We start from the raw sequence: 1,153,433 nt of genomic DNA on the forward strand, positions 1-1,153,433 counted from the left end.
GTCAATGGGACCAGTTAGCCACCCTGGACACTGGGTGAGTGGGAAGAAACGTCTCTCTGACACGAGGGGAGACGGAAGAAGAAGGGGTGAGGAGGGGGTGGGAAGGGAGGGAAGACACCTGGGCCAGTTTGCTTTCCAGCAGAGGCCTGGACAGTGCCAACGAGCCATCCTGTTACACAGCCAGCCCTCCTCGGTGTTGCTGTTCCTCAGCCACAGGGCTTCCATCTCAGGTCACAGTCATCCTGTTGCCAACTGATAAATCATTTCTGCAGAAGGAGGAAGAAATCCCCATGGATGTACATCTGCAGTTCTCAGACCCACCCATCAGAGTGAGCCACAAGATCCACGTCCCTTTCCCAGTAGAGTAGGTAGTTTCCCACAGGGTCCTTGGACAGAAGACATCAGGCTGGGAGGAGAAGGAAGCAGGTCTCCAGGGCAGCCACAGGACCCCAGGCTGGCTAACAATAGCAATAGTGATAAGCTCAGCCACCACATATTGAGAGCCTACTGTGTGCCAGGCCTTTACGTACACCACCTCTCATCCCTTCCCTGACACTACCAGGGTCATATATTAGCCTCATTTTACGGAGGGGAAAACTGAAGCTCAAAAGAGATGAGGTAGTCACTTTCCCCAAATTTTGGCCTGGCTCCAAAGTCCCTCATTGTTAAGCCCACAGCTGCCCTCTGCAGAGAAGGAAGAAAGAAAGGGAAAAGCAGCAAGGGAAGCAAGTGCACTGGCGTAATGCTTCGTGTGCAGCAAGCGCTCATCGAGTGTCGGCAATTTCTACTATGAGAGTTAACACCAGTTAGAATTGAAACTGCTCCTGACGGTTTCCCATGAAGAGGGGCCCTTCTGAGCCCACGACTGTCTGGGTCTCCCCTTCCTGCACTGGTGACATTTCCAGGAGAAAGGATTGCTCCCCAGGAACACACACTTGCCCAGCCTTCCCTGAGAAGGCACAGTGCGGGAGAAGTCAGAGCCCCAGAGGCCATTGCCAGGGTGGCGTAGGGCTGGGAGCTTGGGTTTGGGTCCAGGCTGTGCTACAGGCTGCTGAGGCCAAGAAGGCTGGAGTTCTGCAGGTGGGTCCCCTCTGCCTGAGAAGGGGAGACGTTTCCCGGCACTGGGGAGGGATTACTAAGCCGCCTGTAAGGCTTCTGGGTATCAGGAATGGGCCCTGAGGACTCAGGTGCCAATGATTTAAGACAAGCCAGGCTCATCAGTGGCCTCCATTTAGACACATCCATCCAAGCCCTCTTCGGTGGTGTGTACGGGGGTGGGGGAATATTCAGTGGTTGTACTGGAGGTGTCAGCCACAATTCAGCTGAGTCCAGCCCCGAGCTAGGGCAGGCCGTGGATGGTGGCAGCTGGGGGTCCTAGAGAAAGACTGCTCCAGTCCCCAGAGGCCAGCACCTGGAGAAACAGTACCTGATTATTCCCTGGAGGTGAAAACAGGCTGTTCAATTCCTACAGTGTGAAGAAGGAAGCCCCTTGGGGGACATTATCAACCTAGAAAGTACTCTTAGAATCCAAGAGGAAACCCAGGCTTCCCAGAACAGAGCTGGCAGAAACCTGGATTCTGAATGCAGAGTTGTTCATATTCAGCATTTCCAAGTGATTACCCACAGCAAGGTCATTTATAGCCACACGATCACACCTATCCTGTCACCAGGGTCATTTTCAGTCCCAAGTGGCTGGAGTCTGGACCCTGACGATACTAGCTGGGCAGGCTTGGGCACGTCATCTGGGCTCACCAAGCCTCACCTTCCTCATCTTCTCCCATGAAAATTCCTCTCTGCTTTGCCCTCTCACTGATTTGTAATGTTCCTTTAGGTGCCCAAGCAAAAATTCTGGGAGTTATGAAAGGTTAGGAAAGAAATATGGCCAAAATTGCCCAAATTTCTCACTTTCCCTGTACCCATGCCCATTCTCTATCAGGAGGTGGAGTCCATTTCCCACACCTTGAATCAGCTTCCTTGGGCCTGGCTTTCGCCAATAGCATGTGGCTAAGTGACAGTGTTCCATTCTTTCCATGTTTCCACTTACTCCTTTGTACCCCTGTGCTACCATGAGAACATGCCTGGGCTAGCCTCCTGGAGGATGAGACGTGTGGAGCAGTGCCAAGTCCACCTGACACCTCAGATTTGTGAGAGACCCATGCAAGCAAAGCCACTTGCTGGCCCACAGCTAACCACAAGCCACTGAGTGAGCCCCACCAATGAGCTCAGAGCAGCAGAACCGCCCAGCCAACTAGAGACTCACAAGCACAAATAAATGTTTCTTGGTATAGGCCACTGGGGTTTTGGTGGTTGTTACGCAGCATCGTTGTGGTCATAGATAGCTGATACACTCCTACATACCCAATCAATTACCAAATCCAGGCACAATTGTTAAGAGGATGACATTGGAACCAGACCTCCTGGTTTCAAATCCCATCTCCAGCCCCTATCTAGCTGCGTGAACTTGGGCAAGTAATTTAACTTCTTGTGCCTCAGTTTGCTCACCTAAAAATGGGGTTGATGGTAGAAGAACCTACCTCATAGAGTCTTGTGATGATTAAGTGAGTAAATAGTGCAAGATGCTCAGAACAGCACCTGGTACGTAGTTAATGCTATATAGGTATTTGCTATTAATATTATGCTGTCTGCTACATATACTATAAATCCATTTTCCTCTATCCACCACTGATACCACCCCAATCCAAGACGGTTTCTGGATCATTTTTATCCCCATCTTACTCTCATTAATCCACTCTCTATAAGGAAGCCAAAGGAATCTTTCCAAAGTGTAGACCCAATGGTTTCACACTTTGATTAAAACCCTTCAGTGGTGCCCATTGTCCTTGGGACAGTTTAAACTCCTCAGACGATTATGTGAACCAGGCTCTGTTTAATTCTCTGGGCTCCTCTTCCCCTGGCTCCCCACACTTCTCATCAGTAATAAGAAGAGTCATCAGAACCGTATCGAGCACTCACTCTGTGCCGAGCCTGAAGCCAAGCATGTTGCTAACATCATATCATTGAATCCTCACGACCACCTTGAAAGATAGCTATTGTAACCCCTATTGTACAGATTGGGGAAAGTGAGCTTTGGCTTGCCTAGGGTTACCCACTGAGAGGCAGAGACAGGGTTCAAAGCCCACCCCTGCTTTCCTGCCTCTGTGAGCTGGGCTGCTCTGGGGGGACGTCTCCAGAGATGCGAGAAACTCTTAAGGCAAACCTCCTTTCTGCTCTGCCTTTGGCCTCAGGCCCAGGCCCCACTTGGGCCTCACTCCAGAAGGCAGACGAGGGTGAGGAAGCATCCTTGTCGTGGTTATGGATTTTCATTCCGTAAAGTGCAAGGAAGCTGGCGGATAGTGAGGAATCACAAGAGCAGTAGCAGCCGAGCCGAAATGGCAGCGCCTTCTTGACCCCAAGGGCCCCAGCCAAGCGCCAAGCTGGCCTGTGACTTACCTCCCTGTGCACCTTGCGGCCTGATTCAGAATAGTTCACTGCCACAGGTAACGTAATGAATTAAAACAGTGCTTATAGAGAGCTGACGGTGTGCCAGGCAACTTCCTTAAGCATATTACATATATGGACAATTTAATACTGACACTAAGCATGGGAGACGGGCACTGTCATTATCCCTATTCTACAGATGGGAAACTGAGGGTCAGAAATGTTAGAACATTTGCCAGATTCAAAACCAGGAAGTCTAGTTCTAGAGTCTATGCTCTTAACCACTGCACCACATTACGTCTGGAGAGAATCCAAGACAAGTTCTTCAAAAAGGGCTCCTTTGAGAAGCCCACTGAGGGGTCCCAAGCAGGAAAAAATGCACCTGGGCTTGGAGAAGAGCCACACAGAGAGGACCAGAAGGCCAGGGGCCTCTAGGGGGGCGGCAGACATTACTACCACCACCGGGATCCACTTCTGGACACCGGGAGGATTGTAGTTCTTTGCCTCTAGGACTAGTCATGGCCAATGAGACGTGAGCAGGCTCAGCTCTTCAGCCACCTCTTACCCTGGCACGAAGGACCCTGGAAGCTTTGTGTGGAGATGCCAGTGGCATAAGACGGGCACCTCCCTCAGCCAGAGTCCCTGGGTGACAAACCGCATGCAGCAGTGACCACCCTCCTCCCCACCCCCACTTCCTCACCAGGCCACGTTGGACATGAAGCGTGAGTGGTAATAAACCTTTGCTTGAAGCCAATGACATACAACAGTGGGGGCTCTTTGTTACTACGTTATAACCTCACCTCTCCTGACTGGTATCAGTGGGCCAGTCATGAGAGAAAGGCGGCAATGTCAGGTCTCTAATATTCTGGCCATCCAAAGGGGTTATGTGTGCTAGGGAGTGAGGAGAAGGGGGGAGGCTTCTCAGAAACTGCAGAGCCTTCTTACTTAGATTTCGAAAGGAATAGCATGTTCTTTCTGCAGATGAGCAAACAGATCTTTCCAATCTGACCGGAACACGATCCAAATGTTAAAATTAGAGACAAAACTTAGCTGCAAGCTTCATTAGACCAGGTTGAAGTAGAAACACCCCATTGCTTCTGTGGTAACTAAGTAGGGCGTGGGGGGTGTGGCAGCAACGTTCTGTTCAAATGCGAGCTGACTTCGCAGGACCAGTATCAACTCCTACCTCCCATTCCACCACCAGCCTATGGCTGGCACAACCGCTGGCTGACCACAGCCTGGTCTCTTTTGCCCACCGAGTCTGCTTCACACATAAATTTCAAGTTATCCCTTTCAAAACTTAACAAATTCCCAGAGACCTGCTAACACCAGACAGTTTGGAGATACTGTATTAACACTTATTTCAAACTTTCTTAGTGGGAAGGGAGGCTATTGGTCTTCTCTCCCCATCATCTATTATCCCAAGGTTTCCCCAGCATCCTACCATCAGCTATTAGACCCCTAAGCCCCTGCTTCCCACAGTCAGGGACAGTGACATCGGGTATCAAACAGAGGAGCCACACTGCAGAACCAACCAAACATGAAAAATAAGGCCTGGAAGCTTGTGGAAGCTGAAAGGAAGGTGCGTTTTGGTTGAATTTAGGTTTGATATGAGATTCTGGCCAGTGCGGGGCCATCAACCCTTTGTTAATGTGGTCCCAACCAGCTGAGCATCGATGGAACCACCAACTATTATGAAAGCTGCAAATCCAGAGGGCAGGAGAGGCAAAGATCTCCCAAAAAGTGTCATCTATGGAAAATCAATGCACAGGCAAAGACATGGGAGGCCTCATCATTCACTCCCCTCTCTATTCCAGATCCTTCTCAGCGTCTGGGACCAGGGGGCAGGAATTTGGGTCTTCTCCTGGTTCACTTTTTGACCAGAGGAGGGGCTCAGCTCAGCCTCAGATGGGGGTAGGGAAAGAAGGCTGGTGTCATCTGAGACACCAGTGGCCTCCCCAAGGCTTTGGGCTCCCACACCACAGGCACCTGAGCTGCCTTTATTCCTTTATTTTTGTGGCCAGGGAAGCATTTGCCTAAGGAACATCTAAGGATCAAGAGACTACGGCCAGTGTGATTGGCACATGTGTCTCCAGCAGTGCCCTGCACACAGTGGGCTCAGGACACCTTCAAGAATCCAGGCACCACTGGTCATGGTGCAATCAGTACCTGCCCTTTGGATGGAAAGGAGGCAGTGGGCATAGGCGCCATCTTGGTCCTCATATGAGGGTCTGTGGTTAATATCAGGCCCCCTCTAGCATTTCCCCAGCTCCTGAGTGCTACCTGGGCATGAAATTGGAGGCTCGGCTCATTCCATCCTGAGAGTGAAATGACACTGGAGGAGAGGTTGAGGCGGAGGCTAGGGCTAAAACCAGAAGTCCCCAGCTGGTGAGACACAGGTTCTTCAGGGGAATTGGCCTGGCTCCCAAGCTGTCCTGCCTTCCTGAGGCAAAGCTGCCTACAAGGATAACACCATACCTACATCCTCATTTAATCAATACGCACTGAGCACTTCCTATATGCCCAACCCTGTGCTGAGAACTTTTAGAAACAACCGAACAGACTTGGTCCCATCCAGGCTATTTGGGATGGCTAATGTTAATCAAAGAATCATACCAGTGAGATAAATATATAATTAAAAACCAAGCTTAGTGTTCTGATAAACAAAGACCATGCTGCAATTAAAGATGGAAAATGAGGGGCCAGCCCTGTGGCATAGTGGTTAAGTTTGCGCACTCCACTTTGGTGGCCCGGGGTTCGCAGGTTCAGATCCCGGGCATGGACCTACGCACCACTTATCAAGCCATGCTGTGGCGGCATCCCACATATAAAGTAAAGGAAGATAGGCACGGATGTTAGCCCAGGGCCAGTCTTCCTCGGCACACAAAAAAAAGGGAAAGATCAAGGAAGGTCACTCTGCTGAGGAAGTGACTTTGAGGAAGAAGCCAGGCAAAGTTGGACTCAAGAGTGTTTTAGGCGGTGAGACCAGCTTGCATGAATATTCTGACACTAGAAAGCCCCTGAGACTTTAACGTAAGTGGGGGAGGCCACTGTGGCCAAACAAGTTGATGAGCTGGCGGGGAGAGAACACAGACGAGACAGGGCAGTCTGAGGGACCCACACTGGCCAAAGTCATAAGAAGTGTGAGTCTGAACTGTAGCCATCATGGCCCATAGCAGGGCAGGCCCTAGAGCCCCTCACTGACCTCCAAGGAAGCCTGTTTAGCTGCCCAAGTGAATATGTTTCTTAGGGCTTATGTGACTCCTGGGTTTCTGCCGTGTGCCTCAAACCATCCATTTACTCCTCACCAGACATGTAGTAAACACTTACATGCCCAGCCACGAAATTCAACAGTGAATAAGTCATAGTCCCTGCCTTCAAGGAACTCCTTTTTTTGCTGAGGAAGATTCACCCTGAGCTAACATCTGCTGCCAATCTTCCTCTCTTGGTATGTGAGCAGCTGCCAAGGCATGGCCACTGACGGACAAATGGTGTAGGTCTGTGCCTGGGAACCAAACCCAGGCTGCCAAAGCAGAGTACACTGAGCATAGCCACTAGGCCACCAGGGCTGGCCCAAAGCATTGATAGACAATGGCACTTTGGCTCTAACCTGTGGTTCGAAACCTGTCACACATTAGAATCACCTGGGAAGCTTTGAAAAACTGGGTTATCCAGGCTTCACCCTTCAGAGATTCTGACTCAATTGTCCTGGGGGTGGGGCCCTGATGACTCTAAAGGGCAGCCAGGTTTGAGAACCCTGCTCCTGTGAGCCCTTAGTTACAATCAGAACCGTGGAAGACATCGCCCATTTGTCATCCCAGAAGCCTGTCATTTGGTTACCAGGATGCTTGGGATCTGCCCCCAAAGCCGAGAGCAGCCATGGGGTGACCTCAGGACAAAGTGACCACCCCAGAGGCCTCAGGCTGGGCACGACTGGAGTTTACTCAGCCGTCTCATCGTGACAAAGAATTTCTGGCTGGGGCAGTGGAAAGCGAAGGCAGTTCAAGGCAAAGAATCGGGGGGAAACAGGAGGTGGGCAGGAGCGGGTACAGAGGAGGCCCTGCACTGTCCCTCCAGGTGTCAGGTGCCCCAGGCACTGAGTTCCCAGCTTCAGTGTTCAGTCCCAGCTCCATGATGTCGCCCTATCCGTCTACTGTATTTACCTACTCTTTCTCCTTCCTTAGTTAAACATGTTTCAAAAGGAAACTTTGTATCAAGTGATATTTAGAAATGGAAATTCAGTATTCTTTGTATTCAACAAAAGGCCACCTTAAGACTAAATTTGACTTTTGAAAGTAATGCTATTAAAGCCCGCTTAGATGCTATTGCCTACCAAAACCCCTGTGCCTGAAGCCTGCTCTCTGTGTTTGTTTTGTTTGTTTGTTTTTATTGTGGTAAACTACACATAACGTAAAATGTATCATCTTAACCATTTTTACAGGTACAATTCAGTGGCGTTAAGTGTATTCATGCTGTTGTGCAACTATTACCACCATCCATCTCTAGAACGTCTTTCATCTCCCTGAACTGAAACTCCACGTCCGTTAAAGAATAACTCCTCATTTCCCCTCTTCCAGCCCCTGGCAACCACCATTCTATTTTCCGTCTCTGTGATCCGTCTTTGTTTTAAAGGCAGATTAAAAAGAATTGGAGAGGTGTTAACGACATGTTAGCACCAAACTGAGACTCTCTTTTTGACTTAATTCCGATTGAAAGAGGGTTGAAAAGGCAACACAGTTCCCTCGATGGAATTCTACACCACGATGTTACCCGGTGCCTCTCCATGCGTGGCCTAAACCCGTGGGATGCAGCCCACACATGGCAGACTCTGCCTCAGTGGTCCCTAGGTTTCTCTTCTAGATCTGTGGTCTTCTGGCAGGCACACAATAAAATCTGGATCTAACATGAGAGAGCAAAGGGAGAGAACCATTGCTGTGCCCAGGATTTCCTTTAATGCCTCAGGTGATGCTGAGAAAATGATTCCCATTTTCCTGAAGAGGAAACTATAGCTCATTGAGATAATAACCTAGCCAAAGTGACACAATGAGCCCACAACAGGGTTTTTTGATCCAACTGTAAGCCTCTGCCCATTCCACCCCACCACACTGATCTCGTGGGCAAGTTTCAGGAGAAATCAAGCCCGAGAATGTGAAGAATGATGGGGACTCTCAGCAAAGGGGCTGCTCTGAGGCTCTGCAAACACCTTCTGCACCCAGTAAGAGGACTCCTAACAAGTTAATCAAAATCAATCAGAACGGTGCATGCTGTGTAACGCTCTTCCCGGGGCATAAGTAATACTGTCACTCTCTGGCCATGGGGCCACCAAGCTGGCCCTTTAACGAATGCACACAGGAGATGCTGGCCACCAGAGCATGTGTCCCACTGCGCATCCCTGGGGGCCCACCCTGCTCCTTCCCAGGCCTTCCCGCTGGCAAATGGCTGTGCATGCTCACAATGCATTTGGGCCTTCCTGCCCTGCAGGATTCTGATGCAAATGGATTTGACATGTACGCAGAGCAGCTCCCTCCCAGCTGGGCTCTCTTGTTTGCTGCCAGTTTCCAGCATCCTCCCTAGACTGCTTACCTTCATCTTTTGTGTTTGTTTAAAACACATCTAGGCATCTTCCGAGATGCCCAGATTGGAAGCATTTTCTTCATGCCACCCCACTCCCGACAGCCATTTCTGGGTTTGCAGTGGCATCCAGATCAGTTCTTTGGCTGCTCTCCGTTTATGTGTGAGGCTGGGAGGGATCCATATGAATAAAGCTTGCACATTAGTAGGAGTCTCATTCATTTCTAGGCTGAGGGATACAGCCAGGTACCCGGCCTGACCCTTAGCTGCCTGCATTCGCCTTATTACCAATACCCTCCGCAGCGTGAGACAGATTATACGCACTGGCCTCGGGGACGTCACGCACATGCACACCTCGAAAAAGAGTTTGATCACTTTCTTATTTAAAAAATCTACCGTTGCTTTCTATCCATCCTTTTGGGGAGAGCTTTCTTTACTATAATGAAACTAACTTATAAAAAATGAGTCTAAGATCTACGTTTTGCCCCAAATGAGCTCACAACCAGGTGTTGAGAGAAGTGCTGTCTGCCAAGCAGTCAGGAGATCACAGTGTAGATGAATGTGGCCCTCAGGAGAGAGAAGGGAGTTGGGCTCCAATCCGAAGGCCCAGGGTGCCCGGCACAGACGGGACATGAGGCTACCTGCCTGCAGGTGTCAGGAAATTGGGAGAGCCTCCTTCACCCCCCAGGCGCTGTGGTGGCCACCTATCTATGCCTGGAGGTTGAGAGCAGAGACCCTGGAGTCCCGAGTCCGAGCCAGGGTCCCCTCCTTGGCCTCTATGAGCCCCAGTCTCCTCAGCTGTCTTGTAGAGGTGTGGGGATTCAAAGATCCACGCAAACCCCTTAGCCCAGGTCCCGACGCAGTAATTGCTGGGCTTTCCGGCAGACGCTGATGCACCCCCACCATGCATTCTGCCCTTTCTTGCTTGCTGGGAGATCTCTGATTTTGTTCAGGTGGCCCCTGTGCCCAGCACTCCGCCAATCAGGCAGGCCGGCTGCTAGAGAGTTGCTCTCCCAGCAGACCCCACAGCTAGAGCTGGCCATGTGACTGAGAGTTGACCAATGACACGCAAGGGGAAGCACGCAGCCTGCTTTCAGAGAAGCTCTTCCCCTCAGCCCCTTCCCTTTCTACCTGAAATCTGGCAGCTGCTTGGTGGGCATTTTACAAAAGTCTAAGAGAGAAAGGCCGGCATGCTGAGAACAGCAGAAGGGAATATAAGGGAGGAACCTGCATCCTCCATGATATGGTGAAACTCCTGTCCAGAACTGGAACCGCCCCTCTCCAACCCTCTCCTTATGAAATATGATTAAATGACTATGCTGCTTCAGCCTGTTGGTTGGGTCTTATATTTTATCCTGTTGAAGCCTAAAGCATTCCTACCCATGGATCCCAGACCTACCGGTATTGACCTTCCTGGAAAGAACCAGCAAAGTGGACTTCCAAAGGAAGACGATTTACATTTCTAAGATAATTATATTCATGACTCAGTCATTCCAGTGATTACCAGATACCAGCTCCAAAACCAGAAGTAATCCCCAGCCTAGGCTGTGACAAGAGCCGTGGGGGCACTGAGCAGAGGTGGGCAAGCTCTGGGTGTCTGTGTGGGAAGTTGGCCTCCTCCCACCACAATCCGCCCCAGATGCCTCTGGCCCCGTGACCTTGGGCAAGCCCCTCACCCCTCCCTCTCTAGGCCTCTGTTTCTTCAGCCGTGAGAAAGAGAATTGTGATACCTACTCCACAAAGTTGTTGACAAGATTCTTCTCCAGAGAGAGCCTCTTCTAAAACACGAATCGGCATCCTGCTTAGCCCCTGGGATCAAAGGCCCTCCTCCACCTGGCACCTGCCGACTTCCTGAGCCTCACCCCTTGCCACTCACACGTGCCACCAAAGCCCAGCCACGCTGAATCTCCTTCAGCTGCCCAGACACACCACGCGCTCTCTCCTCCAGGCCTTCACAAACACTGCTCCCTCTGCCTGGAACACTTATTCCCCTGCCCTTCACCTGGCTGCTCCCTGCTCCATTTCCCCCTCAGCTTAAAAGCCACTTCCTCCTGGAAGCTCTCCTGGATCTCGCTCACACACATGTACACACACACATGTATACACACGCATGTATACACACGCATGTACACACACGCATGTACACACACATGCACACATAAACGCACAGATACATCTTTAGAAGGAACTCTGCTCTGTGGTCCCACGACCCGCTCAACGGCTGCCTTCCCCACGGCATGTGAGCTGTACAAGGGCAGAGACCAGATCCCTCAGGCTCCCCATTGCACTTCTAGCATGCAGCACACATAGTACGCACTGTATAAATATGTATTTATTAAAGGAACAATCACTCACAGGAAAGTAATAAATGTAAGGAGTGGAGCACAGCTCCAGGCACCTGACAGGCACACAATAAATTCACATCTACCAAGAGACAGCGCCGCGCGGGGGTGAAGCGCCGCTCCCATGGAGCAATCCTGCCTGGGTTTGAATTCCAGCTGAGCCACTTAAGAACTGTGTGACCCGGGCGAGTCACTTAACCTCTCTGAGCTTCAGTTTCCTCATCTGCAAATGAGAATCCTAATAATAACAACCTTATAGAGTTGTGAGAATAACTAAGTTGATAAAATAATGTACTGGTACATGGTAAGTGCTAGCTATTAATATTCTTACCAAAACTGCTATTATGCCAGAGCTGTCCAAATGAGTGTGGGAGCAGGCCAGTCCACTGAGGACTCTGTCACCCAGGTTTTCTCCGTCGCCCAGACTCTGCCACCTCCGTTGCTGCCCACGCCGCCCCCCAGGTCTGTAACGCCACCTACCCAAGGTTGCCCTCCGCCCGCTCCCCAGCCTTCCTGCCCATCCACCAGCGGTCACAGACGCACTCGCCTGATTGATCAAGTCCCTATCTGGTCATTTACGATCTGGCTGCTGAAGAGGCAGCTCCTGCCAGCTCGAAAAGCAATTAATCTGCAAACAAGCTGGGCAACAGCAGGCCTGGGCATTGCAGTCTCGGGCCGAGGCCGCTCCGGAGAGCAGATAAGGCTGCAGTCGGCTATTTATTGTACATTTTAATTAAGTGCTTGTTAACGACAGTTATTTTAACAGTCATAAAATTACTGTTGTAATGCATTTTGTTGGAGGGAGAATGGAGGGGCCGCAGGACTTTATGAAAGCAACCACAGATTGCCTTCACTTTAAATCAAAGAATAAATTCTGAAGAGGGGAGACGGTACTGTGGTCCAGGCCGAGACTCTAATGGTTATTTAATGCGCTCATCAGTGTTTGTAAGTCCCGAGCATACGGCACGGACACAACAGCCTCCAAACCCTCTTTAACACTTATTTGAGATGACAGGAAAAATGAAACCGTTTGTGCTTTCAATGGAAAAGCAATCATTGGTACATTATATTCGCCTTGCCCTATCATGCTAATGCATGGTAAAAATGTCACCAAATGTATTTAAGGGCCTGATGGACTGTTACCGTTGGATCCCTGGTACTGGACTGATTAATAAAAATCTTCAATTTGTATGTAAATGCAGCGAGGCCTCATATCATCCGCATACCTGCACCCAGAGAAAATAATAAACTGAAGTTTAATGCCGCAATTATCAGCATTTATGGAACTCTTAAAGCGGCAGCGGCCCTTGGAAGCAGACGTGGAGGGAGACGCTGGGGATGGGCGGAGATGCTCCTCGTGGGATGTGCGGGCTTCTCCCCAGGGCCAACGTTGGCTGCACTGGTCATGTGACAGCATGGGACCTTGCTCTCAGCTGAGGGGTGAGCCAAGTAGAGCGACTCTGGAGGGTGAGCTGGGGCTGCCGCCAAGGAGATGTTCCCAGGGGTGACTCCTCTCCGGCTAACATCCCCATCTGGGGACACGTGCCTGTGACTTTCCCTACTCTGATTTGGAGGAACCCCACCAAGAGTCAGACCACCTGCTGGGCCAAGCCACACGTGGTGATGAGAAGGAGACTGCATCACCATGCGAACAGGGACTGGACAGCTTGGGACAAACGGCAGTAGTGACAAGAGAAGCCACTCACTGCATTGCTGTGTGTCAGGCACAGAGCTAAGTACTTTACATATGATCTTAATCCTCATAATGTCTGTGCCAGAGACTGGCTCGCTGTTCACCAGACCCACTTCCTTTTCCTCCTGGACACACGGATGAACTACATTTCCCAGAGTCCCTTGCAATTAAGAGTAGGCATGTGCATTAGGCTGGCTGAGAAGTAGACACCACGATGGGATTAGATATGCAAGAGTTATATTAGGGGAGAGAGAAGAGGAAAGCAGGGAGGGCCTTTAGGCCACATGAGGGTCTGACTCTTGTGGGAATAAAGTAGGGAGAAAGGAGGATTGAGTAGGAAAAGTCTCAAGACTGCACCACACTTCCAAGAAAGTTTCTGCCAGGCAGACGGAAAGTCTTCAAGCTAGAGTTGCCCACTGGAGGAGTCCCTAGCCTCTCCAGAATGGGCCTGGCTAAAGTCCTCCGCCCTGCTTAGCCACCGGCTGGGAGCAGCCGGGGAGAAGTGTGGCCTCCCTGAACGTGAATGTGATGGTAAACCCAGGACAGCAGCTGGGGCTGGAGGGCCTCTATGCTCCCCACACTAGGCACCCTGAGAGGTGCATTTTCATGGCTGCCACACCATTTGGCTGCATTCTAGCTGGTGGAATGTGGGCAGGACTGTAATGCACCCCTTCTAGGCCTGGCCTATAAACTTCTCCTGGGCAATCCTCCAGGCTCATTGCTCCTCGTGTACTTGACACACACATGTATGGGAAGCTTAGAGCCGTGTGTTGAAGAACCAAAGACGGAAGAAGCTAGACCCACCACTGGAAGAAGAGCCACTCACCATCAGAAACACCATTTAGGACATCACTTGAGTGAGAAATAAACTCCTGTTGTGTTAAGCCATCGAGATTGAGGCTTCTTATTACAGCAGTTAAATTAAGCATTCACCCAACTAGTATCACAACTGCATAAAGCAAGTATTCTGATCTCCACTCTTCAGGTGAGAAAAGCCAATCTAGAGAGGTACGTGACTGACCCAAAGTTACACACTCTGGACGTGGCAGAGCTGGGATTCAAATCCAGGTCTATCTGACTGCAGACACTTTTCCTTCCTGATTGGCGGGAACCACATAGACCAGGAAGATAAAGTATTTCTAGCACCTGCGTGCCTTCCAGACGTTGGAATGCTCCATTCCCCACTCTCCAGGGTCCGCCAGAAAGAGGAAAGAGAATGAGCTTCTAGTGGAGCTTTAGGAGAGCCAGAGTCTGTGAGCTTGATAGTAAAGAAAGGGTGGAGAGGACATACTTGGGGTGGCCAAGCCTGTCCCCCCATTTGCTCCTCTCTCTGGCTCATGACAGCCCTAAGACCACACCAGCCTCCTAGCCAGTGACAGAAAATCTCATGAGCATAAATCAGTATAATTATTTTGGAGCATGGTTGGACAACATCTCTTAGTATTTTAAATGTAAGTTTTCTTTGAGCCTGCAATTCCATTTCTAAGAACTTATGCCATAAGAATGCCAGGGTGCAAAGAATGTTTGTAAACCGACTTCCTGCACATTGTTTATAGTAGCATGTGTATAGATACATGGAGCAGCTACTCAAAAGAATGGGGTAGAGCTATGGGGACCGCTGTGGGAAAATAGATATTAATGGGAAAAAGTTACAGAACATTATTATAACACAATTGCATTTTTTATAATAAAAATTATTATCTTCACTAAAGCATGGAAAAGAGTATGGGAAAATGTGCACCAAATTGTTAAGGATCGTTATGGCTGAAGGGACAGGAGTCTGATTCTAAAAGAACTATCATTTCCTAGGCTTTGCATTCTTGTGATGTCAGAATTGTTTACAATAAGCAAGAATTACTCCTCTAATTAGAACAAAGTTTTTTTAAAAAAAAATTTTAAGTATCCTGGGTAGAGGCCATGACCCCAGCAAGCATAGTGAGGGTGGGAAGTGTGACAGACAGGGAGGAAAGCCCAGAAAAGATGGTAATGGGTGGGCTGCTACTGTGGGCTCCATCTCATCCAGGACCTTCCGAGAGAGCGTGCAGAGCACCTCTCTGAGCTGCCCCTCCAAGGGCAAGGAAGCTGGAGCATTTCTCCACCTGCTCCTCTCTCGTGGGTCGCTGCTCCTGGAGGTGTTAACAGCACGCTAGCCTACTCCACCTAGAGACTGAGCGTGCCCCTTCAGCCCAAAAGAGCCCTCAGGCAAGAGAGGCAAGTGCTCAAGGTAGGAAGCCACTGGCCGCGGAATTGTCCACACAGGCTGCAGGTGACCCCTGGGGTAGACAGTGGGACATGGGTGGGATACCAGCAGCCTCTGCTACAGGATGCTTCTCCAGCATTCCATTGTGTCCACACAGTGCCAAGCCCACACTACGGACCCAGGAAACCAGTGGTGAATCCAACGAAGTATACATATTCAACTAATAATAACAATAATAATATATAGACATTTCAACCAGCCTGGGAACTACCCCCTCAAACAAGACGGTTTTCTTTTTAACCCTTTCTCTCAATTCTTAATAATATCCAGGACTCCAAAACAAAGACAATAAAAACATACAGTCCCATGTTGCTTAACAACAGGGACACGTTCTGAGAAATGTGTTGTTGGGTGATTTTGTCATTGTGCAAACATCACAGAGGAGACTTGTACAAACCTAGGCAGTACAGCCTACCACACCCCTAGGCTGTACGGTACTAATCTTATGGGACCACTGTTGTATATGCCGTCCGTCATTGACTGAAATGTCGTCGTGCAGCACGTGACTGTAACTGAAAAAGCCAGTGACCCTGTTTGGGGAACAATTTTTAAGCACCTGGTACCTTACAGACGTGATCTAATCTAAAACTCATAGCCCGTCTGTGAGATGGATGTGGTCAGTGGTGGTTGTGGCCTTGGCTGTGGTGTGGCCTAGTGGTGCTACCCGACGGGCAGGCTGGGCTTGTGTCTAGAGTACAAGTGGAGCAGGAGAACCCGAAATTAGAGAACAGAAAGAGGGTGTTCCAGAGATGCTCTTTCAGAAATCCCTGCAGTAGCCGCTTGAACTCAGGCCCTCGCTGGATTCTCTTATGCTTTAGTACTAGTTGCATGCTGAATCACGTTCCCGTGTGTCCTTCAGAGCGTTGAGCCTCTAAAGGCCTTGATGTGGCACTCCTTGGCCCCCTCGAACTCCAGCCACTGCTGTGGCGGTCAGGTCCATATGGGCTTCGACCAGCTTCTTTCTTGCAGTTACGGGCAGACAGCGCTGGCAAGGTCAAGACCCCGCCCTATTCCTCATGCTCTCTGTCCTGGGGCTTCACTGGCACTGTGTGGCTTCTCAGGCCTGTGGGGACCCACTCAGTGTTCACCAGGCACGTACACCCCAAAAATACCAGGGGCACCCTTGACCAACAGGGGTGGAAATTGATGGAAAAAAGCTTCCCCTTTCATTCCCGGGTGGACAGTACTGAGATGCATTTCATAATGCACCCCTGTATCGGCTCTCCTGCCCTCCTTGTTCGCCTGCCCGCCCCCCCAGCCCCCCTGCTCCATCCTGCACTCCTGCCCCCTGGGATTTTCCCAAATAAACTACCCACACATCAGCCTTTGCCTTAGGATCTGCTTTCGGGGGATTCCAGGCGAAGACAAGGTTTTAATCAGAAATAATCAGTTCCCGTAGGGCTAGAGGTTTGAACTCGGTTTTAAAGTAGAAAATAGAAATAGCCCGGCAGAGAGAAATGGGACGAGTAACCCTGGAAAGACAGGGAGAAAAATTAAGCCGAGAGAGAGGGGGAAATAAACTCCATTTGCCGGTTAGCCCACTGCCTACCTCTCTTTCTAAGTTCCAAATTGCCTTCACTTTCTCAGAATTCCAATCAAGACTATTCCAGAGGAAGCAATTTCTGCCAGTGCATGGTCTCCCCACCTCCTGACCCAGGAGAAGATCTCAAAACTTTAGCTACAAGAACCCCAGCAGATATTAGCAAGTCGACCGGAAAAAGGAAAAAAAATCTATCCACAAGTCGTTGCAGTGTCTTCCATCCGACACAAAGGTTTTGCTCACCATTGGGACCCTAATGAGAACGTGGCCAGGACGTTGCTGGGAACCTTGTGACAAAGGAGAGGACAGTCAGGTCTCTACAGCAACACACAGGCACACAAACCAGTGGAGCATCAGCAAAAACACACAAGATTTCTCCTTTTCCCCAGTGACACACAGACGATAATCAAATAAGCTTTTTCCCTCAGATTTCAAAATTTATCCATTTTAAAGACCTCCCGGCTGCCTGAGCCACTGGCTCTGTCCAGCGTTCTCATGCTGCCGCCCTTCTTCTCGAGGGTGGAGGGAGGACAGATCTTGACCTCTTGGCCGTGCACGCCCCTCCCCACAGGAGGTCCATGGGCCACCGCTGTTGGTCACCACCAATGTCACCACATCACAAGGTCAGGGCATGAGCGAGACATGGAGTTACTGACTGGGGCAACCACAGTCCCCAGATTAGCAACAAAGGGAAATGGTCTTGTTACCTCTTTCCTGGTGCAGAAGGAGGGCAATAATTTTTTCAATTTTTTTTATCGTGGTAAAATACACACAAAAGAAAATTTACTATCATAACCATCAGTGGTTTTAAGTACATTCACATTGTTGTGCAACCATCACCATCACCCATCCACAGAACTCTTTTTGTCTCAGAAAAATGAAACTCTGTCCCCATTAAACACTAAATCCCCACTTTCCCTCCCCCTCCCCCACCCCAGCCCCTGCCAACTACCATTCTACTTTCTGTTTCTATGAATTTGACCACTCTAGGTACCTCATACAAGTGGAATCATACAATATTTGTCTTTTTGTGACTGGCTTATTTCACTCAGCATAATGTTCTCAAGGTTCGTCCATGTTGTAGAATGTGCCAGAATATCCTTCTTTTTTAAGGCTGAATAATATTCCACTGTATGGATATACCACATTTTGTTTATCCATTTATCTGTTGATGGACAGTTGGTTGTTTCTACCTTTCAGCTATTGTGAATAACGCTGCTGTGAACCTCAGTGCACAAATATCTCTCTGCTTTCAATTCTTTGGGATATACAGGGAGAAAACATTTTTGTAACTACAAGTGGCCCCACAGCAAGCCTGAGGGAAGGAGCCAGGACAGTTGTTCTGAACATAGATTTTGCTGTCAGATAGAACTGGTTTTCAAATACCGATTTCACCTGTCACTCTACATATAACAAAATAATTAACACTTGTTGCACACTTACCGTGTGAAAACATTCTTCTAAGCTCGTCTACATATATTAGCTTATTTAATCTTCACAGGAGGTCTATAAATTAGGTAGTATTATTACAGAGGAAGAAGGTGCATAGAAATTAAGCAGTTTCCCTAGATTCAAGTAAGTGTTAGAGCCAAGATTTGAATTCAGGCAACCTGGCTCCAGAGTCCATATAATAATAGCAATAATAATAAGGAGGAGAAGGAGAACCCAAAGGAAACTAAGTCCAATCACCTCTCTTCTGGGGCAGAAGAGGGGCCACATTTTTTTTTCATTTTGGTGAAAAAAATGTCAGGATGGTGGTGGTGGTGATTCAACCAACACTCATTCATGCTCACTCTGTGTCAAGCACTGGTATAGCATCTAAATGAATTAACTCACTTGATCCTAAGCACTCTCTGAAGTATGTATTATTTCCCTGTTTTGCACACAAGGAAACTGAATTTCCAAATGGTTTCCTAACTTGTACAAAGTCACACAGGGGACAAGAAGAGGATCCGGGATCCAAGGCCAGATCCTTCTATTAGTCAAGCCCTCCTTCACCTGTTCATCTGATCCCTGATCTGCGTGAATCCCCTCTGTAAAGAATGAGGAAGGACTCGGAGCAAAGAGCTCACATGTGCTCCAACACTTCTATCGTGTTCTTTGGCCAGAGCAGAAATTCCAGGGACATCTGGCAGAGAGGCAATAAAGTGTGACATGTGGGAAGGAGAAAGAGAAGATGCCATGGAGGCTGGAGATGAGGGCCAGATCTCGGGGCGTTTGGGGAGTGAGCGCTTCCACAGCTGCTGCAGGACGTATGGGGAAGACGCAAGAGGGAAAGGGGGATTTTAGGAAGTGTTACTCCAGATTAAGAATTGGATCCACATGGAAGTGTTGTGAGAGTCACAAGTAAAATTAGGATCGTTTTTAAATTATGTATATTTTTTATTTTGGACTCTGTTTGTCTAAATGCAACACTGAGGTAAGACTGGGCCACATAGGGCCCCCACTTATATTCGGGTTAAGCCACTTGAATAATAATATTTTGTGGACACTTTCTATGTGCCAAGCACTGAGTCTATGGCAGTAACTGCGACAGAGATGCCCCTCATCTCAGTGCTCCCTCCTCCCCTCTTCCCTCCAGAAAGCCCATCAGAGGGGCTGGCTTAGATCAGGAAATGAGGCTGGTTGGAGATACTTGGGGTTCTAGGAGTATTACAGCTTCTTTCTGTTTCTCCTTTTACAAATCCTGTGAAGGAACATCCGAGTGAGTCCAAGCCCTCCTTTGGGGTGGGTGTCTGTCCCTGGGGCCTCTCCTCTGCCCACCTCCACTCCTCATGGCTTGGTCCTCTCCCATTCCTTCACCCCTCCCATCCTCCCACTGTCCCACTCCAATCCTGATGGTGAGTGCAGCGTCAGCCCCTTCTCCCTCCTTCAAGGCGCTGAGAAGGAGTCTCCCACCCCAGCCCAGGCTTCCATGGTCCCCTTGAGACCTTTGGGCTCCCAAGTAGCCCCCAGAGAAGACTGATGTTTCTCATCAATCCTTGGACCCAGTGCCCCAAAATGACTGCTGGTTGCCTCTAAATTCCACTCTCTATATCTGCCTCTTTCCTTTTCCCCAGTACTCTCCAGTCTTTCGGAAACTGTCTTTTCACTTTTTAAGAGCACATGTTGTTTTTCACTGAATTCACAAGATTGACATATTCATTGTACAAAAATTGGAAAATACAGAAAAGGACAAAGAAAATTAACATCCCTCAAATCCCTCTGCCCAGGGGTCACTGTCATTAGCTACCATCCTGGTAGGATAACCCTGCAAGAGTTCCCCATTTTACAGATGAGGAAACTGAGGCACAAAGAGGCTAAGTGACTTCTCAAGTGTCACCCAGACAGTAAGGGGCAGAAAGAAGATCCAGCTCTGTCTGACTCAGAAGCCCTTGCTCGGGACCTCTCTAGTCCCCGTCCTCTCCCTGTCCCTCCAGGGCTCCCGCCACTAGGGGCCGTGTTCCTTCTCTGGCACATGGAGCAGGTGCGGGTTGTCTGGGAGGGCTGGTCATCAGGACAGCAACTAAGTGCGTGCCCTCACCCCTGGGAACAAACGCCCACTCTGGGTGACCAGTCACCAAAGAGGTATGAGATACTCCCCTTCATCCTCACCCTCAGGGCACCACCTCTCCCAGGCCTCGTGACAACACAAAGAAAAGTCACTGCCTAATGCTATTCACCTTCCGCCAGCCGTGGCCCCCCAAGGGGCAGAGAGCAAGTCTCGGGGAAAGACATCGGAGACATAGAGACAAGTCACCATAAGGCTTTGCTTTCTCCCTCGCAGGAATTTAGAAAGCTGCTGAACAACCCACTGCGGTGACATTCATGCTAATTCAGTTCATAAGCAGATGACTTTGAAGGCACCAGGAACACATCCTTCCATAGAAGCAATCTGACAGCAGCAGTGCCGTGTCCAGGCTGATCTGAATACTGCCAGATGCCCCCAACGTGCTTTTCATATTTCTCCTGGGAACAGGTACTCCCTGGGGCACCCAGGTGACCCAGAGTGACCCCAACCCTTCCACACCAATTTTACATCAATGAAGTCATTCCTGAGGACTGTAGGGGCCATGTGTATACAGACACACACACCTATAAATTACCCAGATCTATATCCATAATACGTTATTATTGTGATGACTTGTTTAACACCTGTTTCCCCCCCTCAACTGCAAGCTCCATGAGGACAGAAATGGTGTCTGGACCACTCATTGCAATAGCCTCAGCCTCTAGCACAGATTGCACAGACGAATGTGGGAATGAATGAGCAATCAACCTGCCTTGTGTCTGTATGCTTTCCTCCCTTCCTCCAACTCCCCAGTCCCTTTGTCCCTGGCTCACTAGATTCAACATTCTCCTTGGTCACCAGTCAGCATAGATCTCAAAACCTACCAAGCGCAGAACATCGAGTCTGGTTCCTGACTTTGGGGAACTTACAATTCAGGTGGAGAGGCAGAACTGAAAATGACATCAAATATTAGTCACCTAACATTTAGTAGATATATCTGTTGGGCTTCTTGGTTACAAGAAACAGAAACCCAAGTCAAACTGACTTAAGCAATTAAGTAAACTGTATGGATTTCAGGCATGGCTGGATCCAGGACTTCTAGCAGTATTTATAATAATGTCATCAAGCTCATTCTCTCCCTCTCCCCCTGCTGCAACCCCTCCTGCATGTCATAGTTCTGCCTTTCTCTGTGTTCCTTTCTTTATCTAACTGAATCTTCCCTTTGTGGTGGCACAAAGGTCAACCTCATCTCCATGCCTGTATCCCACAAGCTCAGCTTCCCCTAACAGAAAAGGAATCTCTTTTTCTCAATAGCTTCAGGGTAAAAAGCAACAGCAACAGAATTTAGTATCATGGGACTAACTTGAATCTTGTGCTCAATCTTGAACCCATCACTGTGTTTTGTGGCAATAAATACACTTATTAGCAAGACCAGGGTCACACACTCACCTCTGGAGCCAGGGCAGGATCTGGGCCATCCCAGAACAAGGCCTGAGGTTGAGAAAGATGTTATTCCTCAAGAAGGTGGGGATGCTGTACCAGAAGTGGGAAGGGGTCCTGGGCAGTACTCACAGCAGGTACCCATTGGAGCAGGAATCAGCCACCCTAGCTTTGTACACTTCCCTCCTCTTTATTCTTTCCCCATGTAATAATGCATTTGATGTTCACAACCATACCGAGAAACTGCAGACGTGGGTATCATTAGCCTCACGCAATGGGTGAAAAATCTGGGTCCCTGAGAGGTGGAGTGATTTGCCTAAGGTCACAGAGCAAGTTGTCAACACTTTAAAGATTCAGTTAGGATTGCAAATTGAGAACCTGGAGGGCGGTCAGGGGTTCTGGGACCGCTGGGGCAGATCCAAGTTGCTAAGGCAGAGTCCTAATTCGGGTTCCCAAAAGCAGATTCTGAGAAAAGGTCTTGGGTGCAGGGAGCCTATTAGGGAGTGATCTCAGGAAACACAATGAGGCGGTGGGGAAACCGAGGCAGGGAAGGGAGGAAAGCCACTAGTGAGTGTGTCCATGGGGACACAATCCCCCGGGGCCTCAGACTCACCCCCCAGAGGGATGGGAAAGCTGGGGTGTCTATCCACACACTCTTGTCTCCCATCGATTAGCTAACTAATTATAAATATAAATATGAATGGGAATATAAAAGTCCTGTGTAACATAATCACACGGCATCATATTCTGCATGTGTTTGTTAAATGCATTCATTTGATTTTGGCAAATATTTAATGAAACACAATCGTTTGGAACCTTATCTTGGCATTTCTTCACTCTTTGAAATGATGGAGGCGCTCATGGCAACGGAAGTGGGGTCCCTCTTGGACTCTGGGGGCCCTGCTGGTGTGACCGGGACATTGGGTTTCCTGGACCCTAGGAACACACTGGTGGACGAGTCCGGGATTTGGATTTTGCCGGAGTCTCAAATCCTCAGCAGCAGCTCTCTGGGCCTCAGCTGGACTTGATGCAGTGGCTGGATCATCAAAGCACAACAGAGATGACCCGGGGTCACAGCCCAACGACCCGACCCAGGTCACCAGCCCGTCGGGCTCCCCAGCGCTCCCCGGTCAGGCCCTCTGCTGATGGGTTAAAATTCCCTCCCGAGGGCCTTGAAGTCCAAGAGCCCAGCTCTCGGACACCCTCTCCTTTCAACGTGCTCTTCCTTCCTTCCTTCTGGCTTGCACAGTGGAGAAAGCCCCGTTATCATTAATCACCCAGGGGCCTCCAGGGACGGGAACCGTAGGATTTCTGAGCCATGAAAAGCCCACATCAAAAGCAACCCCTCCACTTGGATCCTGATTTGCTCACATCGAAGCCCCGGAGCGGGGTTCAGAACCTGGAAGATGCGGAGAAATAAGAAGGAAGGGGAAAGGGTAAGGAGAACCCCGGGGACGTCTCAAGGCTCAGCCAATGGGGGTGTTTTACGTGCATTCTTGATTCCCCAGGAGAAACGGCGGCCTCAACAATCTGACAGGACCGGCTGCATGATTCACAGGGCGCAGGGCAAATTAAAAATGTGGGCCCCTTGTTTAAAAATTATTAAGACTTTTAGGACAGCAACAGCAGAGCATCAGAGCAAGTGCCAGGGCCCGTGAGGCCCGTCCTGCTCCCCAGATATTTCTAAGCCAGTGAAGGCTGTCCTCAACCTGGCTTCCCTGGGCTTCCTCCAGTGCTGCCTCTCTCCCCTGTTACTTGCTTTCCTGACTCCCTGTTTTAGTGTTTTCATTTTCTTATCACGCTCTGAAAATACTTGTTTAAATGTGTTTGTGTCCGTGTTTGTATCTGAGTCCTCCAGGAGAATGTAAGCTCAGAGAGGGCAGGGATCCGGCCGGCCATGTACACCACTGCATCCCCAGGGTCCAGCACGTGGGGGACCACACGGCGAGCGCTCAATCAACGTTTGGTGGTGAGCGGATGAGCCGCCTGATCACAGTGGATGCAGAGGTGAGAGGGGCTCAGTGCCCAGCTCGTGCCCACTCCCCCCGGGAACCGTCCCGGCGTCCACTCCGTTGGCCGACTCCTTTGCCTTTCAACTCCAACAGTGACACCACGAAACCTGCTTGGTTTGCCCTTTCAGCTTGCTTTACAGGAAGAGGATATCCTGCAGAAGTTCAAGAAAGGTGGGATGTTTAACAAAACCCCATAAATAAGCCCCTGGCATGCCTTGATGACTCTGCCTGCCACCAGGTCCAGATGTCATGTTTTATTTCCAGTCACTGGTCAGAAAGGGAAATCGCTTGCAAAATGCCCTACCCCCAGTGTCTTTCCCCAACACCACGACACAGCAGCCTGAAAACACTTCGGCAAACTATTCAGCAGTATCTTCTGAAGCCGAGTGTACACTACATCCTCTCCTAGGAATACACCTAGCAGAAATGCACATCTACGTCCACCAAAAGCCAATGCGCCAGAATGTTCCCAGCAGCACTATTCATGAAAACTACCCAAGTGCCCATCAACAGTCGAGTAGCTAGGTAAATTGTCAACAGAACGCTATACGGTCATGAGAATAAATAATCTACAACCGCAAGCAGCAATATGGATGAATCTTATAACATGATTTTGAGTGAAAGATGCCAGAAACAAAGAATGCACACTGCGTGGTTTTGTTTTCATAAAGTGTAAAAATAGGCAAAGCTAATCTATGCTGTTGGAGGTAGGGTGAGTGGGTACCCCAGGGGGTGAGGGAGTGACGGGAAAGAGACCCGAGGAGCTCCCGAGGGGCTGTCATCCTCTAACTCTGGATGTGGATGCTGGTACGTGGGTGTTCTCACTTCGTGAAAATGAGTGCATGCTACACTTTTGATACACGCATCTCATGTATGTATATTATTGTTCAATAAGAAGTTAAAAATTTTATTGAAAAAGGGAAAGCCAGATGTCCAGCAAGGCATGAGTTATGTGTATTAGCAGATCATAATGGTTAAGAATGGGGGAGGAGCTAGAGGCCTGAGTGTAATCTTGGCTCTGCCATTTACTAGCTGTGTGACCTCAGGCAAGTTATTTAATCTCTCTGTGCCTCAATTTTCTTTATCTATAAAATGGGAGACAATAGTCCCTACCTCATAATGTCTTTTTGAGGTTTAAGAGGGGGATATTTCTAAAGGGCTTAAAACCACACGTAGTAGTGGCACATAGTGAGTATTATATACATGTTAGCTTTTATGCATGGGAATATGATGATGGAGGTGTATCCACACTTAATAATAAATGGCAAAGAGGTCTTGAAAAATGTTACATACATCATCATGTGCCTAAGCACTCAATTATGTGTTCTAAGCACTTTACACATATTAAGTCATTCAATTCTCCTCACAGCATTTTACAGCTAAAGAAACTGAGGCACAGAGAGGCCAAGTAACCCTCCCAAGGTCCCCAGAGAGTATGAGGCACAGCTGGGATGTGAGCACATACTCCTAACCAGTAGGCCAGGCCAAGATGGAACCTGGATTATCATCCACACCCATCCTTCCATGTGCACGTGGAAGACACACGCAAGGAAACAAAAGGTTGTCTCTGGTGCCTGATGAGCCAATAAAACAATCCTCCCAACAGAGAGGTGGATTTAGTGAGAGAAAGCTACTAGAGCCATGTGCTGGCGAGGCAGTGAGTCCGCGGATCTGGGAGGAGGAGAGAAAAAGTCCCCCAGTGAAGACTTCACTTTCCGGAGTAAAGCCCCTAATGCAGATGGCACAGGCTGGCTTGAACACTGCAAGAGCCTAGGTTGGTTGTTCTTTTTTTTTCCTTCCTTTTTCCTCAAAGCCACCAGGAGCCAGGGAGGAGAATGAGGTTAGAACCCACGCACATCCCAGCATGCCAGCCTGTGCCCTGCCGAGCAACTTGACTTGTCTACTGCTTCCAAACAGCTGGAAAAATGTCAAACTGTCATCAGTGATTAAAGTGGGATTTTCCAAAGGTTTCAAAAACATTTCAGAATTCAAGACCTTATTCTTCTTGCAGAAAATAAATCCCGGCAGCATTCGTAGATGCACCGTGGGACCTGGCTTCCCCGGTGGGTTTTCTCTCCGGGGTTCCGTGGTGGCATAAGGCAGCCTTGGCCATAGCTGTGGTGTCCTTCGAAGATTCCAGCACATCTTCTGGCTATTTCCACTCAACCAAGATGCGTGAGAACACGTGCTTAGGTCCAAATCTCCCTCAGAGGGCGGACAGCTCTGTGATGTCATTACTGCGGGTCCATTCGCCCTCCCAGCAGGCCTGCAAGGCTCCTGAGGGGCACAACTGTGACTTACCCACCTCTACGTGCAAGATCAGCTACGTAATCTTCAGGGCTCAGTGCACGATGAGACTGCAGGCCCCTTGTTCAAAAGTTCTTGAAGAATTTCAAGATGGCAACAGCAGAGCATTGAACCAAGTGTTGGGTGCTTCTGAGCACTGGGCACTGTGCACAGGTCACACGGCCGTGAAACCAGCCCTGTCTACGGGCATAGGAACCCAGTCAGCGCGCAGCCAACATGTACCCAGTGTGCACCTTGCCGTTATCATGACCCCCTCTGAGCTTATGTTTTTGACCCTTGGCCCTGAATCATTTTTTCTAATCTTGGTTGAGTGCTTATTATTCTTAGCACTTTGCATGTGTTAGCTTATCCTCGCTACAATGCCATGAGGTAGGAACTATTATTGTCACAGATGAGGAAACTGAGGCCCGAGAACTGAATCACCGGTCCAAGGTCAGAAATGTGGCTGGATTTCAACCCAGAAGGTCTGGCTACAGATCATCCTGCCAAATCAGGATCAGACTGTCCTCTCCTTGAGGCGGGGACCCACGTCTTATTTCTCTTAGCATCTTCTCCCTTGTCCATCTCAGAAAGGCACAAATATTCAATAGACACCTGTGAATCCCATCATGTGGACAACGTTGCTGAGCATCTCGTCTGGGCCAGGCCTGAGTCTGGGCATGGAGAGCAGTGGGGACCTGCCTTCCTCCTTCACGCTCCAAGACTAAGGTGGAGGGATGGCTGGCAGTAACAGGTCAGGGTTTTGTCCCAGAGTGACAATATTTAGTCATGGCATGGCATGGGAACTGAGCAATCAGAGTGGACCCCAGAAGCTGGGGAGGCCCCGCTGTGCCGTGCCCTATGCCCTTTGTTTGCTGGACCATTGGGCCAGGGAGCAGAGGGACAGCTAGGGCAGCAGGAGGGCCCTGGGAGGCTCAGGGTAAGGTGGATAGGAACATTTCCATATTCTAACAACCAACACATGATGCATGCACATGCCAGCTGAATATCCACCTGCTCACCTCCCCACCACTACAGAGTTCTCCATTATGCTCCAAAGGGTGTGCTGCTAATTCCAATATCTAAAAGCCAATCCAAATCCACAAACATTTGGCACATCTACAGTGTGCCACAGATGAGAAAGTGCCTCAGGGGATGGTGGATAAAGGAATGAATGCAACATTCTGGAATATGATTGAGACTGGCCCTGGCACACAGTAGATGTTCAGTTAATGCCTATTAAATTGAGCTAAACTGAAATCAGAAGCCCTACCCCAAGACATACAAGCCAGTCACGCACGTTATACTAGATGTGAAAGTCATTGTATTAGTTATCTATTGCTATGTAACAATTATTCTAAAACATAGCAGCTTAAATCAAGGATTGACAAATTTTTCCTTAAAGAGCCAGATAGTAAATATTTACACTTGTGAGCCATATGGTCTCCATTGCAACTACTCAACAGCTCCCGCTGCTGTAGCACGTGAGCAGCCACAGATAACACGTACACTAGTGGGCATTGCTGTGTTCCAGTAAAACTTTACTTACAAAAACAGGTGGCCATCCCACGGGCTGTAATTTGCCAACTCCTGGCTCCAAACAGCAAACATTTATGATTTCACAGTTTCTGGGGGTCAGGAATCCAGCTGCAGCTGAGCTTGGTGCCTCTGGCCCGGAGTTTCTCATGAGGTTGCTGTCAAATGGTCGGCAGGACTACAGTCACCGGAAGACTCAGCTGGGGCTGCAGAATCCGCTTCCAAGCTCACCCACATGGTTGCTGGCAGGCCTCAGTTCCTTGTCATGGGGGCCTCTCCATAGGCTGTCTGAGTGTCCTCACAACAGGGCAGCTGGTGATCTGAGAGACAGAGAGAGAGAGAGCCAGAATGTGCCCAAGACAGAAGCCACAGTCTTTTTGTAACCCAGTCTCAGAAGTGGCATCCCATCGCTTCTGCACTATTTTATTCAGTAGAAGCAAATAAGTAGTCCAACCCATACTCAAAGGGAGGGGACTCCACACGGACAAGAATACCAGGAGCTGGGGGTCATCGGGCGCCATTTTGGAGGCTGGCTGCCACAGTCATTCACCTTGTCATTCATTCAGCCAACACTCTCCTTTTTTTTTTTTTTTTTTTTTGAGAAAGATTGGCCCTGAGTTAAGATCTGCTGCCAATCTTCCTCCTTTTTTCCTTTTTTCTCCCCAAAGCCCCAGTAGATAGTTGTATGTCATAGTTGAACATCCTTCTAGTTGCTGTATGTGGGACGCCGCCTCAGCATGGCTTAATGAACCGTGTGTGGGTCCACACCCGGGATCCGAACTGACGAACCCTGGGCCACTGAAGTGGAGCACACGCACTTAACCACTACGCCACCGGGCCGGCCCCTCAGCCAGCATTCTTTTCTACTATATACCAAGCTCGGGCTGAGCACTTGGACTACAGCAGAGATGACACATGCTGTCCGAGCCCTCCAGCACTGCCAGTCTCAATTTTTCTTAAAACTGACCCTTTTATAATAAAAGAGAAACAAAAGAAGAAAATAAAACCAAAAAAATATTGAGAAAGATTCCTGTGTAATAAAAAAGATCTCCAAGAACTCATGGATGTCACCCCGCTTAGCCGACAGTCCCTATAACAGAGGTGAGAACCCAGCGCCTGTGGGAGCGAGGCTGGCAGCGCGGAACAGGGCAGACTCCCCGCCTCGGATAGCAATCGTGGTCAACAGAGCACTTGGGTCCCCTCTCAGGGAGCTGCGGCCCCCATTCAAGTGCAGCCTGTTGTGGGCCTACCCAAAATTGGGTTCAGTCCTGCCAGACTGATTTTTCAAGAAAAGCTAAAAGTTGGGATTTTTATATTAAATCTCCTAACTTTTGAACGTGGGCAATGGTGATAGTTTGTTTCCCTTCACCTATTCCCTGTCTCAGTTTCTCCCAGTCTCAGGTCCTGGGGCAAAGGATCGGGTGCGGGTGGTTTACACGGGAAATGATCCCGGGAGCAAGCACAAGGCTAGGGAGCGAAAGGGCGAAGGAGGAAAACCATACGAGGACGCTCCTGGGACGACGGTGGCTGCAGGAGCTGGACGCTGCCAGGGCCTCCTGACGCCCTTACGGCACGCATTTTGGAACTTCCTGCCCTGGGAAGGAAGGGGAAACATCTATCCATCACTCCCTTCCCTGCGGCCCAGCGTGACCCCGCAGGTGTTAATTCCCCCGTTCTTCCAGGCGGCACATGTGTGGGTGCCGACGGGTCCCACTGGCATCCCAGGCCAGCGCATCAGAGCAGCAGGATGCCCACAGTGGGTGCTGCCAGGCTGGCCTGCTCAAGCTTCCTACTCAGGCTGGAGTAGGAGGTAGGGCTGGGAGGATTCGAAGTGACACACAAGACGTGTCCTCCAGAGCGGTCCTCCCTGCCGGGGGCATAGGCATCCCCACGTTGTTGAACTCAAGCTTGGCCACGTGATGGCTCTGGCCCATCAAATATGAGCAGAAGTAACAGGTGTCACTTCCAAGCAGAAGCTTCAAGGGGCAGTATGCGACTCGCCCTGCTCTCCTGCTCTCTGTCGTGGCGTGCAGCGACACCCCAGACGGAAGCTGCTCTGTCACCCTCGGTCCTGAAGTGAAGAAGACACAGATCAGAGCCGTAGCCAACTACGTGTTGAGTGGGTGACTACCAGCCGTTAATAGTTGAGGGTTGCTTGTTACCGCAGCAAAGCCCAGCCTAATCTGACTGACGCAGCAAGCAACTCTAAAAAGAATTTTAAAACCACGCAAATGATCAAAACATGCAGACACTAGCCCCAGTATACCATTTTATAACCTCTGTCTTAGAAGAACAAAATTCTAGAATAATAAATGAATTAATGCGGTCCTTGAAGTTCACTTTGCAAGCTGTGGGTTTGGAGGGAGTTCTGTGCTCTGTGCCATAAGACCGTGGCCTTGATGCTAGCCATCAGCAGACGAGGAGGCTCATGGAGCTAAGCCTGGCTGCAAGTCCTTCATGCTGACAAGCGTAGGGAGAGGGTGAGATGGACATACCAAGCAGAAAGGATGGGCAGAATTTGGGCCTCAGGGAGCACATGAGGTTGGAAAGCAGGAACGAGGCATCAGGCTAAAGGGCTGAATTTCATGATCTTTCTCTCCACTGAGGAGAGGAAGGGACAAAGACTCATATATTCACTCCTTGTAAGTTCAACAAGTCTTCCCAGATTACCTCCCCAGGTTTAGCAACATCACCAAATAAATATCAGCATGCAGGTTGAGTACAGAATTACTGAACACACGAAGCTCTTTCCCTGCCGCAGGGCCTTTGCACATGCTGTTCCTTCTGTTGAGAACAACACCATGCAATAGAAATATAATGTGAGCCACTAATGTAATTTTAAATTTTCTAGTACCCACCTTTAGAAAGGTAAAAAGAGACAGATGAAATTAATTTTAATTATATTTTTCTTTTAACTCCATATATCCAAAATATTATCATTTCAACATGCAATCAATATTAAAAAATGAATGACATATTTTACATTCTTTTCATTTGATACTAAACAGATTTTGTTTAAAATCTGGTATGTATTTTTCACTTTCTCAATTTGGACCAGCCACAGTTCAAGTGTTCTATAGCCACATGTGGCTTGTGGCTACTGTATTGGACACAGCAGCTTTAAAATATACTTTCCCAGATTTTTCATGACTGGTTCCATCTCAGCTAAAACATCACCCCCTCCCAAATCCATGATTGTGTTACCTAAAGAAACAGCTCTCCAGCCCCCATCACATCACCCCATATATTATTTTCCCAGGGCTGCTGTAACAAATTACCACAAACTAGATGACTTAAAACAACAGAAATCTGTTTTCCCGTAGTTCTGACGACTAGACGTCTGACATCAAGGTTGACAAGGCTATACTCTCTCTGAAGGCTCTAGGAGAGAGTTCTTTCTTGCCTCTTTCTAGCTTCTGGTGTTTGTCGGCAATCTTTGGCATTCCTTGACTTATCGATGCGCCACTCCAATCTCTGCCTCCATCTTCCCATCACATTCTCCCCTCTGTGTCTATCTCTGTGTCTCTCCTCTTCTTGTAAGGACACTGGTCTTACTGGATTAAGGGCCCACCCTATTCCAGTAAGAGATGAAACTCCAGTATAAGTTTCATCTTAACTAATTACATCTGCAATGGCCCTGTGTCCAAATAAGGTCATATTCTGAGGTTCTGGGAAAAACACAAATTTGGGGAAGACACCATCCAACTCGGTATACCCTGTAATATAGTCTGTGTTGCTCTGTAGAACTTAATGCTGTCTTAACTCATCTTACTTGTTTTCCTGTTCAGTATCTGACTGCCCCACTAAGACGACAGCTCCACGAGCACAGGGCTCTAGTGTGTCTAGCTCATCACTCTGTCCCCAGCATTTAGCAGAGTTCCTGGCACATAGAGGACACTCAATAAACAGTGGTTGCAAAGGGAAAGGGAGAGAGGGAGAAAAGGGGGAGAAGACACAGACTTTCTGGTTTGACATTTTCAAGATGGCGCATGGGGATTAAGAAAGGGCTGAGGCTAAGGAAGGGAAATCAAGAGAGTGGGGGCTTCCTACTAATGGCTGTTCGGAGACTAGCCTTTCTGGCCTCTTCCCAGAAGCTTCAGAAGCTTGAGCCCCAGTAGCTGGGGCTCCTGGACAACCTCTCAGAGCTAGTCATTCCCATGACTCCTGCCCTCAACCTTACCCCACCATGGAAAAGCAGCTCCTCAGACACCCAGGAGAGTGGTCGGGAGTAAAGCAAAGAAGACGCACCTGCAATTCCTGCCCAGGTCACCCTCTGGGTCAGTTTCTTCACGTTGGAGGAGAGTGTCTACCTGCAAGGGTGTCCCCTCCCTTGAGGGACTGAGGGCACAAAGCGGTGCTAACACACTCGGCTGCCTCCAGGGAATTGAGACAAGTGGGCCAGGTGGAGACTGGAGTAAACTGAGCACATCCAGGTAAACGGGCAGCAGACTCCAGGTGATGGTGCTCAGAAAGGAGAGTCTTCCATTTCTTAGCCTTCCAGTTGGTCAAACTCTGAGATCTAGATTTTTAAATAAAATCATCTAATTAGCAAGTGTTGGCAAACAATTCAATTTTTAAAAAAACACTGTGGAGATCAACTCACCCCCCCCCACCCCAACCCTCCCCGCCTGTGGCCAGAGCTAACTTCTGATTTGCAACCTCTGGCGCAATGCAGTTCCTCAGTTTGTCTAAGAATTTGAAATTTCCAAACAGCGTGGATGGGAACAAGAGGAACTCTGGTCTATGAACTCCTGCAGGTGGGCTGAACTGAAAAGGCAGGGAACAGGTCCCAACACCCACAGTCAGGCCTAAGCAAACCAGAGCCCCTTCTCTCCCTCCCCAACCTGGCCCCTAGCAAGGGTCATGGATCCTCCACCGCATGTATGTTTTCCCAGGTCCTCCCCAAACATTTGCATGAAGTGTGAGCATGAAGGGAAGGGCAAGCCCAGTGGTCTGGCTGCCCTTGTCCTTCAGTCAAACCAGGGACTAGTCTTCAGCATCCCCCTCCCAAACTTCTAGCACCACCTCCCAAATCCCACAAAGACCCTGATCTTCCTCCCAGAGGGATCACAGTTAAGAATGTCAGATGGGGTTCCAGTCTGGGCTTTGCCAAGCTCTCTAAGCCTCATCTCCATCTCCAAGGCAAGGGCTAGGTCATACCCCAATTTTGTGCAAATTAGAGAAAGGTACTTTTCCTCCAGTGTGGCCCTAACCTAAAGCACACACCTTGACGAACAAAGAAGGACTGGACTTCAGATCCTCTTAGCCCTTCACCTAGGTGCCCTTGTTCAGAGAGCATCCTGCACAACCATACATGGCCACCCTGGATAGTCTCTCCCTCATAGGCTTACTGTGAGAACTAAATGTGATATTTTTTGAAAATGCTTTACACAATTATTTGGTAAATAATAATAACTCAACATGTTGCAAATTTATTAAATTTTTTACATATTTTTCAGACAATGACATTGTCATTGAATGTCAGAGAATGACATTGGTGAACCCTAAACCAGTGCAGCTTTTAGGGTCCTCAAGGCGATTTTAGGTAGTGTGGAGACAGAGAATTAGTTAATATTATTGAATAGTGAGAAACAGTCCCTTTTCGATTCTCTGATTTCTTCCAAGAAAGATTCAGTATTTAACAATTCCAACACTTGCTAACCTACAAACACACACTTGAACCTCTAGAAGTCATTCCCAAGCAGGCAACATGGCTAAAACGTATTACCATTGCTTGGTTCCGGTTGTTTTTATGGTTTACACTTTCCTTTTATGGCGAGGAATAGCTTTTTTCAATTTACAGTAGTAGTATTAAGTTTTCTTTCCAAAAACATTTAAGTTTTTTAAATCAGTCAATTTAAGAGAAAATGTTAAGCAAATAATAGCACAGGTGGTAGCGAAAGGCTTGATGTTTGGGAAACTTGACACTACGCATTTCCAGACACGGCGAGATAGGGGTGTTTTTGCTTTAGATAGGGGTGTTTTTGCTTTAGATAGGGGTGTTTTTGCTTTCCAACCAAGAGCCCTCGACTTTCCTAGTATGCAATTGGAAGAGAAGAGGAGGATTCGTGCAGATGTCTAAGGTCCAGAGGTTCCTGCTCGGCTGTGTCTGGAGCTGGGGCTCCATGCCCTTCTGATTTTCCAGCACGGAGCACGTCGGTTCCCTCTGAGCTCAGCTCAGAGTGTGCGCCCTCAAAGCTCCTCACTTTCATGAGCCTTCATCTCTCTGAGAGGCGTGCCTGGGTCCTGTCTCCTGAGCTCCGCGGATCTTCTCAGGGAGGGACTGGGTCCTCCAGGTGAGCTCTGTCCCGCTGAGCCCAGGCGGGAGCCGGCTTCCCGACAGCCAAGGGGCCTGCGCGCATCCTTCCCTGACCAAGCGCTGCCAGTGCGCCCTCTAAGATTAACCAGGAGCCAGCGACACGGGGTGCACAATGCGGTGTTTGATCCCGCGACGTGTCGCTCGGAATCGCAATTTATTGCCATTAGACGACGTTGTCAGGCACTAATTTTCTGGTGGCGCTCCATCACAGGCCTCCAAACATCAGGGGAGGGGACCCAGAGGCCCATGGAGCGGGGGCGCGAAGGAACCGTCGCGAGCGAGGCCGAGGCGGGAGTCCCAGTAACGAGGCTTTACCGAGGGGAGCGCGCCGGCCTTCGTGGAAAAACCCAAGGAGGCGAACAGGCTGGCGCTCGGCGAGGTCACTTCCTCCCCCAGGCCCCGAGCACCCGTGAGCCAGTTGAGGGCCAGCTGCGGCCACCAGGCCGGGTGCCCACTGCGGGGCTCTCCTGGGCCCGCGCCACCCTCGCCCCCTCTGAACTGCGGCAGGAAACGCAGCATTTCCATGCAACAATGCAAACGCGCTCATTACCATCTCCTCAATATGCATGAAGAAGATGCGCTAGGCTGGCCGAGCCCCATCACCCGGCTCCGGCCTCGGCGTCCAATAAGGCGACATATTTATCTCCCAAGACGGATGAGAAGGGGGCGCCGCCGGCAAGGCAGATCCACGGGGGGAGGGCACAGATCCTGGAGAGGAAGAGGAGAAAACAGAAAACACACGCAGAGGAGAACCTGAGAGACAGACCAGAAATCGAAGAAGGAAATATGAGATTAGGATGGGAGAAAGAGGAAAGAGAAAAAGAACGAGAAATGAACGCGAGGGAGAGGGACACCCTCAGAATCAGGGAGAGGGAAAGAGAGACATAAGAAAAGAGGGAGGAGCAAAATGAAAAAAGTGAACTGAAAAGTGGTCCAGGGGGAAAAAAAATGAACCAAGGAACGAGGGAGCGGAGGAAAGAGAAGAAAAAGGAATGACCTAGAGATCGAATACAGAGAAAGTAGGAGAGACGGATAGACGGGTAGAGAAAAACCAAGGAGGGAAGGGGGTGAAACTGCTCAAGTCAGGTGGAAAAAGTATGATCCTGGAGAGGTAAAGAGAAACAAAGTCACTTGCGCTGAGGGCCAAGTTTTTTGACCCAGGCATTCTGAGCGCTGCGCGTCGCCGGCTGCTCGGAGACCCGGGGGCGCGGCAAGGTGGGGGAGGCGCAGGGGCGGAGCGGGGGAGCCAGGGGCTGGCCGGCCGGCTCGCGCCCGTCCTCGGGTGGCAGGGCCCGCTCCGGGGTGCCCGAGCCTGCCTGGTGGCCCACCCCGCGCGACGCGGCCTGCCGCCGCCGCGGCCATTCGGGCGGCCTCTCCATCCCGGAGAGCAAAGTTGGCAAAGTTTCTCCCAAAGTTTCCTGATGCTTCTCCGGACCCAGAGAAGGGCTCGGAGGCCCTGGCGGCTGGTGGAGAGCGGCGGCCGGCTCCGGGGCGGCTCTGGAGGCTGCCGGCCCGGCCTCCTGGGATCCTCGGGGTCCGGATTTCTAGCCAGATACAAATCCCTCCCGGTGCGGACACCAGGCCACGCACTCGGGCGTCCACGCGGCTGCTAATAGAGGAGAGAGAGAACGCGGAAGAGAGAGAGAGAAGGAAAAAAATATTCTCAGCTCAATTTAAGTCTCATGGAAAGGGCTTACAACTGTAATTAAATCATTAAATTCTTGTCTACGCTTCACAGAGCGGAGAGAAATTAACTTCCCACCAACCTCATTTTCTATTTGAACATGAAATAATGATTTTCTGCCCGTCTAATTACAAAGCCAACATCTGATCAAGCCGGCATCCAGAGGGGATTATCACATGCACGAGTATTAGACCTCATTACCAGCTTGAGTGCAAAATTATTACATCTTGTAATTGGATGGTGAGATTTATATACAGATCGGCCCGGTTTCTGTAAGATTGTAATTACAAGCTTCGTTGGTTAGCTACTTATCAGAACTTTGCAGGAAAACAAAACAAATGACTGAGGAAAACGAGCATTTCATTAACCTGTAACCCGAGCGCGGGGGGAGGGAGCGGTGGGAGCGTGCGCCGCGGCGTCTGCAGGAAGCGGAGGGATCGGCGGTCCACACTGCATCCCGGGGACTGCGGCCCTGGGAGGGAAGGACAGAAGATGGGCCTCCGCGGGGAGACCTAGGGCTGCAGCGGCGCCCCCCGACGGGGACGTGCGCGCACCGTGGGGCTGGGCGAGGAGAGGGCAGGAAGGGGTCTGGTGGCTCGAGGCTCGTGTGCAGCGCGCGGCGCAGCCCTTGAACCTGGCGGGTCACGGGCCCTGAGCGTACGTCGGGCCGCGGTTCCAGGTGCGAGTCAGGCGAGCGCTGCAGTGTGCACCAAGCGTGTGCTATGGACACCCTCTCCGTGCACTCCCCCACACGCTGCCCCGCGGTGAAAGAGCACTACAGCAAGCCTCCGAAGCGCTTTGTGCGCCGGGACGTTGGAATAAGGCGAGATGATGTTCGAGAAGCTTTTGCGTGCGGCGCGTTTGTGCGCGCACGCCTTTCTCAAATCAACTTTCCGTGCCCCTGCTTTTTCTCCTTGTGCCTGTGTGTCCTGACCCCATCACTTGGATTAAAAATCCCTGGAAAAGGTGCGACTGTCCTCAGACCCGCGAGTTCAGTCCGGAGCCGGGCTCCACTGGCCAGGTTGAGTTGGGGCGCCAGCCCCACGTCGGGGCTCGGCTGCCCGGGACGCTGAGTCCCGACGTGGGGCGCGGATCGTACTGGCCAGGGCAGAGCAGATCTCAGCTGGGGTCTAGGGTAGCCGAGAGGCCGCTTCTGTTCTGGACCTGGGGCACCTGGAGGGATCTAATTAACCGAGGTTCTTGGGGCCGCTTCTAGGTTTGGAGGTTCACCCTCTGGGCCACGGGCGCCCCAGGGTCGGCGTGGCTGGTTCACAGCCGCGCCCCTTCCCTGGCCTCTTTCCCACCTCCTACAGTCCGACGCAGCCAGGTCGATAGCTGGTTAATATGGAAGATGCATCTCCAGGGCTCATTGTTTTCTCTTTTCCTTCTGGAAAAGCTGAGTTAAATATCGGGCATTTCATCCCAGCACTTACAGCGCAGCCCGTGTTTCCCCACCTTGGAGTCTCGCTCTTGGCCCTGCCCTAGTCTGGTGCCACCACTTTGTGCAAACTCTAGGATTTCAGGGGCTTCGAGGCTCGACGAGATCTGACACCTAGGAAACACTCTGGGAAATGTTACCCTCAATTTTGTAACCCCGAGATTTTTCGCGAGAACGTGAGCCCATGATACCCTGTGCCGCTTGGCTGAGAGGTTTAACTGTAAACGAAATCAGGCGCCGGGGAAACATTTCAAGGCCAGAACTCCCCCTGACATCTCCTCCTCTGGGGAGACTCCAGCTAAGGCCAGGCACCAGGCTCAGGTGCAGGGGATAAGGGAAGCAGCTTGACCTATCTGAGAAGGCCGCAGGGCAGTTTCTCCAATCGAACCCCAAACTTGGTCAACCCCAAACTCTCCTTTGTCTTCTCCCCCAATTTTCTCGGCGTTCACACGAACTGGAGCCGCTGACCTGTGCGGAGACTGGTGGAAAGAGGCGGAGTGTGGGGGTGGTCCAAACGGGGTGCCCGCAGGAGTTATTCTCGAACTGGGCTCCCCAGAGCTGCTGAGACCAGAGACGGCCGGGCCGAGACTCTCTGATCCCTCCACTCTGGTGGAATTCGGATTCGACTCCTCTATCACTCAGAGCGCGGCGGCCAGTTTCCGCCTCCGAGCCGGGGCTGGCAACTCCAGGGCAGAGTCACCGCCCCGTGCCGTCCCCGGAGCGCTGTCTGGCCTGCGCGTCGGTCGCCGCTGCGGCCTAAAGCGTTTAGCCCCGAGCCACCGCGATTCCGAGAATTTCAACCCCGCTCTCGGCTGCGCGCCCTAATCGGTGAAGATGTGCGCCTGGATATGGGGATTTCAGATTTGATTTACGAAATATCCCACTATAAAACTAAAAGTCTGGCCTCCCCTCCCTACCCCAGACGGTGGGAGGATCCTTGTAGAAAGAAAACAGGTTGGCGCGGAGACCAGGCAGCAGGGCAAGGGGTGATGAAGCAAAGGACCTCTACAGACCGAAAATTCCAATATACAAACTTCTCGGGCGCTCTCCGAAAGTTCCTGGAGCCTCCGCCACCCGGCTCCCTGCGCCGCCCCCATCCCAACCCGCTTAGGGCACTGCAGGCTCCACTTTCCTGTCTTCGCTCCCGGGGACCCCCGGGGCGTCCGCCCTTCAGCCCCTCGGCCGAGCCCGCCATTTCTAATAAGGGATTCGCACCCGGACACTGAGGCGGCGTTACTGTGGCTAATTTCAGGGTTTGGTCCGCCTGGGCAGTGAGATGGCCTTTGAAGACTCGGTAGAACGCACCCCCTCACCCTCCGCGCACGGTTCTAGCGCCCTCCCTACGCCGCTGAGTGGCCCGGAGTCAGGAGGTGCGAGCCTCAGAGGGGGCCCGCGCAGGGTAAAGCCCCAGCGCCCGCCCTGAACCGAGATCTGGTCCCGACCCAGGCCCATGCCCGGGCGAGGGAGAGGTACCGAGGGCGGGAGGCGGGGAGGGGCGAGCTGACCCTGCACTCACCCCCGTCCCCGCGCCTCTCGCTCCCCTTCCCGGCGCAGGCCCGAAGGGGCGGGGAGGGACTCCGAGCGCCCGGGCTCCCGCCCCCGCCCCCGCCCCGCCCCGCGCGCAGGATCCGCGGGGGTGGGCGGCCGCGCCTGGAAGGCGCCCCGGCGATTGGCGACTCGGGAAGGAGACGCAAGGAAAAGTCGAATAAGAGGGCGCGACGTCAGACCCGAGATTTGGGGAAGGGCGAGGGAGGGGGTGAGGGCGGGGACCGACACACAGACACGGACGCAGATACGGACATACACCCCCCGCACAGCACCCTATGTGTCCACAACTTTAGGCCGCCTTAGCCCAGGGCGCAGAGGCCAGGGGTGGGACCGGGAGGAGAGTTGTGTGAGTAGAGAGGAAACGAGAGAAGAAAGAGTGAAGGGAACAGAAAGGGGAGAGAAAGGAATAACGAGAAAGAGAGATAAGAGTTTCCTAGCGTCCAGGAGAGTGAAAGCGCGAAGGAGCGGAAGCGATCCTGGGGGGAAGAGGAGCGCAGAGAGGGGAGGGGAGAGGAAGGGCGAGGGGGGAGTGAAAACTAGAGGAGGGCGAAGGAGGCGAGGCGCAACACTGCTCCGGGAGAGGAGGGCAGTGAGGAGCGAGGCGCGGGCAGAGGCTGCTCCGGCTGCCGAGAGGAGGGAGAGCGGCGCAGAGAGGAGGGGCTTGCGGGCCCGTGGAAATGTCAATCAGAGCCCGGAGCCCCGGGAATCTCCGCCAATCTGTTCGGACCTGACCTGGCTCCTCGCCGCCGCCGCCGCCGCGGAGCAGATCAATAGGCGAACGCGGAGCGCGGCGCAGCGCGGCCCCAGCCCGGCCCAGCCCCCGATGCGCGGCGGAGCCCGCGGGCGGCGCTGAGCTGGGCGGCCCCGGGGGCCGGACCCCGTCTCCGTCCGTGCCCCGCGGGCCACCATGTCCTTCCCCCAGCTCGGATACCAGTACATCCGCCCGCTCTACCCACCCGAGCGCCCGGGGGCCGCCGCCGGCGGCGGCAGCGCTGGGGCCCGGGGCGGCCCGGGAGCCGGAGCCTCGGAGCTGGCAGCCTCCGGGTCCCTGTCCAACGTGCTCTCGTCCGTGTACGGAGCGCCCTACGCTGCGGCGGCTGCGGCGGCCGCAGCCGCCCAAGGCTACGGCGCCTTCCTGCCCTACGCCGCCGAGCTGCCCATCTTCCCGCAGCTGGTAAGCACCCGGGATGGGGAGTTGGAGCTGGGGCGCCAGACAAGGTGAGCGTGGGGGAGTAGCCTAGCGGGCCCGGGCCGGGAGGGTGGAGGCGGCGACCGCTAGTGCTCATCCTCCGCGCGTGTCCCTTCCTTCTCCATGTGCGTACAGGGCGCGCAGTATGAGCTGAAGGACAGCCCGGGGGTGCAGCATCCGGCCGCGGCCGCCGCGTTTCCGCACCCGCACCCTGCCTTCTACCCGTACGGCCAGTACCAGTTCGGGGACCCGTCCCGTCCCAAGAACGCCACCCGCGAGAGCACTAGCACGCTCAAGGCCTGGCTCAATGAGCACCGCAAGAACCCCTACCCCACCAAGGGTGAGAAGATCATGCTGGCCATCATCACGAAGATGACCCTCACCCAAGTCTCCACCTGGTTCGCCAACGCGCGCCGGCGCCTCAAGAAGGAGAACAAGATGACCTGGGCGCCCCGCAGCCGCACCGACGAGGAGGGCAACGCTTACGGGAGCGAGCGCGAGGAGGAGGATGAGGAGGAGGATGAAGAAGACAGCAAACGCGAACTGGAGCTGGAGGAGGAGGAGCTCGGGGGGGAGGAGGAGGACACGGGGGGCGAGGGCCTGGCGGACGACGACGAGGACGAGGAGATCGATTTGGAGAACTTAGACGGCGCGGCCGCGGGGCCTGAGCTGGCCCTGGCTGGGGCGGCGCACAGGGACGGCGACCTCGGCCTGGGACCCATTTCAGACTCCAAGAATAGCGACTCGGACGACAGCTCCGAGGGCTTGGAGGAGCGTCCACTGCCGGTCCTGAGTCTGGCCCCAGCGCCACCGCCGGTGGCCGCTGCTCCGCCGCTGTCTCCGCCCTCGCCCCCCGCGGGCCTGGACCCCTGCGCTCCCGCACCCGCACCCACCTCCGCACTGCAGAAGCCGAAGATCTGGTCCCTGGCCGAGACGGCCACAAGCCCAGACAACCCGCGCCGCTCGCCTCCGGGCGCGGGGGGTTCTCCCCCCGGGGCAGCCGTCGCGCCCCCAGCCCTGCAGCTCTCTCCGGCCGCCGCCGCCGCCGCGGCTCACAGACTCGTCTCGGCGCCGCTGGGCAAGTTCCCCGCTTGGACCAACCGTCCGTTCCCAGGCCCGCAGCCCGGCCCACGCCCGCACCCGCTCTCCCTGCTCGGCTCGGCCCCTCCACACCTGCTGGGACTTCCCGGTGCCACGGGTCACCCGGCCGCCGCCGCCGCCGCCTTCGCTCGACCAGCGGAGCCCGAGGGCGGAACAGGTGACTGCTGAGCAGCAAGATGCGGAGGGAGGGGCGGGCTCGGGGGTCGCGCCGGGGCAGGCGGAGATGGGCAGGACCCCCGGGGCGCAGTGCGCTCGCCACTCCGCGCCTGCCTCCCGTGGCCCTGAGTGCGGGAATGGAGCGCCCTAAAGCCCCTCCTGTTTCTTCCCCGCTTCCCTTAGATCGCTGTAGTGCCTTGGAAATGGAGAAAAAGTTACTCAAGACAGCTTTCCAGCCCGTGCCCAGGCGGTAAGAGACCTCGAGGTGGCGACGTGGGAGGATGGTGGGACAGGCAGGTGGGCGAAGGAAAAAACTCGGAACAAGCGTGGGCTTTTGCCCCCGGGGAACGCAGCTGGGACTCGCTTTTAAAAGGGGACGAAGCGCACTCCTCTGTCGCCGCGGGCCCAGGGAGGGCTCGACAGTCGAGTCAGGCACCCAGGCGCGGCCCAGGGTATGGCGCTGTGGGACCCGAGCGCAGCTGGGCCAGCAGGCCCCTGGAGTGGGCGGCGGCTCTCTGAAGCCCACCTCCTTCCAGCCGCAGAGCTCGGGTCCTGATACCTCCCACCCGTCTTATAGTTAAGCCGGAAGACCAGCATCTCCAGCTGGACATCACTTTACGTTGAGACACCTCCCTGCCCCGGGTCCCAGCCCCACGTTGCGTCTCGCCGTCCTAGGCAGCGTCGGTGTCCCCAATTCTCATCCTTTACTACCACTGCCTCTCTCTTCCAGGCCCCAGAATCACTTGGACGCTGCTCTGGTCTTATCGGCTCTCTCCTCATCCTAGTTCCTTTTTTAAAAAATTTTTAAATCGTTGTAATAATTGTAAAAAGAAAAATCACTCTGTATAGTTATGACTTGGAAGCATGTCCATGTATGAATACCTAAAAAAGGAAACTAAACAAAAAAAGAAAGAAAAATAAAACAAGTCCCCCTCAGTCCTCCCCAAGTCGCTTCTGTACCCCACATTAGCTAAGTTTGTGAGGTTGGTTTGGTCGGTTGATTTGGGGGGAGTGGAGTTTCAGTAAGAATAAGCGTGTCTGACTTTTTTTGTGTATATACAGAAAATTGTACATATGTGTGAACCAAATTGTACAAGAAAGTATCTATTTTTGGCTAAATAAATGAGCTGTTGCCACTTTGACTATAACCCGCCTGTCTGCCCCCGGATGGATGTTTGGTGTTTTTTGTTTTGTTCTGTACCCGCCCCCATGTTTGAAGAGTCGCCCGAATCAGCCGGAAAGAACGAGTCAGGACCGTGTGGGGAGAGGAGCGCAGAAGCGGAGGAGACGCAGAAGTGGCGGGGCTGGGAGCGCCGCTGGAGGAGAGGCTGTTGGAGAAGTACGTGGGGCGCGGAGAGAAAAGGCGGAGGACACAGGTGGGACGGCGGGGCAAGATTCCCTCCAAGGAGCTGGGAAACTGGGCCCAACCGGCCGGTCGGCTGGAGCAACCGTGGAGTCTTGGGGCCTTCTCTGGTGACATGGCAGAAAGACTTAGAGAAGGTTCTGGACGCAGAGGGGTTAGGTTGGGAGGGTCTCATCACTCCCGCGCCCCATTCTTAGGTAAGCACAATTGAGGTTTTCTCAGTCTTACATAAGGGGCTGTGCAAGCTCAGCGTCAAGCCCCTTCCAACCACATTGCACCCCCAGACTCCCCCGTCTAGATGGAAGGGTGTGGGGTAGCGCTGAGTAGGGGGATATGGAGAGGCGGGAGCCTTAGGGGTGCGCATCCTTCTTGGTGACCACGATCCGCCCAAATTGAGAGTTGGGGGACCCGCGTCCTGGCGGCATCTGTGCGTCCTGGCACCCCAGTGGGGTTTCCTCAAGTGCCCTGGAAGGGCAGCTTTCTGGGGTCCAGGCACAAGGGTTGGGGGTACTCAGGCCGTTGCACGGATCCAGCCGGGATTCCGGCTCCAGGCCGGCCGGGGGTGGGCGGACGGGGGAGGGAGCCGGGAAATTTGGGGCTGGAGCTCCCTCTACAGGACAAAAGGGCCGCTCGGCGCCAGCCACCGCGGCCTCGCCAGCCAGGCCGCGCGTCGCGCCCCCTCCGCGCCCTCCTTTTTCTCTTTCCGTCCACCAGCCTTGCCCAACTTGGACTTGAAGAAGTTGTAGGGAATGCTAGGAGAATGACGCCTTGGGGTACGAAGTGGGGGTACCTTTTTCGTTTCTCCCTCTCCACGTGTAGTTAGTGAATTTATAGGGCGGCCAGATGCCGGGTGTTTGTACCGCATAGTGGGGCGTGTGACAATCTCGCGGGTCCCCGGAGAGGTTTGGCAGGAGCTTGCACACCCGAAGCCCGGGAACAGGGCATCGCGTCATACTGTGCACCTTAGAGGTAGGGTGGAGCCGAGGGAATCCTGCAAGGATGGGTCCAGGCGGGCACAGCTGCCAGCACCGTGCACCGGGGGGACCCCCATGGAGGCTGGTGGCGCCCCAGGGGCGAGTGGGAAGGAGGGTTGCCAGGTAAGTCAGTCTGCGGCCCTTCGGGCTCCCAGAGGGCTGATGAAGCAGAGGCGGACACCAGCAGAGACCTTCCGAAGCTCAGGTTGGCTCCCCCAGCCCCCTCCCCAGAGGCCGGAGATGTCTCCGTGGCTCGCCCTCTCCACACTCTTTGTTAGTGGTGTTTCTGGGGTTCAGGCTCCTTCCCAGGTCGCAGGCCCTGACTGTGGTCCTGCCCTTATCCTGGGCACAGCGCCGCCCCAGGTGGAGCCGGCTTCAACTGTCTGGACCTTGAATCTCAGAGGCCAGGGCCTCAGGCCGGAGGCAGAGGCCTCTGGTGAGCATGAGTATCTTTATGTGGACAACACCCTGACAGCGCTTCACCCGGCGCCTCACCAGCTCTTCTGTAGCACAGACCTAGTTCTCCCGTCTTTGTCCTGTGAAACTCTAGGCAGATAATTAACTTCTCTCTGCCCTATTTTCTCATCTGTGAAATGGGAATAATGAACCTACCTTGCAGGGTGGTTGTGAGGATGAGCAACAGCATGCCCAGTGCTGGCATGTGGTAGGTGGGGGTAAATAGCCCTAGTCTTATCATTATATTCCAGAATCTCAGTCCCCACTCCTCAAACTCCTGGCAATATTCTGCCCCATCCCTTCCATCAGCCCTACAAGTGAGGCGTCTGTGTTCGGGCATCTCTGGACCCAGCTCAATCCAGGGAGAAAGGACCCTTCTGAGGCAGGGGTGCAAACAGGAAGAGGGGGTGACAGGGAAGTCAGGCAGGCTTTGCACACTGAACGTCCACGAGGCAGGAAAAAATCCATCTGTTCAGAGGGAGGTGGTGTGGAGGGGCTGGAGAGGCTGATGGCCCATCCCTGGTATCTCTCCAGGGAGAACTCTGGGCTTTGGTCGGCTCTTCAGCCCATCTCATTCCAGGGATAATAGTCCTTGGATAGACCACTCCTGCCCCACTGAAAGGGCAGTGTGTGTGGGTGCCAGTGGAGAGGTGGGGTGAACCTGGGAGCGGTTCCCATGTGTCTGTGTCTTCTCCATCCATAGATCACATGGGACCTCCAAATGGTCCCAGGTTGACCCCCATAAGATAACATGATCAAAACGAAGAAGAACCCCGTAGACATCTCAGCTAAGAAAGGGAAGAGGAGACAGCTCCCTTGTACAGCACATTCATTTCACAGGGAGGGACCAGGTTCTTCATCCTCCTCTAGGACCTCCTCCCTGAGTCCTCCTCTCATCTCCCTCCCTTCAGGAATCCCAGAAACTGCCTCCATCCGTTAGTGTTCAGCCCTAAAACTTAAAAACGAAAAAGGAAGCTAGGGGAGAGGGAGAGAGAGAGAAAAGGAAGCCAGGGAGAGAATGAGAGGAAGGGGATCTGTGGGAATCTCATCCTTGGTCCTGATTAAGCTTCAATTAGAAATAAAATATGTCAATCACTCTGCCTGGAAGGGGTTCCTGCTGTCGGGGCTGGTTATGCAAAGCACTCTGAGGTGTGTGGGGATAATCAGTCGGGTCAGAGGAAAGAGTGTATGTCACTGCTTCCCTCATTATCTGCATGGAGCTGGAGGTGGGGGTGCACCAGCGGGCCAGGGAGCCAGAGGAGAATAAAATTATCTCCCTAAGTGATGGCCCACCTCTGGGACTGGCACATTCATAGTTTCCAATTGAATTTATTTTCAGTAGAATATAGGGAGGAGGAAGCGCGGTCCATCAGAAGGCGACATGCAAGGGCGAGTGCAACTGAGGTTTTGGGGAGAGGAAGGGACGCTCCAGCCACTCACCTGCCCCAGGTAAGGAGTGAGGACAAAGCAGGGCCTCACCTACTGGGTTGCTGTTCTGTGGGCACCTGGTGGGCAGGTAGGGCCAAAGGGTCCACCGTCTTAGGCCTGAAATCTGGAAGGTTAGCGAGAGGGATTGGGTGCTTGGGTAGGAATTGGGTGTCAGACATCTTCACTGGTTTGTTGGGAGTTTCTGTCAGGAACGCGCTTTGGGCCTAATTATTTGTATCTTTCTAGAAATGTCCTCTGCATCTATAATTCCTGGTTTCATGTTCCCTCTACGTCCACCAAATGAAAATGGGTAATTGCAGGTGTGTGAAAATTGTGTCTGTGCTTAGAGCTACCTCCAACCCGAGTGGGGGCAAGCCTCATCCTCTCCCGAGGCCCGCCTGTCACCATCTGCAAAAGGGAGGGGGTGGGATTCGATGAATTTATCCAAACTTTCTTACACAGCCAAGGTTGTCTAGCATTAAGCAGAAATGGAGGGGCCCCATAACCTCTCTGGACGCCGCCTCCTGATCCTGATCGGCCTCTGTCATCTGATCCAGCCAGCCAACTTGACCACATTAAAAATGTCCATCTATTGTGTGACCAACCTAGCTTTGATGTGGCTGCTGCTCCCCTCTGAACAGAGGCTCCAGCCCCTCAAGGCCATCCTGAAAATCTGGATGGAAGACCCCACAGGGCATCTCTTCCTTGGGCGGAAAGACGGGAGATCTGGAAGAGCTCCTAAGAGCAGAGCAGTGGTTCTCTGCCGGGCGATCCCCCACTCCCCACTCCCACACATACGGCAGTGTCTGGAGACATTTTCGATTGTTGCGACTGGTAGGAGTGCTACTGGCATCTCATGGGTGGAGACCAGGGATGCCAGGATGCTGCCAAAGGTCCTGCAAGGCACAGGCCAGCCCCCTCCACAGAGATTATCCGGTCCAAAATGTCAGCAGTGCCGAGGTTGCGAAACCACAGAGTTGAGGGAGGAGAGAGGTGTCTCCAGGTATCTTCTCCCAGAAACCACAGCTTTGTGGAGAGAAACATTAAAGCAGGGTGATGTGTGGCACGTTTTTGTTCGTTAAAAATTTTTGGCCCTGGAAGGGGGACGCAGGGGTGAGAAAGCCCCAACAGGAAACTGTGCCAGCCTGGGAAAAAGAGAGAGTGGGTGCCCGTGAGCCTCTGGAGGTGGGACTGTCTCCGAAGAGGACAGTCAACCCCAAAGATGATGTGTCTGGAAAGTTGGGGCCTTTCTCCCCGGATATTTATATCAGGAGCAGGTTACCGGAATGTTCTTACAGACGAAAGCTTAACTCCTGCGGTTGTGCTGCATAATTATTGCCACCTCTCAAGTGCTGCCAGCCCTTCTGTGCGCAGAAATGTGTCTATTTATTTACTTGGTTACTTTACCCGGGAGTGTGTGTGTGTGTGTGTGTGGTGTCAGGGAGCAGGAGGGAGACACAGGCAGGGTAAGGTCTTACTCTGGGGCCGTCCAGGCCGGGAGGACTGTGATTTCATGGCTTTTGTGCGGGGTGGCGCGCCCGGCCTCCTCTCCCTGCCCCCGGCCGCTAACAAGTGGGCCCGCAGCCCCCCGGGGCCTTTGGAGTGCACTCATCTGAAAGATTGTGCTTTTCTCAGCCGCGCAGATTTATTTTGCCAAAGTTACAGGGCAATTATGGAAATGCGCCCTTTGAAGCTGGGCTGATTTCTCTTTATTTTCTTCTCCCTGACAAAGCAGAGCTTCCCTGCCTCTTGTGGGCTTTTTTCCCCCCTCTCTCTGTCTCTCCCTTTCCTCTCTTTTGTTCTGATAATTATTAGATAGTGGGAGTTTCCAGGGGTAATTTGAAAAAATCTTTTCATGGCAATAAAAATGTATTTAGATGAAAATGACGTTACTGTTATTTTAATGTTATGTTTTTTACAAAAATGGGATTGTTGAGGGCCAGGAGGGGAAAAATGGATTAAGGATAGCAAGAGATGGACACCTCATGCCCAGATTGTGGGTCCGTGACTTCCTTGCCAGCCTGAGGCCCGGAGCTGGTGAGGCCCAGGCAGCCTGGCTGCCACCTGGTTGGCCAACAGACTGGCCCAGCCTCCTGGGGCTCCCGCTGGAACCCTGGAATCCCCGTCACAGCTCCACAAATTCAGCAGGGTAAGCGTTCTGCTCCTCTTCTCTCACACCTCGGGAGTAAGAGGCCCAGACTCAACAGAGCTGTGTTTTCTGGGCGTTGTACATTATTTGTCACTGTAGCACGGAATGTGGAGACTCCGTGCAAACCGGCCTCACTCATTTCTCCTTCTGCCCCACTTTGCTTGATTTGACGCTGGGGTGTTGAGGAAGAGTGTCTGAAGTTAGATGGTGTCAACCTCGGGGCTGGGGAGGCCTCTGCGGGGTACAGCGGGCCTGCTGGGTGTGTGGGGGCCTCCGTTTCTATTTTTCAGAGTGGCTTTGAAGTTTCCTTTGTCCACGTTTTCGTTTGCTCCTTCCTTCCTCCCTTCCTGTCTTTGGGGTGAATGGCTCGTTATCTGTGCACAGGCACCAACAGGAAGTCTCGTCACCTTCAGGAGCCGCCTGTTGGCCTCAGTGGCCTGTCCAGAGTGCAGGCCATTTCAGCTCTCACTTCCTTCACCCTATTTAAAAAATATAAAATAAAATAAATAAGATGGAATTGAGTGTTTATTACTGGTAGGCTCCATGCTAAGCACTTCCCATGCATTTTAGTTAATGTTCACAATTATTTAATGTGTGGGCAAGGCACAGATGAAGAAATTAAGGCTTAAGGGGAGTGGGGGAGTTTAAGAAACTCTTCTGGTAACATGGAACAATCTCCACGGAGTGAAAAAGATCGAGGCAGCACATTCCATATGGTATGTTACCATCTGATTTGTTTCTGTGAGAAGCTGGTAAGAGTGGTCGCTCAGGGAAAGGACCTGGGCAGCTGGGGGCCAAGGAAAGGAGAAATATTTCTCAGTCTATGTCCCTTTGCTCCTTTTGAACCATGTGAATGTGTTAGCTCCTCAAAAAGCTTTTTTGTTTTTAAATAACTAAATTGCGTGAGAGTGAGAGAGAAAGCAACCTCTCTGGATCTCACAGCAGAGTTGAAAATGATTCATTCATTCATTCACTGGACACCCACGTATATTGATGAAGCACCTGTATGTGCCGGACCATGCACCTCAGGTGTGTTGGTCCAGAGGGCCGGCCTTGGTTCAAATCCCAGCTCCATCACTCCCTGTGTGACTGTGGGCTACTGACTGCCCTGCTCTCAGCTGTGCTCCCTCGTAACACAGAAAGAATAATTGTAATTTCACCTCCCTCATAAACTGTTGAGAGAATTAAATGAGTTGATTCATACTTAGAACAATGCATCGTGCATAATGATTTGCCTCATGCATAATAATTACCTAATAAATTACAAATATTATTTTTATTAATTATAACAACAGCCCTAGGCAATAGGCATCATTGTCCCCGTTTAATAGATAGGTAAACGCAAGGTCAGCCACTGGCTCAACGTGGCCAATAAAAGGTAGAGCCTGCTGGCTCTACCTGACCCCGGCCTTTCCGGCTCCAGCATTCGGCTGCACTGGACTCTGCCACTTGTTCATGCACCGGGATTTGGGGTGGAGTGCTCTGCAGCTGAGACTCCACCTTGTTCCCACCCCACCCACCTACCTGATGCCCTTAGGCCTGACCCTGTCTTGGATGGGCGGATGATACGTATAGATATTAAAGTGTGAGAAGCACTGGTCTAGACGGTCCTCACTAAAACATGTGGCCCTTCCAGAATGGAGATGGGAACAGTCTCTGAGACTCGGTCCTCCAGGGGATATGCAGGAGGGAGGATGCTGGAGGGAGGGTGGGACGGGGGCGGGGGGGGGGGGGGGGGGGGCCGGGGAGGAAAGGAAGGAATGGGAGAGGTCGAGGGGAAAGATGCCAAGCGCCAACCCAAGGTTGACTTTGCATGTTCAAGGTCAGCTGTGAGTGACACTGGGTTCCTCATGGCCACAGCCTCTGTCCACATGCCCTTGCAGGTATTTCACAGCACAGGGATATATGTAATTAGAAAATGTAGGACTTTATTAATAGTAACTGATTTCTTGCAGCATACCTCACTGATCCCCACTCAACTAGGGAACATCTCATGAAGAGAGGGGAGGAGAGGGAGGGAGCAAAAGAGAGAAAGGAAAAGAGGAAGGAAGGGAGGAAGGAAGGCAGGCCGGCCATTCTGAATGTGCACAAAATAGGTAGGAGCCCTGAGGGCAAGGACTGTCTCATTCACTTATTTTTATTCATTCATTCAGTCATTCAACAATACTTATCGCTCAAGGAGACACAGTATGAACCAAATCCCTGCCCCCCTGAAGCTTTCAATCTACTGGAAAGAAATAATTTAATAATAATAATAATTGTGCTGGGCTAAGGGTAAGAACAGATGCTATAAGCATGCGTAAGGAAGAGGGACCTCACCTGGCTTGGGGTGGGATGGGTGGAGGAGGTGGGTGCAGATACAGATATGCATTCATGTCTCTAGGTAGACAAAGGAGGCCTATAGCATGGAGGGAAAGGGGCAGCTCTGGATCTGGGCTATTGAGCACTCGAAATGTGGCTGGTCCTAACCGAGAGATGCTGTGAGCGCAAAATACACTCTGGAATTGAAAGATTCAGTACATTAAAAGAAAAAAGAAGGTAAAGTATCACAATAATTTTACGTTTGTTATGTGTTGGAATGATAATATTTTGGATTAAATAAAGTATATTATTAAAATTAATGTCACCTGTATTTTTATACTTTTTTAACACAGTTACTAGAAATTTCTCAATGACATATGTGTGGCTCATCTTGTATTTCTAATGGGCGGTGCTGCTCCCAGGAGACTGGGATGCCGGGATGCCATATTCCAGCCCCACTGCTTCCTGAGGCACCTTGGGTAAGTGAGCTTAGCTGCTCTCAGCCCCAGCGCCTCCCTCTGTAAGCTATGCTATCTAGCATTTTGGAGCAGAGAGTATGTGCTAAGCACATGACTCCATTCACTCAATGTTCACAAGGTCCTATGAGGAGGTACCATTATTCTCTCCATTTCACAGCTGAGAAAACTGAGGCTCAGAGAGCTAGAACTCACCCAAGGCCATATCCCCAGAGAGTGGTGGGGACAGGATTTCACCCAGGCAGCCTGGCTCCAGAGCCTGCACTCAAAATCACTGCACTGCCACATAACAATGGTACCCACTGCACAGGATGCTGTGGAGACTTTTCACCGACGCGGCAATGTATGCAAAGCCTTTAGTATAGCACCTGATACTATGTAAGTGCTCAATAAGTGATGGTGTTATTATTTGACAAAGAGCTTTTTGCCACCAAAAAAAAGATCACGCTATGCAAAGCAATGACTTGCTTTGGCACAAGTCAACATTAAGGCATCGTATTAGTTGTATATTGCTACATAACAAATTACCCCAAACGTAGTGGTATAAAACAACAAACAGTGATTATCTCACACTTTCTGGGTGTCAGAATTTCAAGAGCAGCCTAGCTGGGCGGATCTGGGTGGGGTTTTTCTCATGAGGCTGCAGTCCAGGTGTCAGACAGTCTACAGTCATCTGGAGGCTCGACTGAAGACTGGAGCATCTGCTTCCAAGAGGGCTTGCTCACACAGCTGCAGGCAGGAGGCCTCAGTTTCTTGCCACAAGAATCTCTCCACAGGGCTGCTTGAGTGTCCTTACAACATGGCAGCCTTCTTCCCCCAGAGCAAGTGATCCAAGAGGGAGCAAGATAGAAGGCACAATGTCTTTTTTGAGCGAGCTTCAGAAGTCACACTCCATCATTTCCGCAACATCCTACTGTAGCTACACAAGTTGGCCCCATTGAATATGAGAGGGGACTATCCAAGGGCATGAATACCAAAAGGCAGGGATCCTTGGGGCCATCTTGGAGACCAGACTACAGTCACTGACACATCTGTGTGACTTAATTGAGCACCTGCTTTCCTTTCTAAGAAAAGATATTCATGGGATCCTGAGAATATGGGTGCCTGGGTGCAAGAGACAGAAACCCAGTTCAAACAGTCTTTTCTAAAAAGGGTTTATTGGTTCATGTAAGTGGGGAAGACAAGATTGGAATAAATAATAGTAATATCTAGTACTGTATTTATTGAGCACATAGTATGTGCTAAGCATATGTATTAACTTATTTAATCCTCATGAAGACCCTACGATGTAGACCAGAGATTTGAAAGATCAGTACTTTCTTTTTCATTTCACCTTCTGCTTCAGTGTTGACTTTCTTGTCTCAGACTTCTCCAGGGGGCAGGTACACAGTCGTCATAACCTCTGTAGCCATGGCCTTAGATCTGGTGATCCAAAGGGAAAGAAAGGTTACTCTTGCCTGGTTTCAGTTGTAAAATCCCAAGGAAGAGCTCTGATTGGCTCAGCTTGGGTCATGTGTTCATTGCTGGGCCAATCACAGTGGCTAGAAGTGTGGCAGGAAGAGGAAGTTCCTTGAAGAAAGTCAGGATGCTACTATCATAAAAAGGGGGGAAAGTGAGTCTGGCAGACAAGATCAACCCACATCTACTACACTGGAGAGCAGGGCACAGGTACAAGAGGGGTAAGGGAAGGAAGATCTGTGAAGAGGTTCAGGAGCCAAGTGAGAAGAGAGAGTAATCGGTCATTTCACCCAAGGCCAGTCTTGCAGGGCTGACAACTGAGTGAAGGCCAAAATCAAAGGCAGACAACCTCTCAGCCCTTCCAGGCCCAGCAGTCTCCATCTGATCCCATATTGAGATGGGTGTGGATCATGCCACAGCTTCTCAAGGTTTCTCACTTGGGTGTCACTAGTAAAAGGGGTGAGTGAACACACAGCCTGAGGACTCTGAGGTCAGACCCAAGTGGCCCTCCGCAAGAGGGCAAATTCTTTTATATCTCACTTTTTATCTTTATAGGAGCTTGCATCTTCCTCCATGATATTTCCCTGTTTGTGTTGTTATAAAGGAAGTTTTTCCTGTAAAGATCTTCAGATAAAATGAATAATTCAGGGCCCCTACTTATCCTGTGGCCTTGATACCTGCTGGGACTCTGCTGGGTGCCGTGGAGGTCTGGTGTCTTGATTCAAGAAGCTTCAGCACATGGGGTTGACCAGAACTGGACCCCATTGTCTTGGGAGGATAACAAAGGGCAGGAGGATGGGGTAGGACTGGGAGGCTCGGGGACCCACGCTTTGCTTAAAGTCAGTAGCACTTTAGAGCCTGACGTTTCCCCTTCTCTTCATCGTCCCTCTATCTCTTGTCCCCTTTCACACTTGGACCTGAGCTGGAGGGTGCATCTTTGGCTGGGGATTGTCTTGGCTCTGGGTGCCTCCCCCCAGGGCCTAGTATTAGTGAGCGCTCAGTAAACGTTCGCTGACTGCTTTGCTGCTGTGGAACTCAGCGATAACATTGGGCTTTTCCTTAAAATGTCTTTCAGATTGTTAGGAACGTCATTTGCAAATATTTTATAAAAGAAGAATTATTAAACATCATAATCATAATTTTAAAAAAAATATTTTAATTATCAAATGTAATAATTTTAAATGCAATGATAAAGTGTAATCATGGTAAAAGATAGTGAGTACTCTTTGTTCAAGTTTGCCAGGGGACAGGGACTTGTCATCGTGTTTTCCTAGACGAAGTCAGCGTGATAGTATGGTTTGAAGGCAGCAGCCACTCCATTTTTAGTTGTCCTGTGTCCTCTCCTGCCATACCTGAGTACCTAAATTTATCCCAGTCCGTCCTGAACACCCACAGATGAAGGTGCCATCAGGACCATTTATGAGGTCCGTCAGTGAGGTGGGGGCAGGGGCGCCCTGTCATATGCTCTCACTGATTTCCCTTAGATGCTCCTTCATTGTCCACATAACAGTCAGGCCAGGAAGCCTCCACGCTGGGGTCTGTCCTCCCAGCAAGGCCCCTGACCTTTTGCGTCCTGGAATAGAGCAGAAGAACAGGATGGCACGGCCCAGCTGGAAATAGTACTTGGGAAAAGGCCATACACTCGACCGCTTGCTCCACAGCACGCACAAGGGCCACTGCCAAAAATATAATTATCCAGAAATGTGGAACGAAGACGCTGCAGGAGAGAGGGGCTGAGCAGAGAGGGCGGGGGAGGGAGGGGACAGAGGGCTGACACAGGCAGAGCGCTTCCCATGGATGCCAGAGTCCCTCTCATGGCCTGGCTGCACAGTCACTGGGGTGTAGGAGGCACCAGGCACTAGGGAGACTGATCTACAAACCGGAGGCATCTAAGGAAGCTGTCTCGTCTGTTCAACCTTTCCAGGAAAGAGAGAGGCCCCTTCCATCCCGCCAAACTGGACAGTCAGACTCACTCTGGAAAGAGAGAATCAGGCGGTCTCCCCTGGAGGGAGGCAGAGGAGGAACCCACACAGGTAATCTCCCTGTTCCTCAGACATTTATGATGGGAGCAAAAGATGGGCTACAGGTCTGCCCGTGGAGAATCCACAGTGGAATATTCTCTTCTTGCCGCCTCTGAGATCTTTGGCTCCGTGCAACTGCTGAGCTCACGCTGGGTCAGGGTCCACTCCTTTTCTAGTCCTCGCTGGCATGATAATTTGCTGGCATTTCTCTTTGCTCTAACGATACCCCCTCAAGGTCCAATACATGATTATTAATGGCAGGTTAGGGGACATCTCTGCATTGATATTAGTATCTCCAACCCTGAGAATGCGTCATAGCACACACCAACACATAGGTGTGACATTTGAAATGTTTAACAACTGGGACCTCACCGACATCAGAACTGGCAGGGTCCTGCGGTCTCCTGCTGTGCCAGACATGACAGGTCAGTTTGTGAGTACTGGGAATGTCCAGGAGGCCCCAGGGAAGGGCCAGAGCAAGGAAAGGGCACTATTTACCAACTGGCATGGAACTATTCCTATATTTTAAAAACGGGGACAACGGATATCCACATACAAAAAAATGAAGTTAGATCTCTTCCTTATGCCGTACACAAAAATTAACTCAAAATGTATCATAGACTTAACAGTAAGAGCTAAAACTATAAAACTCTTAGAAGAAAATACAGGCATAAATCTTCATGACCTTGGGTAAGGTAAAGCCTTCTTAGATATGACACCAAAAGCACAAGTAACAAAAGAAAAATATAGATATTGGACTTCATCAAAATGTAAAACTGTGTGCTACAAAGAATACCATCAAGGTGACAAGATAACCAACAGAATGGGGGGAATATTCACAAATTATATATCTGATGAGAGAATTGTATCTAGAGTATATTAAAAAAGACTATTTCAACTCAATAATAAAAGGCAACCTAATGTAAAAATGGGCCAAGGATCTGAATAGACATTTCTCCAAAGATAATATACAAATGACCAATAAGCACGAAAAGATGCTCGACATGATTAGTCATCAGAGAAATGCAAATCAAAACCACGATGAGATGCCACTTCACATCCATTAGGATGGCTGTCATAAAAAAGATGAACAACAACAACTGTTGGAGAGGATGTGGAGAAACTGTAACCTTACAATGGTGCAGTCCCTCTGAAACACAATGTGACAGTCATTCAAAAAGTCACATAGTTTCTCTATGACCCAGCAAGTCCACTCCCAGATATATACTCAAGAGAAATGCGAGCAGACACCCACACAAAAACTTGTACATGAATGTTCATAGCAGCATTATTGATAATAGCCAAAAAATGGAAATAGCCCACATGTTCATCAATGGATGAATGGATGAACAAAATGTGGTATATCCATACAATGGAATACTACTTGGCCACAAAAAGGAATGAAGTACTAATACATGCTATAGCAGGGATGAACCTTGAAAACATGCTAAGTGAAAGACGCCAGTTGTAAAAGATCACATATTGTATAATTCCATTTATATGAAATATCCAGAATAGGCACATTGATAGAGACGGAAAGTCGATTAGTGGTTTCCTAGGGTTATAAGGGCTGAAAAGAAGTGGGGAGTGACTGCGAGTGGATACAGAGTTTCTTTTTGGAGTGATGAAAATGTTCTAAAATTGTGATGATCACACAACTCTGTGAGTATCCTAAAAGCCATGGAACACTGTACACTTTAAATGGGTGAATTACAGTTCACGTGAATTATATCTCAAGAGAGCTGTTGGACATGCCCCACTGGTCAACGCACGACCACACTATTTAATGTCACCCCCCAAAATGTTCAGACGTGTGCACACACACACATACACAACAAGCAGACACCAACACGAGAAGAAGAAGAAATTGAAAGAACTAGGTCAACACAAATAGCTGTGAATATTTTCCTCCAAGGCTCTAATGGAGAGTGAATTTTTGTTGCAGAGTTTTGGCATAAGCGGTCCTGCTGTAAATACTTACATATAATTTTACCTCCCCAAAAGAATAAGAAGCTTTTGTACCCTCAGATAATGATGTTCTGGAGCTTTCTTATTTGGGAAGCTCCCTGGGTTGTGCCCATACCCTTATTATTACAGAAATAGATCTCCAAAGGGCAATATTTGAAGGGACCACCTGTACAGGGCTTACGAAAGCCTAGTGCTGCTTCCCCCTCAAAAAAAGCGGACGACCTTCCCTCCGCACCAGCACACTGTTGCTGCCTAGCACTAACCCAGGAGGGGCAGTGGGGGGAGATGCTTTCTGGAAAATTACAGCGCAGTGATGCAGTCCCGTGTCCAGGAAAGATGGAAGCTTCAGCGACACGCGCCCTGGCCAGGGCAGGGAGCCCCGAGTTATACACTGTGTGGGAAAGACTTGGGGAAGGCTATTTGCCAGGCGGATAAAACCCATGTCTTCATCCGAAGGGCCATCAAGTCTATCAAATGCACTCGCTGGTTAAATGCAATGCCAGGGAGGATGTGTTTGGGTTCAGGAGAGCCATGCGGCCTTCTCAATGGCTCCCCTTTTGTACCTCTGCACAAAATCCCCACGATCGACTACTGCTGCTATCTCACATTTGTTGAACACTTTGATAAGCTTTGATACGTGCTATGATAAGCGCTATGATAACATCTGTTGAGCACTATGATAAACTACATGCTTATCTCATTTGATCCTCAAAACCACTCAAGAAGGTCAATGCTACCATCTTACCCACTTTGCAGGTGGAAAACTGAGGTCCAAGGAGCAGAGGGAAGTTTTGAACCCAGTTCTGCCTGACACCATTGCCAAACTCTGCATCCCCAATGGCTCAAAAACAAGAGCTCTGAACACATCTTTACAAACTAACAGGGGAAGGACGGCCAAGGAGGGGAGAGCTCATTTTTCCCTTTCTTTGGCCATTGCATTGAATTACTAATGAAACTCTTGAGAAGCCACGTATTGGAGTACAAGAAGCATATAGGAGAAATAGCCCCATCCGGGCTACAGGGAGAGAATAAACGAGGGGAGGGATATATTACACTGGAAAAAATCTTCCTGCACCTGTTTGGGGAAGACAGGTGGAGCAGTGGGTGCATGAGATGATGAGAGCACAGAGAAGACCCTCAAGGGCTGAGCCAGGTCCCCCTCACCTTTGTCCACACCAGGACCCAGACAGATACCTCCTCATCGAGGGCTCCTGGAGACTTGGTCTTAGCCCCCACGGAGGGCACCCTCTCCTTCCCTTTTCCTTCTCCCTGTCCCCATGTCAGGGACCCTTCCAGAGAAGGGGGTTAGGAAACTCATTTGTCCAGTCGACCTTCCCTGAAATCCACATGAAGAAGGGAGAGAAGGCTGTGGGACGAGAAAGAGAACACCCCCTGGGAGCAGAAGGACTGGGTTCATGCCTCAGCATCAATCCCAGAGAGCTGTCCACTTTGGTTTCTTTCTTTTAATTTTTTTATTTTGACATACTTTCAGATTTACAGGAAAATCGCAAGAATTGTACAAAGGATTCCCATAAACCCCTCACCTAGATGCCCCAAATGTAAACAGTTTACCATATTCCTCTCTCTCTCAACAGATAGATAGATAGATAGATATAGATAGATGTAATATATATCTTATACTTGTATAAATATATAGATATATCTACACTTATACATATATCTATATTTATAGTATATATTCATAAATATGTAGATATATCTATATTTATGCAAGTAATATCTATGTAAGTATAAATATCTCTATATATTTATGTATGTATACAAGTACATATATACAAGCATATATATATACACAACATATACATGTTCATGTACATATATATACACAAGTATATGCGTGTATATATACACTATATATACACACTAGAAACCACTGATACCGCCAATTCCAATCCGACACTGCAGTGTTCATTCGATCCTTCCACTTTCCATATACGTAACTCCCTCCTCCGTCAGCGAGAAACCTGGCTCCCATTACGCACAATGTATTTACTTATTTGCTCAAGCCCAGAACACACAGTAAGTACTTTCAGAATCGCTAACCTATACATCTGCAAAAAACCCCCGACCATCTAAAGTTTAAGACTCACATAGAGTTCGTTTGTCTTTCGTCCAAACATTGTGTTCCAGAATCACTGGGGTCAGCTCTCCCCACCCTTCCTTTCAGTGTGGTTGTGTGTTTTGTTTGAAATGTACAGTCATGTGCCACATAACAACGTTTTTGGTCAACGGCAGACCGCATATATGATGGTGGTCCCATAAGATTAGCACCACATAGCCTAGCTGTGTAGTAGGCTAAACCATCCAGGTTTGTGTAAGTACACTCTGTGATTTTCACACAATGACAAAATCATCTAACGACATATTTCTCAGAATGTATCCCCATCGTTAAGTGACACAGGACTGTGGTTCAGTTCATTTGTTTTCACTTGTATCTCATTTTAAGATTTTTTTCCCCAACTTTGTTGACTTTATTTCTTTTTATTTTGAGTACATGAAATATTAACATGGTTCCAAAAGTTGGAACTGTACAAAAAAGTGTACTGGTGAAGTGTCCCTCCCTCCCGTTCTCTCTCTTCTCTCAACCCCATTCCCACCCACTTCCTGTAACTAACCAATCTCATTAGCTTCTGTTTTATCCTTCTAGCACTTTTTTTTTTTGCACAAATGAGCAAATAAATGTATATTTTCTATTTTCCCCTCCTTTCCTACACAAAATGTAGCATCCTACTTTAACGATATGTCCTGGAAATCACCCCCACATAAGTCCATTAGATATCATCCTCATTCTTTTCTACAGCCGCATAGAACTCCACTGGGTGGATACACCACAATTATGCAACCAATCTCATATGTGTGGGTATTTAGATTGTTTCCAATATTTTGCAATTGCAAATAATGCAGTAATGAATAACCTTGTGCATACATATTTTCACATTATTGGAATGCCATCCACTTTTAAGTGTTATCTATCAATAAGGATTAGATCTGACTACATGTAGTAGAAAACCCAAAATAACTGAGACATATATTGTATAATCGCCATATACATGAAAGAAATCCAGAGGTAAGCAGTCCAGGGTTGGCACAGTGGCTCCATCAGAGATCCAGGCTCCTTCCATCATTCTGTTCTTCCATTATTAGTATGTTGTTTCCATCCTCACAGTTACCTCATGATCTAAAATGGCTGTTAATGCTCCTGCCATCATATCTATGGTGCAGGAAGGAGAAGGAAGTAAGGGCAAAAAAGGCCCTACTCAGCGGTCATTCTTTTGTGGAGCATTCTGGAAGTGCCTCCCAACAGCTTCTACTTGATCTCATTGGCCAGAATTAAGTCACATAGCTACAAAGGAGGTGGGGGAAAATAGTCACAGCTGGCCACACTACCACCCTCAACGATGAGGGCTCTTTTGGTGAAGAATAAGGGGAGAATGGGTGTTGGCTGGGCAGCCAGCAGTCTCTACCACACATTACTACCATTAACTTGCAGCTTTTCCATCCTACTATACAACCAGTACATCTTTTGCTCACGAGAGTGAACAAGAAAAGTCACTTCTCTCCCTAGAACACTTGGGACAATTTTAGGAGCATTCTCATAGCACTGAGCCAGTGCAAGGCCCTCCCCACTTGGAGACCAGCAGGGCCCTGGAGAAAGCGGCCACTGGGGACCCCCGCGTTCTCCAAGCCACTAGGAGGGTCGGGTGTTTTCGTGAGAAGAGGAAATACAGTGATCCTTCCACAAGCACGGGAGATAAGCCCAGAGGCCAGAGGCCACTGTCTTTCCCCAGAAGTGAAAGGAACAATGTAGTCAATGTTCCCTGGAGAATCAAGTGTATCAAGAGACATTAAAAAGTGCCCCAATTCATCCCAGGGGGATGGGGACTGTCATACGAAGCAGTGTTAAGTACAAACTGAATAACATCAGAGGTGCCAGAGGAGGCAGTGTGGAGGAGTGAGTTTGGGGGCAGAGGCTGGGGAGGGCCGAGCTTAGGCTGGGAGGAGGAGTTGAGGCTGAGCAACGGGACTTGTGCACTAGGACAAGGAAAAGGGGGCTCCCAGGTGGCACAGTGTAAAGCACGGGGGTCCTGGCGTCCAGCGGAGCTGAGTTCACAGCCCAGCTCTGTGTGACCACCAGCAAGTCACCTCCCGTCTCTGGGGCCTCAGTTTTCCCATCCACAAACCGCTCCGTGGCTTGGAGCATGTGGAAGGAATTAAATGATGGACTGAAGATTGTGCACAGTGGGTATTATCATTAACAGTTACTATCGTATCATTTCATAGGAAGGCTCTCGGCCAGCCCTCCCCAGGCATCAGCGTCTAGTTACCAGACCCTCCTCCCCCTGGACGGAGGATGGGAGAAGGCAGGGGGCAAGCGCCTTCCTGGCGGAGGCTGAGGGAGTCCCCAGGGAGACAAGCAAGGGTCAACACCCTCAGTTAAGGGATTCTCCACTCTCCTTACAGTTGAGCCTCGTCACCCACACTAGGCAGGGCCAGAGCAAGACGGCCTCAGGGCCCTCGGAGGCCACTCCACATCAAGATGTGGAGGACATTTTAGGATTCCTTTCTCACGTTTCTACATGCTGGGTCTAAAGGAGTTTTGTCCCCAAGGCACTGTTCATCAAGGAGTCACTTTCCTCATAGGACTCCAGGGATGTCAACCTATAATTTAGTGTTGTCCCAGCATCCACCGGACGTGCAGCCCTGGACATGTCTCAGCCCCTGCAAACTTCCCTCCCTTCCTCCCCGGGGTGTTTTAAGAAGCCAATAAAAGCTCTGCTCTGAATGGTTCAAGTATCAGAAAGTGCTCACGCCCATAAATCAGACGTGCGAGAAGCACATGAGTTCTTACTCATCAGACTCTTGGATAAGCCAGAAAAAAAAAAAGCTCCTGTTTATTGACCACCTACTAAGGTCCCATTTTCCGTGCATTCTCTCCTCTCATCCTTACAACCATCCCATGGGTGTCGAAGCAACCATTATCATCCCCATTTTACCGAAGACGAAGCTGAGATTCAGAGAGGTCAAGAGGCTTGCCCAAGGTCACAGATCCAGCAAATAGCAGAGCTGGGATCCAAACCTCGTGCTATTAACCCAAACCTAGTCTTAAAAAGTTAGGCCTTTGGCGGAGGGCCTTTCAAAGGCTCAAAAGCAGGGTGTGGATGGGGGTGCTTGGGGGGTATCCTCTGTGTGGGCCTCCCACAGGCCCCCAGAAGCCTTCATTCTGCAGAAGACTTCCTCGTGTCCAGTGGTAGCCGCTGACACAGGGCATCCACAGAAATCCAGATCCCCGTTTGCTTCTCAGCCACAGTAAAACCTAAGTTTGTTTTCATTAGCCTCGTCCCCACGTTAAAGGAAAGCAGAGCTGGGCCCCACATTCCATTCTAAATAAGGGATTGCAGGACTGTTCAATCTAATTAAAGTGATATGGCCATTTTGAAGAAGTATTACACACACACATACACACACAAAGGCAGACTTGTCAGATCATCGCCAGCCATGAGCTGTGATGCTAACCCGGTGCCACAGTGGCTCTGCCCACACCACGGCTGCACCGCAGGGTGTGGGGACAGTCCCCATGTCCTGTCAGGGGCTGCTCATTCAGACGTGGTTGGTGCGTCGCCCGGGCCCCTCTCCTCCTTCCTGTGGATGGCCTTTTCGGATTTCCACTGCTCCCGGGCCCCTTCCACGCTCAGAGAGGAAGGCAATCGTAACTTGTGAGCAGCTAGGATTCCAGCTATAGGGGTGGAATTGGTGGGGGGCGGGGGGTTGCCACATAGTGGTGATGATAAAGCTGTGACTGCCGGCTCTGGCCTGAATCCTCACGGCGTCCCCATGAGGGCCGGCCAGTTGAGGAAGGTGGTCTGCTGAGACCTTCCTTCTCAAAGTGTGGTCTGTGGACCAGCATCGTCGCCATCATTAGAAATGCAGGCTCCACGTTAACACAGGCACGGTAACATTTGTGAAACTCTGCTCCAAGACACTGAAAACCTGGAGGCCTCTCCCACCCCCACCCCACCCCGGGTCCAGATAGCTTAGCTTTCAGGGCTGAGTACCTGGCCAAATAAATAAATAAAGAGTTCCATGGGAAGATAAGTTTGAGAAACATTTCATGCCACGTTCCTCTCCAGAGTTCTCAAAATGCATCAGCACATTAGAGGCCCTGATAAGTCCTGCATTAAAGAACCTCGTTTATTTTTTTAACTGAATGCCTCCCAAACTTATGTGACCACAAAATATTCTTTTCATAGAACACCCAATGGTGGAATATATTTGGGGAGCAACGCCCTTATTTGTAAAAGAGGCGACCACAGTTTCTTACGTGATCTTTAGGAAAAGGCAGCTGTGGTGTCCATGTGACGTTACATTTTAATACCCAGTTCTAAGACCTCAGGATGCATAAATCAGGAACCTGTTTCAAAGGTGACAGGAAAGCTCATATCAATTGCCTTTAACCAGGGCCACACCTTCATCTCTTCAGGATTCCAACCTGGATTCCCACGATGCCTCAAAGTCAACATGCCCAACCCAATGGCATCACAGAGCATGCTCTCCGCTAACACTGCCACTCTTCTCCCAGGCTCCAGAACATTGTTCACTCCCCTTTCCTTATTATCCCTCACTCCTCCCCCACCCGGGCTGCCTAGGCCCCCTCCACCTAATCAGTTGCCAAGTTCATTATATTTTATCCCTGTTACATCTTTCAACTGCTCACACCCCGTTCCTTCCCACTATGACTAACCTGGCCTCTTGCCCTTAAGCACCTCTCTGTCCTGATTTCCCCATAACTCATCCTACCCACTGCAACTGGAGGGATTTCTCAAGGCACAGATGTGCGTCTGTCACTCGCCAGCTCAAACAATATCGTGAGTGTCATCATCACAGAGAGTGTTTATTAAGCCCTTGCTTCGTTCTAATTTTAATGTTATTATTCCCATTTTGAAGACAGGGAAATTGAAGCACAGAGAGGACGAGTGACGTGCCTGAGGCCTTACATTTCGTAAACGGTGGCAGGAAGATTTGAGGTTGGGCAATACGGCATCAGAAGCTGAGCGCTTCACCCTGCATGGAGCCGCCTCCCTCCCTGACTCTGCCATGAGGGCTGCCTTGGCCTTCCACCGGCCCTGCTTGCACCTTGTGTCTTGTGTCTCAGCCACGCCAGGCCCACCACCAGGGAATACGGCGCCATTACGCATCTCCACCCATCAACACCATCATGGAATCTTGGCTCAGACACACTCCCTCCACCCCAACCACACTCCCCAGCTGCCCTCATCAGTGGAATCCTGATCACCCCTAGGAGATGGTCAACTTTTTGAGTCTGAGGGCCAGGCCTTGCCTATCTGTGTCTGCCTTCACTCGGCCTCACACAGGGCAGACGCCCCTCTGTCTCCCACAGTCCATTCTTCATCCTGCTTTAAAAGATCTAGAGAAAGCTTTAAAAGTATTTATTATGGAAAGTTTCTAACACACGCCACAAATATTTCCAATAAACAAAAGCAGAGAGAATGGTTTGATGAACTTCCATGTATCCATCACCCATCTTCAATAATTGTCAACATTTTGTCAATCTTGTGCCATCTGTCTATCTCCTTTGTTTTTGCTGGAGATTGGAAAAAAATCTCAAACTTTATGTCTCGTCACTCATAATTTCTATAGTACATATCTCTAATACACAAGAACATTAAAAACCCGTAATTATAATATCACGATCACTGAAAAAATTAACACTATCATAAAAAAGGTGTTGGCAAACTATGGACCATAGGCCAAATCTGGCCCTCTGTCTGTTTTTGTAGATAAAGTTTTATTGGAACACAGTCACACCCATTTGCTCACCTATGCTTATGGCCACTTTCAAGTTGCAACGGCAGAATCCAGCAGTCATGACAGAGACCATACAGTCCAAAAAGCCTAAAATATTTACTCTCTTGCCCTTACAGAAAGTTTGCTGTCCCCTGATACATAATATCCAGCCCACTTGCAAGTTTCTGGATTGAGGAGAGAACTTCTTAAACACAGATCTGATCATGCCTCTCACCTGCATAATTTTCGTTGGCCTCTTTTTGCCTGTGGGTGGAAGATCCAACACCTGGCAGAGCTTCTCAGAACCTGTCAGTGTGTCAGCTTCATCTTACTCCTTCAATCCCAGGCTCTCTCTGTTCCAGCCTGTCAGTCCTTTTTCAATTTGTCAAGAATCCGTTCTCAGGGCGTTTGAACAAGGTGTTCCCCTGGCCTGGAGTTATCCCACTCCCCAACCACGATCTTTGCTGAGTTAACGCCAGCAATTCCCTCAGTTCTCAGCTCAAACCCACCTCCTCCAAGGGGTCCTCCCCGGGCCCCTAAACTTCCCTGAGCCCCCAGAACCCTCTGTGGTGGTTCTCACGATGCATTACTCTCTTGTTTCAGAGCATCAGCACACTTGTAACCATGCATTTCACTTTTGGCTGCTTGACCACTGTCTGTCTCCCCAGGAAATGCTAAATCTGAGAGTGTGGTCAGTTTCTTCTTTCTCATCTCTGAATCTCTGGCACCTGGTATGGTGCCCAACACACAGTAGGAGCTCAATAAATATTTGCCAAATAGATGAATCAGTTAGTTTTATTTATTGAAATGCAAAGTCCCGGTGTAAGGAGGCAGAATACTTGAGGAGGCCAAGACAATGTTTTCCGTCTTCTGCGTAAAACACAAAGAGAGAAGTGGGGAGACAAAGATTTTGAGGGGCCTACTGTGTGCCAAGCACTTTACATTTGTCATTGCACTTAATTTTCACCACAACCTTACAAGACGGAAACTGCCCCCATTTTACAGATGAGAAATTGAGGCTCAGAAAGGTGAAGAAATATGTCCACTCAACTCCCAGCCTTCACTCTTACAAGCTGCCGGCCTTCAGGGCGAGGTTGCTCAAGACGCCTACTCCAGTTTACTGACCTCTAGATTCAGAATCTGGCTGGTTTGGCTGCATCCATTTATTAAGTCAGAAGTCGCCGTGTCTCCCAAGCATTCAGAGCCCGGGGTGCGGCCCCCTGACCCTCTTCCAGTTACCTTGCTGGGGAGCCCTGGCTTGCTTCTCCTGCAAAGATAAGAAGTCTCTCTTAGAAGCTGACCCAAAGGCTCACACAAGCTGCTGTCCGCATTCTCACCACAATAAGGCCGCACGGTCACTACGTCCTGGCGTGCACACAGGAAGCGATCGGTGGGTGAACATCAAGCTTGCAAAATGAGATTTCAATTCAAAAAGTATTTACCAAGCACCAACGAGGTTCCGGACCCTGAGGAGAAAAACTCACCCACTAGAAAGACAGGGTGTTACCTTGTTTAATCTCCTAATATCCTGTGAGGTAACTACTGTTATCATCTCCTTTTTACAGTGAGGAAACTGTGACTCAGAGAGGCAGAGACCCTTTGCCAAGATCACACAGCAAATAAACGATAGAGCAAAAATGCCATCCTGAGTCCCTTGCTTCATTGGATTTTTTTTTAATGTTTTATTTTTAACTACAAAAGTAATAAATGTGTAAAAAAAAAAAACGCAAACAATACTGAAGAGCATAATGGCAAAATGCCCCATTCCAATTCTGAAATCACTGAAAATAGTATATTTTTCCAGGCATTTTTCATGCACCTACAAATGTCCCTACACCCACCCGTGCTCACTCACATATGGAGTGGTACAAATACAGGAATATTCTATGCACGTGCTTCTGACTGTTTGCTCTGTGCAGTCAACAAGCTATCAAGTATCGTAGGCATCCTTCGAGGCTGGCCAGCGTACTCTGCATCGGGGCCAGGACTGGGGTGAGGCGAGAGAGGCTCCCTGCACCTTCACGACCCCGTGAGCACCTCCCTAAATTCTGCACCCTAGGCATCTCATTTTTCTCACCCCAGTCCCGGCCCTGTTTTGGATACAACATCTTCTTTTTCAATCCTCAGAGGAAGTCCGTGTTGCAGGTAGGTACTCTTATTATCATCACCTCCATTTCACAGATGGGGAAACTGAGGTGCAGAGAGGCAAAATGACTCTCCCCAGTAGACCCAGATTGCACCCAGGCTGCCCAACTGCGCAGCCGTGCTCTAGACCGAGGGCTCTGTGGGATTCGTTCAAGGTCGGAGAACAACACAGGGGAGTCAGGGCTTGGCAGGCTGTTCCACCATCCACAGTGGAGGGCTGGCCTGTGTGCCGGGGCACGAACATGCTGGGGGGAGGAGGAGCTCATGGAGGAGGCGGCGTTGGAGACGAGATGTGAGGGACGGCCAGGATTTCAACAGGTGCTGCTTTGGAGAGGGCATGCCGGGAGGAGGAGGGGACAGGGAGTGCAAAGGTCCGGAGGTGGGAAAGGGCAGGGGCTGTTCCAGGACGGCGGGGTCGGGTTTGGCTAGAGCATGGACACAGACACAGAAGGGAGTGGGGACGGCGCCAGCTGCAGGGCATGCCAACACGGGATGCCCTGGGTGGGGTGGGAGGGCTTCACCCAGCTAGGCCCAGGGGCAGGGTGGCTTCTCTTGGGGCTGGAGTGGGTACCAAGCCCCCACCGAGCCTGGCAGCTGCCTACATCGTGTGCCTCCGGCTGGGGCAGGCCTTTGCCCCTTCTCAGGGGAGAAACAGAAGGAGAATTGGCCTCTCAGTCTGCTTGGATCTTTCTCTGTTGTATTTTGGCACTAAAGCATTCAGCTCTAAAGCATGACCCAGAAAGTTCTGGTGAGCCACGGGCACAGGCTGAGTCCCAGGGGTGCACACGGGAGGTGGTATAGCAGGGGCTGGTTTCTGGGCTTTTGGGGAGGTGAAGGCAAGGAGGCAGGTGTGAAGACAGGGCTTGTCCCCTGCGCCCCATGACAGAAGATGGCCCGTCTCTGCCTTCCGTCTCCGTGTATAAACATCTTGATTTCCACCATCCTAAGAAGCATGGGAACTTCTCCTAAGGGAGACTGGAATGCCCAGGTTTTAGGAAAACAGGCTCTTTCTCAATGATTTGTGTCCAGATTGCCCTCTCTGTGGATCAGCTGTGGAAAATCGTTAATCCCTTAATGGGCCCCAAAGCCACCCAGCTCGTTTCCCAGCTCACTCCCATCGTGCACTTGGCGTGGCTTCCCAGAGCATGTCTGGCCTCTCTTGTGAGATCTGTGTCCTCAGCCCAGAGCAGCATGTCAAGGCCAGGGCAGAAGACGCTGAGTCCATGGCTCAACTTCACCCCTACTCCTTACCCCTGCCCCCACCTGCCTCATGGCCCTCCCCAGGCCAGCTCCCAGCTGGGGCTCCATCAGAGCAGGCCTGCCCTTGCACTAGTGCATAGGCGCTATTGTGGCCTCACTGCTGGCATCTCGGAGTTCTTGGTGAATTACCGGCAGGAGTGAGTCTTTCTATGGGGCCTCAGCCAAGTCTCCTGGCACCTGACCCCTTGGTCACCTGACAAAGATCTCTCAGGCAACCCTCATGGGCACACACAGCCACTAAGTTTTCCCAACTATGCTTCCAACTACCATTTCTTCTTAACTGTGGAAAAACGCATGTAACATAAAATTTACCATTTTACCCATTTTAAAGTACACAATTCAGTAACACCTAGTACATTCGCAGTGTTGTACACCCATCATCACTACCTAGGTTCTAGAGTATTTTCATCACCCCAAAAGGAAACCCCAAAGCCATTAAGCCCTCTCCTCCCAGCCCCAGGCAACCACTCATCTGCCTTCTGTCTCTATGGATTGCCTATTCTGGTTACTTCATAGAAATGGAATCATATAATATGTGACCTTTTGCATCTTTCATTTAGCATAATGTTTGCAAGGCTTTTCTATGTTGCAGATGTATCAATACTCTGTTGCTTTTTTATGGCTGAATAATATTTCATTGTATGGATAGACCACATGTTGTTTATCCATTCATCCATTGATGGACACTTGGGTTGTGTGTACCTTTTGGCTATTGTGAGTAACGCTGCTATGAACATTCATGTACGTGTTTTTGTTTGAACATCTATTTTCAATTCTTTTGGGTATAAAACCAGGAGTAGAATGGGTGGATCATATGATAACTCTATGTTTAACTTACTGAGGAACTGCCAAATCCAATTACCACTTTTTCCCCAAAATGCATGCATCTTTATCGTAAGATATTTAGAAAATGCACACACAGAAAAGAAAAAGTTAAAATCACCCATAGGCCTGCTACTCAAAGATAAGCATTGTCAACTTTGCTGAAGGTTTTCACCAGGATTTTTTAGAATGCCTAAATAGATACATATGCGACACTTTCCACTGAAAAGTTTTTACAAAAACAGAAATGCCATTTAATGCCACCTTCATGGTGACAAGCCTATGTGCAATTGAGACCTCAACACTCCCTTCTTCCCCACTTCTATTTTACTCCCTAGCACCATCATCATCCACTTTATCTCTATTGTGCTTAGAGAGAAACCCTGTGAATGGTCGCATCGCCGACTGTTCTGTTCACTGCCCTGCACACAGCAGGGATGCAATAAGTATTTGTCGAACGAATTAATATTTGTGAACGAATAAAAATGTGGAAGCCAATTTAAGATTTAAACTATATTTTAAATGTGTTTGCCGGAGTGCAGCAGACATGGTGGTGCATTGCTCCCCACTGGTGACCAGCCACACTGGAGTCTCCACAGCCTCATTCTTCTTGTGAAGAATAAAGACATCACGCTTACCCCAGGCATGGATGTAGTCTTGGGAATTCCGCTAACTAGGGCCAACTCCTTGCCCATCCTTGAATTTTCTGAGTTCTGTTTTACAAGGAGGCCCCTCTCATTTCCATCCCAGGCTTCTGGAAAGACGGTCCTGAAAACCTAACAGCCCAGAGCCCATTTGGTCCTAATTTCAGGATGGGTTTCTTCCGAACTCCAACCCAAGCCAAGGGTCCCCAAGGGGAACCATGTCTCTGCCTCCACCTTCCTGTCAGAGCAATTCTCCCAGCCACCTTGTCACGAGCCCGCTGTGCTGCTGATATTAGTTACAGATGACGGCAATTAGAAGCCGAATCTCCCTGGCTCCTGGTAGAATATTGAGACAGAGCTACAGCTATTTTAAGATTTTAAGCAGATTTATACTTAGTGCTTCAAAGACGGCCAGCCAGCAAGGAAAATATGGTAACTGTTGCTTTAAATTATAGCTATCATTACTTCAAAAGGAGATTCAATCAGAAACCACTGAAGACTAAAACTATTTACATCTCCTGACACTTAAAAGCAAGCGAGCAGTTTTAGCCTGTCAGCCTCGGACATGTTGGCTACAAAGAGAGAGGGACCTCATCGGCCTGCGAAGAAAAACATTTTCGAGGGAGCAGGAGCTGAGAGAGGATCTTGGGGGTCCTCCGCTCGGAGCTTGCCTCCCATCTCTCTCCCACGGCCCAGAAGGGATTCGGGGTCTGGGCCGGGCGGCTCTGCCCAGGTCTGCAGGCGACAGTCTCCGAACCCCTGGAAAACCTGGCTCTCCCCGAGGCAGGAGGACTGCCCTTTTCTGTCTGGCCTCTGGCCTTCAGGTCCCTGCCCTGGGGAAATCCTGTCTCACCCCATTAATACAAGTCCCAGAACAGGACTGTCCCCTCCTTCTTCCGGGCTCGACTGCATGGACTGGACAGGAGGGCTGGGTTATGTATGATCAGCATCAGAGCCACAGACAGTGGTCAAAGGCCTGGGCTTTGGAGACAGACTAGTCTGGGTCAGAGTTCAGGCTATTTAATCTATGGGCTGTGTGACCTTGGACAAGCCACTTAACCTCTCTGAGACTCAGCTTCCTCATCTGTAAAATTCGGGTGATTCAAGTCCCCATTTCACAGGATTGTTGAGAAGCTTAAATGAGATGGTGTACATAATGCACTTCATTAGTTATGATAATGCTGTAACGAACAACCCCTACAATTTCAGTAGCGTAACACAATAAAACTCTAGTTCTCGCTCACATAATTTAAGGCGGGTGTTTCTAGTCTGTGGGCAGCTTTTCTCCCTGTGGTGATCTGGGGACTCAGGACCCCTCCCTCCTGTGGCTATACCATCTCCTAGAGTTTTAGCCTCCTCTGCTTCTAGCCTCAGGAAGGGGAAGAGGCAGCACGCCAGGGCCTGAGGACACAAAGATTTCCCAGGTAACCCAATCTGGGAAGATCAGTTAAGGTAACAGTCACCCTTGTTCTGTGTGTGTGTCATCCCCTTGAGAAGATTTCCGTTACCCTCTAGTCTGAATTAGAGATGCTCCCTATATTCTCCGCTACCACTTGTGCTTATCTGTATCGGTCACATCCACTGGAAGGCAAATTCTGTGGGCAGAGCCGGGACCTCTGTCGTTCACAGCCACAGTCCAGAAGAACTTCACGCCTGGCACATAAGAGGGGCTCAATAATGCTGGGTGGAAGAATTTTACAGTAAAATCCAGGACCCTGCCCCATTCCTGCACATGGCAGATGTGGATTAGCGGATGTAACTAAATAGGTGATTAGTAAATGTTACTAACTAGCAAATCTGGAAAAAGGACATACAGGTGTTCTCTATACCAGAGGCTCATTACGGCCCATGGACCAAATTCAGTCCACAGTCTATCTTTGCAAATAAAGTTTTATTGGAACACAGACCCACCTGCACACAAGGGGGGCTGGGAAATGTAGTTCATGGCTGGGTTACTGCCTCCCAGGGGGAACTCCACACTGGGCAGGAAGAGCTCACATTTTTGGTGGACAGATAGCTGTCACTTGGCACAAACACCTAGTATATTGTTATTCTTTAATATTAATATTATTTTAACCATTAGTGATTTTTAATGCAATATTCCAGTTGCACAAATGAGATCCAGGGAGAGCTGTAACTTATGAGAGTTTGCAGCTAGTAAGTGGCAGAACTAGGATTGGAACAAAATTCTCCTGGCCTCTGAGCCACCCTGCAAGCCAGGATAAAGAAGTTCCTACTCCGGGTTATTTGCTTTAGATGAGTAGGTCTTTTGGAAGTTTCAATCCCCAGGTTTTAGGAAGCCAACATTTCAGGGCTACTGACAATTCTGCAGGATAGAGAAAGGTCATCTTTGCTTTCTTTCCTCGGTTCTAGAACCAGAGATTCCCAACCAGTACTGCTCATCTGGAGCCCCTAGCCCACCATCACCCCCTGCCCACGTGCTCTAGACACTTCGTCCAGCAAGAAAGAGTCACAGCAGGCACCATGGCTGGGGCAAGGCCCGTGTTCTCCAGGTGGCAGTTGGCGTCTGCCCATCCCTGGTGGGAAGCTGTTAGAGAAAGGCATCTTCTCCCTGCCCTGACACATGGCTCACTCTGCCCCCAGCCTGAGGCGGGTGGGGCTTGTTCCTGGTTGTCTTGGGCTCACCCCAGCCCCTCCCTTGCCACTCAGGCCTTGGATGGCCTGAGCAGGTATGCACAGGCTGGGTGGCCTGAAGGATGGCAAGGGCAGGGAGGTGGTGGTGGTGACACAAGAGTGATCTAGATGCTCTGTGCTACCTGGGCGAGTCACCTCACTCTCTAGTCTTCTTCTTCCCCTCCTCTGCCATGAAGACACTGCAACCTGTTCTACCCACCTTGTGCGGATGTAGAGGGTGGGGGTAAAAATCTAGAGACATGACAATGTCTTGCATAGTGGCCACCTGTTGATTTTTCAACCTCCCATAATAAATTCCATCTTCTTTCAATAACAGCAACTTGATTTCCTCTGGGTGCCTTACTTCTCCCCCACTGTGTGTGGTCTTGGTGGGACTGTCTATCAAGATGCCCCGCCCTCCTCTGCCCAGTGGGCATGTACCTGACCCCAGCTCAACCAATCAGACTCTTCCCTGGGACTTTGAATCTTGAGTGGAGTCACAGAGGATGGGAGAGAAAAGAGGACAACTGAAGCAGTGGGGGCAGCCTGCCCCCCCACACACACACATGTACACATGCACACACACACACATACACACACAGGCATCTGAATCCTGCAGCACCCGCAACTCCTCCCTGAGGATTTGCCTTGTTTCCTCAACTAGACCTTTAGCTCCTTGAGAGCAGGAATAATACCTTAAAATTCTTCTTGACTTTTCTTTCCCCCAGCAGGGCCTGCAAAGCAGTGACAGAGGAGCACCAGCTTCAGTGTAAGAAGAGCTGGCCGGCACTGCCAACTCCAGCCACACCACGCTGTGCTGCCTTGGGCAGGCGCCTTCAGCTCTCAGGGCTTGTTTCTTCATCTCACTCCTTCATGGAACCGTTCTGAGGATCAAATGAGAAAACATAAATAAATGATCTAATGCATTAAAAAGGGCTATTGCTATTATCACAATTATTATTGACACTCAAGCCTGAAGGCAAATAAATAGTTTTTCATTCTTTTTTTTTTTTTTTTTTTAATTTTTTATTTATTTATTTTTCCCCCAAAGCCCCAGTAGATAGTTGTATGTCATAGTTGCACATCCTTCTAGTTGCTGTATGTGGGACGCGGCCTCAGCATGGCCGGAGAAGCAGTGCGTCGGTGCGCGCCCGGGATCCGAACCCGGGCCGCCAGCAGCGGAGCGCGTGCACTTAACTGCTGAGCCATGGGGCCAGCCCCAAATAAATAGTTTTTATCTGCAAAATAGATTCTGTTTTCTTCCTAAGGGGTGGTATCAAGGAAAGTTTCAACAAGAACTCAAAACTCAGAGAACCATCTTTTAGGCTCTGCTACTCAGATTCCCCTGACAACTTTTCAGCACCTACTAGGTACCAGGCCCACCCTGGGTACTTCCAAATAAGTTTCCTAGAAGCTAGAAGGCCCAGACAACAAATAAATCCCTTTCAGTTCCAGATTTATTTCAAGCATGAGGAGTGTGGCAGAGAGATCCCATTTTCTGAGTGGGTGTGGTTTGTCACCTATTTTTCTGATGAGACTCCTTCATTCTGGCGGGGACATATCCCCAGGCCATTAGAATGGGTCCTGAAACTCAAGGAAGCCTCACATTCTGGCTGCTTTCTGGGCAGGGGGCACCAATAAGGTGTCATCAGACACCCCTGACAGGCAGCCATCGATCCCCAGAAAGAGCCAAGCCAAAGGTGAGCCCCCAGGCTGACCGGAGCGCTGGTCCTCACACACCCAGAGGAGAGTGGCAGCTCAGGGCCCTAGTGGACAAGGAAGGATGCAGAGCCATGGCGGGCAGGGAAGATGGTTTCTCAAACAACAGGACTCCGGGCAGAACCTGACTGTGCCGGGCATCTGCAGGCCCCGTCCCCCACAGCTGCGGTCCACTCTCCTCTCCCTGCTGGTGGCCTGGGAGGCTGATCCAAGCGGTCAGGATCAAAGAGTTCGCAGGCCCTCCCCGCTCGCTCCCCACCCCCAGCTTACAGGAGACTTGGGCCCACAGGGAGCGAGGCAAGAGAATAGAGGGAGGGAGGCAAGAGGAAAGGAGCAGAGTGTGTTGGGGCGTTTATTCTCCAGCTCCCTCCCTGTGAGGCGCGTGGGACAGGCTGTGGGCTTAGCAGACGGCTCTAGAAGGTCCTGTCTGTACGATTCTCTCTTCTGGTTCTGATAACTGCTCCCTCCCCTTGTCCCTTTGAGCCTAGAGGTGGCAACAGCTCCACTGTCAGCCCTTGGGTCTCTCTGCCTCCCACCCACATCTTTGCTAATAGTGTCTTTTGAGGCCTCCTCCAATGATCCTCACTGTTTCCTGCTGGAGGCATGACAGCTAACCCGGCATCCACAGCGCCAGCCCTCTCCACACCCGTTTCCCATCAGCCCCTATGATTCGAGCACCCCTTCCAACCTCATCAGAGAGGGGGCTGTGAAATATGCCCCACTCCGGAAGGGAGACCAGGAACCTCACCCCAGCCAGGCAGCCTGGGACCCCAGACATTCAAGGAAAGCCCACTCTATAAGTGGCTGATAACCATAGATCTTTCTAGGCAAGATTCTGAGAGTGTTTCAGCCCCAGTGAACACAGGGGTGCGGAAGAGGGGGAGCAGAAGTGGGGTGGGAGAGGAAAGGAGCCAAAGGATGCAGCTAGCCCTTACCTAATCTTCTTACTACACCGGGGAATTCTATTTCCAAGCTATCATAAAATCGTCACCTAATCTAGGAGGAAATGGTGACAAAGATGTTGCTCCCCCACGAGCACTTTGCACTAGACGGTTCTCATGATAAGTCGTTGAGGATTTAAAAGGTTCCTGACATTTTCTGTTATGTATCTTTTCATTAGAGGTAACTATCACTTTAAGCAAATTGTTTCAGGGCCTGGAATGTGGCAATAAGTGATCTAATTAGTGTAGGTTGTAATTTAGGAAGGTTCATTATGTCACAGACATTATGACTCCTGGGTATTACTAAAGGACTCATTTGTAGCCCTTGAAATGATTTTCTCATGAACACACATAATGTCACCCAGAGAAACAGTGTGGAGCCTTAAGATGACTGGACATATATGAGACTCCAGCTTTCTTGGGAACTAGGTTTCCAGACAGGAATAAACAAGTGAACGGACAGTTAAACCAAAGCCTAGTTTTGACCTGAGCAACACTGGACCCTTCGACTCTGTTACCCAACGTCAAATAAATCACTAGGACAAACGCGACATTCAATGACAACCAAGAAGCCTGTGATGTCTAAATATTTTAGGTCTCATGGAGCCAGAAAGTCTGGGAAATGACTGGCTTTGAGTCTTTGATATTTTCTTTTGTAGCCTCAGTCCCAAAAAGAAAGTACACCTGTGATATCCATATTCACAAAAATAAAACATGTTGTCAACTGAACCACCATCTTGTCACTGTGTTCCCAGGGCGTGGCAGAGGCTAGCTGGTGGCTATCCACCTACATTTTTCCCTTCCTCCCGAGCACCCAGCTAGAGTACATTTTCCAGCCTCCCTTGTAGTTAAGGTGGTCATGTGACTGAGTTCTGGCCAATACGATGTGGGCAGAACTGATGAGCATCACTGTCAGCACCATACTTCACACTTTCTCTTCCTGCTGCGGACTGTCAGAACGCAAAGGTCCAGTGAGGGCTCAGCCGGTACAAGGGATGGCAGAGCCACCAGACGGAAAAAACCTGGACTCTGAATGACTGAGGAGAGAGAGTCCTCTCCTACGCACTGTCAGCAGGACAGGACATAGAGGAAAACTAAATTTTGTGTGCTAAGCCACTAAGCCTCATGTACTATATTTTACAGCAGTAATTAGACCCTTAACTAATACGTGACTATGGGGTTCCCCATTAAATCGGTGTTTCTCAACCCCACCAGCCAAGATCTTGAGCGGCTCTACTTCCCATAGTTCGTGTTATAAGAGCAAGGGGTTTTCTTTTCCAGTCTTTTAAATTTTTTTTTTGTAAGAATTATGGAAACTTACCAACTTCCAAAACTTTCAACTTAGAAACATTCACAGACATGAAAAAGCTGAGCACCAGAGTGAAACACGTCGGATCTGCTCCCCATGAACAATAGCGCTTTATGTGGTGCAGGGAATTGAGTTGCTTTGCTTCTGACTGGATTGGAACCAATTGGAAGTGGGCTAGAAGGATGCACTGCTCTGATTGGCCAGGCCTGGGTCACATGGCCATCCATAGAGCTAAGAGCAGAGCCAGTTCCCCCAAACTAGATGGGCTGAGAGTAGAGAAGAGATGGTTTCTCAAGGGAAACAGAGATGCTGTTATCAAAAGAAAGGACGATAGGCAGGAAAAACTAGAGGTATCAATCAGACACACATTCAGACGAGGAAACTAAGAAAAAAATTCTAGGGACTTTGCCAAGATCAAACAGCTAAGAAGGGCAACAGAACAAACCATCCTCTCCTATTTCAGCTTTCTCCCCAACACACCTATGGTAGCACACGACAGCATGTCCACAGGGCAGCTGTTTTTGCTGCGACGACCCTCAAACTGCCAGCAACTGTGGGTAATTTTACCCACAGAGCGACCATGTTCCCTAATGCATAGACCATAAACCCATCAGTTGTCCGGAGGCTGCAGAGGGATTTATAAAAGGCCATTCATCTAATTAATAACTGGTCTGCTGCCAACTTAAGTGGTTTGGTGCTGTTAACTGTAAGTATATTTTTAGTGTAAGGAACTTACTCCCATTAGCTGTCTTATCTTTTGAAAATATGGCCAAGTAAAAGGTTGAGATTTCACAAGCTGAGAGAATCACCTGGCATTAGCCGGCCTCTTAAGAGTTTACCTGTGCAGCCAAGTTTATTTCCAACCCCAAGCTCTGAAAGACGAAACCCATCTTTCATGGAATAAGCGTTGAGGGAGCATCCCACAGACGGTGCTGGTCCTTTGGCACTTTATTTTGTTCCAACCTGCCTATGCAAACATTGTCTGGCTCACAGCATCAGGGGTCAGGTGTGGCATAAGACGCTCCCCGTGACGCTTCCTGGGTGACAGTGTTACCTGCCTCCATGATTAGGACAATTATCTCCCTTGTGCTTCTTAATGCAAAAGCATTTCTAGCAGACATAATTTGGGGAATGCATTTGAGTCTTGGTGTGTTAAATGTTTTGACGGTCCCAAGAGGTACCTTGGTGCTACGGAGTAGGTTACGTGCCCCCAAAATTCATATATTGAAGCCTTAACCCCCAATGCGATAGTATTTGGAGATGGGGCCTTTGGGAGGTAATTAGGTCATAAAGGTGGAGTCCTCATGATGAGATCAGTGCCCTTATACGAGGAGACACAAGAGAAAAAGGGCTGTCTTTGTCTGCCGTGCATAAGACCATCTGCAAGCCAGAAAGAGAGCTCTCACTAGGAACTGAATCTGCTGGCACGTTGATATTGGACTTCTCAACTTCCGGAACTGCAAGAAATAAATTTCTGTTGTGTAAGCCACCCAGGCTATAGTATTTTGTTATAGCAGCCCAAGCTGACTAAGACACTCGGTGAGGCCCTTTTCTGTCTGCCAGGCACCCTGCAGTTAGGAATAAAACAAATCCTTCTTTCCTTAAGGATCAATGGCCGTAATTTGCTTCATGAGCTTTGCTCTTAGTGATACTTTCAAAATGTATTCAAGAATGTTCTTCTGAGCCAGTCACAAATCAGAACTCCTCCAGCTGATTGTGATAAAAAATATGAGTTATTGAAATGTTTAATTTGATCCAAAGCTTGCATCAGCCGCTTGATCTGATAGATTGAAACAAGAGAAAAAAAATTTAAAAATCCTCCTAGGACGTTTCCAGACTTTCTCTGCTTTTGCCAGGCTGTGATCTAATCCTAGAAACCTCTTCAGGACTATTTGGGCCTAGTTGGAGTTATTTAAGGCAGGCCGGCTGCACACTTTGTAAGTGGCACTCAACACTTATCAATAATTGGATGCCTAGGCCCTAGACGCTTATATTTAAATAGCAGCTGCACTTTATGACCTCAAGCTGGTTTAATCCGCCCTAGAAACATTTAGAAGTTTCAGGAAAGTCCTTTCCATAGGAAGAATAGAGCTGGTTTGGGGATAATCAATTCAGATAAATCCTTTCTCTAAATGTGAACCGGCTTTATAAAGATGCTAAGCACATTAGACATTTTCCCTCAAACATCCAGCTGTTTCTTCTAACTGCTTCCAGAGAACCCAGACGGAACCAGAAAGGCTCCAAGAAGAAAGATTCTAGCATCACCAAAAAATGAAAACAAACCCCCTCCCCCAGCCCCAACCGGAGAGGGCTCAGGTCTTCTTGAGACTCCTTGCCCAGTGAGGCATCCGTCACACCTGCACAGGTGCGCAGTCCGCTGAGCAGCAGATGCCTCTTCCCGCGGCTGACTTGCCCACCGCCCATGCCGCCCACTCTTGTTTGTCTGCAGTCAGACCCACATCTAAAGCAGACTACGGTTTCTGTATTTTTTAAGAGAGACAACAAAAACATTTGCGTCTCTTTGGCATTCCCTACAGTGAAACCCAGCCGGTTCAAGAGAACCCGCAAGAGAACGTAACCCAAGAGTCGGTGCCCGACAGCTCGCTTTAGACGGTGATGGCTCTGCGGGGCTGGAAACATCTGGAGTGTGGAGATGAGGCTCGTCTCTCCTCGAGCTGGAAAAACACGCACAGCTGAGCAGGCTGCCAGGGGCCAAGAGGAAGGCTGTAGCCTTCCCAGCTCAGGCTAGCCTCCCGAGGTTAATATTCCAAAGACGAGGACTTCATTTGAACACCGTGTTCTGTCATAAGCTCGCCCTTTGCTGAATAACTCACTTGATGCTTTTTAATGCAATGCAATTCTTTTTAATGCAATGCAGGCCAATGGCGGGAAAAGGCCTGCAAACAGAGACTAGCACACCCAAAGCAATGATTCTGTTCGTTGTGGCATCGTAAACTTGGACACGTCTTCCAAATCCATTCTTTTTATGACTCCTTCAATAAACCTGCCCCAAAAGGCAGGACAGTGACTGGCATCCCCATTTATGGACGAGAAAAGTGACACACAGAGTTTAAGTGGCCATAAGAAAGACCTTCAGGAAAATCTCCTGCATTGAGCCTGAGGTCCCCACGACATCTCGATGCTGTTGGGCTCAAGCAAAGACAGGAAAATCATTCTTGCTTGCTCTGTCACTTCCTGGCTGCTTGATCTTAGTAAATGTCTTCCTGTCACAGATTTCCACAACATGGGGATGATAATCATACCTGCCTCATAAGGGTGTTGTAAGTAATTTATGTAGTTATACAAGACTCTTAGAATAGTGTCTGGCACATAGTAAGCACTCAATAAATGTTAGCAATGATGATGGTGGTGGTGATGATAATGATGATGATGATGATGGTGATGCTTTTGAAATACATACTCATATATGTTTCTAGAAAAGACTAGATGTAAACTTGTGCATCATAATTCCAGATAAAAGAAAATTACAATTAGATGATATTATGGGCCTTTAATTTCTTCCCAACAGTCAAACATTTAAAAAGGTCAGAACATGACCTTCCCACCTCCATTTTGGAACAGTGTCCTGCGGTCCTATGTGAAAGTTTCCAGGTTCAGGTGTCAGACAAACTCCTCTGCTATCCACTCCTGAATACCCCAGCCCTGAGCCCCAGGCTATCTGGACAGTTGAAGAATCTCTCCCTTGCACGGCGACAGAGGTAATGCAGGTAACACTTTCTGCTGAGGGAATAAAGGGAATCCGGAAGTCTTTGACTCACCTCTTTTTCTCAGTATCTTACATTTTACTGTTTTTTTTGTGATGAAAAGCCATCTGGAGGCCCAGTGGCAGAGACTGCTGGCACTCCCAATGTCCATGTTCTCCTCAGGCACACAGCCACACTTACTGTTTGCTGTGGCCATAGGACTGAGTTCTGGCTGATAGAATGTGAGCAGAAGGGATGTGCACCACTTCCAGGCCGCCCACGGCTAATCTTCATTTCTCATGTGCCAGCAGAATGGAAAGGACTCCACGGACTAGAGTAGGGTTGAGATTCAAGACAGAAGGAACCTGGGTCCCTGAGTCACTACATGGAGGAAAGCTGTCCATCAATCAAGAACACCTGTTTTGGATCATGAATTAGGAACAAACTTATGTTAAGCCACTGAAATTTGGAAGCAATGGTTTAAAATGTTAGCTTGTCTCTGACTAATGCAGGCCCCAAGGTGGCAAACTCTAAAGCAGTGACTTAGCTGAGGTCCCACAGCTAGTTAGGGATTTGGGCTTCGGTTTCTTGTCCAAAGTTCTTACCATTAAAAGATGCCATCCACTAGTGCATGAAGCATTAATAGGCTCTCCAAAGTCAGATGGATGGATGGATGGAAGGATGGATGGTGAATGGATGGGTTGGTGGGTGGGTGGATGGATGGATGGATGGGAGGCTAGTAGATGGATGGATGCATGAGTGGATGGATGGATGGATGGATGGATGGATGGGTTGGTGGGTGGGTGGTTGGATGGATGGATGGGAGGCTAGTAGATGGATGGATGGATGAGTGGATGGATGGATGGATGGATGGTGAATGGATGGGTTGGTGGGTGGGTGGATGGATGGATGGATGGGAGGCTAGTGGATGGATGAATGGATGGATGGATGGTGAATGGATGGGTTGGTGGGTGGGTGGATGGATGGATGGATGGGAGGCTAGTAGATGGATGGATGGATGGGTGGGTGGATCATTGGATAGATAGATGGATGGGGTGATGGGTGGATGGGTGGATGGATGGGAGGGTGGTGGATGGATGGACAGATAGATGGGTGGATGGACGGAGTAGGGGGGTTGGTGGATAGATGAATGGATGAATAGATGAGTGGGTAGGCAATAACCCTGTGATCATTTATCTGCTAAATTGTCTTCAGTTCACAGAGGAAGGACCAGAAAGGGTTCATTTCTCCTGGAAAGTGGGAAGGAGCTCCATGATCAGCCCAGAGTCCTCAGAGAGATGGGCGGTCCTGCTCAGGGCTGTGAGGCCTGACCAAGGGCAGTTGACTGCACATTGGAGCCACTAGGGAAATGAAGCATTCAGACTCACAGGGATCCTGATTCAGTCTTCCAGTGGCCACACAGCTCCTCAAGACAAGACTGAACATACACAAGTCCAGATGACTAAGGCTGGATCTTTGTCCTTATGCATCTTGCTAGATGGGGGTCCGACAAATAAGAACACAATGTGTTTATCAAGAAACAGAGGGTGTATCCACCAGCTGGGCCAGCCCCACCCCCCTTGCCAGCTGCTTATCTCCCACAGAGCGCCAGTTCTCTGTGTTCAGGTGCAGAACACTCCAGCCTCCTCTCTGCCCAGCGCTCTCTCCCTGCAAGGCTGCAGGGCTGAGCTCCCCACGCTCAGCTCCACGGGGATGGCAGGGCTTCCCTCCTCCCAGGGACCCTGAGCCTCTCTGCCTCTGGCAAGCAGGCCCTTTAAGCCTGTCTTTATGTCCTTATCAGTGCTCCGAGGCAGGCCCAGGTGCCAGGCCTCATTCACTCAATTACCGTCTTCGCAGGACACAATGCTCTCTTCTGAAAGCCTACACTGGGCGCAGATAGAGACACTTTCATGGTAAGAGTTCAGAGCTAAATCCTCTTTTGATATTGTCAGAAACTCCCCGCCAAGCTGACACTGTATGTTAGAGGGAAAAGAGCTCACCGGCGCAGAAAGCCGAAATTAAATTAAACAGGATATTAATACCTAGTAGTTAAGGAAATGATATTTCCTTTTTTTGATTCCTCTCTCTCTCTCAGTGCTGAAGCCAAAAAATGCATCCCTGCTTGGCTGAACCAGCCGGGCCCCAGGATTTCAAAAGCACAACATCAATATGATTCTTCCCGAAGAACAGCCTTCTACAGGGTTCCGTCCCCACCCCTGGCCAGCCCCCCAAAACTCGGGCACTTCCAGCTCTTCCTGTCTTGTTGAAATGCAGTCTGCTTAATCCCTCTGATGTAGAAGGGAATTGAAACCCAGTTAAAGTGGTGGGATTATAGGTGGAGTTGGTTCTTCTCTATTCTCAAAATTTTAAAAATTAGGGTCACATTACTTTTATAATAGAAACTGTGTTTATATTTTAAAAACTCCCTTTGGCCTCCCTGTGAGCCTGCAGTTCTGTGAAATTTCCCTATCAAATGCTTGGCTACAGAGCATCATGAATAATAATGGCTCTATTGTTATTGAATCTTCATTGAACGGTGTTCATCTAGCACTTTCCGTGCGCCAGGCCCTGTGCTAAGTCACTGTGACTTGTTCCATTTAACCTTCACGACGGTTGTGTCAGGCAGGTAACTGTTCTCATCCCCGTTCTAACAATGATGTGAATCCATGTTCACAGCAGCATTACCCACAATAGCCAAAACGTGGAAACAACTCAAATGTCCAACGACAGAGGGATGGATAAACAAAATGTGATCTATACATGCAATAGAATACTAGTCAGGCTTAAAAAGGAAGGAAATTCTAACACATGCTACAACATGGATGAACCTTGAAGACATTATGCTAAGGAAAATAAGCCAGACACAAAAGAACAAATACTGTATGATTCCACTTATGTGAAGTTCCTACAGCAAATCCATAGAAAAGGAAAGTAGAATGGTGGTTGTCAGAAGCTGGGAAAAGAGGAAATGGAGAGTTTGTGTTTAATGGGGACAGAGTTTCAGTCCTGGGTGATGGAGAAGTTCTGGAAACAGATGGTGGTGATGGTTGCACAACAATTTGAATGTACTTAACGCCACTGAACTGTACACTTAAAAATGGTTAAAACGATCAGTTTTATGTTATTTCACCAAAATAAAAGTAAGTAACACAAAAAGAAAAGAAATGAGAGAATTAAAACTCAAAAAGGTTAAATGACTTGCCCAAGGGCAACAGCTGGTGAGTGACAGAGGCGGACTCATCCATGCCAAAGCCTGGGCTCCCCCTGCCAGGAATATGCCTCTCTGTGATAAAGCGCAGGTGTCCTCATGATAAGTCTCTCTTGTGCTCCAGACCCTCCGGTGGATTCCTGTCACTGCTTAACATACAATCCAAGTCGGAATACCATTTAGAAATAAAAAGGAATGGACTGCAGATATGAACTACAACATGGACAAATCTCAAAAACATTATGCTCAGTGAAAGAAGCCAGACAGAAGAGATCACGTATTGTATGATTCCATTTATATGGAATATCTAGAAAAGGCAAAGCTATAAAGACAGCAGGAAGTGGTTGCCTGGGGCAGAGGGGAACAGGGATTAACTCTAAATGTGCATAAGGGATCATACTGGGGTGATGAAAATGCTCTAAAACAGATTGAGAGTGATGGCTGCACAACTTGGTAAATTTACTTTAAAAAGCAATGAAAAAAATATTTAAAAAGTACGCTTGAAAAGGGTGAATTATATGATATGCCAAATATGCCTCAATAAGTTTTCTGTTTTTTAATACAATCCAAGTTCTCACATAGCCTACAAGGCCCTACAGATGTTTCACTGATTGCTTTCTCCTACTTCTCTCCCCCTTGCTCATTCCACTCAGGTCACACTGGCCTCTCCTGTTCCTTGAATACATCAAGTGCACTTGTGCCTCAGGGCCTTTGCACTTACTGTTCCCTGCCCTGGAATTATGTTCCCTCAGATATCCACAAGGCTTCCTCACTCCATCCAGATCTCTGCTCAAACGGCACCAAATCAGAGGGACCTTTCCTTATGCCCTACCTAAAGTAGCCCTCCTAATCACTCTGTCCCTTTAACCTGCTCCATTTTTCTTCTTAGCATGTATCACCTCCTCCTGACCCACTATCTTTGTTTTCTCCCTCCCTCCATAGAAATGCCAACTCCATGAGAGCAGGGACTTGGTATTTGTTCAATGCGGGATCCCCAGAGCCGAGAACAGTGCCTGGTCCATAATGGGTATTCAAGGTAAGTGTGTTGAATAAATGGATGAACCATTGATTAAGAAAAAAGAAACAGTTCCCTCAATAGATATCCTCATTGTATTGAGAAAACAAACTCCTTTTGCCATGTCCCTCCCTCCCTGGTCTGCCAGCCCCCCCAATGCTGGTGGACGTCTCCAGTCGCCTCATCTCTATCAAAGTCTCAGGGAAATCACAGATATGAGCCTCCCAGAGAGGGCTCCCATCTAGGCTGGGGGGAGGGCTGCCTTTCTGATGCACCGGACGCATTCCCGGGCATAACCTCCTGGGCACTCAGAGTCATTCTCGATCTCCTGAACAAAGTCTTCTGCATTGAGACCTGGAGCTGAGGGGTCTAAAGATTCCCCCAGGCCCATCCCTGCTCTGGAGAAGCTTGCAAAGACCACCATTCGAGCACCAGGAAGGAAGCAGCTGCTTCCGCCAGGGGCCCCCTAGTCCTGGAGGACTCCCAGCTGCCCCCTGACTTCCTGTCCTCACAGAAAACCGAGCAAGGAGCCCAGCGAAGCAGTTACCCACTCCTGGGTCACCCTCATAAATCACACCCAGATGTAGAAAGACCTTAGAGAGGATCTGAGCCCAGCATTTCCTGGAGTGGATTCCACAAGATGCTCTGCCAAAGAGGGGCTCCGAGGTCAGAGAGACCCCAGAAATGCTGAATACATAGGGGCTCTAAGAAGTCCTGTAAAGGAGCTTCGTTTGACTGTTTATCCCAACCTTTCCTAAATGAATTTGACCACAGAATCCTGCTTCCCGCTTCCTTTGCCCCGCTGAACTATAAAGCATGGAAACAATCTTAGAGTCCCAGGGCAAACTTTAGAAACACTGGTCCCAGTCCCAGCCTTCATTGCACAGGTGAGAAATCTGAGTCCCAGAGAGGGGAAGGGACTTCCCCAAGGTCTGGACTAGAAGCCAGACTTCCCAGCTCCCAATCCCATCCTTTCATTAGTAACCTTCGTTTCTTGATGTTTCACGGACACGAGACTCTGTGCTAGATGCAGAGGAGAATAAATGCGCCCTGATTCCCAGAGTTCACCCTAGAGAATGGTAGAAACAAGGAGAGAGGAACGTGTGATTCTTTCTACAGCGCTGTGACCTTTCTGTACCCACCAGCATTTATTGAGCTCTTACTGTATGCACGGCACTGTGCCTACTGCTTCACACACATCACGTCTTTTCACGGGACTAGCCCAGTAAGGAAGTCCCATTGTACAGATAGGGAAACTGAGGCTTGGCGTGGTGAACTGGCCCGCCCAGGACCACATGGCTAGGAAGTCTCAGATTTACACTCCAGCTGTCTGACTTCAGAGCCCACGTTCTCAGCCTCCTTGGGACCAGTTGCCTCTCACCAGTCCCCAGTGGAGCCTTCCTGCCCCTCTAAAGTTAAGAGCTTTGCAAATCCCCTTAGTCAACTCTGCCTGGGGTCTGCAGACGAACAGAACAGGGAAGTCGCGGCTTCTTTACTTCCCATCCATTGATGTGTTCCAGAGGAAGGGGGTTCGGGCAGAAGTCAGGGGACCTGGGCAGAAGTTTAGACTTGTTCTGAAGATGCCCTCTCCTGGCTTGTGGCTGTGTGGCTGGTAAAAACCAAAGGATAGGAGGTGGAGGAAAGAACACTGTTCTCTGGTCTCCACCTCCACAAGTGGACTCTCCCTGTTTTTCTCTCTTCTGGAAAATGAGCTTCCCCGGCACCCTCCTGGCATGGAACCCTATGGAACGGAGACCAGCAGAACGATTCATCCCCCATAAATCAGGACAGTTCAGTCTAACGCGTAATTATGTGATTGCAACAAGCGCTGTCCGAGGGGGCAGACCGCGGCCCAGCAGCAGCCTCAACGTCACGTGGATTGTAGTTGGTTTTTTTCAGACAAAAATAAATTATCAAAATTCATGAAAAATGAAATAAAGCCCCGACTGGAAGTAACAGATGGGAAAGAAGGAGCAGCAATAACTATTGACTCAAAAGGAAATGAAGGGAGGCTGTCCTCCCCATCCCCCACCCCCCACCCCCCACCCCCGCAGCCCCTCCCCCCACTTTGTAGGCTGCCTGCAGCTTCCCCACCCTGCACCTGCCTGACTCACCTCTTGGGCCAACCGTCCCTCTGTAGGGTGCTGTCTTTTCTAAAATTTTGATATTTTGTTCATCATGGATGTCTTGCACTCATTTTTAGTTTTCTAAATATTGCATTAAAATATTGCTTACCTTGATTCCTGAGTTTTCTGGCGCCCACTTAAATTTTGCCTCCCTTGCCTCCCCCTACTCACAGCCCTGGCTGAATGAATGCATGTGTCACAAGACGACCAGTGTGCAGGTCGCTATGTTAAGTGCCCAGGTTAACTGCAGGCGAGCAGGGCGGCAGGGGACGGGGTCGGGGGAGAGGCGGATCTGGGTCAGCTGCGTCCTCTCTCCTCCCTAAACCCAATGCGTCCAGACAACCCCCAGGAAAACGAGCCCCTCTAAGGACTGATTCTCCCGTGGGCAGGAGGGTGACAGGTAAGAATAAACACCAGGACCTCGAACGCTGGGCTCTTACCATGTGCTTTGCACTGTTCTGAGTGCCAGACATCTTCCTGCTCATCCATCTCCTGATGACTCCGTGGGTATGTACTATTGGGATGAACCATATGAAATTGCCATCAACTGACTGCTTCCGACCTACACTCATGGCATTTCGTGTGGTCTGGCCTCGTAGCATTATCCCAATTTCACTGATGAGTAAACTGAGGCACAGAGGGGGAAGTCACTTGCCCAAAGTCCCGAGGTGATGGAGCCAGGATTCCAACCTTGGCAGTCTGTGTTATGAGGCCCTGTTCTGAATCACTCCCCTCTCCTACTCCCCCTGCAGACTGTCTCACTCTCATAGTAGTCCTGTCCCTGGTCAGGTGCTGGTGGGCTTTGTTTTGTAAGGGGGTTGCATGGTCTGATAGATCAAAGAGGAGCTGCCCAGGAGCCTGACCCAACCTAAGGCCAGTGACCCAAGAAATGGGCTACTTGATGCCTCCTCCAGGCAGCCCACAGGATTTGTGGACTCAGCTGGCTTCTCACCTGAAAGAATGTGTATAGTGGAGTTTCAGGCCCCTGGAGCCGGGAGGTGATGGTGGAAGTGGACACACCCACAATTCTTTATTTGTGGTGGCTCACTCAGGGCAGGGACCCACAGGGTACCCAGACCACATTAGCCCCTGGAGGACAGCAGTCCTCCGTAGATGTAGTCCCAGCATCTATGGGTGAGGGACGCCAAAACAACGTTCCTCACCTGAAACCTCCACCCAGCTGAAATCCACCAGCTCCTTTCCTAACATTCCAGAAGTTTCTAGACAGTGGGTAACTCCAGGCTGAGCCAAGGCCAAGCCCCCAAACCACAGCCTTAGAGTCCTTGGGCACCCACTGGGCACAGATCCAAAGAGGCGTTGGGACCAGTGCACTGGTCACTTTCAAATGCCAGCCCAGAGTTGAACAATGAACCCAGGCACAGGCTCAGAGTTCAAGCCGTGGCTGCAAAGGGTGGAGGGCTAGATGGGCTTTTTATTATTCTTTTCAACTCCACAGCTTAGCAATGACAATCAGCCATCGGTCCCCAAGAAGCCCTGCACTGAGCCCCTGAGATGTACAGGAGATCTGAGCTGCCACCTTTCCCAGCCAGGCACGAGCTGGGGAGCACAGATTGTTCCAACATTCCTTCCCTCATCCCCAAGGGACACCTGGGCCCAAGAACTCTCATCTGATGCGCTGCAGCCTCTCACTAGTACTCACCACCATTGCCGTTTCTGATTTAATAGTTAACACAAGGCCTCCGCGTGAAGTCCCGGCGAGCAGAGTCAACATGAAACACAACTGCAAATCCGCGATTCCCCTTCTTTCTTCCTTTTCTACCCAATTTTGGCAAGCAGATGAGATGAGCAGGACTTAGGGAGTTAATATTTGAAGCTCCTTCCCTGGTAGCACCAGCTCCCGGCGTCTCTGTCTTTTGTGCAAGTTTAATAAAATAAATTTTGAATATCAATAAAGTACGTCCTATTTTTCTTGGCATGTCCCGGCCCTGCTCCATCCTTCTATTGCAGAAGTCATGCTACAGACAGATCACTTTTCCACAGATCATTGATGTGGTGCCACGAGGGCTGCAGATGATTTGCTAAAATGCTCCAAAGGTATTCAAATTTCTTTAAAGAAGAAATTCAATTTATGTGCATTTATATTACAATGTCTGTCAGGAAGAAAGGTTATAATCACCAGCATATTTTAGATTTACATTTTCTTCTGTACATGAGGTAATGGTATTAGAGGGAAACTCTGAAGCTTAGCGTTGAATTGGATGCAGGGTCCTATTTTCATTGCTGCTAAAAGCAGGTTTTTGAAGTTCTGGAGGGAAGCATATGTTAGCATATGTTAGGGACATATCAAGAACAGGAGGCCGGGTGGCTGGGAGTTTAAAACATTTGTCTTCCCTTCTGGCCTCTCCATGTGGGGCACAGATCGGCTATTCCTCTACCCTCGACCCCTCGGGAAGCCATTTGGGGTTTCAGCACCTGACACAGAATCAGGAAGAGAGTGCAGGCTAAATGGGGGTCTTCCAAGGGCACTGCCCTTGCTCACCCTGGGAATGCCCAGAGAGCCAACTCGAGGCTCCAGACAAGGCAGGAAGAGGTAAACCACTGATTCGCCCGGGAAGCAATCCTTGGTCCTAAATAGTTTAAAACTACTTCCAGTGCTTTCTCCTGGGAAAACGCATCAATCAGAGGTGCCCAGGGAGCTTCCAGCTTCAACCCTTTGACCGACTGATGGATCTGTACAAGCAAGATGGCGGCTGATCCAACTTCATGTAAACAAAAGGCCGGGGTCTCTGTCTCTTTATCTAAGATCCAAAGCTGGTAACAGGCAAAACCAGGATTCCAATCCAGCAGGTTGTGTTCCACAGGCCACGGTGTTAATCCAGTTGCCTTGGGCCATCCAGATGGAGACCACATTTACATTTCTTGAGCCGTGCTCCCTAAACAAGGATCTGCGGGGAGCTGAGTGGACAGAAGTCCCTGAGTGATGGTGACCAGGTCCTCGGCATCTCTCTCTTCTGCTCCACAGCAGAGACCGAGACGCGTGCCCTTACTGCTTCCAACTCACGCATTAAAAAGATTGGGTGAGGGAGAGAAGACAACATTTCCCCCAATTTCTCTTCCATAATTAAAATATATTTTTTGTTTGATGGGTATTTTTAACTGAATGTCACCTCTTTTACTGTGTTTCTTCCTAATACAAAAATAATAACCACCAAGTGTAGAATATTTGGGAACTATGTAGAATATATAAACAAGCTGGGAAAAAAAAGAAAATTAAAATCAATCTTACTTCTATCTCCCAGAGGTAACCATTGTTAACATTTTGGTATATATCTTTCTGTATACTTTATACACATATATTGTATGTATAATATAAATATATTTGTCATAAAAGTGAAATCGTACTAAATTGTTTTATTGCTATATTGGTTCACAACAGATTATGAGGATCTTTTTGTATCGTTGAATAGTCTTCTACAACAGAATTTTAACAGGTACACAGCATTCCCCTCTATGGCTGTACCTTAAAGTATTTGACCAATCCCCTCTTGTTGGACATTTAGGTTATTACCAATTTTTCACTAATATAATTGATACTGTGATGTACTTCTGTGTAGCTAAATCTTTGCTCACATCCACAATTATTTACTTAGGACAATCCCTAAAAGTGAAATGTGGGGGTTGTGGGATATGTATCTTTTTAAGTCTTTTGGTAAAGATTGCCAAATTGTGTGCAGAAAGGTTGTACCACTTACTTTTTCCATCCACGTTGTGTGAGATTCCCTATTTCACCGACCTTAACTCTAACTTAATCAGTTAAGAAAGCCTCTCATAAGTTATTGTTCAGCCTGGAGAAATGTAGACAATGGATTTCCCGGGAGCTTGAATTCCTTCTGGGGCAATACAAAAAAAATCCCCTTTAATTAATGGATGATTGGGGGAGAGTTCATGGGGAAGAGAACCCACAGCTTGTAAACGGGTGTTCATGTGACACCTGTGAACCTTCTGGGTAATATGAAATCTAAGCTTTATATTTTATTTTCTGATCCTCCAGGAATCACTAAAACTTGGTAGGATGGAAATTCCTGGCTGGGATGCAACAATGGAAGGGAAGACCTAATTTTCTGTTTTAAAAGAAAAAAATAATACCAACTAGAAGTAGTTGGATGGAATAGCACAATATACATCCTCCCCAAATCCATGAACAAACAGAAATGGAGAAGAGTGTTTGGGTAACTAAAAGGAAAGACACATGGAAACAACGATGTCATTATTCCTCCTGGTTCTGTGGGCTGGCTGTGAGTTCCTCCACAGGTTCTCCCTGGACTCAGTCATGCAACTGAAGTCAGCTGGAGGGCCAGTTGGGCTGGAAGGTCCCAGACGGCCCCACTCACACTTCATGTCCCTCCAAGTTGCCCTTCAGCCTCTGGAAGGCTAGATTGGCCTCTTTGCTTGGCAGCCTTGGAGCAGTGTCCCAAAAGGGCCAAAGCAGAATCTCTAAGGTCCCTTAAGTCTTAGGCTCCAAACGTGCCCCCCCTCACTTTTTTTTAAATTTATTTTTATTGTGATAAAATATATACAACATAAAAGTTACCATTTTAACCATTTGTAAGACCACAATTCAGTGACATTCGTTACATTCACATCATTGTGCCACCATCACTACTATCCAGCTCCTGAACTTTTCCATCTTCCCAAACAGAAACTCTGTCCCCATTAAACGACTCCCCATTCTCCCCTTGGCCACCTCCTGGCAACCTCCATTCTGCTTTCTGTCTCTGTGGATTTGACTACTCTGGGAACCTCATGTAAGTGGAATCATACAGTATTTGTCCTTTTGTGACTGGCTTATTTCACGCAGCATAATGTCTTCAAGGTTCATCCATGTTGTAGCATGTGTCAGAATTTCATTCCTTTTTAAGGCTGAATAATATTCCATTGTATGTATAGTCCACGTTTTGTTTATCCATTCATCTGTCCATGGACACTTGGGTTGTTTCCACCTTTTGGTTGTTGTCAATAATGCAGCCTCACTTCTGCCACATTCTGTAGGCGAAAGCAGACCCAAGGCCAGCCCAGGCTCAAGAGGATAGAGAACTAGACCCCACCAACTGACGGGAGGGGCAGCAACATCGCATTGTGAGGCCAGTGGATGTAATCCCCATTTACTGCAGAAGCAAAAGATAGCACTGACATCCAGAAAGGTCTTGACAGAAGCACAATGAAATGTGACACGTTGTGAGTGCAAGGCCCAGAATACTGGTTCAAAGACTAACTTGCACAGGCACAGGATGGGGAAAGTGGGCGTGTTTGGGGCACACAGATTTTGGGGGAAAGAACTGCTCTTTCCTTCCAATTCGAAGACATAATGAGTTTAGCGCTACGTTTATGAGTCAAATAGAAACAAGCTCTGTGGAATGAGCACAATGGTCTGTACAGCAGATGAAAAGGAATTGTTAGAAAAGGAACAGGAATGAGAGCAGAGGAGCTGAGTCCTGGTGTCCTCAACTCCCAACCAAAAACCAGCCACGCTACCTGCCGTAAGTTAATTCCCCACCTTCTCTGTGCTCAAGCTTTCTCAACAGTAAAATGGAAATCATGATACCCGTCTTGTCGTGAATAGATGAACTAACGTTTGTGAAAGTCATTTAAAGAAAAAAGGAAAACATTGTCATGTGTTGCTCCTTCCTCCTTCCCAGGGGGTCTCTTTCAAGTAGCCACATGCTCTTTTCTGGTGTCCGGCTCTCCTTTTCTTCCCATCTGGGGTCACTGACAATGGTCTTGTCTTTGCTTCTTCTGATTCTCTCTGAAGTACAGCCAGGTGCCCCCAAAAGACTAAAGAGCTAAGTGTACCAGGATGCTTCCTGGTACATTTTGACTTCAAAGTGCACCGCGGGTTCCTGATGCATCTTAAACAGCCGCCACACGACCTCAACAGAAATGGCCCTGCTGCCCCCGCCTCCTCGCTCTTAACTGGCTCTTTTCCTGTCCCCCTGTGAGGGATGAATGAGCAGAGGCCGCAGAGGACCATTCAGAGCAGCAGGAAGGCAGCCTGCCTGGTCCCTCCACCTCAATTAAGAGGCCTTGAACTATAAGGCAGGAGGACAGCTAGTCTTCCTGAGCCTCAGTTTCTCCATCTGTAAAAGGGGGTGATACAGGGTCAGGACTGGGTGAGGCACGTGAGGCCGAGTCACACCAGTGTAGGGTAGGATGCTGTCTTATTTCAAATTTTGATAATTTGCTCATCATGGAGTTTTCGCATTTACTTTGATTTTTTAAACTGCATTAAAATATTATCTTGATTATTGAGGTTTTTGGTGACCCCTAAATTTTGTGCCTGAAGTGTGCCTCACTCATCTCCCTCTAGTCTCAGCCCTCAATGCAGTGCCGACCTCGTGGGGTTGTCTCGAGGAATAAATGAATCCATGGTGGGGCGGGGGGTACAGCAAGCGCCCAACACAGGTGAGCCGGGGTTATAATTATTGCGTTCATCTTGTCCATCCTCCTGCCTTGACAAGGAACCTGGGGCTGAGAGAGGCCATTCAATCTACCCCAGGCCACCCAGCGGTGAAACAGAGGTCTGCCTGACTGCAGATGAGTCCCTGTAACCCATTTTCCTCTGTGCAGACTGTCACAGTGGCAGGGGCTGTGGATTGGAGGGCAGGAAAGAGTCCACTTTTTCCAGACCAGACGATGTTTTTCATTTCATGTTGCTGTCCCCAGAAATGGGCTCTGTCCAGGTATAAGCTGGGGTGTGCCTCCCTACAGCCCCCCAAACTCCGCCCACCATTCCCTCCCATGACGCCAGGTGCAGATCTCAGCAGATGTCACACCCTCATGAAGCTGCTGTTCATCCTCCTTCTCCTCCACCAGGCTGGGATGGGACTCCTCCACGCAGGCCCTGGCCCGTCACACTCTGTCTCTGTGGCCTAGAGCAGAGGCTGCACAAAGCAGACACTCCAGGAGTGCTGACAGGATGGAAGAACACGAGTGCAGGAAGGGGAGCAGCGAGTTACCAGAGGGCCTCTGTTCAAATCCAGCTCTGTCTCTTGAACCTCAGGTTTCTCCCCTGCACACAGGGGTCAGCCACAACACCTGCATCACGGTCTCTGTCAGGATTAAAGGAAGGAAACCCCACACCCAAAGCTGGCACATAAAAAATGCACAATAGGGGCCGGCCCGGTGGCGCAAGCGGTTAAGTGCGTGCGCTCCGCTGCGGCGGCCCGGGGTTCGCTGGTTCGGATCCCGGGCACACACGGACGCACCGCTTAGCAAGCCATGCTGTGGCCGCGTCCCATATAAAGTGGAGGAAGATGGGCATGGATGTTAGCCCAGGGTCAGTCTTCCTCAGCAAAAAGAGGAGGATTGGCAGATGTTAGCACAGGGCTGATCTCCTCACAAAAAAAAAAAAAAAAAAAAAAAATGCACAATAGATAGTAACTTGGGCTTTTCTTTCTTTTACATCCTAGAACCACAAAAAAAAAAAAAAAAGAAAAATAGCCCAGGGCTTCTCAAAAGCAGCACTGTTGACCTTTTGGACTGGATGATCCTTTGCTGGGGGGCTGTCCCATGCATGGTGGGGTGTTTAGCAGCATCTGTGGCCTCCACCCATTAGACGCCAGTAGCACCTCCCCAGTGCGACAATCAAAATAACTGTCTCCAGACAGTACCAAATGCCCCCTGAGGGGCAAAACTGCGCCCTGGTTGAGAACTGATGCGGCCTGTTGACCCAGATTCTTTTAAGAGAAAAATGGCTAATTCTCATGATGTTCTTATTTTCTCAATAGTCTGCAACGTAAGTGAATTAGGGTTGGATGGGCAAATGTTAAAAAATTAAGAAAAACAATAACATTATGACAATAAATGACATTAACTGAGTGCCTACTGGTGTTCCAATGTCTGCTCGATGCTGTACGTACATCACCTCTAGTCCCGACAACATCCCTGCAGGGTGGCTATCATTATTCCATTTTCCAGATGAGGAAACTGAAGTTCAGAGGGATCAGACGACTTGTCCAGGGCCACACACCAATGAGCAGCAGGTCTGGAATTCCAACCAGGTGGGCCCCGCTCCAGAACATCCATCTTTCCCACAACTCTATTTGTGTGTCTTTCAAAAATCTTTCCATCTGCATTCCAATTCCTAGAAGAATAATCTCTGTCTGACTATATATCTCTCCACCTCTCAGCCCCTGTCCCCCACCAAATTTTCAAGAATGAAAATATCTGAGAAAATAAGCTGAATTTCTAAAAACTTACATCCAAATGTCTAGAAGGCTCATGCACGGGTGATTAAATTAGGAGAAAGTATGCTTAAACTGAAAGTACCCCTGCCAAATTGAATTCTTGTTCATCATGTTGTTTTTGGATGAAGAACAGGACCCTCCGTGTATGGTAAGAGCTGAGATGATTCTGCCTCCAAGAGCCCAAGAGCAGCACTCAGGTTCTCAGGGGACCAGGCCATAAGACCCTTCCTCTGCATTTAAGTGCTGAAGCTCCCTTAGGAAAATACCTCCACTTGCGCCATCCAGGGCCATCTGGTCATCCCCCTGAAGGCTCTGGAACCCACCAGCCAAGATTAAGAGGGGCTGAAGACACCAACAGTTTTGTCACTGCTACTCAGAGTGTGGTCCCCGGACCACTGCCACCACTAGCAGCATCACCTGGGAACTTGTTAGAAACACAGACTCACAGTCTCCACCCCAGACCCACTGAATTCAAAACTCTGCAGGTGGGGCCCAGGAATCTGTGTTTTCATGAGTTTTTCAGGACGTTCTGATGCCTCTGGTCTTGTCCCACACCAGCCTTCAGTACTTTGCCTTGATGGGCTTCACTTCTTGAAGGAAAGAGTTCTCTCCGATTTGGCCAAGATGAGGGATCCGGAACCTGAGAAGAGGAGAAGAATTATCTGGATCTTGGAGGTAAAAGTATTCAGAAAGAAAGGGATGGAATGGGAAGACCCAGGAGCAAAGAGGAGGCAGGACACATCAGGAGGAGACGCCCCAGCAGTGCCGTATGTCGTTGTACGTGAGCAAAGAACAGACTGTCAGAGCTGAAAAAGACCAACATCTCTTCTTTGGTCTCTGTGCCTTCAGTCTCACCCATGGAACTCTCAAGAGATCTTCCTAAGTCACAAATAAATTATATCACTCCCTTCAGAGGTCCTCCATCAACCTCAGCCTAAGGTCTGAAACGCCCCGGCACAGGCCCTCGGTAACCTGGCCCCTACGACCTCCCCCGATACTGAGCACCCCAACAGTACCAACCGCTTCCGGTTCCCACACTCTGCCTGGTCTCTCCGGGTCTGCAGACTCCGCGTGCCTTTCCTTCTGCCTGGGCTTCTTCACCCACAGGCATGTCTCATAGGGACCTGCTCCCAAGAAGTTAACCTAGAAGTCAATGGCAGTCTGTACCTCCCAACCCCCACTCAGCTCCGGTACAAAAGATGTCCATCTGCCTTCAACTCTTCCTAACTTTAAGGTCAAAGAATGCACGTTTCAGCAATGTCACGCCGTTCACTGATGGCCACCAGAAGCCATTCAGAAAAGAGTTGGCACCGTGTGGAATGCTCAGCTGGTAATGAGCAAAGTTTGGGGGTCTGATGCCTGGTACTGGGAGTAAAACTATTACCCTGCATCCCACCATCCCAAGCCGCTCCGATCCATCACCAGGGCGTGCCACTGTTTTTACATCCCAAAGACTCCCTCATCTTTTCCAGGTTGACTTTCCTAACTGCCACCTATGTTGAGCCCTTGATTAGCATTAACCTCTCTGTTAAGAAGCTACAAGCCATCTTCTGGAGGAAACATCCAGGGCTTTTCCTTCAGCCCTTACTCATGAATAAAGATGCTTGGTAATTATCACCCAGCTTGCTTCAAGATTTAGCCAACATCGTGGTCAGGGAGCACTCAACTTTCATTGACTTTTACAACAGTTCTCCACAATGGAACATGACTTTGAGATGTCTTTTCCAACTTTCCAGATCACAATGGACATGTGCTTTGTAGAACCCACTCACTGTAGCCCAAAGCAACAAGCTTTGCAATACCGGAAAACACCCAAGGCAAGAAATGCACCCCAGTGACACAGGACACGTAGTAACGCGGGGCTCCTTGAGAAGCCTCCTGTGGTGGGCGACAGGGAGGAGCCGTAACCACAAGGACAAAATCAAGAGAAAGCCAAGAGGCGGGCCAAGACAGTTAAGTGGCAAGGGGGAGGCTGGGTCCTGTGCCAACTTAGGGTGAAGTGACACATGTTTCTGCTTTAAGTGATCAGTTTCTACTTTTAACATTGAAGATTAAAATTAAGTGCATTACCATAGATCAGTTTACAGGGATTTGGTACATCTGTTTTGGAAATGTGAAACAAAACTGAGTAACATCATTATATGCATTACCAGAGTTGGAGAAAGCTGTGGGTAACAGCCTGGACCGCCTCCACACCACCTCCACATTTCAGCGTGTCTCACACTTGGTGGGGAAGATGGTCTGGCCAGGGGTGGGGTGGCACAACTACCTCCAAAAACGCGAGGAGGCGCTGAGACACAGGCCAGGTGGCCAGGTAGCAGAAGCTACCACTTCCTCAGCAGAGGCCCCGCCATTGCCCCCTGCCCCCACCCCCTCGGAGCCTGGCCTGATGCCCCACAGCAACTTGCTTGCCAAGAGTTTTACACTGACCTCCCAGGTCCGGCCAGAAGGCAGAAGACTGGCAAGTTCGATTATTGCTTCACTAATGAGCGAATGGTCTCTGGTTTGCTATTTACACTGCTCTCTGGGAGAGAAAACAAGTCTTCCAACTGAAGTACTCCAATTTCTCCTATTTATCCAAGATTACACATATAATCCCATAATAAAACACCGTTCCTGCCCAGAAAACAGAGTGATTGCCTACAGATGTGCCCAACCCAAAACATGTGCACATCCAAAATGGCCACCGGAGGGATATTTTATCTACTCCAGGTTGATGACCGAAATGGCTCATTAAATTCCGCATCTTTCCAATGGAAAGCCCATAGAGGGCATGAAGAGGCGTGCTGGTGACAGAGTCGCGCCATCCTGATGGGCTGCCTGAGCCAGAAGGCCGGGCTGCGCTGACTTCACGTCACACCTTGTAGGGCGATGAAGTTTGGCCCCCACAGCATGCCGTCACTGACACAGGAAAATAAAATGCTTTCCTAATGGTCCCTGGCACAGCATCAGGAAAATACCTCATCTGAATTTTTATTCAGCTGACAAATGATGTGCGTCCCTGCCTTTATCTGGCTGCTTCTATTAAATATCTGAGCGCAGCAAAGATTTCTTAATTTGCTCGTTTCTCTTGGTACCATTTGGAAAGAGAGCTTAGAATGAAAACGTATCAGGAGGCAAGAGAGATGTCTACCTGCTCATAGCAAACCCCCAGAAATGGCTGGGCCCCCTTGGATCACATCACCTAATCATCTCAGTTCTATTTCCATTTGTCTCTCAATATACGGTTTAAAAATGTAACCCAATCACCAAGTCCAACAAGGAGTCTGTTTATTATTACTTTTGATAGAAAGGTTCATAGCATCCTGTAATGTGTGTGCATTTTTTATTCCGTTTGGCGAATAGACACTGGAACCATTTGGGACATTTATTAAAATGCATTCAGGGCCGGCCCTGTGGCTTGGTGGTTAAGTGCGCGCGCTGCGATGCTGGTGGCCCGGGTTCGGATCCCGGGTGCACATCGAGGCGCCACTTCTCCGTTCATCCTGAGGCCGAGTCCCGCATACAGCAACTAGAAGGATGTGCAGCTACGACATACAACTATCCACTGGGGCTTTGGGGGGAAAAAATAAAATAAATAAAATCTTTAAAAAAAATAAATAAATAAAAAAAAATAAAATAAAATGCATTCAGCCGCTCTTTAGGACGAGGTTAATGTGGGGTGTGTGCCTCTGTGGGGCGCGGTGTGCACGGCAGTGATAATGCTTATTTAGTACTGAGTTCACATGCAAAATGGTCAGCTGTAAAAATCAAAGGAATACAAAGTGGCTAAAAAAGTACAGAAAGGGGAGCGATTTCTTCAAGTTGGAGGCTTAGATAGGACACTGGACAAGGAGGAGAGATTTATTTTAATGGAAAATCTAATTCTCTGGTGCATAAGACAGGCTGGGGAACGAAGCCTGGTCTGATAGACCGAGGCCTGCCAACCTGCCAAGGGCATCCCATGCCCCGGCATGGACAAGAGATGCTTTCTGCGCAGCCGGGATTCCTCCTCTGGTCTCCATAATTCGTGTTTACCCCAAAGGCCCCTGGCCTTCAAGTAGACCCAAGCCTGCGAGAGGGCCAGAGGGCTGGGAGCAGAGCCATTTAGATGTCAGGGCTCTGGCCCCTCTGGTATCCAAACCAGATGGACCTAGCAAGATGCGGATAAAAATTCCAAGCAACTTCCTAGCGTCCGGGCAGCAGGCAGAGCACGCATGTTTCCTACACATGCTGGTGATGTGCTTGCTTCCAAGAGCAGACGTGATCCAGAAAACCCCTGGAAACCACCCAGCGCCACCCTCAGGAAAACCTGCCTGTTCAGGGATGCGCTTCCCAGCCGGGGCAGCTGGAGGCCAGTGTCCTGCTTCCCTGTGGGAAAGTGGGGGCTTCGGGGACCTGGGGATGGGAGGGGTCTTCCCTCCAGCTGCGTCTCAGCTCGCTTCCCTGAGGCAGGGGAGACACAGTGAGGAGGATCAAACCCCTTCTCCAGCCGCTGCAGTGGGGTTGGCTGGGACTGGACTGGGGCTTTGCTCTCTGCATCCCACCCCAAGTGAGGGCAGGAGGCTTAAAGAAGTCAACAGGGGCAGCAGAGCTGCTAGCATCTCTCCCCAAAAGACGGCAGGAGCCCTCCCACTGGTCTCCCTGCTTCTGCTCTCGCTTCTTCAATCCATTGTCCCACAGCAGCCTCAGGGATCATCTTAAAATCAAAATCAAACCAAGTCACTCTCTCACCTGTTCAAACCCTCCTGGGGCTTCCCACTGCACTCGGAACATCCAAAGTCCTTCCCAGAGCCCCCGAGGCCCTGCACCATCTGGTGCCTGCCTCTTTCCACCATTTCATCTCCTTCCGCTCTTTCCCTGGTTCACTCCACAGCAGCCACCCTGGCCTCCTTTCTGTGCCTCCTCCACTCTGCACTCCAGACTCAGGACCTTTGCACATGCTGGTCCCCCTGCCCAGAATGCTGTTGCTGCAGATATTTGCATGGCTGCCTCTTCATCATGCAGAGCTCAACTTAAACGTCCCATCCGCGTAGAGACCTTATCTTGCCACCCAATGGAAAGTAGGCCCCCTTCACTCTCTTTCAACCTGTTTTAATTATCAGCATAGCGTTTAGTGCTACCTTGTTTCCTTGTTTGTTTATTGTTGTTGTTTATTCAGCCTCCCTGTACAAGCGTCATAGTAGGGCTTAATCAACAAATAGTTGTTGGATGGTTGAAGGGCAGTGGTTACCAGGCACCAGGCGGCGTAAGTACTTTATAACATGATCCTATTCTATCCTTGTGGCAACCCTGTATTCTGGCTACCAGACTATTATCAGACCCATTTTACAGATGAGGAAACAAACTCAACTAGATGAAGCGCTTACCCAAGGTCACACACCTAGCAAGAGGAGCCAGTGAGGACTTATGCCCAGAGTTGTTTCTGACCCCAGGGCTGGCATTCTCAGCCACTGGGCAACACAGCCTCAATTGGTGGACGACCTACAAGAAGGATGCTGTGTATCCTGGAAAACCCCAGTAAAAGGCAATGCAAGCTGTTTTATGAGAGCTTCTGAGCAACTGGTCCTGTGACCACTTCCCTGCTTTCCCCACTCAGACTAGTCTGGATTCCTGGTCTCAGCGGGTGCTGTGTATAAATTTAGCTCCTGTGAGGTCCAACAAGGCTAACGCAAGAAAGCACATTCTCTTCCCTGCCCCTCCCTCTGTGAACCCAGAACCCACCCCACACCACCTCCCTAGACCAGCCCAGGGTCGCCTGGCCGGGCCTGTCTTACCACCCTCGTGCACACACACTTACTCTCCTGCCCCAGTTTCTTCTGTCGCATGATCCTCTCCACACCCCCACCCTAAAGTAAGAGACTTCTTGTTTTTACATTCGCGCAGCACCAACCACAGCAGGTCATGAGAAAGTGAGGGAAAGAGGAGCAAACTTGACTGCCAATCAAATTTTTAAAAATGGGTCCTCTGGCTTCCTAGGGCTGCCACTGCGTCCCTGGCTCATTCGAGGAATTATTCTCGGGGACCATTTGCACTCCTCACACCGCAGCTCCAGCATGGGTATGAGCTACGTCCCAGGGCAGAGTTTTTGCTTAGTTACACTGGAAGATGAATGTTTCCACAGCTGCAAGAAAGATGCTTTTGTGAGCAGCTGGGCCGTTGGAGAAGCAAGAGGACCTTATTATCGGTGTTGGAATGAAGAAAGAGAAGGAAGGTGGCAGAGGTTCCTCTAGACAGCATCAGGGCAAATGGCAGGTCTAAGAAAGACAAAGAGAGTACGCCCCGCTGGTATCCTAACAGGCAAGGCATTTAACTGGAAATAGACTGAGTAATTACATTGAAATTGGCAGAGCCCTGCTGTGTGCCCCACTCTAAAAACAGTACTAAAAGCTAGCACGTATGGAGGGCTTGCTGTACGCCGGGCATATAAGTTAACTCACTCGACTCTCCCAACAGCTCTGTGCATTGGGTATTATCATTACAGAGAGGACACGGAGGCAGGCGCAGGAAGATTCAGTACCTTGCCAGGGCTAGGAATGGAACCAGAGTGCCCAATGACACCTGTCAGACCCTTAGCTTCTAGGCTAAATGCTCCATCCTCTACTCATCACCTTTGGCTTAAGAAAAGTGTTTTTGAACACAGCTGCAGAGTAGAATTGCCTGGGGAGATCTTTTAAAAAAAAAACACCCTTGGGGCTGGCTCGGTGGCCTAGTGGTTAAGTTCAGCATGCTCCACTTCCGTGGCCTGGGTTCGGTTCTCGGGTGCAGACCTACACCACTCATTAGCAGCCGTGCTGTGGCGGCCCCCCACATACAAAATAGAGGAAGATGATTGGCAACAGATGTTAGCTCAGGGCGAATCTTCCTCAGCAAAAAAACAACAACAACAAAACACCCTTGCCTAGACCCCAGCTCAGACCAGTTAAATCAGAATCACTGGCAGTGACCCCCAAGCATGGGTATTTTTCAAAAGCTCTCAAAAGGTGATTTGAATGTGCCACGAGACTTGACGTCCACTGCTCTAAACTAGTGCAGTGGTTCTCAAAGTGGGGTTCCCTGGGCCAGAAGCAGCAGTACCCGGGGACTTGTTACAAATGCAAACTCCAGAACCCTACCCTAGACCTATCGAATCAGAAACTCAGGGTGGGGGGTGCCCAGCAATTGATATTTTAACAACCCCTCCAGGTAATTTTGAAACGTGTTAAAGCTTGAAAGCCACCTCTCTGGACATGGGCATGCTAACATCTCTTCGAGATCCTGATTTCGATTTTTTTGGATCTATTCCCAGAAGTGGGACTGCTGGATCATATGGTAGTTCTATTTTTAACTTTTTGAGGCACCTCTGTCCTGTTTTCGATAGCAGCTGCACCATTTTGCATTCCCACCAACAGTGTTCAAGTGTTCCAGCTTCTCCACATCCTCACCAGCACTTGTTGACTTTTGTTTTTTCTGATAAAACAGTTCTGACCTGCGTGAGGTGATATCTCATGGTGGTTTCAGTTTGTATTTCCCTGATATTAGTAACAAAGAGATTCCTTCATATGCCTATTGGCCAATCGTGTACTCCTGTGTCCACTGCAGCACTATTCACAATAGCTAAGATGTGGAAACAATCTCAATGTCCACTGACAGATGAATGGATAAAGGAAATGTGTATACACATACAATGGAATACTATGCAGCCTTAACAAAGAAGAAATTCCACAATATGCCACAGCATGGATGGACACTGAGGACATTATGTTAGTGAGATAAGCCAGACACAGAAAGAAAGTACTGCATGATTCCACTTATATGAGGTATTTAAAATAGTCAAAATCATAAAATCAAAGACTTGGATGGTAGTCACCAGGGGGTGGAGGAGAGGGGGAAATGGGGAGTTATTAACCAACAGGCATAAAGTTTCAGTTAAATAAGATGAGTAACCTCTAGAGATCTGTACAGCATCATGCCTATACTTAACGATAACATACCGCACAATTAAAAATTGTTAACCTTCACTCCTTTCATTATATTACCTACAAATAATCATCATATTGTCTCCACTTTGGAAATCCTAAACTTCTTCTTTTCTTTTTTTTTTTGCTAATGAAGATTCACCCTGAGCTAACATCTGTTGCCAATCTTGCTCTTTTTGTATGTGAGTCACCTGCCACAGCATGGCCACTGACAGACAAGTGGTATAGGTCCACGCCGGGCCGCCAAAATGGAGCGCGCCAAACTTAACCACTAGGCCACAGAGACTGGCCCTTATTTTTTAATCTTAGTACATATAGAATAATGTTAAATAATAGTGGCAATATATTTCTCTTATCTTGCTCCTGACATCAATGGAAAATGCTTCTAGTGTTCAACCTTAGACATGATGCATTTTTAAACTTAAACATGTTTCTATCACGTCAATAACAGATATTGAATTTTATTAAATATCCTTTTAGTCTCCAAAAAAATTAAAAGGATAGATTTCATGTTGTGTCCTTCTCAGAAAAAAAAAAAAAACCCACAAACTCCATAAAGGCAAGTTTTGTTCACCTCTGTATTCACAGCACCTAGCACCAAAATACTTATAAAATGAATGAATGAATGACTACTTGCAACATGATGTTGCTGCTTCCATTACATTAGGAAAATTTGAACTGGTAAGGACTTAGATCCTACTCTGCAAAGTTAGTTAAGGATTCATTTAGCTATCTATATTGGCAAGATTAAAATCTTTACAGTCCAAAAGTGTTTAGTTAGTCTGTTTGTTTTTTTCCAAACAGGCTACAGAGACAATGAAATTAACACCAACCACAGTGGTAATTGCTGGTTGGCCCCTGCTGTTACTAGTCCTGCTTAAGCAGGCAGGTAGCTAGCTAATCTGCAAGGCTGTTTTATCTTCTGCCATCGCAGCCCCAGAGGGTGGAGGGCCACTGGTTATTGACAAAGACAGAGGATTTTCCTAGCAGTGGAGTCAATCCTGCATTCCTCTGCCCAGCCCAACACCCAGACGGAGCTGTAGCTTAATCAGAGAGAATTAACTAGCCTTCCAGCTCTACTCACTAAACGATGGAAATGCATGTGTCTTTCTGCAGTAGCCTGCTTCTCCCACCCCACAATTCCCTTTGCACAGCCTGACCACAATTTTACTGCGTGTAAAAAATGGCTTGGAATCGCAACAGGGCTGCAAGGGAGCAGTGATTAAATTTGTCCCCACAATTAATGCGTCTGTGATTGGCAGAGGGGAGGGGCGGAGGGCTGGAGAAGGGGGTGTTATAGAGCAATCAACAATCAATGGCAGGAAGGTGACCCGACACCACAATCTTCTGCAATTGTGATCAATATCACTCTGGCTTCAGCGAGCCCCTCTCAATCTACACTGCTTCGTCTCGATAGAGTTTATTCTTGTATAAACACTTTAAATAAATAGAGCAAGGAGAACACCCAGGGATACTTTAAATTACATCCATATCATGCAAAAGCACAAGTGAGTTCCACTGGGGAGAATCTGTCTCTCAGAACCAAACAAGCTTCTCCTTTAAAAACCTCATAATTGGTTATTTACAGGCGCCGCAACTTTGCATTGATGCCGCGTCCCGATTATCATAAGCATTTCCAATTTGACAGAACCCAACTGCAGTGAATATGCAGGATCTTCTAATTTCTGACGCCACTAACTGGAGATGGTGAGGAGAGAGGATTTATCTGTTTGCGATTTGAATAGGATAATGCCTGTACCGTCTCGAAGCTGGGCCTGGTTTCTGGGAACACGTGTTGTCTCAAAACCCTGGCTGGCACTCTTTAGGAACCATAAAAATTATAGGGGCTAAGATTTTTGTCGCCCTTACCGGCGGCCCCCTCCCTTCATCTGGGCGGGGGAAGCAGGGAGGACTTTGCGGGGCAGTCGTGCTGTGGAAAACAGTGCTGCCCCATTGATGCGAGTCTGGTTTGCAGGTTGGCAAGAAGCAACATCAATTACATGCAGATCAATTGAATCACAAACACCAGAGCAGATTGAAAACAAAGGCGCTCCCAGAGCTGCCGAGGCCAGCGCGGGGCTGCAGGATGCTAGGGAGGCAGCTGCTTCTAGGGTCCCTATTGGAAATGCTCCTATTGATGAGAGCCTGCCCATTGGTGAAGGATCCTGGGACTCCCGGCAGCTCTACTGCTGAAGTGGATCCTGACTTTGCTCGCTTCCCTCTCTGTCCTCTGCGGCCACCAAACCTGCCTCCCCTCGAGCCCAGACTACTGCGAATCCTCCCGAGAGCATCTCAGTCCATCTCTGCTCCCACACTTGCCCACCCCAATCCCTTCTCCACAGGACCCCCAACGTGGGCTTTTAAAAATTATACAGCAGGTCTTGATACATCTGTGTTTGAAACCTTCTCATGTCTTCCCAATGCACCTGGAAGGACAAGGCTCTGCAGGAGTGGCCCCAGGCTAGACACCCCTCTGCCCTGTCTACCTCCTGGTTCTACTTGACTATCAGTTTCTCCTGCAAAATTATGAAACCTCCCCATGAAACTCCCTGAGCAGAGCTGCTGGCGTTTTCAGCACCCCACTGCCAGGCCTTGGCCTCTGCTGTTTCCTGCTCCCGCCTCCTTCCATCGCTCCTGATGGCTCGAACCCTGTGCTCTTTGGAGGCTCAACTGAAGACCTCCGAGGCCTGCTATATCACTTGCACCACCAAGGCATCAGGTCCATTTAAGAAGGTCTGGCCCCCAAGCTTCCAAAGCCCTACATAGAGTAGTCCATGTGCCCTTCTGCTGTCTCCACCCACTTCTGGCTCCTTCCACCCCCTTCCATCCATTTGAGAGGAGCCCCCGTGGGGGAGAGGAACTGGGTGAGAGGGTCACAAGCGTGGGGACTATTCTTCTTGGTTCCGGACATTCTCTAGGACCCAGCTTGCTGAGAGGAGAAAGAAGCAAGTGTGCGCTCTGGAGCGCCATCCGCCCAAGCTCCCCTCTGAAATCCTGGCGTGCACAGGTCTCTCGAGCTCCCGCACGGCTCCCCCTTCTCAGGCCCAGGGGATGACATGTGGTCCTGGTCACCCATCACAGAGAGACAGCAAGGAGCCCCAGTGAGCTCAGGAAAGAGGAGCACAGCCAATGGCTATCACATACTGAGACTGAGGCCTCAAAGATGAGGGGCTCAGTATGAAGTGGACCGTGCCTATGCCGATCTTGTGATGCTCATGCTCCCACGGGTCCATGCAAACTCCAATGAGCCCCTGGGCCAGTGCTCTGGGCACCTGGCTTTTCCACAACTGGAATGTCACCCCATGAGGTAAGAGCTGGGCCCTTATCCGCCACCCATAGATTCAGGACCACCACCCCTTTCCCCATAGTGAACACCCAACTCTGGCTGGGTGGCTTCTGTTCTCAGGACAATTGGCCTAGTTACCCTTCCCTACCTTCCCAAGGAGGCCACTCTCACTGAATCTGAGGACACTGTCTGTCCTTGTACCAGGGAACTCCTCCTATTGAAGAAAAGGAAAAAACGCAAGCTTAATCCCTAGCAGGGCACTCCCTCTAAAGACAGGTAGCAGTGCAAATTATGGCAATGAGGCCTTGCCTTGCGAGTTGCAGAGGAACTTACACCTCTCAAGAGAGAAGAATACCATCACCACATTGCCCAAAATACTGCTTCCACTTGCCATATTTCACCATTAGGGATTCATTCCTTTGTGTTGACCAGATGCATTATTAAAATACAGATTACTTGGGGGAGGTCCATAAGTCATGTATATGGCTGTGTATTAGAATTATCTGGGCCACACTCCAGATTAATTGAAACTAAGTCTCTGGAGACAGGGCCCAGGCCTCTATAGATAGTAAAAGCTCTCCAGGCGGTTCTGATGCAATGTGACTACCGAGACCTACTTCGATGGGGAAATCTTCAACTACGGAAATGTACTAGGAGACGTCCCATTGATTACCTTCACTTAGCAGATTGCCCAAAGGAGAAGCCTGCTACTGCTCAGAAGGAGGCTGCGCTGGCTTCTCCCCTGGCTGAGCTCTCTCTGCTGGCAGAGGACCTTGGCCAGGCATGAGATGGATCCCCTACCCTACCTGTGGTTTCTCAATGCTCCTGGCACAGGGGCTGGAGCAAAGGACTCTGGGTTATATGCAGGGAAAGAGAAAAATCAGCTGATGATGAGTGAGTGTGGATGTACAGTCAGAGCGCTGTGCAAAAGACCCCTGGCAGAGGGGCAAGAAATCAGGAGCAAGTCACCGTGGTGCATTTCAGTGTAACGTGCACACTCCAGCCCCACTGCCTCAGCCCACAGCCTGCCTCGAAGGATCCAGGGAAAATGAAAATTAATGGGGTGGGGAAGGTAATCAGCAGGCAGTCCCACTTTTGTTAATAACCACCCTCCATCACGGGTAGAATGAGACAGAGCGTCCACTCAAGGCCAGGGTCACCTTGGGAAAGGCAGGTGGGAGCCTTTGTAGGGTCTCTCTCCAGCCTGGGGCCTGCCCAGGTCACAGAAGATGGTCTCGGAGAGGGACTGACCCTTTTGAGCTTCCATGACTCGAGTGTGCTTTAAAGACTGGCTCCCTGGACGGAACTAGAACTGCCCATCAGGACGCCCTGTGGGGTACCTCCAGCCCCGCCAACACTGAGTGCTCCCAGCATTCTTCCACACTGGTGTCATTAACCCCACCACTTCCAGGCCCTGCTGCCTCTTCACCACCAACGGGGTCACCATAAAAGCGGAGACACTTTGGGGTTGAGGCTGCTGCAAGCCGGTGGGGCAGTCATCAGCCTCTGACCCCTGAAGCTGCCTCCCCAGGCCTCCACATCCAGCCTGATAATAATGTCCCACTGCCAACTACCCCCGCCCTGCCAGGTCCCTAAAAATCACAAGGCAGTAGACAAACACTGCTCCCAAGGCAGATCTTTGTTTCCTAAACCGTTTTCATTTTCCACTTGCTTACTCAGCCTCCCCACAGCACCGTGTTGCTTGGTGATGGGGGAGATGGGCAAACAGGAGCCTCGACCACAGGGCTTTGCTGCGTGCTGCGGCAGCTGGGTGCAGCCACAGGGCCCCGTGCTGGCCACTCAGCCCAGCCTGCCATGGAAACCCTGCGACAGTGCTTATCCAGCTCACTCGGGGACGTGGGGCGTGACAGCCAACCCTGCCGTGAAGTCGCAGGTCAGCAGGGAAAGGGAAGGATGTCAGTCATTTCCTGTACACCAGGCACCGTGATAATCCGTTTGCATATAGTATCTCATTTATTCTGCACACCATGCCAGTCAACTAGGAACTGAACTGTGTAGTGGTTAAAGCTTGGATTCTGGAGCCAGGCTGCCTGGTTTCAAATCCCAGCTCTGCCACTTAATAGCTGTGTGACCTTGGGCAAGTGACAAACTCTCTGGGCCTCAAATGCCTGTAACTGATCTGTAAAATACAAATAGCACTTTACATCGTATGTTTGTCATGAAGCTTCAATAAGGTAATATAGAGAGGGGAGTGTTTAAAACAAAGCCAAGTATATTAGTCTGCTCAGGCTGCCATAATAAAATACAGAGACTGGGTGGCTCACACAACAGAAATTTATTTCTCACAGCTCTGGAGGCTGGAAGTCCAAGATCAACGGGCTTCCCGGCGAGGGCTCTCTTCCTGGCTTGCAGACAGCTGCCTCTGGCAGCATCCTCATCATGGCCTTTTCTCTGTACTCACGAGGAGAGCCAGTTCTTCTTAGAAGATACCAGCCCCGCTAGATTAGGGCCCCGGCCTTCTGATCTCATTTAACCTTTATCACCTCCTCACAGGCCCCTTCTGGAAAAACAGTCATATTGGGGTTCGAGTTTCAACATATAATTGGGGGGTGCACAATTCAGTCCATAGCTCCAGGCACATCATACGTTCGTAAGTGTTACCCATCGTTATTCTCACTATCATGACCCCATTTCACGTGAGAACACCGAGGCCCAGGGAGGCTACAGCACTTGCCATGGAACGGCAGAGTTGGGATCCGATCCTGGGACGGGTCTGACCAAAGCACTTGGCTGTAACCAAATGCTAACTGCTCGACTCTTCCCACCAGATCTCAGGGGCTCTGACCCCCTGCCAGCTACACCCTGAGTGCTCTCTGACCACTGGCCACTCCCACGGGCACCAGAGAAAGTGTCACACCTCTTGGCATGGGCTGGGTGCCAAGCCCAAGGGAGCCCTTGCTCAGGTTGCCGGAGAAGGTCACCCCATCCGGTGGCCCCTTTCCCCCCAAGAACCCTACATCTCCATCCTGGTTCCTTTCCAGGCCCTGTATGAGCTGTTTGCCAGGCAAGGCCAGGACTTGGTCGGGCGGAAAAGGAAAAGAATACAGTCACAGCTGCTGCCCCCTATCAGCAGGGCTCCACCCGGCCCCTTAAGAGCTGAAGGAGGTTCTTCCTCCCTAATTGTATCAGAAAGAGCCGGGAGCCTCCTGTGCCCCACAGCTAGGCTTTGCTGGAAAGGCATGTAGCAGACATCTGCCTGCCCAGCACCCATCCCATTCTTCTGGAAGCAGCATCCGGTGTGGCTTTCAGGGACCACCCATCACTCATTCTGTCCATGCGGCTTGAGTGCGGCTAACTCTAAGCAGTCATGTGACCCCGGTCTGACCAATCTGATCATCACATCTTTCTAGGTACTGTAGTTGGTTCAGGGACAGGCACAGGTCCAAGTCTAGGCAAAGCAGAACAGAAAAGGGTCAATTCCAGGATTATCAGTAGCACGATCAGGGAAGATCATTGTCTTCCCTGAATTTATGCCTGAGGGTATAGGAGGTCAGCCTGAAGCAGCTGGCCGCCATCTTGCTACCATGAGAATAGAGCCAAAGAAAGGAGAGCAGAGCTGAGAGAGGCTGAGAGACAGAGTCCCAATAACATTGTTTTAGCCCCTGGATATAGCTATTCCTGAAGCCAGAATTCCAAAACATTATAGTCACCTAAGCCAAAACATTTCCTTTCTTGCTAGTTTGACTTGGGTTCAGTGACTGGCATAAAGGGCCTTTAAAACAGGGGGAAGGAGAAGGGAATTCGAAATTCTGAACATGGTTAGAAGAGTTCAGGAGCCAGCTTGTCCCACGTGCTAGAGCTAAGAGTCATGGCCTTCTTCTTCTCCCTATGGGGGCCCCTAACATCACCCAGAGCCACATTCTAGAAATGATAGAGCGCTTCCCAAAGAAGTGGGGAGAAATGTCACTGGCCGGGCTGGGCCAGAAAAGACACTGGGAATTTCAGCATTGCAGTCTGGAGGTGCTGGGCTCCTCACTGCCCAGAAATCAATTACCTCTCATAGGGGGCCTCCGTCTGAGAGGGACATAGCATTGATTTTGGGTGAGCCAGGCCACAGATACATCAGGCAGGCCTGACAGACCTCATGGCTGTGTGCCCACCAGAGCCAGCCAGTCAGGAATGTCTGATTCCAAACAGCTAATGAATCGGGGGTCAATAAGCAGTCAGAATGGAGGGAGCCCCTCTCGCCCCAAGCCTCACTCTGGGCCAGCTACAGGAGCTGCCCTGGGGTACCCCCCCGGGTGCCATGAGGGTCTGGAGCCTTCACGGACCAAAGGGAAAAAGAGCTTGAGGCTGAGGAGCTGAGCCTCTGTGGAGGCTGGGAAGGAGGGGCTGCCTTCACACACACACACGCACACACTCACACACACACACACTCTCACACACACACACACTCTCTCTCTCTCTCTCTCTCTCACTCTTCGCTTGTCCCTGAGGGTTTGGGGAAGAGGAGAAGCACAGCGTGTCCCCTTGGCCATGGTAGCTCCCCTCCCCGTACCCAAAAGCAGGGGCAGCCCCTGCAAGAAGGGCCCCACAGCTAAACTCAGCCAGTCTTGAGAATTAGCGACTGGGAGAGAAGACAGCACAGAGCGGGAGAATGCCAGCAAAGGCAGGAAAAGAGCGGAGGGGGCCCTGAGCACCAGAGCGTGGGTGATGGACTGGGCCTCAGAGACCGAGGGGATTCATTAGGAGGGCAAAGCCAAGGACCTCGCTCAGAAGGGCGTCCCGGGGGCAGGGAAGCCAGGCTGGCGTTGCTCACACACTGCTTCCTGACCCCTCCTCACGCTGACTTCACGAGGATCAGCCCAGCTCTGTAGGATGAGGGAGACGGGCGGGGGGACCGCCCTCTCTGCCTTCATCGGATAAGCAGAGATGTTCGCTCTTGGTTCCACTTCCCTCCTTTAACACCTGAGGGAGACAGGTAGGATCTGTCAGGGTTCTTTGGTGGCGAGCAACAGAGACCCACCCTGGCTGGTGAAGCACAGAGGGGAACTGTCTGGAAAGGCGTGGGCCGCTCTCAGAATCAAAGGAAAAGGCAAAGGCCCAGGCTCAACAGGGTGGAGCAGGGAGACCTGGGGAGCAGGAGCCGTACAGAGTCTCCTCGGGCTGGAACCCAGCACCAGCCATTTCTCATCTTGGGAGGGTGAATCTTAAGGGCTGAGCTCTGCCGCGCGCCCACCCACTGGCCAGGAGAGAGGTCAAACAATGGGGGGATCTCACGGGCTGAGCTCCAGTCACTGCCCCAGCCGTTGGCAGAGCACCTTGATTGACAGTCCTACCAAGAGCACCTGCAGCAGGGGAGAGGTCACTCACCCGAAGTAAACCCAGTGGTCTCACCCGAATTGGGCGGAGGGGCAGGAGGAATGGATGTGACACACAATAAAGAAGACACCCAGTGGCCACTGCAACGATCAGCAGTGCTCCAGTGCTTCCCTGAGAATCCCGGTTTACTCTGGGTCTGCTTCTGCCTCACCCCTGATCAAGCTGATGGAAAGCATCCCTCCTTGTCCTCGCGGAGGAGGGAAGAGGCTCAGTGGAACCCGCGGCTGCTGGAGCCACGTTCACAGGGCCCTCACGAGTGCTGGGCAGTGAGCTGCGAGTTTTCACCCGTGGTCTCCTCTCACCTCTTCACAGCCACTCGAGGTATGGAGTTTGCAGATGAGGACAGGGAGGCTCAGCTAGGGGCCTCGCCCACACTCATGGCTCCCAGGGCCCAACGCCCATGCAATAAACCAAAATGCCCCACGGATTCCCAGGGGCAGGATGGGAGCACAGGTGGGGGAAATCCAGGAAAAATGATAAGGAGGAGGAGGAACAGGAGGAGGAGGAAGAAAGGCAAGAGAAGGAGAGGGTGGGGGGGAGAATCAAGGAACCAATGTGCTGAAGCAGGAAACTGAGGCTGGGATCCTGGCAGCCAAGCAGCAGGCCTACCCCTCTCCTGCCAGCACCCGCCTCCTCACCGCTGGGCTCCCTCCAGCCCCCATCTCCTTGCACCATATGGTAGCAGACACAGGCACCAATTAGTGAGTGAACCACAGGGACCCAATGTCATGTGGGGCCATCACATCGCCGGTGGGTGTCCCTGGTGTGCTTGGGGAAGGAAAGCGTGGGCAAATCCACAGCTGTCTGTGTCCTGGATAACACCATGGACTTTTCTGGCTACCTTGTACTCTTCCCCCATCCTCCACCAGGTATCTTAAAACACAAGGGCCGACGTCAGGGAAAGCAGAATGGATTTCCCATTGACTGAGCAGCTGCTCAGGCCAGGCGCTTTTCCTCTATGATCCCTAAGCCTCGGGGTAACCTTGAGAGGGAGGCATGCTGTCTCCATTTTACAGATGAGGAGACTGAGGCTCAGAAAGATGAGCCATGTGTGGCTAACACCAAAAACCCGACTGGAAGGTGCGAGGGTGAGGAGCAGAGGTGGCTGCCAGGGAGCCACCCTTCCCTCCTGCGCTGGCACCTGGACCAAGGGCACTGGGCGGCCTGGCCCCTGATTTGTCCGCTGGGCACAGGGTCCGTGACATGTGGAAACCTGCCCCCACTAAGGTATGGCCTCACTTAACCAAAGTTTGTAAAAGGGCACCCTGAGAGACGAAACAGCCTTATCTCGCCAGAGCCCGGCTAAAATCCCAATAAGCCCGCTGGGAGCTCGAGATTGAAGTGCGATTTTGGCATCTCTCCTCTGGTGTGGAAAGAGATTACACTGAGTCATATTTCAAAAAGGCACGACTGACACAGTATAATCTCTGGTCTTAGCTCGCCCTGACCTTGAGAGAGCAGCAATAAAGGGGAGGGGCTGCAGCGGTCGGGGACAGGATCTCGTGGGCCCGGCTGGGGCAGCGCGGCACTGTCCCCAGGGGCAGCTCCTGAACCCCAGCAGCAGTGGGGGCTTTAGTGCTTCCACTCCCACCGCCCCAGTCACGGGCAAAGCTGTCAGGGACCGGGGTGCAGCCTCCTCTTCCCAGGACCCAGCCCTGCCCCGTCCCCAGCACCGCACTGCTCCCAGCCCCGAAGGACGCAGCACGACCTCCTCTCATCTGTCCCCACTCCCCACCCCCGGCTCTCTTCCAGTGACCATAATGAAGCTGAAAATGTCTCCAGAAAAGGCATGGATCTGTTTATCTATCACTTGTTAATCAAAAGTTTCCCGCCCCCTGTTAAAATACCGATGATTTCCTCAGCGGAATCAAACAGGTCTGCTGCCAGAGACGGGGCGCATCAGCAGCGACAGTTTAATTACCGCCTCTGACGCGCCTTCCCTGAATACCAATCTTTCCGGGGCTGCGTGATGAACGCGCATTAGGGGAAGGATTAAATCAAAACGCAGGAACTGACTAATTGCAGGGCGTCTCTCATGGACTCGGCCTTCCCTGTGATGCTCTCAGTCGCTTCCCCGTCCCAGGCATTCCCGAGCATCCCTCCACAGGGAATTCCAGTGCAGTCCGGGGGGCCCACTGTTGACAGCCGCAGTCCCTGTGACACATAATAAATGCAGTGCTTAGACCATGGGCTTCAGAGTCCAAGGCTGCTCTTACACTCCTGTCCCAGCTCCAGCCACTTAATTTCTAGGAGCCTCAGTTTTCCCGCATATAAAATGGGAATATTAAATATACACATAAAAGGCTGCTGTGAAGATTAAATCGAATGAAATAGGCAAAGCCTTGATCATAGTGAGATGTCAATGGATGAGAGCAGTGATGATGATTATTACCATTAAATATAACAATCAGCAGAAGTTTATAATAGATTACATCAGACTTTATGTAAAATATACCACGAAACATTTATAAATTTTTATAATTTTAGAATGCTATTGTAAGTACAGTAAGCAGACTTTCACCTTTATCCGTCCTTGTGTGCCCAGTGCCTAGAACTGTGCTGTCCAGACGATGTGTTCTGTAAATACGGAGGATCAATCACCATGACAGCATAAGTAACTGGCAGGTAGTGACACACTTGAACGCTGTTCCTTCCCTGACTCTGCCATGAAAGGATGAAACAGGGGCCGGCTGGTGGCGTAGTGTTCCCGGGTTAGGATTCCAGGCGTGTACCAACGCACCGCTTGTCAAGCCGTGCTGCTGTGGTGTCCCTTATAAAGTAGAGGAAGATGGGCAGGGATGTTAGCCCAGGGCTAAACTTCCTCACCAAACAAAAAACAAACAAACAAACAAAAAACAAAAGATGAAACAAACACGGTCACCCACACGGATGCTCAAATCTCCGCATCCCCCCTCGGCCACCTCCAAGGGTGAGAACCTCCCCGCCACCAACAGGCCCACCTCACTGGCATGACCAGAGCGGTGCCGTTTCCTCCCTCTCCCACTGCTAAATTCGTTTGGACAGGAACAAACAACTCTTGTATGATACCATTTATGGAAAAGAATACACACAAAAATAACTTTTAAGGGTTATATTTTCAAAGAAAATGATAACGTTATTTATAAAAATAAACAAAAATAATTCCCCTTTTCTGTCTGCAAAATAATAAGATCCATGGCCCCATATCCCTCCACCACCATCCCCAGGGGTTGCGTTTCTCTCTCTCACGCACAGGCGGGCATGCGCGCGCACACACACACACAGCTGTCTTCCTACACTGATAATCTCCCACCTTCCCACATGCATGGAAACTGGATTTCCCCTGCTCTTCATCAGCCACCCACTGATGCCATGCTAGGATCCCAGTCTGGGCACCAGCTGGAAACCGTGTCCCCAAATCGCTGACTCTTACCTTTCCTTGTCAGTGACATAGGAAGCATCAAATCGTTTAAGGTTAAACACACCAAGCCCAGGAGGAGGGTCTGGTTCAGCCTTGGTGGTGGGCCCTCTCTGTCATGGTCCCACTGACAGGCTCATCCCCCTGGCCACTCTCTGTCCTTCCATCCTGCCCAGCGTCATGAATGATGTCTGCAGGAGAAAGGAGGAAGGCAGGCTCTCCCATCTCCCCCTGGGCCCTCGCTGCCAGCGCCCTGAGGCTCAGGGGGCCTCTCCTGTGGATGCTCTTCCAATCGAAATGCAGCCAGAGGGAAACTGAGGCTCAGTTGGCTGATCCCCTCCCCCGCTGAGCCTCCGACAGAAACTAGATACACCATTCCTTAAGGTCTTTTCCCCAAAAGATCGCACAGCCCCTGCATAGAAGAATAAGGAAGAAGACCCTTTTCTGGGGACTGTACTAGAAAAGATGAAAATGGTGCCAGGCATTTAATAAATATGCCCTGAGGGCCAGGCCCACATATGCACATGGAGCCGTGACTGCGTACATACATGTAGGACTAAGACAGGTCCCTAGCCTCAGGAGCTCGGAGTCCCCTGGGGGAGCAGACAGCTCAACAGGCAGTTACAACACGGCATGAGAAGTCTGGGGTCGGGGGAGGCCAGGGGTGTGGCGACATAGAAGGAGTTTTCAGGAATCACGTGAGGCTTTTGGGAGGAGTGGAGCTCGGCCAGGGAAACTCCTAGCATGCAAGGACAGAGGGTAGGCAGGGCCAGATCCCCCAGGGCCTGGTGAGCCATGTTGAGAGCTACTCCTGAGGTCATTGGGGAGCCATTGGACAGCTTGGAACACACAGTGATGTGATCCTGTTTGCACTCCGCTTTGGCCACAATGTGGGTGTTTGGGAAATGACCCCAGGAGGACGATGGTCCGGCTCCTGCGATGGGGGTGGCTCACCTCCCTGCCCGTGACTGACACTTAACCCCATCTCATCCGAGGACTATGGGGGGGCTGCTCTCCAAGTCCTGCCATCTCTCTGCGCCTCCACGTCTGGCCTCCGTCCTGTCTCTCTCTCTCTGGGCCCCTTTCCCCTAGGTCTGTCTTTCCTCCCTCCCTTGTTCTCATGCTCCCCTCCGGCTCTGCCTCTCCGGCTCTCCCTGCACCCTCTCCCCTTCTTCATCTCTGCCACTTCTCAGCCTCCCTGGACGCCCACCTTCTCCACGCCTCCTGCAGCCACAAACAGAGAGCTGGATGTCATTCATTTTTGTGAGTTTTTTCCCCGCTGTTGGCACACACACAATTCCCACCCAGCTCATAATGTAAATATGACCTTTCTGATATTCATTATCAATTAAAGGGACAAATCCCTTTCTCCGAGCATGCTCCGAGCAGCAAGAGAGACCTTTCCAACAGAAGAGCACAAAAGGGCCTTTCACACTGGCTGCCAGATTGTCTATCTCCCATCTCCCGGCGGGCTGCGTGGGTGGGTGGGGAGGCCAGCACAGACAGGGCAGACAAACTGAAACAAATGTGGGTTGGAAGCCCCTAGGAAGTCGGAATGTGGATAGCACCGTGCTGCAAATTTCTAGGCCCATCCAACTATCACGGAGAGTCAGAGGAAATGTGGGTGCTCTCAGCATCCTTTCCTTCTTCCCTTTGAGGGCCACGCCAGACCCAGACCAAGCTTCTCAGTCAGGTCCCCGCCCGAGAGCTCCGGCCACCGCGCCCCAGCTGCCTCCCTAGGGTCTGACCAGGGGTTCCTTCCCTCCCCCACCGCTGGGATGAGGAGCCACTTTCAGCCAAAGACGGATCTCAGCCCACGGGCGGAGCTGCTGCTGGGGCCCAAACACTGGCAACTCGCAAAAGAGTTTTCCCATTTCATGTGATTTTTGACAGAAGGTCTCCTCGCTTGGAGCTGCACTTTCTCTGACAAGGTTCACGTGGCCCAGGCTACGGCTTCCTCCCTTTTGGTTTCCATCCTTCCTCCTTCTGCCTCTTCCCATCTTCTTCCTCCCCCTCCCTGCCGCTCAGTTCTGGAAACACCCTCACAGCTCCCCCAGGATACCATCTCCCACAGGAGCCAAACAGAAGGCCTCAGAAGGAGGCCCGCGGCTGTGCAGAGGCCTGTGATGGGGGCCTGCCCTGTTGTCAGCTCCTCCAGCGCCCCAAGGAGCAAGGAGGCTCCTCTCCCTGCTGGGTGGTCGGGGCTGGGCTCACCTGCAAGTCTGCCGGAGAGAGTGGGTCCCGCAGGGAGTGGCGACAGAGCTGGGTGAAGGGCAGGACACCTGCCTAGGATGGAACACAAGGTTCCAAGAAGGTGGTTTCAGAGAACTGGCAGGTCTGTGCGCCTCGCCCTGTCCCACGGCTGCATTCCCGGCACCTTATCCTAGATTCCAGCGGGCCCCAGGCCCACAAACCGCCCAGGAAGAAACGCTCCAGACACCAGCCGAGCCACATCACTGTCACGGCCAGGGTTTAATGGCTGCTTAGGGAGGGGCGGCAATTCCCCGACATGCCCATGTGGCTGGCTGTGATAACCACACCCTTCTGGGCGCATCTGGGGCCCATGCTGTGTGAGTTAGAGGCTCATGCAAACCGCATTGGGCACGGGGCTTGCCCCAGTCTGGTTCCCATTCCTAGAGCAATGCGCCCACCAGCATCCAGAATAAGAGGAGGGTAGCCAGACTGCTTGGGATTAAAGGCACATTTGGAAATGGGGGGTGGGGAGTGACACAGACAGATGGGGGGAGGGAGAGGGTGAGAGAGAAAACTCGACACCCCCAAATCCTTAGACACTTTGGCCTTGGAGTCTGAAATGCTGTGAGCTGCGACCCAGGTTGGCTCATATTATTCACTCCTGACAACAAATGGATTCTCAAATCTCAACCCAACAGAGGAAAGGTGATGGATGGTTCCTGACTTCGAGCCAGAATTTCTTCCTGTGCCCTCCGAGGCCACAGCAGCGTGGGGCTCAGGGCCTTTGCTCCATTTCTGTCTCTGCCTTTCCCTTCTAGGTGATAGGAAAGCCAGGTCCACCCAGGCCTCCAGTAGGTGCTCTCTAGAAAGACCCAAGGCTCCCTTCAGGGGAGGGGTTCCCGCTCCAGCCCCCTGGAAGGCCAGCCTGCCTGACCCAGGTCTCCTTCCTCTTCATCCGGCCTCTCCAGGCCTTCCTTCCAGGAGGAGGTGCGCTCTGGTGACACCGTAAGGCAGTGCAGGGGCACTGCAGAGGGAAAGGCCAGAACTGGGCTAAGAAGAGGGCTCAAAACTGGCACACCACCCCTAAGGGACACGCACCACATATACGCATGGACACGTACACACCCACATGCACACACAATGGGAACACAATGCAGGAGCAATGATGTGTGGCTGAAAAGCTTGCCAAAGTAGCATGGGCCCCTCCATCAAGCCATACCCCCCTCCCGACAGCCTTTGTTTATTTAAAATGTGACCCTATTTGGGGCTAACAATGGGAAAGGGCCTCCAGAAAGCCTCTCCTCCATCCCCCTGACTCAGGGCATGATTTTCTCCTCTAAGACGTCTACCTGCTCACCCTCCCTTTACAACTCCTGGGTCTTCTGCCATAAGGATGTCTCCCCAAATTCAGACAATTAATAACTAGAGCATCCAGCATAGACACCCACTACCAGGAATTTACTCTATGGATATGCCGGACAAAATTTTCCAGAATATATTCACTGCAGCTTTACTTATCACAGCAAAATAACTGGAAATAACCTCATTGTCCATCACCAGGGCCTGGTTGAGTACAAGGTCACATAGCAGGACACAACAACAAAGCAGGGACTGGGCAATGGAGACAGTGAGACTCAGGCGCACTCCCACAGAGCTCACATGCCAGTGAGGGGGCGTCAGGCAGGTGAGCTAAGCCAGACTGGGAGGAACGTACCTGCAGTTCTTGCTTCCTTCACTGCCCAGCTCTCTCCGGCTGCATATGGTAGCCTGTCTCTGTTAACACCTTCACCCGGCCCCTGGAGGCTCCCCTCGCCCAGAGGGCACAGCCACATCCATGTGGGGCAGTGGGCAGCCAAGTATGAGCAACGGTGGGAAAGTCTCCAGGTTAAGGAGAACAGTATCAGCATGGAAGAATTATTCTGTGAGCTTCCTTTACTCATTGCTGAAATGCAATATTCCTTAAGCTAAAAGTTCAGCTACCAACGACCCATGTATTTTCCCTTCTGCAGGAAACATTATAGTCCAGACAGGGGCCAGAGAATGAGTCATTTTAGTTCTTGCATTAGTTATTTATTGCATATGTATTACATAAAAAATTACCTTGGGGTAATTTTTAAGCCCCACACTTAAAAAAACAATAAACATTTATTATTTCACCTAGTTTCTCCAGGTCAGGAATTTGGAGGGAACTGGTCCAAAGGTTGCTCACGAGGTTGCAGTCGTGATGTCAGCCAGGATTGCAGTCATCAGAAGGCTCGACTGGGGTTGAAGTCAAGCCTTCTGGAGTCCGAGGTGGCTCGCTGATGTGGCTGTGGGCAGGAGGCCTCAGCTCCTCCCCATGTGGGCTTCTCCATCGGGCCAGTTGAGTGTCCTCACAAGGTGGCAGTCACTGTCTCCAGAGCAGGTGACCCCAGTGAGAGTAGGGTGGAAGCCACAGTATCTTTATGCCCTGGCCATGGAAGTCGCACACCATCATTTGCACAATATCCTATTGGTTACACAGGTCCTTTCTATTCAATATGGAGGGGACAACTCAAGGGCGAGAATACCAGGAGGCAGGCATCACTGGGGGCCATCTTGAAGGTTGGCTACCACAGTAATTGACCTTCACAGTCAGCGACACTGGGCACCACCATCCCTGGCTCTACCTGACCCCACCACAGGCCTCCAGTCCCCTCACCTGCCCCACAAAGATGCCCACTTGCTACTATCACTCAAATTCCTTTTGGAACAGAAAAGACTGTAAGTTGATTCACACACTTATTAAAATAATGCCCGCTCTGGGGCCAGTCCAGTGGCGTACTGGTTAAGTTTGCACACTCCTCTTCGGCAGCCCAGGGTTTGTGGGTTTGGATCCCAGGTGCAGACCTACACACTACTCATCAAGCCAAGCTGTGGCAGCGTCCCACATACAAAATAGAGCTAACAGGTGTTAGCTCAAGGCCAATCTTCTGCACCAAAAAAAAAAAAAAATAGTGCCCACTCTATCATCTCGTATTGAAGATCCAAGAGGATCTGGCTCTGACACCCTCTCCTGTCTTGTTTCTACTCCTTCCCTTCCACCACCCTATGCTGCTGCTCACCTCAATAACCTAAAGATCCCAAAATGTGGAGGGTCACCCTCCTAGCTGTATGTTTGTTAAAACTAGCTGTGTGACCTTTGACTGGTTTCCAAACCTCTCTGGGCTTCTCGTTCCTCGTCTGTAAAATGGGGATAATAAAAGTATCTGCCTCTCTGAGGTGTTATGAGGATAAAATGAGATAACATGTGTCAAGTAGTTAGAACACACCCAGCACGGAGTAGGCACTATTAGTATTCTCATTATTGTTACCCTATTAACATTGTATCCTCCTCTTGGAATACCCTTTCTCCAGCTCTGCATATCAACATCCTACTCCTCCTTTCCATTAAGCCCCCCTGAATCCACAGCTCCCCAGCCAGAAGTGAGTCCCCACTTCCTGCATTTCTGGAGCCCCTGTTTCCACCTTCCTCAGCCCAGAGACATTCTGCCTTGCAAGGCATTGGTGTACCCATATCTTCATTCTCTATCCTCCCCAATCCCTACCTCACCCCCAGCTAAAATGTGAGCTCCTTGGGGGCCGGCCCGGTGGTGCAAGCGGTTTAGGGCGCGCGCTTCACTGTGGTGGCCCCGGGTTTGCCAGTTCAGATCCCGGGCGCGCACCGACACACCACTTGTCGAGCCATGCTGTGGCGGCGTCCCATATAAAGTAGAGGAAGATGGGCACAGATGTTAGCCCAGGGCCAATCTTCCTCAGCAAATAAAGGAGGATTGGCAGATGTTAGCTCAGGGCGGATCTTCCTCACAAAAAAAAAAAAAAAATGTGAGCTGCTTGAGACTCTCCCAAGTGTCCAGCACATAGTGGGGGGAGTGTGTTTTACACCCAATAGATGATCAGCGAATGTCTGTTGATGAAGTCACTAGAGCAGCAAATGAGCGAAGATACAAGGGAGGCACTCTCCCTTGTGAAAAGTGAAATTTTATGCTACTTCTCTTTTTCCAGAGCCTCTTTCCTCAGTTATAAAAAAGATAAATAACTTTTTTAAATTGTGGTAAAATATAAATAACACGAAATTTACAATTTTGACCTTTTTTGAGTATACAATTCAGTAGCATAAGTACATTCATATTGTTGTACAACCATCACCACCATCCTTCTTTCTAACCCTTTCATCTTCCCCAACTGGAACTCTGTACCCATCAAACAATAACTCCCCACTTCTCCCTCCCCTCAACCCCTGCAACCTCCATTCTCTTTTCTTTCTCTATGAATTTGACTATTCTAAGTTTCTCATATAAGTGGAATCATATAGTATTTGTTCTTTTGTGTCTAGCTTATTTCACTTGGCATAATATCTTCAAGGTTCATCTGTGTTGTAGCATGTATCCAAATTTTTTTCCTTTTTAAGGCTGAATAATATTCCTTTGTATGTACAGACCATATTTTGTTTATCCACCAATGGACACTTTGATTGTTTGCATCTTCTGGCTATTGTGAACAATGCTGCTATGAACATTGCTGTGTGACTATCTGTTCCAATCTCTGCTTTCAATTCTTTAGGGTATATACCCAGAAGTGGAATTGCTGGACCGTATGGTAATTCTATGTTTAGTTTTTTGAAGAAGTGCCATACTGTTTTCCACAGCAGCTGCACTATTTTGCATTCTCACCAGCAGTGCACAAGGGTTCCAATTTCTCCACATCCTCGTCAACACTTGTTATTTTCTGTTTTTTGGATAGTAGCTGTCTTAATGGGTGTGAAGTGCATAACTCTTATCCTCTTATGGCTCATGTCATTATTGGTCAAGGAAATACATCCTGGTTCCTGGAACACAGTAGCCACTCCATGAATGCTGGTGACTTTCATTATTTAAAGTTCCAGCTCAAACAACAATGTCACTGGGAGGAAAGGACACTGAAGGCCAGTCGTGGGCTCAAGAAGCAAAGGCTCCACTTTGCAGCTAAAGGCATATTCCAGAGTGTCAACCAGCTATTCAACCAGTCACCTGCCCCTTCACCTCCTTGCCAGGTTACTCACATACCACACACCTGTATCTATCTGTGGCCTTAGTCTCTTTTCCTCGCTGAGGACTCCTTGAGGAGAAGTAAGGATCACACCAAATGTAGAGAAGTAAGTGATCTAAGGATCAAAGATTCCCAGGCCAGAGCTATCTGAGACGAGTTGCTGAGGAGAGCTTGGAGCTTAACTTCTAAAGGAAGCCAGGAGTCTCTCCCAAGACCAGGTTATAAAGCATAGTTTCAAGGACTGGCCAGTCCAGGTCACAGTCACTCAGCTTTGCTTGGTGCCCTAACATGTGTCAGAGAGCCCCAGAAGTTTTCTCCCTTTGCGTTCTTCGCTCCAGTTGAGCTGACCCTACAAGGCATGCTCACTGCCTCCTGGAAGCCCTCAAACAAGAGGCCATGTGGTACAGTGGTTAGACAGGCCTGGGCTCCCATTCCAGCTCCAGCCCTGGCCAGCTGTGCAAACTGGATGAGCTACTTCACCTTTCCGAGTCTATATGAAGTGGGAACAGTGCAGAAATTCCAGGCCCCAAGTGTAGAATATCACACCCTCCTTTCTCACCCACAGCCACGATGAGGTTAAAGGCCTGGTCACATCTGCCACTCTGAAATCTGGAACAGCTGGGGCTTCATTTGGAGGGAAAATTCCCATGAACAGACTGAGATTTTCATCATAAAATTTTTCCCCCTACACACCCCAAGACCTGTTTACAGAAGATGCTACACAAGGCAGATTCCTCCTTTTTAAAGACAACATGGAGCCCAATTTCTTCACCTGGGGGAAACAGTAGCGTACTCCCCAGTTCCCTTCCTCAAACCAGAGAGAGCACCCATCTGGGAGCTGCCTGAGGGACTGGTCTCTGTGTCTCCTGACTCGGAGCTCAGAGAACCACAAGCAGCACGACTTGGATCTCAGGGTAGAGGAAGCTGCAGGAAGCAGTAGGCGTGGCTCATGAAAACTGCAAGGGGACTACAGACCTGCAGACTCTTAAAGCAAGAGATTACTGATCGAGGAATACAATAAAACAGCTAAGGTCCGAGAATAAACAGGTGAAAATCTTAGGAAAATTAAGACACTTAAAAGCAGCCATGTATATGAAGGAATTCGAAAAAAGCATATACACAGGCCCAGGGAAGCCATGTGTCCAGAAAGACCTGAGAAGAACTTAAGCCTTCATGTCAGGCTGATCCCAAGGCTCAAAACATGCCCTGCTAATTGGCAAAGGTCTTACCCCCCAGTCTGCAAAGACTGGGAGAGGTGGCCTATTTTTTAAATACTCAGTTTAAAACAAAAGATCACAAGGCATACAAAGAAATGATAAAAAATGGCCCATGCAAAGGAACAAAATAAATTTCCAGACACTGTCCCTGAAGAAACACAGGCATCAGACTTACTAGGCAAAGACTTCAAAACTACTATCTTAAATATGCTCAAAGAGCTAAAAGAAAACACGGACAAAGGACTAAAGGAAATCAGGAAAACAGTACATGAACAAAATTGGCATATCAACCAAGAGATAGAAATGATTAAAAAAAGAACCAAAAGGAAATTCTGGGGCTGAAAAATACAATAACTGAGTTGAAAAATTCACTAGAGGGGTTCAAGAGCAGATTCGAACAGACAGAAGACAGAATCAGCAAACTTTAAGAGAAATCGTTTGAAATGATTAATTCTGAGGAGGAAAAAGAATGAAGAAAAGTAAACAGAGTCAAAGGGACTTATGGGATACCACTAAGCAGACTAATATATGCATTGTGGCAGTCCCAGAAGGAGAAGAGAGTGAGAAAGGGATAGAGAGATTATTCGAAGAAATAATGGCCAAAAAGTCCCCAATTTTAGGAAATACGTGGATCTACATACCCTAGAATCTCAACAAATCCAAGTAGGAAAAATACATGTGCCCATTCCTCCAAAAATCTGACTTCTGTGGAATTTTTCCTTAAGCAAATATTATAATCTTGAAGTTGGGTGAACAATTAGCTGCAAGTATTTATCACAGCTGTTTTGTAATTATGAACAGTTGGAACAACTTGTATATTCGACAACAGAGGATTGGGTAAATAAATTCAAGTATATCCATGAGATGGGACATTGTGCGGCCATTAAAAATGATGTTGACAATGTTCAAAAATTGAACATTAAGAGAAAAGAGGTGCCATCTTATTTTGTAATATCAGTAGGTACATATGTCTATACATGAAAAAGGATTTGGGAAGATAGCCATGAATGAACTAAAAGTAGATTTTTTTCTGAATGTGTGACATTAAGAGTGTTTTTTCCTTTCTTCTTTTTACTTCTATAAAAAAAGAACTTATTGCTTTTGCAATAAGAGATAACAGTCTATTTTAAAATTAGTTGCATACCTAGTAAATGTAAGAAGTGGGATTTGAACTTATATTGCTTTCCAGTATACCATGCTGCCTTCTGTCCCAGCAGCACATGTCTGCTCTTGAGTCTCTCCTCACTTAGGTTGGTCTCTTCCCCAGGGGACACCCAGCACCCCATTGCCTCACTGAGTGTCCCAGCTCGTAATTTCAAGTACTTTCATAGGTCTAGGAGGATTCTTAGGCTGAAAAAAACAGAAGTTTCATTATTCACTTGGCTTCCTATTCTAAATTATCTGATAAGCCAGGCAGCTTTTTGCTTATGGACACTAAACCCTAACACCGTTTCACTTACAAATAACAAAGCCCCTCACTCTGAGCACCACGCCTCACGATGAGCTCCATGCCCTCTCCAGACCTCCTTCCCTGAGTGCGAGAGCCAAGAATCAGGATGACCAAGCAGTTAAAGCTGGATATTCTCATTTCTGAGTTTGTCAAGGTGTCTTAGCAAATGTCCTCTTTAATTTACATGATTTCAGCTAGCATCACTTTGCCCCAAGGGGCTTTCGTGTAATCGAACATAAACACAAAATATGAGTCGGTCCCCTCACCTTTGCCAAAGCCTAAATGAAATCAAATTTAAAAAGTCATAAAATAAAATGAATGATGGTCATTACCTTGCCACGGCTATTTTACAGTAACAAGGTCTGACAAGCATTAATTCGCAAGGCAGCCATATCCATGCCCAGACCATATGAAGCAATACTCACTTCCCGTACTGTGGACGGAGGTGTTTCCATCCCAAAGAACCTTCAGAATTCAAGTCCATGAACTTTGAACTCTGCACTGTCTGCCAGAATGAAATTCCACCAGGAAAGGGGTTCAGATAGAAGTCAGCTGATGGATGGTTCCACTTGGAATCTGCAGCTTTTAATATAGCAAAACAAATCTTATCGCAAACTCAGGAATACTTGGCCACCAAGAGTAGAAAACAGAACCATTGGAAAGTCTTGCACTCACAAAAGATGCTAAACCCCCGAAATTGTTAACTGGGGGGATAGCAGTGGAGTCCATTTTATGTTTGAGGGGCAAGTCCTTTACTGGCACAGACTCTTTTGAGTTTCAAGAGGACCCCAAAACCTAGAGCAGTGATGCCTTCAGTTAGAAAGCTCAACCTGGGTTCAGCAGAGCAGGGAGGGCGATCTTCCCTGGGCCTAGGAGTTCCTGGGACAGAGCTCATCCCATGGGAAGTGAGAACCATGGTGCTAGGACAGTGGGTCAGTGTGGGAGAGGGGGCTGTCTGCTGCTCAGATTGTCGTCCAGCCCAGCCCAGGAATTGGTATCTGAGTTCTAGGAAGAAGAAGCCGAAAGAAAGATGGAGTAAAATGAAGAGTTAAGAGGAAAATAAGCTCTTAGCTTCACGAAGAGCTCTGTGAAATATCTAGAGCGTAAGTTAGACGTGCTCTGTAACTGATGCACAGAGTGTGGGGGTCGGGGAAGGAGCTAACATTAGAGCAATGAATGACCTCAGGAGACTGGACAGCCTGCGGACACAGCGGAGAAATGGGAGAGCACTTCTTGAGGTGGCTTCAGCAGTGACAGTGGCACAAAACAATTGAGAGGAGGACACAGGAAGACGGTGGACTCCTGATGGTGGCTGAGGAGACTGGAGTGTAAGTACATGTGAGACACCTTCTGGCCCCTCCCAGAATGAGTTTGGAATGAGTTTAAGGGTCCATAGAACTAGTAGCAGCAGACTTAGAGCCAGGAGACTGTTACTCTCACTGAGACCCTCTTGTTAGTACCTGCCCCACTTGGGTGGCCTGGGAAACAAGGAAGTGGTTGCACACACATCTGCCCTCATTACAACATCCAAGACTTGGTCGGGTTCTATTGGGAGTTTATCAATAGAAGAACCCAGAAGCCAAGTCAATCAGCTTTAATGAAGGACCTCCTGAGATCTATTTTGAGATTCTTTCCCTTTGATGATGAGTGAGAGCTGTCAGAAGTTCAGGAGGGAGGATGAGAGAGAGTAAGGAGGGGGGATTTATATGAAAGAGAACTTAGTCACACCGAGCCGTAGAACTAGAAAAACAGTCCAGAACCCACTTCTTCCAGACTCTGACTTCTTCTTTATCGGGTAAGGGTCTGTTTCCATTTGGGAGGGCCAAGTCTTGAAATGATTGGGACATAAGCAAGTTTTTCTTTCTTTGATACCTGCTCCCATCCCCCATACTCCCCAAACTCCTCTCAAGTACACATTCCAAGGAGTCTGATTACCTAAATATCAACTACAACTTGCATTTTAGTAGAAGATTCTAAGCAGTATAAAATTTTGTCAGACTCAAAGGAATGGAATTTTAAATGGTAAGAACTTCATGTGGGTGCAGTGAGAACAAAGTCAGATATGAATACAAAAACTTTATGGAACATCCAGTGGAAGACCATAGGAACCAACACTAGCCCTGAGCTTCCAAGACTTTGTTCCTTAATGATTAGGAACATGAGCACCAAGCTTTTTGTTCTAGGTGTTGGTGTGCCCCACTTTAGAATGAGGTAGATCTGAAACCAATCAGGCTACATTCTACTAGCTAGGTGGCTTTGAGCCTCAGTTTTCTATCTGTAAAATGGGGATAATGAACCTCTGAGAGTTTTTGGGAGATGTGAACACAGTGTCTGCTGCATGGGAAGCGCTCCATAACATTATTATCCTTAACACTAACATTGTTCTCCTTCACTTCTACACTCACCAGTCTCACTTTCTAATTCAAATTGTTTTCTAACAGAGTAGATGAAATGAAATCTCTCTACCAGGCTTGCCCCTTAGTGATATCAGAATATATATTTGTCAAGAATCTTTTGGTTGTAAGTAACAGCTACCCAAGTCAAACTGGCTTAAGCAAAGTAGGAATCTACCTATTCTACCTAATCTATTCTACCTAATCTACCTATTAGGGCTTTAAGGCTTCAGGCATGGCTGGATCCAGGGGCTCTCATGATAATTATTAAGACTTAGCTTTTCTACTTCAACCTTTTAACTGTTTTCTCTGTTGACTTTACTGTCAGGCAGGTTCTCTCCACATAGTGGTTCCCCTAGAAGCTCCTTAAGCTAGCAATCTCTACATAAAAAGAAGGCTCCTTTTTCCAAATAGTTGCAGAAGTCCTGGAACCAATAACTGTGGCCAGAGTGATGAGATGCTTTAACTGGCCAGGCCGAGTCACGTGCCCACTCCTGGAGACAGATGGACTAAACCACTGCGGAGGGGGCATTCTCTGTAGGAAATCAGAATTCTATGAACAGAAGGGGGAAATGCTAATGAACCATAAGCAACAGAAGTTCGTAGTCAACTTCTTGAAAAGAATGAAAAGTCAAGACACGAAGGAAGCCCCAGATTTCCAGGCAGAGGTTGAGGAATACGCCCCACTCTCTTGAGTACTAGTCATGAGATATGAAATAGAAAGAAGCAGAATCAAAGTCCTAAAAGAGTTTAATGCCCACTAACAAGAACTACTTTTTTATTCCTAGGAAGCTAACACCTTAAACTAAGACTTTTAGAAGGAAAAATGTATGTGTCAAACTCATACCAAAGGAAGGCAAAAAAAAAAAAATCATTAGGCACCTGAGACGTCAGGTTCAGGGCTATCAGCTGCTCCTCTTCAGGGGCCTATTAAAATGTTAGAGGCCTAAAAAATATATGTATTTATTGGCTCCAAAATATGAAAACCATAAAATTGAAATTAATAGGTGTTTAATTAAAATGTCTGCAAAACTTAATATTATATCAACTTCATTAGTAGCTAAATTTAGTATTCATAAAAATTCCATTATATTGGAAAGCAGTTTGAAGGGTAGATATTTCTCCCTTTGCAGGAATTCCTAGGTGCGCGTGACGATTGCCAAGAAGTCTCCGCTGTCGTAAATGAAATGAGACCCACAGCCAAATCATTTCAGAGGAAAAATGATTTTTAAAAATCTTTTCAACAATCATAGTGAAAGTGAGAGGTGGGTGGATTTTAATACCTGTGATGGGATGGGGGCGGGGGTGTCCAAAAGTGAGGGTGCCTAAATGTCAAAACAGCCCCGCACGTGGGACACCGTGGAGCCAGGGAGGCAGCAGCAGGGGAATTCTGCTCGGCACCATGCCCCAGGCCCCTTCGGTGGCCGAGCTCCCAGCGCCTCCCTGGCTGAGCCCCCTCCCTTTTAAGCTTCTATCATAGCAACAGCCCCGGGGCCAGACCCCTAATAGCCAGCTTCTTCTAAGTGCCAGGAAAAAAACCCTCTCCAGCCCTCCACCCCCTCCCCAACACAAGCCCAGGGGGTCAGGCCGGTTCAAAAGGTGAAATAAATGAATCTTTACACATTATAAGGACCCAGGCTACATTCTCTGTGGCATTAGTGCCTGAAATGGCAGCAAGTAAAAGCAGGTGTGCTGGGCGCCCTGTCAGCTAACGACACTGATAAGCCTGCCATGCCCGGTTCTGCTTCATTTCAAACAGACTGCTGGAAAAAAAAGAAGGGGAAAGCCAGAGCAGAAATAATTGCCGGAGCTTCCAGCGAGCTGAGAGAGCCTGCAGGCAGAGATCAACGCGCCTGATTTCATCCCCTTCCTTTTATTTCTATAACCTTAAACGTTCTGCTATTATAGAAGTCATCATGTCAGCTTTCTCCCCAGCCTCTCCCGCTGCCCATTTTCAAATTGTATCAATTGGTGAGGCTTTTGGGCTGAAGGATTTTCATCTTGATTTATGGCTTCTGTGCTTTAAAGATGAAGCCAACTCCGCTGGCCTGATTCGAGCATGGAGGCGCGCTGTCCCGGGCGTGTGCTCAGCATCAGATGCTCCCGAAACCGCGCAGAGACTGGGGAAGGCTTGGCATGTGTCTTCTCTTTCTTTTTTCTTTTTAAATAATGGGTATTAAAGGAAATTGCAAGTCGATAGCATTTGTCATGCATCTCCAGCTAAAGTGGGTGACGGGGAGCCTTGGGTTCTTAGCTGTCATTTGGGACTAGGGCAGCAGGCCTTCAGTTTTTGAGGATGTTGATGAGATGCTGGCTTCAAAACCGGGGAACTAAGATGTGAGGTGTGTCGCCAGAGCAGGGACCTCGCAGGTGGGCCCTTCGAAACCACCACTTTCTAAGCAAAGAGAGGAACGAGCTGGGAAGTAAGGGCTGTGCTGGCATTTTTAACCAGAGGACTGCCTAGACAGTAAAAAACAAGTAAATACAAACATACGAGGCTAAATCGGCGACCTCAGCAAGTCCACAGGCTTGCAGGGAGAGCTCACGCGGGGCTTTCTAAGCCCACGTGGTGGGGGGCGGCCAGAGAGTGGGTTATTAAAATGTTCAGGGAATCATAGGAGGGCTGGGGACAAATAGCAACTTCCACAGTCCTCCACGCATTGTCCATCAAGAACTCTGGAATAAGTCACCTACTTGGCTTTGTCATGCAAAAAACTGTGCCCCGGGTCGCACCTGTCACCCACCACGCCCAGCAGGTGGTAACTAAGGAGGGAGACAGGAGGCGGGAGAAGAGGTGAGAGCTGGGGTGAGTTCGGCGCAGTAGAGGGAAGGCATGAGGAAGATCGCTTGGTAAGAACCGTGGGGTCAGACTCAGGGGCCGAATGACCCGGATGCAGCCAAACGCACGTATAAATTATCAGACACCTGCACTTGAATTTATCAAGGGGACTCTCAGGATGGATACGGCAAAGATGTATGAGGCCCCATCTGCGAATTTCCCTAGGAATGATGCTGGAGTTTCCCCACAGCCCATCTCCTAATTCTTTCCTATTAATCTAAGTGTGCTGATCACAGGCCTATTGAGTTGCAACATGGCTATTCAGGGCCTCAAAAATCATGCTTTCCTGAGACCCAAGAGTGTCTTCCAAATGCTGCTACCAAGAGGGGTGGCTCTACACCGCCCAGGTAAAGCTGTGGCCAAAAGTACACCTTAGCGTAGAGAGAGAGAGAAGACAAAGACGAAAAGAGAGAATGCTAATTGTGCCAGGGACGCAGGCAGATTTGACAGCAAGTGTCTTCATTGAGAAATCTCGAGCTGAAGTTTCCCCTTGTTCCTGCAGAAACAGGAGAGAGGCGCGAGGGAGCCTGACAGGAAGTGAGGATTCGAGGCTTCAAATACAAACATTATGAAAAACAAGCGACATCTGCAAACAGTAAGTACTTATTTATATTTTATGGAGTGTGTGCTTGCGATTCTGACAGGTTTTTAAACAGAGACCATATTAGGCCCATTCAGAGGCGAGAATGTCCCTTTTAAAAATGCATTACCCCGCTGCCCGGGCGGGTCTGCCGGCCGGGCTGGCCTCAGGTGAGCCCTGACCCCTCCCGACCTGGGCTAACAAAACACACATGCGGGCTGGCAATGCAACCGTTTACGCTCCCCGCTCGAGGTCAGCCCAGGCGGCCGCTGGAGGGTTAGTATTCAGCAGGCTTCTCCCTCCGCTGACAGAGCCGCTTTGAACTTTTCCCTTTTGAACAAATGGGAAAGGAAACTGCAAAGAAACCAGGGCTGGGAATCATAGGAAAGAGCGCACAGCAAATAAATAAATAAGCCGCAAATAAATAAATAAACGGCTGGCCGTGTCCCCGGTAAAGAAAAGGCACCCCTCCTCGATTTCCAGTGATGCCATGCCTTGGGTGCATAGGAGAAACTTGAAAATAAAACCAGTAGAATAAACCTGCTCTCTTCCCCCGCCCCCCCGAAGGATAAACCCTTTATTTTTGACAACAAATAAGAGGCCGTTGGCAGGTATGGTGTGCTGTGCGCCATGAAATATTTAGTAAGGCAGTAACGACTCCCCGGACAGCTTAAGAAAACCACGATTATATTCAGAGAGAAAGCCAGGAACAAACAGAGGGGGGAAGATACAAAGAAAGATAAAGGCAGGGCTTTCATCAGGATTTCCTGTCCAATAATACAGCCAGGCTTGATCCATATGTTTTGAGAAAAATCAAAGTATCACAACCATCCAAAATGTCAATAGCTCCGGTAAGGAATATTGTCTAACATTTTCTATTACACCGTTCAAGAATTTGCCTCCCAGCGCAATTTGGAAGAAAAAACTCTTTTATTTCGAAAACACTCAAAGCAAAGAAAAGAGAGGGGGGAGAAAAAAGTCGAACAAGCGGCATTTCAGTGCCATGTGTAATACAATAATGCTCTGGGCTCCCAAACCCTCCTGAAAGCCGATCCTCTGATGAAAGTGAGTTCTCCTCCACACCTCTCGTATGTTCTGTCCTTTCCTTACAGACACTCTTGCAAAGGCACTTCCTGGACACTTGGATGTAACTGAGCAATCTCCGTGCAGCGGGAAACTGGAGAAGCCGAACTTTCAGCAGCTTTAATATTTGGATAATCCTGCATACTGATTTCAGGGTTGAGTCTGGAAAGCTCCACTGGCTCCTCTACATGCTAGGACGGCTGGGTGACCCGCTTTAGGGGAAAAGAAAAAAGACCCGGGTATGTAAACAATTTATTGCTGCCTTGGCAAAATGTAAACAAAATCCACGCACCTTGCCCTGGGGATGTCCCGGCAGGATCTAGTTTGACAGAACTCACTGCCCAGCGTCTCCTGGACTCGCCTCCTCCACATCTTGGAAATTCTAGAGGGAAAATCACGCACGAGTGGCTGCTGTCTGTGCCTTGTGGAATCTTAAATAGAATGAAACAGGCCTCCGACAATCAATATTACTGACAAATTAATCTCTGTGAATAAACTGTTGTCAGCTTCAAGGCTGTCCCAGTCCCCCAAATAATTGTTTAAATGAAGTGGGGGCTTTTGTGTCAGTCTGTTGGTATTTTTCCTGGTCATCTACCTGTGGGTAGCACCCAGATTGTCCAGAGGGATTCTGTGTCATAAAATAAAATCGCATAGCGGCCCTGACCTGGTTCTTTTAATGCCCTCCCTGCTGGGGCTTTGTCTCCACTTCAGCACAAACACTCTTGCCAAATGTCGAGAAGATGCTCTGAACCTATCTTGAGGGATGGAGAAGGGAAGACGAGGGCAGGCGGTGGTTGTCTACATTTCTGGCCAAACTCAGAGTTTATCAGAAATAGTTTGGAAGCATGACATAAGCAAGGCACTCAATGTTGAGGTTTCAGAATCCTAGTTTATTTTTTCTTAAGGAATGGGAAGGGCACACAATACTTCTGTGACCTCCCCATGATTCCTAAATTTGTGTGTGTGGAGGGGGCTCACATCCAGAGCTAAAATTCCCCCAGTCTGCGCCAGTATTAAATATTGGGATATTTTGCACCAGTTGGTACATAGCCAATCCTCTCAAGCCCTCTGCTGCCTGCTGCCCTGGCTTTTCCTCAGAACCTCCTCCCTTCCCTAAATTCAGCGCCTAAAGAGTTAACATCTAGCAGAGCAGAGGGCCCCTCCAGGACACCCCCACCACATTCTGATTGGTGGGGGCCACTGCCCACCATTGCTCAATATTTTGATATCGTCCTAGTTCAGTTCCACCATGTTCCTTGCCAAGCCTGAGGTCATTCAGCCTGTCCTTAGTCGAGTTCTTGCAGAACTCCAGGAGAGCAAGACAGACAGCAGATGGGCAAGGCTTCTCTGCTCTCTCCCCTCCTGGGGACCTGGTTTCCTAATAACCTTGAGCTGAGACGTGGATGGAGGTGGCAGGACAGGCAGGAACATCAGAGCCAACAGACAAAACTCAAATGCCTCTTTCCCAAGTCACGAACAGTAAACAGCAGCAGAAATCAACAGTCACAAGGGTATAATTGTCATTAGTATGTAAATTTTAAAAGCTCAGTCAAAAATATCAATACCTCCCACTTAATTTATTACTATATAAAGATGGATGGTAGCGAAGCATAGCATTGATTTTCAGAGCCCTTGAAAAAAATGGCGAGGAAGAAAATAGTCCAAGACAACTTAACGCTAAATGCTGTGTCTCAAAATTAATCACTGTGCTTTTTTTAAAAAAACACTGTACCAACAGCCTGTGTGGTTCAATGTTATTTGACTGGCTTTTCTGAAAACGAAGAAATGGAATAGACCATTTATGTAAAGAGCCCTCTCAGAATGGATTAGATGTAAAGACAGGTTAGCATTTTTACTGTATCGACAGCAAACCATTAGGCAGCCACACTCCAGCCCCGCCACTGAGAGGAAATCGAAGAGAATAGTTCCCTGGCTGGGCTGGGCAGGGCAACCTCTCAGCTCCCGGTCCCCAGCCCACGCCTCTGTCACTGATCATCCTCTGCCCCCCTGGTACCATTACACCATCACCCTCATATTCACTAAAGTGGTATTAGGAATAGTCATGACCAATAAATAAATAAGTAAATTCAGCATCAGGTTTACAGTTGTTCTGGAGAGGCTGTAACCCTGGGAATGGTGTTTGCGTCTGAAGAGATCAGAGCATAATCGTCCCCTGTGCCGTCAAAGGATAGGTCACTTCTCCACTTTTGACATTTTGAGAGTTTGCATTTATACAGAGGGAGAAGGGGGGTGGAGAGGAAAGATGATGAGGGAGCAAAAAGGAAAAAGAAACCATAAAGATGCAGAGACGTATTCATTTTGGAAGTGTCTGTCTCATCACGTCACTCGTTTGGTTTTGTTTTTCAGGAACCGTGGCTCTGCATCTTTGAATACGCTCCTGATTAAACCAGGTGAACCTTTTCGTAGCCTCCATAGGGGTACTGTCTTTCTACATCTCCTGGAGAGCCAAGATTTCCAAAAGAATAGGAATGCTCCTGTTTTAAAGTAATAAGGATATTATTTGTCACCTACTTCCTGAATTCCAGGGCACCCTCTCTCACTCTCCTCAACAAACCCTGTGAACTATAGATTGTTGTCTTGGGCTTTATTATGGCATCTGGGGAAACATTTTTTATAGAGATGTTCCACCAATAACCAGGCTACAAACCAAGAGCAGTGCCTCACCTGCATCAGACTAGAAATACGCACCTTTTCGAGAAGCATTTTGTCAAGAGAACCCCAGGCTCCATCAAGGATTGTTCCCTCAGGGTCCATGCGACCAGGCTGATATTTCTAATTTATCGGGAGCTTGAACTGTATTAAGTGGCAGCATAGTTCTCTTCCTCACTTTGCTTACGAAGTGGAACTACGATTCAAAATGAACATCAAGTTGCTAGCTGTCTTCTTGCCGTAATTGGATTTAATTCATTATCTTTCATTTCAATAAAATCACAGGAAAACACAGGGATGGAAATGTGTAGGCTAATTGCTTATGGAAATTCAGGTGCCGTACTTGGTATAAATTTACCCCTTGCACAAGGAAGACACAGTTGTGTCATTAGCATGGAATTTTACAATATGTAATTATAGAGAGGAGCAGGTGTCATTAGCAAGTCTTTCCACAAAGCTGGTAGCATTCTTGGTTAAATATTTACAGCTGCGCAAACAGCCGGCCATAATGAGAGTTTTCTCAGTCGCACGTTACAGAGCATTCAACAAATATTATGAAAAGTGGTCATTATCAGCCTGGCAAGCACAGCTTTGCCTTTCTGCTTGCGAGAAATGCTTCTGCATGGTTTGCAGGGTGGGAATCCAGGCTGAGTCGGCAGTGAAATTTCAAGGATGATGAAAACAAGGAACCAACATCTCCTCTTCCCTTGTCGCTGCAGAGAGGAGCAATTAAGACTGCATACTTAGAGATGACATCAGCCAGGAATCCTGCACAGAGAAAATGCATTGAAGCTTTTTCCCGTCTTTCTTTTCTCGCTCCCTTTTCCGTCCAAAGGAAACCCATAGCAAACTGCAAAGATGCCGAAGGCTGCAGGCTCGCAAACTCCAAACAGCTCAGCCAGGGTCAGCCTGACCTGACGCTGGTGCACAAAATAGAATCAACGCAGCTCACCGCGTGCAAACACCCTCTGTGGCTCTTTATTACCAAATGATATGAACTTTGACCCAACCCAAACAAAATTTAATATTTTCTCCCAAATATTTAAAAAATTCATTCTGGGGCTCGAGAGGAGTCAGGGAGTCTGCGAGCCGTAATTTGACATCTGAATTATTCTCAGGCTAATACGGAAAGCTATTCACAAGCTTATTTGGAGATGTGTCAATCAAGATATCACTTGTGCGGGGAAGATGGACTCGGCTTAGGATTGCAGATAGCTTTCAGGGAGCCACAAAATAAAAGGCAGGCAGGCTCTGATGAATATGTTACGTCTTCATTCTTGACGATGACATTTTTTTTTTCTTGAGAGAGAGAAAAACCTAGGAGAGCGGTGTCCCAAGGATGTGCCTTTCTCCACACCTATAAAAACATTTTAACGTTTATTAAAAATGATAACCATAAACAACAAACATGGTGTCGAAACTCGCCTCTGTTAATTTCAACGCGCTGATTAAGATTTTAAGCAACGCTTCTGAATTAGACTGTCAGGCCACCGTCCTCAACGCGGGGTCGAGGTTCTGATCTCGCGCAGGCTTATTTGAGCAAGCAGCCTTTCTGAGTTGATTGCGAGCTGGACTAGCGACGTCCACTGTTCTTTCATTCATTTTCCATGAGATGGGGTGATTCAATTAGTCCTGACTGTCCATGAGACGTTGCCCAAAATAAAACGGCTGAGCTCTGATAGCCTCCTCCCGAGATATTTCCCAGCTGACAAGTAACAATGTTAATTACCCATTGTTATGATCTGAAAGCCACCAGAATTTTAATTATGTAAATTTGGAGCCATTTTGTGCATACAAGCAAAAAATAAGCAGACGATTTTCTTGGAACTGTAATCTCTGTTTGAAATCTTTGCAAACTTAACTGCAATGCATGTAATGCATCAGAGAAGAGTCAACTCTATCCGTGCCTGAGCAACCTGGGGATGACGCTTTCTCAAGAGACAAAGAATAGGACATTGTCTTTGACATTCTGTTTCTCCGGACATCATTCTTGGGAAGCTCTGACAGCCAGTTTGCTGGGCTGCGTCGGCTAACGTAGAGGGTGTCTATGATGGATGGCTTTGCAGTAGGCGAACAAGTGCCACCAACTTCAACACCTGTAAGGGCCAAACCATTACCACACAGAAATTACACCAAGCACCTTCAGTAGGTCCCCAAAATAAGTCAGAAACATTTTCTGCTAACTACCAAAACTCTAGAAAAATTCTGCAAGCTGGAAAAATCATATTGAATTCTCTTCGCAGCTGTGAAGAATTCGGGAATCTTCCCGTTTCCCAGGAGAACTCTTTATTCCAGAATTATGCTCTCCGTGGCTGTTGGCCTTCATCAGCTCATCATCCCCTGCATCATTAGGAATCTGACAGATGTCCAAGAGGTACATGGTACCCAAGGAGAGCATGTGGGTGTTTATGGGGATCAAGTTAGACTTGATCTCAAGCTGAGATAGGCCTGTCCTCCTGGGGTTACATGGTGGTGTTTCTCAGAGCCTTGGGAAAACTAATCGGGGGCAGGGGGAGATGATGTAAGTCAGCTGGAAAAGAATATAAAATTTTATTATTATATTACAATGAACCATGGTATGTTATGAACCAGAACGTAAATTCATTAATTTTTCAAGATGAAACAGGGGATTTGAAAGAAAATGTTTCCCTGGAGTATATGGCCTAACCCTTGCCCCCTTCATACCCCAAATCCTGGGAGGCTAGGTGAAGGATCATTCAAGTTTGTTCTCCTTTGCTGGGTAATATCAGTGAGAGAGTCTGGAAAGATTTGCCAATCTGGTGACTTTTTTCCTGCTTCCTACTCTGATAAAAAAATGACCCAAACCATGACGCAGAGGACCTGGTCCTACCAATGGAGTAACCTTGAATGCAAAGGACCAAAATGAAGGGGAGAGAAAGTGGAGGGGGGAGGGAAAGCGTGGGAGGGGAGGGCTTGCTTCACAAATAAGTCACATCAACGGCCTAGAAAACAACTAGCCAAACTTCATCTGCAAGGTAAGGGGGAGCCAGAGACCTCACCCCTAAGCCAGTCCTGTTTTCAGTAGGATTTTGGCAGAGTTGAGAGTAGATTGAATAAAAATCTAAGAATAATTTATAACCAAGCCTGCCTAAAGATGATAAATCAAGGAGGAAAAGTAACCACCACTAATTGAGCACTTACTATGAGCCAAATTTATTATCTTCTCACTTGATCACCATCACAAACCCATTTTCTGGATGAAGAAACCGAGGCTTGGGGGGAGTGAGCCACTTGCCCAAGCGGCCACAGCAAGTAAGCGGTGGAGCCCGTGCTCTTCTCCCTCTGCCACGCTGCCCACCTCGAGTGTGGCTCTGTATTCCAGGTGCTCGACGTTTGGGATGCCCACAGGTCTCGCTCCGAGAAGAAGAATGAAAACGGAGATCTCAGCTAAGAAGATGCAGCGATGTCGTCCTTCTCATCGCTGAATCACAGCCTCCTAACTGGGGCTCCCGTCTCCTCCATCCTCTCACACATTTCCTCCACTCCACTGATCACTCCCTCCTCGTCTGCTGGCTCATCCTTAAATGTCAGAGCTGCTCAGGGTTCCACCCAAGACTCTCTTCTCTCATCGCTCTGCCTCGTCTCTCTAGATCAGGGCTTCTCCACCTGGGCACTACTGACAATTGGGGCTGGATAAAGCTCTGTTGTGGGGGCGGTCCTGTGCATTGTAGGAGGTTTAGCAGCATCCCTGGTCTCTACCTGCTAGATGCCAGTAGCACTCACTGCCGTCCCCCGACTGTGACAACCAAGAATGTGTTCAGACATTGCCAAATATCCCCTGGTCGGGCAAAATTGCCCCAGTAGAGAACCACTGCTCTATGTGATTTTATCCATTTCCATGTATTTAATTACCAACCTCACATGTAGATACTGACACCTCCCAGATCTGCCTGTCCAGCCCAGGCCTTGCTACCAAGCTTGGACTGACTTATTGTCCCTTAAAACCAGACCTTTGCCATCTCACGAGCGCCTCAAACTCAGCACGTTCAAAACTGAACCTATCACTGCCTCACCCCCAATGCTGCTCCCCTTTCGGGCTCCCGATCTTGGAAACAGCATGGGAAACCTGGGAGTCATACTCTAGTGCCCCCTTTCTTTCAAACTGCACCTCCCATGCACACACACATACACCTCCAATCCATTACTATGTTCTCCTGGTTCTCACTTCTTTTCTCCTACATCCACCCACTGCTTCCCATTTCCGACGCCCCCACCCTCCTCCAAACCCCTGCACTAGACACCTGGCTGTCCTCCACAGTCCTCCCCCTCCGATCCACAGGTGCACAACCCACAGAGACGTATTTGTAACGATCCAGTCATGCCCACTTCCCTACTTCCTTACGACCCTCTAGGGGTTTCCCGTGATCTTAGAAGATAGCCCGAAAGCCCACCAGGGCTGCAGGCCGGCCTGATCGGGCCCTGCAAGCCTGGCCAGACACCTCAAGCCACTCTCCCTGGGCCATCAAGTGTGGCCACCAGCCCTTCATACGTCCGGTTCTGCCTGCCAGGAACGCCCACTCTCCTCCCTTAACTGACCCCCTCCATCCACAAGAACTCAACTTAAATTTTCCCTGAGTTAGGTCCCTCTGCCATGCTCCCTGGGTGTCACGATCATCCCCTCCGCCCCTCACCACCACTGTAACTTTTATTGTACTATTTTGTTTGCTGATTTAATCGCGGGTCTTCTCCGCCAGGCTCTAAGCTCTGTGAAGACAGAGACCATGATCGCCTCGTACGCCGCTGTCTACACCTGCACGCGCTGTTCAATACGGTAGCCACGTGTGCCTACTGAGCACTTGATGTGAGGCAAGTGTGAATTGAGATGTGCTGTAAGAGTGAAATAACACTGGATTTTGAAGACATAGAATGAAAAAATAATGTAAAATGTATCATGACATGTCAGCTATATTGGGTTAAATAAAATATATTATCAAGTATATCGCCTGTTTCTGTTTTCTTTTTTAAATGTGGCTACTAGAAAGTTTAAAATTACTCATGTGGCCCGTATTATGCTTCTGCTGGACAGTACCAGGCTAGACTCGGTGTGATATCTGGTATACAATAGGGCATTGTTTTTAATGTGTATTAATAAAGAAAACAGCAAACATCTTCCGAATAGATGATCTAAAATGCAGATCTTGTTGCTTTGCTACTTAAAATCCTTCGGAAACTTCAAGAAGAAATTCAAGCTCCTCCTCGCGACCTGCAAAGTCCTTCCAGACCTGGATCCTGCTGGTGACTCCAGCCTCAAGTCTCACACCCATAGGACCTTCACGTCTTTGCACATGCTGTTCCTTCTGCCTGGGTCTACCCTTCCATCGCCTCTCTGTCCAGCTCTCTCTGACTTCTTTTTAAGTCCATCTCCAGAAAGCCATCCTTGAGTCCCATGGGACAGGGTGGAGGGCCCATTGTATTACAAGTCATTCATTCCTTCATTCATTTACTATGTTAGCTGCTGGGGATCCAGTAATGAGCAAAATCCAAAATACCTCCTGTCCTCAGGGAGCTTACAGACCAGCTCCCCCATCAGACTCTGGGCTCTTGACAGAGGTCACATCTTTCATCTCTGAAGCCCTGTCCCCAGCTCAGAGTCTGGTATTCAGTACACGCTCCATATGTGTTTTTATAGATATGGTACAAAATATGGTACACCCCCATGCCACTGAAGCATCTCACACTGAAGCATCCCCCAGCAGGTGTGCCCCCATTCAAGCCTCCACCTGGGGTGCTGGCCTCACCTTCTCCCTCCCTGAGCATCCCAGGGGGGATGGGTTGGCTCAGCCATGGAGTTACCAGTTAGGCCGGGCGTTTGCTCAGGGTTTACTGGGCCCCTTCCAGAAGAGGATTACCTGTGTCCAAACCCACTGGGTGTGAGAAGAGCCCTCCAAATATTTGCTAAGAGTTCCTGACCTTTACCTCTCTCCCACAGCCCCACAGGGCCAGCACGTGAGCTGTGCAGCTGCAGTTGACTGACAGCTCGGGGCTCCTCCCTCTTCCTTTCCCCCAGCCCTGTCTCTTTGGTATTCAGACCAGGCCTGGCTGGAAGGGCAGTGCCTCTGCTTAGACCCTCTTAATATTAACTAGGGAATGCACGATGCTCTCCGTGTTGACTCTACTAAGACCATTAATGCCCTTGGTGGCATCCCTTTAATTTGTGCTCTTGAAAGCAAACTATTGTTGTAGGAGTCTTGGCTGGGAGGATATTGCTTATATTAAAGTTCAGGATGGGGGGAAACCAGCTCTGACCTGCAGCAGTGCAGCCGGAGAGCATCGCCTGTAGCAGAGAGCTACAGGATGTGGAGGGAGGGCCCATGGCTTCTGGAAGTTCAAATTTTCCCCCCAACATCCCACACACACACACACCCCCCGCAAGATGAGCCACTTAGCTAGCCCAAAAGACACTGCATAATGTTCTCGGCAATATTGGGGTTCTCCCCGCAGGCAAAGCCCAAGGGACTGAGCAACAAGTCATTGCTGACCAAGAGGCAAAAACAGAACAAGAATAGGCTGGGCAGAGTCTTGGGCAGACACCCCATCCTATCCAGGCTGCAGGTGAAGGGAAGCGTAGAGCAGAAGGAGGAGAGAGCCTGCCCTGGCGGGGAGGGGACCTCTGGGAAGAAGACACCAGAGCTCCTGAAAGCAGCCACAGGAGCTACAGTATGCTGGGGACAGGGTTGCCCAGTGAAATACAGGATGCCCAGTTAAATTTGGATTTCGGAGAAACGACACATCATTTTTTTAACAACTTTATTGAGATATCTTTGATATATAAAAATTGTACATATTTCATGTGTGTAACTTGATGGTTTGATATATGTATACATTGTGAAAAGGTCACCACAATCAAGCTAAATAACATATCTATCACCTCTCCATAGTTACCATTTATGTGTGTGTTGAGAAGATTTCAATTAAGATCTACTCTCTTAGCAAATTTCAAGTATGCAATACAGTATTTTTAAGTATTGTTACTATGTTGCAGAGTAGATCCCCAGAACTTGTCTTGCATAACCGAAACTTTGTACCCTTTGGCCAAAAGAAAATGTGGACTATTTACAATGGAATATTATTCAGCCTTAAATAAGAAGGAAATCCTGCCATTTGCAACAACATGGGTAAACCTGGAGGGCATTATGCTAAGTGAAATAAGCCAGATACAGAAAGACAAATACCGCATGATCTCACTTATATGTGGAATTTAAAATAGTGACACTCATAGAAGCAGAGAGTAGAATGGTGGTTGCCAGGAGGAGGGGCAGGGGGTGGGGATGGGGAAATGAGGAAGTATTGGTCAAAGGGCCAGGATTGTTTTTTATTGTGGTAAAATACACAAAACATCAAATTTACCATTTTATCCATTTTTAAGTATACAATTCAGTGGCATGAAGTACATTCACCACCACCATCACCACTTTCTAGTGTCAGAACTTTTTCATCACCCCAACCAGTACCCCATTAATCAGCCGCTCACTACTGCCCCCTCCTCCCAACCCCTGGCAACCATGAATCAACGTTCTGTCTCTATGTATTTTTCTATTCTGGACCTTTCATATAAATGGAATCATACGATATGTGGTCTTTTGTGTCTGGCTTCTTTCACCTAGCCTAATATTTTCAAGTTTCGTCCACGTTGTAGTATGTGTCGGTCCTTCATTCCTTGTTATGGCTGAATAAATAGTCCCTTATGTGGATGGACCACCTTTTGTTTATCCAGCACCCACTGATGGACATTGGAGTTGTTTCCACCTTTACACTACTGTGAATAGAGCTGCTCTGAACATTTGTTTACGAGGTCTTGATTGAACACCTGTTTTCAATGCTTTTGTGTATATACCTTCTAGTGGAATTGCTGGGGCTTATGGGAACTGCTAGTTTAACTTGTCGAGGAACTGCCAACAGTTCCCACAGAGGCTGCACCTTTCCACATTCCCACCAGCAATGTATCAGGGCTCCAATGACCCTGCGGGGTACAGCCAGGTGGAGAGGGCTCTAAAGGGACGGATGCAGAACATACAGAGCAGAAAGTGAAGTCACCACAACTTGCTGCTGCACCGACTGTGGGGAGTGAGTGAGCGAGAGGGGTCGAGGATGACGCCCAGGTTTCTGCGTGGAGAGCGGTGCATTTCACTGAAGGGGAGGTACAGAAGAGGACCGTGTTTGTGGGTCGACCATGAGTGAGATTTGGGGTCTGTTAATAATACCAGAGTGCTCACCCTGTTCCAAGCACCGTTTTCCAGGGCTTACCTCCGTTATTTTACTTAATCCTCACCAAACCTTCCAAGTGGAGCTCAGAGGCGGCTCCACTCTGAGCTTGCCCGAGGTCACACAGCTGGAGAAATGGAGTGGCCAGGATTTGAGCACAAGCCTCTAGGACACAAAGCTGTGATGCTAACCACTGCCCCATGAGGCCCTCTCAGCAGCCCTGCCTTGTAGGAAATCTTTATTTGTCTCCATCCCTGATGGATGTTAAGTGCAATTCTTACTACTTACCTTAAGAGAGATAACTTTCATTTTTGTGGTTTATACACTCATGATTTCAAGAATTACCAAAACAAAAAAAGGTGTTTTATTTTTGTAATTAGAAAAAAGACTTTTTAAAAAGAAAAAAAAACAGACGAAGATGCAGGGAAGGCTGGGGGCCAAGGGGCTTGTGTTGGATGAAAGACCCCAAAGTAGGCGTCATGGGTCTGGAAAGAGAAAGTCTGAGAGCAGACGGGATCAAAGGACGAAGCGTCCACAATCGTGTGGCCGGGTGAATACCACATAACCTGCTCACCAGGACCACAGTAGGGGCTCCCTTGAGGCCTGGAAGAGGTTGTTTGAGGTCAAATAACAGCCAATCTTACCTCCATGAGATAGTGTTGGGGAGTTTTGCCACGTCCTCCCCACGTTGTTATGTGTCTCTGCTGCACCGAGAAGGGGTAGATTGTAAGTGGAGTCCTGTGACCGGGAGAACGCCAGAGAGCTTCCTGGGGAGTAAAAGATGGTGCATCTTGCTTCCATACAGGGCAGGCAGGTGGATGGGGCCCAGACTCTGCGGTGGCCCCAAAGCGGTGTGAGGAATGCTGTCATAGCCCCCATCCACTGTCCGCAGCCCCCGTCTTTGACACGTACAACTGACATTTCCTCAGGCTGCGATGAAGTGCTGGCAGACACGCTTGACGCATCTCCCCTCACTCGCACCCCCAGGCTCGCCTCCCTGAGCCCTCCGGTAGAGAAACAGCCACGACAGCAGCCAGGAAAGAAAACAGCGTATTGCGGGGAAGGCAACAGCTCTCGCAGAGGAGAAGAGCACCCCAGACTCTCAGCTCTCTGGGGAGGGCCGTGGTGCATGAAGAGAGATTGGTCCAAAGGAGAAACAAACCCTCCTTCACCAGGTAGCAGACAAACTTCCAGTGCTCCCCCAGTCCAGAGTGGTGATGGCAGAAAAAAGTAAACAGGTACAAGGAGGACGTGGGCATGATTCTAAGTGACAGAGCTGTGCGCAGCATCAGGCAAAGCGGGGCTCTGCCCAGCCTGTGACGTTAGGCTCAGGGGAGCCAGGTGCCCTCCCATGAGAAAGCACTCAGGGCCATTGAAGGTCACGTGGCATTAAGTAGGATGGAGCCTGAGCGTATGCAACCCTGCACTGTAAATCAAGGAACAAGATGCAGTAGTTACCTATTGCTGCGTAACAAATTACCCCAAAACCTAGCAACTTAAAAACGTTTATTATCTCAGGTCAGGAATCCTGGCTCAGCTTAGTGGGTCCTCTGGCTCAGCATCTCTCACAAGGCTGTACTCAGGTGTAGCCAGGGCTGTGGTCCCATCAGAAGGCTCAGCTGGGGGAGGATCCACTTCCAAGATCTCAGGTCCTCACTAGCTGCTGGCTGTTCCTTGCCATGTGGGTCTCTCCACAGGCAGCTCACAAGAAAGCTGACATCCCTCAGAGAGAGTCAAGGAGAAAGCACGAGAGAACCAGCAGGACGGAAGTCACAGTCTTTTATAACCTCATCTTGGGAGCGACATCCCATCGCTTCTATCAAATTCTATCCATTAGGAGTGAGTCTACCTAGAATAGGAGAATTCATAAAGACAGAAAGTAGAATAGGTTACCAAGAGCTGGGGGGATGGGGAGGAATGGAGAGTCACTATTTAACAGTACAGAGTCTCAATTTCGGAAGATGGAGAAGTTCTGGTAGTGGTGATGGTTGCACAACAATGTGAATGCACTTAATGCCACTGAATTGTATACTTAAAAATGGTTAAAATGGTAAACTTTATGTCATGTATTTTTTACCACAACAAAAAAAAAGTGAGTCCCTAGGTGCAGCGCACTCTCTAGGGGAGGTCATTACACGAGGGGGAGGCTTCGCAGAGGCAGAGGTCACTGGGCCCTCCTAGGGGCTGCCTACCACAAGGCGAAGGCAGGTTACAAACAGTGTAAGCTGGGTTTCAGCATCTGTTCATCCAACAAGCATGCGTTGGGCACCTACACTGTGTCAGGCGTTGTTCTGGGTCGTGGATACCTCAGTGAATGAAGATCCCTGTCCCACTATGTGCTAGTGGGACACTGACAGTAGACAACAAAGATAGCAAATAAGAACGTAATAAAGTATGTTAGAAAGTGGTCACACTATGAAAAAAAGAAAAATAAATAGAGTCAGAGGGACCAGGAGTAGGAGGGGTGGGAGGCACGTTGAGCATTATGTATAGTGGTCAGGGTAAGCCTCATGGGAAGAGTGAGGCTGGAAGAAAGTCTTGAAGAAGGCAGAAGCATCATCCAAGAGGCAACGAGGGGCAGGAGAGGGCCAGGCGGAGTGAATGGAGGTGCAAAGGCCCTGAGGTAGGAGTGAGCTGTGTTCTGAGGAACAGCGAGGCGTTTATGGTGGAAGTAGAATGAGTGATGGGGAGAGTAGTAGAGGAAGAGGTCAGAGAGGAAATAAGGACTGTCATGTCAGGTCTCACAAACCACTATACAACTTCAGCTTTTACTCTGAGCAAAACTAGGAGCCACTTTCAGTTTTGAGCAGAGAACCATGATTAGGCTCATGTGTTAAGAACAGACCATTTGAGGGCCGGCCCTGTGGCTTGGTGGTTAAGTGCGCACGCTGCGATGCTGGTGGCCCGGGTTCGGATCCCGGGTGCGCATCGAGGCACCACTTCTCCGTTCATCCTGAGGCCGAGTCCCGCATACAGCAACTAGAAGGATGTGCAGCTACAACATACAACTATCCACTGGGGCTTTGGGGGGAAAAAATAAAATAAATAAAATCTTTAAAAAAAAAAAAAGAACAGACCATTTGAGAGGAGAGAGCAAAAGTAGAAGCAGGGAGACCTATTAGAAGGCTACTGTAGTCACATAGTTATCAAGACAAGAGAGGACCAAGGCTCAGATGAGGATGGTCGTGGGGGAGATGGTGAGAAGTGATCATTGGTGAATATATTTTGAGTAGAGAGCCAAGATAATTTGTTGGAAGTGGGGAATGAGAGAAAGAAAGAAACCAAGGATTACTCTCAGGTTTATGAGCTAAGCTTCCAGAGGCTGGAGCTGCCATTGACTTGAGATGGGGAAGGCTGAGGGAGGTTGGGCAGTGTCTGGATTGGGAGTTCGGTTTGGGACATGTTAAGGTTTATTGGACATCCAGAGGGTGATGTTGAGTAGCCTCTCACATACATGGGTCTGGAATCTGGGAGACAGGTCTGGGCAGAAGATACAAATTGGTGAGTCATCAGCAAGAAGATGGTATTTAAAACCACAGGAAAGGATCTGATCACCCAGGGAGTGAAGGAGGATAGAGAAGAGAAGGGGCCCAGGGGTTGAGCCTTGGGGTCCTCCAACATGAAGAGGTTGGGGAGAAGAGGAGAAGCTAGGAAAGGACACTGAGAAGGAGGGGTCCAGGAGGTAGGAAGAGAACAAGGTGTGTGGGGTCCTGGAAGCCAATGAGACAGGTGTGCTGTAGAGGAGGACGTGGTCCAGTGTGTCCAGTGACAGGCGATTGGTCAAGGAAGTTGGGGACTGAGAATTACATTGAGCTCTGTGCAGGTCACTGGGTCCTTGGAGAGCAGTTTCAACGGATTGGCCCAACTGGAATGGATGTAAGAGGAACTAGAGAGGAGGAATTGGAGACAGCAAATACAGACAACAATTGATCCTATTCTGAATGCTTTATCAGCTTGTGTGTGTGTGTGTGTGTGTGTGTGTGTGTGTGTGTGTGTGTGTGTGTGTGTGTGTGTGTGTGTGAGTCCTGTCTGCCCCATAAGAGTGTAAGCTCTTAAGAGCTGGGATCTTTCTCTTCTCTTCCTACCCCCTCAGCACACAGAAGGAACCCAATTAGTACTTGTCAATGGCATGGGCTCTCCAGCCATATGGGGAGCCAGGTGCTGTGTGGCTCCTGTCCCGCCTTCTGAAGTGCAGATCGTGGAGGCACCTTCAGACCTACACGTTGACCTTACTCCAGGCCCCTCCCAGTCTCCACCCCAGTGGCCTCCTTTCGGTTGCTAGAAGGCCCCATGCTCCTTCCTGCCCTTCCTGCTGCAAGACCTTTGTACATTGTAGCGGATGCTGTGATGTGCCACCAGATCCCTCTTCAGGACTGAGGGACGGATTCCCCCAGCCCCTGGCAGTGCTGGTGGTGGAGAGCCCTGAGTTGTCAACCGTCTTCAAGAACAGCCTCGGTTGAAGAAAGCCGCCTTGCCCAAGGCCCCACTCCCTCCCCAGAATGGCCTGCACTCGGTGACTAGTAGCTGTGGGGCAGTTGACAGCCCAACACTCTCATTCCAACTAGTCTGAGGGGCCATCCCAGCCTCACAGCTCGCAGGGCTTGGGTGAGCGGCTTGGCTGAGGGGCTTGGCTGAGGGGCTTGGCTGAGGTGTTCACTGTCACTGCACCACAGCCCAGCTTCTTCCTGGGCCCCGTGTTGCTCCCCTCCCCGCCCCGCTGCTCCCTTCTTGGTAATCCCAAGGGCACTGCTGTTTCAGAGTCACTCTCAGGGAACCTGGCCTGCCTCACGAATGCTGGTCCCTCTTCATCCACCCTCCCACCACCTGTTAGCTCCCCATCATCTCTCAGCTCATCTCTTCCTCAGGGAAGTCCCTTGGGACACTCCCTCTTCCCACCTGCAGTCAGGGTCCTGCCATTATCAGCTTCCTAAGACTCTGGCGTCCTCTCCGTGGGACTTACTTCAGTTTGTGATCACACGTGGACTACCATGTTTATTTGGCGACTGTGTGAATTTTGCATTAGCCCACAGGCCCCACAGGTACAGAAACTGTGACTGGTTTGGTTCAGCCCATATCCTCAGTGCCATCACATGCCTGGCACACAGTAGGTCATCAGGACGTATTTGTTTAATGAACAAGGTCCCTGGTAGTGATAAAGGTTGAGGCTCTGATTCGGGTGGCATTTCCAGCCTAACGAAGGCCCAACCTAGACTACTCCACTGACGCTGAATTCCCTCTCAGGGAAGAAGATTCTTCTTCAAAGTGGGGGGATTTTTCTTCTCACTGAAGAACAGCAGGCCATTTTACCAGCCCACCTACCCACCCCAACAAACAAGTGGAGGGGATCAGCCCTTTCCCTCACGATGGAAGTGTGTGTCTCTCTCTAGGTGCTCCAATCCCCCCTGTCTGGCCACCACGTCCCCACGATGCCCTGCTCGGGGCTTGGCCCCAACACGGGTGCGTTGTTTTGCTTCCTTTGTACACAAGTTACGGGGAGAGCAGGAAGCTGGAGGCCCCACCAGGGCTGAGCCCTCAGCACCTCTCATAATGGGAGGTCAAACGAAATGAAAACCCACCTCCCTTGCCCCATCATCTGAATTCCTACATTGGCTATGACATGGCTACGGGGAAAATATTGGATTTATTTTTATGAGTTAGTCATCACCCGAAGGCCCTAAGAGGAACTGTGCAAGGTGAATCCATTCAGAAGGTCGGAAGGTCACAGCTAACTTGTAAAAATAAATCCAATATTTTTCACTCTGTCTTATTAGATTTATATGATGCAGACATCCGAGGGAGGTTTGTTTTTTTAAAAAAATGGTCATTTTCCAGCACTGTTTGGAGTATTTCTTCCCAGCCTCCACCGAATCCCCATCCCATCTCCAGGCACTCTGCTGATCGTCTGGCTGTGTGGTGGTTTCTTGATTTAAAAAAAAATTTTTTTGAAATGAGTACCTGAGAATCTTCACATCTCCCTTCCATCATTTCATCTCTCTAGAAACCAGGACCCATATTTCTAAGCCAAAAGTAGCCAGAAGTGGAGGTTGGAAATAACTGAAAATATTGACGAGTGGTACTACTGGCAAGTTCAAAAATTCACTTTTCTTCTGGAAAAAGGGCAGATGGTGGGATCACATGGACCACTGTCATCACTCAGGAAATAAACTGTGATACCCACACACTTCCCCAGGGTGGTCTCTCGGCCAGCGTCTCTCAACTGAGAATGGGGGATCATCGGACGCACGAGGGCTTGTGGGGGAGTCAGGGAAAGCCCACCCCAGCCCTGGATATTCACTCAAGCCCACTCCTCTTCTTCTCTCTCCTTCTTCGTGGTCCATACTTTTACTTTCTCCAGCAACAGTGTGACATTTAATTATCATTGTTTTCTGCACCTGAATCCAGCTTCCCCTCTGTAGAGTTTGCCGTGGCTGCCATAACAAAGGACCAGAGACTGCGGGGCTCACGCAATAGAAATCTATTTCCTCCCAGGTCTGGAGGCTTGAAGTCTGAGGTCAAGGTGTCAGCAGGTTTGCTTTCTTCAGAGGCCTCTCTCCTTGGCTTGCACACGGCCGCCTTCTCCCTGTGTCCTCACTTGGTCTTTTTCTCCGTGTGCACACGTCTAGTATCTAAATTTCTTCTTTAAGAGGACACCAGTCAGATTACATTAGGGCCCGCCCTAAAGACCTCATGCTAACTTAATTACCTCTTTGAAGACCCTACCTCCAAATACAGTCACAGTCTGGGGTTCTGGGGGTTAGGACTTCAACACGTGGATTTTGGGAGGACACAGTTCAGCCCATAACACCCTCCCAGGCTAGACGCTACACTTCCCATTAACGAGGAAGGCCTCATGCCACTCACAGCAGCCCATGTGCCGCTCAGTGCAGACGGGACTCTACAAAGACTTGAGGCGATAACCCTCCATGGTGAGAGGGCAACGATGCACGCATCATCTTTAAGGGGCGTGATTGTCAAGTGACCATCATTCTTGTTATTTCATAGCGGTGTTTCATATTTTATCTGTGTGCACATGCCCACATACTGGCCTTCTCACGGATCACCGTTCTCTAACTACAAAGCCACTTTGGACAGAAAAAGAAGTGGGGGATTGACTTGTGATTTCAATCTGCCAATTATGAATGGTGGGAACATTGATAGCCCCCATGGTTTGTTGTGTTTTGACCCTCTTTCTTGAAGCTGAAATTTCAAATTATTGTGTGTTCTCAAGAGAAAAACCATCAGTCTCTGCTCTGAATTCCCAGGCCACTCTCCGGTCTGTGATAAATACCCAAAGCCAGCCAGACTGATCCCGCTGGGCTGTCCGTGTCTCAGCTGCCCCGGAGAGAATGTGAGCAATAATGTCCTCACACGACTGTCTTGCCTGCCAGCCCGGCTCTTGTCTCCGATCCTTTCTGAAGGATTTGATGGAGGGACTGGAGAATATTGGTTAGAAAAGGGAGTTCTGGTAATCTACAATACCCATCAACCAGTGCTCTAACTTCTCATTGTAAGCTTCATCTGCTCTCAGCAATAGGACTTCAAGGAAGCTGCTCTCCGAATGGTGTGATTTTCAGGGCACCCTCCTGCCCCCAGAATATTCACTGTGCCGCAAAATTCCACAATTAAAGGCCCGCCTTTGATTTAAGGAAACCTTTTTCAAAGTGTGCCCTGTAGAACCCTGGGTTCACATAAACATCTTGAGGGGGAGAGGAAGAGTTTGAGGGAAGGCACAGAGACTACATTTTGTTTTACACGTCATTTTCCCAGATCCTTGTACAAGGTGTGCTACATAGTATATTCAAGAAATCGACGTGGAATGATCGCGTAACCGGCCAGATAAGTTTGGGAAACACCAGGTGAAAGCCAAAATTAAGTGAGTTTTCTTCCTTTGGGTCTTCTCAGAGCTCCGGTGAAGTGATGCACCTTAGGGAATGTCAAGAGAGGGGCTTCCCGGCAAACATGTTTATTTGGGTCTAATATTCCCAAAAGCAGTTAACCGCCAAACTGCTATATTCTTGTTTTATGGTGGAGTCGCTTGATAGATTAAGAGCTTCATATGCTGTGCTGAAGAAGACACTAAAGGGGGAGAGAAGGGGTACAAACCTGATAAAAATGGCCTTTGGGGGACTTAAGAAGCATTTGCATAGACAGCAAACCTGTAGGTTTGGGAAACCTGGAGGTCCTAAGGCCCACTTGAGGGAAATGTTGATTGAAGGTGCTGTTTCTAGAAGGTACTTGAGTCACATGTTTTGGTTACATCAGGGTGGGAGAGAACAGAGGAGTGTTTCGGAGCAAGTCTGTGTGCATGGATTTTTCACCTGGTCCCCAGCAGAGCAGCAGATTCTAGAGCAGGTAACTCTTCACGGTGACAGGGAATGAACAGGCAGTGAAGAAGGGCCAGGAAGGAGAAGATCTGGCAGAACAGAGCAGCCCAGCCTGGCAGAGGCATCGAGGTGGGTGGGGTGAGGAGTCGGGGCCCCAAAGGATCCTGAAGACGAGCATCACATAGTTCACTTGTGCCCAAGCCTGACCCTGCTCCCTGATGCCACCAAATAAACACCACTTCATTATCAAGAAGCTAAGTCCATTCTTCTCATTCTGGGAAAAAAGAGAGAGAGAGACAGAGAGACAGAACAGCTCCCATTTCTCAGGGCTTCAATTGAGTTCACCTTTGCTGAGCTGCTGGCATGATGTGCACAAAACAAGGGCAATTTAAAACTCAGGAAACTCGGCTTTCAATAATTCCCTGCTAGGTTTCCGTCTGCGGAAGAGTAAATAACACAACGGCTACAAACGCTGGGAGCAAAATCGCCAATAACAGCTCCATGCTTATGATAACTTTCCCAATTTTCTGCAATCTCCACCGCTTCTTTCCTGACTTGGGTCTGTATCAGATTTTTTTTTTTTCTTTATTGAACATCTGCCTTGGGAGCCACTGTCACAAAAAGTAATAAACACATCAATCCGAAAGAAAAAGAGAGAATTGTGCAGTCTAAACTACTTAACCAATCAAATTGGCAGCTGGTGGAATGAAATGGGGGAGAGAGAGCTAAGAGACTCACTTCCTCGAAAACGTTTCTAATGATGGAATCTACCCTCGGCAGAAGATGTACCCAGACTGCACGGGGCTTCCTAATAAGTTAATTACAGTTTCTAACACTAATTATAGATTTCAACCTTTGTTGCGATTTCAAGTCCTGGGATTAATTTGTAAGTCTTGCATTCAGGCAAAATTTGACAGTTCTTCTTTTGCCTTTGCCTCCTCCAAAATATAAGGAACAAGGGAAGGATTTGTCTTGGAATAAAGAATTCCTTTCCTTAAAAAATAACCCCAAACAATAATAATGCCTCTCAAATGATTACCCGTGGATTCTGCGAACGTGTACCAGAGACAGCAATTACGATGTTCGCTGTCCCTGAAGTTCCCCCTCCCCACCCAAATAACAACCACCAAAAATTATGCCTGAAAGGGAAACAAAAGCAATTTATGTTTTCCAGTTATCGTCCCAGAAATAGCCCACGATTACTTGCATACGGAGCAGACGAAATAAAATCTTTCACTACTGCTTAAAAAAAAATCCTATTACAAATTACATTTAACTCAGGTGTGTATAGTTTGCCAGTTCTTATCCAATGGTAAATTAGACCAGGGTTGCCTGTTGGGAGGGAAAAGTGGCTTTTGAAGCATGTCTTATTGACTGGGTGTAAATTACCTGCAGCAGATTTGTGAAGCAAATTTGAAGCAGGAGATGCCTCCAGGCAACGTTGTATTGATCGTAGATTGATATTCAGCTGATTTTAAGGTGAAAAATAAATATTGTTTCAGCAGCAATTTAATTAACAAATCATTGCACAAATGGTAAGAATATCGTATTGTCTAATACAGGGATTTAAGCTATTTTTTTTTTTACAATGATCTGATAAATGCTCAGTGTCACACATAGATTAATTGTCTTTAGTTATCACTCTAAGCCTCTCTGTGAATCCACATAAAGTAAAATGATGGTTATGGGCACCCTGCTCATTTTTCTTTAGACTCTAGAAGTGAGGTTTTCCCTGCTCCTAAATGAAATGAACACACGTCTCTTGGGCCCTGGCCAACACAGAGCTGTGCTGTTTTTAGCAGAGCCCTGGTGGGACAGTTGGAAGCTGGAGGGAATCTGGAGGCCCGGCTGTCAAGCCAGCTCTGTCTTCAAGCTGTCATGTGACCGGGGGCTGATCACTCCACTTCTCCCTGCCCCAGTTTCTTAGTGGATCAGATGGTCCCTAAAGTAATGGCGTTCTGGTAAACAGCCAGCTCTCAGAGGCAGAAGGCCTGACTTGTAGTGCTTGCCCATTCCCATGGTGCAAACACTCCCACCACGCTGATTTCAGCTACCCATCTGATATTACTGCGTGTACAGTTGGGGAGAGATGCCTCAAGCCCCCTCAAACCAGCTCCAGCCGACCACTGCCCCTAAGATCCCTCTAGTTTAAGAATTCCATGAGCGTTTGAATGTCACATATCTAAATGGCTCACCAGCTTTCAGAGAATATAAACAAATTTAAAGCACGTACACAGGAAATGAATTATACCCTTTTTTTAGGTGAGGAAGATTGGCCCTAAGCTAACATCTGTTGCCAATCTTCCTCTTTTTGCTTAAGGAAGATTGCAGCTGAGCTAACATCTGTGCCAATCTTCCTCTATTTTGTACGTGGGTCGCCACCACAGCATGGCTTGATGAGTGGTGTGTAGGTCTGCGCCTGGGATCCGAGCCACAAACCCCAGACCGCCAAAGTAGAATGTGTGAACTTAACTACTACGCCACCGGGCTGGCCCCAAATTGTATCTTTTTTCAATAACTCAGAAGTTATTTCAGAACCTTCCAGTACAACAGGATTATAATGATGAACATCGATATGATTTGTCATTAATGGTATGTCCAGAATATCCAGCTCTTCTCATTTTGTTTTTTTAGAGGAAAAAAAGCAAGACAATAGCAAAATCATCTAACATGGACATAAGGTCTACAAGGGTTCCCAAAATCCTCCAATGAACTGAGTTTTTAACATGTCTTTTTTTCCCTTAATACAAAAGTATTACATGTGTATTGAAGAGAACGCAGATAAATTCAGGAAAGCAAAAAGAATAAAAATGTTTAAATCTCTATAATTACCTCACCCAGAGATGAACATATTGGTGTATTGTTGTTCACTTATTTCCCCTCTCTCTCTCTTTCTCCCTCTTACACACAGGCACACACAATTTTTACAAAAATGAGATCAAACAAGATTTTGTGACTTTTTACTTGTTAAACAATGAAAATACTACCGTCATTAAATATTCCCGCCTTATTTTTAAGGGCTGCATCACCAAGCTTTAATCAATCAATCAGCCTTTTATTTTTGGACCTCTAGGCTGTTTCCAGTTGCATGTTAAGGTAAGACAACCGTGTATTCAGCATCAGGGACTGAATCTTTGTACACAGCCACAATTATTGCTGAGGAATCAATTGCAAGAACGGGAGCTGCTGCAGCTACTAAGGTACTTTTGAAAAAAAGATCAAACTTGTCACCGAAAGAAACCTGTTAGTACTATTTCTGCATGAGATCAGACAATACCCGTGGTGTAGGGACAGGCCCAACATTGATTGAGTGATGTTGTATGGTTTTATTTTGTTTCTCACACAAGGCAACGAAGAGTCAGTAAAAGAGTTGGTTGTTGCCATCTTGTCAGTCAAATATCAATGCTTTTCATAAGGGTGACCCGGAGACATGTGGGAAGGGCCCAGGAGACCAGTTCTCCATCCCTCTTCCCATTTCAGAGCAGGCTGCGCAGGAAGTAAGTGGAGGAAACCTTGACAAAAGCCCTCAGAACTGTCTTTGCATGGAGGGCAGATGGACAGAGAGCGCTCCGTACACGTAGGAGCTCCCGCAGGCCTGGGGAAAGAGGCCACCAGAAGGGCAGTGGCAACCACTCTCTTGCCATATAGACTTAGTACAAGAAATAGACAGCTTTAGGACATTTCTGATTCATCTTTGCAACAATATTCAAGAGGACATTGAATCTAGAAACTAGAGCAAGCTGAATGAGAAAGAAACAATCTGAGATAAGGGAAGGGTGAATGGAGAGAAAACACAATTGATTAATTAAAAACCATCATCTGAACAGCAGGTTGGATACTGCAGAAAATCAATTTAATGAGGTAAAAGACAAATTCAAGACATTTTCCATTATACACATGGGAAAGTTGGATAGATACCGATTTATAGTGACAGAGAAAAATGATCAAAGACGCATTTGAAAAACGTAAGGGTTGCCACTAACAGAACAAAAATGGGGTCTTTCCTTCTAAATTACTTTTTTAATAAAAGGAAGAAATTAAACGTAATCTATATATTTTTTAAAAAGGAAGGAGGGGAAATCAAATAAGCCTAAAGAACAAAACAGAATAATAGAAAACCAAACATTACTGTCATAATATATAAACAGATAACTATCAAATACAAAATCATATAAACGAGTTAACTCTATTAAATTCAGAGATTCTCAGACGGAGTAAGAAAAAAATTGTTATCTAGTTAGATAACCCTAAAACAAAAGGACTCAAAAGTATTAAATAAGGATATAAAAATATTTGAATTATATAATAAGGTTGATTTAATATATATATATCATATTGTATTCCCTACAAAGGAAGAGCATATTCTTTTAAATTTTCCATAGAATATTTACAAAAATTATCCTCTGGCTTCCAAGGATGACTTTAATAAATTCAAAAAGAATTATATCGCTCCTGAAAGGTGGTTTTAAGATTGAAAATCGAGCCCAACAAGTCTCTCCCCCTCATTTCCAAAATAAGAAACAATCTGTAGCTATCCTAGAAAACTGAGAAGAATGCAACTAATAAACCCAAATTTTACAGTCCTTGTGGAAGCTGAAGAAATAGAAGTGTAGAATAATCTGAGTGACAAAGAGCCTTCATTCAATGCACACACAGAGGAACCCTGAGAAGAATCTGGACACTCAAGGGGTGCAGGAGAACCCCCAATATCAGAATGGCAGGGTTCAGGACGAGGACGGCCCCGGGCCAGCCAACGGGGCACTCGAGCATGGCCCTCCCCGGCGTTGAGCCCTGCTTTTCCTGAGGACAATCCAGCCCCTGTGGACGATGGGAATGGTCCCCCGGGTGAAATGAATGTGCCCCTCCTGGTCCACAGTACTCCCTGTGGCCCCGGGCTCAGGGCCTCGTCCTGCAGATAAATTATTGGATGGTAAAGACCCACAGAAAAGTCATCATCATGGAATATGTTTTCAAAGCACGAATTTGTCACAGTCTTTTTATGAAAAATGCAGCCTCTTCATTCTCAGTTTCCAAAACGCTGAGGTTAAAAAAAAAGTTGGGGGGTCGGCCCAGCGGTGTAGTGGTTAAGTTGGCGTGTTCCACTTTGGCAGCCCTGGGTTCACAGGTTTGGATCCCGGGTGTGGACCTACACACCGCTTGTCAAGCCATGCTGTGGTGGCGTCCCACATAGAAAATAGAGGAAGGGGGGCACAGATGTTAGCTCAGGGCTAATCTTCCTCAGCAAAAAGAGGAGGACTGGCAATGGATATTAGCTCAGAGCCAGTCTTCCTCACACACAAAAAAAGTTGGAGGTGGGGGCGGGAATGGGAAGCTAGGCCATGCTGCCATTTTGAAAGTCAGGCCAATCCAGTTTTCTCATTTCCTTTTTGTTTTTTTTTTGTTTTTCCAGGAAAAAAAAATAATATCTAGGAATACTTTCTGAGTGGTTTTCCAAAATCAAATTGAATAAAAATAATAGACTCTAATAAACTCTAATATAAAAATAATATACTCTAAAGTGCCTTGAGACACACGTAATTTCATTTGCTCCTCATACTAACCCTTTTAATTAGGCAGCCCAGGTGTTATGATGCCCATTTAACAGATGATCTATGAGAAACCTGAGGCCCAGAGAGGTTAAGTGACTTGCTCGGAGTAACAGAGTGGTAGAGCTGACTCTCGAGTCCAGAACTTCTGATTCGAAGTCCGGTGTTCTTGCTCCTTCACCAATGACCATAAAACCTTGACCTGACTAATAAATAAACTTTAGGAAGGAAGAGCCTTGACCACATTCATGGGAGCCGAGATGGTTCTAAGAGTGAACACAAGGAATGGGAGCAGCTATTACACATGAACTTTCTGTTGAGAGCTTGCCCTCGTCTGTGACTCATCCTTCTCTTTAATTAAATGTGAGAGTGGTCGGAGCTTCCCCAGCCCCCGCCCTGTCCCTCCCCAGTGAGCCTGCCTCCTTGTCCACTCACGGGAGCCGACGAGGGTGCAGTGGGGCAGCCCATCACTCGAGCAGAGGCGGCCAGAGTGACTTCACTGCGGAGGAGCCAGGAACCGAGTGGGCAGGGGCCACAGGGAGGGAGGGCGTTTGCCCTCCTAATGCAGATGAGGTCCCCAAACCTCTCCCATGTGACATGCCCGTGGCTGAGGACGGGGCTCTCTGAACTATGGAGGTAGCTGGCTTTTTAGTCCGAGGCTTGGCATCAAGATTTATGTTCCTGGTGTGACCACCCTCACCATCCATCACGATTAGTTACAATAAAATCTCTCTTCGTGTTTTTAAAAGCCCCTCGCGTTACATTCCATTATGCAGTTAACATATCGCAGATGGTCGGGCCATTGTTCAACCAGAGAACCATTTTTTGATCTCTGAAAAAGAGGGCAGGGAACCAGCTCCTCACCTCCCCAGAGGCCCTTGAGACTGGGAGCCTGGAGCAGAGGGGAGGGAACAAAGAAAGGGGGCCCTGGCTCACTCCCAAGGACTCAGTGGTCTGACTGAAATGAGTGGCTGAACAAAGCAGAAGGGCTTGGGTTACCAGCCTTTTTCTCGAAGAAGTTAACCTGATTGCCCTCTGGGCTCTAGAATAACCAGTCAGTCTTCTCGGCCACAGTTCAGCCTCCGAGGCACTGTCCCAGGCTGGTCCAGATCTGACTCATTCAGTTAATGTTGGATGGAAGCCTCTGCTGGGAACTCAGATGACCAGAGGTGCAGGGACAATTATCAGTGTTGTCCCCCAAAACTCGCTGCTCCCTACCTCCTCCCAGCACCCCCCACCCCAGTCTCAATAAATGGCCCCTTGGTAAGTTTTGTTATGCTCCCCGACCGTCACCCCCTGCCGTGGGAGGTTCTTCGGTCCTGCTCACCACCTGAGACTTGCAGTGTGTCCTGTGGGAGGAGTGTACAACCCTGCCCTTGACATTGGGCTTGGCCACGTGACTTGCTTTAGCCAATGGCATGTGAGAGGATATGAAGCAGGCAGAAGCTTTAAGAGCCATTGCGTGTTTCCGCCAGTTCTCTTCCTTTCTGCCAGTCCATCCAGAAGAGAGGCTGCTCCATCAGGCTGGATCTTGCAATGAAAGAGACACGTGGAGCAGGTTCCACCAGCACCCACAGTGACCTGTAGCTGACGTGGGACCTAAGGGAGAAATAAAAACTTTGTTTTGTAAGCTACCAAGATTCTGGGGCTGTTTGTTGCTGCAGCATAATTTAGCAAAGTCAGAAGAATTCAGGCCCCAAGTTGAGGGATCATCCTTGATCGCCTTCTTTCCCTCAGCCTCCACATCGTTCTACACCAAGTCCTGCCATCTCTACCATCAGACTCTGTCTTGGATCCACCCACTTTTCCCCATCCCTGCTGCCACCACCTCCGTCCATGGCTCCTGGACCACTCCAGTACTCTGCTCCCAGTCTGCATCCTTGCTTGTCTCCCATCCTTTCTCCACTCAGCAGCTGGACCGTTTTTCAACCATCAGTGGAAATCAGGTGATGCCACTCCCATGCTTAAATCCCCTTCCAAGACTTCACATAGTCCTTACAAGAAAATTCAAACTCCTCACCTCACCCACAAGCTCCTCACAGCTTTCCACTGCAGCTCATCTTCTCTCTGCCACGTCCACTCACATCCGCCACCTGGGCCTCTTTTCTCTTCCTCAAACATGCCAATTCTTTTGCTGTCCCCAGACCTCTGCGTGGAGTGTTCTTCCCCAGATCAGGCCACTTCTCCAGGAATCAGTACAAACGTCACCTCTTCAGAGAGGCCTTCCCTGACTAACCTCTCCTAACTCTCTATTTCAGTGCAAGGGTGGCTCTCAGCACAACTTATAATTATCTCATTTGTTGGTTTATTTGCTTCCTGTCTGCCCCCTACACACACCCCAGACTACAACACAAACTCCATGAGAGAAGGGACAATCGTCTTTTCCTCTCATGTGTCCCCAGCACATGGGTGCTTGATAAATATTTGTTGAATAAATGTTGAAATAAATGGATGGACTTTAGTTAATCTTCCCATTTTATGGATGAAGGAACCAGTTTCCAGGGAGTTTGTTCCCGGCCAGGACCCCTCTGCCCCTAGTTAGCTCATGGCAGGGCCTGGAGAAGAACCCAGATTTCGGATCCCAGATCTCCTGCCTCCATCCAGTGCTCTCCTCTCTACCTCACACCTCCTCTCCTCTGTCTAAAGACCTTTAGTCTTCTTTCCTTACTTGCTGCTTTGTCTGACACCCAGAGGGATGAGAAACTTCTTCTCTGTGTCTAGTACATAGCTCTCAAGCAGGAGCTTATCTCCCGCTGAACTGAACCACTGACCTATGAAGAATCTGGCAAAAGAAATGGCCGTGCCTCCGCTCCCTGCCCCAGAAACGATGGTAATGATAAGCTAACATTCCTTGAACACTTCCATGGTTAACTCCTTTAATATTCTCAGCAACTTATGAGGTAGGGCCTACTATTATCTCCATTTTATCTCAGAGGCACAGAATGGTTCTCTAACGTGCCCAAGGTCACACAGCTAGTGAGTGATGAACCTGGGATTTGAGCCCAGGCAGCCTGGACTCTTAACCACTGTGTTATCCTGACCAGATCAGTGGCCTGTGGGGCTCTCCCAAGTCACACGCAACCAGAAAAAAACACTACCAGTCAGCACATCTTGCAAGAAAATATACACATTTTCAAAATCCAACCACACTCCATCCTTCCCGTCTCAAGGGACCTGTGATACTATGAAAAGAACACGGACTTTGAAGCCAGGCAGGCCTGGGTCTGCACCTCCTCTGTCATTTACTGAGTGCTGACTATGTGCAAGGCACAGGGCCAAGGACTTAGCATGTGTTATCTCATTTAACGGAAAAGGAAACTGAGGCTGAGGAAGGCTGAGTACATTGGATAAGCTCACAAGCAGAGAGAGAATACTCCTGCTTGGGCGAGTTGCCTATCTGGTTGCAGTCAAGACATTTAATGCTCTGAGTCTCAGGTGACTCGTCTACACGATGATAAAAATTCATACTACAAATTCACAAAACATGTAGCGCACTGTGTGGCACATAGTAGGCCATCAGATGGCAGCTACAAATGGCAAGGAGGCTCCCCCACCATTGGGCACATTGCTCCTTAGAAATAACTGCCCAGGCTCAACCATCAAGCAGCCAGGGATTTCAGAGGCTCCTGAGAAAAGTATTGATCTGCTAACGACCCGTCTAAATCACTAGAAAGCCATCTGCAAACAAGACGCCCTTGAGAAATCATCAGTTGTCACCAGCTCCTTAACCTGCGCAGCCAGTGGGGTCAGACGGCGAACTTCATTCCCTAATGCCGTGGTACCCCCCCTCCCGAGCCTCTGAGCTCGCTGGTTAACAGCTTCAGGGACAGGATGCTAACCTCTCCAGACCCTCCGCCTCCCAGCTAAAAAGGCATCAAGCCCAACACTGACCCCGGAGAGCTCCAAATCAGATTCATCTTCTCTAAGTCCTCACAAATGAGAAGGAGGCTGGGTGTTTGATCTCCCGCTTCTCAACTGCATGATCTGTCCTGGGGATGTAGCCGTGAGGCTGGGAGCATGACGGATCCCTCTCATTAGGGGGCGAATTCATCATACCTTCAAACTCCATTCTGAGCGCCTTCCCAGCCAACCCCTGCCTTGCCTCCCTCTCCCTACGATTTACTCAATGGTGCATATGCTGGCTGAGCCACGAGGCAGTGGACCCAAAGGCCCCACTTGGAAAACACCAGGGCTCCCTCTTTGAAGGCCTACTTCCTGTATCCCCATTACAGATCTGGAACTCCGGCTGTGCTGGTTGGAAGCTGGCAGAGAGAATCGGGCCAGGCGGGAAGAAAGCGACAAGCTGACTTTATACCCCACACATCAGACTTCAGGGATCTTTGTCACATAAGGAGAGCAAGAGGACCTCCCTGACCAGATCATGGGCATCTCCCAAATTCTGGAGTGCCAGACCTGCCCAGGACTCCTGTGGGGTCTTTCCTGCTTTGGGACAGACTGGGTCCCTGAAGGACCCTATGAGGACTCCAAGTATCTCATGAGTGAATCCCACCAGGGCCCAGAGTTGGGCTTTGTCAGAATCACAGCCTTTCAGAGAGCAAAAGCCATAACTGGTCATTCAAAGACACGAGGACTGTGATGGCTCAGACCATCTACCCTGCAGAGAGCAGAAGAGATGCCCCCAGCCGTCAGGATTAGCAGAGGCTAGCGCAGATCAGGGGGGCTCTCTGCCTCCCACAGCCTGCTCTCCAGGAAGGAGAAAATGGTCACTTAGTCAAACCTTGACCAGAAGCCAAGAGGCCAGCAGAAGATTCAAAAAAGCCCACAGAGGAAGGCTTTCAGTCCATCTTTTACAGAGTCTTAAAGCAAATATGAACTGCTTGCTCCTCTCAAATGAGGTGAGAGAGAGTTGTAATTGGATATGAGCCTGGCCCACAATTTATTCCCTGAACGTCTTCCCACCCTACCCCTAGAAGCAGTTTCCCAGCTGTGCCCACAGTTCAGCCCCTCTGTGTCCTCCTCCAAGAGTATTTCGGGAGCCCTGGTCAGCTCAAACAGAAAAAGATCACTCCTCAAAACAGAGATGTGCGGTTGCCATCTGAATGTTGCTCAGCACTGTCTTCCATGGGAAGTAAAAGAGGCTCTTAAAAATCTTTGGACAGATATGACACAAAAGCACGAGCAACCAAAGGAAAAAGAAAGATAAATTGGACTTCACCAAAATTAAAACTTTTGTGCTTTGAAGGACACTATTAAGAAGGTGGAAAGACAACCCACAGAACTGGAGAATATTTGCAAATCATATATCTGATAAGGGACTAGTATCTAGAATATATAAAGAACTCTTACAACTCAACAATGAAAACAGAAATAACTCAAAATATGAGCAAAGGATTTGAATAGATATTTTTCCAAAGACAATACACAAATGATGAATAAGTACATGAAAAGATGCTCAACACCATTAGCCATTAAGGAAAAGCAAATCAAAACCACGAGATACCACTTCACACCTATCAGAACAGCTATAATCCAAAAGATGGACAATGATAAGTGTTGGTGAAAATGTGGAGAAATTGGAACCCTCACAATCTCCTGATGGGAATGTAAAATCATGCAGTGCTTTAGAAAACAGTTTGTTACTCAAAAAGTTAAATATAAAGTTGGTATATGACCCAGAAATTCCACTCTAGGTATATACGCAAGAGAACTTGAAATAAAAATCCACACAAAACTTGTTCACAAATGCTCATAGCATCATTATTCATAAGATCCAAAGAGTGGAAACAACCAAAATATCCAAGAATTAATAAATAAGTAAAGAAAATGTGATCTATCCATACAATGGAATATTATTCAGCCCTTAAAAGGAATGAGGCATGATCCATGCTTCAACATGGATGAACCTTGAAAACATTATGCTAAGTGAAAGAAGCTAGGCACAAAATGCTACATACTACATGATTCCATTTATACAAAATGTCCAGGATAGGTAAACCCATAGAGATAGAAGATAGATTAGTGGTTGCCGGGGGCTGGGAACAGAGGAGAGAAGGAGTGACTTCTAGCGGGTACGGTTTTTCTCAGGGGTGATGAACATGTTCTAAAGTTAGATAGTGGTGACGGTTGCATAACTTTGAGAGTTACTAAAAATCACTGATTTATACCCTTTAAGAGGGTGAATTTTATGGTATGTGAATCATGTCTCAAATAAAAAAAAAACCTCTTTGGCAGTGATTACAAAGATTAAGGTAAAACTTAACCTGGAGAGAGGAGCATCCACTAACTTTAGCAGATCCCAAGAAGGCGAAGGGAGTCACTGTAAGAGCGTGAGCCGAGTGCGGCACTGACCAGAGCTGGGTGTGGGGAAGATTGCTGGTGGACTGAGGGAGAGAGATGGAGCGGGCAGATCAGCCAGGATGCTGCTGGCTTCCCAGGCTAGTGGTCCAGTCATGAATGAGTCAGACTTGGGTCTTTAAAGGCAAAGGAAGCTCCTTCTGATTCCAGCTAAACAAGCCCCAGTGAGCTCAAGGAAGATGAATGAGTCCTTAGGTCTCGTTTAAAGGCTCAGGCATGAGCCACAGAGAGATCATCCGAGGACACAGTTTTGCCCATGACACACACTAAGGTCTAGAAGTCAGGAACCCTAGACAATAGGTCCAGCTTTGACTTCACTAGCTGTACGATCTTGGGCAAGTCACTTAACTATTTTGGATCTCAGCCTCCTTCCGTGAGAGTGAGGAAATTGAAACAGTTGATTTCCAAGATCCTTCTAGCTCTAGAACTCCAGGATTCTGTAACAAAATTCCCAGAGCAAACGAACTCCAAGTTATTGCTTTACGACACTTTTCCTGTTTACCGAAGTTCACTTTCTGAATCAGTCTTTGAGTATGACTCACATTGTGTCACTTCCATCATATTCCTTCTTCCCACTCAAACTGACTGAAGGTTTGTCCAGGCCAGAGTCTTGAATTCCCCACAGGACCTAGCAGGAGGTGGAGCTCTCGGCAGGTGTTCAATGAATGCCTGTCGGACAGTGGATTGAAATGTTCTTCAAGATCCAATCAGGTTAATGTCTCCCTGCAGCTATGGGGGAGACTGGCCTCTCTGTAGGTTGAGAACTAGGAAGTCTTAGCAGGGTGGTTGGAGACTGGACCCCAATGTTTCTGAATTCTTGGCAGTTCCAAGAGTGGACATTGGGATTGTTCTTTGGGGTAATTCCCACTTCGGGAGGGACCACTTGGTGGGCGAGTTTATTCATGCAGAGACCCTCCTCGCTGTGCTGGGGGAGCGGAGTCATCCAGAGACACATGCTTCAGATGAGATGCTAAACGTCCTCTTCTTCCTGTCAAAGGCTGGTCACACAGAGGACAGGGCTCATCTGCAGAAAATTATGATGTTACCACTTTTTTTAAAAAACTTTCTCTTAAAAGGGGTCAGCAGTGAGGCCTTTGGACCAGAGGTGGGGAGAGAAAGAGGGATTAGGAAGGAACTTCTTGCCTGGGAAGAAAATCTAGCTCCTGCAATATGGTGGCAAGGTGGAGGGTAAAGAGAGAGGTGGCAGGTACAGCCTTCCTCGTGGGGTGGAAAGACTGCTGGTTTCCGGTGGAGAGAACTCACGTTTCAGGGTTAGATTTTCCTTTTGGTGCTGGAGGTCCCTGTAGTTATCATCAACCTTGAAGCACCTCTTGTTCATCATTGCTGTGCCGTCTCAGCTTTCTTATGAGGAGCTATGGGATGGATACCTGTCTTCCTTTTTGGGCAGGATCTAAAAGAAAGTGTGTTTCCCACAATGGCTCTTCTTGTGACAGGAGAAGATGTGGCGCTGGGACCTCAGGGGGTGCCCAGGAGCAAAGCCAGAGGCATCTGAAGTGGAGTGGAGGCGGGGGGGGGGGGCGGGCAGGTGATAGTGGGGGTCCATACATGGCCTGGCATCGCCCACAGATACTCTAGAGGAAAAGGGGGGTGGAGAGGGCTGCCTATCCTGGGTGCTGGCGGTGCTGCAGGAGGCAGCCCCACGCTGTTCCGCTTCTCAGACCGTGGTTCCGGCAGGGCTGCCTCCTGTAGCTGGCTTTCCAGCAGAAAGCAGCAGCCATCCAAGCTTCTTAGGACCAAATGGATGACGGGAGCTGGAGAGTGTAAACTTCCTGCAGCCCCAGTTTCATTGGCCACAGCCCCAAGTCCTGGACCTCCCACTGGTGGCAGGAAGCAGCAGCCCCAGTGTCCAGGTCCAAAGGCACCCTGCTAAGGAGCCACGGTGCCACTGTGGTTGTCCCTCTGGAGCACTGCTAGAGCCGATGGATGTCACATTTGAAGATGGAATCCGACGGGCCTGGCTGAGCAGACATTCTCAGCCTGGGTCTCTGTCATGGAGCCCCAGCCTCGCAGTGCGCACAGCAGTCCTCGGAGATTTCACACAAACCCATCGCTTGGCAGAGCCTTAAGAACATCTCAGAATGTTAGGACTCCATTTCGGTCCTATTAGGCTTAGTTCCAATAAAGATGCTGAGTTTTATAGTTGGGCTTTATGTGTTCTCAGGGAAATTTCTGGGTAAAGTCATATAATCATGCTGTCATTTAAAGAGCACATCCAAGACAGCCTAATTCCAAATACAGTCAACAAACCAGCCCCACAATGACTAGACACAGCCATGATTCAGGATGTGGCTTGTGGGAACGGGGCATCCTTTCCGGGAGGCATTCTTGTCTGTGTGATTGAATTTCAGGGGTGCCCCACCCCCAAACATTTTCCTCACTGAATTTTGAACTTGTGTCATCAGCAGTGTATTCCTCTGGGTGAAACCCTCACTGTGTTTAAACAGCAAATACTCCCGGGAGGTCTCTCTCTCGTTGGTGTAAATGAACACTTTCGTGGGGAAGAGGGACTGGGAGAAGGGGCACAAGACACAGGAAGAATAGGTACAAAAGACTGAATTCATCCATGTCATAATTTTGCTAAGGGCTGCTTTCATAGCTAGAGCCAAACTGAACGCATTTCTCCCATCTGTAGAGACAATGACAACTACAGCTTCACTCCCACTTGGCAAAGAATGGGTCAAGAAGGAAGTGGGACCACCGAGAGACATCATGTCACACCCATTAGGGTGGATAATATATGTATATTATAACATATATATATTTTTTAAGAATCCAGAAAATAACATGTTGGCATGAATGTGGAGAAATCAGAACCCCTGTGCACTGCTGGTGGGAATGTAAAATGGTGCAGCTGCTATAGAAAACAGTATGGTGGTTTCTCAAAAAGTTAAAAATAGAATTACATACGATCCAGCAATTCCACTTACGGGTATATACTCAAAGGAATTGAAGGCAGAGACTCGAACAGATACTTGTACATCCACGTTCGTAGCAGCGTTATTCACAGCAGCCAAAAGGTGGAAACAACTCAAATGTCCATTGATGAATAAACGGATAAACAAAATGTGGTATATGCATACAATGGAATATTATTCAGCCTTAAAAGGAATGAAATTCTGACATGGGCGACATCATGGGTGAACCTTGAGGACATTACACTAACTGAAATAAGCCAGCCACAAAAAGACAAATACTGTATGGTTCCATTTCTACGAGATGCTTAGAATCGTTGAATTTATAGAGACAGAAAGTAGAACAGTGGTTATCAGGGCCCAGGGGGAGGCGGAATAGGGAGTTATTGCTTGATAGGTACAAAGTTTCAGTATGAGACGATAAGAAAGTTCTAGAGATGGATAGTAGTGATGCTTGTACATTACGTGAATGTACTTAATGCCACTGAACAGCACACTTAGAAATGGTTAAAATGATAAATTTCTTTTATGTTATGTTTCAGTTTTTTTGAAAAGAAAGAAAAGAAATTCAGTAGCTGAAAAGTAGACTTCCCTTCCTTTTCCTCTAGGAATACAGTTACAATCAGAGTTCCGATCAGAGCAGAAGTTGTGTCCGTTGGGATAGGCTAGATTCTGCTAGGTAACAAGCACCCTCCCCCCCAGTTTCTCACTCACGCTATACATCCATCATGGGTTGTCGGGGCCTCTGCTCATCCCACTCATTCAGGGACTCCGGCTGACAGAGCAGCACAGGCCACGCACCAGCAAGTAAATGCTTTTGCGTGGACATGACACATGACACTTCTGCTCAACACTCTTTGGCCAGAACTCATCAAGTGGTTCCACCTAAGGCTGGGAAGTCAGTATCACCAAGTTCTCAGAAGGTGGAGGGCCAGAAATCTTTGGCAAACAGCATTAAGGATTACTTTAGAAGTAAGTAGAATAGTCCAGAGGAAATCATGCCCTCGTTCCCTTTGAAATTGAAAATGTTCTTCTTCTTTCCAACCATTCATGTAGCCATCCATTCATCTAATCACTTTTTCATTCCACAAACCTTTTTTGAGGCTCTGCTGTATGCACAGGACCCTCTTTGTGGGCCTGGTCACTTCTTGCCACAACACAGACGGTTTTTGGTTCCACCAAGGGAAGGCTCGGTCTCCAAGTGACCAAGACCTAATTCCACAGAGGGTGCATGGTCTTTGATGGCAGCCAATCCTCTCCCCTCAACCACCTGGACAAGGGTTTCTTCAGGGCTCTAGTCACTTCTTGCCACCTAAGATACTCTCCAGCTATTTCATATGATGATGGAGGCAGCCGAGCTCTGAGGATCCATTGGGAACCCAGGAGGACGAAAGCTCTCAGAGCCAGCAAGTCCCCTTCCTGCCCACTGGAAGAGGTATCAGAACCGCCCCTGGCAGCCTTCTATTTGGAATCTTGAGTAAATGTGGAGCTGGGGCAACACATCTCTACATCTCTAGCTCCCTAGTACAGCGGTAGCATGTAGGCTTACACCTTGTATCTGTCTGGAACGCTGAGGCCAGTAGGTCCCAGCATGCCTTTCACCCTCATCTTTCCCACTCTATCCTCTCATCTCTTGTGTTTCCTCCTCTCAGTTCATTCTACCGGGTCCTCTGGAACCTTCATTCCCTTGCACACAAGCTCCCCAACATCCATTCATTTATTCAGGAAGTGCTAATTGAACGTCTCCTACTGTTCTAGGTGCCAGAGATAAAGTAGTGAACAAAACAGACAAACGTCCCTGCCTATGTCGAGCTATTGCCACAATCCACGTAAGAAGATGGTGGCTTGCCCTAGGGTGCAGCGTGGCGATGTTGACAAGAAGCACTTGGATATGGGTGTCTTTGACAAACCACCATTCTTCTGGACACTCTCCACTTTGCCTGAATCAAAACCTTCTCCGTGATGAAGTACTTTCTACCAATGTCCTCCCCTATTGCTGCCCTCAGCAAATGGCTGCCCGCTCCTTCACAGAGAAAATGGAGGCTTTCAGACGTAAACCTTCCCAATTCCTATCGTTACACCTTCATGTTACTCCTGTGGACACCCATCCTCATCTCCTTCCCTCCAGTCTCCACTCAAGATGAGGTGCTCCAGGCCCGAGGACGCATTTAAGAGACAATTACTCTTTCACAAAGCCTTCCTGTTAACGCCTGGATTGTTTTTAGGTTTTGAAGAAAGACCAACAAAAGAAAGAGTTATTACTAAGTGGTGTGGTTTTTCCAAGGGTCTATCTGCCAATATACTATAATAAATGATAATCTAGATGCTTAAATAGTGTTATTTGGGAAGATACCTGACCAAAAAATAAATCCAAATTAACTGTCTGATGCCCTATAAAATAAGGCTTTAAATATTTTATAGGATCCCTCTTCCCCTAAACACAGTCTTCATAAGCCAGCAGACAGCCTTCTCTATGTTCCACCCTCTGGAGGAAGTGGCTGATCGGAGATCACGGGGCATCCTCTCTGCAGCCTGAGTCCAGTTAATTGTGGATTTGATTCGGATGATAGCGGTGCTGGCGGAGTGAGCCCTCTTTGCTGCATTGATTCCTCCCTCCACCCCCTGAGCAGCTGGGAGCCCTCCTGAAGGAACAATAGATTTATAATACGAGCAAAACAAAGGAGTCGGGAATGAACAGCTCTTGGAAATAAGTAGGTCAAGACACAATCAATTTCCAAATTTAAAATTATGTTTGAGAAATGTCCCTTTAATACAGGAGCCTGCTTGGCCCTGTGGGGTAAAGCGTGTAGAGTTTAGAGTTCCTGAGTGGCTGCTTTATCAGGTAGCCTGAAGTTTACCCTGGAGGTTAAGCAATAAAATGGAAACAAAAATAATTTAACAGTTTTGCAGTTAGTTTAACCCAGCAACAGCTCCTTAAACGGCTTTCACCTTCCTGGAGCTTGCCATGCTCATAAAAGCTACAAGATGCATTTCAAAGCTATGAATTTGCTAAATAGAACTTCATTTCCTCTTCTTATTAGAGGTAATTAAATTTATTAGACGTCAGTAAAAGCCTTGTAAACAAAAAATATGAATGCTTATAAAAGTCTGCCCTCTCTTTTCAGCCTCATAATTAAGATGCAACGAGAAAGCAGCTAATAACAACTCATAATTTATGAGGTGTCACTCAACCCCAAATCTGAGACATATTGTGGAGGTATTAAACACCAAAATGAAAATAATACCCACTGAAACACGTTATTTATGAAATACATAACCAGTCAGAGAAATAAACACATCACACATACGACTTGATATTTCTGATGGAAACAGTATATACATCATCTCCTGCTCTGGACATATTACCCATCCAGTCGAATTCTTAAATCAAAGTCACAACTTGTTTAAATGCAAACTGCCCGTGGCAGCCTGGCAAGCCCCGAATTTCCACGTTCACCTTGATGTCAGTTTTCAAAGACTGAGTCACAGTGAAGGTTTTTCATTATTATTGTTTTTAACATTCTCAAAAGAAAAGAAATCCCCCAGCAAGCATTGGAGAAGGAGAAACAGGAGAGGAGACAAAGAAAAGATTCTAGAAAGAACAGCAAGAATCATAAATAAACAAAAACATTTCCCACCCTCCAGCACAGATGAACTTAGAACCAACCGCAGACTCGATGGCCCCCACCCGATAATGGTATCTAACCCCAAATGGAACCTCTTTTTATTGCAGTTTAACAATGTGCTTTACATCTTTATCAACAGTCCAGCTGACACTCGTACTGTGAGCTCTTTAGAATGAATGGTGATGGACATTTTTGATACCATATTTCATCGATTCAAAGATGCCCTTGATTATAAGGTACATCATTATTTTGTGTATCACTAAGAAAGAAAAAATAAAACACTGCCAATTAAACTGTGACTTGCCATGATTGTAAGATGCATCCTGACGCCAGAGATGTAAAAGCTGAAAAAAAAAAAAAAATGCCTTATAGAATCCACACAATATGGTCCATAAAATTAGATGTGGTAGGGGCCACTGTGGTGGCGTAGAGGTTAAGTTCGGGTGCTCCGCTTTGGTGGCCTGGGGTTCACCAGTTTGAATCCCAGGTTCGGACTTATGCACCACTCATCAGGCCATGCTGTGGCAGTGACCTATATACAAAATAAAGGAGAATGGGCACAGATATTAGCTCAAGGCCAATCTTCCTACCCCCCCCCCAAAAAAATTAGATGTGGTAAAGATTAACATCAATCTTAAAACTGTTATCTTGGTTATGGGATGTGAATTATATCTCAGTAAAGGTGTTATTAAAAAATATTATTTTGATTTTGTAAAAGGTAGTCAGAAAAGGCCTTACTTGAAGGTGACACTTGAGGGAGGACCTAAAGGAGATGAGAGAGCTGAGTGGATATCTGGGAGAAGAGAGTTCTGGCAGAGGAAAGAGCAAGTGCAAAGGCCCTGTGGTGAGTAAGTATTGGTGTAGGGAACCAGAGTGAATGGTGCAGAGAGAGATGGCAAGAGGTGGGAGTGGAGGTAGAGAGGTTCATAGAAGATGAGATCAGAGAGGTGACAGCAAAAATAAAAGTTTCCTCCAGTTTTCTATGAAGCTGAACAAAAATTTTTAAACGTTCTTTTAAAATTTGGGGGAGGTGGTGTTATCCATCAATTTTACTTCAAAACCCTACCATGGTAGCTTCTAGAATAGTTTAATAATCGGTTTGCCTTAGCCTCCCTGCCACCTTTGCAGGTGGTCTACCCCAGATCCCCCTTCACACAGACGTGACACTTGAAAGCAGTTCCCAACTCGGGTCCCTTCAGAAGGGATAGGGTCCTTAGACCGCCTCCAGGCTACAAAGGGCACGGGCTGCTTTCCAACCACGGGATTCTTGAGATGGCGCCTTTGTTTTTCATCAGGGATCAGAAATTGCTCTTTTATACAATAATGCTCATGAAGAAGCTGTCCCCTCCCCAAGTCACCACCCAGCACCAAAGAGCAAAGTTTCTCACTCAAAATGCTAGGTCTCTCTTTTTTGAGCAATGACTACGAGTCCGGCACTGTGCTGAGAGCTCTGTGTACTTTCTCTCTCTTCTTAACCCTCAGACAACTCTATGCCCTGGGTGCTGTTAGCAGCCCATTTAATAGCAGGGTCTGAGAAAGAATAGAAGAGGATTCTGAGAATAGAATCTGGGTGAGATTTTCCCCAAAGCGTAGGGATTCACCACTCTGCTGTAGCGTGTTGCTCTGCAGTGGCAGTGGCTGGAAGTGACTCTGTCTCCTGTCTTTTCCAGATCTGGTATTTTCTCTGATGGAACCAGCAACCTGGATGGAACTGAATACAGTGCTAAGGGCAAGCTGGGAGGGACCGGGGTGAAGGCTGGGTTTGGAGCCCTTCTCTGCCGGCTCCTAGCTGTGTGATCTGGGCAAGTTACTTAGCTCTCTAGGCCTAAATGTCCTCACCTGGAAAATGGAAATAAAAACGGCAACCACCACACGGAGTTGCTGTGAGAGTTTTGTAAGACAGTAACGTGGAGCACGTAGAACAGCGCCTGGCTTGTGTGGTAGCTACTGTTTCTACCCACGGGTTTCAAAGGATGCTTAGGGGCACAGCCGGGGCCAGTGCCTCCCAAATACGTTTGGTCCCTGTGACCTTGTCTGAGAGTCTCATCCCAGGGAATGGGGAGATGGGTCTCCTTCCGGCGGGACTCATGAGGACACGGCAGCAAAGCCCGAGGGAAGTCGGTTCCCGGGATGGGTGTGCCCTAAGGTACAAGTGGAGCCAGCTTCGTGCTGCTCATCCTATGAGGAGTCCGTGCCTGAAATCATGTACAGTGACATCTACTCTTGAGAGAGGGAGGTGCCACATTGGAAATGGGCACACTATCTTTTATTCTGCCCAGCCTACCCAGTTTTTTCAACTTTTTATTTTGGAATAATTATAGACTCACGGGAAGTGGCAAAAAAAAAATGTCCAGGGAGGTCTTCTGTATTCTTCAGTCACTTTCCCTGGATACAAATGCCTTGTGTAACTGTAACACAGTATCAAACCCAGGAAACTGACATTGCTGCAGTCCACAGAGCTCACATATGCTGTGTGTGTGTGTGTGAGTGTGTGCACACAGTTCTACAAAATTTTATCATATGCATAGATCCATGTGACCCCCACAATCAAGATACAGAACTGTTTCACCCCCCCAAGCCTCCTTGCACTGCCCCTTGACAGCCAGGTCTTCCCATTCCTAACCTCTGGCAACTGCTAATCTGTTCTCCAGCTCTATGCTTTTGTTAGTTCGAGAAGGTTATATAAGAAATGGAATCATTTATTTACACACACTTACAGCATATAACCATTTGACATGGGATTTTTTTGCTCAGCATAATTCCCTTGAGATCCATCGAAGTTGTGTGCATCGATAGTTTATTCCTTTTTTTATTGCTTCGTAGTATTCCAGGCTATGGATGTACCGACATTTAACTATTCACCCATTGAAGTCTGTTACTGTATCAGGCTGTTAGGAATAAATCTGCTATGAGCATTCAAGCACAGGTTTCATGTGAATATAGGTTTCATTTTTCACAGACAGATGGTCAAGAGTATAACTGGTGGGTCGTGTGGTAATTGCATGTTTAATTTTATAAGAAACCGCCAAACCATTTTTCTGAATAGCTGTGTCATTTTACATTCCCACCAGTGATGCAGGAGTGACCCAGTGTCCCTGCATGCTGGCCGCATGTGGGGTTATCGCTACTTTTAAGATTGTAGCCATTCCCATAGGTTTTAATCTGCATTCCCCAACGGCTAAGGATGTCGACCACCTTTTCATGGGCTTATTTGCCGCCTGTCTGTCCTCTCTGGTGAGATGTCTGGACAGTTTTCCTCCAGAGCTGGAACAGATTGTGGTGTTTCGGTTGAGCACCAGGTGAAGTACCTGGCTTGTGTTTCGAAGCCACGTGGTAACTTCCCGAACGAGGGAACAGAGACGCTGGTCTCCCAATGCCCCCTCCTCCGGGCTGCGCGCTTGCCGAGTACGATTTGGGGATGGAATCACTATGCTGTTTTGCCCTTTTGTTTGTGTGTTTGCTGAGCACATTTCATTGAATGCTTGGGTTAAATATTTATGATGTGGCACCACTGTCTCAGGAGCCTTAGGACCCCAGGCCAGTGGGGTCTGGAATTAGTGTTGCCAGCCCAAGCCCAGGGCCCCGAGTCCAGGTGCGCCGAGCTCTTGGTCTTCCCTCAACCTCCATTGCCCAAGGCAGTTTGTCTTCCGCAATTTTGCTTTCTGGAGCTGGGCTGGGCCGGGATCCCTATACTGGATGCCACGCGGCTTGGTTGGGCCCTGACCCCACACGGAGGCCTTGCCCACTTCTTCCTTGGGGTGCTTCCTCTGCCCATTTGATCCTAGAAGAACCAAGACCTCCTGTACACGCCTGCTGCCACGCCCCAACCACCAGCTCAGACGCCTCGCTGTCATATCAGTGCCCCCTTGATCAAACGCCTCCTTGGGACACTCACTTTGCCCACCGCATTCCCCCAGCTCCACCCATTCCCAGCTTTATCCTCTCACCTGCTGCTAAGTTCCGTCACGATCATGACCAACTCACCTAAGACTGAGAACCAGGAAAGGACTCAGGACGTGGTGCAAAATTGGGTGTGGCTGGAACAAAGGTGAGCAGCACTTTTTGGGAGGTGAAGTTGGAGAGAGATTGGGGATAGATTACAAATAGCCTTGTGAGCTGTGGCCAGAAAATCCTAGCGGAAGGGGCCCTGGGGGAGATTTTACAGCAGGGGATGGGGATGCTAGATTAAGTTCATTCTAGCAAACAGCCAACAAGTGTTTATCGAGCACCTATTATGTGTCACTTAAAAGTTAGCTGGATTGATAGCTAATAAAATATTAAATGACGTGGGGATCTGAAGTGTTATTCTGAGTCCTACGGAATGTGCTAAAGTGGAAGTAAAGGTTTCGTCTTGTGAGCTCTGCTCTTTAGTATTTTATGGTTCAATATGGAAACCAAATTTGACAAGTAAAATTGTATTCATAAACACTCTGGTGATAGAACAAACGAAAATGATCAACACAGAGTGACTTACAAGTGACTCAAGGACTCGGGTGGCACGAGAGGCAGCACGGCAGTGAGGACCTGAGCACCCTGGACCATAGAGGCAAAGTGTAGAGACTTTCAGGAGGCGAGAAGAACTGAACAGCACACCCAGGATGCAGAATAAATCACTGGACAGCCAGCCTCCCTTTGCAACTCTGTTACCATTATAACATCTGAACATAAATGAGCAATTTGGAATTCCTTAATAGAAACACGAACAGCCAGAGGCTTCTGGGTAACGAGTCAACCACAGAATAAGCAGCAGGCGTGTCTTACTGACCCTTTACAATGACACATTAGTCAGCCCTGTAAGGAGAGAGCACAGACCCCTCTGGAAAAAAAATCGCAGACCAGCTCACCACCTCTCCTAATGAGGCACTAGAATGATCTCAGCCCTGTCACAGGAGCGAAGGCTCAGGAGCGCTCCGGAAAGATGCCTCGCCGGTCTGCTCAGCAGTTCTGCGGGGAACCTCAGGCTGCAGCTCCCGCCGCTGCAGACCCGCCCTCTGCTGAGACAGGAGGCCTGAAACTGACAGCCAGGGAGGGGTCTCCACCTTCTGGGGATGGCTTCCGCGGTCCCCTCACTGCATCACTTAACTCAGGCAGAGCCTGCGGTTTCCCTCCTGATTCTATTTTGCCCCTTAGCAGTGTTGCCCTTGGATGCTTTCTTCCCTGTTGCTGTCTAGGGAGTGGTCATGGCCTGAGTGTTTTGGTTGGGACCCCACAATAAGATTTATCTTCATCATTTAACGTGTCGAGCAATTACTAAGTACTAGACAAGACACTGATCACTTCCCACGCACGACTGCAGGTGACCCAGAGATCCTCTGAGCTAGGCTAGGGGTCGGCAAACCTTTTCTGTAAAGGGCCAGAGAGCAAATCTTCTAGGCTTCGTGGGCCCTGTGGTCTGTGTGGCAACTGTTCCAGCCCACCGTGGGGCTGCGAAGAGCCGTGGATAACACGTAAACAAATGAGCGTGGCTGTGTTCCAATAAAACTTTATTTATAAAAACAGGCGGTGGGCCAGAGCTGGCTGTGGGCTGTAATTTGCTGACTCCTGCTCTAGATTTTACCATTGTGACTTTTGCTTGACCTGTCGGTGCTTGGGATGATCAGTCTTGGCCTCTTTGGTTTTAATATCCTGCACCGGAAATTCCAATGGCTTGTCTGGGTAGTTAAAATCACCCAAACTTTGTGGCCCAAGAGAGAAAGAATTAATGGCACACAAACTGTTTTCTAGACTAACAAAATTTCTCCTTCTGTGCTGGAATTGAAGGTAAAGGCTGTTCTTGTAAGCAATCTGGAACCATCTTCTTCTTCAACACACTTCAGGTTTTTTGGGAGGTGGGTTTAAGAATGTTCATATTCTTCCCAGATCTCAATACATACCAGAAACTTGAAATCCAATTTCTCTAATTCACCTTAAATAACTTCTCCCATCTGGGCTTTAATCGCCCCATCTGTACAATGGGTACAATATATAAAAACTTCTCTTTGAGAGACATGCTTTGAAAATGTGGTAACTGTTGCTTCTTTGGCCAAACTGCTGTCTTATTCTCAGGCTCTGTATTAAAATGAGCAAGATGCTGGTGCCAGCCCCATGGCCTAGTGGTTAAGTTTGTGCGTTCCTCTTCAGTGGCCCAGGTTCGCAGGTTTGGATCCCAGGTGTGGACCTACATACCGTTCATCAAGCCATGCTGTGGCAGCGACCCACATACACAATAGAGGAAGATTGGCCCAGATGTTAGCTCAGGGCTAATCTTCCTCAAGCAAAAAAAAAAAAACAGGAAGATTGGCAAAGGATGTTAGCTCAGGGTGAATCTTCCTCAGCAAAAAAAAAAAAAAAAAAAAGAGCAAGAGGCTGAGACTAGAAATGCTGATTAAAAAGAGGACTTTTAGGACAGGGACTGCGTGGTCCTCGCACAGAGTAGGGTATTTAGAAAGGAATCAATGAATGTTTGTTAGAAGCATCCACTTGGGCTAAGGCTGAGGAGAGTCAACACTACCAAGAGCTGGCAATACGGCAGCCCAAGGCGGGCCTGGCCCTTGGCTGGCTCCCTCACCGGCTCTTCTACCTTCAGCCCGACAAGCTGTGCCCCAGCGAGGACGCCGACGCAGCCACATTTCGGTTGCTTTGTGCTGGGCGCAGAGTTCTGCTGGCCCAAGGCTGTCAAAGCCACTTCCATTCTGGCCTCAGCTGGGGCTTCATGCTTTCAGAAAATCTCCCCCCTCCCCGCCTCTCCGTTGAGGTCTTTGGCAGGGATGCCTCTCCCACTCTGCACGCACAGCTCACTTAACGGGCACAAAGAAATGGGAGAACGCTCGGGAAAAAAAACAACCCAACCCAGTCTAAACCTTGGGAAATCTACCAGGGTCTGCCTGTCTTTAAAAACGATACACAGACATTTCTGGGCGAAGTGAAACCATGCCGCTCGCAGAGGACTGGAGACAGCACGTGAAGCCTTAGTCATACACAGTTAGTCTCAAACTTATGTTGCTGCTCACAGGGAGAAATCAATGTACAGTATATTAAAAACAATCATTGCAGCCCTTAAATGATCCAATAGTTTAGCTTTGAATGCATTCAAGCTAATAGGGGCTTTAATGGCTTCTGACAGATCATTCCATTGATCAAGAGGCATGTATGAAATATGCTGCCTACTAAACTCTGTTTTGATTTTGAGAAAAGAAAACTAAACGTCCCCGGTAAACAGGGCCTGATTGTTCACATGTTCCCCGGGAGCCCTCTCCGCCTGACCCTGGTCGGGAGCCGCGCAGGGGAGGACAATGGGAATCCTATATACCTGGCTCGCTTCTCTCCCGGCTCTAATCAAGGCGTAATCAACTGGAAACCTCTGTCTGAGGAGTCGGGGGGCGAGGGGCAGGCGGAGGACCAGAGGTCCTGTTTTCGGTGTTGGATGAGTTACGAGCGGCCACTTTAGCTGCTCTGGGAAATTGACTCAGCCCTTTCGGGGCTCCGGGGCGGGTAGGTTAACTGTGCTTGCTCCAAAGTGAAGAACGGAATTCCCCATTTGAAAGGATAACCAGGGTTTTCAGGTGGAGACGGCAGTTTTGCAAAGAAACTAATCAAAGTGTGCTCCCTCCTTCCGTGCGTGTGCCGAAGTGCTGCACACACCTCTGCTGGGGATGGCATGTTTCACAGGGTACCTGGAGTCTCCAGAAATTTTAAAAGAGGCCTTAACATTATCCTTTGAGACCACTCTTGTGCAAGAGGTGCTCTGGCTTCTTGTTGTGAGCCGTATGCCGCTCCTGGGTCAGACTGGTCTTGCCTGATCAGAAGTGATCCACACGTACGCAAATTCTTCCACTACCCACCAAAACTAAACCGGTTTCACAAAATAAATAATAATAATCCTCCTTCCTTGGATTTGCATAGGGCTTTAGCGTTTACAAAGTCCTGCCAAATGCCATCTCCATCGGGGCAAGATGCCCGCTGCACAGCGCTGGGGAGTTTCTCCTGTGGGGCTTCATCCACCTTGCAGACCCTCTCCTTGTCTCGGAAGCCGGGAAGGGCAACCTTTGAAACTGGCTCCACTAAGGACATGCTAGTCTGTGGCCTTTATTTGATCTTTAAAACCTAGCAAGACTGCCTGCGGTCACTAACACTAACCATTTGGGTCGGAGTGGTTCTGAGCACGCAGGGTCCAGATCCATTGTGCTTCTCCTAACTTCCTGTAGAATGGCCTTGACTGCCTCTTCCCTGTCCGTGGGGCACAGGCGCGTCCTAAACCAGCATTTCCCCTCTCGAGGCAGGAAGCTACCGCACTTACCAGATTAAAAACCCCGGGAAAACCCGCATGCTCGAGCACTTATTTGTATTGGTGCCACGTTTAGTCAGTGGCTTTTGTAAAATTGATGAATTTTGTCTAAAGGCAAGTGCAGACAGGCAAACAGATCTGTATCTGCTGTTATCCATTTAGCTTGACACACATGTGCGGAGGAACTATTTTACCTCGATTCTTTAGGACTGATGAAAAGTAAATGCAAGCAAAGTCGTGAACTGCATCATTGGAAAGGAATCACCGAATCTAATGTGGGGAGTTAATTAATGCTTCCCTCCCCTTGACACAGACTGACCCTGGTACTCAGACATTCTGAGTCAATAAACAATTGTTGTACACAGATCATCCATTAGAAGGTGATGGCAAGAATTTTTTAAGCAAATCTAAAATTGCAATGGGTGACCTAATCCCGCTGTAGTAATGGGAGAACTGAAGAATCATTTTTCATAGTATCTCATTTATAAAAAGGTCCATGCCATTGCCTAGAAAAAAATGGAAGCTGTGAGGTGCAAATGGGACAATGTGGGGTGGTAACATATTATTTGGGTACTAAGTACCAGATACGATGTGAATCACTTAACACGCATGATCTGGGTGATAGACAGAACAATCCAACAAGCTAGGTGTTATCATCATCCCTGTTATATAAACAAAGACCAGAGCACAGAGAGGTCACGCAATTTGCCCAAGTCACAAAGCTACAACTGTTATCACAGGAAACTGGGCTAATCTTCATTAGAGCTGGCACCTCCCTGAAGACCTGTATATGTCAGGACTGCTGGAGGCCTTTTATATGCACGTTACTTAATCTTCACAACAACCTTAGGTGGTCCCTACATGACTGCTATTCCCATTTTGTAGACCAGAAAACAAAAGTTTGAAAGGGTGGGTGGCCTTAGGGTCACACAAAGAACCAGGATTCAGACTCAGGAAGTCTGCAGCAGGAAGCCCCTACTGCCCCCCAGGAATCAGGAGATCCGCGGTCACAGGGTCAACAGAGCAGGGGCACGGAGGGGACTCGTTTTCAATTGCAGAAGGAGGATCTGTCTGGGCAGGGTACCTGGAAGATCTTTTTGCCTCTCCAGGAGAGAGTAGGAATTGGAGCTGTCCTGTGAGGATGGGGACCGATGGAGGATTGTGGGGAGCGCTGTTTGGGAGCCAGGCTGGGGCACAGGGTCTCCTTGATAATAAGAGAAACGAGAAACAGATCCTGGAGACCCTTTCCTGGAGTTCCCAGCCAGCGAAGGAATCTGTCGGGGTCTCTCAGGTGAGCATCCCTTCTCCTGACAACCATGGAAACCTGCCCCCCAGACACAGCAGCAGCCATGGGGCTGTCTTCCTGCAGGAAGTCCCCCCGGCCAGCTCTCCTGCCTCTCCCTGCCCGGCCCCACCCCAGCCTCTGCCAGCCCGGCTCCCCCTGCAGCCGCAATCATTAGAACACTCCTGGGCCTTCCCTCCCCCTTTATGGTTGTCAAATTGATTTCACCACCGCGATACCTATGGCTCCCAATGAAACTTAATTAAAAATACCATTTAATCACCAAGTTACAAAGGCACACTGGATAAACGGCATTATCACTTCAGCGCATTTTAATCTGCACTGCTCCTCTCCTTCTCAATCTGTTTGGATGAGAATTGCCTTTTCAAATAAGAATCCCCCGTCTTCCACGTGCTTGCCTCTGACAGATCTCCAAAACAAACAGTATTTAGCGTGGCATGGCTCCAAATGTATGCAATTTGCCCAGTGGTGAAATCAGCCTTAACTAGAGCAGGAAAAAAAAAGTTGCATTCGAAAATACCTTCCCTCGAAACACACAACAAAACCTTGTACTGAATGTGGGGTATATTCATTAAACGGGACCTATGGAATCTCATTGCTAGCATCCTTCGATTCAGTTGGTGATGGATTTAGAAGCTTATTACTAAAATTGTGTCACAAGCGATGCCATGACCCCGCTCTTCTCTGTCTAGCAAAGTCCCCAGGGCTGGAGGTGGCCAGTGGCAGCAGCAGTGGACTCGGCTGCAGCTGTAGGTGCGGCTGGAGGGATGCAAGGGGAGTGCAGAGCCGGGCGCCGCCTCACGCACTTGGAGGGGCTCGCAGGACGTCTCAAGGTCTCACCCGGGGATGCGGGACATTCCCAGTTAGGAAGCGGTGCCTTTGGACTGGGCGTCTGCTCTCTCAGAGACCCTTTGGAATCCAGACAGAAGCCAGAGCCATCATGTAAAAGCATAAGAATATCATATCAAGTTATCCCCACCCTTTCCCTGTGTAGAACCTGTCAGTGTTGAAATCAGATCCAAACGCTGGCCTGGCCTCCTCTCCCGCTGCATCTCCCTCGCTCTCCTCTTGTTTCTCTGCCGCGGCCAAGGGGTACCCCACTCCAAGTGCCTTCCTGTCTTGGGGCCTTCGTACCCGCTGTTCCCTTTCCTGGAAAGCTCTTTCCCACACCTCCCTTCCCTGACCTCCTAATCTAAGCCTCCCCTCGGCACTCCCCAGCTACACTCCGCCCCCTTCCCCAGTGGGCTCCCTTCCTGGCACTTACGATGATCTGAACCATCTTGTTATTTATGTGCTGGTTTATCGTCTGTCTCCCCACTCCAGGGTAAGTTCCTATCTTGGTCCCTGCGTATCCTGGCACCCGGCATGGGGGCTGGCACAGAGGAGCCACTGGAAGGCAGGGACCTGTCCTTGGATGCTCAGGGCTCACCACGCCACTGAGCTGTGGCAGGTGGGCAAGAAAGGTCCGTGGGAGGGGGGAAATCAGCAGCACTTGGTGCAAAGGGGTCTCTTCAGATCACTGTTCTCAGACAGCCGGGACGGGGGATGGGGAAGCCTGGCGGGAAGCCCGTCCCCGGGAAAGTCCTTCACTAGTTCACGGGGGAGAGGCCGGCCTCCCCCTGGCCTTGTAGGACCTGACTTGGTTGTCAGTGCCCCCAGTCCCGTTTGTATCATCTCTTGCCTCCCCTCCTACCCCCGAAACCTCCCTGGAGAGCATAAGTGATCCTCAGACACACTGAGCTCTGCTCACCGGAAGCCACCATTTCTCTTGAGAAAACATGATCTCACCTTGCGGACTCACTCCAGGTGGTGGGCTCTCCAGCCTCGGCTGTACAACACCTGGCCCCGGGGAGGACTGGGAGGACCTCCTCCAGCCGGGCCCACCCCGGCCGAAGAGGCAGCTCACCCACGGCACGCGAGGAGAAAAGAGCAGAACCTCTCGGCTTCTCATGTCATCCTTTTCATATTTTTATTGTCTACGACTGTTTAATGACGTACACGACGTATCAGTACAAGTGGTGCACAGATGCAGCTCACTAGGAATACACACACACTGAGGAAAGCACTAAACCTCATCATTTACTTCCACTACAGGGGTGCAAGCAAGCAGGAGGGGAGTGCTGACACGAAGGGGGGTAGCAGGTCAGGTTTACAACAAATGCTAATAGGGCCAGGGGGGTTCACGCCCCACTAAGAGCTCACTGCCAGGCCAGGAGGGAGGCCTCGGGCTGCCAAGTCCTCTGAATTCTAAAGGGAATGCACATGTGTTTATTTTATGTGAAATCTCCCAATTTTTATATATTGGCATCTAACGAAATATAACAGAGAACGAACATGGAGAGGGATAAATGAAATGCCAGGCGAGACGGCCTCGAGGGCGCCGGTCTCTGACTTCCATGTGCCGCTGGCTCCTCCCCTACGTGACTTTGTGTCCTCTCGACGACAGCCCCGGGGGGCAGTGCGTCATCTCCTTTACTGACAAGTCGGGGCGCAAGGACAGCAGGGAATTCACCCAACGTCTAAGGGACTCGAGTCTCCAGATGACGAGATCCCGCTGCCGTGCGCAACGGGGCCTTCTGTGGTGGCCGGCTGTGTGAATGAGCCCGGCCCGGGGCGATTCTGACGGTGGGAGTTTGGTTCTCAGCACGCCTCTCAATGGGCATGAGAGCCCTTCAGCTTCCACACTACTGCACACTACGACAAGAGACGGCAGCAGGTGGGGAGGGGGTAGCTATGCTCACGATTCCTGGGGTCACCAAAGCAGGAGCCGGGCCCAAAGGGGAGAGACGGGTTAATGGCATCACAAGACGGCATGGCATGGGGATGGAGGACGGGAGGAACAACGTCTACGTCAGCTCCGCTTACTGATACATAATACTACGAATATTTCCTGGGTGTTTAACTACGTGTCAGAACATATTCTAAGTCTGTAGCTAGATTATTTCATCTAATCCTCATCGTGTGAGTTGGTGCCTTTAGTATCCCCATTACACAGAAGGGGAAACTGAGGCACAGTAACATGCCAAAGGTCACAAAGCTAGTGAGAGTTTCGATCCGGGCACTCTCAGACCAGAGCCCAAGGTCTAACCTCTATGCTGTATCATCTCTCTGCTGCTGCAACATCATCAGGCTGGGGCACTGGGATTCTTTAGTCCAACCTGTCATTACGTGCGAATGGGGGAATTACAGAAAAAGAGGTTGTATGCTGGCTAAATCCAGGAAGCAGTGTGTCTCTTTCCTTAGATCAGGGAAACGTCCTAAGGACAGGACGTCAACTTGATTTTCATTTTCAACGCCTCTCCTTTCCTGTGTGCAGAGCACAGGACTCATAACTCAGGTTTTGCTTAGGTCTGTCTCAGTGAAGTGGAAGAGGCTGCTCTCCAATGAGCCATTTCTCTTTTAATTTATGTCGCCTATGGGGATAGCGGCTACAGAGAACTGGAAAAGAGAATCTCCTGCTCTCAAACTTGTTATAGAAGTGTTGTCCAATAGGACTTCCTGCAGCGACGACAATGTTTCGTATCTGTGCTGTCCAGTCTGGTAGTCACTGGCCACACACGGCCATTAAGCACTTGAAATGTGGCTGCTGCAACTGAGGAACTGAATTTTTAATTACAATTAAAACTGAATTTAAATTTAAGACGCCACATCTAGCTAGTGGCTACCATATTGGACAGCACAGTCTCTAAAGGGCGTGGTGAGAAAACGAGACGAACGTCTCTCAATCTGTCTTCCCCCGGTTGGCTTCACAGTCATCCACTCTAGAGTCTCTGAATGGCTTGGGGTGGAGGAAGGGAGGCTGGGCTCTGCCACAGGCTGCCCCTGTCACCTCCCCTGGCCTTGGGAGCTGAATGGCTCACATTAAAAATCCAAGTGGGGAATAGTTCTTAGGGGGAGGTTCTTGTTTAATACCAAATCAGATTATAACACTGTGTCACTTTTAAACACTTGAACATTCGTGGGCTCCATGCCCTAGCTGTTTCCAAAGGGGACCAGGTTCTGCAAGTCTAAAGGCCAAGTCTACCCATATTGCCCTTGCCTGGGCCCATGCGAAGGTCGGAGATGAGAAGCCAAAAATATCTTTTCCTTCTCCACCTAAGACTTGTGCTCCTTCTAGGGTTTTGCTTCCAGAAGCAGACCTCTGAGTTCTGAAACCACATCTGTGAGGTCGAATGGCAGAGGCATCGAAGCATCATCCTTCTCCCAGTATGGCCGACACTCGGGCTTCTGATCCACGGGTAAAGTTCGGGCAATTCGGCACTGGCACCTGGAAGAGACAGAAGACGCAACTAATCCGTGGGAAGATTCCTGGAAGACCCCAACCCATGGGCAACTTGGAGGGACACTGCCCAACGCTCCAAAGACAATCCCCTGTGGTGTGGTGACGATACGGAAGAATGAGCGTGCAAGGCAGAAAGCAGGCGTTCACAAGAAGGAAGAATTGCTCTTTATGGTGCTGGAACTTCTTTTTTTTCAATTCCCAGATTTGTATTATCTCTAGTGGCTTCGCAGAAGCCAATCATCAGGGAAATTCAGTTACTCTGCCTTTCAAATGGTGAATTATTTTTTCATTCTCTCAACTGTTATTTAAAGTGTGTGATTACGCCATTATCAGATTTAAATGTTTGTGGGATTTCGATGTATTACTAGATTACTGGGAAAGATTAAATTGAATTTACTGCATTAAAATGTCCAAGAATAGATTAAACAATATTACAGACCAGGATTGACTTTGGAGATCCTGGAGATTTACAAGTGTCCCAGCTTACTGTGCTCAGAAAAAGGCACTCCAAGGAGAGACCGATTTATAAGGATATATGCAAATAGAGGTTAACAATCATTTCCACTGATGAATAGGAGGGGGAAACTTCCACAAAATTAAATTAAGAGGCTCGCAAGAGTTACTCCCTAAGGAAAACACTTAAATCACGGTTTTTATTAAATGGATTATTCATCAATAGTAGAGAAATTAATTATCATAGGCAACTACATAATAGCCTCGTAAGAAAAACGTTGGGGCAACATCGTCACACCTGGGCAGGCATCTCCACCTGTCAGAGAGCTGCATATTTAAAATTGGTCTGGGAAAGCCCTGTGGCTTTAGCTTTATCTGAAAGAAGAGGATGAGAAAGAAGGAAGCACAAATTGCAATCAAGAATGAACACTCTCTCTACCCTCCCGGAGCACACGGTGGTGAAGGCGCGTGCACCCAAACCAAACACTACGAGTGCATCTGGAAGGGGCGCCTGGTTCTCCCCAACTCCTTACTCCCCTCTCTGCATCGGCCTCTAAATCAATTAAACAGTGGCCACACCCACTATTTGTCTTCTGCATAGGACTGACCATGACGAGATCAAAGAGAGGAATATCCTGGCCCCATTTCCAAGCTTGATGGAACAGAAGTTTCCTGACTAAAAGACAGCTCCTTCTCTGGGGAATTATTAATGGGGAGGGGATCCCACGGGAAAACATACTTCAACTTTACACCTATTTTCTCGGGCGGTTAATTGCCACACCGGCATCCTGTGCACTCAATCCGTCGTACATTACACATAACATTCCAATATATCTTCAGCTCTCCGCATCGGGCCCTGATAATAGCGTCTGTTAACATGCACTAAGTACTATTATGTAGCACATCACTTCATAAATAATAAGATTAGCTGACCTCAGGGCCCCAAGAAGAGTAATGTGTTTAAATGTTCTCATTATTTATTTAAAACAAGAATTAAAGCAACAGAAGCTGCTTTTGACAATCCTCTTAGCATAAATATTAAACTGTTTGCACTGATAAGCCCCACACAGCGCTGAAGAACAGAGGGTGCGTTCTGCCGACTCCTTCAGAAGGGGTGTCGGCGACTCTGCCACTGCTGTTGTGGTTCTGAGGGGACATCGCTGCCGTTCTAGAGACAGTCCCTACATCACATGAAAGGGATGGGGGAAATTAATATTCAAGGGAAGCTGGGACTAATTACAAAAGAACTCTGCAGAGCTTGTTAAATTGTGCTTTCTCTCTGCCTCGGAATCACAGAGCAATGCTCCATTTACCAGGGAGGGAAAGTTATTCCAAATTGAGCATTTCAATCTCACAGCGGATAAATTATCTGTGCACACATTATCGTGGCTGGCAGATTAAAGGGCTGTGATAAGTGTCGGTCCACCTAGAATATCATAAGGCTTGTAAAAAGTCAATAGAGATGCTTTCTCACTGTCAGTTGGGTTTTGCCCCCTCGCTTTGAGAAAGTATTAAAAATATTAAAACCTGCTGCAGAGGTCTGCCTGCGCTGTGTTCACAGGCTTCCTAAGCTCACCAGCTTTTCTTTTGGGTGAGGCTGCTCCAGGATTTTCTGCCATTGCTCTTCTCACGGAAGGGTGGCTGGTCCGGGAACTACCTCCTTTTCATGCAGGCCCTGCTGGGGCCTGAAAAGAGTCGTGTCTGTTCATTGCCTCCCTCTGGGCTGGGGGTAGAACCCTCGCTGGGTTTCTTCAGGGCCTTAATTTAGATCTTTCAAGGTCACTTAAAAACTCTTCCTTTGATGCCCAGTGCTCCTTGCCAACTTCTAAATGGTAGTGACCGGGCCCAGCAGGGGGCTCCTTGTCTGAGGGGATGCATTTACCTACGAGAAAGGACAGTCATCCCAGCTCAAACGATATTGTCTGATCCACCATGATACCAGACTGCGGAACTGAAAAAGGAAGGATTGAGAATGACTTGCAGGCATGTCCCCCTTCGGGTTTTAATTTCTCCTGCTCAGATCACTCATTTTGCCTCTCCTCCATCTCGATTTCTTACGACGAGAAAGCAGGGAGACTGAGGCGCAGTGGTTCAGTGTGTTCTCTGAGCCTCTGGAGCTGCTGCTTCCTAGGGGCATGACATCTAGGGCAAGTTTCTTAACCTTGCCGAGCCTCAGTTTCTTGTCTCTCAAGTGGGAATGAGGTGATGTTGCTAATGATGATGATAATAATAGTATCATACTTATGGGATTGTTGTGAAGGTTAAATGAATTAAGTCATGTGAAGTGCTTAGAACACTGCCTGGCACACAGTAAGCACTCAATAATTACTAAATACTATTATCGCTACCATTACTTCTACTACGAGTACCAGTGACGATGAGAGACACCAACTAGAGAGCTGCTAGGGTACCTGTGGTGATCCCCCCCTTCAAGCTAACCCAGTGGGCGGCCTCTGGACTTGCTCTTTCTAGGGGAGGCTCTGCAGATAGAGAGGCAGCTCTTTCTGGCTTGAATCAAATTGAGCCTACGGCAGAATCCTATCACGATGTGACATTCCAGGACGCCGAGGTTTATGTATTCAAGCTGCTATAACCTTCCAGTGACAGGCTAAAATGCTCAGATTCAGAAAGACTCAGTGGTTGTTTCTGAAGACCTAGAATGAATGAAAGGCGCTGTCGCTGGACTTTCTAAGTGGCGGTTGTTCCAGATTGATTTGGCATTTACAGGAGATAAAGTTGGGTTGTTTCCTAGCACATATACGCTATAGGCCTTGCAAAACAACGGGGCCCCGAGTTCTCTTAAGAAATGTTCCAGGAATACTGACTGTGGTGGACGTTTGTTGTCTCGTGTCTCCTCCCACCTTTCGCACCAAGAGGATTCGAATGTTCCTGCGGGGAAGCCATCCCTTCCCCAGCTTAGCCACAGTTTGGGTGGGACTGGCTCCACCTCTACAGCCAGGGGAGAGAGAGCCTGGACTAGCTTCACCTAATCAGCACATCCCACTCTCCCAGCAGCAGGGTGTGGTTCAGGGGAAGGCACATGACCAGTCTGGGGCAGGAGTGAGAGAGTAAACCAGAGGACTGCGGTGGGAGCTAAGGGCAAAGACCTTATCTCCTGTCTGTGAGCTATTAGGATGTGCGATCTAGAACTGCCATCGTCATTTTGCTACCGAGCAGGAAGGGGCTGGGTCCTGGTGATATTGTTTGAGTAGCTGGATCAAGCCTCACTTGAAGACACATATGCTTGGACCCTCTCAGTTTCATAAGCCGTTACTGTCTGAGTTAGGTTTTCTCGTCACTGGCAACCCAAAGAGACCTGGCTGATATGCTGGCCATGCTTGTCACTCTCAGTGACCTCCTGCCTTGTACAACCTCCATTGCCACGGCCCTGCCTGCCAAGTGGATGCTGATGGTCCTCCAAACCGAGATGCTGCTGCTGACACAGGCTCACATGTGCAGAGATAATCCGGGTATGAAAACATGACAACATTGGCTTTTGTTTTTGGTTCAAATATTTGGGACAAATTTCTACCCAGAAAACAAGGAAGTGCTGATGTCATCCACACTGGTCTTCGCATGAAAGTAAGACAGTTTTAATAACTAGAGCTGGAAGACCTTTCCAAAGAAAGTTAAAAAAATTTCCCTAAACTCAGTGTTCCCAAGGATAGCAGGTCATTCTGAACCAGCTGAACGTAAGAGAGTCACAGTTTCCCCTTTCAACCTTGACCTCTCTACTCCTGTCCAAAAAGCAAATAAATTGGGATCTATTCAGAAAACCCCGCTCCTTTCATGAAGCATTGCAAGGCGAGCAGAGGCAAATAATACCTACTTCATCTCTCTCCCTCCCAAATTCACATTATTTCGATTCAAAGGACTCTATAGGCCACCCCCAAAACTCTTGCTCCTTAGGAATGGCTCTCCCTGAAAGATCTATAACACAACAGGAAGCAACTGGAAGGTCTGACATCTGCTGGCCTGTCAGCACTGTCCAGAGGTCCCCGTCTCCCCCCACAGGTGTAACTCATGCAGGGGCCCTGCCCGCTCATTTCCCCAGGGCTACACTCGCATTTGGATGACAAGGATTGCAGCTACATTAGTGAACACTGGTCGCCATGCTAAAATCAACCACTTTAGCTAAAGTGTGTGTTAATTATGGGCATGCAAGCAGTCAATAAAAGGTTAATGCAAAAGGCAAAGGATAAATTTCTTCCCTTACTGCATCACTTCACAGACTAAATGACCAACATTATACTTTGTGTTTTTAATCAATAGGTTTTACAGTAATGTGCTGGCCATTGATTTTAAGAAAACATATCCCGTCTTCCTCCTTGTCCCTAAACTTTGTAACAATAAAGGACAGGTAACATTTCCATGACTCTTGATGAAACGGTCAAGACGACTTCAGGAGAAATGGTGTCTGCTAAAAGATTTACTGGGATGAGCAAGCTTAAAAAAAAACATACAAAAAACTAAAACTTGATGGAGAAATATTACCAAGCACAGGCCACTGAGGAGATGAGAGAAATGAATTCCCAAGTGAGAATTCTTCAATAAGAAAAAAGAGAGCGACTCCTGATTAAAATAACAGTTACATTTTGTACATTGTTTAAATGTCCCAAAGAATCTTTTTTTTTTTGAGGAAGATTGGCCCTGAGCTAATATCTGTTGCCAATTTTCCTCCTTTTTTCCCCTCAAAGCCCCAGTAGATAATTGTATGTCATAGTTGTACATCCTTCTAGTTACTCTACGTGGGACGCCGTCTCAGCATGGCTTGATAAGCGGTGCATAGGTCAGCGCCTAGGATCCGAACCCGCAAACCCCAGGCCACCGAAGCGGAGCACGCGAACTTAACCACTACACCACTGGGCCGGCCCCCCAAAGAATCTTAATACACAGCACTATTCTATCCGATTTTCACAGTAACCAGAGAGAGGTGGGGAGGTAGGTATCTGATCCCCACTTCGAGTGAGGGCTGCCTCACCCAAGGTTAACCCAATGGTAAGTGGGAGAGTGAGGGCTGGGCCAGACTCTGGACATCTGGTTGGCTGCCCTTTCCACATATTCCATCTTTTTCATGGACTTCCATTTGGACTAAAATGGACCCCGTCCCTTCACTACTTAGCTATTCTTGCCAAATTTAGATATTCAGGAGATCCCAAACCATTTCAGGGGAAAGAAAGGAGCAAAATGTTTTGGTTGTTTTTTTCCACATTTCTAGAAGGACTATATTACGGCAAATGACTGACAAAACTTTCTTTTTGTTCTTTTCATTCTAATGACTTTGAGGTTTATAGCACGAGCATTTACAGTCTATGGAAATAAAAGATACACGCTCATCTCTTAAGAGCATAAACTACTTCCTAGTATATTCTTGGGTGACCTTGAGAAAAATCTCTCAACCTCTTAGTTTCCTCAACTGTTACATGAAGCTAATGCTTCTCTGCTTCACTGTGTTATATGAAGACAAAATCCAGTAACGTATATAAAAGCCCTTTAAAATATGTAAAATACCCCACAAATGCATAATTATGCCTCAATATCCCCTTCCTAAATGTATAGACACAGGTCTTATTTTAAAGACACAGCTGAGGATGCAACGTTTGCCAGGGTGCTTGTAACACTTGTAAATAAAGATGAAAGAAATCATACTTCTAAAGACTAGAGCAATCTAAACTAACAGCTTCATCAGAAAACGTCCAATGACTAAAAAAGTGCACTCTTCTTCAAGTCAGAGATTTTTCTGGAATTTTAACTTACAATGAGGAGCTGACAGTCATCCTGGTTAATGTTAAGCAGGAGTCTGTTTTAGGGTATCAGCCCATCAGAACACATTCCCTCAGACACTATAAGCCAGTGTCAAGGCTTAAGAGGCCTCACTCACGAACAAAACACCGGGGGGCCTTCAAATCTACACTTAACTGCAAAACCCAACTGCCAGGATCAGCATGAAAAAAGTGGGAAGTAACAATGCAAAGGACAACAATCTCCTCAACGGCCTTTTATGCTTTAGAGGGAGCATGAGACCCACTGGCACCGGAATGTTCTCTGTTTTTCTCAGTCTTTCTGGGGCCATTAGAGTCGCAGCATCTTGCCACACAGGGTGATTCCAGCGTTTAAAGATAAGTATTTTCACATAACATGGTATCTAAATCCCTGATTGTACCTGATGTACAATTTCAGGGATTTTCATGCGTAATTCCAACTGGCCATGATGTCTACCTTGAACACTATGCTTCACTCCAAATAATCTGTCTTAGTCAGTGGTGAGAAGAGTATGCGGTCCAGTTTATAATAATCGACCCTTGACACTCTAAATCCTTTGAAAAGAAAGGAGTGAGTTACTGAATTTATAATCTGTCTTCTTGGACTTTTTGTTACCGCCATCATGGCACTGTGGACAACTCTGCACATAAAGAGCCGCCCTGTCACATCTGTCATAATGGTCCACTTGGACAAAGTTGGGTTTATAAAATCAACTTGTTAAGTTTGTATAACTCAGTTTACCCACTGCAGAACCACTAAGCAAATCCAATTCCTAAATGAGTTTCAACAAAGGACACGTTCACTTTCTCTTTGAAAGGCTTTTAACCTCTAGCCTCTGTCCCACATGTTAATGTTTCCAGATCAGTAAAGTCAACACACATCAGAGGGAGGAAAAGCCAAACTCTGGCCCATGGGTCAGCTTCTTTTTTTCTCTCCAGGTCAATATACCTTTTCAGTAGGTAGTATTTTTCAACCATGACCACTTGAGAAGCTGGCCTTGGCTTAACTCCTAGTTGTATGAGAATCTACTTTTGGGCCTCACACTTGAGGGAAGAAGTGAAAAGCCTAATACAAGAGAGCCTGCTTAGGTGCCTAAAAACCAGATACCCCCCAAATGCTTCTGAACACTTGTGCCATCGAGCCCCCTGGATAACCAGCCATTTGTCAAGAAATCCTTGTGCCCTTCAGGACGGGCACCCCTGCTGTCTGGATCTTAGCCAGTCAATCAGCATACTGATGGAGCTCCTACTGTGGGCCTGGGCTGTTCTCCTCTCTGGGAGGAGGAGGGGGGCCGGATGCAGGTGATGCCCAGCTGCTGTAAATAACTGGTGTTCTCCACAGGTGTTCTGAGCTCAAAAGGCATTTTCTATGTAAATGATGGTGTTCACAGTTCCCAATTCCTCCCCGCAACACCAATACTACCTATAAGTTCTCCGAAATATAACATTAACACACTATATAGCCCAATAAGCATGAATATCAGGGGCATTTTGTTTTGTTTTGTTTAATGAAAAAGGACATTTCAAGTTCCAACTTGGGATTCCAGGAAGAATTTCCTTTGATAAGGGTTTCCCATCCTCCGGGGTTTGGTTCCCAGGCGTGGATCTATATTACTCATTGGTGGCCATGTTGTGGCAGTGACCCACATACAAAACAGGAAGATGGGCACAGATGTTAACTCAGGGCGAATCTTCCTCAGTGGAAAAAAAAAAGTAGCCAATAATAAATACTGAGTTCCAGGCACTGTATACTTAAATTCTATTTAAATGTTTGTCCTCAAAATGGAAACAGGGCTAGAAGATTAACTAACTTGTCTGAGGTTTCATAGCCAAACAGAGGATAGAGTCAGGATTTGGCAAAATTGTCAGACTCCAAATCTCAGGCTCTTTGTACCATTCTAAAATACGGACATCAAACAATCATTTTCGGTCTTTCTTAAAAATATAGTTTTCCAAAGGCACCTCGCCCCAAGTCAGACTCTCAGGAGAAGGGTCCTGTCAACCTGAATTTTCACAAGTGACTCTTCAGATCAGGACAGTTTGTGAGAATGCTGCACCATGTAATGTGCCACAACGGACCACAAAGATGCTGAAGCTGGAATGTGGGGGAGGACACGTGCATGTCTTTGGGTCCATAAAGAACTCACATTAAATTCACCTCCATTTCACTCAGGGTCGGCTCTTGCAGACCTGCAACTCGGCCCCCTAAGCAGGCAACTGGTGACTTCGCAGGGCCCAGCACACAGAGCAGGCCTCCTGGAGTTCCTCCCCCTCCTTCAGGGACTCCGACAGGCCCGTGGAACCACTTAGTACGTGAGACTGCTTGGCCCACCACTGGGGTGTAAACCCAGGAGGTGGAGGGCTGAGAACAATTTCATCCCCAGGTTCATTTGTCGGCTTGTCAGTTACATAGTGATAGTGATGAATGGGCTACCCTGACAGCTGAACATTTAGGAGCTGATGACCTTTGATCTCTGGTCACATGATAGGGTCACCTGAAACTTGCACGACTTCTACCTGGCCAAGGGTAACAATATAAAGGTCAAATGGGCTGGACGATTATATGTATCAAGTCTGAGGCAGCCTGGTTAGGAGCTTCAAGAGAGGCCGGGTTGGGTTCCCCAGCACACAAAGCTATGGAACCACAGCAGAAAGGTGCTCAACAAAAGATATACAATTTCAAAGCAGTCTAGAGTAACTTTCCTTGCAAGGGAATAGAATGAACTCATTATTTTTAAAGGGCAACAATGAAAACAAACACTTTGGAAGAAAATATATTCTGCCAGTGACTCTGCCATTGGGAGGGAAAGCATACAGGCGTATAACTTAATGAGTGATATTAATGCTAGACCTGCAGCATGGCAGAAGGTCCAATTTGATGCAATTACTGGAACAAAATCCCCACCGGTTAGTATCAAGCCCTCCTTTCAGCCATAGGATCTGGTCTCTCCGCTGTCCTCTGTCAGCACTGTACGCCACAAAGGACATGACTGACACAAGATAACCCTTTCCAAATTTCATGACTTCCCTGTTGCTTGAAACGTAAGTCAAGTTTGCATGGGACAGTCTCAAACTTCAGAAAGATTCCAGAATAACTTACGATTAGAAATTCAAGGCGGCTGTGATTTTTAGACACACTCTAATATTAAAAAATTCCTTCTCGCCAATCTGAAGATTTTGCTTTTTGACCATTTGCTTAAATTTCATTTACTCAGAATCAGATCATAGCTGTGACATAGGTAATGAATACAGTTATGAAAATGAAAGCTAAAAAGATCAACGTCATTGATTTCCAGAAGCTAGAAACTTCATAACCCATGGAAGAAGCAGATAATACAGAGAAATCTGATTTACATTAAGAGTCTGTTTTCTGCAAAGTCAAAGACCGACAGACAGACTGCCACTGGAGCATAATCCACTCACGCTCCTGAGAGACGAGCAAAGCAAAGGACAATGGCTTACAGAATAGAAGGCCAGCTGTTCTGACTTTGGAATGCTCATTTCAGTTGTAAGCTGTGAAATAAATTTGAGTTGATGGTTCCCCCATCTGCTCACCTGTCAGTCTACTTCCACTGTGCTGCTGTTTTTAGAAATACTTCCGTGTAACCTGCTTAATTGGTTTCTGGACGCTGAGAAACATCTCCCAAGTTTATTTTAACCTTAGTCAGAACACGAGGCTACTGGGCCTTTGTTTTTCTTCTCTTCTTAAGAACATTCACTAAAGGTCAAGCACACTTACGGTAGAACACTCAGCAAAGCCCACCACCAACAGCGTGGGGGAGGGCAAAGTCAGAATTAGAGAGAAAATGGTGGGCCAAAACAAAACACCGATTTATCAAGGACATACCCGTCTTCTGACGAATTTATGCTCTGCACTGATTTCACAGCTAAGTCAAAGTTAAAGTTCTTACAACGGTCCACAAGTCCCTACGTGATCTACCCCTTCCCCACATCCCCACTCCTGATTCTCTGACCTTCTCTCCCTCCACTGGTCCCATTGTTCACCCTGTTCCAGTCATACTGGCTTATTTGCTCTTCCTTGAACAGGCAAGGAACACTCTCAGAGCATTAGTATCTGCTGTTTCTTCTACCTCGAAAACTCTTCCCCTAAGAGATCCATGTGGCTTGCTCCCCCGACTCCTTCAGGTCACTGCTTAAACAGAATCTAGGCAGTAAGGCCTTCCTTGACGGCCCTACTTAAGACAACATCTCCCCTTTCCCCCTCCATCAACCCCAGCACTCCCCATCTTCTTTCCCTGCCCTATTTTTCTCCACAGCACTTGATACCACTTGGGGTGTGTGTGTGTGTGTGTGTGTGTGTGTGTGTGTAAGCTAAGCTCCCTGAAGGCAGGGATCTCTGTCTGTTTTTTTCACTGCTACATCCTCCAAGCCTAGAGCAGAGTTTGGCACATTGAAGCCACAATAAATACAGTGCAATGCACAAATGATTGAAAGCAACTTGCATCTGAACCGTACCTCCTTAAAATGGAACTAATTTCCCTGCCACATAACAATGTGATAATGATAGTAAAAGTACGAGGCACAATCAAAGGGGGAATAACAACAATATCATTGCTACCCACTGACAAGGAGGATGGTATGGTAGGAAGAACACTGGTCTGGGAATTCGAGACCCAGCTCTGCCACTACCTTACCCTATGACCTTGGGCAAAACCTTGACTTTCTGGCCATCAGTACTCAGATCTGTAAAATGAAAGTTTGGGTTAGATAATCCCTAAGGTTCTTCCCATCTCTAAAAAATTGGGATTTTATACATAAACACTATGGTTACCTCCACATACCTTATCTCATGTAACCCACACTACTAGGGAGGGAAGAGAGCGGTCCTCCCAGTCTTGGAGATGGGAAGCAGAGAGGCCTTGCTCCAGGTCACATGGCTAGTGTGTCACACGGCTGGAACTGGAACCTTCCAGTAGGCCTTGTGCTAGTCCAGCAGTTTTCCACTAAACCGCACTTCTTCTGTTGGTAGAATTGGAAATACTACCAGTCACTGTTACTCTGATTCCAAACTACTTTTGCAGGCAAGTTCTCATCCCCTCAGAGGTAACGTGTATCACAGACCCCACTGGGGACTACGCTACTCTAGCCAAAGAATCCATGAATTCTCTAAGCTGCTATTTCATTGCAAGATTAGAGATAATAAACCACTCCATTTGTCTTTTGATGTTTTATGATAGGAACAGAATTACACTTCAGTGCAGCTCTTCTATAGAAGGGCAAGAAGTCCAAGCAACTGTAGCATCAAGACTGCTGTGCCAACGAGGCCCTGGAACTCCAAAGATGTCAGAAACGTCCTAGTCTAAGTCCAAAGAAAATGTGCATTTTATACCCTCAGGAACTGAATGACAGTGTTTCTGCAGCTAACGCTGAGAAATTAAAATTGTTTTTGCCGACATAATTATCTATGCTCCTAGGTTCAGGGATCAAGAAGGATGCCAACTCAGTGTAGCTTACTAAGTGCCTGCCTATGGATAAAGCCAGGATTTGGGCAGAAGGAGCATTGTTACTGTCGTGTGTATGCATGTATGAATGTTCATTCATTCAACAAATATTCACTAGGTACCAGAATCTAGAGACACAGTAGTAAACAAGACCAAGTCCCAGGTCTCATGGAGGTTACATTCTGGCGGAGGAAGACAGATAATAAACACGTGTTATCAGTTATAAACTGCGTTTAGCTGCCAGCAAGAGAGACTAGAAAGAACAGCGGCTAAAGAAGATGGAAGTTTATTTTCCTTTCACGTTAAAGAAGTTGGAGGAGGTCACACCAGAGCAGTCGACAGATATCCAGGACCTAGGCTGTTCCCTCTTCTTTGTTCTTGTCACTCTTAGCTGATGGCTGCCATCCTTGAGGTCACCTCATGGTCCAGGGTGCTCCAGCCACCATATCTTGAGTCCCGGGCAGGGAGCAAGAGGAAGGGGAGGGGGTAAACACTCTCTGACCTCCTCTTTTTAAGGAGGACAGCCAACCAACTAATGCCTCTATCTCACTGACAGGAACTCAGTCCCTGGGCTGCAGAAGGATGGGAAGCATAGGTTTTTAACTGGACACACTGCCCTCTTCTTTCCTCCATCAACACTGAGATTCTATACGAAGGAGAAGGAAAGAATGGGGACAGGATGAGGAACTAGGGTTCTCTGCCACACGGTGTAAGCAAACAGATACTAAGACAATTTCTGCTAGAGAGCAATGCTCTGGGGCAAACCAAATGGGGAAATGAATGGGAGTGAATGGAGAGACAGGGGAGGGGGTCTGGCTAGAGGGGGTTCTGGTAGGCATCTCTCTGGGGGAAGAATATTTTAGGTGAGAACGAGTTAGGCACAGGCAAGGGACAGCAAGGAGGCCACTGTTGCTAAAGGAGGGTGACAAAAGGAAGGAGGAGATGGGGTCAGAGAGGTCGAGGGTCTTGGAAGCCACTCTACAGACTGATTTTCTTCTTAGTGTGACGGGCAAGTCCTGGAGGGTGTAGGCAGGGGAGTGACAGGATCCACGTCCCAGTCCTCTGCAGAAAGCCTCTACTCCTTCAGGCATTGGGTCACTTCAGGAGAGTAAACTTCTGTGCTCAACCTACACACAGTGTTCGGTTAACGAAGCAGGATATCCTCCTTAAGACTCTTCCCTGGCCCGAGAGGCCACTCCTCATGCCAGGGCTGGGAGGGAGGGCTCTGAACCTGATCGTCCTGACGGCTTGGATGCTTTGTTCCCCTCTGCGCTGGAACAGAAACGAAGAAATGACGCCAGGCCTCCCTGTATTCCTCAGTTCACCTGATGGGTATCTTCAGAACTCAACTTACACCCAACTTATGCTGTTCTTGTTCTTTTCAGGGCCATGGATTCAGGCTGAGGAAGAAGGGTAATCCTATATGCTGAGAGCCACGGAAGACTGAACAGGCCTCTGAGTCAGCGCTGGGTTTGCTTCTAAAGTGACTTTAGAAGGGTTTGAACTTTAGTGGGTTTGAAAGGAGTTTTTAAAAATTGCACTTCAATAGAAAGCAGACCAAATTCTGAAATCCGCCAAAGGAAGTGTTTGCTGTGCTGCTAGCGATGCCACCCGTGAACAAGGCCCATCAGAGCCTCGGAAGGGAAGGACGAGTTGCCAAAGAGACTGCCTTAGGGTTGCAGTGTGGCCTCCAAACTTCAGGTTAAGTGGGTGGGCTTATTAATTAATCATCACAACCACAACTTTCCCACCTGGGCATCTTTGAGGAGAAGGCAGGCAGAGAGACAAGCCATTGCCTATTTATTACTTACAGTCTTGCACTCCCCTGTCTTCAAAGGACTGGTGCGAAGTCTCACACTTCGGGAATCTGAAGGCTTGGCTCTGCAGTTCCTTCACTGCCTGGGTGACCTCATTCTCCCAGCACCAGTGTTTGCTTGTGGGGTGACCTTGAGAAGGGCACTTAAGCAGCATTTTCTCATCTGTCAAGCTGAGACAGCCACAGAGCCCCGGAGTCACATCTGGTAAACACTCCAGCGTGGACCAGTACTGGCCACCTCATCTCAAAGGCCCCTGGCTCCGGGAAGAAGGCTTTTTCCAACAGGGAAAACGAGTGGGGCCGTGTCCTTGCCATGTGCTAGTTAGAGATGGGGAGGGGGTGGAAGACGAGAGTGTCTCTTTGAAGGAAAGACACCCTTAGGCCCTCACTGCAGATCCCAGGCGCGTTCTCATTTGCCAAAATTCAGAAGGTCATAAGGAATCAAAGCACGACATCTGCTTGTGCAGAATGTCATTATAGAAGAGTCTGGGAACAAGAGGCCTGTGACAAGTCACCTTTCCAGCTCCTGAAAACAGGCCGATTAATGGAGGAGTTCGGCTCCGCACTGAGCATTATAGGCGAGGGGTCAGCTGGGAACGGGCCAGGGCTCGGTGGTGAGTCAGGACAGCGCAGCGAGGACTTGATGAGCTGCCGTAACCTCCTGCCCCACGCCTGGCCTGCCAGGGAGCCAGGCTTCTCAGCAGACTGCTAAGTTAGAATTTACGCTTTTTGGAAGAACGGTTCTGCAGTCAAGACCACCAGGGAGTTGGCACGGAATACCTTACTGAGGGTCCATTATGCTTTCTCCGTAGCTCCAGCTGATAGGTTAGCTCAAGTCAGGCCACAGGACCAAGGACACTCGCTGTTCCTAATTTAAATTGCTCCTTCTAGCTGGAGACGACTCACAAAGGTCCTAGAGCCCAAAGGCCCCCACCAGTAAGTTACAAGGCCAGCGTCGTACGGATAAGTGCCATCAAGCAAGTGGCCTGCCTGTGTGGTGTGAGTGGAGGGGTACCAGGAAGGCATTCCCTCCAAGAACAGTTCTTGCTCTGGCCTCTAACCCATGCTAGAAAGTGTACCATTAATTCATTTTTTCAAGTGTGGGGGGAAAAAAAGAGGGAAAGGCATTTTAAAATGCAACTACTTCTAGGGAGGAGAATATTTTAAGTCACCTCTCAGATGCTGCTTCCTGGTAGCTCTGCGTTCCCTGGGGGGAGAGGAAGAGGTGGGGTTTCCAAAGCCCACTGTTACCTTCTTTACAGTGTGACCAAGGGCTGACTGTGTGGACAGCCTTCTGGGCAAGATTTGTTCAGGAGGCCAGCAGATACAGACTGGAAGTGTTATTAATTGGTTCCAAGTTAATGTCCTTTTCCAGTTGGTCTCATGTAAGCACCGGGGAGTTATGGCCACTAACTTAAAATGATTTGTAAAGTTCTCTCCCAGGAGAAAGGAGCGAGGGAGTCTGTGAATTGTTTCTCCATAGAGGGTAGAGCACAAGGATGACGGAGCGAGTTCAACTGGGAAGAAGCTGAGCCTCTCTCCGAAAAGGGAGGGGCTTCTCATTTCCAGCAGGGTAATGTTTGACAGTCACGGCTAGCTCTCCTAGACCTCAAATTTGACAGAACCTCTGTTCTTAGGAGCTAATCTCATCTCATGCCCTCTTTTAAAGGCGACGTTAATAGACTTGCTCGATACATTTGTGGCAGAGTCAGAGGATTAGAATTCAAGTCTCAAGATCCTTAGTCCACTGTGAGCTGGCTTGTTCTTTCATTTTTAATCTTATAGTTGTTAACAGCTAACACTTTTTGAGTATCTACTTTGTGCCAAATGGCATCCTAAGTGCTTTACTCGTGTAATCCTAATAACCCTATGAGGTTGGTACGATTATTATCCCCATCTTGCAGATGGGAACACTGAGGTACGGAGTGGTTATGTAATTTGCGTAAGGTCACAGAGATTGTGAGTGATGTGGCTAAGACATGAACCCAGGCATCCTGGCCCCAGAGCCATACTCTAAACCACTACCCTACACCGTTATTGAGACAGTGCACACTCACAGGGAGAGACCCCGCAACCCCTGAGTTCCAGCTGAACCCAGCCTTTCTGCCCCAGCTGCTGCCTGAATGAAGTCATAGGGAAGACCCCCCAGTCAACCCAGAGAAGGTCAGAGCCTTACATGAGAAATAATAACTGTGGGTGTTTTAAGCCACTAAGTTTTGGGGTGATCTGTCACATAGCAAAGGATAGCTAAAATAGTGTTTTCTGTATTTTTAGTTCCTTAATTGGATACTCTTGTAACTTTAGATGATATGCCTAAATTCTGTATCTGGTTCCATTAACTTTTTAATTGTGGTAAAATATACATAACATAAAATCTGCCATTTTAACCATATTTAAGTATACAATTCAGTGGTATTAACTGGATTCACAATGTTGTGCAAGCATCATCACTATTTCTAAAACTTTCCATCACCTCAAACAGAAATTCTGTACCCATTAAGCAATAACTTCCCATTCCCCCCTTCCCCAGTACCTACTTGCCTCTAATCTACTTTCTGTCTGCATGGATTTGCCTATTCCAGACAGTTCATAGAAGTGGAATCATACAATATTTGTCCTTTTGTATCTGGCTTATTTCACTTGCCATAATGTTTTCAAGGTTCATTTAGGTAGTAGCATGTATTAGAATTTCACTCATTTTTATGGCTGAATAATATTCAATTGTACCTATATAACACATTTTGTTTATCCATTCATTTGTTGATGGACATTTGGGTTGTTTCCACCTTCTGGCTATTGCAAACAGTGCTACCATGAACACTGGTATACAAGTATCTGTTTGAGTCCCTGCTTTCAATTCTTTTGGGTATATATCTAGGAGTGAAATTGCTGGGTCATATAGTAATTCTATGTTTAACTTTTTGAGGAATTGCCAAATTGTTTTCGAAAGGCATTGAATGATTTTACATTCCCACCACATTCCCAGTATGTACGAGGGTTCCAAGTTTTCCATATCCTTGCCAACACTTTTTATTAGTATTATTATATTATTATCACAGCCATCCTAGTAGGTGTGAAGTAGTCTCTCATTGTGGTTTTGATTTACATTTCCCTAATGACTAATGATGCTAAGCATCTTTTCATGTACTTATTTTTTTGTATATCTTCTTCGGAGAAATGTCTAATCAACTCCTTTTCCCATTTTTTAATTGGGTTGTCTTTTTGTTGTTGAGTTTTAGGAGTTCTTTACATATTCTGGATATTAAACCTTTATCAAATACAAAATTTGCAATTTTTTCTCCTATTCTGTAGGTTGTTTTTTCACTTTCTTGATAATGTTCTTTGATACACAAAAGTTTTTAATTTTGATGAAGTCCAATTTATCTATTTTTTCTTACATTCTATTAACTTTTGGCAGAATCTCTTAACTTCCTCTTTTACAAGGATAAGAGTGCCCAACATAGAATGAAAGACTCAGCCAGTTAACAGCATGAAACGGAATGGCAGGAATATGAGACACACAATGTTTCATGTACTCTAGAAGGATCATTTCCATATATGTGCCACTGTTAAGTCAGCTGTCGGTTTTCGCCAAAGCAAAACCTCTACTTGACAACACTGAGTTATTCCTTAAACCTAACAGTAGTTAATGTGAACTACTTAAAAAATATTCTAGAATCTTTAATTTACACTCAGATTCGAAGTTTCCATTCTACACTTCTACAAATGCATAAGATCTGACTGTAGATAAGCCTATTTCTTCCCCTAACCCAGAGGGAAATGGAGGGCATCTCAGGACCTGTCTACTTCCAGTCCAGAGGAATGACAGTATCTGAGATCCCTAGCAAAACTTCACGGGACTTACCTCTCAAACCTTCTGGCAAAATTTTTCTGGTCCTTTAAAAGACTTTCCTGCCACCTTCTATCAGATTTGTAAGAGACTGAAGAATGGTTATTAAGACCATGCATGATACATATCCTAATTGGCAAAGCATCCTTTACATAATCAGTGATACCTCTAAACATGAGTGTTAGCAAAGAAGGCAAATGAAGAACCCAATACCATGTAGGAGAATGCTATCATAAGGGCTTTCCCAATATGCAGTTCCAGCTCAGGGGACATAGTCTGACCTTCTGTATAACTGAATCTGTGTAACAAAAAACTTACCATAATGATGTTCTCCTTGCATAACAAGCTTTACTTGGGCATTTCTGACAGCTGATTATCATTTTTTCCCCTATTGAAAACATTTAATTCACTGCCATTTTGAATGTCTATTTATTTGTGGGGCACTAAGGCACTCATAATTGTTTTTGTCCTTACCATCAGAAAGGGAATGTGGCTTGTAGAAAACAAAAAAGTATTTTGAGCTATAAGGTCAGTATAAACATTCTCAAAACTGTATTTGCAAAAGCCAGCATGCTTTTAAAACAATTATATGAACTATCTCAGTTCCAAATAGATAATGATGTTTTGTAGAATTGCTTAAAATTTGAAAAACTGGAAACAACCTAAATGTCCGTCATTGTGAGAACGATACTAAACTGTTATATCAATACTATGGACTTCTCTGCAACAATTGAATAGAATAGAACAGATTTATATTATATATTCTAACATGGGACGATTTCCAAACATAATATATATTATTGAGTAACAAAAGCAAGTTGGGTATTGATTCGTATATATAACTATGTAAAACAAATATATGTAAAACAAATATATAACTATCTGTGTAAAACAAAGGAAACATATATTTGTCTACAGTACATTTCTATGCCTGTAAATGCACAGAAAAACATTTGGAAGGGCAAGAAGGTCTGAGATTGGGAGCAGTGGGCTAAGAGCACTTTACAAAGTTTTCTTTTTTTTATAAAGTGAATGTATTTGTGTATTACTTGTGTAATTCAAAATAGATAAAGATGATGCTAACTGATGATGATGAACGCAAAATACGTGAGAGCTGGGGATGTGAATCAGTTGTTAAAGAATACAACTGCCTTCAGGTCTAATTTTCTTTCTACCAGTCAGAATTCTGGAAACTCAGCAAGAAGTAAATTCTTGGCTTGGTCAATAGAGGACTTTGAAGTCAAGCAGGTAAAACAATTTCTTTCATCTTCAGGGAGAATTTACCTACAACATTCCTAGCTACATTCTTAGCTGTTTTAGTGAAGGTAGGGTCATCTGAGGATTGAAGTAGAAAAAGAGAGTTCTTTTGTCTCGCTCACCTTCCCCAAACTTCTGCCATCCCACTGAAACTGAAGTCTTGCAAGGGGAAGCGTCAAAATAAAGGACCCGTGACCATACTTATTTTAAACACCTAAGCTTTATAAAACTTCTTTCATCTACACGTCTCTTAAGAAAACCGTCAAAGCAACCAAGACGCAAAGTGGAAACAGATGTTTTCCTACCAAACGTGCTCTCAGGAATGGTTTCAGATATTCACGTTGGTTTTCTAGGTAACTGTACCAACCAACTTGCTTTGTGTACCATCACAGCCCCCGGCATGCTTCTCAGGCCCCTCCGGGCACACACGCTCACACAGGGCCACGCCACGGCAGCCTAGGTTCCCAGCAAGCCCTGAAGACAGAGAAAGGCCTGGGGCTCTCAGTCTCCACTCAGCTTCAGAGCACCTGGCACGACAGGCCCGAGAGCATGCGCTTAGCGGGCCAGGAGCGGGCAAAGGCATTTTATTCTCCAGCTGATTTTGTTTTTCCCTTTTGGGGAAGGGCAGCCGACTCGAACTCCTTTGAGATGTGATGGTCTTGGGAACACAAGCTCTCCCCTTCAGTGCACGACCCCTCCCCTAAGTCTTTGCTTTGAGGCACCTTAGTGGCTAAAGGCATTTAACTTTAATTCCATTTGACTTCAGTTGTGTCCAAATTACTGTAAAAAGGAAGAAGACAACAAGCTGTAAATATGAAGAGAGACAGAAAATCATTGAGAATCCTGCCTTTATGAATATTTGATGAAGAAAGGTTAGATCCATAGCTGGTAAATTATAAGAAATTATGTCCATCATGTGACTCTGTCAGCAAAGGTTAATACAAATGGGTTGGGACTTAGTGGGGATGACAACGCAGATTAAAAAAGATTTGTCTTGTCCTCACTGCAATTAGTTTTTCTCCTATTATTAGTGTAATAGAGTTGATCATTAGGATTATGGTGGCAGAACAACTGCTCAGTGAAATCATTTCGTTTTTTAGACTAGCATTCCATTTTCACAATAAATTTTTCATCTCTGCTAATCTTGCCCTTAATTGTGTGGTTGCTGTGGGCAGGATCCAATTATTAACTCTTTTGATCCTCCAATGCCCTTGCCATCAAGTACGCTGATTACATGCAGACTGAGCGAGTGGTCCCCACCTTCTTCTGCAGCTGGATACAGGGATCTCGTGGTTACTTTAGTGCAAGCAGAAAAATGGTTATTTTTGCTCAAATAACAGCTCCAGTCAAGTGTGAAATTGTATATAATTGTGTTATAGGATTTTGCCCAGGTTAAAGGGCTTTTTGGGGCTTCCATTATGAACCTCATTTCTCAGGTATTTATGATTTGTTTTCCACTTTTAAAAACTCTGAATTAGGCTTAACGTGCTCTGCCTGGAGGCCTTATTGTTGTTGTTGTTGTTATTATTTTGCAAAGGGGATTAAAGGAGTCGTCCTGCATTCTCTGTATCCAGGAGAATGTAACTGATGTCACGCACAGTAAGCTGGGATGTAGAGCACACGGCACCGTGGACCCCGACGGCTGAAGGCATGATTTATCCAGGTGGTGGTTGGGGTTTCCAAGGGTACCTTTAAGCCTGAAGAGCCTAAACAAGGCAGAAGAGCTTGGAGGCCGAAGCCAAAGAGAGGGTGGGGTGAATAACCAACAACTCAAGAAAGCCAAATCAGAGGGTATTTAAGTTTCCGGCTATTCTAGACTAGGCACTAAATAAACAATTTACAAACAAACTTCAACGACGTGTGCTAGCTTGTTTATCACCACTGTGCTCCTTATAGAAAACTCCACTGCCCTGGCCTCAGGTCGCCTTTTCTTTTGATACCTACACATCATGAATTATACACCTTTCATAAAATGGCTATGTATTTGTTAAATGAGGGATGTGGCTGATGGACTGTTTAAAGATTGGTATAGGACAAGGAGAAAGGCAAATATGATTTTTGCCATGGAAGGCATGTGAAGGAGGGGAAGATGTAGAGAATAGAGTGTATTCACAACAGAAAAGGAAATTAAAAAATAAAAACAAACACATATATGTAATATACACTAATAAATCAAGGGACCCTAGAGGCCCAATGCAGAAGACAAAGTGTTTTTCCAAATCTAAAGTAAGGCTAGGAGAAATGGATAACTAGGGAAAAATTGTTTTGAGAAGGGTTAAATGTGACAGCCAAAAGAATAATTGGAATTGTCATGCCTGCGGCAATCTCACTGTAGAAGTGGTGTCTAAGTAAGGTCCACCGAGAATTACCCCCAACTGAAGCATACACTCTGCCCCTACTTACAGTCATCCAAAAGTAGGAAATTTAACACATCAGGGAGCCTGCTGGATTATCAGATCAACCAATCAATAGCATTGACAATATTTCTGCCTAAAAGCATAGGGGAGCAGTAAGTAAGGCACCAGAGCAGACGGGATATTTGCCAATACATTACCTTGGACCTTTGACTTCTGCCAAGGGCCCAAGAGGCACATGACTTTCCTTCTCAAGACCTGGGATTTTCTGCCTAAGTGACTCTGACCTGCTTGAGTTGAGTCAATTGCATCCTTCATTAGGAATTGGTACAGGTGATGTATGCAAACGGCACAGACCAGTCTCCCAGGCCTCTGCGGCAGCATGTCGGGTCAGGCCATTACCCTCTCTCGGCAGCCCTCCCCCGCCGACTCTGCAAATCTCAGCTGTGTGTGTGCAACATCACTGGACTCACTGGGATACAAATGGCTTCTCTATGTATCTGGATGGCTCCTGAGACTCGAGCCACCTGAAGAGCTCCGTCCCCTCTGTGTGACCTACACCTGGCAGCTCTGAAAAGACATTTTGGCCACTCTCAACTCACTGAATTTAATGCTCCAGAAAGCAACCAGATTTCATCAGTGAGGATGAAGCTAACTCAGAGAGACAAAGAGAATACACTTTTCATGTCCCCAACTCCATAAAAGAGCATTCAGGGCAATACAGAACCCAACTCATTGAATCCACACCAAACATGCTCTGTGGAGTCCGACTGTCTTCCTACATTGCTCCTCTTCGTGTAGCAATCTGGAGGCCAGCCCCCAAATATCAGAATGAACCCCAAATCCAGAAGCACATATTTGTAGTTGGTAAAGACTAGAACAGGACTGTCCAGAGAAGGGGACTAACATTTAAGTACTTGTTATGGACCAGTTTATTTAATTTTCTCAACTCTACATAATCATTCAAAGTTCACTGAGAAGGAAACTGATGCTTAGAGAGAGAGGTTAATTAACTTGTCCAAGGACACAGAGCCAGTCCAAGGAAAGGCTGGGATTCAAGCCTTTCCCTACCCAAAACTCTTTGTACCACTTATGTTGCCTTATCTCTTACCAAGTGCAGTAAAGGCAAACATATGAAATGTCAACTCCCCAAAACTTCCGAAACCCCAGAGAACACGATGGCTGGGCAGGGGCACACTCTGGAAGGAACGCTGGTGTTGGTGTTTGTTCTGTTCTCACATGGGATACATAACAGGGGTGTAAAAATGGGACTTAGTAAAATGCTGAACTTATCTGGATACAGATCCCTCAGAGTCCACATCTGTACCAGTCTTGGGCTCTCTCACCACGACAAAGCCAAGGTTTTCTAAAACTGGCATATTATTGTAGTCCGCCTGGCTGTGCTGTAACTATTTCAAGAACTATTAAATTAAACCCTGGAGACAGTTCTCCTTAAGATAAAGAGCATGCTTTTTATTGTGCCATCAAAGGAGACCAGAAAACCTGAAGCTTTCAGCTTTAAAGACAACGTAATGAGATCAGAGATTTTGCTTGCAAAGAAATTAACTTTCGGTTAATTAATGAAAGTAACCTTAAACAGCGGGCGTGTTGCCAACAACCAGGACACTATAATAAAAAGGAGGGGGGAGATAATGGGCTGCTTTCAAGGGGCCAGGGCTCAGCAGCCCAGAAAGAAATTTGATGAGGATGCTGCTTGTAAATTTGATCTCAAATTCTTAAGATGAACAAATAATAGCTTTATCTGTAATAAAGTCGGCTACAAATGCTTTCTTTTCACCCATAATTTTCTGTTCAATTTAGATAGAAGAGTTAATTAGATGTTGGTGAAACAGCAGTTATTTAATAAAACCTTTAATAAAAATCTAATCTATGGTACATAGAAACCACTGTAACATAATCACAATTTAAAAAATACGTTTTAGAGTATTTACTTTTTACAATTAAGAAAATATGTGTGTGTGACGTGTGCTGTTTACCGCTCAAGGTAAGGGCTAAGAAGGCAAACCCAAAGAAAGCCCCCAAAATGTGACCCCTTCTCCCTCCTCGTAAAGTTGGTTTTTAAAGGTTTTCTCTTGTCAGTTGTAACCAAAAGTGGTCCTTGAACCTGAATGAAGTAATAAAGGATGAGCTCTCCCACCTCATCAAGTTTTTAAACTAAAAGTTGCTTATTATGAGAAACTGACTTTTAAGGATTCCTAAAACTGTATGAGAAACAATATGGGCCCCCACATCTGTTAAATCCAACAACAATTGTACCGTTACAGACGATCAGCAAACCCTGAGGTGGAGATAAGCGCTCCCCGCTAAGTCTACGGGAGTACAGAAATTCCAAGAGTGTGATCAATTAGTGGAGCATGAGTGACAGATGAAGGTGAGGCTAAGGACATTTGCAGTATATATTCCTAATCTTCTGATACCTTAAGCAAAGGCAGAACTCTGGACTGGACATGGTTTCACCCAATATGGCGACTCTTAGAGGTCACGTGTCCTACATAAAACTTTGGTATTGGTGGGAATGTTGGTTTCCATGTGAAGTTGCTCCCAAGTTCCCAGCCTCTGGAGCAAGAATTAAGCATAACTGGGATCCGAACTGGATGAAACATCGTGTGGTCTGCTTTCTACAGGTTTATTGAAAGGAGCTGAACAGTTTGGAGGCAGCGACACCACCCTTGACTCAACAGTTTAAAATGTACTTTCTATACACCACGTCCCTTTACTCAACACCACACAGTTCTCGTGCCCCTTTATGATTATTGAGGTTGAAAAATCTGATTGAAGTAATTTCTTAGATAAAGAAAGGGGGGGTGGAGTTTAATTGAGGTAGAACAGCAAACGCCATCAGTCTGAAGGGGCATGCAGAGGATGTGGAAATCAGCCTAGTTTTTTGCTATGTGTCTACTGCCTTAGCACCAATAAATGCCTTTCAAATGAACTCTCTGTGTCCTTGGCCAGGGCCGTGTGGCATCTCTGCTCATGTCTGATTTGACAAGGTCACTGTTTAATGCATCTGGATGTGGTGATCATCCAGATTTAATCATCAGGATGGGGTTCCAGTGGCTTCCACTGTATATAAATTTAAATAATGGCCCCTCCTCTCACAAAGGAAGGAAAGTCCATGGAGTTCACCCATCTGTTCCGCGAGGCTGTTCATTTTGAGTTTCTGATTAGATGCCTCCTATCATCGTACGCATGCCATAATCTCCAGACAATGCCACAGGGTTTGGGCACACTGAACGATTTACAGTGCTTGTTATTTTTGGTTCAAATCTGATTCCTCTTTGGTTACTGACACAAGGGCCTGGCATGGACTGAACATGGCTGGTACTTACTTAGACACACTGTGCACGAGAGGCAGCCAGTGGGGGCATATCAGGCACTCTGGGGCCACACAGCCACTCAAGAGTGTGTTCTGATTGGGAGTCAGATTGGATTTCATATCTGTGTCGCCCACGCCAATACCTGCATGGCTGGCTCAGCCACTCACACAAGCCCAGCCCCGGACTGGGCTGGCGGACAAGAGAAATTAGGGACCTGCCACAGGGTTCCTGGGAAATGGAATGAGGACACAGTGAGAAACTATCTAAAGTAATATCTAATTGCCTCCTTTGGGAAGGGGGGTGGGGACTGCACCACAAGCCCCTGTTCTTATATCTCTTTCCAACGTGCACTAACTTCCGTCAGTCACCCGTCAGCCTCCCCTCTACAAGTTGGCTTCATCTTCTTTGTAGCTTTGCCATATCCAGGGACAACAGACACATTCTTTTGTTGAAAAAAAATGTTGATGCGTTTCCAGGTCTGAAAAGCAAAATGGAAAAAAAAATCCCAACCCCTTTTTCGGTATAAAGCACAGAGGCATTCTCTGAAGCTTTCTTAAATATTCCCATTATAATTAGGAGACATGGGGTTGCGCTCCACTTGTGGGTTTTGCACAACATCCTGTCTCAACAGGATCTTTCGGAGCCTGTGACGCCTCTAAGCACGAGCTGTTCTTCCAGAGGGATGTTGACTTTTGTGGTCTATTAAGCAAGCAATGCATAAGTCAAAGTATACTATTCCAGGAGCAGAATCCTGACGCGAGTGCTTCGGGCCAAACTGCACACAAGTCAGTCCCTTTTCCCATGGGTTTATTCAAGAGAATTCTCTACAACAGGACAAGGGCAGTGGCAAACTTGGGCATTCAAACAACAATTATCAACAAGGTTCTGTTATCTTTGCGTTGCTGGGGAAGCCACCAAGGCTCCTGGGTGATGGGCCCTTCAGACTGATATTCAAGACAATCCAGTTCTGGCTTCTTGGTGTAGCTGACAGATCCCCTAACCATTGGCAGCTTAGCCTCAGTGACCGAGGCCTTGAGCTTTGATATCCAAGAGAGGCTTGAGTTGGAGAACTGACTGTGTGACGGAACTCGGGAAAATTACAAAGCCTTGCGAAGTTTCCTTATCCGTATATGGGGATACAAATATCTCTTTCACAGAGCTGTGATGGGGGTTCCATGAGATCATGGATGTCAAGTGTCGAGCACAATGCCTGGCACACAGGAACTAGCTCAACCAACGACAGCTATTATTATTAGTATAATATCTTCCCTGACTTGGTGACTGCAAGCTGTGACTGTTTTTGCGACAGTCATTCCATCATTGTCTCCAACAGTCAGGAATGTTCTTCTCTCCTTGTAAGCATGATTATTAGCCCTCTCCAGTATTCCAAAGAGTGAAAACCAGTCTATGGTTGATAGTGAGAGCCACCTGAAACAGTTTAAGGCTCCAGCACAGAGGTGACAAAACGGCAGCTCAGGAGTCACATTTAGCTCATACACATTTATTTTGGCCCAAACAGTATTGGCCCTTGTAATTGTTTTAAAAACGTGAATTAGTTACTTAAAAAAAGAAAAGAAAAAGAAATCCAAAGATTTTGCTCAAAAATCCAGATTTTTGGCTTTGCTTAAAAAATTGGAAGATCTGCTTATCCTGGCCAATATTCTCCCACAGCAATAACTGGCCGGAGCTGACTAGGGCTGCCTGCTTTAGATAGGACACACATGCTCCAGCTTGAAACAAATCCCGTCTCTCCATGCGCGGCCTGCTTCATTCATCTCTGTTTCCACGCCCTCCTCCAGGGCACTGGGCTACAAAAGAGCCAGCCCATTTCTGTTGCCATTAGCCATCCTGGTGGTCTATTTGGCTTCTTCCACAATTTCACCACTTTGCTTTCTGAATTTTTAGCTCAGAAGGGCCTTGGAGTTGCTTTAGTATAGTCTCACAAGTCGCCCCACTGTCCAGCAGTTACTAGGGTGGCATCTACATGCTTTTTCTAGAGTGACCATCAACAATTACTCTGTCCATCACTTGTTTTCATTCCCTAACTCGAGCCAAATTTACTTACCTATTTCCTTCTGTGGCATCAGCCCTGGCTTCACTTTGAGGCCAGTTCAGACCCAGAGAATGTAGGGAGATGCCAGATCATAAAGCTCAGACTCAAGCTTCATTCTTGGTTTGGCCACCCTGTGCCTCTATTTCCTTATGATCATCGATCATGTCAGCAAGCACTGAATTCACTAGACACTCATAAACACTACCCTATCCCCAGGGACATATGTAGCATACCTGACAGCTGAAGCAGATCATTTTTACACCCCTCTCCTCCATACAACAAAATTATTCTCAATAACAATCATATAATAATCAGTAATGATAATTTTCTTGATGTGTTGTTTAGTTTAAAATAATCAATTAACAAAGAATAGATTTCAACTTAAAAATATTATTCAAATTCAGTCAAATATTTTATATAGAGAACTAAAATTTTCATTTACCATATAAAAAATATTATACAGAGAGGTTCGGGTTCATAAACTGTTGCACTGTTTTAAATTTTAAACAAAAATAAAAACTTCAAGGGGTCACATGGTATGACAGAGTTGAAGTACACCAACTTCATCTTAATCACTGTCTATTGTTGTTTATTTTCAATCTGCTGTTTAGATACAGCAGTATGTGGCACCATAGTGGTTGGAGACAAACTACACCCAAAGTAAACTCAAATAATTCCCAGTGGTAATGAACTTTGTCTTGAAATGAACAGGTGTAGGTGAGTCCGTGTTTGTCAGTAGCTGACTGTATAACTGTGAATTCTCTGAATTAATGTCTATGTAGAATACAATGTTTATTAAAGGACACGCTACTAAAATGTGCTAAATGAAGCCTATACATACATATTTATATGGTAAACTTCAGGAGTAATTCATACATTGTTTAGAAATTAGACCCACAGAAGAGTTTTTTAGAGAGGCGTATTCTATCACCGACATTCTGACATTGTTTAGAATTGACAGGGAATGGTGATAAAGAAAAGCAAACTGACTCTTGTCAGTTTTATTATTGTTTTTAAATTTTCTGCAGACAATGTACCCCCCTATTTTATTTTTTTTGTGAGGAAGACCAGCCCTGAGCTAACATCTGCCAATCTTCCTCTTTTTGCTGAGGAAGACTGGCCCTGGGCTAACATCCGTGCCCATCTTCCTCCACTTTACATGGGACGCCGCCACAGCATGGCTTAACAAGCAGTGCGTCAGTGCGCGCCCGGGATCCGAACCGGCGAACCCCGGGGCGCGGCAGCGGAGTGTGCACACTTAACCGCTTGCACCACCGGCCGGCCCCAATGCACCCCCTTACTGATGGCATGGACGAGGGAGGAGAGGGAGAGTCGGTGTGGACTGCTCCCACTGCCCATCTTCTGCGTTTTATTGTTAAGACATTCTGATCTGGTTTTCTGACCCCTTTTGGTCCAGGACTTTGGTCTGAGTCTTGGATGTTTTCTTCCCAAATCCACTAATCTGGATTCCTGATCCAACTGCATGCCATTCTGGCCTCCGGACCCTGCCTCTTCCTTCTGACTCAGCTCCCCATACTAAACCCTCACCTACCTGTGCCCTTGCCGTCTGCCTTTTTCAGCTCACCGTCCTTTGTCTTTGATGATTTCTCTGAACATGGACATTTGCCTGACTGACTGAGGGGACTCAGTAAGCTTTCTTTCCTGTCTAGCTGAATACCTGGCACAAACTCCACACTGTCCTACTGCTGCCTAAATCTCAAAGTGGCAATCATGTGATAAGCATCATTTTGATGTTAGGAGCTTGGTGGGGGAGGCAGGTGGGGATGCATACATGGCCTTAAGTATGACTCACAGGTGATGCTAGAGAAAAACTACTCAAGGGAATGGATGAGTTACAAATGGCAGCCAAGCTTACCAACATCAAGGCTAAAACAGGTGATAACTCGGCAGGTGCTGGGCTTGGTCTGGGGTTTAATGCTTTATTTGATTCCATGCTGTGTCTATTGGGCTCCCAAGGGCGGCTTTGGCATTCATGATGTCCATTTCTTAGGACAGTATATTGCCCAATAGCAGAATTTACAGTCTTTAGTTCTCAGATGTCAATAAAATCACATGGTCACATGAGGGCTTTCTCCAGCACTGTCTAATAGAATGCTTATCTTATTCAGGCACAACATCGGCTTTCAGTATCCCACTAAATCTGCAAATCAATCCATGATTTTTAAGATTTCTTTGAGAGGAGTCTTAGGCAGCCTGAAGTTCCTTTATATATATGATGATGATAATGCTCATTATCTTTATCAGTGAATCACATATGTGAGTAAACACACAGGCCAGTTAACTGAAATTGTTTTCCTCTGCTTTTGCCTAAAATTTTGACCTATTCTTATGAGAAACAAGAGCTTTCAAAAAGGGTAGTGGCTGTGCCCCATCATTCTGGAAAATCAAGACAGAGGTCCAATGTTTAATTCTACACCCTGAGCATCCATTATTAACACATGTGCCTTTACTCATTTGCAGCAAGGAATAATAACCCCATTTCAGCCCATTTCAAATGAAATAATACTAAAGAAGCATTTTAAGGTGTGGCTATAATAGCCCAAATAATGATTGTATCCTGTTTATTTAGCCTCCAAAATCTAACAAAATATTAGTATCTAATCACACATTGTGCTTAACTCCACATGATAATTTATATGTATATAATAGATACACTGCATATATATGTATATATACAAATGTGTATATATATGCAAAAAGACACAAATATATGTGTATGTGAAATGCATAAGACATACACAGTTTCAAGGGGTTTACCTAGTGTGTTTGAAGAACAGTATTCAAATGACTTTCTTATATTCTTTTCTATACATACTTGATTTATGCACTTCAAATGTTGCCCATTTCTGGATAGCTATTATGTGTTCCTAGGATGCTGCTGTGAAAAATCTGGGCCACCTTCAAAGATTTCATAAGGTGACTCCTTTCTTCTCATGAAGAGGAGAAAGGCAGGTTAATCATCTATTGACTCCTCAGTCTTATTACTGGCATAAAGCTCTGGCTTTGCTAAATTTCCTCTTTTTAGTTACCTGACAAACATACATCAGCAGGAGGTGCAGATAAAGATCCAAAGATTAAGCTTTGTCACTCAAATGATAATTAAAAAGAGTATTTTAAACACACTGTAAATATACACAAGCCATCATAAAATCATCAGAGCTCACCACCTCCAGAGTATATAGATTATCAGGGCGAGGGATGTTGATGTTAAGTCCTGCTTGTCTTGGAAGATTGTCATTAACTGTCCCAAGCCTGCACTCAGCCAGCCACCTGAGCTAGGGAAAGACGGGGACGCTGGCTTCACACATTCTAGTGGCAGATTAGTGGGATCTGGGACAAGCAGTTTAATATGCACTTAATTGTGATCCTTTTCTAGTCAACTCCAAGATTCCTTAAAATATATTATTCCAAGTCCTCAAATAAAAACAACAGAAATCAAGATTCTGTTGTCCTGCTTTTAAAAAATAATTTCATATACAGGAAAGATTTAGTAAAGCAGATTAATTTCTTCTAAAAATTTCATTTACAACATGTCATAAAAAGACACATGAGCCCATGTATATTAGAAGCACGCATTAACATCACCTTTCATAAAAAGAAAAGCTTGTCATCACAATCTTATTAGGATGTCATGCATTGTTAAACTGGTAAACTATTTCTGTATATTCCAATTAGTGCAACCATTTACTGGCACAGACATTACAGAGAAAACTAACTTCTTTAAAAAAAGTCCTTTCCATTGGGAGCTAATCCTTTGTTTGACAATTCAGAGAATGCTATTTAGAGATTTTAATTGCTCAGTTGATCTGTGGCTGGATCTCAATAATCAAAACAATAAAATTGTTGGTGTTGTTTTTTTTTTGACAACTGTAATAAAATGCTGGTAGTGTCCTGGGATAGTTAACTTGAGCTGGATTGACACTGTCAGATTCTTTTTCATATATCTTTTTTATCAAAGGCAAACTAGCCATTTTTTAAAAGTAAAAACTACATTAATAACATTGCCATTATCAACAAATATTCCAAATATAACAATGTCTACATGAAAAATCCAATCTGATTATCTATAACAATCTAATCTGATTATCTATGAAAAGGGCCACAATTCTTAATTAAAAAGAAAAAAATTCTTCAAATCAATTAGAAAAAGCCAAAAATTACAATAAAAATGGGCAAAAGACGTGGACGAATATTTCACAAACAAAATATAAATAGCCATTTAAATATAAGAAAATACTTCTAGCTCATTAGCAATCAAAAGAATGTAAATGAAATCAAGGAGATATTGTTTCCCTAATCTATCAAATTGAAGCAGTTTACACGCATACACACACACACACACACACACACACACACTTTCCAGTGCTGGTAAAGGTACAAGAACACAGCAATGCTAATAGGCTGCTGGGGAGCCTATGTAATTGGTTCAACTTTTTAGAAGAACATTTTGGCAATATGTGTCAGAAGCCTTAAAAATGTACATATCCTTTGACCCAGTAATTCAATTTCTAGGAATTTATCCTAAGGTGATAAAGATTCACACAAAATTTTTAGACAAGGATATTCATCTCAGCATTTTATATAATAAGGAAAAAATAGGAAACAACCTAAATGTCCAACAATAGGAGAAAAATTAAATAAACATGGCATATCAATACAAGGGAATTCTAGTTTCTATTAACAATCATGTTCCCAGGGGATATTTAAAGGTATGAAAAACTGCTCATGATACAGTAAGTGAAAAGGGGCAAGTTATAAAATGTTATGATCCTAATTTTGCTTTAAAAAGTATATATGCAGCATGTATGCAGGAAAAAAGATTGGAAGATAATACACTAAAATATTCACAGTGGTAATCTCAAGGTGGTGGGATTACAGCAGGCTTCTCTTTTCTGTTTTATACTTCTCTGAATTTTCACAAAATAATTTTAATTGGCACAGGTTGCATGTTAATTTAAAACATGCTCATTGAAAAAGCAAACTCAGAAATATTGAGCCTTACAATTGTTTCCTAGGGTATTTTCTAAATAATTTACTTTATGGAAAGTACACTTGGGTTTAAATGTTTCTTCTTTTTTTTGGAGAAGAATATGGGTATCTTCACAATGACAAATTTTATAGATGTGGAAACAGGCATTTAAAAAAGTTTACAAGAGTGGAACTGGCAGTTAGGCTGGTTAGGCCCTAGGCTTGAGAAAATAGTTTGTTCGTTATACAATTCCACACAGAATGTAGGACACCCAAAACAAGACGTTTGGTGCCAAGGGAAACTGAGTATTTGGTTTGGCACAAACAATTGGCCATTAATAACAGCTGATGGGAGAAACAAAAATCAGCTCTGAGTTTGCACTCAATTTTGATTTGAAAATACTATATGCGAGGAAAATCTTATTTTAAATACTCACATTCAAAAGGAGAGTTCCTCCCAGCAACCATCAGCTTTCTCACTCCCACCTTCTCAGCAAAACACACAGAGGGACTTTCTGACTTCCTTTCTCAAGGACTACAAAGAGGCCACTGGCATGAACTCGGGGACCACACACGTTACTGAAAACCCAGGCCAAGCCTAGCCGTGAGGATGAAGACCTTCATGACCTTGCTTAGGTGACATGTTTCAAAGTCTCAGGATTTTTCACTCTGAGAGTGAAAATTAATTTGCTCACTGAAGAGTCAAGAGTAGAGAGATACCATTAACCTGCCTCCTGTGCAGCATCTCTGCTTCTACATTTTTTCTTTTCTGTTGGATTCCATTTGGGAAGAAAGACATCCTGACTCTTGAGAAGGCCATGGGCTCTGGTCTATTTGAAGAAAAGGGAGGCAGAGAATGCAGGGGGGATGCAATAGGACATATATGAGGGGAAGAAAAATGAGTTTCTGGCAAGGCAACAATGATTGATTTATTGGTTGATCACCTACTATGTGCTGAGGGCATTGGTGCATTATCTCATTTGATTTTGCATATCCCAGAATACCAAACTCCAGCCTTATAAAGTCCTTCCCTCCTCAAACTCCAGCCAGAATCATTCTTCATGACTGTCAATATTAAAGAATATTGCAAAACACAAAGTTTAGAACTAGTTTAGCCCCAGGTTTCTTAATTTTTAATACTTAGGGATGATTTAGATCCATGTGCAGTGGGAGAAGGTACAAAAGTGGCCAGCTCTTCTTTCTGAACTAGGCAGAGGGGAGCTCCTCTAAGACAGGAAGCCCACTGCAGCACCTGGAGCCAGCCTGGTGAGGAGGCTGATTAACACGGGGAGGGGGCCAAAGCTACAGCCTGGGCAAAGGAAGATGAACAGCCTGTCTCTGAACCAAGCCTTGCATCTAGATCTCTGAGTCTGCTTTTGTTTCAAAGCTCAAGATTTCCAAATTCAGATGCAGAGCAGAATCTTGCTTCCCCGGCCCCCACTCAAGCCTGCCAGGACCCCCACACTGCTCGCTAAGCGGCTGCAGTATAAATAACTGCAAGGAATGCTTTATGCTTGGCCACCCCTCCAGCAGGAGACAACTGGCTTTCTCGGTGGTGTCCAGCCAGCCCCACCGAGCCACCGCCGATGCCTCATTAGAACGCAAGACACTCCCGCCAGCCCTGGGCGCTGGATGCTAGCTGCCTGTGGTCTGCATCTGTAGTCATGACAGACGGCCGAGACTGTTGCCTTCCACTGAAGAGCAAGTACATGATCCACTGCAGTTAATCAATAGGATAATGGAATGAATCAATAGGAAAGATTTTTAGAAGGTCTTAATTAAAGAAACACTTGCAGATACAAATGATGTCTTCAATCTATTGATAGTGCCAAGGTGAAGGGTTAAACACAAGCAAAACCATCAACTTTATTTTGCCAGCATGCCTTCCACAAGAGAACAACCCAACAGCCTCCTGGCCCCAGGGTCGGCCCATTAATCAGTCCCTTGTCAATTCCCCGGCCACACTGTATGAGAAAATTAGGCTATGATCAAAAATTTTAATTACTAAACAGCAGCTCAAAACAACGATGAAAAATAGACGTGCGCACCCTGTCTGGCCTTCCTTTGCCCCTAAAGTAGGGGCAGCCCTCCCCACAACACCCAGTTCTGCAGACAAACTCCTCTTCTGATGTAATGCACAGAATTAGAATAATTAAAGAAAGCCTAAATTGATGGATCCCATTTAGGCAGGGGAATTCTCCAGTGGGCCTTCTGCTCAAACATGTTACATCAATATTTTTGATTCCCTCGACGGTCCTGCGCTAGGTACTGGTTTAAAGAGACATCAATCTGTTATGTCAGCATTTATCTAATGAACCTTCAAAAATCAATGTCCAGGATGGCCTGTTTCATGCAGGCACCCAATTTGTCCACTCTCCTAGCCTTACTGGCTAAACGTAAAGCCATGATAACTGTAAACGTGGACTCAAGTGGTCAGGTGGGATGGTTAGACCAGAAGAAGCTGAGATTATATAGTCAGTTTCAACCCAGAGAACTCAAATGATAGAGGAACAAAGCAAGGAAGCCGCGATACCCTTCTGAACTTTCCGAGGGCCCCCAACTCCAGACGCGCACATCCTAAAATGATCTGCTTCTTAACATCATTCACCCTCAAAAGGTACCTTTCCCTCCTGTAGTTTCCATCCCCTTTACTGTTGCTTGACAGGATTTTGGTCCCATTCCTGACAGCTATGGTAATTTTCTGCTTTTTGGGTTACTCGACTGGGATTCCCACTTAGCTCCACTCAACAGGAGGCCCATGCTTAGCTCTTCACTTGTTAGTGTTTATGCTCAACTCATCCTCATCCTTCTGTTACGTGGACTCCTTGACACTGATATCTTGACACCCGAACAGGCAGAAGAGAGGGCCTAAGTTTGTTTCATTTCTTTTTGCCTCTTTAAAATAAATTGGCCTGTACTGGCTGCCATGATCCTGAGTTATTTCAAGTGCATACCTCGGGGTGACAGGTATGCCATTCACTATGCCAGTATTCGGTCTGCATTATAGTCTCTGCTTTTATTCACTCCAGTTCTATCTCTCTCTTTTGACCGAAAGAGTCAGTCCTGAGAGCAGCGTGGAGCTTGGACAGTTCTAAGACGTGTTGTGTGGGCTGAATTAGTTGCACGATTGCTGTCTATCTCCTTGAATACAGCTTTCAGCCAAGTTTGAGTCCAATTAAACTACAATGAAAGGTACCACGATTTCATTTGCTTGGATTGTCACATTTCAGAAGTTCAGCAGCCCGCAAAATGTTTGCTGTCTCTCATTAAGCCAGTTCCAGCAACTGTGTAAAGTCTCTAATGTAGCTGCTTTTCATACAGTGTTTTCAGCCCTGAAGATGGCTGCCTGCAGGGAAGAATCCTATGCCATCCGTGGTTTTAGAAAGTTTCTGACCATACAAATGGAAAACACTTGAGAATAGCAAGACTGACTCTATGACAAAAATGAGATTATGTTCTACGGGTTCCTGTTACGTTTTCTAGTGTTTCTTTGGAAGAATTCTTGCTTTAGAGAGGAGGTGTTGGTGTGCGTGTACGTGTGCGTGTCCTTGGGGGGGGGGGTACATTCTATGCTAAAGAACTATCAGTATGGTGATCATGTTTTCAGAACTATAAATAAAGACCCGGAACTTTTTTTCCTGATACAAACATTTATTTATTTAAAAATCCTCACAAAAATATAAAAACAAAATTTCATTTAGATATACATTTAAAAATGAATTGCCTTCTATCAAAGAATATGAAATCAGGTTTGTCGTGGAAAATCTGCTATGTATTAGACACTGGACAGATGTCAATTGAGTCCCAGTTGGGCTTAAGGAGAAAAAAAAAAACACTACTATTCTGTGGGCCATGAGTATGCTAATTCCCGTTACGGCTCTGGTTTGACGAGGAACTTGCTATAAAGATACCAGTAATGACAATTACCATTTATTGATTTTTACCAGATGCCAGGCACTATATTAAGAGTTTACATACACTACCTCCTTTAATCCTGTCAATGACCCATTTTCCAGATGCGGAGATTGAGGTATAGAGACAGCTAAGTAACTTGCTCAAAGTCACAGCTGGCAAGAGAAAGAACCAAGAATCAAACTGGGGCCTATCTGATACCAAAGCCCTCTTCCTCGCCACTTTGCACTTACGCTTCGGTGGCAAAGGCTAGTGCCATCCCCACTGGACTCTCAAAATGAAAACTGGCAGTTGCTCGGTGACAGGAGTGATGTCTGACCCGGCCCCCTCGGAGCACAGATTAGCACGGCCAGCGAGTCAATTTCAGCCTTGGCAAATGCATCCACTTTGGTGGACAGGAATCTTCTAGAGTTCCAACCTTTCTACTAACCTTTCCATTTTTTAAAATAACTCTTCTGAGTAGGGGTCTTTTTCTAACTACAAAAGAAAATTTAGAAAATGTAGAAATGCCCAAAGAAGAAAACAAAAACCTGCAACTCCACCACCCAGGTATAATCATTCATGGTGCAGATTCTCTATTGCCTTTTTTTGGTATATAAAACTCATGATTTCCAGTATCATTTGCTCGGTGTTTGGTGTTTTTCTCAATGAACAGGCAAACCCACCCAGACTATAAGTCATGTCCTTCCTATGACAGAGGTGATTATAATTGCTGGATTAGGCCGGCCGGCCGGCCCTTGGTTCTTTAAATGCGCTGCCATCTCAACTGACTCCACGGAGGCAAAACATGGAACTTTCTTTTAGGCCCAGGTGGTGAGAAAAGCCCTAGCTGGCTGAGAACCGAAGGTCAAAGAGGCCCTACGTCTGGCTGCGTGTGCCAAACTCTGAATCCCAGAAGCTTAAAATGTAATCAGAGGTTCCTCTACCAGCTCAGGGACTCATGGATCTTTTAGTGTTCCTTAAAAAAAAAAAAAATCATAGAAAAAGCCCAATATAAAACTGAAGAGATCAGTTTAATTATGTATGCATAAAAAATAATCAAGATCAAAAAACACTTTCATTTTCCTGGGTAATTTTTTTTTTTTTTGAAACATATATGGTTGATATTCTTGCTTGGAAGATGGAAATGCTACTTCAGCCTGCAGCAGTCAGGGTTTACAGAACCGGGCTGCTGCTCTTTGCCTGGCCCCGGGAAGGGTGTGATGAACACAATCTGAAATCAATATCAGGGAACAGTTACTGCATCTCAATATTATTTGCCGAGATGGGCTGCTGGACGAGGAGTGGGGGAAGAGAGATATATGTCAATAGCTTTAATGAAGCACTCCACAGCCATGCACAAAAGGAGGTCAAATAACTATCAGCCGACCAATCCCCATTGTAAGTAGTAAAAATGATAAAATCAATATTATTAAATAAAAAGTTAGCACTGCTATTGAACTCTCTCATGATCTTGGCAGCGCCTGGCTGAAAACGAAGGAGGCTATTTTCCAATATCTTTAGGGGCAAATGTTTAGGATCATAAACATTTGCAAAATGTGGGGGCAGATAGGTATTTTTCACATATAATCTGAGCCATGGGGTCATCTGAACAATAGGGCCAGGTAACTGTCACCTCGCTAATAAACAACCCTCCTTCCAACCCAGGTACACATATATTCTGAGGGCCACTAAAGGCTACGTCATTTAGAGCTGGACTTTGCTCCTTTGTCCTTCACGGTGATAGGTCAGGCTGGCTCAGGGCTTTCCAGCAGAAGAGAAAGGTCCTTACTTGTTGTCCCTTCAAATCTCGAGATTTGCAAATACACCTGAAAAAATCATGAGGGAGAAAAGAAAGAAAAAGAAAAGAAAAAAAGGGAAGAAAACAAGGGCATTCAACAGCAGAGGATTGACCTGTTCTTGTCAGCCCAGAGGACCGTGGGGAAGCTTCTTAAAGGCAAGGATGTGTTCTTTGCTGCTGGCGCTGAGTGGTTAATTGTGCAAGCTGAAGGTAGCATATAGCAGGTATTGAAAAAGATAAATTTAGAAAAAAGATAGTCCAGCCAAAAATTCCTGTGAAGGCAGCAAGCTCCAGTTATATCTGGAGGAGGAAGGAAAAAAAAAAGAAGAATGTGTAAAACTGAGTGACAGCCCGACGGCAAGACTGTGTTTGCTGCTCTGACCTGCATTTAAACACAGAGCTGTTTAGCCTTTTGAACACCTAAAGTTGGCTCCCTTGTTTGCATTTCATAGAAACTACTATAGAAAGTAAACAAGAGCCTTTGGTGAATTATTTAGCATACAAATAAACCAGCAAAGAGGGCTAAGTAGGCCTATATGAACTAACTGGATTGAAATATTCATCTGTAAATAACCCTCCAATCTGGAGCTTTCACGTACAAATACTACATGGAACATTAGACACAACTAGCTTCTAGGGATATTTAGGCTCACTAGAGAGCAATTTTTATGTCTACTGGCATCTGTGGGTAGTGATATGGACTGACTGTTAATATAACCAACATAAAATTTATGTGAACACTCACTGAAATAGCAACACACTGTCAGACAGCTGGTGGCTGATGCGGAGCACATGCGGATTTTATATGCACTGCGTAAACTAACCTTTGCAATAAAGATTTAGCAGGTTTATTAGTTTAGGAAATCGCTATAATTAAGGATAATTCATAATGGCCGCTTATCCACTCTCCAGCAATAGCTAGCTTAATTTAGGCTCCATTTCTTTGAGCCATAAATAAGTGAGCTGCTATCTTCTGCACAGATGTGGCATTCAACCTGTTCATGTTGGCTGGTTTTTGCTTGTGTTTTAATCAAAAGCATTAGTAGATCAGACTATAAAAAGCACAGGGTTTGAAATAAATTAGCAAGAAAGTTTTTTTTTTAACTACTCAAAAAAAAAAAAAAAAGTAACCTCTCCCTCCAGAGGTAAAACAATTAAAAATAAATAATCCTTTTAAATGTACTAAAGGAACTTTCATTTACAAAGCCAAGGAGAGAGAAAGTGACAGAGCAATAACATTAATGAAGGCCCAAGAAATATGAGTGTGACCTCTCTACAGTATTTCCATTTAACTGTGCATGTAATTAACGCATGACCTTTGCAAATGCAACACACTCTGACGGGGAGCGGCTTCCCCCGAGATCCAAGGAAGGGCTTCAGGGATGGGAGGTTTCTACGGGGCAGTCTCCTGCCTTCAGTGTCTGCTGTGAGGGATGGTTGCTTTTGCTCTGTCTCCACTGACAGGGCCACATTTCCTGCTTGTCCTTAGCAACACCTGACACTCTTCTTCTATACAGCCACTCTAGCTTTGCGTTACAGCCCATGCACTTAGCAAATACTCAGGGCATGAGTCAGCAAAAGGCAAGTAGGGGCAGAATGTGGGTCCAGACAGTCAGCATCTCCAGTGCCAACTACTTGGTGAGCATGCCCTAGGTACGGGCCCTCTGCTAAGCCCTCGCTGGCCTGATCTGAAGAGCCAGCCCAAGGAGACCTCCCCAACACAAGATCTCCCCCAGGGAATTGCAGCTTGAGTGACATGGGAATTTGGAATCATATTAAGGGTGAAGCTATACAGAGACTTAAGAGTAGCTTTGTTCTTGAGATTTTCTTGACTGTGGAGTTAATCCTGGCATAATGGAAAGGGCGCTGGTCTAAAGTCAGAAGGTCTGGGATACCTTCCCAGCTGTGTCACTCGTCAGCTGCCATGTCCCTAAGAGAGCCAGTCAGCCTCCCTAAGCTTCAGCCTCCTCATGTGCAAAGCGGGACACCATCACCTGTCCCATCTACTACAGGGACGACTGTAAGGACTCAGGGGAACGATGCCCACAGGAGTCTCCTGGGACAGCAAAAATGCTACGGTGAATTCCAGCCCAGCCACTGAGTGGTGGGACCTCTCCATCTCCAAGTCTCCCCATTGTGACGCAGGGCAAGGATATCTGCCTTACTCACTACACCATGTGAGGAGGATCAAGACAAAGAACGTGTGCAGAAGTGGTTAGTCAACTCTGAAGAGCGTTACCACAGAAATTATTTGAACCAGGTATCCTCCTGATAGTTTCCAAAGGTGATGCTGGTCCATGGGGTTCCAAATTTACCAAAATCCCTCACAGTCCCTCAGACCACAGGGCGATGGTAAAGAGAACTGTGAGGGGGCTGAGGTAACACCAAGTGTTGACTGGCACGATGCAAAATGGGCTGGGCACATCAATTTGTAAAAGCTGTATCTTATTACCAAAATGATTTTTCCATTCCCAGGAAAGGACTAAAGGTGGCTCAGTTTTCTCTGTGACTAGTTAGGCTAGTGAAGACAGGGAGAGCCAGTGACAAGGTAAGTTACACTCTCCAGAAGAAATTTCTCTCCCAAAGCACTCGCATTAAGACGCTGGGTTTGCAGCTATAACTGAGGCAATTAGCATCTTTTGACACTTTTATTGACAAATTCTGCTATTCAGCGTCCTGCCCACAAAGTTGGCATACACACAGAGGAGCGGCAAATAGGCAGCCAGGGACAAGAGAGAGTAACGGTGACAAGTGTCAGCACAACTCAGCCATCCCTGGCTTCAACGTCCCTTGCCCTCAGTGCCCCAGTGACAGTGGCCATTGTAGCCATCCAATGAGAACAGGCGGGTATAGGAGCAGCACAACTTCCAGGAGAATCTGTGCAAATCAAACTGAGGTCTGCACCCAGGAAAGGCCCTGGCTTGCATTTCATCGCCAAGGCCCCCAAAGCAGCGTGACCTGAGCTCCCAAGTTAATAAAAAGGCCCCAGAGCTCCCGTCAGTCCACTGAGCTCCGGTATCTGGCGTGCTTACCTGTAGCCCATGATGGCAACTGGCTCACCTCTTTTTTATTCATGTACAGGCCTATTTAATCAGGTGTGCACTGGGAGATTTATATCCCATTACAAAAGTGATCTTGGCAAAATAAAAATCTAATGCTGTGAGTTGTAAAACAGTGCTGGATCACAGAATGAGGGAGCAAGTAGGGTCAGGCAGTGGGCTGGCCCTTCCCCATTCCAGCGTTCAGACTGAAAGTATTAGCCCAAAATGAGGAACATATTTATCAGGAAAATCTTTTATTCTTTTAAAATGGAGTTTCCTTTCAGAGTCAAAGTTCACAGGAACATTTACCATTCTGGTGCACAAATTGACATCTTTAATAAGGCTTCTGGAAATTCAGAATTTAAATCATGGTTAGAATGATAGGGTCAGAACATGTCAAACTAAGAACCTAGGGTCAAAAAAAAAATGTTTTCATTATAGCCGAATTGCTTTAAAACATTCTTAGCCTCCAAAAAGTATAAACTAAAATAAAGAATCTTAAAACCAACAATAGGCCCCAGGGTTTTCTAAAGAAGTGTCTGGTTGCAAGGGCTTGCCTAGACAGGAGAATAAATGTTTTAATACAGAGCACTCAAGTAGAAGTTGGGACAGGAGCAGCAGCATTCGGAGCAGTTTAAGCTACACGTAACCATTGCTGAGGAAACAGCGTTCCAGAAACAAGTACCCTATGTTACGCTCCTAGAAGCAAAATTAGCAGGTTAAGCACAGTTGAGATAGAGCAAGTACATTTCTACTTATGACAAAAATGACAGCAAAGGAATAGGGCAAGAGGATTCATTTGGAGGGGGAAAAAAGCTTATTACTGTAATTCCTTTTTTAAAAAAAATTATTACATTACAAACTGTCGGAACAAGGATTTGATAGATGATTCTCTGTAGCCTCCATGCAGCCATTTTATTAAGGCTAGCAATCCTGATTACTGCTGTAGAAAACAGACCCTTGCATATTGGTTTGCCTCCATCCCTACCTCCTGCTGAACTGTGCACATAAGGCCAGGACCCGCCCTGTCTGAAAGCTTTGGATCCCAATACAGTTACACTTATCCTTGGGGTCAAAATATTCTTTCTAGGTAAAAGAGAGAAAAGAGCTCTAAATGGCTGTACAAAATCTCCAGGATTCTGTCCCAATCCTTGACAGCGACCCAAGGAGGTTTTACTCTTATCATTTGTGCTTATTCTTCACCTCAAATCTATTTCATAACTTTCCAGGAAGATTACAGGGCACAGCCAGGCATTCCCGACCTCAAGAATAATTAAAACAAAGATGGCATCTTCTGAATAACAACAATGGATTTCAAAACTATCCAACACAGTGCTGCTTGCATCACAAGCCCAAGTGGGAAATAACAGTTCCAGCATAGAGCCTGTTTTTTCAAACGATTCCCTCAGAATTTCTTTCACTGAAGAAAAGCAGATTCCCAAGCAGAAATAACAAACCTTTCCAGCATAAAAGATAAATATGAGACCTGCTGCTTCCGCCTGCCCTTTGCCTGGTGCCACGGACATCAGCAGCTTAGCTGTAATATTTTGCTAACTATCAAAACTTGGATTCATTTGATTTGCAGATGGGGACCCCTATTGGTATGAAAAAAATCCCAGGGAAAATGGAAACTAAACACAGCCTTCTTAACCAGATATGCCTGAACGTACCAATAAAAAGACACAACAGCCCCAGTTCTATTTCACAAAGAAAAACACTGAGTGCTGAAATCCTTTCCTCCCATGTGCACCCACACACGCCCCTCTCAGAAAAGCCTAACCCTCCGACACAAGGCTCTGAAGTTAATATCCTCGCACACCCTGCACACCCCGCAGGGGCGCACGTGCCCACGCACACTTTCCTCCCACTGCCTGTGTCGCCGGGGTTGCAGCCCATCTCCTTACTGACAGATCTCCGTGTTGGGCAGGATTTCCAATCCTTCATGACTATCTATTTGTCACCGCAGGTGAGTGGTGGCACTCAGCCTGATCCCCAGCCACTTTCACAGTTACTTATCTGTCTTTATGGATTCATCCTGTGTGTCAAGCCAGCGCATAACAGCATTACTGTCAGGGTGACAAAACTGTCCCCAGAGTGCCACAAATGATTCTCTCTCCTTATGGCTGCTAGCAGAGGGAACACAGTGACACCACCTCGCTTCCCTCATCCTTCCCCAGCCCTAGCCCGGTTCAGCACCTCTTCCTGCAGGGAGAGCTAGCTAATGATGGGTTCAGGGGAGAGCAGCTTGCGTGGTCTCTAAAAATTATAAAGAAAAAAGGGGGCAGGGCTAGTGGTAACTGCGGCTTCCTGCACGGTGCCCAAGCTCTTGCCACCTGCTCGTAGGTAAGGCACCCAAGTGTTGAACACCTATCACCGAGGAAGCCAGAGAGTGGATCCTCCATCCTCTTCAACTCCCAAGGCCTGTGACTCTCCCATCCTCCCAGACACACTCACAAATACACAGTTACGGGACCAAAAGGCTGTTAACTGCCACGCTTGTAAATATGAACTGTAGTAGCAAGCCGAGATTCGAAATGTTGTCATTTTTAGAGCAGAAATATTAACTGGAACTAATAATAAATAAGAATTTCAAGGATACGTTGGGTTTGCCAAATGATTTGTAATCATTTTCGTGAGTTGACTGCTTCAAAAATAACATCTCATTTCTTTTCTGTCTTTAAATGGAGTCCCAGTTCCATTTTCCTCCACAGGCTTCCTTCAAAATGTAATTTTGACAGCAACGTAGTGCCTGTGGCCATGTTACTTGCAAGGAAGGTTTCTGCTTTTCCTTTATTTTAATCCCACAACAGCATGCTAAAATTGGAGCATCAGGGGAAACACTGAATTTTTATCGCCACCAGGAATTTGCTCGAGGATCCCACATTAAGACATGCTAGCCCTAAACCAGGTCCACAGTCCTTTCACTGGCCTGCCCAGAGCGGCCTTCTAATGCCACTCAACAGTTTCACAGATTCTTCCAAAATCAAGGTCAATGGAGCATGCTCTGTTCACCAGGGCAGTCGCACTGTACTTCGGGGCTTCGATACATGTTAGAAAAATAGATGGTCAACAAGACACTCTACTCACCAGGTGGAGTCAGGGATGAAGTCAAGTTGGAAGGCTTTGCTTTCCCTTTGAAAGGTCAACTCAAATACAAGTGCACATGTGCAGGCGTGCCACACACACACACACACACCGGTTCAGGTGTGCCTCAAACCCCGCTTTGTTCTTATCCTGATGAGCACTCGCTGCCTGAGTTTTTTTAAATAGGTTCAATCTGATTTCTGACACTGGAAAAACAAACCTAAAAGCAATTTAGAAAACACCTGCCGGTGAAGTCAGATGGCAAAATATCTAAGGCTTCTCTAGAAATCTGTGACCTCAGAGGCTGACATGGTTTGATGGGAAATTTAATGTAATAGGCTGCGAAAGCCAAGAGGCCTGTTGTCAGCAATGAAGTCTGAAAGTTAGCAGAATTAATAACACTGTACAATGGAAGAGCCCTCCAGGGACAAGGCTGCAGAACCGGGGCAGTGGGGAAAAATGACTTTTGAAGTCATTTCACTATGACATTCTGTCATCACTGCTAAACGGAAATAAAAAATCATCCGAATCACCACATGTTTCTTTGTGTGTCCTTCCCTTATCTAATATAAAGTAATAACACCCCACCCAGGCAGGGAATGGACCCTCGAGGGATTCCGAGAGCTCCATTTTGAATCGCTAAATGCAATAAGAATAAATGCAAGTGGGAGTCTGTTTCGCAGAGAGTGATGCCTGGTCTGCTGCCCATCGAAAGCCAATAAATCTCAATGCTTCAACAAGAGATGAAAATGGTTATCTCATCACTGCAGTGCCAGGGCGAAATTTTCTCTGAGCCAGAGTATTTTTATGGATGATTTATGTCCGGGAAGGATAGTTATTTAGCAAAATGGCAGATAATGATGAATAGAAAGTAAATATGAATAGCAGCAAGGGAGTGGTGCTTTGCCGCCTCAACAGACCCAACAAAATACCTCCATAAAGTACATGCCACAGATAATTGCCATTACACTGGAACCAGCATCCCCGTATGACTGGGAGTGAAATACAAATGAGCCCATCGCATTCAGTAAGTGATTGCTTTTTCTTGTTCTAGAATACATGCCCCAGGAGTCTGTTAATTTTTCTTGAAAGCATACTTTGTGTCTATAGAGTAATAGTTACGAGCACAGGCTCTGAGCTACGTCAATTGAATTCAAATCCCAGCACAACTTCTTAGCTGTTAAACCTTGGGTAAGTTCCTTAACCTTTCTAAACCTTAGTGTCCCCATCTGTAAAATGGAGGTGATAGTATTGATCTCTTAGGTTTGTTGTAAGGATTAAACAAGGGACTCTGTAGGAAGAGCTTACCATGATTCTTGACACCCAATTAACACTACATCAATATTCGCTATTACTATTAGTTAGGGACCAGCCGCCCACAGAGCTATTTATTACTCTTTTAATTTTATCCAATCTTCTTCATTCACTGAATCTTTCAGTAGAATCCAGAATGAGATTTGAAAAGGGGAGTTATAAGTGGAAAATTTGCAGTCTACTGATTGGGTGGAGGTCAACATTTACCCAGCACGTTTTTTGATCATTCCACCATCACCATCCTTAATTCTCAAGGCATATGAAATGGTCACATTATCACGTTGGAAGAGAAGTAAAGAACAAAAGAAATTATTCATGGAGTTACAACGGAAAGGAAGTCTATTTTAAAAATAAACAGCACTGAATTTTTGGAGCCTTTGAATAAAAGATAAGTTGACTGCACACAGAATGTCAAAACAGAATAGAAGGAATTTTTTTAAACACTTTTTTCTGCACTGAAGCACTACACAAGGAAAAAAAAGAACTAATTATAGTTTTAAATGTCCAAAACGCCATGTCCACCAAAATCCCGATGCTCATTAGTACTAGTAATTAACTTTACAACTGTCAACACAAACAGCACACAGGCTGACAGATAGAGAGGAGCTCTGAGGGTGCTAATAAATCCGGAAATAACAACTTGACACACAGATGCACAAAAGGATGCAGGTGATAAAGAAATGTTGACATCAAATCTAATTATCTTCGAAACGGCCAGCTACAGCACGAGCCACAGTAACGCACTGTTATTGCCGGTGATGAGCCCCGCTGGAACAGTGCTTAACCACTGCCTACAACCAAGCTTTTACAGCCCTTGTCAGAGCTGGTGAGGACAATATCAAACAGGAAATTATGAGTGCCATGACCCCTCCAAGTCAAAAATCCAGTGATGAATATGGGCTCAGCAAGGCATAGCAGATTACCCCCTCACGAGTTCTAAAGCTGGGATGATATATGACATTTTTATCAGGCACTTTCTCAGGAATGTCACCAAGAGGGAAAATAAAGGCCCTGGAAAGAGACGACTAGGTGAATTATGCAACTGTAATTGCCGATCATAACCTGATATGAGTTGAAATTGCTCTGTTTTCATATTGAGATAGCATAAAATTGTCGGGAAATGCAATGGCTCCTTAATGTGGGCTAGATGAGTCTAATATTCTGATCATTTTTCACTCGGCTGCAAGGTAAATGGAGCTTCCTCACCACAGCCACTGTGGCCCAGGGCAATCGAGGGGCCCAATTTTACACTTGAATTGAGCAAATATGTGTAAACTACGATTTTTCATATTTTCTGCATGCATAAGAAGATGAAACATCTTTATCATCCGTATTGTCTGGCTGAGCTTATACAAAATATTAGTTTATCTCTCCTACTTTGGTTCATTCCATAAGCGAGACACATAGATCTGAAGGACAGGCAATATCCCATATATAAAACAAGTCCATCTTTTATGCAGTCTCATTTCACAAGTTCTCCTATTTAAAACAACAACCACCACAACAAAAAATAGACACAGCAGCAGCATACAAAGGAAGAACGTTTTTAAAGAGGAGGAAAAAAAGCAAATAAAGGCCCTAAACAACCAATTGTTCCATCAGGCTCCTCTTCAGGCACAGGAGGTGGGGAAAAGCCAATCATCTTTGGTGTCTCTCCCAGACTGCCTCCCTTTCCCCACTTAAATCAGTTACACCTGCAAGAGGATGGTATCAGCATTTTATTGCTTTCCCACTGCAGCCTGTGGCAAACGGAAAAAGAACGTGTTGGCTTGCTTCCTCCTTGGAGCCATCTCTAAACCTGGGAGCATCTTACTGGGGTTCTGTGGTGCCTGGGCCTGTTCCTTCTTGTTCCTGAGCCCCACCCCCTAGAGGGCAGAGGACCCAGGCCCAGCAGAGCTGCTGCTTTGTTGCAAAGTGCATTTTCCCCTCTACAACTTCTGTCACTCATCCACAGGCCCTAGGTCAGCCACGCAACACCATCCACGCCCAGGGCAAGCTCTGTTTAGCCTAGAGGATCAGGTCCTGGAAATGGGTCTACTAATGAATCAGCCATTATGAGGGCCATTATAGCAGGGTCCCCATGGAGATGTGTTCCTTCCACTGTGATTTATTACTGACCATCAGTGTATTAGGGCTTTATTGGCTGACGTCTTTCTCTTCTCGGCATTCCCCAGAAGTATTCCATTGGTAGCCCCGAGATAGGGCTCATCCTCCTGCCACGTTCAGCCTCAAGCCACAGTGAAACTTCCATTTATACATCCAGCAAACATACAAAGCATTAAAGTAATCTCACGGTTTTTTGTTCTTTTAAAAATAATCAAACCATTTGTTTCTAATCAAAAGATCCCTAGATAATAAGGTGTTAGTGACAGAGAGACCAGGCTGGGATAAAGAAGACGGACAGACTGGGAAGGGCCACTCAAACTGAGTCCGATTCAGCATGGGACGCTCACAGCCCAAGAACGAAATGATAGTCTTCTTCCTTCTGTAGTGGCTGACCAGGTCCATAATGAATCAATGCCATATGGAGTGATGCTGAACCAAGTTTGCTGGAACTGTCTAAAGCTAAGCTAAGGTACAGTAGGAAAGAGCGTTTCCTGTGATGTACTCATGAACGTGTACGGAGATGAGAGGAGGCTGTATGAGACCACTTTGTCAGTTTCATGGCTCCCCCATTCTGGCTCCCTCCTTGGTACGCCCACTACACCTATACAGACAGTACTTCAGTGCTCTCTGTTTGCGTGTCCATCTCCCTCTCCTAGACTGCAGTTCCTTGAAGCCAGGGGCTTTGCCTTATTTGTCGTGGTATTCCCAGCATCTAGCACAGTCCCTGGTTGAGTTGGCATTCAACAAATACTTGCTGAATGAATAAGTGAATGAAGTGATGCATGTGGTAACTGGCCAGTGTATTCACTGTCTATGGCTGTGTAACAAATTACCCTCAAAATCAGGGGCTTTAAACAACAAGCATTATTACCTCATAGCTTCTGAGGATGGTGAATTTGGGAGTTGGGTGGCTCTGGTGCAGGGTCTCTCACGAGAACGCAGTCAATGTATCAGCTGGTGCTGCAGTCATCTGAGGCTTGATCTGGGCTAGAAGATCCACTTCTAAGCTCACTGACATGGCTATTGGCTGGAGGTCTCAGTTCCTTACCATGAGGGTGTCTCCACAGGGTGGCTCACAACATGGTAGCTGGCTTCCCAGACTGAGTGGTCCAGACAGAAAGAGACTGTGACCACAATGCCTTTTACAACCTAATTTTCCCCCTTAGACTGTTCATCAGAAGCAAGTCACCAAGTCTAGCCCACATTGAAACGGAGGGGATTACATAAGGCTATGAGTACCAGAGGTGGGGATCATTAGTGGCCATCTTGGAGGTTGGCGACCACTGCTAGATTCTAAGAGAACAATTAATTCAACCAACATTTAGTGAGTTCCCTCTACATGGCAGACCCTGTGATGGGTGCTAGGGATACAATGGTCAGTGCAAAGCAAGGTGTACGGCCCCTGCCCTCACACAATGCAGTAGGGGAGCTGGGTATTAAACAACTAGAATATGAGTGTTACCTAAGGGAAAGTGGTAGGAGTGGGGGTGGGCATGTAGGAGCACGGAGCACCTTTAGCTTAACATATTTAAACTGGAACCATAGGCCATTAGACAGGCTGTGTTATTATACATGCTATTATTATGCACTAGCCATCATTTTGGCTTCTTCCCAAATAATTATCCATTGTCCTGAAAATACAGTGCTCTACTGTAAGTGAAGATGAGCACTTTATAAGTACCAGGCAAGAATCAGAGATGGTTATCAGCTTCCTCTCTCCAGTGAGGAACTTCAGGCCAGGAGGGCAAAGATTTGCTCAACTGCACAATAATAACTTTATATAAGAACACTTTTATTCTTCAGAGAGAAAACAAGTCATAGGTGGAGACAGAAAATCTGCTTTCTGAGCCCAAAAGATACCCTTCTAATCACTAGATAATCACTTGAACTGTGCCCATAAGTGATTTGAACCAAACTAAACCCAAACAAAACCTTTATGTGTAATTTATTTTCTATTTTCTTAATTTCTGTTTTTAAAGTAATAGAAAGTCATGAGTGTAAGTTTTTTGGTTTCTGTTTTTCTTGTTTTGTTTTCTAATCCAAGAATCGACTGCTTTCTTCCTAGGGAATTTTTATTGAATTGCAACACACTCGATATTATTAAGAATTCTGATCAGAGGTAAACATGCAAAACACTCAGCCAAGGGGATTAAGACTCTTTGTTAGTGTTTACGTTATCTGTTTTTAATTCCTATATATCCTTTCTTTATCTCAGTGTTTCAACACTAATTGCAAAACAGCCCTCACTAACAGTAATGAGTCCCTGGACCTTTGCAGACCTCCTGACGTAGCTCTTTACGTAGATAAGGCAGCCCCTGAACAAGGCTCAGTATCTGGATCAAGGTCTTTTACTGCTTTTCCACTTCTTTTGCTCATGTGGCCTTTCAGAGGCTAAACCGGCTCGCTAAATCACGGAGTTCAGGGTGATATCTTAGTCTGCTGAGAGTCTCTCAACTCAGCCGAGTCTAATGAAATGGATATGCTGTTCTTGGCTTCTTCAAGATACCTCCTCACTCCAAACGGAGGAAGACTGAACATCAGCATCCAAGAGCATCAATTTCACCTGGTACTGCAAGCAGGGCTGAATCAAACCTGGGCCCTGTCCAATTCATCCTCGTTCACTGGTACAAACTCACTAAAGCTAAATGAAGCTTGTTCTAAAGATTTCAAGAATCAAGCACAACTTGATTCTCCATCTCTTCCTTCCATGAATTTCACGCTGCATTTTGGCTAAGTAAGGCTCCCTGAATTCTGCCTGCATTGGAATCACGGAAAAGTGTCAAAGAAAGACAATGAGCTCTTATATCAATGGAGTTGGTTCAGCTGCCACTTACTCTTATTTTATTTAGCAAGAGAGGAACTACATTCTCTCTTTTCTTTCCTTTGGCCCCAGTTTTCCACTCAGCTGTTTCTATGATTACAAATATCTTTTACTCTTTTTCATTACCAACTCACCTACACATTGAAATGGTACCTATTTCATTTTCCTCTCTTGTCTCTTCCTGTATGCCCCTTCCAGAGACTTAATTCAGAGACTGTTGCTAAGCAACCATACATCATAGCAGCCAGGCACCAATTACTAATTGTCCTCAGCACCTTAGCCTTACAAATCTGGACTGCCGGCGACAATGGCAAGTAGCTTCGATGGCCAAAAACACACCTAGAGGTTTCTTAGCTCAGAGAAGACAGAGGCCCTAATAGCAAGATACCTTCATCACAGCAGTAACAAAGACTTCCAGTCTCCTACTCACCAAATCGCACAATTACAAACCCAGCAGTTTGGCACTGTGCTCTGGTCCTGCTCAGGAAATAAAGTGAAGGTATGGTTGGCAATATCTGAACACGTACACCAATGAACATGTGGATAGCGGCATTTCACACGCATTCACCTTCCTCCCTACTGGCACCACCCCATTTCTACAGTTTCTATTTGAATTGAGGATCTATTAGTAATCAAATTTCAGCCTCAATTTTATGGTGAGTGTAATGGAGTTAATTCCTCTAATGCTAGCAGTTCATGGAAGGGGTCTCCTGCGGCAGTGCAAACCTGGGATTCGCGGCAGCTGTCAGAGATGCCGCTAAGGAATTCCTTATTAGCTAAGATGCAGCCAGGCAGCAAGCTCATTACACAGTGCTCAATATACTAATCACATCTATTAGAGCAAAATGAACCTGATAATTACAACAAATAACTAAACTGCAGAAAGTGTTCAAGGAAAAAAAAAAAAACAACCCACACCAGGATCTAAGTGTACAGGGAATGTGGGCCACACAAGACTCAAGAGAAACGGAACGTGTCGCTTTGTGCTGAAGGAGAAACCAGTCTCAAGGTAGGTGGAGCTGATTTAAGTTGCCTACGAAAATGACAAATTTACATTTCAAAAGTGCCCTTGTTTATTTGGTATATGTAAAATTTTAATTAGAAGGAAATCCTCAGAGGGCAAAGGCTTTGTTTGCAGACTGGTTCTTGGTGCGGGTGGGGGGCGCGGAGGGCTGTGAGGGAGCCCACAGTAAACTCAGTTTGACCAACAGAGACCTATAACAGCTCAGCTGCGTCTACGACTTCCCTGGAGCCTAACAAATGTTGAGAGCCAAATTTTTTTTTTTCTCTATCACAAACTTGAAGTCTCTGAGTGGAGGACTCTTCCCATGCTCGACTGAGGAACATACATGAGTGGCCCCGGAGTCGATGTTGCCCGTCGATTTTTCGAGCGCCTGACCTCACTCGGGAAGAGTCACGACCACCAGAGGTGGTTCAGGTCACTTCAGCTTCGGGTAGCAAGGCCACAGGACCAAGTTAACTTTCAGCTGAGACCCAGCGGGTGATGATCTCTGAAAACCAGGAGGAAAAGGGGAAAACCGGTCACAATTAACTGTGACAGAGATATCGGACTTCTGGGAGAGAAATGGAGGGTGGATAGGGATAAGAAAGATCAGAGTAAAGGCTCAAAACAGGTGCTAGCCTATCTTAGAGTTAAGTAGAGCCCCAAGAATGTGTGACAAGCAAGGCCCTCAAAGCTGGCCGGAGCCTTGAGGAGTCCCTGACTCTTGGGCAACTTCGTCCCTGCAGAGAAGAAAGATGGACATGGCTTTTAAGCATGGAAGTGGCAGGATGGTTTCATCTCCCTCGAGTCTGCCAAACAAAAACATACTGCTGTTACCTTTGGCCACTGATGGCAGCAGAAGAGGCCCACCCACTCCGACCACTGGAAATCAAGAGTCAAGCCTGGACATTCACTCAAATCACTGAGAAGCCCCTTCCTCTTATTATTCATATTTTAAAGGAAATGAAAACAGAAGCAATGCATGTGATTCCCTGAAAACACTCAAGTTTCCTGATCAAAGAGGTCTGCTTCCTCGTCTTCTGTTTTGGTGGAAGGGCCTTTGGCATGTGTGAGGGACAGACATTCTTGTTTTCATCACCAACTCAGTCTGTAACCTTGTCTTTGGTTCACTCCAGGAAACCTCTCCCTCCCAGCCGCTTAGCCCAAGGGCTTCTAGTACCATCAGCTCCAGCACTGGCATCATCCCACTTCCCTAGCTACAATCCAGGCAAACGAGCACCTGTGCTGGGAAACCTAGGACAAGGCCTCTCGCTTCTCCCCATGGGATGTGAAGAAAGGACAGAACCCTAGAGCTGCTGCTGGCCATCCTGTGACCAAGAGAGAAGAGTCTGACTGAGAGTGGGACCAACACTAAGGAAGTGGAAGCAGCCTATGGAACAAAAGAACAGAGGACACAGCCACCTCACTTGAACCCAAGATTGTACCATACGACAGCTGGATACTTGACCTTTTCAGGCACATGAGCCAATAAATCATCTCCCCCACTACCTCCCCCCACACCCCAGCCAGGCTCTTTTCCCCATTTTCACCTGAAAGAATCCTAACTGATGGAGCATCACATGCCCACTATCAACCATACTGCTTCACAGGCACTCAAGCCTGCCCTTGAGGAAGGGACAGGGGAGAACCATGTGATTTAAGAGGAAAGACCTGAGCCAGGTGACCGCTGACCCCGTGTTTAGCCTCTGCGTGCTGCAGTCCAGATGCCCTGGGAATGGGCATTTCAGAACCTGGGCCGCAGCATGGCAGGTCACCGGGCACTGGCACTGAGAGCTGGGTAGAGAGATCAGAGGACGTGGGAGCACCAGCCCAAACCAGCCACCCAGCTGCACTGTGTTTCATCACATATCCATTTTTCCTGAAAAGAAAACCAAAGAAATTTAATCAGCTCTTCATATGGAAATATTTAACTTTTTTCCCCTGGAGTTGTTTGATATTATTGTTTTAAGAGTCAGGATTAAAAAAAAAAAATCAAGATGTGTGATAGTGGTGGACACAGAACAGCATCCATTTCTGGCAAGAATGCAAGTCTCATTTCCAGTAGACTCAAGTCTTAAATGCCCCGGCGTCTCCGTCAATTGCCTGGCTCAATGAAGAACATATTACATGCCCATAACCATGAAGTATAAGACAAGAATGATCCATCTTGCACAGCCCTCACCCGCAGTCAAGGCAGAATGTTATTATCGGTGAGAAGAATATGACCTCAGAACAGCTCCTGCTGCCCACAAGTTTAGGGAGTGCTCTGTTTTGGCATCCAAACCACGGAGGTTTCCATTTGCTCCTTCACCCTTCAAAGGTGTTATCAAACAACCTTGTTCCAGAACTTTTAATCTCTGAAAACCTATAATGTGGAACTCTCTTACATATATACCTATTAAGGAACTATGTTCTCTCTCAGTAGTCATAAAATGTAAAACACCTCTTAAAAGAGACTTGCTTTGTTTCCCAGCCAAGGGCACATGAGACGAAAGAGGCTGCCTTTTAAATACAATTTTAAAACATTGTACTAAATAAAATGAACTATCGATATACAGAGTGACTTAAAAATGAGGACTGCTTTTCAGATCATGGGCATTTTTAAGTGCACAAGTGATGTAAGGTATAGGCCAAAGCCAAGAATTTTCCACCTCAGAAATGGGTCACCAGAAACTTAGGGGTAAGGAAAATATAATGCCTTGTCACCAACTACATCGGGAAGACACGCAAATTTGAAGACCACACATCATCTGTGCCAGTTCCTGAGGAGGGCAGGTCAGCTGCAAAGCTTGGCCCAAGCCCAGCCAGGACAACTGTCAAAATTGTCCTGCACTGCCCCAAACCACAGTCTCGCATCCTTAGAAACTTCTAACCCTGAGATACTTGCAATAACGTGTGCTGGCTGTGCAGCTATGAGGCTGCCAATCCACATTTAGATTCATTTTCTCTACTTTGCTTTAGGGCGGGGGGAATCTATTTACTAAATGCCACGGTATCTACCAGGTGGGCAGAGTTAATCTCCCAGGCTCCTGAAGACTTCTTCTGGCCTTCATCATCTTAGCAACATTTACCTTTTCCCCTAAAGGAGAAGAAATGGTGGAAACTGTTAGCGATTGAGAAGATATAAGCCCGTTCTTGAGAGGAGGATTTTTGGAACCCAAAGCACAGAAAACTTTGTCAATGTTATGGATAATGCTTCTTTTAGAGGAAAAAGAAATCCCATTTCTATTATGCAATCAGGAAATTGAAGATGCCTATCTCCAGATAACCGACTGCCTGCGGTGGGACTTCAGTTGGAAACTTCCACGGAGAATGTTTTCCTACTGTCTGTGCTGGTGTTGCTGTCACTTCACAGTGACTTTTTTTTGCTCTCTGTAGCAAATAAATCAGAAAGTTAAGAGTTCTGTTGATTTCTTGGACCTATTTTTTTTTCTTTAAAAAAATACAGAACAGAAAAAAACAGCTTTAAAGGGGGAAAAGCTGATCCCAGCGTGTTAACTCCATCGCGGTTTCAGGCTGCGGTCGTTCCAACTGTCTAGTAAAAAGAGAAATTCCACTGTAGCAGAAGTAATAAAATCTTCTTTTAAAGCACAAATGCCATGCAGGGAGGAAACGTAAACCCCTGCATTGGGACAGGGAAGGTGGGGGCGGTATGAAGTAAAACATGGACCGGAGTGTTGGGGATTCCTGGTCACCACACTGCTTTGGATAATCTTTCACCAAAAGCAGCTGTTTCCATGACCCAGAACCTTCTCTTCCTCTTAATCCATCACCCAGAGGATTTTAGAAAGATGTAAGCTATTATCTGAAGCTATCTTCATTGTTATTCATATGACAAAATATTTATCACCCACTCTGCTTTTTCAAAGAAGCAGATCTCTGAGATGGATAGGGAGCGGCTTCTCATCAGCACGGCAGCGTGCTAATGGCCAGCTAAAGGCGGCTGCCCTGGGGGAGCGTCAGGGAGACGTGGAGAGGAAACCTCTGCTTCACATTCGCCAAGACTCTTATCCATCCCCAAACCAGAGAGCTGGGCATTTAACATCTCAGTCTCCTATCTCGATTTCTAGGTCTCATAATTGACAAATAATTGACTTTCCTTAAAATCAGGGTCAAAGCTCCCCAAATTACCACCCTTGGTGATGAACACACTGGGCCAACTGTTCCCCAGGCAGCCGGGAGGAATCCTGTCCGCCCCACAGGCCCCCGCTCAGTTACTCCAACAAAAGGCAGCAGTTGAATGTAGAGAAAAGTTAAGTGAAAAGAGAGAGGATCCTGTGACATGCGGCATTCTCCGGCCGGATTGTTTTCACACAATCACTCAATATCTCTGATGATGGCCAGACTTGCAAGGGGCATCCATTTGCCAGGTACCGCTTTGACCCTGAGAGCCAGCAAGCTGGAAGCAGAATGCAAAGCCAAATTCTTGTTTCCTAATTCAGGCTCTTCATGAAAACACCCACATCCTTGATGCACAGCAGAATCCCAGGAAAAGAGCCCGCGGAGCAACAGGGCAGGGCCCCACGAATGGACACCTTGCAGTCTCTACCCTCTGATTCGCCCTCCTTCTTCCCTCTTCCTGCAATTCTGCCTGAGAGGAAGGAGGGGCAGCTCAGAAGAGTAAAATGCAGCAGCAGCAGCAGCCCAGGCCACTACCTTCACACTTTAATGAATTAAACGCAAAGACACAAAGACATGTATTTCATTTCATCTGGTACTTCCTCCAGCCCTCCCACCACACGAGCTGTATGTAAACATTACGATTTCCCCCCCTCACCACTTTGGATTTAATTGTATTTCTAATTGAAAAGGAAAATTAATTTGCTTTTGATCAATTCCAGGTGGTAGATCGGCCTGACATGGTAGCTGAGCATTTTTTTCTCTCTGAGTGACCACACGCACGTGCCTGTAAACACCAGTATGCGTTACTGGCGTAAACAGGCAGCCGCCTCTTTTTTGTACAAGGTCTTCTAGTGTCTCTCTTCCCTTTGCTGATTGGCACCATTCAGTTTTTAATAAAAGATTTACAAAAGTGAGATACTTGCGGAAATCAACTGCTGACAGACGTGCTGAGTTAAGTGCATAATTAAGGCTGTGGAACTACAGATGTTGAACAATGGTGGCTTACATCAAGATGTATGCGGTATCACAAATAACCCAGCATCTGGTTTCTTTATCTAAGTACCTTTCTTACGGTTTGGATCTTAATTTTTTACAGTTGACAGCAGTGTTATTTGAGCCAGTCAGTGGCATCTGGCTGCTGGGGGGGGGTGGGGAGAAAGAGAGGGAGAAAAAAATCTCCATGCACTTTAATTAATTGTGGAGAAATTACATGGTCCTTCAACCGTGTAGTTTGTCATCAGTGCACATTACAGATTTATATTAGATGTTTCTCCACAGTGTCAGGAATAATTAAAAGGGGGTAGGAAATGATGCCAACCAGCAATGCTTTACATCAGTGGTGAAAGTTTTATATTTATTACAGCCAAACAATTTTAGAAGAAGATGTCAACTCAGAGGCTTGACTGTGCATGGAATACATATCAGGCTGGAGGGAGAGCCAACGCTGCTGGAATAATGAGAGAGGGCTCATGTTTAATCTATCAGGCCGACCAGAATTGGTATGGCATGCCCGAGTTATTAATGATGCGGCAACCCCTCTTCTCATAAAAACATTTACCCAAAACAATAAGTAACATATGCTTTTTTCTTTTTCCTGAAATGATTTTCATCCAATTGCTCTTTCTAATCCTAATAAGAACAGAAGTGCCAACTGTATGCAAGTCACTTTTTTTGCTCAATTAATTTGTGCCACACTTATGGCTTGGGCAGCGTTGGTGGAATTATTTAGTAAAAAGATATCAAAATGACTTTTGCCGTCATTGAGCACGATTACAGCACCCCTGCCAGGGCCTTCCATGGAGGGGCCTATGCCCAGACCACAGCCAACCTGAATGGTAATCACCCTCCTGTACTCACACCAGCTGAGAAAGTCAAATCTTAGCTTCCTTATTCCTGGTACCGTTGAACAAACCGGAACACATTCCTTTATCTTTTCCAGAGATCAGAGCAAAGGACTACATTTAGAAACCAAAGGTCACAACAAAGCTCTTAGAAACCTCTCACAGATCCACGGCAAAGGGAACAGTCATCTGTAGGACATCAATCTTCTGGTTTACTCTTCCAGGCGAGCAGATTTCCTTCTGCACCACCAGTACACCAGGCAGCGCATTTCAGGGGATTATTAAACACGCTCGGCCTTCATCGTGTGTCTTGCAGGAGAGTCAGTGTGTGCAGTAATCCCCTAATATGTGATGCCTGTCACTTCTTATTTATTAGCTTCTTGCCCTGGATATTTTCATAATTTCCATTTAGCTCTTGTGGCCCCAGAAGTGGAGACATCCTGAGACTCCCAACCTCAGGACAGCCTCACTTTTGCCCCCATGGACTCAGAGGAGAGCAGTGCGCCAAGCAAGGATTCTCTCCTTGGGGTCTGTGGGTCTACACGGTGGAAATGCTCCTCCCTTAGGCCTGCATTCCTCATAGCAACACAGTCTCAGAGAACTGCCAGATGGGTCTAAGAGGGAGAATCTGCTTAGAGTTTAGCATGATTCTTCTACAATAAAGTAATAATACCTCAATCATGTTAAACACTTTAGTAACAATATTCTTAAGTTTATAGAGTGCTTTAAAATTTTCAAAGAACTTTCATAAATATTATTTCATTTTACTAATACTTGCGTAACTCTATGTAGAGGTATAAAAAAAGGAGAAACTTCAGCACTTTCTTCTTTGGTCCTAAATAAAACACGCACCTTAGGCACATTTTTCCTTTGCTGATGCCTTACAAAAGTCAGAAATACTTTCTAAAGTATTCTCCGTACTTCAAGCAAAATCTACACTTCTTCCTATGTCCCTGCCTTCCGTTCTGACTGTTCCCATCTCCTATAGGTCCCCCTTGAACACTGCTCCCACTCTCTGCCTGTTCCTCCAAGACATCAAGCCCATTCCTGCCTCAGGGACTTTGCACTTGCTGTTCCCTCTGTCTGGAACACTAACTCCACGTCTTCATGTGGTCGTTGCCTTCCTGTTTTTCAGATCGCAGCTTAAATGTCACCTCTTAGAGAAGCCTTCTCTGATCTCTCCATCTAATATTGCCCACCCTTCCACCCCCATTTCCTAATTCACCACCTGAAATTATCTTATTTATGTACTTGTTTAACATGGGTCTCTCCCACTGGAATGTAAGCTCCAAGATAACTCGGGAATATTACAACTTTAGGGAAGATTTCTCTTTGTGCTTAAACATATCTACAATGAGTTTCAAATAATTTACGTGTTAAATTTTTCTTTAATTCAGTAGAAAGTCTTTAATCTGGTTAGTATAACTGAGACTTTTACCATATAAACGATTTTTCTTCATCCCATTTGGATTTCAAAGCCACAGATGGAACCTCTCCTCTGGAGTGATCCTAATGGAATTAACCAAATTTAAAGAGATGTTGACTTAAAACCATTATTATTGGAAAGGAAAGAATATTAATAAAAGGCCAAGCCACTGTATCTTGTGTCCCTAAAAGGATTATTGGAAAGTCATCTTTTTCACTGTTCGTGTCAAAGCAGTTCACTCCTCAGTCACTGGGTTTGAACTCTGATGGGAACTGAGGTCTGCAGAGGCCCCACCACATCCCTGCTAAGTGCAGCCTCAGAGAGGAATTGCTGAGTGCATCTGCGGCCCAGGGAAGACTCGCTGGCTCACAATACTCCTGCCTCAAACCACAGGTACCAGCGACAATCCTGCACACGGAGGACTGGCCAGGGCCGGAAGGGAGGAAGTTTAACGCAGAATGGGCAGATTTGAACTCAATATAAAAAACAAATTCCTATGGGAAGTAAGAGATCTAACAAGTGACTAGAGAGATGATAAAAATCTCTGGAAAGATTATGATTAGGACAAATCCTCCCTGACACCTGCACTTCTTGAGGACTGTGTCTGGTTCTTCTTTGTAGCTCCTTATGGGACCTAATACACAAGCACTCAAGATGTATACAGTGGAGTGAGTCTGAGGACAGGCCCGCCTTGTAAGCTCCATGAGGGTGGGGCCACATCTTTCCAGTTCTCCACTGTACCCTCAGTCCTCAGCACAGTGAGAGGGGCTCAGTAAGTTTGTTGATTGAAAAACGTAAATCAGTGAACAAATCAGTCAGTGAATGAATGGGCCACCTCATCGCTGCAGGGCTAAAATGCTTGACAATCCTGCAGAGATGGAAATGCTACCTCCATCTCCCGCCACGTTTCTCCCTCAGTCTCTACAGTTTCTTTCTAGAAAGCAAAGTATTGTTCCTTCTCCCCTCCCTCTCTGTATCAACTCTGAAACAAAGATTCTGACTTGGAGAAGCAGAGGCACCTCTGAGGTCACTCCTGACAGCCTGTCCTCCTCATCTAGTTCATTAGACACTACCCGCATTAAGCTACACCCACACAGTGCTCTATTAAGTGCTGCGTAAAAAGCTAAAAAGAGCAGGTTCCTGGGGTTTGGGAGCTGACAGTTTCAAGTCACCTGACAGGTGTGGCACATGTAGTGTCAGCCGGGCTGTGATCCCTTCCCTCCACTTCTCATCCTCCTGGAAAATCTCATTGCCCTTTTCATGTAGAAGAAAAGGAGCTGTGCAACCAAAAGGCCCCCCTTTCCAAGACGGGCCCCCCCTGCCCTCACAAGCCCTGCTGGCTGCTCCTTGCCTCTGTCCTGCTTTACATGTGGACTGTCGTGAGGGCAGATCAGAAATCAGATGGTGTCTAAGAGGCTGCATTTTCTCCCTCAGTTTTGCAGTTAGAAGCAGACAGTGAGGCTTGGTGGGTAGGAGTAACCGAGTGGGTGGGGAAGGCACTTCCCAGGTCGAGCACAATCTTGATGCATCTGCGCATCTGGTGTCATCGCAGAAAGAACTTCACTGAGAGTCCTCCATCTGGATTTTAACCAAGTTGTGGCTCTACAGACCTGAAATGTTCTATGCTTCCATCACCAGTTCTGAAGCCCACGGGGGTCAAGTTACATGATGTGAGATTCCTCCCAACTCCTAGATTCTGATTCTATTCGTGCTTGAAAACATCTTATCCTGTGACTGCCTTGTGTAGGTCATCTTTCTGGGGCCAAGTCTCTGCTTAAGACCCTAATTTAAGGCAGCTGTAGCCATAGCTACGAGGATTTCATTTTCAATGTGTTCACTACTGAAATAAAGATTCTAGTTGTGCAAAAATATATAAGCCTTACATTGGGGAAAGTTCACTTTCATGAGCAAGAACGTTGGGCATACAGGCGCAGGTAGCTCTAAGATACAGAGAAGCAGAGTAAAATGTGTTCTTACTAAATGTGCTTACTAAGATTCTAAAAATAATTTAATGATAGTATTAAGAAAAATTTTAAGTTATACATAATACCATCATTCTAACAAACCTATGTGACATCCACATGCATACATAATTTTTACATATTTTTGAACATAAAGGCTATATAATCATTAATTTGCTGCTTTCATTCAACGGTACAGGAATAAGCATTCTCCCTTGTTTCTATGTTGTCTTCATAAACAGTACCTATGTTTTTCTAGAGTAGAAGAGTCTATAAAACTTAAACCATCTATTAAATGAGGGACTATAAATATAAATCCCTTGTAATTCAAAAATTTCTAGGCAATAGGAAAAAATAACATCTGAAATATGTGTAGCTGTGATATGGCAGAGGAAACTGAATAAAGGGTATATTAGATGCTTTTACCTAAAAGCATGGGCACTGGACAATATTAACTAGCTTTAGGACCTCGGGAAAATTAATCACTTTCCCTTTGCCTTAGTTTCCACAATGAGACATAGAAGGTAGGGTTGGGTGAACTTTAAAATCCTTTCCTGCTCTAAAATTTTACGTTCATTCCTTAAAGCAACTTTATTCTGAGGAATACGAAGAACTGTAGGCACTTGAACTCACTCCTTAAAGGAGTGGCACTGCGGAAGTACACTGGGTTGTGTCCCTCGTTCCCTTTTTTGGGAACTGACCTCTCCAACGTGCATGGTTTCAGCAGCAGGTTCCCGGCAGCCATGCTTTGCTCAGCGTGGCCTCACCCCCTAGCCAGAGGTGATTGATCCAGAAGTGGTAGCCGTCTTTCAGCCATGGGGACCAGAGATACAGTAGAAGCTGGTGTGCTGAAAGAGAGGAGCGAGCAGACATGCAGGGAGATGCAGAAATCCAAGGCAGAGGACCTCCCCATCTATTCCTAAGATCAGGTTTAATGAGCTATCCTGTATCCATAACAGAGTTCTACCAAAACAATCATGTCCCTTATTTCATCGGTATATCTGACATAGCAAAAAAGACTCATAGTTAACTGTCTTCATTAAGTGTCCTCTGTATTATTACACATCTGTATCTCTTGGTAATTTTAAAAGAAAGGAAGAAAGCAGTACTATTAGTTTCATCTATAGAAGGGGAACTGAGGCAATGAGCTCATAAAAGCCCAAATAACACAGAAATCTACTGGTTGAGCTAGAACTCAATCCACGGACTCTTGCTTAGCGCAGAGACTCTGTTAATTATTTCTGACCCCACAGCTTAATTTCTGTTTTACAGTGTGGAGAAACATGGGAAGGAGCTAGAGCTCCCCAAACTTCAGTGTTTTCAGAAATGAACTCATTTCTGAATGAGCTTGGAGTTCTGGGCAAAAAGAGGCTCAAGGTTTTTAGTTTTGACCCCTGGATCTATCTTTACGACCCAGGGATCCTTTCCATTCATTCTGCTCTCAATTCTAAGGCCCTGGATTCCCAGCCCCAAGAAACGGGGTCTGGTCTTTTGGTGGTTTTCCCTCAATCCAGCCCTAATGAATGCCCTCTTATGCACTCAGAGATGTTAATAGAGATAGGCAACATGGAGGCTTGGAACTGAGTCTAGTCAAAATGTTTAAAACATTAAAGAGCTAAATATTAGATTAGGACTAATCTGGTAAATTCAGAATACTGAGGGGCAATAGGAATCTTAATATAGGATAGACAGCTGAAAACATGAGGGTTTTTTTGTGCTTTGCCTTAATCCACCAACCTATCTGAAGGTCTAATCTATCAGGTATTTAACCATACACCAGAGAAATTTCCTTCACTCCTCAGGGGGAAGAAGGCAAGGAGGAATTTGTTCCATATGAAATGACGCGATCTCTATTACATTTCTAAAGTAAGGCTTTGCAGCCCCTCGATGTGTTAACTGTGTTTGTTCATTACACCATTCCTATTGCCACCAACCAAAAAAACCCCAACCTCAAAAACAAAGAAATTAGAAAGGGAAAGGAGGTATTCAACATATATCCAGCACCCAGGGATATAGGTACTACTGAGGTTTGATTTAAAGAGAAAGGAAGTATGGGGAAGATACAAAAACATCTGACAATTCTAGTTATTTAACTTAAAAGCACAAACCTAAAGAATGTTCTTGGGTTTGTCTACATCAGAACTTTCCCAAGGTTTCCCATAAGTGGCAGGAAGCTGCTTTGTCAAAGACTCTGAAAAGATCTTGCAACACACTGGGACAATGATCTACAGTTAAGCGTTCTCCAGTGGGCCTCAGCATGACACACCATTATGGCTCCAAAGGAGCCCTTAAAACCTACCATGTCAATGAGCTTCCCCAACCACGGGGATTTAGAGTTATGGATTAGACCTCTTAACCCTTCTCCTCCCCTCAAAATACTTTAAAGACCCTTTTCTCCCAAGGGAGGAGTTGTTTTAGCCAGTGTCTGGCTAAGAGATCTTTGTGAAGTGATGTTTAGACATAGTTAGAGGACATCTAATGAAGACTCTGCATTCAGCTGAGACCCCCCCATATTGCCATAAACCAACTGAAGGGCCAGAACCACACTGACCCCACCAAAATGAAGAAGAGGCCTCTTAGGGGTCTCATTTCATTTCCGGATGTGAATAGCTATGCAGTCTTGGAAACCACACCTGTTTTCTTGATGCTTTAATTTTTATACCTATGAAGTACTGATGTGGCTCATTATCTTACACGTTTGTATTAAGGAATACCTTTAAATAGAAGCAGAGAATTTGACTAAAGAGAATATGTGTTTTACAGCAAAAATAACAAAATTGACAAATCAGATCTTATTTGATCAATAAAGCATTTCCGGCTGAATATCAGTCACTTTGAGAGATGAGTGAATTCTTTCAAACCACAGGGAAAAACCTGAAATCAACTCTGCATTTTCTGAACTCAATGGTTACAGTAACACTCAAAAAAGATATCAAGATGGATGATCCCAAACTCTATATATTTAGAATGGTAACCACATACTATTATTTTCGAAGGGATTTACTTTCTCAATTATGTTTTGCTGGTGACTCAATGTGCTTCATTCTCTAAGCACACACTGCCAATGGGGGCTGATAAATTAATATATGTAGCTACAGACACCAGCTTATTATTAAAAATTCATTCAAGCTAACTTATGTGCAAATGTGAAATATGATTGTGGGGAAGTACAGCTCCAGAAGAATTAAAGAAACTTTAGTGGCTTGAAAGCATTAATGACCCTTTTTAAGATCCTAAAACTACTAGAACAGCTCTGTTACCTGGTCTTATGTTCACACCATCCTATTGGTCTCAAAAGCTCAGTTCATTCTCCACCTGTGGCTAAACAGGTTCCAGGGTATGGGATTGTGCACAGCACTTGGGAAACTTTTTCGATAATGACTGTAACAGAACTGGAAACGATTATTTCCTAATAAAAGCTTCCTTCTTCCAATGTACTCATGCCAACAGGCTACAGTGAGATGGCAAAGTAAGGTAGATTTTTTTGGCAAAATTTTCCATCACTCTTTCTTTTTCTTATATAGCAAGGGAATTCTTTTCATTTTAGAATCATAAAGCTCTTCAACTCTGGTTTTAAGATGGAAAAGCAACTAGATCTTTTATTAGAAAAGTGCTGTTGAGAGCAGCTTTATTTCCTTGTTACACAAACATCTGCCTTCCCAGAGAGAGGAAAGTCAATGTTCATTGTAAAGTCTATTTAAAAAGGTGAACGCAAGATTTCACATATACTATTCAGTAATAGGGGAAATAACCACCTTTAATTTTTTATTTTCAGATTTTTAAATGGTTTCAAAATTTGGCAAGCACTGCTATGCCCTTGCAAAGTGGCAGTGGGCCCCGGCAACACGTCTTCTACCTCCACCACTCAGAAGTGATGCTGAGACAGCTAAAATGTGGACAAGGCAGCACAATATGGAGCACGTCATAGGTTAGACACTTGGAAAGACGTAAGAAGGACTTGAAAGGTGATTCACCCTACTAAAACGTCACATTGTTTGGGACTCACAGAACTTAGCTATTTCTGACCAACATGGAAATTTTCTGATTCCCTGGAATGAGACAAGTGCAAGTTTTATAAATATAGTTTCACATTAGACAACTGAATGCACTCAACTCAACCTTTTGCCCAGATCTGGGCAATGGGCTCAGCAAAAGCTAACAGGGTTTTTCTGCTCCACTTCTCCTCACTCTTCAAACTTGAGGGTGTTGCCTCAGAAACTTCCCAGCTCCACAGTCTCAACTTCATTTCTCTGTTAGCCAGAAAGAGGCCAATTCTTCAAACATTCTTCAAAGACTAAGCATAGGCTTAGTCATATCATTGAAGAAAAGCACTAGTTCTTCAGAGACAATAGTATCTCTTTAAGCAGGTGAAAAAAGTCAGTCCAGAATTGATAGGCCCCTGGCAATCTGTCAGTTTCTGAAAACCAAGGTGATACGCAAACCTAAATAGGAACAAAGAGGGAATCGGAGGGTCAACTGGTGAGGGCATGAGCAAGCCCTTAACTACAAGCCCTGCAAGAAGATAGTCAAGACAATTACTAACCCACGATAAAATATCAAAATCACTAAGAAATTTGGAAATCTTTTTCTTTCAGTTACTGGTTTGGACTTTAGATATTAATATACCTCAGGTCACTGAGTTTACACAAAGACTAAAGTAATCCTTCATGGGATAATTTCATAATTTTCTCACCAGGAGAATATCAATGCTCTTTCCTTGCATCTTAGGTCTTACCAAGAGCTGTTTACATGGCTGTATCCTTAAACTTCTCCCTATACTTACACTAGCGTTGGAGTACACAACCACCCCCCGCAAAATGTCCGTTTACTTCCAAGTTTGAGATCAGAGAATCACCCTTGACTCTGTCCTCTTCTTCATTCCCATAACCAATCGGTTATGAAGTTCTCTCACATTAGAAGTCCTTTGAAATTCATACTTCTCTACTGTTATCACTGCTCCACTTAGTACATGCCCATATCAACTCATTTCAGGAACACTGCTATGCTCCACACATACTCTTTTAAACAAGAACAACCCAAATCCATTGTGCACTCAGCCACCAAACAAATTTTCCTAAAATATCACCAGCATCATGTCACTCTCAGCCTCGGAAACCTTTGGAGGCTTCCCAGAACTCAGCCATCTTTTAGTACCTCCCACATATTTGGTCTAAGTTTCTTGAACTTTCTGTTTTAGCCAGGAAGGCTAACACACTGGACCTGGTTTATACAATCTTATTCCTACCCTCATCATCAATTCTAACTAACTGGAACAACCTCTCCCCAGCCTTCTGTCTACCATCTTACCCAACTCAAAATTCATCTTCTCCCTAAAATCCTATCTATGTAGCTTGAAATGAACCCACCATTTGACCTTGGAACTTGCTAACGAAACAATTTCCTATCCTGGGTCTGTGAGGCCTACTGGCATTTTCTCAGAGATCCATAAGTTTGATGAGAATTTTTAACTTTTATGCCCTCATTTCAATGACAATCTAAAATAACTATTTTGCCAGTTTCTCTTCTCTTTTGTACTGAAATTTCGCAACTGAAAAGCATTTTTATATAATAATACTTCGGTTTCCTAATATTTCAGGGATTTATAACTGGTGTCTACGAGCCCCTACTATTGGAAGGGTCTAAGAACATTTTCCTTCTAAAAGAAATCTGTAAATGAATCTGACAGTTATGTATTGTCACGTGACATATCTTTCCTAGTGTTGTCTTGAACTGTTATTTAAATCCTTTATTAGGGTTTTGCTTTTCCTGTTTTTATGTCTTATCATCCCAAACAGATGGTAAACTCTCCGGGGACAGGGATTATGTCTCAGACTTCTCTGGATTCCTGAGGCACCAAATATAATCTTGCAAAGAGCAAGTAGCTTGGTCAAAACCGGTTGCTCTGGTTTTGACTATGAAGGCCTGATCTGGTCCACATAGGCTGCCAGAGAGGAAAAAACAATGAAGACAGAGTTTCACCAGGCACCCAACTGCAAATTATGGAAAAGGAGCACTCAAATTGTCCAAAAGCCCCTCATCCTCACTAGGGCTGCATCACACAGAAGAACTTCCCATACAGTCACAGGGCTCCCAGATGCTTTTCACACAACAAAGGTTTTTATTATTCCTTTCTTCCAATAAAACAGTAAAAATCAAGACTGTTTATTAGTACTAAGCAGTAAAATTGAAGCATTTCTTTCTCATAACTAGTAAGAGGTACTAGAATAAAAAAAGGTGTTGAAGCGGACCTATTCTTAACATTTCTGGTAAATTCTTAATCTACGTTAATTTCATTCTATTGTAGTGAGAATTCTGGAACTACCATTCATCTTCCATATGAACATGGTAGTCCTGTGTGTCATCCTAGACTTCATTAGTAGCAAAATGAAGCCAGGGGGAGATGTCAAGGAGACAGGATTAGAAGGAGCAGAGAACTTCAAAACGGGACTTTCCCACTTGAGAACTGCAAGACCATTGGAAAACTAATTGGCCACTATCCACACACAGGGCCTCACTGATTACCTGAAATCTCTTCTTATGCAAGTATGTACAGCTCATTTATATGGATTTACAAAGTGAACTCAGGCAGCAACCAACAGCAGAGGCCAGCACAAATGAAGCTGTGGACTAATTTACTAGAAGAGAGAATACTCCTTAACCAGTGCCTTTCCCATTGTTGTTACCTAGAGACAGGAACCAGGAGGACTACAGCACAAGACTGTTGATGGGGTGTGAGCGAATCCTGTGGTTCAGGGAATGTCAGTCTTCTCTTCACCACAGAAACACATCTGTGGAGTTTCATGAAGAGCAAAAAGTCAAGGTTGGAAATCACTTGCATTTTGAAAACCAGTAACAGATAAATACATAAATAAACACAGACACATTTTATTTTGTAAATGGTCTTTCCAAAGAATGTGCTGGGATTATGGAAGAAAGTAGGAAGGGAGTTATAGGGACAAATGATGGACTTTTTGCAAAATAGCTTGCCCTATGCCTCATGTCTCAACTGAAAAGGGGAGGGGGACGGTCACTTTGCTAAGAGAATCACTAAAGCTGGGGCAAAGTGAGGACACTCTGCTTCCTCCATGAACCTGTCTTTGTTCAAATGGTGCTGCGTGTTCAGCAGTAAAGTTAATTAACACACAGCGCACCACTGCCTGGAACGCCTTACATAATTACACCTGGAGACTAATTAGGTAACTCTCCACCATCCCTTGTCTAAATCATCCAAGCTACAAATCTCCCAAAGTGTGGCTAGCATTCTTTTAGTGAGGCTTGTGACATGCCTGCAAAATTGAAAAGTTGTCACTTCCAACATGTTTGATACACTAATAGCCTAAGAGTTTTCCCATATGCTTTTCATGCAGAAAGTGAAACCTTAAGAGAAAGTAGGATCTTCCTGGATTCCTCTGGATTTTCTTCTGATGTTCTACAGATTCCAGAACAACATGCTGGGTAGAATTACACTTTACTGATGACAGTGGCAGGCAACCACTCATTAAGGTATTTGTGTTGTTATTTATTTCATTTTGATAAGATGATACCTTACTAATATTGATTAACTCTGAGTTGGTGGAATTACGAGAAACTATAATTTCTTTCTTTAGACTTTTCTGGAATTTTCCAAGCTTTCTATAATGAGGAAATAGTATCTTTATAGTAATAAAAACGTAGGGAAGAGAAGAAAAATTGGTAAAAGACTCCTCCATAAGATGATCCCAGCCTTAATTTTCCCACAGTAACATATTAATGACTACCATGTAATCTACATGGCGTAACTTATTATTTCAGTGTTTTATCCTAGAACTTGAAACACTGTGTACAATAAAATATTAATCTACAATAAAAGTTTTCATGCATATGATCAAATTGAATCAATGTGCAAGCTATGCTGTAAATTATTCCCAAGAATGTACACCTCGGTCAAACGGGATACAGATTTTAGTGACATGTGATATGACAAGAGTTGTAATCAGTAACGTTTACCAATATATTACATTTATTTTTTTTCTCTGACCACTCTTTGTAAGTGACATCATAAATCATCCCTGAGATCTGTCAGTGGGCTTGGCACACCTCTGCTATCAGGTGAAAATGACAAAGGGAACACCATGTTCCCAAATCTGTTCATCAAAAGAGGAGATTCACAAGAGCTGAACTCCACCCAATGTATTCCGAAAATTGGTGGGAGAGGAGGAAAGACTGGGGAAGTGAGAAACGGAACTTAATTAGGTGCAGCCTGGGTCCACTGCTACAATCAGCGACGCTACCCAACTGGTGGACCAAGCCAGAGGGATCAGAAACAGGTCTACTTTTGCCAAGTTCGCAGTCTGCCCGCAGCGACTGTCAACTAATGATAGATTAGACAAATCTGATTGCTCTATCAAAACATTCATCTCAAATCTTGATTAGTAAGCCTATTGAATTATGATTAATTCACAAGGGTGCTGCTGACAGATAAGATACTTTATCTGACAATGTGTACTAGCTGCTTTGCCTGAAGTCAAAAAAAGAAAAGAAAAGAAAAGAAAAAAACCCCACAAAACAAAACACCAGCTCAAAGTTGCTAGCAAAATAAACAGTATCAAGTACAGCACATTGAGAAGGATAATGAGGCTACATGTACCTCTTAATTTAATAAAGAGCTTGCTTGTGAGAGCCCAGCCTTGATACAAAAACAAGAGGGATTTAGGGAGAGAAATATACTGTCAACAAGAGAACACTGGGGCACCCTGTTGCCTTTTCAGCCAGGAGTATGTAAGAAACAGTAACTCAGGATTGCTTCTGGAGGCATCATCTTGAGTTTTGGCGACATCCCAGTTACTCAGGCCAGAGGCAGAGCAGAACGTGCATGCCTTTTTCAATATTACCATCCAATTAACTCTCCTTGTCTCTGGGATGAAGACATCTGCAAACAGAAATATTCAGCAGACCTAAACTCTTGGGATTTTCAGAAGTGGGTTCTTTTTGTTATCCTCAGGGACTGAAGTGATAAGGAGGGAAGGGAGTTGTATTTTTGTGTTTTGTTTTCTTAAGAAAGGAAATAAAAATGAGAGTTAAATATTTTTCTTCCTTTTTCTCTTAGTTTTGTCTGAAGCAAAGAAACATTCAATATGATATGCATCAAACTTTGAGTTTAGTACTTCATGACTAAATGACTCAGGGAAAACTAAAACAGTGTCACTCATTCTGTTATCAGGCCAGTTCATCAGCCCGGAAACCAATGTATCAATCAGTCCATGTCCGTTTACAGCTTTGCCAATCCCAAAATTCAGCTGTAGTTGTTGTAGGGGGATGGGGGGAGAGGGCGGGTGCAGAGTAAGAGGATGCTAAGGACTCAAACTCTCATGTAATTTTAGACGGTATCATTATCTTATCCCAACCTTATGATTTTACCGAAAGCCTAATGTCCTATAATCATGTTTCTCTTTAGCTAGTATTAACCTTCCGGTGACTTCTCTCTTTCTCTGTCTCTGTCTCTGTCGTAACTATCCTCTCTTAATCAACTGTGCACTGCAGATGGGGTCAAGGAAACCTACTTCCTCCTTTGATAGCCTCCAATGTTTCTACTCTTGGGGATAAAAGTGCTTAAATGGAGTTATATTCTAGGAAAATCAATATATGATTACTGCAAAGATCTGCATTGATTGTCCTGTTGCATTGCAAAAACGCTCAAGAAAAATGGCACGGCACATTTCCCTTCAATTCCTACTCCGCAGAGTTTGTTGTGAATGTTTTGGGCAAGAAGAAAATGTTGGAACTTTATTTAATGACCTAACGTTTTCATCATTCAATCTACTTACTTCTCTTTCTACCGTAGAAAACGCTTCATTACTACTCTCCTGGCTTCCCGTCTATGATGCCGGCCCACATCAGGGATTGCCAGGAGAATGCAGAGCTGAAGACTGTCTACGTCAGACAAGGGGGCTGTGCCAGAAACTGCAGGGTGCCTTCCTCGTATCCTAATACCCATTCTCTTCTCCCTCCCTTACAGAATCCTGATTTTGTTGGGAGCAGCAATATACCTAGCTGAAACATATTTTTCAGTTTCCTTCGTCAATAGGTGTGACTAAGTGACTAAGTTTTGGCTAATGGAATCTACATGGAGACTGTTGGGTAAGGCTTCTGGGAAGTTCCTTAAAAAGGGGATAGGTGGTGACTCAACTCCCAGGCACATTTCTCTTCCCTTCCTTTCTTTCTTCTTCCTACCTGTAATGCAGATGAGATATTAGGAGCTGCAGGGTCTCTTGTGACCAAAAAGGAAACGTGAAGATAGAAACCACATCAGAAGTATGGCAGAGCAGAAAGACTGAAGGAGCCGTGAACACTCGTGATGCTGTGAAGCCACCATAATAGCACTCTTCTTTGTGGATCTCTTTCACATGAAGGAAATATAAAGCCACTGTCTTACAGGTCTGTGATATTTGCAGCCAAACATGAGACATTTCTCCCACAAAATGCCTGATCATGTGGGTCCTCAATGTCATATGGACTCATAAAAAATGAGTTAACATTTATCTCTAGGGCTAATGTCATAGGCAGTGGCCACTGGGTGGTCCAAATACTTCATGGTGTCTGTAATCATTTAGTCGTTTTTCTAATCATCAGTGTTGAAGAATTACTGCAGTAATACAGTCTTTAAAAAGTTCAGTGTACCTCTGTTATTCTTAGCTGTCCAGCCTCCATTTCCCTTTCTTCTAGTAATAGGACTCTAATTTTCTTTTGGGAAATTTCTTCCCCAAGTGGTGTGCAGTCTTACTGGGACTGTCATCTGGGTGCTCTGGTCTCTCCTAGCAAAGAAACAGGCACAAGATCCAGGCTGGGCCCCTTTAGACTTTGAGTCTTGAGTGGAGTAGAGCTTTTCCTTCCAACAGCAGCACCCTGATGAGTGTACACGCTCTCCTGCTGCCTGGATCCTTGGAGCTGCACCGCTTCCTCTCCTGAGTTATTTTTCATGGGTACTGTACACCACGCCCTATCCTTCCAAAAAAAGAACGTTTCTCTCTCTTGCTTTTTTTTCTTTTTCCCCTTGAGTTAGCCAGCATTTGTTTCTGTTGCTTGCAAGCAAAGAATTCTAACTCAGAAATTATCATAAGAAGCAAACTATAAGGCATCCACATTCCTTTGGTTTAAGAGAAGGTCTTGAGAAAGTAACTTCCAGCCTCTGCCTTGGGTAGGTAATGGCCATCTGAGGGCAGAGCCTAACCAGTGACGCCATGGTTCCCAGGGCAAAGTGCTCTGACTCCCTGCTTTAGAAGGTGCTGTTCTCAAGTCTCAGTAAGATGCAGCAGATATATCTCATCAAAATCGTCCCATGGAATAATAAAATTAGTTCCAGTTGTTCTTTGAAACACAATAAATTTGAAACCAATTTTCCAAAATTAAGGGACCCAGGAAACCAGTTCTTTGTCTTACTTAAAAACCAACAAACACCTGACATTATTTAATGCAGAGCCCAATACCGAAAAGTAGGGACCCTAGGTTCTCACTGAATATGAGATCACAGAATCAGCAGGCTTCTGGCCCTCAGCCTTCAAGGCCCACGTAGACTGTTCTGGAATAAGGGCTACTTATTATTATTATAAATTAAGAGAAGGAGATTCCAAAAGCCTCTACTTTATAGACAGAACACTCATTACTGCAAAGTTCTTTCTAATGGCTCATCGTGTAAGCAACGTAAATTTTTCACTGAATACAGACTGCAGCTGCTGATTAGGGAATCTACTGACTACTTAGCTTCAATGGACTACTACAGCATTTCCTCTAAGAACTGCAGCTTAAATAGAAGGTGATATTAAATTAGGAGAAAAGTTAAATTTTAGTATTAATAATAATAATAACAACAGCTAACCTTTATTGAGTGCTTCCTACGTGGCAGACACTATTCTAAAAATTTTACATATATAAAGTAATATAATACTCATAATAATCCATGGTATAAGCACTATTATTATCCCCTTTATTCAGATGGGGAATAATGAGGTTCAGAGGAGGCAGAGAGGTTAAGTAACTTGCCCAATGTCATTTCGTTTATAAATGAGAGAACCAGGATAAATCTCAACATTACTGTGATAAAACTATATATTCTTTCAACATTGCTGCTGCCAATATAAACTACTATAACCTGTCCAGAAACCTATTTGGGTAGTGTAAGGCAAAAAGCTACACAAACGTTTACGCCTCTTAATAATTACACTTCTAATAATATATTCCAGAGGAACAATCTAAATGAAGAAAACACCTACAGAGATTTTTATTGCAGCATTATTCATAATAGTGAAACCAAATGGAAGTAACCGAACTTTTCAATAATGGGGACTGATGAGATAAAATATAGTATATAAACTTAATGAATTATTATTGTCATTAAAATGCATAATTATTAAATTATGAAGCAACATGGGAAACACTTTGGTATTAAACTAAAAAGCAGGATACAAAATTATATGTATTCAACAACTATACCTAAATTAAACAATGTATTCATATGGCTCATGGCTGGAAATTGACTTTCAAAATGAAAATAGTTGTGTTAGGAGAGTGGGATTCTGGCTAAGTCCCGCCTCCCATTTCTTCTCTATCATTTTCAAAATTTCAAAAAGGGGGAAAAATGAAGCTGGAAAAATGCTTTCAAGAAAAGAAGAGAAATGGCACAAAGTTTCCACTGCCTTGCGATGCCTCTGGATCTTGACTGGGAAAGCCTATCGTCCCCCCTTCACTGTAGATTAACCAGAATGCTAAGAAGGACGGGAAGCTTAGCAACGCAAGGCTCTTTATCCAGTCAAGGTAAATGAAGTTCGGCTGGTCAGGAGAGTAAATAAGATTAGTTATGGGCTCCAGGTCATCCACTCACGGAGGTCAGCGAGTGTGAGATTATTATCCTTGGTAGAAGAGCAGCAAAACAGCATTAAGGAATAAATTAATGAAAAAGCTAGAAGATTATTTGAACTAAAGCCCTAATCAGTTTAGAGATTTCACTCAACTGCTCTACTGGCCATCAGTCAAGCTCACAAAACAAATATGCTTGTTCTCTTAAGTAATTCCAGGAGATCTCTCTTTCTTGCTTCAAAGACATCCAATCTAAGGAAAGTCATGAATAAAGTTACCCCAGTTTGCAGTTACACCTCATACAAAACCCACTGAAGCATTAAGGTGCATGCTACTAAAACAGTAAAGCAGACTATTTATACTAGATGCATAATTGCTAGTACTGTTCGGCCTTTGATTCCAAATAGAACATCATTCTATATCCATTCAGAAACACTGAATTCACCAATGTGCAAACTGCATATTTTATTAAATAAACACAAACTAGGAGATAATGACATACATTTGTTTTCATTACAAGTAGTAATGCAATATTTCTCCAAGGCTTACTGCATTAGCATTTCTTGCCACGTTTCAAATGCCTTTGAACTTTCTGAAAAGCTACATCTGTTAGCTCCCGTGTATACAGCAGAAAGTTACCAAGTGAATTAAGTTTTAATATAAATTGCTTTGTTCACTATTAAGATTGATGTTGAACACACCGCACTGTAAGTTGCAAACTGCAATTACAATTCGTTGCAATTATCTTTGGTTGTTAATAGCACAAGATAGCATGTCACTTTCTACCAAGTGTATAATTTATCATTTGTGTTTTTTTTCGTGAACTCTTGTGGTATTCCAAATGTATAATCTTGTTGTATTTATTTCCCAGCGGTCCAACAAAATGCACAGCAAGTGCTGACTAGAACAAACTAGAAAGCACTGCTATTGACAAGCCGTCACTTGAGCGGTAATGAACATTCTGCCTCCACTTTCACCTCAACAAACCAGCAGCTTTAATTTATGATAAAGCAAAGGAGAGGCAACCGCCAGGTTTATTATACCCTCAGTGCTGTTTCAAATAAAGTAATTAGAAGGTCAAGAGACAGGTCTGGAAAGCCAAATATAAATGCAACCCTTCTGTACCGACATTAAAAAAAAAAAAAGACTAGTGTGTTCAAAGAGCATTTTATCCATCTTTCTTCTCCAGAGTGGGGCAAGTCAATTTTTTTTTTAATACTACCGTAACCAATCAGAAACAGTGGCAGCTCCATTTTTTCACTCTCTAATTTGCTCCATATGGACCACGAGCAGCACACCTACGAGAGACTGTCCTTAGGAGAACGTGACTAACTAGCCCCCAAAAAACTGATCTGACCTGTAAACTTAGGACAGGTGACTAGGAACTTTTTTTTTTTTTTAATAAAGAAAACCCAATAGGTGAAGTAATGGAAAGCTTTTGGAGAAATCCTAGTAATACAACAATAGCCTACAAATAAATAACTTAAAAAATCGATTTAAAAACATGCTGCTTAAAAAATTTTCTTGAAAAAACACTTGAGGAAAAGGAGTTGACTGGGAGAACAATTACCCTTTCAATATATTTGTTTTCAGTGACGGAAGAAACAATTATAATAAACTAGCATGCTGTTTCTAAGGAACTGTCTGAAATATTATACTTCATTTCAAAGGCTCCTAGGTTTGAAACATTGTAGTCTGTCTTTACTTTCCTCTCTCTTCCTTTTTTCTCCTATATAACAATGACACCATGCTAAAAATTCTCCTAAAGGCCGTGAAACCCGATAAACCTTGACTTTATATCCAGTCTACCCCCTGAGGAGTAAGTTAGAAAATTTTAGGACAACATAAACTCTTCTAAGCCAGCTGCCTTCAAACATTTTGATCCATGGATTACTTGAGTGGGAAATAATGTCCCAGGAATCTACTCCATTTCTCCCCATTAGCCTACTGTTTCAAACCCTTCTCCTAGCCCCTAAATGAAAGGAAGGGCTAGGGAGGAGGAAAGAAGGATGGAAAGGGGAGAGGGGAAGGAAACAGAGAGGGAAGGTGGGAGAGATGGTAAGGGGAAGAAAGGGGACAAACTAAAACTAAACCAGCTTCTGCACAGGTAGCTATGGTATATATCATGAGTGCTATGCTTGAAAAACAATTTTAAAAAGACGAATGTTCCAAAATCATACAAATCATTCCTGGTGCCATAACCTATGAAAACTCTAATAGCTACTTGAAGGCTATTATATTCATCTGGATCCACCTCTTTTGGGGGTCTGTGGAGCATATGCTCCAAACGCCTTTCTGAAATACCATTCTGTTGTGTAATTTTTGCTTCAAGTAATTTTTACCATTGTTCAAGCAGTCAGTATAATTACACTTGATTATGTAAGTGGTAGAAATATATGTAATCTCATAATTAGAACATGTAACTATGTTGTAAAAATCCTTATGAAACTGTAAAACAAAAAGTATACAAATATAGTAGGTAGATTTTTTTTTTTTGTCTCCACCCAGAAAAAAACTGAAGCAAGACTCTGTCATGGTGTGGTAGGAAATAGGTATATTAGGGTGTTCAATCACCTCGGTGAAAGAATGGGCAGCTCTGATCCAAGATCACCTTGATGTCCCTGACGCTGAAGAGTGTTTGCAAGTCAGGCATCAATAAACAGACAACACGTGTACCCTACAATCCAACTGCATACATGAAATGCAAAACAGAACTGAATTTCTGGGGCATATAGTATCTAGGCTTGTTTCTTCAATCCAGGAAGGAGATGATTCCTTCTGTTGTTGATTTTTAAAAATTTTTCTTACTTATTCTACACCAAAATGGAATGTTCCTAATAATTTTTGCAATTAATGGGAAAATAAGTATAGGAATAAACTAGATAATTTTCAAAATATTCTTTGAAGCGGGAATTTCAGCCATTTCTCCAACTAGATAAAACAAGAAGTATTTGCTCTGAATTGCTCAACCCCCACCGTCTTTCCTGGTCTTTCACTGGAGGTGCTAATGAGCAGTGAAACGTTCAAAACGCTGGGCTGTGCAGTGGAATAAGATGCACAGAGCCTGTGTAATTCAGACTGGAAAGCGAGATGCGTTTCATCAGGCTGTAAACCTTCGGTCTCAGCGGAAGCCCTGACAATGGCACGACTAGCTGTCAGATCTCTACCAAACAGGAAATTCTCCAAGAGGAAAGCCAGTCCTACTTCTTTCCCACAGAAGACCTGTACACCAAAGGTAAATGAAGATAGAGGAGTTCCTGGTTTCTATCTTAGGGGTGCAGCACTGAGGTAGGTTTTCAGGAAAATGAAAAGGAAATGCAGAGCATGAACAAGTACATGAGGACCTGACACACAGGCCAAAGCCCAGTACTTGCATATATTTCGTATATATCCATTAAATGCAGAGACTGTTACTAAAGCATTTTAAATGGTTCTACGAGTGTGCCAGAGGCTGAAGAAGGAAAATCATGGTGCCTGTGTGAGGCACTGCTGGTTACCTCCCCAACAACCATTTCCTCCTTCCTCCTTGCTAACAGAACCCCTATTTTATTCAGGTATTCAACACTCAGAGAAAACTGAGTCCACTGCCAGCTCAGGAGTAAATCTCAGTTAATAAGCCAATAATGGTGTTTCCATTTCCCTTGCCAGTCTTTGGTTTATGAGTGGGCATCTGACTCAGATCTGAACAATAAGACTGGAGGGGAGGTCAAACGGGAGTTTCTAGGAAGGATTTCCTCACTCTTGAGAAGGAGACACTAGAAGAGTTGATCTCTTTCCATCTCTGTTGTTTCTACACATGGATGTGATGCCTGGAGCAGCTGCAGCCTTTGAAACATGAAGGAAGCCAGCAGGAGGGTAAAGGTTACAATGGCAGAGCTTAAAGGAGAAGACTCCAGGTCTTCAATGACATCATGAGGCCAATGATCATATCACACCTACAGCTGTCCTACGTCCGAACTTCCTGTAATGTGAGAAAATAATTGCCCTTGTTTAAGCCAGTTTGAGCTGGAGCACAATTTGATACTGTACGCATTTGTCCATTACAGGGGGTAGCATTTATATTTTTAGCTTAGCTACGAGCATAACAATATATCTGAATGTAAATCTCATTCGCTAAAATTAAACTAGTATCTGTATATATCACTGGTGGGGCTTTTAAAATTAGTACAATCCTTTTGGAGAGCAGTTTGTCAATATGTATCAAGAGTTATAAATTTTGATCCAGTATTTCACTTTGAGCAATTTATCTCAGGGATATAATCCAAAACATGGGGAAATATATACTCTATATTTGATAGCATAGTATGATCAATTAAAAATGATAATTAAAACTGTTAGTAGAGTGAAAAAAATTATTATGACAAGTGAAAAAGAGAAGACTATAATAACACTAAAACAACAACAACAAAATCCAACACGTGTGTATGTTTAAGAGCTCGGAATAAAATCAACCAAAAAAATGGTTACGGACTTGGTGTTATGGTGGGGGATTAGAGGCAAGTTATTTTTTCCTATTCTTTCTTCTCCAAATTTCCTAAATAGAAAAAAATATATATATATATATTTGAAATTTCCACCCTGTATTATTCAGCTGCTTAATACAATTTGTGGGCAATGCTGATTGAAAATGTCTAGAGAGACTGGGCTAGCCTGGGGAAAAGACTTGAGGCAGATGCAGAAAGCTCATTAGCAGCAGGATTTCTTCACAACTAGGTGGAGTTTTCCTTTAAATTCTGAATTTCCTTTTCTTTCTTTCTTTTTTTTTTTTTAGGAGATGATTATTCCACGATTTGGGTAAGGTGAACAAGAACAGTTAACAAGTGTGGGATGGTGAGCTAACAGACCATCACTGAAAGAAGCCCATGGGGGAAAATTCCTACTTCTAAATAAGAAAAAGAAAATGCCAACTGCTTTGATTCCAGTGTTCTGCTTCAGAATAAATTTGCCTGGAAGTGCAGAGGGGTACGAAGTGGGGGCTGGGAGGTATTAGTGCATGCTTTTAAATAAAAGCATGGACATAGATGATTCTTCTAATCTAAGCCAACAATGGCACTATTGACAGAGTCCCAAAGAAGCTCACCACATTCCACGTAATTAAGAGGGATTGTTGGCATCAGAGGGACCAGAAATGTTCTGTAGATTAACTGCTCACTTCATTGCTAATGACTACCCAATTTCTTTAGACTAATTGGTGTAATCTACATTTTTGCAGCAAAGATGAAGTATCAACTTGATTTGGTGTCGATAAAAAATTGATGGATGCTTCTGACTGCTACTTCTCAACAATACATGGATTATTACTACTATAATTATCATAAATGACAAAACATGGGCGAGTGGTGATTACAAGTCTAATTCTATCTTGAGGTTTTAATGGCATAAACCACTCAGGCTTTACACTCATGATTTACTGCATCATCAAAATCCATGAAAGGATTACCCTTGGGTGAATGCCACTCATTACCAGTAATGCATTGGTTTGGCCCAACATGCAACAAATAACCAAGACTGAGTTCTTAGAAAAGCCCTTTTTAAATATATAAATCCCTAGTTTGAGAAGGAGGCATATACCTGCCAAAATCTTTCTATTCATTTCTGGATTATTGTAGTTGTATTTTGTTCTGACATATACAGAGGCTGGGTGTCTCTATGTCACACGACAGCCTACCGAGCTATACACCAAAGCCTGGAGATGCTGTTCTCACCTTGGATACTGCCAACAGTGCACCACCAGTGTCCCATCCATCAGGCAGAGAGAGAAAACATTATAAACCTCATATGTTCCTCACCTGGTTGGGCACAAACACTAGACCTGCAGAGCTGCCCTTCTCTGAGGGACGAGGATGGTGGGGAGGAGTCTGTTTTTGTTTTGGGGGAATGCCTTTAGAGAGCACTGAACAACCTGGGCTACAATACAACAGACATTTAGGCCGCTGCACAGGCAGCTCCAGTACCAGGGGGACCCTAGACTGAGATTACAAAATAAAATGCCCACCAGTCCAGGTGGGCAACCAAAGAGTAAAGCAGCGACAGCGAGGGGTGGTGGCAACCAGGCAAGAGATGTCCCCTGTAAAATGGGCAGCTACCATTGTTGCCAGTGACTGCTGCCAGGGAGAAAGGGACCAGTGTTGCCCAATCTTCTGGTTTTTTCAAGAGAAGTCAGATGTCTTCATTTGTATGTGAAATATCCAGGTTTTAAAAGGTTGGCAAAACAACTGCATTTTTTAGTACCATGGTTAAGAGAGTGGATTCTGGGACCTGACTGCCTGGAGTTGGATGTTAGCTCTGCCAACATTTGGGACACGTTACTTAATCTGAATGTCGGTTTTCCTCACATGTGAAATGGGGACAATAACGGCCACCTACTTCATGGAGTTGTTCTGAGGATGAAATGAAGGAATAAATGAAGGTGCAAAAAATAATCCTGACACAGTAACTACTCAACAGCTATGACTGTTACCTAAGGCTAGATGTGGCCTGCTGGATCTTAGTTTGTGACCTCTGCTGTAAGAAGTGATACATGAGGCAAGAGAAAAACGGCCACGAGCAACGACTCTGAGGCCAGCCACATGAGCTGGAATTCTATTTTCCCTACTCGCTGGGGGCTCTCTGACGTTGGAAGTCGCTTTATGAAGCCTCAGCTTTCCCACCTGGCGAATAGGGTAATAAAGTATCTGCTTCCTAGAGTGCTGGGAGGATGAAATTTTAAAAATCTGCATGAAACAGATAGCACAGTGTTTGCTGTACAGTAAACACTCAGTAAATGTTAAAAAATAACGTGAATAATGGCTATTAAGTTGAATTTTTCCAAAGTCTTAGAATTTTAAATCTTTCTTAAACAGCTGGTCCAAATTTTCTGCTCTTGCCCCATTCCCTTCTGCTCTGGGTATTTTTGCCACGGGCACAGCTTTATTATTTTATTATCAGTTATTAACCATGGGAAATTCCCTTTTGAAAATTGATCTATGTTGCTTCTTAAGGTGCTACTTCGACTACAATAACCGTTAGCAGGTGAAAGAACTGCTGTGACCAACAGCTCTGTGTGTAAACAGGCTGGGTGACGCACATTCCTAGGAATGGAAGTTGCTATGATACTTTACACGAAACAATTGTTTCTGCAATGTGTAAATATCTGATAACATCCAGGTCAAGGCAATCTGCGGTGGAAATGTCCAGGACATCTCTCTCCATTTAAAAAACTCTGAAAACCCATGTACATTTTATAGCACACACTTCAGGCAAACTAGACTCGTGCAAAGGACACGAGAACGGCGTTCTCCAGCTGAGCCACGAGGGTGATTATCGGTTCAGTTGACCAAAATTCTCACACACGCCAGACTGAAGGAGGTTCCCCAGTTTGCCTCATGGTGCAGCTCACATCGGGGGGGCCCCTGTAAATTTCCTCTCTAAAACAGACAGAGAGAGCTTCAACCGAAGCACTGCAGGCTCCTGAAAACCGATGTGCATGTATCACCAGCAAAGGAAAATGCATTTCCCTTAGAATACCTGTGAGTCAGACAGGATACAGATTAAACTAGAAGTGTCAACAGCGCTCACTGCTGAAAGTAGACATGCTTCAAGTCACCAGAGGTCCTCCATCACTTACCTGTGACTTTCAAATACTCTTTTTAGTGCATGGAGAATCTTATATGTCACAGCTATTTGGGAAAATAAATTACGGATATGATCTGGTATTCTGAGAACTACCAGATTGTCAGGTACAGGCTCCTGCTTCCTAATATCAAGTTTTACTTTGTACCTCACCAGGTAAATCCCTGGGCTTCTCCAAATCTCAAATCATTGGAAGTGAGTCAATTAATCTGAAAAAGCTGTGCTTTGCAATGGAAAGTCATCAGAAAATTTCCAAAAGAAATTTCTCCTCTAGATAAGAATCTCCATAGCTTCTTATTGTTTTATACTCCCAGTCATGGATATTACAACTGGATGTTAATTTACTGGAAGCTTGTTTTCTCTGAGATCATTTAAATATTAAAAAGAGTAATGTTCACAATGCCATCGTCAATTACTTCAGCGTCACCGTCTTGTGATGTGGAGATCATCTGGTGTACAAGAGTCAGAGGGGGAGGGATGAAAGCAAGGTTCCCTCTGGAAATATTCTAATGGAACCCTCCACCCTCCTTCCTCTCCCCTCTCCCCCCAAAGACTCACGATTTACAAATGCCCAAATCCAATAAGAGATATCGCTTACTGTTGGGGATGCACATACCAGAGGAAGTGCTGGGGATAAAGGAAATCTGTGAATCAGAGAAAGATGTTGGTATGCAAGATTGAAGATATACCAGCTGGCCCACTGCTTCAGCTGGTTTCCAGAGGCCAGGAAGAAATTAGTCTCACAGTTCAGTTGAAAGAACACCTGGCCATTCACCCAGAGGCACAAATTCACTGTTGAACAGGGTTATCCTTGTTTCCATACCAAACACACCTAGGAATTAAGTTATTTAAAATCCTGTGAGTCTCATTGTCCTAAATCACTCGCCTTCATAAAAATCAGGAGGTAGGGATAGGGGGCAGGGATTGATTGTAAAAATATTAGTGTCAACAGGACCGATTTTAAAGACTCAGATGGTCTTCCTCTCTCTATTACAATTGGGTTGCAATGTGTCATATTGATTTCCCTCATACATTTTACTGAAGATTTACAAATGTGAAGAGCTAGAAGGGAAGGAATTGTATTAAAGCCAATTTATTAGTACTCTGCCCATAACCAAAAAGACATATTAGAGCTACTGAGGCTGAGAAGGATGGCTCCGTGTTCCCCTGTCTTTTGGGATCTGTACAAAGCTCACAGTGACAGTCAAAAATAAACTCAAGTTCCTCAGTGGCATGCAAGCTTATGAATGTGGGAAACATCATTTTGCAGCTGAACCTTCTACTCTGACACTAATTCCTCTCTCTCCAAGGAAGGATCAGGTTGAGTCTTGCCATGAAGCATTGAGTAGTGTGGCCGGGTAGGGTGACTCATGGAGAAAGCTACATGATAGGAGAGGAGATTACTAGGCTGGATTCAAAGCCGAAAGGCCAGGTGTGTATGTAGGAGGCAGGGAGGACAGGGTGGTGGAGGAGTCAACAACTTGCGAAGGCAGAATGTACTGGCAAATGCCACTGGCACAAGACTGGGTGGGAGGCCTGGGCAGACCCAATCTGGAACGTATCCTGGGAATGGGCTCTTGGGAGACATCATCTTGGAACCACCATCAGGCACCGATCTTTGGGAAAATCCCAACCTGCTGATTTTGTTGCTCACTTGTTCTTCTTCCCAGTAAATTTTCACTCCCTTTTCTTGATCTGTTTATGGGCATCCTCCATTTTTTCTTTCTTGCTCCTGTCTCTTAGGCTTGCCAAGTCTTACAATATGTTTTTTTTTTAAAATTGAGGTATAATTTACCCATTTTAAGAGCACAATTTGATGAATGGAAAAGAATTTTTTTAAATTTGGAAATCATTTTCCACTTGCAGAAAAGTTACAAGAATAGTACTCCAAAACATCCATCTACTCTGTATGCAAATTCATCTATTGCTGGCATGACCTGGAATATTTTTTGCTGGGGCCATTCACTGGTCAGTTAAACCACCACAGTGACAAAAGAAGTCGCATAGCATTCAATGTGCATTTACTTAACACTCCTTGTAGAATGACCCTATGCTTAGTGCTGGGGAAAGTACAAGGATGATAGTCTCTTTCCTCAAAGAATTTACAATTCAATTGTTAGGCACCAACAAGATGGTCACTGTCACACTCAAATTGCTAGACTCCTTGAAAATAAAGTCTGAGCCTCTGGAGATATCTTTATCTGTGGATACTGGGGTGGGGAAGAAATTGGAAGAAACTATAGTTCTGAGCAGAAGCTATAATTTGGCAATCCGGCATCTCCCCAAATCAGTCAAACAATATCAATAACTCGGCATATTAAGATGCATTAAGTGGGGGAGAAAGGGGAGGGCTGTCCTTGGCCAAATATGTTTGGGAAACATTTATTTAGACAATGTTTATCAAGTAGTTTTCTAAACTGCGGTTTTTCCTCAGAGCCTTTAGTGGGCTCTGCTAATAGGCTGTGTGAATCTCTAAGAAAGGGTGGGGATATATAAGAGGATTAGTGCTCCAGTGAACACCCTTGGAAGTGTGAAGGAAGTGCATATCCTCAAAGAAAAAACTAGAAAAATCTGTGAGGTAACATGCAAACAATTGCATAATATCACAGCCCAAGTCCATAAGTACTGAAGAGATTTCAAGTAAAAGAGTCAGGATGATTAATCAGAGAAAGAGCAGGAAGCTTAAGAGGAAGAGAGCTTCAGTGGAGTATTTCTGCAGTATTGTTGGTAGGTTCATTAGTTTTTAACTGCATCACACTAGCACCACTCAGAAACCTCAATTAGCTCCCAAATGCTCAGGGGATCAGGTCTAGACTTATCAGAGGTGATGGAGGGAACTGGGAACCTACATTAACTGAGTATCAATATTAATTGCCAGGTATTGCTTTCTCATCAAAAAAAACGACATGTGTGTGTTCTTGGATTGTCTGCCTTGGTCTCTACTGTATCCTCAGCACCACCCAAGGTGTGACACATAGTAGGAATTCAATGAATATTTCTGGAATCAAAATGAATCTGTTTCATAATACGACAATAAATTCATCAGACAGATTTCCACAAGCTGCATTTAAATGCTTCATTATTAGACCAAAGAGGTCACTAGCGGTGGCCCATAGCCTGCAGATAGTGTTTTCTTTGGCTTATAGAGGGTTTTTAAATAAACTGACAGCATTTAAGAGTTGGGAGTTTTTCAACAAAATCCAGATTTCCAGCTTCTTCTGAAATATCAGAAGATATGGCAACACCAGACCAGAATTCCCATAAGGCCACACCCAGTGTAAAGCAGAGTGCTGGCTGTTGTTGAAGACCAGTCTGCCACAGTCCCTACCACTCTCTATTACTCCGTGCCACTAGGCCGTGTCTCTGTTGCCAGGGATCACTGTGCTGGTACTCCTGGGTATTGTAGGCATCTATCTGAGCTTGTGACTTCTGATGTATAATAACAATAATCAACCTATACAGTGATCACCGTGTACCAGGTACCATTCTAAACACCTTCATATCTATTAATTCACAACAACCTATGAGGTGGGTATGCTTATCATCTCCATTTTACAGATGAAGATCCAAGTAGAGAAGGGTAAATAACTTGCTTCAGGTCTCGTATCTAGTAAGTGCAGAGTAGGTTTTGAACTCAGACCATCTGGCTCCAGAGTCATGCTCTTCACCATCCTGGGCTGCTACCTCTGTTACACAGACATACTTTATCCCTCTGAATTGTTTCCTGATATTTCATATACATACATCTTGTATTCCCCAAAGCAATATTCACCTCGAGGGCACAAAATGCATCATATTTCCTTTGTGCTTTACTTTAGCAGATTTTTTTCCCCAAATGCCTTCTGATTGCACTTGATCATCAGGAAGATGTGTATAAGTAAACACATTTCATAATCTCCCTAACCTCCTTCAGGAAACTAGCCCAAGTCTGGCTCCTTAAGAGCAAGCCCAATATTGACCAAAGCTGCCCCAGGCTGGCAGCCCCACAGGGTGGAGAAGTGAAGTCTGCCTTCACACATCTCACAATGACGAACACCACTAGCTGGCGTTACACGTACTCTAGGCCAATGACTGGAATACACACGTATTAAGTTTCATCAGTCCCCATTTGGTTCAGGGTGGGTTTACCCAAACAGCTGGCCTGAAGCCTATCCTTTCACTTAAATTAGTTCTAGTTCTCTACAGTTCTGATTTACCGACAAAGCACTCTCTTTATCTACTGGTGGCCTTAGAGTTTCTTCTGGGCAGAAGCTGTGGTTGGTACAATTGGGCCAGTTGGGTCATTTAGTGTTTCCATGTGGGGCACTGACTAGAGAAAGGTATTTTAATTCCCAATTAGTCCATATCAGCAAAGGAAATGTATTTTCCATTATTTTTCTACTCTAGATTCTGATTCATAAAATATCTTAAGGAAAACACATTTTACGTTACTGAGTCTTTGATTTCCCAGGGAAACTAATAAATAATCAACAAAAATATGATTAAAGACTGCTTGAACTACCATCCAAAAAGGAACTCCAGCCGGCAAAGAATCTTTCTGATCCAAATCTTTTTATTCCTAGAAACAGAATTCTTACTTAGCCTTTCAAAAGCCTGATGAAGGCTTCAGCTAAGTTTTGACATAAGATTTTCATATTCAAAATATCTGTTGAAATAAGGAGAGAAGGGATATGGATCTTGAAACTGCATTAGTCTGAAATAGAGCTTAGTAAGCTAGAAAGGGAAATTACTTCCCTGTAATTGGAATTCTCTCCTAAAAAATCCCTTTGAAATCATATTCAGCTACTTTCCCGTTATGCATCCCAGAGATGCTAACCTTAACCCTTTCTGGAACTACCCATTATAAAAATTACTTGATACTTATAAAGTGCTCTGGGAAGAGATTCCTGAGCAATGGTCCGTGTCAACAAAGAACTTAATAAAGAACGAGTAGTTCCCAAGAGCCCTAGACACATTTTAAAAGATGCGTTTCAGGACACCCCCTCTCACTGGTACACTGATGCTCACACTTACATATCACATTGATCTTGGCCCATACAGTCCCATGGTGGATGCCAGAAAACTCTCTAATTTGAGTCCCTTTACCTTTGAAATGACTTTACTAAATTCTGCTCTGGAGCAGTTCTTGAAGGCCTTTGAAGGCAGGGATTCTGTTAGATCCTTCTTTGTGTCTTTAATGCAGGTTTATAGCAGTTGCTTGATAAATGCTTCATGAATCATGAATGAATGAATGCGAGCTAGCTGGCTAAGCATGGCATGTTACTTAACTTCTGTTCTCTTCAGGTCTTCTCATCCGTAAAATGGTAATAATATCTTCCTCAAACAACTCTCATGAGGATTAACTGAGGTAATACAAGTAATATGAACTAAATGTATTATATTAGCATAGTGCTTGGGACACAGCTATTATATAGCTACTAATATATTAATATAGCTCATAATATAATTAATGTAATAATTATATACACAGTGTGTGTGTGTGTGTATATATATATATATATATATGTATATATAAAATAAAGCCAAGTCCTATGAAGGCCATAGAAAAATAGGATGAAAGAAGGTTATCCTCTCTTTTACATCTACCTTGATGTGAAGACAAGAGAACTGGTACTGCCTGGAGATATCCCATAATGCTAAGGCATTCCACTGAATTTCCACGTCATCAGGCGTCATACCTTCATCAAATTAGAGTTGGTGCCCGGTATCAAAACCAAAAGAGGGGGCATCTGGCCCATAGGAAAATTCTCATGTATATGCGTGACATATCCCATTTTGTATCTGTCCTCTTTTGTTAAGGATGCAAACACATTAAATGGTATGTGGTGCCCAAGAGGGGTGTTTCATAATTACTGGATAGTTGTACCCTACTTCCATGGCGTAGCTTAGCTCAGAGTAATGATGAGCAAACATCAACTTAAATTTGATCTGGAAGATAGTTATACGAATAGAATAACCCAAAATGAAAAATTGTGCTGCTTTACTTGTGAAATTTTTAATGGGGTCTTTTCCCTAAAGGTATAAGCCACCCAAGGGAGAGTGCACCAAAGTGAGTCCCCCTGCTTCCTGTGGAAAGTCAACACAAGCTCGTGATTCTCCACTTCGCTACCAGGCCAGGTGCTATGCAGGTAACCTCCAAACATTCCACAACACCTTTAAGATGAACAGAAGGTGGTATTACTCTGTAAGGTAAAACAAGCATGGAAAAAAGCACCAGGTTTCCAGAATGAGACTCTCTCAAATCTAATTCAACATCTTGATGTCTGAGTCATTTGAGTTTACAAATGACAGTCAAGGTGTATTGTGTGCCTGTGAGTCACATGCCACAAGTACATGTGCTGAGGACACTGAGTAAGGAATAATCACATTTCCTACCTTCAAGGGGCTTCCAATATGATGTTCTAGACAAAAAGAAAAAGTTAAGTCAACAGAAATATGATGTATAACTACAAAAGTGTTAAAAGGAGAAAGAGCGTCTCAGAGACCAAATGGATGGAAGTGAGTAAACTGAATTATGAACAACATTTTGCAAACTCAATTAGATCACCATTTCAAGGTCCATTAGTTTTTTTTTTTTCCATTCTGAGTCCCTTCTGGCAATTAAGAATGCTACACCTCAGCCTTCCTGATATCTTAGGATATGTCAAGAAAGGAAATAAAGGCACCCAGGTAAAATGCTTTGAGCAATTCCCAATGCAGGGGCCTCCATAACAAAACTGGGACATCCGTTCTCAGCTGACGATCAGAGCACGCTGTACTGCTCACTCACTCATCCAACACACACGCAGTGAGTGCACACGTGTCAGGCACTGAGCTAGGCCCTGGGGATACGAATGTTGATAAGATGACAAAATCCCTGCCCTTGAGAGGGAAGCTTTCATTTAGTGCCAGAGACCTAGGATGAATCAATAGACAAAAACTTCAGTAGAGTTGGGTGCTCTGAAGAAAAGGAACAGCATGATGCAATTGTCTGACAGTGCAGGGGATGAAGAGGTAACTTTACCAAGGGTAGTCGGGGAAGACCTCTTTAAAGTGACGTCTGAATGACAAAAATTCAAAGGTCAGAGGGGCAGAGCACATGAGGCCAAGGGAATGGCAAGTGCAAAGGCCTGGAGACAAAAACACACCATATGTGCTGGAGGAACAGAATAGGGGCCAGTGTGCAAGACAAATGAGGAGTGAGCGCACAGAAGAGCAGGCAGCAGCCAGGCGCTGGTAAGGAGATGGGTTTTTGTTCTAAGTGTGACAGAGAAGAGGGGAAACGACATGGTCTGACGTAAGGTTTTTTTTTTTTTTTTTTAATTAAAAAAAAATTTTTGGTAACATCGCTACTGAAATATAATTCACATTTCATATGATTTACTCACTTAAAGAGTACACTTCTGTGATTTACAGTATATTCCTTTTCGCCCACTCCACCCCGACAACCACTAATCTAAATCTACTTTCTATCTCTATAGATTTGCCTATTCTAGATATTTCACATAAATGGAATCATAATATGTGGTATTCTGTGACTGGGTTCTTTCACTTTGCATGTTTTCAAAATTCATCCATATTGTAGTATGTACCAGTACTTCATTATTTTAAATTGCTGAATAATATTCCACTGTATGAATACACCACATTTTGATTATCCATTCATCATTTGATGGACATTTAGTTTGTTTCCATTTTTGGCTCTTATGAATAATGCTGCTATGAATATTTGTGTACAAGTTTTGTGTAGACATATGTTTTTCACTTCTCTTGGGTAACTAGGAATGGAATTGCTGGATCATGTGGTAATTCTATGTTTATCCTTTTTAAGAACTTCTACACTGTTTTCCAAATTTTATACCCTAACCAGCAATGTATGGGGGCTTCAATTTTTCCCTATCCTCATCAACACTTGTCATTATTTGTCTTTATGATGACATACGTTTTTAAAAGACCACCCAATTTTTGTAAGTATCACTGCTTTTAAAAATAATTGTAGGGGGCCGGCCCCATGGCTTAGCGAAGTGCATGCGCTCCGCTACTGGCGGCCCGGGTTCGGACCCCAGGCGCGCACCGACGCACCGCTTCTCCGGCCATGCTGAGGCCGCGTCCCACATACAGCAACTAGAAGGATGTGCAACTACGACATACAACTATCTACCGGGGCTTTGGGGAGAAAAAGTGAAAAAAAGGAGCAGGACTGGCAACAGATGTTAGCTCATGGCCAGTCTTCCTCAGCAAAAAGAGGAGGATTGGCATGGATGTTAGCTCAGGGCTGATCTTCCTCACAAAAAAAAAAAAAGAGAGAGAGAGAGAGAGAAGTGAAAAAAAAAATTGTAAAAGTCACTGCTTATTAAGAGCTTTGAAGATCTGAAATGCTTCTGGAATTCTAAATGATATCAAGAGAAGTAGAGACCTTTTTCCATGAAACTGCCACCAAGTGGAAAATAAGGGCGAAGAGGCTAAAGTGGAACATATATCTTTGCTTAGAATTTGATAAAAATGCATTTCACTAACGAGAAAAAGAGACTATAGTCCTCCTGCCGGTGTCTTCGCCTAGGCTTCTTCCATTTGCTTGCTCTTAGGTAGTAAAAAGTATGCGTTCAAATAGAAATTTGTTATCTTTTTCCTGAAGTGTTTGGAACACAATTTTACCAATCATTTGGCCCAAAAGAAGCCCTTTCTGAGGCCAAATCTTGCTCGAGTTTGAAGGCTGAGTATGAACCTGGTGGCTTCTATGCTGTCTGAGAGCACAACCTGGTGATCACACGCCGAAAGACAGGTCCCAAGGGATGCTGGGAAGGAATGAGCCTTGGGAGGCCAGTTCAGTAGCCTTAAGAGCCATAAAGCACAGTGGGTTGGATTAATATGCTTTCCCATTCCCAACTTCACTCTCATCATTTCACAGACCAACTGGAAGCGAGGAAAAGCATGAAATCTAATGGACTTTATAGATGAGTCCTTTCTTATGCTTGGGGAGCAGGGGAAAGCGCAGGGGTATCAGATTCTAAAGTGATCAGAAAGCAAAAATTATGAAGAGTCAAAATTACATTCAAAAATCCCTTTGGTGGAACACAAATATTTACCTGTCACTTGTAGTTCAAAATACCATTTTTCAGTAAGTCCAACACAGCTAAGTTTTCCACCATCATTGGAATAGATATATTTCTTCGGTTAAGCACCAGTTGCCTTGTTTAGGGGCCATATTGTGCAAAAACAACACACATCTTTTAGGTGTAGAATCACATTCAGAATAGGAAGATATTCACCCCTTGAGAACCAGGCACAGATTCCTGACTGCCATCTCACATTTACTCCAGGGCAAATGCTCGTGGAATGGAACGGCAGAGAAACAACTATTTAAATTGCTATTGTTATTTTTCCCTCTCTCTCATTTAATATAAGCTAGTTAAAAATACGTGTGATGCAATTCACTGCAATCAGTTTCAGAAATCCAAAGTTTAGACAAAAGTCATCTTTGTCATAGATTATAAAGGAAGAGACTCAATTGCTAAGCAAAAAAGACTTAAGATCACAGAACTCAGTAATAAAATTCCAGAGACTAGAAAAAGCCTTAGAATAGTCAAGCTCAGAAGTGGAAGGCTATTTAGATCTTATCTAGATTAAACCCTTCACTTTAGAGTGGAGGAAAATGAGATCCAGAGATATTTAGTGACTTATCCAAGGTCACAAGGCTGATAAGTGGCAGAGCCCAGCTCAGAGTGCAGACTTCCTGACTCCTATTTTATGTTGTTATAAATTCTGATTAATCAAAGAAATAGCTCAAAGGTAAAAGTATACCTAGTGGTTCCAACTATACTATTCATCACACATTCTATCAATTAAAATGCAATATATGGGTGATCATTGCTGTGCTTTAATCATATTGTGTTGTCTACGACATGCTGATGGACATGTGTTTTGGAAAATCAAACAAAACCACAGAGTTGGTTGTCACTGGCTCTGCTTCTTTAATTTACATAGTCTCAGCTTGCCTTTGGGGAATTTATAGACCAAAGCAAACCTGTCCCCTGGAGACACTGTGGAAACAGCTCTTAAAGCAGAGTTATTCTCTTTGTTGTTGCAGTCACTTATAATCAGAGAAATCAGAATGGTAGCACGATTCCACAGAATTACATGGCAACTTCAGTTGGACCAGAATCTGTCTCCCTCAGCAGTCCCAGGAATAACCAGTAGCTGAGAAAAATATCCACAATCCAGGATCTGACTTGGGCCCAAAAAGCTAGGAGAATTCTTTCCCTTATAAATATATCTGTTCTCCACTCTCCACCCAACCCCCCTCCTTTCCTTTGAAATTTGAGTATGACTTCTATGCCTGGTGACCTGTTGGAATATACTTGCTGTTTGCTTTCTCCTGTGTTTTTCTTAATGCAATAACTTGAAATGTCAATACAAAGTGACAAGTAAATCCTCAGTCAAAATAAGTTTGCAACCAAACAGGCGGAGGAAAAGAAACGGCATGTAGAAAGCCGGCCATGGAGGCTGTTGAACGGCAGCCAAACCCATGGCCGAAGCACTAATAGAGTACAGCATTTATCATCATACAAGATCCTTCCTGTTCTCTTATTCAGCAGGCTGCATTCTGGACCTTTTCCTTTGGGATTCACCATTTGCTCTGACTTTGTATCTACCACAACAAATAGGTAAAGAGAGACCATGGTATGCTGTCCGGATATAGACTCTGGCTGTGTTTCTCAAAGCCAGGGGCACCTCTACGAAGTATGTCTGTCAATCCAGAGAGGAAAAAGAAGCACACTGGTTTTAAAAATTTCCCTGTGAGGCAGAAACTTAGCAAATTAATGACATCCTCTGCGAGGCAGACGTGGAGGGAATCCAGACTTTCCCATCCTAACTTGCCACAGAGTTTGGGAGGATCCAGCCAACTATGGCACAGTCTCTATTAGAGGAGAAATGATTTCCAGTGCAGCTGGAAATCACAGACAGGGGTCAACACCTACCAGCCAGCACCCGGCTGCTTTCATGGGGTCTTGAACAATAGCTCGAGGACCACCCAGTGTCCTCAAAGCAAAAATGCACACAGTGCCACAATATGAAAAAGTCACCATTTTAGGCAGTTTTCATATTTTCACCATAAATTCTACCCCTTTCTTCCTGGGTTTGGTTTTTTTGGCCCTCTGGTAGCTATGGCAGCTTGACTCCACAGGACCTAAGCTGAGAGGGATGAGTTACAAACCCAAATCCCAGTGTTTGTTCAGGGGATTTATGCATTAGGTTCTCTGAAACTTTACCCAGAAAGTCTTCCTCACTCCTCTGCTGGGTTTCTGGAAGAGAGAAATCCCCTCTGCGTATCTCTCTTTGACTCAGCGCTAGATGCGGGCACGTATAAATCCTGCTAACGACTTCTGCCTGTGGCTGACAGGTTCTGGTCTTGGGTGAAAGCTGGGTTCTCAAAACTGCTTTTTGTTTATTTCCAAAGAGGATTTGCTGCGGGACTTCTTCAGTAAGCATCAGTGTTCCCCATGATGGCTGTCAACACTCTTCCTTTACTTGGGTGCTTCAAATGGAAGAATCTAATTCATGCCGTCAGATCTGGGACCCTGAACATTCCAACATTTAGGATTTAAAATCATCTTGGGTAAAATCTAATGGCTCTGTTTTGGGAGTTTCCTTTTTTGGAGGTGGGAGGAGGCTACCTTCTTCATGGAGTCTACTTTGGAGATACAGAACTCTTGGTTTTCCTTCGGGAATTTCCACCACTTGGGAGAGAGGGGTGAGGGTGCTAGGGACTAACTGATTAATCCAATCAGTGTATGCCTTATCTCCTGATTATAGGGATTGATTCAGGGATGGACACATAATTCATTCAGACTAAGGAGGCATGGTAAGAAGCTGGGGCTTCTGGGAAAGAGAAGTGCTTCTTCTTTTATAGGATTAGTAGCATGATGGTAGATGTGAAGTCTGGAGCTGCAACTGTCTCGAAACCAGAAGAGATTAAAGCTGCCAGAAGCCATGAGCAGCCTAAGAATGGAACCAACTAAGAAGGACCTAAGAACAGAGAGATGGGTCCTAGTGATATGGTTAATCCCTGGGTTAAGTTATACCTGAAGCTAGTTACCATGCACTTTGCAATTACATGAACCAATAAACTCTTTTTACTTAAGTCAATCTGAGTTGGGTTTTCTGTCTCTTTCAACTGGAAGAGTACTAAGTGATACCTAAATTCAGTAAGTAGGCTCTGGTACATATACTAAGTCTCTGGTCTAGAGCCCCACCTTCTCCTAGAACATAGAAACACAATATTAGAACAATCTTGACGTCTGGAAGGGATGCTGGCAGGAGTCCATCCCTCTTGTAACCTCAAGCATCTTGCTTGCCCTACCAATCCTGCATCCCTGCTCCTGTGTCTTTACCTCCCTCAGTCCTGCTTTTTGCCCCTGGCATATACACATGCTCTTGACTCTCCCATCTTATGAAATGTCTCCCTTTACTCATACCCTATTCTAGTTGCCACCCTATAACTATACTTTCTCTCTCAAGGAGTAGTCTATACCAACCCTTTCCAAAGCATCAGTTCTCAGATGGTTACACAAATAAGAGTGCGTGGTCAAATATACTTTGGGAAATGCTCCAGGTGGTAGCCTCCTTTTGGACAGTAATAGTTGACATGAAAGTACTAAGGGCTCTAGGAATTCTTGCAGGAATGAAGACTATGCAATTTTATTCTCGTGTTTTCTAAACTTACTTGAGCCCCACCCCCACCCCCACCCCTTTTATTCTGTTTAAAGTCATTTAACATCCCAAGGATCTAGAGTTCTGAGGAACACACACTGGGAAACGATGGTTTATACTCATTACCGTCATCTCTCACATTTCCTTTATTCATTTAAAAATTATTATAAAATATTTTTAAATACCAAAAGTATAGAGAATAATATATAACACCCCTGGTAGCTATCACCAGCTTTGCCAAATCTTGATGAAAAAGAAAAAGATCTAAATCAAATATGGCAAAAGATTTACGGTTGCTAAATGTTCTATTTCTCTCGTGCCCCTCTGCCTTAGCACACGTTCCTTTTGTCTTGAATACCCCTTCTCTCCTTTCCCCTCCATTCTTTGCCTGGAGAAATCCTATCCCTTCTTCAAGACTCAACTCCGCTATTACTTCCTCTGGGAAATGTTTCCTGATCCCTCCTATTCCCCAGGCTATCAGGGTTCTATGGTCCTCCTTGAATTCCCAGAGTTCCCCGAATGCACCCTCATCAAAAGACAGTAATTATCGTACTCTTAGTTAATTGTCTGCTTACTCACCAGTCTCCCTTACTGGACTAAATGTTCCTTAAGGATAGAAACTGTCTTTTATTACTGTATCCTCAACATCCTGCAGAGTGCCAGGAATATCAGAGATGATAATTTAATGTTTCTTGAATGATGAATGTTCCAGGGGTTCTCAGCAGTTCTCTCCTGCACTTAACAGAAGTGTACAAGTCAGCCACCAAATTTCTTGACTACTATGTTGTCGTGACTTCTGTACATTTTATCCAGTCACTATCTTTCCTCTTAGGATGCTGTCTCCATTTTTATTTTTCCCTCTAAAAACAACTGCATCGGCTAGGATGTGCTCTGCTTCAAGCAGTAGAAAACTAACTCTTAAAAGCTTAAACCATCAGGATGTTTATTTATTTAAGAAGAAGTCTAGAGCTGGGAGGTTTTGAGGTTGGGCATCATGGGCCCAGGCTCTCTCTACCAAGATTAGTGGCAGGGCTTCTTGTCCTCACACTTGCCATCTCATGGTTGAAAGCTGGCTGCTGAAGCCCAGCATCACGTCCTCTCACCTCGTGTCAGGCAGGAAGCCTCCGAAAGGGCAGACGATAAGGCTCTGTCTTTTTAACAACACGAGGCTCTCTTTTCACCAGGAAGAAAATCCTTCCGAGATGCCCCTAGCAGACTCTGCCTTAGCTCTCATAGGTCAGAACCTGGCTCGTGGTCCCCCTACTTGCAAGAGAGGCTGGGGAAGTGAGAATCCAGCAAAGAGGACTAGGAATGCCGTGACTGGCTTACCCCAACCATGATTTACCACTTGGGGCTGGCGGAGGGGCCGACCTTCCCTACAATCAAGGGACCTCTATCCGCCAGCTAAACGCAATTCGGATTCTCTTAGCAGAGGTGAAGAAGGCGGGGTAGGGATAGGGTATTGGCTACTGGACAGGCAACAAAGTGTGCCTGCCAAAATGATACTGGTGTGCTTGCCAGGGTATCTGGCTGTGAAACCAAAAGATTCAAATTTCTAGGCCGAGGTTTCTCACTAGCCAACCATGGGTTCTTGCCCAGCTCCTGATGATCTGAGTTCAATGTCCATTAGCTCTAACCTGAGGTTTCCTCAGTAGTATCGTGTGGGCTGATTAATGATTTTTAAAACAGAAAAAAAGCTTCTATTCACCCAAATTCTTAGGCTACGCACCTCTTGATATTTCATAAGGCAAGAAAACATTTGTTCATGCCTTCATTTGATAGGTACTGTGCCTCTCCCTTATGGTAGTTTGGGTCACAAAGATAGTTCAGACAACCGCTGTCCTCAAGAGGCTCACTGTCTGATGAACAAGAAATACGTTTACGCACATAGGTAAGCTTAACATGGTAAGTGCAATAACTGAGATCTGCAGAGCGTAGCATGGACTGGAGAGCGGTCAAGCGGCTGGGCAGGGGAAGGATGCCGACAGGGCCACCGCACACAGCAGTGCAGGCTGCATTCTGCACATCTTGCAGGGGTGTACGAGGAGACCCTGGATATGAGTCAAAAAGACCTCTTAAAGGAGGAAATATCCGCATTGGAGGCAAAGGAAGAGTGCAGTTTGGGGTGGGGGTGGTAGGACAAGGTAAGGGAGGAATCTACAGAGAGAAGAAAATGAGCAGAGCAATGGGAACCTAAAAGTACAGCAGACAGAAAACTGGGGATACAGCAAATGGTCTAGAGCGGACCTATCATTGAGGGAAAGGGAGGCGGGGGAAGGGTGGGGGTGGGAGTCAACAGAGAGGAGGCTGAAAGGCATGTAAGGCCTTTTAAAACCTGACCCTTATCCTTTAGATGGCAACTGAGAGTCAAAGAAAGTTTTAGAGCATGAAAAGTAACTCTTTCCTTCAAAGGTTAGAGAGGCCAATCCCACTTGCAAATTAAATAACTACTAAATTGCAGCACTCCTAAATTATTACGAACTATGTCTAATAAACAAAGAAGTTATTATAATGTTAGAGAAATAACTGTCAACTGCGTTTCTAAGTTTTTAAGAAACTACGATGAAATGAATACTTGTATTTTGTCTTTCCATAAAACTGAACAGGTTAGGGATATATCCCATAAATCCTACAATTATTTAAAGCACAAAGCACAGCTTTACTACATTATCGCTTTTAAGTAACATATCACCAGATTCTGGTTCCCAAAGCCACTTTGGGGAAAAAACGCTTTCTTAAGTGACATCACCCCATTTTCCATATAAAATGAAAAAATAAAGGCTCATATTCAGAAGTAGCAGGCTACAAAAGGAGGATTGGTATACCTTAAGAGCCTGCTATGGAACCCCCTACTGCCCTGAGAGAAACAAAGAAATAAATTAAAAATATAAAAACCCCAAATACACATACTTGAGCTTAAAAGAGGTAGGCTGGTTTTCCCCAAATCCATTAATAAAATAAATCACTGTATTTCATATTCACGGTCATCTCTGAAAGTTCTCCTCTTAATTGCTCCATGGCATCATGTTTTATTTTAGTGAAGTTCAGATTTTATTGCCAGGGACTAATGGGCATAGAGTCCCTGAAGAACTTGTTTTAAAACATCGACCAGTCAACCATAAAACGGACATTAAAACAGCTACAGAGGCTAAATAAGAATTAAAAAGTATAGCCACTTATTTTTAAATTAGAATCCTCTTTCACATTTAGGAATATAATAAAATGTGTCATAAACTTTCTACTTTCATTCCAAAGTATTGTTGTAAGAATCGACAGTAATGCAGATACAATCCTTCTATGGTTAAGCAGCACTCATTAAAATCAAGTGCTGTTTTTAAGCATTATTAGAGGCATTTAAAAATTATAAATGATTACAATGTCATAAAAACCTTCCAGGGAGAGAAAGAGAAAAGGAGAAACAGGGGAAGGATCTAATAAATAGGGCTGTTAATAAACTTATACCATTAATGGGTCAAAATTCACATGCCAAGCAGGGTTAAGTCCTAGTACAGATCTGGATAGAACTTGAGTCCAATAAGACACTGTAAAATGGGTTCAGGTGAGATTTGTAAGGATCACTGCTGAATCGCTGTGTGTCCTCCCTTATGGGGTAGAGTCCAGTCTTGAACCTTTTTCGTAACCTCATAACATCTTTCACTTTACTAATACTACGTTCTTTACAAAGGCTTGGTATCAATGATGAGTGAAGTGGCCCCATTGTATAAGTGGGAAACTAGCTAGGGGAGAATAAATCTCCTAATCTTGCCTGAAGTGCAACCTGAGTGGGGCCCTCAGATCCCCAATATCCTGATAATGGGTTACAGTCCTTCTCTTCATCTGGTGGCCCAGAGGAAGGTAAGGACTGGTCACCCAGGAGGGTACATCCACTCTGATAAACTGTGCGGGGCCAGTCACACACAGAACGTGGAAATGACTTTTCAGGCTTCCTTTTGAAATCAGGCACTAGGCACAAAGAGAAAGAAGATGGCTTTTCCCAACAGAGCCATTTTCTGGCCAAATAGGACAGACACAGGATGTTCAGCAGAAAGGAACCATCTTTTAGTAAACATGAGCTCTGAAAAGACTTGAAACAGAGATCTCAGCACAAATCCAGATTGGTGCCAAAAAAACAAAAACAAAAGAGGCAGCAAGTTAAGGAGCAGGACAGCAAAGAGGCCCAGACGCCACTATTTCTAATTCGGCAGCACCTTCCGTTCCTCTAAACAGTTTTAAATAAAAGCATCTTGAACTGGTTTAGATTAGTCCCCACCAGGCACATTTGTAAAGATAAAAAGAACACGGTTGTTTTCCTTCCTCCGAAAGGGGGTTGGGAGGAGAGAACAGGAATGTTCAGCCTGGTCTTATGGAGGAGAGAAAACAAGAAGAGTCAAGCATGTTCTTACGCCCACGTTTAAAACAATCATGCCAGGTTGCTTTGTAACTTCTAACTCTCACAGTTGTCGGTCTTTTAATCCTCTTTGGTCACAGAGACAGCAAGGAGAAAAGCCAGGCAGCGGTTGGCGGTGGTGGAAGTGGAAAGAAGTGTGTTTTTCTTCCCCACCCTGTAGTTCACGGCAGCAACCAGCTTGTGTCAACATTCAGTAGCCCATCTGAACCCTATTTTAGAACAAAACAATTTCACTTTTAAAGTGTTTGAATTACTCTAGCTAAATCTGAGGATTTGCCTATTGAATCTGGAGCTGTTCCCTTTCAACTCTGAATGAAGGAAGAATTATGAGACTGGAGTTATTCAATGAGAGCTATCTGTCCTGGCACTCAATCAAAGGGATTAGGATTTGGAAAGAAAAGCCTACAGGTGATCCTCCAGGAAGCATACCAAGCAGTTATCAAAAACATACAAGTTCAAAGCAGCTCAATTTTCATATGTTAAATGTACTTGGATGCAGCCCCAGGCTCCTTTCTAGGTAAGAAATTGTGTTAAAGCTGTTTGTACTTGCATACTTAGCAGACAAGGGAATAAAAAAGCATGTGGTACAGCGGTGCCGGGTCCACCTCGCCCTCATGTAACACAATAAATCAATCTTGTTCTCTCGGTGAAACACGATCTGATACTGTGTCCAGGCTTCCCAGACTCATCCCTGCCTCCCACCATCACGGCAGATATTCCTTTACCTCATCAATGCAAAAGAGCTGCCACAACACAAACGCTGTGAGGTCAGCCACCCCGGCATCAGCAGCCTAACAATTAACAGTGCTTACTATTCACCAGTCCTGGGTGTTGTTTTCCCAAGCACCATGATCTGGGTTTAACGGTGTATTATCTACTTAATAGCTTAACTTGGGCACATTGAAAAGAAGAAAAAAAGCACACACAGAGATTTAGGTTACAGAAGACGGTACATTTTGGGTGGCCTTCCTGTACCAGCAAGTCATCAAGAAATACAATTTATATTGCTATGAAAATTCCGCAGGGCACACACAGAAGGATACATCTCCCTCTGTCCCGAGAAGGACTCTGGAAAGATGAATGTCTAATTTATAGAAAGAAAGCAAAGGGAGAAAATTAAAACCTTTATTTGGCCATTAGAAATGTATGCAAAACATGTAATAGCATCCCAGACACGTAAGACACGCTCGATGAATGGCCATGAAGGTGAGAGAAGAGACAGTGCCTGCTTCTGCTGCGTCTCTCCTCTGTGGAAGGAAGGTCAAAGAAGCACCACCACAAAACTCAGCCCGACACTGACTGACGGGAGGGCAGTGAGGTGCCTCAAATTCTGCAGGACAGAGCTCTGCACAAAGAGGCAAGAGAATGGGCCTCTACTCACCCCTGCAAGCCCTCACTGGCTGCAGGACTTTGGAAAGCTACTCTGCCTACCCAAACTTTGGTGGCCTCATCCATAAAATGGGGAGAAAAGCCTACTTACCCAAAGTAAGAGGCTACTAACTGATATTTACTTAATGTACGCTACTTAATGCGCTAAGTAAGCACTCTACAGCTATTACCTTTTCTCCAACAACATTACGGGGTAAGCATTAAGTTATTTCCATCTTAGAGATGAGGAATTGAACAAGTGACCTGCTCAAAGTCATTGTACCAGTAAGTGGTAGGGCACGGACTCAGACCCAGGACTCGCCGAACAGTGGGTCCACGTTCTACTCCACTCTGCCTCCCTCACTACGTGCGTTTCTCAAATTTGAGTTGCCTTTTATGATTAACATTACTACGAGCCCACTGGGCTAGACCCCAGTACCCTCCTTGAAGTCTCCCCCTCCCTCCCTATTGCTAAGCGACTGCCGAATCTCATCACCCTACCTTTGCAATGTCATTCTGTTTCCTGCTCTGTGTTCTTTCTACCAGTGCCCAAGCCGAGGTTTCACCATCTCTTGCTTTAACTATTGCAATAGGCCAGCTTGCATTTTCTTTTCTCCAAGTCCTTGCTCATTCTATTCCTGAAGCTTGAAATGCCACCTGCCTCCTTTGCTTATCACAATCCTATACATTCTTCTTGCCCAGGTCAAATGAAGCTTCCCCTGACCTTGATTACTCTCTCCTCTGTGCTCCCAGGGCTCAGGAGCTGAATCTTTATTTAGTGTGTATTTCATCCTCCTTGGCATTCTATTTATCCAGACTCCCTTACCCAAATCCCTCAAGAACTAAACTGTAAGTGCCGTCTTATTTATTTTTTATTTCTGTGGCACGTAGGTCTTCCAAATATAGTTTTCTGAATTGGGAAAAAGGGTGCAGGGAAGAAGAATATCTTAAGATTCTTTCCAGGTCACAGATGCTTGCTTCAGATGATACAACCTACAAAAACAAAGAAATAACAACAACAAAAACCCTAGCATTACAGGAGGTATGGAGAAGCATAGTGGGCAAAAATCTAGGCCTTGGTGCCAGATTACCAAGGTTAAAATCCTAGCTCTACCATTTACTAGCTATATAACCTCAGGAAAGACTCAACTTTTCTAGGTTTCAATTTCTTCAACTCAGAAAGGAAGGACAACAACAGTGACTACCCTGTGAGTTTACTCTAAAGGATTAAATACTATATGAAGCATTTAGAACAGCACTTGGCAAATAAGAGCTCAGTAAGTAGCCGATACATCATTACGTGGATAGAATATTTCCTTTCCTTGCCACCTAAAATACTAACTTCTTAAAACAGGTATGAAAGAGAAGTCAGCACTACAGTCCATGTTTCTTCTTTCAGAATCAGAGATGAAAAAACTCTAAAAAGTTGGATATTGTAAACTCTGCTAGATTTTTTTTTCTTCATAGCTCAGCTTAAGGCCCCAACGTAAAAGAGCAATGCCGTAAAGCTGGCTCCTCCTGGCTTCTTATCGTCTTGGCACTGAACAATCAATTTGAAAGTACATTAAGTTATTTAACAGGTCACCAAGTAGCAGAAAGCTGAAAGTTTAACCATATTTACAGGGAAGAATTATATGAAAATATTTTTATTGATGCTATAAAAACCACCATTAAAAATGACTGCATTGAAAAGCTGAACATGTATGGAACAAACACGCAACTCTTAAAATACTACCTGGTTCCAGACAGTCCAAATTTTGTGTCTCGTTAGCAAATAAGATAAATGACTTTGTCTGAAATGATGTTTTATAAATCCTGTTAAGAGGCTATAAGGGAGGCAATGGTTCCCCAAACAGGAGAATTAATTTCTGAGTTCAATCCCCACTGTACACACAAAAATGTGGGGGGAACAAGGAGGGTCTTATTGTTCATGCTGTTTTCAGACTAATATACTAATAATACTCTCTAACAATTACATTTTATACTTTTCAAAATACCTGTACACTCATTATCTCACATGCTCCTCACAATAAACCTATGAGGCATGTTGGGCAAACATTATTACTTTTGGGGTTTTTTTAATAATAGAGAAGGGTGAAGTGGCTTCAGCAGAGTCAGTTTAAAGCAGAGCTAGGGTAGACTCCCGGCGGCTCCCTGACTCCTTCCACAGCACGTGGAGTTCTAAGAGCCAGTGTTTACAATGTGGAGATGGGTACACCCCTGTCTGCACAAACCCACAGAATGGGGGAAGGCATACTGTCCTTCTAAATTCTATATCCAGATAATTTAAAAGGCACTTGTTTTTTCACTTTTTAAAAACTAGAAGTGATATACTCTTACCTCCACATAAGTAATGGCATAGCCCTTTGTACATATTATTTTTTTATTTTAAGAGCAAGACATACTCCAATGATTGGTGCAATTTTGTTTTTGCCTTTTCTTGCCAAAAAGAAAATATGGCTTTAATAGAAGTTTACATCTGCGTGGTATTACATGCATGTAAAACAGATGTAACCTAATTACATTTTCATTTAAATTGCTAAATAGCTACTTAAGTAAAAAGCTAAAATAACATACAAACAACAGTTACTATAATAACAAGTGTACTTAGAATTAAATGAAAGGATCAAAGCTACAGCATATAGAATTTGAGTTGGTCTTTCAAAAAGACAGAGTGACATAAACGCTGCCTTCATTCACTCAGTAATTTAATGTTGCTATAGCTCAGCCTACAGACCTAGCTCAGCTCAGCCTGGACGCATGGAAGAAAATCCATAGAGTTTGTATAAAGACTCGGGGTTTCATGAAGATTAGACACACTCTACTAGAGATTATATAGCAAAACCCTAAATTGGAAATTAGAATTCCAGGGCAAGACAATCAGCTTGATTATAGTTTTAAGCAGACCTGTCTCGGCCGAAATCAGAAGTCGGCTTCCAACTCTGAGATCAGAGCACCCTTTTTGGGTTTTTAGCAGAAGACAACATTACATGTCAGTCATTGCATATTCATGACCCATCCCTTCCTGGGTCACACACAAAGGCTCGTCAGAAGGCTCCAGAGCATTTGGGATGATAGTCAGCTTTGGAGCACAGGGAGGGGAACACATGGTTAGTCTTCACAAAGCAGCAGAGGAAACACCAAGTTGCAGGTCTGAGCTGGGTGAAATCCTAAACAGTGTACTCTGGAAAAATTCAAACAGGTTCAACCTAGATTTGCTAGGTAATGTCCGTTCCCATCTTTTCCTTTTCTATTTAATCATATTTTTAACTAAAGTGAATTTCAGGTGTTTAGAGACAGTGGTGGTTATTTTAAGCAGCATGAGAAGAAAATTGAACTTTTTAGAGTGTTAGAGCAGTACGAACTTATTTCAAAATTAGAATAACCTATCACTAAAAGCAAAGGATTTAGAATAAGAATGCACGATGAAAATACTCCCACATTAGCTTTCTTCTCTAAACTAGACCAGCCAGTTTTTCTGAATTTTGCTCATGAGTGCAGAAAATAAAAGACTTAGATTCAGTCAGCACTTTTTGATCATGGGTCTGAAACATCTAAGAAGAATTTTTAAAAAGCAAAATGGAACAACTCTGATAAAACTGAGGGTTACACTCCTCAAGATGAGAACGTCCTTATCGAAGATATGGACAAATTCTTTTAAAAATTAGCTTCAAATTATAGCACAATATACCTAGCTTTAAACGTATAATCAGTTTCTTGCTTCCCTTTTCATTTTATTCAGCAAATGTCCTGTCTCTAGAGGTGGGAAAGGATGAAAAGACTAAGGGTTAGAGGTGGGAACTGAAAGGAGATCTTTTTGAAAAACAGAAAAATCACCCAGGGCCACCATTTGGTGTCAACCTTGGCAGTGATTTCCTCAATGCTACCTCACACAGCATTTTAATGGGCGAGGAAAGGGCTGCCAACGTGCACACTGTCTCTCACTATTCTACAAACATCCTGTACTTGAAGCTTATCAAAGACCTAAAAGGACTCCCATGCATTTAACATTTGGTGGGGAAAGATGTTCTCTTTCTTTTCCCTATCTTGGCATCCTGCACACAAACTGTGGGGATTCCCTGTCTGAGACTGTCTCTGATAACAATGAGGTTTATTTGTGAAGAGAACAGGAAACACACTTCGAGAATCTTCTTGTCCCATAGCTATTCCCAAAGTCAAGTGCTATGGCTTGATCTCTTTGGACTGGCTGCTGTTTGCTTTCTGCAAAGAGCGTTCATCAAGTTTCACAATGTGTTGAGAACAAGGTTGCAAAAGACAAGTGAAGGCTTGTCATGATTTTGTAGCCAATTATTTCATTTGTATTTTATAAATCGGTCATAAATGTCATTGACTAATTGCTGCCCTTCCCTCCTCGCCCCGATACATCCACTGGAACAAACAGGCAACCTTGTACCACTCTTGCCAGAGGCCAAGAATTAATGGCAGGTTTTAAACTCAACTTCACCTATTTGGAAGGACATCAATGGCAGCTGAGGACACAATGCAATTTCTTTCCTCACCACCACTCCTCTCTGCCCTGAAAAACAGACATATTTCCATCATTACACTCTCTGCCCAAGAAACTTAGATGCCAGGAGAAAAAGTGACAGCTAGACAACCCAAAAGAAATAATATTACAATAATCATATTACAATATCACTGACTTAGACAAGGTCTTTTCTTGTCTATCTGATCATTACTAAACCAGTCATTACTCAAAAGCACACGTTAAGTGATGATTTATCTGTTTGACTGAGGAATGAACACTACCTTCTGTTGATGCTTAGTAGCTCTGGGAAAGGAAACGTGAATAATGTCTTGCCACAGAAGGAACTTTAAAGAATAACCACATTCCAAAGGCTGATGGGGTGAGGGGGAGAGAAAGTAATTACTTTGTGATGGGTTAAAAGTCAGTAAGAAAAGAAAGCTGAGGGCGGCTCTGCCCTATAAACTTTTCTGGAACTCTACTCCCTTAAATCGGCCTTGACAAAGGATCTATGTCACTAAAAAGAAATGACATAAACGTGGCAAGCTGCCCCCCACTTCACAGTAACTCTGGGTTCTTCAGAATAGGGTTCTAAGCCACGGAACAGTAACCGTTCAGAATACACCGCTATCAACACCTTCCTTGGAGAATGAGAAGGTGCTAACACTAAGCACCTAGCTCTGCCTTTCACAATTTATGAAAGCTGAAGTCACAAACACATGGCTTGTAGGCCAAATCCAGCCCTCAACATGTGTTCGAACATTTTTTAAAAATTAGTTAAAATTAGTTTAAAAATCTGGATTTCTGGCTGCTTTTGGAAGAAAGAAATCTGACAAGTCCACCTCAGTGGGCCCACACTCCCTGGTGGCAACAGGTGGCTGGAGCAGAGTACTGGCTGTCCTCTTCAGACTGAGGTGTGCTTTCTGCTCCTACCTTGTCCCCACAACTCCCTATCACATTGCACCTAGCCTGCTTCACTCATTGACATTACCTGCTGGCTCCTGTATGGATCTGAGCTTCCCACTTCTGCTGTTTTGTGTGACTACTAATTAACTGCCCAGCAAATAATTCTTCCCCCTACTTGAAGGCAGAAAGAAAAGGATTTCAGAAGCTCTGAGTCCTGCCTAGCAATTCCAGCTGTGACCAAAATTCCACCCCACTGGGCGAGTCAGTGTTTGAGTTTCAGAACAACGTATGCCACACATCCTCATGCTTGCCTGAAGACATCCTGGGCCCCAATCCACTCACACTGGCTGACCACCAGGTCAGCATCTCCTCTAAAAGTACTCAATACCCTAGGGGTCTGGTGCATGTTTTAAAGGCAAACTATGAAAATGAACCATATTATTCTCTAAAGGAAAAATACATTCTATTCTTATTTATTACTCTGAAATTAAGTTTGTTAAAAGTTGAACTATCAGCCATACATTTTCAGCCTAACTCTTTTACGCTTATGATGGAGAAAAACCATCATTCCTCATGATATATTTTTTATAATGAGGACCACAAAAAACGCAGAGAGAAATCTCAGGATCTTTGGAAATAAAAATGAATGTACATATTTTGCACTAGCTAGCAGTAATTACTTTACCATGTGAGGCCCAGGGTAGGTAGTAATGTGCAATACCTTTAAACTCAGAGCCATCCCAAAAAACAAACAGAAAAAAACCTGACCTCTGACCCTGTTTTGAAGCATCACTACCCGCTTGGGTAGAGTTTGCATGTTGAAATATTTATTTCCTTCATAAAAAAATCTATCTGAATATCCAATCTCTCAGCAGTAAAGAATCTTATTTCCATGTTAGCAGAAGCCCTTAAGTAATTTGGGGCTATGATCTAAACGCTACAAGCTTTACCCACTTACAACTTTGCCAGCTTCTAGCTGCATATTTTTCTCACTAGCTCCTCATTTGCAAAACATAGTTGAGATTCAGGTGAAAGGTGATGAAGTTTCAACAGCTGCAAAGCCCAGTTAGAAAACCATGTTTCTTGGGCATAGCTTCCAAGAGAGCAGTATTTCTGAGCATCTGTCACTTGAGGACATGAATTTGTACTAGTGAGGACAAACAAGATCTCGCAAGCAGGTATTATAATGGTAACTTCTGGATGTGGTGAGAATGGGAGAGAATGAAGCCTCTCTGAATCCTCAAGGCAGGCTTCTTCACTGTAAGACCTCTGATTATAACATTAGAGCACATGAATATCATCAAGGTAAGTTTTTCTTCATCTGTTCATTGATTATGGTATTTGAACAAAAAATTACTTAAAATTTAATTTCCACTATGAAAAAGAAAAACCTAAATCTCACATCAAGTGCTGTACTACGTCATATTCACACATGTGGGCAGACAAAAGAAAAGAGGTGCACCTGAGTGTGCCATGCCCTTTCATGAGGGCACGACCCTCAACCTTCATCAGCAATAAGGTTGAGATTAACCCCAACACCCCTCCATAACGCCTTCTAATAACAGAGTGTAGTAGGGTGAGCCTTGGCTTCATTTTTCTCTGTGGCCCAGGATCGAGATATTGAAATTAAGCTCAGAATGTCTCTAAAAAGCAGAAAGCCTCCATGTTTTCCTTCATGTCTACCGACAGTACCTAGAAGGGAAATGGCTTTGCTGTTTTGGTGCAGTGATTTGGGGAACAAAAGGAATATGTGCCTTTACCTTTAGATCTGTTAGAACTTTACCTCCAAATTTAATAATAGCTTGCTAGGCCTAAAATACTGTGGAGAATCCATGCTATTTCTCCGTAAGGAAAACTGGCTACACTCTGTTCGGACTTGTATACAATGTGAATCTGCGGGAATTTAGAATTTTCTAATTCCAAGCTGTGTCAGAACGTGTTTTTTGCATCTAATCCTGTACCAGTTATGGTTGCTTCAGGAAAATAAACAATGTTGCAATAAAAAATAAACCGGTTGTATATTGAGCTACTTAAATACAGAAGTTTCTCTACTTAAGAACTTCCAATTTAGAGTTATTGATAAGAACAAACCTAAATATGATGAGGACATGTTCTGAGAAATGCATCATTATACAATTTCGTCATTGTGTGAATGTCATCGAGTGTACTTATACAAACCTAGACGGTAGAGCCTACGAAATACCTAGGCTATGTGGTACTAGTCTTATGGGACCACCATTGTACATGCGGTCCATCGTTGACCAAAACAGTTATGCGGCGCATGACTGTACTAGAGCAAATACATGTCCCCAAGAGACTGTATTGCCAGTAGATGCTTAATGCCACTTTAGATTTAGAAACAAAAGGTTTTACAAAGAGCGTTTTGCACCCTAACCTTTTTGGAAGGAAAGGTTCCTGTACATTGTGCAAGCCATTGGTCAGGGCCTCGGCAAGCCTCTTTAGCATCTTTGGGCAAATTGGAAAAAGGTGCAAACAATGATTCCATGTTTAGAGAGGGGAGTGTGCACTGGATTTCAGCCCCTCTTCCCTCATGTCAGCCCCCTTAGCAAGGAGCCCATACGCACAGTATAACCTGTTTGCTGAGTATTGAATACGAAAAAGCATAAACAGATCTCTTTTCAAACTCTGGTTTCCAGGTAGCAATAGTCTTGTCAAATAATCTCACCAGAAAGCAGAAGTCAGTGACAAATTTCACAACTGTTTGGTAAAACGACCCCAATAGCATCAAGTTAGAAGAATGAGGAATAAATCAAGGGATTCTAGCCAGAAATAATTAGGGGACACAATAGAAAAGAGCAAAGTCATGTGGCTACACTTTACGACTAACCAGTTCTTCTTGACTTAAGGGTGGGACTGGGTCTATCTTCTTCATATTTTGACTCATGGAGAACACACACAGAGCTGAAATCAGCAGGTTTGGTTCTTTCAGTGGTATGAAGAGCCATGAGAGGAGTCCTGTTGGTGAGCATCATAAATTTGGAAGCCAGGTTTTAAGGTCCAGAGGTCAGACTTAATGAGCCAACATGCTTTGGCGTAGGGCTTCCCGTGGAAGCAAATAAGCTCCCGAGGAGATGGCACAGCGAAGGCCTCCCAGAAGGGGGGGGCAAGCATCGAAGGAGCTTCAAAAATTACTGAAAGAGCTGGCTACAAGACGAGCACTTCCTAATTATAGAACGTAATTTAGGAAAGCAGAGTTAGTGACAGCAAAGTCTTGCCACGTGTACAGAGACTTTTTAGTTCTCTTCTTATCCTCCATATTGGGATTTTTCCCCAAAGATTGGCTGCAATTGTAAATCATGTAGCAGCACCTTGATAATGAGTTCATAGCCACTGACAATTTACAGGTATGTCTCAAAAGGAAGGGGAAAATGGGCAGAAGACAAGAAATTCACACACACACACACACACACACACACACACACACACACACATATCCATGGCCAATAAACATGAAAAATGTTCAACCACAGTAGTGATAAAGAAATGTAATAAATGTTACTTTTTGACCACAAAATTGGCAAGTATTCTTTTTAATGGTAATATTCCCAAACATGAGAAGGGAGAGGCATTCTCAAAAACTGTTGATGAAAATGTAAATGGGTACATCTTTCTGGAAATCAAATGGGTAATGTTTTATTCAAACATTCATTGCACACATATTTATCAAGGTCCTCTGATTTATTAGAAACTTAAAATGTATACTCCCTTCTACCTCATAATTCCATATCTAGGAATCTGTTCAATAAAGGATCAAAGATTCTTATAAAAGAAGGTTTATCATAATATTTAAAAGTGAAAAACAAGGGAGATATGGTTAAATAAATTATTGTATATTTGGGGGGAAATTATTCTTGAATGAAGTGTAATAATGAGAAAATCACAACAAAATAATATTCTGTGAAAAAGATAGGCTACAAAAATTTTAAAAATAGAAATATTTCTAATCATACATCACATGTTAACAGTTCTGGATAGTATGAGTATGAGTAATATTTATTTTCTTATTGTGCTTTTCTGTGTTTTTCAAATTTTCTACAATGAGCATTTATTAATTTTAAAAGTAGGAGAAAATACTGAACAACAGAAAGGGAATTAGCGAAAGAGCAAACGTATTTAGAATCTCAAAAACATATAAATGAACAAGAAAACAGCAAAATGGTGATATAAAAATTACAAATGTACAGTTTGGTGGAGATTTATAAATCCTGAAAGTATATAAATTTTGGGCCCTGAAACAATGTTGAAGGAGTGTGTGTAAACAGAATCAGAAAATGTTCAAAACAGAAGATCCATTAGAGATCACCCAGTTTAATCTCTTCCACAATTATATAGTTGTGGAAACGAAGATTAAGTATTGCAATGGCTTGATCTCACACTGCAAGTTAGAGACTAAAAGGCTTGGACTCCTGGCTTCCAATCTACACCATTTCCCTGATACTAGGGACTGCAAACAGGTTCCATCTAAATTCCAAGTGCCAATCAACTGGTAGTAGCTGTTCGATATGCTGTGTTGAGAAGGCTATAGAGGAGCTCAGGAAGAAAACATGCATTAAAATTAGTGATATCTGCCACGGGCAGGAGAGGGGGAGTGGTGCTAAGCATGCCACATATTTGACATTCCTGAAAAAACTACATAATATTGTCCTCTCCAAACCAGGTGTTTGTCACCATAAAATAGTAAATGTCTATTTCTAGAGAAACATTTGAAATAAATTAGGACTAAATAAAACTATAGCTTCAATGGGAAAAGAACAAAGAGAAAGGAAAATTTATACTTTCCAATTGAAAGGGGCAATTATAGGTTTCATAAAGGGCAGCATCATGCTTTAATGAAATATTTATACTCTCTCCCCATAAAGAACTTGGGAGGCAAGAGTAAACTCATGCCTTTCCTCTGGAGAGCTATAAGTAGAAATAAAGTTCAAAGATGGGAAGCTGTATGCAAAAGCCTTGATGCTAAAATAGCCAAAAGCCAATTAAGCCTTGGACAACCTTTAAACGGGTCAACCTCACAGAAAAGTGAGGAATGAATGAGTTAGTCTACTAAGACCTGTTAGCTAGGGTCTCTACAGGGAAAAGACCTCTATAGGGAAATCTCACTTATAAAAATGGATATGAAAATAGTAAATAAAATGCCAGCAAATCCAGTCCATCTGTGTATTACATCAGGTCTATTCAAGGAGTGCAAGGATGGTTCAACAGTATAAAATCTAATAATATAATAAACCACATTTACAAATTAAAGGAAGAAAACTATATGATCATCTCAGTAGACAACTCCCCCTAAAAAAACAGGATCTGAGTAAATGTAATACCTATGAATGAGAGTGAAAATTCCTTTACTTGATAAAGGGTATTTATCAGAAATCTCAACAAATCTCAAACTTACTTGTAAAACATTTGGACTATTCTAATTAACAATAGGAAAAATATAAAGATGCCTACTATCCCTACTACTATTCAATATTATTCTGGAAATCTCAGCTAAGACAGGAAGACAAAAAAGTATCTATGTTACAAAGAAAAGGGCAACATCATTGCTATTTTATATTATATAATTCCTCACCTAGAAATTTCAAGGAAATCAACTGAAAAACTACTAGAACTAATAAGAGTTTAGTAAGGTAACTAAATAAATTAAAAAAATCAACAGCTATCCTATATACTTGTAATTCCATTACAATAGCAACAACACTATGAAATATCTAGAAATAAACTAAGGAAGATGTGAAGAAAAGTTTAAAAACTCTACTTATGTACACAAAAGACGACATAAATGAGATATATCATTTTAATGGATGAGGAAACCATTTTTTTAAAGTTGTCTAACATATAAATCTATAAATTCAATGCACTCATAATAAAAATGCCAATAGGATTTTTTAAAATGGAATTTGACTATCTGATTCTAAAATTCATCTGGAAGAAAAAGGCATGAGAACAGCAAGAAAATTATTTTTAAAAAAAAGAAGAAAATGGAGGGGAGGGGAGGGCAGATCCCATAATATATCAAAACATAAAATGTTGGTAATTAGGCAAAAATATAAATCAAATAGAATTGATAGTGCAGAAACTAACACATATATTTATGAGAATTTAGTATATGATAAAAGCATCTTTTCACATTAATGGAGACAAGAATGCTTTATTCTGTAAATGTTGTTGTGCCAATTGGCTATCCGTTTGAAAAAATAATAATAAAGTTAATCCCTATGTAACAACCAGTAACAGAGGTGAAGTTCAGGTGGATTAAAGAGGTAAACGTTAAACACAAAATTATGAAAGCACCAGAATACAATAAAAGTGAATTTATTTAAAAACAGGGAGAAAGATCTTAAGAAAGATATAATACGCAAAAACTATAAAGAATAATATATTTGATAAGAATATCTGAGAAGAATAATATATTAAGACACATCTAAGATAAAAGATATCATAATTAAATTTCCAAAAGTTAAATAACAAGTGACAGATGGAGAGAACATATTTATAACACATAAAATAGAAGAGAATTCACATCCGGAACATATAAAGAACTACAAATCAATAAAAGAAAAATTAATACCTTAATAGAAAACTGAATAAAGGATATGAACAGGCAATATGAGAAGAAAAATTAAAATGCTCAGTAATAATGTGAAAAGATGCTCACTAGTAATTAGGAAAATGCAAATTAGAACCACCAGACAGAATTTTTCACCTATCAAAGTGGTAAAAATAAAATATTCAAAATTGATATCAACTCTTCATAGACAGTTTATGGGAATATAAACTGGTATAGTTCTTTTAGAGAGCTATTTAACAGTTACTAAAATTTTAAATTTAAATGTGCACACAGGGCCGGCCCCGTGGCTTAGCGGTTTGGTGCGCGCGCTCCGCTGCTGGTGGCCCGGGTTCGGATCCTGGGCGTGCACCGATGCACCGCTTCTCCGGCCATGCTGAGGCCGCGTCCCACATACAGCAACTAGAAGGATGTGCAACTACGACATACAACTATGTACTGGGGCTTTGGGGGGAAAAAATAAATAAATAAAATCTTTAAATAAATAAATAAATAAATAAATGTGCACACACTATTAATACCATTTCTTGGGATCTATGGTACAGAAATAGTCCATATATGCACCAAGAGGCATGAAAAAGGGCATTCATTACAATACGGTTTGTGATGGCAAAAAAAAAAATTAATACATTATCAATAGCAAAGCAGTTAAATAAAGTAGGATATACCATCCATATTACGGAATATTGTACAGCAGTCAAAAGGAATTAATTAAATTTCTATGTATTAACATGAATAGCTTTCTAAGTCAGTTTATAGTGAATAAACAAAGTTGTAGAACTATATGGATTACACCATATCGTAAAAAATAAAAAGAGAAAGCAAGAGAGAAAGAAGGAATGAAGGAGGAAAGGAAAAAATGAAGACAAGACATTGCATAGGAAAGAAAAAGAATGAAAAGAACCAAATAATGCCATATATTTTCTATTGGTACATACATAAATGTGTGCAAGCGCATAAGAGGCAGCTCTAAAGGGATGCACCAAGCTGATTACACTTCTTTTGCAGGGGAAAGCAACCCACTTGGTTGGGGAGCCAAGAGAAGTTTGCGTCTCTGGAGAGGCAGCATGAGTAATGAGCATATGCAGACGCCAGAGGCAGGCTGCCTGCTTCTAACAGTTATTTAAATCAATCTGCGCCTCAGCTTTTTCATCTGTAAGTTGGGGTAATAATAGCACCTATTCATAGGATCACTACAATCAGTGAAGGAATTCATATATATCAAGCACATGTCTGACATATAGTAAACACAATATTAGTATTAGCTGTTAGAGTGAGCCATATAAAATTGCTGATCTGACTGTTCTTATCTACAAAAATAATTTTATATGGTTCAACCTAATGTTATTATTTACATTGTTTTGATTTTTTAAATACACATATGCCTTTTTTTAAGGACTGTAGAGTAGGAAGGGTGAGGGTAAGATTAGCAGAGCAGAGAGGGGCTCTGCTCTGTGTACAGACATACAAAATAATTTCAATATCTGTGTTTAGAAAAGATCTTATCTTTCGGGAAGAAAGCCAATATTTAGAATAATTTTGCCAAGTAAAACTTGAGACATGCTTTCAAAGTCTCCTTTGTGCATACTTCCGCATAGATCCACTGGGCCAAATCTTTACACAAATGACTATATTCTGTGTAATAGTAACAACTTCATTAAGCCTGGAATTTCAAAGAAATATTAAAAATGAAATAATGCATAAATTAGCATAAAATAAATAATAAAACTTCTTTTGCCAAAGTATTACACACTACTTTATCCTGAATAAACAGCATGTTTTAAATTTAATATGATTATAACAATATAACGTTTAGGACACAGCTGTAACACACACACAGACACACAAAAGAATATTACAATATTTGAAACCAAATTAAGTAAATATTTATATTTAAAAAGGTTAAACTGGCCTAGTTTTAGTTTTTGAATGCTAATACCAATTTTTAAATGCGGTCTCTAACAAAACTAGCGAACATCCTCAGCTGCAGTCAATTTAGAAATAGAAAAACATAGATAAATTTAAAAACAAATCTCTAGTATTAAATACACAAACAACTCAAGGAGAGTAGAGATTCCTAGGAAACGTTTCTATAAATAGTTTGACGTTATTGCACAATCTTCTCTGCATATCTCATAACAGAAACACTGCTACGGGTGATTGAAGGAATAAGCAACTTTGACATTTCTGGATGTAACTTGAGCGGATTATTTCATCATAAAGGATTGGTATAGAATATACTAACCAACAGCTCAATATCAAAACTCTCCTTGCAACTCTAAAACAGTGCGGAATGACATTTCAGATCATCCATTTATCACCCTCCAATACAGGCTGCTTGTTCACAAAATGTCAGTGCCGAGGCTAGAGCAGCCCAATTCCCAGGCAGCGGGTGCAGGTGACAAGGAAGCCTTAATAGAGCATCAACTTCATTTCCTTATATGCTACTGCCGGCCCCTGGACTTCAGCTCCCAGAGTTTTCTGCAATTTACACGAGCAGCCGTACAAATGAAATGCCTTCCCTTTTTGTCACACACCACAGAAACATTCCGCTCCAAGGATAATGAAAGTCTGCATGTTCATTGGCAGGAAGGCAGTTTACTCATGGTGAATTCTTGATCTTTTTATTAGTGATCTTTAAAAAGCTCAGTGCTTCAATTCTGAACAACAGTAATTCTAAAAATTTAAATAATTTCTAATAATAACAATAAAGGTAATAGTGACTTGGATTTATATGCTACTTATTCATGTCTCAAAGTGGTCTTCTACTAAGTACCTCATATGCTCTTCACCAGATCCCTGTAAGATTAGTCATGAATTATGAACATTTTATAGGCGAGGAGAACTGAGAAGTAGGCAAGTTTAATTTTTTTGGTCAAGGTCTCATAGCAAGCCAGAATCATTCAATGTGGGAGCTGAAATGATCCTCACAGTAAAATTAAGAAGCCCCTAGTTCAGAGATCACAAATCTCTGTCCGGTTTGACCAAATAGGGCCTACAAATCTACATATCCTGGGATTTTATTAAAATATTTCAATTTTGGGCTTTTCTTGAAAATTTAGCAACACTGGGCCTATATTCTTCAGAGAAGCAATTGGCTAAAGCTCATCACTGTCCCCCCCTTTAAATAAATTATGTGCTCCCCAGTTCACTATCCAGTCCATTACACTCATTTTGCACTTACTTTACGAACAGTAAAATGCATAGATCTTAAGTATAAATTCAATGAGGTTTGAAAATGTAAATGCCCATGTAACCTTTACCCAATCAAGATACACATTTCCATCCCTGTCCCCCAAGTCTCCTCCCGAGTCTTTCCAATTACTACCCCTCTTCCCTTCTCTTTCCTTCTAACTCATTTTTGTTACCTGCCCATCAGCATTTAAATTTGAAATTCCTGACCTAGTCCAAATCTCTTCCGATAACAGACAGGAAAACGGAACCCTAGGGAGAGGCCGGGCCAGAAGTAGAATCGAGGTTCCCAAACTTCTGGTCTCATACACTAGCCTCAAAACTAAGCCCTTTCAACCTGTTGCCCAAGGGTTGACCTAAAAGAAAATGCCAAGATATCATCATCACAGGCTTTAAAGAGACACCTGGGATGGGTGAACAATTAAGGCTGTTACTTCACTCCAAATGAATCAGACTTGGAAGTAGCAATCAAGTAGCAAATGGGAATAAGTTTAGACAGAGACTTTTCCGGGAGGGTAACCGTGACCTAGATTTGAGCAAGCTGACTCCCCACAGTGGAGGTAGGACTGCTCCAACCGTAGCAAGAGGAGAGCATCTGGGGTCAGCCTCCTGCTGGGCAGCCTTGCCACTGGTCAACTCTGAAATGGCAGGAGCCCAGTGGCAAAAATAACCTCTGCTCTCTGTGCCAGGCCACCTGTGTTTCGTCTAGGGCTGATGATCTTTGTTCAGGAGGCTAAGTGCCATATGGGATCCTGAACCCCTATTTCAAAAAAAAAACAATATGAAACTAAGCCTGAATACATTTCCATGTGGAGCTGACTCAGTGCCTTACTTTCTCCATTAACTACCTTGGTTAATTAAGTTCCCACCTGAGGGTAAAGTATGAGGAAAAACAGTAAGAAGGTATATTCCTACTTTTATATTTAAGAGGTCACAATATCCTCAGAGCCAAAGTAAGTAGTTCCATAGGGCTTTAAAATGGCCAGTGGACACTGCTATCTCAACTACCCCATTTTGAGAATTTCCCTGTACTCCCCATGCACACCAAAGAACGAAATTCCTCGTTCCTAAAAGTCTGCACTTCCTTCCCACGAAAAATGACTCAGAGGGACGGATGTGCCTGGAATGCAGAGCCAATCTCATACGCAATACACACAGCCCCTGGGAACCACACAAGCTCTTTTCACCAAGATTTGAGTCTGTAGCCAATGAGGAAATGTTATAGCTGAAAGTAACCAATGAAAATATTCTGATTCAGCACCTACATTTTATGAATGAAGAAGCTCAGGGCCAGGGAGGTGAACTAGTTAATAACTACAACTTATTATACGTTCTGGATTTCAATACTCAATGCAACTTAACATATATATGACGTCATTTTAGTCCCCTGCCATTGCTGTGAAGTAAAAAGAAGCAACTCCATTTTGCAGGTAAGGAGACTGAGACCTTGGGAAATGAAAAACTCACTTTAGTTCAGAGAAATGAAATACGATATTGGACAAGTACTTCATCTCTCTGAGCCTTGGTTTCCTCACCTATATGGGGATAGTAATATTTTCTACCTCACAAGATTGTTATCAAGAGCCAAATGTCACTCCATTTCAGCATGTGATAAATAGTTGCTGTCGTTGTTAAGCTATTATTAAACAAAGAGCAGAGTCAATAATAGAACCCCAGTCTCCACATTACCAGCTCAGTGTCCCTCCCATTTGACCATGCTACAAGAAACTCAGATTATATATCATTTGTAGTTAGAACACGCACCAAGCAGAGTGGTGGTGGTGGTGGGGGGGACGACAATGGACAAAAACCATCTAAGGCATGAAGATTAGCTGTTACCAAAAAATGGCATCAGGTAATCATCATCCAAACTTGTGGCCACATTTCATAGAACAGTGCGGATGGGATTTTATTAGATGGCTCTGCCAAAAACATTGGCAGATACGGCCCTGAGCTTGTGGTTCACCTCTTCAGGAAGGGGACCCTGCTTGGGCTCTGGCCCAGTTCCAAGTTAATGCACAGTTAGAAGGGGCAGCTGCAGCAATGCTGAGACGGGGTCCCCGGGAGAAGGGCCTTGCCAAGAAGGCTCTTCCCAATTACTTACCAATTGTTAACAGAGGGAACTTTAAAAAAACACACAAAAAGCAACCAAAACCTCAACAAAATTTAGCTTCAGAAAATACAGATGTTATAGGAACAAATACAATTCATCAACAGATTTATGGGAAAATCTCAAATATATGCAAATTCAAAAAACAATGAAGTCCAATTTTTACCTACCAATTAAGGGAGGAAAATTTATAAAAAGATAATAATGCTGACAAGGATATAACGAAAACTTGTATACTCATATTCTGTTGATTGCAGTGCAAATTGGTGCAACAATTTTGGAAAGCAATTTGGCAACAGTGCCGAAAGCCATAAAAACATTCATCTTTTCACTTAGCAATCCTCCAATTCTAAGGAAATCATCCAAAATAAGGACAAAGCAGGATGAGCAAATATGAATTGCAACACTACATATAATGGTGTCAAATCAAAAGCAACTTAAATGTCCAACAATAGGGGAATAATTTTGCATACTGTGAAACATTTCCCTGATGGAATACCCTGTAGCCATTATAAATTATATAAGGAAACTGCCCATAATGGTAAGTGAAAAAATGCAGGCTCCTATGATTACAACTATTTTAAAACATGCATATAAAATGCATATGTAGTAGACAAAGATTCAAAGGGAAACACCCCAAAATTTGAGTAATTGTTTGAGGCTGAGTTTCCTTCTATTTTTAAAAAATGTTTCCACCTTGTCAGTTTATTATTTTGAATATCCTCACTTTGATAACGTCACTGTATTATGCATATCAATGTGTACAAACAAGCAACCCATTAAAGTACATCTTTACTACGGATGATTTCTATCTGGTCTGTTCTACTTTAAAACAGTGAATTATCTGCAACGCTGAAAACTCCAAAAGTTTCACATCCACAGCTTCTACTGAAACGTCTGAGGATTTTTCACATTCCCACAGGGTAACAACTGGTTGGAGTTAAGAAGCGACTGCCCCTTGTAGACAGTTTAAGTGCTGGCCTATTTGTCACGGCCGCCATAACTCCTGTTCTCCTTGCACATAAGCCTGCTTGATTCTTTCATGTCACTTGCCCCATTCCTAGTCTGCATGATTAAGAGGAAAAAACCGTAGCTGATGGAGAATTATCCTAAGTCTTATACCTAAGACTTACACCTCATTTGAATCCCCTTTTAAAAGTGAATCACTGCATATTAAACTTGAGCTTTAGTTTGGACTATTACAACACCAGAATATCACGTTCCAATCCACTACTTTTCCTCACAGGCAATTCCAGGGTCTTTCCTACCAACAAAAGGACAGTTGGACCCATTTCATCTCCTCCCAGCCAGATGTGTTCCTCAGTCAATAGGCTCTGCTGGTGCAATGCCTCACTCTTCCCTGGCGAGGCTCTGGCCACCCTCCTTCTCCGACCGTCATAGGACTACAGAGCCTAACACGCTCTAGACGGCAGTTCATAGCCACATCACTCGCGCTGCTTTTCCATGTTCCAAATCCAAATTATTTTCCGAGCTTCTTGAGTCAGAGATCCAGCAGGTTAAGGAAGATGCTTGCTTTCTCCCTGTCTGTATTCTAGCCATGATCTGACAGGACTCTGGCTCTGTTTGCTGCAGGCAGATGTTTGCATTTTTCTTTTCCCAGGGCAGAGAGTATAGGAACAGAGACTGCGTAGTAGCCAAGTGGAGAAGTGGCACTGGAGGTCAGAGGCGCCATCCTATCTATTGCACAAAAGATACAGTGTGATGAGAATGTCTGGGAGCTTGCTGTCTCTAAATCTGCACGAAAAAGTCACCAATTACCACTAACACGATATGTTATACTCATTTACATAAGCCTCTACAAAAGCTATAACCTTGGCAGATAAATTAACCAGACAACAAGCCAAAAAAAAAAAAACTCCTTACTCTTCTACATATCTGATCAAGTGAAAGCTGAGGGCCTGATATTGGACGGAGGACCTTTAGCCAACACCAGGACTCTAGGCACAATGTCCTTAACTGTTTCCCAAAGCTCGGAAAACTGTTCTTCAGGCGAGAGAGAAGATTTATTTCAGATAAAGGACAAATGCTGTCCTTTAATTAACAGCATCTATCTCCGGGACAAGCACATCAGGTATACAATACAGAAGATTCTTTTAATATAAAGGACAGATGGCAACTTCACTCCTGGGACTTTCAAGGCTGCCCCAGAAAAACACACAATTTTAAAAGGCTTTGAAAATCCTCTAAGGAGAGCCAGTCAGGAGACAAGAACACTTCACTGCCTCATTTACAAAGTAAACCAGAAAGTGTCTCAGAACCATTCAGAAACACTTGAAGAAGAGTCGGGTAAGCCGAGGGAGGAAAATAATAATGTTTGCCTCACAGTTGAGTTGTGAGGATTGCAAAAGTTTCCTTTCCTCTCAGCCTGAATGGCACCAGACGAAAAGGAGTTTTAACGTCAAGTATGGACTAACATAGTGGGCCCCACGATCACATAACAACAGAGCAAAACAAAACTTTCACACATCCTCTTCATGCTAATATCAAAAACATCCAACCACGACATTTCCACCCAGCTGGGCACCAGGCTGGCTTGGTAAAGGGACAGGATGGAGTCCCCAGCTTGAGCAGAATGTCGCTCCTTTTATGGTTCTCATTAATCTGACTCAACACACACATGTGTTGGTACAAGATTCCTACAGCATGTGTTATACCTGCCTAACTGGGTGCGAACATTATAAACCACACATCAACACTTCTTGCCCGAGTGTTAATGTCTGTTAATGTCCTGCTGGGGAAACGGCTCTTAGAGCCAGCTCAGAGCCACAATTCAACACGGACTGCCACAAGTTCTAGTCTTGGCGTGCTGATTTTAGGTGGCATATTTCATTTAAAGAATTTCGGGGTGGGGGTGGGGGTGGAGAGGGGGTATTATGGTGGCGTACTTGGTTTTAAGTTGCTGAGATTATCTTCATACAAGAAGCTTGAAAAGCCACAATAATCTGAAGGAATTTAGGGTTGAGAACTTAACCATGTGGAATTTGGCTACTGATACCTCCAGATACCAAATTAGGCTTTTCTTCTACTGCACTGTGATATTTTATAACACAATGATTAGCGACGAAAAGGGCTTGCCAATGTCATGGTGAATTTCCTTGTCTGCACATTTTCCATACAGCCTATGAAGTGGTGTACATTGTCCTCAAACTGTATTTACTAAGTTCCCAAGAGCACATACAGTGTGCTTGCATATGCAATATGTATAGATGTATGTCACTGATAATTGAATAAAGTGCATACTGTGGATTTCCTTTATACAACATATGAAGCATGCATAATACTATGTGGACACAAAGACACATACACACATATATATTAAACTAACTAAACGACAATTTTATAAATTTTGTGGAGTTTCCTCAAGCTTTGCTCGGCATCGCATAAAGTGCATATCTAAGCCACACAACTCCATTCCCGCAAATAAAAAAAAAAAAAAAGACATACACACAAGCACAACCGTCAAAACCGGATTTGCCCTTCTCTAAATTAATCCAATTATTCAAATGTCAGTTATATCTGTCACAGCCTGGCTCCTTGGGCCAAACCAAACTGTTAAAAATTAAAACTGTTTTACTTCGTTTAGTCTTTCTGCCTTTTTAGTGTAAAATCCACGGTCTCGACAAAAAGTTGTGGGATTTGACACCCAGTGCAACACAACCCTATTGCTGTCATCCATGCATAATTCACTTTGGAAATATGCACTTGCTTTAAAATATTACTAAAATATACATGTAACATATGCTAATTTCACTGCGTTGGCTTGTAAGCTCCAGCCACTAGGTTATATGTAAACTTCGCCAAGTGCATACACTGTACATAAAGGGATTATAAATGAAAGGAAATATCTCTGTCCCTAGCTCTCTGTCTCCAGCCTTGACCAAACTGACAGCCCCAAATCCCAGCACCATCTAACACGCCCTTCCCGTGGAGAAGACAGCCTGTTCTCAGAGTCTTAATTACATCCCAGCTGACTGCCCAGCATTGCCAAAATCAGGCAACAAACGCTGGCCCTTCACTCACAATATGGTCTGCTAAACAGACTCCTGGTCACACAGAAAGAAACTTTCACAACGTGGAGAAATAAAGGGACAAGCAGGAGATCAAGGGAGAGCATAAATAGTAACCTAGGGGATGGAAGAGAGAAAAACAATTCACCCCTACCACGCGAAAAAGGTAAAAAAGGGAAAAGAAAAACCTTCTCTTCCCAGAATCCTTAGGCACCAGTGAGCAGCAGAATTGTAACAAAGCTATCCTTATTACAATGAAATCAAAGCCCTACTCATCCAGCCAAGTACTGCTGCTCCTCAAGATGGGCCGCTGATACGGAGACTCAATAGATTAATGATCGCTAAGCAAGACTCACCCACCCCACACGGATCAGGCCATTATAATTACAGAAGAACAGCATGCAACATTCTACTATTGCAAATGGTATCATATGTTTTCCTGGCTCGCTTTCTGGGAAGGGTTTAGCTCATTTGACATGGGCAGAAGGAACCAGGGCCTTACGTTCATATCCACCTGTCCCTCATATCTACATACATAAAATTAAGTTTCTTTCTATTTGTGTTTATATCACATGTCAATGACAGTAATGATGGTCACTAAACTTAGAGGCTATTCTGGGTTTAGCCCAACTCTAAATACAGGCTAAGAGCATATACAAAATTCACTCCACAGGGCTTTGGGAGGAACTTGTTCTCCAGAGCAACAGAAACCGAGATCAACAAAAGATCCTGAAAGAGTGCTATTAGAGAAAGAGTTGCCCTATGTATTAAAATGTTGTACACTGAGAAAACAAACAGTAGTTTCAAATATGAGCCCCAAATCAGAAGTTACAAAGGCAGGCATTTGGAATTTTCCTTGTTGATTTTGGTGTTGTCATTGTGTTTCTGGCGTACCATTTATTGAACAGGAATAGCGCCCCCTGGCATTCTGTCATATAGCGACTCTGGTTGATCTGCTCACACGGGCAACTCCACGCAGGTCGCTCCAAGATGAACAGGGCTGTGGCTTTGGTTAGTTTCACGATGGTAGAGGAGTCTCCCAAACAAGGCAGGGCCAGATTAGCTAGTTAAACAGTAAAAATGACTCATACTTGCTAAGTACAATTCACAAAGTACTTAAACATACATTCTCATTAAGTTTCAAAATTACTCTATCATATAATATAAGGTTAGTATTATTCTTCTAATCTTACACAAGAGAAAACTGAAAGTCAGAGAAGTTAGATGGCTCATTCAAGATAATAAATAGGGTTTTTGACTACAAAATTCATACTTTTTCTGTTGCTCTAGAAATCAGAGGAAAGACAGAATGGGGGTAACTAAATATTTCACACGTACAGTGTTGGATAAATCAAGGGAACACAAGGACCTCACTTTACAGTATGACTAGGGGTCAGTAGGCACGCACTTCAGACAGGCAGCGAGGAAGCCGAGGTGTCGAGGATGCAATTCCTGCCAATACCTCCCCCTCCTCCCCAGCACAGCAGCCCTGGGGTGGGGAAGGTGAGGACACCACTGCTGCCTCTGTTGGGAGTTTTGAAGAGAAAAGCTAACTACCCAAGCACGCCACCATTTAAACACTACTACTGCTATCCCTAGTACCACGACAACTCCCTCTTTGTAAGAGAAGTTGACGCCGCTAATCCCTATTATGTGGTGACAACATGATGGGATGTTTTATACAAGGAGGTCAGCACAACAGGAAGAGAGAAACAACAAGGAAACTATTACAGTTGTTAGGCTAAATGGTTCTGGGACTCACAAACTGGTGTGTTTTTTTTGGCAGCTGTTTGTTCTCAGTTTTTTTTAGTTTTACCTGTTAGAAAATGCTTAGGGGGAAAAAAGTTTCATTATAATATAAACTGTGTTCAGCCTGGCTTAGCTCGAAATCATAATCTAATGCCTCATATGCAGCCCTAAAATTAAATCTTCATACCATTTTATCCTTTGAGCTGATATAAAGCTATAAGACAAAAACACAAAGGATTCAGTATACCTTAACAGTGCTGAGTAATAGCCATTTCAATGATTTGTTATTTTCTATGGAACTTAAATAATGAAGATTTGGAATCCTGTTTCCATTATAGAAACAGACTACATTCAAATTGCATCTTGAGAATTGATACCAAACATCCTTTGGGGATAAATTCACTGCAATTTCAAGTCTGGGAAGGCAACCAAGATACTTAATGGAAAGAACATGGACACATTTAACATGTGCTTAAACAAGAGATTTAAAAAAAACACAAAAAACTTTAAAATCCAAGCCAATGAAAAGGGTTTCAAATTATGCTGAGAGGACATCTCTCTCACCAGCAACCTACATAAACAACTAATAAATGAAAAGAAAATAAAACATTTGTTGTGTTCTGATTCCCTTAAAAATAACTCTTCCTCAAGGCCTAGGCCAGGGGCTGGCAAACTATGGCCTGTGGGCCAAATCTTGCCACCTGTTTCAGTAAATAAAGTTTTATTGGAACACAGCCACACTTCTTCATTTACATATTGTCTGTGGCTGCTTTTGCACTCCAACAGCAGGCTAGAGCAGTTGTGACAGAGACTCTGTGGCCCACAAAGCCTAAAATATTTACTATCTGGCCTTTTACAGAAAAGGTTTGCCAAGCCCTGGTCTTGATAAAGACTTACTGTGATCAATGTGGCAGGGAGCTCAACCAATTCTCAATAATTCACCCTTATGAAAACCGGTTTAAAGTTTAGATTTTAAGAAATATACTTAGTTTTACACCCTGGCAGGGTTTAGTTTTCACAGCAGTGACCAAAAGCCTGGCACTGGGTTAGCATTATTATCAGGAACATCTACGAGGAATTTTAGCAATCTGCTTGAAGTTCCTTGCTGAAAGTTCTACTTTCCAAGATAAGAGCAATTAATCTCACAGAGATGCAAACCCAAAACTGGTGAGATGGCTTTAGAAGCAACAGACCTGGGTTCGAGTTCCACCTTCTAAGATTGCTTTAAAAATGTCCAGTGGGAATCATTACTTCAGCTTTTGGAGGCCCAGTTTTTTCATTGGTAAAATGAGGATATGACCCACCTCAATGAACGAAGGTGAATGAGATGAAATGTTACAATAAATGTAAGGTACTTAACACAAGGTCTGATTCTCTCTAAATGTGAGCGTGTGAGAGAAGAAGACATGAATTATCTCAGGATCCACAAGATAAACTTTCAAGAGTCTCTTTTTATGCACTACCCTCACCTCATCCAAATATGTGCTGTCTTAAGAATCTTTTTCCTCTAGTGATCTGTCTACAGGTGTCTGATTTCCTAGTACCCATAGAGGAAGGTCTTTGTTTTCCTTTCATTTTGCCTTTTGAGAGCCCAAATCTCAGTCATCCTCTCCGCTGCCCTCATCTCAGGAATCTTCCAAATTCTGACTCTTATTTTATATATACTGTTAGAATAGCCAGCTGCCAAACAAGCTCTTACATAGGCTCATTTGCTGAGGTCTCCACCATGTCCTCCATGCAATCCACATAAAACAGGTCAAACACTCTGAGCCCCAAAAGTAACTCAAAATATATAGAACAGTAAGTCCAGGTAAGATTTGGAGAAAAGAGCTTACCGCTTACGCTAGAGAGATACAGAGACAGACATATGGAGAATTATGGAGAGTTCTGGATCTGAAATGCATACATGTGGTTAGTATATAATAAGTTTATTTGTGTTATGGTATCATTAGGATCCTCAAATACCAACGACAAGAATGAATGTGCATTTGAGGGACCTCTGAGAGCAAGTCTATGCTTGTCTGTGAATACTGTTTAAAAATACCCAAAACAGTTGTACATTTGGAAATTTAAACAAATACAATAAAAATTAGTCTTACTTTAGTTTTGATGAAAATGCCAATTTTTCCTACTGGATTTGAGGGTGATAAAATAAATCTCCCAGGATTTTAAAATATATTCTTTCCTTCATACTCTACACCTATTCTATACATTTCCTGTATAAATGAAAGACTCATCCTTCTTTCATTTTCTGAGTGGGGAAAGAAAATATATATTTCTCATATTCAACTTTGCTGTAAATTACAGTAATTCAATTTCAGCAGATTCGAGTTTTCAAAACAGCTTATTTAAACAAAGCTTATGAATATCTGAAATAATGCAAATTATTTCACCATGCATTCAATATGTTTGAGATCCCACAAACTATATGGACCTCAACTTGCAATATAAATCCTCTACCACAGATAGTCTGATATGAGGCATCAGTATTCAAAGTACAGATGTCCATGCTGGGAAAGAAAGCACCTGAGTAGGACTTTCAGATGACTCTTTGTGGGCTTCCCAGGTATCCTTGTATCAGGGGACCCATGACCTAGTCTGTGGACTGTCCCTAAGTATGGGGGTAGGACGAGGAAGCAAACAGACTCACACAGCCCTATGTCTATCTTCCATTACTTTGAGGTTCAAGCTTCTCACATTTGCCTCTAATCAAAATATGGAGTAGAGCCTGCCTACTGCTTCCTAGGGGGCACAGTGACACAGGCTTTGGATTCTAAAGATGTGTATGTCCCTGAAATTGAAAGAGCCCTGCTATGTCTGCCAGATATGGTCTTTAGGTAGAAATTGAAGTGACAACATCACTGGAGTCACTTCTCCCCAGAGCATTAACTTAAATACAAGCACAGTACTTCCACCACCAACCAGATCTGAATTCTCATTTGGGGTCCTGTCTGGAGCCTTCACCATTAGCTCTGACTACAAGCTAAGCAAACAGTGAATGCTATAAAAGAAATGGTCCCCTATGATCTCTACTACAGAAACAGAGGCCTCTGAGATTGCATTAAACTCTGAATATGGTTCGTATGCTATTATGGAAAGTCTACAAATGATTTCCCCTAACTCTGGGAAGAGACGTGGTGAAAGAGGTTAATGGAAATGAGGAGACAGCGAACATTAACAGGCAGTGAGGACTGGTGATTCAGATGCTTTGGGAGTCTGAGAGGCATCATACCCTTGGCATACTTGTTTCAATGAGTTCTCACTCAAGTGGGACTCCTTGAGGTGTTCCAGAACTATCAGTTAGAGTGATAGATTCCAAAGGTGCCCTGTGGGAAGTCTTATTTCGCAGTGCCCATTTATCTAAGCATATACAATGCAAGAGACTTAATGATACCACCAAAGATGTGTCATGGATCAACCAGACTAGTGCAAATCACTGTCAACGTCGGTCATCGTAGCTGAATTCCCCAGGGTCGCTTCCAACATATGCTGACTGAATTAGTAGCAAAAGTAGATTTTAAAACAGATTTCAGGTAAAGCTGATAAACGCCCGACCAGACCTAAAACTGGAATGTCTCTGATAATAATGAAACACAAGCCAGCGCATCTGGCTAGAAAATCTGTCTTCCCAGCCTTGAACAGAAGTTGAAATCTCCCTTGGAAGAATGCACAATAGAACTCCCGTGAATTAGCTCAAAGAATTTAATACCTGTTGCAATTTTCTCCAATTTAGTATATGAAATAATAACACAGACGGCAATTACTATAAAGAAAAACTTCAGGTGCAACAGCATTAGTGCAACAGCTGGGATCAAGTGTCAGCCCAGAATAACAAATTTCATTCATTTTATCTCCAGCTCTGGAGACATGCTGCTACTAGCTTTAATAGTCAGGAATGTCTGTTGGCTAAATGACTCTGCAGAGCTAGTCAAGTGAGGGCGGCCTGCGACAGTATAATTGGCCTGCTCGCTAGAACACTATCTGGGGGCTATAAGCACTGGACTATAAACAAGCATGAAGCTGCACTCGATGCTGAGCAGAGCAGTCTGCAGGAGCAAAGAAAAAAAGGAGAGCCTCTGATGGCAGGATCTCTCACTGACACTGGCGTCAGGTTGGCTACAGGTGAACCGGAGCAGTGTAGCCGCTGCAGGAGAAGAAAGGCGCGGTTAAGAGAGCAATCATTGATCTTGTATTGATTTCTGCACACTGTGTCCTAGATCCACTCCAAGATAGAATGACGGTTTTCGGTTTTGTGCTTGCCAGAGACAAAAATGACTAGCACCAGCCCCACTGTTTTCTGATCATATTTCCTTTAGAAACACGCCACCCATAGATTTTTTTCCAACAGGGAAATCCAAACAAGTTTATCGCTGAAAAAGAGGGTTAGAGGCTGGTTAATCAGCCATTTGTCTTTGCCGCTCTGGATCTGGGAGTCAAGGGGTCAAAAGCAAGCACAAGTGGGCCCTTTGGTTTTATCTCAGGTAACCCCCCGTCTCTGGTAATTGAACCCATTGCTCGCGGTCAGAGTTCCTGTCACTCATATGCAATGTCTGTCATTACTGAGAAATGCTTCATGTCATATTACACTGACAGAACCACTACAGCAAGGCTAGCAAGAGTCCCCCAGCACCAGGGCTAAGACAACGGGAGCCTCTTTCAGACCGCTGATGTTTAACATTTTATGTGCTGACACTGTGTCTGTAAGCACAATATAACGAAAGTCTAGTAAATGGGAGATAAAAATTCATCCTTTCCCTCCTTCAGGGGCTGCCAGGCAAGATCAGAAATAAAACAAGTTGGCAGCTCCTATGATACCGCTGCCTCGGTGCCACGGCAGGCGTTTCCTAAGGGCGGAACGTGGATTCATACCCAGACACACTCACAGGCATGCACACACGTTCCCATTTGTTTCTGACGTGGCTTGTGGACAAAACTCGCCTTTCCCTCGGCAGGGCGCAAGTCACTGTCAGAGGGCCGCTAACCTCGGGAATCAAACTCTTCTCGGAACATATTCTGACACTCGCAAACTACGAAAGGCAGAGAAAAGAAGGCCTGCAGCACCTTTAACCAAGAATGACTCCACCATTCTGTGTGGAAGTCTCAAGACGAGCTCTGAGGAAGAGTGAGCCCCTGAGAGGGGCTCAAAAGCCAACAGTCCACTGTCGAGTAACAGCGACTCCTCATTTTCAAGGCCTTCAACCTACTTTTCCAGCCTTACCATCCTTCATTTCTTCATGCAGTTTACCAGAAGTCTCCATGTTACTCATTCCCCATCACACCTTGCACTTCACGCCCCTGGGCCTTGGCACATTTCCATTCCATTTGAGAAATCGTTCCCTCACTCCCTCCTCCTTCAGGGCCCAGCTCATACACTGCCTGCTCTAGGAATGCAGCTCGGATTCCCCTCAGCTGTTCATTGCTCTCTTGGTGGTTAAGAGCTTGGGCTCTGCAATCACACTGGGGTAGTCTGAATCCTCACCCTGGCATTTAAGCAAGTTTGTAAACTGGGCCTCAGTTTTCTCAGCTGTAAAATGGGGTTAACAGTGGTGTCTACCTCAGATGGCTGTTGTGAGGACTAAAAGAGATAGCCCATAGTAACAGTTACAATGGTTACATGGTTGCAAAACAGCACCCAGTACAAAGCAACCACTCAATAAACTCCTACTATAACAACAATAATAATAATAATGATAAATAACATTACTGCCATTGGCATTCTTAGCATATTAGTATACTATTAGTAATTATTACTAATTAGTAATTAGTAAATTAGTAATATATATTACTAGTTATTAGTATATTAGCACTACGATATCTCATTTTTCTTTGCTTTACAGTGACTGGTTTCCACTGCTCTCTTCCACTTGGCAGAGAGCATGTGCATCAGCATCATCTGAGAATTTGTTAGAAATGCAAACTCTCAAGCCCCCCGGAAGGGCCTGCCATTTGTGTTTCACATGCCCACCCTGTGATCCTGACGCTGACTCAGGACACTGCTGTAGGGCTGGGGCCTCTGGTGACCTGACTTCCTGCTCTGGAATCCCAGCTCCTCTGCCTCCTAGCCCTGGGTCCCTGGGAAAGTTACTTAACATCTTTTTGTCTTGGTTTTCCCCTGTTAAAATCAGGGATAATAAAAAAATACCTACCGTTTTAACCGGTAAGTTAATTCACATAAAGCACTTAAAAAGTGCCTGGCACAGAGAAACACTGAATAAGCACAAGCTAGAACTATTGTTATTTAGGACTAAACGAGTTAATAATACATGTGAAGCCTGTGGGTGCTTCAGCAGGAGTTCAATGAGAGCTGTTATTAGCAGTAGCATTCATCGGATGTTAAGCCTCCTGAGGGCAGAGACCCAGGCTTTATTCATCTCTGTAACCCCCGGGAGCTCAGCCCCCACCTTGCATCAAGCAGGCACTCGGAAAAAGGTTTGCTACCTGGAACTCTGTGGTGAGTCCAGCGGCCTAGGAGTCAGGCTGGGTATTTATGTGGGGTTAGTGCTGTGCTGGCCAGAGGGCAGAGAAACAAGACAATTCACTTTGGCTGCCGCAGCTTTCTCAAGGCCACCAGCCTGTGGGCCCACTGTCTTTTGCACAGATCTCTCCTCCCCGGCTCCGAGGCTGCCTTCACTAAAGGTCACACCCCCTAAGCCTAGTAACTTTGGACTTAAAAATCATTTTGACTTGATATTTTACAGGGAACATGGCAGGCTTAGTGAGTTTAATCTCTCTCTCTCTTTTAATACACCAGGGGTGGGACACCTTTTAACCTATCTGACAAAGCTTTAGAAAAGCCTCTGCTCAGACGTTGACTGCAGCCTGAAGCAGAATGTAAAAGCTGGCCGCGAGCTTTCCCCGCTGGAGGGGCAACCCCACAAAGAGTCACAATCCCTCGGCACTCCTCTGGCATAAACCGAACTGTACTCACCAGATCATCTCCCCCTACACCCCTCCGTGGAGAACATCAAAATCGGCCGAGGGAAAGAAAGAGCTAGCCTGCCAGTCGCTGGCCTTCTCTGAACGGTCTGCTTCACCCATCTATTAAAATAGCCAGGTACACACCATACCAAGAGTATTAAAAATCTGGTTTTGCAGTAAAGGAATGAACTAACCTGTGTGGGAAAAGTTCCCATTTTAGACAAGTGCCAGGACCATAATAAATAGTAAATGGTGACTGTTATTTTATTCAAAGAAACCATGCTACCACATTTACTATAAATAAGACTCATACAGCTAGTCCAATAGTCAAATCTATAAATATTAAGTCTACGAAGGTCTGCTATTTATCTAATAGAAGACAGGATTCCCCCAACATATAATCACAAGCTAGCCACCATTCGCAGTTAGAGGAGGTGCTCTCTAAGGGTCTAAACAGGCATTGCTAACCATCCTGACAGCAAAAAGAATGCAGCAGTTTTTAAAAACATTATATTACATTTAAATCTAGTGAATTGGGGCCGGCCCCGTGGCTTAGTGGTTAACTGCACGCGCTCCGCTGCTGGCAGCCCGGGTTCGGATCCCGGGTGCACACTGACGCACTGCTTCTCCGGCCATGCTGAGACCGTGTCCCACATACAGCAACTAGGGGGATGTGCAGCTATGACATACAACTATCTGCTGGGGCTTTGGGGGAAAAATAAATAAAAATTAAATCTAGTGAATAAATGAACAAATTCCATCTATGGATGACTGTTTCCACTGTCGCTCCTTGTAACAACAGGTTACTGGTGACCGGAGATGTTTTTCCTACTTCCAGTAATGAGAACCTAGAGGACAAGAGAATTGAATAAACTATCTTTTGATTCATGGGAACAACCATCAGGTAAATCCAGGCACCAGGGAGAGAAGCTGAAATCATAGCGGTATAAAGATAATTCATGTTTCTCTCCAAAGGCATTATCACTATCAAATTGGACACGATAAAACGTCAAATACAATCCCGGCAGCAGGGCCACAGGCCCTATTCCCACTACGGCTCTACAGCGGATCCTGGACAGAGTCTTAGATACTGACTGGATCCCCACACAGTCCAGTGGTAACCATTTCCTGGAGCCCTGCAAGGAACCACGCAGAACTCAGACAGGAGGGTTTCAGATCTCAAAGCACCACGCTCTGAAGAATAAAAATGAATTATATTCACCAAACCAGGTGGGGAAAGCGCATTGCAAAGATATCTCTAATGCTGAAATATTACATTGCCAAATGTTCCTGTCAAATCGTGGTTTAATTATGTTGGCCCCCATGCCTCTTATAATCGCCTGTCATTAGCAACCAGGCTTGCATCTGTTTACACGTCTGTCAGAAAGGGCCAGCCCAGCGGAAGCCAGGGGAGAAGAAACCTTTTATTGGGATATGGCCTCAGCTGAGAAAAGGTCACCTTAAAGTTGACCTATCTACACCCAGGGCCATCCCGCAAAAGATAACCCAAGGAAAGGAACCCTGAGGCAAACACCTGAATAGTATAGAAACAAATTTTAAATAGGGTTGTTTAGAGATTCTCAAACCAAAGAGGGAAATGTTGGTGTTTCATGGCAGTATTATGCCTTCTTTTAGGGCATTTCTGCTTGTCCCCGGGAAATAACACTAGTGATGATGCATTCTACACTCCGAAGTCTTCAGGGTCTTTCCACCCCTGTGCCCTCCTCAACCCCACAGGGTCACACCTGGCACCTACTTCTTCCGTTAATTCTCTTTTCCTCCTCCGGGGACCAGGTCTGCTTTTCTCGCCACTTAGTAGCTGCCACTGCCTGCTCTATTTAGAGGATTTTCTCCCAAAGACTGGCCTCATAATAGGCCACAATCTCCCTAGAGGCCTCTCACTTCCCCACATCCCTAAAAACAAACATACAGATCCTTTTGTTTTGACATTTTAGCACATCAACAGCAAGAGAGAGAAAAGGAGAGAGAGAGAGACAATATACCATAGGGTTATTCAAAAGCTTAGAATATTTTTAGTTAGTGGTGAGTGATTTTTAGGGTTTGATTCTCTTCTAACACATTAAATCGGTTTGAGTTGAAGTTTTGTCAATAACTATCTTTATCTAATTTTCTCTGAATTCAGTTTCATCATCTATAAAATGGAGATAATAGTACTCAACTTTTGTATACTACTGTGAGGAATAAAAATGAAAATACATATAAAGCATCAACATACAGTAGGCACTCAACATCTGTTGAGCTCCATTTTGATTCCCTCTTTCTTTCCATAAAGACTTTCCCAATTCAGAACGACTACTTATTCCAAAGAGCTTATGATTTATTTATGGTTGATGCCATTTAATTTGCCATTTATCTCACAATCAATGATGTCTGTTTTCTAACATCTAAACTAAAGCCCTGATTAGACCAATCACAGCACTGGAAACACAGTGGAAACTTCCAAAATACTCTGTAAATGGAATTTGGATTCATTTTTATTCTGAGTCAGTAAACACCATGATCAAAGGAAATCTCTACCCCAACCCCAAGATCTGACCCCTTCTGCCTCTCCAATTCCATCTCACTTACTTCCTCCTTCAGTCACTGTGCTCCAGTCACACTGGCTGGTTCCTTCTCCTCCTCCTCAGCTCAGCTCAAATGGGGCTTCCTCGGACATCCTTAAAAAGCTCTGTGCCCCTCCCCAATTGCCCACCTGTTCCCTTTTCTCCGTAGTACTTATTATCTGACATTATCTTATTTCTTTGTTTACTTGTTTCCCGTCTCTCTCCCACCACTAGACTACCAGCTCCACCAGCACAAGAAACAGACGGTGGTTTTTGTTCATCCTTGTATCCCAGTGCCAAGCACATAGTAAGTATTCACCAAATATTTGTTGAATGAATGAATGGCACTTTGCTTTCTTCTTAACCATCCATCTATCTTCATGTTACTGGAGAGCCAGACACAAAATAAGGACCCATAAGATTAATGTCAGATTCCAGTCTCACTAATGCTTAGAGAGATGCTTTATAGCATAAAATACCCCAGAACTGGCCAAGCACTGAGAGAAACATGAGAAACTTTCTTACTAACCCTATTAGAGAAGGTGATAACCCGGGGAAATTAGGTGTCTGCCCTAAAAAGAGGCCCATCATGGACTCAGGAATGAATCAGGTCTTCACAAAACATCTCTTCTACCCTGAATCACGCCTGTCACTCTCACTACTTCTTGGCCAAGTTTTCTCAGCTCCTCGGCCCACTAACACTACGAGCCTTGCTTTACACAATGCCCCCGCTGCATCTCTCCTGGCTCAGCAGCCTGTGAGCTCCACTGAGAAGGCTTCAGGAGGCCAAGCTACAGACCCTACCCCAGCAGAAAGAGTGGACTCTCTTTACCCCACCTCCTGACATTTTGAGAATTTTAGACCTTTCTCTAACCCGTAACCATACCAGGGCCCTTTCTAAATGCGTGCCCTCTCTGGAGTTCTGCACTTAACTTTTAGGGCAGCCTACCTCCCTCTGACCATCTTTTCTCTTTGACTTCAACCTTCATTGATCAGTATGCTCAGTGGTAGTTATCTCACTAACCCAAGTTTCAGGGCGAGTCAAGGTGCATCATCTTACCTTAAATGACAAGGTAACGTTTCATTCTAGAAAAAGATTCAAAACCCTATCAACACTCTGAGGTATGTTTAGGGAAAAAAATCATGCTTCTTTTGGAGCGAAAGACGCATCCATAGGTTGCCATGTTTCTAATACATTCCATAAAAGAAGATTATTTCTCTGACTCACAGAGAAATCAGAGAACACTGAATTTCCCTCGGTGGTGATTTCAACTCTAGTTACAAACTCCTCTTTCTTAAGATGTGGTCAAGTAGATCCATTTTTCCCTTGTCTCTTTTATATTTTCAAATGGGTACGGGAGAAAATTGTGAACCTTCTTCACATATATCAACAATCTATGAAGACTTCTTCCTTGACAAGCATTAGAGCCAGCTCCCAGGCACTACACTTTCTGCAGGACCCCAGGCTTCATTATTAAGTTTGAAGCTATGGGTGAAGGGGAAAAAAATGCTCTTATTTTACAGATGTGCACTGGAGGCAGCTACTAACGGTTATCTTACTAGTTCAATATGGTAAAAGAAACCAGCCATAGCTGGCACCACCACACATTGTTTCAGAAAAATGCACTGCAGAGAATTCACACCCTACCTATAATTTTAAAAGATTTGCTCATTTAAACCAACCGGCAGCATTTTCTGCCACATAATGGAGAAATTCACAGGATGCTAGGCCCCTCATGGCTTCTGTGGCTATAAAAGCTCCTTCATGCTAGATTTTTTATATTTGGTAAATTAATAGTTTACTGTTCCAAGATTCCTACATGTTTATATTATTGCTTTTCTAACATAAAAGTTTGCAGTTGTTATGGAAACATATGGTAACATTTGCTGCTAAATTTTAAATGCATTTTCTATCCCTGTTACACACCTGAAATGAAGCCAAAAACTCTCTTTGCTTTACATTAGAGTGAAATCCAAACTGGTCTGGGTGACTATAAATGGTTACTGTTTGTCTTGGCTCCTACCTGTATCAGATTTAGACTGAGGAATCTTAGGGAAGAAATTACACGGGATAAAATGGATATTTCTAAATTACAAGGCCTGCAATTCCAGTGGCTCCAAATATCAGCTTTCTGTTTCATCTCAGCCTGCCAGAAAGAAAACGGTGAGGCCGGACAATAAAAGATCGACAACATTTACTCTCCAGAGCCAAAAGCTTCTTGTTTTGATTAGACTGGAGGAGGAGGCTGCAGATCCTGATCAGTTAAGTCTTGTTAGCAAATTAAATGGTTGTAGATCACAATGGTGCAAGACATGAGTTAGAGCCCCTGGTTTCAACTTGAAATGACAAAAGTATATAAATTCTTTCAACCCATTCTGTTCTGCAATTTTCCTCTTTGAGCACCTCACAATTCTCAAATAATTGTTCATGATGACTCTTGGCCCATGGGGAGGCTGGCTTGGAAACGTTCATTGGATAGGTTTTCTAAGTGGCCCAATTACCCATTTCTCCATACCTTAACACCTCACCCAAGTGAAGTTTCCTTAGGCAATGTAACTAGTCATAAGTACTACTGAAGAAAACTAAGCACTTTGGCTCAGAAAAACATCAGATGAGAAAGACAGATGAGAATTCTTGCCTGTTTGAGCATTTTTCTGGGACTTTAAATTAAGATAAACCAAGAGTCACAGAAGACCTTCAAATAGGTGCATTCGGTCTTGCTCTGGGACCTAGGAGACATAATTCCCACCCACATCTTGGTCCTGTGGGCTGTGTTCTTTTATTCATTTCAGCGCATTTGTTAAGAGTTGAGACAAATTTTCATAGGTTAACTGTCTCTCTTTTCTTTCTGGGAATATAACCAGGCTATTTGCTAAAGAGCTTCACTTTAAGTTTCAGAGAAGATTAGACATTGTTTATATATATTTGAATTGAATGGGGAAAAGAATTATGATGCTTTTCTAAATACAGAAATATGAGAAGCTGTCAAAGATTTTTTGCTCCATAGACATTGTGTAGGAAGCAATAAGTGTTACTGATCCCCAGCTGTACATATTTGGAGGGTTCTATGGCAGTGACTGAGAAAATATGGGTATACCCTCCTTGCCCCTCCCTCTCTTTTTTTCATTTATTCAAATAAAAAATTTCAGGTTCTAAGGCATCTGTTCTAGTATACATCCAGGGTGCTATCTGAGGAAGCCAAGGGCTCAGAATACAGTCATAGCAGGGCCCAATCAGCGGTGTAGGTTAGAGTCCTCACAAAACATGGGTGATTACCACATTATTATGTTACATATAATTATATATATGTAAATAATATACATACAAATTACATATTATTTCTATAATACATATATTATAGGCAGTGTTGCATGTTTTCATGGTTCTCCACCTTTCTTCTTCTTTAGAGGACAGAGGGTAATATTTCCTAATCCATCAAGACATAGAAAAATGCAACGATTAAAAAGAAGATACTAGAACCTCCCTGCCTGGACTCAAGTCCTGGTTCAGGCACTTACAACCTGTGTCAAGCCTTTCTGGGTCTTCGTTACCTTAACTGTAAAATGGAGATAAAAGCAGCACTCCCTTCGCTGAGTTGGCATGAAGAGTAAATAAGGAAATATGAGTAAAACACTTAGAATAGGACCTGGCATATAGTAAAGATTCATTAGAAGTTAGCTGCTATTGTTAATTATGACGATGATGATAATCATCTTCTTCATGATAATCAACAGCATAATTATGATCGAGATACCTGTTTCTTGACTCCTCCAGTCTGTAAGGCCTGTGTTTCCTAAGCTTTGATGATGTGATCCACCATCACGATTTTTAGTGATGTCCACGAACCACCTATATGATTATAGTGCTAGCATTTTTCTTTAAATCAACTTAAAAAAATTTTTTTAAACTTAAAGACTGACTTTAGTCTTGCCCTCAATAATATTATTTGAGAATCATGCATCTAAATGCTAATTATGCTTTGCTAATCTAAAGCAAAATATATAACTTTTAAAATAAAAAGTATTCATCAGTGTATTACAAAATCACCTTGTGTGTCACCGGGAGCATGTGTGTTGTACTTCAGGGGCCTCTGAGCTAGGCCTTGGCACATTTCAGAAGGGCCTAACTATGCATGAACTGGGGGACATTTTCCATTTGACAGAAACCCACCACCACAACTCTCCGTGTGGACAATACGGAGAGCCTTTTTAAGGGACTGAACATGGGCGCCTGTCGTGAAGCTTACTTCCCTCAGCACATGTTCAGGTGTGAATCCTGTCTCAGTGCTAAAGGACTGAAAATAATTCCCTTTCATTAGCCTAAGTTCCTAGTAATGTGAGCATTGTGTTGGTGGGTAGATTGCCGACAGGGTGAGGCCCTTGTGAAAGAAAAAGATGACACTATATCCAGAGGTCTCATCCAATCTCTGCAGCCTGGATTAAAGGTATTTTGACCCCTGTGCTAACCCATTTTCATTTGGTACAAGAAAAGATTAATTACTTGTGAAAAACAAGCTAACAACTCTACAGCAAATATATTATTGCTATATAAAACAGGACATAAAGGTTCGCACTTGCATCATTAGCTCAGCTATAATAAATGAGACACTCTAGGTGATGCATAATATGGTAAAGAAAACACAGCTGTTTGCTTCTGTAGGAAAGTGCATAGGTGCACCGCACCTGAGTCTGCAAACACTTAATAAGCCCTCAACAACAAAGCCGCATCACTCTGAACAGCAATGGCTGAGGACCATTATCCATGGATAATTAACTATGTCAGGACATTGAGGTCCTAACATGAGGTCCTCATAATTCCCCACTAAGGGAAAGACAGTAAAACATTATTATAATATATTACTAATATTTAATAAGAGGACTGTTCTATTTGTGTGTTATTAATGCAAGCTGTAAGTTACAGCCGCATTTGAATTACGATTAGTTCTTCTTAGCACTCTATCACTCGAAGGGCAAAGCAGACTTTGAGCTTAAGAACCGTAAAGAAATACTTTCATTTGGGATTAAAATTTTTTAAATGCATTTGCAATTTGCTCTGTTTATTTTCCCTCTGGTCACATGAACATATCTATGGTGGACATTTATCACTGGAAAAGCCATCGCTAAAATGACCAATATTAAGGAAGCCCAGAGCTACACACGTGTAAAACATTTCTAGTGCACTCATCTGATGTTCAGAAGAGTCCACCGTTTTGCTTTCTCCGAGGATCGTGGTCATTTTCAGACTCTCCCCTGTAACACAAAGTATTTAAATTTCTCAGTAACAAGGCTTTTTGACGCCTGAAGACAAAAGCCCCTCTCCATTTATTAAGATGACTTCCTACTGTGTGGGGATGTTCTTTACCTCATAATTAAAATAGCACCTGAACAGGACCATCTGTGAGTGTGGATTAAGTTTTTACAAAATGTGAACATCCTTCATTTTTTTTCTGCCAAATGCCTCTAAAACGCATGTGTATTTTGTGTGACATACCAAAAAAAAAAAAAAAAAAAAAAAATGCATGTTTAAATAAACTTTTACTCACCCCAAAAACGGAAAATGAAGTAGTTAGGGTAAACATTTTGCTCTTCACTGCAACCTTCCATGCATCAATAAAATCAATAAACTAATGTACAGCTCCGTAATTTGCTCAAAGAATGAATGAACTGTCAGGCTTTGCTTTCCGTTTCTAGGATTCTGTCAGTTTATGGCAACCCAGAGATAGTTTGCCACTTAATTTTCCTCTTCCTTTTTCAAATGCACACATTTTGGAAAAGACATTATTTATACAAAAGGCTGCCAAGACATTGGGTTAGGATGGATTTGGATATACAGACTATTTCACAAGCTAGCCTTATTTAACCAAAATAAAGTCTCTTTGGGAGTTTTTTGCACAAACTGCAAATCCATAAATGCAAAGATTATAAACATTGATACAGACATTTCTTCCAGAGGGTTTTCTGACCTGATGTTAACTTTACATTAGAAATTCATGTTTCTTTAGAAACGTTGGCTTATTTTAGTGAAATGGTTCCTTTGGTACAACTGGGGCTGTGATGTCAACCTGGTCCATTCTAATAACCCTTATGAAATATTTACAATGAAATTTAACCACGCATGCGTAACAGCTGACTTTCGCGGCAGCCAAGGTTTTTCTTTTTATTAAAGGAAAGAAATAGTTTTTATATTTTCCTCTTCTACAGAAGATCAAACCCACATATATTTAACAACTTCCCAGACCATACCTCCATGTGGCCATCAGTCTGGAGCAGTGAGACTAAAAGATTATTCTGACCACATGACATCCTTGCGCCGTGAAAGAACAGCTGGGTTCCCCCATGGAGGAACTGGGAATAAGACATAAACTCAAGGGTGTAACAGGAGAAATGGTGATCACTAGCAATGGAGTCCCTGCCCTTCCTTCCCGAGAATCAAATCCTTTATCAGACTTAAAATTGCCAACATTTTTGCAGACACCCTTTTTATGGTGACACTGAGTACCATATACGCCTCATTCACTTTTGAAAACTCTCATATGCTTTCTCCGTAAAAGGAAAGATGAAAGAAGGCCAAGTCAAAGGCAAAAAAATACACACAAATATTTCCTCCAAGCAAGAACCCGCACAGAATGGAACAATGGTATAAGGTCACAGGAGGCAGTACCCAGATTGCATTCTGGTCTCCAGGCCAGGGTCACTGCCTCTACTCTGGAGAAGTGTGAGAAGGTTAAGAAGATTTCTCATTCAAAGCAGGCGGGACTGCCATTCTATACCAGAATCCTATCCACACCATCCAGTCTCCAGACACGTACTGATTAGCCTGAATAACAGGTACAAATATGTGAATCATTGCCAACATTTAAATAGTTAGGAGAGTTCACAAGCACACACACCCAATCTGAATTTTCCACTTCTCTTGAAAATGGAGAAGACCTAGTAACACGGATCCAGCCTCCTTGCAAGGCTGAAGAGCTGCTGCTGCCCACTTCAGACAGAGTGTGAACTTCCTGTTCACCCCAGTCCCACCTCTCTGGCTTCATTCATCTAGATTATGTTCCAGGCCCTGCAGACATTTGAGTTTGCAAACCCCTGTCTGAATTCACTAGAAAACTCACAAATATCCAAGTATCATGCCACTTCATCAAGAGCTCAGAAGAACACTTGCTTGAGAAAGCCCAGTGCCTCTTTGGGCACGATTTCATCATTCCATGTGCCCTCCTAACCCCTCAAAACCAGGTCTCAATCTCTTGGACAGCCCAGGTGTAATGGTCTTAGATGCCCTTGGTACAAAGGCTAGTACATGCGTGAACATACACACACACACCAATGCTCAGAAACACACAGGGGGAAATCACCAGCTCAGGGAATGGCCACTTTATTTCACAAAGCAGAGTTCTCAACCTGCCACCCAGACTGGTCCTGCTTGTGTATGCTTCACTCAAACCCGCGCTTAGATTTTTACATGCAGGCACACTTTCTCAACACACCCTCTCTGACTTTTCTGCCACAGCCTGTTTCCAGTGCTGCTGGAAGATGCTGTACTTAATACAGCTCCCAATTCTCAGAGGCCCCCTCAAAGCTTTTAAAGTGAGCATAACATGCAGAATTTCAAATGAAGAACCAACAACAGAAAGATCATTTACAGTAACTATACAAACAAGCTAAATGAAAGACTTGTGTTCAGTCATTAAAAATAATAATGCTAAAGCCCCGAGGGCTGAAATGTAAAGCTTAGGCTTCATGTGAGGAAACAGAAAAGGAGTGTGTTTATTATCCCAATAAGATAACCTGCTAATTTATTTAGTAGGCAATTTTAGAGTACATTCGTTCACAGTGAAATCTCACTTTATCAGATTATACGAAAAATAACAACCACAAATAAAAATAGCAACCACAAGCCAAGGGATTTTGCAAGACAGAAATCACCGGGTGAGAGAGCAGCACAGGGCTGCTGGCAGGTATGGCCACTAACAACTCCCGCCCTCTCCTCTCGTGCTCTCCGGAACCAAGCCCAGAGTTAGTTATAGAGTTATCTCGCTCACACTTTGCAGATGATGCCTAACATCATGACAACGAGAAGAGGAAAGGTCTCCGGACCTGCCTACCTACAACAAGTTTCTGTAAAGTAATGAATACAGACAGCTTGGGGACCATCCACCTGCGCTGCCTGCCTCTGCCTGCCTGCAAAGTGAAACCACCAGGGATTGGCAGAAGGCACTTGCCTGACAGGGCCAGGACAGCCTTTCTCCTCAGTGACAGCCCGGGCCTACCCTCTTACACTTGACCCACCATAATTCCTTCACAATGCAGCAGCGAGGCAGCTGACAGCAGCAGCTGCAGCTCCTAAGCGAGATGGATGGAATTTTCATAACTAGTTCCCCAAGTTACATTTTACCTTCAAGATAATTTATGAGCTGCTCCGGAGCCTTGAAGAGACAATATGCTTGCCATAAAATTAACTGTAACAGTCTTGTAGGTTATAATTAACACTGGGAGGGTAGCACCAACTGGATGAAACACATGGCATAATTGATGGTGGAACTGGAAATGACGCAGGCTCACAATGTCATTACTGCGCACACTGCCTGCGCAAGACTGCCGCTTTCCGAGGGTTAATTAACAATCGCCTTCCAGGGCCCATATTCCAGCAGGGAAGAGGCCAGAGCTGGGCAGGGGGGTGGAGATTTTGCTGGCAAGGCCACGGGGCACCTGGACGAATACAGAGGCTGTCGACAGTCTGGAAGGAGAGGCACGCCGAACTGAGAGGCGTGCCGAGCATCTGGCAACGTGCTTCCTCGAGCTCAGACCGAGCCCTGTACAAGCCTGCCTTGCAGACATGACTTCATTTTCTCAGTCAATAGAATCTTTTTCAGTGAAGAAAAAGATATGGATAAAAAGAAGAGAATCAGAACTTCCAAAATACCCTTCACAGGCTTACGATATTTATTTAGAATATAACAGAGCTGAGGCGTTTTTCAACTTAACATGGGCATACCCTACCAAAAAATTAAGACAGTCCACTAAACCTAAAGGTTTATTAAACTAAAAATTTTTAGGCTCCTGAGTACCCTGTCCAGAGGAGAGTATGGAGAAAAAGCTAATCAGAAAAGTCGTGTCAATCGCTCCCATCTTGGAAAGAAACGCTCAACTCTTCCTTTCATGTACGGATACTAAATAGTCTGATAAATACCTGAAAAATACTGAATATTCTAAACACACTGGAATCACTTAAACAATTTCAATAAGTAATGTTAAGGTGATTGACCTATTTTTGGGTTTTGATTTGTTTGTTTTGTTTTGTTGTCCTGGGACAAGATAGTGAAAATCATTCAGATAAATGATGCAACAGTGTCCCCTACAGGCCAACAGAGCTGTTCCTCACCCCCTCCCTGCCACTACTTCCTCAACTGGAGGCCAGAGTTCAACTTTATCTATAACCTGGAATATACATTACAGAGCAAATTTGTAAACTACACTGGGGACACCCCTGAGATAGAATAAAAATTACTGTTCTCCATGTGCGATAAGTTGTTTGCTAGATATAAACATAGTGTGCAGCTGGTGATTAACCTGTTATAGAGTACATCCATTGCTACCCGCTCACCTTAAGGGACCCTTCTCAAATCAGCCTTGACTAACCCAGCCCCAAAATTACTCCACTTAGAAGATTTACAAGATACTTGGAGGCTAAACTTGGATGTTCTCATGTGTGCCCCTACTCTCCCATCTTCTAAAAGACTGTAACCAATATAAAAGAAATGACACAGCTATAAAGGTAATAACTTTCCTTTAAAAGATTTATGTAGGGAGATTTATAAAAGCATGAGCTGGAAACTATTTCCTTATAGAGAGAAATGCACCCACATCTAAAAAGTGTGAAACATGTTTAGGTACCAGAGGAAATAAATATTTACAGACACATACCGGCCTATCTCCACACTGAGAAGGGTGCTGGAAGGTCCCTCTCTAAGCCCTGTACTGTGAGACCCGTGCTGAAGTATTGAGTGAACCACACGAGCGGTTGACAAAGAGTAAAGCCTTGTTGCTGCTCTTGTGGTGGCCACACAGTGCCTGGTCTGAGCTGGGCTGTCTGGGCTTAAATTCCATCTCCACTACTTAATAGAAGCGTTATCTTGGGCAAGTTACTCTGCATCTCTATGCCTCCATTTTCTCACTTGATAAAGGATTTAAAACCGGCACTTAGTGAGTTCTTAGTGAATGTTAGCCGCCATGATGAACATCAGTACAACTGCACATTTCAAGGACAGTGGAGGCAGAAGGGTGAAAAGCCACTGGGAGGAACACCTATCCTTCCTTCAGCTGCTCCCTGGGATCTAACTTACAGAGCCGCACCTTGTCAGAGCTGAGGATGCCTAGAAGTCATGTGGATCAATGCACTTCTTTTTCAGATGAAGTTGCTGAGATCCAGAGTGTCTGTGACATGCCCAGAGTCTACAGCCAGCTGGTGGTAGGACTCAGACTGGACTTCAGCCCTCCGCCTGTCAATTCTACTACGGGACAGTGCTTAGCGCAGGGCCTGCCCCAGGCCGAGCTCTGTCTAGTGTTCCTCCCTGCAGCAATTCAGCCATATCAGGCCCCCACCAGTTCACATGGGGGCACTCTCAAAGGAGAGGCCAGTTTGGATCAGCATGGCTGGGTTGATTCTTGACTTTTTTGTTTTGCTCTGAAGAGGATGATGACAGGTCACTTTTATTGAACACCTAGTATATTACAGGTACTTGCTCTAGGTGTTTTACATGGAATCCCTTAATCAGCCCTATGAAACTGGTTCTATTATTATCCCCTAGGCAAGTTACAAATGAGAAAATTGAGGTTCAGAGGGGTTAAGTAACTTGTCTACTTACGTCTATAATTGTAACTTGCCCGGAGTTAAGAGAAATGGATCCAAGATTCAAACTCAAACAATCTGACTCAGAATCTATGCTCCCAACCACTATGCCATATCAATGAAATTTACTCTGAAAGAAAATCATTTTTTCCCCATTTAACATTGAGAACAAGGTCCCTCTGGAGAAAAGGTAGACCAGATTTTATCCTCTGACCTATAATCACATATAGATTTCTCCCCTATTTCTCACTCATATTTGGAGACAAATAGCTACCTACCCACACAATTTCACAACGGAGCAGTATTCCCCACAGTGGCTGGGCATATAAAGAATCACACAAGAACACTTCAGCAAAACCTGCCTCTTTTTTCTCTGGGACCAGGGTTTCCACAGAATCCTGACTTAACCCTTCCATAGCATTTATGATACTATATATAATAATATATTTCCTCTAGTCAAACGTTACTCATCTCCATAACCTCACGGCCTACAATAGTGTCTGCTACCAGGTAGACAATAAATATTTGCTGAATCAACACATGCCAGAGAGCTCACTCACAGTAACCACCACCATTTATTAAGTATGTGAGTGCATCATCACACGTAATCCCTCAACACCTGTGAGATGGGTACAGCTTCTCCAGTTCTCTCTTAAGAGATATTTGTGAATATGACATGGCCTGAATGTAAGCCTTCCTTAAAGTGAAGACCTTTAAGGTGACATATTTTTTTGAAAAGTCACTGGAACTGGGGTGCAGATTATCTAAGGAGAAATGAATGTTGTGGTTTCTCTAGGATGGTGTTCCTCAGAACCCTGGTATTCCATGAATAGCTCACAAATATGACCCAAGAGGGCTAGAAACACAAGTTTTATAACAAGAAACCACTTTACAACAAAGATCATAAAAGAAAATTTTACATCTTTATCTCAACTGAATGACTTTATTTTGGTTCTGCTGAGTGCTATTGAATATGCAAGACATGGCAACTACATGCATTTTTAAAAAGAAATTTTCAGAGTTCCACTTAGGAAAACAGTTCTGTCTGTCATCCCACTAGAATATAAGCTCCATGAGAGAAGAATTTGCATCAGTTTTGTTCACTGCTGTATTTCCGGTACCTGGAACAGTGCTTGGCAAATAGTAGGCACTTAGTATTTGCTGAATAAATAAATGAATGAATCAGTGTTTTCTCAAAAAGTTCAAGAAGCACTGCCTATAAGAAACAGCCAGCACCGGGCCGGCCCCGTGGCTTAGTGGTTAAGTGCACGCGCTCCGCTGCTGGCGGTCCGGGTTCGGATCCCGGGCACGCACCTCGCCGGGTGCGCACCGAGGCACCGCTTCTCCGGCCATGCTGAGGTGGCATCCCACATACAGCAACTAGAAGGATGTGCAACGATGACATACAACTATCTTCTGGGGCTTTGGGGGGAAAATAAATAAAATCTTTAAAAAAAAAAAAGAAACAGCCAGCACCAGTCACAGTCAGAAACTGCCAGAAGCAAAGCTCATACTGAAGCCGATGTGTTGATTTTATAAATAAGATGCGCAGAAGTCAATTGGCTTTTGTCCCCCATAAAACTGTTCAAATAATGACAGTAACAATGGTAATAACATTAACAACACTTGCCTCCTTAAGATAAGTTGCTGTATCTTGGAAAAAAGGTAACCCTATCTAGACTCATTTAATCTTTGCTCTAAATTTATACAATGTTTCAATTCCTACACATTTATGAGGAGGTTTTATGGAGTTATCGGGTTTTATGGAGTAATCTGGTTCAGAGACACAAAGGACATTCTTCTGCTAAGGGCAGCAGAAAGCAGAGACTGTAATTATTAAAGGAGATGAGACAGATGCATTAAAAAAGAAAGACATCAATGGCAGCTAGCAGGCCAGTGCCTCCCTGCTTCTCCCTCCAATCTCCTGCGTTTATTCCTCATGCCCACCCCCAACACCACAAACAAATCCAGCTAGTTGACGTGGATAGCTACCGAACTGTAGATGCGGCAACTTCTAGTTCCCAACTAACCCTGCCAAAAGATGCAGCCACTCTCTCTAGCCTGAATGAATACTGTCTCAGAAGATAATTACATCAGCCTCATCATCCCATAGCCCATCCTCAAGTCTATGCTTCCTCTTCTTGTGATCACCACTCCCTAGGGCAGAAAACAAATGCTAGCCCAAATGCCAAGTCACCAAGGCTGATGCTCATGACTGCGCTGATGTCATTACAGCCACATCAGGACATCAGCAGGTAATCAGAGCAGCTAAATATGGACCTGAAACAACATTTAGCCTCAGCTCTGCCACTTCTGGTCTGAAATCCATCTCCTTCAGAGGAATGCCCCTAGAGAGGCCTTGCCCCTTCCCTCTGTTCTTCCTTGCCTCATCCAGTTCTGTTTCACCTCCAGGAAGGCAGGGGATCAGGAATGGCTGGCTCAGGGATGAGACCATGTTTTTTTGTCCTGGTCCCAGCTCAGTTCCATGGTGTTCACTTCTGGACTCTTCCTCAACTACCCGAGTCAGCACATAGTGTCCTTCCTCCCTCATGTTGGAAGCAACGGTCAGGGGTGCTGGCTTGGGACTTAAATACCAGCAAACTGGTATTTATCAGAGATCTCTCATTATATCCAATTTTATGGTCTCCATCTCTGGCAAGGTTAGATGAATACATACCAAAAATAGCAACAGGCCAGTATCTCAAATGGTCACTACTCTTCAAAATTAAGAATGAACACCAAGTACTTATAAATCCAGGAAAGGATTGCGAGGAAATTTATTTCACTCAGTCAGCCACTGAACAAATCTGAGTGCCAGGCACTCTTCTAGATGCAGGGGGTATGTGGTGAGCAGGCAGCAAGAGGATACGTCCCTGCTTGTACAGGGTACAGTTCCAATGGAGGAGCCAGCTTAATGTACAATGATCTGGGGTGCAGGTTTTACAGCTGGTGAACAAACGGAAAAATACTCTGCCCTCGTGATGTTTACATTCTAGTAGGAGAGACGAAAATGTAAACACAGAATCAAGTACAAATATAATACATGTCAGGTTACTCCTTTTCGTAAGCTTCTACCAAACTGTAAGTTCCTTTGGAGCAGACTCTAATGCTAGGTCATCTTTCAGTTTCCTACAGCGCCTCACACAAAAAAGAATGAACATCTGCATGCTAGCCACTGTGCTACTAACCTTCCCTTGCCCTCCCCCACATTAAACTATAAATTATTTCAGAGTTGAGACTGTTTCATACTCATCTTGATATTTCCCACAGCATTTAGCACAGTTACCTGTACAGAATAAACACTCTGTAAATAATAATTAATTGCTACATTGGACTGGGCCAACTTGTCAGTTTTGAGCATAATTCAGGCCCGCTGTAAGGCAAAAGGAGAGACCAGATATCCATGGAGAAACCTTCATGTGCTAGTCTCAGAGCCAGAGTTGATCCACACGAGTAATTTATACAAACTGTTTTACTTATTGTGCCCAGATCAGAGTTCTGAAGCTGATTCACTTAGAAAAGAAATCTTATTCGTTACAAGATCTATCTATAACAACTAAATTTTGGAGCCCTAACAAAGATGCCCCAAATGGATCCACCCTGGAGGTAAGTGGTAACGGCTGGCGTTGTGAAGATCAGCAGGAGGGTAATCATAAGACGGCTGATTTACTTGTCCAGAAAAAGTGCTAACTTAGCAGTTTTTTGAGCTGCCAAAGACCAACACGGAGAAGACATGTCTATAAAGCCATCTAGGTCTAGAGAGTTACTTTTAACTAGACAGAAGTAGTTCTAAAAGCTTTTCTAGGAAACTGCCATGACCGTTTCTTTAAACTGTGCTCAGCACCATTTTAAAACTCCCTGGTCCCAAATGAAGCTGTCTACTAGGGGAATATAGCAAGTCCTATTGGACTTTAGAAGTTGAGGAGCTATAAGTGGACAGAGTTTCCATTTAATCAGGCTACATTCCTATCTAGTGTGCAATGCTCAGAGATGCTGTAATGAAAGAAATATAAGAGAGTGGTAAAAGGAATAAGTAGGGAATCTCCAGAAACAAATAAGTTGGGCCCAGCCTACCCATGATAATGGGGAAATGGCACAGCTGCACTCTTAGGACAGCTTCACTTGGACTCCATCTGGCCAATAAGCCAAATACCCCTAACAGGCTTGTGACCTCTTTACCACTGGCAGGAGGGGTAAGTCCTTAAGTCTGCCATGTTTTAACATCTCCTAATAAAAAGCTAGGTCTTAAATAAGCACATAAAAAGATGTTCAACATCATTAGTCATCAGGGAAATGCAAATAAAACCACAATGATACCACTAGGATGTCTATAATCGAAAAAAAGGAAGATAACAAGTGTTGGCGAGGCTGTGGAAAAACTGAAATCTTTGTGTACTACTGGGAGGAATGTAAAATGGTGCAGCAGATGTGGAAAACAGTCTGGCAGTTTCTCAAAAAGTTGAACATAGTGTTACCATATGACTCAGCAATTTCGTTCCTAGGTATACACTCAAAGGAATCGAAAACATGCCACTCAAAAACTTGTACATTAAAAACATTATTCATAATAGCCAAATAATAGAAATAGCCCAAATGTCCATCAACTGATGAATGGATAAACAAAATGCGGTATATCCATACAATGGAACACTATTTGGCGATAAAAAGGAATGAAGTATTTATATACTACAACATGGATGAAGCTTGAAATCCTTATGCTAAATGAAAGAAGCCAGATACAAAAGGCCACGTATTATATGATTCCATTTATATGAACGTCCAGAATAGGCAAATCTATGGAGACAGAAGGGAGATTCGTGGTTGCCAGGGACTGTAGGGAGACAGGGGAACTGAGAGTGGCTGTTAACAGGTCCAGAGTTTCATTTTGGGGTAACAGAAATGCTCTGGAATTGGATAATGGTGATGGTTGCACAATCTTGTAAATATACTAAAAAAATCACTTAACTGTACACTTTTAAATGATTAATTTTATGTTATGTGAATTATATCTCAATTTAATAAACTCTAATGGCTTGGCTTTCATCTTATCTTTTGTATTCGTACCTTACTTAGCAAAAATTTAAAGACACTGCTCGAAAATTAAAAGGCACAGTTAATTCTAAGAGTGCTCCTCATCTCTCTGTGTTATCCACCCAGCTTTCTGTCTGCTGTAAATCCCCATGGACACGGAGAGTCAAGTCAAAACCTAAGATGAAAAATATGCTAACTTTGGGTAATGTCAGAAGCTTTTTATTTCTATTTTAAAAATTATTATCGTCTAGGGGAGGCTTGTATTATGTAGACAATGTAGTTCAATATAAGAGGTTTACAATAGTACAGCAATCCTAGTCTTCAAAAACATCTACAATTCGATACTTTCTGAGAGGGTTAGAGCAACTTGCCACTCTGTTGTGGAGAGGATGTCTCCACTATAGCCTCTTTCTAGGAACTGGCTAAATCTGCATCTCCAGATACATTCTTAAATGGGCTGCCGAGCACATTCTATCTCATGCACAGCATCTCATGCAGTATTTGGTATATGGTAGTGCACAGAATATTCAAAAATGCTTATTGAATAAAATCTTTCTTGTTTCATAAGGTAGAGTCATGGGCTGTGCCAATTGGCTCTGAAGAAGAGCACAGAGCTTTGTGAACTCCAATGTCACTGGTCAGAAACCAGGACACTCAACGTTCACAGGAAGCTGGAAGAGAGTTTTGAATAGATGACTTTATCAATTAACAGTAAGTGATCATATATCTGTGACCTACCCATTGTTGGCACTAATTAGCATCGCTATGATGTTTCTTTGAAAAAGGAAAAAAGAAAGGAAGAAACATATCTACTCAATTAACATTAAGATCTTTCTTATTTTTACAGGAAAACTGCCAAACTGTAGTAAGAATAAACCAGTGTGCAAGAGTCACACGTATAGTCAGTATCAAAAAAATGCATAATGTTTGGTGGCCAGATGCTGAAACGGATCACAATTTTTTTGTAAAGCATTTTCTCCAATACTTGATTTACCTCCATTCTCTAAACTGAGCAGGCAAGCAGAAAAAAAAATGGATTCTCATTCTGACATGTTCAAGGCAAAGGAAGCCCATTCCTTTCCTTAAGCTGACTACAAATAATTACTCCATAATAAACACGCCCTCAAAATTTTCATCAATCTAGGAAAGATGCTAGGGATTTGTGTGAAATAAACAAAGGACCTGATTTTTATATTTTATTTAGAAAAACAACTCAGGCATGGACATTGAACTGTACCTTTTCTTTCGTCCACTTTTCAAATGATAATTTCTTCCACTGTCACCATTAAATCTTAATCCATTCCAGCTCCTTGCATGGGTCATTGAGTCTATATGTACTGCTGTTATTTTAAAATGTTTCCCCTTGGTAGGGAAAGAGGGGGAGAAAAGACGTCGAGAGCCAGATGGGCCTCTTCACAGCTCATTTATCAAACCTAATACGCTGGGCTCCACCCCCCTCTCACTCACCATTGCGGTTAAACTTCCATATAATTTGGTAATCATTTTCATTATCAGAGAGTGACCCTCAAGCAGCCTACCCCGGGATGGCCAGTCCTTGCAGCTGCTCTTTTTCTGCCTTTTCCCTACAGTAGACCCTAAGAACCTCAGAGTTTATTAGCTGCAGACAGACCTTTGGGCTGCAGAGGTCAAGAAGGGGTCAGATCAGAGGGCTTGCTCAGTTCTTTAAAAGCTATCACAAGCTGTCCATCAGGCAGAGTGGACTGTATAAACAAAGCCAAATCTTCAGAAATTCTGTACCACTTCTGTTAACACTTACCCTGCATTCACACAGCTTCTCCCGATGTACTCTGGATCATTCCACTCTGGGGAAGTGAATAGACAGCCCTAATAAGCCTATTTGGAGAGGGTTGTTTATGGGATTACCGAGCTTGGGGAAGGAAACCCACAGCACTCAGATGTGCCTCTAGAATCGCAGGGTTGTGTGACACTGTGACAAACTCAGTTACCCCAAGTCAGGCAGAATTGACACTTCCCTCAAAAAGCTAAATTACAGGGAACATATGCTTCCAGTTTAAGAGACTTCAGTGAGCCCCAAACAATGGCTTGGCTCCTGGCCTGAGAGAGAGACAAATATTTTAAAACCAAGTTACAAGTTTCGCTTAAAATAGTCTCCCTAATATCATTCTCTCAAAGGAACTTGCTGAAGCGGGAGGGGGGTGGGAAATCTTTATTACAATGGACTATACTAAAGTTACTGCCAGCTGTGGAATCTCAGTTGACCTAAATTTCTTGAAGTTGTGCTATTCATAACGCATTCTCTAACGTGCAATATAAGGTAATTAGAGTCATCTGTATTTAACTTTCAGAGGAAAAAATTTCTATTATCTAATCTAACGGATCCCCTGATAGCTTTGATGAAAGTAGGATACTGTAACCCATTGCTTGGCCCTTGGCAAGCGCTAATTATTTTCTGTCAAAGCACATTTTTCCTCGTGTAATTCCAAAGTACACAATAGGCCAATCTCTAAAACACAGGCAGCTCGGTTAGCGCTGCCGTGGATGGTTTATAACTTTCACCACCACATGCCTGACGGCTACTTGAGGCAATGCCCGATTTCAGACGGCCAGATGAAGCTTTGATGAGGAAAAGAAAGGTGTATGGTAACAGTCTGTTTATATGGATCATATGGATGAGTCTTGCAGATAGGTCACCGGGATGGGAAACATCAAATAGGGTGGAGAAGGGGTGGGGGGAAGGATTACGGTTATTTAATACTCTGAGGACACTTTTCCTTCTGAGCTCTCAAGACACCACCCTCTTGAAATTTTCTTTCAGGTGTTTAGTTTTCAGGAGGTCTGCATAGCGTCAGCTGCTAAGTTCTTTCTTCTCTCCTCTCCTACCACAAAGGACTTGAGAATTTTTGTTTCCCATGCTAGACTACATCAACTTCAACACTGGCTCCAGCCCCTGATTAAATTGTTAGCAGTAGGGGCCAGAAATGCTGAAACCAGACTCCTTTTAAACAGGCCATTTTGGCCATGTTGTCTGATGATTTGGTGTATTAGGAAATTACTGTTAACAAACCAAATGCACTCAACAGAAGACATCCATTCTCAAAATTTGGTCTCTGAGCCGTGCTGTCTTTGGAGGGATGGGGGGTGGGGGGGTGGAAGAGAGATTACAGGGAAATTCTTTCTTTCTTTCTCCCTTTCCTATTTAAAAAGAATCATCGGGGAAAAAGATACAAAGGTCAAACAGAGAGAGAAACCTCTTAGATGTCCCCACACTCATATTCCATTATTTAATAAAATACACATACTTTAATGAATATACATACTTAAATTGTAATACAAAGAAAATTTAAATTAATTATTGAAACTTAAATTGGAAATCATTGAATTACTGTAGTTAAAACTGTCTGTCATTTACTCTGACCACACTACAAAAAGGGAAGGGAGGGGAAAATACCACCGGGAATTTAGAAATTATTGTTTCAATGCAAGTCTAAATTTAGAGGTAATACACACATTTGAAAAAGCGGCTTTCCGATACCCAATCAGAATGGATAGTTCACACTCTTTACTGTCTCCCTTCTTGGAAAATGCTCATCTTCAGCCTTGTTCAGACAAATCTATTTTTATGATAATTGCTACTAGTAAAGCCATCAATTATTGTAAATTCTGTTGCATGAACTCATTTGGAGAATATTACGACTATCAATAAATGTTCTTGACTCTCAGCCACATGGGTTTTTAAGCATCAAATAAGACTCTGAGACAAAATATAGCATAATCTTTCTGATTCCTCTCCCTCTTGCTTAGAGACAGATGATAATTCAACAATTTTTACAAACTACACATCTAAAGGATAACCCTAACATATGGGGGAATCAGTTCCAGCCTTCCACCCACCCACCAATTGTCTTTCAAATAAGAGCAGGATAACATGATACTTAGTATGCACTCATCAATTCTGTAAAAACTGATGATTTATAGAAACTTTCTACCAGTAACAGCTTTCTAACCACAGGTAAGTCCATGTGCAAAGAAATTAGGTTGAAGCCAAAGTAATTCCTACTCGGTTAATTCTAAAAATGGGGTTGATCAATGGACTACTTCCAAGCACTCTGCCTCTCACCGAGTGATATAAGAGCACTCTGCGGATTTCCCAGACATCTGCCTAACTAAGCAGCAATGCTAGTACTTTAGACTGTTGATTAAAAGGGTTCTTCAGCATCAGGTACTTATATTACATTATGCTCAAGATGCAAACATACATGCTAAATGTTACACTCAGGGATAAATCATATACACATACAGATGACATCATGGATCATTACAACTAATGTAGGTACCGTGTGCAGGAAAGCCAACTTCGTGGCTGAAAGCATCTGTAACCTGCTTATCTTTCATGGCCCCTCAAATGAGAGGGATGAGACCAGCCGTGAGGAAGGCCTTAGCAAACAGAGCTCTTGTTTTCCAGGAACGATAAGTCCCATCTCATAACAGAACTAACCTGGCACGCCATTCCCTCCTCAGACTCTGGCGTGTAGTGAGTGACGCAAGGATGGCAGTCAAGATTGCGTTCCTTTGTTCCACGGGGACCCCCTCTCTTCTAACTTCACGAAGCACAGCGTTTGTCTAGAAGAAATGATCCAAAAAAGAGAAAGAAAAAGTGAAAAATTAATGATAAAAAAAAAAAGCCCATAAGCAAATAAGGGCAGTAAATCAATGGCTTTTTTATTACAGTTCCCCTGCTAACAAATCAATACAGTAAATGATGGTCAAAAATGGCCCGCATATATTTTGTATTTAATCAATGGACATGGCACATAAGGTAAACTCTAAAGCTCCATTGCCTTAAGTAACACATCAAGATACTGTGCATTCTCACTCTCATTTTCTCAGCGCATCAACGATTTTTTTCCTGGGAATTGCCTACCATGAGCTATTATTAGAAATGATTTTCACGTACACTTCACTGTGAGTTGTTTGTTTTGCCTTTTAAAAAAGAGCAGTCTCTGACTTTCGTTCTCTCTGTTTCCTGCCACCCAGCTGAGGCTTTCTGTACTGCCTCTCTTATTTGAATCATTAATTTCTACTTCCAGCCATGCCAGTAATTTTTTTTTTTTGGTTCACTCATTTTCCTTGCATATTGCAAATCAAGATCTTGCAAAGAAAGAAACAATAAGAGCACAAAAACCCAAAAGAGTATTATATCTCAACGAATACCTTCCCAGCTTTGAAAATCCACTACATATTTCAAATAATACGTACAGGGATTCTTATGCACAGTAGACTTATGATTTGGGGAAGAATCACTTATTCTATGATCATGACTATAGGCCTTAAAAGAAATTAGGCTCACAGGTGAATACGAAAACACTCAAGCCTCTGCCCAGCATTGGGAAATGTCAGATACTTCTACAATCAGTTGAAGCTCAAGTACATCATACCCTGCTCACTCTAACAAGTAGCATTATATGAAAACTCAAATTTGAAATTGTCATTTCAATTTTATCTCCAAGTCACCCTGTATGCTCTTTTTCTATGCATGTATTTTAAACACGCAAATTTAGGAAACATTATAAAAACAATTAATAAAACAATGAAAGGCATTCTATTGATTCTTGAAATTTGAGTGAGCAAATGCCTTTCCAGTTTTAATCATAGAACTTTTCATCACATGTATTTATCTTCATACAACTGGAGCAGAAAGCTTTGGGATTTATAAACGTTGTTTTTCATTTAAAGTTAATGTGGCTTCTTTGGAGATGTTATAACCAAAGCAATTGCTAAAAAGAATGAAATTGTCACTTTCTCTGTTCTAGTCACTCAAGTGACTCACTAACTGATGCCAATACCTTCATTTACTTAAAGAACACGGTTATAATTTGGTTCTCATATAAGTTGAAATACTACTTCCTTACGCCTCTACAGCATTTTACAGTGTATGTTTAATATCTTCATGACAACCCTGAGAAGAGGTACAGAGAACATTTGTTGTTTGGTTGCCTTCCATCCATACCCAGTTCCCCTTTCCTGTAATAAGCACCCAGATCTCCTCTTGGGGAAGTCTTTTATTGTATACTAGTCTTAGAGGGACTGTCAACCAAAGTGTCTTACTCTCCCCTATCAAGGATATGGGCCAGGCCAACTTGATTCTCCTTTCCAGGACTTTAGACATTTAAGCAGAATGGCAAAGGAAGAGAAACAATCTGGAGGTAATTTACCAATTTCCTTAGTCCCTACCGCCCATGGTCCTCAAAGTATTCCTGGTTTCCTGAACTTTCTGAGTTCAGATCCTTCTCCTTTCTTTTGATACCCTGAATTATCCAATATCCTTTCAATAAAATCCCACTTTGTTCAAATTCACCAGAATCTGCTCTGCTGATTACAATCAAAAACTCTGATATGAATAGATAAGACAGGAAATAGTATCTCCATTGTCAAGGATCCAAGATAACCTCACTAGCACTAGACAGGAAAAGGACGCTGATCTCTGCCTCCTAGAATTACATCTACTATACCAGGCAATACACCCCCCACTGGACACTCAGTGAGCTTCCAAGGCAATAACATTTTCAGCCCTCCAGCACAGGGAGGAATGCTCAGTTTCCACTGCATGAAGCTCAGGCTCCAAACTGCTAAAGCAAGGGTTGTAATTTCAAATACCCACTAGGGCCAGGACGGTAACATGAATGAGTTAAGCAGAGGTTACCTGAAGAGAGCATGTGCTCTGTCCAAAGAGGCAGCCACTATTCACCAATGGTCAACCCTGCCATTCAGAAAAGCTGATTCAATGGTGCCAGATTCATGAATTTTCAAAGAAATCTGGTTTTCTTTTTAATATAAAAACTCCTGACTTTTAAGTGTTGGAAATTAAATTTTTTTTTAATTTTAAATACTGTGTGGGCCAAACAAGAAACACCAATGGCTGAACAGAATTCAGGCAGCTGCCAATTTGTGACGTCTGGTGTGAAAGATGTCTACTTTCAAAAAGGTCCTGGCATCAAGGCGCATTCTAACAACAGCATCGCTCCCTGTCTGTGATACCTACCTCATGTACCTAAGGTTAGAAGGGTCCTCAAACAGTCATGTAGTTTACTAGTATGTCTGCAGGTATGTATGACTTCACCAAAATGCAAAAATGCTTCGAACAGAAGATAAAGTACAGATCTAGACGGCTCCAAAGACACGATAAAAATAAAATTATTTCTCCATCTGACAGTATCAAAATAACTTTTTTAAAAAGTCATTTCTCTCTTCTTTGTCTTTCACATCCTTTAAATTTTATCCAGAGGCCCTTGTTTTCCACGGTTCCTGAAGAGCCTTTAAGAAGGGAAAGAGGAAGGACTTAAGAAAATAAGTTTCACGAGGGCAGGGGACCTTGTCTGTTGAGTTCACCACTGTATCCTCACTGCTCACCTAATGACTTTCAATAAATATTTGTCAAATCAGTGAATAAAGAAGGAACTTGAAAAACAAGTATTGCAAAAACAAAGTGTAATGGAAAGACTGTCTTCTTTTAAGAAATTTTGTTGTTAGTGCCGTTGAGTCAATTCTGACTCCTAGTGACCCTGTGTACAGCAGAGCAGAACCCTGCCTGGTCTTTTGCGCCATCCTCTTATGTTCCGTTGCTCTATCAGACAACGCTCCGCTGCTATTCATAGGGTTTTCATGGCTATTTTTTTCAGAAGTGGGTGGCCAGGTCCTTCTTCCTAATCTGTCTTAGTCTGGAAGCTCCACTGAAACCTGTCCACCACGGGTGACCCTGCTGGTATTTGAAATACCGGTGGCATAGCCTTCAGCATCACAGCAATACAGCCGCCACAGTATGACAACCAACAGACAGGTGTTGTGGTTCCCTGACTGGGAAACAAACCCAGGCTGATGTGGTGAGAGCACCAAATCTTAACCACTAGACAGCCAGGGCTAGCTTTAAGAAGTTACTATTATATAAACTTATAAACTCACAAAATAGATAAACCAAGAGACAGTTAATGCACTTTACCAAGGAGCTCTCTTCGCTTCACTAAGAACTCACTTTGATCTATTTAAATCACTAGATCTCCTAGTTCAGAGTTTTCCAGACAGTCACTCTAGCACACTCTCATAATTCTTGCCATATTTGTGCATAAGATATATAATATTTAGTATTTTTCCTTTCTTTAAATTGACCCATTTTTTTAAAATATAAAATAAATTCACTTCAAAAGAAAAATGGAAAACCAGTGGTACTTGTCATAAAGAGAAGATAACCATAAAAATAATATATTTTTTCAAAAAGCCGTATGTTTATTTCATTCTACAGTCATGCATTGCTAATGACAGAGATGCGTCCTGAGAAATGCGTTGTTAGGCGATTTTGTCATTGTGTGAACATCACAGAGTGTCCTTACACAAACCTAGATGCTATAACCTACTACACACCTAGGCTATATGGTACTAATCTTATGAGGCCACTGTTATATATGCGGTCGTCGTTGACCATTTGAAACATCGTTATGCAGTGCATGACTGTAGATAGATATTATTGTTTGCTGAAGGCTCTGAGACTGGTAGCCTGCTCCCTCTTTGTAAAAGAAGACATCAACAAGTGTTGGAGGATGTTAAAGACATATCAGTCTAAGTGAAGACCTCCTTGACATAATCACATGGATGGAAAAGGAGCTGAGGAGGGAATTGTGGTCCTCACTATGTGCAGAGTCCTGGAGCGCCATCTCACATCACCCTGGGTAACACTTGTGGTCCACATCCCTCCCTCTGGATGCAATGGTTTTCTAACACTTCCCAGATAAACCTCTTTTCTCCCCAAATGTATTCTTATACAGAACTCAATATATAAAACAAAAAACCTGGAGCGGTTCTCTTTGAAGCGGGTAAGGAGGACCTAGAGGCTCTCCCTTTGTCGTGGGGCATCTCTTCAAAACCCCAAGGAGTTGTGAAACACCATTTGCCAACCTCAACCCAAGAGCATCTAAAATAGCATTCAAGTTTTTAAGATTGTACATTGTTGGTGGGAAAAATACTGCCATTATGGTAAACAGTTTGGCAATTTCTTAAAAAGTTACACACACACTTAACATATGACCTAGCGATCCTATTTCTAGGGATTTATTTAAAGATATAAAAACTGATGTTCACACAAAAACATGTACACAAATGTTTACAGTAGCTTTATTCATAATTGCCCCAAACTAGAAACAACCTAAATGTCCTTCAAAGAGTAAATGATAAACACGGCAGTACATCCATACAACGGAATACTGCTCAGCAATAAAAAAGGAAGAGGAATTGATACATGCAACCACTTGGATGACTCTTAACGGCACTACGCTGAATGAAAGAAGCCAGTCTCCAAAGATTAAACACTGCATGGTTCTATTTATTTGACATTCTGGAAAAGGCAAATTATAGGGACAGAGAACAAATCAGTGGTTGCCAGGGATTGGGGGGGTTGGGGTTTATTTTAAAAAGGCAGCCTGAGGTAATTTTTCTCCTCTCATCTCGTCTGCTTGCTCTCTCTGAGGGTGATCCTCTCTGTAATGGCTTTAAGGGTCCCCTGTAAAATAGTGACATCTACCCTTCTACCTTCGAACAGACCTCTCCACTGAGCTCTAGCCCCATATAGCTCCTGACTAGCTCTCTCTCTTGAAACATACACCTCAAGCATGGTGTCTCCACATCTGAACTATTTTTGCTCTCCAATCTCTTTCCTTTTCATCAACCTGCACCTTCTCCTGTATTCCCTAGAGTGGCGAGTGACACCACTATCAATGCAATCTCCAAACTAGACAACTAGAATCATCCTAGTCTCCTCCCTTTCCCTTCCCTGCACTCCCTATACCCAAACATTAAATCCTGTCATTCCTCTCTGCCCAGGCTGACTCTCTTCCCTACTGCCATAGGCTTAGTTGAGGTCCATCTCTCATCTGGACCACGAAACGGTGTCCAAACTAGTCTCTCTGTGTCAATCTCACCCCTTTCATGAATTTTCCTCCTACAAGAGTAATATTTTCAAAGGGCAAGTCTGAACATGTTACTTCCTTTCAAATCCAAATTCAGCATTACCGTCAGCAGTGGTTTTAAGCTGTCTTCATGAAGACCTGGTGTTTCCAGGAAGTATCTTAGGGTCAAAGGAGACAAGGAGCTTCAGACTCCAAAACCCCACCTAAACCAAAGCAGCTCTGTTCATATATGCTTCAGTTATTGGTATTTGAGGGATACAAAAAGAACAGTTTTTTTTTAAGTCCAAATTCCTTAACCTGACACAAATACCCCTTCTTAATATAGGTCTCGCTTACTTTTCAAATTTTATCTCCTGCCATCTTCTAGTCCATATAAAACTAATTGCAGTTCCCTGAAAATACAGAGCTGTTCTATTCTATACATTTACTTGTACCTGGTTATATAACTTACCAGTAACTACTAATTCTTCAAGAAACATCTCAAATCACACCTCCTCTGTGAAGTCTTCTATGAATTACCACCAAATTAGAGTTGATCACCCCTTCTTAGGTGCCACCCCTGAGTATCTCATAAACCTTATATACTCCACCGCCCATATTTATTCATTAGATGTTGCCTGCTCCAAAATGTAAGCTCTATTAGAACTGATAAGGTCCATACCCATTTCTTAACATCCTCCAAGGTGCCTAGTTGGCACCATCTCATGAAAGAGATGCTGACAGATACCTGCTGAATAAATGAAGCCAAATGACATGCCAGAGCATGTCTGCTGAATAAGATGAACAATCAAGCCAGAGAGTACTATTCAAGATCAAAAACAATATGTGAAACAAGCTTTGTTGATTCAAACTATTCCTGAAGATAATTCTAAGAAAAACTACTGTAAAAACTATTTTTAAGCAATAGCATCAAGAAAAATAAGTACACACAACCCACAGATGACTACTTAGGACAACACTCATTTGGATGAATGTCTCTAAAAATATACAGTTTTACTACACTACAATCACACTTAATCCATGCAGACCCTCCTAATAAGCCAAAGGAAGAAGTCTCATATTCTCCATTTCTGTAGAGAAAAACTACTTTGGACTCTGGCAATCCCACAGCGTCCTAAGGACCTCCAAGAGTTCCCCAGTGTTTTTAGTTTCTCCTGGCTCAAAACTTTATGCATAAAACCAAAGTAAAAAAAATCCACAACTAGAGAGAGAGAGAGAGATTGAGAAAAAGAAAAGAAAAAGCAAAACTCTAAGGCTCTAAGAAGCCTTGAATTTTAGGCTTAAGTTTTACACCTTTGTTAGAAAATTCTGAATTTATTCAATTAAAACTGAGCAAATCACCTAATTCTTGTTGGATATACTTTTTTTGTGTGTGTGAGGAAGATCAGCCCTGAGCTAAGATCCATGCCAATCCTCCTCTTTTTGCTGAGGAAGACTGGCTCTGGGCTAACATCTGTCCCCATCTTCCTCCACTTGATATGGGATGCCGCCACAGCATGGCCTGACAAGCGGTGCATCAGTGCGTGCCTGGGATCTGAACCCAAGCTGCCAGCAGCGGAGCGCGCGCACTTAACCGCCACGCCATGGGGCCGGCCCCAAGATATACTTTTACATTCAGTAACTTTCGGTATGTCCTAATTCTAGGGTATCACAAGGAAAGTACATATGGACATAGGTGCAATTTGCAGAATTTGTAGCACATTAGGGTTTCCAGACACTCTGAGATTTAAAAGGAGAATTGCAGCATTTATACCTTACTAATCATTTTATATGCCTTTAATTCCTTTGGTTCCTTTCTGATTTGGGGTAACAGCTTCCGATAGGCCTTTAACTCCAAAACTCAGATTTAATCCATCCTTCTTACAAATCAAAGAACTTTGTCTAAGGAAATGCATCCCTCTGCTTAGTTCATTAACAAAAAATCTGCTGCTGTTTTTCCAATTTCAAAAGGCACATAAACACCAGGAAGCCAGAACTGCATACCTTTCCCACCTTCCCATCACCCAACCCTCCCCACCACCAAAAAAGTAGCTCTGTCATTACGGGAAAAATGCTGTTCCTAACACTTTTTATACACATATCTGCCTCACGTTAGGGTTGTACTTCCCCTCTGCACACACAAATTACAAAGCTATGCTCTGACTGATAATGAGGGCTAAAGGTTCAACTTGTGAAGAAACTTGGTTTAAGATGTTATCAGCTGGGAAAGCTATTTCCTCACATCAGCACTGCCACGGGCTGTCAAAAACCCAACCAGGGCTCCCCTCTTCAAAAGTCCAGGAACACTTTTTTTTTTTTCCTTTCTTTCCTTTTTTTTTTTTTTTTTTTTTAAAGAAGAAAGGCACAGAACCCACTGAGATAGCCTTAGTCCCATCAAAGAAAGGTCGATCTCAGGTCTTCCTTCATTTACTGATTGTCAGCTTCAGATGGCTCTTTTGTGAGGCCTCTGCAGCTCGATGCTGAGTGATGCCTTCACATTCTCTAAACTGGACTGGGCACCACCAGAGATCTCCAGCGTGCCTGGATCCACAGCCCAGCAGAACAAATAAACAATCCTCGCAGCCTTTTTGCCTACTTTATCTCCCTCTCCGGGAGCAGGAGGTTTTGGGGGTGCTAATGTTTACACGATGTTAAAACTTTCTTTCCCCTGTTTCCTGAATTTGAGAAAACACATCCTGGATGACCTCGGCTAAGAGATAACACCAAGTCACCACTGGGTGCCATGTCCACTGGACTACTTCAGGCTGCTGTCCTCATCCCTCGCTCCCCTCCCCCACCCTTCATAGTCTCCTTACCAAGGAAAGCAGGAGATAAGCTAGACTGTCTTGAAAGGAAAGCACAAAGGCAGAAGTCTCCTGGAGGCAGCCAACAAAGCAGCCTTTTATTCCCACCTAAAGATACACTTGTTTCAGTTCATCTCAAACACCCACTTCATTTGAATGAACACCTCGGCAGAGTTTATCAAATGAATCCCCAAAATGTACCAGTAAGATGTATTTGAGTGTTTTTCCATCATATGCTATTAAGCTCAGGGAGCTAACTCAGAGTAATCCAGAACGTCTATGGGGAAAGAATTCAGGGAAAACGTTTCTTTGATCAGTTTCCTCATCTGTTAAGGGGTGTATGTCACAGCACCTAAAGCTCTGGTGACGACTACGTGAGATAACCCATCTCATGTGCTTGGCACATACAAAATGCTTGATAAATTGTTATTATTACTATCATCAGCAGCATTATGTGTAAAAAAATTTGGGAAAAAAGATCACAGAAGATACAGATGCTAATTTTTTAAAAAAATCCTAAAATACCGCAGCTACAAGTTTGAATAATTACTTAATTTTTTTCCCAAAGCACTTTCATAGCACCTCCCATTTTTCTCCTCCACCCAGTACAGAAACCTCTTGTGTTTCACTCAAAGCTACGGAGCCCCAGCAGCCCGCCTGGTGTTGCGTGAACTCTCAGGACAGCTGTGGGGGTGACCGCTGGAATGTCCAGGGTGCTGGAGGGAAAGATGGCCTGCCCCATAACGTTTAACCTGGGGTGCCGGGGCAGCCAACGGAAGCTAGACCCCAAGCTCCAGTTAGCAACTTTGGTGTTCCAGATGATGGTGAAAAATGGTCCATGAGTTTGTCAAGGAAGGCAAAAAAAAAAAAAAGAAAGAAAGAAAAAAAGTGAAGAGGAAAAAAAGTATTGTTTATAGAAGCCAGCTGCGTGGGCCTTGGCGCCAGCAGCCCCTCGTCCTGCTACTTGACGCTTTGCAACCCCACTGCCCCCACTGGCACAGGTACAACTAAATGTTGACTTCAGTGCTTCAGAGAGCACTCCGCTGATTCCGTACATGATTAATTGCCAAAGACATGGCTGGCCATATGGAACAGAGAAAGCATCAAGTAATTCATACTTCTGTATGTGATCGCTTGGCCCCTGTTGTTTTAATGTACAGGAAAGAGCTAGTATAGCACAGCCCTGGTGTCTTGCCCCTGACAGCCCATTAAGAAATCTCAAAGCACCTAGTCGAAGTTATGCTGTTGGCTTTTCAATAGCAGCCTAATAAAACAGAAGCAAAGCTTTCCAACTAGTCTTAAATCTTTCACATACAGTACATTAACTACTGTGGCTAAAACAACGGGCTTCTTATGATAGGAAATGGGATTTGATTTCTAGTCTCTGCATACTTACTGAAAGCCTTTTTTTGACCTTTACGGAGTTTACAAAAATCATTGTTCTTTTTTCCCTCTGTTTTCCAAGTAGCCTAATAGATTTGTTTGTTTCAGTAGAGTCTACTCTTAGTCACTATTACATGCAGTCTATATAATAACTCTGATTCATAGAGAGGTGAAAGAAACAGCATAATTAGTCTCACCAAGAGAGCCCAGGAATCACTCTAGCTTTTGAAGCATTAGCTTTCTTTAAGAACAAGAAAAAACAAAACCTATACACTAGGGGAAAAGCCTCACAAACACACTCTTATTAGCCTCACCTCCCTTTCCCGTCACTCTGTGAAATGAATCCATTTGATGTGGGAAAGAATATCAATTTATTTTCCAGTTGTTCTACTGTTGGCTCTGGGTGACACTCCACTCCAGGCAAAAGAGGAAGGTGCCACTTCTGGTGCAATTCTATCCCAACTTGCAGTCTATTAGCTTTACCCATTACTAAAATCTCGGCAGACTGTTATTTTCAGTCTGAGGGGAATACATATACATTTCCACAATGTTTCCCTTTTAAGGATTTTCAAAAGACAGCACTAAAAATTGGAATACCATCAGTAGTTTCCTTTGTCAGTTCTGACACGTGTTGGCGGGGATGACTTTGTTGGCACTTTTCATTAGAAAATATTTAGACAATGTTTTATGTCTGAGGATTTTTAAGTGCTGAAATTATCCTTACACCAGAAGACACCATATATGGGAAATTCCACTTGACTGCCTATTCATCAGCAGGATCATAATTGCCTCTACTGCTGAAATGAGCTAACAACCCATTTAGAGCTCTAAGCCAATGGGAAATTCCCTGCCTCGCTGCTGCCTCTCCTTCCTCGGAATATGCTGGTGCTTTCCAGGATGAGCAACTCAACTAATAAACAGTATGATGAAACAGAGAGTATGAGCGAGACTCTTGAAAGAAAAAAGAAACAAAAGCATTGAAATTGACTCAATAATGTGGCAACGAAGACACAAGATTCATGCAAAGACAAGAGAATGTTTTCACTGACCATTATCTTATAAATATTTATTTTGTTTTATTATGCTTCATAAGGTATGACGATAACGTAGTTTCCATTTTGCAGATGGGAGAACTGAGATTGAGAAGGTGAAATGCCCAAGAGTAATACACATTCATGCCAGAAGCACTAGCATCCTAATTCTTTACATCCCTAACTCACTGCTCACTGCAACAAAAGCTCTAATAAATTATACAAAGTATATGTGTGTGTGTATATACTTTGATATATACAAAATATTATGCCTAATACTTTTATATTGTACACATATACATAATAAAAAAGTAATATACACACAAAGTATCTCTCTAAAGTCTCATCCATGGACATAAACCTACCACAGCTGCAAAACATTCAATAAAGAAAATAAAAAGGTTTAAACTACAGCCATGGCACATGGCAACACTACCTGGATCTAGAATTAAGTATGGACATACGTATATATTTCGCATAATGAATACTAGAATGACAGCCGACTTCTCTCCAATTACTTCAGCAGTCTTGCCTTATCTTCGTCTTTCCATTAAAAACTAGTCACTCTACAAATAAAAGCAAGAACTCTCCCAACCCCATGACAACATACACATGCCCCCGATTCCCAATCGCCACTTCTAAGAATCTCACTGCACCAATCTATTTGCTGGTTGAACTGTTAATTGAAGGTAAAGAACGGCTAGCTACACCAAGCAGTAAATAATTGAGCCACTGATGCTGTTTGGCCTAAAAGTGGCTTAGCACCCTCCAATCCTTGGGCAAGTGAAAAGTTACCCAAGATCTCCATCAGATCAGCTCCCTCCTTCCCCCAAACATCAGTAGCACAAAGGCTGAAGTGGTCTGTCATGCACACTGGATTATATGAAGTGTAAAACATTGGGAAAGAAGGGAAGGGGGAGGGAGGCCTTTGAAAGGGAACGGGAAAAAGAAATCACACTTGCAAGAGGATCTGGCTGACAGCTCAGTCCCTAACAAGTGAGACAAGTGAATATGCTGGAAACATTGTGAATGCAGGAGGAGTGCAGACCTTTGTCTGCAGCCCTACAGTGTGTCTTTAACCCAACTGCTGCCTGCATCACTGAACATATGTTTTCTACACAAGAACTGAAGCAGAAAAGGCTCTTTGTTATAATTCACTCCTTTGTAGATATCTGCTCCCCCGCTTCTGCCCATCCCCTCTCTCAGTAACATCCAAACCAAAGCCCTAGTGGAAATTTTAACTCCTAGGAAGAGTGAAGCAGAATGCCCAGCAGAGAACCTTCCATGCCCCCAGCCTGGAGAACTGCTCCCCGCACAGTGGCAATAACAGCAAGAGGAACATTTATTTAGTGCTTACTACGTGCCAGGCATTACAACAAGCATCTTATGAACATTATCTCATTTAATCCAGCAATAACCATGTACAGGCACCTCTATTTTAAAGATGAGGAAACCGAGGCACAGAGAGAGTAAATAAGTCCCCAAAGCCACAAAGGAAGAGTTCAGTTTCAGACACGTGGAGTTGGAAATGCTGGTGCGACACTGAGCAGACGGAGGTATGACGTATGAGAGAAATGTGTATCTAGAACTTGAAGATTTGGGAAAAATGTACATACACACACACACACACACCGTTCTGTACTTTAAATGTCACTGAGTGTGAGCTGAGATGGTAGAGAACTCAAATTTAAGCAAAGCTGATGGCGCAGGTTTCTCAAGTCTTCGCCACAATGAAGAGAAAATGATGGTTGGCAAGTCAGGAGGTCTGTCTTGTCCCTTTGTGGCTGAGCTGGCCCTGGGCAAGTGACTTACTCTCTCTGTACCTCAGTTTCCTCATCTGTAAAGTGAAGATACTTACAGCACCTACTTCAGAGGGCTGACAGGGTTCAATTTTTTACACAAAAGGCCCTTGAATAGTGCTTGACACATGGTGAGCAGTCAATAAGTGTTAGCTATTTATAGGCCTAGTCACTTAGAGCCACAGCAAAGCTACTAAAATCGATCATCATTTTTATACTACCTAAGCCTTTATTTCTCCTTCTCCCCGTGTTCAGTGTTAACCGTCTATACCAGACAAGCCAACATCTCTAAATTATCATCCCGGATGGTAATGATGATGATGATGATGACGACGATACAGCAGCTAACATTATTAAGCACTCAGTACATGCCAGGTCCTGCTCACATGCATTACATTGAATCCTAAAAATAAGTCTATGAGATAAAGGTATTATCATCTCCATCTAGCAGGTGAAACAACTGAGACACAGAAAGGTTAAGCGATTTGCCAAATTTTACATAGTAAGCAATAGAGCCAAATCTAAACCTGGCATCAGACTCCAGTGACCAAAGCTAACATACATGTAAACAGATTTACACTTTACAAAGTGCTCTCATGAGCGTTAACTCATTTAATACTCAGAAAAACTATGTGAGTTAGGTAGAGCAAGTATTATTAACCACATTACAGACAAGGAATCTGAGGCTCAGCTGAATGAAATAATCATTCAATATCAAAATTAGTCCAGGAGTTGGGCTACGACTGGAAGTCAAGTGTTCTAACTCCAGGCCCAGCCCATTTAAACTGAACACACAGAACAGAATGTACTGAAGGCAAATGCCCAAGTAATAAGTCAATCAATTTGAGTTTCTGCTATATGGTGGACATTCATAAAGGTCACAGGACCTGGCCACTAGGAGCTTACAATCTAGGTAGGGAAATAAAATACATACAAGAAGTGGAGGGTGACCGAAAGAGTTACATAAAATAACTGTTGAATTCAATAAAGCTCTTAGAATTGATTTTGATTTATAAAACTCATTTATAAAATAGTTATCTACTCGACTAGAATGTCCTAATCACTGCCTGTCATATAGTCTTAATGTTATCACTTAACACTGATCTGCTAAGTATTCTTCTCCTTTTCATTTTGAGGCAATGAAAACTAAACTGTAGACCTGTAAGAAAAAAGATATAATTAATAAATTTCACCACACACACTTGCCCACCCTTAAAAAAATCTTATTTTTCTTAAGATTCCTGAGGTCAGAGCTATGTCTCACTATAATGAAGCAGTTCAGGCTACTGACAACGTGACTATGAAAACTCTAAATGAAGTAACAATCTGGTAGGGAAAGATAATTCAGTGGAAATCACATGGGCAGAGATGCTGCACCTGTCTTCAGATAACATCTACCTAAGACAGATGCAGTCCCCGCCTAGGCCACTCTGTAAACACCCTCTCTACAAAGCCAATTCATTACTTGCTACTTGGCACCTATCTGTTCAGAGGAGATGGACAGACAAACACACACATACAATTTGGGGATGTAGTTTTCAAACAGGAATCCAGGACCTATTTAAATGCCTATTAAATCAACAATTTAAGTACATATTACTAGTTCATTAATAGTAACCATGAAAAGGAAAACACTTGACAGTGGCTACATAAAATATAATTGGAAAGGAATTAATAGCAATACCAAAAACTATCACTTACTGAACATTTATCATGTTCTAGGCCCTGTCATAATCACTTTTTATGTATCCCTCATTAAATCCTCATAACACTTCAGTGAACTAGGTTGTATTATTATCTCAATTCATAGATAAGAAAACCAAGGCACAGAAATATTAAGTGACTTGCCTCAGATGACACAGCTGCTCAGTGGTGGGGCCAGGATTCAAACCTGGGCAGTCTAGTAGCACAGTTCACCCTCTTACCCACTACACTCATAACTAATAACACAGGGAGCACTTTCTACAAGACAGAAATACAGCTTCTCATTTCATCCTTCCAATGACCTGCAAGTCTGGTTGGTATCATTAGCAAACTCACTTTGCAAGTGTTTAATAATTGGCTCAGGATCTCATTGCCAGTGAGTGGCAGAGTAAGTGTGGTCAGCAGAATTGGAGTAAACAATGCTAAGTTCTCGACGATTTCAGTAACAGACTAGACAGTGCTCAGAGATGGTCTCTTCTCGTGGAAGAAGCAGTGGTTCCTTCCCTGATTGTCTGGAGTCCCACTAGGACACACGGATCGAGGACCTGAGGTCACAAGGAATGGCATCATTTTCCGAATACAGAGGCAACAACCAACTGGTTGTTGAGCCTCATATCTACCAAACTATCTTTCCACCTAGACTGGGTCCAGACATCTCAGATCTTCCTAGCTATAACATCCCAAATCAGGGTTGAAAATGATAGTACCATTTAGGATTTTTTTTCACCTTTTCTCACATTTACGAACATTACATATGAAAGGAATATGAGTATCAGATGGAAACACTAACTGCTGAATGCTAGCATTATCCAGAAGGTCCCCGAGTTTGGCAGATGCTATTGTGTTTATATGTTTAGTGCCACTGAAAGCAGCTGCCATTAGATCCAATGTGTGGCTTAAGCAGCGGAAATGTAGCTTCTTTCCAGTTAGGAACAGATCCAATGTTCAAATGAGCAATTACTGGAAGAACATGACTGACGTGGCATCTGTAAGTTTATCAGAATTCGCATCTGAAGTTTATGGGAACAAGATTTTCAACTCCAGACTTCTCAAGATATTATAAAAGAAAACTATCACTACACTGCATTCACTTTCTTAAATCATTCCAACCGTGATTTGGAATAAAAGAAACCATCAGGATAGCTCAACAAGAACACAGAGGGACCTGGCACAGGAATGGGATATCTGGTGTCCTCCAGCACGGTCACGGCTAAGGATCTGTCCAGTAGTCTGCCTTTGCCCTTTAACTCAGCTTTTAATGCCTCCCACTTAAGGCACTCTGAGTTCTAGAGTTATAAACTACATTTTGCTGACTTTTAGGGAAAGAAAGCAATTATTCCAACTTCAATTATTAATACTTTTTAAAAGCTACACCCCACAATGAAACCCCTTGACATAAACAGGTACAGACAGTGTGGAGTCTAACCTTAGCTTTAAAAAGGTGATGTGGTCCCCACCAAGTTGCTTTGAGAGCCGCAAGGACAACAAGAGCCATATTTCTGTGTTGAGTAACACAGTCTAAGACCTGCAGACTACTACTGCGGTTGCCAAGGCTTCCTACTTAACTTGAACTTGCCACATTCAGAACAGTTTTATGCTTTGATAAGCAGATATTATTGGCTCATCTTATAGAGATAATTGCCTCTCCTGCCTTGTTTAGTGGTGATACATTCCATGCCCGAAGATTAAACCGTTGTAGAAAGCCAGTGATGGGCATAGTCCTTTCATGCTGAAATTGTCTCCATGAGACGGAGCAGGAACACTTTAACTTGGGGGTTTAGACAATGGGTATTCTAAAAGGATTAGAAAAATGGGCAACAACTGAACCCCTTCCTCCCTCCTGAGCTCAAGTCCACCACCTGCTGTGGTATTTTTGTTTCAGTAACAAAGAGGCCTTCATGTTTGAGGCTCATATTTAATGTTTGCTGAACTGGCCCCTTTAGTTTTGGTTAACTCTTAAAGAGCAGAAAAAGAAGCATTTCTTGCCTGACAAACAAAGAAATCCACCAACATACTTTCCTGATTGGCCCCCCCAAAACATCTATGTGGATCTACGAACACAAGTACATCTGCCTGCTTACGTTCTTACACCACCCAGAGTCAGGAGATGCTCTGTTTATGTTTAATAAACTATTGTCAGTCACGAAGAACCGCATAACATTTGTGATTTCATGGTTCACTACAGTAACAGGTGCTGTGATAAACAGGAATGTAAAGTGTTAAAAAGAAAGGGAGGGGTCACTTCAGAGACATTAAGCAGCTTTAAACACTGACAGCAGAAAGGGAAAATTTTTAAGCAATTTGGTTGGGTCAGTACAAAGTAACACAGGTCAAAGGAACAAAATGGTACCCAAAAATTCTGCCTGTTGATAAATGGGCACACTGTCTTGTGGTTGGGTGCACAGGCAAAGGCTGAGCAACTGTTGTATGGAAACAAAAGTATGCTCTCTTTGTGGCACTCTGACAATAAGTTACTTCAGCTTGGTGAACACTTGAGGCCCCCATTCTCCCCGTATAGGCGGCTAGGGTATACATTAATGAAAACAAAAGGGTCCATTTTCATTGTAACCATGCAGAAGGGTTAAGCATTTGACCTTCAAGTATGGTGTGCTTGTGCTCAGTGGAAAGGTTCTTGACAATATAAACAAGAATTACTGCTGTTAGAGAAAGGGGACACAATTAAAAACAATCTCGGATGCTTGTTGTACAGCTGTTCAAGTTTCAGCTCTGTCTGACCTCTGAGGATGCTACATGTTTAACGGAGACAATTTAAGATATTTTAGTGAGTCCCTTAACTATTCTCCATCGCCATCCTTCCACTTGGGAATACCTATCCTTAAACACAAGGCCCTTTTCCAGTAATGAGAGTTTACGCAGTGGGTTTACCCTTAGAGCCATTTGCCTCCTCAGTCTGTCCTCTACTTGCTGTCTGACCACCCTGAGAAGCAGCCAAAGGCCAGATCCTATAGGGACATGGCAGGAGGCAGGAATGTTTGACTTTAGAGGGCATAATTCCTTTAAAATAGTTGGGTTTTTTTTTTTAAAAGCAAAATCTTATTACACCTTACTTTCCAAAAAAGGTGTTACTGAAGACAAGTTTTTACTCTGCTAATAATTTATCTGAAAAGTATTTTTCTTTATTTTAACAAAAATATAGTAGCTTATTTCCAATCTGCACAGGAGAAAGCACTGAGACATTCCAAACACAGAAACAGGATAAAAGAGAAAACAAAACCCCCCAAGCATTTCTTCTGAGACAACAGAGAAGATGGTTTTAAAGGAAACAGAAATTCTCAGGTAAAAGACTAAGTCCTTTGTCTACACTGAGGGAAACCACTGTCTTCCTGCTGTTTGATCTTCTCACAGCCAGCACCAGGCGCCGAAACTCTTCCACAAATAAGAGGGTCCCTGGGAAGTGACCGTGAGAAGGTCTTGTCCACCACTGGGGCAGGACAATGCTGGAAGATGGGGGACTGCAGCCTGGGCCTTTAAAGGCACAAACCATCGCAGCCTGCTCCCGATTTGAGGAGGCGAGACTTCCCACTTCTCAGGAGGAAAGGAAGCCAGACCGAGGTGAGACAAAGGCAAGAGACTGGCCAAATCTCGTAAAGAGCGGGGCACAGGGAAAGTTTTGCTTGTCAAACACACTTTAATCTCTAAAGTCGCTGGGCTTTGATGTTGCCCCAAACAGAAAACCTACATGGTTTGTAAGATTTACAGCATTTCTAGTGGGAAGAGCTTCATGCTCCAGGGTGTTTCCCTCAGAGATTAAGGTTTATTTTATCCCTGATGTTCAGCGTGTCTGACTATAAGAGCCTCATCAGAGACAAGGACATTTTCCTGCCCTCTGACTCATCAAATACACCAAACTTTTATTCATCAAATCAAGTTCGTGTTTCAGGGAACAAAGCTGCTGGAGATGATCCAAACTGTGGGGTAATCACTGTCATTCTGACAAGACAGAAGTGTTTCTTTTGCAAAGAGTCAGCTCCTAAGAGAGATCACAAAAGGTGACTTGAAAATGGCGGCACTAATCTTATATCATAAAAGACCACACAATTCATCCCTGAAGTCGAAATGGGGAGAAGCAAAAGAGACGGGGAAAGAAAGAAACAAATCACCACCTCTGCGTCAAGGGCAACCCACTGCAAACCCCAGCACGGGAACAACCGTAAGTTACACAGAACAGAAGCAGCGCAAAGGGCCCCTGAGGTTCAGTTCGCTGGGAGGAGCTCTTAGCATTTCCACTAACGCTCCTTTCCTTAAGCTGCATCTCATTCTTCTGACCTCAAAGTGGGGCCTGACCTGTCAGGATAGAACTTTATAATGGTACTAGGCTAAGAGGCTGGGAGCAAATTTCAACTGCATCATGGATCATAATTCCAGTTCGACTGAGAGAAACGGCAGGAAGGATCACAGAATGACTCTTTGCCTGGATGGTGAGATACCTACTTCTCACCTTCACACCAGTGCCAACTGAAACGGACCTGTGAGCAAGTCATTTCCTGGTTCTCACACTCCTATCCATAAACGGTTCCACCCCCAGCATTCTATGTGTCTAATGCTGTCTGTTGAAGATGATTCTTTTGCCATGACAAGCAGGGATCATTCATTTTTGCCAAAACAAAAGGCCAAACAAGCAAGGAATTCTCTACACTCCCCTCTCAAGGCACACGCTTAAGAGAACAGAAGCACATTCCCACTTCTAGGACTGGAAAATGTAAACAAACCCCTTGGTGTCTTATTCATAATGATGCTAATGGAAGACACTCCTTTTACTCTCAAGTATGTCAATGCATCTCTGAAGTACTAACACATAAAACCAGAGAACACACTCAGGAGGGGAACACACTCGAGAGGGGAAGAGACTGTCTAACACCAGCATCTGATTAGCAGAGCCTAAAGTACAACCCAGGTATCCTGGCTTCTGACTGCACAACCTTCTAGAGATTACGGCTTGAGGTTGCCTTACGACACAGATAACTGTAAGTGAGGTTTCGCTCGAAATTGCAACAATTTGATCCTTCTCCTAGTACCCCCAGCTACACTATAATAATACCCAACCATCTTCCTGGGCTTTTCCACAAGAGACACACACTTGTGCAATAATGAAGGTATGTTTTTCCCTTTGGGGGTCAGTTTCTTCCATGCAATTTGCAACAAAGGACACTTTGGATTTTAAGAGCGCTATCCCGTGGTTACAATATTGATTTTTCATTTTGCTCCACAAATACTACCACGACTTTATAACTGATATACAGCATTAACAGTTTCCTTGGCCACAGAGACCAAATCAATCACAAAATCAACCATCTGTCTTTATGCCACAGAGTTCAATTTTAGTTTTCAGCATAAATTGCAAAACCACAGCCAGCGCCCAGTGCAATCTGGGAGACGCATTGCTAAATTGCCTCCCATTTGTGATTTAATACAACAATGGTTTTGCAAACTAAAATGTTTACGGCTTTAGGTCAGCCCTTATTTAGTTTGCTACTGGGCAACTGAATGTCTACAGGCCAATTTCTGGAGGAACTCAGAAGAAAGCTAACTGCAACACCCCCATCTGGCTGAAATGTGCTTCTTCTCAGGCATCCCCGGCAGACAGACTGCTGAGAAACTTCCTCTCAGATCAGATCACAAAAATATATAGATAGTTTACCCATCTTCTCCTACCTTGTCCTTCTGCCTTTACCCTTCCACTGAAACTCCTTCCACGCCAAATGCAACAGTAGGGTTGCTTTTGACCCTACTGACTTCTCTGGAAGGATGTGACACCATTAATCTACTTCAATCCTACCATCTACTCCTGGTTTTCTTCGGACCTCTCTGACGGCCCCCTCAGGTTGTTTCTCTGGCTCCCTATGCTTGTCCTTTGTACAAGGTCATCCCCCACACTGCCTTTGATGCTCTTCAATCTACACCCTCTCTCACTCGCCCTGATGACTTCAGCTACTGTCTCTACGTAGATGGCTGCCACGTGTCAGGTGCTTTCAGGCGTGGATTAACATACGGGAGAACATTACCTGGCACATGATGGGCACGTAAGGAATGCCAACTGAAGACAAGAATCAAAATCCCAAATCTACACTTGGCTCTGATGTCTCTACCAAGCTCCAGACCAGTATTTCCAGATCTTCTTAGAGATGCTCTGCTGGCTTCTTAAACTCAACAGGCACCCAAACTTCCTCCTCTTCCATTCCTCAGCTTGGTAAGTGGTATCATCATCCATCTAGTAAAAACTGCCTGTGACTCTTCCTCATCTCTCATCCCCAACATCCAACTGATAGTGAAGTTCTATGTACCTATTTAAAAACAAAACAAAACTCTGGAATTCATCCCTCCTTTTCATTCTCTCCATTACTGTCCTGGTTTGGAACTTCATTATTTCTCACCAGAATATTTGCAACAGGTCTTTGTGTCCCCAGCCTCTCCTCTCTACAATCTATCCACTATGCTGCTGCCAGTTACAATTTTGGAAAATGGATCTGACTATATCACTTTCCTATTCAAAAATCTTTGAATCCAACTCCTACCATTATCTCTAGAATAAAGGCCAAATTTCTAAGCATGCCATTCAAGGCTCTTCATAAAGTCCCCCTTTTTTCCTTTGTTCTCTAGTTCCTAGATGCCTGCCCCTCTCTCTTCCATTCCACCCCAAACAGGCACCTGAAGCATTGGTTACAAGGTAGTACATCATTTTGCAAACATGCCCTAGCATGCTCTAGAGCCGTGCCCCTGTGTCTACCGTGTGCACTGCCTAAAATGGTCCCCATCCCTCTTCTTCACCTGTGAAAACTCTGCCCACTAAAAGTCACTCTTCACCCTTCAAGGTACAATTAAAAGGCACCTCCCCTTCCACGAAGCTTCCCCAGATTTCTCAATCTGACCTATACTCTCTGGGGCACCCTTACATTTTGTTTCTCCCTTTCATTTGACATTCCACATCACGCCATATTTCTGTGTGTGTCTATTTCTTTAACATGCACGTAAGCTCTACAAGTGCAGCAAGACTTGATTTTCTCCAATGCTTGACACATTAAATCTTCAAAAAAAAATTCAATAACTGTTTGTTGGATTCAACTGAAGCCTTACCTGGACTTTGTGCCTATCTAGTAGATGCCAGCTGAATATGAAACGTACTTTGTCAGAAGACTTTACGGACTCAGCTAGAAGATGGAACAATTAGGAAATAGCAATCTGGGCACCATCCCAGGCCAGCTGGTAAAATCAAGAGGGATATGGGACTCTCACAGTAGGATGCTAAGTTACCTTAATTTCAGCCCATAGAGAAAACAAATGGACACTCTCTTGGGGGCTCGAGGTTATCACATTTCTCCCTCATGCTCAAGACATGTTTATAAACACAGAAGGCTATAATAAAACTCACATGAGAGACAAAACTCAACTCCAGCAAGTGTTTACATTCTAATCAGGACAACAAATCACTTCTCACCAGGAGATTCCAACTCAGTCAGCATGAGGATTCCTGTACATGTGCCAAGGGTACCCTGGGCCAGAAAACCTCCTGGTCCCTTCAAGCTGGATGGTGATTCTGGGCATCAACACAAGAAGAATAGGAAAGAATGGCATCTAAATGACACTTCTGAAACCACTGTCTAGATTCTGCATGGCTCCTAAGTGCCACAATATATGGGCCCTTGATATTTCCTGATTTGTCACATGACTCCCAACCTAGACAAGCATAGGGCAGTAACAAGGATGACGGCTCCTGACCTTTCTGACAGGAGAGGGCTGATGGCCAAGGTTCCCAGTGTTGCTTGTATCTGTCAAGGAAAAGGAAAATGTGACCACCCTCAGGAACCTTGGCCTTTCTTAAAGTGAATGATGTTTGGAAGATACTGAAATTAGGAAAGGAGCATTACAGAGACGGTATAACTTATCTTTATCAGTTCACTCATCTATTCATAATTTGTTAAGAATTGGACAATGGCTTCACCATAGGCTTACATGGAATAGGTATACATTTAGGAACTGCCTCTTACAAAGAAAATTTGATGAGGGTTGTCTTATTGCAGATAATAGTACCCAAATTAATACTATGGAATTGGCTTGTATTCCAATAATTGGGAGGAATATGTACAAAGAAACCACGTGGCTGCTCACATTCTATTTTACAATATGATCAACAATTCCCAGTTCTTTGTCAAGGGATGGTTAATGAGATTCACAAACTACCAAAGATCACTTCAGCTATTTGAATGTCTCCAGTAGCAGTGGGTCTTCATGAAACAGTTAAGTGCTCCCAAGTTCCACCTGCCATAGATACTCAACGCCTCCAGAACAAAGCTTGAGCTCCTGGGCATGGCTTTCACAAGGGTAACAGGAAAGCCCAGCACAGCCCCCTGACCTAATCAGACAGGTCAGCGGAATCTTTCCTGAGGAAGTGGCAAATTGAGCTGAGATCTGAATAATGAGTAGAAATAATCTATAAATATGTTTTGGTGAGAGAAGACATTGCATGAAGAGGAAACAACATGTGCAAACTCCTTGAAGATGAAAGGAGCATGATGCACTGGATTTACTGAGAAAATGACAGTATGGTAAGTGTTAACCTACAAATAAAGAGGCAAAATGAGAGGCAGAGAAGCATTTATTTCGGGATCACAGAATTGCAATTCAGGGAGCACAGATTCAGGTAAAAACCCAAACAGTGTCCAGATTAGAGGAGAGGGGTTCAGGGTTTTTACGGGGAAAAGCAAGGAAGATGAGGTAAGTTGTATTAAAGAAGAGTTCATTGGTCTAGATGAGATTAAGGCTAGGTTTGTACTTCATAGATTGGCTTGAGATTTGATCATCAGCAAAGTCCATTTTTGTCAGTCCTTACAAACAGGACATTCTTGTCATTACTGACTTCTTGGAATGTTGGCAGTTTGGAAGATAAAGAAAACAAGATGTGCAAGGCAATTCCTTGGAAATGGCTGCTCCAACTCTATTTTAATATGGCTCTACTCATGTCATCTTTCACAGAAGGAATATGGAGAGTTAAGAGGGCTGAGGGAAGGTAAGGCACAAGAGGTGGGCTGAGGATAAAATAGTTCAGTCTTTCATGCTAAGAGCAACTGGAAACCATTAATGAGATTACACAGGGAGGGGGCATGGTTACATCTGCATTTGAAAACACTGCCCTGGCTGCTGTATGAAGAATACAGGAAACCAGACAGCAAGTACTGCAACAGCCCGAGGGAGTGAGGACAGCTTCTTGGACTAGACTGGTCATGGCAGACAGGAAAAGAAGTGGACAGTCTCAAAAGTATTCCAGGGGTAAACGTTCTCAGATTGGATATGTGAGGTGGGGAGAGAGAAGTTTCAAGGATGACTCCTCTACTTCTGGCGTGAAGAGCTAGGTGGGTAGGAGTACCATTTCCTGAGTTAGGGAACTCTAGGAGACTAGCTTGGGGGACTGCCAACCCCACTTCAGGAGCCTTGAATACAACCTGCATCCCTGCCTCTACCCCTACACACACTATTCCCTCCACAGGAAACGTCTACTCTCTTCCCATCCCCATCTCCACTTGCCAAAGTTCTCCCCATTCTGTAAGACTCAACTCAAAAGTCTGCCAATCGTGAAGTCTTCTGAAATCCTACCCATTCAGATGTATCCCACCATCTTCCAAGCTTTCACAGTGCTGTTTGTTCCTTTTATCAACATCATCTTCCAACATCTTCCAATTATAAATATGGCTGTTTCCCTCCTGAGTCCTCCACAGAATTTAGGAAACACAGCAGGCACTCAAGATATTTGTGTTGGTTTAAAGTGAGAGAGCTTTCCTGTTAATTTGGTAATATGTTCATGTATTCATCCATGCAATCCAACTGATTCAGTGAGAGGTCAGATACCTGGTAAACAGTAGTTCTCAACTCTGACCACATATCAGAATCACCTGTGAGGCCTTTTAAATATACTACAATTTGGCAATATATTGGAATCAACTGGGAGCCACAGCTTACACCAATTAAATCAGTATCACTGGAGATAGAGCCCACATGATTTTTTTTAAAAAATTAATCCTGGGTGATTCAAATATGCAGCCAAGTTTGAAAGCTATAGCTACTGAACCCAAATCCCTGGAGATGGTGCTGATGTCTTTACGAAGCTGCATAGTGTCTCTCATGTACATCCTAACGTTGAACGTCTCCAAGGCAGGGAAATTATCTTCCAGAGAAGGCTGGCAAGATAAGGTTTCTGCAGTTGATAACGGATAATTATTAAACATTTTTAAACAAGGGAGTTTGTAAAATCAATTAAACCAAGAAAGGACAGCAGGCCATTCAACAAAGACCATGTACAACGCACTAGCTGCATAAAAAGAGGCACCTCAGAGAAAGCCTGCCAACACAAAACACTGGTGTCTTCACTTACCCAACCAATATGTTGGGTTCTGACTTGGTGGGCACTGAGAGCACAGCAGTTGTACAAGACAAAGTCCCTGCCCCCAAGGTGCTTATGATCTAGCACAGATAATAGGTATACATAAACGACATGATTTCAGAGACTGAGAAATGCTCTGAGGAAAAATAAAGTAGGGTAAAAAGACAGAAAAAGCACCACTCTGGGATGACTTTTGAATGGGGACCTCGATTGAAAGCATGGATTATATGCATACAAAACCAAAGATGAGCTGAGAGTCTAAGAGAGCTGTAGGAACGAATCAGGCAAGAGGTAAGGGGGAAGTGAATTAGCAGATGGCAGGAGGAGTGAAACAAGAGAAGAGATTCAAAATAATAATGCTAAAGATATGCCTGGCAATGTGTGAAATACTACATGTATTACCTCGGGCAAATCTCACAACAATCCTGTAAGAGAAGTACTGTCATTATCCCCATTTTACAGATGCAGAAACTTGAGACTCCCAGTGTGATTGCCTGATATCATACACAGTTAAATGATGGCTCAAACCCTAGTTTGACTAACTTGAGAGCTGAAGCTCTTAACCCAAAGTATCTAAGCTTGACTACTTTAAAGGTGATAGCGCTCAAACGGAAATGACTTGGTGACTGATACCATAGGTCACACAGCCAGCAACAGAACCTGACTTTAACAACATAGCAAGAGATAACACAGCAAAAGATGTGACCCAGCAGGGCCCAGAGTGGGAGAGGGGCCCACACCCGATTCCTGAGAATTACAGTCTACCAACACAGTTTAGAAGGGTCAAAGGAAAGCTCTCCATCCATCCTGAGACCTCTCTTCATCCTTGCCTTTACTTGAAAATATAATTCTCACCACTCCCGAGTCATCTCAATCCTCCCTAAAGTCTTCTTGAAATTAACTCTTACCTGGGAACTATGTGTGCAGGGTAAAGGCTTCAACCCACAGCTCCGTAGCCAGGCAGAAAAAGGCCCAGAACAGACAATGAGTCATGGTTGAAATGACCTAATGAAGACTGATGGGTGGAGGAAGAATGGAGGTGAGCAGGAGAGGCCAAGGAAGCTCATCATATCGGAACACAACAACAACTAAACTCAGACCTGAAATGAATCCAACAGGGACAGAACTCTAAACAGAAAATCAGGCAACGTGCCATGTTTCCAGGGGCAAAGAGCCTTCTCTTCACCTTGCATTGACAAAAACAGCTATAGCAGAGAGCCTTAAGACTTGGCAAAATCAAGGGCCACCTACTTCCCATATAGAACTCAATTCCAGCACATAATAACATCACTGGACATCAGGGTAGCTGGTCTGATCACCTGGACTGATTCAGCTGATTCAGCACACAACACCATGGTGAGGAAGAATAACCTTCCCACATCTAGCAGCCAAGGAAGGATGGCTGTTCTTTGCTAGAACCTCCACTTCTAACAGGAATCTGTGGTTGCAAGTAACAGAATGGAGCTTTAGCTAAGGTTATTACAGTGATTAAGAGAGCGGCCTCCAGAGCTAGACTGTAAACCCCAGCCCTGTCACTCACTACTTCTGTGACCTTGGCAAAGTCATCAAACTCTCTAAGCCTCAATTTCTTCATCTGCAAAACAGGAATGAGGGAAATGCAAATGAAAACTGTGAGACACCATTCTTCACCATTCATATTTGCAAAAAGTCTGTTAATATACTGCATTGGTGAGGATGTGGAGAAAACAGGTGCTATATCACATAAACTCTACATATATATACACATACACATACACATAAATACACATACACATATATATGAAGTCTGCCACAAACTCCATCTATGGAAGGCAATTTGGCCAACTCTCTTAAAATTAAAAATACACATAGCCTTTGATCCAACAATTCTACTGCTAGGTATTACCATAGATGTTATATGTGCAAATCTTATAATCCTGTATTAGTATATTCATTACAACATTATTTGTAAAAGCAGAAGACTAAAGACAATAGAGGACTGGTTAAGTAAATTACGAAACCACACAATGTAAAGCTTCAGAGTCATTTAAATAAATGTAAAAATATGGAAAGATCTCTAAGACTGTTTATTCGTTTGGGGAAAAAAGCACATAAATGTTTGTAAGTATACAGAATATCTCTGGAAAGAGTATCTCTAGAAAAACTTGAGAATAGTTCTAGCCTCTGGGGAAGGGAAATGGGTGGCTGGGAGAAGGAGTGGGGAGAAAGACTTACTTTGCACTGTATATGCTTTTACACTTTTCGAATTCTGCACCATGTGCATGTGTCAGCAAACAGTCCTGGGAGAGCTCATCTGAAAGACCTGGCTCAAGTCACATGCTCATGGAGTAGCTGGACTAAGGCAACGTACCTCCACCTGTAGCCACTGAAGGAAGCTGGTCCACAAGATAATATCCAGATGCTACTAGAGAGGGAGGAAGGGATGCTGGGTGAACAAAACAATTGTCCATCTCAACATGAAAGAGCCTAATTTTAATATGCCAAGCCCAAAGACAGGGCAAAGAAAAAGCCCCAGGGAAACATTCATTTTATCATATTTTGCTACTAGCATCCAGCTGAAAGTTGATAAAAGTATTAGAGAAGGCACAGCCACTGAGGACTTTGGGAATGGTAGAAAACACTGAACTGAGAATTGGGAAATCTCGGTTCTAGGTCCACCAGTATTTGGCTCTGTTGCCGCCAGACAAGCCTCTGTACTTTCTGAGCCCTTCCTTTTCCAAAAGGAAGAGAATGGGAGGATCATCTCTCTGGTCCCTTCCAACTTGAACATTCTTGGCTTCCACGGCAACCGGACCTCAGCTTGTCAGAGCCTAGCAGTGTGGGTACCACCAGTATAACCAATAAATAAAGAGCACAGGATAAATGTTTCAGCCCTTGAAAGCAAGTAAGCAATAACAAATCTGACTACATCTCTGCTACCAGTTTCTCTGGCATTGTGGGAAATAAAGAGATATCAATGGAGAACTCTAAAAAGCACTAAGCCCATTTATCCTCTAGGGAAGTGCCACTCGGTGACTCTCATAAGGTTCTCTGGTAAAATGAAACAGTAGACTCATAATATCATTTCTCCATCTCACTAAGATATAAGGAGAATGGTGGCCCCTAAATTAACTCAAGACCTTAGATTCCTGAACAGAATCATAGTAAAAGCAATCTTGCAGAAGCCCAAGTCTGAAGAACAAACTAACAGAGCTGTTAATCACTCAAGAATTAACACCTGTGTCTTAGAAGTAATAAAACCAGTCACTGGAAAATAATAACATCACACAGACGAAAAAAGAGAGAGTCTAACAGAAATCTATATATAAAGGTGGGAGACACCAGAATGAACCACCACCATTTACATTCTCAACATTTACTCAGTCTTTCAAGTGGTATGATTGACATGCTAAAGTCCAGGCAAAGTCCAGGACAGCATGGAGTGCACAATCTCTAATGTGGAGCTATTAGCCAAAGAATGGGGAGATACGCGTGGGAAAGAAACTACTCCATTTCAGCAGTGGAAATGACAGATTACCACACTCACTATCCTGAACCAAATCAAATAACTCATGAACGATACTTTGGCTGTGTTTCAACATACTTTTATGCAAGGACTTCAGTCCTCAAGACTGTCATCTCTACAAAAGGCCGGGGAGGTGTCATTGCCTCCAAACCACAATCCCAATAACAAAAAAATAAAATGAATTAGACCTAAGGTTCCTAAACAAGGAAGAGAATCTTAAGTGGTTCACACATGGGAAGACTTGCCTCTGACCAAAGTTATTAGGCTGGTATTCAAATTATGAGGAAAAAAAGAACTTGGTAGAAGAATATCTCAATTCATTTGTAATTTTCCTTCTGAAAATGCACGGTGCTGCTTGTTGGCTGTATTCAGGATGCAGACTGGTCTTGAAATTAGTGCCCATAATACAATTTTGATTTGTTTCCCAAGCAAAACCTTCGCAAATGCAAGGTGCTAAAATAGTTTTCACTTTATGTTTAGTTGCACATGTTTAGCACTTTGCTTCCCATGACTTTGACAGGAAGCCAGTCATTAAGGGGGAAAGCACTGCACCTTGCAAAGAAATGCATTAGAAAAAGAAGGTCCTTGCTAATCTTCCTAATCTTATCTCTCACTACTGGACTCACACAAACCACACTCCATCCAGTCTAATCAAGTTTCTGAGCAGATCTTGGGTTTTCCCACTATGATGTCTCAGCTTCTACCATCTTTGAATATCCTCCACCCATCTCCATCTATCAAGATCTTTTGTATTCCCAAAGGCCTATGTCAGAATCCACTTTTCTCCTTTGCTTTTCCTTCCTCTGAATTACCTACTGCCTTGTGCCTTATCAACCTGAGAGACATAAGTCCTAGCTTTTTGTATAACTTCACACTTATCTGCACAACGTGGAGCAGATGAATGATGAAATGACTAGGATGAAGAAAGAATATTTTTCTTCTGATATCACTCTATTAAAACAGGTTTCAAATATAATTATTGTCCAACTTTTTAAGATACCTTTCATAAAAATATCTCAGCATGGAATAATAAAAACTAAAATGCAGAAGGGGGAGGATTTCTGAATTTTCAGATTTAGAAGACAGAAACTAAGTGTCCCAACACATTGCCCTTTTTATGAGAATATTCTATTCAATTTCCATGTTTTTTCAGATCACTCAGTAAAAACATCAGGTTCTTTCGGAGCTCTTATTTGCTCCCCAAAATGTAATCAAGGCTATTTCAATCTAGACAGAAAACAATACTGCTTAATTAACTAAACTAATTAAGCCGGATTCTTTCTCCCATGAAAGGAAAAAAAATTTAAAAGATCCTGAGAACCTCAGCAGGCCACCTTGTGCTACTTATGCCTAGCTATGTGGACACCATATATATTTGCCGTCTCGAGACAAAGGAGAGATAGACCATTCCAGAACAACCAGTCAGATGGCCGGGACATCAGCAGCAAACACAACTGATTTCTCTCCTTCTTTAACAAAGGTAGGGGAGGAGGGGGAAGGAGAGGGGAAGCCTCAGCCTCCAGGGGCATTCACGTCAAAATCCTTTGTAAGGCTTACATCCCCCCACTTCACCCAAGGAGTCAAGTCAGCCTCATGCACTCCGACAGCAACAGCAGTTCTGCCGCTTATAAAATTACAACCAAACTTTTCCCTTTGTTCTAGCAAAAGACTTCCTGTGAGAAAGCAGTAATCCTTTAAAGCTGTTCAGTCCAAAGGTCTCTCCAGGTTTGTACCCACCCCCCAGCCCCCAGAGGAGAAGGCCAAGCACATCACAAGGCGTTTCTTGGTTCCAAGCTGTACTGGGTCTCAAGGACTCCTGGCGAGGACAGAACACTGGTCATCTGAACATCCTTTCCCAGGATCTGTCTCAAGTGCAGACAAGCAGCTAAGATGAATATTAATATGCCTTCCATCATCAAAAGCTATTGCATACCCAAAGGATGATAAATATTTTAATCAGTTTTCAGCTTGTCTGGTGGAAGTCAGTTTACTCCTCAGAGATTTCCCTAGCTCTGTGCCCAAAATCTGTCCAGTCCATGCTGCTTTCCCTGTATAACTTCGGATATTAGTAATAAAAAGTCCAAGCTTCGTTGGAGAACTCATTTAATTTTATGACAATTTTACTCTATTAAGTTTTTTAAGAATAGGGAAATCTAAAATGTGAAGGATGCCAATAAATGCAAAACACCATGATTCTAAGTTCTAGCAGCATTGCTACTCAGGGAAACTAATAACCTACTTACATCTCTCATTTAAAAAAAAAAAGATTTTTCATATTTGCGTAAGTTGTTTGCCAGTGACTGCTCAATCTTCTCAGTGTAAATGCCAAAGGCATGAAACTAGACATTCTTGTGCATTCTCTGTGCTCAGGACATTATTTTTTCTTATGTGTTAAAGATGTTTTGGGGTGTTGCTGGGAGGGTTGGGTTATGTTTGCTTGAAAATAAAACTAACCCAAAAATATTCCTGTTGAGCAGGATCTAACATGTTACGAATATGTACAGTGTTAAAAAGAACGTATTCAAGGCCGTGCTATTTAACACGGGTGTGAAGACATGGCAGGACTGGAATGCTGACCTCACGTCAATTCATTTCTTTCACAAGGAAGCGTCCAGTACCTACTATGTACCAGACACTGTCCTAGGAGCTGGGGAAATAACAGTGAATAAAACAAAGTCCTTGCCCTCATGGAGATTATGTCAGGTAGAGGCAGACAGCAAACAAATACATAGTATCATGGCAGGGGGTGGAGAGCCATATGAAGCAGCCCGGCACTCTCTACAGTGAGAGAGCTGGGTCAGAGAAGCTCTTTCCAAGGAAGAGACATGAGCAGAGAGACCTGAATGAAGTGAAGGAATGAGTCATGCAAATAACAGAGAGAAGAATATTCCAGACAGAGGCAACAGCAACTGCAGACTCTGAGGCAGGAGGGAGCTGGCATGTTGTCAAGATGGCTAGCGGAGGAGGGGAAGAGCAGGGAAATAAAGTGTTTGGGGGCATGGGGGCAGATGGACAGGTTCTGCAGGGCACTAGGCATGTTGCAAGGAAGCTGGATTTCTGAAAGTGATGGTAAGTTTGGGCCAGGGGACTGAAATAACCTGACTAATATTTTAAAGGAACATTCTGATGGGGTGGAAGCAGGCAGGCTATTTTTACAAAGGATGGTGGTTCTTCCCAAGGTGGTAGCAGAGGGAGCGGTGAAGGGTGGTCAGATCACGAATACATTTTGAAAACAGAGCTAACTGGATTCACTGATAGATCAAGAGCACGCCAAGGTTTTAGGTTGGGCAATTCGACAGTGCAAATTATTGAACTGTGAAACACTGGGAGAAAGGCTTGGGGGATTATGGGAATCCAGAGTTTGGTTTTGGAGACAGTAAATTTGAGATACTTATTACTAGAGGGCTGAATACCACCCACCTTTCCCAGCTACTGTTCAGGTGCCCCAGGATATGAGACCCCAGTACCAAGAAAATATGAATTTATTACAAGCACTGGCGTATCCCACCACTTCCATCCTTTAAAAAATTCACTGTTAACTGCATGAAAAGTTTACGACATTAAATAAAATACAAGCCCTCTTAATCCCCCAACATCTGTTAAAGAAGATCTGACCCATAATTCTGGGTATTTCATAATTGCTCGTTTAAATTAATAATATTTAAGTAAAATGAAGATATATTATCAAGCTACTACGTGCTCCAAGTCTTTACTACCAAAGCAGATATGTCTAAAACATTGGAAATGAATTTTGAATATTTCCCTCATATTCCAGATTTTTATTTGAAGGCTAATTTGGTCAATCGATCAAAAACATGTTGGAGATTATCTGAGATTTTTATACACATCAAGGAAAAATTTACAAATGAGATTGTCACAGGCAGACTGAGATCATGTAGAGAAAATACAAAAAAGTCCATCAGAATTTACCTGTTAGGGAAGAGATGGTATTCAAGATATCATCTACGAATCATCATAGAGATACTTTCAGGAATTCTGAAAAGGCACCCTATCAGTTTCTTTCATTTAAAATAGAGTCCTTCTGGGGCTGGCCTGGGGGCGGAGGGGTTAAGTGCGCGCACTCTGCTGTGGCAGCGCGGGGTTTGCGGGTTCGGATCCTGGGCACGCGCCGACGCACCACTTGTCAGGCCATGCTGTGGCGGCATCCCATATAAAGTGGAGGAAGATGGGCACGGATGTTAGCCCAGGGCCAGTCTTCCTCAGCAAAAGTAGGAGGATTGGCGACAGATGCTAGCTCAGGGCTAATCTTCTTCACAAAAAATAAAAAAAAATAAAATAGAGTCATTCTTTTGTAGATGTCAATGAGAAGAGAGCCAGATGATGGTTATGTTACCCTTAATGCACGGAAGACCCGACTTGATGGGTTCCCAGAGCTTTCTGGTAAGTTAGGTTTGGGCACCTGGAGCACATTTCTCCACAGAGACATTTTTGCAAAATATGGTAAGATCCCCAGCACAGCCTCCCAAAGTATTTAGCCCACAACAGAGGAGAAACATCACCAGAGAAGCACAGAGCTCCAAGTCATCATGAGCCCCTTGAGCTCCAGGATGGACCCCAGTTCTAGAGGAAGGATATGAGCAAAGGGAGGGATGCTGTCACTAAGGAAGACTGAACCAACTGGCCTCTAAGGAATGGTTCCTAAGTTGAGAACTGTTCAAATTTCCTTCTAAAATCACTACTGCTGATGACTTTCATGTGTATAGTATTTTCTATTTTATCATAACAATTTTCTTCAGGAGGTAACAGTTTTAGGGACCAGTCATAAACCAACTTGGGGGAAAAAGATCCTAAAACTGATAATATTCTCAATAATTGGCACAACATCCTTTGCAAATCTTGCTCTCCTTTCAAAACTGTATGTCTGTCAGGTATTTTTTTTAAACATTACTTCATTCTTTTACACAGATTCTTCTAGAATATTTCAGAGGTATTTATAATAAGATAAATGACAGACTAGAGCTGAATTTAATCTCCCATTCCCCGTCCTCCTCCCAGAAAAACTAGAGGAAATAAAGTATGCATTTGTTTTATGCTATATCTTTTCCAGGAAAGATGGAAATCCCTGACGCCCCAATCCGGCACCAGGGTTTCTGAATTCACATCTGAAATGCTATGATGGTCTGCTAGTCCAAGCAATCCAAAATAAATTATAGCAGCCAAGGCTACAGTAGCACCCCAGGGAAAAGTAGCAGGATCTTCACACCTTGACATCAAACTGAATTCCAGTGCAGTTAAAATTATTTAAAACAACAGAATTCATCTATTTTTCTTTTTTTAAATATAGAACGTGTGTGAAACACATGTATGTGTGAGTGTATTTAACAAAGGCTAGAGAAATTTAGCTAATGCCTAGGAAACCAAGGCTGTAATAGAAACCTTGGCTGTTTATTGCAGTTTTTCTCTCCACATGCTAACAAGAGTTAAGAGAGATGGCAAGGCTTTCACTTGGAATTTCCTAGCTCCTGTCACTTTGTCTCACCATCTTCAGCAGTTTTAGCCTTGTTTCTATTGTGTGCAGTGCAGAGGCACCCAAACGATCCTCTTAACATTCCTGGGATGTAACAGGCACATCCTAGTACTTGGTACCAATACAGCTCAGCTCTCGCACAGCTCAAGTAAGGGTTAAAAACAGCAAGTCCTACCCGCTGGTTTGCTCTGATGTTCCTGGAGATACTGTCACTGGATGTATCCTCAGTAGAATTCTATTCAACACCTCTGTCTTTAAGTACAAAGCTGTAGGCTGTAGCAGCTTTAAGAAACATAAGTATCCCTTTTTTCTGCTGCACAGTATCTGTGTGTGAAATTCTCTAAAGGGGTTTAAGTATTTACCCTGAACACTATCAGACAGTTTCTAAAATTTTCCTTATCCAGTTGCAAAAACACTTCAAAGAGAATCATAAACATAGTCCTTTGTGCTTTCGATGCACATTCGGTTTCTAAGGCTTAAGCCTGAATTCTCTTGGAATTGTAAATTTTTTTCCCAAAAAGGCAGGACACACAACACTTTTTTTTTTTTCAGTTCATTAACCAAGTCTGCAGCAACTAAGGGGAAAATTGGAAAAGTCTGAGAGAATGCAGAAGGCAATCAAAGAAGGAATCAAAACCTGTTAGAATTCATTGCTAAATTACATGTACAATTTCCCCCTCAGATATTTTACTCCTAATAGAGCAATACAGCTGTGGGGAATCAGGGTGGGTGGTTGGGGAGGGAGGAGAAGGGAAAGAACCGACCTTCAGCGAACATGGTTAAGATAAGCAAAAATGTGAGCCAAGGATTTTAAGTCCTTTAAGCTGAAAAGTGACTTTTTTCCTTTTTTCCAAATGTCCAAAGCTAAACATCCCCAAATTCAGTATCTGTGTACCTGTTCCAGAATTTGAATTATTGGGTGCCTGTGACTGTTTACCTGCCTCCAATCGGTGCTTATCCTCCAATCTGTGCTTATCCTGAGCCACTCAGCACCGTACCAGTGAAAAAAGGGAGAAGGGAATTTAACTTTTAATTTAACACCACCAGCCATCTCACCTCAGATCCTAAATTACTCTAATATACTCTGCTCCTATATCAGAAATGCTAACTTGGAAAGATGGAAGACAAGATTACGTTAGCAGATATAATTTAGTATAAACATTAACACTAAAAGGGAGAGATATATATGAATGTAAATGCACAAATATATATATATATAAGTTGGTGACTGCACCATTAATATGAACAAAAAATAGTATTTATATTTATATCACTTTCTTCCTCACACCTCAAAAAATCTTAAATCCTAGAAGAACGTTTAAAACGAACTTAGCTAATTGAACTATAACATGATAGCAAATACCAGTATACTCCGTATATATTTCAGTCTATGGAAAAGCAGCCTTGTGCCTCTATTCAGTCACAAAGAATTTAATCTAAAGCACTGTGATGATAGCTTCATTAATCTCTCCAAAAACAAACAAACTGCCCCTCAGCTCAATCATCCCTGCGACTGTGTAACCTATACTCAGAGGCGCTCAGCCGCTCCGCAGAGGACAGGCTCCTGGCATGAGCGTTCCCAGATGATTTACGCAGGTCAAAATGACAAGGAAAAAGGCATGACTCATCTTGAAATTAAACTATCCTAACGAACTTGTAAAGGACAATCTTTACATTCTTAAGTGCATTTGTCTCTTAAAACTTCAACAACAAGAAACTGGTAACAGTCTTAAATACAACACCTACTCATTTTCCACATCTCTCTGCTCTCCTGTGCCAAATTTTAACATAAATGGGTAGAATTAAACGTAGCCTATAGCTTACCTAACATAATTATATGTTGTGTTTTACACTGTTTCAAAACGGATGCATTAAAATAATCCAGTCTTGGCTCCCACCCATTCAAGTCAATAAAGGTTATTAACGCCAACTGCCATATAAACGCACTGCTCTCACAGCACGAGGAACTGTCAAGACAGGAAGCACAAGTCAAAACACTACAAACCATCAGGATCTCCTCTCCTCTTCTAAAATTAAAAGGCATGAGGAAATTTCTCTCCAGTATGTAAATCATCAGTACTTCTGAAAATGTTTACTCTGGAAACTATTCTAGAATATTTCCATTGGATTATACCAAATTGATCCTTTTTCTTTAAGGTCAAAAGAAAATGAATAAATGTCATCAATTTAGATGACAGCACACCTAACATTCTTTTCTGTATCACTGTGAATTTGATAGTGTTAAAACATTTTTATAGGTAAAATAAATGTCAGTTTTGCAAAGTGCGATACCAGACCCTGAGAGACAGATGGTCTATCCACTGAATCTCGGGCTACAGCAAGGCTTCCTCACCTCACAGGAGACTTCAGCTTTTCATATTTCTCTTTACCCAGAGAGCAAAGCTTGTACAGTTTCTTTCAAATGGTAACTCTCTCTTATCCTGAACAGTCTCCTCATAATACGCTAATCTTGGATGTGGGGTGGTGGGCTGATTTAAAAAAAAATAAAATAAAACACAAATATTTGAATAGTGTTATTGTGTTATCATACCTTCCTGAATAGCAAGCAAAATGAGAGGAAAGGCTAGGCTAAATTCCGGAGTTGTCAGAAAGGGTTATGTTGCTTTGGGCTTAATGGCTCATAAATTCATGAGGTAATATTCATGGAAAATGTGATATTTTATCAGAATGTCATTCAAATATAAGGTCTAACATTTACATCACAAGAGCATGCAAAGAGTAAAACGCTCCTCCGGGAGAGAAATGGCAAGAATAAACAGTGTGATAACAACGGAGTTTGCTGGGACAGGGAATGGGAAGTGGAGGCTGGGGACTTTTAGAGACAGCTGACTGAACTTTTTGAAATATGTGACTGGTTATGACATGTGAAGCAACTACTATTAATGGAAGAAATGTGATTTCAAAGCTCATTTTCCAGTCTTCTTCTATATCCTACCTGAGACCACACCTTCCAGCCACAAAGTGGATAAAAGAACACAAACACAGAGAGAAATTACAACAGGAGTCTCTTCCCTGGTACGAGGGCTGTCAAAGGTAGCTTTACTCATAAGCAAAAGGTGAAAAGCAATGTACATATTGCCTGAGGTTTTTTGTTTTATTTTCTCGCCAAAAGAGATGGATGCTATGTTGCAGAACAGACAAAATACATTAATTAGAAGTCTTTCCACAATACACACATGATTTTACAATTCAAAAAAAGCATAAATATACAGAAGAATCATTTGTCTAAAAGGGTAGTAGTTCTGAGTAATATATTCCCTGGCAGCAGTGAGTACTCAGAAAGGCTCTTTAGATTAGTCTAATTCTATAGAATCCAAATGTGCACCAAACACTGCACTGTTTATGTTAAATTGCTGTTGAATTTGTTAACCCACAACTGATTTCCTGTGTTATGGAATCTTGGAGATTACAGCTAACTTGAAGCAACAGGGATAATTCTTGACAGTTAATGGTACATTTGTATGCATTTTTCTGAAAGGCTAGCATCTGGGGGTCTCAAACTGGTAGCTCAACATTGCCCCCTACTGCTTGCAGCTGAAAAAATATGAGGTGGTACCAAGTAGGAATTTAACCAGCCAGTGCTAGTTCCACCCAGAGGGCACAAATACCAGATGGCATTACACTAACAGAGCCATAGAACCACAGACTTTTCCAGTGATCATTCTCTTCTGTCTCTTCCAATTGCAAAAATAAATTATTATGAATTTGTTAAAAGTCATTTAAAAAGGCTTGAAGCAATGCTTAAATTTAATTTAGAAGTACCATCCCTTTTCTTTTGGCCCAAACCTTCTCTCTGCTGATAATGATCAGTCTGAGGTTTGCTGAGAGACACTGAGGCCATTGATGGTACTCAGAACACTTAGTAATGCCACACCAACCGCAAGGAAACTCGCTCTGGAGAATTCCCAAGATTGCTCTTCTTTTTAGTATTTCTTACACAACAGCTACAAAGTAAATAGAAGATATTCCATCTAACTAATGTGCCATCGCCACCAAATTAAAAAAAAACAGTATAACTAAATGTTTTAAATGAATTCATGATGGACATCACTGGAAAGCTGACAACACCAAAGATTTCAAAGAAACTCTTGAACAAAAGCAATTCAAAAGCTTTTTTTTTTTTTGACAAAATCAGTGAGTTCTTTCTTATTTATTTGCCAACTCTAATTTGTAGAGTTAACAAACTAGAATCCCAAAGTCAAGCTGATGTCTTAGGGACAAGGTTCAGCAAGGAAAGAAGTTCTAACTCAGATGTAAAGGGACAAAACCAGATTTACACAATGAAAAACAAATCCCCTGACACCAAAGCTGCCTTTATACACACCATCTCGTAAAAATGGAGCACACTCTACACAGGCTAATGCTGGGAACAGAACTAACTCGGGAGATGCAGGCACGGACTCCTCATTACCTCCAACTCACTTTTACAATGCTCAGTTTTGCACGGATTCGTGTCTTTGGAGAAACCCATTTCTGTGCTACTACTAGTATACTGAAAGAAAGGTTATAACATTCCCTCCTCAGACATACGTCCACGAAAAGGCACGGTTTAAAGATCTGAGGAGATGTCTGGAAAGCAGGGCACTTCTGGATTCCGACCCAAACTTTCAACCTGGGGCCCCTTTAGGGTTGTGATCTGCTATTTTCATTATTACAGAACAGGATTAGCAATAGCTACCTATTTTTGCAGATTAGTTTCTAGCACATTTCAAAGTCTGCGCAGTGGTACCATCTCAAGAGTTTAGCAGGCTTTTATCACTTTTCCACTACATTCCAAATTCAACTATCTGGAGGCGGAACAGTGAGGCGGCAGGACCCTGGCGCCAGCCTTCCTGAGTTCTAATCCCAGTTCCCCACTTTTAGTTGTATGACCTTGAGGAAGTTACGTAAACTTTTTGTGCTTCAGTCTCCTTGTTTGTAAAACGGGGAAAAATAATACCCACTTTATGAGGTTGTCATAAAAGTTAAATAAGTTATATATAAAACATTTAGAATAGTGTCTGGTACTTAATAAGTATCATGCAAGTGTTTGCTATGATTACCATTACTTAAATTAAGACTTAATTCGAGACCTCCAAGTGGCCTCAACTTGCCTTCCAGCTACATTTCCTCCTACATCCCCTGAATTCCTGAATTCCTTGCTCTAGTCACACTGCACTTCCCCACTTCTGATCTTGTTTTCACAGTTCTGGAGCCTAATGTTCCTCTCCAAATACCCTATCTGACCCTACTCCTCCCCAGCCAAGGTCCCCAAAAGCCACATCTGCTGTTTCACAACAGTCCCAGCTCCACTGGTCTGAATTTAATACTCCCTCCTCTGGACTGTGACTTTTTTTAAATCTCTATTACAGGATTTCATTTTAGCTAACGTAACACCTGGCTATATTCACGTCTCTCTCCTTGTTAAACTGAATGTAGTGGTTAAAAGCACAAACTATAGCGCCAGATTGCCTGGGTCTCAATCTTGCTCTGCTACTTATTCGGTGACCTTGGGCAAAGCACTTAATTGCTCTGTGCTTCAGATTTCACATCTATAAATTAAGGCTCACAACAGTTTCTGCACCTCACAGGACCATTCTAAGGATTTTAAAAGTTAACACAGGAAAAACTCTTAGAATAGTGCCTGGTGCATATAAAAATGCAAATGTATCTTCGAGATTACTGTGGTATTGCTCTCCCCACATCGTCGCTTCCCACTGTGTCTAACCCGGTGCCTTCTATGTAGGAAATGCTCAGTGAACATTCACTGAACTGAACTGAGGTTGTACTGACAAAAATCCCAGCTGTCCACATTACCTTACCAGGAGGAACCTAACCAATAATTTAGAATAATTAAATATGTATTTATCCACACAAATTAGGCGGCAGAGGATGTATATAGCACAACATCTCAGAAAATACAGTCCAGGATCTCATGTACTTACCACGCCTTCCATCTTCTTCCACGCCTCTTCCAGTCGAGCCATCGGTTGACACCACCAATCAGTGCACTTCTTGTATCGATTGCCTTGAAACCAAAACTGTCTCAGCCACTCAAACTCGACCTGTGGACCATAAAGACAAGGCAGTGGTTATAAGGCCCTTGTGATGCACAATCAAGGACAATAACTTCGTCACTCAATTCTCCTCCAGGAACTTAACAGCCACCGGGTGATAAAAGATGAGAAAAGTTCAGCCTAACCAGTTCCCAATATAACTTAGAGTCTCCAGAGCATTTGTGCAGAGCCAAGAAAAGGATAGTCTTAAAGCTTAGCTAGATAACCCAGGTCAGGATGGGGAGGGATTTTCAATCACATTTATGAGTCAGACATGAGGAAACTGTAAGTCAATCAGCAACAAATAATGAGATCTCAAAGTATACAGCAGCCTGCACTATGTATAGTGAGAAAGATATAATCAAACAAAATATGCTTTTATTAAACATCTTTATTAAAGACTAGTATTAAGAGCAAAACACAGACACATATTAGGAGAGATCAGTTTTAAGTTTCTTAGACTTAAAATACGTAAAGAATTTACCCATGGGCCAAGAGGAGCTGGTGATATTGTCCACCCATATAACTGAACAATATAAAGTTAATTATGAAGGCATACATATATTAAGCCTACAGAGCCATTCAAATTGTCACTTGTCAACTCAGGGCAAATGAAAATAGATACAAAGAGCAGCAAAGACACTAACAATTTATTTTCCCTCCTATGAACCTACTGTGGTAAACTTCTATTATTTGCCTCCTTAGTATTCCTCCTTCTATTCTAGCCAAATCCCACTATTCATTTGGTAACCCACCCCCTTCCCCAGCCTCAGTCCATGTGATCTGGGCAGAGCTCCAGCTCTAACACCAGGGGTGGAATGCAGAACCCATCTAAGCCCATCAGCCCACCACATTTCTCTAGTCACAGAATTGAGTTGGGGGGAACAGGCACATGTTCAATCAGAGTAAGTCTTGAGACTGTGAGAAGATATGGGAAGAAGATTCTGCAAGCGTTTTGCAGAATGGAGGCAACATAGTAAGAAGCAGCCGCAAGATGAACAGATAAAAACCAGGTCCTGGTGCCACCAACTGACTCTTGATCAAGCTATTCCTAAAGCCCTTTTTGCTTAAACCAATTCAGTTTGAGTTTTCTGTCCTCTGCAGTTGAAATCATCCCCATACATATAGATGAGAGACTGAGTAAAGCGTTGAGAGGATAAGAAATTGTTTTCTATCTATTTTCCGAGTCTTCTATCATTCATCTTCAACTTGAAAAAATCAAATTGTACCATCAAAGTACAACTCCATTCATCCCCACAACTCTTTTTACCTCCACCCTCTAAAAAAATATCGAGCTTCCACAGCTTAATGTTGGGTCACCTGACTTGGCTACGGTAATTGTGTTCCATATACAGACACAGAGCTATTATAGTCTTCACCTGTTACCACAAAGAATTTTTTTGTTTGTTTATCCATATTGAACTTTCATGAGGCAAACAAAAGCAACTTGTGAAGACTGAACAATGGTGAAAATGGCTCAAATAACTAACCTGAGAACACCAAGTCATATGAAAGGGTTTTAGTTTACATTAACTAAATGTTTGTTTGATATGTAGAACTGATTTGAGTTAAAGCTGTTTAAACAAAAAAAAAAAAAAAAAAAGGAATGTAGACAATATTAAGACAATAGTTGCTAAACTTTATCTGTGGTATTAAAAGACAGCGGTTAACAGAAGTAAACTTGACTGCTTTGAAAGCAGAATGAATACAAGTGTAGTTCAACTTCTCTGAAGATATAAGTTTAACAACATTATTTATTACAAGAAAAAGAGTTCTTTTTAAAGATTTCACATGAAATTTGTTCACACTGCAGGAATAGCCTGTCAGCAGAGCTTCAAGCCCTCTGTTAGGGAGAGCTGAAAAGATTTTTAAAAGGTTTTCCTACATTTGGGCTGGTTATCTCCATGGATGAGGACAAAGCGTGTACGCCTGGGCCACCACACTACCCCAGGAAATAACACAGATTATCACACATGATGAGCTCATGAAACCTGTCAGGGTCTGCTACAGTCTGGATTTCAGTCAATTAAAATCCAGCAACAAGGAGAGGGGCATACCTAGGGACTCTGCTACCAGACAAGAGAGCAAAGACAGACCCCGTCCTTTTTAATAAAGAATGATTTCACCTTTCTCCTCAGACGCCCAACTACCTTTTGAGGCAGAGAGTGTCACAGTTAACAAGGGCTCTGGCGTCAGTTCAGAACTGGGCTCCACTACTGAAGAGCCATGTCATCTGTAAAATAAGGATAATTACATAATAACCACATAGGTTTGTGGTGAGGATTAAGTGGGTTAATAATGAACGCCCTACTATATGCCAGGCACTTGCTAGATACTGAGAATACAAACAGAACAAGGCCACAAGGACTAGAACCTACTGTCCTCAAAGATCTCACAATCATGACATTTTTTGAGCAGGAAGAGTTTTAACATCCATGTGAATGCATGCCCATGCCTTTCACTGAAGCCAGTCAGAAAAGGGAACACTGAGGACTTACTCCCAACCGAGTTTTATTCATGAGCGGAAGTATTGTCCCCATGATACAATCTTTGCAGCATCAAATCTACTGGCCTGCATTTTATTCAACTCCATAACCCGACTTTTCCATTTCAATGTGGCACACAAATAATATTACAGGATTTTAATCAAATGCCACCCTCACAAGTCCCCCCACTGCCAAGAGAAGTAACTGGCTCCTTTCTTAAAATTAATTAAGGAAGCAAAAAATATTTCCAGGTGCTTGGTTCAGAGTCTGAGTTACCAAAATAAAAAAATGTTGGGTTTTTCCCCCTGAACTCTGAGGTTGAGAAAGGAAAGCTACGGGTGGACGCTGCACAAAAACTGAAGAGTCAGGACTCAGAATAGAATGGAAACCTTATTACTTCAGGGCTAAAAAAAATCAAAGTCTAACCATAATGACTGACTGATAAAGTTCTAGCCATGATAGGAATAGGGTCTTCATCCCTTCTCCAGAGTGTGGGCCCTCCAGGGAGGCTCACGGCTACCAGAGTGGAAATAAGAGACAAGCCATGAGGAGGGCAGCAGCTGACTGAGGCCAAGGAACACTCCATGGGTGATCCAGAGTCCTGAAGATGTGAGCAGCAGGGAGATACCATACAGGAGCTCTCTTGAGGTTCTCTCAGGGTTCATGATGTTATAAATTAAACTCCCAGATTTCAGACAGGCACTTAATGGAAATTCACCACTATTCAATCTTTTGAGCAATTACAATACAAAGATAAGTAGTGCCCACAGGTACCCGATGGCATTCTGACAGCCTAGAGCCCGGGCAGGATCCGGAAGGGACCTCTGAATCATCAGAGAAAAATGAAAACATGCTCATAACAGTGTTCATTTCATAGCTGTGACCCAGAAAAACCATCTCTATTACCCTCTCAACTAATCTGTACCTGCCTTCTCCATGCAATAGTCAAAAAAGAGATCAATCAAGAAAAGTTTTTCTCCTAGAAATGTCTAGGAAAAGTCTGAAGGGGAGGAAGAAACAGAATCCACCTACCTACCTGAACTTTCTTGGTCACGGAGCACTTAGGCATCAGGGAGCAAAGCTTATAAGATTCCAAAATTGTATTTCTGAGCCACAACATCACCATACAGTTATAACTCATCTCCATCACTCTTACAGGTAAGCAAGTATTGCCTGCTTGTCTTCTGCCAAGTTAGTTTGGGCTCTTGATTTGGTCCCAGGTCAGCTCAGGGAGTTCTCTCATGAGACGTGTGAACGTGCTCACAGGAGTTAATGTCCCACTGTAATAACTGAAGTAAGTTATTTCACCGAGAAAGACATTAGCCCAGGGAGAGATGCTAAGGTCCAATCTACAAAGAGCTGCTCTGTGAAGGCCCTTTCACAACAGCTCTAAGGAAGATGCAGGTCTGATCACAACAAAATGAGAACCAAATGAGGACATCAAGCAGTACACTCTCCTGGGGGAAATTTGCTAGATGGAGAGACTCAATTCTACATGTCACATTCTTGAGAAGGAAAACAGACTATTTAATAACACAAAGGAAGATTCTGCTTATCTGAACAGAAATCTTTTCTAAACATCTTAAATTGGAAAAAAAAAAATGTCTTCTTAAGGTACTCAGTTCTAATCCCAAAGTTCCCAAATTGCTTGGTTGGAAACCATCTAAGACAAGGAAAACAAGCCACTTCTGATCCCACATAGCCTGAAAGCCTGCAGCATATAAACCTGAGGACTTCCCCCGATAATTAGTCGGGCAAAGGCACAGGCCTTTAAGAAAGAGGAAAGCAAACAATAAGAAACCAGGGTAACTATTATGGACGTTTGTGTTTTTGTTTAATAACAGAACACAGTGAGAGTGAACATGCAAGTGCTCATCCCAGGCCAACTTGGACAGCCAAAGAACAATGTCTGACGATGTGCCCCGACACATGGAATTAATTCTTCCAGTAAGGAGATGACCTTGAAGAGTCAAAGATTGGGGGGATGGGGGAGGCTGGCACACATGCTATTTAGATTCAAGATCTCCCTCCATTCAACCCTAGGCCAACCTCAAGGGGCTGAGGTTTCTGATACATCTCTGCCCCACTGTGCTAACATATACAATGCCAAAAGCAGCCAGCCACTTTTTGAAGTAGATGGGTTCATGACAATATTCTACTGTTAGATAAACAGAGTGATTTTACAGATTTCCCTCGCCCACTGATGATAACAAAACATCACAGTCAGTCACAGACGAAGACCAGAAGGAGCGGGGGAAAAACAGCCCATCTGCATGTTAAAGAGAACGCTCAAGCTAGCCTGACTCCTAAAACTGCAAGGTTTTTAGAGAAGGAAAGAATTACATTTCCAAAGTGGAATTTCTGCACCACAAACATGGAGAAAGACATGACTTTGCTCCCAAGTCTAATTCAGTGAGGTCTCCAGGCCCATAAATGCTATCTTTCCTCAAGTTCTAGCTATCAGCAATGTCTCTGGCAAAGACTGATGGGAGAGAAGCTGGGACACTTATCAGGCACAATGAAGGGAAGAAAGTCGGTCCTGGGTTCAGCTTAGCACTAGAAATGGTTATTATTTCCCTGAATTTCTTTGCCTTTGGTTCCGGAGATTATGGCACTGTGTCACAAAGTGTGGAGCAGCTCATAAGATGTGAAATAGCTTTTTAAAGATACTATATGACATTGCGGAAGCAGACGTTGCTTCTCCTCTGCTCAGAATCCCTTACTGACTCCTCATTTCCCTCAGTGTAAAAAGGAAAGTCTTTGTCCTTTACAGGGACCTCTAAGGACCGATACAATCCACTGCTCTTCAGCCCCCAGGACCACGTCTGCGACCTCATCTCCTGTAACTCACAGCCTCACTCCTGCCACTCAAACCAGACTGTCCCTAACTAGTCCACGAACAGCAGGCATTCTCCCACCTCACAGTCTTTGCAGTGGCTGTTCCCTCTACCCAAAATGCTATTCCTCAGATATCCACATGGCTCACTCCCTCACCTCCTTCAAGTCTCTGCTCCAAGGACATCTTCTCAGTGGGGATGTTCTCCATGTATCTCAATCTCCATTACCTTGCTCTGTTTAGTTTTTCTGTAGCACTTATCAACTTCTAACATATTATATAATTAACTGATGTATTATGTTTATTATTTATTGTCACCTTTCTGTACTAGAATGTCTTTTTTATTTACCAATATATCCTAAAGCACCCAGAAGAGTGCCTGGCACATGCTCAATTATTTATTAAAAGGATGAATGAGAACATTTTTGTATTCCAAATACTCTATTAATCCTAATTATATCAAAGAAAAAGTCTCAGATTGGTGATAACCTTCAACAACTCTCTACCACTTGGTTAATCTTCAACACTTCTCCAACACTTGGTAATCCCTTTTCTCCTTTTAATAGTTTTTTTTTTGGCTGAGGAAGATTTGCCCTAGCTAACATCCGGTTCCAATCTTCCTCTTTTTTTTTTGTATGTGAGCCGACGCCACAGCATGGCCGCTAACAGACGAGTAGCGTAGGTCCGCACCCAGGAACTGAACCCAGGCCGCTGAAGCAGAGCACACTGAACTTAACCACTAAACCACCAGGGCTGGCCCTTTTTTTTTGAGGTATAATTTACCTACCATAAAATTCACCCATTTTATGTGTAGAATTCAACAACTTTTAGAATATGTATGAAGTTGTGCACTAATCTCCCTTCTTAACATGAAGAATGAAGACTTCAGGCTCAGAACCTTCTCCCAGCAAGAGCATCTGCTGGAATTTAATAACACTGCTCTCTGTTTTCACTGGCTATATTCTTCTGGTTACTTTTTCTTTTGGCTAGTGATACTGGCTTTCCACTTAAAGGGGTAACATAAAGCTTCCTTTTTAAAGATATTTATTTACATAAAAAAGCAGTGGATTTTAAAAAGGGATTAAATAGATAAAAAATATATGTAGTCCAAAGACAAAGCAAAAATTGGAAGGGCATCAATGAGAACAGCAAAGGTTATGAAACATCAACTCATGGATCCAGACCTGCTGGTGTCACAGACTGCAGAACTGCCACTAGTAAACAAAAGGCCAGGCACTGACCTTGATCCTGGGGTCCACCCTCAATTCCCATCAGTCCTGTTGGGAGACTATTCTCCATGGGTCTCTTGTGCTTCTGCATGTCTTGTGAGCAACATAATGACTGCCCTTTGTTTCAGACTCATTGCAATGATGTTGGTGTAGCGAACAGCTTGGGAAGTTTCTCTCTCTAGAACAAAGGACAGGTTTGCTAACAGACAAAGGATAAAGACAGAGTCTTGATTTGGAGCAAAGGACAGGCATGCTTACTACTCATTATAAAAGATGCAGGTTCCCTGAGCTCAGGTTCCTCTCCTATAGTGCAACCCTCCACGTGCACGTTATCTGGCCCACTCTGCACAGCTCTGAGGAAATAGAGGCTTGGAGAACTGGCACAAAAATGCTGACAGTCTGGCTACTGCTATTGTGTTAAGTAATAAACTGTCTCTGACTTAGGAGTCTCAGGTCTTACACCCATATGAAACTGTGACAGATTAACTTGTTAGCTTGTAAGCAGGACAGCATCTCAGACCCTTCACAGTTCTTCCAAGTCCTCACCTCATTGTGGATTTCTTCTCCTTGTTTCAAAACTGCAGGCTCCAAGGATTTCAAAGAGACATCGCCGTTGTCTGCCTCACCATGGACATTCTGCAGAGCCAACTGGCAGCGCTGTGAGATATAATCCAAGGTCCCCATCGAGCACTGCAGTGACAGAACCCACAATCAAGAAATAATCTATGCAGAAATAGAAGTATAATGATGTACACCTGAAATTTTTACAGTTTTATAAACCAATGTTACTGCAATAAACAAAAAATTAAAAAAAAAAAGAAATAGAATATTTTCTAAAAAAAAAAGAATATAAGCAAAAGCCAAGTTTACCATGCCTCTCTTCCTAGGACTGTTCACATTTGTCCCCTTTCCGTGCATTCACCTGTCATCCTTACAGCTCAGCCTATACCTATTAATTTAAGAATTACTAGAGTGGCCTCCTCACTGGGTTCTGTGCTGCCAGACTGGCCTTACCTGGGCCTCTCATGTTGCTGGTTTTCTTTTATTATGTGGGCCTCATGTCTCTAACTAAACAGTAGGCTCGCTCAGGCTAAGGCCTTATTTATATATACATATTCTATATATGCTGCAGCACCTAGAACTGAGTGCTAAATGTAAAAGAGACTTAATAAGTAGTTATTGGATGAATAACTAATTAAGCAAGAAGTCCAGGATACTGACTTTATCTCGAGGGCCCTGAACCTAACAATGGGAAAGAGAGGTAACCAGATTGTAGAACTGGTTCAAAAGCACACAGAACAGTTACGGCAGAAAAAAATTGAAGTTATAAACACAGGGCAAAGAACTCATTTTCCTTTTCTGCAAAAAGTGTACGCTAGACAGTTACAGTCCTCGGCAGAATAGATTTTTCAAATAATGGAGAATATGTGGCTCATGCCCTCAAGGCATGTTCAAAGGCATAACTGAGTACCTGGGTATCAGCAAGGGCACAGATAAATAGCTCATCCCTCTCTGAGTCAGCGGGAGCAAAACAGAGGTCAAAAGGACCAACTCCTTCTCTGAATGATCACAGGTCAGAAAAGAAGAGGATGCAGATGGGGTGTGCATCCGTTTGTTTGGATAATGACATGATTTCCTAGAATGATAAAAAGCAAGCTATAAATAGCCTTTAAACCCAATGAGGGAAATGTAACCCTAAAGTATTTTTATTATAACATTTATAATTTAAACTGATCCCTTAGAAATAACCTTGAAAGCTAATCCCTTGGTACACAAATTCTTTGCACAGTTATTGCCATTTTCTACAATGTGACATGGACAAGCCGGGGAAAAACAAAGTTTCTGTGCCAAAAACAGAAGCCTGACTAATACGTATTTTAATATGAAGATCCCAGAGTGTTGGGAGCACAGGGGCAGGCAGCTCCAATTTGCTACAGAGAAAAAACAAAAAATGATTTGAATTACTACTTACTTTTGTCCCACAGCCACCCTCACATTTTTAAAAAATGACATTCTACTTGAACCTTTACTTTCCCAGGGATGGAGTGACCTACATAAGAGGTTATTAATTGTAAGGCCATGTATTATAACAAAAGATTGGAAACAACCTAAATTCCCCATCAATAGGGGACTAGTTAAATGAACTATGGTGGAGCATATTTGCAGCCAAAAAAAAGGAAGGGGAAATATATTTTTTTTTTCTGAGTGATTACAGTTTTACCTGATGTAAAGAACCTATAATCAGGCCTAGTTTTTTTTTTTTTTAATAACAGCTTGATTGAGATATAATTGACATGTCATAAAATTTACCCACTTAAAGCATACAATTCAATGTCTTCTAGTATATTCACAGAGTTGTGCAACCATCACTACGAATAATTTTAGAACATTTTTATCACCCCAAAAAGAAACCATGCACCTTTTAGCAGTCACACTCTCCCATTTCTACCAACCTTCTCAGCCCTAGGCAACCACTAATCTACTTTCTGTGTCTATAGATTTGACTATTCTGGACATTTCACATAAATGAAATCATACAACATGTAGTCTTTTGTGACTGACTTCTTTCACTCACCACAATGTTTTCAAGGTTCATCCATGTTGTAGCATGTATCAGTACTCTATTCTCTTTTATTGCCAAATAACATTCGATTATATGGACATGCTGCATTTTGTTTATCCATTCATTAGGTGATGAATCTTTGGGTTGTTTCCACTTTTTGGCTATTATGAATCAAACTACTAGGAACATTCACATACAAGTTTTCATTTCTCTTGAGTATGTACCTAGCATGGAATTACTGGGTCATATGGTAACTCTGTATTTAACCTTCTGAGAAAGTATCAGTCTTTTTTCCAAAGTGGCTGCACCACTTTACATTCCCTCCAGCGGTGCACGAAGGTTCCAGTTCCTGCACGTCCTCACCAACACCTGTTACAGTGATTTTGATTACAGCCATTCTAGTGGGTATGAAGTGGTATTTCATTGTGGTTTTGATTTGCATTTCCCTGATGACTAATAATATTGAGCATCTTTTCATGTGTTTATTGGCCATTTCTATATCTTCTTTGAAGACATATCTATTCAGATCCTTTGCCATTTTTAAAAATTGGATTATATATTTTTTTAATTATTGAGTTGTAAGAGTTTTTTCATATATTCTAGATACAAGTACCTTGTGAGATATATGATTTGAAAATATTTTCTCCCATTTTGTGGGTTATCGTTTCACTTTTTTGATGGTACCCTTTGAAGCATAAAAGTTTTTAACTTTCGTGAAGTCCAATTTATCTATTTTTCCTTGGTTGCTTGTGCTTTTGGTGTCATATCTAAAAAAAACCATTGCCTACTCTATAACAATTACATACTGATAAGCAATCACCAGCAAAGTTTACTGAAACAAAACAAAAAGTGCAGAATAGCATGTAGAGTAGGCTATCACTTGTATAAAAAATATTTTTTTAAATTGTATACATATTTGCTTACATATTAAATATCACTAAAAGGATGACAAGAATCTGATAACATTGAGTGTTTCTGGGCAGGAGGAGCTGTTGGGCTTGAGGAGAAAGAGACTTTAACTATATACTCTTAGGTACTTTTTGAATTTTGAACCATTTGAGCAACTATCTATTCAAAATATAATTATACATAAAATTTAAATTTAAAGAAAGATAATCTGCGTTGAATTCCAAGAACGATCTGTCACAACCAGAAAAAAACTAAAATCAAATAAAGGTCGAGAGCCATCAGACATAATCTAGTTATATGCAACCAAAAGACTGATTTCTTCCCTGATTAACTAAAGTGAATTTCAGAACATCATTTCCTTAAGACAATCTGTTTCCTACATATTGTGAAAGGGCAGAAAATAGCAAATCGTTTTGTTTGGCACAGATAAGACATGTGCTGTTAATACTGGATGAAGGAGAGGCCACTTGTAGAATAAGTGAGGGCTATAAAGTGCATGGAGTTTTTTCCCTCTCTACTGAGGGAAACAATAATGTAACTTCAGTGTTGGGGAAAAGTCTTTTCCCTCTTTTATCATTGAAAACAATAATGTATGATGAAATAAAAATTTTTAAATAAGATAAAAACATAATCCCACCACCTTACCCTATTTTAATTATTTTTATTGCACGTGATTCTTCGTCTACACACAGCTGTAATCAGGATATACACATCAATTTACAGTTATGCGCTGCATAATGACATTGTGGTCAACGATGGACCACCTATAGGATGGTGGTCCCGTAAGATTAGTACCAGATAGCCTAGGTGTGTAGTAGGCTGTACCATCTAGGTGAGTGTAAGTACACTCTATGATGTTCACACAATGATGAAATCACTTAACAACGTTTTTTCTCAGAATGTATCCCCATCTTTAAGCAACACATGACTGTATATGCTGTTTTTCACTGTTTGTACATAAATATTCAAAACTACCATTTTCAATGGTTGCTCACTGAAGTGATATTCCACAATTTGATTAACTAGTCATGTACTATAAAGGCATTAAGGTTCTATCCAACTGTTCACTATTTTTAATCACACTAGATAAACATCTTTATATATATACTTCTTTTGAATTATTTCCTAGGTTTGAGTCCCAAAAACAGTGTTGTAAGATTACAGATATCAATATTTTTATGGTGCTTTATACATATCTCCATATATGTATTCTGTACATTTTCCAAAAAGTATACCAACTAGAAAAACTACCAGAAGTATATGAATGTATCTGTTTCACTGGAACTTGACCAGCATCAAATACTATCATTTTTGACTTTTGGTAGAAATAAAAAGTTACCTTGAAACAGTGATTTTTTAAAAAATTACTTTTAACTTAAGGCAATTTTTAAAGCCTGTATACACAGGTTCATGTATAACAGAGTCAACAAACTTTCTCTTAAAAGGTCAGATAGTAAATATTTCAGGCTTGCACGCCACAAGGTCTGTGTTGCAACTACTCAACTCTGCCATTGTTGCTCTAGTGCAGCCATAAACAATATGTAAACAAATGAGTGTGGCTGTGTTCCAATTAAAATTTTATTTACAAAAACAGCCAGCTGGCCCATGGGCCACAGTTTGCTAACCCTGATCTATAATAGGGAAAGCAGGATAGTTGCATCATTCACATTATTATGTGTCTCATTAGTAAAATATCATGTAGCTTGAACTGAAGTTCAGAGAATACAAAAGACATTCATTTGTTATAATGTTTTTCTCCCAACAGCATCACTATACGTACCCATCTCTTTATCAAAAGTTAATGCTCAATCTTGTCTAAAAATTAGAAGATACAAATACAGTTATGACTAAGCAGAAAAAGCTAAACCTCAGGATATTTTGACAGCACTGCTACTCGAATAAAATTGGTCCAACTGGAAAAAAGGAAATAAGGCCAGAGGGGAACTTTACAAACGGTACTCCAAAAGGCTCGTTTTGGGGGCTTCTGTGTATGTGTATCTACTGCTGGAGGTGGAGGAGGAGAAGTCTCCTGAGCTCTCACAAGTTTTAGTCCCACATTTCCATTTGTCTCCTGGACCTCTCCACTTCGCAGCTCCAACCCGGCCTGTTCAAAACTGAACGAACTATTATCCTCCCCTAATGTCTTAGGCTCCCTGTTTCTGCTGATGGTAATGGCATCCCCAAATCACCCAGGCGTGAAACCTCGCAGTCATCCAAGAGTCTGGTACATGGAAAGCATCCAATAAAGAGTTCGTCTGTTTGTCCGTTCGTTCATTCATTCATTCTTACATTCCCCCCTCCACTTCAGTCAGCCAGTCATCAAGTCTGACACTATGTCTCCTACATTAGTCATGGGAATTTCTCCCTTTTTTGTGCTCTTTCTTTTTCAGTACCTTAGTTCAGACCCTGATAGGTTTAACTGATGTCTCTATCATTTTCATCCTCCTAAAGACATCTCCAATATGTCACCACCAAAATAATAAATAATCAATAGCCCCCACCTGCCAACCAACTTAAGTTCAAACACCCAATCTGAAATCCAAGATCTTTCACAATCTGGTCCCAGACAGGAATCAGCCTTATCTGCCAACATTCCCCTTCTGGCATCCTGCTATCCAGTCAGAGTACAGCCACTCAATACTCCCTGGGTGTCCCCATCTCATCCCAATCACAAGATTCCCACCTGAGTCTTCATCTCATTAGCTGTCCTAAAATCCCCTAATCCCTACATGTTCAAGTCTCATGTGTAACCTCACCCATGAAGCCTCATGTTGTTTGCCACTCTCTATTAGACTGTAAGCATCTTGAACACACCAAACACGTCAGCTACTCCTGTTCCCAAGTGCCTAGAAGAATACCTTGAACACTGGAAGTTCAGCAAGTTTGTAGAATGGATGAATGAACTAAAATTACTTCCCTTCTTCTGAGTAGTAGCTTTCAATCAATACCAACTCTTACTATCAAGACTCATTGATGACTGAATGTCTCTTGCTTTATTATGTACACTCTAGTGTATAAATGGAGACAGACTAGCCTTCCACACAGAGAGCGTTGGTTGTCCCTGTCTCCTATTAGCTTTTCATCAGGATAAACGAAAGGCAGTAGCAGTAGCAATAATAGTAATAAGAGTAATTTAATAATAGCAGTAGTGGCCAACATTCTTTGAATGCACACTCTATACCAGCCACTGTTCTAAGAGACTTACATGTATTAACTCATTTAATCCGCACAAGAATCCTATGAATTAGGTATGATTGTTATCCTTATTGAATATATTTCCCCAAACTCTTTATTCATCATTTCTTACCATCCCTCTGAGCACAGCACTAATCAGCTTGTCTACTCTTCCAGGTTAGATTAGGAAAGATGCAAGAAGCGTACACTTACGTAGTACACACTCAAACCGATCCAGAAGAAAAGGACTCTTGGGAGGGTTACAGCTAGAAAGACAGATGCCTATAATGTCTTGTCTTGTACAAAAATGAAGTCTTTTTTTCGTATAACACAAAGCACGCGTTAGATGCTCTATAAATGCGTGCTCACTCCTTTTCTCCTTCCTTCGCTCCTTCCTCTGCTCCTTTGCTTCTCCGTTCCTTCCTGACTCCCTAACAGAACTTAACAGAACTTACTTGTTGGTCTTTAAGATAATTACTTGTGTGTTTATTTGTTTAATATTTGTCTTCCCAACTACAATGGAAGCTCCACAGAGGTAGTGGCCATAATCGTCATGTTGATGGCTCTACTCTCAAGCCTGGAGTGCTGTGGGACACATAACAGGCACTCAAATATTTAGATGAATAAGTGAATGGAAGAGAGAAGAAAGGGAGAAAGGAATGCTTGACGGGCTTGCTGGCATCTTGATTTAAATAGACATCCATGCCCTCTTTGCCACTCAGCAACATGACCAGGCCACTACAAAAGCTACTTAACTACCAAAAGACATGACGCTGCCTTCTAGACTCACAATCTCAGGACTGAAAAGGTCTCATGCTTGTGAGTTCCTGCCACTTGGTTGTACCCCATCCGGTATGATGAAAAGTCAAGCTATAAAGCAAAGCACAGATAACAAGCTTGGATATGAGGCCAACTTGTAATCCTTTTCATGATTATTCCCCTACTCTCTGGAACTCTTCTTAACTGAGCACACAGTACCCCCGAGCGACCACCAAGTGTTTCCCTCCTCTTTTAAGTTTCCATTCTGAACTAGTCTAATCAGCTGACCATCAGCCACTGCACGTGGTGGCAGAATTTAGCAACAAAGTCTGGGTTATGAACACAACTTGGGAGCTCAGAAATTCCTTGGCACCACTGCTAACTTTGTCCTTAATTTACATTCACATGCCCAGAAGCCTGACCAAAAAGTTAAGGGAAATTTAAATTCTCAACCATTTGAGCCCAGACATAGCTAACGCATGCACAAGCACACAAATCTGCTCCATTTCCTCCTGGCCACCTCCTGCCCTTGACCTTGACAGATACAAACCCCTCAGAAAATCTCAAACTAGCAACGCTTACCAATGACATTTACCTTCTCCAAGAAACATAACCCCAAAGAAGCAAAATATACTCAGACCATGCTGTGATACGCTTTTTAAAACTGTATTCAACACAATTCAAAGCTAAAAAAGTAAGTAAATAGAGGCTCAAGTCAAGTTAGATGGAAGCAATTTTCCTATCAAATACTCTTCCAAAGTTCTATGATAAATTGCTCATTCAACCACTTCTGTCACATCCAATTGAGTTTGAATCACATTTTTATTTACACTTACCTCCGCCACTCGGTGGGTGGAACTAAACCGAGGTGGTAAACCAGCCAAAACACAGTGCTGGTGGGTGGCATTGAGATCATCTGCAGGAAGAATACCAAAAGTTAAAAAGCACACACACACTTATTACTCACCATATACTATTTAAAATATAAAGTAAACAGTAAATCCATCATTCAAGAAGAACAACAATAACCAAGGAATTAACACTTACTTTGTATTCTTTAAACTATTCTTTATAAGAAGCATCACACATATATGTATATAAAACCATGACACTTTCAAGGGTGAAAGGGGATGTTATCAATAATTATTCCAGGACAACAAGTGTAAATCAGGACTGTACATAGCAAACAGGGTGTATGGTTACCCTACTTATGATCTTATGGTGCCCTCTCACCACAAAGTTTAATATTTATGGATTGGACTTCTTTCTCTTTCTCATGATATATCTATTTCTAACCATGACTTTAGAATAAGCCAAAATTCTTTTATATTATTTGGAGTTGAACATCTCTCTTCTAAAAATCTGCCTCTTTCTCTCCCCAATCAAAGTATCAATTTTGCCCTAACAATTTTCCGGGCAACAAATCAACCAACTCAGCATGTTACAAAGCTTTGGCCCTCAGAGCGGAATTCAAGCCTATGGATTCACAACCCAAGAATGGAGTAGGTGGTAAATTCAGCTGCTGAAGAATATGCCTAAAACCATGTGCAGTGGGAGGAAAATCAACAGCTGAGTTGTTGCATATTCTAAGAAGTGATGCCATACGTCAGGCAAAATCTGTATCACCTCTGCTTAGGACATCACTTCCACTGTGACAGAGAAGAGAAGTGAACAGTTCTGTTTCCCAGCAACACATGATTTCCTATATAGGCAACAGAGACTTATCAAGATGGAAAGAAAGACAATGACTTAAACTAAGAGGCAAAGACCACCAGACCTCCTACATGTCAGCAAAAAAACCCTATGATATTACCTCTATACATAAGAAAGGAAATGCAAAACACCAATGGAGGGACTCCTGCTTCTGGACATTCTGGAATAATGGTAGCAAGGTTTACCATCCTACCCCAAACAACTATAAAACAGACCAAAAATAGGAAACAAAGGTTTCTGACACTGCAAGATACAATCCCAAAGATAAGAAAAATAAAATAGATGGGCCCTACAATTGCCCTAGCTTACTACCTGAAAACAGTTTCAAAGCCACAGAGTAGGGAGGAAAAAGTCAGACAGAACCCAGAGTTTTCAGTTATCCTTCTTGCTGAGCTGTGAAGACAGTGACTGGAGTTTAGCAAGCCCAAGGCAAGAAGGACGTGTAAGGCAGAATACTGGACTAAAAGAACCTGTACAGAGAGAGAGCGGTATACCTGGCTATCTACAGAGAGGTTCCTTTGAGTCTTTGGCAGAGCACTGCTCCGTGCATACGTGAATGAAAACCTCCTAAGGGCAGGAAAAGAAGCACCAGGAAGCAGTAGGCTGAACAAATTTCAGATCTCATACAGGGCCATGAATACTTTGTGTTCTCAGCAGCCAGAATGGCTCCTGCTACATGAAATAATGGATGGAATCCTTAGAAAAGCATCAACTTAGTAGCAGGGCTAAATTATTCCTAGATTAAAGGCTGCTCTAGATCCACCTAACAGCTTAAAAGCAAGCCTTAAAAGGATCCAACTTATTCCAAGTAATTTAATTACTCAGTAGAGCAAAGTCCAACACCAATTAAAAGAATATAACAAAATCGGGCACCCAACAAGTAAAATTTGCAATATCCAGCATCCATTCAAAAAGTAACAGAGGAGAAAAATGAAAGATACATGATATATAAGATATATGCATATCTTTCTTTTCCTTCACACGTACATATCTTTCACACACACATGTATATATATGTATGAATGAAGCTTCTCAAGTTGAAAAATGTAGTAGCTGAAATTTAAAATCATATTGAGACGAACAGCTCTTTAGACACTGCAGAAGATCAGTGAACTAGAACACATAGGAATAGAAACTACTCAAAATGAAACACACAGAAAAAGACTACAAAGAAAAATAAAAGGGCATCAATTACCTTTGAGGTAATATTAAGCAGCTTAACATAAATATAATTTGAGTCTCAAGGGAGGGAGAATGACAGAAAAAATACTTGAAGAAATGATGGTCAAAGAGAAAAATAAAAATAAATAACAAGGACAACAAATAGAAAACACTAACAAGTAAGATAAGTATTAATCCAACTATATCAATAATCACTTTAAACATCAATGGGCTAAATACACCAATTAAGAGACAGATTGTCAGAGTAGATGAAAAGATAAAACCCACTATATATTGTCTACAAGAAACTCACTTAAATAAAGAAACATATAGATTAAAAGTAAAGGAATGGAAAAAGATATATCATGCTAACACTAATCAAAACAAAGCTGGAATCCCTATACAAATTTCAGACAAAGCAGATTTCAAAGCAAGGAAAATTATGAGGTATAAAGAGGGGCATCACATAACGATAAAGGGATCAATTCTCCAGGAAGACATAACAACCCTTAATGTGTGTGTGCCTTACAAAAGAGCATCAAAATACATGAGGCAAAAACTAATAGAACAGCAAAGAGAAGTAGACAAAGCCACTATTATAGTTGGAGACTTCAACATCCCCCATCAGAAATGGACAGATCCATCAGCCAGAAAATCAGTAAGGACACAGATGAACTCAACAAGCACCATCAATCAATTGAATATAATTGACATCTGTAGACTACTTCATCCAAAAACAGCAGAATATACCTTCTTCTCAAGCCAAAACAGGCCACATTTTAGGACAAAGAAACACACCTTAATAAATTTAAAAGAACAGAAATCATACAATGTCCGCTCCCAGAGCACAAAGGAATTAAACTAGAAATCTGTAACAGAAAGATAGTTGGAAAATTCCAAAATACTAAGAGATTAAACAACACACTTCTAAATAACACATGATCAAAGGAAAAAATCTCAAGAGAAATTTAAAAATATTTTGAACTAAATGAAAAGGAAAATACAACTTATCAAAATTTGTAGAAAAAGCACTGCTAACAGGAAAATTCAAAGTACTGAATGCATAATTAGAAAAGAAGAAAGATTTAAAATTAATAATATAAGTTCCCACCTTAGGAAATTAGAAAAAGTAGAGCAATTTAAATCTAAAGTAAGCAGAAGAAAAGAAATAATAAAAATTAAAGCAGAGATCAATGAAATAAAAAACAGAGGAAATCAATAAGGAAATCAATGAAACAAAGCTGGTTCTCTGAGAAGATCAATAAAATTGATAAGCCTCTGTCCAGGCTAAGAAAAAAAGAGAGAAAACACAAATTACTAATACCAGGAATATAAAAGGGGACATCACTACAGATCCAACAGACATTAAAGGGATAATAAAGTAACTAGGAAACTGCTCTATGCCCACAAATTTGATAACCTAGATGAAATGGACCAATTTCTTGAAATATACAATTTGCCAAAGCTCACACAAGAAAAAATAGACAATCTGAATAGGCCTACATCTACTAAAGAAATTGAATCAATAATTAACAAGCTTCCAAAAAAGCACCAGGCCCAGATGGGTTCACTGGTGTATTCTTTAAAACATGTAAGGAAGAAATTGTACCAATTCTTTACAATCTCTTTCAGAAGACAGAAGTAGAGAGAAGACTTCCTAACTCATTCTATGAGGCCAGTAATACCCTAATACCAAAACCAGACAAAGACATTACAAGAAAAGAAGACTACAGACTAATATTGCTCATGAACATAGATGCAAAAATCCTCAACAAAATATTAGAAAATAGAATCCAACAATGGATGAAAAGACATACACCATGACCAAGTGGAAATTATCCAGGTATGTAAGGCTGGTTCGACATTTGAAAATCAATTAATGTAATCCATCACATTGACAGGCTAAAGAAGAAAAATCACATGATCATATCAATAGATGCAGAAAAAACATTTTACAAAATCCAACACAAATTCATGATAAAAACTCTCAGCAAACTAGGACTAGAGGGGAACTTCCTCAACATGAGAAGGAACACGTACAAAAAAACCTACAGCTAATGTCATACTTAATAGTATGAAACTCGAAGATTTCCCACTAAGATCAGAACAAGGCAAGGATGTCTCTTCTCACCACTCCTTTTCAACTTCCTACTGGAAGTCCTAGCTAATGCAATAAGACAAAAATGTAAAAAAAAAGATTGGGAAGGAAGAAATAAAATCATCTTTGTTCACAGATGATGTGACTGTCTACATAGGAAATACAAAACAATCAACAAAAAAACTCCTGGAATTAATAAGCAATTACAGCATAGCCACAGGATACAGGTTAATATACAAAATTCAATCATTTTCCTATATACCAGCAATGAACAAGTGGATTTTGAAACTACAAACATATTACATTTATATTAGCACCACAAAAAATTAAATACTTACATATAAATATTACAAAATATGTATAAAGATCTACATGAGGAAAAGCACAAAACTCTGATGAATGAATCAAAGAAAAACTAAATAAATGGAGAGATATTCCATGTTCATGGATAGGAAGACTCAATATTGTCAAGATGTCAGTTTGTCCCAACTTTGATCTGTTGACCAACAGATTCAATGCAATCTCATTCAAAATCCCAGCAAGTTATTCTGTGGATATTGACAAACTGATTCTAAAGTTTATATGGAGAAGCAAAAGACCCAAAATATCCAACACAATATTGAAGGAGAAGAACAAAGTTGACATTACTTGACTTCTAGATTTACTATAAAGCTACAGCAATCAAGACAGTGTGCTACTGGCAAAAGAATAGGCAAATAAATCAATAAAACATAATAGTGAGTCCAGAAATAGACTCCCATAAATATAGTCAGCTGATCTTTGACAAAGCAGCAAAGGCAACAAAATGGAGCAAAAATAGTATCTTCAACAAATGGTACTGCAACAACTGGACATCCACATGCAAAAAAAAACATTAATCTAGACAGACCTTATACTTTTCACAAAAACTAACATAAAATGGATCATAGACATAAATGTAAAATATATAAGTATAAAATTCCTAGAAGATAACATAGGAGGAAATCTAGATGACCTTGGGTATGGCAATGACTCTTTAGATACAACAGTAAAGGCACAATCCATGAAAGAAATAATTGATAAACTGGACTTCATAAACATTAAGTGCCTGTGAAAGGCACTGTCAAGAGAATAAGAAGAGAAGCCACAGACTAGGACAAAATATTTGCAAGAGACATGTTCAATAAAGGACTATTATCCAAAATGTACAAAGAACTCTTAAAACTCAACAATAAGGAAACAAACAACTCTATTAAAAAATGGGCAAAAGACCTGAACAGACACCTCACCAAAAAAAGATACAGAGACTGCAAATAAGCATACGAAAAGACACTCAACATCATTTGTCATGGAACTGCAACTTAAAACAAGATACTACTACACACCTATTAGAATGGCCAAAATCCAGAACACTGACAACACCAAATGCTGGTAGGCATGTGGAGCAACAGGAATGCTCATTCATTGCTGGTGGGAATGCAAAACGGTACAGTTGCTTTGGAAGACAGTTTGGTGGTTTCTTACAAAATTAAACATGCTCTCACCATAAGATCCAGCAACTGCACTCCTTGATATTCACCCAAATGAGTTGAAAATTGATGTCCATACAAAAACCTGCAAACAATGTTTACAGCAGCTTTATCCATAATTGCCAAAACTTGGAAGTAACCAATATTCCGTAGGTGAATGGGTAAATAAACTGTGGCACATTAAGAGAATGAAATATTATTCAGTGCTAAAAAGAAATTAGTTATCAAGGCATGAAAAGACATGAGGAAACTTAAATGCATATTACTAAGTGAAAGAAGGCAATCTGAAAAGGCTACACACTGTAAGATTCCAACTATATGACATTCTGGAAAAGGTGAAACTATAGAGACAGTAAAAAGATGAGTGGTTGCCAGGAGTTGGGGTTAGAGGAGAGAGGATGAATAGGATTACAGAGGATGTTTAGGGCAGTGAAACTATTCTGTATGATACTGTAATGGTGGCTATATGTCACAATACATTTTCAAAATCCATAAAATATACAAAACCAAGAGTGAACTCCAATGTAAAATATGAACTTTAGGTGATAATGACATGTCAGTGTAGGTTAGTTGATTGTAACAAATGTACCATTCTGGTGCAGGAGGTGGAGAGCGAGGGAGGATGCTGATAGTGGGGGAGGTTGTGCATGCATGGGGGCAGGGGTATATGGGAATTCTTTGTACTGTCTGCTCAATTTTGCTGTGAACCTAAAACTGCCCTAAAACATACACTTTACTTTTTAAAAAATTATCAACTGAAAATTCTTCAGAAAACTCTTTAAGACTGCCTAGCTCACCAACTTGAAACCAATGACATATACAGTTATATAAGCATGTAAAGTTACTCTCCCAGAGTGTTCTCACAGCAAAGGCAACCTCTCATTTGCATTACTTAATTTAATATTTGAGTGATCGACTACCAAGTGCCAAGCACTATTCTAGGCACGGCGAACAAAACAAAGTCCCGGCTCTCATGCAGGTTCCATTATGATGGGGAAGATATACAATAAATAAACAAACAAGAAATTCAGATGTGAGGTGCTATGGAGAAAATAAAGGATAATTTGACAAGTGTAAGAGTCAGTGGGGGTACAAGGGAACAGTGCACTACTTCATAGAGACCCTTCACTGGTGACACTTCAGCCGAGATGAGATTTGAATCATGAGGAGCCTGGGATGCCAAGATCTGAGATGAGAGAATTCCAGGCAGAGGAAACAGCTAGGGCCAAGGCAGTGAAGTGGGAATGAGCTTGTACTTGAGGAAGAAGAAAGACCAGAAGGTTGCAGCGTGGTGAGCAAGGTGGAGAGGGGACGCTGAACAGATTAAGGAGGTCTCTGTTCGTCACGGTAAAAATTTTAGGTTTTGTTCTGGATACAACGGGAAGCCTTCAGAAAATTTTAAGCAGGGAAAAAAAGGTGATCTGAGTTTGAACAGACCGCTGTGGTAGCTTTATAGAAAAGAGAGAAGACTGAAAGGGAACAAGATCTGAAGCAGAAGGCCGGTCAGGAAGCTGCCGCAGTAATCCACGCAGGAGTCGACGGTGACCTGGACTACCGTGACAGCAGGGGACACGGCAGGCAGTGTTCAGACCCAGAGTGTTGCAGAAGAAAACAACAGAACCTGCTAATGGATTGGATGGGCAAGAGGGGGAAAGAGTAAACTGAAGAGCAACTTGTGGGGTTTTCACAGAAACAACTGATTGAAGATGACAAGTCACAGCACACTAGGACCTTGTATCAACAGTATTACAAAATGCAAACAAGGTGAAGATGACAACATCAGTAATACGCTGGGTGTTTTAAATGCAAATACGAAGACAACAAGGAAGGCTAACACAGAGGATCAAAGCTGATCCAACCTCTGCAGCCTTGGGCTCAGAAGTGTGGCTTACAGCCTGATGAAGAAGCCAGAATGACCCTTCTCTCTTTCAGTTGGCCCTCTCTGTGGATTGTGGTTAAGGACACACCTGAGAATTTCTGGTTGATCCAGACTATTTTGCCTAAAGGGGGTTTCAGAGTCAAACAAAAAACAAAACAAAAAGCAGAGGTTGGAGGAAGTTCCCCAGGCCAGATTCCCATAAAGAGTTGAAACAATTTCTAAGAAACGCATAAATGCCATTCTCATCTACCCAAATAAAACCCTTATTGCTGCTATGCTATTAATACTAGGATATACAGATCCCATTAGGGGTAAAAGCCATCTTAATGAACTGACTTGTTAAGGGCCACGAGGGGGCAATGAATCTGATGCAGGCCCACTGGCAAACACAACCTCAGAAGCAACACTTGGGGGCCTGTACCTTTATTTAAATCCTTGGCAACTCTCTAATCAAACAACTCTTTTGAAATTGCTCCCAACTGTCTCTAATCCTTTATGATTTTTAGAAAGAAGCCTGTAATTTTCATTTAAGAGCTTCTAATTTATCTAAAACTCTAAGTCTATAAAGTGTCTCAAGCTTCGTGGATTGTACATCTCAAAGGATATACTAATGACATTCCTAGCTTTAAAAGACTACTGCTAATAATTTTTAGAAAGCAAACGTTAAAGAATGTCTATTTGCCTGAGCTATCTCAGAATACAGCTAAAAATTGACTGACTCTATATTCAAAATCAGAGTTTGTAGAATTTATTCACCAAAACAAATAGAAAAGAAGCTCTCACTGTTTGCAGGCTAAATGCTGCGTGCTCTATCAGTGGGTGAAGAGAGCTCCAGACATTCATTGTAGCATGAAATCTCCTCTCAGATAAAAAAGACCACAGGTGCAAAGGCATAATTTACGCTAGGGTGACCAATTCATGCCCAGGACTTTCCGGGTTTAACACTGAAGTTCCCCTCCTCACAGACAAATGGGGATAGTTGGTCACCCCAAATTTAACTCAGCCCTTACTTCCTTGGTTTTGTTGTCCAGTGTGTCACAAGGGCCATTTCATCCCAAATTTCTTAAAGTAACAATCAGGAGCTTTGCTAAAGGCACTCCTGAGCTAAATAAGCACAATACTGCAATCCAATCTCCCCAGCTTCACACGATCACTGAAGCTTTTCATTCTCACTCACCTGTCCATTCTCATCCCTCAATCTTAATATTTATGACCTTATTTTTCCTAGATGTGGGGCCATCCATGACTGAGAACGTTTTCAGAATTTAACAGCCAATGAAAGGGGGGAGGGGACGCTTCCTGGCAAGATAGTATAGACTCAGGCCTCTACCTGCCCCATTCCTAGATTCCCAATGAGACGATCAATGGAATATTAAAAGAGATCAAAACTTCTTTCGGCACTAAATCTTAGGGAAAGGTGCTCAATATGCCAGAAACTGCAAGGAATTGTGCTGGATACGGTACAGGTGGGATGAAATTAAAGAAGGGCAAAGAAGGCTGACACGTGACTGTCCACTCTGAAAGAGTAGCGTCCCGATAAACAAATCAAGCAGATCCTGAGAGGAGCGCTCACCCGCTAACTCAGAAGGTGAAGAACAGGAGGGCACGAAAGGCTACGGGCACCCAGAGGGCAGGCCTCTTGCCTCTGGAGGCAACGTATCCATGTAAGGATACGTTTCCTTCCTTCCTCCTTTTTTTTTTTTTTTTTTTTTTTTTGCTTCATGTCTTTATTGAATAGGTTCAAAATGAAGATATTATTTGTAATAAAAAAACAGAGGGCAGCAGCAGATGCACACAACCTGTGGTACTCACAGACCCCAGCACGTTGCCGGCACAAGCTGCCACTTGGAGAAGAGAAGCGGGCATTGCTGAGGTGAGACGCTGGAGCAAGCAGGTGCGCTAGGCATGGGCCAAAATCTGCCATGGCTGGTCCATACTGCAAGCATCTACACCACATAGACACAGTGATGCAGTACACTCCAGCTTATCAAATCTCTTAGATGGCCATGTAAGGATACGTTTCCTTCCTTCCTCCTTCAGGTGAAGGAGCTGGCCGGGAATCTACACTAAGTTTTCACAGAAACGATCTCAACACTTACTTGCCTATAAGCCAGTATTAGTCCTCTTTCCATAGGAGAAACAGACAAGGACAAATAACTAGATTCATGCAAAAATACTGCAGTTCAAAGGAAAGGAACCACTGTGGTTGAAACTGTCTCTTCTGAAAAAGTTTTACTCAAACTATAAGAAAATTTAGTTTGAAATATTTCTCAATATTTCAAGAAGACACTTGATTCAAGAAGGCACTGCATCTGTGAAAATGGGGCAATGAGACACCAAGATGGAACAGTATGACATCAGGAAAGATTGCTTGGAGTTGATTTTTTTAATAGTATTGCTTTAAAATGATGATGGGGCCAGCCCCGTGGCACAGAGGTTAAGTGCACACGCTCCACTGCTGGCAGCCTGGGTTTGGATCCCGGGCACGCACCAATGCACCACTTGTCAAGCCATGCTGTGGTGGCGTCCCATATAAACTGGAGGAAGATAGGCACAGATGTTAGCTCAGAGCCGGTCTTCCTCAGCAAAAAGAGGAGGATTGGCATGGATGTTAGCTCAGGGCTGATCTTCCTCACAAATTAATTAATTAATTAATTAAAAATTTAAAAAGATAAATAAAATGATGATAGATGGAGTGAACAACAGAACACATGCTACAGAAAAATCAAATCACTGAAGTGGATGAGTGAACTCCAAAAAACCTCCTAGAACTCAGAGGGAAAACAAAAATTAGTGACAGAAAAGATAAGATCCTGGAAGCCAAAATATATATATAACAGGAATCTTAGAAAAAAAGCAGAAAACAGAGAGATAAAAGAACAATCAAAGAAACAACAGAAGAATATTTCCAGAGTTGCGAAAAGGCCTGAGTCTGTACTACAAAATGGTTCACCACGTACATAAACATATTCTGTTCAAAAATTAAAAATAAAGTGATACAAATGTCCAAAGAGAAAATATAATTTACCACAATAGAATCAAAATGAAGATGGCCTCAGTCATCTCCCTAACATCAAATATCAGAGATCAAGAGAACAATATCTATAGAGTTTTTAAGGCGGAAAGTTTGTTACTCAAGAATTCTATAACTATTCAAGGAGATATGAACATGTGAAGATAGAGAAAGTCACTCTCGGATGATGCAAGAACTCAGAGTATATGCTGCCACCATTCCCCTGCCATCAGCCTTCATGAAAAAATGGTCAGAACCCATACTTTAGCTGACCAAGAAGAGTAATCAAAATAATTAAAACCTCAGTAAAAAAAGACTACCAGTGAGCATAAAAGTAGTTAAATAATTTCAAATATGGTTATTTAATGCAACTATAAAAAATAAGACTTGAAAGTAAAGATGCTTCTCCTAAAAAAATAACACATTAAAAATCTAAGTCAAAAATCCAAGAGAGTATATTAAAAAATACCTGGGAAGTGGCCAGAAGGGTTGAATATAGTAAATGTCAAGAAAAACACATCTCAACAGAAAAAGGGGCAAAGATGATCAGCCAATGAATAGTAATAGAAGGAAATGTACAAATGGCCAATAAACATGAAAATGATCAACCTCATCAATAAAGAAAGAAATGCAACTTAAAACAGCAGCATGTTATTTTCACCCATTAAACTGGCAAAAATATTTTTAAATTGTAATGCCCACTATTGTCTAGGGTGAGGTAAAGTAGGCTGGTGGAAGTAAGTGACAACCACAGTTCATACACTGCAGGTGGGAATGTAAATTATAAACAATCTTTCTAAATAACAGTCTGACAATATAATATGAACAGTTTTAAAATATCCATACTCTTATCCCTCACCCCGGTATTCCACTTCTAGTAATCTTTCCTAAAGAAATAATCATAAATACAAAGATATATGTATATATGTTCACTGGAGCAGTATATATGACATCAAAACACTGGAAATGAATTAAATGAACAAAAGCAGGTGATTAATATTTAAGCCATTTTTAAAAATCATATTTTCAAGGAATGTTTAATAAGGGAAAACGCTCAAGATATAAAAGTATTGAAAAAAGATACAAAACATTATATCTAATATGATATTAATTTTATAAAAAGAAAAAAATAAACATATATTCCCAATTATACAAAAAAACACCAGAAGAAATTAGACCAAATAGTTAAGAATGATATTATCTCTGGGTGGCGATATTATGATTTTTTTTTTTTTTTTTTGGTGAGGAAGATTAGCCCTGAGCTAACATCCATTGCTAATCCTCCTCTTTTTGCTGAGGAAGATTGGCTCTGGGCTAATATCTGTGCCCATCTTCCCCTACTTTATATGTGGGACGCATGGCTTAATGAGCAGTGCAGAAATCCACGCCCGGGATCGACACCTGAGAACCCCAGGCTGCTGAAGCGGAGCGTGTGAACTTAACCACTACACCACCGGGCCAGCCCCCTATTATGATGTATTTTTATTATCTACTTTACACTTTCTTATAGTTTGTAAATTCTCTACAATGTGCATGTACCATATTTAATTCCAAAGTACACATTTTTTTCTTCATATTTAACATCTCTGAAATTGGAATACACCTTAAAATTGATGACATCTTTGACTAGATGACATATCTTATTACTTTTGTACTTAGCAATAAAAAATAAAACAAGAAGTATTATTTTTTAAAGATCCAAAGGGAAATGTTCAATGAAGAGATCCTCATAAAAGAGATGTTCATTCCCCAAATAAAAACCATGGCGCACTGCCATCCGTAAGGTGGTAAGAGTTTTGGTTAGTTTTGTAAATCTTCCCCCAAATACAATTTTCCATGAGAGTGAGAGCTCTTTTATAAAAACAAGTACAGAGGTGAAGATGACCTCAGGGTACACAGCTTCCTCCTCTTTTTTTTAAATTAACTTTTACGGAATGCTTAATTTTTGTTGGGTTGTGAAGAGAACAGATTCTTGAGGTTAATAATTCATTTTTGCTTTCTAAATATGCAAAAAGAACTTTAATCTCACTTCGGCAAGGGCTGCCTTTACTATTCCAGGTTGCACCTCTTCCCAAGAGACAGGAGGGCAGAGGGGGTTGGGAAAATGGAAAGATGAGAAGGGATGGAGATTAGGTTGCCAGAAAACCTGAATGAGGTAGTTTTTTTCTCTTCCCCCTTGTATACACAGAGCCATCACTTCTGCCCACTGCCCCAGTGAACTGTGGGAACCAGAATTTCCCAAACAAAACTAATGAATGAAACAGAAGCAGCCACTCAAACCTCTAAGTCCTGCTCCTTCACATACCTTTTGACTTCCCTCTTTATTCACGCCTATCTCACACTTAATTTTCCACCGGCAATTGAGGAAGATGGCTATGGTTTCTGGCTAATACGTAGGGAGGAAAAAAGGATGCTCTCTCCAAGTATGTGGTGAGTACCTATTATGTACAAGGCACTAAGTGCTGCGCGTAGTACAAGGATATATGTAATACAGTACTGACTCTCAAAAAGCTTACTTCTAGTAGATGAAATAAGACTTCTATAACAGTCACTATAGTCCAGAGGGAAAAGAGTTATGGCATCCATGCTGACTGGTTGGTACCCCTGCCATTGTGGGTATTAAATTTTTTTAATGTCACTCCTAAATAGGTGAGATATACATATACCTAGTTAAAGGGAAAAACATGACAAGGTGGAGGGAACAGTGTGAACAAAGATAAGGAAAAAGGTTTGTGTCAGGACAAATTTTAGGACAAAGCCACCACAATGAATTGAGCAAGGACTATAATTTGTATCTTTTTCAAATTTTGTATATGTTTTATCGGGCCTAGAAGAACTATTCCACAGGAAGAGTTTAATGAACCTCCATCATGGGGTATACAGTCTGGCCTTGAAATCTGCTGCGGGGACTGACTGACTCAGGAAAGTCAAACACATTCCTGGTCTAGTCCTGAGCTCAAACCTTCAACAAGAATCCAAAAAAAAAAAGAAAAAGCTTCATTCACAGTCATTCTTCCACTGTCTTTACAGAAATGGCAGAGCACACAAAGGATATGCAATCAAATTAAAAGCCTGAAAAATTCTTTTCCACAGCTCATGCTTTTAGGAGTTATGTTATACAGATAGAGAGCCAAAGAGGGCATATTAAGACTGTCAGCCAAAGGGAAAAATTCCACGCACCAACCCAGATACAGGATTATCCCAATACAGCTTGATTCTTATTGAAAGAAATATGAGAGTAGAAAAGGATCTCACAATTCATAGTAAAACATCCATCCTCAGCCCAAAAGAAAACAAGACATTTTTGTTACCTTTCGTGGGTTTCTTAATACAAGATTTGGAAGAGAATGTACAGATTGATCCAGACACTGTGTCAATTTAGAAAATTCTATGATGTCACATGGTTATTTGGACTAGATATAAGGAAGTGAAGCATGGGTCACTGAAGGAATAGACTGCCATGGAAGATTCTACAAGCTGTCTCCGGAGATTCCCAAGTATTAGGTGAATGGCCATCTGCTTTGGGGAGGGACTTCAAAACTTTTTCCAGCCAGGAGCTTTCAAGGACAGAATAAATATTTCCTTTTGCCTACATGGCAAAGATATATTGCCATGAAATGGGGGTGGGGGGGGAGCTAATCCTTGGTTCATTCATTCATTCAATAATTATTTATTAAAGCACCTATCATGATCAAAGTACTGTGTTAGGTGCTGCAGAGGTTACAATTTTAGGAATCTAAAATATAGTAGATAGAAGGCGTTTTTAGAAAATTCCAAGAAAGCGAAAGACATGGGACCCAAGTAAAAATGGAATTAGCAAAGAAGTGCAATGAGAAGAAATCTCAGTATATGATAACTGCACCACACGGGTTTGAAGAAGCCAGTATTTATCAAAACATTAAATAAGTAGTATAACAAAACATCTAGTGACAGAAATATCACTACAGCATGATTCTTCTATCAATAAGAATAATAAAAGGCAATTATGAATTCCAGGGAGAGGGAGAACTACACAAGCAAGTCATGGTTCAAATACAAAGCAAGCTAAAACGCAGCATGATTCTGAGTCTTTGATGAAGAATAAAATCTTGACCTGACACTGCAACATTCCCTTTCAACTGACACAGATTTAGTGATTACAGTGGATTACATCTTCTATTTATGGATCCAGTCACTCTATTTGCTTCTGCAATAAATACATATATAAGCACTGCTATGTAGTGGCTTTCAAATTTCAGAGTCAATGGTCAAAGAAAGCATGGCAGTCTTATCAAAATTACAGATTAGCACGTAAATGTTATAAACTTCAAAAATGTGAAAGTAATGGTGGGGATGAAAGAGAACTTTAATTCCCCATCTTACATACCAAAAGTCATGAGAAAGCATCTATATATTGGTTATAAAGGTAATCAATTAAGGAAAAAAAACCTAAAAATAAATGTTAACTAACAAAAGTTAGCAAGAGTGAGAAATAGTGTAAGAGAGCCAATTCCACATTTTTCCTAATGGAGAAACTGATAGTGCTTAAAGTTGTTGGATAAAGAAAGAGCAGTATTAAGCATATGTTTAAGAGCTAGAGGTAATCACTTAAAGAATAAAATGCAAATACAGTGAAAAGTATTTACTTCTAAGAAATGAAACTTGGGGGTAGGTGGCAAACAGTGTTTCTATTTTCCACTTTAGATCATCCTCAACTGTTTGAATTTTTATTTCCTAGGACATATATTACTTTTATAATACCAATAATAATATGAATGAGGTACTAACATGAAAAGATCTCCAGGACATATTATTAAGTTAAAAAAAAAAAAAGCAAGTACTCTAGTAATATACATAATAAAGTCCTATTTTTGTCTTTTTTAAAGTAGCAGCAATATATTTGTAAATACATTAACATAATTATATTTATGCTCACCAAGTAATGCTTACAAAAAGACCAGACAGGAGAGGAAGGTAAAAGAGAACTTCCACATTTTATTCTATAAAGTTCCATATTGTTTGAATCCTTTACAATGAGAATACATGTGTATTCATCTATTAATTGTTCAATTATTTTTTTCCACATTTTTAAAGCAAAAAGATTCCATGACTATAAAATTAGTAAAGAAACATAGTTCAGTGGAAGAAAGAATGGCTTTGGTCTCAGAAAAACCTGGATTCAAACACAAGCTTCCCTATATATGTCACCTTGAACAGGCTATTTTACCTTGCTAAGCCTCAATTTCCTTTTTTAAGAGAGCTTTATTGAGATATAATTCACATACCAAACAATGCACTCATTGAAAGTATACAGCTCACTGTATTTTAGTATGTTCACAGATTGTGCAACCATCACCACAAACTAATTTTAGAGCATTTTCATACCCCTAAAGTAAACCACATACTCATTCGAAGTCAATCCCCATCAATTTTCTTTTCTGGGAAAAAATGAGGATCGGAGGGGGAGGACTACCTACATGATAGGCTTGTTATGAGAAATAAATAAAATATATCAAAGCCTCCAGCATGGTGCCTAGCCCTCAGGAGGTACCCATCACATGTATTTCAAGTACAGTTCAAGACACAAATGATACAGAAATAAGCAAAAAGACTGGACATGATAGAAAGTGTAAGAGGCGAATCCTTTCAAGCACCCAGCAATACACTTACGTTCCTATCCTCAGAGCTTCCAGAAGCCATGCCCTCTCCCTAATTCTACTGAATACCAAAAAAATCAGGTATCAAGTTGAAAAGCACAAGTTTGAAAATGTCAGCATTTAGGGGCATATGTTCGAGTGAAAGTTTTAGGAGAAGAGACGCATCCTCGACTCTGTAAAAAGGGAACAGCAAGAAGCAAATACTGCAGTTGCTGAGACAGTAAAAAGAACACCGTAAGTGCGTATCGGACAAGCAGTTGAAACTATACTGTCATGTTTCTACTTTTCAAAGTGAAAATCAACATGACAGGTGCTCATTTGGCTGTTCAAGCACTTTCCACTTAAATGGCAATTCCTCAAGCTTACCGACTGCAGCCTGAAGTTATAATTTATTACTGTTTCTGTATTATTCCCTTGCCTCGGCAGAAAGCAGAACATAGCACCTACATTTCAAGACCCATGAGAGGTAATAAAGCATAATTATTTAGAATTTATGATTAAGCCATAAATTACAGGTACCTTTTACTTCAGTTGGTCAGTCAGAGGTTGGGAGACGAAGGGAACCGGGCCAGAGGAAGAAATAACAAAAGCTTTTTCCTTGGAATAAAATGTCTAAATCAGGGCAGGACGGAGGGACATCTGGAGGATTTACACAGACACCACAGTCTCCAAGTTAAGTCTCAGAGGAGCCCGAGGCCCACGGCCTCTGTTCTTCCTGCTCACAGGGCTATAGGCTCCGACCAGAGTGCTCATGTTGACTCCAAACATAGAAGCACGGCCGATTTTCAGATTACACCACATCAAAGGTTCACAGTGCTCTGGGCCTTGCTGCCCTAAGCCACAGGTATTTCAAAGAAGGTGAATCTAATCCATAACAAGCTACTGCCCAGGCTCTATAAGTAAACTCAGCCTCCACCAAGGTAAGACTGTGGTCACCACAGAGCTCTGATTCCACAACAGCCAGATGGTGGCTCTTCTCGCCCTCAAGAATCAATCGGTGAGATTTCCCTTTCCTGTAGTTCCTTTATGTGGCTATGGAAACAGATCTGGAACAGTTAGGTGCAAAGCTGCCAAGACCCAGGGCATGAAGCAGGATAAGAGCACAACACTCAGCACTCTCCTGTCACCCACTCGCCTCACTGATTCTCCCATACACTGTGGCCTGGGTCCCAATCTTCACAATAAGTCCCCACATTCCCATCACAGTTTGCAAAGCACTTTCCCACCCGTTTTCTTACTTGGCCTCACAATAACCTTGGGAGGCGGGTATCGTCAGCGCTGGTCCCGCGGTGGAGGCCGAGACTGGCGCAGAGAGGCGCTAACACTGCATGGCCAACAGACAATGTGCAGCCCAAGCGCTGATAGAAAACGGCCTTTTCATTACCCTACCCTAAACTGCTGGTGAGGTAAAGCAAAACCAAAACGAAGCACTGTGCATTTCAATTTATATTGCCTTTTTCTTTTTTTGCCATGGAATTTTTACTTGGCAACTGAAGCTTTGAAATAGCTGATTGTAATAGTAAACAACAGATATTTAAAAGTGAGATTTAGTTGGATTTAAGGACACTAAAGTAAAGAGACCAGACAGAACAGAGTCATGAAGAGTGACATGAAAAAATAATAAGAAGTGAAGGTGGGGAATAAAGGAGGTTTGCCCCAAATGTTTACCTACCACTCACCTTTATCCTGAAACATCCCACACCTCCACACCCGGCTCCTGGTTAATGAACATAATTTGGTTGATGCCCCTTGAACTGTATAATCTGTTCCACAAAAAACAAACCCACGGTTTGTCTCCAAGCCACGTTTAAGTCCCTAACTCCCTGGTTACATTCAGTCTATGGAAAACATCTGTGGCAAAGTAAATCATCCTACTCTGAGAAAGACCAGAGTGTATTTTTTTTTTTTTTCCTCTAAGTGTGTTTTGAAGTCCTGGTTGGAAAATTAGTGAAAATTGTAAATCTGTTTGCAAATCTGGTCATGTCTAACTCTGAGATTAGGGCAAAGATTCCAATTTAAAAGTAAAACCGTGACAACCCCAGTTAAGCGTGTCCTCAGGCGCTGCCAGCAGGGCCTTCACTTACCTCCAAGGCAGCGGATTTATTGCGGGCACCCGACACGTTCCCCGTCAGACACCCCTGGAGTATTTCCTTGAGACAGCAGGGTTCAGCCTGCACTTCCTCTGCAGACCAATATATTGTTATAAATTGAGCTAAACTGTTTCCTTCTCCTAAGTGCTGTGAGGTTCAGATTTCAGATATCAGCACACCCTCCTCACGGCTCCTTATGGTATTTGGGTTTTAGAAAGTAAAGAAAAAGGGTAGCATTAGACCATGGATGCTTTTATTTTTGTTTGGTTTTAAGAGGAGATGGAAGAAAATTCATTTTAGAAATTGAATATGACATCTTAACCAGGAAAATATACTCTAAATGCAAACTGCGGGTACCATGCGCTGTGTCTGAGCCAGTTCAGTAGGGTGGCAACTATCTCACCTTCATCTGAAGACAGGAGTGGGGAAATCAGAAATAGATATTATGTCTTGGATATTAGCTCCTATAAAATAATAACACTTCTGTTTATCACCTACAATAGCTGAAGGGACCCAACGTATATTTAAAAATGTATATTCATTATAACACATAAGTCAAAAGGACAATGAAATTTTTTAATATTTTCATTATTAATCTCTTTCTGAGGGAAGAAAAACATAACTTTAATAAGGCATGGAAAAGAAAGAAGCAAACAGAACATCATCATCGTCTTCTTTTCTTCCCTACCTGAACCACTTAGTCCTAAAGCCATCAGGTGAGGCAGAGGCATGCCAGCGAGGGAGGGGGAGGAGGGCACAGAAGCCCAGAGCAGGGTCAGTGCCCCAGCGGGGGGAGGAGGGCATCCACGTGGGGAGGAGGATGGCCTGACATGGGTGCCAGAGCCCAAGTGGCATAAAATCACAACTTCCAATCCAGGCTTCTTATCAGCTGTGCAACCGTGGCTAACTAACTACATCAATCTAACCTTCAGTTTTTTCTTTTGCAATATAGTTACTATCTACTTCTTAGCGTTATTGAGAAGATTAAAAGAATGCTTGGCTTTGTTGTTAGTACCCCAAAAACGTCACTGTTATTCATATACTACTATTACTCCAGACATATATATGTATAGAAAAAAGACTGAGGGCTGGTCCCGTGGCTTAGCGGTTAAGTGCGCGTGCTCCGCTACTGGCGGCCCGGGTTCGGATCCCGGGCACGCACCGACGCACCGCTTGTCCAGCCATGCTGAGGCCGCGTCCCACATACCGCAACTAGAAGGATATGCAACTATGACATACAACTATCTACTGGGGCTTTGAGGGGGGGGTGGGAAAGGAGGAGTATTGGCATGGATGTTAGCTCAGAGCCGGTCTTCCTCAGCAAAAAGAGGAGGATTAGCATGGATGTTAGCTCAGGGCTGATCTTCCTCACAAAAAAAAAAAAGAGAAAAAAAGACTGAAAAGGGACATACTAATCCGGGCATGAATCTGATTTTTACCTTCTTCTTTCGTTTTCTGCTTTTCAGAGTTTCTTTTCTCTACAACGAGCATGTATTACTCTTTCAATCAGAAAAGAAAACATAAGATGTTATTAAATAAATGGAGACCAGCTGAACTTTTACAATGTGTATTTACTACTTTTATATACAAAAAATTAATAAAGCTATTAAAAATGAGAGAGCACCATTCTCTCATTTCTTTAAAGATGCAAACTGGTAAAAGAAACTCCTGAACAAAGTATCCAAAGAAATGTGGCTTATTGGCTGACATTAACACCTATTTATACTCAAGGTGAATATCCATATCTGGGGGGTACATTAAAAAAATGAAATAATAATCTGTTTTACTTACAGATGACGCTCAACGATGGGGCAAAGATTTCAGAATAGAAACTCAGTTCCCGAGGCAATCCGGGGAGGGGCAGGGGGAGAGATGATCTTAACCCTAAAAACATTCCCATGTAGAGATTTCAGTGTATTGGGATCCAGTCTCAATGGTCCCTCTTAGAGTGGTAAAAGCGCTGTATATGAAACCTGCAATCCCTTCTGGTCCTTGTTCTGCCTCATACTAAGTGACCTTAGGCAATTTACTTAAGGAAAGAACAATCTCTGCACCATCTCCTCACAAGGTTGTTTGGAGACTGAATGAGATTGCTTAAGTGAAACTGATTTGTAAACTGTAAAGCAACATGCAGATGGAAGGCAAGAGATTTAGGGTTTACTTAGATTAGTGTTCAACAAATGCAGGAATCATCCCATGAGAAGAATTTAAGAGGTAAAGGGACACAATATTAAGTATCATTGAACCACATGTGAGAAAATAATTCCCTACATAATGATCTTCCAAACTTTCTGCTGACATCCAGGAGAAAGTCTCAGATTGGTACCACTATATAGTTAGCACCTCTCTAACAGTTAATCTCTCTAATCTCCCTTTTTAACAGACACGACAGGACTCAGACTCAGGATCTTCAGCAAACAAAAGTAGCAGGCACTTAATACTGTTTTACTTTATATATTTATAAAACTCTTCCAATTATGCCAAGTGATACTAGTTTTCCAATTAAGATAGTGATATAAAATCTCCTAAATTCATTTCAGTGAAAGAAACAAAGTGAGTTTCTTTAGAGAGAAATATTACCTAAGTAATAGTACAGTAGCACATGCATATGACAAGAACCTTGAAGTTGATGTGCAAATGACTGAAATTTGGAAAACACTTAATGAGATAATGGCCTAAAGAGCTATTCCAAACTCTGAATTCCTAGAAGTCAAGAACCAAGTTTTATCCATCTTCGATGTCCTCCAGAACCTCACGCAGCACACAGAACACAGTGGGCTCTCTACAAATACTCATTTAATTGGGAAATCATTCTTGTCATAAATGCTGGGTTTAAGCCTTGGTGCTCCCTGCCTCTAAAACCAACACATGAGTAGATTCCCCTAGGCAGGTAAGAGTGAGATAAAACTAAAACTAAATAACCCTGAATAATCAAGAGCTCAAGCCAAGGAGAGACCGAACCCTAAGGAGCTTTGTGAGTAAAAAACGATACTGTTTGCACACTGTGCATTGGAAAACAAGTAGAAAGTCCAAAAACAAAACAAAAAACTTAGAGCAAAGAAGCAAAACACAAACTCCACAAACCCCACAGCTTCAGTTAGCCCAACCACAGCTGAATTACTGCTTCCCAAAGAACTAAATGACAAGTGGAGAGAAAGCCCTGGTGTCAGGCCAGCTGCTCTTGAGAAGAAATTAAATCCAAAACTAGAAAAAACTTTCTCACTAAGAACTTAAATAGATAGAGAAATATTTTAAAAATTTCACACCGATAAGTTGATTTAGATGATTTAGTAGCTCCGATGAAGAATTCTGAAAACTGTTTAGCACATTGGGGAACTCCATAAACACAGAGAATGAAAAGAAAAGCAACTTTTAAAAATTGGCAGTATGTCCAAAAAAAATCTAGTTACGTACATATAGAAGTTTCATTATCACTACAAAATACTTGAAAAGTTTATCTCAAAAGACATATTCAAAATATGCACCCAATAATTTAAAACTTAGTTACTAAGCATCAATATAGGTTTGATCCCTTTAATTACCAAGCATAAAATAGCAGTCTCCTTGGTGAAGGGGTATTGCCAAACCAGGTGTCTCTATGTCCCACGAGATCTTAAAACCAACATGCCAAACATCAGGATCTCTGCCTTCGAGTTGAGGATCCTCCTCACTTTCCTCTTCAGGGCCTGTACAGAGAGAAAAGAGTAATCAGAAAGGAAATATTTCATCCAAAGTTCTGGGTTTTATAATATTATCTTAGGAATAACTGAAGTTTTAATAAAATATGGATGCGAAGTGAACTATACCCTTTTACGTCATATTTTTTAAAAATCACATTCTTTACAATATTTTTAACATGTCATTTATTTTTTAATAAAAAAAAAATCTTAAAATGGTGAGGAAATAATCACAGATACCAAGAAAAATAAAAGAAGATTGTTTTGTTCAACGCCATACAAATAAATTAGAAAATCTGGACTAAATAGATAGCTTTTTTAGGAAGATATTTTTTACCAAAATCAACCCCAGAAGAAACAAGCCACAAAAGGTATAGAGGAAGTTGTCAAAGAACTATCTCTTAGGAAAACACAGGCCTAGAGAGTTTCAAAGGAAAATTCTACCCATTTAAGGAGTGGATAATTTCAATACACTTTAAATTGTTTAAGAGCATAGAAAAAGAAGTTTCCAAATTCTTTTCATGAAGATAGAGTAACACGTATCAAAACCCAAAAAGAACACACACACACACACGAATATCACATCTGAAAATCAATGCAAAATTTCTAAACATAAGGAAATAGAATCCAAATCCAGCAGCATATTAAAAGAATAACATTCCATAACTAAGTAGAACTTATTCCAGACATACAAGGATAGTTCAATATGCAAAAGCTTACACTTAAAATTCATCATATTCATAGATGAAAACAAAACAAAACAACAAAATCATGTGTTATCTGAAATACACAAAAGTATTCAATAAAATACATGCTTTCATGATAAAAACCTCAATAAAACAGGAACGTGTGGCTGATTCCTTACCATGATAAAATACAGATCTATCTCAACCCCAAAGCCAGCATAATATTTTAACAGGGAAACATTAGAAACATACCCAAAGTTAAGAATTAGAAAATAATATCCTTTATCACCACAATGACTCATCATTATTCTGGAAGAAATGGTCAACACGATGGTGCCCTCTGGAGTTGCGTAACAGAGGAGCCCTCATTAGAAAAAAGAAGAGGTAAAAGATTTTTTAATAGGAAAAAATATTTTTTTGCAAATATGATTATCTGCAAATCAATTAGGAAAAATATATCCCAAGCAATAGGCCAATTAAGAAAATGCTAGCTATAAAAGTATGCATATAAAAATATCTAGTAAGATTCTTACATGTACATTGTCTACATGAGCAAACACTTTAAAATATTATTGAAGGGGCTGGCCCTGTGGCTTAGCGGTTCAGTGCGTGCGCTCCGCTACTGGCGGCCTGGGTTCAGATCCCGGGCGCGCACCGACGCACCGCTTGTCCGGCCATGCTGAGGCCGTGTCCCACATACAGCAACTAGAAGGATGTGCAACTATGATGTACAACTACCTACTGGGGCTTTGGGGAAAAAAAAATATATATATATATATTATTGAAGGACACAACAGAAGATTTAAACAAAGGTAAAGACATGTTCTTGGGAAATAAGACTGAGCATCATGGAAATCTCAGTCCTCCCTCAATTCATCTATAAATTTGACACAAACACAATAAAAATATCTACAGGATTAAAGGTGAGTAGAGTTGGTAACTGGACAAGCTGATTCTATAATTCATATGGAAACATAAAGAAGCGTAGGGACCGGCCCAGTGGCGCAAGTGGTTAAGTGCGCGTGCTCTGCTGCGGCGGCCCGGGGTTCGCCGGTTCGGATCCTGGGCGCCCACCGACACACTGCTTGTTAAGCCATGCTGTGGCGGCATCCCATATAAAGTAGAGGAAGATGGGCATGGATGTCAGCCCAGGGCCAGTCTTCCTCAGCAAAAAAGAGGAGAATTGGCATTGGATGTTAGCTCATAACAAAATGGCACTCACATACTCTCTGTAGAGGACAATTTGGCAATGCCTATCAAAATCACAAATGCATAAACCCTTTGAACTTACAGGAATTCCACAATTCCACTTTTAGGAATGTATATTAAAATTGCAACTTGCAGAGCGGTTAGGTGCGCACGTTCTGCTGCGGCGGCCTGGGGTTCGCCGGTTCGGATCCCGGGTGCGCACCGACGCACCGCTTGTTAAGCCATGCTGTGGCGGCGTCCCATATAAAGTGGAGGAAGATGGGCATGGATGTTAGCCCAGGGCCAGTCTTCCTCAGCAAAAAAGAGGAGGACTGGCATTGGATGTTAGCTCAGGGCTGGTCCTCCTCACAAAAAAAAAAAAAAAAAAAATTGCAACTTGCAGAGGTTGCAAAATAACTTTTGAGCAAGGATTTTTTTTGTAGCACTGTTTATAAGAGCAAAAAATCAGAAATAATCTAAATATCCATCAATAAGTTTCTGGTTAAATAAATTACGAGATGTCCAGGCAATAAAATACTATGTAGCCACTAAAAGTAATATGACTATGCACTAATATAGAAATATCTGAGAGATATATGTGTATATATATATATATATTTTTTTTTTTTTTTTTACTGAGGTAACATTGGTTTATAACATTATACAAATTTCAGGTGTACCTCATTATACTTTGATTTCTGTGTAGACTACATCTATTCACCACCCAAAGTATAATTACCACCTGTCATGGTACATGTGCCCTTTTACCCCTTTCACCCTCCCCTCACCCTCCTTCCCCTCTGGTAACCACCAATCTGATATATTTTTAAGGGAAAGAAACTAATCGGCTATAATTTGTGTAAAACATACAAGCCCATACTAACACATATGTGTGTATATGTACATATAATATTTCTGGAAGGATACCTGAAACTGATTTTTCTGGGAGGAGAACTATGTGGCTGGGGTACAAGTGGTGGGAGGGACACATAAAAGAAGTGGAAGGCACACACTATGACCTGCCTACACTACTAGTCCCGCAGGGATGGCCCTACAGAAAAACTTGTAAAAGTTCATGTAAGAAATATTTACTGAGCACTTACTGTATACTAGGCACTGACCCGGGCACTTGGGATATATCAGTGAATGAACCAAAGAGCCACGACCCAGCTTCTAGTGGAGCTGTAAATGCTCATCACTGATGACTAGTAAGGGGGCATTTTAAATTCCATTAGACTTTAATCCACTAGACTCTGGTCTTCAGGGGCAGGGTCCATTCTTCTGTTCCGCCCACATTTAGAGCCCTAGTAACTGGCACACAGAGACATTCAATGAACACTTATACTAAGCTGCTTGCTTAAAAACAAAACGTTCTCTCAGTTCACACCACTCACAGTCCCTACTGTGCTAGATGGCAGGAAAAGAAAAGGTTAATTCATGAAGAAACAATGCAAATTAAATCAAATAACATAAAGCAGGACACTGCTAAATTAGCCCAGTTCTCAGTACTAGAGAAGTTCAGAGAAGAGACAGGTTCAGGGAGGGTTAGAATGGGTGGAGCAGAATTCTTGGAGAAGATCAAACTGGAAAGACAAGTAGGGTTTAGACTTGCAGAGGGTAGAGTAAGAAGTGACAAGGGAAGCGAAAAAGATGCCAAGTTTTATGCGATCGAACGGACAATAAAGCATGTTGTACTTAGGCTGCACCGTGTACATGTCACATACACAGTCCAAGAGTACATGCACCCCAGATAGCACATACACGTATGCAGATCCCTATGTTCTGAACATCTTACCCTACAGAAACTGCACAAGAGCCAAAGGCAGTAAAAGAAAGGAAAAAATGAACTCCCCTTTATAACCATTCATTCACATTACTTTGCACAGGTACGGTGGAAAAACCAGACCAGAAATCCAAGTTCATGGTCTCTTCAAGGAAGGAACGCTACTAAATGACCTTTAAGGGCACACCCAACTTTGGGTATACTTCAATTCCCTAAGTTTTAATCTAAAATCTGATACTGCTATGTGAACAGAATCTTCCCTTTTTTCATATTTGTTATTTCTGATACATGTTTTCTCAAGTACTTTCAGTTAAGGGGAAATTTTGCTAGGTTTCTTTGAGAATAAAGTCATATAATAAAAAGTTCAAAGCCATTTTCTAGGTTAATCTCAAAAACATTTTAAAGAGAATCCTCTGGAACAGGGATGACAAATACCTTACATATAAGGGGACACTACTAATTCATTGGATGTGGCTTTTTTGAGCCTCGGTGGAGAATTCTGCAATTTTCTCCAGGCTCTGCAGGAAAGAGAGGTATGATCAATTACTGATGTCGGTCATAGGTACCAGAAGGGTTAGTTAGCAGCATTGGAACCAGACATTTGCTATCCACGTCTGATGACACTCTCCAGGCAGCTCTTATTTGTACATAATACATAGTTACACCTGAAAACAGCAGAATTTGCAAAACTAGATCCCACGAATCAGAAAAGAGCTCACAAAGGTATACAGCTAGACCTGCACTGCATTTCCTTAACAAATCTAAATTAGTTGCCAGCTGATAAAAGTATTTTGCATAAAAATACAAACTTGTAGCTACTCTTGAACTACAAGATCTGGTATCACTGAGCCAGTCACAGGTGGCTGTATGTGAGAAGCAGCTGCCCCTTTTAGACAAAGCACGTGCTCTCTGCAAGTGGCAGTCCCAGTCAGCCACTTCCCTCATCCTCGGTACCTGCCTGGCCCCTACAGGCACTGAAGCCTGTGAACCTTGCTCTAGCCCACAGGCAAATCAGGCCCATCACCTGCTTTTATCCGTGAAGTTTAACTGGAACACAGTCATGCCCATTCATTTCCATACCGGCCCTGGCTGTTTTCACATTTTACAGCACAGCTGAGCGCCTGAGACACAGATCATATGGCCCACAAAGCCAAAAATATCTCTTATCTGGCCCTTTCAGAAAATGTCTGCCAACTCCTGCTCTTGAGTCTTGATATTTATGATCTGACAGAGATGTCTACTACACATATAGTGAGAAGCCAAGGGAATAAAATAATAATGACATAACATGACTAATACCTAATCATGTAATGCGATGAACAAGAGCATACAACATAATAAAGTAATTAATGCTAAATTATTTGCTATCCAGATCAATTTAGCAAAAGAATATTGATATGAGAAATCATATGTTTTATATCTGTGATATCCCAAAGCTTCAGGTTGCTTCCTTCTAGGGGGCCCTAATGACAAGAGAGGTAGCAAGGAGCACAAGAAAAAAGAATAGAAATATTTTAAGATTTTTCATACATCCCTCTCTGGTCAAATCAACTATAACTTAACTTTAAAGAGAAATGATTTTAAACTATAAAGACAATGATTTTCAGGCGGCTTGAATGCCACTGAGTATGGATATTCTAATAAGTGGTCATCTTTACAGGCTAAAGGCTGGTTGACTCCTTTCTTCTCTAACTTTCACCCTAGCACTCTTCTCAATGTGGCACCAATCAAGCCTTGAACGACAAACAGAGACAGTAATTGCAATCAGTGTTTCCTGATGTCTCCCATAAACCCAGCACCTTTGAAATGTGCTCATTAAAATAACGTTCTGTTGAAGGTTTGTTTCCTCCTTGGGCTGGGTAAGGAGGAGGGAAGCTGTATGTCGGATAAATTTTTTATTGCATAAGTATAGTGTTGCTCACTTTCTCAATAAAATCAACTTGTAATTATCTAGAACAACTGCAACTGATTACTCTTACCCATGTTATTTTGGAAACAAGCAGAGGCAATAGGCTCCTACTTGCCTGTAAACCTCAGTAACGTTGAAAGGATTTTTGTGTGTGTGTGTGAGGAAGATCAGCCCTGAGCTAACATCCATGCTAATCCTCCTCTTTTTGCTGAGGAAGACCGGCTCTGAGCTAACATCTATTGCCAATCCTCCTCCTTTTTTCCCCCAAAGCCCCAGTAGATAGTTGTATGTCATAGTTGCACATCCTTCTAGTTGCTGTATGTGGGACGCGGCCTCAGCATGGCCGGAGAAGCGGTGCGTGCCCCGGATCTGAACCCGGGCTGTCAGTAGCGGAGCGCGCGCACTTAACCGCTAAGCCACGGGGCCGCCCCAACGTTGAAAGGATTTTAAAGCATCTCAGTGTTTTTGGTGCATTCCCAGCTCCCTATAAGCAAACTGTTAAAGAAGTAAAAGATGTGACAAAACACAAAAGAATGCTAAGTTTAAACGTCAAGTTTAAAATGTCCAAAACTTCCCCCCAAAATTAACCAATTTGGTTTTTTTATGTTAACCAGTTTTTGAGAAAAAATTAATTCCATTTAATAAAAGATAAAGCCATCAAATATTTTGTTTACATCTTCAAAGCTGTAGGCAACCATTGTTTCCTAGGAAACAAAGCTAGAAGCCTCAGCATGAAGGATGAGATGACTGTTCTAATAAAATAAAACATATCGCTTGAAACTTTGTACTATATTTAATAACATATACCATTAATATTGTATGTCAGTAATTTCCCTGATATGTAAGTATATATTCATCATCATCACAGATTAAAAAACAGCCTTATTTCCTAGTCCCTATTCCTTAGCCAAGTGCTAAGACTTCTAAGACTCTGGCCCTGGCAATTATCTTCTCTGTTTCCTTAAGCCCACATCTAGAGGGGCTGAAATAGCAGGTCCCTTCCTATCCATGTCACGGATCCTGAGGAGGGGGAAACCCAGAAGCTGCAGATGGTCAGCTGGTACACGAAGCCCAATAATACTTCCTCTGTCTAGCACTAGTCTGTGACATTCCACTGTCAGGGACAGGAAATCCATTTTTAAAAATGGAGAGAGAGAGACAGGGGAAGGGGAAGGTGTGAGGTTGGGAAGACACACTTGAGGAGGGAAATGCATGGTGGGTGTGGAAGAGCATAGCTGATTCTGAGTTGCAAAAGTATCACATGAACAACATGGATGTGCAAGAGAAGAGGCCAGAGAGGTGCGCAGAGGCCAGGACACGGAGGGTTTTGGGAACCACGGTAAGGAATCTAGACTTATACTGAGGGTAATGATAGACACTGAAGACTTTTTCATCGGTCAGATCTGTTTTTCAGAATGATCCCTCTAGAAGGCAGACGCTACTATGTGCAGACTTTGTATAACTTTTCTGGACAGGTTTCCAAAGCAATGGCAAATGACATATGCCAGAGAACATTCTGGAAACATTCCTGAAGGACTCTATCCCTAGGAAGGAAAGGTTAGCCAAGGAGAAGCCTCCCTGGAAGAGTCCGACAATTTACAAATGCTTTCCTTGACTGGCTGTGAGGACCAAGGAGTCAAGCCTGCTGCTGACACAGAGCATACTCCTCAGCCACTGGGGGAGGAGTGGTCTGAGGAAACGGAGAAGTCTGAAGCAGGTGAAAAAAAAAACCTAATCAGTCCCAGCTCAGAATCTATAACAAGCCACTGCTCTCAGATGCCTCGAAACAAGAGGTTCAGGACAAACGTAGTCCCTTGACACAGATCAACTGTAAAATTAATTACAAGTTTTCTGAGATTTCAGGGGAAATATTGAAAACTCTTTACTGAAAACGCTACAGCCCTTCCACATGATGTCTGGCTCTGTCAGCTTTCAGATTAAGCATTTGAAAAAAAAAATTTTTAAGATATAAATATTCACATACATAGAAGAATCTCATTACATCATGTTTCACGGACTTGGGGGAAAAAAGTAAAAGTGAGAAAAGGAGAGAAAAACTGCTCTGGGGGCTCTTGGCTAAAGCTTCAGAACTGCCACATTATCTGACGTAAAATATGAAACGAGAAGAGGAAGCAGAGGTACTTCTCAAATAATACATTCTCCAAACCAGAGCTTCTAACAATAGAGGTTGCAATTCCTTGGGCAACCTCAGGAAAGCACAGCAAGAATCATGGAGACTTACAGGAAACTTCCATGCTGTAAATAACACAGAAGACCAGAACCAAACGGGATTAATCAAAAGAGGATATTTGTTCATCTAGCTTCAGGCAAAGCTTTATCCAGCGTTCAAAGTACATGTCCAAGACTCAGTTTGTCTCCTTCACAAAGCTCATAAAAAAGAAAGAGGGTAGCCACAGAAGCTGGGGGCAGTCATCTGGGGGCTATGAGAAGTTTGCTTGCCTCAAGAGAGGAAAGTAACAGCTCAAGAAGAGCCAAAAGACGAAGGGGAAGAAACTGGAAACTGACACACTATTACTGTTTTTTTTTTTTTTTAAAGATTTTATTTATTCATTTTTCTGCCCCCCAAAGCCACAGTAGATAGTTGTATGTCATAGGTTCACATCCTTCTAGTTGCTGTACGTGGGACTCGGCCTCGCGTTGGACGGAGAAGTGGTGCCTCGGGGCGTGCCCGGGATCCGAACCCGGGCCGCCAGCATCAGAGCGCGTGCACTTAACCGCTAAGCCACGGAGCCAGCCCCACTATTACTGTTGAAACAAGGTCCACTTGAAGCCACTGAGATCTCTGGTCTTGGTATTACGCGAGATAATTCATCATCTTTTTAAATAAAGTCCATTTAGGTCAGATATCTGCTACTTGAAATCAAAAGAATCCTAACTCTAAACAGAGACTGTAGTTGCAGAAATCAAAGAGTTCTTGGATAGCAGCCATGACGTAGCTGAACAGCCCAAAGTACTGAAGAACAAAAATAGTTACTGATTTTGGGCAACAAATACTTACTGATTTTCCATTATCTGCAGATACAAAGAAGGATCAAGACACAAACCATGTCTCCAGGAAGCTTACAATTGTAACTCAAGTACGTGTAAAACTAATGTATGGCCTTAGAAGTCCGGACAGTAGTTACTGTTGGGGAAAGGAATACACTGGAAGGAAGCATTTCTGGGGTGCTAATAAATTTTATTTATTGATCTGGGTGCTAGTTACACACATATGTTCACTTTGTGGAAATTTATCAAGCTGTATGTTTATGTTATATGTTGTATTTCAATAATTAAAAAAAAACCCTCAAAAGACCAGTTGTAAGATAAAGTTAAGGAAATGTCTTAGAGAGTAGATTTAAAAAATACAAAAAGTTTGAAAATAAGAGAATAAATAAGAAAAGTAGACGAACAGTCCAGAAAGTGCAAGCACCAAACTACAGGGGCCGGCCCGGTGGCACAGTGGTTAAGTTCACGTGCTCCGCTTCAGTGGCCTGGGGTTCACAGGTTCAGATCCCAGGCGTGGACCAGTACACCACTCATCAAGCCATGCTGTGGTGGCATCCTACATACAAAATAGAGGAAGATGGGCACGGATGTTAGCTCAGGGCCAATCTTCCTCAGCAAAAAGAGGAGGATTGGCGACAGATGTTAGCTCAGGACTAATCTTCCTCACCAAAAAAAAAAAAAAGAAGAAGAACCAAACTACATGGATTCTAGAAAGAAGAGAAAATTGAAGAGGAAGAAATAATTAACAAATTCAAGAAAATGTCCCACGCTGAAGGATATCAGTTTCCAGATTTAATGGACCTAGCAAATGTGAGCATAATGGATGAAAAAATATCACTGTGAAATTATAAAACATTAGGAAAAAAATCCAACCAAAAAAAGTCACACAAAGGATAAAGAAAAAATCAGAACTCTCAACATGAATAGCAGAAGATAAAAAATATTGGCGCAATGCCCTCTGAAGAAAACTCTGAAGAAAAATTATCTCCTACCAAGATTTCTACACCTAAACCATCTAGGCATGTCAAGGTAGAATAAAGATAATTGAAGACATTCAAGGTCTCAGAAATTTACCTCCTAAGCACCCTTTCTCAAAAAACCATTAGAGGTCCTGCACCACCAAAATAAAGAAACAAATCATGGGGCCGGCCCCGTGGCTTAGCGGTTAAGTGTGTGCGCTCCGCTACTGGCGGCCCGGGTTCGGATCCCGGGCGTGCACCGAGACATCGCTTCTCCGGCCATGCTGCGGCCGCGTCACACATACAGCAACTAGAAGGATGTGCAGCTATGACATACAACTATCTACTCGGGCTTTGGGGAAAAAAAGGAGGAGGACTGGCAATAGATGTTAGCTCAGAGCCGGTCTTCCTCAGCAAAAAGAGGAGGATTAGCATGGATGTTAGCTCAGGGCTGATCTTCCTCTCACACACCAAAAAAAAAACAAATTAGGAAAGAGAGAGACAGAGGATGCAGGAATCTGAAGCTCCAGAAAGGAGAGAGAGGAAGGGAATCTGCTGGATTACGACTGAGGGATATCAAAAGATGGGACATCTGTGCTCGTCTTCTCTGACAAGCCACCTCAAACTTCAAATCCCACATAGAAGAAGGCATAGAAGATAACCAGTTCAGACTGCAGCAGACTGGAAGACTCTGGAAGATATTTCTCCAAGAAAATGAAATTGACAGAATATCTGATTTAGGCTCCCAAGCTCTCAAGAGGAGATTTAAACAGTTGGTAGAGAGCATAGGATTAAACTGGTGATAACTACATAGCAAACTACTCAAACAAAAAACAAGACCACTATTAACATGGGAAAAAATAAAAAGTTGTAAAGAAAAGGAAAACTGATGAAAGTTTATGACAAGGCTAGGAATAGCATTTTCATGGACATGATAACTATAAAGGTGGAATGCTGACATAACCAAAATTACAATATACCTATCCTGGGACTACGGGGAATCAGAAGAGCGTGCATGTGTAGGAGGACAGGGGGAGAAAAGGGAGCTAAGTAAATCCTCATTTTCCATATCAGGAAGCCCAAAAACAATGCCCAAAACAATATAAGCATGTAATTAACTATAAAAACCAACACCTGAAAGAAAAAAGTAAAAGTGATTGCCTCTGGGGAAATGAAAATGAGGAGAAAAGGCATAGATAAATGTGTTTTTTCTGAACAAACCACACAGAAATAGTTGACTTGTTAAAATTACACGAATGTGGGGCCGGCCCTGTGGCGTAGTGGTTAAGTGCGCACACTCCGCTGCTGGCGGCCCGGGTTCGGATCCCGGGCATGCACCAACGCACCGCTTGTCAGACCATGCTGTGGCGGCGTCCCATATAAAGTGGAGGAAGATGGGCACAGATGTTAGCCCAGGGCCGGTCTTCCTCAGTAAAAAGAGGAGGATTCGCATGGATGTTAGCTCAGGGCTGATCTTCCTCACAAAAAATAAACAAATAAACAAAATAACATGAATGTATAATTTTAATAAAAACTAAAAATAACTAACATTTATTGAATAATTAGTATGTGCTAAATGTTGTTATGTTCTTAGCACTTTACGTGTATTTAATCCTACAGTCCTGAGGTGGGATTCACTAGGTTCTTATCACTATTTACAAATGAGAAAACTGAGTCACAAAGAATTTAAGTAACTTGCCTCAGGTCCCACAGCTAATTAATATCGATATGAATGATGTCCTTCAATAGCACAGAATTAAACAGCCCAACTAATGTCAAAGACAATAAAGCTTGTTCCACTCCAATTTGTCCTCTTATCTCCTGCTCATCACATTAATACATCATTAAAAATTCAGCCATTCTTGGAGAAAATACTTGCAAATCACATATCTCATAAGAGATTAATATCCGTAATACATAAAGAACCCCTAAAACTCAAAGACTAAAAAAAAAACCAACTCAAAAATGGGCAAAGGAATTGAATAGATATTTCTGCAAAGAAGATACACAAACGACCAATAGGCATATGAAAAGATGCTCAACATCATTAATCATTAGGGACATGCAAAGAGAAATTACTTCACATCCATTAGGATGGCTACTGTTTTAAAAAAAAACACAACCAGAAAACAAGTGTTAGCATGGATGTACAGCAATTGGAACCCTTGTGCACTGTTGGTGGGAATGTAAAATGGAACAGTCATTGTGGAAAACAGTATGGTGGTTCCTCAAAAGAGTAAACATGTAATTATCACTTGTCCAGCAATCTCATTTCAGGGTATGTATACAAAAGAATTAAAACCAGGGACTCAAACACATATTTGTATGCCAATATTCATCGCAGCATTATTCACAATAGCCAAAAGAAGGAAACAAACCAAATGGCCATTGATTGATGAATAAACAAAATCTGGCATACAGTGAAATCATATTCGACGTTAAAAAAAATAAAATTCTGATACATGCTACAACATAGATGAACCTTGACAACATTATGCTAAGTGAAATAAGCCATATACAAAACGACAAATATTGTATGAATTCACTTATATGAGGTACCTACAGTAGTCAAATTCTGAGAGACAGAAAGTAGAACAGTAGTTACCAGGGGATGGGGGAAGAGGCAACAGAGAGTTAGTACTTAATGGGTATAGAGTTTCAGTATGGGATGTTGAAAAAGTTGTGGTAATGGCTGCACAACAATGTGAATGTACTTAATGCCACTGAACTGTACATTTAGAAATGGTTAAAATGGTAAATCTTATATTATATATATTTTACCACAACAAAAAAGAATAAATTATTGATACACACAACAATATGGATAAATCTCAAAATAATTATTAAGCAAAAGAAGCCAGACAAAACAATAGTGCATATTCTTAAATTCCATTTATATAAAATTCTAAAAAATGCAAACTAATCTATGACAGAAAGCAGATCAGTGTTGCCTGAGCCAAGAGGCAGAGGATGCAAGTGAGGGCAGGAAAGAGGGATTACTAAGCGCACAAGGAAGCTTCTGGGGGTAATGGACATGTTCACTACCTTGATTATGGTGACGGCTTCACAAGTGTGTTAAAACTTATGAAACTGTAAACTTTAAATACTGTATGTAAATTATACTTCAATAAAGCTATTGTGAGAGGGAAGAAGAAAGCAGCCATTCTTGTTGGCCTCGCCTTCTCTTGACAATTGGGAGATGTCACCACTGGTCGTCTTTTCTCACCAGCACTGAACACTGCCATTCTTTTCTGGTGAAAAGATATGGTACTATATATAAACATTTCTTATCACCTCTGCCTCTTCTTTTTTTGGGTGGGGGGGGAGAAGATTGGCCCTGCACTAATACTTGTTGCTAATCTTCCTCTTTTTTCCTTTTTCTCCCCAAAGCCCCAGTACATAGTTGTGTATCATACTTGTCGAGTTGTAGCTCTTCTATATGGGATGCTGCCTCTGCATGGCTTGATGAGCAGTGAGTAGGTCTGCACCCAGGATCTGAACCAGCGAACCGCGGGCCACCGAAGCCGAACGTGAGAACTCATCCAGTTCACCACGGGGCCGGCCCCATCTCTGCCTCTTCTAATCTGGTCCACCATCTCCAGCTGGATTACCGCAATAGACTCTTTCAGCTCTCTTGCTTCTAGTGCTGCCTCCCTTCTGTTACTTAAAACTGCAATGGCTCCCCATCTCACTCCAAGTACCAGCCCAGTGCCTTGTTACAATATTACAATATTACAAGGCCCTATCTTCTGCCCAGCCCCCACCTCTAGTCTTCCCTCTCTGTCTTCCCTTCTGTTACTTTTCCTCTTCTCTTCTTCTATTCCCTCCACACTTGCTGCTTCTGAAACATCCCTACATCATGTTCCATCTCTGGGCCTTCGATAGTCCCTCCACCTAGACTATTCCTTCACTCATTCTCTCCTTCCAGTCTTTGCTTAAATGTTACCTTCTAAAGGAAGCCTGACCTTCCTATTTAAAACTGTGAGCCTGAGCCTCACCCTTGTTATACAATCTTTTTATTTATTTACTTTCTGTCTGTCCTTGTTAAAACATAAGCTCCGTGAGGGCAGGGATTTTTGTTCATTGTTATATGTTCAGCATCTAGAAGAGTGCCTGGCAAACAGTAGATGCTTACTGTTAACTGAATAAATAATTGCATGGGGGTAAAAAAAAAAACGTGACTTATAAAACCAAACAAGTTTTACCAAGCAATATAATTGACTTCAAAAATAACAAGACGTGGCACAATACAATGAAACAAACAAGCTCAAACGAGCTTTGAGACCTTAGACAGGGATGCTGGGAGGCTAAAAAAAACATCAAATATCATAGCATTTTTTAAAATTATGAATGCTCCAAAACTCCTAGCTGCAATTACATTCTAGTTTTTCATGGTCTCAAAGATGAGTTAAGAAATATAAAGCTACTCATTACAAAATAAAGATTTAAGAATTATGGGAACAAATTTCCATCCTTAAGTGGATTCAACTTTTCCTGAGTCAGACATAAACGAGAATCCTAGAGGTCCCAAGAAAATTACTGCAAAGTCCCTGCTTTCTAGCCTATCACATACTCAACAGGAATCATGGATTGGCCTCTCTTCCTTTTCCTCCTTTGCCCTTCATGAGAAACCTGGAAAATAGTATCAAGGATCTGCAATACTTGGCACTAGTTAAAATTCGTAAGAATTGTTCTTCCGGGCCGGCCCTGTGGCTTAGCGGTTAAGTACGCTCGCTCCGCTACTGGCGGCCCGGGTTCAGATCCCAGGCGTGCACTGATGCGCTGCCTCTCCGGCCATGCTGAGGCCGCGTTCCACATACAGCAACTAGAAGGATGTGCAGCTATGACATACAACTATCTACTGGGGCTTTGGGGGAAAAACAAATAAAAAAAAAAAAAAAAAAAAAGAATTGTTTTTCCTATAAAGAATGTTGCAGAAAATGTTTCCTTCCAAACAAACAACAAAAAAATGATTACCAATATTTATTGCTTAGGTGGTCTTTTTGAAGACATTCCATAGTCAAAGAACAAGGTATAGGACTATATTAAACAATGGGTTGTTAATGCCTTCCCTGCTAAAATTTGTTTTTTCATATCTAGGAGAAACAAGCAATTGCCAGAAAGGCTAGAATAGGAAAATCAAATACTCTAATTACGTACCCATGGTTCCCCAGAGCCATTACTGATTAAAAACTGTTACCATTTCAATCTTCCTACTGGAGATATCTACTAACTAGAACTGCTTGTGAAGCCAATGAATTTACATGTAATTACATGTATCCTACACAATCACTTCTCAATGACCTCTACTCACAGAAATAAACCAAAGAGGGATGACTGGCTCATTATAAATCTACATGAAGATTTCACTGGGAAACGGCATTGAGAGCCTGAAAGATCTTAAGCTTCAACTGAATTTAATTTCAGCAGGAAGTAATCACTTCTATTTCTGAACCACCAATGCATTTTAAATAAACTTCTCCTGTGGCGTGTAACACTTCTTTGTCACTAAGTAATTATGTGAGCTTGGACAAGTCACTTCCATTCTCCCGGCCTCAGTGTTTTCTTCTGTAAAATGAGAGGCTTGAACTAGGTGATTTCAAAAGTCCCTTCCAGATCTGGCATTTCATCATTTCATAATTACAATCACAAGAGCATATCTTACTTCACCTATCCTTTCAAGGCAAGAAGGGCATTTGATTTACCTTGAGAGTCTCCATACTGTCTAGAACAGGCAATTGAACCTCCCTTGGCAATTGCTGCGCAAACATGTTCAAGGACGCAGAAAAGACTACAGTTGGTTGAAATTTCCACTCTCTTTGCCCCCTTTAAGCCCTTGTCAACCCCAACCATGATTTTAACCCAAATGGCTCTCTTCAAGTCCACTCTTACCATACCTCTGGCAGGATTATAAGGAAGCCAGAGAAATAAACATATCACTTGTCACCTGGAAGAAGTTACCTAGAAGAAATGCACCCACCAAAAAGTTCCAAGGCACACGCTTTGTAAACCATCTGACCCAACATCACACATATAGCCAGAGACCCAGAGTTCCACTTCATAGAAGAAGGTAATCTAATGCATTCCAATCATCAGAAACTAAATGTTGAAAGCTACAGCAGATGTCGTGGGGAGAGAGAAGTGAGGTAGCAGGGAGACAAGAGGGCATCAAGACCTGCAAGGAAGAGCAAGCAGAACATTCCCTTAACCTTTCTAGAGGTGGACATCTTATAAACCCAAATCCCAGAGGCAGCTGTACTGCAGGGATAGGAGACACCTGCTCATAAGGCATTTAGCCTTAGCTCTTGGGACTCTGAAGCCAGAATGTCTGGGTTCAAATCCTAGCTCTGCTAATTAATAGCTGTATAACCTTGGAAAAGTTAATCATCCTTCTGTGCCTCAGTCTCCTCATCTGTAAAGCAGGGATAACAGCAGCACTTCGTTCATAAGGTTGTTGGAAAAATAAAATGAGTTAATACATGTACTGCTCATACAAGTACCTGGTACACAGTAGGTGCTCAATAAATGAGAGCGTCTAGTTACTGCTGTTATTATTAGACAGTTCTGGGAACCTCGGGGTTAAGAGAACAAAGGAATTACACCGCACAGATTCAAAGTCTGTACTTCTCTCCTCTAGTGATAACTGCAAGGATAAACCTTTACATATTTATGTGTATTTGTGTACGTTATCAGTCTTAACTACTCCCAACAACAGAAACTATTCTTCAAAAATTTAAATTCCTTTCTAAACGATATTCTAGATTTCAAAAACGACTCGATCACACAGGCTCTGGGAGTACAATAGGACTATTAAACTGTAGGGCTGAGAGCACATGGGCACACAAAGACATCTCTGTAGCAGTCTGAGCTATCACATACCACTGCCTCCATTTCAGAGAGACGCCTCCTTAAGAAAGCAACGAACAAACTCCACTGTTCGCTCACACCAGAGTTCTTGGATGTGATGGTTCTTAAATCCCTGGCAAGGCCTTATTAGAGATCAGAGGATCTCAGTTCTCTCCATTAGGACAGCGTCAAATCCCTTTCAAGCAATTTTCTTAGGTCAGCATCATTATTTGAGATGCCAGGGAAACTGGTGAAACTTCCAACCACTAAACTAGTTCCTTGTTTGGGGGTGAAGACATAACGTAAAGGTAGAAAATATTTTAGCTATCTTGAGGAAATTTTTGAGACTGGGAACTGGTAAGAAATTTAAAGAGAACCATGAAAATTTCTTATTAAAATCCCTTTTTCAAAACAGTCGTTTTAGTAAAGAAAAAACAAATACCACCACAACAAAATCCAACTAAAAAACTAGAGTTTTCAGAAAATAATGACCCTTAAAAGTTCCAGGTCATTCCCTGATGCGATATCTAGAACTCTGGTTCTCCAAGCATCTTTCATAAACAAGTAGAAGAGTTAAACAGGTACAAGAGCTAATATTTTGTCTTGTGTTCCTTTTTCAGATGATGAAGTAAAGAAGAAAGTCAGCAACGGTCATGCTGTCCTCAAGATGTTCAACTACATTTTTTATAATTCTGTTCTGAAAAACAACGGAGACCCTAAACACAGAGAAACTGAACAAAAGAAGCAGCAAAATTTGGGTAGACCACAAAAAAGGTAGTCTATGATCTCTGTTCCAAGGGGACCAGATCTCAGAAACTGCAAGAACAAGTTTGCCACAGCAACGCTATTAGGCCGAACACTGCAGAACTGATGGGGGTGCTGGAGCGTTTCCAGAAAACAGAGGATTGTCTGTCTACAACACCCACCTCAGCTGCTTCTGGTAAGGAAGGACAGTAGTCAAAACTGTATAAAGCCAAGAAGAAGTCATATTTGACAAATCACTCCCATCAAGACAGTGATGTCAATCATAATAAAATATTTTGGCAAGACTGGAAATGTGTACCTGTGGGAACCTGGAAAATGTGACAGATTTTTGTTTTCCTGGCCCTTTATCAGCAAGTTAATTATAGCAACTGTACAACCTACTCAGAGCTTGAGAGAAACGCAGTTGGCTGTTGAAACCAAGATGCTGCTCTCCTGAGCATGGGAAAGACAGATGACAGTAGTGCTTACACACGAAAATACTCTGCGTACGGCATGACAACGAGCTAGACAGCACAGCCAGATGAGAAAGAAGTATATTCTGCAGATATATGGGTGTGCAAGCCTAAGAAGGACACACAACACCTCTGTACATACACACCCACAAATACACAAACACACATACACACGCATGTAAATCTCCAGAGCCCACATGGCTCTGGTCACGTTACATTCAGGGCTGCTTCCTCACAGGGTAGACTGTACCTTCACAGCTATAACTGTACACCGCCACCGCTGACCTTTCCACCAGATTTTCATCATGATGCCAGCTCACCGCCATTTTCCCCATGCCAAAGTAAGGTTCCTCTTTCAGGTACGGCATTTTCTGGGGATCCATGAAATTCAACAAAGTTACGTTGTATGCTGCTCTGTTCTTAATGTCCATTTCATCTTGTCCATCAAAGGATGACCCCATACCAACCCTGGGGAAATCTGGGCCTATACACACTGGCACGGCATCGATATTAGCTTTTTCTTTGGAAGCCAGCTCTTCCAAAGCCTGGATGGTCTCTATCTGCAGGTAGTCATTGAGCTTGAGGAAGGTCTGACAGGCAGCAGCTATTTCAGCCTCGTTGTATTTCGCATTAGAACCCTTCACTGGCCAGGGTACCGTAAAGAGCCTGGTGTTCAGGTACTTGTAGGTGCAGCCTGGGTTACCAATGAGGAGGCGAGACACTGGAGTGAGCAGATCTTTGCCTTGGATCCTAACCAGGTCCCGAAATAAGCAGCCACGCTTGTGCAGTGCCAGAAAGGCTTCCTGAACCTCTTTATGGAGCTCCTCGGGGACGCTGCCGGCTTCTCGGAGAATTAGTTTAGGATATTTCAGCTGCCACTAAAACAAAACCAAAGCAAAAACATGTTTATGAATAGTGATCATTTTATTATTTCCAAAAATGTGTTCCTTTGCAAGCATTAAGAGGGAAAAAAAAACCATAAGGTGGTATTTCCAAACAGGATTCTTATCTCTCTAGCCTAAAACAGAAGACTAAATAAAACAAATGTCATCAACTCTCCAGTCAAGTTTCAAGTCCAAGCTCAAACAATTAACAATCTTTCAAATTATAGTAATAATAATTTGGGCTTTCATCTCCCAGTTTCCCTCTAGGACCACTTCTCCCCACCCCTCAGTCTGTCTTCCAGCCTTTGCCCATCCAGAAAACACAATTTTATTAATTAACTGCTCAATGCCTACCTATTAAGTGCTTACTAAGTGCCGTGTACTATTCTCAATGATTTACACACATTAACTCGTTTACTTCTCACAACTTTATGTGGTAGTACCATTACGATGTCTAGTCTATAGATGAGAATACTGAAGCATAGAGAACTTTAAAAGTTTGCCCAAAGCCACGTAGCTGATAAATACTGGAGCTGGAACTTGAAGCCACTGGGCTCCAGAGCCTGGCTCCAGAGCATGCGTACTTAACCACGAGACTGCACTGCCTCTCGAGAAATGACAATCTGGTTTCTGCTTCAACGCTTTCACTGAAAGAGAAATCACTTCTCTTTGGGAGTTAGACACTAAGTCCCATGAACACAAGAGCCGTGACCATTTTGTTCACAACCATAATACTAGTGCCCAGAATGTACTCAGTAAACGTGGAATGAACGAACGAGTATTCCACTGCAATTCAGAAAGTTGTAATAATTCTACCGGCGTCACTGGAGGAGAGTACTGTAAGATAATTCCCTCCTCTAATGCGGAAATACATGGATTTATCGATGCAGTTGAGGACTGCATAATCTTTTCAGCCACGACTTCTGGCTCCTAGGGCTGGACACATGAAGTTGTGTCAAGCCAGAGTTCCCTGATTCTATACAACGAAACTGACTTTTTTTTAACCAAAGCACAGGATTTTACATTTATCCCCAGAAAGTTTAAGCTAATTGGTTCCTTCTTAGTATTGTGTTGCCCACCATTTTTGACACACATTCCTTCTATATCTTCATTCAATAATTAGCATTTATATGATAAACAGGGCAAGACCATTTATTCTTCTATACATTTTTTTTTCATCCTACATATGTCTATAGAGCACCTACCGAATAGCAGACGGAGACAAGGTTTCTGCCCTGACAGAGCTATTTACCAAATAAGGTAAATAAATATGGAGAAGCAATCCCAAATTATGTTAAGTACTACACAGAAACAAACCAGTAGGAAATCTGCCATTAGAGAAGGAAAGACTCTAAGGAGCTGGCATTTAAGCTGAGATCTTCAGGAGAAGAAGGTGCCAGCCATGTGACGAGCTAGGGCAAGAACTTCCCAGAAAGAGGGACCAAAAAAATACAAAGGCACTGAGGATGGAGACCAGACTATTCTAGAGACAAAAGGAAGGCCAGTTTTACTAGAGCAAAAGAGCCAAAGGCAGAGTGACATGCGATGAGGAGGAAGAGGAAGGCAGAGTTGCACTGCACTGAGCCTAGGAGGTCAAAGAAAGGAAACTGGATTTGACTCCAGGTGCGCTGGAGGACTTCACGGGGAGAAGAGTCATTTGATTTACATTTTATAAAAATCACTCAGTTAAAATATCAGGCATGGATTGGAAAGAGGCAAATGTGAAAGTGGACAATCCTATTATGTGCTTTTACAATCGCCCAGGAGAAAAGTGATGATGGTATGAATTAGAGACAGAGATAAATGGACAGATAAAATACATATTTTATAGGCAAAGGACATGCTTATGGATTAGATGTGAGGGATGAAGCAAGGAAAGAAGCTACGGATGACTCCCAGATTTCTGGATTTAATAACTGAATAAACAATTTATAATTTTTTTGAATAAGAAAGACTGGGACAAAACAGGAATGGTAGGTAGAAGAATAAGAAGGAATGAGGTGCTCCATTTTGGAGCTGTAGCCATTAAGACACCTATGAAATCTTCAGGTAGAAATAGCCAGGGGGCAACTGGACATACACATCTGGAACTCAGAGGAAAAAGTGAGGCTGGGGAAATCAAGGTGGGAGTTGTCAGCACACAGCTGATTTTTAAAGGGCTGGAAATGAGATCTCCTAGGGAAACAGCACAGATACAGAAGAGAGCCAAAGCCACTTCCCGAGTCACAGAGGAAGCCTCAGCACAAGAGACCAGGTAGAAAACCAGGAGAGTGTATTACTACAGAAGCCAAAAGACAGGATTATTTCAAGAAGAAGGGAGCAGTCAACTATGTCAGCTGCCCCTGAGAGACCCAGTGAGATGAGGACAGAAATTATCCACTAGATCTGGCAGCATGGAAATCACCGATGACAATGACAAGAGGAATTTCAGCAAAGTGGTGGGGATGAGAGTCAGATGAGAGGATGCTGATGATGGAAGGAAAGAGGAGGAAGTGGGGGTGGCATGTATAAATGTCTGAGTGGTTTTGCTATGAGAGGAATAAGAAAACAGAGCTGTTGATGAAGAGGAATGCTAGATCAAGGGCCAATCTTAATAATGGAAGATAGAAGAGTACACTAGAGTTTGTCAGTCTCTCATGGGAGTGATACAGGAGGAAGAGGTCGACGTTGCAGAAGAGAGGGTGATTAACCACAGGAGCCAAGTCCTTGAGCGTCTAGAGCAAGTGAGCTATAGACACCCCATGGGATTTCTATGGCAACCCACTAGAGTTGGGGTCGGGGGGAGGGGACATACGTTTAATATGAGTACTATTATAAACAGACACAAGTACACAAGTAGTTTGTACACACAAGTACACAAGTAGTACTTGTGTCTATTTTATAACTACCAGTGATGTGTCAGAGTCACTTTGCATCACCTCGAGAAAGCCTATTGTGTACGTCTCTTCCCAATGCACATTCAGTAATGCCACACTGGTAGCTTAAAATTAGCCATGGTGGAGTATTTACACCACAGCAATCAGGAAACACTAAAAATCAAGGCTAGTTTTTTCCTCAGAGAGCCAATTGTTAAACACTTAGTAGGACACCACTGTATACGCTCAAAATTTGTTACTGACAGGAGTATAAGATCAAAAACATTAGGATAGGAGAAAAGATACTTCCTATATTGGAATATGCTGGGACTGGAGACTATAGAAGATATATTAACACAGGGAAAACAGAACTCTAAGGAGAAAGAATATGTAAATTCAGATAGGATTGTAAATTTGATAATAGACGGATGACTAAGTTACAGGGGGAAATTCGGGAGGATAAGGGGAGCACTCCAATTTTTCTCAGTGAAAATGTAAAACGAATCACTATCTAAGAATGTGTGGTGGTCATTACGGCCGTTTGCCAAATAGTTCTGGATTCTTCCTCCATCACCCAGCTTTTTGGGCCCACTGTACAATTACACTTCCTGGCCCCCTCATGTTGGACAAAACAGGTGACTATTTCTGTCCAAAGAAAGATGATGGCTGTCACTTCCAGCCTGGAGCATTTCAATGCCAGTGCCAGACCTTCCAGAACACTCTTTTTCTCTCTGGCATAGTAGCCAGCTGGTGGCTTCTCAGATCCCTGAGTTACTACTTTAATGGGTAGTGACTCTCTGCCAAACCACAAATGATACATAAAATGAACAAGAAATATTGTTGGGTGAAGCTACCGAGATTTGAGGGTTGTTTGTTACTACAGCGTTATCTAGCCTATGCTGGCTGATCTAGAACGCAGGAAATAGAAGGTATGCAGGAAGTCTGAGGAAGTATGCAGAAGGAAAATGAATTAGTCAAGTCTGAACGTGGGAAAATGACTCTACTGGGAAAGCACAGTAGGCTTGCCCTGCTTCTCAGAGCGCCTGTCTGAGGTGTGTGATCATAAATTTAAAGTGACAAAGAGCAGAGTTATGTGACACAACACATGGACCGTCATTGAGACTGTCAAGATCTATTTAGGATTTATAGTTTCTATACCTCATTTATCCCAACTGGAAAACAGAAACAGAAATATCATACTTTCTGTTTACACAGCTCATGAAGAGAGCAATGTAATCTAGTGAGCAAGAGACAGAGCGTTCTGGAGCCGTGAGCAAACTCTAATGTCATCACTACTCTGAGCGAGTCCCTGAGGCCTCAGTATACTTGAAGCACATGTAACTAGCAGAAGACTGGAAAAAACACACACGCACATATACATACACATACCACTCTTGCTGCTACTATCCCACGTATACTGGGACTGGAGACTATAGAAGATATATTAACACAGGGAAAACAGAACTCTAAGGACCTGGGAAATTCACATAACCATATGAGTATCACATGTAAACACCCTGGCATTAAAAACAGCATTCTAAAAATGAAACAATAATAATGACATGCGCAAGTATTCAAAAAATCTTTTTTTCACTGCTATCTCATGTCCCGCTGCCCTCCGACCACATTTGCTTTTCTCCTACAGGCCTCAGGCCCAGCACCTCAGCACTTCCCTTTCAAGGCAGGCTCTTTCCCCCAACCTCTACCTGGCAGGCCCTGCTCTTCCTCCAGGTCACTTTCTCAAAGAAACTTACCCTGAATTCCACTCTCAAATAGGTGTCCTCCATTGTTATTCGTCACACACGTTACTTATCTTTCATAGCACTTATCAATCTCTAACTATATTTTTATTTGAACTTTTATTTGTTTAATAATCTCTCCTACAAGACTGCAATCTCTTAGAAGAAGGAGATGGTAGCGATTTTATTCTCCATTATATCTCTGGCACTTGGCTCAAATATAAGTGCTCAAGACTTCTTATAAGAATAAAAGAATAAAGGCTTAAAGACTGATAGAAAGCAGATTAGTGAATGTCTGGGCTGGGAGTGGGAAAGAAGACTGACTGTAAAGAGGCATGAGGCATCTTTTTGGGGTCCTGGAAGTGTTCTAAGACTACTATGGGGATGGTTGCACAACTCTGCAAATTTACCAAAAATTACTGAATTACACAATTTAAAAAGGTGAATTTTATAGTATGTAAATTATACATACACATGGTTCATCAATAAAGTGTTCTAAAAAGGAAGATTGAGGGGCTAGCCTGGTGGCATAGTGGTTAAGTTCATGCACTCCGCTTCAGAAGGGTTTGCGGGTTTGGATCCCGGGCGCTGATCTACACACTGCTCATCAAGCCATGCTATGGCAGCATCCCACGTACAAAATAGAGGAAGATGGGCACAGATGCTGGATCAGGGCCAATCTTCCTCACACACACACACACAAAAATGAAGATTGATACATCTGAATATATAAAATTTTTAACTTTTGCATAAAAAGAATTATAAGATGAAAAGGCAAAAAAAATTTGCAATCTATATGGCAGAAATGAGCTTAATATTCTTAATAAAGAATCTTTCCAAATTTAAATATATGTATACATACATACAAAACTATACATATACATAAATAGAAAAATTGACACATAAATTAATAGCGAAGGCTCTTAAATATAGAAAAAAATATAACTGCACCAAAGTCAGAAAAATACAAATTAACGCAAGTGGTATTAAATTATATTTAATTTAGTTTTCCCTATCAAATTTGCAAAAAATAAAATTTTATCATAGTAATATACATTTTGGTGAGGGCAAAATCAAGTATTCTGATGGCCTGCAATTAGGAATGCAAATTATTACAACCTTACTTAAGGCCAATTGGACAAAATCTATCCGAATTTAAACATGTTCATATCTTTTCAGCTAGTTAGTCTACTTCTAAGAATTTATCATAGGGAAATAATTAGAGAAATATACCAAGATTATAAGGATAGTCATTATATCATTATTTATAATAATAGAAAACTGAAAACCACCAAAATACCCAATGGTGGATTAGAGAGGAAAATGGTATATTCATGTGATGGAATCCTAAGGTAACACATTTTAGAAGAATTTTTATACTGTTTTATGAAAAAACATAAGTAACAAACTACTGTTATACAAGAAATTAGTAACAAGATATTTAGACAAGAGGATCCGAGTTTTATAAAAAGAAAAAAAAAAGTATATATGTAAATACTTACAGAAAAAAAGATTTAGAGAAAAATATGGCCAAAAGTTCATGGTGGTTATCTCTGGGTAGTGAACTTGAGTGTAATTTTAATTTTCTTCTTTAGACATCTGCATATTTTTCAAATTTTCCAAAATAAATGTAAAATACTTTTAAATCAGAAAATTCAAAGAAATGATGTTGAATTCAAATTTATTTCATGACATTTTTTATATTTGCCAGGAGATTCTTTTTGATGACCCGGAATTTTCAACAATTTTCATTATAACTTCTGATACTATTTAAATTTGACTTGGACTGTTGTTGAATGAAAACAAATGAATACACAAATGAACACAAATAATAATAATTGGCTAGTTTTGTCACTATCTCAAAAAAATGCAAGAGAGAAAGTCCCCAAACCTACATGCCCTCTCTTATTATTTATAAATTAGATTAGTGCCTGACACACAAAAGTGCCATGTAGTAGTTGTTGAATTTCTCTTTAAAGAGAACAAGCAGCTACTCTGGAAAAGAACTGAACATTAAATAATTTAATATTAATTCATCCTGTCAAACAAATAAGTGCACTTTCCATTTTGGACAGGTACATGCAGAACATCAGATATCACACAATAATTTGGAACAGCTGTTGGCAGATTTTCAACTATGTTAGAATTTTTTTCATTTAATCTCATTCAAGTTTTTCCAGGGAGTATACAGTCATGCAATTATATTAATAGTTGTCTGGTCACATAATATATTTCTTGAGATCTACAAGAGATTCTATGACATAAATGCCGATTATATAGTTTAAGAAGCATTTGGAAAGGTATTTTAGATATAAACTGCCAACATGCCAGGCCCTTATCAATGGCTGAAAGATGTGGAATACTAGGTTCTCTGGAGAATAGGCTTTATTTTCTACCTATTTTAAACCATTGTATAAACATTCTGCCTCTTCTTCTCATATCTAGGGATGCTTCTGAAAGAATTTCCTCATACAGAGAAGTCAGACACGGTGTTAAATGAATAAGAGCAGTTTACAGAAGCTTCACCTCAACGAAGCCCAACGGAACTCAACCTTTGGTAGAGGGAAATAAAATCTAAAATCTTCAGGTGACTTGGGAAATGCCCTTCATTTAACAGTGTTAGGATACTCTGATTAGTGGGAGTATATTTCTCATCTGGCTGTTAATAGATTTTGCTGGTAACATTTTATATTTTGCACTCTATAGAAATTTGCACTATATCAGTCATAATATTTTCTATATAATTTTCATTGTAAAATGCTTATGTCCCAAGACCAAAGGGCTGGACACTTATTTGGCCCAGCTTCCAGCTGCATGATGCTGAGCTGTCTCCCAAAGCAGGCGCTCTTCTAAATCACTGCCTAGACCTTGCTACAGCTATCACAGCAGTCTTGTGATAACATGTGGTTTGCTACAAAGTGACCCAAAGATGTCTGTTCACTCATTCATTCAAAGTTCAGGTTTTTTCATTTAAAATTTATTGAATATCCACACCATACACTGTATAAAGTGCCATAAATACAATGATAAAAACAAGCTAGGTCCCGTTTTATAGCATCTCATAGTTTAACAGTATAGACAGAAATATAAAACAATAGAGAACGATTTATCATAATAAAAGTATGAATATACTACTATAGGAGCAGGGAATAAATAATCAGGAAGGCAATCTGGAAAATTCTCATTTATTGAATACATATTTATCCAGCACATACTATTTGCAAAGCACTAGGTGCTGGGAACACAGAGAGAGCAAAACTTTATATGCTCTCTGGGAGCTCATATTTTTATATATAGTATATAATATATAGTGTATATATAGCGCATAATATATACAGTATTTTACTTGTTTATTGTTTACTTATTTAGTAAAATATATAGTATTTTAGATTGTGCTAAGTGCTATGGAGAAAAATCAATCCAAGTAAGCAGGATAGGAGTGGTGAACGCTGCTCTTTACCCAGGATGGTCAGAGAAGGCCTCTCTGATAAGCTGCCATCTGAGCAGAGGAATGCAAGAAACCAGGACACCAGCCCTGCAGATACCTGGAGGGAAAGAGAGTTCCAGGCTGAGGGAACACTGAGTGCAAAGGCCCTGGGGGAGGAATGTGCTCGGTTTATTCTAGGAAGAGCAAGAAGGCCGGCGTGGGAAGAGGAGGTGGCGGGGAAAAGCAGGAAATGAGGTGAGAGAAGCAGTCAGGAACCACATCTTGTCGTGCTTCGTGCTTCGTAGGTGAACGTAAGGGCCTAGGCTTTTACCTGAACAAGATGGGAAGCTATCAAAGCGCCCTGAGCAAGAAGGTGTACGAGCTGATTCATGTTTTACAAAGAGCACTACAACAGATGCTGTGTGAAAACAGCCTGGAGGTGGGGGCAAGAGAAGTTAGGAGGCTATTACAACCACTTGAGAAAGAGATGAGGGCAGCTTCGGGCACAGTGTACGTGGCAGAGGTAGGGAGAAGTGGTCAGATTTTTAACACATTCTGAAAGTAAAACAAATGAGATTTCCTGGTATCTTCACAGAAGAGGTAGTATTTTAGCAACGTCTTTAAGGGTGAGTAGATGCTCGCCAGACAGAAAAGGGGATGAAGATACTCCAGACCCAGGGAAAAACAGGCACAAAAGCATGGAAGGATGAACAGCAGGATCCTTGCAAAATGGATCCTCACCAAAATGTAAGTTGTAAACTGTGAGACCCGTGCTCCAAACCCTCTCACGTCGTCTTCTCTCACCCAGAGTCACAGTGAACGTTCTCACAGACGGCAAGTGCCTGTATGATCGGGTTATTGCTCTCTCATCTCATCTCCTTCTGCTCTCCCCAACTCTCCCACATCACTCCAGATATGTTAGGCTCAAGTGCTTTTCCTCAAACATATCTTAGAGGCTTTGCTGTGCCCTACATCCAGAACATTCTTCCCACGAGTATCTACATGGCTTGCTCCTACACATCCATAAGGTCTTTGTTCAAACGTCACCCTAAGAAGGGCTTCTGTAATCACCGTTTGCAATCCGCCACTTAAGAGTGGTATTCCCTATCCCCCTTATTTGCTTTATTTATCTCCATACCAGTTTTCCCTTCTGAAGTTTATTGTGTGGTTTTTTTGTTTTAATTTCTACTCCTTTTCCCTCCACCCCACCCCATAAGAAATAAGCTCAAAGAAGGCAGGAATCTGTTGTTAGTTTTTACAACTTCATTTCTAATGCCAAAAACATTACCTGACACAGAGTGGGTGAGCTAAATACATTTAATTAAGTAATGAATTCATATGGATCATGTTGAGTTGGATGTACCTGCAAGACTAGGTACAGGTAGAGCCCACCCAGGCAGAACCACCCAGTAGGCAGTTGGAATTGGAGCACTGGAGGTCACAAGGCAGAGCAGGGATGGAGACAGAGGTCTGGGGTCACTGGGATAAAAGTACAGCAATGCCAGAAGCACCAAGAGATACAGTAGGATGGCACTTAAAGGTCAGACCCAGGAGCCAGACAGCCTTGGCTCAAATCCTGGTCTTGCTATAAATCTTGAACAAAGTTTTAAACCTCTCTGTGCCACAGTTTCCTCATCTCTAAAATGGGGTTTTAAAAAAACATGCCCCACAGAGTTGTGTAAGATTTAATTGAGGTAATACATGTAAAGCACTGAGAACGTGCCAGAACAACCTGGCACATGGAAAGCGCAGAATAACTGAAAGCAGGGGGGAACACCGAGGAGAGTGGCAATTTCTCTGGGTAAGAGGGGTGGCATTCATGTATCTGGAAGCCAGAGTTTGTTTTCTATGTAATTCCTCATTTCCTTGTGCTCAGTGGTGAACCAAGAGAGGTTCTCTTGGCTTTTCTGCTTTGAGTTTGTTGTTGTTGTTTCCTTCTATTTGTGTTCTCTACGGTCTTATCAGAAGAAACCAAAAAACGTCCCTGAAGGTGTTTTGAATTTGAGCCTGGCACACTGGCAGGCATACAGTACAAGAGAAAGAGCATGGCCTTCAGTCAGATAAATATGGGCCTGAACTCCAGCTCCACCACTCAGAAACGTACCTAACCTAGTCTCTCCCGACTGCTAAAGCAGGAATGATAATGTCCACCTCCAGGCTGAAGAAGAGTAGTTGCTGAATATATATTTGCGGAATGAACGAATGAGGCTGCTGTGAGGATTAAATGTGAAAGCATTCATAAAACATGGCGCACAGGCCCCGGCACACGGCAAGTCCCTGACACAACATCAATGAACAGACCCAATATGGAAGCTGCAGAAAGTCTTGTTTTTATGACTGGCAGCTGGACTGGCGTTCCTGAGGCTAGGGCCTGTCTAAGGGACTCAATGTCAGATCTGAACTTTCTATTTATTCATGTCATTAAAAAGCATTTTCACTTCATCTTTGAAGAGAACAGACTGACTTTACTAAGGTTTTGTTGAAGCACTCAGACTTATTATTAAGGTGCACTTAAAGTGATTAGATACTGGTATCAGGTTTGTTGTGGGTCTTGGAAGATAAAAGAAAAGGTTTGATAGTTGTTCTGTTTGCCCTTGAGTTTCCTTTCATCCCCCAGTGTACGGCTGGCTGGGAGCGCAGTGGGCTGATAACCTTTGTGTTTAATTCTTCATGTACTACTCTCACCACACAAAAGCTGAAATGGCTCAGCAGTTGCTTTATACAATGTGTGTAATCATGTACCAGAAGGCTTATATCTACGACAATATTAGTAAGGATTTAAGAACTGATTGCATTTTGTGGGTTTACCTGTTTTAAGGGTACTTTTTAAAATTATTTTTTTTCTGATTACAAAAGAATACATGTTCATGCAAGATAATTTGGAAAACTAGAAAAGCTCAAAGGAGAAAACCCTACCAACTCTGGGATATAACGTTTCTGTATGCATCCTGCAAATCTTTCCAGATGCCACCTCCCTGGGGAGGAGCATACGTATGTAAAAACAAAATTCTAACCATACTAAACAATATTATATAATTTGCTTTTTTAAATAACCTAATGCATGTGTTAGCTTACTCATCCAATCAAGGAAGCTACTTCAACACCTACGAGGTGCCAGGCACTGTACAAAGTACAGAGGATGAGGGAGACGAGCGTATAAAAAAATCACTACAATAAACTGAGATAATAAAGGGACACAGAATACACATAAAGATAATCAAGTACTACAGGTGCAGACAAGGGGGAACAGAGACAACTCTCCGGGCTGAAGGGGTGTCAGGGAAGCGTCCTACAGCCGACGACACGTGAGCTGTGACTAACGGGTAACAGAGACGTTCGCCAAGGAAGGGAGAAGGAGGCACGCCAGCAGAGGGTGCAGCAAGAAGGGCCCAAATCTGAAACTAGTCTGAGGTACCGCAAAAATCCACTGTGCGTAACAAGGCGAAAGAGTGGGGGAGATGAGGCTGGAAGTGCAGGAGCCAGGCAATGAAGAGCCATGTAAGATCTGAAGCAGGGGGTGACAGGCTCAGATTTACGTCTTGGTTAGAAAACACACTGCAGCTTTATGGATTAAGAATGAGGCGCAAAGAGGAAAACTAGAGCAACCTATAAAAGGACTGATCAGGTGAAAGATAGTAAAGATCTAATGAGAAGGGAACTGACAGTGAACTGGAAGTCAGAGACCTGGATTCTAGACAGGTAAACTCCTTCTTTCCTCTCTTCCTTCCATGATTACCGAGAATCAGCTACATACAAGCACATGCTAGGCACTGGAGAAACAAAGGTGAGGTGGTCCAGTTCTCATACCCCAAGGGCTTATTTCTAGTGGGAAAGAATAGGTGAAAATGTACTATTTTTGCTTACCCCGCGTGCCTTCCTCTCTTTCTTTGGGAACAGGATCTAATTTTCCTTTGGGAAAACCATCTATCTCTGACTCACAGTCCATGCAGTCTGAGTGGGAGTGGTCACACCCCAACTCTACTCCAAGAGCGGGTTCATGAACTAGGCCAGGCACACAGGAGCATCTTACACCCCTGAACACAATGACTGGTTCAGGGACGGGCACATGACTCTAACCAGGCCAACAAAATCGCTCATGGAGGAATCAGGGAGAACCAGGAAAAAACACTACCTTCCTCTAAGATCCCATGTGCGTAAGACCACATACTTCTTGGGCTGTCAGAGTCCTCCTGTGCTATCAGGTGGGAGGGAGCCTATCCAGCACGAAGTCACACAGAGGAAAGCCAAGGCAAGAAACAGAGAAAAGCTGTGATCAAATGACATCTTTGAGAAGCTGGATTCAGCCATGTACTCCTAGACATCTAAGCTAAGTAAGTTAATATATTCCCTTTTTTGCCACAATGTGTTTGTTGGGGTTTTTGTCACTTGTAATTGAAAGAGCACTGACTAATTCAGGCAGAAAGACACAGAATCCCATAAGTAAAATACAACGTGATAGGTACAATAGCGGGATTTATAAGGAACAAGTAGCACAGAGCAGAGTGCAGTCAACTCTACTGGTAGGTAAGCTGAGGAAACTCTCACAAAGGAGGCAATGTTTAAGTGAAGTCTTGAGGAATTAGCCGTCTGGCAACAGGATAAGGGGCAAAGGATATTCTGTGCAGGAGAAACAGAATGAGCAGAGGCAAGGAAGAAGGAAAGAGCATGGAATGTGTGGGGAAGAAAAATCAGTCCACTATGCTAACGCACTAAGTTCACAGCAGAAAGCAGATTGCGAGGACTTTATCTGTTCTGTGGGTGATGAGGAGTCACTGGATGGCCACATCAGACCATTTCATCTCCTGTTTAACTTCTCTAGGCCACAGTGGCTCCACAGGTAAAATCAGGCAGATCAGAACAAATCACTACAAATGGATAAAAATATTAAAAGATCTTACCTGCTGATAGAATTCATCATCTTTGGGGGTCAGATAGGGAAGCCAAGTGTCTTCAAGCTCTTCAAGGAGCCTCAGTTTCTGTTTAAAAATAATAATGATTATAGGTGACTGAATATAAGGTGACCCAAAATATAAGACAATCCCTTATTTTTCCAAGAAGAGACTACCAAAACAAATTTAGCCAATTTAAAAGTATAAACTTTTAGAGATAGAAACTAGTCAAATGCCAATTATAAGACATATTAATTTAATTACACACATTTAAATTACACATTGTATAAAGCATTAATTTAGAAATAATGATATTATTCACTTGCACATTTCATGAAACAATCTGATTCACTCTTGACATGTGTCTTTAACATCAGGGTCTTTCTCATCACTAGAGTCACCGTTTGAGTGATCCAATACAGTTTTCCAGAGCAAATCTTCCTATCTGTATAACCTGCTTGAGACACAGCAGTTTTTGACTCCTCCTATGATACTATCACTGGAAAGAGCAAACCAAGCCAAAGCATCCATTTGCATAACATCAGGATATTTGGAATATTTATTCATTCTGTAAACATTTATTTAAGATCACATCCACTTACACATTACTTTTTAAAAGCGATCTTTCATCTCTAGAATAATTACTAAATCTGTGTTAAGCATCTTTGCTTCTTTTCCAATTTTAAGAAGAAATTTTTTTAAGCATCCACAGCTAGCACTGTCTGAGGCCATTTCAGGATACTAGTCTTCCAAGATAGTACTTTGCTGTTCAAACAAAGAGGACCCCATATTATAAAGTACTTCACAAGGAATCAAATACATATAAGGTAATGCCCTCCTTCTGAGGGATTTTTTTCAAAGAATATCTGACCTTATATTCAAGCATATATTGGGTGTGTGTGTGTGTGTATGTGGCATATAAATGGCATATATGTGCGTGCACATACAACTTATCTATATACTATAGAAATTTTCTGAAATAAAAAAATTAGAAAACGCAGAAACAGCTGATTTTCAAATAAAAATGCAATAAAATGCATCATCAGGCTGTTGTCAGCCACCAAGCACCTTTATAAGAATTAGAAAATAGTGCGCCTTGCTCTGGGTCGATGTAGCCCTACTCCATAGGGCATGGCTTGCTGACCATAAACTGGATTTTAGCCCCCACCTGGTCCAATAGGCACTGTTTTTATGCAGTGAACAACCTGCTCAACCAGACATGGTGGCCCTGAGTATCATCCTTCCCCACCCCAGGAAAGCAGCCTTCTCTCACAAACCCATCACAGAGTAGTTCAGAGCAAACACCCTTTTGAGCAGAACTCAAATTATTTCTGGATCTTTTGTATAATTATCCAAAGTGAATAAAGAAAAAAAGGGAATAGAAATTTAGCCACTAGTTTAGCCACTAGAGAAAAAAAAGTAAACTTTACTCTTCTGCAAAATTGTAATCTGTAAAGTTTTCTGCTTTGACTGTAGGTATTTTGTCATCTATAATGATAAGACTGGCTTACCAGTTAAACTATAAACAGTTTTCCTTTACACAGGACCTATAATACCAATACAAACCACTCGTTTAGATAAATCATTGGTTAAGTGGTTTATCTGTTTTCAACATTAGCCATTATTTGGGACATGGAAAGAACTAATGATATTTCCATGCACATACTTGCACATTTATGCACTCCATCATGAATTTAATTAAAATCTATACCTCAATTTTCACTTCAAGCTCAGGAAAGCCTGCATTTTCCTATGAATCTTTTACCAGTCCTTTTTATAGACAGAATATTTAAATGCCAAAAAAATTAACCCATTTTCAAAAGCCTTGAATAATTCAAATGCACCTGATATCTCCAACCTTGAAATGGCTCCACCTTAGAAATACCACCTTAAGACCTCTTCAGGAGAGTCCATAAGGCTACTTCATGCATAAGAAGCTTGTAACTTTAAAAAAACTTTTGGTCCCTTTTGCCTTGGTGAAATCAATCAGGAACCAATATTACATTAAATTGGTAGTTCATGAACATCACACATTCTTCAAAATTAAGATTGCTTTAAAAAAGGCAAAGTCACTCTGGGCATGAGTATGGAGAAAAAAGCCCTCTCACACTCAGGAGTGCAAAACAGTACAACACGGATGGAGGACAACTGACAATACCTATCAAAATGCAAATGCATGTCCCCTTTGCCCCAAAAATCCTACTTCTAAGGATTTTTTTCTACAGATATACCTGTACCATGTTCAGAAGAACGAATGCAGAAATTTACTCACTGGATGGATATTTGTAGAACAAAAGCTTGGAAACATACTAAAAACCATTTGATTGTACACTTTAAAAGGGTGAATTTTATGGTATGTGAATTATCTCTCAACTAAACAAAAAGACTAGAAACAATCCAAGTGTCTCTCCACAGAGGACAGTTAAATAAACTATGGTATATCCACTCAATGAAATATAACACAACACTAAATAAGAATGAGGAATCTCCCTGTTAGGGAAATAAAAAGCTCTCCAGAATATATCCGGAAGTAAAAGGCAATGGACAGAACATCTGCTTGTATTTGTATACAGGAACATAAAGGATATGTGACAAACTCAAAGTGGTTGTGTCAGGGGGAGAGGTGGGAAATGACTAGAAGGGGACGGGGGCAGGACAAGACTATTCAAAATATTCCATTTATATTGTTTTGATTTTTGAACTATGTAAACATATTGCCTATTCAACATATTACCCTTATCAACTCAAACATATTACCTATTAATTCTTAACATGGAATTCAGTATAAACATGGAGACGACATGATTTTTGGCTTTGTTTTAAGAAGTGCATACTTTTATGATGCACAATAAAGTATTTATCTGGAAAACTATCACAGACTAGCACACTAAAGAGTGAAGAGGGATAAAAACAGCTCTGACAATTTCTTTGTGTCAAATGCCAACCAGTCGGTAAACACACACTCCATTAAAATGCACTCTGGAGCGGAGGCAGAAGGCGCTCATGTTTGCTTGTCAGATCCGGCTACCTGCTGCTCTTTGGCCTGATGTACAGATAAACGCACACAGCCAGGCCCTGCAGCACACTGCTCTGCTCACATGCTTTGCTGTCACACTGGTGTCAAATACATCAAGCTGGTCACAAATGGCACACAGAAAGCCAGGGAGAGTGCACAGCCTTGGCTCTCCCAGCTGGCAGGAGGAGCAGATGAAGACCCTTCCCTGAGGGCTACACCCATTCTCACAGCTCTAGAAAGTAAAGGAAACACAGACACAAGACCTTAAGTAAAACACACCCAACTCAAAACCATAAAGGTTTGAAGTCGGATGTCAGAAACTTGAACCCAAAGCCTCTGACCCGCTGGGAAAGGTTAAGCTATATCTGAGCTTGCCTATCTTGTCAAACAGAGATACGGTTTGAGAATCTTACAGTAATTACACAAAAAGATTAACTGATTAAGACTCATAACGTGAGACTGTATCTCACCTGCAAATGAAGTGTATTTCCCGTCCCACAGCCTCGTCAGATTGTGCTGCTAACAATTCTTATTCTTTATCTGTTTTTCATTTCCCACATAATACTTTTTAAACTATGAATCATATTTTGTCAGGTTCAATAAAAATTTAATTTTGTTGTCAAAGTCTTTTCAAAATACAATCACAAATAAAGGCTTATGGAATGTTCAGTGTAAAAATAATCACCTGGTCTTCTGAGGATTTCAAAGAATAAGTAAGAAAATTGACCTAGTCCTTAAGCAGGGCATGAGTAAGGAAGACCTCCCCAAGGGAGACGCAATAAAACTAATACCAGAAGGATGAGGAAGAAGTAGGTAAGCCAAAAGAAGTATACATAAATATTTCATATACATATGCCATATTTGCTTTAAATATGGCCTTAAATAAAAAGAAAAAAAGTATTTCAACAAACTCAGCATTTGCTTTCCTACACTCACTGAAAATATGGCAAGGTAAAAATAAACAGAATTTGGAGGCAAGAGTAGAATTTGAGTCCAGACTCCATCACTTCCTACGCTTGGTACCACACCTGAATCAACCTCTCCGAACCTCAGTTTACTCATCTGCAAAACACTGTTTCACAGGGTGTTGTGAAGATGAAATGAAATTAGTCAATATATTAGGGCATTTTAGAAAACATATATTATGCAGATATTAGGCAAACGGCATTCAAATGGAGGGAGGGGCGTATAACAAAGCATGTGCTAAAAAAGCGAAGCTCTTAGTTCTCGTGCCAGTTCTACCAGTCTAGATATATGATTTGGGACTAGTTTCTTATCCCCCGTGAGGTGTAAATGAAGTAGCACACAGAGAGATCTAAGAACAGTACCTAGCACATCAAAAACCCTCAATACACTTTGGAAATCAGTTGTTGTTACTGTTATTTACTCATTTCTGGAAAAGAACAGTTTTATTTACTAGTTATGAGTTATCTGTAAAAAGAACCTATGTGTAACCCATCAAACTATACTTTATGCCATAGAGTAAGGCTATATGAGAAATTCAGACATTAATTTGCCTAGGTGAACTACAGCACAAACGTATAAAAATACTCCATAAAAGTTTATATATATAAAATGTTTCATTTGACTATACTGGTGATAAAAATAAAAATTATTGTAAAACTTTAGAACAGATAAAGAAACTGGGCCTACCCAGAGATATAAAGTGACTGGCAAGAGATTACACTGCTGGTCATAAGAGCATCACATCTCATATTCTCATTTCCCAAGTACAAGGTCATTTCCACTACATTCCACCACACCAACCCTGAGGCAAGAGAAATTTTATCTTTCAAGAATGTTCAATTTTTAACTTAAAAAGAATACATAAACACAAAGATTTTAAATAATTTTAATTAAAATCAATCCCATTTTTAAAATTTAAAACAAATGCTTATAATCACTACTTTTGGACCCTCAAGTCCTAGCTGCTTTGGTAGCTCCACAATGTTTTCAAGATTTTTTTAAAAATTTATTTAGCATTTCTTGTTCAATTTCCAACAACGGGAGCCTATGCTGTAACAGACCAACAGCCTAACCAAAGTCAAAAACCTTCTAATCCACAAAACACCAGAAAAAATTCTCAGGAGGATTTTTACCTCAGTAGTGGTACAAGTTAGCCCCAGACTGCTGCTCTGTTCCTTCCAAACAAAGCTAAGGAGCAAACTGTTTCCAATCAAAAACCACAAGGCACAGAAAGCAAGACAAGACTATAAGGCAAGATAACATGACTGACAATGAAGAGAAAAATCAGTCAATCGAAACTGGTCCCAAAATGGCACAGATGAGAGAATTAGCAGACAAATACATTAAAAACAGTGATATAACTGTAGTTCACAAGTTCAAAAAGTTGGGGAAAGACTGAACATGGTAAGTAGAGAAACAGAAGAAATAAAACTAAATCAAGCTTCTAGACTGGAAAACTGCAATGTTTGAGATGAAACATATACTGGATAGAATTCAAAGCAGATTAGATATCACACAAGAAAAGAAGAGTACACACAAAGACATAGCAATGGAAATTATCCAAAATGAAATACAACCAAAAAAATTAAGAGTATCAGTGAGCTGTGGCATGACTTTAAGCAGCTTAATACATGTAATCAGAGTCATCAAAGAAAAGAGAGAATGGAAGAAAGAAAAAATACTGACCACAAATTTTCCAAGTTTGATTAAAACTATAAATCCAGAGATTCAAGATGTTCTAAGAACCTTATGCACAAAAAACATGAGGAAATAACACTAAGGCACAATATAAGCAAATTACTTAAAATCAGTGAAAAAGGAAAAAAATCTTAAAAGCAGTCAGAGAAAAAGAAATAGTAGGTACACAGGAACAAATAACAACACAAAATATCTTGTGGAAAGAATGTTAGCCAGACAACAGTGAGGAAACATTGTCCAAGAACTGAGAGAAAAAATTTGTTGAAGTAGGTTTCTATACCAAGTCAAAATATCTTTCAAAAACAAAGGCAAAATAAATATACAAAGATAAAACATATCTTTTTCAGATATAGAGAATTAGAAATAATTCAACACCAGCAGCGCTTCACTATAAAAAATGATAAAGGAAGAACATCAGGCAGAAAGAAAATGATACAAGATACAAATCTACACAAAGGAATGAAAAGCATCAGAAATAGTAACTACATGGGAAATACAAAAGACTTTATTCCTTACTATATAAATCTTTAGAAGAGATAACTATTTAAAACAAAAATAACAGTACATTGTGGGGTTTATAATATATGTAGAAGTATGGAACAACAATGGCACAATGGGCAAAGAGAAATGGAAGTATATTGTTGCAAGATTTTTAAACTACGCGTGAAGTGCAACAGTACTACTTCCAGGAATACTCTATTAAGATAAAGATGGATATTAGAAACCCTAAAATAACCATAAAATAATAACAGAGTTATAGATAATAAGCCAACAAGGGAGATAAAATGGAATCATGAAAAATCAAGACAAAAAGGCAGAAATAGAGAAAAAGAAGAACAAAGAACAAAGAGATAATAAATGGTAGAATTAAATCCAACCATATAAACAATCACATTAAACATAAATAGTCTAAACAATTCAATTAAAAGGAAGAGACTGTCAGATTAAATTTAAAAAATCAATATTAAACTATACACTGCCTATAAGAAATGGACTTCAAATATAAAGAAACAAATAGGGGCCGGCCCGGTGGCACAAGTGGTTAAATGAGCGCGCTCCGCGGCAGCGGCCCAGGGTTCGCCGGTTCAGATCCTGGGGGCGCACCAACGCACCACTTAGCAAGCCATGCTGTGGTGGCATCCCATATAAAGTGGAGGAAGATGGGCACGGAGGTTAGCCCAGGGCTAGTCTTCCTCAGCAAAAAAAAGAGGAGGATTGGCAGATGTTAGCATAGGGCTGATCTTCCTCAAAAAAAAAAGAAACAAATAGGTTAAAAGTAAAAGGATGGACACAACAACGTGAATGCACTTAATGCCACAAAACTATACACTTGAAAATGGTTAATATAGTAAGTTTTATGTTATTCATATTTTATCACAATAAAAAAAACAGATTAAAAAAGTAAAAGGATGGAAAAATGTTTACCGCAGTAACACTAATCAAAAGAAAGTTGAAGTAGCTATATTGATACCAGACAAAATGGGTTTCAGAGCAAAGAATACTGTAAGAGGTAAAGAGAGTCATTTCATAATGATAAAGAAGTCAATTCATTAAGAGAACATAGAAATCCTAAATATCTATACAACTAACAACAGATCTACAAAATACATGTAGCAAAAACTGATAGAACAAACAGAAATAGATGATTTCACAATTACAGTTGAATATTTCAATATCCCTTTCTCAATAACTGATAGAACAAGTAGACCCAGTAGACAGAACACTCAGTAAGAATATAGAAGACTTGCACAACACTATAAACTAACTTGACCTAATTGACATTTATATAACACTTAACCAAACAACAACAAAATACACATTTTTTTCATATGCACAGAGAACATTTGCCAAGATAGACCATATCTAGATACCAATATATTTAAAAGAATTCAAATCTCTAGAAAATATGTTCTCTGGAAAAGAATGATGTCAGGAACATGACTGAATAAGATGTCACTCGATTGTATGCCCCCATTAACAAAAACAATTTGGCTTTCATCCACAGACAAAAGTGCCTTTTGAGAGCTATGGGATCCAGCACCATATGCCAAAGGACCTAGGAGGAGTCTCGCCCACCATTCATTAGGTAATAGACATATAGACCTCAATCCTGGCTATGGACCCTGAAGTGGCCTGTGAGTGGGCTCCAGTCCCCCTCAGCCAAGGACTGGGAGGCCCTGAAGAACACTGACCTAGACAATCACCCATGGACAAGAGAGCTTTGTGGAAGCCTAGGAGTCCAGTAGAGATGTTCCAGCACATTGTCTGAGCAAAAAAATCCGAGATTGGAAGCACTGGAGAGGGTAAGAGGAATGATTTGACTTTACCCACATTATTCATCCCCCAAGGGAGCACAGCTCACTGCCAAGAGAACACTTCTGGTCCTGTGATTTCTCTCAAGGGAAAAGCGAAACCATGTGAGTGAGCAGCCAGCTTCCTCAGCCGTGTGGGATGCTGCCAAAGAGGTCCATTTCTCTTTCACCCCATTGAGAGCACTAAGTTGTGAACTGCACGACTGGAACGCAGTGAGTGGCTAGGAGAACAGATGCAAGGGCTTGGAATGAACGTATTAAAGGGACATATATCCTATTAACCACATCAGGATCTCCACTGAGAGGCCCGCCCACGAGACACTGGGGTTGCCCCACCTGCTGATCTCCCTACAGTTGGCCCATGGCCACCCCTAAGACTCCAGGGGCCTCACTCGCAAACACCCCCATTCTGTGGCAGGCTCTTTGTGCATGGCCCTGACCGTGGCAAGAGCAAGCTTTTGCAGACAGCTAGTGAGCATGCACAGAAAGCCATTCCAAATCTGTGGACCACAGAGAGACCACAAACCTGAGCATTTCGCACCACGCCTGGCAAAGCAAAAGGGGGTCTGTCAGTACTCAGCCTGGTACTTGGCAAGAATGAGAGAAGGCATACACGCTTAAGAATTCTGCCACAAGAGGAAGCAAGCAGTCTGGAGCAGGGGTATCCACAGGTTTGAGAAAGCCTCAGAATCCCTAGCAGGGCTGACAGAAGGTACTTCTCTCTGGAAGTGAGGCAGTAAAGACTGGAGGACGTGAATGCTACTTCAAATGCAAAGACAGCAGTGCAAGACTTCAAGGAATATGAAAAATCAAGGAAACATGACACCTTCAAAGGATCACAATAATTCTCCAGTAACTAACTCCAAAGACATGGAGATCTGCAATTTGCCTGATAAAGAATTCAAAACAGCTATTTTAAAGAAGCTCAATAAAGCTACAAGAACACAGAGCAAGACAATTCAATGTAATTAGAAAAACAACACATGAACAAAATGAGAAGTTAAACAAAGAAATGATAAGGAACCAAACAAATTATGGAGCTGAAGAATACAAGGAATGAAATAAAAAATGCAATGGAGGGGCTGGCCCAGTGGCGCAGCAGTTAAGTGTGCCCGTTCCGCTTCAGCGGCCCGGGGTTCACAGGTTCAGATCCCAGGTGCACACCGATGCAGCGCTTGTCAAGCCATGCTGTGGCGGCGTCCCATAGAAGATGGGCATGGATGTTAGCCCAGGGCCAATCTTCCTCAGCAAAAAGAGGAGGATTGGCATCAGATGTTAGCTCAGGGCTAATCTTCCTCACAAAAAATAAAATGCAGTGGAGAAGATCAACAGCAGAATGGGTCAAGCAGAAAGAATCTGTGAAGGAGAATATAGGATCTTTGAAAGTATCCAATCAGAGGAGAACAAAGAAAAGAAATTAAAAAGAATGAGGAAAGCCTGCGTGACTATGAGATACCAACACAAGAAGCAATTTGCAAACTATGAGAGTCCAAGGAGGAGAAGAGAAGGAGAAAAGGGCAGAAAGCATATTTAAAGAAATAGTGGCTAAGAACTTCCCAAATCTGGGGGAAGGACTTCACCATCCAAATTCATGACGCTCATAGGTCCCCAAATAAATTTAACTCAAAAAAATCTAACCCAAGACATATCATAGTAAAACCGTCAAGAATCAAAGACAAAGAGAGAATCTTAAAAGCAGTAAGAGAAGGCTGTCATCTACAAGGGAACCCCCATAAGGCTATGAGCAGATTTCTCAGCAGAAACTTTATAGACCACGATTACCAGAAACGCTGAAAGGAGTTCTTCACTCTGAAATGAAAGGATGCTAATTAGTAACATGAAAACATATGAAAATACACAACACAATGGTAAAGTATATACAAAATTCCAAACTCTAATATTGTAATATGGTAATGTGCTAACCACTTATCTCTAGTAAAATGATTAAAGGACAGAAGTATTAAAAACAACTACAGCTACAATTTGTTAATGAATATACAATATAAAAAGAGGTAAATTGTAACATCAAAAATATAAAAGAGGAGTAAAAGGGTAGAGTTTTTGTATGCCATGGAAGTTAAGTTGTTATCAGTGTAAAATAGCCTCTTATGTCTATAAGATGTTTTCTGTAAGCCTCATGGTAACTACAAAGCCAAAACCTACAATAGATGCACAAACATAAAGAGAAGGGAATCAAAGCATACCACTATGGAAAATCATCAATTCATGAAGGAAGACAGCAAGAGAGGAAGAGACAAGGGAACTACAAAATAGCCAGAAAACAACTAATGAGATGGCATTAGTAAGTCCTTTTCTACTAATTATTATTCTAAATGTAAATGGATCAAATTCTCCAATCAAGACATAGAGTGACTGAATGAATAAAAAAAAAAAGACCCAACTATATGCTGCCTAAAAGAGACTCACTTAAGATTTAAGGACACACAGGCTGAAAGTTAAGGGATGGAAAAAAATATTCCATGCAATTGGAAAACAAGAGAGAGCAGGGGTAGCTATACCTAGATGAAATAGACTTTAACTCAAAAGCTGTAACAAGAGACAAAGAAAGTCATTATATAATGATAGAGGGGTCAATTCATCAAGAGGATATAATAATCATGAATATACATGCACCCAACATTGGAGCACCTAAATATATTAAGCAAATACTAACAGATCTGAAGAGAGGAACAGATAACAATATAATACTAGCAGGCGACTTCAATACCCCACTTTCAACAATGGATAGATCATCCAGATAGAAAATCAAGAAGGAAATGTTGGACTTGAACTATACTTTAGACCCAAAGAAACTAAGAGACATATACTGAACATTCCATCCAACAGTAGCAGAATACACATTCTTTTCAAGCACAGATAGAACATTCTCCAGCATAGATCATATGTTAGGCCACAAAACAAGTCTTAGCTAATTTAAGGAGACTGAAATCATACCAAGTATCTTTTCCAACAACAATGGTATGAAACTAGCAATCAATAACAGAAGGAAAGCTGGGAAATCCACACATATGTGCAAATTAAACAACACACTCCTAAACCACCAATAGGTCAAAGAAGATATCAAAATAAAATTTTTAAAATATCTTGAAACAAACAAAAATGAAAACTCAACATACCAAAACTTATGAGATGCAGCAGAAGCAGTTCTAAAAGGGAAGTTTACAGTAATAAATGCTTATGTTAAGAAAACAGAAAGATCTCAAACAACCTAACTCTATACCTCAATGAACTAAACAAAGAAAAACAAACTAAGCCCAAGTTAGCAGAAAGAGGGAAATAACCAAGATAAGAGCAGAAATAAATGAAATAGAGTCCAGGAAAACAATGGAAAAGATCAACAGAACTAAGAGCTGGGTTTTTTAAAAAGATAAGCAAATTTGACACACCTATATCTCACTAAGAAAAAAAGAGAGAAGACTCAAATAAATAAAATCAGAAATGAAAGAAGAGACATTATAACTGATGTCACAGAAATACAAAAGATCTTAAGAGATTACTAAGAATATATGACAACAAATTGAATAACCTAGAAGAAACAGATAAATTCCTAGAAACATTCACCCACCAAGGCTGAATCATGAAGAAACAGAAAATCTGAACAGATCAATAACAAGTAAAAAGATTGAATGAGTAACCAAAAACCTCCCCAAAAGAAAAGTCTAGGATTAGACAGTTTCACTGGTGAATTTTACCAAACGTTTAAAGAAGAATTAACACCAATTCTTCTCAAACTCTTCCAAGAAAATAAAGACAAAGGAACACTCTCAAACTCATTTTACAAGGTCAGCATTACCCTGATACCAAAGCCCAATAAGAACACTACAAGAAAAAAAAAACAACTACAGGCCAATATTCCTGATGAATATAGATGTAAAAATTCTCAAAAAAATATTAGCGAATCAAATTCAACAGCACATTAAAAGGATCACACACCATGATCAAGTAGGATTTATCCCTGGGATGCAAGGATGGTTCAGCATACTCAAATCAATAAATGTAATACACCGCATTAATAGAATGAAAGATAAAAATAATATAATCATCCCAATAGATACTGGAAAAGCACTTGATAAAATACATCCTTACATGATAAAATCTCTTCAAATAAATGGGTATAGAAGGAATGTACCTCATCATAATAAAGGCCATATAGGACAAATCCACAGCTAACATCATACTCAACAGTGAAAAGTTGAAAGCTTTTCCTCTAAGATCAAGAAGAAGGCAAGGGTACCCACTCTCACTACTCCTATTCCATATAATACTGGAAGTCCTAGACAAAGCAATTAGGCAAGAAAAAGAAATAAAAGACTCAAAGTCAGAAAAGAAGTAGTAAAGTTGTCTCTGTTTGCAGATGATATGAACTTATATACAGAAAGATCCAAAAAACTCCACCAAAAAACTGTTAGAATAAACAAATTCGGTAAGTTGCAGGATACAAAATCAACACACAGAAATCTGTTGTGTTTCTTTACACTAACAATGAAACATCTGGAAAAAAATAACCCCATTTACAATAGCATCATGAACCATAAAATACTTAGGAACAAATTTAACCAAGAAGATGAAAGATCTGTACACTGAAAACTGTAAGACTTTGATAAAAGAAATTGAAGAGGACAGAAATATATGGAAAGATATCTTGTGTTCATGGATTGAAAGAATTAATATTGCTAAAATGTCCATACTACCCAAAGCCATCTACAGACTCAATGCAATCCCTACCAAAATTCCAATGGCATTTTTCACAAGAGAAAACAATCCTAAAACTTGTAGGAAATCACAAAAGACACCAAATAGCCAAAGCAATACTGAGAAAGAAGAACAAAGCTGGGGGCATCACACTTCCTAGTTTCAAACTGTTCCACAAAGCTATAGTAGTAAAAACAACATGGTACCAGCGTAAAAATAGACACAAAAACCCCTGAAACAGAATCAAAAGCCCAGAAATAAACCCTCCCATATATGGTCAATTAATATTTGACAAAGTAGCCAAGAATACTCAATGGGGAAAGGACAGTCCATTCAATTAATGGTGCCGAGAAAACTGGATAATCACATGCAGAAGAATGGAATTGGATCCCTATCTTACACCAGTCACAAAAAGTAATTCAAAATGGACTAAAGACTTAAACATAAGACCTGAAGTTGTAAAACTCCTAGAAGAAAAAATAGAAAAAAAGCTCCTTGATATTGGTCTTGGCAACGACATTTTGGATATGACGCTAAAAGCACAAGCAACAAAAGCAAAAATAAATATGTGAAACTATATTAAACTAAAAAGCTTCTACACAGCAAAAGAAATAATAAACGAGATGAAAAGTCAGCCTATGGAATGGGAGAAAGTATTGGCAAATCATCTATCTGATGGGGGTTATTATCCAAAATATATAAGGAACTCATGCAACTCAATAGCAAAAAAAAAAAAAAAAAAAACACCAAACAATCTGATTTTTAAAAAGGCAGAGGACCTGAATAAACATTTTTCCAACGAAGACATACAGATGGCCAACAGGTACATGAAAAGGTGCTCAACATCACTTATCATCAGGGAAACCCAAATCAAATCCATAATGAAATATCACTTCACACCTGTCAGAATGGCTATTATCAAAAAGAAAAGAGATAACAAGCATTGGTGAGGATATGAAAAAAGGAAACACTTGTGCACTGTGGGTGAGAATGTCAATTGGTACAGACACTATGGGAAACAGTACAGAACTTCCTCCAAAAACTAAAAATAAAACTATCATATGATCCAGGTATCCCACTTCTAGGTATATATCCCAAGGAAATGAAATCAGGATCTCAAAGAGATATTTACACTCTCATGTTCATTGCAGCCCTATTCACAATAACCAAGATATGGGAACAACCCAATGGAACACTCAGCCATGAGAAAGAAGAAAAGCCTGCCATTTGGGACAATAGGGATGGACTTGGAGGGCATTATGCTAAGTAAAATAAGTCAGACAGATAAAGACAAATACTCTATGACCTCACTTATGTGTAGAATCTAAAAAAGTCAAACCACAGAAACAGAGAGTGGAATGGTGGTTGCCAGGGGCTAGGGAGTAGGGGGTAGAAAATGGGGAGATGTTGGTCAAAGGGTACAAACTTGTAGTTACAAGATGAATAAGTTCTAGGGATCTAAGTACAGCATGGCAACTATAATTAACAACACTGAAAGTTGCTAAGGGAGTAAGCAGATCTTAAATGTTCTCACCATACACAAAAAAAGGTGATGGAGGTGTTAACTAACCCTCTTGTGGTAATCATTTCACAATATACAGATGTATCAGATCATCACGTTTTACACCTTAAACTTACACAACAGAATACGTCAACTATATCTCAATAAAGCTGGAGAAAAAAGCGTTCTCTGACAAAATGGAATTAAATATCAATAACAAATATATCTAGAAAATCCCCAAATACTTGGAAACTAAATAACCCACTTCTAAAAAAATCCATCTTCTTGGTCAAAGAAGAAACCAAACAAGAAATTAGAAAGTTTTTTAAATTGAATAAAAATGAAAACAAAACATTTTAAAAACAGCAATATTTAGGTGACAATTTATAACACTAAATGCCTATATTAAAAAACAAAAACTGTTTCCAAATCCACGACCTCAGCTTCCACCTGAAGAAAATGGAAAAAGAGGAGTAAACGAAACTCAAAGTAAGGAGAGGAAAGAAAATCATAAAAATCTAGGGTAGAAATAAATGAAATAGAAAACAGAAAAGTAAAGAAAATCAATGAAGACAAAAGTTAGTTTTCTGTGAAAAGAAATCTCTAGCCAGACTGATAAAGAAAACAACACTGAAGGCTCAACATCAATTAAAAGGATAATAAAGGGGTATTATGAACTTTATGCCAACAAATTCTAGAACTTGGATAAAATAGAAAAATTCCTAGAAAGATACAAATTAACAAGGTTGACTCAAGAGGATGATAACCTGAATAGCCCTCTATCTAAGAATGAAACTGAATTTGTATTTCAACAACTTCCCACATGGAAACTTCAAGCCCAGAACCTTCACTGTTGAATTCCACCAACCATTTAAGAAAGAAATGATGTCAATTCTACACAAACTCATCCAGAAAATTAATGAAGTTCAATCCCCAAACTAAGCAGAATTATTACAATAAAATTACAAACCAATATTCCTCAGGAATATGAATACACAAATTATTAACAAATTTTAGAAAATGTTATCCAACAACACATAAAAAGGATAATACATCATGACCAAGTATTATCCCAAAAACGCCAGAGCAGAGCCGGCCCCGTGGTTTAGCGGTTCAGTGCGCGTGCTCAGCTACTGGTGGCCTGGTTCAGATCCCGGGTGCGCACTGACGCACCGCTTCTCTGGCCATGCTGAGGCCACGTCCCACATACAGCAACTAGCAGGATGTGCAACTATGACATACAACTATCTACTGGGGCTTTGGGGAGAAAAAAAAGGAGGAGGATTGGCAATAGATGTTAGCTCAGAGCCGGTCTTCCTCAGCAAAAAGAGGAGGATTAGCATGGATGTTAGCTCAGGGCTGATGTTCCTCACGAAAAAAAAAAAAGAGAGAGAGAGAGAAAAACCATATGGCCCTCTGAATTGATGCAGTAAGAACACTAGACAATACCCAACATCAATCCTGCTAAACACACTCAGCAAACAGGGAACTTGTTCAACCTGATAAAAGAATCTATGAAAACCATACAGCTAACACCATACCCAGTGATGAAAGACTAAATGATTTCACCGTCTGATCACTCCTATATCCCTACAGGCTTTTTTGTAAAAACTGGCACACTACTTCCAAATTTCATATGGAAATGCAAAGACCTAAAATGGCCAAACAACTCCGCAAAAGAATAAAGTTGAAGGACTCTAACTTCAAGACTTATTAATAAAGCTAGAGAAATCAGGACAGTGTGGCACTGACATAAAAGTAGACACATAGATAAATGAACAAAACAGCATCCAAAAATGGACCCATCTATTTGTGGTCAATTGATTTTTGACAAAGATTCAAAGTTAATTCAATGGAGAAAAAAAATATTTTCAATGAATAGTACTTGAAGAATTAGATATCCATATTTAAAAAACACAACTTTAACCCACATCTTGTACCATATATAAAAATTAACTCTAAATGAACAAATATATCAATAGAAAACCTAACTATAACACTAGTAGAAGAAAACATACGAAATTCTTTGAGTCTTTAGGATTAGGCAAGGCAAAGTTTTCTTAGACATGAAACCAAAAGCATAATCCACAAAAGAAAAAAAAAAAGATAAATGAAGTTTCATCAAATTCAAGAACTTCTACTCTCAAAACTCTCAAAGTAGAACTCTAATACACTGCTCTCATGAAAATAAAATGGTTCAACCACTTTGGAAGACAATCTGCCAATTTTTTAAAAAGTTAAGATATATACCTACAACATGTTCATACAAAAACCAGGTACACAAATGTTCACAGCAGCTTTAACTGTAATTGCCAACAACTGGAAATAACCCAAATGTCCACCAAAAAGTGAACAGTAAAGCAATTGTAGTTTACCAAAAAAAAGAAAAAGAAATTGTGGTATGTCAATACAAAAAATTCATGACTCAGCAAGAAAAGGGAATGAATTATTGATGTATACAACAACATGGATGAATCCCAAAATCACTATGCTGAGTGAAGGAAGCCAGGCCAAAACAAAGAATACATACTGTATGATTATGCAAAATTCTAGAAAATGCAAATTAACCAACAGTGACAGAGGCAGATTAGTGGTTGCCTGGGGCCAACATTGGAGGTAGAGGGAGAGAAGAATTACTAAGAGGCACAAAGAAACTAGGAGCTGTAATGAACATGTGCCATATCTTGATTTTGGTGGTGGTTTAACAAGCATATACACATGTCAAAACTTATCAAGTTGTACAATTTAAATATGTGCAGTTTACTGTATGTCCATTATACTTCAATAAAACTGTTTTTTTTTTTTTTAAAGAGGGAGGAAAGTGAGGATTACCTAAATATGGTATATCTAGCCTGCAAAACTGGACCTGTTGTCATTTGGGGCATAGACTTTTGATTATCATTCAGTGTCTTTCATTGCTTTAGTCCGACTTTCTATTGCTTCTTGAAGCAATTTAAGTAATGTACATTTTCTAGATATGTATCCATTTCATCTAAGTTAGTTCTGAAATGTACCATATATTCTTATTATTCTTAGAAATCAGTAATACCAGTGTCTCCTCTTTTGAGTCCCTAATACTGGATCACACATGAGTTTACTTCCTCCTTTCTCACATCCTCATTAGTTATTGTTATCTAGAGGTTTAGTTTTGTATTTATTTTAAAACAGAAAAGTAGTATTTTAAACCAATGACTAAGTTAATTTTCCAATATAGTCTATCAATTTCTATGCTCACCCTTGTCTCTTGTATTAAAAACCTTCCCTCTAGGTTCACCTTTCTTCTTGCTAAATTACAACATTTAATAGTTTTTCTCGTGAGAGTTCATGGATGGTAGCTATCTGTATTTTTCCTCACTCGTGAGTCAAAGACTACCTGGATTTAAAAAATTGAAATTAACTATAATCTTCCCTTAGCACCTTGAAAATTTTATTCCCCTGTCTTCTAGCATCTATTGTTGCTAATAAGAATCTTTCTTTTGTAGATGATCTACATTTTTGGGGGGTGAACCACTTAAGGATTTTTTTTTCTTTATATCCGTTATATTCTGCAGTTTCAACATAATGGTACTGGTCAAAGTATCTGAGGACTCATGTCTTTCTTTAAATAAAGAAAATTCTCAACTCTTGGATCTTCAAATTTTGCCTCTCCATCATCATCTTCATTCCTTTTCTCTGGAACTCCTATTAGATATATGTTGGAACCTCTCAATGTATCCTCCAAGTCTCCCAACTGTTCACTCTCTCTTTTTTAATCTTTTGTCTCTGTATGCTACATTCTGGGTGAATTCCTCAGTACTCTCCTCCAAATCACTAATTCTCTTTTTAATTGTGTCAGGTCTAAAGCTCACTCCATCTATTGAGTTTATTACTTGTATGACTACACTTTTCATTTCCAAAACTTGTTAACTGGCTTTTTTTCATGAAGAGCTGCTTATGTTCCATTTCTGCAGATTTTGAGGCATTTTTAAATTCCATTTTTATCAATGTGATGCCTTTACTTACCCCTTTGAATTTCCTGAACATGCTTACTTTAGTATTTGACTGACTTTTCTGTAAAATTAATTTCATCTGGAATAAATTTTTGTTCTCATTGTTGATTTTGTTAGCTATCTTTATTAGCATTTATTTTCTTCAAGTATTTTGGTATTTTGTTTTGAAGGCTAATTCTAGTGGATGGCTTTTTTGTCTTTGCTTTTTTCCCCCTCCTCTCTCTCTCCATCTGTGCTCACCACATCTGTGCCCTCCACAGTGATCCCTCAGATTGATTCCATTTCCATTCTTGAAGATATATCTATCTTCTCCTGCCCTTCAAAACTCACAGCTCCATATAAACTATTTCCTTGACATGGTAGTCTTTTTTCAGTCTCCTTTTATGAGAAGTATAACTCCATCTCCACCTCCGGCTTCACACAGTAAGCCCAGTTCTGGTCCCATCTCAAGTGGTAAACTTTTAGTCTGTCTCATCCCACAGGACCTAAACTCACAGTTGCCTTTTGTTTCCATACCCAAAACCCTTGCAAGACCCTGGCTTCAATCCAGCTTATCCCTTTATGTTTAGTTCTCTTTCTGGTGCACAAAAATATCTTGTCTGTAAGCCCAGTTATGACTCTTTTCTTATTTTTTAATGTGTTATCTGTCTTTGATACGTGTTTGGAGCAGACGGCATACACAAACTGTGAGCTTACTGTACCATTTGACAAGGCACAGATGATTTCTTTATGATACTAATTCTTAGCAGGAGATTCACTAGGTCAAAAGGTATGCTCTTTTAAGACCTCAATTCATATTGTGAAATTGCCCTCAAGGAAAACGGTATCCATTTCATGCCCATCAACAGACAATACCCAATTCTTCATATACTCATACACCAGTTATTATCAAACTTTTAAATCTTTGGCAAGTTGATAAATGAAAAAACGAGTTCATTCTAATTTACATTTCTTTGATTGATAATCAGGTTGAGTAACTTTTCATACGTTAACTGCCATTTGCAGTAGCTCTTTTGTGAAATGCCTGTTCATGTCTCTTGTCCATTTTTTGTTGGAGTACTTACCTTTTCTTGTTCTAAATCTAAGAACCTATACTTTGTATCTATGTACAGACAACGAAGCTGAGTTTTATGCAAGTTGATTAGGTAGAATTCTCTTCGTTTCTCCTTCATTCTTTTATTATGAGCCCTTTCTAACAAACTACTTAGTTCCTAGCAGAGTTCATCTCTCTTGCATCAAGCTATAAAACTACATTTTCCAGCACTTTTGAAATGTCCTCCCTAAGACAGCACCTTTCACTGTAACTCATACTTTCCCAAGTATTCCACAAAATTGGCTATGGCATTCCTTGATCTCATAAATTATTCTTTCAAAGGAAATTGTTTAAAAGAAGTAAAACCCCAGGTAAAAAATATACACTTTAGCTCTTCAGATAATAATTTGAATATCAAAACCTATTTGTCTCACCAACTTGATCTTAAGTTCCCACCTACGATCATCAACTTAAGAATTTAGTCCAAGTTTCAAAAGGAAAAATTTACTGAAGAGAAAAATTTCTATGATGAAAAGCAGCTAAACCAAATCTAAAAAGAAATAAAGGTTGGGGACTGATTGTGGAAAGGACTAGCACTTTGGGGGAAGGGCAGTTTACACATCTGAAGAATACAACGTTAATATCAAAGCAATAAGTTCCTTTAACAAAATAAAATGTTGGATTCTCTATTCAAGGATAATGACAGAATAATTCTAACTTCTTTTGACTTCATTTGCAGAAATTGCCTTGGAAACTATAATTTCCTTGAGCCACCTCCAAGTCTTCTACTGAAAACAGAGATAATCACTTACCAAGATTCTTCTTCACAATCAAAATACTGCCCATAATTTTGTAAATGAATACATGAGCAAGGGCAATACTATTACAAACCAGAAAAAAAGAGAGAACAGATTAATTAAAACTCCTTCATTGCCATTGTACCTATATTCTAGCTCCAAAGACCTAATATACCTTTAGGTACCATTACCCCTTACATTTGCAAGAGGAGAAAAACTCTCCTCTTGGTCACACTTGTTTAGATGAAAAAATCAACTTCTCTCAATCATATTTCAATCTTCAGGGAACTTTCCACCTTGAAATTTTATACCTTAGTAGTCTACTCGAAGGTCAGAGGACAGAGCTCCATGAGATTTCACCATGTGTCTGGCCCAGTTTAGCATTAGTATGATCAAACTAAGCACTTTCCTGCTAGCAGTCCAATTGTAAATAATAACACTTGAGACCAGTAGGATTTCTAACTTCTCTTGTAATTTTACAAAGCTTTAATCATTAAACCACGATCCAACAACCTGCCATGGGAAAGCAGATGTACATGACGTTACAGTGAAGACATCAGTTAGGGACCTCAGCGACTGTCCATTTAACAATCTTTAGCTCTCTACTGTCCCTCTCTGGCTTTCTGCTGTTTCCACAGCAAGTGCTGCACAATCGACATGAAACACTTCCCCTCACGTAGCCACAGCCGAATCATACAACACATGATGTGTTACATTAACAACAACAACAAAAATCCCTCAGCTGCTGACACAGCTACGTTAACTATTAGTTTTGCCTCGCAGTGATGAAAAGTTGAAGAAAAATACCTAAAAGAATAAGTTATTTAATAACTATTTTAAAAGTTTATAATACAAATACAAAAGGGATAATATATATGTATTATATAATATAATACAAAAGGGATATTTCTTTTTGTTTTCATTTATCTGTTCCCAGGAGTCTGGAAATTCAACACACACTCTTTGCTATCAAAACTTCTTGATTGAGGCATTATGTAAAACTCTAACTTCATCAGCAAGTACTTAATCTTATTTCAATATGTGCATTTTATGTTCCCAAGTTTCTTCTTCCAATTACACTAATGAAAAATTACCATTGCTGGCTTGTCTGATAAAAAGTGAATAATAATTCTAATAAAGTTATTCTTTTTCTGCAAATATGCTAAGGCTTATAACCTAACCTAACCATCCCATGTAATTTCGTTATGCTGTAAAATACAAATGTAATAACCAGAAGACCAGGTTTTCCACTTAATTATTCAGATTTTAATTGAAGATGTATAGATATCTGTTTAAGTAGCCTCCAAACACAAGGGAAAAGGGTGGGAGAGCGTAGCCTAAAATAATGGCTAAGAGCTCAGGCTCCGGAATCAGACCTTATCAGTCCAAATCCTGCCTCTGCCAATTACTAGCTGTGTGACCTTCAGTAAGTTACTTCACCTCCCTATGCCTGGTTTTCCCCATCTATAAAATAGATACAGTAATCATACCTGCCTCACAAGGTTGTTATAAAGATTAAATTAAATGGGTTATTATTAGTAAAAAGCGAATGTGTGTGTGCAACTCCCATTACAAAACAAACACTATATAAGTGATATATTTTATTTAATTATACTTGCTAATAAAAGTTTAAAAATAGACTAAAAAGACTAACAATTTTGCCTGTTCTCATGGTCCCATTCCTTCCTGCCTTCCCTGGGGTCATGTGCCAGAAATCATAGTTCAATTTTACATCATCAAGCAACGTTTTCCTCTGCATAGGTCTCTTTTCTTCATCCTTTGTGCTTACATTATCTCAGACTTTAAAAAAAAATCCTGCCACCTTAAAAAATTAATTATTAATTAACTAATTACTTAAACCCTTGCATGGCTTTTCCTACTTCCCACTCCAGCTACCATCCCATTGCATCCTTTCTCTCCCTACCAAACTTCCTGAAGAACAATTTAAGATAAATGCCCAGAATTCCTACTCTCTTTTTGCCCTGACACTCACTATGATCTGGCTTCTACCTCTGCCATTCTACTAAATCAATTCTTTCCAAGGTCATTGACCGACTCTACTTGCTGAAACACAGCACCATCCTCTCCATCATTTGGGAAGCACTGGGCACAATTACCTGCATCTTTTCTCAAAATCCTCTTTCCCCTTGGTTTCTATAACATCCTCTCCCTTTTATTCCTCTAGCCTACACTCCCTCCTCCTCAGTCTCTGTTTCAGGTCCTTCTTCCTTAAGAGCAGACATTCCCTACCATTCCTCCTCTTCTCACTCGACAAAACAGTCTTCCTTTAGGCAACCTCATCGTCTTAAAATGAGTCATTTCGGATAATTATCAGATCCTCATCTCCGGCCCAAACCTACATTGAAAACTGTCTCCAGGATTTTACAACATGAAAGTCCCCACCAGCACCTGAGATTCAATAAGCCCCAAATCAAAGTCAACATTTTCCTTTTCTAACTTCCTGAAGTCTTCTTCTCCTGTTTTTACTCTTAAATTAATGTCATCATCAGCCAGACTAAAAACGTTGGAGTTCTGTTCCCCTCTTTTTCTCACTCATTTCATTCATGTTAATTGACTGTAATAGGCACTTAGTCTATGCTAACTCTTTTAATCATTACAAAAATCTTATGAGGATGAGGCAAATAACAGTATCCCCATTTTAGAGATGTGAAAACCAAGACTAGATAAAATACCTGGTTCAAGATCAGGAAGCTAGTAAACGTCAGATCTGGGATTTGAATTCACATGTTTTATCTAGAAAGCCCAGGCTGCACATTACAGTACACAGGGAACGTTTATTTCAACCCAAAGGTGCACATTCCAGCCACTGCCTCTGCTGAGAGCCAGGTCCCAAGGAGACAACAGCGATCACTGAAGATATATCAAGACACGTAGTCCCGCCTTCACGGAACATAACACATGGTAGAGGTGTCAGACGATGAGACAAGCAAACTATAATCGGATGCAGGAAGTTCTGTGATACAAGAAGTAGAGTGTTACTGCAGCATTTAACTTGAACGTCAGGGTAGGGGGCTCTCGGGGAAGGCTTTCCAGAAGTGACGTCTGAGCTGAGAACTGAAACACGACTAGGTGTTAGCCCAGCAGAGGGAAAGGCGGTCAAAGTGTTCCAGGGACACCATCTCACAACCATTAGGAGGGCTATTTCTAAAACAACAGAAACTAACAAGTGTTGGCATGGATGTGGAGAAATTGGAACCCTTGTTCGCCATTGGCTCGAATGTAAAATGGTAGAGTCACTGTAGAAAACAGTCTAGCCATTCCTCAAAAAATTAACAATTGAATAGCCATATTATTCAGCAATTCCATTTCCGAGTATACGCCCAAAAGAATTGAAAGCTGGGTGGCAAAGAGATATTTGTACACCCATTTTTATAGCAGCATTATTCACAACAGCTAAAAGCTGGAAGCAACCCAGGTGTCCATCAACAGATGACCGGATAAACAAAATGTGGTATATTCATACAACAGAATATTATTCATCCTTAAAAAGGTAGGAAATTCTGACATATACTATAACATGAATGAACCTTGAGGACACTATGCTCAGTGAAATAAGCCAGTCACGAAAGGACAAATACCGTATGATTCCACTTATATGAGGTACCTAGAATAGTCCAATTCATAAAGACAGAAAAAGAATGGTGGTTTCCAGGAACTGGGAAGAGGGAGAAATGGGGAGTCCGTGTTTAATGGGTACAAAGTTTCTGTATGAGATGATGAAAAAGTTCTGGAGATGGATAGTGGTGATGGCTACACGACAATGTGAATGTACTTAATGCCACTGAACTGTACACTTAAAAATGGTTAAGATGATAAATTTTCTGTTATGTTTATTTTACCACAATTAAAAAAGAAAAAAAAGTGTTCCAGACACTGTAAACAGTATGTTTGAAGGTCAGAAAACCAAAAAAAAAACAACATGGAGAATCTCTTCAGATATAAGAAAAGTTTAAGAAGCCTGGGGCGAAAAGACCGAAAACACATACATGCAGTTGACACGATTTCTAAACTAGATATGACCTTAAGCGTCTGAGGCCACATACTGTTCTCCAAATAGAGCAACTATGTATGATCTTTTGGCACCATGGAATTAGACCAGAAAAAAATGTTAACAATTGCCTAATCAGAAATGAGAGAGCCTTCTCTAGCTTGAAAGTTAGGAAACTTTCATCAAATTCCAAGAGCATTGTCAAGTTTTTCTAGGATGAGGGTGCAGAGGAATCTTACTCACATTAAGTCTAAACCACAAAGAGTCTTGGGGCTCCATGACAGCTCTCTGAAAAGACAAGCAGTACTTGTTGCTTTTGGAGAACAACCTAGCTCATGAAGGGAAAAAAAAAATGCTTTTGCCTGTGTTCTCTGAATATTTTGTGGATCTTGAGCTCATGTTGCAGATCATTACAGCTCTGCCTGCTAGTTAGATTACAGACAAAGTTATGCCAACGATTCCATTTTCAGGGTCTCTCTCTCACCCATAAAATTCAATTCAGGCTAAAATCTGATACACAAAGTCCTTGCTCAGAGAATATCTCTATATTTGTACGTACGTAATGAGCACATACATACTCATATATTTGTATGTATGAGCAGACACACATACACAAAACACATGTAATAATGAATAATTTTAAGGTACACAGCTATAACAGATTTTAAGAAGCTTTTATCACTGCAATATATTACAGCTTTACAAATATATTAACAAACGTACTACAGTCTTAAAGTAAAAGTAAAATATTTCATTTCCCAAATGAAATTTGTCATGTGATTAATTTATTTGCACACCTGGTTCTTATTCCTTACGCCATATGTTTGAATGGGAAAAAACAAGGTACTTGCACACTTACTGATAGAGCACAGTGTATGTACAAGTAAGAGACACATACCCAAGGTCTCCCTACTCCCCAGGAGGTAACTGCCCCCATGAGACGGAAGAAGCCTCCGGTACTAAGTATTTTCCAAGAAGACAGGGAAAGGGAGACAGAGGTCGAGCAGGAATAAGTTCAGTCCCATGGAAGAAGCAGGACGGCACACAGCCAAAGAGGTGAAAAGAGCAGGAGGTCAAGAGTAAAGAGAGAGCAAAGGACAAAGAGAAAGAATTTACAAACTTCAGTTAAGGCTTAAATCTGAAAAAGACCCATCAGATCATCATAATTTCTTAAACTCAGGAATCTGTATAGTTTACTCCTAATTCATATTCTATAAATGTTGACAGGACCTCACTTGATGGGAAAGAAATGTGGCCCATTTCGCTTCCTGCTGATCTTCACACCAATCCTGCCACTCTAAACAAAAGCCTGGCGTTTCTGAACACCCACAATTTATGGTTAAGTGAAGGAAGGAGACTTGAGCAGGACAGGAAGCAAAGGAGCCAGCCCTAGAATTACCCAATCACATGGAATCAGCGTAACATATCTGGATTTGTCGGCCATAAACCAGCAACAAGGCGTAATTCAGTGTCCTTGACTGCTCTGAACCTCCAACACTCACAATGCAGTCTAGACTCATTTGCCTTGTCTCTATTATATTTTTTGGCTTGATTTAACTATAATTTCACTTGACTCACATGGTCTGCTAGGGACACACTATACAGTCTAAGATGAAAGATGTTTATATGATTAAATACACTAGAATTGCAGATGAGATAAAATGGAGGGAGGGTGGGGGGGACTCAAAAGCTTAGAAAAAAATTTCACCGGGCCTGGCCCAGTGGCATAGTGGTTAAGTTTGCCCGCTCCACTTCAGTGGCCAGAGATTCGCAGGTTCAGATCCTGGGCGCAGACATATGCACCGTTTATCAAGCCATGCTGTGGCAAGCCTCCCACATATAAAGTAGAGGAAGATGGGAACAGATGTTAGTCCAGGGCCAGTCTTCCTCAGCTAAAAGAGGAGGATTGGCAACAGATGTTAGCTCAGGGCTAATCTTCCTCACCAAAAAAGAAAAAATTTCACCTGCCAACATAGCATTAATCTCATCCATTCCTCTCAATGTCATTCTCCTTCTTGTTCAACACTAGGTTTCAAATTTAATCTGCTGCAACTATATGAGTCAGCCTGAAATAAACAACCAGGTTTCTCCTACTGACAACAATTCCTCTGAAACTTAAAACAAAAGAAATAAAGTTAATTTTTCTAAAATTCTAGTTGCCCAATTTTCCTTGGGCCAACAGGTACATCTATACTTAGCATTTAATGTCAAGCAAACCCTTGTCTATAAAATGTGTGGTAGTAGATGACTGCTATCAAGGGTCTCTTCCGGGGTGATTTTATGACTATCAGAATCAAAATAAGCTAGCAAATATTGTTTGCATTTTCCATTCAGAAGAACCCCTTGTCCTGCTTTGCCTCTTCCAACAACATTAGAGCCTTTTCCCTCTGATCCATAAAGGCGATGGTGTGGACAGCAAGCTCCTCTACAAAGACACGCAGACTGTAAGGCAAATGCTGCTGCCCGGAAATTGAAGGTGTGTGCCCTTCACCAGGATGATGCTTCTCAAGACCAGGGCTCAAGCCACACTTAGCCTCCCTGCTAAGTTCTTATGTTCCAACACTCTGTCAGGAATAACCGGCTTCAAGTTAATGGTTCCAGAGAACCAGCTATTAGCATTTCAGTCTGCTTTTATGTTCTCTACTCCGTTTCTGACTGTTACCTATTAAAACTTCACAGTAACAGAAACTATCCAAGTGGATCACTGAATTCACAGCAGTCAAAAAGAATCCAGAATAATAAATCAGACGTTCTAAATGCATAACTGATGTCTGTGTTTATAAGAAAGCACATTATCTCATAAACTAGATTTGAGATAATCTCTTTTGAATCCTATTTCATTCAAGAGTCAGAGTTGAATTTTCTGATTTTATTTTCATCATGTTCTGATCTGCCAAAAGATACACAGTGTGTACTGCCATTCCGCCTTCAGTCCACGCTGTCAAAAACGCCTGGAACCACAGAACCACAGCAGGGCACCACCCTGAGCAGCACACATAGCTCACTTTCTCCCCTCCTAGTACTCCCCATGCTTCAAAATCAGTAGTTTTCTCATTTATGGCCAATACTTTTATCATCCAACAAACACTTTTTAAAAAAGGTTTATCATGAAAAGAGAGAATATTTGTGTGTGTGTGTGTGCGTGCGGGGTGTGTGTGTGTGTGTGTGTCAACTTTCTCACACAACTCTCTATTCCAAAATACATTCCAAATACATCCACTTCTCTCCATCTCCACTGCTACCCCCTGGGGCAAGCCACCATCATCTCTTGCCTACAACAGACACCCCAATAGCCTCTTCCTAGTCTTCCTCTGGTCCCCTGCCTATAGCCTATTCTCCACAGCAGTCAGAGAAACCTCTTTTTAAAAGTAGATCAGATCACATCATTCCCTTGATTAAAACCTTCTACCTTCTTATCCGGCTCCCACTGCACATAGAATAAAATCCAAACTCTTTGATCCAGCCCCTGACTATCTAAGTTATACCAAGTCTCCTCCTCATTCACCATTCTCCAGTCATGCATGCCTTCTTTTTGTTCCTTAAATAATACTTTCCCCCCGGCTTTGCCAGGCTGTCTCTTTCTCATTGATCCATTCCCAAACCAGCCCAATCTTAGCCATCCCTTCAAAAACAGCACTCTCACTCCGGTCACTATCATACATCTGTTTATTTCTTTGTACTATTTTTTGTCTGTCTCTCCCACTTGACTGTAAGCTCCTTGAAAGCAGAAATCAAGTATATCCTTCTTTCTTTTTTCATTTGGTAATTGTTTCCTGTCTATTTTGTGCAAAGCATTGTTCTAGTTATTAGGATTAAGTAGTAAACCAACGAGGCAAAAATCCCTCCCCTCATGGGCTGCCCTTCTGCCCTATTCATCACTGAATCTGCAGTACAAGGTAGGCACTCAGCAGATATTTGTTGAATGAAGGAACATTGCAGTGATGTGATCCTCAAGTTTTACCGTGCTTTAGTATGGCTTTTAAAAATATTTTCACTAAAACAATCAAGTCACTAATGAATGAAATCTATTGAGACTGGTCACACATATATAAGTAATATATACACTACAATAATGTCAAAAACCTTAGCGTTATCTAACAAGGTATTTAGAGCTCAGTGCCGTCCAAAGGCTACTTAATATGTACCACTCCTATAAGAAAATCTTTGCTTACTAATCCTAACTTCTTTTACAGTTTCTCACACATCACGACCCCTCCCCACTTCTTTCTGCTCTGTACCCCTGACCTTGAAAGAGATAACTGAATTGACACAGTTTCAAAACAGTTTTGGTATATGTGAAAGTATCTGCAATATCTGAATTCTAACTCCAAATATAAGTCTAATTTTTTTCTTTAGTTGGGTTTTGTTTTTTAACATAAGGAACATCATTTATCTATTCAATGGCTGGTAATGAAACCAACTTGGCAATTACCTGTTAGATTTGTCATACCCAATTTAGCACTTCAAGTGACTATAATAAGCAAAGCGCAAACGTGAATCATTTAAGCCTGGTCTCCTTTTTGCTGGTAGGATGCCCTGAGTCCCACTCAGAGGAGCCCATCGCTGCCAACACCTTGACAGCTCACCTATTTTCAGGTCTACTGAGATATGCCTGACTATCTTTCTGCCAAGTTAAGGAAGAGGAATCCTGGAAAACCACAAATCCATCTCCTTTGTTCCACAAAAAAATTATTCATTCTTGAAAGTCACCATGTAACCAACCCATTCTTAATTTATATGCTGAATCTAGCCAAAGAGCTATCTCACACACAGGAAGAGATACAAGGAGAGCCAAATGGGACTATTACCAATTCAAGTATTATTTGTTTGATATTTCACGTTCGTTTGTCTACGCAATTTCAAGGGGTTTTCAGAGCATAAATGTACAGACAGCAAACACACTATTTGACTCGGCAGAGCCCCCTGGAACAAAAGCATGTACTGAAAAGGACATAAAAATCTTTGAGGAAGAAGATGTTACTAACATAGAGTATCAGGGCCAGGTTCTAAGACCAAGTACTCATGTTCAATACTCACCTATAAAGCAGAAGCATCTAGCTAGATTTGGCTGTTTATTACAATTGCCTATGGAGTTACTGTTTTTCAAATACAGCTTCCAATACCCCATCCCAGCCCTACTGATTCAGATCTCCAGAAATAGGGTGTGGATGCCTGTGTTTGCTGTTTCTAAAGCCCCTCAGGCCAAGTGATGATCAATCATATTTAGAAACCACTGCTCTAGAGACCTAAAACTTGAACTCAATTGCCCTTAGAAGCTAGGCAGTTAAATGAGCAAAGCAGGTAAGTAAAAGACATAGGACATAATGGAGCATGCATTCAAATTAAAAAAAAAATACCGTGGGCCAAATTTGGTCTACTGCTCTTGATTTTTTTATTTTTGGGTGTAGACTATAACTTCTAGAAGCTAGGCACCATATCTCATTCATTTCTGTGTCTGGTATAGTGTCTGATATATAGTAGGTTCAATCAATGTTTGCTAAATTACTGATAAAAATGGGGTGAAATCCTAACTTATTACACATCTACTACATATGAGGCTCTAAGGATACTGAGTTGAATAAGACAGACAAGATTCCTGCCCTTGCGGGGTTCACATTTGGGGAGAATGGAGGAAGGAGCAGGGAGTAAACATTCATAAATAAGCCAATTTCAGAGTGTGATGTCATTCAGCATTAAAATAGCTGCATTTAGTCTCAAAGGTTGTTAAACCACACAGAAGTCAGTGGAAGTTACTGGTTTTAGAGGAACTGAAGAATACTCACGTGACAGAGGGGCGAGGAGGCATGTAAGTTGAAAGTTACATGCCCTGAGCTCTGGTACCATACCAGTTGAGTGACCTTGGACAAATCACTTAATTGATTTGAAGGAATTAGATTAAATGATATCCAAGACTTTCTAGTCATAAGATTTTATATGCTATTAGTAAAGATGCATTAGCAAAATTTCACACACTATGATGGTCATGCCCAGTCTAGTGTCCAAATACTTTGAGGCGTCATTCCTCAGTATGTGTCTCCCGACATTTACAGGTTATTATAAACTGAAAATATTTTCCAAGCATTCTCATGGGTCCACCTGTACAGTTTACCTAAGGCAAAACCACAGGCTCAGATATCTATCGCCACAGCGCAATGGCTACCTGCATGCCCAGACTAGGTTATGAGGCTGGCACTGTCACAGGTCCTAGGGCAAAGGAAACCAAATATCAAGCTCAAGGTAATTAAGGAATTCAGAAATTAGTTAAATTCCCTCATTCAACAAACATTAATAAGAGACTGCAGGAAGCCAACCACTCGTGTAGTTCTTAAGAAAGGAAAAAAGAAACCCACAGGCTCTTCCTGTAATGTCCAGTGCAGAGATTCTTAACCTGGCTTTCAGAGGCTCCATGAACCCCATGAAATTAAATGCCAAGTTTTGCGCGTATGGGCCCTTTTCTGGGGAGAGAGTCCACAGCTTTTATTAAATTCTCAAAAGGGTCAATGATCCAAGCTGGAGACACTACACAAGACACTTTAGGCAAGCTCTTTACTTTTCATTCAGATCCCTATTATATAAACAAGGAAACTAAAGTTTAGAGAAGTTATGTGCCAAGATACAGCTAAGAAGTGGCACAGAAGAAATTTGAACCCCAATCTGCCAATCTCCCAAGCCTGTATTTTTTCCCCTGTGTCATGCCCTCTCACGCTGTTTTCACAGGTTACAAAAAAAAAAAGGCTGATTAAAAGAACGAGTCAGTGAAGCCCCCTTGGCCCAAGGACCATCATCAGGTGCCGTCAGTGACAAAGGCAGATTCAAGCCTACTATTTCCTAGAGGCTGCAGGAGCCAACATTTCAATTTTTCTGCTGCCGCCTCCACCCCACTAGAGTAAGATGATAGAAGAAGTAGAAGAGCCCAAAATAGGGGTTTATGACTTCAGGGATCCTTTCCATTCGGAAGTCAAAAGACATGAATCTCCCCAGGCAGCCCAACCCCGAGGTCACCCTCTTGCACATTCCCAAGGCAGGCGTCAGGGTAAGTTTTATTCCCCTCCTTGAATTTGGTGGGTGTGTGTACATCTCACTTTCCGAACTTGACTCCAGGTCTAACTCTTGGCCTTGATCCCTCATCTTCACACAAATGGCTGTTTCCATTTCATGAGTCATAAAGGGATTGACATAAAAAGGCAATCTGAAAATCATGTGCCAAATATGAAAGAAATTGAAGTAAAGAAATACCACTTATGTATTGTGGTGTAATGGAAAGAACATGGTCTTTGTGATCAGGATCCAGTCTGCGTCCCAGGACTGCTAGTTAGTAGCTGAGTAACCTTGGGTAAGTTACTTACCTCTCTCAACCTGGATCACACAATTTCTAAAATAGGTATACTGATATTTCAGATCTGAATAATCAACAATGATTTAGTGAGCGCCTACTATGTGCCAAGCACTGTTCTAGGCTAGGGGGTACATTTGTGACTGTAACAGAGAATGTTCCTTCTTTCATCAAGTATAGTCTAGGTGGAAGAGACAAAGAGCCAAATAAATAAGAAAATAATTTTAATAACACTAATCGCATTAAAATAATAACAGTGAACAGTTCTTGAGCATATACAACACGTCAGAAACTATCGTAAGAGATAAGTTTCAACTTATTTAATTCTCACAATGCAGGGACATAACATTGTTATGTACATTTTATAGAGGAGAAAATTAAAGCCCTGAAAGATGAACTCATCCAAAGTCACACAGCCAGTAAGTGGCAGGGTCAAGATTGAAACCGAGACGACCTGACAGCAGAACCTCACTCTACATTGCATCGGTGATTTAATGAAAAGAAAACTAATGATACAACAGAGGGAGGGTGCCGCAGCTTGGCTGGTCAGGGAAGCGACACCGAGCAGGCGTCATTTTAGGTGAGACACAAATCACAAGCAGCAGCCAGGCCCAGAGTAAATATCTGGGGAGAGTGTGCCAAGCAGGAAGAACAGCTGGTACAAACGCCCAGAGGAAGAACCACCCTGGGGGCTTCCAGGGATAGAAAGAAGGACCTCGGGTCTGGAGCACAGTGGGCGAGCCGGGGGAGTGTGGCAGACGAGTTCTCAGATGTAGGCAGAAGCCAGATCATGGGGAGCCAGGGCACAAGGATTTCATTCTGTGTGCGACACAGCCACTGAATGGCCTTAAGTAGGGAGGTGACACAATCTGATTTACATTTTTAAAATATGAGTCCAACTGATGTGTGGAGAATGGATTATGAGGAGGAGGGGCTGTGAAGAGTTGACGCAGGGAGACCGACTTGGGGGTGCAGAAGTCCAGTCAAGAGACAATGGCGCCTTGGCCTATGGCGGTAATAATGGAGGTAGAGAACAGCACCATGAGGACTCGATGAGGACACTCAAAATACCTAGTAGAGGATCTGACACACAGCAGGCATTTACAAATGTTAATTACCTTCCCTGTCTAACATTAATTAATATGAGGCTTGGGAAACTATAAATCATACCCCAAATGACTAAGCCTCTCTGACACCCCCGCCCCAATTTCCCCAAAGAAGCCCACAGGTTGGAGTAAACTGGGAACGCACCACATTCAAAACACAATAGAGAATTGATCTCCTAAAGGAGCTGGACTGTTAAATTAAAACCGTTTCTGTGTGCCAAGCTGAAACACAAAGGGATCAGTCTTCTTTAACAATAAAGACCAGTTAAGAGGAGACTCCGGTTACACAATCTCCTCCTCTTCACCGTAAGGCACTTAGATGGAATTTTTTTTTAATAGAAAAGACAAGCTCTTGAGTAAATGTAATAATTGTTTCAATAATGTGCCCCAACCACCCAAGAAGTTAAAAAAAGAAAAAAAGAAACTGGAAAATTGGGATTCTTCTATTACATAACCAGTTAATTGCTGCCTCAAGTCCAGGCTACATTCACACCAGCGAACGGGTGATGCTATTTGGGAGATATGACAGCCTGACAGTGATTCAAGAAGCAGAAAGAAGAGGATCTTCCAAATATTAAAAATAAATAAATAAGCAAAGAAACAAACAAAGCAATCACAAGCTTGTAAATGAGGCCAACTGACTAAAATAATTTTCACACGTTGCCCAAAATAGGTTCTTTTTAGAGAGGCCTTTCCTCACAAATGTCCCAAATGGTCCTATGGTGATCTCAACACCTCACAAATAGCACTCATCATATTTTTTTTTTCCTAACAACAACAAAACCACAGTCAACTGATCTAAGTTAAACATTAGTGATCACCAAAAACTGGTAGAGAATCTCTCCGTGCTTCCTCAACTCAAAAAGAATCAAGTCCCAGGAATTAGACCCACGACTGAGAGCAAGCCCAGAATAGGAGAGAAATTTCCTCCTCTGGGTTGCCTCCCTCAGGCAGAGTTCCACAGTGAAGAGGAAATTAGCCTTGAAGACATAACCAACAAGACTCTGATTCCATTCTTTGAATTTTTAACTATTCAAATCTTCCTAATTGCTCTAACACAGTGGTTCAGCAAAGGATCCACAAGATCAACACTATTTTCACAATGATACTATTATTTGCTTTGTCCACTGTGTTCACATTTGCACTGATGGTTCAAAAGAATGGTGGGTAAAACTGCAGGTGCCTTGGCACAAATCAACCCAGTAGCACCAAACTGCAATAGTGGTCACTGTATTCTTCCCCACCATGCATTCCGATAAAAAGAGAAAAAAGAAAAAAGTTACTTTCACTTAAGAATGCCCTTGATGAAGCAGTAAAAATTATTAATTTTATTAAATCTTGAACATTAAGCAGCTGTCTTTTTACTATTCTGTGTGACAAAATGGAAAGTATACATAAAGCACTTCTCATAAATATCAAAGTAAAATAGTTGTCTCCAAGAAAAGCACCTGGGTGAGTATTTGAGTTGTGGACTGAACTAGCCACTTTTTTCATGTAACACCATTTTTACTTAAGAAAATGTCTGACAAACAAAATATGGTTAATCAGACTGTGGTATCTGGCAGACATGTTCTCAAAAACTAATGAAGTGAACCTGTCACTTCAACCGACCATATTTGCTACCAGTGAGAAAATTTGAGTTTTCAAGCAAAAATTAGAGATTTGGAAAATCTGTATTTGCCACCTTGCACTTGACAGGTTCCTAATACTTAAAGACTCTTCGGATAAGATCAGTATTAATAATGAATGTGATTTTTGATACTGTATAATGAAATGTGTCAACATTTGGAAGTTCTGCATATCTCAGTGAACCAATAATTTTCCAAATGACTAAAGCATGATGTTACAAAATCATGCATGAGTAAGAGATCCATTCAAAGTACAAAGTAGATCAACAGATAATAATAACAGAGTAGAAAAAGACAATTGATATGGTTTCAGATTCTACAATGCAACTAACCTTACAAAACTATTGACTTGTCAAATTTTGGTGTAATGTCAAAGAGGAATATCTATATTTAATAGCTCAAGAGGCAATTAAAATATTCCCCTTTTCCATTAGTGCCTGTGTAAGGCTGGATTTTGTTCATATACTTCAACCAAACCAACAGACTGCAACAACTGAATGCAAAAGTACAGATAAGAAGCCAGCTTCTGTTAGGCTATATATTAAAGAGATTTGCAAAAATGCAAAACAATGTCAATTTTCTTGCTAATACTTTTGTATTGGAAATAGTTATTTTTCATAAAAATATTATTTATGTTAACATGTGGTGGATTTTTTTTCCTATTTTTAAATGAATTAATAAATATTTTTAAATTCCTCACTTTTAGCTCTAATATGGTAAATACCAATAGATATAGCCCATATAAACAGAAGCTTTTTGGGGTCCTCAATAATTTTTAGAAGTATAAGTATAAAAGAGTCCTGAAGCCAACACGTTGAGAATTTTGGGTTAAAGCAAATATATCATAGCCGCATTTTTCACATACACCCTGCACAAATGAAAACTAGAAAGAAAACACACTGAATGTCTTTGGACGCTATTGTGTAATTTACCTAAAGCCCAGGGGACTTGCTAATTTGCATGTCTGATTTCCTCAGAATCCTTTCTTCCTCCTCCTCTCTGGCAAGAAACCACAGACAAATTCCACTGCTATTTCACAACCCACTCTGAAGCAAACCACAGTGCAGTGGTATAGACACGTAGCTCGTCTAGCCTGGCAAACAGGGATCAGGAGCTCGACTCCAGGCCTTTCCAGCCAAGGGCCCTTTCAAACACTAAATCCACAAAACACAGCATTAGCTTGCTCAAAGCAAATAGTTAATTTGTCCTTTCACTGGAAATCACAAGGACAAACTTACACAGCTAGAGTATTGCTTCAGCCCCTACACTGACCCTCCACCGTCCCCTTTCTCTCCGCAAGTAAATGTCTAAACCATGAAGAATCAACAAGTCAATCACTCCATAACAAATATTTATACTGTTACATGAAAAAAGGAGGATATATAGTCATAAAAAGAAAACTAACAATACAGGTAATAAAAAAAAATGCCCGAGTAAACAGTGCTACAGAAGTGTGAAGAAAGAGAAAAAAACTGTGCACCAACATGACCAAGGGCATGAATAAATGGGAAGATGAAAGGAGAGAATTAAACATTAAACGCAGGTAGTCAGGGTAGCAGAGCTGAAAAATTAGTAAAGGACAAGACACTCTCAGGCATTAGTGATTAGACCTTTTGGCTAAAATTCAGTTTCAACAGGGGGAAATGGAAGATAATGCTAGAATGATAGATTGTACCCTGATGATGGAAGTCCTGAAAGTCAAGCTAAGTAGGCTGGATTCTATCCTGAACGTAATGAGGAGCCACAAAAGGCTTTTGACAAGGACAGGAACACAATGGAAGTAGGCTATTCTATTTGTTGTTGTTTTTTTTAAACACTAATCTATTAATAATAGGTTGAGTTCAAAGAAGCCAAGACTAGAGGCCAGGGGGCCAGATAAGGAGACTAAAAAGTCCAAGCAGACATGAGCTGGGCCTGAACAAGGAGATGGCAATGGAAATGAAAAAGAATCAAAAGCTATACCGAGGTAGACAGATCTGGAATCTAATACGGTATCAAGACTGTAAAAAAAGATGGGACCATACACAGAAATAAAGAAGTCAAGTCATTAACAATACATCTCCTGAGGGCCTACTGAGCTTGTTGCGGTGCTGGGCAGTAAATGAAATACTGATATGGGGGTCAAGATATGTGATTTTAAACATGCGGAAGGAGAGAGGTGGATATGATGGACTCGCACTCAGCATCCTTCCAATAGCCTATTATTGTGCCTTCCTACGCTGCAGAGGATGGAAAGTTCAAAACTCTATTTCCCAGACTGCTGTGCAGCTAGGGCTTTGGATGAGAATTAGGCTATACCAATTAAATGGAGGCCATCTTCTTGCTGTTTCGACTTTTTCTGTAGGCAAGAGAGTCACGGAACATTGGAGATTTCTGCAACAACATTCCAAGATCTGGCCATTAGCTTTGAGGTTATCAAATGCCAGTTGTAATAGTGGTAGCTTCCTGTTCCCCAGGTTGCAACTACAGTGGTACATTCTTAAAAATCAACAGTTCTAGTAACGGCTTCCTGATTCTTGGCCTTCTTGAGTATGACAGATTGGCAGCCCACCGGGCAAGCCAGTCTATAGCATTGTTTCAGAAGCCTACCTCTAGAAGCTCAGCCTTGAGCCCATTTCTCTGGTCCTCCCAATAACTTTAAGAATCTATTTCCCTATTTTACGTAGTTTCTGTTTCCCACAAATAAATCCAGATATATAAGCAGGTTTAAATAAAGGCAGAACAACCAAGTGAAAATATTTGATACACAGTTGAAAGAATGGAACTAAACCTTGGAAACAAAGCCAGGGCAGAGCATAGAAAATAGGTAATATCCGCACAGATGCAGCAGTCAGAGATCCCAGACTATGTTAATCCATTCTCTAAAATTTCCATGACTCTTCTTAGAATCAACAAAGAAAAATCCTCTTAGCTTTCTTAAGTAATTATAACAACATCTTATGTTTATCTGGAGCTTTGAATACGAGCAGAGGTATTTTGAAGAGTTCTCACTTCATTTTACCTGGCATAGGATACCTAAAGGGTGGGAATTATAATCTCAGTTTTAAGAAATAAGAGAACCAATGCACAGAGAAGGTAAACAATTTGCCTAAGGTCACAGAGGGTAAATTAGTGGTCCAACTAAAGTATTTCCTGCTTTAAACCTATTTTCTCCTGTTTGGTCTTCTGTCAGTTAACTCTAACCATGTTCTAAAGAAAATGTTAAAATTGTTGGTGTAGAAATATCAGGAGCCTAAGAGGGCTTGTAAAACCACAAAGGATTAAATGGGGCCTAACTTATAACCATGGAAAAAATTAAAATTCCATGGGTAGTTTTCTTCTCCAATTTTAACCTAAAATGTGGTGCCTGTTGTAGGCCCACTGTTCCTATGACACGCTTCCAACACACACTGCCCGAGTAGCAAGTGTCATCCAACTATTTGGGGAGCTATTCATTCATTTTTCTATCATCCTAAGAGTTGGAAAATTAACAGTGTTGTGTTGACAAACCTTCACTGGGCCATTACACAAAAGCTGAAATATGTTTATATTACTCACATCTCTGGTTTGAAGAAGCTCAAAAGCAAGTTAATATAAACCTGTTCTCAACAAATGTGCAGAAAGTAGCCCTGCTAGAGGTTAGGCTTTGACCTTCCCAACTTTTTCCACAGAATGCATGATCCATCACGTACAAAAGCTCAGTGAAGATGTGAGGTGTTGGTAAGTACCCCTGTTAGTGAGAAATTCTGCTAATTATTACACCAAATAAGCATAGTTAACAGGCCATGGCCACCGGAGGGGCATGTTTCAGGGCATTAAATAGCTGCCTAGGGTGGAGATGAATATATTACACTATGCCCTCTACCAATAAAACAATTTCCCTGACACCTAGAGATCCAGTCCGCTGCAGCGAGATAACAAAAATGTTCTGCGGCTCCGCTCTACAGAACGATGCATCAGTGCCACCTAGTGACTCGCACGTTTTAACTTACAGGGTTTGGACAACGGACAGTATCTTTGACCTAAGCTTGGCAGTAGGAAAAGGAAACGAGTGGAAGAAATGGAATTTTGAGGGCTCCTCAAACTGAATTCTTGCTTTTTAAAGCACACATATATTATTTTCTTTTCTTTTCTCCCCACCTCTGCATTCCTAAATAACCACAAAGTAGGTATGTCTCAACATAAACTCCTCTAAAACCAAATCAAAGGCCCAAACTAATCAGCTGCTGTCCAGAAATATATTTTATTTTGCCAATCATCTTCTGGTAGAAAACTTCTTCAAAATTAAACCTTAAGAACATCCAAGGGAGGAAAAGATAGCAGAGCAAATTAAGACTAAATAGAATTAAAGGCTTCCAATCCATAAAGCATATATATGAAAATTAGCAAACTTTACATAATATATTAGCATAATGGAAATGGATAAAAAAATAGGAAAACTTACCAACCTATAGCAAGAGTTACCTGACAGTAAGTTTGAAAAGTTCCATTCCATCCTTTGAATCAAAATTACTTTTCCCATAGAGACTGTTGTCAGGCTGCTAATTTCTAACACTGCATCAGACAGATATGTTGAACATTCCACACAAATACAGTGTATTCCCAAAACAGTAACAGCGCCACAGAAATCCATGTCTTCCCCATGCTAATGGATTGATGAAAAGAGATCTGGCCTACACTGCTGCAGATACAGCAATGAACAAGACAAAGTCACTGCCTCCTGGAGTTTATATACTAATAGAGGAAGATACACAAAAAACAAACAAGAAAATACACATAGTATATCAGATGATGGTACGTGACACAGAGAAAAATAAGAGAGGGTAAAGGGCACAAAGAACGCCAGCAGACGATGAGGCGGACAGTGCTATTTTAGGATACTTGGAGAAAGCTTCCTGAAAACATAATGTTTAAATAGACCTACAGAAAGTGAGGGAACCAGCCACACAGACATCTGGGGGAAGAAAGTTCTAAGAAGAGAGAACAGCAAGCGCAAAGGCCCTGAGGCAGGAAGCACTTGCCTTGTTTGAGCCCACTTGGGGTGTGTCAGAAAACAGGAGGCGGAGTGTAGTAGGAGAGGAAGTCAGAGAGGATGTAGGGGGACAGATCAGAGAGAAAGCCAGAAGGGTTTTTTTTTAATAGCAGCTTTATTGAGATATAACTCACATACCATATAATTTGCCCTTCTGAAGTATACAATTCAGAATGTACATTCACAGAGTTATGCAATCATCACCATAACTTAATTTCAGAATATTTTCATTACACCAAAAAGAAACCCTGTACCCATTAGCAGCCACTCCTCATTCCTCTCTCCCCAGCTCCTGGCAACCACTAATCTACTTTCTGTCTTATGGATTTGCTTATTCAGGACATGAAATTACATAATATGTGGTTTTTTGTGTCTGGCTTCTCTCACTTAGCATAACGTTTTCAAAATTTATCCATATTGTAGCATGTATCATGTGGCATGATGAAGCATGTACTTCACCCTTTTTATTGCTAAATAATATTCCATTATATGGATATACCACATTTTGATCATCCATTCATTATCTGATGGACATTTGGGTTGTTTTTACTTTTTGGCTATTATAAATAATGCTGCTATAAACACTCATGTACAGGGCCGGCCCTGTGGCTTAGCGGTTAAGTGCGCACGCTCCGCTGCTAGCGGCCCGGGTTCGGATCCCGGGCACGCACTGACGCACCGCTTCTTCAGCCATGCTGAGGCCGCGTCCCACATACAGCAACTAGAAGGACGTGCAGCTATGACATACAACTATCTACTGGGGCTTTGGGGGAAAAATAAATAAATAAAATTATTAAAAAAAAAAAAAACCACTCATGTACAAGTTTTGTGTCAGCATATGTTTTCATTTCTCTTGGGTAACTAGGAGGAGAACGGCTGGATTATACAGTGACTCTGCATTTAGCATCTTAAGGACCCATAAGAAGGTTTGAGAAGAGGAGTGACATGGTCTCAGGCTTTTTTTTAAAGATTTCCTTTGGTTGCTGCACATAGAGAGAGGCAAGGAGAAAAGCAGGGAGATGTGTTAGGAAAAAACTGCAGTGATCCAGGAGAGAGATGCTAGTAGCTTGGAGAAGAATGGCAGATGGACGAGTTGTGAAAAATGGCTGGAATCTAAATATATTTTGAAGATAGAGGCCTCAGAATTTGCTAATAGATGAGATGTGGAATATGAAAGGAAAAGTCGAGGATGGCTCTCAGAATTTTGGCCTGAGTGACTGGAAGGATGAAGTTGCCAAGTACTGAGGTGGAGACGACCATAGGAAGGACAGTAAATATTAGTTCCCTCACCACTCTGGACATTCCTCACATGCCACTTCCAGGGATTCCTGCAAGGCTTGACCAGAAGCAACTGCCAGATTTCTTATTTCGCCTCTTTCTTTCAAGAAAGTCTATACCATGGCCCCAACCTTCATCCAAGTCCCTTCAGAGCTATTCTGGATGTTTTGCTTTTGTAATCAGCAAATCAAATGCCAACTGGCAGGACTAACCAAAAACAGAAGCACCAAAAGCTACTGTCACTAAATAACCCTTGACAAGATCCATCATAAGACGCGGTTTTTGAAACTACATCTCCCAAACGCCCATTCAGAAGGCCCTCACTTCAGAATAGGAGAATTCAGGAAGAGGAAATCATATCAAGAGGCCAGGAATGACTCAAAAGGAAGACGGATCAGACCCTAACCTTCAGACATGATGGGCGAAACAAGAGGGCACTTCTCCTCTCCGGCACCTCCAAGACCAAGCACCTGGGTTATTAAATGCAGGGTAATTTATTTCTTAGATATCACAGCAGCAAATATTTTGTTAGAAACTAAGAGGGGAGAGGGGGGAAAAAAGAGAAGCCTAAGGGGGAAAACATCTGAACTCAAAATGCAAAAAAAGTTTAGTCGCCCCCATCACACACCTTTTCAAAGCAATCAAAATGTGTCTGTATATACGAAGACGCAAGAACAGGGCTGTTTTAAGACCTCTGTAAGCCATGATCACTGCTACTTTTGAAGGCCCCACTCAACATCAAAACAAACATATTAAATTGTACACACATTTCACATTAAAAGGTTTCTTTGCCACAGAAAACTTAGAGTGGATTTTTATAATTTTGCATTTGAATTTATTTGGCTTTGAGAAACTCATTTCTGATGGACTGTAATTTCTCAGCAATTACTGGGCGTATTTGGGAATTCTTAAGAAATCAGAAAATCCAACTTACAACTTAATTTCAAATGTAATAACATTTTATGAATACTAAATGTGATGACTTACAAAGCTGATATAAAGCTATATTTTATAAACGTTTAATTAAACATTTATTCACTTCAATTCTGCAATTTCAAGTTTGGAATTTAGAGTCAACACTTTTTTTTCAGGTCTCGTATATTTTTATAGACTTCTGAAAAACTCTGTGACCAAGACTTGTAGCTGCTGACTTCCGGCCAATGGAATGCGAACAGAAGTAACGAATGCCACTTCCAGGTCTGGCCCATACAAAACTCCTAAACACATTTCTGCATGCTCTCCTGCTCTGACTGGCTGGAATGGAGATAACCTAAGGTGACCTTACAAACAATGTACTGAAGATGGCAGAACCACCTTCTGCTTGCATCCCTAAATGAATGCATGGAGGAAGCTGTCCCACCAACCTGTTTACCTACTTATTACTGTTACATGAGCAAGAAATAAATTTTTATTATGTTCAAGTCAATATAAAGTATTTTGATACGATTTTTGTTATAGCAGTATCCTACTTTAATATAAATCCACAAGGCTAGATACAATGCCTAGATTGTCTCATAGGTAAATGGCCCTGATTAATGATTTACCCCTTCACCTTTTTAATTTGTGCAATTACTAATTCCTAATAAAAATACTAGCTAACACGGTATAGCAGTTACTGTGTACTAGGTTTGGTTCTAAATGCTTTACATAAATTAACTCATTTGATCCTCATAACAACCCTCAGTGGTAGTTACCAAAATTATCCTCACTAGACAGATAATGAAATTGATGTGCAAACAAATTAAGTAACCTGCCCAAGGTTACACAACTGGTAAGTGGCAGGGCCAGGACTCAAGCCCAAGCAGTATGGATGTGGCATCCATGCTTTTAGTCAGTATGCTATAAATGTCCAGAAAGGGGTAAAAACTTGAATTCCAAAGTAGCTTAATTTTCTTTTCTCTCACCCACAGGTGGCAAGATAAATGGTCATAATAGAATATTCAACACTACTTCCCCATGTTTGTCACATACATGTTCATTATTAACCTGAAAGAGAACTTCAGATAACTCAGGACAGTTATGATTTGCTCTACCCAAATCCTGACTTTAAAAAGGCATCCAGTGCATATGGGGGTAGATAGGTCCAAAAGCCAGTGGAATTATATACTCACTTTCACGAAAATGCAAATGTCTCTGAAAGCTAATAAGTAAATCTGTACTTTTCCAAAGAAGCAAGGATTAACTTCATTGTGGGTTAAATTAGCTGAACACCAGAAAAGGACATCCAAAATAAACAGTCATGTACTGGTGGTAGCCAGGGGTGATGTGACCAAATGCACACTTGAGGAGGAATTCCAAATGTGGTCGTGAACATTTTCCTGATTCAAAGTAAACAAAGAAACAAGGCAAGTTTTGACATGGACAAGACATTTGAGATCATAAAAAAGCAAGAGCCTCACCAGCAGGCCACAAGTCTAGATTAAATGCATATTTCAGATAACTCATAAAGCACCCCCAAGATGACTCTGTGCTCATGAGCCAAACAGAGGCCATTTCTCCACTTATGAAGCTGCCTATCCATTCCACCAAGGTTCTGCTGCACAGAGTTGCCCCTTTGTGCAACAACCACAGAATTTAAAAGAAGCATTAAATCCCTTTGGTATCATCTACTAGGATGAGAAATAACTATTTCACCTTTTACTTTAAAAGGAGCCACAACCTTACCTCCCAGCACTGTCCCCCTAAAGGCAGCAGTCATGATGCTGAGTCAAATGGCATTTACCTATTCTGTGCCTGGTTCTGTACTAGGAATGTTAACATTTATTAAGTCTTCTAACTGCTGTGGAAATTAATAAAAGAAATCTTAACTCAAGTGGAGTCAGGAAGCTCTGTAGGAGGAGCTCTCACGCCATTATCATACATCCTCAATTACACTAAACAGGAAGAGAGGGATGCTTGCTTCTTGGACAGAAAGTAAAACTACTTTACTACTGAAGGAAGATTTCTCTCCCTTCCCAGCAACAGCCCTACCAATGAGAAATGCCACAGCTCAGCCAATGAGAAACACCGCAGCTCAGCCAATGAGAAGCAGTTGCTGCCCTGAGCTGTTACTTCCCCCCAATGGACTTTCCTTTAAAACAGCCCCTCTCTACTCTCTCTTTTTCTCTATAAAAGCAGCTCCCTTTGTTTGCTGGATTTGCCTATGGTTTACCATAGCATGCACATCCCAAATTGCAATTCTTGTGGCTATTCACAAACTCATTTTGAGATAAAATAACACGTAAATTTGCTTTTTAAGTTGACACTGAAAAGACTGAGCTCTATCTGGCAGTTAACAAAGAAGACAGGCAGATATGGAAACTTCGAAATTCATGCAGCCTCCTTCAAGGGCAACCATGTGAAGGATCAAAGGATGTCAGGTACTTAGACCATTTTAGAAAAGACATAACATTGGCTATGATATTGCAAGTCTGGAAGGAAATCTCAAATGTTGGAGACACAATCAGTCACAGAGCATCTACCTAAATATTATACTGTGTACCTAGGCCTGTGCTGGGTGTTGTAGCTGACAGAAAAGGAGTTTCAGCTAATGTTATCATCACAGCAGCTAATAATCACTACCATCAGTTGAGCATTTACTATGTGAGCCTGTATTAACTCATTTAAACCTCAAATAAACCCCCTAAACAATCTAGTCAGAATTTCTAGACACAGGGAAAATATATGAGTCTTATTGTAGTAGAGAGTCAAAACTTTTTATATGAAACTTATTTTTGGATAATTTCTGGGGATTCTTGATATACTTTAGGCCAGTAAACAATGTATCCCTTGTTATTAAATTGTTCAAAATATCCTCAGAAACCGACATGCAAATGTTATAAGACCTAACCTGTAAATGGAGTATGTTGAATGCATCATGTCACAATAACCACAAGGAAATTACTTTCCTTGATGCAACATTAAGATTGAGGAGTCTCCTGGGCTTAATAATGGCACCTTTAAAAGAAGTGCCTTCTCCTGTTTAAAAAAAAAAATTCATAAAGTGAGTCCTGCTCCAAAGTAGCATTGAAAAAAGATAAAATACAAAAATCAGATTACAGCATTTTAATAGAAAGTTTCCAGCAAAAGATTCAACAGGAAACTCACTGCTACTGATAAGAAAATAATTTTAAACAGTGTCAAAATTAGTCTTCATATTTACTAAGAACAAAAGAGTTCCCAGGTTTAAGGTCAGATTAAGGTAATAGGCTGGACTGAGTCATCCATCAGGTAAAAGAAATGCTTCTGGACAGTGCCTAGACTAAACAGGGCCAAGAATTCCTAAGACAAACACCACTTACATCAGTGGAGGTCAGCACGGAGGCCTGATCCAGTGGGGAGATGCCCTGTAGCGGTAGGTCTAGAAGGCTACCCTGCAAATTCTCATCAGACGCCTAATCAATATCATGCCTTAGGACCTGAACTGCTACTATAAAATCAATATTGCCTTTATTTTAAGTAGCAGGAGGAACAATGAGATTATCTTGTTCCTTACAAGTCTGTCATGGAAAATCTGGCTCATGGTGCGTGTCATCTTCTGTTTTTGCCTGGAAGGAACACGTTTGTTGGGCTTGGAGACAGTCTGGCACTGCAACCCAGAGACAGGAGAGGTGAAAGAATAATGCTTTAGCTCAGGAAAGCTGGGGCCTAAAAATTCATTACAACCTAACAAACAACAACGATTCATGAAGAGAGGAGTTCCAAGGTTTAAATCCATCAGCTCTATGATGATGACTCTCAAAATGTGTCTCTCCAGCCCTGACCACCAGATTCTCCCCATCCACCAGCCTAATCGACAGCCCCTTGGATGCCAGACAGGTACCAGATGTGTGAATGTCCAAAGGAGAACACCTGATTTCACACCCACACCTGCTCCTTCCTCAGTCTTCTGATCTCAAAAAATGGTCACAATCCAGTCCATTGAGCTAAAAACTGTGGAAGTTATCCTTGATTCCTCTTTTCTTTCAAAACTCTTTCAAACCCTTCCAGCTTTGCCTCTAAAATATATCCTAAATCCTTCCCCTTCTCTCAACCTCCATAATCACCACCTGGGCCAAGCTATCAGCATATATCTCTCCTTACTGACTTTTCTCCCTAATTCTGCTCTGGCCCTCCAGTATTCCCCACACAGCAGCCAGAGTGATCTTTATAAAAGCAAATCAGCTGTGGTCACTCCACACACACTGTCTCCATCTTAAAACCCTCCAGTGGCTTCCCATTAGGCTTGGAATAAAACCTAAATCTTGACCACAGCCTAAAGGCCCTAACATGATCTGGCCTCATTCCTTCTCCCTTTTGTCTCTTTCCCCTTAAGTTCTGGCCACTGACCTTCTCTGTTCCTCCTACATGCAGCTTATCAGCACCTCAGAGCCTTGTCCCTGCAGCTGGAATGAACATCCTTGTTATCCTTTGGATCTCACATCAAAAGCCACGTCATACCACTCTATCTACAGAGGCCCCCTCCTCTCAGTTCTTATCCTACCATACTGTTTATCACTATTAGACATATTCTTATTTATTTATCATCTTAAAGATTGTTTACTGCCTTTCTTCCTCTAATAGAATGTTAACCTCCATGAGAGGAGGGACTTCGGTCTGTCTGTCACCACTGAATCCCCAAAGTACAGTACAGCACTGAGCTTATGACAGACCTCAGTTAATATGTGCTGAGTGAATACCTGGGTAGTACTTGGAAATCTGTTATTGATACCAACCATGCTAAAAATATCAGCAATGTGTTCTCAAAGTATTATGGTCAGAGACAGAATTTAAGAACAGATAAACCTTTGATTTGTCCTATATGGGATCAAACATTTCTAACATTTTGCATTTAAAAACAGTGAGATCTTCAAGTAGATGGCAGGAAGAAATAAATTCTCAACTTTGCATATGCTCTCTACTCTAATTTTGGGCAGTAAATAATGACAGTGGAAGTTCCGATGATGTCTCAAATCACCAATGTCACGTTTGCCTCTACAAATCAGTGAATTCAATCCTTCCTTTCCCTATCTGTCCACAACACACACACACACCTCCTCACCAATCTCACGTGGTTGTCCACAGGCCTCGAGTGCCCTTCTGGTTCACTGCCTCCATCCCTTCATCAATCAAGAACTTCTAAAGGTCTCACTTCCTAGATAAAGGCTTTTTGATCAAACTGAAAAGGAAGGGGAAAGGAGCTAATATTTACCAACTATCTCCCACTTGCTGGGCACTGTGCCGAATGCTGAGAAGCTTCTTTATGGAGAAGTAAATTATCATCAGCCCCACTTTTTGAGATGAGGAAACTAAGTCTTAGGCCTGTGACTTGTCAGAAGTCAAACAAGTAAGCAGTAGAGGCAGAATTTAAATCCACATCATTCAAACTCCAAAATCCCAATTCCTTCCGAGTCATCATTTCAGCAACAAAAATAATAAACATACCAATGTAATCTTACTTCTACTGTTTCCATTTGGGGATTAACACATCCTTTCACAAACAGATCCATATCACATATCACTGATATTGGGTCCTTAGACTACGAACTTCTTTGTATGCAGTGGGTTCCTGCATCACAAATAGTAAACTCATTTAAAAGTTCCCTTACTTATAATCTACAAACTATTACAGTTGCAAAGCAGAGTCTCACCCAAGTTTCCCTTCCAACATTACTACCTTGACTTTACAAGTGACAGAAACCTGTCAATTTGGGTCAATGTGATCACGGGGACAAATAACCTAGTTTGGCATAATGCATATCAAATATCCAGGGAGCTCGTGACAGACACCAAAGCCCACAAAGCCAGATGACCCCCTGAAAGGCCGATGTCTGTGGTCAATCTGAGCTGCCCTATTAATACATGATTCCATTCTTTCCACTACCACTAAAAAGCAAAAGCAAAAACATTATATTAAGATACCTCCCAAATACAATCTGTGGGTTTTTTTATGTAAATCATGAGAGAAATTAAATTTAATAAATCAAACTATTTCTTGTCAACCTTTATTCATCAACAATAATATTTTCAATAATCCTAGATAATACCATGAAATCTAAAAAGGGTTATCACTAAAAGAAAAATCTGCATACGAAACACCAGGCAGAGGGGCAAAACAAATTGGTCTGGCATGTTCATTTTAGCCCTTTTCCATTAGGAAGATATGAGGAATTCTCTAAATATATCAGCTCAGATACATTTCTTCCAAACCTTTCCTAAATAATCTAGAGTCTTCCACTATATTAATTTTCACTATGGATCATTATTAAATAAACTTACCACAAGCCAATTTTTTTTGTGTGTGTGTGAGAAAGATCAGCCCTGAGCTAACATCCATGCTAATCCTCCTCTTTTTGCTGAGGAAGACCGGCTCTGAGCTAACATCTATTGCCAATCCTCCTCCTCTTTTTCCCCAAAGCCCCAGTCGACAGTTGTATGTCATAGTTGCACATCCTTCTAGTTGCTGTATGTGGGACGCGGCCTCAGCATGGCCGGAGAAGTGGTGCGTCGGTGCACGCCTGGGATCTGAACCCAGGCCGCCAGTAGTGGAGTGCGTGCACTCAATCGCTAAGCCACGGGGCTGGCCCAACCACAAGCCAATTTAAAATAGCAGTGCACGAAAAAATAAATCGTATATTTTATTTGAAAGCAAGAACATATTAGGCTATTCAGTTGTTTGCTATTCAAGTCTCTATTCTTACAGTTCATAAAATAAGGACTTTTGGGGGCATGTTAAATAATGAGATATTGATTAAATTAAAACTTTAAACTTGTAGCAGCAAGAAACCATTACTTTTTAGTCTCTTTTAAGGACTGATTAAAACTTGGCTCTTAGTAAGGTTACTGTCTGCAAAAGGCACCTTGCTTTTGTGAAAAGCTACTGCAAACAACAAAATATCACCAGGTCAATATTCTTCTGTCCCTTCTTTATCTTCCTTTTCCTTTCTTCCTTTCTTCCTCTCTGTTTTGTCTTTCTGTTTTGCTTTTAAGATCACAGGGTGGTGAGATGTATGGCATCAGGTTCAACCCAAAACGATAAAAACCCACACACTCTCCTCCCCACCCCAGCACGCTCTTCGGGTGTAAATATTTCATGGTATTACCATCATTCACTCGGTGCTTATATTGTCTGATCAAGCCTCTATTTCTGTCTGTTAGATACTCTGGAGGATAGCATTTTTTCACGCCCTTGCTTCTCAAAGGTTCTTCCAAGTTCAATAATTTATTAAACACTGTGCTGGGTTGGTAAGCACTCACAGAAATGCATAACTACAGAATATGTGGAACTATTAAAGAGTTTCTTTAATAAAAAAGGTGACTTTAGAGAAAATGACAGCATTGTTACTTATACTAGAGAGACTTCCTCTGACTAGTTGAAGCTATCCTACGCTAAGAAGCAAGAGCAGAAAATAAACACAAAAATACCTGGTTACAGGTAACAGTCATTAAGCAAACACACTGTGAAACAGGCTATCTACAGAAGTCTGAAAACTCAAGTCCCAGATTTCCACTTCCTCAGCATAATGACTAGTCAGGTCTCCATTTCTCCTCTTTCTAAATACAACTGAAAATTAGCAATTTCAATAAAATACTTTTGAAGCTGCAAACCCAATGACATTTTTAACCTAACATTACTCTCAAAGTCTCCTCATCACACTCACTCCTTCCTACTCATATCTGAGTAATAGGCTGAGAGGACCTGAAATAGAATCACATCTAACACATATAAAAGCAAAGTAATCAAAATTTGAGTAGTATACTTTGATCAGCAAGTGTTTATTGAACTCAGACCCATCAGGAGCCACAGGAAATACATGAGCAACTAAGACATCACCCTATGTTCACAAGCTACAAAATCCAGATGGGTGACAAGGCACATATTAAGTGCTCAGAGTAAGGCCCAAAACAGTATAGAATTCATTGCTAAATTGAGCAGGAGTCTTCAAGGGCCACAGTATTTCAGATAAGGTAGAGACAAGCCAATTTGAGTGACAGTAATCAAGGAAGGTGTTAAGGAAGAAACTATTTTCTGCATATTAAATTTTTTCTTAATTTGATTTCCAAATAAACCTTAGGAAAAGAAATTCTGATAACCAAATTAATGATTAACACAACAAATTAACTTCCATTTAAACATGGCAGATACAAAACATGCACTTAGCTCCCTTCCAAAACCTCACTGAAATGCCTGTAAAGAAATTAAAAATAAAACAAGCAAAAAAACAAAAAAGCAAAACAAAAAAGCCCCACAAATCTTCAAGGACAAAGAGATTGAGGGAGAAGGTAACAGCAGGTGAAAGATGTCACCCTTACATTTTGGAAGATAAAGAGGGAGTGTTCACTAATAGAACAGAACAGAAAAAGTTGAAGCCTACTGGCAGGGCAGGGGTTGAGAAAGAAGAGAGGAAGAACAGTAAGAGGTGAGCTGATTCATGCCACCATCTCCACAGAGGCTCAGGAATCACAGGAACCAGGTACCTCTGAAGGTGGAAATGCAGCTGGAAACAGGAAGCCTGGTTAGAAGTCTACAAATAGAGGTTAAACCCCACATCCATTCTCGCAATCCCAACAGCCAGGCAACCAGCACAGCCCTGATGAAGCAAAAGTCAGGTTCAACCGTCTGAAGCAACTGGCCTAGGGAGGCCTGGACCCTGAAGGCCCCAGCACAGCTGGGGCTGACATGAGAGCTGCAAGTCAGCTCTTAGGACCTCCTCTTTTTCTCTGGGTTCTCTAATTTCATGATGAAGTGCCTCCAAGGGGTCATTTTCATCCCTTGTGCTGGGCACTCAGTGGGCCCTTCTGATTTCAAAACTCATGTCTGGGGGCCAGCCCCATGGCCTAGAGGTTAAATTCGGCATGCTCCACTTTGGCGGCCCAGGGTCAGTTCCCAGGCGTGGACCTACACCACTTGTTAGCAGCCATGCTGTGGCGGCAACCCACATACAAAATAGAAGAAGACTGGCACAGATGTTAGCTCCAGGCAAATCTTCCTCAGGAACGGAAGAAGGAAGGGAGGGAGGGAGGGAGGAAGGAAGAAAGGAAGGAAACTCACATCTTTTAGATCAAGGAAATTACCTTGTATTATTTTTTGATAATTTCTTCTCTTCTGATATTTTGGTTCTTATTCTACAACTCCTAGAGTTAGATATTGGATCACTTGGATTGACCCTCTAAATTTCATATCTTTCCTCTCTTATTTTCCATTCCTTGGTCTTTTTGTTCTACTTTCTGAGTTTTACTTTATTTTCTAATTGTATTGAAATTTTTACTTCTGCTATCATATTTTTAATTTCTGAGAGCTCTTTCTTGCTCTCTAAATGTTCTCTTTTTTTTAATACCATAGAATAGAAAATTGCAAACACACACAAGTAGGGAGACTGGATAAGCCTTCATGTACTCATTATACAGCTTCAACAATTATCAACATTTTGCCAATCTTATCTCATTTATTCCCCCATCCTACCTTTTTTTCTGACTTACTTCAAAGCAAACCTCAGACATCATAACATTTCAATTGCAATTCCTTGGTACGTATCTCTAATACATAAGGACAACCTTTTTAAAAACATATAATTACATTATCACAACTAAAAATTAACAATATAAATGTTCCTTTTAATTAACATCTCATTCCTGTTTCCCGTACATAATGTCTTTCCTCATCTCTCTAAGAATATTAATTATAATTTGTTTGTTTTGAAGTTTTAAGGCTGTCTTCTGCTCTCCACACTGTCCTATTTCTCTGTGTTCCTCTCCTTCTGTTCGTTTGCTTTGTACTCTGTCATTCTTGTTGGAAGCACTCATCAATGTTTGATGATCCTTGCCTATCGGTTCATAATTTCAAGCGAGGCAATACAAATAGGACTGGAAGCTGTATGTGCAGAAACAGTGACTGTCAACTGGTGGGGATCACTGGAGGGTGATATGACGAAAACCTGCCCTTTTCTTTAGAGGTCCCCAAATGTCAACCTACATATTTTTCTTTGGGCTTGTTAACTTCCTTGGTATGGGTTTTAAATTTCAGCTCGCAGAAAGCTCTTTAAAATAAAGAGTTTTCAAATAAAAATCCACATCTTCAGCTTCTTTCAAAAAATCAGAGTATCTGCAAACACTGGGCCCACATTCACACACTGAAGCTAAGTTACAGCTGGCCCCTTTAGGTAGTATATATGCTTCTTATTTCACCACTGGCCCCACCAGTCTCTGCTGTCTCTCCTACACTCAGACGGAGCTGCAGCTTTCATTCATCATCTTACCCCTATCTGCCCCTCTAGGTAGACAAAGTTTAAGATTCCTGCTATGAGATGTGACCTTTTAATCCGAAATTAAAAGGAAAATACAGCTGTAAAATACACTCTGGGTTATTTTATTTTTTGGTATCCTGGAAAAAGGCTCTAATAATGTAATGGGACAGTAAGATAAGGCAAAATATACCCCAGCATTCAGCAACAACAGACAAGTTAAACAATGTACATTTCATATCTCAGAAAATAAACAGCACTCCAACATCTGATGCCCTCACCACAACCAGAACCAGCTCTTCTCAAAAGATCATACGCCAAAGACCCAGATTTCAGCTCCATAAAATGAAAGGGGTAGGGGGGAGAGAAAGAGAGAGAAAGGGATGGGAGACAGAGGAGAAAGAAAGGAACAGAGACTTGTCCCTTGCATTCCTACAGGGAAAGGAAATTCTCAAAAATGCTTTTCCTCCACCAAAGAGCAGACAAATCATAATGCTTTATAAGGGTAAAAATGGATCAAGTTCTGAATTCATGCATTATAAAAGCCCTAAAGGCTCTTTTCTTAGATAATATACTTGGTATTATTTTATATACATATATATACACTCAAATATATATATATGTATATATATGAATGACATGGCTTAGCAAACACATCAGGGAAACTCCTTGAAGTTTCCAAAAGACAGTTTAGATGTGTTCAAACGACTTTTTAAAACACAAAACCATCAGCCATTAAAACTGTCCCGTGACATCATTTCTTTTTTACTGGTTGGAAACAGATTTTACTCAGTTTCACACTTAAAGGACGGCTCTGTGACTCCTGGCTATGTACCTATTAGCTAAAAACAACAATGCTACAAAACTTGCTTTTGGATTAACAGCCCTGTCATTTATCCTTTAAATGTTTATCTCCTTTGGTCACAATTTTATTGTAGTTAAACAGCAACTAGTGTGTGACCAAAAGCATTCAAATGCTCTGAGTACACAAAGAGCACACTGTTCTGTTTTCCAGCTGAATGGACTTTTACTTGTGCGAACAAAAGACAAGATCCTGCTATTCTTCAAATTAAAAGGCAAGAAACAGCAAGGAAAAACACTGCACAGAAAACCTCTCTCTCGGTTCACTTTACAAATGCTAATGAGAACAGTGAACCAAATAGCTGCTTTTTCTCTTTCGAAAGTTTAAAAAATCATGAAAAATAATTACACATCTCAGCATCTCTTTTAAAGGTGTTGTGTTAATAACAATTTGCAACTCACTAGAGCTAACATAGTACATATTATCTAATATAGATAATAACAGAGGAAGGATGGCCACATGCAAATATTATGGCCTAAAACTGAGTCGGGCAAAATATCAACAGCGGTGTCACGTGAGGGAACTGGAAACACTGAATAGACTTGACATTGGAAACCTGAAATTTTAAAAAGCTCCCCAAGTCCTGAAGAAAGCAGATGAAGCTGATCCCCAAGGTCCTCTAACAATCTAAGAAAAGGAGCTGTTGCTGCCACTAACACTGCAAGTTGGTGAGGGCTCCCTGACCTAACTCTTACAGAAGGCCATTAAGACCAGACCTGGTTATCATTTTCCTAAACGCGTTATTTTCTGTTCCAGCCTTCTCGCTAATCTATCTTTCATACTACTATGTCTCTCATGTCTCTAGTCCTTAAATAAATTAATGCATTATCTTTTTTGTAGGTTGTTTTAATTTGCAGGAGTTGAAAGAAGGAAGAGCGAGGAATCTGTTTCAATTTTGACATTAATATTTAGGATAAGAGGAGGAAATCTAAGAGCTTGGGAATTATTTTCCTCTTCTGCAATGTGTAGAAACCGTGTATTATCTAGGATTAGGTTTGGCTGCAACTGACAGCAAATCCAAAATGACAGTGGCTTAACCAGGCTGATACGGTGCTTCTCGTGTTGTCCTCAGAGATTCAAGCCCCTTCCAGCTCACCACTCTGCTACCCTCAGGACTGGCCCTCACCCCCAAGATCCAGATGCAGTACTTGTGTTCCCCAGGCAGCAGGATGAAAGGAAGGGCCTAAGAAGAAAAGGGCAAAGGGCACACACCAGCATGCTCTTAAGGAAACATCCGGAAACTACCATAGGATACAGCCTCTTACTTAGTCATGTGGCCACACCCGCTGCAGGGGAGGCTGGGAAATGCAGTCTGTATTCTGGGCAGCTAATTGCCACAAAATGTCCATGACAGGAGGAGGCAAGAAGGGATTTGGGAACTAACTTGTAGTATTTAATTAATTAAATAAATTAATTAAATGTAATTAAATCTTCTATCAGAAGATTTCCAAGTTTTATGAAACTAGAAATTGTTGATGATTTCAGCCAAAAAATCCTCTTCAGAATAAGAAACTTGCAAATGCTCCAAACAGAAGAGCCAATGAAATATGTGGACTTGAAGATGGAGCCCTTGAACTACTCTCTGGAATCTCTCAAGTTTGCCTCCACGATCCGGACTAGACAGCTGAGTACTCTCCTATTCTTTCTCCCGCAGGAGTGAGTGTACTGTTCCTGTGACTGTGCAGACCTAGAGGGGCTCTCCTCTGAGTCGTGTCAACTGTGCAAGCTCCTGAGCCTGCAGCCCAGCCACCTCCCATCATTAAGAAAGAGAGGCCTTTCACATTCAAGGGGCAAATCTCACATAAATGACATTTGGCTGATGCCCAAAGGTGACAGGGATGAGAGCAGGATAAATAAAGAATAATGTAGAAGCCAGTTGGGGCAGCCTTTCATTATAGCCCTTTCAAGAGCTATTAATCTTGGTCATAGTCAGTCGGCTAAAAATAATTACTTCTCCTAACACATGTTGTACACACCGACTAGCGACAGTAACAGGTCAGCCCTTTTACCTAGGAAAGATGTGGCTTCTGGCTTGCCTACAGCCATCTGAAACGGTGTCTGTACAGTTGTTCTAGCACAAGTTCCTCTTCAGTATGATCTAACAATAATATCAAAAGGAAGAATCGCTATTAGCAACATTGTCATACTATCAGTAAGGTGTAGGAGTACCTGGAAGACTATTTAAAGTCTATTACAAATATTTTACAAGATTGGTTACGTTCTTTGTTTATAGTGAAGGTAAAGTTTTAAATACTGAAACATTATTTTGTTCCCAAGTATTTCATTGTTGAGGTATTTTAATGGAGTGGTGTTTGTCCTAATTCACCATTAATTTCTAGACTCCTCCCTAAATTCAAGCTATTTTTGAACTTATAGATCAGTTTGGTTTATGGAAAAAGCTCTGGACCTGGAATTGTAAATTGCAGATTCAGCTCTGTAATTAAGCAGCTGTGTAATCTGGAAGACGCCAAGAAACTCTGTGGGCTTCACCATGCCTCAGCTGTACCATGAGGAAGTTTGACTCAAAAAAGCCTCACGGGGGACTGGCCCGGTGGCACAGTGGTTAAGCGCGCGCGCTCTGCTTCAGCAGCCCAGGATTCGCGGCTTCGGATCCCGGGCGTGCACCAATGCACCGCTTGTCAAGCCATGCTGTGGTGGCGTCTCGTAAAATAGAGGAAGATGGGCATGGATGTTAGCCCAGGGCCAGTCTTCCTCAGAAAAAAAGAGGAGGGTTGACATTGGGTGTTAGCTCAGGGCCGATGTTGCTCACCAAAAAAAAAAGAAAAAATGTCATGTGGTTCCTCACAGATATAACAGTACAAATGGATGGGTTTGTATAAACCCATATTAAGTAACATCACTTAATAGTAATAGTAATAATAACAATCTATCTAAACTTATAAAATTCATAAATAGGACCTACCTGAAAGAGAAGTTCTAAGAGGATTCACAGCAGGGTTTAAGTCAGGGACACTTCCAAACCCAGTTCACTAACAGTGCACATAAGATACAAAAATTAAACAAAGACATCAATTGCAGAAAGCAAGGAGCCCTGTCACGCAAATGGAGAAACGACAGCAGGAGCAGCCTCTGGCTGTGGGTCAGTAGGTAGCAAGCAGCGGGAACATGAAGTGGAATATCTTTTAAATGAAAACACAGCAGCCAGACCTCCTGCAGTTGGCAAGACAGCATGGAAACCCCAGCCTCCTGTGATAGCAGAAAGCTTCGGATGCAGGGAGGAGGGCAGCCACTTCCACAGTCCCAACTTCCCAGCTGAGGAAATGGTGAGATCTTGCCCAACGAGCTCTTTTTCAAAGAGACATCTAAATGATGTGGTGGGCACTGTGTCAAGCACGGTGAACAGAAGCTGCTCACCTCTCAAGATGGCAGTCCTACCAAGTAAATGTGGGGGCAGGCCGGAGGATTTATAACAATTAGGAAAGACACAAACCAAAGTGGCGCCAAATCATAAAAAGCAGGAGTTACAGCCAAATTATGGGACCTCCTAGGATCAGGAAAAGAAACAGCAAATATTTTGTAAGTTACATAAAGTTAGTGTTAGAAAGCATGCATGTAGATGCAAAACTTGGAAGAATTTTTTCAGTTATACCAACAATGAAAAAGTGTTAAGTTCCTACAGGAGCAGCCATAAATCTTATAACATATTCATACTTTATTCATCCTTATCATGCTTGACAAAATAAATGCCCACATTGAAAGCCTATCCCTGGATTTAAAAAAAAAAGCCCTCAATGAAGGATTCTTTAAAAAAAAAAAAGTCACATCTGACTATGTGAATTGTACTTGCAAACTCTTTATACCTTGGGGGAAATGGGTTTACTTTTACTCTAACTATAAACTTCATTTATCATTTCACAGGAGACATTAAAATAATTGTGGGCAATCTGATATTGTCCCTTGGAAGCCACATTCCTGCCCTGCAGATATACTGCTACCACACAGCTGGGTTAGAAGACGGTGTTAAAATTACTGTGGAACCACATAATTGCTCCATCATTAGTGGTTGGGGGGTGGGTTGGGGGAGGATGAGTCTTAAGGCAAATTCTTCCACATGGACTGAAAAGGGCTATGCACAAAGAGATGCAAGATTGGTTGCTGAGCTCTAGTATAGAAAGCAAGTTTAAAAAAATTTTAAGATAATATTTGAACACTAATTACCCTCTTGAATTAAAATTCCTAAAAATGAAACTGATTTATATTCAAATCCCCTTTGACCCGGCTATTCCACTTGCATTCATATATGAATATACCACATTTTGTTCGTCCATTCATCAATTGATGGACATTTGTGTTGTTTCCACTTTTTGGCTATTATGAATAATGCTTCTATGAAAAAAGAAACGTGTATTAAAAAAAAGTCTAACCCTACAAAAAGCTGTCTTTCTATGATGTGACCCAGCCAAACTCTCCCTCCTAAAGAGGTAACTACTATTGAATCTTTCCAGAGATACTCTATCTTTATGCAAGCATTTTACACAAATGGTAACACAAGTATTCTGCACCTTGCTTTTTTAATTTAAATACCTTGAAGATTGTTTCATGTTGGTACATACAGAACTGTCCCTTCTTAATGGTGCTAAAGTAGTTGACCAGCTACATCTTCCTTCGTTTTTTTAACATATTTTTTAACATGTCCCCTACTGACGGACATTGGAATTGCTCCTTATGTTTTGCCATTACAAACAATGCCACAATGAACATTCTTGTACATATGTCTTTGTGCACATGTGCCAGTATATAAAGTAGAATAAATTAATGTACATAGAATAGCCAGGTCAAAGGGGATTTGAATTTAAATCAATATTGTTTCCAGAAAATTTTAATTCAAGAAGGTAAAATATAAGAGATTCAAATCCTAACTGTTGCTTGAATAAGAGGGTATATAATCAGCAGCATAACTAAAAAATGAGCAATCCACTGTATAATTATTTTTGTTAATATCTTTATTGAGATATAATTCATATAACATAAAATTTATCCATTTAGAGTGTACAATTCAATAGTTTTTAGTATATTCAGAGTTTTGCAACAATCACCATAATCTAAGTTTAGAACTTTGTAATTACCCTAAAAAGAAACCCTGTACCCAGTAGCAGTCACTCCCAATTCCCACCTCACCCCATTCCCACCCCTAGGCAATCACTGATCTGCTTTCTGTCTCTATGGATTTGCCTATTACAGACATTTTATATAAATGGAATCATACAATATGTAGTCTCTTGTGGTTGGCTTTCACTTAGCATAATGTTTTCAAGGTTCATCAATGTTGTAGCATGTATCAGTACTTCATTCCTTTTTATTGCAGAATAATATTCCATCAAATGGATACACAACATTTTGTTTATCCATTCATCAGTTGATTTGGGGTTATTTCTACTTTTTGGCTATTATGAACAATGCTGCTATGAGCATTTTTGTACCATATGTGTGGACATATGTTTTCATTTCTTGTGGGTATATGCTGATGACTAAGCAAATGAGTGAATGAACCGACAGAACTGCATAAAAGTTACCAAAAAAAAAAATTGAGTGTTGCCTTGAGAAGAGAAAACAAAACATCAACACCCAATAGATTAACAAGATTCTCACAATACTTTGATGCCAGCGTACAAGTTAATATCTTTAAAACCTTCTAAAATATGACATTTATTTGAAAATGAATATAAAAATTAAATGTCCATACATATTAGGTTTAAACAAATCCAAAACTGTCACCAGCCAAGAGAACAGAGAAGGAAAAGTTCCATTCCTTCAAACCTATGGCCTTTCATGATTTCCTCTCAGTTCTCATCCTCTAAAATATCTTATCTCCCAAGGCCTGTGTGTAATCCAATTAAATAAACTTGTTCTGAGCTTGTACTATGTTGCCATGCACCATGCTAGGCAGCAAGACACAGAGATTAATAAAACCCTTCAGTTCCAGTTCTCAAGGAACTCACATTTTAGCAAGTGTGATACTTTTTGATAATAGCATGTAGAGATTTTAAACTAGGGGTCAGCAAACTTTTTCTGTAAAAGTCCAGAAAGTAAATATTTTAGGCTTTATAGGCCACAGATGGCCCCTATTCAATATTCTTCTTCTTCATCTTCTTTCTTTACAATCTTTTAAAAATGTAAATAATCTTTCTTAGCTCAAGGGCCAGCCCCTGGTATAAACCATAAGCAAAGAGAAAAATTACAGGTTCACAATCTTACCAATTAAACATGCTGGATACAATTTAAAATTCGTTAATATGAGTTACAATAGCCTCCACTCCACTCTGGGCCTTCTCACTAATTATTCTCTTATTTCCATGACTCTGTTTATATCAATGTTATTTCTCCCACAGATTCCTTGGTAACTGATGAAATAAAGTCTTTTTCTATCCCTAAATTAGGTCTATCCTTCAATTCTCAACTGAAACCACACTCTGCAAAGCTGGCTGAAATCTTGGTGGCATACCAGACCCTAGATCACACACACACACACACACCCTCTTCCTGTAGTAATCCCTCTGTACTAGTGAGAATGGTCTAGGCTACACTGTGAATAAACTTCCAAATCTAAGGAGCTTAATACAACAAAGGTTTTTCTTGCTCAAGTTACCCATCCATCATGGGCCAACGGGGGGAGGGGGCAGGCTCTACTCCACACAGTCATTCACAGACCCAGCCTAATGGAGACCCCACCATCTAGAACACTTAGCCGCCAAGGCAACAGTGGCAGAGAAAGGAAAAGCACGCAGTTGCCACACTGGCTGTTAAATGTCTTGACCAGGAAATGATACTCATCACTTCCACTTACATTTCATTGGTCAAAACTAATTATATGATCCCACCTAAGAGCAAGGAAGCTGGGAATTGTAATCTTCCAGTGTGCTCAGGAAGAAGAGGAAAAACTAGGAGCTGAATAGAAAAAGCTAAAGCAGATACAGGATGCTGGAAGGAACCTCACCAAGACTGGACGTGCCTCACTGATTTCGCAGTTATACATTACGCAGTATGATTGTTAAGGTACGGTATGTAGACCACTCAGACATAAATCAATCCACATTCACTATCCATAGACTCTCCAGGCTGGAAAAGCCAGGTCATCATACCACATTCCTGACTTCAATGTAGCAGAAATGAACAGGGGTCGCTTACTCAGTTGTCTCTGGGATCATTATCCTGTAAGCAGTTCCAAGATAAATGAAATTTTAGGCTTATCCAAAGCAACATAACCCTCATACAAACACCATCAACAGCAAATATGCATTGAAACGCATCCCTGAGAACATGATGAGAAAATGGTAACTGGTCATTTTGACAAAAAGACCCCGAGCATTTTCCTCCAGGACCCCGTGCCTCTCCTATATACCCTACATTCCCTTTGAGGACATTTCACATAAAATCTATCTTACCTCTGTATATACACCATGCCATGCCCAGTACTTTGTACCTAGTAAGGTGCTCAATAAACACTTCTTTATTTGAATGAAACACTGAAGTAACTGAATCAATGAAATTATAGTGGAGCTCAATCCTGTTACTGCATTGCCTCTTTCATAGCAACATTCGAGGGCTAAAAGAGCTGCGACAGAAAGAGCTGCATGTTTCCCAGAAGAATCCGAGAAGGTATGTGGAGTGGGCAGCCAAGTTGGACTCTGGCTCACAATGCCCCAAAGACACTGACAAATAGCCCAATAATAACCCATCTGAGTCCCAGAAGTCACTCCTTAGAGCCACTCTATAAAAGCTAAAGGGAATTATTCATTAGCAAGTGTGAATAACACTAGATACCACCAGCAGATTGTGTTTGGCTTTGCTGAATTATTCATCAGCATTTGTGAGAAATGTACAATCCAAAGGGTGTTAAACCAATCCAGATTGTTCAGCAATGTTTGTTTTTCTTTAAAAAGATTAAAAAAAAAAAAATCACCTCCAAGCTACAGTTCTTATATTTAAGCCCAGTTATAAATCGGGCTAAACAAGTAGGGGAAGAGTAGAAAGTCAAGTAGGAAAGGGATACCAGCGATCTTATTTAATATTCATCATTATAATGACAGGCAGCAGCCTGAACCAATGTTTGTTTACCTGTCCACATCTTGCCTTTTTAGATGTTGTATGGTCAAAGACAGTAGGAGTTCTACAATGAGATTCATATGCGGAGGGGAAAAAACTCCTTTGAGTCCTGTCACAGAGCAGATGCAAATTTAATTACCGCGCGTTAAGCTTTCCATCTTGTCTAGGTGTCCTTGGAAAGCAACTGTAAACAAGAAGCACTCGGCAATCAGGTGTCAGGGGCTCATTTGATCTGCGACGAAATATGTCACAAATCCCTGGCAGGAAGTGAGTCGGAAGGGGAACAAAGGGAGAGAACTGACAAGTGTTGGAGGCAGATCTTGGGGGTGTGCCTGTTAGCGCTGGGGACTGCTCCCACTCCCAGCTCCAACTTCCCAGAGAAAGTGGCCCCTGCCTGACAACGCTCTCTCATCTCACATTTGTTACACATTTTCCTGTGGTCTGCAGAAACCACCACCACAACTGGGGAGTCAACTGGAGAGATACTAAGCACAATTAAATTATTCGAAACTAAAGAAAACCTAGCATGAGCTGATTTTTTAAAAAAGACAATTGGAGAAATCTGGAAATTAATGCAGAATCTAAATTCAGGTAAAAGAGAACATAGCCAGCAGTCTCAAAGAAAATCCTAGGCCCTGCTGCCTTCCCATCTTTTAGCACATCTCTAATTGGATAAGAAGAACGTCCCATTCTGTGCAGCTCCAGGTCTGAACCTGAGCTGCTTCTATGATAATGGGCGCTGCACTGCAGGCAAGGGAAAGGAAGTGATTCCTGAGTGTACAGGATGGGTAATTCTGCGAAGAGCCTGTAGCACTCCTGAAGGGAGCCCACATCCAGAGCACACTGCTCACTTCTACAAGACAACTGCAGAAAATGGATTTCTGCTCTCAGAACCAAACCACGGTTCCAGAAGTACTTTCTGCTGAATTATTTTACAGGAATTTTAAAACTTACTGACTTAAGCCAAACTCACCCCACCACTATAATGAATTAATAGTTTCCAAATGGAGGGAGAAAAATCTGAAAGCAAGCAAACTCTATTAAACTTGGAGCAAATTAGCCAGTCTCTCTAAGCTTCAATTTCCTCATCATTAAAATCAAGGAAAAAATGGCAACTACGTAGGGTTACTGTGAGGATTATAGAAGCTAGTACATGTAAGTTATAGCCAGTATGATTAAAGAATAGGGAAATTAATATTAGTAATACAATTATTATTTGCCTAGTAACACAAGTATTCGCACGATAATAAACTATACCATCATGTGCCACATAACGACATTTCCGTCAACAGCAGACCACATACATGACGGTGGTGCCATAAGATTAGCACCATATAGCCTAGGTGTGTAGTAGCCTATACCATCTAGGTTTGTGTAAGTAAACTCTATGATGTTCACACAACAATAAAATCACCTAATGACACATTTCTCAGAACGAGTCCCTGTTAAGTGACACATGGCTGTATTAAAATTGTTCCTAAAATCCCCTGCAAACGTTTCAATTACTTTATTACCTAACATATCTAGATGAGCACAGGTGTTCTTTCCCCCCACTTTACTACTTTTATAAATGAGAAAGAGGCATGAAAGAGTCATCGAAGTTTCCAGAGCATTGATCTATTACCTAAATACCAGCCTATGAGCAGGAAGGAAGAGAAGTAGAGAGTAAAGGACAAAAAAGGCAACTGGAATCATGAGAGTGCAGGTCCTACGCATTTTTTAATCTCCTTGTCTAATCTTCCTTACATCCATTTTAGGTTCCTTCTAAGAGTGTGGCACAGGAGAAAGGATAGGACCAAAAGGAGACACCTAGTGGCCAAGTAAGATTCCATTTAGATCTACAGTTAACCGCAAATAATGTTAAATAATTTTATAATCCAAGAAAACCTCTTTTTCTGCATGCAATATGTATATTAAAAGCAAGAGAGAGAGAAATGTAAATATAAAAGAAATACAGTACTTGAAGTATTCAATGAAGCTGCATTTTAACTCCTATCTCAGCCTAACTAATATTCACTGCTTCCGTAGATGGGGAGGGCCCCGTTATGGAGAGAAGGCAGGCTTCTGGAGGTAATGCTCATCTGGGTTCCACTTCCAGCTCTGCTACCTACTAGACAGAGCACTATCTTCTAGCTTTTTCCACATCATGAAGCATGTAGAAAATTACGATATCTGCAAGGCACACTGGAGTAACCAGAAGAGGCTGCTAGGGCTATAGCTGAAGGGCCCAGAATGATCCAGCTCACTCCAAGACCCCCTTATCTCCACAACCTATAAACCACTCAAGGCACACCAGTGGGATGCGCTCCTTAAACAATCTACTTAATAATATTGGGCCTCGGCTTCCTCATCTGTAAAATGGGGCAAATAACACCTACTTCACAGGTTTATTATGAGAATTAAGTCAGATAACTTATATTAATAAAATGCCTGGCATATACTAGGCAGTACTCAATAAATGTTCCTTTTATTCTTTCTTTGCTAGTTCTTTCAGTATCAGTGCACGGGGATCCTGTTACGTCAACCTGCTAACTTCCTAAGCTACATTATATAATTAATAAGTAATAATCATAGCTACTGTTTAATTGAGTGCACATTATAAAACAGACAACTGCTGGGTTGTTACCTCACGGCACCCTTACAACCACCTTAGAAGGCGGGTATGGTAGATACCATCTGTTGCCCACCCAGTGTCTATTCTGACCATTTTTCTGGTCAACAAAATCCTGATTTTGACTTGGGAAACAGTGGGCCCACTCAAAAAGCTCGCTTTCCCAGACTTCCTTGCAGCTGGGGTACCCATGTGGCACAGTTCTAGTTGATGAAATAGAAGCATCTCCTCCAGCCAACAGCCACAAGAGTGAGCCTGGAACCAGATCCCCTCCGCCCCTAGTCAAATCTTAAAATAAACGCAGCCCCAGCCAACATCTTGAGCGCAGCCTTCTGAGAGACTCTGAGCCAGAGGCACCCTGCTAAGCACTATCTGGATTCCTCACCCATAGAAACTGTAAGATAATAAATATCTGCTGTTTCAAACCATTAAGTTTTGTGCTAATTTGTCACACAACAATGACAGAGTCTATTCACTATCTTTCGATGAACCTATATGCTGAGAATGGCAGAACACTAAAAAGATCCTAGCTCTGCACGACCTTCTCAGGCAGCTTCATAACTACCTATCTTGTGATTTGGATGAGAAAAATAAACTTTTATTTCATTAAACAATTAAAATCAATTCTAAGTGATACAGTAAATACAATTATTATTACTGTTCTGAGGTAACATTTAATAAGTTTATATAATACAAACACAAAAAGAAAAGTAGTTATTCTCAGATTTTAATTCAATGGAATAAACAAACAAAAAGAGCTCAACAGAATTTACTAGTAAACATTCCATAAAAAGGGTAGATGACAAAAGCACACAGGATGACCCCACTCTTTAAAAAATACACCCACACATATTCACACAAATGCACAGGAAAAAAGTCTTGAAGGTTATAGATCAGAGGTCAGCAAATTTTTTTCTGTGAAGGGCCAGAGAGTAAATACTTCAGGCTTTGGAGGCCATCGGTTTGTCACAACTACTCAAATCTGCTGTTTTAGCATGGAAGCAGACATTTACAATATGTAAATGAATGAGCATGGCTGTGTTCCAATAAGACTTTATTTATGGAAACTAAAGTTTAAATTTCATATTATTTTCATATGTCACAAAATATTATTATTCTGATTTTTTTTTCAACCATTTTAAAATGTAAATACCATTCTTAGCTTACAGGCCATACAAAAACAGGTGGCAGTCCAGAGTTAGCCCACAGGCCACAGCTGACTAACCCCTGTTAGAGGCCAAAATATTCACAGTGATCATGTTTGTCTGGGAAGTAAGATTAAGGAGGACTTTTACTTTCTTCTTTAAATCTTTCAGCACTCTCTGAATATATGATCATGTATTTTATAATTAGAATATACAGTGAAATTTTGTTCATTTGAGGTGGGCAGGGAAAGGAGGGAAAAGTTTCTTGTGAGACAATGGGGACTCTGAAATGCACTGAAAAAGTAATAGACTAGGTTCCCACCAGATCAGCAATAAAAGCTGTCAGCTAAGCCAGAGATAACATTTTCAGTGGCCCTAACGATTCTCCAAAGTGGACAGAAACAAGCAATATGAGATGGAGAAGTGAAACAGACTGGGAGAACCTACTGTGAAATGTGCATGTTTTCTCACAAAACATAAAACTATGCCACCCTGAGTAGAAACACAAGAACCTGAAAATATCATATAAGGCATTTCTTCAATCCTTAGAAGTTTCATCTTTTCAGAAAATATTCTATTCATTTAGCAGAAACATAACATGAAAACATAATTTATTAAAAAATTCTTATTTGCAATTTTTGTTAAAGTGTATGTAAAATTCTTCAGGATTATACAACAGATGTAACTGATGACATCCAGTCACTATGTCCAGCTCTTAAAAAAAAATACACTCTACACCTACCTAGGTAACTACACATGTAATATTCAGGTTTGTTGGCGCAGTGTCATAAAGCCATTCTAGCTGTCAGCATTCCTGTAGAAAAACAGTAAGACAGGGAAAACACAAGTTCTGGTATTTCTTGTTAACATTTACTGTACGATCCTAGGGTTAGAGATGACACTGCTAAATATTCATGTCAGAATACAAGGCAGGCACATCTTTCCAATTTTGAAAAGGCTATATCTGAAGTATGGAAGAAAGTCAACACAATTATCTTAATTACTTCAAAACAAGTGACTTTTGGTTTGCCTTCTGGTCCTTATGTTCATGTTCCTTCTGTACATCTGTGATGGCTCCCTGGAGATCAAACTTTGTATTTCTCCTTTTTTTTTTAAAAAAAAAAAAAGGTATTTTTTAAGCATATGCAAATATTTTTAAACTATCAGAAGCACTAAGCAATACACATGAATAAGAGTTGTCATCTCATACACTTTAAAATGGTTAATTTTATGTGATGTGAATTATATCTCAATTTTTTAAAAAAAAGGAAGGCAAAAGAAATACAATCATACCAATAAAAAAAAAATGTGGGGATGGGAAATATGATCTCTAACACAGCTCTAAGTATCTGATTCAAAAACTTAAACAAATTTTGGATGACGTTGTTTTAAACTACCCATGTCTCTTCTTCCCCTCTAGTCACACTCATACTAGGCATATCTTATTTCACCTGTCTGCTGACTTGGAGTTTTCATCTACAAAATAACAGTAGGAATATTTTTCTTCGGCTAACTCATAGAATTACGAGAATTAAATGAGAGAGGTAAAAAGTTGGGCAATAACATGTTCCGGCAAGGATGTGAAGAAACTGGGACCCTCTTGACATTGCTAGTGGAGATGCAATGTGGTATAGTGGCTTAGGAAAACAGTTTGCCAGTTCCTCAAAAAGTTAAACATAGTTACTATATGACTCAGCAATTCCACTCCTAGGTATATGCCCAAGAGAAATGAAAACATATGTCTATAGGAAAACTTGTTCACAGATGTTTATAGCAGCATAATTCATAATAGCCAAAAAGTGGAAACAACCCAGATGTCCATCAAGTGATGAATGGGTAAATAAAATGTGGTCTATCAATATAATGGAATATTATTCAGTCATAAAAATAAATGAAATACACATTCTACTACATGGATGAACTCTGAAAACATATAGATTATGCTAAGAAGCCAGTCACAAGAGGCCTTATATTATATGGTTCCATTTATATGAAATGTCTATTAATAGGCAAATCTATAAACATAGAAAGTAGATTAGTAGTTGTTTAGAGCTGGCGGTGGGTGGCCAATAGGAATAAATGGGGAGTGACAGTTAATGTGTACAGGGTTTGTTTTAGCGGAGATGAAACTATTCTAAAATTAGATTTCAGTAGTGATGGGTGCACAACCCTGTGAATACACACACACACACAAAAAAACACTGAATGGTACACCTTAAATGGGTAAACTGTACGTATGGAAACTGTATCTTAATAAAGTTGTTTAAAAAAAAAGAGTATTCATCTCTATATGGGGAAGTTGGGGAGAAACTAGGGGGAGAGTTGTTATTTTCCATTATAATTCCTCGGTACAATGTGATTATTTTTAACATGTGAATGTCATTAACATGATGAAAAAATAAAAATTGGAAAAAGTACATGCAAAACTATACAGACATCATTGAGTAGACATTCTTTCCTCATAAAATCAATCTAAGAGAAGCAACATATGTTTCCCTAGAGGGCACCACGCAGGCAAAATAAATGAAGGCTCATATTGCTGCTGGGTAAGAAGGAGCACCCACCATACATATGTGTGTGTGCATATGTGTACGCACATCTGAATCTCCCTCACACAGAGAAATAAGAAAATAGGTCCATCATGGAAAATTAGAAATAAGTATCATGACATGCCTTCTGTCGGCAAAAACTGCACTGCGCTGTGCAGAACAAGACACGGATCGGGTTCCTGCTCTCCAGGGCCTCACCATCAAAGAGCCACAAAGCACACCAATGGCAACGGGGAAGGACAAAGTAAACAGAAACTGAACTGGGCGCAAGGGAAGGAAGGATTTTCAGAGGCAGAAGCTTTAGAGCTAACTCTTGAGGAGCTGGATTTTCCCTCCGATGAACTGAGGGGAGGGAGGAGGACAGTGGGCTGAAGGGATGAAGTGAAGGGAGAATCCCTGACAAATAAACAGTAAATAGAAGGGCCTGGAAGCAGGGAGGTAGGCAGGGGCAGAGCTGGGAGGGGAAAGGTTAAGTCAGGTAGTGGCCTGGAAATAAAAGGACACAGACACACCTGTAGGCACTTGGACTTTATCCCACAGGCAAGAGGAATACATTTAACTAAGATCTACCATGAATTAAGACCAGAGTCAAATAATAAGAAAAAGCATTTTATCAGCTAAGTAAAAGATGGATTGGCAAAAAGGGGGGATGCTGAGAAGAGAAGACAGCAGCAAGAAAACCAGTCAGGAGGCTATCGGAATGTTGCTGAAGGAGGGATTTGGGATCATCTAAATTGAAGCAGAGGCAGTAGGAATGAGGAGGGGTCAGATTTCAGAGCGCCTGACAGACTGAAAGACTTGGTGACTGATTGAAGATAGATGGTGAGAGAAAGGAAGGATGACCTCAAGATTTCCAGAAAGGAATCAACAGTGACTTGGGTAAGGGTAGAGACTATTAATTGATGGTGGAGTATGTCAAAGACACTAAGCTAGGAGTTTGAGTTGGTTTGTCCCCATACAGCAGACTATGGAAAAGTACAATCGACTTTTCTCAGGACAACATAAAGCATAGATTCAGGAGCCAGACAGCGTGTGTCTAAACCCAGCTCTACCAGCTACTAGCCGGAAATCTCTGAGCACATTACTTAACCTCTCTGTCCCCAGTTTCTCTGTAAAACAGAGATAACAATAAGACCTATTTCATAGGGATAACATGTGTATTAAACGAGATGAAGTGCTTAAAAAAGTACTTTGCACATATTAAGTGCCATATCGGTGCTTGCTATTTCTACTATGGCATCCACACAGCGATGTGTTTTCATTTTATAAAATAAGAAACTGAGGCTCAGGGAAACCCTGTTTCTAATACAGCTAGTTAGAAGCAGAAACTTTTATCTGTCTGGCTTGAAAGGCAACGCCATTTACACTGTGCTATGCCGCTTCCATTACCCACTCCAAGAAGTACAGGGAACTCTCAAATTACCACTGTTTCCACATGAAGAGCAGACTTGTTTTTGCCTTGATTTCCAAGAGTAGCTAAACAAAAAGAGGGTAGTCAATTGATCATTTTCTGAGATGAGCAGAGTCCCGCCTCAGGACTCGGGTGAAGATGTGCCCTCCACCAAGAGGCCTTTCCTGACCCCCGAGTCTGTGTTAGTCGTTTTCCACTCACTGCACCACAAACTGTACTTTCCCCACTCTAAGCACTTATACCACTATTTTGAAACTGTCTATTTCCTAATCTCTCTGTCCTACTTGTCTATAAGACCTATGAGTTCAGGGACTGTCATCTTATTCACTGCAATATCCTCAGCTTTCAGCAACAAGCTGGAATACTGAAATTACTAAGTAAATGTGTAGAATAAATGATTCGAAGTTCCAATCCTGGTTTTATATGTATTTGTCTCAAAAGGTTATATTATACGGTAACAAAGGCCACATTCCTTAGTCATTCTGGAATAAAACATAAAAATCCCATTTCCAGTCATACCTTGAGGGTGGCAGGAACCACTGGCCACCTACTCACCAGCTCCTCCCTCTCCTCCCCTGCTAGTAGGGCAGCAACGAGCACAATTCCAAGGACTGGATCACGCGCATTCTAAGCCAGGGATGGCATCTTAGTCAGCTCCGGCTGCCATAATGAAATACTACAGACTGGGTGGCTTAAACAACAGAAATTTATTTCTCAGAGTTCTGGAGGCCGGGAAGTCTAAGATCAAGGTCCTGAGAATTCTGAGGCTTCTTCTCTTGGCTTGTGGGCAGCCCCATCTCATTGCATGCTCACATGATCTCTTCTTGGCATGCACACACAGAGAGAGTGAGCTCTCTGACGTCTCTTTTCTTATAAGGGCACTAATCCCATCATGAGGGCCCCATCCTCATGACTCATCTAACCCTAATTACCTCCCCAAAACCTCTTCCCCAATTATCAGTGGGGGTTAGGGCCTCAACATATAAATTCTGAGGAGATAAAAACATTCAGCCTGTAACACATGGAAATCTCATTTCTCTTTTGCCAGATACTGGATTTCTCAGCCTCCCCTGCACAGAGGAATGGCCAAGTAATCCAGATTTGGCCAACGGGACATAATGAGGAGTCTGCTAGGAGGCCTGTGGGAATTATCCTCCTAACATAAAAACTCCCTTTTATCTTCTCACCCTTTTCTTCCTGCCTTGAGCACAGTTACATGAGGACATGATGGTTGGCACCATTGCAACCACCTTGTGATCACTAGGTTACAAGCCAATGGACCAAAAAGTCCATGTACTCAAGATGGCAGAGCAGAAAACTAGAAAGTGCCAGCATCCTTGACTGTATCATTAAGCCACTGCTCCAGATGAACTTCCTTCTTCTAGACAGCTTAATAATGTGAGAAAAGTCATGTTTAATCCACTGTTAAATGGGAATTCTGTTACTTGTAGCCAGTGTTTATCAAATTCATACCGAGCAAATGCACAAAACACTTTTAACGCATATCTCCTCTAATGCAATATTGGCCACCCAAGCTGAGCCATAGACATTTGGGATTTGCATTCAAGTGAACATTAAACTCTATTCTAGGAGAAGAGAACTGTCATTTTGGAAACATTAAAGAGTCCCTACATCACCACAGAATGTCTATTCCTCTCAAATTTTGTACAGATGGTTCATAACATGCAGAACAGAATAGACAGTGCTAGGAATACAAATCACTTCCTTTCAAAAATAAAAGGTTGAATCTCTTATTCATAAGAAACCTAAATAACAGACCAGAAATCCAGAATCTGATGTTGTGGTATTATCCATCTTTTTTACCACTTGCAAATTATGTTAACAAGTGCAAAACTTCATGTCTCGAGGAGAAAGAAAAGGTCTGGCAGGGAACTTCACTGTTAGATTTGACCTGACAATAGCACTAAAGCAAGAAATCCTTCTTTAGTATTTTTCCATTTTGTACATTTTTTATAAAATGGTTTGTCATGAGTTGATTCAGATTAGGGAGTTAAACAAATTTACAAAAATACCTTCCACTTTGTAGAATCTGTGTGCTTATATCGTGTGGCTTAAGTACTGTTTTTGTTGTTTCATGGCTGTTATTGTTGTGTGTTTCCTACCTTCTTTCCAATCAGTCTTCCATGAAAATAAAACTCTTTTATTCTGGCTATACTAAGTTACATTTTAAGATTGAAAATTCTAGAAGAAATTCTTATATAATGTTCTTTATAATAAGTCAAGAATGTTGCCATGGTAGACATGAGACAAACTCAAACCTTTTTCTGAGACACCTAAAAGTGTCACATATAATTTTTTTTATGTTATTTCCATATAATTCATATTTCAAGATGACAGATTGAACCACAAAATTACTGCCTAAAAAAAAGACTTGAATTACACCAAACATCTCAAAATAACTACGACTTTTTCCAAGAGTTCCCAGACTGTCTTCAAATCCAAGTAAATACGTTTAACTGAGGAGAAAATCCTCCTTCGTTGAGGAGTGGGTAATTATTTCTCTAAGTTTCCACAGTGGCATCTTCTTAGACTATAAACTCTACAGGGAGCCCTGTATTTAGCTCACCTTTAAAGAAGTCTGCCAAGCCATGTTAGAGATCTTGGCTCTAAATAAACGTAGGTTAAATAAAAAACACTGGAAGAGGAGCTCCCTCTAGGGTTTGAGGTCTTAGGGCTCTGCCAACAGACTGCTGCAGCACTGCGATTTAAGTCCCTTAGTGTCCTCAAATCTCTCTTATGAAGGCAGACTCCTTTTTTTCCTTACTCATTCATTCCTTCCAACGTTACAATGCTCCCTCCTCCCCTCCATCCAGCACATTTCATCAGGAGCCAAAAATGTCAAACATTTCCATGGCTAAACAGAAATCTGCTGGCCTTTTTGTTTCTTTTAATGCCTGCTGTTATTATGAGAGGTGACAATGTAATCTGCCACAGGCTCCTCTCTCTCCATCCATGCCAGGCAGGTCATTTTCCTTTTATCAGAAAGGAGAGTAGGTCATTGCATTTTAGTGCACGTTGACACCACCGCTAATAAAAGCGAGATAAGCAGTCGCTGCCCTTAAGGTGCCTTAACCTCTACCTTGCCTAAAACAGATACTTCACAGGTCCTACCCTGGAGTTGGAACTGGAAAGTGATTTGACACCACACTGCCTTAACCACACAGCTTTCAACCAGGTAACAGGAGAGCTGTGGAGCGCAGGAGGGATGCCTAACTCAGGAGGTTACTACTCTGTGATTCGGGCTAGCAAGATGGTTCCTTTAAGAAGGAACAACAAATTAGGACACTGATTTCTCAAACAAACGGCAGAGACATGAAGAAGATCCATTTTGAATCACACGTCTGAAAATAGTACTAGTGAATTTAGAGATCCATTAATCAGTGGCTTCGAAACTTTTTAAGTTTTAAACCATTAATTTGAAAGAAATCTTACCCTGAAGTATAAACATATAAAATACATACAAAGAAGCCAAGCTATTCCCAGGCCCCCACCTCCTGCAGCAGAGTCCTAGGAATGCCAGGACCCAGTTTGCACATCAGTGCACCAGAGCCCACACACCATCTGAGCAGGGCAAAACGTGAGATTCTGCTGTTCTTCCTTTCATTCGACCTTCTTTCTTCTTCTCTTCACAGCCATTACTGAACTCTCCTCTAGATCACCTCTTACATTTAAAATTCCCACTGAGACCCCAAATTCACTTACAGGTAATCTAGAAACACAATATAAAACAAGATGCTTTTTACAACTTATCTTGACAAAGATTTATACACCTTTTCCAGAAGGTAATTTGGCAATATGCATCAAAAGGCCTTAAAAAATAGTCCTATCTTCTGACCTACTTGTTCTATTTCTAGGAATTTTTTCATTAAAAAAATAAATAAGTAATGCATATAAAGATGTCTAAATGAACTGGTTCAACACAGCATTGTTTATGCAATAAAAATACTAAGCTAAATGGTCAACAATAGGGAACTGTTTAAATAGATTATTATATCCATATGATGGGTCTACTGTGCTTTGGCATTAAAATACTTCTAATATAATAAAAAATGCAAAAATTATGACAACTCGATAGAGTATCATCTGGAAAATGTAAAGATAAATGGATGGATAGATAAATTATAAAATTCACTTACTTACTGAATTGGAATATTCAGTACTCTCTTCCTGGGCAAAAGACGCATAACACTCTGGATTATTTAAAAAAGGCAAGATAGCGGCCGGCCACGTGGCATAGTGGCTAAGTGCGCACGCTCCGCTGCTGGCGGCCTGGGGTTCACGGGTTCGGATCCCGGGCGCGCACCCACACACCACTTGTCAGGCCATGCTGTGGCGGCGTCCCACATAAAGTGGAAGAAGATCGGCATGGATGTTAGCTCAGGGTGAGTCTTCCTCAGCAAAAAGAGGAGGATTGGCATGGATGTTAGCTCATGGCTTATCTTCCTCACAAAAAAGAAAAAAAAGACAAAAAAGGCAAGATAGAAGTTTAGCTGGAGCTAACTTGCTCACTGACACTATCACCTGGTATTATTGTAATTACTGGGAAGTTGATATAATATTTTTGTTTTCTAACGTGTTCATGCTCCATCCTTTTTTCCTTTTAATATGATCTTGGTTATCTGACCCAGGCCTAAGGGAAGAAGTCCCATTAACAATCATGGAATGTTTTGACCAAAGAGCTCTTCAAAAAGTATATACCCACTCTATATTTAAAATCCATGATAAATCTGTCCCTAAATATTTCTACGGATTATGCTATAACAGGTGACAGTTTACTGAGTGTCTGTTTTGTTCCAGACACTATGTCAGATACTGAAAATACAAGAGACGAATGAAAACACAGTCCTTGTCTTCAAAGAGCTCACAGACTAGTCAAGGAAACGGATGAACAGGTATAGTGAGGTAAAAGCTGGGGAAGTACAGGAAACACTGAGGATGGCAGATTCAGAGAAGTCTCAGAAGAGGTGGCATTTGAGGAAACTGTTGAAAGAGATGTCATTTTCTCAGTTTCTAAGGTGCCACTGAGGTGGGAAGAGAACAGTCAGGGAAAGAAAGCATGCGTAAGAGCACAGAGGCCTGCGTATGCTCAGGGAGGCCCTACTTCCCACAGCAGGAGTATCAGGTGTGAAGTTGTGGGGGTGAGAGGGCGGGGGCAGAGGGGCAGCCACAGATAATAAATGAGACTGAGACAATAGGAACCTCAGATGGCAAGCCTAGGGGTCTGAATTTTAACACGTAGCCAGTGGCAAATCTCTGAGAAATTGTAAACAGTGGAGTGACATGGTCACTTTCCATTTTTAAAGATGGCAAGGAAGAACTTGATGGAAGGGAAAGCCCAGGCTGAGAGCCTAAGGAAATAAAAAGGGCCTGAACACAAGACCGGCACGAAGATGAAGAGATGAAAGAAGGAAAGACGTTAGGACAGAGGCCAGAACTTGGTGACCAACGGGACAAAAAGCAGAAGAGAGAAGTGCTGCCCCCTTTCCTCCGGAAGCCCCTCTTCCCATCTTCCCAGGGCTCCCCCCACCCCACCTCAGGCAGTTCTCTGCTAGAAAGACACCTCCACTGAGAGCTCTTGCCTGACAACCCAAGTGCTGTTCCTCTCACCCTGCTTTCTTCTTCTTCATAGCATTTAGAACTACCAAAAAGTAGGTGTTTGTTTACTTGTTTATTTTCTGTCTCTCCCTACAGAATCTGAGCTCCAGAACTTAGAACAGACCCTGGCACACACTAAGAGCTCAAAAAATACTTGTTGAGGGAGCAAATGAATGAATGACTAGGAGGGAGGGAAGGAGGAAGACGACAGGCAGGCCACTCAGATTTGTGGTTTGAGTGCTTACTAGAATGGGATATTATGCACTAAAGTCAGTAATATGGGGGGAGAAAAGAGTTGAAACACAAAGATTGACTGTTTTGAGTTCTAGGATAGTTTATTCGCCCAAGCATTGCCTTATGACTATTTAATTAGCCTTTCCTGCTAAGAAAAGCACAAAAAGGGGGATAAGTAAGTGCCAAAGGAGAACCTAGAGTACCACACAAAGGCGAGTACTTTTCAAACAGGATCTCCTTTCATCCTCACCAACATTACTATTCCTATTTTTGCCTATGAAGAAACTGAGACTGGGGGGTTAACTGACCTACCCAAGGTGACCCGGCTGAAAAATGGAAGAAACAAAACTATAACTCAGGCTTCCGGATTCCCGCCCCCATCCACTACACAACGCTAGAAGCAAACCAAGTTTAGTTACCACAACTTTTCACATACTTCAAGAATACTGTTTGGCTTTCCCTCATCCTTCTCCACTTCAGGATGCTTTTTAATTCCACGTTTCAAATTTATAAGAAAAGACGACTTTCATGATCATATTTTTCTATATCTAAGAAATATATTGCCTAAGAATGAACTCTGAAGTTTCTAAGATTTGATCACAGCCAATTAAACTCCCTGTGTTTGAACTTCTTTACTATGAGAAAAAAATGTCATAAATGAGATAATAATCATACATCACCAATATCTCCCCTTCATTATTTATTTTAAATTTCAGTTCCTGCTTCACAAATCATATAAACTGACCTCTCCATCCCTTTGCCACATTACATAAAGACCAAAGTCAACGTTTCATCCTGTCAGCTAACCCCAGGTAACTGGGCTAGCACCTCGTCCCTTAAACCAATGGCTGAGAGCTGAAAGAATACGCAAGACAGGTCTGAGAGCTTAACTGGCAGAGCTGCTCAGATCTACATTGTGCTATCTGAAAATCAGACCACACGAGACAACAGTTCACTTTTTCCACCGTGGCAACAGATTCAACCTCTTGGCCCTGTGAAAGTCATCTGAATATATTTAACCAAAAGAAAAATAAAAAAAGAGAGAGAAAGAGAGAAAAGAACAGGGAAAAAGTTCCTTTCTCCTGATTGAAGATATACTCAGCACTCTGATTTCTTATGCACATTTGATCACGCTGTTGACAGCCCTGGAAGTTAAGCTGTATGGACTGCTGCACAGAGGTTTCAAACCTTGATGGAAACCAATGGCAGGCTCCTTTTGACAGTCAAATAATGACAAGCACGTTGCAGGCCAATGCCCGTCATTCACCAACATCTCCAACCTGCTCCAACTGCTGCGCAGCGACTAAGTGGAGGGTCAGAGGTTAAGCTCCAAGAAGCCAGCAATGAAGGGCAACTGTCATGCACCACTGCCTATTGTGAAGCAGCAAGGAGTGGCTGTCTCCTCCAGAACATGCAAAACGTTCTCATTCTGTCCAGGCAGAGACACATCTGAAGGTCCTAAATGAGACTGTTGCCAATTCATGAAGCTCCAAACTGACAGCATGCCATTCAAGCTGTCTCCGATTTGACTTTTTTTCCTATTTCAAATCACAAATGCATGCAAAGTATACAGTTAAGCATAACTCTTCAGCCATGGTTTTAAGCATGCTATGCTTTTAGACACATACGTAGCCTCAGACACATACACATTCTTGGATCCTAAAAAAAGGAAAGAAAATGCAAAATTAATTTATTCTTCTTTAGGGAGTTTCTAATAATGTACATAATTCAAAATAGCAAAGAAGAACCCACGTGTCAGTTTTCTAGGAAAGTTCCTAAGTGTCTACAAAAGAAAATAATCTTAAAAAGGAATCATTTCATCTTAATATTTCATATTACTATAAGAGCATCAGAATATAACTATACATATATGTAGAATTTTATTTAATGAAAGGAATATAATTTTAAGTACACAGGTAATTTATCAATACATTTTATAATTTTCTTGAGTCTGTTTATAAGAATGTAGTTGACAAATGATTCAGAGTTTAGCATAGGACACAAATACCTCTACAATTCTAGGTCTGACATCTTATTGCTTTTTTATGCAGTGGAAATCACATGATCCCACTCAGATATGTGTATTAACATATATTAACAAAGAGATTTCTTCTTTCTCTTTACTGAGTAAAAAGAAATGTCTCATCTTATTTAGAATCTATATGATTGTCAGTAAAACTGACTGACTAGAATCAAGAACTAAGTTGGACAGGTCTTCTTACACCCTTTTCACCAACAATAGGATTTCTATCCACAAAAAACAGAGCCATAAGTGGCCCTCACCAGAGACAGCCTTTAGTGGTATGACCTTGAAAATGAACCTTATATAAAGGTGTTAGTCTACAGCAACTGCAGCACTAGAGTCACTTTTTAAGCCCTGATCACTATCACCCAGCCTTTCTTAAGTCAGCCTGGGGAGGGGAGACAACCTATCAACCATAAGGAACAAAGCCAACACATCCCATTATTAAAGCTTGTATAGACAGAGGTCAACTAACTGCCCCATGCTCTAGCAACAAGAACAAAGCTAGTTTCTAATACAGAGCTGCAGATGCCAAATAGAAGTTATTTTAAGTAATGTATGAGCATGTTTCAACCTTCCACTCTTCAGCAAAACCCAGAAATTATGGTGTATAAACTCATACTACTATATGTAATTCTAACCAAGAAAAACATCTCAAGCCACAAGTACCTATTCATGGTTCTAGGTAGTTTCCCCGTAAGCATCTTTGCCATAAGCAATTTTTCCTCATAACTAATTGGCCATAAGGCAATTTTGCATAGTTTTGTTTTATTTTTTGTCATTTCATTTCTTCATTGACGAAGTTTCTCGCAGTTATTCCCGTTTTTATATGATATAATCTTAGCTAACCCTCATATTGGTCTATACAGTCACGAGTAGAGGTGGTGGCGGTAGTGGTGGTCTTAAAATAGTTAGCATTTCTTCCAGTTAGCAACGTTATTGACGGCTTTATCAAGCTGACAGATGGTGATGATTTGCCCCAAGATCTGGTTTCTTATTTTGAAACACACAACATTGGAGGAGAAAGAGGGCCAAGGGTCTCTTTGAGGATAGAGTTGAACCCACATTTCCCATGGAACGAACACAAGTGCTTAGTTAGGTACAGTCCACACAGAAAAATAGAATCAGTTACTTGTACAGTACTGCCTACATACATACATTTTAAGTGTATTCAAATATTTTGCATTTTGCTTAAAGTATTTTTAATTTCATTGCTCATTTTTTCCTGTTTCATTATGTCCTTTTTAATTGTCCTTTTTTTATTTTTCGTGATTTTATCTTTTATGGCAAAATTGCCTTACTGCCAATTAGTTACGCAGCAAATACGTCTGCAGCAAAAATACTTGCAGCAAAGATGCTTGTGGTGAAACTACCAGACACACCTATTCATGCACTGTTGGGACAACTACTTAAATAATGTTGTTGTTCAAATTAAAGTAACTAAGTGAGCATTCTGCAACAGAAGAGACTTGATAAGAATTTGAGTATGAAATTATTTCTCTTTTCTAAGGGATAATTTTAGAGGGAAAATGCCTTACTTCATATTCAGGCATACACAGTACACTAAACCACAAAGACTGAAGTCAGAGATAGGAACTTCCGTCCCAAATCCTTTTATTTTAGACCTGGGCTGCAAACCTTCAAGTTTAATGTGAAGTGATACAGGACAAATAAAAAGAAGTACTCCTTTAGACACCACAGAATCAACTAAGGGCACTCATATTCTAAGGGATAACACAGAACAATGGCTTCAAAAACAGATTAGCTGGTTAATCGGTCACAGATTCATGAGTAACAAAAGTTAACCAAGAATTTAGGAGAGGCAGATCCCAAGAAAAACTTTACATGGATAAGTCCAATGCTCAAATTATTAAACTATCAGCAAAGCCTATACTATAAGAAAAAGAAGGTGTGGTGGCTGACTCGGTCGTTCTCAACCCCGATTCAGAGGGCTAGGCTAAATTCCCTCCTCAGGCCTTCCTGCTCTGTGACTTTGCATGAAGGGGTTCCCCACTTCATCCTTTGATGCAGATGACATACAAGAGGGGAAGTCCCGGACATCAACCTGTGGTCATACAACCCATCCTTTATTTCTCCTCTTCAAATATCTTGGGGCCGGGGGGATGGTTGTGGTTGGCAGGAATAAGACAGGTACACATTTGGGGTTTGATAATGCTGAGCATGGCAGTTTTTTAAGAACTCTCAAGAGGAAGGGCTAGCCCTCACATCCAATCTCTCTAGCCCAGGACAAAGAAAATAAGAAATGTCCAAGGAATGAATCAATAAATAAATTCCTTGAAACTCCTTATCAAACTTTCTACTGGGTTGATTGACAAAGGAATGCACCAAAATGGCATTTTCTCAGAAATACATTTGATTCAAATCATCAAAAGATCCGGATGACAACTGCTGTGCTCCACTTTCCCCATTCACCCACTATCACCCCCTCCCACCTTTTCACATATCCCAAATTTCAATATCTAAAAGGTTCTTTCATATATACATATATATATGTATATATGTACATGTATTTCATATATGTATATATGTACATGTATTTCATATATGTATATATGAAAGATTTAGCAAGATTTAAAAAAATGTTGCTGGATTCAGCAACATTCACAAGCAGTCAAATTAGCGACCCCTGGTATTGCAGGGTTCCACAGACCAGTGGAGGTGAGCAGAACTCCCACAACTGGGATGAGGGCTGGAGAATGTGGCCTCAACAACTATATCTTAGTATTTGTTCCAAGTGTTGAGAGCAGCCAAGAGTCCCATTAGACCCAGACCAAGGTTATTCTCCCTCCTCTTACTATGTGCCTTTTTGTTAGGTTCTCAGTGATATAGTGACACAGCATCTAATTTTATTTATCTTTCTTTTGTAAATGAAAGCAAAGCCTATATGCTCATAGCTCAAAGAATTTTAGAACCATTGCTACATGCTCGTTGCGGGGAGGGGGCAGTCAGGGAATAAAGCTAAATGAAGGGATTGCTCTTCTCTAGGTCTGATTCTGCAAGGCACAATGCCTCACCAAGGTACCTAAGTGCTTCGAGATCATGAGTTAAGAAGTATGAGCTAACCCAAGCAGTACCCTGCTTTCCCCCTTTCAGCTGAACAAAAGCCAGACACACACATTTTATCATATTCATTGTGTACTGAACTGTTCAGCGCAAGGAGTACCAGCTGCCTCCGGGTCATGAAATAATACTAAAAACTTTGTAATCATTCATTGATTTAGTTTTCAGCATACTATATCATTTGAATCCAATGGGAGCATAAAGAGCTATTTGTGAGGTCAACCACGGCACAGACAGATGCTGACACACTATTGATGGCAAGGTGGAGAGAAATTGCTAAATACAGCAGATCAATACCTCGTTTCACTGTTACAGCCTTCTGCAGACATAAAATATATATCTTTACAGCTACAAAAATAATAATAATGAAAGTGGGAGATAAATGCTTCCCTCAAGGTAAACTATTTGATTAGCTAAGGGCAAAGGTGACAGCAGCAGTTATCCTAAAGTAACTTTATAGTCTTAAATAAAAACAGGAAGGAGAGCAGGAGATGAAATGGCAAAATGAATTTGGACACATAGGTGGCTCAGATATAACTCTTTTAAAAAACCGTGATAGGTAAAGGGCCACCAAAATCTAAGATTTTCCTATGGTCCACAAGTATAGTTTCCTGAGATCTATCTTATCATTTCTAAACAAAATATTTTCTATTGTTGATGGAGAACAAATTGAGAGTTGAGGATAAATAAACGCTCTGTAAACTTCTAGCCTATATATGCTTCCATTTGACAAGCAATGTTGAGAGCCAACCATATCTTTAGCACCCTGCTAGATAAATAAAATGAATTTAAAACAAGGTTCCTGGCCAGAGGGAGCTTATAATCTCCCTAGGGAAAAGAGAATCACATAAAAAGCTAATAGGTTTTAATAGGTTTTATAAGCAATACTAAAATGCCAAATTTAACATGCCCAAATGTCAAGATATGTGGTACCATACACCAGTAAATGTACGATACACACACTTACTATTGTTACCATGTATTTTGAGGTAGTAAATAAAGTCAGTAAGGAAAGAGATGAAAAGAATAATCCTCAAAAGCTTCAGGAAAGAGGGGGTACTTAAGACAACTCCTCAGGGATTGGTGGATCTAATACATCATCATCAAATTAATTTTTATTTCTCTGAGATGAAATTTTTTTTTTGTAAATCCCCATAGTTTGAGCTTAAAAACAACCAAACAGAATTTTTCATCAATTATCTGAGATATAAAGTCTCATGGGAATCTTTAAAAGTAGCCTAAAGGGTATATTTGTTTTCAAAAAGTCATACCCACTTTTTCCAGCTGCAATGAACTGTTGAAAAAAGGGGGTGGGGGCACAGGAGGGGTCCTGCTCGCTCACGGGCTCTACTAGAAGCCACAAGACTGCGGTGTCAGCGGTTGTAGGAAGTCCTTCAGTGAAGACTGTTCTAAAAGAGAATATTTAATAATTACACAGAAAACTACTAACACTCTGATTTGGATAACGTCTAGCAATTTAAAAACAACCAGTTAATCTAAGACTGACTTATCAGATGGCACTCATTTCCCCAAAGAACATGGGAGATCTTAAGTAAAAGAGATGGTGATACAGTATTACCCCTCCAGAGCAATAAACAAAATAAGTTAAAAATAAAAATAAATCTCAGTGCAAGGGAAGCTATGAAATTGTAATGTAAGTGTAACTGAACGGGAAGGAATGTCATTAATTTATCTTTCCTCCAAATAAAAATTTTTTTAAAAACTGCTCTAAGACTTATGAAAATGGAAAAGAATTTTTATCAGTTTTATAATTTATCAATTTTTATAAATTCAACTAGCTTTTTAGTCTGTATTTTGGGAAAAGAGTATAATGTCTCCAGCTTTCTTCTGCAGAGGAAATGGGATTGAACCAAAAGGTTTACGTTCTCAAGCAATGCACATCCATTTCACTGTGTGTGACATCGCTGTCTAGGTCACCCTAGTAAACTAGAAGCTTTTTTTCTTTTCATAGTAAACTAGAGATCCCATGGTTGGCTGCAGGGCTCCTAGGTCTTAGAATACTTAAGGATCACTCGGTAACAAGCGTTTGAAAAGCGATCTCAGAAAACATTCAATCAACAAATATTTATTGTATATCTATCAACAAAGTTCTGTGCTAGATATTTCAGAAGACACAATATGTGTATGTATATATACGTATTTTTTCACATAGTTTCTGCTACAAAGAACTTAATGATTTCTATCTTGGGGAGTAAGGCTGGTGTGGTGGTGGATAAGACAAGGATACTAAAAGCGTTCTATTTAAAATCATATTATATCTTGGGGACGGCCTCACGGCCTAGTGGTTAAGTTTGGCTCACTCTGCTTCAGCAGTCTGGGCTCGGTTCCTGGGCACAGACCTACACCACTCATCGGCGGCCATGCTGTGGTAGCAACCCACATACAAAATACAGGAAGATTAGCACAGATGTCAGCTCAGGGCAAATCTTCCTCAGGAAAAAAAAAAAAAATCATATTATATCTATACAACATTTTTAGTGTTCAGAGTTCTTTTACATTCATTATCTTTTTGACAACATCTCAGATGAAGCAGGGAGGGGAGCTGACGATCGCCCCCAATTTTACAGATGAGCAAACATCACAGAGACTGAGGAACTCATACCAGGTAATGCCCACAAAGTGACAGATGTAAGACTAGAAGTTCAGCCTCCTAACTGGTACCAGTGAAGTGCTCCTTCCACTGCAGCAGCTACTCCCTGTAATAAAGAGCTCTAGAAGTCTACACAACACAACGAAAAGTTCTGGACTTGGTTAATTCCTGTGGGGGGAGTGTGGGTGTGTGGGTGTGTGATGGGAGGGGCTGATATTCATTCAAGAAACATCATTTAGTGTCTATTGTGTTCAAGACTCTGCATGCACTAGAGTACAAAGATAAATAAAATATAGTCTGTATAACGAAGGAGGGAAGAAATTAACAAAAAATCATTACAACACTGAGTGCTAAGTGCTACAAAAATATGCACAAGCTGCTACAGGAATACAGAAGAGAAAATTATTTTTAAGATTTTGAAATGCTTTCCATATAAAAAAAGAAGGAAAATAAATTGAACTAAGGACTAATCTCAAGAATTTAATAAAATAAAAACAAAAGTTCAAGCAAAGCAGAAGGAAGGAAACAATAAAGATAAAGGTAGAAATTAATGAATTAGCATAAACAAATTCAAGAGCTAGTTTTAAAAAAAAGACCACAGGGAAATATAATCAATTTTTTAAGAGAATGCACGAATACAGAAAGTTATCATTAAAAAGTAGACATAAAAAGTGAATATGGAATATTTTAATTATAAAACTGCATAACTCGATCTTGTAAACCAGAGAACGTTATGTTCAATGCCACGCCAATAAATTTGAAACCTCAATTTCTGAGAAATCATGACCAAAATTTACTCAAGAAGAAAACCAAATAGACCAATAACCAGCAAAGGTATTTGAAAAGTTATTCAAAAATTATCTTCCCCAACAACACATGAAGAGTTTTACAAGTAATTTAGTTAAAACTTCCAAGGGACAAATAATTCTGATCCTTTTTAAATCATTCCAGAGCACTAAAGGAGGAAAACGGTGCAATTCATTTTATGACACAGGCTCATCTACGACACCAACACTTGACAAAAGAAAGTACAAAGAGCAATGGAATGCTTCTCAATATTTTTACCCATTTTACCTCCCTCTATTGTTAGTTTATCCTCATGAGCCAAAACAGCTTTATTAAGTTTTACTAACTGTAGTTTGAATTATGATCATAATATGTATATTAAATTTGCCTCACCAAAGATTCTGATATACTCTTCAGGGGTACCATCTTCTAAGCATCCTTGGTAATCACTACTACAGACCCATCTTACTTTCCTAACTGAAATATTAAAAGGTTGAATTCAGTAGTACGTTAAAAGGCCAATATAATGTGACCAAGTAGGAGTTATCCCAAGGAACCAATATTAGAAACCATATTAATAGATTATATTCTATCAGTAGACAAGGTAAAGACATTACCATCTAAATAGATGTCAAAAAAATATTCAACAAAAATTCAACCTCAGTCCCTAGGAAAAAAAGTAAACTAACAAAGATTATTGCCAACAACTATCACTATACTTTTTTTATTTTTTTTTTGTGAGGAAGATCAGCCCTGAGCTAACATCCATGCCAATCCTCCTCTTTTTGCTGAGGAAGACCGGCCCTGAGCTAACATCTATTGCCAATCCTCCTCCTTTTTTTTCTCTTTTTCTCCCCAAAGCCCCAGTAGATAGTTGCATGTCATAGTTGCACATCCTTCTAGTTGCTGTATGTGGGATGCCGCCTCAGCATGGCCGGACAAGTGGTGCGTTGGTGCACGCCCAGGATCCAAACCTGGGCCGCCAGTAGCGGAGCACGTGCACTTAACCACTAAGCCACGGAGCTGGCCCCACTAACATTATACTTAATACTAGAATCCCAAAGCATAACTATTAAAGGCATGACTATCTGCTATCAACATTATTTAGAGGCTCTAGATAATGTAATAACATAAGAAAAAAAAAAGGGGAGGAGAGTATAATTACTGAAAGGGGAAAGACCAAATTATATTTGCAGATGATTAAATTATCTGCCTAGTATACACCTAGAAAACCCAAGAAAATCAACCAAAAAAATTAGAATAAGGATGCATTCTGTATTGTGGCCAATTACAAGAATAACACACAGATATAGAGCTTTCTCAGGTACCACTTAAAAAATATAATTTAGAAATATCCCATTTGCAATAGTAACCAAAAATAGTAATCAAGTATGTAAAATACCCAGGAATAAACCCAAAAGGTAATAAATAATACCTAATTGAATAAAATTATACAACTTTCTGAGGGTCATAAAACAAAGGTTAAACAAATGTAAAAACAGATAACACTACTGAATGAGAAAAAATATTTACTGTAAATATTTCAGTAGTTTCCAAATTAAGTTATAAATTTAATACAATAAAATTAAAATACAAAAATGTTGGTAGAGTACACAGGAGACCTTGAAAAAGTGATTTTTAAGTTTATCTGGAAAAAAATTTAAGTTGTCTTAGTACAAGAGAAGAGCCAAGGAACTTCTGAAAACAAAAATAATCATGGGGGCCTTGTACTGCCAGATATCGAAAGCTATCATAAGACTCTGGTAATTAAAATGGTGTGTCAAAAGTAACAGACAAAACAAAAGAAATAGAATAAAAAGCTGATCTGAGTATTTCAGCATTCAGAGTAGCCAATAAATGCAGCGGGGATAACTGGTTAACCATGTGGGAGGAAAAAGTTAGATATCTACTCTGTATCATATATCAACTAAATTCTAGATGCATTCTAAGAATTATATGAAAAAAATTAAAACATAAAATAACTAGAAGGACATATAAGTGACCCTTAATCTGGTATTTAGGTAGGAAAAGTTTCCCTACACAAAAATACAGGAAAATTTTTGAATAACAAAAATACAAAAGGCAATAAACGAACTATGAAAAATATTTCCATCACACGATTAACAAATAATAACATCCCTAATCTATGAAGTGTTCTTACAAATCAATAAGACAAACATACATTAGCAAAATGAACGAAGGCTATATGAATAAATAAATCACAGAAAAATTATACTTGACCAATAAACGCAGTAGGAGGGAATTCAACCATATACTTAGTAATTAAGAAAATACAAATTAGTTCTACAATGAGCTCCTACTTCATCTCTGCTAAATTGGCAACTATTTTTATTTTACGATAATTCCCAGTGTTGGAGAGGATGTACCAAATATGCATTCTCCTGCATTGCATGTTAGAGCGAAAACTGGCATCACCTCACTGGGCAGCAATCTGACAATGCAAACCAAAAATCTTTACAAATGTTAACCTGACAATTCACCTTCTTTTAATTTACCCTATGGAAAATGCCAGAGATTTGCACAGAGATTTATGTGCAAGAATGGTCACCGAAGGATAATTTATAATAGCAGGAAAAAAATCCATATGAGGAGATACTATATAATTATAATGGCACGAAAAAATAATCACAATATACTGAATACTGGTAAGTGAAAAGGAGCAGAGTACAAAATATGCACATTATGATTCCAACTTTTGTTTAAAATTATCTTTATAAATATGGATCCTAAATATATTTTAGATAAAATTGCAATCATACTGTATATATTGTACATATAATAGGCATAATAATAATATTCTAAGAAATACGCTAATATAGTAACATAGTGATTATCTCTGGAGGATTATAGGAGACTTTTTTTCACTGCTTATTTTTCTGTATTTTTAAATTTTTCCAAAATAACAAATTATTATCTAATCAGGAAAAAATAATATTTTAAATAAGAAATGCTTCACCATCTTATATGCCATACATATTACGGTCATATATTTACAAAATCGATTTTCATAAACTACATGTGAAAAATAATTTCATTACCTACAGTCACATCCATGGTAATAATAACAGCTAACGCTCATATGTATAGCACTTATATGTATATGCCCATCAGTATTCTAAATGCTTTACGTATATTAAATCCTTTAACCCTCACAACTATTACCATTCCCATTTTACAGATGAAGATTGAGGCTCAAGGAGATTAATGACTTGCCCAAGATCACTCCACTAGCAAGCAGGGGAGCTAGGGGAAGAACAAGGCAGCCTGGCTCCAAAATCCAGGCTCTTGACCACCAGAGGCTACTGTCTCTCCTGATGAACTATACTCGAAAACAACCAGACTGATTTATAATATAAATGCCAGAACATAAACAATCAAATAAGCACTATCCCCTTTACAGTAGTCTCCATGGGAAACTATACATATCCAAAGATGTGGTCACTGATCGGAACATTTGTGGAAATCCTTCCTTTGTCCCCAGGGGGCAGTAAACAAGTCTCTCGTGCGGAAAGATGAGATTTCTATCAAACAGCTAGGAATCATTCAGATACAAGTCGTAAAGTGTGATTAAACTGCACAATTCTGCTTTGGGTAACACAGCAAGAAAAATCGATGAGACTGATTTTGTTATTGCCCCCATAACTGGTGGATTTTAACATTTACTATCCTCCATTATTGTAGTTATTTGTTCACATGCCTATCTTCCTACTGAGCTGAGGTCCTCAATGGCAAAGATTATATCTTATTCATCCTTGTCTCCAACCCCTAACACAATTCCTGGCACACAAAGAGTACTAATTAAGTATTTCTGAATGAACTCTACAGAGCATACCACACAAATGCTTTGAGCAGTGACAATATCTTAGAATAAATTAAATATTGCCAAGAGGGCGTCTGAGTCTGTGTACAAATAAACATATAATGTATATGGAGACATTATATAATAGAAAAAAATAGAAATTTTAAGGAGTAATTCCTAAAATTCTAAATACTAAGGAAGACAGAACTCAGTTTTTAACAGGTCTTTTTATAATATAATAATATTTTAGCTGTAGTCATTTCTCACAAAACACAAGGGGGAGAGTAGATATGCCTCATTGTCTAAAAAGCAATCTACTGAACCAAGGATGCAGAAATAACCATAAACTTTTTCAGACAAGGATGCAAAAACACATCTGCTACCGAGAAGACACCAGGATGCATCCTGCCTTTGGGTTCAATCGACAAAGCACAACCTGGTGCCTGAAATATAAATCAAAGAACCTCACATCCCCGGTGCTTATTGACATTTGCTACCTGCAAATTTCTAATATGTGCAAGATGGGCCTATTTTTATTTACAGCACAAACCACAGACTGAATGTTAAACAAGACACTTAATAAATCCAGAGGAACATAAAACACCAGCATAACTCAGACAGCAAGACAGACACTCACTCCTTAATTAAGTGGGTGATGTTCTGGTTAAAACAAAAAGACAACCCTGGGCTATAGCTAAGATTAAGCACTCAGTGTTGCGAGGGAAACGCCAACGTTTTCAGGGCAAAGCCTTTAAATCATGAAAAATAAACCATCTAACAGTCTGTATTCAATAGTAAGTAGGCAGTCAGGACGCAGACTGATTGGGATTAACACATTTTCAGTTATAACAAGTAATTTTACAGAGGATTAGTATCTTGATGGTCTGATCAATATGAGGCACCACTGCTATTACAGATGAAGAGAAAATTGCCCCTCTGGTAATAAAGTGTGCGTGTCTTCGTTCTCCTTCATTTGCTGAGTCCATTACTGTAATGGTTCCAGCATTAACAGCTGGGGCAATTTACGCAGCAGGGGTCTGATGAATTTAAAAGCTAGACACTGGCTACCCATCCTCTCCTCCCTTTCCATCTGCATATGCAACTCCTCTGGCTGTCTGGTTCCAATGCAAGGATCATGTGTTAAGAGAACAATGACTATGATTTCCCAATTATTATCTCATTAATAGTGTTACCAGCCAATAATGTGACTAAAACAAAAATTGCTCGCAGCATATTGGCTGCTGATTCGGTGAAAAATTGCACACTATTTACCTAAATAACAAGATTGACATGACAACAGGCTGGAGTCCCCGTAAACTGTAATGTTTGCATTTGTTTGCCCGGTGCTATTCTCAAGCAAAAAAAAAAAGCAGAGTGTACATGCTGACAGGAAAAAAAAAATTCATCAGCAAAATTTTCCATCTCTGTTTTCAAAAAATGGCAAACTAGAAAACTGTGAGATAATGGGCTGCTGTACATAGGGATAGAAAATCCATATTAATACAGCCTTGAGACTTTAATCACGCCCAATTCAGCAGAGTTGAGGTTGCCACATCAGCCCATTTTATATTATTGGAGAAATGCTGGCCCTTGAGGCTCAGTGTTGAATGAACCAGTCACTAAATGAAGGTGCCAAAGGGCAGACTTAGGTCTAAGGCAGAAATCAGAGCTTTGAATCTTCTGCTCACAGTTACGAAAACACTCATGTACTGGCAACAAATCTCCTTCTCAGACCAGATGCAACATAATTTCGTCCTCGAAACTGAGTTTTCTACTTGGTTTCTACCAGCTGTAAAGGTCTCACCAGCCACTTATCCATTTGGCAGTTCTTTAACATAAAAGAAGGCATGGTCAATCTACAAGCAGGTCATTTCCAAAACTACAGAGGAAATAAACGATCCACATGGCAACAGGACAGATGCTTGTAGCATAAACAAAAATGCAAGCCTATAGCACCTACTCCAGGCTCAGCTTTCACTCACGCTAGCCTTGCAGAGAAATATGACGCCAAGGCGAATGTCTGGAAACAGGTTCCTCCCAATGCAAATCTTAATCTCCTGAACACATCCTGACCCAACCCAACAGTCCCCAAGATTCCTCCCAGGTTACACTGGAAAATCAACTGGCGAGACAAACTTTGTAAAATAACACAAACTAGTTTATAACAGAAGGTGAAGTGAATGAGGTTAGCAGAACTTTAAATTCACCTTCTCTAAACTGTGCCTTTTTTTTAAGGTTCCAAAAGTATCATCTCTACTATAAAGTTCTTTTCTTCTAGAAGTTAGAAAGTCACATTTTAAATATAACTTTATCAAGAAATCTACCATAATAAACTAACAAACCACACTAAACCTGGATGGTAAACAAGCATTTTAAATTTGAAAGAGAACTCTAGAAAACAACTGTTGACTGTTAAAGCATATGCTGAAGAGAAGAGCCTTGTTTCTCAACATTAATACCTATATCTATGGTATGTTAAGTAATTTAAAACCCATAAAGTATTTAACTACTGTCCATTATTTCTTTCAGGTTCCGTTTCCATCTCTCACTAGAAAGCCTAATGACCAATAACAGGTGATGCTCTTGGGAATTCATTCATTCATTCGATAAATATTTATGGAAAATTTACTATGTGCCTGGCACAATGTTAAGTGCTAGGGATAGAATGGTGATAACAAAACTCAAAAGTTTCGTTATCTCTACTTTCTTAGTCTCTACTTTCTTGAAGCATACAGTCTAAATGCCAAAACCTGCGATGTTAAACTCAGCCACAATAAATCCAATCAGCAGCCAAGGAGCCAGTATGATAATTAAGGGTCACACGTAACATCTATCAGATGCTGGAGGCTCTCCATCATTCAATCTCTCTTCAACAGACACTTATAAATGTCTCTTATGTGCAAGACACTCCGCTAGGTACAGTGGAGAGACGGAAGGATGAATTAGACACCAATGCTGTCTTCAAAGAAGCTAATGGTTGTTTAAAGCGTCTAACACTTTTTTCTAATGGTAAATTTATTTTTCAAAACCAACACTAAGATGGTTAAGAAACAGACCTGGAAATAAGAGAAAGTAACAAGAACTCACTGTGACTCCATGGTTTAGTTGGTTAATTTTCAAAGAAGGTATTTAAAGTGGTTTGGAAACTATGAACAAATAAACTACCCCTTCTTCTACTTACTGAAGGCAAGCAAAACCACTAAATGGGGATTAAAGGCTGACCCATACACTAAAAGAGAGAGCAAACAAAAGATAAAGATAGACTTTGGAAAAAAAACACAGAGTAGAATTTGTCAGGTGAAGTTTAAATTTTTTAAGTCTCCTGATCATTGGCCCATCACCAAAAATGTTCTACATCTAGTTTCCTAAATTACCATCAGATAAACTGGTAAAATAATCCCAGATGACCCAGGGAAAAAGTAGGGACTGAAAGAACCTTCTCAGAACCTCACTAAAATGTCAAACTGCAAAAAATAAAACAAATTGAGGTAAAAAGACCAAGTGGGTACATACATAAATAACAAACGTCCTCTTACTGAGTTCTTATATTCATAACTAATTAGACCTTATAACATAAGATTTACCTTGTTAAATGATACTAAGACAATCATCACCAAAAACAGAAGAGTTTTAATGATTTTTATATGAAACACCAAGTTTATCTATTCTGGATATATTCCTTCACTGATAAAAATGTACATTACTTAAACAAAATTATTATGTTCCTATTAAGTGTATAACCCTCTCAGCAATAAATTTAAACTAGTTCTATTTTCAATATTTTTAAAAAAGATGATCTCACCCAAGCCAGCATAAGAACCTTGGAAGCTGACCTGGAATTCAACATCCACGCCTTTTCATTCCACAACTAAAGAACAGTTCTAATATTTCTGAACAACCTCTCAAGGAGTCCTGAGCCTCTCATAGGGATATACCCTTAAAGAGATCTTAGGAAGGAATTCCATGACCCCTAGACCAGGTTAAATAGATCTTCCTGAGGAAGGAATTCCTTGACCTCCACATCACATTAGATCCTCCTTGCTACCATGTCCTGCTCCCATATTAAACTCACCACTCTACTATTGGTACTTGCTTAATTACCTACCTTCCATGGAAAGGCAGCCAGTTCCATGGCACCAAATCTGCCATATTTACCTTTGTGTCCTCAGTGCTGAGTACACTACTTGGCACTTAACAGCTTCCTCATCTGAACCACAGAACACAGAAAATGGTTCAGTTATTTTCTCAATTTTCCCAAGGGTGGTATATAACTAGTACCATTTGAGACAAATGGAGAGAAGTTAGTGGAACCCCAGTTGGAAAAACCTGCCTGATTAGACACTCAATATAAGTTTACAGAATGAATGTCCTGAATATAGGCTAAATATCTCCTGTGATCAGATAGGTGGTGATGACGATGACCATGAAATGATGGCAATGACAACAACATTTACTTTTACCATGTGCCAGGAATGTACTAGGTGCTTTACAAATATCTCACTTGATCCTCACCACAACCATAAATATCAACACAATTTTACAGATGAGGAAATTGAGGTTCAGAAAAGTTAAGCTGCTTGCCCGAGTAAGCGATGAAGCAGGATTTAATTCCAGGAGTCTGCCTCTAAAGCCCCATACTCTACACCACGATGCTGTGACCAAACAGGCGAAGCTGAAGTGTGGCAGAGTACAAGCACATTTCCCCTCTAAAGGGGGAGCCACCGTTCAGCTCTGGTTAGTGAAAGGCATGCCCAGGTTGCCAGACAGTCGCGTTTCTCAAGGCAGCCAGATATCTAGATTTTTATGAAATCTCTCAACTTTTAAATATTAGAAAATAATTCAGAAACTTTCAAACAGTTCATCTGGGTCAAAATCACATCTACAGGCAGGATGAGTATGTGAGCTGTAAATTTGTGATCTTTGGTGGCCCTCATCTTTCCTCAAAAATATAGATGCCAAAAATGCATAATCTGAACCTAATCAATAAGGAAATATCAGACAAATAAGAACACAGGGACATTGTACAAAACAAATAGCCTGTACTCATCACAAATGTCAATGGCTTACTCATCATAAATGTCATAATGATGCTATAAAAGATATTATTAGGACAATTAGCAAAATTTAAATATGGACTTTGGATTAAATAAGAGTATTTTATCAATGTTAACTTTTCTGAAATTGACAAGTGAGCATGTTTATATGTAAGAGAGTGTCCTTATTCTTAGGAAATACATGCTGAAGTATTTATGGGTAAAAAGGATTGATGTCTCCAACTTACTCTGTAATGGTTCATAAAAAAAATAAAATAATGGTTCATGTGTATATGAGAGCAATAGAGTGAATGTGACAAGATGTTAACTTGTGAAGCTGGATGATAGGTCTATGAGAGCTCTTTGTTCTACTCTTACAGCTCGTCTATAAATTTTAAGTCATTTCAAAAAATAAATTATGTCATCTGGAAAAAAAAAAAAAAAAAGCATGGGGGGCAGCCCTGTGCCAGCAGAGGGCCCTTAAAGCAACCAAACCAATCACGGCCATACCTATTCTGTCCTCGGTACAAACCCAATCACTGTGGATTCTCACAGCAACCCATAAAAGCAGCTATTCTTTTTTTTTTTTTTTTTGTGAGGAACATCGGCCCTGAGCTAACATCTGCCAATCCTCCTCTTTTTTTGCTGAGGAAGACTGGCCCTGGTCTAATACATCCATGGCCATCTTCCTCCACTTTATATGGGATGCCGCCACAGCATGGCTTGACAAGTGGTGCGTCCCTGCGCGCCCAGGATCCAAACTGGTGAACCCCGGGGCCGCCACAGCGGAGCGTGCGCACTTAACCACTTGTGCCACTGGGCCGGCCCCTTGAAACAGCTATTCTTGACTCTATTTTCTAGCTGGAGAAACTGAGGCACAGGGTGCCAACCCTTTATCCCAACAGCAAGGAAATTTTAGAGGCCATGGTTCTAACTCAGCCTATCAAATACTAATATGGACCATTCACCATAAGCCTTACAAGAAAAATTCATTTTAAAAATGCATGAATACACTTTGTGTTTTCTTATGCTGTCACACATTAACTAAATGTCATCATGGAAAGCTAGGTAATAGTTAGTCCAACCCTTTTATTCACCCTCCAGAATTGGAAACTGTATAAAAGTCTATAGCATAAGCAATAACAAGAAGAAAATATAATCTAAGTAATTTCAAAGAGAAAAGGAAAGCCAAAAGCAATTACTCATTATGGGAATGATAAAGCTTACTTTAAAAAGCAAAGGAGAAATCTCTGTGACCTCGGGATAGGTAAAGATTTCATAGATGCAATATAAAAAGCATGAATCATAAAAAGAAATATTGAGGGCCGGCCCCGTGGCTTAGTGGTTAAGTGCGCGCGCTCCGCTGCTGGCGGCCCAGGTTCGGATCCCGGTCGCGCACCGACGCACCGCTTCTCCGGCCATGCTGGGGCAGCGTCCCACATACAGCAACTAGAAGGATGCGCAGCTATGACATACAACTACCTACTGGGGCTTTGGGGGGAAAAATAAATAAATAAAATTACAAAAAAAATAAAAAGAAATATCGATAAATTGGACCTTTATCAAAATTAAATACTTTTGCTCTTCAAAAGACCATTAAGTAAAGTAAAAGAATGGGAGACAATGTTCACAATACGTATCGCTGACAATGGACTTATATCTAGAAAATATAAAGAACTCATAACATTTAATGTTAAGAAGACATATAACCCAACAAAAAAAAATGGGCAAAAGATTTGAGCAGACACTTCACAAAAGAAGATACATACATGGTCAATAAACACATGAGAAGCAGCTCAGGATCATGAGACATCAGGGAAATGAAAATCAAAACCACAACGAGATGCCACTTCACACCCACTAAGATGGCTATAATCAAAAAGACAGGCAATAACAAGAGATGACAAGGATGTGAAGAAACCGGAACCCTCAAACTATGCTGGTGGGAGTGTAAAATGGTGCATTCACACTGGAAAACAATGTCTTAGTCTTCTTGGGCTGCTATAACAAAATATCATAGACTGGGTGGCTTACAAACAGCAGAAATTCATTGCTCACAGTTCTGGAGGCTGGAAGTCCAAGATCTGGGTGCCAGCATGGTTGGGTTCCAGTGAGGGCCCTCTTCCGGGTTGCGGGCCCTCTTCCGTGTTGCAGACCCCCAGTTTCTTGTTGTATTCTCACACGGCAGGGGGGTGAGGGAGCTCTCTCAGGCCTCTTTTTTAAGGGCACTAACCCCGTTCCTAATCACCGAATCACCTCCAAAAAGGCCCTACTCCTGATACCATTACCTTGGGGGTTAGGATTTCAACATAAGAATTTTGGGGGCACACAAACATTCAGAACATAACAAACAGAGCAGTTTCTTAAAATGTTAAACACAGATTTACCATAAGATCCAGCAAGTCCACTCCTAGGTATCTACCCAAGAGAAATGAAAACATATGTCCATATGGAATGTGAATGTTCATAGCAGCATTTTTCATAATAGCCAAGAAGTGGAAACAACGCAAATATCCACCAACTAGTGAATGGATTAAACAAAATGTGGTATATTCAGACACTGGAATACTATATTATTCAGTAATAAAAAGGAACAAAGTACTGATACACACTACAACATGGATGAACCTCAAAAATATTATGCTAGGTGAAAGAAGCAAAAGCCCACGTATTGCCTGATTCCATTTATATGAAATCTCCAGAAAAGGCAAATCTTGAGAACAAAGAACAGATTACAGTCCTGCATTGCTTAATGACACGGAAACATTCTGAGAAATGCATCATTAGGTGATTTCGCCATTGCGCAAACATCATCGAGTGTACATCGACAGAAAACATATCAGTGGTTGCTTGGGAGCCAAGCTGGGAGAAGAGACTGACTGCAAATCAGCAAAAGGAAATTTCTGGAAGGGACTGAAATGTCCTCTATGTCAACTATGGTGGTGGTTTCGCAGGTGTATATATCTGTCAAAACTCATCAAATTGTACACTATAAGTGGGTGCAAACTGTGGTATGTAAATTATACCTCAATAAAGTTGACTGCATAAATAAAATAAAGTACAGGGATTCTACTTAGCCAAAACCATAATCCCAGTATCTGGTAAATAACAAGTGCTAAATAAATCTTTACAGAATAAATTAATAACTTTAAATGTAAACCCAAAAGGTGAGAAAGACATCACTCACAATGCCATCGCATGACATTTGCTTCTTTGCACTGTTGTAGACCTATGCAGAAGGATCTTTTCCCTTTGTACCCATCTTCAGCATGCTGCCCATATCACATACAGACTCAAGCATGGAAGCTTCAGGTCCCTGGTGAAACCTTGCTAAACTCAGGTTATATAGAGCAGATTTTACATTTTACATCCATAGAGGTATGGCTCTAAAACAAACTCACTGACAAGACTCTAACTTCTGCAAGAGCAAGAATTGTGTCTGTTTTATTTACCACTGGTCCTCACTTCCAACATCTGCCTAATATAGAGCAGGCAACAAATAGCACGTGTAAAGGCCCTGTAACCAGATTAACACACAGGAAAGTGGGACTTTTAAGAAGGCTAAAGTGGTTGATGGGCAGAGAGCAGGGAGAATGTCACGTCCAATGAGACTGTGGAAGCAAGCAGGGTCCAGACCATACAGGACATTGTATGCCATGTGAAGTTTTGTCTTTATCCTAAGAGCAACAGAAAGCCATGGAAGATTTTTAACCAGGTGGTTGGCAGAGAAGGGAAGAAGGAAAGGGGCAGGATTAGATCTGCATTTTGAAAAGATCACAGCCACCGTGTGGAGAAGAGACTGGTTGTGTGGAAGGAGGGCGAGAAGGGGACAAAGGAGTGTTAGGGTGTAGAGTGACTACAGACCAATGAGGAGACAATCGTAACAGCTCATTAAAGAGATAATGGTAGCTTGGTCCAAGGTGGTGGAGATGGAAAAAAGCAGACAAATTACCAACAAATTTAGACAAATCAATAGGACTTGATTTTGGGAATGAGGGAATGGAAAACACTCAGTTCTTCTGAGCCTCAAATCTTCATCTGTAAAACAGGACTGTTAATACTCCATCTGTATAATACCTATCTTGTAATCTGCTGTGATAAGAATATGAAATAACACAAATATTATGAACTTAATGCAGAGCCTGACACGTGACAAACGCTAAAAAAATGAATCGCTATTGCTATTATTATTGTCATCCCATGGAATGGCAACTACCAGAAGCTGAACCCCAAAAGCAGAAAATAAGACTGTAGTGAAAGATTCATATCCGCTGTGCTGAAGACATAGAACGTATCAGCCGGCCACTGAGACAACCGTTTCAAACAAACACATCTGACCGCACACATATTTCATCTAAACCAACCTCAGTCCCCAGAAATTAATATGATCACAGTCATCTGAGAGCACGGTAAACTAAGGCAGAAGGGTAGCTACAAATTAGCCAAGGAATCAGGTGCAGAAGTAGGACAAGGAAATGAGTGTCTTGATTCTCATTTGCGATCCAACAGGACTAGGCCTGCATCCTGAGCAGCACCAATTCATACACCTCAATGTCTCTGGCTCCCTTGCTGACAAGGCCCTGTCATCCCTTGGCTTAAGACCGTGCGTCCGCTCACCATCCAACCAATCCCTTCCGGTTCCCTGCCCCTAGTTACAAGTGCACGGAAGATCCCAGACGCCGGAGGGCCCAACATACCTTAGCTTCGCGCTCTCGTTCCTCGGCGGTCGGAGTCCGCTTCATGCTGCCGCTTCAGCCGCCTTCGCCACTGCTAGCCGCGTAGATCCCTTGCTCTGGACCCCGCCCCCTGCATGTAGTTCTCTCGGCGTCCTGCTCCCGCCCGGCGCCATTCTCCCTCAGAGCCATGAGAACTACCACTCCCAGGGTGCACGGCGGCGACGCCCGAGGAGCGCCTGGGGGTTTAGCAGCACGAGAATTTCCCAGGTCCGCCAGCTGGGCGAGCGTAGTCCGCTACGCAGCAAGCTAGAGGGCTAGGGTCCGAGGAGAACTACATTTCCCAGGAGGCAGCGGGGCCTGCCACGTGTTTCCCGTGCTCCTCTCGGCCAGCTGCCCGACACGCCGTCGGCGCTATAGCAACGGTAGCTAGCGGCGGGGAGAGAGTGATGGTGAGTACTCTGGGGGAGGAGAGAGGGTTGGAGGTGCCCCACCCTCCACCTGCGGCGAGAGCGGGGGTGCTGGGGTCGGCGCTACGGCGTGGAAAGGGCCCTAGAGTTCTGCTCGCGGGAAAAGCAGCCCAGCGCGAGACGCCTCCACATCCTCAGGCCTGAATCACAGCCCGCCCATTATCCCCACGCCCAGGACCGGTTTGAAATTTTATATCCTAGCCCTAAGCCCTCGCTGTTGAGAGTTGATGCTAGTTGCCATCCCTATCCAAGTCCTTCTTCAAGTAGAAGGTCACTTGAACGCCGTTTTTGCCCTGGGTTAGGAGTTGGTTGGTAGACCCTAAGCCGCCTCCTGTGTACAGGCCTATTGTTTGCTTAATTATAATTATTGTCTGATTACTTCATAACCTATTAATTCCATAGAAGTGGAGACTTTGTTTACTATTTTAGTCTCAATGCCAGGTATTCATTTATTTTTTCATTAAATATTAATGTTGGTGCCCACCGTGTGCTAGGCACTGTTCCCGACCAGTTGTGAACAGGACATAACAGTCTCAAGATGCTTATACTTTATTAGTGAAGGCAAACTAGTAATGAACCAGTAAACAAATAAGATAATTTCAGTTAGAGATGATTGCTGTAAAAGAAATAAGCAGTGATGAAATTGGGAGGAAGAATACTCTAACATAGGATGATCAGGGAAGGCCTCTTTGAGGAAGTGACATTTGAGAACGAGCCCTGAAGAATGAGGAGCCAACTAATGCAAAGGCGTTGAGCAAGACAAGGGTACCCTGGATTTGGGAACCTAAAGGAGAGGGGTGTGAGTGGAGCATAGTGAACAGGGAGGCCTGAGTTGGTGGTGGAGAGGCATTGTGGCATTGTGCAGGATTTCAGCCTCCACACTATTAACATTTTGGGGCAGATAATTCTTTGTTGTGGTTCCAGTGCACTGTAGGAGGTTTAGCATTATCTCTGGCCTCTAGATGCCAGTAACACCCCACCTCCTTCCCAGTTGTGACAATCAAAAATAGGACGACTACCTCTTAGATGTATGACCTTGGGCAAGTTACCTAAGCTGTGTCTCAGTTTCTTCATTTGTAACGTAGGCATCATTTGAATAACAACCTCACAGGGATATTGTGAGATATTTGATTAATTCATATAAGCAGAGCACTTAGAAGAGTGCCTGGCACATTTTAGTATGCATTCAAGAACTAACACCTTTATCATCATTATTGTTATTATTATAAAAGCTACCATCACTCTATCATGGAAAAGTTATCATTTTCACAAGTGTTCACTGTTTGAACTTCTTGAAAATTTAGTTCCTAAAGTTGACCTTGTCTGTCGTAGTGTTTCCAAAAGAAGTAGATGATCTCCCAGGCATATGTCTGTTAGCTGTTTATGTCACAGCAAAATGCGATGGTTCTCAACCTTTGATGAGTTATAGTAAAAGTTATAAACCCTCTTCCTAAAAGATATTGCATATACACATATGCGTACAAGATTTTGTGGACCATCTCTGGGTCCACAGACCCTGATTCAGCCCCATGGACTCCAGTCATTCAGTCAACCGCTGTTTAGTGAATGCCTGCCATGTGCGGAGCTCTGTGGCAGCCTGTGAGAATATAGAGGTAGACAAGACAAAATCTTGCTATTCTGTTGGAGTTTACATTCTAGGACCAACATTCTAGAGTTTGAGAACCTCTGCCTTAGGGCATCTTCATTGGTAGCTTGCATTTGGCTTTCTGGGTAGATTGAAATGAAAATGTAAAATCCTTTTTTTTTTTTCCTGCATACTAGACGTTGCATGGACTGCTCACATCCACATAGAAAACTAAGTTACTGTAGTGCATCTCTGTGAAGAAGAGAAACTGTAAAAATGCCAAAATTAGCTGGACAACCAGTGTGTTAAGGTAGGAAGCTCTGGGACCTAGGCCTAATGGCAACAAAGACAGGACAGAACAAAAACAAACCCAGTTGGTAAATTTATGAATCCTCTTTTTTTTTTTTTTTAAAGATTTTATTTATTCATTTTTTCCTCCCAAAGCCCCAGTAGATAGTTGTATGTCATAGGTTCACATCCTTCTAGTTGCTGCACGTGGGACTCGGCCTCGCGTTGGACGGAGAAGTGGCGCCTTGGGGCTTGCCCGGGATCCGAACCCGGGCCGCCAGCATCAGAGCGCGCGCACTTAACCGCTAAGCCACGGAGCCGGCCCTATGAATCCTCTTTTACGAAACTTGGAACTTCCCACTCATTTGTGCATCGAGCTGAAAATTAATATTCAAGTAATATTGACATCCCAGGCCAATGTGCTAAATGCTTTTAATTTAGCATCTCACCAACCCTTAGAATAACTCTGTGAGATAGTTATTATTTCTCCATTTTTAAAATTAAGGAACTGAAGCTCAGCAAGATTGGGTGACTTGACCAGCTAGTAAGTAATAGAACAATCATTTGAATCAAGTTCCTAACCTGAGTTTTTTCCAAGATACCTACATTCTTTCGAGTGCAGAGAAGGGGATGGGGTATGGAGAAGAGGTATTTCTTAAATTTGGGGGAGTTTATTTTGTTTCAGATAGAGGAATAAGAAGAAAAGAGAAGGAAGAATGATAATCTTACCTCATTTCTTAAGCAAACTATAGGAAACATACTGTTGAAAGCAACACTGTCTCCGTGATTGAATGTAGTATTTCTTTTAAAATAGAAGCTTTCGTCTTCTTCAAGCAGCACATGTGGGCAATAAGATGCCCATTAAAGTTCTAGTGCCTTATTCATTTTATTGGGTTCATTCCATTGCATAGTTATAATGTTATAACTTGCAAAGATTTTATTTGAATATTCTTTTCTCCGCGGATAGGCCATGTCTGGTCCAACTGATGAGACTGCAGGAGACCTGCCTGTGAAAGATACAGGTCTAAACCTCTGCGGAATGGTAGGGTTACAAGGTATGGCCAGCTGTTATTTATTATAGTTATGAACTTTGATCAGTAACTTCTTTTCTTTTAATTTAAAGTATTTCTGATGGTCATACAAACGAAGCCATTTAAGTAACTATATAGCTCTTGATTGGGACTAAACAAGAAGATGGAGCGTTTAGAACAACATATGGTATTTTACTGCACGCATCAATTATCAACAGCTCATAGAAAATGTAAAATCTCCCTCTGTTCTGATAAAGAATTGTTATAAATCATCTTTTTAAACTCTACACATCAGTAGAAACTACACAGAAAGTATCAAGCCTCCAAACCAAATTGCCTGGTTTAAATCACATTCACCATTAAAATGTTTCTTTGTGCTTAAATTTTATATGGGAGGAAATGCCATATTTAAAATTTTTGCCTTTCAAGTAGAGTATCTCAAAATGGTTTGTTTATCCAAGTGATATTCACTTTGTTTTATCAAATTAATATACATTAAAGGTTTTCTTTATCCCTTTATCACTTAGTGGTTACAGTAGAGCTAAAAAGCACTTTCAAATTAAGAAAGAAAAGCACTGCTTGAAGGAACAGTTTAGAGTTAGAGCTATGTTTTTTTTTGCATGTACAATGTGTCAGCCATGCTGTTATGCCACTGCATTTGTCCTCAAGAAGGCTGTGATGTAAAGTATATTCCACTGAGGCGTTTTCGTACACCTGTTAACCAGAACAGTGCAAGTGGCCCCCTTGAACTACCACAGAAAGTTGGCCAGTGTTTTGTTCATTGAAAAAGATAAATTTGACTATACAGCTTTTATTGTTAAAAGTAAAAAGTATGTGTATAAGCTTTGCTTTAGATCTTTGGCGGCATATCAGGGATTTAAATACAAAAAATTTTAAGTGTGCAAAGCTATTTATTGGGATTCGATACCCTAAGTTCAATTCTTGCCCTTAGTAACCCACCATAAGGCTTTAATCTTTGTCCATTTGTTCTTTGTTTCTTTTGGAGGATTGTTGAAAATTGACCTACTTCACAGTGATATGGAAAATACCAAATTTAAGCATATGTTAAAAAATATCATATACACATGCTAAACGGTGTAAAAGTGCTTTGAAAATATGTAAGATAGCTTATAAATGATGTGCGAAGAGTTTTTTTTTGTTTGGTCTTGCAAATTTTATGGTTTATTTTCTGTAACTCAACACCCATAGCTCAGAAAAATATCTTTATATTATGTTCACTAAATTTTTGTTATAACTCTTGCCTTTGTAAGAAAGAAAATACTTTCAAATACTTTGACTTTTAATTTAGTTTTTTCAACATTCAGTATATAAATTGAAAAGTATTGAATCAGAGTTCCATCTTACATTCTTAAAGAGTGATTATTTGAATACAGTTTTGAATGGATACCATTTGTTGCTCAAATCCTTAATATTGAGTATAAAGTATTAATAGCAAAGATTTTTATTCTCATCTCCAATCAGTGATGTGAACGATGCTATAACATTTTCTAAAGCAATCTTAATTGTAGATCTCAAAGGAAAAAGCTGAGATAAGTGCATTAGAGATTATATCAATATCAACAGTGATCATTTTTAGAGACTATGTTAAGTAATCCCACTATTAATTACTTTGGAATTTTTGCAGAAACTTCAACAACACGGACGATGAAGTCTCGCCAGGCTGTGTCACGTATCAGTCGTGAGGAACTGGAAGACAGATTTTTGCGTTTGCATGATGAGAACATTTTACTTAAACAGCATGCCCACAAGCAAGAGGATAAAATTAAAAGGTTATGATAAAAAGCTTTTAGCTTTTTTTCCTGACTCTCTAAAGTTTGGAGGATATGCTTTTTTATAAACTTAATTGAAAACCTCACCGTGAATCTTTTTTAGAACAAGGCAGGTTGTAAATAAATATAATTTTTAAAAATGGAAGATCTTACAAACTAGAATAATAAACGAAAAAGATTATGAGTGTTTATTATGTCTGAAGTTACTATTTGAAATAAAGAGCTAATAGCTAAGAGTGCCATGAATGTATCATATCTATAAATAACTTTTGGTTTAATATTTATAGTTTAATAAGCAAATCACCAAAGCATCTGTTTTTTAAATGTCTTGATTTTAAAATGAAAGTTTCAAAAAGTAATTAGGTATCCTAACTTGTTAGAATGCATGTTCCCTTAAGATTTAGAATTTACTAGTGCGAACATCACTTAGATATCTGGAACATATTTAACTTTGCTTGGATTAGTCTAGAATCTATGTTTATTTCTAAGAGTCTCTGTTATTTCTGAAGAAACATTGTCACTTTTGATTTGTGTGCAAAAAATTTCTGTAGGAATAATTTCTTGAGAGTGCATTAGAGATTATATCAATATCAACAGTGATCATTTTTAGAGACTATGTTAAGTAATCCCACTACTTGTGGGATTCTTGTTCAGGAACACTGTGACTATATTCTGAATGTGTGGCATTAAAAACGAAAAAGTGCATTCACATTTGTAAGTGTGAACAGGTCTGTGTTCGTATTCATGTTCTAGGTTCAATGAAGAGGTGAGACAGCTATTGGAAAAGGAAGATAGGGTTTTTTCCTGCTTAGAATTTGTTCTAAAGGAGTGATTCCAGTTCAATTTCTACTCTGTGGACTTTTGTTTTAATGACCCACTGACCTGCTGTGTATGAGACTTTTACTTTGAGTTGGTTTTTGAATCATGATGACAGCTTTTTTCAAGACATGTGACTCCCTTGCCTGATTCCTTTTCTGATCAGTAATACACACATGTGTCAGCCTGTCAGAATGAGGCATGTCGTCTATGACCACTAACAGTTTTTTTTCTTTGTGAGCCTAATTAGTCAGTAAAAGAATTGAATTCATAACCTTGACCTCATTAGTAATTTGTCCTAGCCAGAAGATATAAAACAAGCAGCCATGTAGTTTAATGGAAAAACGACTGGGCTAGGAGTCAAGTTGTAAGCGTGTGTTCTATTATCTCTGCCACTAGCCTCTTGTATGTTCAAGCCATTTAACCTCCTGAGATTTTATTTTACTCAGCCCTGAGAGTAGTGATCCAGTGACCACTATGACCCAAAGCTATAAATTCCTTCTCAATTTCACACCACTGACACTACCTAGATACATGGGTAGAATAGCCTTTAAATTTATCCTTAAGATGTTATTAATATCACTTACTTTAGTATAAATGTCTGTACTATATTATATACTATAATATATATACTATACTATATTATACTATATAGTGTATACTATACTATATTATATAGTATATACTATATTATATAGTATAAATACTATACATTTAGTATAAATGTATAGATTTGATAAACCATCTTTTAGAATAAGTACTTAAACTTTACCAGATCACTTATGATTAATTAATATCATGAAATAATCAAATCAAATGAAAATTATTGCTATTACTGGACAAACAGATGCAATCTTATATTTCTTGACAAAGTTTACCTGAACATCCTTGAAGGAATTTAAAGCCACTCTGTTGATGTGCTTTTCTTGCCTTAAAAATTGGGGTCATTTATTTTTCTCTAGATGTTGACTGCTTTTTCATATTAAATCTGTCTTTCTTTTGAATGTAATCTATCTCTGTGTAAAAGTCTCTCTGTAACAGAAGATTCAGATATTTGGGTTGATATCTCATTTAGACAGCTACCATATTTCTATGGAGAAGCCATTGGGTGAGGCTCAGGATCCTAAACTCATTAAAGGGCTAGGTAGAGTGTGTGGCTCTGTTGGGCTGTGATACTCGTCCACATTTCCCAATGATATATCATTCTCTGGATTAGGTGGAAAAGGAACTAATCCATTGATTATTTTACTAGGGTGTTTGTGGTACTTTGGGATCTTGGTTTTTATTATCCTGTATCCCTTGTAAAGCGTGTTTAATGGATGTGCCTCAAGGGAAGGAGAAAACAATCTTAACTGATTATGTTATGCATAGCTCTCCCTGATGCCACATGCTGTAGGCTGAGGAGCCAGAAGTGTAGATAGACATGTATTACTACCACTTTTACAGAGGACTCTACTTAGGGCAAAAAAAACCTTGTTCTATGACATCCCAAAGCTATTAAGGATTTTTTTATTTCACTTTTGTTCTCTTTAAGTAAAAGCTTCTGTCCATAACCATGCTAAAATAAAGCAAACCCCGTTTAAAGAAAAATGGAAGTGTGTTTTTATTTTCAATCTCCTGTCTGGGTCTTTATAAAAATAGATTCACTATAAACTAGAATCAGCTATTGAAGATGTGCGACCAATTTTGTAAAGTCTTGAACTTGTGTCTCTCATCAAAGCCACCTTTTCTTTCTTGTCCTGCCAAGATTTTTCCATTCACTGTCAAGCATGTTTTCCGTACGTGTATATTACATCACCCCCATGTGCCCTTTCTGTCTTTTGTTCTGTCTAACCAGTTTTTATCAAAACTTAAAAGAATCAAAGGTATAAACTCCTGAGATGTCAAAAGCACAATTTATGTCTAAATTTAAAGGTGGTATTAGAATAATACTCTGCATCTAATTATTTTCTACCATTAAACATGCATGTTTTTTGAGCACTAAGCAACATTTAATGGGGTATTTTGGTTTCTTTTGAATTTTTCATTGGGCTTTTTATATTTGTGTTCCTACGCATTCTAACATTTTTATATTTTTAATATGTCTTAATCCTAGAGAAACAGAAAACAATATATCACCTAAATGCTGCGTAGCCTTAACACACTTTTCAAAAGCTTTAACTTACTGTGGCTTGCAGATATAACCCACCACATCCACAATCTGTAGCTACATTTAAGTGCATACAGCATTCCTACGTAAGGTCATGCGTTAAAAATTGCATTTGAGAAACATATGGAGTAAATATGTGTCCTCTCTTTACTAACCTTAAATGATAAGCCTTAGGAAACTGTTATTTGTCAGTGCTATAAAGCAGATTGTTGCCCAGTGGTTTCAATTATCATCAAAGGATTCTTCACAGGCAGTAATAGTTACATCAAAACCTGAAATTTATTATTCAGGTTCTGCACTGAAGTCTTCACAGTGATTATGTTCCTTTCAACAGAATGCATTTTATGCTGACTTCTCACATTCCTTTTCATCTTTTTATTATTTCCCTAGAATGGCCACCAAGTTAATACGGCTAGTTAATGACAAGAAAAGATATGAGCAGGTTGGTGGCGGCCCCAAGCGGCTGGGACGAGATGTGGAAATGGAAGAAATGATTGAGCAGCTGCAAGAAAAAATTCATGAGCTTGAAAGACAAAATGAAGTCCTCAAAAACAGACTAATTTCAGCCAAGCAGCAACTTCAAATCCAGAGTTACAGGCAAACTCCATACAATTATGTGCAATCTCGTGTTAATACTGGGCGTAGAAAAGCGATTGAAAATACAGGCTTACAGGAGTGCCCCAGGAGAGGTAAAATAAGGCTTACATTAAATCCTAAATGTAAGTCTTTTAATAGATTGTTCTACACACACGCGTGTGCACACACACACACAGTTTTATTTCTGTATTCATGTTTTTAAGTGTCTTTAGAAAGAGAGAAAAATAGTTTTTTGACTTGCTTTTTGATTACATGAAGATCATTTTATGTAAGAATCACTAGATCAAGCTCAAATTTGTCTAGTAAAACATTGAGACGTGTATGAGACTACGTAAAATATGAGTTTAGTTTACGTTGGTTTTTTATGTTATAGATGGAAATCACATTGACTCAAGGCAAATGGGGAACCACCTAGTTTGCTTATATATGATCAGTTACTGTTTTGAATGATCACACTTAAGTTCTTCATCCAAAGACCTTTTATAAAATTTGCAAAATTGTTTAAATCTTTCTCATTGTGTGGAGGCAGCATGACAGTGGAATGTGGACATGAAGTAGGGGTTTAAAAAGTTGGGTTTTTGCTTCTCTACTTACTATCTGGTGACCTTGCACAAGTCTTCTAATCATTCTGAACTTGAATTTTCTTTACATGTGAAATAAAAGGATTTAAGCAAGTGACTATGAAGGTCTCTTCCTGCTCCAATTATGATCATAGGTCATTTACTTTCCTCATTTTGAAACTGAATCACCTAAAATCTACCCAGGTTACAAAGCAATTCAGTTGCATAGACACAAGACTCAATATATAAAGAACCTAAATATTTCTAATAAAAATTCCCAGTTCTCTCCACCCACAGACAAACTTTTTTTATAATGAAGTGAAAGGTCAATAAATACTTTAAGTAACATTATTTTTAATTTCAACTTCTGGGGAAGGAAATAAAATTTTAGCTCTTATTGATCTTCACGTAAAGACTAAACGTTTTTAAGGACATAGAAAATCATGTAAAACTCTCATTTCAGTTCATTGAGGAAGAACAAAAACACCATATGAACAGAAAGGGAGAAAAATTTGTTCTATTTTTTTCTCCAAGCCAAAATGTTAACACTACCTATTCCCTAGACAGAGTTCCTTTGAAGTCAGTAAGGCCTCCACAAAGGCAGGAGGCAGCTGCAGGATAAAAGGGCTTGGCTACTCCTAGCTATGTGAGATTGGCAATAGACTTGAATATAACCAAAGGAATGGTGATGAATTATAAATCAGAAAGTACATTCTGCCACTAATTAACTTTTTACATGGCAGACAGCACTTGACCTCTCAGAGCCTGTGTTCCCCGTCTGTAAAATGGAGTGACAACACCAGATTAGAAAAATGGTCAGGAGATGGTAGCTCCACAATAATATGTTTTACCTTTAAAAAGTCACTGTCCTCTCTGAATCTTAGTTTTGTCATCTGTGACTGTAGTTAGGCAATATGTTCTCTAAGGTGTGCAGGTCTTTTATATTAAATAAAAACAATGCCCAAATTTTAGATTAACATGGAAAGCTAGTCTAGTGCTATGAATTAGTTTAAATAGAAGAGTTCGATGGAAGTTTCTCCCTATAGAAAAAACAAAAGAGCCACAGAGCAGAACAGTCTTTTTAAAATGTGACTGCATCGATTGAATTTCTCCCTGTGGTTAAACTCTTAAGTAATTGAGACCTTTTTTACTGTTTGGTACAGAGTCCAGGACATAGAAGCTGCACAAAGCATTAAATAATGATGAATACTTTCTCAACCACTATCTTGCTGAGTAAACTTGAGGCATCATTATCAAGGCATCGTGATACCTTAGTAACCTTTATAGACTCTTCAGGACTGCCTTTGAGGCTGGGACTTAGGCCACACTTGTGGGAAATATCTCAGCCTGGGGTGGCTGGGTGAGAACCCCAGACCTTCTCTGGCCACAAGCAGCCTTACCCCCAAGCTACTGTACAAATGTTATCATTTTCTTTTTATGCATTGTCAGGATAAAGGACGGAAAGTACTGGCTTAAGGTGTGATCAGTGTATTATAGAAACAATTCTTATTGTAAAGAACCAGCAGAACGAAGATTTGTATAAAGTGTATATGTTTTAAAATAGAATCATTGGCAAATCACCATTAACTATAAGTTTTAAGATACATTTTGAGTGTAAATAGGTTTTTTTTTAATTCCACTAGTGATGTTCAGTTTTTTCATGATTTATGTAGGAAAAGCTTAAGAATTAGCATGACTGCCAAAATAATATAATTGGCAAATTTTAATACAGTAACTAGTTTAATGTTTTAGGCAGAGCCTTTTCTGTTCTTTTGTCTGGATTACAGCAATAGATGTTGAAAGTTTGGGAAAAAGCAAATAATAATTCCATTATTCTAATTAAAATTCTCACTTTTTAAAAGGAAACTTTTCTAAAGAGAATGAATTTTTCTGTAACTTTATATCTGGGACTGTTCTCCATTAAAAAATCTAAATTATTTGTCATATTTTATCTACCTTAAACTCTAGTAATTTAATTATTCTATAAGTGTAAAGTAACTCAGATAATTAGAAGTGTGTCTCATTTTTAACAATGGGGCCAGGCTTGTAATATTGCATGTAACAGTACATTGCATTGTATTTTTATAAGAAAAATTATATTCTAAGTGCAGTAGCAAAATGTTTTGTTTAAAGGAACCCTATTGATGATCCCTTCTCAAATTACCTTTGGTTAAGTATGGATTCTCTTACTGAAGTTGTATAAGCGAAAGTACAGGAAGCATTTTGACTTGTTCACAGTATCTGTGAGTCACACAACTGAAGATAAGGTTCAGAAGGTAAGGTCAAGGGATATGAATGACTAATTTAAAAACCAAAAAACTTTTATCAAAAAATACTAAAAAAAAGTCAAGTTTTTGAAACCTTTTTCTTTCATACTTTAGTTTACATGAGTTGAAGACTTTGGTTCTTTCAGAAATTACTTCAGGAGTTCTAAATCTAAGTTGAATCAAATTATTTCCAGGTAATTTGGTTTCCTTAGTAGAATTGTTGAATGGGCAGTACTTGCTGCTGTGTTTTAGTTAATGCCAGCTGGTGGCTGAGATCTCATAGTCCCTTTGGCAGTATATGTCTGATTCTCTGCACTATAGAGTGCACATCTCTCAGGACTTAAGAAATTTTATTATGTTACAGATATCCTTATGATAGGAAATCAAGGGTCGGTCGTTTCTAATTTCACTTTATGATCATATTGATTTATTTTTAGGTATTAGATGCCAAGATATAGACGTAGCAGAAACTCTACAGCCCATGCCTACAAAATATGGCAGCGCTTTACGTGAAGAAGCCAGAGGAGAAATAAGAAATTTGTATGTATTCTTTTTGTGGTCATTTTAAAACTTTGTGTATTGATCATGTCTTTTTTGATCCCTCTCTTTCCTTTATTTTAAACAAATTTGGTTTCTGTGAAAATAATTTGCTCCACTAAAATACAGCTAGATCTGTGGGGTTAGAACAGATATTACACAACATACGTCCAGGAAAAAAACAACTAACCAACTGCATTGATGGAACCATTGTGTCGATGCAACTGTTATAGAATAGTCCTCTTTATTATAATTTCCTCCCAAAGAAATGGCATAAAGTCCAGTCATTCAGAATAATATGAGCTTTAGAGGCAACATTTTCCTTCTCAGAAAAATTGCAGGTAATTTTTTTTTTAGGTCCTGAATTAATTAGCCTTTTTGTGATGACAAAAAAGAAAAAAGAATTGGAGGGAGTGGCTTAAAAGTTTGGAGATATCAAATACATATGGATTTCAGATTTTGTTTCACTGTAATTCTACGGTACCGCATTCTTCATCATACTATGGTTTCAAAAAAGTTACTTCTGCCACATTTAGCTTACTTTTCTAGTTAATCAAAGCCTCATGGTTTCAGTGGCTGTCAGTCACACAAATGAAGATAAGGTTCCACCTTATCTACAGGCCTTCACCTGGATCACCAAAAAGTGACAGTTCTGAATAAAGAGAAGACATGAGACAAAGAGTGTTGTACTTTAGGTAGTTGCATAAGAATAATATGGACTTGAAATTTTTTCTTTTGAATATTTTAAATATCAGGTACGGTAATGATTAGCCTATGAGAGAATAAAACTAAAAGACTAGCCCTAATCTTGTTATGTATTAATCAGCTGAAAAGCCAGAGTTCGTGCCAGTTTTCTGAGGCGCATTACAATAAGATGTTGACAGACATGGTGGAGATAAATATGTGCCAGACACCACTTTGTTATGTTTTGTAGATTTCTTGCCATCTCTCTCTGAAGTGTTAATTTGGGTGGTATATGCAGATGTGCATATGAAGAAACAAAGGCATATAAATTATCTGAAAATGACGATTGTGGAGCACATGGTAGATGACCAATAAATACTTACTGAATTGAATTGACCCAAAGTCTGATCCATTGCCTAGGACATTATCTTATAAAAAGCAATATCTTGAATTGTTCCGTATGTACTTGCAAATCGTTCCATTTAATCTGCTATTATTTCGCTGTGTGCAGAGGCACTGAAGCTAAAATTTTTAACATTTGCTTGCTCTTTATTATGAAGAACTTTCTTTGTACTGATCTTAAATATTAAATACTGCAGATTTTTCCTCAAACTACAAATTCTTGTAAAGATTTTTTTTTTTTTCCTCCAGAGAAAATGTTATTCAGTCACAGAGAGGCCAGATAGAAGAGTTAGAGCACTTGGCTGAGATCCTGAAAACTCAGTTGAGGAGAAAAGAAAATGAAATTGAGTTATCTCTTCTTCAGCTTCGAGAACAGCAGGCTACCGATCAAAGGTGTGTTAAAACAGAAATATCACTTTGATAAGGTCAAAATTAGTTTAAAATACTTTATCATGTTCCATAGAAGGATAAGTCTAATCTATTTAAAAATCATGTTTTTACTTAACCTTCTTCATATGCGCCTGCTTTAGACCTACTAACTGCTATCAACAGCTCTAGGCTAAGGGCCTTTCTCCCCAACCCACTCTGCCTCATCTTGTTTCCCCCACTCATTTGCCCCATTTACCAAGACTTAGGAAGTTCTGATGCCATTTGTTTGTACCTACTGAGAGAAATATGCGTGACAAGGACTCAGCCATTGGCATAACTTATGAGTAAGTCCTGCCTTATTTAAGTTTGTTTCAACCTTAAAAAGTAGTAAATTCCATAATGTGATACCAATTTTTTTATCCCCAAAAGATGTTACCTCTCCTAATATTCAAAATTTGCATCAAATTCTGTTAATTGTTATGGATGACAGTGGAGCACTTCAGTAGTGTCCTTGCTGCCTCTTCATTTTTTTTATTTTATTTTTTTCCTCCCCAAAGCCCCAGTACATAGTTGTATATTCTAGTTGTAAGTCCTTCTAGATGTATGTGAGCCACCGCCACAACATGGCTACTGACAGATGAGTGGTGTGGTTCCACGCCCAGGAACTGAACCCAGGCTGCCAAAGCAGAACGTGCCAAACTTTAACCACTAGGCCATCAGGGCTGGCTCTGCCTCTTCATTTTTGATGTTTTATAATGTACAGTATTTTCTTTCCTGTCTTTCTTTGTCATTGTTTGGTTCCTAATACCGTTCTCTTATTTTGTGCTTCTACACTGTGCTTCCAACAAGACTTTATCTTTTTACCATGTTCTTTCTTGAATTATTTTCTTCCCCTTATGGCTTTTTTCTTTTCTTTTCTTTTTGTTTGTTTTTTTGGACCAAGCATACCCATAAGTAGAGGGAATAGTATATTGAACTCTCATGTGCCCATCCCTCACCTTTAACAATCATCAACATGTTACCAATCTTGTTCATCTATCCCTTCATCTTTATTTTCTTCAGTTAGCCCAGCCAGATACCAGGTCATCTCACCTCTAAATGCTTCAGTATATATCTCTATCTCATAAGGAAATTTTTTTTTCCATTCTTCTTCTGTCTAGGATGTCTTGCCCCCCCACCCAAATTTCACCCATCCTTCAAAGTCCACCACAAATGATACTCCCACCATGAATCTCGTCTTGATATCCTTAACTGGACGTCATGCCTCCCTCCTCTCAACCTTATACCTCTTACGGCACATATATTACTCTTGCTTTTACATTATAGTTATTCCACATACTGGTGTTATTTCCTACCTATCTCTAGATTGGATACTCCGTGGGGACAGATACTGTTCTGGCTCATGTTTCTATTTGCTCTAGCATCTAGCACAGAGCTTTATTATTATTACTATTATTATTCAATTTATTTAAACTAAAAACAAAACAAATCAAAAAAAACCAGTTCACCCATTTCTCCCACTCCCCCTGCCACCAATATGTTCTCTGTATCTATGAGCTTATTATTTTTTTAGATTCCACATATAAGAGAGATGCAGTATTTGTCTTTCTCTATCTGACTTGTTTCATTTAACATAATTTCCTCGAGGTCCATACACGTTGTCCTAAATGGCAAGATTGCCTTCTTTTGTATGACTGAATAATATTCCGTTATATAATATATGTGTATGTGTGTGTATGTATATATATATGTATGTATGTATATATATATATATATACACACACAAACCACAATTTCTTTATCCGTTCATCTATAGATGGACATTTAGGTTGTTTCCATATCTTGGCTTCTGTACATAATGCTGCAGTGGACATAGAGGTGCAGATATCTTTTCAAATTAATGTTTTTGTTTTCTTCAGATAAATACCTAGAAGTAGAATTGCTGGATCATATGGTAGTTCTGTTTTTCCATTTTTTGAGTAACATCCATACTGTTTTCCACAGTGGCTGTACCAGTTTATATTCCCGTGTACAAGGGTTTCCTTTTCTCCACATCCTCGCCAACACTTGTGTTATTTCTTCTTTTTGATGATAGCCATTCTAACAAGTGTGAGATGATATCTCACTGTGGTTTTGATTTGCATTACTCTCACGATTAATGGTGTTGAGCATCTTTTCATGTAACTGTTGGTCATCTGTATGCCTTTCGGAAAATGTCTGTTCAGATTTTCTGCCCACTTTTTAATCAGATTCATTTTTTTACTGTTGAGTTGTATGAGTTCTTTATACATTTTAGATATCAGCCCCTTATCAGATGTATGATTCGCAGTTGTTTTCTCCCATTCAGTAGGTTGCCTTTTCATTTTGTTGATGATTTCCTTTGCTGTGCAGAAATTTTTTAGTTTGATGTAGTCCCACTTGTTTATTTTTGCTTTTGTTAATTTTACTTTTGGTGTCAGATTAAAAAAAAATCATCACTAAGACCTATGTCAAGGAACTTACCATCTTTGTTTTCTTCTAGGAGTTTTATGGTTTCAGGTCTTACATTCAATTCTTTCATCCATTTTGAGTTGACTTTTGTGTATGGGGTAAGATAGCAGTCCAGTTTCATTCTTTTGCATGTAGGCTGTCCTTTGGTACAGATCTCTATCTGATAAGGAATTTTTTTTTAACATAATCACCATGCCATTATCACACCTAACAAAATTAAAGCAGTTCCTTGATATCATCTAACAACCAGTTTGTATTCAAACTTCCCTGAAGATGTCTTTCTACTGTTTGTTTGAATTGGAATCCAAATGAGGTCTACACATTGCATTCGATTGTTATATTTCTTATGTCTCTCTTATTTCTCTCAATTGTTTTTTTAAACCAGACCTAGATCCTCTATTTGTTTTTCCCCTTTCCAATTTATATGATATCATGCTTCTGTGGCTAGGTTCTTATTTGGAAAAAACCAAGTACGAAAAAACCAACTTGTTTTTCATTTCAGATTCAGAGTTTAATTCTCCTTTAACAAACTAACCTTACACGGTAATATTTGAAAAAGCTAAGAAAAGATGCATAACATGAGACTCGTTTTAAAAAAATAAAGTGGGCTAAAAATATATGAAAAGCTTTATATTTCAGAGATTTAAGAGATTAGTATTATCTGTAATAATTTCTGTTCCTAAAAAGTTATGTGTAAAATTAAATTATATAATGAAATTTTATATATTTAGTGACATTTATCTACCCTTCTAGGTGCAGGACAAAAGAAACATGAATATTTTTGAGAATTATATTTATATTAGGGGATGTAATTTGAACCCTGGCTTCGAACCAGCTTGAATACCTAGGAGTTATCCATTTTCCTCTAGGAAGAAGATTTAGACTTAGCCTTCATGGAAAACCAAGAAATGGTTCCTTGTGAAGAACAGTGCTGAAGGCCCAGACCCCAACACTGAATATGGTGATCTTAGTAAATTGCCAACAGCCATATTTAAGATATAATCTGAATATAACAATTCTGCATTTAGGCCAAGCCCAAGCTTGGAGCCCATCCCTGTCAGCTTTACTCAGCAGCTGTGGACAAGGTTATCAGGGACTACTTTCTGTGTTATGTTTCTTAAGTTCCCAAAGAGTAGGATGGACACTGTGTTGGCCGTTCCTTCTTCCATAGGGATATGATCATCTAGGAACTCAAGTGTTCAGTGTGAATTGAAAGGGAGATCCAAAAGTCCTTCAATCCTAGAACTAGAACAGCAGAAGAAATAGAGGGAGAGAGGGTACACATATTTTCTACCATAAATACTGTCAGTTAAGAGACACCAACATATAAAAATAGAAGAGACTACCCTAAAAACTGAACTAAGGCCCTCCTCAGAGAGCTATTGTATTCGCTCCATAGCAGTCTATTTTTTGTCACATCAAGAATCAGAAGTAGAGGGCCGGCCCGTGGCTTGGCGGTTGAACGCGCACGCTGCTACTGGCAGCCCGGGTTCAGATCCCGGGCACACACCGACGCACCGCTCGTCCGGCCACGCTGAGGCGGCGTCCCACATACAGCAACTAGAAGGATGTGCAGCTATGACATACAGCTATCTACTGGGGCTTTGGGAACTAAAAGGGAAAAAAACAAAAAGGAGGAGGATTGGCAATAGATGTTAGCTCAGGGCCAGTCTTCCTCAGCAAAAAGAGGATTGGCATGGATGTTAGCTCAGGGCTGGTCTTCCTCACAAAAAAAAAAAAGGGATCAGAAGTAGAAACAAAATGAGTATTACGGGTAAAGAAACTTTTGTTGCAGAGGCCAAAGAAATAAACCAATTTTGTTTCCTACCTCACTGATTTTATAAAATTGAAAATTACATATTACTTACTTAGAAAGAAGGGTACCTATAGTGAATAGCATCTTGTTTCTTGAAATATAGTTGTTGAAAAACTGAAGAAATAATTTCAAATAAGGGTGTTCAAGTCTTTTTTTCTTATATGTTTACACATAGCTCAAAATTTTATGTGTAACAGCAATTTTTTTGAGACTAATGGAGAACTGTTGAAAAAAATGTTGGGGAGAACATAAAACTTGGTATAATTTACTGTAGAGAAAAATCACAAAATGGAAAACATATTTAAACTTCTCTTTCACGGATACATTATTTCAGATTTGAAATTCTAGAAGTCTGATCTGGATGTTGGACTCCTTGTTCTCAAACATGAACCTAACGTAGTTGTAATCTTCAGAGTGTGTTGCTTGATATTTATGGCAAAGAGCCTTTTCATAGAATATTACAGAAACTCTTCATAGTATGTGTTTAATAGACCAGTTTGGTTTGGCATCAGCTTGACATAAACTTTTGGTTATCCAAAGCCCTTAATTGCTTTGAAGTAAAAGCCCAGTGCTGCTCTTTTTTATTAAAATCATGTTTTTCCTGTTATTGTGGTCTATTTTGGAAGACTGAGTTGTGATTTTTGCATATGTTCTACATAATGCCTCATTAGCAAAAAATCTTGTATCATTTACAAGTAGCCTGAATGTCTGTTGTTTTGAACAAAAATCCATGTTAAAATTTAAACAATATAAAATGCACATTTTCTGCTTATTAAAAAGGCCGTCTTAAATTAAATGCAAAGCAGTAACTAGTGAACACATGTACATGAACATTAAAATCAGAATGGTTTTACCTTTTGTTGACTTTTTCAACTCCAAAAATATTTATACTCTTACCAAATGTGTAACTAGTTTGTACTGTTTTTTTTAAGTAAATGTTAGGGTGTTTACCTTCTTAATTAAAAATCATGTAAGTGCCATAATGTCCCAGTGGAGGAAATTTAACCGATAAATGTTTGACACTCTGACTTGCCCTCTTCCCTTTGGTTGACAGCAGACTGTCAAATCTTAAAACAGGCCTTTTGGAGCCATCCGGTATAAGAAACAGCTTGGCTCCAGGGGCTCCATCTTTCCTCTCTGTGCACAGACATGGGATTACTTCCTGGCACTCTGAGTTCTTCCCCAGCTTTTCATTTTGAAAAATTGCAAACCTACAGAAAAGTTGTAAGAATAGTACTGTGAACACTCTCGTACCTTTCACCCCTTTGCATATTTGTGAACGATACAAGCCTGTTCTGCATTCTGCATGCTCATGCGTGAGCCCCCTTCCTCCCTTTCTTCTTGTCTCCTCCCTCCCTCCTTCTCTCCTTCCCTCTCTCTCACTCTCTCTCTCTCTCTCTCTCACCTGAGAGTTAGGTGCATATATCATTTCACCATCTTTATACTTCCAAGTATCTTCTAGGAACAAGGACATCCTCCTACATAACCACAATACGACTGTCACATTCAAGACATTTGACAGTGAATGATACAGTAGCATCATCTAATACACAGTACATATTCAAATTTCCCAGTTGTCCCAATAATGTCATTTATATCTGGGTTTGTTTTCTTTTTTTGTGTGTGTGAGGAGATCAGCCCTGTGCTAACATCAGCCAATCCTCCTCTTTTTTTGCAAGGAAGACTGGCCCTGGGCTAACAACCGTGCCCATCTTCCTCCACTTTATATGGGATGCCACCACAGCATGGCTTGCCAAGCGGTGCGTCAGTGCGCGCCCAGGATCCAAACCGGCGAACCCTGGGCCACCGCAGCGGAGTGCGCACACTTAACCGCTTGCGCCACCGGGCCGGCCCCTATACCTGGTTTTTTTAAATAGCTATTTTTGTTTTGTTTTGATCTAGTATCCAATCAAAGATCATGTATTTGTCATGTCTTTTCGGTTTCCTTTATTCTAGAGTGGTTCCCCAGTCTTTTCCAGTCCGTTGATAGTTGTTTGCAGAATGCCCCTCAATTTGGATTTGTCTAATTGCCCAGCCCCCTAATTTAGAGGGCACATCTGGTTCTCAGATGGAAGGGAAACTGGGGCTGGGGATAACCATGCAAACATTATTTTATTACACAGGGAGGTGATCTGCTTTTTTTAAAAAATATATTCACCAAGCTCTTAACTGTCATTTTGAATACCTTAGAATTTGCCCAGTGAAAAGTATCACACTCAAATACCATTTCTTTTGTCCTTGTGTTTTTTATTAATATCATCTAAGATTTTTCTGTGACAGGAGCTTGACGTTTTCCCAGCACTTTATATAAACCACAGAAATTGTCACAATTAATAGTAGCTAGCCTATTAGTGCATACATGAGAGTGGAGGGAAAGCTAAAACTTAAGAACATCTCAGAGGAGGGACGCGACTTAGAAGAGTGGAAAGAATTTCTCTCTTATCTCTTAGAACTGGATTCTAGTGTTGGCTCCCTCACTTAAGGACTCTGGCCAAATTCTTTACTTCTCTCAGCCTCAGGTAGCTACCTCCACTGTGAAATAAGAGGTTGAAATGGGTCAGTGGTTCCCTACCTTTTAAACAACAGCCACTTTTATCCCCAAGGACCTTTTTCTGAAAGATTTTGTCTACTAAATAAGCAATATTTATTAATTAATTTATTCCTTTTTTTAATTCATCAAAGACTTATGCCAATCATTGCTTCTGATAATTGTAAAATAACCTGTTATTGGAGTGACTTGGTGTAATTCTGCCAAAAAATAAAAACAATACAGGGCCGGCCCGGTGGCTTAGCGATTAAGTGCACGCGCTCCACTGCTGGCTGCCTGGGTTCAGATCCCGGGTGTGCACTGACGTACCGCTTCTCCAGCCATGCTGAGGCCGAGTCCCACATACAGCAACTAGAAGGATGTGCAGCTATGACATACAACTATCTACTGGGGCTTTGGGGGAAAAAAAAAATAAATAAATAAAATTATAAAAAAAAAAAAAACAATACAAAACCTTTAGTTCACTTTTGCAGCTCAATTGCCAGTAAATCTACATTTCCCATTGGGGTTTTTGATATATTGAATATAATTATCAGATTCCCGTTGCAAGTTGAAATCTATTAAACTGGATCATCAAAATGGTCCCCTTAAGAAGATGAGCCAGGATTTGGGTTCTTCCTGTCCTCCCCCCAGTCCTTGGGTGTGCTCCCTCCATTTTCATAAGAATGTGATTATATGCATGTAGAGAGCTCGACATAACTGCCCCCCTCCATTCCTTGTGGGTGTTGAGAGTAAGAAAATACTGAGTTTGATTTGTATTTTGACCCAACACTACCAGAAAGAGATGATCCAGAGGCAAATAAACGTACACAGACAAATTTTTTCCTTTATGCCGTCTTAAATCAAGGAGCACTGTCTTCATCTATGAACTCAAGTAGCGGTCTTGAGCAAAACCATTACCTTTCAAATAGACTTTCTCCAGCCATTTTAGTGACGCTTATTCCATTTAATTTACTAGCGGCCTTCTGTAATCCTATTCAGAAGAGGTGCCTTGCTAGTGATTGTTATCTGTGTATGCCTAATAAGAGCTATGATAGGCCTACGTTTCTTTCAACAATACACTTACAGAATGTCCGCCATGGTTAAAAAAAATAGAACTGTAGAGTTTTTTTGGTCCTAAGATTACTTTCAACCTTATCCCCCAACTTTAGTCAGCCTAAAACTGTTACTAAAAAAGAGCCTCTCCATTCTATCTCATGAATATTTTACCTAACTACTTTCCAGAATCTCACAGCCTAGCTTCTATATTCTAAAGCCTTCTCTTCTAAATGGTGTTAAGTACTATATTATAACATTTTAGGTTTTTTTTTTTAACATTCATAATCTTACTGTAGCAAAGAATGAAGTGTCGATGGGGGTTGAGGGCAGTGGGCGGGTGAGGGAGTTGTGTGTCTGGGGAATAAAATATAAAAGACTTGCACTGGAGCAAAGATTTTTGCTTCTTAAGCTTTCATATTAGGCTATACATTACATAGCTTCACTGAAAGTTTTTCCTTCTCCAGTGTATCTGAGGTTTTAAGTTTCTGAATTTATTAATGGCACCCAGTAGCAAAGCTGGACTCAAGTGTTTTCAAGGCTTCCATTAGAAATTCCTTTTTCAGAGTTTATTGCTTGACTGTTTCAAATTATATGAGAGAAACTTGGCACATAGGTTGTTGAGCTGGATTACTTTTTTCAACATAAAATCTAATTTATTTCAGTTTGTTTTTAATCTAGAGATGGGCCAACAACTCTTCATAGTTTTAGAAGATTTGATCATAATTCTAAATAACGTGTGTAAAAAAAAAAAAAGAAAGAAAAGAAACTGCCTTTTTCAACTTAATTGTTCCTAGTTTTTTTCAAAATCCTTGTTGAAAAATTTGAGAAATTTATTTTTACAAAGCACTTAATTAGTAAGCTTGATATCTGTTTGCAGATCATTTTACCAGCGTAATGCAGCATATATGAACTGGTGCGCGACTGTCAGAGTTCATCTGAATGTTTTTACTATGCGTTGTTCTTTCTGTTAAAATGTCATAACCCTAAAGATTTGATGTTCCCATACTAATGCATGGAACAAGGCAGGAGAATATTATATGGAGGTCACCTAAAATATTGCTTATAGAATTAGCCCTGTCTCTGTTCTTCCAAGGAAACCAACCTGAGGCCTTCCTCCATGTGCATAGAGGTCTTGGACAGGCCATTTAGCAATGACTCTAGCTCCGTCTTGTCTTCAGCATCCTTCTCACGTTCCTTGTCAGCTTTTTGTGACGTCTCCTTCCCTCTTCTCTCTCTCACTTCGACCCTTATTCTTTTACCATATTTCATCTCTGTAAAAATGTTGAGTTGATTGTCAGGTTTGAGATGATTTTTCATTGTACACCTTCCTAATGGCCAGACCACATTCATCACATTGTTGATTTTACCTTTTATGTACTTTATATCGTTGACTCAACACTTGCAGCTTAACAGCAAGTCATCCTTTCCTTCTATTGTTATCCTAAAAAATATCCAGTGGTAATAATGACTATTATCTATATGGCCCCTAAAACTGACACTTAAAAGATAATTATTAAAGACTTGGAGGTGTTGCATTGTCCCATAATAGGTGTACTCTCTGGTGAACTGACTTTTTATTTAAAGTACCACGTTATTATTGGCTGTTTTCTAAATACTATTTATGTTGTATTTGTGCCCACTTGTTGGGCATTATTATATTACATATATAATAAATTATTATATATATTAGTATAAAATTATAAAAAAATTATTTAAAATATATATGTTAGTATAAAATAGTAAGTCACTTTTCTCAGCAGTATTTTGAAAAGTTTAATCTCCCAAGAGTTTAGGAAAATATTCAAGAAAACATCCACCAATTAAACCACTGAAAGTTTCTGAAAGATACTTACTAGTCTTTGCCTTACAAAGAAAATTCAAAATTAAAACCCGTTATTTCTGTGACCCCCTGTGGCTGAATGGGTTATTGGGGCTTAATTCTTTGTTAACATTATTAAATAATAGTTATTATTAAAATATATCTAATATATATATATCTCAGAGATATATATACCTTCTTGGAGATATTAACATACTTAAAAACAAGAAAGTAAAGTATCAGCTATAAATGAAAATATAAGAAAGATTTGAATACTATTTGAATTATTTGAATACTATTCTGTCCTTGCATATCAATAAATGTCACTCACTATTGAGCAGTCAAACAAAGTAATTCTGGGGAAAACAGATAAATTATATTTTGACTTCTAAATATGAAAAAAAAGTGAATATTTTCTTTAGATATTGCAAATATATTTTTCCCTTCATATTATAATTTATTTTAGTGAGTAAAGATAATACTAAGGAGAATAATAGTGAGTACTGTTGACTGTGTGCTCAGAACTACTAGATAACATGTTTTAGACACATAATTATTTTAACATTGTGTTAAGACTGTACCCTGGGCAAGATCCAGGTTCTTAGACTTGTTTATCTTCTGTGTGAGGACAACTAACTGTCCGATGCCAAAATACAATGAACTTTCAAATATCAAAGAGGAAAATTAAGTGTTTCAAGTCCTCAGCTGGTTTACAGATGTGTGAGCTTTGTAGTCCGTTTTCTGGTTCCAGTAGGGCATTGTGACAATTTTTCCAATATGTGTACACGAGATAAGTTTTGGAAGTAAAATTACTTACTTTAAATACTGAAATAATTTTCTGAATTTAGAATTTTTAGATTTATTTTTCTTAAAAAAAAATGAAGTCCAAAACCCAGCTTCACAATGTTTAAAATACTTTTGACTGTAAAACCTCTTAAATGAAGGAACTCTGTCAGGACAATGAATACCTTTTGAAAACAGGTATTCATTTAGATCTATGATTAACCTTTAACAAGATCTTCCTGTTAAATTCCACATTTACTTTAATCTCAGTAGGAAAAATACAAACTAGCATTGTAGCATATAGAGTTTCTGTATAACCCGTGGACGTTAAATGATCTCTTACAGCGAAAGGCACATCTGCAACATATTTAGATGCCAGCTTTGGGCATTACTAGTATAAAATGCTAAGTCACTTTTTTTGGAAATATTTTGAAAAGTTTAAACTCCAGGAGGACACTCCAATAAATGGTAATGTTATGATACCATTTATTTTGAGGGAGTGGTGGGAAGATGAGTGGCTGCGTTGCGTATTTTTCATTTAGAGAAAAGTTGTAAGAGAGTCCTCCTTAAAATAAATCTGAAGTTTGGTCGTGGGATGATTGCTGTGCTAGAGATGGATGTGCTTTTGCACTGTCTTTCAGGACACTGTAAAATGATTTCAAATCATACTATCAGTTACTGTAGATGTGAGACAAGTCATCAGATTTGGGGCTCCCTTCAAACTCTGAAAGTCTGAGTTGACGCAAGTTCAAGAATGATGATTGTTGGTTTTAAAGAATAAATCTATCCTAAGTGTATAATAAACTAAAAACCTCAGTGACTGATATGCAAGTGTATAACTTGTTTCTAGATAACATTCAAGGAAAAATTGTGATTCTACCACAGATTTTTTTTTCTTTTACCTTGCATTTTTTACTCTCTGTTTTTTTAAACATCACTGAAGGTCGAACATTCGGGACAATGTAGAAATGATCAAGCTTCATAAGCAACTAGTGGAGAAAAGCAATGCTCTTTCAGTAATGGAAGGAAAATTTATTCAGCTTCAAGAGGTACTGTGGTAATTTATTTTATTATGGTGATACATAGATACAAAAGTTCAAAAATAGTGTTCAAGTTGTATTTTTTTTAAGTAGAATGGTTGTAACGCTAAAAAGTAATTTTTAGATTGGTCTTTTTATTCTCAAGTGTGTATAATTTTACTTCATTTATTGTTTGTTGTTTATAACTTAATAAAGAAATAACTAGCTGCTTGGACTATTTATAAATATCTGTGTCATCTTAAAATTATAAACACATTTATCGTAAGTCATCTCATGCCAAGAAAATTTATTTTTAACTCCTTTTGTCTGAATTCATATGGGCACATAGCACTGAAGGTTTAGATGTATTTGCATATATCTTCAGTTCTAAGCATTTATGAAATATCCAAGATAGACGAAAGTTACAGGTAGGTCAGTAATCAGGTTTTGTTAAATCTTTCTTTGATGTTTTGTTTTGTTTTGTCACTACCATTATCAGAAAGTATTTGACTATCCATCATGTCAACTATCAGTGTATTTATTTTAAATCTTAATCATTCAGGTTGACGTACTTGGGGCTCTTCTTCCCCATGGTTGTTTTAACAAGGACTGTAGCCCCACAGAGATGTGCCATCAGAGGGCTCCTGTTTATTGGCACTGCATAATTAACGTGGGTTCTGGAATTAATGAACTCCAAAACATTCCAGATGAGCAGAATTCATATTACGCAGTACTTCCTTTGAAGTATTGAGACAAGGAAAGCAGTAAATTGATGTAAAGCATAGGGTCATCTGAAGCCTAAATTTACTATTGAATTAGATAAGTATTTTTAAACCATACTCTGGATAGTGTTTTCCATCCTGCAGGAACCTCCTTAAATGTCGAGTAATAACTACCTTCCATATAACTATGAGAGTTTATGAGAGAGGAGACTAATTAGAGAGTGGGAATAATAGTGCTGTCTGCAAATAGATAAAAGAAGGAGATTAAAAATACATGTAGTCGGGGCTGGCCTGGTGGCGTAGTGGTTAAGTTTGTGCGCTCCACTTCGGTGGCCCAGGGTTCGCAGGTTCAGATCCCAGGTGCCACCTGATACGCCACTCACCAAGCCGTGCTGTAACAGCATCCCGTATACAAAATAGAGGAAGATGGGCACAGATGTTAGCTCAGGACCAATCTTCCTCTGCAAAAAGAGGAGGACTGGCAATGGATGTTAGCTCAGAGCCAGTCTTCCTCACACACACACAAAAAAATACATGTAGTTGAAAGCCATTTCTAAAATAAGGAATTATGAAAGGACTTAAAAACTGATTTTACATTCTTTCATCACTTTGAATATTTTGATTTCCATTTACCGGTGATGCCAGGTGTTTGTTTAAATACTAACATAACAAGTGTCTGCTATGTAGCACAGGTACCTCTCTTGAGGATTGACATTGGGTAGAGATTTGAGAGGTTCAGACCAACAGCTTCAATGAGATAGGAAGCCCAGAAAAAGCTAGTTAAAGATAATGTTCTATAATAATACCAAGATTAACAAACACTAGACTCAAGTAGTTCAGAAGCCATGTTTCTTTTAAATGATTGAAGAAGAACTTCAGTAGAACTTAAGTAATTTTAATTAGCAGATGAGGCATTACGTGTTATGGTCGTATGGTTCCCATGAAAAGACTGTAGTGTAATCACCTTTTTTTATTTATAAAAGAAGTATGTGGCATTTAAGTGTATAAAATTGAATTTAAAACAGTCATAAATGGGCCATTTTAAAAATTAAGAAGACTTTAGTAACTGTTTTACTGAGTTGAAAATTTTAACTTAATTGTATTAAAATTAGAAGCTAACCTTCCAAGGCTGTTTATATGGTATGGTGACAGATCCTTTCCGTTTGAATATCTGTGGTCAGCATTTATTTTTGACCTGTGCGACAGCGTTTTTAGACAGCGTATCCAACCACTGTAGCCACAGCAAAAGGAAAAAGAATTGCTAAAACTAATTTGCTCACTGGTCGCTACCAACAAGTCAAAAACTAAGAGAGAATAAAATAAAGGACAAAAATAGTTTGCATTATGTGACTCTGTGCTAAGATAAGCCTGGGTGTTCTTCCTCCTCAAACACTTAGGTCAAGGGTGTCTCTTATGGACAAGTAGCACATGTACATTGTGAAGTGAAGAATAAACTGTAACCTGAACTTCAGGAGTAAATTCATTTATGAAATTGTAATCATTTATTCAAAGCAGAATCCAAAGATAATTTTGAAAGGATTTTCTTTTTGTTTTTTAGAAGCAAAGAACTCTCAGGATCAGCCATGATGCCTTGATGGCAAATGGAGATGAGCTGAATCTGCAGCTTAAAGAGGAGCGTGTAAAATGTTGCCGTCTTGAGAAACAGTTACACTCCGTGACGTTTTCTGAAAGAAAGATAGAAGAGGTGAGCCCCCAAAGAGCCTAGCCACCTGTGGCGTTAAAACTTCTCTGTAACCGTGCTGAAAAAGTAAAATAGAGACATTTCAAATGTATTTATTTAAAAATTCTAAACTGCATACATGGTACTTGAATAAGCACAGCCCAATATAGTCAGTATATTATGTGCATGGCAAATCAGTGCTTAAAAATACTTGCAGATGGGCTGAGATCCACTATCTTTCTAAAGGATTAGGATCCTGGAGGGAAAAGAAAACATGACATTTGGAAACTGACGCCAGATTACCTGTGGAACTTAACTTTCTCACCCTTAACATCTTATTAGACGTTTAAGCCACCAAAAGAAAGTTATAGGAATCTATCTGTGTCTGAGGAGAAGACTGTTCTGTTCTGCAACGTCAGCGATTTTGTGAAATTATTTAATTTTTTTTCTAGGAAATTATTTGAAAACTCATCCTCCTGTTATTGTTGCTACTCATGTCTCCCAGCTAGCACAATCTTTTCCTGTAGTCTGTTAAACTTGTTCTTAAAGAGAATGGAAATGAAATAAGATGCTTAGATTCTATTCTGATCTTGGGAGAAGCTTTTACTGTGTCTCATATTAGCATCAAAAGAGAATTTTGAGAATGGTAATGAATTTTAAGAGTACTCTGATTCACGGGAAAAGGTTGTGACTACAAAATATACTGGTGAATAAAACTTAAGCATAAATACCAGAAGTAAATTCAGAAAGCTACATTTTAGTCATAAAGATATAATTATTACCCTGAGTTTATTTCTAAAGGTATTATTCAGTGGGATAAAGCAAGGTATACAATTTTATTTATTCATTCATTTACTTAAAAGATGTGCTACTGGCTTTTTGTAAATTGTAGGTAACATGAGAAATTGTGTCTTCAGAGTAAATAGTGATTGACACAGTTTGCTTGAACGATGAACCAAAAGAAAAATCAATCCTTTTATTTTTTATGGGCCAATTGGAAATTAATACAAAATGAATATAATGATGGAATTCATCAGAGAGGAAAGTAAAAAATACTGTGTTTCCCCAGACTTAACAGCAAGCTTTTAACACATTCTTTATTGAGTTTTGGCACACGTTGCCATAAAACAGTGCATACGTCTCTACTAAATTAAAACAGAAATATTAATTTCGTGTTTACTTAACAACTTGGAAAACATCAATGCTAAATTACACACAAACAATGTAAGTGGCCTAGTTCGAAGCTGCAATTTAGAAATCAAGACTGAAACATGTTAGCCTCCTCTCATGTTTTTTCTTTCACCCCTTGAGGTTTTATATGATAATGACCTAACGTGTAATTTTCTTTTTATTTTAGCTACAGGATAGAATTAATGATTTAGAAAAGGAACGGGAACTTTTAAAGGAAAACTATGATAAACTTTATAACAGGTAAATCATGATTCCATGTGTTCTCTCATTCTCTTATAAGAGATCTTGTATGTCAAAGCATTGGATGTCAGAATATCTAATATTGATTAAAGAATTAGCAGCAGATGATTGTAAGAAATATGTACGTATTAGAAAAGAAAAATAAGCTTTTTTAAGCATTGGTAATAAGTTCTTTAACCTGAGTGGTGGCCTGTTACTGAGAAAGCCATATTGCTTTGTTGCCAGGAACAACTGCTGTCATTTATTGAACACAAACTGTAGGCTGGCAGGCACCGTGCTAAATACTCTACATATGTTATTATAATTCCTCACGACAACCTGGGAATGTAGGTATTGTAAATGCCTGTTTTGCAGACAATGAAAATAAAACAGAATTAAGTAACTTGCCTGCATTCTTAAGGCTATGAAGGAATAGAGCTTGTATTTGAATCTCTCTTGGTCTCTCCAGGCCCTTGTTCCTTCCACATTTCAAGATAAATTGTAAAGAGCTGCTCCAATTTTGGTTTTTAATCTGCTTCATAATTGTGGTATTTTAAAAATTAATCCCTTCTTGTAATGCTAGAAGCAAAATTCTACTCCACAGCTAAGTTTAGTTAAGTGATACAGATATCTGTGTGTGTGTGTGTGTGTGTGTATTTTTAAGTCTTTTCAGTATACGATACTGATAAATGATGCAGGTTTACATGAAAATAAATTTAATACATAGTGAAATATATGTTAGAGCTGATATTCAACAATTGCTTCTATTGATCATATTCTGAAACATCAGAAAGTAGCCATCTGATCTACAGATATATCTTTACCTTTTTAACTGTATGTTTTATGTTTTGTATGTTTGTAAACTAAATTTACATTTGGTAAACAAATCATACCTAAAGAGTGTGGAGATATGCTTATTATTTTGTTTTACTTTGAAAAGATACCTGAATTAATATCAAGCATCACTCCAGTGGTATAGATTATCTATGTTGTTTACCTACTGGTGTTGATTATCCTTGCACAGTGGCTCATTATATGGGTTAGCAATAGTAGGTTCCGACATCAGTTAAAATATCTGGGGCTCTCCAGCAAGGAGGGACTGGCTAAAAATCTTTATGTGGGATTTGCCTTGGACCCCCGTCCAAATCATTTGGCCTTGGTGCTTGGTTCTAGTTCCTCTCTCACCAGCCCTAATTATTTTTACCTAAAGCATTTATTATACCTCCTGTTTTATATTTCCATCTCTATAGAACAGTTCATAGGTTTATATTGATATATATCTAAGTATTTGGTAGTTATGTGTTTCAAAAATTTAAATTTCGGTAAACAGATCACACAACCACCCTATTATATTACAGAGAAAATAATGTTATCCCCATATTTTATAAATGAGGGAATTGGGACTCAAGAAGAATGAAGAGACTTGTACAGAGTCACATGGCATTGCGAAGACTCCAGTATAGAACTAAAACCCAGTTTTAGTTGAACTTTTTCCCATGTGCGTCACTCTCTCTTTGATTTTAATTGCATTGGAAAATTATAAATGTGAAAGGGAAACCTTCATGGAATAACAAAACTGTCATACATTGAGAAGTTTTTATTGATTTATATTTATCTTCAACGTCTTATAATTTCAAATAATCTAAAATGGTCTTAATACAAGAATATTCTTAAGTGCCATTTGGCCATTACTTACACATTTGCTTCTTCCCTCCAATTTGTGGATTTACTGAACATACTTTCTTGGAATAAAAAACATTAAACTTAGCTGGGGAATAATGCAGACAGGGAGTTTTCAGAAAGACATGTTTTTCTCATATTTATTATATCACCATGAAACTTTATCTTTCCATATTAGAAGATGATCTAAGAGTGTACATCTGACTTTGAAGGGTTTGTTTTTAATGTTTTATTCTTGAGCTACATTTTTTTCCTGTCACATTAAAAACAGACTTCATTATGCTGTTTACCCTTGAATTTTGTGTGAGGTGTCTGGAAGTAAATGTGTTTAATGAGTGTCAAAACATTTTGTCAGAAGAAAATTAATGTCACTTAAGCACAAAACCCAACCGGCACACATGGTAGTAAACAGAACTATAAAATTCTCTAGTACAATTTTTTAAATATATAATATGTTTTCAGAAGCATAGTTGGAGAAACTCTACAAAAATCAACATTGCCCCAAGATTCTTTACAGCTCTTGTGTTTCTTTGCACTGTTACTCATCATTGCCAACAACTAATGCTCATCAAAAACTACATATACTCTGTTTGGTTAGTCATAGTGATAGCATGTTTTTAAAAGGAGAGCATTTGTTTGTTATTCAAAATTGGCTCATTTTCAGGAGAAAAAAATGATTTGCAGATTGCATTCTCATCTTCCTTTTTCAAATGAAATTTTAAATGTGTTTATTGCTTGACATATGACATATTAGAGAATCATCTGGTAAGATAAAACCCTCATGTTAGTATTTGGTATGAGCCTTTTTTAATATGCTAAAATGTTTTTGATACAATGCCAAGAAATAAGTATAACTTTAAGAAATGTTCAATTTAAAATTCAGAATAAATTTTTTGCCATTAAATCTTTCTATTTGGTCAGAGAGAAACTCTATACTGTAATATAGTAAAGCTGTGTCCCATTTTTGAAGTTAGTATAGTTGTAGAGTGATGTAACTGATGAATGCAATAGTCCTTCAGCTATAATGTATGTGAATAACCTGGAAAACAGCAAAATGTAGGTTTCACCAACCCTCTGGAACCTCCCCACGTGCCCTCCTCCCCACGCCCCACCACCATCCTATTCAGGGTCAGTCAATTTGAGATTGGATCCAGAGAATCTGTTAAAGGTGATTTTAAGGTACTAACTCCCTGAGAGACACTAATCTAATGCCTATTAAACAAAAAAAAAATCATTGATCTAGTTTTTTTTTTCACATTTTTTAAAATTTTTATTTATTTATTTTTATTGATGTTTTAATAGTTTATAACATTGTGAAATTTTGGGTTGTATATTTTTGTTTGTCCATCACCATATATATGTCTCCCTTCACCCCTTGTGCCCACCCTCTACCCTCATTGCCCCTGGTAACCACAATACAGTTTTCTCTGTCCGTGTGTTGGTTTATATTCCACGTATGAGTGAGATCATACAGTGTTTATCTTTCTCTTTCTGGCTTATTTTGCTTAACATAATACCCTCCAGGCCCATCCATGTTGTTGCAAATGGGATGATTTTGTCTTTTTTTATGGCTGAGTAGTATTCCATTGTGTATATATATATACCACGTCTTCTCGATCCAATCATCAGTCGAGGGACATTTAGGTTGCTTCCACTTCTTGGCTGTAGTGAATAATGCTGCAATGAACATAGGGGTGCATAAGCCTCTTTGGATTGTTGATTTCAGGTTCGTTGGATAGATTCCCAGTAATGGGATAGCTGGATCATAGGGTATTTCTATTTTTAATTCTTTGAGGAATCTCCATACCGTTTTCCATAGAGGCTGCACCAGTTTGCATTCCCAACAGCTGTGTATGAGGGTTCCTGTTTCTCCACATCCTCTCCAACATTTGTTGTTTTTTGTCTTGGTGATTATAGCCATTCTAACGGGTGTGAGGTGATATCTCAGTGTTGTTTTGATTTGCATTTCCCTGATGATTAGTGATGTTGAACATCTTTTCATGTGCCTATTGGCCATCTGTATATCTTCTTTGGAGAAGTGTCTGTTCATTTCCTCTGCCCATTTTTTGAACATTGATCTAGTTTTTGAAGATGATATAAGCCATTTTAAGAATTGGGTGAATTGAGTGTTTACAATGTGATAGTCATCTAATATTCAAAATTTAAAGGAGCACTGCCAACTACCCGTAGTCTCTCTGTGCTCCATTTCTATAAAGTGAGCACCTGTCCCCTACAATCTTCTAGGAATCATGAAAGCTCGTATGATCAAATATGAGCACTCTGTGCTTCCCAGAAATCAAACCAAGTACATTTGGGGCATCATTTTTCCTTCAGTAAGTGAAATGTCCCAATGTAAATATGCATTTAATTTCCATTAGGCCCTAACTAAAGTACCTATGGATTTCTTGATGCATGATTTAGAGCTTCTTCCCTATCTTTCACGTTAGGATGCCCTTGAATGTTGGAATAAATGGAATTTCTTCTGTAAGAGAAAAGACCTTAGGGTGGAGATGAATTCTTCAGCTCTTATTTCAGTCTTATCATGTTGTTGATCAAGGGTGTGTATTTAGAGTACACTGACCCATGACTGCCAGTGGACGTGCCAGTGACCGTAGGCACCAGTGAGCCTTCTACTGCAGATGGACATTTTATCACTCCTGTGACATAATGTGACGATGAAATGTGCACAGAGACCAACTATGATCCCTCCTCGGTTGTCACTGTAGGCAACGTACAAAAACATTTTCATGAATAAAAGGTTCTCAAAGACTGTTCTCCAATGCAGATTTAATCATGTACACAGCCTTTACAAAGAAAATGGAGCCAGATGTGGTTCACCATTTATAGTTACACAGATGGCTCCAAGCATAGAGGAATACAGTAAATTCAAAAGGAATTCCTCATGAAACTCCAGTGGAATGTAATCCTAAATTTAGAGGGAAGATAGCCGTGGACTAAATTCAGATTGACTTACGCTGATTTACACTAGTATTTTGTGGGTTTGGAAAAACCAGGCTGCTAAATTGTTCTTAATTTAAACACACACAGCTTCTGATGTTTCTGCCAGATTAACTGTTGGTGATCTTTTTGCTGGTACTAATGCTATTGGAACACTACTGTTTCTAATTTTTGGCATCTGATATAATGTATAGTTGTGCCTATTCCATCATGCTAATTTTTTTTCCGGGTAGTACATGTTTTTAATAATACAAGATACACGCACACACGTGCACACTCACATGCATATATATGTATGTGTTTGGTATATGTAATTTGACCAGACACAGACATTATGTTTGTTCTTTATTTAAAAATAAAAGTGTAAAGGAATATTTTTTACTTTAGTATTTAAAGTATGTATTTTATTCAGATTTCATTTAGGTGTTTGTACTTTTGATAAAATTAATTTAAAATATTGGTATATCAGATCCATGTATTTTCTAAAGTTCCATATGTGAAATGAGAACATTGAGAGAAGAAACAGATGTCATATTTAGAGAAACTTCTAGAATTCCATTTATTTTTAAGGTCATGTTATTTTAAATGCAGTAAAAACACTCAACATGTAAAATGAATACAGAATTTTGTTCTTTTGAAAGCTATGGCTCCCAGAAAAGTATCTCTTTTGGAATAAAACCTCAGGACTAGCTGGGAGCAACATTAAGGGCAATTTTCAATAACAAGTTTCTTTTCCATTTACTTCATCATCAGCACAAAACCAGATTTTATAAATTTTTGTTTCATTTGCTGGGTTTGAAATAAGTAGAAGGGTGAAAGCTGCTGATGATTATTCAGTCATATCAAGCTTCACAGATAATAGTTTTCTGCTGAAATACAGACCAAGATCAGTTTTTGCAAAACCTGGCTATCACCTGCAGAGTTTTATAGAACTCCAAATTCCTGGGCCCCAGGATCTTTATCTTTAAATGTCCTAAGTGTTCCTAGTGCAGCTGGTCTAGCACCAGTATTTAGTTTAGGCCAGCCTCTGGGAATTACTGGCCTAAATGAACGTCGAGTGTATACCTTCTGCATACCATTTAGTTCTTTTTCAACTGGTTCTTCTGGTTTGCAGGGTCTTGATTGTTAGTAGATTTTAACGATAGTTTAAACTGCTACGCATTTATTGAAGAATAAAAACTCTATCTTCATCGTTTTTCTCAGGGTGTTCTTATTGGGTTTTCATCCCAATCATGTGTTGCAAGTAAAACTGTTCTCAGCCTATTGCTCTTTGTTTTTTAGGACAAAAACCACATTATCACCACTTCTTAATATTAAATTGCCGTCTTGCAGTTCACTATGCTATCATTTCGTGGCCAGTGTTTTGTGACTATGTTATTATCAAAGACTCTTTAAAAGTTTCAGATTCTAGAATTAAAGATCAGGTGGAGAGTCCCTTTTCTTCTAGTAAGAGGGTTTGTACGTGGGAGGCATTGGTTTTGTCCGACGTCGATTGCTGAGGTTTAGGATTGTGGATTCCTCTGGAGTATGTACAGTATCTGAATTCCTTTACTAGTCCCACAAAAGCTGCACACTGCCAACTTTTCTGACTTTAGAGCTCTAAATTAAGGCCAGTTCCTTTGCTCATCCCACAAAGTCTTTCATGTTCCCTAACCGCAGCCTGAGAAAGGCGCCTTGGTTTCAACAGCAGCAGACCAGCATATGTTTACTTAATTCCTAAGACATGATGACAGTGGTCTCTGTGCCGCTAAAAGCTTTTCTCTTTATTATTTTCGGTTGAAGCTGATTTCCAAGCTTTCCTTGAATGTCACGTGTGTTTTGCAGTGCCTTCAGTGCTGCCCATGAAGAGCAATGGAAGTTAAAGGAACAGCAGCTGAAAGTACAGATTGCTCAACTCGAGACTGCCTTAAAATGCGACTTAACAGACAAAACTGAAGTCCTTGACAGATTAAAAACTGAAAGAGGTACATGTAAAATGACTACTGACTTATTCATTTCAGACATCGGTGTTATTCACTGTTATTCACTGGCTCCATCTGTACTTACTGTGGTGCCTAATGGTTTGCCCAGCATCTGGCTGTGTATGGGGGACACAGCCTGTATTAACAGCCACCCACTTTCAGGAGTTTATTGGTTGCTCACAGTTTGCCTTTATTCAGCCTGGCATATATGCTGAAGAAATTATTTTTTCTCAGAGTTACTCATATTCAGATTGTCTTTAATTTGTTAAATTTTCCTAAATTTTGAGCCTTTCTTTATTCAACAGTCAACAAGTGTTTATTGAGTACCAGTATGTGGTAGGCACTGTTCTAACTGGGGATACAGCAATGAATAAAACGAAGGACTTGTCCTCATGCAACATGAATTCAGTAGGGAGAAACTGACAATAATTAAGTAAATATGTAGTGTGTCAGGTGGTGGCACGTGCAGTGGGAATAAACACAAAGCAGCGTAAGATGACAGTCACAGAAGTAGTTGCTTGCTGTTTTTGATAAGTCGAACAAGGAGGTTCTCTGATAATAAGATGTCTAATTCTACTCCCTGACAGTGAATTTAAATACCAGGAAGCCTTGTCAAGATGTCCCTGCTAGAATAATAATCATTAATCAGTTTCATATTATGAGTCACAGATCTCACCCTTCTTGTCTCCTAGAAGTAAAATAATTATAATCAAAGTAGATGTCTGATTGACTGTATTATACACACATACATAAACACACAAATGCACAACCAGGGAAATATTTGCTTCAAATGTTGTATCTGTTTGCTCATCCACTAGATAAACCAGGTGATGTCATAATAAGGTTGCTCCTTTTGAAAATTTGTCATTCAGTTGCGTGAGAACGTTTAAAAGTTTAATGCAGGCTCAGTTTTTTTAAAAAATTGCATATCTAGTCAGTACTCTGTATATTGATTTAGATCACAGTGCTATAAGATACTTCATTTACTATAAGAAAGATTTATTCCCATTTTAACATCTCTGAAATTGAGATGCATCTTATAAGTGATAAATTTTAAGACTATGGTCTGACATTTTTTTTAACATTTTAAGAAGTCTGTGGGCCTACCCGGTGTCGTAGCAGTTAAGTTGACGCACTCTGCTTCGGTGGCCCAGGGTTCACCAGTTTGGATGCTGGGCGCAGACCTATGTACCGCTGCTCATCGAGCCGTGCTGAGGCGGCGTCCCACATAGAGCAACTAGAAGGATGTACAACTATGACATACAACTATCTGCTGGGGCTTTGGGGAGAAAAAAGGAGGAAGATTGGTAATAGATGTTAGCTCAGGGCTAATCTTGCTCAAAAAAAAAAATCCATTTAAAAAAAAAAGTCTGAAATTGGAACACATCGTATAATCAATGGAGTCTTAACTTCAATGAAATATATGTGGAATATTTATTCACCAAGTAATTAAATGTGATGATTTATGAATTTTTCTCTAGAAGGTTGTACTCTAGAAGAGTAGAATAAAATGGTGACATGATTTCTGACCGGGTGGGTTACTTAGAAGTCCTAGTTCCTGAGTTCAGTTGCAGTATCGAATACCTAATAGAGTGCTTTGTTTAGCAGTTGCTCAATAAATTCCTGTTCACTGAAGTGGAAGTGCTCTATATTCCCTTTCTCTTTTCCAAAAAGATATAAATTGCTCATTCTAAAGGAAAGAGAAATGAAATAAACTTGTCATGTGTCTGTGCTTTCTGTATTTCCCTAGATATCAAGAATTCCAAACCTCTTATCTTTAGACATCTGAATTGGAGTCTGGAAAGAAATTCTTCTTAAGAGGATAGAATCTGGGTGGCCTTTTTTAAAAACTTGTTTATTATTGTTGAATTCATTCTGAGGGTTCTTTTAAATCGTTAAAATAATTGCTGAGTTATTTTAATGCAACTAGTCTATTCCTCATCTTTTTTACTGGTTATTATGTATTTTTGACTAATAAAAATACCTCATGTACACTGTAAAAAAACAACCAATAGACAAAAAAAATCCTAAAAATAAATCAGTCCCACAACCCTCAAGATACTCACTATTACTATTTTTATGGATGTACTTGCAGAGTTGTTTCTATATGTATACATATGGTTTTATAACATGCTTTTTTATTTACTGTGTTATGAAATTGTTCCTTGAGTATAAATACAAATCCACATCATCATCATTTATAATGGGTATCATAGTTTTCCAGTGTGAAGATGTACCATAGATTGTTTAACAATCTTCTATTGATGGATTTTTAAATCGATTCAGTTTTTTAAGTATTCTAAACATCTTTCTATACAAATATTTACACATTTATCCAATAATTTGCTTAAGAAAAATTGCCAGAACTGAGTCTTTCTTTCTAATGTGACCATTATTTTAGTTATTTTTGCTGGCATACCTGAAATTTACAGGTCTAATGATTTAAGTTTTTATTTCTTTGTGGAAATGTTACAATAAATTATAAGAAAAATATTACTGCCTCTAACCAGTTTTTCCTGGGAAATACTAAACAAAAAGAATTGAAATTGTCTATTTAAGGAAATCTTTTAATATTTAGAAAGTTCCTTTTGGTATTAGAGATTTTAAAATTGTTTAATTTTACTTTGAAGTCTCTTCACACATTTGCCTTTTCATGTATCGAGTGTTCTTTGCCAGAAGATGTTTCCCTGGCTTCTTGTAGTCATTCATCTATCTGGCAAATTATTGTTAGAGAGTACTCACCTCTTTATTCAAGGTACAAATTAGTTTCAGATTGTGTGAATATGTGGGAGAAGAATATGTAGATGCAGTTTGCATTTGGTTAATGCTTAAATTAACTGCATGTGTCTGAGGGCCTGCCTTTGAAAGTTCCTTTCTATCTTTAGCTGAAATGCATAATTCAGCATAATACAGATGGTTATATTGATCACAGCTGAAGATGTTAGCACAAAGGAGCTCTGAAAGTTGTTTAGTTGAATTGTTCTCTGCACTCTGCTTATTAGTGCTGTGCTTGAAGAACACAATCTTAGAAGAGTGAAATGGTCTCACTGGACTAAAATGCTGCTTAGCTTAACCTGCCTTTTGTCAGACCATCAGCTAAGGAGGTTACTTTTCGTCTTGTACAGGGGTGCCTTGATTTTTCATGTTACAATTCAGCAAGTCTATTTCCTCTTTGAACTATAGCGTCTCTGTACTTTTTATGGACCCAGGAGTTATATCCCCAATAAACAGGTTAAGAAAAGAAAAATGTAGTGGATAATTCTACATAAAACTCAGTAGGGAGAAAGTTACTGGTATTCAGTAATGTCTTCTCCCACTAATAAGTTATTTTCCCACTGATAACAGCCTAGTTTTAAAAAATATCAATATAATGGGGACATAGTTGTTGAAACAAAAATCAGTAAAGGAAGAAACATTTGAATAAGTTTATTTATCCCTGCTAGCATATCGTTCTTAGGACCCTGCTCTGAAAAATGGAAGGAATGGAAAAACTAGAGCATAGATGTAATAATGGAAATACCCTGCATCTGGATGAAGACAGAGCAATAATGTTCTTCACACTTGAACTCACCCTCAGAACTCCTAAAAGTTTTGCTGGCCAGAGAAGGAGATTATATTATCCTTGGAACCTTTGGTTTTACGTCCTTCTGACTATATTTACCTTCTTTTTGTTACCTCATCATTCTGTCTAGATGTTGTTTAATCAATATAAAATACGCTCTAACCAAAAGGCAAGTTTGTCTCAAGAATTTATATGTATTATTAATCCTAATTTTTAGTTAAAGACAAGTATATGACCTTTATCTTCAAAATTTCCAAGTATTTTTCACATTTGGAAATTCCCTCATTTAGTTCACTAAATATTAGCAATTTATACTCTAGAATAACCTTTTAACCTTTCATCAATAAGATAAAAGTGTTTATTTGATATTAAAATGTCTCTGCATATGCTAGGGTCACAGTTTTTTGTTTGTTTTTACTTTTTTGTTTGCCAGAAAATATGTGACATTAAAAATATCTAAATTTAGTCCATTTCTTCTTAACTGGATAATTTACACTTTTTATATGTAGTGTTTATAGCTTGGGAAACACAAAGCATTATAAAAGTCAGAAACATGTTTTTGTATAAAATGCAGTCAGTGTGCAAATGTATTCATGTAAAGAATTCTTGGCAAATGCGTTGATTTCCTTTTTTTTAAGAAAAGGAAACAAAAATATACAACTTGAATTGAGGACTTATGATAAATATAAATCTTTGAGAGTAGGATGAAATTAGTGGAGACACCGTGGATGCCATGGTTTAGAGTTAGTCCACAGGGAGCCAACAGAGGAGAACACTTGACCACCACCATGAACTCTAGTGAAGGGTACGCTTAAGAACAGGCGATTGAAGAATAGATTTGTTAGCAAGCTATTATGCTTTTTTTTTTTTTAGTAAAGCATATTTAATGCAAGGAGTGAAAAAATAGTCTCTTTATGGATTTACTGTCTTCTGTAGCTTTGCCCTATACCCCTGTTTGTGGGTCATGGCAAATGAATGCTAGGCAAAGGTAACCTCTCTCCTTCCTTAACAGTAGCTCTGAGTCCATGTCCTACTAGTTAATAGCATGCACTCAATGAATAAAGAACACACATGAATTATTATTGATACTATTGTGCACTGGTTGAGAATCCATTTCTCCTATCTTAACAGATTTGTTAAAAGTGTGATTGATTAAAATTATGGATTCAGAGTTCTTACCAGAGAAGTTATCTTGTTTTAATAAAAAGACTTTATGCTAAATTGGGAAAAGAAAATTCAAGGAAGTCAATTAAAAAACTAAAAGACAAAAATTTTTTCTTGCATGCCTTTCAGGACCCTTAATAAGTAAGTAAAAATCATAGATTTAGAAACATATTTTCTTAGATATTTTAGATAGAATATTCCTTTGAAGTCCCAGAGGCCACAATTTCCTTATATTAATACTGTGAACCTAAGTCTCAAGTTTTTGATAAGCAAGTGAATCATATGGTAGACACATGGTGGTGTTCACTTGTTCCTCCTTCCCCTGCTGCCTTTGTCTAGGTGCTAGCTCAGTTTTCTCTCTGACCGGAACAATAGTAGATTGAGCTTGGTGTGTATCAGGACTTAAATTAATTAAAATGTGTTCTTATACCTCATTCTCACTTACTATTCTAATTGTGTTGACTTCATTTTTAAGACCAAAACGAGAAACTCATTCAAGAAAATAGAGAACTACGGTTACAGCACCTGGAACAAAAGCAACAACTTGATGAACTTAAAAACCGCATGAAGTTTTACCACCAGGTGAACTACTTTCTTGTTTAGGAAATGAACTCCAAGTTTTTGTGTAAATATTTTATGCGTAGAGAAAACACCATACTACAAAGCAAAAGAATACAAATATATTACTTAGACTATTAATTCATGATGTCAGGCAGCTTTTATTCCATGAGGAAAATCTGCATAGAGGTAATGTCTCTTGTACTTTACATTAATACCTCATTGTGAGCTTTTACGTACTCTGTCTTTTGCAGGAGAGTGATATTAATGCTGATGAATTGAGTGAAGCTCTCCTGCTTGTAAAGGTAACTTTCCGAACTTCACTATGAATTTCATGTCTACATGTAACTGTTTCAGCATAATGATGACCCTTATCTGTAACCCTTATACTTGGAGAATGAATTATTCAGGAAAGTGGTCAGCATTTAGTTACAGCATATACATATTTCATAATGACATCAAAATTACATTAAAATAGACCTCAAAAACTCTATTTAAAGCACTTTCTCCAACTCTAACAAATGCCTCACTATAAAACTAATCAACAATTCTCTGTCCTAAGAGACCTTGGTATACCCTATTATCTTTAAATAAATTATTGAATTATAAATGTTACGAGGAGATCTTTTCCAGTTCTAGGATATTCTGTTATTTACAAGAAGACACAAGAAAATGCATTTCTTTCCTTTTAGATCATCCCAGTGTAGATTTTAATCAAATAAAGAAATAGAAATAAATGTACATGATTCTTTTTTATGTCGTGAAGTAGTGAACTGTTTTTTTATTTCTCTGTGATTGTTCCAAATGTCTATCCAAATATATTTTCTAAAAAAAAAAAATATATATATATATATTTTCTATATCAGGACTGCTTTATTCCTGATGGAAAATGGAAATATATCTGTTTTCAATTAATGATTGCTTCTTGCTATAGCTGTATTAACTTACATGATTACATTTTAGAAATTCTTGTTTCAGTAATAAAACATGTTTTTGTTTTAGGCTCAAAAATCACAAAAAAATGGAGAGCTTTCCTTTTTAGAGAAAGTAGACAATAAAATTAATAAAGATCTAGAACGTTCCATGAGAGAGCTGCAAGCAACTCATGCAGAAACAGTGCAAGAACTTGAAAAGACAAGAAACATGCTAATTATGCAACATAAAATTAATAAAGATTATCAGGTAATGTAATACACTCAATCAGGAGAGTAGGTTTCCTATAATATTCTACTGCTGATTTACTTTTTCTAAGCAGTATCTTGTATTATCATGTTATAACTTGTTATCGTGTATTACCACATGCCTGGAATTTAGCCTTGTAACTAGGTACTTAGAATAAATAGTTTGAAAACAAGTAAATTTTTTTAAGTCCTTGGTTTTAAAGAACAAATAGTGGCAGTGAACTCATCTTTACTAGTTAGCACATTTTGCAAATGGGTTATAGTTACCCTGAGGTCCTGCCACAACCACATGTTATATTAGCTTTTAGCAAACAGGAAAATCACCTCCATAAAAAGGAATCCAGAGTTTTGTTGATTTTACTTCTGATTTATGGACATTGCCAAGCGTAATTTCCTAAACTGTAAGCTATTTGAGGTCAGGAACCCATGGTTTACAGCTTCTTGTATTCCTAGGAAATGCTTGAGTCATAGTTGCTTTAAAAAATGAATATGAAACTAGTCATAAGTATTAAACTTATCTCTTATTTTTTAGATGGAAGTTGAGGCAGTGACCCAGAAGATGGAAAATTTGCAGCAAGATTATGAACTCAAAGTGGAACAGTACGTTCATCTTCTTGATCTCAGGGCTGCACGCATCCAGAAACTAGAAGGTACAATGTGCACAGTTATTTGTCTCCAGTAACTAGACGAATGGATTTTATAACAGTTGAAAATGTCATCCAAATCTACACTCATGATTTCTTGTTGCTCTTTTTTTCCAATTCATGACTATAATAATTTACCAGAAAGGCTGTTTTTCTCTGATTCTTTTTTACTCAAGAATTTTTAGTAATTCTTTACTGGTTTTTGATTTCAGTGTTGCAGGCAAGATTTCAGAGTACTTCATAAAGTACCACAGACTTAATTGACCACCTCATTGCTAATTTGTCTTCTAGGCAAGCTGTGCATCTCAGCCAAACAAGGCCTGTTGCTCTTTGTCAGATATCTTGTTCAGTCCTACACTGTGCCTTTGTCTGCTTCACTGGACCTCCTTTCTACCCTGACTCCAAGATAGACCCTCCCCTGCTTCAGAATCCAACTCAGTGCTCGCCCCGGCCTGGAGGCTGGCTCCGATTACACCTAGCCATGCCTCTACTTGAAATGCCCTTGCACTGGTTTTCAGACTTGAGCAAAAATGAAAATCCTGTGGGGAAGTTGTTTCAAAGGTAGCTTCCTGGGCTCCACCCCTAGAGATCCTGGGCCCATGATTCTGTGTATTTAGAAATAACTTCAAGCAATCCAGATGCAGGCGCAAGACTGTACTTTGAAAAACACTACCTTAGCACTTACCACTTTCCCTATCATATACTCAAAAAATATGTTTGGGGGCTGGCCCGGTGGCATAGTGGTTAAATTTGCACACTCTGCTTCGGTGGCCCGGGGTTCACAGGTTCAGATCCCAGGCGGAGACCTACACACCACTCATCAAGCCGTGCTGTGGCAGCATCCCATATACAAAGTAGGGGAAGACTGGCACAGATGTTAGCTCAGAGACAATCTTCCTCACACAAAAAAATAAATATATATATATGGGGATTTGAAGAACAGTGTTCTTCACTGTTGGAGTTTTGCATATTCTCTGTGACTGCGATATTATAACTTCTACAATGATAAGTACTTTGGCTCTCTTTCCCTGCCATACAATGCTTAATTCAGTGATCTATGCCAGCAGTAATTTTACACTCTTAAAAATTATTGAGGATCCCAAAGGCTTTTTATTTATATGGGTTATGCTTATGATATTTATCATATTAAAAATTAAAAGAAATTTTTAAATACTTTATTAAAATAATAAACCCATTATATGTTAACATAAATTACAGTCTTTATTTTTAAAAAGCTGTATTTTCCATACCAAAAAAAAAATAGGAGTGACGTTATTTTAAATTTTTTAAATTATTTAACATCTTTGCAGATCTTTTTAGTGTCTGGCTTAATAGAAAACAGCTGGGTTTTTATATCTGCTTCTGCATTCTGTCTGTTGATATCACACATCATATAGATTCTGGGAAACTCCATTATACACTTGTGAGAGAATAAGAATGAAAAAGGAAAATAGGATGTTGGTATTATTTTTAAAATAGTTTTGACCTCACAGACCTCCAAAACTGTTTCAGGGACCCTCAGGGGTTCTCAGACCACACTTTGAAAACCACTGCCCTAAGTAGAAGGGCTCAATACATATTTTTATCCAACTGAACAGGGTTTTCCAAAAGCCAAAGAGCAGTGTGTACCTGTTATTTCAAGTAGTACTCAATAAAAATTTGCTTAATGGAATTTTCCTGAATAACAGAGAGGTCATAGAGTTTGGGATTTTCATTCCTTTCAAGTCTTACTAAGTCTTTACCAACATATTTTATCTGTCCTCTAAATTCATTGCTCTATTCCGTAAACATGGTCAAGCTCCCAATGCATCCAGAGCAAAGGGCTGGGCAGTGAGAATAGAGGGGGAAAAAGCTCAAGCGCCACCCTCAAGGAAGTCGTAAGATGTGAACAGGGAAAGGGACAGTCACACTGTACGGTAAAAGCATGAAGCCGGGAAAGGGCTAAGGGTGCCAAGAAAACATTGAGGAGAGAATGCCTATTTATACCTGAAGTTTCAGGAAGACTCCACACAGCAGCAGGTTTGGAGTCTTTAACAAGGACAGAATTCACCACTAAGTAAAAGCAGTGACAGGCACGCCAGGCAGTAGATGAGGCAGGTAAAAATGCCGTAAATGTGAAGCACCGCCATTCCTTTGAGAAACTGCACGTGGATCCATCTAATTGGAACACAGGGTCAGCAAAGGAGGAGAACCTGGAGATAAGGCTAGAAAGAACTAAATCATGAAGGTCCTATAGGCCACCCTGAAGAGTTTGAGCCTTATTAACCTGGAAAACCACTAAGAAATTTTTAAGATAGAGAATAATACACCCAGAACTGCATTTTGTAGCTTATCATATAGGTCTTGGGAAGAATGAGTAAGATTTGATGGAAGGAAGCAGTTTGGGTTCTATAATAATCTAGTAATAAACAGTGGGAGTGTAAGTAAAGTAGCATCAGTGGAGACAGAGATGACAGGGACAAATGTGATAAAGACTTAGGAAAGTAGTGACCCTACAGATGTGGGGAGACTAAAAGAAAAAGAGGAAACTAGGGTGACTCTGTAGTATCTAGCTTAAGCAACTGAATGAATGCTAATACCATCACGTGAGATTCGAAGCACAGAAATAACTAGAAGAGAATATGATACTTTCAATTTTGGGTATATTGCGTTTGATACGCCTAGGGGATCTCTAGATAGAGGGCTCAGCAAGCCATTAGATATGTAGGTCTGGAATTCAGAAAAGAAATCTGAATTAAAAATAGAAATATGAGAGTCTTCAGCATATTGATAGTAGCAGGAGTAATAAAAGGGGATGAGATTACCCATGAGAATGTGTAGACTAAGAAAAGGATAAAAACAGCACTCTAGCAAACTAGCAGAGAAACAGAAACCCTTAAAGAGTGAGAAGAGAGGTAGGAGGAGAAGCAGGGCAGACGGTGACGCGGAGGCCGAGGTAGGACAGAAGCTCACAAAAGAGAAGGTGGCCATCATTGTCCATGAAGCAAAGAAATAAAGCAAGGGGCAGACAAGAGTCCATTCCATCTACCCATTAATTGGTTATTGGTGGTGGTTTCACAAGAAAAGTAAGGCCGATGCCGTTTGCGGGAGTTTAAAGAGTGTCTGTTAGATGAAGAGTTGGAGCTATAAGTATATATTGCTGTTTCTAGAAATTTGGATGTAACATGGGGGAAAATGTGTATCTAGAAAGAGAGATGTCATTTTAAAAAGCAGCTTTATAAAGTACAGTTAACATACTTTAAACTGCACATATTTAAAGTGTACAGTTTGGTGAGTTTTGGCCTATGTATACACCTGTGAAATCATTGCCATAATCGAGATAATAAACATAGCCACCACCCCCAAAAGTAGAAAAGTGTGTATTTTAATAAGCTGATGGGAGGGAGTAATTGGAAAGGGAAATTGACTTCATAGGAGAGGAGATAATAGAGCAGAGGCAGAGGAGCAGGTGGAATCCAGATATTTACCTCAGCTATTCAAAGGCCTTTTTTCTTTTTTCTTTTTCCTTTGCCCTGGTATAGCCTGTATTACAACTTAAGTTGTAATTTTGTTGTTAATAAGTGATGTCAAAACAAAGGATGAATTTCTGTGTAATACAATATTACTTAAAGAAAAACAGTATAGTCATAGAATTTAAGATGGAGACTTTTCACTAAAAGCACTCAGACTGCCTATCACTTCAAAAGCCAGTCTGTATCTTCATATGTCAATATTTAAAAATCTCTAAACTGTGTGTCTTCTCTTACAGCCCAATTAAAGGATATTGCGTATGGCACCAAGCACTACAAATTTAAGCCAGAAATCATGCCAGATGACTCTGTTGATGAATTTGATGAGACCGTTCACTTAGAACGAGGTGAAAACCTATTTGAAATCCATATCAACAAAGTAACCTTTTCTTCTGAAGTTTTACAAGCGTCTGGAGATCAAGAGCCTGTCACTTTCTGTACCTATGCTTTCTATGATTTTGAACTACAGACAACTCCCGTAGTGCGAGGCCTTCACCCAGAATATAATTTCACTTCTCAATATCTTGTTCATGTTAATGACTTATTCTTACAATATATTCAGAAGAATGCTATCACTCTTGAGGTCCACCAAGCTTACAGCACAGATTATGAAACAATTGCAGCATGCCAGTTGAGATTCCATGAAATTCTAGAAAAAAGTGGCCGCATATTTTGCACAGCAAGTTTGGTTGGTAAGTACAATCATATAAGCTTTGGATGTTTGAATCACTAATTTGGTTTATGTAACAATATAGTGCTCCACATTAGTATCTTCTCTTACAGAGTCAAGATGTCTTTAGGGTGAGGACAGCATTCTCTTAGCTGCCCACAGTTGATTGGACTATCCTAAATGTCGTTGAGGTTGTTAGTACAATGGCTATTAATTTTTTAAGAGCTTATAAAAAGTGCAAATGTTTATTTACCATATCAATACCCTTGTTTGATCAAATTTCAATTGTAGTACCTTCATCCAATATTTTTTTAAGAATTTATCACTGTTACTAGGTACTGGGAATACAGTGGTCAGTGGTAAAGAAGACAGACAAAGCCCCTGCCCTCCTGTAGCTTACCTTCTAGAGTGGAAAACAGGCCATAAAACAGATATATATCTCCTCAGATATGAAAAAAAATGATCAGAGCAAGAGACTAAAGAGAGAGATGGAAAGTTGCTAATTCAGGTAAGGATTTCCCTGAGGGATGACAATTGTAAAGCCCTAATTAAAGATCCATGCCAGGATCCAGGGGAAGAATGTTTCAGGCAAAGGAAACAGCAAGTACAAAGGCCTGAGGGAGGAACAGACCTGACGTGTGGAGGAGAGCAAGCAGGCCAGTGGCTGGAGCAGAGCTGAGCCTAAAGCAGTGGGCAGGGACCACATCGTACTGTGGAGCCTTGTGGGTCACGGCAGGGAGGATGGATTTTCTGTTTCTCTGAGTGATGAAAGTCACTGGAGGGTTTTGAGGAGGGAAGTGACATAATCACACACAGGTTTTAGAGAAACCACCCTGGAGGCTGTGGGAAGAATAGTCTGTAGGTGCTGAGAAGGGAAATAAGACCAATTATCAGGCCATTGCATTAATCTATGGAAAGGTGATGGTGGCTTGGATTAAGATGGTAATGAAAGTAGTGGTAAGAAGTGGTTATATTCAGTGTATGTTTGATCAAGTCTTCCTGGTTTTTTTTTTGGTTTGGTGAGGAAGATTTGCCCTGAGCTAACATCTGTGCCAGTCTTCCTCCATTTTGTACATGGGATGCTGCCACAGCATGGCCTGATGACCGGTGTGTAGGTCCATGCTCGGGATCCAAACCTGCGAACCCTGAGCCGCCAAAGTGGAGCACACGAACTTAACCACTACACCACTGGACCGGCCCCTGATTAACTCTTCCTTTAAGACTCGCTTATCAATTGAATGTAGGGTAATAAGGGAAATAGAGGAGGCAAGGATTTCTAGTGTGAGAAACTAGGAGAATGGTGAGGCCATTTATTGACATAGGGATGGGAAAGGTGAGGAAGAAAATCAAGAATTCTGTTTGACACGTTAAGATTGACCTGCCTGTTACACAGCCATGCAGAGATGTCCCGTTAAGTGGTTGGGTACACTAGGCTGAAGGTCGGGGATAGAGATATAAACGTGGGAGTAGTTGGCAAACAGAATATATGTGAAGCCTTGAGCCTATGTAATATCACGTAGAGAGTGAATGTACATAAAGAAGAGAAGGTGGCCAAGGACTGAGCTTTGGGAACTCCAAAATGTAGAGTTCAGGAAGAAGAGGAAGAGCTAGCAAAGGAAACTGAGGAGTGGCCAGCGAGGTAGGAGACAAACCAAGAGTGTACAGTATTCTAGAGACCAAGAAGAAACCACTAAGAAGGAAGGAGGGTGACAGGTTCTGGGGAGGGATTTTATTTTACTGATTGAGTGATTGATTGCGTAGGTGATAGGTTTACATGATTTGAAAATCAAAAAGGCACAAAATTTTATACCATAAAATGTCTGTGTTCTACCCCTGTCCCCCACCTACCCTGGGTCCCCTCACCAAAAGCTGCAAATTCTTCCAAAGAAATCTTATGCACATACAAGCAAATATGTATTGTGTCAATATTCTTCTTTTAGGAGTTTTTTTAATGATGACAGGTTTGAATCATGTTCACATGTTGATAAGAATGATCCATTAGCGAGAAAGAAATTGATGTAGTAGAGAATAGTGGTAACAATTTTAATAATATGGTTTGTTGAGGAAAGTTTATGTATAGAATATCCTCTGTTCAACAAATATTGAGTACCCGTTATGTACTAGTCCCTCTGGTGAGGAATATATCAGGGGAAACCGTGGCTCAAGAAGCTTACAGTGTGGTGGAGAAATTTTAGACTGGTGAACGGAGAGTTGCCACAGCAGTCAGTGCTCTGATGAGGACGTATTCTTCCTTTCTGTGAAGGAAGCATAGAGCTGTTAAGTCCCCTGGGAGCCATGGAGGAAATCTTCACAGAGGAAGAGAGATGAAGAGCTGCCTGAGTTGAAAGGAGTACTGAGAGTGTGCAGGGCAAACCTCGTGCAAGGGTCTATTACATTCAGTATAGCTCTGGCATAGCTGTGGCGTTTTGCCCTATACTTGTGGCACAGTAGAGAAATGGGAAGGTGCCAAAGATTTCTTGCAAGTTGAATTATAATGTGAAAGTTAAAATATAATGATATTTATATGATATAAATATCATATTTATAATTCTGAGGTTTCATATTGTATCCGTCAGACTACACTGAGTACAACTTGTTAAAAAAGTACTATAGCATCAAAATCTGTGGGGTATTGGATTCAATGTTTAGATTTTTCTTTGTATTTTGGAATGATTGAAATAGTGTAAATTGGAATATCTCAAACATAGTTTGACATTGTTCTTTAATAATATTTAACATACAGTGAAACTCAGACTTGTAGAAGTAACTTTATTTTCTTCATCTCTGTTATTTGCCAATCACACATCATTTGTGCAAGTCATATATTGTTTTCTCAGTATAAAATGTATAGTTTTAATGCATAATACCATTGATGTATTTTTTACTGGTATATATTTTGGTTTATGGGACTGTTTTAACAGTGAGTTATGTATTGGTTTGTAGGAACTAAAGGAGACATCCCAAATTTTGGCACAGTGGAATACTGGTTCCGATTAAGAGTTCCCATGGATCAAGCTATTCGACTTTATCGAGAACGGGCAAAGGCTTTGGGATATATAACATCAAATTTTAAGGGGCCAGAGCAAACGCAATGGGTAAGCTTGTTTAACTTTAAGACCCTTTTATGACACAGAAATTTTATAATATTTCTGTATATGTTGTGCTTTAAACTGAGATCATTTTCTTTCGCAGCCATCAAGTGGCGTTTTTTAACTTTTTATTTTGAAATAATCATAGACTTAGAGGAAGTAGCAAAAATGGTACGAAGAGGTCCTGTGTACCCTTTACCCAGCTTCTCCCAATTGTAACATCTTGCATAACTATAGTACAATATCAAACCCAGGAAATTGACATTGGTACAATGCTATTAACTAGACTACAGACCTTATTCAGATTTTATGAATTTTTACATGCACTCATTTGTGTGTGTCTGTGTGAGGAGGAGTTCTGTGCAGTTTTATCATGTGTGTGTATTCATGTAACTACCACCACAACCAAGATACAGAATTGTTCCATCACCTCAAAGGAAATTCCTTGTGCTACCCAGGCCACTTTTGAAAAGTGGATTGCAATGCTATTATCACACATCAGGTGACTTTCATTACAATTTCTACTGTTAAGGAAATAAATAGCTATTATTGGACTATCAGCTATTGTCCTTCTTTCCAACTGTTTCCTCATGTTAGATTTCTGAAATGTGAAGTAGAATACAAAATGAATATTCTCTTGCTGAGAACTGGAAGTTTAAATGCAATTCCTCAGAGCAGCATTTCCAAAACTATGGAGTCTTAGTGGCCATATTTCCGAAAGAATTCTGTGATCCAATAAATGCAGGAAGCACTGAATTGAGCAAAGTTAAATAGAGTCCTTGACTTTAGGACTTCCCGCGTATAACGTGAATCTCAAGAGGAAGCATAAATATACACTTAAGTTGAGTAACAGAGGGATAGAGTATGGTAGAAATATTTCGGAATGTCTGCTCAAGTCATAATTATATTTTTTCATTTGGAACTGCCCTCATTCCCAATCCATGGGGCTGGGCCCCCAGTGGCCAGCTTTATGTTCTGGGATCCTGTGCTCTCCCACTCTCTACCCAGTTATAACAAGTGATTCAGGAATATCCACCTGACCCCAGGTGAGCCAATCAGATTCTGCTGTCTGAGATCAAGAGAAAGCAAGACTTTTATATGCCTAGAACATGTAAATTTGGGAGCTGTGGGGCAGCCATCTTCTACCATGTTAACCAGCAAAGGAAAGAAAATGAGTCTGGAGAGAAAGAATAATAAGCAAGCAATATAGAGGAAAATGGAAACTAGATGGAGAGTAAATTCTGGTGAGTTTCCAGTCTCATTACCTTCCCAAGGCCCAATCACATTTCTGATATACAGTTCCATGAAATAACCCTATAGCCTTATATTAAAGTCTCTTTTTGGTTGTATTTGATAGGTGGGATTAGTTTCTATAACTTTCAATTAAAGAACAGTGACTAATATAACATTGATTCCCAAACTTAAGAAAGAATGGCACCCGTTTCCTAGAAATCATCTTTCTGGACTAGTATTTTTCAGAATACATTTTGGGAAATGCTGTTATGGAAAAGGGAATTAGATATAGACCAGATTATTTATTTAGTTTTGTAGTTTAAATGTTTTTAGCCTCCCAGAGTCTGGCTTGAATGAGTCGTTTCCTGTTGGAATTGCAGCTTTTATGGGTGGACTTGGGGGAGAAGCGGAGGATGTACTTTGTAAATCATTCCACTCAGCTGTCTGTAGCTGGATGCAAACTAGCCCTCGGAAAGCAGCATTGTGATTCCCTTCTCAGATTTCCCATCTCCACACCACCGGATGTCTCTGACTATGCTTCTATTTTTCGTTGTCTAATCTCCAGAGTCATAGGTTCCAAATGCTCAATCCAAATTCAAAAATGCAGTGGAAGAGGGGTCCCTTTGTGGAAGGTAGAGAATATCTCCAACCCTAAAATAAACAAGGCACTGAAACACTAACATTTCTTGGTCCCAGATCACATCAGCTATGGTAGGCTTAACAGTCAGTGCAGTTGTTTGCTAAAATACTTGTGCACTGGCTGCCTGAGTAGATAGCTCTAAAGGGGTCCATGGAATAGCTTCTAGCTCTGCCTAATAACTCCTTTTGCTCATCTCTCTTCTGAAATGTTCTCTCAATCCTAGCTTTTTATCCCCACCAGGGTTTATCTCTGACTCTGTTCTCTTATAGCTGTTAGATTTTGATATACTGACTAATCTTGGCTTCAGGTATCTGCTTCCCCAAACCCCATTGGCTGAGGATGAGGGCCAAACCAAATATAACAAAATTATCTCTATGGGTAGGCCCCATCAAATTCACTGGATTCTCACTAAAGAATGGGATATGCTCGGGGCTGGCCCTGTGGCGCAGTGGTTAAGTGTACGCGCTCTGCTTCTGCGGTCTGGGGTTTGTGGGTTCGGATCCTGGGCGTGCACTGACGCACTGCTTGTCAAGCCATGCTGTGGTGGCGTCCCATATAAAAGAGAGGAAGATGCAGATGGATGTTAGCCCAGGGCCAATCTTCCTCAGCAAAAAGAGGAGGATTGGCAACGGATGTTATCTCAGGGCTAATCTTCCTGACAAAGAAAAGAAAGAGTGAGATATGCTCAGAATAGCTGGCATGGTGAAGGATTAGCTCTTAATAAAATTGTGAACTAGATGACATTTGTCTTTGGACCTATCTGCACACTTTACTCATTAATTATTAAAGAGAATTAAGGAACATCAGATTAACTTTTTTCTTGGTCTGTTTGGTTTTAACAGCAATGCTTAGTCTTCTGTGTCTGCTGCTAATAGCCTCTGTTCACACATGTTCTAGGGAATAGTGGTTTTGAATAAGAACCAAAAGTCTTTTACTGAGAAATTCACTATGAAGTGAAAATGTGCAGCTTTTTGTCCGTTTACAAAACTATTTTGTTTGGGGGTTGGCAGCTACTATTTATCTTTTCATTGTTTTATTACTATAATATAAATATGTAATTTTTCCAGTTGAGTCAGCAAGCACCCAAAACTGCTCAGCTCAGTTCTGCTGATTCCACAGATGGCAACTTAAATGAACTTCATGTTACAATAAGATGTTGCAACCACCTGCAGTCCCGAGCAAGCCACCTGCAGCCACACCCGTATGTTGTGTACAAGTTTTTTGATTTTGCAGACCATGATACAGCCATCATTCCCAGTAGCAATGATCCACAGTTTGATGATCATATGTGTTTCCCAGTGCCAATGACTATGGATTTGGATCGATACCTTAAATCAGAGTCTCTGAGTTTTTATGTGTTTGATGATAATGATACCCAGGAGAATATTTACATAGGAAAAGTCAGTGTGCCTCTGCTTTCATTGGCACATGACAGGTGTATTTCAGGTAAGCCTATTTCTTGAATCTGTGAAATTGTAAAAAAAAAAAAAAAAAACCTAAATTATACCTCATTGTTATGGATATGATCTGTTTAACTAATCTTAACCTTCTCAGATAATCTTAAACTTTGGACCTATATTATATTTTTTTAGTTATTTTCTTGATAGTTGTCCCAGGGATTACAACATGCATTTTAGCTTATCACAGTCTACTTAAAATTAATGCTAACAGCTCCACTGAAATTTAGAAAATCTGCTTCAATATGATTCCATTCCCTCCCCCCTCCTTTCTGCTATTAGTGTCATATATATATGCCTATATATGTTATAAACCCAACAATACAATGTTACAATTATTGATTTATATAACCTTATATTCTTTAAAGAAGTTAAAAGAAGGGAGAATATATATAATTATAGGAGACTATTATATTAACTTATGTGTTTGCAATTTCTGGAATTCTGTATTTCTTCATATGGATTTGTGTTACCGTCTGATGTCATTTCCTTAACTCCAAATTACTCCTTTTCCTCCCCCTCCTTTGTGCTATTATTGTCATATTTTTTTATCTTTATCTAAGTCCAACAATATAATTTTACAATTATTGTTTTATACAATTGTCTTTTAAATTGGTTAAGAGAAGAAATGAGGAAAAACATATTTATACTGTCTTTTATAATTACCTATGTAATTACCTTTATTGGTCTCTATTCCTTTGTCTTGATGAGTTATCATCTAGTGTCACTTCCTTTTCAGCCTGAAGAACTTCCTTTAATATGTCTCATAAGTCGGATCTGCTGGCAATGAATTCACTTAATCGTTGTTATCTGGGAATATCTTTATTTAGCTTTTATTTTCTGAAGGATAACCTTGCTAGATATAATATTCTTTGTTGTCACTTATTTTTTTCTTTAAGCACTTTGAGTGCATCACACAACTGATTTCTGGCATCCATTGTTTCTGAGAAGTCAGCTGTTCATCTTATTATGGTTCCCTTATACTTGATGCTGTTTACAAGATTTTCTTTTTTTTTTTTTTTTTTGGCTTTCAACTGCTATGATGTGTCTAGGTGTGGATCCCTTTGTGCTTATCCTACGTGGAATTTATTGAGCTTCTTTATGTGTAGAATACTGTAATGTACCAAATTTGGGAAATTTTCCGCCATTATTTCTTCAATTATTTTTTCTGCCCTTTCTTTCTTCCCCCTCTTAGACTCCCTTTACACATATGTTCATATGTTTAATGGTATTCCATAGGTCTCTGAGGCTCTGTTCATTTTTTTTCATTTTTACTCTTCAGATTGGATAATCTCTATTGATCAGTCTTCAAGTTCATTGATTCTTTCTTCTGCCAGCTGAAATCTCCTGTTGAGCTCCTCTATTGAATTTTTTCATTTTAGTAATTGTACTTTTCAACTCCAGAATTTCTATTTAGTTTTCTTTTTATAATTTCTCTCTTTTTATTATATTCTCTGTTTTATGTCTCTGTTTTTTTTTTTTTTTTTTTTTTAAAGATTTTATTTATTTTATTTTTTCCCCCCAAAGCCCCAGTAGATAGTTGTATGTCATAGCTGCACATCCTTCTAGTTGCTGTATGTGGGACTCGGCCTCAGGATGGATGGAGAAGTGGTGCCTCGATGCGCACCCGGGATCCGAACCCGGGCCATCAGCATTGCAGCGCACGCACTTAACCACCAAGCCACAGGGCCGGCCCTGTTTTATGTCATTGTCATCACACTTTAATTCTTTAAATATGGTTTATTTTTGTTCTTTGTATATATTTATAATAGCTGCTCTGATGTCTTTGTGTGCTAAGTCTAACATCTGTACACCCTCAGAACTTATCTGTTGATGGCTTTTTTCCTGTATATGCGGCACAGTCTCCTGTTTCTTTGCATGTCTTACATGGCTTTTTTGTTTGTTTATTTAAAACTGGACGTTTAGGACCTTTAGGATACTATATTGTAGCAACTCTGAATTCCAAACCTCCCCCACTCCATGGGGTGGTTACTGTTGCTATTTCTGTTTGTTTGGTGACTTGCCTGGACTAATTCTGTAGTCTTTTTCCCTCATTGTAGCCACTGATGTCTCTGCTAATTTTTTGTTTGTTTTATTCTTGTTTTAATTTTAAGCCTGAGTTTAGTGGTCAGCCAATGATGGGTCAAAGGTCGTGTTTAAAAGCCTTGAGCTGGTAGGCTTCTACCCTTTGCCTGTGGGTCAGTGAATAGCTTGGGTAGTGCATTCAAAGTTTAGGCAGTCTACTGTTCTCACGATCAGCCAGGGGTGAGTAGCTTACTAGGGTCTGTCATGCCTCCTGCTGTTCTTAGTGAGGTTCAGTAGACTTTCTTGAATAATGCTTCTCAGTTTGTTGTACACCTTTGATCAATTTCCAGAGTCCTTAAATGGTTATTTTTGATCATTTTTTACAGTTTTATCATTGCTTTTTGTGGAAAGGGTTTACTGAGCTCTTCACTCAGCCATTCTGGAAGTCCCACCTGAGCCTATAATAGAAGTTTATCACCTCCCTGTATTCCACCTATATCCTTTTTTTCTATCTAAAGTCTAGACTTGTTTTGTTTTTTTCCCCCCAGCCAGCCATTAAAAGAAGTGTCAAACACTTGAGGACCAAGTAAAGGCTACCCCTAAACAAAAGTTATGCTTGAAACATAAGTTTATTTTCTTCAAGTCAGGGATTTTTCATACTGAAAAATCTAGTGTCACGATTAAAATTTGTGACTCAATATTACAGATGCAGCTAGATAATACTTTTTGTTGTTGCAGTATGTTTTGGGTGGTTTGTTTATTTTGTGGACTTTTTTGCTATTCTACTATTAATTTGGAGTAATTTAACGAATTTTGGCAAAATGTATTTAAAATTGTAATAGAATTATATAGTAATGTAAAGACTCCTTTAGATATATAAATTACTTGAAATTTTGAAGTTTTAATATATTTTTCCATATAGACAAGCCTCTTTTGAAAGAATAATCAAATCAAAATGAAGGTTGATATTTGAGCTATAACCCAGATAATGTCTTAGAGGAAGGCTAAGAATTCTGAATAGTCTCTGAATTTAATTTCAGTGAATTAAAATATTTATAAGTTAATTTTCTCATCTTTGAATCAGTATTATCTTTGATGCTTTAACTTCTGAAAGCAGTCTGCTTGAGAGATGAACCTATCATAGATCCTTTTGTCTTTATTTTATTCTCTAAGTCACTTGAGTTGTAAAAGCAAAAATTATTTTTCAGGTTGTGGATAGTTCTCTTTGCTCTTCTTTAATTTTTATGGTAATAAACTTCACTCTAGCATTAATTACAATTATTTTTGTAATTTAACAGGAATATTTGAGTTAACAGATCATAAAAAGCATCCTGCAGGAACCATCCATGTTATTTTGAAATGGAAATTTGCTTACCTTCCCCCAAGTGGATCCATAACAACTGATGACTTAGGAAATTTTATACACAAAGAAGAGTCAGAAGTTGTTCAAAGACTCCCTCCAGCGTCCTCTGTTAGCACATTAATTGAAGTGAGTAACAATGACTTTGAATTTCCTATAAAATTTAAGAAACAGCCAAAAAAAGAAAAAATAGATGAAGCTTTAGCTTAAATGTATGTTCATTATATTTAGTTTGACATATTGGTTTATCTTAGGCACCAACACCTAAACCAAGACAGCGTTTGACACCTGTAGATAAGAAGGTGTCTTTTGTGGATATCACACCACATCAGCATTCTGTAAGTAGTAAACTCTCAAAATATTGATTTTTCTCCCCATAACAAATATTTGAAATAAAGATATAGGTATAGTATACCCTACCTCATTTAAATGGAAGCAGATCAATAAAATACTTCCTTCTCCTTTAAAATGTTAGCTTTGTAATTTGGCGCTGTGTAAAAGGGTTAAATGTTCTTAACTCTTGCAGAACGCACAGTGACTTGCCCTTTGCCCCATCTGATAGTCAGTTCTCAGTCCCCATCTTTATCTCCCAGGAAGTTGTGACACAGTGGGGCACTTGCTGCCTTTTCTCTTGGCCTCCTGGATACCATACCTTCATGGTTTCCTCTAACTTGACCAGTTATTCTTCTCAGTCTCCTGGACCACATCTCTAAATGTTGAAGTGCCTCAGCAAACCTCAGACCTAGACCTCCTCTCAGTCTGTATCTACATTAAGAGATCTTATCCAATCCCATAGTTGTAAAAAGCGTCAATATGCTGACACTCCCATATTTATAATCTTCAGCATTGATCTCACTGCCAAATTCCATCTTTTATTTTCTTACTGCTTATTTCATGTGCAGTCTGGGTGTCTAATAGGAATCTAAACTTAACATATCAGAAAACAAACCTGATTTCAACAACCCTCTTCCGATATTTTTCTCTCTTCGTTGTTTCCCATTCTCGGTAAATGACATAATCATTTACCCAGTTGTGCAGCCACAAAATCTTGGAGGCATCCCCTTGACTCCTCTGTTTCTCACATCCCACATTTGGTTCATCCGCAAAACCCATCAGCTGTACTTTCAAAATATATCGTAAATTCGCATCATCTCCACTGTTACCACTCAAGTCACCGTCATCTCTCATGGACATTTTAAAAAAATATTTACTTTGTAATTGAGGTTAATGTCTGTATAGTAAAGGAAACAGATCTTATGCACACAGCTCAATGAATTTTTACATATGTACAGACTTGTGTAACTACCACAGATCAAAATATTCTTTCGCCCCAGGGCTTAAAATAATATCTGGCATATACAGAACATTTCATATATATATGCTAAATAAATATATTCAATAATATTCAGGCGGTGTTTTATAGCTAGCATTTATTGAGTGCTTATTATCTGCCAGGAACTGAACCTAAATGCTTTATATCCATTGAACTCGTTTAATCTTCACAACAACCTTATGTAGTTCATATTAGAACTATTCCATTTAAAGATAGAGGAAGTAGGGCTGGCCCGGTGGCGTAGCAGTTAAGTTTGCACGCTCCACTTCCGTGGCCCAGGGTTTGCAGGTTCAGATCCTGGGCATGGACTTATGCACTGCTCATCAAGCCATGCTGTGGTGGCGTCCCATATACAAAAATAGAGGAAGATTGACACAAATGTTAGCTCAGGGCCAATCTTACTCACGAAAAAAAAGATAGAGAAAATAATGTTTACAGAGGTTAAGTAACTAGCTCAAGGTCAAAGTATTAGATCTGGGATTCAAATACAGGTAGCCTGATTCCTACGTAAAGGATCATTAACATAAAAAAGACATATACATAGAGATGTTTGTTGCAATGTTAGTCGAGATGTTTGTTGCAATGTTAGTCATAATAGCTATAAATCATGAACTAGTTAAATGTCCAACACTAGTGCAATGCTTCATTAAATCATGATACATCCACTCATTGTAATATTATGTTGTCATTAAAAATTATGTTTACCATGGGACCAGCATGGTGGCGCAAGCGGTTAAGTGCGTGTGCTCCGCTGTGGTGACCTGGGGTTCGCCGGTTCGGATCCCAGGCGCACACCAACACACTGCTTGTCAAGCCATGCTGTGGCAGCGTCCCACATAAAGTGGAGGAAGATGGGCACGGATGTCAGCCCAGGGCCAGTCTTCCTCAGCAAAAAAAAAAAAAAAAAAGGACAATTGGCAAATATTAGCACAGGGCTGATCTCCTCACAAAAAAAAAAAAAATTATGTTTACCGAAAGTTTCATATCAGAAGAAAATTTTATGTTACAAAGTTAAGTTTTTTTAAGGTAACAGGATATATTGTACTTATAATTACCACTGTGTAACCAAAAAAGGTTTTTATTTGCAGTAAAAAGCAATTATATAAAGAAATGGAAATCTAATTATTAACAGATATTATCATTGAGTAATGGGAATATGGATTTTTATTAATTTCTTCTATGTTTTCTTGTTTATCTTTCACATTTTCTATATTGGGCATGTTTACTTTTAAAATAGCAAAAATGATAAAACTGTATTTTAAAAATAAACATTAGTTTATGAACCCTGAAAAAATTATTGACTATAAATTGACATTTGATACAATAAAAAGATAATATTGATCATAGGAAGTACATACCTATTCTAGCATATACACTTTTTTTTTTTTCCTGAGGAAATTCACCCTGAGCTAACATCTGTTGCCAGTCTTCCTCTATTTTGTGTGTGGGTCGCCACCACAACATGGCCACCAATGAATGGTGTAGGTCTGCACCCAGGAACTGAACCTGGGCTGCTGAAGCAGAGTGCGCCGAACTTAACCACTAAGCCACCACGCCAGCCCCCTGTAATTTTTTTTAATAATTTTTTTATTTATTTATTTATTTTTTCCCCCAAAGCCCCAGTAGATAGTTGTATGTCATAGCTGCACATCCTTCTAGTTGCTGTATGTGGGACGCGGCCTCAGCATGGCCAGAGAAGTGGTGCGTCAGTGCGAGCCCAGGATCCGAACCTGGTCCGCCAGCAGCAGAGCGCGCGCACTTAACCGCTAAGCCACGGGATCCCCCTGTAATTTTTTAAATTACATGAGTAATGTATAATCATCATAGAAATATTAGAAGTACATATAAGCAAAAATTAAAAACAGTAAAGTAAAATTGAATTTCCCCAAATCTATGTATCAGAGAGAATTGTGGTGAATTTCATTTCATACTTTTTCCCATGGAAATGTACACACATTTGTTTATTTGCATGTTTGTTTTTTAAAAAAACAGTATACAACTATATACATTCTTCTATAACTAGCTTTTTTACTGATCATTATATCATGTACTCTCTTCAGTGTCAGTAAGTACAGATCTACATTATTATTTTTCATGGTTACATAGAACTCAGGTATTTGGATGTACTGTATTTTATTTAACTAATGCCCTATTGTTGGACATTTGCATTGTTTTCACTTTTTTGCGACTATAGACAGTGCTTCAATGAACTACACTTGCAGTTCTTAAATTGCATATATATACCGTGAAGAATATCAACCATTTTACTGAAATGCACTAACTAAATTCAGTGTCATATGGGTAGCTACTAGATTTGTTCTTAATTTTTATTAGTGCATATACATATATTAAAAACGCTTAGGATGATTTGGCAGGGGCCAGCCCGGTGGCGCAGCAGTTAAGTGCGCACGCTCCACTTCAGCGGCCCGGGGTTTGCAGGTTCGAATCCCAGATGCCCACTGACACACTGCTTGTCAAGCCATGCTGTGGCGGTGTCCCATATAAAGGAGAGGAAGATGGACACGGATGTTAGCCCAGTGCCAAGCTTCCTCAGCAAAAAAGAGGAGTATTGGCGTTGGATGTTAGCTCAGGCTAATCTTCCTCACAAAAAAAAAAAAAAAGCTTAGGATGATTTGAGATTTAGCAATAAATACAAAATAACATACATGCATGTTTATACATTAATATAAGGAGACCTCTGCTCCTCCTGAAGATATGAAGGAAATTTCACCAGAAGTGGAACATACACCAGAAATAGAAATTAATATGCCAGCTGTTTCACGTATTCCCGAGGTATTTATATTAAAATTATTTTTCAAGGTATAATTTGTTTCTTAAAGACTTTCTCTTTGTATTGACATGGATCAGGAAATCATAGCATTGATCCTATTTTTGTATATGACTTCCCTGGAATAGAAAGGTCAAAAATAGGACAAGTGTAGCAGCTATAATTATGCTGATATTCGCAGGTAGTAAATACATATGTGAATTAAAGTATTAATGTAAAATTCATTTTGATATTAATGCTTTTTTCATTCTTAGTTTAGAGTCATATTTCCATTTTTATGCATATTTTCACTTGTACAGTTTGTGATTATTTTCTAATGAACCGTGTCTATATATTGCATGTATGTATATTTAAGTCTCAAGTTTACATGCTTTATTATTCAGGTGCTTCAGCAAGAATGCTGTAGATGTGATCTAAGCGATAATAAATATATCAGTGTGCTTTCATTTCTTCAGGTTCCTCAAGAAAGCAGAGTAGATAAGGTGAAAGGGAATAGTGAGAAAATGCAACAAGGAAGAGATGATGACGTGTCCTTCCTATCTGAGGGTCAGCTTGCAGAAAGAAGTTTGACTTCTTCTGAAGATGAAACAGAAATAACTGAAGAATTGGAACCAGAAGGTGACTTCCTTTTTTTAACTAACATTATTTACTTACTCTTTGCTGTATTTAATCTGCTAGAGTGTACCTCATGGAACATCTTCGTGTCGTAGTGGCTCTACTTCACAATACCTATTTCTTCACAGAAATGATGGGATATAGTTCACTCTAGTCAGCTATGGTCAGGTGGAATTATTGCGTTATCTTCTTATCTCAACTGGGAGAGCCACAACAGAATGCAAGTATTGTTGGCCATATTTCCAGTTTATATTTTAAATGGCTTTATATTCTCTTTGGGTTCAGTACTATCATCTGGATTATTCTAGAGGACTTGAATTTTTTTTTTTGGTGAGAAAGATTGGCCCTGGGCTAACATCTGTTGCCAATCTTCCTCTTTTTGCTTGAGGAAGATTGTCCCTGAGCTAACATCTGTGCCAGTCTTCCTCTACTTTGTATATGGGACGCTGCCACAGTATGGCTTGTTGAGCGGTGCGTAGGTCCACGCCCGGGCTCCAAATGTGTGAACCCCAGGCCATTGAAGCAGAGTGCATGAACTTAACCACTATGCCACCAGGCTGGCCCTGGGACTTGACTGTTTAAAAATTAAAACTAATAACTCAGACAAAAAATGACAATTTATAACATGATATAATTTATGTAAATATCTAGAAAAAGCAAACTAATCTACAGTGATGGAAAGCATTTAAGTGGTTGTCTGGGGAAGGACAAATGGGAACAGAGAGATGGAGAAGGAAAGATAATTACGATGGAACGTGACAAAACTTTTGGGGGTGATGGATATGTTCACTATCTTAATTGTGGTGATGGTTTCTTGGAATTATATATATGTCAAAATATCAAATTTTGCACTTTAAATGTATGCAGTTTATTGTATGTCAAATTTACCACAGTACCGCTGTAAAACTTTTTAAAATGTTTTTAATTATTATGAATAACTTGATTTTTACACACTGTTATTGGTTAGGCTGTTAGAAAAGATCTATTACCATATCCTTCTCTTCAAAAGAATTATTTTTTAATTTCATACTAGAACAACCTATATTTTTATTTCTTTTATTTCTACCAAAACTAAACTTGGAATTTTTGTGTGTGTGTGTGAGGAAGATCAGCCCTGAGCTAACATCCATGCTAATCCTCCTCCTTTTTTTTTTTGCTGAGGAAGACCGGCTCTGAGCTAACATCTATTGCCAATCCTCCTCCTTTTCCACCCCCGCCAAAGCCCCAGTAGATAGTTGTACGTCATAGTTGCACGTCCTTCTAGTTGCTGTATGTGGGACACGGCCTCAGCATGGCCGGAGAAGCAGTGCCTCGGTGCGCGCCCGGGATCCGAACCCGGGCCGCCAGTAGCAGAGCGCGCACACTTAACCGCTGAGCTACAGGGCTGGCCCCTAAACTTGGAATTTTCAGTCTGTTTTCTCTCTTTTCTAAAAAGTAATGTAAATGTAAATATCTTTGCTGCTAAAAAAGGTTCCAGACATGATTTTCGTATTGTTCTTTTAAGGTTATCCTTATAATGTATGCTTATTTTTCTCTGTTTCACAAGGTACAAATATAATTGGTTTAACAGATTTAAACCAATAAAATTTTATTTTTTAACAGATGAAGAAAACAAATCAGCTTCCGACAGTGATGAGTGTGTTATTCCAGGTCCTATCTCCAAGAATATCAAACAGGTCAGTAAACTGATGCCAATTAGAAATGGTTTGAAATAAAGTTGCTTTTCATTCATAGTATATCAATCTTCATATATGAAAATCTTGAGGCAAAAATATTTCTGGAAAAATTTTAATGTATTATCATAATCTTATCCAAGTAATCTGGTACAAGAAAATTTTATTTACAGTTTCATTATGTAATGGGCCATAACATGTAAGCATTACTTTTGTCAACGTGTTAAGAGTACCTAACATCAGTAGCTTCAGTAGTCACTTGCTAAAACCAGTTGACTTCCCTGACTCCTTTTCAGAACCATTGTACAAAGATATACTGAATCAAATGTGAACTTTAAAGAATTCAAAATGTGAGATTACGTTTAACTCTGTAATAACTTGCATATGTGAATTCATAGACTTCATATCTAAATATGTCCACTGATAAACTGTTAAAGTTATTTTATTTCTGTCAAAAAATTAAACCTTCTTAGAAGGTAATGAATCTCATATAAGTATACTTTGCTCGTTTTGTAGCACATTGCAGCAAAGTAGTATGTAAATTAAAATTTTGAAAAGAAAATTATGCTTTAATTTATATGGGAAGTGTACCACTTACCAGGGCACTTTTTATTGTAAGGAAAGAAAGGTTTTATAAAGTGAGTGTAAGTAAAGTAAAAAGTCCTAGCTTTTTCTATTCATCTACATTAATTTTCCTGAAATGATTAATTGTACTCTTTTTTTTAGAATTTCTACTTTATTGGTAAGAATTACAATATTTGTTTCAACTCTTAAGATCTCACATTCTGAGCTTAATCTCTGCAGAACAAACCCAAAGAACAGAACATTTCAGTTGTCGCAGGTGTCTCCATAGAGAAATCCATTGTTTCTGTGATTGATAAATACAAACAGAATACTTCATCTGTCCAAAGTTTTATCATTATTATTATATAACTATTAATTATAATAACATGATCTAACCTATGGCATCCTAATATATGGAAACTTTATCATTCAAAATTGATAAATCAAGGAAGGAATCTTGCATATGCTTGCCTGAAGACTGCTACTTATAGCATTTAGGTCAATTCGATTTAATTTTTTTTGCTTTATCAAATCTGAAATTGTTAAATTATCTTATCAAACCAATGAATAGAAATTCTAAAAATTCTAGAAAATTTTGATAATGGAAATCAATGGGAAAATGGGCCTCTTGTATGGGATTTAGCTTTATAGCCATTTGTAGTAGTCAGGGTTTTCCAGAGATGCAGAACCGAAAGGGTGTATATATAGTCGTGCTTTGCGTAACAACGGGGATACGTTCTGAGAAATGTGTTATTAGGAGATTTCCTTGTGTGAACATCATAGAGTGTACTTACACAGACCTAGATGGTACAGCCTACCATATAGTACTAAGCTATATGGTCCTAATCTTATGGGACCACCATCACATATGCAGTCCATCATTGACCAAAAAATCATTACGTGGCGCATGACTGTATATAGAAAAAGATTTATTATGAGGAATTGGCTCATGTGATTATGGAGACTGTGAAATTCCAAGATCTGCAGTCTACAAGCTGGAGACCCAGGAGAGTCAATGGTGTAGTTCCAGTCTGAGTCTGAAGACCTCAGACCTCAGGAGAGCTGATGGTAGGAGTTCTGGTCTGAAAGCGTGCAGGCAGGAGACCTAAGACGAGTAGGTGTTTCAGTTCAAGGTCAAAGGCAGGAAAAGACCAATATCCCAACTCAGTGCAGCCAGGCAGGAGGAGTTCCCTCTTACCCTGTTTGTTCTCTTCACGTGTTGAACTGATTGCATGAGACCACATCCACAGTAAGGTGGATAATCTGCTTTACTCAGTCTACCAGTTCAAATGTTAATCTCATCCAGAAACACTCAGACAAACACAGCCAGAGTAACATCAGACCAAACGTCTGGGCACCTTGTGGCCCAGTTAAGTTGACACATAAAATGAGCCATCACATCATTTCACTAAGAACCCTCCATTGCATCAAGAGTAGTAAGCCTACATGTTTGATTCAGACATTTCTTTCTCCCATATCGTTAGTTCTTCTGCAAGACTTGGCCTTCTTCATCAGGATTTTTGGATGCTTATGTGATTTAGCCTTTTGAACATAAGAATATGAGAAATGAGATACTGAATCAGTCCTGGGGTCTAAGAAGGCAGGTACCAAGGGATATATTTATCTAGTCAATCTACAAACAGCACTCATCCCTCTTGTTATAACTCAGTAATTCCCAGGGCTTCACCATCTGCAGTTTTTGATCACTCCTCCCTAAGAAAGTCAATACAGTATTCCGGCCCTGCCCTCAGGGAGCATCTACATTAATTGGGAAGATGTATTCATGAAAAGTCAAGTAGTAATTCAACAGTTAACTTACAATATGAAACAATGTCGGGAGACAGTACCAATAATTAATATCATAGATAATTCAGCTAAAGCATACTTAGCTGTTTTCTGGCCCATTGCCCTCATTTTCTAAAGGAGTAAACTGAGATCTTGAGAGATAAAGTGACTTGCTCCCAATTATGCCACTAATTAAGGGAGTTCAGAGAAGGAGAAATTTGGAGTGATCTTTTAATAGACTTCATGGAGGATATCCCCATGAGCGAGCCCACCCACGCTCCTTGCCTTTCATCTGGGCTGCATGTCTGCTTTTTCTCATTTTAGGCTAACTTTCTGTGCTTCACTTGCTTGTTGCCCGAAGATAGCCATACAAAAATGCCCAGCCCCAAGGAGAAAGAACTGATTAGCCAAGTCTAGCCTCTGAATTGGCTCCATCTTTAACAGCTGTGCACACTTGATCCATTCAGCTGTGGCTGGTCACACAGTGAAAAGGAGTATTCTGCTTAAAGATGGGGATATATGGCAGCAGGGAGAAAATCATACATAAAATATATATATAAAATCATATATAAAGGGATGGAAGGCCTGAGTTACACTGCAGAAGGCTAAATGTTTTGGATTTTATCCTATAGAGACCAGGGAGACAATACAGTACTTAATTTTATTTTGTAAACATTGTATTCATCATCTTTCTAAAAGTAACTTTCAAAGTATGGGAAAATGTCTAAATTATACCAGCTTAGACCAATGATTCTCAACTATGGGCAGTTTTGTCCCCCAAGGGACATGTGGCAATGTCAGGAGACTTTTTTGGTTGTCACGCTGGGACGGACTGCTACTAGCATCTACCAGGTAGAGGTCAGGATTACTGCTAAATATGCTGCAATGCACAGGACCCACAAGAAAGAACTATCTGGCCCAAAATGTCAGCAGTGCTGAGGTTGAGAAATCCTATATTAGACCTACAACAGAACCATGTGTATATTAGCAACATTGCTAGCATCTCAGTAGAATTGAACATTGCTCTTAGCTAAGGTAGAATAAAGAACTTTGATTTAACAAAGAATTTTAATGAAAGAACTATTCCTCTAAAATATTCAACTAATTCTAATGTACAGATATATTTTTCCTTTAGAGTAAACTGGGTTTTTTCTTGTTACTTCTGGGAAAGTAATTTGTGTTACTTTGCTATAGCTTAATATAGCCTTCACTACCATTCCAAAGTGCAATTTCCTATAATGGTTTTAGGTGCTATCTCAGATGTGTGAACATCATTTAAAGCAAGCACCTGCTCTAAGTAATGCATTATTTCTCAGTAGCCATTAATCAGCTCCTATGTGCTTTTAAAAATTCTACTCTTTACACTGTTTTTTTTTTTTTTTGGTGAGGAAGACTAGTCCTGAGCTAACATTGTTGCCAATCCTCCTCTTATTGCTGAGGAAGATTGGCCCTGGGCCAACATCTGTGCCCATGTTCCTCTATTTTGTGTGGGATGCCTGCCACAGCATGGCTTGATGAGTGGGCGTAGGTCCGTAGGTCCGAGCCTGGGATCCAAACCTGTGAACCCCAGGCCGCTAAAGCGGAGCACCCAAACTTAACCACTGTGCCACCAGGCTGGCCCAAAAATTCTACTCTTAGTAGAAAGTACTGACCAGTATCTTATGTTAATGGGTGAAATTTAGTGCTGTTAAATTATGTACCAAATATAGTAAAATAGAATAATTTGTAAGCATAGGAACAAAACTCAAGAGATCATCATAATGGTGAAATATAACATTTTCTAGTGATTGTACCAGTTTTTCTGTGTGCTACTTTGGCAGATTATTTAGTATAAGTCATGGAACTTTTTTCTTTAAAAACCGCAAAAGTGATGATACAAAGAACTTCTGTATACACTTGACCTGTATTCACCAATTGTTAACATTTTGCTACACTTGTTTTTTTATCATTTCTGTTCACTCTGCTATGTATTTGTAATGTGCACATATATATGTATTTATATAAACACATTCTTACATACATAATTGTGTTGAATCATTTGAGAGTTGCAGGAATCATGCCCCTTTACCCCTAAATACTTCAGAATAATAATATAATACTATTATCTAATCCGTAGTTCTCATTAAAATTTGCTAATTGTCTCAGTAGTATTATTTATAGCATTTTATTAATCTGGTCAAGGATCTAATCCAGATCACATTACATTTAGTTTTCATGTCTCTAGCCTCCTTTAATCCATAATGGTTCCTCAGCCTTTCTTTGTGTTGGTCTTTCATAACATTGACATTTTTTAAGAATACAGGCCATTTATATTGTAGAATATCCTTCAATTTGGATTTGTGTGGTGTTTCTGCATATTAGATTCAGGTTTGCGTTTTGGTAGGAATACTACAGAAGCAATGCTGTGTCCTTTTCGGTGCATCATATCAGGAGGCACAGGATGTCACTTTGTCTGATTGTTGATAATGTTAACTTTGGTTGACGTTGTTGTGTCATAAAACCTTTTTTAAGCTTAAAAATATTTGTGGCTCATTAGTTTTTCATTTTGTCTCCTCTTTAAGAACTGCTTCAGGTAGAAATCTCAGGACAGTGATACATAGCTTTCATCAGAAGCAAGGTATTACTGAATGGCTATTAAATGCTAAGCACATTGTATGTAATATCTGCTTTAATTCTCACAAAGGTCTTCATTCATTAGCATCCACTGTATGTCATAAAAGAAGCAATCCCTGGCCTCAAAGAATTCACAGTCTGTGGGGGAAACACAAGTATAGTTCACGGTGGTCAGTGGTAGGAGAACGGACAGCACAGGGTGCTGTGGGAGCATACGGGAGGGGTGCCTGTCTCAGCGTAAGGGACCCTCATCAAGGATGACTTCCTAGAGTCGGTGAAGCTTAAGCCAAGTATTGAAGAGGATTAGGAGTTAGTGAAAGCCGAGGAGGGATCATTATAGGCCAAAGGAACAAAAGCAAGAGAATTGAGAGAATGTGGAGCATGGCTTGTTCTGGGAGTTCAGAATGGTTTTAGAATGGACTGAGCCTATGGCACACATGGGGAACCCCAGGGAAATATGCTGAAAAGATAGGCACGTCCAGAGCATTGAGGCCTCTGTGTGGCATCAGCGGAGGTTGATGTCTATCCTGAAGCTTTATGAGCAGCCGGTGAGGATTTTTAAGGGCGGGAGAAGATCGCTCATTCATTAAACAGATATTTAGTGAGCATTTACTGTGTTCAAGCCTTAGTCTAGGGACGGGGAACATGGCGATGAAGAAGAGAAATAAGTCTCTTGCTCTTATGGAGTTTACACTCTTGAAATCGCATTTAAAAAGATCATGCTATCAATAATGTAAAGAATAGATTAGAGACACAGAGACTAATTAAAAAGTAATTAGATACCCCTACTCTGTGGTTATCCCCACTTTACAGATTTTTTTTAAATTGCCTCTACCCTATAATGTCACAAAATTGAGACTAGAAGTAATGTCCTAGATAAATATCATTTATGCCAATTACGCTATGAATTTGCATTATCTGCTTCACTATGTAAGCAATTTAAGATCATTCAGTTTCTTTTTTTCATATTACAGAATCTGACAGCTCAGAGTTATTTCTTGGAAATGTTGATCCTTAAAAGGAATCTAACAGATTTCCCAGGACTTAGACATATTACTTGGTTCTTCCTCTTTTCTTCATGTCTGTGATGTATAATTAATCATAGATTACTTCATTTTGTTTCATTTCATTTACAACATTTATGAGCTTCACTTTGTCAGAATGAAATGCTTGTCCCCTCCTTTCCTTTCCAAAGTGGCGTAATTAGTGTTAGCATCTTTTTTAACAGGCTACATAAAGTTTAGTGGCTGGATTAAATCAAGTCATTAACATAATATGCTACCCAGTTGGCCCCTATCTCTCCTCGTCTCCAGGACATCAAAGTGCCACAGAGCACCAGTGTAATTGGGCCATGCTGGCCTGTCAGATTCCGTCAGCCTGATGACTGCTGCTTTTACTAAAAAGCTTCTAGGCATGATAATTAATGGGGGGGGGGGAGTCTGAGAAATGTAAAACTTTGGACATTTCTCTATGAATATTTTATCAATTTGAATAATCAGAAGTTAACAGTATCAATGTGATGTATAATACATTGATTAAAAGCCTTGTTTTAAGTCCTCAAAATAGACATCAAAACTGAAAATTTGCATCTGCCACGGAATTTAAAAAAAAGAATTAACAATCCTTCTTGCACATTATTTCTAGTTTTATCATTTAAGCAATGCAGCTTTCAGTTTTCACAGCTAAATGTATTGCCATCAACTCACAGATTTCTTCCAGTGTGCCCAGAGGTGAGACCGGGAATCCCAGGCAGGAAGAACAGCGGGCTCCTGTAGGCAGCGCGCATCTGCAGCTTCCTCCTTCTCCCATCTGCCCAGTGGCAGTTCCTAAAAGCTGCCGTATTCAATTGGACTAAATTACAATTCACCTGGAAACCAGGTTCTCTTGAACACGTTGAGCTGGCATTCCCAGGGGATGGCAATAATGAAGTTCAGCAAAAAATGTTTTAAAGCAACTCCCTACTTTTAGAATTCATGTATTAAAAATTATTAAATCACTTCAGAATCAAATATGATATCCTATTAGTGGGTAAATTAAGCCCCTCCCAGTGTTGTACAAATGGAAGCTAAAGCTCAATAGAGTAGGTTTCAGAGTATGTTTTAGGTAAAACCAGAAATGTTGAATTACTCTCCTGATAGTAGTTGCTTTTATGACTACTTTTTATATTTTGCAACTTACTTATCTCTTACTAATATACCATAGACATCTTTCCAGAGCAGTACACTCTGTTTCTTTTAACATAACATAATATTCCATTGTATAGCTGTACCGTATTTATTTAAATAAGCCCCTTTTGATGGACCCTTACTTTCTATCAGTTTTTGCTAATACAAACATTACGGGTTAAAATGCTTTTTATACATAACATTTTTATACATAAGAATGTGTGAAAATTCCTGTTTCTTTATAACACACCCTTTGCCAAACAGTTGGATAAGAAATTATACCTCAGTGATGATTCAGTTTAAAAAGAAGCAAACAAAAAGGTATATTCATACATACATATATTTTTTATATGAGCATACAGACATAACATTGGTTTATGTAAGCAAAGAAAATGGAAGTATATAATCCAGACGTTGTTAGCAGTGAGTATCTCTGGACATGGGTCAGGGCAGGGGTAAGCAAACTGTGACCCGTGTGCCAAATCCAGCCCTCTACCTATTTATAAATAAAGTTTTATTGGAGCACAGCCACATGCACCGTTTACATGTTGTCTGTGACTGCATTTGCTGTACAAGAACAGAATTGAGTACTTACAACAGAGACCATATAGCCTGCAACGCAAAAAGTATTTGCTATCTGGCCCTTTATAGAAAAAATTGCCAACCCCAGAGTTAGGGAATAGGAGGAAATGAGGAACTTTTATATTTTACTTTTTAGGATTAATATTGTTGGATTATTTTTAAGGATGAGTGTAGATTCTAAAAAGGAAATAATTTCTTAGCTAATTCTGTACTAAAATGTTAAATAATAACTAAGGAACAGTTTAATATGAATATGTTAGAAGGGTTTCTATAAATATCTTAGAAAGGGTTAACAAGTGTAGATTGAATTTTTTTTTATTTAGAGCAGTGGTTCTCAGAAGTGTGGTCCCCAGATCAGCAGCATCAGCATCACTGAAGTATTTGTGAGGGATGCAAATTCTTGGGCCCCACCCCAGACCTAATAAATCAGAAACTCAGAGAGTGGGGGCCTAGCACTCTGTCATCAAGCCTTTCAGGTCATTCTGGGGTGTGGTCAAGTTTGGGAACCGCTACTTTGGGGAAAAGCAGTACTCATCACCATGGCTGCACATGAGAATCACCTAGGGAGCATTTTTAAATGCCAGGGCCCTGGATCCGCCCAGATCAGTTAAATTTAAATTTTGTTTAAAGCTCCCCCAGTGATTCTTAATGTGCAGCCAAAATTGAGAGCCACTGTACTATAACATCTGTTCTCAATGATGGTGAAAGTGAAATAGCATATCAAAATCACCTGAAATTGAGGGTAATTTTTTAAATTCTCTCCTTCCTTCACATTACTGCCATAGTAACCCACAGTTAATGATGGAAATGTGTCATATCCCTCAGGTGTATTAGGAGAGGAAAAAATATTCCAACACTGCTTTGCAACATGTGGTAACAAGCTTCTGTAATTTGCTGGTTGACCGTCATAGATGCAGTAATTTACGTGGTGTTTGAGGGAGACAGTGTCAAGGTTCTAAAAATAAGAACTCTTTACCCTAGCACCACTTTGATCTCCATCACTGAAGTTTTTAATATTTATATTATTTGTTCAATGTAGTGCCTTTTAATAGAATACATTAGAAAAAATAGGTTACTGCCACTGATGAAAACTGGGTTCGTTTTGTTTGTTAAAAACTTTATTACCTCAACAGTTTAAGTTTCTGTTCACTCTTATTTCTCCCAAAGAGCTATTATTTTAAAAAATCAAAAACTTTTTAATCAAAACTTGAATGAAGAGTGCATGTGATTCCTAATAAGAGGAAGTTTTGGAGCCTAGTATGAAGTCTAGGGGAGTATTTTTGAGTCTTTGAGATGCCTCTACCAACCCTTAGCCTGAAGCAGAGAAGTTGTCAGTTAATCCCAGGATGCGTTTCCACTCTACTTACGCATGGCTCTGTCAGCACCGATGGTGAGTTTGATTGTTTGAACCAACTATTTTGAACTTGTCTTAGAGCTCACTCCAATTAAAATTTAAACTCGTAGAGGGCATAGATGTAGATTATTGCCTTACATTTCTATTTTGTCTCTATTGTTTTGTTATAAAGTACCAAGATCTACATACTGTGGTTCCTATAAGTAGGCTTTATTTGTATTTATTTACACACACACACACACACACACACATATTTGAAACATTTTTATGGTGATAAATGTAATACTCATGTAAATTCGTTTAACCGTCTGGGGAGTCATTTGATCATCCTATGGAGTTGACTTTCTCATACCTATCACCAAGCAACTCTTCTCCTGAGTGAATCACTCACATATACAAGAAAACAGAAAAGGACATTCAGTGTAATAGCAAAAAATTGTAAACAACTAATTGTTCATCAGTGGAGAAATGAATAAATGGACTATAGATTGTATATGCAATATAAACAGAATTCTATACAACTTAATATGAACAAATTTGATTTAAATTGTAAGCAAGAATAAATCTCAAAAATGTAATATTGAGTGAAAAAAAACAAATTGCAGGATGATTAATAGAGGATGATACCACTAATATAAAATCTAAAAAGAAAAAACAATACTGTATGTTGTTTATGGATATATACATTTGTAGTAGAAAATATAAAAGCGTGTTTGAGAATGATACACACCAACTTCAGAATAGTGGTTGCCTCTGGGGGGTGAGGAAGGGAAAAGGAATTGGGAGGTGGGGACTTTACTGAAATATTTTATTTCTTCAACAATAGCAACAAAAAGGTTTGAATCAGATACAGCAAAATGGTAACATCTGTTTAAGATGTTGAGTACTTGAATATGCCAGATTATTTTCTATACTTTTATAATTTAAAAATTTAAAGTGCTTATTCATTGTAGAAATTCAGAATGAAATAAAACTCACATGTAATCTCACCAGAGTTAGATTTAAATCTGAGTGCAACAAGTTGCAAAACCTTTATCATAGGCCATTCTCAGTTAAGCAGTACGGTGTTTAAGGGCTGTCAAGTTGAATTAGTTTTTAGAAGCCTAACAGCTCCAGTGTGGCTGCTCTGATGGTTGAAACCAGAGGAAGAATTCAGCATGATCCTCTGAAGTAAAACATAAAAAATTTAAGCACGCCAGTAATAAGCCCAAGTAAATACTAGGGAAAAATACGGCCTAAAATGTGAATTAACATCAGTCAGGAAGCAGTAGTGGAATTGAGCCAAAATCATGAGAACCATCACTTTGTTTTCTCTGAGAGTAGTACAAGCTGTCATCACATTTCTAGATCATTCAGTCACATAAAGTGTAGTGTCCATCTATACAGACAACTAAAAATAAGTTGCATGCACTTCTTATTTGAGTAGCTTCTATTGCTTCTGTTCACCACAATCAGAATTTTACAATGTTCTTTTTATGTGCTGATGTCAATGTCTTGTTAATTAGGGAAGCTAATGGAGCAATTGGTGAACAAACCAAAAAACTTACTGAGAAGTAGCATCATACCTAGTAACAGAGGTTCACGCACACAGAAAAGAAACAGAACAGGAACAGCCTAAAGCCCATGCTGTCTGGCCAACTTCCTGTATCTGAAGGATGCTGATGCCCTGCAGAGGTGTGACCTGTCCTGTTACTCTAGTAGTTCTGAACAGACTTTATTATGTATCTATCTGAAAAGGCTTTGCTTCAATCACTGCCGTTTGAATCATTATATTGTTTCCCCTTCCAATTCTCCTGTTTGAACTGTTTTTTCATTTTATTATGAAAAATTTCAAACATACAGAAAAGTTGAAATAATAGTAACACCTAGATTCTACAATATTGACCTGTCTTTAAGATAGTCTTATTCAGTTAAAATCTAAAATGGCAAGATTTCTGTATATTTTTCAACAGTTAATAATCACCAACCTCCCAAAACATAGTCAGCACAATAAATATTTGTTAAAGGAGAAAACACTAATAACTACAGCTTCACATATTTCTGGCAATATATATAATATAAAAGATGTTCTGGGCCGGCCCCGTGGCTTGGCGGTTAAGTGCGTGCGCTCCGCTGCCGGCGGCCCGGGTTCGGATCCCGGGCGCGCACCGAGGCACCGCTCCTCCAGCCATGCTGAGGCCGCGTCCCACATACGGCAACTAGAAGGATGTGCAGCTATGACAGACAACTATGTACTGGGGCTTTGGGGGAAAAATAAATAAATAAAATCTTTAAAAAAAAAAGATGTTCAGCCTCCCTTGACTCTATATCATTAAGTATTTATTGAGAGCCTACTATGTGCCAGATCCTGGGTAGGATGTTAAATAGCAGAAGATGCGTAAGATGTGGTCCTGGCCTCCAGGAGCTCACCGTCTACAGAGGGAGGCAGATATGTAACCAAATCCACAGAGTACAGTGTGACTGAAAAGTGCAGCAAGGGTCCAGAGGAGGAACCAACTCACTCCCGGAGATCAGTAATGCTTTAATAAAAAGAAAGCGTGTGTGGTCCAGGGCCTCAAGTAAGTCTGGAATTTTGTCTGATGAAGAAGATTTCAGATGCAAAAACTAAGCAGTATAAACAGCACACCACAAGTCTGGGAAGATGGTTAGAATGTAGGGTAATAGAAAGGTTTTTAAGCAGAAAGGTGATACCGGATTTGTTTTTAGGTAGAGAATTCTGCCACAAGAATAGTTGAGGCTGCAGGCGAGGGGTTAGGGGCAGGCGTGCCTCATGTCTCTTACAACCGTGAGAGTAGATCCACTCATTTTTTGAGTGTATACTGCATACCATACCAGTGATGGAACAGCAAGGTAATAGTTCTATATCACTGAGCTAAAAGTCTCGTCCATCCATCTGTCTGCTTACGGTTCTGCCAACCAGTTATGTTTTACAATTCCTTCTGTCTTCTCCCTCCTTATTCTGTCAAACTTCTACTTTCCAATACTAGGAAGCTGTTGTATTAGTTCCTCCCTCAGATCAGATGAGAACCTAAAGAAGCTTCTCTAGAGATGAAAATGAGAAAAGAAACCACATCTTGTTTTGTCTTTGTATCCGCACTAGTTGACACAGTGTTGAAATATCCTAAGCTTTCAGTAATTCAGTGAATCATTGGGATATTTAGGAAGTAAAATGAACAGGAATGGGTGATCTCTAGGGTCCGGTGGGTGTGAAAGATGAAGATGGCAAGAATGGCTCCAAGGTCTCCTGGTTGTAGGTGAGCAGGTGGATGGTGATGTCATCATCCGAGATTGGAAATATCAGAAGATGAACGAGATTGGGGAGAGTAGAGGTAAGAGGGGAGAGAGTGAGTTCATTTCTGACGCTAAGTCGGAGTTGTCTCTTACGCAGTTGATGTGCTTCTTAATCTTCAAAATCTTTATACGTATTCTAGTTGAACTTTTGATTCATAGGGGCATGAATGCAACCAGAATTGTACCAACATTGAAAAATAAATTGGCTAGCCCCATTAGCCAAAATTTATAACGTTTGGAAAATTCTTGATTCATAGCATACTTCCCTAGGTATATACTGTTTGGAAGTTGTCCCTTTTTGGGTTTAAGTTGACTCATGTAGCGTCAAAGGAGCAAAGAAATGATAACCAATAACTTCTGTCAGTAATATTACTCAGAGAATTAAAAAGGACATATGATAGAGGTAATGAGGCTAGGGGGGGAAATAACCAAAGAAAAAAAATACTGGACCAGAAATAAGATAGACCTCATAAAAAGAATTTTAAAGCTCTTTTATTTCTTTGCATAATATGGTGAGTTTTCTTTTGGTTCGTTTGATTTTGGTTTTGATGTTTGTTTGTTTGGCTGTGATCCAAGTATCTACTTTCATTTAGAATTATATTTTTGTATATAGTCTTATTTAACAGCCTAAATTCGTTCTTACAATAACACAAGTTTTCATATGGGGATTGTACACTTAATGTATTATTAATAAAATCATCAATTGAATAAATTTTTTTTTAAATTTTTATTTATTTATTTTTTTCCCCCGAAAGCCCCAGTAGATAGTTGTATGTCATAGCTGCACATCCTTCTAGTTGCTGTATGTGGGACGCGACCTCAGCATGGCCGGAGAAGCGGTGTGTCAGTGCGCGCCCGGATCCAAACCCGGGCCACCAGCAGCAGAGCTCGAGCACTCAACCGCTAAGCCACGGGGCCGGCCCAGTTGAATAAATTTTATTCCCCTTCTATTTAAAAGTTCATTTGTCTCTTCACTGGGTTCTGTGATAAACAATTTTAAATTCCTCTCTTCATGATGTAGAGATAACCATGTATACCTCTTTTGCCTTTTTCTGGCTGTTTTCCTTTCTTTTGTGCAGAAGCAAGAATGTTTTATAAGATGTTATTGTTATAGCAATTCTAATTTGTCAAATCACAACATATGTAAAAGACTTAATTATGCCTTGTGCTCTATTTGAACCAGAATTATAAAATGTGTGTGCATTATTTTGACAACCACAATACATTTTAAGGAAAAAATAATATCATTTAAAATATTTTCTTTACCATGTTAGTCTTCAGCAAGCAGAGAAGGGCTTTTCTGAAGTGAGATTAGACAATAGAGCCAACTTCATTTTTTATGCACGTGAACGGAGAGGGCTTGAGGTTATTAGTCGAAACCAAGTAACCTTTCCAGGCTTTCATCTCTTTCTTTTCAAATTTGAATATGAAAAGCATATTCAAGTCAAAGACCATCACTTTAATGACATTTGGCAGTCATTTGATTTATTAGGTTTTAGAAAAAATTTTCCTTTAAATATTTCATCATACTATGCTAATCCTAGTAATATTGCCAGCTGCAGCCTTGTACCTGTATTAGTGGAGACAGAATGGTGTGGAATTTTCTCTGTCATCCTAGTAAAATTTCCATGAATCTACTGAATAATAAAATAACCTTATTGAAATATTCAGATTTGGGTTTTTAGTTAAAGTGTCTTAGAATACACAATAAAAGAAAATGTCTTTTGAAAGAAGGGGGTAAAATTACTTCATCAAATATTGAGGGGGTTTGACAGCAATGGAAATTTTTCTTCATGGGGATATTTTTACAATAGGATACTTATGCTTTTCAGTTTGATTAATTATATTATATGCTTTGAAATATCTAAGTAATCACTATAGTGAATTCACACACTGATTTGTGTTTGAAAATGAATTCCTAAAAGTTGGTCATATAAACAGGTCTTAGTTTCAGGATTTTCTAATTATTATTTAAAGTTATATAATTTACGGTAGCATGCCTCTGAATTAGTGAAGACTGATATAGTAAAGGGGAATAAAGAACAAATTTAAAATTGTATAAACAGACATTTAAGTGAAGCGTTATCCTGGTATGATCTAATTTTTAAGTCATAGTCTGTTATTTGTTTTAAATCATTACTCAAGGAAACATATGTGACTCACATAATAATGTCTGTGATACCAAATCTATTAAATAAGAATTGAAGTGAAAATTACACAAATATATTTTTAGTTGTTAATTCTTTAAAAATGAGATAAAAATAAATTGCAAGAAAATGTGTTAGATAAAAATTTTATTTCTTTTGTTTGCAAACATTACTTATTGAATGAAATATGTTATGGCAGAATATATAAGAGAATGAACTGTAGTTTCTGCTCTAGTTAATATGGATTCATATAGCTACATATATTAGCATAATACCTATAAAGTATTCAACAGGCTTTGATCTTTGAAGAAGCGAAACTGTCTCAGATATTGTAGATTAAATAAAAGCAGTGATAAACATGTACTTCATTACGTAGTTTGAAACAAGGCCAACTGATACTTGTCATTCTGAAAGCAATTGGAGATGAAGATCTCATAATCTTCACTCCTGATAGACTACTAGTGGGGTATTTATAGCTCAAATGTAAATCAGGAGACTATTGCCATGACACTGTTAACTTCAAACCCTGGGGCATTAGAATCTCATTCCCTCTCTCTCTGTCGTGAATAATCTATCATGTGTAACTATATAGTAGTGTACAACGCGTTCCAAAAAAGATTCCCATTGGCCTTTGTGTTTTATTTAAAATTGATAGTGAAAAAGAGTAAAGGATTTTTTGTTCGTTTGTTTTATTTGTTTCCTTGTTGTTTTTTGTTTTTGCTCTTTAAACAGCCATCAGAAAAAATTCGGATTGAGGTCATAGCTCTAAGCCTTAATGATTCTCGAGTGACAGAGGATGACACTATCCAAAGGCTGTTCGTCGAGTGCCGATTCTACAGTCTTCCTGCTGAAGAGACACCTGTGTCACTTCCAAAACCCAGGAGTGGGCAGTGGGTCTACTATAACTATAGCAGTGGTATGTGTGGTTCGTTTATAATATAGACTTTATTTTTGTCTTTCTTATCTATGAAGGAACAAGAGAAAAGTATAATTCTCTAGTGTTCACATAAAATCATGGAAGTCTTATCAGAATAGATTAATAAAAGCCAAACCTGTGGCATAAGGATTAAGAAATTAAATTTGAAGTAATACTAAAGTTAAAGGAAAACAAAAACAATGTTTCTAGATGTTCCTGCTATGTCATAGTATCAATAGAAAAATGCCACCTAGGTCTCCAATTGAATTTAATCAAAAAAATGTGGTATTTCAAGGGGGAAGAAACGTCTAGTTTTTTTAATCATATGATTTGAACAATTCACTGGCCTAATTTTTTCTACCTTTCTAATCAGTGTTATCATCACATGGATGTTTTCACAATACATGTATATATCTCTCCCAGTGTCTAGATGTTCAGGATATTAATTGAGTGGCATAAGTTCTTACAATACCTTTTCATCTTTTAGCCCACACATCCATTCATAGCAGCAGGCAGGTTTTCTCCTTTAGGGCTTTATCATTCAGCTAGTTGATATGTAAGTCTGCTGGCCCAGTACAAACCCAATAGGTACCCTGTACATTCTTAGATCAGTCAACTTTAAGACGTTCTTAAGAATAGTATGTATCAGTGTAAAATTAGAGAGGAGTAAAAAAACCATATCAAGCTGCCATGTCCTTACGTTAAAACTACTTATTAAGTTCTCCTAAAGCCCTATGTTAAAACAAACCCTAAAAATGGAGGGTTAAAAAAAATAATAAATAAAAATAAATAAATAGATAAAAATGGAGTATTGCATTTATCTGGAGCGAAACAGACCATCTTATACTCATTGAACACTAATATTTTTTTCTCGCCAGTTTTATAAATTGCATTTTAATCAATCAACATGTACAAGCATGCTATCATACCAGTAGGAGTATCTGGAGATCTGATCTAGTCTTCTGTGTATCCACAATTGTTACTAGTTTTGTGAACTCGAGCAAGATGTTTAAATTTCATGGTTCCCTGTTTTCTTATCTATTGAGTAAGGTGCTCTCTAAAATCCCTTGCAGTTCAAAGTCTATAATTCTGTAATAACTGGGTCCAGAAATCACGTGGGAGATAAGTAATGTGGTCAGGGCAAGAATCTGATTCCTCCTTTCTTTCATTGACTTGGTATAACAGAAACATTTCCAAAAATATTTTCTGAAGCTTCCTAAAGATCTTTTAACTTGGGGCCAGCCCAGTGGCCTAACAGTTAAGTTCGCACATTCCGCTTCAGCGGCCCAGAGTTCCCCGGTTCAGATCCTGGGCGCGGACCTACCCACCGCTCATCAAGCCATGCTGAGGCAGCGTCCCATATAGAAGAGCTACAGCTCTACAACTGTGATACCAAACTATGTACTGGGGCTTTGGGGAGAAAAAGAAAAAAAAAAGAGGAAGATTGGTAACAGATGTTAGCGCAGGGCCAGTCTTCCTCAAAAAAAAAAAGTCTTTTAACTGCCAAGTACTAGAAAAGTAAACGATATCGAAATATTATTAGTAATGAAAGAACTGTTTAGTCAACTAATTTTAATGAAGACACCCCAGGAAAAGACACAAACTCTTCTGGCTTTTGTATTATTCTTTGCAAAGGTCAGCAGTAAAATGTTTGGTTGGACTGACAACAAAATTGTTTTTTAGAAATAGATTGTACATTGGAAAACTTGGCCATGCAGCAGAACAGATGTTTCCATTCGCTTAAGGAGCAATGCAAATCATTCTTTGGATGAGACCTGTGATACATGCTCACGTGTCCTGAATTTGGTACATTCTGACACAGTGACCTAGGTTAGGTCTCTTTGGGGCGTTTGGTTGGTTGGTTGGTTGGTTGGTTGGTTGGTTGGCATAGGTTTGGGTTTTGTTTTTTATTTTTTCGTTTCACTGCAAGATACCCTACCATCTAATTGATATTATAAGAGTTGCTTATGTTTCTAATGAATTAGTGATTTGATAGCAATAAGAAAACCAATAATTTATTAGAAATTAATTCAGTAGAACTGTTTACTATACCTTTCTTCAGCTTCTCTTCCTACCTATTGAGAGTTGACCATGTAGGGTTAAGAATTTTAAGGATGTTTATCTGGTGGGAGAGGAGAGGAATGTACTTTGTGCTTAGAAGCGAAATAATGCTGTCTTACATCTACTATACTGTATCAGAAAAAACTAAGTCCTAGGTCATTAGCAAATTTGAAAAATAATTAATATTAACCTTGTAAAAGGTTTCATTTTATTTTTCACGCAAGTATGACACATCGAAAATATTTATTTTTGAATTATTATATTTATGTCTCCTTCATTGCAGGGGACTCTCCTTGAATCTTTGCTTAATAAGTAACTATGTCATCTAATTATTGTTATGATTTACCATTCACTTGTTACTTGATATAGATGGTCAATATAATATTGCCTTACATCTTCCAAATCTTATTAAATGTTAATGAAAGTAATTTTATTTCCAAACTGACTTTCTCATTTAGACAGAAAATTTAAAGGACAATTAGTACACGCTATGTGCTATTTGAACACCATTCCAGTCAAGAGGTTAACTGAGCCTCCCAATGGTTCTGCCCTGCGTTACGACTTAAATCTCTTCAAAAAGGATTTGTATGCTGAGGCCTAAGTTAGGTACATAAAATGAGGAGTTTAGACTAGTGATCCCCAGGATTATTCATGGCCTAATTCAGTGTTTATTAAGAGGTGTTAATACCAATTTCACCTACACAAAAATATATCTTCTTAAGGGTACTAACACTGAAAAAAAAATAAAGTTGAACTCACTTGCTAGACATTGGTAGAAGAACAAAACATTTGTATTTTATTGGGCTTGAAAATTTTGCTCAGAGAATGCTGAGAAAAAAGAAATTAGTTTGGAAAAAAATAAGATTAATGGGAGGTCTGAAGAGTGTTGTCTGGGCTGGATAAAGCCTTCTGGGGAATTGACAGTGGAAGAAAAAAGATTAATGAAATCATCCAGAGTTTTTATGAGACTTACACAGATCTGGGCCCTTAGTCTCTGAGCATTGAACAGTCTATCTTTTGGAACAATTAAAGTTTAATTCGTAAGATGAAAAGGATGCAGAACTTTAGATTTTGTTACTAACAGGAGGAGAAACTTGGCAAAGGTTAGGATTAGGGGGATGATAACACTTTAACACAAAAGTTATCTGAGATTCAAGGTTATCAACCCTTTGTAATTAAACCGTCTGCATTTCTTACTTCTGCCAGATGATGCTGATAAGGAATATAAGGATTTCTCCAACCTGCAGAAGTGAGGGATATGTTTTTAATGGTAGACAATTCATGATCAGCTGAAGCATTTGGACTACTTATTTATATCTTTTTTGAGACTTATGCTTTCAGTAAGTTTATGTCAAAATCTAGCAAGTCTTAAGCAAATGTGAATTCTGATGAGAATGAAAGGTAAATAGCTTAACTTTTAGAGAGTTCTGATACTTTTTTTTTTTTTTCTGGAGGCCAGTCTTTTTTTTTTTTGGCGAGGAATATCAGCCCTGAGCTAACATCCATGCTAATCCCCCTCTTTTTTTGCTGAGGAAGACCAGCTCCGTGCTAACATCCATTGCCTAATCCTCCTCCTTTTTTTCCCCCAAAAGCCCCCCAGTAGATAGTTGTACGTCATAGCTGCACATCCTTCTAGTTGCTGTATGTGGGACGCGGCCTCAGCATGGCCGGAGAAGCGGTGCGTCGGTGCGCGCCCAGGATCCGAACCTGGGCCGCCAGTAGCGGAGCGCGCGCACTTAACCGCCAAGCCACGGGGCCGGCCCTCTGATACTTTTTATAATCACCAGAATTGCTTTTTGGCGCCGGCCCGGTGGCGTAGTGGTTAAGTTTATGCTCTCCGCTTTGACTGCCCACGGTTCGCAGGTTCAGATCCCAGGCACGGACCTACGTGCTGCTTATCAAGCCATGCTGTGTCAGGCATCCCACCAAAAAAAAAAAAAGAATTGCTTTTTAAAGGCTGTATTTGAACTTTTGAAATGTAGACTTTTTTTTAACCATCTAGTTTCAGAACACCAAATGGATGTGCTTCGGATCGTGACCTAATTAGTGGTGGTCAGAGTGTGCCTCTTTCTCATATGTTCAATACAGAAGTGCTCACTAGTTTCTGATTCTGTTCAAAAATTGGGCAAAGGAATGTTGGGCTGAACAGTGGTTCTTCTTTTTTTTTTTTTTGTGAGGAAGATCAGCCCTGAGCTAACATCCATGCTAATCCTCCTCTTTTTGCTGAGGAAGACTGGCCCTGAGCTAACATCTATTTCCAATCCTCCTCCTTTTTTTTTTCCCCAAAGCCCCAGTAGACAGTTGTATGTCACAGCTGCACATCCTTCTAGTTGCTGTATGTGGGACGCGGCCTCAGCATGGCCAGAGAAGTGGTGTGTCGGTGCGCGCCCGGGATCCGAACCCCGGGCCGCCAGTAGCGGAGCGCACACACTGAACCGGTAAGCCACGGGGCCGGCCCCTGAACAGTGGTTCTTATTGTGTGGTATCTTGACCAGCAGCAGCAGCTGGGAAGATGTTAGAAATGCAGATTCTCAGGCCCTACCCCAGACCTAATGAATCAGAAACTGGGGGTGAGCTCAGTAATCTGCATTTTAGCAAGCCTTTTACGGGATTCTGATGCACATTAAAGCTAAGAACCACCGGGCTAAATTAAAATGCCCACTGTAGGCTTTGTTTGTGCAGGCAGGAGAGCTGTAGTTCTCATGTGGTACACCTCTGGAGAGCTAAGCTTATTGGGAAGTAGCTTGAGTTTTTTCCAAAAGGAATTTTAAATAAGTGTTTAGCCAAAAGAGTTGTTGAAGGCACCTGGATTGGGTGTATCTAAGCAATATCCCTTTATTAATGAGTGAAAGGAGAATGAGGTGGCTTCACTTGATACAGTTAAGGAACTCTTTCCCACATTCCAGTCTGTGCTGACGACATGGTCGCAGATTAAACAGCAGGAAAAGTTTTGGCTTCATGTAGAAGCTGTGGTGGCAGACATGGCTAGATTCAAATTCTGGCTCTGCCACTTTCTCACCAGGTGACCTTGGGCAAATTACTCACCTTCTCTGGGTCTGTTTAATCATCTGTAAAAGGTGAGTCAGCACGGTTCTTAACACATGTGATTGCAGTGAGAAACGTACTGAGCGTAGTACTTAGTTCATAAACATCACTCAATAGATGGTGACTATCACAATTTTTACCTTTGTTAAGAGAATAGGAAATAGTGTGCTGGCCAACTGGATGTTCCAGAAGCAGAAGGTGTCCCAAACTAGACCATTTTTTACCAATTTCAATGGTCAAGATGTTAAAAAAAAAAAGTTAAACGTAGACTTACTATATGATACAGCAGTTCTACTTCTGGATATATACCCAAAAGAATTAAAAGCAAGGACTCTAAACCCATATTCATAGCAGCAGCATTGACTATAGCCAAAAGGTGGAAACAACCCAAATGTCCATCAACAGACAAATGGATAAACAAAGTTTGTTTTGTTTACAAAACACACACTCAGTGGAACATTATTCAGTCTTAAAAAGGAATAAAATTTTAATATATGCCAAGGATGAACCCTGAAAACATTACGCTAAGTGAAATAAACCAGACACAAAAGGGCAAATGTTGTATGGTTCCAGTTATATGAGGCACTTAGAATCGTCAAATTCATAGAGAAGGAAAGTAGAATAGTGGTTACCAGGGGCTGGGAGGAGTGGGAAGATATTGTTTAATGGGTGGAGTTTCAGTTTGGGATGCTGAAAAAGTTCTGGAGATGGATAGTGGTGATGGTTGCACGTCAGTGTGAATGTACTTAATGCCTCTGAACTGTACAGGTAAAATGGTAAATTTTAAGTTATGTAAATTTTATCACATTAAAAGAAAATTTTTTTCAAGCTGTTAAGATTTATCAGAACTGGTCTGGTTTGCTTGAAAGACTCTGTATTTGGATGCTGGACTTTGAATTCAGTCTTTCCTGTTTAATCATTAAGATTACCTTTATCTTCAAACAATGTAGACCATTATAGTTAACAATACTGTATTGCATATTTGAAAGTTGCTAAGAGTAAATCTTAAAAGTTCTTATCATGAGGAAAAAAAATTTGTGGTATGTGAGGTGATGGAACTAAACTTATTATGATCATTTCGAAATATATACATATAGCAAATCTTTATGTTGTACATCTAAAATTAATACAATGTTATATGTCAATTATCTGTCAATAAAACTGGGGAAAAATTAACAAAAAAATTATTACAGAAAAACAATGTAGACCATTATGGCTTAAAACCTTTAGTACTCTGAGGTCAAAGAGGATATGGTTACCACATCTTGAATTGGTGATTGACAGCAAAAACAAAAAATTCCCATTTAGCTTGGTGTAATGGTGCCCAAAATGAGGTACATCTCCCAGCTTTAGTGGAACTCATCTATTAGCATCTATAAACGTGACTATTTAACATGGATAAGTAAAACACTACATTTACAAAATACTGTGAACCTTTGTCTTTTTTTTTTTTTCTTTTGCTGAGGAAGATTCACGCTGAGCTAACATCCATCCGCTGCCAATCTTCCTCTTTTTGTATGTGAGCCACCACCACAGCATGGCCACTGACAGATGAGTAGTGTAGGTCTGCGCCCGGGAAATGAACCTGGGCCACTGAAGCAGATCACACCAAACGTAACCACTAGGTCACCAGGGCTGGCCTTCTTTGTCTTTTTTGATTCCTGTAAATCTCAGTAACCTGTATAATTAGTCACATTTACTAATATGGCATCGTGCAAAGAGCAATAAGCTAAGATGCCTCTTTGACCTTGTTTTTTACTTCTCTTAAACCTCTAACCTAACCCTACACAAACACCTTTGTGTCTCCCACCCTGCGTGCCTAACTCGGTACCCAGCACATCTTTGGCCCTCAGTTAATATTTGCTCAACTGAGCCAAGCGATTAAATGAGTCGATTGCATCGTAATTTGAGATTGAACTAAAATTGTCCAGGGAAACATTCTCAGTATGAAACGTTTGTTCCCACGGAGCCTGGCTTTATTGTCATGGTGCCTTTCACCCTGTGTACTTTTGATCAGCGATAATCTCTAAGCTGAGATCTGGTCACAGGGGAGCCTTTAGCTCCAAAGGGGCATCTGAAGAATAAGTGTCTTCAGAAGCTAAGGCATGGCTGGAAGGCTGCTGAGCTGAGAAAAAATAATCAGGGTGAAAGTTGGAATGTTCACACTCTGAGATGCCGTTTTCCCAAAGCACAGACACTTATTTACAGTTTCAGGTGTTCAAGTGTCTCTTTCTGGTTTCAGGTATCTTCTTTCTGGTGGGACTGTCGATCAGTTATCCAGCTAGGTAGTATTTCAGCTAAGTAGAGTCTGGCCACATTCCTGCATGCCAGCGTGTACCTTTAAAACCAGAGACAAACTTCATACCCTAAAGAGACTCTCGCTCTCCCTCCCTCCATCTTTCTCTCCCGTTCCCCCCACCCAAACACCAGCAGACACCAGCCTGTGGGTTTCCTCAGCCCAGTAGGCTAGATGCCTCTTTTATTGCATGTTGTGGCAGGAGAGAGGGATTAAATTACCGAGGCTGTCAGGAAGGACAAGCTCTCTGCCATACATTATCATTATCACTCGCTTCTTGGGCGAAAGAAAATGCAGTAAATCCCTCAAATACAAAGCAATAAAGACCGCTGGCTTTTACTGTCATGACTGCCAGTGCCATTAACAGGCAGTGACAGCAATGTGGCACTCTTAGATGTTGCTTGTATCTTTTCTGACAGTGTGCACATAAACCTGCCAGTGACATGACACTAGATCACATGACTATTCAGATTTGATTCTGGTTTCCAGAGCTGCTTTGTTTTGCCAGGCGTACAAGTGAGGTGGAACGACTTGCGTCTCTAAGAACAGGTATTTATACAAATACAGAATGGTACTAATGTAGCATATTCCTGAGTGACTTCCTTCTGTGGATTTTTTTTTTTTTTTTTTTTGGTGTAGTGATCTACGTGGATAAAGAAAACAACCAAGCAAAGAGAGACATCCTAAAAGCTGTACTACTAAAACAAGAGATGCCTAATAGAAGGTACATTTAAGCATTCTGAATTATCTGATGGTTTATGTAAAGGTCTCTGTAGCATGGTGTGGTGAAGAAAAACACAAGATGAGGACTCAGAACACCTGACTTCCCCAATTCACTCCGTGTCCTTGAATGAGTATGTGACCTCTCTGGGTCTCCTTCCTCCTAGAAATGTAGGAGCCCTGCCTACCATGCAGGTAACTGGGAAGATCCTATAGTGCTTTGCAAATCAAAAGACTGTACCGTGTACGAAAAGTGTCCTGTTGCTGTTCAGGTGTAACTGCACAGAGCGTAGCAGTTGGGTGCGAGGAGGGTGCACCCTGGAGTCAAGTGGCTTGCGTGTAAATTCTTGTTCCGTCACCTACTTGCTGTCTGACCTCAGACAATGACCCCGTGCCTCATTTTCTTTGTCTGTAAAATGGAGATAATACCATATAGGGTTGTTGTGAGGATTAAATGAGAGAATTTATGTAAGATGGGTAGAATACGCATGGTAAGTGCACATTAAGTGTTCATTCTGATCGTTGCGAGTAGTAGTAATATATTAGTATTTGTAGAAGCTCATCAGCCTTGCAGAGTAGTTTTCACCTTGCTATCATTGTTTAGTAAGTCATCATTTCGTATTATTCTCTGAATGCATTTTTTCTTTTCAAATTTGAACAGGACGCTTTTGCAATTCTGGTTCAGTAGAGAAATTATACCCTTTTGAGAAGGAAAAAAACCTGATCTTAGTACGTTTGTGCTTTTGTGTGAGCCTCCCTCCATGCGGTTTAAGGAGCTGTCTAACTGCCAGTTAACTCCTGAGCTGGGTTTCACCAACGCCCCTTTGCTGGCTCTCCCCCCTGGCCTGGGTGGACCCTTGATCTCTCCGTTGTCCTCCTCTCCTTGCCTTTATGGCCCATAGACGAAACAGCCTCTCACTGCCTTAAGAATGGAGCTTACCCACCACCTTAGAAAGAGACTCAAGTCCTTTCCTTTCCTAGAGTCATGAAGTGAATGTTAAAGACATTGTATTTTTCTCAAGAGCTTCCAGACTAGCATTTGATCTTCTGTTGCAAGAAAGGAGACTGGGATTCTTGGCTTTTGGGATCTGATGGTAGCTTTTTCATTAACTCCCAGTATGTATACTGTTTGTTCCGATCTCAATTCTGAAGAAGTGGTGGTAAAATCCCGTTAATTCACCTGAGGTTCTGTTTTTCCTAGGATGGTAGATAATCACTCAAGTTTTACTTATTAACTTTGTATACTTGGGCTTCTTTCAAAGCCCCTCAGATACCACCAGTCCCCCAGGGGTATCCCAGGTCACTAGTGACTGCACAGCACTGGCCACATCATCTCCCTCTCTGTGGTCAGCAAGCCGGGTCATCACTGTCCGGGACTGAGCTCTGTTCCCGTGGACAGGACCTGGGCTGGCCTTACCGGTCTGCTCAGTCTTACTCACCTGCCTCCGTGTTCACTTTGTTTCTGGAATGTTAGAACATATTACAAGTAGCAGTCCTTGTCGGGGGAGAGCAGTTTTGTTTCTTTGAAAGTGTCTATTTTAAAAACAGGCAGATTCTGCTTTAATTTTAGACCTGCCTTTCCTCAGAAGACCTACTTATTTGTACCAAAATAGTTTTAAAAATTAAAAAAAAGTCCACAGTAACAGTAATGACTCCTACTCTCCCATCATTGTTTCTCTAAAAATCTTTAAATGCCCCACAGAGACACAAATGTTTATGTCATTCTTCAGAAAAACCGAGAGAGACATTGCAGGTGCAAAGTGACTGAGTCACGGCTGATGACACTGCGTGAACACCTGAGTGCTGGCCGTGTGTCCTCAGGCCGCCACGGGAGGGAATGGGGCCTCACGCACAATGGCCTGTCCCACTGTTCTCCCTTGACAGTAGCATTTTCTCAAGGGAAAAAAGAAGGGAGTTTATATTTACATATTTCCACAACCAAAAGAGAATTGTTATTCCAGTGAATGTTCTCACCTTTGTGAAATGCTCGGAGGTCACATTACTTAAAGTACTTCCCAGTTTATAAGAATTTATTTTCTCAGACAGCAACCCTCTTGAACATTGGTGATAACTTACAAAGCCACAGTTAGAGAAGTTTGGCCCATCCTCTCTGATGTGCATAAAGTTATATACAATGTATAATGAATTATACATAGTACCTTTGCATCCTGCCCCAGGCTACATTTGCAAATATACAAGTGTCACCTCAAAACGGAGGCAAAAAGCTGAAATGGGACTTTAAAAATTATTTATTTCAAGTCATAGTTTTGACACTGACTTAAGGTTACTTTTTGGTCTCATTTCTTCTCTTTAACAGTGTAATATTGAGCAGATTCAACATAACTATCAGCATTTAATATGTAAAACTCACTGGTGACCATAGGCTCTTCTGTCCTGTTTCAAGTAAAAATGAATTATTTCAGAATGAGAAAAGACTCAGAAATTGTGTTAAATTATTTAAGGAGTTTTAGTGCCTTCTGATTTCCTAAATAACAGCAAGTGACATTTGAGATCTGAATCTTGAGGCCCAGCCCGAGGCCTGCCTTCTCCAGTAAACCTTCCCCAAAGAAGCCAGCCTTCAATAGGGACTTCCCTTCTGCAGTTCACAGCGTAATTCGACAAATATTTCTAGTCCCCATATAAGTATCAGGAGCTAAAATGGTAAAGGAGGGGAAGTCTCTGTACTCGTGGAGTTCATATCCCACTGAGGAAGACAGACAACAACAAGTGAACAAATCAGCCAATTGCTTATTACAACAAGGACTAAGAGAAAGTTCAAGTTGCTAAAATAGAAGATAATAGGCGAACCTGAGGAGGTGACATTTAGGCTGGTTAGTGAAGGATGAGAGAACCCAATCGCGTCATGAAGAGCCCCAGGAAGATCATTCCAGGAAGAGAGAATTCCCGGCATGAAGCAATATACAGAGGGGTGTTTCCAGGGCCGGGTCCCGCTGAGAAGTGGAGGGACAGCAGGGGAGCAGGAGCGGCCCGTGCGGCTCCTCCCGTCTTCGCCTCCCCTTGGGAACTGGGCGTCCACCCCATGTGTATATCCCGGTCCTCAGGCCAGGCTGTAGGCTCTCCAGGACTGAAACAAGGTCTCACCTCTTTGTTTGGCGGGGTTAAAGGTGAGATATAGGGCATGTCTGTGTGTGTCTGTGTGTGGACATTTACCCTAAGCCAAACGGTAGTTTTTAAATTATTTTAGTGTACTTTCCTTCCTTTTTAGCTTAACTTGATAGTTTCTTGATTTTGTATTTGATATCTCATTTTGCTCTCTATAGAATTTAAAGCCAGAAATATTGTAATTTTTGTTCCTAGCCCTTTCTCTGGCGTTTAGATTTTTTTTCCTTTTGTCTCAGAATTCTCATATTCAGTGGAGGTAATAGTCTGCATTTGTAAAGTGATGTAGATATGATCCTTAGATATGAAACGTTATATAAGGATAACACTTAATATTATTATTACCATCTGTGTAGCCTCTGTCTTTTCTGTAAGTCTTGTGGATGTAAAATGTGCATCAAATATCACTTTTAATTCTTACTCTTCCAAGCATATACATTTTAGGACAATTTCTTCCATCATCGTTCTTCTTACTTAATTGAGTGGTATAGTGATTGTATAGTTTGGGAATCGCAGTCCTCAACTGAAACAAGCCTTTTCCATGCCTTCTTTTTCTCTCCACATAGAAGTGTAGACACGTAAGCAACTCTACCTATATTAAAAATAGTAATAATAAAAGAGCAAACATTTACTCAGTGTTTACTATGTTCCAGGCACTGTTTACATGTACCATCTCATTTGATGCTCACAAGAGCCCTATCAGAGAGGTTAAGTAATTTGTTCACAGTCACACAGCTAATAAGTAGGAAAGCAGAAATTTGAAGCCAGAATGGATGCCCTTAATAACTCCATCTTAATCCTTCTGTTTTATGTGTCATATAAAACACCCATCTTACCCACTTGTGGTCCAGGATCTGCACTTTTTACAACTATTTTGTGAATAGGTATTACCTTTGGTTTCAACTTAAGGGATTTCTATTTTCTAATCAAAATTTATTGCTAGCTAAAAACAAGGACTTAAGTAAAGGAATGAAATGTTGAATACTTATTTTCAGCAAATTAGTTAAAAATATTGTCATGTTTACCTATAAGCGTTTGGAAAGGAATTTATTTGTGCATATTTTTCAAGGCATGATTCCCCAGAGACTTAGATTTTTATCTAAGAAACAAGTTTCTTGTTTTGTTTCTGATTTTGGTTGGATACATTTTGAAAATGGTAGTTTCCAAGCATCCCTGGTTTAAGCTTTGCTGCCAAGACATATCAAAAGAGTACTTAACTGTCAATTCCTGCCATTTGGTCAATCCAAATGTGTTTGGCCTCAACACAAGCCACTAATTCAAATCAGTTCCATCAGACCCCTACAATTATGTGTCTAAAAGTAAAATAAAACTTGGATGCTGTGATTGTAAGTTAAGAGGTTGCTGAAGTAATAGAAACATTTCATATAGCTGTTGGACAGAGCTACAACATTTATCTAACATGATTTAGACTGTCACGCAGGGAGCATGATCTCTGCATTTTATAGAACACATACGGTTGGTTAAATTGCTTAGTAGCAACTCCAAAGTCATACATTTCTATAGAAAATGTTGCATTTCTATTGGCAATGCTGCCCTAACCTCCACGGTCTTCTTTCACTTGATCCTTTTAGCCTTGAAAGTAGATGTGTCAAAATATGACCAGACAGTGTGTGAGAGAGTGAGCATCTGGTTCTTCTCTTTGCCTGGTCATTTTCTCAGATTCTAGGGATAAATGTTAATCAGTACTGAGAAAAGTGGATTAATGTTCATTTGAAGGCTGAGTGCGCTGTAATAATTGTAATAGTTCATGTTGTAACTTATCTAACCTAATGTCATTTTTTATTGGGATAATTGGAAACTTTGATATTTCATACTTAGTGATAAAAACCTATTTGGGAGTTTTGTTTCATCATGATTTTTCTGACTTTATGGTGATTTTCTCTGTTCTTGCCCTTCTCAGCGTTCGCTTCACTGTGGTCAGCGACCCTCCAGAGGATGAGCAGGATCTGGAGTGTGAGGACGTTGGCATTGCTAACGTCGACCTTGCTGACATGTTTCAGGAGGGGAGAGACATCATCGAGCAAGACATCGATGGTACGGGGGGAAGTGTTGCTCAATTTGTACAAAAAACAATTGCTGAAATCCAAATTCTTTATTAAAACCTTTTTGCTGGCTGCAGGGACGTTGAGTCACACAGTAGTTGAATCTTTTGCAACTCAAGCTGACTTATTGTTGAAGCTGGAAGCCTCTCCTGCGTCCCTCGTGCCCTCCCCCTCTGCCTTCCTTTGAATCAACAGAAATTGAAAAATAATTAATGGCATTTCATAAGGAATTAAGCATTTTGTTAATACTAGGGGTGTTATGTGACAAAAATTTGGCCGTTGGACTTTTTTAATGTTGTTTTTGGAAGACTCATGTTGTCAAGCCATATTTCAGCTAAAGCATCTTATTCTGAGTGATCGTTGTAATATCTTTTGCAAGGCTTCTCTTTAATTCAACATTACAATCCAGTGATACAGTCACTGCAAATAACTGAATAGTTTTGGTCACTGGTTTCCTACCAGGATTCAGGAAGGAGTAAGGGATTCCTGACAGAATGTGCTGTCCTGGATTTCCACCTCACCAGGTGTCACCGGCAAGTCTCAACGATGCTTAATTTCTACCTTCTGTTCTTATAGAACATATTTATAACACGCTGAAGGAATTGTACTTTATGAGTCAGACTTTTTAAAATCATAATCAGGAGTAGCCAGGACTATACAGTTGACCTTGCATATCCATAGGTTCCGCATCCTCAGATTCAGCCAATTGCGGATGGAAAGGCCTACGATGGTTACATCTGTACTGAACACGTACAGACTTTTTTTCTTGTCGTTATTCTCTAAACAATACAGTGTAACGACTATTGCGTAGCATTTACGTTGTGTTAGGTTTTATAAGTAATCTAGAGATGATTTAAAGTATATGGGAGGACGTGCATAGGTTATATGCAAATTCTATGCCATTTTATATAAGGGACTTGAGCATCGTGGATTTTGGTATCCGTGGGGGTTCCTGAAACCAGTGCCCCCTGGACACCGAGGGACGACTGTACACAATAAATGAAGAAACGAGGCTGAGTCCTCTTCTCATTTGTTGTGTGAGCAGAGCCATCTCTGGAAAGGTGTACATGGTTTGTCTACTCATTTACTCCTGCATTAAATGAACACTTAACTGAGTACCTTGTAAGTACCAGGTGCTCTGCTTACACCATAGCGGTTCATGAACCACGTGGTTCACATGTCAAGCTTGTCCTGGATATATGTCAAGTGCTCAAAAGTCAGATCAAGCCAAATAATTAACCAAATTAGATCAAATAACTGAATTAGAAACCTGTTCTGGGAAATCTTTATAAACTACACATATCTAACTCCATGGTAGTTGGTCACAACTTTGTTTGGCAGGTGCAGAAGAAGATGAGAGGATTAAAATATTAATCTAAACTGTATTAGAGACACCCAGAACCAAGAGAGTCTGACAAAAATGACCATAATTACCTATCCTTTATATTCTTTTATTTATTTATTTATTTATTTATTTTGTGAGGAGATCAGCTCTGTGCTAACATCTGCCAATCCTCCTCTTTTTTTGCTGAGGAAGACTGGCCCTGGGCTAACATCCGTGCCCATCTTCCTCCACTTTATATGGGACACCGCCACAGCATGGCTTGCCAAGCAGTGCGTCGGTGCGCACCCGGGATCCGAACCGGCGAACCCGGGGCCGCCGCAGCGGAGGTGCACACTTAACTGCTTGCGCCACCGGGCTGGCCCCTATTCTTTATATTCTTAATCTTTTCTACAGTCAGTTCTGTTTAGCAACCCATCTTCTCACTCTGCAAGACCACATGGGACCATACTAATCTGACCAAGACAGCTGTTGTGGCCATGTTTTGGGAAAGAGTCAAAAAATTAAACGTTGGTCAGGTCTTTGTTGTGTCCCAGACGTAGAAGTGAGAAGGCCCAAAGAAGAGGTGAAAACTCAGGGGAGTGAGCTAGGGACCACGTGTGCCCCTGCAATCTCCCTGCCGGCTCTTTGCTCCACCTCAGTCTCTGTATCCTAAGTTTTGTTGGAAGGTTTTCTCACAGCTTTTCTTGGAATTAAACATGCACACACATTAAAAGTTCAAGGAAAACCACAAGAAATATAAACAGGAAACTATATAGACTCCTAAGTGCTGTCCAACTTACAAAGTCCAGGATTCTGGCCTTGAGTCACTAGCAAGTATCATTGTCCACAGAGGGATGGGGTCCCAGGTTCCAAATCAGCATCTCGTCTGGCCCCCACCACTGAGCTCAGAGAAGGCCCAAGGCCTGCACCAGTCTGCCTTTGGTACACCAGCAAAAGCTGAGCCCCCCTTCCAAGAAAAGCCTCCATACACTCGAAATTTCACATCTACTTTCCTGCAGCCTCAGTTCCTGGACCCTCAGAGTCGATCCACAGAATTTAAGATTCCTAAGTCTGCCATTTTAACTGTTTCTAAATTCACATATCTATTTTAAATGAAATGTTTTCCTTAGGAGGAAATAACCAATCCAAATTACGATGATGTACCTTCTTTACAGTGGTTTACCATTCTGAAATTTGTTAACACTGTATGTTAGAACAAATTCTTCATTGTTGTGTCCTGATCCCTTTTAGACTTGTTATTTCTTTCTAGCTTAGAAATTCTGGTTCTGTGTAGGAATCATTATCCTATAGCCTTTCCACTAGATAAACTTCAGGATCAGATCATTAGTCTTAGCTCTATAAGAAATGTGTATATATACATGCAATACATCTAAAATATGTATCTTCGTACACATGTGACAAGCTTTGATTTTTAGATTTCTGAGATGCCACTGAACTTTGGACTTTGATAGAGCTGTTTTTATCTTCTCAACTACTGTTTGAGCTAGCCTATCTGAAGAAGAGTCTGTTGAATGATATTAACACTTTTCTGCTATTTTCTCCCTAGTTTTTGATGCACGAGCAGGTGGTGGAGGTATTGGCAAGCTCAGGGTAACAGTCGAAGCCCTCCATGCCCTACGGTCTGTCTACCAGCAATACAGAGATGACCTGAAGGCTTGAGAGAAGCTGCTCCAGAGGCGTCTCCTACTCCTGAGTAAATGCTCACATGAAAGCTCTTAGATGAGATTTTTGTAATTACTCTGTTGTATATAATCTATAATTCATGGGAAGCTGGGAGAGGGGAGGCCTGGGTTTGAAGTGTTCAGGTTTTGTATACTTTTTCATTTGTTTATTTTCTATTCCCTCCTTCCCTTGACTGCCACCCTGAGGATTTAAGTTCTCCACGATGGGCATCACCCTCTCAATAATTTATACCTACACGATGCTTGAGAAAGTCTATTTGCATTTTCAACATTTTCTTATGAAGAACTGAAATGCAATTCCCATTTTTATTTTTAATAAGCAAAAAGCATAAATCTTAGCAAACCTCTGAAAAAGAAATACTTTTATGTTATCCCTAATCGTCCCACTAAATGGAATGCCTATGATTAGCCTCATTAAGAGTTTTATACTGTGAAGATTTTATTAGAAGCAATATATGAAAATTACTTAGATTAGCGTGTTAATCTTCCTCTTTAAATGCTAATGTCCATTTTATGCACATTAAAGCTCAGTATGCATTTTCTTTGATGCATGCAGTTTCTATCAATTAAATATAAAGAATAAGACTTGGTACCAACTTATTAAATTACTGTAAGTTTTTTGGGTTTTTTTCTTAAAAATTAGAGTTCTTCCTACTCGTATTATTTTCATGTATTTGTAATGGTGATATGAGATCCAGGGATGTGTGTATATAAAGAGGAGAGAGATAGTTACATATATATACATGATATTTACACTTTGAAAACTTAGCTTATGACATAGAAAGGAATTATTCAAAATATGGCTCACATTCTGATATGCTTAGTTAGACCTGAAAGGAGTATCTTTTTATCATTTTTTAAATTTACATCAAGCTCGTATAATGCTGGGTGGATCTGGATAACCAGATCCTGGAAAAGCAGCTCAGAAAGTTAATTTTCTAGCTTTTACTCAATCTCACTGAAGGATTTAATTGATATTTTTAATGGAGCTGTGAATCAGTGCTGCAAAGGAATTGTCTCTAGAGGTCTGGGATATAATGCATTTCATTTTTTAATTTACTTTTTTATTTGTCATTTTCTTCAAAGGATTTTTATAGGCTGTGGGTTTTCACTGTTTGCAAACAGGCTATGTTCCTTCTTAAGCATATGTAAAGTATTCAGGGAGATAAGTAATTTATTAAAATCTACCTAATTTGCCGTGATATATTAAATCTCTGCTTCAGTGATCACAGACCATTTCATTTAGAGAATTAGGCATTCCCTCTTTGTGTGATTAAAGCTCTGGAAAATGAGTTCTTTGCTCCTATTTGTGAACATTCAAAGCCTGCTAATGGCAAGAAGATGGAATAGATTATGAGACAATTCATTACAGTTCAACAGAAAAAAAAAAGCAGCTATAATGCAAAAATGCAAGTATGAATATCTGCATATAGTTTGAACCATCTGTGCTCTAATGGCTTCAGTAATGACTCTCGTCTTTAGGAGGCTTTGAAATGACATCCGCACAATATTAATTTGTTGATGTACATTGTCGGACCAGTAGAGTACGATCTGACCACAGAAATCTATAAATTCTGTCTCTACCATTGGGCCTCCCTGTTGGGGGCCCGCCATCTCCAAGAAGAATCTTGCTCTCATCAAACTCGGCAAATCTTCCTAACAACTCATTCCTCTGGAACCTTCTAGAGACCACAAACATCTGCAGACTAAACCTCTCCAATCCTAGTAAACAGCCACATGTTTGTTGTCGCTTCAGCTGGCTCTGAGCTCATCTTTTTGGCCTCTGTTTCTAGCTTTCTTTGGCTCTATGCAGTTACAGTGTCATTAAGGCCCATAATATTCCCTGCAGTAATTTAAAACAGCAGGATTATACCCTGGGATTAACTGGGTGGTTTTTGAGACATTTATTGTGGTATTCTCACAGGAGGTTTCTATTATTGTTTTATAACGTTACATCCCAAACTAAATACCCTTTCTGTAGGGAGGAGAACTGGATTGCGCTGACTTCTTATGATCTTTAAGTGGAAAGGGGAAGTTTTTATTAGAAAACTTCTGAGATCTAGTCAGCTGTGTGGAATGTGTACCTCAGATAAGATTAGAGAATTAGCCATGTTTCTGTCACATTCATGTTTAACATAACAGATTATTGAAGATTCCTTTTCTAGTTTTGAAATACAAACTATGTCAATTTTCACAAAACTCATTTTATAAGTAACTGAATAGCTGCTACACATTTTGAAGTGGATAAGTGGTATTGAATGCTATCATATGGATGCTTCACCTGGGTTTCATAATCTGTCTAGGAATAATTTTTTCTTTTGTCTTGTGTTGACCAGAGTTCATTGAAAAGTTCTTCACCTTTTGGATTACAGAGCAATGGTTTTCTCTTGGTGAGCCAAGCCTGGTCCATTAAGTGTGGCTCGGGGGCCAGGGGTGCCAGTAGTGACTCCCACACCAGTGTAAGGTGCTGCTTATGTGAACTGACAGCTCCTGGTGTAGACGTACACTATGCACTCAGCACTTTTTTGGGCTGTAATGCTTTTAGTTTGGAAACGTAAATAGAGATGTGATGCGGTATGTGGGAGAGTGTATTTTACATGTTTTTTTGCCTACTGTAGTAGAAATGTTCAATTCCCAGCCACTGTCATGAGACACAGTTGACAAAAATAGGTTTCATGGTTTACAGTGTGGGTTACAGAGAGAACATTTCTCTTCACTCTCAGTTTCAACATGTTTTCTAAATTATCATGGTTTATTACTGTTTAACTTAAATTAGTTTTTTTAAGAATAAATAGAGAATATATTTAATCAAATAAAGAACAGCCACGTTGAAATTCTGCTGGTCCTGCCATTCGTTCATTACCAGAAAACACAAATAATTTCTGTGTGTTATGAAGAAGTGTGGGCAGAGAAGTGGTCCTGTGATTTGGGAGGTTCTGCGTTCACCCATGTTCCCACAACAAAACATAAACTATTTTAGTCATCTGACATCAAGAGCTGTGACAATGAAAACCACTTCTTACACGTGTTCTAACAAGAACCTGATTAACATTTTTGTGGATATGGAAAATAACTTTTTAGTCAAACTAGTGCTTTTGCCGATTTAGAATGATCTCCTTATGCACTAGATAGCAAAATGTGAATCATGTCTGTGAACAAACATGAGAATAAAATGTCATCTTTGTGTGGTACAGAACATCCGAGGGGGAGCTTTGGGATATAACATTACTGAGTGATTGACAATATCAAGATGATAATTCATCCCCAACTATGAGAGAACATTTTAATAAGACACTCATGCCTGAAGGCCTCTGACTACCTGAACAAAGAAAAACTAAACCCATGATTTATTATAGATTGGGCAACAAGCCTAATTAGATCCATGAATGGGAGCAAACACCACTTTACGTCCCTTTGTGCAGAACAAAAACAACCTCCAGGGGTCAACCAGAAAGCTAAAAAATATCAAAGCTATAGAAACAAGTGCTTTAAAAACTGAAAATATAGAATTAGAAAACATCTCCTCACCCTAATCTCTTTTATCTTGCAAGATAGAATTTTCACTTCCATTTCAAAGTGCTACCAGTGGGCTGTACCTTACTATCTAACCTTCCGGAAAATTGGGCCCATGTTCCTGGTACTGTGACACCTTTTGTTCTTGCCCTTCCATTTTCCACAGAACACTGACTAATATAGTAAACCAGGTTTTCCCTTCAGTTTTTCTGAAGTAAACTCTGGTTCTCTCAGAACACGGCCCCTTTTCTGTGGTGGACACCTTTGGGCGTTTCTTCTGCTTTTTGCCCCTTCTCATTCTTTCCTGAGATTTGCCTTCCTCATCCCTGTGATGGCATCACCTCTCTCTTCACTGAACACCATTAGTTTTCAAATTTACCATTTTGGTATTTCCGTCATCTGTTCTGTTCGCGCCTCTCTTCAGCTGACCGTCTCCTCCCTCCTGTCTGCCCGTCCCTTACTCATTTTCAGTTAGTCAGAGCACATTTCTCCTTCCCCTTTTCTCGGTGCTGCAGCCACTTCTTTAGGGCCGGCATCTGTGAGAGCCCCAGAGCTTTCCCAAGTATCCCTTTGTGTGAAGACTGTTCTTCATTTGACGTGACAGGGGCGCTGTTACTCAGCCATTATGAAATTAAGGAAACAGCAAGCTAATTTTTGTATCTTTGCTTCTTGTACCTTTTTACAGTGAAGTAACAGAAGCCATAACTCAGAAAGCTCTCAGGAATTACTGGTAAGGAGTTGAAGCATAAGGAATTTTTTTTTTAATTTTAAGGAAATGTGTCATTAAAGTCAAGCTTTATTTGGTGTAAATGTGCTTTTTTGTAACTACACATGTCATCATTAACAATAGGGAAAATAAAGGAAATTTTAGAAGAAAACTTAAGAGACTACATACAACCTAGAGGTTGGGATATTTTTTTAACCAAGAGAGGAAAGACAAGCTATAACACAAGAGATAGATGTATTGAGCATGTAAACATTAAGGCAAGGTAACAGTTTTAATATCAGACAAAGTAGAATTCAAAGTGGAAAACGAGGGGCAAAGAAGGACATTTTATACTGGTAAAGGGAAAAACAGGTCAAAGATACAATGAACTTGAACTACCTAACAGTACAGCCTCAAAATACGTGAAGCAACAATCAACAGAACTATGGACAAAATATCGTGGCTACATCAATTTTAGTAGATTTTAACTCTCAGAGAGTGATAGGTCAAAGAATAATAAAAAGTCCAGAAGATTTGCTTAATATGATTGCTAAACTCAAATGAATATAGAATGCACATGGAACACTCAAAGAAAAATCAACCATGTACTCAGTCACAAAGGAACTCGCAATTTCCAAAGAATCAAAATCTTATAGACTATGTTTCTCTAAGCAAAATGCAATGAAATTAGAAATCAATAGTAACAGAATAGCTAAAAAATAATCCTATCTAAAAGTTAAAAATATGTATTATTGTTCTGGATTCCAAGAGGACAATAAATAACCCACTCCTACAACATAACTAGGAGACAGAAAATTTTACAAACTTCACTTTATGTGTAAATGGGAGAAATAAATAAAAATCAGTCAGAAGCCCACAACAGAGGGAGGGCAAGGCAAGGCATAAGAGAGGAGCATATGACAGGATTCTGGTGGTTACAGAACACAGATAATATCAACTAAGGTTCCCCCAGAAGGAGAAGATCCACTCTGGGTGGGGACATACTGAGAAGAGGTCTGAGGCCTGGTGGGTCAGAGTATTGGCCACTGGGGAAGTGAAGGGATGGGCTTGGAAAGTACATAGGACCACAGCTAGCAGCCTGGGAAAGACCTCTTCCAAAAGAGAAGGGGGCATTTTGGAAGGGCGACGTATCCCTTGGAGCCATAGTAGTGAAATCAAAGAAGGAACCAGCTGAAACTATGGGCCCCAGAGAAACAAGACAGTATCATTAATTGGTATCAATATCAATAAAAAGAGGTCATCTATTGATAAACCTTGTAAGCCACCCCAACTCCTCCTCCACCCCTAAGATTATCTGCCCTGGCTGGTCCAGGAAAATCCAGTACCACTAAGTTCTACTTAAAAAAAGAATCCTGGGGGCCGACCCAGTGGCATAGTGGTTAAGCTCGCACGCTCTGGTTCGGTGGCCTGGGGTTCACAGGTTCAGGTCCCAGGCACGGACCTATGCACTGCTTATCAAGCCCTGCTGTGGCAGGCGTCCCACATATAAAGTAGAGGAAGATGGGCACAGATGTTAGCCCAGGGCCAATCTTCCTCAGCAAAAAGAGGAGGATTGGCAACAGATGTTAGCTCAGGACTAATCACACACACACAAAAAAAAAAAATTAAAAAAAAAAAAAGAATCCTGCATCCATATGCCATAAGAAAACAAAATAAGAATCAAAACCTTTCAGCAGGATGGAGTTCTACCTTAGTAATGGTGAATTTGGTGGTTTGGACCACCCTTCCTGTTAAGAACAACTAGAAAAGCTGACTTGATACACACACACATAGGCACACATTTTGTATATATGTGATATATATATACACACACACACACGTACAAAGTGTTTGAAAACATCAAAGTATCACCAGCTATCTAGGCTGTAAGAAATGACAGGAACCAGCTCTGGAAACAGAGGAAAGCTCAAAGGCATGAGGCTGATTTTCTCCCAGAGGCGTCTGCCAATCTGAACCCATGAGTAACAGGGTCAGAAGCTGAACGGAGCTTTCAACAGACTCATAGGACTTTGTAGAACAAAAACTGTAATTTAGGGTCCACCAAAGACTAGGAGCCCCAGTAAATCCCCCAGGCTCAAATTATTCCTCCCTCAACTTATTCCTACATTTGTTATGGACAGTGTTTGGTACACATATAAAATTAGGCACATAAGGAGACGAGACCATCTGACTGAAGGCTAAGACAACAGATAAGTGAAACACCCATAAGTAATTCAGATAATGAAATCACCTGTGAGCTTCAAAAAACAATGTTTAATATGTTCGTAGAGTTAAAAAACAATCAAGAAATTTGACATAGAATTGGATGTTACTAAAAAAGACCCAAGTGGAAATTTTATAAATGAAAATTAAAATAACTGAAATTAAGAATTTACTAGGTGGGAAGCCGGCCTCGTGGCTTAGTGGTTAAGTGCGCGCGCTCCGCTACTGGTGGCCCGGGTTCGGATCCCAAGCGCAAACCAACGCACCGCTTCTCCGGCCATGCTGAGGCGGCGTCCCACATACAGCAACTAGAAGAATATGCAGTTATGACATACAACTATCTACTGGGGCTTTGGGGAAAAAAGGAGGAGGATTGGCAATGGATGTTAGCTCAGAGCTGGTCTTCCTCAGCAAAAAGGGGAGGATTGGCATGGATGTTAGCTCAAGGCTGATCTTCCTCACACAAAAAAATAAAATAAAATAATAATAATAAAAAGAATTTACTAGGTGGATCTCACAGCAAATCAGACATAATTGAAGACAGACTTAGTAAACTCTAAAAAAATATCAAGGAAATATCCATTCTGATGTGTGGAAAGAAAAATGGAAAATACTAAAAAGGCGAGGGGATAGATAAAAGACATGGGATTGTGTGGAAAGTTATACACATAACTGAAGTCCCTGGAGAAGTAAAAGAGAATTAGAATCAATATTCCAAGAGATAATGCCTAAGAATTTTCCAGAATACACATAAGGCACAGATAGAATGACTTAATCCTGTATGCCCAAGCTAGGTAAACACAAAGAAAATCACTTAAGGCACATCATAGAAAAACTCCTGAAAACCAAAGACAAAGAGAAAATTTTAAAGACAGTCAGAGGCAAAAGACAACACTGACTGAGAGCTGACTCCTTACCTCAAACAGTGGAAGCCATTGGCAAATAGCATGAAACATTTCTTGGCCCTCATCCTCCCTCCCCATCTTTTATTCACAAACAAGGAAGTTAACACCTCGGGAGAACTCTTGACCAACGGGAGCCAGGACCCAATGGATAAAGACTACCCCTCTGATGGACAGTCCTGAGGTACACAGATCAGAAATTTAAAAACTCAAAATAGAAATTGACAAATTGGAACTTATAAAATGGGAATGATGTTAGGAAAGAAATTGAAGAAAAAGAAAAAAATTAACCTTGAAATGACTAAATTATAAGGTATCTAAGAGAAAATAAATATGACTGAATGTAGACTAAGGAAGATAGTGAATAGAAATGAAAGGAGCCAAGAAAATGAAATTAAAGAAAGAGGTAGAAAGAATCAATGAGAAAGATGATAGCTATCATAGACAGGCAAGCATAAGCATAATTAAGAGATGCTGAAGACAAAAACAAAACAATGAAATAAAACTAATATATAAAACTATAATTCAAAAAAGCTTTCTTGAAATAAAATAAGACCTGAATACATGTTGAAAGGCCCCATCACGTAGGAAAATTGTTTCAAAACAGTCAACTCTGAAACATAGCCTAATAAAACACCAGATATTAAAGCTAAAGAAAAAAATAATCCTCTGGTCTTCCAGGCAAAAAAGAACAAGTCACTTATAAAAAGAAAATAAAATCTGATTGGCATTAGATTTCTCAAGAGCAACCTGCAAAGCAAGACAGAGGTGAAATACTCTTATCAAAAAACTCAAAGTGTGAACCAAGGATTTTTTTATCCAACTCAGCTATCCTTCAAATATCAAGGCTATAGAAAAAAAAATTTTATTATGGTGAAATTCACATAACATAAAATTAACTAATTTAAAGTGAACAATTCAGTGGCAGTTAGTGCATTCACAATGTTGTGCAGTCACTACCTCTACCTAGTTCCAAAACATTTCCATAACTCCAAAATAAAACTCTGTATATATACATTAAGCATTTATACTCTATTACCCCCTCCCCAGCCCTTGGCAACCACTAATCTGCTTTCTGTTTCTATGGACTTACCTATTCTGGATATTTCATATAAATGGAATCACACAATATGTGACCTTTTGTGTCTGACTTCTTTCACTTAGCATAGTGTTTTTGATCCGTCCATGTTATAGCATGTATCAGTACTTCATTTCTTTTTATGGCTGAATAATAATCCACTATGTGAATAACCACAATTTATCCATTCATCCATTGATGGACATTTGGGTTGTTTCTACCTTTTGACTACTGTGAATAGTGCTGGTATGAACATTTCAGTACAAGGATTTGTTTGAGTACCTGTTTGCAACTCTTGGGTGTATATCTAGAAATGGAATTGCTAGGTCATGTGACAATTCTATGTTTAACTTTTTGAGGAACCACCAAACTGTTTTCTAAAACAATTGAACCATTTTACATTCCCACTAGCAATGTACAAGGCTTCCAATTTCTCCTCATTCTTGCAACACTCATTATTTTCCTTTTTAAATTTTTAGTAATCGTTGTGAGTGTGAAATGGTGTCTCATTATGGTTTTGATTTGTATTTCCCTAGTGACTAATGATGCTGAGCATCTTTCCATGGGCTTGTTTATAGAAAAACAATTTTAGACATGCAAGAATTCAGGGAACATTGTTCTAATGAGTCCATCCTGAGGAATCTACCAGAAGACCACCTTCATCCAACTGAGATGAATGAGGAAATTGTTAAAAGGACTGGTGGTGAGCACTGATGATATTTAACTCTAGATCTTAGACCAACCAAAGGTGGGGATGAGGTGGAAGAACAGTATGTAGATGTCACGTGCGCTGACAAAGTAGATATAGCACCGTTTTTTTTAATGAGAGGAAAAAGAGAACAAGAAATGGGAAAATAGAATAAGTTCATTGATTTCACATAGATTATAGGTGAGAGTCAAAGATATCATTTAAAGCAAACCAACCAGATAGTAGAAACCTAAAGAAAGAAAACATGGGCATTATATAAAGACGTTAGAGGAAAGATAATTACTAAAAACCAACACAAATCATTCTAATCACCAACATTTTTTTTAACTAAAAAGCAAAGAAAACAGACCAGAGAATGAAAAACATGGTAAATATGCACAGTAAGTACAACATAAAATAATAGGACAGAGCTAAGACCAAGTATTTAAGTTGTAACAATAAATGTAAATGGTCTTAACTAACTTATGAAAAAAAGATTTTCAGATTGTCTTACAAGGCAAAATTCAACTCCACACTGTAAGAGACACTCCTAAAACAAAGTGCAATAAAATTTAAAGGATAGGCAAAACTATACCAGGTAAATGCACATAAAGAAAGCAGGGACTGTGAACTTAGTATCTGACAAGATGAAATTCGTGGGGGGGAGAGCACTTAATGAGACAAAAGACACTTGATAATATTAAAGGCCGTAATTCACAGTGAAGATATAAAAGCGCTGAATAACTATACATCAAATAACACAGCAGCAGCCTTCATAAAGCATAACTACAGAAGATAAGAAGAGAAACACATGGAAGTGCTTTAATGAGAAGGGACTAAAAGATCCATGCTCAGTTCAAGACAGGGCAAATGGGAAAAAAAAAAGAATACAGAAAACCTAAACAACATAATCCCGAGGTGGCTTTTACGATTACATATTGAACTCTTCACACTTATCAAAGAGAATATCTCTTTTCAGATATGCATGGAACATTCATGTTTTTTGGCTTAGAACAACAGAAATGTATTCTCTCACAGTTCTGGTGGCTAGAAGTCTGAAACCACGGTGTCAGCAGGGCCATAGTCCTTCTGAAGGCTGTAGGAGAGGATCTCTTCCATACCTGTGTCCTAGCTTCTGGTGGTTGCTGGTAAGTCCTTGGCACTCCTTGGCTTGTAGACCCATCTCTCCAAGCTGCCTCTTGTCTTCACAGGGCGTTCTCCTCTCTGTGTCTGTCTCTCTAAGATACACTTTTAAGTGAAAAAAGTAAGGTAAAGAATAGTGTGTGGTGTATGCAATCAATTACGTAAAAACATATTGTGCATGGGCTGGAATAGAAATAAAATGTCTTTGGAAGTATACCCAAGAAGTTGGTAAGTGGTAGCGTCTGGGAAAGGGAAGTGGGTATCCAGGGGATGAGGTAGAAGAAAAACTTGCTTTTTACTGTGTGTCCATTTGTATATTTTTTATAGCTATGTTGAGATACATTTCATATACCACAAAATTCATCCATTTAAAGTGTATAGTTCATGGGCCGGCCCCATGGCTTAGCGGTTAAGTGCACGCGCTCCGCTGCTGGCTGCCCGCCCAGGTTCGGATCCCGGGCGTGCACCAACGCACCACTTCTCCAGCCATGCTGAGGCCACATCCCACATACAGCAACTAGAAGGATGTGCAACTATGACATACAACTATCTACTGGGGCTTTGGGGGAAAAAAATAAATAAATAAAAATTTTAAAGTGTATAGTTCAGTGATTTTTAATATATTCACAGAGTTCTGCAACCTTCACCAAAATCAAATTTTAGAACATTTTCTTTTTTTTTTTTTTTTTTAATTTTTTAAAAAAATTTAAAAAGGATCCGAACCCGGGCCACCAGCATCGGAGCGCACGCACTTAACCGCTAAGCCACAGGGCCGGCCCTAGAACATTTTCAACACTCCAAAAAGAAAATACATACACATAGCTATCATTCTCCATTCCCAGCTTCCCTACCCCTAGCCCCAGGTGACACTAATCTACTTTCTGTTTCTATGGATTTGCCTCTTCTCTACATTTCACATAAATGAATCATACAGTATGTAGTTTTGTGACTGGCATCTGTCACTTAGCATAATATTTTCATGGTTCATCCACATTGTAGCATGCATCGGTATTTTTTTATTGCTGAATAATATTCCATTGTACAAATATACCACATTTTGTTTATCCATTCATCAGTTGATAGACATTTAGGTTTTTTTCCACTTTGGGGCTATAATGAATAATGCTGCTATGAACATTTGTGTACAAGTTTTTGTGTGGATGTATGTTTTCATTACTCTTGGTGTGGAATTTCTAGATTATATGGTAACTCCATGTTTAACTTTTTGAGGAACTGCCAAACAGTTTTCCAAAGTGGCTGCACCGTTTTCTGTTTATACATTTTGAATTTTGAACCATGTGCCAGTATTACCTATTCAAAACTATGAATAAAATATTTTTTAATAATAAATTATAGCTATACCCACTGACTTGCAGAGATTTCCATTAAGTAATATGAAGGATCTAAAGCAAGATACCATAAAGTAAGAGAAATATATATATAATATGATTATACTTTTATAAATTGAAGACTAAAAAATTTGTGTGTGCTCATGCATATGCAACTTGTATCAGTCATAAATGCCTTTGGATGCAAGATAACAATAAACCAAACCAGCAGTGATTTAAACAAATAGGGGTTTATTTTTCGTCCATGAGTGATAGTCTGAATGTAGACAGTTTCTGGCATTGGTTCGGCAGCTCAGCATGGCCCTGAAAGACCCAGATCCCTTCTGTATGTCTACCCCACCATCTTTAATGTGCTGGTTTATCACTGCACGGCCACAAGATGGCTGCAGTATCTACAGATATCATATGTGCATTCCAGGCAGGAAGAAGAGCAAAGGGCAAAAGACCCTATATTATAAATGAGTCAGCAAAAGTTTTCCTGGAAGCCCCACCCAGCTAACTTATACTAACTTCTCCTTGGCCAAAATGGGGTAACATGGCTACCTCTAGCCTCAAGGTAAGCTAGGACATACGAGGAAAGGATTATCCTTATTGCCAGGGCTAAGCACGATGCATGGCAAATAAAATCAGGATTCTACTAGCGAGGAAGAATGGGAACACAGTCTGACACCATGTACATGTATAAATGAAAGGTGGTGGTGTGAGCAGGGAGAAATGTATGGAAGGATGCACGTCAGAGTGCTAGCAATGATTTGGAAGGGTGGAGGGAGAAAACAGGGCAGGGGGTGGGTGGGAGTGAAATAGTGATGCGTTAATTAAAACAACAACTAAGGACTCAGAAACTAAGCCAAGAAACTGGGACACATTCTAGTATACATTGAGAAACACTGAAGGATATATAGCTTACCTCTTGGTAACTTTGATTGAGTTATTATCCGTTTTTTAAAAATGAGGAACCCGCTGAATGTCCTCGGGTTTATATTGGTAAGTATAATGATGTACGGTAAATAGAACAGATTTCTCAATTTTAAAAAATTCAGTAGGAACGGCAGAGTACACTTGGGAGCTCCAAAATCATCTCACAGAAATACAGAAGGGGATAAAATTGGGCATATATATAGAAAGAAAAGCCTTGAAAGTTGGGAGCCAGAAACAACAAAGTAAAAATTGACATGAAGTGTTTTAACAGAGGGACGAATAATGGATGTCACGTGGTTTCTCAATGGCTTGAGAGCCTCCACGGTCTCATGTTCTGCTTTCTCTGTCTGATCATTGTGTTTTCTCCAAAAACTGCCAGAGTCAGGGCCAGAGAGTCTAAATCAGTTTGGGATAATGGAACTGAAGCAGATGGGGTGCATTTTGGATGCCTCCGGGGCCCTGCCTCGTGTCCCCTCTGTCACATCTCTGATTCCAGCTGTGGCTTTGGTGGCCAGTTCTGTGACAGCTTCAACTCACTTCACTCTAACAGCATCTTGCCCCAGGTGCAAACTGTATTCTTTGCTTTCTGCTCTGCACCTTCTCCAAAAAGGAGAGGAGGAGTTTGCCTGGCCAGTACACATGCTACAGCAATCTATTGCTTGATAGAAATGGTACATTTGGGATCAGGCCCAAGAGCCCTTATCCAGAGAGCAATCCAGAGAGCGTGGGTAAGACCCACAACCAGATGGGCCAAACTCCCATTCCATCTGACTGGGGTACACCAGTGCCTCTTCCTCAGCTCACACCAGTGGTCTCATGGGACAGGAAGGATGTTCACTACAACTAGAGATCAGAAGAAGAAAAATCTCCAGCTTGGCTTATGGATCAGTACACCCAATTTGTTGGTGTGAGCTGAAAATGGATTGCTGCCACACTACAGCCTCCCTTAAGGATGGCCCAAAGGGCAAGGATGAAGGCCACGCGTGGGCCCAATATGATGGACTCCCTCTCGCCAAGGTTGGTCCTGGCTATTGCACTGCTGAATGCTCAGCCTGCCCACAGCACAGACTAACACTGAGCCCTCAATACGGTACCATCCCTCAAGGAGACTGGCCAGCCATTGATGGCAAGTTGATTACATTGGACTCCTTCTGCTTTGGAGAAGGCAGTAATTTGTTCTTACTGGAATCAATACCTCTTCTGGATATGTGTTTGCCTTCCCTGTCCACAATGCCTCTACTAGTACCATCATCAAGGGATAACAGAATATCTGATTTACCAAATGAGATTCCACATAACATTGCCTCAGATCAAGGGACCCCTATATGCAAGAGGAGAGATGACTGCTTCTACCAAATACTGCAGTGCCCAGGAGGAGCCATCCAAAGAGAACGATGGAATGGCCTGTTACAGGCTCAGCTGAAGAGCCTGCTCAGAGACAACTGGGCAAGTTGAGGTGCTGTCCTCCAGGATGCAATTTGTGAACTGAATCTATAGCTGGTCTGGCACTTTGTGTCCAATAGCTAAAATATGTGGGTCCAGAAGCCTAAAGTTAGAAGTAAGAGTGCCCTTCACCACCACTCCGAGTAACCCACTTGCAGAGTACGTGCTTCCCATCCCCACAATCTTAGTTCCATGAGGTCCTGGTTCCTAAGAGGGGAATCATTTCACCTAAGGGAACACAGTAAGACTTCCACTGAAGCCATAATTAGTGTACCATCATTTTGGGCTCCTCATGTCAAAGGACTAATAGACGGAAAAAAAATAAAAAGAAATTACTATAGATGGTACATTAATGATGGGCACAAACTCCCTCTGTGGAGAGGTGGGATCTACTGTTTTCTCCCTCTTGAATCTGGGCTGTGCCCGTGACTGCTTTGACCAAGAGAATACAGTGGAAGTGATGCTATGTCATTTCCTAACATCACCTTTAAGAAGTCCCCCTTTCCTTTGAGTCCTTCTTGAGTTATCTATCCATCTGAGCTCACTGGCTGATAAACACACAGGCTATGGTGTCTCTTAGACCAGGACTGCCAATCTGTTTTCTCAGAGGTTTCCCCGACATATATTTCATTGGAGTCCAGCTCCTTGGAATGTGACTGTCTTGTTACTATCATTGTTATCTCTTGCCTTGACACAGCAACTCCTACCACAAATCCTGACGTTTAACCTGTCTGTGGAGTATAGTCGTTAGCAGCTGTGGTCTCTGCTACTGGGAACAGTGAAGGAAGGCATTCTTCCATGGAACGCCATTACAAGCTTCCCAGGGAATGGAAAAACACCTCTGTTGGTAACACGTGGCTGTGAGATCAAGCAACCTGTGAAGAGCAGCAGCTTGGGGCGTGGTTGCTGCCTGCTACTCCCGAGTCAGGGCTGACACAGGCAGCCCGGCCTGTTTCTACTGCAAACATTTCACTTGAAATAGCTACAGTGATGAAGCAATTGTAAATATTTATGATTTCATATGACACGTCCACGAGAATGGTTTGCATGGAAGGATCCTCAAATGCCAAATAAAACGTTACCATCAAGCTTTAGTTGATACCAAATGATTGCTTTTATGGCAATTAACATCCCACTTTGGATTAGTCATGTTATTGTCATTGTTTTTGTTATTAAAATCAACTATACAACATCAAAGGCATGATCCATGAAAGAAATAATTGATAAGCTGGACTTCATTAAAATTTAAAACTTCGGCTCTGCAAAGACACTGTCAAGAGAATGAAAAGATAAACCAGACTGGGAGAAAATATTTGCAAAAGAGACATCTGATAAAAGACTGTTATCCAAAATATACAAAGAACTCTTAAAACTCAACAATGAGGAAATAAACAACTAAATTAAAAAATGGGCCAAGGATCTGGACACCTCACCAAAGAAGATATACAGATGGAAAATAAGCACATGAAAAGATGCTTAACATCATATGTCATTAGGGAATTACAAATTAAAACAACAATGAGATACCACTAACTACGTATTAGATGGCCAAAATCTGGAACACTGATAACACCCAACGCTATTGAGAATGTGGCACAACAGCAACTCTCAAAGATTCCTGATGGGAATGTAAAATGGTACAGCCACTTTGGAAGACAGTTTGGCAGTTTTCTACGAAGCTAAACATATTCTTACCATACGATCCAGCAATCTTGCTCCTTGGTATTAACCCAAATGAGCTGAAAACTTACGTCCACACAAAAACCTGCATAAGGAAGTTTAGAGCAGCTTTATTCATAAATGCCAAAACGTGGAGCAACCAAGATGTCCATCAATAGGTGAATGGATAAATAAACTGGTACATTCAGACAATGGAATATTATTCAGCACTAAAAAGAAATGAGCCGTGAAAAGAAATGGAGGAAACTTAAATGCATGTTACTAAGTGAAAGAAGCCAGTTTGAAAAGGCTACATACTGCATAATTCCAACTATATGACATTCTGGAAAAGGCAAACTATGGAGACAGTAAAAAGATCAGCAGTTGCCAGGGGTTAGGGGGAGGGAGGGATGAACAGGTGGAGCACAAAGGATTGTTAGGGCAGGGACACTGTTCTATGTTATGCTATAATAGTGGATGCATATCCTTATACATTTGTCCAAACCCATAGAATGTACAACACCAAGAGTGAACCCTAATGTAAACTAAGGATTTGGGTGATACTAATGTGTCAATATAGGTTCACCACTTGTAACAAATGTACCAGTCTGGTGCTGAATATTGCTGGGGGGGGGGGGGGGAGACTGTGGGTGGGCAAAGGGAGGGATGACACGGGGAAGGGAAGAGATTTATGTCCTCTCTGTACTTTCCAGTCAATTTTGCTATGAACCCAAAACTGCTCTAAAAAATGAAATCTATTTAGAAAAAAAAAAAAGGACGGAAGAGCCTTACATTTTTTCCTCACATTCCTCCCTCTTTGAAGCCCTGGAGCTGTTTAGATATTAAGAAGCTCTTTCATATAAGATGCTTGGGTGACAGTAGAAAAATATAGCTTCAAACTATACAAAAAGAGTTAGAGACAGCTGAGTCCACTGAATGAGGTTGACTGGTTCTGCTACTAACTGACCATATGTCCATAATGAGGGCCAACTTCCTTGCTTCTTTCACCTTAACCTGAATATGAGCATATTGGACTAGACGGTTCTAAAATCACCTGCACCTTGAAGTTGTGATTCTTTTATTTCCGTTTTCCATTATTTATCTCCAAAGTCAGAAAGTGGTAAGGTTTCAGGGTCACTGTCACCCGACCCAGTTATTCTAGAGTGAACCTAACTTTGAAAGTCAGGAAGTTACTTGTATTAGATAAATAAGAGGAAACATGTTGCAGGACCAGAGACTGTGTTAAAAAAATGTATTCAGATCTGGGAGACATTAGCCAGCAAACCTAGCAGTGCCCTGTCCTTTGCAGAGGAGAGATCCAGAGCTGATGGAAGATCCATTGTGATTCACACAGAGAGGTTCTCAAGGACAGATTTCTCCCTCTGAATTGAATGATTCAGAGTGGGTATTTTGAAGGGACGCAGTTGTAATGGAAGACACATGGAGAAGATCATTATGAAAAGGAAGGATAAAGAGCTGTGAACATTTATCAGATTTTATCTTCTTAAAAGGTAAAAAGAGGATTTTACTTACGGTAATGGCAGAATAACAACTAAAACCTCTGGATAAAATATTTAAAAAAACCCAAATATCTGAATGCACTGGAGAAAGCCTCAAAGCAGGCTTTCTCTAGAGAAACATCTCTTTCTCTCTCTCTCTCGCACACACACACACACACACACACACACAGCTTTTTGCCTGAAGACAGACCTTAGTCAGCCATCATGAAGGTGGCTAAAACTCAGAAACCCTCAGTCTAAGAGGCATGAATAATCAGAGGAGTTTAGGATGACCACAGCAGTTGGAAGGCAGGGGTGGGGTGGTGGGAGGAACATCATGAAAAGAAGAGATGCACAGAGAGGGAGCCCTAAATTCAGTGTATAAACTCTACTCAAATCTCTGGCTGTCCCTGATCTATACCCTCATGGGGCAGATTTTGAGCAGTCCAACTGAGAATAAAAGAACTGAACTGAGATTTCACTTGCTGCCTGCCACAGAAGAGATAAAGTTTGGGGTTTGAATTCACCTAAATTAACTGCTCAGTAAGTAGACAAACAAAAAAAATCAAGAACCTTCAGAGGAATATAATGAATCCAGAGTCTTTACAACATTTCACTAATAATATCCAGGATATTATCCAAAATTACTAGACATACAAAGACACAGGAAAACGTGATCCATATTCAAGAGAGAAAGTAACCAATGGAGACACTAATCCCAAGATGACCCAGATGTTGGGACTGACAAATAGGATTTTAAAGCAGATATTACAACTGTGCTCAATAATGTAAAGAAAAATATGCTTGTAATAAATGAACAAATAGGAAATCTGAGCAGAGAGACAGAAACCATTAAAAAGAATCAAGTGAAAATTCTAGAACCAAAAATTAAAATCTGAAATAAAAAATGCACAGTTGACTGCAGATAACAAAAGACCTAGTGAGATTAAAAATGTATCAATAGAAACTAAGGAGCACAGAGAAAAAAAGACTTCAAAAGTTACAGAGCCTCAGTAATCTGTGGGAAAATATGAAAAAGTCTAGTATACATGTAATTGGAATCCTAAAATGAGAGGAGAGACAAAACTGAAAAAATATTTGAAGAAACCAAAACAAAACATTACAAAGTAATGGAATATCATAGTAAAACTGCTGAAAAATAAAGATGCAGAGAAAATCTTGAGCAAAGATAAATGTTATAGTACATATAGAGGGACAATGCTACAAATGACCTCTGGCTTATCATTAGAAAAAATAGAGGCCAGAAAACAGTGGAACTATATCTTTAAAATGCTGAGAGAAAAAAATCATCAACTCGTAATTCTATGTCCAACAAAAATATCCTTCAAGAATGAGGCAAAATGAAAACATTTCCTATAACTAAAAGGTAAGAGAATTTGTCACCAGCAGACCTGCATTACAAAGAATCCTAAAGGAAGCTCTTCAGGCTGAAGGGAAACAATACTGGATAGAAACTCCCCATTCAACCTGCCATTAATAATGTAAAAGAGTTATGACCAAATAACACCACGGGCAATCTTTTGAGGGAAACAAAGACTTGAGCGCTCCTGGGATTTTATGAGTTATTGTCAAAGCCACCTATACCATACTCAGTATCAATTAATAAGGTGGTTTTTCCTGTAGCACTTTAGGAAAAAAATAAAGAAACCAAGTCTAAAATTCTAGGTCTTGAATCTCCTTACAAAGCATGTCTTTAAAAGTGATCCATTCCCACCACGAGCCAACTGTGTGATCCTGCCTGAATTTCCTTCCCCTCATGGTAAAACAGAGAGGGTGCAGGGGTGGCAAGGTGGGGACTACAGTGTTGGACTAGTCAACTTCCAAGATCCTGTCCAGCCCTAGCATTTTCTTTTTTAATGAGGAAGACTGGCTCTGAGGTAACATCTGTGCCCATCTTCCTCCATTTTGTATATGGGACGCCGCCACATCATGGCTTGATGAGTGGTGCGTTGGTCTGCGCCCGGGATCCGAACCTGAGAATCCCAGGCCACCAAAGTGGAGCACACAAACCTAACCACTACCACCATCAGGCTGGCCCCCTCTAGCATTTTATAATTTCAGAATTCAGAGTACATACACATCACTTGAGTCAGAAATCCTGGAAATACTATTTCATGGTTTGCCAGCTGAAGAGAGGTTTCAAAAAGCTGCAATAAAGGATGGACCCAACACCAGCTTTAATAATTAAAAAATGAGGCCGAGCCCGTGTTGATGAAGATGCAAAACAAAATCCATTTATAAAAGAAATAGGCCCCATTCAAAGACATAAATCATTCTTCCTGCTGATGTATTTCCTGCTGTACTTTCCCTCCAAGCTTTGTTGTTCCTTTTTCTCACCATCAATAAATAAGAATTGTTTGTTACATATGTAACAACTTAGTGTTTTCCTTCTAAGCTATTGTGCTCTCTGTACCTTAAGGGGCACATATTCTTTCTACCTGTTGTGATTGTCATTGGTGTTATTAAGGGAAAAAAAAAAACCTTTCCACCTGGGTTTATTCAGAGAGAGTTAACATCTGATTTTACACGGAACTGTTTAAAAGAAAAAGAACAACATGGCCTGAAGCACTCCTAGCATAGGATGTGGAAGTATTTGATGTCCTGGTGCTTGTTCATAAAAGAATGTTGTTTTGAAATGTGCATGAAGTCAGAGAAAGAGATCCAAAGAAAGTGCCCATTGAGACAAAATCAAATCAACCCACCACCCCCACAAACGCTACCCTCTTGGACCAGGGAGCACCTTGGCTCTGTGCCCACCATCTGTGCCTGAGGAGGCCCCAGCATTGCCGCCTGCAGTGATGTGTGAACATGGGCTTGTCCCAGTGGGGGCACTGAGAAAGGCAATTCCTATATTGGAACCCACTAAACAGAGCCCGCCCCCAGTGGCCCGGCTCACGTCACAAACCTAAACCAAAGTCAGCCCACACTCACAGGAACCCTGACATACGCCAATCACAGCCCGCCGGCTCAGCTGTAGCTCGGTTACCTGACCCTAAAAAATAGGACCCGCTCGCCTTATAAGGAAGCCCCGGGCCTCACAGCCTGTCACACCCTGTTCCCACAGCGCTGCTTGCGCCACTCTGCAAAACTGGCTGCTGCCCAAAATCCCTGCGAGGCCCTGTCCTCCCCCAACCCATGGATTGTTTTCTCTCGAGTAAACTCATTATTAAATCGTTTTGTTTTTGTCATTTGATGATACTGACGGGCTGGAGGAGAGACGTTTGTCACTGGTGAACCGGGGTCACTGAAGGTATTCTGCAAGGGCGCCCATCACCCTGGTGGCGGCCGTTCCCCATGGACCCACAGGCTCGGGGATGACTGTTTTCTTCACAGCCCAATAAAATGTCTCCAGCCCCCCGGCGGGGCCAGGGCGAGTGAGGCATTCGCCTGGGGCGCCACATTTCAGGGTAGGCCAAAAACTCAGCCATCAAGATAAATCATATTTTAATGCAATATTTTAAAAATCAAAATTAATGCAAAAATCCATGATGAATAAATTACCCACATTTTAAATAAAGACTGGACCCATAATAATGCATCGCTCAGCCATTTTGGAGCCTGAGGGGAGCTTGCCTGAAGGGAAAGGAAAAACCAGCACTACTGACCCTGTCTTTATTTAATATGTTGTTGTTTTGTTCATCACAGATTTTTGTATTTATTTTTATTGTTTTTAATGTTGCATTAAAATATGATTTATCTTGACCCCTGAGTCTTGGGGTCCACCCTGAAATGTGCCCGAGGCAAGGGCCTCACCCATGGCACCCGGTCCCAGCCCTGAGCTATCACCTGCCTCAGACCCTCCACAGGTCTTAGCAACATAAGACAATACTGGGGGGGGGGCTCTTCACTCCCACCTGTTTTTCCAGGACCCCAGACTCCTCCAGGCTTCAGCAGATAACTCCAACAGTCCTTTCTCTTTGCTGTGACGCACAATGAACTCTTCTCTGTCTAAACTTCTTCATCAAGGTCATGCCCACGGGGCATACGCCTTTTTGGGTCAAGCAGGTCCGTTCAAGAGGTCTCTCCAGGTACAAGAAGCTTTTTCCCTCTGTGTGGAATTCTGCCAAGAGGCCAACTAGATGCAACTGAGCAACTTTTATACCAATCTTTTTTTCCCCTCCCCATCATATATAGGATTTAATCGCCTGTGCACAGGTCCTAGAGTCACCAGTAGTAAGGGCGGTGTCTTTTTCCTCTCTGTCCTCAGCTCTGAGAGCTGGACTGGCATGGAGCAAACGCTGGATGAAGATGCTCGAAGCTGCCACATCCGTCATTGCTCAGGGCGGGCCAGCGGGGGCCCAGGGAATGAAGGCTAATGGAGTGGGAAACGACAAACAGGCATAAGCTGGGATGCTGCTCATTCTCAGAGTTCTTCCGTTCCAGAGCCCGAAGGGGCTTCCAGGAAGAATCTCGTTCTGCCCCCTCCTCCCTGAGTACTGCTTGTGCCCCAGCTCCCTGCTGGCCACTCCAAGACTCTGCCTCAGAAGATGCTTAGCTCCCCACTCTGCAGCACAAAACCCAAGCCCCTGAGTTTGTGCAGGAGGGGAGAGAAGCCAGAAGAGCCTGGGTTCAAATCCCACCTCCCTCTGCTCCCTGGCGGCACGACCCTGTGCATGTTTCGTGGTCTCTACAGGCCTCCATTTCCTCCTCCGCAGAACGAGGTTCATAAATAGTACTACCTCAAGGAGTTCTTACGATGGTGGTTAAATGAGCTACCCCACACTCGGCACTTAGGAGAGTGCCAGGCACACGATGAGCGCTCAGTGGACGTCAGCCCCTCTTTTCCCTCCTGGCCCGTAGGGAGTTTCTTTTTCAGGGTGGAGAAGGCACACGGAGCAGCTGGTCGTCTTAGCGTGCCTGAGACACCACGCTAAGGATGCTCATGGATTCCTTCTTGGTGGCACTGGATCTTTTCATTCCCAGCAGCACTAAAGGGCCTGAGAGACACCTGGGAAGAGATCCCTTTGCTTCAAAGAAGGAAAACTTGAAGTTTTCAAGAGTAAGTGACCTTTCGGGCCTGAGCAGTGGAGTCGAGTGTGCACACAAATCACTTGAAACAGATCCCTGGCTTCAGAGACAAACCCCTGACGCCCTCCCCCAGGCCGGGCCTGGAATGGCGTGTGTCTGAGTGATAATAATGCAAAGAGGCAGAAAGACGGCCTTCTTAAGTGTTTGCATAAAACTCGGGCTTTAGAGCACTTTTTTCCTTCCAGAGAAGAAGGCTTCGTGGGTGTACTGGGTCAAGAATGCCTTTTCAAAGCGTGGCTCACACCGCAGATGGAAGAACCCCCTGAGGGAGGCCTAGGTTCATGCCGAATACTTCACAGTAGGAGGGAGAGAAGGAACACTCCCAGTCTGTCCTCCAGGTCAGTGAGAATTCTTTCCTTCAAGGGATGACAACTTGCTTAAGCCCCCGAGACCAGTTCTGGCTGTTAGACCCACCCCGTGTTCCATCCCCGGCCCTACCTTCCTGTCCGCCATCCTTTACTGGCTGGAAAGATCCTGTCAGAGTCCAGAGCCTCCACGTGGGCCCCCAAAGGAACAGCTGGGACTCAGCCAGCCAGCACCATCACCTCCCAGGCAGCAAACAAGGCCCCAAGACACAGGCTGACATAAGCTTTACAGAACTCTCCGGAGCCAGCTGGCCTTACCTACTTCAGAACCAAATGCCAGGAAGCGCTGGCTGGCCCGCCAAGGCTCCAGGACGGGGGATGGAGGACTTGCTGACATGTCTTCGTCTTTCATTGCTTCACTCCCGCCCTCCCCGCCTGCACAGCGCCCCACGGCCCAGCACAGCAGGCTAAATCCAGGCAGCTCTTAGTGCAAGGCTGGGAAAACCAGCGCCAGCAGGCTGGTGGGTCCCTGCAGCGCTGGTTCTCCACGTGTTGCTGGGAATGCGCTGGATGGTCCTGGATCCAAGTGCCAGGAGGTGGACCAGAGGCAGCCACCCCATGACTTGCTCCTTGTCAAAAAGGAAAGACGAGTCTAGGTTTCCAACCAAAGGCCACAGTTCCTTTCTTGGTGAAAACTGGGCTCCCAAGTCTCCCAGGGATGCACTCTGCTCTTCTCCCTCTTCTCCCTGAAGGATGCGCCATCACAGCTTCAGTGACCCAGACAGATCTGGACCACCTCAGGCCCCGGGCTTCCATCAGTATCACAGCCAGTCAGTGTCATGTGCAACAACTGAGAGTAATCGAGGAGAAAGCAAAATCTTTATTGGAGTTTCTGGGGAAACGCCCAAAGAGATTCCAGCCTTATCCACAGCAAGACTTCTCACTAGTCATTCCTCCAGCTCTCTCTCCGCCCTCCTTTCTCCCCCAGTCCCCACACACCAAACAGCCTTAAGTCTCTTCTTTCTCCTTTCTTTACACTCTCAAAATCTCTCGCCCCACTTTGCCAGAGAACAGGATTTGCTTCCACAGATTCGATCTTTCCTTCCACCCAAAGAATCTTTCCCATAAAATCTCCCTACCGCAGGCTGCTTCTGCAGCTAATTCTAATCCCCATATCAAAAGGCTCATGAGCCTTGAAGGCAGGCGCTGAATTTTCCAGCTCCCCACCCTGTGACCCTCATCGTATGCGAATGATCTTGTCTGTCTTTGCTTCTGTCGCCCCTTAACTTGTCATGTGCAAGTACGTGTTTTCTAATGATGCAAAAAGACCTGAAGACCTCAATTCTGAACTCTTACTGCAAGTCAAACGTTTACTCAGCCATTAAACTCTCTGTGCTAGAGTAATTTACATGTGTATTTACAGGGGAAACATAACTAGCTGGGTAGACTGCATTTTACGGCTTTTCTCCATTAACTTGAGGATGCAAAGGGGAAGCACCACCACCAAACGGAACAAATCCCGGGGGTCTTTCTCCCTCTACCAAAGACAACAAAGCAAAGAAACACCTGTGCCACCCCGCTCACCACCCCAAGCTCAACCCCAATCTCACTTTATGGAGTCTGGGAACCCCGGCATCAGTGAGGGGGGCCCCCCGGACTGAAAGTTGCCACAGCCCTGATCGTCCAAGTCCTGCGTTCCTGTGAGTTTTGACTTGAGCCGAGGTCAGTGCAGGACAAGGGCGGGAAATGTGCTCAAACGCCACCTGCCCGGAAGGTCTTTTCCACTCTGTAGTGTCGACCGTGGGTCAGACAGTCTCAGGGAATGAGCTGTAAGTGGAGGTGAGTCTTTCCATATGTCTCGCCGGAAAATTGAAAACGATCGCCTAATGTAGTCCAGAATCCCTCCCAAACGTTTTTATTGTCTTGAAAAAGAAAAGGAGAAATGTAAGCCAGAGTGGACGTCATGGGGTGTCTAAGCCAAATGAATAAAGCAGGAGAAGAACTCACCCCCGAAACTGAGTCAAAGAGAGATCCCAATGGGCAGCGGCTGGGGCTGAGTCCAAGTGGACGTTTAAGAAGCACAATCTGATAGGGGCGGTCGCATGCTACAGCCACAGGAATTCCAAAACTTCCCATTGTTCGATGAGGGGAGAGAGGCTGGCGAACTCCTGTGAGATCATGTAAAATAATTTTCTCAGCATTTACGGGAATTTGGCATATAAGGTGTAAGAAGGGTTGGGGAAGATAATGAACAGCCATTTTCCTACCAGGGCTGGCACTACAGAGTGGTGTAGCGGACCATATTCCCCTGTTCCCTGCCCTAAAATACAGCCCTCCCACAGATATATGAAATTCCACTTTAGAGATTCTTTCCTTTGGATTAAACATTGATAACAATCATGGGTGGAGAACACATTTCTTCCAAATTCCTCAAAGACTAAGAGTTACATTTTATTTCCAACCTATTCTGATGGTTCTATAGCAGAGTATGGGGTATTTAGTTTCAGAATGAGTCAAGTAATTCTTTTTATTTCTAACTACAAAAATGAAATGCTTTACTGAACGAAATGATATCACGTCTTAGATTTGCCTTAAAATCATACAGAATGTGGAGGAGTTGGTAGGGATGCGGACTGGCTATGAGCTGATTATTGTTGAAGTTGAGTGATGGGTATATGGGAGTTCAGTATCCTATACTCCCGACTTTTCTATATGTTTGAAATTTTCTGTAACGAAAATACATTTTAAAAAAGGAAAACAATATGATTGCACTAAAAAATTATTTTTTTGCAAAATATCCAAAACTATAAGAAATATTTGACGTGGAAAGTTAGTTATCTATAAAACCACCCTCACCCCCCATTCTGACCCAGAGATTACTGCTATAAACAGCTAGTGTCTGTTCTTCTCCCAGATGTTTTTCTTTCAATTCTAGAATTCTAAAGCCAAAAAGAACCTTAGAGATTATCTAAGGAGATCCAGTGTCTTCCCTTGTGAGGGAGCCGAGAGCGAGATGGAGCCCAAACCAGAGTCCAGGTCCCCCTGCCTGTGGCCAGTCTCCACCACACCACGTGGGAGAGGTGGTTTTCCAGAACACACACTTGGCTACTTCCCTAGTTCACAGTCTTTCTGTATTGACCAGCGACAAACAAGACAGTCAAGCCAAAGGTGCGAGGGCCTTCCGCCCCAGACAAGAAGGAGATTCCACAGAGCTCCATGTTGAAGGCAGGAAACCAGCTCCCACCTCCTCCATTCTGGGGGCTGAAAAATGCTATTGACTCTCTTTGCAGAGATCAAAGTGTGAACTCCTGTCCCTACCACAACCTCCAGGACATATATGAACCGCTCCTGTTGGCAGCTGTAGCTACCACTAGCTTAAAATCTGCTGAAGCAGAGAAGTTTAATCGGGAAGAAAAAGCAAATTCCAACCCTGGGTTCCAAGACCCTTTGCTTGGGTGAGGAGGAGCAAAGGGGCTGACGTAAACCTGAAGCTGCACGTCAGCGCACTGTCATCCCACTGGACTAAGATACGACTGGACAGGGCGCTGTCGGACGTGCTCATGGACACTTCTCTGTCCACACAGCCAGAGGGCCTGGCAGGTTCCAGGGCTGTATCTGCCAAAAGCCACAGGGAAGTCAGAAAAGTCAGAAAAGAGTCATCAAACTCTACGATGCGAAGGCCACCCCAGAGGGCCCTTCATGCCTGCCTCACCTCCACATCATGCCAAAGCCACCCCCTATGGATATGTAGCCGTCTCTCCCTCCCCTCAGACCAGAAAGAGGCTACGACTTTCTTCATTCACTCATTATGCTCAACAAGCCATCCTGATGGGAAGGAAAGTCTCTACTTCTGAGCTACATGCTTTGTAGGATGGCGTTTCTACAGTATGTGCCATTGTGAAGTCCTTTCACAGGAGAGAGAGAGAAATTCCCATCGGAGGCAAGCAAAGAAGGCTGCATGATAGAGGCGGGCATGACCTGGGCCTTGAGGGTTGAGTGACTCCTCAGCTCGTGGAGGAGAGGTGAGAATGGAAGCAAGTATCGGGGAGGCTGGGTCGGCCTCACCTCCCACGGCTTGTGCTTAGGGCTCTGGGCAGGGCAAGGGAGAAGGGAGATCTATACCCCCGGACTGTCAGGCCAAGGGGGACTTCCCAGAATGACAGCAGGGAGGGCGCCATGGAATACTTTGCAGGGAAGCAGAGACATGAGAAGATGTGGCAGGCCAGGGGGATGACAGGGCCAGAACGGGAAATGGCCTTCGTCTCAGACTAGCTTCAAGGATCTGTGTGTGGAAAGAGAGAAAGCGAGAAAGAGCAGAGAAGAGGGGAGAGAGGATCGTGAAGAGCAAGAAGACAGGAGTTAGAAGAGAAAGGAAAATGAGAGATGGACCAAGTCGGGGAGGCTTCTGAAGCCAGATCATGTAGGGGTCCTCCGGTTCCCCAAGTTCAGGCCTCTCCGTGGAACGGGGAGGGGGCGCCCGCCCAGCTCCTGAGGCTCCATTGCTCTGGCCGGGTCATCGGGTGAGTCCGGGGTCCTCACACGGAGTGGCTCCTGTGAAAAGAAGGCAAGAGAATGCGGAGAGAGATTGGGTCTGACTTTCTAAATGAATTCACCAGCCGAGGTGGGTCCAACCGAGGTGGGTCTGACTGCCCGGGGATGCCCTCGAGCAGAGCAATTGTCAGAGAAGAGGTGATAATTGTGGGATAATGAAGGCTGAATCCACCCCAGCCAGTGTCTTGGCTTCTTCGAGCCCAGTCGGCTTCAGAGAAAATTAGAAGGTCTGAGTTTTCTGGTTGTTCACACTCAGAAACTAAAGCCGGAAAAACTTCCAAACATCTGGCTTTTAAGGCACAAAACCCCCACCCTGCGTGCTGGGATGCTATTTAGTAATGTTATGGCTCCATCTACAGCCTGAGGAAGGTTCATCCTTGTTAGATTTCTCTATGAGCAACAGCCAGGCCTTTGAGCTCAAGGGCTCATTGCAATTAATGCCAATAAAGCCCTTTCCCCTGTTTGTGCAGTTTATTCAACACAGACTTGGAACGATGCTGGAAGTTATTTATTTCAGACTGCATCTACGACAGCAGCTGTTCAGAATATACCAGAACCCTTTTAGCCAAAATTGGCTTGGAGTTTCTATTTTAAACCACTGTTTGTTATGAATTGAGTTAAATAGGCTTTTTTTTTTTCACTTTTTTGTTTCTATTTTAACAACAGAACAAATAGAAGCCCTTAAAAATGGCAAGACCATGTTGTCTTTCATTCGTTCAACAAACATTTAATTAGCACCTTCCATGTGTCAGGTTCTGTAACAAGCACAAGATAAGTCTGAATACACCCCGTAATTGACTCATCAGAGAGAATTTTCGATACTTCCTCTTGTTGGCTGGAAGGTTTCCACATGGGTCAAGAAAGAGGCAAGGAGAAAGACCAAGATCACCAGTGGATCTAGAGCTTGGAACTTCAAACACAGCGATGAATCCTTTGACTCGTGACAAAATGGAAGCGGGAAGTCAGTTCCATAAGGGTCAGTAAGATTTTTGTCCTATTCTATTTTTTTTCTCAGAAGTGTAATTAGCTTTTTCCTAATTAAAAAAGTAATAGAAAAAAATAACTTTGCTTTGTGCAGAAAACTTGGAAAATAAGACAAAAAGGAATAAAAAATCTAAGTCATTCATAATCCTATCAACCAAAGGTGACTACTGCTAACTTTTTAAAGGGACCCTGCACTAATTTTGTCTTTATAAAAAATGATACTATATCTTCATTAACCCATAGGAGATGGACATTCTCCCCTGTCACTGCACATTCTTCTACGTGATTTTGACTGACTGCAGGGTATTCTTGCATATGAACGATCCATAATTTATTTACTCCATGCAAGAGTCCCAATTTTTCACAGGTATAAGCTTTGCACAGATATTCCTTAAGATGAACCCTCAGCCACGGAACTTTTGGATCAAAGAAGGTGTGTACCTTCGAGGCCTCTGAGACTGGTCCAGGGTCCACCTCCTAGAATTTCACATCACCTCTGAACTGAAGTCTGACCTTAGGAGCCGTGAGTGTTCGCCATTCCGTAAGGAGCTCAGTGTGGTGGTGAATGGCGTAGCTTGGTGTTAAGGGGAGCTTTGCCGAGCATGATACCTGGATGTAGCGAGAGCAGTTCAGAATGTTTTTTGGTAAATTTTTTACCTTGTAGGTGATTTAGACTGGGATGCTTCTGGAAAACAGACAGCAAGACATGTTTTGGACCTGGTAAGTATTTAGTCAATAGAGCATTACCAAAGGCTCAGGAGATTAAGGAAGATAGGATAATTTTTTTAACTGAGGTATAATTAACATATAACATTACATTAGTTTCAGGTGTACAACATAACCATTTGATATTTGTATATAGTGTGAAACGATCACCATAATAAGTCTAATTAACATCTGTCACTACAGATAAGTAAATGTCACTACAGTTACAGAGTATTTTTTTTGTTGTGCTGAGAAGTTTTAAGATCTACTCTCTTAGCAACTTTCAAATATGCAATATGTTATTATTAACTATAGTCATTATGTTGTACATTACATCACCATGACTTATTTATTTTATAATTGGAAGTTTGTACCTTTTGACTCCCTTCACACATTTCACCCCCCCGCCCCGCCTTTAGCAACTACCAGTCTGTTCTCTGTATCTATGAACTTGGTTGTTTTTTTTTTAGATTCTACATATAAGTGAGATAATATGGTATTTGTCTTTGTCTGACTTATTTCACTTAGCATAATGCTCTCAAGGTCCATCTATGTTGTTGCAAACAGCAAGATTTCATTCTTTTTTATGGCCAAATAATATTCCATTGTATATGTACCTCATGTTTTCTTTATCCATTCATCCATTGATGGACACTCAGGTTGTTTCTATGTCTTTTTTTTTTTTTTTTTTTTGGTGAGGAAAATCAGCCCTGAGCTAACATCCATGCCAATCCTCCTCTTTTTGCTGAGGAAGACTGGCGCTGAGCTAACATCCATGCCCATCTCCCTCCACTTTATATGGGATGCCGCCACAGCATGGCCTGGCAAGTGGTGCGTTGGTGCACGCCCCAGGATCCGAACCCGGGCTGCCAGTAGCGGAGCGTGTGCGCACTTAACCGCTAAGCCGTGGGGCCGGCCCCTGTTTCTATGTCTTAGCTATTGTAAATAAGGCTGCAATGAACATAGGGGTGCAGATATCTTTTTGAGTTAGTGTTTTCATTTTCTTTGCATAAATACCTAGAAGTGGAATTGCTGGATCACGTGGCATCCTATTTTTAATTTTTTGAGGAACCTCCATGCTGTTTTCCATTGTGGCTGCACCAATTTTTACATTCCCACCCACAGTGCACAAGGGTTCCCTTTTCTCCACATCCTCACCAGCACTTGTTATTTCTTGTCTTTCTGATGACAGCCATCCTAACAGGTGGGAGGTGGTATCTCTTTGTGGTTCTGGTCTGCATTTCCATGATGACTGGTGATGCCGAGCACCTTTTCATGTACCCGTTGGCCGTCTGTATGTCTTCCTTGGGAAAATGTCTATATTCAGATCATCTGCCCATTTTTTAGTTGGATTGTTTGGTTTTTTGCTATTGAGTTTATGAGTTCTTTATATATTTTGGATATTAACCCCTTAGAAGACAGGATAATTTTACTCATCTTCCTCACCCAAACGCCACCGCCTGCCATGATTAATGTCACTCCTCGTTTGTTTTTCCTTCTCCCACATCCGTCCACCCTTTGTTCCCACAGGTGCTTTGCCTTGTCCTACGTGTCTTGTAAGGTTGGGCCTCCTCTGGAGGCCTCAGAACAGTGTAAGAGGCAACCACATTCATTAGATCTTTGAAAAAAATCCCGGCACCTCTTGAACGTGAGGTGTGATCCGAGGACTCTGTATACTGGTTAGGGAAAGCTTGTGGCTATTGTTTCTTTAGAATTGAAATGTTTTCCGTATTATCCTCCAGTCGTTGGGTTCATAAAGGGTGGAAGCAAATCGAAGGATAGTGAAAAGCAGATCTTACACGAGGATTCCACAGCAAAAGTCATTTTTGGGTTAATATTGGAAAGAGGAGGGGCAGAAGTAACCAGCTTCAGTTGAAAAGGAAGAGTTAAATTTTGTTTCTTTGGTCTCAGGGGGTGCCTAACTGACTCTCTCTCATCAGTCATCAAAAAAAGGGAAGAAGGTAGCAGAGAACCCCAGAACATTAGAGCCAAATGAAACTTGAGTGGAAGACAAGGTGGAGACAAGAGTTGTCCAAGGTGATGGGCACGGCGGGCGATGGAGTGGAGACTTGCCTTTCTGACTGCTGGCCCGGTCAGCAATCCATGTTTACCAAAGAGAGTGCTTTTACTGTGGAATTAAAATGTGATTGCCTTAGTTGTTGGGGAGCAAGACGACCACCAAAAGGGGAGGTGGAAAAGGGGAGCCAGGAGCAGGAGAAGCCGGGCCTCGCTCTTTTTGTCTGATGCATACTTCCACAGGTGAGCACGTCTTAGGAGAAGGAGATGAATGGTTGACTTCAAACCCACAGTTCCTGCCCTGGCGAGCCGGGCAGTGGGCGTAACCCAGGGCCTTTGTTTTCATTGAATGTTCCCATCACCTTGACATCCTTGCAATTTCCCTTTCATGCGTATGTGTCCTGCTGAGAGTGGGGGTGAGGCTCCGACTCCGGCTCACACTGAAATGGCCTTCTCCTCCCTGCCCCACCATGTTGGCCAGCGTCTTTCATGTGTCGCTGGAGGCCTGGGGGCGGGCGGTGGAGCAGGGGCTACAGTGGCGCCTGGGAGGCAGAGCCGCTCACCTGCATAGGCCTCCCTCCACCCTCGCATGGGCCAGCCCCTCATGGATGAACTTCTCACAGGTTTTCAGTTCATCTCTTGTTTTTGGCCTGGTGGTAAACCCTGGGGAAGGCTGGAGGCGAGGAGGATCTCCTAATTACAGATGAAAAACCCGAGGCAGAGGTGAGCAATAGCCCACCCTTCAGTGGCTCACGGTAGGACCGTTGAGTGTGCCAGACAAAACAACAAAGATCATGATTACACTGACAGAAATAACTTACATGGTCTCATACCTTCTACCTGTCCATCTCGAAGCTAAATGACCTTTTACTCTATGCAACAATGAAATAATATATTTTGAAGCTGGCATTTCAATAGGTCCACGGTTCTGAATACAGCTGAGCACTCCCCATACGTTTCTGGGCCATGATTTCCCCACTGGCAATGAAGGTTAATAATTTTGCTTTATCTGCTCTCCTCCATCACCACCTGCTTCTCAGGGATGTAGTGACAAGAGAAATTTGCAGTGTTTTCCAAACTTTTGCGATGCCAAGAACCACCTGGGAAACTTGTCAAAATACAGACTCCTGGGCCAAACCCTGGACTTACTGAATCAGCAGTTCCGGGTGGGCCTGGGCGTCTGTAGTTTTAAAAAGCTCCCAGGAGACTCCTCTTATGATTAGGTGACCAGAGAAGCTTAGGAAATATTGATGTAATTACCATGAAATCCTTGAAAGTTTCAGTAGACACCAAGCTCTGAACACTCAAAGGAGCGTTTATTATTGTTATTATTGCAGACTAGCAGCACCAGCCTTAGCAAATAAAAATACAGGATGTCTAGTTAAATTTGAATTTCAGATAAACAAGGATAATTTTTTAGTATAAATATGTTCTGTGCAATAGTTGGGATTTACATATACTAAAAATTTATTTTTATCTGGCAACTCTGTTTGATGCTATGCACCCCCATTTATGGTAAAATGTGGAAAAGCTCAAGAAAAGTCTAATTTTTAGAAAAAGAAAGCATGTCAATGATAGAAGAGTGTCCACTTTACAGTCCTCTCTCTGAGCGTCTCAGCTCATCTGTCTTCTTACTCGGTCTCAGCTCGCCTGCTTGCCAGGGAGAGGAGGCCGCAGCAGCCGGCTCTTCATCATCCTGACAAAAAAGGCTACTGTTAATGAATAAGACAAAGAAACTGCTTTTAAACATAAAATACAGGCATTTTAAAGCACAACTTAGCGTTCTGCTTGTTCAAATCTGATGAGACCATGAAGCAGGTCTAAGTGTCAATGTCACTCACTAGCCAATGTATTTGTTGATTTCCAAATATCTTAAGTATTTCTAAGCTATACACATTTTCTCCTCTGGCAACATTTCCCGGGCTACTCAGCCTGGTGGTGTGGAGGCTGCCTCTGTCAGGTGACTCCTGACACCAGGCTGAAGGGTCTTCCCAAACAGATAGACATGTACTGGCCTCGTAGTTGGAAAGGCTTACAATAGGGACAGTTTGGAAATTGTTGATTAGAAAACAGACCTCTCCCCAGGTGAGAGGAGGAGGGAAAAAGTAGAGATGAATATGAGAATCCAAAGGACCGTATGGGCTAAGAATGAAATGTTTTCTAAATCAAATTAAGCTACACGGTGGAAATCGAGGAGAAAGTCCTTAAGGTGACTTTTAAATGAAAATGAAATGTCTGTTAGTCAGTTACAAAGGTGCGATGATACCAAGCGGCAGGCTTGTGTCTCATTAATTTCCAACATAGATTTTTATGTGAGGCTATTTGATTATAATTTGATTATCTGACCCTGTAATTAAAGTTTATTGCCAATTTGGAAGCTTACATGTAAAATGAACTGGTTTTCTTCAAAGCAATATACAATCCTTTGGACTCATTGACTTCTGGTTTTGCATTTAAATGGAAAAGTCAGTTATAACGTGACAAACAGGTTGGGGTTTTGATCATTAATCCTGCTAAAGCAATATTCATAAATTCAATTCTGAATCAGTTGGAATACTTTTCTTTTATTAGTTTCTGTGTTATTAAATGAGATTGTTTCTGACTAATATATTTCTGGACTCAAACTGTAGCTCCGAGCTGTTATTCAAATCAAATAACATGCCCCTTACTTGTGCCTCGCACTAATAAATGCCAGCTTGTGATACATTTGCAAGAGACTGTCAGTGATATTAAAGGAGGCAATAATGCCACGGAGGTCTCCAAGTGAGCTGATTTTTCTAATGGCTGATACTCGTCATTTTTCTTAAAAAAAAAACAAAACAAAACAGATATTCAAACCTTTTAGTCTTAAAGCCAAAAGTATGCATTGAGTCATATAAATATAATTCGCTGACACTTAAATAGCTGAGACATTGGAATTAGAAAACTCACAATGTTGGGGTCTTGAGTAAGTAGGCAGCTGATTTCACAGCAGAATCAAAGTTATATTTAGAAGGAAAAAGTCCTGCTTAACTTCAGAGACAGGTGGATCTTTGTTTCCAATACTTAGGTGGGAAGGAGAGGCTACATTGCTTTTGAAATTAAAAAAATTATTCACATATCATTGTTGGGTTCCTGGAGTAAATAGGAGTCTTCAAGACCCTCTTTCCTAACCCCATTTTACAGATGAGGAAACTGAGGCCTAGAGAAACATCAGCTGGTCAGAGTTACAGTAAGGTTGGGGCAAATCCCGAGTGGAAACCCTGTCCTAACACTGCCTATAATCGCCCCGACATTTCCCACCATCCATCTGACTGAAGGCTCGTAAGTATTTGTGGAAACTTCACTGGGGCTGGAATCAGAGGCCCACCTCCAACACTCCTTAACCTCCAACAAATCACCCGAACTCCATGAGCCTCAGCCCTCATGGGCTTCCACCTGCTCTTTCTCCCTGTTTCGAGAAGGAAATGAGACCCGATGAGTAAGCTACAGGGGTCGGATGACTTAGCTCACCTTTTTAAGTTTGAACGCTTTATGGTTGGCATACAATGAACTGTGCATATTTAAAGTATATTATAATATCTTTCCTAAGTACTCATAATAACAGTGAACTTTGCATTGTTTTGGACAATTTCCCTGGGTTCCTGGTTTAGGCCTCAGAGATCATCCTCCAGACTGAAATGTTGGCTGTCTCTCTCTTCCCCTTTCCCGAGACCCCATGCATTCACTTTGCTACTGTAGTTTGCACATTTTCCATCAACTGTTGATGGATTCAGGGTGGGTGTTGCTAGGTTCCCACCTTATCACATGATCACCATGGGCAGCAATTGTCTCTCCTGCCCTAGATGGAAATGGTTCAAACCCACTCCTAGAATTCCAGAGTCTCCGCGTTGTGAGCAACTTAGCATCCGCCCTGCACTCCCAGCATCCCTCTTCCCACAACCCCTCCAGCTGGGCCACGCTCTTGGATCCCAGGGTTGGGCCACTGAGTCACCCAGGCAGAAATACTTCTGGTACTGTGCCCCGAAGCTGTCAGGTGTGGAGGCGCTGACCAAGCAGACACGGACCCCAGGGGCGCCCCATGACGTTGCCGAAGCAAGTGCTGCCCACTATTGTTAACGTGGAGAAGTCCGTGCCGCTTCTGGGCATTTACTTGGTGCCTGCTGAGCCCTCTCCTAGTGGTTTGCATTTTCCCACCTCCTCCTCCTGACGGTTGTTAGCGTCTGGTCAGCAGTGAGGAAACCAAGGCTGGGGGAGCTAGTGAGTGGCCATCTTCCTCAGTCCCTCTGGCCCTGCAGATTGGTCCCCATGACCCAGGTGGAGAGAGCAATACAAAAGCTATAGGCGATAGGTGTGATGTGGCAAGATGGGTGGAGTGGATCATGGACTTTGGGCTGTCTGTGAACCCGAGACTATTTCAGCACGAGCCCCAGTCCCCAGGGAGTTTGCTGTGGGTTTGCCACCAGCAGGTCCAGACCCCTCCCTCCCCACTCAGTAGGCCACTGAAGAGCCAGACCTGGCTGACCCCAAGGCTGGGGAGGGGGCAGCTCCAGGCAGGAGATGGCTGGTCCCAGGTCTTTGGCTTTGTCCTTAGAAAGGATCACCTGTCACCTGTCCTGCACTGACCCCATAGAAGCCGGGGGAGGGGGATCTTACAAAATAGGAGCTCTCAGGCCCTCTCTGCGTGGTGGTCCTGACTTTGCTGCTTAGCAAATATGGGTACCCTACACTCAATTGTGTGTCTACATTGTAGACAACTACGTGATCATACACTTTGCCCTTTTTTGTATATGTATAATTTATATACAAGCAAAGATTCATCACTTTACAGTGTACAATTTAGTATATTCACAAAGTTATGCAACCATCACCACTGTCTAATTCCAGAACATTTTCATGACTCCCAAAACACACCTTGCCTTTTGAGTGGAGATCAGAGTCGAGGTAAACACATCGCTGTGGGTGTGCATGATGATGACCATGGTGGTACCAGTAGCTATCATTGAGCACTTACTGTATACCAGCCACTGTGCTGAGTACTTTATAAATTATTTCATTCAATCTGCACCACACCCTTAAACAGGTGGACCACGTTGTTATCCTCCTTTTGTTAATGAAGGAACTGAGGTACAGAGAGATGGAGCGAGAAGCCCACCATCGCGGGATCTGATCCCAGCGCCGCGCAAGCTCTTCCCCTCCGTGGCATCTGATGGGTCTGTTCCCTGAGGAGTTCGGAAAGATCTCCCTATGCCTGCCATTGTGGCTGACTTTTTTTTTAAGTTCTTAATTTTTTGAAATTGTGGTAAAATATACGTTACACAAAATTTATCACTTCAACCATCTTTAAGTATACAATTCAGTGGCATTAAGTACATTCACAATTTTGTACAACCATCGCCACTGTCCATCTCAGGAAGCTTTTCATCATCCCAAACAGAAACTCTGTACCTATTTAGAAATAACTCCCCACTCCCTCCTTCCCCAGCCTATTTCACTTTCTGTCTGTATGAAGTCGCTTCTTCTAGGTACCTCATATAACTGGAGTCAGACAATATTTGTCTTTCTATGTCTGGCTTATTTCACTTGGCATAATGTCCTCAAAGTTCATCCATGTTGTATCAATGTGTCAGAACTTCATTCCTTTTTAAGGCTGAATTATATTCCATTGTATGTATATACTACTATTTTTTTTATCTGTTCACTTTTGGTGGACAATTGTGTTGTTTCTACCTCTTGGATATCATGAATAATGCTGCTATGAACATGTGTGTATATGTACTTTCTTGAGTTCCTGTTTTCAGTTATTTTGGATATATACCTAAGAGTGGAATTGTGGGGTTATATGGTAATTCTATGTTTAACTTTTTGAGGAGCTGCCATACTGTTTTTGACAGTGGCTGCACCATTTTACATTCCCACCAACAGTGTACAAGGGTTCCACTATCTCCACATCCTCGCCAATACTTATTTTTCATTTTTTGGTGATAGCCATCCTAATGGGTGTGAAGTGGTACCTCATTGTGGTTTTGATTTGTTTGTCTAATGACTCATGATGTCGAGCATGTAGCTTCTCATGTAGCTGACTTATTTTTAAAGGTTACAAAATGGAGAAGAGGGGTGTGTTTTAGGGGAGAGGGAGTTATGCAGGACAAAGAGGGCCAATCTGGTGACGAGCAAGGGCATGAATCTGGGTCAAGTCTACTCTGTATTTGCAAATTCTCTGAACCACTGTTCTCAGCCTTAGCTGCCTCTCAGAATCACCTGGGGAGATTTTAAAACTATGAAGGCCAGTCGCACCCCCAGAGCTTCCGACTTGAGCAGTGCAGGTGGTGATTCTCCTGTGCAGCCAGGGCTGCGAGCCACTGCTCTAAGCACACTCCATCAGCAGGCATCACCACCAGCCTCCCAGCTGGTTTACAAAGCTGTGCTCCTCCAAGCTTTTTTTTTTTTTTTTTTTTGGTAACAGCTTTATCACCATATCATTCACATACCAGATCCATTTTAGAACATTTTCATCGCTTCAAAGAAAATCTCATACCTTTTAGCCATCACTCCCCAATCCTATCCTCCTCCCAGCCCCTGGCAACCACTAACCTGCTTTCTGTCTCTATGAATTTGCCTATTCTGGACATTTTATATAAATGGAATCCCGTAACATGTGTCCTTTTGTGTCTGGCTTCTTTCACTTAGGATAATGTTTTCAAAGTTCGTCCACGTTGTAGCATGGATCAGAGCTTTATTCCTTTTTATGGCTGAATAATATTCCATCATGTGGATATACCACCTTTTGTTTACCCCTTCATCAGTTGATGGTCATTTGTGTTGTTTCCACGTTTTGGCTGTTGGGAATGTGCTGCTATGAACATGGGCGTACAAGTTGTGTGGGCCTTCAAGCCTTTTAAGGCACCTCTTTACTCAATTTTATCCCATTACAGGGAAGGCTCAGCTTTAATTTTTCATGAAAACAACAAAAAAATTAGAAAGCCTAAACCTCACGTCTTTTCATTTGAAAAAATATTCCGCTCCAAAATTTTCGCTGCCTTTAAGTGTTAGTTCTGTGTAGCTATTGTTCTGCAGCCCTAAACCCACTTGGAGACTCCAAATATCTCTGAAAATCTTCTCAAAACAGTACTTGAACTTTGGCCCAATTCTTTCCTTTGGTGTGCTCCTCTCCCCTCTTTAGAACTTCAGAGAAGCTCACCAAGGTAGTGAGAACAACAGCTGAGACTAAAATACCACCCCTGCTGGTGATGGTGGCTGCTCTCACTTCATGCCCTCACTCACTATTCTCACACCTCCCCAGGGCCTGACCTGTGCCAAAGCCACCAACCCCCTGGAGGAGGGAAGAAGGGACGTCTGGTAGGTGCAGAGATGGATAAACCAGAACCCTGTTCTCTGGGAGCCCAGACAAGGGACGCAAAGGAACCAACTCTGAAATAAATAATTATAATGCATCCCAAGTTCAAGGATTCCCAAAGTGTGGAGGGCGGTATTAGATGGGAAGTGGTATTAGATGGCACGTAGACAGGGCATAAATAACACTGAATCAGAGGACAAAGTCACTCCCTTTTCAATGATCTCTTAAGCCTTCAGATAAAGCACGGAGAATGTCTCAGTTTGGTGCTAACAGGTCTTTAACGCCTCTCTTCAATCCTACCTCCTTTAAAAAACAAAGAAGACATAGACCCAAGTCTCCAGCTGTAATGATATTGAACCAGAAATTGGAAACGTTGCTTTCACTGTATTTATTTTACAGTTGGCTTCTAATTGACTAGTCTCACAGATTTTTTCCATTTACCACTGTGACGTCAAGTTCACTTTTAAAATAAACGTACTTTAAGTTTTTGAAAAGTGAGTTCATTTGAAGGAAAAGATTAAGTAAACAGGAGAGCAGGTGGCCGGCAGATGTGGCAGAAATCATGCAGGTGGTGTCCAAATGGCCCCGGGAAATACGCATGGATGTGCTCAGAGGGCTGGGGGAGCCCCAGCTCTGGCTGGGGTTGCAGGACAGAGCATCACACGAGGAGCAGCATGTCATTAAATCACAGAATGGTGGCTACTAATTGATAGACGGAAGAGTCCTTAGAGATGGGGTCCTAGCCACAGCTTCTGCAAGTGAGGGAAACTGAGGCTGTGAAGCGTAGGAGCCAGTAGGGGAACCAACACTGGGCTCTGTGGCTGCGTACCCACTGCCATGGGTCACATCAGTCACATGCCATCTCATGCATATCACAGCCATGTCATGTGATAGGACATTCTCTTTTCCCAGCTGACCCAATAAAATAGTGCATTTTGTTTCCAGTAACGTGACTAGAGGGTACGGTGAATTGCATGGTCCTGTCTGCCACTTCACAAAGCTCCATGGATGAGGCTCATTTGTGAAGAATGATAGAAACCTCTCTCTCTCTCTCTCTCTCTCTCTCTCTCTCGCAGTAAGACAACAACATGGATGTAACTTCTTCAACTGGCTGTTGTGCTGCTTATGAAATATCTCCAATTTTCCTTTCAGATCCATGGTAAGATTATCATTCCCTGCCCCTGCTAAGCTTGGGATAGTTTGTTACACAGCAATTGATAACTGATACAAAGTCTGGCTTTTTTCACGTGGCGTAATGCATCTGAGATGCATCCACGTTGTGTCAATCATTTGTCCCTGTTTATTGTTGAGTGGCATGGCTTTAAATGGATGTGCCACAGTTTACTTCTCCGTTCAGTAGTTGAGGAACTTTTGACTTTTTCCCTATTTTTTTGGCAATTAGGAATAAAGCCACTACATGGTGTCATCTCTGACTTCAAAGTGCTCTTCGGCGTGAAATGGATTTCTCACTGTGATCCTCAAGGCCTTGTGTGAGCTGGCTCCTGCCACTGGCCACTCCCACCTGTTCTCGGGGTGCCCCCGCAGGCTCACCCACTCTGTCTATATAGCCAGGTGCTCCCGAGCCCAGGGCCTTGCCCTTTCTGTCTGTAAAGGCTGACGCTTTTACCTGGTCTTTCTTGTAGCTGGCTCTCAGACCCAATGACCCCTCTCGGGGGCCTTCCCTGACTCTCTACCCAAAGTTACCTTCCTCAGCAGGGACTCTCCCCCCTCACCCCGTGAATTTCCTTCGTAGCACCTGTCACAATCTGTAATCAATCATTTGTTTGTTTACTTCTTTCTCTCCTCTCCTGGAATGTAAATTCTAGGAGAAGATAGGCCTTGTCTGTCTTGCCGAGGTCTTAGCACACGCTCTGGAACTTCAGAGGTATATTCTGAGGGAATGATTAGATGATCGAGTACGTGAGATTGGGAAAGTAGCTTAGGTTCAGCTTATGTCAGTCTTGAGTGCCAGGTTTTGTAGTCTGCACTGTGCGTAGGCAGTGGGAAAACAGTGTTGACAATGGTACCTTGGGAAAATTCTGTTCATTGAAAATAAATTTTTGGTTATGGTGGGCCATAAAGAAAGCAGGGCTTAGTGTGCATATGTTTTATAGACATTGAATGTCCTACAATGTGGTTTCCAATTCTGTTAACAGAAGAACACAGGGAAATGGCAGTTAACATTTAAGATATATCTGACTGATTTTATCTCTTGAAATTCCTTACAATTTAAAAACCTATTATTCCAAAAAATATGGAGCCTTGCTTATTTTCCCCCAGACCAGTACTCAAAATTAAACGGGGAATGATGTTATCATGTATGTGTTCTTGAACAGAAGGACATAAAATATACTGATGGGTGTGTATCTCATTTTTACTAGCAGTAATGGTATGTGTGTAAAGACACAAATAAAAGAGCATGCAATGCTCTGATGTATCACACTGTGAGCTATAAATTTATTTTAAATGATGAGCTCTTAAAATAGACTCTCCTAGAACAACAACAATGTTTTATTAAAAGATTAATAGACAAACCAGGAATCACTTAATTTGTCTCTAAGGTCTCTGCCTGATGGCAAATCCATAAAAGAACACACAAAAGGTGTTCTGGGCTTATTTAATACAGTGTGACCTGGGTGGAGTACCATGCTGGACAATATTTCCTGGAACCCATGATGGAGATCCTTTAAAGAAATATAGGAAGTTTGGCACTTCTTCCACAGGAGTCCAAATTCACTTATTCCACACAATTTTATCAAGGGCCTACCACGTGCCCCGGATACTCTGCTAGGACCGGGGATGAGCCATGAATAAAGCAGATGTGTTCTCTGCCCTCCTAAAGCTTACAGTCTAGAGTAATTGTGAGGACAGCCCCAATCTCGTCCTGGTGGAAGGGACCTCCAAGTCATTTGGTTTAGTCTGGCTTTTTCACAGTCTCACGTAGGCTTGCTCATGGAAGCCAAGCCCATGCAGGCATCAGCAAGCAGGGTACATAATGGAGGCTTCTCAGAAGCAGGTCACTTTAGTTCTAACTCTTGAAAAAGTGCAGCTAAGGGCCCATTGCGACCCAGGGGTGGCTGGTTAAGCAAGGGGAGGGCCCCAGAGACAGGGGGCTCGGCAAAATGCCCTCTTAGACAATTAGTGGGTAACAGCAGTATCTTGAAAAAAATACTAATCACCTTTTTACTTCAGCCTTTCTGAATGCGATCCTCTCCCCAGTCGGCTGGAGGCACCAACCTTCCTTGGTGAGAGAGGAGAGGTCACAGTTGTTTGCAGAAGCGTCACAAGAGAATCAGGCGTGCTCCATGTTTGACATTCAGAATTGGTTTGCGGGGCAAGCCAAACTTGTCTTGGGAAGATTCTCTGGGTTATTTTCTCTCCTCGTTAATGTATCAAGAGCTGAGGCTGGAAGCAGCAGGGCTTGGAGACCTCCCTGTGTGGAGACGACGTCCCCGTGGCCCTGAGGACGGGCCGCCTGGGCTCTGAGAAAGAAGACGGTGCAGACCTGGGGCTTTCAAACAGGTTTTGCCATGACCCACAGTAAGGAATTCATTGTCCATTTTAACCAGAACACACGTACACACACACAAATAAAACAAATTTCAGAGAAAAATTCTTAACCTTGTTATATGTGGTATTTTCTCACTTTTAAAAATCTGTTTTTGTGTTTTTATTAATGCTGGTTGTGACCCACTTTATTTTGTCCCCCACCAATGGGTCACGACTCACAGTTTGAAAAACACTGAGGTCGAGGAATTGGCCTTGGCAGACGGGGGAGGAGGAGGGCAGGAGAGACAGAGGTGAATGAGGGAAGCGATCAGATGTGTGTCCTTATTTCCCTGCTCTGTACTTTGGCCTGGAGAGGAAAAGATGTGACAAAAAGAAATGCGGGAGGCCAAAGGACGGGGTATTTCTGCTCTAGCTCCCCTTAGGACCCTGGAAATAGATCACCTGCCTCTGTACCAACCTGGATTAGGCCACAGCAGAGCAAGGTGGGGTGGTATGTGGCCAAGCAGAGGTGCACAGCTTTCCAGAGCTGCCTTCAATTCTAGTCCCTCCTGGTATGGATGCAACCAGGAGCTTCTCCCGTCCAGGAGGGGCAAGGAGACTCCACAGCAGAAGATGAGAGGCCCACCTAGGACAGAAGGTTGCGGGTGGAAGGGGGTGTCTACCTGACAAACATGAGGCTGTCAGGAAGACTGACCAGCAGAGGGAAACCAGGTCACGAGTTCCACCTCTTTAGAATGCCAGCAAGGTTAGCAGTAGCCAGTGGTCAAGGGACATCTTCAGAGAGACACAGGCACTCGAGGCACCTGCTATAGCCCACCTCAGTCACTCAAGAGCTTCCTCGGGGAGGAGCTGGCTGGGCAAGTGGAAGATTGAGAAATTGGGGAGCCCAAATTCTTTTCTCATAAGAGGTAGAAAATTACCTAGGAAGGCGTTAGAATTGCTGTATTAGGTTGGACCTAATCTAGCCTTCCCCCCACCACACCTTGCTTTGCACCAAATGGGGGTTCATGAAGACTAAATATTTTCTAGAGAAAATAAACTATGTTCTATGCCCATATAAGGTAATTCCAGTAAACATAGCACCAACCCAGCTGCTTGTGACGTCTTCCCGGTATGTTCCCCTAAGTCAGCCAGTAGAAGGCTGCTAAAGTGTTTAAAGACCGCCTGGTGGAGAGGAGCCCTGGTTTACAGTGTTTGCCAAGTTCCATGGTGTAAATACTCCCACGGTGGCCAATTTCAAGCTACCAGTGAGGTCACTGAATGCTGACTTAGGAAACTGATGAGCCAGAACCAGCTGCCTCTAGTGCTCAGGTTCTCTGTCCACCCCGTCTGAGCAGACCAGCCTGTGAGTCTGCCCACATGACCAGGGGCCGGATAAACTTTCTAGCAACAAAAGTCCCCTCCTCTGGACCCGAGTTTAGCTCACGCTATGGAAATGGCGCTCTACCCCATGTGGACAGCCCTTCAATTTAGCATATCTCCCAATTCCCTGATTTCTTCTCGAAGCTTCTTTTTCAGGAAAACTTCAGAGTCCGCCCATGCACCCACCCACCCAGCCAGGACACTCTTTTGCTTGAGCCAGCCCAACTGACAGAATCAGCAAACCACCCACTGGAGGGAGCGCCAGAGGTCATCACGGCCAGCCCCTGCCTCCAGGCGGGACTCCAGTAAATCGCCCTGGACAGAGACTGCCTCGTGCGGGGCCCTTCCCTCCGAGCGCCCCAGCAGCCGAGTCAAGGTTAGTGCTGACTCCGAGCAGCACCGTCGGTGGCAGCACGCCGCCAGCTCATAAGGGAATCATTCGTGACACGCAGCGGTGAGCGAGGGCCACGAGGCCCGTGGCAATTAATCACCTTTCCTCTCCCGGCAGCCCCAGCTGTCTCAGAGGCAGCCGTCCTCGAGGTAGCCCTTTAATTGTCCCTGGAGAAGGCAGGTGGGTGAGGGGCCACCTGAGCTGACGATAGCCAGCAGGCCTCCCAAATAAAAAAAAAAAAAATTTTTTTTTAGAATATTCAAATATTTCTCACTTCCTTTCCAGAGTCTGTTATTGGTATCAAGGTTGAAGCTCAGGCAGCTTAACTGTTATGTGGAATGACCTTTAGTTTTAATATTAATATATTACCGTAAAGTCTATGCGAACCATGAATGCAATTTTGGTATTCATATAAAATGCCAAACGCTGAACCCATTGCAACTTTTTTTCCCTCTCGTCCTCCAGTCGGCTGCAAACGGGGTGAATTAATATGCGTCATCTTCCTGTCCCCTGTATTTACTTAGAGAGGCTGGCCGGGCAACTTTATCAAGAGTAACATTATCAAGAGCTTTTCTGCAAGCTTCTTTATCATATTCACATCCGCATCTGCTCGACACTTGTCAGTGTCAATCAAATCGCAATAATACGCAGATGATTTGCTCATTTGGTTTAATAAAATCTTTCTGCTTATTTGCGCTGCCTCCATTACACCGCATAATTGCTGTGCCGCGGAGGTGAAAGGCAGCCAGTTGCCTGGGGGATAAGAGGAGACGATTGCTATATGAAGGATTTGTTTCTTTGCCTCTCTCTCTCCCCAGTCACTCATATTCCTAAAATTAATATTGTATTTGAATCCAGCCCAGCTATTCTTATGCAGGCTAACATTGTTATTACTTATTATTTGGATGTGAAGTCATTTATTTTTAGTTTTATGTCCAAGCTGTCAAGCTAAATTTCATTGTGAACTGCCACATACAATTTTTAACTGCCATTTAAAACGAGATTCAAACTCTAAATTATGGAGTGAGCTTGTTCAAAGGGCCGGCCTGGCGGGAAGTGCAGCAAGAAACCCCGATTTCCCCGCAAATCAAAGGGGCTCCCGGTGATGGTTTGTGTGGAAAGGAGAGCGCGCAGCCTTGGTACTTCACCTTGGTGGCGGCCGGACACCCAGTGCGCGTGCAGGCAGGTGCGGGGCCCCCCCGGCACCCCCACGGGAGTGGGTGCTGCTGCCTCTTGGAGAGAAGCGGGTGGGGACTGTGTGGCCCACCAAGGCAGGCTTGCAGAGAAGACGCCAGCCCGCCGAAGCCGTGGAGTGACTTGATGTTGGGTTGGGGGCTGCGTAACCCCCTCAGGAGACAGGGACCTGCCAGGTGTGGCTGGGGAGAAACCACAGCTAGTTTTAAAGTTGTTCATGGTTGCGCTTTGGTATTCCCACAAAGGACGCCGTTTTTCCTGGAGCACAAACAAGCATTCGGAAGCTTTATCTTGCTGGTTTAGCTGGAGCCTGGTCATGTGGGCAGCTGTAACCCCAGGGACCATGTCCTCTTCTACACACGCTCACGTCCAGTGTGACATTAGGTGGGAACGAACTTCCCACGAGCAGCCTCACAAGGACAGGCCCTCATAAGCCCCTCTGGTTGGTGCTTTTCGTGAATCTGCTCATTAAACGTCTGTGAAGACACCATCTGGGATAAATAGCATGCTTGTCCTGCTCATGAAAAATGAAGACACTGAGGTGTAAGGAGGCTAGGGCAATGAAGGCTCTGGAAGCACCAGGTCTAGCCCAAAGGGCGGCAAAAAGAAGGGGTTTTGGGCCGGCCCCGTGGCTTAGCGGTTGAGTGCGCGCGCTCAGCTACTGGCAGCCCAGGTTCGGATCCCGGGCGCGCACTGACGCACCACTTGTCCGGCCATGCTGAGGCCGCGTCCCACATACAGCAGCTAGAAGGATGTGCAGCTGTGACATACAACTATCTACTGGGGCTTTGGAGGGAAAATAAATAAATAAATAATTTAAAAAAAAGAAGGGGTTTTGCCAAGAGGAGGCCCCAGAGCAAGCCGGGGCTGGGATAAAGAGGCAGCTGCCATCAGCAGCTCACAATCTTGTCACCAGGTCGCCACGAAGGACTTGGGCTTTCTTGCCCTCCAAGAAGGTCCAGTGTCCAAGGAAGCCAGTTGTAGACCAGCCCCCAGAAGAGCTCATGTCATCACCCCACCCAGTAACACTTTAAGGTTTACAGCCAAGTCCCAGGACTCCGGCATGCTTTCCGGGCTGTTGGTTAAAAGTGTCAGCGCCTGGAAACAGACTCAGAGGATTCCAGTTCCCACGCCCCTCCTGGCATCGGTCCCTGCTAAGCTAGGCCGTCCCAGACAGACCTCAGCGGCTGTGACACGGAGCCCCAGGTTTCGAGTCACACTGCAAGGCAAGAAGAGGGCGAGTTCGGTCCCCCCTCCTCCTCCTCTTGGTTGATCCCCCTAATCTCTAGTATTAAAAGGGCGTTAATTCTAAACGCACACGCTTTGTCCTGGGTGTCAACTTGAGTTTATGAAATATAACATGTTCGTGGAGGGCAGAGCTGCCACGGTCGCTGTGGAAGGCTGAGAGGGGGTTGTCCCCGCAGGACAGGGTGTTGGTGACTTCTCTGTTCCTCTGTCCCTTCGCTTCCTGGCATGGCGAAGAGGCTGGTGTTCTTTCCACAGATCACAGAGTTCTTGAGCTGGGGTGGGGTGGGGGTACTTGAAGGGAGCTTCTGGTCCAAGCCGCCCTGCCTGGCGCATGGGCCAGTCCCTCCCTCCTGCCTGAGCACGTCCCAGGCTCTGGGTTTTGGTGGGTGAGTCACGGCACCTGGTATATTGTGACTCTTGCCACCAACTTTTTTATTTTTAAATAACTTTATTGAGATGTGATTCACATACCATACAATCCTCCCATTTAAAGTGCACAATTCAATGGATTTTAATATATTCACAGAGTCGTGCACCCATCACCACAGTCCATTTTAGAACATGTCATCTCAGGAAGAAACCTCTTGCCCTTTAGCTATCACCCCCATAGGCACCCCTCAGCCCTAAGCAACCACTAGTTAATTTGTGTCTATAGACTTGCCTATTCTGGATATTTTAGATAAATGGAATTATATAATATGCAGTCTTTTGTGACTGGCTTCCTTCACTTAGCGTGATGTTTTCAAGGTTCGTCCGTGGTGTAGCCTGTATCAGTGTGGTCCTGGGTCACTTAACGATAGGGATGCATTCTGAGAAACGCGTTGTTAGGCAATTTCGTCGTTGTGCGAACATCATAGAGTGTACTTACACGTACTAGATCGTAGAGCCTACTACACACCCAGGCTATATGGTACTAATCTTATGGGACCACCGTTATATATGTGGTCTGTCATTGACTCAAACATCATTATGCAGTGCATGGCTGTACTTCATTCCTTTCTATGGCCAAGTAATATTCCATTGTAGGAATATACCACATTTTGTTTATCCATTCATTTGTTCATGGGCATTTGGGTTGTTTCCACCTTTGGCTACTGTGACTAGTGCTACTATGAACATTCATATACAAGTTTTTGCTTGAACACCTGTTTTCAATTCTTTTGGATATATATATATATTCCTAGGAGTAGAATCACTGGGTCATTGCCACCAAAATTGATCAATATTTAAAACTAATTTTGGCCACAATGACTCATGTCATTTATCTCCTTTCCTCCTTCTTCAAACTCCTCACCCCAAAAACAAATTCCATTGGCACAAACATATTGAGTTGGCTATGTATATTTTGCTAAAGATTTTGTATACAGACCGAGGAAGGGGTCCACGGTGAACACCCCACAGTTCTTGATGAATAAAGATCTACATTTGGCTTCCTCAATCTCAGCCTCTCTTCTCTCTTGTCCACCCCCTGCCCTCACCCTGACTTTCCTCCATCCACCTCTATCTTCTCCCCTCATTTTGCTCCTTTCATAGGCACAGCTCCTTCAAGCTCGCATGCCCACGTATACTCGTTAATTCTCTCTCTAAGCAGAGAAAAGGCCATCCAATGGGGAGGATTGAACTAGTAAACTAGATTCTTCAGTCGCTGGGATCCACTCTCCTCAGAAAACAACGGGAGATGAAACGTAATTTTTCCCAGCACATTACAACTGCCAGTGGACTCTATCCCAGGGACATCTGCTCGTCAGCTTTCTGTGAGGTCCTGGGTTTATGCAGAGGTCTCAAACCAGTGACCTAGGGTGGGTTTGATTAAACCCTCAGTGTTGGAGCATTTTTCAGTTTTCTGCTTTTGAAAGTTGTCTCCCATTTTAAAAATCCAGGTTTCCTGTTTTCCTTGAAAAATTAGAAGACCTGACAAGGTAAACTGCACCCTTGTCTGGCACCGGTTGGCTAGAGCTGAGCAGTGGTTGCCCCTTACGCTGCACTGTACCTCACCCCAGGTGAGGTACACTGCCCTCATTTCTATGTCCTGTCTGTTCTCTGTGGGCAATTGGATAGCTGGCCCATGCTCTACGTCACCTCAATGCAGCACCGAGGAAGAGCAGGTCTTAGGAATACTCAGGACTCCGCCTGCTGAGCGTGGTCAGGCAGGAGCCGGTCACTCTGCTGAAGGTGATGTACAGGCCAACACGTGATAGGCAGGAATACTGTTTAAGCCCATCCAAGGAGCCGTGGAGAGTTCTGTCCTTTGACAACAGAACACAGACTCAAGGAGGTTGACAACCACTGCCCAGAAAGCCAACCACATAGATGATTCATTCATTCAGCAAATATTTATTGAGCATCTACTATGTGCCAGGCCCTATTCTCAATTCTGGGGACACGGCCGTGAAGATATCAGGCAACTATATTCCTGGCCCCATGGAGCGGACATTCAAGGGGGGGAAACAGATAATATACATGATACAGAAATAAAACACACAGTTTATTAGACGGTAAAGGGAGAGAGGGCAAAGCAGGAGAAGGGGGTGTTGGTGGAGGTGGGGAGGCAGGGCTGCAACTGTGGACAGAGTGACCACGGAGGACCTCACCAAGCAGGTGATATTTGAGTAAAGGCCTCACGGAAGTGAGGAAGCGAGCCAGGTAGCTGTCTAGAAGAAGACATTTCCAGGCAGAGGGAATGGCAAATGCAAAGGCCCAGTGCTTGGCACATGTGAGGAAGGGCAGGGAAGCTGCCATGGCTGGAGCAGTGTGAGCGAGGGGAGTGGTCGGAGAAGAGGCCAGAATGATGGGCGAGGACAGAGACTAGAGAGGGTCTTAGGGACACTGCAAGGACCTTGGATTTTACTCAGAGATGGGAAACCATGGGGAGTTTTGAGCAGAAGAGGACGTGATCTGAGTTAGGTTTTAACGGGATTGCCTTGGCTGCGTTTGCAGGGCCAACAGGGAGAGACTGATAGGAGGTGTCGACATAATCCAGGTGAGCAGTGAGTAGGAGGGAAGCAGATTAGCTGGTGGGAAGTGGTTGGATTTGGGATGCAGTGGAAGTTGGGGCGACCCAGATTTGCCGACGGGTTAAATGTGACGGGCGAGAGGAGGGATGACTCTAAGGTTCTGACCATTTACGACACGGGAAGCCTGTGGAGGACTAGCCTGTCACGGCAGGTGGCCGTGGGGTTTGAGATGACCGTGTCCGAGTGAAGACGTGGAGTCAGCAGTTGGTAACAGGAGTCTGGAGTTCGGGAGACAGGTCCAGGCTGGAGACTCCGATTGGGAGCCATTGGTGTGTAGACTGAATGAGGTCACCAAGCGAGTGAGTGTAGACAGAGACGAGAGGAGGTCCCCGGACCGAGGCCAGGGGCATGTGGAGGAACCAAAGAAGACAGCAGCAGGTCAGCGGCCACCCGGGTTAGAAGTTGTTCCCCATCTAGTTCATCCTTTACAGGGAGGAAAGTTGGGTGGAAAAGTTCTGCCGACTTATTAACGTGACTAAAGTGCAGAATTTTCTCTCTCTCCACTGCTCTGGTGCCAAATCTATAGCTTCAATTGTTTTAATTTAATTTTTTTGCATAGGAGATATATTCATGTGGTTCAAATTCAAAAAGCACAGTAAGAAGTCTTTTTCTTACCCTTGTCCCTTGACCACCCAGTCAACCAGGCCCCTAATTTCTAGTACATTCTTCCAGAGACGTCCTTGACTTATACAAGCATAGGTGTACGTCTGTGTGTATACACACTTCTCCCCTCGCCCATTTTTACACAAGTGGTAGCATATACCCCTGCTTCATTTGATATATCTTGAAGATCATTCCATAGTAATACATGAAGACCTTCCTCATTCTTTTTTTTGTTTCTGTAGTGTTTCATTTTCTGGATGTACCTTAATTTGCTTAACCAGCCCCCCACCACTGAGAGTCATTTATGTCGTTTCCAATCTTTTGCCACAATTAATAACCCTGTACGCTTGGGACTTTGCACCTGTGTGAGCATAAATCCATTGGATAAATTCCTAGATGTGGAATTAGGTCCAAGAGCATGTGCATTTGGATTTTTAATAGATATTGTCAAAGGTGGTACTGATTTAAGCTTCCACAAGCCATATATGGGAGTGCCTGCTTTGACACATTTTCTAACACAGTCTGTTACCAAATTACTTGATCTTTTCCACCTGAGAGTTTTTTAAAATGGAGTTTTAGTTTGCATTTCTATTCTTACAGGTGGGATTGCTGGTATCTCTTGACACAGCACCCAGAAATGTCACTCAGCAGAAGAGTTAGATGAGAAAGTCTGTATTTGGTGCCGTTTCCTTGCTTGGCCTCTTCCAATGGCCCAGGCTGTTCTGGGCCCCTTGGCCCAAGAAGAAATAAATCGAGAAACTTATTCCCTCAAGGGTTTTAGTCACTGGAAGTGGGATCATCCCTGAAATTATTTGCTTTCAGAACAGAAATGAAGGAGAAATTCTTACCAAAAAAGAATTTTGGTGTTTGAGGCTCTGTCCTATTCACTCATTCATTCATTCATTCAACTCAGCAGCTATTGACTGAGATTCTGAGAAACACTGAGCTGGGCTTTGAGGAAATGAGAGGGTTAAGATCCCCACACTCAAGGAAGCTTATGTTGTAGCAGGGGGCCAATAGTAACCAAGCAAACAAATGAGGATATCAGGGAGTAGGAAGTCCTGTGAAGAAAATAAAATAGGACAATGTGACAGTGACTAAAGAGCATGAGGTCAGAGAGGGCCTCTGGGGAGGTGACATTTCAGCTGAGGCCTGAAAGAGAAGGGGAGGACAGTCATGCAAAGATCTGGGGAAGGAGCTTTCCAGGCAGAGGGAACAGGCTGTCCAAGGGGACTTCCAGGGAGCAGATGTAAGGCTCACGACCTGGGGCAGAGTGGGCGGGAGGGAGACAAACCAACTGACGATGGAGAAGAGAGCCCCCGGGCCACCGTCAAGCATTGGACTGTCTGTGGCTGCAGTTTGAAGCTCCAGGAAGGCTTTAGGCAGTGGTGTGATGGTGAACGTTCAACAATCGGCGGGGCAGAGGGGCACTGCTGTGTAGTGTTTGCCGATTTTGATGGTGTAAATACTCCCATCGTGGGCCGGCCCCGTGGCTTAGTGGTTAAGTGCGCGCGCTCCGCTGCTGGCGGCCCGCGTTCAGATCCCGGGCGCACACCGATGCACCGCTTCTCCGGCCATGCTGAGGCCGTGTCCCACATACAGCAACTAGAAGGATGTGCAGCTATGACATACAACTATCTACTGGGGCTTTAGGGGGAAAATAAATAAATAAATAAATAAATAAAAATAAATAAATAAATAAATACTCCCATCGTACTCCCACCGATTTCAACTACCAACGTGAGGTCACTGAACGCAGAACTGGAAAGAAATGCGCATGACCAGACGATCCATTGGGTGAAAATGATAGCTCCTTGCGTCTCAGGATTTGTTTTATTGAAAGTATTCTGTTAAAGTGCATTTTATAAAACAAAACGTTACACGTTGGTAAGAGGTGGCTCCAGCATACAACTGGTTCAAGCCAGAGAGTCACATGCTTTGATTCACGTTAGGAAGACCATTCTGGCTTCTGTTGGACTTTTTTTTGTTTTGGTGAGGAAGATTGGCCCTGAGCTAACATCTGTCCCCAATCTTCCTCTTTTTGCTTGAGGAAGATTGGCCCTGAGCTGACATCTGTGCCAGTCTTCCTCTGTTTTGTCTGTGGGACACCGCCACAGCATGGCTTAAGGAGCAGTGTGTAGGTCTGCGCCCGGGATCCAAACCCTCAAACCCCAGGCCGCCAAAGCAGAGTGGGCAAACCCCCCAACCACTACACCACTGGACCGGCCCCTGTGTGGACTTTTTTGAGTCCTTTAACTCACCCGTGGCTACACCACCTTCACCAGAGGGCCAACCAGATCCTTCCTTCTCACATCCCATCTTCCCTTTCTGCTAAGATGCACACCACAGCCTTAGGTCTTAATTTTATTTCAACAATGGACTTAATCTTTTTTTGAGCCTGATTCATTCCAGCACCAACAGCTACTTCTCTTTAACTTCTGCTATTGTGTGGAGAAAGTCCAGAGCAGAAAGGAAAACCCCTTCCGATTTTCCATGGTGTCTTGGTTCCCCTCCTGCCACGGGCATAGGGACTGGTACCCGGCAGCGCCGTGTGGAGTCCTGCCCGTCTCTCCCTTCCCCTCTGCTCCTGAGCCGTCACACGCTCAGGAAACCATGCTCCTCTAAGTATCAGCCAATTGCCTCTGCACTTGGAATCTCATGCATGGGGACAAAGAGACCCATTTCTTTTTCATTTCCATGCCGGTTCCGTGTCTAATTTAAGGAGGGGATGAAAAGTGTAAATAATCGTATGATGTCTCGCCATCCTTAAAATTCTGAAATTACTTTGGTCTTTGTTGGTCAGCAAATAAATTAATTTTCACTTGAAGAAACATCATTTTTAATGCCTTTCATTCTGGTCTGGCCTCATCGCACGGTCCAATTACTGAGGCAACTATGGCCAGCGAGGATGCCGTGGGAGCTGTAGATCAGAAATTGTTTACCAGATTTGCAGGCATCGATTTATTCAAGCTCTCTGACACAGCTGATCATATTTTATTTTCTCAAATCTTCTCTCTCAAATTGATTTTTCAGAAAGTTTTTAATACAGGTTTATTCACCTGGCTAATCCATTTATCTTCAGTTCCACCTGTAATGTCAGGAAGCTCTCTGGGGTGATCTGTGAAAGGAAACAGACAGGCTCTCTCTGTGCTTCGCTCTCCACCTCTCACCCTCTGACCCTTCCCATGCACACACACACGCACGCACGCTCAGACCCCACACACAGCCCTCCACACCCCACCACGCGTGCAGCTAATTAGCTGTGAGACTATATGCCTCACTTCACCTTCTTATTAGGCCTCCATTTCTTCTGCAAAATTGGAGGATTACATTATTTTATCTTTAAACTCCTTTCTGACTTGAGATCTTTAGAATCAAAGAGTTGAGAGCTGAAAGGGACGAGGGAATTGAAACCAGTCTCCTCATTTCACAGTTTGGGGAACTGAGGATCTCCCTACAAGAGATGGGACCCACGTCCCAGCTAAGAGTGACAATCATGGCGGGACAGTGATCGGGGATGGACTTCTTGACCACAACTGCACAACCTCCGCCCCTTCCCTGCAGCCAGAGGTTATTTCTCTCTGTCTTCCTCAGGAGCAGACAGACTCTGTTGTAGAAGCAAAGACCTTTCTCTGGGAGCACTCAGGCAAGTGGCCACTTTGACAGGTGTCCTCCTATTGTTGCTAGAGCAGTGGGTGGTTGGGTGGAGAGACACGAATAAGAAGAAGCACGTCTTGAAAAATAATACAGATGGAGAGGATGCGGGTGGCTGTGTGTGCTCTCATGAAGGGCGGTACCGTGGAAGAATCTGGAGCATAACTCCACCCCTTCCAGGCTCCTGGAGGCATAGGTGTGCCAGGAAAAGTCTTAGGCACCGTGAAAATGAATGTGGTAGAGCCGCAATGTGAGGTTACCTATGGATTTGCGTGTCTGCGTGTCAGAGGCAAACACCCTTGTGCCTGGTCCCCACCCTTCAGTAGGTCCAAGCTGCAGAATTAATAACTTGTTGACACTGCCCAGCCAAAGAAGCAACCTGCCCTGAATTATACCGAATCCCTCCCGACCCTTCTGCCTGCGGCTCTCCGGAGCAAGAATGTGTGTGATCTGTCATGGTCCCATTTCAGGTGGGGCTGCTCCTTTGGCCCACGTGCCCGCCTGTTCCTCCACTGTTGGGTGGACTTCTTGGGTGTGTAGTCTACAAAAGAGAGGGGACAAGCAGAAGTATTTGCTGTCACCAGAGAATCTTCACATTGTCCCCATAGCTGTCAAACCAAATGTGGTGTCACCGAGATGCTTATTGTTACACACTGTTTTGTGCTGAAACCCGTCTCTTTCGCACTCCCTTTCCTCAACATGCAGTCAGCTGTCTCCCGTGTAGGCAGAGATAAGAGCAATGCCCCACCCAACCACAGAAACGCCATGGCAGTCGGAGGCCTCCCCTTGGCTACACTAGGTTTTCACCAAGGCACTACCAGTCTCCTGTTAACTCCTTGCAAACACTGGCTCCGACAGAATTGTTAGTTGAGATCAAGTAGAGGTGGCAGAACTGTAGGAAAATGGATATAAAGGCACAGAAGGCCACCGCTGATTGACAGACCCTCTTATTCTTGAGTGGGCTGCTCTGTCATCTTTATAACTTGTGTTGTAAATACCGAAGATGGCACTCTGCCCATGGGTTTGCTGAGTGCTCAGTGATTATAAAATGTGATCCTTCTGCTGAATAAACAAGAGAGACATCATGGATGCCTTTGGGAGCCACTCAGCCAAACCAAGAGGACCATGGGAGAGAGTGTTTCATAATTGAAGAGACGCCTCTCTTTCCTGTCCTAGATTTCTCAGCAGAGCAAGAGTCACATGTCAAATGATTAAAGTGGCCGTGGTGGCCACCTGCTCTGGCACCTCTTGTACCCTTGACAGACCCCAGCTTGGGCCCACCCACGCATTAACCCCTTTCTCTTGCATTTGTCACATCTCTTTGGCTAGATTGTAAGCTTTTTGAAGTCAAATGCTGTATCCATTCTTCATTTCTTTATCCCTCACATAAAAAGGACACGTTTTCTAGGTCTTTGTTTCCTTGGTGTCACCACCCATATATATAGAGATTGATGGCTGATAAACTGCCTGGAATTCCTCATAGGAATATATGCATCCAGCCCAATTGGGCAGTATTTAGCTGCTTTGCAGGGGTTGCAAACTGGCAGCCTGGGGACCATTTTTGGTCCCTTGTGCATTGGTCTGTGTTGTTTTAGAAGCAACATATCTAGGCAGGCATGTGGCCTGGCCACAGCAACAGAGTTTTAGATCTATTGGCTCATACCTGGCTTGATTCACACATTCATGTTATCTGCTGGGCCATTTGCCTTGTGCCCATAGCTTAGAGAATTCCATTAACACGCTGTTAGCAAAGACAGGTCACGGAATCAATGGAGATAGAGGTTGGAGCCAAGATGTTGGGGCCCATTTTTACCCATGGAGAGGTTGTCTGTCAAGAACTTTGATCTTCATTTTATCATTTTCTGTTTTCTTAGCATCCATGATTGATGCTAAGTGGTGGTTTGTACCCCACCCTCATAGCCACAGACAACTGATGTGGAGTGGAGGCCTGGCCTGTCCTAACCATCAGAGTTCCCCTGCTGGGAACTGGGACCACTCAACTGAGCGACATGCAGAACGAAGCCTGCTGAAGGTGGTGTCCGGGGCTGACGTCCTCTCAGCTCGACTTCTGCCAGAAGTCCAAAACCCCAGGATGGAGGCTCTTGAGACTAATTTGTATCACATGACAATCCTGGAACCAATGGGGGTGGTGGAGTGCGGGAAGGAATGGAGTATTCCGATTGGTCAGTCCTGGTTCACTTGGACTGGGGTTGAGGGTGGAGTCAGTCCCATCTGAACAACCTGGATAAAGAGCAAGTTAGGAGGGTGATTTCTCGAGGGAAATTAGGATGCTGTTATCTGGAGGAGGAGGGGCAGAGCTTGGTGAGAGGGAAGAAATAAAAACAGATTCCATTTCTGCTGCTTCTCACTGGCTGTGGCCTCCTCTGAGCCTCAGTTTCCTCATCTGTGAGGTAGGGACAGTAAGAACTCCTATCTCACTGGGTTATTGTAAGGATTAAATGAGCTAAGATTTCTAGAATGCTCACCAAAGTGACCCAGAGTAAGAGCTCGATAAATGTTAGCAACGACAACAATAATTATAGGTGCTGTTACCGCCACTGCTGCTACCACCATTACAGTGATCTTTACGGCCCCTTCTGGTTACAGGGTTTCCGGATTCTAAGTGTGGTCATGGGAGACGGCCAACTCTGCTGGCTGGCGCTGCAGGCCACTGGATAAACATCATTAGAAGCACCTTGGTGCAGTCAACTCCCGGAAGCTCCAGGGTGGCCCATGCACAGGTCAATACAGGGCATGGGCAAACCTTAATCACAGGCCAGCTTTCCCTGGGGCCAGCAGACCGCTCCAGGAGCCAGGACTGCACAGTGGACACTCATCTTAATACGAGGAGAAGGAAAACGAGGAGGCCAGTGCACAGCTGTGGGGGAAGCAACCGTTTCAGGCCTTTCAAGGGCATTTATTCGGTCAACACATATTTACGTGTTGCATTAGTCCGCTCAGGCTGCCATAACAAAATACAACCGACTGCAGGGCTTACACTGTGGAAATTTATTTTCCCACAGTTCTGGGGCTGGAAGTCCAAGATCCAGGCGCCGGCAGGGCTGGTTTCCTTTGAGGCCTCTCTGCTTGACTTGTAGATGGCCTCCCTCTTGCTGCCTCTTCACAAAGTCCTCTCTCTGAGAGTGTGTATCCCTGGTGTCGTCTTGTGTGTCCAAATTTCCTCCTCTTAGCAGGACACCAGTCAGATTAGGGCCTACCCATGTGACCTCAATTTAATCCTCTCTTTAAGGCCCTATCTCCAAATACAGCCACATTCTGAGGTTCTAGAGCTGAGAGCTTCAACATAGAAGCTTTGGAAGGACACAGTTCAGCTCACAACACATACCTGCTGTGCACTATACTATTTTTTTTTTTTAGGTACAAGGGCTATAAAAGTAACTAAAGCAGACAAAAATTAAAATCCCTAGGGGCAGGCCCAGTGGCGTAGCGGTTAAGTTCACACGCTCTGCTTTGGCGGCCCGGGGTTTGCAGGTTCAGATCCCAGGCGTGGACCTACACACCGCTTATCAAGCCATGCTGTGGCGGGCATCCCACATAGAAAGTGGAGGAAGATGGGCACGGATGTTAGCCCAGGGCCAATCTTCCTCAGCAAAAAGAGGAGGATTGGCAACAGATGTTGGCTCAGGGATAATCTTCCTCACAAAATAAATAAATAAATTAATTAATTAATTAAAATACCCAATTTCACTGACTTTACATGGGTCAGGGATGGGTTTGGAGGAGACAGACCATAAACAAACGTGAATATTTAGTATGTTTGGAAATAAATCCTGTGGAGTCAAATAAAGCAGGTCATGGAGGATGGGAAGGAGCTGCTGTTTTAAATAAGGTGGTTAAGGGAGACCTCGCTGACAAGGGAGCAGTCAAGCAGAACTAAGTAGGTTGACTGATGAATACAGATGCAAAAATTCTCAACAAAATATGAGCAAACTGAATTCAATAGTACAATAAAAGAAGCATACACCATAACCAAAGTGGGATTTATCCCTGGGATGCAAGGATGGTTCAATATATGCACATCAGTCAATGTGATACACCACATTAACAGAATGAAGGATAAAAATCATTTGGTCATCTCAAGAGATGCAGAAAATGCATTTAACAAAACTCAACATTTGTTCATGATAAAAACTCTCAAGAAATTAGGCAGAGAAGGAATTTACTTCAACACGTTAAAGGTCATATAGGAAAAGCTCACAGCTAATATCACACTCAATGGTGAGAAACTGAAAGCTTTTCCTCTAAGACCCATAACAAGACAAGGATACCCACTCTTGCCACTTCTCTTCAACATAATAGAACGTACTAGAACTCCTAGCCAGAGCAAATAGGCAAGAAAAAGAAATAAAAGGCATCCAAATCAGAAGGGAAGAAGTGAAGTCATCTCTGTTTGCAGGTGGAAAAATCTTAGATGTAGAAAACACTCAAGACTCTAAAAAAACTACTAGAACTAATAAATGCAGTAAAGTTGCAGGATACAAAATCAATGTACAAAAATCAGTTGCGTTTCTATATGCTAACAACACACTATCCAAAAAGGAAATCAAGAAAACAATCTCATTCACAATAACACCCAAAATAATAAAACAGGGATAAACTTAACCAAGGAGGTAAAAGACTTGTGTACTGAAAACTACAAAACACTGATGAAAGACATTTTAAAAGACACAAATAAATGGAAAGATATCCTGTGATCATGGAGGGAAGAATTAATATTGTTACATATTCATACTACCCAAAGTAATCTACAGATTCAACGCAAGACCTATCAAAATCCCAATGGCCTTTTTTACAGGAATAGAAAATGAAATTCTAAGCTTCATATGGAACCACAAAAGACCCCAAATAGGCAAAGGAATACTGAGAAAGAAGAAAAAAGCTGGAGGCATCACATTTCCTGATTTCAAAATATACTACAAAGCTACAGTAATCAAAACAGTATGTTACTGACATAAAAACAGACATGTACACCGACAGAACAAAATAGAGCCCAGAAATAAATGAATGTGTATACAGTCAACTGATCTTTGACAAGGGTGCCAAGAAAACAGAATGGGAAAAGGATAGTGTCTTCAAAAACAGTGTTGGGAAAACTGGATATCCACATGCAAAAGGATGAAATTGGACCCTTACCTTACGCCATACACAAAAAGCAATTCACAGTAGATTAAAGACTTAAATGTAAGACCTGAAACCATGACACTTCTAGAAGAAAACGTAGAGAAAAAGATTCTTGACATGGGTCTTAGCAATGATTTTTTGGATATAACACCAAAAGCACAGGCAACAAAAGCAAAAATAAATGAGTGAGATTACATCAAACTAAAAAGCTATGCACAGCAAAGGAAGCAATCAACAAAATGAAAAGGCAACCTACAGAATGGGAGAAAACATTTGCAAACCATATATCTGATAAAAGGTTAATATCAAAAATTTATAAGCAACTCTTACACCTTAATAGCAAAAAGCAAATAACCTGATTAAAAATGGGCAAAGGAGCTAAATAGACATTTCTCCAAAGAAGACATATAAATGGCCAACAGGTATATGAAAAGGTGCTAACCATCACTAACCATTCAGGGAAAGGCAAATTAAATCCACATCTTAGATATCACCCCATACCTGTCAGGATGACCATTATCAAAAAAACGATAACAAATGCTGGGGAGGATGTGGAGAAAAGGGAACCCTTGTGTACTATTGGTGGGAATGCAAATTGGTAGAGCCGCTGTGGAAACAGTATGGAGTTTCCTCAAAAATGAAATATAGAACCACCGTAAGATCCAGCAATCCTACTTCTGGGTGTATATCCAAAGGAATTGAAATCAGAATCTCGAAGAGCTATCTGCACTCCCATGTTCATTGCAGCATTATTCACAGTAGCCAAGACATGCAAGAAACCTAAATGTCCACTGATGGATGAATGGATAAAGAAAACATGTTATTAACATACAATGGAGTATTATTTGGCAATAAAAAAGAAGGAAATCCTGCCATTTGTGACAACATGGATGAAACTAGAAGACATTATGCTAAGTGGAATAAGCAAGACACCAGTTGGTAGGTTGTCTTTTTGTTTAGTTGATGGTTTCCTTCGCTTTGCAGAAGCTTTTTAGTTTGATGTAGTCCCATTTGTTTATTTTTTCTTTTGTTTCCCTTGCCAGAGGAGACATGATATTCAAAAAGATACTGCTAACACCGAAGTCAAAGAGGGTACTGCCTCTGTTTCCTTCTAGGAGTTTGATGGTTTCAGGTCTTACCTTCAAGTCTTTAATCCATTTTGAGTTAATTTTTGTCTATGATATAAGATAGTGGTCTACTTTCATTCTTTTGCATGTGGCTGTCCAGTTTTCCCAACATCATTTATTGAAGAGACTTTCCTTTTTACTTTTAAAATATCAATTTCTAGTTCCCCAATATAATGAAATCCTACACTGAAAAAAATAAATCCAGTTACTCACAATTATTTCTTAACTGGCTAAGCATTTTATCATTTTATTTTTTTATTTTATTTTTTTTAACTTTTTGTTTATTGCAGTAACATTGGTTTATAACATTGTAAAAATTTCAGGTGTACATCATTGTACTTCTATTTCTGCATGGACCACATCATGTTCACCACCAAAATACTAATTACAACCCATCACCACACACATGCACCGAATTATCCCTTTCACCCTCCTCCCTCCCCCCTCCCCTCTGGCAACCACCAATCCAATCTCTGTCCCTATGTATCCGTCCATTGTTTATCATTTTATTTTATTTATTTATTTATTTTTTGTGTGTGTGAGGAAGATCAGCCCTGAGCTAACATCCATGCTAATTCTCCTCTTTTTGCTGAGGAAGACCGGCTCTGAGCTAACATCTATTGCCAATCCTCCTGCTTTTTTTTCCCCCCAAAGCCCCAGTAGATAGTTGTATGTCATAGCTGCACATCCTTCCAGTTGCTGTATGTGGGACGCGGCCTCAGCATGGCCGGAGAAGCGGTGCATCGGTGCGCGCCCGGGATCCGAACCCGGGCCGCCAGCAGCAGAGCGCGCGCACTTAACCGCTAAGCCACGGGCCGGCCCGCATTTTATCATTTTAAAATGAAATATAGTATTGCAAAAATAATTGTAGTGTGTTGACAATTGTGTTTTGGTATCAGCAGAGATTGGGCAGGTTTCAGCACAACTCTTCAAAACAGTTAAGAACAAGATAACTAGCCATACCATTTTTCTTGTATCAGCATTGAAAGCCTACAATGTAATAAATACCACATATTGATTGGGGACAAAAAAAATTGAAGTGGTGAGAGGATGAATGTGTAGCTATCTGGGGGAAGAGCATTCCAGGTGGAGGGAACAGCAAGTGCAAAGGCCCTGAGGCAGGAGCATGCCTGGAATGTTCAGAGTCCATCGAGGCTGGAGTGGAGTGAGGAGGGGAAATGTTCTAGGGGATGAAATCAGAGAGGGAGCTGGTGACAGGTGAGTGGGTGGCAGCAGCTAGATTACTGGGGATCTCAGAGGCCTTTAGTCTGCATGAGATGGGAAACCATTGGAGGGTTTGGGCTGACAGGGACATGGCCTGACCTGAGGCTTAACATGCTTATTCTCCCTGTCATGTTGAGAACAGACTGAGAGGAGGCAGGGGAAGCCAGAGCCCAGCGAGGAGGCTGGTGCTGTCATCCAGGTGACAGGTCAGAGGTCGTGGTGGCTTGGACCAGGGTCGTAGCAGTGGAGGCAGATGAATGACTTGGGGATTCTCTGTTTTGCAGCATATTTCTTGCTCCCCCTCCTCTCTGTGCGTGTGTGACCTTGCATCTTACTGCTCTCTGCTCAGGAAGCAATAGTGGCACGCCCTCTCATCAGCTCGAGTTTCCTGAAGAGCTGCATCCGGCACAAGTGGCTGAGGGTAAGTGACTGTGGCTGTTCCAGAAAGGAAGAGGAAGGCGAGGAGCACACGGCGGTGGCAGACAGGGCCTCCTACTGCACCCCATGCCGTGTGATTTAAGGTGGAGAGACCCCAGGAAACACACGACGGGTTGTGAACATGTGGATGGATGGCGGTCTGGGGCTGCGGGTTTTCTCCCAAACGCTCTTGCTAATCGGGATTTCTCCAGCTGACCCCAGATGGCTCATCGCCTGGGTCAATCTGCTTTCTGGAAGGAGCCCACTGATGTCACCAGACCAGTGCAACTAGTGCAGCTTTGACTTTGATCGGCGATTAAAGTAAATATTTGTCCTGAGAAGCTGGGACACATGACCCTCGGGTGATGGCCTAATTCTTGAGTGACTAACCTGAGTGACTGCACCTCCCGGTGACACCTCCGCCCCTGCATTTCTACCCAAACACAAACTCGGTCAGAGACGCCAGACCCCAGTTTATCAGCCTCGACCTTAGTCACGTGGGCATTTTGGGGGTTGGCCTTATACTGGGCAGTGTCGCTGCCCCCCCCGGCCCCCCCCCCCCCGCATGGCGTGAGTGTGGAGCAGTCGCCTTCTCACTCGCAGCCCCCGAGCTCTCCTAATCCCTTCTTCCAACCTCTTCCCCCAGACCATCTCCTCTGGAGGATGGAGTTGGCTCTGTGCTCTGGGCCAGTGCAGGACACCGTTAGCGCTGCGGCTCTTAGGTTAAGGCTTTGAGCCTTAGTGTGTGCGGAAGGGTGCAGCTGTCCTTAGCCATTTCTATTTTAGGGAATGATTCCCGGTTCCGGTTTTGATGGAGGTTGAAGGAAGGTAGTTGCAGAGGGGTAAAGCCAGTGCGAGCAGGACACCAACTGGGAGGCTCTGGGGGTGAAAGGCATGAACTTTCTTAGGTGGGGCAGCGCCGAGGAACGGATCTGAGATAATACCCTCGGGGTGTTTAAGGCCTCTCAGAGGAAAGCTTCCGTAAAACCCTTTCTCTCGAATCCATGTCTCTGTGTACTGGAACTCCCCACCCAGTGGCGATGCTAGCCTGCTTGAGACTAGTAAGCACTTTGTTCAAGGGAAATATAAAACTTTTCTAGATGTGAAATTTTTTCAGGAATGCAAATGTAGGTGCAGGATTTTTTTTAAGAGCATGGATTTGCTTAAAATGTACATATAATATTCTCTATGAAAAACATACTTAGGTAAATGAATAGGCTGCATGCATTCTTCCCACCGCCCACCAGAGGGCACTCGACCACCCGCCCCTTGGGTTCTTGAAACTCAGTCAGCGCCTTCCCAGGTTTGGAGCCGTGTTGGAAAGCGCAGGGAAAGGTTTGCCTGGTAGTGTCAACTGAAAGGTAAGTGCCACATACATGGTGTCAGGCGAAACTGCTGCCTGTTACTGCGGAAAAATACAAATACATCTGAACCCATTAGGATACACGGCGATAGTCTCTGCTGTCACCTTTTTGTAGATTCACATTCCCGGAGGAAGCAACAGGGCACCTGGCTGTAATATTCCTTCAAGCAGTCTTTATTTCCTCTTTGCCACACATTCAGGAACATCTGGTACCTTGTCACATCAGACAGAGAAAAAAAAGTGAACGTTCTTAAAGTTTACAGAGTACCAGTTACGGGGACCTGGGCCTCGGCTTGCTACAGAGAGGATGTGGCAAATGTTTAAGTGTGAAATGCATGAACATCCATCCTTGAGATCCTGCTCCCCCCGCCAATGTTTGCTGGCACAGCAACCACCGCTCGCCACCTAGTGTCTCCTGAACCACGTTCAGTTTCTTTTTCAGCTGGATTCAACTCGACTAGCAGTAAGTACTCAGCAAGTGGCCATGCGAGCAGGTCTGATTTATGGACTCATTGATATTTGTGAGAACAAAGTCATTGGCAGTAAGTCAGCCTTAAAAGTGGGAAGTAGGTATGGCCAAAAAACCCAACTGAAAACATCAAAATTTACTAATATTTACAGTATCAGATATTCAACTAACTGTGTCAGCACAGAGCGAGCGTATTTCTGTTTTTAATTGTTCATGCATAATCATTAGGCTGCTATTCTACACAAGCAATAGTTCAAGGAATCCTAATAAACTCCTTACCCATGAAGTGCTCCTGCCAGAAATGTCTAATCTAATCAAGTCTTCAGATCTTACAGTTTACAAGAAATACAAGGATAGAGGATCAAGCTGAACAACATCACAAGAAATCCAGAATGTGAAACATCCTGGTCTGTTCAAATAGTCCATATTATAGGGGGTGGGGGTGGAAGGACTGTTCTAGAGAGACAAAGAGACATAACAACCAAATGCAACGAGTGAATAGTGATTTTGCATCCTGGCTTAGGAAGAGAACTATAAAAGCTTTTTTATGATGTGTGACAATTAGGGTAATTTAAATAGATGTGGACAAGCAATGAGGCTAGGAATTTAGAGAATTTCCTTAAGTGTGGTTGTGGCACTGGAGCTCTGCAGGGGAATGTCCTTCTCCTTAGGAGACAATGCTGAAGTGTTTAGGAGTTAAGGTCATGATTACTGCAACCTACTTTTAAATGATTCAGGAGGAAAAAATTAGTTTGGAAAAGGAAATATGGCAAAACCATTAACCATTGTTGAATCTGGGTGGCGAGTACAAGGGTGGTCATTGTACTCTGCTTCTCTGGTATGACTGAGAATTTTCATAATAAAAAGCTGGAATAAATGATGGTGACAATGTCATCTGCTTTGGGTGGCAGTCTCTCAAAACCACTGAGACTCCTTGTCTTTCATGAATCACTATCTACCTGTTGTAAGAAAGGAAGGCGTCTGTGTCAGGAACAGTGCCCTGCCCACAGCAGACCCTGAATTATTTATCAATGGATGGATATTGCTTTCTCTCTCTCCCTTTGGTTTCTTTTTCTGAACCTGCCACTCTAGCTAAAACTGTAAGCCTTTATCATCTTTCCAAGTGCTTTGAAACCACAGAGTGAGGTGGTTTTGCAAAGATAACGGCAATCAAAGAGAAGATTGCTCTTGTGGCTGGTGGCGTAGTTAGCAGCCTGCTAAGAGAGTGGGTGCTTATTTGTAGTGTCATGCCACGTTCAAACGTGGTTTGATTATAAAAGGAAATCAATCCTCTTCCAGCCCTCTATGAGCTGCAATCTTGTACATTCGTTGCTTTTTCTTAAGGCATAAATATTCACAGTGGTCCATCAGCTACTCTGAGTTACATTTGAAATGTTGTATTCTGTAAAATTCATCCCTTCATCTATCTATCCAATCATCCATCCATCCATCCACTCACTAATTTACTCAAGGGCTAGGAGTGATGCGGAAGAGGACAGGGAAGAAAATTTGATGCGCCAAAAACTTGAAGCACATTTATGACGTTATAAGCAAGAATTGTAATGACCAGTGAGGATGTGGAAAGGACAAAAGCCACATCATCCTCTACAGAAGTGTTTCTCAAACTCCAATCATTGTCAAAAATGCATGATTTCTACCATGTTTGAGGATCATTAACTATAGAATCATTACTTAATATATTCCCTTAAATCCATTCACTTGAAAAAACAACTTAAATGCCTCCTGTGATCTCATCCTAAACATTACTATCCATAAAATCTTGGTTTTGATATGTTGTTATATTTTTTCTGATGTATTAAAATAAATGCACAGCTATACAATCATCTCATGTTTCTTGAACAACGTGTGTAATCAGTGATACACGTACCACACTATACAGGGATTTACCTTTCAGAAAAGGATTTAGGGACAAATGGATTGATCTAAAAACATTGGCTCCTATGTGTGCACATGTATGAAATACATACATATTTCAATTAACCATCATTTTGCCCCTTCCTCCTTGTAAGGCCTTCCTTTAGTAGTAAACCAGTGATCTCAACTGCTTTGTATAATTAATTTACTGGAGAGCAAAAGAAGAATGGATTCAGTGAATATTTTGCTGATTAGAATATGAGCAGGAGTCCTGAGTACTCATAGAGATCACATGTCTATTAAGTCCTGATGCAAGAAAAATTCATCTTTTGACACAAATATCAGATATGCTCCAAAAATTTAGAATAATGAATATAATATCCAGTGACTGGAAATGTTTTACAGGTAAGGTTTAGGGTCAGCTGGGTTTCTTTCTCAGTACTTTATATTTCAGTCTTAAAGAAATGGTACCTGGAGGCCGCCTCCTCACTTCCCTTGGAATAAATCATCTGCATTTTCATAATGAGCTACTTTCTTTGTGTAGAGCTGGGGGCGTGCAGGTTGGTAGGTGTTTTAAATATACTTTAGTTGCTTCTGTCCTTCATCTGTCAAGTATTTATTGCATACCTACTGCAGCCAGGCATTGGACTGGATGCTGGGGAGACCAGGAACAGCAAAACAGACATGGTTCCTGCCTCACGGAGCTTCCAGTATGGTGTGGGAGATAGACGCTAATAAGTCATCTCCCAAGTAAACAGAAAATTGCCCTGAGGAAGTGGTGTTTGAGCTGAGATCTGTGTGGGGTGAGAGAATGTTCCAGGCAAAGACAACATCTAGTGCAAAGGCCCCCTTCTGTGGTGGGGCAGGATGGGAGAGCATCATGCCTCCAAGGAATTAAAAGAATGTGAGTGGCTGGACCCCAGGGGCAAGTGGGGATGCACAAGCATTGGCCCTGCCAGGCTGGGCCCACAGCCACGGTAAAGAGTGTGGTCTTTGCCCTAATAGCGACGGGGAACCACTGAAGGGCTGGACTCCTCGACAACAATCGAGGCTCTGTCAGCAGTGAGGAAGGGGGAAGTGAGTGTCAGGTGTGCAAGCAACAGTACTTACAGAAACGCCCCGAACACTACCTATCCAAAACAGAACTACTTCCCCATCTCCCACCCTCCTGTAAACAGTATGGTTTACTGCTTCTTATCTCTGTGAATGGCCTCACCATTCATCCAGTAGCTCAAGCCAAAAATCTAGGGCTCATCCATGATACCCCCTACCGCCATGTCTAATCCAGGCCAAGTCCTGTCCATTCCACCTCTTAAATATCTCTGGAACTCATTCACTTCTCTATCTCCACCATCAAATTCATGCAGTTGTCTCTTGGTGAACTATTGCAATGCTTTCCCAAATGCCTTCCTACTCTCCTGCCTCTACAATCTGTTCTCCAAAGTTGCCTTTTCAAAACACAAATCTGATCATCTTTCTCCTCTGCATAAAGTCCAGGGATCAAGGCAAATCTTGAGTAGCCCGACCCAATCATGGCAGACTCATTTCACTTGCCCTTGATCAGTTTAGTTGTGGGCAGAGACCCATTGACTCATTTCTGGTCACTGAAACGTGGGTACTGCTTCTGAGGAGCTTCTGGGCAGGGTATTCTTGCTCTTCGAAAGAGGCCATTGGATGGAAAGGATCCTTTTTATGTTCCTAGACATTGTCACATCTGGGTGTGTCTGGAGTGGCAGCAGTTATCTTGCCACTAGCATCAAAGGGTAATTCCAGGGACAGTAGGGAAAGCAGAGCCTGAAGCCCGGAGTGCCACCCTTGGAGTCTGGCCCACCAGGTGAGAGAAACCCCCTTGCTATACAAGCCACCTTGAATTGGGTTTTCTGGCATGTACAGCTGTAAGGATTCTAACTGATGTGTGTCTGAGGCATCCAGTGCCCAGGGGGCAGTTGGACACATGCATCTGAAGTTCAGCGGACAGGTCTGAGCCGGAGAACATATGCGAGTCCTTGGTGAAGCGTGGGGAAGGGATGAGATTGCCAAGGAGAGTAGAGGGTGAGATCGGAAACAAGGCTGGGAGAGGATGAGGAGCCTGCAAATAAGTTTGGGAGGGACTGAGCCAGAGAGGTGCCAGGGGAGACCACCTGTGGCCAGAAGAAAGGATTTCCTGCTTGCCTGCCTTTTTATATTGAGACCAACATTAAGAGCATTACCACATTCCTAAGTGTATTCAAACTGGACAAAAGGAAGTGGCTCAGGAGTGTTTTCAGCTGGAGAGGAAGTTGGATTTCAGAACCAACCCTTGGGATTAACATTAGGAGAGTCTGGCTGCCTGCCACTCAACAAGAAGGTCATTTTACCAGAATTTCAAAGGCAACCAAAAACTGGACAGACAATCCGGTCAGAGAATCTCTCTCCTCTTCTGAGTGTAAGATACTGAGTTGGGTGGAGATTGGAAGGGCACCCCAAGAGAAGGGACCGCTGTAAGAAAACGCTCGGTGGTCTGCAAGCCAAGGGCAGGCGTCACAGCAACAGGCCGGAGACAGACGTGGGAAATGAGATGGGAATATGGGAACGAGGCCAACAAAGGGCGCGCCTTGTAAGTCAGGATTTGATTCCATCTGAAACGGCTCCCGCTGAAGGCTTTTGAGCAGTCAAGACAGGCGGTAAAGGGGCTCCACATCATAGTGAGGGTGTGTGTAAAGATAAACACATCAGAGGACCAGGAGCTACGTTGCCAGGGGCGAGGTCCTCAAACCGCAGTGAGCACCAGAACCACCAGAGGAGCCGGTGACAATGTGAGTTCCCGGTACTCACCGCCCCCCGGATTCGGATGCTATAGGTTGGGTCCCATAGGTGCATTTTTAGAAGCTGCTCTGGCAGCGCTCCCGCCCAGGGATGACTTGGGCGTTTGGCTGGGCCTCTGTATCCACGAGCTCCTCCGCTCTGACAGAGAAGACGGGCGTCTCCCGACGGGACACAGAGCCTCCTTCCACGTTCTCCCGACCCGACAGCTCCCCCGCCTCGCCCGCTCCCGGCCGGGGACCCGGCGGCCCGACGTGGCGGCCTCGGGCTCGCGGCACCGCCAGGGCCTGCGGACCGTCCGCGGCCGGCCCCGCCCCCAAGCCCCCTCTCTCGGGGTCTCCGGCCCCGCCCTGGCCCAGCGCGGAAAACCCGAAGTCACAGTCTTGCTGAATGGCTGCGGCGGCCACGCACAAGCCAGTGGGCGGGTCTCCCTGGTGACTGGCGGACGTCGTGACCAATTATGTCCCGGCGCTTGTTTGTTTCCTCCCCCTCCCTCCCCCCGGGCGCATACTTCCATGACTGACACTTGGCTGCGGCGCTGTTACGTAAGGGGAGGGTCGAGTGCTGCCCCACCCGAGGGAGCAGGTTTGATTGGCGGGACAGAGTGCCGGCGTCCCAGCGCCCCCGGAAGAACGTCCTTGACGGACAGGTGTGGGAGCCACTTGGCGCCGGGAGGCTGGGCGGAAGCGTCCGGGCCCAGGGGCGTGGGGCGGGGGGCGGGGGGCGGCGCCCGGCGCTGAGAGCAGGGCGGGGCGGGGAGCGGGCAGGGGCTGGGCTGGCGCTGCGGCCGGAGATGCTGTGGGGCCGCGACGGCGCTCAGCAGTCGGGAGCGCTGCGCTGAAAGCACTGGGTTGCGGTGCGCTGTCAGGCCGCTGGTAGGTACCGAGATCCGTGGAGTCCTGAAAGCTGGGTCGCGGGCGTCCTCGGGCCCGTCGTTTGTCCGCCCTACCCGGCGCTCGGGACTCCGGAGCGACGGCGGCCGCGCTGGGACACGGGGGCGGGGCTGGGCACCTGTCCGCGGTTGCAGGCACCTGCTGCGCCGGCCGCCGCGGACCCGGGCCCGCCGCTGGGGGCTGTCTGGGAGCTGGGCCGGCCGGCCTGAGGGAGGGAGGCGGGCCCGCCCGGCTCGCCCTGCTGGGGCCCGCCCTCGCCGGCCCCGGCCCCGCGCCCTGGTTGAGGGGGGTCCCCGAGCCCCGGAGGCCCTCAGCCCCCCACCCGAGGGGCTCGCGGGCCCGGGGCCGGCCTCGAGCTAGCTGCGAGGCCCGGACATGGCCCCTGGTTTGCATCACCTCGAGACAGGTTTGTCCAGATTCGCGGCGTGCGCGGAGATGGTTTTCCGCCCCCGGCGAGGCTGCTCGTCCCGGCTGTCCGCAGCGAGCCAGGGCCCGGGCAAAGCTGTTTTCGTGTGTGGGCCCTGCTCCGTCGCCTCTTAACGTGGAATTTAAGGCTGGTCGGGGTGATGTATTAAGTTAGTGCCTATTTAGGGACCGTGGCACAGAGGAGGAAAGCAGCGCCCGGCTCTGTTTTCGCTGCTGTCATGGACGGATCATTCGTACGGGTCCACGATACTGACTTCTCGGCTGCATGATATAAAGGAAGGCAATCCCGTTTTGTTTGTATGGCTGAACCCGAAGAAATTTTAAAATTGTTTCCTAATAACTAGGACTTGTCCTATGTCTTCCTTCCATTTATGTCGGTCCTGTTGGAAAATGCTATTCTGTGCTTGGGTACACTAGACATCTAATAAATGGTGGAGTTATCCCTGGTGGAATACTTACACAGCAGTAGACCATACCTCCTGCTTAAAGAGAGGAGGAACGGGGGGGCAAGTTTTATTTGATTTTTAAAGGCAAAGTCATGGAATCATTATGTGTTAGACTTGGAAGGGACCTTACAGGTGACTGATCCACCCCAGTAGATTTAGGTGAGCACTGTGTCCCAAGGGGGAGGGGTCCCCTGTTAAATCAGGTCTGTCCTAGGTGATGGTGGGATGCTGCACAGTACTCTGGATCTGAAAACCAGTGCTTTCCTTTGGGCCAAACAGGAACATGCATGCCCCCACCCATTTTTGATGTCCCAACTATTTTCATCTGTATCATAGTCACCTTTAAAAGCAGATTGGCAGAGAGCTCTCAGCAATAAGTTGCTATTTACTGGATGTAAGTCAACAGGTGAGTGGAAGAACCAGGATCCTCATTCCTTTGCTTTAATTACTGGGTGGCATTACATCTTGGAAAGCAAAACAGCAGTAATTGGCACTAGCTGGGTATGGGACACCTGGTACCGACCTATGGATGTCCTAGGCTCATCAGAAAACAAATTTTTGCTGATTAGGGACATTTGGTACATGATTTTCTAATGATTTGCTTCTTTTGAATTTGAGTCAAGTGTGGCTAAGTTTTGACCCTTTTCACCTCCAGCCTTTTGGTCGGTGCAAGTAGGAATGCAGAGAAGGAGCTCCACTTGCAACATAACGGAGCCGGGGCGGGGAATCAGCAGAGAAGTCGCTGTTCTTACAGCTCGGTCCCTTCTTTTCCTTTGCCTCTTCCTTTGCATTTTTAGTAAACGACCCACTGACTTTGTGACCTTTGAGACAGGCTGTCTCATCCACTACTTGAAGCTGTGGTGGAAGGTCTGTGTTTGTGAAACGTCTCTTGTGCACTCCTCGGTTGTGTCTTCTGTATGAATTGCTTGGCAATTCCTTGAATGCCTAATCCCGCAGCTTCCACATTTTAAGCAGCTGAAAAAGGTGGTTTCTTGGGGATGGTCCCGACAGGACCCGGTTTTCCCTCTGTCTTCTTATATGCTCCACCTTGCCTCTGTTTTTTTCTTATTTCTTTGGCTACTAGTTTCACTGGAGAGAATAATTTTTTGTGTGTGAGGAAGATCAGCCCTGAGCTAACATCTGATGCCAATCCTCCTCTTTTTGCTGAGGAAGATTGGCCCTGGGCTAACATCCGTGCCCATCCTCCTCTGCTTTATATGGGATGCCGCCACAGCGTGGCTTGACAAGTGGTGCGTCGGTGCACGCCTGGGATCCGAACCTGCGAACCCCGGGCCGCCAAAGTGGAGCACATGCACTTAACCGCTATGCCACCAGGCTGGCCCCTGGAGAGAATAATTTTTTACTTAAGAAAACTCATTTTAAGACTCTCTTAAATCAGTCCCCTTGGCTCTCTAATGCGCATAACCCATAACCTTTTGTCTATGTGGGTACAGTGCATTCTGAACCTGGCTTTCCCACTAGTCCAATGCCTACATATTACGCTAGTAGCAACTGTTGTAGTCTGTATCTTCTGCATTGCTGGCACCAAAGCTGAACTGTGTCACTGAATATTCTGAATCTTGGCCAAGGACTCAGTACACAGATTCCTGTAGGCATTTAAAGGTGGGAAAGAAATTGGAGTCAGAAGAGGGGGTGGGTATTGAAGGAACCTATTTCTGAAGACTTTTTCCTCTAGGTTTTTATAACTATATATAATAGAACATTATATTGTATTTCTACTTAGAGCGTCAGATTTAGTTTTGACTATTTCAGAAGTCTTAACTGTTGGTGTTGGTGTATTTCTGTGTTTTCCCATCTCATTTTAAGGTAAAGTGAATTCTGCAGACAGAAGAGTTTGATGACACAGACCACTGAATTTCTTGTTTGGAGTACGCGTTATGAACCCTTTCTGGAGCATGTCTACAAGCTCTGTACGCAAAGTAGGTATATAGTTGATATAAATTTAGCGAGGAAACCCATTTGCGTCACAATAAAAGCCAATAATTCGTACCGAGGTTGCCTATAATCTTAACAAAATTACCTGGCTTTTCTAGTTCAGGTTTTACTTTTGAGAAATAATTTTGTAGATTAAGGTCAGTTTTTAAGACTGTTCACCTCTCAAATAGAAATCATTCTGGTATTCAGAATTCTCAGATTATTTTGACTTAGGTTATATTTACACATGATGAAATTTTTGACACGTGATTGTGGTATTTTTTCTACCAAACTGCAAGATGCCATGGTTAGAGAAGCCTTGGGAAAGGCCGGTCCAATGTGCTTAAGTCAGACTTGAGGCGACTGGTTTAATTTTTCTAAATGTCTGTTTTTTTTTTTGGTTAGGGAGATCAGCCCTGAGCTAACATCTGCCGCCAATCCTCCTGTTTTTGCTGAGGAATATTGGCCCTGAGCTAACATCTGTGCCTATCTTCCTCCATTTTATATGTGGGACACCTGCCACAGCATGGCCCGATAAGTGGTGCATAGGTCCGCACCTGGGATCAAAACCTGCAAAACCTGGGCCGCCGAAGCTGAGCGCGTGAATTTAACCACTGCACCACGGGGCTGGCCCCCTAAATGGCTGGCCCTCTAAATGTCTATTTTTTAACTGCAAAAAGAATACATTTCAGGAAAGCTTAAAATACACAGACAGACAAAAAGAAAATGAATATAACTCCTAATTCCACCTCAAAGAGAACACCACTATGACCCATCTTTTTTTCTATGCACATGATATACATTTTTAATACAGCTAATTAAACAGCCTTTGGCTGTACTTGAGCCAAGGAAGCACCTATGAGATGGTAGTTTAGTCTCTGATTCATTTAGAACTTTGTCTTTGACTAAGGGTGACAGTTTATGCTGGTGATGGTCCAAATATGGAAACATATCCATTAGGGACAAAATCAAAATTGGACCCACGCGAGTGAGAGAATAGCTTGATTCCAAGTGCTAACATCAGGCAGTGACTCCTTTCAGTCATCTGTGCTACTTATTTTGAGCTCTTAGCACCTGACCTTCTGCAGCATTTAAGTGCCAGGGATTTTTCTAGTCTTGGACAGTTTAATTGCTTTAGTAACACCTTGCCCTCTTTTTGGGGCCACCAGGAAAAACCATTTTTTCCTCTGTTTCACTTCAATCCTGTAAATATTGTCTTTATAGGATGCAGCTAAAGAGCAAGTTTTCTAATGTTTCAGTCTTGCTTCAGTTTGTTCTGCTCTTTATAATGGCCTGCCTGCTCAAAGGACTTGCAAGTTATCTTAATCACGGTGCTAGAATGTCCTTGTAAAAGAGTAATTTCAGCCTTTAGGTCAAAGACTAAGAGTCCATCACCTGTACTCTTGCGATTTAAGAATCATCCTAACATGTTCTCACTGCTTCATCTTGAATAGCGATCTGATGGTGAAGAGAAGACATTAACAGGGGACGTGAAAACCAGTCCTCCACGCTCTGCTCCAAAGAAACAGCTGCCTTCTATTCCCAAAAACGCTTTGCCCATCACCAAGCCAACATCTCCTGCCCCAGCAGCACAGTCAACAAATGGCACACATGCTTCTTACGGACCCTTCTACCTGGAGTACTCTCTTCTTGCAGAATTGTAAGTTCTTAACAAACTATTTGGTTAAATTTTGAATGACCCTTGAAGGTGAAGAATCAAATTTATTTTGATGGACTCAGTAAATGGCAGCCATTTAATCTTAAAGCTCAAACCCATCCTCCTCCAATATCAGCCTTAATGTATTTAGAATGACGGAGGCTATTGCTGGCAATATCATCTTTCTTAACCAAGGCCTAAGTAGTGTTATACAAATATCCTCTCCTAATTGTAGTGATTCTCATTCAGAGCTTGGGTAAATAAGATTTAAAGGCAAATATGTGCTTTAATTTCCATGTCTGTTTTGGAGAGTAAGAGGAGGAAGAAACTAAGATTTATTAAGCACCTATAGTAGGTCAGGAACTTAGTAACTTAATTTTGGTCTTCCTTCACATGAGGTGAGGAATTCTCCTGAAGAGGTTGTTGTAGAGGGCGGGACAGTGGGAAGGTGGCAATCTGTTCTCTCTTGGGTCAGGCCCAGCTGGAGGCTTGTGCTCCATTCTGGTGCTCTCCTTGTAAAAGGCATTCTGACAGATCGAAAAGATGGTCCTGGTAGATGGAGTCAGGAAGCCAGACCTTAGGAGTCAACAATCGAAGGAACTGGAACCACTGACTGGGATAAAACTGAGGAAGTACTTATTAAAGCTATCTTCGTATATTTGAAGGTCTGTCATTAGAAAGGGGATTTGACTTATTCTGTATGACCCCCAATGGCAGAACTAGGCAGTTATAAAGATTTGGGCTCCATGTAAGAAAGAACTTGACTCGTCACAGAAGTCTAAGATTGGACTGAAGTTGCACGCATCTGCAGAGTGTGAGGAGATGAGCACTTCTGCAGAGTGCTAATATTGATGACACAGCACCTGGCCCAAGATGGGCTCAGATAGTGAATGAATGCAGATGGCATTTGATTGGATAATTTGTTACAAGGGAAGAAAGTTTGGAGAATTCTTAATTTCAATCATTTTAAAATTCTTTTGTACATGAAGTTGTTTTAAAAGCATCCTTGAGGGGCCGGCCCAGTGGCGCAAGAGGTTGGGTGCGCGCGCTCCGCTGCGGCAGCCCGGGGTTCGCTGGTTCGGACCCCAGGCGCGCACCGACGCACTGCTTTGGCAAGCCATGCTGTGGCGGCGTCCCATATAAAGTGGAGGAGGATGGGCACGGATGTTAGCCCAGGGCCGTCTTCCTCGGCAAAAAAAGAGGAGGATTGGCGGATGTTAGCACAGGGCCGATCTCCTCACAAAAAAAAAAAAAGCATCCTTGAGCCCTCCCACAGTGTACTAATGTATGATCAGAGGTCTGAGGCCCCAGTGTAATTGGCTGAGTGTGATCTGGGAGCAGTGGTCCCTTTAGCTTTGTAATGGAGGCCTTGTGTTCGAGGCTGGACAGGCTTCTATTGTGGTATTAAATCTGCTGTCTGTATTAGAACACAAAGTTGCCTTTCTGGCAAACCTCACTGTAGTAGATACATCTGCCAACTGTGCTGCTGTTGACATGCTGAATTTTAGTGACTTAAAAATGGAATAACTATTTTAAGATGATTAAAAATAAGTGTGATGGCAAATAGGTAATAAAAACAATCAACCAAGGTCCAACAAGCTACTTCTCAATAAAATTCTGGATTGGTAGGTTGTGTTTTAAGGCCCTGGGTCAACATTGTTCCTTTCAAGGTCTGGTCACGTCCTTACTTATTTAGGCTCATAGCTCAGTTGCAAGAACAGAGCAGAACGGCTGTCGGAGGGTGAGGAGGTCCCAGAAGAGCCAGTGCAGACTTGGTCAGTGGACTTGTCTTGTTTCAGCACCCACCGTTCCCCACACCAAGTCCCACAGAGTTCACGCATCTGAGTCGTGGGGTCAGTTTAGGAGCAGAGTAGTGTGGGCACCTCATGCTGATGCCTGGCTTCACCAAGAACACTGCAAATCTAAACGTGGCCTTCTCGCTGTTCAAACTGAAAAGGACAGCTACGTGAGGGCAATCCCATGGAATTTTAATTTATTCTTAATTACCTAAAATTGTGTTTAAAAACAGCTTTTGAATGTGTGTGGGTGAGATCTATCGTCCATAGTCACAAAAGCAATAATTTTACAAATACTCTCATTTACCTAAAACTTAATATCCAGAACTTATATCAGGTTGCATTGTTCAGAATTACCTACAAATTGGTTTCCAAGATGATGTGTTGGGGAAGCTGATTTCTGGGAGGAAAACTTGATTCTTTGTGTATCCCTGTTTGGCTTTAATTTCTGAATGTGGGGCCCTTTTTTGGCTCATGTGTTTCTCTGTGAGCTTGTGTTATGAAGCTAGTAAACGGGCAACAGTCAGGGCCAGGCGAGATTGTGATGACTCTGCTTGCATAGTTAGGGCATCAGCTAACTTGAGGGACTATTCCTGCTCTCACAAAATGAATGTCGATCTCTGTGTGTCATTTACATCCATACAGTTTCATTATTCTGCTGCTTCTGTTTTAGTACCTTGGTTGTGAAGCAGAAGTTACCAGGTGTCTACGTGCAGCCATCTTACCGCTCTGCATTAAGTAAGAAGGATTCACTCCTAATTTATAGCATATTTGGCTCCTCTGACACAAACTTAAGCCATAATTGTTCTTATTTTTTCCTACAGTGTGGTTTGGAGTAATATTCATACGGCATGGACTTTATCAAGACGGTGTATTTAAGTTTACAGTTTACATCCCTGATAACTACCCAGACGGTGACTGTCCAGTAAGTAGGAGAGAGTCTGCTGCTTTTTTTGGTCGGTGAGGAGGGCTTAAAGGACTTGCAAGATTTCTTGGTTCTTTTTCTGACCTAGTACTTTTATGATTTCAGTTTCCCCAAATGTTTGTCTACTCAGTAGTCTTTCAAGGGGACTTTTGTGCCTTGTGCATCTTTTGTCATGCCAGCCTCTGCCTGCAGCTTTGTTTCTCTGCTCAGGGTGTGCAGGTGAGGCTGGACGCTGTACTACAGCACTTACTATGTCAACGGCGATCGCTGTGCTGTAGTAAAATGTGGCTTTTTCTTCCTTCATTGCAAAATGTAGTTTTATAGGCAAATGGTGAAAATAGTTACGTATCCCCCTTGGGGCAGCTCTTTGACTTAAAACAACATGACTGCCTTGTCTGGAAGCTCCTTTTACAGCCATCTGTATGGTCTAACAAGCTCCACTGTGTCCATTAAAGGTCATGTCTCTCTTTAAATCTAGCGCTTGGTGTTTGATATTCCCGTCTTTCACCCGCTAGTTGATCCCACCTCAGGTGAACTGGATGTGAAGAGAGCATTTGCAAAGTGGAGGTTAGTAAATAAGTGTTTCTTCTGGTGACGTAAGTCGGCAAGAGGAATCCTCAGTAATCATGTTGTTTCCCTTTAGGCGGAACCATAACCATATTTGGCAAGTATTAATGTATGCAAGGAGAGTGTTCTACAAGATTGATACAGCAAGCCCCCTAAACCCAGAGGCTGCAGTACTGTATGTTACTTTGCTTTGTTATTTAAGATAAATTCGAAAATGCAGAAGTTGATTTTGTGGGTAACTTTTTGATTTAAACTTTTAACACAGGTATGAAAAAGATATTCAGCTTTTTAAAAGTAAAGTGATTGACAGTGTTAAGGTGTGCACTGCACGTTTGTTTGACCAACCTAAAATAGAAGACCCCTATGCAATTAGGTAAGTGCTACAGTACCTAGAGAATTCAACTGCACTTTGCAGTACTGTGCTTCTATTTTCCAGGTGGTCTTAGAAGGGGAATTTAGAAGTGTATAATCTGTTAGTCTACAACTTTTATTACATGCCGTCAACTCGATTTCTGATACCTTTGGGGCTCTTCCCTTAAACAAAAAGTTTCCCATTGACTGGCACATTGTGCCAGTTTCCTTAGGATCCTTGTAATGTGCTCATTCAAATGTCAGGACTTTTCAGTTGGCGGTTTTAGCTGGAGCTCCTCTTAAACTGCCTTACCCCCATCGACATCCGGATTTGGTGAAAGGAAGGAAACTGAATAGTGTGCGAGTGAATAGTGTGAATAGTGGTTCCTTTAGCGCTATGATGTTTGATCTTGGGGAAGAGTGTGTGGAGGAGTATTGAAAACTGAAGAATTGGTGATTTAGCTTTGGCAGCACTGGTATGGCTGGGGAGGTAACATACTGTCGTGTTTAAGAGCGCTGCAGATAGACTGGTTGGCTGTTGCACTTACTGGCTTTGGTGACCCAGAGCTATTACTTGATTTTACTGTGCCTCACTTTATCTTTAAATAATAGTACTTCAGGGGTCATTGTGAGGCTTCAGTCAGCTAACCCATGTGAAGTGCTCTATAAGGGATAGTAGTTATGTGAAAAAACCATTTAGATAATGTCTAAAACTTACATGTTGACAACTGATTAAAGACTACTCTTCAAAAGTGTTGTTCCTTCTTAAGTTTTGTTAGGGGAACTGGCTTAAGCATTAAAAAATGGATGTTATACAAATTTAGTAAGCCAAAGCAGTTAATATTTTTCTCTTCCTTTAAGCTTTTCTCCATGGAATCCTTCTGTACATGATGAAGCCAGAGAGAAGATGCTGACACAGAAGGTAAGTAGACTACCATTTTTGAAATAGTTAACTCAGTTTCCTTTCTAAAACGTCTTTATTGGAAACTACTCATTATATACAAATAACTTTTTGGGAAATGAGCTTGTACAGTGCTGAAATCTCATCATTCATTTTTTAATGTCTGTTTTTGATTGTGCCTAGAAGAAACCTGAAGAACAGCACAATAAAAGTGTTCATGTTGCTGGCCTGTCATGGGTAAAGCCTGGCTCAGTACAACCTTTCAGTAAAGAAGAGAAAACAGTAGCAACTTAAGAGCTGGTGAATCTGGTGCACCATGCACTTTTCTGCCGGACTTGGGCCTAGGTAAAGCTGACCAATGGCAGAGGACTGCCTGAAGAGTAAAACTGTGTGAACAATGACTGATACCAGTGTCGTCCGTGTATGCTTAGGTTCTAACAGCAAGTTCTGGAAACCTCTCTTTAAGTAATGCATTACTTCTGTCAGAAGTGTCTTTAAGGTGGTTATCTAGTTCAGTACTCCAAATTACTGGGGACCTTGAGGATTAAGTATTTTTCTGAATATAATGCTAAAGGTAAGTTGCATTCATTTAAACTAATAGAATAGACAGAGTTCAGCACTATCTAATGAGTTTTAAATCAGTGGTTTCAGTTGTACATATGTTAGGATACAGAGAGGAGAGGCATAGAGAGAGCAGGTTCCATAGCGTATTAGCACTTTTAAGTGGAAGATCATTTGAACCTCAGTCTTCAGCCTACTGTCTTACTGTTTTACCAACTGCTGTCACTGAGGTACATATTAGGTGAGTGAGAGGAAACCAGAACACTTGTTCAGTTTTTTTTTTTTTTTAAAGCAAATTACTTACTGTATTTTTATGGCAGGAGGGAGAAAAGGTGTTAAAACGGTTTCTAATGAAGTCAGATATTTAAATGATGAATGACTAATGTGTTTTGTAGAGACAAAATAAACCAATAAATGATTGTTCTTTGTCATTTATGCAGGAAAGTGAATACCCTTTTCTCAATATAACTAAACAAAGATTAATTTATAAATGCTTTATTGAAAAATACACTTATTTTCATATAAAATTACAGTAGAAGTAAGTATCTTGAGAGGTTTTATAAATATTTTTGCAGAACACTATCCTAATTGAACAGTGTAAGTGTCATATTTCTTTCAGAGCAATATGAAGTTACCTAGTAACTTTGTTTATACTGATTCAATTTACAATTGAATTTTCTCCCTAATAAGATTATTCATTCAACCTTAAAACTGCTGCAACAATAGTGATTAATAAAGGTATATATAGATAATTCAATAGCTGTTAAATAACATTTTCTAATTTGTATAAATGGTACTGTGTACTAATAAAAACCCAAATTCTCCAACCTATTTTTTTAAACTGCTAGGAACACACCCAAAGATATTTTAAAATATATCACCTTAATAGACACATGTCTTTTGGATAACTACCTCCTAAAGGAAGAGGTCATAATTTTTCATATTAATCTCCTTAATTCAACTTGATTTAAAATCTTTACTTAGCCAGCTATTCCCTCTTAACAACAAAAAACTGGAGAATTTAAAACACATGCCCAAAAGGTGGCTACTGCGGCTTTAACAATTTTAAAAAAGTACAAAAGCATCAAAGAAGATATTGAATGTTTAGCCTGGAAGTTTTGTACTTAATAAAATTTACATTGTAGAAAGTGCCATTGCAAATATACAGCAAAATCTGGGTTATAAAATCATGCTTTTTACAGTTCTAAAGTGCCACTTCTTATACAAGTTCACTCACACATTGCACACCAAACAGTCAAGCACTTGTCACACTGCACCACACCTAATGGGAGAGGGAAGAATTAATTACACAAAGGGAATGGGAGACATGGGCTAATAAACTAGGACCTCTGAGTCTGGGCGCTCTCTCTCGTTATGTTTCAGGAATGCAAAACTCGCACACTCCTACCAAGTGTTTTAGGACAAAATACCTAGGGTTTTTGGCCCTCATGAGGGCCAGAGCTGACCACAAAACAGGTAGGAATGAATTGAAATACAGTTCCTCTGCTGGAACACGTCAATAGAGACTTTATACACATATTTGAGCACGCTTTGTTCTCTGCAATACTTGAAAAAGCTTTGCCAAAGAGTTAAAAAATCCAAGTTTGGATTCTAAGCAGCCTTGATGGCAAGCACTGAATGGTAGGAAAAAGCAGTTGGGATGAGTCAGAATATCCTAAGGACGCTGGAAGGATTAAGGGAAAGAGCCCCATAATCTAGCATGCATTAAATGATGCTGCTCAACAGAGCTGTGAGAAGACAGTTTCAATACAGTGGACTAACCTCAGTGGGAACCTCGGTCATTAGCTACATCTTGTAGACGGCGTAATAAGGCAGAATGATTTTCTGGACAAATTCTTTTGGCAGGTGATTCACTTCCATCTTCCAAAAGAATCCCTCTCTTTTTGGTTGGAGTTTCTCCTGTCCGTATCATACTGTTAATTTCTCTCAGTCTCTAGAGAGGGGAAAAAATAGATATAAAAACTTTAAAATGCTAATACTCATAGTTCAATGTTAAGTCAAAGAACCTCAAATGAGTTAATAATTTACTTTGAAGAGTTATGAACACCTTTATAGGGAAAAGAACTATTATATATCCTTCCAATTTCACTTTCCAGCTGGCTGAGACTGATGACTATCTGGGGTAGAGGCAGAGTATTTCTATTTTTTAACAAGCTCCAGGGGTGATTTTGATGTACAGTTTTCCACAATGTAGGAGTTCACAAATTTGTGATTTTTTTTTATAATAGTTATAGAGCATCACACTGCTGTGCCATATTTAATTCATCTCCATTTTCTTTTTTTAAAAAGCATGATTTTACAGTATTATGCCCTTTTTTTTTTTCAGTTAGTGTTACTCATTTTTTAGCAGCCATTCTCAAGTGGAATTTCACAAGAGAAGCTTTAATTCCCTAAGGCACCCATTGTAGGTAATTTATTAGTACGATCTAGAATGTACTAGTTAGTTATATATTATCCTTAAGAGAATTGAGAAAAGTCAGGCAAATTATTTTCTGCATTCTGTGGCTCACATGAGGAAGCCCAACTGAGAAAAAAACATTGCCAGAGTGCTAGAGAGACTGGATCTGTTGATAGTGCCTTCAGCATTAATTTTTTCCAAAGCCCCAGAAGTCAGTTATCACATTATTTTCTGGTAGTTTGTTAAAAGTATTTGTTTCCATGTGCTACTAATGTCACTGTCCATGTTTCCTTATGGAAAGCATGCTGAGCGTATTTCACACACATTCATTACAGGAAATTTCAAACATAGGAAGGTAGAAGAGTACAACCTCACATGACCATCACCTCACTTCAACAATTTTGTCCAGTCTAATTTGATCTATACCCTCATTCATTTGCCATACCCCAGACTGTTTTAAAGCAAATCCTAGACATATTTTATTCATAATACTTACCTTTATTCTTTATTTTGAAAAAATAAACTTTTCTGAGGTTTTAAATAAACTCACCAACGTTCTTTATTATTGGCATATTAACCACCTTCTTTCTCTTCTACCCTTTTGTCTTCCTAAAAGTGTGGTCTGCATTTGCTATCTCTAGTCTCTCACTTACTTGAATATTCCTTAAATTGTTAATTGTATACCTTATATGAATGTTATTTGTATATAATGTATACATCATTTTATGATGTATATATTATACAATGTATAACTGCATATCTTAATATACATAGCACATTAATACACATTAATATATAGCATACATTTATATATTGTACCTTAATGTGTTTATGTATTCATAATTTATATACAATACATAATTTTCTATACACCATAATTTATTCGACAATATGTACATGATAAATAAATTCTTATTCCAAAAAAAATTCATACAGAATATACCTGGACTTGTCCTCACCCAATTCCTAGGGACACTTACTATTATCATTCATTCACTGAACAAAAAAAAAGGCTGTGTGGCCTTCTGCTCTTTTAGGAATGCACTCCTAAGAAATTTAATATTGTGTATTAAGTGGGGTTTCAAAAAATTTTTAATGGTTTATTTCATGTACTTTTGGGAATATGTGCTCAGTCAACAATACGTCTTAGATCTTCCCATATCAGTATATATGGATCACATCTCTCTAACTGCTATATAGTATTCTATAGTACATCTGTATCATAGTTTAATCCCCTACTGATGTATTATTTTCTCCCAATTATTTAATACCATAAGCAATATTACCATAATTTATTATTCAAAAAGCTATACTAATCCACTGAAACTGCCCTGACAAGTGTCACTAATGATCAGTCATCTTAATTGATCTTGTGTGGTATGTGATAATTCTTTTCTCCTGGTAGTGTAAATGTTAGGATATTATAGGTTGGTTCTAGACCCAAGTACTTCTCACTTTGTAATATTCTTCCTTGATCTCAGCTATCACCTATTAAGTTGTGATGGCAAATCTTTCTCCAACCAACAGTCTAATATTGCTACCATTTATTGGAGAAACTCCCAATTCTGTGCTAGAATTTTTTTTTGAAACCTCCCCAGGCGGTGATAATGTACACACAGGATTGAAAGCCACTGATCTGGATGCTTAACCTAACTTTTTTTGCACAAAATAATGTCACTTTTTAAAGGTTTACATATAGTAAAATTTACCCATTGAAGTGTACAGTTCTGCATGTTCTGACAAATACATATAGTCATGTAACCAACACAATAAAGATATAAAACAGTTCCTTTGCTCTAAAAAATTCCCTCATTTGTAGTTAACCCACCCCCAAGCAACCACTAATGTTCCGTCCCTATAGTTTTGCCTTTTCCAGAATGTCATAGAAATGGAATCAGATAGTAAATGGATTGCTGAATTTAGTGTCTTTCACTTAAGCATTAATGTATCTGAGATTCATCTGTGTTGCTGAGTGTATTGGTAGTTTGTTCCTTTTTATTGCAAAGTAGTAGGCTGGCCATTGTCTAGATGTACCACAGGTTTGCTTATCTATTAACCAGTTGAAGGACATTTGGGTTGTTTTCTACCTTTTGGCAATTAGGAATAAAGTCATCATAAACATTTATGTACATGTTTCTGTATGAACCTAAGTTTTCATCCCATTTGGCTAAATACCTAGGAGTGAGATTACTGGTTATATGGTAAGGGTATGTTTAACTTTATAAGAAACAGCCAAACTATTTTCCAAGTACAATGGCTATGTTATACCATTTTGCATTCTCACCAGCAATATGTAAAAGTTCCAGTTGCTCCACATCGCTGCCAGAATTTGTCAGTCATTTTTTTAGATTTTAGCCATTCTTTTTTTGTGTGTGTGAGGAAGATCAGCCCTGAGCTAACATCCATGCCAATCCTCCTCTTTTTGCTGAGGAAGACCGGCCCCGGGCTAACATCTGTGCCCATCTTCCTCCACTTTATATGGGACGCTGCCACAGCATGGCCTGACAAGTGGTGCCTCAGTGTGCACCCAGGATCCGAACCCAGGCCGCCAGCAGCGGAGCACGCACTTAACTGCTGTGCCACAGGGCCGGGCCCAGATTTTAGCCATTCTCATAGGCACATAATAGGTGAAGTGTGTTCAAATCTTTTGCCTGACTTTTAAATTTGGTTGTTTTCCTGCTGAATTTTTGTAATCCTTTATATATTTGTAAGATATAAATCCTTTATCAGATATGAGATTTGTATATTTTTCTCCCAGTCTGTGCTTGTTTTTTGTCTTTTAACGAGCAGGAATTCTTAATTTTGATGAAATCCAATTCATCAATCTTTTATGGATTATGCTTTTGTTGTTATATCTAAGAAATCTTTCCACAATCCATGTTCACAAAGATTTTCTCCTAGAAGTTGCATAGTTTTAGGCTTTACATTTATGTCTACAGTCCATTTTGAGTTAATTTTTGTATATGGTGCAAAGTATGGGTACAAGTTTACTATTATTTTACTATGTGGATATCCAGATGGTTCGGCACCATCCTTTCTCCACTAAAGTGCTTTTGCACCTTTGTTGAAAATCAGTTGACCATATATATGGTTTATTTCTGGATTCTATCCTGTTGATCTATATGTCTGTACTTTCACCAACACCACACTGTTAATTACTGTAGCTTTATAGTAAGTCTTGAAATCAGATGTGAGTCCTCCAATTTTTTTCAAAATTGTTTTAATTATCCTTTGCATTTTCATATAAAATTTGGAATCAGTTTAATTCATACAAATAATTCTGAGATTTTGACAGGAATTGGGTTGAATTAATAGATCAAGTGGGAGAAAACTTATATCTTGATACTGTTTTCCAGTTCATGAATATGGTATTTCTCTCCATTTTCTCAGTCTTTAATTTCTCTCACTGGGTTCTGTTTTTTTCAGGATACAAGTCTTACACATCTTTTGTCAGACTTATCCCTAAGTATTTAATTTTTTAATGCTATTTATAGTGTTTTAAAAATTTTTTACTTCTGATTACTTGTTGCTAGTTACAGAAATACATTTGATATTTGTATATTAATCATATAACCTTGCTAATCTTATTAGTTCCAGTAACTTTTTGTAGATTTTGATTTTTCTATGTAGAAAATCATGTTGTGAATGAAGACAGTTTTATTTCATCCTTTTCAGTCTGTATGCCTTCTTTATCTTGCTTTATGGTATATGCAAGGACCTAGAGTTACAATGTGGAATAGAAGTGGTGAGAGCAAATATCCTAGCGTTGTTCCTGATCTTGGAGGAAAGGCATTCAGTCTTTTCACCATTAAGTATGATGTTAGCTGTAGATTTTTTTTATATATATTCTTTATCAGGTTGAAGAAGTTCCCTTAGAGTTTTTATCATGAATGAATGTTGGATTTTGTCACTTTTTTCCTTCAACTATTGAGATTATCATCTTCACTTTTTAGAAGAGTTTGTACAGCATTGGCATTATTCTTCCTTAAGTGTTTGGTAGAATTGACCAGTGAAGCCACCTGGGCCTACAGTTTTTTTTTGTTTTTTTTTTTTTTTTGGTGAGGAAGATCAGTCCTGAGCTAACATCCATGCTAATCCTCCTCTTTTTGCTGAGGAAGACTGGCTCTGAGCTAACATCTATTGCCAGTCCTCCTCTTTTTCCCCAAAGCCCCAGTAGATAGTCGTATGTCATAGTTGCACATCCTTCCAGTTGCTGTATGTGGGACGTGGCCTCAGCACAGCCAGAGAAGCGGTGCGTCGGTGTGTGCCCGGGCCGCCAGTAGTGGAGCGCGTGCACTTAACCGCTAAGCCACGGGGCCAGCCCTGGGCCTACAGTTTTGAGAGAAGATTTTTAAACTACAAATTCAATTTGTTTAATAGATACAATAGTTTCCCCTAATCCGTGGGGAATGTTCCAAGACCCCCCAGTGGATGCCTGAAACTGTAGATAGTACTGAACCCTACATATACTATGTTTTCTCCTATACATACATACCTATGATAAAGTTTAATTTATAAATTAGGCACATTAAGAGATTAACAATACTAATAATAAAGTAGCACAATTATAACAATATATTGTAATAAAAGTTATTGTAGATCTCAGCATACGATTTTTCTTTCCTTATTGAGAACTTGCACCTTTTCACTTAAAGGAACTTTACAGCTTCTCTTTGGCATATCTGGATTGCCAGCATCATCACTCTTGTGCTTTGGGGCCATTACTGAGTAAAATAAAGGCTACTTGAACACAAGCACTGCGATACCGCAATAGTTGATCTGATGACCGAGATGGCTACTAAGTGACTAAAGGCCAGGTAGCATATACAGCTTGGACATGCTGGACAAAGGGATGATTTCACGACCTGGGTGGGAAGGAGCAGGACAGTGTGAGATTTCATTGTGCTCCTCAGAACAGCACATAATTTAAAACTTATGAACTGTTTACTTCTAGAATTTTCCATTTAATATTTTTGGACCATGGCTGACTGTGAGTAATTGAAACTGTGGAAAGTAAAACTGAGGATAAAGGGGGACTACTGTATAGGGCTACTGAAACTACTGCCTTTTAAGTGTGTTTTGGAAGTTTGTCTTTGAAGGAATTTGTCCATTTCATCTGCATGATCACATTTATTGGCAGAAAGTTGTTTTTACCTTCATTATACTTTTAATGTCTGTAGGATCTGTACTGACACCTCTCATTTCTGATGTTGGTAACATGTCATTTCTTCTTCTTTCCTGATTAGTTTGTGCAGAAAAGTATCAATTTTTTTAATCTTCCCAAAAAAACCCTACCTTTTAATGGCCTTGATTTTTTCTATTTTTAGTTGTCTATTTCATTGATTCTTGTTCTTTATCTAGTTGCTTAGGATGAAATCTTAGGTCACTAATTTGAGACCTTTCTTCTTTTCTAATATAGGTATTTAGTGCTAAAAATTTCCCTCTTAGCACTGCTTTTGCTGTATCCCACAAATTTTGATATGTTGGATTTTCATTTTCATTTAGTTTAAAATACTTTCCAATTTCTCTTATCTTCTTTGACTCAGAGAAATATGCAATTTAGTTTCCAAAGATTTGGGGGTTTTTCAGATATCTTTCTGTTACTGATTTCTGATTTAACTCCATTGTGGTCAGAGAATGCACATTATTTGAATCTTTTAAAATTTATTGAGACTTGTTTTATTGTCCACAATGTGATCTATCTTGGTAAATGTTCCATGTGCACTTAATGCTACTGGAGTGTTCCATAAATGTCAGTTAGTCAATTTGGTTGATAATGTTGTTCACATCTTGAATATCCTTACTGATTTTATCTGTCTACTTGTTCTGTCAATTATGTTGAAATCTCTTGACTATAAATGGTTTTTTTCTTTTTTCTTTTTTTGTGAGGAAGATCAGCCCTGAGCTAACATCCGTGCCAATCCTCCTCTTTTTGCTGAGGAAGACTGGCTCTGAGCTGACATCTATTGCCAATCCTCCTCCTTCCCCCCCACCCCCCCAAAGCCCCAGTAGATAGTTGTACTTCATAGTTGCACATCCTTCTAGTTGCTGTATGTGGGACGTGGCCTCAGCGTGGCCGGAGAAGTGGTGCATCGGTGTGCGCCCAGGATCCGAACCCAGGCTGCCAGCAGTGGAACATGCGCACTTAACCGCTAAGCCACGGGGCCGGCCCAAATGGTTTTTTTCTATTTAGGATTGTATGTCCTCTCTATCATTAGGAAATGACCTTCTTTATCATTGATAATATTCTTTGAAATCTATTTTCAGATATTAACATTAATGATAATGTAGCCATTCCAACTTTCTTTTGATTAGTGTTAGCAGACTATAACTTTTTCTTTCCTTTTACTATTTTTAAAACAGCTTTATTGGGATATAATTAACATACCATATAATTCAGCCATTTGAAGTGTACAAATCCATGGCTTTAAGTATGTTCCCAGAGTTGTGCAACCATCACCACATTCAATTTTAGGACTCTTTCATCACCCCAGAATGAAACTCTGTAGCCATTAACAGAACTACCCTCCACTCCCGCCAACCCTAGGCAATCACTAATCTATTTCTGCTTCTATAAATTTACCCATTCTGAACATTTCATATAAATAGAATCATACAGTCATACAACAGAATCATACAAGAATCATATGTATCCTTTTGTGAGTGCCTCCTTTCACTTAGCATGTTTTCAAGGTCCATCCACGTTGTAGAACGTATCAGTACCTCCTTTTTATTGGAGTAATATTGCATTCTATGGATATACATTTTATTTATTCATCAGTTAATGGAACATTTGGGTTATCCTTTTATTTTAAACTATTTGTGTCTTTATGTAAGGTGGGTTACTGATATGCAGTAAATAGTTGGGTCTTGTGTTTTGTCTACTCTTACAGTTTCTGCCTTTTAATTGGTGTATTTAGACCATTTACATTTAATTGCTATTATTTTCCCATCTGTTTTTTCCTTTTTTGATCTATTTTGAATCATGTATTCTGACTCTGATTCATTTTTTGCATTTAACTTTTTAATCCATTTGGAATTTATTTGGCTACACAGGATGAAAATCAACACAGTAGTCCCCCCTTCTCTGTGGGGGATACGTTCTAAGACCCCCAGTGGATGCCTGAAACTTCAGACAGTACCAAAGCCTATATGTACTATGTTTTTTCCTATAGGTAAATATTTGAGGTGTGACAGCAAAACTAGCATAAATTTCTTCCCATTTTCACGGATAGAAGATTCATTCTTACTGTAGATCTTCGCAATCTCAGCATACCCTTTTTTTTTTCTTATTAAGAACTTTCACTCCAAGGAAGCACTTTATGGCTTCTCTTTGGCATAACTGAATTGCCCGCATCACTCCTCTTGCGCTCGGAGGCCATTATTAAGGGCTACCTGAACACAAGCACTGCAATACCATGATAGTCATTCGGATAACCAAGATGGCTACTAAGTGACTAAATAGGTAGGTACAATATACAGCATAGATATGCTGAACAAAGGGATGATTTGCGTCCTGGGCGGGACAGAACGGGATGGTGTGAGATTTCAACATGCTACTCAGAATGGCACATGATTTAAAACTTAAGAATTTTTTACTTCTGGAATTTTCCATTTAATATTTTCAGACCGTGGTTGACCACAGATAAGGGGGGACTACTGTATTAAAGGAACTGTCAGTCATTTCCTCCAACTCCAGTTGCTTTTGGGGGCTGTTGCCGATTAATGTTTCCAGCTTTCACGATCCCACTGGGAAAATCATTGAAATTAGATTAAACCTATGTAATGGTTGGAGAAAGTTATATCTTTTTAATATTTGGTCTTCCTATTCAGAAATATTAGTATATCTTCATTTATTCCAGTAATCTCCAGTTTAAGTTAAATAATTTTTCTACAAGGGATAAATTTATTCCAAGGTATGTAAAACACTGTTATTATTGTAAGAAAAGTTTTTCCATTATATTTTCTAACAGATTTTTGCTATCTTTTTACTTGTTTTCCTCAACTTTTTATTTTGAAAGATTTCAAGCCTACAGAAAAACTGGAGTAACAGTACATTGGAAACCCATTTGTCAGTCATTAACATTTTACTACATTTGTTCTCTATATAATTTTTTTTTAGCTGAACCATTAGAAAATAAGTTACTGACACTGGGACATTTCACCTCTGAATACTTTAAGCATATTCTCCTACATAATTCCAGTACCATCATCAATAGCAAAGAAATTTAAGTCCATATTAAATTTTCCCACTTGTCCCAAAAATGTCCTTTATATGTGCTTGTCTATGCACGATCCAGTCCAGGATCATGCGTTGCATTTGCTTGTCCTGTCTCTTTAGTCTCCTTTACTCAAGAACAAGTACCTTCCCCACCATCTACCATTTCTTCATGACATTGACATGTTTTTTTTCCCCAAGAGTCCAGGCCATTTGTTGTATATGTTTGTTTCTAAGCAATCTTTATAAATACAAATATCATGTAAGGGCCTTTAAAATCTAGTTCCACTCCTTAACACAGCATATGATTCCCAGTGATCCAGCATTATTGCCTTAAGGACATTTGTTTTCTTTCCCTTATCTGCTTCTTCCTGAATACCCTTCCACATCTCAGCAACTTGCGAACTTTTCATCCAGTAAGGTCTGACTCAAGCTTCCCTCCCCATCACAAACTGAAGCAGATGCTATTACAAAATCTGTGCTAATATCGCTATCACACTATCCTGTACAAAATGCCCATTTCTTCCCTTAGACAAAGAATCCAGAGGACAGAGACACTGCCTGTCCCAGAAACAGGCACTCAGTAATCACTTTAGAGAACCAAATTTTCTTTCCCTAACACGAATTTGGAATTTAAAATTTTACAATTGGAATAAAAAACACAAAATTTCAGATTTACAGCAGAATGTTCAAAATGCACAAATAGGAAAAGAAAGGAATGAAAATAAATCCAAATCCCTTACCCCTGTTTCCACTTCTGAGTTCTCCCCTGAGCCCTGTTTTTTGCTCCATTGGGACTAGTCACTCTTGCCTGGCAGTTCCCATCACTCCTGCGAGTGCCAAGGGCTTCCATCAACCCTGTTTCTAGCATCCTAAGCATTTTGGGGTTAGTAAAGGCCAAGATTTATATTGGGCTCACCTTTGAAGGACTGTTGCTGAAGTAGTAGAAAATCTTTTCTCGAGGAGAAAGCATTGTTTCATTTTTATGTGGGGAAATATAGACAGGATGATTTTGAGACAACTGGATTCGGCGAGGAGAGCCTGTTCTTACAAATGGATAGGGAGAGAGTGGAGGAGCGTCCATCTGTTAAAAAAATAAAAAAAATAAATCTATCTCTAAGAAAGGTAAACAAAATTTCTAACCAAATATTTTTTTTGGAAATTTTTTTTATTGAAAGAGTGAAGAGGTATAATAAACCAGTAACTTTATGAATGCTAGACAGTGATGTATTAGCCCCAACAAACCTAAAGCAAACCAGACAAATTGCAAACACTTAAATGCTTACTTTATGCCAGTCACTATTTTAAGGATTTTTAATACATTATGTCATTTAATCCTCACAACAACCCTATAAGCTAGAGACTACGCCTATTCCCATGTTATATATGAGAAAACAGGAGGCACAAAGAAAGTTAAATAACTTGCAAGGTCACCACAACTGGTAAGTTTTGGACAACTTGAACCCATGCAATCTCTCTCCTGCATTACTATACTTGGTAGGGAATCCAAATACCATCTTATTCTTGTTTAATGCTTCACAACTATAGATATTATGTTGGTTAGGCAAATTATTTCTGTTAAAGACTTCCTCAGTTTTACTTAACAAAAGAATTATTTGTAAAACCAGTTTACATATGCAACTCAAACATAAGTGAATCTTCATCCCTCCCAAGTGAAAAAAGTATGAAAAATCCCCATCAAACTTACTACGTTTGCCTGTGAGTACTTCATGGCAAATGTTTTAATTTGTTTTATGTAGATATTGTTATAGAACTGAATGAGGTCTCCCCTCTCCTCCTCTTCCATGTCACTGTTGGCACCTGTGAGACGAGTAGGTGTAGGAGGGGCACTGCTAGGCTGTGGAACCGGCAAGGTGCTGCTTGACCTCATGACAGGACTGGAGTCTCTACTGGCTGCAGCCGGTAGAACAAAGGGTGTTAAACAGAAAGACGACTAGTGCAGATTGTTTTTAAAAAGAAAATTCAGTAGGATGAAGGCAAAGAGTTACCTGCTCTACTTATTTAATGGCAGCAAATGGGCACTCTGTTCTTCAAATAAGGGAGTAAAGCATAGATAAAATACTAAGCACTAACTTTACCTCCCTGCTGTAAATGTAGCAAGGGTTTACTGAGTAGTTTTCATTAATAAGTTACACCAAGTTTTCTAGGACCTGAGCCCTGCATTTAATGGTGCAAACCAGCATGGTTTCAGTTGACATGCCAGATTTTTCTGGAACTCAGGCCAACAAATTCCTGCCTTCTCTAACCTCTAATTCCCCTGGAGAAAAATGTTATGCAATGTGCCTCAAAGCTATGGGATCAAGGACAAACAACTTTGGCACTAAATTGAGAATTTGGTTTATTCTAACAAATCCTTTGCCAATAAAATATTTTCAGTTTCTGTAGTAGTAATTTCATTTAGTAATCCTTAGTCTTCTACATCTAAAAAATAAGAGAAGCTCCTAATTTTGTTTTCTAAGAGTTCATAAAGATCCCACTTACTTCTGTCTTTGTTTAGTTCTGTTGGAGAATTCTGATGGCTTCTGCTATCACTACTGCCAGAATTTCTTCTTTTCCTTTTCCCTTTTATCAAAACACTTCTATAAACCTTTAGAGAGACCATGAGAAGGGGACAGAAAGTATTATTTATTGAGCACACCCTAGACTATATGACCTTGACAGGTTATTTAATTCTCATAATAACCCCATGTAGTAATAGTTGTCCTCCTCAGGGGAGGTTAATAATGCAGCCAATGTCAATATATCTATTAAATAACAGATCCAGGATTTACATCAGGGCCTGTCTGGCTTAAAATTCCAACCACTGCTGACGATACTACAGAGCAGTAATTGTACCCAACCATAAAATTAAGTCATTCTAAGTCAAATAACAAAGATCTGGTATACCTACCTCTTTGAAATAAATGAATAGTATTAAAGGTAAAATGAATTTTAAAATTGCATTTAATGTTACCTTGGTTTAACGTACAGTACTGTGTCTCCTAAACCAGACTGAAAAGTGACATAAAAACCGAACAACTTCCTAATTTACATCTATCTTGTGATTATCTGAATTAAGAAGGAATCAAATATTTCACATCATTACGTTTTGGGGAAAAGAGGACTTAAACTAATCAAGATGTAAAGTTGTCTGTCAATGAGTAAAGAAGATTAGAGACTTCCCTTAAAGTAGAGTCTTAGTTGTTTAGCCTGGAGAAAAGGCCACAGAATCAACTGTGGTTAATTTTTTGTATTCATCAAAGACTTGAAGCTTTATTTTCAGCCCTGAGAGAAAATGTAGTTACCTGGCTCCGGGCCTGTGGCTGAGTCCTATAACATCGCATAATGTTCTGAAAGGATTTGTCTTCCTTTGTGACCTGGCAAAGAATAAGAGTATTCTGAGGGAGAAATTGACTTCCAGCATGATACTGTAAGGAGCTCTGTGAACCTGCTCCCCAGTCAAAATTATATTTAAAAAACAGCCATTTAAAGTCTCTGGAAATGGTCCTAAGGGCATACAATAAATGAAGAAATATCTATTCAAGAAAATCTACTAAAATTCATTAACAACAGAGGGAGTAAGTGGTATCTGAAACAAGACCTGGAATAAAAAAGTACAGTAACAAATGAAAAATTCAATACAGGGACAAAACAGTAGATTTGAACTGGCAAAGAAAGAAAGAACTAGCAAACTTGAAGATAGAGATTGTGCAATCTGAAGAACAGAGAAAAAAGAATGAAGAAAAATTAACAGAGCTTCAGATTAAACATGGCACACCATTAAGCACACCAGTATACACATATACACATGGAAGTACGAGAAGGAAAGGGGAGAGAGAAGCAGAAAAAATGTTCAAAGAAATAAAGGCTGAAAGCTTCCCAAATTTATTAAAAAAATATTAATCTACACATCCAGGAATCTCAACGAATTCCAAGTAGTATAAATACAGAGAGATCCATATCCAGTCATAGAGTGAAAATGCTGAAAGCCAAAGAAAGGGGGAAAATCTTGAAAGCATCAAGAGAAAAAAAAACAACTTTTGGCTTACTAGGGAACCCAAATAAAATAACACCTGTCTTCTCATCAGAAACTATGGAGGCTAACAGGTGGTGGAAAACATATTCAAAGTGTTCCAAGTAAAAAACTAAACTAAGAAACCAGTATCCAGCAAAGTTATTTTTCAAAAATGAAACTGAAATAAATACAATCTCAGAAAAACAAAAAAACAGAATTTGCTGCAGCAGAATTATCTTACAAGAAATACTAAAGAAAGTTCTTCAGACTAAAAGCAAGTGACCCCAGACAGTAATTCAAATACACACAAAAAAAACAAAGAGCACTGGTAAATTATGCAACTTAAAAACAGTATAAAAATGCAAATTTCTTCTTCCTTCTCTTAACTGATTTGAAAAGTAACTGTATAAAACAATAAGTATATAATGTATTATTGGACCTATAACATATAGAAATGTGATATACCAGTCAAAACAGCACAAAGGAAAGCTATATTGGGCTAAAGAAATAACTCCAGAAGACAACTTGAATCCACAGGAACCAATAAAGAGAATAATAAATGATAAATAAGCTTAAGATAACTAAAGCTATAAATAATTCCACTCCTTTCTTCTCTCAGCTCCTTTAAAAGTCATAAAATTATAGAAAATAATGTATTGTCAGATTTTTTAACATTTATGGTGTAATATGTTTAACAATACTACCACAAAAAAGATGAAAAGGAAACAGCTATATAGGAGTAACATTTCTGTGTCTCACTAGAAGTAAATTAGTATAGATCTGAAGCTGATTTTGATAAGATGTAGATGTGGCGATTGGAGGAAGTGGGGGGATACTGGTCAAAGGGTACTACAAGCTTCCGGTTATGAAATGAATAAGTTCTGGGGATCTAATAAACAGCATGGTGACTACAGTTAACAATACTGTATTATATACTTGCAAGTTGCTAAGAGAGTTGATCTCAAAGGTTCTCACTACAAAAAAAAAATAATTATGTGAGGTGATGGACGTTAACTAACCTTATTGTGGTAATCCTACTGCAATATATACATGTATCAAATCATCAGACTGTACACCTTATACTTACACAATGTTACATGTCAGTTATATCTCAATAAACCTGCGGCAAAAAAAAAAAGAGGGAGGGAAAACAAAGATGTATACCGTAAGCCCTAAGGTAACCACTAAGAAAATAAGTTAAAGGGCCGGCCCGGTGGCGCAAGCGGTTAAGTGCGTGCACTCTGCTGTGGCGGCCCGGGGTTCACCGGTTCAGATCCTGGGGGCACACCGCCGTACCACTTGTCAAGCCATGCTGTGGCAGCGTCTCATATAAAGTGGAGGAAGATGGGCATGGATGTTAGCCCAGGGCCAGTCTTCCTCACCAAGAAAATAAGTTAAAAAAAAAGTTTAAAAGTTATTACTGAAATTAAAATGCCACATCAGAAAGTATTCACCAAATGCAAATGAAAGCAGTAAAGGAGGAATAGAGGACCAAAAAGACATGAGACATATGTAAAAAATAAAAACTAAAATGACAGACATAAATCCAATTATAAAAATAGTAACATTAAATGTGAATGAATTAAACAGCACAAAAGGCATAAACTGTCAGACTGGATAAAAAAAGAGATCCAACTACACTCTGTCTTCAAGAGACACACTTTAGATTAAAAAAATACAAATATGTTGAAAGAAAAGGATAGAAAGAAACATATGCAAACAGCAGCCCCAAGAAAGCTGGCTGGCTATACAAATATCACACTATAAAATAGACTTTAAAACAAAAAATAAAGGTTGCTAGAGATAAAGAGGGACATTTCATAATAATAAAAGTGTCAATCCATCAAGAAATTGTAACAATTATAAACATACATGCACCTAATAACAGAACACCAAAACATATGAAGTAAAACTGACAAGTGAAGGGAAAAATAAACAATTCAATAATATTCGCAGAGTTCAATACCCCGCTTTCAATAATGGACAGAACTAGGTAGGAGATCAGCAAGGAAACAGAATACTTTAACAACGCTATAAAACAACTAGACCAGACAGACAACAGAATATACATTCTTAAGTGCATACTGAATGCACACTTAAGTGCATTCTCTAGCACAGACCATATGCTGGCTATAAAACAAACACTGATACATTTAAAAGGATTGAAATAATACAAAGTGTATTTTTTTGACCTCAGTGTGGATTAAACCTAGAAATTATTAACAGAAATTTGGAAAACTCACAAATATGTGGAAATTAACACACCTAGGTAACCAATGAGTCAAATCAAAAGAGAAATTAGAAAATACTTTGAGATGAATGAAAATGAAGACACAACATACCAAAACTTAAGAGATGCAGCTAAAGTAGCGCTTAGAGGGAAATTTATAGCTGTTACTGCCTTTATTAAAAAGAAGAGAGATATTAAATCAATTACCTGACCATCCATCTTAAGACACTGAAAAAAGAAGAGTAAAAACTAAGCATAAAGCAAGCAGAAAGAAGGAAACAAAATTAGACCATATATTTATAAATGAAACCAAAGCTGGTTCTTTGACAAGATCAACAAAATTGACAAACCTTTAGCTAGGCTGACCAAGATGAAAAGAGAGAAGACTCAAATTACTACTGACAAAGAATAAAAAGGACTATAAGGGAATATTATGAACAACTGTGCCAACAAATTAGCCAAGAGGAAATAGACAAATTCCTAGGCACACATACCAAAACTCATTCTAGAAGAAATAGACGATCTGAATAGACTTATAATAAGAAAAAGAATTATTCATCAATAAACTACCCACAAAGAAAAATGCAAAATTAGAAGAGGAAGGAACACTTCCCTATGCATTATATGAGTCCAATATTACCCTGATAACAAAACCAGACAAATCCATGAGAAAACTACAGACCAATCTCTCTTAGGAATAGGACAAAATTCCTCAACAAAATACTAGCAAACTGTACCTAGTAACATATAAAAAGAATTATATACCATGACCAAGTGGGATTTACACCAGGAATGCAAGGTTGGTTAACATATGAAAATCAATCAATATAATACACTATATCAATAGAATAAAAAACAAAAACCACAAAATTATCTCAATGGATGCGCATTTAACAGTTTCTAACACCCTTTCATGATAAAAACACTCAACAAATGAGGAACAGAAGAGAACTTCCTCAACCTGATAAAGGCAGCCATGAGGGGGCCGGCCCCGTGGCACAAGTGGTTAAGTGCACGCGCTCCACTGCGGCGGCCCGGTGTTCGCTGGTTTGGATCCTGGGCACGCACCAATGCACCACTTGGCAAGCCATGCTGTGGCAGTGTCCCATATAAAGTGGAGGAAGATGGGCATGGATGTTAGCCCAGGGCCACTCTTCCTCCACGGGAAAAAAAAAAAAAAAAAGGAGGATTGGCAGATGTTAGCACAGGGCTGATCTTCCTCAAAAAAAAAAAGGCATCAATGAAAAAAAACATAGCTAATATCATACTTTAATGGTGAAATTCTAGATGCTTTCCTCCTAAGATCAGGAACAAGACAAAATTTCTGTTCTCAACACTTCTATTCAACATAAAAGAAATACTGGAGGTTCTGGCTAGAACCTCCAGTAATTAGGAAAGAAAAAGAAATAAAAGGCATCCAGTATGAACAGGAAGATGAAAAACTATTTCTATAAGCAGATTACATGATCTTGGACATAGAATATCCTAAGGAATCTACTAAAGTAGAACTAATAAATGAGTTTAGCAAGGTTTGGGATATTAAATAAACATACAAAAATCAGTTGCATTTCTATATGCTTGCAATGAATACATCAAAAATGAAACAATTACATTTAATAATAGCATCAAAAAGAATACATAAGAATAAAGTTAAAAAAGATATGAAAGTTATACTATGAAAACTGCAAAACTGCTGAAATTAAAAATGATCTAAATAAATAGAAAAATATCCTATGTTCATGGATCAGAAGGTGACAAAATTGTTACGATGGCAATACTCCCCCAATTGATCTACAGATTCAACACAATCCCTATCAGAACCCCAGCTGACTTCTTTGTGACATGTCAGAATTGACACGCTGATTCTAAAATTCAAAAAGAATTTCAAGGGACTTAGACTAGCCAAACTACTTTGAAAAAGAAGAAAAAAGTAGGACTCTCATTCCCTGATTTCAAAACTTATGTCAAAGCAACAGTAATCAAGAGAGTATGGTACTGCATAAGGAAATATAATATATAGATCAGTGGAATAGCATTGAGAGTACAGAAATAAACCCATGTGTCTATGGTCAACTGACTTTTTTTTTTTTTGCTAAGGAAGAGTCGCCCTGAGCTAACATCTGTGCCAGTCTTCCTCTATTTTGTATGTAGGGCTCCACCACATAATGGCCACCAACAAGTGTTTTAGGTCTGCGCCCAGAAATTGAACCCAGGCCGCTGATGTGGAGCACACTGAACTTAACCACTAGGCCTTGGGGCCGGCCCCTATGGTCAACTGATTTTTGATAAGGGTGCCAAATCTATCAATTGAGAAACAATAGTCTTTTCAACAATAGTGCTGGGACAACTGGATAGCCCCATGCAAAAGAACAAAGTTGGACCCCTACCTCACATGTATATAAAAATTACTCAAAATGGATCAAAGACCTAAATGTAAGAGAGAAAACTATAAAACTCGCAGAAGAAAATGAGGATTAATCTTGGATTTGGCAATGTATTCTTAGATATGACACCAAAAGCACAAGCTACAAAAGAAAAAAATAGATAAACTGACTTCATGAAAATTAAAAACTTTTATGCTTCAAATAACACTAGCAAATAAGTGAAAAAATAACACACAGAAGAAAATGAGAAAATATTTGCAAATCATATATCTGATAAGGGAGTTGCATCCAGAATCTACAAAAAACTCCTACAACTTGACAACAAAAAAGCAAACAACCCAATTCAAAAATGGGCAAGGGATTTAAACAGATATTTCTCCAAAGAAGATATACAAATGACCAGTAAGCAAATGAAAAGATGCTCAACATCATTAGTCATCAGGGAAATGCAAATCAAAACCACAATGAGATAGCACTTCACACCCACTGGTATGGCCAGAATCAAAAAGTCAAACAATGACCAACAGACACAATAAAAGATGCTCAACATCCATGGGAGATGCAAATCAAAACCACAATACGGTACCAGTCAATACCCCCACTGGGATGGCTATAATAAAAACAAGGAAAATAAGTTGGCAAGGATTTAGAGAAATGGGAACTCTCGTGCATTGCTGGTGGGAATGTAAAATGGTGCAGCTGCTGTGAAAAACAACATGGCACTTCCTCAAAAAATTAAACATAGAATTACCATATGACCTAGTAATTCTACGTTTGGGTGTATACACAAAAGAACTGAAACCAAAGATTCAAAGAGATATTTGTATACCCATGTTCATAATGGCATCATTCACAATAGCCGAAAAGTAGAAGCAACCCAAGTGTCCGTCAGTGGATGAATGGATAAACAAAATGTGGTTTATCCATACAATGGAATATTATTCAGCCTTAAAAAGGAAGGAAATTATAAGTCATGCTACAACATAGATGAATCTTGAGGACATTATACTAACTGAAATGAACCAGTCACAAAAAGACAAACATTGCGTGATTCCACTTATATGAGGCACCTAGAGTAGTCAAATTCATAGAGACAGAAAGTAGAATGGCGGTTGCCAGGAGCTAGGGAGAGGAAGAATAGAGAGAAAGTACTTAATGAGTATTTAGTTTGACTTTGCAGGGATGGAAATGTTTTGGAACTAGATAGAGGTAGTGGGTGTACACTATTGTGAATATACTAAATGCCACTGACCTCTTCATTTTTAAGTGGCTAATTTTATGTTATGTGAATTTCACCTCAATTTAAATTATTTCTAAAAAGTAAGATAACAAGAAGTGTTGATGAGAATGTGGAGAAATCAGGACCTTCACTTACTGTTTATGGAAATGTAAAATGGTGCAGTGACTTTGGAAAATAGTGTGGCAGCTCCTCAAATGGTTATACACAGAGTTACCATAAGACCCCGCAATCCACTCCTAGGTTAATACCGAAGAGAAATGAAAACATGTCCATGCAAAAACTTGTACACAAATGTTCAAAGCAGCATTATTCATACTAGCAAAAAACTGTAAACAACCCAAATGTACATCAACTGATGGATAAACAAAACATATTCCTACAATGGAATACTATGTTCTAAAATTGACTGTGGTGATGATTGCACATATTTGTGACTATACTAAAATCCACTGAGTTGTACAATTTAAATGAGTGAATTATATGGTATGAGAATTATATCTCAGTAAAGCTGTTAAAAGTGTTCTGAGTGAACCTACTGTGGTAATCATTTCACAATATATGTAAATTAAACCATCGTGCTGTACACCTTAAACTTATACAGTGATGTCTATGTCAATTCTTTCTTAATAAAACTGGCAAAAAAAAAAAGTGTTCTGAGAGTAAGGAAGTAGCACCTTTACTTTTCCTTCTATATTCCAAATGGTACTCACCTTTGCCATTACATAAATGGCACACATTAACAACTGGTCCAGATGTCTGTCCATCATAAGTTCAGGACACTGAATTATAGAGAATTCAAAGCAGGTCCAGATTTTTTTCCTCAGTTCATCGGAAATATCTAGTTTAACACAAAGATCCCGAAGGCGGACACCTGCTAAGTGGTAAACCTAGTAGATAAAGAAAAACATTTCAGATTTTGTTTATCTAACACTTATATTTCCCAAGCTCATGACCTGGTAAAGGTACATGAAAAATTACCTTTCTAAAGAAAAGTGATAAAGAGCTAGTCCTCCTGGGTCTAATACTGCTGCTGGTTATAGGTGGGCCTTGTTTCTGCTGTTGTCCACCTGGAGAAATCTGTTGAATGGCCACCTGACCGGGGACTTGCAAGGTTGTTCCTGTCACCTGTTGAGAGCTCAAACTTCCAGCCAGGGCCTGAGCACTGAGGGGCTGAATGGAGCCAGTCACAGCTTGTGCCTGCCCCCCAACATTGACTTGGACGGGGAAGAATGTTATGCCTCCATTTTCATTGGCAATACCTACAGTTTATTACAAAGAATAAAAGCACACAGAAAAGTTGATAATACAACATTCTCCAGGCAGAGGTTTCCAATATCTCCCCCTCCTAACCCCCTTCCTCCATCCACTCTTGTCTCATACTGTCATTCCAGCCAAATCTCAGGTAACTTGCCAATAAATGCCACAGAGAAAGAACTCAAACACTCATCTCTGCTTTCCTTACCTTGTACAGGAATGGTCACAGTTTGTCCATTGTTGGCTGTGACAGTGGCTGTTGCCATGGTGACCAAAGTCTGTCCAGGAACTGGTGTGACAGAAACAGCCTCCCCAGGTACATTCTGCACAGGGACAGCATTGACTAGGGGCTGTGGGGGAATGCGGCCAGGTGTGCCTCCATCAGAGGGGCTATCATTCTCAACAAATAGCCGCCTTCTGGTAGAGCTGGCTGTTGGGGAGCTGTACCTATCATATAATGTGGTTGGAGATGTTATGCCTAGGGTCAAAAAAAATCAAACAGTTTAACTCAAAGAGACTGAGATCTAATTTCCATCCAAACTGTTCTTTTCAAAACTAGTTATAGTGTTTGAAATACTTCATAATTTAAAAAGCAAACAAAAATTACAGGAGTTACATCATACCTACATTCAACTAATGAAAATTCAACTGAACACTATTAAGAGCAAAATTTAAAGAAAGAAATTTTTCTCTACTTGTCTTGCAGTGCTCCCTTCTTCACTCCACCTTCTGCTAAACTAGACGATGCCCTCCACTACCACAGGGCATTAATGATTCAGGGGCAATTTAAAGAATTAATCTATTTTTCTATGATATTTTCAACCATATTCAATTTCTACCTAACACCCACGTAAGATGTGATTTCACTGTAAAGCCATTACTTGATACGAGGACTTGATGGACTTGATATTACTATGGTATCATCTGGAAGCATTTCTTGCCAGTTTTATGAATTTTCATCTTTGTCTTTTTCTATATATAGAAAACTACTGAAACTCAATAATGTTCTTCAGCAAGAATGGACATACATGTCTTAGATTCCATTAAGCTTAGTTTATTATTTTTTTAAACCACTTTATGGAGATATAATTCACATACATATGACCCATTTAAATTGTACAATTCAATGGTTTCTGGCATATTACCTTATTAATTTTTTTAAATGGTGATAAATATATATAACATATAATTTGCCATTTTAACCATTTTTAAGTGTACAATTCAGTGGCATTAATTACATTCACAGTGTTGTGCAACTGTGACCACTATCTCTTTCCAAAACTTTTTCATTATCCCAAATAAAAACTCTATTAACCATTATGGTTTAGTCTATTTTTAAGTATCCACACCGATGTCTGAATTTTTAAGAAGTAAGCATTCCTTTCCCTCTTCCATGTCCAGCTGTAAAAACTACACATCAGTGGGTTTTTAACTTTTTTAAATATATGTAGGGAGGTCATAAGAGGATTGACAGGAGTAGTACTGATACACTGTGGCTTAACATTTCAATTTCCTGATGATACAAAAGCAAATAAACTTACTGGATTTATATTTGGAACAAAGCTGCAGAGTCACACACGCATTATGATCATTATCTTCTAAAGTATTAAGAGACCTCATGAAAATGGAGAAGTGATAAGTACAAAGAAAACAAAGTTTAAGTCAAGTCCTAATCCATAGGTTAGGGAAGGAAAAACTACAGAAATAGGACTAAGAAAGACCAGCTGTCCGATCTATGGATCTGAGTGGATAATATGCAGAAAAATAATTAAGTCATTATGACTCCTTTTTCAAAAATGAGGAAGTTTTCATATAGATCATCTATATTTATTGAGTATGCACTGACAGTGATTCCTGATTTTGTTTTTGTTTTTTTTTGTGTGTGTGTGAGGAAGATTAGCCCTGAGCTAACATCCGATGCCAATTCTCCTCTTTTTGCTGAGAAAGACTGGCCCTGGGCTAACATCTGTGCCCATCTTCCTCCACTTTATATGGGACGCCGCCACAGCATGGCTTAACAAGTGGTGCGTGCCCAGGATCCGAACCGGCAAACCCCGGGCCGCCGCAGTGGAGCGCACGCACTTAACTGCTTGCGCCACTGGGCCGGCCCATGATTCCTGATTTTAAAACTGATCTTTCTCCTATAGCCACTGCTTATCAATTATATTAAAAAGTTGATCTAGAAACAAGAATATTCTTCTAATGGCATCCAAAGATTTAGAACTTTCTGGATTTACAGAATTGCTTTTTAAAAAGTAGTTTTATCTCAAATATGTAAACTTAAACCTTGCCCCTGGCCGATGTTATAAAGAGCTGTCTAAAATGCAATCAGATCAACAGCGAAACTTCCCATTTGTGCACTTCTGGAGGCAGCACTGCTGTTACATTAATCAGGGCAGCACAGCTCAACTGACCAGAGTCACAGCTGAACAAGCTCAGGTCATGCAGACCTCTTAGCTCACTGGCTTGTCTGTGCCTGATTGGATGATACAGCTCTATCTTGAAGAAGCTTTTCTGTTTCTTCTGATTTTAAAAGTAATTCATATTCATCTTAAAAAATTTACAGAAATCACCTGGAATTCTATCAACAAACAATAATCATTCTTAACAGTTTGGTTTTTCAGCTCTTTTGTATGTTTATAGATAAAAATACACTTAAAATATAGGAATCATATTAATATATAGCATTCTCTTTTTTAAAGACACTTATTATATCATACATTTTCCTGTGTTCTTAAATATTCTTTGAAAGCATTACTTTTAAGTGATCTATTTGACACTATAATGCACAGAATACTTTTTCTATATACACCCTATTAACTTCACCTATTGTTTTAGATGGAATTTAAATCCCCAGATATTAGGCCTCCAAATAGTCCCCCTAGTATTTTAAACTTACTTCTTCCAAGTCCTCCAGTATCAGCACGAACTTCACTCACCCTTCTGGGAGTCAAAGGGGAGCTAGCAATACAAATTTCGTCTGCTCTTTCCAGGTTCTGAGGTGGCATGACCTATAAAGAATTGTTTACACAGAATGCCATTATTCAAAAGAGCATTTTAATTAGAAATACAATAATAATATAAGGCAAAAGAAAACTATCTTGCCTCATCAGTTATTCAACCTAAATAAATCAGCTGTCTTTTCCACTTTTATACTAAAGTTAAAAAAAATTCTAGCAGGCTTAAAAAATTCAAAACCTAATAATTGGATACTAAATATGAATCAACCTTCATTACTGATTTGGAGAATTATAATATCAACCATTCTAAGGTACAGAAACTTGATAAGGAAATCAAGACAGAGCACTGAATTCTTATTGTGTCACTGAAACCTTAGGGCAATCACAAATTATTTCTGACTCTTTTTTCCTCTTAGATATAAGGGTGATTGTACCATATTAAAAAACCCAGCTGTGGGCCGGCCCGGTGGCTTAGCGGTTAAGTGCGCGCACTCCACTGCTGGCGGCCCGGGTTCGGATCCCGGGCGCGCGCTGATGTACCACTTCTCCAGCCATGCTGAGGCCGCGTCCCACATACGGCAGCTAGAGGGATGTGCAACTATGACATACAACTATCTACTGGGGCTTTTGAGGAAAAAATAAATAAATAAATAAAATTATTAAAAAAAAACACAAAAAAAACCAGCTGTCACTCTCCTACCCCTCCATAAGGAAGACACTAAGTTTAACTGCTCTCTGTGGAAGAGGATTATGAACAGACTAGATATTGATGTACTTTTGTTATAGAAAGATGTTAAGATATTCTCACAAACCTCTTCACATGTAGGAACTCTGTTTTCATTGTCTCTAATCCTGTCCCAGAGTGGAGACTCTGGTTTCCATGCCAAATGATCCAAGATCTGTTCTTCAATCTGATTAAGGTGTTTTACCACCTCTCTACAAAGGCCATCTTCTGCTCTAATGAATACTTCTATCACCTGTAATAAAGAAAAATGCCCTGGTTTGTTTAATAATAATTTTTTCAAAAAAAATTGTTTATTAAGTGTGAAAGGAAAATGAGTAAATTTAAATTTTTTTTACAAATTTATAGATACAACAAAGTCAATTTATCAAAAATTACCAGTTTAAAGAATAGTAATATTTTGAAATAGCTGCTTTTCCTTTCACTGTCTTTATAAATAATTATTTAAACTGTATATATGGGCCGGCCCCATGGCTTAGCGGTTAAGTGCGCGCGCTCCGCTGCTGGCGGCCCGGGTTCGGATCCCAGGCGTGCATCGACGCACCGCTTCTCCGGCCATGCTTGAGGCCGCGTCCCACATACAGCAACTAGAAGGATGTGCAACTATGACATACAACTATCTACTGGGGATTTGGGGGAAAAAATAAATAAATAAAATAAAAAAAATTATAAAAAAAAATAAACTGTATATAAAATTATATAAAATCTTTTATATAGTGATATATTTCAAAAAATTTTAAATGAAAAAACATGCCTTGTCTAATTAGATTGAAAAATATTACACTTAAAATTTCATATTTAAAACCTCTAAACATTCAATCTATGCCACTATAAAAATTAGTTTTGGGGCAGCCCAGTGGCATAGAGGTTAAGTGCGCATGTTCCGCTTTCGCAGCCCGGGGTTCACAGGTTCGGATCCTGGGAGTGCACTGACGCACCGCTTGTCAAGCCATGCTGTGGCGGCATCCCATATAAAGTAGAGGAAGATGGGCACGGATGTTAGCCCAGGGCCAATCTTCCTCGGCAAAAAAGAGGAGGACTGGCATCAGCTGTTAGCTCAGGGCGGATCTTCCTCACAAAAAAAAAAAAAAAATTAGTTTTGACTCCCATATGAGAGAATTAAGATAAATTCATATGCTAAATTAATATCAAGAAGGAAACAACTACCAAACCAACGCTGTAACTCTGTGCCTGTATATAACATGTGAAAAAAACATTTTTTTCTGAAAGACACTTTAATTTCCATAAAATAAGAAAGTTACTATACAAGATGAGTCAGTGATATGTTTGCTCCTTTTTTAAAGCCTTCTTAGCTCATAAAATGAAAATATTCTAAAAGCCTTTATTAGATAAAAGGAGGAATCCAATGAAGCTTTTACCCAAAATAGGTCTTTATAGTAAATTAAAAGAATTTATATAGTTCTTAACTCTCCTATTTCTTCTCTGCTTCCCAACAGAATAGAAATTATTAAATATGTAATTAAATATAGAAGAAATGTACTTAGATATTAAAATGAACTAGATGGGTAACAACAGGAAGTTGAGTCTCGTCTACAATTTCCGTATCAGTATCAGATTTTTAAAAATACCTTATAAAAATGATAAAGTGGCACATCGAATATTTCAGTAATAAATGGAAAATTCCCAGGAGGCTTATAAGAAAAAGTGACAACCTCAAGGCAGCAGGCCAAAAGTGATCTATGGAATGCATCTTGTTCCAGAATGCCCTATAAAAAACAAAGTTATTAACGTTTAGAAACATCAGTCTACTCTAAGACATTTCATACCCAGTCAAGTTAAATAAAAATACCTTATTTTCTGAGAAAGTCTTATTTTCTGAGTTAGTGAGAAGTATATGCTTATTTTCTTACAAAACTTTTCTTAACTTTATAAATAAGCCCATTTTTTAGCAAAAAACATATATTAAAGGAGTGTATAAGAACTTTCAAAAATCTTACACACTGTAAAATATAGATAATGAAAAAGATTACATCCCTAACCAAAATACACTGATGCTTACCAGTATAATGATATGGAAAGATGTTATAAAACAGTATTTACAGTAAGAGGCCACTGTCATAAAAAGAGAGCTGGAAGGAAGGCAGGTGACTGGCTAGATGGTCGTGGACCAAAAGTCAACATGCTTATCTCAGGGTGACATAATCACAGATGATTTTCATCTTTTTTTTTTTTTTGCTTATTAATTTTCTAAAATTGTACATAAACATTTATTATGTTTGAATTAAAAAGTTACTCAGACAACAAGAGCATAGCCAATGAGAAAAAATAGATAAATTGGACTTCATCAAAATTAAAAACTTTTGTGTATCAAAAGACACTAAAACAAAGTGAAAAGACAACCCAGAGAATGCGAGAAAATATTTGCAAATCATATATCTGATAAGGGATTAATATCCAGAATATATAAAGAACTCCTACAACTCAATGACAAAAAAGCAAATGACCTAATTCAAAACTGGGCAAAGGACTTGAACAGACATTTCTCCAAAGAAGATATACAAAGGGCCAACAAGCATATGAAAAGATGCTCAGCATCACTAGTCATTAGGGAAATGCAAATCAAAAGCACCATGAGATACCACTTCGCACCGATTAGGATGAGTATTTTCTAAAAAAAATGGAAAATAACAAGTATTACAAGGATGTGGAGAAACTGGAACCCTTTTGCATTGTGAATGGGAATGTAAAAGGGTGCAGCTACTGTGGAAAACTGTATGGCAGTTCCCCAAAAAGTTAAACATAAAATTAACATATGATCCACCAATCCCACTTCTAGGTATATACCAAAAATAATTGAAAGCAGGGACTCAAACAGATACTTGTACACTGATGTTCATAACAGCATTATTCACAATAGCCAAAAGGTGGAAACTCAAATGTCCATCAACAGATGAATGAATAAACAAAATGCGGTATATTCACATATATATGTGATACATATAATGAATACTGTTCAGCCTTAAAAAGGAATGAAATTCTGATACATGCTACAACATAGATGAACCTTGAAAACATTATGCTAAGTGAAATAAGCCAGACACAAAACAAACATTGTATGATTATATGAGGTATCTAGAATAGGTAAATTCAGAGAGACAGAAAGCAGAATAGAGGTTACCAGCGGCTGGAGGAATGAATGGGAAGTCACTGTTTAATGGGTATAGACTTTCAGTTTGGGATGATGAAAAAGTTCTGAAGATGGCTAGTGGTGAGGGTTGCACAACATTCTGAATGTACTTAATGCCATTGAACTGTGTACTTAAAAATGGTAAATTTTATGTTATGTATATTTTACCACAATAAAAAAAATTTTTTTAAATAAGTTTCTTAGGTAAGTATACAGGTATCCACTTATCGACCCTAAACTGTAGCTATGTTTTATACACCCTTCTGTATATGTTTCAAAATAAAAAAATTTGTCATAAAACAGCCTTTTAAATTCCTACAGCCATATTTTTATGTATAAAAAAAGAAATGTAAATAGTTACAAGGAATTAGAACAATTATTCATCAATTTTATAATTTTCTTTAAAACACTATTTAAAAAATTAGTTTTTAAAAAAATTATTTTTATTGATGTCATTAAAAGTAAACATCACTTGTTTAAAAATCAATTTACATTCCTTAACTAGTAAAATCTAGGAAAAATAATTATCTTAGCCAAAGAGGAATGGTTGAATATTTATGTTCAAGTCCTATCTAGTCAATACTCAATTTATTCTTGCTATATACGGCTTGAATACAAACTCTATGTTATTTAAAAACTCAATTAAGGCTAAGTCTGAATGTTTTAATCCCTGACTACAGAGTCTTACTATCCACAGAAATTGTAACTAATATTACATGGCCTGCTGTGACGAGAAACACTAAGTGAGGACTCAGAACAGAAGTTTCCTTAGGTGCCAATCTGATTCCCTTAAAGCCATATATTATTTCTTCAATAATGGCTTTTTTTTGGCTGAGAAGGGCCAAAAGGAAACTACATTTTATTGTGCTAATCAATACATTGGTTATTTACTCACAGATAAATCCATGTCTCCCAGTCTCTTCTGTTCCTGCTCGATAACAGATTCTAATACTTTATAGTAAAGCATCTCTGCAAAACGAAAATGTTTGCTGGCAATTTCTGCATAAATAATAAAACACAAAAATCACATGCAAAGAAAATAAATATTGTGGACAATGAAGGTCCATCCCATCCCCTGCCTACAAAATAAAATTTACAAAACAACTCAACACTTCATATATATGCACTTCCTATAGTTGCTGTTCTAGTCATCCCTAAAATTCCTTAATTTTCTTCATGGTTAACACTTAAGATTTTTCTAAAATTGTGAATTTAAAATTGTGCATAAAAAATATTACAGCATTCCATTAAGATCCACACCTTTGTTTTGTATGTTTGAACAGAGCAGCTCTAGGCGAAGAGGTATATAATTGGTTTACTATTCCACTCATACTTGGTTCTGATTCACAACATCAAACAACTCCTAGGACAGGTCTGGGCATGTAATAGCTATTTCTTTTGTCTTTGTTCTTAATATTTTGAAGAATCACTGTACTTCTATATTTAATACCTAGTCTACAAATGAAAACTAAAGATTTTGCAAACAAAAAAGTACCTTAAGTCCAACATAAAAAAAGGTATCAGTCTAAAATTTCTCTGTTACTGAGAAGGGCCCAGAAATCACTTGGTTGACAAAAAAATTGGACATGCATATTCTAGCCCTCAGTCTAAAGTCATAAATCTTTTCTTCATATTTCTGACTCAGTTACCAAGAAAAGACCCCATGTAGTTAACTTCAAAGATGAGAACAATACAGACAATATTGTCTTACCTTTAGCACAATTATTGAAATCCTCATCTGGCTGGGAATGCTGAGAATATATTTCATACATTTCTTTCAATCTGTTGGCAATAGCCTGGGTTGGATCTCTGGAACATGTCCTAAAAAGTAATAATAAATTATTTAATTTAAAGGTCTTGGGCCGGCCCCGTGGCTTAGCAGTTAGGTGCGCCCGCTCCGCTACTGGTGGCCCGGGTTCGGATCCCCGGCGCGCACCGATGCACCGCTTCTCCGGCCATGCTGAGGCCGCATCCCACATACAGCAACTAGAAGGATGTGCAACTATGACATACAACTATCTACTGGGGCTTTGGGGGGAAAAAATAAATAAATAAAATTATAAAGGTCTTGCCAAGTCACAAAGTGATAAACTATTACAACTCTGTAATTTGACTAACCTGTAAATATAAAATACTTTGAACAGAAACTATACACTTTCCAAATTAATCCAAGAGATCCCATACTTCCTTATCAAGGGTGTTGGTATTACCATTTTGAGTGAAAAAAATATTTGTGTGGAGCTGTACCTTTAACTCCAGTAAATTCAGCAACCTTGACCAGTACCCCAGATTTGATGTCTGTCCCTGGCCCCCACCTACCCTAGACATCTGCAGTCACTGATGACAAACAAAACTGCCCTCAACTGTGTCCCCAGAGGGCAGTGCAACTCCCATTAAGAACTCCTGGAAGGAAACAGAACAAAGGGGTCTATAATCTATACTACAGACTCACATAGACCATTACTGGCATGCTACATTTTTCCTTCCAAAACAAGGTTTATTTTCACTGACTTTTTTTTTTTTTTTACTAGAAAGGCAATGTATGTTCAATGCAGAAGCATTATTATACGAAGTGTCTCCATGTGGGCTTTTGTAACAACTATGTTTTTATCTTGATCATAAATACACATATTCATTGTAAAAATGTAATAAGTTTAGAAAATTGTAAAGAAAGTAAAAATTAGTTATAATCCTGCTAGGGATTGCTACTGAATATCATAGGAAAGCAGAATTTTATTTATGAACACACATATAGGCCCTTTTTTTACAAAGAAACAGGACCCTTTGGTTTTATCTAGAATCTACTGGTAATATTTAACCCCACTAACGGTATTTAAGATTAAAGAAGCCGCTGTGCCCAGTTAGAGACTATACAGAGATCTGGAAGATGTAGAGATGAAGACGGGCTTCTACAATGTATTTATAAAATGCTTCTGAATTCTAGGTAAACTAGGATTTCTAGTTTAAACTAGGTATTCTAGGAAACTATGTCCATCTGAGAAACATTACTTAGGAAGAGGCCATACAGACACAGCCTGTTGGGTGTTAATCACAACCAAGTTTATGCATAAAGTAGACTCCATGAAAATGTAAAGGAAAATCAGTCAGCCTTGGTATTTAATGAGTCTAGCTATGAGTGGGAAATTACTAATATGTGTATTTGGGCCTTCTTATACCATATCACTAGAAATAAAATGGGCTCCTATAAGGGCCTATGTCATCAAATAAACTTTTAGGACTAGGAGGGGCCTTGGAGGTAATTTTATCAAGTAAATTTGCTAAAAATTATGCACAGGTAATGAGATTCAGTCTATTGTGCTTTTCACTAAAGCTCACTGATATTCCTACCAGTCTCAGGCAGATCAAAGGAACTAAAGGCAGTTAACTTCCTTTTCAGGCTAAGGTGTTTTACAGAGTTACAAAAGTTATAGTGGTTTTACACCGGTTATGAATATAACTCTCTATCTTTTCAAATCTGACCCACCCTTCAGAAATTCGCTCAGGTCCAATCCTCTTCATGAAGTCCTTTGACAACTCCCATCTTTTTTTTTTTTTTTTTTTGTGAGGAAGACCAGCCCTGAGCTAACATCCGTGCTAATCCTCCTCTCTTTGCTGAGGAAGACCAGCTCTGAGCTAACATCTATTGCCAATCTTCCTCCTTTTGTTTTTCCCCAAAGCCCCAGTAGATAGTTGTATGTCATAGTTGCACGTCCTTCTAGTTGCTGTATGTGGGACGCTGCCTCAGCATGGCCGGAGAAGTGGTGCGTCGGTGCGCACCCGGGATCCGAACCCAGGGCACCAGCAGCAGAGCACGTGCACTTAACCACTAAGCCACGGGGCGGCCCTGACAACTCCCATCTTTAATGATCCCCTCTTTCCTTGAAATCTTAAGATAGAACAGCTGGTAATAGATAGATTGGTGGTTTATTCTACAGTCTCTGGTGTTGTTAGTTACTGTCTCCTGTACTATATTAAAGAAACTTGAGTGCTATGGACTGAATGTTTGTGCCCCGCCTCCCAAATTCATATGTTGAAACCTAATCTCCAATGTGATGGTGTCTGGAGGTGAGGCATTTGGGAGGTGATTAGGTCATAATGATGGAGCCCTCATGAATGAGATTAGTGTCCTTATAAACGAAACCCTAGAGAGCTCCCTTGCCTCCTCCAGCCATGTGAGGACACAGCAAAAAAACCGCTGTCTATGAACCAGGACAGAGGCTTCATCAGACACTGTATCTATTGACACCTTGATCTCGGACTTCCAGCCTCTAGAACTGTGAGAAATTAATTTCTGTTGTTTATAAGCCACCCAGTCTATGGTATTCTGTTATAGCAGCCCCAACAGACTAAGATACTGAGGAAAAATGATCATCTCTTCACACATCTTATATTGCTATGTCTTCTCCAGACTAACAACAGGATTGAGCATGCTACTGATATAAAATTATTAATGGGTGAATTAAGGCACTAATAGTGAAAAATTAAAACAGAAAATTGGAAAATGGTCAACAACTAAATCTTAGAAGCTAAGAAGGGCTCAAACTAACCTTAGAATCTGTTCCAATTTCTCACTTGGTGCATTCCTGAGGCCTGTTAGCATGGTGTGAAGACGACTCAAGCTATGGGTAGCTGTAGAAACTGGGGTCACACAAGGGCTGTTGTCCTTAATGTACCTCACACCAGTAAGTGGTGTGGAGATTCTAAGTGCTTTAGACTAAAGGGGGGAAAGAAAGAACATTATTTTAGGTCAGAAAGACTTTCAATTACTTCACAAATGGGAATTCAAGCCAATCAGACTTTATCTTTACATTATTGATAAATTTAGTGATTTAAATATCACCATTTTTGGAATTTAAACATAACACCACTAAGAGCCACCACTATCCATGTAAAGATGTGTGAAAGGGCAATTTGTATTTTAGCCAACTAAAAAGTTTGTCTCTTAAAAGTTAATCTTTAAGATAAGGCATATTTCCCTATTATCCCTCCTTCAAAATTTAAGCTTGAAGGCAAAAATAAGCATTAAAAAATTAAGAATATCTCTGAGAAACAGAATTTCACAGCTCCCATCTAACGCTATTTTTGTAAATACTCAAAGATTGACAAAAGACAGCTGTGAATTAAATCTTGCCCAAATGAAATCCATGATTTAACAAAAGCCCATCTAAATGATCAAATATGCTTCAGAGACAGAGGATAAAACAAACATTTCTAGAGGCAGAATACAAGCTGATGTAGAAAACAACCTAAAGCAGAATAGCTGCGTTCAGTCTTCTTGCCCCTCCTTTACCTTTAGTTACTAGAATCTATCACAGTTTTCTCCCCCTAAAGCACATAAATCTTCAGAGAAATAAGTTTAAGTCGATACTCTTGAATATAAACATGAAAATGATACGACAATGTCTAAGAATTTAAGCATAAATACATATGCTAATAAAACATCTTTTCTAATTTTTCCAACAAATTCTGAAAGGTTAAGATCGCTTAAGAGTGTTTTTTAATATTCAAGATACACTATATTTCCCTATGTATTAAATGTACTTATTCTAGAAATAGCTGTAAAAATACCTAGCAAAATTTTCAGCTGGCAACAGAACAAACTATTCAAGTTTCATGAGATACAGAAAAGCAAAGAAATTCACCATAAAAGAAAGAAATCTATATGCTTTCTCTGTGACATAGGAGTAGAATCAAGATTTCCACTTTGTTTCACAGAAATTAATTCTATAATTTTTTTTTAGGTCAATAAGATGATCTGGGTAGATTAACTACATTCAGAAGGTTGCTCTCTGCCCTCGACACCTTTTCTTGCAGCCAGATTCTTCCCTGTATATGAACCAGTCCCTTGCTGGGAGGGAAAAACACCTTATACTTTTGCAGGAGAAGCAACAGCAGCCAGAGCATCTCACCACATTGGCCACAGGCAGCAGAGCTTCCACAGAGGAAACAAGGTATGACACCCACAAACTTCTTCCTGCCCACAGTCCTCCAAGTCAACATGGGGCTTCTAAGCAGCACTGTTCAAGTTTTTAGCTTAAAGCTTCCTGTGCATTCTGATCAAAAGGAGTCTTTCTTTACCTTAGGCATAAATATTAAGTTAATATTTTAAAAATATTAGGGTGTTTATTCTCCAAGTAAAGACTTCTAAATTTTGGAGTGCCCCAGCACTCTGTCCTTAGATCTCTTTTATTCTCTATCAACTCAAACCGCTAGGTAATCTCTTCATTCTGTGGCTTTAAAAGCGATCCGTATCCTGATGACTCCAGAATATATATACGTAGCCCTAACCTCTGCTGTGAACTCCAGTCTTATATATCTCAACTACTACTCAACTTCTCTACTAGGATGCCTAAAAAGACACCTCAAACTGAACATGATCATAACCTCAACTCTTGATTTTTTTCTCCCAGACTTATTCTTCCCCCTCAATAAATGTCAATAGTAAATATTCATGGAATGCCTACAGTGTGCCAAGCACTGAGTACAGCACTGGTCACAGCCCTTGTGAAACATATTCTAATGCAGGGAGAAGGATAATAATACTTTCTTTTTTTCTATCTATCTATCTATCTATTTATCTATCTCTCTCTCTCTATCTCCCTACCTACCTACCTCCCGTCAAACAGTGATAAATACCTAGAGGAACACTAATCACAGAATAAGAGGGAAAGGAAGTCCTGGGGATTGGGGAGGATATTAGTGGTTATTATTTTATACAGTAGTCAGGTTATCAGAGACGTGAATAAAGTGAGGAAGTAAACTACATGAATATTGTGAAGACATGTTCTAAGCAGAGGAAACAGAAAGGGCAAAAGCTTTGGGTTGGGGGTATGCTTGACATCTGAAGAACAAAAAAGGAGGTTAATGGGGCATGAACGGAATGGGTGAGGAGGGAAGTGGTACAAGATGAATTCAGAGAGGCAGCAGGGCTAGATCCCTGAAGACCTTATAGGCATTTGTAAGAACTTGAGCTTTTATACCATTTACCCAACCGGAACCATCACTATTTTCTTTCTCTCACAGTCTAGATCCAAATCATTGGTCTATCCTGTGGGTGCTATCTCCAACATACAGCCCAAATACAACCATTTCTCTGATCTAAGCCACCATGAAGTGTCACCAGAATCATTGCAATAGCCTCTTAATTCCCTACTTCCACTCTCATCCCCGTCTCACCTGCCCAGAAAACGTTTAAAAATATAAATCAGTCAGTCCCTGTTCTCCATAACACTTTCCCAAGAGCCTTTGCTCTCAATCAGAGCAAAAGCAAAAATCCTTACCGTGGCTTCCAAAGCCCTATATGGTCTGCCTCTCCCTTTTGTCCCCCGCCCCTCACTTCTTCACCACTCTTTCCCTTACTCACTCTATTCCTACTGCACTGACGTTCTCACCAATCACGTTCCCACCTCGTGGCTTTGCACTTGCTGTTCTCTTGGCTTCAAATACACATCCCAGCTATTCACATGACTTGCTTCCTCACTTACTTCAGGTGTCTGTTAATATTACCTCCTCAGACGCCTTTCGCAACCACTCTATCTACAAGAGCCCAAGGCCCATCCATTCTCCCTTCTCCCCAAAACTTTTTACGATTACTCTACTCTATTTTTCTTCAACTATCATCATCTGATATACTATATATTTACTTGTTTGGTTATCTATCGTCCATCTCCCAACACTAGAATATAAAACAGGATATTTGTCGCTGTTTTGTTCACTGATGTATCCCCAGTGTCCAGGACACAATCTGGCATGTAGAATACCTTTAGAATATCTGTTGAATGAATAAGTAAACTAGTCTTAAGTCTGGTCTTACAGGTGAGTTACCCCTTGGAATTATCCACACAGCCTCTGGAGGCACTTGTCAGAAGTTGTATATTTTCTGTGAACACCACACAACTGTAGGAAAACTCTTAGTCTCCATCATCGTTAAGTGTCTGCATGACATAACACCACATGATCCTGAAACTCAGTTTAACAGAATTTTCTTAAAAACTACAGATTCTCAGTTTTTCTAGTCTCTTAGAGGAAGGCACCAGTCCAGGTCAATCAACATTTTCTGAATGCCTATTATGTTCAGTATGTAAAGGCTGTATATTATTGGCCCATCTTTTCAAAACCAAAAATTATCAGCATGATACATTCATTTAAATTTATATTAAATTCTCTTTTTCTCAGATCTAACCAAAAACTTTGAACGTTGATGTTAAGAAAAATTAAATCAGTAAACATAGAGATAACTTTTTCAATTAAGCTTAAGTAAGACAGAAATTTTCTTTTTTGTCTTGGAAGTAAGTAAAACACATACACACACAATTACCAAAATAAAACAGAACCTCTGGCATGTCTGCTCCTATATTTCTACTCTTCTGGCATGGCTCAACTTACCTTGTCAAAGTGTTGCTGCAAGATGTTTTTCATCTGCACTCTTTCAGCAGTCTCTGTTCCTGAACCAGTATTCAGATACCTTGAAAGAGTCCCAATTTCTTCTTCAGCATCATCTCCAAGAAATATCCGTTCATCTAAATTCCCAACAGATAAAACATACTCCTCATAGGCCTTATTGATGGCTTTACTATAGGAAACAAAAAAAGGCAAAAAGTACATTCACAGAACTGCCATTTCAGTTAATGTTTTAGGCCACTTAATTATTTCATTTTTTTGTTTACTAAAAGTTCTAATAATTTTGTGCAAGTTAAATTTTAGTGGGATCATTGTTAATTATAAAAACTGAGGAGTATAAAATGCAAGCTTGCTACACTACGCTCATCCATCAGACAGTAAGTCTATTTTGCTGACAGTGTTTTGGGGTGGGTACCCTGTACCAATCTGCCTGGTAGGTGCAGCTTCTGGTGAGAAGCTAAATTATCTTTCCTAGCTGCTCAAGGCACCACTGAGGACCTCAGTACTTCCATATCATCATTTTTCTCCTGCATAGTTCCAAAAGAATTTATTTCAAAAATTATGATCCAAAAGTTTAACTATTAAAGCTTTAAAGAACAGCCATACGTTTTTCAATAAATTTAAAAACATGTGCTTAGATTAATAGTTGATAGAATTTTTTATTGCCTCCATATATTCTCTCACAAAACATATTCTAAATTTCCACGGTACAAACAATAAAAACACTAAACTCTGAAGTTTCCTAAGTATACAATTTAAAATATTAAAATGGTATTATAACAGAAATACTCACAAACTCTCTCCAAAGTTCCCAGGTTCTAAAAACCCAGTAAGATTTTCTTCTTTTCCCTTCAGGAGCTATGATGAAAGAAAAGATTCTTAAGTCATCATATTAATAAAATTTTTTCCCAGAGAATATTTTCACATTACTCCTTTACTACTTACAAACCTTTTTTTCATAAAGTTTCCTAATATAAGGTTTCCAGAAATGTTCCTTTATTCCCTTTGCTTCCAAAACTAGGCCATCATGTAAGGAACAGAGTTTCTCAATAACACAAGGTGGGTCAGAGGAAGGTTTAGAATCCTTAGCATGAAAATCTTCAGACAGGCCTATAATGTATAGAATCACAGAACAGAGATATCAGGTAGCATTCAATAAACCAAACTGTGATACACTAAAATATAAGTAATAAAGAGTATAATCAGCATATGAGTTAGCATATGAGCGTACAGGAAATAGTATATCAGGGCCTAATTTGATTCTATTTAAATATACCTCAAAAATAGCAAATAGAGGTAAAGTGTATCACTACTCAAAGGATTTGAATTATTCAATTATCTATCTGGAGATGGTTAAAAAAAGAAAAATTTAGGGGCCGGCCCCGTGGCTTAGCGGTTGGGTGTGCACGCTCCACTGCTGGCAGCCCGGGTTCGGATCCCGGGCGCGTACCAGCGCACCACTTGTCAGGCCATGCTGAGGCAGCATCCCACATACAGCAACTAGCAGGATGTGCAACTATAACATACAACTATCTACTGGGGCTTTGGGGAGAAAAAGGGGGAAAAAAAAAAGGAGGAGGATTGGGAATGGACATTAGCTCAGGGCTGGTCTTCCTTAGCAAAAAAAAAAAAAAGAAAGAAAGAAAAATTTAAAAAATAATTTTAGTGTATTGCTATATGATCTAAAACACACAAAAATATAACTTTGCAAATAAGCCTTACATTCAAATAAAAAATACTACTTTGAAAAAAATTACTGTTCAAAATATATGCTGTTTATATGCTTTCATTTAATTATAAAGATTTTATTTATTTTTTTTTTATTTTTCCCCCCAAAGCCCCAGTGGATAGTTGTGTGTCGTAGCTGCACATCCTTCTAGTTGCTGTATGTGGGACTCGGCCTCAGGATGAACGGAGAAGTGGTGCCCGGGTGTGGTGCCTCGATGCGCACCCGGGATCCGAACCCGGGCCACCAGCATCGCAGCGCGCGCACTCAACCACCAAGCCACAGGGCCGGCCCTCATTTAATTATATTAGATGTATTTATCCTATTAATTCATAGCTTATTCTTGCCCTCGACTCAGTGCAAGAAAAAAAATTTTTTTTAAATAAAAGAGGGGAAAATGAAGGGAAGCAACTATATAGAAATATAAAAGGCAATTAGGAAGGAAATGAGAGAAAGGACAGAATATGAAGAACATTAAATTTACCAAACCAGGAGCAACTGAAGTAACTAACTCCACTAACTTTCAACATCTCCCTTGAGTCAGACAAGCTGAAATGCTAATTATAACCATCCCAAAATTGATAATCACTCAGAATCCTACCATGGTATTATTCAAATAGCAGCAGCATTATATACTAGCTCTACAAATACTTTTTAATATTTGCTTTGTAAATCATAATTTGGTCTCTTACTGTACCTCATTCATAGAAATCACATACCTCAAAGCCTACCACATGCATCGCCAAAATAATTATCATTTCCATACATCTTTTAGTTTAAAAGCTACAAGTTCATTTTACTTATTTTAGAATCATAACTACTACTCTTCTGTAGAAAAAATTTGAAATGAAGATTCTTTCAGCAAATCCATTTTGACCTAGGACGTGTCAGACATGAAGCTTGATAATGTAGAAAAACACAATCAGCTTTAACGGCATCTTTGCTGCTCTGGGTTTCTAAATTCCTTCTTCTTACTGAGTGTATATTTCCGAAACTTCTAAAGTTGTCATCTAAGACTTTAAACTTTCTGATATTTGCGATTGCTTTTTCCATGAACATTTTTACAGAGAGCTCAACTCCTAGTTGTAAGTACTCTGGATAACTACGATGATGGAGCATTTCAAAACACTTATGTTCTCTGATGCTAGGAAACCTGTACTATGTATACAACTCCCAAGAGTAAACATAACGTCAAAATGTGACTTGTCCAATAATCTTTGATTTACGAACTTACCTTTAAAATTAGGGTTCACAAGTTCTTTACGATTGGAACACTGAAGGGCATTTCCATAAACTAAGTCCAAAGCACACAGCAAAAGATGATAAGAATTGACCAAATCATCACTAATCATGGGGAAATTACCTACAGAATTATAAAGAGTCATAGAGTTAAATTTGTATCAACTTTACAATATTTTAAAAATAATTTCTTCTTTAATTAAAATGACATTATACAACACTGTACAAAGCTGCCTCAAGAGCTACATAAAGTATTTTGGCAAATTTACATTTCAAAATATTACTCTTATAGTTTAATAAATTTCTAAGAGTTTAATGAAAGCCAAAACTTTACTAAAAATGCCATTCATTCACCCAATATTCATTAAATAAGCATTTATTAAATGCCTAATAGCTGACCAAAATTTTATCATCATTGGTTTTTCCTTTGAAAATTCTGAACACAAACAACTTCATAAATTATCTCAAACTGTAAGAAATTGTTTTGTATGAAAATATTTTTCTGCCAAGAAAATTAGTAGAAATACTTAGATGGTAACAGCTGAGAAAATGATTCATATAATTATTTTTTTCATGTATGTACTTTAAAAAGACCAGAACCAGGAGCCGGCCCCGGTGGCATAGCAGTTAAGTTCACACACTAAGCTTTGGCGGCCCGGGGTTCGCAGGTTCAGATCCCGGGCGCAGACCGATGTACTGCTTGTCAAGCCATGCTGTGGTGGCGTCCCATATAAAGCAGAGCAAGATGGGCATGGATGTCAGCCCAGGGCCAATCTTCCTCAGCAAAAAGAGGAGGATTGGCAACGGATGTTAGCTTAGGGCTAATATTCCTCACAAGAAATAAAAAAAGAGAGACCAGAACCTATAATCGGACTCCTAATGGTACCATTTTAAATACTTTTCTACATATTAATATAAGCTTATACAAATTAATGCAACAGGACAACCACGAAAGATACTTAAGTTCTAGAGCTAATATCCCAGGAGTAAACTGTTGATGCTTGGTAACAAAGGAAAAAGAAACCCAAACTTAAACCTATAGACACATGTCATTTCTGCAGTGCTAGTTAAGTCTAAAATTGAAAGCAGTTTTTACAGGCAGTGAAACAGTTTTATTACTCTTAGAAATTAAGAAATATTTCTAGATTTTTTACAACTTTGAGCATATCCCTTTTTTCATTAAACACTGCATATGTATGCTTCATATTAATTTTATATTCTTATAACATCAGATGAATTCAATTTAAATAGCTAACATACATCTGAAGAATTATTTGTAAACCTCAATATTTTCACACTTAATGCCTACACAAATGCATACACACACACACACACACACACACACATTCTCACACTGCTTTGTTTCATGCTTTTCTCTCTCCTTTCCTCCAAAGAAAGTTACCACTTACCTCTGCATATCAGGATAAGTAATTCTTTTTTTGTATAGATGCAAACACTTAACAAATCAACTTAAATGAATTAAAGAGCAAAAAGTATTTTTCTTTTGCCAGAAAGGCACATGATAATTAACAGATTAAATTTTGCATTGATATAACCAAACTAATTTTCTTGGTCCCTCTGTAAAGATGTTTCATATTCAAATATACTCAGTTCCTGAAATGTAAAACAGGAAGTGGCACTTACTGGTTTCAAGCTATAAAGCCCATCACACTGACAAGCCTAAACTTGTCGCTGGTGTGTACTTGCCATAGGAAGTCAACAAAGATAACAGGCAAAAAGTTGGCTTACTTATCAGGAATGAGATAATCCGGGATGCCCATATGTTGCAGAGAAAGTCATGAGAAAGGTGGCTGTAAAAGAGTACACCTCCCCTCAAATAACTAAATCAAGAACTGAATGAAACTGATTAAACTAGTCTATTAGAAAAGATCCTAGTGAATCATAAAAGATCACAGTGCTGGATTGTGAGGGGACAAAGGCTCTTCAGATCAAATAATTATAGACTGAATTAATAATAACAAGATAAAACTCAAAAACTGAGTTAAATGCAAAGACAAAAAATATGCCACTCCAATTGATCAAATGAGACCAAAATCTAAATAAGGACAATAAAATTCTTTTTTAATAGTTTATACAGTACCAAATACATTTACTCCCAAGTACACATACACCATAAAACACATAAACAAAACATAAAAATCCTAGAAGTCACATATCCCTGCCCACAATCAAATGACAAGGTTAACATCATATATAATATCAGCCACAGCAAGCTAAGATTGGCAGCAATTGTTGCAGCCACTATGAAAACAGTTTATATGCTCCTAAGCCTTTATTTCATGCCACTGATTATATCACCTTTATCTCCACTAAAGAAACATACCAGTGCGATAAAAAGCAAAATAACAACTTATTTTTGACAGAAGAAAGATTTTTCTTTTCAATCAAGCATGAAGCTCAGGCAAGAAAGGATGAGCTCCCGAACTAGCTAGAAAGGACCAACGATAATCAGACAAATCAAACTTTAAGACCAATGGAGTGACACATACTTGCTAGAGGGTCTTCACATCCAGCATGAAACCAAGAGCTAGGAAATCTGGATTCAAATGCTAGCTCTGTTTCTAGCAGCTAGTTTCTGGGCCTCAGTTGCCTAATCTTTAAAGTAATAAGTTGGGTTAGCTGATGTAACAATGAGAATCTCTTATACTGATAAAACTCTTTCTAGCTCTATGATTCTTTGATTTTAACTTTGCATTTTATTGAGCTATCTTAATGGCAAAGGCATTCTACATATCTATAGAAAAAGCTATGTAACTAATGTAACTGTACTTTTCTTTAGATTACTAACAATCAGTTCTACATAGAAATTCAGAGAGGACAAAAAAAATAACAAAAATATATTTCACTGAATGCAAAACCTTGGGTGGATTAAGTAAAATAAGAAGGGAGAGAAAATAAATTGTATCTAAAGACATAGGATCAAGCACATTTATCTGAACAAGATGCAAAAAGTAATCTTAGCTACTCTGAGGGTGATCAGTCCCACTCAACTAAATAAGACATGTCTCATGAAAAACACAGCTCAAGATACTAGCACAGACACACTAATGTGTTTTCAGTCCATAATTCAGAAGAATAGCTTTGGATGGAAAAGATATGTAAGAACAAAATTAAAATATTTTCCATTTAATAAGAGAAGTTTGGGATATTGTAAAGAAATTCAAAAGATTCTTTTATGAACAGGCAATACTTAAAAAAGAATCTGGATGGCTATAGTCACCACGACAAAAAACAACAAATGTTGGAGAGGATGTGGAGAAACAGGAACCCTCATACACAGCTGGTGGGAATGCAAACTGGTGCAGCCTCTATGGCAAACGGTATGGAGATTCCTCAAAGAACTAAAAATAGAAATACCCCATGATCCAGCTATCCCACTACTGGGAATCTATCCAACGAACCTGAAATCAACAATCCAAAGAGGCTTATGCACCCCTATGTTCATTGCAGCATTATTCACTATAGCCAAGAAGTGGAAGCAACCTAAGTGTCCCTCAACTGATGACTGGATCAAGAAGATGTGGTATATATATACAATGGAATACTACTCAGCCATAAAAAAGACAAAATCGTCCCATTTGCAACAACGGGGATGGGCCTGGAGGGTATTATGTTAAGCGAAATAAGCCAGAAAGAGAAAGACAAACACTGTATGATCTCACTCATATGTGGACTATAAACCAACACATGGACAGAGAAAACTGTATTGTGGTTACCAGGGGCAGTGGGGGTGGGGGGTGGACACAAGGGGTGAAGGGAGACATATATATGGTGATGGACAAACAAAAATGCACAACCCAAAATTTTACAATGTTATAAACTATTAAAACATCAATTAAAAAAAAAAAGATTCTAAAAAAAAAAAAGAGAATCTGGGATTAAAACCCCTGAGAAATTTTTCAGTGAGAATCTTTTCCTGATCCACATTACAGGTTAACAAAGGTAGTACCTGAACACTTAAATAAACTAATATCTAAAGAAATATTACTTTTTTCTTACCTTTTGCATATATAAAAAGCACCCAACAAAAATGGAAAACTTCAGACACGGTACAGGGCTGTCGCCTTTGGGGGAGAAACAAGTCATGAGATAACAGAAGAATTAGAAAAAGACATCACAAATGACTATAAATTAGGTGAGAAAAAACCCCCACAGTTAGAGGGAGTGAGAGCAGATTCACTTCACATGTATAATGTGCAAGAAGTTCTGCTCCAACCAAATACTGGTAAGGAAATAGCTGGGAGCCAGGGAAAGAGTTCATCTCAGAAAGAAGAAAATTCTGAAGAACTATAAAAGCTTTTCAAGGTCAAGATAGGTAAAGTAGAAAATAAAATAAGTAACAACAATTCTTTAGATGACATCAGCAAGGCTAATGCTGCTTTAAGACGCATGTATGAGTCAGACATTTCCCCAATTTTTTTCCTCTATCCTAGCTGATGAATTCTAAACCCTCCCTCCCTAAAGATATTCTAGAACTTATCAAGTCACAAAAGGACTTTTTAATGTAAATTCTGGGCTTCCTATAATTTCTTATACTTCTATATCATCACGAGTACCTGCTGTATTTTGCCACGTTGTCTGCTAAAGGGAATTTCAGACCTGTTTTAGCTTGGGTTTTTACCAAAACCTCTGCCAATGTTTAGATAAGACATCTGTTATCTCCACATCCCAAAAGCCTTATTATAACAAGGTGCTTCTAAGAGAAGAATCGGGAGACTGGGGTTTATCCCGCACTGTCATTAGCTAAGTACACTTGCTCTCCATGTGCCTTAGTCTCTTCATCTGCTAAAAGCTTATTCTACTTGGGTATAATATTGTACTTAATTTACCCGTCCATGGCAAGGATTAAATGTCAGTGCTCTGCTTTAAAATTAGCTTTCCTGCCAGGCACATGATAAACTATCTAGTTTTGATGCCTACCAAGATAAACGTCAAACTTTTTGGCTTAACACTCAAGCCACTCTAAAAACTGGCTCTATAACTTGAGAACTCTAGAACAAACTTAACCTACTCCGCCAAATTTCATCTTGCTTTGCTGCTTCAGTGCCTTCATTCTTTATCCTCTGCATAGAAGGCTCTGTCTATATCTCCAAATTCACCTATTGAAATCCTACCCATTGTTCAAGACCTATTTCTACTTATTCCATGGAACCTTACCTGATTGGCTCATACAGAGTGGTTTATTTTTGCCTCAGAAGTCCTACATTTCTATTGTCTTTTGCATTTATATATGCCTCCTCTCCCTGAGTATACTGTACGCTCTGAAAAGACAGTGACTGTGGGTTTTTGGCCTTTTTAAATACCTGTGACCTACATAATACCTAACAAAGTACTTTACACAGTAAGTTCTCAATAAATACTTAGTGACAAACTTTCAAAGACTGGTGTGTGTGAGACGCAGTATAGAATTGTGGTGAAGCACAAGGGTTCTGCAGGCAGACTTCCCAGAGTTTCAATAACAGCTTCACACTTACTAACTGTGTGACCTTGGCCAAACCACTTACACCCTCAGGGGCTTATTTTCCCTCACCTGTAACAACAGTATTAACCTGATAAAGTTGTCAGAGGGATTATTTTTAAAGCTGCTCACTTACTGTAAACATCCTTTACAATTTGGGAAAAGTTTTATTTTGAAAGAGAAGCAAACATTATTCATTCAATTATAACAACTCCTTTTCCCTATTTTTCTTGTCAACATTTTTCTAGTTCTATTTTAAGAACAAATTCCTATTTCTACTTTATGAAAAAACTTTCATGATAAAGGTAGAGAATTTGTATCCCATAACTGCCCCTATCTATCAGGAAAGATGGAAAATACTGAGCCAGAGTTAAGTTTATAGACTTTGCAGACATGATCAGAAAGCACAAATTCCTAATCATTTCAGTTCTCCTATTCTCTTCCCAGTTCAGTTTCTCTACTCTTGACTGGTTGTAAACATCAAAATACATAGAGAAGTCATTTCAGGGAGATTATTTATTACACAGTTTGACATAAAAGTCAAATAGTATAAATAGTCAATATATATTACAATATATAGAAAATAATAGAAATAGTCAATATAGTCAATAATGGAAAATTAAGTGGTCCAATTCTATACCCAAGGTGGCTAATTGGTGAAAACAGCTAAGGTCTGACTTTTGTATTTTTGGTTGCTTACATGAAAAGGGAAAGTTCACGTAAACAAAGAGCCCATACATTTTGCAATATGGAAGAAGCCAAACTCTTCATGGCCAACGCACAATGAAAAGCAAGAAATTAATTAAAAGAAAGCTATTGGAGAAAAAGATTATGAAATCACATTTGTTTTTTAAGACTAGAAAAATAAACTGAGGGATCAAAACTGTGGCACAGACAGACAAATGTATATTCCTGACTAACAAATATAAAAACATACCGCTGTTTTCTTCCTCTTTGTTGTCGAGGGTGTTCCTCCTGAGGATATTTAAAAATGTCCTGGAAAATGGGTTCATATTTCTTAAAAATTACAGCAGAAACAGTGAAGTTTCTTTCTAATCTCTCAGTACGTTCTCTGAAATGTTGGGGTAGATTTGCCATGTCTTCCCACTTCTTCATCTTGTTAAAAAATTCAATTAAGCTGAAATTAAAAATAAAAAATGAGATATTTTCATAATTAACACAAAGATAAAGTATACAAATATAGGTAATTACAAGTAAATAAAAATTAACTCATTAAATTGTATTGCTTTTAGACAGTGATATAAAATCACAACACAAGTGCCTCTGACTAGCTTGATCTCTTACAGATTGGTTTATTTCTCTGATCTTCCTAATCTACTTTTTTTCAGAGATTACCTGAGGGTTTTTAAAAAAATTATGAAACATAAAAATACAAAATAAATAATAATTAACCAGAGTAACATAACCAATATTCATGTACCCAAATGCCAGATTTAACAAATATTAACATATCGAGGACCCGCCTGGTGGCACAGCAGTTAAGTGCGCATGCTCCGCTTAAGCGGCCCGGGTTCGCAGGTTCCGAACTCTGGCGCACACCGGCGCACCGCTTGTCAAGCCATGCTGTGGCAGCATCCCATATAAAGTATAGGAAGACGAGGACAGATGTTAGCCCAGGGCCAGTCTTCCTCAGCAAAAAGAGGAGGACTGGGCCGGCTCCGTGGCTTAGCGGTTAAGTGCGCGCGCTCTGATGCTGGCGGCCCGGGTTCAGATCCTGGGCACGCCCCAAGGCACCACTTCTCCGTCCAACCCGAGGCCGAGTCCCACGTATAGCAACTAGAAGGAGGCGAACCTATGACATACAACTATCTACTGGGGCTTTGGGGGGAAAAAAATGAATAAATAAAATCTTTAAAAAAAAAAAAAAAAAAAGAGGAGGACTGATTGGGGGCTGGCCCCATGGCGTAGCGGTTAAGTGCATGCGCTCTGTTGCTGGCAGCCCGGGTTTGGATCCTGGGTGTGCACGGATGCACTGCTTGTCAGGCCTTGCTGTGGCAGCATCCCATATGAAGTGGAGGAAGACAACCACAGATGTTAGCCCAGGGCCAGTCTTCCTCAGCAAAAAAAAAAAAAAAAAAAGAGGAGGATTGGCATGGCTGTTAGCTCAGGGCTGATCTTCCTCACACACACAAAAAAAGAGGAGGATTGACATTGGATGGTAGCTCAGGGCTGATCTTCCTCACCAAAAAAAAAAAAAATACATATATATATATATATATATACACACACACACACACACACACGGAATAAATTTTGCCATGTTTGCTTTAGGTTCTACAGAAACAGCCAGAGTTCTCATTTGTACTCCTTCCCAATCTCATTTGCCACTCTTCTTCCCTGAAGATAACCACCATTCTAAGGTTAGTCTGAATCCTTCCATCCATGTTTTTATACTTGCTGTACTTACTACTTACTATACTTACTATATGGATATATATGTATCCATAAACAGTAAGTACTATCTTTTGTATGTGTGGTTTTAAAATTTTATATAAATTGTATCATACTGTAAGTAGCATTCTGCAACTTGCTTTTTCATTCAATAATGTTTCTGAGATTAACGCTGATACATGTAGATCTAATTCATTCATTTTAACTGCTAAAAATATTCCTTCATATGAACTACCATGATTTTTTAAATTCATTCCCCAATTGAGGTTTCCAATTCTTCATTATAACAAAAAAATGCTGTAATGAACACATTCTTACACAGGTATGTAAGAATTTCTTTAGAGGCTACCCCAAGAAGTAGAATTGCTGAGTCAGAAAAGGTGCATCTTCAACTTTACTGGATACTGCCAAATTTCCTACTAAAGTGACTGTGCCAAGTTATACTCTCACCTGTGTATACTAACAATACAGAGGTCCTGTTTCCCTACATAATGACCAAACTTGGTATTATCAGACTTCAAATCTCCCCAATCTGATGAGAATGAAATGTTACCTTGTTTTTACTTTGAACTTCCTTGATTAGTAGCGAGACTGAACATCTTTGCCTATATGTATTAGCTATGTGAGTTTTGGCCTTTGTGGAATCATATTCTTTACCCTTTTTAGTTGCTGTTTGTCAATTATTTAACCATTTGATAGTAGTTCTTTATATAATTCTGGATACTGATCTTTAGTCAATTATATGCATTGTAAATATCTTCTCCCAATCTGCTCTTTGTTTTTAATCCATTAGTCCATTATGGCAGAAAAGTAAATAATCTGAACCCATAGGTAAAAATTTAAAGATAAAAATTGAGTTTTTGAAATGGAAATAAAACTGAAGCCCGGATTGTATTACTTGCATTAAAATGTTAGATAACTTTAGTTTACTATAGTTTTTCATGATGATTCCATAATTTGATCTTTGCTTCTAAAGTTCCTCGTCTGTCACTTAACTGGATTACTCTGCCTCCATTTCTCTTCTTTGTAATGATTATACATTTGCAACTTATTTAAGTCCACTTCTGCAGGATTACAGCCCAGGTGTTCAACTCTTTACGCACTGCCTCTTGTTCTTAAGCCTAAATATAACTCAGGATGGAGTTCAAGGTTAATAAATAGAATACAGCCGAAATATTACATTTCTTGTTAATTATTTTAATAGTAAGTGATTTTTTAAACCATTAGGTCCATAAATTTTGACAGTGGTATTTCCCCCAAATTGCCAAACATCCTTTTCCCACCAATCTTTAATAAGCCATAAGAGAAAATTCACCCAAAAGGCACAAATAGTAAATGTAATCAATTAAATTACACAACAGATAGAAAAAGCAATTTCTGCCTCTTCTTTAAAACATTACTTGACCTTTTCTATAATAGATTATAATAGTGTTGCTTATCTCCCGAAGAGGAAACCGAGAAGTATTTACATGTTCCGTATATAAGTGCTGTGCATGCAGTTCAAAGTTTAATACCATATAATATTTTATTTACCTTTTCAGTCCAGAGTATTTCCTAAAGTTTATCAATAACCTTATTTGGAATTCTCCCCATATTACACAATGATGAGTCAAAACCTTTAATAGTCAACTCTTCATACAAGTGCCTAATACCTTAAAATTTAAATATTTTTCACCAAAGAAGCAAAATAGAATGGATACTAACTTAGATGTGGTAAAGGGAAACCATGACCTAGCTTCTAAATTCAGCACTCCATAGGTACAAATGCTCAGAAAACGATGAACAAAGAGAATTCTTACTATCACTGTGATTTATGAGCTTTTAATGAGTCACACTACTTTTCAAATTCTAACATAATTACCTCTGCTCTGAACATCGCAGGATTCTAGTTAAAGATACATAGTTTCCTTCAACTGTCCCTTTGCTGACAGTTGGCACAGATTTTCTGCAAGCCACATATAAGGCACATGCTAACCAATGAAGATCATTTCCCTGTAAAATAAAAGAAAATTGATTTTTACCTAATGAGCTATAGATATTTCAATATAAAAAAATTCTTACGTTTAAATTGAAAGTGTTATTTATATGTTTGTGGGAAACTGTATTTTCAGTGATGGCTGATCCCATGTTTCTTCTCATAAGGTAACATTGATGTTGTTCCACTGAGAGGGAGGAGTCTGTGTTTCCTTACTTTGAACTGTCTCAGCCAATAGCACAGGTGGAAGTGATACCACGTAACTTGCAAGATCATAAAAGGCAATACAGATTCCACCTGGCTCTGTCTCTCAGGACATGTGCCTTGGCAGTGCGAACATGGGAGCAGAACACCCTGGGCAAACTACTTAACAGTCACAGAGGCTCAATTTTCTTATCTGAGGACTGTGAGAATTAAATGAGTGACAAGTATAAAGCATAGAAAATACAAGAAATCAAAAGATACAATTCGATAACCAGTATTCTGTGTTAAATATCCATGAGCTTTATTTTCCATTGTACACTTCCATGAGCCTGACATCCCACAATATCTTACAGAATACCTGACTACAAGCTCCACAAGGGCAGGAATTTTTACATTTTGTTCACTGCTCTATTCCCAGCACCTACAAAAGTGGCAAAGAATAGGTGATTGAGAAATATTCACTAAATGAATAAATATTCATTCATTTATTGAGTAAACTGAGCTAAGAATCTGAGATCAAAGTCTTAAAAAAGTTGAGTAATCAAACGTGTTTTCAGAAATAATTTACTAACCATCTATTATTTGTCACTTGCTTATATAACACAGGACTTCACAGGACTTAACCTCTGTGAGTTGAAATACGTCAACTATATGGTGATAACGCTTGTTCTATCTAATTTAGATAGAACCTCAGGATTATCCTGAGGGTAAAATAAGAGCTTATTTTGAGGCAATTACACCCATCACCAAAAAAAAAGTCTTTCTCTCTGCCTGACCACAGGAACCACTGAGAAATAAATAGGAACATGGCCTTTTCAGCCTGATCACCTAAGTATATGATAGAGCTTTGTAAATTCTAAAGCACTGTCTATATGAGCGCTTTATGTGCCAGAAACTACACACTACCTGATTTAACCTTCGGAATGGCTCTGTGAGGTAGGTACAAATATCTCAAATTTACACAGCACAAAAGTGAGTTTTGGAGTGGTTAAGTAAATTGTCCAGAGTCACCTAGGTCTGTCAGGTTCTAAAGCCACTGTATTACTAGCTTTTCTTTCCTTCTCTTTTTTTGTAGATATAACAATGGGGAGAAGAAATCGAATTAAAATTCTATTGATGCAAGAATAAATAAAAAAAATAAGCCGAGTGAGTGACACGTTGGCAAAAACACCCTGTTACAGTCAAATAATACCTTGGGTTAGGCCTTCTCATTCTGAGCCTATTTGCCCTACTCTTTCCCCAAACTGTAAAACAACCTAAGAAAATCATGCGGCCTCCTGTTTAAATGCCACCCACACGGGCAGTCAAACAGCTAATAAACAAGACAGACTTCCGCGTCCCTTCCCATTGGCCCATGACGGGGAGGTGCCTACGGAGTGGAGCCTCACTGGCTAGAATGGCTATTTTTCTCATCTGCAGGCCCGCCCGAAGAAAGGGGCACAACACGCCTAAATCTCAGCGACTCTGAGAGTCCTGTGCAAGGCCTGGGGCCATCAAAAGCTCCCCAAAGTCGTTGCAGTCCTGACGGCCTCGTGACAAAGCGGGGCGTGTCTATATCCAGCTGGGCAGAAAGTCCATTTCCTTCGCCCTGGGGAAGATTCGTCTTTGTTTACACCTCCGTAAACACAGCCCGCATCTTAACGCGTTTACGCAAACCGATGCCAAGCCCGGACAAAGGCCATTTGGCGCCGTCGGAAAGAAGTGCAGGAGAAGCCCACAAACCCGGCGCGAACACGGGCAGGTCCCCCGCCCTTCCCCGGGCGGTCCTGACACCCGCACCTGTCTGTCCTGCCAAAACGGTGGCTGTATTTTTGTAATCGTGACCCCGGCACGACCTCAGCCCCGCGCTGCTACTTTAGGGCAAGAGGTGACCCCGCTCGGAACCCGGCAGGGCAGAGCCGCGAGGCGGGTTCACCGTCGGGGCCGCTCAGAGCTCTGCCAGAGCCGGGTTCCCAGGCGCAGAGGGCTCCCACCCCTCTCCAGGGGACCCGGGGACCCGCGCCCGCCGGAGGACCCCGCGGGCGCCGAGCGGCCAGAGGCGAGGCCCCTCCCCGCCGCGGGGCGCGCCCACTAGGCCCGGAGAGGCGCCCGTCTGCCCCCCGGGCGCACCTCCAGCGTGTAGCTCTCGCTCATGCTCCGGTAGCTGTCCCAGGCCTCGGCCCGCGCCGCCTCGTCCATGTTGAGGCGGCTGCACAGCTCGTCGAACCGCTGCTGGGTCTGAGGGGCTGGCGACCGGGCTGGCTGCGCGGCGTCCTCCGCCTCGCCGTCGTCGTCCTCCTCCTCATCCGAGGCTGCCGCCGCCGGAGGAGGAGGCGGGGGCGGCGGCGACTGGTCGCCTCCCGATGGCATAGCGCACCCCTGGACGGCCGGTCCTCAGGTGAGCTGAGGGCCCGGGCCCGCAGCCATTCAAACCGCGACGCGCCCGCCTGTCGGCCGCCCGCACAGCCACTGCGCCGCCCCCAACGGCGCTGGACCTCACTTAGGCACCCGTAGTTCTGCGCACGGCCTGCTGGGAAATGTAGTCCAGGCCGGAGGCTCGCGGGGGTCAAAAATCATCTTTAAAAAATCAGCTCGCGTACTCTTTTTTTTGGCTGAAGTGAAAGCAGCTTCTGTACATGTTAAGTGCTACCTCTTCATCGTGAGACCATCCATCAGGGCTATGCTGAAGACAAAACATCCAAGGAACATTGGCATGTGAAGGTTTAGTGTCCACGGTGTCACCAGAAATAACATTCATCGCCTGAGTGTCCTTATGTAAATAATAAGGATAATAGAAAGGGCCTATATGCCTAAGTTCAAATTTAGGCTTCACTCCTAATTTATAGTTCTTTGCTATGTTTTAATTTTATCTGAGCCTTTCAAATAATTATTGGATTTTTTTTAAAGCGGTAATTCTTTTTTTCCCCATGGGGCAAATTTACATTCACTATAAGTGACATATTCGTACTACCCTCAGTCACCCAACTGGCTTAATTTTATTCCTTTCTTTTTATTTTTCTTTCTCCTTTCGTATCTATAGTGAACTTGAATCACTATTTCAAATCTTCTTTGATTTATAAATGGGTAGATTATAAAACATTTTCATGCTTGAGGAGGTGTAGGCACTGCTGTTTTGCTGTGGGGTCACTTCTCTCTCTCTTCACTGACCCTTTGAACCAGCCACCATGCTGTGAGGAAGCCCAGGTCACTTGGAGAAGCCTATTGTCAAAGATAAATAAAGCCAGACATTAGTAAAGGGGTGAAAACAGATTTTATTCAGCCACTACTAACAGTGAGGGAAAGAACTCAGATCCATTCTGATTTGGCAGAGGCAACTGGGTGATTTAAAGAGAGAATGAAGGAGTAGGGGTGGGGAGAGTGCAGAGCTCAAGCAAAAAACTACACAGAGTTGGTGAGTGTAAATGTGACTAGGCCAGCTGTGTCTGCTAGCTGGCAATTTGTTGAAGTTAGGATTCTATCCTCCCACAGAGACTGGGAGACAGAGGCCCTATCCTTCCTAATGATTACATTTCAAAGGGATGGTTTTCAGGTCATTGAGAAAGACACTCCTGATTTGTAGGAGATACATATACATCTCAAAGGAACAGAGGAAGGAGTCACAACTGTAAGCCCTTTCTAGTAAATGCTATAAGAAAGGGCGGTCCGGGCCCTAGCATCAGGCATTGGCTGGAACAAACTGTAAGTTCTGGCAGCGCTGAGCTTTCTCAGGCAGTCATTTTATTGGGGAGTTGGAGTCAAGCTAGGCCACAGCCGTATGCTGCTAGAAGCCGTGCCTGAGTTGGGTCATCTCTTAGTACAGAGGTTTGGACAAGAGCTCTGCAGTTCTCACCAAGTGCACAGGACCGGGGGCCCCTGGTCCTCAGCCCAGCCATGTTGGATGAGCCAGTTTGGAAGCAGATCTTCCAGCCTTCCATCAAGCTGTCCCAGCTAATGCTGTATGGAGCAGAGATGAACCTTCCCACTGATCCCCGTCCAATTTGTGGGCAAAGGAAATTATTATTATTGTTTCAAGTCATGAAGTTTTAGGATGGCTTGTTATGCAGCAATAAATAATCAAACACCTGTTAAGTGTAAGACATGTATTTATCAATTATCATGAAAGAAAAAAAATCACTCAATAATTGAGTGTTTTTCTTGGTAATTTTTTATGCCTCCACCAGTCTCTCCAATAGATTAAATTTGTTTAACCTTAAAAAGCTAAAATTACTTATGTATACACGTGGAATACCACTCAGCCATAAGAAACGATGAAATCCAGCCATTTGTGACAACATGGATGGACATCGAGGGTTTTATGCTAAGTGAACTAAGTCAGAGGGAGAATGATCTCACTCACAAGTAGAAGATAAAAGCAACAAACGATCACAAAGAGACAAAGATTGGATTGGTGGTTACCAGAGGGGAAGGGAGGAGGGAGGAGAGCGAAAGGGATGACTAGGCACATGTGTGTGGTGATGGGTTGTAATTAGTTTTTGGTGGTGAACATGATGTAATCTATGCAGAAATAGAAGTATAATGATGTACACCTGAAATTTATACAATGTTATAAACCAATGTTACAAACCAATGTTACCACAATAAAAAAAATTAAAAAGCTAAAATTACTTAAGAATTGACAACATTCCTTCAAAAAAAGAGATAGGTTTTAAGTCAGAGCCACTTTTTTTTTTTTTTTTGTGAGGAAGATCAGCCCTGAGCTAACATCCATGCTAATCCTCCTCTTTTTGCTGAGGAAGACCGGCTCTGAGCTAACATCTATTGCCAACCCTCCTCCTTTTTTTCCCCCAAAGCCCCAGTCGACAGTTGTATGTCACAGCTGCACATCCTTCCAGTTGCTGTATGTGGGACGCGGCCTCAGCATGGCCGGAGAAGCGGTGCGTGGGTGCGCGCCCGGGATCTGAACCCCGGGCCGCCAGCAGCGGAGCGCACGCACTTAACCGCTAAGCCACGGGGCCGGCCCAGAGCCACTTTTGATGATGGAGATTAACTGACTTGGACATAATTTTTGAGCAAGTTCTTAAGAAAAGAGTTGAAATTAGATTCTTAGACTATGCTTAACAAACACTTATTTCTCTTATCTTATCTCCTTCTTCCAGAAGTTCGAGTGGCCATCTTAAAACACAAATCTGATCACCTCTTGCCTCCGCTTAAATGGTTTCCTGCTGCTCTTCTCAGGAAGTCAACACCCTGACAGCCTACAGGTTGCCTGTCTCCGTGCTCTCTCCCACACTTCCCCCGCATCTTCAATCACTCCTTCCATCAGTGAAGTACCACCTGAGATGTCAGTTTCTCAGACAGCCCTATTAAATATTCTCATGGCACTTATTATAATCATAATGAATTATTTACATGTTTATGTTTCATGTCTATCATCCTCACTATGCTTTAAGATCTATGAGAGGAGCAACTGTGTCTCTTTAGTTCCATTCTGTGACCTTAGAGCCTACTTATGGTGCCCGGCATGTTATTGACTCACCATTATATTTATTGAATGAATGACTGCTTATGATAATTAAGATATATCTTCTTCTTATTAGAGCCTTAGATTTTGTGCATGTAAAATCCTTACTCATGTTGTGATCTGATAGCCCAATAGAATGTCTGACTGTAAATGAAGTCGCCTAAAAATAAACTTTGTTTACATTATATTTATCACTTAAAATACATGAGAACTGTGAAACTTTGCCAACAAACACACACAGGTCTTCAAACTTTTTGATCATGTCTCCCTAAAAGATATAACCTTCTAGAATATCTTAGTGTTGACATCTAATTTTTTTTTTTTTTTTTTTTTGCTGAGGAAGATTCACCCTGAGCTAACATCTGTGCCAGTCTTCCTCTATTTTGTATGTGGGTCGCTGCCACAGCGTGGCCGCTGAAAAGTGGTGTAGGTCCACACTTGGAACCACACACGGGCTGCCAAAGCAGAGCATGTCAAACTTAACTACTAGGCCATCGGGCCAGCCCCGAGATCTAAAATGTTTCATTAAAAGTGTGATCACGTGCAAAGGATGTAATATCCAGCATGTAACTATAAACCTTTTAAAATAAAACCTTTTAAAATAAACTTTAAATATATCCAATGGAATCTAAATATCATGATTTGATACTCACTGTCATCCAATTTTAAAAATACATGAACAAAACTTCTCTTTAACAATTGGAAATTTTCTATCATTCCATTTTCTCTTTCCCCTCATATTCCCGTTCCTACTATCCCAACAAAATGTTATCCTAATATGTTTTGTGCTTGAAAGTCCTTTATTGATCTCTTTCAGATCTCCTTTCAGCAAAAATGTACAGACAAATTAATTTGTTTTAGTATCCTTCTGTTCATTCTTTTATGTCAGATTCATTGAGGTCTAATTTGCATGCAGTAAAATTCACTCTTTTATATGTACAGTTCTATGAATTTTGACAAATAGATACAGTCACGTCCACCACAAACAAGAACACTTCCGTCATCCTGAAAGTTTCCTTGTGCCCCTTTGTAGAAAAACCAACCTCACATAGCCCCTGGTAACCACTAATCAGTTTTCCGTCCCCATAGTTTTGCCTGTTTTCCCAAATGTCATAGAAACATAATCATAAAATATGTAGCCTTTGAGTCTGGCTTCTTTGAAGATTTTATTTATTTTATTTTTTCCCCCCAAAGCCCCAGTGGATAGTTGTATGTCGTAGCTGCACATCCTTCTAGTTGCTGTATGTGGGACTCGGCCTCAGGGTGAACGGAGAAGCGGTGCCTTGATGCGCACCCGGGATCCGAACCCGGGCCACCAGCATCGCAGCGCGCGCACTTAACCACCAAGCCACAGGGCCGGCCTAGTCTGGCTTCTTTGAATGTAGCAAATTGCCTTTCAGATTCATCCAAGTTGTTGCATGTGTCAGTAGTTCATTCTTTTTTATTGATAAGTAGTCTTCTGTTGTATGAATGTACCAACGTTTCTTTATCCATTCACCAGTTGAAGACATCTTGGTTGTTTCCAGTTTTTGGTGATTATGAGAAAATCTACTGTAACATTTACGTATAGGTTTTCGTGTGACACGAGTTTTCATTACTCTTGGGTAAATACCTAGGAGTATGTTATGGACTGCATGTGTCCCCCCAAAATTCATATGTTAAAGCTCTAACCCCCAATGTGATTGTATTCTGAGATAGGGCTTTTAGTAGGTAATTAAGGTTAAATGAGGTCGTAAGTGCAGGGCCCTAGTCCATAGGATTGGTGGCCTTATAAGAAGGTGCCCAGGCAGACTAAGACAGAGTGGTATTACTGCACTGCATAGTAAATGTTAAACTTTATAAGAAACTGCCAATTTTTTTGCTAAAGTGGCTCTATCATTTTGCATTCCCACCTACTTTGAAATTTAAATTTATTTTCTGTGATCATGAAGCTATAAGTGTTAAATTCCTTTCAGATTGAGTGATTAGATGGCTTTTATTGAGACTATGGCTTCAACTGTGTTTGCAGTTTGTTTATGTGTCTCCCATAAACATTCAAAAAAAAGAAAAAAAAAAGTGCTGCTGCCAGCAAAAACTGTTCATTTGTTTTGAATTTCCACTTGAGGCTGCTATCTACTCAGGCAGGCTCAGGCCAATTTATATTTCACCTGGTATGTGAAGAGTCTCTTGTTGAGACCTGAGTTAACTGGCATTTTATTTGTGATTAATTCCAGTCAGGTGTTTGTGTCCCATATAGACTGATACCACGAGCCCAGCAGGTCTACCCCGCAAACCAGATTTGCTTATTGCGAATGAGGATCTGCCTGCCAAAAATTCAATCCACCGTATAAACTACAATTAGCTAAATTTAGTGCCCAGGGAAGCCTTGGCAATCTGGAATAAACACAGCCTGCCCTTTTAGCTCTTTCTGTCATTATAAACAATTATTGCCTTATGATGCCTACAAGGCGTGTTGGAGGGGATATTGGGCTACATACCATCAACTGCTCTGTACTGCTGAGTTTTTAAACACTTTGTCTATTTTTTTCTTCTTTCTTGCATTCAGGCTATAAGATGTTTCTTTTCACTGGGGTCACCATATGACATTTTGGTAACCCTTTTTCTCCTCTCTTTTATTGAGGAAGGGATACTTGCAAACTAGGTAACTGAGGTGGCTGGGAATGTGTATCCAGGTAAGGACCAACAGGCCACGAGTGAGGGCCTTGCTTTCAATGGAGGGCATAGACGTTAGTGATTGAGTTTAAGAAATCAGCCTTGACCACAAAAGACCCCAAATAGCAAAAGCAATCTTGAGAAAGAGGAACAAAGCTGGAGGCATCACACGTCCTGATTTCAAACTATAGTACAAAGCTATAGTAATCAAAACAGTGTGGTACTGGCATAAAAACAGACACATACATCAATGAAACAGAATAGAGAATCCAGAAATAAACCCACGCATATATGGTCAATTAATTGACAACAAAGGAGCCAAGAATATACAATGAGAAAAGGGTAGTCTCTTCAATAAATGGTGTTGAGAAAACCAGACAGCTACATGCAAAAGAATGAAACTGGACCACTATCTCATACCATACACGAAAATCAACTCAAAATGGCTTGAAGGCTTGAACATAAGACCTAAAATCATAAGATTCCTAGAAGAAAACATAAATGGTAAGCTCCTTGATATTGGTCTTGGCAATGATTTTTTGGATTTGACATCAAAAGCGAAGGCAACAAAAGCAAAAATAAACAAGTGGGTCTACATCAAACTAAAAGGCTTCTGCACAGCAAAGAAAACCATCAACAAAATGAAAAGAAAATATTTGCAAGTCATATATCTGATAAGAGGTTAATACCCAATATATATGAACAACTCATACAATTCAACAGAAACACAATCTCATTAAAAAATGGATAGAGGGTTTGAATAGACATTTTTCAAGAGAAGATATACAAATGATCAACAGATACATGAAAAGGTGCCCAAAGTCATTAATCATCAGGGAGATGCAAATCAAAACCACAATGAGATATCACCTCACACCTGTCAGGATGGCGATTATCAAAAAGACAAGAAATGATGGGTGTTGGCAGGATGTGGAGAAAAGGAAACCCTTGTGCACTGTTGGTGGGAATGGCTACTATGGAAAACAGTATGGAGGTTCCTCAAAAAATTAAAAATAGAACTACCATATGATCCAGCAATTCCACTTCTGGGTATTTATCCAAAAGAAACAAAATCACTAACTTGAAAAGATATCTGCACCCCTATGTTCATTGCAGAATTATTTACAACACTTACAACAGGGAAAAACCTAAGTGTCCATCAATGGATGAATGGATAAAGAAAATGTGGTATATATATGTACACATATATAATGGAATATTATTGAACCATAAAAAAGAAGGAAATCCTGGGGCTGGCCCAGTGGTGCAAGTGGTTAAGTGCACACGCTCCACTGAGGCGGCCCAGGGTTCGCTGGTTCGGATCCCGGGCACACACCGACACACTGCTTGTCGAGCCATGTTGTGGCGGCGTCCCATATAAAGTAGAGAAAGATGAGCATGGATGTTAGCCCAGGGCCAATCTTCCTCAGCAAAAAAAGAGGAGGATTGGCATCAGATGTTAGCTCAGGGCTGATTTTCCTCACACAAAAAAAGAAAAAACAAAAAGAAGGAAATCCTGCCATTTGTGACAACATGCATGAATCTTGAGGGTATTATGCTAAGTGAAATAAGTCACACGGAGAAAGACAAATACTGTATGATCTCATTTATATGTGGAATCTGAAAACAAAAACAAACACATAGATTTAGAGAACATATTGGTAGTTGCCAGAGGCAGGGGATAGGAGATGGGTGAAATGGCTGAAGGTAGTCAAAAGGAACAAATTTCCACTTATAAGATAAATAAGTCCTGGGGCTGTAATGTACAGCATGGTGACTACAGTTAACAATACTGTATTGTATATTTGAAAGTTGCTAAGAGAGTAACCTTAAAAGTTCACATCACAAGAAAAAAAAAATTTGTAACTATGTGTGGTTATGGATATTAGCTAAACTTATTGTGGTGATCATTTCACAATATATACATATATCAAATCACTATGTTGTATACCTAAAACTCATACAGTTATATGTCAATTATATCTCAATTTTAAAAAAAAGAATTTAATAAAAGAAATCATTCTTGGTTGTTCAGAGGTTTGGTTCTTGGGGTCTGATCATTCATTCATTCATTTAGCCAGAGCCTGCCATCCATCCATTCAAATATTCAACGAATCTTTAGTGAGTGCCCACTGTATGTCAAGTGCTTTGCCGAGCACTGAGAGTAGAGTAGTGAATGAGACAAGCATGGACTTTGCCCTCACAGAGCTTGTGATCTTGTGGGGAAAGCAGACCTAGAACAAGTGATTGTCAAGTGTGAATAAATTATAAAAGAAAAATTGGGGGAGCTATAGGAGCGCATCACAGGAGACCTTAACCGTGTGTGTGTGTGTGTGTGTGTGTGTATGCAGGGGCAGGGGTGGGGTTGACTGGGTGGATGGAGGAGGACAAAGGCTTTCCTTTCATCCCCTTCATTTCCCTGATGGGAAATCTGAAAGTCATAGCTAGAGGAAGGGAAGAAGCGTTGGCTTCAGGTGGAGGAGAAAGCTTATGCAAAGACCTTGAATCAGGCAAAAGCATGGGTGGTTCTGGGAGTTGAAGGAATGTGAAGGTGGTTTAAGTGTAAAAAGCAAGGGGAGAAAGGCATGAGGTGGAGGTAGAGATAAAGTCAAAGGCCTGGTCAAGATTTTGGACTTGATTCTAAAGGTGATTAAGAGCCACTTAAGGTTTAAGGTTAGGGAGGGCAGTGACACACCTCTTTCCCCAAAACCTGGAACAGTGTTTAGCACTAAAACTAAAAGGTGTTCACCAAATATTTATTGACTAAACACCTAGCTTGACTTCCAGGCCACAGCCGAAGTCCATGAGGCCCCGTGCTCCTGAGACAAACCCAACCACGCTGATTAGACTGATTTCCTCAGCCGTTCAAAAATGTAAACCCTTCCAGTCTTTCCTCTCTCTGAGTTACTTCAGCCAGGATGAAATCTCCCTCTGCTTCACTACCGCCCAGTCCTTTCACTGTGCCCTCTGGAACTCCTAATGTTTCCTTATATCCCACAGGCTTCACGGCCAGGAGCTGAGACTGTGTCCTCTCTGCTGCCCACTGCGCCTAGCGGACCTCACCTCTATCCTCGTGCCGTCGAAGCTCACGCTCTAAGCCCATCATCTCCATCCCCTTCTGTCAGGAAATAGTAACGTTCTTCCAGCTGATCAGGGCACAAAACTTTGGAGTCATCCTTGATTCCTCTTCCTGGCACCTGCTACATGCAATCCATCTGCAATTTCTGTCAGCTCAGTCTTCAACGATTCAAAACCTAACCAGCTCTCACGCCTCCATTGCCGATCCTCTGATCCAAGCTTCCGTCATCTCTTACCGGCTTTACCACAGTTTCCTCCCGTCTGGTCTCCCTGCTTCTGTCCTTCCTTCTACTACAATTTCTTCCCAACATAGAAGCTGTGATAGTTAATTTTACGTGTGAACTTGGCTGGGCCACTGTGCCCAGATAGTTGGTCAAACATTATTCTCGATGATTCTGTGAGGGTGTTTCTGGATGAGATTTACATTTAAATTGGTGGACTTTGAGTAAAGCCAATTGCCTTCCACAATGTGTGTGGCCTCATCCAATCAGTTGAAGGCCTGAATAGAACAAAAAGACTGACATCCCCTGAGCAAAAGGGAATTCTGCCAGAGACAGCCTTCAGACTTGAACTGCAACATGGGCACTTCTCCGCATCCCCAGATTTTAGACCTGCCAGCCTCCATATCATGTGAAGCAATTCCTTAAAATCTCTTTCTCTCTCTCTATATATAGATAGATATAGACAGAATGTATATATACAGTGTATATATATATTCATGTGGTTCTGTTTCTCTGGCAAACCCTGACTAATACAGCAGCTAAGGTGACTTTTTAAAACAGTAGGTCATATCCCATCTCTCTTCTGCTCAAAATGCTTCAATGCTTCCCATTTGATTCAGAATAAAAACCAAAATTGAGAAAATGGCCTTGTAAGGTCCTGCAGGATCTGCCACACCTACCCACCTCCTTAAGCACATCCCCTGCACCCCCTCCTTCTGCCACTTTAGCCTATATAAATAAAGACACAATGCACACAGATTTGCAATGTGTCAGCCTATAGATGGTGTGGTTTTTTTCCTCTCGTGAGGAAGACTGGCTCTGAGCTAACATCCGTTGCCAATCCTCCTCTTTTTGCCGAGGAAGATTAGCCCTGAGCTAACACCTGTGCCCATCTTCCTCTATTTTGAATGTGGGATGCCGCCACGGCGTGGCTTGAGGAGCAGTGCCCGTGAACCCCGGGCCCCCGAAGCGGAGTGTGCAAACTTAACCACTATGCCACTAAGCTGGCGCCAAAGATGGTGTTTTTAAAGTCATGAGATTGGGGGGCGATGACCAAGGGAGTGAGTGGAGAAGAGAAGAGGAGGAAAGACTGACTCCAATGTTCCAGGGTCTGAGAGAAGAGGAGGACAAGGGGAGATGGAGGCGTGAGCAATGAAGAAGGAGCAAAACAAGACAGCGTAGGGCCGGCCTGGTGGCTTAGCGGTTAGGTGCGCGCGCTCCGCTGCTGGCGGCCGGTTGGGATCCCAGGCACGCGCCGACGCGCTGCTTCTGCGGCCATGCTGAGGCCGCGTCCCACATACAGCAACTGGAAGGATGTGCAGCTATGACACACACTATCTACTGGGGCTTTGGGGGGAAAATAAATAAATAAATAAAATCTTTAAAAAAAAAAAACACCATAAAAAAAGACAGCGTGTGTCCTGGAAGCTAGGCGAGGAAAGAGTCTCCAGGCGGAGGGGGTGAGCACCCTGTCTAACGGTGCTGATGATAGGCGACGACTCACAGATGAGCGTGGGATTTGGTAACAATGAGGACACGCCTGCAAGGGCAGTTACAATGACTGGTGAGAGAAAACCTGACTGGGGCGGGTTTCACAGGGCTTGGGAGGAGAGAACTGAAGTGCAGAGAACTCATTTGCTGCAGAAGGGACAAATAGTACAGGAGCTGGAGAGGGCTGTGAGGTCAGAAGAGTTGGGTTGTTGGTTGTTTGATTGCTGTTGTAGTGAGAGGGGAGAAACAACAGCATGTTTGGTGTTGATAGAAATGATTCAGATCTCTGAATTCCTGCTCCCTCCTGCTTCCTGTTTTCTTTAAGTGGATGAAGTAACTTGTCTCCAGGAAGAATCCACTGCCTGTGCCCTGGACCCCCTCCTCGCCCACCTTCTCAGGAGTCTTTGGCAGTTGATCCCTCACTCAACGTGCTCCATGATAAAACCCAAACCCGAACATATTTCAGATTCCTTTTGAGAGCCTACCATACCCAGCTTTGAGGGTAGATTGGCTGTGAAAGAAATTAGTTGCCTAATTTCACTCTCGTTTCCTTGCTCCCCACTAACTCTGATCTAAATTCTCCTTGCTGCTCTCCATCCAGGAAATTTCTTGTCTCTAATCCAGTGGCTATGTTTCTATCTTCCTCATATTTGTCTGCTGTCTCCCACTGTAACTCTCCTTCATTTTTCTGATGGCCTCTGAGGAACCCACACTCCTGATCTCCCTCCTCTGCTGTCTCCTTTTTTGCCTCTCTCGGGCCTCTGTCCCTGGACCTCTTCTCTTTCACTCTACCTTCCTTCCCAAGGCAATCTCACCCATTCCCTTGGCTTTGATCATCATCACTATGTGACTTCCAAATTCATCTCCGGCTTAGACCTTTCTTCTGAGTTCCAGTCAAAGTGCCTGCTCAGCATCTCTACTTGCACGGTTCGTGGATGCTACAAAACAAACATGTCCAGAATACACTCCTGATCTTCCTCCCCAGATCCACTTCACTGCTAGCCTCATTAAATCTCATTCCTGGAACCACCACCACTCATCCAGTTGTTCAAACCAGAGACCTGGGAGCCATCCTTGAGTCTTCCATCCATTAAGTCACCAAGTCCTATCCAGATAGACGATCAATCAATCAATCAATCAGTATGATAGATATAGATATATCCTATTAGTTCTGTTTCTCTGGAGAAAACTCTTGTTGAATCCTCACAACAACTCTGCGGTAGACAGTATTTTGTCTAAGGCCACATAGGTAGCAAGAAGAGTAGTGCAGGGATTCAAATCCAGGTGGTCTGGCTTTGGGTTCTATTCTCCTAACAGTGACAGAAGTGCTATTTTAGACAGGATGGTCAGAGAAGGCCTCTCCGACAAAGTGACATTTGAGCTGAGACCTGAGGGAAGTGAGCGAACAAGCTACGCAGAGATTTTGAGGAAAAGCACTTCAGTACAGGAACTAGTGAATACAAAGGATTTGAGGTGCGTGCGTGTTGGTGCATTTGAGAAATGGCAAGGAAGTTAGTGTGTCTGGAGCAGAATGACAAGGGGAAGAGAGGTAGGAGCTGACATCACAGAGGGGATGTGGGGGCTGGCCTTGCAGATTCTCACAGGCCAGGGTGAGGACTTTGGCTTTTGCCCTGATTGCAGTGAGACACCAGAGGAGGGTTTTGAGCAGAGAACTGACATAGTCTGGCTTATGATTTTAAAAGATCACGTTGGTTGCTGTGCATAAAACAGGCTGCAGGGCGAGTGAGGGCTGAAGTGGGCAGATCAGATAGGAGGTTTTGCAGTAGTTCAGATGAGAGATAATGGTGGCTGGGACCAGAATGGTGATGGTAGAGGTGGTGAAGCGCCCAGATTCAGGTAATACACATACACACACTCATATGCCAGCACGCGCGCACACACACACACACACACACACACACTTCATTGTGAAATAATTTATATATACAGAAAAAAATAATAAATAAGTAAAGTGTATAAAAACAAAAATGTTGAAAGAATAATACATAATAAAACCAATGCTCATGTAACCACCACCCAAGTTAAGAACTGTAAGTACCTTGGAAGAGCCCAATGGGCCATCCACAATACCATCCCTCATTCTCCAAGAGGTAATCACTAATATAATTATGTTAGTAATTCCCATGATGTTCATTATAGTTTAACTACTTATACATTTATCTCTAAACAATATAGTGCTGTGTTTTGAAAACCCGAGTAGCAAGCACAAACATAGCTGTGTCAGGAAAGTGCAGTGTTGCCTTTCCTGCCTGGATGAAGGTCCCAGGAGCAGAGAAGCTGATCAGGGGCTCGGGGACAAGGTCTGGCTGTACCTTCTCGGGGGGTTTGTGAGGGCACCTGGGGGGAAGTCAGTGGGCAAGGTCATGAGTGTGTCCTGGGAAAGACAGGGCTCCCCACCGCTGGAGGATCTGGTAGGGCGGGTGCGAGTCAGGGGCTGGATGTCCAGCAGGAATACGGTCAGAGGAAGTGGGCTGCTCTGTCCGTTCAGTTGTAAGCTCGCCAAAGGCTCCTCCAGCTCCCAGGAATGGGGCAAGACCAACACTGCGTAGGGTGAAATGAGTGTCCTCAGCTACTGAGGCCGGCAGGGCACAGCATGGAGAGCAGGAACTCATCAGCCCACGGTGAAGACAAGCTGAGTGCAGAGAAGAATCCAAGGTACCTTACCAGCGCATCCTGTCCCAGAATTAAAAAGAGGGTACAATGGCAGCAGGGATCTTTGTGATGACATGCCGGTTTCTGGAGTCACACTGCTCCAGTATTGGTGGCCCTACCTGTCCCTCATATTTGTCTTCCTCATATCTGGAAATGATGATGTGTTTTGGTGTGGGTTTATTTTCATTCATTGTGCTGGATATTCAGAAGTAACTCATGTCCTGCAATTCTAGGAAATTCTGTTGAATTATTTAGTTCATGGATATTCCTTCTTTTGTTTTCTCTATTGTCTTTTTCCGGAATTCTTATTTTTTGAATATTGGACCTTCTAAATTGCTCTTACAATTTTTTTCTTTATTTTCCATCTCTTTGCCTATTTTCTGAAACACTTTCTCAACTTAATATGCCTGTGTAATATTTCTATTGCATTTTCATTTCTGCTATAATGTTTTTACTTTCTGACTTTTTGTTCCTTGAATTATATATGTATATATTCTGTTTTTATATATATGATACATATGCTAATATACATTTTTTCCTCTTCTTTTTTCTTCCCATGGATGCAGTATGTTCTCATCTCTTTGAAGACTTTTGGAAAGATTTCTTCTCTCTGCGAAGTTTCTTTTCCTTGCTCTTTTGTGTTTGTCTGTTTAGGTTTCTATCTTCTATGTTAAAAGTTTTCCTCGGATGTCTGGTAGATCTTGGCAATCTGCTCATAATTAAAAATTGGGGAAGAAAAAGCTGATAGATGTAAATGGACACAAGGTTTCTTTTCTAGGGTGATATAAATGTTCTAAAATTGGACTAGAGTGATGATTATACAACTCTTAAATATACTAGAATCCATTGAGTATGATGGGTAGATTTGTGGTATATAAATTATACTTCAATAAAGCTATTTAAAAAAAAACTAATAGGAAGCTCTGAGTACGTGAGTAGAGCTTGATGACTGTAGGGCAAGGTTTTTCAACATTGGGACTACTGACATCCTGTACCTAATAATTCCTTGTTGTGAGATGTCAGGTAGGGACTGTCCTGTGCATTATAGGATGTTTAGCAGCATCGCTGGTATTGACCCAGCAGATGCCAGTGGAATACCTCCTCCTGCAAGTTGTGACACCAAAAATGTCTCCCAATATTACCAAATGTCCCCTGAGGAGGAAAATTGCCCCCCACTGAGAACCACTGCTGTAGGGTAATCAGAGTGTGTTTATTTGTTGGGAAACCCTCATGAAAATAGCTTTTTAAGTATTTTCTCAGGAGAAAACTAGTCAGATTCCCCAGGGAAGTGTCTCAATCTCCTGCTGGAAAATATGAGTCTGAATGCTAGAATTCCGGGAGCCAGGTAGGGGAAAATGGCTCATGATATCTGCATTAAGCTTTTAATATCAGTCACTTAATCCTTTTGTCTTCATATGGTACCCACATCCTTGCCTGTGCCAGGAGTCTCCTAGTCCAGAAACACCTCTTAAAATAATAGACCTCTAGACCTCTGCTAATAAGACAGAGGGACAGTCAGTGGCAATGAATGAAGAAGGGGTTCTAAGGCTTTAACTTTTTCTGTAAACAGCCGCTTTTTTATCCTTAGTTGTAGATGAATTCAGTGCTGCTTGTTCCCAGAACTTTTCAGGAAACAGAAATGTAACTTGAGTTAGTTTTCAGCTTTTCTTACTGCTAATTTGAGACTTAGCTTTTTTTTTGAGTCTTACATCAATTTTCACTGGTCTATTTTCTCTCCAATTTCTGAAATTCTGCAATTGTTATTTTTTTCCTGTACTATGGGTTTGTCATTTACAAAAATCCTCTTTACTGCAATTTAGTGGAATTTATAAGAATGCAACATTATATGCATACATGCAATCCACCACCCTAATCCAGAAAATTATACAGAATTAACAGTATTTGTTGATGGCTTGGATGTAGAGGTGTGGGGGCCAGGGCGTCAAGGATGACAAAGGTGTTAGGTCTAAGCAACTACAAGTGTGGAGGAGAGTAATCAAGAGTCTAGTTTTGGACATGTTAAACTTGAGATATCTTTTGGACATCTACATGATGTCATGTAGCAAATGAGGTATACGAGTCTGGAATTTAAGTGGAGGTCAAGGATGAGAAACAAATTTCGGAGTCTCATCATATAGATGGATTTACCAGTGAAGACTGGAGGAGATCCCCTTGGGAGTGAATGCACAGAGGAGGAAAAGAGGTTCCAGAACTGTTGCTTTTCCTCTTGGTCCCCAGGGACGGCCCTTAGTCGCAGGAGCTGCTAGCTAGTCTGAGCCTCATGAATCAGCCAAGGGGTAGGTGGAGGGGGCTGAGGTTTTCACATCTCAGTAGGAGCTCCATGGAGGCCAGGCTGTTTGAGCTATGACAGAGGAAAATGTGGGTGTTTATTAAGGTAAAATTAAAAAGATTTTACATTGAGTTTGTAACTTTTACTTTCTTTAATTTTTTAAAAGCAACTTTATTGAGATACAATTCACATACCATAAAATCACCCATTTAAAGTATACAATTCAGTAGTCTTAGTGTATTCAGTTACACGACAAACCAAAATCTATTTTAGAATATTTTCATTATCCTGTAAAAAAACCCCGTACCCTGGGCCAGCCCAGTGGCGTAGTGGTTGGGTTCACGGGCTCCGCTTCGGGGGCTTGGGGTTCGCAGGTTCGGATCCTGGGTGCAGACCGATGCACTGCTTGTCAAGCCATGCTGTGGCAGGCGTCTCATATAAAGTAGAGGAAGATGGGCACGGATGTTAGCTTGGGGCTAATCTTCCTCAGCAAAAAGGGGAAGATTGGCAACAGACGTTAGCTCAACCCCAGTCTTCTTCACCAAAAAAACACCAAAACAAAACACCCCATATCCATTAGCAGTCCAATGCCCCCAGCCTTCGACAACCACTAATCTACTTTCTGTCTCTCTAGATTTGCCTGTTCTGGACATTTCATATAAATTGAATTATACCATATGTGGTCTTTTGTGGCTGGCTTCTTTCACTTAGTTACCATAATGTCTTCAAGGTTCATCCATGTTGCAGCATATATCAGTACTTCATGCCTTTTTATTGCTGAATAATATTACATTATACGGATATATCACATTTTATTTATCCATTCATCCATTTATGGACATTTAGGTTGTTTATATTTTTGGGCTATTATGAATACTACTAATACAAATATTTGTCTACGAGTTTTTGTGTGGACATGTTTTCATTTCTTTGTGTATATACGTAGGAATAGAATTGCTGAGTGATAATGCAATACCTTGAGGAATCGCAAAATTGTGTTCCAAAGTGACTGCACCATTATACATTCCTTCCAGCAACGTGTGAGAGTTCTAATTTCTCCACATCTTTGCTAACACTTGCTATTGTCTTTTCAATCTGGCCATCCTAAGGGGTGTGAAGTTGTATCTCTTTTTGGTTTTGATTTGCATATATCTCATGGTTAATAATGTTGAGCCTCTTTTCATGTGCTTATTGGCCATTTGTATATCTTCTTTGAAGAAATGTCTGTTTAATTATTTTGTTCCTCTTACAACTGGGTTTTTGTGTCTATGGTTGAGTTGTAAGAATTCTTTATATATTCTGATATAAGTTCTTTATCAGATATATGATTTGAGAATATTTTCCTCAGTTCTGTGGGTGTCTTTTCACCTTCTTAAAGGTATTCTTTGAAGAACTAAAGATTTTAATTTTGATGAAGCCAATTTATCTACTTTTTCTTTTGTTTCTTGTGGTGTTGTGTCTAAGTTTCTGCCCAGCCTAAGGTCACAAAGATTTATTCCTACATTTTTTTTTTTTTCCATGAGGAAGATCAGCCCTGAGCTAACATCCATGCCAATCCTCCTCTTTTTGCTGAGGAAGACTGGCCCTGGGCTAACATCCGTGCCCATCTTTCTCCATTTTATATGGGACGCCATCACAGCATGGCCTGACAAGCAGTGCCTTAGTGTGCGCCTGGGATCCGAACTCGGGCCACCAGCAGCGGAGCACGCGCACTTAACGACTACGCCACAGGGCCAGCCCCATTCCTACATTTTCTTCTAAGAGTTTTATAGTTTTCTCTCTTACAGTTAGGTCTATGCTCTATTCCAAATTAATATTTGTGTATGGTACAGGGAACCAGTGCAACTTCATTCTTTTGTATGTGGTTATTCAGTTGTTCTGAATATCCTTTCCTCCATTGAATTGTCTTGGCACCCATTCCAAAAATCAACTACCATCAGTGTGAGAGTTTATTTCTGAACTCACATTTCTGTTCTATTGATCCATTATGTCTATCCTAATTCCTACACCACACTGTCTTGATTACTGTGGCTTTGTGGTAAGTCTGGAAATCAGGAAATGTGAGTTTTCCAACTTTGTTCTTTTTAAAAATTGTTTTGGCTATTCTGAGTCCTTGCATTTCTATATGAATTTTAGGATTCAATCATCAGTTTCTGCAAAGAAGCCAGCTGGGATTTTAAGGACCGCATTGAATCTGTGGCTCAATTTGGGGAGTCATCTCATTTATTTAGCTCTTAATTTTTTTCAACAATATTTTGTAGTTTTAGTGTACAAGTTTTGCACTTGTATATATTTTGTACTTCTTTGGTTAAATTTATTCCTAAGTATTTTATTCTTTATGATGCTATTATAAATGGAGTTTTCTTAATTTCATTTACCTACTGTTCTTGCTTGTATATAGCAATACAATTGATTTTTTCTATACTGATCTTGTATCCTGCAACCTTGCTGAACTTGTTTATTGGTTCTATTAGTTATTATTTTTTTAGTGGATTCTTCAGGATTTTCTATATACAAGATGATGTCATTCACAAATAGAGATAGTTATACTTCTTGCTTCCCAATCTGGATACCTTTCTTTTTCTTGCCTTATTGCCCTGGAGAGAACCTCCAGAACAAATGATGTTGTATAAAGGTGGCAAGAGTGGACATCCTTGTCTCGTCTTGACTTAGGAGAAAATATTCAGTCTTTCACCGTTAAGTATGATGTTAGTTGTGGGTTTTTCATAGATGCCCTTTTTCAGGTTGAGGAAGTTCTCCTCTATCCCTAGTTTGTTGACCATTGTTTTTTTTTCTTCTTTAAATCATGAAAGAATGTTGGATTTTGTGAAATGTGTAGAAACAGATGCAGAATGCATCTATTGAGATAATCATGTATTTTTTTTCCTTTTTTTCTATTAATAGTACAATGATTGTTTCTTTTATCTTGAAGCAATCTGTGTTCCTGGGATAAATCCAACTTGGTTGTGTTGTGTAATCCTTTTCATATGCTGCTGGATTCAGTTTGCTGGCATTTTGTTGGCAATTTTTGCATCTATACTCAAAAGGGATATTGGTTGGCAGTTTTCTTGTGATGTCTTTATCTAGTTTTGGTATCAGGGTAATACTGGCCTCATAAAATGAGTTGGGGAATGTTTCCTCTTCTATTTTTGGAAGAGTTTGTGACAAACAGGTGTTAATTGCCCCCTCTCCCCCAGTGATTCTAGTAATTTGAGTCTTCTCTTTTTTAATTGACATCTCATATGTTTGCTATGTTGCATGTTTGTGTTCATTCATTTCAAAATATTTTCTAACTTCCTTTGAGATTTCTTCTTTGACTCTGGTTATTTACGAATGTGTTGTTTAATTTCCACATATTTGTGAATTTCCAAGCTTTGTAATTGATTTCTCATTTCATTCCATTGTGGTTGGAGAGCATACTTTGTATGATTCAATTTTTTAAAATTTGAGACTTTTTTATGGCCTATCATATGGTCTATCCTGGAGAACGGTCCTTGTGTACTTTAGAAGAATGTGTATTTTGCTATTGTTGGGTGGAGTGTTCAATTGACGTTTCTTAGGTCTAGTTGGTTTAATGTTAAGTTTTCTGTTTTCTTGTTGACCCTTTGCCTACTTGTTCTATCCATTATTGAAAATCGGGGGACATTGAAGTCTACAACTATTATTGTTGAATTGTATATTTTTCCTTTCAATTTTGTTAGTTTTTCCTTCATGTATTTTGTAGCTCTGTTATTAGGTGCATATATGTTTATAATTGTTATATTTTTCTGATAGATTGACACTTTTATCGTTATAAAATGTTTCCCTGTATTTCTAGTGACATTTTTGTTTTCAAGTCTTTTTATCTTTTATTAGTATAACCACTTCAGTTTTCTTATGGCTACTGTTTACATGGTAGTTCATAGGTATATCATGCATATCTATGATAGATATGATCTAAATAATTCATATATGAATATGAGCTATACATATATGAATTATTCATATATGAATTATTTAGATTATGATAAATGCAGGCATGCCAAATCAATGGAGAGATTATATACTAAATGATGCTGGGACATTGCATAACTATTTGGAAAAATTAAATTAAGATTCCTGTCTTATATTAAATGTTACCAAATGTTACCAAAATAAATTTTAAGTCAAGAAAACATTAAATATTAAAAAAAAAAAGACAAATACGTATAAAATTTGGAGGTGAAAAGATTTTTCTATGGAAAAATATAAAAAACTTAAACCTGAATAGATGGAATATTGAAATGATCACATAAAAATGTAAAACTTGCACATCAAAAAAAATAAAGCAAAATTAACAGGCAAACTGGGATAAATATTTACCACTTATACAACAGACATTGCACAAAGAACATGAACAGTTAATGCATGGCAGAATACAAATGGCCTTAGGAAAAGATATAAAAGATGTTATATTACTAATAAAGAAATATAAACTAAAACAGGAGTCTGTTTTTTTTTTTTTTTTTTGCTGAGGAAGAGTGGCTCTAAGCTAACATCTGTTGCTAATCTTCCTCTTTTTGCTTGAGGAAGATTGTCCCTGAGCTAACATCTGTGCCAGTCTTCCTCTATTTTTTGTATGTGGGACACCACCACAGCATGGCTTGATGAGAGGTGTGTAAGTCCACGCCTGGGATCTGAACCCACGAACCCCTGGTCGCCGAAGCAGAGTGTGCAACTTAACAACTACACCACCAGGCCGGCCGCAACAGGAGTCTATTTTTTATCTATCAAATTGACAAAGATTAAAAAAATTTATCATACCCAGTGTTGCCAAGGAGACATAGGGAGGGAATTAGTTTTATGCTCTGCTGTTGGGGTATAAACTAATATAATCTAACTGGTCTTTTTAAAAAAATTTTTTTACAAAATTTATTTATTTTTCCCCCAAAGCCCCAGTAGATAGTTGTACGTCATAGCTGCACATCCTTCTAGTTGCTGTATGTGGGACGTGGCCTCAGCATGGCCGGAGAAGCAGTGCGTCGGTGCACGCCCGGGATCCGAACCCGGGCTGCCAGTAACGGAGTGTGCGCACTTAACTGCTAAGCCACGGGGCCAGCCTATAATCTAACTGGTCTTAAAAGTCAAACACAACTATTTCATGCCTAGGTATTTAATAAAAAATCATAAGTGTATGCAAAGATTTAATTACAAATACATTATTGTTAAATAGTCCTAAACTGAAAAATATCTAAATGCTAAATAATTGGGTATTAAATAAATTATAACACCTCTATATAGTGGAATGACAAAGTCCTTAAAAACGTTGTGGAAGATTCTTTAATGACATGGATTATGATATAGTAAATGAAAAAAAGTTACAAAATGGTATGTATAACTTCATTCTTATTAAAATAATATATGTATTGCAAAGAAAAATGACTCAAAGATTAACAATTATCTCTGAGTGTTCAGCATTATGGGGGGTTTTGTTTACTTTATGCTCCCCCATTCCTCCTCCCCTCCCCCAGATTTTCTATAATATGCCCGTCTTATTTTTTACTCAGAAAAAGGAATAATAATTTAAAAATTCATCAAGGTGTTATTTTTGCCTATTAACTTGGCAAAGACCATTTCAAAAAACAATACACAGTATTGGTAAGAATTTGGGGTAAATGAGCATGCACAAAATGTATGCTGCTACTGGTAGTATAAATTGCTACTAATGGCATCATTGTAAACTTGGCAACACAAATCAAAATCCTTAAAAACAGAGGAAGTATTTTCACTTCTAGGGATTAAGAAAATCATTAGGGATGGATGAAAAAGACGCATATATAAACCCAAATGTCCATTTTTAAGTTCATGGTTAAACAAATTACATCTGTATGAGCCAATACTATGTATTAAAAATCACATTGCAGGATACTTATTGACATAGGCCAGTATATCAAGGGCAGAACAGTAAATATTGTGCCCCATGTAGTACTGATTTAATATGAAAATTACTGTATTAGTTTCCTAGGGCTACCATATTACCACAAACTGGGTAGCTTAAAACAACAGAAATTCTCCCACAATTCAGGCCAGAAGTCCAAAATCAAGGTGTTGGCAAGGTTGGTTCCTTCCGGAGGTTCTGAGAGTATGTTCCATGACTCTCTCCTAGCTTCTAGTGGTTGCTGGCAATCCGTGGTGTTCCTTCGCTTGTAGCTGTGTCACTCCAATCTGCGCCTGTTCTCATTACCTTCTTCCCTGTCTCTGTGTCCTCTCTTTTTTTTTTTGAGGAAGATTGGCCCTGCCCTAACATCTGTTGCCAATCTTCCTCTGTGTCTTTTTTCTCCCCAAAGCTCCGGCACATAGTTGTATATCATAGTTGTAGAGTTGTAGCTCTTCTATGTGGGATGGCGCTTCAGCACGGCTTGGTGAACGGTGAGCAGGTCCGTGCCCAGGATCCGAACTGGTGAACCCTGGGCCGCCAAAGTGGAATGTGTGAAATTAACTGCTATGCCACCGGGCCGGCCCCTGTCCTCTCCTCTTTTTATGAAGACACCAGTCATTAAATTTATGGCCCACCCTAATCCAGTATGACACTTTTAACTATCATCTGCCAAGACCCTATTTCTAAAGAAGGTCACATTTTGAGGTTCTGGATTGACATGAATTTCTGTAGGACACTATTCAACCCACTACATGTATATAACATATATATAAAAAAGATTGGACATCTATACCAACAGTACTTATCTCACGGTGGGTTTATGGATGATTTAAATATTTTTCTTTGTGCTTTTCTGCATTTAAAAAGAAATAGCTTGGGCCAGCCCCATGGCTTAGCGGTTAAGAGCGCGCGCTCCGCTACTGGTGGCCCAGGTTTGGGTCCCGGACGTGCACCAATGTACCGCTTCTCCAGCCATGTTGAGGCCACGTCCCACATACAGCAACTATAAGGATGTGCAACTATGACATACAATTATCTATGGGGCTTTGGGGGAAAAAAAGGAGGAGGATTGGCAATAGATGTTAGCTCAGAGCTGGTCTTCCTCAGCAAAAAGAGGAGGATTAGCACGGATGTTAGCTCAGGGCTCATCTTCGTCACACACAAAAATAAAATAAAAATAAAAAGAAATAGCTTATGTACTGGAGTTGCATTTATACAGAGATTAAGTTCTAAACTTATTGTATAAGGTGAACATGACTTGTAGTCAAATATCACTTTCTTCCTTCCTATCCGGAAAATACACAAAATACAGCCTACATCATTTTATACATAGTGGATCTTCTCTCAAAAACTTCCAACACAACCAATTCTTCCTCCAGGACTGGAGTAGATTACTGTTCTTCTGGGTGAACGCTAGATGAAGTAGTTGGCTTGTGTTTACACAAGAAAAAAGGAAAAAAGTTTCTCTAAGCATGAAAGGAAAGTTCAATGTGTTCAAGTTAAGTGAGTGTATGATGCGACTCTGTTTTACTTTTATAATTAAAAGAAAAACAAATTTCATTTTTACAAAAAATGCTACCAACAATGGTGATGAATTAGGAAAGACTGTTAAGACCAAGGGAAAAAATAACTACTGATTTCCAAAATGGACTCCTTTAAGAGGTTAGGTATCTCTCTGAGTCTTTCTGGACTTTTTAAAGATGCAATGGGAGAAAATTTAAGAATGATATTGTGGATATATTTATAGGCAAATTCTGTCTTTTAAAAATTTTTCCAAAGTATTCTTTGCCTTTGAAGATTTGTGACTATGATTTCTTTCATGGAATAAGATAAATTATATATAAAATTCAATCAAATGAAGTGTTATCATGTACAGAGGCTGACATCATGGGTAGTCAAAGAATATGTTTAATAAAAAATAATTAAACTTCCATTTGCTCTATAGAACATCATAGAAAGTAATTTAATAAATTACAAATGACTTTTTAAGACGTTTGCTCAACTACAGAAAGCAAATTCAGACTACACAAAACACAACTGGTAAATATTGCAAATGTCCAAAAGAAAAATTGGACTAAGACTTGAATCATGAAACCTGAAACAAGGGCTATCAATACAAGGCAATAACAGCTATAATTCTTTTAGTAACTACCAACACATACTTGGATATCCTTTCAACTGCAACTTTAGTATTATGTAATTCTACTGATTTTTTTCCTTATAATCCTTAACTTTACACAACCATGTTTTTTTTTAAAGGTGATAGCTGGACAAATTTTCCCCAATCAATACTAAATAGAAGCGTCTTGAAACCCAAGAGAATGTTTAAAGTTCATATTAGCCTTAATGCTTTGAAAACTGCAATTGCCTTATTACACAGAAAGAGAATCACTAAGGTGTTAACCAAATTCATTTGACCATAATTAGGAAAATACTTTATCTCATAAATTTGATATAAATTAGATTTCGGTGATAAGATCCAGGGCTTTCCTCCCCTTTTTTTAAATTAGGGGAAGAAAGGAATAAAGATCATGTGGGTAGAACTAGAAGGAGGGAAGAGAAATATGGATGATGTTGAAATACTCCACCGGCAAACCAAGTTAACTGTGTTTGAAAAGCTTTGGCTATCTCACAGGTGTATTCTAGTTAAACAAAAGTGCAATACTGCAAAGGGGACATACTAAATATGTAATATATAATTTTCATGATGAAGAATTACTACCCACTTCTCTTGGATGGGCATTATAGTGACTATTGCTAAGACATTGCATAAGGGACTATCAATTCAAAGCACTATTTTGGGAAAATACAAAAATCAATATAATCCCAATGGAACTTATATAATTTTGTAAATACATATAACACTGTCTCTCTAATAAGGGGTTAGATATTTTACATACCGAAACATAATTTACTGGTAAAGGTCTTGGAAAATCCAATATAACTGCTTAATTCATGACAAAGCAACAGAGTTTTATCAAAACATACTGAAAGTTATTTCTTTTGTGGGAGAGATGTGGGGTACTTTTTTCCCCTAAATTTATCCCCTCACAAAATTTACCACTGACTTATTCAAGCAGCAGAAAAATGCTAACATTTCTCTCTCCTTAGGATGTAAATGATATTTTATGTCCAATTCAGTTCTAATTGTTTTAAATGTTTATGAGGTGAACCTGGACCTCTACCGTGTCAGAATAATAGCAGCTTTAGCAGGAGAAATTGTATCACAAATCAAATATCAGACAAATTTTACATGGTAAAGGGTTCTAAGAAATTGATCAGAAGCCTTGGGCTTCATTTTTGTGGTTTACAGGTATAACTTGTATATTTTTTTTGAGCTTATTCAAAGTGCATTTTCAAAATGGGCAACTCAGTATATTACAATATAAACTGATAACACTGATTCTGGGCAACATTTAGTCTGCTTACACCTAGAAACTCAAAATGAATTTAGACTATCTGCATATTACTTTACCACTATTATCTGTTAATTTTGGAATATTTCCATGACATAAAACACAAATAGAAGTATACACAAATAAAGCAAACAAACAATTTCTTTTACATGAAGTATGCTGTGTTGAAAGTTCTTTTCAGTGGCATTTCATGAGTTTGCCTTTTCTGAACCCTGGAAACAGACATTACTCATCTGAGACATAATTGTTTCTAACAGGAGGCCAAACTTTGAAAAGTTAAAACTAAGTATGTCTAGAGGGTGCCAAAGTCACATGACACAGAATTATTTTATGACTTAATTTTACTGATATCAGAGTTAAGCTCAGCAAAAAGCAAGTCATATTTCTTGCCAGATTAACATGATATACAGGATGTGTTTAAAAAACCCCTGAAAACAAGTATAGAATTAGAAACGAATGTAAACTTCCTAAACTAACTCAGCTGAGGTAACAGGTAGCCAGTTAAATTGGCTGATTGGGAAACTTATTTCTTCTTTAAAACACACTTGTACCTGAATTGGAAACATCAGCAGTGCATCACAACACTAGAGCATTTTCATGTAATTAAAGCAATGGATGGTGATGTAGATTCTACAGCTTTCATGACATTCATTAGCTGCCCAAATTATTGCTGAGTTTTGATCTGTAAATTATAGGTGTCAAGGAGGCTGTAAAACTATATTCAAATTAAATCAGTAATATGCATAAAGTATTCTGTGTTCACTGCAAATATATTAAATATACAACTCTTATTGAGCATAATTTTCATAAAATTAACCCCCAACAAAATTATAATGCCTTTTGTTGTAATTTTACACCTTTATGTATTTGATAGTACATACGAGTTCAGAAACTTATGAATCTTAAGAAATATTACATGCAAAACGTCTCTGAAAGCAGTTTGTACTTCTAAACAAATAACTGAAATGTTCGGTAAGTTATTGATGCACTCAACACTGGGGTATTTACAATTAATAATTAAAGAAAAAGAATCCAAAATCAGTTCATAATTTAAGTGTAGTCTGAGAATCAGTCTTCATTACTAGAATCTGAATCCTCGGATGATGACGATGTACTATCAGATCCAGAGGAAGCATCGGCTTTCTCTGAACCCTCATCTGTGCTGTTTTCATTGAGAGGACTTGGTTCAGTTCCTCCTTTGTCTTCCTGATCTCTAACTCTGGAATCTTCTTCCTTTACTTCTACAGACTTAGACGAGCCTAAGTCACTGTTTTTGTTTTTCTGTACATCAAAAGTATTGGACTGGGACAAAGTTGGAATAGGAAGATTAAGGCCTGGAGTGAGAAGCATCCCTGGATAAAGTATATTAGATAGTAATAGTGGGTTAAGAGCTAACGGGTTGGCAGCTGCAGCTGTATTCAATGCAGCAGTTGAGGAGGTTGAAGGAGAACTTGACACAGAGTTTTCTCCACCATTCTCTGAATTTTGGCTCTCTGTCCTTTCTTTTTTTCCTTCTAGCTCCTTAGAGTCATTTCCCTTTTTTTCTTCTGTTCCAGATTCTGTAGGCTTTGTCAGGAGTCCTCCCATGCCCAACAGATTTGGTAATCCAGTCATTCCTGACAGCAGCATGGGGAACATGGCGGCCACGTTTTTAGCTTCTCTTCCAGAAGAAAGGCCAGCAGGCATTCCCATCAGCCCTGCGGTTACTTGCAGTGACTGCAAGTTTTGTAGGTTTTGTTGTAAGGCCTGAAGAGTTGTGAGATCCACACCTGGAAGTAGTCCGTTGGCTAACAAAGGACTGCCTGAAACACTGGTGGCGGTGGCTGTTGCAGCTGCTGCTGCTGCTGTGGCCTTCGCAATTCCACTTTTAGGCCGTCTCCCTCGCCTGCTTACTTCCTCTCTTACAACAGGACCAGTGAGAATACGTTCATACATACTTTCTGGAAGAAATCCCTGAAAAAAATTCATTAATAATATTTAAAATAAAATCAATAGCTATTGGCTTGTGATACAAGTAACCTATTAAAAATAGGTAATTATTCATAAACTTATTCCATATTGATATAATATAATCAATTATGAAAGAGATGACCTAAGTTCACATCATTTTAAGTAGCAGCTTGAAACAGCTCTTCCACTTTTCCTTTTACCATAGGATACGAGAGCAGAAAAAGGCCCCTAGCCTTTTTCCATGTTGTGAGGCATAAGTTTGTAGAGAGTTCTAGAAAACAGAAGGTCCAAAGAAATTTTTTCATGAGCTTACTTCCATACCCTTAAATGTTTCACATCACCAACTGCTCTAGAAGACTAAAGAAGGGTCCCTCTTCTAATCTGGAAGACCAATAAGGAAAGGACAGAGGAAGTAAGTAAAAGGTTAAGATTAAAATGAGATGCTTCGTATGAATCTTTTGACTATCACTTTGGGAATAAGAGAGAGAGAGCCAAGCTGAAAAAGATACTCAACAGGGGGAAACATCCCTTGGCTCAGAACAGCAGTAGCACCTGCAGACTGGGAAGCATCAAGTCCAGGACAACAGAGAACAATCTACGCTACTTTCTTGTAATTCTCCCATAATTTTCTGGGGCTCAAAACTCCTAGAAGTTTTATGAGTTTAGAACCTCTAGACCAGAATTGTCCAACAGAAATATAATGTAAGCCACCTATGTAATTTTAAATTTTCTAGTAGCCACATTAAAAAATGTAAAATAGAAATAGGTGACATTGGGGCCGGCCCCGTGGCATAGCAGTTAAGTGCTCGTGCTCTGCTGCGGGCAGAGCCCGGGTTTGGATCCTGGGCTCGCACTGAGGCACCGCTTGTCAGGCCATGCTGTGGTGGCGTCCCATATAAAAAGTGGAGGAAGATAGGCACAGATGTTAGCCCAGGGCCAGTCTTCCTCAGCAAAAAGAGGAGGATTGGCATGGATGTTAGCTCAGGGCTGATCTTCCTCACAAAAGATGAAAAAAGAAATAGGTGACATTAACTTTAGTAACACAGTCTATTTAACATAACATAAACAAAATATTATCATTTCAATATGTAATCTATGAAAATTAAGATATCTTATATTCTTTTAGCAAACTAAGTCTTCAAAATCCAAAACCAAAGCGTAACTTTTACACTTACAACATCTTAATTCAGACTAGCCACATTTCAAGTGCTCAATAGCCACATGTGCCTAGTGGCTACTGTCTGTGACAGTGCAGCTCTAGACAGTTGTTTAAAAGCCTCTCATGGGACTATTTTTTAATTTTGTTTTGAATTGATCAATCTATTTGTTCTCTTTACAAAAGCATTAGAGTTCACACTGCAGAAAACATGACAACAAAAAAAGACAAACAAAAACATCATCCACATTCGCCATTCCTAGATAACTGCTGCTAGCATTTCAGAATGTGTGCTTCCATGTTTCCCTTGTGCATGTACATAGACTCTACAATTCTCCCCACCTCCCTCTCTAGAAACAGAGATGGAAGCATATTGCACACAGTTTTTATAGTCCACCTTCTTCATTTGGACACCTGTAGAAATACCTATTATTTATTTAGCATTTAGCATATGGTTAGGCTTCACTATTCCAAGAGCTTAACTACTACCATATTGTGAACCTTTTCTCCCTTGTTATTAGATGTTCTTCTAAGATATAATTTTTAAAACAGTTGCATAGTTTTCCAGTATATAGATGGACCATTAGTATATTCCCAATTTTTTACTACTATACTACAGTGAATATCCTTATATATTTCTTTCCCCACATCTTTGATTATTCTTTGTGGCATTGGTCAAATAGTACCTTAGAGGTTAATGATAATAACAGATCAGTATATACTGATTCTGCATTCTAACTCAACAAGCATCTGAGAAATTTGTAACATGTTCTGCAAAATAAAAACTGTGAACTAAAAACACTGTCACATGTGCATGAAATATTTTGTTAATTCTTAAAATTTAATCTAAGATATAATTAAATAAAATTTAAGCTAAGATAAATCTAATTTTTAAAATGATGTGTTAGTATTTATAAAATACTCACAGATTGCTTAACAACATCTCCCCATTCAGGAGCTACTCCATATTCTGAATTTTCTTTCAGGAATCTACATAAATCTTTCAAAGGGGGAGCAAATGCACCTCCAACCTGTAAATGAAAAAGAGATTGTTAAGACACCTAAAAACACAATTATGGAGACATTTCTTGCTTTTACTCTGTACTGTATAGAGTTTATTTCTTTAAAACACATGTATTCTTTGAACCACCTTTGATAATATTTATTTTAATAAAAAGGGCTACCACAACACATTAGGGCTATTACTATACTATATAAACATGTAGTAATGTAAATTTTAAATCTTTTAAGTAGAGTAACTGAAACAGTAAAAGGAATACCATTTACTGTGCACTTACTATGCTGGACAGGCAGTATAGCCTAGTTAAGAGTATACCCTTTGGAGTCACACTTATCAGCTATGTGAACTTGGGCAAATCAGCAAATCTCTTTGAGCCTCAGTTTTCTGAACTATAAAATGGGGATAAGAATAATACTCCCCTCACAGGGTTTTATGAAGATAAAATGAGACAATTCAAGTGTCTAAGCATAGGGTCTGGCACACAATAAACATAAGTTCTTCTTCTTCTTCTTCTTATACACCAAGTATTGTGCTAAGGACTTTAAGTATATAATTTATTTTAGTTTTCACTACATCTTTTTGAGAGAGTATAATTTCTGTTTTTCAAATGAAGGAACTAAGCCTCAGAGAAGTTATATAAATTGCCTAAAGCTAGTCAGTAAGTCTTAGGTCTCAGTCTCAAAAACTCATGCTCTTATCCATTATGTAAATTGACACCCTACAAGTATAAAAATATACATATCCTTTGTATGTGAAGTGATATAACCAACTAATCATAAGTAAATGTGAAAAAATAAACAAAAAAGCCTACATATAATAATTAGGATAAAATTGAAATAAAATAATATTTTGAAATTTAAATGATTTAAATTTAAATGATTTGGACCTAGGAATGTAATGTTCCTTTCGAATCTAAAGATATTTCTTGAGTAATGCCTTCTTCCACATCTCTCTGAATGAATACATACCATATTTTGATAGGATATAGACAGGGTTTAATATGGCCAGTTTATAATAACCTACAAATATTCCTATCTCGTATTTCCTACAGTCTTTACTTAGTCTCTGTAGTTTCTGTTGCCTTCTCCTGTTTATTTTCTCCTTCATTAAGCTCCAATTTAAACGGAAGACCCTATGGGTGGTTTATGGGGATTCAGCAGGTAGATTTTTTTCCTTAGTAATTCATGAATCCTTAAGCCTGTAGTCTAGAGACTCAGGACAATAGAGAACTTTACAAAATAAGGGAAATGAATAGGCCCCTTATCAGGGTACAACAATTAAAAATAAAATTTGGAGTAGTGTTTAGGGGTTGGCCCCATGGCATAGTGGTTAAGTGTGCACGCTCTGCTGCTGGCGGCCTGGGATTCGTAGGTTTGGATCTCGGCGCGCATCGACACACTGCTTGTCAGGCCATGCTGTGGCGGCGTTCCACATAAAGTAGAGGAAGATGGGCACGGATGTTAGCTCAGGGCCAGTCTTCCTCAGCAAAAAGAGGAGGATTGGCATGGATGTTAGCTCAGGACTGATCTTCCTCAGACCCGCCCCGCACCCCCCTCACATTGGAATATTTAATATTAAATTTAAGTTAAAATACAAAATTATTCCATTTCTTTAAAACTGGCTAGGACATATTTATTCATATCTAGTAATGCTCATTTTTATTGTAAGATGAAGTGCAAAGATTTGTAACAATCTATGCAAACATAAAATTAAGTAAAATGCTACTAACATGTTGCCACTTTCTTTCTCTAATACATCTATGACATCACTATAAGTACTAACAAAAGCTGAATAAGCTATCTCTACAAAATAGGGAAAAAAATTAGTATTAATTTAATTTATTTATTTTTAATTTTTATTTATTTATTTTTCCCCCAAAGCCCCAGTAGATAGCTGTATGCCACAGTTGCACATCCTTCCAGTTGCTGTACGTGGGACGCGGCCTCAGCATGGCCGGAGAAGTGGTGCGTCGGTGTGCGCCCGGGATCCGAACCCGGGCCGCCAGCAGCGGAGCACGCGCACTCAACCGCTAAGCCACGGGGCGGGCCCAGTATTAATTTTAATGAGTTGGTGCAGACAACATTTAAAACAATTGTTATTTTAAAAATGGCTTTCTTCAATTCCAATATTTCTTCTGAGAAATTCAAATTATTTTATGTATTTTTATACTAGCAGTGAGGTTATTTAACAGAGAGCAAAATAGAACTAGGGAATTAATATGACCTATGTAAGGTAATTTAATTTGTGAGTAAAGGAACTTGAGAAATTTGCTGTTCTTACTCTGAGGCCATTTTTTTTCTTTCTTATTTATTTCATTGCTTGCTCATCAGAATAAAAAACAAACAAAAATATCAAAGCTATAAACTTACAAAAGGGGGCCACAAGTGTTCTATCGTTTACTTTGTGAGGTAAAAGAGACATATACCAATCCAAACATAAAACAGAAACAATCTGGGGAAACAAATGTAGAGCCACATTTGGTTCAGAAATAGACTTGGGAAAACCTGACTCTTACCATTCATCAATCAATAAAGCAAGAAGATAAGCACAGGGGTACCACTGGTCTATAAGATGCCTTTGTTTAAGACATTTTATTTCCTTCTATCAGAAAATTATGTAATATGCTGATTTTGATAGAACAAGACACTTTACGGCCACCTGATAGAAAATTACGGTGATAAATATATAAATCTATGACGGCTATGATGAGAATGGTGTACCCTTTCATCAGGGTTTCTCAACCTCTGCACTATAGACATTTTGGATTGGTGTCATGGGGAGTTGTCCTATGTACTGTAGGAAGTTTAGCAGGATCCCTAACCGCTCGCTACCCACTAGATGCCAATAGCATCCTTCCCCCGCCTACCACCTCTCCAACACCCACCTCCCTACTCCTGAATTGTGGCTACCAAAAATGTCTCCAGACATTGCCGAATATCCCCTGGAGGACAGAATTGCCTCCTGTTGAGAACCACTGCCTTACATGTAGTGCCCTTGTGTAGTGCCATTGCTTAGGCACAGATATGTAAAGTGACTTGGTTATTTCATTCAACAGTTTAGCCAAAGATAGGGGATTTGAAATTAGACTGTGTAAAATTATAGTCCCTGTCTTTTCCCATAAATCTGCTAGGTTTAACCCATTTCCAGGTCAGTTAGAAAATACTGCATAAGGGCTGGCCCGGTGGCTTAGCGGTTAAGTGCATGCGCTCCGCTGCTGGCGGCCCGGGTTCGGATCCCGGGCGCGCACCGACACACCGCTTCTCCGGCCATGCTGAGGTCATGTCCCACGTACAGCAACTAGAAGGATGTGCAGCTATGACGTACACCTATCTACTGGGTCTTTGGGGGGAAAAATAAATAAAATTAAAAAAAAAAAAAAAAGAAAATACTGCATAATAAAATAGTGTTCTTGAAATATCTTAAACACTGAATCAATATAAAAGATTAACAACAAATATATAAATACCTTTCTGGCATTTCTTCTGTTAATCAGCTGAACACGTTCTTCTCCAGTGAGACTATTAACATCTAGTTTATTGGGGTTTCTGCAACGATGCCTTTTTTGTTTGGGCCTCCCCTCATGGAGCTGCATTCTCTAAAATATATACACAAAGAAATAGCTTTAAAATCTTTACCTATGCAAATAGTACAAATGAGCTGAGTCAAGTAATTTAATCCTATAATATTGAAGATTATTAGATATAATATCTTATATATTATATCTTCAATATATAATATATAGAATTTAAACAATTATTCAAGGTTATCATAATGAGCAAAATTATCATTCCATATGAAAGCACGCTCCCAAAATGAGGAGGACATTGTGAGTTCTTTCCTTAAATGCCCTCAAAGACCACTGTATCCCTAGAGTGTCACTTGAGGAGTTACCAGTAATGCTGGAGCAGTTTCCTTTAAATTGTATGGTTCTTTACTTTTTCTCCCGATAAACTTCATCAGATTTTCTCTGTGCTCTTACATGATTTCTATCTGTGCTAGCTGTGCCAGTGGCTTTCATTTCTCTTCATCTCACTGATGGACTTCCTTATCTCTTCTCACGTAATCCTCACTATACTCAAAGATCTTATTCTTATTTTACAAATAAGAATCAAGGCTCAGAGAGGTTCTCTTCCTCAAGGTCATGCAGCTAGCAAGTGGCAGCATCTGGCAATAAAAACTCTTTCCATCAAACCATGCTGCTTTCCTCTACAAGTGTTAACAAAGCAGGGCTTGATGTTTGTAGCTATTCCAACCGATCAGAACATTACAAGAGACTGATGCTCAAACTCTTCAGCATGGCATACCAGTCCCACCACAGCCTAGACCTAATTCACCTTTTCTATCCAGTTACTATTACCCCACTCATTCCCTCATATACACTGGAATATCAGACTAGTCACTGTTTTATGAAATGTCTTAAAGTCCTATCCTCTTTTAACTCTCTTCATAACTGTTCTATGCCTAAACATCCTAAATGCCTAAAATACTCTCCTCTTGTGTTAACCTGGTCAAATGCCTCCTTATTCTTTCATCATCCACTAGTCATATGTCAGCACTGTTTTTTCTGTCTTTCCCCAGATACTTTACTCTGCCCAGCTAGACTAATTATTTTTTATCTGTTTTCATGGCATTTTATACATATCTCTGTTATAGTATATATACCATGTTATATTATTTGGTTATAGAAATACCACAATAGAGCGTGAGATCCAAGAAATCATTAATGTAAAGCATCCTTGGGAAATCAAACTAATTATTATTTCATAATTCTTCACTGCAACAAATGCTTTTAAAAATGTTTTAAAATATTAATAAAGTTATATAAAACATGATAAAAGGTTTATTTGCAGTGAAAACAATGAATGGCTATAAGTAAAAAAAAAAATTAATAAAGATTCCTTTGCAGTAATAAGAGCAAGGTACGAGAATTCTTCAGAGACTACAGTGTAAGGGCCACAAAGGCAAGAACTTTATACTGTTCACTGTTTATCCTCAATCCCTCAAAATAGTAACTAGCACACAGCAGTTAAATAAAAATTTATTGACTGAATAAACGAATGTTATTTTCTAACACGTTAAGAAGTTATAGGGTTAAACTAATGATTTTCATTCTTTTTAAGAAGTGCAATATTCATTCTATGATTGCCCACCATATTTATTCTATTTAATCAAAAGGAATTAAATAAAAATTTATTTGAGAATTTATGGCACCCTTTGAGAAAACTAAGGATATGAAAGGCATTCAAGAGCCAAGATTTAGGCTCTCTGTTTTAGATTACCAGGTTATCTCCTGGTGACAATAATAGGAATGTAAAATACTGGACTGAACATATATTACAGATACAAATATATAAAAATATATATTACAGATACAGTCCCATTCTATAGAGTAGACCTTTTGTTGTTCCTTTTCATGAAAAAATAACAAGGTAATTAATTTTTTTCTGTTAATAAAGTAAGATTCACTTTACCTTTATATAGCACTTTTTAGTCTTCAGAAGATTTTAATTTTTTAATCACTGACTCAATAAATATTTACAGGGAGATAGATACTAGTCTATGTATCAGGAATTATGTGCTAAGTGCTGGGGATACAAAGGTGAATAGGCTATAGTCCTTAAGAAGCTCACAGAGTAGTAGGCAGCTTCATTTAATTATCCATTTAATCTTCATAACTGAGGCAGAAAGAACAGGTCTGCTAACTTCACTGTATAGAGGACATGCCTTTACTCTTTTACCTTATAAAGTATACAGAAATGTCAAGGGAGACTGACACAAAATTTGGTACATCAGCATCTGATAGTAAAGAATTGCAAAATGTAATAACAGATTTCTATGAGCAAGAAAGCCACATGCCCATAAGACAGTGATTAGAAAATATTTCACAGGATAAGGAAAATGCAAATGAAATATAGTAATTCTCATCTTTGATTAATGTAAACTCACTGTGCATCTGGAGAGACAGAAGCTGTATTCTCATAAGCTGAAGGAAGCTTAAGAGTAGTAGTTTGGACACTGAATTTAAGACATTAGCTGTGTGGCCTTTGACTATTTACTTAAAATTTCAGTGTTTCAATTTCTTTATCTATAAAATAGTTATAACAATTCCATTCTGATGAAGTTGTGTTAAATGAGATAATGCATGTTAGGTATTAGGTATTATGCCAGGCACACACTAAGTCTCAATAAGCATTTACTATGATCATTATTATTATTTTAAAATAAATTCCTTTAGAGAAATAATTGGAAGTTTTATATCTTTACAACCCTTCATCGGGTCTAACATAGTACTCTGTATATCGGAGATGATTTTTATTATTAAACACATGTTGAATGCAGAATGGAAAAATGGAAAATGACACTGCATTGTATCATGGAAAAGATGGTAATTTTTTTTCTGTTAATTTTCCTAAATCTTGGGCAGAACACATATTTAACATAAGTGGGTGAAAACTTATGTTTCATCATTATAGGTTTGATGAATTATAGAAATAAAATATACCAAGATTTGTAAGGTATCACCTACAGGAATAAAAGCTCCTAAATCTTCCACATAACCTGGGTGCTCCTTAAGCCATTTTTCCAAATCCTTTCTCTTCGGTGCATCGTCGCCTGCAAGTCTTGTCCCATCTTTAAGATTAATAACTGGAACCGGACTTTCTGTATCAGGAATTCCTTGAGGCTGAGTATAGGATAGTGCTGGATTTATCCCTGCAGAAATCTGTGAGGTGGTTAAGCCTAAAGTAACCTGTAGAAAAACACCAAATGAACTTTTATTTCCATCCTTTATTTATTGTTCTAATTTTGGTCCAATAAAGGAATTCTTTTTGAGGAGGAAAAAAAAAGTTGTTTAAAATTCTGCTAAATCTTTCAGATTTACAATGTTCCTGAATCTTGGCCAGTCCTGGATTCTACTGAGATACAATCTAAAACTATATTATACTTCTAATTTCCTAATTATATTATTCTACAAAATAGCAATATGTATATTTACTAGGATTGAATTTTGGACTCAAGGATCAGTAGTGTTTAAGTATTGTTTTACTTACATGATTAGGTGGTTTATTTCTGTTAAAAAAGAGGATGTCAACACCTTCTACATTCTTCCTCCTTCCCCGCCTTTTTTTGACTATAGGCTGGTTGTCTAATATAACTCCATTGGCACCAAGGGTTGATTGAATGGAAGTACCTAATCAAATTAAAAATGCAAAACAGTGATAAAAATCTAGTTCTTAAATTAAAAGCAATCACTTTTCTAAATAGATGGAAGTCTTAGTTCTTATTTTACAAACCCTAAATCAAGCAATTCTTGGACTAAAAACAATACTCCCATTTCTCATTTAAAAACTTGGAGAATTCTAATCTAGGGCCACTTCAACTTTTGACTTGTCTCCTCAATTTTTTTCCCCTGACACTCACACATCTTCTCTTCCTTCCCCTCTCACAGGAAGAAGCATGCCTTCCTCATGTACAAGACAAACCTTCCCCCTTTCTTTGGATCCATTTATTCCTACTTTTTCTAAAAGCTTGTTTTATCAATTATCTTTGCTTTCTTGTGCCAAAATATCTTTTTTTTTTTTTTGTGAGGAAGATTAGCTCTGAGCTAACATCTGTTGACAATCCTCCTCTTTTTGCTGAGGAAGACTGGCCCTGGGCTAACATCCACCCCCATCTTCCTCTATTTTATACTGGACGCTGCCCCAGCATGGCTTGACAAGCGGTGCATTGGTGCGCACCCGAGATCTGAACCTGCGAACCCCAGGCCGCCGAAGCAGAGCACGAGCACTTAACCGCGGCGCCACCGGGCTGGCCTCCAAAATATCTTATTGTACATTAGATTCTTCTCCTCAACTTAAAAACATGGCCTAACTCAAACAAACAAAAAATAAACTTCTTTCAGCCTTTTTATAACTTTCAAAACTTTTGAAAGGTTGGTCTCTATTGTGCTCCTCTTTTTCATGACCTCAATTTCCTCAATTTCCCAACTCAATTCTCAATTTCAATTAAGGTATTTTCTTTATGATCATCACTAACTTTTGAGTTGCCAAATTAAACTATCTTTCTCATTCCTCACTTCAGTACGCACTCAATAAAAATGTTTGTAAGAGGTATGAATGAAACAGTTCCATGAATTCAGCCTTTTTTTCCCAATAGCTATGTACAAGGTACTATGATGGTTCAAAGATGAGTAAGACACAGTTCTTGTCCTCAAAGAGTACATAATGTAAAACTCTTTCATTAAAAGAAAATATTATTGAGGATGAGATGTTTGTTTAAAATAGTTCACAGCTTGTAGTGGAGAAATGCATTTTCAAACATTCAAGGAAAACTGAGCAAGTCCTGTGTATCCCTGAATAAGGAGTTGCCCTTTGGCTACCTGTAACCTTATGGAAGTCACTTACCTTTGTTACATCTCAGTTTCAAAGAGATATATTAATTCATATGGTAAGGAATAACTAATCACAATGGTTAAAAATCATTTTTGCATATGAAAGCACCATAGGAATGTGACAAACATTATCAAAAAAAAGAAAAGCTTTCATTAATCACATAGTGAATTTCATTATAATCAGATTAACAAAAATTATGAATATGATTTGAAAATCCTTTCAACTATATAGTACATTTTAACTGTAACTAAAAGAAAATAACTTTCCTAAAGTATCACTTTTAAAAAGCAGGCTCTGATCTTATACAAACATCTCTACAGTAAGAATTTACAGACTAGTTAGGTCTGTCTCAACCCAAAACCATATAATTTTCCTGACATCAAGTCTCTGGATCATGCTATTCCTTGCCCTTCTTCCACCTCTCCTATCAATGTCATGTTCCAGAAAGACCATTATCTAATCTTCTTATAAATTCTGTTCAATTTTGCATCTTCCACAGGACTTTGCCTAAGTTTCTAGACAGCAGTGACTTCCCTCTGTTCCAATATTTATTAACTATAATGCTCTGGTCAGCAAAACATATTACCTTGTTTTTTAATGTACTGTCTAACATTTTAACATGTAGGTCTAGTCTATTAAGCAACTGGAAGGCAGGGAGAGTGTCTTACGTTTCTTTTACTTTCCCTTTACTGCTATCCCAGTGCTATAATAAAAAAGAAAAGTACTTAATATAATTATTTATGGAAAAACATTTGTATACACACCAAAGTGTACATTTATAAACATATCCTATTTGGCCACTTATATTCTACCTTGACTTCTTTTTTTAAAAATGAGGTACTTTGACTTATTTCTGAGTAATTTTTATAAACAATATTGATTTATTTTAAGCTAGAATCCAAAATGGAAAATTTAACCTATTCTACTCTATAAAGTCTGTGTTGTCTTTACCTTAGATGTAATTATAACAATATTAAAAATTGTTTCTACTGAATGCCTGCTAGGTGCCATACACTAGACTACATGTTTTTTGTTTTATTTTTTGAGGAAGATCAGCCCTGAGCTAACATCCGTTGCCAATCCTCCTCTTTTTGCTGGGGAAGATTTGCCCTGGGCTAACATCTGCACTCATCTTTCTCTACTTTACATAGGACGCCGCCACAGCACGGCTTGACAAGCAGTGCGTCAGTCCATGCCCGGGATCCGAACCTGCAAACCCCAGGCTGCTGAAGCAGAGAGCACGAACTTAACTGCTATGCCACCGGGCCGGCCCTGGACTATGTTTTATAACTGTTTTCTTAAATCATCAAAAACAAAATGAAACAAAACCACAGAGGTATTATTAAGCCCATTTTACAATGAGATCAGAAACATTAAGTCATGGGCCAATGTCACAACAGCTGGTAAATGTCAGCCTTCAACCTCAGGCTGTTTGGCTCTACCATCATTTGTTCACTATTCCAGGTAGTTTCTGGAATGGGCTCTTTAGTTTTGTCCTCTTGTTACAATTTATGCCATTTTACTATTCTTCATTAATTAAATTACATTATATTCTGTATCTTTAAGCTATCAGATAAAATTCAGGGGGTACCCATATAAACATAAAAAGGGCCTAAGCCTTGGAATATTAAGAATTATAGTACTAGCATGTGCTTGGCATCTAATTCTAAAACCTGTGAGTACCAAATTTTAACATCTGTTTAGCATCTAATTATGTGCCAAGCTCCGTATCAGCCACTTTACATATATTATTTAATCCACCTAACATACTACCTCTCCCCTCTCCCCAACCTCTCATTTCACAAACAAGAAAAGTAAGGCTCAAAAATGTTAACAGATTTCCTAAGAGTCATATAGGAAGACAGATCTAGATTTCACATTTGCAATTATTAAGATGGATGAGATAGAATGCTTAGATAATAACTCCATCTAGCTTCAATGTTTGAGACTTAATAGTTTATACAGCTGCTTATTAGTGTTACAATTACTATTGCTACTATTAAAAACAGTATTATTTACCAAAGAATTGCTTAGAGGTGAAGGCTGTACTATCCTCAGCTGCAAGAGCTGTTCAGATAGAAGTATCAATCCCATTTTATAGTGGAGTTACTAGGGTATGAGCAGTGGTATTATTAAACCTCACTCAGCCTGGGCAAAAAAGCCCACAGCTTATCTTCCCCATCTGTTTGCCTTCTCTCATGACAAAAAGAGCCCCTTAATAACAACACCGTCATTGTAAAGCACAATTTAGGGGATTTATACTTCAGTAATAGTAACAGAAGTATGGCTGATTCCTATTTTAACTGCAATTCATACACGTCCGAAAGTCCAGTAATTGGAGAATTACAATGAATGGTTAATGAATCCATAAGAGGCCAAAGGGATGCTAATGACTTTCATTAATTTATAATTTATAATTAAAAAGTGGAAATATCAGCAATTAAAAATAGTAATCAACTTAACACTTAAAATAAAGTATTATTTCCCCAAACTGTAGAAATTCCACAAACTGTGCACATGTACACATGTGCACAATAGGAGTTTTGAAATGTTTCCAAGTATTGCATGGCAAACCAGATTTAGTAGAATATTGAAACAGAGTCCTTAGCCTTATGCAAATGGAAGGTATAAAGGAAATTCAATCATTCATCTGCTATATTTGAAAATTTGCATTTTTAAAGATTAGTATGTGTGGTCCACACATTGAGCCTCTGTTGATCTTCAGTAAAATTCTCAATTCTTAACACCATATTTATGAGGAACACAGACAAATTAAAGTACAGCTAAACCAAGATAAACAAAACAAAGCATATAACACATGGCACCAACTCGGTATTTAATAAATACTTGTTGATTCAAATTGCCAAAAGGTTAGAAGAAATACAGATAGTCTCAAGGGGAGATATGATCATTGCTTTCAAGATGTTAAGCTAATCATGTAGACAGGAATAGGTTAATTCTGTGACGACTTTAAAGATAGAACTTCCATCAGTGAGAAGAACCAATCGCACGGAAAATTTGCTTCCAAACAAGAAGGAATTTTGTGATAATTAGAGCTACTGAATAATAAAAAGGGTTGTTTAAGGTAGTAACAATCTTGTTCCTGCAAGTGTTCCATGCGAATGAAGGAGTATCTTTCCAGGATTAGTCATAAACAATTCCTATATCCTGTAGATGCCTGGACTATACTATCTCTAAAGTCTTTCTAAAACGTCTCATTTTAACCCCCTCTACCAATCACCATTAATTTGTGATTTAGGTGTTTGTCTTTAAATTTACAATTTGCTTTCATGTTGAAATGCTGTTTCAACTTCTGTCTGTATAAAGCTACTTGACAAAATGGTATTTCTACCCAAATATTCAAGCCCTCCGAATTAAATTATCCTCTACGCTTTAAAATGTCATATTAAAAGTTGAATAAATATTTGTTTATATTGAAAATTATATGGATTACTTTACAGACTTAAGAGAAGTCCCAACATTAAAGGACAAATGAATTTTTATTTATTTACAAGAGTAAATAAAAGAGGATTTGGAATTGACAGGGGATATTTCATGGTAAGGCAATTATTAGCATATTTACCTGACACTGGCATAGATTTTGGAAAATTGGCGAGGCTGGTCTCTGATGCACTCTGAAGCTCCCGAAGTCGAGTGAGGTACTGCTGCTGCCCCAGGGCACCATCTTCACTGTCGAATGGTCTTTTCTGAGCAGGTCCTTGCTTCTGAAATGTCAACTTCAAACCACCTTCCTGTTCAACAAACACCATTATTAAGAAAGAAACAATTAAAAAAATCTCATTGCAGGATACCAAGAGAAATTTTTTACTTAGAAAAAGTGAAGTAAAAACCCTGAAACATTAATCAAGTTCTCTTTTTGTTCATAAATCAACTGAAGAAAACATTTAATCAATTTCTATAATGAATATTAAAATTTGTATCTTAAATGAAAAAGAATCCAGGTACTATACAATTTTCTGAACAAAACAAAGTTTTTTATGTGATTAGTACATTTTAACACTTTCAGCTTTGGACATACGTCTCTGCAAACATTATTCATGTGACATAAAATTTTCGAGGATATTACCCATGTTATAGATACCGAATGATCAATTTAGCTTCAAAAATCATACTGAAAAATGAAATGTTACTGATAATAGGGCATGTTAAATGTTTAAAACAGAAAGTGCACTGACATACCATTTAAATATTATATAAAAGAACCAAAACAATGAGACTGTTTTATGAAAGCATCTTGATCAGCAGAAGGACTATTTTCAGAAGTATAGGTAGAGAAACATATTTAATGATGATCCCTCTAGTAGAATATTCAAGTTTAATAACCTGGATATCAAAAAGAAAACAATCCAAAACCAGAAAACAAGTATGTGAAGGAAGTAAGAGTAAGAGCAGGCAGCCATTTGCAGGAAAAGCATGCTGCACACCGCAATCGCAATCAGGTCCTAGGGCAATAAAAGTAAACATACGTCTTTGATTTTCACTGTAAACTCCTTTTCTCGTACATGCTTCTTCACCTTTGACATCTGTGTTGACTGATCATGTTCTTCTTTAACACCGGCACCTGGAGGAGTGGGCACACTGGGCTCGCTGTGTTCTGTAGCTGCGCCAGGGCTGTCCAGCAGTTTTGTGGTATAGAAAGAAGCCACTGTGTTGGCATCATAACTTCTTCTAGCTGAAGGCCACTTCCCTTTCAGAACTGTTTGACAAATACTGTCCAACCGGTTAATCATCACACGATCCTGGAAAAGCATGCAACGTCAAAGTGTAATTTTATTAATTAGGCCAGACCTTTGGAGATCAAATGGCTCAGAGCCCTGATGGATTTAACCCCGGTACAACATATGTGTATTTGGTATGCGTACACATTCTCACACACATATTACAATTCTGTAAGAAGTTATTCAAGTACAAATTCCCATTGGTGAAATTCAAAAGTATTCTAAAGATATTTTTCCATTCTTTTGTTTTTATAATTACAAAAGTAATACAGGTTCCCTGTAGAAAATTCAAACAACTCAGAAGTATATAAAAGAGTAGAGAGTTCTCCATTCCTCCATTTCCCAACCTCACTCCTAAAGGTAAGTACTCTTGTACTAGTCTAATTTCCAGCAAGAAATTATTCATTTACCTTTGGCCAGTATGAAGCTGCCAACATGTATCCACCTTGTAAGATATAAGCAGACTCTGGTGTCCCGTTGTTTATCTGGAAACTATCCTGGGTCTCATCCTGGGTAGTGCTCAGTGATGCAACGCTTTCTTCATCATAGGCTTTCATGTGAGGGGTACCTTCACCTAAGAAAAATTATAACTGTTAAAAAAGACTACATAAAACAATTTTACATATACTTTGCAAATCTCATACAGTTATTCAGATATATATATATATATTTTTTGTGTGTGTGTGAGGAAGATTAGCCCTGAGCTAACATCCGATGCCAATCCTCCTCCTCTTTTTTGCTGAGGAAGACTGGCCCTGGGCTAACATCTGTGCCCATCTTCCTCTACTTTATATGGGGCGCTGCCACAGCATGGCTCGACAAGCAGCGCATGGGTGCACGCCTGGGATCCGAACCCAGGCCGCCAGCAGCGGAGTGTGCACACTTAACCGCTATGCCACAGGGTCGGCCCCTATTCAGATATATTTGAAAATGCAAAAGTTAGAAGGAAAAAAACGGTAAAAAAGGAAAAAATTCACTTGCAATACAATAAAGTACTCATTATTTTTAAAATTAGCATAAAAGCAAAATAAATAGCATTAAGGAGTTTGAGGACAAAGAGTTAACAAAACATCCCTTTCTGCATGAAAATCTGACCCTCAGTTAACTCTCTGGGGTCTGTTTACCTGGAAATAGATAAACTGATTAAGACTGCACCTGGACTGGGAGGACCATAAATACCTGATGGGGATACTATAATTCTCTAAGGAGGGGACTCTTACAATGGGGCATGTCCTTGTGGCCACCCTGAAAGTTATGCCTGTGGAGTTGTTACAGGAGATTCTGGCTCCTGTGGGGTAAGAGGCTCTTGAAGCTAGAGTGGCTCCTGCGCCCACTTGATACTGACTCACGTCCTTGCGCCTGAACTGCTGGACTGCTGCAACGACAGCTGCAGAACAGGACCCTCTAACACTGCTCTGCTGATGAGCTGCAGTTCCTGTGCTTATCTTTCTGAGTAGGTAGCTGCCAAGCAGGGCCTATGATACTCTTGCTGGTATGACTGCTTAATCTAAGAATCCTGGTGGCTGTTATAAAATATTATCTTTACTTGTTCACTGATCAACTTGTTCCAGGACAACATAATACTAAATTTAAAGAAATCACAAAGAAATAAAATTATGTGTAAAATCTCTAATTCCTCTGTTTGACTAACCCATTTTGCCATATGCCTTGAATACTGAATGGGGAGCGTATACCAGTAATTCTAGTTTCCTTTTCAACAGTGCTTAAGAAAATCTGTAAACATAAAATTTAAGATACTAATTTTAAACATACTTAAGTTATTTGAATCAATTCTTTTCATTTTCTCTTGAAATGTGGTCTTAAAACAGCAAAAGCATTTTATGCATATACCTCGCTTTTGGACTTCCTCTTCTTCACTGTCACTCTCTTCTGACGAAGACGAAGAGGAGGAGGAGGAGGAGGACGAGGACGAAGATGAAGATGAAGATGATGCTGAAGAACAAGAGGAGGATGAAGAAGAACTAGAGCCTGATCGAGAGTGGGAACAAGAGGAGGAGGAAGACGAGGATGAAGATGATCTGGAAGAACAAGATGATCTCTCAGAATCCGAGTCAGAATCAGAACTAGATTCTGATCCTCTTTTGTGGACTCGCTGTTTCTTAGAAGCTGGGTTTGGAGTTAGGGGTTCTGTTCTGGCTGCAACCATGCGTCTGTCTGTTTCACTTTTTCCACCAGATTTCTGGTCTCCAGTAGCCTGTGGTAAAATACCATTCTTTGGACTTACAGGCTCAGACTTTATTAGTGTCCTGGTTTCCTCAGAAGACATAGATTCTTCTTCAGAAGATTGAGGCTCCTCTTTAAGGTTTTCACTTTTAACTTTCATGTCCTCTAGAATAATACCTTTAGCATCTAGAAGCCTAGGTAGAGAGGTAAGAGGAGAAGCAGAAAGTGCTACTTGATATTGCTGTAAAAGTGGAGTAGAGGTCCTTGAATGAGCCATCTTACTTTGACTGTAATTCCTTTGAGCTGCCATAAATGACAGTTCAGGATCACGAAGAATGTGATAGTCTGTTCGGCTCACCCCGTGTTTAGCAGCTCCAATAAGCAAGTCCCTATCATGAGGGCCACACTCCCACCAGACAGGTAAGTCTGGATTTGGATGGCAAAGCTTCAAGCGTTCAAATAATTGTGGATGTCGGAGGGCCTGCTCCCGTACTTTCCTTAGAAGTTCAATGCGATACAAAGTCCTAGAGGCACGTTCTTCTGTGATTGGCTGGATAAAAATATTTGGATCCACGAATTCTACATTAAAACAAGAACAAAAATATTAACCTCAAAAATACTTCATTACAGGGCCAGCCCCGTGGCTTAGCGGTTAAGTGCACGTGCTCCGCTGCTGGCGGCCCAGGTTCGGATCCCGGGCGTGCACCAACGCACCGCTTCTCCGGCCACGATGAGGCCGTGTCCCACATATAGCAGCTAGAAGGCTGTGCAACTATGACATACAACTATCTACTGGGGCTTTGGGGGAAAAAAAATAAAATAAAAATACTTCATTACAGATTTAAAACAAATAATGCAACTTCTAAAATGTACCTCTAACCCAATATCATTGTATAGTTTCCAGAATTTCTTTTTAATATTTTTAAATAAGGAGAAATATAAGTTTTAAGAAGTAGTACTGGAAATAATTTAACATACAATATATAATATTGGATCTACAGAAAGTAAAACATTAATATTATTTTGTAAATACGTTAATACAACTAGGAATTTACTTTTAAGAAATACCCTGAGCTATGTCTTAACTATTCTGTGTCTTAAAGAGAAAAACACTTAACTTGAACTCACTTATAAATAAAAATTAAAACTGTTAAATAAAACCCATAAACAAACATAGGTCCACACGTCCCTAACTGCACTGAGGTAACTCAGGGCATTGCAGTGAACTCACAAGGACACCACAGGCTTTCTTAAAATTTGAGGGAAACACAGGCACATTTGTCAAACACTGTATGAACTACTAGCTTGAGATAGTTCAGTTTCAACATCAGACCATGCTATATTCCTTTTGATGGAGTCATATCTTTGCAAGCAGAAATACTGCCAGTTGGGAAGTGCTCAAAAAAGACAGGGGCTTGTTGAAATAATGCAGGGACCTCCTGAAGGAGCTCCTAATGGCCAAATTTGGAACAATATGAACATCAAAATGAATAATCATAGTACTGGATTATAACCTACATAATAAAATAAATATCCATAAGTCCATATTGATATGAATGAATAATTTAAGTAGAGTAGGGAGAAGGAACAGTTCTTCCTTGCAGCAGAATTCCACAATAAAAACTGTTGCACACAAGATTTACTGAGGGATACTAAAATCAATGGGCAAATGTTTGAGAAGAAACCAGATTTGTATGGTCTCAAAGTATCTCCTCAAGATGTTTGTTAACTACAGGGGAAATGATAGCAATTTTACACTGGAGAAACGCAGCATAAACTACTTAAGCCAAACAATCAAGGGTAACATCATCAGTAATATAACATATTGACATCATGAACCCCATGATATTATGTTCTGAGAAGGACACAACATATTTCTGTGGTACTCTTGCCCCAAACACATAACCCTCAATCCAATCACGTGAAACACAAGACAAATCCAAATAGAGGGCTTTATGGCAAAATAACTGATCAATACTTTTCAAAGGTATCAAGATTGTTAAAAACAAGAACGAAACTGATGATCTGCTACAGACTGCAGGAGGCGAAGGAGAAAGAAGAACTAAATACAACGTGGGACCCAGGAACAAAAAATGACATCAGGGGAAAAACTGGTAAGATTTGAATAGATATTTAGTTTAGTTAATGGTATGGTACTGAAGTTAATGTCCTGGGCTGATAATTATACTATAATTAGTCATGTAAGATTTTAGCATTACAGGAGGCAGAGTGAGGGAAATATGGAAACTCCCCGTATGGTTTTTGCAACTTTTCTGAAAGCTGAAGAGTAGTTCAAAATAAAAAATTATAAAAAAATCAAGGACCATGCAAAATCAATATAGAATGGGAAACAAGGGTGAGAGTATCCATTCTACTTCCAAGATTTGGGAAGGCGTGCCCAACAGATGCACAAATCCCATTAGTAAGTAACTGTGGTTATTTAACAAAGAAATAGAAGTATTATTTTTTTTTCTTTCAGTTTATGTTATATTTTCAAAGAATTACTAAATTGTTAGGACATAAATACTTATTAAGTTGTTTGAACCTAATTATTCGTTAAACAGAACTTTTGGCCTCAAGTGCTGTGAAGAATTACTGAGACATTAAGGGTGCTGTGAACTGAGGAAGTTTCGGAAACGGATCTTGAGTTTCCTCTAGATCATTTCTCACTCATATCGCTAACAAGGAAACACTACCTTTTCAATCATTATTTAGTAATTAACCTTTTCCCTTTTCTTTTAAAACTGGATTCAAAAGTGATGAATTTATTCACATAAGCTTTATATTGCTGACAGGAATTAAGAAAAAAAAAGAAATGAGGGCCTCTTAGCAACCATAAATAATAGATGACACGATACTTAGCTTTATCTGTCTTTTTAAATTCATTTATGGTCTTAAAATAGACCTTCAAGTAGACTAAAATCTACTCTGAATTATCTAGTATTTGGGTAATCAAGTGACTGGCTACTCTATTCAGTGGACTGACAACAAATCTGTTAGGAAATAAAATCAAAACAAGTAAACAAACCCACATGGAATTTAAGTGCTTTTATAAGCCACTTATATGTTTATTATGAAACAGGAGTAGGAAGCCACTGGGGTTAGCAGTCAGAAATCATATTCAACAAAGAATGGCGACAGCTGCTACTAACAGCATTACTGAGAGGAACTGCTGACAGGATGAGCTGTTTCTCTGGGCTTCGAAAACAATGAAATTCACCCCAGTACAGTTCCTTAGCTGAGCATTAGCACTTCTTATTAGTTATCTTTTTTTTCTGAAGGCACTGGGTGATTTTTTCCCACTAAAACTCTTTAAAATGTCTTTTGAGTGGAAGCCTCATTCCTTGCATTATTGTTCGTGTAAATAAGCCCTCTAGCGCAGTTCCTTTAAGATGGACTAAAACTATAGGTTAGTTCTGTTTACCAAAAGCTATCCTTTATCTTCCACCTCCCCAAATCATAAATATAACACTAAATAAAAACACTGGCTATTTTCTCAAAACTCAACGTACGCCTTTATTCTCTTTAGATCTCATTTTAATAGTAGGATTAAGAAACAGGGGATCTTTAAGTATAGTTTATTTACAATTCTGAAAAACTGCTGACATGTTGAATTAGTATTGAATTAAAAGAGCTGGAAATTTCGGAATTTTAGTGGTTTTGCTTTTTTGACCAAAACAAGGAAAAAAAGAAATTTTATATATACCTTCTTTGGAAGGAAGACGACAAACCCTCCGACACATGGACATGAACGCGTACAAGTATTTCTCCAAACTATCATCAGTTTTCTTATGTAGCCTAGCCATAGCTCTAAATTTTGTCCAATCAAACTGGCCTCTGTCAGGATCAAATACCACTCCAAATGTAGATACAACCCTATAAAAGTCAGCTTCTTCTCTTCTCGTCCATCTATTTCAAACCAGATTAAAGAAAAAAGGTACATTGGTCACTGAAATAAATATTTATTAATGCTGAATACAATGACTATAACAAACATTTAAAACATTTCAAGTACCTAACACTTTAAAGTATAATCCAGGGTTACTGCTTTGTAAATACATTTTAAAATGCTAGTGGACTCCTCCACCCAACCACGCTTCTTTTCCTTCAGACAATAATAGTTTTTTGTATATTTATTATGTGAGAAAATATGCATGGGATACAAGATTATAGGACATGATAACCCTACCTTTAGAATAAAGATAAGACGTTTCAAACATATTTATAGTATAAGGTAGTATTTTATAGTTTTACGCATTATAGAAACCTAAAGTATTTTAGGACGATTAATCCAGATCTGACAGAATGAGGGAAGATGTATGTGGTAGATTAAAGATGGCCACTAATTCTTTGTCATTCTTCCTATTGAGAGGTGCAATCTATTTCTCTTTTCTTAAGTCTTGGTTGGCCCCATGACTTTTCTGACCAACAATGGGTGACAAAAGTGACACTTTGTAACTGCTGAGGCTAGGCCTTAAGAAATTGGCAGCTTCTGCCTTTGCCACTTGGAATGCTGCCTCTTAGAATATGAGCTCCCAGCTGGCAGCCAGGACCAACTGCCAGCCATTTGAGTACGGCCACTTTGGACCTTCTACCCATCTCAGCACTCCAATCAACACCACGGAAGCAGAACTACCTGGTCAACCCACAGAATCATGAGAAATAAAAAACTGATGTTGTTTTAAGTCACTATATCTTGGGATGGGTTGTTGACAGATATGATAGCAATGATAGATAACTGGAACAGTTATCTGTTTCAGTGGACCCTATTTACAGGGGTTTATCCTACGTCTAGGATAGCTAAAATCTTAGGTTTCATACTCAGTAAATTCTGGTTACAATGAATGTGCTGCAAATGAAACAAGAGAACGATGATTTATCTTTCAGAGAACATCCAAGGACCCAGGTTTAATAGGGATGCCAGGTTATGGCTGAACATTCCTACTCTTTTCCATGTACTCCCTCCTTTTTAAGAAGAGAAAGCTTTTGGGATGAGAGAATGTTGCCTGTCTTCTTCACTAGGTCTCTTGCAAGAAGTTCGACTATTACGTGTTCCCCTTTGACATGGTAGTTCCAAGGGTTCAACCTCTGGAGAAAGCACAGATGGACTTGTCTTTCATACATTCTTATATCTCATAAATGTCACTATGTAAAATAAGATAGAACGGAATTTATTTCATGTAATTTAAACATGTTTCATTGATAATTTAATTTTTGAGTTTGCTCTGCACCTTCATGTTTTTTCATACCTCATTATTCATAAATATGACAAAAGAAAGACTATATATGTAGTATGTCTAATAACTATACTAATAACTATAAAATGCAATAATCTTTATTAGTTTTACCATATTTGTGTATATATGTGTGCGAGTATGTGTATATGTGTATCAAGCACTTTGTTTTGACCAACTTCTCTGCCTATATATGTTTTCCATAAAGTGAAATGAGCACAACCTAACAGCCTTCAGAATGAACAACTATATTTAGATATTAGATATTAAAAATTTAGTGCTATTGTCTTACCTCTGCTGTCTTTCTATCTTGGCCGCCATTTTAGGATTAAGAGTGGCTTCTTCATACAGAGGCTGCATTACACTGGCAGGCACTGAGAAAGTAGGTTGTATCTGCTGGATTTGTCTGTTTTTATTAGTACGCTGATATGCAGTGATGAGGCGCCTCAAACGTGTGGTTAACGCTGACTGAGTAGGCCAATAAATTTTATCACCCTCCATCAGTTGACCATCTATATTTAAAGAAACTCATGTCAACTAAAAAAAAACTAAAAAACCAAACCAAACCAAACAAAACTAAACAGATACTGTAATGAAGCTTACAAAAGCAGCAAAACTTCCCTACTTAAAAAATTTTTTTTCTATCAATCTGATTGTGTGAAAAACAAAACAAAAATCTCTGATCATAAAAAAGTTTTCTTTAACTACAGCTCTAAAAACGTTACAACAAACTTTAAGAGCAGCTCACAGTAAGTACGTCACAGTGGAATAAAGAACCACAAAGTTATCTATTTAAAGAGAACTTCACTGGCACAGAAAATACAACTCTTGTATTTCCAGGTCTAATATATCTTACTAGCTGGCAAATACTCAATGTCTTAACTTAAATAAATTAAAAGTCAAACTGAAACCATGAAAAGTTGAATACTACACTCTTCTAATTGAAGCTTTCTGTATTAAATTTATCTCAATGTAATCAGAATCAAAACATTTTACAAGTCATTCGAGAGGAACATATACTTTAAAAAATTCAATATGACAATGCTGTTAACATTTAAGTTTTTATTTACCCAATAAAGTGCATGATCTAACTCTCTACTTCCAGGGTGTAATATTATAATTATATACACCATTATCAAGTGGATCATTCGTGCTAAGCAAAAACTGCTTTTTCATTCCTAGTCGAACTACAAGAGGGTGAGGCACTATTCCCCTTGGGCGCCAGGTGGGAATGAGTATACTCTAGTGACAGTCTGTTTCTATTTTGGTATCAGAAAGCAGTAGACGCAAGACCCTGAAGAGAAAAGTTTTGTAGAAACTGAGTGACAAAGAATGGTTCCTAAAGTGCACATGGAATAAATAAGAAGTTGAATGGATTATTGAATCAACACTCTAGTGATGAAATCTCACATATAAGTTTAATAACCAAGCCATAAAATCATCAAACCTTCTAGTCTATAAAAACTGAGTCACTGCATAAAGATTTGCAACAACTGAAAATACTGTTAAATTCCCAATCAACTAGTATATGCTATCATGATTACAGCTGTCTTCTATAAAAATTTAATATACATTTGAAACACTGTAAAGGTGTATTAGTTTATTGATTTCATGGTATCATGAGGATGTAAATTTACAATACTACTAAATAAAGAAATAAGTGCAATTTACCTCCATCTGCTATAACAAGATCTCCTGGTGAGGAAACATCATCCTTTTAAAAGAAAATAGAAATTTGTCACAGGTTAATTGGGTCAAGATACAGGTAAGAAGAAAAGAGAATCAAACTTCTTTATAATAGAGAACTCTTTTGCAACAGAATTTTTAATGATTAATTTAGCAAAAATAAAATTTTAATTTCTTGTTCTCAATTCTCACCTTTCACACTTCTCTATTGCCTCTGACACTCAGACCAGTCATTATTTACTAAAATTATTTCCTTTTCTATGATTACTTTTAGGCCAGTTTCTTTTCCTCCATCCTTCCTCTAACTGTAAATATGCCCTAGGTGTTTTTGTTAACCATTTTTTTTTCATTCTATATACCAACCCTCAGATAATTTATTCATTCTCATATTTGATTATTAGACAACCTGCAAATCTTATCTTTTTCAGCCTCAAACAGTTTGTTTGTGGTGTATATCTAATTTTTATCTGTCAACAGAGCATCTCCAATTAGGTATCCCAACATTACAGTAAACTTAACATGTTCATAATTTTGGTGATTTTGTTTCAATGACTAGTAGTTTCCATTGTTATTTTAGAAAAACTTAAAGTTAGAATTACCATCATTCTTTTGTAGGTGGGTCTTTATCTGGTTACTTTTACACTTTCTCTTTGTCTGGTGTATCTCTAGTTTTCCTAGGATGTTTCTTGCAGTGGATTTAGTTTTATTTATCCTGCCAAGATTCACTTTAGTTCTTTTTTTTGGTGAGGAAGATGGGCCCTGAGTGCCCATCTTCCTCATTCGTATGTGGGATGCCGACACAGCATGGCTTGATGAGCGGTGAGTAGGTCCGCGCCTGGGATCCGAGCCTGTGAACCCTGAGCTCCGAAGTGGAGCGTGTGAACTTAACCACTACGTCACTGGACTGACCCCTCACTTTAGTTCTTGAATCTGAGGATTCATGTCTTTCATTAAGTCTGAAAAATTCTCATCTGATATCTCTTAAAATAGGGCTTTTCCCTTATGCTCTCTGGTCTTTCCTTCTAGAATACCTATTAGACATATGCCAGGTATTATCATGCTATCCTTTGTCTCTAAAAAGTTTTTCATATTTCCATTGTGCTGGCTACTGATTTATTGCCACTCAGCTCTAAATTTACTGCCTCTCATACCTTTTGCCAGCTCTGAGAAAACAGATCTGGGCTCTTTAGATACTTTTTCTTAGCCAGCCAGTATGATGTCAAGCTTTGTCAGCAGTGGGAGCCGGAGAGACACTGTAGGAGGAAAGGGGTTTTACTTCCTGGTTCAGTGAGCTTCCTTGTTCAGCTCCCACAGCACATGCAGCTTCCCCCGTGCCAGCTCCTGCAGTTCAGCCAGCTTCTTTAGCACCTGTTGGCCAGCAGCTTTCCCTAGCAACCTCTCCCTTGTGTGATTTAGTAGTGGAGTGCCTCCAGTGAGACACTTCCCCAGGAAAAGTTTCCTTTGCAACCCTAGAGGGCAGATTTCCAGCAAGTTCCAGAGGGTGGATTTCCGGGAAGTTGCACCAACGTGGCTGCACAGCAACTTCTCTGCCATCCAGTGAGCTATGGCCATGCCCCCCCCCCGCCCCCGCCCCACAAAAGGTCAAGATCTCAGCCCTGCTAGGGGTGGGACTCTTCTTGGGTGCTCTATGTCAGCCCTAGGAGTACAGGCTATGCCCATATTCTTTAGAGTTCTCTTTACCTTTTACTAGCCAATCTCTCATTACTTCAATCCCCCTATTATAGCCAGTAATTCTTTACATTACACTTCCCCTGTTCAAATTACTATGTGGTTTCTCTCTCCTGATTGGCTCAAACTGATTCATTATGCTACATTATGGATGTAGCATATCTATTTTAGCATATGTATCATATCTACTTCCTCATACCTATTTTTTAAATCATTTCTTTTCTCATGAGCTGTATCTATCTGATTCTCCAGTAGAATGCTTAACGTATTTGTTGAGTTTTAAATTTCAATGACTGTATTTTCCATTTCTAAAATTATCTTTTTCATATGCCCTTAGTCTTTTAAAATCATATCTTATCTTTCTTTTGCTTCTGGTTCTTTCTTCAATCACTGAACAATTTACTTACTTTCTATTTCAAAAGATCTATTATCAGAAGTTCTTAGATGTCGAATCTTGTTCTTTGTTGTATTTGCCAACATTCACTCATGGTAAATTGTTCCTCATATATTTTAAATTTTAGGATTTTGACCTCATTTTACAGAGGGCTTTATCTTCAGGACTCAAGTACGGTCCTGACTGAAGTTGTTTCTTTCACCGTTTTTTTTTTCTTTTTGTTTTTACCAGGTACTGCATGGGTATTACTAGCCTGGAACCCCTTCTTACATTACATTTTTGGCTTGAGGGTTCTGGGACCATGCAGATGAAGTAAAAGAATGAAACCATAAACTCAAAGGAAGGCAGGCCTATGGCTGTGAATTCTCAGGGGAGACAATTTTTCCCATACCCAGAGTCCATGCTGAGATAAATTTCCTTGTTGTTTCCCTGTGCTGTTTGTCAGAAAGTACTGCCCTTTGAGGGTTCTGACTTTATACAGGATTTCAGTTCTCACAGCCACACACTGGGCCTAGGCCTCATCTCTTATCCTCATATAGGCACCAATATCCAAGTCCCGTGGCTACCAAGACCAGCAAACCCTGGCTGAAAGGTACAGAATCATGCAGTCTTTTACCTTGCTCTCATAAATATTATAGAAATTCTTCATCATTTTTTTCTTGTTTTGTGTGTGAGAAAGATTAACTCTGAGCTAACATCTGTTGCCAATCCTCCTCTTTTTGCTGAGGAAGATTGGCCCTGGGTTAACATCCATGTGCATCTTCCTCTAGTTTATATATGGGACACCGCCACAGCATGGCTTGATAAGCAGTACGTAGGTCTGTGCCTGGGATTTGAACCTGCGAACCCTGGGCCGCCGAAGCAGTGTGTGTGAACCTAACCACTACGCCACCAGGCCAGCCCCTCCTCATTGTTTTTAACATCATTTCCCCCACTCCACAGATTATTTTCTGTATTTCAACCCAACTCTTCTTCTTTTTGACTTAATATAAATAGAGCACTTAGAATTATGCTTTAGCAGCTCAGAATTCCTCTAGGCTCCATGCTCTATTTCAAAACTCTCTATGTAGGTATAGTTTCTGTCTGTTGCTGTGTACCTTTAGTATCTAGTTCTCTCTTTGCTTCAGGATTTTGCCCTTGGACACTGTGTTTCTTAGCTCCTAGCAGTATAGCATGTGGGCAAGCCCCATTTCATCCACATGTCCAAATCAGCCTCCAGCTTGTCGAGAAGGGGAGATCACGCAAATTCTGAATGATTACTTGTGATGTCTGCCAACCTAAGTTGATCACTAACTTAGGTAATCTTCTGAAGAACAGAAGGAGTGTGTATAATGAAAACATGTGAATGAAAAACACACAAAAGAAAAAGCAAACATAAGAAACCATGGAATAACTAGGATTGAAGATTTTAAAATATGATCCAAAGCATACCTCTATATCATCTTTAAAGATAGCTGGGGCAGGTTTGTATTCTGGATCTTCCACATCCCTGTTAAAATAGCAACAAATGCTATAATTATTGTACTGGACTTAAAATTTCTCTTGACAGGACAAACAAATGGACTCTTGCTGGAAGGACTGTTTTAAAGGTCTCTGAACTGAAATCTCTGTTCTCCAGCCAGAGGAGCCCAAGCCATAGCATGAAGGCTGTTATATGGTAAGTCAGAAAAAAGCTAGTTTTAATTCACTCGTATTCCCAACTTTTTTTTTTTTTTTTTGGTGAGGAAGATCAGCCCTGAGCTAACATCTGTGCCCATCTTCCTCTACTTTATACGTGGGACGCCTGCCACAGCATGGCTTGATAAGCAGTGCATCGGTCTGCGCTCAGATCCGAACCTGTGAAACCTGGGCCACTGAAGCAGAGTGCGTGAACTTAACTACTATGCCACCAGGCCGGCCCCCGCAAGTTAACTTTTAAATGTGGTATTATTAACATTAACATAGTCTCTTACTCTTCTCTTTTGGTAAGAAAAGAAAGATAATAAAGGCCTTATAACAGGTATAATGAACAACATCATATTTCTCTTCAATTGTAATAGTCTTAGCTGTCTTCTTTCCTCTTATGCCTCTAGAATTTTATGGCCTTAATGGCCATGACCATTAAGAATGGAAAAATGAAAGACTCATCAAAAGAATGGGTGGAGGGAGGTCCAGTCTCTGCCTTGATCATACTCTGTTGGACAAGTGCTAACTTCCTAGAGTATCATTAGCTCTTTTAGACTGTACACTCCAATTCTCTTACTAGTACATTAAAGATAAACATCATTGACATAGAATATGCTGATGTTCATAGAGATGTATGGAGAATTCATAACTCTGAAAGGCACATACCCATCCATGTAATCATTTGCCCTCTGTTCCGCAGCAACTGCTTTCTCATCAGGTTTTCCCACTCTTTCCAAGAAGCATAATGCTGGGTCTGCTCGGATAGTGTTATATTTTTCATAACCTGGAGGGATTACCAATTATTAAAGTAAAAAGGATAAAAAGAAGAAAGACATATAAACACAAGCATTGCTCATATTTATAGTGAATGATGTTCCTGGACTAACGGGACCCTATATTAAAATTTTCTAGAAATTATCACAAATATTACATGATCTGGAAATAAGTATATTTAAAAATCTAGATTAAATTTATCAGTTAAAATGAAAAAGAGGAAAAACTGATCACACACACACAACACATTTTACATAAGAACTCTTCCTGTGTGAGACTTATGTCTAGAGGAACAAGTCACATATGTCACCCCTTCATGAGGAAATGTAGTGACTGACAGACACAGTTGGGTAGTGTATGCTTTATATGATATATATAATAACACAGGTGTCACTGGAATAAAGCTGTGAGTGGAAATCAATAAACTAAGAACTAGTTGAATTACACTATACATAGAAGAAGACTCTACCCACCTTACTTCTCACTTACCATGTTTAAAAACTCCAATGAGAAGTGACTTATCAGCATCAAAATCCCACCATTCAGCAGGGACTTCTGAGTGGTCTGGTTCTGGGACCCAAACATCAATGTCACTTAAAAAAAAAAATCATGATATAGCATTATGAATTATTACAAACAAGGCAAAGAGGAGGCAAAAACTTTACCTAACTTGTAAAGCATTATGGTTTTTAATAAAAAGAGGTTAAGATTTTATTTCATTGATTTTTTTTAATGCTTCACGTATTTGCCTGTCATTTTTTTATTTTCCACAATTACCACCAACTGAAATTACAAAATCGCACAATATCAATGAAGTTACCATAGATTACTTAATTACATAAGTTACTTAAGCTCAACAGAAGAAATAAGTTTCAACAAGGTTTACTTTACTCTTAAGGAATCATATTCTTTCCACTAATTTCCTTTATATATAGACAAAAGTTTCTATTAGAAAGTAGAGTCTTATGTCAGCAAACAACCTGACAAAAATCATCTGGTTTAAGTATTTCGTTTTGTATATTAGGAGATTAAGGCCATAAAAGGGCAAGTGAATTCCCTTAGGCTGCAAAACAACTGATGTCTCTGCTCCACTATAGCTAAGAAAATCAAACCGAAAAATTAAGCATTGCTTACAATTGCTTACAAGTAAAAGAAAATGATAAGTTTTTGATTCACAATTTGATAAAAACACTCAAAGTGCTAATTTTACACTGTATATAAATAATATCATGCCATAAAATGACAAAATAATAAAGTACTAAAAATTATAATAAATCCATGATGATTTAGTAATTTTGCTGTTTTCATGGGTATGAAACAACTATAGCACTTGTAATTCTGCAAACGTAATTTCTTTTTACTTTGCTCATCACTTGAAATTATTACTTTCCCAGAAACCTTCTGCAAGTAACATACAACACCTCTAAAAAGGAAAAGATGCCATGCACAGAAGGACTGAAATGTTCAAGCCACTGTCTCCTCTAGCCTAGCACAGAGCTAATGTCTGACAACAATTAGCAAATAAGTATCATTAATACATACAGTATATATATTAACATACAATATATAAACATATACCAATTTTATATTTTATTTTATTTTATTTTTTTTTTTTATTTATTTTATTTTTTGCCCCCAAAGCCCCAGTAGATAGTTGTATGTCATAGCTGCACACCCTTCTAGTTGCTGTATGTGGGACTCGGCCTCAGGATGGACAGAGAAGTGGTGCCTCGATGCGCACCCGGGATCCGAACCCGGGCCGCCAGCATCGCAGCGCGCGCACTTAACCACCAAGCCACAGGGCCGGCCCTATATTTTAATCAATACTCAAAGAAGGGGTAGAGATTGGATAGGGTAAATTACCTTAGGAAATCAAATATTCTAGTTGAGAATTTCCCTATTTGATATTCATGAATTATCAATTTTCAAAGAATCAGAGATATAATCAAATATAACACAAATTATATTAGGTAGAATTTCTTCTCTTTGTCTTGGCACTATAATTTCATAAATTAACAAAGGCCTATAGATTTGAAGAAATGGGGAGTTTCCTACTTTAAGTTGTGTGACAAAAGTTCATTTGTAAGTTTACTGTCTTTGGTAACTCAAAATAAATTTTCATATAGAAATAAACTGATAAATGGTCAATATGTTCCTGAGCTAGTCCACAAGAATCCAATATTTAACCACTAATATAGCTGAAATAAAGGACGACAATGAAAAAGACCTATAAGTCTTATAAGTAAATGAAACAAAAAATGGTTAAGAAATTACTTTTCATAACTGTTTCATAAGCGCTTTGCCAGCAGAAAAAGTTTTTATCCCAAGGAATATGGAGAAATGGATGGAAACTTTTCTTTAGATTCTTAAAGAAAATTTTCCGCACTTAAATGAACATCTTGTTATCCTTAATTTTGCTTAAAAACAGAAGGGTCACAATCAGTGCTTGCTGGCTTAGTGCAGAAAAACAGAAAGAGGAAGAATGATTTTCCTGTGATACAGCAAAAGTTGAAAAAGTGATGAGGAAACATACAGTTAAAAAAGATATTTATTTTTGATTGATTTCCTGACCAGGACTAAACAAAGCACAAGCACTGAAAGATAAAGGAAAGAGGAAGAACGCTGGAGATAGGATCCCCAAAGCGGGGAGAAAAGTGGGTCAGATAGTTCCCCTTACCAACCATCAGGTGGCACTCTAAGCTCAAAACATTGTGATTATCATCTAATGTGGAAGGTTTTCCTGTTTAGAGTAAAGAATAAAAGGCACTTAGCATATACCTCATGTTCAAATGTGCCATATGCATGTTAAGTGTTCGTTAACTGCTAACAAAAAGAATATAATATCGTGCATGCGTTCCTGTTGTTGATATCTGTTTTTAAAGATTCAGTTCATGTGCTTTTTTTTGCATAAAGCCTCCTTTAACTTCCCCAGGCTAGATCATTCATTCAAAACATATTTAAATAGCACTTATTATGTGCTGATAATGGCAATAATCAGACAGACATACCCCTGCCATTGTGAAGAGGTGCCTGCAATACTGTGTGATGAGTGCTGTGGCGTGGTACTCTGGGTATGTGTCTAACCCAGACTTGAGAGGTCAGGAAACGATGAGTTGATGTCAGCTGAGCAATAAGAGAGGGATAATGGAGGAAAGGGGGAAAGAGAATGTTCCAGCAAGAATGTAAAGGCCTGGAGGCATTAGTAATCATGGCATAATTGAGAAATGTATATCTGAAGGTCACAAGAGAGACACATTTGGAAGACATCAGTATAAAAATAAAAATTGATGCCACAGAAAAGATGAGGACACCCAAGAAAAGTAAATGACAAGAAAGGGCTTATGTGAAGACATTTAAGAAGCAGGTAGAAGAGGCACCTTGAAAAGCAGAAAGCTAAAAGGAAAATCTATAGGAGAATGGTATCACAGAAGCATTTTAAGAAGGAGGAAGTGGTCAATAAATGTAAAGTAAGGTAAACACTATGGTACATCCATAGAATAGCAAGAATGTGGTGAAGAACTTCTTAAAGTGAATGGTAGAAGCTGAATTGTGGTGGAATGCATAGTGAATGAGAGAGGAGAAAAAGGAGACAGCAAATACAGATACTTATTAAAAGAAGTTTGGCTGTGAAATCAAGGAGAGTAATAATCTGGTAGTGTGAGGAGATATTGGGTCCAAAACTGTTACATGTTTGTGTGTGTGTCTATGTATGTTGAGGGAGATGTAAACACGTTAAAATCCAAATGAGAAGCTAGAGAGGGGGAGATTTATGAAATGCAACATAGGGATAATTCATAGATCACAGCTCCCGGGACATCACAAGTGGATAAGATCCAGGCAGGCCAAGGGAAAACAGGAGTCAATTGGTCAACAAGTATTTACTGGGCGTTACTATGTCCCAGGTTCTAGGGGCTGAGAATATAATGATCAATAAGATAGATAGCATACTTCACCTTCAAGCAGCTTAAATTGTAATGTGAAGAGAAAGATAATATAAAAATAATATGTATAATTTTTAATAGTAATAGGCATCAAGAATGAGAAAAAATAATGTTAAGTAGCAGTGAGTGACTGGTGGGCTGCTTTAGCTAGGGTGGGCAGGGAAGGCCTAGCTGAGGAGGTAAAACTTGAGTTGAGACCTGAATGATTTGAAGAGGCAGTTCTGTGGAAGATCAGGGGAAAGAGTATTTGTACCAGGAGGAATAGCATTGAATGAGCTTGACATGGCGGAGGAACAGAACACCAGTGTGGCTGGAGCACTGTGAGTGAGGACAGAGTGAAGCAAGAGGTCAGAGTTACGTAGAACCTCGTAGGCCACAGGGAGTTTGGATTTTATTCTAAGAGAAATGAGAAGCATCTGGAAAGTTTTAAGAAGAGGAGTGCCATGACCTGATTTCTGCTTTAGACCTGATTTCTGCTTTAGAAAGATCACTCTGGCGGCTGTGTGAAGGTCAGACTGTAGAGAGGCCAAAGGGGAGGCAGAGAGACCCAATTAGCAGGCCACTGCAAAAGTCTAAGCATGAGATAATGGTGGCTTGGACTGGGGACTTAGCAGAGGAGATAGCGAAAAGCACTCAGATTTGGCATATACTTTGTTAAGCTAATAGGTCTTCCTGTAGGGTTTGAGGGCAAGAGAGGAATCAAGAATGAAACCAGAGCAACTGGGTGGTATATTTACTAGGATGAAGAAGGCATATATGTGGGAAAGTGGGAGGGAAAGGACTGGAGACAGAAGATTTGGGAGAACCAGGGAAAGTTTAAGATGTCAATTAGACTTTCAAGTTGGGAGGCAGCTGACTCAGAGCTTAGAGCTCAAGGGAGAGGTCTGGGATGAATATGTAAATATGAGTTATCTGTTTATAGATCATATTTGGTATGATGATACTGCATGAGTTCACCTAAGGAGAAAGTGTAGACAAGAAAGAGAGCTGAGGACAGAGCTCTTGGTCCTTCCAACATTTACAGATCTATTAGAGGAATAAGAGCTAGCAAAAGAAAATGAAAAGGAAAGACCAGTGAGGAAAAGGCTCAACCAGGTGGGTAAAGTAGATGGATGCCTACAGAAGACAGCATTTCAAGAAGAAGGGCAAAGTAGACTAAGTTTAGAGAATTGATCACATTCTAGGTCATTAGCAGCCTTGTTAAGAACCATTTCAGTGGGATAGTGGGGATGAAAGATGAATTGGAATAGGTTGAAGAGAAAATGCAAGGTAAAGTAGAGAGAGTAAACACAGACAACTCTTTAGAGAGGTTTGTTGTGAAGGGAAGCAGAGAAATGGAGTGGTAGAATGTGTGTTACAGGAGTTTCTTTTCTTTTTTAAGTGAATGATATTAAGATATACATATATGTCAGGAGAACGACTCAGTGAAGAGGGGAAAAAAATGATGATTCAGGAAAGAAAGGAGATTACTACAGGAGTAAAGTCCTTAAAACATAAGAGACAAGTTTCAAGGCACAAGAGTTGCCCTAGAAGGAGGGACATTTCTACTGTATCCCGAGGGAAGGAACAGGTGTACACATATGCAATATATAGCATGAAATATATAGCAAAGTCATCATTGGAGGGTGGTGGCAATAGGGTGGGAAGATGGTTTGAGGAGAGAGGTGTGAAATGGTCCTCTTAAAGAGTAGGAGAGTGAATATACTACTCATGGTGGTTAAACAGCTTGTTTGTGTTTAATCTCATCTGAGATCAATGCTCATAAATTTGAAGTGAGTCAATTCAGCAGGGTTTGCTTGATTTTCTCGATCAATGCTCAACTGCTTAGGTATAGGCAAGAAGTGAGTGGATGTTTGGATTTAACGTGGGTTGGGGTTGTGCCACATATGTAGAACAGAGGGAAAGGCAGGCACAGGATTTTAGTTAGTAGAGTGCTGGGCTATAGAATATAGGTTGAATAATGAGGAAAGTGGTGGCAGGAATGTGGTGATGGATAGTGAGTAAGTGGTAAGACGTGGGGACATCGTGATAAAGTCAGAGAATTATAGTGAAAAGTACACAAGTTAAGTGAGTTGGAAGGAAGTAAGTGATGGTCGAAATCCAGATTTAAGAGAGAATTCTGTTACTGGTAATGGCAAGATTAAGTATACGACCATGTGAGTATGTAGCTGTGGTGGGGAGAAAAAAAGATAGCAGATAAAGGTCAAGGAACTCAGAGACCAGGGTGTTGAATGGATCAGATGTGGACATAAAAGTCAATCACCATAAAAACTCTTCCACTGCAGTAAGAGCGAAGAAGAATGAGCACAGAAAGGTTAAATTTTAGATTTGGTGGCAGAAAGCTATACTACTGCTGTTATTACTGTTATTTTATGTTATAACTTTTAGTGACACAGCCAAAGATGAGATTTATAGAGGAAAGGCAAATTGGCAAGGGTTAATTCTCTAAATTTAGTGGATTTTGCTTCTTGTGAATTTCACTAAATAAGGAGCCACTTTATATACAATTTTCTGGTCATACAATTTTTGCCTCATCATGTTACTGAAAAATAAATATAAACGTCATTTAACTTACCTTGCATCAACTCCATCAAATACTTTCTGACACTCATTTCCAATAACTTCTTGCTTTAGATAATACAGCATTCTTACACGAAGCAAAACTCTAAAAATGAGGGGAAAAAAAAATCAAGACACAAAGATATTAATTATTTAAAAAAATTCATCCATGGGATTAAAATTAGAAAAGAATTTGGATACAACATTTTTATTTTATTTTTTTTTAATTTTTTTTAAAGATTTTATTTATTTTATTTTTTCCCCCCAAAGCCCCAGTAGATAGTTGTATGTCATAGCCGCACATCCCTCTAGTTGCTGTATGTGGGACTCGGCCTCAGGATGGACGGAGAAGTGGTGCCTCAATGCGCACCCGGGATCCGAACCCAGGCCACCAGCATTGCAGCGCGCGCACTTAACCACCAAGCCACAGGGCCGGCCCTGGATACAGAATTTTTATAATGAAATAATAATAATTACGTCTGATTAAATAAATCTCATTACTACCACATCATAAAATAAGTTTCTCCAAAATCTTCACAAGCATCTTTATTTAATATCCAAGTAAGATATAATGAGATCATTTGAAGGCCAGTTTTATTTCTCTCTCTGTTGATGAAAACACTGACATAAGAGGCACCATGATTGCTGAAGGATACTCTGTAAGATTAAGATTAGGATTGGTCCTAGACCACACTGTCTCTGTACTCAAAATCAGCATGCTTTAAGATTGTTAATAAACTCAGAAAAGTAACCTTCTAACAAGTTGTCTTAAAAATACCCTACTACCTACTTATTACAGTGGTGTTTTATATGTTTTTTGTAGCCTTCATCTTGAAGCAGCTGCTCAGGATTATATTTTCGAAGCCATTCTGCTTTCTGTATATCAAATGAGCTTGTCTGAGTCTTTACTTTCTTCCCTTTTCGACCCCTGGGGACAGGGGCTGATAGGCCTGTTAAAATGAGAAGGACACATGAAATCAGGGATAATTTGTATAAAGATCTGCAATTTGAAATTGCAGATTTTTTTTCCAATGCAAGAAATTTCTGAAGACTTTCAGAGGTCTGTGCAGGCTATACAGAAATCTTTAAAATATTAATGGTAACAGTACTGACCCAATCACAAGATAAGTCAACATGATTTTACACCACACAATTTCCCCCAAATACCCAAAATTCTGTATCTCAAATTAATCATTCTGATTTCCTTTTTGTTCCAAAAAACATTATTTTTATCCAAATGTAAAGACCACAGATCAAACCTGTTCCTCTGTTTTACTTTTTGCTTCCCTAGTTACAAAATAAATTTTCGCCTCTGATTTTCAAAACTGATTTTACTAATAACACGGATTAGGTTTTAGGCATTGTGGGTTCCTGTTTAAGAGAGCTAAATTCATTTTCTTTCTTTGACGTTTTTGTTGTGAAATATTTCAAAAATACAAAAAAGTATTCCCACTCTTAATTTTAACATATTCCATATTTGGTTTTTTATTAAAGGAAATAATACATAGTTGAAGTCCAATTCACTCCTTCCTTCCCAGAGATAATCACTATCCTGAAACTGTTTTTTTCATTCCATGCATGTTTATACTCGTATGTTGGAGAAATATTTAGTATTTTTCACACATTATATCATACATGTAATTCTGTAATTTATTTCTCTAGATATTTTTTTGAGATGTATCCTTGCTGATTCATGAGGCTCTAATTCATCAATTTTGATTGCTGTGTAAAAATCTATTGTATGACTATACCACCTCATGTTTACTAATCTTCAATGATGCTTGAGTTGTTTCACTTATAATTTTTCACAATTACTAATAATTCAGTTTTAATTCTTCCTTTCAATTCTTATCTTATATATCTTCTCCTTGCTGTATTCTACAAGCCAGGTGCTCTATCACAATGATAAATAGAAGGATTATGTGGATTTGTCCATTTCTCCTTATAATTTTGGTGGGTTTTTTTGCCTTTATATTTTGAGACTGTTTTGTTCAGTGCTTACAAGTTCATACTTGTTATATCTTCTTTTATAGATTGTTTTATTATTATTATGTATTATCCCTTTTTTATCCCAATTAATGCCTTCTACTTTAAATTGTAGTTTGTTCTATATTAATATTTTTCTGTATTCCAGTCCTCTTCACCCTTGTTGGTTTGGAAACTAAATAGTACATATTTAAAAATACACATACTTAAATTTTCCTAATAAAATCTGTAGATGTTCTATAGTTTTAAACTTCTCCCTAACAAAATTTTCTCAGATTCATCACAATCTCTGCTACATGTCAACTTATAAGAAGTCTGTTTGTACTTTGAACGTTTCTACAGCACCTTATTCTTCCTTCAAAATCAAAGTATATTTGAAGTATCCTTGAAGATATTAATAATAGTTTTTAAAAAGTTGTCTTTTCCTTTTATAATTCTCGTTTCCTCCAAGCTCATTTTAATGGTTTGTTTTTAGTCTCTGTCTCTCATGTTGGAGACATTCCTCAGCTGTTCGATATCTTTGGTTGGTTGCTCATATTTGACAACGACAGACCAAAAAGTTGATAGGTAGCCTGAACAGGAGGAACTTACTGACGGTGGACTCACTGAAGGGTAACTTTGATGGTTTTTTCCTGTTGTTATCTTTAGGTTTTAGCCTGGTCAGATTCACCAAAGAAAATCCCTTAGTTTTCTTCCTTGAGTATGGCATTGTCAAGTATACATACATTCCTTTAATTCCCATTTAGTAGCTCTATACCTCAACTACCAATGCAAGCCAGAGATCCTCTGTTTTACCCTCTCCAGAGAATAAACTTGCACTCAGTCTTCATCCTGGCTACATGGAGTTGAAGAGGGTATTTAGGGATTTGATTCCCTTTTAAACAACTCTTAATCAAAGCCCCTGTCCTTTACCACAACTTTCAAAGCTTCCTGATGTCAGAAACTCCCGCAACTTTTGGGTCATCTATGAAGCAAATCAGTTTGGTTCCTGGCTTTCCCCACTGCTGAACTAAGATTTAGGTCTCTCTAGTTGGTTAAGTTAGTTAATACTAATGTATTTGCTTCCAGCTTCCAAAATTTTGTTGCTTTTTCCTCTCCCATTCTCTCCACTATTGAGAGTTTATGCCTATTTATATTTTAATTATGGAATTACGCATATACAAAAATAGATGGAATAATATGATGGCTCACCATGTACCATCATCCAACTTCAATAATTATCAACTCATGGCCAATTTTGTTTAATCTATACCCTGTTCACTCCCCAACCTTGTATATTATTTTGAAGTAAATCTAAGACATCAATCATTTCATTAACAAATATCTGTGTGTCTTTTAGCAATATATATAAAGATAAGGCATCCTTAAAAAAAAACAACTACAATACCATTATCAGCCCTACGAAATGTAATAACACTTTCTTAATATTTGGTAATCTAGTTTCCAATTACCTAATAAAGATAATAAAAAATTTCCCTTGGGTTGTTTGTTTCGATCAGGATTCAAATAGGGCCCACATGCTGCAACTGGCTGAAGACTCTATCATCTCTTTAGGTTATGGCAGGGTTTTCAATCTGAGCACTACTGACACTTTGGGCTGCATAGTTCTTCACTGTGGGGGGGCTGTCTGTGCACTCTTCCCTTCTACACACTAGATGCCAGTTACATACTCAAAGTTGTGACAACCTGGGGTGGGGAGTGGGAGTAGGGCACAAAATCACATTTGGTTTAGAACCACTGGTTTATAGACACCTTCTCCATTTCCTCCCCTCCCACTATTTATTGTTGAGGAAACTAGAACTTTTGCCTGTAGGATTTATCAAGCTTAATGTCTTAATTTTTCTTCTCTTTATTGACATATATGTGGCGTTTCAAGAAGAAAGAGTGAGATTATATTTGTATGAATCTTCCATCTTTACCAGAAGTCAGCTCGTGACATTAATTTCATTGCCTCCTATTAAGACAGGCCTCCAATGACCACCCTAATCTAAAACAGGCGCTTTCTGCTGTTCTCTATTTCAGCAGTTTATACTTCACCATACTTATCAGAATCTGCAATTATTTAACTAATTTATCTACTTTCTTTTTTTTTTTTAACTTTTTTTTTTAAATAATTTTATTTATTTATTTTTTCCCCCAAAGCCCCAGTAGATAGTTGTATGCCATAGCTGCACATCCTTCCAGTCGCTGTACGTGGGATGCGGCCTCAGCATGGCCGGAGAAGCAGCATGTTGGTGCGCGCCCGGGATCCGAACCCGGGCCGCCAGCAGCGGAGCGTGCACACTTAACCGCTAAGCCATGGGGCCGGCCCTCTACTTTCTTATTACGTCTGTCTACCTGGCCAGAATATAAGGTTCATGAGCTCAGGGATCTTGTCTATCTTGTTTCTTCTTATCTTCCCAGCACCTTGCACAACAAGCACATAGCAGGCACATAACAGATATTTGTTGATTAAATAGAAGAAAATTTTAACACAAATTTAAGGGCATAGTAGTTTTTTTTATCTTTATAAAAAATTCAATTATTTTATGCTATAAAAAAGTTATGCAGAGAACGTTCTGTTAGCAAGGCTGTGGAGAAAAAGTACTTGTATATACCTCTGACATGATTGTAAATTGGTATAGATACATTGGACAGCAAATTATTTTTGAAAATTTGAAATGTGTAACAATGTGTCCCATACTTTAATATACAAACTAATTGCTGAGGAATTTGTCAAAACGCAGATTTTGATTCAGTAAGTCTGAGGCCTAAGATTCTGCATTTCCAAGAAGCTCCAAGGAGATGCTGATGTTGTTAATCCAAAGACCACATTTCAGGTACTAAGAATGTATATATGCTGTACCTCAACAATTCCATTTCTTGATATTTACTTTAGTGAAAGATTTATTCATGTGCACAAGGAGGAATGTACAAGGATCTTCACTGAAACTTGTTTTTTAATTGTCTAAAATTGGAAACGTCCTAAATGCGCACCATTAAAGGAGATATTAAATTATAGAATATCCATACTATGGACTACTAAGCAGAAGTTTAAGAAAGAGATAGAGCTATATGAAGACAGATGGAAAGACTTCTAAGACATATCATTGGGTCAACAACTTGCAAACCGAAATATATTTGATAACAATACATATAACCCACCAAATTTGTAATGAATATACCACTGGTATATTCTGAAGTTGGAACTTGAATTGAGAGTGAAAATTAAGGTTCTTTAACATTATCTGTAATGCTTTAATATTTTATAGGGGAATATGTTAAGTATTACTTATATAACTAAAAATAAATTTAAAAGGAAAACAAAAGAACATTCTTACCTAGATGATTTTGTAGCTCTCGTGTCTGCCCATCTTCAGTTGGAGTAATGAGATCCCATATGAAGCCTTTAATTTTCTCATCTCCTCGGTAGTGAACAAGGCAATATGCTAAGAGGGCTCGGCAAATGATTTCTACATCATGCTCGTTTAGCTGCCTTTTAAAACGGCCATGAGACAGAATCTCTCTCCATCGACCCCATCTGGTTAAAAAAGGTATGTTTACATTAATATTGAGTCAAGTTCTAGAGATAAACATAACTCACGGATAAAAGGCCCGAAAACTGCAAAGAACACATTTTGTCATTAATAGGATTTGCCTCATAAAGTTTTTCCCCCATGAGTAAAATGCAGAGCCATGGTATAGTAATTTCAAGGATATTTTATTCAATAATGGATAACAATATTATCCATTTTGTATTACTGAATATGCAAATTTGAGAACAAGGAGTTTGACTTTAGTGCGACATTTATAATTTAAAAACTTAAGGCTATCCCATCATTCTGCTATTAAATCTGCGTTACACATAGAAATTCAGGGTATTTTAAAAATAGATTTTAATGATTCTAACAAATAAAAACTATACTAGAATATAGCATATGTTTCCTGTAACTTTATATACCAGACTACTTAAAATAAACATTAAAAACAATATTTTACCCATAAACTAGCAGATTTTTCTCTACTCTAAAGCATTCGGTTCTTCCATAGCCATTAGAACGGTCACAGGGTCTCCGGAGTTTGGGCTTTTCATCTCCTTCACTTTCAGCTTCAGACAATTCAGCCAGTTCATCTTTTGTGGCACTAAAGGGTCTTGTCTGCTTCCTAATTCTTGGAGTGTCAATAACCAAGCTGTTCTGTAAAATTTAACAGCTATTACTTGAAGGTCTTTATTTTGTTTATAACAATGTTTTACATTTTCACGTTTCAAATTGTACAAACAATAAAATAATTATAGAAAGCCAGAAAAAAGAAATTACTAACAATTCCACCAACCTACCAAATAAACTTAAAAATTTTTATATTCCTTAAAATCTTAATTACCATATACATATAATTTTATCATATTACAGTCACAGGATAAAAAGAATTTGGTATTTGGCTTTATTAATATAAAAATTATTGTGCTTCTACAATAACCATAAAATATATTTTTAAACTGAATTTATGCATCATAATTTTCTTTACCTAATTCATTCACAGTTTAATTTAGATTGTTTTCAATTTTTAAAATAACTAATGCTAAAGTAGATCTTTGTAAGCTAAATTTATCCTAAAGATAAATCCAAAAGAAGAGAAATACCTAGGAATGGAAATATTGGTCAAAGGATACAAATATTTTATAGATCTAGAAACATGTTTCAAGTGTGTTCCAAAAGAATTATATTACTATACAAAAAGCAAGGTAATAAGTGTATGAACCTCACTATATTCAATAGAGTTTAATTCATTCAAAATAACTTAAGTTGACACGCTTTTCATCTTTATTGAGAAATTTCTCTAAGTTAGGCACTATATTGTGGGCTGTGGATATAAAGATGAGTAAGACAGCTTTCTGCTCATAAGAAATCTGTAGTCTTGAGGGTCAGCCTAATGTGTAAATAAATAAATGCTATTCAGGATGAAATATTTTATGATACACGATGAGTACAAAGGAAGTCCAAGGAAGCTTTACAAAGTAATGACACCAGAAAGAAATCTTCAAGAGTAAGTAGTTTGCTAGGCAGCCAAGGAAGAGACGGCATTATAAGTAGACGAAAGAACAAGGGGCCTGAAATGGCATTAGATGTTTAGGAAATGTTCAAGTCCTAGAGCAGGAGAGGTAAAGTGTAGGAGAGGAAGGTCCATGAAGATCCTGCTATACCACAGTATGTATACAGTGCATCAGATTTAAGGGAGTATATGATGTTAATATGTCTTATTACCGGTGAGGTGAAGGTGATGTTAACATTCTTGGCCAAGTTTCTCCACTGTAAAGTAATTAGTTTTCCTTTTGTAATTAATAAATATTTTGGAAAATATACTGTGAGAATATGTAAAAAATTTTGTTTCTCCTTGAATTTCACTAATTTTATTTTATAATTTTATTTATTTATTTATTTTTCCCCCAAAGCCCCAGTAGATAGTTGTATGTCATAGTTGCACATCCTTCTAGTTGCTGTATGTGGGACGCGGCCTCAGCACGGCCAGAGAAAAGGTGTGTCGGTGCGCACCCGGGATCCGAACCTGGGCCGCCAGCACCGGAGTGCGAGCACTTAACTGCTAAGCCACGGGGCCGGCCCTCACCCACTAATTTTAGAATTCATTGATGGATCTTTTCTGCTACGATTATTACTATGGTGGATTAATGCTGATTTTCTGTTTCCCTTTTTCCTCTACGTTTATTAATTGGTATTCTTCTGTAAGAAAGAGTTGTCCCTTTTCGCTTGTCCCAGTCTCTTAAAAAAAGAAAAAGAGGGGGGCTGGCCTGGTGGGGCAAGTGGTTAAGTGCGCGTGCTCCACCGCGGCGGCCCGGGTTCGCCAGTTCGGATCCCAGACACGCACCGACGCACTGCTTGTCAGGCCATGCTGTGATGGCGTCCCATATAAAGTGGAGGAAGATGGGCACGGATGTTAGCCCACGGCCAGTCTTCCTCAGCAAAAAAAAAAAAAAAAAAAAAAAAAGAAAAAGAAAAAAAAAAAAGAGGAGGATTGGCAGATGTTAGCATAGGTCTGATCTCACAAAAAAAAAAAAAAAAAAAAAAAAAAAAATTGTATTTTTTCTTGAGTAAATTTCCAAATGTCTTTTGTTCATCTTTTGAGATTTTGATGTATTCTGACCCACTTGTATTAGCTTTTTTTTTTTATTTTTTTAATTTTTTTTTTTAAAGATTTTATTTATTTATTTTTTCCCCCCAAAGTCCCAGTAGATAGTTGCATGTCATAGCTGCACATTCTTCCAGCTGCTGTACGTGGGACGCGGCCTCAGCGTGGCCGGAGAAGCGGTGTGTCGGTGCGCGCCCGGGATCCGAACCCGGGCTGCCAGCAGCAGAGCGCACGCACTTAACCACTAAGCCACGGCGCCGGCCTGTATTAGCTTTTATATAATAAAAATATTAACTTTCATATACACTTCTGCTACAAATAGTCTCATCAATCTGACTGCACCATTACATAATTTTCAGTCTTACATATTTGAATATGCTGATCATTTCCTTTACGATTTTTTTCTAATTTAGAATGTTTTCCCACCAAATATTCGATAAAACAGAAATCTAATTTTTCTATTTTTCCATGCTTCGATTCAAAAAAATAAAACTTTTTATCACAAATTGGAGTTTACTTGGTATAGAGTATATTATAATGTTCCCCCCAATGCTAACTCAACATCCTAATCGCAATTATTAAATAATCCTTTTTTCTTTAACACTATTTATTAAAATCTTATAATTTGATCTTTTTCTGTTCTTATTCTATTCTTTGCTCTTTATATCTTTCTCTCAGAATCAAATTATTTAAATTATGGTTCCTTTATAATATATTAATATAGTTTTATATTTTTACAAATAGTAAGTAATGCTAGTCTGTCTTCATTGTACTCCACTTCCAGAAAAATTTTGTTTTTTAACAAAGTATAAATTAGAAAATGTAATGTTACAAGTATTAAATGACTATATACTCTATTTATAAAATCCTTAACTCCTTAGGATAATCTACAAGGCCCTATTGATTTGACCCACATCTATGGTCTTTGATCTTACTTATCACCACTTTCACTAACTCCCTACATTCTGCCACAATGTCATTGCTATTTCTGGAATACAGCAAGCTTATTTGGACCAAGGGCTCACTGCCATTCCCTCTACCTTGAGAAAGCTTTTTCCTCATGTTTTTACATTGTTGGCTCTTTCTCAACATTCAAGTCTCAGCACAAATGTCCCCTCAGAGTGACCTCCCTTGACAACTTTACCTAATGCTATCTCCTCCAGGCATTCTCTTCCATCTTACTGTTCTGTTTTCTTCACTCTCTGAAATTATCTTATATATTTGTTTACTTCTGTCTTACCCACCAGAATTCATAAGCTCTACAAAAGCAGGCGTTTATCTGTCTTGTTCATATTAGTCACAATGTGAGAATGGTGTCTGGCTCAGAGTGTGCTCTAGTTGGATCCATAGTGTAAATGCATATGAGTGCCTGTGTACCACTAATATATACTTTTGAAAAATCATAAACAAAGATCATACTATAAGTATTGTTCTACATCTCTCTTTTAAAATTTAACTGTCTTGGAGTTCTTTCTATGTCAGTACATAGGGATCTACATAATTATTTTTACTTATTGCATTAAATAATATAGATGTACCATTCCTCTATCATAAGAGATTTAATTAGTTTCTAAATTTTTTTTAGAACAAAAAATGTGACAATGAGCATCACTGCACTAAATTATAATGGTACATGTGTGATTACTGCTATAGGACAGATTCCTAAGAGTGCACTTAATATTCTTTTTTTTTTTTTTTTTGTGAGGAAGATCAGCCCTGAGCTAACATCCATGCCAATCCTCCTCTTTTTGCTGAGGTGGACCGGCCGTCAGCTAACATCTATTGCCAATTCTCCTCCTTTTTATCCCCAAAGCCCCAGTAGATAGTTGTATGTCATAGTTGCACATCCTTCTAGTTGCTGAATGTGGGACACCGCCTCAGCGTGGCTGGACAAGCGGTGTGTTGGTGTGTGCCCGGGATCTGAACCTGGGCCACCAGTAGCGAAGCGTACGCACCTAACTGCTAAGCCACCGGGCTGGCCCCGCATTTAATATTCTTGACCATTCATTCTTCCAGAAGAATTTCAGATATTGTCTGGTTATGAAAAAACTAACGTTTTGATTTGGGTTGCATTTCAATATTTATAAACTAACTCTTAAAATATGTAGTTTTTTTCCTTTCCAATTGACAAATCTCCCAATTAAATTTGGTAATTCACTTTACTGAAATCATATGTATCTTTCAGGAGGTATACCCCTAAGTGTTCTCTTTTTTTCCTACTGTGAAGTAGATCTCCTCTTCCACTATATTTTTCTACTTCTGTTAACACCAATATTTAGGAAGGCTAAATGGCATATTTATCATCTATCCAGTTAATTCACTAAACTCACTTATTAATTTTAATAGTGGTTTGCAGATTCCATTGTCATTTTAGGCATGCAAACATGCCATTTGCAAATAATGATATTTTCATAAATATCTTTTCAAATTTACTTGTTTCATACACATTTACACATATTTCAAAAATACATGAAAAATAGCAGATTATGTAGGCTAGTGGCATTATTTCCCATTATAAAGTTTTACATTTTAAAAGGCTATCTAGTAAAATAGATCCCACAAATCAGTGCTTAATATAAAATTCTTTTAATCATTTAGCAGTTATTCTGATAGTAGGTAAGGCTCACAGTGATTCCTATATAATTATTAGACAGGTGTCTTATGAAGTGAACAGTTATCAGTGAACAGAATATCAGTTCTATGAATTCTATTTTAGCTTTGTGGCCCTTTCTTCCTTAGCTCTAAGGGAAGTTTAAAAATGCCACTTTCTTGACTTCATTTTTTTTTTTTTTGCCTCTTTTATATTTGCGTTAATGGGATCTGACACAAAGAAAAAGTTAAAGAGCAAAATAAAAGTAACTCATGATTTGAAGACATTTTAAAAATTAAAAAACATAATTTTAAGAATATAAATAACCAAAATTAAACTTTCTCTTTATTATCACCTATCATGATAGCTATCATAAGTATTAAATTGAAGCAGTGTCTGACTCAATATTGATCATTCTACTACCCCACATCAATGTATTTAGGCAGATAAATAAATTTATTTCAGTAAGTACATAGTTGAACCTTTAAATATAAAAATATTACCGGAGTATCTCAACAAGTAATTTTTTTTAAAGGGAAAGAAATACTTACTCTGCCACTGATGGCGTCTATATCTATTTCTGCCTTTTTAGCCCATTTTTGCCAGAAGTTGGGATCATCTAAGGAAATGTCTGTCCGGTTTCCAGATGCCACAAAACTCGCCTGAAATACATAAGGGCAGTTTTTCCAAATGTTTTGAAGGGTAGAGGAAAAAATCTATCAAAGTATATTTAAAACATTCTCTTCTCACATTTACCGTGGATAGAATTTGAATTCAGTATACACACATATATTCAAAGGATGTTTCAAATGCAATGGTCTGAAACATAGCACAGCATCTGCTTAAAGCCAAAAGGCTTACTGCCAGCATAGGCTGGAGTTTTAGAGGCAAAGCTACCTAAGTTATTACTGTTGTTTAACTCTTACACTTTTAATTAGTAAGGATCAAATCTTTTTGGTCAAAAAACTACACAGGACACAGATAAGCTTTCTAGAAACACTACATAAATATAAAGAAATTAGGTTAGAATAAGAATTTTAACTGGTTGCACTATACAGTCCATTTTCTGGTATACTCCTACTTTATTTCCAACACATTTTTATACAGATATAGCTCTAAAGAAAATGCAAAACAGAATATAAGAAATAAAGAAAAATGAATCACTGTATTTATTTTAAAAACTCTTTTCCTTACGACAAAAATACCACATAATCATTGTGAAGATTTAACAAGTTACAGAAGACCAAAAGAAGAAAATATAAGTGATTTATTTTCTTAAATATTGTAGAAATTATAAAAATTTTCAGTTTGAACAAACTTTAGACATTACTTCAACACTGTAACCTATAAACTAATAACCATTATTTGCAACTTAAAGTTCCCAAAAATAGCTAGGCCACTTCAAAGAAAAGTCATCAAAGTACTTTATAAAAATGAAATAAGCAGTGAAGATACATGATGCTTTAAGAAAAGACCCTGAAAAATGCATGTTAACTCTTATAAGAATAAATGGAAGAATATGGTCACATAAAATGATTTTCAAAGGAGAATAAATGGCTTTAACATAATGTCTTAAATTTGATTATTTGAGATATAATCAAATGATAGAAATCTTCATTAAAAAACCCATCTTAATGAAATTTTAAAACGCAGAAAATTACACATTAAAAAGATGATAAAACTGTTACAAGCAAACAAGTCAGTTATGACATTCAAGATAACTGGAAGTTTGAACACTGGAAAACTGATATCAAGGAATTATTGTTAAGTTTATTTTTAAACGTGATAATAGTATTGTGGTTATGTTAAAGAAATCTTTATCTTTACAGATACATATGGAAACATTTATAGAGGTGATACTATAATGTCTAGGATTTGCTTTAAAATAATATGAAAGATGGGTAGGACAGTGATGAAACAAGTTAAACAGGACTTGATAACTGTTGAAGCTGGGTGATGAGTACACAGGTTTCATTATACTATTCTGTCTATATTTGTAGTTTGAATCTTTATAAAACATCTAAAAAATGAGTAGGAACAAAATTAAAATCCTAAATGCCTCTTGTTGAACTTTAAGATTCTGTTCATGACATTGTTTACCAAGTAATAAGTACATTAATTCCAAACATTCTTTTGAGATTAGGTTATTAAGATTCTTGTATATATAGGAAGTGTTTATTATAAAATGTTTAAAAACGTGCATTTTGCTACCATATTTATGAAACAGAAGTGACAGAAATAAGTGCTTTAATGAAATGAGTTTAAATTCCTTTCTTTCTTGCTCTAAATTATAACTTTAATATTATGAAACCACTGAAAACAGTAATTTCTTATTTCTTTGAAATGAGTGTGGTAGGCTGAATAATGGCTCCCAAATATCTTCCTGGAATCTGGTAAATGTTAGTTTATAGGGCAAAAGGGCCTTGGCAGATGTGATTAAGTTAAGGATCTCGAAATGAAGAGATTAGTCTATATTATCCCACTGGGCCCTAAATGTAATCACAACTGTCCTTATAAGAGGAAAGAAGAGGAGATTTCACTGTAGAAGACGAAAAGGCTATGTGAAAACAGAAGCAGGGATCGGAATAACGTGGTCACACGCCAAGAAATGCAGGCACTCTTAAAAGCTGGAAGAGATAAGAAACAGATTCTCCCCTGGAGCTTCCAGAAGGAACCAGCCCTGATGATGGATTTTAGCCTGGGTAAGACTCATTTTGGACTTCTGACATCCTGAAATATAAGAGAATAAATCTGTGTTGTTGAAAGCCACTAAATTTGTGGTAATTTGTTACAGTGGTAACAGGTAATAATACAATGAGACATCTCTTCGTGATAAACCATATATTATAAAAACTCATATCCAACTTAAAAGAGCAAACGCTAACTGGTTTGACAAAACAAAAAGTAGATAGCCATCATCATCTACATACAAGTAGATGATGATAATTCATTAAAGTGGTATGAATGAGTATGAGGAACAGACATGGGACTATGCTCAAGTAATCCCTAAACTATGAGGGGGCTTCAACTTGTTAATTCAGAAATGAATTTCTCATAACTAAAAACATATCATATCCATCTTTTCAAATCTTCATTAATATAAACTCATCAATTTTCAGGAACAGTGAAAAGTTTTATTTTGTACTATAGTTTGATTGATACATGCTTTTTGAGATTTAACCAACCTAGCAAATGAACATTTGCTTTACATGAATTGGAGAACACTTGCCATGAAAAGCTGTGAAATATGAAAAGTCATTAAAAGAAAACAATTAGATTTTTGAAATATATTACTTTATGGTTGCTTACCTTAAAAAACAAATTCTATGTTACAACGGATAATCACTTTTATTCTGCTACCAGATGACTGTTGATAATTAAAATAATTTGCCTGGAAGAAACTGTACTTCATGAATAAATAGCTTTTGAATAAATAGCTTTTGTTATATTTATTATAAGAGAAATTATAAATTTATTTTTCAAATATTTCTAAATAATTCCAGATGCTATTGTTAATTGACATATAAGCTATTTTCCAGATGACTTAGAAAATTCTCAAGGATTGTAACAATGGTTTAATGCCTACGGAAATGAGATAAATGCCTGTTGTGGAAGATGTCATCAAGTACAGGTTTATCGACTACGTTCAAATGTTAAATCTTAATATCCTAGTTCCTCAAAAAGCATTTTTCTTAAAGGGTACTCCTTCAATCATTAAATCTCTTTACTATTTGCAAGAAAAGACTTTTAACTGGTGAAATCCATCTTCCTACACGAGAAAGTATAGCAGGCGCTGTAGAAGGGCCTTAGAAATAAGCAATCCGTCCAAAGCTTGATTCAGACTGTTTTGTTTTGTTTTTTGTAAATTAAGCAATTCAAAGTCTTTTGTTCTATAGCAAATTTAAAAAAACCAGACTTGAAACTTTTCTATGTCTAAGATCTCACTGATTGCCCTTATGAAAATCTCTCAAAACAAGGTTTAGGTGATATAACCACTTACAAATGAAGTAACCAATAATGATTTTTATTTGATGGATAGGTACTAAGTCTAAATAGTGTAGTGGAAAGAAACACAGATTGGAGTTACTTCAATTATCCAAACCACTGAAAAAAACTGTACATAGCTGAAGTCATTGGAAATTCCAGGAAAAAGTATAAAATACTATCAACTTCACGCCTTCAGTGCCATTATATAGTGGTGCCACATTCCACTATGCCAAATGCCCACTATACAATGGCATTCCCACACAACTATGGAAATGAACAAATTATAAGACAACCACAAGCAAATTCTCTGGACTCTCTTCAGCTATTGTGGTACCTCTTCAGTCAGCTCTCTTTTCAAATGTAACAGCAGTTACTCCCTGGTCCGAGGACTTAAAATAGATATTTAAATACTTAAGTGTGTCACATGCTTAGAGCACAGCTGGTTACGATTAGAATATACCTGAGTAATATATAGTAAAGTAGGAAAAGCCAAGTATGATTATTATGCTCTCCTCTTTAAAGACAAGAAAGACTCATAAAGGTTAATTGTCTAAGATCACTCAGTTTATGATTCTGAACTCAAACCTTGGTGTTCTGACTTACCAAGATTATCCTTAACACTATAAAGGAGGAAGCCTGGAATCACCTATGGTCATTAAATGCTTTGCATATGCCTACATTAATTAAAAAAAAAACAAACTTAAGGAGAATATCTCTATGCTTAGCCTAACCAACAAAGGCAATCACTATGACTAATACTTTTTGATTAACTCAATTTCAGGCATGAGGGAAAAAATATCTGTACATAGTGTGTCAACAACTTGGGTAAAGTCAAGGAATCCCAAGTAAACAGGATTTCTCAGGAAAGTAGCTGGAGCCAGGGTATATCTACCCAATCGTGACTAGTTTTAGTTCTCAGTCTTATACTTTACTTCTGCAGTATTCCTTTTGTTCCCACAATACTTTCTTCTGATTTATCCTCTATTAACTCCCAAATCTATATCTGTATCCTAGGCAACTCTCCAGGACATCTCTACTTGGATGCCCTGTAAATGCCACAAATACAACAGCTCCAACATTTTATTTTCTCCACATGAACTTCCTTCTCTCGCATTCTCTATCTTACTTAATGACACCATGACCCTCCTAGCTACTTGAGTCAGAAAACTTCAAGTCATTTTTGACACCTCCTTCCACAAATTTCTAACTGGTCATCAACTTCTGTTGATTCAAGTGGGTCTCTACTACCCTGGTTCACTCATCATCATATCCTATTCAAGCCACTTCTCTGGTCATGCTGATTCTAGTCTTTCTCCTTTCAAACTCATTCTCTACATCGCTGCTAGAGTCAAATTTCTCAACTACACCGCATTATGTCCATTTTCTGCTTGAAGGGATTTAAAAGCTTTTTAACTGCCTCAGGATCAAGTTCAAATTCCTCAAAATGGAATTTTTTTGAGCCCTTCACAGTTTGGGTCTAATCTCCTTAACCCCTTCATTTTCATCTCCATTTAATTCATCCTGTGCATCCATACATGCCCATGCCATATTCCTTGAAATTTTCCTTGTAGTTTAGCAACTTACGATTCATTTATGTGACTTCCTCTCTTCTGGTAACACAATAATCCACACTTCCTTCAAAGCTCAGCTCGAATGTTATTTTCTCTGCAAATGCTTTCCTGATTCTCTGTTCTACCATTTTACACAGAATTAATCATGTTCTCCTTTATTTTTTTCAGCAACTAGAACCCCTTCATTTCAGTATTTCCAGTACTTAGTAAAGTACCTGACATAAGATTTCATTAGTTTGCTTAAAGAATACAAGAGAAAAATTTTCATTTGAAGACTGATATCATTACTTTTGGAGTAGCCCCTGCACTACCTGCTATAACACAGTGCTCTCCATAAAGATAAAGAAAGACTTCTGGGGTGAAAGCAGAGATGGGGATGGAGAAGGAAGAAAATGTAGGAAAGAATAAAGTGAAAGAGAAAACCTGTATGAATCAGTGCAGGTGGGACAGAATACTGCAATAAAAAAGTGTTCAGATGAACGCAAGATATAGGTTTACCATGTCTCTGTTGAAAAAAAAAAGGAATATAAAAGCTGTTAGTAGCCTTTTAAAATGTTTTTTCCAAATAGGGTAGATAGATATAGTTATTAACACTTCTTTTCCAGATACAAATTTCATGTTACCTTCCCCAAGTTAGATTTAAATATTTAAAATGAAATTAGATATCCTTTCTCTCCTTTAGGTACTTGAAATTACTATAAGTTAATGTAAGATGATTTAACCTCCTACACTATTACTTCTATTTTGCTGTGACTTTGGCATGCGTTTTTTCATTTCTAAATTTGATTTATAATGTTCTACTCTGATTAATACTTACAACCATTTCTAGTTATTACACGTATCCCATTTCACTAGGATCAGAAGAGTACATGTGAACTTTGATATGAGAGATCAGAAAAAATGAAGAAAAAGAGTATATTACCTACTTCTTTTGAGCTAATTCAACTTATTTAAACATTAAGGAGGTGCTTTGCAAATAATTAGCAGAGTAAGAAACAGTTAAATTTGTTTAGTAGTGAACATTACTGGTATATTTATAAAATAGTATTCACTGTTACCTTGGCAAATGTTGACCCACGTCCTTCTGACTCGATTGTAATAGTTTTTGTACGACGTAGTAAAATCTGATCAATATCCTCTTCACAGAATTTAGAGCCTTCATCTTCTTCTTCCATAATGGCACCATAAGCACCTCTTCGAAGCAGATCTTCTATTTCCTTTTTGGAAAGCTGCTGAATCTAAAGAGAAATTTTTTTTTTTTTGCTGAGGAAGATTGGCTCAGAGCCAACATCTGCGCCCACCCTCCATTATTTTGTATGTAGGACAACGCCACAGCATGGCTTGATGAGTGGTGCATTGGTCTGCGCCCAGGATTCCAACCTGTAAACCCTGGGCCGCCGAAGCCGAGCACGCAAACCCAACTACTATGCCACTGGGCCAGCCCCAAGAGAAAATAATTTTGGTAACAATATTTGTTTAAAGTTATAAAATGAGAAAGTATCCTTAAAGAATGTCAAAGAACACAGAGGTCATGTTTAAACTGCATTTGCGGTTTGGGATATACATAAAAGAGAATTCTCTGAAAGAATACATTGAAGTTGTTGACTCTTCTCTACTATCTTTAAAATAAGATTTGCCATTTGCCTAAAATGGCTTCAGTTAAAACAAAGCCTACGGGGCAGGTAACCTCTCAAGGTTCTTTTTAGTACTAGGATTCTATAGTTGTTACAAGCACAAGATATAAGACGACAATCTTGAGGGAAAAAATGGCAAAAAACATGATGTATAACAAGACAAAGCCAATGCTAGTAGTTTCACACTAAAAAAAGAATTTGAGGGGCCGGCCTGGTGGCGCAAGCGGTTGGGTGTGCATGCTCCGCTGCGGAGGCCCGGGGTTCGCCAGTTTGGATCTCGGGTGCGCGCCAACGCACTGCTTGTTAAGCCATGCTGTGGCGGCGTCCCATATAAAGCAGAGGATGATGGGCACAGGTGTTAGCCCAAGGCCAGTCTTCCTCAGCAAAAAAAGAGGAGGACTGGCATTGGATGTTAGCTCAGGACTGGTCCTCCTCACAAAAAAAAAAAAAAAAAGAATTTGAAAAACTGTAGAAATATAGCAGAAAAATTCACAAATCCTATTTTGCTATGCCATGATACAACGTTCTAAAAGCAGAGCAAAGAATTTCTACCTTGAAAACACATTCTTAGAATTCACAAGCACTGGAGCTACAGAGACAGAACGAGATTCAAAAGCATTAACTAAATATAGCTCTATTCTGAAATGCTTCCTTACATAAAGCCATCTATTTAGTGTCTAGTATGGATCAAAATTACATGATATACTACCTGAGGTCAAAATTAAATGCAAACAAAAACAGAAACCGCAAGTGAAAAAGAAAATATACATACACCACCAACATTACTTTCTCTTCCACTCATGCTCTGTAACACAGCCTTATCTAGGCCCAGTTTCAGACTGGCTCGGTCAAACATCTCTCTCTCATATGAGTTACGAGTTACTAGTCGGTAGACTTTAACTGCTTTATTTTGACCAATTCTGTGGCAACGAGCTTGGGCCTATAAAAAATGAAAAGTTACAGATTCAATTTATTTTACAAAATAGCACAAAACGCATTACACAGAAGGCACTTAATAGTAAATTATGTTGATTGAATATAAAAGTATGTAAAAATTTTTAGATATTCTTGCTACTGAATTAGATATAACCTTTTTATGGAAAGGAAGGTAGAGCTTACTAAAACAAGAAATGATTCCATAATCAGCAGTAAGTTAAAATTTAAACTTATATTTCAGAGATTATAAATCCATTAAGAATTATTGTTTTTGAAAGACGGTGTCATCAATATAATTTTAGACAGGAACATAAACTCTGAACAGATTTTCTTTTTGGTTGCTGGCAAATTAAGCTCTAAATTTAAAATCTAACTTAAATTTCTAGAATTTTTTTGACTACCTTATCAACAATCTTTTCAATAAATTTTAGTTAAGCTGGGTCATTTTGAGGGGGGCAAAAATCTAAGGTGACTAACTCTGGAGACCTAAATTTTATTTAATGGAGAAAGAACTAATTATCTAATATGTAGATACGCTGGAAGCAGAGACATCAGAGATGACATAAGAGCTTCATATTTTATCTCCAGTTCCTACTAAAACTTTGTGTGATAAATTTTGAATCCAGAAGTTCTATAGAAATCAGTCGTCTTTCTCCCAAATGAATCACCTTCCCATTATTTTCAGAAGATTAAATCATCAATTGTGGCTTTAAAATTTATAGGTGGCATTGATGCTATGCCCTTGGTGACATCTTTATTCTATCCATATCCATTTTGTGCCCTTTAGGACTCAGAATTGTTAATGAATAACTTTGCTCCAGGTCTAACGAAAGTATAAGAGCCCAAATTTTTTACTAGTCTATAAAGACTAGATCTACGTTAGCAGTAAGTAGGAAAAACCAAGTGAGAAGGAGAAGCTGCGGAATCTGGTCCCATTTCTCCAGTTCCTACTCAGGTTCTATAATGTGACTTTATTATTTTATTTTAGATTAACTTTTAGAATATCACACGACTGTGGGCAGTTCTAAGTATACATATGCATTCCAAAGGCAAATAATTATGATTTGTTTTTAACCTAGGGATTGGCAAATTACAGCCTGTGGACCAAATCTGGCCTGCCAACTAAGAATGGCTTTTACATTTTTAAAGGACTGTAAAAATCAACAAACAAAGAATGTGTGACAGGTATCTTATGTGGCCCAAAAGGCCTGAAATATTTACTAACTGACCGTCTACAGAAAGAATTTGTCCCTGGTTCAATCTATTAATTTTAGATAAGCCTTTGATATTTTGAACTAGATTACATATAGTTACACAAATGAGAGGTTAAAACCTTATGTTTTATTACCAGACATATTCTCAATAACAATTTACTATAATTGGTCTTATATCTTAAACTAATATTAATTGCAATACAGTTAAGATTATCAAGAGCAATAGAAGAATTTCTCTTACACTTTCTTTCCTAGATGCTTATCTTTTGCAAACTTGACTCTCTTTGATCACTCTAATTAATATTCCTGTTTCTATGAAGTCCAAGTAGTTTTAACTTATATGTATAACCTTAATTTTCTACAGTATTTCATAAAAAAGGTATAGCCTATTATGTTTCAATTCTATGCATACCATATTATATGATGATTGAGAAGATGAAATTAGGATAAGCAAGTATTTATTTCTAAGGAAGCAAAATTCTGAAATTTTTATTACAAATAAGTTATTCTTAAAGCTTAGGCCTCTCTCAAATTTACATAATACACTTTAAACAATTAAATAGTGAACTCGAGTAGGTAAACCTTTTTAGAAGTTAGTAAGATATTTAATCTAAATAAATATATATTTTTTTATAGATATTACATAATTCTTTTATTTTATTCTTTTTGCTTTCCTCTTCATAGAATAACTTTCATCCAAACATGTTTTTGGTTTTTTTTTTGGTGAGGAAGATTAGCCTGAACATCTGTTGCCAATCTTCCTCTTTTTTTTTTTTTTTTTGCTTGAGGAAGGTTTGCCCTGAGTTAACATCTGTGCCCATCTTCCTCCACTTTGTATGTGGGTGGCCGCCTCAGCATGGCTGACAGTTGGTGTAGGTCCATGTCCGGGATCTGGCTCATGAACCTGGGCTGCCAAAAGCGGAGGTCTGAGCCCAGCATCTGACCTCATGAACCTGGGCTGCCAAACTTAACCACTATGCCACGGGGCGGACCTCTGAATAAATACGTTTTATTGTCATTAAATTAAAATAATTTCACCTATTTCATTTGGCATAGACATTGCTTAGGGAAACATACATGGTAGTTTGCCCAGATAAAAATAAAAGGTGGATTATCAAAAATAGTTACAGAAATTAAAAAAAAAATCTTAATTCTCTTAGCCAAGGAATTTATTTACCTGAAGGTCATTTTGAGGATTCCAATCAGAATCAAAAATTATACACGTATCAGCTGCAGTTAAGTTGATGCCCAACCCTCCAGCTCGGGTACAAAGAAGAAAAACAAATCGGTCTGAATCAGGTTTACTAAATCGATCTATTGCAGCTTGTCGAAGATTCCCTCTGACTCTTCCATCAATTCGCTCATATAAATATCTGTCAAGTGAAATGCAATAAATTTAAATAGAGGAATATAACGAAAATGAAGACACATTCTATCAAATGTAAAGTCAGTTTTCCTGCAACATTACGTTTACTATAAAATTAAGAAGCAATACTACCCCAACTAGTTTCTACAGTTTTATACTTCCTGATGTTGGTGCTAAGGAGGAAATACAAAATAATATAAAGATACAAAATCTCTGCATTCCTGATGTATAGATAAAATACCATTACAATGAATATCATTTTCAGAAGGTGGAATTAAAAAACAGTCCATAAAAACTACTTTGCTCATCTCATTATAATAAATGACTTTTTCTTTGTTTTTACAAGAAACAAAGACTTTCATAAAACTTTATACAAGAAGCCTACCAACGTTTCTCTCTGTCTCAATCATGTTACTCTCTCAACTGATATACTTGATTGTAAACTATACATCAAGGACAAACTAGAATGCTCATTCTTTATAGTCATTATTGTTAAGCAATTAAGTTTTACCATCTTTTATCCTTTCTCATTTAACATAAAACTCAGAATTGCTGGACATCAAGAAAACTAAAATACATAAAAATTTAGGAACCAAAAGAGGAATATACATGACATTTGCCACACCTCTTCTAGTTCAAGACACTTTCCACATATAATTGACTAGTGTCTCAGCAGCAGCTCCACTGTTATCTCTAGTTCCTGTGAAATGGGGGTGTAACTTCTAATAATGTTACTTTTGACATTAAAGAAACTTGAAGTTGTCCATGAAATTCATGATAATAGAAATTTATCTCATAATCTCTCTTTATCTCTCTTTGTGCAAGGAGATCAAGAAAATTTAAGAATGAATTTTTAGGAATATTGCAATGTAATCTTCCTTCTACTTACACGCTATAAAATTCAGACTAACACATTTTGGAATGAGACTAAAGGAGCAGAACTGACACTAAAAATGGAACTAGAAATAAAAATGAAAAATAAAAATGAACTACATAATCTCTGATAATATAAACTAGTATAGACCTTTACTTATCTATAAGGGTCAAAATCCACTGAACTAAAATCTACAGCTGAATCTTCAGATTCCTTTTTATATTAATATGTTGATATCTGATTGGACCGCTAATGCTCTGACAAAATATCCTATATCCTATTTACCTAAATACTGATTAGACGATATTTAAGACTATCTTACTGTCACGCATCAAAAAACCAAAACAAAATGCCACAGTAAATAAATCAGAAAAGATTAAAGCATGAACACATTTTATACAGCGTATGGTAAGAGTCAAAGTGCAAGTTCAGGTTTTAACTATAACAACGAAATAGATCTGAAAAGGATCTTGAACCCTTTTTTTAGATTTTGAAGAAGGTTATAAGTCCATTTAAAGTGTCATTACTACAAGGTTTACAAATCAAGTAAAATGTACAGTAATAAACCCATTCTATTCCTAGGTCAACAAATACCTATCAATTTGCAAAGTTTTCTTAATCAGTCTCCTTAGCCCAGCCTACTACTGCAACATACGTAGGGTTAGGAAAACACTGACACACAATCCTAAGCAAATCTTTACTCACAGATTTGAATGGATTCTTATGTAGATAAAGAGAAAGATGTGAGTAAAGTTGGACTAGAGTACAGTGCTGCAAAAACCTTAACAACATATACTTAGCATAATTCATGGTATAATTCAGTAGACGAATTATATGCCTTACCTTTTATGTATGAGATAGTCCTCCAGGATGTCAAGGCAGCGTACCATCTGAGAGAAGATGAGCACTTTATGACCTCCTGCTTTCATTTTGGGAAGCAATTTATCAATAAGGACCAATTTACCAGCAGACTGGATCATTGCTTGAAGATGAAAATCAGAAGCAGCTGGATTATACGTATCTCTAAATTCTCCAAGTATTTTCTCCTCAGCACCTATCAAAGAAATATAAGACAGCATCAATGCAGAAATGCAAGCAACTCCCAATTGCTTTCTTTTTAAAAAAATCAGAATTAGTGCTCCTCTGTGCTTCTGCAACACATTAAAATTTTCTGATGGCAGGTACATTGCTTTTATTAGAATTATTTATGTTGGTGGTAAATATCCACCAACATCAGACTATAATCCCACTGAGGATATGGATAATGTCTTAAGCATCTTTTTATCTCCCCAGACACCTGGCATAATGTTGTATATAAATTTATGTTCAATAAATGTTTAATGAATGCTATTAGGGAAAGTATTAATGAAAATGTGGTCCTAACCTAGATGAGTCAACATATATTTTTAAACAAACATCTAATATTTAAACACCAGTATAACAGTGATCATCACTGAAGGGTGATCATAATTAATCTGGATACGTCCATGGGCATCCTGTTGGCCACTGAAACAAGGAAACAAGAAAAACTAAAAGGGAAGTCATGTTCTAGGTTCTTGATGCATACCTCCTCCACAGAGTCTAGATCAGCATTAAAGGCTCTCTGCCTTCCCTCAGCCTGTCCAGTCATAAAAGAATACCAGGATTGCAAGTGAGTTAGTTACTGGGCTAAGAAAACCCTGGTCTTAAAGTAAGTTGGGATTATATTTCCAGGAACAAGTGAAAAGACCCAAGCTTTGTTCAGAGAGAATGCTAGTAGAGAAAATGACAAGACCTTAAAAAGTAACATTATTACAGCACAAAAATTGAGAGACACTAACTAGGTTATGTGGACTGGAAAGAAATCAGGAAAAAACTTGTAAATCTGGAGGTCCAAAGATGGGCTTTGCCATCTTTGTCCAAGAGGAGGAGGAATTCTGGTCCAAGTTAGACTGAACACAAGTCCTCCTCTTGTAACCTGGTATGCTAACATTGGACACAAGAATGAAGTAGTTCCCACTGCCCGTGATTCTGAAACACTTGTGATCCCTCAGAACACCAGAGTAGAGAGTTATAGGATTATTGCCTTTCCTTGTAAAAGCCACTACAGCTGTAGTGGTGGTGGTGTTTTTTATTCGTGAGTATTTGTTAAAACAAAAAAGTATTTGCTTGCCATCCTTTTTGGCTACCTTTGATAAGATATGGATGATTACAGCACTTCCTGAGCTCCATCATGGTATTGACTAAGTTAGGTACATTAGTCTGCCCTGCTCCTTTGGATAAAAATGAAAAGTTCTTCTCCAAAATAGCCCGGTAGTATTTCTTTTGAATGTTGGTAAGTTCTACTTCAATGATAGTTTCTTCCTTAGGCGCCAACTTCTTTTCCACATCTTCTTTCAATCGTCTCAACATCATCGGTTTCAGGATAGCCTGAAGTTTCTGCACCTGCATAAAACAAGATGAAAAGGCATATAACATACATGCACATTCAATTACACATACCTACACATAATTACAATGACAAGAGATTTGATGTACTTATTTACAAAGAACAAAAGGATACCTGTTCCTCTGTTTTCAGATCCCCAAATTCTTGCATAAATGTTGATTCAGAAGGAAACCTCAAAGGTTCTAGAAAGTGAAGAAGACTGAATAGTTCTTCAACTGTATTTTGGAGAGGTGTGCCAGTCAAAAGCACTTTGTGTTCCTATATAAAGCAAGAATAATTCACGTCAAACACTATATTACTAAAATTATGTGAAAGCTGACGTAGGTTGTCAAATGTAGTGTTTGAAAAGCATTATTTTTCTGACCATAATTTTTAAGAGTCAATTCAAAATATATCTCTACTCACAAATCTTCATTAATTTACTTTCTCAATCACTTTTTAAAAACTCTATATCATTCTTGCAATACTTCACTTTGCATGCTATTAATTTTTACCTATCCATGCTTTTAGAAGAAATGTTCTAAATAATTAAGCAGCATAATTTAGACTTCCCCAAAAAACAGACTTTTTAAGAAAAAAGAGGGTATTTCTTTCTTTTGTACTCAACCATTCTTGGTATGGAAATTTGTACACAAAATGGTGCTCATTCTTTATAATTTGGCTGATCATCATTTGACTTTTCACACAAGAAGAAATTCTCAAATTATTAAGGCTATAATCCAACAATGTGAAGGGCTGACTGGAATATGCTTCTAAACTAGAATTGCATTACAAATTAAACATAATAGTAACAGAAGGAAATAAACAGAATATTTTTAATGACAATGAGTACAAATTATTATCATTTAAAATTTGACTTGACAATAGCTCTAAAATCCTAAGCTAAATATTTGTACATCTCCATATGTACATATATGCTAGTAAATGGTCTAGAAAGATATACGCCAATCTGCAAGTACTGGGGTAAGGAGTAGAACTGGGCATGAGTATGGATGGAGAGGGAGTAAAAAGAAGCACTTTAATGTTTTACTGTATGTAGTTCTGTATATTTGCGTTATTTGTTCAAGTATTTACCCACTAATTATGCAATCTTAATTCAAAATGTTAAAAAAAAACCACAAAAGACTTTAATTTGAAAGAAGCAAACACACTAATAAGAAGATGACTTAAAAATCTCATTTATTAATTATAACCAACATATACTAAGCATGTAGAATTTTGTAGGAAATTTATCCCTTATCATAAATGACTAGACTATTAAAACTTTGTTGAAAGGGCTTTTTATTAAGGAACTTAAGGTCTTACTTTCTTTTCAGTGGTACAGTCTACAGAGGTTTCTTTTTTTTCCCTTTTAATTCCAGAAGTTAACTACTAAAGCTTTTTGGAGGAAAGAGCTAAAAAATGTTAAGTCTTAGAAAACACATGAGATTTTTTTCCTTACTAATTAAAACCAAAATAATCTCAATTATCACAGATAGAATTCAGATATAGCTATACTCTAAAACTAAAAAAGGAATAAGATTTTAGCATTAGCTCTGACTCTATCTGACCTTTTACTATGTAGCTAAGAAACTGAATTAAATCATAATGATGTTACTTACCAAATTCATGAGTTTCAGACCTTCTAAAAGTTTACAATTTTTATTTTTTAACCTATGTGCTTCATCAATAATCACACATCGCCATTCAATTGCATTAAGCTCTCCACAGCCTCCAAGAATCATTTCAAAAGTGGTGATGATGGCTTGGAATCGGTACGATCCTCGAATGATACGTCCCTAGAAATTTATTATCAAATATAATAATTTGCTAGAATTTCTTGATCACAATTTTTAATTCCTGTCAAATAGCATAAAAATATATCTAATGATATCTACCATAAAACATTTTCCACTGAAATTTTTATATATGCATAGACACTCCCTTTAAGTGAGGAGTTTTAGTAATAAAACTGTATTAGATTCTTGTGTTTTCAACAGTTGCTAAAAATTATGCCAACACAATTATATAGTTATAATTATATCCTAAAAAGTATTTCTTGAGAAAATTTTTTATAACTTTTAAGAGTTGTAATAACAACTTTAGCTCAAGAAAGAAACAGCCATTACAAAATCTAGCCAATGAAATTTCAGTATTAATGTTTATTACTTATATCCATGAGTCCATACATATAATGGCAAATAGTTAATATCAAATTTAGCCACCGAAGTCATTTATTCAGCAAATATTCATTGAGTTTCTATGTGCCAGACACTGTTCTAGGTGCTGGAAATATAGCAGCAGTAATCAAAACAGATAAAAATAATTATCCAAGTGGAACTTACATTCCAATGATTCAAATGCAGGACAGAGCCATTAAGAAAAAAAAATTATTTATTTTTTTAAAAAGGAAGTTAGAAAGTGATAAGGGTTGTGGAATAAAATACAACAGCGATGTGGAACAGGAAGTATGGGGTCAGAGGTGACCACTGCAATTTTATAGAGTGGGTGGGAGGTCATTACTGAGAAGTGACATTGCAGCAAAGTCCTGAAGAGGAGTGAGGAAGCCATGTTGATATCTAGAGATCTACAGGAGAAAGTATTCTTGGCAGAAGTAGCAAGTGTGAAGGCCCTAATTTGGGAGTATCTTTGGCAGTATTCAAATAACAGCAAGAAAGCCAGAGTGATTAAAATCCAGTGAGTGTGAAGGCGATGAGGCTGTATAAGGACTTCAAAGCACGGTAAGGGGCCAGCCCCGTGGCTTAGTGGTTAAGTGAGCGCGCTCCACTGCTGGCGACCCGGGTTCGGATCCCAGGCGCGCACCGACGCACCGCTTCTCCGGCCATGCTGAGGCCGCGTCCCACATACAGCAACTACAAGGATGTGCAGCTATGACATACAACTATCTACTGGGGCTTTGGGGGGAAAATAAATAAATAAATAAAATCTTCAAAGCACGGTAAGGACTTTGGCAGTTACTCTGAGCAAGAAGTGACTGGAGTGTTTTGAGACAAGAAGTGTCATGATTTGACAAATACTTTAACAGAGTCCCTTTGGCTGCTGTGGTAAAAACAGTCTGAAGTAGCCAAGGGCAGATCAGAGAGACCAGTGAAGAGGCTGTCATAGTAATCCAAGCAAGAGATCATCATCAGAGGTCATGAGAAGTGCTCAGTTCTGGATATATTTTGATGGTAGAGCCAATAGGATTTGCTAATGGATAGATGTGGAGTGAGAGTAAGAGTTTATTCTCAAATTTTTAGCTTGAACAACTAGAAGTAGGTGTTGCTATTTACTACAATGAGGAATTTCAAGATTTTGGTTTTTGTACATGTTATGTTTGAGATGTCTATTAGATATCCAACTGGAGAGTTGAGTAGGCATTTCGATATGACTCTGAAATTTAGCAAAGAGGTCTGAGTTGGAGACATAGATTTGGGAATTTTCAGCAGTATAGATGGTACTTAAATTGCGCAATTGAATGAAATCTCTGACAGAATGAGTATAGATACAAAGGAATCTGAAGACTGAGCCCTGGGTCACCCCAAGTTTAGATATAGAGAAGATGAGAAGGAACCAGTAAAGGCGGCTTCAGAAGGAGTAGGTGGTGATATAGGACAGTACAAAGTCCTGGAATCCAAGTGAAGAGAATGTTAAATAGGATTGAAAACTATAAACTCTTAGGATTAGGAGAAACGAAGGGTTAAGAAAGATTGTGTGTTCTGAGTTAGATTTGAATTCCTATTAACTTAATTAGATTAATACATGTTGATTGTGTACACTGGCCATTAAGTTGAACAATGGACCCAGCAGAATATTATTAAAACTGGTATGAAGTATAAGTCTATAGTATTTATATAGCTCTAAAAACCTGGAATATGATGCATTCAGTTAAGCTGATACCATAGTGTTTAAGAACAAGGTCTTTTTGAGTCCAGTTGACCTGGGTTTATTAGTCCCAGTTTTGCTCTTTAATTTTGGGGGAAATCACATAACTTCTTTATACCTCTGCTTCCTCATTTGTAAATGGGGATCATATAATTACCCATTTACAAGGTTGGCACTACAAAGATCAAGTGAAATACAATATCTAAAATGCTCAGCATAATGCCTGGCACACGATAAATACTCAATAAATGTTTGTGATTATTAGTGTTATTACTTTTTTCAGGGCAATTTAGAAAATATTAGCATAATTTTACTGCTATTGTGATTTCAAGCTATTTAATAACTTGAAAAAGGCAGAAGTTAAATATTCAACAAGTTTATATTAAAATATATTTGAAAGAGTTAACTCTGAGGGTTATTTCTATATTTGAAGTACAGATCTATTTATCTCATTACATATCTTTTTCTTTTCAAACTTTAAACCTTTCAGATAATATTCTTCTAGAATGTATAACATTTACCATAAAAATATAATATTTAATATATGTTATTCATTTATAACATCAAGAATCTTTCAGCTTTCTGGCTATCATATATACAAAACCCATATGAGACATATATCGAAATTGTAACCTTTTGTTTAAAATCTCTTAAACTCCCAATATTTTAATTGTAACTTTCGTAAAAAATGAGATTGAACTGTCATATTTATGATACTATACAGCTCTTAAATTCTACAAATGTATGATTAAGAATAATAAAATACTATGGAAGGAACTCAAACTATAACCAAACTAAGACGTCATAGGATCAAAGGTGCCCAGGTGATAGTTTTCAATAGAATTGAGGAATAATTAAGGGATAATATAGATGCTTGATTTCATAGAAATGTAACTGTTTCAACCATAGAAGTAGGAGGGGAAAATGAAGTTAAAGGCACAAAATCGGTTAATCCATCCATTTTCAGCCTCAAATAGGTAGAAAATCAGCTATAATTGGGAGGCAAAAGTATAAGGCTATGCACATTACTTTACTTCAAACTATATCACATCACATGACCTTGACATACGTTACAATAATCCTTATAAAACAGAAGAATTAGTGAAAGAAAAATAAAATATCAGGGTGCTATCGAGGTAGAGTGCCCAGCGATAAACCTTTTCCAATTAAAAAGTACAATCTTGGTGTGAATTGTGTTTTCATTGATTTTGTGTCTTATTTCTTAAAATTTTTAAGCTAATAAGAGTCATACTATCACTCAAAACTGCAACTTGGGACTTGTTTTCCAGTCTTAACTTTGTGCTAGAAAGTGCTTATAATGTCGTCTCTTAATTTTATGATCTATATATTTAGCAGAAAAATAGGCAATTTCTTCCTAAAGAGTAAGTGGACGAAGTAACATGGAAAATGTGCCTCTAGGACATAGCGGAGAAGAAAACCATCAAATCACCAGAGTATTGGAATAACCAATCCAAAGGGGAAAACGAGACAGAGGTGTATCCTTGTATCTGTGTGCAAAACAAACAAACCAAATTTTAAAAAGCGTCTCAAATCAAAATTCATTGAACATGAAAGAGAACTTACGGTTTTACCTCAATAGGCATTTAAACCCATGGTGTTCACTGAAGATTTAAATTTTAAAAATGGAGGGAAAAAAACTGGAGGATGATCAAAGAGACAAGTTATATTTTAAAAATAAATTTAATGTGTATTTAAAAACAATTATTCTAGTTGAAAAATTAAGGATACAATCAAATTTATACATTTGTATAAATCAGCATTCTTTATAGTGAACTGGAGCATGAACCTGACTACTTTTGTCAATTGTTCTCTTCAGCTGCTAAAATTTACTGTATGATGAATAAAGAGATTGAAGTAAGATCTAAATAGGCAATTAAAATTTATCCTAAATTTGAAAGTAATTAATATTTTATGCTTATTTAGCTTTTTCAAACCTGCCCTTTCAAACAACAAACAAAATCACCAGTAACACACCTGCGAGTCCCTGAAGTACATCTCATATTGCTGTATCATCTGTCTGCTAATCAGGCTCCCATGATAAACCACAACATTAATATCAGTCCACGTACGAAATTCTCTCTCCCAGTTTGCAATAGTGGAAAGTGGAGCAATAATCAGGAAAGGTCCTCTTATCCCAGTCAGAAGGATTTCGTAGAGGAATGTAATTGATTGAATGGTTTTGCCAAGACCCATTTCATCTGCTAAAATGCAGTTTCGTCTGAAATAAACAAATATATTATCCATGTATACATTGGGCTTTTCTGTATACTACAATGTTTTTCAAGATCATTATACAAAGCCAAAGATCGAGTTAAAATACTTGCACTTATAAAAACGTAAAAGTTGCTGAAGTGCAGACTAGGCTAAATATTATAATTTTATTATAATCCTGCAAAGGGAAAACTACAGATTTTTGTAGCTTCAAAATAAAGGTACCACTCGTTAGATGTTTGATTTTTTTTAAAGAGTGAAATGGCAAGAGCAAGGCAAACTAAATATATTATTTATTCAGGAAGCATTTATTAAATACCTTCTATATCGTAGGGACAGTATGAGAAGATGGCATATAAAAGAAATAGAACATGTTCTCTGCCTTCTAGGGGCTTGTATCTATTAGAGAAGTAGTCATGCGAGTAAATAAATTAATAGTCACACAATGTGCTAGCACAGAAGCACAAATAAAGCACTAGTTTTCAACTTTGGCTGTGCATTAGAAGAACCTACAAAGTTTGAAAGAAACACAGATCCCAGGGCCCTCCTCTATACATTCTGATTCAATGTGTTCATACACATTGGATAAAACGATAAAAGCAGTTGTAATTTTTTAAAAACATTCCACAGATGATTATGATATATGGCTAGTAAAGAATCATCAGTATTAAGTTTACTATGGAAGCTCAGAGGAGTAAGCATCCAACTCCGGCTAGAAGAGATGAGAGAAGAGAAGACCTCCTTCAGAGAGGTCAGTAATGAGTAGGATTTTGCCAGAGGGCACAGCAAAGGAGGAGATGTGTAAAGAACACGATCAACTGGGAGACCATGAGTTGTTTAATATGGTTTTGAGGGAAGAGTAAAGGGAGAGGATATTACTAAGATAAACGGGGCTCATAAATAAAGAAGGTTAGACATCATTCTGTTATGCAATGGGAGTCACTGAAAATTTTTAAAGAAACCTGATGAGATTAAGTTTGTATTTTGAAGTTTACTCTGGTACCATTGTGGATATTAGAAGGTGAGGTAACTAGAAGTTGGGACATTAATTTGGAAGATACCACAAGGATGCAGGAAAGAATGGTGGACTCTGGACTAAAGGAGGAAGGACTAAGAAAAGAGAACTGATTCCAAAGTTAATTATGAGTTAAAATTATGAGTTATTCAGGAAGCATTTATTAAATACCTTCTATATCGTAGCGACAGTATGAGAAGATGGCATATAAAAGAAATAGAACATGTTCTCTGCCTTCTAGGGGCTTGTATCTATTAGAGAAGTAGTCATGCGAGTAAATAAATTAATAGTCCAATTTGGACCTAGTGACCAACCAGATATATGGGGTGTAGAATGACAGCCAGATTTCAGTTTGGATGACTAAATGAACTGTGCTATTCTTAACCAAGATGCAAAATATAGAGGAAGAACAGATTTGGTATGGAGGAAACAGGAAATGACAAGGTTAATTTTGAATCTGTTGTGTTTACAGAATTGTTGAAAAAGACATTAAGGTAGCAAGAGGTAAAGAGAAACATGGGCTTGGAGTTCAAGGCCTTAGTTAGAGATAAAAGTCTGAGATCGTTGGAATATTATTGATAAGTGAAGGCACAGGGGAGTGTAGACTATGGCTTAGGGAGAACAAACATGCAATATGAGAAGAGAACAAAAGACAGATCTATGGGCAAGAAAAAACAACACAGAAAGGGCAGGCAGAGGAAGAAGAACCAGCAAAGACTATTGAAAGGAACAGACACAGAGGTACTAGAGAGCTAGGAGAGAGTCACATTGTGGAAGCTGTTGGGGTTGAGAATGTGGGAAAAGTTTAAAAAAGGAAGGAATAGCAACTACTATTCAATGCAGCAAAGACAGCAAATTAGGGCTGAAAAACATCCCATGAATTAGAAAATTAAAGAGTTTCAGAGATGATACAAACTCAAAATCCAAGCAACAGGTTTAAAGAAAACCGGAGATGAGGAAACAGGAAGAGCTTGTGCAGGCTACTCTTCCTAGATATTTGCCTAGGAAGTTACAAAGAGGGCTTAAGGTAGCTAGACGGAAAAGCAAAGCCAAGAAGATTTATCCTTCTCTTTTTTATTTTTACAGATAGGTTAAATCCAAATTTGTTCACAGACTGAAGGGACAGCACTAGTCTTAAGAGATGGCTTGAAGATATAAGAGAAGGATGATACCTGATTGAAGTGAGGTTCTGAAAAGATTGGATGAGATCCATGTCAAGAACTGAGGTGGTAGCATTAGTCTTGGTCCTGGGGAGGGACCTCTTAACTTCTGATACATGAGGATAGAGGTAAGAATAGCTAAGGATGGAGATAGCATTTGTAGGTTTGGGTGTGAAGGCAGGCAAGAATTTGAACGAGTTTACCTACTGGCCCCTAGGCTTCTCTAAGAAGCAGTCATATACAGAGAGTGATGGGGGTAGGGTTGTGATCCAGGGTTTGAGGAAAGTGGTGAAAGTTTAAAATAAGCAATGTAGGGAATGAAGAAGCAAAATGATGAGAAAAGTAAAATAACATTTTGTTAACTATTCTACCTGGAAGTTCTCTTGGGAAAAATGATGATCAATATTTAGAAAACATAAACCAGGGTAAAGAGCACTGCATGGAATAACAGGTCCCCCTAACTCCGCGTGACTGAGTCTCATGACTCACCATTGCTAAGTGTAACAACTCAAAAGAATAATGTGAGAAGTAAAAACACAGAAAAATGATTCTGAATAAAAGTGTCATCTAATTTTGCTGTCATTATTAATAATAGTGCCTTCATTTGCTCTTTTGTATACATTTCCTTCTCAATCATGGTACCATTTTTTACTTTTTTTGCAACTATCTTTTCATCTCAATAAAAAAAAATGAGATAATGTTCCATAAAGCATTTTGAACTTGGAAAATAAATAATTAGTAAAAGGGGTAATTCATTACTTGGTTCTTATATTTTGTATTCTATTCTTCATCGATTACTGACAATCTGCTTCTTTTAAGACTTAAATTAAATAACAGAGACCTATCTAATTCTTGCAGATGTAACTGCTCATACCTTACTAACTAGATTCAATTATTGGCAGACAGTATGTACTATAAGTTGATAAGTTGAAAAACATTCTGTAACATAGCAGATGTTTCATGATGTTATTAAGAAAGGTATTTCAAATTTAGTTGTTAATCAACCTATCAATTTTCTTCTATTCTGATTGGTACACATTTAAAGGAAGTAAGAGTAGTCAAAATCCTAAATTATAATTTACGTATCTTCCTGAGATAACCTCGCTTTCAATAATGAAGACTCCATGACAGTAATAATATAGCAACATCAGTGCCTATTTTATTTAACATATTTTGGCACATATAAAATTTCTTCTGTTAAGATACACTACATACCTATTGTACCAATTGAACAAGAGCCAGTTGAGTCCTTCCAGTTGATATTCCCTGAGTTGATTGCCATTTTTATAGTCCCTGGATTGATCTATTTTTTTCCAAATATTAGAGGGTGGACGATCCTTTGTGGAAAAACAAAGAATGAATGATGTATTTCAGATTTTAAAATCTTCCATACATCTCATATATGGTAAAAACACTGCTTTTAAAATAATCATAGAAGCATAACATTATATGGAGTCATGATGAAATCATACCAAATATCAGAAGACCAAATTAGTTCCACACAAACTCTTCCAGAAAATTGAAGAGGAAGGCATATGCCCCAACTCATTCTATGAAGCCCTGATACCAAAATCAGACAAAGACATTTCTACAGACCAATATCTCTCATGAACAGAGATGCAAAAATTCATAACAAAACTTTAGCAAATGGAATCTAACAACATATAAAAATGGTAATACATCATGACCAAGTGGGGTTTTTGCCAGGAATGGAAGGTGGGTTTAAATTTGAAAATTAATCAATGTTGATCAACAAACTAAAAACCAAAAATATGATATTCTCAACAGAAGGAGAAAAGGGATGTGAAAAATCCAAAATCTATTCTAATAAAAACACACCAAGTTTTGAACAGAAGGGAACTTCCTCAACTTGATAAGATTTTTTAATGAAAAAGCCAAAGCTAACATCATATGTAATGGTGAACGACTGAATGCTTTCTCCCTAAGATTAGGAAAAGGCAAAGATGTCCACTGTAATCACTTCTATTCAGCATTGTACTGCAGGTTCTAACAAGTGCAATCAAGCAAGAAAAAGAAATAAAAGTCATCAAGGTTGGAAAGGAAAAAGTAAAACTACCTTAATTCATATTAGAAATGATTTATCTATGCAGAAAATACTGTGAAATCTACAAAAAGGATAAAACTAAGGAGTGATTTTAGCAAGGTTCCATGACACAAGATCAGTATACAGAAAACTATATTTTATACTATTGCAACAATTATAAATAAATTAAAAAAAATACCACTTATAATAGCATCCAAAATACGAAATATTTAGGAATAAATCTGACAAAAGTTTTGTGAGACTGGTATATTTAAAACTATAAAACACTGCTGAGAGAAATTAAAGAAGACCTAAATAAATGTAAACATATATCATATTCATAGCTTTAAAGAGTCAACACTGTTATTAATTCTTCTCAAATTGAACAGATTCAACATAATCCAACCAAAATCCCAGTAATGTTTTGTACAAACTAACATGCTGATTCCAAAACTATATGGAAATGCAAAAGATCAGAAATATCCAAAACAATTTTGAAAAAGAAGAATAAAATTGGAGGATTTATACTGACCAATATCAAGACTTGTAAAAGTTACAGAATCAAGACTGTGTAGAATTGGTGTAAAGATAAAAAACAGATTAGTGGAATAGAACTGAACAAAATTCATCCACATATATTAAGTCAACTGATTTCTGACAAAGTCAGAAAGGCAATTCAGGGGGGTAAAGATAGTTTTTTCAAAAAATGGTGCTAGAACAATTAGATACCCATGGGCAAAAAATGAACTTGGATCCATACATTGTGCTATATATAAAAATTAACACAAAATGGATCACAGACCTAAAGAGTTACCTAAAACTACAAAATTTCTAGAAAAAAACAAAGGTGAAAAATCTTTGTGAACTTGGGTTATGTAAAGATTTCTTAGATATAAGGCCAAAAGTATGATCCATAAGGAAAAAATAGACAAACAATCAAAATTAGAAACTTTTGCTCTTTGAGAGACTTTGTTAAGATGGTGTAAAGATAAGCCACAGACTTGGAGAAAACATTTGCAATCACATATCTGATAAAGGACTTGTACTCGAATATATAAACAATTCTTAAAGCTCAATAATAAAAAAACAAACAAGGCTATAAAAAAATGGGCAAAATATTTGAATAGGCACTTTATTAAAGATATACTAATGGCAAATAAGCTCATGAAAAGATGCTCAACATCATTAGTCATTAGGAAATGCAAATTAAAACAATATCATACCATTACACACGTATTAGAATTGCTAAGATTGAAAAGACTGATCATACCAAGTGTTGACAAGAATGTGAAGCAACCAGAACTCTTATACACTGCTAGTGGGAATGTGGTATGGTATGACTAACTGGAAAAAAGTTTGACAGTTTCTTAAAAAGGTAAACATACAACTACCACATGACCCAGCCATTTTACTCACAGGTATTTACTCAACAGAAATGAAAGCACATGTCTAGACAAAGACTTGTATACTAATGTTCATAGTAGCTTTATTTCTAATAGCCAATACAAATATTGGTCAACAGGTAAATGGATAAACAAATTGCAAGATACTACATTACAACAGAATACTACTCAGTAATGAAAAGGAATGAACTCTTGATACATGCAACATTAATCTCAAAATAATTATGCTGCATGAAAGAAGCCATGCAAAAAAGAGCATATATAGTCTATTTATAGAAAACTATAGAAAACTTAAAATAATGGATAGTGACATCAAGAAGATGGTAGTTGCCTGGGGATGGGTAAGGAAAATTTGGGAAGGAAGGTTTACAAACGGGCATAAGAAAACTTTTGGAAGTTATAGATAGTTTATTACCTTGATTATGGTGATGGTTTCATGTCAAAACTTATCAAATTGTACACTTTAAATATGTGCAGTTTTTAAAATTGTATGTCATTTCAACCTCAATAAATCTATCTTTAAAAAGGATGATATAGCTGGGTCTGGTTCAAGAGAGCAACGTAAGAGGATCCGGAACTCACTTCTTGCCACAGATACATTGAATCTACAGTTACATACAGAACAATTACCTCTGAAAGCAACCCAAAAACTAGCTGAGAGACTCCTACACATCAGGAAAATGAGAAAAAACCCACATTGAGAAGAGTAGGAGAGGTTGAGATACCATCTCTCCATAAATCCAGCCCCCAGCATGGCAACTCACAATTGGGAGGGAACTCACAACCCTGAACTTCTCCCTGTGGAGTGGAGGGTTTGAAGGCCACATCTGGCACCTCAACTTTTAAGACATGCACCTGAGAGATGAGCCCCCAAAACATCTAGCTTTGAAAACCAATAGGGCTTGCATCCACAAGACCCACAAGGATACAGCAAACTGAGAAACAGTTCTTAAAGGGCTTAAGCAGACTCACATGGCTACAACCCTGGCAACTAGCGCAGAGGCAGGTAACTATAAAGGATGATGTGTATCAAATTTTCTTTCATATATTTATATCTACCATACATCTCTAATCCACTTTTGATATTCATGGTACAAAGTATTTTTTGCAAAATAAATCTAGAAGCATAATACTGTATGTAAAAAAAATTTATTCATTTACAGATATATTTATTAAAATACAATTTTTCTTCCTTAGCAATAAAAAGCTCTGCAATGAATTTATTCTGGACAGCTAAGACATAAACTTTCTGAAGATTGCTGGATAGGTGGAGAAATAACCTTATCGTAGCCCCAAATCAGCAGGGTCCAGGTGTCAGCAGGATAAATAAGTTTCTGAGAAACAAGCAAAAGGTTTCCTATTGTCTTCCACTTTTAAATGATATTATACTGTTACTAATCAACAAAATTACACCTCTAAAAATTATCAGGATGATCAGGGTCAGTGCATGGTAATTATGAATGAAGAACAAAATAGGCTACTGAAAACAGAACTGGTTATTAAAGCCATGCTGCTACTCAATGCAATTAGGGTTTACTAAAGAAAATATTTCTTAAAAGGTAGCCAATGGACTTTTAAAATAATTACCACATAATATTTCTTTAATTATTGCTTAAAATAATTTCCATATAAAATCATATTTTCCATAATTTTCTTTTCAGTTACCCAATCACTATTAATATTTCATTAGTTTGGGAAGGGAAGAAATTTCATTTCCAGAATCTCTAAAAATCCTTTACATGTTTTATACACTATTTTATTTAATAATAATAGACTGGCAAAAAAATCACTTACCTCCTACGTTATTTAACTATGACAGACTAGCGCTGTTGTCAACCTGATTTTATATTAATTAAAGAAATTAACTCTACTGGCTGAGCCCCCTTTACCTACACTATATAGTAAGGCAGTGGTTTTTCCCCATCATGTTCATGATCGCCTGTTTAAAAACATATGCCTGGGATCCACTCAGATATTCTGATTCTGGAGGCAGGAAATAGGGACTAGGCGTCTCTAATTTTTGAAAAGTTCCAAAATTCTGATTCTGATATGTACCTCTGACTGAGACTCACTGATCTAAAGAAATAGCTTACTTGATCATGCTAAGGATCAGGTTACCACTGAGGTATAGCCCCCAATTCCAAAAAGAAAATCTTTCCCTTTCACAACATCCCTTGACCCACTCCTCTCTGAACTAGTTAAACAATTTTGTTTCCTGGTTCAAGGAAAGGCATTTAGAAGTCAAAAATGAATGGAGGTGAGCTGCTGTTCTCTTGGTAATAAATTACAGATATTACTGGAAGATAAATTAAGACGACTAGAAAATAAGAAGACTAGGAAAAAATTATTATAAAAACCATGTGATCTCTTCCACAGAACAATTAATTCATTTGTTCCTGTCTTTACATGTATAAACTCCCTCTTTGTGAAGTAAGAAATTTCTATGACTAAACTATACTTGAAAGAGGACAGGCTAAGATATTTAATAAAATCATCTCTGATGTGAATTTCTTTTGGTTGGCTCCCAAAACTAGATTCACATGACAATAATCCCATGTTTCAAAGAAATGAAAGTAAAAAATTATATAATTATTAGCAATATCACAACTTGCCATAGCCTTCTAGAATTCTAGTTTCTCTACTAGAAAAGTCAATAACCTCCTCAAGTCTTTTTTTTTTGAGCAGGGAAGAACTACGCATGTAGTCAATAAGAAATCAGTGTACCTAATTTACGGAGGGCTTTAACAACATTCTATACAAAAGGTTCTTCTAAAAATAAAGCTACTATGGAAGTAGATAACTATTTAGTTACGCAGAAATAACTGGTTTACAGAAAAGGAGGAGAAGGTGGATATAGTATGGATTTTTCTGTGACAGAGAATTAATAACTCTACTTAGAACTAAAACTGATATTCTTGATATTTTTATAAATGACCTGAGAGAAACGGTAGTGGGAAACTTTTAAATTCAAAGATGAGATATAAGTGTTTGCAACTTTTCTGAAGGGAAATCTGGAAGGAAATACTCATTAAAATTTTAAATGCACATATGCTCTGACCAAGCAATTACACTTCTGATTTATCTTACAGAAACTTGTACAAGGGGCCTCAATGTTCAATGTAGCATTGTTTATAATAGCAAAAAACTGGAGTATCCACTAATGGACGAATAGTTAAATTAACATACGTATGATACTACGTAGCAGTTAAAAAAATACAGTATTAACTGTATAGCAAAGACTAAATTAAAAATTCAGGGGCCAACCCAGTGGCATAGCAGTTAAGTTTGCACCTTCTGCTTCAGAGGCCTGGGGTTTGCTGGTTTGGATCCTGGGTGCAGATCTATAGTCACCGCTCATCAAGCCATGCTGAGGCGGCGTCCCACACAGAAGAGGTACAACTCTAAAACTATGATATACAACTATGTACTGGGGCTTTGGAGAGAAAAAAGAAAAAGAGGAAGATTGGTAACAGATGTTAGCACAGGGCTAGTCTTCCTCAAAAAAAAAAAATTTTTCAAAGATTACATTAACCTGCTGAATTAAGAAGTGCTAAGATTTTATAAAGTTGTCCAAGACATGTTCTTACCAAATGTCTCGTGTCAGGCCTTGAAGCTTGCAATTGCTCAAACTCTTCTATTTTTGCTAGATCTACATCTTCTTTCAGTTCCCAAGTACTATCTTCATACGGCAATGAGCACCACTTTACTAAGTAGTAAATAACAGGCTGTAAAAAATTTTTTTTCATGTTATCATTTTGAAAAAGAATAGTAAGAAACAGCTTAAATTGAGAATCATTAGAAGTAGTTTAAATATACTAACTACATCAGTGAAAACCAATGAATCATTTTTTAGAGTTTTTAGGTCATTAACTTCAAAAAAATACTAAGTTTTAACATTTAGACAGTTTTAGGTTGTTCTTACTTACTTAAAAGATATTTTTACCAAATATTTACCTCACCAGTATCTTTATCTTCACAAAAAGAGACTTCTAACACTCTGTCTACTTCAACATAGTCTGGGTTAAATGGTTCTTCTTCCATCTAAAATTAAAAAGTTACTTAATTGATATTTGACAAAGACGTAGAAAGATAAAAGTGAGATAAAGACAAATTTACTAGCTATTCACTACAGAACAAACACGTTTGATTTCAATTAAATTTCCAATAAATGGAATATTTTCATTTTAATTTCCAAAAGGTATCTAGGATATTTTTCTATATTATGAATCACCCTGCTAAATATAATAAAACCAACCAAATAGCACTAAAAAATAAGGTACTCCAGACAATTAAGTTGCTCTAGAAGATATGTTCTTTAACAATTTCCTAAAAGCAGCCTGTGTACCTTTCTTTTGCTCTTTCCTCAAGTCAAACAGTTGAAGATCAATCACCCCACCTGTAGGCTCATCTCTCAGTTGTATCAAACACTCTATCTACTGATGGTTCCTGTGCTCAAGACCCACTTAGCCAGCTGAATGCAAACTCTTCATTTGAGCTACCTCAAACTCAACTGCACTCAGTTGAAGACTTACTCTTCAACCTACACTTCTTCCTGTATCTTCTAACTGGGTTAATGGTAGCACGGCACCCGGCACCCCCCCGGCCCTACTCCCAGTTACACAAGCCAGAAATGGAGAAGTCATTTTAGATTCCTTCTCTCTTTTATCTCCCACATCTAATGAGTCATCAATTCATACAGACTCTACTTTTAATTATAACTCAAATTGGTTCCTCCTTCCTCATTCTCACTGCCTTCTTACTTGGACCTTTGCAAATAATCTCCTAACTAGTACCCAACTACTGTTTTGCTTCCTTTTAATCCATTTTCACATCATCCCCCGAGTGATCTTTCTCAAACATAAATCGTACATATTGCTCCCTTGCTTCAAATCCTTCACTGACTCTACGCTGTTCGGGGATTAGGTCCCTCATATTACTTTTTTTTTGGGATGAACAGGATCCTACCTTTTCCTTGAGCCTCATCTCCTAATGATTTGACACAGCTGTACCCCAGACTTCATGCTCCAGAAGTACAAAAACACATGCCTTTCAAACTCCATGTTCTATCACGCCCCTATGTTTTTACACTCCTTCTTCTCTCCTCTGAATAGATTGCTGTTCCTTCTCTTGTCTGCTTGGCCGATTCCTACTCATTCCGGAAAACCTTACTTTCAACAGCCTGTCTCACCTATCTTTGCTGCCTCTCCTCCTCTGCTTAACCTCTAAATGTTGTAGTACTCCATTGCTCTGCCTTTAGTTCTCTTCTGTATCTTAAACCTTTCCTGAGTGGTATTATCATTTCCATGTTTTTATATAGGACACACTTGGTAACAAAGAGCACTGCCTAGCACCAGCATTGTATAAGGTGGTACTTCAGGAAAATCTGCATAACTCCAATTTATGTTGTACATGAGTCAAGTGAGAAAAATTAGTCTTTGTGAATATTTAGATTAACAGTTAAGTACTTCTAAAATCTTCAGCTCATTGGAAACTTCTATATCAGAGTGAGGAGGCAAGAAATTTTTGAGGACGTCCCAGCACCCATAAACTGATAGGTCATTAGAATCAACAAATTTTTGAAGTAGATTTTATAATTACAAAAGAAATACAGTGATAGTGACTTCCTGGTGGAAAAACCTGCCAGATACCACTATAAGGTAATGATTTAAATTAATACCACCAGTAATGGGGCAAATAGGTATCATGTACCTCCTGATATGATTCACTGAGAAGGATACAGCAGCATTTCTGCAATATTCTTTTAAAAAATGAATGACCTGAATCCTGAGGAAACATCAGACAATCCCAAATTTAGGGACATACAATCTACAAAATAAACCACCTATACTCTTACAAAATGTCCAAGTAATGAAAAACAGAGCGAGACTGATTTAAAGGAGACCTGACAACTAAACGCAACATGTGATGCTGCATTGGATTCTGGACCAGAACAAACATGCACAATTTTTGCTATGAAAATACTAGTAGAACAATTAGTGAAATATGAATAAAGTCTGTAGATGAGATAATAATACTACATCAATGTTAATTGTTCTATTATTGTGTAAGAGAATGTTTTTAGAAAATAAATACTGAAGTATTTGCAACTTACTTTCAAACGGTTTAGAAAAACATATATGGGCATGGGAGAGAGGCAGAGAGAAAGAGAGAGGGGCAGGTGGGCAGAGGCAAAAGGGAGAATGAATATGAATGATAAAGCAAACAGGGTAAAATGTTGACATTTAGAGAATCTAGTTAAAATACCTGTGAAATTCGTTGTACTATTTTTGCAACTTTGTTAAAAATAAAAAGTCTAAATATTTTTCAAACTAAAAAGCTAAAAAAAATTTAGATAAATCTGAAACTGCTCTACAATGTCTATTAGAAGAAAAAAGAAAAATATTTAGAGTAGGAAAGGACATCAGACTAATTAGTGAGGCCTAGAAAGATAAATGAACAATATTTTGTTCATACACACACAAAACTGGTATAGAAAATATGCAACATACTTCATGCACTGAAAAATCTTATTTTCCATTTATTTGCTACATTACCATTTCCATTACTTGAATAATTTTGCTGATAAAACTCTGAGATATTAACACACTCATTCAACTCTAAGTATTGAAATACATACTAATTAAAAAATACAAGAGTTATCTACCACTCTGAATTATTAGTGCCTACTTCAGCTAGTTTCCAAGCTAAAATTGGGAAAAGAAAATTCCTATATGTAGACAGCATTTGTATTCAAATATCAAAGTTGGAAGCCTAAGAAATAAAATGAATAATACTTAAATTTTTTGTACATAATACTGTATGTGTTCAGAGTTCAACACAAAATAGTCTCATTAATTTTTCTTACGTCTGCAAAAAAATGTGCTCTTTGTGCTTGTCTCAATTTGAATCGTTTGATTTTCTGCTGGATCCTTTTATCTTTCAAAAGCTGCTGTTCTGTGGCCCACTCACAGTGAAGATAGGAGCTAAAATTTTTATAAAAATGATATATTAGAATCATATAGGAAACCATTTTTTAGTTTGTTTAGATTTATTTTTAATCATAGCATCCAATACAAAATATTACCTTCAACTTTACAAATAGGTAATTCACCATTTAATGTCAATAGACTCCATATAATTTCTAAAATAAAGCCATTGTGATTACTATATCCTAAGAAGATTGTAGTCTAATGGTCTGCAATTTGCCACACAGAAACAAAATGGTAAACCGAATCATAAGGGTTACAAGATATGATTTATCGTTTATTTCTTCATTGTAATAGTTTTGTTATGATCAGAAAGCTAACTTGTTTTGAAACCAATGTAATTTTATTTAAAACACTTTCTTTCACTGAAGTATAGGAAAAAGTTGAACAAAATCTGAAAAGTTCAACAATACAAATATAACAAATAATGTCTATAAATTTATAAAAGCATATTTTATAAAGATTCTTGCATTTGGGTGTTAATATTTTCTTAAAAAATTCAATTTTAACACGAAAAGTTTTCAAATAGTCTTCATTTTTACTGATTTTTAAGTTCATGCAATAATAAATAATAAAACACTAAAATGTAGACAAAATAAAATCATAATTTAACTTAATATATTTAAATATATTAATTTATATTTAACAGCTTTCTATTATTTTTATAACTCAAATACTTACTAATTCTTGTATTTTACAAAAAATTCTTCTGCATCAATCATCACTCCAGGTGATATCTAAGAAAATAAAATCAATAATTATGACTTTAATAATCAGGCTATGGAATAGAAAGTATAAAATGTAATGTACCATTACTTACTTCCTTTTTTACAATTCTAGAAGATAGTATTTTGTCCACAATTGCAGCATCTTCTTCACTTGGATTCTCCTATGGAGGTGAGGAAAGAAAATACGATGGCACATTCTGAATATTCCTTTAGTTGTCACTTTGTATGTTTATGAATACACTAAAATTCCACAAATATTTATTTAGCACACGTGCCAGGCACCATGTTAAACATTAGGAATACAAAAATGGAAAAAGAAACCATTGTTGTTATTGTCCTAGTCATCATATGCCGCATCATCATCATCATCATTGTAAACGTACTGTGCTTTTTAATGTGCTAGGCATTATTCTAAGCACTTTACATATATTAACTAATTTAATTCTTGTAACTACACTATGAGGTAGGTACTATTATTATCTCCATTTTACAGATTAGGAAGCTCAGGCATAGAGAAGATAAGTACTTGCCTAAGGTGTCAGAGATCACTCAGTTGGCAGACGAGTGGTTGGTTCACAATCCAGATAAAGGAGATTAAAACAATTATACAAATATTTAGGAAAGCATATGAAAAGACACAGAGGTGTGAAAACAAGGCAACTTGTTCATAAGGCCAGATGACTGAGTGCTTGTAGAGAAGTGGCAGAAGATAAGGTAAAAAAATCCATACAAAGGGCTTTATACACTGTGCTAAAAAGGCATCATTATTTTTGTAAGACTTAGGAAACTGTTAGAGGAGTTCTCAGTAGAAAAGTACTGTGATCAGGCTTGTAATTTAGATATATTCTGCAGATAAAATAGTTGGGAGAAGTTTCAAGAATACATATTAGGAGGTAGAAAATACAGTGGCAAATTGGATGAAGAAGCAAAGGAAAAAAGAGAGAGGATGAATCCCCAGGTTTCTGATCTTAATAACTAATGGTTCTATTAACTACAATACGGAATCCATGAGGAAAAGTTGGAGCAGGTTTTAGGAGGAAAGATAACGGAAGTGTTTCATTCTAAGGATTTATGTTTGTTTAAAATGTTTTGTAGTCATAATCCCAAATGTGTCTTACCACAAATAATTGTAAAGGCTGTTCACCAGGTAAAGGAACTGAATTCTTTTTTATTTTCATAGAGCCTTTAACTTCTTCTTCAGATTGTTTCCCTTCTGCATCTTCTGCATATTTTTTTCTTTTAATTTGTCGATTTGATCTTCTTTTCTGTAATGAACCAAAAGTATCATATTTATATAGTTTATTTTAAAGGAAAGATTTTAAAAATAATTACTCCTAGTGTGGCAATTTTATACATTAAATTTCCAAAATTGTATTCAACATTCATCTTTTCTCATTTTTCCTTTTAATTAAAGGAAGATTGTAATTTGCCCTTTGTCACAGGCTTACAATCTTTAGTTTTACTTCCTAAAGTTCCAAATAACAAAGATTAGTAATACCTTTATTACTTTCTTTAGAAACTGTTAAGAATAAAAAGATTTATTTTATTTAATTATTTCACACCTTGTGCAAAATATGTTTTATTAGTAATATCTTTACATTTTATTACTTTTCTTTATAAACTATTGTTAAGAAGAGTAAAAAGGTATCTGTTTTATTTAGCTATTTCACACCTTGGGCAACAAATATTTTAAACTATTAACACTTTCACAGTTTTTGCCCAAAACCTAAAAAGTACATCAGATGAATACTGGTTAAATAATTAATCAAGGGCAAAAAACTAGAAGAAGAAATTAAATAATATTTGCCACAAAACCTATGAACTTGTATTTAAAACAATATAAAACAAGATAATACAAAATGTTTTCAGAGTGTGTATATTATTTACACACTAAATAATAAAGTATTAAATCTACCAAATAATTAAATGTGAATGAAGGAGGAACTAGTGTTTTACTACCTTTACTAGCTTCCCTTAAAAATAAAGAACATCATTGTCATAAAAACAGAAGTAAGCCTTTTAAAAAGTATTGCCATGTAGTAACAATTTTAAATAATCTAAGTAATTTTACATCAGGTATCAAATACACATAGCTTTACTTACCTCCCTAAATATCTAATATTTGATGTTCCCACCATAAAAACAAAATCTCATATTGGCTTGAAAATTGCAAAGAATTTAGTTTTGCTGTTTTACACCTCCCCCAAATCTCGTGGGTGGAGGCATCTTGGTCAACTGTTCTATTGCTCAACATTTGGTAAATCTTTCCCTTCTTCCTTTTTCTACTCCATTTTCCTCTACATATTCAGTAACTCCCATCACATCCCCCCAAAAAACCAGCAAAATAATCCATGTGTTCTCCTTTTGGTTTCTGCCAATGTCTTCAATTTGGTAGGTCTTTCATACTTCCATAGCCATGACAAAAATGGCTCAATCAGTGCAGCAGAGTGGGGACAGATTGTTATTTGCATCCAGAACGGTTGCAGTGGCCTTTAACGCACTTCTGCCTCTTTCTCTTAAGTAGAAGAATATTGAGAGAAAGAAAGGCACTACCATGGTGAGTCAGCTCAGCCAAACGTAGTAGACAACTCCATGGCCCATTTAGGATGGGTCACCATCTCTTGGCCATGAAGACACTTACATTTGCAAAACTCAACCTAATACTTTTGTTAATATGGGAGACAGGAAGGTGGCAATAAAAATTATTATAAAAGGACTTCTAGAAACCCAATTTTCCCACATCCTATTCTGACAAAGATGTGAAATATTTATTATTCCCTTATGGGAGGGGAATTCTATGGATCTCTGATCTAATATTAGGCTAAAGGAATGTTTAGAGTTCTATTATGGGCATCATATAGTTCTGAATGTTCAAGAATAGTTTAAATTAATAACCAACAGTGACATTTATTATTCTAACAATAACATGCATGACCAATGTTATATCTCACTGGGCACAAATCTTCTAAATAATGAAGTTTGAGAATAATTCAGCATACTTCTAGAAGATTCTGTTAGATGTTTTCAGCATTAAAGTTTCCTTTCTGGTCATTTAGGTATCTATTAGTACTTTGAAATGCCTCACTTAAGTCTTTAGTAAATAGTAAATGAGTGGCCTAAAAGAATCCTTTGAACTCACACAAGTGCACATTTAGTTAATTCTTCACAAGACAGAATGAAGGCCACTTATTGTAAACTGCTTCCTCATCCTACGAAGACTTTATCAGTCTAAAAGATTAATTAAAAAGTCTGTGAGTTATAAGATAATAGCTGATTTCATCATAAATTATATTTCACTAGAGCATACAGTTACACATTAGGCAAAGCCAAACAAGGTGCCACTCACCAACTATCTTTCTCTGTCATATAGTATCTCTACTACTTAAAAAAAAAAAACAAACGAATTTGATGTCTACATTTCGGGCTAATGTGCTTTTTTTGGCTTTCTTTGTCCATAATGTTTTTCAAAGCACAATTTAAAATACTGACAAATTCTTTCTTCAAGTTTCTTTTTTCTAGCATTTTTCTTCTCATGTCTTAAAGGCTGAAGACAGATCAGTCCATAGCACTTGACACAGAGGTCAGAAATATTATGCTTGTAAATGACTAATACTTCATTATGATAATAACATACTACTTTCCCAGAATAAGCCTAATATAAGGGGCTGCAGGGGCTTTTGAAAAAAATTTAAGTCTCTAACTATAGTCAGACTACTGAAGTACTCTCTATTAAGATCAAAGGTAAAAAAATTAAATATCAGATTCACATTTTTAGATTTCCAAACCTTTAGATTAAATTACTTTTCAAGTCTTCAAATCTTTGACAGTCCATTGTGGTTGAAAGCTACATGGACCTCTCCATCATTTATATAATGATACATTTAAATACATCAATAATACAGATTTATAATTGTTTATTAGAAAATATATTTTTCCTTCTCCATTTATTTTTTTGTGTTAAAGCAACACACTTGTCAAAACAACCTACAATACTACAGTGAAAGGTATGGAAGAAATGTGCATGTTAACCTATTCTACTATTTCATTGTTTGGTAATTACATAATAGAAAAATGGCCAGCATTATTCTAGTAAAAATTAAACTAAATTTTCTCATGTTGAATAAGTTAATTATAAGTTTCCCTAAGTTACGGATAACATGTGAAGAAAAAGCCAGGCCATATAATATTAGGAGCTTCAGTCACTGCCCTTACCTCAACTCTTGCAGCAGCCCAGGAGCCTTGAGCCACTACTCTCCCATTGGATAAGAAGCTGCATAAGGAAGAAGAAAGGCCATTCAGGGGCTTTCTGGCCCCATAATTCAACAACTGCCACCACCCCTAGGGCCTATAGTCAGACTTTAATTATTAGAGAGCAGAGGGTGGCCTGAATTATTATGACCTTCACTATATATATATTATTTTAACTTCGGAAGGTTACTTTGAATATCCACCTATTCACACACACACAAAAAAAAAGGCAAAATGCACAGTATTTTTGTTTACATTAGGGGATTTTTAATATAATTGTTTTTGACAGAAGCAGACCAAAGGAATTATCTCTAGGGATGATTCAATCCATTTGCTTTATCATTTGTATGTGATTTTAAAAATTAATATCTCTATCATTAAATTCATTCAAAAGCACTCTAAAGGACAAGATACTAATGGTAGATACTTCTCCATACTAAAAGCCATCAGGGACTTTGGATGTTACTTAACCTCTCTGGGCTTCACTTTCATTATCTGAAAAATGAGGGATTTGGAGAGGATATCTAAGTTTCCTCCCAGGTCTAACGTTCTATAGTAATACTAGTAGGAGCATATTGTAATAATGCTGTCATATATGTTTTACCATACAGTAAAATATATTTTTACTATTAAACTACAGTATAAATATCCATAAAGCAATATTATGCTATCTAAATAATTCTACCAGTGCTTCATTTCTCAGAAGGAAATTTAATACTCACTTGAGAGTCTTCCTCTTTGAATGTATGCTGTGGCATCTGCTCTGCATCAGATATTTCATCTGAAGACTCATTCTTTCTTTTTTGTTTCTTACCCAATGTAATAATGAGTTTGCTGTTTCAAGAGAAAAAGAGTAAAGAGTAAGAACTCTGCATTTTTCCATTTTTGCTCAAATTAAGATTGCCATGATAAACTTGCTTCCATTTTATATCTCTTGAATGTTCAACCAAAGATAATTACCATGAAATCCAAAATGACTTTTTCAAAACAAAAATTGTATTCTAATGGAACAAATACAGACCAATACTACAGTTAACAATTTCTAAGCATAGAAAGGCAGTCAAGTTCTATCACTTGTTTCTTAGGCTCAATATTATTTTTCATGGGCAAAATGTCAGGTGATATAACTGTATTTAATAATCATAATAATTCATTTATTTTCTTATATATTTGGAATGAGGGATTTTTTCCCTTCTACCTCTTCCTAAACACAAATTCCACTTAATGTCCTTAAGCCTCACATATTCCCTAAAAGCCTCTACCTCTTTCTACCTATAGTAATTTCTCCCTTACTTAAAATACTTTTAACAACTAATTTTTCTTTAATTATTTCATTTATATTAAGGCTGATCTTAGCTAGAGTATATGTTCCTAAAGAGTAAGAACTTCCTTTTACTTTTTATATCAACAATACATATATGTCTGCCTGCCTATCTGCCTCACATATATATGCATGTGTATGTGTATATGTATATTAATATTTACAGACACATATCAAATACAAATGTCTAAAATGAAAGTACATTTTTGATTTTTTTTCCTGATCAGAGGTAGAAGTACAGAGCTCCCACATTTGGTTCAAAAGATGGGAGGGCATGATCTTAAAGCACCATACTAATCACAAACATGTTATTTGCTGATCAAGAAAATTCTATGTTAAGACAAACACCGTATGACTTCACTCATATGTGGAATATAAACTAACACACGGACAGAGAGAACAGTTTGGTGGTTACCAGGGGGAAAGGAGTTGGTGGGTGGCACAAGGGGTGAAGGGGCGCATTTATATGGTGACTGACAAATAATAAAGAACCACTGGAATCTCACAATGTTATAAACTATTATGACATCAATAAAAAAATTAATTAAAAAAAAAAAAGAAAATTCTATGTTAAATATCGGTATTCCAAACACAGAAAACTCCCCAAATAGTTTCAGGTATGATATAGCAAAAAAGGTATCAGAATTTTTTCAACACTTATTTACTAGTGTGGGAGAACTTGGAGGTTAACAGCATGCACTTTGAAATCATATGGTCAAAGATTTTAAACCTGATTCCACCATTTACCTATCTGTGAGACAGTGGGCAAATTACTTGATCTTTTAGCCTTTAGTTTCCTTGTCTGGAAAATAGGGATATTATAATAGAAAGCTGTATTGCTGTTGAGAATTAAGTAGGATAATGTATGTTAGCTCTTAGCAAAGTCTTGACACATAGTAATTTTTTAACGAGTGGTGACTATGTCTAATTATTATACTCAGGCACTTTCCTAGATTCTAGGATTTGAAGATAAAGTTCCTAAGTTTAAGTTCCTAACCTTAAAAGTATCATTGTTAGACAATGATCAATCACAGTTAAAATGCTCAAGTGGAAGTTAGCACTGGATGTAATGCGAACACAAAGGAAGAAGTTCTGACGTTTACTGAAGAGCAAAGGAGGCTTTACAGAAAAGGTAGTTTGAGATAGGAATTGAATGATGAAAGGGAGTTCAATAGGTAGTGAAGGAAGAGGTAGGCCACATTCCAGGTAGGGAGATACCAGAGAAAAATGAGGAGATAATGCAGTGATAAGAGCATGTCAGGAACATACAGAGTACTGCAGGAGGAGGAAGCAAAGAGATGGCCATCTGGATAGGGTGAAGATCACAGAAGGCCTTGCATGATATGCAAGGAGTTAACATTTTAGTTTAAGACCAGCTTTTAAGCTCCATAGGGCAGGAATTTAAAAGGAATCTATCTGTCTTATTCACCACTGACAACAAATGGCACTGAGATATTTTTTGAATGAATGAAAAAAATAGAGCAAACTGGAAGACAAGCGAATTTTAAATACAGTCATGTGTTACTTAATGACGGGGAAATGCCTTGTTAGGCGATTTTGTTGTTGTGCAAACATCATAGAGTGTACTTACACAAACCTAGATGGTATAGGCTACTACACACCTAGGCTATATGGTACTAATCTTATGGAACCACCGTCACATATGTGGTCCCTTGTTGACCGAAACGTCATTATGTGGCACATGACTGTAAATAAGCTCTGGGGCTGTAACGTACAGCATGGTGACTATAGTTAACAATACTGTACTGTATATTTGAAAGTTGCTAAGAGAGTAGATCTTAAAAGTTCCCATCACAAGAAAAAAAATTATAACTATGTGAGGTGATGAATGTTAACTAAGCTTACTGTGGTAATAATTTCAAAATATATACATATATCAAATCATGTTGTATACCTTAAACAAATACAATGTAATATGTCAATTATATATCAATAAAATTGGGGGGAAAAAGAATTTTAAACAAGAGAGCAATGCAACTAGAAGGATGCGAAATGCAAGGCAGGGAAACCGGTGACAACGCATGACAATTCAAGTGAGAGATGAAGAGTGCAACACAGGGCCATGGCAATGTGGATGAAGAGGTAAAGAAAGATACAACTTTTTATTTTGGAAGCATAACCAATAGGACTTGGTTATTGACTGGATGACTAGATGTGAGGTCAGAAAAAAATTCTAGAATGATTTATTCCCAGGTTATTCTTGTTTTGGTATGATTATACCATCTTCAACAGGATAATGGTAATTCTTACTTGGTATCTCACCCGCATTCTTCTGAGTATGTGTAGAAAGTAAATAAGAGTGAAAATATAGCTTATGTTGGAATCAGGAAATCAGAGGAAGCACAAAAATATTCTGAAACAACATTAAGGAACCAATCATGGTTACACTTCATCCCCTCTTACCACTTTCATTGGTCATTTCCTCCCTCTTCTGGTCCCTTTTCCTTACTCTGGTTTCCCCCCTGAAATAAAAATCTCTCGAGGTCATATCTACTATTAGATACCACATGACCTTTCTTGTTCTTCCTCAGTCTCATCCACAATTCTCAAAAAAAGTCCTCTATGCTGACTGTCCCATTATAATCTGAACTCTTTTTTTTTTTTGTGAGGAAGATCAGCCCTGAGCTAACATCCATGCCAATCCTCCTCTTTTTGCTGAGGAAGACCGGCTCTGAGCTAACATCTATTGCCAATCCTCCTCCCTTTTTTTTTTTTCCACCAAAGCCCCAGTAGATAGTTGTATGTCACAGCTGCACATCCTTCCAGCTGCTGTATGTGGGATGTGGCCTCAGCATGGCTGGAGAAGCAGTGCGTCGGTGCGCGCCCAGGATCCGAACCCGGGCCGCCAGTAGCGGAGTGCGCACTTAACCACTAAGCCACGGGGCCGGCCCCATAATCCGAACTCTTAAAACTACTATTCATATTCATAGCTTCCATTTATTCAGTGTTTACTCTGCTGACTTAACATGCATTCTCTCACTTGATGTTCACACAATTCTGAGATGCAAATAGTATTATTTTGTAAGAGGAAATTGAGGCTTAGAGAAATTAAATAACTTGTTTAAAGTCATACCAATAGTAAGAATAGAATACAATTAAATAACTTGTTTAAAGTCACACCAATAGTAAGAATTAAGTATGCCTCACTCCAAAGCCTGAACTCCTAATGTCTAAGGCCACAAATGACCTTCATAATGCCAAACCCAATGGAAATTTAAAAAGTTTTATCTACCAACATATAACTAATCACTTTTACCTTTTCTGCACCCTTTTTTCTCCATGACACAAAACTCTTCTGGTTCTCACTAAACTTCTTAGGCTCCAATTCCTCCATCTACTCTTAGTATGTTGGTTTTCAGCAGGATTCAGTCCTTGACAACTCTTTTCCACCAGTCCTGCAAACTCTGGTACTTCTCCAAGTTCTGTCTTTTTTTTTTTTAATTCCTTTGCCATTTATTTATTTACTTATTTATTTATTCCCCCTGCCCCCAAAGCCCCAGTAGATAGTTGTATGTCATAGCTCAACATCCTTCTAGTTGCTGTATGTGGGACGTGGCCCCAGCATGGCCGGAGAAGCGGTGTATCGGTGTGCGCCCGGGATCCAAACCCGGGCCGCCAGCAGCGGAGTGCACGCACTTTACCGTTAAGCCACGGGGCCGGCCCCCCCAAGTTCTGTCTTCAGCCTTCTTCCCTCTCTATATACTGTCCCTGGGAGATTTAACTGAATCTATTCTTAACTACCACTTAGAGGTTGAAGATTCTCAAATCTCTTATCTCTCATTTAGACCTTTTCCCCAAGCTTCAGATTCATACAATCGTTTACTGGATATATCCATATGGATATCCCACAGATATCACAATCTCAAAATGCCCCAAATGCCAGCTCTCATTTACCCTAAACCTAATAGTCTACTAATATTAAATTATAATATAAATTGAGAAAAGTGCACGTCAAAAGAGTACAGCTCAGCGAATTTTCTCAGACGAACACAAACGTGTAACCAGCTTCCAGATCAAGAAACAAGACATTATTAACCTCCCAGAAGTCTCCTCTCATGCCTTCTCTTCCATCAACAACCTCCTTCTAAGGGTAACCATTATGCTGCTTGTGATTAGTTAACACACCCCGAGGCTCTCGTGTAGGTGATGTTCAGTGGCAAGGTCAGGGATAAGCCTAAGTAAAACTGGGTAGTAGACATACACATTCGATGCACTCCTCCATTTGCTATTCATCTCCAAACATGAAGGCATGTTTTAGACTAGTTTGCAGACGACAGCAAAACTAGTAAAAGGAAAGTTTAGTTACTTATATAACAATTTTCTATATTTGAAACACAAATCAAGGCCTATTAATACTCCTCAATATATTGCTTAACAAAGGCATTTTCTCAGTGTTGGGTAAGCTAAATGAATTATGTGAAATACATAATCTGATACAGTATCTATGTGGCTGCTTAAAGGCTCACATTCCACTGAATAAAAACTTCAACGAAATCAGAAGCAGAGATATTTAAACCTTTTTCTATTTTCTATGAAGAGGTTATACTGTTCCTTTCTAGTGGTATAAGGTAATTAAATGAAAACTGTCTAAGGACAATGGACTAAGCTGTTTAAACATTATTTTTATAGATAAATATTGCCTAAATCTCTAGAAAAGAAATAGTAATAAGTGCTGCCAAATCAATCTTAAACACCCACCCTTTTTGATGGAGGGGTGTAGGTTAGATAAAAATGTTTCCTATAATACCTTAGATAAACCTTCATTATATTAATTATTTGAAAAAGGTACTTAAAAAAAGACCTTTTTATTTTATTTTCCATATATTCTGTATTCTTTCAATATTGTTCTATAGGCCTGGAATAGCATCTTATTTCATAAACTTATTAACTATTCTCAGCCCATGCAAAAATCTTTTTCAAATCCTAACTTTGTAAGAAATATTTCAGATATAGTAGTTTCCTACTAAACCTTTCAAAGTCCAAAATATTTACACATGTCCTTTCTGTTCAAAAAAGGTACATTTCCATGGTAGGAAAAAAGCTGATTCTAAAATTTGAAGTCATTATTGACTGACATAGTTCTGAGTAAAATATAGATATATTTTAAGATTTAAAAACTAGGGTTACTTACACAAAACACTGATTCTTGGAAACAATGAAGTCATATCGGTTTACTCTAAGTTGTAAAATGGTATATAGGTGATACTACAAAGGGGAACAAAAATTAGGTTGGTATTGATCAGTAATTCCTAAATGTGTGTGTCAGGCTTCATTGGAAGGGTGTCTTTTAAAATACAGATTCCTAATGAGAAAACATGAGATAAACCCAAATTGAGAGATATAATTGGCCAGTATGCTTCAAAACTGAAAACATCATAAAAGACAAAGACTAAGGAATCATCTCAAATTAGAAGAGTATAAGGAGACATGACAACAAAATGAAACGTAGGATCCTGAATTGGATCCTGGCCAAAAAAAAATGGAACAACAGACAAAATTTCCACGAGGTCTCTAAATAAGTTAATAGGATTGTGTGAGCGTTTGTTTCCTGATTTCGATAATTATGCTCCCGTTACATAAGACGTTAACATTTGAGCAAGCTGGGTGAAGAGCCTAAGGGAAGGCTGACCTATTTTTGCAAGTCTGAGATTATTTCAAAATAAAAAGTAAAAAAAAAATACAGATTTGTAGGTCCTAATCCCAAGATTCTGATCTAGTAAGTGGGACTCCAACTGGACTTCTAAAAAATTCCCTAAGAGCTTCTTATGCTCCACCAGGTTTTGGAAGGACTGGCTGAGAATAATTAGTTTAGAAAACTCTAGGAACAAATATTCAGGATAATACAACTATTTTATATTTATAGAACACTTAAAACATCAAAGTGCTTTGCCTACAATATCTCAGTTGATCCTGAGAAAAACTCTGAGATAGGCAAGGCAGGTACTGGTGCCACTATACTAACAGGGAAAACTTCAGCTCCAAAAAAATGAAATAAACTGCTTAGGTCACAAATCTAGTAAAAGACAATAAATGTCTCTTTATTCCTAGTCTATTATTTCCAACATATCTTACTGATTTTAAAATAAAATTACTATACTTCAACCAGTCAATATATATCTAATATCAATAAATATAGTTTAGTGAATAAAGAAAAATATGAAACTAATTATCTTTTAGTAGATTATTAAGGTTAAAGTTTATCTGACTTTGAAACAACCAGGAATTTCTATTGTCTGTGTAATGACAAATTATAGCCATAAATGTTATCTGAAGAAAATCAGATGATCTAAAAGTAAAAAAAGTAAAATAAAATCAGTTAAGTAAAATACCCAATTACCAAAGAGCATTCCATTCTTCCATCATGGATCACAAAGAGCTCACTATATTAATTCTAAAATAAAATTTCATAAAAATAAAACAAATTTCATTATAGAGACATTCTTCAAATAAACTGATAGTTTGCTATTCTTAGAAATATCACCCAAGTGCCAAAGTAATACAGAATATATTAATAACAAAGACTTTATGCAAGCTTTGTTTTTTTAAAACATTAAACGGATCTGTTATCAATATTAGCAAACTGCAGCAGCAGATATTCAGGCAAGTATAAGGACTAAATATCAAAACATAGCTTGTTTCAGACAGCAAAGGGCAATTTCAACCTAAGTATAAATTTGAAATGTTAATTCATTTGATAAGTACAGGCACTAGAAAACCTCAGTGTTTATACTTGATGTCTATATTTGATTTTCAGATGTAATTTATGTACTCATCTAAATCATGCCCACATGTTATTAGGAGAGGCTGTGTAACAAGCTGTGTTCTACATAGTGTCAATCTGTAATTGCCCCATGTTGATTCTCTCATTGCAATAATTGGACAAACAATGAATCTTATCCAATTAGTCCATTTGTTGTAATTAATGCATTCAATTCATCATAAGTGAAGGAAACAAGCAAAAATACTATTTCACATCATAATTTTTTCTTTGCAAGCCGAATGAAAGATACTGGGGCTATTTTTAAATTCATCAAATATAAACTTTTTTTTTTAAAGAAACACATTCAAGGGGCCGGCCAGGTGGCGCAAGCGGTTAAGTGCGCGCGCTCTGCTATGGCGGCCCGGGGTTCGCTGGTTTGGATCCCGGGAGCGCACCGAGGCACCGCTTGGCAAGCCATGCTGTGGCGGTGTCCCATATAAAGTGGAGGAAGATGGGCATGGATGTTAGCCCAGGGCCAGTCTTCCTCAGCAAAAAGAGGAGGATTGGCAGATGTTAGCTCAGGGCCGATCTTCCTCACACAAAAAAAAAAAAAAAAAGGAAAGAAACATTCAATTTGGTGAAATTACTCCAGTTTAAGGTTCAACTCAAGACTCCAGCTTAAACTCATCTGGGAAAAATAATCAAGTTTTAAAAGGTTTCTTTATATTAGTTAATCCTTAAATTTGTGAAAGTAACATTGTATTGTAAGCTCTTGGTAACTTGGACTATAAATTACTTCCTGTTTAAGGATACACATCATTTTTTTCAAAAAGTTGAATTCACTGAGCTCTTTCATAGTTACTAAGGATAGAAGTATTAGCTAAGTATTAATCATAGTCAATAGATTTATCAGCAGTTTAATTCTTCTTAAAAAAATTTCTTTTTAAAAAAAGTAAAGGGTATTTATGTTAAAAGATACTGACAAAGTAGGAACATTAAAATCAAATACTTTACTTCAGTGGTTCTAAGATACACATTTTTCGTACATATTCACATCTATGAAATCAAGATTCATCTAACAATCAAAGGATACACCATAGTTTTAACCAGCAATATTTTTTTTCTTTCTTACTGACACATAAAACAATGGTGTGTCTTATCATCAATGATATCTTAGATTCAATGAAATACAGCACATTGTTTGCTAATGATAAACCTTACTAATACATTTTATGTAAAGGTATACTTGTTAAAAACAAGTATTCATGCAGATCTTCATGAGTTTACACACATGGGGGGAAATGCCTGGTGGGATGGTAGGCCGAAGGCCTTCCAGTGCCACCTGCAGATACAGGAAAAAACCAGGTAGGTCTCAGAACTTGAGTCATGTGGGGAAAGGCCTCTAGCACTCAGGGGAAAAAAAAAAAAAAAAAAACAAAACTTAATTAAATTCATAATAATAAATAATATATATCAATTCTTTTTGAAGATGAATATGTTTCAGATTTTCACTGAGTTTAAGTTCAGATGCAAAGAGTGAAATCAATAAAACATTTTATCTGCTTGGCATCTAAAAATTATAGAAATATAACGATTACTAATGGCATATGATGAATAATTAAAAATATACAATAAGTTGATACTATACATTTTTTCAAACTGCTTTTTGATTGTATGCCAAGAAATAATTAATACATTTATATTTCCTCCAAACAGATATTAAATTTCTATTATTCTGAATACTTGCAATCAGGGTCTCATTTGTCACTTTATTAACATGGATTATAAAGTGATTCCCAATTTCTGATGATTCATCTTATTTTTCACTCAGATTTTGTTCATTCATATTATTTTTCCCTTACGTTTTACTCAGAGGTAAATGTGTGTGACATTTGGACATGTTTACATGTTAATTTTCTTTAAAAAATACACATACATATACATTTCTATGTAGGAAGGTAGGTAATTAACAAGTGTTATTTTCTCTCTTCCTTCTTGTGGGTTCAAAAAGAATATAGCAAAAAAGGCGACAATATAATTTCAAGATCTAATTTAATGTTTCATTGTTTTTCTCTATAACATGGCATCCTTAATTTCTACTCAAGTTTGATATTTTCTAATTTAGATGTTTTCTGCTTTAACTAAAGAGAAAAGCTACTTGTAGCACCCGATAACTAGCATTTCTGTAACAAACAGAAAGAATAAATATGAATACAAAAAAGAAAGGACTATTACTGATTAAATTTACAGAGCCACAAGAACATTTTTAAATACCAAAAGCATTCTACTTATGTCAGTTTGATAATCTATAACACAAAGAAGTAAATGCTAATGGACAACATGGAAATATAATTTAAATGCCAGTTATAAACTATAAATTTAAAAATCCTTCAACCAAATCATGTGATATTCTATTACATAATCTAAAACCAAACAGAGCCATAAGAAAATTCTACTGGAAGTCTTAAAATGAATTTATTTTAGAATTTGACTCTCTACTATTACTAAACCATCAGTTATATCCCTGTGGTTTTATGAACGATCAGCTTGTCATTTCTGTTTTTGATTTAACAAATCAAATTCAATCATTTTGTATCATTTACCATTTAATCTTCCACTCATTCCATAAAATTCATTCCATTCCATTCATGGAGCATCTGTTATGTACCTACTCCTACTGAAGAAATACCTGCTATTCTACTTGAAAGACAGCTTGTTATAGAACCTGACTGCCAAGATTGTGAAAAATGTTAAAGTAGAAAAATCTTGTTTCTTGTTCTACCTCACTCTTTATTTTACACCTGCCACTTCCATTTCAACTCACACCCTTCCACATAACCATGGGCAACCCTTTCCAACTCCAGGCATATTTCAAACAAAATTTACCTGTCCTAAAAGCTACTCTAGTTAACCTGATAAGCAGAGGCATGTTCATACGAAAAAAGCCATTAATAAATTAACCTATTATCCCTCTTAACAAGTAGCAACTGTTTTTGTTTGTTTGATTTTTTAACTGATCTTATTTAGAAACAGAGCCTTAATGGAAGAGAACCTCAGCAGATGAGTCAGTTTAGGCTTGAAGGAAGGGGCGTGGCTCCTGGCCTTGGCTTTTTCCTTAAACAGCTATACGGTATTTATGTTTTCAGGAAATGATAATGGCTAACATTAAGTAATTCCAGGTATAGTTCTATACGCTTTAGTTGTTATTAAATTATTTCATCCTCAAAATAACACTACAAGGCAAGGACTATCATTAGCCCCATTTTACATGAGAGGAAACTAAAGCTTGGAGAGGTTTAAGTACTTGTCCAGGGTCACACTGCTTGTCAGTGATAAAACTGGGATTTCAACAAACATAACTTGCTCCAAAGCCAAAGAACTTAAGCCCCTTATCACACCGCACGGCCCAATCTAACTCACAGAACTATTTTAAAGATTAAATGAGACTACATGAAAGTGCTCTGAAAAGGACACTATTCCTTGTATTTAAAAAAAATTAATCTATACAAGTGACAGAAATAATGAAAAGGTTTTAGGCTCAGTAGCCAGCAGACGCAGTATTGGTTTTCCTCAGATCAGTCTTCCTAGATTATATCAAATCACATACATGGGTTAAATAAACACCAACTGTGACTAGTATATCCATCATAATTTATTGTTTACAAATTTAGTTACTTTTAAAATTTATATTTCACATTGTTGGTGGTTAAGTTCCAGCATATATTTCCTTCAATTTTATCGAATACCAATCATTTGATATTAGCAACAGACCAATTCTTCCAAAACTAATGGAAAAATGAAATTTTACAAGAAAATGTTTAATATATCATAAAATGAAGTTAATTAAAATGATGCAACTAAACCTAACTATTTAAATGATGACTCTTCAAACAAAAATTAAAAACTGGGCAAATTCAAAATTATAAAATGTAGTGGCTTATTCAGTGCATGATTTCACTCATATGTGGAAGATAAACCAACACACGGACAGATAGAACTGTTTGGTAGCTACCAGGGGCTAAGGGGGTGGGGGGTGGGCATAAGGGGTGGAGGGATGTACTTATATGGTGACTGATAAACAATAATGTACAACAAAAATTTCACAATAAAAAAAATGTAGTGGCTTATTGGAAAGCATAGTAAGGAAATATTTCAATTGACTAATACAGGAACTCTAGATTCCATATGAATTTCACTTCCAACTATGCTTTTTTCCTCCAACATGTTAATAATCTTTGTCTTTATCCCATAAAAATGACCAAGAGGATCAAAAAATTATTGTTTTACTCCAACAGCTTAGTAACAATATATAGGCAAGCTTCAATTTTACTTACCTGCTTGCAACTTATAAATTCCTCTATCAACAAGTTCTATACTCTCAACAAGTTTTTTTTTTAGCAACTACTCAGTATTTCACCATGTATATATCTCACCGATTTTCTCAAGAATGCTATCTCTAAAAACAAGTACTAAATTGACCAATGCTGTGCAATATTAAACTAATGAGTCAGATACTCTACTGCAGTATATTACAATTCCCTAACATATTAATTCACATTTTTCAAAAACTCATGTTTCTCTATTATAATTTATTTCTATTTTTCCTCTTACATACATTGCTTTTTCTTGAACCAGATTTACTTCTGGTATCTTTTGCCTCTAGCTATTCCCCTCAAAATTTAAGCTTGCTGTAATTTTTGAAGTTTCTCCATTAATTTCCTCTAGTTTTCTGCATTATTTTTTAATACCCTTCCAAATAGTACACTACTTTGCCTATCTCTCTATATAAGTTAAAACTGGAAAATGTTAATTATGTTAACTTTTAATACATTAAAGAATTAAATATGGGGTTTCCTAAATTAAAACGAGACATAATATTGGAAAAATAAGATACTTTCATACCAAAACTTTTAAATATAAAAGGAGTAGAAATTTAACTTTCAAATTTCATTTTAGCTGTCTGCAAATAAAATGCAAAATCAATAATATTAATTATTGCTCTATTATAGCAAGAGAGCCCATATTATTTAATGGTTTGGTTTGAAAGGCATCAGGACCTAATGATCTAATTCAGTTTGGTGGTTGTATTTAAAATACTGAGAATTAATTTGGTTTACAAAATTGTGTTAGTTCCAAATACCTACGTAATGGCTCAAGAATTTCTTAAGCAAATGAAGACTTTCATAATAAGGGAATTCTTTTTTTATTGTGTGTACTTTTTGTGTGGAAAAAAAGAAAACACTTTACATAAAATTTTGTATAAAGCATTCAAAAATGACCAATATTCCTGCAAAAACAATTCTAAACTATGTTGGCCTTGGGTTACTTTTACCCTTGCATGCAAAACAAACACACATATAAAACAAATAACACCTATTATATTTTATTTTTTGAAAATGTACTAGATAAGTAGTCAAAATACCTAGGATTAATGTACCCTCCTAGAGTAATTCTTTGTCCTTATAATTCTCTTGGAACATTAATCCTCACCTGGCCTCTTTATTACATAAAGCAAATCAGAAAGGCTGTCAAGGAGAAAATCAGTAAGAGCCGAGAGCTGCTTACTGTTGATGTAAATGGTCTTAGTTTTCTTGCCGTTCCATTTAGTCCAAAGTTGTGGGTTTATCAGAAAATACTGTATTTCATGTTCCCAAACTATAAAGTGCCCAACGAAGCACAACTAAGAGATAAAGAAATCTTATAAACAGTTTCAATACATGTTGTGTAAAGAAAGTGAATTTGGAACTGGCACATCGATATGAGTTTTGTTTTGTTTGTGTTTTTTCCTTTTTCTGTTTTATTTATGAAATATTCTCCTATTTTAAATTCCTTTTACTAATACAAACGTACAAAAAGCTATGTTCACAGAATAGTAAGATTTAGTAAATCCTGTAATATTATCTAATTCATTCAAACAGGAAATAAGGTACATACAGTGCCTAACAACTTAAAACTCCAAAGTGGGAGAAAACACATCACATGCAAATCAAGAGGAAAAGATTAGACAGATGGCACTTTAACAAAAAGTTCAAAGGAATTAAATCTAATTTTTAACCAACTTACCCAATTTTTGTCTTCTCTTTTAACTTAGAACAAGTTTTTGTTTTTTTGCTCTCTTTGTCCTTTGGCTTGGATTTCATCCTTCTACCTTTCTTTTCCTCTTTTCCTTCGACTGAAGCACTAGGGAAGTTTTCAGGGCTCATCACTCGTGGAATATTGCGCTCCCCTCGCTCCTTTGCTCTTGCTATGGCCTCTGATATTATACGATTAGCCTTTTCTTGCTTGCTTTCTGATTCCACCTTTTTTCTCTGCTTCTTCTCAGACATGATCCTCACCTGGGTATTCTGCAACTTAGCATATGTCCCAGAACCATCACTCTTCTTGGAAGATGGAGGCTAGAGAAACCAAAATATTTTTTAATACAATATACCAAAGTACAATTAAACAATTGTATTAAATTGTACTAACTGTACAATTAACATAAGTATCTGAAAATTTAAAACTAAGATTAAAGAAGTAAAATACATGAGCAAATGTGAGTGCTACATACAAATTTAAAATTAAAACATTTTGCAGAGCAAGAAAGTAGTGTAGGCATAAAATAAAAAGCTCAACTACTGCTTTTAAAAATGAGGCTTAAAGAAGGAAAATATAGATTCATTGATATTTTCATAGCATTCTTGATTAGTTGATTCAAATTTTGTCCTGTAAATATAGCTGATTCAAATTTTATCATGTAAATATTCTGTGCATTTGGAATAAAAGTCTTTTCTTTCCTCTTCACTCCAGAACTCTGAAAATTATTAATATAGCAATTTTAATTTAGAATGACTACTCCTTATAGTTTACGATTTTTAGAAAAATAAAGCCTCTCTGCTTTAAATGAAACTAGAACTAGAACCTGAAATCATTTAAATTATTTTAATGTGCAATCTATGCAGCAACATAGCTAGTTAGTAAACAGACATTCCCATACTTAAAATTAGAGAAAGTTTTAGTTTTTCCATGAAAGAGTTAAATGTGGATTTTTTTCTATGTACCATAATTATTTTGCTCAAGCAATTCTGAAAAAAAATAAGTTTTATAGTTTTACGTTAAAATTATTAATATTTTAGCAATATCACAGGAAGCAGATCAACAGCATTTTAAAAAGAATATCCTCTTCAAACACGCATTCCTCCAGATATACTTAGATCACAGTTTTGTTATGTTCTTACCCGTAAACATGCCTCTGACTATAGCAAAGGAAAAAACCACCAGGAATTTCCAAACACATTTTCATGCTGATTCCAGTGTGCTTCACTGGATATCTTTTCTATACCTGCCTCATCAAAGGTTTCATAGCAGTGCTGCAGCACTGGGAAAGGAAGGAGGGTTTAGAATCGCTCACTAAAATGCCACCTTAAGGCCTACAGGCTATAACAAATAACCAAGACTCGAGAAAACAGCAACAAGCTCAAGATGGCGATGCAGTACGACTCCCGCAGCAGCAGCCAGTAATAAGGAAGGTTATTCAATCCCATTAGCCTTTTAGCCCAAAGAACCCCTCCTCCTCCCACTCATTCAGGCTTTCACTTACCCTTCCTCTTGGCCTCTTCACTGAAGACATTTTTGGCGTCAGACAAAGGCTTGCCCTCTGCTTTTTCACCACCCCAGGCAGTGCTCAAGAAAAAAGCATTGAAAGAAGATTCCTAAATGGCCTATTTAGCAAGCTGCAACCAAGAGATGCACAACCCTCCACAAATACACATTGTGATTTATCAACACATTTCTGCCTTGGCAAGTTTATATCCACTGTTCATCCTATTTAGATACGAAAAAGGCTATAAACCCCTCTTAAAAAGCTGAGTTTCCTCAATAGCTGTAAGCAGATAGCCAGATTCCAACAAAGCACAGAAAGAAATGAATGCACAAAGCATCAAAATGCATCAGCATGAATATTAGAGATGTCGTTAAAAATACTGACTCCTTCTGCGGAAGTAGGCCAGCAGATGGTGCTACCAGTTATTATTCCATTAGACTCTGCAATTTAACCCCCAGTGGACTGTTCTTCCCTCCATGTAACACATTAACTCTCGCTCTGCCATTTCCTGCAGTCAAGTTTTTAAAAATATACCTAAAAACTTGATCTTTAAAAATTATTTGAAAACTTAAACTGTGGTGAAATAGCTTTATGTAGTTATCAATATTAAAAAAACAAAATCCAAAGCAATTTTTACTGGAGAAAAGTACTTTTCTCCATGATACTCTAAAATATTAAAATATAAAAATAGCTGAAGATGACCAAAGGGTTAAAGAGCAAGTCATGCAAATGAACACATAACAAATGACTTCTCTTTAAGAAATTAGATAAGGTCTCTTATGATTCTTCTAACAAAAATTAACAATGCTACTTTTAAAATAGAGAAATAAAGCTATTTTCATTTAAATTCTAAAAAGAAGCTTAAAATTCTGAAATGAACACATGAGAGCTGTCTATAAATTCTAGAATTACTAACCACACTTCAATTTTTTCCTTATTTATACCTGGATAAACACATTAATTTTCCTAACATAAAAAATTCACAAAACCTTCCTGAACTTTACTCCTCACATTTCATTTTAACTGAACTGCTGAGCTTTTCAGATAAAATTTTAGTTTTAGTCTCTTACTAAAAATAAATAAGTTGCAAGTCCACCTGAATTTGATCAGTACAGCTTTTCTTTCTATAAAACACAGACTATTTTAGTAAGCAATGCCCCCAAAAAGTAAAAAATTTTCACTGCTTCAAAATTCAACTTTACCTCTTTCATGAATACCATTTTTTTTCAGTTGGTCTTGGCAAGTCATCTGATATCTCTACCAAAGAACCTGTTTGGTTTTTTTTTTTTCCTTTTAGGCACCAACAGTCTCAAAACGGAGCAACGTTCTATCAATGGTGTCCTAGAAAGACCGATCTGTCTTAGACAGCAGGAGGGGAAATTAAAGGCCAAGGACCACTAAAGGCAAGGAAAGGATGTGACTGACCTGAAAGGCCATCAATGTAAAAACCGTAACAACCAATAATAAGGTCTAACACTTACTAAGTGCCAGGCATTAGTCTAAGCATTTGACACATAATAACTAATTTAATCCTGAATGATAATAGGTTAATAGTGATAACGGAGAGAAGAAGAGTAGCAAATGGGAGATAGACACTTATAACGGTATTACAAAATGAAAGAATGGACCTGAGAGAGTAAAAAATTAAAAAAAATCATAAGGATAACAATAAAAAGAGTTAACACTTATGTAGTCTATACTAAGTGCCAGGCACTATTCCTAATATTACATTAATATTAAACTCAATTAATCTTCAAAACAATCCTGTGAGATATAAACTACTGTTATCTTCATTTTATAGCTGAGGATATAGAGAAGGGAGGCACAGATAAGTGACTTGCCCAAGATCACACAGCTACTGAAGCATGGATCATGGATTAAAAGGCAGAGAGCCTCATTATGGAAACCACGCTCTTAACCACTATTTATATCATATTTGGTTCAAATACCATAATTTACAGAGATTAATTTGAACACAAAAGAAAGTGACTTTCTCAAAATTGCTGAGATACTAGTAACAAAACTAGGATGAAATTTAGATTTTTCTAGTACCCTTTCCAAGATGTAGGAATCAACGACGTATGGGTGGGGTATGGATGAAGAGCAGGGAGAGTCAATGCTTAGCTTCTACACCAAGTAATGGCACAGGAGAAGGTAAAAGAAAGGAAATCTAGCTGAGAGGGGGTGTATGAGTGTGCTGTAAGTTTAATTCTTTTCATACTGAGTTTGAAATGAACAGCTCTAGTAATTGGAAATTTGGGACTGGATCTTCAGAGAGAGGTCAGGGCTGGAAGAGAAGATGTGGATTCCCTTGCTGTTTTCTTCGATACCCTTAACGCATGGACACTATCCACAGAACGTAGGATGGTTTCCAAAATATCTCACTTCTATAAAGCTTTTCAATAGATTCTATTACTTGACTCAAAATCTCAATTATTTAACAATAAATCTTAACAGTAGACAACAATAGAGAATCTGTGATCAAATATTTCTTCTGCTATTAGAATACAGTATTTTAAAACTATACTCCCACAGAACATCAACATTGAAGTGTTAAGTAACTAAACATTTTTTACATAGGTCATTTCCCAATTCAAACATACATACAAACATAGAAAAGAGTAGTTCATAGACTTTTCTCAATGTTATGGTTTGTCTCTTTTCCCCTATACAAGTAGTCATCAAATTTTGTCAAATCTACTTAATGTATTTTGTTTTGTTTTCCTCCTCTCAGTCCCAAGAGCTCTTGTTATATTAATTTCCCACTTGCTATGGTTATATTGTGTTTATGTAGGAAAATATCCTTCCTTATCTGTAGGAAATATATATGAAAGTCTTTGGGGGTAGTGGAACATCAGGTCTGCAATTTACTTTCCAATTCTTTACAAACTAAAAGAATTTTTTTGTATTTCACTTGTGATTTTCCTCTAAGTTTGTCATAGTTTCAAAATGTTATTTAAAAATTAAAAAATAAAGGCAAAGGCCTTGTTCCCCAAGAACCTGTATGCTAAATGAGAAAAAAAATACATAAAAGGCACATATATTAATATTATATCCAAATATTTATAAGAAAAAGAAATCCTAGCAAAACATAAAGATGATATCACGTGATATATTTATTATTTTGATAGCAACTGGGAGGAATATATGGAAAGCCCTGGATATCATATTTCAACATTGGGGGAACTCAAGGGTTTATGGTATGTGTTTTTCAAACTATAGGTCATGACCTAATAGCAAGTCATGATATAAATTTAGTGGGTCCTGACTAGCACTAAAAAAATGAAATAGAACAGAATGAAAAAGGACAGCGTCTAGCCTTTATGAATGCTCTTCATGCTTCTTACAAAATTAAAAAGTTTTGACACCACCTGTTACTCCTCTTTTTCTTCATGAGGGAAAGAAGCAAAGAGACTTGGGCAAGAACTTATAAATGTTAAAATCTGAGTGGAAACACACTCAAGTCTCTCTCCTCTTGGTGGAATAATTTCCCCACATTAGGGAATTCATTCATTTCAAAGATTTTAGTTGCATACAAATAATTAAAATTATTGAATCATGAGTGTGTGAACATGAGTAGAAATTATAAATTTCTAAAAAGAGAAGGGGAGAATGATCACATGGCTACTATACATCTACTATAGAGAACAGGTTTCTTTACTGGAGGGGAAAAGTCCTACTTGATGTATTTTTAAAACAATATGAAGGAACAAAAGGTCTCAAATAATAAAACAGACAAAATTCTTTAGTAAGAACAAAACAAAGAACACGGAATTTTAGAGATAAACAGAGATAAAACTCCAGTATAGCTAAAAATCTTCTAAGCTTTCTCAGGAGAGAGGTGGCTTAGACTTCAGGCCTGGGGACAGGAGGTTTCAACGCAAGAGAATATAAAACAGAATAGAGACAGCAAGCCTTGAGCAAGAATGAGTTTTACTGCCTAGAGAAGAACCAATAGTGAAACCCAAAACACCAAGTTTAAGGAGCTAGCAAATGAAGAGGAGCTAATGAAGAACAAAAAGCAACCACAAGAATGGTTAAGATGAGTGTCAGGAAAGAGCAGGGTCATGGAAGCTGAGAGGAAGAGTTAACAGCTCTGTATTCAACAGGAAAGTAAGTATCTCAGAGTAACTTGATACTATCAAGATAGTATGTGAGGCATTTTAGTTCTTTTAAATTATTTATAGTAAGCCAGTGTGCTGGTTTTTAATTTATTTACTTTAAAAAGAGTCATAATAATTATTTACTTAAATATTCATATTAAACTAACCTTCTGAAGACAATAAATTTGTAGTTAATGTTAGTAATATGTATCAAACATTAGTGTGGTGACTTGTTTTAGTTTTTATTTATTGCATACAACATTTTTTCCACAGGCTACCCATCACGACTTGCTTTTAAAAAGAAAAGGGGAAAAAACGGATCCAAGAGCAAATTATAATCTGCCAAAGTCTTTTTCTGAGCTTTACCCTTAGATTTGTTTTCAGAGTTTTTGATGGAAGTGAAGCAATTATTTCAGTGCTTTCTTCACATCTGTAAACTGCCATGTTCACAAAGTAAAAGGCTTATTGTCATCACGTGACTTGTGGTATTACCCAGGTTTCCATTTTTAGCTAACCATGACATTCCCTTTTTTTAGTATCATAAATCTTAAATTTTACATTGATATAGTAATACCATTGAAAGTATTACCTTTATTTTAGTCATCTACATAGCAGTTCAGGCAAATCAGATATTCATAAAAGTTGTGTGTTATTTTTAAATAAAAATTTATTATATGACTTACAGGAAATACAGAGAGAGAGGAACATGTTAGAGGATACGATAGGGATGTAATCAGCAAAATCCAGAATGTGGGAAACTCTACAGACAAATCACTCAGTTTCTTCAGTAAAGAAATTATAAGAAATAAAACAAAGAAGGGAAACCATAGATTAAGAGACTTAAGACTAAATGGAATGCCAAAATGAAAAAATAGAAGAAAAAAAATAAGAGACACTTAAAATACATATCAACCAAAAGTAACGTGTGGCCCTCATTTTGATATTGACCTGAACAAGTCAATTCTGACCAGATATTTGATTATAAAGGACTCACAGTTAATTTTTAGGTGTGAAACTGAGTCTGCAGTTTTGTTTTAAAGACAAAATCTCTGTCTTTTACGGGCTGGCCCTGTGGCCAAGTGGTTCAAGTTATGTGCACTCTGTTTTGGCAGCCTGAGTTCTCGGGTTTGGATGCCAGGCACGGACCTACTCCACTCATCAGCCATGCCGCAGAGGCATCTCACATACAATATACATAGAGGAAGGTTGGCACAGATGTTAGCTCAGAGCTAATCTTCCTCACTAAAAAATAAATATCTTTGTCTTTTAGATATGTAAACTGAAATACTTATAGATGAAGTGATATGAATGAGATGTGCTTCAACATACTCCATGGAGGATGTGAGTATGAGAGTCAGAGGGTTGTACAGATGAAACAGTGTGTACACATTACGGCTGCTGCAGCTGGGTGATGGATACTCTACTTTTGTATACACTTGAAATGTTAAATAATAAAGAAATTTAAAAAGTTACATTCTGGGAATAACAAGTAGTTTGGCATGACAAGAAAACTAGATGCAAGTGGAAGACTGGTAAGCAGTAAAAACTGAAAGGTAATGGGTTAGATTATTACAAGTGTTATGGGTTACTCTAAAATATCTGGACTTTATGCTGAAGGAATTAGGGAATCAATAAATGCTTACATACAGAAAAGTAACAGGATCAGATTTCTAGATTTAGGGTTGCTAAGTGGTTTCAATAAAAATATTTGAATACTTGATGAAAATATTTTTTATTTAGAAAAAGGCCATACATGATATGAAAACAAGTAATATTTAACCTATTTTATATTAGTTTGTGTTGCTTTTTCAATGCTGCATTGTTCAAAAGCTCATCTTTTGCTTCCAAACAAATCACAAGTATATTTTTTATTTTTTTAAAATTTTATTTATTTATTTGTTTTTCACCCAAAGCCCCAGTAGATAGCTGTATGTCATAGCTGCACATCGTTCCAGTTGCTGTATGTGGGACGCAGCCTCAGCATGGCCGGAGAAGCGGTGCGTCTGTGCGCGCCCGGGATCCGAACCCGGGCCGCCAGCAGTGGAGCGCGAGCACCCAACTGCTAAGCCACGGGGCCGGCCCACAAGTATATTTTTTAAAACATCAAACCACAAAGCCTCACAAAGTTCACTACTTACTGACAACATTAAATACGTTGAATTCATCAGTCCATAAATTACACACCACACTAAAAGCTATTCTCAGCATAATGCTGTGATTAAGGGAATGGGCTTTGGAGTCAACCAGCCCTGGGTTCTAGTCCCAGTTTTATCATTTAATTGGGCCTCAGCTCCCTCACCTGTAAAATAGAGATAATAATTCTATCTACCTTCTAAGGCTGTTGTGAGACCTAATAGACAATGCTTGTAAAGTGCTTAGAATGGTGCCTGGCACACAAATACTCAGAGATGTTAGTTACTGTTATTGCCGTGATGTGATATGATATTGTGCCCACCTCAGTGCAGCATATCAGAGGGTACATGATGTCAGTGTGTCTTATCCTGGTGACGTTAACTTTGATCACTTGATTAAAGTAGTACCTGACATGATTCTCTCCTGCAAATTTCTCCTTTCATAATTAATAAATATCTTACAAGACTATGCAAATATCTTGTTTCTCATATACATACATCTGCCCAGTAATTTTAGCATGCATTGGTGGTTCTTGCCTGTAACAATTATTAGTGTGGTATTTGCCTAATAGAAATTTTCTATTTCCATCATTCCTTACGTATTTTCAATTGGAATTCTACTATAAACAAGAGCTGTCTCTTCTCCCTATTTATTTATTCGTTCGTTTATCCATTCAATTATTTATATTGGTATAAACCCTTGGATATTTCTTTCATTCTATGGATTATAATCTGATACTATGATTATTTATTTGTTGCTCAAATTGTCCTGGTACTGGCCATGTAGAGCTCCTTCAAATTGGTTCCTGAGTCCCGTGTACCCCCATCACATTTTGAGTTCTTCCTTACTTTCTAGCACTCTAAGATATTCTAGGTTCATGGTAAGAATAGTTTAATGGAGGGGTTCAGGTGGAAGCCATACTACAGTAGATTAAGAAGTAAATGGGAGGAAAGAAAGCAGATACAGTGAGTGTCAAATACTCTTCCTAAATAAATGAAGGGCAAATGGCAGGCTACCGTGGAATTGGGAACTTTAGTATGTTTATTGGCTATAGAAAAGCCAGTAGAGTGATTAAAAATATGAGAGAAAGAAAAACTAAAGAGTGAGCTTTATTATGAGTAGAAAATTGAAAGCACTTTCATCAATTCAAAATATCACAACATCAATGAAAAACTAAAATATTATACATAAATATTGCTTTGGTAAAGAAGAACTGTTCACAGCATCCTTTCTAAAATGCTTCTTTGGGGGAAAAACATTTTAAAAAAACACTTCTTGAATATGTTAATTTACAAATCATTTTCCTTCCCAAAAGTTTCCACAATTTCTGGTGTATTTTCTTTCTTTCTTTTTTTTATGTGAGGAAGATCAGCGCTGAGCCAACATCCATGCCAATCCTCCTCTTTTTGCCGAGGAAGACTGGCCCTGGGCTAACATCCGTGCCCATCTCCCTCCACTTTATATGGGACGCCGCCGCAACATGGCCAGACAAGCAGTGCATCAGTGTGTGCCCAGAATCCAAACCTGGGCCACCAGCGGTGGAGCGCATGCACTTAACCGCTACGCCATGGGGCCGGCCCCTCTAGTGTATTTTCTTAATTGATTTCACAATATTCCTATGTGGTTAAAAATAAAATCAAATATTAATTATTACTAACTTTGCAGATGAAAGAACTTAAACACAAATAGGACAAGTAGCTGTCTATCACACTGAAGCAAGAGCAGCGTTCAACTCTTCAAAAAAAACAATCATTTTGCTAAGTATTGTCATTGCCCACCATTCCTACATAGGTGCCTATTGATCCAAAATTCATAAGGCATTAAATTTATGACAATCTATTAGGAATCAGTATATCAAGCTGCCATCATCTATTTTTCCCCAGGCTAAGAGAGAGACTGGAGTGTGGCAGTGGCCGTCTGACAAGACTCCCAGGTGAAGTACACTCTTGTAGCCTTGATCCGGCCTGATAAAGCGGAAGGGCAACAGTGTAAGCAAATTCAGCCAGCAGCAGTGTAACTGGACTGGTAACACTAACATTCATACTCGGTTCTTTTTGGCAATGTTTCCAAATGTATTAATAAAATAACTACAAAGGAAAAAACCTCTTTCAAAGCGGAAAGTGAGAGTTGGTTCTGTTGAAAAACACTTGTTTTTTGTATACAAGGCATTATGAAAAATCATCTTTAATTTTTAGAATTCTGAGATAATTTCTAAGAAACTATTTGAACACTCAAGTGATTAACATAAACATAAATGATGTTAAGAGAAGGCTAGTATAAATACATTTGCAATACGGAAAAATTTTAAAATAAGGCATTTAAACCTAATATAGTTTTAGGCAAAAGAAAATATAATTTTATTAGATGCTGAAGAGCAGCTATACATAAAAAGTCAAAAGCATTTTAGAAATCACAAAGTACATGTAATTTCATCATGTTAAAATTTCATCTTGCAGAATGCAAACGAAATAATGAGAGAACTACATCTATGGATGTAATTCTGACCACAAGAAAAAAATATTTGTGGAAGCAGAAGTGATGAGAACCATATGAGAAACCTAACATGCCTTTTTGGTGTCCATGACAGGCCTAGATTAGTTTTATGTCACTGTCTTTGCAAAAAGACCTTTTAAAGTTAAAGAAAAAAAAAGTATCATCATATGACCTGCAACTACAAAAGGACAGACAGATCAATAAGGTCAGGAAATGTAGTTCATCAACTCAGGACTCAAAAACAAAATTCCAGCAATAGAATCAGAAATTATTCTAAGGATAAAAATAGTGTATCTAAAAACATTGGTTGCAGCAATACAGATGTCAAAAAGTGGAGCACAAAAGACAGAATTAAGAACAATATGAGAGGCACTGACCTATAAGAATAGTGTTGGGAAGGCTATATAGCCCACAATGATCTAAGGTTTGATAAAATGTCTAAGCGCAACTAAAAATGCTGCATTGACTATTTTGAACAAGAAAGGCTAGGATTCTGAGGGCACAGTGTGTGAGAGGGCGATAGATGAGGAAGGAAGGGTAGGGAAGGAGGAGCAGAGAGATGATAGAGAACATAATTCTTCAAATATTACTATACTTATTTCCACACTATGTTCCAAAGAGAATAATACTTATATAGGAAAGGGTGTAACTCTGAAGTTGGGTCTTAACCTGGTGGAGTGATACCACATTTCTTTTAAGAATAGGAAGAGGAAAACCTAAGTGTGTCAACTGAGCCCTTCCAAAATTTATCCAACCAACTCTACTTCCTCAGCTAAACCCCTCTAAATGAATATTTTCAGTTTAAATTTATGAACTGGTGCCAACTGGTCAGTCTCCTGGGTTCCTACTGGCCTTTTGTTTCAGCTTAATATCTCTTAAGCAACCCTGCCATTAGTCCTTAATTAGCCTCCCTCTTAGATCATACCCAAAAATGCTGAATAAAAAAAAAATCTTATGAGGCTGAATCTATAAATGGGTATGCTTGCACACATATACAAAACAACTACTTAAGTAAAAAATAAATGGCACATGCCTTAACAGCAGCTCATGTGAAAAATACCAAGGAATTTTAGCTCACTGTAAATGAAATGAGTGTATGGTATAATGAGCCTGGCAAAAAAGCAAATGCAATCAGACTGCACAAACAGAAATGTGGTATAATGAACAAGGGAAGTGATAATTAGAGTATACTCTAGTCTCATCAAGAGAAATGTCTTCTGTTTGGGGTTTTAAGAGGAACACAGACTAGATCACCCTTTCAAGACATATTATTTGAGTACATATTATTGCCAGACATTGTTATAAGTGCTGGGAATAAAACAGTAAATGAGACAGACAAAGTTCCCGCTCTAATATAGCTAACATTTTAGAGAGGAAGGTAATGAGTAGGTAAAACAGCAGGTAATGGCAAAGGCTATGCAAAGAATGAATATAGGAACATGTGATTAAAAGTGATAGGGTGACCATATAAGAATGCATTCAGGGAAGATCTAACTGAGGAGGCCATTTATACTGAAATCTGAATGGAATGAAAGAACTAGCCATGCAAAGATCAGAGGAAAGATGAATCAGAAATTATCTGAAGCGGGTTTGAGAAATTAGTTACAAAGCAAAATGGCCAAGATATTGATTTTGTATCTTAATAAGAAGTTTCTCTAATGGATAACATTTGCAGTAGCTATACTTCCCAGTCTATTCATCTGGAGACTATTCCATGGAAGTGAGTACTCTGCACATCAATTCCTCTTTAGATCTTATCTGTTCAGGTCCTACACTTTTAAGCTGATTCCTTCTAGTAATGCGCCATCATTATTCTCGATGGTCTGATCGCCTAGGATAGTGTTTCTGAACTGCGAGCTGAAATCTCATTATGAGCCATCAATTCAGTAGTCATTAATATTCTTTATAAATGAAGTAGACCAGTGTTTTGTGAAACATTGGTTATATCTTAATACACACATACCCCTACATATGTACATTCACAAACACAAACAGATGCTTCTATACTGGGTCTCAGTCAAAAAAACTGAAAAACACGATTCTAAGAGGTTAATGAATGCTTCCATTTCATTTCATTGGATAGTTCAACCCAGATTATTATTTTGGTCTATCCTATTTTGGAGGTACTGGCTAATAGATAACTACAGAATAAAAAAAAAAAATCCCAAATTTACACTAGGAAGTAAGCTCTATAGAGCAGGGCCTGTGTCCATGTACACCTGAAGCCCAACATACTATATATCACACAGAATGAAAAACATTTGATGAATGAATGAACGAGTAAAGGTCGAATAAAGTTCTGAAATGCTACATTTTTTTCTAACAGTAAGTATACTCGTACAGTAAAGAATTTGGCCTTGTCCAAAGAGAGGTTTGGCCTCTACCCTCAGCTTCTGGAAGGTAACCTATATACCTGATAGGAGTGTCTTTGTTCAAGGGCAGGGGCTGGCCACACCAGAAAGACCAATCACGTGATTTAGGGTGGGGGGCTTTGAGTCATCGAGTATTAGCCAACCGAGAGCTGAGATCAATCAAGTGGGCAATCAATTAATTAATCAATTATGACTATTTAATGGAGCTCCAATAAAAACTCTGACACTGAAGCTGAGGTGAGCCTCCCTGGTTGGCAACACTCCATGCATATTGTCATATATCAATGGTGGCACCTGACTCCACGGGAAGATCTCTGTTTGAAACCCTCCAAGACTGCCTTGTACGTCTCTTCTTTAGGCTAATTTTAACCTGTAACTTCCCGCTATAATAAACCATAACCACGAGTATAACAGTTTTCAGTGAGTTCTGTATTGCCAGCATATTATTGAAACTAAGGGTGGTTTCGGGAACCCCCCAAATTTGCAGTTGGTGTCAGAAGTAAGGGCAGTCTTGGGACTGTGCTCACTTGGCAGTTTGGCTAACTCTGAGTAACACTCTTCAATGAAAAAAAAGTTTGATGAGAAAATAAAGAGATCTTGATCTGATAACTATCTTCAAATGTTAGCTCCAAGTAAGAAGATTTTCAAAATTTTCTAAGACTTGTAAAAGAATGAAAACTAAGATTGGCAATGATTCCATTCTACCAAAAGCTTATTTATAGGAAATCTGGACTGAGAAAACAACTGCTTTCCTAAATATTCCTATTCAAAAGCCTAAAAAAACATCCGTACAGAGGAAAACATCCAAGTGACAAGAAACTGGGTAAAAGATACACTGGATCTCTCTGTATTTTTTTTTTTTTTTTACAACTGCATGTGAATCTGCAATTATCTTAAAATAAAAAGTAATTTAAAAAAGAAGAGAGCTTAGGCCTTTCCTGAGGTCAGAGACACTCTCCTGCTGACCTTGAAGAAAGAAGTGCCTATAAGTTCTACAGCTGCAAGGAAATGAATTCTGCCAACAACTCTGTGAGCCTAGAAGAGGACCCTGAGCCTCAGATGAGATCACAGCCCCAAAGGACATCTTGGTTGCTGTCTTGTGAGACCCTGAGCAGAGAATATAGCTAAGCTGTGCCCAGACACTTGACCCAAGGAAACTATGAGATATTAAATATGAGTGCTGTCTTAAGCCACTAAATATGTGGTTAATTGGTTACTATGCAGCATAAGAAAACTAATACATTCACATACCCTATGATTGAACAATTTCACTCCTGGGTACATACTCAACATAAACACACATAAAGTTCAATAACAGGCAAAACTAATCTATGAGGTTATAAGTCAGAATGGTGATTACCCTTGGGGAGAGGGCAAGTAGTGACGGGTAGGAGGCCTAAGGAGGCTTCTAGGATTGTGATAATGTTCTATTTCTTCTTCTTTTTTTTGGTGAGGAAGACTGGCCCTGAGCTAACATCTGTTGCCAATCTTCCTCTTTTTGCTTGAGGAAGATAGTCCCTGAGCTAACATCTGTGCCAATCTTCCTCCATTTTTTTTGTATATGGGACATGGCCACAGCATGGCTTGATGAGCGGTGCATAAGTCCACGCCGGAGATCTGAACCCGTAAACCCTGGGCCGCAGAAGCGGAATATTCGAACTTAACCACTACGCCACAGGCCTGGCCCCGATAATGTCTTATTTCTTGATCTGGATATTGGCGATGAAGATGATGTTTACTCTCTGAAAATTTATCAAACTGTTCACTTATAATTTGTGTACTTTTCTGTATGTATGTTATACTTCAATAAAATTTACATTAAAAGATTATAACTCTCAAACTGAGGACTATTATTTAATCATATTATTATTAATCTGAGTAAACAATTCATTACACCCAGATATTTAAGGAAAAGACTAATTGTTCTAATGCAATGATGTCTTGACACTAAAAACAAATTATTTTTCTTTATTGTATTAGCATGACATTCAGACGTTTTTCATTCAGAAAGAAAATACTAAACAAGAAATATAATATTACATATTTCCTCCAACACCAGGAGAAATCTACAAAATGCTGAAAGAGGCCTGAGAGTTACTTCAACCAACGTTATTAGTGGTGGGGAAAGGGTGGAGCTGGAGAAAACAAAGTTTTTAAAACTCACACTCAATTTGTGAAGGTTTCTGAATAAAATGGTCATCATCTCTCTCCAGTTATATCTCCAATTTTCAAACACTTGTTTTACTTTATATTCCAGCAATACTGAACTACTTTCAGCTTTTTTTTTTAAGACATATTATACCAATAACTTTGAATTTACTGTTCTAGCTGTCTGGAGTGCCCTTTCTCCAAAAGGTAGCCTAGCAAACATCTACTCGAAACTCAGTTTGGGCATCACTTCCTTTTACAATATGTAATTTTACTGCTATGTTTGTCACAGTATATTGTAATTATTTATAAGTCAATGTCATATTCACTTTGTCTCTCTAAAACCTAGCCAGTATTTGGTACAGTTTCATCATCTGTACAATGAGGACAGTCATAATATCTAACCTAATAGTACTGCTGTGAATTTAAATGAGACAATTCGAATCAAGGATCTTAGAACGGTATTTGACATATAATAAGCATTTAGTAAATGTTAGCGTTAAATATTGTTATAAAGATTAGTAATGTTTCTTACATAAAGAAGTCTCAAATCTTCAAAATATGAAAACAAATATTCCAATTTTTTAAAATGGGCAAAAGTTCTGGGCAGACACTTTACCAAAGATGACAAATGGATGGAAGATAAACATAAGAAAAGATGCTCCATTATTAGACATTAGGGAAATGCAAATTCAAACCATAATGAAATACCACTACATACCTATATGAATGGTTAAAAAATAAAAAACTAACAATACTAAGTGGTGGCGAGGATATGGAGCAAGGGAAACTCTCATACATTGCTGGTAGGAATGCAAAATGGTACTGCCATTTTGAAAAACAGTTTGGTAGTTTTTTATAAAGTTAAACGTACATTTCATATATGACCCCTAGCAATCTCACTCAGATATATTTATCCAAGAGAAATGAAAACATATGGTAACACAAAAATCTGTACACAAATTCTTATAGAGGCTTTATTCATAATTGCCAAAACCTGGAAACAATTCAAGTGTCCTTTGGCAAATATATACACAATCTTTGGTACATTCATATGGTGGAATACTACTTAGTAACATGAAGGAACACACTACTGATACATGCAACAAAAAATGCATTATGCTAAATGAAAGAAGCCAGACTAATAAGGCAACGTGCTATATGAATCCATCTACACAACATTCTCAAAAATGCAACACTACAAGCAAGAAAATTAATCATTGGTTACCAGGGTCTGGGGTTAGGGGAAAGGCTGACTACAAAGAAGCATGAGAGAATGTTTGGTGTAATGGCAAAATTCTGTATCTTGATTGTGGTGTGGTTACATGATGTCATATTTGCTAAAACTCACAGAATTGTACACTAAAAAAGGTGAATTTTACTAGATATAAATTATATTTCAATAAACCTGCATTAAAAAAAGATTAATGTTCTCTAGGCCTCCTATACTGAGAAGCTAATACCACCAGACCTCTAAATCTAGGTTAATGTCTTGATGTTCCTTTCCCCTAATCCCTGTAGCTGTCCTTGAAGCCTTGTCCTATGAATGTTATCTAAGTCTCTACATAGTGCCTACTCCTAGATTTCTAGATGCTATTTTCTCACTCATCTGCTTTCAGGAGTCTGTGTTATATGCGGCTGGACTTCCTTAATCTCACACAATTGCCTATTTAGATTTCTTTCTATAAACTACTGCTGGGTCTTAAACCTCCCACCCCAACCCTTCTCCTCGTCCCAAATGCAACACTACATAAACACATACATACACACACACAGGCACGCAGGCACATACACATCTTTTCGAGGTCTTAGCCATGTTAGAGACATTGACCTCTTCCATGTCTGACTGTGCAGAAGACTTCAACAGACTCTTCACAAAAGATAATGCATTTTTGGCCATTAGGCCCATGAAAAGATGATCAATGTCATTATCCATCAGGAAAATACAAATTAAAACCATAATGAGATACAATACACACCCAGTCCAGTGGCTAAATTAAGAAGACTGACAATACCAAAGATTAAAGAGAAGGGAGCCTCTGGACCTCTCATACACTACTGGTGGGAATGTAAAATGGAGCAACTGCTTTTGAAAGCAGTTTGGCAATTTGTTATGAAGTTAAACATACACTTAATATATGACTCAGCAACTTCATTACCTTTGTATTTACCCAAAAGAAATGGAAACATATGTACACAAAAAGACTGAACTTGAATGTTCACAGAAGCTTTATTCATAACAGCCAAAAACTAGAAACAATCCAAATGTCTATCAAGAGGTAAATGGACAAATTGCTGTATATTCATAAACTGGAATGCTAGTCAGTCATTAAAAGGAGCAAACTTAGTGCATAGTTCTGACACAAACACATATATGTTTGTTAACTATATATTTGTAACAATCAACACTAATCAAGATATAGAATAATTCCATATCCCTCCAAAATGTTCTATATCTTGATTGTGGTAATGATTATAAAGGTGTGTACATCTGTCAAAACTCATCAAATTACACTCAAAATGGATATATTTTGTAATATGTAAATTATACCTCAATAAAATTAACTTTAAAATGTACTTACCAAGTGAACATAAATGTAATAGGATTAATTTTATCCTGACACCTACTTAATAATTCCTCTTCTTTTATTAGTTTTAATTACTTCACTACTAACTAGAATTAGATTGTTTTATCTTAATTTCTATAATTTATGCTAGTCTATTAGCTAGTGGTAGATAAGCAATTTAGAAAATATTTGGTAAGAACATATTATATACATAATATGTCCAACAACGGACTCTCTAGGGAACAGACAAGAAATATGAGATTGAATGCTGTCCACAAAAAAGTTGATATTCTTACTGTAGAGATTGTATATATATCACATTTCATGTATGAGAAAAGCAAAATAATAAATAATCAGATGTTTGGGGGAACAGCTAAATCAATATGAACCACAGAGGAAAGGGAGACTTGGATCTGTGTTGTCAGGAATAAGTTAATTTTTATAATGAAGAGATAATGAGAAGATATTTAAGGGAGTGAGCTAAGCATGAGCAAAGGCGTAAGTGAAATAGCAAAGGCGTAAGTGAAATAAGATTTGGGTAAGGCAGCACTTTACAAAGTATGTTCTAACGAACTGTGAAATGTTAAAACATTTATATTTATATAAGATGCTGAGATACTGCCTTGTGTTTTCCCCTTCTTGGAGCATTATGATAAAGTTTCATTTATTAAAAGCTCACTCTGAAAAGTCCATAGAGAAACAGTAGTAACTGACTTTGAATGGATTGGATGGGGCAAAATTGTGAAAAACCTTTGATTCCCAGTGTAGACAATAATAACAACTCTTTTATATCTTTTAAAAGCCTTTTTTTCTTTTTTAAAGTACAGAATGTTTTTAAAAGTTGAGAAAGACATTAGGTTTGTCCCACCTATTTCCACCCCCCAGATAGAAAGCCATTTATAAACTGTTATATATAATCTTTAGCAGCAATAGAGGGATTTAATCAGTAATTTATCCTCCCATATTGGAAGAAGTCTTAAGAATGAATTTGGGGACCAGTGTGCATGAGAAGTTTGTTGGTTCTATTCTAATAGTGTGTGTGTATGGGAGGAGGAGGAAGTATAAACCACAGTTCAATATGGCACTTTGAGGACAGACAAGAGTATTTTAAATAAGAGAAGGAAGGAATGAAAGATTTAATACTAACGTATATCCCTCTAATACAAATACAAAAATAAAAATACTTAACTGAATATAGGTCACAATACATCATCACCATTAATTTTTAATCTATTTTATCGATCCTAAGTCTTTAAAGAAAAATGAATTTATCTTTGTATCTCTCCTATCCATCATTCTATAAGACACGGAATAAACTGCAGTGTCTACAGTTGCACTATATTCCGACAAAGGTGGTAAAAATATTTTGCTAATTGTTCAGTTTAACGCAATCATCCAGGAAGACCTATTAAAAAACCAAAAAACAAACAAAAAAAGGAAACACTCATATAAATAATGAGTGCAAGCTACAGACCAATATCTCTTTATCAATACAGACACAAATATCCTCAACAAAGTAACAGCAAATACACATTAAATATATACATCATGAGCAAGTGGGATTTATCCTAGGAATGCAAGGTTAATTTACTACCTGAAAATTAATTAATATAACACGATACATCAAGAGAATAAAGGATAAAACCACATGATCATCGTAGGTGATAGAGAAAAAGCATCTGACAAAGATCAACATCTCTTCATGATAAAAATACTCGACAAACTAAGAATAGAAGGGAATGTCCACACCTGATTAACAGATATCTACAAAAAATCCATAGCCAATATTGTATTTAATGGTAAAAGATTGAATGTTTCCTTAAGATCAGGAGTGAGACAAGGATGTCTGCTCTTGTCACTTCTATTCAACATTGTACTGGAGATTGTAACCAGGGCAATTAGGAAAGAAAAAGAAATAAAAAGCACACAGGTTGGAAAGCAAGAAGCAAAACTATATTTATATGCAGAAAATAGGACCTTTTATACTTTAAAAAATCCTAAGAAAATATTTGCAAGTCATATCTCATAAGGGACTTATATCTGCAAAATATAAAGAATTCCTACAACTCAAAAATAAAATGACAAATAATCCAATTTAAAAATGGGCAAAAGATCTGAATAGGCATTTCTTCAAAATAAAAGATGTGCAACATCTTTAGCTATAAGGGAAATGCAAATAAAAATCACAATGAGGTAGCACTTCACATCCACTAGGATGGCTATAACCAAAAAGATGGATAATAACAAGTGCTGGCAAGTATGGAGAAACTAGAACCTCATACACCACTGGTGGAATGTAACATGGTGCAGCTACATTGGATAACAGTCTGAAAGTTACTCAAAAGGTTAAACACAGAATTATCATATGACCCAACAATTCCATTCCTAGGTATATATCCAAGAGAAATGGAAATCTGTACATGAATGTTCATAGTAGCATTATTCATAATGACCAAAAAGTGGAAACAACCCAAATATCCATCACTAATAATGGACAAAAAACATGTGGTATAGCCATACAATGGAATATTTGGCAACAACAACAAAATGAAGTACTAATACATGACACAACATCGATAAACTTTGAAAACATTATGCTAAATGAAAGAAGCCCATCACAAAGGACCACATATTGTATGATTCCATTTATCTGAAATGTCCAGAATAGGCAAATCCACAGACAGAAAGTAGACTGTCTTGTTGCCAGGGGCTTGGAGTGGTGGGAGGAAATGGGGAGTGACTGTTATTGGGTATGGGGTTATTTTAGGGGTGATGAAAATGCTCTAATAGTTTCACAATTCTGTGAATATACCAAAAATTATGGGGGGATTGTACAATATGCAAATTATGTGAGATGTACATTACATCTCAATAAAGCTATTTTTTTTAAAATAATGAATTCTATGGAAGTAAAATAACTTTATTTTCATTGCTTTCCTGAGGATTACAAAGCTTCACTGAATTTATATTGTTACTCTTGCAAAAAATTATGGTCATTTAAATAACCATGTTTCTTTTTTCTAATATATTTTTTACTTAATCACTTAAATACCAAGCAATTCCCCTATTAATTAAAAGAAGCTATTTCACCCACAGGGCCTTTCTACATAACCTTTGTCTCAAATTAAAAGTTATAACTTACTGAGGTATACAGTAAAATTAGGTATGACTGCATGATACACCAACAAAATTAATTTCTTCTGTATAAATATATCATTACGTATTTTCTCAGTTCACCAAAATAGTAATCAGAAGCTTTCAATAGTAATTTAGTACACTATATATCATATTCCTGGAAGTTTAGACCAGAAATATTAACACTTAAAATACTCATTTCTACTTTTCTCATCTTTTCAACCTTCAAGAATACTCTCTTCTTTCTTTCTCCTTTCATACCCGGACATCTCAAAAGAGTGGTCTACAGATGATATCCTGATTTTCTTAACACTTATAAATTCCTTTTGATTTGGTTCCTCTTCCTTCATCCTGTTTCTAAAAAAAAGTCTTTTCTTCAAGATCACGAATTACTTCTCACAGCCACTCAATTTTTTATGTTTTTATTTTCTTCAATATCTTTTAATTTTTGACACTGTTGCTCATCACTTTTTCTGGAATCTGTTTCTATGGATTCAGCGATACTACAAAATCTTAGATCTGATTATTCTTTCTCTAATTCCATGGTTCCTCTTTTTCCCTCCCGCCCCACAAATGTAGGTTCCCCAAGATTCTGGCCAAAACTCTTTTGTCTTCTCACTGTATACTTTCTACTTCAATTATTTTATTATGTCCCATACCTTCAACTATCACTTTGTAGCAGATACTCCCAAAATATATATCTTCTGAAATCTAGTTTCACGTTTTTCAATTGAATGTGGACCTCTTCATCAAAGTAGTCTGACTGCCTCTGTTTTGTTCCACTTCAATACCACGTTAACCTGGTATAGCTTTTATTGTGGTTTTTTCCCTGCCCAAAGTCTTCACTTAGCCTGGCATTCAAAGCCTCACACTTGGCAAATCTAACTTCTCAAATCTTCTCTCCCTACTGTAAGTATCACCAATACATTAAAATAAAGGTATTTTCCTTTCTTTAAAAATAACAATCTAATCACAATCACTACATACACACATACGCTTTCTTTCTTTTAGTTCTATACCTATCTTTTAGTGATTGACAGGTATAAGATTACATAGAATAATATTTGTAAAGAGTTTAGAAATTAGGCACTCAAAAAACGTTACCCAAGTGTTACACTAAGCACTGCAGGTATTAGCTTATTTTAATACGGAAACAATCTTACATGGTTGGTACCAATATTATCCAAATTTTATGGATGAAGATACTAAAGTATGGAAAGATTAACAAACTTGCCCAGGGTTACATGGCTGGTAAGTAGCAAAAAGGAGTTTCAAACCCAAGGCTGCCTAACTCCAAAGTCACTATTTTGTTTTATTGTTAATGTTTAACTATACAATATTTTTAACATAGAGAAAGTAAACTAACACCCATGAAATAAGATTAGATATTAATATTTGCCTTATTTACTTTAAATCTGTCTTTTAAATAAACGGTTGCATATAACTGTATGTATATAACTATTCTTCTCCTCCTCATTCCTTCCCTAGACATTTATGTATACATATTTCTATGGTGAAGTTATAGCAACACATACTGAAAAGATACATGACAAAGTCAGAATAGTGGTTTGCTCTGGAAAGGGAGAGGAATGGGAGTGGGGAATTCAACAGTTATCCATTATGTTTTATTTTTTTAAATAAACAAAATAGACTTGAAACAAATATTACATTTGTTAAACCTAAGTGGTGGGTTTATGGGTATTTGTATAATACTTCTACACTTCTATGTTTTTGCACAGCTATGTTTTTTAAAAAGTACCAACATATAGATTTAATGTTGATTCAAGGCTTAGTCTAGAAGCTGATATTTTTAAATGGCTACATCATCTTGATTCCAATAGCTTTAAAAAAAGTACTGTAGTAAGTGGATGGTTGTTGAGTGTAACTGTTGAAAGGACTTGTGTTCATAAAACAAACAGAAAGTTAGTTAATATACACAGTCTCAAATATATACATATATTAATTTAAAATACTTAATCTTATTGGAGATTTACAATTCCACATAATAAATTTTAATGAAAAGTAGATCTTTTAATACATTTAATGCTTTATTAATAGAATTAAGAACATGTATGCATGAAATCTCATTTAAAGTAATTATAAAATATAAATTCATTTTTTCATTTTATTCAGCTAGATTTCTTCTCTACAGCTCATATTCTTGCGTACATTTAAATAAGTATTGAGATCTGATTAATGAAGGGTTTTTCTAAAAATCAGAAATGTGAAAAAAAATGGCTCACCTAGAACATAAGAAACTTTAATTCAAATATAGTATGGAAATGACAACATAAATTGCACTAAACCCAAATGGAGAGTACTTATCAGTACTCTTTTCCTAGACAATGTCAGTTTCCACGAAAGTGTCTCCAAAAGATTATCCTCTGAAGTTACAATAAAATCAATAAATAAAAATAAAGTAAAGCTTTATAAATCCATCAAATTTTTCACAGTAAAAGCAAACACCCTTATAGAACCAAATTAGAGTAGCAAATTATATGAGAGCATACATGCTTAATTAATTATGCATAGTAAAATATTTGTATCACTATTTTTAATTAGAGACACCAGTCCTCAACAACTTTTTCAGGATTATTACTATCAACTAAAGGAATTAAATAGTGCTTTAGACGTTAACTCATCCAATACCACACTGATATATTAAGCTTGTTCTACACATAAGAACAAATTTTAAAGAAGCATTTTGTCTTGCCTACATTAAACCCAATTTAATACTCAGCAGTACATCTGAGCTACTGTAAAAAAAAAATTACACAGTAACTGAGGAAAAAAATATGTATTCTTTTAGTTTTAACCTTTTCTAATATTTACATTGGTCTGTTCATTCCTCTAAGTTTCATCTAATCCAATTTTTGTTTAAGTATATACATGAATTACTGCATGACAATAATTACTTTTCCTAAAAAAATTTTACATGACAAGTACAACATTTATCTCCACCTTCAACCGAAACTTAAAATTCTAAAATAAGAAATTTGAGAAATCATGGCTCGCATACTTACTAGAGATACTCCTGTCTCAATAACCAGTCATTACTAATAAACACCAGAATGATGCTGATATGCACTTAAGAAATCCACAATGCTGAAAATTAATTGTATCCTTTCTCTACATTTCAATAAGTCTAGATGGTTTCTCCCCACCAAAAGTACTGTCACCTATATTTCCCCTTATTATATGACTATAACAGTTTTCAAATATTTATAATCTCTCTCATTCTTCTCTCCCCTCAAGATAAAAGAGATCTTGAGTGATTCACTTGTCTTCCTCAAATTATGCAAATCTCTTTGATTTATCCCAGTTTTAGCCAACATTTTTCCTGAAGGAAAAAGTAAATTTAGAAAGCATATTAAAACAAAGGTAAGGCAACAGATTTCAAGAATGTCAGAGAGGAACTCATAGCTGTTTATCGACCATTGCTGCTCAAAGGACATCCTGACAATGAGAAAATAATACAAAAATTTGTATGCCAGGCTTAATTAGTAATTTTTTTTAACGACAAAACAAAAACATTTTTAATTCTCAAGTCATGATCAAAACTAGAGGGTTAAAACATTTCATTGGGAGGATATTTTAAGTGAAAATGATAAAAAATTAAGTGGCTTGGCCTAACAACTGGGGAAACTTGAATATGACTTAGATTTTACATGATACGTGGAATTATTAATTATCTTGGGTGTGATACTGGTTGTATAGAAGAATCTCCTCATGCTTAGGAGATGTGTAATGAAATATTTAGAGGTAAAGTCTCATGGTGATTGCAATTTACTTTCAACTCATACAGCCCAAAACAACAAAATCTATGTACTTATCTATAAATAAAAATAAAACAAATAAGGCAAAATATTAACAACTACTGAAGTGAAAGGACATTTATTTTCTATTGTTTCATTTATTCACGTCATTTTATTTACTTTTGTAGATACTAAATATTTTTCATTAAAAAACAACAGAGGAAATAGCTTGTCCTAATCTACTGCCATACTAACAACAATTCATTGAATGGAACACAAATATGTATTCACAGGACAATTTCACTTTAAAAGTCTGGAATCCCAAGAACACAGACAGCTTTGCTTTTTAAGAAAATTTTAAAACTATACAGTCATCCATAAACACTTAAAAGTATTTCATAAATTGACAATATTTGAATTGATAGATAGAGCGCAATGGATAATGATGATGATTTCCACAGAAAATCATTCTTCTGGTCATAGACAAACTACCCACATCCCTCAAGAATTTACCAGCTCTCACCCATTGACTTCACAAATCTATGCTACTGCTCATGAAGAAAACACCTTTCTTTAGATCAGGCAAGAGGGGTCCCCTCCTTGGGCTGTACAATTTAGAGGGTCTGGTTCCTTTGCCATACTTCTCCTCAGGGCCAAAAGGATGTACTACTCCTCCCCTCTTTTAGAATGTGTTCCAGGTACACAGGAATTCTCTACCTAAAACAATCTCACACCCACGTGCAGAGCCCGCCTGGGTCTATTTCCTATGTCTGTCCTCTCAAGGATCACCAAAGAATATATATTGCCAGTGTGTGCATGCTTAGGCCAAAGAGATGGGGAGAGGAGGGTGGAGCTTTGATATGCAGGCTGAGAAGACCACACGTGTTCATAAGGCCCTGTGAGGTGCAGGATGGAACCAGGGGTGGAAAAAGAAGTAGAAAGGCCCACTTTTGCCATATTCTCTTTTTTTTTTTTTTTTTTTTAAAGATTTTATTTTTTCCCCCCAAAGCCCCAGCAGATAGCTGCATGTCATAGCTGCACATCCTTCCAGTTGCTGCATGTGGGACTTGGCCTCAGGATGGACGGAGAAGTGGTGCCTCGATGCACACCCGGGATCCGAACCCGGGCCGCCAGCATTGCAGCGCGTGCACTTAACCACCAAGCCACGGGGCCGGCCCTGCCATATTCTCGATGTGGAACTCCAGAGAGTTCAAGAACTCTAAATTCAAACCAGTGCTTCCATTTGTCAAGGAAGAAGGATAGAACATATTTAATAGTTTATTGGCTTTATTTAAAACTCTTAAATATTTTGACATACAATATGAGAGCTTCTATTTGTATTCTTTCCCTGGGACCCACAAATATTAGGGGCAAGCCTGCATAAAAACGAGTTAAGAAACAGTTGGGTAAGAAAAAGAATAAAAAGGAAATAGGATCAAGAAATCTCTTCTAGACTACCCTACTGAAAAGCTATATAGATTTTATATCTGGGCCTCAGTTTCTACAACTGTAAAATTTTTAAAAAATTGATTAATGATTAAAGCTCCTTCTTGTTCTAAAAATTTTAAAAATCCTTACAACAAGGAATCATTATCAAATAACAAGCTGACTTTACAATATATAAAGCACTTTCAAATTCATTGTCACATTTATTAATCAGAAATGCCAAAAATACATATCCACATATTACAGATGAGAAAACAGCAGAGAAGTTAACTTGCCTAAGACTATGATAGTTAGGACTTGAACCCAGTTCTCCTGACTCTAAATGCAGTGCTTTTCTCACTTTATCAAAGAAAATTCATCTGAAAACCTACCTCCAAAAGATTTATTGTACAACACTGGAACTGAGACACAAATGACTGATGCCAAGAACAAAGATGAAAACTATCTAATTCCCCCCTTTCATAAATAGCTCATTTGTCTGATAACAAAAATTCACGAATTCAACTTTCTAGGGATTATGGCTCAGTTCAGTAAAAGACACAACCACATGAGTAACATTAAGAAAGTGCTGAAAGCACATGATGTAAAGGAACAGAGTCAACAACAGCATTTTTACAAAATAAAATACAGCAATACTTTGGAAACAGATTATCTGATTAAAAAAATAGTACTGATCCCTGCAGTACTTGAACATTTAAGATGCCTATGGATTTAACTTGAAATTACATAAAATTACTGTGTAATCAATATTATGTAAATAATTGCTAAAACAATGAAGTAAAAATATTGGATTATGTATTACAAAATCATGCCTTCTTTATCTTTTCTCAATACCTACTTTTTCAAATCTGTATTCAAGTCTTAGTTCTGCAACTTCTAACCTTTGGTGCCTTGAGCCAGGTTTCTTCATTTATAAATTAAGATGCCACCAGTAACATCATAAGACTATTCTGAGGATAAAATGTGATGACATATAAAAAGTACACAGCACAATGCCTGCTATAGGACAGGGGCTTACAAATAATTGTTGGATGAATGAAAATTTTGTTTTTTTCAAAAATTTTTGAGTTTATTGGGCCAATCCCAGTGGCCTAGTGGTCAAGTTCAGGGCGCTCTGCTTCAGCGGCCCGCGTTTGGTTCCCAGGCATGGACCTACACCACCTGTCTGTCAGTGGCCATGCTCTGGTGGTGGCTCACATACAAAAAAAGAGAAAGATTGGCAGCAGATGTTGGCTCAGGGCAAATCTTCTTCAGCAAAAAAAAAAAGTTGTGTTTATTTAAATCACCTAAATATGCATTATTGGGAAATCGGAAACTACAAGTTTCAAATAGGCAAACTCTAAATCATTGTACTCTAGACCACTAGATGATTTCTAGCATGAGAAGCAGAGAGAAGAGACTGAGTAGAAAAATAAGAAAGATAAGATACTCAAACAGGTTTTTCATAACAGGAGGTCATAAGGCCATAAAAGAGGCTCTTGTTAATTCATTCTTCTAATTGGCCTCATGGCTTGTAGTGGGTAGAATAACAACCCCAAACCTCCTAATGCCCCAAATCTGTGAATATCTTAAATTACATGGCAAAGGAGAATTCAGATTGCAGATAGAATTAAGGTTGTTAATCAGCTGATCTTAAAATAGGGGGAGATGATCCTAGATTGTCCATGGCCCCAGTGTAATCACAAGGGTCCTTATAAGTGGAACAAAGAGGCAGAAGAGAGGCATGCAATGAGAGAATGACTCGACCAGCCACTGCTGGAGTTGAAGACTGAAAAGGGCCACAAGCCACAGAATATGGGCAGCCTCCATAAACTGGCAAAGGCAAGAAAATGGATTCTCTCCTAGAGCTTCTAGAAATGCAGCTCTGCCAACACCTTGATTTTAGCCCAGTGAGATCCATTTTGGACTTCTGACTTCCAGAACTGTAAGATAATAAATTTGTGTTGTTTGAAGACACCAAATTAGTTACAGCAGCAATAAGAAAGTGATACATGGTTGCAGGTCACTTCTTCCTTCAATATTCTCATACTCTAAGGCAACAGAATACGGGCTGCCTATATTTGAATCCTTGCTCCGCCATTTACTAGCTATATGACCCTGAGCAAGTTATTTAACCACCCTATGCTTTAAGTCTTTATCTGTAAAAAGAGTAGATGATAAGAGCTACCTCATGGAGTTGATCTGAAGACTAAATGAGAAGATATATGGAAAGCCATGAACATGAGTATAACTGCTCAATAGTTACTGGCTACTTGTATTTTTATTATTCAGAATTGTACAAATCTTCAAAGGAAAGTTTGTACATTTACCTGGATTTTCCAGGAATCTGTCTAATCATGGGTACACACAACAATTTATCTGCAAAGATGTTTATCATACTATCCAAGAAGAACAAACTGGTTAAAAAAACTATGGTACTTCTGCATTATAAATTATTATGCAGTCATTAAAATGGTGTTATAAATCTTCCAATTAAGGGCAAGATGGAGTAATAAGAACTGGATTTATTTACCCTCAGGCTTGAAATAACTGAAAAAACAGGCAAAATATATAAAACAATAGTTTTTAGATGTTGGACATCAGGCAACCCATGACTGTGATCCCTGACAGAAGGGAAACAAATAAACTAAGACTGACTATTGTCCCAGCTTACTTCAAAGAGAGTGTTTCCCAGTTGCAGAATAGGGAGAACAGGAAACCAAGTGGAATCTCACAGGCTCCCTGAGTTGAAGAGACGGAGCTGGAAGTCCAGGAAAGCCAAGGCAGTTAGTTTTCAGGAGAAAGGTCTGGAGAGAAGAGAGCTTCACAGATAATGACCCCCAGAGATCTTCAGAAGGTCCCCTCTCAAGACTTTAGGTAAGTACTGATCAGCACCACTAGTTCATAAAGAAACTACCCAAGACCCAGAACAAACTACCTGAAAGCAGCCGAGATCTCACTAGGGCCAGGAATAGTTCATCTTCCTATCAGCCAGAGTAGAAAATCTTGTATTTCACAAGGCATTGAACAGATAATTCACAGGCTATTGTGTCAATAGTGGGGGAAAATTAGCCCTAGACTAAAGATTGCTCTAGAACAGATTAACAAAGCTTAAAAACAGATCTTACGAAGATAAACCAATTTCCAAGTAACTTAACCATATTCCAGAACAACTCAAGACTATTTATAGGAATGCAAAACTTTCCATCACTCGAGGTAAAATTCACAATGTTTGGCATCCATTAAAAAATTATCAGGCATGCAAAGAAGCAGGAAAATAAACCTACATTGAGGAGAAAAATCAATCAATAGAAGCAGACTCAGAAATGACACAGATGATAGATTTAGTAGACAAGGATAGTAACACAGCTATTATAATTATATTCCAAATGTTCTGTAAATTAGAGGGAAGACTGAGTATGCTAAGTAGAAACATGTAAAACATAAAATGAATGAAAATCAGATTTAAAAAATACACTGGATGGGATTAACAACAGAAGAAAAGAGTAGTGAATATGTATTGAGAGAAACTATCCAAACACAGAATAACAAAAAAAAAAATCATAATAAAAGACAATGAAAATGGTTAAAAAAGACAACATGCAAACACACACACACACACACACACACACACACACACACACACACACAGCATTAGTGAGCTCTGGAACAACTTCAACTAGCCTAATACACCTGTAAGGGAGAACAAAAATAATATTTGAAGGAAAAATTTCCATGTTTGACAAAAACTATAAGCACATATCCAAAAAGCTCAATAAAACTTATGTACAAGAAACATGAAGAAAATTACACCAAGAAGTATCAGAATCAAATTGCTTAAAACAAATAAAAAAGAAAAATCACGTAAGCTACCAGAGAAAAAATATACATTACATAGAGGAACAAAGATAAGAATTATAGCAGTCTTCACACAGAAACAAGGCAAACCAGAAGACAGCAGAGCAACATATTTAAAGTATAAAAAGAAAAATAAAAACTACTGTCAACCTAGAATTCCATACTCAGCAAAAATATCTTTCAAAAACAAAGGAGAAATAAAGATTTTTTAGACATAAAAGTTGAAAGAATTCATGACCATGAGACCTGCACTACAATAAATGCTGAAGGAAGTCTTTTAAGCAGAAAAAATGATATTAGATGAAAATTTGCATCTACCTAAAGAAATGAAGAACACTGGAAATGGTTTATATGTGGGTGAATATAAAATGTTTTTTCTTATTTTTAAAGTCTTATTCAAAGATAATTGATGGTTTAAAGGAAAAATAATAGAAATTTAGTGTGGAGTTTATAACCTATATAGAAGTAAGATGTACAACAACAATAGCACAAAGAAGGCCAGGAGGGGGGAAATGGAAGTGATATCGTTCTTATACTATATGTGAAGAGGTATATATACTATAACTTAAGGTGAACTGTGATAAGTTAGAGACGTAACACCATAAATCTTAAAGCAACCACTAAAATAACACAACAAAGAGTACTACACATTAAGTCAACAAAGGCTTACTATGTGTGCCAGTTGTCAATTTATCACCTCTCCAGTCTAAATCCATCTTTCATTGCCTGCTCTGCAATAATGAAGCTGAAACCTGTACACATTTTTCCTTTGCCAGTGGCACAATGTTAAGCTTTGTTAGTAGAGGGCACTGGAGGATTACTGGAAGATGAAGGGACTTCAATTTGATTCCAGTATGCTCTCTTCAGCAGGCTACAGAAGAATGCATAGCCAGCAGCACATAAAATCACCCCATGGTTAACTTCCCATGATACCTTCTTAGGCAGCTTCACAGCAAGTTTTGAGTTATAACACCTGTTTTTGGGCATGTTCCCCCTGTACCTCAAAAAGCAGATTCCCAAGGAGACCCACTAGCATGACACTGCAGCAAACTTCTCTTACATCTGGTACATCACAGCTATGCTCCCTCCAATTAGGTCTGGATCTCAGCCCTGATGAGAAGAGCACATCCAAGATTTGTTCCTTCCTTGAGCACTCTGTGTGGGTCTTAAAGGTAAAGTGGCTGCTCCATTTATCTGCTCTTTTCATACTCTTAAGAATTCTCTTTATGCCGTAGTAGGCAGTGTCACATTATTCTAATCCTATTTTAGTTAATAATTATTAATATCAAACTTTCTCTGTTCATATTACTGTGTAGTTTGTCTCCTCATTGTACTGTAGCTGATACAAACAGAATCATAAAAAATAGTTAATCCAAAAAGAGGCAGAAAATAAGGAAAAGAGGAACAAAGAACAGATAGGACAAATATAAAACTAATAGTAAGGTAGTTTAAACATTTCAATATAATCAATCACATTAAATGTAAATGGTTTAACCACCTCAACTATAAAACAAATTGTTAAATTGGATAAAAAAAGAGAAGACTCAATTATATGTTACCTACAAGAAAGCCACTTTAAATATAAAAACATAAATAGGTTAAAAGTAGAAGGATGGAAAAAGAATACCATGCTAACACAAAAAGAAAACAGAAGTGACTATATTAATATCAAACAAAGCAGATATCAGAGCAAAAAATATATGTAAAGCCATTAACATGAGCCATAGAACAAGTCTAAATAAATATAAACAAATTCAAAACAAAAAAATGTGTTCTCTGACTACAATGGAATTAAATTAATATTAGAAAGGTATTTGGAAAAATACTCAAATATTTATAAGTTAAATAAACACATTTCTAAATAACTCACAGGTCAAATAAGAAATCAAAGGGGGAATTCAAAAGTTTCTGAAACTGAATAATGGGAAATGTACAGCATTAAACACCTATATCAGAAGAAGAAAGAGCTCAATCAATGACTTCAACAAAACATGAAGAAAATTACACCAAGAAGTATCAGAATCAAATTGCTTAAAACAAGTAAAAAAGAAAAATCATGTAAGCTACCAGAGAAAAAGTATACAGTGCATACAGATAAAAAAAGAGTACATACTATATTATTCCATGTATATAAAATACTAGAAAATGCAAACTAATCCATAGTGAGAAATCAGATCAGTGGTTGAGTCGGGGGTGGGGTGATGGAAGAAAAGATTACAAAGGAGCAATAGGGAGCTTTCCAGGGTGATGAATATGTTCATTATCTTGATTGTGATGATGGTTTCACTGATATATACATATGTCAAAATCTATTGAAGCGTATACTTTAAATATGTTCGGTTCATTACATGTCAATTATACCTAAATAAAGCTGAAAATTTGATACAGAAAACAAATAGATAAACAGCTATAGAGTATACGATTAAAGCATATATCCCCAAAATATAAAAAGTGATTATTTCTAGTTGATGGGACGAGGGGTGACTTCTCTTGTTTGTGCTTTCTAAATTTTTTTACAAATACTTTCAGTGAACATGTTTTACTTTTGTAGTTGTCAAATGTCTATATCTCTTCATATACTAGGCAGTCATAGATGCTTGAACTAAATTGTTTTCAATAATAGATTTGACATACTATCAATTCCCAAAGGAGAAACACACAAAAGTGTCTTACGAAGCTGGGTAAAACTAATACTTTAGTATCCACCACTATTTTAGAGTATTTATATACTATATCTATGCATATACTGCTGAGTTAATACATTATTTGGGGGGTTCATGCATATTTGTTATATGGGTATATGGGTCTTATCTCCCTCATAAGTTACAAAAAAAAGCAGAATCCCCAACATACTGTCTTATATGTGACGGGTGCTCAAAATATATTTGTTGAATTCATCAATAAATGTTGATGTCAGGAAAGAAAAACAAAAAGGCTCAGAAAAATCTCTATTAGGTTAAAGGAGATTAAAGAGAGAAATAAATGTAATGCCTAACCCTTGACTGGATCCTGGACTTTAAAACAAACAAACATCTCTAAAGAATATTATTGGGATAATTCAAGAAATCTGAATTTGGATTGCATAGCATATAATATTATTGTTACTATATGTTAAATTTCTTGATTGTGATAAAAGCATTATAGGAAAACGTACCTGTTCTAAGGAGAGCCATGTTAAAATATTTAAGGGTAAAGTGTCATGATATCCCATTATTGGTGATGCTAAGTTTTATCCTTTAGTAAAGTACCTTTTATTAAAAATAAAAATAGACTGAGAAAGCAAATGTGGCAAAAAATTAACTAGTGAGTCTCTGTGAATGGTATATGGATGTTCACTGTATTGTTCTTTCAACTTTTCTGTAACTTTAAACTTTTTCAAAATAAAAAAATGAAACTATCAATATAAACAGTTGGAAAATAATCCTAAGATTGACATTTCTAATATTGCTTAAGCTGACTTGGAGCCAACTTTTTTCTTGTAAAATAACAAAAATACAGATTTGCAGGCCTAGCCTTAGAAGTATCTTTACATTTATTCTGTTAGTACTTAGCACAGTACCTGATATATAAATAGCAGGTGCTCAATGAACATTTGTTGTTTCTGCTGCTATGAGTGAAAGGCAGTTTGGTGCAGTAGAAAATACAATGAATTTAGAGCCAAGTTTCTGCTAAACCATTAGTTTCGGTCTGATTTTAGACAGGTCACTTTCCCTCTAGATGCCTCAAATACTTGATCTGTAAATTCGGAGAAATAATCCCAACTTACATATACTCCGGGTTATTACTAAAAGACTCAAATAATGTAAGTAAAATCACTTTTTAAAATACTACACAAATGTTATTACTATTTCTATCTCTAACTACACTCTCAATGTTTTCCATATAATTTTAATTACTTCTAAAAGTCTTCCTTTCATTTGAAGTATTTAGGAATAAAAAAAAAAACCCTAGGAAATTTATCTAGCAACATAATCTTGTTAGTATATCTCTCAGTAACTAATTATTTCTCTTCTGACAAAACATAGTGTTCGAAGTTGAATAACATAGCACAATTTTCTAAGAGCTTTGTAATAGTTTATAATAAATTTAAGTATATTAGAAGCTCAAAAGAAATGGGCTTGCTTTCTTGCATCTGCGATTTACAAAAGCAATTGGACCTTAGTTCAATATTATATGTACATATAATATGTTATAATATGTACATGAAGAATCAAATAATTATAGATTGTCAAAAGGTCATGAAACAAAGCTAATCTGAAACTTAGAGGAACACCTTCTTTAAATAGATAGGTCAAAGAAATTAATTTTTTGTTTGTAAATCACTCATTCCAAATCACTTAGCTGGAGGGCTAAAGGAAAGTGCTATAAACTACTGTTAACTGAAATTGAACCAGAAATGAAAAGACAACAACTCTGAAATTATAATACAGATCAATGGGAAAATATGCCAATTTTCAGTTTGAGTTCTTCAAAGGCAAAGGACCATATCTTATTCATTTTTGCAACCTCAGTGCCCACATAATCGCTACACCTGGTAGACATCTAGTAAATACTGAATAAAAGCAGTAAAAATGCAAAATTTCCAAAACACAGATGTTATATAAAATTCAGTCATTCACGTATATACAATTTATACCTACATTTGACAAATAAGGGTGTATTTTTTTTAACACTAAAGATACAGTTAAAAACTTAAGACATTAAAAGATACACACTCAAAAAAAAAACAAACAACTTAAGTATTTCTCAGTTTGGAGACAACCAGTTATAACTGTATTTTACAATACATTAAACGTAAGCGTCTGGGCCGGCTCCGTGGCTTAGTGGTTAAGTGCGTGCGCTCTGATGCTGGCAGCCCGGGTTCGGATCCCGGGCACGCCCCAAGGCACCACTTCTCCGTCCAACCCGAGGCCGAGTCCCACGTACAGCAACTAGAAGGATGTGAACCTATGACATACAACTATCTACTGGGGCTTTGGGGGGAAAAAAATGAATAAATAAAATCTAAAAAAAAAAAATAAATAAAAAAAAAAATAAACGTAAGTGTCTGACCATAGTATGGTATCACGCCCATTTCTAATCACCCTTAAACGCTCCAGAGTTTAAGCTATAAAAGGAATCGGCATACTAGTTATGTGACAGCAAGCAAGTCATGACCTCTCTAACACTGTTTTTGCTTTTTGTATATGAGGATAGAGTACAATCTTGTCCAGCTCTAAAATTCTATGATTTCATGAAATGGCCAACGTAAACTTGTACTGTGTTCAGGTACACAAACATATATTCATGTAGGAAAAAACCTTGCTTAAAGAGTGTCTTCCTTTTATAATTTGTAAGGTATTATCTTGCATAATAAATGTGCAAAGTATTATTTGCATAGACGACCATAGCAAATTACCAGATTTTATTTAACTGAAAACTGCAGTCCCAGCTTCCTATGTGCTTACTATCTCTTTCTATTATTACCCACATCTTATATTAAAATATTTCCTTAATTTAAAATCATTTCAGTCCAATTACCCAAATAAAGAAACCTGATTACCCATATTTAAGTATTCCAAAACAACTTTGTAGTCATGTTATCATAATAGAGGTAAAGTTTGATGGCTCCGTAGCCCCCAACACATTATTTTCAATTTCAGACATTAATAACGATAAGTAAATAACTGAGTAGTCCTCAAGTATTTGGGAGTGCTCCCCATCAATGAAATTAAATGCAACAAAATTTTGTTAGACTACTTTGAAGTTTGGCTTGAATCTCATAGTCTTTACATGTTGCACTAATCCACAAATTTCTCACCAACTGCTGCCTTTTCCCCACCCCTGGAATTTACTTCCTGTTCACCTCTCACCCTTAAGTATGAATGTTAGAGGGTAATAGCCTTAAAGCTACTGCTAACAACTGGAGTTTCTGTTACTCTTATTCCTGGCAGGCAGTGCAGAGCTCAACCCTTCTACAATATAGTACACAGTTTAATAACTGAGATCATATTTTAGAACTAGCTAATATTCCACAAATTTCCCAGTTCAAACAGAACATTTTAATCTAGAAGATTTGACAAAAATGTTAAAACCAAAAACTAGTCCACTTTTAACTGAAAAAAAGCAACTAAAAGCGAAATTCCTGTACAGAATTTCTACTTTGTGTTTTAGCTCAGACAACTAAGAATTCAGAAACTTCTAATGAGCAATACCATGCCAAATGCATAAAGATTTAAACAAATTTTGATAAATAAAGGGAAGGTACTTAATTCATTAAAATAAGAATTTTAATTATTCAAGAAGACAATATAAGTATTACTTAGGTAGTTTTGTCTCTTCTTTTTGCCTAGGGCACAAGACATAAGTGACAAGTTTTTTAACCGTTCATATATAAGTTGCTTTTTTTGACTTAGAAAATGTTACCGCTGTAAAAAAAAACAAAACAAAAAAAAACTAGCAAAGAGCTTGGGATCCTCTGAGTTCAATGGATACGAGCAAAGTACAGGAAATCTCTTGCTTTAGTTTTACGTGGGTTTTCCTCTCTCTTTTATAAACTTGACTTATGCACAAAATTAGCTATATTTCTGCTTAAAATAATTTTCATATAGCTACTGTGTTCCAATAGCGTCTTACTTAAGTGACAGTAATGCCTGGAGGTGTAAGAATAAAAAGAGCCATATAATTAAAAGTTTTGATGCTTAATAGAATATATTTCAACTATTGGAAAAATATACTCATTTATAATAAATAATTCCTTGACACTGTTGGATAGCAGAGAACTTGTCATATTTCTTTACTTTTCTTCATTATTTGTAATTGCCACTCAGGAGCTAACTAGGCAATATGAATGATATGTCCTACGACGAAACCCAAAATTACAACTATAGTATCTTAAGAATTGAAAAGAACCTACAATTTAGTTCATTTTCCACCCACTACAGGAATTCCTTCTGTGACACATCTGAGCCACTCCATCTCCCTGCTTTCAGTGAAAGAGCTTTATTTCAAACTCATTCCTTATACTACACGATAATCTGCTTTTCTCTGACTTCCACTAGGAAGCCTAATTCTGACCTTCAAAATCCTTCAAACATTTGAAGATAATTATCAGGTTTAACTTTAGGGCATTTGTTGTTATCATCTTAAAATTTATAATCTTATAAAAAAATGTCAAAACACTTTTGGGAGCAACAGCTATTTCAGTTTACTTTCTTCTTTGTTTGTTTTGTTTCGGGGTTGTTTTTTCCTCTGGTAATGGATAAACTATTTGCCAATATAGCCAGAAAACATGAAAAGCATGGTCTTCTCCACTTAAAGGTTCTAAAGCAAGTTTTTGCCTCTTTAGTAAGACAGATTTTTGAAGGGGGAGGGTGAGCAGGGAGAAATCATTTAGCATATGATTGTTATATACTACAATGCATTAAAATACTAAGTAAAGTGAAAGTGGTTAAGACTGCATATCACGAAGTCAAATTTGGTTTGAATCCAGTACAACCACTGGATGTCTCCACACCGGCTATGTGATTTGGGGTATACTACTTAACTTCTCTATACCTCAGTTTCCTCCCATGGAAAATGAGGAAAATAACTGTATCCAATTAAAAGGACTGTTGTGAGGGATCAATGTGTTAATATAGGTTAAGTATTTAGAACAGTGCTTGGCACAAAGTAAGTGCTCTATGTGTTATTTATTATAATTTTTGCTATTACTATATTCCTACTTTAAATTAAATACTTACGTTAATATACGCAAGAAAAATATAAAGATATTTTAATAACCTCAATTCAGACTTTTCCCGATCTCAATAATAGCCTTACTTTTATATGGTACTTTAGAAACATTATAATGGTAAACTATTCAGCCATTCAAAATCATTTTTAGAAAAATATTTAATGACATGAAAAATGTCTGCAATATATTAACTGGAAGGTTAAAAAAGCAATTTGCCAAACAGCATAAACTATATGATCCCAACTTCGCTTCTTAAAAATATGTATGTAGGTGGACAACAGGGGAGAGAGACAATAGATCTCACTGGAAACTTAAATAAGAAAATATCAACGGTGATATCTTTTGGTAGTGATATTACAAGTAACTTATTTTTCATCTTTTTGTTTCCTATATGGTCCAATTTTTTTTAATAACCATGTATTAAATTTTTTATCATAAAAAAATCCAGTATTTTAAAATGTGCCTCTTATATAGGCTGTTCAAACCTGTCTTTCTCTAAGATTTTTTTAAAGCTTATAAATAATGTAAGTTTCTCTACCTTCAGGAAAAAAATGAAATGAAAATTCAAGGTAGTAAATAAAGTAATAAATTTATCAGAATACAAAAGCCAACAAGGAATTATGTATAATTATGTATCTCCTAAAATTCTATTTCCTGTTTTGATTGCTATTTCAGCTATCCCACATAATATTTTTCACTGCTATAGAACTGTTACATTAAATTTAATTTACAAACACTGAAAGATCACACAGTGCTCCACATGCTATTTCCACTTCACAAATAAGACAAAATCAAGATTCTGTGTTACAAAACAGCAGAAAGTATTTGTCGTAAGAGAGCAATGAAAAGTTTATAGTAATATTCTCTCAAAATTCCTTTGCTGTAAGAATTAGAGATGAAAATAAGCTACTATTTGCTCTATTATGTTTCGTGAGTACTTACATTTAGAAACACTTGCTGTAGCTTGTCACCTTTTTTCTTTTCTCTTTTTTAAGTGGTAAAATTCTAGAGTCAATTATATAAGAAATGTTTTCAGCAATATTCACTGTTTTTAATGATTGACACAGACTTCAGGGTACTCTAAGACATTTGAAATTATATCTACAACCACCCTACCTCATTTGGGGAATAAGAAAAAGCAAGGCTTAGCAATATTCTTTACAAATCCAACATTCTCACTGAAGCTTTACAGAATTCTTTTTTTTTTTGTGAGGAAGATCAGCCCTGAGCTAACATCCATGCTAATCCTCCTCTTTTTGCTGAGGAAGACCGGCTCTGAGCTAACATCTATTGCCAATCCTCCTCCTTTTTCTCCCCAAAGCCCCACTAGATAGTTGTATGTCATAGTTGCACATCCTTCTAGTTGCTGTATGTGGGATGCGGCCTCAGCATGGTCGGAGAAGCGGTGCGTCGGTGCACACCCGGGGTTCTGAACCCCGGCCGCCAGTAGCAGAGCGTGTGCACTTAACCGCTAAGCCACAGGGCCGGCCCTACAGAATTCTAAAGAGTGCCATTCAAGAATTTTCAAACAGTAGGTTAAAGAATTTCTTGTTTTGACTATAACAAATCGTATTTCATTTTTTGATTTTGATAAACCAAAAATTATGCCACTTTTTTATTTTTAATCTCTTAACTTGTGTATATATTTAAGAATGCTAATTTAGTCTGAAATGAAATTACTGCAATTAACAGAGAGTTAAAAAAAAAAACTAAGAAAAAAATTTCTTTCCATAGAACCTGGGAAAACATTGTAATAATATAAAAACTCCTTATTAATATAACATTTTGGGTACATAGTAACCATAACTGTCCAGAACATGCCAAAAATTACACAAGCAAAAAACATATGCTCTGCTAAAATATGTCATAAATTACATCATGTTAAATCATTTGAATTTCACATTATTTAGCATATGTAACCTGTAATTCAGTACATATAAATTCTATATGTAATCCATAATAATCATAATCATAATAATAATCCCCTAGCTTCTCTACCAATCCATCTCTCCTCTTTACTCCCATAATCAGCAACTCCCAAATATCACTCTTAACACTAAGAAATAATAGGAAACTTGAGAACACTTTCAGTAAGTCAAAAAAGTATTCCAAATCCACTGCCCTTTATCAGTTTTTAACACGTAACAAAAAGAACAAGAAATTAGCAAAACAAAAACCCTCAAACAAAAAAGTAAGTAGATTTAAATAAAGCCTTAGGAATTTATCAGTGTAGAATAAGATGATGTATGAAAGGTTGCTTATGATAGATCTGAAAAGAATTTCTCTCAGATAGTACTATCAATATGCAGGCATTAGGGACTACTTTAGTTATTTATAATTACCCTCCATTCATTCCAAATCTATAAAAGGGAGTCTTTACTTCTTTTTAAAGCCAGTATAACACGTTTAGAAAAACATGAATTAAAAAAAAAAATGGTGACGAGGCCTTAGAAAAATAAAATTAAGAAGTAGAGTTAATAAATTTCAGGCTTCATAACTTCAATTAGTATATGCTGGACAAAATGATTAGTCAAACTAGTCAGAAATCTACAGATAAAGTTGATAGTGGAAGTGACCCCACCTTCAATCAGTAAAGGCTTTTCCCAGGGTCCTTCTAACTGAGATGCCTGATCCTCTTCCAGTAGAGGGAGCAAAATCATATTATTCTACTCATGCCATGAAAAGGAGAGTGGGAGGGTTTACAAGTGCCTTTTAAATATCTTAAAATCTATCTAGACATTTCAAAAAATGTACAGAAAATATCATTTGAAACAGAAGTAAAATCAACCCAATGGAAAAGACAAAGATTTTATCTTTTGCAAACACTTGAAGGCTTTGAAATGAAAAAAGTCCCTAAATATTTAATTTCAAGAACTGTGGTATATTTCATTGTCCACCTAATCTCAGAGGTAACCAAAGTATTAAAGTATTTTATGAATCCTTAATTTAACAAGACTTCAGGAAAATGATAAACTATTACAGTAAGTACATTTTTATTATAAAAGTAACACATTCACATGACAAAAACTATAGAAAACAAAGGAAATTGTACTGCCCTAAAACAATCTATTTCCTCCCAGTATTTTTTCATATGCATAGTTTCACACTGCTATGAAAAAAGTATAATTATAAAAACACTTATTAAGTTCTTACTATATGCTAGGCACAGTTCTCAGCACTTTTATACGTTATAACTTTTTTAATCCTTACCAAAGCCCTATTAGGTAGATCCTATTATTCCACATTTAAAGATGAGGCAAAGGAGATACATAAAAATTATATAACTAGCTACAAGTCATGCAACTAATAAGTAACAGGAGCCAAGATTCTAATCCGGTAGTCTGGTACCAGACCCTGAACTCTGAACCACTTTATTACGATCCTAATTTTGAATTATGCTTTTTCCCCATCATTGTCATATTCTCAGTGTTAGTCTTCAAAGTCTTTTTAATGCCTATAATAGTCCATCTAATATCAATATGATAATAAACTATGATGTTTCCAGTTGTCCCTTATAGATATAGTAAGATAAATATTGTTGGGTGTATTATTTTTGCTATGTTTGTATTATTGTAATAAAGTTTTTTTTTTTTTTTTTGTGAGGAAGATCAGCCCTGAGCTAACATCCATGCCAATCCTCCTCTTTTTGCTGAGGAAGACAGGCTCTAAGCTAACATCTATTACCAATCCTCCTCCTTTCTTTCCCCCTTTTTTTTCCCCCTCCCCAAAGCCCCAGTAGATAGTTGTATGTCATAGTTGCACATCCTTCTAGTTGCTTATGTGGGACGCCGCCTCAGCATGGCTGGACAAGCGGTGAGTCGGTGCGTGCCTGGGATCCCAACCTGGGCCGCCAGTAGCGGAGCACGCGCACTTAACCGCTAAGCCACGGGGCCAGCCCCTGTAATAAAGTATTTTTATACTCATAAACGACCAAATTGCTTTCCAAAATATTTGTATCAGTTAACAAAGCTATGCATGTAAGTTCCAATTTCACCATAAATTTGCCAGCACTAAGCATTAACACTTAAAAAATTTTTTTCTAACAGGCAAAAATGAAACCAAGCTCCAAATTGAACTATTATTAAAGTTGCATATTATTCTGAATGTTTTGTTTAGTAATTCAATTTCTTTTTTGTGAATTTCAGCTTGTATGCTTTATCTAGTTATCAACTAAGATCTTAAAAGTTTGCTTATTAATTTATATGAGCTTTTTATAGGAATATGAACCCTATGTGTACCATATTTGCAATAAAATGTTCCCAATGTATTGTTTCCTTTTAATTATGGTTATTAAGTTTTTGTTTTTGATAATATATCTTTCTGTTAAAGGCAATTATAATTTAAAGTTACAAAAGAGGTCTTAAAACCTTACAATTTCTAAATATAGAAGTTAGTTTTGCTTTGAGCACATCAACGAATCACTTTCAAATATAAGACTGTTAAAGCCACGTAAACCTATGTCAAAATATGCATATTCACCTAATTACTGAGTTTGAGAAATCTTTAATATGTCTCATAAAATTAACTCAATGAGTAAAAGCCCACCCTACCCCAAATCACCAAAATAAAAGAGCTACGTACCTGTCGCTGTAAACATAGACGATTTCTGTCATGTAAATGCTGATGGTTGGAAAGTGATGAATGCCAGCTCCGAGCCTGACTGTGCAACTGAGTTTGAGCCATATCAGAGGGCCGTGTTACAAGATGTGAAGTAAATTGCCGATCAAGGTCATGATCTAAAACATGACTTGAATTATCTTGCCCAAACGTTGACTCATCAAATTGGGGAAGGAGACCCTCCTGAAGGAGGTCTTCTGGGTCAAGTCCTGTGAATGGCTCAGTTTGAGACTCCACTTGATGAAGTAAATTCTCTTCTAAAGATGAAAAGCCATTCGTTTCCACATGATCATTGAAATGGCCTATTTGAGTTCCTGAGTCAACAGGATCTGGGAAGTTCATGTGCACAGGAGATAATTTTGAATTGTTATAATTACCCTGAGGATGTGATGAATGCAACATTTGGAAATTATTTGAATTCAACGATGTATTGGGATTTAGCATATGCTGAGTGGATTCTTGCTTGATTCCCCTATGAGGTGAAAAGGAATTACTTCCAGTAAAATCAGTTAAAGTCTGATTTGTATGATTAGGTGCAAGAATTGCAGAGGACTGAAGAAGACTGCTGGGTGATACATGATTACTGGAAAAGGAATAATGTGAAGAAAACTGCTGTGAATTACTGACAGAACAAGAAGTCATATTTGGGGAAGGTCCATTAAAATTTCCTTCTTGATGGTTGCTACACTTGAGGAAGTGCACCGAAGGATTTGACGTTTGAGAAAATTGCTGCATCGAAAGAGACTGTTGTGAAGTAGATGCACTAGTAATTTGTGGTGGGCGGTTAACACTGACTCTGTGTGGACCAGAAACATTAACATCCATAAAATTTTTAGAGTGGCTAAGAGAATTTTGCCCTGGGTTAAGATTATTTCTGTTTTGTTGTGAGCGTAGTGAAGTACACTGTGTTTGTTGTTCATTGGCCTGAAATAAGGCAAAGTCATGGTGTGCCACAAAGCTTTTATTTTGATGCATAGAGTGAGAATGTCCTTGTTGGTGAAAAGGAGATCCATTTCGATTTGAAATGCTAGTAGCTGTCTGATGGCCCCACATTGGACTGCCATCCGCTACATCTGGAAACAAACCATTGGGTTGGTTTTGGGGGTGGATTGGAGAACAATTAAACTGAGAGTGTGGAGATAACACATGTTCAGCTGGGCTACCAAAAGACTGATTAACTTGGTGAAATTTCATTGAATCAAACTGATTTAAGTGTTCATAATCACTCATCTTCTGATGTGTTGGAGTACCTTGAACATGGTTCAGCGAGTCTATGTGCAAAGGTTCAAATTCTGCACCCAAGTTCAATTCATCAACTAGTGAAACCGGTCCTGGTTGTACAAATGTATCATCTGACAAACCTTCTAAGGTCTCACCAAAAAGACTGGTATCATCAAAAAAGTCCATCATTGGATCCGTCATCTTGAAAAATTCAGTAACAATCTGGGCTGTTCACTCCAAATGGAGTATATTTAGCTTCTCTGTAGTAGATATTACTGGATCATTTCCAAAGATCATCAACTAATCCAAAACAGGTCAATGTTCATTATTGCTGTAGATAATGAGATGTCATGAAGTGTCAGAATCCTAGGAAAATACAAACAAAAACAAAGTTTAATAACGAGTATTCATTCAAGTTCTACAAAGTTTATATATGATTTAAAACACAAAACAAAATTGTACAGTATTTTTTGGTAGAATAATCCATTGCAAACAGCTCATCAATATTCCCTACAAGGAAAAAAAGGCTCCTGCAGGGGACATAAATATACGCATTTAAAAGTAATAATGCATATTACTTCATTTTGAAATTCATATATTATGATAACAGAATGTAAAGTAAACTTGAGAATGGTATGTCAGACTCTCTCCCAGACTATGAAATGGCCATTACACCCCAGCAGCTCTAGCATGTATAAAGTATATATGTATTACACTTCAAAGTTATTTCTTGTTAAGATAGCTGACATCAGATCCTCTCAGATTAGTAAGTGTATTATGGTCTTTTGCTCTAGACCTCTTGAGCAGACAAATCTATTATTTCACAGGGTATATGTGGAATTGAATCAGGATGAGCAACTGGATGAGGTCATGATAAAGTGGCTCAAAATGAGATAAAGGTTAGCCATCTGGTCAGTTGACAGAAAACAGAGACCACGTGGTATGTTGGGGATGTCCCCACATATTGCTACCATGGTCCTCTTGCTCATCTGCCATGTAAGATCAGTGTTCCTGACAGCTAACTGATTTAGACATTCATGTAGCAAAAGCAAGCACCTTCCTATTAAGTTATATTCATTATTCTGCCCCTAAGTGCCCCCAGGAAATCATTTAGAATATATACATTGCTTATTATATTTACTATACTGTGCAAATAAATGTGTACTGAAAATCAAGCTGAGGCAAAAACAAACAGTAACCTGAGCTAAGCAATAAATTAGTCTTATGATAGTCTCAAGAGAAAAAATGACTATATTTATATATATGAATATATATACACACCCACACAGTATTTGTGTGTGGAAAGCATCTAAGAGGTTACTTGCTAAAATGAAATGGTTGGCCAATTCTGTTCCAGGCTTGTATCATTCCAAACACTTTTAACAAAGGTAATTTACAGTTCTGCCCCCACTGTCTTGCACAGAGAACCACAAATAGAAATTCTTGCTCCTCTACATATTGGTTTATTCAAAAATTAGCAAAGGCCTAAGAAAGTTTTCCTGAACTTCTATTTTAGGAGGTCCATATTAGGAAATATAAATTTCCTAAACAAAATGTCTGCTCACTATTTAAATACAGAAATACTTTTGAAAAATTCTGAGAAGTAAAAACTACCAAAATCTGTATTAATTTTACCTAGAAAGTGACTTATCAATCACAATGGTATCTAAGTGCTTTAATAAATATATGATTTTAGAAAAAGTAAAATACAGAAAAAAAGAAGAAATTTTTCCAGATTTTATAATTGTTTGAGACTGAGCAAATGGAGGGCTACATGGTCTGAACTGAACAAAGCATTAGCCAAAAATAAGGTAGGTTAAATCACCTCTCGGAACATATCTTATATTCAGGCTTCAGACTCTAGACTAGGGAACATTCTACAATGGACACAATGCTTATTTAAGTTCCTCTTTAATAGCTATTGTCTTAATTCATTCTAGTAAATGTCTATGCCATTTTCTAACTTTATAAAAACATCACATCAGTCTAATTGCAACTTACTATTTAATTACGCAAATATTTACGGACTGTCCCTTACATCCAAAGCAACTTTGCAGAAACCACAAAAGTCTCTGCTCTCAGAAGTTAGAATCCAAACAGGGGAGGAAGGGGGTAATGGCATAAGAAAAGCACATCATATTGAATAAAATACGGTAAACATGGCTTAAAAGAGGCACAAATTCATCTGTAAGGTGATTTATAAAGAGAAGAGAGCATACTTGGCAAGTTATTCAGGAAAAGCTTCTTGAAACAATTAGCTTTTGAGGGGGTCTTATAAATGAATTGGAAGGGGAGGCCAGGCAAAGGATTTAGAAATAAAGAAATGGCAGCAAGGAAGGAAGAATAAACAGGGAACATTATGACCACTGCAGAGGGTATACAAAGGGAGAAAACTGGAAAGTAAAGGCAGAAATATAATCGGAGCACTGTTGTGGAGGACCTTATCAATCAAGTATATTAAAAGGGGGACAGAATTCTTCTAAGATTGAGACAAATATTTAGAATCAAAATCAAATTACTTATCTATCTTCATTTCTATATTTATCTGATGCCAATCACATGATGATCAAATAAAATGGATTCCAATATCAATAGTACAGAATCCCTACCTTCAAAATTTTATAATCTAGAGGGGAAGAAAACACATAAACCTATAGTGTGATATACGTCTTGGCAGAAATGTATACAAAGCACTATATTATGGTGGCACAGATTAGAGAGCAATTAATTATGTCTGGAAAAAATCAGGAAAGGCAGTGATGAGCTAACATTTGAACTGGGCCTTAAGAGTAAAAATAAGATGAATGAATATGTGTTCTATAACAGGTTTTACATATTTATAAACTTAGTCCAGTGGTAAATTGACTTTCCTCAATGTCTAACAGTTGCTTTTTCTCCAAGACATTTCTATATTCTCCAAATAGGTCCCTCAATATTTTTCTACTAAATGAATTACCATAGTGCTCTCTTATCTGTGGGGGATACGTTCCAAGATCCCCAGAGGCTGCCTGAAACTGAGGATTGTACCGAACCCTATAAATACTATGCTTTTTCCTAACATATATACCTATGATAAAGTTTAGTTTATAAATTGGACACAGTAAGAGACTAACAACAATAACTAAGAAAAAAATAGATTGAACAGTTATAACAAATACACTCTGGGGCTGGCCTAGTGGCATAGTGGTTAAGTTAGCATGCTCCGCTTTGGCAGCCCAAGTTCGAGGGTTTGGATCCCAGGTGCAGACCTACACACTGCTCATCAAGCCATGCGGTGGCGGCGTCCCACATACCAAAAACAGAGGAAGGTTGGCACAGATGTTAGTTCAGGGCCAATCTTCCTCAGCAAAGAGAAAAAAAAAATTAAAAAAAAAAACAAAACAAGAACCAATACACTGTAATAAAAGTTACCATAGATCTTAGAAATCTCAGCATACGATTTTTTTTCTTTTCTTATAAAGTCAAGAACTTTCGCCTTTTCACTTAAACGAAGCACTTTACGGTTCCTCTTTGGCATATCCCAACTGCCAGCATCACTACTCTTGCACTTTGGGGCCATATTAAGTAAAATAAGGGTTACTTGAACACAAGCACTGCAATACCTCGACAGATGATCTGATAACTGAGATGGCTACTAAGTGACTAATGAGCAGGTGGTGTACACAGAGTGGACGTGCTGGACAAATGGATGATTCACGTCCTGGGTGGGATAGAGCTGGCAGCATGAGATCTCATCACACTACTCAGAACGGTGCACAATTTAAAACTTATAAATTGTTTATATGGAATTTTCCATTTAATATTTTCAGATGGAGGTGGATTGAGGTTGACCGCGGGTAACTGAAACAGCAGACAGTGAAACCGCAGATAAGGGGGGACTACTGTAGTCTTCTCAATAAGTTCTAAACATTAATAGTTTTGCCCCATTTAATACGATAACAATTATCCCTACCAAATTATTCAGTTCTCTATTAGCCATCTCTTCAGCATTTCTATACGGTATAAAACTTGTGCTACATTAATTTTTACTTTGTTTACAAGTTACTCATAGCTATTTCAAATTTATACTTGGAGAAAACTTGGCTTAGGATCCACCTCCTACAGAAAGCCTCTCCTGACGCAACTTTCTGTCTAGTAACCTGTGCATACCACAAATAGCATTGCATTGTAATAATATATTACCTTGTCTCTCCACTACACTGAACACTCTTGGAAAAAAGAAACACCTCTGTATCCTTAGCATGTCGCCTAACATAGCAGGCTCATAAAAAATTTTTGCTAAATCAATGAATGACTGCATAGGAATCTGAAAGAACATGATACTTAAATTAAAAAAAAACTAGACCTGAATCCTGGCTCTAGCACCGTCTAGCTGTATGACCTCGAGAAGATCACACACTTTTTGTTTTCATCTATGAAAAACTAAAAAAGAAAATAACAACACAAACTTTTAACTACAGTCTTGTCTACCTCAAAGGTGAATTATAAAGTGCTAAATAAAGTTAAAATACTGTCTCTACTGGTAAGCCATAACCCCTATTACAGTAGGAAACGTCTTTTACAATCCCCTCACTCTCTTGCACTGTACCTAAAACGGGCAAGAGCCAGAGGGAACACTAAAGAAATGCTCAGAGGTGAGGCAGGACACAGCATCTCGGGAACCACTCAATAGCACAGTATGGCCAGAATACACTACTAGCCAAACAGAGATGTAGAGAGGTAAGCAGAGGTCAGATATTCAGGGCTTTTATTAGCCATGTTAAGAAATCTGGACTTTATCCTAGAGGCAATAGGGAGCTATTTCACTGATTAGAATTTCTTCTCTGGCTTATCACTTGACTAACATTTTTACAGTAGGTGAAATTATTATCACTGGTGGCTATTAACATTTGAAGTTACTTTTAGATAGCAAATAGCAAACTCTTCCAATAACAGAGACCAAAACACACTGTACTCAGAAACATTTTTTCAAATAAAGTGATAATGACAGGGGACATTAGTCATTTTAAAGAATACCCTTGCTTGGCAAAATAAAAAGCTGGCAAATGAGTTCACTATTTCTTTGTTAAAAAAAATTGGTCTGTGGACTTCTAGAAACAATGCTTCTTAAGGCATTCAAACTATAACTGAATACCGTCAAAAAGTTCTTCTTTACCTCACTCAAGTCAATATTCCTCCTGCCTTACTAGGCATCTACTTTGAGATTGTTTAAAATAAACCTAATTACGATAAACCTTCAATTTCTTGAAGACTTCTGCCTCCCTTAAAGCTTCTCTTTTCAATGCTATTGGCAAAATATTTCTAGTTTAATGAAATGCAAAAAAAAAAAAATCTATCTAAAATGGCTAAAATAAAAGGTTTAATGTTTAAAGGGATAAACTGTCAACTACTGGCCCCAAATTACTCATTTCCATAGGATTCCCACAGGGCTTCTAAGTGCAAGACTGGTAGATCGTTGAGAATTTGACAAGGTTTACTAGTTCAATGCTAGTAAAATTATGTGACCATATACTAGTAACTACCTGCATAGCCACACTCAAATAGTACTAAATAATTTTCCAGTAGTGTACTGCTGAATTTCTCTAGTCTCAGTTTGGCTGGTTCAGTATTTATCATCAGACTTAAATGAAGGTATAGAAAGTTTGCTTAACAAGGTGATTTTAAGTTGGAAGGCAGAATTAATCACAGTAGTTAACAGAACCAAGATAGAAAAGAATCTCAAGGGAATGGAGCCACAGATTAAATCTAATAATTTGTAACTATGGGGTCCTGTATTCAGTGCAGACAGCCAACTCTCCAAGTGCATTCAGGTTGTAGATTGCACAGAGGCCAGGCAGGTGGCATAAGTGAGCGAAGCTGGCCAGGAGAGAACTGTGGCTAGCTAAAAAGTACAAAGGGGCAGCCACCAGTTAGCTTCAGGTGATTGGTGCTTCTGATTTTTAAAAAAGAGCTGGAAATCCATTCAGACTTCTTTGGGAAATTTCCCTGTTTTTAAATGTTGAAAACTAATTCAAATTCTTTATATACAATGCTCTTGGACAGAAAACTCAATACTATAAATATATGAACTCTACATATACTAATTTCTGAAATTAATGTGGTCTCAATAAAAATTCCAGTAGTTTTTTTCAGAGGCAGACATGGTCTAAATAGACAAAAAGAAAAACCAGGAAAAGATCTGCAAGAGAGGAGCAACCAGGAAGAACTAACCCTACCAAATATTAAAGCATTACAAAATCTCACTTATCAAAACAGTGTGCTCTTAGCACATGAGAAGCCAGACAGAGACAAGAGAAAGTAATTTAGTATCTCAAATTGGGGGAAAATGAACTATAAAATAAAGAGGACAATTGGTTGATCATATGGAAAAAAGAGAGTTAGATCCGTATCTTGTTCTCAAACCAAGACAAACTGCAAACAAATAAAAGATATAAACGTCAGAAATGAAAAGTCATGAAAGTACTGGAAGAAAACCTGGATGGGGGTACCTTGGTTTCTATTCATGGAACAAAATTCAGACGTCATGAAAGATCCATTAATTAGATTACATAAATTAAATAACTTTATGGAAAGATTCATATACAAAAGAAAAATAGCAAACTGAGAAATATCATCTGCTACTCACTCACTGATGAAGTGCTCATTTCCTAATACATCAAGATTTCCTATAAAGCAATAAGAAAAATAACTAATAACCTAATAGAAAAATGGGCAAAAGATACAGTCAGTTCATATTCTCATTCAAAACAAGAGAATGCAAATTAGAACCACACTTATGTACCATTTTTCACCTATTAGACTGAGAGAGATTCCAAAGTTTGATAACACATTTTGGTGAAGCTGTGGAAATAACACTCTCATATACCACTGGTGGAAGTCTAAAATGATAAAACCTCTAAGGAGAGAAATTTGCCAATATCCATAAATATTCCAAGTGCACACAACCTTTGAGCAAATTCCCTTTTTTTTTTGTTGTGTTTTTTTTTTTTTGTGAGGAAGATCAGCCCTGAGCTAACATCCATGCTAATCCTCCTCGTTTTGCTGAGGAAGACCTGCTCTGAGCTAACATCTATTGCCAATCCTCCTCCTTTTTTTTCCCTAAAGCCCCAGTAGGTAGTTGTATGTCATAATTGCACATCCTTCTAGTTGCTGTATGTGGGACGCGGCCTCAGCATGGCGGGAGAAGCGGTGCGTCGGTGCGCGCCTGGGATCCGAACCCGGGCCACCAGCAGCGGAGTGCGCGCACTCAACCGCTAAGCCATGGGGCCGGCCCAAGCAAATTCCCTTCTAACAATTTATTCTACAAATATGTTCATATATGAGTGAAATGGCAGATGCAAGGGTATTTATTAATTGCAGCATTATTTGCTCCAGCAAAAGACTGAGTATAGCCCAGATGCCCATCAATAGGATGCCAGCTAAACAAAACGTCATATTCGTTTATGCTGGTTGCACCAAATGCAAGTATTATATTCAATCTCGAGTGTCTCATTTAAAGAATATAGACAAAAGGGGACATATTCAGAGGACAGCAAGCAGAATGGTGAAGTTATTTGAAACCATGCTTCTCAAAGTTTCTCTCCTCCGTTGTCATCTCTTCTCACTCTAAGATATTTTCTCTAGGTAAGCTCATCCTCTGTCATCTATATACTGACAACTGTTAAATCTTTATGTCCAGTACCAACTTCCCACCCGCCTCCTGAACTTTTCCATAGGTATAAACTCAACAGATCCAAAACCAAACTAATTATCTTTCTTCTAAAATGTATCTTTCTCCTACATGCTTTATTTGGCTAATAGCATTGTAAAACTGACCTTTCTGCCTAAAGTATTTCCCAACTTTAATCTATTATGCACACTGTGACCAGAGTAAGTTCTGTAAAACACAGATTTGATCATGTCACTTGCCAGTGGAAGTCTTTTGACAGTTTTCTAATCCCGACCATATAAATATCCAACTTGGAATATAGACCCTTCAAATTTTTCTCATCTCCAGTCACTAGCTCACCATCTCTCCACATCCTTTACAATCTAATCACACTAATACACTTGTTATTTTTCTAACATGTCCTTTTGTTCATTTTCCATGCCATTACTCATGCTATCTGTAGGACCCCAAATGGGAGATCCAGACTGACAGGGACCAGAAAACTGTAGGGAAAATTACTTTGGCTCAATATAAAAAAGAAATTTGAAATAGTCAGAGCTATCCAAAGAAAAAGATAATGGGTTTATTACTAAAGTTATATGTTCAAATTTAAAACAGGCTAACCAAGACCTCAATAGAGATATTGTAAAGAGGAGTCCAGCAGGATATCAGTGACTGACCAGATAACACTTAAAGTCCCTTCTGATCTTGATATTTTATGAACCCTGGCATTTGAAAATACTTGGTTTTAATGCAGTACCCCAAAGTTACTTATTACTGGGTTTCAGTAAGGTTTATAGGTATATAGATCAATCTATACTATACCTTTAATTGATCTAAGATTTCCACAGTGTGTTCCTCAAATCTGAAGAAGATATTAAATTATATGAAATTGCAAAGAAAAATTAGGACTTTAAAGATACTTCAAAATACTCCCAATAAATGGGGGGGGGGGTAAAATCATCCTATAAAAAGTAATAAGATGAAATGCAGTACCAGGAAGGTTAAGTTCAAGTTGATAAAAACCTAGGTACTAAAGCTGTTACTTCAATTACAGAACGGAAAATTGTTCACATGGCAAAAATCAGACAGAAAAGAAACTGAAAATAACAGCTAACCACAATCTAAATATGTACCCTCAACATCGCTTTAAGAGAGCAAATATAGTAAAAGCTATTAGAAATAATATACTATCTTATAACTACAGGATTACACTGTATTATATAATATGCGCCAGAAAATACTCTTGTTATACTAGTTAGATCGTTACTAAAGTTTTCACTTAAGCAAAAAATGAAAAAGTTTCGGGGGCTGGCCTTGTGGCGCAAGCAGCTAAGTGCGCGGGTTCCGCTTTGGAGGCCCGGGGTTCACAGGTTCGGATCCTGCGCACCCACCGAAACACTGCTTGTCAAAGCCATGCTGTGGTGGCATGCCATATAAAGTGGAGGGAGATGGGCACGGATGTTAGCCCAGGGCCAGTCTTCCTCAGCAAAAAGAGGAGGATTGGCGTGGATGTTAGCTCAGGGCTGATCTCCCCCACAAAAAAAAAAAAAAAAGAAAAAGTTTTGATAGAAAAAATGGGCCACATCATCAAAATTAAAAATTTTTGTGCTTCAAAGGACACCATCAAGAAAGTGAAAAGATAACCACGGGAAAAATGGGAGAATGAGATAAATGAGGTGAGAAGGGGACAAAAATTTTTTTAAATTATTTTATTGAGGTCATAATGGTTTACAACATTGTATAATTTCAGGTCTATGTTATTATTTATCAGTTTCTGTATAGATTGCATCATGCTCACCATCAATAGTCTAATTTTTATCCATCACCATATATATGTGTCCCTTTACCCCTTTTGCCCACCCCACAACCCCCTTCCCCTCTGGTAACCACTAATCTGTTCTCTTTATCCATGTGTTTGTTTATCTTCCGCATATAAGTGAAATCATATGGTGTTTGTCTTTCTCTGTCTGGCTTATTTCACTTAACATAATACCCTCAAGGTCCATCCATGTTGTTGCAAATGGGATGATTTTGTCTTTTTTTATGGCTGAGTAGTACTCCATCGTATATATATAATTGTACACACACACACACACACACACCCCACATCTTCTTAATCCATTCATCAGTTGATGGGCACTTGGGTTACTTCCATGTCTTGGCTATTGTGAATAATGCTGCAATGAACATAGGGGTACGTAAGTCTCTTTGAATTGTTGATTTCAATTTCTTTGGATAAATACCCAGTAGTGGGACAGTTGGAGCATATGGTATTTCTATTTTTAATTTTTTGAGAAATCTCCATACTCTTTTCCATAGTGGCTGTACCAGTTTGCATTCCCACCAGTGGGGTATGAGGGTTCCCTTTTGGGAGAATAATTACTCAAATCATGTATCTGGTAAAGGACTTGTATCTAGAATATATAAAAAATTCCTAAAACTTAATAGTAGACAAATAACTCAATTAAAAAGTGGGCAAAGGTTCTGACATTTCTCCAAAGATATACAAATGGCCAATAAGCAACATGAAAAGACACTCACTATCAGTCATCAGAGAATGCAAATCAAAACTATAATGAGATACCACTTCAGACCCACTAGGATAAGGGGGAAAAAAACAAAACAATATAACAAGTGTTACGACAATGTAGAGAAGTTGGAACTCTCATACACTGCTGTTGGGAATGTACACTTTGAAAAACAATCTGGTAGTTCCTCAAATGGTTAAACATAGAATTACCACACGATCCAGCAATTCCACTCCTAGGTATATACCCAACGGAATTTAAAACAGGGACTCAAACAGATACTTAAAAACCAATGTTCACTGCAGCATCATTCACAATTGCCAAAAAGAGGAAACAATCTAAATGTCCACCAACTGATGAATGTGTAAACAAAATGTGGTATATCAATATAATGGAATATTAGTTGGCAATAAAAAGAAATTAAGTACTGATACATGCTAAAACATAGACGCACTCTGAGAACATTATGCTAAGTGAAAAAAGCCAGTCACAAAGAACTACATATTACATGATTCCATTTACATAAAATGTCAAGAATAGGCAAATCTATAGAGACAGAAAGTAGATTAGTGGTTGCCAAGGGGTGAGGGGGCAGGGACTGATGAGTGTGGATAGTTGTGAGGGTTCATTTTGGGATAATGAAAATGTTCTAAAGTTACTTGCGGTGATAGATACATAACTCTGTGAATATACTAAAAGCCATTGACTTATACATTTGAATTATGCAGTATCTGAATTATATCTCCATAAGCTATTTTATGAAGAAAAAATTACATGGGTAAAATTGTTTTGAGTCTTTTAATTTTCTGTTATGTCTCTTAAACAAGGATAAAGATTGTAGTGGTCAACTAAAAATTGATTTTCTTCAACCTAATTACCAACTAATTTTACTTGGTAAGTATTTGCAAGGTAGATTTTTCTGAGAAAAAAATATAGCAAGTGAATCTACTCTGAAAGATTTGGCCAAGTTACAATGGAAGTCTGTTGGACTTCACAAATAAAACATTTTATCCGGCCAATGCAACTTTGCAACTACGATAGTTTTAAAATAACCAAGTAATGGTAAATAGAAACTATACTCTTATAAAATTTTAAAATAAATAAGAACTCTAGAGTAAACATTTTTTAAATGACTCAAGAAAAAACGCTTTTGCAAGTAAGCTATTGTGATCATTTTAATTAATCAAAATTTAAAATTTCGATAAAAAAGTGAAACTAAAATGATCCTTACTGATTCTATCATAAATGATAAACTCTAAGGGATGCGTACATTCATCCACAAAGTTCCTCATTATTAGAGACCTGAAGAAAATAAAAAGCAAAGAATTAGCAAAAAAACCTTTGCCTATCCTACACACTTGATATAATGATTGCTGTAATGAATATTAAAATGCTTTCCATTCAAATGCAACATGTCATTTTTATTATCATTAATAACAGTAAGTGACGTTAGAATTGAGGAAGAGTTTGCTTTAGAATGTCACATGACAACTCAGAAGATATTAGTGGAATATTAGTGAAAATCAGAATCCGAAATTCAGGATATCTAGAATTGTTATTTTTTTTAAAAAAGATAGGCAGTCCAGAGACATTTGAGTAATAAATATTAATTGAAAGGGAGTAAATATTAAATTATTATGGACTCAATATTGCTCCTCAATTATTTAGAGCTGACCCTTTAAAAGGTAATAGGGACTGCTAAGTTCTGTATTCAATATGAACTAAAGTCAGCAAGCAACCATACTCCTCCCATCCAAGTCTTTACAGTTTCTAGCTCTACTTTTCTCTCCTCTTCTGTAGACCTTATCCGAGAGGATACAGGTACTCACATACCAGAATAATGATCTCCTACCCTCAGCCGAAGTATTTCTGACCAAACTAACCACATCACAAATAAATTTGGAAATCATAGAAGATACCACGTTTTTTAAAATTTCCTCTCATTGATTTAGATTTTTTTTTTTAAGTTGAAAATGTTTGGCTCTTGTAACAAGACAAGCAGTAAAAAGTTAATACTCTCTTTCCTCTGCCTTCCTTGCCCACTCCCATCTGCCCAAGGACATTGCAACAGTCATTCTTGCTTCTCTCTCGAGTCATCAATTTTTCTCGTTCTACTAGATCATTCTCATACGCATACAAACAAGTTGTTATTACTGTGTAGGAAATAACTAAAAAATATACAGAAAAGGAAAGAAGGAAATCAAAATGGTATACTACAAAAAAATCAACTAAATATTTTACTTATTTATTATTTTATTTTATTTTTTTTGTGAGGAAGACTGGCCCTGGGCTAACATCCATGCCCATCTTCCTCCACTTTATATGGGATGCCGCCACAGCATGGCCTGCCAAGCAGTGCGTCGGTGCGCGCCCAGGATCTGAACCAGCGAACCTCGGGCCACTGCAGCGGAGCGTGCGCACCTAACCACTTGCACCATCGGGCCGGCCCAATTAAATATTTTAAAAAGGCAGTAATGAGTGGAAGAACAAAGAACAAGTATGATATAAAAAAGCAAATAGGAAAATGACAGAAATAAGTTTTTCCTTATCAGTAATTACTTTGAATGTAAATGAATTAAATTCTCAAATTAAAAAGAACATATTGGTAGGTTGGATTAAAAAAAACATGATCTATCTATATGCTGTCTATAAGAGACTCATTTTAAATACAAAGCCACAAAGAGGTTGAAAGGATGGAAAAAGATATCCTATGCAAATAATAACCAAAAGAGAGCTGGAGTGGCTATCTTATTATCAAACAAAATAGATTTTAAGTCAAAAAAGGTTACAAAAGACAAAGAAGAACCTTATATATTGATAAAACATTCAATTCATCAAGAATATGTAATAATTATAAACATACATGCACCTAATAACAGAGCCACAAAAGTTATGCAGCCAAAATACACAAAATTGAAGAAAGAAATAGACAGTTCTACAAGAATAGTTGGAGACTTCAATATCCCATGTTCAATAATAATAATGGATAGAACAACCACATAGAAAATTAATAAGAAAATAGAGGATCTGAACACTATAAACCAATTAGACCTAAAATACATATATAGAACACTCTGTCCAACAGGAGCACAATATATATTCTTCTCAAGTGCACATGAAACATTCTCCAGGACAGACCATACAGTAGGCCACAAAACAATTTTTAACAAATTTTAAAAGACTGAAAATATACATAGTATCTTTCTGACCCCAATGGAATAAATTTGGAAATAAATAACAAAAGCGAAACTGGAAAACTCACAAATATATGGAAATTAAACAACACAATCTTAAACAACTGAGTCAAAAAAAAAAAATAAGAAAAATTAGAAAATACCTTCAGATAAATAAAAATGAAAACACAACACAGCGAAACTTATAAATTGCAGCAAAAGCAATGCTCCAATGGAAATTTATATCTGTAAACAACTACATTAGAAAAGAAAGATCTCAAATTGATAACCTAACTGTACACCTGAAGGAAAAAAGAAGAGCAAACTAAACCCAAAGATAGCAGAAGGAAAGAAATAATAAAAATTAAAGATAAATGAAATAGAGAAGAGAAAGGCAACAGAGAAAAATCAATGAAATCTAACATTAGTTCTTCGAAAAGATCAACAAAATTGACAAACCTTCAGCCAAACTGGCTAAGAAAAAAGAAGATCCAAATTACTAAAAACAGAAACACAAGAGAGGACATTAATGCAGAGTTTACAAAAATAAACAGGTTATAAAAGAATACTATGAACAATTGTACACCAACAAATTGGACAATCTAGATGAAATGGACAAATTATGTGTCAAACTACCAAAACTCACTCAAAAAGAAATAGAAAATCTAAATAGACGTATAACAAGTAAGGAGACTGAATCTGTAATCAAAAATCTCCCAAGAAGAAAAGCCTAGGGACAGATAGCTTGAACGGTGAATTCTACCAAATATTTAAAGAATTGACACCAATTCTTCCCAAACTCTTCCACAAAATTGAAAATGTGGGAACATTTTCTAATTCATTCTGTGAGGCCAACATTACCCTGATACTGAAGCCAAAGACATTACAAGAAAAACAAACAACAAAACCCACTAAAGACTAAAATCCCTTATAAATACAGATGAAAAACTTGTCAACAAAACAGTAGCAAACCAAATCCAGCAGCATATTATACACACATATAAACATACGTATACAACACATTATACATCATGACCAAGTGGGATTTATCCTAGGCATGTAATGGTAATTCAACATACAAAAATCACTCATCGTAATACATCATATTAATAGAATGAAGGAAAAAGCACATCATCACCTCAATTAATACAGAAAAGCATTTGACAAAGTCTAACACCCTTCCTGATAGACGCATTCAGTAAAATAGGAATGGGGGAAACTTCCACAACATAATAAAGGCCATATATGAACAACTTACAACTACCATCATACTTAATGGTAAAAGAATAAAAGCTTTTGCCCCCAAATCAAGAACAAGACAAGGATGTCCACTTTCACTGCTTCTGTTCAACACAGTACTAGATGATCTAACCTGAGAAAATAGGCAAAAAAGTAAAATAAAAGGCATCCAAATAGACAACCCACCAGCTGGGAGAAAATATTTGCAAAACATATATCTGACAAGGGGTTAATCTCCATAATATATAAAGAACTCACACAACTGAACAACAAAAAAACAAACAACCCGATCAAAAACTGGGCAGAGGAAAGGAACAGACACTTCTCCAAAGAAGATATACAGATGGCCAACAGGCATATGAAAAGATGTTCAACATAACTAATCATCAGGGAAATGCAAATCAAAACAACACTAAGATATCACCTCACGCCCGTCAGAAAGGCTATAATCACCAAGACAAAAAACAACAAATGTTGGAGAGGATGTAGAGAAACGGGAACCCTCATACACAGCTGGTGGGAATGCAAACTGGTGCAGCCTCTATGGAAAACGGTATGGAGATTCCCCCCAAAATTAAAAATAGAAATACGCTATCCCACTGGGAATCTATCCAACTACCTGAAATCAATAATCCAAAGAGGCTTATGCACCCCTATGTTCATCGCAGCATTATTCACTATAGCCAAAAAGTGGAAGCAACCCAAGTGTCCCTTGAATGATGATTGGATCAAGAAGAAGTGGTGTATATATATACAATGGAATACTACTCAGCCATAAAAAGACAAAATCATCCCATTTGCAACAACATGGATGGACCTGGAGGGTATTATGTTAAGTGAAATAAGCCAGAAAGAGAAAGACAAACACCGTACGATCTCACTCATATGTGGAATATAAACCAACACATGGACACAGAAAACTGTATTGTGGTTACCAGGGGCAATGGGGGTGGGGGGTGGGCACAAGGGTGAAGGGAGACATGTATATGGTGATTGACAAAAATGTACAACCAAAACTTCACAATGTTATAAACTTTGAAGGCATCAAGAAAAAAAAAAAAGGCATCCAACTTGGAAAGGAAGAAGCACAACTATCTCTATTCACAGATAACATAATCTTATGGAAAACTATAAATAACACACACACACACACTGTTAGAGCTAATAAACAAATTCAGCAAAATTGCAGGATACAAATCTATGTAGAGAAATTAGTTGTATTTCTATAAGATAGCAATCAACATTCTAAAAAAGAAATTAAGAAAACAGATCCATTCACAATAACATTAAAAAGAATAAATTTAATGAAGGACATATAAGATGTGGATACTGAAGACTACAAAACATTGTTGAAAGGAATCGAAGTACATCTAAATAGACGGAAAGACATCTCCTGTGTATATGGATTGAAAGACTTCATATTGTTAAGATGACAACATTACCCAAAGTGATCTATAGATTCAATGCAATTCCTATCAAAATTCCAATGACATCTTTTGCAGAAATGGAACTTATCCTAAAATTCATATGGAATTTCAAGAGACCCAGAATAGCCAAAACAATCTCAAAAAAGAACAAAGTTGGAAGACTCACCCACAGAAAGGGAGAAAATATTTGCAAATAAATATTTGATAAAGGTTTAATATCCAGACTTTACAAAGAACTCCTACAACTCAATACTATAAAGACAAACAACCCAATTTAAAAATGGACAAAGGACTTCAATAGACATTTCTTCAAAGAAGATATAGGAATGGCCAATAAACACATTAAAAGATACTCAACATCAGTCATTAGGGGAATGTAAATCAAAATTACGAGATATCACTTCGTACCTACTAGGGATGCTATAAAAAAATAAAAAATAACAAGTGTTGGAGAGGATGTGAAGAAACTGGAACCCTCATACTTTGCTAGTAGGAATGCAAAATGGTACAGCCACGGTGGAAAATAGCGTGGTGGTACCTCAAAAAGTTAAACATAGAATTACCATATAACCCAGCAATTCTATGTCTTGGTATAAACTATACACCCCAAGAAATTAAAAGCAGGGACTCAAACAGATATTTATACACATATCTTCATAGTAGCATTATTCACAATAGCCAAAAGTTGAAAATAATCCAAGTGTCCATCAACAGATGAATAAATAAAATCTGGTATATACATAAAATCTAATATTACCCAACCATAAAAAGGGAATGAAGTTCTGATACATGCTACAACGTGGACAAACCTTGAAAACATTATGCTAAGTATAATAAGCAGACACAAAAGGGAAAAATATTCTATGATTTCTCTTATATGAAATATCTAGAATAGGAAAATTCATAGAGACAGAAAGATTAGAGGTTATCAGGGGCTGGGAAGAGGTGAAGGTAGGGAGTTATTTCTTAATGAGTACAGAGTTTCTGTTTGGGGTGATGAAAAAATATAGGAATAGACAGTGGTGACGGATGCTCAAGGTTGTGCAAATTTGAAGCCCTGTAACCATCAAACAATTCTCCATTTCCGCCTCCCCCTAGCCCCTGGTCACCACCATTCTACTCTCTGTTTCTATGAATTTGACTACTTTAGTAGTACCTCACGTAAGCAGAATTATACAGTACTTGTTTTTTGTGACTGGCTTATTTCACTTAGCATAATATCCTCAAGGTTCATTCACGTTGCTGCATATATCAGAATGTCCTTCCCTTTTTAAGGCTGAATAATATTCCATTACATATTTATTGTGGCCCATTAAAAAAATTTTTTTCAGTATTTTTCAAGTTCTTTTTGAACAAGAAACATGATATAGTATAGAATCCACCCTTTGATAGTATGCTTAGCTATTTTATGGGAAGTAGAGTAAAAGATGTCTGGATAGCATACTCTAAACTGTTGACCCAATTTTCAGCCCTAAACTGCTTAGAAAACTCCTAATCAAAGTACTCTGAAAGTAATTCCTTAATACGGACATCAATTGTATCTCTGCTTAATTTACTTAATAGTTACTTATAAAACAGGCATTTTCAAAGTAGGCAAAAAGGATCCAAAAGAGAAATTTCATTACTCAAAATTATAGACTAAAACCTATTAGTATTATTTGTTTTCCCCTTATCAGGAGACCAAATTTCTAATCTCTTGTACTAACTAAATGTGTGACAATATATTTAACCCTCTGGCCCTCAGTTTCCTCATCAATGACAGGTGTGGATTGGATACCTGTGAAGGTGTCTTATAACTCAACATTGTATATTTCGTTTATTTTCTACTCACATATTCACAAACATTTAAAAACTCTATAGACTTTCAAGAAAGGAATTAAAAAACAAACAAATAACTACCCCAACCAAATTAGAGATAAAAGCTCCATTATGAAAACAAAGCTTAAAATCCTCATTAAGGAATAAATGCAAGGAACATATAAAGTAGTGAGATCCACATAATAAGACAGAAACTTATTTGAGATTTAACTTTACAAATAGTTTTTGGGTTTTTTTCAGCGAGGAAGATTGTCGCTGAGCTAATATCTGTGCCAATCTTCCTCTATTTTGTATGTGGGACGCCACCACAGCATGGCTTGATGAGCAATGTGTAGGTCCACACCTGGGATCCAAACCAGTGAACCCCGGTCCACCGAAGCAGAGCATGCAACATTAAACCACTATGCCACCAGGCTGGCCTCTAAAAATACTTTTTTTTTTCCCCCCAAAGCCCCAGTAGATAGTTGTACGTCATAGTTGCACATCCTTCTAGTTGCTGTATGTGGGACACGGCCTCAGTACGGCCGGAGAAGCGGTGTGTCGGTGTGTGCCCGGGGTTCCAAACCCGGGCCGCCAGTAGCAGAGCGTGCGCACTTAATTGCTAAGCCACAGGGTCGGCCCTAAAAATACTTTTTAATTAGAAAAAAATCATGTTTTTTTCCTCTTGAAGAAATCAACTATAACATGCTATACCTAAAATTCTCAAAAAAAAAATTATGTTAAAGAAGGTTATTATATTATTTATAGAAGTATCACTGTCCTCATTTATTAATTTTTCAGGCTAATGTGACCTTAACACATAACAACATGAGTACTAGCAAAAATCCGAACCTAACAGAAAAATAAACCAATTTGTAACAGTTATCCAGAAGGACATCCTTCCAAATTATTTCCAATAGCTAATTAACAAAATCTTAGGTTGTTTTATTAATGTACAATATACAAAATCATTGCAGAAGTCCACATGATAAGAGGCTTTAATGCCATGTATTCCAATCTCTATATCTGTTTATACAATTCTATTAAATCCTACCCTTAACTCAGCTCTTAGTATCCTTGATACGTTTCAGATTACTCTAACTGTATTATGTATATATTCAACTATCTAATTATAAAGTAGATTAGATTACCAGTCAATTAGAAAACTATCTGTCAAATAAGCAGCTCAGGAGTGAGTTCAAATTTTAACTGCTATCTCTGACCTATGTAACCTTGAGCAGTTCTTGGAACTTCTCAGTCTGTTTCCTCCTCTGACCATTGACATCGCAGGGTTGTGGCAGAGTTCAGAAGAATATACTCAAAGTCATAAAACAGAGTAGATGCTCAATAAATATATATTTCCCTCTCATTGACCTGTAGAACAAGGAACATAGATCAAGATGCTATGTTCACTTGCTGAAAAACTACTAAGATCTAAGCCTGTTTTATCTGATTGTAATTAGTTTCCAACTCATTTTTAAAATATTTATACTAATCAACACTATCATTGTACGCCTAAACTTATCTTTGCCCTCCCAACATATATACTTGTTCATTTTATTCCCTTGCTAAAGATATCAATGCCTCTTCACCCTTCTTTGCTTCCATTCTCCAACAGGTAATCCATGTTTCAACCATGTTGAAATGTCGCTTGAATCCATCAAACTTTCTCACATCTCCATTAATATGTACAGGAAGTTCTCTATGCTTATGACATGGCTTCCCATCACCCACATTCCTCCATTTGATAAAGTAATGTCTTTGAGATTAAATTCAAGCTCCACCACCTCTGGGAAGCCTTGTACATACATACACACACACCCCACAAACTGGTAAGCATTCATTTTTTGTATTCCACACCTTATACACTGTATTATCATTCTTGGTCTAATTGTCTGTCTTCCCTACTAAACAAGATGAGTGCAGAGACTGGTTCTTATTCACCTTTGTATTGCTAACATCTATAAGTACAATGGCACATAGTAAATACTCAAATGCTTTCAAGAATTCAGTAATATTATAACATAAAACAAAACAAAACCTCTTGATCCTTAACAGTTACTCCAAAAGTGTAAATGCAAAAGCATTCTTTTAAGCAATAATATATCATTTTTTTGACTTTAAGAATACCCCTACTGAGTCAGCCCTGAGGGCCTAGTGGTTAAAGTTCCATGCTCTCACTGCTTTGGCAGCCTGGGTTTGTTTCCTGGTCATGGAACCACACCACCCACCTGTCAGTCGCCATGCTGTGGCGGTGGCTCACACAGAAGAACTAGAAGGACTTACAACTAGGATATACAACAATGCAGTGGGGCTTTGGGGAGGGAAAAAAAAAAAGAGGAAGATTGGCAACAGATGTTAGCTCAGGGCGAGTCTTTCCCTGCAAAAAAAAAAGATACCTCACTGATCTGTACACTTAAAAATGGTTAAAATAGTAAATTTTATGTTATGTATATTTTACCACACACACACACACAAGAATGCCTCAGTGATCCAATTTAAAGTTTAATTCCCAGTTATCCCTCAGTCAAAGAATCCTACTTTCATTGATAAGTCATTCTATGAGGGGCTCTATAGCACAGTAGTTAAATGTACATGCTCTGAAAATAGACTGATAAGGTTGGAATCTTGGCTTTATCATTTATTAGCTATGTAATCTTAGGCAAGTCACTTAATCATTTTGAAGCTCAGTTTGTTCATCTGTAAAATGGGGATTGCAACAGTACTGGTCTCACAGAACTATTGTAAAGTAACCCATATAAAGCACTGTATAAACACTGTTTTCAAACTGTGCTCCTTGGATTGCTGGGTAATCTTTAGCCACTGAAAGGAAGAGAGAGCTTTAAACTTCCTCTTCGCCCATTTTCTCCCCAATAAAAGATTTCACCCTGAATATTCTGCTTTTATTTATTTTACAGATTGAGCTTTCAAGTAGGATTTTTTTAAAAAACAAAGGATTCCTTGGTTTAAAAGAACTGAAAACCACTAATCTAAATAGTACTCATCTACTGCTTACATTAACATCTCCCTCTGCAGATAGCCATTTACTAAATTCAATCACTTACTTCGTTGGCATTCACACTTAATTTAGTTTTACTTTGCATCTCACTGATAGGGAAATCTTTAAAACACAATCAAATCTCTATTCTTGGTAAAAACTGATTGAGGATAACTAATTTTGGCCTGATACTGAAAACAGATTACAAGTTTCCTAGTTGATACTGAGTAGGTCAAGTTGTTTAACTGAAGTAGTCCTGAACATCAATCATACAACCAAATTAAATATAAATATATATTCTAAAGCCAAACAAATTTCAATTAATGTAACCACGGGCCCTCTAGGACCAGTTCAACTGACCCCATCTTATCAACAGAGTAATTAAGAGTTGTTTTTCAGGACATGAGAGTCCACCCTTGTCCAGTTCAGGCCACCAAGCCATCAACTGGGCCTGTGCAAATGGTAAGCGACCCTTTTGATGTCAAAAGGCTGAAAACTCCACCCTCAGATCATACTAACATCACCATTTTGTGAACATGAGTCCTATGAAGAGCCATGAAGCTTGACCAAGCTTGTGCAGATCATCCATTACCTCACTTCTCCTTACCTCCAATCGTCTATCTCTACTCTTCAGACCGCTCTGCCCTTCATCTCATAAATTTTGCCCCAAGCCCTGGATCAGGGAGACAGATCTGAGAGCATATGCCTCCTGTCTCCTTGCAGATCAATCTAGCAATAAAGCTGTTTTCTTTTGTCAAAAGCTGATGCCGTAATAACTGTTTTTTTTCTTTTTATGAGCATCAGGTAGGAGAACCCCAATTTTGTGCGGTAACATTAATATTAAAAACAGGAAATTGACTTAAATGCAGAATTTCCAAAGTTTGAAATATACTGAAAACTGAGACCCACATTGATTATCACCATCTAACTTGAAGGGTTTAGAAATACATTCAAAGTTCCTAAAATATAGTAAGCACTTAATAAATGTAGCTTTCCCTCTCATACCTGCCATCTCTTTTCTGACTTCCCAAGAGCCTACAGTCAAATCAAACCCTCTCAGGACTGTTAGGCTTCTCCAGACCTCCTTAGGTTCTTTTGCTAAAAATCTCCAACGCTGTCCTCTCATGCCCTTCAATACCCTCGTGATCTTTTTCACTCACTCAAATCCACCAAGCTGTATTAACCTCACCACTGTGATTTTACCTCCAGGCCTCAGTTCAATTCAATTAACATTTTCTGTATATTTAGAATATTTATTATGCGCCTGATACCTTATTAATACAAGGTTAATAGTAACCTGTACCTTCAATGAGGTCCTTGCTTTTGTTTAGAAATGTCTAAGTTCATTTCCCTGTGCTTCTAGGCTATCTCTGCAGTTACTTTATGTTTTCTCTCCTCAAGCCTTCAATTCTAACTTCCCCATTTTCACCCAAGGACAATTTTGTGTCCTAGTCTTCTGAGGTTTTCCAGTTGAAATTCACCAATCATTTTTTTCAGAAGCATGTATCTGTCTTTGCATCTATCCCTTTTTTCTTCTAGCTATTCTCAGAAGAGGACGCATCAATACTCTCCAAAGACAAACCTCACCTCTTAATACCATTCCATCTAGCCTTTCAAAGGGACTTACACCCACACACACTCCATCTCTCCCCAGGATCTTTAACCATCCCCTTGCAATTGTCTTTTCCCCTCCTAACTTTAGGCATCAGATCTCCTTTACCTTAACAAAAATACACAAAGTCATCTTATTTCTAGCCTTCCATTCAGTGACAAATATTGAAAATAAGTGATCCACTGCCTCTATTTACCCATTTGCCTGTTAACCTCTTGTATTTTAGTTTCTGCCCCCATAAAATTACTGCAACTATCACATTATTCACAATAGCCAAGAAGCGGAAGCAACCCAAGTGCCCACGGACTGATGATTGGATCAAGAAGATGTGGTATATATATACAAAATGGAATACTACTCAGCCATAAAAAACAGACAAAATCATCCCATTTGCAACAACATGGATGGACCTTGAGGGTATTAGATTAAACGAAATAAGCCAGACAGAGAAACACCACATGATTTCACTCATATGTGGAAGATAAACAAACACATGGACAAAGAGAACAGATTAGTGGTTACCAGAGGGGAAGCAGGTTAGGGGGTGGGCACAAGGGGTAAAGGGGCACATTTATATGGTGACTGACAACTAATAATGTACAACTGAAATTTCACAATGTTATAAACTATTATGACCGCAATAAAATTAAAAAAGAAAATTATGGCAACTATCCTTTCAAAGACGACTAATAACCTCCTAGACAAATCTAAATGTTCTCTCAATCCCTGTCTTTGACCACTAGGAAGTACTTGCCATCACTAACCAAAGTGACAGAAGCTAAACTCAACTGCTATCTTCTATATGAAGCCTCCAATTGTCTATGCATCCCCATCTATCACATACTTTTTAGGCTTTCAGTGCTTAAAAGAACAAGGCCTTTGACTTAATCATCTCAGGTGCCAACTACCACCCTGCTTGGCACGTAATAAAAGTTATTTAAATGTTTTCTGAACTCAGCTCAATTAACCCTTCTGCCTTCTGGAACTTCTCTCAGCGTCTATGACAGTAGACTATCTTGGATTTTCTTTCCCATGGCTTTCTTTGCTTTTCTGATCAATTTAAAGTAAGTGAACAGGCAGAAGTTTCTATGTAGTGATTTCATTTCCATCAAATCCACTTACTTAGCATTTCAAATCCAGTCAGAAGTTGTGCTGACATCTTTCCCACGATATCCTCTAAAATATGATTTCACATTCAAATCCCTGAGAAACTCAATTCCATTTTTCTTGGAATACTATAAATTATTTAAAAATTTGTTCTTACTACTGATATAAAATAAAGATATAAAACCCAATTTCCCACTACTTTAACAAGACCATATAGCATCTCATTGCCATCCTTCAAGCCTGACCAAAAGCATACTAAGAAAGCAACAGCTTGGGTTCCTATTTATATAATGATGCGTATCCCTATGAGTAAATAGCCCTGGGAACTTTGGTCATTTCTGACAGATTTCTATTCATCTCAGGAAAAATATATATCTTTACAATAATTTTCCCCTCTGCTTCCTCAGGGCCTTATTTCAAAGTATCATGTACATTTCACCTAATAGCTATCAAATTCACTTTGACTAGAAGTTTTCTTCCATCTCCTTCAAGAAGATTTCTTTAAGTTATAAATATGTATTTTTTCATTCTTCCCAAACCACACCCCAAAAATGGTATACTATTCACTCTATTTTAAAAAACAAACATTTTTAAGGATCAAGACAGTGTCTCTTATTTGACTATAACTTGGAGAACATAAAACCATGTTTTGTTATAATCTGCTGTAATCCAACAGGCACAAAACAGGCGCTCATTTTTGGACTGAAAATCTTTATATTTTCTATTTCATATTCCCTTGCTGTATGTCTCATTTAAGTAGAAATAACTATTCATTATCAAATATTCTCTTTGGAGAGGAAAAAAAAGCAAAATATTTTTCAAACAGTGGTATTTTAATCAAACCACATAACTGAATATGGAGTAACTGGCATTCTCCATATACTGCTGAAAGGAGTGTAAACTGGAAAAACAAATTTGGAAAACTTTACAGCATTATTGCTAAAGTTGAACATATGTATACCTGTGGCCAGCTTTTTCACTTCTAGAAAAATATACTTCACAGGAATGTCTACACATGTGCACCAAAAGATGTGTACAGGAATGTTGATATCAGTAGTATTCATAAAAGCTCAAAACTGAAGACATGTCCATCACACATTAGAATCAATAGCAATGACAATGGATGAATTACTCCTACACGGAAAAACACAGATTAGTCTCAGACATAATATTAAGCAAAAGAACACACACTATATGATTCCATTTACATAAAGTTCAAAACCAGGCAAAACCACTCTATGGTTTTTGAAATCAGCATAATGGTTACCTCTGGGAAGGCTGAACGGGAGAGATAATTGGAAGGGAGTATGAGGGGAGCTTCTGGGGTGCCAATAACAATAACATTTTATTCCTTGATCTGGGGGGTGGTTTCAGAGATGTGTTTACTTTGTAATAAGTCACACAGCTATATATCTAAGATGTATACACTTTTCTGAATGTCCACTGTTAACTTAAAAGTTTTTTAAAAACCTAACTGGAACAAGATGAACCATAACTAAATATTTATAAATCACCATTTAGAGTATATATCATTCAAGAAAACATTGGTAAACATATATAAGATGGTCTCTGAAAGGACTTAAGTAAACTCTGTATACTATTGATTTAAACACACGCTCACCAAAGCAGAATAAGTGTATTCTTATATTTGGATATACAGTGAACCCATTAAATTATGCAACTTCCACAATAAAATATTCCCTATTTCTAATACTAGAAACCTCAAGAAACTTAGTTTCTCTGTACATCAGTTTCTTCATCTATAAAACAGATTAACTAAGTGCACCAAATCTATAATCTTAAATTCTTAGATTTGTTTTAGGTAAAGCTGCCCAGTACCTGAAATGGAAGAAAAAATTTTAATGAATAAATATTTGTTTTTTTCAAGATAAACACTGCAAAGATGACATAACTGAAAAATATGTAGAGAAATATATTGAATTCCAGTCAGTTAATTCCATGAAAAAAAGAATAATTTTTAATTTACTCACTGTGATAAAGCACAAAATTTTAAGATAAAATAAACTTTATGCAAAATATATGAAACCAAACTATTATCCTAACCATCTTTTCCTTTTTTGTACAGAATAACTAACAAGATACATTAGCAGTTATCTTTCAGAAGCATAGCCATTGATTTCCAATAGAGTAAAATTTAATATACTTTATACTGCTGCTGCTTAGTCAGGTAAACTAAACTGAAATGACCACTGGACAAGAAAAATAATCTTTTTTTTTTTTTCCCCAGATTTCAAACCATGTCCCCCCGTAGCAATAACAATGTTTAAAATTACTGATTAAAAAAAGCTTCAAAGTATAATAAAAAAAAAATTAAACAGTTAACTTTACTTAATAATGCCAAAGTATAACAGAAACATCAATATCTACAGTTATAATAGCTACTAATGACCTGAATTATAATTTTTATTCCTAAGCACCAAAAGCCTCATTAAAAATGATAAATTTAATATCAGGCTGCCTACAAGCTAATAACTTTAAAGAGTGCTATTTCCTGAGAATATCAAGACTACAAGACTTTTGTTTTCTGCACCATCACCCAAATAACATATAAACACATCTAATACTACATTCAAGTTAACTTTTTTCTCAAACCTTCCTATCTAATATAATCTATACTAAGAATATACTCACAAACTTTCAAAAACTGAAGTGCATTGTTAAAAAGTGAGATCATTTCGGTTGCTACTTTTTCTAGCATACAGATGAAGCTTGTTCCTTCCTCTCAAAACACACACTATTAATGTCATAGTATGGTGTCCCACATATAGCTACACCTATCCTGACAGAGGCACCTATCACTCAGATAAAGGCAGTCCCCACCTTCTGAAGCACTTGTCTGGGGATGGTGTTCAAAACCTGATTTCTTGCCAAACCTTTTCTCCCTCCTCTTCTTCATCTCAGTAACTCTCACCATCCTCTAGCTAGTTCCTCAAGCCAGGAACCTGGAGGTCATTTCTGACACCTTTTCTTTAACGCCCAATCCATCATGTAGTTGTCGATTCCCCACCACTCCCATCTCCTCTTTCTCTGTATAGCAAATCAAATTTTAGACACACATGCTTTTCCCTGACTTCACTTCTACAGCTGCTACGCTCACTCCAGCCACCACCATGTCCTACCTCAACAACTGTAGTCGTACAACGTCTGCTTTCACGCTTGCCTCTCTCCAACCCATTCTCAACCAAGGTGATCTTCTTCAAGTTTAAATTCAAGCATATCACTCTTCTGCTTCAAAATCTTCAATAACTGCAACGTCCTCAGTAAATCTCCAAAGGCTTTACCACGTCCTGCAAGGCCCTGTGTGACCCACTCTCTGCCCATCTCTCCCATTTCGCCTTGCACGGTTTTTCTCTATTATTATGCTCCTGCCACCCTGAACTTCTTTCATTTCTTCCAACGTATTAAGCTCTTTCTTGCCTTCATACACATTTTTCTCTCTTCCAGGAAATTTGTCCCCTGTCTGGCTTCTTATGCTGTATGCCTTGACTTAAATATCATCACCTGAGAGAGGCCTTCTCCGACTACACAAACTAAAATCCTCCCCATTTTTGTCTCTCATAGTTCTCTTCCTTTATTGAATTCATCACAAGTTGTAATTTTACATTTGTTTATTTACTTGTTCATTATCTGTTTCTTCTATTAGATTGTAGATTCTATAAAGGTAGGGATCACTTAATAGCACTTAATAAGTTTATTATATTACATATAAAAAATTAATAAATTAAGAAATCACTTAATACACCTGTTTAATGAATTACTGGATGCGAATGACCTGGAATTCAGAGAATAAATTATAGCTCAAAGTGCCTTCCCCTCCTCTGGGTCTCCCATTATCACTTGATCAACTTTCCAACTGTTTCTAAAAGGGAGGAGCAAAAACCGTTCCTGCAAACTTAAAGGCAATACAATAGAGAGAATGTCTGGAAGTTGTACATGATATGTCAAATAAGCAATAATCCTATGATCGCACAGGAAGGAGAAACCCCTAAGGGCTACAATGACAAGAGACGATTTTATTCACAAGGTGGAATTTCACCTGAGTATTCAGAGACTGGTAAAATTTGGAGAGGTGGAACGTATGGGAGTGAAGCCCAAACAAGGTAGTAAACAGAGATACAAAGTGTTAGAAGACAGTTAAAAAGTTGCAATGTGGCAACTTATATTTACAAAGTAAATAAGTGTAAAAAGCTAAATCTTCTATCATGTAAGAAATCTGTGTCATGGTAAGACAATTACGTTAAGACCACAACAGCTACAAAACACTTAAAAAGTTACAATAAAATCTTTCTATCTCCCCAGTGTCCATAAATCTCTTCTGATTTCAATTTTTGGCTTTTAAAGTTCTTCAAACATTTGTAACATGCTCTCTCATAGTTTTCATAATTCATTTTCCCTCTGATCAACTGCCTCAAGTTTCCATATTCTTACCTATGTTCTTTATTCACTGTATTGCTACCGGATGAAATTTCCCAGTAGATCTATTATTTCAGTTATATTTACTTTTACTTTTTAGACTCTGACTTCTCTAGGATTTCATTTTCTCCCCCCCTGTCAAAGTATTTAGTTGACTTTTTCTTCTATTGCATTTATATCAATGATCAACACATCTCACCTTTTAGAAAATCTAAAATGTTCACAGGTACCAAAATTTTTATTGTACTATTGATAGAAACTTCAACAGATTTTACTTCTAAATCTGTAACAATTCCTGCCTCTTAAATTTATACATTAAGCCCCTCCTTCAGTTCTACCTTGTTTCCACAGGTAATCTGCCAAGGTCTAGTTCAATGCCTTATAGAAGGCATTCAGTTACATCGGATAAGGGGTTTGGAGTTAAAAGTTTCTAAAGATACTTCCAAGTTGAAAATTCTATAATTTCATTAATCTTATGTCATAGGCTTTTTCCACTGACAACACTGCTTTCTTATCTTTATTCATACCTGCCCATTAGTGGTTATTCTTTTAAAACTGTTTTCAGGCAAGGCCAACTCTACCACTATTTGTTTCAAATCCTCTGCTTTTTCTTACACTTAAGTCCAAGTATAATTTTTGTATTTCAGAGGAACAGATCTCATGGAATACTTAGAATCATGGAATTGTAAAACTGGAGAAAACTACGGTTCACAGAGGTTAAGAAACTTTACTATAGCTACACAGCTAGCAAAGTGACAAAGTCCTGATTCTCTCCCACCAGCACTCCTTCCAAGTCAAGAAGGCTTTCCTGGTTACATCAACACAATGCTTTTTTCCTAAAGCTATTTCCTATGCTCTTAGAATATCATCTTCTCCTAGTTGATCAACACAGGGTTTTTGTTTTTTAACTCTACAATACCCACTCTCCTAAAACTGCTCAGGGATGACAGATACCTCAATCAAATCTGAAAGGCAACTCCTTCCCAGCCCCCCAAGCATTTCACATCTATATTATACCATCTGTAGTTTACGGGAAACTCCCAAGGACTGAGACCTGCCAATACTTTGTAGTACACTATAACAATTTAATGTGAGGTGCTAAAACAATAAAACCAAAACCTGAAAAGTCTTGGAAGATATATAATACAGGTTTAACTTGCTTGGAGCAATAGACGTTTTTCATTTAACAAGTATTTATCAAATATGCATCATATGGAAGGCTCTTTGGTGCCTGCTGTTAGCAAAAAGTCACATTTAAATTCAAGTTCTGTAAATCCAACAAAAAAGAAGAAACACTATGTTCATCCTTTTGCATTGCAAAAAACAAAAACAGAAACACACCCACACAACACACACCTCCCTCTGCAATGTGGAAGCCCCCCTTAACTTCACCTTCTGTACATTCAAGTGTTTGCGGACCTAGTCGTCCTTTTAAAAAGTATCTGTACAATTATGTCTAGAGTTTAGGCAGAGCAGCATCACATAAGATGAGCCCTCTTTTCTGTTCATGATCCTAGCTGGTTAAGTAGAACTGGAGAGTTCGAAATCAGAGAAAACGAAAAGGTGAAAAGTAGCATGCAAAACTGAGAAACTAAACTGATAGTGATTTTACTAATGAAGATAAAGTTTCTTTAATACAGAGGAATTCTGAGGTAGTTATGGGTATTCCACATAAACAGATAAAAGCCAGAACAGCGTCAAATCCCAGACCTCCAGGAAAGTAACTAACATTGTTAATATTACAATTAAAAAAAATTCTCGTCTACTTCGTTCTGAAAAGTTTTATTTTCCTTAGAAGAAAAAAAAAAAAAGGGCAAAACAAAACCAAAAAAGGAACACAGAGAAACCACTCCGAGCTAGCGACTGCGACAGGCGAGTGAGACACCCTGGCTTTCCGGGTCGTGCCTGGCTTCGGGATGGACGTCCGCGAAGAGAGCCCTGGAACCACCCATCACGCCCCACACCCAGGGCCCCAGCAGGCGGACACAGCCGGAGGCCACGGGGTCGGGCCCGCCGCAGACGCGCAGAGGCCCGAGGGCTGCCCCGCGGGGCGAAGGAGCCCGGGGAGCCCGCGCGGCCCGCACCCGGGAGGCCGGGCCTGGGGAGGCGCCGGGGGCGTCCCGGGCTCGGGGCCCCCCAGCGCCCGCGCGGGACGCCCTGTCATGAGTCACGGAGGCGGGGGAGGAGGCCGCAGGAGGGAGGGAAGCCCGACCCTCGCGAGCAGACGGGGAGGCCCCCACCGCCCGCGGGGCGGGGAAGGGGGGCCCTGCCCACCCACGCCCTGCCCGCCCTGCCCGCCCTGCCCTCGCCTCCATTCGACGCAACAGGCGCGGCGGCCGGGTCCCGACCCCGGGCTCTGCGGGCCGGGGGGCGGGGGCCGCCGCCCGCAGCCATGACAGGCGCGGGCCGGGCCGCACGTGCGGGCAGCGCCCCCTCCCCGGCCTCCCCGCGCGCCCGCCCGCCCGCCCGCCCCGGGCCCCTCACCGCCGGCGGCGCGGCCCGGCCTGCCCCGACCCCCCGGCCGAGCGGCGGCGGGGGCGGCACGTACTCACCGCCGCCCGCTGGCTCCCGGGCTTCGCCGCGGCTGGGGCGCCCCCGCCGACCCCCGCCTCGACCGAGACTGACACGCGCGGCTGGCCGGGCGGGGGCGGCCTCCGGCGACCCCCCGGCTGACAGAACCCGGCCCCGCCTCTCCCCACCAGTTGAGCAGCGGCCGCTGCCCGCGGCGCCCCCGCGCTTCCTCCTCACGCCTGGGGCGGCGGGCGGCAGCGGCGGGCGGCGGCGACACTTACCGGCGGCGCGGCCAGGCCCCCTGTCAGCGCGGGGTCGGGCGGGAGAGGAGGGCGGAGCGAGGGGCACCGCCTCCCCCGCGCCGCCACGCGCCCGCCTGATTGGCCCAGTGCACTCCCCCGGCGCGACCCCACCAGCCCCTGCGAGCGGCACTCCGGCGGCACCGGCGCGCCATTTGCATATTTGTGCCCGCGCCGCTGATTGGCCCGCGGTCGCAGGGGCGGCCGTGACCGCCGCAGCTCCCGCCGCCGCTCGGGCCGCCGCTCCCGCCGCGTCGGGCGACCCCGGAGGGACGACGGCCCTCGCCGCGCCCCTTCCCTCGCGACGCGGCCCGACCCCGGGCGGAGGGCGGCGGGAGGCGGGGTCGCCGCCCTGCGCCAACATGGCCCCGCCGCGCCGCCGACCCAATCGCCGGTGCGGTTACTCCGGCAGCCCCGGGCGGCCCCGGGGCGGGGAAGCGCTGGGGCCGGGCGCCCTCTGGCCGGAGCGCGGGGCAGTGCAGTGGCCCGGGCGCCCCTCGCCGCCCAGCCGCGGCCGCCACGTCAGGCCGCGCCCTCGCGGCGGCCTCTCCCCTCCCCGCCGCCACGTCAGTCCCGCCGGGCACGCCCCGGCCGCGGCGGGGTCGGGGCCGAGGTCACTCACGCGCTGGGCATCTCCCTGCCAGCCCGGGGCCAGAGCCTCCCTTTTCAAACGGCGGTGGATTGGGACCCACGTTCTCTTTTCCTGCCGAGCCCCGGGTGACACACGCCTGTGCTGTGAAACCCGGAGCAAGGACAGTGCCGCCGCGATGATGCAGCGCTTCAGCCCAGGTGCTGAGCACCTGCCGTGCAGAAGGCGCCAGGAGAGACCCAGCCCCGACTCCTGAGCTAGACGGAGCGCGTGCATCTCAAGTGGCGGAGAGCTGGGGCTGCATCCTAGTCTCCCCCATGTTCAGGCCCACGTTCTAACCTGCACAGCTCTGACGGAAAGGACAAACGAAAAAACGGGTGGGGGGAGGACGACACTGGTCCAGGAGTCGGGGGCATACTGGAAAACCACTGGCTTACGAAGCCGTGGGGACACCTGGGTTCCCTGTTGCTCTGTCACTAATTAACTGAGTGGCCTACATTATATCATAATGCGACCCAGGACCTCGGTTTTCCCTTCTGTAAAATGAAGAAGCTGGATACATTTTCTAAGAGCCTTCCAGCTCTAAAATTCTATAGGTATCTTTTTCAGGCCCGGAGCTAGCGTTAATACCTAAGGAAAACTTTAAAATCCACCTCAGAATGAGACAGAAAAAATAATGGAATGTCAGAACTTCAGTCAGCCTACCTTATGTTTGTTCCAAACCGTTTTACTCTTTCAAATCCAGTGTGGGTGATATTTAACATCCACCTTACACTTGACAGAAATCTCTTGAATTTCAGTCTCCCCAAAGAAGCACAGAGCAATGTCACTGTGCTTGTTTATGCCTGACCAGCATGGAATGACTGCAGTACACAGAGTGCTGGTTGCCAAGTAATTTCCTTCTTCATATTCCCCATGAAGGCCCTCCAGAGAAGATCAACACAAGCTGAGATACTGAAGGGGCTGGGAGGACACCCTGCTGAGAGAGAAGTAACAATTACAGCTTTGATTCCGCTCCAGCATACTTAATAACAACCACATACTAGGATAAGAATGCACAGGAACAGTTCATCTCTGAGCTCCCTACACTACTTCTTATGTGAATACTGCTTTAGTTTGCAAATTCAACCTGTTGAGTCCAATAAGGCCAGTAACATCTCATTTATCTGGCATCATAGGAGAATAAGATATCCCATATAAACGAAAACTTTAGCTACTTTACAGAACTTTTCTCCCCAAGGAAACTCATGTTTTCTTGAATACAGCCCTTTGAAAATTACTGACACTTGATGATTAAGGAGCACCATTATCAACATTGTATTCTATTAAGACCAATGTATGCCCTCAAAAGTACGTAAATTGATTTGTCCCTATAATAAATGGCTTCTAGAATGCTGTTTTTATGATTATTTTAAACTTACATCTGTTTTTCAGTATGACTCCTTCCTTGCTTCTGGGCTGACACTTCTCCATTTTCCTACCCAACAACCTTCTTTCCTATTTTTTTTAATGCTTCTATTCTACAATGAACTTAATTCAACATGGATAAACTTTTGTTAGTTTAGACTTTCAGGTTTTGACTAAAGATTTGCTGTGGGGTTTTCCTGTGGGTTAAGTACAGGAGTTTTTGTGACATCTATTTTGACTGCTCAGTGACCAGTTTTCACTTACTTCTTAAATCTTAGTGGTATTCTTGGTAACTGAGATTTCTGAATACACGTACTCTGGAAATGCTATTGCAAAAGGGCTCTACACCCAGAATTCAGAGGCTACATCAGTAAATACTATTCTTTGCAATTTAAATTAATAAGAATCAATATCATCAACAGCAGCAAAATCTAGCAACACTGGCCTACTATTTCCATCAGGCTATGGAATATAGAGAACCAGGTGGTAGCAATGCTCTCCAGGTCCCTCTATCCCACTCTAGAGTAAAAATGGCTCCATTCCCACCCAATGCCTTTCAAAGCAAAAAGACTCTGCATCTGTAGACAGAGTGAATTAGGTTGCTAGGAAGCTTGTGCAATGATTGTCTATGGAGAATAGACAGCGGTTCTCCATACCCTGAATGAAGCATTCTGCAAGGATATCCAGTAGGTACAATTTACTGAAATCTAACTAGTCCCAGGCACTGTGTTAAGGGTTTATATTTGTTATTTCATTTTACCTTCACAAGCACTCTACAAGGAAGGGATTATTTTTCCCATTTTACATGAAGAGAGTCCAAAATCTTGCCCTGGTTACATCATCGTTGAGTGGCACAGATAGGATTCAAACTTAGAACTAATTGATCCTAAAGCATATATCTCTTAACCATCATACTATATCCCTGCCTTCAGCCTTAGTTTCCAATTCCAAGTTGTTTTATCAAGCAACCTTTTAGTAACTAATTTGGCACCTTGTAAGGGGGAATTCCCTGGTTTTGGTAACTAATTTGGCACCTCGTAAGGGGGAATTCCCTGTACAGGCATTTTGGTTGAGATCACCAAAAAAGGAATATCCCAAAATGTATATATCAAACTTGGCATTTTTCTTGCAAGGTTGAGGAATATGAACCAATGCTCTGGTACTTGTTCACTTATGGGGGAAACTGATACAATCAAGATCCTAAAACGGCAAAACTAAGGACTAGACCCTACCTGAGTGAGACCTGCAGAAGTGATACCCACAGAATAGTCAAAACAACCTTGAAAAAGAAGAAAGTTGGAGGACTCACACTTCCTGATTTCAAAACTTACTACCAAGCTACAGTAATTGAGACAGTGTGATACTGGCATAAGGACAGACATATAGATCAGTGGAACAGAATCGAGAGTCTAGAAACAAAACTTTACATTGATGGTCAATTGACTTTCACAAGAGTGCCAAGACATTTAAATCAAGAAAAACAACAGGATATACAAATGCTAGAGAATGAAGTTGGATCCCTACCTCACACTATACACAAAAATAAATCAAAAGCGATCACAGACCTAAATGTAAGAGGTAAAACTATAAAACTCTAAGACGAAAATGAGTAAATCTTCAGGATCTTGGGTTAGGCAATGGTTTCTTATACGTGACACCAAAAGCATAAACAACAAAATAAAATACAGATAAATTGAACATCAAAATAGAAAACCTTTTGTTCTTCAAAGGACACCCTTAAGAAAGTGCAAAGAAAGATACTCATAGGATGAAAGAAAATATCTGCAAATTCTGCATCTGATAAGAGTCTAGTATCCAGAATGTATAAAGAGCTCTTATAACTTAACAATAAAAAGACAAATAACCCAATTCAAAAATGGGCAAAGTCACTCTCACAACTCCTATTCAATATAGTACTGGAGGTTTTGCCCAGAGCAATTAGGCAAGAAAAAGAAATGAAAGGTTCCAAATTGGAAAGGAAGAAGTGAAACTCTTGCTGTTTGTGGATAACATGATTCTATATACAGAAAATGCTAAAGAATCCACCAGAAAGCTATTAGAAATAATCAACAACTACAGCAAAGTTGCAGGGTACAAAATCAACTTACAAAAATCAGTTGCATTTCTATACACTAATAACAAACCAGCAGAAAGAGAAGTCAAGAATACAATCCCATTGACCTTGTAACAAAAAGAATAAAATATCTAGGAATAAATATAACCAAAGAGGTGAAAGACCTATACATTGAAAACTATAAGACATTATTGAAAGAAATCGAAGAAGACATAAAGAAATGCAAAGATATTCCATGCTTATGGATTGGAAGAATAAATATAGTTAAAATGTCCATATTACCTAAAGCAATCTATAGATTCAATGCAATCCCAATCAGAATCTCAATGACATTCTTCACGGAAATAGAACAAAGAATCCTAAAATTTATATGGAACAACATAAGACCTGATAGCCAAAGCAATCCTGGAAAAAAGAACAAAGCTGGAGGCATCACAATCCCCAACTTCAAAATATCCTACAAAGCAATAGTAATCAAAACAGCATGGTACTGGCACAAAAACAGACACAGAGATCAATGGAACAGAATTGAAAGCCCAGAAATAAAACCACACATCTATGGACAGCTAATCTTTGACAAGGGAGCCAAGAACATACAATGGAGAAAGGAAAGTCTCTTCAATAAGTAATGCTGGGAAAACTGGACAGCCACATGCAAAAGAATGAAAGTAGACTATTATCTTACACCATACTCAAAAATTAATTCAAAATGGATTAAAGACTTGAATGTAAGACCTGAAACCATAAAAATCCTAGAAGAAAATATAGGCAGTAGCATCTTTTCAAATACCATGTCTACTCAGGCAAGGAAAACAAAAGAAAAAATAAACAAATGGGATTATATCAGACTAAAAAGCTTCTGCAAGGCAAAAGAAATCATGAACAAAATGAAAAGACAACCCACCAACTGGGAAATAATATTTGCAAATCATATATCCAACAAGGGGTTAATTTCCAAAATATATAAAGAACTCATACAGCTCAACAACAAAAAGACAAACAACCTGATCAAAAAATGGGCAGAGGATATGAATAGACATCTTTCCAAAGAAGATATAGAGATGGCCAACAGGCACATGAAAAGATGTTCAGCATCACTAATTGTCAGAGAAATGCAAATCAAAACTACAGTGAGATATCACCTCACATCTCTCAGAATGGCAAGACGAGAAATAATAAGTAACAGTAATTAACAAGATGAGAAATAATAAGTGTTGAAGAGGATGTGGAGAAAAGGGAACCCTCATACACTACTGATGGGAATGCAAACTGGTGCAGCCACTATGGAAAACAGTATGGAGATTTCTCAAAAAATTAAAAATAGGACCAGCCCTGGTGGCATAGTGGTTAAGTTCAGCACACTCTGCTTCGGTGGCCTGGGGTTTGGTTCCTGGGTGCAGACCTACACCACTTGTCTGTTAGTGGCTATGCTGTGGCGGTGGCTCACATAAAAAAGAGGAAGACTGGCAGCAGATGTTAGCTCAAGGAGAATCTTCCTCAGCAAAAAAAAAAAGAATTTAAAAATAGAAATACCATACAATCCAGCTATCCCACTACTGGGTATTTATCCAAAGAACATGAAATCAACAATACAAAGAGATCTACGCACCCCTATGTTCATTGCAGCATTATTCACAATAGCCAAGACGTGGAAGCAACCCAAGTGCCCATCAACTGATGAATGGATAAAGAAGATTTGGTATATATATATATATACACAATGGAATACTACTCAGCCATAAAAAAGACAAAATCGTCCCATTTGCAATAACATGGATGGACCTTGAGGGTATTATGTTAAGCAAAATAAGCCAGACAGAGAGAGACAAACACTGTATGATTTCACTCATATGTGGAAGATAAACAAACACATGGATAAAGAGAACAAATTAGTGGTTACCAGAGGGGAAGGGGGTCGGAGGGTGGGCGAAAGGGGTAAAGGGGCACATATGTATGGTGAGGGATAAAAACTAGACTACTGGTGGTGAGTACAATGCAATCTATACAGAAACTGATAATGTACACCTGAAATGACACAATGTTATAAACCAATATGCCCTTAATAAAATTAAAAAAGAGACAGCAAAAAATAAAAAAATTAATTAAAATCAGCAAAGCATTTTTGAATAGACATTTCTCCAAGGAAGTTATACAAACAGCCAATATGCACATGAAAAGCTGTACAACAGCATTACTTATTAAAGAAATGCAAATCAAAACCACAATGAGATACCATTTCACATCCATTAGGATGGCTATAATAAAAAAGACAATCAATAACAAGTGTTGACGAGGATGTGGAGAAATTGGAACCCTCATACCTTGCTGGTGGGAATGTAAAATGGTGCAGCCATTTTGGAAACAGTTAAAAGTTAAAGCATAGTTAATATATGACCCAGCAATCCAAAAGAAATGAAAACATATGTTCACACAAAAACTTGCACACATGTTCATAGCAGCATTATTCATAATAGCCCCAAAGTGGAAACAACTCAAATGCTGAATGGATAAACAAAAGTGGTATATCCAGTCAATGGAATATTATTCAGCAATAAAAGGCATTAAGTACTGATACCTGCTACAACATGGATGAACCTTGAAAACATGCAGAGCGATAAAAGCTCTGCTTTTATTTTTTTTTTATTTTTTATTTTTTTTTTTTTTAGCCATTGTACTTTTATTCACATCGTGTATTTTGGCATTTTCCAGAGAAGGACAGGGAAGAGACGGTGGGGGAAAGAGTGAGGCAGGAGAGCGAGGGGGGCCCCCATTTCCCTCATATCCCTCCTTGACCCACCACACGGAGCAAACACAAAGGGGGAGGGGAGGCACGGACACCCCCTCCTGCAGAAGAGGCTGCACAAAGCTACACCCAGGCACACCCAAAGCTACACTCCCGGGATCCGAACCCGGGCCGCCAGCATCAGAGTGCGCGCACTTAACCGCTAAGCCACGGAGCCGGCCCTAAGTATTTACTTTAGAGATGGAAAGTAGATTAGTGGATGCCTAGGGCTGGGTTGGAGGGAAGAGGATGAAGAATGGACAGTGATTCCTAATAGGTACTTTTTAGGGGTGATGAAAATGTTCTAAAATTAGATTGTGGTGATGGTTGTATGACTCTGTGGATATAGTTAATACCATTGAAGTGTACATTTTTTGGTAAGTAAATACTATCTCAATAAAGCTATTAGGACAAAAAAGTCATGCCTAGCCAGCAACTTCCAACTTTGTTATAGTATTACATTCACTAAATCCATATATATACATATACATACACATATATATAAACATATGTTGAGACAAAAAGAACAGACATATTTTAGTTATATTTATTAAATTAGTTAACAAGAAAATAATTTTTTAAAATCTGAAGATTGTTGTAGTGGCACTGTTATTTCTCATATCAGGCTCACCAGTTTTGTGACTTCGGTATAATTTACTTAATTTACATGCATTTAAATACCTACACCGTTTATGTGTACCAGGCTGGGTGCTGAGTCGGCTACAGAAGAAAGGATTATTATTCCCATATAAATAATAATAAATTATTAATAAATATCGAATAAATGTGTATGTATAAAATATCTTCTCACTCATCTTCATTGACATTCACCCACAGGTTGAGGCACTAAAGAAAATGTTCTTTCACAGACCAATAATAAGTACTGATAAACATTAAGGTATGCTTTTTTAATCTTTTACATATTATATGTAGATCCATAATTTAAATGTTTTATGCCTCATTATATTATGGAATATTACATGATTTCCATCTTTCTGCAATAATGAATAGCAGCTTGAAGAGCACAGACACTTTTCCATTCTAGGAAAAGAATCTGAAAGGAATTTTAGTTGATTCAGTAGTGAGTAAAAAACTAACTTCACATAAGGTCCTGGGAGTTGTGAAATTTCCTTAAGTCGGTGAAGAACATAGGTTCTTTCTAGAACAGGAGTGAAGGAATCATGAGAAAGCTCTTTAGCCTTCTTTTTCAGGTTCTTTTTCAAGCAAATAGAAAGAGGGCTACGTAGGCTTTCAGCTGTAGCTTAGAGCACCTCAAAGATCATTTAAAAGCATGTTCAGCACTGTTTTCAAATCTAGAGGCTTCTGATAACAACAACATCCAAAGGATGTGTTCAGCCAGGCGGCCGCTCTTCAGACTCCTCCTGTTAGGCCTATTTATTCAGGACAGATCTTACAGTCTCTAAGTTTTATCTAGTTTATCCCCTGCTTTTAGCCAGGAGTGTACTTCAAAGCATGATCCTTACTTGACAGTTCAAATCTTCCACTGTTCTGCTTTTATAAACAGTTGCTTGCCCTAATCTTAAAAGGTCTTCAGGAAAAAAAGGTTTTGCTGTTTTCCTTGATAAGACATCCCTGAGCATCTCATTCCGCTCTTTGTGAATCTGCTTCTCTTTGGGTAATGGAAGCACTCCTGGAGAAGTTACATCTAAACCAAGCTTGGAGGGATCGAATGCATGCAATGCGGCTGCTATTTAAAAAGTGCATTCATTCAACAAATATTTAAAGAGCATCTGTGAAGTGTCAGGTACAGTGCTAGGTGCTAGCAATGCAATGAACAAGATAGACGTGGTCCTTTCGCCTTATGGCAAATATTGTGGTGTTTAAAAAATCCTTGTACGATCTATCCCATATAGCTTAAGGACTGATGGAAACTGTAGACATGTATTTTCTAATCAATTGATCTATTTTATAGGCATTATGGGCATATTATTTCAAGAAGAAACTCATCCTGGTGCAATTTAAATCCACCTTGTCTTGTCTAAGTTTCAAAAAAGAGAAAATTGCACCAGGTTTAATCTCTGAATATTTCTTGATTTGTTTTCCCTCATTAGTTATAGCTATGATTATAACTCGGTCACCATCATTCTGTGATCCCACGTGTCACACTCCCACTTATGTCTTGAGAAGAACTTATAAAACCCATAGATTATCGTTAGGAATAAAACAAATCCTTTAACAATTACTACAATCATTTTTTTTTTTTAACTGGGTGAGTTTTTTCTTGCCTCATATGGATTTCTTAAGGGCTATCCTTCTTACTAAGATCATCTTTTGTAGCACTCCTATTCTATCAGGACAACATTATCATCTCTTATGTAAAAGCATTTGGGGATTATTGGAAATCTTGGACATTTTGGTTGAGGATGCATATTACTTATAGTTGTTTTCTTTGCACAGAACTCCATGGTTCGTTTTATACAAGATGAGCAACAACATGCCAACCAGGAAAATTAATTCTAAGTTATATGACTGAAAAAAATATTTAAATTTAAGAGCAGAGGGACCTTAGAATGTTTCCCCAAAAATAAACCACTGTAGCTTTTTTCTCTGCTCACCACTAGATGTTAAGCAGTTAGTGACCTTGCACAATTTAAACAGAAGTCTTGTGTGAAAACAAGGTAGGGAGCTGGGTCTGTGTTTCTTAAAACAAAACATTCATAGAAATCTTTAGGTCTCCTACAGGCATATATTTGACTTCTCCAACATCATAGGTATTAGATAAACATTCCACCTTCCAGAAAGTTTGGTTGGGGAGAGACCTCAAAAATAGTAGGTCAGAGAACTGAATGTCTTCCAAAATGAGGCCACTTCTGCCACACTGATAGGCTGTATTCAAGAGATGGTTAGGAACAAGATAAAAGACTAAAGAATTAGGCCAAATCCTCTGGATATCAAATATATAATTGGATTTTTCCTTTTCATGGTTTATCTCAGTGTCACGTAGGATTGGCTAACCTTTTTCTCACAGTCAGCAATTTTTGGCTAATACCGTGGAGCCTTCTTTGTCCTGCACAGAGTACCCGGGCTCCTGGAGAATACTTCTCTCCTGTTTCCTTTGCAGAGCATGCACTATTTGGCAAGAATATACTGAGTGGTTTGCGTAAACTATAAGAAATGTCAGGCTGGTGCTTGCTCACTATCTGCCACTCCTCTTTCTAGATAAACGAAAGTGACTGCAGTCTTTTCTGTTCCTCAAACACACCCCCTCTCCTTGTCTCAGGACCTTTCCACCTTCTATTCCCTCTATCTTATCATTGGCTGGAGGTAAAGCTGCTCCTTCAGGTCTTGCAAAAATGGCTCCTCAGAGAGGCCTTCCTTGACCCCGAATTACTCAGTTTGTTTCCTTCTTAACACTTATCACAATCCTGTTTGTGTGTTTATTCTGTCTCCACCCACTAGAAAAAAAGCATCTGGAGGCAGAGACACACTCAGCCTTGTTCCTGGAAGTATTCCCAGCACCTGGGACACAGGTGCTCAACAAATCTATATTATACACTGTTGGGGAAGAGGGAGAATCCCCCTCTGCCTTTTCCCTTAAGGTTCTTATGGCTGGCCAAATAATTAAAAGACAGGTTAGCAAAAGAAAATAATACCAAGTTTAATAACATGTATACAGGGAGGAAACCAAGGAAACTGAGTTTCTCAACACAATGGCAGAGATTCTCATCTTAAATACTATCTTCAGCTAAAGACAAAGGAGGATGTTGGGGGAGAGGAGAGTCAGTTATGGGAGATCACCAGGAAAGCACAGTAAACAAGAGTAATGTTACTATGCAGATTTAAGGCCTTCCCTTCCACATTGATAAGTTTCTAGAGATGAGGTCATCCCCCCTCTTCCCAGTACAGAGAGGGAGATACCTTTACAAATGGAGATTTCCCTTATAAATGTAACTGTTTGTCTGGCAACTCTTTTCAGGGCCACCTAGAGAATGTGGCCAGTGAAAGAAAGAATTTTTGATAAAATGGGCTTAGTGCCTTTCCTATTGTAACAACTACTTTACATTATATTACAGCCATCATGTGATAGTGGCTCCTTCCTGAAACAGGTCTTCTATGTTAAATTTTTTAGGCAGTTTGGGGGAGGTCAAATGTCCGTCAGAGAAAATAATCAAGGTAAAGAGACATATTTCAGGGTGGCCAATTTTGATCTCCCAGAACACTGAATGAACTGTTCACCCAACATACCTGTAATGCTCTGGCAGAAAGAACTGCTGTCATTTGGGGTTATCCCACTTGGTTTTGAAGAAAACACTGGAAGCCTCTATCAGAGATTCTCAAACCTTACTGCAATTAGAATCACCTGGGAAACTTAAGAATTACCTTTGCTTAGACCCTGCCTCAACCTTGAGGTGACGGGTCTCAGGCATCCGTATGTTTTAAAAGCTCTTTGTGTAATTGCTTGTGCAGCCAAGGTAGAAAAGTACTGCTCTAAGTGACCCCAAACTGAATAATTATCTGACAACCGAGTTCTTATCCTCTAGATGAATCCTTCCTGTGTCACTTCTGTCTAGGGCAACCCAGAGCTTCTTTAGACTACTCTTGTGGCTTCTAAATACCTGCCTTGTTATCAAAAAGGGGCAGAATTAGGCACAAACCAGATGAAAAATTAACCTCTCAGGAAAGAGAGCAGGCATCCAAGTAATCTAGGTTCATCCGTTAGGACCTGCTCTGAAAACCTCAAGCTAAAAGGGCAAAGTTCCAGCATACTTCTCTCTTCCTTCATAAAAGAAAGTCATCAACAAACACCTTCATTTTGCTGTAGAAGTCAGAGGCAATCAATCAATCAAGTACTTGAGCTGCAAATCAAACAAAAAACAACGCTCCCAAAAGAGGGAATTGTTCAAATTCCATCATCATCTCTGGAGGAAACAGACCGAGTAGTGGTGGGCTCGGAAACAGCTGTCCCTATTTTTTGTTATGGCAAACTCTAAACTTTAAGGCCTTACTTAGAATTGGGAACTCTACCTTTTTTTTTTTTCCTGAAGGAAAAACAATGGTTATTGATGTTTGTCTCAAGCCATGCAATTAATGAACTGGCTTTTTTCTTTTTTTTCAAATCACCATTAGAAATGTTAAAAAAACTAGGTTAACACTGAAAGTCAATTGGTTTCCCCTCTGGTTAGGAAAGCCAAATGACTGTAGTAAAATAGAGAGGACAGAGGATTAGAAGTAGAAATATCTGAGTTACAGTCTAGCCCCTACCACTTGCCAACTGAATGAATGATCAGCAGTTTTTCTTGCCTGTGAAGTGAGAATCATAACACCTATGCTGCCTGCCTCACATTGTTGTTGTTTCTTATAGATGATGTTCACAAACATTCTCTGGAAATGTTATAGTGTGCAAATGAAAATTACTGGTTTTCTTTCTTGTAGGTGAACTTTAAAGAAAAAAAAAATCCAGTAGTTACAGTAATTATAAATATTGACCTAGGATACCCTATGTGGCCAGCAAAGTGCTGAACAAAAAAACTGTCCACACTCAATACTTGCTGTGTGACACGCTCTCGGCATATCCCCACCACTAGGGAAACTGAACCCGTTAGACCAGAACAGTAGGTAGCTTGACAAGCAGAGAAAGCAATTTCCTTTGCAGCAGGAGAAACTCAGTGCAGCCAAGTGCAGAAATAACACTGAAAAATCCACTTATTCATCCCCAAAAGTCTCTTCCCCCCCCAGATCTAAAGTTCTTTTCATTTTCCCCTGAAGATGTCCAGGCCATGGAAGGGACTATTTAAATTCAGAGACCCTCTTATCAGTCAAGATTAGGGCAACAAACTTGAACAGCTGTGAGTTAACAAGCTTCCCTTCAAGGCTTTCGTAGATAAGAGGATCTGGAAAGTTGCAAGTTGAAAGCAGGTTTGCAGGTGATCCTAGGACAGCTTAGAACAGGAGAACTCGACGGGCCGCCCCATGGCTTAGCGGTTAAGTGTGCCCGCTCCGCTACTGGCGGCCCAGGTTTGGATTCCAGGCGCGCACCGACGCACCGCTTGTCTGGCCATGCTGAGGCCGCGTCCCACATACAGCAACTAGAAGGATGTGCAACTATGACATACAACTATCTAGTGGGGCTTTGGGGAGAAAAAGGAGGAGGATTGGCAATAGATGTTAGCTCAGAGCCAGTCTTCCTCAGCAAGAAGAGGAGGATTGGCATGGTTGTTAGCTCAGGGTTGATCTTCCTAACAAAACATAACAAAACAAAACAAAAAGCAGGAGAATTCCTGCCTCCTAACTTCTGAATGCTATAGAAGCAACCTTAGAGGTTGTCTGGTTGAGAATGTGTTGGGACAGGTATGGGTTGGAATCCTATTGTGGCCCAGGTAAGTCTTTAACCTCACCTAGTCAGTTCCCTACTTTATTAGTAAAATAGAGTCAAAAATATCTCCTTTTCAGTGTTAATAACCTGAAGCTTAGAGATGATGTACATAAAGTCAGTATATATTAGGCTATCAATAAATTACAGCTTATTTTTAAAAGTCAGTTGACTGATTTTCAGACTTGTTCGAGTGGCAGAGCACCTGGAAGTTGCAGATCACTGCGAAATGTTGATAAAACCAGGAAAAGTTTTTTTAGTAGCAAATACAACTATATTGTATATGAGCAATATAATATCACAAAGAGAATACATCTGTTCACCAAAACAGAGAAAGAAAATCTCCCCAAACAAGCTATTGAAATGGGTAATGTGTCAGAATCTTCCTATAGTATTTGTTGGCTACTTGACTTGATTTATGCCTGAGGTTGCAGCAAGCAGCAATTGTAACCAGAGAAGCAGTAGTAGGCAAAGCCAGAAAAGACCTATCGTTCAGATTAACTGCAGGCCTCATAGAGTTTGCAAAACTCTCCTAGAAACACCTCACACTAGAGCTGATAAAATAATTCAATGGTTTTGAAAGCGGGAAACTCTTTCTTCACAAAGATTTTGTTTTTTGATTTTTGTTTTGGCAGAAGCTCAAGATCTAAAACAGAAAAGCAGAAGCCCCAAAGAGAAAACAGAACAAAGGCTGAGCTGCCTTCTGCAAGCCCTGGGATCCCCTGGCCTTCCCCACCCTTCGAAGGCATCTTTGAAGACTTCCTGGGCTTGGAGGGGCACATTTTGAAAACACTGAAGTCCAGCCCCTCATTCTGCTGCTAAACCCCAAGGGGCTGAGAGATCTACCCAAGGCTGTGCAGTGAGTTTGCAAAAGAACCAAGATTAGGACCTGGGCCTTGACTTTCCAGTTCAGCATTTTCTTCCACGCCACCAGGACTACCCAGATGTTACTAGTTTCTCCAAAATAACCTATTGGTTAAATACGTGAGGCAGATCTTGGCAAAGGCATCAACTTGGCATGGGTCAATTCCCTAAAAAATCTACCTTCTCAAACTGTCAGGTTGACCAGATGTCCCTCCTTTGGCAACCTTTCCTAAAATGTTCTGTGCTGTACCAAAATTATCTGTTTATGTCAGAGATCGTAAATTGGCCTGCTTATATTGGAGATCATAAATTGGTATCTAACTGGAATTAGTTGCCAACATTTAAAAATCAGAAGATTTGGCCTAAAAATTTGGACTTCCAGCTTCTATTGAAAAATGAGAAAATCTAGTAACATTGAACTCTCAGACCCAACTGGTAACAATCCCAGGAGCTGAGCAGAGGCATGCACTTCCCAGGGTGGCACAGTCCCCACCAGCCCCTACCTGCCAGGTCCATCATTGTTTGTTCCCTTTAGGCATTTGAGTTTGTGCCCCATGCTCTAAAGCTTATGTCTATAGAAGCATTTTTGAGAATTGAACTTATAGGAAGAAAGGCAAACCTAGGATACAGATATAGGGGACAATCTAATTTCAAAAGATGAGGCAAATGTCATCATAAATAATGCAGCTTTCCTGCCTTGATTAAGGAGGAAACTTGCAGAGTTTCCTGACTCGTTTATTTTTCTGAGGGCTATTAAATTAACCATAGACTAACAGAGCTACAAGTCACAGAATTGCTTTCCTGTGTGTCCCCATTTATACCACTATCTACAGCACAACTCCAGACACTCCAAGCCCCTCAGGAGATGCATTATTCAACCACTCATCAGCCTGTTTCCTGCATCCAGGGCACCTCACTCAGCACTATGGCTAGGAGGAACTGGCTGAGAGGCCCAGGATCATCCCCAGGACTGGGCAACGTGCACGGTAGGAGACATGAGAGCAATCCTTGTGGAGCACTTCAGTTCTGCTCTCCAGCAGCGGCAATCCAGGCTCTCCTGTCACATTCTTCCTCCCTGCACGTCCCAGGATCTGTCATCTCTACACACACCTCCTCCTGTTCAATCACCTTACTCTCCTTCCTTGTTAAAACTCAAAGTATCAGATAAACAAACTCACATGGAGGTTTTAATAGTTGATAACTAAATAGAATTTTAGGGATCATGATTAGCTGGTGAAAAGAACATTTGGAGATAGAAAGACCTTGCCCTCACATTATACCACAAAGGAGGAGGTTTACTTACTTTACCTGAAGGGCCACCATTATATCACTTTCCCTCCACCAGGACTTGGTTCAAATGCTGCTTTTTCAATTAGGCTTTCCTTAGCCACCTTAAATTAAAATTGTGACCCTCTCCCCTCCACCCCACACTCCCATTGCATTCCCTGCTTTGTTTTTCTCCATATCACTTAGAACCATATGATACACTATGGTTTACTGATTTATTTTTTCTCTACCTCCACTAGAACATAAGCTTCGTGGAATAAGCATTACTGTCTGTCCACTACCTCCTCAGTGCTGTGGCAGTGCTGGCCCATAGCAGATATCAATACAGCCTTGTTAAAATAAATGAACTTGTCATGCCCAAGCCCCAGGGTGACAATTATTTCAATAGTTAACAGACGCAAAGTAGAACTTGATAACGAGAGTGACTACATATTTTAAAGTTGGAAGGGAGCTCAGAAGTTTTGATGTTGTCTTTCCTTTATTATGTATATATCTTTTGGAACAAACACACACATTTCCTTTCCTAAATATTTTCAAGGATGAGACACACTCTTCTTAAAAAACAATCTAGAATAGATGTAGGGTAGTCCATCTGGGAAGCAGGATGCTACAGTATAACCACACCATATATGTAAGGTGTGGGGTGTGGCATGGTGTGGTGGTGGGGGTGTGTGTGCGCGCGTGTGTGTGTGAGTAATGTGGCAGTTGTATCCTTAACTAGATTATGAACCTTTCTTCTTTTCCTCTGAGCTCACAATGATGGAGTTCAGTTCTTTATCTGAAATGTGTCCTAGTAAATACATGTAATAAGACCTAATTTGAAAAAGCAGCAGAGGATGCTCCTGGCTACTTAAGTCTGCAGCACCGCCTTCCAGCTGTCCTTTGGGAAATACCTGCTAATCGTTTTTTGGTGGTATTTATACCTTTTTACTAGGCTTCTTTGAATTCCTCCAACAGCATACTTGGAAAACTTTGGTTCATTTCCCAAATACAAACATCATGAAGCCTGAACCTCTGGTTCAAGTGTTCTAACCTGGCACCAAGGCCAGAAGACAAATTGACTGATGGATCCCAGACCAGTTTAGATTCACGGTGGCAACGCATGTGCTAGTTGTATTTTTTTTTTTTTTTTGTGAGGAAGATCAGCCCTGAGCTAACATCCATGCCAATCCTCCTCTTTTTGCTGAGGAAGACTGGGCCTGAACTAACATCTATTGCCAATCCTCCTCCTTTTTTTTTTTTTTTCCCTTTTTCTCCCCAAAGCCCCACTAGATAGTTGTATGTCACAGTTGCACATCCTTCTAGTTGCTGTATGTGGGACGCCACCTCAGCATGGCCGGAGAAGCAGTGCGTCGGTGCGCGCCTGGGATCCGAACCCGGGCCGCCAGTAGCGGAACGCATGCACTTACCGCTAAGCCACGGGGCCAGCCCCTGCTATTTGTATTGAATTAACTGGCCAACGTGCTGAGCAGAGCTGGGCACAGAAGAACAGTGAGAAACAGACCATTTCAGCACAAGAAAATAACCTCTTCAGAAAAGTTCTTATCACTGTCGTGACCAGAGACATCACTAGTGAAAATTCTAAGATCCAGATCATGTAAGATTAGCTTACCAACCCCCAGATCAAAGGCGTATAGACTAGAGACAAGGAATGACCTACCTTCTAAGTACCTAAATTTATGAAACTTCCCAGACATAATCTCATAGTAGAACCTCAATTCTGGTCTCTATTAAAAGTTGCAAACTATCCTACAGAATAACATACACAGGGCCGGCCCCGTGGCTTAGCGGTTAAGTGCGTGCGCTCCGATGCAGGCGGCCCGGGTTCGGATCCCGGGCGCGCACAGACGCACTGCTTCTCCGGCCATGCTGAGGCCGCGTCCCACATACAGCAACTAGAAGAATGTGCAACTATGACATACAACTATCGCCTGGGGCTTTAGGGGAAAAAATAAATAAAAATAAAACATTAAAAAAAAAAAAAAAAAAATGAATAACATACACACAAGGTTATTTATGGCAGTACCGTCAGTAATGGCAAAAGTTTGGAAACAACCCAAGGGACCATCTTGGGAGCGTGGTTAACCAAATTATGGAATACCCATACAACAGAATACAATAAAATCATTTTTAAAAAATGAGAACACTCTTTATGAACTAAATTAGAATGATTTCAAATGAGAAAACCAAGATGTGGAATAGCAGAGTATGCTATCATGGCGAAAAAAAGGCAAAACAAGAATACATACATACACCTATATTTTCTTGTATACATATAAAATATCTCTGGAAGGGTACAAAAGAAACTTCTAGAAAAGGGCACTGGATAATGGACAAAGTTTGGGAAAGACTCCTCAACGTATATCCTTTTGAATTTTGAACCAAACAAATGTAATTCCGACTCAAAATAAAATTAATATTTTAAAGAGAAACAAAATTAAATGAGATTTTAAAAATTAAGGTTTTCTTAATTTAGGGGGTATAGAAAAGAGAATTCATTGTGACATTCTTGCACCATTTCTGCAGTTTTCAGATTTTTTTCAAAATAAAAAGATCAATTAAAAATAGAACCTCGGCTCTGGGGTAATGAGTTGGGTGCCTCCAGCTAGAGGCTGTCATGGAAGGAGAAGTGCCAAAGATAATTTGCTTGCTTCAGAGGTATACTTATATTGGCCTGAGAGCTAAGGGCAGAGTGGAAATCCCTTCTTTGCTGCCATCATGAAATGCGGTTCCAACCTTAGCAATGCACTTTCTGACTGTGCCATCAGAATCAGACACAACCTTCTCTAATGGAAAACGGCCAACTTCCCCTTGTGTTGGTTAAATACATGGGGAAAAAAAAATGTCACAATTAACCCTTTTCCTCTATGCTTTGGTGACAGAGCATGTAAGACGCCAAACATGTAGGAAAGGACTTAAATGCAGTGAAAGCTTAGATTTTGGAAAAATTCTCTTGGCCAACCCTTGGGAAGAAGGGCAGCCCCTTGGGGACTCATAGCAAACAAGGTATTTCCTCCGTGTGGGCTTAGCAGGAGTGGATGCAATGAGGTAGTTTATAACGGAGCGATGCTTTAGTGAGAAGGCAAGGAGGTGGAGTGAGAGTCAACATGTTTGTGTTTCAGTCCTGACTCTACGTCCACACTTATCACATGATCTTAATTTTTTAAGCCTGAGTAGCCTCCTCTATAAAATGGAATCATAATCGCTGCCTCACCTATCTTTCTGGGCTGTAGTAAGGACCAAAAGATAAAAATAGATACAAAGCATTTTTAAAACTATAAGGCACTAGAGACAGATGTGACGTTAACAAATACAAGACAAAATACCTTTGGATGTAATTATGACATTTTCAGAGGGGCAAACATGATCTTTAGGATCAGACATATCAGAACATTCTAGTCCTAACCCTTCATCTGCTGTGTGACCCGGGGCAAGTCCCCTAGCCTCTCTGAGGCTTAGTTTCCTCACTGCAAAATAGGATTACTGCTACCTACTTAACAAGGTGGCTGTGAGAATTAAGTAGAGTAACCTATATACAACGCTGGGCACACAGCTCATAAGTAGGAGTTCCCTTCCCATGTACCTTGGGTAATGAATCATGGTCTCAATCAACGGACACTTCATTTAGTGATTTGCTTCATTCATCAAATTCTGTACTGTCTGCTTAATTTTTCTGTAAATATAAAACTGTTCTAAAAAATAAAGTCTATTAATTTAAAAAAATATTTATTGAAGGTGTCGAGTATAGTGATTTAGAAGGATTCTGGAGCCAGACTGCTTGGGTTTGAATCACAGCTCTGGCTCTTACTAGCTGGATGACCTGGGGAAATTTATGTAACAGCTCTGTACTTCAGTTTTCTCATCCATAAGGACTATGTACATTTTTGCTATTAATAAAAAATGATGATAATTATTATTATTAGACATTGTACTCCTGGGAATACAGTGGTGGACAAGATAGTTTAAGCAAAAGCACTCTGAAATCACCAACCATTATCTTAAATGTAGAGAAATTTTTTTTTTTTTTTGGTGAGGAAGATTGGCCCTGAGCTAACATCTGTTGCCAATCTTCTATTTTTTTATATGTGGATTGCTGCCACAGCATGGCTTGATGAGTGGTGTGTAGGTCCATGCCCGGCATCCAAATCTGTGAACCCCCGGCTGCTGAAGCGGAGCATGCTAACTTAAGCACTACACCACCAGGCCAGCCCTGAATGTAGAGAAATTTAGGCCCACAGAGGTTAAGAAATTCCACCAAGGCTGCACAGCTAGTTAGTGAGAGAGGACTAGAAAAGACCAGCCAGGACTAGTGAGAGAATTCCAGATTGCCAGACACTGTTTCTCCACTGCCGCATGCTGTGCAACCAGATTCAAACCTGGGAACTGAAGAGCCCCGGAGGTACCAGAGCAGATTCTGGAAGGCAACTGGAATTGGCCCAATAATTCTGCACATTCCTAACCTCCACCCTCTTTTTACATCCCATTCCTTATGGTGTTGTTCTTGCCTGGCCTCCGTGTGGATCTCCCTGCAGATTTTAGATTAGGAGCTCATGGTGGAGACAACATGGAAATGCCACATCCTCCACCCCACTTGCATTTCTTTTGTGCTTACGAATCATAAACAAGAACAAGGGTTGGGTCTCTCAGAGACCAACTTTAAAGGGGCAGATCCAGGTTTGGTGGGGCCTGAGGAGTATCCAGTACTGGAGGCTGTCTTCAGGAAAGGAATACATGAATCAAAAATTAGGTACCAGGCCTTCGAAGGGACTCCTGCAAGTGAAGGGCCCTGAGGCTTAAGCATAATTAGCTTTCTGGTAAATCCAGCTCTGCTCCTCTGGGTACCTAACTTCCTTCCTCACTCCTCCCTTCCTTCTTCCCTTCTTTCCTTCTATGTGTCTCATGTGCACCTATCCTGCCACCTAGCACCCACTGGGCACCAGGCATTAATTTCATAAGTTTACAATCTGATTAAAAAATTGGACTTTACTCCAATCTGCAGACTTTTATCCAAATTATGATAAATGCACAGCTTTTCTTGATATAAAAGAATAAAACGATGTACAACTAACCTGTGGGTGGTGTGTAAACATGCTACGTGGGGCTGCGTGCTAGACTTGGTAGACCATAATGTAGCCAGAGGCACAGTTTTTTATTGACATTTGTAAACACACCCAGAGGCAGGCTCTTCTATGTTTGGGATATGCAACAAATAAAATAATCCTCTCAGATGGGAGTGGGCATTGATTTAACAACTAGAAATAAGAATGTCATATCGTTATGCATAATTATATATAATTAACACAATATTTTTACACATATCATCTGATCTAATGCTCGCACCATCTGATGTCGTGTGGTTTTACTAAAATCGCCATATGACAGATTGGAGACTGAGGCCTATAGTGACTTGCCAGGGTCACAGAGCTGCTAACTGGTAAAGCCAGGCTTTGAAGAATGACTCCAAGTTCAGTGGCCTTTCTAATTCAACAGGAACTGTGATCTTCGGTTAATATCGCTTTTTACAAGCTTGACGCCAAGGATGAGGCTTAAAGGTCGATTCCGAACACTTCCCTTTTAATTCCCTTTCCCACAGCACCCCCGTTAGCCTCACATCCAGGACACGCAGACTGCACAGGCAGCCACTGCACAAAGAACCCATAGACAGAATGAGTAGAGGCCATTTTGTGGATAACTTTGGGGCTGGAACTTGTTCCTTATAGGGGGAGGTTTTCTCGGCTGGGATTATCCAGATGAGTCATCTAGGTTTATCCCAGCATTTGCATAGTTTTCCCCTCTCCCCTTCCCGTGGGCAGCAATATCACCCAACCCCAGAGCTGGGATCCCATCTGTCCTTCACTGCTCGTCCCCAGAAGCCTGCTCCGTCGGTCGGGGCCTGGCATGGAGCCACTGAGCCCAGAGCGGGAGGGGAGGAAGCGTGTGTCTCCCAGTGGCTGTCAGCTTTCCCAGCGGACTCCACTCACCATCCCCCCCTCCCTTGCCCGGTACACGCCAGCCTCCTAACTTTCCATTTTCAGGCCTGTTTGGCGGTGGTTCTCCGGTGGTTCCCGTTCTTGGAGGGGGAGCACTCCCTCCCACTGCCCGGGGCGCCTGTCTGCAGCCTGGGGCCGCCAGCAGTCACCCGGGCACCACGCCTGCTGGCCTGGCGGGCCCTCTCTCAGGACAATTAGAATCGGCTGTAATGGAGAGTTCAGAATATGGGTCAAGGTGCTCTCAGAAGGGCCCAGGGGAGGATCACCTGACCAGGAGGTGGGTGACTCAGCGAGAAGGGAAGGGGTGGGAGCCGGAATCTCCTGGCCCGCAGGAGGAGGTCAAGTTGTCCCCGTCTGGCTGACTGTCAGGGGAGGAGGAAGAAGCCGCTGGAGACAGAAGGAAGGATAAAATGACCTCTGGTGACCTCTCTAAGGTGGAATCCAAATCCAGCTGTCACCCTCCTGCAGCTGAAGCCACGTCCAGGTCAAACTGCCTCTGTGTCTGTAAAGACCTAATTAGCAGCCTCCCCTGCCAGCGTGGGAAATCAGATGAACAGAGAACGCTCATCACTCCAGACTCCATCGACCCAGGCCCCCTAAAAGAAACCGATGCCGCTGGTACATCATACAAAGGCAGCCATCCCTCGTCGAGGCAATTCGGTTTTTCCCCCAATTAATTTTGAATACGAAAATTACTAACCCCTTTTATTTTACATCTCCACACGGCAGGCGCCTCCTTTCAAGGGTGCGGCAATGGCTGCGGTTGCTGGAACAGCAGCTGCTCTGTCTGAGCCTCACTTCCTCTGACTCCAGCTGCAGGTTCCTCCGGGCCAAGCAGGGAGTTTCCTCATTCTCGGGCTTTCGGCTTTGCTAGCCGGCCACCCTCACCTCCCACCCCCCAGCTGCTCACCACCCTCTGTGGGTAGCGCTGCTGGGACTCCCTGGTTCCGTGAGTCAGAGCCAGGCTGGAGACAGACAGCAGTCTTCCTTTATTAAATCAGCCTCCTGCCCTGCACACCACAGAGCGAAGCTATAATTACTCATTTGGCTCAGCTCTGAGAACTGAGCCACAGCCGCTTGCCTAGGAGGGATGGCTCCCGACTCCTGCGTTTATCTTGTGCACCCCGGTTTGGAAATAAGAATAACAGCCAGGGGTTCGGGCCTGTTACACATATGTCAGATGTTTTGCATACGTAATAGAGTGCACTGGACCTGGACACCAAGGCAGATGGCTAAAAAAATTGCTATTATTAAAGCTGCCGGGAATTTTTTGTTTTGCTTTTTAATGCCTCCTGCCTCATTGCCAGTCTTATCTGAGGCAGGCTGCTCATTGTTGATGTTGTTGGTTTTTAAGAGATAAAGGAAAAGGCAACAAGACATTGTTTTGGATCTCCAGGACTGTTTTATCCTTTCGGCATATAGATACAAAACCTCAGGCCTCCCAGGCCTCCAGAAATGTTTGAAACCTGCAAAAAAATTTGGCTCCAAAACGAAAAATAAAACCACAGAATCAAAATAATACAGTCAATCTTCATTAACTGTTCAATTTAGTATTCACTGGTTTGTTCACTCATTCATTCATTCATTCCTGGAAGCGTACATTTATTCCATTCATTCAACAAATATATGTGGAGCTGCTTCTTTGTGCCAGGCAAGATTTTAGGCACGAGGGATACATAAGTCCTAAACCAATTAAAGATACAGATGGAACTAAGCAGACAAATACTCCTGCCCTTGTGAGTCAACAACAGGCACAATAATAAGTAAATTATGTGGTATGTTAGAGATAATAAGTGTGATTGATAAGAGAAAAAAATAGAGCAGGGTTAGGGGAATTGTTGGTTAACGAAGAATTCGTAAACATCTTGTGACATTTGAGAACAATTTGTAGGTTAGATCTCTCTCCCAGTGAGAGTTCTCAAGTCTGCACGATTGCTGAGAAATTATAACCAATCATAAATGAAATGAGTTACATTTGACTAGAGCAAAATTATAAAAATCTTTAAGCTTTGTTTATAACCAGAATGTGGGTACATTTTAAATACATTTGATAAGAGATATAAACTAAAAGTGCCATGGCATCTGTCCCCGCCTCTGGTTATGGGTAGGTAAAGGCACTTCATTCAAGCATTTATTAGACATTTATAGTGGTTAATGGCTTGGGGGTCAGATGCCAGGGTTCAGATCTCGGCTCCATCACTTACTACTTGTATGATTCTGGGAAAGATACTTAATTTCAGTTCCCCATCTTTTATATGGGAGTAATAAAGAACCTACCTTATAGGGTTTCTGGTAAGCACTCAATAAATGTTGTCTGTTATTGTCGTTGTGACAATGATGACAATGATGACAATGACCCAGGTACTGTGTTGGGTATTGGGGACCCAGAGTTGAACAAGATAAGACATGGTCCCAATGGAGAGGGGCTTTGCAAGCATGCTGAGCTTCATATCCTCGCAGCCCCCTTGCAGGGTGATCCCCACTACACCACTGACCACTGTAAACCATATTGGATAGCCAAGAAAAAGGAACAGCCCACAATGAGACACCATTTAATAACATTTCAGTTGGAAGAAATTAAGAAGTCTGATAATGCCAAGTGTTGGAGAGGATGTGGATCAACAGGAGTTCATTGTTGGTGGGATTTTAAATTGGTGCCTTCACATTGTTTTCCAGGAGACATGTGCAAGAATGTTCAGCTCAGCACATTCAAAGTAGTGGAAAGCTGGTAACAACTCAAATGTTCATTGACAGGAGAATAAATAAATACATGTGGAACTTAACAGAAAGGACTATAATAGTGAAAACAAGTGGACCATAGCCCTATGCTGTAGGATGGATGAATTTTAGCAATATTATTATGAGAAAAAAGTATATTCCAGAAGGCTACACACAGGATATTCTCATAAGCAAAGTAAAAACAACAAAATCTAAACAATATGCCTTTTAGAAAAATATATTAAATAAAATTGTTTTTTTAGAAAAGCAAAGGAATGGTAAATTCAAGATTCAGCATGGAGTGAGGGAGGCAAAGTGATGGGAAGGGCAGGCCCACACGGGAAGAGCTGGGTGGTGGGTTCACAGGTGTTTACTATATTGTAAACAAATATGTAAGTAAACATAGATAATAAGTAAGCAGACACATGTTGTGCAAGGTTGAACTGAAGACCAAAGAATGTCACGAATCAAAGATTATGAGGGGGCCGGCCCCGTGGCGTAGTGGTTAAGTGCGTGCACTCTGCTGCGGTGGCCTAGGGTTTGGATCCTGGGTGCGCACCAGCGCACCACTCATCAAGCCATGCTGTGGCGGCATCCCATGTAAAGTGGAGGAAGGTGGGCATGGATGTTAGCCCAGGGCCAGTCTTCCTCAGCAAAAAGAGGAGGATTGGCATGGATGTTAGCTCAGGGCTGATTGTCCTCACAAAAAAAAAAAAAAAAAAAAGAAACAGATTGTGAATAATCCTGTGTACTTGGATTCAATGAAAAAGAAACAAAACTCTACTCTTGGGACCGGTATGGAGGACATGTTGGAAGAGTGTGGGCCTGTCAAGAGCGAGGGTTGGGAAAGGACCCTGAAGAAGGGCAGGGATGTGTGTGTTTCCAGGAGGATCAGGCAGAGCTGACCCTGGAAGTGGAGACACCTTCATCAGGCACGTGCTACTGTGCAGGTTCAGAACTGTCACCTGCAGTCGTCAGAGGGTAGGGGTGAGTTGTCACTGTGATGGGACTGGAGAAATTCCCCTGGCAGAGTCTTGTGCAGGTCATGGGTCTCCCTGTGTGGTGGCTGGCCCTCAGTGCCCTCTCCCTGGGGTCTTTGCCAGGCCGGCCCCTGCCACTTCCTCCAGGACAGACTTCCAGTTCCTGTGTGTGGTGCTCTCAGACAGGACAGGCCCTGCCCCGCTCAGCCCTGCTGGGGAGGGTGGGAGGCGGATGCGGGGTGTGTGCAGAGAACCCCGTTCCAGCAGGCGTTCCAGGCACCACCCCAAGAAGACACAGTTTGATCACTGAGCCCACAGTCCTAGCCATCCTGTCTCCTGCTCTCTGGGGAGCCCAGGGGAAGTGCTCTCAGACAGCTGAGCTGCCTGCTGTCATGGCCAGGCCCCACAGGGCCACAGGCTGGAGCAAGTATTTTTTCATTGAAAAAGTCTCGAGGCCCCCAAGGCCGGCACCAGGCAGAGGAACACTTGGTTAAACCCAGGTGATTGACTGAATTCATGGACAGAACTGGGACTCTCCAAGGCACACAAAGGGTGGTCCTGCCTCTCTTTTGTGCTCCTGCTGGTGGGGTCAGGGCTTTCAGGGCTCTGGGAGCTGCTTACATGCCCTCCACACCCACGCCCCAGGACAACAACTGGTGCCTCCGGAAACCGGACTCAGAAAGACCCCAGATCAGGCTGTAGCTGGGCAGTTTCTAGCTACTGCAGTAGCTTAACTCTCTAAACCTCAGCTTTCTATCTATACAATGGGGACAATCACAGTGCCTCTGCCTGACTTAAGGGCACTGGTGATGACATAATTGGGAACGAAGTGCTTATCACACAGCAAGGTGCATACATTCGTGCTAAAATATAAGCCCACTGAGGGCAGGAACCATGTCTGACTCCTTTACCACTGTACTCCCAGGATCAAAGACAGAATCTGGCACATAGGAGGTGCTCAATAAAAATACTTCTTGAATGAATGAACTGGAATATTACAGACGAGAGTAAAAATGATAATGATGATAATCATTACTAACATTAACTGTATCTTGACTATGTGTCAGGCACAGAGCTAAAGGCTTTAATAGATAAGTCCATTTACGCTTCACAAAAAACCGACAAAGGAGTACTAGTATTATTCCCATTCTGCAGGTGCGTTAATGTGATTCAGGGAAGTTAGTGATTTTCCCAAGGCCACACAGCTAGCAGAAGAGGTTGTGACCCAAGTGATGTGAATTAGTGGGTTCAGAGAGGCTCGCCACCCGAAAGTAGAGCAGAGGCTGAGAGCCACAGTGAGGGTCACTGGATTTTGACACCCTTTTCACTCTTCGTGACTCCAACATTAAAGTGCAGTTAACTCTGGAAGACAGTTAAACCTAAATTTCTAATCAGGGAACAATCTGATTTATCTGTTTGCTTCCTAAGTGTGAACAGTAGGGCTCTTTCGCAGGGATGGAATTCGGGGTGGGGGAATGCCTGGGTGAATGGGGGTTACACATGGCAGAAAAGGGGTGCTAGGAAGGGGGCTGAGAAAGCATCCAAGATGCATGTTGGCTGTTTTGTTGCGAAGCGGCCTAGACTTCAGGAGGGCAAACGGTGTTTGGACCCCCAAATTGCCTTTATGGGGCGGCTGTTACGGAGCAGCCGAAGGACTCTGGAAAGTAACAAGCTATCCAAGACGACAACAAGAAGGTTCTCTCAGAGAGGGGTAGCAGTATTGGGGAGTTATCCAAGGGGACTTTTACGTTTGAATTTTTTATAAGAATATATTCACATATTACTTGTGCAGTTAAAAACATATTTAAATAAATAAAAAACAAAGTGAGGCAGGGGTAGAGGAAGGTTGAGAAAAGGTCACCGGTTGAACTCGCCAAAGCAACACAGCCTCCAAGACCGCACAGCTTGGGCCAGGCTGCAGCTCTCCAGGGCGTGGCTGATTTACGGGAGATGAACGGCAGCCCCCAGCCTTCCCAGGGCACGACGGCCAATGAGCCTGATCCACAGCTGGGGGGGATGTACTTGCCTTTGCAGTTGGCAGCATTGCCCTGCCTCCAAACCTTCCTCATGAGAGACTCATTATGCAGTTTGGTCACATGCCCTATGCATTTTAATGAATGAGTCAGGGGACAGACTCAATTTGAAAGAGGAATCACAGCTCTCAGGCTGGGTGAAGGGCTCTCAAGGGATGCTCTTGCAGCTTGGATAGTACAAGAAAAGGAAAGAAGGAAGCTATTTCCATTTAGAAAAAGGAAAGGAAGGTCTGAAGAAGGAAGGTCAAGAGGAAGGAAGGAGGAAGGGAAGTAAGAAGGGAGAGAGAGAGGGAGGAGGTAAGGAGGGAAGGAAGAGGGGAAAGGAAAGGAGAGAAAGAGGCAGAAAGAACAGCTTAGAGTTCAGAAAACAGTCCTGGACTAGATACTGCCCTCCAGACCTCCCTTGCTCCCTTACCCTCCACTTATTCACTCACAACATTCGGTGCTTTTTAAGTGCCAGGCAGGCACCACACTAGACATGGGAGCTACAAAACAAATGAGACAGTCCTGGCCCAAAAGGAGTTTGCATAAAACCAGATCAGTTTGATCACACCAGAGTAACTATAATAGTGGTCTAATTTGGGAGGTGGGGTGGGCCAAAGAGGGTGGTGTTCACTCCCTCCCTGTGAGTGCACCCACAGGAAGGTGGGAGATCCCCCCTGCTGGTCAAGGCTACCATGGCTTAAGCACGTCCCACGTGCCAGACATGGCACGTGAGTGTTTCACAGTTAGTATCTCATTGAATCCTGGCTATAATCCCATGAGGCCGATCTTGTTTCTGTCACATTTTTTACAGATGAGGAAACTGAAGCAGAGAGAGCAGCTTGCCCAAGGTCACCCAGGGATTTGAACTCAGGTCTGCCTGACTCCAGAGCTCTTGGCAGCTCGGTTCGGTGCTGTCAGCCAACTGCTGGATGGGGAATGCTGGGGAAGGCCTTTCCCTTCCCAGGCTTCCTTCCAAGAACACTCTGAACCCCCAGGAGGAAGAGGTTGGTGTGAATCCAGATGTAGTCAGCGCCAACCAGCCTGGGAGCGGATCTGAAACCTCACTGAGCAGGGCTGTGTGAGACCGAGAGCCCAAGGGCAGCGGGGAGAGGAAGGAAGCCCAGCCTCCCCGCGGTCAGTTGGGGCGGTGTGCCTGTTCCCAGCCTCCACACCACAAAACACAGGGCAGCAGATGCTTAGCAAATGGTTGTGTGTGGGAGTGAGACTTACCCTTAGATGGCTGTTGGGCAGGCAGTGTCACCAAATTACTCAACAAAGCCACCTCGGCTTTGAACTCTGAGCCAGGCTCTGCTGGAACAGGGCATGGGGGGCGGCACTCACTACCGTGAAGAGGATGTCTGCCATCCCCCTGCCCCCCAAGTGGGAGAACACAGCCTGGAAAGAAGCCAAGAACTGAAAAGCCACTGCACACCCACAGTCTCATGAATTTTTACAGCTGGAGAGAAAGAATGATACACAAACACAGCAGGACTCGGTGGCCCTGGGCTTCGTGCTGGAGAAAAAAGCAAAGCCACCTGCCATGAACCTGGACTGTACACAGACAGACACAGCCAGCTTTTACTGAGTGATTACTACATGCCAGGGCTGTCGCACACATCATCCCTTTCAATCCCCACTGCCTCCTTGGGAGGGAGGTACTGTTCATATGCCCATTTTACCCAAGAAGAGACTGATGCCCAGAGATTTATAACTTGCCAAGGGCACATGTTTTCCCTGCTTCTGGTTTCCATGAAGAGGGATTTTCCCCAAACACACTTTTTATCTTTACTCTCACTGCCCGTGGCAATGGAATAATTTATCTGATTAGAAAACTGGGGAAGGCTATTTGCAGTGATCTGCCCTGCTCCATCCTCTTCCAGGCTCAGTGAGGAAGCCAATTTTGTTCTCACACTAAGCTACCTCCTCCACGCTAGCTTTAGGGATCATAAGGTGGCACTTTGGCTCTCTGCCACTCCTTTGTCTTTCTGTTCAATGTGTTCAGAACCTGGATGTGGAAGAGCGGTGCTGTTTTTTGGAAGGCTCTTTGCAGATCCCAACAATACTTAGGAGGATGCTGAGAGCTCTGGCCTAACCACCCCCATCTGACCAGAAGATTCTGCTCTCCCTCTACATCTCGGCAAAGGACATTCTTGGCTCCAGACCGATTTCCCTTGGGAGAAGTCAGCCCTGCAATTAGCACTGCCTCCTCCCCCGACCTCCCTTTTTTTTGGACCAGGATTTTTTTCTGGGACAAGGAAAACTAAGTCCTGTACCCAGCTTCTTGGTGTGAAGGGAATCATTCATAAGAGGGTGTTCCTGGGGTGGCAGTGTCTTGGTCTATGTACCAGCTCTTTCCTTGCCACCTGCCAGGGCACCCACAATGGGTACTTGACCCACCCAGACTGCTGCCAGTCTAGACTGCTTACTCCAGAACAAACCCAGGCAGCTGATCCAGACCCCATGTCAGGCCCTCACTAACCCATACACTGCATATGCCATTTCCAGTTCCAGTGGATCTGCCAGGGAATTCAGAGCCAGTTATGTCTCTGTGGGACTATAGGCCAAGTCCATACTACCTTGCTGTGTGACTGCAGGCAAAGTCTTTACCTGCTCTGTGCTTTGATTTCCTCATCTGTAAAATGGGAAGATAATCCCTATACTCCTGTCTGTCTCACAGGACTGCTATGAGATCAAATATGCAGAAAATATTTAAAAAGGAATAAAAAATGCTCCATAAGATAGAAGGGAATCACCGCTTTATGAGCTTTGATAATGCACCCAAATACTTACCAAGCATTATAGTTAGCATCTTCAGTTTTGTCACCAGTCCTGATCCACCTTCATTTTGGTAACCACGCCCAACCCGCCCTGCAATTTCCCTCTAAGGAACCAGCCCTTCCCCCACCCTCTCAGTCCATGTAGATCCAGTGACACTCCCTAAGCAAATAAGTGCATCTCATTCTCCTTGACCTCAGTGATTGCTTCAGGGATGGTCATGTGACCCAATCAGAGTCAATGAGACTTCTGCTAGGACTTTTAGAAAAAAGATTCTCTTTGGGGATTCTGAAAGGATACAGGGGCTAAAACTGATGCTGTCATTTTATTACCACATTAACCCAAAACTGAAGTTAAAACACAAAAGATGGGGCCAAGAAGTAGAGAGAAACCAAGTCCTGATTTTGACATTTGAACCCTGAACCCAGCCATGTCCACCTGTGAGACTGTGATTTATAATAAGAAATATATATATTTGGTCTTCATCCAGGGTTCCTGGCTCACAGCTCCTAAAACCCTTGGAATTTCCTAAGTGATGAGAGCAATAAAGGTGTCTTTTGTTATATTAATGAGGTGACTTTTGGAAAGCACTTAAGGATGACGGCACTTAAGGATGGCGGCTGGTTGCCAGAAGAACCAATCATGTGTTTGGAGGGTTGGAACTTTCAGTCCCAGCCCCCTGACCTCCAGGGACGGGAGAGGGGCTGGAGATTGAGTTCAATCCTTAATGGGCAATGATTTAATCAATCATGCCTATATTATGAATCCTCCATAAAAGCCCAAAAGGACTAGGTTTGGCGAGCTTCTGGGTGAGTGAACATGTGATTTGGGGAGAGTGGTGTGCTCAGAGAGAGCATGGAAGCTCTGTGCCCTTTCCCCAAACCTTGCCCCATGCATCTCTCCCATTTGGCTGTTCCTGAGTTATATCCTTTCACAATAAACTGGTAATGTGGTAACTTGAGTTTCTGTGAGCTGCTCTAGCAAATTAATCGAACTCAAGAAAGAGGTCGAAGGAACCTCTGATTTATAGCTGATTGGTCAGAAGTACAGGTGACAACTGGGATTTGCATTTGACATCTGAAGTGGGGGAGGGGGCAGTCTTGTAGGGCTGAGCCCTTAACCTGTGGGATCTGACGCTATCTTTAGGTAGATAGTGTCAGAATTGAGTTGAATTGTAGGACACCCAGCTGGTGTCTCAGAGAATTTCTTGGTGGTGTGGGGAACCCCCCTCCCACATGTTGGAAATTGGGTGCAGAACCCTCTTTCCACCCCTGGACTTCTCAGCTTAAGGTGAGCCCCAAAATTCTTTTTCTTGGCCAAAGGTATCTTGGGTTGGATTTTCTGTCCCTTGTTACCAAGAGAATCCTAATGGATACAGAATTATCTCATTTAATCTTTTCAACAACTCTGAGTTAAGTATTATAACTACTGTAACCCCCCTTTGCAGAAGAGAAACTGAGGCACAGAGAAGCTATGAGATGTAAGGAGTGGAGGCAGGATTTGAGCCAGGTCTCCTGGTCTCTGCAGCCTGCATTCTACCCATTCCACAAGGACTTGAGCATAGACCTGAGTCTCATCCTCATAGCTCCATCACATACTCCAGCCAGTAGTGCATGTGCTCAGAGAGGAGAGCCCTGATTCTCCTGCAGCCAGTGCTTGACGGAGGACACTGTTCATTGCTGTTCTCTGTCCCATGTGCCCTCTTTCCGGAAGGAAAACACCAATAGGAGAAGGAGCTCTGTCAATTCCTGTAGGGCTTATGCTTGATGTCAAGGGCCTGGAGGGCTCGAAATGGCCCAATATCTTCTCCTCCTTCCAGGGGTTGATGCTTCAGTCCCCTTTAGAGCCCACTCTTTCCTGTGAAGATACTGGATGCAAACATCTCAGGCCTCCCAGGGCTTACAGCCTGAGCTGCTATCAGTCATGACGGTTTGGTGGGAATAATGGCTTTGAGAGGGATTAGGGCACCAGGTGTATGGTGGAGATGGGAGGTATGGTACTCTGGAAGGGGAAAAGGGTACTACAGAAAGGGACATCTGAGGATTGGGTACATTTTGGTTGGTTGAGGGAGCAAGTCAGCCATAAGTTCGATAATGGGATAAAATAATACAACATCTGGGATTTGCTTCAAAATAATATGGGGATGGGGAAAGTGGGTGGAGATATAGAGGAGATAAGATTGGCCACGAGTTGATCATTACTGAAGCTAAGTTATGGGTGCGTGAGGGTTTATTCTGTCTACATGAGCATATGTTTGAAATTTTCCATAGTAATTTTTTAAAGTATAATGAATGATTACAAAAACATGTTTTGTGCTTTATTCTTTGCAGAGCCCTTTACGCATATCTTATATGCACCTCACAAATGATTTTTTTCCCATTTTAAAGATGGTAAAACTGAAGCTCGGAAAGGCTAAGTCATATATGCAGGGTGGAACTGAGGGTTGAATCCAGGCCTTGCATCTCCTGCATTCCAAGGTTGGCCTGGAGCAGGGGGCCGCAGGGTGATAGCCCCTGCTTGACGGGAGCTCACAGGCAGGGACGGGTACCAGGTGAGCCAGTCCTGTCCACTTCTAAGTCTTGCCCGGAGGCAGCACAGCCTGTGTATAACTGGACCCTGGCAGGGCCTCAGGGAGTCACTGAGCACACAGTGGAAAGCTCCCGCCACTGATTTCACATGCTGCTCGGTAGTTAAGAAAACACTGAATCTAGCACAGCAGGCTCTGGACCTTTTCATGGGCATCCTGAGAACTGCTGCCTGAACATCTGGGTCTGATAAAGGGAGACCCATGTGGGCTTCCCTGCCCCCTTACCCATAACTATTTCCGCACGTACCCTTGAAGCTCTGTGTGTGTGGCTGGTTTTTTCTTTTCTTTCCTCCCAAACATATGGATTCTCAGCTCCTATTTCAAACTCAAATGCTCCTCTGCTATAAACTCCCCAAAGCTCTCAATTTCCTTTTTCCATTGCTCATTCTTTCCTAAAGTGCATGAAAAAGCCTCTCTTAGCTCTGTTCCAATTCCCTTGTTTATGAAAGAAGGGCAAGGAGAACAGTGATTTCAATGATCAAGGTTAGGCAAGGCCTGATTCCTTCCTTAGAACACACCTCCATGACCTGAGAGATCAAAGCTTACCAGGTACAGGAATAAATCACAGGAAAGCCCTGACTCCCCCCAGACTCATCCTGCAGGAGGCCTGATACAGTGCCATCTGCTCCCTTTATCTGGCTGAAACGTCCTCTTTGAAAGTCACTAATGGAATAGAAAAAAGAAAAGTCATGGGCATGATTCCCAGAAGGTTACCACTGAAGTGGGAGTGTGTTATCTGGGAAGGGAGGAACAGGTCCTTGCCTGCTCCTTAGCCTGCGGCCTTGTATTTCTTCGTAATGGCAACTTACCCTTTAAAGGCAGAAAGAGCCCAGCCCTCAACACCGAAATACTGGACAAATCAGTATCAATGGGGGGCAGAGAGGAAAGGAGGTTTAATGCATCACCAAGGGCCTAGGGGACAGAAGGTCCTCACCCAGGCAGAGACCCTTAGGTGCCTTCAGGGGCCCAGCAGGCAACATAAATGGCCTGGAGGATAAGACGATACAAGGTAGCTGACATGGCTTTCAGCTTGGAGGAGCAAGGGGTGGTAACTGTGGGGACGGAGAAAGCAAGACCTCTAGGAAAAGGGCAGCAGCTACTCACCTCTGGCTGGTTATTGTGGAAGAATGTGAGCCTGGTGTTGTCAGATCTTCCGTTTTTCCAAAGAAGTGGAGATCTGGATTTTACATGAAGTCTCTCAATTGGGGAACTGACTTAAATGAAAAATATTGCAAAGGCTGATATTATGAGCTAAATAAAATCTGTCCAGCAGTCCAAGTTCACCTGAGCACCCCTGGTTTGCAACCCTGACCTAGGAAGTGGTTCCTCCACATCTGCAGTGCCCTCCACAGCGCACGGGGAAGAGACAGGAGGAGGTCAGACGAAGACACAGCACCAAAGGTCTTGCCCTGCACGCTAAGGAGGTAGGACTGTGCCCGGCTCATGAAACACTTTCAGGCTCTGTCATTTTATCACACTGTATCTGCTGCCAGGTGGGTCCTTACCAACAACTCTCCCACCCCCTTCAGAAATTCTCCTCCGCTCCAGGTCAGTTCACGTGGCCGGTTCAGAACTCTTTCTTTGGGTAAGGCAGGTCATCACTTCAGCCTCTGACCACATTCGAGTCATCCTTCAAAACAACTTAAAAATCCCCTGCCCACAGAAGAATCGAGTGACACCTTCCTTTCTCTCATCCTCGACAAAATCATGGCCAGTCACTCTGTGTACTTAAGGAACTCTTTTTTCCCCCAGAAAACATTCTGTGCTTCGAGGACAACTTCTGTTCCTCATGTCTATGACAGAGAAAAGAGGGAAACTGAGGCACAGAATTGGGAGCTATTTGGCAGGACTCCAAAGAGCTTGCAGAACCATGCACTAAGCTATTTTTAAAAGTTCAGGTGTCTTCCTGATTTGTACCTAATGAAGATAAGTAGAATTTCCCTACAGTGGGATGCTGCAATCATCTAGAGCACAGAGAGAGATGAGGAAAGATGTTAGGGAAAGGCGTGATCATCGAATCTCTTTCCCAGGCATTACCTTTACTCTGCCCTTTAGATTCTTTTATTCTTGCAATTGCCTATATACAGAGAATGAGAAAGATGAGTGGGAGGAGACGACAAGAGGAGACATTTCAGAGCAGGGGAAAGTGCGTTGCACAAGCGACCGCCTGCAGCAGGGTGTGTGCATGAGTCTCTGGGTGTGTATGTGTACGTATTTGCATGCTTAGTTTGTATGCAAGCCATTCTGGTAGAAGGAGAATTGTTGTTTCCATACTTCAGTAAATACAGCTCTCTCCTAAGAGAACCTTCGTGACTCTAGTCTCCCTTTCTCCCAACTCCCCAACACACTGCTATCCATTTAATCCATATAGATTTATTGAGCACCTTCTTGGTTTCTGGCACTGTGATATGCACTGAGATTACATCAATGGGCAAGGAAGACACAGTTCTAGTCCTCGGGGGCCCACAGTTTGGGAGGGAGGCAGACAAGAGCATGGGAAACTGTGGTTCAGTGGGTAAGCACTGGGGTAGGGGAAGTGAGCATGGAGAGGGCACGGGGCAGGAAGCTTGCCTGAAAGGCAGAGGGCAGGAGTTGGGGAATGCATTCTGGAAGAAGTGAGGTCTAAGCTGACATCTGAAGGATGAGTTGGAATTGGGCATGGAAAAGGGAAGGTGCGTGTATCAGGCAGAGGAAACAGCACGGGCAAAGATCTGGAGGCTGGATTCCCCCTAGCACTTGATGAAAGTCTGCTGTCTGAGCTAAGGCAAGTTCCATCCTGGGGAGGGTTTCAGGGGACTTCTGGAGCCAAGTATGGGACCAACATGGCAGTAGCCATAAGCCAAGGCTGAGAACCTTAAAAGGCATTGTTCTCAGATTTAAACTGCTCAGGTAAAAGCATTTAAAATGCTCTCTCATCCTTAGGGTACTCGACATATAGGATGGAGAACAAAGTGTTCAGGAGACACTCTGGACTACAGTCCCTCTTCCTGAAAAAGGACATAAACACTAAAGAGAAAGCATGGAACCTGAGACAAACTGACTTTTAAATCCCAATTTACAAAGGACAAAGGACATTCATACTTTTGCCCTCTCTCTCTCTTAAAGACACACGCGCACACACACACTTGCCTGGTGAGCTAGGCAGAGTAAGTGTCAGATTTTTTAACATTATTTTTTACAGAGGAGGAAACCGAGGCTCAAAGAGGAAAAGTATCCCAGGTTACTGGCTCATTTATTCATTCACTGACTCAACAAACATTAATTGAGCACCTGCTGTTGGCAGGCTTGTGCTAGGCGCTGCGGGTATCGTGTGATAACTCACATACTCCCTACTCATAGGAGCCAGGGTTCAAACCCAGTGCTTCTGAGTCCCATCCCACTGCCCTTTCCAATACACTGAGCTGCAGGCTAGATATGCTGTCTCTAGGACAGTGCTCCAGTGGGAGGGTGTTTACTGCCCCTCAGTCTTGGTCAGCGCTACCACCCCCCAAAACATACCATCAAAGAAAAAACAGCACAGTTGCTATGCAAATATATCTTCAAGGCAAGGTGCAGACCCCGATTTTCCCTGTAAGTCCCTCCCATACAGAAACTGTACCCGCTACAGGTTGTCCCTGGTTGTCTTTGAATCACTGGGAAATTTCCTATTCCACCTCCACCCCCTGTACTAGCCCAAAGCGAATGCTTTTAAACCCTCAACTTCTGCAAGTTTTCCCTCTAAACACCGTCTGATGGAAGCAGGGAAGGGATAAGGCTTCTTTCAAAGGAAAAGGGGGAAGACTGAGGGGGAGGAGAAAGCAGGGAGTAAGCAAAGGAAAAGGAGACAGCAGACCCACTTTGCCTTCTGCACAATTCCACTGTGAGCTAAATCTGGCCAAGGTCGGAGATGACTGGCAAACCCTGACCAGACAGACAGCCCTCAAAGATGCTTGGGAGAGGCTGGTGTATCTCCCCAGAGCCTGGCAATGTTATTTCCCGGGGCAAAGCAAGTCACAGAGGATAAAAGCTGATGACTGAATGTCTGGGGCAGGGTGGGAGGCCTTGCCAGGAGGTGGAGTGGAGTGTTGGAAAGGGAGGAGGGGTGGAGACTTGGCTGGCTGTGCACAGACAAATCTCTTCATTTTTCCAGACTGGAAAAAGCTGTTTGGGCTGTGCACATTTGCAGAGAGTCACGGTATTTACTATGCTTCCTGGCTCCACAGATTTCTTTTTGTCGTTTAGTCAAACGCAGCTTGTATTTTTCATAGTCAGAGCTAAACAGACCGTGGGGGCTCTTCCCCACGTTGTGTTCAAAACCACACCATGAGTGACTCAAAGAGTCCAGCTCACATGGGCAGCAGGAGCGGGTGGGGTAGCATGTTGTAGAGATAAAGGCCTGTGTGTAGACAAACAGTGTCTTCCCCTTGGAAGTATTTAATGACTCTCCTTATTCTCCCAACATACATTTTTTTTTTTTTGAGCAGCCATAAAAACAAACTGCTATCCTAGAAATTGATTCCTGCACCTTGCATGTGACTCTCAGTTATCCATGTTGATGGGGGTGTGGGGAGCGTACAGGGGAGTAGGATCATCAAAAAAAGTGGTTAGTGGGGGTGGGGGGAGGGCAAAAGCGGCAAAGGGGCACATACATATGGTGACAGATTAAAACCAGACTATTGGTGGTGAACACAATGCAGTCTATATAGAAGCTGAAATATAATAATGTACACCTGGAATTTACACAATGTTATAAGCCAATAGGACCTCGATAAAATAATTTAAAAAAAAAAAGGTTAATAAAAGCCCCTTCTTGCCAAAATGTGCCATTTCTAATTCTGGCCAGATGTCAGATTAGAAAGTTATCTGCTGGGCCACTGTGTGCTAAGATGTTAATTCAGTCCAACAAACATTAACTGAGCACTTATATGTGCAAGGTACAGTGCTAGAAGTGGAAACGTCCAAGCTAACCACAACTTAACATGCACTTTACATTTTTAAGAGAAAACTGCGTGTGAGCCCAATGGCATGCATAGCCAATTGTTTTAGGTGGAGTTTTAGCAGCAGGGATGGGCTAGGTCGGTAAAGAAAGTCTTTTTGGGGGTGGGAGAGGGGAGAGCTTTCCCAGGTCCCTCCACATCACAATCCTAGGCTCCTGCATGCGTGATGCCAGCCAAACCACCACACTGGGAGTGCAGTCATCAAATCTTGCTCAAGCAACCTCAGAGCCACGCTGCCCAGGAGTCGGAGTGTGGGAGCCTCATCTTCAGAGATGACATAATGGCATATTCAAGCAACCTCTGACATCTCCAGCCAGGGGAGTAAATAAACAGACACCCCTTGGGACACAGGTTAGCATCACTTGATACAATAGAATAGGGCCTCTAATCTCCTCCTCTTCTTGGGTTGGCAAAGCACAAAGTCACCTTGCATTAATTTTAAGAGAGACAAGACCCACACAGACTGCTCCTCAAACTTGCTTTTGAGCCAGGAGCCAAGGGGAGTTAGAAGGGTGGAGGCGGGCAGAGGGAAGTAGGGGAGGATCTTTAGGGGACCAGGGGAGTCGGGAGAGCTAACAATTCTGTACAGTCTGAGTTCACTATGCCAGATGTAGCTCAAGTTTTTTTTTCTTTTAAAAGACTATTATGGGTTTTATTTCCAAAGTGGAAATGCAGGGATGGAAAAACGAGTTTCAGTTGCTATGGAAATAGGAGTTGGCTGGGGCCTGCAGGAGCAGCAGCTGGAGAAGAACAAGTGGCCAGGAACCTGGCCCTGTGACAGAGGGAGCTTCCGGCTGGGGATAAGACAACAACAGGCTTCAGCAGGGAGGAGGAGGAGGAGGAGGACAGACGAGAGGCAAGGAGACAGAGACTGCGTCTCCAGACACTGCAGCCTGTGAATTCTGCAGACATCTGCGGTGACACAGAAGAGGGGGGAGGTGTGTCTGTGTTGCATGTACAGCACCACAGACCAAAAAAACGAGAAGCAAAATAAATCCAACGCCTGAAAAAGAACAGAGTTTCGCCAGCGACCCTGAGGTCAAGAAAGCCCTAAGACAGTTGAATGACAGAAGAGGAGAGGCCTGCCATTTAGAAGCCTCACAAGGGGTTGGGGGAGATGCCTGGGCAGGGACCGGCCCTCACACTGTGCTCCTTCACCTTTTGTCCTCAGACAACTCCTCAAATTGAAACTGATGTGGGCCAGAAACACAGCTAACAAAATCCCCGCAGGGTTATTAGCAAGACTGTGGGGGTGGGCAAAGCTGGCTGTTCTATTTCATCTGCACCTCTGGGTGACTGTTTCTGTTCCAGATAGAAAGTCTCCATGACCCTAGAGTCTGAGGTCTTCTAGCCTGAGGCTTCGAAGGGGTCTGAATGTTCTCAGAATCACATTCTGGGGAGATGCTTTGATTAGGCCTATGATGACCTCAGGCCTTCGGTGGATCCCTCAGCAGGGCCCACCTGAGGGAATATCATCCTATTCCCACTCTGACCCCTGTAAGGAGAACCACCCAGACCCCTCCCTCCCATCATAGTGAGGATGAGTGGACAGGGGGACCTCACATTCATGAAGGGACTCGATGTTAGGCTTTTGACACTATATAATCCTATCATTGTCTATATATGCCATCCCTGAGAAACACTGAGAGGATCACACAGTTTAAATTGACCACCATTCTGGCATCTTGTTTTGTATTTCTTCATTTTTTAATATATCAGGAGCCTCAAAAAGTGGAAGTGAGCATCAAAAAAAAAAGAATAAAATACTTAGGAATAAATTTAACCAAGGAGGCCGGCTCCGTGGCTTAGCGGTTAGGTGCGCGCACTCTGATGCTGGCGGCACGGGTTCGGATCCCGGGCACGCCCCAAGGCACCACTTCTCCGTCCAACCCGAGGCCGAGTCCCACGTACAGCAACTAGAAGGATGTGAACCTACGACATACAACTATCTACTGGGGCTTTGGGGGGAAAAAATGAATAAATAAAATCTTTAAAAAAAAAAAAATTAAAAAAAAAAATTTAACCAAGGAGGTGGAAGACTTGTACACTGAAAACTACAAATCATTGCTGAAAGAAATTAAAGAAGATACATATAAAAAGAAAGACATCCCATGTTCATGGATTGGAAGACACTATTAAGATGTCAATACTACTCAAAGCAATCTACAGATTCAATGCAATCTCTATCAAAATCCCAATGACATTTTTTGCAGAAATAGAAAAATCCATACTAACTTCCACATAGAATCTCAAAGAACCGCAAATAGCCAAAACACTCTTGAAAAAGAAGAGTAACACTGGAAGACTCAACTTTTCTGATTACAAAACTTACTACAAAGATACAGTAATCAAAACAGTGTGCTACTGGTATACAGACAGACATATAGACTAACAGAGTAAAATAGAGAGCCTAGAGATAAACCCTCACAAAAATGGTCAAATGATTTTTGACAAGGTGTCCAAAACCATTCAATGGGGAAAGGACAGTCTTTTCAACAAATGGTGCTGGGAAAACTGACTATCCACAAGCAAAAGAATGAAGCTGGATCCTTACTTTATACTATATACAAAAATTACCTAAAATGGATCAAAGACCTAAACATAAGATCTAAAACTATAAACTCTTATGAGAAAACATATAAGAAAAGCCTCATGACATTGGATTTGGCAATGATTTCTTGGACATGATACCAAAAGCACAGGCAACAAAAGAAAAAACAGATAAACTGAACTTTATCAAAATTAAAAACTTCTGTGTATCAAAGGACACTATCAACAGAGTGAAAAAGCAGAATGGGAGAAAATATTTGCAAATCATGTATTTGATAAGGGATTAATATCCAGAATATATAAAGAACTCTTGCAACTTAACAGTAAACAAACAACTCAACCTGATTCAAAAATGGGCAAAGGACTTGAATAGATAATTCTCCAAAGAAGATATACAAATAACCATCAAGCACACGAAAAGATGCTTAATGTCACTAATCATTAGGAAAATGCAAATCAAAACCACAATGAGATCCTATTAGAAGGCTATTATCAAAAAAACAAAAAAACCAGAAAATAAGTGTTGGCAAGGATGTGGGGAAACAGGAACCTTTGTGCATTGCTGGTGGGAATGTAAAACGGTGCAGCCACTGGAAAAAGGTATGGCAATTCCTCAAAAAATAAAATATAGAATTACTTTATGATTCACCAATTCCACTCAGGGTATATACCCAAAAGAATTGAAAGCAGGAATATTTGTACACCCAAGTTCATAGCAGTATTATTTACAACAGCCAAAAGATGGAAGCAACCCAAGTGTCCCCTGACAGATGAATGGATAAACCAAATGCTGTGTACGTATACAATAGAATATTATTCAGCCTTAAAAAGGAAGGAAATTCTGACATATGCTACAACATGGATGAATCTTAAAGACATTACACTAAGTGAAATAAGACAGTCACAAAAGGACAAATATTGTATGATATTCCACGTATGTAAGGTACCTGAACAGTCAAAATCATAAGACAGAAAGTAGAATGGTGTTTGTTAGAGGCTGGAGGAAGGAGGAAATGGGGAGGAAATTAAAATTAATTAAACAATTAAATCCACTGTTTAATGAGTATGGAGTTTCGTTTATTTAGGAAAATGAAAAAGTTCTGGAGATGGATGGTGGTGATGGTTGTTTGTACAACAACGTAAATGTACTTAATGCCACTGAACTGTGCATTTAAAAATGGTTAAAATGGTAAATTTTATGTCCTGTATATTTTACCATACTTAAAAAAATATCTATATCTATATATATATATGAAAGTAGCATATAGTGACCTAGCATCAGCCTTCCGAACTCTGAGAAGTTCGGCCCTCAGAGGCTGTCCAGTTAGGCCCAGTCAGCACCCAGGATATGGCCTTTCCCCTACTTCCTTTGTCTTGTCAAAACTTACGGCAGGTGCAAACAAGACCACAGACTGGTGTGGGGCGCCCCATGTGTGCGGGCAGGATAGAAAGATGAATAAGGATGAGGATTGCTGGGGGAGGACACCGTCCCTTGCTCTGACACAGGATCTGAAGTGATAAGGCTGGAAGGCAGGAGTGGGCATAGCGGGGGCTCTGCAGTTCAGAGGAGGAGGGGGACTTCTCGCCTGGCTGTCAGGCGGTGACACAGAGGAAGTGGGGTTTAAGGGGCGCTTGAGGGAATGAGGATGTGCAGATGTATGAACTGGTGGAGGGCATTTTACGTGGGTCGTCTGTTTGGCTGGAGAATGGTGTGACTGCAAGGCAGAAGCTGGGAGAGAACGCTGGGTCGGCAGGAGAGAGGAGGTGACCAGGGAGAAGGTGACACAGTGCAGGCACATCTGCCACACAGGTCTGTCATCTTGGAAGGTGAGCATTGTAGAGGCATACTCGGCCTTGATTTGTAAACTTCTGGAGCCAGATCCAGAAGGAACTTGAATGCCAAACTAACAATAATCACAACTTCTATTTACAGAGGACTTACCATGTGCATCTTAATAACCCTCAGCGGTAGGTAGAAATATTGGCTCCATTTTCAGCTGAGAAAACTGAGGCCCAAGTAGTCAAACCACTGGCCTGGGGCACACATATGGCCAGTACGTGGCAGAGCTGGGGTACGAGCCTACGTGGGTCTCTAACTCTAATACATATAAGAAATGCCTCAGGAGCTGGTTTAAAGACAAATTCCATTCCTAGTGGCCAAACTGAACAACAAAACAAATAAAATAGTATTGGATTACAACCCAGAGTATAAAATAAAATCCATGAGTCCATACCATCATAAATAAAAAGAAAAATTAACAAATAGGAGAGAAGAGGCAAATCTCCCATGCAGAAGAATTCCAAATAAATTATGTAGACACACTACCCTACAGGAGGGGAAATAGATCACCCCACTCCTTAAGGCTGGGCTGCTGCACTTAGTGACTTCCTTCCAAGAGTACAGTAGGGAACGGGGGAAACAGAGTAACTGTACAGTGGAGAAGCCTGACAAACACTCCCTCAGTCACGTGATCCAGGTCAGTATCAACAGTGGTTAAGTCGTGCTGACATTAGGTAGGCTTGATATGATGTGATGAAAATAGCACTTTACTTCTGTGGTCTTCCTCTCCAAAACCCATAACCCCAGTCCAATCATGAGAAAAATAGCAGACAATTCCAATAGAGGGGTATTCAATATACTCATCAAAACTGTCAAGGTTAATAATATATAAAGAACTCACACAACTGAACAACAAAAAAACAAACAACCCAATCAAAAAATGGGCAGAGCAAATGAACAGACACTTCTCCAAAGAAGATATACAGATGGCCAATAGGCACATGAAAAGATGTTCAACATCACTAATCATCAGGGAAATGCAAATCAAAACAACACTAAGATATCACCTCACGCCCGTTAGAATGGCTATAATCACCAAGACAAAAAACAACAAATGTTGGAGAGGATGTGGAGAAACAGAAACCCTCATACACAGCTGGTGGGAATGCAATCTGGTGCAGCCTCTATGGAAAACGGTGTGGAGGTTCCTCAAAGAATTAAAAATAGAGATGCCCTATGACCCAGCCATCCCACTACTGGGAATCTATCCAACGAACCTGAAATTAACAATCCAAAGAGGCTTATGCACCCCTATGTTCATTGCAGCATTATTCACTATAGCCAAGAAGTGGAAGCAACCTAATTGTCCCTCGACTGACCATTGGATTAAGAAAATGTGGTATATATATACAATGGAATACTACTCAGCCATAAAAAAAGACAAAATTGTCCCATTTGCAACAACATGGATGGGCCTGGAGGGTTTTATGTTAAGTGAAGTAAGCCAGAAGGAGAAAGACAAACACTGTATGATCTCACTCATATGTGGAATATAAACCAACACATGGACAGAGAAAACTGTATTGTGGTTACCAGGGGCAATGGGGGTGGGAGGTGGGCACAAGGGGTGAAGGGAGTCATATATATGGTGATGGACAAACAAAAATGTACAACCCAAAATTTCACAATGTTAAAAACTATTAAAACATCAATAAAAAAAAAAAACTGTCAAGGTTATCAAAAACAAGGAAATCCTGGGGCTAGCCCAGTGGCATAGTGGTTAAGTTTGTGCGCTCCGTTTCGGTGGCCCAGGGTTCACAGGTTTGGAGCCCGGGTGTGGACCAAGGGATCATCAAGCCATGCTGTGGCGGCATACCATGTGAAAAATAGAGGAGATGGGCACAGATGTTAGCTCGGGACCAATCTTCCTCACCAAAAAATGAGAACAACAACAACAACAAAAAACCAAGGAAATCCTGATAGACTGTCACAGCCCGTAGGAGCCTAAGGAGACATGACAACTAAACGTAATGTGGTATCCTGGATGGGATTCTGGAACAGAGAAAGGACATTAGGTAAACACTAAGGGAATCTGAATAAACTGCGAACTTTAATTACTAATAATGTATCAATATTGGTTTGTTAATTATAACAAATATCCTATGGTAATAATATGTTAATAACAGGAGAGACTGGGTGTGAGGTATATGGGAACTCTCTGTACCACTGTCTCAATTTTCCTGTAAATCTAAACTGTTCTAAACAAAATAAAGTCTGGGGGCCGGCCCCATGGCTTAGCGGTTAAGTGCGTGTGCTCCGCTGCTCGCCGCACGGGTTCGGATCCCGGGCGCGCACCGATGCACTGCTTGTCCGGCCATGCTGAGGCCGCGTCCCACATACAGTAACTAGAAGGATGTGCAACTATGACATACAACTATCTACTGGGGCTTTGGGGAAAAAAAGGGGAAAAAACAGGAGGAGGATTGGCAATAGATGTTAGCTCAGGGCCGGTCTTCCTCCGCCAAAAAGAGGAGGATTGGCATGGATGTTAGCTCAGGGCTGATCTTCCTCACACAAAAAAATAAAAAATAATAAAGTCTATTAAAAGCAAACAAATTCCTGGGTTGAGCCTCAGAACCCCCAGCCCTCTGGTACGCATTTGCACAGAGTTGTGAATGAAGCAGGCCCCACTCCCTGCCTGTTGACGGACTGAAGAAAAGCTGCAGATCCAGAAACATCTAGGGGGAGGGAAAGAGCTCACACCAAGGCCACTGCATGCCTCTCCTCCATCCGACTCCCTGAGGTTAGAGACTGTGCCTCTCTCATTAGACTGGCAGCCTTCCTAGTGTGAGAACTGGATGTCTCCTCTCAAACTGGGCAGCCCCTGAGGGCAGGGCCCACTTTTCCTCTCGAGGAGCTCAAGGGGGCCTCTCTCAGTGGCCCAGGTGCCACAGATTCTCTATATGCATGTTATCTTTCTTTTCAGTAAGTCAAGGCTCTTTATATGGGTGGGAAGAAAGGCCATGTACAAAATGTACATTTTTTAAGGCTGGCAAAGGTCTGCTTGCTCCAAAATAATAAGAATCCTAGCTCTTCAGTGAAGTATCACCAATGCTCATAAGCAACAAACTCAATGATTTGTTGGGTTTAGTGCCTTAAGCTTCCTCTCCAGCCCCATCACTCTCCAGCACCCCTGTACCCAAGGCCCCAGGCACAGCCAAGTGGTAAGGGTAATAACAGTTTAAAATTGTGAGGCTGCCAATTCTATAAACAGAACAACCCCCAAAATCCCAGCCAACTGCTTCTTGGTTGCAAGAAGTTGTTACTGGGAGGTACACAGCAAGTCACCCCAAAATGTGGGGAGAGTATATCGGTAAAATGCACACACAACGTCTGTGCTCACTGATCTGCAAAAATTCTTAAGGACAGGACAGGATGTGCCTCTGGACAAAGCAGGAAGAGCAAGGCCTGGAAATCAAATCAAGACTTGACAACGAAAAAACAAAAGGCCCACTGTATCGACATAAGCTGAAGGAATATTAGGCAGAGAAAAATGGTGATGTGTGAGGAGCTCAGAAAAAGCACGAAAGAGCAAGTCTTTGCGAGGCCATTTTTCTCCCACGTTGTCCAGGGTAGTGGGAACTCTGGAAACCCTTGAGCATTACAGGCAGCTCAGAGGGCTGGCCAGAGCTTCGCGGAATATGCTTTTGATACAGATCTTAAGGTTGGTCCAGGGAGCAGGAGGAAGGCAGAGGTGCGGTGATTGATTAGTTATGTCTACCGTGAGCACAGGGATGGGGAATCAGACCAGCAGTGCTGCCATTCTGGACCCTTGTATCCCTCAGAGGATACAAATATCTTAGGCCATCCTGGCTAATAAAATCACTCCTCTTGCTCGCCTTATTTGGATTCCATGAATACCAACCCTCTAACTGGAATTTGGCTTCCCAGGTGGACTTTCCTACAGGGGAAAGAATGTGCTGACAAGCTGACACAGAGTTTTCAGGCTGCTTTGCAGTGCTTGTCCTATTGTGATTTAATATATTTGTGGTCTGGCTTTCTCACCAGGCTCCTGTGAATTTGGTTAGTCTGTCCTTTCAGCCTGATTAGCTCCACGTGCACTAAAGGAGCCCTATCTCCGGCCCGCCAAGAATGAGCATCAGAAGTCTCCAGCGCCCTGTGACGCTGGCTCCGAGGGGCTCTCTCTGAGTGACCAGACTGCCTCCTGACATCATTCTCTAGCTGCCCTTTGCCATGTCAATCGCCCCAACCACAGCCATCTACCCTGAGCCCAGAATCAGCTGTGTGAGGCCTGCAAAAAAAGTGCTACAACAACAAAAATAACTTTACAAGTTCAGTTGAATAACAAAGAATAAGAAAGAGGCCCTGTGCTTGGGGGAAGATGCCAAGAACACACGATGGAGAATAGGCAGAAGGAATTGGCAGTGTTTAATCTAGGGCAGGGAAGACCCAGGAAGGCCAACCAGTTCCCTGTCATCAAATATCTGAAGGACCTTAGTGATGCAAAGGGGACAGATTTGTTCCCTGGGGCTCCAGAAGAAACTATGACAACCAAGGGGCGGCAGAGGCAGGGTGACAGACTTTGGCTAGATAAAAAAGAGGAAACTTGGGGCTGGCCCTGTGGGGTAGCGGTTAAGTGCTCCCGCGCCACTGCGGCAGCCTGGGTTCGGATCCAGGGAGTGCACCGACGCACCGCTTGTCAGGCCATGCTGTGGCGGCGTCCCATATAAAGTGGAGGAAGACGGGCACAGATGTTAGCCCAGGGCCAGCCTTCTTCAGCAAAAAAGAGGAGGATTGGCATCGGATGTTAGCTCAGGGCTGATCTTCCTCACAAAAATAAATAAATAAATAAAAGAGGAACCTTTTAAGGCAGATTTCCTTTAACATCAGTAATTCAAATATCTTCATTTCTTTTTTTGTTTGTTTGTCAAATTTGTGAAAAGCAGTGTAATCGTGCGATGAAGAACACAAACTCTGGAGCAGGACCACTTGGGTTCATTTTCTAGTTTGTCACTTGCCAGCTATATAACTGGGCAAGTTACTTAACTTCTCCATGCCTGTTTTCTCAGCTAATAATAGTACCTACCTCAAATAGTCCTTAACCCATGTGATTGTGGTGAGGATTAATTAAAATATACATGAAAAGTGCTTAGAATAGCACCCAGCACATACTAAGTGCTCCAGAAGTGGTGGTGACTATTATTTTTTCTCATATTTGCTGACCGCCTATAGTATTATTTAATATTTTTCTTTAAGTAGACACATTATTTATATAAATTTATTTTAAAGGAACCTTTATATCACTACTGTAAATGCAAAGGCAGAAACACTTGCCATGTAGAGGTGGAAACTATAAAAATAAACATAAAACAAAACAATGTTACTAAATTTTAGCTAGCTACTGTTGCCTGTTCAATGCCCTGGATTTGAGGACTGCTATCTTTTCCATAAAAAGGGAGATGAGCAAGTGTTACAAGAACATTCTAGTACTTCATGGAGAGTTCTTTTGTTGACTGTAGTCAGAAGGAAGAGTCCGGCAAGTTCAAGGAAGTGAAAGGTCACTGGGCTGGACTCCTGCTCTGGGGAGAGAGAGCAGCAGAGTGCTGGAGAGGGAGGCAGGGCAGCAGCCAAGAGAGGGCTTAAAAAGGGAATCTGTACCTTTCCTAGTCTGAGATGTCATACTAGGCCCCCAGTGGTATGAGTAGCACACTTGAGAAACACTTTGTAGCCCACCTGTACTCGTCAGCATCCCCCGGAGGTCACCTGCAGACAGTTCCCAGCTGCCCTGGCTGCCTCTCCCTTCTTTCTGCACTGCAGACAGTGTGCAGAGGTGCCAGGATGGGGAAGGGCTCAGGAGCAACCCTCCACCAATGAGGGGCAAGAGGTAGGGAAATACCCCAGCTTCCTAGCCTCTTTGTGAGACACTTCTGAGATGTGCTTCATACGATCTCTCCAAGGGTCCCCAGAGGGACTGAGCCCATAGCCCCAGTGGTAACTCACTCATCAGCACATCCTTTATTGGCTCTCCTCCCTTCCCCGGTCCACTTCACTCTCATCGGGCTTTCTGGAATCACCTCCCAAATAAATTCCTGGCACCCAAATCCTTGTCTCATGATCTGCTTTTGGGGAAACCCCAACTATGACACAGTTTAAACTTCTGACAATGGAATGAGCTGTCCAGTGAGTAAGCTCCATTTTACTGGGGGCGACAATGGCTGAGAATGTTCAACAGAGATTCACGGGTCAGGTAAGGATTCAACTAGATGGACATGTAGTATCCTTCGGACCCTTAAGTCCCATGATTCTGCATCAAGAGTCAGCAAACTACAGCCCACGGGCCACAGCTTGCCCACCGCCTGTTTTTGTACAGTCTGTGAGCTAAGAATGGTCTTTACCTTTTTAAACCGTTGCAAAAAAAAACAGAAAAAGAATAACATTTTGTGACCCATAAAAATTATATGAAATCCAAATTTCAATGTCCATAAATAAAGTTTAAACACAGCTACACTCATTCATGTCCATACTGTCTATGGCTGTTTTTACTCTACAATGGCAGGCTTGAGCAGCTGCAACTGAAACCACATGGTTCACAAAGCTCCAAATATTTACTATCTGGCCCTTTACAGAAAAAGGGTTGCTGACCCCTGTTCAAGATCATTGTCCTGCAGGGACAAGAGGCAGACTGAGACCTGGGTGCCCTGCGGATGGGGAGGCTCAGTGTCAGAACTAGGATTTAGGGGGTAGTTTGCATCAGATCTTCACATCTCCTTTTTCCAAGCCTTTGTGATCACCTCACTCCTCCATCTGCCCTCTGCAGGTATCTAGGACTCTTTCAGTAAGGCATTAATGTTTTCATACCAGGAATATTTTTATTTTCAAAAAGACATGAGAATGTTTCTTCTCCACACTCTGCCACCTGTCCCAGGTGGTTCCATCCATGCTTGCTGGCTTCTGTAGACCCTTAGTTACCGATTCCGCCTCAACCCAAACCGAACCTTGAGCCCAGGACCATGTCCTGAGATCTCCGATCAATACTCAAACATCTGTTCAACATTAGATTAAGATGGTGTGTGGGGGGTGGATTTTGCTGCTTACTAGCAGTGTAACTTTGAGCAAGTCATTTACCGCATGGGGCATCAATTTCATCATCTGTCCAAGGCGGAAACGATCCTGCCTAGCCTGCCAGGATTACTGTGCTGATTGGATGAAATGAGAGCTGCACAAAAACAGAGCCACCTGGCCCCAGCTGCCCTCTCCAGTGTGTTATTGTACTATTGCTCCTCTGTTCCCTGTGACCACCACACTCCCTGTACTCTGGCTCTCCTCGAGTTCCCTGACCTTGCCAAGCTTTTGGCTACCTCTGGGCCTTTCCACATGCTGCTTTTTCTTCCTGAAACACTTTTTCCTCATCCCACCTCCTGCCTGGGTGCTTCTCAGCCTTTCTGAACCCCAGTCCAAGGCAGACCCTTTCTGTATGCCTTTCCATCTTTGTGCTTGATTCTTTCATTGCATGTAATGTCTAATTACAGTCGATTCTCCTTATTTGTGGCAGTTATGTTCTGTAAAGCTACCATGAACACAGAATTAGCAAATACTGAACCATTGCTCCTAAGGGAAAAACCTAAGGTTAGGTTTCCATGAGTCTCCAGTCACATTTTCATCAACAGATCAATACCTAACCTTGTTTTATGTGTGTTTCTGTTTAAAGACACCTTATTTAATATATCCTGTTGATTCATTCACACTGAACTCACAGCCAACACCACTACAACTCACACCTGAACAAAGCTCATCTAACACACATTTTCTCTCTAAGGGACATCGCAGCCTTCTTGTGCTTAGGAACAGCAGGCAGCCTTCAGCAGTATGCTAGGGAGTGATTTTAAACAGTGAAATCACCAATAAAAAGCACAAAAATGTGAAAAACGTGGCACTAAACAGATCACAAAAAGGACCCCTGTTTACAGTATAAGAGGTGAAACAAGAAGGCAAAGTGTCACACTGTTTTGACCTCAGCTGGGAACGTGCATGTTGGGCTACTCAAATTTTTTGCCACTCTGCACATGTCCATGAATGACTGTGACAGTGCTATGGATATCGATTTGGGGGTTACAAATATGTTTCAGCAAGTAGGAGAATTCGTAAACACAGAATCTGCAAATGAGGATCACTGTACTTTCTTCTCATTTCTCCATTCACTAGAGTGTGAGCTCACTGAGGCTGGTTTACCTCTGTCTTCTCACCATTTTATCTCCAGCAGCTGGAAGACTGCCCAGCACACAGTAGGCTCTCAATGACAAATATATTTTGAAGGAGTCAATGCAGTGAAAGTGTTCCATTTGCAGCAATGACAGCTAGTGTTTGTGGAGAACGCACCCCAAGCTGCCCTGTGCTAAGTGTTCTATGTTCCTCACCCAACAAGGGAAACAGCAGGTGATCGCACTTTTGCAAATGGGCTCCGCAGTCAGACAGCCTGGGTTCAAATATGGGATCTGCCTCTCATTCATTATATTACCCTGAGCAAGTTCCCTGGCCTCTCTGAGCCCCAGCCTCGTCAGCTATCAAATGGGGGTAATTACAGCTCTACCTGGCGGATAATGGTGAGGAGACAACGCGATAATGCAGAGAGCATTTAGCACAGTGCCTGGCCCAAGTACGTCCTTAGAAAACATTACTGATTATAATGGCAATTCTACGAGTGTTATACGATCGTACCCATTTTGCAGATGAGGAAACTGAGGCTAGAGGTGGTTTCACGGGTTCTCGAGGGTCACACATAAGGAAAGGCTGGCTCTGGCGACTCCAGGCCCATGCTGGTAACCACTTTGTTGTTATACAAATATAAGGGGTCATATTTATTAGTTATAAGGGCTCTTATTCTGCCTGCTCAGCTACATTTACCAAAATGATGAGGGCAGCTCCAGTCCGTCCTCAGACTTTCTGTGGGATCGGAGTAAGAGGAACACCCCCTTCTCCGTCTTCTCTCATATTCCACATCAGCGTCTCTGTTCCCTGCCCACTTTCAGGGTCAACGCTTTCAGAACCACCCCCATTGGGAGGGAGGGTGTTGGTTTGTTATCTGGGGTCTGCCAGCTCAGAGGCACGTTAAAGCAGCAGGAGAAGGGGAAGAATCAGCATTCTGGGCTGCAACAAACGCCCTCAGGTTTTCTCTAACCCTTCGGGAATAAGGGTCCTCAGACCTGGCTGCTAGCTGGACTCTCCCAGGAAGCTTTCCTATATCCAGATATCCAGGCCCCAACCCAGACACTTACATCTGAGTCTCTGGGGTGCGGAACTGGGGCATCAGCATTTTTTTAATGCTCCCCAAGAGATTCCAATGTGCAGCCAAGTTTGAGAAATGGGGCTCTGGATCTTCTCTGCGCTCAGCTCCAACGCTGAAGTCGCTCTGGGCAATAGTAACTCTTGTTTCCTTTTAGGACTCGCTGTTAGGGGATTTGGGCGTGCTTTCCAGGGGCACAGGCTAAGGCAGCATGTCTGTGTGCAGCGACCTGGTGTTCTGCTCTGCCCCTAGGCCCGGCCCGGAGACTGCGGGTCTCCGGGTCCCCTTAGGCAACAACACGTGTGGCCGCTCCGATTGATCTGCTTATCCCCGTAGACCGCACGCAGGGCGCGGCGGCCGCCACGCTGCCCACCCCAACCACAGAGGCGCGAGGAACAGGCCCGGGGCTCAGGAAGCCTACCTTGGCTGCGGCGCTGCCCTCCAGTCCCCGGGATCCTGGGGCTCAGGTTCGGTCTGTCGCCGGCTCCGCCGTACCTTCCTCTGCGCCCAGGAGGCGCCGCTAGAGCGCAGGCGCCACCTAGTGGGCGCGGGGCGGCCGCGCGGGGACCCGGCTGGGCGGTGGGAGCGCAGCCCGGGCGGAAATGCAGCCTGGGCTTCCCACGTGGGCGGTTTCCAACGCGCTGCGAACCCCGGGCGCAGATCCGGGCTGGGTGGGCCCACCTTCGCTCCCTAGAGGGCGCTGGGAACTGCGCTTGCTGAACTTTCTCTTGGGGGCACGGAGGGGCAGCCAGGCCCTGGCTCCTGGCCTGGGATCCATGCTGGGATTTTCCTGGCTGGACTCAGAGATCTTTCTTTTCATCCAAAAGCTTTCAGTACACCCCAATTTGGCAGAGCCTCTTGTTAAAATATGCTGGGAGCATCAGAAGATGCAGGGGACTGGGCTTCTCTCAAGCCTAGGGAGGCCTTTCCCCTACCAGCAACCGTTTATTATTGACACCCCTCCCATCCTGCCCCCGCTTGCCCTCCTACCCTGTTCCCTCTAGTCTCTTTGGTCGAACTTGATGAAAACACCCAGTTTGCGTCAGACCCGGTGTAGAGTTGGGAGACACAGTCAGGTCCCTTAGGAGTTGGCAACCCGGGTAATCTTTCTCACCGGGGTGCCATTGACATTTCTTTGGTGGGGGCTGTCCTGGCCCTGCAGGACATTTAGGGGCCCTGACTCCCTGGCACTAATGCCAGTAGCCACCCCTTAGTCATTTTCAGGGGGGAGAGGGGGGCGGTGGGGTGTGCAGAACTGCCCTAGGCTGAGAACCTATTAGCTGACAATTAAGATCTGGTGACACTTAATGAAGTGCAAAGTCCAGGGGAGTCCCATTGTCAGGCTTTTTGAGAGCAGTGGGAACCCTCAGCCACCTCCCTTTCCTGAGGCTTCCAGTATCTATTAATTTTTTTACAAAGACGTGCCAAAACAGGGTTACCAAAATGATGGACTATTTAAAGTGCTTACATTTCGTTTATTTCCTTGTTCAACAAATGTTAACTAAGCACCTATGTGCCAGACACTTTTCTACAAACAAGGGGTATAAGGAAGAACAAAACACCCCCAAATCTCTGTCCTTGTTGAATCCACATTTAATGTAACAAATTAACACACAAATGCAATACAATGTAATTGAGCTCTTCACAGGATAAGTACAGGATTTATTTAAAAAAATATGAATTTATAGGCCACCAAAGGCAGAGTGGTCTGGTGATGGATACGAAGTTATATGGGCAATGTCTTCTTTCGGTCCTGACAGTTCATCTGTGGGATATTTGGGGATAATTAAGATCACTAGTGGAAATATTAGAGACACTTTGTAAAAGTGAGGTCTGTGCCAGTCTCCCCAGCCCCTACCTGTGTGTGCCTACTTAATCTTTGGCCTCTCTGTGCTGATGTAATCTGCTCAAAGTGACCATCAAGGGCAGAGAAGGGGGGCGGGTATCAGCTGTAGGCAGTGCCTGGAAAGGCACGGGGTGGTGCCTGCGTGTGTGCGTGTGTGTGTGTGTGTGTGTGTGTGTGTGTGTGACTGACAGGGGCCAGCCCCAGCCTACTCATGGCAGGCGGGGGCCCTGGTGAAGGTGAGTCGGTCAGAGAAGTGCTGACAGGTGCACTTCCCATTCTTTCACTTTAAAGTGTCCCTGAGTCACTTCCAGACCGCTCCTGTACCGGTCCTTGCGAGCGCTCCCTCCCCGCACGTCACCCCACTGTGCCCCCGAAGCATGCCCGGGCAAAGTCCTAGATTACAGCCTCCGGGATTCTGACGTCAGGCATCACCTGACAAAGTTCGAGTCTTCCTAAAGCCTTTCTCCTCTGAGGTCTCCTAGCATTTTTCCCATTCCACTAATCACAGTGTTTCGGAAACTGCAGCTATCAACAGGTCTGTTTTCTCCGTAGGTGGTCTCTTTGAGAGACAGCACAACGTTGGACAGGTAGAAGTAGTATCAATACTAATTATTATTATTATTCGTAATGTATTAGGCACTAAGAATTTTACATTGATTATTTAGTTTAATCCTCTCAATAATCTTATGAAGTAGGCACTGTTATTTTTCCCATTTTATAGATGAAGAAACCGAGACTCGTAACGCCTAAGTAATTTGCCCTTGGGTGGAAGCGTTAGCAAGTGGTGTGGCTGGGACTTGAATCTGGGTTGCCGGGCTGCAGAACATGTGCCTTTGAGCACTTCACTACTATTTACTGAGGACCTACTGTGTGCTGGACACTGTGTTTTAGATATTGGACAGGATGGACAAGCTGCTCTCAATTTTTCCCGCTTCTTTTGTTCTGCCTATCCTTTCCTTCAAAGGGAGAATTTTGTTGCATTTTGTTTTCTAATAAATTCATAGTTACGTTATAAAATATAATCTATTTTTAGTAGGAAAGGTCTTATTTATCTTGCAGAGTGATGCTCCATTTAAAAGGGTGAGACTCTTCTATCGTCCAAAGTGGATGGAGCTAGAAATGGGGGCTCTGGGGGCGTCGGCAGGATGGTGTCAGCACCCTGGCAGAAAGAGGGGTAGAAAAGGAAGGAGGCAGGGATGCCAAAGAGACCAATGGGGAAAGGGGCTGGGTGCCCATCCCAGGAAGGGCACTTGGTCTTGTGAGGCTGGCCCTGTGGACTGAATGGCAACTGGACTTTTGGGGTCACCGTGTATCTATGATTGGCAGGAGTAAGCTGATCACTTTCTGGTCATGAACTGTATCTGCAAACGCTGCCAGATGTTATGGGTGTAACAGGAGGATGACATGTATGGCTGTCTCATTGACTGTTCCCTAAAGTCCGAGAAACAGAGTCAAAGATGTTAAGCAACTTTCTGAAGGCCACACAGCATGTACACTGTAGAGTTAGTGTTCCATCCCAGGTTCCTCTCATGCCGACACTGGTGCTTCTAACCACAACCATTAGCTGCCTTTCCGTAAACGAATGGTGAATTAAACTGAATTCCTAGCGAGGGGTTTGCATTTCTTTAATTTGGCGGTGATGTCCTTTCTCTCCTCTATCAGCTAATATTCTGCTCGTCCTTCAGGTCCAGCTCGAGGAAGCCCTCTATCGCCTCTTTCCAGTGTGACCTGTTCCCTGTATTAAAGCACTGACTGCATTCTGCCTCATACTTTAATTCCCTGCGAAGCTGTTGCCTCCGCCAGCAGATTCTATACCTCTTGAGAGCAGGATCCATGTGGGTTCTGCTAGAGTCTCCTGTTTGCCTCTCCATATCCGCTCTCCATTCTTCCCCACATCCAGCTTTGTGTTCTGGGAGGCTGACCTAAATGGGCAAGACCAAAGGCTTCTGTGCCCACTGCCTTCAAGTTGGGTTTGGCCCATGGGAGCCTGGGAGAGACCAGAGGGAGCAGGGAGAGTGAGGTTGGGGTGTTTATGCCCCCAGCTCCCTGTCTGCAGGGTGCCTTGGGCTGGCCACTCTCTTGACCTATAGTCACGGCTGTAAGGTGACCCTCTGCACGCAGCCCTCTCTGCCTCCACGTCCAGGCCTGCTTAACTGCCGTTCGCTGAGGCTGTAGAAACTGCACGACACCCAAAGTGGAACTTTGTACCATGGAGCTCAAGAAACAGCTGTGGAGCAAAATTAGGGGCAGGTGTGTTTGCGTGCGAAGCAGAAAAGAAAGGATTTTAAGTGCTCTTGAGAACTAGGACCAGTTGACAAATAAGCCCCTAGGCTCCTGACAAACGGTTTTTATTTGTTTTTTTGTTTGCATGATCTTTAAACTTTTAAAAAAAGTTTTCTCAACTTAGTATGTGGTAAATTTGGCTTTTTAAAAATTTGGTGTACAGTTCTATGAATTTTAACACATGTATAGACTTGTGTAACTACCACCACAGTTAGGATACTGAACAGTTCCATCACCCCCAAAACTCCCCTAGACTGTCACTTCGTAGTGATACCACTAAGCTGTTCTCCATCCTTATAGTTTTGTCTTTTTGGGAATGTCATATAAATGGAATCAAACAGTAGGTCACCTTTTAGGACTGGCTGCTTTCACTCAACATAGCGTCTTTGAAATTCACCTAAACTGTTACATTATCAATAGTTTATTCCTTGTTATTGCTAAGTAGTATCTCTTCATACAAGTGTACCACAGTTTATCCACTCACGTTGAGGTTGTTTCCAGTTTTGATTATTAATGGAGCTGCTCTAAACAGCCACGTACAGGTTTTTGTGTGAACATAGGTTTTCGTTTCTCTTGGGTAATGTTATGAACTGAATGTGTCCTCCCCAAATTCATATGTTGAAGCCCCAATTCCCAATGTGGCTGCATTTGGAGATAGGGCTTTTATGAAGGTGATTAAGGTTAAATGAGGTCATAAGGGTGGGGCCCTAATCCCACTGAACTGGTGTCCTTCCAAGAAGAGGAAGGGGCACTAGAGCTCTCTCTCTTCGTGAGCACAGAGGAAAGGCCATGTGAGGATGCATCCAGAAGGTGGCCATCTGCAAACCAGGAAGAGAGCTCTCACCAGAAACCAAATTTACCAGCACCTTGATAACAGACTTTTAGCCTCCAGAACTATGAGAAAATGTCTATTGTGTAAGCCACCCGGTTTGTGGTATTTTGTTATGGCAACCTGAGCAGACTAATACAGGTAAATATTCTACAGTGAGTGTATGTTTAGCTTTATGAGAAACTGTCTACTGGTTTCCTGAGTGGCTGGACCATTTTGCCTTCCCAACAGCGACATCTGAGAGTTCAGTTGCTCTGCAACCTTGCTGATGTATGGTATTGTCAGCATTTTTTCCAAGTAGTTATTATTTGTGTTTTGTAGGTTGGTATTTTTTGTGTGCTATGTTTCGTAGGTAGTAATAACGAAGGAAGCAGTCTAAAGCTGAAAATATTTTGAAAGTATCATACTGAGGTCCCATCCATCTTTGGGTTATCCACACTCCGTTTCTCTTTTCTTGTCTTTCTTCTGGCCTCATTCTGTTCCCCTAGGCTGAGCCAGCTAGTGATCTGGCAAATTACAGTCCTCATCAGAGGGGAATCCATTTCTGAGAGTTGAGGAGGAGGTTAGGTGCGGGCAGGGCTGGCTTCATGGGCCCTGTGCTTCATTTAAAGTTCTGCTGTTGCCATCTTGAAATTTTTAATAATTTTTGAACAAGGGGCCCACGTTTTAATTTTGTACTGGGCCCCACAAATTATGTAGCCAGTCCTGGGTGTGGAGGGGTCACAGGCAGGGCAGGGCTTCTCACCAGGTTCACTTAGCAAAGGGCCCTCATCTGTCCCCACCAACCATGCCTCTAAACTAACCCAGGTTCAACCTGAAGGTTGACTTGTCTCTTGTGCTGACTCGGGTTAAGCGTGATTAATTTGGAGACTTCACAGGAGGATTGTTGGCTTAGGATCCCAATATCCAAATGAGGATTTGCCTTAATTAGGGACTCTTAACTGCAAGGCAAATGGAACCTTCCTCTTCCACCCTAACACCCCCAAACTGTACTTTGGTGTTCATATGGGAGAGGTAAATCGATAGCATCCTAATGTCTTCCTAATTGTTACTCTGCCAGCCCAGTTGGCAAGAAGCTCATTCAAAGAAAGGCGATTTATAGGGGAGTTTTACCACATTCTTTCAGATCACTGAATGCCCAGGTCCAGGAGGATGAATGGTATTAACCAGAGGCAATGGGGGATGGAGGGTGCAGTGGGAGGGGCACGGAGTGGGGAGGTCACAGGCTTTGGAAGCAGCATCCTGAGCTGGCTGCTAACCAGGTGTGTGACCCCACGCCACTGACCTAACCACTCTGGACTCAATTATGTCACTTCTCAAGTGGAATTAACAATACCACCTCATAGGATGTTTGATTGTGAGGAGTAGACGAGAGGACTTGTGTGAAGTGTCAGGGGCTGGCGTGCACCCGTCCTCCATGGTGGAGGGGAGTTGATGTCGCCTTTGACTGCTGGTGCATGCGCAGGAAAGAATGACTTGCGTGCTTTTCTGAAAACCCACTTCACAGACCTGCTTGATCCTCTGTCCAGCTTCCTAGGAGATGGGTCAGCATTGTCGGACCCCTTTTAGAGTTAGGAAAGGGAAAGCGAGGTAATGGGAAAACAAAATAGGGGTCAAATACAGCATGGGATGGGCTGACTGCAGCTCCAGAGCCTGCGAGGCTTCACTCAAGAAGTATTTACATCCGAGATCATTCATTTGCAGCCTTGAAAACTTCAACCCATGTGTCCCAGATTCAAAGAGCAATGCCAGGCCTACCAGACCGATGATGTCTATGATGGTGTGTGAGGATGGGCTGATGGGGTCTTTAAAATAGATTAGCATACTGATAAAGAGAGTGGAATCCGCTGACTTGGGTTCGAATCCCAGCTCTGCTATTTCCTAGCTGTTATAGTAACTACCTTAAATAAATTACTCAGTCTCTGTCCTTCAGCATCTCAAACGAGGATTAAACAATACAATCTCCGTCTTTGAGGTGTTGTGAGAATTAAACAAGATAAGGAATATAAACTGCACTTGGCACCAGTGGCTCTCAGTCCCTGCTAGTTCTTTTCATTCCTTACCTGTTTGGGTAACCCCCAGAGCTCACGGTCTTAGGACTCTCTATTCTTCAGCCCTGGGTGGGGCTGGCATTCTAGGGTAGGGAGGGAGGGGGGGGGGGTGGTCTCCCCGCGGGGGGTCTGTGAGTCCCGGAACTAAATGTGACCCCGGGACACGGAGGGGGGCCACAGCTCGTTGCGTAGTAACGGGGCTTGCTTTCCGTGTGAAGACAAGGGCTGGTGTTTACAGGTAACTAGGTGGGGGGTTGTAATTTGTAAAGAAGTTAAACGTTAAACAAAAGGGAATTCTTCCGGGGAATGAATGGGGTTTGGTGCTTGGAACCAGCCGGGTCAGCAGGAAGGGCAGCCCTCCAGGCCCTGCCCAGCCCACGGATGGGGGCGCTCATTATGCAGATTGGACTTGGCCTCTGCCTGTGACCATAGAAACCCAACCAGTTCTCTTTCAACCGTGCTCTGCGGAAGGGTTATTTAACTCTGGCGCTCGAGGACCAGCCGCGCAGACCCTCCTCTTCTCGGAACACCCAGGGCACTCGGCCCTCAGCATCCTGCTGAGATGGGATGCCACGCCAGCAAGAGCACCCAGGTGGCGGGGGAGTCTCAGAAGCCTGGAGAACAGCCCGCGGGAGAAGAGCCAGATCTGGAGGCTGGCACTGAGGCAGCAGATGGCAAAGACGCCTCCTTGCAGGATGGCGTCCCTGAGCCGAAGAGCTGAGAGGCTTTCCTCTGGAGTCAGACCCTCGCCTCATTCCTGGAACTGCCTTTGGCCAAGGAGACCTGAGACAAGCCCCATCCTGAGAAGCTCCGAATAGAGGGAGGAGAGAGAAATCCCCCCTTTGGGATTCAGGCTTCAGAAGCTACCTTCATCAGGCTTTGCTCATTGGAGTTTCCAGGAAGGTGAGGCCGTGAGGAATCCTATTTACCCAGCTCTCCTGTAGAGAGGACAAAAGAAGTCATCACACATTGTGGGCCTTTCCCAGAGCTTCTGGAAATGGAAGAGCCCCATGGCAGACTGTTCTGGCTCTCCTGAATACCTGCAGCTGAGCTGTGACTGTCCAGTGACCCCCACCTGCCTCTCTCTGAACCCTGAAAGCTCTGTGGCCATGGTGTTGATTGGGGTGTGAGGCTCTCAGCTCTCTCTCTCTCCTTTTTTTCAATAGCTGGCTGAATAGCCAATGTTCCTAACAGGAAGATTTTGCGTTTGGCTCACTCCACACTGTTTGTATGAATAATTTAATATTTAACTTGGAGAATTGTTAATGAATTATGGGAACAATCAGGATCAGACTGTGGTCATGTAGATGGAAGGCAACAAGGCCTTGATCATCCAGTAAGTGGAGCACTGAGAGCTGGTGGGAAGGAAGGAGGAGGGATTCATGTTCCTGGTTTTTTAATCCCCAGAACAATGTCCCTCTGCTGATATTCATGTGTCTCCTCATATCCAAAGTCTGTCAATTTGCACCCTCTGGCATCTGAGCTCTCTGTATCCAGCCTTCAAAAATATTTTGCTGTTTACTAACATGTCTGTCAGCCTTTCTTCTTTTCCCCCTGCATGTGTTTTGTTTTTAATTCGACTCAAAAGCATTTTAATTTGGAATCAAATAGACATGTTTGCAAATAAATGATGACACAACACATTTGAGAGACGGGATTGAGGATCTGAGATTAGAGGATCAGCAAGGAAGTGTGGGTGTAATTCTGTAGAACACGTGAGAAAAGAGATTGTGGGGACTTTTCTTTGTGCCAGGCATCATGCTGATAACTTTACGCGGATGGTTCAAGGTAACTGTCACAACCATGCCCATTTTATAGATTATAGGAAATTGAGGTACCAAGAGGGTAAGTAACTTGACTGAGTATGGCCAGCCGGTATGGGGTAGAACCCAGATTTGACCCCCAGCAGTGTGGCTCCTGAATTCAAGCTGTTAACCACTGCATAGTCCTGCTTAAAGTGGAGGGTCTTTCCTGTGAATAAATAGAAATCATGTTCCATTACAGCCTGTGCCTAGTGGGGACCATTTCTCTTTACTCGTTTGGACCTGCCTGCCTGTGGGGAAGTGGGCAAGCTAGGAGTTGCTCCTCTGTGCCTTGGGTGATGCATTGAGGGCCTTTTATTTTTACTCTGGTGGTGGGGGGAGGGGAAGGGTGAGGATGAGTGAGATGGAGGAGAGAAGGGGAGGAAGGGAGAGAGAGAGGGGTGGGGGGCAGCAAGCTATTAGAAATGACTCCTCTTTTTGGCCATAAAAACCCCAGAAACTGAATAGGAATCTTTTGAGATGACAAGGCAGCTGGGCTAAAGAGAGTGGGAGAAGGGAGGACAAGAAGTAAAGCAATTCAGCCTGAAAATTGACTACGGAAGGTTCCTTTTTCTTCAGCAGAGCCTGATGTCTTCTGAGGAAGGAGCAGGAGAGATGGGGCCTCATCGGTTGGCCCCCAGCTCTGTTCTGTCCCTGGGGGTGGTAAACTTTCAGTGGGCCAGGAAGCAGGCCTGGGCTTGCAGCTGGGGATCAGGAAGTTTGGGGCCTCTTTCTACAGCTTCCTGGGCATAGGCCAAGCTCTGGTAACTGCTTACAATTTTTTTAGACAATTCTTTTTTTCTCCCCTCTCCCTCCTAATGGAAATTCACCCAGCAAAAGAGGACCGTGTCTGGTAAGAAGCTGCTAATGGTGTCAGCACTCGGGACGCCTGGAAAATGTTCTCAGCTGGTGGTGAGGCGTTGCGGCAGGGTGGTGCTGATTTCACCAGCTCCTGAGAGGCAGAACTCACAGCTTCTTACCAAATCAAAAGAAGGAGGCTCCAGGTTCTTACAAGTTCAGAAACAGGGTGGTTTGTTTTGCTTCCTTCTGGGATGGTGCAAAATGCTCATTTAATTAAATTCAAGATCTCTGAGGGCTTTTAAAAACAGGATTCTTCATCCACCTCCAGCTGTGGCAGGCATGTTGCAATTCGCCAGGAAGCTAATCTGTAGCAGGAAAGAGCCCCAGTTTCCTTTTAAGGGCATTCCAGTTGTTCCACTGGAGCTTTGTATCAATCCTTTGTCTCCCTCTGAGGCTCAAGTGCCTGGTGAAAGTGGTCAGAATTATGTCCACTCAAACAGCTTTAATCTCTCGAAAGACAGGTCTGCACAGACTCTGCCCATGACTTGAAAGTCATTGCTCTAGCCTACTTCCCAAACTACTGGAAGAGGAGGGGTTTGTTTACTAATCAACTTATCTATCCACCTATCCTTCCATCCATCCATCCATCCATCCATCCATCCATCCATCCAATCCATTTGTCCATCCATCCATCTATTTTTTTCAGCTATCCATCATCCATCCATCCATCCATCCATCCATCTTGCCAGCTATTCATCTATCTATCTATCTATCTATCTATCTATCTATCTATCTATCTATCTATCTATCTATCTATCTATCATCTATCTATCTATCTTTCCATCCATTTGGCTCTTCTCTTGGATTTTTCAGTTATATGAGGCAATAAATTTCCCCTTTTAAACCAAATTCATTCATTAAGCAAATTTTTATTGAGTTTCTACTCTTTTCTATCACACATTCATTTATTCCTTCCTATATTCATCCGTTAACTCAGCAGTTACTGGGTGACTACACTATGCCAAACTCCTTAGTGTTAATAAAATGTTGAAGTGTGTCTTTGTGGGAGCACAGCCTGGAACAGGGTGGTCCAGAGAGATCTTTCCAGCCCAGATGAGACCCAAGTTGAGCCTTCAAGAGTATGTATGAGTTAGCCAGGGAAAGAAGATGGGGGTTTCAGGAGAAGGGGAACATATGACTCAAGATTGGAGGCTACCTAGGGCATGATGTGCAGTGTTGCAGGAGCCTGAAGGGCACGTCGCACAATGACAAGGAGGTGAACCTGGAAAAGTATAAAGGATCAGATCATGGAGGGCCTTGTGTTTTACGCCAAGAGACTCAGAGATCATCCTAATGGTGATGAGGAGTCCACTGAAGGACTTTAGGCAGAAGAATGACGCTAGGATATCAATTGCTTTTGACTGCTTGGTATCCTGCCTTCTGGTACCAAATCCCATCTTTTCCCCTTGAGGCACCCTTTTCTTACCCACTCTCAGTTTACCTCATTGAGTGGGGCTGATCCCATTCTCAGGCTCTAGGCTGAGTATTGTATGGCCCTGGCCAAATTGATTTGTTCAAGGAAGGGCATCCAACCCAAACCAGTCCAATGAGAGTCTTCCTTGGGACTTTTTGTTGAAGCAATTAGGAAAGAAGTATTCACTTTCTTTTGACGTTAATAAAATTGTAAGATTTAAGCCTGGAACATCTTAGTGGCCATTTTTCCGCCACTGGGGAGGGCCTGCTTGAGAATGAAGCCACAGAGGAGAGTGGAGCTGAAAGGAGAGACATATTCCTGATGAACTTGTTTGGGCGACTAGACCCAGCCATGCCAGAAACCTAATACTACCCCTAGATGCTTTACACAAGCCAATAAATTCTCACTTTTTTTTGCTGAGAGCGGTTTGAATTTGGTTTCTGTCACTTTTGAAGAATTCTGAGTAAATCAGATCAACTCAGATTTGTACATTATAGAGTACCTGGGTAGCTGTTGGAAGGATGGAGTTGAGGGGATAAGGCTAGAAGCAGGAATACCAATTAGGAGGCAATTGCCTGACCTAGGAAAGAAAGATATATCAGGTAGCTATTATGATTTATAGTTATTATGCAACCAGCCACAAAATCTTATTGGCACAGAAGCATAAACTTTTTCTTCTCGTTCACATGTGTGTGTATCATTGTGGTTCAGATGATTTAGGTTACCTGAAGGTGTGTTTGATACCAGCTCAACACAAGGTTGACATAAGGGACGCCATATTGTAGAAAAGAAACCCTATTGTAACTTGGAATGACCTCTGATTAACTAGCCCAGACATATTCTGTGGATTTTATGGCCCCTCCCAGCTGCTCTAAGTTGATAACTTTGTTCTCTTTTTTTTTTGTGAGGAAGATCAGCCCTGAGCTAATATCCATGCCAATCCTCCTCTTTTTGCTGAGGAAGACCGGCTCTGAGCTAACATCTATTGCCAAGCCTCCTCCTTTTTTTTTTTCCCCAAAGCCCCAGTAGATAGTTGTATGTCATAGTTGCACATCCTTCTATTTGCTGCATGTGAGACGCCGCCTCAGCATGGCCAGAGAAGCGGTGGGTCGGTGCGCGCCTGGGATCTGAACCCGGACCGCCAGTAGTGGAGTGCGCGCACTTAACCACTAAGCCACGGGGCCGGCCCGATAACTTTGTTCTCTTGAGTTCCTTAGGAGTGTGATGACCCGGGCAGAGAGTCTATGCTGCTAGCCATCATCAAGAACAACTGAAAGATCAGAGTATACGGCATTGCTCCAGTCTTTGCTGCATATCCCGTATAACAAAAGACTATCAGGAACTAAGACCAGATGGATGCCCCCACCCGGATACCAGCCCTATACATAACTGGCCTGTAGTCTTTGTTCTGGAAGATGGTTCTTTCAGACATGAGTCGGCCATTTTCCCCCTTGCTAGCAAGCTGTGATAAAAAGTCCTTTCTTTCCTACCACTGTAAGTGAGCATAAGCGAAGCCATCTTGTTACACTAAATGGCCCCAGCCCCTCCTCCGTGTGACTACTCGCTGCTCTGCACGTACTCCAAAAAATTCACATGCTCTCCTGATTTATGGCCTCCACTTACGTATGTACGCCCCAATAGCTTGATAAAGTAAAACTTTGTTCTATGAGTTTTTCTCCAGGAACAGGCTGACCACAGGTGGGAAACACACCTACAAGGTATCCATCACAGCTGACAGAAGAATGGAACAATCTAATGCCTGGAGCCCATCATGCCTGGAGACCAACAGCCCTGGACCCCCTCCTTACTGCCCATTTTCCCTATTTAACTGCCTCAAGATTCTGTAACCTTTGAAGATGGGTCTTTGAGATATTAGTCACCTGTCTTCAGATTTGCCAGCTAATCTAATTAAACTTTGTTTCTCGATCTCTAACTCGTTGTGATTAATTGGCTCAGATCATGGCAAGCAGAGCGAGCCCATTGCTCGGTATCACCACCTTGCCTCTTGACTATTGGCACATTTTGCAGCTAGCAAAAGACTCCTCCTTGGGCGGTAACATGTTCCCATGACAGGAACACAAAAGACCAAGCCCAACTGCACAACCCTGGCCATATCTTCTATCATTCCATTGCCCACAGCAAGTCACATGGCCAGATCCAACATCAAGAGGGCAGGGAAGTGCCCTCGTCTCATGGAGGTAGGATGGGGGGGATTGACTATTTTCTGAACAATAATCTACTCTACCACAAAAGGGATAGAGCGAAGAGGAAGAATTCAAGAAATATTTAGGATAAATCAACTGGTTTTGGTGGTTGATTTTACATAGGGGTTGAGGGAGAGAGAGGAGTCAAGGTTTCTACTTGGGTGATGCGGCCACGTGAGAAAGGAACTCTGGGAGAAGGGACAGGTTTAGAGGGAAGATGAAGGGTTGAGTTTTGGAAATACTGAGTTTGAGATGCTTATAGGACAAAATAAAAATTATAATAACAAACACTTATATAACTCTTACTATGTCCAGGCACAGTTCCAAATGGTTTACATATAGGATTCATTTAACCCTCACATCACCCTATCCTCATTTTATAGATTAAAGCACAGAGGAGTAAGTAATTTACCCCGGGTCTTTCAGCTCTCAAGGACAGAGCTGCAACAGGAACTAGGAATTTGGCTCCAGAGGCCAATACTTGGCGAATTAATTTGGGAGTTGTGGGGACCCTCTCGGACCCCCAGAGTTGGTATGAAGATTATTTTGAAGTGAAAACATCAGTGCACAGAAGATGCTGAAAGAAATCTTATCTGAATTTCCCTTATCTGCCTAAATCAGAGCCTCCAGAAAATACAGCTGCCATTAAGCCCTCTCAGAGGGAGTTTCTTGTGAATTCAGCTGCCAAGAAGACAGACTGCCCATTCCCATTAGCATCAAAAAGCCCAATAGAACCTCCCATACTCTCCCACTGAAGCCCTGACCACCCCCTACACCTTTGTTAAGTTGATATATATACACATTTTCCCTGGTGTTAGGAGGTCCCACATGCACCTATGGAAACACACCTTGTCTTTTCTCCCGTTAATCTGTCTTTTTCTCAGTTAAATTTTCAGGCCCCAACCACCAGACCAGAGCTGGAAAAGGAAAAGTCTTGGTGATGAGGATGTTATGGGTGGGACTCCTAGCTTGCTCTGGAGACTACCCCTGAGATCCCAGCACCTCTGACCCCTCTGGCCAAGGTAAACTTTTTTTTTACCAGTCAGACTCTTGGATCTCCGCTCTGGGTCCAGCCCAGCGAGGACAGTAGAGTCTCTCCTAAAATGATTTTCCAAATATTAGATTTACAGGAGAAGACTTTTGGTTAGAACTAGTTCTTTGGTTATTGTGACTCTTGCTCTAGGTAGCTATTGTGTCTGTCTCTTGTGCTACTGTTTTGTGTTGTGCTGTCTAGTACTGTTATTTGTTTCCTGAGGGCTTGGCTTTGGAAATTGGAGAGAGCATTCTATCTGGTTTTCCACCTGCTGGGAGGTGCAGATTGTCAGATCTGCTGCCAACCATCAGGTTGGAGGCCCCAAGAATTTATAGAAATGTGAACAGCCTGGGCACCCCTCTGTGGCTGGTATCCTACTGACCATTGCCAGTTCTCAGGGGATTCGTCTAAGTCTAAATCCTAAAGACTCTCATTCTATAAACACCATTGTCTCTTTCCCTGTTGCCTTTGCTCATTGCCTGTGGTAATGGAGATCCTTGCTTTCTTTATCCCTGGCTACCTTTGGGTATAAGGCTGCATCTTCTGTGCCCTCTCTGGGGATGACTTTTGCCTCCATGGTTAAGTCATAAAAACGCTGTGGTTTGAGTCACAATTGGAATGAGTATACTCTCTGAAGCTGGGTTAGAATCTAGCATCTTTGTTTGGAAGGTACCTCTTGGGCTGGAAGTTCTCCATCCTGGCTTTGGTCTTGAGGCTTCTCTGTTCTTTGTTTTGAGGCCTCTCTGTTCTTTGTTTTGAGGCCTCTCTGTTCTCCTCTTGGTCTGAAAGTTCTTTCTGGCTTTTTGTTTCAAGGCCTGTCTGTTCTCCCTACTTCATCCTGTTCCTTTCATGGGAATTTTTCTGTAAACTGAACTTCCTCCTTCTCAAATCCCTACTGACCATATGTTCTGCCACTGTGGCACTAACTCTGTCTGTTTCCTTTCTTGTTGGCATGACTTTATTAAGGATAACTTAGAACTTCAATAGCTCCTTCGAGAAAACTTATATCTCCCAAGCTGGCTTTCCTAAGATTTTTCCCTTTCCACTCCAGCGGCTTAACTTTGTATAGTCACTGGAACTTTAGGTTCCCCCTAGACTTTAAGTACCTCCTCAGGGGCTGCCAAGGCTACTCAGGGACCCTCAAGAGTAACCACCTGAGGCTGAAAAAGAAAGAAGAAGACTAACTGGAAACGAAATTTAGTCCACAGCCTCCATAAGATTATATGTCAGGAAAAAAGGAAAAATCTTTAAAGTCTCCTCCACAAATATTGGTAAAAAGATTTAGCCCTCATACTGAGCAGGTGACAATTTGTTCCACCTGCCAGAAACATAATTAGAATAAAAATATAAAGTGAGGCAAAGACAAGCACTAACTCATATATAAACTAGTGAATTTTGTATTATTGTATGTCTTAATCAGTTTTGGCTGCTATAAACAAGATATCATAGACGGGGTGGCTTAAATAGCAAACATTTATTTCTCACAGTCCTGGAGGCGGAAGTCGAAGATCAGGGTGCCAGCATGGTAGGGCTGTAGTGAGAGCCCATTTTATGGCTTGCAGACAGCTGCCTTCTCCCTATGTCGTCACATGTCCAAGAAAGAAAGAGAGAAAGAGAAAGAGAGAGAGAGCTCTCTGGTGTCTCTTCTTATGAGGGCACTAATCCCATCATGAGGGCTCTACCCTCATGCCTTAATTACCTCCCAAAGGCCCCATCTCCAAAGACGATCAAATTGGGAACTAGAGTTTCAACACGTGAATTTAGAGGGACATAGACATTCAGTCTATAGCGCTCTCTTTATGCCTGATTCATGGCTAAAATTTTAGAATGAAAACTCTAAGATCTCAATTTGCGTCTGTCTGTATGTATATGTATGTTATGTATACATGACATTTTTATATCTCTGGATGATATTACCATTAAAAGCTTCTTAATTAGCAAAGGAGCTCTATTCTAATTGATTCAGAGAAAATAAGCACTTAAGTAAATTAAATATCCCCCAGACTCTCAGAAATACTAACCCAGATGTTTTTTAAGTTCATATGATTTGGGTAAATAAGACTAGTTTATTATTGTTGGTTTAATAAAAACAGCTGTGTTTTCTGAGGTATCTGAGAATGGTACAAGCATACATTTTTATTCTACTTGGGTTTACTAGTCCAATAGGTTAATTTGTATTTACTAGATGGTTAAGATTATAAAACGTCTAGATTTTATTCTAATCAAATTAAGTCATTATTCTGGCAAACTTTATTTAAACAATAATTATGTTTTATAGTAAATCTTCCTGAAAGTAGTTTCCTAAATCTTTTTGCTTATTTACAACCTTAAAGATATACTAAGTTAATTTAAATGATAGAAATTCATTAAATATCTAGATCAACTCTGAATAAGATAAAATATTGAAACATTAATTATTGAACATAAGTTAAGTTTGTATACTTTTGGTTTCTTATTTTTACACAGAGACTAAAGATATTTGGGTCTATTAATAAACATGTTCTTTGCTACATTGAGAAATTGTGCTGTGAGAAAGCATATGCCTCTAGAAACTGTGAGATGTATTCATAAATTTTCTTATTTACTAGAGGATGCTAGTGTATGACAGATAGTTCACAATTGTCTACTTCCTACCTTTCCCTGGAAAATAAAGTTTTCTAAGGGTTGAAAATTATGATCAATATATGTAAATGAAACTAACAGAAATAACAGGGGTGAAGAAAAAAAAATTCTGTATGCAAAGTATGCAAGGAAAGTAGGGTGTGTTTTTGATAATACAAAGTATACAAGGTATGAAGGATATGTTTTTGTTAAAGGGAAAAAGAGTAATTTTGACCTAAAGTGGTGGTTTAAATGTTGTTCCAGAATGAGAAAGAGAAAAATCTAGGACAAAAACCTGAATGGATATAGAAAGTTGTAAAGGATCTGCAAGACAGAGGGAGAGAGAGAGAGAAGGAGAGAGAATTTAATCTCATGTGGTCAAGCTGGCTAAGATTGAATGGATTTATCATAAGGTTTTAAAGGGAGCTTTCATATCAATAGTGTACCAATGCAAAACTAAAGTTTGATTTTCTCTCTCTTAAAAGGACAAAGTTTCTTGGGTTGTTGGTGTCTTCTTAGTGAGAGATTATAAAAAGTTTTCTCTACCTTTTGAGTAATCCACCTAGGAAACAAAGATTGTGTCTTATTAGAATAATTTCCTGTGTTGTCCTTATCACATCCTCAATTATTTAAGAAAAATGAGTCTTCTCACTTTTTAAAAGAGCTGAGTCTTTTTCTTAGTACTCATGTTACTTCCTGTATCTACTTTTGAAATCTTTTATTGTTATTTTGGTTAAATGGACAACTAAGTATTGTTGCACAGTGACCTATGCTCCTGGTTAATAAGTGTTTAAACCTTTTGACGTTTTTGACAGCTTCCCAAAATCAAATTCTAAATGAAGTCTTCTTGATCTCAAACTGACTTTGAGGTATCCCAGAGGGCCCCTGGAAAATCTCAAAAGGTTTGTTCTCTCCCTTTGTAAAAAAGAGAGATGGTAAACTAATTAGGTTTATTTGATATGTTCAACTGTGTGAAAGGCATTGTCAAATAAGAAGTGATGCTTAACCTTCCCTATGTTATATTTGTATGGATAAATGTTATTAATACAAGTACTACAGAAATTTTATGAAATTCCTAGAAATTTGTCAATGCTCTCTTGCACTGTCCATTGTTGTCTGGTATAATGTTACCGGTCATGATTCCAGTTATTATTTAAAATGTTGTATGTCACCAAAACAGTCAAATTTCCTTAGTCAAACTGAGTTATTTTTATAAGGAACTTCCATCAAATTTTTAACCAGGGACATTTTAAGTCTTTTATCATTCACAGATAGTTATTGTTTTACTCTGATGCTTTTCTGAAAGCTTTTGCAGTCAGCTACAAGACAGAATGCTGCATCTTCAACAAAAGGGATGGTCTTAGACTCATGGAAAGGACTATGACATGTACTCTGTGGTATAGGCTTCTGATGGTATTAATAACTTTGAGATCCTACCAGTGGAATGAGTAAAGGTTTCTAGAACTCTAATTGAGAAGCTGATGGGTTCAGGAAATTGCTAACCCAAGAACAAGCAGAACAAGAATTAATTACATGGGACTGAATGAAATAATGAAGAATGATTATAATTTTTATGAGTTTTTTGTTGGAACATTACTGGTTCTTTAATGTGTCTTCTGGATATAACAAACTCCTTTCTCTTTTCTCTTTTCTTTTTTTTTTTGAGGAAGATCAGCCCTGAGCTAACATCTGTGCTAATCCTCCTCTTTTTGCTGAAGAAGACCGGCTCTGAGCTAACATCTATTGCCAATCCTCCTCCTTTTTTTTTTCCCCCAAAGCCCCAGTAGATAGTTATATGTCATAGTTGCACATCCTTCTAGTTGCTGTATGTGGGACTCGGCCTCAGCATTGCTGGAGAAGCGGTGCGTCGGTGCACGCCCGGGATCTGAACCTGGGCCGCCAATAGCGGAGCGCGCGCACTTAACCGCTAAGCCACGAGGCTGGCCCACTCTTTTCTCTTAAGCTATATATAACTTACAACAATTTAGTAAATTATATGTTTGTAAACAAAAATGAAACATTTATTTTTTCTCCTCACTTGATCCTTCCAGAATTCAGAAACTCTTATTGAGTATTCTTATTTTCAGGGCAATATAGTTATTTGCATAAGTTCAAGAAGAATCTGTCCTCCCTGTAACAGGATATAGTTGGAAAAATTGGCTGTATAACCAATGCTTTGACTGGAATGCCATGTTTGAGAATGATGTGCATAGAATCAGATAAGACCAGACAGTTTTAAGGAACTGAGAACCATAAAGGTTGACTTTATGGAGCCAGTGTTCACAAAGCCCTCTTGGAAGAACTGGCCTGGTACCTGGATTACAGTGTTCTCAACCTTACAGGTGAGTAAGCAAAGTCACCTCCTGGCAGACCCAGGAACCTTAGGATATTCTGGGGACCTCGAGAAGAAAGGCATTCATCCAAATCTATAGGTACTGCAGATGAAGTCTGGTGGTAAGTTCTTGGCTTGGCTCTTTAGCCTCAAGTATGTTTTTAAAAGTCCAATCTGAGATTCCTCAAGAAAAGTTCCAGCAAAGCAAATTTAAAAAGACCTATGTGGTCAGTTACCTTTCTTGCTGCAATTATGTAAGAAGCAGGCCAAATCCACTGAAACTAGACTTACTTTGCAATCAAGAATAATCTTACTTTGATTATCTTTGATCAAAATAGAAGGTGATTGTAAGGAGAAATTTTATATTTCAATAGAAAACTATAACCCACCCTTGTAGGTTATCAGATTCTAGTCCTGTTCATTGTCTTTGAGCTATTTTTGTAAGCTGGTTCCCGCTGTCTTGTGCATTTTATCAGTAATTAACATTTCCAATTTTTCTCCCACCCTCCTGGCTTGGCATCACTGAGAACTAAAACTGCGCTTTTCCTGAAGCCCTGCTGGACGACTTCATATAACTTCAAAGGATTTATCACCACAACAGTGTGGGCTACTCAGCGAGTTCACTGGAACATCTGCGTCTTCCATGCTCTGCTCCCGGAAATAACCACGACTGTGACACTACCACTACCATCTTTACTAAAGATGCTTCAAACCCAACATCTAGACTTCTTCTCAACTGGCTGCCGTCTGGACTCAGAAACTGCATTTATAGTCTGCTCCAAACATTAATCTATGTTTTTCTTTTTGATTCCTCATTCTAATCTATGTTCTTCTCTCCCTTGGCGGATCTTTTACCTCACAATTTCTAACCCTAATCTCTCTCCACAACAAACAACCCAGCTTCTTTTTTTGTGTGTGAAACTTCTAGGGAAGTTTCAGATGAGGGAAATATGGGGGTCCTCTCAGATCCCCAGAGTTGGTATAAAGATTATTTTAAAGTGAAAACGTTTGAGCACAGAAGACGCAGAAAGATATTTTATCTGAACTTCCCTTATCTTCCTAAAGCAGAGCCTCCTGAAAATACACCTGTTATTAACCCCCCTCCTAGGGAGTTTCCTGAAAATTCATTTGCCAAGAAGACAGACTGCCCCTAGCTGTTAGCATCAAAAAGCCCAATAGAAGCTTCCATACTCTCACATTAAAGCCCTAAAATCCACCTTTCCTTTGGGCAATTCCATGAGTTTTCTATTACTGTGAGCTCTCCTGCATGCATATGTGAAAAAAAATCTTGTCTTCTGTTAATCTGTATTTTTTCCATTCAAATTTGCAGCCCCCCAACCACTGGACCCAAGTTGGAAGAGGAAAGTTTTTCTCTCAAGAGAGTCATCAGAACACACTGTCAGTTAAAGCCCTGGAGTAGATTAGCTCCCTGCACTCTCTCCCCACAACATAAACCCTGAGGGTAAGGGCTGCCCACAGAAGAAGAGCACACGTCGAGGAAAGAACTTTGGAAAAATCAATATTTAATGAGTGGTGGGGTAGAAAAGCCACAGTGGAGCCAGAGAAGGATGAAGGGTCAGATTGATGGCAGATAACGACCAATGGCTTCCCTGTGTGGAGCATTTACCAAGTGCCAGGCACTGTGCTCAAAGACTCTGCAAACATTATCTAATTTGCTTCTCATAGTAGCTCCACAAGGCAGGTAAAATTCACACATTGTAGGTGAAACAACACATTTAGGAAGGTTGGGTGAGTTGCCAAATTCACACAGCTAGTTAGTGACAGGGCAGGAATTTGAACTCTAGAGGCCATAGTTTTAACCATGGTAGTGGGTTGAAGAGTGTGCCCCCAAAATTCATGTCCACCTGGAACCTCAGAATGTAATCTTATTTGGAAATAGGGTTTGAAGATATAATCAAGTTAAGATGAGGTCATATTGGATTAGAGTGGGGCCTACATCCAATGATTGATGTCTTTATGAGAGAAAGGAGGGGAAGCTTTGGATACAGAGACATAGGGGAAGAAGACCACGTGAAGATGGACATAGAGATTGGAGTTATGCTGCTACAAGCCAAGGCACCCCTGGAGTCACCAGAAGCTGGAAGAAGCATGGAAGGATTCTTTCCTTGAGCCTTCAGAGGAAGCATACCCTGCTGTCACCTTGATTTTGGACTTCTAGTCTCCAGGACTGAGAATAAATTTCTGTTATTTTAAGCCATCCAGTTTGTGGTACTTTGTTACAGCAGCCCTAGGAAACTAGTATAACCACTGTGCTATCACTGGCTTTCTTAGAGGAGAAGACTCTGAAGAGAGAGCTGTTAGCAAATTCCAGGAGGAGAGATGAATTCTTGGGGTTGAGGGAGGGTGGAGCCCGCCCTTTTAGAGGTGTGTTTCTTAATCACACTTGAGGCTTCTTCAAGGTATGCAAGCCCATCCCCTGATTTGGAGAAGTCTTATTCCTATCTGTCTTGTTAAAGAAGAAATTATTCATGATTCTTGTTAAAGATGGTAAGGCAGCCTTATTTCAGGGGGACTACTAAATGGAGTTTTGTAGTAGGAGAGCAATCAGGCTCAACTCCAAATACAACAGGATGAGAGATTTATAGTCAAGGAGCAGGGCAGGGGTCAGTGGATGGAAAATTCCTAAGAGGAAACATCAAGGCTAGGGGGATTCTTGCCAGACTGAATCAACAGGATTCTTGCTGAAGGCAGACAAGGGTGATAAGAGTGGGGGATGAGGAATTTGATCAGATATCAAGAGTGGGGGATTTTTGCTAAACTGACCCAGCCGACTTCTTGCTAAAACTAGACTCAGTGGGTCAACAACAGAATCCAAGGTCAGGACTTTAGGGCTTAGAGGAGCCTGACTAGAGCTATGTCAATGAGAGAGTCTTTGTCACTGTCTACATCATGGCTGTCATGAGCCACTGATTATGATGAGAGTGTGTCATGTTCATGCATTCAACTCACCTTGAGAATATCATCCATGATGGAGAGACACAGGTCAGGCTGTACTTTTCCTGGTGTGTGTAAGTGTGTGGGGATTGTGGTTGGGCTGGTGGGGTGGGGTGGGGATGGATAATAATTAAGACAGGTTCTTCTCATAAAAGGTTAACTCCACTGGTCCCTCTCCGGGCTCTCTGGCCAATTTCTTCCTGCCCAGAGAGGTTGTCTGTCTTGTCCCACTCCTGACACCTTTTGAAAGAGTAAGGAGGAAGTATCGTTATGCCTAGGGACTGGTTAACATCCTGAATTAAGTAGCAGCAAATAAATTGAGCATCAAAACTCAGACTTTGAAGAAAAGATTACTTAAAAGTCTCAAAAAACTTCCTGACACTTCTTTTCTTCCTCTGAATCCTTTTGGAAAGTCTCCCTGTCCCCATCTCCTTCCAACCTCCAAGAGCACTTGAAGAAAACACAGGAAAACACCCTCATCATGCTAATAAAACTGCTGAAGTTCTCTATTATCACATGAACTTAAATTTTTTCTCATTAAAAGTAATACAGACTTCCATTTTCTGGTTCTGTTTGGAAGTTTCCACTCCATCCTAACAACAACTAAAAAGCTGACTAGACTGAAAAATGAACAATTTTTCAATAGATCTTTTTGGATCTATAAAAGGAGAGGACACAGGGCAAACTGCTGCCCCAAAGACTGGAGAGACAGACAGGCTTAAACAGGGAGTCACAACTTACCTAGAGCAGAGACTTGTGAATGGAAACTGCCTTGGAAACCAATGCAGGGGTAGGAAAACCTGAACCATGATTAATGAATTGCTGGAGGCTCAATGTGGACAGATATTAGAGTTAAAAACTCTAGAGAGACCCAGTCATAGGGGACCCTCACACTTTTGTGATTTTTACCTGCAAAATCTCAACTAGGTTCTCACAGTAAATATCAGAGAAATATCCTCTCATGCTTCCTGCAGGAGAAGGAGAAAAGGAACTATTCCTGAAATATACCAGAGCACTCTGACCTTAACAAGGCCTGACCTCAGGGGAAACTAGTTAACCAGAGCTTAACCTGCTGAGGTATTATCAGAGCCTAAACGACCTGGGAGAAGGAAAATACCTAACTCCAGTCCACTCTAGCCATCCTGTCCCATCTAAGGGGGTGGAGAGAACTGAAGAATGCTTGTGAAGTTCACAGTTGAGCAGCATAGGATCACTAAAGACTGAGACCTAGTGCTCACTTCAGCAGACATATACCAAGACTGAGACCTAATCATAGGACTAAGAGACACCTCCCCTCTCCCCACTCCTCACCACCACATTGCTGAAAACCTATTTACAACAATTCTTTTTACCTATTACATCATGTCTGGCTATCAAGAAAAACTACAAAGCATACTAAAAGGCAAAAAATACAATTAGAAGAAACAGAGAAAGCATCAGAACCAGACATGTCAGGGATGTTGGAATTATCAGACTGGAAATTTAAAACAACTTTGATTAATATGGTAGGAGCTCTGGTGGTTAAAGGAAAACGCATGCAAGAAAAGATGGGTAATGGAAGCAGAGAGATGGAAATCCTAAGACAGAATCAAAAAGAAAAGCTATAGATAAAAAACACTGTAACAGAAATGAAGAATGCCTTTGATGGGCTTATTAGTAGATGGGATATAGCTGAAGAAAGAATCTCTGGCCTTTAGGATATATAATAGACCTAGAAAACTAAAAAGGAAAGAGAAAAAACACTGAAAAAAAAAACAGAACAAATATCCAAGAACTGTGGGACCACTACAAAAGGTATAACATACATAATGGGAATACCAGAAGGAGAAGGAAGAGAGAAAAGAACAGAAGAAATATTTGAAAAAATAATGACTGAGAATTTCCCCCAAATAAATATCAGACACCAAACCACAGATCCAGGAAGCTCAAAGAATACCAAGCAATATAAATGCCAAAAAAACTACACTTAGTTACATCATTTTCAAACTACAGAAAATCACAGATAAAGAAAAAATCCTGAAAGAAGCCAGAGGGAAAAAAATCTTCCCTTCAGAAGAGCAAAGATAAGAATTAGATCTGAATTCTCCTTAGAAATCATGTAAGCATGAAGAAAGTGGAGTGACGTATTTAATGTGCTGAGAGGAAAAAACCATCAACCAAGAATTCTGTACCCTGTGAAATTATCCTTCAAAAACTGAAGGGGAAATAAAGACTTTCTCAGACAAACCAAAATTGAGATAATTTGTTGCCAGCATAACTGTACTGCAAGAAATATTAAAAGAAGTTCTTTAAAGAGAAGGAAAACGATATAGATCAGATACTCAGATCTACATAAAGAGAGGAAGAGCATTGAAGAAGGATTAATTGTAGGTAAAATAAAAACTTTAATTTTTCTTATTCTTAATTGATCTAACAGATCAATTAAGTCCAAAGTAATAATAGTAACAATGTATTCGATTATGTATGCTTATGTATGTATCATACATAATATATATGCTTACGTAGGCTTATTCTATATAAGTGAAATGAATGACAGCAATGAGACAATAAATAGGAGAGAGAAATTAGGATTATTTTGTTCTTATAAGGTTCTTGCACTACCTGTGAAGTGGTATAGTGTTATTTGAAAGTGGACTTCAATTAGTCGTAAATGTATATTGCAAACTCTAGGGCAACAAACAAAAAATAACTTAAAAATGTGTAACTGATATACTAAGACAGGAGAGAAAATAGAATCATATAAAATGCTCCACTAAAACCACAAAAAGCAGAAAAAGAGTGGAATACAAAAATAGGTATAAGACAAGGGTAACTAATAGAAAATAGAAGCAAATATGATAGATGTTCATCCAACTATATTAACAGCCACTTTGAATGTCAATAGTCTAAATGCACCAATTGAAAGACAGAGATCATCAGGGTCGGTAATAAAACAAGACCTAACTATTTGTTGTCTATAAGAAACCCATTTTAAACATAAAAACACATATAGATTAAAAGTAAATGGATGGAGAAAAATATACCTTGCTAACGCTAAACAAAAGAAAGCAAGAGTAGCTATATTGATTTCAGACAGAGTGGACTTTAAAGTAAAGAAAATTATTAGGGATAAAAAAGGGCATTACATAACAATAAAAGCATCAGTTTCCAAGACAGGACAATCCTTAGTGTGTATGTGCCTAACAACAGAGCATCAAACTGTATGAGGCAAAAACTGACAGAACTGCAAGGAGAAAGAGATGAATCCACATCATAGTTGGAGACATCAACTCCCTTCTCTCAGAAATGGACAGATCCAGCAGGCAGAAAATCAATAAAGACATAGTTGAACTCAACATCATCAATCAGATATAGATATATACCAGATCTAGATATAATGGACATCCGTAGACTACTTCGTCCAACAACAGCAGAATACACATTCTTCTCAATCTCACCTGGAACATTCACCAAGACAGACCATATTCTGGGCCATAAAACACACCTTAAGAAATTTAAAGAATAGAAATTATTCAATATCTACTCTCAGACCACAATGGAATTAAAATAGAAATGAGTAATAGAAGATAACTGGAGAATCCCCAAACACATGGAGATTAAACCACACACTTCTAAATAAGATATGGGTAAAAGAAGAAATTTCAAGAGAAACTAAAAAATATTTTGAACAAAATGAAAATGAAAACACAACTTACAAAATCTGTGGAATGCAGCAAAAGAAGTGCTTAGGGGGAAATTTATAGCATTGAATGCATATGTTAGAAAAGAAGAAAGATCTAAAATCAATAATCTAATTTTCTACTTTAGGAAAGTAGAAAAGAAGAACAAATTAAATCCAAAGTTAGCAGAAGAAAAGAAATAATAAAAATTAGAGCTGAAATCAATGAAATTGAAAACAGGAAATCAATAGAGAAAATCTATGAAACCAAAAGCTGGTCTTTGAAAAGATCAGTAAAATCAATAAGCCTCCAGCCAGGCTAACCAAAAAAAGAGAGAGGACATAAATGACTAATATCAGAAATGAAAGAGGGGATGTCACTATAGATCCCATGGACATTAAAAGGATAATAAAAGAATACTATGAACAACTCTATTTCCACAAATTTGATAATCTAGATGAAATGGACCAATCCCTTAAAAGACACAATCTGCCAAAACTCACATAGGAAGAAATAGATGATCAGAATAGATGATCTATTAAGGAAATTGAATTGATAATTAATAATCTTCAAAACCAGAAAGCACCAGGCCCATCAGATTCACTAGTTAATTCTACTAAACATTTAAGGAAGAAATTACACCAATCTTCTACAGTCTCTTTCAGAGGATAGAAGCAGAGAGAATACTTCCTAAGTTATTCAATGAGGCTCGCATTACCCTAATACCAAAACAAGACAAAGACATTACAAGAAAAGTAAATATATATCTCCTGAACATAGATGCAAAAATCCCCGACAAAATATTAGCAACTCTAATTCAACAAATTATACACCATGACCAAGTGGTATTCATCCCAGCTACACAAGAATAGTTCAACATTCAAAAGTCAATTAATGTAATCCATCATATCAATAGGCTAAAAAAGAAAAATCACATAATTATATCATTAGATGCAAAAAAGGCATTTGACAAAATCCAACACTCATGCATGATAAAAACTCTCAGTAAACTAGGAATAAAGGGGAACTTCCTCATCTTGATAAAGAAAATCTAAAAAAAACTCCCACAGTTCACATCATACTTGGTTGTGAGAAACTTGACGTTTTCCCACTAAGATCAGGTACAAGGTAAGGATGTCTCCTCTCACCACTCCTATTCAACATTGTAGTGGAAGTCCTAGCTAATGAAATAAGATAAGAAATAATATAAGAAACAAGATAAGAAAAGGAAATAAAAATATACAGACTGGAAAGGAAGAAGTAAAACTGTTTTTGTTCATAGATGAGATGATTATCTACACAGCAAATCTGAAAGAATCAACCAAAAAACTCCTGGAACTAATAAGCAATTATAGCAAGGTTGCAGGATACAAGGTTAATATACAAAAGTTAATTGCTTTCCTATATATCAGTGATGAACAAGTGGAATTTGAAATTGAAAACACAATATCATTGACATTAGCACCCTCCAAAATGAAATACTTAGACATAAATGTAACAAGGTATGTACAAGATCTATATAAAGAAAATTAAAAACTCCGATGAACAAAACCAAGGAATTAAATAAACAGAGAGATATTCCATGTTCATGGATAGGAAGACTCAATATTGTCAAGATGTCAGTGCTTCTCAATCTGAGCTATAGAGTCAATGCAATCGCAATCAAAATCCCAGAAAGTTATTTTGTGGATGTCAACAAACTGATTGTAAATTTTATATGGAGAGGCAAAAGACCCAGAATAGCCAACACAATACTAAAGAAGAACAAGGTTGGAGGATGAACACTACCCAACTTACAGACTTACTATAAAGCTAGTAATCAAGACAGTGCGGTATTGACAAAAGAATAGACAAATAGATCAGTGGAAGAGAATACGGAGCCCAGAAATAGACCCACATAATTATAGTCAACTGATCTTTGACAAAGTTGCAAACAATACAATGGAACAAAGAGAGTCTTTTCAACAAACGGTGCTGGAACAACTGGACATCCACATGCAAAAAAACAAATCTAGACCATGCACAAAAATTAACTCAAAATGGATCATAGACCTAAAGATAAAATGCAAAACTATAGAACTCCTAAAAGATAACAGATGAAAACCTATATGACTTTGGGTATGGTGATGCCATAGAAAGACCTGTTTGTTCAGATTCTTCTAGGTGTTCCTCTGCCTTGGAGATAAAGATGCTCCCTTCCTCAAGGTATTCAGAGGGCGCCTCTCACATGCTAGTTTCATGAACTGCTTCAGGAGAGAAAGGGGAGGGAATGTCAGAGAGATCTTCCAGCTTCCGCTGTTTTCTCAAAATCCTTCAGCTTAAAATATTCAATATGCCAACGTGCCATACTCTGGGGTAGTGTGCCCTGAACCCCATCAAAAAACAGATTTTTATTCATATGAGTAACTAAGAGTTCACAGAAAAATGTGACTCAAGGAAGCCTTTAGAATTTGAGGCTGATCTAGCATTTATTTATTTATTTTTTTAGTGAGGAAGATTGTCTCTGAGCTAGCATCCACACCAATCTCCCTCTGTTTTACATGTGGGACACTGCCACAGCATGAGTTGATGAGTGGTATGTAGGTCCATGCCCGGGATCCGAACCTGTGAACCCCAGGCCTCCGAAGCAGAGTGCACGAACTCAACCACTATGCCACCGGGCCAGGTCGGCCCCTGATACATCATCTTAATAGGGGATGTGGAGGGGCCGAGGAGACGTTTTGGGAGAAGAAATGACTTCTTAGAAGGGGGAGGTGGGGGTCGAGGGGTGGGTGGGAGGAAAGAAAGGGCCCTGTGGAAGCACAAATGACTTTTGAAACATGAATAGGCCCTTAGGAGATTAAATGAGAGATAAGATAGTTTTGTGACAACGTCTATTTGAGTGTGGAGGCGAGAGGAAAAGATTAGAATTTTGGGGGAGGTTTTGCTCTTAGGCTGTTAAATTAATTAAACAAGAAGGCCATTAGACGGAGATGGCTCTAATGCTGTGGCGGCCTACTTAAGCTAACCAAAATCTAAGTCTGTACATGCTTCAAGGTTAGGAAATGGAAATGCTAAGGACAACCAATCACCAACAGGCAGCCAGGCTTTAAGCCGTAGCCAACCAAATTAATTTCTTTTCTTTGCTTCTGCACATTCTCTAAATAAAGCAGCTCCTGTCATTGGAGCTTCCTAAACACTTCCGGTTTGGTGCTGCCCCATTCCAACTGATTTTTGCTCCAAAAAACTCTCAAAAATTTTAATATATCTCAGTACATCTTTTAACAAGGCAGGTGAGGGATTCCAGGAACTCAAATGCCTTCAGCTCAAAATAATTCTTCTGCCAAAGTGGCATATTTTGGGATGGTATTTCCTAATGCAGTTTTTTTTTTTTAATTCCCTGAACTAATATCCATCTGCAGCAGATAGAAGACTTGACAACAGAAGCACGTCAAAAGCAACCGTAATCCTTCTGAATTCCAGCCTCAGAGGCCCAGTTTTAGCTGACTGACATTCAAAAAACCACAATCTACGAACCAAAATTAATTAAAAAGCAATTTTAATCGTTACTGATGTCTTTAGGAACTTTGAAAAAGATCCATTTCAAAACTCACAGCAATACTTATCAAAATTCCTTTCCTTCTCTTACCCAATTCTACCACACCCAGAGCTGTCTTGGAGCTTCTTATGGAATCCCCTCAAACTCTACCCTAACTTCCAGCTCCTGGGACTGTCTGTTTCTTGCCCCTCCCCACCCTCCTCTCTGTTCTTTATTATGTAGATCAATTTTGCCTTGCTATTTTTTGTAGTTTCATTTCTGCTTGGCTCATCACCTAATTCTCCATAACAAAAAAGAGCCCAGGAATTAAGCAAGTAAGACTCTCTGTTCTTTCTTCTCTCCACTCTTACAGAATTATTTTCTTGACAATATTACAAAAAACTCTGGAACCAGTCTGGCAAAGAAAAAATTTTCCAGTGGGGGAATGTTGGGAGGGCTCACACTTTGATAAACTTGTTCCTCTTACACAATTATATAATTCCTCTTTGTCTCAAGATTTCTCTCTTTCTTTTTTGAAATTGCTAAGCATCAGATGCTTTCATATACAATTATTCCAAAGTGCATCTGAACACACACATCACACATACATTCTCTCAATCTCTTTTTCTCTCTCCCTGGTCCCCCAGTGATAAAAGAGAAACTTGTTTGTGCCATGTAGAAATTAGAGAATCTTCCAAGAGAATGTGAATGAGACAAAATATTTAGAAGGCCTATTTCAAGTCTCAGTTTATACACGGACTATAGTCCACTTCTAAAAATGTAATTATAATTTGGCTATCTTTCTGACTGCAGACAAAATACCTGTCTCCAAATATTTGAACTGTACCCATATGGAAATAGAGTAGGCTTAATCTCTATCATCCTTAAGGTGAAAACCAGAAATAATCAGTAGAAGTTACATAAAGGCAGATTTCAAATCAGTAGAAAGGACTTTCTAAATATTTAAAGCTATTCGGTGATAAAATGTGTTGTTTCAGGAAATGGTGAGTTTCCTGTCCTTGATGTTTAAAAAGAGATTGGACAATTCTTTACCGTGACTGCATGGGACTGTTCAAACATGGGATAGGATTTGAACTAGTCTGAAGCAGCATAGAGCAACGGATAAGAGCCTGCATTCAAAGCACGGCTTCACCACTTGCCAGTTATGTGGCATTGAAGAAATTATTTATCCATTCCGATCCTCAGTTTTCTCATCAGTTAAATGTTATATGATAATATAATGTGGATATCATATATACACATACAATAGAAGGTATAATATGTATATTATGCAATATAGACATATATACATGTAATATAATATAGGGTTGTTTTGAAGATTAAATGATATGATGGGAAGTATATAGCAGAGAGTAGATACTAAATAATAATGGCTTTTATTATAACCATTATATCAGTGTATACATTTATCAGAGTATTTTCCCAAGTATAATACCTATGAGAATAATGGTTGGGTGTTCAAACAAGTTTGGGAATACATGTTCCGCAGAGTTTAAACAGGTTCTTTTGCTGTAGGACTTGCAGATCCTTTAATATCCTAATGTACATCATGAAGTTCTAAGAGGGCAATAAAACATGAAAGATTTTTCCAGCTTTTTGGATCATGGTATTTTGTTTCTGGGCATCTTCAGGAACCAATGTTCCATGGAATTCACCTTGCAAAAGACTTGTTAGATGGATTCTAAGCTCCCTTCCTCTCAAGACTATGTGTTTCTCTGATTCTTTTGCTTAAGGAACCTCAGGGTTTTCTTTATCACTTCCCTAAAGTCCTTGAATCTTGAGATCTGGGGATTTCTAGGGAGAAATGCTTCCCAAGGTCAGGGTTGAGTGGCTGAGAAAACAAGACAATATATTCTTCTGTTTTTTATGGAAATGATTTAATTGGGATGTCTGGGTGAGTGGAGATACTAGATTCCACCCTCATGACAAAGCCTCCACCCAGCATTCTCCAGTTGGTTTTTGAGCAAGGTCATGGAGGGCATGAGGAGAGGGCTACTTTGGCAAGGAAATGAGTGAAGATGAGAAATGGAACCTTCTAGTCAAGGAGAGCACTGAGCTCAGTGTTTCACATGTAGTCAGATCCCAGAATAAGTTTAACGAATGGATTTTCATCTGACTGGTGTAGGGCAGGAAAAACATTTGTTTTCCTTTATTTATTTTAGGTTCCTTGGCTGGGGCCCTGCAAATTAGACTATCAAAAAATAGATAAATAAGAGGAAAAACAAACAATTGTTTATTAGTGTGCTTTGCACATATACATGGGAATACTCAGTGATAAGTAACTCAAAGCGGTGGTTAGAACTTGGGCTTATATAGCAGCTTAACAAGAGAGAAACAATTTTGTGAAGTGACAAGACAAAGGAAAAGGACTCTGAGCTTCTAGGGGTGGTAAATTGTGGGAAGGCAAATATATGGGAAACTAATGTAGATAAAGTTTAGTTAGTAAGGTTTGTTTGTGTAGACCCTTTTTTTGTGTGTGTGAGGAAGATCAGCCCTGAGCTAACATCCGACACCAATCCTCCTCTTTTTTTTTTTTGCTGAGGAAGACTGGCCCTGGGCTAACATCCGTGCCCATCTTCCTCCACTTTATATGGGACGCCGCCACAGCATGGCCTCACGAGCGGTGCATCAGTGCACGCCCGGGATCCAAATCTGCGAACACCTGGCCGATGAAGCGGAGCGCGTGCACTTGACTGCTTCCACCACCCGGCCGGCCCCCGTGTAGACTCTTGCTCAGTGCCATCTCATCTCTGGTGATAAGGTTGTCATCCATTCTTGGTGCAGGGAAGTGGGCCGGGACACCTTCACAAGAGGACTTTACCTTCTGCTTTCAGTTAGATAAGGGGAGAGCAGGCAGCATATCCTGTCTGCTTTTTGTCAATTGCCTTCAGCTCAAAATAATTCTTATGCCGAGCGGCACACTTTGAGGCGGCGTACTGCGAAGCCCTTCACTGGGGCAGATGGGCAGGGTCTACACCGAGGCCAGGGGATGAGCTGCCATGTAAACTCTAAAAGGGAAAAAGCCTATAATAGTGCCAGACGCATATCAAGCGATGATTTTTTTTTATTATTTCCTGAATAAACGAATGGGCTGACATATCCACTTGAATGTCCTAAAGGCATATTAACCTTTATTTGTCCAAAACCAAACTCATGCTCCTCTCATCCTCCACTCCCTAGAATCTGTTTCTCCGCCAGTGTTCCCTATCACAGGAAACAGCACCACTATTCACCCTGTTACTCAGACTGGAGTCTGAAATCACCTCTGACGCGTCCCATCCTTCATCAACCTCCCATCTCTAATTCACCACCAAGCCCAGTTACTTTCTATATCCTTTGACTCCATCTCCTTTAATCCATTTCTGCCACTAGCACCTAGACCAAGTCACCATTCTCTCTCGCCTGGACTACATTTATTAATGCTATTGCCCTTGAACTAGTCTTCCACGAGTCTATGGCCCGCTTGCAATAATCCATCTTCCTCCCACAACCAGTGGGATCTTTTCAAAACACACATCTGATCAACTACACCCTATCTGATCCCAACAGAACAAAACAAACAAAACAAGTAAGCTTTCTTCAGTGGCTTTCATAAAGATCTAAATTCTTCTTCGGTCAACAAGGCCATACAAAGACTGCCCCTGGGTTACCCCTCCAGCCTGTTCTCCCGCCACGCCTCACATTCCTGCTTTTCACATTCCAGCTCCACGGAACTCCTTTCGCTTCTGCAGATGCAGCCCACTCCCTCCCGAGACCTTGCTTTGTTACTCCTCCGGCCTTTTTGCCATGGTAACTCTGGCCCTCCCCGCATTTTTCAGTGCACTCTCGCTTCCCCGGGGAAGGCTCCCCTGACCCCTCTGGCGAGTGGATTCTCCACGGACTGTCCTTTGCAGCCCTGTCACAGTTGTCGTTTCACATTCCTTTCTGAGCTCTGTCGTCAGCCTCCCCAGCGAGGTCTCCACGAGAGCAAGAACTGTGTTTTCTACCGTCTAAAAGGGGGCCTCTCCTGCGGTATCAATATTTGATAGACGGATGCATGGAGAGACTTTAAAATACTTTTAATCGAGGTTTCATATCCATATGGAAAAGCGAACGTATCATATGTGTTCAATGAACTTCCACGAAGTGATGGAATGACTTGTAAGACGTTTCTTTCCGAGTTTTGGACTCTCAAACTTAGTAGCTGAAGACAAGAGGTGTCTAAAGATAGTTACAGGAAGTGAACACTAGAGGGCAATAGAGGCAAAGGAATGAAGAGCCAGGTTCGCCAGGCTGAGGTCCAAAACAGTGGATGCCCTGCAATTTCTCAGAGGTGCAAAGGATTCTGGGAAGCTCCATGGCCACCCAGATATCTCTCTGGAGGCCAGAAGCCAAAGCAGCCTCCTCTGAGGTGCTCAGCAAGCAGGGAGATGCCTTATTATTGCCATTCCCTAATTGTGCTGGTCAGTACTTTCAGGTGCAAGCAGGACAGCACGTGTGGGTAATCTGAGGCATACCCAGAGACATGAAGGAGACAGAAATCTGTCACACAAACAGGGTCTCGGAGAACTGGAATGAGTTCAGGGTGCAGCAGCAGCAATAATGACTTGGCCATCTTGTCGCCCCTTAAAAGTGGGCATCTGCTACTCCCTAATTTTGTGATGCTGTTGTGCCTGTGACTTTTCTGTCTCTGCTTCTCTTTTAATGGCTCTCCCTCTATTTTTGACTTCTAGCGACTCCCTGTTCATTCCCACTGCCTTTCTCCAGCCCTCCCCCTCCACATACCTTACAACAAAGTCTGCTTTGAACTGCTGAATGGTAGTGATCAGGTAATGATCAGGTAATCATCCACTATCCATTTGGTTGTAAGTGGCCTGATGTCCAGCCTGCCGAAATTAGCGGTGTAGACAGGACAGCAAGGCCACGCGACACTGACCACAACAACTTTATGGAAGGAACTCCTTTCCTCAGAAGGATGACAAGCACTGGATTATTCTCCAGAATACTTGAAAATGAGTTCAAAACACTACCAACTCATTACCAACCCAACTAAGCAGTCTCAGGCTATGTTGGCTTTGATCATCATTCTTGTTGGTTACCAAATATACATCATCCTCCATTCATTCCAGACAAAAGGACTGTGAGGCTAAAACCTTTGTTTGACTCTAGATTAGGCCACTTGCGAACTGCGTGTCCTTGCACAAGTCACTTAACCTCCCTGAGCCTCAGCTTCTATATCTGTGCAATGAGGGTGATCGTTACTTTCCCTAGCTAACTCTTTAGGATTAAAGTGAGAGCTCTTTGCAAGCTGTAGACCGCTGGATCAGTGGCTATCAACCTCAGCCGTCCATCAGAACCACTGCGGTGCTCTAAAATGCACGGCTGTCCAGTCCCTCTCTCTGGAAATGCTGACTTACTAGGTCTGGTTTGGAGTTTTGGTGCCATGTTTAAAATGCTCCATGAGTGATTCCATTGCATTGGCGAGTTAAGAACCTCTGTAATTCACCAAAGATAGACGGTATTTTTATTATCCAGGATGACCAAAGAGCTGAGGCCATGACTCCTGCCCACTCAGCTATCCCCTGGTGACCATTCTTTGCAGAAACTAGCCAAACTAGCAAAGAACTCAATTGTATCAGGGGCCCTGCTCTGGAGCATACAGACAAAGACAGACTCCCAGAGGCCAATGACCCTGGTCAGGACGAAACTCATGGGCGGGGCATATAAGTGATGGAAGGAGTGTACACACCCGAGACCAGGAATTTACATCTCAGGTGAGTTGAAGTCCAAATTCAGGGCATACCTGTGGAGGGAACAACAGCTCTAGGGAAAGTTAAGCTAGAATGAAGGTGAGTTCTGTCTCCTCTTCTCTTGGAAAGGAAGAGTTTCAACATCCCCAAATTCCCAACAACATGTTCTTTCTAATGAGCTGGCTCAGAAAAGCCTGATTTCTGCCCGTGAAAACACAGATTAAACAAAAATCAATTCCAATTTAAATGCATTCCAACCTTTTCATATTATGGTTGTAGAGCTAATTGCTCTGTATTGTCATACGCTGTAGGGCAGAAAGACATCATTAAAGTGCTAAAAATTCTTTCCATGAAATGGATTTGTGTGAGAGAGAAGGCCACTGATGAGTTCTTCTAAAGGAGGTTGTTTTGGAGGTTTTTTTTTTTTTTTTTTTTTTTTTTTTAAGATATCTTTGGAAAAAACTCTCAAATTTGCAAGAGGAGACACTTTCCTAGAGTTTGTGTAAGTTCTTAATAAACAGTGACTTCAAGAGTCAGTGCTGTGGAAGTTTCATTGATCCATCCCTTCTTTCTTCTTTCATGATTCCTTTTTTTTATTTGAGGAATTTCTGTGCCAGGCTTTGTGGCAGCCCTGGGGATTCAGTGGTGAGCAAAAGAAGACAGTTTCATTCTTCATGGGGCTTATAGCTTAGTTGGGACGCTCATCAAATAATCAAATAAATACATGTGAAATTCCAACTGTGATGGAACCAATAATGGGGAAGTTTGACTGCAGGACATCAGGGAAGCTTGTTCTGAGAAAAGCTTTGTGTGTGCTGAGATCTCAAGATCTCAAGGATAAGGTGTTAACCATGCTGAGGGGATGGCATGTGCAAAGGCCCTGTGGTGGAAGGATGTTTGACTACTGGGAGAAGAAGGTCGGTGTTTCTGGAGCTCAGAGAGAGGTGAGTACAGGTATGAGATGAGACTGGAGAGAGAGTGAGAGGCCACACTGTGCTGGACATTTTAGGCCACAGTTATGTTCTTGGTCTGTATCTTGAAAGCAATAAGGACTCTCCGATAGGGCTTTAATTAATGTGCCGTGTGATGTAGGGGAATGTGAATACAGGCATACTTTGGAGATATTGTGGGTTTGGTTCCAGACCACTGCAATAAAGCAATATCACAATAAAGTGAGTCACACAAATTTTTTGGTTTCCTAGTGCATATAAAATTTATGTTTACTCTATACTGTAGTCTATTAAGTGTGTAACAGCATTATGTCTAAAAAAACAACCTAGATACCTTAATTAAAAAGTACCTTACTGCTAAAAAAGTCGAACCATTGTCTGAGCCTTCAGTGAGTTGTAACCTTTTTGCTGGTGGAGGGACTTGCCTTGATGTTGATGGCTGCTGACCGATCAGGGTGTTGGCTGCTGAAGGCTGCGGGGGCTGCGGCAGTTTCTTAAGATAAGACAACAGTGAAGTTTGCTGCATTGGCTGACTCTTCCTTTCATGAACAGTTTCTCTGTAGCATGAGATGCTGTTTGATAGCGTTTTACCCAGAGTAGAACTTCTTTCAAAGTTGGAGTCAATCTTCTCAAAGCCTGCTGCTGCTCTATCAACTAAGTTTACGTAATAGTCTAAATCCTTTGTTGTCATTTCAACAACCTTCACAGCATCTTCACCAGGAGTAGATCCCACCTCAAGAAACGCTTTCTTTGTTCATCAATAAGGAGCAACTCCTCATCTGTTAAAGTTTTATCGTGAGGTTATAGCAATTCAGTCACATCTTCAGGCTCCACTTCTAATTCTAGTTCTCTTGTTATTTCCACCACATCTGCAGTTACTTCCTCCTCTCCTCAAAGTCATCAATGACTGTTAGAATCACCTTCTTCTGTACTCCTGTTAATGTTGACATTTTGACCTCTTCCCATGAATCCTGAGTGTTCTTAATGACATCTAGAATGGTGAATCCTTTCCAGAAGGTTTTCAATTTACTTTGCCCAGATTTGTCAGAGGAATCACTATCTACAGCAGCTATAGCCTTACAAAATGTATTTCTTAAATAATAAGACTTGAAAGTCAAAATTGCTCCTCAATCCATGGGGGATGGAAATTTCCATTCCACGCAGAATGGAAATTGTGTTAGCAGTCATGAAAACAACATTAATCTCGTACGTCTCTATCAGAGCTCTTGGGTGACCAGGTGTATTGTCAATGAGCAATAATATTTTGAAAAGAATCTTTTTTTCTGAGTAGTAGGTCTCAACAGTGGGCTTAATATATTCAGTAAACCATGTTGTAAACAGATGTGCTGTCATCCTGGCTTTGTTGTTCCATTTAGAGCACAGGCAGAGTAGATTTAACATAATTCTTAAGCGATCTAGGACTTTCAGAATGATAAATGAGCATTGGCTTCAACTTCAAGTCTACATTAGCCCCTAACAAGCAAGTCAGCCTGTCCTTTGAAGCTTTGAATACAGGCATTGACTTCTCCTCTCTAGCTATGAAAGTCCTAGATGGCATGTCCTTCCAATAGAAAACTGTTTTGTCTACATTGAAAATCTGTTGTTTAGTGTGGCCACCTTCATTGATTATCTGAGCTAGATCTTCTGGAGAACTTGCTGCAGCATCTACATCAGCACTTGCTGCTTCACCTTGCACTTTTGTGTTATAGAGATGGTTTCTTTCCTTAAACCTCATGAACCAACTTCTGCTAGCTTCAAACTTAACTTCGGCAGCTTTCCTGCCTCTCTCAGCCTTCATAGAGTTGAAGAGAGTTAGGCCTTGCTCTGGATTAAGGCTTTGGCTGGTTTGGTCTTCTATCTAGACCACCAAAAGTTTCTCCGTATTAGCAGTAACACTGTTTTGCTTTCTTATCACTCGTGTGTTCACTGGAGTAGCACTTTTAATTTCCTGCAAGAACTTTTCCTTTGCATTCACAACTTGGCTAGCTGTTTGGTGCAAGAGGCCTACCTTTTGGCCTGTCTCAATTTTTGGCATGCCTTACTCACTAAACTTATCATTTCTAGCTTTTGATTTAAAGTGAGAGACTTGTGACTCTTCCTTTCACTTGAACACTTAGAGGTCGTTGTAGGATTATAAATTGGCTTAATTTCAATATTGTTGTGTCTCAGGGAGTATGGAGGTCCGAGGAGAGGGAGAGAGAAGGTGGAAGGGTTGGTTGGTAGAGCAGTCAGAACACACACATTTATTAAGTTTGTTGGCCGGCCCCGTGGCTTAGTGGTTAAGTGCGCGCGCTCCGATGCTGGCGGCCGGGGTTCGGAACCCGGGCACGCACAAACGCACCACTTCTCTGGCCATGCTGAGGCCGCGTCCCACATACAGCAACTAGAAGGATGTGCAGCTATGACATACAACTATCTACTGGGGCTTTGGGGGAAAAAAATAAAAAAAAATAAAAAAAAAATAAAATTATAAAAAAAAATTATTAAGTTTGTTGTCTTATATGGACGTGGTTCGTGGTGCCCCTAAACAATTACAAGAGCAACATCAAAGATCATTGATCACAGATCACCATAGCAAATATAATTATAGTGTAAAATTTGAAACATTGCAAGAATTACCAAAATGTGATGCAGAGACACAAAGTGAGTAAATGCTGTTGGAAGAATGGCGGTGACACACTCGCTTGACTCAGGCTTGCCACAAACCTTCAATTTGTACAAAATGCAGTATTTGCGGAGTGCAATAAAGCGAAGCACGCTAAAACCAGATATGCCTGTACTCCGGCCACAGTGAGGCGACACCAGTGAGAGGGTTATGACTGTCCACGGGTAGGAGATGGGAACTCCAAGGGCGGCTGGACCAAACAGAGAATGATTCCCTCCTCAGAGCAGGCCTGGCACTTCTCTCGGGACCAGGCACTGGGCAGTTCCTCCAGGGCTGGGACCACGCACACTGAACATTCCTCCTCCTGGCCTCAGCTTTTCTCCAGCGTCTTAGGGGCTGTGCTGCAAGTTTTCCCCAGCTCCTCCCTGCTAAAGAGGAATGAGAAGAGAATGTGCTTTTAACAGTTTCATTTGCTTTTGTGGTTCTAGAATTGATGTGAAGTTCCTGAAGGCATCCTGGTGGCTGTGTGCCAACGCATTTGAATAACAGTCCAGAACACATGAGATGGGCCAGAAGAGGACTGAATTGTTTTCTCTCTCTTTTTCCAAGTATGTGTGCTGTTCACTTATTAAAAATCATCTCCTAAGGGATACTAGATGAAAAATTAGGAGAATGATGTGATTGGCTGTACATTAACCTATGTTAGTCTCTTTTGTTTACATTGTTAAAAAAACCTTACTGAGCTATAATTCACATACCATCAAGTTCACTCTTTTAAAGTGTTCCATTCATAGAGTTGTGTATCCACCCGTTTTTTTAAAAAAAAATAGTACCATTTTCCCTTCCATTTTTTTCATTTTGTTTAATTTTTACAAACTTTCTATTATAGAAAATTTCAAACTTAAACATAAGTTGGGAGACTAGTAAATGAAGCCCCAGGCACTCAACGCACAGCTTCAGCAGCTATGAACACAGGTACTCTTGTTTACCTGTACCCTCCCTCCACACTGGGGGATTTTTATTTTTTTCAATTATTTTATTGAGGTCATAATGGTTTATAACATTGTGTAATTTCAGGTGTACATTATTATTTATCAGTTTCTGTATAGACTGCATTGTGCTTACACCAATAGTCTAATTTTTATCTGTCACCATATAAATGTGCCCCTTTACCCCTTGTGCCCACCCCCTAACCCCCTTCCCCTCTGGTAACCACTAATCTGTTCTCTTTATCCATGTGTTAGTTTATCTTCCACATATGAGTGAAATCATGCAGTGTTTGTCTTTCTCTGTCTGGCTTATTTCACTTAACATAATACCCTCAAGGTCCATCCATGTTGTTGCAAATGGGACGATTTTGTCTTCTTTTATGGCTGAGTAGTATACCATTGTATATATACAGCACATCTTTATCCATTCATTGGTTGATGGGCGCTTGGGTTACTTCCATGTCTTGGCTATTGTGAATAATGCTGCAATGAGCATAGTGATGCATAGATCTCTTTGAATTGTTGATTTCAAGTTCTTTGGGTAAATACCCAGTAGTGGGATAGCTGGGTCATATGGTATTTCTATTTTTAATTTTTTGAGAAATCTCCATACTGTTTTCCATAGTGGCTGTACCAGTTTGCATTCCCACCAGCAGTATATGAGGGTTCCCTTTCCTCCACATCCTCTCCAGCATTCACTGGGTGATTTTGAAGCCAATCTCAGATATCATGTCATGTCAACTGCAAATACTGCAATATGACTCTTTTTTTTAAGAAAATAAGCAGAATATTACTGTCAGCCAAAAAATATTAACAACTATTCCTGAACATCATCAAATATCCAGTGAAATTTCCCTCATCGCGTCCTCTTTTATTCTCTTTCCCTCTCTTCCTTCCTTCCCGCCCTCCCTCCTTTTCTCCTTCTTTCTTTCCTTTTCTTTTCTTTTCTTTAAACAAATGGTTTGTTTGAATCAGAATCCAAGCAAAGCCCATATGTTGTATTTGGTTGACATATCTCTTAAGTCTCTTTAATTTATAGGTTCCTCCTTTCTCCTTTTTGTTTGCAATTTATTTGTTGAAGAAATTGTTATTTTCCCTGTAAAACTTCTCTAAAGTGTTTAGTTTAGTGGGTTTTTCTTTTTTTTTTTTTCGGTGAGGAAGATTGGCCATGAGCTAACATCCATTGCCAATCTTCCTTTTTTGCTGAGAAAGATTGTCCTTGAGCTAACATCTGTGACAATCTTCCTCTATTTTTTTGTATGTGGGATGCCACCATAGTGTGGCTTGATGAGCGGTGTTTAGGTCTGCGCCTAGGATCTGAATCCATGAGCCCTGGGCCGCCGAAGCGGAGCACGTGAACTTAACCACTATGCCACCGGGCTGGCCCCTAAAGTGTTTAGTTTTAATAGCAGCCCAAAGTAGGAGGGAGAGTGGAGTTTGGAGCACGGACTTTGGAGAGTCATGTATATCTGGGTTCAAATCCTGGCTCTGTCCCCTACTTGCTGTGGGGCCCTGGGGAAAATAATTCATCTCCCTCAATGAGCACAGAAGTGGCATGATGTTGAAGGCTAAGTCAAATAATGCATGGAAAGTGTGTGGCACACAGAAGTTTCTCAATAAACCCTCCTCTTCTTTTTATTTAATTTTATAATTTATAATATAATTTATTTTCTTATATATAATATATTACATTACACTATATAATTATATTCGTTTCTTAAAAATTATGTTATTGAGGTCATATTGGCTTATAACACTGTGTAAATTTCAGTTGTACATTATTATATTTTGGCTTCTGTATGGACTGCATCATGTTCACCACCAAAAGTCTCGTTTCCATCCGTCACCATACACATGTGCCCCTTTACTGCTTTTGTCCTCCCCCCACCCCCTTCCCTCTGGTAACCACCAATCTGTTCTCCTTAATTGATATTATTCTTATATAATTACATAAAATATTATATGATATATATGTATATAAAATATAATATGATTTATATATAATTATAAAATGTTTTATAATTATAATAATAATATTTTAGTTTATAATTATTATTATTTTCCTGGGAAAGATTTGCCCTGAGCTAACATCTGTTGCCAATCATCTTCTCTCTCTTTCTTTTTTCCTCCTCCCCAAAGCCCCAGTACATAGTTGTATATTCTAGTTGTTCTATGTGAGCCGCTGCCACAGCGCGGCTACTGACAGACGAGTGGTGTGGTTCCGCACCTGGGAACTGAACCTGGGCCACCAAAGCAGAGCTGAACTTTAACCACTAGACCAAAAGAGCTGGTTAGTTTTATAATTATTTTTAATTTTTATCATTATTTTTATCTTTAAATGGAGACAGAAGTCATCAGTCCTCAGCTCCGGCTGGTCTTGACTGTCAAGGGTCTGAGAAATTGGTGGACAATTTTTCTTTGCGAGTTTGAAGGAGGGGCTGGAGACCTGAGAAGCATTGTGCCTGGGAATATACCTAGAATCAGGGTCCTCTGCAGAGCTGAGAGGATTTCTTCTTCTCTACCCGCCCCTGTACCACTTTTTCTAACCTTTTACCGTGTTCCTGGCTGTGTTGTCATGGCCATTGTCATTAGGTATCCACAGTTTCCTGATACACGGGAGGGCAGGTGATGAACTAATCCATGCTGCAGTGTTCCCCATCCGAGTCTCATCCTTTCAAGGAACATTTTTAAAAAGAGCTTAGTGGAGGGTAATATTTAATCTGGACAAAAACATCTGGGACTAACGGGGGATATTCAGGCACTGTGAGACTCAGAGGGAGGGAATTATGTTTTTGTAGGCAGCACTCAAATCAGGTCACAAAGGTGATCTTTGCCTGAGAGCTGCAAAGATGATCACTTTCCCATAAATTCATCCATCCATCCATCCATCCATCCATCTATCCATTATTTCATTCATCAGCCAACATTTGTCTCCTATGTGGATAAACAGACAAAGCCCCTGGTATCTGTTTTAAATTAGGGGTCAGCCCGTGGCTTAGCAGTTAAGTGTGCGCGCTCCGCTACTGGAGGCCCGGGTTCGGATCCCAGGCGCGTACCGATGCACCGCTTCTCCGGCCATGCTGAGGCCGCGTCCCACATACAGCAACTAGAAGGATGTGCAGCTATGACATACAGCTATCCACTGTGGCTTCAGGGGGAAAAAAATAGGGGGAGGATTGGCAATAGATGTTAGCTCAGAGCCGGTCTTCCTCAGCAAAAAGAGGATGATTACCAGGGATGTTAGCTCAGGGCAGATCTTCCTCACAAAATAAATAAATAAATAAATTAGATCTAATGCCCATGTGGTCTCTTGACTCTACTCCACACCTGATGCAAAGAATCTCCAGCCTGAATATGAACTCAGGTGCCTTTGAGTGACAGAGAAGGGAGGTGACCCTGATTCCTCAACAGAGTCCAGCTTTGGACTCTGTGATTTTCCATCACATGTTCGGAATATAGCTTCCTTTCATGGCTGCTTAATTATTATGGCTCAGAAGACCATAATACTAAATTAAAGTGAAATGTAATTGCTCTACCAGTTTTCACATCTACCAGAATTCAGGCGATAACAATAGGATTCCATGAGCAGCTCCAAGTAAGAATTTGCTGTCGGTGACAGAAGAAATGTTCTTTCCATATTTGCCCTGCAGCCAGGCTGACACAACAGAAATGGAAAACAATTGGCATGGGCATAAAATTCTATGACAAAAGGAAACTTGTGAAATAGAAAAAAGAATTTCTTAGAGGAAAAACAACTTCCTCTGACACTATATTTAGAAAAAGAATTCTGTAGTCTGAGGATATTAAGGTCATTAAAAGTGGCAGGGTTTTTTTTTTTGGGAGAGATGGAGGCTCTTAATAACCTACTTTCCCCAACCCCCACAACATTCAACATTCCCCTTCAAAATCTATATTAAAGTTAATCATCAATTGAAAGCCAGAAATGATATTGGAAAATCATTCTCTTACAAACGGAAACTATTATAATTTAAAAGGGTGCAAATGAAACCATACATTTTCAAAAGGAGATCAATGAAAAGCACTTTATTAGAAAATATAAATCACTTTTTAATTTCAGATGCAACAAGAAAAGAACTCATTTTTTCAGTTTCATTGAAATTGATTGGTACACCTGCAGAGAAAGGCAGCTTTATCATCTTGTTATCGGCCAATTAATATGCAGGTCTAAATGTGAATACTATTCCAGTTAACTAGAAACGGATGATTTTATTGAAGTCTTAATAGACTAGGAAAAGCTGCCTTCCACCCTGCTAAGTGAGGTCAGTTGAGAAAAAAAAATCAGAAGCGCATAACTCGGGATGGATGGAACCTAAAACAATTTCTCTAATTTTCAGACGACAGAGAAGTGGAAGCAAAGTGACATGTCTGAAAGCAGGGAGACCTGTTCTATGGAAGAAAAATCAGGATATTGAATTTTCTTTCAATTGAAAAAGAGAACTATTTGGGTGTGATTCTGAAGTCTGACACTCACTATTCAAAACTTGACAGTCTTTAGTTCTTAGCCTCATCTCCATTTTAATCTCAGGCCAAGCAGAAATGCAAAATAGATGAAGTTTATTTACCACTCTTTCATTTTTTTCCTTTCTGTGCTCATTTTCTGCCTTGAGATGTTCTCTCTGACTCACCAAATACCTAGCATCCTCAAGTTCTCTGTACCCTTTCCCCTAACAAAACAGCTAAGTGCCCTTGGGATAAACTAATTCACACTGATAGGCTCCAAGTGTTACTATTGCCAACGATATTTTAAAAAAGTATAATGTAAAGCAGAGTCAGTAAACTTTTTCTGTAAAGGGCCAGATAGTAAATGCTTTCTGCTTTTCAGGCTCTAGGGTGTCTCTGTCACAGGTATTCAACTCTGCCATTACAATATGAAAGCAGCCATAGACAATAAACAAATAGTGTGGCTGTGTTCCAATAAAACTTTATTTACAAAGCAGGCAGTGGGCTGAATTTGGCCTGTGGGCTGTAGTTTGCCAATCCCTGATCTAAAGCAATGGGTCTATAAATGGTGGAATGGCAGGTGTCAAGGAAGAGCTGCAGGGAGTGATTACTTTTTAAGAGATTAGGGGAGTTCAAATGGTCAAAAGTCCTCTCTGGCATTCTTCAATCACTTTAAATTTTCTTGAAATTTACCTGTTCTTTTGTTCATTCATTCATTCATTCATTCCTCAAGCCTTTGATTGAAAAATGCTCATCCCCTTTGTCAGGAGCTCTGCAAGCAAGAACTACTCTGTCCATTGCTTGGGGTCAGTGGCAACGGTTGCTGTCCCTCATAATGCTCACTCTGAGTCCTTGCTAACACTCCTGTAGCTGGCCTCAGGCAGCCACCTCCTGACAGGTGCTTTCTATGGAATTAGGGAGGACTGGTCCCAAGCGCAGGAAATCAGTTTTGCTGTTGAAATGTGTACTCAGAATATCGCAAGTGTGTCTAAAGTCCTGAGACACATCTTCCACACTTGAATCAGTACTTACAGATCAATATGAATTTCGTCCTTCAATGGTTACTTGGCAGGCTTAACACTCTCAAGATATTGCTATTACTCTCAAAGTTTAAAAAAATTGCAAAGCATATGGAATGTTATTTATTTGTTTTGGAATGTTCTCTTAAAGATTTTTTTAAATTTATAAATGGAGATATTACATTATAGAATGTTTAGAAAACAGAAAAATGGAAATAACGTCATATATAATCCTAACACACCAACAAAATGTGGCAAGTGCCTGGCACAGTACCTGGTCCATAACAGGTGCTCAGAAAGTATTTGTTGAATGAATGAATAAATGTATATTTCTTTTGAAAACCCAATGAGTTGCAAATATTTGTCCCTGAAAGGTAGATTTTATTTGTGGAACTAGCCAATAGCCTTTTTATGTCAAGTGTGTTGACGTGGTAGATTACCAATATGGGCAACACTCTTCCTGAACATAATGAGGTTTGACTATAAAATACTGGGAACAATTGGGCTGGAAATTAGAGGATTTGGATTCTAGTCTCAGCTCTGCCATTAACATGCTCTGTAATCTTGGGAATCCATCCATGTATCCATGCATGCATACATGTATCCATCCATCCATCATGGCAAACAAGAGAGACATGGTCCCTGTTTTTCTGGAGTTTATAGTCTAATAAGAGAGCAGACATTGATCCTTCTGTGGGGGTGAGGAGAGGCAGGGTTAGGAACATTTATTCTAAGAACTAAAGGATCTCAATTTCCTCATCTGTAAAGCAAGAGAATTGGGCTGGATGGTTTTCAAGATCCCGTCCAGTTCTGATGTGGTATGACTATGGTTTTGTTGTTGCTCTTGATCAGAAAGCAATTTTTGAAACAAGTCAGTTTCACCTTGCATAGAGAACTGTTGTAGATTTGGCTTGCAGATTTTTAGGGCGAGTTAGCATGCTAGGAGCTCCGTGTCTTTGGATGTCTCTCCTTTGGTGCCCAAGGAGGAAGCTTCAGGTTGGTTTCTGAAGGGCAGTGATTATATTGGATCTTGCCTGCTGTTGGTTGCCTACAAAAAAATTCTTTACGTCACTAAGGGACTGCTGAGCAATCTAACAGCATGGACATCATAAGTGGTGTTTAAATGTTAGCCACACTCAGATGGCCAGTCTTCATTAGGCCGGGACTCCATGTCATGGTTCTGACCACTGGTCTGAGAGCTTAGAGGCTGCCACCACACCTTGGGTCTTGTTCAAATGGGGCATGTAGATTCGTGGGTCTTTAGGCATCATCTCTAGCTGGAAGATGTGTCCTGCTGGTCCCTTCTCCATGCCTAAAGTATCCAATTTTTGACACATTGCTTGAATGAGAGGATTGTTTTGGCTTTGTGTAATGTTGGTTTCACAAGAGACTCACCAGTTACTCTAGCTGTGTGGGAAAGTCACTTATCTTTCTGGGACTCAATTTCCCAATGTTTCCATTGCAAGGATTCAATTAAATCATCACGGAGTCTCCTTATACCGCTAAAGTTCTTCAAATGTGGAAGTGACACCCAAATACCCATACCCTATTTTCCCATTTTAAAAGCGTCTTAGCAAATAGACTAGAAGTCCAGAACTTCTTGGTCTCAGGACTGGATAGATATTAGGTTTCATTTTTAAATTGATTTTTAAAAAGTTATTTATAAAAGTAATACAAATCTACGTAGAAAATTTGGAAAACAAAGAGCAGAAAGACTAAAAAACATTGCATATATGTATATATATATTCAGATCATTGTGTTATTACCCCACCCAGAGATAACCACTACACATTTAGATGAATCTGTGCTTATTGATAAATAATATCTATTTTCTCTATAGTTTGGAATAAATAACACAGAGATTTAAAAAATGAAGTTATGCCCTATGCACCTTATAACCCTCCTTTTACTTGGCAATATATTGTGAATATTTCCAGTATTTATTCTTCTACTGATTTCTGTAAAACGTGATTTTTGTAAAAGACTACAAGGTATTCCATTGGATGTCTACGGACAGTGGCGACACTTCCAGATCCAGTCTCCCCCCTTATCTGGCAAAATGGCTAGTGCCCACACAGCCCCAGGAAACTGCACCACCGTCCTATCTCCTGTTCTTCCTCCTCCTCCTTCTTCTCTGTTTCCTCTTCCTCTTTTCTCGTCTTTTTCTTACTTCCCCTCTTTCGTCTTCCTCTTCCTCTTTCTCTTCTTTCCCCTTCTCTATTTTCTCATCTTCTTTCGATGTTATAATTGGGCTGGTCGTTTGCAGAGATGTCAGGTCCAAAAGATTGTGTGTGAGTGTGTGTGTGTGTGTGTGTGTGTGTTGTGATGGCCACACTTCTGGCCTTGAGTCTGCTGAGGCACTAAAGAAGCATTGGGGAGACAATCTCTAAAAGTCAATCAGTCCTCAGGGAGTCATGACCTCATTGGAAGTTTTCAAGGTGGTAGATACGGGTCTAATATAAGAGAGGTTTTTGTTCTCCCTTAGGTTAGAGGTGTACAGGATTGAACTGAGTCATCTTGAGTAGTGAGTTCCCTGTTATGGGTTGCATTCAAGCACAGGCTGATTGAGTACTTATTATAGGCCTCGTTATGTTCCCAGACTAAAAAATCACGTCTAAGCTAAAAATTTTGGTTCTGCACCAAATTTGTCCTGAAGCTTCCCCAAATATTTCAGTCTGGCTATCCCTCTAGGTTAGAGTCAATGATCTCTAACTTCTTCCACATATGAGATTCTCTGATTCTATGACTCTGTGACATAGGCCTTTATCTGAGGTGCTAGTATTTAATTTCCTGAAATTGATGCTGACAAAATACTTGGATGGGAAAGGAGGTTTCACTAATTGGAAATAATGAGATTTCAGTTTATCTGGGAATTTCAATTATTCAGTCTTTCCCTACTCCTTATTTCTATGGGTACATGATGGGATGTTTTAATGACAAAAGCATTAAATGACACATGTGGAGGCACGTAAGGCAAGTAATACGCACATGTTCTAGACGGACAGATGTTAGTTTCTACCTGCAAGCTTGAACAAGCTACCAGGTCCTGTATGGAATGTCACACTAAAGACTCTTTAAATGCCTTAACTGAGCAATTTGGCTGTACTCCATTTTCTCATTTCAAAATGTTTCAGGTTGCCTTTGCTCCGTGAAATGCATGAAAGCTGCTTCTGACCACAGAGACTAATGTGCTGTCCATTTTATCTCCAAAATGGGTTCCCAATTGGTTCCAGGGAAAGTGATTTCCCCTAACTTGGCTGCCAGCTGTAATTGGCTTATACGTGACCCATCCATTTCCACACGCTTGTTAGAGCTGGGTGCTGGGTCTCCTCGGTCCCTCCCAGGCAGCTGGACAAGGGCAGTATGTACTAAAAGGCATGCTGGTAGAGCCCCTGGAGTTGAGTGGACCAATCCACGTACTCCATGACCTGTGGGATGAAGTGGGCCCAATATGGAGACTGCCTTTGAAACCAGGCAGACACTGGGAGACACTGGAGGAAAATAGGCTCTATCTCTCCTCTCCTCTTACCTCCCTCTCCCTCTTGTTTCCTCCCTCTGTCTGCAGTTCAGAGGCAGCAGTAAGAAATTGTACCAACTGGAGCCAAATTGCTTGGGTTTGAACCTGGCTTTGCCACCTAATAGCTGTGTAACCTTGGGCAAGCTTCTCAGAATCTTATTGCCTCAGTCTCCTTATCCGTAAAATGGGGACAATAATAGTACCTTCCTCACAGTGTTGTGGTGAAGACTAAATCAGTTAATGTAAATAAAGCACTGAGGACTGTGCCTGGCAAGTCATGAGGGCTGTGGACGTGTTTGCTAATATTTGATTCAAGGAACTCAGCGCCTATTGGGAACTGAGCACAGGCTGGGTGCTGGACACCTGTGCTCACAGCCCTCGAGAGGCTCAACCAGCAGAGCCCCAGGGAGACATGATTGACTTTTCCTTTTCCTCCTTCTCCTCCATTCCCGTATTTCCTCCCCTTCTCCTTTCTTCCTTTCTGTATTACTTTCCTGTTGCTGCTGTAACAAATTATCACAAACTTATTGTCTTGAAATAACACAGTTTTGTAGGTCAGAAATCTCACTGGGCTAAAAAAAATCAAGATGTTGCATTCCTTCTGGAGGATCTAGGGGAATATTTGCTTCCTTGCCTTTTCCTGCTTCTGGAGGCTGCCCCCATTCCTTGGCTTATGGTCCCCTTCACATCACTGTGACTTCTGCTTCCATTGTGACGTCTTCTCTGACTCTCCTGTCTCCCTGTTTCCCATATAAGGACCCTTGTGATTACATTGGGCCACTTGGATGATCCAGGATAATCAATCCATCTCAAGATCTTTGACTTGATCATGTCTGTGGAGTCTCTTTTGCCATGTAAGATAGCATATTCACAGGTTCCAGAATTAGGACATGGGCAGAATAACATGGACTGTTACTCTGCTGACCACACTTTTTTTCTCTCTTCCTTCCTTCCTGTTTAAAATGCTTGTCCTGTTCATAAACTTCCTTGATCTAGTGTGGGGCATCAGAGGAGCTTGGTTCTAGGCCTGACACTTCCACCAACTTGTGACCTTGGGTAAGAACTAACCCATGTTTGTAACACAAGGGATTGGTCTTGTGTATTAGTGAGGGTTTTCCAGAGAAACAGAACCAATAGGAGAGATATATAAAACAAATGTTTTACATATATGTGTGTTATGAGGAATTGGCTGGCATGATTTTGGAGGCTGAGAAGTCCCCTGATCTGCTGTCTGCAAGCTGGAAAAGCCAGTGGGATAATTCAGTCTGAGTCTGAGGGCCTGAAAACAAGGGAGCCAATGGTATGTATAATTTCCAGTCCAAGGGCAGAGAAGATTGATGTCCCAGCCCAAGCAGGTGGGCAGGAAGGGGATGGAATCCTCCCTGCCTCTGCTCTTTGTTCTATTCAGGCCCTCAAAGGATTGGAGGGTGCCCACCCACAGTGGGGAGGGAGATCTACTTTACTGAGCCACCAATTCCAATGCTAATCTCATCCAGAAACATGCTCCACACACACCCAGAAATGATGTTTAACCTGGGCACCCCATGGCCCAGTCAAGTTGGTGCATAAAATTAACCATCATGACTTGTCATGCAGTGCCCAACTTTGGCTGTGCAAAAACAACACTTGCTTGATTTTGTTTTAATGGATCTGATTAAATAGATCTGATTCTGATGCTGCTGCGTCCCTACCTTGCGGCTTGGTGGGAAATTCACTCTGCTCGTTGGAGTTCTCCTTGTTTTCGGTCGTTCAAAGCTGCGGCATCTCAGAATGCACACCCATCAGGCAGGCTGCTCCAGTTTTCACACCGTTGGTCACCAATGCCACCTCTGAGATGCCCATTTTCCTGGACTGTGTGGTCCCTTTAGGTGCCTTACGTGCAGCCAGAAAACTTTGGTGGCCCTGATGGCCTCCATGCTCAGTCTCCAGTCCCCTTGCGGGCACCTCATAGCCCTTCCTACTTGAGGCTTAACCACCTCAGGAAAGAGATTCTGAGGCCCTGGACCCACTGACCTCCATTTGGTCCCCAGTCTAGAGATTTTCTCCCCAGAACTTCCCTCCTGCTGCATGTGGTGTAATCTTGTCAAAGGACTTTTTCCAAAATCCAGGAAGAGAAGTGGTTTGTGGGCAACTTCAGCTTAGAGCTTTCCAACATCCACTCCTCCTGAGGCAAAAGGGTCTACCGCCACAGACTGGATGGGTCCTTCGGAAATTCATGTGTTGAAACCTAATCTCCAATGTGATGGGATTAGGAGATGGGGCCTTTGAGAGGTGAGTAGCTCATGATGGTGGATTCCTCATGTATGGGTTAGTGCCCTTATGAAAGAGACCCCAGAGAGCTCCCTTGCCCCTTCTTCCACGTGAAGACACAGTGGAAGGACAGTATTTTATGAATTGGGAAGTGGGCCCTCGTGAGATGTCAAATCTGGGGGTACCTTGATCTTGGACTTCCCAACCTCCAGAACTGTGAGAAATAAATTTCTATTGCTTATAGGCCACTCAGTCTGTGGTTTTCTGTTAGAGCAGCCCAAATGGACTAAGGCCTGCTTGGAAAAAATATAAGTTGAACAAGTTCAAGTTAATGGATCAATAAATTATCCTGCCCTGAATGGTCTTCCGATGATTTTCCACAGAGCCTCATGCTTCCTCAGAGCAGAGATCAAGTGGGGGAAGTTCTGTGCCTGCCTCCCTCATTTCAACCAGAGCAGCTGCTCTGATGTTGGTTTTATGTAAAGCAGATTCTTCTAGGATTTTATTTAAAAGAAGGACTCTATGGTTAAAAAATTTTTGGAACTACTGGAATAGATGATCTCTAGGGTCTCAGTCAGTTCTAAGGTGTATAATTTTTGTACTTCTTAGCAAATTCAGCAGCTTTATGAAGGAATCACTTATTCTCTATCTTCTGGCTTTCTATTTAACCAGAATCTTCTGTTAATAAAAGTGTCTATACAATATATCCACAACACAATAAACTTTGTTCATAGCAATGCAGTCTATATGACCTTGGGTGCATAAAGCCTTGTCTCCATCTCTTTTTTTAAATGATGTGTTCTTAGACCTAGAATTATTTCATCAAAGGGGATGGATATACACACGTGTGTACATTCTATCACTCTTAAATAGTCATCTCCATATAACTATATACAAAATGATAAAATGCATGGTCATGGAAGAAAACTTGGAAAATACAGAGCAATATAAGAAGAAAATAGAGGTAAGATTATCAATAATTCCCAATTGATTGCTGTTAACATTTTGAAGCATTTTCTTCTAATATTTTAAAAATTATGTGCACAATGTGTACACAAATATTAAAACAAAATAGGGATCTTGCAATGTTTGTAGTTTTATGCGTTGACTTTTTTCCTAAAATATTATTTCATGAGCATTTTTCTCGTTTTTGATTTTTTTAAAAACATGATTTTAATGACTGCATGAGACTCTATAATATAGATATGCCATAATTTCTTTACCAGTTTTCTTAATATTGGACATTTCAAATATTTCTAATTTGTTGTGATTATTAATAAGATTGTGATTTGTCCACAGACAAATCTTTACTTACATCTCTATGTGTTTCTTAAGATAGATTCAAAGGTGTGAATTTACTGAATCAAAGGATATAAACTTTTTTCCCCCAAAGGATCTTGATATCTATTTCCAATGTATCCAAAAAGCTTATACCATTTTACACTTCCAACAGCTCTGTTGGAGTCTCGATCTCACCAAATCTTTACTAAAAATTTGTTAATTGTTGGGTGAAATGTTAATTAGAGTTTTAGTGCCATAGGTAATTTATCAGACTTTCATACTTTAAAATGTGACAACCTATATAGCTTTCAAATTAATGGAATATTCCAGCATCTCCAATAGAGAATTTTTTCCTGAAAAATAAAGAATGCAGAAATAAGAACAGGGCTGAAATAAGCCAGAGCGTTGATCTATAAAAATGGAAAAAGAGAAAAAATAGTCTTCTAGTCCTGATGTGACACATCTTCCAGTTGCCTCTTTCTCTAACTGTGATACACGGTGGTTGTGGGGCAGGGTGGACTTCTACCAGGCTAGCAAAAACACCTGGAGGCTGATGGTTAGGGTCTGACTTGAAGGCACCGATGTTTTGAATCCAGCCCAGGGATTTTTCGTTTGTTGACTCGGTGATTTAGGTTATAAGTTCATTGGGAGAGGGCCTGGGAAGCTGATCCATGAACCTGGTGCACTTTCCCAAATCCCATGGCAGGATGGTGAGAGAAGTCATGTCTGCCTAGTAGAAAGAGGCCTCTGTGTGCCTTTCCAAACTTGCATTAGTCCTTGGATCCCTCAGGAGGCTGCAGGGGCATTTTTTCCTCTACCTTTACAACTCCGTGGCCTCAGAGTCTAGGGATGGAGTTGAACCTGGGGCTTCTGCTCTCTACCTGGTTTGCTCTAAGTCAATAACAATAGGCATTCTTCCTCCCAGTATGTTACAATGTCTGTAAAATTTCTTTTAAAACACTTGAGCCTAAATAATGGGATAGTAGGACGTGTGCCGGTTAACTTGCCTGGTGGTCGGGTAACACACTGTGAGTGTACTCAGTCTGGGGTGGACAGCTACCATTCTGTCACACGGAGCCAGACTCCAGAGGTGGCTACTATAAATCCTTCTTCCATCCCTTCTAGATCACCAGCAATGGATTTGCTAATTAGCACACTGGTATCAAAAATGGGTTTTTATTAGCAAATCTAGTGACTGTTAATTGGTTTGATGAACGTTCGAAATGAGCTTCAGATATGCAGCTTGGGCTAACATATGTAGTTTAGAGATGCTCCCTTTCCCCGCATGACCCCAGCAAGGCTTGTAGCCTGTACCTTTAGGTCAGTCACCTGAACTAGATCCTTACTCGGTCCTCTGTCCAGCCATTGGTTGAGGAGGATTTCTGATGACACGATTCTAGCCAGCGGTTGTAGAATCCTGCCCTAGTCTGCTTTGAGTAAAGTTTTCATGTAGGGAAAGGTTGAAGCACCTGAAAGGTCAGAAAGCTTGGACTTCATCACACCCCAGAACCAGTCATGTAAACTGCTTGGTGCACGCTTTGCTAATGAATATTTAATTAATGTTGGGAACTGTGGCTGTTGGCGACCCAGGTCAATGGGACAGAGGTTCAGCCTTTCTTCTGCTCAATCAGAGATCACAGCGGAGTCAGGGGAGGGTTGGCTCATGTTAGGTAATGTCTGTCAGTCATCCCTTTCTCCCAAACACGATGGCCAGCCAGTCGTCCAAGATCTACATCTGATTTGATTTAGGGAAACTCCTCTGAGTTCTGAAAGCAATTCTGGTTCTTTAAACTTAAGAAAAGAAAAGGAAAGAGAAAGAAAAAGAAAAGCAGAAAGAAACAGAGAGAGAGAGAGAGAGAAAGAAGAGGTTGACTACTGCGATTTAGACTTCTGTGTGTAATTTAAATTTTGATGGATTCCTTCAATATTAGACATCCATATGGATGTAATATGGCAAGACAATCAAAGAGAGCCTGTTCTGGTACACAGAGGCGCTTGGTCCCTAGTGTGGCTATGTCAAGTTACTGAAAGGCCATGCTGGCTGTGCCGCTGAGCTCCGCTCTTGCATTTCTAACTGTGACCTAAGGGCTGGTCTGATGTATGAACAGGGAAGGTAGCTTCCCAAATGGTGAACCTACGATATTTTCCTATCACATCCTCCTGAGACAATGTTAGGAAAAATTTTCTAACTTGGACCGTATGAAAGGCCAGATTAGAGTAATAAGCTTGAAAAATTTCACAATATTTCTCCTGTTACACATCTAAATTCAGTGTCTGACACATAATGAGTACCAACAAATGTTTGCTAAATGAATGAATAAAATCTCTTTTTGAGCTTAATGGACCAAATCTGTCTTTTTGTCTGAATTTGAAATATTTGTTTCCTTAAAATCTAGAAAACATATTTGACAATGTCCTGTATTTCTATATAACTACAACTACTACTAAAAAACAATGGTAATAGACAGCATATATTGAGAGTTTACCATACGGTAGGCGCTTGACTTTCTATACGTTATATAATTTAACCCTTACAACAACTCAATTCTATTATTGCCCTCAATTTTCAATAAGGAAACCAAGATTTCAAGAGATTAAGTATCTTGACCAAAGTCATGGCTGGGAAGTAGTTGATTTACTTGAACCAGGCAGTCTGTCTCCAGACCTCCTGCTTTTAATCCCCAAGCCATACGGCCTCTCTGTTTTTTTAAGAATTATAAACACCTTCCTTCTGTAATGTCTTCTTAAAAGAAGAATTCTTTTTGGAGCATCTCCTCTTTTGCAACACTGCCACTCAGAATCCTTTGTCATTTACAGGGTTTATCGTTAGTGTTCAGATTGAAAAAGTTAGTCTGTATCTTAACCTTAGTATCCCTGAAAATTAAGTCTGTGGATGTCAGATTGTGATAACAAGAATAGTCACCACGTACTGAGTGAATACTATATGCCAGACACTTGGTACACATTATCGCTAATGCTCACCAACAACTCTGAGAACCTATTAGTTACTCCATCATCCCCATTTATACATGAGGAAACTGAGGCTCACAGAGCTTACATAAATTGCTTTGAGTCACATAGCCTACCACTAGCAAAACTGGAATTTGCACGTAGGTCTGTGAGATGCCCAAGTTTCTCCTGTTCTAGAAGGTGCTCAGGCCCCTTCTTGGTAATAATATAACATTGACACATGCTGTCATGTAGGTTTCCTCTGGGAGATGTCTCTTTTGCAAGACTTTCTATGGAACACCCAGCTGCATCTGACAGAGTGTCCTGTCTGGTAGGAAGCAGTTCAGACATTTGCCATGGGTCTGTCTGGGCTATTTCTTGGAGCCTTGATTGGCTGTATTTGTACTGACACGGCAAATCCCACCGTTAGGGGAAGGATGGCCCAGCTTAGCCTCCAGGTAGCTTGGGCAGCCCCCAGCTATGTTCATCCTGACTTGGATTAGTACTCCTACCAGTAATAAAAAATTAATTTTAGCACTCGAGCTAATTGGGATAAAAAAATGTGACACTCAAGCCAGAAACAAGCCTAATGAAGCCCATTAAATAATTTAATGATCACATAATTATGTTCATTTAAAATGCAGGAATTGATTACTCTCAAATTAATTTTACCATCTCTGTACCTTTTAGAGCACATTTATTTTGAACAAAATGAAGGATTAGTTTCATTTCTGATGGGCACTCTGCCATTAATAATCATGTCTCATTATAATGAGAAAATTTTGTGTTTTGAATAAGTTCATATGACCATATATTTCCAGATAACAGACAAGCTTGTTCAGTGGAGAGATTTAAACTATTGAAAGGGTCTTACTAATTTGAATCATAAAATGAATGAGTGGAGGATTGATGTGCTAAGGAGCAAAAATGTGGATGAGAAAATCCGGTGCAATCCAGCTAATTAGGCGCTAGATCAGGGTGTTCTGGAAGTTCCAAACCAGTTGCCAAATCAAGCGTTATGGGATAGGAAGGGCTAAAAAGGCTTCACAGAAGACATATAGTGAATGCTTTTCTGGCATCTTTTCCTGCCTCCTTTCCAACATCTCCTAACTTCTATTTGGGAATAGCTCTCATTTGTGGTAAAAGAGTCCGTCTCAGGCTCCACGAGTGTAGCATATGATCTACTGAGCCAATCACTGCATTTCATCCTTCCGGCCACAGTGATTGGCACAGAGGTGGTTGGCATGTGACCTAAGGCCATCCAATCAGAATAACTCTCAGGACCATTTCAGGGGATCCTGGGACACACTGTCTTTTTTCCCTTTGGCTGTGAAGGAAGAAACAGGGAGTCAGCTATTTGGAGCCCACAAGGGGAGCCAGTCTTAAGACGTAGTTGAACTGAAGAAGGGAGAACTGAGAAACAGGAGGAAAACAGATTTTGGTGATGTTGTTGAGCCCCAGGACAAAGGCTCTCCTGAATCTACCTCTAGGCCTTTTCATTACAGAAAATAAATCCTTCTATTGTTGGATCCAATAAATCCCTTCCGTTGTTGCAGCCATTGTGGCTTGCAGTTGAAAGCATCCTGAGCAAGGCAGGATTTAATAGGTTATAGGATTTTTTTTTGATAGCAATACACTATATGGCTATGGAGTCATAGAGTCTCAGGCTGTGAGAGACTTTAAGGGTCACCGGTTCCAATAGGGGTGCCACAAACAATCTGAGAAGTTGATTTGGGGTCTAATATGGGCGTCTTGCATTTGTAGAACATTTTATATTTTCCAGGATGTTTTCAGGATGCTTCAGATACTCAGGACCAAGGTTCTCTGTGAGGAAGGCAGGGCAGGGTCATCACACCACGAGATGGACAGGGTTGGTTAGTGAGGTGAGATGCTCTTCGTGGTCAGAAAGACCTGACATCCATCTCAGCTCTTCTACTGTGTAATCGGGGCTGTTCCTACGCCTGTAAAATAGGCACGACAGCTACTTTGTAAGTTATTTATTTTTTTAAATGTGTGTATGAAAATTGAAGTGGAGAATGTTTCTGAAAGGGCCTGGTGTGAAGCACATAAATAGCATAATCCTGGTCAATTTTGGTTCTCTCTTCTTTTGAAACCAGGAAGGCCTCGATGTGCCAAAGATTCTTTCCCTACTCTTCATGCCCAGTGTCACTGTTAGACGCTCAAGGATTTATTTCCTGCAAAAATGCAAATATCTCTGGAGGATCTATTGGTCAGTTACACCTTGGAGAAGATTTTAAGTTGTTAGCAGTAATTTATTTGTTAGGATCCATGAGAGATGCAGGTAAGCAGATTTTGATTAAAGATGAGAGGTGAGAGGGCATTCTCCTCAATGCTTGAGAGGGTACTTTGAAGGAAGAGAAAAAGCACAGAATAGAGATAAATGTCTGCCTTGCAGGAAAATGTTTTGGGTCCACTTTAGGGTGTCCGAAACATACAAATAACATTGGTATCTTTGTGGAGCCACGTCACAAATGATGAGCTTCTCCTTAAAAGTTTAGGTGCGCGGTCCAGCTATTACCAGACACTCTCTGATATTCTCTCTGTGGGGCCCGGCAATGATGCTCCTGCTCCTAGGCCAAATATGAAAAATACGCATCATTTTATAAAGGCTGATTGACTATGTCATAGGCATTGGGGAAATTTTTTTTTAACATTTGTTGATTTTTTTAAGCCAAAAATATATGCATATATTTGCTAACATATCTGAAAACTCTGTGGAGTTACTGACTTCAGTCATGGCTGGATTCAGGCGCTCAACATCATCAGGAACTCTCTCGATCTCCGGTTTTCTTGGTGTTGGTTGGCTTTATTTTCAAACAGGACGCCCCCAAGTGGTGGGAAAGAGGACAACCAGCATCCAGGGTTACCATTTTAGCTATAGCTGCTTTTACATATATAATCTTCCATTCTCAATGCAAGCTTGCCAGGTACATATTATTATCCTCATTCTACAGATGAAAAAACTGAGGGTCAGAGAAGTTTAGTGAAGGTCACTCAGCAAGTAAGGACAGAGCCTGTTATGGGTTGAATCGTGTGTTCCCCCTTCAAATTCATATAGTGAAGTCCTAACCCCCAGGACCTCAGAACGTGACCTTATTTGGAGATGGGGTCTTTACACAGGAAATCAAATTAAAATGAAGTTATTAGGATGACCCTAATCCAAACCTTATAAAAATGGGAAATTTGGAGACAGACGTGCTCATAGAGGGAAGACAATGTGAAGAGATGTGGGGAGAAGATGGCTACCTATACGCCCAGGAGAGAGACCTGGAACAGATCCTGCCCTCACAGCTCTCAGAAGGAACCAACCCTGCCGACACCTTGATTTTGGACATCTAACCTCCAGAACTATGAGACAATAAATTTTGGTTATTTAAGCCACCCAATTTGTGGTACTTTGTTATAGAACCCTAGCAAACTAATACAGAGCCCAAATTTGAATTCAGAGCCTTCTGCCTCCAAAGCCAGTGTTCTCTCTCCTTCCTCGCTCCACACCAGTGTGGTGTGTGCGACATCTGTGAGGTTCATGAGATGGATTCATTTTCTGAACTGAAAAACGAAATATTTTTCTAGGTGGGACTCTGTAAGTGCTTTCTGCTTTCACAGACCTCCGGAGGAAGAGAGCGTTTTCCACAGGCAGCTGTGCTTGAAAAACTCCAAACAATCCAGTGTAAGAAGCAAACACGTCCTCTCCGTACTGGGTAATTGCTGATTATAATTGGGAGAACATTTCAGTTTGTTGAATTAAAGTTACAAGTGTGTACCCACGATGCTAGCAGTCAGCGGCCCTGACAAGGAGGAGGGTTTCTTCTGCATCATGCTTTCAACCTAAAGAAGCAGTTTGAGCAGCCTATCCTTTCACTCCCAGGTTCTCGTCACATATTATGGGATTGTCACAGGATATTTATTCACTCATTCCCTTAACAAACATACACGAAGCCTCCCCTATGTATGAGTCTCAGTCCTTGATGCCATAGGGCAGTGTTATCCAATAGAAATACTGTGTGAGCCACAAAGGCAATTTTCAATTTTCTAGTAGACACATTAAAGAAAATAAAAAGAAGTAGGTAGAATTTATTTTAATAATATATCTGATTGAACACAACCTGTCAAAAATATTTTCATTTCAACATGTACTCAATATAAAAATTCTAATGTGATGTTTTATAGTCTTTTCCTCTTACTAAGCCTTTGAAATCTGAGGTATATTTTACACTGATGGCACATCTCCATTTGGACCAGCCACATTTCAAGCACTTAATAGCCACATGTGTCTAGTGGCTCCTGTATTGGTCAGCGCAGACCTAGGGAATAATGCTATCATGATGATGGTAGTAATAATAAGAATCATATGACTTCTATTATTTTTGTACTGTGTGTCATGAATGTTCTTCTTTACATGCATTGTCTTTTTTTTTTTTTTTTTGGTGAGGAAGATTGGCCCTAAGCTAACATCTGTTGCCAATCTTCCTCTTTTTGCTTGAGGAAGATTGTCCCTGAGCTAACATCTGTGACAATCTTCCTCTACTTTGTATATGGGTTGCTGCCACAGCATGCCTTGATGAACGATGTGTAGGTCCACGCCGAGATCTGAACCCGCGAACCCTGGGTTGCTGAAGTGGAGCCTGTGAACTTAAACACTATGCCACTGGGCCAGCCCCTGCATTGTCTTTTTTTTTTCTGCTGAGGAAGATTAGCCCTGAGCTGATATCTGTGCCAATCTTCCTCTATTTTATATGTGAGTTGCCGCCACAGTGAGGCTGACGAGTGGTGTAGGTCTGTGCCCGGGATCCGAACCTGCGAACCCAGGCAACCAGAGCATGCTGAACTTAACCACTAGGCCACGGGGCCAGCCCCATACGTTGTCTGTTTTTTTGTGAGGGAGATCAGCTCTGAGCTCACATCTAATGCCAATCCTCCCCTTTTTGCAGAGGAGGATTGGCCCCGGGCTAACATCCGTGCCCATCTTCCTCTACTTTATATGGGATGCCGCCACAGCATGGCTTGACAAGCAGTGCATCGGTGCGCGCCCGGGATCCGAACCTGCGAACCCCTGGCTGCTGAAGCAGAGTGTGGGAACTTAACGGTTACACCACCAGGCCGGCCCCATACATTGTCTTTTTTTAAGCTTAAGTTTTGAATACATTCATACAATTTAAAATAAAAACATATAAAAATGATATAGCAAAATGTCTGGACCTTAGTCACCATCTCCCCAGTTCTCACTCCTTCAAAAAAGGACTCCCAGAAAACAAGAACCTATTTTAATAGCTTATTGCATGTCCTTACCTTCTCTTTAAGCAAACATGAATACGTATGTTTGTTTTCCCTTCTTTCTTTTAACCTAAAGGTAGAAAATTGTATACATGTTCTTCATCCTATGTTTTTCACTAAACAATTTATATTGGAGATCTTTTCATATCAGTACATAACTTCTTGTTTCTTTTTCACAGCCACATTGTATGGAGTTACCAAAATTTAATTAGTCTTCTATTGATAATTGTATAGAGATTGTACCAATTCATACTTTTACCATAAACGTGCAAGATGTACACATTGTTTTATTTAATTCTTAAAAAAACTGTATGAGGTACATATTATTATACCCATTTTTAACGTAAAGAAACGGAGAGCTCAGGCAGGTTACAAGACGTAATGTGTATGTGTATGGTCATAGCCCAAGATTTAACCCTAGTTCTCTCTCTCTCTCTCTCTCACATACACCTAAACACACACACGTATATAAATCAAACTTACAAAAAATTGAGAAATACAGTTCAAAAAACTTTTTTTCTGAACCATTTGGGAGTAAGATGCCAACCTGACCCCACTCCCACATAGGTGGTTCCTGAACAGCTTGCGATGAATGTCACTGATGGACTATGAAAAAGCAATGACAAATGTAAGCACAGTATAATGAGTTTTTAATAAGATTAAATTTATTCAATATAAAGGATGGTACTTTATGGCCTCGCAACTTCTGGTGTGCTCGTATGTCCTTTTTTTTTTATAGACCTATGGGTACATTAAATCTGATTAATTTTTACACCTCTTATTATGAAAATAGCCAGCATTTACAAAAGTAGACTAGTGTAATGAACCCCCATGTACCCAGCAACCAACTTCAGCAAATATCAGCAAATGAATAATCTTGTTTTTCAAACCTCCCTCTCGCTACCCCGTATCCTGTTGGGTTAGTTTAAAACAAAGTGTAGACACTATATAATTTTATCTGTAAAGATTTCAGCATGTTTCTATATAAGAACTATTTTAAAAAAACATAACCACAATAGCTATGGTTGTTTTAAATGCTTATTTATATGGCTTTTTATTTTTAAAGTTAGCAATCAAATATTGGTCCCCTCAAAAACATTTTTGGAAATGTTACTGGCCCATGAAATTCCCAGTCTGGGAATCACTATGGAATTTCGCTGGTGGAACGACCTTCTTAAACTTTAGCTGGGATTCTGTCGCCCCACACCTCAGAAGCCTTCCAATGGAGCTGACTTGGGTTTTCTTAGGCCTGAAGCTGGTGCAATTTGGGGGCTCTCTTTAGGATAAGCAATACAGAATTAGGGATACAAAATGACATTTGAAAGTGAATATACTTTTAGTAAGAGAAAAGAACTCACCACAAATTACAAGTCAAAAAGCTGACACATACCACAAACATCACAAAACCCAGGAAAATAACATAATGTTTTTATTAATGAGCTGACTGAACCACCTCTGTCACAATTTTTTTCTGAATTCTTTGTCTGCATGTGCTTTGATTGCCTCTCCATATGACAAAGATATTATAATAACATGTTTGATGGAGAGAATAGAAAGATAATTCAGTTTTTCCTCTAGGATGATTGTTTGAAATTTGTTTTTTATTATTGAAGTTGAGTGACTTTACACACAGATAGACTTGCTGTTTCTAGTACTGATTCGGGTCTGTGTCCTTGTCTGATAAACTCTATTTCTCGAGATTCCACCAACATAGGTGCATTTATCACTCTAGTCTCTGCACTCTTGGAAATATTCCCCATAGGAGAACACTTTCTTTGTGATTAGGAGTCAATGAGAACGGAAATTTCTGCTTACAAGTTCACACATCAGATGCTGGGAGAATTTTCTAAAGACTAGCTTCTGGTTCTGCATATTTAACACCTTGTTCTTATCACTCCTCACGGAGTTCCAGACCTGGGCTCTGTAGGACATAGTCACCTTCCCAGTGGACATCTGGCCCTGCATCTCTGGGTCACAATGCTGGGTGGTGAGCTGCAGGAGTATTCCTAGAAGCCACTCCTACTGAGGGATGTCTAGTCATGGAAGTGACTGTGATCCACACAATATGTCTCAGTAACCCCAGACTAGATGTATCTCTGAGATAGTTTCCTCTTAGTCAGGTTCCCAGAATCCCTGCAGCCTCTCTAAAGACCCAGCATGGAGGGAAATGTGATGGAAAAGTCAGAGGAAAGAGACAGCAGTCTTAACTGCTTGTGGCTAAAATATTTTACTTTGTTAGATAATACCAAAACCTGTGACTTTCTGAGCCCACGGTCAGGGCTTCATTAACTTCATGGTAAAGTTGGCTTTGTCCCTGATTGCTTCTCTGATCTCACCTCCCACAGCTTTCCCATCATTCATTCTGTTCCAGGTACACTGACCTGCTCTTGTTCCTCCAGAATCCTAGCCACTCTCTGCCTCAGGGCCTTTGCACGTGCTGTTCCTTCTGCCTCAAACACTTTCCCCAGATATCAATGCACGTAGCTCACTCCCTCACTTCCTTCAGCTTTCTGCTCAAATGCTAGCTTCTCACTATCCTGTATAAAACAGCATCACGAAACACCTATTTCTCTGAGATAAAATATATTTACTCATTTGTTTATTGTATTGCCTCCTTTTTATGAAAATGTAAGGTCGTGAGAACAGGGAGTTTGTTTCCTTCACTGCCATGTCCCAGCACCTAGAATAGTGCTGGCCCAGAGTAATTCTTCAATAAATATTTGTTGAATGAATGAAGTGTGACTGGAAACCACTGACGAATTTTAAGCAGGAGAGACATGAGACTTTCCCGGGCCTGCCAAAAGAAATTATTCTCTCACTTACCTTGCTCCCAAAACATCCTTCCTCAATATTCCTTGAATTATAATCACCTCTCAGTCTAGTTTTCTCTACTAGATTGTGGAGGACAGGGAGTATGTCTAATTCATCAACAGACCCCTACCACATGTATTTCAGAATTAATGCTAGCAGAATTAAATGGAATTTACTGTATCTTTGCACGAGAATTCTTGAACTGGCTGTGTTTGGTTTTCTCAACTAACTAGACTATAAACTGTCTCTGAGTGGGGGAGATTTCCCTGGCCATTTATATCCGCTGAACGTCTCTTAGCAACCAATACATTGTGCTTCTTAAATAGAGTTCAACCTCTATGTGTTTCTGTCTATACAATTTCTGTACTTAGTGTCTCCCAGTTCTCCATTATAATGGATTCCCAAGCAAAATTCCTGTATCTGCTAGGATACTTTCAGGTTCTACTAATCAAAACCCAATTAAAAGCAGCTTAAACAAGTAGGCATTTATTATCTCAGATGGCAAAAGGGACGGAGGTAGAGTGGCTTGAGAAAAGTTTGATTCTGTGCCTTAACTACATCTTTCAGTTCTGTCATTCCAGTTTGTCTCCTCATGGTCATAAAATGGCTGCAGCAGCTCCGAGTAGTATCTTGTTCTCACACAGTGATATCCAGAGGCAGGAAGAGGAACTGTTCCTTCTCAGACATCTCTGAAATGAAAGGAAAACCTTTCCCCGGAGCTCTGCGGTATGTTTCCCTTCACTTTGCAATGCACGGCCTCACTTAAACCAGTTTGGTTGGGGAAATGGAATTGTTCTGACGGGCTTATGTTAATTGAGATTCTCCCTCTGGGATTGCACAGGGGACCTGTCCTCAGTGCAGAGCCACACAGAAGGGTGGCACTCTAATAGCCGGGAAGAAGGGGGGCAGGAATGGATTTGGGTCAGCACTGATAGCGTATGCTACATCTTCCACATGCTGGCCCCCCAGCCTGGCCTAGGTCAAGGGCCTGAAAAATTGGAGGTCCACAGATACCTGTTCCCACCCAAAAGCCAGGGCCATACTATTTTTCTGAATCAATATCCTAAATAAAAAAATAAACTAAATTAAATACCAAGCATATGACACATTTAGTTTTAAAAAGAAAAAAACTCAGTCAATTATCAACTAATTTGAATTAAAGCTGAACATTGAGCAAGCTACTTATTCTCTCTGTGCCTCGGTTTCCTCATCTATGCCATGAGGATATTCATAGTACCTAACTTATGGGGTTGATTTAAGATTAAATAAATTATTATGCAGTCCATGCTCATTATTCATAGATTCTGTATTTGTGAATTTGCCTACTCACTAAAATTTATTTGTAACCTTAATATCAATACGTGTAGCAATTTTGTGGTCATTCGTGGACTTGCAGTGAAAGATTTAAGTTGTTTGAAGTGCATGTTCCAAGACGAGTTTGAACGGGCGACACGGCCTTCTTGTTTCAGCTCTCAGACTGTAAACAAGTGTTCTTTTCACTGTCTGCTTAGTGCCATGTTTCTAGCATTTTTGGTCTTTTTCTTGGTGATTTCGCTGTTTTAAATGGCCCTCAAGCATAGAGCCAAAGTGCTTCTAGTGTTCCTAAGCACAGGAAGGCTGTGATGTGCCTTATGGAGAAAATGCGTGTTAGATCAGCTTCATTCAGTATGAGTTATACTGCTGTTGGCTGTGAGTTCACTGTGAACGATTGAACAATTTATATTAAATAAGGTGTCTTTAAACACAAACACACATAAAACAAGGTTCTATATCCATTGGTTGACAAAAATGTGGCCAGAGGCTCACAGGAACCTAACCCTCTATTTCCCCTAGGAGCGGTGACTCAGTATTCACTAATTCAGTGTTTGTGGGGACTTTATAGAACATGACTACTATGAATAATGAGAATCAACCATATTTAAAGTGTTTAGGATAGCTTCTGTCACATAGTAAGGACTATATCATGGCTAGTTTTAATGTCAACCAATATAATAGTAATATTCTCTAGACTAGAATAATATTAGAATATTCTCTGAAGTAAATATGAATTGAGTCTATATTTCATTCCATTTAATTCACGTCTCTGTCAAAGTACATAAATAATCACAAAACAACCACATGCACAGCTGGTGTCATGGCCAGAGCACCAAGAGCCAAAGGATTCAGCTCCACTCAAAGCCCACGAGGTGAAAACCGCAAAGCCACAAGAGACAAGAGGCACTAAACTTCGGAAGCTGCAGAATTCCATGTCTATAGCAGGACCACCCGTGAAGGAGCAGGAGCACTGTCTCCTTGGCTCAGGTCTGGCTTCTCTCTCTCAGGTCGGCATGTCCCAGCCCAGCCCAGAGCAGAGGAACACTGAGGCCCCAGCATCTGCTGAAGGCAGGCAGTGGGCTCACTCCAGCCTCATCTGAGAGCAGTATTTCTAAGCACTCATTAGCATCCTCTCAATCTCTTTCCTTTTTTCTGTGAGCCTGGGTGCAGGGAGTTAGAATTGAAGCTCTGTTCGAGCTTCACCTTTATGGGAAATGAAAAGGGTAGAAGAAATTCCAAGCAGGGCTTTGGGGGAAAGGAGTGGATGATTCCATTACCTATACTCTCAGCTTTTAATATCAGTATGACACAACAGTTCCAGATCTATGTATGGAACAGCCTATTCAAAGCCATTTACAATATAGGATAACAATGCCAAAATAATTCAGTGTGAGTCTTTGATCTCCTCATTATAATGCCATCACCATACCGTTATTAGCTAAGATTACAGTGACAAATCAATTTTAATTGAAGTCTTTGGAGATGCCATTTATAATGCTTTTATCATGTGAATTGGCAATGGAAAATTTACTTGAGCAAGCTTGCTGAAACACAGCTATAATGCCACCATAATTGAAAATTTTGATGGTGAAATTATTTCAAGTCCCTAGGGACTGGTGATTATCATATAAAACCACCAACCATGAAAATGATGCCCCCCCCCAGTCATAAATCATGCTATGGATAGTATCTACTAATCAAAGAATAGCTTTCTCATAGACAGAGTTCACAAAAATCATAGCATTTTGAAGTAGATAAAAGGCTCTCGTTTTACGGATGAGAAACCAGACATAAGGGGAGGAGATATGACTGGCCCAAGGCCATGCAGTGAGCATTCAGCATGGACACTACCCCAGGTCTCTGACTCGTAGTCTTCAGGTCTTTGAATCCCTGACAAGACTTCAGGGCCCATGCCTCTCCAATGCCTTTGAAGAACAGGACACCAGAAAACAGACAAATGGCAAAATCAGCATTAGACTAGAACCACAGGAAAAGTTACAGGTCATGGGAGTGTTGTGAGATACTCAGTGTGGACTAGAAGACCCCAGTAGAAGTTTCAATATGTGGTGATTCCATGACTCCCCGCGTCGGGAAGTTGGCCACACAGAATTTGGAATTTCATTCTGGTTCCATGGTTTTCTATGAGACAACGTTTCTTTCCTGGAATAGAAATTTAAACTCTTCCAGCTTTGAGTAGATAAAGACAGAAAGGAAAAATGATCACATTGCACCAAGGAGTTGCTTAATTTAGGCAACTAAGGACTTGGTAAACAGAAAATCAGACTAGCTGTTTGACTGAAGGAAGTGTTTAATTCAATCACCCTGGGAAGCCACTGCCTCCAACTAGCTGCTCATTAGAGTGTCTTTCATCCCCAGAGCATGTCTTGTGTTGGCTCCCTTCTTTATCCTAATTCGTTCAAAACACAGCCAGCCTCCTCTCACTTGGAAAAGCTTCTTCTGTTCCCTGGTCCTGCCATCCCCCTTCTCTCTTTTGTCCCCTTCTGCCCTGGCCCACCCTTTAGTGGAAGGGACAGGACTGTGTGTAGGGAATGCATTCTTTCCCCCACGTCCATTTCTTCCTTAGACTATTCTACGACAGGCCAGACCTCCTGGCCCATTTGCTCTGAACTTGTTCATTCCTTAACAAGATCGAGCAGTTAACAGTTTTGGAGGGCTTACTATGTGCCAGGCACAGTGCTAATGACTTGATTTAGCAAATCTAGTGGTAATTACTACAACATGTGAACTTGGAGCCTAGTGGAGTAATTTATCCAAGATCACGCATGCAGTTGGAATATGGACCTCGGTTTGTTGGATCCCAGAGCCTAAACTCTTAACCACTTTATGTCACAGAGGCATCTTAGTTTAGCAGAGTGGCTGAGCATACAGACCCTGGAGCCACACAGCCACGTTCACTTCTTGGCTCTGCCACGTACTAGCTGTGTTACATTGGGCAGGCTACTTAACGTATGTGTGCCTCAGTTTCCTCATTGTAGACATGAGGCTAATAATAAAAACTTAGTTCAGTGTGTTGTTGTAAAACTATTATGTGTAAAACACTTAGAATAGTGCCTGATGCACAGACACAGTCTGGAAGTGGCAGCTTTTTGCTGCTTCCCTTTTCAACGACATTACCAGGTTCACCAGATCCTGTCAATTTTGGGTAAGGATGAGAGGGGAGACGCAGTAAATTGGTGATTTTGCATGAACGCACTCTCCCATGCTAAGAGTGGATGTATACATTTGACTCAGGTGCATAGTTTAAGAGGGAAATCCTGACCTTAGGGGAGGCTACTAGTTGCTTCTGGCATGCAAATGCTGATTTTGAAGGGGCAGGATTTGAGAGGATGAAATCAGTGACCATCCTGAAGTGGGATGAAAATCAATTTCGTAACGTCAAGGCCAAAATGTTCCTGTGCATTACTAGCTGTGGGAAAAGCGGTGTAACTAATTACCTTTGGAGGAGTGGCATTCTGTTAAGCTTTAGACAATCTCAATAAAATTCCTTAGGCCCATGTCCAGCGGGCCATGGGCTGAACAATGGCTCAGGAATGTCAGAATTCTGAGTTCTCATCCTAGCTCAGCTCCTGATCTGTTCTGCGATCATAGTCCCTTAATCCCCCCATGCCTCTACTTCCCTCCTGCCAAATGCCAGCCGTCTCCCTGGGTGATTTTGAGGGATAACCAATAAAAAGGATTAGGGACAAGAACCAGCATCCAAATTGTTAATAAAAGTGGCATTTTTGTACTCAATTATTTGTATCTAAACCCTTTATATTCTCCCATTGGCATCCCCCACCCTCTGTCTTTCTTATTCTTGGACTTTTCTCCTCATCCCCCCGGAAAATCAAAAACATGATATATATGGCACAGTATCTTACAGTGAAATGACAATCTGGATGAAGGAGAATTGGCCATGCTGTGACATTTCAAGCCGTTGCAGTCTGAGGGAGAAATTCACCTAAGGGATACCCCCAGCCCAGCAAACAAAGAAGCAATAGAGAAAATGCCATAGCAGGTCTAGATCTCAATGTGACTTGGGTGTTGCTGTCTGTGTTGGGTCGGCCAGTGCCTGAGCAAAGGTAATACAAAGATTCTGAATGCCAAGAAAAATAATAAAATTGCCAGGGTGCTGGAAATTAAAGTAATTCCATGAACATAAATAATGAACACAACATTGATTGAAATAAATGAGGTACTTTGCTCTAGAAATATTATTTGAATAACTGATATTGTGCTCTGTCGGGCTACGGTTTCAAATGCATTCGATTATACGTTTTAATGTTTCCCTCCAAACAGTCTTTCATATCAGTATAAATTGCTGTATGTAGCAGGCATGTCTTGATCTTTAGCTGCCATGACAACAGGATACAGAGAAATGCATTTTCGTAACAATTGTTGGCAATGTTTAGTATCACTGTTACTTTGTGTCAGGGCATGGATGGCTTTGGGAAGAAAACAGTGTTGTTTTCTTTCACTTGACAGCTTTTGTTGTAATAATTGAAAAAATAGGTAGAAAAATTGTGGTTAGGGGAAAAGTAAGTAGATGGAAATAAAGCCTGGGATGGGGGATGAGGAGAGAGCAAGAGAGAGAGAGAGAGAGATATTCCTCCTTGGAAAGAGGGCTACACCAGTGGGTGCAGAGTGTAAAGCTACCTAGGCAGTAATTGGGTAATCAAATCAGCAAATTGAGTCAGATGATGTGATTTTAAGTGCTATAATCAGTTTTCACAAACTGGGAGAAATGTGTATGCATCTCCTTCCCCTGCTCATTTGTTTTAACTCAGATATTCTAAAATAGCCCAGAGCGCAAATCAGGAATTTCGGAAATTAACACATTTTTTTGACAATATACATTAAAAAAAATTCCAGGCAAACTTGTGCTCCAGAAAAAAGGCAATGGAGGTGCTTCTTTCTCCTAATTCTCTGAAATTCATGATGTCTCACGTCTGGTGGCACCACAGCAGAAGGGGGGCTGCGTAGCCTGGTGAATAACGGAGGAAGTATAGCCCCAGGCAGGCAGAACTGGGTTTATACCCTGGCTTTGCTCTATCCCTAGCTGGGGAGGTTATTTAACCCCTCTCCATCTCAGTTTCTTTATGTTTAAATTAGGGTTCATAAAGTCATTGGGTTTGGGGAGGGTTAAATGAGATAAAGCATGATGAGGACTTTGCAAAGTGCCTTCCGCATAGTGAATTTTCAAACCGTAGCAGCCATCGCTATTATTGCTGCAGGATGACTTATAACTGATAAAGAAAGTCTGGATCATTCTATTATTTCCTATATCAAGCTCTTAATTTTCTTTAACATTAGTTTTTAGAGTTATTAGAGGAATTAGATAATTCACAGATTACTGATGCCCTGTAGTTCTTGGATCAGTCGTGGTCCTGGCAGGAAACAGAATTTCCTCCCAAAGGATTAACTGTAGAGAGCTCAATGAGGGGACTGTTTACAGAGGTGTGGGCAGAGCTAAGGGACTGATAAAGGATGCTGAGGCCTTAGGGACCAGCAAAAGTGGGAAGCCTGAAGAAGCAAGAGGAGGAAAGAAAGTGACTCGAGTCAGGGAGAGTTGGAGCCACAGGGGAGACGCAGCCGCCGCTCTTCATCGAGGGAAATGGGCAAGAGAGACCTTGACTTTTCTCTCCCCTCACCTTCCGATCTGCTGCTGGTGCCTCCCATTGGCTGCCTCTCACTGGAAGCCAGAGGGCAAGGGGTTGGGATGATGCAAACCGCAGGGGTCAGCTCCTTGGAGGCACAGAGCTGGGAGAGGAGGGCAAAGAATGGATTCGAGGAGGCAAATGGAAATGAGATCAACCAGCTACACAGTGTTTATCTGTATTTAGTGTGACTTTTGGCTTGTAAGGTAGGCTTTAAAAAACTTGCTATAGAACTGTTTATTTTTATTTCTTTGTATGCTATTCACTCACCTCTCTGATGAAATTATAAATTCATTGAAGGCAAGGACTACGGCTTATTCCTCTTCTGGTCCCCCAAAAAGTTTAGCACAAGGTAAAAAGCAATGTTGGCAATAAGTAACTATACACCTAATTCATGGGGATAATAATAGTTGTTATTATAGCAGACACTTACATAGCACTTACTGTGTATCAGGTATTAATCTAAATACTTTATATATTTTAACTGATTCAATTCTCACAACAACCCTATGGAAGGAAATATTTACTTCATTACCCCCATGTTGCAGATGAGGAAACTGAGGTCCAGAGTTGTTAAGTAGAAGCTGAATAACAATGTGCTTCTTCTCAATGTCTGTGTCTACAGAGAGAGTGGCTTTCATCAGAGACCCCAAAGACACAGATGAAGGATAGGATCGAAACTCCATGCGAGGTGAGCTGGGTAGGTTTCAGAACCTCCTTTTTCTCGGGGCAGGGACTCCTAGTCTTCCTTGTGAACATTTTAGGTGATGAGTGAGTTACGATTTTAGGTGGTGTACAGACAGGGTTTTATAACATTGAACTGGATGAAGAGGGAGCCATTCATTTTCAGTTCTCTTCCAAGCCTTCTGATTATACTAAGGAGAAAGTCTCAGACGGGTGCTAGTCTTGAACACCAACCACCTGCCAAATCTTCCTTCTTACAAAGAGAGCGGGCCTCAGACTTAGAGCCTTTGCAGGCAATGGTATCTGTCTGGAATTTTAAACATTTAGTTTTTATTGTATTTTATGATAGGTGGTATTAATTTTCCCTTTTAAATAGTGAAATAAAATTTTCTTTTAAACAGTGTCTACTTAAGTTAAAAAGAAAGTGCCTCTAATGAAAAATATTACGTAAATAGTAATACAGGTGCTACGCAGAATATAGGTGATATTCCATTTGGGCAAAATTTTGAAAGTGTTGTATGAATGCTAAAGTTCAAGAAATATTTAAGGAAAGATAGTCTGAGTGTGGCAAATTGCACCATAAGCTCTGGGCCCCTCCAGACTGATGAACATTGCCCTGGAATAACATGCAAGTTTCTTTCCTTTCACCATTTTGTCTTATTTCTCATTTTTACTTACTTCCTAGATAGTTTAAAGGAAACAGGAATGAATAAACTCCTTCTGTCCTAAATACTGAGGGCTACATAGGATCAAGTCATGGGAATCTCAAAAACATTTAATTTATTTTTATTTTTTTCTTTTTAAATTTTTTGTTTATTGCAGTAACGTTGGTTTATAACATTGTATAAATTTCAGGTGTACATCATTGTACTTCTATTTCTGCATAGATTACATCATGTTCACCACCCATATACTAATTATAACCCATCACCACACACATGTGCCGAATTATCCCTTTCGCCCTCCTCCCTCCCCTTCCCCTCTGGTAACCACCAATCCAATCTCTGTCTCTATGTGTTTGTTTATTGTTGTTATTATCTACTACTTAATGAAGGAAATCATATGGTATTTGACCTTCTCCCTCTGACTTATTTCGCTTTGCATAATACCCTCAATGTCCATCCATGTTGTCACAAATGGCTGGATTTCATCGTTTCTTATGGCTGAGTAGTTTTCCATTGTGTGTATATACCACATCTTCTTTATCCATTCGTCCCTTGATGGGCATTTAGGTTGCTTCCAAGTCTTGGGTATTGTGAATAACACTGCAATGAACACAGGGGTGCATGTATCTTTACGCATCGGTGTTTTCAAGTTCTTTGGATAAATACCCAGCAGTGGAATAGTTGGATCATATGGTAGTTCTATCTTTGATTTTTTGAGGAATCTCCATACTGTTTTCCATAGTGGCTGCACCAGTTTGCACTCCCACCAGCAGTGTATGAGAGTTCCCTTCTCTCCACAACCTCTCCAACACATGTTGTTTCCTGTCTTGTTAATTATAGCCTTTCTGACGGGCGGGAGGTGATATCTCATTGTAGTTTTGATTTGCATTTCCCTGATAGTTAATGATTTTGAACATCTTTTCATGTGTCTGTTGGCCATCTGTATATCTTCTTTGGAGAAATGTCTGTTCAGGTCTTTTGCCCATTTTTTAATTGGGTTGTTAGTTTTTTTGTTGTTGAGATGCATGAGTTCTTTATATATTTTGGAGATTAAGCCCTTATCAGATGTATGGTTTGCAAATATCTTCTCCCAATTATTCGGTTGTCTTTTCATTTTGTTGATAGTTTCCTTTGCTGTGCAGAAGCTTTTTAGTTTGATGTAGTCCCATTTGTTTATTTTTTCTATTGTTTCTCTTGCCCGGTCAGACATGTTGCTTGAAAATATGTTGCTAAGACCGATGTCGAAGAGTGTACTGCCTATGTTTTCTTCTAGAAGTTTCATAGTTTCAGGTCTTACATTCAAGTCTTTAATCCATTTTGAGTTAATTTTTGTGTATGGTGTAAGGTAAGGGTCTACTTTCATTTTTTTGCATGTAGCTATCCAGTTTTCCCAACACCATTTGTTGAAGAGACTTTCTTTTCTCCATTGTATGTTCTTGGCTCCTTTGTCAAAGATTAGCTGTCCATAGATGTGTGGGTTTCTTTCTGGGCTTTCGATTCTATTCCATTGATCTGTGTGTCTGTTTTTGTGCCGGTACCATGTTGTTTTGGTTACTATAGCTTTGTAGTATATTTTGAAATCAGGGAGTGTGATACCTCCAGCTTTGTTCTTTTTTCTCAGGATTCCTTTAGCTATTCGGGGTCTTTTGTTGTTCCATATAAATTTTAGGATTCTTTGTTCTATTTCTGTGAAAAATGTTGTTGGAACTTTGATAGAGATTGCATTGAATCTATAGATTGCTTTAGGAAGTATGGACATCTTAACTATGTTAATTCTTCCAATCCAAGAGCACGGAATATCTTTCCATTTCTTTGTGTCTTCTTCAATTTCTTTCAGCAACATTTTATAGTTTTCGGTGTATAGATCTTTCACCTCTTTGGTTAAGTTTATTCCTAGGTATTTTATTGTTTTTGTTGCAATTGTAAATGGGATGGTATTCTTAATTTCTCTTTCTGCTACTTCATTGTTAGTGTATAGAAATGCAACTGATTTTTGTATGTTGATTTTGTATCCTGCAAATTTACCATATTCGTTTATTACTTCTAAAAGTTTTCTGGTGGATTCTTTAGGGTTTTCTATATATAAAACCATGTCATCTGCAAATAGTGACAGTTTCACTTCTTCCTTTCCAATTTGGATCCCTTTTATTTCTTTCTCTTGCCTGATTGCTCTGGCTAGGACTTCCAGTACTATGTTAAATAGGAGTGGTGAGAGTGGGCATCCTTGTCTGGTTCCTGTTCTTGGAGGGATAGCTTTCAGTTTTTCACCATTGAGGATAATATTAGCTGTGGGTTTCTCATATATGGCCTTTATTATGTTGAGGTACTTTCCTGCTATACCCATTTTATTCAGAGTTTTTATCATAAATGGATGCTATATCTTGTCAAATGCTTTCTCTGCATCTATTGAGATGATCATGTGATTTTTATTCTTCATTTTATTAATGTGGTGTATTACGTTGATTGATTTGCGAATGTTAAACCATCCCTGCATACCTGGAATAAATCCCACTTGATCATGGTGTATAATCTTTTTAACGTATTGTTGTATGTGATTTGCTAGTATTTTGTTGAGGATTTTTGCATCGATGTTCATCAGTGATATTGGCCTGTAATTTTCTTTTTTTGTGTTGTCCTTGTCTGGTTTTGGTATCAGGGTAATGTCGGCTTTGCAGAATGAGTTAGGGAGCTTCCCCCCCTCCTCAATTTTTTGGAAGAGTTTTAGAAGGATAGGTATTAAGTCTTCTTTGAATGTTTGGTAGAATTCACCAGGGAAGCCGTCTGGTCCTGGACTTTTATTTTTGGGGAAGTTTTTGATTACTGTTTTGATCTCCTTACTGGTGATTGGTCTATTCAAATTCTCTACTTCTTCTTGATCCAGTTTTGGAAGGTTGTATGATTCTAAGAATTTATCCATTTCTTCCAGATTGTCGAATTTGTTGGCATATAGCTTTTCATAGTATTCTCTTATAATCTTTTGTAGTTCTGAGGTGTCTGTTGTAATTTCTGCTCTTTCATTTCTGATTTTACTTATTCGTGCCTTCTCTCTTTTTTTCTTGGTGAGTCTAGCTAAAGGTTTGTCAATTTTGTTTATCTTTTCAAAGAACCAGCTCTTGGTTTTATTAATTTTTTCTATTGTTTTTTTGGTCTCTATTTCATTTATTTCTGCTCTGATTTTTATTATTTCCCTTCTTTTACTGATTTTGGGCTTTGTTTGTTCTTCTTTTTCCAGTACCTTTAGGTGTATTGTTAGATTGTTTATTTGAGATTTTTCTTGTTTGTTGAGATAGGCCTGTATTGCTATAAACTTCCCTCTTAGAAGCGCTTTTGCTGTATCCCATAAATTCTGGCATGTCATATTTTCATTTTCATTTGTCTCCAGGTATTTTTTGATTTCTTCTTTGATTTCTTCGTTGACCCAGTCGTTGTTCAGTAGCATTTTGTTTAATCTCCATGTATTTGTGGCTTTTCTGATTTTCTTCCTATAGTTGATTTCTTGTTTCATAACGTTGTGGTCAGAAAAGATGCTTGGTATTATTTCAATCTTCTTAAATTTATGGAGACTTGTTTTGTGGCCTAATATATGATCAATCCTGGAGAATGTTCCATGTGAATATGAAAAGAACGTGTATTCTTCAGTTTTTGGATGGAATGCTCGGTATATATCTACTAGGTCCATCTGTTCTAGTGTGTCATTTAAGGCCAATGTTTCCTTATTGATCTTCGGTTTGGATGATCTATCTATTGGTGTAAGTGGAGTGTTAAAGTCCCCTACTATTATTGTGTTACTGTCTATTTCTGTTTTTATGTCTGTTAATAATTGCTTTATATATTTATCTGCACCTACATTGGGTGCGTAGATATTTACAAGTGTTATATCCTCTTGTTGGATTGTTCCCTTGATCATTATGTAATGCCCTTCTTTTTACAGTTTTTGTTTTAAATTCTATTTTGTCTGATATGAGTACTGGTACCCCAGCTTTCTTTTCATTGCCATTTGCGTGGAGTATCTTTTTCCATCCCTTCACTTTCAGCTTGTGAGTGTCTTTAGGTCTGAAGTGTGTCTCTTGTATGCAGCATATATGTGAGTCTTGTTTTTTTATCGAATCACCCACCCTGTGCCTTTTAATTGGAGCATTTAGTCCATTGATGTTTAAAGTAGCTATTGATAAGTATGTACTTACTGCCATTTTTTAACTTTTTTTCCTCAGTGTTTTAGTAGTCCTTCTCTGTTCCTTTCTTCTTCTATACAGAATTGATGGTCTCTTTAGTTTGACCTCTGTCTGAAAGCTCTACTCTTTAACTCCGCTCCTCCCTCCTTTTATGTTTTGGATATCATATCTAACCCCTTTTTTGTGCATTTGTATCCATTACGTTCTTATCATGGAAATAGATACTTTTTCCGATTTGTGGTCTTCTCTTTTCCCCTTACATCAGTCCCTTTAACATTTCTTGTAGCACTGGTTCCTTGGTGACAAACTCCTTTAATTTTTGCTTGTCTGGGAAATTTTTGATCTCTCCTTCCATTTTGAATGATAACCTTGCTGGGTAGAGTATCCTTGGCTGAAAGTTTTTTCCTTTTAGTGCTTTAAATATATCGTGACACTCTCTTCTAGCTTGTAAGGTTTCTGCTGAGAAGTCAGCTGATAGCCTTATGAGGTTTCCTTTGTATGTAACTTGACTTTCTCTTGTGGCTTTTAGGATTCTCTCTTTATCTTTAATTCTGGACATTTTGATTATGATGTGTCTTGGTGTGGGCCTCTTTGGGTTTATCTTGTTTGGGGCTCTCTGTGCTTCCTGTACCTGGATGTCTGTTTCCTTCCTTAGGTTAGGGAAGTTTTCATCTATTATTTCTTGAAATACATTCTCTGCCCCTTTGTCTCGCTCTTCTCCTTCTGGGACACCTTTGTTTGAGCTCTCTGTCGGGTAGGTTGCTCATTTCTGTTTCACTTAGTTCCTTTTCTGGGGTTTTGTCCTGTTCCCTTACTTGGAATGTATTCCTTTGCCTCCTCATTTTACCTCTTTCCCTGTGCTTGTGTGTACATGTTAGGTAGGTCAGCTATGTCTCCTGCTCTTGGATAGGTGGCCTTATGTAAGTGATGCCCTAGAAGGCCTGCAGTGTTCTTCCCTCAGTTCTCAATGTTCCAGGGGTGACCCCTATGTGGACTATGTGTGTCCTTCTGTTGTGGCCTGTTTGCTCTCCCTGAAGGCGCCCAGGGAGGCCGAGTTATGCTCCTGGCCAGCTGTTGTAATGCTCAGCTGCTTGTAGTTGTTGTGGGCCCTTCAGTCTCTTTATCAGGTGTACGGAGCCCCAGCACAGTTGGCTGCAAGTTCTAATACCACATTTGTGTTGCAGTATTTCTTTTAAGTGAGTAGGCCCCCAGCATGGCAGGTTGTTAGGCTCAGGGGCTTACAATTGCTATAAGCCTCCAGCCTTTAGGTCTCTTGTCAGCTCTCTGAGGATTGCAGCTGGGTGGGGCTGGCCTAAGGCATGGGGGCACCCAATTGTTTCAAGCTTTGGAAGGTGGGGCAAACCCCCTATGTGGGTCTTTGAGAAGCACAAGTCTTCTGCAGCTGACAAGCCCTGCCGCCCACAGGTCCACACACACAGTCAACACAGTCCTGCCCGGTGTGCGTGCTCCGGGACCCAGTCTCTCCACGGCGGGAGCCCCACACACTCCACCACTGCCCCACACTCTCCACCTGCTCCTTGTGCATGCCCTGCCCCACTGAAATGGGCTCAGTTGCCAGGCTGCAGAGAATCAAGTCACCAATCTGAGGGCTTGTAGTTGGGTGGGGCCAGTCTCTAGGGTGGGCTGCCTGCCCTGGCTGAGCTGGATTAAATCGGTGCTCTAGCGGGTGGGGCAGACCCTGGGCTAGCAGGCCTCAGGGAGAACTCCAATGGCATCTGTGTCAGCACGCTCACACCAGGCCACAACAATGGCCACAGCCAATGTCCCAGTCCCTGGAGAGTTCTCACCCCTCACCGAGATGCACTCAGGGCCTATTAGGTGAGTCTCTTTTCGCCAAAGCACTGTGCTGATTTTAGGTTGCTTTCTGCTGATTTTAGGTTGCTTTCTGAAATGGGTGAGTTTGCGCGTGGGCCCTTTAAGAGCCGGTTTTAATTTCTTTGTGAACCAGCTTTTCCTGGGGTACTCCCCAATGTTTTAGTAGCAGGCAAAGTCAGATATTCTGCCACTCGTCTGGGTTGTTCTGGGTCCACAGAATGCCCACAGCGGGGGCGCTCCCTGGCGCAGGGCCCCGCGCCTCCAGGGAGGCTGCTGACCTGTGGGTTGCTCCCGGGCAGCCGTGAGGCTCTGCGGCTTGTGAAGGCGGCGTTTTTCCTCTCCAGAAGGGAGTCTCTGCCTCTTCCACCTCAGTTAGGATAGTCCGTTGTTGCAGGAGTTCCTCTTATCCAGTTTTCAGTTCTGTCTCAGGGGTAATTTTTCCACGAGTAGTTGTAAATTGGCTGTGTCCATGGGGGGAGGTGAGTTCAGAGTCTGCCTATGCCGCCATCTTGACTTCTCTCCCCTCAAAAACATTTGTCAAAGACTGTTGTAGGCTGAATAATGGCCCCCAAAGATAATCAGGTATGAGTCCTTGGAACCCGTAAATACTACCTTATTTATTTTTTTTTATTTTAATTTTTTTGTGAGGAAGATCAGCCCTGAGCTAACATCCATGCCAATCCTCCTCTTTTTGCCGAGGAAGACTGGCCCTGGGCTAACATCCGTGCCCATCTTCCTCCACTTTATACGGGACGCCGCCACAGCATGGCCTGACAAGTGGTGCCTTGGTGCGCGCCCGGGATCCAAACCCCGGCCACCAGCAGCGGAGCGCGCGCACTTAACTGCTATGCCATGGGGCCAGCCCCTGTAAATACTACCTTATATGGCAAAGACTTTGAAGTTATGATTAAGTTAAGGATTTTGAGATGGGAGATTATCCTGGATCTTCTGTATGGGCCCTAAACGTAAGCACAAGTATCCTTATAAGAGAGACAGAGGGAGATTTGATACACCCAGAGGAGAAGGTGGTGTGAAAATGGTGCAGAGAGACATGTGAAGACGCTGGCCTTGAAGACTAGGGCCATGTGGCTACGAGCTGAGGAATGCCAGCAGTCCCCAGAAGCTGAAGGGGGCCAGGAACAGAGTCTCCCCTAGAGCCTCTAGAGGGAGCACAGCTCTGCAGACACTTTGATTTCAGCCTAGCGATACTGATTTCAGACTTCTGGCCTCCAGAACTGTGAAAGAATAAATTTCTGTTGTTTTACGTCACCAAGTGTTTGGCAATCTGTTACCATAGGAAATTAATCTATTGCCGTAGGAAACTAATATAAAGCTTGCAGCAGGAACAGAATGATCAAGATACTTTGGATACAGTGGTAAGTGACCTCTAGTCCTTCTTTTCATCCTTGTCCAATTCTCTCAAGACTCAAAGTCCCAGGTGTGATGGTGGATGGGGTTGACCTTAGATCATGTGTCTGTTCCTCCCCCTCATCCCTGCTGCCCCGGGATGTGGAGAGGAAGGAACCCTTTTGTTTAAGCAATATTCAAGAATTCCATGAAGACTGTACCCAAGAGCAGAGAGATCTATCCCCCAAGGAAATTGCAGAGCTTTTAAAAATAAGGAAAGGACACTGAGCAGCCTCCAAATGACAAACATCTATTACAGGTATTACTATTACTATTATTATAAAATTATTCTTATCATAAGTAACAGTTGTTAACTATAAGTTCTGTAGAGAAACAGAGAAGAAGGGACAATGTCAGGACTGGGGAAGTAGGCAAAGCTTCACGGAGACGGTGCGACCTGAGACCCGGGTCCTGAAGCATGAGCTGGGTTCACAGGGCAGAGAGAGGAGATGAAGTTATCTCAGTCAAAACACGCTGATCAAGGACTTGGGGGACGGGGGTGTGTGCATCTTAGGGATTTTGGCCAGAATACACACCCTATGGGTTTTTATCTTCTCTTTTGGCGCCTTCTGTACTCTCTTTTTCCCAGAGGTGGTAAAAATAACATTGGAGGCCTGAAGTGTATGATTTTTTCTCTTCTCCTCTTGCATTTCTCCTCATGGCATTCAGAAATGGACAGAGAAATGAAAAGATATAGAAGTAAGGAAGAAACTTCTTTGCTATCAGGGGTTTTCAAAAATCAAAATGATAAAGGCAATATGTTACATTAGGCCTCGACTTTGCCCAGCTTTAGTCACTCAAAGATCACCATCAAGATTTTTGCAATAGCCACATACTACTAATACTATTATTTTCTCAAAATATTAAAAAAGCATCAACCAACTTTTCTTCTTTGGCAATGAAATCCATCATGGTTTTGATATTACTATATATTTTTCTATGCCCAAAAATAAGTGTTGAACATCTATCTTATTTCCTTTTTTTTTTGTGTGAGGAGATCAGCCCTGTGCTAACATCTGCCAATCCTTCTCTTTTTTTGCTGAGGAAGACTGGCCCTGGGCTAACATACATGCCCATCTTCCTCCACTTTACATGGGACGCTGCCACAGCATGGCTTGCCAAGCAGCGCATCAGTGGGCGCCCGGGATCCGAACCGGTGAACCCCGGGCCACCGCAGCGGAGCGCGCACACTTAACCGCTTGCGCCACCGGGCCGGCCCCTATCTTATTTCTTGATAAAGACATTTTATTGAAATATAACATGAACATTTAAAAAGTGTACAGGTCATACATGTAGAGCTTGATGAATTCTTATCAAGTGAATATACCCCTGTAACCAGCACAAGGATCAAATCAGAGAAGGGGAGCAGCACCCCGGAAGTCTCCCTCACGCCCCCTCCAGTCACATGCTCCTCTACAAGAAAATACTCTCCTAATTCTATCATGTCTATCAGCTTTGACTGTTCGGAGCTTTATCTAAACAGAATCCTACAGTATATACTCATTTGGGTCTAGCTTCTTTTATTCATTATTATATATAACCGTGTTGCTATGTGTAGTAGTAGTTCTCTTTCCTTGCAGCATAATGTTTGTGATGGATATGGAGGGACACCAGTCAGATGTCTCTTGAAGGAAGAACTTTTGCTAGGAATGCTGTCTGTAGACAGCCTTCTGTTCTCAGCTTCTTCAGGGTTTGCCTCAGCTGCAGAAAGTCTCTTCACCCAATGGCAATGCCGTTCCTGAGGTGGCCAACTTTTAATGGCTGATCATGGCAGGATATAAAGGCCGGCCACTTTGGCCCCCCATGGGATGATTCTGAATGGTCACAAGTGCTATGTATTCGCCAGGCATTGATGAGCCTATATTGCAGTCCAACTTCTCCCTCTGCCTCCCTCCCACAAGGGTTCATCCCTAATAAATACTCTGCATGTCAAACTCCATTTCAGCATCTGCTTCTAGAGAACCCAACCTGTGACAGTTGGTACTGGGAGTGGTCCAATAAAGCGGACAATAGGATAGGGCCTGGGAGTGGGATCACTTCCCATCTGGGTGGTAATGAGGACTTTATCACTGGTGGTTGGTGGAGCACAGAGAGCCTGTGGCACAAGGTGGTAGGTACAACTGTTAAAACTCTTACCCGTGATGAATTGGGATGGACTGGGAAGGAATGTATTACCTAGTTCCATGCTTCAGGTGTTTGAAAAGTGTAGGGAAAATCAAAACTATAAAAACAGTAGAGTTAAATGACTATTTCTAAATGCCAGGTGGATACAATTATCATAGTGGGTAGCAGAGTTAGAATGGTGGCAGGGAGTGGAGAATGAGAGAGAGAAATGGTTAATAAAACATGGCTTCCCTAGAGGCAAAATAGATACGCAGCCAATACAAGTACCACTCAGCTTTCACCACCAGAAGAAATCACACATGAATGACCAGAAGAAGGCTGAGGTCAGTGACCCCAATAAAAAAACAATGATTTGTTTTTTGCCTCATTTCCAGATCTGAGCCAGTTTTTAGACACAGAATTCACTGACTGAAGGACATGTTTGGTCTCCAAGAAGAAGGACCCTGCAACACCAGGGCAAATATAGATGGTAATTTTCTCCCAGTCTTTCTCCAAATGAACCTACAGCCTCTAACTAGGGTGACTGTACGCTGGGGAAAAGGGAGCACCCAAACACTTTGAGAGATGTTGGACTTTGGATCTAAGTTGACATTGTTATCCAGCGACATATAGCATCATCTTCATCCTCCTTTTAGAGTGGGGGCATATAAAGACTGGGTAAATGGAATCTATTGCATCTGCAGGTCTACCCAGTGGTTATTTCCCTGGTCCCTGTCTGTATAACTGAGACTTACATACTTGGTAGTTGGGTCTTTAATCTGTGGGGTGTGAACTATCATGGGGAAGGCCAAGTGGAAACTGCTTCCCTTCCCACCCAGCCAAGATGGCAAGTAAAAAACAATATCACATCTTCGGATGAGGGGATGGTGGAGATTAGTGTCATCCTTAAGAATCTAAAGGTTGATGATCCTATGATATTTCCATTCAATTTATTAATCTGGCCCCTGTAGAAACAGGGTGGACCCTGGAAGATAACAGCAGACTTCCACAAATATAACCAAGTGTTTGTCCCAAATGCAGCCACCATGCCAGATGTACATCTTTGCTAGAGCCAAATATTATGGTTTCAGATATATAGTATGCAGCCATTAATTCAGTGAATGTGTTCTTTTCTATCTTAACCAGAAAATAGGATCAGAAATAGTTTGCATTCATAAACAACAGACAACAATATACATTTATAGTTTTGCCCCAGGGCTATTTAATTCTGCTGCCCTCTGTCATAATATAATCTGAAAAAATCTTGACCATTTGGACATGCTACAAAATATCACATTGATCCACTACATTGGTGATATTATGCTAAGTGAGCTGGATGAGCAAGAACTGGCTAGAATGCTAGAGGATGTGTTCCAGAACATAAGAGATAAAATCTGTGAAGATTCAGGGGCCTGCCAGCAAGGTTTTTAGGGGTCTGGGATCAGGAGAATGCCAGGATTCCCTCCAAAGTAAAAGACAAATTATTGCATCCTCTCATGAAGGAGGAAGCCCAATGCCTGGAAGGACCCTATGGATTCTGGAGGAATCTTATTCCACACCTGGAAATACTCTTGTGGCCCTTATAACAGGTGTCAAAAACGCTGCCAGTTCTGAGTGTTGCCCAGACCAGAAAATGGCTCTGCAACAAGTCCAGACATGGTGTAAGTGACCATACAACCTGGCAGGCCCTATTGGTGGTGGTGGGAAAAATGACACAGCAAGAGTCCCATTGAACCTCAAGCTATAGCTGTTGCCTGAGCGCCTCAGGCTCCTTGTGTTCCAGAGAATATGAGACAAGGAGAGGAGTCACCATCTTGCAGGGCAATTGATCTTGCTATCAGGAATGGGGAGGGCTGCTTTTCACAACACGCAGGGAGGAATAAGCGTGGCACACAGGCCATCCACTTGAATGCGTCTCGCTACTCCTTCGCTCAACTGTGATGTTAGATGTACAAGAGCAGCAATCCTGGCCTGAGAAGGGCATGGTGACCAGGAGCTCAGACCCTTCAGCGATGAGAGTCTGTGTGCTGCCACCGGTGGGCCGCTGAGACCAGCACCCATGGTAGTTGAGGGTGAGGGTAATCCAGAACGGACAGGGGAGGAGGGAGATGATGAATTTCAGTGTGGCTCCAAGACTCGTTGCAAGGGTATGATCTCTAGCTCATTCCACTGACCTTCATCTCTAAGTTTCCTCCAGGGAGGTCCATTGGAATCCTGGAGGAGCAGCTCCTTGAACAAAATTGAAGAAGTGGATCTGAGCAGTGCGAAATGGGGACTGTGGTGAATACTGAGATTTGCTACCATGATCGTCCTTTCAGAGGAGGGTTTGTTTCCCCAGCTGCTGGGCGTGCTGTCAGCAGACAGGCCGAACTATCAGCTCCTTCAGCTGCAGAGAGCCACCCTCCCCTTCCCAGGGCAGCCCACATCTAACGACAGATCACGGCGGGAGTATAGAGCATTTCTGCCCACTGTAGGACAGCTCTCACGGACCACATACATCCCAGAGCTCCTCATGCTGTTGGCCCAGGGTTTGATGGGCCTGCATTGTAGTTTAACTTCTCTCTCTGCCCAATCCTGCTTCTGTCTTCTTCTTTCTACAGATGTTGATCCCTGGAGTTCTTTGCAAGATATAGAAAGGTCCTGGAAATCTCACAATCCCTGATTATTTTTTTTCTAGTGGAGAAATGTGGATTCCTAACCTGTGGAAATACTGAACTGTTCAACTAACTAATGTTCAGAGATTCCAGGGGACCAATTTTGATGATAAATTTCTCCTCAATGATTGAACCCCATTTCAGACAATTTTTGGGATGAGGTCAGCTGATCAGAATGGGTGTCCCAACTGGGATTTGTCCTCAGCAAAATGATACAGAAGAAATTTATCTTCAGTGCTCAGTGTACAATTTGACTACATTTAACTTTCTGGGAAGACACAACTGGTGCAGGTGAAGAATGCAGCCACTGGAGGTGGATGGGTTCAAATCCGGACTCGTCCACTTAGCAGCTGTGTGACTGGACAAGTTACCTTAATTCTCTACTGCAGTTTCCTCAGCTGTAAAATTGGCAAATGAAACCTTCTTTAGAGAGTTGCTGGAATTAGAGAGTACATAAAGACCCTACAGTATCTGGTAAGGAATTAGCTGTCAGTAAATGATAATTTAAAAAATTTATTTATTTTTAGCTCCTTCCTTCCAGTTTTATATGTCCAGCCTATCATGTCAGGGAAGAAAGCAATTTGATTAATGCTTGTTCATTAAGATTTTAGGGATTTAATGTGTCATTTCTTCCCAGAGAAATTGCATTTTAAAAAAGGAGGAGCTGTAATGTCTCAATAAAGGAATGGCATGCTGATGATAGGCATTTGGGGGACAGGGGCCCTTAGATTAAATCCTGTAAAGGAAATCGTTCTTCATGTCTGGGCAAGGTTGACTCTCCCAGCTTTCAATGAAGAGGAAAGATAAAACTTTCCACTTAAGGAGCACTGCACCCCCCACCCCCCCATTCCGTGTCGAGAAGAGTTTGCCTACATCTTGCTTTTTCAAGCCGGACGACTGAAATATCTTCTAGCTATTTGTTCCAGTAGTTCAATATATATTCTTGGTTATATCAAATATTTGATATTTTAGGAAATCAGCCTTGTTAAATTAAAGTGGATAACATGGCATTTTAAGGTCACCTTGGTGTGATCAAACATGATGCTGACATTTACAATCCATTTCCATTGCTTCTCACATGTTTCCTTGTCAGTTAAATCCAGACTCTTCAAATTTAAAGGAGTTTCAAATCTAATAATGCAATTATAAATATTGTACCTGAATCACTAACCGTCCACTGATTTCCTCTCAAGTTACAAAATCTTCATATGTCCTTTCCCTTCATTTTAAGAAATTTTGAATGGTTTTATTATAAGGTTACCTGCGTTAAGTGTAAGCAAGTATAAATATTAAATGTTTTATGTACTCCTTACATTTATGACTTTTGTTCATATAAAAACCAAAGTAAATTTGCACATTAAATAAAAATAAAACTACAAATTAAAAGACATGTAATTAACAACATTAAGTTAAGGTGATAGAAGACACGATTTTGCAGAAACCATGTTGTCACACGTGGAATGAATTTGGGCCACACTGCTATGGTCAGGTATTTTTTTCAGGTCGGGGTTCTTTCCTTCTTGTAGACTGAGTGATGACTCAGTTCTCACATAACATGTCTCCATCCTAGCTACTGTGGAACTTTCACATCACAGTTTGCCACGTCACCATTTGCCTTCATGTTGAAAACATCTTTTAAGAATGAGGTCTAGGGGGCTGGCCTGGTGGTGTAGTGGTTAAGTCTGTGCACTTTGCTTCAGTGGCCTGGGGTTTGTGGGCTTGGATCCCAGGCGTGGACCTATGCACTGCTTATCGAGCCATGCTGTGGCAGGCATCCCACATATAAAGTGGAGGACAATGGGCACAGATGTTAGCTCAGGACTAATCTTCCTCAACAAAAAAGAAAAAAAAAAAGAAAAACGAGAGGGGGAGAGTGAGGTGATAATATGAAAGCAGTGTATAAACTATTCTTTAAAAAAAAAGAAGAATGAGGTCTGCCTCTACTCTTTCTCTGATAGGTCACTATAACATAGCACCCAAACGTCAACTTAGGCATAGAAATTGTGTGGGGATGGTTAGGTCAAAGGTAACCCAGATATACAATGCTTAACATTTTTATAAATTCCTATAAAATGCAACTTAAACTATCATAGAGATATTTAAGGGCTGAGTATGTATCCACAGTTCTCTTCAGGAACCCATAGACACCTGTTTAGGAAATACTCATCTATAGAATGTAAATTAAGCAAATTATAATAACTTTCAGTAAGATGTGCAGTGAGAAAAATATGGGAATGGTCACTGTGATTAGGAAAGTAAAAGTCTTCTGGGTGAACTGTAGGAAACGTTTTAAGAATTTAATCACTAAATACTTTTTTATTATGGTAAAAAACACGTAACACAAAATTTATCATTTTAACTATTTTGAGTGTAAAATTCTGTGGTATTAAGTGTATTCACATTGTTGTGCCACTGTCATCAACATCCATCTCCAGAACTTTTTCATTTTCCAACTGAAACTGTACCCATTAAACACTAACTCCTCATTCCCCGCTCCTGTCAGCCCCTGGCAACCACCGTCCTACTTTCTGTCTCTGTAAAGTTGACTACTCTAGGATCCTCATATAGGAGGAATCAAAATATTTGTCCTTTTGTGACTAGCTTATTTCATAACGTCTTCAAGCTCCATCCATGTTGTAGTATGTATCAGAAATGCCTTCCTTTTTAGGTTGAATAATATTCCATTGTATGTATATGCCATATTAAAAAAAAATCTGTTCATCTGTCAATGGACACTCGTGTTGCTTCTACCTTTTGGGTATTGTCAATAATGCTGCTACAAACATGGCTGTATAAATATCTGTTCCAGTCCCTGCTTTCATTTCTATTGGGTATATATACAGAAGTGGCATTGCTGGATCATATGGTAATTCTATGTTTAATTTTTTGAGGAATTACCATACAATTTTCTACAGCAGCTATATCATTTTAGATTCCCACCAACAGTGCACAAGGGTTTAAATTTACCTACATCCTTGCCAACACTTGTTATTTTCTGCTTTTTTGGGAACAGCCATCCTAATGGGTGTGAGATGGTATCTCATAGTTTTGATTTGCATTTCCCTAATGACTAACGATATTGAGCATCTTTTCATATGCTTATTGGCCATTCTTATATCTTCTTTGGAGAAATGTCTTTTCAAGTCCAGGCCCATTTTTTAATTGAGTTTTTGTTGTTGTTGTTGAGTCATAGGAGTTCTTTTTATACTCTGGATATCAATCCGTTATTGGATATATGAGTTGCAAACATTTTCTCCCATTCTGTGGGCTGCTTTTTCACTTTGTTGAGAGTGTAGACAAAAGTTTTACATTTTGATGAAGTCCAACTTATCTATTTTTTCTTTTGTTGCCTGTACTTTTGGAGTCAGAGTCAAGAAATCTTTGCCAAAGCCAATATCATAAGCTTTTCTCCTATGTTTTCTTCTAAGAGTTTTATAGTTTTACTTCTTACATTTAGATGTTTAATCCATTTTGAATTACATTTGTATATGGTGTAAGGTAAGGGTCCAACTTCAATTTTTTCATGTGGACACCCAGTTTTCCCAACACAATTTGTTGAAAAGACTGTCGTTTTCCATTTGAATGGTCTTGGCATCCTTGTTAAAAGTCATTTGGCCATATATGTAAGAGATTATTCCCGGGCTTTCTACTCTCTGCCGTTGGCTTATATGTCTGTCTTTATGTCAGTATCACACTGTTTTCATTACCATGGCTTTGTAGTAAGTTTTGAAATCAGTAATTGTTTGCCTTCCAGCTTTGTCCTTTTTTTCCCAAGATTGTTTTGGCTATTCAAGGTCCCTTTAGATTCTGTATGAATTTTAGGTTGGATTTGTCTATTTCTGCAAGAAACGTTGTTGAGATTTTGATAGAGATTGCATTGAATCTGTGGATCGCATTTGGTAGTATTGACATCTTAATGACATTAAGTCTTCCAATCCATGAACATGAAATGTCTTTCAATTTATTGGTGTCTTCTTTAATTTCTTTCAGCAACATTTTGTTGTTTTCAGTGTACATGTCTTTGGGCTCTTGGGTTAAATTTATTCCTAAGTATTTTATTTTTTTGATACTATTGTAAATGGCATTGTTTTATTAATTTTCTTTTCAGATTGTTCATTTTTAGTGTATAGAAATGCAACTAATTTTTGTGTGTTGATTTTATAGCTTGAAACTTTGCTAAATTCTTTCATTAATTTTAATAGTTTTTTTTTTTTTTGATGTAGAGTCTTTAGAGTTTTCCACATATAAAAACATGTTGTCTGTGAACAGAAATACTTTTACTTCCTCTGTTCCAATTTGGACGCCATTTATTTCTTTTTCTTGCCTAATTGCTCTGGCTAGAATTAACAATACTATGTTGAATGGAAGTGGTAAAAATGGGCATACTCGTCCTGTTCCTATCTTTGAGGAAAGCCTTTCTAGTCTTTCACCATTGAGTATGATGTTGTCTGTGGGTTTTTCATGTATAGTCTTTATTTTATTGAGGTAATTTCCTTCTAATCCTAATTGTTAAGTGTTTTATCATGAAAATGTGTTGAATCTGTCAGATGCTTCTTCTGCATCAATTGACGTGATCATGTATTTTTTTCCCTTCATTCTGTTAATGTAGTGTATTATATTGATTGATTTTCAAATGTTGAAACATTCTTGCATTCCAGGGATAAATCTGTTTGGTCATGGTGTATAATACTTTTAATATGCTGCTGAGTTTGGTTTACCAATATTTTGTTGGTGATTTTTGCATTATTATTCATAAGGGATATTGTTTTGTAGTTTTTTTTCTTGTAGCGTCTTTGGCTTTGGTATCAGGGTAATGGTGGCCTCACAGAATGAGTTAGGAAATGTTCTCCCCTCTTACATTTTTGGAAGAGTTTGAGCAGGATTATTGCTAATTCTTTTTTATACGTTTGGTAGAATTCACCAGTGAAGCCATCTGGTCCTGAAATTTTCTTTGTTGGAAGGTTTTTGATTACTGACTTAACCTCCTTACTGATTAGAAGTCTGTTCAGATTTTCTATTACTTCATGATTCAGCCTTGGTAGGCTGCATGTTTCTAAGATTTTGTCCATTCCATATAAATTATCCATTTTGTTGGCATATAATTGTTCATATAATTGTTTTCTTATAATCCTTTTTATTTCTGTAACAGTTATATCTTCTCTTTCATTTCTGATTTTAGTTATTTAAGTCTTCTCCTTTTCTTATTCAATCTAGGTAAAGCTTTGTCAATTTTATTGATCTTTTTGAAAAGCAAGCTCTTTATTTCATTGATTTTTCTCTTTTTTTTAAATTCTTTTTTTTATTTATCTCTGCTCTTATCTTTATTATTTCCTTTTTTCTACTAGCTTTGGATTTGATTTGTTCTTCTTTTTCTCATTCCTTAAGGTAAAACATTATGTTGTTGATTTGAGACCCTTCTTTTTTTAATATAAGTGTTTACAGCTATAACAGCCTCTTAGTACTGCTTTTGCTGAATCTCATAAGTTTTGCTTTGTTGTGTTCTTATTTTTATTCATCTGAAGATATTTTCTAATTTCCCTTTTTATTTCTTCTCTGACCCACCGGTTGTTTAAGAATGTGTTGTTTAATTTCGCATATTTGTGACTTTTCCAGATTTCCTTCTATTATTGATTTCTAGTTTGTTTCCATTGTGACCAGAAAATATATTTTGTATGCTTTCAATATTTTCAAATTTATTAAGACTTATTTTGTGGCCTAATATATGATGTATCCTGGATAGTGTTCCATGTAAACTTGAGAAAAATGTCTATTTTGCATTATGGTGTGATCTGTATACGTCTATTTGGTTCACTTGGTCAAGAGTATTGCTCAAGTCCTTTATTTCCTATTGATCTTCTGTCTTGTTCTATTTATTATTGAAAGTGAGGTATTGAAGTAACCTACTATTATTGTAGAGTTGCCTATTTTTCCCTTTAATTCTGTCAATGTTTCATATATTTTGGGTCTCTGTTGTTCATTGTGTATATGTTTATAATAGCTATATCTTTTTGGTGAATTAGCCCTTTTATCATTATATAATGCCCTTCTTTGCTCTGGTAACAGTTTTTGACTTACAGTCTAATTTGTCACATGTTAATATAGCCATTACTGCTGCCTTTTGATTACTATTTGCATGGAATATTTTTTCCCATCCTTTCTCTTTCAACCTATGTGCATCCTTAGATCTAAAGTGTGTATTTTGCGGATAGCATATAATTGGACTCTGTTTTTTCTTTCCATTCTGCCAATTTATGTCTTTTGATTGGGAAATTTAATCCATATGATTTAAATTAATTACTGAGAGGGAAGCATCAACTTTTGCCATTTTGTTACTTGTTTTCTGTATATCTTATAGCTTTCTTGTCTCTTTTTTCCCCAGTTGCTACTTTCTTTTCTGTTTAGTTAATTTTTTTTATAGTGACATTTTGATTCCCTTCTCATTTTCTTTTGTGTGTATTATATAGATGTTTTCTTTGTCGTTACCATGGGAATTACATATAACATTCTAACATTATGAAATCTGTCTTAAATTCATACCAATTTAACTTCAATCACATAAAAAACTACTACTCTACAGCTCCACTCCCCCTTTTATGTTATTGATGTCACAAATTATATCTTTATATATCATGTACCCATTAACATAGATTTATAGGTATTTTTATGCATTTGTCTTGTAGATCCTATAAAAAGAAAAAGTGAAGTTACAAACCAAAGTTAAAATTACAATAACACTATTTTTTATGTTCATCCATGTATTGACCTTTACTGGAGAACTTTACATTTTTGTATGATTTTGTGTTACTATCTAGTGTCCTTTCATTTCAACTTGAAGGACTCCCTTTAGCATTTCTTGTAGCAGAGGTCTAGTGGTAATGATCTTCCTCAGCTTTTCTTTCTTTGTGAATGTCTTAAATTGTCCCTCAGTTTTGAAGGAGAATTTTGTTGGATACAGATTTCTCACTTGACTTTTTTTTTTTCTTTCAGCCCTTTAAATATATTTTCACGTTGCCTTCTGGCCTACAAGGTTTCTGCTGAGAAATCCACTGGTAGTCTTATTTGGGATCGCTTGTATGAGATGAGTTGCTTTTCTCTTGTTACTTTCAATATTCTCTCTTTGTCTTTGTCTTTCAATAGTTTGATTATAATGTATCTTTGTGTGAGTCTCTGGGTATCAACTACTTGGAAGTCACTGAGCTTCTTGTATTTGTATATTCATGTCTTTCCTCAAATTTGGGGTGTTTTCAGCCATTATTATTTCTTCAAATGACCTCTCTGCCCCTTTCTGTCTCTCTTCTCTTTTTGGAACTCTCAAAATGAGTATATTGGTCCATTTAATGAGACCCCCTAAGTCCATTAGGCTCTATTTACTTTTCTTTGTTTTTTTCCTCTTTGCTCCTCAGATTCAATAACTTCAAATGACTTGTCTTCAAGTTCACTGATTCTTTCTTCTGCCTACTTGAGCCTACTGCTGAACCCCACTAGTGAATTTTTGAATTCATTTATTGTATTTTTCAGCTCCAGAATTTCTGTTTGGCTCATTTTTATAATTCTTTCTCTTTGTTGATATTTCCATTTGTTCATATATTGTTTTCCTGAATTCCTATAATTCTTCGTCCATGCTTTTCTTTAGCTCTTTGACCATACTTAAGAGAGTTGTTTTAAAGTCTTTATCTAGTAAGTTTCAAGTGTGTGTTTCTTCAGACAGAGACTGTTTCTGGAGATTTATTTTGTTCCTTTAAATGGGCCGTGTTCCCTGCTCCTTTGTATACGTTATGATCTTTTGTTGAAAATTAGACATTTGAAAAAAAACTTCCACCTCTCCCAGTCTTTGCAGATTGGTGTGGAAGACTTATTAATCCGTGGGCCCTTGAGATCACCCAGGGTGAAAGCTTAAAGTCTTCTCAGGTTGTTTTTAAGCATGCATATTGTTCGGGCCTGTGTGTGTGACTTTTTCCCCCTAATTTCCCCTAGCTGCTTTTAAGTGCCTTAATTTCTCTGAGTCTTACCCTAGCTTCTGTTCAGGGCCTTAGATGTTCTAACGTATTCCTCTTTTTTAACGTATTCCTCTTTCCATAATCCCTTGTGCCCAAGTGTCAGTGGATCTGCAGTCCCCATGCAGTTTTCACACACTGTAGTTCCTGCCACTGCCTTCTGTGGCTTCTAGCCTGAGATCCAAACTATACCTCCATTCCTGTATGAGCTCTAAGTCAGGAAAGACAGACATCAGTCCTTCGGGCCTCCTACAGACAGGCCAGAACATTGCAAACAATTTCCAGTCTGCCCTTTTTGGCTTAAGGAAGAGAATTGGAAATTGGCTGCTTCCTCACAACTGCACTGCACCATAGTGGGAGGGGTGGGGTAAGGGTGAGTAAAAATGCCATGAAATTTTTTACCACTTTGGATATGGCTTTTTCTTGATTGGGTGCTTGGTTGGTTGCTTTAGATCTTTGACTGGTTTCCAGAACTTTTAAAAAGTTATTTTAGTCAGTCTATAGTTGTTTATTTAATGTTTTCATGGAGAAACAAGGGCCTAGAACTTCCTGGTCTGCCACCCTGCAGATGTCTGTGTTCCCTTCATGTTTAGTAAGCATTTTTTGGGCTTTAGACAGATTTTGAATTATTTTACCTAAGTAGTGTCTTTTCTAGGAAGAGACTCAGGGAAAATTAGGTGAGGGACACAGTTATCTTCAAAAGTCACTTTACAGTTTGTCCCCTTTCAGATTGATCATTTTAATGAAGATGATCTAGTTCCATCTGAGAAGGAGTTGGGATGTGATAAATACTTGGGTTTTTAGGAGCAGAAGTGAATAGTGACCTGCGTGGGACTTTGGTCTGTTTATGATTCCCCAAAATGAACATGAAGAATTTACCTCCAGAACGGACATGGATGTCCTGAGTAAAATGTTTCAATGTGGGAATAGGTAGGTAAAAATAGGGAGCTGTTGATGGGCCCCAAAATTCTGCCCTCATGAACCTGCCATTTTGCCAGAAATAAATCTCAACCTTGGAGTCCATATTTTCATTCTTTCATTCATCCATTCAATTTTGACCTAGGAGCCATTGTGTGCCAGGCACGGTACTTCAGTGAATTATGGAACCAGTGTATGGGGTGCTCACAGTGTGCCAGGCCAGTAATCTCTTTACATTTAATCCTCACAGTACAGCTGTCTGATAGGGATTATTATACAATTTACAGATGAGGAAACCGAGACAACAGCAAAGAGAAATGAAGTAACTTGATGAGTAAAAAGTGGTGGATCTGGAAGTCAGATCCAAGACAGTCCACAAGCCCTTGTTTTTCTGATTGTTTTGAAGGAGAGCAAAATACTCCACCCCAAAATATGCCTCTTTGGCATATTAATTATTTTAAACTGATTGTTCTTAAGTAACAGAAGATGCAGGTGAAGCTCTAAAAACTGAGTAGAAGTTACTCTTTTGTAAGAAACATTTACATTTATAGGGGAAATCTCCATTTGTAAGGGTGTCTTTCTCACTGTACCAGAAAGAGGAGGATATCTAAATCTCTAGAAACTGTTATGAGTGGAGAAGGCATGGACTTCAATCTGCATAACAACCCTTGTTTACTGTGCTTTTCCTGGTAACCTCCCATAACTGACTCCCCATCCCCAACATCTTTTGTCTTTAGCCATGTCAGGGAGTTACTCAGTTTTCTCGGCTATCACCCATGTATACAGGAGGTATGCATGTTATTAAACTTTTATTTGTTTTTCTCCTGTTCATCTGCCTTATGTAAATTTGATTATTAGACCAGCCAAAGAACCTAGAAGGATAGAAGGAAAATTTTTCTGCCCCTATAGTTTCCTTTACTACAACTTATGACACATGTAAAAATATTTGTCATGTATGATTTTAGCCTTTCCTTGTCTTTGAGCTGTTTTAAAATTCTGTAAGTTGTAGGTAGTGATAGACATGCAAATTATGTCCTATCCAGTAGGTTTAATTGATTTCCTTCTGCTCTTGAGGGAAATCAGCTTTGCCAGCATTTGCTCATTTTTTTCAACATTTCTTTACTCCATAAAAATTTGTGTTTTTTTACCTTTTTTTTTTTGACTAGTTATAACATCTGCCTGGTTCCTTCATTATGAGCAATAAAAACTCTTTACATGTGTTCATTTTTATATCTGTAGGAGAGTTATGATTTTACCTGTTTTTGAAAATTATCTTTTAACACATAAATAATGTGTTTATTGTAGCAAAAAATAAAACAAGAAAATATTCATCATCATCCACCATATAGAGATAAATACTGTTAAATTTTTGATGAATATACAAATATATAGATCGATAAAAATATTCTTAAAAATGAGATCGTAGTGTACATGTAGTTGCACTGTGCTTTTTTTTTTTTCCACTTAAGGCATCATTAAGGTTTTCTATTTCAATAAACAAACATCTGTATCATCATTTTAATGTAAACACCTTAATGTTCTGCCTTTGCAGAACGGGAAGATGGACTCTTCCCAAGAAGGCACAACTTCTCAAAGGTACAACTATGGTTTACCCAAGCAGGACTCGAATTCTCTATGAACCAAGTTTGTCAGTGGCTATCCTAATCACCCTGGGGGTTACAGATTTTCCAAATCCAGTGGAATATAAGCACCAAAACTGATCTTTGTGGTTAATAACATCTCATTATTTTAATATCCCAAAACTGATGATTTGTGAAATCCTTCAAGAGAACTTTTTTGTAAAAGGTTGAATATTGTTTAGTAGTACTTTCTTGTTAAACATACATCAGTTCTTTGAAAAGTGTTAAATTTGTGTTTGGTAACATGTGGCTATGCAGACTTTTTGCTAAGCCAGACACCAAGATTGCCTATTGCTCAGGAAATGATATGACACTTTATAAGCCTTTGCATCTGCCCAGGTTCTCCTAGGCCCTGTTCCTGACCATTGTGCTACACTGCACTTGCTTCTAAGGCCCTATAGTCCAGGGAATGGTTTTTACCCTTGCTGGGAATTAAAATCACCTGGGTAGCTTTTGAAAATACAAACATCCTGGCCTCAGGGCATCACGATTGGACCAACTGGATCAAAATCTCTGTGATGGGCCTGAGTATGTGTGTTAATTTTTGTAAAAAAACCTCTCAAATTATGTTCTAATGTGCAATCAGCATTGAAACCCATAGACATTGATGGCAGTCTCTGTTAATATGCAAACAAATACCACCTTATCTATTAACATCACAACGTTGAGTGATTGCTTGTACAGTCCTCTCTCAGCATCCACAGGGGATTGGTTCCAGGACTCCTGCAGATACCAAGATCCACTGATGCTAAACCCTTTATATAAAATGGTGTAGTATTTGTGTATAATCTACGCACTTCCTCCTGTATACTTTAAATCATCTCTAGATTACTTGTAATACCTAATACAATGTAAATGCTATGTAAATAGTTGTTATAGTATATTGTTTAGGGAATAATGACAAGAAAAAAAGTCAGTACATGTTCAGTACAGACACAACCATCATAGGCCTTTCGATCTGTGGTTGGTTGAATCCATGGATGTGGAATCCATGGACACAAAGGGCCCACTGTATTACTTCAAAGAGTAGACCTGTAGAAAAGGGAGAAGGTCTACGGGAAAGAGAAGCTGGAAAGTATCTGGACATTACTTATAGGCAGATTTAATCCTACTATAAAGAAAACTTCTGATTATTGAAGTGATTGAAATATGTGACATCCTCTTTTGGAAGGCCAGGATTGCCTGGAGCACTATCCCACAGTGCTGATGTACAGAGGCTTGATGTTTCAGAAAACAATTATGATCAATACTACAAATGATATCCTTGCACAGAATTTGCACCTGTGCAAGTTTCTCTAAGGTCAACTCCTAGAAGTCAAATTTCTGGTCTTAACTTTACAATGTATTACTTTCCAAAGTCTATCGATTTACTTCCTACCCCTACCTTCCCTATGAGTTTTTCTGGTTCCCTATATCCTATCCAACATTTGATATTAGACTTTTTGCATACCGATGGGTGTGAAAATGATATCTCATTTTAGTTTTAATTTTCATTTTCCTGATTATTAATGAGACTTGGTCGTTTGGGTTTCTTTCTCTCTGAGTTTCCTATTCATATACTTTGACTGTTTTCTATTGGCTTGTCTTCTTATTGATTATAAGCATCAATATATATTCTTGATACTAATCACTTATTGGTTATATGGATTTCTTGTCTCTTATAATAGGAGTGTTATTTATTATTAGATATTGACCTGTATTAAATATCCTTGTTGAACTTTCCTATAGTTCTGATAATTTATGTATATTCTTGGGTTTTCTACATAGATAATCATATTGTCTGTAAATAATGACAATTTTTGTTTGCTAATCGTATATATTTGTTTATCATATATTTTTTGTTATATATACATATATTTAAATAGACTTTTTATTTAAATAAAAATTTATATAAATAGACTTTATTTTTTAGAACAGTTTTAGGTTTACAGCAAGACTGAGTGGAAAGTACAGAGCTTCCATATACCCCTGCTCCCATACATGCAAGTCTTCCCACTATCAACATTCCCCACCAGAGTGGTACATTTGTTACAATTAATGAACCTACATTGATGCATTATTATCACCTAAAGTACATAGTTTACATTAGGCTTCACTCTTGGTGCTGTACATTCTACTCTGTTGTACTATTCTACTCTGCCTATTCATCCCTTCCTCCCTGCTAACCCTTGCCAAACACTGATCTTTTTACTCTCTCCATAGTTTTGCCTTTTCCTCAGTGTCATATAGCTGGAATCATACAGTGTATGGCCTTTTCAGATTGGCTTCTTTTACTTAGTAATATACATTTAAGTTTCCTCCATATCTTTTCATGACTTCACAGCTCATTTCTTTTGAGCACTGAATATTATTCCATCGTCAGAATGTACCAGAGTTTATCTGTTCATCTACTGAAGGACATCTTGGTGGCTTGCAAGTTTTGGCAACTGTGAATAAAGCTGCTATAAACATCCATGTGCAGGTTTTTGTGTGGCCATAAGTTTTCAACTCCTTTGAGTAAGTACCAAGGTGTGTGATTGCTGGATTGTATGGTAAGAGCATGTTTAGTGTTGTAAAAAACTGTCAATCCAAAGTGGCTTCAACATTCCCTCAACAATGGAGACTTCCTATTGCTCCATACCCTCACCAGCATTTGGTGTTGTCGAAGTTCCATATTTTGGCCATTCTAATAGGTGTGTAGTGGTATCACATTGTTGTTTTAATCTGTAATTCCCTAATAACATACGATGTAAAGCATCTAAGAATTCTTTGTAACTTTTGAACAGCAGTCCTTTACCAGATAGGTTTTTTTGCAAATATTTTCTCCCAGTCTGTGGCTTGATTTCTCATTCTCTTGAGAGAGAGATATATATTTAATTTCTTATATATAATATATATATTTCATTTCTTTTCTTTCATATTGCATTGGCTAGGACCTTCAGCAGAATGTTAAGTATTATAAGGGAGTAACAGGTATCTTTGTTTTTTTCTTTAAAGAGCCCACATACATGTAATGTTTTAGCTTTAGATATGATGTTTATGTAGGTTTTTGAGAGATGCCTTTAACAATTTAAGGATGTTCTCTTTTTATTCCAAGTTTGCTAAAAGTTCTTTTTCCCCTGCATTTATTGAGATTATGACATATTTTTGTTTGTAATATGATGAATTATGTTAGTATATTTTCTTTCTTTTTTTTTTTTGTGAGGAAGATCAGCCCTGAGCTAACATCTGCTGTCAATCCTCCTCTTTTTTCCAAGGAATATTGGCCCTGGGCTAATATCCGTGCCCATCTTCCTCTACGTTATATGGGACACCACCACAGCATGGCTTGACAAGTGGTGCATCAGCGCGAGCCCAGGATCTGACCCTGCAAACCCTCAGGCCTCCGCAGCGGAGCGCGCGCACTTAACCACTACGCCACCAGGCCGCCCCAGTACATTTTCTAATGTTAAACCAACCTTGCATTCCTGGAATGAGCCCTACTTGGTTCTAATATGAAATATTTTATGCATTCTTGGATTTGGTTTGTTACTATCTTATTTAGGACTTTTGTACCCTTATAAGTGAGTGACATATAATTTTCTTTTCTTGTACTGCCTTAGTCTGGTTTTCATATCAAAGTTATATTAATCTCATGAAAGAATGCTTCCTCCTTTTTTTCTTTTCCATCCCAGCTGCTTATAGTAATTAGACCTGAATCTCTTTTTGCCTCAGTTTCCTAATTTGGAAAATGGAAACACTGACCTCATAAGTATGTTTTGAGGATTAAAACAGTTAAAATAAAGCACTTAGAACACAACCCATAACATAGCAAGCAACCTTTCAGTTTTAGGTATTATTGCTATTATTCTACTTCCTAAAAGTTTATATAAGAAAGGGATAATGTGTTCCTGAAGGTTGGGTAACACCAATCTGAAAAATCATCTAACATTTTTCTTTTTGTGGGTATATTTTGACTTTTTCATTTATTTCATTTTTTTCTTCTTGAATTGCTTTTTGAATTGCTAACTTGAATTGTCAAGTTATATTTTTATAGTAGTTTGTCCATTTCATCTAAATTTTCAAAATTTATAGTATACTTATTGATGTTTAGTTATTGCCTTATCTGTATTTATGGCTCCCTTTTCATTCCTAATATCATTTTTTGGGGGTGTTGAATGCTTAGATCATTAAATTTTATATTTCTTTTCATATATATATATATTTGCTATAATTACACTCCCCAGGTCCTGATTAGTAGTGTTTTTCATTGTTACTGAGCTTTAAATATTTTCCAATTTTCTTTGTAATTTCTTACTTGACCCATGAATTAATTATATTTATAAATTAAACATTTCCAAACATATCAATTTTCTATGGTTCTCTTTTTGTTATTGAATTTTAATTGTATTGTGCTGTCATCAGAAACTGTGCTCTGTATAATATCACTCTGTTTCAATATCCATAACACATTTATTTATTTCCTATAATCCTCCTCTGGAATATGATCCCCAGGAAGAAAGGCATTTACTCTGTTTAGTTCTCTATCATGTCCCAGCATCTAGAATGTGTTTGGCACAGAGTGGCAACTCAGCATTAGTTGAATGAAAGAATGATTGATGCTGATAGTAATGCTGGGTGATCAGAGTCTATTTCTTCTAGGTGGTCATTCTTGGCCTCTAAGAAGAGGATGCAAATTCCCATAGGCTGCAGTCCACACCGGTAGACTTGGCTCCATGACTTACGTCCATAGGTATCTGAAAAACATCAAAATTTCCTGAGTATCAAAGTTCTGGAGACCTAATGTACAACATAGTGACTATAGTTAATAATACCCTATTGTATACTTCAAATTTGCTAAGACAGTATATCTCAACTATTCTGACCACATACACAAAAAATAACTATGGGAGATAATGGATATGTTAACTAGCTTGATTGTGGTAATCATTTCACGATGTATACATATATCAAAGCATCACATAGTACAACTTAAATATATTTAATTTTTATTTGTCATAAAACAAGTAGAACTTAGAGGACTATGTTTACTTCCAAATTAATTTGATTGTGATCTGCCTACTCTCAGCACCCAGGCATTGATGTGACCTCTGCTGCCCACAGATGGAAGAGGTTAACCATAGCAGGACTGGGAATCCTCATAAAAAGTTTTTGTTTCCCATATTTAATGTTCTCCACAAAACAATATTCATGCATTCTGTCAAGCAGTTACAGAGTAGAGACAGCTGGCCATTACTCTGCTTGATGTATCAAATAGATATTTTTGAAAATATACAATCTTTGAAGATTTTTATTCTTTAGACAACTTTGGCTCTGAAAACTCTGTATATCTTAAAAGCCGTTTCATAATGTCAGTAGTTTCCCATGATTGATAGTCACAGCACAGGGAGCTCACCGAGACATTAAAAATGTGGCATAGGAAAGGGAAAAAAGCACTCCACAATATTGGCTTCTGTAGCAGTAAGTAATCTGCTCTTGGCTTGCCTTCCCTTTAGTGAGGGTTTTTTCCCTCCTTTTCTGAAAGGTCTGTGTTTTATTACATTCTAGTTTTGAACATACTAATAAAAAAGTATATTTTTTTCTATGCTTGCCAGAATTCTATTTATCAACATAGACAGAATTATTGGATAGGTGCTGTAATTCTGTTTCTCTTTGGAATGCTGAAACTTCAAATTAAAAAAAAACAACCTAAAATTGCCAATAAGTAGGAACACTAGGTAGAACTCTGTTGTTCGTAGGTCTCTCCTGGGGGCGATGGGGATGCTTAAGGGGTGTTTCTCACAAAGGAGGAGGTGCTTCCATTGCTGAGTGTGGTGGCTGAATGTAATGGCTGAGTGATATGGAGAAGCAATGAGAAGGTATGTGGATCATTTTGAAAAACTCAGGGAAGTTATTCTTTCTGAATGTGGAAGTAAGTTTTTATTTTCCCTAACTAGAGTGTCCTATGAATAATTTAGGACAGGATAGCTGCTATAACAAATAGACCTGAAAAGGTAATGACTCATCACAGAAGATTATTTCTTGCTCAATCACTGTCTGGGATGGGAGCTCATGTTGGCAGAGTGGCTCTCTTTGACTAATTCACTCAGGAACCCAGGCTCCTTCCACCTTGTGGCTCTGCCATTCCCTAGAGCAGGGGGTAGCAATTTTTAAAAATTTTTTTGGTAAAGAATGAGATAGTAAATATTCTAGGCTTTGCATGCTCTATGGTCTCTGTCACAATTACTCAATGTACTATGAAAGCAACCATAGACAATAAGTAAATTAGTGGGTGTGGCTGTGTTCCAATAAAACATTATTTACAAAAAGAGGTGGCTGACTGGATTTGGCTTTTGGGGCATAGTTTGCTGATCCCTGGCTCAAAGCCTAACCATTCTCTTCTGTATCCAGCAAAGAAAGGGAAGGAGCATGGAGAAGCCATTCTGGGAGGTTTCCACAGGCCAGGCCTGGAAGTAAAACACATCATTTCTTCTCATGTTCCATTGCCTAGAAATCAAGCTTATGATAACACTGAATTGCAAGGGAGGTTGGGAAACATCTAGCTGTGTGCCCAGGAAGAAGAGGAAACACATTAGTGAATAGCTGGCTATCTTTGCCACATGCAGCATGATAGAAAATCTGGCTATGGAATTCAAGGTCCATTCTCAAAATATCCTACCACGTTCTCAAACATAGGGCTCAAAAAACAAGGCTTTGTAATCAGAGAGATTGGGTTTCAGTCCTAGCTTGGCCTCTCTCTAGCTACGTACTCTTGGGTAATTTGTTTAACTAATCTGTGTCTCAGTTTCCTCAACTGGAAAATGAGGGTAATTATGACTTCTTGGGTCATCGTGAATGTTAAATAAGAGTTCAATAAGTCGTAGGTATTATCATTATTATTTGAACGATGACTTACCCCACTTCCTGGTGGAGGACAATTTAATGCTTTGCTGCTGGGCCAGGATCTCCGCTCCACTGCTTACCAGCTTTTTAATCTTTGACAAATTCTTTAACCTCTGTGCCTCAATTTTTTCATCTATAAAATTATGACAATAACAGTACCTATCCTCTAAGGTTATTGTGATGACTAAATAATTCAATGCATATGAAATCATAGGTGCCTGGACTTAATAACACCCAATAAACGGTATCTATAATTATTATTTTGATACGTTGATCCCTGGTATCCAAGGGAAATACTAATATAATAAAAATCATCATTGTAATAGTATGCATATGTTAATTCATTCAGCAAGTATTGAACACCTGTGGGCCAAATTCTGTGCTAGGCTCTGAGGATATAAATGGTGAGTAAGCCTGACATGGTTCCTGTCTTCACGGAGCTTACAATGAGTTTGCTAATAGATATTTTCTTTTTCAGCAGTCCCTGCAGTGAGCACTTTTAACGTGGTATCTAATTTTATCCTTTGCAATAACTCTGAAATTAGTTAGATATTATTGCCTTTATTTTGCAGACAAGGTAAGAGGTTTAGAGAACTTGAATACTTTGAGCAAGGTTGCAGAGCTGGTAAATGGTAGAGATGGTATTTGAAACTATGTCCCTCAAACTCAAGTGTTAGCATTTTCTTAACAACCATGCTGGGCTGTCAGATCTGGCCACGTAAAAAGATTTGCCTGGCAAAGTATACACTGTTGAATGGGAATGTAGGCTGGAGGCGAAGGGAGGAGGGGGCTGTGATGGTGAAGGTGGCCTCTTGGCCTCTCTGGGAATTCAGTTCCATCTCTGGGCTATTTATGACAGCAAATGCCCTCTCTACTTAGATGACTTCAAACATCCCCCAGGATTAGAAACATGTAATCTTATCAACCAGGTTTGGTTCCCATCTGCAGGAGAGCTGGGCTTTTCAATTTAACCACTGGCTTAAAAAATGGGAAAAAAAATAACACAAAGAAATCTACTGTCTCTACCCTTCTTTAAAATGATGAATGTTTTTTTAAGGCAAATCCATCATTGGTCACTTGAGGGAGGAAATGTCAAGAAAAGTTATGGTTTGTTAGCTTTTACTTCTTGACATTATACAAGAAAGTAATTGAAGTACAACAAATGCCGTGTTGTTTTGCCTCATCTATTTATATAGCAATCTGACAAGATGAATATATATGTTACTGTGGATTTGGAAACAAAGTGACACAGGCTCTGTGATTTGTTCTATTGTCTTATCAGTGCCGATCAAATGTGCTTTCCCTCAAGAAAACACGTGCAGAGGCACTGGTATCCTTTCATGTAGATTCCTGGATATTAAACAATTGAACTCATTTTACCCTCAGCCCTATTAGCCTCTTATCTGGAGTTCTTAGCGCTTTAACAGGGATGTATAATAAAACACGCACAAATTCAATTCCATACAACAAATATTTATTTAGCACGCACTGTGCATGAGACACTGTGCCAAATAGAGATGCCATTAATACACAATCTGTGATAATTCAAACGCAGCCTGGGCTAAATGTTGCCATTATACCATTTATGAGAAAAAAAAGAGTCTGCTAAGCATATCAGCAAGGTATATTTTACTACATATTATGCTATGCTCCTGAAAACTTGTATGTAAATCAGACTTTAAATGCACAGGGAGAGCTTGCTGTTCAAAGAATTTTATAATAATGTTTCTGGAGAATATATAATCACTGACAGATAAGGATTTTTGTTAGATGTTTTAAAAGGCGAATGACCACTTTATTGAGGGATATTATGTGACTAGTACTATGAAAAATCCCAGGGCTTGTTTCTATGACAGCCATGATCTCTTTGTGGTTGGGTAGTCTGGTTGTCAAGCAACTTAAATAGAAGAGACGCGTTAAACTATTTTTTTTTTTCTTCTGCAAGATGTTAGCCACAAAGCAAAGGTATAGAGCTTCTTATTCTGTGGTAAAGATCTCTTTAGTTTTCAACATAGATTGTTGGGGAAGAAAAGAGATACTAAAACTATATTTAATAGGAAGAGGCAGGGTGAGTTTTCAGTGTGTCTTAACCTTTTATTTTGGTGAAATTGCCTTAGAAAACCAGCTGGGATCTCAAGTGAGTTATCCAGGGGTATAACATTAAGAATCATGAGACAATATCTCCTGTAGAAAGAATATAGAGAGATGATGTTACTTTGCATTTTGTTACTCTTTTTTACAGCCCCTTTATTGAAACTAGTCCCTTTGCTGTCCCTGTCTCTATATAAATAGGTTGATGGACCTGAGTCCAGAGAGATTGAATTGAGGACCATCATTTATATGTCAGTACTGTGTAGTAAAGAACTTGGCCTTGCCCAGAGAGAGGTCTGGCTTTGCCCTCAGCTTCTGGGAGGTAATCGTTGTCATATATGATTGCAGTGTCTTTGTTTAGGCTGGGGGCTGGCCACATTGGATCTTAGGGAGGGACAAGCCATACCTGATCATCCTAGGGTGGGGGCTGGCCATGCCAGAAAAACCACCCACGTGGTTTGTGGTGGAGGTTTGGGACATGTAATGTCAGTTGACTTGGAGACTGAGCTCAGCACCTTGGGAGATCATGACTATGTACTGCAGCCCCAATAAAAACTGAACAACTGAAGCTCTGGTGAGCTTCCCTGGTTGGCACTACTCTGTGGGTCTTGTCACATATCAACACCAGGAGGGTAATGCATCCTGACTCCATGGGAGAGAGGACAACAGAAGCTTCACGTTTGTAACTGTCTCAGATTCTACCCTATGCATCTATTCCTTTTTCTGATTTAAACCTGTATCCTCGTAATAAACCATAATTGCGAGTATAATAGCTTTCAGTGAGTTCTGTAAGTCCTTTTAGTGAATTGTCAAAATAGAGAGTGGTTTTGGGTATCCCTCAAATTTGTAATTAGTGTCAGAAGTGAGGGAGTCTTGGGGCCTGTTTTTGTTTGTCATTGCAGTTTGGCTAACTAGAGTTAGTACCAGCTGAAAGGGGTCCATTGACATGCAAATGTGTCCACAGCATGTGATACCACGCCTCAAAACTCCCCCAAACAAGAAAGTTCACTTGGAGGTACTTGTAAAATAGTCTAAATTTGATAAATTTAGAAAAACAGCATTGGATAGACCTCTTTTTCTGTAAGCGCTTGAAATTAGAACAGTCTTAATGATTTTGAATGATTTCAGATGTAACTTAAAATATCTTAAGGGCCCAGGCAGGTAACCTAAATAAGTGAAGTGCTAGATGAGATCTGTGGTGAACTGAGAAACATGTCTCATTTAAAGGCATTCAGAGTTAAAATTGTAAAACACTGTAAGAACTGAAAAAATGTCTGCAACAGATGCTGGCCCAGAGGCCACCAGTTTGCCTTATCTATAATCTGGGCTGAAGTCTCTGGTTGCAATTGGTCATTTTTTGTAAATGAATGTTATAAGACTATTCAAATTTTCTATTTGCATCTCTTCTAAGTCAGTTTTTGTTGGAATTTGTCCATTCAACTAAATTTATTTCAAACTTATTGGCATAAAGTTGTTCATAATATCCTCTTAAGATAACAAGGAGATACCACTTTACACCCATAAGACTTGTAAACATTAGAAATTTTACAGTCATCCTTTGCTTAATGATGGGGATATTTTCTGAGAAATGCATTGTAAGGCGATTTCATCACTGTGTGAACATAGAGTGTTCTTACACAAACCTAGATGGTAAAGCCTACTACACACCTGGGCTACGTGGTACTAATCTTACGGGACCACCATCATATATGTGGTCTGTTGGGTTGACTGAACTGTCATTATGCAGCGCGTGACTATATTTGGATAATACCAAATGTTAGCAAGAATGTGGAGAATTGGTAAAGTGTATGTAGTACTCATGATTATTTAGACTTGTTCAGCTATTCTTAAGCACAAATCAGCAGTATTCAGTAAAATTAAGCATCATATAATTCATCAATCCTACTCTCGGGTAAAAAACCTCAGAGATACTGGTATGTAGATGTAGCAGGGGACAGGCATGAGGATGCTCATCGTAGCATTGTTTACAGGCAGGAAGGAAGTGGAAGCAACCTAGATGTCCATCAACAGGGGACTAGATTAAAAAAACATGGTAGATGTATACTGTAGAATATAATGCAGCAGTTAGAAGCAATGAAAGTAAATAAATCATAAGAACAGTATTGAATGAAAGAAGTAAGAAACAAAATTGGATCTGTAGCAAAAAGATTTGCTATATTATTATCTGCTATAATATTTTTATATTATTGCTACATTATTTTTCAAAGACACATACAAATCTGAGCACATTTACCAAACACGTTAGACTGGTTGCCCCCATGGGGTGGAAGGGAGTGGAGGAGGGATCACAATGAAAGGCAAAATATATTGAAGTGAAATTAAACAAGAGAAGGGTGTGTATGGGCCTCTGAAGATAGAGTGATACTAAGGATAGAGTGAGTAACTCAACTGGAGAAGGGAGTTGCATTATATCAGTGATTCTAGAACCCAAATCACTCATGTTACAATTTTTGCCATATTTGCAGAACACCTAGACAGTGTACTTAATATATTCTTTAAATAGCTTCATTTAAAGCATAAATATTTTATTTGAAAAGGAAGGTTTTTATTACAACTGTAAATGGAAAACTAGTATGATTTTCTAGTAAATAGAAGGTAAGTGTAAAAGTCATTACATGGAAACAAAGCAATGCCCTGAAGGTCCAGCTAGATACTGTGGCCTGTGAAAGTCTGAGTCTCAGGTTGGCTTTCTGGGAAAAAGTGTGATCAGCTAGTCTAGAGAGTCACTGAAGATATATTAACACCAGCCTGCAACATTCCTTCTCTTTGTCATCAGAGGAGGAAAAGAAAATTGAGAAGGGAATATAACTTTTATACACTGCAGTTCAGAAACATTTAATGCCATTAGTTACCATTTAGTGCAATGCTTGAGATTATCTTGAGTCCCATCAGTGTTGTGTGCACCACACTTTAGGAAACACGGGAGTTCAAGGTTGCTAAGGTCTTTTCCAGCTTTCACTTTCTGAAATTGCATGAAATTAAGAAAGGCAAAATCTTGTTGCAAACGAGGAAAATTTCCTGGTAGTAAAAGCACCAGGTAACAGAATGGATTTCCAGGAGAAGAAATAGGGCCTGATTGCTAAAACGCTAAAATGTTGCTGCTGCTATAAGAGATAAGCCTTGGAGGATTAAATCAAATCTTCAGAATTGTTCCCATTTCACAGAACTTTGCAAGCGTTACTTAAGCGCTGGCAATGGTCCAGGCGAAGCTCACCGGAACCAGGGGTTGGTTGATGGGTGTTTTTAATGTTGCAGCTTCCGCGGCGTCAGCAGGCTTTGGAGCTGTGCTGTGCATGGTGTACACAGGAAAGGCAAAGGCAAGAATTCCCGGAACTTATAGTTACATTGGTCTGTGGCTTATTTAGCAGTTTCCAGAATAACAAATGATTTAGGAAGGCACCCTGAAGAGTCCCTCTTGATCAATGGAAGGGAATAGATATTATTTATCATGATTTCTTCCTGACCTTATGAAGACTGTTTAGGTTGCAAGTGACGGAAACCTAATAAGCAAAAAAGCGACACAGTGTTACCAGGACTGGTCTGCCTTCCTCTTTTCAGACCGGCCGTCTCCACACCACGGACTCCAGTGGCTCAGGCTCACATCCTCCCAGTTTCAATTCCTGAGGGAAAGAGAGCAAGACAGCTTCTTTCCCCCAGTGGATTCTCAGTACTTGGAGCCCATCATTGGCCACGACGGAGTCACGTTCCCATCCCTGAACCCTTACCACAGGCAAGGAGAATTTAAGTACGGATTCAGGCTCCACACTGGAGGTAGGGGTGAGGCCAGCCCCACCAAGAAGACACGTCTGAGAGTCGGGGAGGGAAGTGCATGCCGGGGAAGCCAAATCCAACAAATACTACTTCTTTGAAATTAGACCAGGGGTCAGCAAATTTTTTCTTTACAGGGTAAGAGAGTAAATATTTTATGCTGTGTAGGCCACTTAGGGTCTGTGCCACACCTCTCTCTCTCTCTCTCTCTCTCTCTCTGTTTCTGTGTGTGAGCTGGATTTGGTCCGTGGGCTATAGCGTGCTGATCTTTGAATTAGATTAACCCCTCTCTTTCGTGTCCCAGGATGACTTTTTATAAGGTTTACTTCCCAAAATGCTTCTATAGACAAACTCTAATCCAGAAGCTCCATGAGAGCAGGGGCCGGGTCTTCTCTCCTTCTTCTTCTTTCCTCCTCCCCCTCGTCTTCCGTCTCCTCTCCCTCCTCCTCCCCCTCAGCCCCTTCTCCTTCTCCTCCTTCCTCCTCTACTTCCTTTTCCTCCCCCTCTGTCCTCTTCCTTTCCTTCCTCTCCTCCTCCTCCTCTTTCTTCTTCTTCTCTCCCTCCTTTTTTTTTTTTTTTGTGAGGAAGATCGGCCCTGAGCTAACATCTGCCAATCCTCCTCTTTTTGCTGAGGAAGACTGGCCCCGGGCTAACATCCGTGCCCTTCTTCCTCCACTTTATATGGGACGCCCCACAGCACGGCCTGACTAGTGGTGTGTCGGTGCGCGCCCGGGATCCGAACCTGCAAACCTCGGGCCAGCAAAGCGGAGTGTGGGCACTTAACGCTGCGCAACCAGGCCGGCCCTCCCCCTCCTTCCCTTCTCCCCTCCCCCCCCCCCCCCTCCTCCTTTTTGTTGTTCCTCTTCTTCTTCTTTTTCTTTCTATTGCTACTACTATTTACCATGCCCTCTTTTCATTGCTCTATATCCAGTGTCCAGCACAATGTCTGGTAATTGAAGTCATTCAATAAACATATATTGAGTAGATAAAAGCTATTTCTCAAAGTCCCACTGACAAGATTGGACCTCCAGAGGCTTGGAAGAAAAGGACATTGTCCTCTTTGGTGTTTCACTGAGCCGCAATGCTAGATGGTTCCAAGAAAGTGGGTGGGATGTGTGGTAGAAAGAAAACTGTGCAAGGAGTCAGGAAGTTTTAGTTCTGGCTTTGTCATGGCTTTGTGACTTTGGACAAGTCATTTGTCTTCCTTGGCTGTTTTTGCTTCTTCACTTATAAAATAAAGGGATTGGATTAGGAAATGGTTAAAGTTTTCTATAGTTCAAGATTTAATGGTAGAAAGGAAAACATTAAACAATGATAGGAGTAGAAGAGAAGGGGAAATTGTGCCTATATTGTGGGGTGACTTTGAAAATTGACTTTCAGGAGTTTGGCTTTCTGAAGAAATGCTAATGACTAAAACAGATATATAATCACAGCTATAATGGAAGGAGGGCTTGCCAGTTCATTATCTTTGAAAGGAATTGAAAACGTTCCTTTCAATTGAAGGCAGGACTATTTCTAATTCTTTTTTCAAAGGATGATGCTTCGCAATATGTTAAGAAGCTTACCTTTCGCTACACACATGGCAGACATTTGCAACTGGAGAAATTATCCTCTATGTAAATATTGCCCAGTAGATTAATCAAACTTCTACTGAGAACTGATTAAATATCAGGTGCTTAGTTAGATGCCTCAAAGATGGAGAACAGATGGTTCCTTCCCTCAGGGGGTTTTAATCTGGAGATGTTGAATGGAGAATCATTTAGGTCTAACCAGGAAAACAGAAACACCTCTAAGTATTTAAAATGAGGGAATTTAGTGCAGAAAGTGGTTACACAGATGATGGCATTGTTGAGAAGCCAACAGAGGATGATGCAGATCTGCTACTAGGATGGTTTTTAGAGGTGTGGAACAAGAAACGGCCCATGGCAAGTGAGGTGGAAATGCCAGAATTTCCATGGAAGGTGGTGGAAATAGGATTGAAAGGATCAGAGTAAGGCCAGAAAATCCACCAGATGATTGTGTGCCATGGAAAGGCTTGGAAGATATACCATTTAGTAAGGAAATAAGAAACGTGCTGGTGAGAGGGACATCAGCGTTCCTTAGAGGTCTGGTACTGGCTCCTTGGCAGGCCAGGGCTAACTGTAGGAGACACTACAACAGAACGGAGCTTATTGACAGCAGTGGGAACGCTAGCTCTCTGGGAAAATGGAGGCCAGATGGTGACATTAAACATCAGGTGGACACAATTATCGTAATGAAATAAAAAGTCAGAGGGGCAACCAGGAAGGCCCTTCCTGCAGACGGTTATGAAGATGCTTAATGGAAAATGGCATCTCCAGGGGTACAAGAGATGAGCAGCCAGTAAAAATACTCTTGAATCTGTACAATCCAAAGAAATCAAGGATGGATGATCAGGAGCCCGAGAGAAATCACTCCCAATAAAAAGGCACAATGCTTTGCCCATTTTTGTAAGACCTAAGCCAGTTTTGGAGCCTGAAACCCAGTGAAAGGCCAGTTGCCCAGGAGGAAGGACCTTGCAACATAATGGCAAGTATACACAGTAGTGATTGCTCCAGGGTTCCCCAAAGGGACGTATATTTACTCGAGTAACTGTACACCGGGGAAAGGGGAATGCCCAAACATGTCAAGGAATGTTGGAGACAGGATCCCAAATGACATTGACATCTAGGAGCCAAAGTGTCTTCATGACCCCCATATTAGAGTGGGGGCAGAGGGGACCAGGTCTGAAGTCCTGGCTATAGTCTAGCTCACAATCCACGAGGTCTGTGGACTCATCCAGTCATCATGTCCCAGGTTTTCAAATGTATACTTTGGGTAGACCTGCTTCATAGTTGGTTTAACCCACACATCAGTCCTTGGTCTATGCGGTAGGAGTTATCACAGTGGGAAACGGCAAGTGGAAGGCTCTGAAACTGCCTCCCACTTCCCAACCCTGGCAAAGATAGTCAATTAAAGATAACGCCTCATTCCAAGGGGAATGACAGAAATTAGTGCCACTCTAAAGACCTAAAGAATGCAGAGTTGGTGGTCCCCATCATATCTCCATTCAATCATTAGTCTGGCCCCTGAAAAAACCAGATAGATTCTGGAAGATGACAGTGGACTTCTGCATCCTCAACCAAGTGGTAATGCCCACTGTAGCTACTACGTCAGATGTGGTCTCTTTGCTACAGTAGATTAACAAGGCCACAGTGTTCTAAAATATAGTGTATTAATAGAAAATTTGAGGGTCAGTAAGGCCAACAGATCAGGAAATGATTACCATCAAAAAGACTGTTATTCACAGTTCCCAAGAGGAGGGGGCATGCCACACCTTGGGGGACCACACAGGGAAGCACCAGGGTTAGTCAGGAGGCAGAGGGAGAGGGGGAAATGTGGGCAAGATCTTCATTGCCGTTTCCTTGGGAAGGAATGGGCTAGGCAGGGTAAGCCAGTTTAGGATTGACTAGTTTGAATAATTTCAGCAGGCTCAGGGCACCGGGGCTGCCTTGGCTGTCTGGCACCTGGCCCTAGAGTGATTAGGGAAGAATGATAGAGGCCCAGAGTGTGAGAGCCCAATAAAGGAGGTGGTTGAGGGTGTGGGCTCTGGGTGGGTTGGTTAGCATTTGAAATTGTGCTAGTGGGTGAGTTGATTCCTACCTCTAGCAATGGCTAACCCTGGGAGGGGCAGTTCCTCCAGGGTCAGCAAGGCTTCAGATGTCAAAGCATCAGAATACAGAAAAATAAAAGACATGGTTAATACACATGGACACATAGCATGTGGCCATTTATCTGGCAAATGTGTCCTTTTCATGCCCTATCAGAAGAGGATCAGAAACACTCTGCATTCCCACAGAAGGGTCAATAGTACACATTTACCATTTTGCTCCAGGACTATCGTAACTCTCATAATATCATATCAACTCTTAACTATCATAATAAACTCTGAATAGATCTAGGCTGTTGGACATTGCATAGAATATCAGATTGGTCCACTCTATTGACAACATTGTGCTAATCAGACTAGATAAGCAAGAAGTGGCTAGCCTGTTGGCAGCTTTGACAGAACAAATGAACTCCAGAGGGTGAGAGAGAAAAATCTATGAAGATCTATCTAGGGGCCTGTCATATCAATAGCTTTTCTTATGTGCCAACTTGTCTGAGGTGTGACTGTTCAAAGTTGGGGGTAAGAAGGCTCTCCAGCCCCAGTTAGGGACAGCTTTGTCGGGTACACCCATCTTTAGGACTCCCCACAGGGTTGCCAAAATTTCTTTTGCCATCTCATCACAGCTTGATCTCTCCCTCTACCAAACCGGCTTCCTTCCTTTGCCTTCTCCAGTGTTGATCGCAAGAGTACTGTCTAATCATCCTCTTTTACCCTGATCTCCACCTCAGAATCTGCTTCCTGGGAAACCCAACCTGTGACACAGACTTCTCCTTCATTATTCTGTAAGCATCAAACACTCACAGAGGAATAGATCTATGAGGACAGGTAGGAAAGAAGCCTTGCAAAACAAATGAGTGCTATTCTAGAAATGTTAGTCATTGCTTTCTCTGCCCATACCCTCACCTGTAACCCCAGCTGAATGCTGGCAGTGGCACATTTTGTATCATGTGACCCAATTCCTCTTACCAAGTCGAATGCACTAGCGGTGAGAACCTGATCCAAGGTAATCCATCCATTGGCTGGCCAGTGATGAGTGATTTGGGTGGTCTAGTGTGGAAAGAAACATGATGAGGCAGGTCAATCAAATCCTCCACTCAGGAATTTGGAATGGGGAGATGGAAACTGAGCTGGTTAGCTACTGTGCACAGGGGATCACAGGGGTGGTAGGGACAGTTTGGGAGTGGATGTTACCAGCTCTGTGCAAGAGGACACAGCTTAGTAAGACAGCAGGATATAGAATGGAAAGAAGTTGAGTTGAGGAGAGGGACAGGAGCCTTGATTCTTCCTGGCTCCCCATTTTCAGTTCCTGTGGGTCCTGGCTGTGTTTTGGTTCTTATCTTCCGGTTCTGTGAGCTACTGCTGAGAATATTCCTCAGCTGAGCTCCATTGAGCAGATCTCTCTTTCTCACAGCCGAAACAACCTGCCTAGAATTGAAACTTGAGGAGCATCTCTTCCTGTTTGATCTATCATGTCACTTTCTTTCTTGTGTTATTAGATACTCTCTATGTATTGTTTTCATCTCTCCATTTAAACCGTGAGCTCTTTGAGGTTAGTGTTCTGCATATTTTAGAGAAGGTTAATGATAATAGTGACAGTAATAATAGCAACGGCTCACGTTAACTCAGCTTTTACTATGTGCCAGACATAGGGCGAGGTGCTGTACGTGCACCTTGTTTAGTAGTAAATGCTCAATCGTGAGTTGTTATCATCATCATCATTATTAATCATTAGCTTAACCTACTTACCCTGAGGGTGAAACCAGAGGAAATGAACTTGCAATACAGCTGGAGAGAGGAAAAGAATTGATTCCTCTTTGCTTAGTATTTTTTGTCCTCAGATTTCTTTTTCTTTTTAACAAAAGTGATACATGTTCATTAGAGAAAATCTGGAAAATACAGAAAAGCACGAAGAAGAAAATAAAAAATCACCCTTATTCTCACCATTACAGATAATCATTGCTAATACTTTGGTGCATATCCTTCTGTTCACATACACACACATTCTATTTTGTAAATTTTTCCCTACACAATCTGACTGCGTGAACACTTCCTATGCTATTAAATGTGCTTCCGGGGCATGATTTTTAAGAGCTGTGCAGTATCCCTCTATATGGTAAATGTCAGGGAAGCAATGGAACAGAGGACCCTGCAGGATTGTGAACTCTCCCGCCCCTCCCAGCGATTCCAGGTACATGTCTGCCTGGAGCAGGGGGAAGGGCTGTATGACCTCTGGAGGGCACTGTGTTTCCAAAATTCTTCTGAAAACAAGACATTCTTGCATCTCCTTTATATCCTCCTTCCATCTACTTCCTTTATTTTATGTTGCTTTTGAGAATTTTTGCTCTTGGACACCTTGAGGCTCCTGAGAATTGGTGCCTTGGAGTTGGTCTGCACAGGGTCTGGGTTCTGGGGCCAGAGGCAGGTGGCAGGCGTCTCCTGGACCTGCTTTTGAGCGCTCAGTGGAGTCCTCGCTGCCCGTTTATTTCCCTGCACAACACCAGAATCTACCCGCAGATGGCGCTGTGAGCAAGTGCGTCTGCCTAGGTGTGATTTACACAAGCCCTTGAAGGCTTTAAATATTTATCCACAAAATTCAATAAAGCTGTTCATCAAATCTAATGCTTGGAATTTGGGCAGCCCATGAAAATATTATAATATTTTGCCCGAGGTTCCAGAATCCTCTTCTGTATGGTGTGTTTGTATATTCAGACTCCTGATATTCATTTGTCACCAGCAAGAAGGAATTCATGTTACATTTTGGAGATTCTGCATGAGACTGGGCCTGGGAAACCTTCCTAAATTTTTCTCTAGATATTGCAGGGGTCGTGAGCTCCTTACCTGATGAGAAGTCATCCAGGTGAGGCACAAATCTAATCCATCTCTGTATCCTCAGCGCAGCAAGTGTGTGGCAGAGAGGAAGGGCTTCATGAACAAACAACTGAATTCAGGGTGGGGGCAGTTAGATAAGCTTACTTTTCTATTTTGAAGGCGTGTCTGTGTGTGTGTGTGTGTGTGCGCGTGCATGCACATGTGTGTAGAGGGGAGTGGGTATCAGTTAATGATAATCATCAATTAACTTCATGTGGGTGTGGTACTGCCCCCCTGAGGAGACTTTGGAAATGCATCTGGTCGTCACAATGATTGGGTGGGTGGATGAATGAGAGGGGACCCCACTGGCATTTAGTGGGCAGGGTCCAAACATGCTGAACATGCAGGAAACACTTTAGCACAAAGAATTGTCTTGTCCAAAATGCCATTTGTGCCCCCTCTGAGAAGTCTGGTATGGCTTCTTCCTAGCTGGCGATGTTACGCAAGCCACGTAACTTCTCTGAGCCTCAGTTTTCCTCATCTGTAAAATGGAGATATAAAAATTATTCTGGATTACCTGGTAGAATTGTGTTTTCAAATAAGTAACATTACTTTTACAAATTATAAACATTATGTGACATACCTTCCTTGGTCCATAGGGAAGTTTCAGCCCTAAGCCTGGCCTCATTGGCCATGGAGCTGTAACCAGCTGAGGCTTGAGTCACACAGGTAGGACTCAACCTATTCCTCCCTGAGTCTTCAACAACTCAGTGACTAGATCCACCCTCCTTCCAGCCTCAAATCAGAACCATCTTTAATGCCTTCTTTTCTTTCACCCCCTAAGTCCAATCTCTCAGCATTCATATCTTTCTACATTAGACACTTAGCTCAAATCTGTCTCTTCTCTTCATCTTTCCTACTCCCACCCCAGGCCAGCTGTGACCTTTGACCTCCTGAGTGAATGCTGAAGCTAACTGGCCTCAGGGCTTCTACTCTTGTCCCCTCTGCGACATTCTTCTACCCAGCAGCTAGAGTGAGCTTTTAAAGATGCGCAGCAGATTGTGTCACCTCCCGGCTTAAATCCCTCCGTTGACTTCTCACTTTCCTTGGAAGTAGAGCCAGTCCTTCTGCTGGCTTACAAGGCCATGTATGCTCTGGTCTCTTCTAATAGCTTTTTGGACCTTGTCACTTGGCACTGTCTCTGTGCTCCTCACAGTATACTGACGTTCTTTCTGATTTCCTAAATACCAAACTCTTTCCTGCCTCAGAGATTTTGCCCTTGCTGTTCCCTCTATCCAGAACACTCTTTCTAAATCTTTTGTTTCTTCAGATCTCAGTTCAGTTGCCCCCCCTCAGAGAGCCTTCTGCTGGCCTCCCGATGTAGACCAGTCCCACTAGGCATTTTCTATCCTATTCTCCTGTTTAATTTCTTTTACAATGCCTATCACCCTCTGAAATGATCCTGTTTGTTTTTATCTGTTTATTAGTTTCTTAGAATGTTATTGCCATGACAGCAGGCACTCTCTCTGATTTCTCACTGCTGTATTCCTAGAGTCTAGAACACTGCCTAACACATAGCTAGAGCTTAGTAAATGTTTGCTGATGAACAAAAGGGTGGTTCTGGCTCAAGATTCCTCATGGGGCTGCAGTCGAGGCTCAGCCATCTGAAGACTTGACTGGGGCTGGAGGATGTCCTTCCAGGGTGGCTCACCTACATGGCTATTGGCAGGCGGCCTCAGGTCCTTGCCACACGGCCTCTCCATAGAGTTGCTCATGACATTGAAGTTAACTTCACCCAGAACAAGCAATCTAAGAGAGAGCAAGGGGGAAGTTGTAAGGTCATTTATGACTTCATTACCCATTGTCACTTTTGCCACATTCTACTTGTTAGAAGAGAGTCACTAAGCCCAGCCCGCACTCAAGGGGAGGGTAATTAGAGGCTGACTTTTGGAGGGGACTGTGTTGAAGAATTGGTGGACATATTTTAAGACCACCACACCCAGGTCATCAGACACTAGGCCTAGTGCTCTTTCATGACCCAAAATACCTCTCCACCAGGCTTCATCTAACCCTTTAAACTATGTCATTGGTGACAAGGTGGCACAAGGGGAAAGCATGAATGGTTAAGACAACTAGCCCCACTTTCTGAACCAAAAGAGACTCAATCTAGTGATGTGGGATCACTCTTTGTCTGTGAAGGAGAGTCCAGGAAACACACACACAGGCTTGATTTTCTTTCCTCTTCTCCATACCGACTTTGCTTCTTCCAGCATTGGTATTTGGTGGTGGGTAGTACAGACACAAGCTTGGCCCTCAAGCTACAGAAAATGAGACCTCAGTGAAAATAACATAGAAAATCCAAAGCCAAGGGAAACTTGTCTCGGAGAATCCTTGTTAATTGAAGTAATTAAATCAGCAGGAAGCCATCTGAACAATTATCACACTACAAGGAAAAACTCATTTTAGGGCCTTAGAATAAACACGCTAATAAATAGCTATTAGTTTATATTTGTAAATACCATCGGCCTATCAGGAAGTTTGCTAATAGATTTTTAATTAAGGGGAACTGCACATTTATTGTAGAGCTGTACTGTCTTGAGTTCGACATCCTTCCTCTGGTTTGGATGCAGAGACTTGCACTTGCTTTGAGAAATTGGCTTGATCTCTCTATCTGCCGATAGTTTTTTGGATCCTGGATTAGATTATTCTATTAGGAGCTAATTCAGTGAAGTCTCTATGTCCCCACAGGCGGAAGAGCCCAAAGACTTGTTACCATGGGAGAAACAAGGTCTTTATAGAAATATAATTGATGCTGTTGTCGGAGGACCAAGTAGTGAATGCAGGGGTCCTATCACAGTGATGGGCGCAGGTGTCTATGTGAGCTTCTCCCCCATTGAACGCTGATGATAATTTTTCAAGGAAGTATTAATAGCTTACTCTTTTTTTTTAGAGATTTATCTTTTTTTTTTTTTTTTGCTGAGGAAGATTCACCCTGAGCTGACGTCTGTTGCCTCTCTTCCTCTTTTTCCTTGAGGAAGATTGGCACTGTCCCAATCTTCCTCTGCCTCTTTTTTTTTTTTTGGTGAAGAAGATTGGCGCTGAGCTAAAATCTGTGCCCATCTTCCTCTGTTTTGTATTTGGGACGCCGCTATAGCACAGCTTGATGAATGGTATAGGTCCACGCCCAGGATCCAAACCCACAAACCCTGGGGCTGCCAAAGCAGAGCGCACGAACTTAACCACTGCACCACGCAGCCAGTTCCCAGGGATTTAGCCTTTTTGAAGTTCCTTCCAATACATCATCTTATTAATCCTCACCAAAAACCTATGAGTACATGACACAGATATGATCGTCCCAATTACCTGGATGAAGTAATTGAGGCAGACGTGATTGAATGTCATCCAACAAGTCAAGGACAGAGTTGGACTGGCCCCCAGGTCTTGCAGGTATTCCTGGACTCACTCCACCTTGATGTTTCTTGATCATCCTTTAAATATAGAGGTGCCTAATTATTTGGGGCTCTCCTTTGAGAATCTGCACACCTTTTCCAAGAAAAAAAGCCATTTGCACACTCAATTTTGTGTACAGTTTAGGGGGTTTCATCAGTCCCTGAAAGTCAATGGTGGACCCCTAAGGGTCTATTTATCCCAAGATAAGAAGCCTGGCCATTTATACAGCAACAAGGTACTATCCACCCAGCAGAGGTTTAGACTTCACATGAGAACTGAAGATCCAACTTTTCTGATGCTAAGTAGAGATTCCTCTGCCCATCAATTCCATTCAAGTCTGGTATTTGTCAATAATTAGGGAAAAAGGAAACAGGTTGAATATATCAAAAACAAGGGATTCATCTTCTTTGTTACATTATCAGAAGGCACCTATGTTAGTTTTTCTCTTTGTACCCTTGTGATTAAAGGGCTTGGGAATCAGATATCCTAAAACATTCTCCCACCTTTTTCTCCAATTCAAGGTCCAATGGGGAGTTTTGCTTGGATTTGGCATTAACTGGCTCTGTTTTATGGGCACACCCACATTTCCCCCCTTTTGAAATATCAGTGGCAGGGTAATATGATAAAGTTCTTACTTGACACACTGAGTAGTCTGTAATATGCTAACATTTCTGTATCATGTTAGTATTGCATTAAGCTAATGTGACACTAATTCAAGATGACAGGAAAAATGACTAATACAATAAGACCTTCGACTACTTCTCTAGGGCAGCCACACGTGTCTGATTTAATTCACCTGAAACCTCCTGTGGATGGGCGGGGTTAAGGCGCAGAAGGACCATTGAAAGTGGAAATTCCTGAAAAAACAAAAACAACTGGATATTCCCTGGCTGCATTTGCTGCCCCCTTTCCACCTCCACATCCCAATTCCTGGGAGGCTGAATAAAGAGGAGGGGTCCAAGAGGAGGAGTGTTGGTTGAATGCATTTAGTTTTGGGTTAAGACAGACCTGGATTCAGGTCTAAGCTCTGAAAAATATTGATCTTGGGCAAGCGGCTTAACTCTTGAGTTTCGCTTTCTTGTAAATAATAACACAATAACCTCATGGGGCAATTTCGAGATTAAATAAGACAATGCATACATAGGAAGTATTCAAAAATGATGATGATGGAGATGAAGACAAAAATGGTATCTCACTCTGCCTACAAACCGAGGAAATTACTTGGAAAACCCTTGGATCTAGAGATTTACTTTAAAACATTTCTTTTTATTGCAGCAAAAAATGCATATGTAAAATTTACCATCTTAACCACTTCTGAGTGTCCATTCAGTAGTGTGAAGTATACTTCCATTGTTGTGCAACAGATCTCCAGAACTTTTTCATCTCGCAAAACGGCAACTCTATACCCGTTAAATAAGAACTCTCATTTCCCCTTTACCCCAGCCCCTGGCAACCACCATTCTACTTTCTGTCCCTATGGATTTGACTACTCTAGGTGCCTCATATAAGTGGAATTATACTGTATTAGTCTTTTTGTGACTGGCTTCTTTTACTTAGCATGATGTCCTCAAGGTCATCCATGTTGTAGCCTGTATCAGAATTTCCTTTTTATTTTTAAAGGCAGAATAGTATTCCATTGTGTGTGTGTGTATATACATATACATACATATATATATATATATATATATATATATATATATATACTATGTTTTGTTAATCAGTTCATCTGCTCATGGACATTTGGGTTGCTTCTTTTTCTTGGCTACTGTGAATAGTGTTACTATGAACACGAATGTACAGATACCTCTTTGAGACCCTGCTTTTAATTCTTTTGGATATACTCAGAAGTGAAATTGCTAGGTTGTGCGGTAATTCTATTTTTAATTTTTTGAAGAACCAACATACTGTTTTCCGTAGCTGCTGTACTATCTTACATCTCCATCTCAACAGTACACAAAAGTTCCAATTTCTCTATATCCTCACCAACACTTGTTGTTTTCTGTTATTTTTATCTTTTTTTCTGATAGTAGCCATCCTAATGGGTGTGACGTGATATCTCATTGTGGTTTTGATTTGCATTTCCCTAATGATTAGTGATGTTGAGCATCTTTTCAGATGCTTGTTGGCCATTCGTATATCATCTTTGGAGAAATGTCTGTTCAAGTCCTGTGCTCATTTTTAAAAGTTGAGTTATTTGCTTTTTTGTTGTTGAGTTGTAGGAGTTCTTTATATTTTCTGAATGTTAACCCCTTATCAGATAAATGATTTGCAAACATTTTCTCCCATTCTGTAGGTTGCCTTTGTTGATTTTATCATTTGATGCACAGAAATTTTAATTTTGTTCTAATTTTGTCCCAACTTGTCTATTTTTGCTTTTTTTTTGCCTGTGCTTTTGATGTCATATCCAGGAAATCCTTGCTAAATCCAATGTCACGAAGCTTTTCTCCTATGTTTTATTCTGAGAGTTTTATAGTTTTGGTTCTTGACATTTAGGTCTTTGATTCATTTTAGGTAATTTTTGTATATGGTGTAAGGTAAAGGTCCAACTTCAACTTTTTACATGTGGATATCCAGTTTTCCCAACACAATCTATTGAAAAGACTGTCTTTTGCTCATTTAATAGTCTCGGCACCCTTTTCAAAAGTCATTTGGCCATATATGTGAGAGTTTACTTCTAGACTTTCCATTCTCTCTCATTGGTCTATATGTCTGTCTTTATATCAGTACCACAAGGTTTTGATTACTGTAGCTTTGTAATAAGTTTTGAAATCAGGAAATGTAAGGCCTCCAACTTTGCTCTTTGTCAGGATTGTTTTGTCTATTCAGGGTCTCTTCAAATTCCATACAAATTTTAGGATAGGTTTTTCTATTTCTGCAAAAAACATCATTGGGTTTTGATAGAGATTGCATTGAATCTGTAGATTGCATTGGGTAATTTTGACATCTTAAGTTTTCCAACCCATGAACACAGAATGTCTTTCCATTTATTTGTGTCTTTAATTTCTTTCAGCAATGTTTTGTTTTTTTCAGTGTACAAGTCTTTTGCCTCTTTGCTTAAGTTTATTTCTGAGTATTTTGCTTTTCCTGATGCTATTGTAAATAGAATTGTTTTCTTCATTACTTTTTTGGGTTGTTCAAGGAGGCTTCCTTTTTGTTACTTATTTTCTTGAACAGTGTTTAGTTTTTCAAAATCATGTGGCATGCAGTAAAAAGTTCACACAGCATAAGAGCGTATACAGTGAAAAATGTCTCCCTCCATTCCTGATCTCTACATCCAAGCTCCCCTTTCCAGAATCCATTATCCTTGCTAGTTGCTTGTGACGCCTTCCAGAGAAATACTGTATTGATACAGTCATTTCATGAACAGATGCCATGTACAATACACACTGTTCTGAACCTTGCTTTTTTTCTTTTAAACTCAGTATATCTTGGCGATAGTTCTATATCAGCACACCAGGAAATACCTCATTCTTTGTAAAGGCTACCTACACTGTAGTTGTATCCTTTACCTTTTTTTTTTTAGAACCATTTCCATAGTGAGAGACATTTAGATTGTTTCCAGTTTTTGCTATCAGAAAGAACGCTTCAATGGACGTCTTTGTACATGTGTCTTTGAGCACATGTAGTGTTAGGATAAATTCTTGACTGTGTTTCCAGAATGGCAGCTGGTGGGTCGAGATTACATGGGACTTTTTGGGAGACGGAATGAAGTTTCTACCAATTTATATTCAGCTGATAGTATTTGAGGATGGAGGTTTTCCCCATATTGCTAGCAACATTTTGGTTTTTGCCAATCTGACAGGTTAAAATAATGGCACATTTTCAATGGTTTAATTTATGTTTCCACAATTATGAGTCATGTTCAGTATATTTTTAAAAGGCATTTTCTTTTTTCTTTTTTGTTTTCTGTTTTTGTTTTTACCCTGTGAACCACATGGCATATTTCATGCTCGTTTATTTATTAGGTTGTTGAACTTTTCTCATTACCTTGTAAAAAACTTCTTATATTTGACAAAATTAGCCCTTTGTCATAAGTGTCATAAATAGTTTTTTCCAGTTTTTGTTGGTTTTACTTTACCATTTTATTGTACAGACATTTTATATTTTTATGGAATCAATTTTTAAATTTAAAATATTTTTTATTTTTTCATTGTGGCTTTTGGGTTTTATATCATGCTTCAAGTGCCCTGTTCCATTCGAAAATTTAAAAAAATAAATTATCTGTGTTTTCTCCTAGTGTTTTTACTTTATTTTTCATATCCAAGTGTTTGATCTGTTTAACATTTACTTTGGGGTGAGAAGTGAATTAGGATCTAGCTTTTTCTTTCGCAGATGTCTAGCTGGTTGTCATAATATCTTGTATTGAAAAGATTCTATTTTTCTCCACTGATCGAAATGCTACCTTTGTCATATAATAGGTTTCCTTAGTCTTTGGATCCATTCCTAGCATCGCTATTCTTTGCTGTCTGTTTCATGCATCTGGACAAAATTATTTTAATTACTGCAGCTTTATAGTTCCCTAGGATGAGTTTTACTCATTTGAGAAATTTTCTATTGGTACATTATTGAGATTATATAAAATTTATAGGTTGATTTAGGGTGAAGTGACATCTCAAAATACTCAACCCTCCTTCCAAGAACAGGGTTGTCTTTCCATTGGAGTTTTCTTTCATGTCTCTTAGTAGTGCCTTAAAGTTTTCTTTTTATAGATTCTGCACCTTTTAAAGTTTATTCCTATGTATTTTATCTTTTTAAATTCATATTTATAAATGAAATTTTTTTCTTCCATTATGTGTTCTAATTGGGATATTTGTATATAGAAAGCTATTCTTATCTGTATATAAAATTTAAATACTCACTTTACTGAGTTCTCTCTTTTTCTAATAGCTTTTTAGTTGATCCTCTTGGCTTTCGTAGGTATACAATCATACAATGTACAAATAATCATTATTTTACCTTCCCCTTTCTAGTTTTAACTACCACATTTTTGTGGCTTGCTAAAGCATCCAGAACAATGTTAAACAGTGGTAGTGGTGGTGGGTTTCGTATTTTCTTCCAGACTTTAACAGGAATGATTTGGTAATTCACTATTATACATGATGATGACTTTTTTTTTCTATATTTGTTTTAAGAATCGTGTTGAAGATGTACCTATTTTTCTATATTTTAATAAAGAGTGTTTTTTTCAACGAAGACTGAATGTTGTTTTCTACCCAATTCCTTTACCAGCATCTTTGAAGATGATTGTATCATTTTTCTCCGTTGACATGTGACTAGGCAGTCCTTAATGTTGAACTATCTTTGCATTTTAAATCATCGTATATTGTTCTTTTAGTGTGCTGCCAGATCCTAAGTGCTGATATTTTATTCAGCATTTTTGCGTTACTATTCATAAGTGAGATTTACTCTGTATTTTTTTTTATTATGCTATCTTTGTCAGATTTTGGTATCAAAGTTTTGCTAGCTTTGTAAAAAGAAGTTGGAAATAAGCTTTTAAGACTCTGAACAGTTGAAATAGCACTAGAGTTATCAGTTCTGTGAAGGTTTGGTAATTTTCCTTTGGGAAACCATTTGGGTCTTCTACGTTTTGGGTGGCTAGCTCTTTGATTCCTTTCTGAATTACTTATAAAATTAGTGTATTTAAAACAAAAAGAGGAAGAGTGTAGCTGTATGTGGTTCCACTTGTGACATAAAAGCATCACAATAAAATTAATGTCTATAAAAAAATTAGATTATTTAGACTCTTACCTCTTCCTGGGTCAGCTGTGATTATATTTTTCTAGGAAATTATCTATTTCATCCCAGTCTTCAACTTTACATGAAATTAAAATCTTTATTATGATTCTTTGAATCATGTCTTATAATTTCTCCATCACCACTTACTATTTTGTTCTTATTCTCTTTTCTTCTTTGTTTCTTTATTAGATTGGTTAATGCTATATACATTTTATTTTTTTCCCCTAAAGAAACAGTTCTTAAATTTATTCCCTGGTCACGACTTTTTATGTTTTTAAATCATTAATTTCTGCTTTTATATCTACTTATTCCTTATCTTTGATTTCCTCAGATTTATTTTATTATGTTTTTTAAAACTTTTGGAAGTTTTTCTAACTTATTTTTATTCTTTTTTGTTTAATAATATGCATATTTTAAACTTTGAGTTTCCCCCTGCACACTGCTTTTGTTTTATTCTATAGGTTCGATGCACAGTCTTTTCACCTCTGTACATAGTCTGAAGTTTTAATTTGGATTTCTTTTTTGATCCGAAAACTATTTAAGATGAGGTTTAACACTTTTTCAGGTACAGTGTATTCATTATTTAGTGCATTCTTATCAATTTCTAGCTTTATTGCTTTGTAATTAGAGTACGCTATCTGAGGGTGTTTTTTGTTCTTGTGGTAAAATATGTATAACATAAAACTTACCATTTTAACCATTTTAAGTGTACAGTTCTGTGGCGTTAGGTACATTCACGTTATTGTGCAACCTTCACCGCTATCCATCCACAGAACATTTTCATCTTCGCCAAGTGAAACTCTGTACCCATTAGACAATAACTACCCTCCCCTTCCCCCTCTGAGATGTTTCTAATGTTGAGAATTTGTTGAGGTTTTATTTGTGGCCTCAGTCACACATGGTCATTTTTGGTTTGTTTTTTCCTGGAATGTCTTGTCCATCCTTTTACTTCCAATCTTTCTGAGGAATTTTGCTTTTTTTATTTTTCCCAGTTTTATTTATTTATTTTTTTGTAGGTCAGTAAGTTTTCTTTTTTTTTATTGTGGTCACATTGGTTTATAACAGTATATAAATTTCAGGTGTACGTCATTATATTTCTATTTCTGCAAAGATGACATCATATTCACCACCCAAAGACCAGTTACAATCCATCACCACACACGTGTGCCTAATCATCCTTTTCGCCCTCCTCCCTCCCCCCTTCCCCTCTGGTAACCACCAATCCAGTCTCTGTCTCTATGTGTTTGTTCATTGTTGTTTTTATCTTCTACTTATAAGTGAGATCATACGGTATTTGACCTTCTCCCTCTGAGTTATTTCGCTTAGGATAGTACCCTCAATGTCCATCCATGTTGTCACAAATGGCTGGATTTCATCATTTCTTATGGCTGAGTAGTATTCCATTGTGTGTATATACCACATCTTCTTTATCCATTCGTCCCTTGATGGGCACTTAGGTTGCTTCCAAGTCTTGGCTATTGTGAATAACGCTGCGATGAACACAGGGGCGCATGTATCTTTACGCATTGGTGTTTTTATGTTCTTTGGATAAATACCCAACAGTGGAATAGCTGGATCATATGGTAGTTCTATCCTTGATTTTTTGAGGAAACTCCATACTGTTTTCCATAGTGGCTGCACCAGTTTGCACTCCCACCAGCAGTGTATGAGAGTTCCCTTCTCTCCACACCCTCTCCAATACTTGTTTCCTGTCTTATTAATTATAGCCATTCTGATGGGCAAGAGGTGATGTCTCATTGCAGTTTTGATTTGCATTTCCCTGATTGTTAATGATGCTGAACATCCTTTCATGTACCTCTTGGCCATCTGTATATCTTCTTTGGAGAAGTGTCTGTTCAGGTCTTTTGCACATTTTTTAATTGGGCTGTTAATTTTTTTTGTGGTTGAGATGCATGAGTTCTTTATATATTTTGGAGATTACCCCCTTATCAGATACCTGGTTTGCAGATATCTTCCCCCAATTGTTAGGTTGTCTTTTCGTTTTGTTGATGGTTTCTTTTGCTGTGCAGAAGCTTGTTAGTTTGATGTAGTCCCATTTGTTTATTTTTTCTACTGTTTCTCTTGCCTGGTCAGACTTGGTACTTGAAAATATGTTGCTAAGACCAGTGTCGAAGAGCATGCTTCCCATGTTTTCTTCTAGAAGTTTCATGGTTTCAGGTCTTACATTCAAGTCTTTAATCCATTTTGAGTTAATTTTTGTGTATGGTGAAAGATAATGGTCTACTTTCATTTTTTTGCATGTGGCTATCCAGTTTCCCAACACCATTTGTTGAAGAGACTTTCCTTTCTCCATTGTATGTTCTTGGATCCTTTGTCGAAAATTAGCTGTCCATAGATGTGTGGGTTTATTTCTGGGCTCTTGATTCTATTCCATTGATCTGTGTGTCTGTTTTTGTGTCAGTACCATGCTGTTTTAGTTATTATAGCTTTGTAGTATATTTTGAAATCAGGGAGTGTGATATCTCCAGCTTTATTCTTTTTTCTCAGGATTTGAGGAATTTTACTTTAAATGTATGTCCTATGGATAACATAGAGTTGACCTTTACATTGTGAATCAATCTTAAAGTTATTTAGTTTTTTTTTTAGCAGGTGTCTTAGTGTGGGGATTCCCACTCTAAGATCCCAACACAAAGATTCCAGAGCAAACAATGTATTTGGGAGGCCATCTCAGGAGATACTAGAAGGGAAGTGGGGAAGTGAGGCAGGGAAGGGAAGACAGCCAATACGGGGGGTGGGAATTAGCAGGTAACTGCTGAATCACACTGGGGACCTCTGGAAGGCAGTGTGGCACCCACCTCTGCATTATCTACCCAAGGGCTAAGGACCTGGGATATTTACCCTCCACTCCTGTTCTTCGTTGACAGTGGGCTGCCCCCTGCCCTAACCCTTGTGTGGGCTGAGCACTCTCCTGCAGCCAAAGTCTCCGGACCCAGTCACAGGTCCTTGCAATCAGAAACCATTGGCTTATCGGGAAATGGTGAGGGCTTAGGGGTTATGAGCAGGGCACTGACAGCATCCTCTACAAGAGGTGAAGTCAGCTTTGCAGCGTGATAGGATTTTTGGGATGCTGGGAAGCTGGGCCAGGAATATTGTTCAGAGGCACCTAGGCACTGACTTGCTTTTTTTTTTTTTTACTGGAGTAGAATGCGACCTTGCCAACCCCGAGTCTGGGTCTAGATTTGGAGTGCCTTGGATATCTGTTAATATTTTTTATTAAGGCTACCGATGGTTTATGTGCATTCCTCCTGTAAGTCTCATGTGGGGCAGCAAAAATTGAACTTCTCAGTTCTGGCAGGGCCTTAGCGTGATGGGCAACATCACAAGAAGCTGGAGCCTCACTGGGGTCTCCGGGGGCCAAGACAAGCCAGTCATAGCCTACATGACCATTCCACATCTGTTAATTTTCTGTATTTTTGGCTAAACAAATCAGAAATTAATCTTACGATGAGTGCATGAATCTTTCAATATAAAGCTTACCTGAATGAATGCCGCTATTCCATTTACGCGACTGGGAAGACAGGTGCGTCTTAGATTGGCCTTATTTTATGTTATGCTTTCTGTTTTTAATTCTGTCACTGCCACTGCCTATTTTTCTCTTCCTCCTCTGCCTTCTGTCTTCCTCTTCTTCCTCCTCCTCCTTCTTCTATAATTTGCTTTATGGTATTTTCTTTGGTTTGTTTTATGTTTGTGTATTTGTGTGTGTTGTCATGTTTCTTCTGATAATTTGGAAAGCTTACACTCTTTTAAAAAATTATTTTAAAATAATAATTTACATGCCATATGATGAATTCCTTTTCAGTGTAGAATTTGATGAGGTTTGACAAATGGGTATGCCTGTGTAACCACCACTCCAATGAGATAAAGATCATTTCATCACCACCCAAAAGTTACCTTATGCCCCTTTAGGGTCAGTCCCTTGTCCACGCCAGCCTCGGGTACTACTGACCTGCTTTCTGTAGGGTAGATCAGTTTTGCTTGTTCTAGAAATTTATACAAATGGAATATTACTTTTGTTGTGTCTGCTTCTTTCACTCAGCCTTGCGTTTTGAGATTCGTTCATGTTGTAGTGTCCATCAATACTTTGTCCCTTTTTATTTCTGAGTAGAATTCCATTGACTGGCTATACCAAAATTTTTTATCCATTAAACCTGCTGGTGGATATTTGAATTATTTCTAGTTTGGGGCTATAATGAACAAACCTGCTACAGACATTCATGTGCAAATCTTTCTGTGGTTGTGGGTTCTCATTACTCTAAAGGTGAATACCTAGGAGTAGAATGGCTGGGTCATGTAGTAGGGGATATGTTTAATTTTTTAATAGAACTGTTTTCCAAAGTGGTTGTACCATTTTACACTCCCACCAACAATGTATGAGAGTTCCAGTTGCTCCACATTCCTCATTAATACTTGGTATTGTTAGTTGTTTTAACTCAAGCCGTTTCAGTGTGTGTGCAGTGGTACCTTGCTGTGATTTTAATTTTGCCCTATCCTGATGATTAACGATGATGAACATCTTTTCATCGGCGTGTAGGCCATTAGCATATCTTTCAGGTCTTTTGTCTGAGTTTGTAGTTTTTCTAGCAGATCGTTAGTGCACTTAGCTCTCCTTAAATGCCATCCCCCAAGAGACTGGTATATATATTTTTATTCATAATTTTTCAATGGGGCTAATTTTTAAAATTAATGGACTTTATTATTTGCTTTGAGCAGTTTTAGATTTACAGAAAAAATTGAGTGAAAAGTACAGAGTTCTCATATCCCTCAACTCCCCCCCACCATTTCCCCTATTTTTAACATTTTGCATTAGTGTGGTACGTTTGTTATAATTGATAAGCCAATATTGATACATTGTTATTAACTAAAGTCCATAGTTTACATTAGGATTCACTCTTTGTGTTGTACATTCTATGGGTTTTGACAAATGTATAATGACATGTACCCACCATTATATTATCAAACAGAATAATAGTTTCACTGCCCTAAAAATCCCCTGTGCTCCACCTGTTCATTCCTCCTTCCTACCCTGGAACCCTCTGGCAACTGCTGATCTTTTTACTGTCCTCATAGTTTTTCCCTTTCTAGAATATTATATAGTTGGAATCATACAGTACTGCGTAGTCTTTTCAGATTGGTTTCTTTCACTTAACAATATGCATTTAAGGTTCATCTTCAATGAATTCAAGATTAACCTCAATGGGGTTATTTTTATACCTTTAAAAAATATATATTTATCCCTCACAACTTCTCTCCTCTCTCTGCCATCCTAATTTTTGTTAGTTATATCGTGATTTCTATAATATTATGATTTATATTATTTACAACATTTATATACTAATCTATAACCATGATTCTCACAAGTGTTTAATCTTCTTTGTTGCTCATCCGCAGTAATTGACTATTGTTTGTCAATTATTTTCTTGGTTGACTAGAATTTTATTTGGGAAGTTTCTTCAAAAAGTGTTAATGAGAATAATATTCTTGAGTTTGTATGTGTTAGAAAATGTCTGTTGCTTTTATGCTTCCTTGAGGAATTTGTAGACCTCATAACACTGTCTTTTAGCATTAACTATTGCTGTGGGGGTCTGACAACATAATGACATTTCTCCCCCATAGATGTGATTTGAATTTTTTCTGCCTCCTTGTCCATAGGATTTTTTCATTAGTGTTGAAGTTCAGTAATTTTTACTAGAATATGTCTTATTTTTCCCAATCTACGTATACTTTTCCTGGGACACTGTATGCTCTGCCAATCTGTAGATTTCCCTTAGAAAATTTTTCTTGAATTTTTTCTTTTATTGTTATTATTTTTTTTACTGTTTTACTTGTTTCTTCAGAGACAGCACCATTAGCTCTCATTGCTTCCCCATCTACTATTTTCTATCTAACATTTGATATTTTTTTCTCTTCCGTTTCATTGTGTTCAATTTTCTTAAGCCAGTTCTACATGTCTAGAAATACCAATTTTCAATAATATTCTCTTTTTTTGGTGCTTCTAATGTGACTTTTATTTTGTGGTAATTTTGTTTTTCTCTTATGCTTTTCTTCTGAGCTTTGCCAAATCATTTTTTACTTCTTTTGTTGTTTTATTATTTTTTTATTTTTGCCTTCAACTCTTGTATCTTTTCTTTGGGATCTTATTTCATAGAGATTATGTTTTCTTTAAATTTTTGATCTCATGGAGAAATGATGTTCATAATTTTTACTTGCTTCTGGGTGGTTTGTGTGTGTGTGTTTCATCTGCCTTTCACTTGACATTTTCCTTTCCTTTTTTCCTTGCATATATCTGATGGTGGCTCTTTTAAAAATTATCACTCATCTTTGAACTAGGGCTGGTGGCTTCTTCCTGCACTAGTTATTTGCTGAAGGACGGCATATGGGAAAGGCTGGAGGGGATGAGCTGGGAAGAAGGCAATCTGAGTGGTAGGTAGATTGAGTTTCAACCTGTTGTCCCACAAATGTTCTGATAACAACTTTTCCTGTGGCTATAATTCTTCTTCAAGTTAGTAAGAAGACTTCTAGACACAGTGTATAACACAGATTTTTTAAAAATAAGATATTTTAACCTTTATTTTTCCTCAGTTGACAGTAATTAGCAGCTGTACTTTTCCTTCCTGCCTGCCTGACCAATACGCTTTTTGCTGTCTTGTATTGGTGCATTCTCTCTCTCTCTCTCACACACACACCCAAGTGTTATCATCCTATTCATATTGCTCAATTGTAATTAGATTTTTCTCAATAAATATAATGAACATCATCGCATGCAAATAATTTTTTTTTTTTGTATTTTGTTCAAAGTTTATATTTGTTATATGCCAGAGGGTTAGTCTGATATAAGCTACTCCATCATATCTGCAATTGGAAATTCAATTAACTATGATCTTGATTTGGGGTTTTATAGTTCCAAAGTTACTTCTATTATAAGCCAGATACTCAGTATAGAGTAAATATGCATTAAATTCTTTTGATTCTACTTCCAAAATATATCTTACATTTATCCATTCCTTTCCATCATCATTACTACCATCATCATCCAGGACAGCATCAATGCTTACCTGGACTTCTGCAGTAGCACCCTAACTGGTTGCCCTGTATTCACTCGTGGTCTTGGGGTGGATGTCCATTCCCATTTTCTTAGTCACGGCACCATGATTTTTCTTGGCAGAACCATCCAGTTCCATTAGATACAATCTTAGTGGGAGTATCAGACAAGGTGCTCCCTGGTCCTTCCAGCACACTCATCTGGCCCAGGGTGGGCATGTGACCCATGCTAGGCACTCAGATTCTCTTTCCTAGGAATTTTAACTTTGAGCGGAAGGTAATAAAGATTGAAAATGACTGGAGTTATTTCTCCCATTAGCAGTGCCCGAAGAGGCTATCTCTTAATTCTTCCTTCCAAGCCAGGTCCTTTAGATTTTTCTTTGATTCTGGGCCCTAGCTCATAGCCTTCCAATAAATAGCTTTTTTTTTTTTTTGCTTACGTTACCCTGAGTAAGTTCCTATTGCTTACAACCAAAGATTTTTACCTAATATTTGCTGTATCAGTTAGGATAAAGCCTAAGCTGCTGTAATGGAGACTCCAAAATACAGTGGCTCAAATAAGATCTAAGTTTCCTTCTCTCTCATTTAACCGTTCAGAGTGGGTAAGCGGGTCTGTGCCATGAGGTCACTCGGACCCATGTAGCTTCCACCTTATTGCCCTGTCAATTCCTAGGCTGCTGTCCTTATTCTCCTGACTGATGCTGTGTCACTGCCACGTCAACATTCTAGCCCACAGAAAATGTGAGAGGAACCTCATGGCAAACACTTTCCTCTTCGACAAGTGAGCAGAAGTTGCTTACTCAGCTTAAGCTTGCATCATATGGCAAGTCTTCGTTTCATTTCACACCTGGCTGGAAGGGAGGTTGAGAAATGGAGGCTCTAGCTGGATGAACATGTGCCCAGGAAGAAGGATTTGGGGACAAATGGGGGTTTGTCACATGCCATCATTCAGATCCGTTCTGCACACAAAGGAGAGAGTGGTGTTACACACACACACACCCTGCACATCTAAACATGTCATCTTCCTGCTTAAAACCCTTCCATGGCTTCCCACTGTGGTTGGATTAAGACCACAACCTTCACACAGCTTCTCAGGCCTGTGTGCTGTGCTCTGCCCACCTCTCCAATCTACTGGCCCTCTCAATCACCCTGGCTTTTTATTCCTTTGTTACAAGGGCTGCATTTTTAAAAATACATCATGGGCTGTTCTCTCTGCTCAGAACAATCTTCCCTCACTTTCGCTTGACTTATTAATTCCTGATTACTCTTCGTTTCTCAGCTCAGTTGTCACTCTTTTCAGGGAAGCCTTCACAGACCCCAAGATTAGGTCACAAATCCCAACAAACACTCTCACAGCACCCTGTAGCTCATTTTTCTATCTTTTAATGAACTTGAGTAATCATGTGACTGATTGATATTGTCTTCCCCTGCCCCACATCACCCCAATGAGGACCAGAAACACACTCCCTCTGTCATCTTAGGACCCCCAGCCCCCAGCACAGTGCTTGACACAAAGAAGACCCTCAAACAATACCAAATGGGTCCATGAGTGAAAGAAGCACGTGGGACGGTGGTGTAATAGCATATTTGGGTTGAAAGTTTCTTGGTTTTAAGAAACTGGGGTAGATTCTAGGTGTGTTTATGAGTGTCCTGATGCTGGATTCTCAGGGGTGATGGGTTCAAGCAGGGGGAGAAGAGCCAAAGACAGCAGCTACTATTTGAGATTTTAACTGGGAGCCCTCTCTGCCTGGAAGCTCTTCAGTTCCGAATCCCAGCTGGGCCAAGAAAGGTCTTTGATGCTCTGTTTTCCTTGGCCAAGTACTTGGCAAGGAGAAAAGTGAGAAGAATGGGGAGAAAGAAAGGAAAAGGAGAAGGAGAGATGAGGAAAGAAAAGAGTAAGGTGTATGATGAGGTTCCGTGCGTAGCAGCTAATGTCTTTATGCTGGTTAACCACGGCAATGACCATTCTGTACATTTGTCTGGCTTTCACTGTTCAGGAAGCGTGTTCACAGATGTCACTTCATTTTCTCCTTTCTAGAGCCCTTTGAGGTAGGCAAGATAGCACTTATTACCTTCATTTAAAAATAGCTTTGATTGTGTTTATTTCTTACTGCAAAAATGATACACGTTTCCTATAGAAACATTACCAAACATAAAAAAACAAAAAGAAGAAAAAAAATCTTATCACCCAGAGATAGAAACTGTTAACATGTTGATGTACATCTTTCTTGATCTTTCCCCCTGTGTATTTAGTATTCTCATTTTACAGGTGAAGGTGAGGCTCAGGGAGGATGAGGGTTTGTGTGTCTATGTCTTTTTTTATTCATGTAACTATTTCTTTGTAACAACCTCTGTACAAAAAGGATTTGGGGTGTCGGGCTGACACAGCCAGTGAGCGACTGACTCCTAAGGGACCCACATCTTCAGACTCTTATTTTGAATTTGTGGCTGTTTCCGCTTCTCCAGCCAATGAAACCTCAGGAATAAGAATTTACCTTCCCCTCCCAGGGAGGGCTGGCTTAAGTGCCAAGAGACGTGGGGGCTGGCTCTGGAGAGAGTGGTAAGAGGGCAGGTTGTGGATGGGAAGCGTAAAGAAGGCTGATAGAGCCCAGGACAGATGGACAGACTTTCTAATGCCACATTCTGATGCCCAACCTAACAGATGACAATTAGCAGCCACCAGCTGTAAAGTGATTGTAAATGCTGCTTTGAATAAAATGAGTCTCTTTTTTTTTGACGCATTTAGCAAAACATTTAAAAATCCAACAAAGAATGTTTGCTGGCAGCCCAGAGGCTATGTGGCACTGCAGAAGGGCTGTTTATTTGCCACGGATGAGGGCTCCTGTTGGTATCCTCTCCCCAGCTGGAGCAAGAAGCTCTCGCCTGAAAGGAGGGAAGTGGGTCTGTTCAGAGTTGCCACTGTCTCAACACCTGACCTGGAACACATTCCCTTCTTTTCCCTGGTCTTCAGTTTCCCCATCTGTAACTGGTCTCCCTGCATCCATTCTTGCCCCCCTCAACTCCTACGCTGTGCCCATTCTCTACAGTCTCTAGGAGTGGTCTTTTAAAAACGTAAATTTGTTTGACTCAATCCCCTGCTTAAAAATTCTCCTAGGTCACCCCACAGCAATGGGAATAAAACTCCAACTCCTTATGGGATGTAGAACCACACAGCAAGGTTCCATGCCTGCCGGCTCCCACCTGTTTCTCCAGCCACATCTTTTACCCACTGCCCCTTGATCTCTAAGTTGCAGCCACACCTACAGGAGCCAAGCTGGCTTCCTGACATGAGGCCTTTGTGTTTACGCTTCCCTCTGCTGGGAACTCTCTTTCCCTAGGGAATATGGCAGTCTCTTCATCATCCAGGTCACAGCTCAAATGTAACCTTCTTTCCCGACCACCCAGCTCAAGGGGCCTCCCCAGCCCCCATTTGTTTTCTACTGCTTAACTCGAGTTTATTTTTGTTACTTTTGACTTACGGTCTCCTCCCCCACACCTTTATCCCCATGTCCTCACATACCCAGAATGTAAGGTCAGCAAGAGCAGACACCTTCTGACGAGGTGATCAGCTTTTTGGTAAATCAGTATAACTTCACGTCACATATCCTAAAAGTTAAAAATTGCAACCAACAAAAAGATCCTTAATGTTATTTTCCCCTGGACAAATACTGTCTTCCTTTGTAGATCCAAAATGGTTTTCTGGACAAATGCTGTGCTCTCTTTCAGATATATGTCTTCCAGAGTTAGATTAGATCAAAATGCCTGCAACCATATTTCTGTCCAAAATCTCGAGTGAAAAGGGGAAGTATCAGTCTAAGGATTTGGTCATACAGTCCTTTGTATAATAAGAACAATGGTTATTAAGACACTTGTACTGGTCGTGCCCTGTCCTCTCATCCTTCCCCTCCAATCCATGCCAGCCTGACTTACAACTCCCAGCCCTTGCATTTCTTTACTGAGAACTTTCTCTGGCTTTGGACTTTCATTGGTCACTGAAGCCCACATGGCATACTGACCATACCAGGGAATTAATGCTTCTCCCTCCAGGAGCAGCCTGCAACCAAAGGCTGATGGGAATTGGTGGATAAATACCCCAGCTCCCTCACCATTCAGCTGGGATAACTCTGAGGTGTGTTCCCCTCTGCCTTTCAGACCCCTGGCAGGACGGAGCTCCATTTTCCCACGGTGGTTACTGACTCAGTTGCGCATCTTATATAGGCTGTCATCACTTCCCTGTCTCACCTCCCACTCCCCTATCTGTGTTTCCTGCGATCATCTACTATATAACAACTTGACCTTGAATCCTTGTCTGAGGGTTTGTTCCTGGGGGAACCCACATAAGATAGCGTTATAATTATCTGTGTGTTGCCCATTACCGAAAAGGCGTGACACCATACATACTATTCTGTTGTGCTATTTATTTTTTTCAGCCATCAATAACCATACTTACACATACTGATCTACCTCATTTCTTTTCATAATAAGATTCTCTTACTTCTAAATTAGTATTAAATGATATGTTATAATTTTCTTCTGTTTTTCCTGGAGCCCACAATGACTGTAGGCCATCATGTATCCCCTCCTCTGTGTCTGGGTGTCTCGGTCTTAGCACTATTGACATTTTGGTCTGTATATTTCTTTGTTGTAGGTGGCTGTCCCGTGCATTGTGGGATGTTTAGCAGCATCTCTGGTCTCTACCTTCTAGATGCCTGTGGTACTTTCCCAGACATGACATCCAAAAATGTCTTTAGAATTGTCAAATGCCCCTTGGGGGGAAAATGGCCCCCAGTTAAGGCCCACTGCTATATGCAAAGTTCTACCCAAGTCTAGGGCTGTGTCCAATTTCACTCACACCATCTTGGGTGTCAGGGTACATCCTAACTGAAAAGTTGCACAAAGTTTGTTCAAAAGAGCTCTGATGAAACATGCTTTTGGCATTCTGCTAATTATTGTCCCTTGGGGATGTGTATCACATTTAGCTAAGTTGGAGCTACATTTCCCAGAATTCCTTTCCTTGGATGGTCCTGGATTAGGCTTGGCTGTGAGAGAGACCTATGTAAGATTTGGAAGGTGGAAGGGAAGTGGCTGCCCTGTTTCTATGGAAGGTGGTGTAGGGTTGGTGCTGCTGCAGCTCACGCTGGATGTTGTGGCTCTGCTGGTCACACTGTTGGTGTGGACCAGTGGTGAGGCTCATGGCTCTTCCTGCTCCCACTGGCTCCTTCTTCAGCTTCTCTGAATCCTGGATCAGGCTCATGGGCAGCTTTTATGCTGGTCACCTGTATCAACAATGAAGTAGACTTGGAAGTGGTGAGAGATCATCATGGGTTCCCTTGAGAGCCAGACACCCATTCTGATTCCTCTTCATGGTTCTAGAATGTTCTTCTGGTTCCATTTTGGCCTTATTCACTCTCGTGTCATGCCTATCTTCCTTTTGCAATGGCCAAACCTGCTGATTTCAGGACCAGACAGAGGGCAACAGACCTTCAGAGACTAACTGGCTCCTGTCATCACTACAACCTAAACTCTGTAACAGACCCATCTTTTCACTCATGGGGGCTCTGCTTCTCTGATGGAAACCTAACTGATAGATACACACTCCCTTGGGTCTTCAGGTACAACCTGACTGAGAAATTACACCTTCAAAGATTGCTCAGAAGGGCTCCGATGAAACCATTTAATGCAGCTTTTGGTGTCTTGCTCTTTATTGTTCTTGGGGAACCCACAGAGGAGGGAAAACTGATTCTTTGCTCTCTGTTTCTAAATCCACTGCAGCTGTTGCCCTGGGCCATCAGGGGCCCTTAATAGTGACTCAACAGAATTGCATGGTGGGAGAATCAAGAGAGGATTCATCATACGGCAGGATTTTTCTATACAAACTCAGGCCAAGTCTCTAAAATCTCAACATTTGAAAGTGTCCGTCTCGTTTGAGGGTGTGTGCCCTCTTCTCCCCCCAGTTTACTCGGTGACTGGTTCTCCTTCTTGCGCAGATGCCCTGTTACCTGGCATGGAAGGGGTTAATTTACTCAACTGCCTGTGGACTCGATGGGTTTTCCATATTTATTTCAATTATATAAGTAGACTGGGCCAGTGTATTTATTTTAAATCACATTATCTACAGCTTCCCAAGCAAGTGTCAACAAAAAGAATGGTTTCAATTTAGTAGACTTTGAAATGGTGTGCAGTTTATCCTCACTTCAATTATACCCTCTACAGTAAGTCATGGCAGCTTCAGGATTATTCAGGGCAAGGTAATGCTATCTGAAAGCATTGATTTTTCCCTCCTCTTCAAGAAGAGTTCACTGAAGGATGCACTGGAGTCTCCTTTAAGAAAACGTAAAGATACATTTCTCAGCCACAACTTCTGAGAAATCTCAATCTTCGGGGCTCTTGATGAGACCTCTGAGGAAGTTTCTAACCTTTAAAGAAAGCGGTGCAAGGCTGGTTGCAAAGGAATGACCGCAGCAGGAATCACATGTCTTGGCTTGAAGTGATGGGAGATGGATGGCATAAAGGAAGAGGAGAAAGTCAGGGAATTCCTGCACTCCATCTAGCAATAAATAAATAAATATTTATTGGGCACCTACTGTGTACCAAGCCCTGTGCCAGGAGCTGGGGATACAGTGGTGAGCAATAAAGACCAGAGCCAGCTTCCTGAGCATGTGACCTGTGCAATTGCCCAAAGCTACACGCTTAGGAGGGCTCCATGCTTGGTTTAATTTTCTGTTGTCACTGTCTTGCAACTCTTAATGATTTTCAAACAAGAGACTCCACATTTTCATCTTGCACTGGGCCATGCAAAATATATAGCTGGTCCTGATAAATACACTGTCATTTCTGCTCTCACGGAGCTTCGAGTTTAGCACGGGAGACAGACATGAACTAATTACATAAGTTACTAACTCCAAATGTGATGATGACTGCTAAGGGACAGGGACAGGGGTCTTACAGGGTATGTGACAGAGGAACCTAGCAGTCTGGAGTCAGTGAAGGCACCCAGAAGAAGAGCCATTTAAGCAGCAGTCTGAAAGATAGGTTCTGAAGACACGCAGAGCTTCTCTAGGGAGATCATTCTGGTGGAGGGAATAGCATGTGCAAAGGCCCCCAGGCAGGAAGGAGCTTGGCCTGTGAGAACCAGAGAGGGGCCAGTGAGAGCAAAGCCTAGTGAACACTGGAGTAGGACAGGATTCTCTCTTTGGCCGGGACACTCAGATCTGGATGTACTGTGGTCAGATTTATAGATTTTCCCAGTTGGTAATTTGAGCTGACCCATAGACTGCTTTCTGTTGGTGTCCCATTATTGCTGTCTGATCTATGAGTTAACCCAGCCTCCCTTATTATTACAGTTCTTTGGAAGTGGGTGGGTAGCTCACAAATGCCTTGGGCTCCCAAAACATTCTTCATTCTAAGTTACTTAAATGATATATAAATAATAATTATTGAGTATTTATTTAAGAATCCATGGGCTGGCCTGTGGTGTAGTGGTTAAGTTTGGCGCAAACACTTCGGCGGCCCCGGGTTCGCAGGTTCGGATCCCAGGTGCAGACCTACACCACTCGTCTGCCGTGCTGTGGCATGACCCATATACAAAACAGAGGAAGATTGGTGCAGATGTTAGCTCGGGGACAATCTTCCTTGAGAAAAAAACAAGGAAGATTGGCAACAGATGTTAGCTTAGGGCTACTCTTCCTCAGCAAAAAACAAAATAACAATAAAAAATAAAAAGAATCCAGGGGCCTGCCTGGTGGCACAGTGGCTAAGTGCGTGCGCTCTGTTTTGGTGGCCTGGGGTTCGTGGGTTAGGATCCCGTGCGCACACTAATGCACTGCTTGTCAAACCATGCTGTGGCAGCATCCTATATAAAGTAGAGGAAGATGGGCACAGATGTTAGCCCAGGGCCAGTCTTCCTCAGCAAGAAGAGGAAGATTGGCATCGGATCTTAGCTCAGGGCTGATCTTCCTCACACACAAAAAATAAAAATAAAAAAAATAAATAAAAAGAATCCAGAATGAAGATACCATCCCAAACTTACCCAAATCCTTGGTGGGATTTACATATAGAGTCTGAACAATGTTTGTAAGTTCCTTATACCACGACATATTGAGGAAACCACTTTATTCTTGTTTGTTCTTTTCCTACCTCTATGATACTTAAAAGCAAGAGTTCCCTAGACCTTGGCCATCTAGAATTTGGCGAATATCCCTCTGCAGACTAATACAGGTTGTGAATTTATGGTTTACTACCGTTTCATCTCTCTTCTTTCAAAGCTGTAGAGAACTGTTCTGTTAAAGTCTCTTTACAGGTGAGTAGGGGACTCCACACTATTTGCAATGGGAAGAAAATTGAAATTCGTGTACATTATAAAGTTTACTTGGCTGAAACATTTGCTATTTAAAGTCTTGGGGAATAGAGAAACTAGAAGCGCTCAGGGGAAAAAAGACCTCCAGCAATGAGTACTTAAGTAGCCCCATAAATCACATTATAAAAGACAGTCCATATATTTACTGATTGATTTTTCTGGACAAATGGAAGGAAAATGTAAAATAAAAGAATAGAAAACTCTACAAATGACTCTCATCTGGTGCTGTTTTTACAATGGTGTCCTGTTGACACCTCACTTTATAGCCTGGTTAAAAATTTCCATCAGACTTGACTGGGAATTATTACTATAGGAAATAACTTTGGGCTTGGTGACAGTAGCAGGATTTAAAAAAAATGTTTTATCTCTTTTAGTCTATTAGAGTGAGTTACATTTATGGATCTTCTAATATTAAACCATTCTGGTACTTCTGGCATGAATCCAGTTTGATTGTGGTTGTGTGTTTATTTTTTTAATTTTTTAAATTTTAACCACATTTAAGTGTAAAATTCAGCGGCATTCAGTACATTCACAATGTCCTGCAACCATTTCCAGAACTGTTTCATCATCCCAAACAGAAACTCTGTATCTATTAAACAATAGCTCTCCATTCTCCCCGCCCCGAGCCCCTAGTAATGTATGTTCTTTTTTCTGGCTTTATACAAATTTGCCAATTCTAAGTACCGCGTGTAGCTGAACCCCTACAATATTTGTCCTTTTGTGTCTGGCTTATTTCTCTTAGCATGTTTTCAAAGTTTACCCATGTTGTAGCATGTATCAGAATTTTCATTCTTTTTTAAGGCTGAATAATATTCTATTGTATGTATATACCACATTTTGTTTTTCCATTCATCTGTTTATGGACTTTTGGGTTGTTTCCATCTTTTGGCTATTGTGAATAACGCCAGCAGGAGGATTTGCGCTGGGAAAAGAAATAGGTGTGCTTGCCTTTCTGCATGTTTTCGCTTACTTTGTGGTTGATTTTTTGTCGAGAGGAGTGGCTGGAATTTGAATCTTGTCCCTGTCCCCAGTGCCTCTGTCTAAATGGCAATCCTGTGCCCTTTGTCCTAGCAGATGGCTAGTACCATGGTTAAACCTATGGTTTTGGAATCAGACAGCTGTGAGTTCAAATCCTGTTTCCACCACTCCCAAGCTAGGGGACATTTGGCAAGCTTCTCAAACTCCCTAAGCCTTGGTTGCCTCATTTGAGGGAGGGAGGTTATTACACCTCCCTGGGAGAGTTAGTGCAAGAATTAAGGTACTGTTTGAAAAGCCCTTAGCTCAGTAGGGAGTGTGCTGAGAGATCGACTGCATAGAAAGCACTCAGTGGTCAGTGGCCGTTGTCATTGCTGATGAGAACCACCAAGCAGAGCGCTATAGGGGGAGGACTCTTGCCCTTTGATGGTCCCCTTACGAAGTAGGGGCTGCTGGGGCAAATGCTCCTTGCTGATGAAAAGGCTGAGATGCTCAGAATGTCAGAGCAGGAAGGGAGCTTAGTGGGACCCCAACGTCTGATCAGTGGTGTCACCTGGGGAACTTTATGATGCAGATTCATGGGCTCCCCTCCAGCCCTAGTGAATCTGAATCTCTAGGATGAGACTTGGAAATACACATTAAAAAAAAATATCTGAGACGATTTCAAGGAGCTGTCATATTGGGAACCTCTTCCTTGTCCACTCCTATTTAATCCGTTAGGTGATTTTTAAACACCTACGTACCCATCCATTGATTTAAGGCTTCTGTATAAACTGGATAGTTGCTTTACCTTAGATTAAGAACCATGGGACTGAGGAAGGCATCGCTGTTTTTCAGAAACCTGTTGTTTTTGGAAAAGGAAACTTTCCTCTCAAAAAGTAATTATGGAAATGTCATAAAAAGGTAAACGTTTTTCAAGGAGAGTCAGACATAAAAATTACATTTTGCAAATTGTACTTGGAAAGAATCATTTTAATTGAAGGAGCTGTTCCCAAGTGTAAATCCCAAAGACTCCTATAACCTCAGAATGTTCAGTTCATCCTTGTCACTGACTTTCTCCTCTGATATGGCCTAAATATACCACTTAAGTAAGAACTACTTAACAGCTGCTGCTTGGGGACTATGTATGTGAGCCCTGGGTGGTGAATCTTTGCAGAGAATTTGGTAATCACGGCAGGCCAGCAGGCAGATAATTTGGGGGCCCAAGAAATTGCAGTTCCTTCTTTGTCTATATGAAAGCCTCTCTTTCCAAAGAGGCAAATATCTCTCCAGCATGCTTGAAGGCAGTCCTGTGAGTTGGCTTTATTCAATCATTCATCCATTCATTCCACGAATATTTATGAAATGCCTGCTGTGTGCCAGGCACTATGGAACTAGAGATGGATTGGTGAATCACACTGAGACAATCCCTACAAAGTTAGAGCTTAATATTGCAGGGAAAGACACACTTTGTATGGGTAATTACAAGTGTGAATCATGCTACGAAAAAAGAAACGATGGGTGTCATGGAAGCATGACCCAACACCATGAGTAAGAAATGAGGGCGAGAAAGGACTTCCACCTGGATCGTCTTGAGGGATGAGTCATTGGCATTTGTCTCTTGGCGTTATCAAATTGGAATATATGAAAAATTAATATACACTATGTCTGTGATACTAACACTACTAGGTTAAGAATATTATTCGTTTGGTAAGAAATAACTGATTTGTCAATTTTGACGTTCATGAAATATAACCAATGTGTGTGTAAATTTGATGTGACTTTTTCACCTGTAGAAAGTAAATTTTAATCCTGGGAGGCAGTGATGGGAAGCTCAGTTAGGAAGCTATTGTAACAGACAACAGGGCCCTGATCCTTGAAAAGAGACAGTGAGCACGGAGAAGAACATGTGACAGTGTAACGTTTTACAAGTATTAACCACATGTTTTTAGTTTCTTGAATTTCTCTCCAGCTCTTGGTACTTCTCCATTTGTCTTAGAAGAAATTCAGAGAAAAGAGTCTCGGTTTTGAGTTTCAAAAGCCTGGGCTTCAGAAGAACAGGAAGGATTTGAGTTGTGTAAGAGGAGAACTGCTGGCTCCTAATGCTAGAAAAGATTCCCAGGTGTGCGGGTCCTTGCCCACTTGCTCTGAGACCCGTTTCTTACCCCTCCACTGCTCCACTTTGCATCTCAGGGTTGACCCCTGTAGACTCCATTCCCAGTCTCTTGCCCATCTGGCCTCTGAGTAGGTTTGTCTAAGGTGAGGCACAGATGTGGTGTCGGAGGATGAGAGGAGGGAGACTTCAGGAAATTTCTCCCTCTTTTCTCTCTGCTTGCACTGGCGTCTCTGACAGCAGGTGCACCACCTCTGTGGTTCCAGCTCCCAGCAGGCAGCACCTCCCTCTCTGGTTCCAGCCTGCAGGGAGCATCTGGGCTCTGGGAACACCACCTCCTCCCTTTGTCTCTATGTCCCTGTGGCTCTCTGGGTGCCTCATTGTCTCTTGATGGCCTCGCCAGTTTTTCTGACACCTTTGTAACTGGTTCTCCACATTAAATGCCCTCCAAGTGGCCTAATGCCTATTTTGCTGCCTGGATGCTGACTGATAACCCTGAAGTTGTCAAGAGGGCCCACGAGGAAGGAGAGACATGGATGGGTTCTGGGCTGAAAAAGCAGACCTGAAGGGCTATTTGGACCAGACAGGAGTTCCTCTAAGATACCGCCTGGCCTCCATTTCAGCACCCATTCAAGCAAGCATCATGGATCACAGCACCTAGGAGCTGAGGGAATTGAACCCTTAGACCATCAATTGTTCTTACCTTTGGCAACTGGCAAAGATTCCTCTTGGCCAGTAGCTGCAGTGACCTTGTTGGTGGCCCCAAACATAGCCCAATATAGACAACCCCCATTCAAGACTTCCAAAACACTCCTAAGTCCTCAAGACAGAGAGAGGAGGGGGTCCTAGCCT

At 40.8% G+C, this 1,153,433-nt stretch overlaps 7 protein-coding genes and 1 long non-coding RNA gene across 28 annotated transcripts; 4 read left to right on the plus strand and 4 right to left on the minus strand.

Annotated features, from left to right (window-relative positions):
• Positions 1–249: 249 nt before the first annotated feature.
• LOC147913144 (uncharacterized) lies at positions 250–32,120 on the minus strand. The gene is made up of 3 exons (XR_015549191.1): positions 31,857–32,120; positions 27,622–27,928; positions 250–266 (listed from the first exon to the last, which is right to left on the minus strand). It is a non-coding gene; the product is annotated as an uncharacterized LOC147913144 (long non-coding RNA).
• A 7,064-nt stretch (positions 32,121–39,184) lies between these two features.
• IRX3 (iroquois homeobox 3) lies at positions 39,185–42,191 on the plus strand. Its single transcript, XM_004431604.3, has 4 exons — positions 39,185–39,771; positions 39,922–41,044; positions 41,227–41,293; positions 41,774–42,191. The coding sequence occupies exons 1-4, from the start codon at positions 39,505–39,507 to the stop codon at positions 41,826–41,828; spliced, it is 1,512 nt and encodes a 503-aa protein (XP_004431661.1). The 5' UTR covers positions 39,185–39,504; the 3' UTR covers positions 41,829–42,191.
• Positions 42,192–156,011: 113,820 nt separating this feature from the next.
• On the minus strand, positions 156,012–536,916 carry FTO (FTO alpha-ketoglutarate dependent dioxygenase). Of its 6 annotated transcripts, none has more exons than XM_087420248.1 (9): positions 536,829–536,916; positions 440,707–440,784; positions 427,154–427,781; positions 409,172–409,315; positions 387,368–387,447; positions 379,673–379,816; positions 372,465–372,584; positions 332,982–333,106; positions 156,012–156,318 (listed from the first exon to the last, which is right to left on the minus strand). In XM_087420248.1, the coding sequence occupies exons 1-9, from the start codon at positions 536,871–536,873 to the stop codon at positions 156,168–156,170; spliced, it is 1,515 nt and encodes a 504-aa protein (XP_087276374.1). In that variant the 5' UTR covers positions 536,874–536,916; the 3' UTR covers positions 156,012–156,167. The 6 variants fall into 6 exon arrangements, with proteins under 6 accessions (XP_087276374.1, XP_004431660.1, XP_087276377.1 ...); XM_004431603.3 differs by lacking the exon at positions 156,012–156,318 and adding an exon at positions 179,115–181,426; XM_087420249.1 differs by lacking the exon at positions 156,012–156,318 and adding an exon at positions 317,491–317,877.
• Positions 536,917–537,131: 215 nt separating this feature from the next.
• Positions 537,132–634,352, plus strand: RPGRIP1L (RPGRIP1 like). Its single transcript, XM_014788397.2, is given in 27 exon segments — positions 537,132–537,256; positions 540,115–540,202; positions 541,824–541,968; positions 545,324–545,622; positions 548,795–548,897; positions 550,230–550,373; positions 561,787–561,892; positions 564,143–564,289; positions 565,623–565,696; positions 572,138–572,277; positions 577,476–577,582; positions 577,813–577,863; positions 578,561–578,740; positions 579,272–579,389; positions 583,132–583,584; positions 586,506–586,657; positions 589,592–589,970; positions 593,305–593,495; positions 593,621–593,704; positions 597,391–597,492; positions 597,943–598,105; positions 599,705–599,778; positions 615,009–615,192; positions 623,234–623,318; positions 628,356–628,489; positions 631,389–631,498; positions 631,500–634,352. Coding segments are annotated over 27 exon segments (3,852 nt in total). The 5' UTR covers positions 537,132–537,253; the 3' UTR covers positions 631,536–634,352.
• A 65,399-nt stretch (positions 634,353–699,751) lies between these two features.
• AKTIP (AKT interacting protein) lies at positions 699,752–709,863 on the plus strand. 3 transcript variants are annotated; one of them, XM_087420254.1, is made up of 10 exons: positions 699,752–699,861; positions 702,579–702,691; positions 704,141–704,346; positions 706,813–706,877; positions 706,964–707,064; positions 707,543–707,631; positions 707,708–707,806; positions 707,897–708,004; positions 708,844–708,904; positions 709,067–709,863. In XM_087420254.1, the coding sequence occupies exons 2-10, from the start codon at positions 702,650–702,652 to the stop codon at positions 709,175–709,177; spliced, it is 882 nt and encodes a 293-aa protein (XP_087276380.1). In that variant the 5' UTR covers positions 699,752–699,861; positions 702,579–702,649; the 3' UTR covers positions 709,178–709,863. The 3 variants fall into 3 exon arrangements, with proteins under 3 accessions (XP_087276380.1, XP_087276381.1, XP_014643880.1); XM_087420255.1 differs by having other exon boundaries at positions 709,070–709,863; XM_014788394.2 differs by lacking the exon at positions 699,752–699,861 and adding an exon at positions 700,186–700,285.
• A 60-nt stretch (positions 709,864–709,923) lies between these two features.
• RBL2 (RB transcriptional corepressor like 2) lies at positions 709,924–761,930 on the minus strand. 2 transcript variants are annotated; one of them, XM_087420253.1, is made up of 22 exons: positions 761,599–761,930; positions 759,172–759,302; positions 755,836–756,036; positions 753,440–753,504; positions 749,415–749,543; positions 747,404–747,564; positions 747,248–747,312; positions 746,440–746,626; positions 742,602–742,768; positions 739,766–739,875; positions 738,950–739,053; positions 736,580–736,633; positions 734,977–735,141; positions 734,104–734,215; positions 731,413–731,682; positions 730,929–731,209; positions 730,661–730,837; positions 723,387–723,458; positions 722,584–722,689; positions 721,790–721,995; positions 721,001–721,165; positions 709,924–711,398 (listed from the first exon to the last, which is right to left on the minus strand). In XM_087420253.1, exons 1-22 carry the CDS (start codon positions 761,836–761,838, stop codon positions 711,228–711,230), a joined length of 3,339 nt encoding a protein of 1,112 aa, XP_087276379.1. In that variant the 5' UTR covers positions 761,839–761,930; the 3' UTR covers positions 709,924–711,227. The 2 variants fall into 2 exon arrangements, with proteins under 2 accessions (XP_087276379.1, XP_014643878.2); XM_014788392.2 differs by having other exon boundaries at positions 736,496–736,633.
• Positions 761,931–785,141: 23,211 nt separating this feature from the next.
• Positions 785,142–1,011,860, minus strand: CHD9 (chromodomain helicase DNA binding protein 9). Of its 13 annotated transcripts, none has more exons than XM_014788389.2 (40): positions 954,097–954,591; positions 936,229–936,268; positions 928,347–929,969; positions 886,544–886,875; positions 873,161–873,272; positions 869,309–869,455; positions 868,283–868,351; positions 868,144–868,199; positions 867,342–867,459; positions 864,431–864,517; positions 864,064–864,201; positions 858,245–858,366; positions 854,618–854,861; positions 850,360–850,536; positions 848,873–849,016; positions 848,499–848,754; positions 847,174–847,384; positions 845,268–845,463; positions 842,713–842,880; positions 841,365–841,544; positions 835,300–835,410; positions 830,014–830,210; positions 829,356–829,555; positions 824,840–824,999; positions 824,066–824,155; positions 818,039–818,142; positions 817,442–817,559; positions 816,542–816,599; positions 813,013–813,055; positions 811,634–811,853; positions 809,814–810,016; positions 805,775–806,686; positions 804,334–804,497; positions 803,720–803,944; positions 802,768–802,936; positions 797,844–797,983; positions 797,321–797,542; positions 794,261–794,389; positions 790,700–790,804; positions 785,142–788,620 (listed from the first exon to the last, which is right to left on the minus strand). In XM_014788389.2, exons 3-40 carry the CDS (start codon positions 929,802–929,804, stop codon positions 787,736–787,738), a joined length of 8,670 nt encoding a protein of 2,889 aa, XP_014643875.1. In that variant the 5' UTR covers positions 929,805–929,969; positions 936,229–936,268; positions 954,097–954,591; the 3' UTR covers positions 785,142–787,735. The 13 variants fall into 13 exon arrangements, with proteins under 13 accessions (XP_014643875.1, XP_087276382.1, XP_087276383.1 ...); XM_087420256.1 differs by having other exon boundaries at positions 803,672–803,944; XM_087420257.1 differs by lacking the exon at positions 954,097–954,591 and adding an exon at positions 938,077–938,094 and having other exon boundaries at positions 803,672–803,944.
• A 6,821-nt stretch (positions 1,011,861–1,018,681) lies between these two features.
• Positions 1,018,682–1,020,038, plus strand: CHD9NB (CHD9 neighbor). The gene has a single exon (XM_087420266.1). The coding sequence runs from the start codon at positions 1,018,960–1,018,962 to the stop codon at positions 1,019,116–1,019,118; it is 159 nt and encodes a 52-aa protein (XP_087276392.1). The 5' UTR covers positions 1,018,682–1,018,959; the 3' UTR covers positions 1,019,119–1,020,038.
• The last annotated feature ends 133,395 nt before the right edge of the window (positions 1,020,039–1,153,433 follow it).

The sequence above is a fragment of the Ceratotherium simum genome, chromosome 30 (assembly GCF_057802395.1).
Source record: "Ceratotherium simum simum isolate JZ-2026a chromosome 30, ASM5780239v1, whole genome shotgun sequence".
NCBI lineage: Eukaryota > Metazoa > Chordata > Mammalia > Perissodactyla > Rhinocerotidae > Ceratotherium > Ceratotherium simum.

Coding starts and splice junctions, on each gene's coding strand:
- IRX3 (XM_004431604.3), top strand. CDS start 39,505: ATGTCCTTCCCCCAGCTCGGATACCAGTACATCCGCCCGCTCTACCCA. Junction 41,045..41,226: donor GGAGCCCGAGGGCGGAACAG/GTGACTGCTGAG, acceptor CGCTTCCCTTAG/ATCGCTGTAGTGCCTTGGAA. Junction 41,294..41,773: donor TTCCAGCCCGTGCCCAGGCG/GTAAGAGACCTC, acceptor TCTCTCTTCCAG/GCCCCAGAATCACTTGGACG.
- FTO (XM_004431603.3), bottom strand. CDS start 536,873: ATGAAGCGGACTCCGACCGCCGAGGAACGAGAGCGCGAAGCTAAG. Junction 379,817..387,367: donor CCACCCACCGAGTGGCGGAG/GTAAGTGTAAAT, acceptor CTGTCACTGCAG/TGCTCGATGGGGACCTTGGA. Junction 372,585..379,672: donor GAGAAGAAATCCACAATGAG/GTGAGGACTTGG, acceptor TATGGTCCACAG/GTCGAGTTTGAGTGGCTGAG.
- AKTIP (XM_087420254.1), top strand. CDS start 702,650: ATGAACCCTTTCTGGAGCATGTCTACAAGCTCTGTACGCAAA. Junction 707,632..707,707: donor AGAGCATTTGCAAAGTGGAG/GTTAGTAAATAA, acceptor GTTTCCCTTTAG/GCGGAACCATAACCATATTT. Junction 708,905..709,066: donor AGAAGATGCTGACACAGAAG/GTAAGTAGACTA, acceptor GATTGTGCCTAG/AAGAAACCTGAAGAACAGCA.
- RBL2 (XM_014788392.2), bottom strand. CDS start 761,838: ATGCCATCGGGAGGCGACCAGTCGCCGCCGCCCCCGCCTCCTCCTCCG. Junction 731,210..731,412: donor TGTGACCATTCCTGTACAAG/GTAAGGAAAGCA, acceptor AATAAACTGTAG/GTATTGCCAATGAAAATGGA. Junction 722,690..723,386: donor AGCCACAGGCCCGGAGCCAG/GTAACTACATTT, acceptor GTCTCTCTAAAG/GTTTATAGAAGTGTTTTGAT.
- CHD9 (XM_087420261.1), bottom strand. CDS start 929,804: ATGACGGATCCAATGATGGACTTTTTTGATGATACCAGTCTTTTTGGT. Junction 886,876..928,346: donor GTCTATGTTTACAGCGACAG/GTACGTAGCTCT, acceptor TGGTTTCTCTAG/CCTCCATCTTCCAAGAAGAG. Junction 864,518..867,341: donor GAGCACATTTTTTTGCAGAC/GTAAGAAAAATT, acceptor TTTTAATTTTAG/ATGGAAGAAGAACCATTTAA.
- CHD9NB (XM_087420266.1), top strand. CDS start 1,018,960: ATGGGATGCCACGCCAGCAAGAGCACCCAGGTGGCGGGGGAGTCTCAG.